The sequence below is a fragment of the Carcharhinus amblyrhynchos genome, chromosome 19, assembly GCF_965287045.1.
Source record: "Carcharhinus amblyrhynchos chromosome 19, sCarAmb.v2.hapA, whole genome shotgun sequence".
In the NCBI taxonomy this organism is placed as follows: domain Eukaryota; kingdom Metazoa; phylum Chordata; class Chondrichthyes; order Carcharhiniformes; family Carcharhinidae; genus Carcharhinus; species Carcharhinus amblyrhynchos.
In genome coordinates, this window is record NC_137342.1 from 49377017 (window position 1) to 50424270 (window position 1047254).

Consider the following 1047254-nt stretch of genomic DNA (forward strand, 5'->3'; position numbering starts at 1 on the left):
CCTGAACAAGGCAGATGTGACATTGGAACAACAACAACTCTCTGCTGCACTGAACGGATTTCTGCTCATAAATGTCATTCATTAAACTCTAGCATCGCAAAAGGAGGACGTGCTGCTTAATGAAGAAACAGTCCTTGCACAATATTTTCCGATTCTACTGGTATTCCAGGAATAAAGGAACATTGCCGAGAAAAAATAAACTGAGAAACAGGGAGCAACTGAAAAAATATTGAGAGAGTTTCAGAAGTGAGAGCAGAGTAACTGCCGTTCCTTCTCTTTGGAGGTCAGTAGAAGTGTTTTGGAATAGTGATGATTGTTGCTTACACGTGATCTTTCTGCTGCAATCCATCGCGCAAACCAGCCTCCCATCCAATGACTCTGTCTACACTTCCTGCTGCCTCGGCAAAGCAGCCAGCATAATAAGGTCCCCACACCCCAGACATTCTCTCTTCCACCTTCTTCCATTGGGAAAAAGATACAGAAGTCTGAGATCATGTATTAACCAACTCAAGAACAGCTTCTTCCCTGCTGCTGTCAGACTTTTGAATGAACTTACCTTGCATGAAGATGATCTTTCTCCACACCCTAGCTATGACTGTAACACTACATTCTACACTCTCTCCTTTCCTTCTGTATGAATGGTATGCTCTGTCTGTATAGTGTGCAAGAAACAATACTTTTCATTGTATATTAATACACATGACAATAATAAATCAAATCAAATCAAAATTCAAATGAATTCCAAAATCCAGTCCAAGATTTTCAAATGTCACTTTTAACCAAACTTTCTGCTTCACTTTTAATAGTGAATCCAGTCCAGGATTTTACGCCCCTCCTTTTAGTTTTCCTTTGTCCTAATCAGCTTTCATACAAACATCGAGATCCAACCAATGATGTCCATTTTTCCACATTCCACTGGATGTAGTAAAATCTCACAAACCTGAATTTTACTTTCGATATCTTTCTGGCTTCCCAGCCTCCCCATGAGCTCTGTCTGTCTTTACTGAACAGGTCTCAGTTCTGGTACGTTTAACCTCAGGCTTCTTGGAAACTTCTCTTCATGTCTCTAGTTTCCTTAACCAACTGCTCTTTCAATAACCATTACTTCATGGTATGGGTTTTCTTACGGCAAAGCTGAGAGAAATGTTCTCTCTCCAGCTTTCTAAACCAACTGCCTCTAGCAGAGCTGTGCAAGCTTCTCTCTCTCTCTCACTTCATCTCTCCAATGGCCAACAAACTCAGCTAAAACGTATAAGCTTTTTCATATCCTCACGAGGCTTCAGTTGCTAAGCAACACTGCTGGCTTATTTGCCCATCATGCTGCAGCCCTCTCCAAGCACAATAGAATCACAATTGGAACTGAAACCAACCCTCACATATACAAACACCTTTGTCCACCTGTACAAGCCAGATGGGAAGCACCTGAACAGATGCTGGGACTGAGTTTCTTGTGGGGCATTTTGCTAATGCAGTTGTGAGGGCTTTGCACCGCTGTGGGAATGAAGAGGAATACCATGATTCACAATGTACTGGGAGGGACAAAAAGCACTCGTATATTAAGTGAAGTTGGAATAAGGGAGAAAGTATGAAGTCTAAATGAGAGTTACCATGCCTGTATGTGATTACACAGAGTATAGTAAACAAGAAATATATTGTGGCTCAGTGAACGGCAGGCCTGGGTATTAAATATTCCTGGGTTTGTGTTCAGAAAAGATAGGAAAGGAAGGGGAAAGGGTGGTGATATTAATTAAGCAGAGCATTGTAGTGCTATAGAAAGAGGAAATTTCCCGAGGGTCCAACGACAGAATCAATTTGTCCAGAGCTCTGATACTGCTCGGTGTTGTCTATAGACCACCGACTAGTGAGAAGGGCATAAAAGAACAAATCTGCAGGGAAATTAGAGAGATACAAATATTATGCAGTAGCTTTAATTGGGAACTTTAATTACCCAAATGTAGACTGGGACAGTAATAGTATAATGGATGGAATGGGGCAAAAGTTCCTAGGTTGTGTTCAGGAGTTTTTTCTATAGCAGTATGTGCCCAGTGTAACAAGAAAGGATGCACTGTTGGGCCTGGTTCTTGGATATCAGGTGGGCCAAATAGATCAGTGGAGGAACATTTAGGAGACAGTGATCATTGTAAGACGATGATAGAAAATGACAACAGGAAATCCAGAGTAAAAATGATTAACTGGGGGAGAACCAATTTCAGTGGGGCAAGAACAGAGCTCGTTAGACTGGAACAAAAACTGGAGCTAACACTGGGCTATTCTCAAAATAGAAATGATCTGGACACAGCTGAGTATTATTCCACCATAGGGAAAGTTAGGGCAAACAAATCCAGAGCTCCTGGATGAAAAAGGAATTAAAATGTAGAATAAGGAAGAAAAAATGTGTCAATGACAGGTGTTGGGAACCAAGAGGAATACAGGAGGTTCAGGGGGGAGGTGAAAAAGCACATTGGAGAAGCAAAGAGGGATTGTGAGAAAAGACTGGCAGTAAACAGAGTCTCTTAGTTATGTAAATAGTAAAAGGTGGTGAAAGGAGGAGTAGGGCTGATAAGAAACCTAAAGGGAATTTAAATGTGGAGGTTGGGGACATCACTGGGGTATTAAATGAATACTTTGCTTCTGTCTTTCCCAAGGAGGGTCATGCTAACCAGAGAATGGTGACTGATGAGGAAACCCTGGCCCTAAAAGGATTAAAAATTGAAGAGAAGGTGTTGAAAAGACTGTTGGTGCTGGAAGTTGACGAGGCGCTGGGACCGGATGAGATGCATCCACGGATATTGAAGGAAGTGAGAATGGAAACGCAGGGGCGCTGGTCATAATCTTCCAGTCTCCTCTCAACCTTGGGGGAGTTGCCAGAGGACTGGGGAATTGTGAGTGTTACAGCCTTGTTCAAAAAAGGTTGTAAGGAAAAGCCCAGGAATTACTGGTTAATTTAACGTCAGTGGTGGGAAAGCTTTGAGAAAAAATTATTCAGGATTGAATCGTAGTCACCTGGGAAAATGTGGGTTGATTAGGAAGAGGCAGCATGGATTTCTAAATGTTTAACTAACTTGCTGGAGTTTTTTGAAGAAGTGGCAGAAAGTGTTGATAAGGGTAATGCTGTTGACATGGTGTATATGGACCTTCAGAAGGCATTCGGTCCAATGCCACACAATAGACTTGTGAGAAAAATTATAGTTCATGGAGTAAAAGGGACAGTAGCAACATGAATACAAAATAATATAAAGCAGAGAGTAATGGTCAATGAATATTTTTTGGGCTGGGGTAAGATTTGTAGTGGTGTTCTTCAGGGATTGGTATTGGGACCTTTGCTTTCCTGTGTCATGCTAGATTTAAGAATTTTTTAAAAATCATGTTCTCTGCAGTTAAACAGCTTTTTTTTATTGTTGCCGGGCTTTCTGGTTAGAAGTCCTTTTGTTGCTGCTACAATGATTTAAATAGAGTTTTGTTTATTTTTACTCTTTGCCCCAGGTACTTTCTGGGACTATTTATGACCCTAGATTGTGAGGGGGAAGAAAGATTGACAAATCAAAGTCAGGTGGTTCCTCCCCAGGAAAATCGAAGGAGTTTTCAGTTTTCGTTATGAAGTGGGGTGAACATCAGACTGAATAGCAGTGTATTTCTGTCTCCCTGGTACTGGAAATTCTGCTGGCTAGCTGGAAGCAAGGCTTTTTTTGCCTTCCTGGAGTAGAAAAAAATCTGCTGTTGGTGGTTGGCTTGTCTAGAGCCTCTCTCTCCTTGGTGTTTTAGAAAGCTGTTCTGCCGCAAGCTGATCTGTGTATGCATCAAGAGGGCTGCTAGAAGTTACAAGGCTGGGAAATCAGTTTCAATTCTTCAGCCAAAGTTCCAGCATTGCATGAGCATTTGTATTTTCTGTGCTAAACTGTGGCTAGGGTTTTGTATAGGGAAGTTTGTTTGATTAAAACATTTCTAATACTTATTAAAGTTTATATATCATAATTTTTTTGTTTGTAATTGGTAAAAGCTATTGCTAATTTTCTATGTGTTAACTGTATACAAAAATATACTTTGTTTGATAAAAGCTCCCTCGTGGGTCAGTTGAATCTTCCTGAAGTGAAACATATCATGCTCACCCTGGCCAAATACAAATCACAGAATTTATGATCCTGAAACACTTTGGAGTTTCTGACCTACAGTAGCTGATATATATTAATGATCTCAATGTTGATGCACAGGGGATAATTTTAAAGTTTGCGGATTATGCAATATTTGGTAGTATTGTAAACTGTGATGACAACAGTGCAGAACTCAAAAAAGACATAGACAAATTAGTAGAGTGGGCAAATAGGAGGCAGTTGAAGTTCAATGTGGAGCATAAGGTGATACACTTTGGTAGGAAGAACATGGAGAATCAAATCAGATAAGGGGAGTCCATTCAGTGCTGAGTTACATAACCTCAGCAAGTGTTGCAATAAAATCAGTACATCTAAAATCCATCGAAATATCACCTGTCATGTGTGGTTAATGTGCCCCATCATCCCTAGCTATGCAACGAGATCTTGATCAATTGGGCCAGTGGGCTGACGAATGGCAGGTGGAGTTTAATTTAGATTAATGCAAGGAGATGCATCTTGGCAGATTGAACCAGGGCAGGACTTGCTCAGTTAATGCTAGGGCGTTGGAGAGAGTCACAGAACAAAGAGATCTAAGGGTACAGGTTCATAGCTCCTTGAAAGTGGAGTCACAGGTGAACAGAGTGGTGAAGGCAGCATTCCACATGCTTGGTTTCATTGTCAGAAATTGAATACAGGAGTTGGGATGTCTTGTTGGAGTTGTACAAGACATTGTTAAGGCCACACTTGGAATACTGTGTACAGTTCTGGTCACCCTATTATAGAAAGAATATTATTAAAATAGAAAGAGTGCAGAAAAGATTTACTAGGATGCTACTGGGACTTAATGGTTTGTGTTATAAGGAGACACTGGATAGACTGGGACTTTTTTCTTTGCAGCATAAAAGGCTGAGGGGTCTATAAAATAATGAGGGGCACAGGTCAGCTAGTCAATATCTTTTTCCAAAGGTAGGGGAGTCTAAAACTAGACGGCATAGGTTTAAGGTGAGAGGGGAGAGAGGTCCTTGTGCATGAGTCGCAAAAACCCAGCCTGCAGGTGCAGCAGGTGGTCAGGAAGGCGAATGGAATGCTGGCCTTCATAGCGAGGGGGATTGAATATAAAAGTAGGCAGGTCTTGCTGCGGCTGTATAGGGCATTGGTGAGGCCGCAGCTGGGGTACTGTGTGCAGTTTTGGTCGCCGTACTTACGCAAGGATATTTTGGCCTTGGAGGGAGTGCAGAGGAGGTTTACTAGGCTGATGCCGGAGTTGAGGGGGTTGAGCTATGAGGAGAGGCTGAATAAATTAGGCTTGTACTCGTTAGAGTTTAGAAGAATGAGGGGAGATCTCATTGAGACGTATTAGACGATGAATGGGATGGATAGGAGAGAGGTGGAGAGACTCTTCCCGCTCAGAAAGGATAGTAGGACTAGGGGGCACAGCCTCAAGATAAAGGGGGGGCGGTTTAGAACGGAGTTGAGGAGGAACTTCTTCACTCAAAGGGTGGTGAATCTCTGGAATTCTCTGCCAGTTGAAGTGGTGGAGGCTACCTCGCTAAATATTTTTAAGAAGCGGGTTGATGGGTTTTTGATAAGAGAGGGGATTAAGGGTTATGGGGAGAGGGCAGGAATGTGGAACTGAGCCACAACAGATCAGCCATGATCTTATTGAATGGCGGGGCAGGCTCGAAGGGCTAGTTGGCCTACTCCTGCTCCTATTTCTTATGTTCTTATGTCCAGAGGGGCAATTTGTTCACACAGAGAGTGGTGAGTGTCTGGAACAAGCTGCCAGAGGTAATAGTAGAGACGGGTATAATTTTATCTTTTAAGAAGCATTTGGACAGTTACATGGGTAGGATGGGTATAGTGGGATATGGGCCAAATCAAGGCAATTGGGACTAGCTTAGTGGTAAAACTGGGCGGCCTGGACAAGTTGGGCCTGTTTCCATGTTGTAAACTTCTATGACTCTATCCCTTATCAATGACTGGAAATATGTTTCAGCTCCAGCCCAGGTGGAGACACTTGACTGTTGAGAGATCTACACTGAAGAATTTGATGTACCAGCTCACCCTCCCCATCCCACACACAAATTCACTCCGTCACCTTTCAATATATCCTCAGCACAGAAACCTGTGACTAGACACCTAACTCAGTGCTCCATGAATAAACCATATATAGATCCTGGAGAAACCCTTTCCTGGCTGCAAGCAAAGGCAAGTCTTATTTTACTGGTGTTTCCCTGGAATTTCAGGAATACTTTGTGTCCAGCCCACACAATGAGAAACACATGAGACTTGCTGCATTATCCAAATGAGACTAATTCCAGATTAGGGTCCACACGCCCTCAGTGTCTCACTAGGCTTTTTAGTCATCAGAAGACAAGTTTAGATATAGCAGCAGCCACACCAAGCTGTGATACAATAACTGTGATGGTGTACCTGTAAAAATTGGTGAGAGTTGGAGCGGACATGCTAAATTACCTTAGTCTCTTGAGAAAGTAGAGGCGTTGGTGGGCTTTAGGGACCAAGACAAGTTGTTGGTGATCTGGACAGCTAAAAATATGAAACCTTCAACCATTTCTACTTCGTCCCCATTGATGTAGTGTCCTCCACTACGCCTCCTGAAGCTGACAATCTCCTTCGTTTTGTTGACATTGACAGAGAGATTATTGTTGCCGCACCAGTTCACCAGATTCTCCATCTCATTGCTGTACTCTGTCTTGTCATTGTTTGAGATCCAACCCACTACAGTGGTGTCGTCAGCAAATTTGAAAATCCGCGTGCCTCGATTTCAGAACAAACAGTGAGTTTACTGAATGAGCCTCGGGGCAATGTCGCCTGGTTAGATTACCTGCTTAAAAATACTTCAATGTAGTGTTTTGTCAATGTGCAGTACACAATTAAAGTTTGTTCAAATTTAACTAAATTTAATTTAGTATTGACATATTGACAGCAACGTAAATTTAAAGAGACAAACTGAAACATTACGCAATTAAAATCAAACAACAATACTGCATCGGTGAGTGTCAGCACCTCACTGGTTGGGTCACACATATCTCTATTGGAAACATTCTTGATGTTGTTTGCAGTAAACTATCACATCAAGAATTGACGTAGGGAGCAATCTGTATGCTCAAATCAAAGATCATCTCAAAATAAGTAAAGTGCATTCAAATTAGACTAAACATGCTGAGATTATTGTTAGAAAACACAAATTATTAACTAATCACGGTGATGGATACTGCAAGGGGAAAGGATGTTTATTGCAAACCCATAGCATCCTCTGCTGGTTACTCAAAGCCAAATCTCGACAATTTTACAGATTGGTTCTCTCTCCTTGCACAAGACGTCCTTTCACACACCAAACATCCTAGAAAGATGAAAGAAAAGAGGTGTTAGCATTGGTTCCCTTCAGAGCTGACTGTGAGGTAGCTTTGCGCTTTGGGATTATTATAGACACCATCCAATTGGGGCAGCACAGTAGCACAGTCGTTAGCACTGCTGCTTCACAGTGCCAGGGATCAGGGTTCAAATCCCAGCTTGGGTCACTGTCTGTGTGGACTCTGCATGTTCTCCCCATGTCTGCGTGGGTTTCCTCCGGATGCTCTGGTTTCCTCCCACATTCTGAGAGACGTGCTGATTAGGCGCATTGACCCAAACAGGCGCTGGACTGTGGTGACTAAGGGAATTTCACTGTAACTTCATTGCAGTGTTAATATAAGCCTTACTTGTGACTAATGAATAAACGTAACTTACAATTCCCTTTATCACGCAGTTTAAAGTTTATTTATTAGTGTCACAAGTAGGCTTACATTAACACTGCAATGAAGTTACTGTGAAAATCCCGTAGTCGCCACATTCCGGCACCTGTTCGGGTACACTGAGGGAGAATTTAGCACGGCCAATGCTCCTAACCAGAACATCTTTGGATTGTGGGAGGAAACCCGAGCACCTGGAGGAAACCCACACAGACACGGGGAGAATGTGCAAACTCCACAGAGGCAGTGATCCAAGCCGTGAACTGAACGCGGGTCACTGGCGCAGTGAGGCAGCAGTGCTAACCACTGTGTCACCCACCCACTGTGCTGACGCAAAAGGGTAGGGAGAGGATTTTTCTTTACACAAGTAGCAGACTCATCTTTTATTGTTATTCTGTTTCCTTCATTCTCCTTCAGTCTAACGTGGTTACTACTTTGAGCTAAGTCCCCCGATTTTCCCCTTCTCTCTCTAGAGAAGTAGGTTTGCCTCCTCATCACCAACGTCACTGCCCAGACCCTGTCAGTGAAGGGGCGAGAAACTGCAGCAACTGTGAACCTGCATCAAGAGCTTCGACACATCGGGCGAGATTCTCCGGTATCCAGGCTGCATGTTTTCTGCCAATGGGAGATGGCGCGGTGTTTGCTAGCGGTGGATTCTCTAGTCCCGCCTCTGTCAATGGGAATTCCCGCGGCTGAGAGTGCGCTGCAGCGGGGCTGGAGAATCCTGCCGGTGTGAATGAATTCCAGCCATAGCATTTGAAAAGTAGTAAAAGTCAACAAGGACAAAGGACATCTGCTGAGCAATCTCACTATACAAACAGTTTTAGGAGTGTGATTTATTCAGTGAGAGGCAGCTCAGGGAAGGTTCACTTGGCAGATTCCTGAGGTGGAGAGCTGCTTTACAGGAAAGGTTGAGTAGTTTGGGTTGACAGTCATCTGAGGGGTGATCTTACTGAAATATACAAGATCCTGAGTGGCTGAATGCTGAGAGGATGAACCTAGAACCTCAAAATAAGAGGTCTCCTTTTTAAGACATAGACGATGAGGAATTTCTTCTCCCAGAGAGTTCAGTCATTGGAATTCTCTTCCCCGGAGTGCAGTGGAGGTGGGGGTCATTGAATAAACTCAAGGCTGAGTTAGATAGATTATTGACAGGCAAGAGAGTTGAGGATTATGGGGAAGGGACAGGAAAATGAAGTTGAGATGACAGCTGGATCAGCCATGTTCTTATTGAATGGTGCAGCAGACTGGAGGGGCTGAATGGCCTGGGGGATTGCAGTAATTATATTCTGTCTATAGCGATTTTCTGTTCGATTTGTAAACATGATATAGTCCTTCTTTAGTCAATGTAATAGTGTCATATGCAGTGGTTTTGCCCAATAGGACTCTCCACAGCTGTGGTTGTGGAGTTACATCTCAAGAAATTCTGTAGAGTATTGATATTTGTTGACTGGTTAGCGATCCCATTGAGTATTTCCTCGATGTAACTACAGGAAGGGAATCCTTACAAATATGCCAGATGTTGCCTTGGTTTTCAGGATCATGTTAACATCTGCCACATAGAAATTTTTAAAATTGGTGCTTTCAAACGGTAGTCTAGTGAAGTAATTTACAGAAGAAATCACAACGTATCACAAGACTAGAAAGAACCTGTCGCCATTGTTTTTGCTTGCAGGATGGTGGCTGGGATTCTCCAGTCCTGCCGCAGTGAATGGAGATTTGGGCGAACGCCGAATTCTCCATTCTCGCTGGCAGCAAGCAACATCGGAGAATTCCGGCCAGCATATCATTTTGCAAAGACTGGAATTTTCCAGTCCTGCCAATATTGACCCCTCATGACAGGTCCCCGGCAGGACAGGCGAGTCACACAAAAACCCATGGACTGGAAGATCCTGACTGCGACCAATGGCCAAAATATAGTTTATTTTCTTAAAAAAAAACCTACCGCCATAGTTAGGTTGCTGTCAATGCCATACTTTGCACGTCCGATTTCAAGAAGCTCTTGCTCAATGTTTTCCTGGAGGGTGCCCTTTACATCAATGTAGTAGCAGTCAGAACTTGCATAGTGGCATGAGATTGCCTAGAAACCAGGAATGCAAACACAGAATACTGTGTGTGATAAACAAGTAAATGTAAAATCACGCAATGATAAAACAGATGAAGGTTCTCCAGTGTCGCCAGCCCATCTCACACAATTGTGTTACCTTATGTAGAATCATATCTTACACTACCCACCTCACCCAAAACTCTGAGATCTCCTCAGAGGGGCAACAAAACAGACCAATTTGGGAGGGAAGATTCTGGGAAATTTCTTTCTGGCTCATCAAACCAAGCCCCGGAGATCACCGGTGCTGGATTACCTGCCTGATCGACCATTTATAGGAGATGATCTCCATCCCAGCCAGACACATGACCAGCTCGCGCTTAAATTAACTCAGCGTCCACCCACCCACCGAGGGTCCAGCCTGCTCCAGAGGTTCTCTGGGAGAAGAATCATGTCCTGTCAGCCAACCTCCATCTGACCTTCAATCTGAAGATTAACAAAACTAGCAGGAGTTGTGTGATCCACTGGTGTTGGACCACAGCTGACTGGACTGGTGTTCAAAACTGAGCAGCCAATCAATCATATGTCCATCACGCACACTCAGAGCGTCCAGAATCACTGCCCATTCTCTGTCAAAAAAAGTTAGCAGGAAAACAGGCTTCTGATAACCACCTTCCATTCTTAGCTGCTTGGAGGTTCATAACACTGCTTCACTGAAACACCCTAACCGCTGTAAGGAGATGTTATTCAGTTCTCATGGAATGAAAGATGGAATTTCAGAATGCGATTCTCATTGCACTAATAAAGATTCCTGGATTCCACATAACAAGACGCAATTACTTATTCAATCCCTGTAAACTGGGGAGGGTAAAATGTTCCTTTGGAGAGACAGTACAGACTCAATGGGCCAAATGGCCTCTTACTGCACTGTCAGGATTCTATAAAACCACCAGACCTGAACAGAAGGCTTGACTTGTAAATCAGAATTTGTTTCATATAAATGCCAACAAATTCAGATAATCAAAATTGGGAGAATCACCAGCCCAAAGACTCAACTGTCAAGTGTATTTGAGAGTTTGGCAGGTCAGCAAGATTCCAGGTTTAATTTCAGGAGTTAGTTGATTTCACACAAGACGGTGGTGAAATATCTATCGATCAAATACGCAAAGCGTGTGAGAGATCGAATCTGTGCCCCTCATCACAAGCGATCTCTTACCTTTCGGAAGCCTTGAGTCCGATTTCTTCCTGATCCGTGGATGAGCAGGGGATGGAAGAATACAGTGTCACCCTTCTCCATCACAAGATAGACCCTGGGATGATCAGGGTCATAATCTCGCACGCCGTGATACATCTTATTCACACCATCCTGAAGATACAATGAGTGGGGAGACAGTATATTTACACTTACTGGCAACTTATCTTCAGCTAAAACGATAGAAAATCAGAAGATTTACAGTTTTGGTTGAAAGTTCAATGAGAAGAAAGCTTTCTGTTGAAAATCTAACATGAAGCAACTGAAGGAACAGCAATTTTTTGACAGTTGCAGAAATATTCATAATTCTTGCATCAAAAGTATTAAACTAACTTTTATTAGTATAGAATATTAAATTTTTATATAGAAATATAATAATGAATGAGGTTTATTTTATAATTAATATTGGAATCTAAAATTAATTTTTAAGTAGTGCCAGGGACCTGCTTTCAATTCCTGGCCTGGGTCACTGTCTGTGCGGAGTTTGCACATTCTCCCCGCGTCTGTGTGGATTTCCTCTGGGTGCTCCAGTTTCCTCCCACAGTCTGAAAGACATACTGGTTAGGTGCATTCTCCCTCAGTGTACAAGAACAGGTGCCGGAGTGTGGCGACTAGGGGATTTTCACAGTGACTTCATTGCAGTGTTAATGTAAGCCTACTTGTGACACTAACAAGCTAAATTAAAAAAAACTAGCTGTCTTGAAATGGTCTTATCAAACAGCAAACCAACAATATTTTATCTCAAAGGTAGGAAATCTCCAATTAAGTGATGCTAAGAATGGAGAAAGGATTGCCCAACAGAAAGTACTATACCCCTGGGTTAAGTAGTTGAAATGCTTTATTTTGTTGAGTGTCTGTCAATGTTCCATAGTTAGTCTCAAACATTGTATACTGAGTCTGTTTCTATAGGGTCTGCCTCCCACGCTGCTCAAATTTACCTCCTTGCGAACAAATTAAAAAGCTGTCCTCACCACCTCTAGGCAGCTCACTACTGGATGGACTTCCAGATCCAAGGAGGAAAGTAAAAACACAGAAAAAAATCCTTAACCCAGTACAAGTTTCCCATCCAAGCCACTCACCGTCCTGACTTGGAAATGTATCGCCGTTCCTTTGCAGTCACTGGATCAAAATCCTGGAATTCCCTTCCTAACGGCATTGTGAATCAAAAATGTTTCGATCTGTACGTGTTTTTAAAAAAAATCATCCTATGCTGTGGTAGAATAATTCAATTTCTACAGCATGTGGACTGTAGCGATTCAAGAAGGCAGCTCACCACCACCTTCTCAAGGGCAATGAGGGATGGGCAATAAATGCTGAGCCAGCCAGCGACACTCACTTCCCACGAATGAAGAAACAAAAATCCCAAAGTTTTCCCAGCTCCTTCAGATGGCTGCAGTGAAACTTGGGCGATATATTCTTGGAGAAATTAAGGAGCACAAGTTGCAGTTTGAAGACTGACAATCTCGGGAAGCTCTGGCTGTGTTTCGGATTTGGAGCTGGTTAGACGGCTGGTGAAGGGATCAGATTAACACCATCAGCACGGGGTTCAATCCCCATCTGAGCTGAGGCAGACTCCGGGCTTACCTCCGCACCCTACCTAGGGTAACAATCACAGGCACTTTGTTGTGGTTGGGTGAACAACCCAAGGACCAACCTTCAGGCAGAGAACTCAAAGAGAATAAGATGACGACTCTCGTATTAGCCATTTGGGTGGCATGGTGACACAGGTTAGCATGACTGCCTCGCAGCGTCAGGGATCCGGGTTCAATTCCCCACTTGGGTGATTGTGTGGAGCCTGCACATTCTCCCCATGTTTGAGTGGGTTTCCTCTGGGTGCTCCAGTTTCCTCCCACACTCCAAAGATTGGCGTATTGGATGGATCATAGAATCAGAAAAACCCTACAGTGCAGAAAGAGGCCACTGGGCCCATCGAGTCTGCACCGACCACAATCCCACTCAGGCCCTACCTCCATATCCCTACAAAGTTACCTGCTAATCCCTGCAACCCATGCACCTCAGGACACTAAGGGGTAATTTTTTAGCATGGCCAATCGACCTGACCCGCACATCTTTGGACTGTGGGAGGAAACCGGACCATCCGGAGAAAACCCATGCAGACACGAGGAGAATGTGCAAACTCCACACAGACAGTGACCCAAGCTGGGAATCGAACCCAGGTCCCTGTGAAGCAGCAGTGCTACCCACTGTGCTACCGTGCCACCCCAAATCAGTATGGAGAATGTGGCCGTGCTAAATTTCCCCTTAATGTCAGAGGGAGTTGCAGGGTAAATATGTGAGGTTAAGGGGTTAGGGCCTGGGTGGGATTGTTGTCAGTACAGACCCCATGGGCTGAATGGCCTCACTCGGCACAGTAGGGATTCTACGATTCAATGACATAAGGGCTTCAACTGGGCCACAGGTGGACAGCCAGCCAACGCTTCCTCTGCTACTTGTAAAATAACCATGCGGCAGGACTTGTCACTGGTGGCACTGCGGGATATTTTACCGTTATATAAATTAAAATACTGAGGATGCTGGAATTCTGAAATTACATAAAATAGTGCTGGAAAACTCGACAGGTCTGTTAGCATCTGTAAAGGTAAAAACTGAGTTAACGTCTCGAGTCCAATGTGGCTATTTCTCAGAACAAGAAATTCTAAACACTCTGAGCTTTCTGATAAGGAGTTATATCCTACTGGAAACATTAACGCTGTTTCTCTCTCTCCTGCAGATGCTGCCAGACCTGCTGAGATCCAGCACTTTCTGGTTTTATACCCTATTTTACAGATTCATCAGCCTGTTTCTACACCTCCCAGTGACCAATAAAATCTGGGATTCAGCCTGATCTGGCCATTGTCATGTTCCTGACCAATGGTAACAGGCTGTTTCTGGTGAAATATTAACATTCCCAATCACACACTTTCACATCTTTAGAACCTGTTCTTTTTAAGAATTAAGGCATTGGGCTGAAATAATTAAACTTTTAAAAGTTTAAAGCAAAACAAAAAATGAAGGAGGTTCTAACAATATTTTGCTGTATTTGTATGTTCTTAGAATAAAATAGAACAGAACAGAATAGGATAGAATATCAAACAGAATACCAGAAGTGCAGAGTGGGCCATTCAGCCCATCGAGTCTGCACCAACTCTCTGAAAGGACATCCCACCCAGATCCTCTCCCCCACCCTGGAACCCTGCATATTTGCCTACTAATTCACCTGACCTACACACTAAGGGGCAAATTATCATGGTCAATCAACCAAAACTGCACATCTTTGGACTGTGGGAGGAACACAGTAAAAAGTCTGACAACACCAGGTTTTAGTCGAACCTATTTATTTGATAATATACTCACAAGCTTTCGGGTTAGCCCCTTCGTCAGGTGAATGGAGAGTTCTGGCCTCAGACAGAGCATATAAAGCACAGACAGTTTAGAGATTACTGATTAGAATGCGAATCCTTACACCTAACCTGCTGTTCAAGACCTGAAGTGGCTGATAATGTGAGTGGAAGGAGCACTGATCACAGTTTAAAGAGATGTGTATTGTCTCCAGACAGCACAGTAAGTGAGGTTTTGCAAACCCAGGCAAGTCACAGGGATTACAGATAGTGCGACATGAACCCAAGATCCCTGTTGAGACCGTCCTCATGTGTGCGGAACTTGGCTATCAGTCTCTGTTCAGCGACTCTGCGCTGTCGTGTGTCGTGAAGGCCACCTTGGAGAATGCTTACCCGAAGGTCAGAGGCTGAATGCCCGTGACCACTGAAGTGTTCGCCAACAGGAAGGGGTAAGCATTCTCCAAGGCGGCCTTCACGACACACGACAGCGCAGAGTCGCTGAACAGAGACTGATAGCCAAGTTCTGCACACATGAGGACAGTCTCAACAGGGATCTTGGGTTCATGTCGCACTATCTGTAACCCCCGTGACTTGCCTGGGTTTGCAAAACCTCACTTACTGTACTGTCTGGAGACAATACACATCTCTTTAAACTGTGATCAGTGCTCCTTCCACTCACATTATAGAACATAGAACATAGAACATAGAACATTACAGCGCGGAACAGGCCCTTCGGCCCACAATGTTGCGCCGACCAGTCTTATTTTTAAAAAAAAACATTGACCCACTAATCTAAACCACTCCTTTTTCGTCCATAAACCTATCCACCAATCTCTTAAACGCCCCCAAACTAGGCGCATTTACAACTGCAGCAGGCAGGGCATTCCAGTCCCTCACCACCCTCTGGGTAAAGAACCTACCCCTGACATCCGTCCTATAACTACCCCCCCTTAATTTAAAGCCATGCCCCCTCGTGCTAGATTTCTCCATCCGAGGAAACAGGCTATCACCATCCACCCTATCTAAACCTCTAATCATCTTATATGTTTCTATAAGATCCCCTCTTAGCCGCCTTCTTTCCAGTGAAAACAACCCCAAATCCCTCAGTCTCTCCTCATAGGACCTCCCCTGCATACCAGGCAACATCCTGGTAAACCTCCTCTGCACCCTCTCCAAAGCCTCCACATCCTTCCTGTAATGTGGGGACCAGAACTGCACACAGTACTCCAAGTGCGGCCGCACCAGAGTTGTGTACAGTTGCAACATGACGCTGCGACTCCTAAATTCAATCCCCCTACCAATAAACGCCAAACATATAAGAACATAAGAACATAAGAACATAAGAAATAGGAGCAGGAGTAGGCCATCTAGCCCTTCGAGCCTGCCCCGCCATTCAATAAGATCATGGCTGATCTGTCGTGGCTCAGTTCCACTTTCCCGCCCTCTCCCCATAACCCTTAATCCCTTCTCTTATCAAAAACCCATCAACCCGCTTCTTAAAAATATTTAGCGAGGCAGCCTCCACCACTTCAACGGGCAGAGAATTCCAGAGATTCACCACCCTTTGAGTGAAGAAGTTCCTCCTCAACTCCGTTCTAAACCGCCTCCCCTTTATCTTGAGGCTGTGCCTCCTAGTCCTACTGTCTTTTTTGAGCGGGAAGAGTCTCTCCACCTCTATCCTATCCATCCCATTCATCATCTTATACGTCTCAATGAGATCTCCCCTCATTCTTCTAAACTCTAACAAGTACAAGCCTAGTTTATTCAGCCTCTCCTCATAGCTCAATCCCCTCAACTCCGGTATCAGCCTAGTAAACCTCCTCTGCACTCCCTCCAGGGCCAAAATATCCTTGCGCAGGTGCGGCGCCCAAAACTGCACACAGTACTCCAGCTGCGGCCTCACCAATGCCCTATACAGCTGCAGCAAGACCTCCCTACTTTTATATTCAATCCCCCTCGCTATGAAGGCCAGCATCCCATTCGCCTTCCTGACCACCTGCTGCACCTGCAAGCTGGGTTTTTGCGATTCATGCACAAGGACCCCGAGGTCCCTCTGCACCGTCGCCTGCTGCAGTTTTTCGCCACGTAAGTAATAGTCCTTCCTACCATTCTTCCTACCAAAGTGGACCACCTCACACTTGCCAACATTAAATTCCATTTGCCATTTCCTGGCCCATTCGCCCAGCCTATCTAGATCCTTCTGCAGACTCTCCACACCCTCCGCACAATTTGCCGTTCCCCCAATCTTGGTGTCATCAGCAAATTTCGACACCCTACACTCGGTTCCCTCCTCCAGATCATCTATATAAATGGTAAATAGCTGAGGCCCCAGCACCGACCCCTGGGGCACCCCACTAGTCACCATCCGCCAATCCGAATAGCACCCATTGACCCCCACTCTCTGCCTCCTATTTGACAACCAATCCTCTATCCACGCTAACACCCTACCCCGAACTCCATGTCCCCTGACCTTCTGCAATAACCTCTTGTGAGGTAGCTTGTCAAACGCCTTCTGAAAATCCAGAAAGACCACATCCACCGGCTCTCCTCTATCCACCGCCCTAGACACATCCTCATAGAACTCCAGTAAATTTGTCAGACACGACTTCCCTTTAATGAAACCGTGTTGCGTCCGCCCTATCAAGCAATTCCCTTCAAGATGCCTCGCAATTTCCTGCTTAATGATGGATTCTAACATTTTACCTACCACAGACGTTAAACTAACCGGCCTATAATTCCCCGCCTTTTGCCTGGCACCCTTCTTAAACAACGGCGTAACATTAGCCGTTTTCCAATCTTCCGGCACTTCCCCGGAATCCAGCGACGTCTGGAAAATAACCACCAAGGCATCCACTATCACCTCCGCCATTTCTTTCAGAACCCTCGGATGCATTCCATCCGGTCCTGGGGACTTGTCCACAATCAGCCCCTCCAGTCTGTCGAGCACCACCTCTCTAGTAACAGTAATGTCATTAAGACCCTCCATTCCTACCACCTTTCCATCGCTAACACCCGGCAAATTATTCACGTCCTCCTCCGTGAAGACAGAAACAAAAAAGTTATTCAAGACCTTCGCCATATCCCCATCCCCTACCACTAGCTCCCCTTTCTCATCCTCTAAAGGACCAACGTTCACCCTAGCCAGCCTCTTCCTTTTTATATATTTATAAAAACTCTTGCTATCCTTTTTTATATTAAGTGCTAGCCCAGCCTCATAGCTTCTCCTACCCTCCTTTATCAACTTCTTTGTCAATCTTTGTTGACATTTAAACCTTTCCCAATCCTCTTCTCGCCCACTGCTCTTAGCTACTCTAAATTCCTCCGCTTTTAATTTAACACTTTCCTTCATCAGCCACTTCAGGTCTTGAACAGCAGGTTAGGTGTAAGGATTCGCATTCTAATCAGTAATCTCTAAACTGTCTGTGCTTTATATGCTCTGTCTGAGGCCAGAACTCTCCATTCACCTGACGAAGGGGCTAACCCGAAAGCTTGCGAGTATATTATCAAATAAATAGGTTGGACTAAAACCTGGTGTTGTCAGACTTTTTACTGTGTTTACGCCAGTCCAACGCCGGCATACCCACATCTGTGGGAGGAAACCAGAGCACCTGGAGGAAACCCACGCAGACACGGGGAGAATGTGCAAACTCCACACAGTGACCTAAGGCTGGAATTGAACCCAGATCCCTGGTGATGTGAGGCAGCAGTGCTAACCACTGTGCTGCTCATATGCTACCTTACTATACAACAACAGACTGTGGTATCATAGTCAATATCTGTCACATCACCATGCAGTGTGTCCAGTCTCAGGTTGTTTTATCCACATTCCTCTTTGTGAGCTTCCTTGACTCAGTTTCAGCCCAGTGTGATTTTCTTCATGTGTCACGCATTTGCAAAACTGTTACTTCTTTTTATATAGATGAAAGATTGCCACGCTGGCAGCTTTGTAGCCGAATACATACCTTCCACTCTGGGTAGTCATGCTGTTTCATTCTGCCCTTGTGTGTCCCTGGCAGCACAACGAGGCACCCGTTGTTACGGTCCACCCTTTCCATGGCAGTCCAGGCACACACAATCTGATCAGCCGGCCTGAAGGGGAAGTAATGAAGATCCTGGTGCAGAGGATGCCGGGATGTCTTCTTCCCTGCAAACACACACGTACTGGGGTCATTTCTACATTGCTGACAAACTTTCATTATCCCTCTTGTACTCTGAGATTCCCCGCATACGCTGAGCACTCGCACTGTTACTGAGATATGGGGAAAAGGATTGAGAACATTTAATAATAACTTAAGCAAGTGTCAGCTCACTGTAACATAATGCACTGTAACATACTGGCCTGCAGCTACAATCAGAAAATTGAAAATAATTCTACAGACAGAGAACAGTATTAAGGTAAGGAATTTTAGCAGTTCAATGCCTCAACAGATTTGCAGCTGGAAATTTTCCTGCTTATGATAATGGAAGAACAAGTAAATTACTGTGGAAAAGTGGCTGTCTCACACAATGGGTACAATCAGTTTTAAATATACATTTTTACTATTCATTCGTGGGATATGGGCATTGCTGGCTGGCCAGCATTTATCCCCCATCCCTTGTTGCCCAAGGGCAGTTGAGAGTCAACCACATTGCTGTGGCTCTGGAGTCACATGTAGGCCAGACCAGGTAAGGGTGGCAGATTTCCTTCCCTAAAGTTCATTAAGCAGTCTCCAACACCAGATTAAAGTGCAATTTGGTAGCTCAAGCTTTTGGAGCACTGCCCCTTCATCAGGTGAGTGCAGGATTTGTTTCATAAACAGGGCATATATAGACACAAACTCAATTACAAAATAATGGTTGAAGTGCGAGTCTTTACAGGTAATCAAGTCTTAAAGATACAGACAATGTGAGTGGAGAGAGGGTTAAGTACAGGTTAAAGAGACGTGTATTGTCTCCAGCCAGGACAGTTAGTGAGATTTTACAAGCCCAGGCAAGTCGCGGGGGTTACAGATAGTGTGACAGGAACCCAAGATCACAGGTTGAGACCATCCTCGTGTGTGCAGAACTTGGCTATTAGTTTCTGCTTGGCAATTCCACGTTGTTGTGTGTCTTGAAGACTGCCTTGGACATTTGTGGACCAAATGGGTTTCTCCAACAACCAACAAGGGTTTCATAGTCATCAGTAGATTCTTCAGGTATTTTTTATTGAATTCAAATTCCACCATCTGCTGTGGCGGGATTCGAACCCAGGTGCCCAGAACACTGGCTGAGTCTCTGTACATTCAGCATTTCTCTTTCTTACCTGCATCAGGGGGCTTGTTGATCAGCATGGAGTGCATTGCCATGATGTTAGGGCCAGTAAAACACTCCACATACTTCAAAATCTAAAAGCAAAACCATATTAAACTGAGGAGGAACTTCATCTAAAAGACACATTATACAGGTCACATTCAATCAGCTTCCAAGCGATTCCACTGGTAATTTAAGGAATTAGAAAAATGCTTCAAGTTAAAAAAACAAAGGGTATAGCAGTAAACAGGCTGAGATTGGATTTTGCTGATTATCCCACACATAATGAATGGACTGACGGGAATATAGAAATTTCAACTCAATCACAGGGAAAATCTTAGAATTCATTATCAAAGATGTTACGGCACGGTACTTAGAAAGGTTTAAGGCAACCAAGCAGAGTCAACATGGTTTTGTGAAAGGAGATCAAGTTTAACCAATTTACTGGAGCTCTTTGGAGGAGTCACATGTGCTGTGGATAAAGGTGGATGTACTGTGCTTAGATTTCCAGAAGGCATTTGACATTAAAGGTTACTGCAGAAAAAAGAAGCTCATGGTGTAATGGGGGAACATATTGGCACAGACTGAAGATTAGCTCGCTGGCCAGTAGCTGGGAGTAGGCTTAAATGGGTCTTTTTTTTTAATCAGCAAGATATAATGAGCAGTGTGTCACGGATCTGTACGGGAGCTTCAACTTATAATTTATATAAATGATTTAGATCAAGGAACTGAAGGTGTGATTGCTAAACTTGCTGATGACACAAAGATGCGTATGAAAGCAAGTTGCAAAGAGAGCATAATGAGGGTACAAAGGGACATGGATAGGTGAAGTGAGTGAGAAAGCATCTGGCAAATGCAGTATAATGTGGGAAAATACAAAGTTGTTACATTTTAGGAGGGAGAATAAAAAGGCATATTGTCTAAATGCTGAGAGATTACAGAGCCCTGAGATTCAGCAGGATCTGTGTATCATAGTGCATGAGTGAAAGGCTAGTACGCAGATAATTATAAAAGCTATTGTTTATTGCCAGGGGAATTGATTACAAAAGGAGGTTATGCTTCAATTGTACAGGGTACCAGGGTTTTTTATTCATTCATGTGGCTATAGTTGGCTAGACTGGTGTACCCCTACTTGCCCTCAAGAGGGAAGGACTACTTCTGGACTACTGTGTACAGTACTGGTCTCCTATTTAAGGAGAGGTGTAAATGAGTTAGGAGCAATCCAGAGAAGGTTTATCAGACTAATACGTGGAATGGGTGGATTGTCTTATGAGGACTGGTTGAACAAGCTAGGCTTGTATCCACTAGTTCATAGAAACCTTACAGTGCAGAAGGAGGTTGTTTGACCCATCGAGTCTGCACTGAACACAAGACCCTATCCTGTAACCTCACATACTTACCCTGCTAACCCCCTGACACTACGAACAATTTAGCAAGGCCAATCAACCTAACCTGCATATCTTTGGACTGTGGGAGGAAACCAGAGCACCCGGAGGAAACCCACGCAGACACTGGGAGAATGTCCAAACTCTGCTCAGACAATGACCCGAGGCTGGAACTGAACCCAGGTCCCTCGCATCGAGAAGCAGCAGTGCTAACCACTGTGCCACCGTGCTCCCACCAGACAACTTTTTCCCAGGGTGGAAGAGTCAATTACGAGCCAACACAGGTTTAAGGTGCGAGAGGCAATGTTTAAAGGAGATGTACGAGGCAAGTTTTTCACAGAGAGGGTGCTGGGTGCCTGGAACTCACTGCTGGGGGAGGTAGTGGATGTAGATGCAATAACGAGTTTTAAGGGATGTCTTGACAAATACATGAATAGGATGGGAATAGAGGGGTATGGTCCCCAGAAGGGTAGGGGGTTTTAGTTAAGTCGGGCAGCATGGTCGGCCCAGGCTTGGAGGGGCCGAAGGGCCTGTTCCTGAGCTGTAATTTTCTTTGTTCTTTTGTTCTCCAGTGTGAATAGGCTCCACGCCCTGAAATGAAATGATATTCATGTTGTTGGCTTTTGCAATGCACAGAGTGTGGGAGATTCTAGTCTGATTTACTCCAGTTTTCAGGCAAATGCAACACTTTGAATCTTTCTGGGAGAATTCCGTCCAACATCTTGAATGAGTTTAACCTCAGTGTTTCCTTATATATACGTATATATTTATACACACACAATATATATATGTACATACAGACATATCTTTCATTTACATATGTTAAACATATTCTTTATATTTAGCTCTGAATCCTTGTCTCTCACCTCTGGCAAGCAGCAGTATTTAAAGAGAACTTCATTTTTCTCAAAATTTTGGATCTTAGAAACTGCCTGTTGATCATCAACGTTTTTGGATTTATTGATGGCAATGTCCTTCATTATCATTAACATCGGAACGTCAACTTCCCTCCGACAGATCCGCTCAAACTCATCCCTATAACAAAGGACAAAACAATCTTCATTCTAGAGTCTCAGCTCAGTGTGATAAAGGTGCTGCTTAAATGGGAAAGTTCTTTCCTTAAGTTGTAACAACTTACTTGAAGAGTTTAATATTTTCATCAGAGACCAGCTTCTTAATAAGAAGGAATCCATTTTCCTCATAAAACTGCCTCTGCTCCGGGGTGAGAAGCTGGTTTTCCAAAGTGTAGCTAGGTATAAAGGATCATTTCAAATAAGAAAACTGAACGCAATTGATTTTTATAAGACAAAATTCACACTTTAACAACATTGTTTTATGTCGGTGCCCCTTCCTCCCCCATGATCTGATACTGAATATTCTATCCTGTCGTTACTCTGGAATGATCCAGCCGTGTTCCAGGGGTACTGGCTGACTAGTGCAGCAATGATATATTCCAATTTTACTGAAAGAAGGGAGCATTTCAAGAGGCATAGAGATACAGGAGTGAAATATACACCCTTCCTCAGGATTCTCTTCAACAGCGGGTATAATCTGTGTTGCTAACGAATTCAGTGAAGAAAAAATCAATTTCAAAAGCAAGCTTGCCAACAGCAGGAGTTAAAACTCCAAAGGTCAGCGCAACATTTCGACAGGTTCACTAAACAGACTGCTGGGAGCTCTGGGCTGACATGGTGGAAACACAGTAAAAAGTCTGACAACACCAGGTTTTAGTCCAACCTATTTATTTGATAATAATAATAATAGGTTGGACTAAAACCTGGTGTTGTCAGACTTTTTACTGTGTTTACGCCAGTCCAACGCCGGCATACCCACATCCTGACATGGTGGCCCAGTGGTTGGCACTGCTGCCTCACAGTGCAAAGGGCCTGGGTTCGATTCCAGCCTTAGCGGAAACTGTGTGGATTTTGCATATTCTCCCCATGTCTGCATGGGTTTCCTCCAGGTGTTCCAGTTTCCTCACACACTCCAAATATATGCGAGTTAGGTGGATTAGAACGAAGAAAAGTACAGCACAGGTACAGGCCCTTCGACCCTCCAAGTCTGTGCCGATCACGATGCCCCAACCAAACTAAAAACAAACCTTCTGCTGTTCCGTGGTCCCTATCTCTCTATTCCCTCCCTATTCATGCAACCATCCAGATGCCCCTTAAATGTGGCCATGCCCCTGAGTGTCAGGAGGACCAGCAGGGTAAATACATGGAATTATGGGAATAGGGCCTGAGTGGGATAGTTGTTGGTGCAGACTTGATGGGCCGAATGGCTTCCTTCTGCACTTAGCGATTCTATAATCCTCGGAGTCAGTGCAGGCACCTCATTAAACTGCTCAACACATTCTGTAAAACCTCATCAATCGCTTTCTTCCCCCAGACATTAACCAATTAGATCAAATCTCAGCAGCAAACATAACACTCCTTCACTGGATAACGATTTTTTTTGCCTGTAACAGCAGCCTAATAAGATTGCAAAAGAGTGTGTCGCAGCGTTCCCAGAACACAACCCCTTACACCAGAAGGTTTCAATTTGTTCACATCAAACTTACACTAATTTCTTTAGATTTCTACAATATTTTATACCATAACCAATCAAAGTACATCTTTAGAATATTACAAGCCACACTGATTAAAATCAGCAATTAGGAATAAACGCTACCAGACCTTTCAAGGCCAATGAAATGGAAGGTACTGCAGTTCTCACCAGCCTTTGCATGCATCAAAGCCACTGAGGTTTAGCCAAACCAATCCACAAATCATTATTGTTCATGTCAATTTGCTGTAAATTTGTTTTAATAAAGCTTTGACAACGAGTCATCCAGGCCCGAAACATCAGCTCTTTTCTCTCCTTACAGATACTGCCAGACCTGCTGAGATTTTCCAGCGTTTTCTCTTTTGGTTTCAGATTCTGGCATTCGCTGTATTTTGCTTTTACCTTAATGAACCTCGGTGCCATTTTGGATTGTTATTTTAACATTGTTATTTCTTTTGCTGAAATATTCTGTTAAAATGGTGAGAATTGATAACATTTTGGGGGAAATTGCCTGGAGAAGTGAAGTGCAATTAAAATGCTCTTAGGAATCACTGTCCTTTAGTGACTGTTGTTTCAACTGTGGAATATGCAGCACAGAAAGAGACCACTAGGCCCAATACATCCATACGGACAACCTTCAAACTAACTTCCCCGTACTGCTGCAAGTGTGTGGGTGTGGGTGTGGGTGTGGGTGTGGGTATGGGTGTGTGTGTGTGTGTGTGGGTGTGGGTGTGGGTGTGTGGGGTGGGGGTTGGTTTAGCTGAACATAAGAAATAGGAGCAGGAGTAGGCCACCTAGCCCCCTGAGCCTGCCCCGCCATTCAGTAAGATCATGGCTGATCTGAAAGTGGTTCAGTTCCATTTACCCACCGGCTCCCCATAACCCTTAATTCCCTTATTGATCAGAAATCTATCTACTTATGACTTAAACATATTTAACAAGGTAGCCGCCACTGCTTCAATGGGCAGAGAATTCCAAAGTTCACTACCCTCTGAGAGAAGAAGTTCCTCCTCAATTCTGTTCTAAATTGACTTCCCCTTATTTTGAGGCTGTGCCCTCTAGTTCTTGTTTCCTTTCTAAGTGGAAATAATTACTCTACCTCTATCCTATCTAGCCCCTTCATTATCTTATATGTCTCTATAAGATCTCCCTTCAGCCTTCTAAACTCCAACGAGTACAGGCCCAATCTACTCAATCTCTCCTCATAAGCTAACCCCCTCATTTCGGGCATCAACCTGGTGAACCTTCTCTGTACTCCCTCCAAGGCCAATATATCCTTTTGCAAATCAGGGGACCAAAATTGCACACAGTAATCCAGTTGCGGCCTCACCAGTACCTTGTACAATTGCAGCAAGACCTCCCTGCCTTTATATTCCAGTTTGTGATGCAGGACAAAGCCAACAATACAGGTTCAATTCCTATACCGGCGGAGGTTATTCATGAAGGATCTGTCTTCTCAACACCCTGAGATGTGGAAACCCTAAGATTAAATCAGCACCAGTCAGCTCTTCCCTCTGAAGGGGACAGTAGTCTATGGTCATCTGAGACATTGGTGACTTTATGACTGTTCATGAAGACTTTCCCATGTCAAGTCCCTCAGTGACAACTTCAGCCGTCACTCTTTCAAAACAATTAAGTTTTAAGTTTGCTTATTAGTGTCACAGTAGGCTGATACTAACATTGCAATGAAGTTACTGTGAAAATCCCCTAGTATAGTTAATCAAAAAGCCAGTCCAATATTTAATTATAACTGTATTAAAATTGTCATGTCATTATTCTTTGACTTTTTGTAACAATTTAACACGGTAAAGTCAAATCTACATCAAATTGATTTTTTTGGGGGGTGTGGAGACAGCGAGTTAAAGTTTATGTTGATTGAGGCAGATTTAAAGAAGATAATATTTGGACAAGAGTTCATGACACTCTACATTCCTGCCTTGTGTAACATCCATCTGAATTCAAATGCCAAGAATCTGAAATGAGAGCAGAAAATGGTGCAAACATTCAGCAGATCAGTTAGTATCTGTGCAGCAAACTTTCCGAAGTTAATACGTCTGCACTTGAAATGTTAATTTAACTGTATTCTCCACTGGTGCTAAATACCTTATTGAATAATTGCAGCATCTCCTGGTTTTGTTATTGATTATTTTGTATCTTTTACCCCAGCCTCATGCTCAAACGGACAACTGTTCAGTGGAGAGTGCAGGAGGACATGTCAGGAGCAACGCCAGGCATATCAAGAAACGAGGTGTCCACTTGGTGAAGCTACAACACAGGACGACTTGCATGCCAAATCAGCAAGAAATAGACAGAGCTAAGTGACTCTACAAGCAATGGATCAAGTCTAATCTCTGCAATCCTGCCACATCCAGTTGTGAATGGATGGACAATGGTGGACAATAAAATATCCCCATCCTCAGTGATGGAGAAGTTCAGCTCATCAGTGCAAAAGAGAAAGCTGAAACACCCACAATAATCTTCAGCCAGCAGTGCCAAGTGGATGATCCATCTCGACTTCCTCCAGAAGTCCCCAGCATCACAGTTGTCAGTCCTCAGCTAATTTAATTCACCCCTAAGTTATATCAAGAAATGGCTGAAGACACTGGATACTGCATATTGGGTGACTGCCTGTGTGGAGTTTGCACATTCTCCCCGTGTCTGTGTGGTATTTCTTCCTGATGCTCCGGTTTCCTTCCACAGTCCAAAGTTGTGTGGACTGTCCGTGGGAAATTCCCCCTTAGTGTCCCAAGATGCAGGAGGTTACGATGATAGGGGTGGGGGTGGGCCTGGGTAAGATACTCTGTCAGAGAGTTGGTGCAGACGCGATGGGCTATAGAGATTTTATGATTCTATAATATGAAATGTTTAGAATCCTTGGGAAGAGTTTGCTGCATTCCAGAATTAGACTGAAGTTTAAATTGTTCCCTCTATGACTCAGAGAGGGACTGATGAACATTAAGTTAACATTTTGTTTAAAAAGCTAATTATTACCCTTGAATTTTTGTGTGTATTTAGTAAGTAATTAAAGTAGAGCAATCAGAAGCTTTTTCCCAGGGTGGAAGAGTCAATTATGAGGGGGCACAGGTTTAAAGTGCGAGGGGCAAGGTTGAAAGGAGATGTACGAGGCAGATTTTTTACACAGAGACTGGTGGGTGCCTGGAACTCGCTGCCAGGGGAGGCAGTCAAAGTAGATACGATGGTGACTTTAAGGGGCATCTGGACAAATACATGAATAGGATGGGAATGGAGGGATATGGTCCCGGAAAGTATAGGAGGGTTTTAGTTCAGTTGGGCAGCATGGTCGGTGCAGGCTTGGAGGGCCGAATGGCCTGTTCCTGAGCTGTAATTTTCTTTGTTCTCAAAGTGCAAACCCAGCAAGTTCTTACACCGGAAAGGCTAAAGGTGAGATGGTGGTTGGTGGACGGATGGAAATGGACCAGCAAGTTCTGAAAACGAGGAACTTAAGAGTCTGAATTTGCTGGCTAGTGGCGTGAACAAGAATGGTGCTGAAACCGGCAGGATTCGGCTCTTTACTTACCGCAACCTTCCTGGGTAAGCGTGTGCAGCAACTTCACCTGATGTGGGAAAGGATGTCTGAAATATGGATAAAGTAAATCAGCTTTCACAATGTGATTCTGTTTGTTTGGTGCATTTAATGCAAATAAAAACAGAACTTTTCCTTGATGTAAGAAAGCAAATGTATTATTTCCACAGCAAGCTGTGATGTGGAATATGCCGCCTGAGAGAGTGGCGAAGCAGGTTCAATAACAAAAGGGGATAATTAGCTGAAGGGGAACATGATGGAAAGCACGGGGGGGAAAGATCAAGGGGATGGGATTAGATGGCAGTTTTTTCAGAGTGCTAGCACATACATGATGGGCCCAAGGACCTCCTCCTGTATCATTCTGTAATGAGGTTTTTTTAATCCTACTGGGATAGTAAAGTTACAATCAGCAAGTAACTTAGAATTAGAGACACTCCAGTTACATATTTACTTCCATCCTGAATTCGACGACACAATTTCCTTAGCATCAGCCGGGAGAGACATGGGGGTAGAAATTGGACACTCTGGTAATTTACAACAATTTTTAGATTTGATTTGATTTATTTGATTTATTATTGTCACATGTATTAACAAACAGTGAAAAATATTGTTTCTTGCCGACATGTAAATAAAGCATACCGTTCATAGAGAAGGAAAGGAGAGAGTGCAGAATGTAATGTTACAGTCATAGCTAGGATGTAGAGAAAGGTCAATTTAGTGTGAGGTAGGTCCATTCAAAAGTCTGATGGCAGCAGGGAAGAAGCTGTTCTTGAGTCGGTCGGTATGTGACCTCAGACCTTTGTATCTTTTTCCCGACAGAAGAAGGTGGAAGAGGTAATGTCCAGGGTGCATGGGGTCCTTAATTACGCTGGCTGCTTTGTCAAGGCAGCGGAAAGTATAGACAGAGTCAATGGATGGAAGGCTGGTGCGCGTGATGGATTGGTCTACATTCACGACCTTTTGTAGTTTCTTGCAGTCTAGGTCACAGCAGGAGCCCATACCAAGCTGTGATACAACCAGAAAAAATGCTTTTTATGGTGCATCTGTAAAATTCAGTGAGAGTCATAGCTGACACACCGAATTTCCTTTTCTGAGAAAGGAAAGGCGTTAGTGGGCTTTCTTAACTAGTGTCAGCATGGGGGAACCAGGACAGGTTGTTTGTGATCTGGACACCTAAAAACTTGAATTTCTGGACCCTTTCTACTTCGTCCCTGTTGATGTAGACGGGGGCATGTTCTCCTTTACGCTTTCTGAAGTCGATGACAATCTCCTTCATTTTGTTGACATTGAGGGAGAGATTATTGCTGTTTCATATTCAACCAGCACCCACACCTCACCTGTTCAATGTATAAGAAAAGCCAAAGGCCCAATTTCACTTTGACTTTAGGTACATGTGTTTGGGTGTATGTTAAGATTGTGCCACCATTTTGTTCCAGAAACAAGAGGGCCAAAACTGGTGCTGGTATAATGTTAGTGTCACAGGACTAGCAATCCAGAGACCCAGGCCAAAGCTATCAGGACCAAGATTCAAATCCTCAGCCTGGCAGCTAGTAGAATTTGAATTCAATAAATAAATCTGGAATTGAAAACTAGTGACCGTAACAAGTAGCATCAATTATGAAAAACCCATCTGGTTCACTAATCCCCTTTACAGAAGGAAATCTGCCATCCTTACCTGGTCTGGCGTACATCTGATTCTAGATCATGGCCATGTGGGTGACTCTTAACTGCTCTCTGAAATATTCTGTTCAAGGGCCATTAGGAATGGACAACAAATGCTGCCCTTGCCAGTGACATCCACACCCCATGAATGAAGAGAAAAAAAAAGCCCTAGATCATTCTCATGACTACCAGAGGATTGGAGAGACAAATAAGCCCAAAGCTCTATGAGGAAGTAAAGACACGAAGCTGATTAGATTTGTAGTCTCAATGCAAATTCTTTTGAAGAAACTTGCATTCATATATTACTCCTCAGAACCTCAGGATGTCTCAAATCCAGGAAAGTACTTTTGAAATAAAAATTATTGTCCTAATATAAGAAACATGGCAACTAACTTGCACACTGCATAAACAGCGATAGGATAATGGCCAGATTAGAGTCTGCTGCAGCCAAGTTGGTTGGTAGCATCTCTGCTGAGTCAGAAGTTTATTGGTTCAAGACCCACTTCAGGATTTGAGCATAAGATCAGCGCAGTGCAGCACTGCATTGTTAGAGGTGCCATCTTAAGAGTCAAAGAGTAATTTACGGCACACAAGTATATTCCAGAGATGTTAAATTGAGACCATGTGATTGTTATGGGATCTTGCTGTGCACAAATGCTGCATTGTTTTCACATTACAACAGTGCTTTCCACTTCAAAAGCATTCACCAGCCACAACATAAGCCCTGGGGGCAGGAGAGGCACTGTAGCTGGGTAATAATTAAAAAATAATAATTTAACTTGAGGGATCATTCTTGAGAGAGCTTAACTCACTTTAAAACAATCTCAGGGGATCTTTAACATTCATCTGGGTGTGGGGTGGACATTGGGTTTTATTGCCTGCACCTCCAATAAAAAAATGCAACATAGAACAAATCGAGTGGCAAACTACTGTAAAAAAAAATCAAAGCTAAATGTACTTTATCTGAATGCATGAAGCATTTGCAACAAAATAGATGAGTTGATAGCACAGGTTGCAGTATTTGAGTATGCTGTATTAGCTATTACAGAAACATAGTGACTAGGACTGGGTGCTCAACATTCCAGAATATATAATAGTTCAAAAGAACAGGCCAAAGGGGAAAGGAGGTGGGGTAGCGCTGTTAATCCAGGAAGGTTTTAGAGCAATGCTGAGTCATGACATAAAGGTAGCGGATAGTGATACAGAATCGATTTAGGTTGAAATCACGAATAGCAGGGAAAGGAATACAAGAGTGGGAATGGTCCACAAAATGTAACCACCCAAGAAGTCAGAGCACAAATGCGGAAATACCAAGAACATGTTCGAAGGAAACTGCAATTATCACAGGAGATTTTAATCTGCACGCTGATTGGACAAACCAAACTGGTAAGGGTAGTGTAGAAGAAGAATTTGTGGAGTGTATCAAGGGTTGCTTTTTTTGAACAGTCCATTTCGAGTCTGCCCAGGAGTAGGCTATTTTAGATTTAGTTTTGTGTAATCCTAGAGTCATAGAGATTTACAGCATGGCCTAACTTGTCCATGCAGCCCTTTCTTTTAAATCCCTCAACTAATCCCAGTTGCCCATATCCCTCTATACCCATTGGACTCACGTAACTATCTAAATGCTTTTTAAAAGACAAAACTGTACCCACCTCTACTACTACCTCTGGCAGCCTGTTCCAGACACTCACCACCCTCTGTATGAAAAATTTGCCCCTCTGGACACTTTTGTATCTCCCCCCTCTCGCCTTAAACTTGTTTTTAGATCCCCTAGCTGATCTGTGCCCTTCATTATTTTATCGACCTCTATAAGATCACCCCTCAACCTCCTACGCTCCAGTGGAAAAAGTCCCAGTCTATCCAGCTTCTCCTTACAACTCAATCCATCGAGTCCTGGTAGTAAGGAAGGATTAATAAGGGATGTAATGAAGAAGGATTAATAAGCGATCTTGTGGCTAAGGATTTCCTAGGAGGATGTAGCCACAATAGAATAGAATTCCAGATATGGCTGGAGGGTGAACACCATAGGTCTATAACCAGTGTCTTCAACTTAAATAAGGACAATTATAATGGTATGAGGGAGGAGTTGTCTAAGACAAAACTGGGTAAACAAACTAAGGTACAGGTCAATAGATGAGCAGTGGCAGATAGTCAAAGAGCTGGTCCCAAATGCTCAGCAGGGGTTTATCCCAATCACAAAAAGAGAGATTTTATGAGAAAGAGGCAAAATCCATGGTTAGCACAGGAGATCAAGGTTAATGTTAAATTGAAAAGCAGGATACACAAAGTGGCAAGGGATAGTGGGAGAACCAGAGGACTGGGAAGCTTGTAAGATCCAGCAGCAAAAGACTAAAAAGCTCATAAGAAGGGAGAGAAAAATTGCATGCAGCATAGAAACAAACAGAGTTTCTTTGGATATATAAATAGGAAGCAGGCAGCTGAGATAAATGTGGAACCTCTACTGAGTGAGGTGGGTGATTGATAACAGCAAACAAAGAAATGGCAGATATGCTAAATAATTTGTTTTGCATCAGTTTTTGCCATGGAAAATATTGCAAATATCCCTAAGATATCAAATGGGCGGATTTCAAATAGCATGGTAGAGCTTACGATAATCCCAATCATAAGGAATAGAGTATTAGAGAAATTCAACAGGTTAAAGTTGGACAAGTTGCCAGGACCCGATAAACTGCACACTGGGGTTTTAATGGAAGCCGCTGCAGAGATATTGGATGAATTGGTTAAAACTTATTGTAATTCCAAATTCCAGGATGTACCAGGAAGATTGGAAAACAGCCAATGTGACGCCTTTGTTCAAAAAGGGAGATAGATAGAAGGCAGAGAATTATGGGCCAGTTAGTTTAACACCTATTATTGGTTGATGCTGCAGTCAATAATCAAAGAGGAAATAGCTAATCATTTAGAAAAGGTGAATATAATCAAACCTAGTCAACATGGTTTTATGAAAGGTAAATCATGTTTGACAAATTTGCTCAAATTCTTTGAGGATGTAACAGAGAAAATAGAGGGGAATCTGTAGATATAGTGTATTTAAATTTCCAAAAGGCATTTGACAAAATTCCACATAAGGGCTGGTCCATAAAGTATAAGCCCATGAAATTGGAGGAAGTGTGTCAGCATGGATTAAAACTGTCACATAGAAAACAGAGTTGGAATAAGTGGATCCTTTTCAGAGTGGAAATACGTAATTAGTGGAGCTCCGCAGGGATCAGTTCTTGGCCCACAATTGTTCACTGTTTACATGAATAACCCGGAAGAAGGAACAGAATGTAAAGTTTACAAATTTGCCAATAATACAAAGATAGGTGGAAGGGCAGGTTGTGATAACAATATCTTGGGATATAAATAGATTGGGTTTCTGGCTGAAAATTTGGCAAATGGAGTTTAATGTGGGGAAGTATGAGCTCATACATTTTGTTAGGGGGAATCAAAAGGCAGATTATTATCTACATGGAAAGAGAGTGAATGTAGTACAGAGGAATCTAGATGTTCTAGTACATGAAATCACAAAAAAGCTAGCAAGCAGGTTAAACAAGTAGCTATGAAGGCAAATGGCATTTTGGCCCACACTCAACCCTGGAACACCTGGATTAAAAATATCCTTATGTCAGATTCCTATTTGTTCAACTATGGCTGTAACACTACATTCTACACCCTCTCCTTTCTCCTACGTACTCTATGAATGGTATTTGAGAAAGGATATACTGGCACTGGAGGGAGTGCAGGGGAGATTCAGTAGTTGATTATGGAGTTGAGAGGGTTGGCTTCTAAGGAGACTGGGGATATATTCATTGCAATTCAGAAGAATGAGGGAGGGGGTCTTATAGAAACGTATAAGATTATGAAAGGAACAGATAAGAGAAATAGGCAACTTGTTTCCACTGGTGGGCAAAACTAGAACTATGGGGCATAGCCTCAAAATAAGGGGTAGCAGAATTAGGACTGAGTTGAGGAGGAAGTTTTTCATCCAAAGGGTTGTAAATCTGTGGAATTCCCTGCCCAGTGAAGCAGTTGAGGCTACCTCGTTGAATGACTTTAAGGCGAGGATAGATAAATCTTTGAACAGTAAAGGAATTAAGGGTTATGGTGAGGGGGCGGGTAAGTGGAGCTGAGTCCACGAAAATATCTGCTATGATCTTATTGAATAGCAGAGCTGGCTTGAGAGGCCAAATGACCCACTCCTGCTCCTAGTTCTTATGCTTTGTCTGTAAAAGCTCACAACACATGTGACAATAATAAAAACAAAATCAGAAAGTGTTTAAAGTGGTTGTGGATAAATATTTGCTACACTGGGCAATAGAAGGAGTTGGAAAAATGACACAGAAAAGAAGCAGAAGCTGGCAGAGACCAGCCAGGATGGGGTTAAACTCAGGAAGTGAGAACACTGCTTGTTACAACCACAGACTCTCAGTCTGACTGCGAGCCAGGGTTTTATTTAAGGCTGTGTCGGGTTGGGAAACGGCGCTTAAAAAAGAAACACGCCGCAAATCGCAACACGTCTCCTTGTAACATTTCCCCAAACAAAACCTGCTCGGTATCAGATTCACTGGGGGGAGGGTTTTCTGTTTGAGTAATGTCTATCCCAGAGGGATATCGGCACCAACACTGCGCTGTTAGAGTGTGGGAAAGGGGAACGGGGGAGGCGCCTCGGCACAAACACGGATTCTCATTGCGGGCAGGGCGGAATCCCAGCAACAAAAGGATACAACTCCCGAGCTCAGATGTTGCAGAACCACTTTGAGGCGAGTCAGAGCAGCCATCGCGGAGACACAGCACTGAGTCAGCACAGGAACCACCTCCCTCAGTCCACGCCTATTGAACTTCAGCTCCCTCCTATTGGTATAGCTTGAAAGCCTCTTCATTGCAAAATGCCATTGACCTTCGGACTGGCTGGGAAAGTCTGCCAAACAAACCCTTTCGCTTTATAACTCAACATTGATAAACTCAGAACTTTAACAGCTCTGACAAAGGGTCATCCGGACTCGAAACAGCTCTTTTCTCTCCTGACAGACGCTGCCAGATCTGCTGAGATTTTCCAGCATTTTCTCTTTTAGTTATAAACTCACAACCGGGATTTACAATGCATTTCATAGGATCGTAGAATCCCCACACTGCAGAAGGAGGCCACTCAGCCCATCGAGTCTCCAACAGAATATCCCACTCACCCTTTCCTGTAACCCCGTGTATTTATCGCACTAATCCCCTTAACCTACACATCTTGGGACACTAAAGGGGTAATTTAGCATGGCCAATTCTCCTTAGGGGAGGAACCCGGAGCACTCGGAGGAAACCCACACCGGCATGAGGAGAGCGTGCAAACTCCACACAGTCAGTGACCCAAGGGGAACACATGTCCCTGTTTAAAAAAGGTGGCAGACAAAAGGCAGGGAATTATAGGCCGGTTAGTTTAACGTCAGTAGTTGGAAAAATGCTTGAATCCGTCATCAAAGAAATAGCGAGGCACCTAGAAAGGAATGGTTTGATAGAGCAGACGCAGCACAGATTCGTTAAGGGGAAGTCGTGTTTGACAAATTTATTGGATTTCTATGAGGATGTGACTAGTGCGGTAGACAGAGGGGAACCGGTGGAGGTGGTGTTTCTAGATTTTCAAAAGGCATTTGATAAGGTGCCTCATAAAAGGTTGCTTCAGAAGGTTAGGGGGCATGGAGTTGGGAGTGAGGTGTTAGCGTGGATAGAGGATTGGTTGTCTAATAGGAAGCAGAGAGTTGGTATCAATGGGTGCTATTCTGATTGGCGGTTGGTGACTAGTGGAGTGCCGCAGGGATCGGTGCTGGGGCCTCAGCTATTTACCATTTATATAGATGATCTGGCGGAGGGGGCTGAGTGTAGGGTGTCGAAATTTGCTGATGACACAAAGATGAGTAGAAAAGCAAATTGTGTGGAGGGTGTGGAAAGTCTGCAGAGGGATCTGGATAGGCTGAGCGAGTGGGCGGGGACCTGGCAGATGGAGTACAATGTTAGCAAGTGTGAGGTTATCCACTTTGGCAGAAATAATAGTAGGAGGGATTACTATTTAAAGGGCAAAAAGCTGCAGCATGCTACGGTGCAGAGGGACCTGGGGGTCCTTGTGCATGAGTCGAAAAAACCCAGTCTGCAGGTGCAGCAGGTGGTCAAGAAGGCAAATGGAATGCTGGCCTTTATAGCAAGGGGGATAGAATATAAAAGCAGGGAGGTCTTGCTGCAACTGTACAGGGTACTGGTGAGGCCGCAGCTGGAGTACTGTGTGCAGTTTTGGTCGTCGCACTTGCGCAAGGATATTTTGGCCTTGGAGGGAGTGCAGAGGAGGTTTACTAGGCTGATACCAGAGATGAGGGGGTTGGACTATGAAGAGAGACTAAATAGACTGGGTCTGTACTCGTTGGAGTTTAGAAGGATGAGGGGGGATCTTATAGAGACGTATAAGATAATGAAAGGGATGTACAGGGTAGAGGTAGAGAGATTCTTCCCGCTCAGAAAGGACAGCAGGACTAGAGGGCACAGCCTAAAGATAAGGTGGGGGGCAGTTTAGATCGGAGTTGAGGAGGAACTTCTTCACTCAAAGGGTGGTGAATCTCTGGAATTCTCTGCCCGTTGAAGTGGTGGAGGCTACCTCACTAAATATATTTAAGTCATGGGTAGATAGGTTTTTGACAGACAAGGGAATTAAGGGTTATGGGGAGAGAGCGGGAAAGTGGAACTGATCCACTTCAGATCAACCATGATCTTATTGAATGGCGGGGCAGGCTTGAAGGGCTAGATGGCCTACTCCTGCTCCTATTTCTTATGTTCTTATGTCCCTGGTGCTGTGAGGCAGCAGCGCTAACCACTGTGCCACCTTCACACAAAACCTTTTAGAACCTCATCTGAAGCTACTCACTGTTGTAATGTGGCAGCTAATTTGCACACAGCCCACTCTCCTACAATAGCAGCCCATTTTTCCATTCACTGCCTAGCCAGCATTTGTTGCCCTTGAACTCGCTTAAGAGAGCATTTAAAAGTCAGCCATAATGTTGTGGGCCTGGAGCATTGAAGGCCAGACTGGGTAAGGAAGGCACCTTTCATCTAAAGTCCTTTATAACAATTGACAATGGTTTCATGACCATCCTTACATTTTTAATGCCAGATTTTTATTGAATACTATCCACTATGTATGGGATTTGAATCCAGGTGCCCAGATTGACTCTGTCTGCACTTCCTGCTGCCTCGGCAAAGCAGCCAGCATAATTAAGGACCCCTACGCACCCCGGACATTTTCTCTTCCACCTCCTTCTGTCGGGAAAAAGATACAGAAGTCTAAGGTCACGTACCAACCGACTCAAGAACAGCTTCTTCCCTGCTGCTATCAGACTTTTGAATGGACCTACCTTGCATTAAGTTGATCTTTCTCTACACCCTAGCTATGACTGTAACACTACATTCTACGCTCTCTCCTTTCCTTCTCTATGAATGGTATGTTTTGTCTGTATAGCACACAAGAAACAATACTTTTCATTATATGTTAATACATGTGACAATAATAAATCAGATCAAAGTTATCTTGGGTTACTAGTCCAAAGACAATACCATTATATCACTGTCTCCCCTGATAATAACCAAATAATTTGTTACATAATGCCGATTGAAGGATAAGTATTGGCCACAGGACACTGGGGAAGAACTCTCCTGATCTTCTTCAAAATAGCACCATGGAATCATTTACTTCCAGCTGAGCAGAAAGGTGGGGTCTAAGTTCAACATCTCATCCAAAGACTGGTATCGCCAGCAATGCCAACATCACATGAGAATGGCAGTCTCAGCACAACAGTACACAGCAATATCAGCCTCAACATCCTCAATCCTGTGGTGGGACTTGAACCACAAACATCCGACCGAGAGGTTCCTGTGCTGCCAGTTGAGCCACTGTTGAATTTTAACAAAAAGACACCTGGGCGTGCAAGTCCACAGTTCCCTAAAAGTGGCAACACAGCTGCCAAGGCAATTAAGAAGGCATATAGCATGCCTGCCTTCATCGGCTGGGGCACTGTGTACAAGTTAGGAAATCACGTTGCAGCTATATAAAATCTTGGTTAGGCTACATTCAGAGTATTACATGCAGTTCCGGTCACCACAATACAGGAAGGATGTGGAAGCTTTGGAAAAAGTGCGAAGAAGGTTCATCAAGATGTTGCCTGGTCTCAAGGATGTTGATGATGAGGAGAGGCTGAATAAACTAGGATTGTTTTTTTGAAAGATAGAGGTTGAGGGGAGATCTGATAGCGCTCTACAAATGCTGTGGTGAAAGGAGGCATGTTAGCAACATTTAAGAGGCATCTGGGTGGGTACATGAATTGGGAGGGATTAGAGGGATACTGACCGAGTAAGGGCAGAAGGTTTCTTTTAAGTTTAGTTAGAGCATCATGATCGGCACGGGCTTGGGGGGCTGAAGGGCCTGTTCCTGTGCTGTATTTTTTGTATCCTAAAGGAACTTGGTAGGATGGGGAGTCCAGAACGAAGGGACACAGTTTAAAAATGAGTTTCACATTTGTGACAATTGAGGAGAAAAGTTTTTTCTTAAAAGGTCATTGGTCTGTAGCATTCTCTTCCTCAGAGAGCCATAGAGGCCACTGAATATATTCAATGCTGATTGAGACACAGTTGTGATCAACAAGGCTGGCAAAACTAATTAGAGTAAAAAGTCTGACAACACCAGGTTTTAGTCCAACCAGGTGATGAAGGGACTAACCCCGAAAGCTTGTGAATCTATTATCAAATAAATCGGTTGGACTAAAACCTGGTGTTGTCAGACTTTTTACTATGTTTACGCCAGTCCAATGCCGGCATACCCACATCATGAAAACTAATTAGAGTCATAGAGGTTTACGTCATGGAACCAGGTCCTTCAGCCCAACTTATCCATGCTGCCCTTTTTTTAAAAACCCCTAAGCTAATCCCAATTGCCCGCATTTGGCCCATATCCCTCTATACCCATCGTACCCATGTAACTAAATGCTTTTTAAAGATATAGCAATATTAATGGGGCGCAGACAGGAAAGCAAGTTGAGGGCACATTCAGATCAGTCATGATCTTATCGAATAATGAAGTAGACTTGAGGGATTCTAGTATTCTTATAGTTCAGCTTGGAAAACAAGGTCACACTACAGTAGGCAAATCCAAATGGCAACATTATATGGAAGAATACATCTGAGAAACATTACACAGTAATGTAGCCTATTCATTAAATTACTGGACATGTAAAGTGCTCTGATGAGGCAAGTTCAAATCTCACCTCAGCAGATAGGGAGTTAAAAAGGTACTCTCAGTAATAACAACTATAAAGCTACTGGATTGTTGTAGAAACGCATCTGGTTCACTGAAATCCTTTAAAGAAGGAAACAACCCCTGAAATAGCTCAGCAAATCACTCAGTTGAGTTCAAGGCCAATAAATGCTGGCCTTACCAGTGACATCCACGTCCCACGAACAAGAAACAGTAATTTATAGTCTCCTGATAGCGCTTAGTTTTCCTGTCAAATAGTTCCACTATTTGGCTCCCTATTGTATTGCATCTAAAAGGCCATTATTCTGATGTGAATTTAAATACTGTAGCTTGTGTAAAGATTAGGAGAGAAGGGCACGTGTGGAGATGAGGGTGGAGCATGGGACAGAGGTGCATCCACAATTTTAGGAATAATGTCCCACTTACCAATAAACAAATGTTGCATGCTGTAGATTTTCAAAATAGAAGTCATTACTATTGATTGTTTTTATTCATTTATGGGATGTGGGTGCTGCTGGCTAGGTTCAGCATTTATTGCCCATCCCGAATTGCCCTTGAGATAGTGGTAGTTAGGTACCTGTAGTGTAGGTACACCCACAGTGCTGTTAAGGAAGGAGTTTCAGGATTTTGACCCCATGGCAATGAAGGAATGGCCAATATGTTTCCAAGTCAGGATGGCGAGTGACTTGGAGGGGAACTTCCAGGTGGTGGTGTTTCCAAGTATCTGTTGCCCTTGTCCTTCTGGATGGTAGAGGTCATGAATTTGGAAGGTGTTAAGGAGTCTTGGTGAGTTCCTGGAGCACCTCTTGTAGATGGTTCAAGCTGCCTGCCACTGTTCGTCAGTGATGGAGGGAATGAATGTTTGTGAAAGGGGTGCCAATCAGGTAGGCTGCTTCGTTTTAGATGGTGTCAAGCTTTTTGAGGTTTGTTGGAGCTGCAGTCAACCAGGCAAGTGGAGAGAATTCCATCACACTTCTGGCTTGTGCCTTGTAGTTGGAGGACAGGATCTGGGGAGAAAGGAGGTGAGTTACTTGTCAGATCCCCAGTCTGACCTAATCCTGTAGCCACAGTATTTACAAGCTATTCCAGTTTAGTTTCTGGTCAGTGGTAATCTCCAGGATGTTATTGATGGGGTATCCAGCAATGGTAATGAATTGAATGTCAAGGAGTGATGATTAGATTATCTTTTGTTGGTGACGGGCACTGCCTGACACTTTGTGGCACAAAGCCTGGATATTTGGACACAGACTGCTTCAGAATCTGAGGAGTTACAAATGGTGCTGACAATTATTAACAAACATCCCCACTTCTGACCTTATGATGGAAGGAAGGTCATTGATTGAGCAGCTGAAGATGGTTGGACTTATGACACCACCCTGAGAAACTCACATGGTGGTACCTTGGAACCGTGATGATTGACCTCCAGCCACAAGCATCTTCCTTTATACCAGGAATGGCTTCAACCAGTACAGGGTTTCCCCCCGATCTCCATTGTCTCCAGTTTTGCTCCGGCTCATTGAGGCCATACTCAGTCGAGGGCAGTCATTCTCACCTAACCACAAGAGTTTAGCCTTTTTTGTCCATGTTTGAACCAAGTTCTGTAATGAGGTCATGAGCTGAATGGCCTTGATGAAGCCAAACTGAGTGTCACTGAGCAAGTTATTGTTAAGCAAGTGTAGCTTGATAACACTTGATGACCTTTTCCATCATTTTATTGATGATCGAGCAGCGACTGATGGGATGGTAATTGTGCAAGTTCGATTTCTTCTGCTTTTTGTGTACAGGACATAGTTGGGCAATTTTCCACATTACTAAGTAGATGTCAATATTATAGCCGCACTGGAACAGGTCACAAAGGGCAAGGCAAATTCTTAGCACAAGCCTTCAGTACAATTGCTGGAATATTGAGAGGGTCCATAGCCTTTGCAGTATTCAGTGCCTTCTGGTATTTCTTGACGTCACATCGAGTGAACTAAGTTGGCTGAAGACTGACATCTATGATGCTGGGGACTTCTGGAGGAGGCCAAGATGGATCATCCACTCGGCACTTCTGGCTGAAGCTTGTTGTGAATGCTTCAGCCTTACCTTTTGCACTGATGTTGCTGGACTTCTCATTGAAGATGCAGATATTTGTGAAGCACCCCTCCCCCTCCAGTGAATGTGTAATTATCCACCCCCATTAACAACTGGATGTGGCAGGACTGCAGAGCTTAGATGTGATCCATTGGTTGTGGAAATTGCCAATCTCTATTACTTACAGCTTATGCTGTTTGGCATGCAAGTGGTTGTGTGTTAAGTAACTTCACCAGGTTGACCCTCTATTTTTAGGTACGTCTGATACTGCTCCTGGCATGGACTCATTGAACTGGGGTTGATCCCCTGGCTTGGTAATAATGGTAGAGGGATAGATTTTGCTGCTACTGATTGCCCATAGCATCTCATGGATACCCAGCTTGAGTTGCTAGATCTGTTCCAAGTCTACTGCATTTAGCACAAGTCCCCAAATGTTAGTAAGGATGACTTTAGGTTGGGTTTGCTGCTATGTCATTGCTGGGTGGTCCATCCAGTTTCCTTCTTTTTTATTGACTTTGTAGCAGTTTGTTATAAACTAGGACATTTATGAGTTAACTACATTGCTGTAGGTCTGGAGTCACATTTAGGCTAGATCAGGTAAGGACAAGATTTTGTTCCCAAAGGAAAGAAATCTTCTATTATGTTGAGGCCAGCAATGTCCACATTCCATGAATGAGTAAAAAAAGTCAAACAGGGCCCTCCCACACAGATCTAACCTGATATTGCTCAAGTAGCCAGCCTGACATCAACCATGTTTGTGACACAATTTGGGATGGCAGGTTCCATATTGCAATGTGTACATTCCTTGCGAGCGATTCTCCGATCCCACTGCATTGCTTTTGTAGAGTGTGGGGAATTCATTTTGAAACTCCTGCTAAAAAAAGGCATGATTTACTCCATTTTTACACAAATTCAACACTAGAATTTTTTTGGGAGAATTGCCCCACCACCCTCCCAGAACTGAGGTACCATGCACGTGCTTCCAACAATCTATTTGAACATGTTTATTATATACTTAATAGCCTTCTCAAGATTCAGAAGTCCAGACACAGATTTAAAAAATAGGGCATTCAGTTGAGTCCATACCTCTGCCACATTGTGTTAACTCAACAGCATTACAATTACACAGCCCTTCCTCCAGGCATTTCCCAGCTTGATTGATGCTCTATGACTACAATGCTGCAAAATAAAACCTTTTATCAGAGGCAGCATCAGACCAATCCACATCTACCAACCTGCTCCAAAAACTCTGCTTAGATTTGACTGCTGTGACAAATTCCACCACAGCAGCTGAGTCAATCTATAACATTCTAAATAAAACTACCTTCAGCATTTAAAAGACAATTTGCTCTATTTCCCAATTGTAAAAGATTCTTTAAAAAAATCCAGAATCTGCATCTTCACCAAAAGCTAACCAGTTCTTCCTTAGGCCAAATGCTATCACACGGTGAAGCCTTCCATTGTTTGCTGGAGCAGACGAGTGAAGGAGCAGAGAGAGAGCTAAGATTTTACCTGTTAAAAACCTGTTTAAAATAAGTTTAAAGCACTTTGTTCTTTGTAGAACTGTTTAAAGCATTTATTTATTGTATTTACTGCTTTAAGAATTCTGAGGGAGTGGTTAGCAGGCAGTTGTGGGCCATCAGCTTTAAAGCAGCGCCAGGTTTAAAAGGAGGCCTGGTGTAGACAGCGGGCAGCGTCTGAGCGGGCAGCGGAGTGAGTGGGAAGCAGAGTGAGCTACTAGGGCTTAATATCAAAAAGGGCTGGAAGGAAAAAAGGCCAGGTGAGTTCGTTTGAAAAACAAAACAAAACAAAAAAATTTTTTCAAAACTACTACAGTGAATAATGGAGGGGCATGTGATGTGTGGTTTCTGTATGATGTGGGAACTGGTGGACCCTAGGGTTCATCCCAGTGACCATGTCTGCAGTAAGTGCAGGTTGCTGGAGGAGCTCCAGCTCAAGGTAGATGAGCTGGCCTCTGAGCTACAGACACTGAGGCTCATCAGGGGGAGAGAGGGTGCCATTGTCAATGGGGTGCAAGTGACATCCACCCCCTCTAGACTGGCTAACTCTAAGGGTCAGGGACAAGAGGGGGCTGCTGGGAGGAGGAAGGGGGGTGAGGAGCGGAGGCCTCAGCCTCTTAATCTGCATAACAGGTTTGAGGTTCTTGCTTCCAGGCTGGACGAGAACGAAGCAGGTGAGGTTGGTGAGCAAGCTGCACACGGTACAGTGCTGCAGCAGGACATAGGCAAAGAGAAAGGGAAAAGGAACGTAGTAGTGATTGGGGATAGTGGGGTGAAGGGTATTGACACTGTCCTTTGTCACAATGACAAAGTGCACAGAAGGGTGTGTTGTCTGCCTGGTGCTCGGGTCCAGGATGTCGCATCTGGGCTGCAGAGGAACCTGGAGTGGGAGGGTGAGAATCCGGTCGTTGTGGTTCATGTGGGTGCCAACGACGTAGGCAAAATGCGAACTGAGGATCTGGGGAGGGAGTATGAAAAGCTGGGAATGGAATTAAAAAGTAGAACCGACAAGGTGGTTATCTCTGGGCTACTGCCTGAACCGTGTGCAGATGGGCGTAGGGTTGACAGGATTAAGGAAGTGAATGGGTGGCTCAGGGATTGGTGTGGGAGGAATGGGTTTGAATTTATGGGGCATCGGCACCAGTATTGGGGTAGGTGGGACCTGTTCGGGCGGGATGGGGTTGGTCTGAACCGTGCTGGGACCAGAGTGCTGGCGAATTGAGTAAAGAGGACTGTAGACAGGGCTTTAAACTAATTGGGGGGGGGGGGAGGGTGCGAGGGTAGGTGACCTTACGAGGTCTAAAGTTAAGGAGAGTGTACATGTAAGGGAAGAGGCCGAGGATGTCCCAATAATAGAGGGAGTAGGGGGCGTGAGTATAGTTGGTGGCATTGCGGCAAATAGGGTCCAGGTGAAGGCTGGGATGAAAGCACTTTATCTGAATGCACGAAGCATTCGGAATAAAGTGGATGAGCTGATGGCGCAGATCGACACAAATGGATACGATCTGGTGGCCATTACAGAGACGTGGCTGCAGGGTGACAGGGACTGGGAGCTGAATGTACAGGGCTATCAAGTGTTTAGGAAGGATAGGCAGGAGGGAAAAGGGGGGGGGTGTAGCTCTGCTGATTAAGGATAGCATCACGGTGGTAGCAAGGGATGATATTGGAGCCAAGGAGCAGAGGGTGGAATCGTTGTGGGTGGAGATTAGGAACAGCAAAGGGAGGAAGACGCTGGTGGGTGTCGTCTATAGGCCCCCGAATAATGATCTGGAGATGGGGCGGGCTGTTAACGCGCAAATAAGTGCGGCGTGCAGGAATGGGACAGCCATAATTATGGGGGATTTCAATCTGCATGTTGATTGGTCAACCCATGTTGGACGCGGTGGGCTCGAGGAGGAGTTCTTGGAATGCTGCCGGGATAGTTTCCTCGAACAGTGTGTGTTGGAGCCGACGAGGGAGCGAGCTATCTTGGATCTGGTGCTATGTAATGAAGCGGGTAGAATTAGGGACCTTGTGGTGAAGGATCCTCTTGGGGAGAGTGATCATTGTATGGTGGAGTTTCTGGTGCAGATGGAGGAGGAGAAAGTGGGTTCCCGGACACGCGTCCTTTGTTTGAATAGAGGGGAGTACGGTAGGATGAGAGAAGAATTGGCGAATGTGAACTGGGAGAGCGCGTTGGAGGGAGGGTCTGTTGAGGAGCAGTGGAGGATCTTTAAGGAGATCTTTCTTGGTGCTCAATGGAAATTTATTCCGATGGTCAAAAAGGATAGTAGGAGGAGAGGTAATAAGCCGTGGATAACGAAGGAGGTGAAGGAAAGTGTTAAACTAAAAGTGGAGGAATTTAGAGTAGCTAAGAGTAGTGGGCGAGAAGAGGATTGGGAGAGGTTTAAATGTCAACAAAGATTGACAAAGAAGTTGATAAGGAAGGGTAGGAGAAACTATGAAGCTGGGCTAGCGCTTAATATAAAAAAGGATAGCAAGAGTTTTTATAAATATATAAAAAGGAAGAGGCTGGCTAGGGTGAACATTGGTTCTTTAGAGGATGAGAAAGGGGACCTAGTGGTAGGGGATGGGGATATGGCTAAGGTATTGAATAACTTTTTTGTTTCTGTCTTCACGGAGGAGGACGTGAATAATTTGCTGGGTGTTAGCGATGGAAAGGTGGTAGGACTGGAGGGTCTTAATGACATTACTGTTACTAGAAAGGCCGTGCTCGACAGACTGGAGGGGCTGATTGTGGACAAGTCCCCAGGACCGGATGGAATGCATCCGAGGGTTCTGAAAGAAATGGCGGAGGTGATAGTGGATGCCTTGGTGGTTATTTTCCAAACGTCGCTGGATTCCGGGGAAGTGCCGGATGATTGGAAAACGGCTAATGTTACGCCGTTGTTTAAGAAGGGTGCCAGGCAAAAGGCGGGGAATTATAGGCCGGTTAGTTTAAAGTCTGTGGTAGGTAAAATGTTAGAATCTGTCATTAAGGAGGAAATTGCGAGGCATTTTGAAGGGAATTGCTTGATAGAGCAGACGCAGCACGGTTTCATTAAAGGGAAGTCGTGTCTGACAAATTTACTGGAGTTCTATGAGGATTTGTCTAGGGCGGTGGATAGAGGAGAGCCGGTGGATGTGGTCTTTCTAGATTTTCAGAAGGCGTTTGACAAAATGCCTCACAAGAGGTTATTGCAGAAGGTCGAGGGACATGGAGTTGGGGGTAGGGTGTTAGCGTGGATAGAGGATTGGTTGTCAAATAGGAGGCAGAGAGTGGGGGTCAACGGGTGCTATTCGGATTGGCGGATGGTGACTAGTGGAGTGCCCCAGGGGTCGGTGCTGGGGCCTCAGCTTTTTACCATTTATATAGATGATCTGGAGGAGGGAACCGTGTAGAGTGTCGAAATTTGCTGATGACACCAAGATTGGGGGAACGGCAAATTGTGCAGAGGGTGTGGAGAGTCTGCAGAAGGATCTAGATAGGCCGGGCGAATGGGCCAGGAAATGGCAAATGGAATTTAATGTTGGCAAGTGTGAGGTGGTCCACTTTGGTAGGAAGAATGGTAGGAAGGACTATTACTTACGGGGCGAAAAACTGCAGCAGGCGACGGTGCAGAGGGACCTCGGGGTCCTTGTGCATGAGTCGCAAAAACCCAGCTTGCAGGTGCAACAGGTGGTCAGGAAGGCGAATGGGATGCTGGCCTTCATAGCGAAGGGGATTGAATATAAAAGTAGGGAGGTCTTGCTGCAGCTGTATAGGGCATTGGTGAGGCCGCAACTGGAGTACTGTGTGCATTTTTGGGCGCCGCACCTGCGCAAAGATATTTTGGCCTTGGAGGGAGTGCAGAGGAGGTTTACTAGGCTGATACCGGAGTTGAGGGGGTTGAGCTATGAGGAGAGGCTGAATAAACTGGGCTTGTACTCGTTAGAGTTTAGAAGAATGAGAGGAGATCTCATTGAGACGTATAAGATGATGAATGGGATGGATAGGATAGAGGTGGAAAGACTCTTCCCGCTCAAAAAAGACAATAGGACTAGGGGGCACAGCCTCAAGATAAAAGGGGGGCGGTTTAGAACGGAGTTGAGGAGGAACTTCTTCACTCAAAGGGTGGTGAATCTCTGGAATTCTCTGCCCGTTGAAGTGGTGGAGGCTGCCTCGCTAAATATTTTTAAGACGCGGGTTGATGGGTTTTTGATAGGAGAGGGGATTAAGGGTTATGGGGAGAGGGCGGGAAAGTGGAACTGAGCAGCGACAGATCAGCCATGATCTTATTGAATGGCGGGGCAGGCTCGAAGGGCTGGATGGCCTACTCCTGCTCCTATTTCTTATGTACCAAGTGGTTTGCTTGGCAGACAAGAGTCAAACACAGATCAGACTAAGTACGGATGACAAGTTTCCTTCCTTAAAAGAAATTAGTGAACCAGCTGGATTTCTGTGGTAATCCAAGATCTAATTTTTCACCTTCACTGAGACCACCATCTTATTTCAGATTTATTTAATTAACTGAATTCAATTTACAAACTGTTTTGCTGGGATTTAAATACATTTTCATGGATTAGTCTATATTCTTGATTGCTGTCATACCACAATGCGGCCATTTCCACTCCTCTTCACTTGTCCTTCTAGCTTCTTCTTTCATCTAATATTCTCACCATATTTGTGTAACAACTCTTCAATAATTACAAATAACCTATTAGCCACCTCTTTGTAATAGTTATTTGCAAATAATTCATCTTTTGTTATTCACTCCCCATTGAGTTAGTTCCATCAAGTTGCTGTGGATGGTCAGTCACTGAGTATTCAATAGTTTGATAGATTTTTAGCTACTATGGGAATTGAGGAATAAGGGGGCAATGCAGGAAGGTGGAGTTCAGATAGATCAGCCACGTTGATACTGAATGACGGAGGCTTGATAGTCTCACTCCTATTTGTTACACTATCCCGTTTACTAAAACCAGTTCGATTCTAGATCACTAAAAATATCAGCCCCTTTTTTCAGCTGTTCACAAACCCTTTGGTACATTTCTTAGGTCATAAATAGGGGAGACAATGGCATAGATGTATTGTCACTGGACTGGTGATCCAGAGACCCAGGGTACTGCTCTGGGGTCCAGGCTTCAAATCCTATCACAGCAGATAATGAAATGTGAATTCAATGACAATCTAGAATTAAAAATCAAACGCTAACCACAAAACCAGTGTCAATTGTTGTAAAAACCCATCTGATTCACTACTGTCCTTCAAGGAAGGAAATCGGCCATCCTTATCTGATCTGGCCTACATGCGACTCCACAGCCACAAATTAGTTGATTCTTAAATGCCCTCAGCTGAAAGACAATTAGGGATGGGCAATAAATACTGACCAAACCAGCAACACCCACATCCCATGAATATTAAAAAGTCAAAGCTTACCATTTAACAAGGAGACTACTTAGGGACTTTATGGACCAAAGGCATCGTCAGAAACCAACAGCCTCTGTCACCCAGGACCAAAATTTCTGCAGCAAAAAACATTTTAAATTCTGTTCTGAGAAAATCATTCCTTTGAATGAGATAAATAAAACAACCTCAGAAGTATTCCTCTGACTCATCTAAGGCGAATCAAACATTAAATGCGATCTTCCTTTGATAAGTAGGTTAGAGGGTGGTAATTAATCTGCAAACTAATTTCTATGCATCTGTGTCAGGTGAAAGAGCATTAAAATGTTCACAAACATGGGTGAATGAAAAAAATGAAATTATAATCGTACACCTGCATTTGCATCCACAATTTTCAGATTTTATTTTGAGGTCAAAATTAGTGATAAGTACAATCTTTTCCACTCTTTATTTGGTCTCTTGATTTACAAAGGTGCTTGAAGCTCAATGTGGAGCAATCAACCAGCATTTGATTTTCCAAAATCTTCAACAAAATACTGGTTTATAAAGCGGCTTATTTCAGACAAAAAACCCTTTAAACTTTTGGCTTGTCAGAACTCCGATGCACGTTGCTGCAGTCCTTTGTCCAGCTGGCCCAAAGCTTATAAAGAAGGCTGACTTATTCATGAATTGAAACAAATTTCCAGGAACAATTATTCTCAATAGATGCTTACATCCAGATGGCTTCTGGGTCATCCACATTAAATGTGGTTCTCTTCAAACAGGAGGTAGGATTCAATCTTGATAAATTCTTTTTACCTTTAAAACTTTACCTTTTTCAGAAAGCAAGTAGATCTGAATCCATTGGATTACCTTTTGCAAATTCTATTTCACAAGTTTCAATGGTTAAATTCTTTAAAAAACAAAGGTAATTTTACTATTAGATTCAAGAACTGCAGTACTAATAAGCAAGCAAAAAATAAACAATGGAGAATCTACTGGATTACCCTTCTCAACAAAAACCTATGCAATATTTAAGATCTCTAAGGCACAGCCATTTTGTTTAAAACCAAACATCACATTTTTTTCTTACAGCTTTAGCATTATTTAGATGAACATGGATAGCATTTTTTAGAATGCTCTTGGGCATTTCTCCCAAGACTGATGTTAAGGCAAACGGTCTCTACAATTCCTAGGATAAAAGCAAATTACTGCAGATGCTGGAATCTGAAACCTAAAAAAAATGCTGAAAAATCTGGCAGCATCTGTGAGGAGAGAAAAGAGCTGACATTTCAAGTCCAGATAACCCTTTATCAAAGCCTTTGACAAAGGGTCGTCTGGATTTGAAACGCCAGCTCTTTTCTCTCTTTACAGTTGCTGCCAGACCTGCTGTGACTTTCCAGCGTTTTCTTATCTGGTCTACAATTCCCAGGTTCATGCTCCATTCCTGTGTAAAAAAAAAACAAATCAAGGCAACATTCAGTCTATAGCAGTCCTCAGTTACTTTGGAAGCTCAAAGAATACATGAAACCGCATCAAAGCCTTTTCACATTTGCTTAAAATTATGGCATATATCATTTCAATCCTTGGGTTTTTTTTCAAATGCTACGTTAGGCATCAGACTTGGATGATAGGTGTTAATAGAATGTCATCAGCAACTGTAAAGAACAAAGTTGAATTCCTTGAACAAATTGGCTTGCTGACTGATTCGTACCATTCAAGCAGCAAACTGGCACCGACTTGACAAACACAAGCAATAAAATAAAACTCAAAAAACCTCCAATTCATGGGTGTCAACCAGAAAGGCACCAGTTGTATCAATGCATATATTTTTAAAAAGTAAATTATGAATAAAATCAATGCAATGATTCAACAGTTTCAAATAATATTCAAGAGATTTGTATCACAAGGAACTCACTAAGTGGCTATCTAGGTGCATATAGCATTGTTTCTTAAAGACAAAATACTTTAGATGCTGGAAATGGGGAAGAAAAACTGAAATTGCTGTAATCACTCAGCAGGAAAGGTAGCATCTGTGGAGAAATAAGAAAAATATTAACCATTCAGGAAAAACGCTTTGACAGAACAGGTGAGGGGCTGTACCTAAAATATTATCACAGTACCCAACTGAGGAAATGCAAACTCACTCTCACAACTGGGTTGTATCACCTGACACCAGTATCTAGTGTCCAAAAAATAAAGTTAAAAGTTTATTTATTAGTCACAAGTAAGGCTTACATTAACACTGCAATGAAGTTACTGTGAAATTCCCCTAGTTGCCACTCTATGGCGTCTGTTCGGGTCAATGCACCAAACCAGCACATCTTTCAGATCATTTGCAATGATATGGGTTTTCCCAGAGACATGGTACACCCAAAAATCCCAGAAAGATGAAGCGAGGCTGCTGAATGAACAACTAGATCCTAAATTTGTTAACACATCATTTTCTAAGACTGATGTAAACATATTGTTTAACATGCACCATGTATCGATCCTGTGATCTTTCTTTTCCACTTGGCCATCTGTTTGTTCATGTTTTGTTAAAATGTCTTTAGTGGGTGCCAATTGTTGCTAGCATAGGGCAAGCTTATCACTTTTTTGGGGAAATAATGGTCAAGTAAACAGACGGAATGACTGTGTGCTATCACAGACGCACACTTCAGTTAATCATGGTATTAACAGATGTCATGGAAAATTTTCAGCACATAGTCAGCATTACTCTTCTATTTGAAGAGAACTGTTTTTAAAAAATGCAATTCCTTAAGGATCCAAGTTCTCAAATATGGATGAATAAGCACAGACACATATGTACTTCATGAAGTTAGCACACATTAGAACAAATAAATCTGTTCCACTCAAAAGCTCCACATGGAATTCTGCACCAGCCCAAGTCACAGTTTTTTATTGCATTACTGCATTGCTGAAAGTTGCCTTAATGAACAAATTAATCAAAATAACTTAATACAAGAGTGGCAGGGAGATAGGAAAAATAAAATCAACAACCATTTCAACAAATCTCCAATTTAATGAACTGGGTTATTGTGCTAAGTGAAACTTCTATTGGAAAAAGAGGTGAGAGGAGGTGGTGAAGCAGCAAATAAAAGGCCCCAAGTAACAAAAATCCCAATCTTAATACACTTTTAAAATATCTGATACAGAAACAAAGGCTTATGCTTACAAATAAAATAACATACAAGAAGGTGGGGGGAGAAGAGGAAAAACTTCAAATATTCATCAGAATACTATGTTAAACTTCAAAATGTGACACTGGCAATATAGTTCAACAGAATAGTAGAGAATCAATGGAGCTTAATTAAAAAAATAAAAGCTAAGCAGCATTATGCTAAAGATTATTTGTATTTATAGAAAAGCAGATGCAGATATCACTTTACAAAATATAAAATGTATTAAACACTAATAACCACAGCACATAATGTCAACATAATTGATTATATTTTAAAAAAGTCATAGTGTAATTCAATCTGAGCTTCAACCTTAGAGTATTTTACAGTAGCCTTTCGTTTGGTCTGCAACATTTTCTGCATGATAAAACAGCGAACCACAGTGTAAACTAGCACATACATCTGTGTTTGCTACAAAAAAATAGAAAACATACCATGATAACATTATTGTTTAAGATTTATACCATATTGGAAAGAAATATTTTTCTTCCAAGTGAAGTGCTGGCCATGCGAATATAGCACAGAGGACCTACTCGTTTTTACAGACAGATCAACTGAATAAAGTCAACACTAACATTACATCTTAACTTTGTGAAAAAACATTACAAACCAAAGACCAAATGAAATCATGCAAACTGCTGCATTCCATTAATCGTAATACAACTGTAACCCCTTCTGAAAAGCTTTCAAGGCAACAAATTTGCTGACAAGTAGTTTTCATCTAATATAGTGACCAGACAAATGAAATGCTGCTGCACTGCCGTTGGTAAGGTGTGCTCTACATGAAGCACTTTAAGAGAGCCTATGCAGCACAGACAGTAAGTGTCTAAAGATTCAAAATGAATCAACAGTATTGGATATTAAGTTCTCAACTTAGAAGCTGCCTTAGTATTAGGTGTATCTTCAGTTAATGTAACAGAAAAACAAGGCAATGGATTTATTTTTATATCCACGCATGATCTGCCAAATGGCCGACACTAGGCAGACAAGTTAAATTTAAAAAGTTGCTTGGGATGGCATCAGAACTGCAATAAATGTCATTGTTTCTATGTGCATTCTTTTCTTTTAAGATGTGGCACCAGGAGTTGGATTGACATTTTGCGTTGCAACTGTTGGAGCTACTTCGATGATCCGTGGTTTGTCAATGATCCTGGCACTACGATTGCCCTTTTCCACTATTCCAATTATCCATGCCTGATAACCTTCACCATATTTTGGTGATTTTATTTCTGCACAAAATCGAGCTGCTTGCTCCCGTGGAAGACATATCAAAAGACCTCCTGCAAATAAACATATTTCACAAGTCAGCATCTTTTGTCACCATCAGAGTCATGGTAATAGCAAAAGTTGAAGGAATATCTGCTTGTGTGATTATAGGGCCTTTATAAATGGGTAGATATATGCCATGTGCTGAGAAATAGTCGGAATTCTGCTCCCACTCACCATTTAGGGATCCCTACCAGGAAGCTTGCAAATTCAAACAGGATGGTGTTGTCTTCAGTTTCAAAACCCCAGAACTGAACAGCACTCATGTTTCTCCAGGCTCAAATGTGAAGAGTGCTTATTTGGGCAATCAATTAGAGGATGGCTAGCACCAATTAAATTATAATTCAGCAAGTGTGAGCACCTTCAGGTGAGCTGGTAGAGTCAGGAAAAGACTGATTAAAATGAGTCAGTACTACTGATTCAGGTACCACACCAAAAGTATCACAAAAACAGGGTCTAAGTTAAATAACAAGGCCAAGTACTATCTCATATAAAAGTGCAGAAATACTGTTGGAAAAGTGCAAGACTAAAAAATCAAAATTAACAGAGTTTTCATTTGTTCAAGTCTATGTCATAGAAACAAGATACTGGCATTTATATAGTTTGATCTAAATGTTGCTATTTTTGAAGCACAGAGACTCTGTGCAATGGAAATCTGTACCTTTAAAATGGAACAAAAATGAGTTGAATGACAACTTTATCTATTTCTGACAAAGATCTTTTGCTGAAGACACCAGGACTCCCAGTTCTTCAAACAGCAAGACGTTAAATATCCAGTGTCAGCATGGCTCAGTTGACAGCTCTATAGGATATGTGGGGAGGGTGTGCAGGGAAGGCGGGATCAGGCTTTTAACTTGAACGATCATCCATGATCATAACAAATGACAGAGAAGGCTTAAAGGGCTGAATGTTCTCATCCAGCTCCTATTTTCTATGCTTCTTATCTGAGTCAGAAACTTCCGGTTTAAACACTCACTCCAAAAATCAAGACTGACAATCCAGCCCAGTACTGCCGTACTGATTACCCACTCGTTTTCACATCTGCTGTTCATAGAACTCGCTGTGTATAAATTGGCTGCAGTGTTTCTTACATTACAACTCTGACCACAATTCAAAAGTATTCATTGACTAAAGAGCTCTGAAATGTCCAGTGATTGTGAGAAATGTTATACAAATCCAGGTCTTTCCTTTTCAGGCAGACAATATCTCAAACATGTCAGTCAGAATGCCCTGGGGGCATCAGACTAGATAATGAATTTAACTCCTGTTTTGGGATTGGAGTCAACTAAGCCAAACTGACACTCAATTACCGCACGTTGCAAAAAATGTTCGTGCCTGCCTGCCTAGCTATGTAAACTGTGCTTTGTAATTTCCAGGGATACAATATAAATATTACAAAGTCATCCATTTTCAAAAATAATATTAATAATTACCTGAGGTTTCAGGGCAAGTGCCATGCATCAACCCAAACATATTCCCACATGCTTTGCTCACAGCTGCCATTTTAGCAAGGACTGGTAGATTATGTATTACAAATGACACTTCGTTCCGTTGCTGTTTTGCCAGGTTCTGAGCATGCCCAAGAATCCCAAAGCCTGTAATATCTGTGGCTGCATGTGCATTGAAGGTGTGCATAAGGCCAGCAGCTGTAAAACAGAAAATATCAGAAATGCTGCTGCATAAAGAGGCATGTACTGTATCTTGCTTGCAGACATATTGCAGACTTGAATAATATACTTGAACACTTGAGCAAATAAGTCATACTTTAGACATGAGGCCAACATTGGTGTTTAAACGTCACACGGATTTCATAGTTTAGTGCCTTTGAAATTCAAGCTTGTTCTAAGCGCGTGGCTGAAACCTCTACTGGCTAATAAATGGATTAAGATAAACAGTATGTACTGTACAGCTGAAAGTGAACCCCCTGAAGTCATTTTGTTTTTCAAGTTTTAGAAACATTCAAATTATTAAAAACTTATGAATTGGATAATTTGAGAATGGGTTGGTATATGTGCTAAAAACCTCAATTTAACCAAACAAGGGGCAGAGGGGACAAGGGGGACAGAGTGAGAGAGGGAGATAGTGGTGGGGGGTAGAAGGAAAGAATGTGATGGAAGAGTGTTTGCGTGTGTGGGGACAGTGTGCATCCATAAGTCAGCTCACTCCCAGTCTCATGGTTCTCATCCACTCTCACAGACAAAGGAAGGTAAGCGATTGGTTACCTGAGACTGGGAGTGAACTGGAAACACAAACTCACCCTATTATTCTCCAATCCTCAGCTTTACTTATTACTCATCGTCTTTTTGCTCAGCAAGTTGTTTCTTTTTATGTGGCCGTCTTGTTTTTGAAATGTTTAATGCTGTGCCAAACTATCTTACTAAAATTTGTTCATCAGCCTTGAGTGAGGAAAATTTTGAAGTGTGCTTACTCCCCACATGAAAAGGTTGGACAAGCCTGGTACAAAGCAAAGATATTATGCTAAAATTGTATAGAACACCAGTTCTGCCTCAATACGAATACTACATCCAGTTTTGGGCACCACACTTTGGGAAAAATATCAAGGCAATAAATGAGTGCAGAAAAGATTCATGAACATGATTACTAGGGACAAGCAACTTCCATCATGTAGATAGATTGGAGAAAATAAGATTGTTTTCCTGGGAGAAGAGAGGTTGAGAGGAAATTTGATAGAGGTATTCAAGTCTAGACAAAACAGATAGGGAAAATTATTCCCATTGGTAGAATAACAAAGATTTAAGGCAAAAGAAGCAAGGGAAACTTTTTCACGCAGCGAGTGGTTAAGATCCGGAATGTACTGGCTGTGAGTGGTGGAGGCAGATTCTATTGAAACATTCAAGAGGAAATTGGATTGTCATCTGAAAAGGAGGAATATGCAAAGCTATAAAGGAGAAGATGGGAAGTGCTCCTTCTGCAATGTACAATTCTGTAATATTTGGGGTTTCCTCGACTTTACCTAGAACACTTTTTCATGCCTTAAGTTTACTTTTCCAATTTTCATTTTTGATTTTGCTTCTGCATTTTTGAGTAGCTTGTAGTTTTGAGTTCTCCATATCTGACATCCGCTTCCTTTACCTTACATTATCCTCCTTGTATGCACATTGGCATTGGGAATTCCAACTTTTTTCCTTTGTGGTTCATAGACAATCCATGAACCACATAGTGTCCTGAATGCCTCCCAATGCTCCAACACTGATTTAACTTCAGCAGCTATTAAAGTCCACTTCTTTTCTGAACCACAGCTTACCTTAGTAAAACTGGCCTCTCTCATTGGAGAACTTAAGTCTATTTTTGTCCTTTTCTACAATTGTGCTAAATCATAACTGAATTATGATCATTACCAAAGTGTTTGCTCCCATTGATTTCCCTTTGACTTGCCCACTTTCATTCCCTGAAACTAAGTCCAAAATTTCTCTGTTTCTGTTTGGATTTGTTGCATACTGCATTGAGTAGTGATCAGTTTTGGCAGAGAAGAGTGAAGCCTGTTTTGGTGATAGATGGATAAACTAAACTAGTTGTGCGTCAGATACATTCAAGTTGGCATCTTTCAATCTGAAGGTATGGTAGTGCCATAATTATGTAACTGAAACAGTAATTAGGAGGTCTGGACTAATAATCCATTATATAGTAATTTTATATAGTCATGCATGATTTAGTAATTATATTTTAAGTGAATATTAATTTTGTGTTTCAACTTCAAAAGTTTTTCACTATCTCTTTTCAGAAATGAGAAGCATTTGATTGTTCTGGGTCGAGGTAGGACAGTTTTAACTCTAACAATGATAGGCCTGTGCTTATCATTGTTAGAATTGTGGCTGGAAAGCAGATAAATGGTAAAAGCAAAAAGCTGGAGTTAGAATTTCAGCAGGCTAAATAATATATTACGGTTGACTTCTCACTTCAGAAAGTCTACATATAGGGGGAAAAGGGAGAGAGAAAATGTGATTAGCTGCTTGACCTAACTCACTGATGATATTGATAACCATGCTGCAGCTGAAGTTAATGAATATTCTCACATTTCTTACAGAGCTGAAGGAATTTCATTAGACGATGCCAGAGAAATAGCAACAAGTTCTGTTTTCACACACAATACAAACAATCTATTTATTATTGAAGAGACTAGCAATAATAGCATATATACAATTGTTCTGAAGTTTTATTCTAGCATACATTCTCAAGTAGGATGAGACTTATTGTCTTGAAGGACAAATTATTTGATATTCTTATTGTGTCCATTATCAACAATGGAACAAATCACTCAGGGCATACCGGTTCTGTTCAAACGTGCCATATTCATCATTGCTTCCTGGTAAGCCAACTCCACATCCTCTTGAGTGACAACAAGCTTGATCTTATTCCATTTTTCTGGCTGTTTATAAAAACATGGAACAGTCATCATGAAATTATACTGAAAGCACCTTCTTTATATCAGGAATAATTTCATGAACATGCACTTCCAGCATCAAGCTTGAATTTTCGATGAACACTGCAAAGCAGGCCAATCTCCACAAATGGCAAATTCCTAAAATTGTCCACAAATAGCATGTTATCTGTGCATTCAACCACCAGAATACCTCAAAATAGATTGTTTATACAGTGGTTAGTGATAAACAAGTGTAGAACTATTTAAGTTAATGCAAACAAATCAAAAATATGAAAGATCATCTTATTGCAACCATGGTAATAACGGTACTTGTCCAGTATCACAGCTGCAAAAAGTAGTATTCTGACTTGAACACAGTTCAAGTTGAATTACAAAAATTAACAGTATCCGCTTATTTTTTGATGGAAGGAGTGCATAAATAACTAAATAATCTAATCAAACAGCTAAAAAGCAGAATACTGCATTACAATTGATATACAAATACTTACAATATCAAGCCACTGGTGCACAGCAACTGCTACTTGAGTCCCAAGTGGTTTTGTTAGTACCAAAACATCGCCTGGTACTGCATTGTCTGGCCTGCAAAATATTTAAAATCGTTTTAACACACCACGAAGAAATGCACAACAAATAACTTGCCACTCCATGTGTCAACTTATCCATAACTACTGAATTACATATAACATTGACAAGTGGACAAAGTAAGTTAGTTTAAAACAGAAGGCTTGACCAAGCAATTCTGGTGATCAATTAAAACACCCAGCATAGTATCTATTTGTAGAACAGTTTTAGAACAACAAATCACTGTGTGTCAATGCTGAAGCTACACAAATTCCATGACTGTTCTCCATTTCATGGGCTTTTTTTTTAATGCATTTCTGGATGTCAGCATCACTGGCTAGGTCAGCATTTATTGCCCACCCCCAGTTGCCCTTGAGGAGGTCGTGCTGAGCTCACTTCTTGAACCACCGCAATTTCTTTAGTGTAGGTACAGTGCTGTTAGGTCGGGAGTTCCAGGATTTTGACCCGGCAACAGATACCTGCTGCTCTTGTCTTCTTAGATGGTACTCGTCATGGGTTTGGAAGGCGCTGTCTTAGGAACTTTGGTGAGTTCCTGCAATGCATCTTGTAAATGGCAGGCAAGCTGCCACTGTTTGTCTGTTGAAGAGGGATTGAATGCTTGTGGAAGGGGTGGCAATCGAATGGGCTGCTTTGTCCTAGATGGTGTTGAGCTTTTTGAACATTGTTGGGGCTCATCAAGACAAGCGCATTGTACTTCATCACGCTACTGACTTGTACCTTGTTGATGGTGGCCAGGCTTTGCAGAGTCAGGAGATGAGTTGCTCGATGCAGGATTCCTAGCTTTTGACCTGCAGTATTTATTTGTCTAGTCCAGTTCAGTTTCTGATCAATGCTAACCCCAGGATGTTGATGGTGAAGTATTCAGCAACAGTAATGTCATTGAATGTTAAGGGGTGATGGTTAGATCCTCTTTTGTTGGAGATGGTCATTGTCTGGCACTTGAGGTGCAAACGTTACTTGCTATTTGTCTGCCCAAACCTGGATATTGTCCAGGTCTTGCTGCATTTGGACATGGACTGCTTCAGTATCTGAGGAGTCGCGAATGATGCAAAAATTACTCTAATCAATTTTACTGTCATTCTCAAAAAGGTAATAGAAGAACGGTAAACGTTTTCGTTGCATACATTGAAAAACATGCACAAATCAGAGCGGAAAACATCACTGAACCGTATTTTTCAAGAGCTGAAAATAGATTTGTCTGAATACTATAGAGAGAAACAGTCTCACCAATTATGTTTCTTAATGGCGCATATTCAATTGGAGCACAAGTAACATTTGGGAACATTACTGCAATGTTGTTGTATTAAGCCATAGGTTTTCCACATTTCATATCAATCATAGATCATAAAATATTAACTTTCTTTCACCCAAGGAAGCAACAGCTTACCAACAGTTCCCAAGTTACTTCTATTTTTGAAAAATAGACACAATGGACGGGGTTTTCCATTGCAATTCCCCAAACATCCAATTTAATGGAAGGAAAAACACACCTGGCAAGTGCTGAAGCAGATACACCAGCTAAATTCTTCCCTCACTAATAACTGACTGAGGTAGCCATCAAATGAAAAGAATCTCGACTAGGAAATTAAAAAGTTAATTTTAAATTCAGTTGTATTAACATACTGTGAAGTACATGCAGTTGCACAAAAATTAACAGTGGCAAAATCACTGCTATATACCAAATACTGTAAACTAGGGATAAAGTTAAACTGTGACCTTTCAGATGCACATATGCAGTGCTCATCGCAAGACTGCACAATTCTCACATGAATAAATGTATTGTGAACAATATGAGATATGTTTTGAATCTGATTCTAGAATTCAAATCCTGGGATCCATGAATTCTGAGTGCAACAGCATACATTATTTCAAAATTTACCCTTGGACTGCAAGTAAATAAAATTCTTAAAGGTGGAAAGAAGCCATTTCTTCACAAGAAAAATAAATGCAGCTGATATGATTATTATTTCCTCTCCACAATGTTCTTCCCTGTTCCACCTGATGGTGTTGTCACCTTTTGTGGTCTCAGGTGAGTGGCACAGTGGTTAGCACTGCTGCATCACAGCACCAGGGACCTGGGTTCAATTTCTGGCTTGGGTCACTGTCTGTGTGAAGCTTGCATGTTCTCCCCATGTCTGTATGGGTTTCCTCTGGGTGCTCCGTTTCCTCCCACAGTCTGAAAGACATGCCTGTTAGGTGCATTGACCCAAACAGGTGCCAAAATGTGGTGACTAGAGGAATTTCACAGTAACTTCATTGCAGTGTTAATGTAAGTCTTAATAAATAAACTTTAGGTTTCAACCCATCTAGACTTTTTCCAAACTTGCATGCCTGGAAAGTGCGGTAGGCTAATTTACCCCAGAATGCTTGGTACAGCCTCTAAAGGTTGCTAAATCCATGTACTTTCAATAAGAATTATTTGGCCAACCTTTCTTCTCTTTAAACACTGGGCTAAGATTTGATTTGATTAGCATCATGACTGTTGTCTTGGCTGAGAAGAGACAAGATAAATTTAGGACCTTCTTGTTCTTTATGGCACTGTTACTCATGTAGTCAGAAAGAAGTCGAAGTATTTTTTTCACTTTTTATAAAACAGTCAATGAAATAGGAAAAATATCAAAATTACAGCAGCAGAGGGCGACATTGTACTCTGGTGTCACGAGTGCGTGTTAAGAATGAGGGTGCACGCTTTTGCCTGTAATTTCCTGCAGGGCAAGGCTATAATTTCCTCTGTGCTGGAGAGCAATCAGACACTTCTTAGGAAGGGAAGAGGAGAATGACAGATGTAAGCAGCATTCTATTAGTTAAGATTTCTTTTAGGGCTTGTTCAATTGGAAAGTCATTTGTACTTGTTGCTTAGAATTTGATTTAAATGATCAAATGGCAATTATGTACAAATTATGATTCTGTAAAGCTTGTGCTATGCTAAAGCCTTAAGTTCCAAAGTAGAGTGTGAAAAAACATGGTCTAATGCTGCATATATAATTATAAGCAGTAGTATAAAAACCACAACATATTTGGATTCACTACAACACTGCTACCCTCTGAGTTTGATTCTCAACTAAGTCAACTGTACTTTTGGAAGGCAAAATATACAATTTTTCAACAGTACAAGTGTGAGCCATCTCATGGTATCAATCTATATAACGTAATCATGCAAACACCGGCCATTCACGCCCCATTGCTACTGCCAGAGGATGGAGAATTTTGCACTCAGCCAAATATCTTTTCACTGCAGCGGAACTGGAGAATCCTGCCCCAGGTCTTTCTGATCAGTGCACTCGAGTGTGGATGCACATACAGATATCGCAGAGTCGTACAATGGTCATCAGAAGCATGTAAATTTGAATTGTGTGTGTTTACTTTAATGTAGTATTCATTTAAACCCAAATCAAGCACAGTTGAAATGCCATTTAGATTGTCATTATGTCAATATTTTGACTAGTGATTCTTCCTAAAGGAAAATATAACTACTTACAAATGAGATGTGTGATTATGTCAACAGCTGAATTTACTCTCAAGAAAACAAATGAGATGTGCAAAAATCATTTCCCTCTTATATTTTTGGTGCATTACTTTTGTGCTGAATTCCCAATTTTAAAAAATTGCTACTTGAGGCATGAAAAAGGAATGTTGCATACACTGATGTGCAGCAAACTGTGACTCTGGCTGAGTGCAATTTTAAGATTCAACAATCAAAGCTTTGTCTGTGCAGATTTTTAATGTTCAACCTGTCAAAATGTAATAACTTCCAAGGGATAAAATTCCACACAATGTTTATTCTTCTCCTGAATGGTAAGAGGGTTTTTAGAAAATCCAATTCAAATTTATGGCAAATTCACCATAAAGTGAACAGGTTTTTTTCTATTGGTTTCCAAAGTTTTCATTTGGAAAATAATACAATACTCATGGTAAGACATGAGTGAACATGATTTTCAATGTGTATTTCTAATTAACATTTTAAAGCCTTCAAAAGTATGTAAGAATATCTTTGGGCAGCTAGTACTTAAAAAAAAACCTGTGTCAGTGTGGTATAACACAGGGTCATGCTTATTAATTCCAAATGGTGAACTTTCTATCTTGATTATAGTGACTGAAGGAGATTCTGAATATGCTTCAAAAAGCCAGTTGAGAAAAAAAATTCAATATGTATAATTGAATGAGATAAGAATTTTTCATCTTATATAAATAAAACTTAAACAAATCACCCCAGTCACTTAAAATTGCCATGGAATCATCTTCAGTTCAGAAATTCTTCTAACACACAAACTACAAAATTTGCAGAAGGCAAACAAACTGCAGTCAGGAGTGTCTGGTGACTCTGCGTCTCCAGAATGTATGAATCTTGTTCAAACAGGGCTCTGCCGACATTTTAACACCTCAGTTTCACATTCTGAGATAAATACCTACAAATTACAATGGGGAAAAACAAAATGCATGAAGTTTTGTCCATTTGTGTATGCCTAATTAACAAAATACAAGGAAGAAACCTGCCAGCTGATTTTACGGTTATTTTTCTGTGAATACTGATTGTGTGGAATACAAGGCTTGGATCCATTTTGACAGTATTTTTAGAGCAGCATTGTCCGAAACCTTGGGGCGAAATTCTTCCATAGTGCTGCGCTACTTTTTTAGCGGGCTGGGAGATTTCAGCGGGGCCAGATTAGCACAATCCATGCTGGGTGTCTGGCCCTAAGTGCCTCTCCTAGGACTAGACTTCTGATACCATCCAAGCTGGAAATAGACATGGAGCTGTATTATACATTCAGGGCTCATTTAAATATTATTTAAATGTGATTAAGCCTCTCCCACTCTGCTGGGAGTATTTCACTCCAGCAGGGTTTACACTAGCTCTCCACTAACAGGGAGCAAGTGGCTCAACAACGTTGGAATGAAGGACGGAAATCGGGCCTCCCCTTAGGGGCCGGCAGTAAGAGGGGGTGCCCTCTGGGCATTGGCACCTTGGTAGTGCCAGCTTGAGACCCCAGCACTGCCCAAGGGGCAAAGTGCCAATGTCTAGGGAGCACACTGGTACTGCCCACCGGGTATGAGGCAGTGCCAAGGGGGCAGGGCATATTGCCAGGGGAGGGGGGGGTGGGTAGTGGCATCTAGCCACGGTTCTGCAACTGGGACTGGTGGGAGAAGATGGGAGGCCAGTGATTGAGGTTGGCTGGTGATCGGGGCTGGGCCTAGGAATGGTTGGGGACAGCAAATCAGGCCATGGGGGCGGAGAGCTGGTGTTGCAAGGGTCACAGAGCTGGCCAGCAATCGGGAGGCCGGCAGTGTGGGGCCACTGTGCATGTATCAATCTCAGCACTGACATGCGCGGTGGACCACTCAGCGCACTGATTTCAGCCTCTCCAGTGGGAATAGGCTCCACCCCCTGAAATTTAATGATGTTCACACTGGTGGCCTCTGCAGTGCACTCTGAATCTGACTGAAAAAAACCAAAGTGATTTACTCCAGTTTTTATGCGAATTTGACACTTAGAATCTTTTTGGGAGAATTCCGACCCTTGTGTCATTTGGAGTGTAACACTAATAGTTGGAAAAATTCTCAATGCTGCATTTCAATGAGTTACACAAGTTTGAAACAGATCCATTTGGAGTGAAAACAGTACAAATTGTTATCCACAGACCTCAGTTCCAACCCTTTCAGTTTATAGTTAACACTTCATAAACTTGTGACTAAACTCAAAGAAACTTTAAATGAAGAAACCATGAATATACAAGCAAATACAAGTTTTTCTTTTGAGCACAAAGAAATGGCCATAATCTTTGATCCATTATACATTCAAACCATATTCATGCTACAAAATAATTGTACACACTAAGGATCAAACTTACATGATGAATTCATTCGGTTGGCAGACTGTAGTGGCCACACCTCCTAAAATGATCCATGGGTTTAATACCGTTTGACCACCAGTAACTGATGTACCTGCCTCATCTGCTGCATCTTTAAAACCCTGTATTATTAGTGGCATTACTTTGTCCCGCTCCTGTATGTAAAACACAATTAAACTCTGAGATTATTTGAATCTCTTAAAAGCCAGTTTCAGATATTAAAATTTTATAAATTGGTGTACAAGTGATGACATAAAATTTATGCTGCGTACCTATCAACTGTAACTTTTTAAAACTTCTTGATATGCAAGTGAGACTGGAAAGCCAACATTTAGTGTCCATCCCTAGTTGCCTGGAGGCATAAAGAATCAACCATAGTGTGAGACTGGAATCAGGTACAAATCACACTGGGTGGAAGTGCTAGTTTCTCTTTCCTGAAGGACATTAGTGAACCTGTTGAGTTTCCCACACACAGCAACTTCCACTGTCATTAGCTGGTGCTAGCCTGCAAGTTATCAGATTTATTGAATTTATTTTCATAACTTGCCATAGTGGAATTTGATCTCACTATCTCTGGATGATGAGTTCACTATGGTATCAATTAGGTTCCTGTACCCAAATCTCACATCAAACATCACTTACTTCAAAAAGTCAAAATGGAGATTGCTTTCTTTTTAACATTTATTACTTCAGATCCAAGTATCAGCTGAGGTCAGATCTCCTGCCACTGACCCAACCACATGTAAATGACCCTAACCTCTCATTGCTGCCCTGAGCCGCAGCAAATATATAGCCTGGGGGTTCTGATAATCCGACCTATGAAACCAAGGTAACTCAGTTCTATTTCTTATTCATTATTTTATTCTATTTGAATTCCAAAAGTCTGAAGTATTGTTCTTAGCTCTTAACTCTGACTTGGTTAATCCTCAGTCAGAATACCATTATTTGTAGACATCTCAAATTTCAGATATTTGCAAATGGAACATTAATGTTACCTTTCACATTTAGTCACGTGGGACTCCATGGTAGGTATGAGTGGTTCAACACTTCAATTCATCATTATGAATAATTTTTACTTCTCATCCAAGGCATACAAGTGGCCTCTAAATGAGTTTGCTATTTGTAGCAGGGTCAATGGTAGCAGTTTAGTGCTGTGCTTAACAATTAAAACCTGGGCTCAAGTTGCCCAAATAAATTTCACGTAGCATCCCTAACAGCAAAAGAAATTTTTATCCAGTAGTCTGGACTGGACTTGAACCTGTTAGAAAGCTAACAAAGTAACCAGCAGCATGTCTTATCTCTGTTAAAGTTTTATAATCTGTATTCCAATTATATTACCTAGATGCTCACCTAAACCAATCCATGTCAACACTAAAATGCAGATTGACCCAGTCCATACTCCCTTCGATTAGTAACTGCATTCTGTTTCTGAACGTTTGTTGTGCAGAAGTCAGCAGGAAAGCACAAACAAAGACAAACTATCAATAGCTACAACCAATCATTTTGAGACTGAAAAACACAAGTCAATTTTAGTATCCTAATGAGAGATCATTATCAATACACTGTCCTGCATCACAAACTGACCTGAAGTTTGTACTGCACTCTTGTTAAGTGATAAAATATTTCTGTGCATTTACAGTATGTAGTTTTATAGGGGCTAATTTAAATTTCTTTTCACTTTAAATGAAAAGGAATGATAGTCATGTTCAAAAGGACATAAAATTATTCATTATTCATGGGAAAACATTAAAGGGAACAGAGCACTATCCACTTTATCTCCAAGCATAGCCTTGGATCACTTAAGCATTACAACTGTTTCCCACACACTCAAAACAAAACAGACATTAAACCAGACCCCATGCCAAAGAGAATCAATAGATTTAATTTACTTTTCACAGCTATTTATACAGTTCAATACTCCATCATAAAAATAAGTGGAGGTAAGAGACTTGAATTCAGATCTCCAATATTATCCTCCAAATATCCCAGCATTTAAATCCATTTTGAATGAGACCAGAGTTTTTTGTCTTCACTACTTTACCTGGATGCCAAGAGTCCAAGGCTCTAGCAAGATGCCAACACAGTGTAAAGTTCAGTTATAATCACTTCCAAGTGGACAATCTCTTTCATTAAGTGTAGTGGTCACCACCTTGAAACTAGTCCAGCAGGATAGTTCTCACAAATTAGTTCTCAATCAGTCAATTGGACCAGAGAAGTTCCAGACTTGATCTCTGGCCTACACTAACATAGGTGATTAAAGCATAGATTGGGGGGGGGCAAACAAAGTAATGCTTGCTATACCGCCTATTAAGGAACTTCTTCACTCAAAGGGTGGTGAATCTCTGGAATTCTCTGCCCGTTGAAGTGGTGGAGGCTACCTTGCTAAATATTTTTAAGACGCGGGTTGATGGGTTTTTGATAAGAGAGGGGATTAAGGGTTATGGGGAGAGGGCGGGAATGTGGAGCTGAGCCAAGACAGATCAGCCATGATCTTATTGAATGGCAGGGCAGGCTCGAAGGGCTAGATGGCCTACTCCTGCTCCTATTTCTTATGTTCTTATGTACTCCTGAATGCTGTTTTTATCACACGCTGATAAGTATGTTTATGTAAATATCATCAGAGACCACTATCAGATTGGCAGCCGGGACAGTTAAGTAGTCTTGCCAGTATTCAGCATCTAGGCTTTCACAAGGAGAAAGCAGGAAAGTACCAGAGAATTAGCCTTTGTGGAACTGTGCACTAACTTAAACAGATGCAACTTTAAATTCACATAGCTGCTTTTCCATGTGCTAACTTTCAATTTTGCTTTGCAGTTTTTGACAGTCAGACTCTGATTAAGAAGTGGAGGAATGGCAGTGAAAGTGATCTGTTTCAAGGACTCTGGCAAGTTTACCCTGAAACATGTTTAGATGTGTACATGAGTGGCCTGTAATAGGTTCTCTTTCATGCAGAAGCACTCACTGTTACTTAGTATTCCCTCTCTTAACCATCAATCAAACCAAGAAACCTACAATAGCAGTGAACCACTTTTTTTTTACATTTTCCTGAATGACTATTATGAACAAATGATTACACAATGCTGTTCTAAAACTATAATTACATATTTTTAAGGATTTAAAGAAAAAGTACAATTTTTGTTCTACAAACTTAGCCAGCATGCTCTCCTCTTCAATTCCACGTAACGCACTCGCCAAGTCAGCGCTAATGTCAAAGAGCTTGGAGCATTGTAAATTAACATTTAGAGCATGGAGAGACTAATTCTGGTCTCATTCACATTCAGTGATAAATGCTATATTTTATTTGAGTCTGAGATCGCTTTTTTAACGAGACTCAGTGAAACACTAGTTATGCAGCAGGAAGTAATGGAAATGCACAGCAGGCCAGTCAGCATCTGCTGAGTAAGCCATTGATATCTTGGACTCATATCCTTCTTCAGAACTAAAAGATAAGATGTGTACAAGTTTAAAACATTGATCATCTTGTTCACTTCACAGGTGCTAACTGACTTGTGTCCCCAGCACTTCTGCTTACAGTTCTTTTTATTGTTGCATTGGTTAGTTTATCATCCCAGGATTCTATTCATATTTTTATTTTGGAGGTTAAACTTTGGAAGCATAAGTAAGTCTAGTAATAACTTTTTTTCTTAATAAAATCTAAATTACCACTGATTCTGAATTGTGTATTTTCAAGATATTTGTGGCATTATTTGGATGCCTTTGTTAATATTGTAGCTTACCTTGTCTGTCATTTTATTGCTGACTCCAAGAAGCATCAACATATTGTCACACTCTGTGACACCCATGGCATAAAGATCACTCAGAACATTGGCACAAGCAATACGACCCTGTAAAAATTGACGGCAGAAGGGAAAAACAAGAACACAGATTGGGTAAGGAATGCAAAAATCAAAGATTCTTCGCAAGAAAAATCCAAATATAAAATAGATCATTTAACTTTCAGATAAGAAATGATGGTTTATGAATTAAAAATTATGAATTCAAAAAAATCTGGAGAACGTGGAGTCTAACGAAAATTCATGTATTTATTAACTTGCTGTTAGTTAATGGTTAGCTAAGCTAAAGTTGAACTAGAATTTGAACAAAGACTTTTGAAGATAAATGTATTCATCGTTGCTTTTTTCAATGGTTAATTTAGTCACAAGTACATTTTGCATTAAGTCACTATAAAAAGCACCATGGTGCAAAAAGTACAAATAAAAAGGAGTAAATACTACAAATATCTACTGTCTTTAGCAGGTACTGCTAAAGAATTCAGTTCAATAGTATACTAAACAGATACGTTGGAAAATAATGACAACAGTAGATGTAACAATCAGATATCAATAGGTAACTGAAATAAGTGCACACTTACTCCCATATGACTCAATTTTCAAAATGTTGATGACCATATCATAAAATGGTGGGAAGTGTCCACTCGATGCAGAAATGCATCAAATCTATGTGGAGCTTAACTTTTACCAATGAGCAATGAGCATTCATAGAACGATAGAATGTTTACAGCATACAAGGAAACCATTTGGGCTGTCATATTTATGCCGGCTCTCTGCAAGAGCAATTCACTGGTCCCATCAACACCATCAGCTCCCCAGACATCACTCCACTTAACTCTGCAATTTCTTTGTGTTTAGCTGCTGACCCAATTCCCTGTGGAAAACCACAATTGTATCTGCCTCCACTATCTTCAAGTAATGCAAAAATGATTTTCATTGTCATTATTGGCTCTTTTGCTAATCACCTTATGCCAATGGAACAGTTTCTCTCTATCTACTCTGTCTGAACTCCTGTGATTTTGAACTCCTCTATCAGGTGCTCCCTCAGCCTTCTTTTCTCAGGGAATAACCCCAACTTCTCCAGCCGCAACTGGAGTAATGTGTACAATTTTGGTCCCCTTATTTGCAAAAGGATATATTGGCCTTGGAGGGACTGCTCAGAAGGTTCACCAGGTTGATATGGAGATGAGGGGGTTACTTATGAGGAGAGATTGAGTAGATTGGGCCTGTACTCGGAGTTTATAAGGCTGTGGGGAAATCTTATAGAGACATATAAGATAATGAAGGGGCGAGACATGGTAGAGGCAGAGAGATTATTTCCACTTAGAAAGGAAACAAGAACTAGAGGGCACAGCCTCAAAATAAGGGGGAGTCAATTTAGAACAGAGTTGAGGAGGAACTTCTTCTCTCAGAGGGTAGTGAATCTTTGGAATTCTCTGACCATTGAAGCAGTGGAGGCGACCTCATTAAATATGTTTAAGTCACAAGTAGATAGATTTCTGATCAATAAGGGAATTAAGGGGAGCAGGTGGGTAAGTGGAACTGAACCACTATCAGATCAGCCATGATCTTATTGAATGGCGGGGCAGGCTCGAGAGGCCAGATGGCCTACTCCTGCTCCTATTTCTTATGTTCTAATAGCATAAAAAATATTCTCAGTTCCAAAGAATACTCATACTGGACTTGAAATGTTAACTCTGTTTCTGTTTGCCTCATGGGTGTTAACTGACCTGTAGGCTGAACATAAGAAATAGGAGCAGGAGTAGGCCATCTGGCCCCTCGAGCCTGCCCCGCCATTCAATAAGATCATGGCTGATCTGTTGTGGCTCAGTTCCACATTCCCGCCCTCTCCCCATAACCCTTAATCCCCTCTCTTATCAAAAACCCATCAACCCGCGTCTTAAAAACATTTAGCGAGGTAGCCTCCACCACTTCAACGGGCGGAGAATTCCAGAGATTCACCACCCTTTGAGTGAAGAAGTTCCTCCTCAACTCCGTTCTAAACCGCCCCCCTTTTATCTTGAGGCTGTGCCCCCTAGTCCTACTGTCCTTTCTGAGCGGGAAGAGTCTCTCCACCTCTATCCCATCCATCCCATTCATCATCTTATACGTCTCAATGAGATCTCCCCTCATTCTTCTAAATTCTAACGAGTACAAGCCTAGTTTATTCAGCCTCTCCTCATAGCTCAACCCCCTCAACTCCGGTATCAGCCTAGTAAACCTCCTCTGCACTCCCTCCAAGGCCAAAATATCCTTGCGTAAGTACGGCGACCAAAACTGCACACAGTACTCCAGCTGCGGCCTCACCAATGCCCTATATAGCCGCAGCAAGACCTCCCTACTTTTATATTCAATCCCCCTCGCTATGAAGGCCAGCATCCCATTTGCCTTCCTGGCCACCTGCTGCACCTGCAAGCTGGGTTTTTGCAACTCATGCACAAGGACCCCGAGGTCCCTCTGCACCGTCGCCTGCTGCAGTTTTTCTCCACGTAAGTAATAATCCTTCCTACCATTATTCCTACCAAAGTGGACCACCTCACACTTGCCAACATTAAATTCCATTTGCCAGTTCCTGGCCCATTCGCCCAGCCTATCTAGATCCTTCTGCAGACTCTCCACACCCTCCGCACAATTTGCCTTTCCACCAATCTTGGTGTCATCAGCAAATTTTCACACCATACACTCAGTTCCCTCCTCCAGATCATCTATATAAATGGTAAATAGCTGAGGCCCCAGCACCGACCCAAGGCACTCCACTAGTCACCAACCGCCAATCCGAATAGCACCCATTGACCCCCACTCTCTGTCTCCTATTTGATAACCAGTCCTCTATCCACGCTAACACCCTACCCCCAACTCCATGTCCCCGACCTTCTGCAATAAACTCTTGTGAGGTACTTTGTCAAACGCCTTCTGAAAATCAAGACAGACCACTTCCACCGGCTCTCCTCAATCCACCGCCCTAGACACATCCTCATAGAACTCAAGTAAATTTGTCAGACACGCCTTCCCCTTAACGAAACCATGCTGCGTCTGCTCTATCAAGCAATTCCCCTCAAGATGCCTCGCTATTTCCTCCTTGATGACGGATTCTAACATTTTACCTACAACAGATGTTAAACTAACCGGCCTATAATTCCCTGCCTTTTGCCTGGCACCCTTCTTAAACAACGGCGTAACATTAGCCGCTTTCCAATCTTCCGGCACTTCCCCGGAATCCAGCGACGTCTGGAAAATAACCACCAAGGCATCCACTATCACCTCCGCCATTTCTTTCAGAACCCTCGGATGCATTCCATCCGGTCTTGGGGACTTGTCCACAATCAGCCCCTCCAGTCTGTCTAGCACCACCTCTCTAGTAACAGTAATGTCATCAAGACCCTCCAGTCCTACCACCTTTCCATCTCTAACACCCGGCAAATTATTCACGTCCCCCTCCGTGAAGACCGAAACAAAAAAGTTATTTAAGACCTCAGCCATTTCCCCATCCCCTACCACTAAGTCCCCCTTCTCATCCTCTAAGGGTCCAACGTTCACCCTAGCCAGCCTCTTCCTTTTTAAATACTTATAAAAACTCTTGCTATCTTTTTTATATTAAGCGCTAGCCCAGCTTCATAGTTTCTCCTACCCTTCTTTATCAATTTCTTTGTCAATCTTTGTTGACATTTAAACCTCTCCCAATCGTCTTGTCGCCCACTACTCTTAGCTACTCTAAACGCCTCCGCTTTTAATTTAACACTTTCCTTCACCTCCTTCGTTATCCATGGCTTATTACCTCTCCTCCTACGGTCCTTTTTGACCATTGGAATAAATTTCTGCTAAGCACCAAGAAAGATCTCCTTAAAAATCCTCCACTGCTCCTCAGCAGACCTACCTTCCAACGCGCTCCCCCAGTCCACATTCGCCAATTCCTCTCTCATCCTACCGTACTCCCCTCTGTTCAAACAAAGGACGCGTGTCCGGGAACCCACTTTGTCGTCCTCCATCTGCACCAGAAACTCCACCATACAATGATCACTCTCCCCAAGAGGATCCTTCACCGCAAGGTCCCTGATTCTATCCGCCTCATTACATAGCACCAGATCCAAGAAAGCTCGCTCCCTCGTCGGCTCCAACACACACTGTTCCAGGAAACTATCCCGGCAGCATTCCAAGAACTCCTCCTCGAGCCCACCGCGTCCAACATGGGTCGACCAATCAATATGCAGATTGAAATCCCCCATAATTATGGCTGTCCCATTCTTGCACGCCGCACTTATTTGCGCGTTAACAGCCCGCCCGACCTCCAGATCATTATTCGGGGGGGCCTATAGACGACACCCACCAGCGTCTTCCTCCCTTTGCTGTTCCTAATCTCCACCCACAACGATTCCACTTTCTGCTCTTTGGCTCCAATATCATCCCTTGCTACCACCCTGATGCTATCCTTAATGAGCAGAGCTACGCCCCCCACTTTTCCCTCCCGCCTATCCTTCCTGAACACTTGATACCCCTGGACATTCAGCTCCCAGTCCCTGTCACCTTGCAGCCACGTCTCTGTAATGGCCACCAGATCATATCCATTTGTGTCGATCTGCGCCACCAGCTCATCCACTTTGTTCCGAATGCTTCGTGCATTCAAATAAAGTGCCTTCATCCCAGCCTTCCCCTGGACCCTATTCATATTCACGCCCCCTACTCCCTTTATTATTGGGACATCCTCGGCCTCCACCCTTACCTGTACCCTCTCCTTAACTTTAGGCCTCGTAACGTCACCTACCCTCACACCCTGCCCCCCCCCCAATTAGTTTAAAGCCCTGTCTACAGTCCTCTTTACACGATTTGCCAGGACTCTGGTCCCAGCACGGTTCAGACCCACCCCATCCCACCCAAACAGGTCCCACCTACCCCAATACTGATGCCAATGCCCCATAAATTCAAACCCATTCCTCCCACACCAATCCCTGAGCGACCCATTCACTTCCTTAATCCTGTCAACCCTACGCCCGTCTGCACTCGGTTCAGGCAGTAGCCCAGAGATAACCACCTTGTCGGTTCTACTTCTTAATTCCATTCCCAGCTTTTCATACTCCCTCCCCAGATCCTCAGTCCGCATTTTGCCTACGTCGCCGGCACCCACATGTACCACAACGACCGGATTCTCACCCTCCCACTCCAGGTTCCTCTGCAGCCCAGATGCGACATCCTGGACCCGAGCACCAGGCAGACAACACACCCTTCTGTGCACTTTGTCATTGTGACAAAGGACAGTGTCAATACCCTTCACCCCACTATCCCCAACCACTACTACGTTCCTTATCACCTTCTCTTTGCCTATGTCCTGCTGCATCACTGTACCGTGTGCAGTTTGCTCACCGACCTCACCTCCCTCGTCCTCGTCCACACAGGAAGCAAGAACCTCAAACCTGTTATGCAGATTGAGATGCTGAGGCCTCCGCTCCCCACCCCCCTTCCTCCTCTCTCCACCCCCCTTCCTCACTTGCACCCCATTGACAGTGGCACCCTTTCTCCCCCCGATAAGCCTCAGCGTTTGTAGCTCAGAGGCCAGCTCGTCTACCTTGAGCTGGAGCTCCTCCAGCAACCTGCACTTACTGCAGATGTGGTCACCGGGGAGGACCCTGGGGTCCACCAGTTCCCACATCATACAGAAACCACACATCATATGCCCCTCCATTATTCACTGTAGTAGTAATGAAAATTTCAACACAAACTTACCTGGCCCTTTCTCACTCAAGCCCTTTTGATCTTAAGCCCTAATAGCACACTCTGCTTCCCTCTCACTCCGCTGCCCGCTTTCTACACCAGGCCTCCTTTTAAACCTGGCGCTGATTTAAAGCTTGCTCCCCCTCAACTCCCTTCTAACCACTCCCTCAGAATTCTTAAAGCAGTAAATACAAAAAGCCCACAAAAATGCTTTTAAATGATTTAAACAGTTCTACAAGGTTAGTTCTTACTACAAAGTGCTTTAAACTTATTTAAACAGGTTTTTAACAGGTAGTTTCTTATCTGTCTCCCTGCTCCTTCACTCGTCTGCTCCAGCAAACAACTTAACCATCCACATAAATACTGCATCTACAAGAGCAAGTCAGAGGTTGGGGATTCTTAGGCAAGTAATTCACCTAAACTCCCAAAGTCTGTCCACTGTCTACAAGGCACATGTCAGAGGTGTGACAGAATACTCTCCACTTAGAACACAGGACATTAAACACGAACAGGCCCTTCGGCCCACAAGTTGCGCTGATCATATCAACACCTACCAGGTCATAGAACTATCTATAACTCCCAATCCCATTAAATCCCATGTACTCATCCAGAAGTCTTTTAAAAGACCCCAGCGTGTTCGCCTCTACCACCACCGATGGCAGCCGATTCCACTCACTCACCACCCTCTGAGTGAAAAACTTACCCCTGTCATTTCCTCACTACCTGCTCCCCAGCACCTTAAACCTGTGTCCGCTCGTAGCGACCATTTCAGCCCTGGGAAAGAGCCTCCGAGAATCCACCCTATCTATACCTCTCAACATTTTATAAACCTCTATCAGGTCGCCTCTCAATCTTCAGGGAGAAGAGACCGAGCTCTCTCAACCTATCCTCATAAGGTATGCCTCCCAATCCAGGCAACATCCTTGTAAATCTCCTCTGCACCCTCTCAATAGCTTCCACATCCTTCCTGTAGTGAGGCAACCAGAACCGCGCACAATATTCCAAGTGGGGTCTGACAAGGGTCTTATAAAGTTGCAGCATTACCTCCCGACTCAATCCCACGATTAATGAAGGCTAGCACACCATACGCCTTCTTGACCACATCCTCTACCTGCAAGGCCGATTTAAGAGTCCTATGGACCCGGACCCCAAGGTCCTTCTGCTCCTCAACACTGCTAAAAGACCTACCCTTGATATTGTACTCCTTCATCCCATTGGACCTGCCAAATGGACCACTACACATTCATCTGCATTGAAGTCCATCTGCCACTTCTCCGCCCAGTCTTGCGTCCTATCTATGTCATGCTGCAACTTCTGACATCCCTCCAGACTATACACAACACCACTAACCTTCGTGTCGTCGGCAAACTTACTAACCCATCCCCCCGCTTCCTCATCCAGGTCATTTATGAAAATGACAAACAGCAGGGGTCCTAGAATAGATCCCTGGGGCACTCCACTGGTGACCGACCTCCATGCAGAAAAAGACCCATCCACAACCACTCTCTGCCTTCTGCAGGCAAGCCAGTTCTGGATCCACAAGGCCAAAGCCACTTGTCTGGACAAGTTTTCTTTTTATTCATTCAATGATGTGGGTGTCATTGGTAAGTCATTTATTGCTCAGCTCTAATTGTCTTTGAAAAGATGGTGGAGCTGCCTTCTTAAATCATTGTAGTCCATGTGATGTAAGTATACCCATGATGCTGTTAGGGAGAGAGCTCAACGACTTTGGCCCAGCAACTGTGAAGAAACAGCGATATATTTCCTAGTCAGAATGGCGTGTGGCTAGGAATGCAACTCCTGAAGAAACTCAACGCCATCTAGGACAAAGCAGACTGCATGATGGGCAGCCCATCATCACAATAAATATTCACTTCCTCCTCCACTGATGCATAACGGAACAGCTGCAAGATGCACTGCAATAACTCAAAGTTTCTTTCAATAGTGTTTTCCAAACCCATGATCTGTGGCACCTAGAAGGAAAAGGGCAGTAGATACATGGGAACACCACGATCAGCATGTTCCCCTCCAAGTCACACATCATTACGACTTGGAACTAATATTGTTGATCCTTCGCTTGATCAAAATGTCAAGGTATCCTAGTTTACCTTTTTAAATACTTTTATATCTTTACCTGGATGGCTAAGCATAGATTAAGTAAATACTTTCATGTCTAAATTCACAAAGATCCCTGATACGGTCAGACCTGGAGTGGTATGACAGGGGAGTCATATTTTATCCCTCCTTATGTGGCTGTAACAGGTTCAAAGTACCATGGACCACACCACTATATGCTCACTACCTTTAGCCTAGCATCTTTCTCAATAACGATACCTGTCCACAATGCACGGCTTGTTTACAAACACAAGTGTTGCATCATCTGTTTGTGCCGGGTTTTCTAGCAGCAGTTATATGTAAGGGAGGTTATGTTGCAGCTGCATAAGGTGCTGGTGAGGCCACAGCTGGAGTACTGTGTACAGCTGGCTTTGGAGGGGATGCAGAGGAGATTCACTAGGTTGATTCTGGAGTTGAGAGGGTTGGCTTATGAGAAGACACTAAATTGACTGGAACTAAACTCATTGGAATTTAGAAGAATGAAGGGAGATCTTACAGAAACATACAAGATTATGAAGGGAATAGATCAGATAGAAGCAAGGAGGTTGTTTTAACTTGCAGGTGAAACTATAACTAGGGGGCACGGCCTCAAAATAAGGAGCAGCAGATTTAAGACTGAGCTCAGGAGGAACTTCTTCACACAAAGGGTTGTGAATCTGTGAAATTCCCTCCTCAGTGAAAGAATTGAGGCTACCTCATTGAATGTTTTTAAGGCAAGGATAGATAAATTTTTGAACAGTAAAGGAATCAAGGGTTGTGAGGTGGGTAAGTGGAACTGAGTACACAAAAGTATATGATTATTGAATGGCAGGCTCGAGGAGCCAGATGGCCTCCTTCTGCTTCTTGTTCTTAGGCTCATCCATCCTACATTGTCTTTATTCCAAAGTTAGGTAAAAAGTTGGCTACTTGGTAATAGTTCAAGTTCTGTCAGGGACCTGAGTAAAGATGCAGAACTGTACAAAGTGAGCTAGTACTATCATAGTAATTAATATCGTAGGATATGCACAATGAGTGCTCCATGCACTTGCAGATACTTTATGTTTGAGTTATAAGGAGAGGCTGGCTAGACTGGGACTTTTTCTTCTGGCACATAGGAGGTTAAGGGGCGATCTTATAGAGGTCTATAAAATAACGAGGAGTATAAATCAGCTAGATAGTCAATATTTTTTCACAAAGTAGCAGAGTGTAAAACTAAAGGGCATAGGTTTAAAGGGAGAGGGGAGAGGTTCAAAAGAGTTCAGAGGAGCAGTTTTTTTCACACAGAGGGTGATGTATGTCTGGAACAAGCTGCCAGAGGTAGTAGAAGAAGCGGGTACAATTCTGCCTTTTAAAAAGTGTTTAGACAGTTACATGGGTTAGATGGGTATAGCGGGATATGGGGCAAATGCGAGCAATTGGGATTAGCTTAGGGTTTTAAAAAAAGGGGGGACTTAGGGTTTCTTAAAAAAAAGGCCGAAGGGCCTGTTTCCACGCTGTAAACCTCTATGACTCTATGAACTGTACTTGAGCAATGTTGCAGCTATCTGGGAACTTCAGAAGGTGGTCTGCAGTAAATCTGCAACTGTATTTGCAGATTTGTGATAAGGTACCCCCCCCTTAATTAAACACCTTCAAGTATTCATTGAAGTTACTTTGTTTATGTTTATGAATGGTTTGTGCAGCTTTCAAAGAAGATGATGTTGAAGCATCGCCATTGTGTAGCTTGATACAAAAATTAACCTATCATAATTAATTTGTAATTTGATAGCATATAATACACAGGTGTACATGTATTATTAATGAACAGTTATTCAGGACAAATATGTCTTAAAAAGATGGCTTTTATGCAAAATTAACTCTTTATAAGGGAGAAATCGCATGGATTATAAAATCTGTTGGGGATGCCCAGCTATCTAACCTGGAAATGAGAACTATGCATTAAAGATTAGCGGCATAGTAGGCTAACAAGGTAGCCATATTGAAAGATATCAGCAATTGTGCATCAACTGTTTTTCAATATTATGTAAAGTAATGAACTGATCAGAATTAAATTTAAGGATTATCTGTGAGTGATGATTCAGAATCAAAGATTCTGCCTGACCATTTTGCAAATTTCTGAGGAACTGCATTGTCAAATACCACATCTGAATTTACTTAACTATGAGTTTACTTTTTCTATGAGGATGTGTCTAGGGCAGTGGATAGAGGAGAGCCGGTGGATGTGGTCTTTCTGGATTTTCAGAAGGCGTTTGACAAGGTACCTCACAAGAGGTTATTGCAGAAGGTCAGGGGACATGGAGTTGGGGGTAGGGTGTTAGCGTGGATAGAGGATTGGTTGTCAAATAGGAGGCAGAGAGTGGGGGTCAATGGGTGCTATTCGGATTGGCGGTTGGTGACTAGTGGGGTGCCCCAGGGGTCGGTGCTGGGGCCTCAGCTTTTTACCATTTATATAGATGATCTGGAGGAGGGAACCGAGTGCAGGGTGTCGAAATTTGCTGATGACACCAAGATTGGGGGAAAGGCAAATTGTGCGGAGGGTGTGGAGAGTCTGCAGAAGGATCTAGATAGGCTGGGCGAATGGGCCAGGAAATGGCAAATGGAATTTAATGTTGGCAAGTGTGAGGTGGTCCACTTTGGTAGGAAGAACTATTACTTACGTGGCGAAAAACTGCAGCAGGCGATGGTGCAGAGGGACCTCGGGGTCCTTGTGCATGAGTCGCAAAAACCCAGCTTGCAGGTGCAGCAGGTGGTCAGGAAGGCGAATGGGATGCTGGCCTTCATAGCAAGGGGGATTGAATATAAAAGTAGGGAGGTCTTGCTGCAGCTGTATAGGGCATTGGTGAGGCCGCAGCTGGAGTACTGTGTGCAGTTTTGGGCGCCGCACCTGCGCAAGGATATTTTGGCCCTGGAGGGAGTGCAGAGGAGGTTTACTAGGCTGATACCGGAGTTGAGGGGATTGAGCTATGAGGAGAGGCTGAATAAACTAGGCTTGTACTCGTTACAGTTTAGAAGAATGAGGGGAGATCTCATTGAGACGTATAAGATGATGAATGGGATGGATAGGATAGAGGTGGAGAGACTCTTCCCGCTCAAAAAAGACAGTAGGACTAGGGGGCACAGCCTCAAGATAAAGGGGAGGCGGTTTAGAACGGAGTTGAGGAGGAACTTCTTCACTCAAAGGGTGGTGAATCTCTGGAATTCTCTGCCCGTTGAAGTGGTGGAGGCTGCCTCGCTAAATATTTTTAAGAAGCGGGTTGATGGGTTCTTGATAAGAGAGGGGATTAAGGGTTATGGGGAGAGGGCGGGAAAGTGGAACTGAGCCACGACAGATCAGCCACGATCTTATTGAATGGCGGGGCAGGCTCGAAGGGCTAGATGGCCTACTCCTGCTCCTATTTCTTATGTTCTTAACTAGTGTACCTAGACTTTTAAAACATATGTGACAAAAGTTTTAGATGAAACACTATTGATTAAACTTCAAGCTAGTTGAATCTGGGATAAACTTTAGAAATGGATGCTGAAGTAGCCGGCCAACAGGTGGCTGTTAAAAGAATGTCAGAGTCAGCAGAAGTGACTGTGGGTTGGTGTGTTAAATTCACAATGATTCCTATTTAAATACAACAAAAATGTCACATTTTTCAAACGATGCTAAAGTAGGGGAGCCATTTAACTGAAAGAGGCCAGAAATTGCAAAATAAGTTCCAATTTTTTTTTGGGCACATGTAAACTACTGTGCACAGAATGGAAAACTGTATGACAAGCAGACTATGAATATTGTTGATGTTGCTGAAGTTAAGGGAAATCTCATCATGCTCAACCAAGATAACAATCCAAAAGCCAATAGAATGCTGAACCATGCAACCAAAACAAAAATGTCCAAGTTGAATGTAATCATTAACCTACATCTAATTTTGTTAGATCCAAAAGAGACAGAGTGCCAGAGACTCAGAGGCAGGAAAGAAACACTGATCCCTCAAGATTGAAATCTGAATTATGAGAAAAACTAAAATTTGGATGCTCGCAAATTGGAATTGTCTCTAATTGAATTCTTTCTAGAACCTCCAGTATAGAGTAAACAATGCAGTAAAGTCAAGCAATAATTTATTAGAATTTATTCCCAAAGCAGCAGGCAACTTTTTGATGTATAACAGCCTAATAAAATCATAATGGTTGAACGATATAATGCAGTTTCACATACAAACCCAAAATTCTAATTTTTTCAAACAACTGTTTCAAAGTTTTTGACTACTTCAATTCATTCCTAGTAATAATAATGTAATTTTGCACTTGGTGAGAGGACCTCACAGGACAAACATATTTGTCAAGCATACTTCATCATTATCACCAAATTAATTTGACGGGAGCTGTAGGTGACTAGCAATATTATGTCATTCTTACTTTTGTTACCATATTCTAGTCAAAGTAGGAATTCAATTCAGTCATTAAGGTAAAAAGGTGAAAAGCAACTGTAAAAGACTTTATGGTCAAAACTAAATCTGTACTTGTAATCAGAAAATGGTGCGTCCAAAGTATATTTCAATCTTATACATATCCAGGTGAACCACTGTCCGATCAGTCTACTCTCAAACATCAGTCAAATGATCAAGGTGTCATCAAAAGTGTTATATCAAGCTGTTAATTATTCCAGTTGAAGTTAAATATATACAGGTGATGGCCATTGTTTGGATGGTTACTTAGAGACATTCCTTTATAAATGAAGTGGAGTCAAAGATATATACCTGTAGCGTTTCACTCTGTGAAAAAATCTATTCCAAGGCTGACTCTGGTTTCTTCCTTCACCAACTGACTATAACACTTCCTCACCAATAACTTGTTCACCAATGCTCAGATTGGATTCCATCAGGATCGCTTGGTTCTCGATTGTATTGCAGCCTCAATCCAAGGATGGATGTGGGAGCTGAATTCCAGAGGTGACTGGTCTCGGCTTCAAAGCAGCAGAATCAGAATTTGGAGGCAAGAAGCCTGAATAAAACTGAGTCAATGGGAATCAGGAAGAAAGCTCCTTAGTGAATCAAAGCTACTACAAAGGAAGATAGCGGTGGTTGCTGGAGGTCCATCATCTCAGTCCTTGAACAGTATTGAAGGAGCTCCTTAGGGTAGTGTCCTTGGCCCAACGGTTTTCAGTTGCTTCAATGACATTCTCTGTTTCACAAGCTTAGCCCACAAGCTCAGAAGGATTCACTGATGATTGCATTGTTTAGTTCCATTCATACCTCCCATAGCTAATGGCCGCATTCACCCGAGTGTGGCATCAAGGAGCCCTAGCAAAACTGGAATCAATGGGTATCGGGGGCAAACTCTCCGCTAGTTGGAGTCATACTTGGCAGATAGGAAGATGGTTCTGACTGTGGAAGGTCAATCATCTCAGCTCCAGGGCATCTCTACAGGAGTCCCTCAGGGTAGTGTCCTAGGCACAACAATCTTCAACTGCTTCATCAATGACCTTCCCTCAGACATAAGGTCATAAGTGGGAGAGTCTGCAGAAGGATCTAGATAGGCTGGGCGAATGGGCCAGGAAATGGCAAATGGAATTTAATGTTGGCAAGTGTGAGGTGGTCCACTTTGGTAGGAATAATGGTAGGAAGGACTATTACTTACGGGGCGAAAAACTGCAGCAGGCGACGGTGCAGAGGGACCTCGGGGTCCTTGTGCATGAGTCGCAAAATCCCAGCTTGCAGGTGCAGCAGGTGGTCAGGAAGGTGAATGGGATGCTGGCCTTCATAGCGAGGGGGATTGAATATAAAAGTAGGGAGGTCTTGCTGCAGCTGTATAGGGCATTGGTGAGGCCGCAGCTGGAGTACTGTGTGCAGTTTTGGGCGCCGCACCTGCGCAAAGATATTTTGGCCTTGGAGGGAGCGCAGAGGAGGTTTACTAGGCTGATACCGGAGTTGAGGGGGTTGAGCTATGAGGAGAGGCTGAATAAACTAGGCTTGTACTCGTTACAGTTTAGAAGAATGAGGGGAGATCTCATTGAGACGTATAAGATGATGAACGGGATGGATAGGATTGAGGTGGAGAGACTCTTCCCGCTCAAAAAAGACAGTAGGACTAGAGGGCACAGCCTCAAGATAAAGGGGGGGCGGTTTAGAACGGAGTTGAGGAGGAACTTCTTCACTCAAAGGGTGGTGAATCTCTGGAATTCTCTGCCCGTTGAAGTGGTGGAGGCTGCCTCGCTAAATATTTTTAAGACGCGGGTTGATGGGTTTTTGATAAGAGAGGGGATTAAGGGTTATGGGGAGAGGGCGGGAAGGTGGAACTGAGCCACGACAGATCAGCCATGATCTTATTGAATGGCGGGGCAGGCTCGAAGGGCTAGATGGTCTACTCCTGCTCCTATTTCTTATGTTCTTATGTTCTTATTTGTGACTTCTTGGATACTGAAGCTGTCCATGTTCAAATGCAATAAATTTGGACAATATCCAGGCTTGGGCTGACAAGTGGCAAGTAACAGTCACGCCACATAAATGCCAAGCAATAACCATCACCAATAAGAGACACTCTAACCACTGCCCCTTGACATTCAATGGTGTAACCATCACTGAATCCCCCACTATCAACATCCTTGGGGTTACCATTGACCAGAAACTCAATTAGACTCGCCACATAAACACTGTTGACTACAAGAGCAGGTCAGAGGCTAGGAATATTGTGGCGAGTAACTCACCGCCTGACTCCCCAAAGCTTAGCAATGTGATGGAATACTCCCCACTTGTCTGGGTGGGTGCAGCTCCAACAACACTCAAGAAGCTTGACACTATACAGGACAAAGAGGCCCACTTGATTGGCACCACACCTACAAACATTCAATCCCTCCACCACCAATGCTCAGTAGCAGCAGCAATGCGTACTATCTACAAGATGCACTGCAGCAATTCACCAAAGATCCTTAGACAGCACCTTCCAAACCCAACACCACTTCCATCTAGAAGGACAAGGGCAGCAGATAGATGGGAACACCATCACTGCAAGTTTCCCTCCAAGCTACTCACTATCCTGACTTGGAAATGTATCGCCATTCCTTCACAGTTGCTGGGTCAAAATCCTGGAATTCTCTCCCTAATGGCATTGAGAGTCAACTCACAGAACATAGACTGCAGCGATTCAAGAAGGCAGCTCACCAACACCTTCTCAAGGGCAAATAAGGACGGGCAATAAATGCTGACCAGCCAACGACGCCCAAACCCCACAAATGAATTTAAAAAAAGTCAGTGCCCAGGTGCAGAAAGATTTGGACAACATTCTGTGTTGGGTTGATGTTTGACACATTATTTTCCACTTATGTGCCAGAAATGACCAGCACTACAATACCCACTATTAATATTCTGGCGGATTACCACTGACCATTCACGTTAATAGTATGGCTAAAAGAGCAGAGATTGGGTATTCCGTGCAAGTAACTCACCTCTGGATCTCCCAAAGTCTTTTCAGCATCACAAGTCAGAAGTGTGGTGGATTAACTCTCCACTTGCCTGGATGATTACAAGTCTAATAATGCCCAAGAAACTTGACTCCATCCAAGACAAAGCAGCTTGCCTGATTGGCATCCATCCATCACCTTAAACACTCCTTCCTTCCACTACTAGTATTTACCAACTACAACAAGTGCTGCTGCAACTCATTGTGATTCCTTCCAAACCTGAATCCTCTACCACCTTGTAGAGCACCACTACCAAGTTGCACACTATTCTTATTGATAAAATTGCAATTCCTTATTGTTTTGGGGTCAAAACCCTTGAATTCTCTACCTAAAGACACTTTGAGAGTACTACCTGCGCCACAAGACCTACAAGTGATTCAAGATGATGCCTCACCACCAGACCTTCTTAAAGGCAATTAGGAATGGGCAATAGATGTTTGTCATGCCAGCAATGCCCTCATCCAGTGATTGAAAAAATATCTATTGACTTCCTGCAACACAGTTTGGGTTTTGAGTGCACTAGTGACTTTTAGCTGCTAATCTAGAGGTCAACAAGAGGCAAGTAAATTGATTTGGTTCAATGGCAGACCTTCTTCAAACAAAATAATTTTGCATTCATCATAAAGTGAGACAGCTAGGGGTATAGTAGCTTTATTACTGGACTATTCACAGAGAAACATTACAAACTCGTTGAAAAATAGTGCCACATTCACTTTTAGAAGAAACCAAACATAACCTAATAGGATTCTTCACAATATAAAATGCTAAAAGCTGTCATGTCGCTTTGGTTACATCCTCAGTGCCTCCTTCCTGACAAAACAGAAAGTAGTTCAATGTTGCCTGCATGAAAGATGGAAGTAACTGCACTTCACAAGAGAGCTACAATACACTCTGGAAACAGGGAGATCATATGCCAGACACCACATTTTATGCAACTCTTCAGAGTTCAATATTAAGCTTTGAAAAACAAATCAATTCTGAGCAGACCAGTACATATCCAGCAGCTTTTCTAGTTGCACGTAATCCTCAAATAAACAGAGAGTAGGGCCAAAACTCAAATAACAGATGACCAGAAATGCAGATTGAATATATTGGATTGCATTTACGACCCTTTCTGTACAGAGTGTCACAGATAAAATGAAATGTCATATAAAATACAGAGCACTTGACAGCTGCAGTAAAACTGGCATATTTGATGACAAGGAACACAGATTAGCCATATTGAAATACTGTTTAAAAAATATCATCTATTCACAGCACCATTAACAGCAGGTATAAACAAAACGTGGCTGGTTATAATAATCGTGGTGGTTAAAATATTAAAGTATCTGGTTTTAAACTTCATTAGCTTTTGTGATGCAAAGATTATTTTCTATCAATTGAAGTAGTAGTAAAAGCCTGTGTTTTGTTTAATGAGTTATGCAACTCCTTTTAATGCCATTTGTTATATACAAATACATTAAAATTTTCTCACCATCATATAAGGATCATCAACAATAGGATAAAAATAATCTGTTGTCTGAACCAGAGAAAGTCCACCGTGTCTTAAAGGAATAACACATGTGTCCATCCCAATACCTACAAAATTAACAAAGGTATATTAAAAAGAACAAAAACAGCTCAAAGGAATAGAACACAACATTTATGTTTTGAAGTAAAACCAACATTTTGTGGAAATCAGGTTATATTACAACTGCCTGGAGTTATGATGGAACATTGCACTTTACCCGGCAAAATATAACTTGCATTAGACCACGATTTTCCATCCTGTTGCATTCATACTAATGCGTAACTTTAGGGAAACATTTTTGGAATCAACACTTTGTGACCGAATTTTAGCATTTTTTTTTAAATTAAACGAAATAGAAATAGATGTATCCAATATAATTTACTGTTCCCTGATTAAAAATACTAAGGTCACATCAACCAGGACCGTGAAAAACTACGTGGTCATGTATACTTGCACATGTATATAACATTCAGTCTTTAAATCCCAAAATGCATATGAAGGCAAATGAGAGACAATTTGCACTCAAAGCTTCACACTAATAAATGCCTTGTTGACTTATACTCATGGTTCTGGTGATTATAAAGAGCATTGCACGAGTTCAAGATATTCGAAATTTTTGTTTTAGTTACATATTAATAACATTCAAATGGAACCCAGAAATTCTTAGGGTGGGATGAAGTTGGAAGGTATCTAAATTGAACAATTCAGATTTTCATGGAAAAGTATAGATTTATGTACAACGGATATGTGCAACGACAGCAGTACATCTGGTTACTCAATAGCAATTGGATGACAAATTCGTGAACAGGCAACATTAATACAAGGTCTGCAACAGTATAGGAAAAAGTCACAAAGCACCAAACAACAAACTGTAGTTTGCAAGTGGCTTCAGCCAATGCTGAGTGGGTATGCCCCCTTGGCCTCCTCCAGAAGCTCTTAGCATCACAGATGCCAGTCCTCAATCAATTCAAATCACTCCACACATTAAAAAGAAATGGATGAAAGCACTGGATGCTGAAAAGGCAATGAGCGCTAACAATATTCCAGCCATAGCACGTTCCAGAACTAGCCATGTCCCTAGACAAACTATTCCATTACAGCTACACCACATGTATTCCAGCAGTTCAAGAAGGTAGTTCATCACCATCATCTCTTTAAGGGCAATTATGTTGTCTGAGTTCAGAGTTTAAGAACAAAGGTGGCATATGCAATTACATTGGACATCTTTCAGAGAGTTGGCACAAGCATGACAGGCCAAACAGTGGCTGTGCTGTAAGATGCTACATGAGTCTAAAGCAAAAGTTAACGGTAGAATTCAGAAACTGGTTCAAACAATCTAAAATCACCAGCTTTAAAAGACATAATTTATTTTTGATCAATAGATGCATTTGCTTCAAAATCAATTCACTGGAGGTAAACATATCTAGCACACATGCTGTCTGCCATACATCAGTTACCATAGTTAATATGCAGAGTACAACATACACCTGACTACCCTACTCCTGTAGAGCCATCCATCCAGAACGTAATATAGATTTGTATGATACGATTGATAACCATTAAAGACATGGTTGCAAAGTGTTCAAGACTGGGACCTAAATATTCAGGGATATTTGACATTTCAGAAGATAGAAAGAAATGAAAAGGAGGCAAAGTAGCTCTGTTCATCAAGATTAGATCAGTTCAATAATGAGAAATGATATTGGCTCAGAGGATCAAAATGTAGAATCATTTTTGGTGGAAACACAAAAGGAAAGGAGTCACTGATGAGAATGGCTTATAGTTGCACTGTTCCATAGAATATAAATCTAAAAAAAAACAAACATGTAGTAGGCGCTGTAATAATTGTGGGAGACTTCATCTTCACATTGATTGGACAAAGCAAATTGGCAAAGCCAATCTAAAGGATGAGTTCATACAGTGTATCTATGACAATTTCTGGAAACAAATCAGGGAACAGGCTATTTTAATCCTAGTAATGTGTAATGAGACAGGATTAATAAAGGATTCTCTAGCTAAAAGTGTTAAAGGATAGAATTTCACATTCAATTTGATGGGGGGAAATCTGTGCCTGAAACTAGTGAAATAAACAAAGCTAGTTACAAGATTATGAAGACAGAGTTGGATGAAGTGAATTGGAAATACAAATTAAAAGATAAATTGGTAGAAAAGCAGTGGCATTGATATTTCGTAACTCAATAAAAATGTATTTTAGTAAGAAAGAAACATTCAACAAGGAAGATGCACCATTGATGACTAAGGGAGTTAAGCATGTTATCAAATTAAAGAAAAAGATGTACAAGGTTGTAAAGATTAATGGTAGACCGGAAGATTGGGAAAAGTTTAGAAACCAAAGGATGACAAAAAGGGAGAAATTGGAGTATGAGAAAAAAAACCTATCAAAAATTATAAAAGAAAGGAAAATCTTCTACAAGTTATGTAAAAAGAAAGAGTAGTGCAGTGAACATTAATCCCTTAGAAGGTGAGGCTGAGGAATTTATAATATGATAGAAAGAAATGGCAGAGATTTTGACCAGGCGTTTTTCACCTGTCTTTACTGTAGAAGACACAGGCAGCATTCCAAGGATAGTAGAAAAACAGAGGATAAAAGGAAGAAAGGAATTTAAAACAATGATCACTAGAGAAAAAGTGCTAGGAAAATTAATGAGACCTAAAGGTTGCTCAGTAGACCTGGTGGCCTGCGTCCCAGGATCTTAAAGGAAGTGGCTGCAAAGGTAATGGATCCATGAATTGTCATCTTGCAAAATTCCCCAGATTCTGAAATAATGTGTATAGTTTTGGCCTTCTTTCTTAAGGAGGGATATGCTGCATTGGAAGAAGTTCAGAGGCTTACTAGGCTGATTCCTAGGACGAATGGGTTGTTTCAGGTGGAAAAGTTAAACGTATTGGGCTATGCTCATTGGAGTTTTAGAAGAATGAGAAACAAGATTCTGAAGGGGCTTGACAAGGTAGGCACAGAGTATATTTCTTCTCATGGGCAAGTTTAGAAAAGAGGGGTGTCTCATTTAAGATGGGGATACAGTAGAATTTCTTCTTTCAGAGGTTATTAGTCTATGGAATTTTCTTTCACAGAGAACATTGGATTCTGGGTCAACAATTGATAAGGGAGACAAGGCTCGTGAAGATAGCACGATGAAGATGAAGGCACAATCAGATCAGCTATAATCTTATCTAATGGTGGAACAAGCTCAATGGACTGAATGGTCTACTATTTATTATCAAAGCATATACTGTCATTTAAGTCATATACTTCAATTCATTTACTCATGTTTGATATCGAGAGATACTTTTATCAACAAAAATAGACTGTTACTTAAAAAGGGTTCATACTTTATATAGCACAAATCAAAGTTGTAAACATGTGAATCAAATGTTTTTGAGTCTTCACTTTAAAACAAACACCCTACTCCAAAGGATAGTTTTGAGAGGCATAACTTTGAATTATGTAAGTGCAATAGTTATTTATTCACACATGTAAGTATTTATAATGGGCAAGAGAGAGACACCATGGCCCAGAATTTCCTGGAAAAGTACAGTAAATTAGCAATAGTTTATCTAGGCTGAAGGCAATCTTTATGTGCCCATTTGGGCGGTATGGTAGCATGGTGGTTAGCACTGCTGCTTCACAGCTCCAGGGACCTGGGTTCGATTCCCGGCTTGGGTCACTGTCTGTGTGGAGTTTGCACAATCTCCTCGTGTCTGCATGTGTTTTCTCCGGGTGCTCCGGTTTCCTCCCACAGTCCAAAGATGTGCGCATTAGGTTGATTGACCATGCTAAAATTGTTCCTTAGTGTCCTGAGATGTGTAGGTTAGAGGGATTAGTGGGTAAAATATGGAGAGATATGGGGGTAGGGCCTGGGTGGGATTGTGGTTGGTGCAGACTCAATGGGCCTAATGGCCTCTTTCTGTACTGTAGGATTTCTATGATTTCTATGAAGTCCCAGGAAATTACACACCACTATTTCCTGGGATTCATGTAGCCCTGCTACTTCTGCTACTAAAACAATTAATGATCACAGTCCAACCTCTTCTAAAATCAATGGTAATCATGAATTTGCTGAATTAACACAACCGCCAGTGTCACTTAAGACCACTGGGCTCAGTGTTTAGTATACTTACAGAAATCTACATTTGTGCAAAGTGTGTAGTTTTTTTTATTTTAACAAACATCTTCCAGTAATGTTAGAAGTAAAATATGCGATTAACATTGCAAATACTGCTTTTGTGATTTATTTTGGAATATTTGCAAAGTCTAGGAAATCAAACTTTAAAGCTAACAATAACAGTTATTGGCATAATTTTGTAACAGTTTCTTTACCATGATTCAAAGTACCACGACCAGTTTGAAGAAACAAAATATATTATTTCTATTCACTGACATATTGCTTTTAACCCCCAAGACCATAAGACATCGGAGCAGAATTAGGACACTCGGCCCATCGAGTCTGCTCCGCCGTTCAATCGTGGCTGATTTTTTTCTCATCCCCATTCTCCTGCCTTTTCTCCATAATCCCTGATCCTCTTATTAATCAAGATTCTATCTATCTTTGTCTTAAAGACGCTCAGTGACTTGGCCTCCACAGCCTTCTGTGGCAAAGAGTTCCACAGATTCACCACTCTCAGGCTGAAGAAATTCCTCCTCACCTCCATTTTAAAGGATTGTCCCTTTAGCCTGAGGTTCTGCCCTCTGGTTCTAGTTTCTCCAACTAGTGGAAACATCCTCTCCATATCCATTCTATACAGGCCTTGCAATATCCTGTAAGTTTCAATATGATCTCCCCTCATCCTTCTAAACTCCAGCGACTGCAGACCCAGAGTGCTCAACTGTTCCTCATACGACAAGCTCTTCATTCTAGGGATCATTCTTGTGAACCTCCTCTGACCCCTTCCAAGGCTAGCACATTCTTCCTTCGGTCCGGGCCCAAAAGTGCTCAAACCAGAGCCTTATAAAGCCTCAGAAGTACGTCCCTGTTCTTGTACTCTAACCCACTCAATATGCATGCTAACATTGCATTTGCCTTCCTAATATAGAACACAGAAAAACTACAGCACAAACAGGCCCTTCAGCACACAAGTTGCGCCAATCATATCTCTACCTACTAGGCTTTCCTATAACCCTCAATCCTACTAAGTCCCATGTACTCATCCAGAAGTGTCTTAAAAGGCCCTATCGAATCTGCCTCCACCACCACTGCCGGCAGCCGATTCCACGCACCCACCAACCTGAGTGAAAAACTTACCCCTGTCATCTCCTCTGTACCTGCTCCCCAGCACCCTAAACCTGTGTCCTCTTGTGGCAGCCATTTCAGCCCTGGGAAAAAGCTTCTGAGAATCTACCTGATCAATACCTCTCAACATCTTATACACTTCTATCAGGTCACCTCTCATCCTTCATCTCTCCAAGGAGAAAAGACCAAGCTTTCTCAACCTATCCTCATAAGGCATGCCACCCAATCCAGGCAACATCCTTGTAAATCTCCTCTGCACCCTTTCAATGGCTTCCACATCCTTCCTGTAAAGAGATGACCAGAACTGAGCACAGTATTCCAAATGGGGTCTGACCAGGGTCTCATACAGCTGCAGCATTATCCCCCGACTCCTAAACTCAATTCCTTGATTGACGAAGGCCAGTACACCACATTTCTTCTTAACCACATCCTCTATCTGTGAAGCCGCTTTGAGAGTCCTATGAACCTGGATCCCAAGACCCTTCTGATCGTCCGAACTGCTAAGAGTCTTATCCTTAATATTATTCCTTCATCCCATTTGACCTGCCAAAATGAACCACCACACACTTATCCGGGTTGGATTCCATTTGCCACTTCTCCGCCCAGTCTTGCATCCTATCTATGTCACGCTGCAACTTCTGACATCCCTCCAAACTATCCACAACATCACCAACCTTTGTGTCATTGGTAAACTTACCAACCCATCCCTCCACTTCCTCATCCAAGCCATTTATAAAAATCACAAACAGCAAGGGTCCTAGAACAGATCCCTGGGGCACTCCACTGGTGAATGGCCTCCATGCAGAAAAAGACCCATCTACAACCACTCTGTCTTCTGTGGGCAAGCCAGTTCTGGGTCCACAAAGCAACGTTGCCTTGGATCCCATGTCCCCTCACTTTCTCTAACTGCCGACTGAACCTGCATGTTAACCTTAAGAGAATCTTGAACAAGGATTCCCAAGTCCCTTTGTGCTTCTGATTTCCTAAGCATTTCCCATTTAGAAAATAGTCTATGCCTCCATTCGTTCTTTAAAGTTTATTTTCTAATGAGTCACAAGTAAGGCTTACATTAACACAGCAATGAAGTTACTGTGAAATTCCCCTAGTTGCCACACTCTGGCGCCTGTTTGGGCCAATGTACCTAACCAACATGTCTTTCAGGCTGCGGGAGGAAACCGGAGCACCCGGAGGAAACTCATACAGACAGGGGAGAACGTGCAAACTCCACACAGACAGTGACTTGTCAGGAATCAAACCCAGGTCCCTGGCGTCACGAGGCAGCAGTGCTCATCACTGTGCCGCCCCAGGTTGCAGAACCTCACACTTGTCCACATTGTATTCCATCTGCCGTTTCTTTGCCCACTCTCCTAACCTATCCAAGCCCTTCTGCAGCCCGCCTACTTCCTTAATATTATCTGTCCCTCTAGGTGTGACTATATAAAGTATGCAGGTGGATTATTGAAATCTATTGGATATAGTTCTGATTTAGGAATATCTATTTGTAAGAGTTTAATATTACTCATATTGATTGCTTTATTAAATGTACCATTTATCTTGCATTATGGAAGATAGATGACTAAATTTTCAAAACTAATTCTAAATGAAATATTCTCCAGCACATGAACTATCAAATCTAGGTCAGGCTACAGTGATTGAACTAAACTATTTGTTGGATGCAAGAAGCAAAATGAATATTGCTGGGCACTTGGATAAACAATTCCAACAGGTCAAAGCCAAAAGCAGAAAACTGGCCAGATTTTGGCAGGCAATAAGCGGGACTTGGGAAGTGAAATGTTCATTCGGCTCAATAACTAAAAAGGCACACAGAGTGTTACTTAGTTTATACAAGAAAAACACATTTATTTGTGTCATTCGACACAAGGGGAAAAGTCTCCAAGTTCTGCCCACTTAATGCAATTAAAAGGCTGAATTTTATCAACAGAAAAACCATGACAACAACAAAATTGGAGATCATGGAAATGAAGGAGGTATGAACTTGAGCACCAACTTTTGCAATTGCATCATTTAACTGGAACATAATGTTATCTGCAATTTTCAAGAAAAAAGCCAAAATCAAAAACTCACAACGTGAATGTTTCTCACTACAAAATACTTCAATTTATATGAATGCAATAACATCTTGTATCAGACTGCACTAAAGATATATTTTTTTTTAAGCAAGTTAAGAATTTGTGTCAGGCAGTTGGTCCATAATGATACTGCACCTGCAGGCACAAAAAATAGAAAGCTACAGCTTATCCAACAATCAACGTAAACCCAGAGGATAACACACTAGTTAAAGTTAGCATGAATGCCAAACTGTATTATTTTGGCAATACTGTATTTGAAGATATGAATCAGGTCAATTTCCAAACAAAATCCATTACAATAAAGAGAAAAGATAATAAAATATGGAAAAATAGACTGTATTGTTGTTAGCAAAGTTTGCCTTAGCAATCCAAAGACTGAAGTACATAGATTAATTCACAACACAAACCCACATATATAGGACCTGATTTTACCAAAAATTCGTGCCAGTTTTTGGGCGCAAAATTGCAGTAAATTCGGGCGTCGGGCCTGTAACACAATCTGCACCCGAAACCAAGCAGATTGAGCCTTTGCTGACACACGATTTGGGTGCAGATCTGATCCGCGCCCCAATCGGGTGGCTCGACAATTTAAATGCATTAGCATACATTTAAATCGATTTAATGAACTGCACGCCTAACTCTACCGCCAAATCCCACTTTACTATCTTCGGATCCATTCCGGATCTACACTGTTATCAACCTGCAGAATAAAAGTCCGAAGCCAATTTCTATTCTGCAGGGGAACTTCCGAAGCCCATCCTCCTCGAACACCCTTTGCAGACCACCCCCCTACCGCTAACCACCCTGGCAGGCCCACCCACCTGTGATCCAAACACCCCCCTCCCCCGCCCGGTCAGATACCTCTGGGAGGCAGTGCACCCCCCCCCGCCTCACTTCCCCAGCAGAGCACACCCCCAACCTACCTCGATTGCTGCTCCACCATCCTTCTGACCTGCACTCGATGTGGAGATGTCGTCATTAGACTGGGGTGAACACAGTAAGAAGTCTCACAACACCAGGTTAAAATCCAACAGGAATTGAACCTGGTGTTGTGAGACCTCTTACTGTGTTCACCGCAGTCCAACACAGGCATCTCCACATCAACGAGTGCAGGTTGAGGTAGGTTGGGGGTGTGCTTTGCCAAGGCCCCCCCCCCCCCTTTCTGCTGGTTTTGTCTTTCGCTCCCGGGCGCACTGAGTTTTTGATGCAGGTGGAGGAAGAGAAAGTAGGGTCCCGGACCTGTGTCCTCTGTTTGAACAGAGGGGAGTACGATACGATGAGATAGGAATTGGCAAATGTAGATTGGGAGTGCAGATTGGTCAGTAGGACTGCTGAGGAACAGTGGAGGATCTTTAAGGAGATCTTTTTCGGTGCTCAGCAGAAATTTATTGCAATGGTAAAGAAGGATTGTAGGAGAAGGGATTATCAGCCGTGGTTATCGAAGGAAATAAAGGAGAGTATTAAATTAAAAGCTGATGAGTTTAGAGTTGCTAAAAGTAGTGGGCGAGTAGAAAATTGGGAGAGGTTTAAAAATCAACAAAGACTGACGAAGAAGATGATAAAGAAAGGAAGGATAGACTATGAAGCTAAACTAGCACTAAGTATAAAAAAGGATAGTAAGAGTTTTTATAAATATATAAAGACGAGGAGGCTGGCTAGAGTGAATGTTGGACCCTTAGAGGATGAGAGGGGGGATTTAGTGGTGGGGAATGAGGAAATGGCTGAGGCCTTAAATAAGTTTTCTGCCTTGGTCTTCACGGAGGAGGACGCGAATACTTTGCCGGGTATTAAAAATAAAGGATGGTAGGAGTTGAGGGCCTGAATGCGATTACTGTCACTAGGGAGGTAGTGCTTGATCGACTAGCGGGACTGATGGTGGACAAGTCCCCAGGGCCGGATAGAATGCATCCCAGGGTTCTGAAGGAAATGGCAGAGGTGATAGTAGATGCCTTAGTGATTATTTACCAAACCTCGCTGGATTCCGGGGAAGTGCCGGAAGATTGGAAAACAGCTAATGTTACGCCGCTGTTTAAAAAGGGCAGCAGGCAAAAGGCAGGTAATTATAGGCCGGTTAGTTTAACGTCTGTTGTGGGAAAAGTGCTTGAATCCGTCATCAAAGAAGAAATAGCGAGGCACCTTGAGAAGAATCGTTTGATAGAGCAGACGCAGCACGGATTCATTAAGGGGAAGTTGTGTCTGACGAATTTATTGGAATTCTATGAGGATGTGACTAGTGCGGTAGACAGAGGGGAACTGGTGGATGTGGCGTTTCTCGATTTTCAGAAGGCATTTGATAAGGTGTCGCACAAAAGGTTGCTTTAGAAGGTTAGGGGTAAGGTGTTAGTGTGGATAGAGGACTGATTGTCTAATAGGAGGCAGAGAGTTGGTATCAATGGGTGCTATTCTGATTGGCGGTTCAAGACTAGTGGAGTGCCGCAGGGATCGGTGTTGGGGCCTCAACTATTTACCATTTACATAGATGATCTGGAGGAGGGGGCTGAGTGTAGGGTGTCGAAATTTGCTGATGACACGAAGATAAGTGGAAAAGCAAATTGTGCAGAGGGTGTGGAAAGTCTGCAGAGGGATCTAGATAGGCTGAGCGAGTGGGCGAGGACCTGGCAGATGGAGTACAACGTTAGCAAGTGTGAGGTTATCCACTTTGGCAGAAATAATAGTAGGAGGGATTACTATTTAAAGGGCGAAAAGCTGCAGCATGCTACGGTGCAGAGGGACCTGGGGGTCCTTGTGCATGAGTCGCAAAAACCCAGTCTGCAGGTGATCAGGAAGGCGAATGGGATGCTGGCCTTTATAGCGAGGGGGATAGAATATAAAAGCAGGGAGGTCTTGCTGCAACTGTACAGGGCACTGGTGAGGCCGCAGCTGGAGTACTGTGTGCAGTTTTGGTCGCCGCACTTCCGCAAGGATATTTTGGCCTTGGAAGGAGTGCAGAGGAGGTTCACTAGACTGATACCGGAGATGACAGGGTTGGACTATGAACAGACGCTGAATAGACTGGGTTTGTACTCTTTGGAGTTTAGAAGGATGAGGGGGGATCTTATAGAGACGTATAAGATAATGAAGGGGATGGATAGGGTAGAGATAGAGAGATTCTTCCTGCTCAGAAAGGACAGCAGGACTAGAGGGCACAGCCTTAAGATAAGGCGGGGGCAATTTAGAACGGAGTTGAGGAGGAACTTCTTCACTCAAAGGATGGTGAATCTCTGGAATTCTCTGCCTGTTGAAGTGGTAGAGGCTACATCGCTAAATATATTTAAGATAGGTAGATAGGTTTTTGGTAGGCAAGGGAATTAAGTGTTATGGGGAGAAAGCAGGAAAGTGGAACTGAGCCACTTCAGGTCAGCCATGATCTTGTTGAATGGCGGGGCAGGCTCGAAGGGCTAGATGGCCTACTCCTGCTCCTATTTCTTATGTTCACTGTTTCAGATCTTCTTCAAACTGCGCACGCGCACTTCAGAGCTCCGATCGTTCTGGCAGTGCTAAGCCCCGCTCACTGCACAGACCGGATCAGAGCCGACAAAAAGCGTATGTGCACGCTGGAACAGGGATTCCAGGCTTGGATCCGTTTTACGTCCAGATCCAGCCCTTAGCCTCAGCTGGTAAAATCGGGCCCATAGAGTGAAGAAACATAAGAACATAAGAAATAGGAGCAGGAATAGGCCATCTAGCCCCTCGAGCCTGCCCCGCCATTCAATAAGATCATGGCTGATCTGTCGTGTCTCAGTTCCACATTCCCGCCCTCTCCCCATAACCCTTAATCCCCTTGCCTATCAAAAACCTATCAACCCGCGTCTTAAAAATATTTAGCGAGGCAGCCTCCACCACTTCAACGGGCAGAGAATTCCAGAGATTCACCACCCTTTGACTGAAGTTCCTCCTCAACTCCGTTCTAAACCGCCCCCCCTTTATCCTGAGGCTGTGCCCCCTAGTCCTATTGTCCTTTCTGAGTGGGAAGAGCCTCTCCACCTCTATCCTATCCATCCCATTCATCATCTTATATGTCTCAATGAGATCTCCCCTCATTCTTCTAAACTGTAACGAGTACAAGCCTAGTTTATTCAGCCTCTCCTCATAGTTCAACCCCCTCAACTCCGGTATCAGCCTAGTAAACCTCCTCTGCACTCCCTCCAAGGCCAAAATATCCTTGCGTAAGTGCGGCGACCAAAACTGCACACAGTACTCCAGCTGCGGCCTCACCAGTGCCCTATACAGCTGCAGCAAGACCTCCCTCCTTTTATATTCAATCCCCCTCGCTATGAAGGCCAGCATCCCATTTGCCTTCCTGACCACCTGCTGCACCTGTCGGCTAGGTTTTTGCGACTCATGCACAAGGACCCCGAGGTCCCTCTGTACCGTCGCATGCTGCAGTTTTTCGCCATGTAAGTAATAGTCCTTCCTACCATTATTCCTACCAAAGTGGACAACCTCACATTTGCCAACATTAAATTCCATTTGCCAGTTCCTGGCCCATTCGCCCAGCTTATCTAGATCTTTCTGCAGACTCTCCACACCCTCCGCACAATTTGCCGTTTCACCAATCTTGGTGTCATCAGCAAATTGACACCACAGACTCGGTTCCCTCCTCCAGATCATCTATATAAATGGTAAATAGCTGAGGCCCCAGCACTGACCCCTGGGGCACTCCACTAGTCACCAACCGCCAATCCGAATAGCACCCATTGACCCCCACTCTCTGCCTCCTATTTGACAGCCAATCCTCTATCCACACTAACACCCTACCCCCAACTCCATGCCTCCTGACCTTCTGTAATAACCTCTTGTGAGGCACCTTATTAAACGCCTTCTGAAAATCAAGAAACACCACATCCACCGGCTCTCCTCTGGATGTGGTGTTTCTTGATTTTCAGAAGGCGTTTGATAAACAAACATGATTAAATTGAAGCAAAGTTAATCTGGGTTCCAGAAAAGTGGCTTGACCATTTTTAAAGTTAGAACTAACAACAATTAAAACCAATACATGAAATGAGAGGATCAGCTTTACAAAGAACAGGGCACAGAAATCACAAGTTGAGCAAAATGGGCCATCAATAATTTTTAAAAGTTCCAAGATCCAAGAATCATTATTACAACCATTCAACCAAACTGGTTTACTTTGTTCAAGATTTCAGTAGGAAAACCTTGGGAGTCCAGATAAATACCAGTTCTCCAAGGAACTGATAGTTTTTCAGGAGGCCATTCACTTAAAGAAAATGATTTAAACAAGTGTTAAAACTTCTTCCGTTCTATGATTCAAATGCAATGCCAAAGGAAAAGAACAATGCACATTTATATAGCTATGTGGTAAAAGACTCTACAATGCCTCATAAGAACAGGGCGTTTTGCTTTAACTTATGCTTACAAAACGTGGAAGGTAACCAGAGCAGCACTGGAAAAATCAAGGCCAGTGGCGACTAAGGTATGGATGTGAGTATCGGGGATGTGCTGAGGCAGAGATGGACGATATAATGATGTGATAAATATGGTCTTGGTGATGAGGTCAGAAGCTGTCATAAAGTGAAACAGGACATTAAAGGTTACAAATGGTCTTGTTCAACCTGGGACTGTGGCCAGGGCAAGCAGCAGGAGTGGCTGACCAGCAAATGGAGTTGTAGCATGTAATTCAATTACTGACACTGAACTATAATTTACTGTTCAGCTAGGAATTAAATCACTGAAAACATGGCTTTTCTTAAGAACCAATAAAACTATTTTTTCAATAATCTATGGCATCTTCCATTAAGAAGATAGCCAAGATTTGAAACTTCTCAAATCTGCACAGAGCTGCTTTGCAACACAGAAATCCATTATTCCGAAACAGATTCGGGTCCCTCCAGTAACTTAACAGAAGTTCTATATAAGTGATTATTATATATGACAGTGCTTACTAAGAATTCCAATCCTGTTCAGAGAATAATAGGAATAACTATTAACATTTGAATTCAATGGGTAGCAGTGGTGTAAATACTTGGAAGAATTATTTATATGAATGCTGTATAGTTTATATCATAAGAACCTAAGAAATAGGAGCAGGAGTAGGCCATCTAGCCCTTCGAGTCTGCCCCGCCATTCAACAAGATCATGGCTGATCTGAAGTGGATCAGTTCCACTTTCCCGCTTTCTCCCCATAACCCTTAATTCCCTTGCCTATCAGAAATCTATCTACCTGTGACTTAAATATATTCAGCAAGGTAGCCTCCACCACTTCAACGGGCAGAGAATTCCAGAGATTCACCACCCTTTGAGTGAAGAAGTTCCTCCTCAACTCTGTTCTAAACTGTTTCCCCCCCTTATTTTGAGGCTCTGCCCTCTAGTTCTGCTATCCTTTCTAAGCGGGAAGAATCTCTCTATCTCTACCCTATCTAGCCCCTTCATTATCTTGTAGGTCTCAATAAGATCCCCCCCTCAGCCTTCTAAACTCTAATGAGTACAGACCCAGTCTATTCAATCTCTCTTCATAAGCTAACCCCTCATCTCTGGTACCAGCCTGGTGAACCTTCTCTGTACTCCCTCCAATGCCAATATATCCTTTCGCAAATGCAGGGACCAAAACTGCACACAGTACTCCAGTTGCAACATAAAAAATAAAGTCACTAAACTGTCCCTATGATTAATTTACAGTGCAACCCTATTATTACACTTTCCATTTAGCACTCAAAAAACTCAATCCAACTTCACTCCAAGCTAAAACATTACATAAAAGCAAAATACAGCAGATGCTGGAAATCGCAAAGGAATCTAGAAAACACGAAGTGCTCAGGATGTCCAGGCATCATTTGTGCTGGGAAATAGAGTTAACTTTTCAGGTCCGTTCTGATTAAAGGTCATGAACCTGAAACGTTAACTCGGTTTCTCTCTCCACAGTTGCTGCCAGACCTACTGAGTTTTTCCAGCATTTTCTATTTTATTTCACTCCAACTTAGTTTGCAACGATGCATAAAAAAATGCCAATCTAACATCTTTCTGGCTGATCTAAATAAGCTTATTTCCAATGAGAATAGTACAGCACACTTCTAAGCCAACCATTTTGACAACACTGAATCTGCTTCAACTTACAGAATGTCCTGAATCACCACATTCTGGTTACCATTGACCAGAAACTGAACTGGACTCGACATATAAATACTGTGGCCACAAGAACAGGTCAGAAGCTAGGAATCCTGCAGCAAGTAACTCTCCCAAAGCCTGTCCACCATCTACAAGGCACATGTCAGGACTGTGATGGAATTCCTTCTACTTGGCTGGATGAGTGCAACTCCAATGATCCTCTGGATGAGTGCATGCTCCAACGGCACTCAAGAAGCTTAACACCATCCAGGACAAAGAGGTACCACTTCATTGGTACCTCTTTTGCAAACACTCACCCTTTCCATCACCGACACAGTAGCAGCAATGTGTACCATTTCAAGATACACTGCAGGAACTTAGCAAGGCTCCTCAGGCCTTGCAGATTCTCTATTTCATTCCTATGCTGACCTCCTCAGTACAGGAATGGGATAGAGAATCTGGTGAACTGCTGCAGCAAAAATAATCTTTCCCTCAATGTCAACAAAACAAAGGAGATTGTCATCAACTTCAGGAAGTGTAAAGGAGAACATGCCTGTCTACATCAATGGAGACGAAGTAGAAGGGGTCGAGAACTTCAACTTTTTAGGTGTCCAGATGACCAACAACCTGTCCTGGTCCCCCCCATACTGACACTATAGTTAAAAAAGCCCACCAATGCCTCTACTTTCTCAGAAGACTAAGGAAATTTGGCATGTCAGGTACGACTCTCACCAACTTTTACAAATGCACCATAGGAAGCATTCTTTCTGGTTGTATCACAGCTTGGTATGGCTCCCGCTCTGCCCAAGACTGCAAGGAACTACAAAAGTTTGAGAACGTACCCAAACCATCATGCAAACCAGCCTCCCATCCATCAACTCTGTTTACACTTCCTACTGCCTCGGCAAAGCAGCCAGCATAATTAAGGACCCCACGCACCCCGGACATTCTCCCTTCCACCTTCTTCCTTCGGTAGAAAGATACCAAAGTCTGAGACACGTACCAACCGACTCAAGAATAGCTTCTTCCCTGCTGCTGTCAATTTTTGAATGGACTTACCTTGCATTAAGCTGATCTTTCTCTACACCCTAGCTATGACTGTAACACTACATTCTGCTCTCTCTCGTTTCCTTGTCTATAAATGGCATTCTTTGTCTGTATAGCATGCAATAAACAATACTTTTCACTGTAAGTTAATGTATGTAACAATAATAAATCAAATCAGACAGCACTTCCAAACCCATGACCATTATACCAACTAGAATGACAAAATACCTGGGAAAAACACCTGAAGGTTCCCCTCCAAGTCACTTACCATCCTAACTTGGAAACACTTCATCGACCTTTCACAGTAGCTAAGTCAAAATCCTGCACTTCCCTTGCTAACTCCATATGGGCGTACCTACACTTCAAGGACTGCAGCAGTTCAAGAAGTTAGATTGCCGCCACCTTCTTAAGGGCAAAAGATGCTGCCCTAGCCAGAAATGCCCACATCCTATAAATGATTTTTTAAAAAATTTATGAAACTGATTAAAGTACAAGTTGTATGAAATTACTGATCTCTGATCATAACTGCAGTAACAACTCCAAAGGATCCTATAAAATGAATAGCCCATTGGAAAAACAGTCTGTAACCTTAACTAAAAATCAGGAGCAAATTTCAGTACAACCCAGATCCAAAGATCAAATGTGGAGAAAGATGTTTCAAATCAACCAAGAATTGGGAAAAAAGATACAAAAGTCTGAGGTCACGTACCAACCAACTCAAGAACAGCTTCTTCCCTGCTGCCATCAGACGTTTGAATGGGCCCAGCTCGTACTAAGTTGATCCTTCTCTGCACCCTAGCTATGACTGTAACATTGCATTCTGCACTCTCTTTTCTTTCTCTTTGAATGGTATGCTTTGTCTGTATAGCATGCAAGAAATAATACATTTCACTGTATACTAATACATGTGAAAATATTAAATCAAAAGAAATTATTTTTACAACAAATTAATATATTATGTAATCCTAAAAAGGAAAGCATTAACATCAACTGATTCCAAATATATGTGGCATTCTATAGCCTACAACCATGTCTGAGTAATGTTCAACTTCAGAGAGAAATTATTTTCCACCCACCTATTCACGTTTCGTTCCACCTCAATCACTTTTCTGGTTGCAACAATATAAACAAATACTTTCAAGTTACAAAAGAGAAAGGCATAAGCTCATTTACAAGTTTCTACATACAAGCTGACATTTAATTTCACACATTATTACAAGGATGGATGGAACTGCTGTAAACAATTGCTAGAACACATTTTTTTCTCTTTCTGACTCCCTTCATCTATTTTTAAGGCATCAACTAGTGGCAGATTATAGTTCCCGGTAAAGCAGCAGCTCCTGCATTCCCAGATAGCTATTCTTTATGCAAGGCTAGGCAGAGTGGCGCGAGAGAGGAGAAAGAACATCAAGAAGCAGGAGGGAGAAAATGAGCAAAAGTGACTGACAAAAATTGAGAAGGGCATAAGTCTTAATTATTTGGCTTTTTGGTTGTCAATTGTTTTGTCAATATTTCATCTTAAAGCAATTGCAATCAACTGCTCATTTTTGGTGCTCTGTATCCTATCAAAAAGTAAAAGCCAGACTAAATATTTCAAGACTTACTCACCTTTCAGAATCAGCTGTGCTCACTCCAAATATATATCAATTGGCAGTCATTAATTTTAGGGATTACAAGTGCTGGAATCAAAAGCGAAGAACGATTCCATGCCATAAATTCCTCAAATGTGAAGGAAGATCAAAAACATATTTCTAAGTTATTAATAATAAAAACTCATTAAAACTGTCTGACAATTTGAAAGAATGCATTTTTGGACTTTTAGAAACAAAATCACCAATTTTTAAATACTTCATCCAAGTGGGGGATTGTACCTATTTAAACCATAAAGTCTAATATTTATAGCAATTTAATTACATATGTTTGCTTATGCCATTTGATTAGCTACTACTATAATTAAATTTGGCAAAGCATGAGTTGAATTTTAAGGAAAGGCTGTCTTCGAGAAAATATAATTTTCCAAGGCCTGTCAGCAGTCTTAAGATTACCGCTGGTCCTGCACTACACGGTATTTGCATAAAACTGTACAAAAATCAAAAAGATGTTGCATCGTTGGAAGAATGATGAAGATCAATGCAACTACAGTTATGCACCTTTCAGGAAGTCTTGATCTATGCTCAATTATTTTCCTAAGTGGCAGTCACCTTTTCTGATTGGCAGTTAGTGAATTGTGGAGTCCCGCAGCGATCTGTGCTAGGACCCCAACTGTTCACATTATATATTAATGATCTGGAAGAGGAAACTGAATGTATTATCTCCAAATCTGCAGATGATACAAAATTGGGTGGGACAGTGAGTTGTGAGGAGGATGCAGAGAGGCTTCAGCATGATTTGGGCAGGCTGAGCGTGTGGTCATCTGTATGGCAGATGCATTATAATGTGGATAAATGTGACATTACCCACTTTGGTAGTTATAATAGGAAAGCAGATTATTACTTGAATGGGTGTAAATTGAGAGAGTGAATCTTGGAGTCCTCATGCATCAGTTGTTGAAAGCAAGTGCACAGGTACAACAGGCAGTAAAGAAGCCAATTGGTATGCTGGCCTTCATAGCGAGAGGATTTGAGTATAAGGATAGGATGTTTTGCTACAATTGTATAAGGTGTTGGTGAGGCCACATCTGGAATATTGCATGCAGTTTTGGTGTCCTTATCTGAGGAAGGATGTCCTTGCTCTAAAGGGAGTACAGCAAAGTACTAAGCTGATTTGTGGAATGGCAGGTCTGTCATATGAAGAGAAACTAAATTGGTTAGGATTATATTTGAGAAGTGAGGGGGATCTCACAGAAACTTATAAAATTCTAACAGGGCTTGACAGGATAGATTCAGAAAGAATGCTCCCAATGCTGGGGGACTGCAGAACTAGGGGTCATGAAATAAGAGGTGAACATTTTAGATCTGATGTGAGGAGAAATTTCTTCACCCAGGGGGTGGTGAATGTGTGGAATTCACTACTACAGCATGTAGTTGAGGCCAAAACGTTGTCTGATTTCAAGAAATTAGATACAGCTCTTGAGGCTAAAGGAATATGGAAGGGGGGAAATCTGGATATTGAATTCAATGATCAGCCATGATCAAAATGAATGGCAGTGCCGAATGGCCTACTCCTGCTTCTAGTTTCTATATTCATAAAAAGAGACAGCAATGCTGTCTAGGTACTTTCATGAACAATTAAGAATGACAGAAACATAATTACAAATTAATAGTAACAACCAATAAATATTGAACAACTTTATTTGATTAAACAAGAAATCAGGGAGACCTTTACCAATTGCAGCATACAATTTTGTTGTAAGTTTGAGACATAAGAAGGAAGGTCTAAAGACTAATTGAATTTTGACAACTAGAGGACACTTAGCGACCAGATAGTTATCACCCAAAAAACAATTTATTTATTCATTTACACTACAACTCTGTCATTGATGCAATAGCTTTTATTTGTAACTATTGTTAATGCCAAATCTAGTGACATCTGGACTTCCTGGACAAGAAAGCCTGCAAGCTGCTTCATCCCAGAGCAGTCAGTCCTTCACTCCAGGTTTATATTGCAGAAGCGTTTTATTTTTGAATTATATTATTTGTTCTTGGAACATGGGCAATATAGCCTGGACAGTATTTATTGGGTACACCGAACATAGGAACAAACCGCATTGTAGAAGGAAAGTCAGAAGTAGGCCAGAAAAGATTGAAAATAATCCAGCAGTTTTCATGACTAATTTCCAGTCCACGTTAACAGATATTTCTGAATTCAGTTTTACAACTTGCCACCAACATTAAACTTGCAAACCAAATGCATCCCTCAATTTTGATTCTGTACTATGGTTGTCAGCCTTGGTCCAAGGGTAACATTTTTCTCAATCATGTTGTGGATCAAGTCCCACCACAAAGGCATGATTGAGTTTTCAGAAAATACTGAAGGATTGCTGCAACAGGGTTGCTGTCTTTTGGACAAGATGATAAAATGGTCACCATTTACTCATTCCATCAGCATAGCAACAAAGTGAATCCACATTAGGTTTCTGGAGCTAGCTCTAACATGTTGGGTCAATGAACGACATTCATTCAATTCTCTTTCTGCTCAGATGAAATTTACTTTTTGAGACTACTAGGGAAGTGCAAATGGAATATTTTCCAAACTCGAGAGTGAATACAGAAGCATATTTACATAAATTAGTTATATCATGTCATTTGAAATACTTGCAGATGTTAAAAGAAAATAAAAACACATCTTAGTTCAATTTATGAAAACTACCACATAAAAGGTAGCATTTCATATTTCTTATTAGATTTTATTGGATACAAATTCCAAATCAACAAGACAGCATTTGGACCAAAGAAAACTAAAATACTGCTTAAAAGCACACAGACACACACAGAATCTGAAATCTTGAAAAGCCGTTTAAGATTCAATGTAAAAATGTAATATTATATTAGAATACCAGTGCAGTTGTTTTTCAATAATTAATTTTGTTTCTTTTCGAATGCAAAGAAAGTCATGGCATATCTAAAGCCAGAAGAATGAACAGAAAAATTAATGGCGGAAGATAATTTGATATAAACAAAGTTACAATAAATGGGAAACAAATATAAAAATAACAGATCGAAAGAGGATCTAAAAAACTTCCAATCTTAATTATTTGCATAGAGTGAAGTAGTACTGTAGCAGTTATGATAATGGGAATACATGAACTGACAAATCTTCCTCAAAGTAAAACAAAGCTTTAAGAGTTTCCCACTCTGCCCACAACCTCCGCAACTGTGCATTTTCATTCTTAAGGTAAAGTACCAGAGTCATGTATCAATTCTAAGCAAGTTTATCACTCTGCTTACAGAGAGCACAGCAATTTGCTACATAAATGCCATACAAACATTGTAACTATTTGCTAAGAATAAAGCAGAAATCTAAGAATTTCATCAGGTTATTAATGGCGATAAAGCTTTACAACAATGGATATTCCAAGAATTAGTAAATACAGTTCTTGAAGTATCCAATGTTGTAAATACAGTGCCACTTGCTCTTGCACATTTCTGAGCAACAGGTTACTGTAGGGATGGTGATGGACTACAGACAGATAATTAACAATTCTCAAGAAATCAGAGATGTGTGAGATAAAGGGATATCTGTGATTATGGGTGACTTTAATCTGTATATAGATTGGATGAGTCAAATTAGTCACTGTACAATAAAGGAAGAATTTCTGAAATGTGTACAGAATAGTTTTCTGGACCGTTGGGAAATAAGGGAACTGGCCATCTTGGATTGGGCATTGTGCAATGAGAAAGGATTAGTTGGCAATCTACATCTGAGAGAACTTTTGGGGATGAGTGACCATAATATGATAGAATTCTTTATCAAGGTGGATAGTGAGATTGTTGATTCTGAGACCAGGGTTCTGAATCTCAGTAAAGGTAACTATGGTGCGAGGCACGAATTGGCTATGATGGACTGAGAAATGTTACTGAAATAAAGGATAGTGGACAGGCATTCAAGAACGAATAGGTGAACACCAAACATTGTTTCCATCTGGCACAAGAATGGAAAGGGACTGTGGCCAAACCATGGTTTACAAGGGAACTTAAAGATAGTACTATATTCAAAGAAGAAACATACAAATTGGCAAGAAAAAAGCTGACTGAGCATATGCATGGCAGATGCAGTATAATGTGGATAAGTGGGAGATTATCCAATTTGATAGCAAAAACAGGAAGACAGATTATTCTTTGAATTGATGTAATTTGAGAGGGATGGATACTCAGAGAAACCTTGGTGTCCCTGTGCATCAGTTTACTGTAAGTAAGCGTGCAGGAACAGCAGGCAGTAATGATATCAAATGATATGTTGGCTTTCATAGTGAGAGGATTTGAGTACATGATAGGGATGTTTTGCTGCAACTGTATAGGGCATTGGTGAGGCCAAACTTGGAGTTTGTGCAGTCTTGGTATCCTTATCTGAGGAAGGAAGTCCTTGCTGTAGAGGGAGTGCAGCACAAGTTTACAAGGCTGATTCGTGTGATGGCAGGAATGTCATGCAAGGAGACTTAAGTCAGTTAGGATTATATTCAAGCCGAGTTTAGCAGAGTGAGAGGGGATCTCAAAGGAACTTATAAAGTTCCAACAAGATTAGACAGGGTAGATTCAGAAAGAATGTTCCCGATGGTGGGGGAGTCTAGAACTAGGGGTTGTATTTCGAGGATAAGGGGTAAGCATTTTAGGACTGAGGTGAGGAGAAACATCTTCACCCAGAGAGTGGTGAATCAACGGAATTCACTACCACTGAAAGTAATGGAGGCCAAAATGTTAAGTATGGATAAGTATGGCAAGTTCTGGGAACCTTGGATAACAAGAGATATTGTGAGCCTAGTCAAAGGGAAAAAGGAAGCATCTGTCAAAGCCAGGAGGGAAGGAACACACAAAGTATGGAATACAAGGAAAGTAGAAAGAAACTTAAGCAAGGAGTAAGAAGAGCTAAAAGGTGTCATGAAAAAGCATTGGCCAGCAGGATTAAGGAAAATCCCAAGGCTTTTTACACATATGTAAAGAGCAAGAGGATAGCCAGGGAGTGGGTTGGCCCACTCAACGACAAGGGAGGGAATCTATGCATGGAGCCAGAGGTATTAAATGAGTACTTTGTGTCTGTACTCACCAAAAAGAAAGACTTGGTGGATGATGAGTCTGGGAAAGGATGTGTAGATAGTTTGAGTCATGTTGAGATCAAAAAGGTATGGGGTTCTTGAGAAACATCAAGGTAGACAAGTCTCCAGGGCCTGACGGGATATACCCCAGAACACAGAGAGGCAAGAGAGGAAGTTGCTGGGGCCTTGAGAGAAATCTTTGTATCTTCACTGGCTACAGGGGAGGTACACACAGTAAAAAGTCTGACACCAGGTTTTAGTCCAACCAATTTATTTGATAGTAAACTCACAAGCTTTCGAGGGGACTGCCTCTTCGTCAGGTGAATGGAGAGTTCTGGCCTCGGACAGAGCATATAAAGCAGACAGTTTAGAGATTACTGATTAGAATGCGAATCTTTACACCTAACCCACTGTTCAAGTCCTAAAGTGGCCGACAATGTGTGTGGAAGGAGCACTGATCACAGGTTAAAGAGATGTGTATTGTCCCCAGACAGCACAGTGAGTGAGGTTTTGCAAACCCAGGCAAGTCACGGGGGTTACAGATAGTGCGACATGAACCCAAGATCCCTGTTGAGACCGTCCTCATGTGTGTGGAACTTGGCTATCAGTCTCTGCTCAGCAACTCTGCGCTGTCGTGTGTCGTGAAGGCCGCCTTGGAGAATGCTTACCCGATGGTCAGAGGCTGAATGCCCGTGACCACTGAAGTGTTTGCCAATAGGAAGGGAACAGTCTTGCCTGGTGATCGTCGAGCGATGTTCATTCATCCATTGTCGTAGCGTCTGCGTGGTCTCCCCAATGTACCATGCTTCGGGACATCCTTTCTTGCAACGTATCAGGTAGACAATGTTGGCCGAGTTGCAAGAGTATTTACCGTGTACCTGATGGATGGTATTCTCACGTGTGATGATGGTATCCGTGTTGATAATCCGGCATGTCTTGCAGAGGTTGCTGTGGCAAGGTTGTGTGGTGTTGTGGTCACTATTCTCCTGAAGACTGGGTAGTTTGCTGCGAACAATGGTCTGTTTGAGGTTGTGTGGTTGTCTGAAGGCAAGAAGTGGGGGTGTGGGGATGGCCCTGGCGAGATGTTCGTCTTCATCAATGATATGTTGAAGACTCCGGAGAAGATGTAGCTTCTCCGCTCCGGGGAAGTACTGGACGATGAAGGGTACTCTGTCCACTGTGTCCCGTGTTTGTCTTCTGAGGAGATCGGTGCGGTTTTTTGCTGTGGCGCATTGGAACTGTCGATCTATGAGTCGAGCGCCATATCCTGTTCTTATGTTCTCCCCGGAGCGGAGAAGCTACGACATCTTCTCCGGAGTCTTCAACATATCATTGATGAAGACGAACATCTCGCCAGGGCCATCCCCACTTCTTGCCTTCAGACAACCACACAACCTCAAACAGACCATTGTTCGCAGCAAACTACCCAGTCTTCAGGAGAACAGTGACCACAACACCACACAACCTTGCCACAGCAACCTCTGCAAGACATGCCGGATCATCGACACGGATACCATCATCACACGTGAGAATACCATCCATCAGGTACACGGTAAATACTCTTGCAACTCGGCCAACATTGTCTACCTGATACGTTGCAAGAAAGGATGTCCCGAAGCATGGTACATTGGGGAGACCACGCAGACGCTACGACAATGGATGAATGAACATCGCTCGACGATCACCAGGCAAGACTGTTCCCTTCCTGTTGGCAAACACTTCAGTGGTCACGGGCATTCAGCCTCTGACCATCGGGTAAGCATTCTCCAAGGCGGCCTTCACGACATGCGACCGCGCAGAGTCGCTGAGCAGAGACTGATAGCCAAGTTCCACACACATGAGGACGGTCTCAACAGGGATCTTGGGTTCATGTCGCACTATCTGTAACCCCCGTGACTTGCCTGGGTTTGCAAAACCTCACTCACTGTGCTGTCTGGGGACAATACACATCTCTTTAACCTGTGATCAGTGCTCCTTCCACACACATTGTCGGCCACTTTAGGACTTGAACAGCAGGTTAGATGTAAAGATTCGCATTCTAATCAGTAATCTCTAAACTGTCTGTGCTTTATATGCTCTGTCCGAGGCCAGAACTCTCCATTCACCTGACGAAGAGGCAGTCCCCTCGAAAGCTTGTGAGTTTACTATCAAATAAATCGGTTGGACTAAAACCTGGTGTTGTCAGACTTCTTACTGTGTTTACCCCAGTCCAACGCCGGCACATCCACATCATGACTACAGGAGAGGTCCCAGAGTATTGGAGAAAAGCCAATGTTGTTCCTTTGTTTAAGAAGGGTAGCAAGAATAATCCAGGTAATTACAGGCTGGTGAACCTTACATCAAAGGTAGGGAAATTATTGGAGAGGATTCTTCGAGATAGGATTTATTCCCACTTGGAAATAAGTGGACATATTAGTGAGAGGCAACATGGTTTTGTGAAGAGAAGGTTGTGTCTCATGAACTTGATCGAGTTTTTTGAGGAAGTGACAAAGATGACTGATGAGGGTAGGGAAGTAGATGTTGTCTACATGGACTTCAGTAAGGCCTTTGACAAGGTCCCTCATGGTAGACTGGTGCAGAAGGTGAAGTCACAAGGGATCAGAGGTGAGCTGACAAGGTGAATACAAAACTGGCTCGGTCAAAGAAGACAGAGGGTAGCAGTGGAAGAGTGCGTTTCTAAATGGAAGGCTGTGACAAGTGCTGTTCCTCGGGGATCAGTGCTGAGACCTTTGCTGTTTGTAATATATATAAAATGATTTGGAGGAAAATGTAACTGGATTGATTGGAGAGTTTGCGGATGATACAAAGGTTGGTGGATTTGCAGGTAGCGATGAGGAGCAGCAGAGGATGCAGCAGGATATAGATCAGTTGGAGTCTTGGGCGGAAAGATGGCAGATGGAGTTTAATCCAGACAAATGCGAGGTAATGCATTTTGGAAAGTCGAATGCAGATAGGAAATATATAGTGAATGGCAGACCCTTAAGAGTATTGATAGGCAAAGGGATCTGGGTATACAGAAACACAGGTCACTGAAAGTGGCAACATAGGTGGAGAAGGTAGTCAAGAAGGCATAAGGCATGCTTGCCTTCATCAGCTGGGGCACTGAGTTTAAAAACTGGCAAGTCATGTTAACACTTTGTAGAACCTTAGTGAAGCCGCACTTGGAACATAGTGTTCAATTCTGGTCACCACACTACCAGAAGGATGTGGAGGCTGTGGAGAGGGTACAGAAAAGATTTACAGGATGTTGCCTGGTATGGAGGGCATTAGCTATGAAAGGCTGGAGAAACTTGGTTTGTTTCACTGAAGCGATGGAGGTTGAGGGGAGACCTGATAGAAGTCTACAAGACTACGAGAAGCATGGACAGAGTAGATAGTCAGAAGCTTTTTCCTAGGGTGCAAGAGTCAATTACTAGAGGGCATAGGTTTAAGGTGCGAGGGGCAAGTTTTAAAAGAGATGTACAAGACAGATTTTTTACACATGAGAGTGTGGTGGATGCCTGGAACTCGTTGCCAGGGGAGGTAGTGGAAGCAGATACAATAGTGACTTTTAACAGGCATCTTGACATGAATGAGATGGGAGTAGAGAGATATGGTCCCCAGAAGCGTAGGGGGTTTTTGTTAATGAGGGCAACGTGGTCGGTACAGGCTTGGAGGGCCAAAGGGCCTGTTCCTGTGCTGTAATTTTCTTTGTTGTGTGATTTCAAAAGGGAATTAGATTCAGCCCTTGGAGCTAAAGGAATCAAGTGTGGGGGAAAAGAATCCGATGAGCAGCCATGATCATAATGAACAGAGGGCAAGCTCGAAGGGCTGAATGGCCTACTCCTCCACCTACTTTCTATGCATGTTAAGAGCAAAGGTGTATGATTATAGAAAGCAGAGTGCCTAAAGCGCTTCAAGAATTAGCCCACAGGCTCAATACTACAAAACATTATTTTGGCATTTGATTGTGTAGCTCATCAAGGTCTTCTGCTTATTTTGAGGCTCAGGGCAATGCAATGCACAATGGTTAGCGTGCTGCCTCTTGGCACCAATGACTTGAGTTTGATTCTTGCTTTGGGTGACTGTGTGGCATTTGCACATTCTCCCTGTGTGAGTTTCCTCCAACTGCTTCCCACAGTCCAAAGGTGTGTGGGTTTGGTGGATTGGCCATGCTAAATTGCTCATTGGTGCCCAAAGATTTGCAGTTTGGGTGGATTAGTCATGCTAAATGCACACGGTTACAGGGATGGGACGGAGAGTCAGTGCAGCCTCAGTGGCCTCTTTCTGCACTGAAGGAATTCAGTGCTTCTCCATGCCTCACGGTCCTGCACTTTCCTCTTTGTTGCTTGTAGGAACTTTCCATTTTCTAACATTATTGTCTGTCTCCCCATTGGTCTCCATCCTTCCTTCAATCGCTGCCTGCGACAAGTTCGCATGCTGCAGAATATGGACCAATCCAACCTTGTTGTCTTTTCATGATGATATTCACTAACGATCCTTCCTCCTCCACAATCCTAAGAGCTTCTCGACCACCTGACCAGGCTCATTTCCCAGAACTAGATCCAGTATAGCCCACACTCTAGTTGGGCTGTTTGATGTCCAGATCACCAAACACCTGTTCTGGTCCCTCCATGTAACACTATAGTTAAGAAAGCCTACCAACGCCTCTACTTTCTCAGGAGACCAAGAAAATTTGGCAGGTCCACTACACCTCTCTCCAGCTTCTACAGTTGTACCATAGAAAGCATTCTTTCAGTTGTATCAGAGTTTGGAATGGCTCCTGCTCTAAGATTGCAATAAACTACAAAGGGTCATGAATGAAGCCCAGTCCATCACTCAAACCAGCCTCACATCCATTAACACTGTCTACACTTCTCATTGCCTTGGAAAAGCCACCAGCATAATTAAGGACCCCGCACACCCCCGACATTCTCTCTTTCACCTTCTTCTGTCGGAAAAAAGATATAAAAGTCTGATACGTAGACTGGCCATGGTAAATTGACCCTAGTGTCAAGGGGATTAGCAGGGTAAATACGCTGGGAATAGGGCCTAGGTGGGATTGTGGTCAGTGCAGACTCGATGGCCTGAATGGCTTCCTTCTGCACTGTAGGGATTCTATGATTGCAATCTATATTCTAGGATCTTTAACATTACCTTGGATGCATGGTAATCAAGTTTTGTGCAATGCTCTTCACATTCATGGCAGCATTTAAGCATAGTAAGACATTTTGAAACCTCAGGCAGTTGGAGGGGTAGTTGCTCCTACCCGTTTTCAAGTTAGCCCAGGTGGGAATTCCATGATCAGGGAGCCTTAGTCAATAATGGAAAGTGATGATAAAGAGCCATTTATGCAGGTGGGAAACAGAGCCAAGCAGACATAATATTGAATAACGAAATGGCAAAATGGGTGATGGGAACTGATTAACACTACGACACAAAGCTGAAAGTGGTACTCAATGCTGATTCAGTGGATGTTTTCCCACATCAGTCATTTTGTACTTCTCTGGTAAAAAATCTGGAATCTCAGCTTGGTGGCGATAATGACGTGAACCCTAAGTTGCATTAACTTAGCTCCAAAAACTTGTTTAATAGAAATTAAAATAAAAACAGTTCAATAGAAATACAAAAACAAGTTAAGCTTACCCACTAAAAACAAATGAAATGCAAAACAAAAAAGGGTATAAGTGAAAAAGAGACAAAAAAGAAAAAGGCAAATAAATTATGTTTTGAAGCTGTTTATCATTTTAACGTTTTCTCAACAGTAAAAGCCACTGTAGATAATTCAATAGTTTTGCTGCAGTTATTCGATGTTTCTTCAGGATTTCAACATGCAAGCTGATCCTTTTTAGACGAGCAAGAGTCTAAGAGCACCAAATTCCTGGACAATACCAACACCGTCCGTATAAGTAACAGCAGTACATAGTGCTTGCTATTTACTTCAAACACTGAACAAAATGTAGAAGCATAGAAGATAGGCGCAGGAAAAGGCCATTTGGCCCTTCGAGCCTGCTCCATCATTCATTACGATCATGACTGACCATCTAACTCAATAGCCTAATCCTGCTTTTTCCCCATAAGCTTTGATCCCATTTGGCCCAAGTGCTATATCCAGCCACCTCTTGAATATATTCAACGTTTTGGCATTAACTAATTCCTGTGGTAATGAATTCCACAGGCTCATCACGCTTTGGGTGAAGAAATGTCTCCTCATCTCTGTCCTAAATGGTCTACCCTGAATCCTCAGGCTGTGACCCCTGGATCAGGGCTTCCCCACCATCGGGAATATCCTTCCTGCATCTGCCTTGTCTAGTCCTCTTAAAATTTTATACGTCTCTATAAGATCCCTCCCACTCGTCTGAACTCCAGCGATCCCAGGAATTAGCCTGGTAAACGTTCACTGGACTCCTTGGAGAGCAAGAACATCTTTCCTCAGAAAAGGAGACCAAACTGCACACAATACTTGAGGGGTGGCTTTACCAAAGCCCTATATAATTGCAACAACAGTAAGAAGTCTCACAACACCAGGTTAAAGTCCAACAGGTTTATTTGTAGCAAACGCCGCTAGCTTCCAGAACTGGCTGTTCCTTCATCAGGTGGATGGGAGTTCTGATTACAAACAGGACATAAAAAGCCACAAACTCAATTTACACGAATAATGATTGAAATGTAAGTCTTTACAACTAATCAAGTTCTTAAAGGTACAGACAATGTGAGTAGAGAGAGCATTAAGCACAGGTTAAAAAGATATGTATTGTTTCCAGACAGGAAAGTTAGTGAGATTTTGCAAGTCCAGGCAAGTGGCAGGGGTTACAGATAGTGTGACATGAACTCAAGATCCCGGTTGAGGCCGTCTTCATGTGTGTGGAACTCGGCTATCACATCGTAATTGCAACAACACATCCCTGCTCCTTACTCAAAACCTCTCACAATTAAGGGTAACATGCCATTTACCCTCTTCAACGACATGATTACCTTCAGCAACTGGCACACAAGGACACCTAGGTCCTGTTGCACACTCCCTTCTCCCAATTTACAGCCATTCAGGTAGTAGTCTGCCTTCTTGTTTTTGCTTCCAAAATGAATAACTTCACATTTATCCAAATTATACTGCATCGGCCATTGATTTCCCCACTCACTCAATCTGTCCAGGTCATTCTGAAGGATCTCTGCATCCTTGACACAGTTCACCCTCTCACCCAACTTGTACCATTTGTAAACTTTGAACTGTTACATTTTGTTCCATCATCCAAATCATTAATATATATTGTGGGGTCCCAGCACTGATCCTTGTGGCACCCCATTAGTTACTGCCTGCCAATTTGAAAAGCACCCATTAATTCCTACTCTTGTTTCCTCTCTGCTAACCAGTTTTCTATCCATTTCAATACACCTCCCCAAGCACTTTAATCTGGCACAATAATCTCTTATGCGGGACTTTGTCAAATGCTTTCTGAAAGTACAAATATGCCACTTCAACTGGCTCCTGTTTGTCAACTCTACGAGTTACATCTTCAAAGAATTCCAACAGATTTTTCAAGCATGATTTGCCCTTCATAAATCTATGCTGACTCTGTCTGATCCTGCCATTGCTTTCTAAATGTTCTACTCTAAAGTCCTTGTTAATGAATTTGTGAATTTTCCTCACTACCGATGTTAAGCTTACTGGTCTATAATTCCCTGTCTTCTGTCTACATCCCTTTTTGAATATTAGAGTGACATTAGTTACCCTCCAAACTGCAGGGACTGTTCCAGAGGTTATAGAACCCTGGAAGATGACCACCAATGCATCCACTATTTCTAGAGCCACTTCCTTAAATACTCTGGGATGTAGATTTTCAGGCCCTGGGGATTTATCCGCCTTCAATGCCATCAATTTTCCCAGCACTATTTCTCTACTAATACTGATCTCCCTCAGTTCTTCCCGCTCACTAAACCTTGCATTCTCCAACATTTCTGGCATCTGATTTGTGCCCTCTTTTGTAAAGACAGAACCAAAGTATGTATTCAGTTGCTCGGCCATTTTTTTGTCCACTATCATATTTCCCCATTTCTGTCTGTAGGGGACCACCATTTGTCTTCACCAACCTCTTTCTCTTCACACATCTATAGAACCTCTTAGTGTCAGTCTTTATGTTCTCTACAAGGTTACTTTCACACTGCAGTTTCCTCTTCTTAATCAATCCCTTGGTCCTTCTTTACTGAATTCTAAACTGCTCCTAATCCTCAGACCTATTATTTATCTTGGCCAATCTGTATGCTTCTTCCTTAGATTGGATGCTCTTTCTAACTTCCTATGTAAGCCATGGATTGGCCTCATATCCATTTTGCTTTTGTGCCAGACAGGAGATACAGGAAATATTTAATATATCCTATTTTAAAATTTAAACAAAGGCAACTAGCAAAGGAATGAAAATTGAAAGTGTTCAAATCACTCGGCAGATCTGGTGTGTGTGTGTGTGTATGTGTGCGCGTGCGCGCATGTGCAGAGAAACACACAGGCACGCACACATGGGCGGCACAGTAGCACAGTGGTTAGCACTGCTGCTTCACAGCTCCAGGGTCCTGGGTTCGATTCCCAGCTCGAGTCACTGTGTGTGTGGAGTTTGCACATTCTCCTCGTGTCTGCGTGGGTTTCCTCTGGGTGCTCTGGTTTCCTCCCACAGTCCAAAGATGTGCAGGTTAGGTTGATTGGCCATGCTAAGAAATTGCCCCTTAGTGTCTAGGGATGCATAGGTTAGAGGGATTAGTGGGTATAATATGTAGGGATATGGGGGTAGGGCCTGGGGGGGGGGAATTGTGTTCAGTGCAGACTCGATGGGCCGAAGGGCCTCTTTCTGCACTGTAGGGTTCTATGATTCTATGATGATTCTAAACAAAGTTACCAGTTCGAGTCCATGACCATTCATCAGAATTCCAACCTGAAACATTAGCTTTTTTTGTGAAAGTTACTCTCAGAGCTGCTGAATATTTCCAGTATTTTCAATTTCTATTTCAGATTTCCAACATCTACAGTATTTTTTTCAGTTAGCAAAGTAACTTTAGAAAGGAGCATCACCACTGTAGGAATAGGAAGCCATTTAGCCCCTTGAGCTTGGTCCAACAATCAACAACATCATGGCTAACATGCAACTTAATTCTACATACACTCCATTTATCCCATTTTCCTTAATACCTTCAGTTAGTAAAAATCTAACAATCTCAGACTGAAAATGAACTGATCCAGCATCAACTGTCATCTGCAGAAGAAAGTTCCACACTTGCAGTGCTCCTTGAATGTAGAAGTGCTTCCAAACCTCAAAACTGAAAGACCTGACTCTCATTTTTTTAGGCACAGTCCTAGGCTGCCCAACCAGTGGATATAGTTACTACCAGTGATTAGTACTCCTTGATAGCTTAAAAATTTAAGAGCAAAATCAATACATGATTTGTTGAATTCCAGGGAATAAAACCTCAGTTTGGCCAACCTTGTCTTGTGATTTAACCTTGGGGGCACACACATCATTCTGACAGATTACCGTAACTTTGGATAGTTATAAAAAACAAGAGAGTTATCCCTAGCGTTCATGTCAATATCTATCCTTCAAATCAACATTACAAAAACAGATCAGCTCGTCATTAGCAGTAGTAGGAGTAGCATTAGTAGGAAATTTCTATGTACAAATTGGCTGTTGCATTTCTTACATTACACTTTGGGATGGCTTACAAAAGGCGGTATACAACTGTCATTTTTCCCCTGACCTCCCAACCCCCCTGTATTCCAGTTCTCCAGATATAAACCTTAAACCATTAACTTTTTTGATTATATTCTGCACGTGTCCACATTTTAGTATTGTGCATGGACCTCTAAGTTTCTCTGGAGCTCTGCTGTTTCTTGCCTTCCTCCATGCAAACGTTCATCTTAAAGCTCCCATTCTTCATATAAACATAGTGAAACATGTGCCTTTACAGTGATGAGAAATGTTTGTATCACACACTATGTTCACTTCTGAAACATGCAAAGTGTTAACAATTGTACTGCTTAATCATATTTTGCAAAACAAATTCAGAGTTCTAAATTGAGTAAAAACAATAATTAACCATACCAAATATACACATATGATTATTTGCTACAAGGGCTTTGAAGGGTTAATAACAAATTCCACTGCTACACAACTTTTCTTAAAAAGACATACATACATTGAACAGTGAGACAAGGTTTCAATTACCACGATTTGAAAAACCCTAATTTAACCCAAAGATCTGAAAAGTGAAAGAATGGATAAAGTGGGGCAAAATATTGGGAGGGAAAAATAAAGTAGTTGGTCTCTTTAATTAAAGCGAGATTGGACGGGGGGAGGGCAGAGAAAGAGAGGGAGAGTTGGTATTAACTTTTCACCTCTTTTTTGTTTGCAAACTCTGATGGAGGAGAAAAAGAGAAATAAATGAGTGTGCAATGTGCAGAGAGCACAGCAGAATAATACAAGTTGCAAATGCAGATTCCTGTTTGAAATTTCTGCAAAAGGATATGCAGACTCACCCAAACGGGGCATGACCGCCCCCAGAAACTGCTCATCCTCCTGGTAGTGATTCTCCTGCAGGGCCTCCAGCAGCTTGAGCAGGACATCCTGCGGCACTTTGCACCCCGTCCCCTTCAGCTCGGCGAAGCGGGTCAGACGGAAATTCTTGTCCAACTCATAGTGCTCCGGATTGAACGTTTCCCTCACCGACATGGTCAATGATTCAGGTACGTTTTGGCGTGCATATAGAGATTAGGAATCAGTATGTGTGTGTGGGTATATATTATATATATTATGTATATATTCACTCTCAACGCTTTAAAAAAGATGTCTCTTCTGTCGCCCTCCTCCTGCTCTCCGCCGAACCTGTGTGCTGAGAGAGACATTGAGATGGTTAAGGACAGACTCCTGTGGGCGCTACAGGGTTAAAATGCCGCTTCTTTGATATTTTGCCGGCCGCTCGGGGAGTTTTGTTTTTTGGTTAACGGTCGCGGTTTAAATTTTTTAACCCTCGATGGTTCCACTCGGTGCCTTACCTTCGATCCGCGCGCGCCTCGGCGGGCAACCCGGGCACCCACAATGCCACGCGCGGGCGGGGTCGGGAACGCGCAGCCCAGCGGCGGCGCGCCTCCGAGCCCACGCCGTGCACGCGCGCGCCACCTCTTTGACTGGCCCGGGAGCTGGTGCGCACGCGCACCACGCCCGGCAGCCGGTTGGGCCGAATGCGCACGCGCCGCAAACACGCCGGCCGGCCAGTTGAGCCGAATGCGCACGTGCGGGGTGAGCCCGTCGGCCGGCCGGTTAAGCTCAATGCGCACGCGCGCTAAGCCCGTCAGCCGGTTCCGCCCCATGCGCTGGCGCGATGGTTCCAGTGCCGGAGGGATTTCGCAAGCCGACAAGACGGGCCTGGCGGAGGGAGCTGATGCGCAGGCGCAGCAAGTGACGGCCGTCGCCGCAAGCGCACACAGCCCATCGGCTGTCAGAGGGGAGTTCGGCGCACGCGCGGTGGGCCCAGCCAGCCGTCGCGACCGTTGGCCGCTGGAGCGAGCCCCTGTGTCACGCGCCTGCTGGTCGGTTTGCATTTCAAAAAGCAAACTCATTCGGCGCCTAGTCGCCGACCCGAGTAGGAGGTAGATGTTGTCGCTGATAGCGGCCGCCTCCTCTCTAAACGGCTTCTTTGTTCTACTCTATTCACCTTTATAGTTCTTGGGGGAAGCAGCGGGGAAGTATGTGGTAGGCAATAATCTTTTCTGAGGGTTTGGGTGCCGGTACCTTTAAATCGGGCAAATGGCGCCTTTTATTTCCATCCCCTTTAAGAGGTCATGGCAGAGAAAAATTAAAGGGATTGGCGCAGTTCAGTCGAAAGAGGTTCACTTTCTTTCCGTATGCTAACAGCATGCGATCCTCGGGCAATGAGACTGTTGCTAAGTCTTTCATAATTAAAATGCACTTGGCAGGTGTATTTTTATAGTGTGTGTGGGTGGTAAACGAAATCCTTTCCTCAACATCTCTGCACCAGAGAGGGTGCCTGCACTCTTAAAGGGAATGTCCCCTCGTGCTTGCGGAGAAAATGGTTTATTGTCGGCCCACTTTCTTTTAAAAGCTCCACTACATCAGGGCATCCTCAGTGTTAAAGGCTATGCACTCATTTGTTTTAAATGTTGCTGTGTTTCAATTTTATATTTTAACTTGCAGTGTTTGATACTTGAACTCGTTGAGAAACAGGCAACTGCATATGTGTTGAGATTTATTATTTGTGGTTTATCAATTAGTGCTAGTTATTGTGCAAAAATGTGGAGTAGCTGGATATAATTTCTATTTGAATTAACTCAACTATTGGGGGAGGTAGTGGAAGCAGATGTGGTAATGACTTTTAAGGGGCATCTTGACATATGTGAATAGGATGGGAATAGAGGGATATGGTCCCTGGAAGGGTAGGGGGTTTTAGTTAAGTTGGGTAGCATGGTCGGTGTAGGCTTTGAGGGCCAAAGGGCCGCTCCTGTGCTGTACTTTTCTTTGTTATTATTTCAAAGGATGTACGGTGAAATTGCAGTGAGTTAAATGCAAAATGTTGTGAAATTCTGGTTATGTTGAAGTTAAGTGGAGTTGCTGGCATTGGACTGAGGTAGGCACAGTAAGAAGTCTCAACACCAGGTTAAAGTCCAACAGGTTTATTTGGTATCATGAGCTTTTGGAGTGCTGCACCTTCATTAGGTGGATTACACTTTATCTCCACCTGATGAAGGAGCAGTGCTCTGAAAGCTCATGATGCCAAATAAATCACTTGGACTTCAATCTAGTGTTGTGAGACTTCCTACTATGTTAAAGTTGTTACCAATTCTGCCACAAGGAAAGCAAATTCCATCGAGCAATATCTGGGATAAACTGAGATTCTGTGCTGATAACTCTGGATTTGCCAAACTTGTCAAAGACCACTTGGAGCACAGTGAGACAAAACGAACACAAAATTGTGGACTATGAGACAAGCCATTAAATATTGTAATTCTCTCTGAAAGAATGGACAAAATCTGCAAGTGTGGCTAAACCTGTGAGGTTTAAACTAAAACTGGAGTACTGTGTGCAGTTTTGGTCGCCACATTTGCGAAAGGATATATTGCCCTTGGAGGGAGTGCAAAGAAGGTTCACTAGGCTGATACCGGAGATGAGAAGGTTAGTCTATGAGGAGAGATTGAATAGACTGGGTCTGTACTCGTTGAGTTTAGAAGGCTGAGGGAGGGGGATCTTATAGAGACGTATAAGATAATGGAGGGAATAGATAGGGTAGAGATAGAGAGATTCTTCCTGCTTAGAAAGGATAGCAAGACTAGAGGGCACAGCCTCAAAATAAGGTGGGGGTACAGATTAGTTCGGAGTTGAGGAGGAACTTCTTCACTCAAAGGGTGGTGAGTCTCTGGAATTCTCTGCCTATTGAAGTGGTGGAAGCTACCTCACTGAATATATTTAAGTCACAGGTAGATAGATTTCTGATAGACAAGGGAATTAAGGGTTATGGGGGAAAGTGGAACTGATCCACTTCAGATCAGCCATGATCTTGTTGAATGGTGGGGCAGGCTCGAGGGGCTAGATGGCCTACTCCTGCTATTTCTTATGTTCTTAAAGCTAAAAGTGTTGATCAGAGAGAAAGTGAAGTTGGTATAGCAAGTGGGAAACCATGGTGCAAAGCAGAAAGGTGATATCACAAAGGAGTGGGAGATTCTGACATCAAGTTTGTCCACAATTATGAAACACGAGACAAACATCTTGGAACAGTTCAAGAAGCGGACAACCTCTCGTAAGGATGGCTGCCTATCCTGACAATTAAGAAGCTCTGTCAACCTGGTTTAAGGCAGCCTGAGCAGAGAACATTCCCATCTCTGGTCTAATCCTGCAGGAGAGGTAAGTTACCCTGGCAAAGAAGCTGGGCCACGTACAGTTCACGTGCAGTGATGAATGGCTGGACTGATTCAAGAACTGGCATGGCATAGTCTTCCACACAGTAACTGGTGAGGGCATGGCAGTTACAACAGCAATGACAGATTGGCCCCAAAATGGTCTCGCTGATGTTTTGAATGAGTATGCATCACTTTTCATACCTGTCAAATCGGACTGTTTTACTGTCTTTGCCAGACCACCCTTTGTTTGAAGATGAAACATGTAATGGTGAAAAACAGTCAGAAATGTCACTGCTATGATCTGTTCCAACATGGATGGCATTGAGAAAGTGCCGTCTCTTCTGATAGGAAAGTCCAAGAAGCTAAGTTGCTTCATGAATTTCGAGACACTACCCATACAATACAAGATCAACAAAACTGCCTGGGTTACCTCCAGTATTTTTGAGACTTGGATCAGACAAGTGGACAAAACATATCAACAAAAGGGAAAATGATCAGACAGCTGCCCTGCACACTCCAACATCAATGGCCTCAAGCATCCAGCTGATGTTTTTATTTCCGAACACCACACCCACGCTCCAGCCAATGGATTAGGAGACTGAAATGAAAACCCACTCTTAATGGCAGCTGCTCTCTTGGGTTCTTGAGGCCATCAATAAACAGGAGTATGATCCAACTTTACGTGAGGCCGTGTTCATGAGGGCATAGAAGATGGCAACAGAAGCAACACTTGCCAACAGCTTCTGCCATACTGGATTCAATCAGGTTACAACTGCAAAAGATGTCAATGAGATGGAGCAGGGGAGGCCAACCAACCCAATGACCAGGAACTGTTTACTTGCCTGCAGGAGAACAGCATGGAAATTCCAGCAGAAACCACCATAGAAACATGCATGGCAATAGATGATGCTGTATGCTGCAGGACAGAACTGACCAGTGATGCCATCACAGATGTAGTACATTCTTCAGCTGAAGACGCAGATAATCCCAAAGACTCCAATGAATGTCTGCTCACCAAACTGTTCCCCTCGCTGATGCCACAAAAGCTGTAAAGATGTTCCAGGATTTTAGATATTTTTGTGCTGCAAAATGTGTTTGACTGCATTGATGACATTGTGGACTGTATCTCATACCTGTATAAGACAGCATGCTAAGCAGAAAAAGATAAGGGAGTTTTTCCAGGGCTAACTTTTGGTTTTTCAGTGCAGAACTTTGGCCTTTTACAAGGTGTGAACAAATAAAATAAAGACTTTTTCATACATTCGGTGCTTTACTGTTCTCATTTGAATCTGTTTTTGGACATGTACTGTGTGTTTGGCACATGGGTTACGTAGGTACATATTCATGAGGGAATTCATGAGAGTCATTTAAGAGTAACTTAGACAGGCACATGACTGGGTTGGAGATCCTTTTAAATAAGGGTCATTAGCAGTGGGGCGTCCCTGGTAAGGCAAATGGATATGGTACAACAATAATGTTTTGTTTTTCTCTTTTCATTCACAGGTATTAAGTCGGTTCGCCTTGTGTCCAACGAGGGGCATACACGCGATGGGTCGTACTTGGGCTGCTCTTGGTTGTTCGAGATTGGCCTAGTGCTTCATGTCGTTAGTGTGTGCCTAAACTGGACCAGATACTGGGCAAGACGACAGCTCAGTGACTGTCACTGCTGTGCAGACACATGGATTTGAGCCGGTGTCTGTGGGAGTTTGCGCATTCTCCCTGTGCTTGCGTGGGTTTCCTCCAGGTGCTCTGGTTTCCTCCCACACCCCAAAGATGTGCTGTTAGGCTGATTGGCAGTAATAAATTGTCCCTAAATTGGTTTCCCTCAATGTGGATGGCCATAAAACATTAGACAAGAGTCATGGGTGGAGGGGGGAGACTGGTGGTGTTAAGATGGCGGCGTGGGCTTGTTGGGCCGAAGGGCCTGTTTCCTGGGCTGTTTTTGTTCTTTGGGGTTCTCTTAGCCATCACAAAGCTCTTTGTTTAACATGAATTTGTGGGTGGATCACCTGGGATTTGACTCGTTGGGATTCTGTTTCTTCCCAATTAAGGCAACATACAATAAATATTTCATATAGTATCAAAAAATTAAAGTTTTCTATAGTTAACTTTGTTGTAAAAGTTTTGTATTTAATTTATCTACATAGTGCGGTTAAAAAAAATCCCAAGGTGCTTAACCAGAGCAACAAGACCATTTTTGTCTCTTTTTACACATCGTTGTAGATGGAGAATCAGAAAAGATGAACATAAGCTTGATCAGCTAAGTTTTTAAGAGCATCTTCAAGAGGAAAGAGAAGGAAGAGAATGCAGAGCTTTGGGCTAAGATGATAGCGCAGCCACCAAAAACCAGAGTTGCAGGAGTACGTAGATTGTGCTGGAAAAGATCATGTAGATGGTGTGGTATGAGGCCTTGGAAGGATTTGAAAACAAGGATGAGGATTTTAAAATCGAGTGGTGTCCTGGGGAACTGGTGAAGATCTGCAAATGGAGTGATTGAGTAAATTTGGAATTGATTTAGATATAGGAAACAGAAACTTGGATAAGCAAAAATTTAGATTGGAAGATGAGAGGAGCCAGAACATCAATGGAATGATCAAGCTTGGAGATCTTAATTCCAAGTTCCACATCCATTCTTCTGTGGTTTCCCCCAGCCCCTCTGCTCCAAGATTCCTCTGCTGCTTCAATTCTGACCTCTTGTACATCCCCAATTTTATTTGCTCCATCATTGGCCATGTTTATAGCAGTCTGGGTCCTAAATTCTAATTCCCTCAAAACCCCTCTGCTTTTCTTTCCTTCTTGAGCACACCCTTTAAAACCTACCTTTTTGACATAGTTTTTATTCATTTTTAATACCTGATGATAACACTCCTGTGAAGACCCTTTTGAACATTTTTACCAACTTTAAAATTCTGTATAATTGTAACATACTGGATGTGTTAGGAGGAAGTTGAAAGAGTTTGATTTATCAACAGTGTGGCCTTGCAGATATAGACTGCTCTTCTCCGAGTGAAGAAAATAGCTAAACAGGTACCTTCCCCTTTCTGCTTTGAGGCAGTCTACCAACACAATTCTTTAGTACTGTGTCCTAAGTAGAAACAAAGATGCTCAAAAAATGAGGTAAAACAGATACAATAAATGGTGTCACAAAATGGTAGGATGTTATTAAAATGAAATGAGTTTTGCACAAATTAAATCAATCTGCCATGTATTTTGTAAAATATGCCAAGGATGGAGAAGGAAAGGATAGGGAACAGTGTTTTTGCAATTGATACAATTGGTAGTCAGTGCTGTGAGCCAGAAAGCAGTTTCAACACAAATGAGGTGTTGAAGAAGCAGCAGTGAGAGAGAGAGATACAGCCATCTCCAGGAACCAGTTCAGCCAGAGATTAGGGGCTGAAGGCAGCAGGAGAGGGGCAGATCTTCAGGACTCGGCTAGAGATGAAGTGCTGAGAGCAAAAACCAGGTTGTGCAGAAGATCGTTTTCTTCACTGAACTGAGAAAACCATTCTCCCGCCCTGGTCATTTAAGGTGTCTGGTGTGGAAATTATTAGCTTGATTTTGTTGTCTGGGAAATTAGGGTCGCAATAGAATTTAGGATTTATGATATTTAATCATTTTTGGATTTTGTGCTTGCTGTTAACTTGTCAAAGTATAAGATTGTCCTTTTCTAGAGCTATTATCTTCTACTTTAATTTTTTTTTGTGATTTAACGAGAGGTCTGATTTCTCACAGTTTACATAAACACTTCTCCCTGCTATCCAAAAAACAGGTACATCATGGGAAACCAGTATTCAGGTTGGAACATTCTCACACGTAACATCAGCAGGGTTCCGTGACAATTGTGGCCATCTCCAAGAAAAACAGTGCTGAAGAGGGTCAAGGGGTCAGACATTATCTGAAAGAGAAAACAGATTCATGTTTGCATGATCAGACCTGATTCTGTTTTTGAAAGTTGTTAAAACTCCATGTGAGCAACTGGAACTGCAAAAATAGTTCTAAGTAACTTTTTTACTTGGATGGATGGATGGATGTATGTATATATGTATATAAATCAGTATTTGAACTAGGTAGTGATTATCCATATATAATGTGCAGTATATTAAACAATTTTTTTAAAAGTCTACTCGAGCTCAGATGTCTCAAAAATATGCCTCCTATACATAAAATCATAGAGGTGAGCTTGGATCACAAGTAAATGTCTCTGTCATCCATCTTGTATCAACAGCAGCTGTAAATTGGTTATTTATCCAACTCTGGATATTGGTGTTAACAAATTGTCCCTAAATTAGTCTTCCCTCAATCTTCCCCAATAGGCGTAGACGAAGGTCATAGGTAAAAGAGGGCACTCACAATGTTAAAATGGTGGCGTGGGCTTGTTGGGCCGAAGGGCCTGTTTCCGTGCTCTGTTGTCCTTTGTTCTGCAATAAATACTGCGTAATAATATGCCAAGAAACCTTAGATATCAGAGAATAGTATTCAAAACCTGGAAAATGTTGGTGCTGATGGATAGAGGTAGTTGTGTAGTGGTATTGTCACTGAACTAGTAATCCAAAAAACCAGGGTACTGCTCTGGGAACCTGTGTTCAAGTCCCACCATGGCAGATGGTGTAATCTGAATTCAATTTATTTAAAAAAAACCTCTGGTCATCATTAGACTTTTAATTCCATTGTTGTTAAAACCCATTTGGTTCACCAATGTCCTTTTAGAGAAGGAAATCTGCCCCATTTACATGTGCCTCCCGGTCCACAGCAATGTTGTTGACTCTTACCTTCCACTCAGTTTGAGGGCAGTTAGGGATGGGCAACAAATACTGGCTGTACTAGCAATGCCCACATCCTATGAAGGAATAAAGAAAAATACTTCATAATACCTTTCCCATTATGTCACTATCATTCCTTGGAACTCTTAATTGTCTTTGCTTTGTTTCTATGAAATATATATGTCAGGACTTTTATATGAGTAACAATACAGTTGAGGTATACTTTCCACCTAGATATTTCTCAGCGGCGTGGTGGTTAGCACTGCTGTCTCATAACACCAGGGACCCAGGTTCGATTAGTGGCTTGGGTCTCTGCTTGTGTGGAGTTTGCACATACTTCGTGTCTGCATAGGTTTTCTCTGGTTTCTTCACACAGTCTGAAAGATGGGCCAGTTTGACGTATTGGCCATGCTAAATTCTCCCTCAGTGTACCCGAACAGGCGCCAGCGTGTGGCGACTAGGGGATTTTCACAACTTCATTGCAGTGTTAATGTAAGCCTATTTGTGACCCGAGTAAAATAAACTTTCAACCTGAAAACATCTCAGACCTGTGTGCTGGAATAGGAACACTCCTCCAATTTAAATGCACCAAGTGGCAGTGTGTGTTTGAAGGTAATAAATAAATGGAGCAAAGCTTTGACTTGCACTTTCCTATCTCGTAGGTACACTTATGGGGAAAAGCTTTGGTTTGTAAGGGTTGAATCATAGACTGAATCATAAAATCACTGCAGTGTAGGAGGCCTTTTGGCCTATCTAGTCTGCACAATCCCACTCAGGCCCTACTTCTGTAATCCACGTTTACCCTGCTAATCCCCCTGACACTAGGGTCAATTTGGCCTGGCCAATCCATCAAACCTGCACATCTTTGGACTGTGGAAGTAAACCAGAGCACCTGCGGAAAAAACCCATGCAGACACGGAGAGAATATGTTCCCCATAGCAATAGTGTGTTTAAATTGTGAACTTCAAATAGCTGTTGATCACGTGAGCAATAGCAGCAAAATTACATTTGCAGAAGAGTTATTTGGTGTGTTGGAAACAAAATTCATTTTTCTTGATTTTCTTTTTGGAACTTGCTGCCTGTGAGGATGGTGGAAGCAGACGATCCATGAATTCAAAAGGGAAATAAACTTGCAGGGATACGGGGATCAAGCAGTAGAATGACTGGCTCTCTATGGAACAATCTAATATGGATTCAAAAGACCAAACGGCCACCTGTGTTGTAATAAATCTGTTCTGTTGCAACAATGAGAGTGATAGTTTCAGCCTACGTGACCTAAATAGTTTTTAAAAAGTCATGTTCTTCACTTCTCGTGATGCACTGCCAGCTAACAAAGTGGAACAAATATTCCTCTGTGATTGAAAGTTGAAGATTTTGCAATGCTGCTTTTTAAATTTCAAATAAATTTATATTGATGCATCTATAGCAGATATTTAAATATATGCATTACTGTACAATTAAATGTTAAAGTAAACATTAATGTGCAATCATTAAATTGTTAAAATGCCCTCAATTTGATTGTGTCACCTGTATTAGTAGACAGTGGAAGGTATTGTTTCTTGCGCACTATACAGACAAAGCATACCATGTGTGAGGAAGGAAAGGAGAGGGCGCAGAATGTAGTGTTACAGTCATAGCTGAGGTGTAGAGAAAGATCAACTTAATGCAAGGTAGGTCCATTCAAAAGTCTAATGGCAGCAGGGAAGGAGCTGTTCTTGAGTTGGTTGATACAAAAGTCTGAGGTCATGTATCTTTTTCCCAATGGAAGAAGTGAAAGAGTATATCTGGGGTGCATGGGGTCCTTGATTATGCTGACGGTTTCCAAGGCAGTGGGAAGTATAGACTGTGTTAACGGATGGGAGGCTGGTTTGAGTGATGATCTGGGCTTCATTCACAACCCTTTGTAGTTTTTTTGTGGTCTGATTGCCCTTCCCACTGAAAGTACACATTAGCCAGAAGTCATGGTCCACATTGGTACCAACAACATAGGTAGGAAGCGGGATGAGGTCCTGAAAGCAGATTTCAGGAAATTAAAAAGCAGGACCTTGAGAGCCAGATTAGTAATCTCAGGATTACTCCTAGTTTCACTGGCTAGTGTGCACAGGAATAAGAAGGTTGGTCAATTAAGTATGGCTGGAAGAATGGTGTAGGATAAAGGACATAAGATTTCTGAGACTATGGAACTGGTTCCAGAGCGGGTGGGACAGATTACATCTTAACAAGACTGGCATTGATGGGTTGGCACTGATTATACTCGCAAGATTTCCTCGTGCTGTTGAGGTGAGTTTAAACTAACTGGTCTTGGAGATGTGGCCCAATTTGGGAACAAGTAAAGTCAGTAATAGAAAGTAGTAGTGGGACTAGAAGGCAAGAGGTAAAAAAGCAGAGTATGCACCAAATGCAGAATGTCAAAAAGACAAAATTGAGGGCACTCTACCTGAATGTGAGCAACATTCATAACAAAGTTGTTGATCTAAAAACATGTGTAGAGGTAAATGAAATGATATGATTCATTGCAGAAACATGGCTGTATGGTAACAAAACTTAGAACTGAATATTCAATATTTAGCAATGACAGACAAGAAAGGAAAGGAGGTGCTGAGTTGCGTTGATAATAAGGATGGGATCAGGGCAATTGTAAGCAAGGATCTAGGGAGTCACTTAGCTGAGTAGGCTGGTTTGTGATGCAGAACAACATCAACAGTGTGGATTCAATTCCTGTAATTCTGAGGTTATTCATAAGAGCTCAGCCTTTTCAAGCTTGCCCCTCGCCTGAAGTGTGATGACCCTCAGGTCAAATCACCAATTAGCTGCCTCTCCCAAAGGGGAGTGCAGCCTACAGCGTTTTGGGACTTCATGTTTCAAGAGAGGATCTCACTAGATGTACAAAGAAGCCTGGGTGTCCTTGTCTGTACATCACTTGAGGTCCACATGCAGGTGCAGCAAGCTGTTTGGAAGGCTGGCTAGTAGAATGTCAGCCTTTATCGCAAAACAATTTAAATTTAGGAGTAGTGAGGTCTTGATTCAATTGTATGAATAGCAGCTGGAATAGTTTGCACAGTTTTGGTCTCCTTCCCTCCAGAATATTATTGCCATAGAGGAAGGTTCACCAGACTTCTGAGAGTACCTGGACTGTCTAATGAAGGGAGATTGGGTAAAATTTCTCATCAACTTGGTTTTAAGTGGCATTCCCCCATATTTGGAAATTGTGTCCCTGGCTCTAGACTTCCCCAACCAAGGGAAATATTTGCCATGTCTATTCCTTTTAAGTATTTTGTAGGTTTCAATTCTTCAAAACTCTAGAGAATACAGATGCAGTTTGCCCAATCTCTCTTCATTTAGACAGTCCAGGTATCCCCAGAACAAGTCTGGTAAACCTTCCTCTCTGGTGGTAATATCCTTTTTGAGGGAAAGGAACCAAAATTGTGCAAACTACTCCAGGTGTTATGTAGCCAAGCTACCATACCATTGAATCAAGACCCCTCTACTCCTAAACTCAAATCTTCTTGCAATAAAGGCTAACATTCCATTAGCTAGTCTTCCAAATAGTTTCTATTCATTCATTTGCACCTCATACTTACCCTAAATGTTCAAATATAAGATAGGTGTCAATTGTTTTATCTTTCTGAATTTGTATGGTAGTTGGTTTTTTGTGTATTCAAAACCTATGGAATCTTGTGACTTTATTCCCAAAGCAAGTGTCTTGAATCTTAATTTTTATCTATTTTAAACAATGTTATTCATCCCAACCAGATCTCCCAAAGCCTAACCAAGGATCATACCCCATAACACTCATGTTAAGAACCATCACCAACAACAAGGCAAAAGTCAGGAATGTGCCGAAATACGCTCAACTTGCCTAGCAGAGTGTAACTCCAACAACACTCGAAGCTTAATACCATCCAGGACAAAGCAGCTGACTTGATTGGTCCCCTTTCCACAAATATTGACTCTATCCACCAGTGAAAAGTGGCAGGCATGTGTACCATCTACAAGATGCACTAGAAGGACAATGGCAGCAGCTACTTGACCACATACTGCCTCACCTGGAACCCCGTCAAAACCACTCACCATCCCAACTTGGAAATATATCGCCATTCCTTCACTGTTGCTGGGTCAAAGTATTGGAACTCCCTGACAGCACTGGGGCACAGCAACACAGCAGGGACTGCAGCAGCTCAAGAAGGCAGCTCACTATCACTTTCTTGAGGGGGGAAATGTGGCTACTTCTTGCAAGCTGTGCCCAGCATGCCTTCTAATTCTATCTTTTACTCTCGTTCTACTTTTCTACAACTTTATTCTAACTCTCATAAACTCTCTAAGAATGCTTTACGTACCTCGTATTAAGTTGATCTTTACAACCTAGCTATTAGTGTTAATACTACATTCTGCACACTCTCGTTTTCTAGAACGATATGCTTTGTACAGCATGCAAGAAACGATATTTTTCACTGTATACTAATGCCTGTGACAATCATAAATCAAATCCAGGGCAACTAGGGATAGGCAATAAAAAATGCTTTATTTATCCCAATACACAAAATGATTACATTATAGAGTACACGTACCAATCAAGAAATTATGCACAACTATCTTGTTAAAATAGTTCTTTTCAGCCCATTCTCTAAACGTACAAGTTCCTTTACATTTTAAATTCTTGACAATGCATCTGCAATCACATTTTCTTGTCCAACCACATGTACAATTCATTTCAGTAAAAACCCCATCAGAACAGCCTGATGCTCTAGTTTCAAAATGTTTTGCAGAAATTTCAAAGGATTGTGGCCAGTAATTGTCTCTGAAGAATTGCTTGCAACAAAGCTTTGCAACGTTTTGAAATTTAACACCAGCCTCGAGTGTTTCTTTTTCAATGGTTAAACATTTCTTCTGATGTCCATTCAACTTCCCTGAGAAATATCCCACCAGCTTTTAAATTCCAAGTTAATTTCTTGTAATAACACAGCACTGACACCCACATCAATGGCCAACTTAAACTGCTTTGTATAATCAGGTATTGCTCGAGCAGGTGCAGTAGTTAGTACAGCTTATAAAGTGTTGAATGTATTCTGACACTTGTGAGTTCATTAGAATTTTTCTGTTAAATTTGTCAGTGGAGGCATCACGCTGCTAACATTTTCACAAACTTTCTGTAAACTCCACTTGCGCCTAGAAATCTCAAAACTTTCTGTTTAGTAGTAGGCACCGGGAATTCCACAATGTCTTACTTTTGCATCACATGGAGCCATTTGACCATGTTTAACAGTATGGCCCAAATATGTAACTTGCACTTCTGAACGTTCACCTTTAACCAAGTTTACAACCAAATTGCCTTCTTGGAAATGATCAAACAGGTTCATTTAAACAGCTCCTCCCAGTGTTAGAAGGTTATCAAAATAAACAGTGCAATTATTTTGTCAATCTTTGAAATGTTTCTGTAATGAAATGTTCTTTGTACCAAATGGTATAACTTTCAATTGGTATTGACCATCCGACATCACAAAAGCTGATTTCTCTCCCTTTCTCAGGGTACTTGCCAATATCCCTGCAGCAAATCAATTCTTGTGATAAACACTGTGATTGCCCCATTTTCTGAATCTTCCAATTATGGAATAGGATGCAAGTCTGCTTTTGTTAAGTGCATTCACATTGCAATAATTAATACCAGATTTTGTGATCCATCCCAGCACTATCACATTGGGCAAACCCCAGGTATTGCAACATGAATTCAATTTCCTTTTGTACCTGTATTAATTTTCCTGGATTTATAGGGATTTGCTTTTTGTGACTGCAATTCCCCACATCCACATTGCATACAGCTAAATTTGTGTTCTCCAGCTTTTTATGACAAACTGTTTTTTGTGACTGCAATAGCTCTTTCAAATCATTTTGATGGGATTGTGCAATGTAACTCAATCACAGTTAGACTCCTGAGCATTTCCTCATTGTCTGGTTAGAGAAAAATCAATTTCAGAATCCTTCATTTCTACCGTTTTCTTTATTTACTACCACCTTCTTGTCATATTCCCTGTCAAAGTATTTTTAAACATATTAACATGACATAGCCATTGATTCTTTTTCTATCTGGGGTATTTGCATTATAGTTCGCCTTGCTCAGTCCCTTTTCAACCTGGTACGGTCCACTAAACCTTACCTTTAATAGCTCACCTGACTCTGACAGCAAAATTAACACCTTTTACCCAGCTACAGCTTTTGCCCTTCTAGCTGCACTTGTCTTTGTCACTTGATGCTGTAACTATTTCACTGAACCAAACACCTTTAGTCTCATTTTCTATAATCTTTTCAAAGCCATCCAGCTAACTGAATTTCTCTTCCTCTCCCTGTTTAAATTTGTGAATTTGTGACCTCTTCACTACACAATCTGGAAGCAATTCAGGATGCTCTTTCTGCAAAATCTCTGTTGATTGCATCTCAGTGGGCTGTTTTACTTCAGTTGACATTGTCGACATCTGTGACCCAACTATTATCATTCCCTAGGCTAAAGTGAATTCCTGCAATGGGCAATTTCTCCACTACCTCAACAATTACTTCTCTGTTTACATATTACTTCTTAAATTTTTACCTCACATAATGGAATATGTTTGGCTCCCTATGAATTCCACTGATTAATATTCTTTCCTGCCATAATCCTTCTGGGCAAGAGACAGTAATATCCCACAACAATAAGGATTGATTCACCCTCACATGTTTTCCCTCTCTTCCCTGTACACATGGATGTATTTTTCTTTGTATATGAAATCTTTAAACAGCACTGTAACCTGTCGTTCAAAATTCCCTTGGATAGGGTGTGAATACATTGTCACTTCTTTAGTTATTACTATCCCTTCTTTGCCACTTGCACAAAAGCTATTGCCTTGTCTTGCCCCAAAGTCTGAGTCCACATTATTCTGGCTCACAGAACTCTTCTGAGTCCTTGTCAGTGCAATAGGTTTTCCATTTAAACCTCAACAATGTGGTCTTGTGTGTCCATCCTTATAGAATAGAATAGAACCCTTAAGGAGGTCACTCGGCCCATAAAGTCTGCAATGATTCACTGACAAAGCATCTTAGCCACTGCCCTATCCCCGTAACCCACATATTTACCCCACTATCCTCCCTAACCTACACATCTTTGGACATTAAGGAGTAATTTAACATCGCCAATCCACCTAACCAGCATGTCTTTGGATTGTGAGAGGAACAGTCCTCCAGGGCACCCCCAGAGGAAAATTATTGTAACCTTTTGTCTTCTATCCTTCAATATTTTTCTCCACCTTTCCACCTTTAGTAAATTAATGTCATAGAAACATAGAAGATAGGAGCAGGAGGAGGCCATTCAGCCGTTCGAGCCTGCTCTGCCATTCATCACGATCATGGGTGATCGTCCAACTCGGTAGCCTAATCATGCTTTCTCGCCATAACCTTTGATCCCATTCACCCCAAGCGCTATATCCTTTGGCTTCTTCCTGGTAATTACAATTTTTACCAAACCAGATTTCTTATATCTCCAATTTCCTTGCTGATTTCTATATGACTCTTCACTTATTCACTGTTTGCATGAAACATGTCAGCTAAAACAACAGCTTTCTTGATCTCTTTACTTCATCTTTCAGCTAAAGCCTTTTGACTGGAATGCTATTTCTAAATTCTTCCATAATCATAACCTCTCTTGGATTTTCAAATGTCTTGTCTAAATTTAATCACCTAAACCATTGATCCTAGAGATCTTCCTTTTCGCTCGCAAAGTCTGCACAGTCTGCTTTGGCCTCTTTCTTTCATTCTAAACTTCAACTGATACGCTTCAGGGGCGAGCTCATAAACATTTAATATACTCTCTTTATTATCTCAGTCTGCAGACTGCTCCTCTGATAAGCTTGCATCCACAGTCATAGCTGTACCTGATAAAACACACTAACATGATAGCCCAAGAATTCCTTGGCCAATTTAATTTCACAGCCAACTTTGTGAATGAGGAGAAATGTTCTGTGTATGTTCAATCCTCTGTAATCTTAGACACAAAGATGTTTAGTTAAATCAAATTCCTGAAAAGAATCAAAGTCACCATCTAAATCATTACCTTTCCTTTATCCTTTTATTTGAAGCTTCACTTTAGACAGTTCATACTGTGTAGCATAATTCTCTCTGAAACTCTCATCATTAGCTAACTCCTCTCTCCGAAGCTCTACTTAAAATATTTGTTGTTCTATCTCCTGCAATCTCTTTTTTTTCCTCATTCTCCTCTTCCTCTTTATCGCACAAGTCTCTTTATTTCTGTCTCTTAATCTATCCTTCCCCTTTCCCTTTCTCTCTAATTCAAGTTTTCTCATTTTTCTTTCTTTTTCCTTCTTCTAATTCAAGTCTGTGCCCTCTGTATCTCAAAGAACGAAGAACAAAAACAGCCCGGGAAACAGGCCCTTCGGCCCAACAAGCCCGCGCCGCCATCCCAACACCACCAGTGCCCCCCTCCACCCATGACCCTTGTCTAATGTTTTATGGCCATCCACATTGAGGGAAACTAGGGACAATTTACTACTGCCAATCAGCCTAACAGCACATCTTTGGGGTGTGGGAGGAAACCGGAGCACCCGGAGAAAACCCATGCAAGCACGGGGAGAATGCGCAAACTCCCACAGACAATATCTCTTTCAATATCAAGCTGTTAACTTTAAATGCTGGGTAAGTTCTTTAGCCATACCAGTCTCACCAGATTCTGTTTTCATTTTCACCTTAATTGAACCAACTCTCACAGCTAGCCTTAGTGAGAGATTTCAAGTGCTCCACAATCACTTCTTCCACTCCCAGAAAAGTCTTAGCCATTTCCAAATCCATTTGTAGTCCAGCCCATTAAAATTCCACAACACCAACTCCTAGGTTCAGTGTTCTCCTCCAGTACTCATAGCTTTGAGATTCACCATCTCCAAGCCAATCAGGGAACATTTAATCCTTCAAAGAGCCCCCAAATTCACTATGATCTGGCTGTGCCAACCAGATGCCACATGCAAACTTGGCAAGTTATCACAATGCTTTTCTTTTTGTATGAAAGTTTATTTATTAGTGTCACAAATAGGCTTATATTAATACTGCAATGATGTTACTGTGAAAATCCCCAAGTCGCCATACTCCAGTGCCTGTTCAGATACAGTGAGAATTAGCATGACCAATGCACCTAACCAGCACGTCTTTTGAACTGTGGGAGAAAACCAGAGCACCCACAGGAAACTCACACAGACACTGGGGAGAATGTGCAAACTCCGCACAGTGATCCAAGCCGGGAATCGAACCCGGGTCCCTGGTGCTGTGAGGCAGCAGTGTTAACCATTGTGCCGTTGTGCCACCCTTTTTGCAACAAGCACATATGTGCAGTGAAATCAGGCGTCACAAATTCCAGTGACACCTTTTTGGAGATTTTAAGTATTGAATTAAAATATTTGTTAACAAAATAAAATGTACATGATTACGTTTACATAGCTAACGTTAATCTTGCAGAACAACCTCCCCCAAAAAGACTCTGACTTAGACTCACAACTAAACACGATTATTTTGGCAACAGTCCCTTACAAATATTTAATGTATAAAAAATCCAGTACTGTTGCCACAAAGCAACCCCACAGTTACTGTATGGGATTTTTCCACTCTGCTGTAGAAATTCCAAGTAACTTCAAAACAAAACTCTGCTCTCTGAAAAATACAGACACGTAGAATCCCTGCAGTGCAGAAGGAGGCTATTCAGCCCATCAAGTCTGCATCGGTAACAATCCCAGCTAGGCCCTATCCCCTTAACCCCACATTTTTACCCCACTAATCCCTCTAAACTACGCATCCCGGGACACTAGGGGGTAATTTAGCATTGCCAATGCACCTAACTGGCACATCTTTGGACTGTGCGAAGAAGCTGGAGCACCCGGAGGAAACCCAAACAGACATGGGGAGAACATGCAGGCTCCATACAGACAGTGACCCAACCCATATCCCTCGTGCTATGAGGCAGCAGTGCTAACCACTGTGCCACCGTGACACCCCAATCGACACATTTCTGGGTAGCTGGAGACTGCTTCACTGTCACAGCTCTCTCCTAACACAAAGCATACTCCAGGGCCACTCCCAACTTCTCTTTACATATTGTTTTTCTCTTTCATCTTTTCCCATTGTTCTTAATCCTTCTTTGAAATTTATCTTTCCTAGAATATAAAAAATATTTTGTTTTTCTTATAACTGCCCTATTTCTTTATGACCTTTTGTAGGTAGTAACCCTTTTTACTTCCCTTTGAAACTTAACATCTGAACACAATAAGAACATAAGAACATAAGAATAATAAACGTTCTTTATCTCCTAGTGCAAATTTCTACCCATGTCTTAATTACTTTGTTTTTGTGAATGAATCCATAAGAATTACTCCACACTCGGGTCTATTCCAATTGTTAAACAGTTTATTGAGTTCTTTTGCCAGCAGGCAGAAGTCACAGGGTAAACTCAAATGCAATTCTATTGACCATCTAATATCTAATAGGACATCTAACTTGGCGTTATTCCACTTCAAGTGTCTTCCTTTCACACTTAGACCCTTTGATGTCCTAACCCTTGCAGTCCAACTACTTCTGTTTAATTAGTCACAAACAGACAAGCTCTCACAAGCCTACTCTACAGAATAACATAATAAAACCCCAAAATATTAAAGTAACACCCTTTTTCCATGAGCTATATTGATAAAACACTTTGAATACTTAGTTTGTGCAAAGTAGATGCTATCATCCAGGATTGTGCTGGGGTGGTTTGCCTAATCCACTCTTATCTATTCTTTCAGTTATAAAATATATGTAAGAAAGCCATCAAATGGGTTTTATTGTGTTATTGCAGGAGGACAAATCGGATGTGGAATAATGCTTTCTGCTCTGTCACAAAGGAATGGGAAAAGATCCATTATACATTGGCTGAAAGACCTTACACTGTGGCCTTTCCTCATTGCACCTTGGTAACAGCTGCTCCAAACTTGAGAGTGTCCCTCAGCATGTAGTCTTGGACCTTGGAATGTGCCAGTCTGCAACACTCAGTCAAGGACAATTCTTTGCACTGGAAGGTCGACGAGTTTCCAGCAAGCCAAAGAGCATCGTTAAGTTGATGATCTTCCAGCAACAGCTGATGTTTGTCTCAATGTGTGGCCCCAGGAACACACATTCCTGGGGCCACATAGAGCACAGAGTCCTGTGTCCCTGGGAACAGTCCATACGGCACAGAGTCCTGCGTCCCTGGGAACAGTCCATACAGCACAGAGTCCTGTGTCCCTGGGAACAGCCCATAGATCAGAGTCCTGTGTTCCTGGTACAGTCTGTAGAGCACAGAGACCCCATCCCTGGGGACAGCCCATTGAGCACAGAGTCCTGCGTCTCTGGGAACAGCCTGAAAAGCACAGAGTCCTGCATCCCTGGGGACAGCCCATAGAGCACAGAGTCCTGTGTCCAAGGGAACAGCCCATAGAGCATAGAGTGCCTGCCCCGGGAACAACCCATAGAGCACAGAAACCTGCGTCACTGGGAACATGATGTGGAGATGCTGGCGTTGGACTGGGGTAAAACAGAAAGAAATCTCACAACACCAGTTTAAAGTCCAAACAGGTTTATTTGTAGCAAAAGCCGCAAGCTGTCCCGAAAGTTTGCGGCTTTTACTACAAATAAATCTGTTTGGACTTTAAACTGGTGTGGGATTTCTTTCTGTCACTGGGAACAGCCAGTACAGCGCAGAGTCCTGCATCCCTGGGAACAGCGCGTAGAGCACAGTGTCCTGCATCCCTGGGGACAGCCCATAGAGCACAGAGTCCTGCGTCAGTGAGCTGCTCGGGATGAACCTTGACAAATATCTCTACATCTCTCATCAGACATCCTATATATACTGAGGGGTTGGCGACCCTGTAAAACCCTGAGATTGTATGCATAATCCTAACTGTATGTAACTATATTGAAGTACATCAGAATGCAACATGACCAATATGCACAATTTGAACAGAAATGTAGTGAAAATATTAAAATGTTTGTCATGTTCGCATTATTGAATTGAAGCACCTCAGAGTGTATCCCTGATCTCTGGGGAAAGTGTGATTATCTTCATACTTTCGTGTTGCAACAATCTGAAATGTTTTGTAATGTTTCAGATATTTTATGAATAAAGTATATTTTTGTAAATTAAAGTGGAAGATTTGGGAGGAGGAGATTTTCTCTCATTATGATATGGTCAATGACACCTTAAACACAGCAAAAACCTTCCCTCGGGATTGTTCTCCCATTGGAAATTTCGTACCCCACTTAGCAATGGGCTGCACGGTGGCACAGTGGTTGGCACTGCTGCCTCACTGTGCCAAGGACCCAGGTTCGATTCTCAGCTTGGGTCACTGTCTGCATGGAGTTTGTATGTTCTCCCCATGTCTGCATGGGTTTCCTCCAGTGCTCTGATTTCCTCCCACAGTCCAAAAGACGTGCTGGTTAGGGTGCATTGGCCAGGCTAAATTCTCCCTCAGTGTACCCAAGCATGCATTGGAGTATGGCAACTAGGGGATTTTCACAGTAACTTCATTGCAGTGTTAATGTAAACCTACTTGTGACAATAATAAATAAACTTAAAACAATTCTAATTTAAAGTTTGCAAATCATGTGTTGTTCGCTCTGCTTTTCACTAACTCCAAATCATCCAGAACTCTGCAGCCTGTATTTAACTCTCAAATTTTAACACATCCATCAGCTGTGTCCTTGTTGATCTCCCCCCCACCCCACCCCGTCCTCCAACATCTCAAGTTTAAACTTACTGTTTTTGTCTAAAATTCTGTCCATTGTCTTTAGGGTGGATCTGATCTGCATGTAGTCTTATTTCCTTACTATACTAAGATTCTTAGTGAAGTGCTTTGTAATACCTGACAATATGAAAGGACATGAGGTCCATTTTTGTTCTTCTAGCTGACTTTGCAGTGCAGCCTGAGGAGGCAAGTCTAACAGCTGAGGGCAGTTGGAATCCTGCCTGTTAATATTGTCAAGCATCTATTGAAAAAATCAAGGCCATTGACTCCTGTTCTCACAATACTCTTGATGCTTTGTGCCCCGAGAACACTGAATTACCCACAGAAACCATTTACACTATAGTAGAAACAGAAAATACTGGAAAGGCTCAGCAGGACTGGCACTATCTGGGGAGAGAAAAAAGGATTTGATTTGACTTATTGTCACATGTATTAGCATACAGTGAAAAGTATTATTTCTTGTGCGCAATGCAGACAAAGCATACCATTCATAGAGAAGAAAAGGAGAGAGTGCAGAATGTAGTGTTACAGTCATAGCTAGGGTGTAGAGAAAGATCAACTTAATGCGAGGTAAATCCATTCAAAAGTCTGATGGCAGCAGGGAAGAAGCTGTTCTTGAGTCAGTTGGTATGTGACTTCAGGCTTTTGTATCTTTTTCCTGACTGAAGAAGATGGAAGAGAGAATGTTTGGGCTGTGTGGGGTCCTTAATAATGCTGGCTGCTTTTCTGAGGCAGCGGGAAATGTAGACAGAATCAATGGATGGGAGGCTGGTTTGAGTGATGGAGCTAAAAGAGTTAACGTTTCAAGTCTGTATGACTTCTTCAGAGCCACTTACACTTTTCATTTCAAAAGGTCTGTTGATTTATCTTAAAAGCGGTTAATATTAAATTTAGGTGAAAGAGTTCTACAGAACTTTGCTTCTTACTCCTAGCAAAACAGACTGCTAGTCTGCTAGCGAAACAGACAGAAACGAAAGACAGGAACAGGCCCTTTGGCCGCCAAGCCTACACACCTACACACGACATCTTTCTAAAGACATCTGTCTCGAAGTGATCCATATCCGTTTGAATCCATTGGCAGGAGCAGCTACATCATCGTAAAATGGAAACGCTTCATAAACTCCAATTCGGCTTCCTTCTCCACATGAAAATGTCAACTGCCATTGTTCCAAAAAACCTGAGTTTTTGATTTAAAATCACTCTGATTGATACTCTGTACCCTCTCGAGATTTGGCCATTCCTCAGCCATTGTCAATTATCTTTAATCAATATCCTGCTCAAAGCCCCAGCTAGTTCTCTGATCAAACAAATATCAACTCTGAAACAACAGAATATGATGGAAATACTCAGCGGGCCTGGCTGCACCTGTGACAAGAGAAACTGTTAAAGTGGTTAAACAGCAGTAAATGTTAGCCCAGTCAGCAACACCCACCTCCCATGAATGAATAATAAAAAGCAGTTCATGTTTCAGGTCTCTCGGATTTCCAGCATTGCAGTTCCTCACCTTTGTAAATAATGAGTGCGCCCTCTCAATAATGCACCTGAAAAACCTGCCAATCATACGTGGAGTAATTTTTGATTATTTTACTCTGCCTTTTGGCACAGATATCATAGAATCCTACAGTGCACAAGGAAGCCATTCAGCCCATTGAGTCTGCATTGTCTATACTGTGTCCAGACAGTGCAAAGTTAAGTTTAAGAAGCTCCCAAAAGTTTTTTTAAAGACATTGTTTAATTGGCATTTGACCTTTGCTTTCAATCACTGGCTGCTGGTGGTGACAAATGATCATCTGCAAGTGACACTGCAGTTTAGACAACTCATTCTCCCTGAAAGCAAACTAGTGTAAATGGCCTATAGCTAATGACTGTAATGAAGATATTCACTCCTGTAGCCACAATATACAAAATGTGATACTTATTTCATGTATGGACAGGGTAAATAGTGAGAAACTGTTCCCTTTCGAGAGAGCAGCAAAAACTAAAGGTCACAGATTGAAAACAATGGGCAAAAGGAGTAGAAGCGATGTGAGGAAAAATCTTGTCATCCAAAAGGTGGTTAGAGTCTGGAGTGAACTTCCTGAGTGGAGGCAGGTTCATAGAACATAGAACAGTACAGGCCCTTCAGCTCTTGATATTGTGCTGAGCTTTGTCCAAAACCAAGATCAAGTTATCCCACTCCCTATCATTCTGGTGTGCTCCATGTGCCTATCCAATAACCGCGTAAAAGTTCCTAAAGTGTCCGACTCCACTATCACAGCAGTTCAATGGAATGATACTCAAAAGGGAATTGAATTACTATCCGAAAACAACAAACGTGCAAGTTTATGGGTATAAGGCTAGTGGTGAGCCTGAGTAGAATGTTCTTTCAGAGAGCCAGTGCAAATCCAGTGGGCCAAATGGCTTCCTCCTGCACTGTAAAAAATCAGTGATTAATGTTACAACAGAATAGTCATGCATTATTCAGTAAAAGATCAGAAAAGATCTTTTTTTCACAAAGTTAGGTAAGTTTGGTTTTGAACTCCTCTGTGAAAGAACAGAAAGTCCAAATTCAGTAATAGGGGTCTTCAAAAATATCCTCAACATGATTTAATCTGAAAACTTGTCATTTCCGACTGAAGTAAGTGGTATTTACCGGAGAGTGACACAATAACATTTTCGATACTGACTAGTGCCATCATTGTATTTTCACGTTTAAAGCAGATCGCCACTTAGAAATAAGATGTGCAGATTTCCATCATCCCTCCAAAAATGTGTGGGTTAAGTGGATTGGCCATGCTAAATTGCCACTTAGTGTCAGAGGGATGAGCTAGGGTAAAGCAAGGGGTTAGGACCTGGGTGGGTTTGTGGTCTGTGCAGACTTGATGGGCTGAATGGACTTCTTCTGCACAGTAGGATTCTATGTTTCTATAATTCTAAAAAGTATTTTCAGGAAGATTGTAACCTTCTCTGTTCACTGGGAACAGATCAAGGTGCTGTTAAAACTGAACGGCTGCACCTCTCAATCTGTTCACTGGTTTTGGCGCTGGTTGAGGCATCGGAGGTTCATTAATAAAGACAATCCTGGTTCCAGGATTTGCGTGGGATGCCAGTGCCACTCAACCCACTCCTGAGAGGGGCAGCTGTCAAGAAGTCAGTTACAAAAGACTTTCCTTAGTGGGCTCTGATGGAAAAGGAATGCTCTTCTGCCCAGGTTCAACACTGTCCAACCACCTCCATTCCACCCAACATCAAGATTCCTGCAATACCCCGGCTTTCTGATGTTTCCTTTCTTTCTGCCTCCTGATGCTGCTTTACAATTCTCCTCTCCCTGGCCAGGGTGACTAGAAATGGGTGAGCAGCAGGCAGCACAGTGGTTAGCACCGTTACCTCACAGTGCCAGGGACACGGGTTCAATTCCTGGCTCGGGTCACTGTCTGTGTGGAGATTGCATGTTCTCGCCATGTCTGTGTGGGTTCCCTCTAACAGTCTGAAAGACATGCTGCTTAGGGTGCATTGACCCAAACAGGTGCCAGAATGTGGCGACTAGGGGTATTTCACAGTAACTTCATTGCAGTGTTAATGTAAGCTTTACTTGTGACTAATAAGAGAGCAGCAAAAACTAAAGGTCACAGATTGAAAACAATGGGCAAAAGGAGTAGAAGCGATGTGAGGAAAAATCTTGTCATCCAAAAGGTGGTTAGAGTCTGGAGTGAACTTCCTGAGTGAAGGCAGGTTCATAGAACATAGAACAGTACAGGCCCTTCAGCTCTTGATATTGTGCTGAGCTTTGTCCAAAACCAAGATCAAGCTATCCCACTCCCTATCATTCTGGTGTGCTCCATGTGCCTATCCAATAACCGCGTAAAAGTTCCTAAAGTGTCCGACTCCACTATCACAGCAGTTCAATGGAATGATACTCAAAAGGGAATTGAATTACTATCCGAAAACAACAAACGTGCAAGTTTATGGGTATAAGGCTAGTGGTGGGCCTGAGTAGAATGTTGTTTAGCTGTTTAGTGGGATTCAGACTAACTCAGCAGGAGAGGGATATCAGGATTTGCAAAATACTGGAAGAGACAGGAAGGACTGGTGTCATAGAATGCCTAAAGTGCAGAAGGAAGCCATTTGGCCCATTGAGTCTGCACCAACAATTATCCCCATAATTCCACATATTTACCCTGCTAATTCCCCTAAGGGGCAATTTAGTTTGATCAATCAACTTAACCTGCACATCTTTGGACTGTAGGAGGAAACTGGAGCACCCGGAGTAGTGAATAGTAAGTCCATAAGTGAAGTCGGAGTAAGGGAGAAAGTAATGACATTTAAATCAGGGTTATTGTGCATTATGTGAATACACAAAGTATAGTCAATTAGACTGGATAGTTACAGGTGCAGATTGTGCTGTGGAAATGCAATGTGGCAATAATAAGGACCTGGCTCAAAGGACAAAGAACAAAGAACAAAAACAGCCCAGGAAACAGGCCCTTCGGCCCAACGAGCCCGCGCTGCCATTTTAACATTTACCAGTCCCCCCTCCATCCATGACCCTTATCTGTGCTTATGGCATTCCACATTGAGGGAAAACGAATTTAGGGACAATCTATTACTTCCAATCAGCCTAATAGCACATCTTTGGGGTGTGGGAGGAAACCGGAGCACCTGGAGAAAACCCACACAAGCACAGGGAGAATGCGCAAACTCCCACAGACACTGGCCCAAATCCATGTGTCTGCACAGCAAACAGCGATAGTCACTGAGCTGTCGTGTTGCCCAGCATCTGGTCCAGTTTAAGCGTACACTAACGACATGAAGCACTAGGCCAATCTCGAACAACCAAGAGCAGCCCAAGTACGACCCATCACGTGTATGCCCCTCGTTGGACAACAAGGCAGACTGACTTAAAACTTGTGAATTAAAAGAGAAAAACATTAGTATCATCCCATATCCTTATACATTACCAGGGACGTCCCAGTGCTAATGAACACCAAAATTGGTGGAAAGGCCAATTGTGCGGAGGGTGGGGAGAGTCTACAGAAGGATCTAGATAGGCTGGGCAAATGGGCCAGGAAATGACAAATGGAATTTAATGTTAGCAAGTGCGAGGTGGTCCACTTTGGTAGGAATAATGGTAGGAAGGATTATTACTTACGTGGAGAAAAACTGCAGCAGGCGACGGTGCAGAGGGACCTCGGGGTCCTTGTGCATGAGTCGCAAAAACCCAGCTTGCAGGTGCAGCAGGTGGTCAGGAAGGCGAATGGGATGCTGGCCTTCATCGCGAGGGGGATTGAATATAAAAGTAGGGAGGTCTTGCTGTGGCTGTATAGGGCATTGGTGAGGCCGCAGCTGGAGTACTGTGTGCAGTTTTGGTCGCCGCACTTACGCAAGGATATTTTGGCCTTGGAGAGAGTGCAGAGGAGATTTACTAGGCTGATGCCGGAGTTGAGGGGGTTGAGCTATGAGGAGAGGCTGAATAAACTAGGCTTGTACTCGTTAGGGTTTAGAAGAATGAGGGGAGATCTCATTGAGACATATAAGATGATGAATGGGATGGATAGGATAGAGGTGGAGAGACTCTTCCCGCTCAGAAAGGATAGTAGGACTAGGGGGCACAGCCTCAAGATAAAGGGGGGGCAGTTTAGAACGGAGTTGAGGAGGAACTTCTTCACTCAAAGGGTGGTGAATCTCTGGAATTCCCTGCCCGTTGAAGTGGTGGAGGCTACCTCGCTAAATATTTTTAAGACGCGGGTTGATGGGTTTTTGATAAGAGAGGGGATTAAGGGTTGTGGGGAGAGGGCGGGAATGTGGAACTGAGCCACGACAGATCAGCCATGATCTTATTGAATGGCGGGGCAGGCTCGAAGGGCTGGTTGGCCTACTCCTGCTCCTATTTCTTATGTTCTTATGTTCTAATATCCTATATCCTCCCATCTCCAACCCACTCATGTGCCTGTCTAAGTAACTCTTAAACAACTCCAGCATGCCTGCCTCCACCACCGTGCTTGGCAGAGCATTCCATATCCCCACTACCCTCTGTGTGAAAAACCTCCCTCTAATATCCGTGTTATACCTCTCCCCCCTCACCCTAAGCCCATGGCCCCTCGTGCTGTGCGTTTCTAACATAGGAAATAGCTTACCACTGTTTACTCTTGAGACGGCAAGACTGGATTGGTACTGGGCTGGTTAAACTGGAACGAAGTGTTAGAACATAGAACATTACAGCGCAGAACAGGCCCTTCGGCCCACGATGTTGCACCGACCAGTTAAAAAAACAATGACCCTCTAACCTAAACCAATCCCTTTTCGTCCATAAACCTATCCACGGATCTCTTAAACGCCCCCAAACTAGGCGCATTTACAACCGCAGCAGGCAGGGCATTCCAATCCCTCACCACCCTCTGGGTAAAGAACCTACCCCTGACATCCGTCCTATAACTACCCCCCCTTAATTTAAAGCCATGCCCCCTCGTGCTAGCTTGGCGAGAAAATCTGTAGCTGAACAAGGGGCTACCTTCAAATCAAAAACAACTTGGACACAGTCACAGTACATTCCCTTAAAAGTGAAAGACACAGCAAACAAATCCAGAGACTCCTGTTTAAAAAAGGAATTGGAAATTAAGATAAAGAAGAAAAAGTGTGCTAATGACAGGTGTCGGGTAGAAAATACAGTTGGGAACCAAGAAGGATACTGAAGGTTCAGAGGGGAGGTGAAAAGCACATTAGAGAGACAAAGAGGGATTGTGAGTAAAGACTGGCAGCAAACATAGAGTCTCTTGGTCATATAGATAGTAAAAAGTGTAAAAGGAGGAGCAGGCCTGATGGAATGGCATCACTGGCATATTAAGTGAATACTTTGCATCCATCTTTACCAAGGGGATAGATGCAAATCAGGGCATGGCGACAGCAGCAAAACCCTATCCATAGAATGGTTCAAAATGTCAAGAAGGAGGTGTTGAACAGACTGTCAGTGCTGAAAGCTGACAAGGCATCTAGGAGGTGAGAATGGAAATTGCAGAGGCACTGATCATAAACTTCCAGCCTTCTCTAGACTCAGGGGAGGTGCCAGAGGACTTGGGAATTGCAAATAGACTCATGGAGGTTTACAGCATGGAAACAGGCCTTTCGGTCCAACTTGTCCATGCCACCTTTTTTTTAAACCCCTAAGCTAATCCCAATTGTCCGCATTTGACAAATGTTATGACCTTATTCAAAAAAGGTTGCAAGGATAAGCCCAGCAATTACAGGTTAGTTAAAATCAGTGGTGAGGAAGTTTCTGGAAACAATTGTTCAAGATAGAATTAGTTGTCACACAGAAAATGTAGGTTGATTAGGAAGAGCCAGCATGGATTTCTAACAGGAAAATCAAATTAAATAATTTGCTGGAGGTTTTTGAGGAAGTAACAGAAAGTGTTGATGAGAATAATGCGGCTGATGTGGTGTACATGGACTTTCAGAAGACATTTGATACAGTGCCACACAACAGAAAAGTTGTCACCCTTGGAATAAAAGGGACAGCAACAACACGGAAACAAAATTGGCTGAATAATAGAAACCAGAGAATAACAGTCAATGGATATTTTTCAGACTGGAGGAAGGTTTATAGAGTCAATATTGGGACCTTTACTTTTCTTGATATATATTAATGATGTAGACAATTTCAAAATTTATGGATGACACAAGACTTGGAAGTATTATAATCTGTAATGAGGACAGAGTAGAACTTCAAAAGGATAAAGACAATTTGATGGAGTGGACAGTTAGATGGCAGATGAAGTTCAATGCAGAGAAGTGAGAGGTGATGCATTTAGATAGGAAGATCATGGAGGGAATATAAAATAAAGGGGGAAAATTCAGGAGCGGAGAGAGCTGGGTGTATATGTACCGAGATTACTGAAGATGGCAGAATGGATGGAGGTCTGTTAATGAAGCATCTCGTATTCTCAGCTTTATTAGTAGGGACATAGAGTACAAGAGCAAGTAGATTATGGAGAACATACACAAGACTTCAGTTGGATTATTGTACAGTTCTGGGTGCCACACTATTGGAAGGATGTGAACTCATTGGAGAGAATGAAGAGGTTTACATGAATGGTTTCAGGGATAGAAACTTTAGTTATGAGGATACATTGGAATGGTTGGGACTGTTCTCCTTGGAGGGAAGAAAGAAAGAAGGAAATTTAATAGATGCGTTCAAACTCATGAGAATTTTGGGCAGTAGATAGGGAGAAACTTTTATCACTTGTAAAAGGATAGTGAAAGTGATTTGCAACAGAAGCAAATGAGATGTGAGAAAAGTTTTTTTCACACAACCAGTGTTTCAGATCTGGAATACACTGCCTGGAACTGTGGTGGAGGCAGCTTCAATCAAGGCATTCAAGCTGGCATTAGGTGATTACTTCAATAGAAGCAATGTGCAGGGGAAAGATTGGGAATGGCACCAGGTCACAATTCTTGCTTGAAGAACCGGTGCAGACACGATGGACCGAATTGTCTCCTTCTGCTCCGTAATGTTTCTGTGATTTAAACGAGACCCAGGATTAATATTTGTAAGGCCTGTGATTCTGTCGGTTTACAGGGTGTTACTGTATTAATAGTGGGCTGTTAGGATAGATTTACGCCCATCTGAATCTCCCACTTTGGCTGTGGTGTTTGGGAAGAACACAGAGAAAGCTGATATGTGAAGTTGTAACTCAAGTTATATTTAAGTTTGATATTTCATGTCCTAATCAATTACAGGGCTGTCTCACGTACACTTGCTGAGGAGCGTGGCTCATGTTCATGCCAGGATTCATTGTCCTCCTATTCCAGACTCCAAGATGCAAGATTATCTTTCCTTTTTGCTGCATGGTCTCAGCACAGGTTTAGGAGCCGTGCTTGACACGGCTTGCATCTGCAGCCCCTCATCATGGTTGAGGACTCTGGGTTTGTACTTATTGAACCTTGCAGGATAGAGTGGACATGGAAAAGATGTTTCCACTAGTTGGAGAAACTAGAACTGGAGAGCACGACTTCAGGCTAAAGGGATGATCCTTTAAAGCAGAGATGAGGAGGAATTCCTTCAGCCAGAGAGTGGTGAATCTGTGGAACTCTTTGCTGCAGAAGGCTGTGGAGGTCAGGTCATTGAGTGTCTTTAAGACAGAGATAGATAGGTTCTTGATTAATAAGGGGATCAGCGGTTATGGGGAAAAGGCAGGAAAATGGGGATGAGAAAAATGTCAGCCATGATTGAATGGCAGAGCAGGCTCAATGGGCCAAGGGGCCTAATTCTGCTCCAATGTCTTATGACCTGGTTGACTTGTATCCAGAGGAAAGTTGAAAACCTACAAATGTGCAGCCTAGTCAGGCAGGAGTTACCAGAAGGTATTAACTTGAGAACAGCACTCTAGATTTTGTCAGGGTCATTCCATTTGAAAAAATAACAGATTGAAGGGCATAAAAAACAGAGACATAAAATGGATGTGATTCAGTTTCATGTTTTAGATGATCATAGACAAAATCTATCCCTTCTATTCCACATCCACTTTGCTAATTCCCTTTCCCTTTATGATTAAAAAACCTATACCATTTTTCTTCAGTCTTACGGAGTGAATAAAATGTAATTCCTTGTTCTTGTTTCATGATATTACAACAGAGACTGTATGTCAGAAGTAGTTCTAGTTGTACAGAGATTGGCTCCCATTTGTTAAACCAGTTCCACAGAGTTTCCGTTGGCATCGCAAGGGATCAGAAAAGCAAAATGTGCTGTTGGTTAAAGGGACACCAAAGCAGAACATAGATTTGGACTGGAATTGAAGACCAAATTGCACTTCTTTTTGAGATGATTTGTTGCGATTTGTTGTTATGCATCTCATGGCAAATCACCGGCTTTCTCGATAATAATTGAAACAAGATGAAGGACGTTGCATAGGAAGAACAATTTCAATTCTTTGGGATAACTGTGACAGAAACTGATTTTTTTTGAAACCCTGACAAAAAACTTAAATTTAATGTTATAGAGTCATAGAGGATTAGAGCATGGAAACAGGCCCTTCGGCCCAACTTGTCCATGCTGTCCTTTTTTTAAACCTGAAAGCTAGTCCCAATTGCCCACATTTGGCCCATATCCCTCTATACCCATTGTATCTATATGAGAATCTAACTGCTTTTTAAAAGACAAAATTGTGACCCAACTCTACTACTGCCTCTAGCAACTTGCTCCAGGCACTCACCACCCTCTGTGTGAAAAAATTGCCCCTCTGGACATATTTGTATCTATTCCCTCTCACCTTAAACCTATGCTCTCTAGTTTTAAATTCCCCTACTTTTGAGAAAAGATATTGACTAGCTGATCTGTGCTCCTTATTATTTTACAGACCTCTATAAGATCACCCCTTGGCCTCCTACACTCCAGAGAAAAAAGTCCCAGTGTATCCAGCCTCTCCTTATAACTCAAACCATTAAGTCCCAGTAGCAACCTAGTAAATCTCTTCCGCACTCTTTCCAGTTTAATAATATCCTTTCTATAATAGTGACCAGAATTGCACACAGTATTTCAAACATGGCCTTACCAATGTCTTGTACAACTTCAACAAGATGTCCCAAGTCAATATTCTGATCAATGAAACCAAGCATGCTGACTGCCTTCTTCACCACTCTGTCCACCTGTGACTCCACTTTCAAGGAGCTATGAACTTGTACCTCTAGATCTCTTTGTTCTGTAACTCTCTCCAACACCCTACCATTAACTGAATAAGTCCTGCCCTGGTTCAATCTACCAAAATGTATCATCTCACCTTTACGTTTATCTACATTAAACTCCATCTGCCATTCATTAGCCCACTGGCCCAATTGATCAAGGTCCCACTGCAATCTGAGATAACCTTCTTCACTGTCCACTATGCCACCAATCTTGGTGTCATCTGCAAATTTACCAACCATGCCTCCTATATTCTCATCCAGATCATTAATATTAATGACAAATAACAGTGGATCCGGCACTGATCCCTTAGGTACACCGCTATTCACAGTTCTCCAGTTTAAAAATAATCCTCTACAACCATCCTCTGTCATCAAGCCAATTTTGTATCCACTTAGCTACCTCACCCTGGATCCCGTGAGATTTAACCTTATGCAACAACTCAATGGCCTTGCTAAAGTCCATATAGACATCAATTGCACTGCCCTCATCTACCTCCTTCGTTACCCCTCCAAAATACTCAGTTAAATTTGTAAGACATGATTTTCACTCACAAAGCCATGCTGACTGTCCCTAGTCAATCTTTGCGTCTCTGAGTGCCTGTAGATCCTTTCTCTCAAAATACCTTCTAACAACTTACCCACCACAGATGTGAGGCTCACCAGCCTATAGTTCCTAGGTTTTTCCCTGCAGCCCTTTTTAAATAAAGGGACAACATTTGCCATCTTCCAATCTTTAGGCACCTCATCTGTGACTAACAATGATTCAAATATCTCTCCTAGGGTACCTGCAATTTCCTCCCAAGCCTGTTGATCAAATACTTAAGGGAAAACAGATTTGGAATTCAAAAACATAATTTTAAATGAAATTAAATTTCCGTCTGAGATGACTATTGTCTGCCAGTAACAAGCTCTCAAAATCTAATCTTTCCAACATCAAATATCTCACTGTGTTTAGATTGATTGAGTACTGAGGGATTGCTGCACTGTGGACAGTGCCATATTGTACAATAGAAGAATCATAGAATCTCTACAGTGCATCTTATGTAGATTAAAGTAGAAAAACATGTTCACAATGGACCAGCAGCAAAAAAGTTGACAAAGGAAAAAGTTGGATTAATGAGCAAGTACCATCGTTAAGCTGTTGTTAAGGATTGAAACAAAGATCTGGGCATACTAGTGTATCTGATTACAACTCAAAAAGCATTCCAACCATGCTTTTGAGGTAAATTTTAACTTAAATCACCACAGTAATGATTTTAAAATGGGGATACAGCCCTGTTGATGTTGACAATCATCCCATGGCCACGAGCATGGGGGCGGATGGGAAGTGGAATGTGGGGACACTGATCCCTGAATGTTGTTATGAACATGCAGGCAGGTTAAAAGCTGCCAGCATTTCAAAAGGTATTTCACAGGACATATGTGTCTCCTAGTGGCAAGATTCTGAAGTTTCTTAAGACAGACCAGAAGAATACATTGTCTTGCTTGTAGGAACACCTTAGTTAGACGATTGAACCATTGAAGGAGACATACATACATTAATCTTTTTGAACTACAGAAGCTAAGGGGATAGCCAGCAAATACACAGAGAACCAAAGGGAACAATACTATAGTTTTGTGGAAGCAGGGAGACAGATTCCACCCAGGAGCCTGTAAGCCAAGTTCTAGCAAGCAGACCAGAAACAAGAGTGCAGAAACCTTCACGGAGGCAGTTAAAACCATATCCTCACTGAACGAAGAAGAGACATTTCCCAGAAGAACTCCTCAACTGTACCCAGTGTGGTAACTATAAGCTGGCCTCTACTTACAGATGGTTTGGGAAGGAGGAAATCTTGAAAGAGTTCAGATCTCGTAAATGTAATTTGGACCAAAAAGGGTAATTTCTACAAGAACTGTATGGATGTGTTTAGTAGTTCCTATGTAACAGTCTTAGATGATAATCCTGTTTGTGTATATGTGCCTTTTCTTTATTGTAATAAAGTCTTTAAAGTGTTATACTATGATTGGGCTGGTTACTGCTCTCACTGCAGCCTGCTTGTGATTCCTCACACCATTCCTGTGAATAAGAGTATACACTACATAAGAACATAAGAAATAGGAGCAGCAGTAGGCCATCTAGCCCTTCGAGCCTGCCCCACCATTCAATAAGATCATGGCTGATCTGAAGTGGATCAGTTCCACTTACCCGCCTGCTCTCCGTGACCCTTAATTCCCTTATTGAACAGAAATCTATCTACCCGTGACTTAAACATATTCAGCGAGGCAGCCTCCACCACCTCAACGGGCAGAGAATTCCAGAGATTCACCACCCTTTGAGTGAAGAAGTTCCTCCTCAACTCCGTTCTAAACCGCCCCCCCTTTATCTTGAGGCTGTGCCCCCTAGTCCTACTGTCCTTTCTGAGCGGGAAGAGTCTCTCCACCTCTATCCTATCCATCCCATTCATCATCTTATACGTCTCAATGAGATCTCCCCTCATTCTTCTAAACTCTAACGAGTAGAAGCCCAGTTTATTCAGCCTCTCCTCATAGCTCAACCCCCTCAACTCCGGTATCAGCCTAGTAAACCTCCTCTGCACTCTCTCCAAGGCCAAAATATCCTTGCGTAAGTACGGCGACCAAAACTGCACACAGTACTCCAGCTGCGGCCTCACCAATGCCCTATACAGCCACAGCAAGACCTCCCTACTTTTATATTCAATCCCCCTCGCTATGAAGGCCAGCATCCCATTAGCCTTCCTGACCACCTGCTGCACCTGCAGGCTGGGTTTTTGCGACTCATGCACAAGGACCCCGAGGTCCCTCTGCACCGTCGCCTGCTGCAGTTTTTTGCCCCGTAAGTAATAGTCCTTCCTACCATTATTCCTACCAAAGTGGACCACCTCGCACTTGCCAACATTAAATTCCATTTGCCATTTCCTGGCCCATTCGCCCAGCCCATCTAGATCCTTCTGCAGACTCTCCACACCCTCCGCGCAATTTGCCGTTCCACCAATCTTGGTGTCATCAGCAAATTTCGACACCTTACACTCGGTTCCCTCCTCCAGATCATCTATATAAATGGTAAATAGCTGAGGCCCCAGCACCGACCCCTGGGGCACTCCACTAGTCACCAACTGCCAATCCGAATAGCACCCATTAACCCCCACTCTCTGCCTCCTATTTGACAACCAATCCTCTATCCACGCTAACACCTTACCCCCAACTCCATGCCCCCTTACCTTCTGCAATAACCTCTTGTGAGGTACCTTGTCAAACGCCTTCTCATTGAAAGCCGAGTCCTCGTTTTAAGCACAAGTTCACTTTAAAAAAGATATATGTTAATTATTGTTGGTAATAAACCTATTGCAAGTGTAGTTTCATTCTTTCAGGTTTTAGTTGATAGTGGATAACTTAAAACTTTTTTTTACTTTTCCTTCAGGTTTTTCTTTTAATCCAATTTTCCTTACTCTCCATTTATTTCTTCTCTGTCTGAAATAACATCAAATTCACCCACTCTAATTTACGCTTCCTTCTTTGTCTTTACTTCATAATCGTTTAATCTGATCAGCAGAGGTTATATAATCCTGGTCTTGCTCAGATCGCAGGTGCCCCATTTCCCTCACTGCAATCTTATCAGCTCGCACTTCCAATAATTTACAATGCAAAAACATTTTAAAAACCTAAATGTGAAAGGGTATGAGCCCAAGAGAGGACAATGCTACAGCATTGCCCTTCTGCAGCAAATGATGACTTATATTTGGTTTTTGAAATCCACATATGCAAAGCTTTGCTTTTGTACATTCTGATTAGGGGAAAGGGGGGAGGTGATGGTCTAGTGTTGTTATTGCTAGACTATTAATCCAGAAACTCAACTGATGTTCTGGGACTTCGGATTTGAATCCCGCCACGGCAGATGGTGGAATTTGAATTCAATTAAAAATATCTGGAATTAAGAATCTACTGATGACCTTGTCGACTATCAGAAAAAATCCATCTGGTTCACTGATGTCCTTTAGGGAAAGAAATCTGCTGTCCTTACCCAGTCTGGCCTACTTGTGACTCCAGAGCCATATCAATGTGGTTAACTCTCAACTACCCTCTGAAATGGCCTAGCAAGCCACTCAGTTCAAGGGCAACCATGGGTGGGCATAAATGCTGGCCATCCAGTGATACCATGTCCCACAAATGAATTTTGAAAAATGCTTGTGGTGTCATGTTTGTGTCTGCTCTCTGACTGTGTAACCATGCAAATCTCACTGCAAAATAAGTAATAAAACACAAACCATGGGTTGGAATTAGCCAAGTAGTGTTCTGATCTGAACCACACATTCAGCACCACATCAGGTAGTGGACACAGATAGTGAGTCATTTGGACCCACTATCTGAATGGTCTTAGTCTTATTGTATGACAAATCATTAATCTTCCTGGAGCTATTGGGGGTGCAAGGTTTATCTTTGGCCAAATCCAGTCTACTCCTGCAGTGTCTGAGGGCCTGAATTTAAAAGGTTCTCTCAGTTTTGTAATGCTCTGGGAAGGCGTTTTTGTAGGAAAAAGAAGTTTTATCAGTTTGAAAGAGATAAATCAGCTCTTTACTTTTCATTGAGTTAAGAGCCAGTGAAAAGATCAGCAAAACAAGACTGAGATTAATACAATGAGTAAAAAGATGATCAAAACATGCAATGGGATAATATATTTTGGGTGCAAAATAAGGAATGGGAGTGTACACTTTACAAAAAGATGCTGAATGGTGTGGATGAACCAAAAGGCTGGAGGTTGCAATTGATAATGTACAAACATGAATTCAGGTCATGAAAACCACAAAACAGGCTAGCAACATTGTGGGTTTTATAAACAAATGTCAAGTACACGATAATGAAGCAATGAAAAATCTATACAAAGCACTGCTTAGACTGATTAGAGTGCGATTTTCAACTCTGAGCTCTCTGTTACGCAAAGGACATTAAACTCACAGAAAGTATTCAACATTGATTCAAGATGATGATGCAAGGGATGGGAGATTGTAGTCAAGAAAAAAGATTGGAGATACCGGCACAATTTCCACTGGAGCAGAGGAGATTTAAAATGTCTTTAACAGAGCAATTAGGGAAACACTATTTCTTCTTGATCTGCCGCTGACAATCCCAGTCACGCTTTCTTGCTATCACACTTGGTCCATTTCAATGCTCAATTGGCCACCCTCCCATCTTTACCTGCATAGATTTAGGCTCATCCTAAACTTTGTTGCCTGCATTGTACGTGATTACACTTCTGTGAAGAACCTTGGGACGTTTCACTGTCAAAAGCCCTGTTTGAATGCAAGTTGTTAAGGAGTCAGTTACGAGTTGCCATCAATTCAAAAACCCAAAAAGGGGAGGAGAGAAATGAGAAACTTCTTCACATGGAGGGATGTTGAAACATGGGATGCTTTTCAACAGTAAGCAATTAAAGCAGATACCATTTTTAAGGAAAACTGAATACATTTCTCAGCAGGGTAAGGTACAGCATCATGGTAAGGGAGTAATAGGATTAGTTTTGGATTGTTCTAGCAAAAGGGACAAACATGCCTCCCACTGTTCTGTAAACTATTGAGGTCCAGATGAGGTGAGAGAATAGAAATAGGCATCAGTCTTCCCTTCCAGGAGTGTGTGACCTTTCATAGCCAGAACTGACAATAGGCGCACAACACAAGTGTTCCCAGGCACCTGTACTGTGTGTCAGGCAGTAGGAGAAGTGTACTCCGTGGAAAGGAAGGGAAAGGAAAAGTATACACCATTAAAAATATTGAAGTTTTAAAACTCCAAAGGCCATCTAAAGTTATTTCCTAAGAATGGACCAGTATCAAATCCAACTGGTTTGCTGCGCTCCAATGAAATCAGTGCCCATTCTCCCTGTGTCTGCATGGGTTTCCACTGGGTGCTCCAGTTTCATCCCACACCCCAAAGGTGTGCGGGTTAGGTTGATTGGCCATGCTAAATTGTCCCTTAGTCTTGGGGGGATTAGGATAAATACATGGGGCTACAGGGTTAGGGCCTGGGTGGGATTGTTGTCGGTGCAAGCTTGATGGGCCGAATGGCCTCTTTTTGCACTATAGGGATTCTATGATCCCCAAAGGTGGAACCAATTGGATCAAAGCCCTGCAAAACTATGGTCATATATGGAGATACATTACTGGGTGTCACTATTTTGTGTGGAACTGTGCTTCTGCTATTAGACCACTGGAACAGATAGTGCTTACAATTCAATGTTGCAATATCAGCATTTGTCGACATTCTTCTGCCTGTTATTTAAATAGTAGCACTAAAATGAATTAAAATTCCTGTTAAAGAAGCTGACAAAGCATATTACAAATACATTATGGTAAACAGTAATTTCTAGGCAATAGCAGTTCATTAAGAAGGTGATGCAAAATGTAGCTATTAACAGTTACAGTATATTCATCTTTATAATATAAATTGCTACAGGTATTTATTAAAACTGCAACTGACAATATATTACAATCGTTTTTGCTCCAGTTTTTAACTAGTTCCACAATTTCTAATAAAAACCCAAATTATTTACATTCCTCAGTGGTCTTATAAAATGAGTTTGTTTTAAAAAAAAATTTGATTCGAAAGAATTCAGTTTTAAAATCTAATGACTGAGTAAATGAGCCTCCATTAAACAAACACCCTTATAAATTATTTCTGAATAAAATCATTGCAATTAATACACACATTTTTCCTGAATAATTAGCCTGCAAAATCAATTAGAGTAAAGCTCAAACTTTCAACTGCTTTTTCATCATGATTAGTATCTCAGCATGTGGATGTGGTCGGTATTGAACTGCATCTTCAAAGAAATGTAGCCTTTTTTGTTTTTAGTGCTACTGATTATTAAGAGGAGCTTGATTAAATACTAATTTTCGTCAGTAGTAATTGCATAATACTGGTTTTGCTATTTAAACTTCACAGTTACCACAGATTCCTCACTTTAACTCTACTGAGTACTTTACAATGATGGGTAAAAGAAATTAAAACTATTCTGGAAGGGGCATGCGATTGCTACTGAAGATAAGGAGGTATAAATTTGCCTTGTTAAAAAATATATGTGTTCTCAGTATGAGGGCGTTGCTGGAAAGGTCAGTAGTTGCTATCCATCCTGAGTTGTTTGAGAAGGTGGTGACGGATTTTGCACCTGTCCTGTTGGAGCTGGTAGCATACAGGTACTTTCCCCAACACTGCTTAGGTAGGGAGTTGAGGATTTTGGGTGACCACACTTGCCACAAAACCAGAAAATCCTGCCTGAGGTCAATGGATGGTCCCCCTCCCCCCACACAATTCCTGTGGTGGGCAGGATGGGAAAACTTCCCCCTCTGACTCTACGGTGACACATATCATGTCAATGGAAGAGCTAAATCGCGCAGACTGCAAAACAGGCTGCCAATTTTCTTGTGTCCAATTTACAACACCACACAAAAAAAATTATACTCCATAGTTTCTTTTTAAAAAGTGAAATCTCTCATCTTCAAATTCATTTTGATAATACGTAAAGAAGAAAAGTTGCTTTGGTGCATTTTGTACAATTCTTCCATTTATAATGTTTTGGTTTTACTCGTAAATTATATGAGGAAATCTGTGCACATTTCATAATGTTCCAGTAGCAACTTCATTACAGTACTCTCGACAGCAGCACAGAATGGTTCTTTGAAACAAAAAACACACAATTTAAAAGAAAAATATTGTAGTCAACTTTGAATATTAAATGGATGAAAGATTTATAAAGGACAGCACAGGTGCCTTGAGAGACAACAGCGAGAGAGAGAAAATGAATATGAATGAATAAAGGACTGTCTTTGATCCAACCACCATGAGGATTGTGTTCCATAAGAAAAACAGCTGTCCAAACATCAGATTTGAACTGTACAGATTGGTTCTGAAGCATCCCATACGTCACTTGAACTGGCTGTGTTAGTGCACCCTCCTAAAGTAAAACACAGAGTTCAGGATTGTTAGTTACAGGAAAGAAAGATCATCCAGATGGGAAAGCTAGTCAACACAAAACTCCAAAAACCTTATCCATTACAAGTGTTGATCAACTGCATGTCAGTTAATACGGACATGAATCAAAAAAAGATTAATGGGACATTTAAAACAACACTGAATATATCCTTAAAATATCAAATACATGCGAGCGAAAGTCATGAATCTTATGAATCTTTAAATTTTATACAGAAGCCATCTAGAACATTTAGCTCCAGACAATTTTCCTTGCAGAACACAATGACACATATTACAACTGAGCAGATTCAAATTTTGAGCCCACTAGCGCCTCTATTTCCTCAGGGCGCTAAAGGAAATTCAACATGTCAGCTGTGACTCTCACCAACTTTTACAGATGCACCATAGAAAGCATCCTTTCTGACTGTATCACAGCTTGGAATGGCTCCTGCTCTGTTCAAGACGGCAAGAAACTACAAAGGGTTATGAACGAAGTCCAGTCCATCACGCACACTAGCCTCCCATCCACTGACTGTCTGCACTTCCCACTGCCTCGGAAAAGCATAATCAAGGATCCCACGCAACCCAGACTTTCTCTCTTCCACCTTCTTCTGTTCGGAAAAAGATACAAAAGTCTGAGGTCACGTACCAACCGACTCAAGAACAACTTCTTCCTTATGGCCTTTTGAATGGACCTACCTCGCATTAAGTTGATCTTTCTCTACACCCTAGCTATGGCTGTAACACTACATTCTGCACCCTCTCTTTTCCTTCTCTATGTGTCGTATGCTTTGTCTGTATAGCGTGCAAGAAACAATACTTTTCACTGTATCCCAATTAATGTGGCAATAATATATCAAATCAAATTTCTTCTTACATGCCACTTTGCAGGTCTTTGTTAATAGAGACATGGAGATGAGACCTAAATCTATCTAATGAGAGTGGGGAAAGGGGGAACTCTAATTCTGTTCTGTACTATGTTCTCACTCACTGGCGTGTGCATAAACACAGGGACATCACACACTATATTTTGCATGAAAGTTCTCATTCCAGCTATCTCCTGGAGTTAGCATTCTAATGCATGTTAGGTGTATTTTGAATACAAAATATTTATTATTTAAATGGCTGCATCTTTAAAATTTCCTTCATGACATGCAGTGACTGACTATGGGTTCTCAATGTATTCTCAAAAACTATAAACTGGCATTTTACCTACTCCAAAACAACCAAACCACAGACTCATTCTTGTTCTGTCTGAGGGGCTTTATCCATTCAAGCAATTGGATTGCATACCTCACACCAAGGTTTGTTCATGAATTCTGTGGTAATATTTCAGTGTAATCTGATGGCGCCTCAGGTGAGATGTTAAACCAGGGCCTCATCTCCCTGGTCTGCTCATTCATTTGGATGTTAAAGATTTCCAAGGCATTAGCTGGAGGGAGCAGGAAGTTCTTCCGAGCATAAATACTGGCAAAGTGGGTCAAAAGACCAGTTTCTGAGCTGCAGACTCTCGGTGTGATGGCCACCATTCCCTTCTTAACCAACACCATCAAAAACAAATTAACCATTCTGTTATGACCATTCATCACAATATTATTTGTAAAACAATATCTAACGCTTTCACATTTATAACATCTTGCCTCAGAATGACAAGTCTTCCCAAACCATGTTGAAATACAACAAACATTGCAAAGCCTTACCGGTATTTAGGAGAAAATTGCTTCCCATCTTTCCACTGGATTCAAATGGTTCCAGGACTAGAAACACATCAGTACAAAATCAGTTAAACACCAATTTATTTCAGAGATTGCAAGTAATCAGATTCCTTAAGACTACTTATGGAAGCAATTTAATTTTTAAAGTTCTTTTCATGGGATGCGGGGATCACTGGTTATTGCCAGCATTTACTACCCAACCCAATAGCCCTTAAACAGGTGGATGATGAGCTGCCCTCTTGTACCATGGCAGTCTGTGTGATGTTCGCACACACAGAGTGCTCTCTGGGAGGGAGTTCCAGGATTTTCATCCAGCGATAGTGAAGGAACGGTGATATAGTTCCAAGCCAGGATGGTGTGTGCCTTGGAGAGGAACTTGCAGGTGGTGGTGTCCCCTGCATTTGCTGCCCTTGCCCTTCTAGATGATGGCAGTCAAAGATTTGCAAAATGCTGTCGAGGGGGGGTTCAATGGGTTGCTGCAGTGCATCTTATAGATAGTACACATTGCTATCACTGTACATCCATTGTTATATTTTGGTCCTGACATCTTTCAAGATCGATCAGTACACATGTAAATGCAGGAAGTGATTAACACTGCAACTGTTCTTTAACACTGTCGCAGTTGAACTAATGAGAAAACATGGATACTGCGATCCTACAATGCACTAGCTTGCAAAGCCAGATAAAACACACAATATATAACATCAATAGTGTAGGGGCTAAATGTTTAAGGTGGTGGATGGAGTGCCAATCAAGCTGGCTTCTTTGAATGTTGCTGAGTTACGAGCGTTGTTAGAGCTGCACTCATTCAGGCAAGTGGAGAGTATTCCACCAAACCCCTGACTTTTGCAATGTAGATGATGGACAGGCTTTTTTATTGGGGAGTGGGGGAAGGGAGACAAGAGATGAGTTATTCACCACAAAATTATCAGTTTCTGACCTGTTCTTGTAGTCACAGTATTTATGTGGCTGAACAGTTAACTAAGTAAGTGAGCAAAAATTTATAAGTCTAGCTCCCCACAAAAACTGAAAAAATTGGTACAGGTAGGAGTAGGCCACGCAGCCCTTAAGTTGGCTCCGCAGGTCATTAAGATCATGGCTGACATCCTATCTCAGCTGCACCTTCCTGCACTATTCCCATATCCCTTAAAGTCTAAAAATCTGTTGATCCTGAATGCACTCAACATGAGCGTCCACAGCTCACTAGGGTAAAGAATTCTAAAGAAGAATATTCTGAGTGAAGAAATTTCTCTTTAATACAATCCTAAACACCTGACCCCTTGTCCAGAGACTATAATTCCTGGTTCCCAGTCCCTCCAGCCAGGGAAAGCAACCTCTCAGCATACACCCTGTCAAGCCCTCTCTGAATCCTCTATGTTTCAACTGCATTCTGTCTTGTTCTTCTGAACTCCTGATAGTATAGACCCAATCCATCCTTAATATGCCATCCAGTCAGCTGAATATTAAAGCCGGAGCCTACTGGAAATCTACTTAGCTCAGGTGGAAATTTGATATATCCATTTTTTCTGGGGGTTCTGGGAGATCTTGAAGGTTGTGCCACCAAGATCTCCCAGAACCTCATTTTATTGGGCAGCCTGGTGGCACAGTGGGTTAGTACTGCTGCGTCACAGCACCAAGGACCTGGATTCGATTCCAGTCTTGGACGACTGTCTGTGTGGAGCTTACACATCTCCCTTCGTCTGCATGGGTTTCCTTTGGGTGCTCCGATTTCGTCCCACACTCCAAAGATGTACAAGTTAGGTGAGTTGGCCATGATAAATTGCCCTTTAGTGTCCCAAGATGAGACATTAGCAGAATCCTTTTCTTTTCTGTGGAATTCTTGGGGACTTTGTAGTGACCAGGTAATATCACTCCTACTCTGATATATAGTACGGTACTTCACAATATTTGAAAGCGAACACAAACATTGCTGCATTTGAATGCAGCAGACTTTTAGTTCTTCTATTAAACCCATTTCTTGAGATATATGTGAGATTACAGAATACTTTTACTTACCAGAACCTCTTTTTAAACGTTTTCTTGCTAGTTTAATTTGATCTTGAAGAATCTGTATCCAATCCTTTGGTCCAGGAAGTCTGTCAATCTGATTTAATGTGCAATATTTTTCTGTGAAAACTGAATTTTTTTCATTTTGGTTAACTGAATGTCTCAAATTGATGTTAGTGAGAATATAGGAAGTGCTGCTACTTCTATGCAATTTATAAAAGTACATCAATATGAACATCAAACAAACACTGAAGAGGCAACTTTCACAAACAAAAACATTCCCTTATCTTGTCTCTTCACTTTGGATAAATGTTAATTGTTCTTATTCATCCATCTTCAACTCTAGCAGTTTCTTTTCACAGGGTTAAACAGATGTGAAATTAATCTTAAAAGACACATTAGCATTATCATTCAAACCTGTCAATTATTAGAATGTGTAAACAAACAACTGCCTGATGCCTGTTCAGGGAACATCCATGGATGCACAGCTGAAGTTAACTCATCCCTCAATATTGACCAAAATTGAATGTTAAGTTTCATGGATTCTGTCTAAATCCTTCATGATTACAAAAATCTCACGTCAAACCTCCTCACAGTGCTTCCCTGCTCTTAGTGATGTTGTCAGTCTTATTGATGTTGGAAGCAATGATTACTAATGTCAAAACAGACAGTGCAGGACTGTTCAAGGGTGAAGGAAAGGGCTGGAGAGGTAGACCTGGGTGTCAGTGGCATAAACTTGGAAGTTGATGCCATGCTTTGTAATTGAAGGTCTTGCACTCCTTCAGTAAGTGTTGGCCCAAGTTTTTGTATACAAGTTCTGGAGTGGGATTTGAACCCACAATCTTCTGAACTACTGAACCATGGCTGACATGAGCACAATCACCCTGTCGCCTCCCAATGCAAGATCGCGGTTTGCACGTGCACTCACCTGCGCAAGTGCACTTCCCTTCACCCATGAATAGTTCTGTGTTGCCAGGCTATCTGCTTAGCATCAATACTCATTTCTTCTAGCTGATGTTATTCAGTGGCACCCAGTCCGCCCATGCAGGGATCTCTACACATGCACAACTGATGTGGTGAGGCCAGAAGTTTCACACATGCACGAATTACAAAATTTGGTGGTTTCCAGAGAGTGTCAATAGACATGGGGCACCTCCCTATCTCTCCTTCCTCATCCCCATCTCCTCCCTGGGCAAACACTCTCGGGGAATCCCGTCAATGCTTGCCAATGTAGTAGCTATTGTGATCATGCGCATACCACCATATTCTTCCTCCAGGTTTTATGGAGTAGAGTAGAATAGAGTTTTCATACCCAGCAATTTACCATCACACCTTGTTCCACAGGCACCTCTGATTCTGGTTACAAGCAGCAATGCTTCATTCCGGTGTGCTAGTATTCAGGGTGGAGAGAGTGCAGTGTCTTCCCTTAATTCTATATATTTCTCTTTTACAATTTAAATAACCCACAATGGATGAGTACAAATTAATACAGTTTTACGCTTCTTTTAAAAGGATTTGGCCACCCAGCCGTGATCATTTCAGCAGCGCCACCTTTGGTCCTGGTGCTTACTCAGATGCTCCAAATGAGGTCAGAGAGCGATACACTGCATACTTGGAGCATGCACAGCATTGATGGGAAGCACAGCTAATTAAAGAAGGATATATTCAGCAGCTAGTGGATTTTATCCCCACATATTGAGAAAAATAGCCCCCATCTTCCAAATCTCACAGTATACAAAAAGACTCAATTGGGATAAAATAAGATTGCATACGAAGTATTCTTATATCAATATTCACACAGCTGAGTGTGCCAGGTAAACTGTGGCTCAATGACAGAACTCTTGCCTCTGCATCAGAAGGTTGTGGATTCCAGAGATTTAGACACATAATCTAAGATGACACTCCAATAAGGACTGAGGTGCTATCTAATGGGAAAGTAACAAAGTGGCAATATTACTGTGCTAGTGATCCAAAAGTCTGGACTAATGATCTGAGGGCATAAGTACAAATTACACGAAGGCAGCTGGGGGAATCTAATTAAATTAATTTTGGAATAAAATTCTAGTCCCATTAACATTGATCATGAAACATCTGGATTGACGTTCACCAATATCCTGCAGGGGAGGAAACTCTGCCATCCCTACCTGGTCTGGCCTACACAAGGCTGCAGACCCACAGCAACGTGGTTGACTCTTAACTGCCCTCTCTAATGCACTAAACACTTTGCTGTATCAAACCTCTACAGAATAAAGCACAGTGGGTGTATCTATACGCCATATGGATTGCAGAGTTCCATACCATCTTCTCAAGGACAATGAGGGATGGGCAATAAATGCTGGCCCAGCCAGTGACACCCACATCCCAAGCACAAATATAACATGAGAAGCAAATGGTTAATTAATAACCCAGTTAACTCCGTGTTTACACATTTATTATTAAGCACAGGCTCAAAACAAAGCAGGCTTAGTGATCTTCAAATCAGTTATGCAGTGCACAGTTTCTCCAAACTTGGTAATTGCATAAGGAAAAATGTCATAGTGAATATGTGTCATTTAAAACTTTGAGAACAGGATGAACAATGTAATCTCAGATGCAGATGGACTGTCATAGACAGTCTTATGTTAACCACTGCCCACAATATTTAAGAAACAGAAGTGAGTTGGTAACTCAAGGTCTTCATGATAGCACAGCACCACTCAGTGCTCTGTGTATTTTCAGGACTAGGTACGAAGGCATACACAAGATGTTATTTTGAAGCATGGTCTAACCATTAAAAGTGTTTCTTCTAGTACTTATCATAGGGAATCCAGGCTTCTGGATTTAAAAAACAATGCACCTTTCGATCAGAATATATATTTTAAAATCACCTTTTATTGCTCCCACAATGTTTTGATCAAGGCCCTTTCTATTATCATTTGCTCCTCTTTTTCTTTTCCCATTCGGAAGAGAATTAGCCAGCGTCCGGTCATCAAAGAAAGCAGAGACGAGTTTCCGGAAAAGCAGGCTTCCCGAACGGGAGTAGTTTAGTAATATGGACTCCAGTTGAGACTTGGGGATAAACACATCATATCCTTCTGCAAGCCGGACCTCTGGCTACAGAAAAACAGCAAGAAATAAAGTGAAAGTTTCTCTTTTCTTTACTGTGCCTCCCTCCATCCCCCCAAAACCACTAGCACATAAACAACCCCAATAACAGCAATTTAAAGCTCTGTGCATTGTTGTATTCTGCTGTTATAAGAAAACATTCCGGTTAAATTTCAAAGAATTATTTAAAAAGACAACTAGACTTGCAACCTTTCTTTTCCATCCATTTAAATCTGCTTTTAAACTTGCTCTTCCAACTGATAATGAAAATAACTACGACCGTTGTCACCACTGCCATCTGTCCACAAGAACTTATTTGGCCTATGTTTAACAGCCAATCATATGGAAAAAGATTAACTACTCTTCCACATCATCCTCACACTAGGGTTGTCATTTTATGAAACAGGTTTTCCCCTGCTGTTGTTTCTAAGCTCCACTCTGTCCTACATGCTGCCCCCTTTACTCTGCTGAACATAAATTCCCATCTTACTCAAACAAGTATGTCAATGGACACATAAGCTGTGAACTTCGTTGTGTTGATGCGTTACGTTCCCACACTTAACTCCTTATTTCTCAGGTCTCACAATGATAGCCCCCTCAGTCTTCTCTTTCTGTAACAAGTCCAGGGTTTTAAAACGCAAAACCAATCTTGATAGCGCCCTTCACTATAGTCATAGATCTTTCTCAATTTTTAACAAACATATTCTATCACTGGCATTTATTTCCCATTCCTAATTGCCCTCGAGAAGCAGGTGTTAAGCAGCATTCTTGAATTGCAGCAGTTCACGAGGTGTAGGTACACCCACAGTGCTATTAGGGAGGAAGGTTCAGGATTTCAACCCAATGACAGTGAGGGAACAGCAAAATATTTCCAAGTCAGGATGGTGAGTAGTTTGGACAGAACTTGTGGATGGTGGTGTTCCCATGTATCTGCTGCCCTTGTCCTTCTAGGTGGTAGATGCTATGGATTTGGAAGGTGTTGATGAAGCAGGCTCAATGAGTTACTGCAGTAAAATCAATCAACACTATCTTTCTTTCAGGAAGATTGAAAAAGGGCCAAAATATCTAGTTCAGAATGGGTTATGAATTTTGAATACACTATGGAATACAATAATGTCTTTGCTACTGAACCATGAAATGTCAGTAGTGCTGTAGAAGATTGAATATAAATGCTATAGCATCCACCAACTAGCTAGAACCAAACATGGTGGGAAAACTTTCAGAGACAATAATCTGGGGCAAAATAAATCGGCATTTGGAGAATGGGCTGATAAATGAAAGTCAGTATGAATTTCTTTGCATCAATCATGTTTGATTAACGTGATTAACAACAAGAACTGTACAGCATTGGAATAGGCCCTTTGGCTCACCACGCCTAAGCCGATTACATTGTCCTGTCTAGACCAGTCACTTATATCCCTCTATTTCCCGCCTGTTCATGTGTCTATCAAGATAAATCTTATATGTCGCTAATGTATCTGCCTCAACACCTCACATGGCAGTGTATTCCAGGCCCCCACCGCCCTCTGTGTAAAAAAAACTTCCCCCCGCACATCTCCACTGAACATTCCCCCTCCTTACCTTGAACTTGTGCCCCCTTGTAATTGTCATTTCTGTCCTGGGAAAAAGCTTCCAACTGTTTACCCTATTCATACCCCTCATAATTTTATCAACTATCTGATCGCCCCTCAGCCACCGTCTGTCCAGGGAGAACAATCTTATTCAATCTCTTCTCCATACCAGGTAACATCCTGGTAAACTTTTTCTGTACTCTCTCCAAAGCCTCTATGCGCTTCTGGTAGTGTGGTGATCAGAATTGGACACAGTATTCCACATGTGGCCAAACCAATGTTTTTTCCAACTGTAACTGTTTGCCAACTCTAATACTCGATGCCCTGTCTGATGAAGGCAAGCATGCCATATGCTTTCTTCGTCACCTTTTCCAACTGTGCTGTCACTTTTAAGGATCTGTGGACCTGTGCTCCAGATCTCTCTGTGCGTCTATGCTCCTGATGGTTCTGTTATTTATTTTATAGCTCCAACCTATCAAAATGCATCACCTCGCATTTGTCTGGATTAGATTCCATCTGCCATTTCTCTGCCCAATTTTCCAGCCTGTCTACATCCTATAAGCTCTGTAACGAGGGTAATGCAATTGATGTTATATGGACTTTCAAAATATGATTCCAAAGTATCACATAATGGACTAGTTACAAAAATTGAAGCACATGGGATTAATGCACCTTGGAGCCAAATTTGTTATGTGACAGAAAGCAGAGAGAACAAAGAACAATATAACACAGAAACAAGCCCTTTGGCCCACCAAGCCTGCACCGACATGTGGTTTTAATGTGTGGTGAGCAATTATTTCTCACACTGGAGGGAGGTGCACAGTGGATTTCCCCAGCAGTTGATAATAGGACCACCGCTCTTAATAATATTAGAGACCTGGATTTGGATATACAGGATATAATTTCAAATCTGTAAATGGCATGAAACTCAAATGTAGTAAACATTGAGGATAACATCAGACTTCTGGAGAACACAGGCAGATTGGTAAAACCGGCAGACATTGTAAAATGGAATGTAACATCTAAGCATGAAGTGATACATCTTGGGAGGAAGATGCAAGAAACAAGAAGAGGCAATATAACCTAAATGGTATGGTTTTAAACGGGGTGCAGCAATCTGGGGATCTTTGTGCTCAAATCTTTGCACATGGGAGGACAAGTTGAGACAGTTATTAAAAAGGCAAATGGAATCCTTAGCTTTATTATGAGAGGCATAAAGTAGCAAGGAAGTTATGCTAAACTTTTATAAGACACCGCTTAGGCCTCAGCTAGAGTATTGTGTTCAATTCTGGAAATCACATGACAGGCATATGCCAAGAGATTTACTGAAATGGTATCAGTGATGACGGACTTTGGTTCTGTGGAGTTTGGAGAAGCTGGGCTTGTTCTCCTCTGAGCAAAGAAGCTTAAGAGGAGATTGGATTAGATTTTAATAGAGTAAATCAGGACAAACTGAATCCACTGCAGAAGGTTTTGGGAACCTGAGGACATAGATTTAAGGTGACAGCAAAAGATTCAGAGGCAAGATGAGAAAATTGTTCGTAAAAAAATGGCAAGATGTTGTGATCTGGAATGCAATGCCTGAAAAGATATTGTGAGCAATACAGTATAGTACCAATGTAATACAAATATAGTGTCGCAAAACAAGCAATCTCAGGACCAAGGCTGTGCAGGATTTCAGATATTACTGGATTTTGAATTGGGTGGTTCGGACCAGGAACAGTTCAAGTCAAGTCAGGTCAGGTGGGATCAAGGCTCGCTTGGAATGTGGGAATAGACTGTCACACAAGTGCAGGAATATAAGCCACCTGACATCACACCATGCCAATGCAGTATCTAACTGCACTGACTAGGCAAGTTTTTTTTTATTTTTCTCAATTAAAATCTATGGCTATTTTTCAGACAACTCGGGTTTTTAGCTGCTGGATTTCAGATGTTGCACTGTAGTAACTTCCCAAAAGAAACAGATAAATACTTGAAGAGAAAAAAATAATAGAGGATTATTTGGAAAGAACTAAGTGGTGGAAATAGATAGTTTGACCAAACAGCTGACACAGACACAGTGGGCTAAATGGTCTCCTGCGCTGTATCATTCAATTATCCTAACATTTGGGTTTGTTTTGAAGAAGTTTGGTCAGGATTTATACAACATTGTGTGGATGCAGATTTTGTGTCAATGCTCCCAGGGGATATAAACCAACAATGCGGCCTAATAAATAGACACCTTCTGAAGTGCAAAACAGGCCTTTCAGCCAAAGGTAATGGGAAAAAAATTTAAAGCAAATGGAACTGAATATAAAATTCACACTGTGTAGACAACGTACTTTACGCACACACTGATTAACAGAGTCTTTCCAGCACGACATTTGTAGTTAATCAGTGTGACACTCTCATTATGAAAAACCTGAATAATTTATTAAACTCCTGACGTGTACTTTAACAATCCCTATTTAGTTTGTATATACCTGATCATTTATTATTTAAGGCAGATCTTGTCTAACAATCCTTCAAGGTATCTGTGCTCCAATAATTCAGGCTTCTCGTGTACACCCAATTTTAATCACTCTATCATTAGTTGCCCTGCCTTCAGTTGCCTGGACCCCAGGTTCTGGAATTTCCTCCCTACACCTGTCCCACTGTCTAGGTTTCTTTCCTTCTTTATGATGCTCTTTAAAACCTACTGACCTCCTTCAGCCAGGCTTTTGGCAAACTGCCCCAATTTCTCCTTGGTCAGTGTTTTACAGTACTCCTATGAATCACTTTGGGATGATTTATTTTGTGAAAAGCGCTAAATACACACTGTTGTAAATAATCTAGTTGAGTTATCGAGGAGGTGTCCAGCATAGTGAATAGAAGACTTTCTATGGATGCTGTGTTTGTGTAATTCAGACTTTTTACGTGCTGAAGTTGGGTAACTCTTCTCCATGCAAGGGGCGATAAAAGTATCCACTGCGCCCAAGCTTCAGTGGAAAGGCAGTCTGGGTCAGTGTGGGTCTGTACAATGGTTATCCAAAAATTACAGTTCTTCTAATTTTTCTAGGTAGTTATTGATGTAACAGTGGGAAACATGTGGAAAATGTGATGTAAATCACAATTTTCAGAAGCTTCCCAGAGCAGGGCAATTGCCCAAGGGAAGTTTGCACTTCTGGGCAAGTGCCATACAAACGTTTTACCTAGCAATGTCCAGGGGCAGGGAAAGGTTCCTGTAGTGCATGCTTGTGGTACACCCCCCCCGCCACCACCCTGATACAACACCTTGGGGATCAGAAGTTATGACCCATTTTCCTACAAAAACAGTGGATGCTAGCTCAATGAATAAATTCAAATCCAAGATCGATAGATGATTGCTATCCAAGAGTATTAAGTGATGTTGGAGTCAAGGTTCAGGGCGGCACAATGGTTAGCATGGCTGTCACAAAACACCAGGAACCCCGGTTCAAGTCTGGCATTGGGTAACTGTGCAGAGTTTGCGTGTTCTTCCCACGTCTGCGTGGATCTCCTCCGGGTGCTCCGATTTCCTCCCACAGTCTGAAGATGTGCAGGTTAGGTTGATTTGCCATGCTAAATTGTCCCTTAGTGAACCAAGACGTGTTGGTTGGATTAACCACGGTAAATGTGTGGCATTACAGGGTTAGCGTGGGGGGAAAGGGCCTGGGTAAGGTTCTATGTCAGAGTTGGTGCAGACTCAATGGGCCAAATGACCTCCTTCTGCACTGAAGGGATTCCATTCGAATTCTATGTTGGTAGGTGGCATTAAGTCCCTGGTCAGCCACATCCCATTAAATGCTGAAACAGATTCCAGAGGCGAATAGCCTATTTGGGTTCTCATGTACACTTCCAGAAGGCATTTAATAAGGTTCTGCACAGATTACAGTGAACAGGAAAGCTTACAGAATTGGAGGTAACCTTGTGCCATGGGTTTGGAATTGGCAAACAAACAGGAGTCAAAGCTAAGCTGTTGCTGACAGTGAGATGTGATCATTGGGATTTTTCTACAGATCCGTCCAGGGGCAATATATAAGTAGATAAATAAATGACCCAAATGAAGGAAGAGAACTGTATTCCATGTCTTCAGATAATACCAAGTTAGGTGGCACACTAAGTTGTGTTGACAGGAAATGGAAGTTATAAAGAACCCTAGGCAGAGCAAGTGAATGGGCAAACTAAGGAGGAGTTAATCCAAAGAGGTTATCCACTTTGGATCAGAGCAAGACATATTAGAAGACTTTCTTAATGGTGAGAAAGTTAGACCACTGAATAGATGAGCACTCAGATTCTGCACGGATAAGCTGGCGGGGATATTCGCAGACGTCTTCAGCCTCTCTTTAGACCAATCTGAGGTCCCTATCTGCTTCAAGATGATGACCATCATCCCTCTACCAAAGTAAAGCCAGGCAGTGTGCCTTAATTACTATCGTCTGGTGGCTTTGACATCCATCATTATTAAGTTTTTCGAAAGGTTAGTCATGGCATGAATCAATTCCAGTCTCCATGATTGCCTGGATTCACTACAGTTCACCTATCACCGCAACAGGTCTACAGCAGATGCCACCTCCCTGGCTCTACACTCAACTTTGGAACACCTGGATGACAAAGACATCAATGTCAGACTCCTATTTATTGACTACATCCTGGCCTTCAACACCATTATTCCTACAAAACACATCTCCAAACTCATTGGCCTGGGGCTTGGCTCGGCTCGGCTCCTCCCTCTGGATCCTAGACTTCCTAAACTACAAACCACAATCGGTAAGGATAGGCAACAATACCTCCTCCACAATCATACTCAACACCGGTGCCCCAAAAGGCTGTCCTCAGCCCCCTATTATACTCCTTATACAACTATGATTGTGTGACCAAATTCCCCTCAACTCAATTTTCAAGATTGCTGATGACACCACAGAGCAAGCATCTCAACAGTTATAAATCAAACAACGATGAGGCGGAATATAGGAGAGAGATAGAGAATCTGCTGAACTGGTGCAATGAAAATAATCTCTCCCTCAATGTCAACAAAACAAAGGAGATAGTCATCGACTTCAGAAAAGAATATGCCGCTCTCTACATCAACAGGGACAAAGTGGAAATCATCGACAGCTTCATGTTTCTAGATGTCCAGATAGCCAAAAACCTGTCCTGGTCCTTCCACGCTGATGCTACAGTTAAGAAAGCCCACTAATGCTTCTATTCCCTCAGGGGGCTAAGGAAATTTGACTCTCACCAACTTTTACAGATGCACCACATAAAGCATTCTTTCTAGTTGTATCACAGCTTGGTATGGCTCCTGCTCTGTCCAAGACTGCAAGAAACTATGAAGGATTGTGGACATAGCCCAGTCCATCACACAAACCATCCACTGACACATCTACACTTCCCGCTGCCTTGGAAAAGCAGCCAGCATAATCAAGGATCCCATGCACCCAAACATTCTCTCTTCCACCAAGTAAAAGATACAAAAGTCTGAGGTCACACACCAATCGATTCAAGAACATCATCCCTGCTGCCATCAGGCTTCTGAATGGACCTACTTCGCATTAAGTTGATCTTTCTCTACACTCTGCATCCTCTTTTTTCTTCTCTATGTACAGTATGCGTTGTCTATAAAGCGCACAAGAAACAATACTTCACTGAATACTAATACGTGATAATAATAAATCAAATTCAGCAAGATTTAGATATTCATGTGCATGGATCATTAATAGCTGGTACAGTCACAAAAAGTAATCAGAACAAGTGGAATGTTGGCCTTTCTCACAAAAGCGAAAATTAATAAGTGATGCACCAGTTGCACAAAATCTTGGTCAGAACCCATCTGGAGCAGTGCATTCAGTCCCTGGCATGAACCCTCAGGAAAGATTAAAGCATGGGGTAAACACAGATTCTTCACAATGATACCAATTCACAAAAGACCAAATTAGAGAATAGGTTGCAGAAACATGGTTTTCCCTTGCATTTAGAAGATTTAAGGGTAATCTAATCAAGGTATTTAAAATTATAAAGGAATTCAATAGGGTAAATACAGAGAAACGATTATCTCTGGTGGCAGAATTCATACCTTTAAAATTATCAGTTGGTAAGTTAGGAATAGAATCTTAGAATCATTACTGTGCAGAAGGCGGCCATTTGGCCCATTGAGTCTGCACTGACTCCAACTGAGCATTTTACCCAGGCCCTATTCCTGTAACCTCACTTATTTACCCCGTTAATTTCCTGACCTACTCATCTTTGAACATTAAGGGACAATTTAGCATGGCTAAGCAACCTAATCTGCACATCTTTGGGATGTGGGAGGAAACTGGAGCACCCAGAGGAAACCCAAGCAGACGCGGGGAAAATGTACGAACTCCATACAGTTAGGATTCTTTAAAAACACAAATGTGGAAATCAGGGATTAGTCTCCCAAGAGCTGTGGACGCTATGTCAACTGATATTTTAAAGACTTTGGACTTTTTCAGTTTGCATTTGCCATTTCCTATCTTCCCCAAGACCAAAAATCAAATGGCCTCCAACTCCTCCATGGTAGCTACTAGTTTCACTAGAAATGTATTGCTAGATCTTTGAAGATATCCTCTTATCTTTGCGGTGAACATCAACACATAATACAGTTTCACGTCAAACAGTTCAAAGGCTATAACCCAATGTCTTCTACTGCTTTCGTTCTACAACTTCTATCACACAAGATTATTTAAAAACTGTAAGCCATTAATCTGTTTGATCCCCCATGTTCATTCTTAAAGGTAAAAAGCAAATCCTCTGACTCTGAGGTTATTCAGTAAGTGATTTAAATCTATCCCCATTTCCATCATTTCAACATCTAGTTGCAATTGTCCGTTTGCTTTTATCCCCCCGGTTTCATTCAAGATACATCTTCTTAAGAATATGTTTTGTAACCAAACTGACACTGAATTTTCTACAAAGTGTTTTACTTTCAATCGATACCTGAGATTTAAGAAGCTGTAAGAATATATTCCTATACAATTCAATTCTAATTCAAGCTCCAAGCCCAAAGGTTTCCACCTGCACCCATTTTAAAGCTCAGTATATAAATCGCTTGTTCATGTTCCTTTGTTCCAATAATCACATAATCTATCCTGGTGTAGTGTTCCAAAGTGCAGAGTGGAATGTCTATTGCATAATGACAGGGTTTAGCAGAGACTGAATATTGGTAAGGGGATATCCTGTGTCAATTCCCACAAACCACTTTAGTTTATTGACATTGTTCTTCTTAAACCATGACGTTAGTAAGAAGTCTCACAACACCAGGTTAAAGTGCAACAGGTTTATCACCACATCATGCCCTACGATGTTGTCAAGAACTGAAATTACATTTCATTTGGTGCCCTCTGCTCCATCTTTACCACTTTCTTAGCCGCTTCATTATAAATTGATGGAACATTCTCACTTGAGGCATAAATCATGAACAACTTCTTTGTCGTTCTCTCTCTCCCACTCCTTTCCTATCACAGAGTTAATTCATGGATTTCCCTTTGTTGTTCATGTTCTCCCTTGAGTTCCACCCAGACATGAATAGTTATCCTGCAGACTGCCTACTCAGAAACCCACATCTCTTCACTGTGAATGAGTGCTTTGCAATTGAACAGTTTCACACTGAAACACTTGTAAAATATGTCAGCTTTCACACATTTCACTGAAGTGCTCAAATCCACACACTCCATGGCATTACTTATGGAAATGTGATTGCCTATTTACAAGAAGGATTGTGTCCTAATTTGTATACTATAAAGTAGATAACTGAAAACAAAACACTTGTACAGATAAAACAAACCAGAGGCCTCACTGATAATGTGAAAGACATAGGACAAGTTATGTTTTAAGCTATTGTTATCTCATGTCTTAAGAAGAAAAATCAGATTTAATGAACCAATTAACAACTTGTTTTGCAAACTCGAAACAGCAAATTATCATGGTTGGGCAGTGGGCTGCTGCTATACAGAGAGTCTGGTAGGAAGTAAATTAAAGTGATTTGATGGACATACCCTCCAGTTTTTTTCTCTGGGTGGGGAAGTAGAGACAAAGAACTCACCGTGCGTAGAAAATCATGTGCACAAACCTTCAACCTCTGACGCCACTTTACAGAACCTCAAATATCATTCAGCTGTACAGCCTAATCATTCAACGACAGTGGCCAATTGCTCCGAAGTGCTGTCCCAAACATTGGGAGGATGCACTTTCCAGTGAAGATATACAGCAGCATGTGGGATTTCACATGAAATCCTTGCATACAGGCCACAGATCCTAGACATGCTGTTTAATGAAGGATTGAGCAGAGGACAATTATTTCACTATAGGAGAGGGGGTAAAACACTGAGAAAGTCATTCCAGTTGGCCAGTTTCAAAATGTTACTGGCAAAGGGCTTGGAACAAGTCAACAGTGCATCCTTTCGATAGGTGCAGGATAAACAGAAGCTAAAGAAAGGCAAAGGATGAAAAGCAAAAGGATACTCTGAGAAAAATAAAGGTGTATAAGTTCTCAGACCACTGAGGGAATTCTAACAAACTGTTAGTGTTCTGCTGAATTTAGTTAATCTTCTGTGAATAACTCCAATACAGACAACTCTAAAATGTCTGTCTGACCACACTTACAAGCTCTAATAAGCTTATTTCATTAATAATAAACCAACGCACCAACAATTCTGTAAAGTTAAAGTCGCCAGTCTCAGATGACCATCGGCTGTTCTCCCCTTGAGAGAGGCAGCTGACTGGTGGTGAGAAGTCACCACATCTCAGGCGAGGGGTAATGTTGAGGAGATGGTGCCTTCATGAATAACTTCAGCCAGTATGGAAATTGAACCTTTGCTGTTGGCATCGCTCTGCATCACTAACCATTCAGCCAACTAACCAACCCTGAGCTCACCACTTCTGTACAGAATATCCAAGCACCTACCATTTATATTTTTCTCAATAATCTTCCAACCCTTTCAAAATCAGATGTTGACCCAGTTTCCCTTGAAGGAAGTTAAAACCCTGCAGTATTGATCTTTATAGAAATTTCCATCTCTTGGCATTTTCATCTCCTGATTCATCCTAGATCAGGTATGCGTCGCTTGTCCCCGGTACACTACCCACCAGCCATTATCTGTGGCCAGGAGAATTGTCTGGCCCTCTTACATAGGTACAACATCATAGTTTCACATATTTATTTCTGACAAGGGTCAGTGAGAGTTGTCAGGAGTTAGGAACAAAGGAGGAGTAGGCCATTCAGTCCCTCGAACCTGTTCTGCCATTAACTAGATAATGGCTGATCTTCAACCTCAACATCATCTCATGGCACTATCTCCGTTTTCCTTGATGTCACTGCCATCTCTTCTTTGAACATGCTCAATGACTGAGCCGCCACACCTCTGGAGTAGTGAACTAGGGAGCTGGACTAATTCTCCCACTAAGGCCATAAGAACCCTACAGCACAGCTGAGATCAGCTAACACAACAGAGATCAGAGATAAAACAAAAAACATTAATTGGATTATTTGAGTTACTTGTCAGGTAAACTTACTAAACCAACACGGAGCAGAGAAAGGTAAAAGGTAAACCTCCTCTTACTGGAAAAACGTAGTTGATATACATCAACCAATTAAACGCCCAGTTTCCCATGTCATCGAGTCATACAGCAATGCAGCATAGAAACAGGCCCTTTGGCCCAACCAGTCCATGCCAATCATGGTGCCCTCCCAGCTTGCCCATGCTTGGTCCACATTCCTTTAATCCTTTCTCATCCATGTCCAAATGCTTTTTAAATGTTGCTATTGCACCTGCCTGAACCACTTTCTCTGGCAGCTCATTCCATATACGCACCATCCTGTGTGTGAAAAAGTTGCCCCTCGGGTCCCTTTGAAATCTTTTCCCTCTCACCTTAAATCTATGGGAATTTCACAGTAACTTCACCGCAGTGTTAAATTTAAGCCTTATTTGTGACGATGAAATAAACTTTACCTATGCCCTCTAGTTTTCAATTCCCCTACCCTGCAAAAACGACCATGTCAGGTAGTGAGCTTCTGCACTGTAACAAATATAATAGACTCACACTTACCTCTAAGAGGTCACTGTTCTGTAGGCTATCCAGTTCAGAAATATAACCCTCCACCCGGTTTGGTGGGGTGTGTCTTGGATTAATTTCAGTGGTCAGCTTCTTTGTTGATGACAAGTGGCTCCTCTCAGTCTGTGGTGGGCTAATGCTCTGATTGTGAACTTTTGGATTTGGCTGAGCTGGAGCTGGCTTGATCCTGTGGATCAGTCTTTTTTTAATGATTTTGTTCCGGAGTAAATTCGAACGGAAGGCAGGAATGTGAGACGATGGAGCCTGCACAGTGCTCTGAGGAGCTGTAAGAAAATAATAGGTTTTATTGCAACTCCATCTAACATTCTCATGTCTGCAATGGTTAGAAACTCCACATCCTTACTTGGGTCAGTGTGTATGTGGAGTTTGCACGTTCTCTCCACGTCTGTGTGAGTTTTCTCCCACAGTCTAAAGATGTATGGGTTAGGTGCATTGGCCATGCTAATTTGCCCCTTTGAGTCAGGGGATTAGGAGGGTAAGTACATGGGGTTATGGGGAATGGGGCTGGGTGGGACTGTTGATAGTACAGAATTGAGTAGCCTCCTTCTGTACTGTAGGGATTCTATGAAAAAGGCGGCAATATTATTAAGCGCACGTGAGACCCAAACCTATAATTTAATCCATAGCCGGACATCCCCAAATCCAAGCTCAGTTGCAGAGATTGTGGATTTGGTAAAAGGGCACTACCACCAAAATCCCTCCATGATTCTGCAACAGCTTAAATTAATTACACAAGGACAGCCCCCACTGGAGACTACTGCAATCTATGTAGCAAGACTTAGGCAAATTGGAGAACACTGTGACTTTGTCATGTTGCGACATTCTAGTGCATCAAGAGATTTCAGATTTTGTTAGGAACAAAAGACATTTATTGATAGGAGACTTGATGCAGGAGGTTTGCAACTCTAAGCTGCCCTGGAACAGAACTCCAGTCCTTACATTGTGGCACAGTGGTTAGGACAGCTGACTCGGAGTGCCAGAGACCCAGGTTTGATTCCTGGCTTGGGTCACTGTTTGTGTGAAGTTCGCACGTTCTCCCATTTCTAAGTGGGTTTCCTCCCACAGTCTGAAAGATGTGCTGTTAGGCTCATTGACCCGAACAAGCGCTGGAGTGTGGTGACTAGGGAAATTTCGCAACAACTTCATTGTGGTGTTAATGTAAGCCTTACTTGTGACTAATAAATAAGCTTTACATGCCTACAGCATATCTGCTAAAAGATTCTGCCTGAGAGAGAAACCACCCTCTGGGGTGATCACTCATTCTCAGTTTGCATTGGTCCCTCAAGTCAGATGACTCTCTTTGCTGTGTTGTCTTACAGAGACAGGCACCACATACGCAACATCCCTCCCCCTTCAACTTTCTTATACAATCTTCAAGATCAATTTACTCAACTCACATTCTAAATAACCATTATACACACAAGTTAGACATTTGTAAATTGATGTAGTGATTATTCAATAGTGGGATCTTGAGGTCTGCATTTAACATAACTCCTACAAGTGGCTTCAGCTTTGCAGTTCCAAATATAATTTTGCGTTGGACTCTTTCATATAGGCTTGCTGCTTTCCTAGACTGTGCACTGACCAGGGACTACATTCTTTACTCTGCGGACGGTGTCGCTCTCCAATCCACTGCTGATCTTTCCTCTGTCAAGCTGCATACTCTACAATACACGCAGGTACCATCATTAGCATACAACACTGCCTTATAGCTTGATGGTTCTTGCACAATCTCGGTTTGTCACTGGTGAAGGAAACAGTCGTGGTACTCTATTTCTGGATGAGTGAAAGGGGAGGTCAGGCGAGGGAGAAATAGTGACTGGGAGGGTCAGGGAAAGGAGAAAGAATGAGAGAGAAGGTCCAGGGAAGGAGAAATAGTGATTAGGAGAGTCAGGGTAAGGAGAAAAGGTGAGAGGGAGGGTCAAGGGAGGGAGAAATAGTGACTGGGAGGGGCAGGGGAAGGAAGCCATTATTTTTAAAAATATACTGAGCTTGTTCAATAATGTGGTAAAACAAAAATCAAGGCAACATTTCAGAGAACACCTTGAACATAAGAACCATGCAGAAACAAAAGCATGCTATTATTCCAACGGGGGATACCAGTATATAAAAATAGGAATCCAAATGTGTATCTGGGACCTCAATGAGGCAGATGATAATATAATCCTAATTATTAAAAGCTGTTTTAGAAGTGGAGGCACACATACACACCTACCTGCAAAAAGCATACAGCTTCACTGGAAACTGGAACTTGGTGAATATCTCAATGGAAAGATTTAGTTTGAGAGGTAGGAGAGGGGAAAAGATGGGAAATGTAAATGGGGGGGGGCAACTAAATATTTAAATCCAAAATGTTCAGCTTCAGAAATAGCAGAGACATTACTGATTTGACTGTTACCATTGTAGGAGTTTATTGGTATAATTCCTACTGTTAAAGACTCACAGTGTCTGCTTTTCCTTCCATGAGAGCAATGAACAGGAACGAAATGTACATCATTCTGTACAATAAAAATCAGGCCTCACCTGCCTGAGCTTGCATCAACTCCCGTAGAGTTCGCAGCTCCTGCAAAATGGCTAGTAATGTTGGCTGACAACTACACATACAACAGTTAGAGGCCAGAGGAGAATACGGCACTGTTCCTGTAAAACAAAACAAAATTCCAAATTAATTCAGTGTTTAGCAAGAGCAGTAACACTGCATCATTGATGAAACAGCTAACACTTAGGAGTGAAAAAGAACAAAAAGTTTAAAAGTTTAGATCATCAAATGGTAGACATGTGTTGGCTGCTTTGCCAATTGTTCTGCATTTTACAATGTGCTTTTAGAGTTCTTACTTGCACCTAACATGTTCACTGACTCCCTGTAAAAATCATAAGGAGCAGAATTAGGCCATTCGGCCCATTGAGTCTGTTCCACCATTCGATCATGGCTGATATGTTTCTCAATCCCATTCTCCCGCGTTTTTGCTATAACCTTTGATCCCTCTTCCAATCAAGAGCCTATCTATGTCTTAAGTACACTCAATGGCCTGGCCTCCACAGCCTTCTGTGGCAATGAATCCCACAGATTCACCACCCTCTGGCTGAAGAAATTCCTCCTCATCTTGGTTCTACAGTGTCTCCCTTTACTGTGCCCCCGGATCCTAGTCTCTCCTACTAATGGAAAATAAAGCAATGCCTCAATTTTAAAATTCTGTTCATTGCTTTCAAATCCCTCCGGAGTCATGCCTCTCCCCATCTCTGTAATCTCTCATAGCCCCGCAATGCTCCAAAACCGCTGTGTTCATTAATACTGCCCTTTTGTGCATCCCTAATTCTAATTGCTTCACCAGTCAACCATGTCTTCCACTGTCAGAGGCTCCTTAATTCCCACCTCTTTGACCAAGCTTTTGACCATCTGCCCTACAATATATCATCAGTGAAGCACCCCAAGACATTTGATTACATTAAGGGTACTATATAAATAAAGGTTATTGTTGTTGAGATATATGCACCCTCAGGCTGCCACCTATCATCTTGCCCATCATGTGATTATAGTGTCTAGATTGTCAGCTTGAATGGAGGTTGATGTCTATTTGGAATGCGAGTTTCTGCATGGGTCGGCACGGTGGCACTGTGGGTAGCGCTGCTGCCTCACAGTGCCAGGGACCTGGGTTCAATTCTGGCCTCAGGTTACTGACAGTGTGGAGTTTACACTTTCTCCACGTGTCTGCGTGGATTTCCTCCGGGTGCTCCGGTTTCCCCTCTCACTCCAAAGATGTAGGAATTAGGTTGATGGCCATGCTAAATTAACCCTAGTGTCAGGGGATTAGCAGAGTAAATATATGGGGTTACATGAATAGGGCCTGGGTGGGATTATGGTCGGCACAGACTCAATGGGCCAAATAACTTCTGTACTGTAGGAATTCTTCTATGAATGGGTCTTCCTGTACTTCACAGGATAATTTTCAGTCAACAAATCTTTGGGCACATGGGACAGGACATCCCATGGGATAGTGGGATCAAGACTGCTGCTCTGCCTCATTTTTAAGGCGTTTGGACCCAAAAGCATGGTGCAGCTTCATGGACAAGTTGCCACCATTTTGAATAATTAGTTACAAGCTCCTTCCAGTCATTAATTTCAATGCTGCTATGCTTCAAGGAGAATTTCAGATTGTCTTTATAGGGTTTTTCTATTCCAGCCATTTGAGAGTTGAGAAAACATGACCTGGTGGAGAGGGACACTTTGTCATCTGGACCTGGTCCACTGCAACTGAATTTGCAGGATTTTTTCCTTTGTGGAACTGGCTTCAAGAATCAGAATATAGAATGCAGAAGAGGCCCTTTGGCCCATTGAATCTGCTCCGACGCATGAAATGCCTGACCTGCCAACCTAATCCTGTCTGCCAGCACTTGGCCCACAGCCTTAAATGTTATGGCGTGCCAAATAATCATTCAGATACTTTTAAAGGATGTGAGACATCCCACCTTCACCACCCTCCCAGGCAGCGCATTCCAGACCATCACCACCCTCTGAGAAAAAAACATTTTTCCTCAAATCCCTCTGTAAACCTCCCACCCCTCACTTTTAACTTGTGTCCCCTTGACAAGAAGTTTACTTGATGGGCCGCCCACTGAATCCGGAGGGTGTGGTGCCAGCATTGCTGATGACATTTCTTTGGCTCTTTTGTGTGTCACCGAAACACAGCCCAGGAGGGTGGTGGTGGCAACCGCTCCATACACTAGAGCTTTTGTTCAGTTGTGGGTAGAGCTCTTTATTGTCAAAAACAGAGTGCTGTGAGTTGAAGAAAGCTGAGCTGGTGCAGCTGATCCAGTGTGGATCTCGTCATTAACGGTGGCCTTTTGAGAAAGGTGGCTGCCAGTGTCCAGCAAGTGCTTAATACATTCCACAGTCTCTCCTTCAGCACAAATGGGACGTGGAACATTTGACTGACTTCGATGATTCATTGTAGAAAGCCAATTTGACCATCCTAGAATTCCAAGCTAACAGGGACACTGTTCTATAATTTTTAAACCTTTAATTTCCAGTGTGTAAAACAGGAATTTCAAACAGTATTAAAATGAAATTGAAAGAATCTAATTTTTTAAAAATAACATTATCCAAACAATCCATTTTGGAAATTAAGTTTATTAACCACTTTGTTGGAATAAGAAGAAAATAAATAAATAGGAGTTACAAGGCCTATCGAGCCTGCTCTGCCATTCAACAAGATCATGTCTGATCCCTGACCTCTGCTCCACTTTCTTGCATTGTCTCCAGGTTCCTTGATTCCCTGAGTGTCTTAAATTTATAAACTGCCTTCTTGAACATATTCAATGATTGAGCGAGCAGTCATGGTGTCCGCCGAGTAAAGATTCACAGCCCTCTGAATGAAGAAATATCTCCCCATTTCGATCCTAAACGGTCAGTCCCTTATCCCAAGACTTTGCTCCGTGTCCCTGGGGACATTTTGAAATTTGCTCCGTATTCACCAACAATTTAAAAGTCCGAATGCTAGATATTTGAAAATACCAGAAATACATCTGACAAAACAACAGAGAAGCTGACTTCCCAGACAAGATATTGCATTAGAACTCCCGGATTAAACCTGTCTTTTCTCTAAATTTTACACAGGTAAACTCAGCATACCAAAAAATGAAAGGACCCAGTTAAAGAAAAAGGCCAGCACTGACTCGATGGGCTGAATGATCTCCTTCTGTGCCATAAACAGCTCGACGACCCTCTGCCTCCTCAGATGCAGTGCAGGGACTCATCAAAGCTCCTCAGACAGCACTTTACAAACCCACAATTGCTACCATCTAGAACGACAAGGAAACATCACCATCTGGAAGTTTCCCCCCAAGACTTACACTATCCTGACTTGGAAATATATCGCTGTTCCTACACACTGTCGCTGGGTCAATATCGTGGAACTCTCTCCCTAACAGCACAGTGGATGTGCCCACACTACCTAGACTGGAGGCGTTCAAGAAGGTAGCTCACCACCACCTTCTCAAGGGCAACGAGGGATGAGCAACAAACATTGACACCCACACCTCTGGAATGAATAAAAAAAAAATTACAGTACCTCCCTATGTTGTTAGTTAGAATGTGGCATCTGCTTGACTCCCGACACTGAAAACCACATACCTACGCCCGTATAAATTAGTTTCTTATTGACCAGATACACTTATACTTTCAATGCTCTGTATATTTACTCTTACTGGGCATGACAGCAACACAAAGCATGATGAAGCTGCAGAATCTGGTTTTTTTTTCTCCTTCATAAAGTTCATATCTCTACAGGTATGAGGTTAGACCCTATTTTGCAACATGTAGATGAGAATGAATAGAAATCTGCTGCTTTGTACATCTTTAGAATACATATTAGTCAAGTGTTTTGTTACCTCACAAAATACACTTGGTGCACTGCTACATTTAATCTTTCTGAAAGAAACTGGATTCTTTAAAATTAATGTACTTTCACCAAAAAAAAACAAATTAACGTACCGTTGCTGTCTGGCATGCCATGGAGTCTTTCGGAATTTGCACCCAGGACTGGTTTAGATGATCTGGCGCCTTCATCACTGTACCCTCCTGAAATGCAGGAATTCTGTGTTTGGACCGGCACAGCTTTCCAGACCATACTCTGGGATGAATGGGGTTCATCAGGACGGGCACTTGACTGGTTTGCATTGTGTTGGAGCCATGTTAAATCCGAAGCCTCTGGTTCCTCCTTCAGTTTTTCTCGGCCAGTCATCAATGGCGGATGGATCCTCATGTTATTAGCTTTGTTGTTTAATAAGCGCCTCATTCCTGACACTTGTTTCTTCAGCCCCTCACATACATCACCTAACAAACAACAAAAATAGTTGTTCAAAAAGAAAGCATGGGTCATTGTAGATTAATGTAATGAAGACCAGCGCACAAAGCGTTGAAGAATAAAGCTGTTCTGTTATGGCACCCATCCTAGGCTGTTGAAAGAAGCCAGTGAGGAGTTAGCAGAAACCTTGACCACCATTTTATGAATTGCAGCAGGGGTCCGGAGAGAACTAGAGTAACATTTCTGATTGAGAGTGAAATAGAAAGATAAACTACAAACCAACTGACCCATCAGTTGAAGAGTATTATAGAAAGGTTAATCAAGAATAGCCAGCACAGTTGAAGGCTGGAAATTTGAAATGAAGACAGAAAATACTGAGAACTTTCAGCAGGTCAGGCAGCGTCTGTGGAGACAGAAATAGAATTAATGTTTCAGGTCAATGACCTTTCATCAGAATATTTATAACTTAAAAACGTGAGTTGTGGTGGACAAATTTAAGAGATCCTTTTCAGAAAATAAATTGGATAATTAAAGGGAATGCAATAGGTGCTGGATTTTCCAAAAGTGTTCATTAAGTCTAATAGAAGGACTTTTACAAACATTATGATATTAGAAAAAATGTAATGGTGCAGCAGGTGGTCAGGAAGGCGAATGGGATGCTGGCCTTCATAGCGAGGGGGATTGAATATAAAAGTAGGGAGGTCTTGCTGCAGCTGTATAGGGCACTGGTGAGGCCGCAGCTGGAGTACTGTGTGCAGTTTTGGGCGCCGCACCTGCGCAAGGATATTTTGGCCTTGGAGGGAGTGCAGAGGAGGTTTACTAGGCTGATACCGGAGTTGAGGGGGTTGAGCTATGAGGAGAGGCTGAATAAACTAGGCTTGTACTCGTTAGAGTTTAGAAGAATGAGGGGAGATCTCATTGAGACGTATAAGATGATGAATGGGATGGATAGGATAGAGGTGGAGAGACTCTTCCCGCTCAAAAAAGACAGTAGGACTAGGGGGCACAGCCTCAAGATAAAGGGGGGGCGGTTTAGAACGGAGTTGAGGAGGAACTTCTTCACTCAAAGGGTGGTGAATATCTGGAATTCTCTGCCCGTTGAAGTGGTGGAGGCTGCCTCGCTAAATATTTTTAAGAAGCGGGTTGATAGGTTTTTGATAGGCAAGGGGATTAAGGGTTATGGGGAGAGGGCGGGAAAGTGGAACTGAGCCACGACAGATCAGCCATGATCTTATTGAATGGCGGGGCAGGCTCGAAGGGCCAGATGGCCTACTCCTGCTCCTATTTCTTATGTTCTTAATAGCACAGATAGAAACTTGGCTGAGGGACATGAAATAAAAGATGATGATGCTCATGTTGACGGATATGCTCAACTCCCTATCTGCCAGTCCTCTGGCACTAAAATTTCTAACAATTGTTAAATAGAAGTAGAAACGCCTCATCTGGACTAGGGGTTTTAGCCTCGTTGAGTTTATTCAACACATGCCTTTTTTATTTTAAATACATTCATCTCATGGCTCATCTCATCATTCAATGTTCTATCTCCCTGGTAAATCCCTAAGCAAAATTACTATCTAATCTTTCAGCTACCTCTCTATCATTACCTGTACTACTTTCATGTTCATCTCCTGACGGTCTAATTCCCATCACAACCTTCCTTTTTGTTATTGATGAGGCTGTAAAATATTTAACTATCTCATGTTCCTTGATAATATAACTTTGTACTTCCTTTACCTTCCTAATTGTTTTTGTTTCCGCTTCGCCCCTAATCTCTTTCTATTCCCTCTTATCCGGCACTCCTTTCCAATCCCAGCCTTTTGTCTTTATTTATTCATGGAGTCCCACTAGTGTTCAATTTGTTCTTTCCTTTTAGCAGGATATATTTTTCCTGCATTCTGTTTAACACTGTTTGAAATGTTTGCAGTGTTGTTTTGTTGTCTATATCATTGTTTGTCAATTTAGTTACCCATCTGATTCTATTTTCAGCCCCTCAAAATCAACTTTTCTCCAAACTATTAACTTGCTTTTCTTCATACCTTTTCTATCACCATCTTAAAGTGTATATATTATGGTCACTATTGCCCAGATGTTCCCCCAACCTTACTTCTCTTAGCTGCTTTGGCTCATTCCCCATTACTTAAATTTATATCACGCAATTAACATGAAACATCAAGATACAGAGCAATAGTGAGGTCAATAAAAACCATATTGAAATCCCATAAAGAGATCTTGAGTCAATGCCTAAAGCTTGGTCAGAGAATTAGGTTTGAAGGAGTGTCTTAAAGAAGAGAGAGCAGTAAAGATAAAGTTCAGAGAGAGAATTTGTTAATTAAACAATGTGTCTTAAGTTTATTTATTTGTATTTGGTGAAGGTTGGTAAAAAAGACTGCTTTTCTAATCATACACAGGATGCAATGAGAAATCAATGCAATAAGGGGAACATTTCATGAGCTTGCTTGCAGTGCTCAGAGTAAGAGAAGGTAAATTAAGTTTACTGTCGTTGTAGCTCATCCTCAATCAAGCCCAGCTAACAAATGATGGTCAAATCTGAATCTCTGTTACAAGAAACAAAGTTCCAGGTGGTGACATTGTGATGGATAGAATTCTCTGTGAAAACATTTTGGTTTGACCAGAGCAGTATCTGGTATCAAAGTTGTATTTGGGAACTAATTCAGACATGGAGAACACAGTGGAAATAACAAAGAACAAAGAAAATTATAGCACAAGAACAGGCCCTGCAGCCCTCCAAGCCTGCACCAACCATGCTGCCCGACTGAACATATCCCTCTATTTCCATTCTATTCATACATTTGTCAAGATGCCCCTTATCGTATTTGCTTCCACTACCTCACCTGCAGCGAGTTCTAGGCACCCAGCATCCTCTGTGTAAAGAACCTGCCTCATAAATCTGAGGGGCAATCATAGAATCCCTACAATGCAGAAGGAGACCATTTGGTCCATCAGTTCTGCACTGACAACAATCCCACCCAGGCCCTGTTCCCATAACCACTCATATTTATCCTGCTAATACCCCTCTCACTCGGATTAATTTTAGCATGGTCAATCAACCTAACCCGCACATCTTTGGACTAAATAAAGAGAACATTCACGCTATCCTCTGGGTTGAATTATAAATCTGGTTTGAAAGATGAAAGATAGCCACTGCTCCTATTAAATTCCAACATGGCTTGACTTCTATAGAAAATTGAATCAAGTTTGGTTGGTTTCAATTGTGTGGATTTGTAAATAAATGTTCCTTCAAATTACAAGGAAGTTCTTCTTATGTATTGAAAAGGATTAGGAGAGCTGAACTCATTAACTGACACTATTACTAGAAGAATCTTTGTTGAAACTTTACTGTAACAACATCTAATGACTATTTATATTTAAAACTACAATTAGGTTTCAGGAAAAGTACCAGGTATGTTCATCGTGGTTGAGTTGAGCAGACTGCAACTCCAGGACAGTTTGTGAAACTGTAGACACAACTGGCTTACTCTGTGGAGTGGCAACCAGTCAGGTGCTCAGTGGGGGTTTGGGTTGTCTGTGTGGAGGGGGGTTTGAGAGAAGAGGGTAGTCAGAGGTTTGGAGATTGAGTTTGGTAGTTGGAGACTTGGGGGGGGGGGGGGGGGGGTTGTGAGGGTATTGTAATGTCCAACGTGCAGGGGGTGGGGGCAGAATCAGTACTATAATTACCTGGTTTTATTTCTTCTAATTTTTTCTGGCTAACTCTTACCTGTAAGACAACCAGAACCATCTGAATCAAAGTTTCAGGCAGCACGGTGGTACAGTGGTTAGCACTGCTGCCTCACAATGCCAGGGACCCGGGTTCAATTCTGGCCTTAGGTCATTGTGTGTGTGGAGTTTGCACATTCTCCCCATGTCTGTGTGGGTTTCCTCCAGGTGCTCCGGTTTCCTCCCACAGTCCAAAGATGTGCAGGTTAGGTGGATTGGCCATGCTAAATTGCTCCTTAGTATCAGGGGTAATGGGGATAGGGCCTGGATGGGATTGGGCACAGACTCGACAAGCCGAATGGCCTCCTTCTGTACTATCGGGATTCTATAGGTGCTCCCAGTGTTATCGGCAGGATGCAGATTTGAGGATACTATCAGATCAGCTATGCTCTTATTAAATAGTGGAGCAGGCTCAGGGGGCTGCATGGCCTATTCCTGTTCCTCAATCATATATTTATAATAGATACGTTAACAAAGTTAAACCCCATGGGATTAAAGGGCACCGCATAAATAGAAAATTGGCAAAGAAACAGAAAGCGGGGAACAGTTATTCTTCTGACAGGACTAACGGTTACAGTGGTGTCCCCCAGACTTCTATATTCAGCCCACTGCTACTCATGATCATATATTAATAACTGGGACTTGGGTGTAGGGGTAGCTATTTCAATGCGTATAAATGACACAAAAAAAGCCTTGGAAATGTGAACAGTGACAGGAATAGCTTTAGGAAATGTAGACAGACTGGCAGAAAGAAAGAGCAGATACTTGGCAAATGAAATTTAATGCAAGTCAAAATGTGTTCACTCCAGTAACAGCACCAATGCGAGGCGTGATGCAGTTGTTTAATGCCAAGATATGTGGCAACTTAACTCATCGAAGACTGTTTCAGTGTTTCCAACAACATGAAACAACAAAAGTAAATGTAAAAGTTATTTATTAGTCACAAGTAAGGCTTACATTAATACTGCAATGAAGTTACTGTGAAATTCCCCTACTCGCCATACTCCAGCGCCTGTTCAGGTCAATGCACCTAGCCAACAAGTCTTTCAGATGGTGGGAGGAAATCGGAGCACCTGGAGGAAACCCATGCAAACATGGGGAGAACGTGCAGACTCCGCACAGATAGTGACCCAAGCCGGGAATCGCTGTGAGGCAGCAGTGCTAACTACACAGCTACAGCTTGTAGCACAGTTCCTCAGAGTCGGGCAATTCTTAAGTTATTATGAAGCCATTGCACTTGTTATTTACTACAGAGCAGCTTCCAATGTATAGGAAGTGCTCATGTGGAGGGAGACACGCCTTGGAAACCTCCATGCTAGTAAAAAGTGCAATATTTTCTTCTAAACCAAGTACTTCAAAAACAAACAAAATAAACAGTCACTAAAAACTTTCCTAACGCTAGGGACAGGAATTTTGTTCAAAGTACGTTTGCTTTGGACACTGTTTTCTACCAAAATGGGGAAGTGCATTGAAAATGATTTTCCCAACCTTTCATTCTTTTTAGACTCACTAACAATGATTTGAATCAACTTCTATCTTTCCGGCTGTTGTAACTATACAATGTACGCAGTGGTGACACAAAAACATACCTGTGACAAACAGTGCATCATGTGCCCTTCCTGTGTTTTCACTGCTGCTGTCAGAATGGTTATCATCTTGATAATCTGCAACAGTTATCTTCAGTTAGTACACATTTACAATCTCTGCATAACTGCCCATCACCAATTATTATATGTTAGAAATATTCCCACAGCATGAAAGTAATAGGAATCAGATTTTGACAGAAACTGACTTCTCAAGAACACTATTTTCTTAACAGGATATTTGGACAACAGAAGAATTCAACAGTGCAATAAACATTGAGTAAAATCAGGGAACAACAAAGGCAGAAAGTTCACTGTAGTCCATCTCTTCTCACATCATTGCAGCAGCTTATATATTAAACTCTGATGTTATTTGTCTTTATCTTGCTTGATTATTAGAAACATTTACACATTTTCTCAGACTATAAATTCTAAAAATTGAAATATTTAAAAATGCGCTTTTCATTGATTTCCCATTTTTTCCTTGCATTTAATTAAAATGGGTAGCAGTATTAAAATTGTCAGTTTCATACAGTATTTAATAAACATTGTGAAATTTAGGATCATGGAATAACATAGCACAGAAGGAAGTCATTCAACTCTTTTGAAGACTCTCCCCGTTCTTTCCCTACTTCTCTGCAACTTTTTCTCCTTCAGCTATTTATCCACCAATTCCCTTTCAAAGGCGACCATTGAATCTGCTTTCACTGTCCCATCGGGCAGTGTATTCCACATTCTAACCAATCAGTGCAGAGGAAGGATCCTTCACATTCTTTTGCCAGACACCTTAAATTTGGATCCTCTACCTATTGACCCTTCAGCCACTGGAAATTGTTTCCCTATTTATGCTATATATATGCTCCATGATTTTAAACATCTCTGCCAAATCTCCTCTTAATCTTTAGTTTAGTTATTTATTACTGTCACAAGTTAACTTACATTAATACTGCAATGAAGTTACTGTGAAAATCCCCTAGTCGCTTCACTCCGGTGCCTGTTCAGGTACACTGAGGGAGAATTTAGCGTGGCCAATGCACCTAACCAGCATGTCTTCAGCAAATCTTCTCTACTTAGAGAACAATCCCAGCTTCTCCAGTCTCTCCATGTGACTGTAAACCTTCATCCCTGCAACTGTTCTAGTAAATCTCTTCAATACCCTCTGTAATGCCTTCATCCTTCTTAACGCTCAGAATTGGACTGAAAACTTCTGCTGGGCTCAGGCTAGTGTTTTATATAGGTTTAGCAGAAGTAAATAGTTGCACCTCAATTTTAATTAGGAATAGTGTTTCCAATTTGATGCAACCAGGAGCTGGCACTAATGCTCTATTGGGACGAGATGAACTCTCACAGTTTAAATCCAGCTGACTGTGGATTCAACATTTCAATCTTCAGCAAACAATACAGTCACCATCAAGCCCCCGCTGGAAATTGTGTCCAGCACAGTGAAGATCAGCACAGGCCAAGACGTAGTTTTAAAGAAACTCTGCTGAAAAGGTTTATGAAGTCAGATTAAACCAAATCCCAATTACAATTGGAGAAAATAAGTTCTACTGTCTGCAATAAACACCATTTTAAACTAATAAATGAATAAAGTGACAGGACCCTCCCTCCACACCCCATCCCATCCCTGATCCCCAGTAAACATCATAGACTTAAGGTGTTATCGCCAGTTAATGGTCTTTGCTGGTTAATGCTACTGCCAGTTCATGATTTTGTTGGTTAACATATTTTGCTGCTTAAGGGTTTATGTTTATTGGCATTTTGTTTAAGATTTTTGCTGGTTCGAATGTTGTTTGTAGATTTTACTGATTAAGTCTTTTACTGGTTTAAATGTTACTTGTAGTTAATAATTTTACTGGTTAATGGTTTTGCTGGTTAAAGTGTTTGCTAGTTGCTGGTTAGGCTGTTTGCTACTTGCTGGTGGCTGGGCCCTCTCTTTCTCTCACCTTCATTCACTCTCTTGAAGCTCCGCGATTTCCTGCTCCTTTTCCTCTCGGTGAATTCCATTGATCCTCCTCCAGTCTGGGGGCAACAATCACCAAATTAATGGATTCAGCGAGAAAGCAGCGCCTCCTCTCCCGCCCTGAGCCGGGGCCGACACTGGGGCCTGACTGAGCCGCGGGTTCAGGTTCCCACACTCCAGCGGCGGACACTCACCGGCAGAGGGAGAGGCACCGAGCCGGGGACACTCCGCCAAGGGGACCTCCGCCAGGGGGACACTTCACCAGAGGGACCTCCGCCAGGGAGACACTCCGCCACAGGTACCTCCGCCAGGGGGACACTCCGCCACAGGGACCTCCGCCAGGGGAATACTTGGCTGGGAAAGCCAGAGACTGGGGGATCTCCAACAGGAGTCACTCTGACCCTCTCTGGGACAGTGGCATTGAAATTAAATTAATACATGTAGAGAGACAGAGGGAAATTCTATTGCAAGTTTTTGATCATTTAAATGAATCTCAGTGTCAGAGATTGAATGTGGATATAGTCCCTCTGGTCGTCTATCTTCTGTTTTCAGTATGCTTGAGGCTTTCTGCGCCTGATGGGTATTGCAGGAGCCAAGGTGCAAAGTGGATAATAGTATTACGTTATGCTTAAAATCAAATCCTCACTATCAATATCCTGGGAGTTACCATTAACTAGAAACTTAACCAGCCACATAAGATCAAGTCAAAGGCTGGGAATCCTGTGGCAAATAACTCATTTCCTGGCTCCCCAAAGCCTATCCACCATCTATAATCTAGGCAGCATGGTGGTCTGTGGTTAGCACTGCTGCCTCACTGCACCAGGGCCCTGGCTTGGGTCGTTGTCAGGATGGAGTTTGCATGTTCTCCCAGTGTCCTCCAGGTGCTCCGGTTTCCCCCACAGTTCAAAGATGTGCGGGTTAGGTGGATTGGCCATTCTAAATTGCCCCTTAGCGTCAGGGGGACTAGCTAGAGTAAATGGAGAGGGTTATGGAGATAGGGCTTGGATGGGATTGTGGTCAGTACAGGCTTGATGGGTCAAATGCTCTTCTTCTGCACTATAGGATTCTACGATTCGACAAGGTACACATCTGGGATACTCCCTGCTTGCTAGATGAATGCAGTTTCATCAACACTCAAGAAACTCAACATCGTCCAGGACAAAGCAGCCCTGCTTGATTGGTACTTCATCTATCAACTTCAACATCCACTCTCTAGTCCAACACACAGTGGCAGCAGTGTCTTTCACCTACAAGATGCACTGCAGTAATTTGTCAAGCCTCCTTCAACAGCACCTTCCAAACCTGAAAACTCTACCCATCAAAAGACAAGGACAGCAGATGGGAACACCATCACCTGCACATTCCCCTCCAAGCCATGCACCATTCTGACTTGAAACTATAATACCGTTCCTTCACTATCGCTGGGTTAAAATCCTGGAACTCCACCTGACAGATTTTTAGTGTACCTACAAGAAGGCATCTAAGGGTCATTGAATTGTTACAGCACAGAAGGAGACCATTTGGCCCATCATGTCTGCACTGACTCTCCAAATGAGCAACTCACCTAGAAACATCCCTTCACCTTCTCCCTGTAACCCTGCACATTCTTTTTCACATAACAGTCTCATTCAATTTGAATGCTTCAACTGAACCTGCATCCACCACACTCTCAGACAGCACATTCCAAACCTGCATTGAAATGTTTCTCCTCATATCATTTTTGCTTCTTTTACTAATTACTTCAAATCTGAGCCCTCTCGTTCTCAAAATTTTCATGAGTGAGAATAGTTTCCCCTACTCACTCTGTCCAGACCCCTCATAATTTTGAATGTCTCTATAAAATCTTCTCACAATCTTCTTTTCTCCTAGGAAAACAGCCCTAACTTCTCCAGTCTATCTTCATAACTGAAGTTCCTTATCCTTGGAACCATTCTTGTGATTTTTTTTTCTGGACTCTCTCTAATGCTTTCACATTCTTCCTAAAGTGCAAAGCCAAGAACTGGACCTAATAGTTTAGTTGTCTTGTCTAAGTTTAGCAGAACGTCCTTGCTCTTGTACTCTATGCCCCGTTAATAAAGCCGGTGAGACTATATGCTTTATTAACTATTCTCAACTTGTCCTGTCCTCTTCAATGCTTTATGCACATGTAGCTCCCTCTGCTTCTGCATCCCTTTTGGAATTGTACCCTTTATTTTACATCGTCTCTCCATGTTCTTCACATTTCTCTGAATCAAATTTCACCCGTCTGCCCATTCCACCAACTTACCTATGTCATTTTGAAGTTCAACACTATCCTCCGCACAGTTCACAATGCTTCCCAAATTTTGTGTCTTACGCAAACTTCAAAATTGTGTTCTGTACATCAATGTCTAAGTCAATAATGTACATCAGAAAAAGCAAGGGTCCCAACACTGAGCCATGCAGAATTCCACTACAAATCTTCCTCAAGCACGAAAAGCATCCATTGACAACTACTCAGCCAATGTTGCTATCCCTTTTGTTCCACAAGCTATAACTTCACTCACAAGTCTTGTGCAGCAAGCACTGTGTCAAGTGCTTTTTTGGAATTCCATGTATACCATATCAGCAGCATTACCCCCATCTATCTCTTGAATAACTCCAGCAAGTTAGTTAAATACAATTTCCCCTAAAGAAATCCATGCTGGTTTTCCTTAATTCACCCAATTTGTTCATGTGACTATTAATTTTGTTCTGAATTATTGCTTCTGGAAGTTTCCTCACCAACAAAGTTAAACTGACTGGTCTGAAGTTGCTGGGCTTATCTTTACAGTCATTTTGAACAGGGTGTAAGGTTTGCAATTGTCTAATTCTGTGAGAACACCCCTGAATCTAAGACTGAAAAATTATAGCCAGTGTCTATGCAATTTCCACTCACTTCCCTCAATCTTCTTGGATGGATCTCATCCAGTCCTGATGCCTTATCAACAAGTATAGATAATCTAGCTAATACCTCTTCCTTTTAAATTTTAAGCATAACTAATGTCTGAATTATCTCATCATTTACCATGGCCTGGGTAGCACTTATTCCCTTTGTTTAGTGGGTTTCCTCCGGGTGCTCCAGTTTCCTCCCACAGTCCAAAGATGTGCAGTTGATTGGCCATGCTAAAATTGCCCCTTAGTGTCCTGAGATGTGTAGGTTAGAGGGATTAGTGGGTAAAAATGTAGGGATATGGGGGTAGGGCATGGGTGGGATTGTGGTCGGTGCAGACTTGATAGGCCAAATGGCCTCTTTCTGCACTGTAGGGTTTCTATGATTCTATGAAAAATGCAAAGTTTTTGTTTTAATACCTCAGCTATTGAATGAATGAATCCCCTCCCACCAGCCTGTTGCTATTTATATACCTATAGAATACTTTGGGATTCCTTTTTATGCGAGCTGCCAGTCTCTTTTTACTTCATCTTTGCTTCTCTTGCTTTTTCAAGTCTCCTCTGAACCTTTTATATTCAGCTTGGTTTTCTCCCTGACACTTATAATAAGCATACTTTGTCTTCTTTATCTTAATTTCTAACTCCCTTGGTATCCAGGGAGGTCTGCATTTATTTGCTGTATCTTTCTCTGTCAAAGGAATATACGTTAACCATGCCTGAATCATCTTGTTTTTGTAGGTAGCCCATTGTTAGCAACCATTTTTCCTGCCAACCTTTGACTCCAATTTATTTCGCCAAGACCATTCTTATCCCATTGAAGTTGGATTTTTCCCAGTTAATTATTCCTACTCTGGATTGTTTTTGTCTTTTTCTATTGTCAGCCTGTGTGTGAAACAAAGATCATTGTTCTCTAACCATTTTGCTAAAATTAATCCACCCGATTCTTAATAACCAGGTTAAACTGCACCTCCTTTCTCAATGGACTGCAAGCATACAGCTGTTGAAAAATTTCCTGAACACACTCTGGGAACTCTTGCTCTCCTCTGCCTTTTTTACTATTCAAGTCTACACTTGGATGATTGAAGCCCCCATTATCGGTACTGTATAATTTTTGTACCTCTCTGACATTTGGTTCCTCTACATCCTTTCCACTAGCTGGTGACCAAAATGTATGTGCACATTTGTTGTTCCTAACATAAGAACATAAGAAATAGGAGCAGGAGTAGGCCATCTAGCCCTTCGAGTCTGCCCCGCCATTCAATAAGATCATGGCTGATCTGTCGTGTCTCAGTTCCACATTCCCGCCCTCTCCCCATAACCCTTAATCCCCTTGCCTATCAAAAACCTATCAACCCGCGTCTTAAAAATATTTAGCGAGGCAGCCTCCACCACTTCAACGGGCAGAGAGTTCCAGAGATTCACCACCCTTTGACTGAAGAAGTTCCTCCTCAACTCCGTTCTAAACCGCCCCCTCTTTATCTTGAGGCTGTGCCCTCTAGTCCTACTGTCCTTTCTGAGCGGGAAGAGCCTCTCCAACTCTATCCTATCCATCCCATTCATCATCTTATATGTCTCAATGAGATCTCCCCTCATTCTTCTAAACTCTAACGAGCACAAGCCTAGTTTATTCAGCCTTTCCTCATAGCTCAACTGCCTCAACTCCGGTATCAGCCTAGTAAACCTCCTCTGCACTCCCTCCAAGGCCAAAATATCCTTGCGTAAGTGCGGCGACCAAAACTGCACACAGTACTCCAGCTGCGGCCTCACCAGTGCCCTATACAGCTGCACCAAGACCTCCCTACTTTTATATTCAATCCCCCTCGCTATGAAGGCCAGCATCCCATTTGCCTTCCTGACCACCTGCTGCACCTATAGGCTGGGTTTTTGCGACTCATGCACAAGGACCCCGAGGTCCCTCTGCACCGCCGCCTGCTGCAGTTTTTCGCCATGTAAGTAATAGTCCTTCCTACCATTATTCCTACCAAAGTGGACCACCTCACATTTGCCAACATTAAATTCCATTTGCCAGTTCCTGGCCCATTCGCCCAGCCTATCTAGATCCTTCTGCAGACTCTCCACACCCTCCGCACAATTTGCTGTTCCACCAATCTTGGTGTCATCAGCAAATTTCGACACCATACACTCAGTTCCCTCCTCCAGATCATCTATATAAATGGTAAATAGCTGAGGCCCCAGCACCGACCCCTGGGGCACTCCACTAGTCACCAACCGCCAATCCGAGTAGCACCCATTGACCCCCACTCTCTGCCTCCTATTTGACAGCCAATCCTCTATCCACGCTAACACCCTACCCCCAACTCCATGCCCCCTGACCTTCTGTAATAACCTCTTGTGAGGCACCTTGTCAAACGCCTTCAGAAAATCAAGAAACACCACATCCACCGGCTCTCCTCTATCCACCGCCCTAGACACATCCTCATAGATCTCCAATAAATTCGTCAGTAGCCAAGTAGATTCTGTCCTTGAATCCTCTGGGACATCCACTTTCTGCAGCACTGCAATGCTCCCCTTTATCACTACTGTCATTCCATCCCTTTTTCTTCCTCTTCTTATTTTTCCTGAACACTTGTATTCATGGATTTTAATACCCAGTTCTGCCTTCTTTGAGCCAGGTCTCTGTTATAACCATAACTTATTTCACATGACAATCAGCACTTGACCTCACCAATCTTATTTGTCACACTGTATGCATTCACATATAGGCAGAGTAATACTGATTTAGACTTTCTCCTTTACTTTGACCCTATCTATTAACTTACTATTCCAGATACTAGCGCTATCTAACTATACTATCAATGGCAGCACTGTTGCCTCATGGCACCAGGGAGCCACGTTCAATTCCTTGGGTGACTGTCAGTGTGGAGTTTGCACGTTCTCCTTGTGTCTGCATGGGTTTCTCCGAGTGCTATAGTTTCCTCCCACAGTCCAGAGATATGCAGGTTGGGTGGATTGGCCATGGTAAATTGTCCCCTAGTGTCCAAAAATGTGTAGGTTAGGGGTATTACCATAGTGAATGTGTGGTGTTATAGGGATAGGGCAGGGGTGGACCTGAGTAAGATGCTCTTTTGGAGAGTTGGTATTGACTCGATGGGTTGAATGGCTTACTTCTGCACTGTAGGGATTCTATTATTGTATGGTTTTGTCCTCCCAGTATTCTGTGCACCTTGATACTTCTAATATTAGCTCCCGATTCCTACACTCTTGCCGAGTGAGTTTAATACCTCTCCATTTTCATTAACAAAACATGCCATCCAACAAACTCTCAATCTCTCATGGATGCTCCACAGTGAGGCCAATTGCTGCTCAAATTCCAAAACGCGGAGCTTTAAACTGCTGCAATTGGCAACACTTGCTGCACAAATAGTTATCCAGGACATGGGGAGCATCCCAGAATTCCCACGTTGCACAATATTTTCACACTTGAGATTGGCACAGTCTGCAGCTGCTGATTCTTTATTTATTCATTGATAACTAACTGTATTACTGCAATTAAACCTTACCACTTGTAATAAGCCTTACTAATATTAATAAAACTTTACTCATACTAATAAAAGTGAACAATAAACCTCAGCAATATTGATAAACAGCTACCAATATTCCCTACAAAAAGAGTCAACCAGACTCAAAACACTGGCTCTATTCTTTCTCCACCAATGCTGTCATACGTGCTGAGATTTTCCAGCATTTTCTGTGTTTGTTTCAGATTCCAGCATCCACAGTATTTTGCTTTTGTTTCTGCTCCCTACACCTTATTTGTGGTGGGGTGGCATGGTGGCACAGTGGTTAGCATTGCTGGCTCACAGCACCAGGGACCTAGGTTCAATTCCTGGCTTGGGTCACTCTGTGCGGAGTCTGCATGGGTTTCCTCCCAATGTCTGAATGATGTGCTGGTTAGATGCATTGGCTATGCAATATTTTCTCCTTCAGTGTACTGAACAAGCGCCAGAGTGTGGTGACTAGGGGATTTTCACAGTAACTTCATTGCAGTGTTAATGTACTTGTAACACTAATAAATGAACTTTTACAAACCTTATTATACAGTGCAGGAGACCATTCAGCACATCAAGTCTGGATAAAGTCTCTGAAAGACCACCTCACCCAGACCCTACACCCTGTAATCCTACACATCTAACTCACTAACTCTCATTTTTGATTTGATTTATTGTTGTCACATGTATTACCATACAGTGAAAAGTATTATTTCTTGCGCGCTATACAGACGCTAGGGGCAATTCAGCATGGCCATTCCACTTAACAAAATAAACATCTTTAAGTTTTTTTTTAAAAGTTTATTTATTAGTGACAAGTAAAACTTACATTCACACTGCAATGAAATTACTGTAAAATTCCCCTAGTCGCCACACTCTGGCCCCTGTTCCGTTCAATGCACCCTAACCAGTGCGACTTTCAGACTGTGGGAGGAAACCGGAGCACCCGGAGGAAACCCACGCAGACATGGGGAGAATGTGCAGACTCCACACAGACAGTGACCCGAGGTGGGGATCGAACCCGGGTGCCTGGCATTGTGAGGCAGCAGTGTTAACTACTACTAACCACATTCTACTATTATTCCTACCAGTGTTTAATACAATTACTAGTATTAATGAAACCTATTTATAAAAAACTCCCAGATTAGATTAGGGATACTCACCAGCCAGCTCTGAGAAGGTGGCAGCTCAGCACCTTCTCCAGGGCAGTGAGAATAGGGAATAAACGCTCACAGTCCCTGCACACAACAAGCTGCATTGCTCACTCTGCTAACCCTGCTCAGGCTGGGGCCGGGGACACGGTGCACCCTGCAGGGAGCCGGCTAGGCCGCCGTTGCCAGGGCGACGCGCCTGGTTTCCGGGGCCGGGCCGGGGTCGCGCCTCTGACCCGGAGGTGACGTAGCGGCAATGGCCGCCGGAGGGATGGAGCAGCTGCGGGCGGAGATCGCCAGGAAGCGGCGGCAGCTGGAGGAGCGGCAGCTGGCGGGGGTGAGGGGGGGTCCCGGGGAGAGGCTCGGAGAGAGGGTGGCAGGGTGACTCTTCGTGTAGGATATTGGGAGCCGTTTATTCATGTTGCTAAGGTTTATTGTTCATTAATATTCGAAGGCCTATAACAATTGCAGTAAGATGGTTATCTGTTAATAAATAGAGAAAAAGCATGGGTGACACAGTGGTTAGCACTGCTGCTTCACAGCTCCAGGGACCTGGGTTTGATTCCAGCCTCGGGTCACTGTCTGTGTGGAGTTTACACGTTCTCCCCATGTCTGTGTGGGTTTCCTCCCACAGACTGAAAGATGTGCTGGTTAGGTGCATTTTCCGTGCTAAATTCTCCCTCGGTGTACCCGAACAGGTGCCGGAGTGAGGTGACTAGGGGATTCTCAGTAACTTCGTTGCAGTGTTAATGTGAGCCTTCTTGTGACACTAATTAAATAAACAGCAGCTGCAAACTGCTCCAACCTCAAGTGTGCTGATACTTGGCTATGTGGGAATTCCATGTTGCTTCCCTGTGTCCCGGATAACCAGGGGTTAAAGTTGGTGTGGAGTGGGGTCAAACAGAGTGATGTCCTCCCCTGACTGGCAGCATCCACAAGGACGTGGGAGCTGGAGCTTTCAAACAACCTTTACACAGCGATATTGTCAATCCACTGAGAAACCCTCAGCAATGGAAGCTGCTCTGTGATTAGTCACAGTAAAATCTAGCTGCTGGAAATATGTGAACCTCATATTTTGCAGTTGATAGAATCCCAACAGTACCGAAGTAGGCTATTTGGCTCATCAAGCCTGCACCGACAACAGTGCCACCCATACCCTATCCTCCATGGATTTATCCCACTAATCCCTCTAACCTGCACATCGTTGGAGTGTGGGAAGAAACCGGAGCACTGTGAGATAACCCACGCAGACAAGTGAAGAACATTCAAACTCCACTCAGTCACCTGAGGCCAGTATTGATCCTGGATCCTTGGCACTGTGAGGCAGCAGTGCTAACAACTGTGCCACCCTATTTGTTTTCACTTGGGAATTTGTTAAAGTAGAGCTTGAAGTGAACACTTGATCTCTTGGCAAGTTGTATCTCATTATTATCTAATCATTATAAGAACATAAGAAATAGGAGCAGGAGTAGGCCATCTAGCCCTTCGAGCCTGCCCCGCCATTCAATAAGATCATGGCTGATCTGTTGTGGCTCAGTTCCATTTTCCCGCCCTCTCCCCATAACCCTTAATCCCCTCTCTTATCAAGAACCCATCAACCCGCTTCTTAAAAATATTTAGCGAGGCAGCCTCCACCACTTCAACGGGCAGAGAATTCCAGAGATTCACCACCCTTTGAGTGAAGAAGTTCCTCCTCAACTCCGTTCTAAACCGCCTCCCCTTTATCTTGAGGCTGTGCCCCCTAGTCCTACTGTCTTTTTTGAGCGGCAAGAGTCTCTCCACCTCTATCCTATCCATCCCATTCATCATCTTATACGTCTCAATGAGATCTCCCCTCATTCTTCTAAACTCTAGCGAGTACAAGCCTAGTTTATTCAGCCTCTCCTCATAGCTCAATCCCCTCAACTCCGGTATCAGCCTAGTAAACCTCCTCTGCACTCCCTCCAGGGCCAAAATATCCTTGCGCAGGTGCGGCGCCCAAAACTGCACACAGTACTCCAGCTGCGGCCTCACCAATGCCCTATACAGCTGCAGCAAGACCTCCCTACTTTTATATTCAATCCCCCTCGCTATGAAGGCCAGCATCCCATTCGCCTTCCTGACCACCTGCTGCACCTGCAAGCTGGGTTTTTGCGACTCATGCACAAGGACCCCGAGGTCCCTCTGCACCGTCGCGTGCTGCAGTTTTTCGCCACGTAAGTAATAGTCCTTCCTACCATTCTTCCTACCAAAGTGGACCACCTCACACTTGCCAACATTAAATTCCATTTGCCATTTCCTGGCCCATTCGCCCAGCCTATCTAGATCCTTCTGCAGACTCTCCACACCCTCCGCACAATTTGCCTTTCCCCCAATCTTGGTGTCATCAGCAAATTTCGACACCCTGCACTCGGTTCCCTCCTCCAGATCATCTATATAAATGGTAAATAGCTGAGGCCCCAGCACCGACCCCTGGGGCACCCCACTAGTCACCAACCACCAATCCGAATAGCACCCATTGACCCCCACTCTCTGCCTCCTATTTGACAACCAATCCTCTATCCACGCTAACACCCTACCCCCAACTCCATGTTCCCTGACCTTCTGCAATAACCTCTTGTGAGGTACCTTGTTAAACGCCTTCTGAAAATCCAGAAAGACCACATCCACCGGCTCTCCTCTATCCACTGCCCTAGACACATCCTCATAGAACTCCAGTAAATTTGTCAGACACGACTTCCCTTTAATGAAACCGTGTTGCGTCCGCCCTATCAAGCAATTCCCTTCAAGATGCCTCGCAATTTCCTCCTTAATGACGGATTCTAACATTTTACCTACCACAGACGTTAAACTAACCGGCCTATAATTCCCCGCCTTTTGCCTGGCACTTTAACTGCTTTGTAAATGAGGCCACGTTATGCTTGTGATTGATCCTTTCTTTACAATTCTCTATTCCTATTCCAATGCTGGTATCTGTGTTTGTGTAAGAGCCTGAAAAGCATTATTTACGATCACCAAAAACAAAATGCTGGAAAATCTCAGCAAGTCTGACAGCATCTATGCCAAGAGAATAGAGCCAACGTTTTGAGTCTGAACAACCTTTTGTCAGAGCTCGATTGTTTACTGTCACTGTTTTGATGCATTTGCTATCTTACTCAGTTTTGTTACTCATATTTAAAGCTGCGTACTCTGTGTACTCACAGCTGTTGTTTTCAAGGTGCAGTGTCTAAGAAGTGGAGGTAACTAATTTTTGTGTTTCTACAGGAATCAAAAAAGTTCTTCAAACGTAGTGACCTTGCTAAAAAGGAAGAAGAGGCATATTTAGAGAGATGTGGTTATCAGGTATTTGTATTTTAGTTTTGAGATTATTAGAGATCAGCGATCTGATGCTACTTTTGTGAAACTGTGGCAATCAAATGGATTTCACCAGTAAATTTAACAACAAACCTTTCCTGTGAAACTTGTATCAATAGGTTGTAAATGAGGAGCCAACACCAAAGGTATGGGTTCAAGAACAAACCTTATCTTTTTTTGTTTGGGCTGTGGGTAAGCCATGTAAGCTGAGTGCATGACAGCAAATGGTATGCAAGACGTGAGCTTGTGCCTTGGCTTTTTTTGAGTTTGCATTGTTTTATTGGATTTAGCTAGCATTTTGTTTTCAGTTAATTAAATAGAATATTGATAAATGCTAATTAAATAATTTGTTCTGACCATCATCAGCTAAAATAAATATTGTGATCAGTTTGAATAATTGTTATTTCCATTCATTTTAAATATGACTAAAGAATATAGAATAGTTTCACATTGAATTGCAGTTTAAAAAAATACTTTATTTCAGCAAGCTGGCTTATATCATTTTAAAAATTATGTAGAATGATGTGGTACATCAGCATGGTACAAGCTTACCTCTGTAGTTTTCTTGGTGTCAGAAGTGAACAGGCATGTATCTCATACAGATAGGGGAGAAAGAACTGGCATGAAATTCAACACAGCCTCAGCCCCTACAGACCCTCATAGTCATATCTGCATTTGTGTTCAGTTATAGAGTGGTATTGTCAGGATTGGAATCTTCTATTTATAGAATAACATGTAGGATTTTTTAAAGTGGGTGTTTACAGGGGAATAAATTGGCAATAAACACATTTTAATTCTGAGATGGAATAACTTTAATATTGAAGAATTGAAATTGCATAATATATTTGCATTGTTCTTAAAAAGTAAGTAGATGCTTAGTCATTGGTAGGTTTCTACCTGCAGAGCTGGTAGCCAATACTAAGTTAATACTAATAAAAGCAGTATATCATGTTTTGCATCTTTTTCTTACGCTAATCCCGTGAAAGAATAAAATATTGTTCAATTAAGCACTGATACACTTGTGTGCATGAAATCAGTTGGAAAGCTTGTGCCTGCATCCGGAATGCAGTGTTGATAGAAAGTATAGTTTAAAGCAAGTGCTGTGGTTATTGCAGATTTAGCTGTTTGCCTGCTTAATGGTGTTGTTGTAAGTCAAACTCCATTTTGTATTGTTAATGAAGGCATGGGACTGAAGGAAGAACAGCATGGTCAGTAGCATGGAACACGAGGATATTTCCTGTAAATATGTATGAACATTTGCACTATATATTGTGGAAAAGTTTTGGAAATGGTTTCTGCTACTACTTGAGATGGGTACAAAGAATTTGAGTGTGGAGTACAGAAACAGGTTATTTGTCCTAACTGGGTCCACACCAGAATTACACTCCAAGTGAGCCTCCCCCAACCTTCCTTATCTAACTATATCAGCATATCCGTCCAATCATGCTAGCCTACTAATTGGGCCAGTTTCTATATATGTTTTATTTTAAAATATAAAATGCAGATACATTGTGATGATAATCTGAAGATTGCATTGGGCCCTAACTCTCATAACCTGTTTGAATTGTACAATACTCAAATTTTTCAAAAAAAAATTGTAGCTTCAGGGATTAAGATGATGGGGTTTGAGTTTATACAGTTGAATTATAATTAAACATAATAGGACAACTGTTCTAATGTTTCAAGTGTAAATCTCTATTTAAATACTCTTTTAAAAGTATAAAATCAAAACTTATCAGTTTCAATTTCACCATCTGATGTATTGTAATTTTTCTTAGAAATATGAATTGGAATCTGTAACATCTATGCTGATTTTGAATATACTCTTGAATTGCATTGTCTGAATGATAGCAGTGCATTTCTCCATCTAGACAAAGTGGGGCAAATGCCAAAATATGCACTGGATATTGAACATTAGAACACAAACATATTCTCCATATTCTTAAGGCATGTAGCAATGTTGCTTTAGTTGTAACTCATTAACTATAAGATGTTTTTGGGATTTCCCAAAGATTGAAAGATGCTGTTTAAATCTGGTCTCTTGTGCATCTACCACTTTCTTCATACCCCATTGGCAGCCGTGCCTTTAGCTATGTAGGCTCTAGACTTTGTAACATCCTCATTACTCTTCTCCTTAGAATCTAGTACTCTGAATATGTTTTGGTCGCATATTCTGATGTCTCCATCTTTGGCCCAGAGTCCATTGTTGTCTGACAACTTCCCCTGTGAAATCCTGGTTCCACCTATCAACATCATTCAAATAGATTGGATCATGGTCCACTGGCTGTGGTGGTGTTTTAGGACATTTTGAGGACTTTATAAGTGACATGTAAATGCAAATCTTCTTCCTTTTGTATACATCTTTTTAATTTACATGATCACAGCTATGAAATATTTTACTCTGTTGCTTAATACCTAACGTTTTATCCACATTTACAATTGGTCCTCTATAGGAGCTTCTGTGGCAGTCGGCTATTGCGACCAAATATTTTATTCTGACTGCCTCATTTATCAATATGCCTTCCATTTTGCAACTGAAATTTCACCTCCTCTTCCCACCTCCTGATACAGTTAATAACTTATGCTCCACACCCTGTTTGTTAAATGTGTGCATCTGTGCATTAATATTGTATCCCTGCTGCTCTGCAAATTAAATTTCATTCACAAGTGGTTCCCCCTTGAATTTCTGTTCGTTCTTCCTGTTCACTTTTCCCATAATTTAATGAAGGTACATATCTGTAATATTAGTGTTTGTTCCGAATAGAGAGTGATGTCAACAATGCACTTTGATGTAGATAAAATTCTAGTCTCTGCAGAAATCTATAAAATGGCAGGTGTAAGCTTTTTATTGTTTATGTTGGAAAAATTGATTTTCTGCAGTATTTCATAAGGGGAAATGAGGTGCCTTTAAACTTGTGTGTTATATAGTTACCAGTATGATGATGTAGTTACAGGTTAGTTCCTGCACTAAAGATTTACTGATAAATACTGTTAATGTACAGGTGCAGCCAAAAACAAGTGAAGAAGATGCTTCTTCTTCAAACCCAGTGCTTGAACTCGAACTTGCTGAAGAGAAATTACCGATGACCCTTTCCAGGCAAGAGGTAAAATGTAGTCTTGGTTAACGCTGAATCTTGTGAATTGTGAAAATGCATAATTCACTGTGAGTGACAGATTTTCAAAGCCTTAATATTTAATCAAGGTCCACTTTGCATTCAAATAGTCAATCATAATTAGATTCAGAATCTGTGGTTTTAACACGATATTTTGATTCGTACTATTAAATGGTAATGGATGTTTTTTCCCTGGCTGCGTTGGCGAGTTAAACTGGAAAGAATAACAAAGAGTCGGTTCGTTAAGAAGAATGATGTAGCTTATGAAATCCTCCTTGTCCTGAATTTTCTGCTTATGCCTGGATCATGTCATGTTGGCAAAGAAAGCAAGCATCTCACTGTCTTTCAGATCCCTGCAAAAACCATTTTTAATACTAATAACTAATGACTATTGTCTGTGCATTGACAACTGCTAATTCCAGCCACTCGTCCATGTAGCAATGCAGTTGAATTCTAGTTGCCCAGTGACTTGAAAACCTACATCTCTCCAGTTAAAGAAACACCTTCCTTTGGTGCTTCAAGATGCCACCCTCCTGTAAAATCTATTTAAAACTTTGTATTCCTTTTGCTTCAGAACAGATAAATGGGCTGAAGACTTGCTGAGAAAGTAAAGCTTGTGAACAATGCACAATGTTACCAATGTGCAAATTGGCATCAACCTCTAGCGAGAAAGAGAAATTCTATGAATCACAATACAAATTGCACAGTGCCAATTAGCAAGGCTCTGCCATTAGCTTCACGCAAGCAGCATCTTACCCTTAACCTCCCCATGACTTTCATAAAGTTTCTTAATTTGCTCATTAAACTTCCCACAAAAAGTGGAGCCTAGTAATGAATGACCTTTTGATGACATGATAATTGTTAATGACAGCACGGTGGCACAGTGGTTAGCACTGCTGCCTCACAGCGCCAGGAACCCAGGTTCCTGGTTTGGGTCACTGTCTGTGTGGAGTTTGCACGTACTCCCCGTGTCTGTGTGGGTTTCCTCCGGGTGTTCCGGTTCCTCCCACAGTCCAAAGATGTGCAGGTTAGGTGGCTTGGCCATGCTAAATTGCCCCTTAGTGTCAGGGATTAGCTAAGATAAATGCATGGGTTTACGGGAATAGGGCCTGGGTGGCATTGTGGTTGGTGCAGATCTGATGGGCCGAATGGCCTCCTTTTGCACTATAGGGATTCTATGATCGACTGCTAATCAACCTCTTTGGCCTAGAAAGTGAATGAACAAAAGGCTTATTTCTGCATCTGGTGATTTGTCGTTGGAGATTGTAATAATGTAATTTTCTTTAAAATTTCTTAGTTTTCTTTGTCCTTTGTTCTCTCCCAATCTGTACCTGATTTGCCAATAAATTTGTTCTTACAAGTTCACCTTCCTCAGCCCAGCCTCTGTTTATCTCCCAATCCTCAAATGTCACTGGTTAAGGATGTGGAGTTGCTGGCGTTGGACTGGGGTAGGCACAGTATGTAGTCTCACAACACCAAGTTAAAGCCCAACAGGTTTATTTGGTAGCATGAGCTTTTGGAGCGTTGCACCTTCATCAGGTGTGTGAAGAGTTCAGTTCACAAACAGGGCATATATAGACACAAACTCAATTACAAGATAATGGTTGGAATGTGAGTCTTTACAAGTAATCAAGTCTTTACAGATGCAGACAGTGTGAGTGGAGAGACAGTTAAGCACAGGTTAAACAGCTGAACCCAAGATCCCGGTTGAGGCCGTCCTCGTGTGCAGAACTTGGCTATCAGCTTCTGCTCAACGATTCTGCATTGTCGTGTGTCATAAGAACATAAGAACATAAGAAATAGGAGCAGGAGTAGGCCATCTAGCCCTTCGAGCCTGCCCCGCCATTCAATAAGATCATGGCTGATCTGTTGTGGCTCAGTTCCACTTTCCCGCCCTCTCCCCATAACCCTTAATCCCCTCTCTTATCAAAAACCCATCAACCCGCTTCTTAAAAATATTTAGCGAGGCAGCCTCCACCACTTCAACGGGCAGAGAATTCCAGAGATTCACCACCCTTTGAGTGAAGAAGTTCCTCCTCAACTCCGTTCTAAACCACCTCCCCTTTATCTTGAGGCTGTGCCCCCTAGTCCTACTGTCTTTTTTGAGCAGGAAGAGTCTCTCCACCTCTATCCTATCCATCCCATTCATCATCTTATACGTCTCAATGAGATCTCCCCTCATTCTTCTAAACTCTAGCGAGTACAAGCCTAGTTTATTCAGCCTCTCCTCATAGCTCAACCCCCTCAACTCCGGTATCAGCCTAGTAAACCTCCTCTGCACTCCCTCCAGGGCCAAAATATGTGTCGTGAAGGCTGCCTTAGAGAATGCTTACCCGAAGATAAGAGGCTGAATGCCCTTGACTGCTGAAGTCAATACATACTTCTGTGATTCAGCCAACATTATCTACCTGATATGCTGCAGGAAAGGATGTCCTGGGGCATGGTATAATGGCGAGACCATGCAGCCGCTATGACAATGGACGAATGGACACCGCTCAATAATCACCAGGCAGGAGTATTCCCTTCATGTCGGGGAACACCAGTCGAGGGCATTCAGCTCCTGATCATCGGGTAAACATTCTCCAAGGCTAATTACAACATTAAGCAGGAAGTGAAGAATGTAGACTGGGGGCAAATTAACATCTGGTATGTGGCATGGACAGAATGGATAGTTGGAAGCTTTTCCCCAGGGTGAAAGAGTCAATTACTCGGGCACAGGTTTAAGGTGCGAGGGGCAAGGTTTAAGGGAGATGTACGAGGCAGATTTTTTTAGAGAGTAGTGGGTGCCTGGAACTCATTGCCAGGGGAGATAGTGAAAGCGGATATGATAGTGACTTCTAAGGGGCGTCTTGTCAAATACATGAATAGGATGGGAATAGAGAGATATGGTCCGCAGAAGGGCAGGGGGTTTTAGTTCAGTCGGGCAGCATGGTCGGTGCAGGCTTGGAGGGCCGAATGGCCTGTACCTGTGCTGTGATTTTCTTTGTTCCTTGTACTATTGGTCCTACTTTCAGCAAGGTCTCCAATACTCTGCTCTCAGTATCTGATTATCGGTTTACGTTTCCGACAGCTTGTAGAGCAAAATATTTTTGATGATGGGTGCAGGAGCAAACGTAAGGAGCCATGCAGTGTGACGCTCTCCTCTGGCAAATTCTGGGCTGTAGGAATTTCCTCTTTAAGTGTTTTAAATTAGTCTAATTTTCACTCTCTGATGTTTGGTATGGGCTGCAGTAGATGGTGCTGTTGTACTGTGTCAAATAATTTTAAACCGTTGCTCAAGTGCATCACCATCTGCTGTTGGAGAATAGCACTACCTCCCTTATTTCAGAGGAAGTCGCAACAGGGGAATTAAATCTCTGATATGTTGTGCTGGTGATTTCAACAGGAAACTGCTTTTGGGTTTGAGAACTATGTTAGAAGCTACAACTTTTGTATTAGATTTTTTTTTGTCCAGCCAGATGGTTGACAAAGACTGCATAAATCACTTTACTGCTCAGATGTAACTGTTCACTTATTTAGATAGTGTATGAAGAACAGTTTATCAGTGAAAGTGTCTTTCACCACAGCATTCCTGGGATAAAATGAAACCTTTTTGTTGTCTTACAAGGTTATCCGAAGATTACGTGAAAGAGGAGAACCAATTCGATTGTTTGCTGAAACAGACTATGAAGCATTTCAGCGTCTTCGCAAAATAGAAATCTTAACTCCTGAAATTAATAAGGTGCGCTTTTTTTTATAAAAGTTTTTCTTTGGTATTTTGTATCGCATGTCTCCTGGCACTTGGAGTTAGTAGAACAGTTGATACATTAAAGCACACGCAGTTATGGTGGGGTGTTAATCTATTGCACTGCAAAGGGATGGTTAAATTGACACACCTGAATTAAATTCTCAACACGTAATCTTACAAACTCTTTTCTCTCTTGAAAACCCATGATCTGAATAATTAGTGAGCTAAGGAGATAAGCTAGCTGCCTTGTGTCTAGTATAGCACAAAGGTCACAGAAATGGAATGAGTGACATCCTGAAAGAATGTTAGTTGCTGTTGTGCGACATGCTTGCACTGAAATGCACGTGTATAAATTGGATAAAAAGTTGATGTTCCATTTTCTAGTGACAGCACAAATCACATGCTTTATTTCCACTTGTGTGTTTTTTTTCAGCTTTCCGTTCTCTGTTTATCTTTCATAGTCATAGAGGTTTTACAGCAACTTTGTCCTTTTTTTAACTCTCTAAGCTGGTCCCAATTTCCCACATTTGGCCCATATCCCTCTATATTCATTATACCCATGGAGCTGTCTAAATGCTTTTTAAAAAATAAAATTGTACCAACCTCTTCTAGTACCTCTGACATCTTGTTCCAGACACTCATCACCCTCTGTGTGAAACAGTTTCCCCTCTGGACACTTTTGTATCTCTCCCCTCTCACCTTAAACCTATGCCCTCTAGTTTTAGACACCCCTACTTTTGAGAAAAGGTATTGACTATCTAGTTGATCTGTATCCCTCATTATTTTATAGACCTCTATAAGATCATACCTCAACCTCCAACGTTCTAGAGAAAAAAAGTCCCAGTCTATCTAGCCTCTCCTTATACCTCAAACCAAAGCCCCAGTAGCAGTTCTTACTTTTTCAAATTGCCCTTGTTTCATGGCCTGTTGTCTATTTTCACCGTATCCTTTTTCCTGTTAATTTTGCTTTTTCAGACCTTGAAACACATGAAAAGTGAAACATCACGGCTTACATGCAACGGGAGGGGATGAATGGTGGTCATTGCATTAACCTCAGCATTTGTCTCTTTTAAAATGGCCTGTCTGGAATCGTATTTAAGAAAAATTTAGAAAGGAGGCCCACAAAATTTTAAAAATCAGCTTATTGTGAGCATCACACCATCCAGTAGCAAAAATTGGTTATAAGAATACAATTGGACTTTGATCTATCTGTGTGTCTTTCTTATGGATCCTGAATATTAGACCAGTGAGTATCTTTGCCTTCTGCCCCCTAGGGATATGGACAGGGTGAATAGGAAGCAGCTTGTCCCCCTTGATTGAGGGGTCAATCATGCAAGGGCATAGTTTTAGTGTAGGAAGCAGGAGATTGAGGGAATTTGAGAAGAAAGGTCTACACTCAGGATGGTGGGAATGCATTGGAGGTAGTGGAGGCTGCAAACCTTAAAATCTTTAAAAAAAAGTATTTGGATGTGCGCTTGAAATATCAACATTCAAGGATATGGGACAGGTGCAGGAAAATGGGGCCAGTGCGACTTTATTGATAGTTATTGTTGGCACAGACTTGATGGGCCTTTTCTGTATCGTATGACTATTGACCAGCTGAGATGAATCATTAGAAGCCAATAAGCTGGTCACCGCTATCTGCCTTGCTGAACCAGGAACTTGACCCAGGAAATTCAAATCGGAAAGTAAAGAAATGAAAAGGAAAACACACATTCTGTATTATTATGTAGGTGTCACAGTGGTACAGTGGTTAGCACTGCTGCCTCACAGTGCCAGGCACTAGGATTTGATTCTTGACTTGGGTCAATTTCTGTGTGAAATTTGCACGTTCTCATCGTGTCTGCATGGGTTTCCTCCCACCATCTGAAAGATGTGCTGATTAGGTGGGTTGACCCGAACAGGCGCCAGAATGTGGCAAATAGGGGAATTTCACAGTAACTTCATTGCAGTGTTAATGTAAGCCTTACTTGTGACTAATAAATAAACTTTAATTTTATTAATATTGGCATTTTCAACTGAGATTTTCAAAACCAGGCTCACAGAATAGATAACTAACTTATCTCTATAAGTCTTGCATCACCGCCAAGACAAAGTAAATTTGGAAACTTTCCAAATGATTAATTATTGAAATCAGAGCGTACAAAGACATAGCTAAACTTCCTCTAACTTATTCACAAACTAAAATCCAGCTGGTCTGGGTGATTGTATGATGAATGAAATTGGGAATTCTTGCTATTGAAAAAGCTCTCTCTGATTTTGTTCTTTGATTTCCCACAGGGTTTGAGAAATGACTTGAAAGCTGCTATGGATAAGATAGATCAGCAGTATTTAAATGAGATTGTGGCTGGTCAGGAGCAAGGCGAAGAGGAGGGACAGAATGACCTTAAAGTTCATGAAGAAAACACAACAATTGAGGAATTGGAGGTCAGAATTACATTTTGTTAACCTACTCTTGAGGGTAATCCAGAGGTCAGAAGCACCAAGGCATTTAAAATCTTTAACAATTGGTTTTATTCATTTTAAAATACCAGTGGTTACACAGATAGAGATGATTACAACCTAAGTTAGAAATAAAAATTAAAGCTCAGAATAGTTGAATTTTCTGCTTGAGATATTTGAATTAATTCTCTGTGGAGATTCTTGGTATTCTTCAGATCTGCCCCATGTACTGCCCCCTCTTCATACTGAAATTGTTGTCATACTTTGCTGAAGTGAAAAGGGCAGCTGGTATCTTTCCTCTCTCTCGCTCTTCGCCATTGTTCAAACTGGCTGATACTATATAAACAGCATCTGATGTTTGTGATAAAGTTTCACCAACCTTCAGCCCTTGCTAGGCAGCTGCCTTGTCTTTAATCTCATCCTTTAGAACCCCAGCGTGCCCCATCTCAGTTAGCCTTCCACACAGCAGGAAGCAATGCTAATACCTTATGGACATGGTCAAACTTCACACTGTTAGATTGAACGATGAAGGTTGATCTTTCCGAGTTCTATCACTCTTGTTGTTGCTTTTAACCAAATTCTGCCTTTTGGGCAATCAAGGGTTACTAGCCATTCTTCTTGTTTCCTTTGAGACAACCTTTATAGCGTCATAGAGGTTTATGGCAGGGAAACGGGCCCTTCGCCCCAACTTGTCCATGCCACCCCTTTTTTTAACCCCTAAGCCAGTCCCAATTGCCTGCGTTTGGCCCTCTATATCCATCTTACCTATGTAACTGTCTAAATGCTTTTGAAAAGACAAAATTATACCGTTACTGAACAGGTGGATATGGTGGCATAGTGATTAGCATTGCTGTCTCATAGCACCAGGGACCTGGGTTCAATTCCCAGCTTGGGTGACTGTAGAGTTTGCACACTCTCCCTGTGCTTGCTTGGATTTCCTCTGGGTGCTCCAGTTTCCTCCCACAGTCCAAAGATATGCAGGTTAGGTTGACTGGATATGCTAAATTGTCCCTTAGTGTCCTGGGATGTGTATATTAGAGGGACAGTAAGTAATCTCAAAATACCAGGTTAAAGTCCAACAGGTTTATTTGGTAGCACGAGCTTTCGGAGTGGTGCTCCAAATAAACCTGTTAGACTTTAACCTGGTGTTGTGAGACTACTTACTGTGCCTATCCCTGTCCAACGCTGGCAACTCCACATTAGAGGGATTAGCAGGGTAAACGTGGGGTTTGGGGGATAGGGCCTGGGTGGGATTGTAGCTGGTATAGACCCGATGGGCCAGATGGCCTTCTGCACTGTAGGGCTTCTTCCATGAGTATTGCTTATTTTTAAGCTATTAGTATCTAGAAACTGTCATTTTAAAGTTAGAATGCCATTTCTGGTGAGAGAATTTGTTTCAATGTTTTAAGATAAATTAGGTGAAATTTATTACATACCAGGTTCTAAGAGTTGTATGGACTCAATGTTATCTCTGTTTCTCTCTCCACAGATGCTGCCAGACCTGCTGGGTTATTCTAATCTTTGTTTTTGTTTCAGATTTCCAGTATTTATACTGCGGGATTTTCCGGCCACGCTCACCCCAAGGTCGGAAAATCCCGTCCAAGGTCCATGGACCTTTGCATGGTCCGTGTCCCACCCACTGCGATTCCCATGGTGGGTGGGACAGAAACATTCCACCCATTATGTTTTGCACAATGTCATGTGATAGTGTAGAAGAGTTTTTAAAAAAAAATTTCAATTATAATGTCGCAGCAACTTTTGTATTAACTGCTGTTAATTGGTTAATTCACAATACTTCTACATATTACGACTAACATTTTGCTTTTTCTAATGCAGGCCTTGGGTGAGTCCTTGGGACAGGGTGATGACTATAAAGACATGGACACAATAACCAAAGTTCTGAGGGTAATACAACAAACATTGGTAATATTTTCAAAGAATGCTTCTTTATGACAAAATGGTACCGTGAGCTATGCACATTTAACAAGTTAGTCCAGTAGATTAATCTAGTGGGATGAAAGCATTACCTTCTTGGTGGCTGTAAGTGTTCTGTGTGATGTACCTGGATAGTTATAATCCAATTCTTATTGCACATGAGCCTATAGCAGACTGTCCATAGTACCGGTTATTGCAGAGTTAAATTGACAGTCCACACAATAGCTGGGTTGGAACACAAACATTTCACACTTGTGAGATTGAAGGTGTTCTTTAGATGCATGTTGCGACAGAGAATAGAAGGAGTTTAACCTGCATTTAGCATGGATTTTAATAAAGCATTTGACAAGGTCCCTCATGGCTGGTGCAAAAGGTTAAATCACACAGGACCAAGGGTGAACTAGCAAGATGGATTCAGAACTGGCTTGGCCGTAGAAGACAGAGGGTGGTAGTGGAGGGGTCTTTTTCTGATTGGAAGTCTGTGACTACTGATGTTCTGTAGGGCTTTGTACTGGGACCGCTCCTGTTTGTGATATATATAAATGATTTGGAAGAAGATGTAGCTGATCTGATTGGTAAGTTTGTGGATGACACAAAGATTGCTGGAGTTGCGGATAGTGATGAACTTCGTCAGAAAATACAGCAGGATATAGATAGTCTGGAGAAATGGCAGATGGAATTTAATCCAGATACATGCGAAGTGATGCATTTTGGTAGATTAAATGCAGGGGGGAGCAACACAAAGGGCAGAACCATCAGGTGTATAGACACACAGGGGGATCTGGGTGTGCAAGTCCACAGAACCTTAAAGGTGGCAACACAGGTGGAAAAGGTGGTGAAGAAGGCATATGGCATGCTTACCTTTATTGGATGGGGCATAGATTATAGATGTTGCAGTTATACAGAATGTTGGTTAAACTACATTTGGAATACTGCATCCAGTTCTGGTCGCCACACTACCAGAAGGACGTGGAGGCTTTGGAGAGAGTGCAGAAAAGGTTTACCAGGATGTTGCTTGGTGTGGAAGGTCTTAGCTATGAGGTGAGATTGAGTAAACTGGGGTTGATCTCCCTGGAAAGACGGAGGTTGAGGGACGATCTAATAGAAGTTTGTAAAATTGTGAAGGGCATAGATAGGGTGAACAGTTGGAAGTTTTCTCCCAGATCGGAAATGACAAACACAAGGGGTCACAAGTTCAAGGTAAGGGGTGGGGTGGGGGGGGGGTGTGGGGGCAAGGTTCAATACAGATATATGGGGGGGGGGGGGTGGCGGGGACCTGGAATGCACTACCAAGCAAGGTGGTTGAGGCAGACACGCTAGGATCATTTAAAACTTAATCTAGATAGCCACATGAACAGACTGGGGATAGAGGGATACAAGCGGGTGGTCTGGTTAGGAACACATGATCGGTGCAGGCTGGGAGGGCTGAAGGGCCTATCATTGATGGCCTTCTATGTTGCTCCTCTTTATAAACTCCAGTACTGATATTATCAAAGGCAATAATTTGGGGAGGTTATATTTCACAACATATTCTGGGCCTGTTTAGCATTAAAATTGTCTGACTGGTTTTCTGATCAAAGATTCATTCCAGCAGAATAGGTAGATTCTTTGATATAATAATCATTCAATTCTCTCCCAATCCCAAGTTATCATTGCTGTCTTCTCAGAACCCAATAATCTTCAATATCTCTTTAACATCTGGATGAATTTTGCTGCTGTTACAAGTTTTGAATCTGCCTTAGATAAATCCTCTCTGTATAGCAAAGTTTAAGTTTATTTATTAGTGTCACACGTAGGCTTACACTAACATTGCAATGACGTTACTGTCAAAATCACCTAGTGGCCACACTTGGACGCCTGTTCGGGTATATTGAGGGAGAATCTTAGCATAGCCAATTCACCTAATCCGCACATCTTTGGATTGTGGGAGGAAAATGGAGCACCCAGAGGAAACCCATGCAGACATGGGGAGGATGTGCATACTCCACACAGACAGTCACCCAAGCCGGGAATCGAACCTGGGTCCCTGGCGCTGTGACGCAGCAGTGCTAACCACTGCTACTGTGCCACCCATGGTGACCACAGCTATAAGTAATCTGAGCATCATGTGTTCATGACTATGATTGTATAATTCAATAATGCACAGTACATTAGCATAATTCATAGTTGTAGGAGTGGGTACCCACTTATGATCTGTACTCGAATGTTGTCCTTCACTTGTGCTTTCACATGCACTTTTCCAGGCTTTCTGAAGGCAGAGTGGGATGAGACTGGGTGCAATTCCTTGAGTTGCTTTGTTTTACTGAAAGCAAATTAATTTACGGGACAACAATTGCAGTCAAATCTCACATGAATCTAACTGACCACAGAACAAGAAAAATATATAATATACTCAATAATAATCCCCAAAAGCAATTTTGGTTAAATTGGTTGGCATTAGATCTCAACAGGCTGTGGAGTTGAGATGAAAATGAATTAGTTTCCCTTTTTTCAACCAAGTTCCCTTCCCAGACCTAACCAGCTAAGTGACTTGGCTTTGGCACCGCCTTTTCTATGCAGCTTCTAACTATGAGAGCTGACCTCCTGCATCTCAGCTTCAAGCCTCTGGCTAAGACTTTAAAATCTGATTCGGAGCCTTCTCTTCTACATTTGCTGCATTTACTTCAAGTGGAAGGACGGTATCTCTGACTACTTCTCATTTGGGGTTCACCAGTTAACATTTTAATTACTGGTACAAGTTGAGAGGTGGCAGATTTAAAACTGAGATGAGAAGGAACTATTTTTCGCAGGGGGGTGATGACTTTGTGGAACTCGCTGCCCCATAGCGTGGTGGAGTCTGAATTGCTGAATGGTTTCAAGAAGGAGATATATTTCTAATTTTAAAAATTGATATGGGGAACAGGTGGAGAGGTGGATTTGAGGGAGAGATCAGCCATGATCTGATTGAATGGCAAAGCAGGCTTGAAGAGCTGAATTTGCCACCTCCTGCTCCTAATTTCTATGTTCCACAGGGATATGTTCTTGGCAGACACTTCAGATTGGGCTCATAAAATTGCTTCACCCAGACTCGGTGAGGATTTTCTCAGAAAGTCAGAATATTTACAACACAGAATGGGGCCATTTGGCCTCTTGTGTCCCTGCTGGCTCTCTACTCAGAGCATCTTAAATGAGTTAACAAATTACACTGATTGTTGTTGAAAAGGAAGACTATTCCTTAGAACACTTTTCATGGCCATAAGCAATACAAGTTCTTGACAGCCAATAAAATATTTTTCAGTTGTAGTCAATGTTGTAATTTAGGAAACACGTCAGCCAATTTGCGCATAGTAAGATCCCAAAACAGCTGTCTTAGAAACAGCAGTCTGTAACTTTACCAGGGCTCTGCAAATTTGCTTTGAATTGAATAACAACTCATTCCTAAAGTGTTATGAGGAAATATTTTTTTAAAATGTGTTTTATGATTTGAAACAAGACCGATGTCTCAACAAATATTTTCTGTAACAATATTAAGGAATTTGGAGAAATGATGTGAAATTGGGATTGAAAGATAATCTTGCCAACAAATACTGTTTTTAAAGCAGATTGAACAGGTTTGATGGACTAGCATAATCACTGATTCCCAATAGAGAGATGTAATTTGGCGTGTAAAGCTCCGAGATATTTAAATGAGGAAAACAGTATATAAATGAAACTGTGGCTTCATGTAGACTTTAAGTAATGCAATTATAAAATAAAAATTGAATTGGAAATCACGTACATTTTAATAATTATAATAACCCTGAAATGCAATTGAAATATTTCAAGTCTCTATTCAGAGATGGAACAAAAATTTTTAAGCAATCCTTTTGAATTGCTTTACACATGAGTTTGTCATTAAGCCGAAACAATCTTCAATCCTGAAAGACAGTTTTTTGATCTTGTAATTTTTCTAAGAATAGAGCCTAACTTGTGAAACCTGATTCTATTGCACTTCCAGCTGGCCTATTATTTATTTAGGTTTCTTAATACTTGGCAAAAAATGTCTTTTCTCCTTTGAGTGTAGTATTTCTTTTCCACACTTTGGTTTAGCATGTTGAAATCTTTCATTATGCGAAGATAAAATAAGACCATAAGGTATAAGAGCAGAACTAGTCCACTCGGCCCATCGAGTCTGCTCCTCCATTCAATCATGGCTGATTTCTTTTTCTCAACTCCATTCTCCTGCCTTTTTTCCATAACCCCTGATCCCCTTATTAACCATGAACCTATCTATCGCTGTCTTAAAGACACTCAATGACCTGGCCTCCACAGCCTTCTGCGGCAAAGAGCTCCATAGATTCACTATTTTCTAGCTGAAAAAATTCCATCTCATCTCTGTTTTAAAGGATCGTCCCTTTAGTCTGAGGTTGTGCCCTAAAATTATAGAATTATTTTAATATAACTTTATCCATAAGTTTCTCCAACCCATTTTTTATTATTTCCCTTCTATAGTTTCTTCTCGATGTTTGGGCAAAAGACCTGAATGCCAGAGAGGATTATTTAAAGTGCAGTGTACAGGGTAAACTTGCTGGAGCCACCCACAAGCAGACTGAATCCTACCTGAAACCTCTCTTCAGGAAACTTCGGAAAAAGGTAAAAGTTTTGAAATTATCCGAGTCACTTTTCTTATTTCCAGTTGAGTTTTTCTGTGGGTCCTGTGTTCCATGCTTGGTGCACAGAAAAGGAAAGACTTTTGGTAAAATAATTTGGAATTAATTTGTTTTGCATTCCAGCAGGAGTTTTTTATTTAAACACCCCCAACTCTGGAGACGTGACTGTTTTCAATTTAATGTAAATTTAATTTCAATTATTAAATTGAAAATTTTAATGCCCATAATGGCTTTTGAGTGTAACATTTGGAAATAATTACTTATTTTCTGTAGGTACTACTTTTGATATGTTTTGCAATGTGCCTTTCCATAGATTGTTGATAATTGTATGATTTGGTTGGTAGTTTGAGACTTGGAATAGTGTTACCAAACTGTTATAATTTCACAAAATACAATACATTGCAGTGAAATTGAAATAAAATTGTTTTTATTCTTCCACAGACCTTGTCCCAGGACATTAAAGAGTCCATAACCGATATTATCAAATTCATGTTGCAAAGAGAATATGTTAAGGTAAACACTGATATTAAACATTTTTCATAATATTGTTCAAAACATTTTAAAATACCACTTATGTTCTGACTGAATAATGTAGGCTTTGATGAATATACCAAATTTTTGTTAACAAAATTACATAAATACTAATGTGTTCTGATCAGAACACATGTATAGAAGTCTTTCAATTTGGGGTAAATAAGGAACTTAAAAGTGGATTTAAATCTGAAGTTGGGGCCCAAGGGAGCAATACTTAAATAGTTCTCTATAACCTTGATGTGTTGCTCAACTGTTGACCACTTGGATCAAAACCAAGGTTGTTTCTCATAGAATAAACGCAAAATACTGCGGATGCTGGAATCTGAAAAACAGAAAAATGCTGGAAAATCTCAGCAAGTCTGACAGCATCTGTGGAGAGAGAATAGAGCAAACATTTCAAGTCTAGATGACTCTTTATCAGACAACAGCAGCTCTGACAAAGGATCATCTACATTCAAATCATTAATTCTATTCTCTCTCCAGCGACGCCGTCAAACCTGCTGAGATTTTTCAGCATTATTCCTGTTGTTTCTAATATACCTATGTTTTTGATCCCCCACAAAGCCCTGCTTCTGCTTTCGACGTCTTCCTTTCCCCTCTTAATTTCCCCCCTCCTCTTTTCCCTTCGTTTCTCATTCTTCCTCCTTTTCTTTTCCTCCCACCCCTGCCAGCCATTCTATCCCCTTTCCTACCATTTCAGCTTTCTTCCCTTATCTTCCCTGCTTATCTAAGTCACCGTATTGCTTGAATTGAATCTGGTCTCTGCATAGAGAGGGCAGGAATTCCTGTTTCCACAAATATATTCATCTACAATGGGTATCAACTGGAATTACTTCAAGTTAGCAGTATTCTATTAAGATTGGAGAGAACAGAGGGGCCTGGGCATGCTGATTCTTGTCTGCAATGGCAGATAGTATACAATCCTGAAATAGACTGGATTGCACAAGATTAAACACAATTAAATACTCGTTTTAATTCTTCAGCTCCCAGAATTGGAGCATGTCACTGGAACCTTTTTTAAACACAATCCCATTGAGGGCAATTAAGCTGGCTCCTGCAAATTCAAGCCATCAATCTAAATAATTGGATAAACTAGACTAGATTGTCAGAATACCTTATTATGCATTTATAATATAGAACACATACAGATCTTATACCTGTGACATTTACAGTGATCTAAATTGCCTTATACAAGTGATATTTGTAATTATACAAGAACATTTGGCCTAATCGGAACGCTGGTTATATCGTGCTAAAATGTCTCTATTTTGTCGTTTATACTCTAATCTATTGTTTATTTACACAATTGTGATGTGATTGAAACTGTTCAGATGTGCGCAAATATTAATATTTTGATGTGTGTGGCCTTTTGTTTAAGTTCAATCTTCAGGACAGTTAAAAGTCCTTTAGTTTTTCACTGCTGGTGTACATCATGTCTGAATCTTTCTTTAAGAAGAGGAAATATGCAGGGACTTTTTTTTGGTACCACGCAAAGTCAAACTCAGGACTTCTGTCCCTAAAAACGGAAGTGCATCAATCACTGATTAACTCTTAAAGCAGCAACTGAATCATCGTAAGCCTGTTCCGGAAGCAATTCAGTGGCAGACGGATTAGTGGTCTGTTATAAGAACATAAGAAACAGGAGCAGGAGTAGGCCATCTAGCCCCTCGAGCCTGCCCCGCCATTCAATAAGATCATGGCTGATCTGAAGTGGCTCAGTTCCACTTTCCCGCTTTCTCCCCATAACCCTGTTATCCCTGCTGCAGAGAAGATTAAGTCAGTAGTTCCATCAGGAAGAATGGGCTGTGATGTTGCCAGCCCACCTCCATTCTATGAAGAATAAAAGTCTCCTTGGTTTTATAAACTTGAGCTCCTTGGTGTAATTTTCCATGCCCCCTGTACTGGGAAACCAGTGATGATCATGATGGAATAAGCTGGTATGAAAGGATTAATCTCTTGGAAACCGTACCTGTCACATTTAGTGAGTTGTCGTCTTTGGCAATTACTCGCCAGTGAGTCTGATTGTCTACACAGGAAACTCCATGTCACTGGTCATGTGTTCTGTGGGTCCTTGCGTGGCTGATGAGCCCAATCCCAGGGCTGCATCTTCAGCCACACACTCAGGCGTTTTCGGGTGGTGGGTTCAGTCCTTGGACTCTAGATTGCTGGGATTCCTTTCTCAGACTCCTTTTCTGAGCCTCCTCTTGCCATCAGGTGTCCTCGAAGAATTGTGTCCCTTCAATCAGGAGGTTCTTTCAAATAGGTCTCTTCTGAGCAAGGATCTCCCTCCATGAAGATCAACGGAGAAACCTCCCAAAAGGTGGAACATTTTCCCTAATTGGGGAGCTACCTCTCAACTAAGGCTGGCGTCAATGTGCAGATACAGCATCACATCTGATCCGTGAGCGTCACCTAAGGACAAGAGTCTTTGATGATGGTGGCATTCACATTGATACCAAGATCCTTGAGAGTTGTATTTGCCCAATGATGGTGCATTGTAACCTTTATTGGGAGCTGCGCAGAATCTCTTCTCCCCGGTCCAGTGGATGTGGCAGTTTCTGTCCTCGACAAACATTTTTGATTCTGAGATTGAGCTGTTATCTTTCTACAAGGCTTACCATTGATTATACTGCCTGTGAAGTTGAAGGGAACCTGTCGGACGCAGGTAGTAAACCGTGCAACATATCAATCCTAAAGCATGGTATATCATGCCAGCTATGCAGCTTCATTCTGTGGAAAGAAAATCTCGCGCAGTGCTGGAATTCTGTCTCTTGCACACACTCACCTGGAGTACAAAACTAACTTGTCAGTGTTGAACCAGAGTTAATACAACAGCATTCTTCATCACTTGGCCATTTAACCATTACAGAGTACGTGGGTGCTTTTGCTAGTTTTATTTGATAAAGTTAATGGATCATTAACTGGTTTAACCTTTGCATTATGTTGCTGAAGTTCTCAATATTGTTCAGTATCGATTTTTACATAAAGCATCTGTCCTGTCCATAGGCAAATGATGCTTACCTTCAGATGGCCATTGGCAATGCCCCATGGCCTATTGGAGTGACCATGGTTGGTATCCATGCACGTACAGGTCGTGAAAAGATCTTTTCCAAACATGTGGCACATGTTCTGAATGACGAAACACAGCGGAAATATATTCAGGTTTGTCTGCTAAATCTTTAATTAAAATACATATACTGAGCTGTGAAACATACTTTGTAATCTTTAGGCTTTTACTATGTTGTTGAGATTTTGGCTTCCTCGTCACATTTCACTTTCCTCTTGTGTACTCAGCCTTGTGCATTGTGCAATACCTGCTGGGTACTAATAGAGGAATTTCAACTCTTATAAATTCATGCTAATTCAAGCGATCAGCTATTGTAGTATGTGTTGTGGCACAGCGGTTAACACTGCTGGTTCACAGCACCAGGGACCCGGGTTTGATTCCCAGCTGTCTGTGTGGAGTTTGCACATTCTCCCTGTGTCTGTGTGGGTTTCCTCTGGGTGTTCCCGTTTCTTCCACAGGCTGAAAGATGTGCCGGTTAGGTGCATTGACCTAAACAGATGCCGGAGTGTGACAACTAGGGGAATTTCACTAACTTCATTGCAGTGTTAATGTAAGCCTTATTTGTGACTAATAAATAAACTTTAAAAAAGTCTTATCTAATAGCACTCTAAAACTTACCACAGATGCAAAACCCCCTTTCTTTTTTAGCAAAACGGGCAGGTATTTCAAGATGTGGGTTTCTTGAAAGGAGTTGGTAACTTACAATCAGCTAAGTTGCCTTCTGATTTGCCCCAGCAATTTACAAGCAGGCACAATTATCCTGATTTGGCCACGGCGCGTGTTTAGCAGTGATCTGGGAGAGACATGCCGGGTTAGATCAATAACTCCACTCCTAAAGCTTAATCTCCTCTTGAGCAACAATACCAGAGATCAGCTAATGTTACTTTAAAGCAACCGATACACTATGGAAATGATAAGCAATAAATCTAATATTTCACATAGCATTTGACAATCTATGATGAAATTAAGTGGAAAGTAATATGGGACATTTAGCTTAATTTTGGGGTATTCAGTTTGATTGTGAACAGCTTGTGAAAAGTAGAAACACATTGTTGAAAACAATTGCTCAGCAATTACAGATACAATAAGTCCATTGAAAGACCTTATTACAGATGGTTGAAGGGGCACCAGATTACGATTTTCATATGTCTGAAATGAACACTTGCCTGAAACCTAAAATTGTGTTTATACTTGGGTACGGAATCTCCCTGATGTTATACTTTACAAAGGCATTTACAAGCAAATGAGGTTAAATCATTGGGTGTTATAAATTGGACTGTGAATAACTTAATTGAGCAGTACATGGACCAAGTTCTGTGAGAAATTTGAAAGCTTTTCATTCAAGACAACACTTAGTCCTTCAGAATACATTAGGCTGCACAGTGACGCAGTGGTTAGCAATGCTGCTTCTCAGCGCTGGGGACCTGGGTTCGATTTCTGGCTTGGGTCACTATCTCTGCGGAGCCTGCACGTTTTCCACTGTATCTGCAAAGTGCAACGTTCTCCGGGTGCTCTAGTTTCCTCCCTCAGTCTGAAAGACGTGCTGGTTAGGTGCATTGGCCATGCTAAATTCTCCTTCTGTACCCAAATAGGAGCCGGAGTGTGGCACTGGGGGATTTTCACAGTAACTTCATTGCAGTGTTAATATAACCCTGTGACACGAATAAATAAACTTAAATTTACATTAATTGACCAAAGGTTTTTATTTATTTATTTGTCAAAAGTAACACTGTAATGAAGTTACTGTGAAATTCCCCTAGTTATCACACTCTGGCGCCTATTCGGGTACACTGAGGGAGAATTTAGCATGGCCAGTGCACCTAACCAGCATGTCTTTCGGACAGTGGGAGGAAAATGGAGCACCTGGAGGAAACCCACACGGACATGGGAGAACGTGCAAACTCCACACAGACAGTGACCCAAGCCGGGAGTCGAAACCGGGTTCCTGGCACCGTGAAGCAGCAGTGCTAATCACTGTGCCATCGTGCTGCCCCAAAATCATTGCGCAGATTTATGTTTCCCTCGTTTTCCTATTCTCCTAGGGGTTGAAGAGGCTGATGACCATCTGCCAAAAGCATTTTTCAACAGACCCTTCAAAATGTGTGGAATACAATGCCCTCTAACCAATGCAACATTTGAATGGGACATTTTCTGTATTATTCCTGGATGGGACTGCAAGACTGGGACCTATTGGGAACTGTAAAGAAGAATATGTTTGTCTGCGCAAGTATTTTACACATCAATGAGATTTTCTTCTTCAGAAAAGCAGCAAGCATTAAAGCTGTGTGACCCCCACAGTCGTGTTTGTTTAGTATTAAATAACTTTTAAGCATCTGCATCCAATTGCCTTTAATTACTCTTCTGGTAATTCAACCCCTTTTTTTTTGAGAATTAAAATCTTGTGAACAGAACTCTGCTGAGTCTTTTGGAAAAGCACTTTGAATTCAGGATTATATTTACACAACACTTTTTTAGAACAAGATATATGGTTATTAAATATTTTCCATCGTTCCTCCTTTGGTTTTGACAGTCACCTGTAAATTATTGAAATCCGAGTTCGGAACTAAATGTTGTTTCAGCTATTTCTCATTCTGATGCTTTCAGGCCATGGCTCCATGGAAATTGCATCGTGTGTTTTTACCCAGATACTCGCAGTTTTCTGTGAACAGCAAATGGTTGCATTTTCTTTAGTAATTGAACCCACAATTATGGAGCTGCAGTCTTGTTTACTAATTCCATTACACTGAAATAGCCTTTGGATGCAGACTGTACACTAAGTATAAATTGGTGTTTTAAAAATTCTTGAAGTTGCTATTATGCCGTGTCATCCCGAATGTCTGTCTTTAATGCTATACATGATGTGGAGATGCCGGTGTTGGACTAGGGGACAGTAAGAAGCCTCACAGCAGGTTGAAGTCCAACAGGTTCATTTGGAATCATAATTTTTGGAGCGCTGCTCCTTCATCAGGTGAGTGGAGAGGTAGATTTGACAAACTCAGCACATATTGACAAAAGTTCTTCGGTATCTTGTCTACTTTCTTGCATCTTTGTAGAAACTTGATATCTGTGTTGATGTGCGTGCTCTTCTTGTCTATGTATTATGTGTTTGTGAAACCTACCTCTACCTCTCAATTCTTCAAAAGCTCATGATTCCAAATAGACCTGTTGGACTTCAACCTGGTGTTGTGAGACTTCTTAAATGCTATAATGTAAATCTTTTGTTCTTTCAATTCACAAGAACTTTGTTCTCCTTATGTTGTTGAACCTATTGGCAGAACAGTTTTGATTTTGTTAAATTACTCGTGTAAATACTTCCCTGTTCATGCTGTCCCACCTTGGGAGTAGATGCAATATTTGAATGGAACTCAATGTTGTAAATGTACTCTAAAATAATTGCTTTTGATATCTCCTGTGCATACTGTATATAGCTGACATTTCTCCACTTGTGATAAATGCTCTTTTTTTTGGTCTCTTCTCTCCTGGGTTCCACATCATTTGCTGGCATAAAGAAGCAGACAGCTGACCTCCAGTGGGTCTGTACTTGTGAGCAATCTTTAACAACAGTCTTGTTTCTATTCCTAATACATATCTCTTCCTTTCCTCCCCTTTTATTTTTGAAAAATGTGCCTGACAGCTACTCAGGACCTCAACGAATAGCACCACTGATGGTGGGTCCTCCTCATTAATAAAGTGGGTGTTTGAACATCTAGGGTCTGCCACCCCTGTCAAAAGGTTAACTTAAGTTGGCACAATCTCCCAAGGCCAAGAAATCCTCTCCCCCACACCCCCACCTTGTGCTCTTTTAGGCAGAAGAGGAGAAAACAGCAAACTGACTAGCGTCTGCTTGTTGGATAATACTGGATACGCTTCTGATCTGCAATAGAGTCTCGCTGCAACCAAAATTAATAAACCAAACATAATTTGCTCTCTTGACTCATGAACTACCCTGAGTATGCGTGAAATCTAGTGGATCAATGCATTAGCATTTAAAAGAAAGCTTACTGTTCTACCCACTAGCTAAGCATCTTTGTAGAAGCAGTGGCTTAGCTAGCTAATATTTACTAATATTAAGTTAATACTAACTAGCTAATATTTGCCCACTATACCCCATTACACCTTTCACAGCCTTGGGGTATCTTAAAAAAAGGCATTCACAGCTAATTATGTATCTTTCTTCACAAGGGGCAGCCCGGTGGCACAGTGGTTAGCACTGCTGCCTCACAGCGCCAGGATCCAGGTTCTGTTCCGGCCTTGGGTGACTGTGTGAGGAGTTTGCACGTTCTTCTGGTGTCTGTGTGGGTTTCCTCCAGGTGCTCTGTTTCCTCCCACAGTCCAAAGATGTGCAGGTTATGTAGATTGGCTACGGTCAGTTGTCCCTTAGTGAGGACTAGCAGAGTAAATGCATAGGGCTATAGGGACAGGGCCTGGGTAGAACTGTTGTCAGTGCAGGCTCGATGGGCCATATGGCCGCTTCCTGCACTGTAGGGATTCTATAAAGTGAAAGCATTTGCCCACTTTACCTAATTCAACCCCTGCATTGTTCAGTGACCTTTATTTGGTCACCCTGTAACCTTTTCCAAAGAAAAGATCCCCAGCCTGTTCAGTGTTTCACTCTGACAGCTGTATTCCAGCAGACACTTGATTAATAAACTTTTAGTTTGGAAATAATCCGTTTAAGGAGAATTTGTATTTTCCCCCACATAATCTTAACTGGATCCTGATTTGCCTAGAAATGTTATGATTGGCTCAAGATATTTTGGGCATCTCCTCGGATGTGCAGCTGTCCCAAGTGGAATTTGATCGTCTCGCCTGATGCATTGGCAGTTGCAACATCACTGAGCTTGTTGACTATTGTCAGTCTTCATTAGTTGCACTTGCTGGTTTCAGCGCATTCTGAGCACTCTTTGACACTGAATTGTATCATAACTTTGTTTAGAAACCTTTTTTTGGCACTTTTTGTTTCTTGTCATTTAATTGCCTATGTCCTTTAGGAAATGGTTATTTGCAGAAGACTTTTCAAGCGTGAAGATGTGAAAATTTAGAGTGACAACAAACTGGAGGTTAAAAGAGAATCAAGCCAGAAGAAAATCAACCGTTGCATGGTTTGTGTGAATGATTAGGATCAGTTTTAACCCATGGAACAGAGATCAGGAGATAGGTTCCAATGAATAACATCCATCAGCTAAATCTAGACCCTTCCAGAATTCTAGCCTTTCCATCTTTCCACTGCAATTGATTTAGTTATTAGTGTTATTGAGGGTGAACAGAAAGCTTTGAAATATCCTTGGCAGGAAAATTTCTTCATGTTGACAGAGTGTTAACACTGTTGCTTCACAGCTCTAGGGACCTGTGTTTGATTACCAGCTTTGGTCACAGGGGAATTTGCATGTTCTACCTATATTTGCCCGGGTTTCCTCCAGGTGCTCCAGTTTCCTCCCACAGTTCAAAGATGTATGGGTTAGGTACATTGGCCATGCTAAATTGCCCATTAGTGTCCCGGGGTGCATAGGTTAGAGAGATTAGTGGGATAAAAATGTGGGGTTATGGGGATATGGCCTAGGTGGGATTGTTGTCGGTGCAAACCCGATGGGCAGAATGGCCTTCTTCTGCACTTTAGAGATTCTGTGGTTTCTTTGAACAGCAACAACTGGTATTTACGTTGTGCTTTCAATTTAAGCATTTCATAAGAACATTATTAAATACAATCCTCCACGAGGGACCAATGACGTTTCTTGGCAGTTAAATCAATGGCATATAGGTAATGAAAGATCATTGACCTGAAATGTTAACTTTGTTTCTGTCTTCACCAATGCTGCCTCACCTGCAGCGTATTTGTAGAATTTTCTGTTTCTACTATTGGAAGAAGCAGTTGTGTAAGGAGCAGTGCAAAGAAAAGGGTTTGACTGAGAAAAATAAATTCTGGCTGCCGTACACATAATGAGACATGTAATGAGTTTCTGTACTCTGCCATGTTGAAAACCAATTGACATCTTGCAGTCATACCTGTTGTAAGCCTTCATTCACAACAAGCAGGGATTTTGACAATTACAAGACAACATTGACCATTTATTTTTAAATAGTGACCCCAAGTTCTAGATTCTCCCACAAGAGGGAACGATCTCTCCACATACACCCCTCAGGATTTTATAAGGCTATGAAACATAGAAACAGAATTAGGCCACTTGGTCCATCGAGTCTGCTCCACCATTCAGTTATGGCTGATATTTTTCTTATCCTCATTCTCCATCTTTTCCCCATATCCCCAATCCCCTTATTGATCAAGAACCTATCTATCTCTGTCTTAAAGACACTCAATACCTTAGCCTGCACAGCCTTCTGCGGCAGAGTTCCACACATTCGCTACTCTGACTGAAGAAATTCCTCCTCATATCTGTTCTAAAGGATCATCCCTTTAGCCTGAGGTTGTACCTTGTGGTTCTAGTTTTTCCTACTGGTGGAAACACCCTTTCCATGTCTACTCTATCCAGGCCTCACAGTACCCTGTAAATTTCAATAAGATTCTCCCCCACCCCCCAATCCTTCTAAACTCCAAGTACAGATCCAGAGTCCTCAGCTGTTCGTCATATGACAAGCTTTTCATTCCAGAGACCATGCTTGTGAACCTCCCCTGGACGCTTTCCAAGGCCAGCACATTCTTCCTTAGATATAGGGCCCAAAACTACTCAAAATACTCCACATGGGATATGACCAGCGACTTATACAGCCTCAGAAGTACATCCCTGCTCTTGGATTCTAGCCCTCTTGAAATGAATGTTAACATTTAATTTGCTTTCCCAACTGCTGATTGAACCTGCACATTAACCTTAAGAGAATCTTGAACAATGACTCCTAAGTCTCTTAGTGTTTCTGATTTCCTAAACATTTTCCCATTTAGAATATTGACCATGCCTCCATTTCTCCTTCCAAAATGCATAACCTCACACTTTTCCACATTGGGCAAAAATGTGGCAGATGGAATACATTGTCCTATGTTTTAATCAAGCTGCCTCTTACTCTTCTAATCCAATCTCCAATGAATACAAGCCTAGCTTGTGCGGCCAAACCTTATAAGACAATCCTCCTATTCCAGGTATGAGTCTAGGAAACCTCTCAACTTCCAACGCAATTACATCTTTATTTACAAGGAGACCAATAATGTACACAGCGTGCCAATGCCCTGTATAACTGAAGCATAATCTCACTTTTATATTCAATTCCTCTCAATAAATAATAGCTCCACTCATTACATCTCACCAATCAGAAAAAGACCCATTTATGCAAATTCTGCTTCCTGTTAACTAGCCAATCTTCAATTTTCTTCTGACCACTTGTTAATCCATTGCACCAACAATTTGCTCAGTACCATTTCCCTAGTGATTGTAATTTTCCTGAGTTTCTCCCGCCTGTCCAATTCCTGAATTACAGCTATTTTTGGGACGTTACTTCTGTCTGCAATTGTGATTCCGATGCAAATTACCTATTCATTTCTTTATTTTCCATTATTAATTCCCTAGACTCACTTTCTATAAATCCAATGCTCACTTTGTTAACTCATTTCTATGTATTTACAGCAACTCTTACTATCTGCTTTTATACTTCCAGCCAGCTTTCTCTTATACTTTTAATTTTTCCCTTCCTATTAATTCTTTTTCATTCTTTGCTCTTTTCTTCTTTGCACAGTTATATGCTTATTCTTTAACTTTGATGCTATCTTCAATTTTATAAATTAACCATGGATGCTGGGTCCTCCACTTGGCATATCATATTTACTTCAAGCAGATGCCATATCCTTACTACTTTGTTAAGATTATGAATTCAGCATTTTAAATTAATGCAGAACCTATGATCTTAATTTAAGACATGATTTATATAGACTCATTTAATTGGGATGTTATATTTAGTTAGTCTGCGAGAACTCGCAATACATGAAAGTTTTTTAATAGTTAATGCAGAAAATGGGTGGTGCAACTAGATTAACCTCTAATAAATGAGTTAATCTATCATTAAAATTGTCCCCAGTGACAATAACACTATACTATAGCAATTTGTGGAATGGAGCCATTCAGAAGAATATAGTCTGAAAAAAATGTTCTCACAGCATTTTTATGTAACAGTTTCCAGCTGCCTGCTGTATTTTAAGCCAACAGTAGACTTTAGGTTGTCTCCATGTGAACTCTGTTATGACAGCTGCTTTCTTTTATCCTGAATCAAGTTTCTTCACAAATTTATTGGTCAAAGTGACACCTCAGTTAAAGCTAAATAATACTGAACAAGATCAATTTATTTTCTACTTATCAGTGCAAATGACCTACCATTCTCTTCCTGTATATATAAGGTAGTTGTTTAAAGGGGCAATTGAGTGGTATAGGTAAATTTTGATTTGATTTGTTTTATTATTGTTGCATGTATTAGCACAGTGAACAGTATTATTTCTTGCGCACTGTACAGACAAAACATACCATTCATAGAGAAGGAAATGAGAGAGCAGAATGTAGTGTTACAGTCACAGCTAGGGTGTAGAGAAAGATCAACTTAATGAAAGATAAGTCCATTCAAAAGTCTGTTGGCAGCAGGGAAGAAGCTGTTCTTGAGTCGGTTGATACGTGACGTCAGACTTTGTATCTTTTTTCCAAAGGAAGAAGGTGGAAGAGGGAATGTCCGGGTGCGTGGGGTCCTTAATTATGCTGGCTGTTTTTCCGAGGTAGCAGGAAGTGTAGACAGAGTCAATGGATGGGAGGCTGATCAATCAGTTTCTTCCTTGGTAAGATTTAATTACTGGATTTTCTTAGTGTGGTTAAGAGGGAAAATATGTTCGAGAAATTGTTGGAGGTAAAGCTTCCCTAGGTTTTTAGTAATCTTATGTGGACACTTTTTGCTTTGTTAAATGAAAACATCTGAATGTTGCAAGGTCAAACTCAGATGAGGTGTTGCATAAGTTATAAATTATGAATGTTATTGAGGATTTAAGCAGAGAATTGCAAAGTGATCAGGAATCAGTTACAAAGTTTAAGTTTTTTTTCCATTCTAAGGTCGCTTCTCTAACTCTAACTTTGTCAAAGCTTTGATAAAAGGTCGTCTGGGCTTGGAACATCTGCTCTTTTCTCTCCTTGTAGATGCTGCCAGACCTGCTGAGATTTTCCAGCGTTTTTTGGGTTCAGATTCCAGCATCCGCAGTCATTTGTTTTTGTTATGAATAAAGAAAAGTAATTGTTAGTACATTGCTAAATTGATGATTTTATTGAATCTGTGAGGTACTGGTCCATTACATTTGGGCAGGGAAGACAGAATACAGGCTTCAAGTGAAATGAGGATTGTGGAAGAGGGACGAGGATGCTCCATCCTGTTTTAAAATCGTACAGTTTATTATTTCCATTATAAACTTCTCATTTTAATGAAAACTTTCTATGTAAGCTTGACATAAGAAATAGGAACAAGAGTCAGCTATATCGTCCCCGGAGCCTGCTCTGCCATTCAGTGGCTGGTCTTGAACCTTAGCTCGCTTCCCCACCTGATCTTAATATCCTTTTTTCCCCTTGAGTCAAAAAATCTATGGACCTCAGCCTTGAATATACTCAGCCTTGAATATACTCAATGATTGCGTGTCCACAATCCTCAGGCAAAGATTCATAAGTCTGTGATTGAAGAAATTTCCCAGTTAGTCCAAAATTGCAGACTTCTTAACCTGAGATTATAATGCCCCATTTCCCCTCACCCCCGCCTCCCGCCCCCAAACCCCAGCAAATGGTAGATTCCTCGGTTCATCCCGGGTCAATCCTCTCATCCCAGGAAAAAATCTAGTGAACCTTCGCTGTACCACTCCTGTAGGAAATACATTCTTCCTTACATATGGAGACCAAACGTGTGGCCAGTACTCCATCTGACTATGCTGTAACTAATTCTCTAGCCAGTTAGCAGCTTATATAGGAAGTGTTTACTGTAAAAATGGAATGGGAGTTTGTAATGAAAAGCTTGACAAAATATGTTCAAATCTTTTATTATTATTTTTGCGTCACATTAAAAACAGTCTTGTCTTGCTATTATAATTAGGTGTGTAAGCTATTGCCATAATTGATAATGCTAGGTGGAGAATAAAAATGCTGTAGTGCTGGGAAGTAGAATTAGTTTTGTATTGTTTGAACAAAGGGTTGACAGATATAGTTAACTGAGTGACCTCCCAGTTATAAACTTTGTAGGGGTATTTCCTGGAAATGCTCCCTCCAGTAGAAGCTAGGTGCATCTTCCAGCCTCATTCAAATCCTCACAAATTTGTTTTTTTTCGATCCAAACATGAGCTTCCAGCAGTGTTACTGCGCACGCAATGAACCATTGAGACATTCCGAGTTGAATTGCTTCCCCTCTACTAGATCCTTGCAGACTCCCTGCATCCTTGAGGGGAGGGGGGGATTCTTCATGTATGCCCCTTGGCGTGTTTCGCATTAGCCGGCTGTTGTCCGGTGGTGGATTTTCTTGTCCTCCTGCCGCCAGTGGGATTTCCCATTGAATCCACCCCCAATCTCTGGGAAACCCACAGCAGGGATTCAGCAGCCAGCAATATCGCTTGGAAAATTCCAGGCCCTGTGTCTGAGAGTTTCAGGTCAATCTCAGAAACCATTCTCCTCTCAAAGCCCATGTCCATGGTAAGGTGAATCCCATGAACATAATAAATAGGAGCAGGAGCAGACCATGGAGGTCCGTCAAGCCTTCAGCATTCAGTATGATCATGGCTGATCCTGGGCTTCAACTCCACTTTTCTGTCCACTCGCCATATCCATGATTCCCTGAAAGACCAACAATCTGTCTTCCCAGCCTAAATATTTTCATGGGCCTTGTATCCAGGCAGAATTGCTCACTGACTATTCTTTAGAACCTAATTGTCTTTTATCTTGTAAATTAACAGTTTACAAGCTGACATTATCTCCCTAGGATTTTGGACACTAGCAGTCTAACCACTGTCAATACAGATGCAGTTGTCATTGTCTCCAAATGTGACCATCCTACACCTTTCCAGCGAAACAACACGGGCCTCTCTGTAATCTTTTAAACAGCCGTGACTCCTAGTTACAGCCTGTCTCTACCCTTTGTGTTTTATTTAAATATAGGTCCTCCCACTCTGTTTTTGAATACTGGCTGTTTATTTTACTCATTCCTGCAACATACCTGGCTGGCCAGCATTAATTACCCATCCCTGGTTGCCCTAAGAGGACAGTTGAGAGTCAACCACATTGCTGTGGGTCTAGATTCAGGTGTAGGCCAGACCGGGTAAGGATGGCAGATTTCTTTCTTCTCCAAAGTGGATAGAGCCGTGAAGAAGGCTTATAGTGGGTTAGCGTTTATTAACAGGGGATTTGAGTTTAAGAGCCTTGGGGTTATGCTGCAACTATACAGGACTTTGGTGAGACCACATTTGGAATATTGTGTGCAGTTCTAGTCACCTCACTATAAGAAGGATGTGGAAGCATTGGAGAGAGTGCAGAGGAGATTTACCAGGATGCTGCCTGGTTTGGAGGTTGGGTCTTATGATGAAAGGTTAAGGGAGCTGGGAGCTGGAACCAAGGAGGATGAGAGGCCACTTAGTAGAAGTTTATAAGATGATGAGGGGGATAGATAGAGTGGGCGTGCAGAGACTATTTCCTCGGGTGGATGTAGCTGTTACTAAGAGGCGTAACTATAAGGGATGGGAGATATAGGAGGGATGTCCGAGGTAGGTTCTTCACTCAGAGAGTGGTTGGGGTGTGGAATGCACTGCCTGCTGTGATAGTGGAGTCAGACACTTTAGGAACTTTTGAGCGGTTATTGGATAGGCACATGGAGCACCCCAGAATGATAGGGAGTGGGATAGCTTGATCTTGGATTTGGACATAGCTCGGCACAACATCGAGGGCCGAAGGGCCTGTACTGTGCTGTACTGTTCTATGTTCTAAAGAACATTAGTGAGCTAGATGGGTTTTTTCGACAATCAACAATGGTTTCATGGTTATCAGTAGATTCTTAATTTCAGATTTTTTTAATTGAATTCAAATTCCACCATTTGCAGTGGCAGGATTTGAACCCGGGTCCCCAGAACATTAGCAGAGTTTGTAGATGAATAGTCTAGCAATAAAACCACTAGATTATTGCCAGCCTCAATGCCTACTATTAAAGTAAGCCGCTGTTAAAAGAAATGGAATATCAGCAATTAGTAATACCTTAAAAGTGTATTACTTTTGTATTCATAATTATGTGCAAATACTAATTTCCCTTGGTTTAGTTGGACGTTTATACCCGTGGGACCCTTGTATTTGTGAATTTTAGCCTTTGTATGTAGATTAAAGTTAAATATTTATCAGATTTTATAAATAATCTTTACTTGAACAGGCACAACTGTGTAGTTGGTGATATGACTGCGCTGGGTATAGAAATAATTAATCCAGGCCAGTGCTAAGCTGCTTTAGAAGTTGTACGGCTCTGATAATTACTCTGTTTCGGCTATCAAAGTAACTTCTCAAGACACTCAAACTGACACGTGACTTGATATAGATGAGAAACAATTTTAAATCAAACACTTTAGTGGGAAAATAAATTGGAAATGGTGTGTGGTAATTAAACGTTGTACTACTTCAGGTGGCCTTGCAGTGAGGAATACACACCATCATTTGCATTCACTGGGAATCCCCACAGGCAAGATTTTAAAAATATTTTACTCCATTCTTAAAAAAAAGCCTATGCTCAGAGTGGAGCAGGCAAACCTGAATCCATTCCCTGCTTGCTCCAAAACACCATATTCAAATTTAAATTCCAATTAAATCCAATTCAAGGTTCCCACAAGAAGGACAAACAAGATCCAAGTTGACAAGATAAGGCGCTGTACCCCGTCATGGGCTCCATCTGACACAATGCCTTCACAGCCTTGAGGCTAACCCCACAGGCAAGTTTTTTCAATTTCGATCACGTCATACAAAAGGAAAATGAAGCACCTGCCCTACAGTAATAAGTCTGCGAAGGCCAAAGTCCCTTCACCAAAATCCCTTTTATTAACAGCTCTAACAGCAGTGCGCTGACGAATGGCAGATGGAGTTTAATTTGGATAAATGCAAGGTGATGCATTTTGGTCGATCGAACCAGGGCAGGACTTACTCAGTTAATGGTTGGGAATGGGGGTGAGTTATAGAACAATGAGATCTAGGGGTACAGGTTCACAGCTCCTTGAAAGTGGGGTCACAGATGGACGGTGTCGTTAAGAAGGCATTCAGCATGCTTGGTTTCACTGGTCAGAACATTGAACACAGTAAACACCAGGTTAAAGTCCAACAGGATTATTTGGTAGTAAACACCACTAGCTTTCAGGGTTTGCCCCTTCTCAACTAATTATTGGCAAACTTCCAACAACTTTTGGCAAACCCTGAAAGCTAGTGGCGTTTACTACCAAATAAACCTGTTGGACTTTAACTTGGTGTTATGACATTTCTTACTGTGTTCACCCAGCCCAAAGCCGGCATCTCCACATCAGAACATTGAATACAAGGGTTGGGATGTCATGTTGAAGTTGTACAAGACTTTGGTAAGGCCACACTTGGAATACTGTGTACTGTTCTAGTCACCCTGTTATAGAAAGGATATTATTAAACTAGGAAGACTTCAGAAAAGATTTACTAAGATGCTACTGGGACTTGATGGTTTGAGTTATAAGGAGAGGCTGAATAGACTAGGACTTTTTTGTCTGGACTGCAGGTGATCTTATACAGGTCTATAAAATAATGAGGGGCATAGATCAGTTAGATAGTCAATATCTTTTCCCAAAGCTAGCAGAGTCTAAAAATGGAGGGCATAGATTTAAGGTGAGTGGGGAGCGATACAAAAGGATCCAGTGGGACACAGAGGGTGGTGAATGTTCGGAACAAGCTGCCAGAGGTAGTAGTACAGGCGGGTACAATCTTGTCTTTCAAAAAGCATTTAGACAGTTGTATGGATAAAATGGGCATAAAGGGATATGGGCCAAATGCGGGCAATTGGGACTAGCTTCGGGGTTTTAAAAAAAGGGTGGTATGGACACACTGGGGTGAAGGGCCTGTTTCTGTGCTGTAAACCTCAATGACAGGACACAGAGTGCTATCACCAGTGTATCTCTGGGGGTGCCAGAGGAACTTTTGCTCCAGGTTAAGTACAAAGCAGAGACTCCCATCAATTGGATCCTTAATCAGGGAGTTCATACTCCAAAAGGCCAACCTCAAAGGTCTGATTGGAGTTATTACAGCCACATAGAAAGTGTGAGAATCACAAATCATTTCACCCAAGGATCTGCTCTTGTAGACTTGGCTGATATTAGAATGGCATTGGATAACATCTGGATTCAGGTTGCTGATCACGTCAGCCAGTGGAAAGACAAAAAACTCAGAGATTCAATGAGAAGAAGAAGGGGGCGGTGGGGACATAACATCATTGGAAATACCAAAAATGATTGTGTAACATTTGAAAGTCAGAATGGCTTTAATCCAAAGTGATGCCGAATCAAATTTAAGCACTAGAGGGAGCTTGTGTTGCAAGTGTATTATCAAAGAAAACATGTTTCTTTACACTTGCATTTCACTGAAGTGTGGGAAGTGTTCACAGAATGCCGACAGTACAGATGAAGGCCATTCTGCCCATCGAGTCTGTATCAATCATAATCCCACCCGCGCCTTATTCCCATAACCCCATGCAATTACCCTAGCCAGTGCCCCTGACACTAGGGTCAATTTAACATGGCCAATCCACCTAACTTGCACATCTTTGGACTGTGAGAAGAAACCAGAACACCCAGAGGAAACCCATGCAGACATGAGGACAAAGTGCAAGCTCCACACAGACAGTGACCAGAATTGAACCTGGGACACTGGCAGTATGAGGCAGCAGTGCTAACCACTCTGCCACCGTGCCGTCCTCAGAATGTTACTGTGGTATGTGTGTTACTGGCACAAATTGCTGAGGGAGGGTTTCCTATGGCAGAAGTCACTTACCAAAATTCCAACAAGCATTCCACTTGCTTACCAATCAATGATGATTTCAGTCTGCATTACCATACCAATTCCAATTTCCTTTCTCAAGCTGCCTCCTGTAGGTCTCCCTCAGCTACCAGTCTTCAGTTAGTTTAATTTGCTCCACTTGATATCAAGAAACAGCTGAGCAGGCTGGATACAGCAAAGATTTTGAACCTCTGTGGCAATGTCCTGGATGTGTTGCTAAAGACTTGTTCTGCTAAGCTCGCCATGTCCCTAGCCAAGCTCGGGCAGTTAGTTATCACAATGCATCTACCCAGCAAAGTCAAAAATTGCCTAGGTCTGTCCCGTCCACAAAAAGGATGAAATCTCTAATCTTCCCAGTTCCCACTGAATCAGTCTACTCTCAATCATCAGTAAAGTAATGGAACGTGTCACAGAAGTGTGGTTCACCCCATTGATTCCTTAGATGAGAGGGTTTTGCTGGGAGGTGAGATGGAGCAAAATTGATCTAGAAAAATGGGCATTGACTGACTAAAATGTATAAAATTCTCTGAGGGATTAAAGGGGGAAGTGCTGTTTCCCTTGGCTGGGAAGTCTAGAACAAGGGTTCGGATAGTCTCAGGGGAATGGATCAGCCATTTAGGACCATGATAAGGTGAAATCTTTTGATTCAGAGTGTTGCTTGGACTTCTCTACACCAGTCATATGTCCAAGTCTGAGACTGATGGAGTTTGGAAAACTAAGGGAATCCAGGAATAGGGAGAGACTGTGGAAAAGTGGAATTGACATAAATGTTCAGCAAGGGCACAGCGGATCCAATAATCTACTCTTGCTCCTATTTCTTGTACTATTGTATTTCAGAACAGTTTTGGGCAGCACGGTGGCACAATGGTTCGCACTGCTGCCTCACAGTGCAGGTTCCTGGGTTCAATTCCCAGCTCGGGTTACTGTCTGCGCGGAGTCTGCACGTTCTCCCCGTGGGTTTCTTCCGGGTGCTCCGGTTTCCTCCCACAGTCTGAAAGACGTGCTGGTTAGGTGCATTGTTGCCGTGCTAAATTCTCCCTCAGTGTACCCCGACAGGCACTGGAGTGTGGCGATTAGGGGATTTTCACAGTAACGTCATTGCAGTGTGAATGTAAGTCTGACATGAATAAATAAGCTTTAAACAAAATGGGAACATTAAGTAACTGCTTACCATAAAAGCAAAAAATTGTGTGTGACTCAGAAATGCAACAGGAAGAGACAACTTCAAAAGTGGTGAAGCTCCACTGCCAATGACCCTGTCTCACTGCACAATGATTCAACATCCTTTCTCCTGCCACAGCCAATAATATCACTTCCATTTATGGCACTAATCCGACAGTTTCTTTTACACAAAGTCAGTGTCATTGCCAATAAACTTGTTCCATTCGCTTCATGATTAACAAGTCCTGGCGTTGGATTTTTAAAAATGCTTCCGCCACACAAAGCTGTTCTCCTTTTAATTATACTGTAACTGGGGCCTGATATTAGACCACAAGCATAGACTTTGCAAATGGAAATGAACGGGCAGATTATTCCTGAGAAAATTTGTAGAAACTTCAGCTGAAAAGAAATCATTGCTATTCCAGCCGTATTCCTTTAAGGCCTCTTGATGTCATGGCCAAGATTAGAAAATGGTTGAGCGAGCACATTTCCACAATGGAGCAGCACTTCCTTTCCAGACTTCATCTGAGTCAGTTATATCTCTTACGTCTCCTCTTGCAGTTAAAGTGCTCAGTGGGGAAAGCTAGAAGAAATAAATACGATCGCGCGAAAAAAATGAGAGGCTCAGACAGAAGAAGAAAATGTTATTACAGGGAAATTACAGAGCATAAAGCAGCAGAAAAGTGGAAATAGCTCTCTCTGGACTTCACTACGAAACTCTCGAGCTGATCCCCAAATTGCCACAGTTTGGCAATTGTGAGAGTAAATATATCATAGACTCGAGGAGAAAAGACACTGTGCCACAAATAGTATAGGGAACGAATAGACTAGAGGCAGCCCAATCCCTTATAAAACTCAAAATACTATCGGAAACAATCGAGAATTCAGTAACCTCAACCTGACAAAGAACAATACAGCACAGGAACAGGCCCTTCAGCCCTCCAAACCTGCACCTATCCTGTTTACCAATCTAAATCAATCATGATCTGTGCACTTTAATACAAGATGCAGCAAACCTTTAATTTCCATTTGTTACAGAAGGTTAGGGGTAGGGTGTTAGCATGGATAGGGGATTGGCTGTCAAATAGGAGGCAGAGAGTGGGTGTCAATGGGTGCTATTCAGATTGGTGGTTGGTGACTAGTGGAGTGCCCCAGGGGTCGGTGCTGGGGCCTCAGCTATTTACCATTTATATAGATGATCTGGAGGAGGGAGCTGAGTGTAAGGTGTTGAAATTTGCTGATGACACAAAGATAAGTGGAACAGCAAATTGTGCGGAGGGTGTAGAAAGTCTGCAGAGGGATCTAGATAGGCTGAGCGAGTGGGCGAGGACCTGGCAGATGGAATACAATGTTGGCAAGTGTGAGGTTATCCACTTTGGCAGGAATAATAGTAGGAAGGAGTACTACTTACAGGGCGAAAAGCTGCAGCATGCTACGGTGCAGAGGGACCTGGGGGTCCTTGTGCATGAGTCACAAAAACCCAGCCTACAGGTGCAGCAGGTGGTCAGGAAGGCGAATGGGATGCTGGCCTTCATAGTGAAGGGGATTGAATATAAAAGTAGGGAGGTCTTGCTGCAACTGTACAGGGCACTGGTGAGACCACAGCTGGAGTACTGTGTGCAGTTTTGGTCGCCGCACTTGCGCAAGGATATTTTGGCCTTAGAGGGAGTGCAGAGGAGGTTCACTAGGCTGATAGCGGAGTTGAGGGGGTTGAGCTATGAAGAGAGGCTGAATAGACTGGGCTTGTACTCGTTAGAGTTTAGAAGGATGAGGGGGGATCTTATTGAGACGTATAAGATGATGAAAGGGATGGATTGGGTAGAGGTGGAGAGGTTCTTCCCGCTCAGAAAGGACAGCAGGACTAGAGGGCACAGCCTCAAGATAAGGGGGAGGCAGTTTAGAACAGAGTTGAGGAGGAACTTCTTCACTCAAAGGGTGGTGAATCTCTGGAATTCTCTGCCCGTTGAAGTGGTGGAGGCTGCCTCGCTAAATATATTTAAGACGCGGGTAGATAGGTTTTTGGTAGGCAAGGGAATTAAGGGTTATGGGGAGAAAGCGGGAAAGTGGAACTGAGCCACTTGAGATCAGCCATGATCTTATTGAATGGCGGGGCAGGCTCGAAGGGCTAGATGGCCTACTCCTGCTCCTATTTATTATGTTCTTATAATTCCTAAATGAAGGAGACTTACATTATGCAATGTATTGTAATTATTTGTATTCTCAAATGTTCAGAATTAGACAGTAGTTTTATATTTTACTGACTGACTATGGGGGGGGGGGGGGGGGGGGGGGGGGGTGGGTGGGGGAGGTATACTCCACTCCCCTTTCCAGGGGGTGGGGGATGGGGTCAGCAGGAGGAGCTGAAAACACCGTGGGAGTCCCAAAACCAAATCCCGGTGAGATTCTGAAATGTTGCCTTCATTCCAGGCTCGTGGTAAATCTAGAATACTTGACTTGTTTCTTACGAATGGAGGAGTGGTTTCGAGGAGTCAGGAAGTAAGCCTATTGTGGCAGGGCCACTGTGAAGGAAAAATGGGGCCTGAAATTTACAATCCCTTTACAATCACTGGATGTGACAAAAATAGACCTCCCCCCCTACACATAAACATCATAGCACTCCCTGTATTCTCATGAAATCCTCATATAATGCTCCTTCATCTGGAGCAACCAAGAACATACATGTCATTAATGACATGCAAACAGATCCCATGCTCACTATAAGGCACATTGCTCCTTCAGTCACCAAATATGCCCACTCGACCATAACATGAAATACGTGCATAAAAGCTTGGCAAGATTTGTGCCAAGCTGGTTGATTAGTTATGGGTTGAAGAACACGCCCACTGGAGCCTGTCTAAGATCTCAGCCAGAAGGTCAGAGCCATGGTTACCGATGAGAAGCAGGCAGCCAATCAGCAGGATCCTATAGCTCACTGTTTTGGATTGGTGGGAAATCAGCTGACTCATGAATGGGGCCTATAGGAATTGGAAGGTGTGGCTCCTGGTGAAGGGGGAAGGTGGGCTGGATTGGATGTGTGAGAATGAGAAAAACTTTAAAAAGCAACACAAACCTTCTCTGAGCAAATGCCAGCAATCTCCTCCAGGACTGGTAGGCTACTTGATATCCAGAGATACTCTGCTACCTTCATCATTGGCAAGTACAATGAGGCTCCAGCTTTCCCAGTTGACCTTTCTCTCCACATGTCTGTTCCTCAAGGGAAAACAGCAAGCAAGGATTTAAAAATTTAAATATTGTTAACAAAACAAATTGGAGGTCTTATGACATATTGGATAGAGTCCCTAGTTTGTTAAAGGACCAGATCAGAAAACCCAAGGTATGTTGTGAAGTTAGATGAGACACTAACTATTCTTTTATTTTGCATTAGTGTGAGAATAAGGTGTTTCATTCCAGGTGTGATTCTATTGACACACTAGACTAGGAAGCTTTTATTGAAACAAACTTTACTTAACAATACAGTTCAACTATAACAAATGAATTTGTTTACCTTTTACCAATTGCAATACTTTAAACATGATAGGATACAATTGTTAACTGCTAATCTATCTCCATTAGTTCCAATTCAAGCAATATTTCTTTTATAGACTTAAGTTCATCTTTAAAATCAGTTAGCAACAGACATGCTTATGTGTTCAAGCTGCCAGTCCTCAGGCCTCCAGAATACTTATAAACACAGAAAGAGAGAGAAAGACAGCAGCCACCAGAGAGAGAGAGACACCTCTTGATTCTTTCAGAACCTGACAGTAACTGTCTGCTTTTCCCTGTAAGCTCCCCTTACGCACATGACTTTGTCAGTCAAACTGACCAAATCCCTCCTCTGAAACCCCAGGGGGAAAAACAAACAAGCAAACAAAAGTACATTAACTCAGATTAAAACAAACACATCCTGAGATAAAATCGAACATTAGCATGTGAGCAGCCTGTTTTGCAAGAAAAATCAGCACTGTTTCAAACAGAGCTGAATTTCAAACATTCCCCTCACAAGAAACGTGATACAAATACATTTCTTAAATGCACAGAATCATCACAACCTTCAGATCTGAACCAGAAACTCCGAGCTTGAGTCCCATCCCAGGACTTGATGGCCGCTTCCTAATGTGGCCAAACAAGTTGAGTATCTACCTGCGGATTTTTTTTCCAATGGCTGATAGTAAGAGTGGGAGATAGTCCTGGTCAGCCATGCTTGATGTGGAATGGTGTCCCCTCAAGCGATAAACCTCTGGTGTTCCAGGAAAGATGTTGCTATGGAAACACATGAAAATCTGCTTACTGCACAGCTAGATGTTGGAAGAGGAACAATGAGGACATTACAAGAATTAATGAGGCAATGACAGGACTTTTAAGTTTGTTTTTTGCTCGGCCAGCATTTATTGCCCTGATTGCCTTTGAGAAGGTGCTGATGAGCTGCCATCCTGAACCGCTGTATATGGCGTAGGTACACCCACAGTGCTGTTAGGGAGGGAATTCCAAGTTAATGATAGTGGTGGAACAGTGATATAGTTCCAAGTCAGGATAGTGACTGGCTTGGAGGAGAATGTCCAGGTGATGGGCTTCCCATGCATGGGGAGGCAGGGTAGCACAGTGGTTAACACTGTGCCAGGGACCCGTGTTTGATTCCTGGCTCAGGTCACTGTGCGGAGTCCGCACATTCTCCCTGTGTCTGTGTGGGTTTCCTCTGGGTGCTTCGGTTTTCTCCCACAGTTTGAAAGATGTGCTGGTTAAGTGCATTGACCCGAACAAGCGCTGTAGTGTGGCAAATAGGGGAATTTCACAGTAACTTCATTGCAGAGTTAATGTAAGACTTACTTGTGATTCATAAATAAACTAACTTCACTTTATCAGTTGCTGTTGCCCTTCTAGGTGGTAGAAGTCGTGGGTTTGGAAGGTGGAGCCTTGGTGAGTTCCTGCAGTGCATCCTGTAGCTGCTGTACACAGCTACCAATGTTGGTCAGTGATGGAAAAAGTGAATGTTTATGGAAGGGGTGCTGATCAAGCGGGCTGCTGTGCCCTGGATAGTATTGTGTGCTGTTGGTGCTGCACTCATCCATAGGTTTACCTCATAGGTACCCACTCCCTATCATTGTCCAGGGCTTTGGTAGGAGTACACTTGAAATATTGTGTGCAATTTTGGACTTCACATTTAAGGAAGAATATACTTGCATTAGAGGTGAAGGGTAACTAGATTAGTCCCTAGATGAGAGGGTTGTCTGCTGATGAGAGATAAATGGAGTCTCACCAGAGATGCAAATTAATAGTAGTTGCTGAATATTCTCATTTTTTCCTGAAGGGAAGGTCAGTATTGCCTTTTAAAATTAAGGTTTTGTGCGTAGCCATTCTCACCCGCCCAAACCAGCCCATCTAGTCCTCCCTCGGAGGAGCCATACCTTCCAACTGTTATACTCACTGGAGTTTAGAAGCAAGGTAATCATACAGTATTGAAACATACAATATTCTGAAGGCAGCTGATGGGGTAGAATCTGGGAGATTTCTTTCCCCTGGTTGGGGAATCTAAAACATGGGGGCACAGCCCCAGGATAAGGGGCCAATCATTAGGGACTGAGATAAGAGGAAATTTCTTCATTTGCGGCAGACTTACTATCCTTAGAATAAGGATAAGATTGTTGGTTTCTCAGGAAATCAAGGGATTATGGGGGGGTGGGTAAACAAGTGGAGTTAGAGCCAAAGATCAGTCATGATTGTGTTGAATGTTGGAGCAGAGTAGATGGGCTGAATGGTGTCTACTGCTTCTATTCCCCTGATCCTCTCTCGTAAAACTTCAGAACATAGGAACAAGAGGAAGCCAGTTAGTCCCTTAAGAATGATATGTCATTCAATGAGATCATGACTGACCTGTGACCTTCCTCACTGTTGCCCCATATCCCTTAATACTTTTTCTTAACAAAATTTTAGCAATCTCAGGTTTAAAATGAACAGTTGACATAGCACTGATAGCAACTTATGGGAAAGTTTCAAACTGACCCTTTGTGTGAAGAAGCATTTTTTTTTGCAACAAAAGCTGCCACCATGTCTAATTTTTGATGGTTTATTGAATCAATTCGACAGCAACCTATCAATGCTGTTCTTTGAACAGAAGTTGAATGTTTACTGGGCAACTTATGCACCTCTCATTGAAATTTGTTGTGAGTTTTGTCATTTGCTTCATCCTGGATTGTCCCTTTTGGTTCTGCTCTTTGTTAGAAGTGTAACACATGATCGTGACATCCCCGTTGCTAAAATCTTTGCTGGATTTGAATATAGGAAATTCAGTATTGCAAAAAAAAAGATTTACTTTATGTACTTAACACTTACAATTTACTCAGGCAGTTCTACATTGTGTGACCTAGCAGCAGCAATAACAATTTGCATTTATAAGATTCCCCTTTAATGCAACAAAATGTCCCAAGATGCTGTTATAAAGTGGAAGTTGATCCCCCCCCTCTGAGAACTAACACCAAAACATCCAAAAAGGAGTACCTCACCCTATAATCTGTAAAAAGTGTATGTCTGAAGTGATGTGACCTGCTCTTCTAATGGTTAAATACAAAATAAGTCCCTGACACTCTCTCTCTAAAATCAACACATAACAATTTATTTATCTAACTAACAGTGAACAAATTAACTGAACTATTAACAAACCAAATAAATCCCTTCCAACTATTAACTATTCCCCAATAAAGCAAGTGTGCTGTTCAAATAAATACAATTCCCACTCATTAACAAAATAGAATTTAGTCACTCTCTAAATTACAACTAGGTTTTGTGTCTTCCAGAATATTCTGGGCTTGGTCTGTTGATTCTTCTGTCTGGAACTTCTTTCTTCTTTGCTACCTTTACTATCTAGATGGTGCTTTCTCAAAGACATAGATGAAGCTATGAAAGCCAGCAAGTCTCTCTCTCTCTCTCTCTCTCTCTCTCGAGAGAGAGAGTTGAGAGCTGAAAGCTGTTATCTCTGGCAGGTAGCAGCTGTTCCCTCTTTTTGTCCCACTGCCCTCTTCTTTTATACCTGTGATGACATATCAATATTTCCCACAATAAGATTGTTTTGGCAACCTTGGACCAATCAAATTTAAATTTGATAGATCCTCGGTAACTAAGTGCCTGATTCAAATTGACTGGCTAAATTCAAAAGCCTGTTGTCTTGGTAACTCTGCTGCTTGGCCTTTGATAGAAATATTTCAATCTGGGCTCTCTGTGTACTTGCATTTTTTTAACTCTCTAAGCACAGAAAAAGCCCCATCTTTTAAAGGGACCATGCAGTGCTTTCCCCCCTAGCATTTTACAACTTTACCATTTTTACAAACACCAAATTCTAATATCCTCCTACCTCCCAATCTACAATTACTCTCCCCAACCTCACAACAGTGTTTCGCTGAGATCTTATAATTTTGATAATTTAATGCCAAACTACATCTTAGGGTAGGCAAGCAAGAATTTGTCTAAGAGGTGGATTTTATGGAATATCTTAAAGGCAGATTTGATTTATTATTGTCATGTGTATTGGGATACAGTGAAAAGTATTGTTTTTTGCGCACTATACAGACATTCATAGAGTACATAAGGGAGAAGAAGGGGATGCAGAATATATTATTGTAGTCATAATTCAGTCTTATAGACATAAAACAGAAGTAAAGGATAGAATTAGTGGGCATGATGGGGACAGCTCACAAGATGTCGCCTCGTTCCTGCGCCATCTTGAATACAGAACAGGGAAAGGTGGTGGGGCAGCAGGTTCAGGGAGGGTATTCCAGAGCTTAGGGCCTTAGTTGCTGAAGGCACAATGGCCAGTGGTGGAGAGAATTAAACTGGTAGATTCTCAAGAGGCCAGAATTGGTGGAGTGCAGATATCATGTAGCTCATATGCCTGAGTCCATACTCCCAAAGCAACTACTCCACTTGGAACTCGGTTGTGGCAGAAGACACCTAGAAGGACAGCAGGAGGATGCCCGTGAAGCAACCTTGAGGAGGAACCTGAAGGATATCAGGACTAGAGGACACAGTCTTAAGATAAGGGGGGGGCAGTTTAAATCAGAGTTGAGGAGGAACTTCTTCAGTCAAAGGGTGGTGAATCTCTGGAATTCTCTGCTCGTTGAAGTGGTGGAGGCTACCTCGCTAAATATATTTAAGTCACGGGTAGATAGGTTTCTGATAGACAGGGGAATTAAGGGTTATGGGGAGAAAGTGGGAAAGTGGAACTGATCCACTTCAGATCAGCCATGATCTTATTGAATGGTGGGGCAGGCTCGAAGGGCTAGATGGCCTACTCCTGCTTCTATTTCTTATGTTCTTATGTCAAACATCCCTGCCGACCCGAGGGAGTCGCTGGCTTGTGACCGACCAAAATGATGAACATTCATTCCGGAAGGTTCATTGGGAACGTGCAGAGGCGAAGTTGAGAAGTCGGATGGAGCTCACAAACTTCCAAATCACCCGTCTACCCAACTCTTCAAACACCATCAGCCCCTCGTGGATCGACATTGGACCTTGCAGCAATTCCAGAATCGGACTCACCCTCAATCCCAGGGGGCTGCCTCAGAACAAGTCAGAGATTGGGTGGCGCAAATTGCAAAATAGCAAATGAGCCTTGGTGCTCGGGCTTGGAATGCCTCGATTAAATTGTAAACACGTCAAAAAAAAGGATTGATCTTCAATCAAGTTGCAACCGCAAAGAATTTTCCCAGATGGAAAATCTGGATTGCCAAATACAAATGAAACCTGCCTCCAAAACAGAGCAATGTGCACTCATGGGTAAGGAAATAATTTGATAAGCCAATAAACAGAAGTCACAATAGCAGCATTCCTTATTCATCCATCTGGTTTATGTTGCTCTCACACTGAATATTTACTGTCTAGATCAGACTACACTTTAGATTCCATAGCAGGAACATAGAACGCTGGAAAATCTCAGCAGGTTTGGCAGCTTCTGAAGGAGGAGAAACAGAGTTAATGTTTTGAATCTGTTTGACTCTTCATCAGAACTAAAGAGATGAAGAAATGTGTTAGATATTAAACTGTAGCTGGGAGAGATTGCAACAAGATGTAGCAACTGATTGTATCTGGTTGTATCACAGCTTGGCATGGGCTCCTGCTCTGCCCAAGATCGCAAGGAACTACAAAAGGTCATGAATGCAGCCCAATCCATCACACAAACCAGCCTCTCATCCATTGACTCTGTCTACACTTCCCCCTGTCTCGACAAAGCAGCCAGCATAATTAAGAACCCCACACACCCTGGACATTCTCTCTTCCATCTACTTCTGTCAGGAAAAAGATATAAAAGTCTGAGGTCACATACCAACCGATTCAAGAACAGCTTCTTCCCTGCTTTTGAATGGACCTACCTCACATTCAATTGATCTTTCCCTAGCTATGACTGTAACACTCCATTCTGCACTCCCTTGTTTCCTTCTGTATGAAAGGTATGCTTTGTCTGTTTAGTGTGCAAGAAGCTATAATTTTCACTGCATGTTAATATGTGACAAAGAACAAAGAACAATACAGCACAGGAAACAGGCTCTTTGGCCTTCCAAGCCTGTGTTGCTCATTGGTCCAACTAGACCATTCTTCTGTATCCCTCCATTCCCAGTCTGCTCATGTGACTATCCAGATAAGTCTTAAACAATCCCAACGTGTCCGCCTCCACCACCCTGCTTGGCAGCGCATTCCAGGCCCCCACCACCCTCTGTGTAAAATACGTCCCTCTGATACCTGAGTTAAACCTCGCCCCCCTCTCACCTTGAACCTGTGACCCCCTTGTGTTTGTCACCGCCGGCGTGGGAAAAAGCTTCCCACTGTTCACCCTACCCTTCATAATTTTATACACCTCTATTAGGTCTCCCCTCATTCTCCATCTTTCCAGGGAGAACAACCCCAGTTTACCCAATCTGTCCTCATAGCTAAGACCCACCATACCAGGCAACATCCTGGTAAATCTTCTCTGCACGCTCTCCAAAACCTTCATGTCCTTCTGGTAGTGCGATGACCCGAACTGGATGTAGTACTCCAAATGTGGCCTAACCAACATTCTATACAGCCGTTCTATACAGCTGTGATGATAATAAATCAAATCAAATCAAATCAACCTTCAGAACAAGGGACAGCTAACCTGGTGTGGGAGGGAGGAGAGAAAGGGAGGATTATTGCATTGAGGCAATAAACGTATGGTTTGTTTTTAAAAGGGGGTTTAAGATGGAGGAGAAAGGATTTTGACCAGAAAGGTTTTGAGTCCCGAGGGTTGTAACGTGCCTAATTGGAAGGTGAGATTCTGCTCCTCCAGTTTGCCTTGGGCTTCACTGGAGCATTGCAAGACACCCTGGATGGACTTGTCAACATGAGAGTGAGATGCTGAGTGTGTTTCACTTGCACTTCTTTCAATTTGGTTCATTGTATTTGCTCCCAATGCAGCCTTCTCTACATTGGGAGAACTAAACACAGTGATAGGTTTGAGAGTCACCTTCACTCAGTCCATAAGCATGATCCAGCCTTCCTGATGCTTGCTGTTTTAACTTACACCTTGCTCTCAGGTGCTCCTTTGGGTGAACATTATGGTTAGAAACAATTGGGAGAGGGTTAGGAGGGAGGTGAGGGATGGGGTACTTGAGATACATTCAACCATGAAGGGAAAGATCAACAAATAAAGCTAGCTGCGTGCTGTCTAAAAACCATTAAGCTGTTAATCAAAAGTGAGTTAAAATGGCTGGACTGAAATTGAATGGAAACAAAGCTTTTCAAAGGGTTTAAAGGATTTCAAAGGCTTTGGGCTTTCTATGAAGGCTCAGAGATTTGACATAAATGCTGCTTTAAAAGAACAGGGCTGAGTGAACAGCTGTAGAGAAGGGAACTGCTTCTTCTGTCAGTCAAAAGACCTGAAAAGGTTTCCTCACACCTTTAGCCGCTTAGAGAAAGAAGGGGGAATCCCTTTTGCTTAATGGGATGTTGCAGGGATTTGGAAACCTGCCAGGTGTCCAAGGGACATGGAGATGAAAGTGACCAGGCCACCTCAAAGTTTTCACAATTAACAAATAGGAATGAAGGTTTTGATCAATGAGATGCCTAAAATCACCAGGCGAGGAGTGCTCGTCAGATTTCCAGGGCTACAAGGGGTGGTCTAGCTACTATACCCCCATCCCAGGAGAGAGTGCAGAAGTCAGAGAGTGCCCCCTGCCTGAGCCCACCCAACCACCGGGACACTTGGGGGACCCTCCCTCTGGAGCCTGGGAATGATAGAGGGCACATACATGCACACTGCACTTACCTCCTTAACCCCTCTTGGAGTCACGTCAGACCAGGATTTCAGAGCCAGGGTGCTAATGGGCAGTGCACAGTTTGCATGTCAGGAAGGCGTGGGGAGGATCACCTTCATGCCTGCCTGGTGTACGGGGCGGGGTGAGGTGAGGGGGGTGACCCATTGTTTTAGCGATGGGTTGGAAAGGAAGCCCCTCTTTCCTGAGAGGTATGTGGTGTTTGCCTCATTAGCAGAGGGCCACAATTCCGTGGTGAGGGGAGGAGGCTTCTCTCTCAGAAAAAGATTGGGGCACCCTTTCAAAATGGTGCTCCGATCTTGGTGAAGGTTGGCTGGCCAGTGTGCCTCCTGTTAGACATATCTTTACATGCTAAAGGTGGGTGACTGTCACTTGGGTGTCACTGCCAATGTTAGCGGAAAGGACTCTGGGTTTCCTGCTAACATGGTCACTTGGAGCCAATGTGGGTGAATTCCACCCATAGACTCTATTCTCCCTCCCACAGATGCTGTCAGACCTGATTTGATTTGATTTATTAATGACACATGTATTAACACACAGTGAAAAGTATTGTTTCTTGTGCGCTACAGACAAAACATACTGCTCATAGAGAAGGAAACGAGAGAGTGCAGAACATAGTGTTACAGTCATAAAAGAGTTAGAATGAAGTTTTAGAAGCATAGAACGAGAGTAAAAGATAGAATTAGAAGGTAGTCTGGGTACAGTTTGTAAGAAGTCACCTCGCTCTGGTACCATCTTGGATCTGCTGAGATTTTCCAGCATTTTCTATCCTTGTTTTAGATTCCAGCATCCGCAGTAATTTGCTTACTTTATATTTTGTTGTTAATTTAAAACAATTCTTGTTAAAAATGCTTTTTTTTTGCTGGGCGTAGGTTTAAGGTGAGAGGGGAGAGATACAAAAGGGTTCAGAGGGACAATTTTTTCACACAGAGGGTTGTGAGTCTCTGGAACGAGCTGCCAGAGATAGTAGTAGAAGCACATATAATTTTTTTCTTTTAAAAAGCATTTAGATAGATAGGTATAGAGGGATATGGGCAAAAGTGGGCAATTGGGACTGGCTTAGTGATTTAAAAAAAGGGCAGCATGGACAAGTTGGGCTGAAGGGCCTGTTTTAAGAACATAAGAACATAAGAAATAGGAGCAGGAGTAGGCCATCTGGCCCTTTGAGCCTGCCCCGCCATTCAATAAGATCATGGCTGATCTGTCGTGGCTCAGTTCCACATTCCCGCCCTCTCCCCATAACCCTTAATTCCCCTCTCCTATCAAAAACCCATCAACCCGCGTCTTAAATATATTTAGCGAGGCAGCCTCCACCACTTCAACGGGCAGAGAATTCCAGAGATTCACCACCCTTTGAGTGAAGAAGTTCTTCCTCAGTTCTTTTCATGCTGTAAACTTCTATGACTCTATAACTGAGGTTGCCATCAATATTATATTATATGTGACATGCACAGCCTCCTTTATGGATGCTACCAAAACCAGAACAGTGCGGTGGAGGGAATAAATGTCTTGGAGAGGCAGAGTATGTGCTTTCATGATGGATAGTTCTTACCACTTTGTCCGTCTTTTTCTGCTAAGCCAAAAAAAATTAAAAGCAAAAACATGTGAAATAACAGACCTCGGTCCAACAAAGGTACATCTGTCAAGAAGCACCACACATTGCAGATGGAGAGGGAAATACTCATTGGGAGTGCACGGATCCTTCTCAGACTTGGCTTCCTCCAATGCACACCTGGGAGCAGATAATACAATCCATTGTTGGCAGCAACTTGGGCAGATGAATGTTTTATGAATTTAGCACTCTGACCTGCTGTCAGTGAATGAAATGCTTTTGAGCATGCATTCGTTTAATGTACCCCTACAATCAAGAGGCATTTTGGTGTTGATGAAAAGCGATAATATTGATTGCCATTGAGACTTTTGTAACTTCAAACATGTTGTGTAGATCAAGCTCCTGATGGAAGACACCCTTCTTCTATTTTCATGTTATTTTCATTCTCCTTTTTAATCATAGAATACCTACAGTGCAGAAGGAGGCCGTTCAGCCCATTGAGCCAGCAACAATCCCATCCAGGCCTTAGCCCCACAACCCCACATCTCTACCCAGCTAATTCCACTGTCAGTATAGCATGGCCAATTGACCTAACCCGCACATTGACTGTGAGAGGAAACTAGAGCACGTGGAGGAAACCCATGCAGACACAGGCAGAATGTGCAAACTTCACACAGACAGTGTCCCGAGACTGGAATTGCACCCTGGTACTGTGAGGCAGCAGTGCTAACCACTGTGCCACCCAACATTTTTACAATTATCCTTTAATCTGTGTGACTATAAAGAACAAATCACCCAGATCTTCAGATAGAAACTCACGGTGGCAGCACGGTGGCATAGTGGTTAGCACTGCTGCCTCACAGCACCCAGGGACCCTGGTTCAATTCCGGTCTTAGGTCATCGTCTGTGTGGTGATTGCACATTCTCCCCGTGTCTGTGTGGGTTTCTTCCGGGTGCTCCGGTTCCCTCCCACACTCCAAAGATGTGCAGGCCAGGTGGATCGGCCATGGAAAAATGCCTCTTTTGGCAGGATTTTATGGCCTTGCTTGACCCGAGACCAGCAAATATCATCTGTGGTCAATGGACCTTCCCATTGTCCGCCCCTCACCTGCTCCAATTCCAGCGCTAGTGTTCCAGGATGTGTGAGTTAGGGAGAATTAGCAGGATAAACACTTGGGGATAGGGCCTGGGGTTAAGATGTTGTTTCGAATAGTTGGTGCGGACTTGATGGGCCGAACAGCCTCCTTCTGCACCGTAGGACTCTATGAATTCAAAAACATTACTTCACGGGTTATGAAGTATTCTGTGAGTTTGTGCAATTGTGATAAACGAGATGCAACTGCGAGCCCTTTTATTCAGTGTTGCTCCGTTCTTCAATGTTAGCTGACAGCTTTTGGGTGTCTGACATTCAACAAAATTCAGCCAGGGAGCAAAGGTGAAATATTTATCAGAAAACCTATCCATTCTATTCCTCTGTCACAGCTTTGGATCTTTTATTATCACTGATTTGTCATCACGTGTGTTGCTTTCGAGGGTGGAATATTGACGTTACAGAATCCGGTGGGAAAGAATCTACCTTGAAAACTGTATCAGATTGCACATTGTTGACAGCTGTATACAGTGAAGCTGAGGTATTGGTATGTTATTAATTATACATGACAGATAACTTCCAGAACCACCATCGCTGCGGGCCTCAAAACCCTTTAAACTTCTCATTTTCAAATTCTTTGTACAGTAAAACCTTGTGTGAAGCTGATTTACTGACAGCACCAGATTAGATTCCCAGGAGCACGAGTAAGAGCCAGAGATATATATATATATATATACAGACAATTCTTTGACAACTGTCTTTCCAAAATAATGAGATCCAGGTGATGTTTGATCTTCAGATGTGATTTCACATGTTTTCTTGTACATGGCTATGGGTTAACTCTTGGCATTTGGGTGCTCAGGAACAGTCATGTTACAGGAAGTCTAAGGCCCTTCAATCATTGCTCAGGCCTCCAATCTAACTCTCTGTGGATGGTGTTTTACTCGTATATCAAAGCCAACCCTCCCCTTCAAACAGAAACAATAAAAATATGGTAAATCTTTTCTGAAAACCAGTTATTTTTCACAGTAACGCCGCGGAAGTATTTTCACCCTCACCCCTGCCCCCCGCTCTTTCTATGCAGTCTTTTCAGATGAGGTGTTGTTCTGGTCCCAGAATGCGAGTGGTGACGCTTTCAAATCAGTTGCTAAGAGCTACATAGATCATGTCCCTCCGTCTTCCCTCATAATTACTTACGCAGAATTACCATGACAGCGTGACTGAGAGGATTTCTATTTATATAGCGCCTGGCACATCCTCAAGCGGCCTCAAAGTGCTTCTCAGCCAGTGATTTATTTTTGACATTTCCTCCGGATTGCACTGTCAAGTACAACAAGCCAATTTTCCCAGAGCATGTCCCCTCAGACAGCAGTGAGATAAATGACCCATTAATCTGTCTTGCTGGTGCTTGTTTGTGGGATTAATGTTGGCCAGGACATTGGAGGAACTTCCCTGCGTTTCTTCAAGCTGCACCAAGAGATCTTTTTTTTCATGTCCACAGGCCAAAGGAGCTTTCTTTGAATGTCTTGTCAGAAAGACGATCTGCCTGTTATGGCAACGTTTTTCATCCAGCGCAGGGTGAGCTCACAACCCGCCCACACCAGAGTGGTACTGTGGTTAGCACTGCTGCCTCACAGCGCCAGAGACCCAGGTTCAATTCCCAGCTTGGGTCAGTGCCTCTGCAGAGTCCGCGCGTTCTCCCCGTGTTTGTGTGGGTTTCCTCCCACACTCCAAAGATGTGCGGGTTAGGTGGATTGGCCGTGATAAATTGCCCCTTAGTGTCAGGGGGATTAGAAAGTTAAATGTGTGGGGTTACGGGAATAGGACCCGGGTGGGATTGTGGTCAGTACAGAATCGATGGGCCGAATGGCCTCCTTCTGCACTTTGGGGGTTCTATAAACTTTCTGCCTCGGGGGGGGGTGAATGGGCTACCAAGGCACACCAACACTTGCAGCTCACTGCGCAATGGCCGAGAGTGCTCGACCAGTCTGTTCACCAAGACAAATGCCACATTCAAATCCTCATAACATTCAGTAATAATTTATTTTGTTAATCTCAAGAACAACCAAATTCATTATTTTGAAAATGTTTCATTTAGGAATTGTTGACAACACTGTTTCTGCAAAATGTAAAGGTACTATACAAATTCTTAATACAAAAGAATAAATTAAAAGCAGAACCTCACAATTCTGCATCTTCTACACCATACATGGTCTTCTTTGATTAAAATGGGACAGAAACCAGAGGAGGGGGAGGGAGAAATAAAGACATTTTTTTTTCATGCTCTTTTAAGATCAACAGCCATTTTCAGGGAGCAATCTACTGAATTCATTGTAACTACATTGCTTTAATTTACACAACTTGTAATAAAACTATTGACATTCAAAGATGTAAAACCCTACAACTATTCTAGTGGTAACTGTTTGTTTGGTAGCACCTGAATCTGCTCTGCTAGGTCCAAACTAAAACTAATACTGATTTATAAAACATATTGGAATTTTAACATTTTACACAATGGTAACTGAAACTGCAATTAGAAAAAAGTCAGCCTCACAATAAATGCGTGGTAGCGTCTGTAAATGTTAGCCTCTCTTTTAAAACTCGACACGAATCCTTCCTGGTCCTCTCTCAAAGACAAACAGTGCTGTCTGGGGTTTTTTTTTGCTGAAGCGGACCGTTCTTGTCCATAGACCACACACAATGGAGCGGCTTCAGCTTATTCAGCGGCCTTCCGAAGCAGGCATCCTTGTTGCTGCTCTCTCCCCCTCCCCCGCCACACACACCCCCTCACCACCCCCCACAAAAAACCCTCTCCGCCCTCCCCTTCCCTGCCCACCCCGACTCCCAACAGGAAACCATCGAAATATTCAGAAGCGGGGGGGGGGGGGGGGAGAAAAACTCCTTTTTTTTGGCAAGACCAGTGTCTTGCTCCAACTGTCACCTTGCTTGAGAAGTCTGCGCCACGCAGACTATGTGAACTTTGCGTGCCAGCCACTAAATTATTTCTGATGAGTACTTCATGGGAAAATATTTTTTAAAAAATTTGTGAGGCCTTCTAAGGGTTGACAACTCTCCAAGGCCTTGTCCAATAAATCAGCCAAAGTCCTTGGAAGAGAATATATGATTTAACAAGCCGATTCAAAGCTTAAACTGAGACTGATGTTGTACCATGATGGAATATCTGTGCGGCTGAGAAATGCACAGATTCTGTTCACTGTGTGCTTTTTCGCATTTATTCAAGTACAAGCTACCCAGCTCCCCATCCACACAAATATTTCAGAACTGTGCTGCTTTTACGATGGGAAAACAATCTTGCCCGCACTCTTAGTGTTTGTTTTTAAAACGGGAAGACCGCATTTTTAATATCCTTCACATATCATCGAACCAGAACCAGAAACAAGAGAATGACAACTTCTTATTCATCAGGTAACCAGCGGGCAACTCCCCTCCAATTCTCCCCCTTCACCTTTTAGTTGGTCTTTGGTAATATTCAAGTAAACGTAATGCTGGATTAAATTCTGAAGCTCTTCGTTGTTTCACGGTCAGTATTCCTTTGCACAAGAGAATAAAACAAGAATCGTACACACGGTCCGGTGGATATGATTCACAGTTTAAAAAACAGTGTTGCATTTTTTTTCAGAAAGACCTTATTCACGTTGACCAGTGGTTACCTGAGTGACAACACAGTCTGCGATACTTTAACTAGGCTTCATTCTGGCTCTGCTGACTAGTTTCTTTTGTGAGAAGTGCCTGGAGCTGTGGTTGCTGGTTAATGACTGTGCGTCGAGTAAGGCAGTGACAAGGGACAGTGAGGGGCTCACGGAAGGGTGTCCGCGTTTGTACTTTGATCTGAGGTCAGGCGTCAGACAAGAGTTCCAGGCTTGGCATTGTCACCTCCGTACCACTGTACATCTGCCAATTCGGAATAGAGCGGGGAGTCCATGTAGCAAGTGTCCTGGTAGGGCCTACAAAGAGAAAAGACTAAACTCAGGCAATGCTTCAGAGTAATATTCAGCCAATTCTTTCTTTCATTAAAATAGAATCCACTTCTTGCAAAGCTCCCGAACGAACCAGGTTTGGGCTATCGTCTAACCGTGACGACGTACTGATTGGACAGTCTTATATTTTGCTATTTAGGGGTTAGAGAACACAAAGTCAGAATTGTTAACTGCAAATTCCTGAGGTGCCACGCCAGCCACTGCTGAGAAAGTGGAAAATGGGATTAGCGCAACTTTAGTGGTAGTTATTGTTGGTGCAGACGTGATGGGCCGAAGGGCCTTCTCTGTGCTGAACCACTCTATGACTAGAGCAAGGTGTGCCCAAAACAAGGGCCAGGATTCCCCGACTCTGCCTGCGGCCGGGATTCTCCAATCCTGCTACAGTGAATGAAGTTTTGGCTGAGCACCAAATGCCCTGTCCTCGCTTGCCCCACTGTTGCTGCCAGCAGGAACAGCAGATTTGGTGCTCACCCAGAACTCCACTCACAGCAGTGGGACCGGAGAATCCCCGCAACACGATGGCACAGTGGTTAGCACCACTGCCTCACAGTGCCAGGGACCCGGGTTTGATTCCCGGCTTGGGTCACTGGAGTCTGCACATTCTCCCCGTGTCTGCGTGGGTTTCCCCCAGGTGCTCCGGTTTCCTCCCACAGTCTGAAAGACATGCTGGGTAGGTGCACTGACGATGCTAACTTCTCCCTCAGTGTACCCGAACAGGCACCGGAGTGTGGCGACTAGGGGATTTTTCACAGTAACTTCATTGCAGTGTTAATGTAAGCCTACCTGTGACCCTAATAAGTAAACTTTTTAAAACTTGGGTGAGGTCAGAGAATTTCGACCCACGACTGTTGGCAGGATAAGCTAGTTCTGAGGGCGAGGTTCGAAGAATTCATCCCCACAAGGTGAGGTGGCTCAGTCCCGCGCAGTGAACCGACCAAATCAGCACAGTTGAGATTGGCAGACTAAAGTATCCAAAGCAGCCCAAACACTTAACCCTAACCCCTGAGCTGTGTTGACTGGCAGCTTTGAAATCCTGTAAGTTCCATCTTATAAAACAGCTGGAACACTGTAAATCCAGCCAAGTTTTCTGCTGTACAGCGAACTCATATCAGCTATCAACTGAGCTGGGGAGAAAACGGAATCAATTGAAATTCTGTCATTTCAAACACAAAGGCACTCTGTTTGAAAAAGTTACAAAAAGGGAGCAAAACCTTTCAGGATTGTTTTTCCACAGCAGGTTGGAATCAAGACAGAAATTTCCCTCTCCCTGAGCAAATGAAAAGTCATAAATTTTAACCGGTAGGTTAGTTGCGAATTTGCAAAATTCCCCTAACTCCTGTTCCACCGTGAACCCCCCGTGGCGTGCCGTGAATGAGCACCCACTGGCAGTGTCTGTGTGCACAAACACACAGTTAAAGCATGCAAACTTTTCATCAGTTGGCATTGAAAACCCTTGGCTTTGTATCGGTAGTTTGCCTACCAGTGTTCTGCCAGAGTAACAAACACAAGCAACTTTCAATAGCAGAACAATCACCCCATTCAAACCTGGTCAAGGCTGATTGTTAATGGTTTTTTTTGGGGGGGCGGGGGTGCAGACCAGGCCGTGAGTGGGAGCAGATTCTCTCCAGGAGGCATTTTCACTACATCAACGTCAAGCTGCAGAATCACCTTAGGAGACTGGGAGAAGAGAAACTGTTGGATTCAACTCATCGATGGCAAACCAAGAAATTAGTGCTTTCCAAAAGGGGCTAATTCTGATCTTCCATCACCCACTGGGGTTTCACAGAAAGCATTTGATTTTTATTTTTGGAAAAAAGATGGATTCAATTCTTTTTAGTATTGTTTTTAGTACTGAAGATGAAATGAATGTTTTGATTTTCTGGGTGTGAACGTTTATTTTTATTCATGAGATGTGGAATTCACCATCCATCCCACATTGTCCGTGAGAAGGTTCTGATGAGCTGCCTTCGTAACCAGTTGCAATCCTTGTGGCGAAGATACTCCGAGGTAGATTTTCATTGAGTTTCGTGGCAACTACAGTTTACATTTATTTATTAATGTCACAGGTAGGCTTACTACAAATGAAGTTACTGCAAAAATCCCCTAGTTGCCACACTCCAGTGCCTGTTCGGGTACACTGAGGGAGAATTTAGCATGGCCAATGCATCTAACCAGCATGTCTTTCAGACTGTGGGAGAAAACCAGAGCACCTGGAGGAAACCCACGCAGACACAGGGAGAATGTGCAGATTCCACACAGTCGCCCAAGCCTGGAATTGAACCTGGATTCCTGGTACTGGGGGGGGGGGCAGCATTGCTATGCATTGTGCCACCCTGGGGATAGAGTCATTGAGGTTTATAGGGGGTGGGGGCTGCTGATTGGTGAGAGCAGGGTGCGATTGGGGGGGGTTGGGGAAGTCAAGTGCAGGCTCTGATCGGTTGGAGGGGGGACGTTGGGGGAGCCCCGAGACTGCCATTCTAGGCTGGGGGGAATGCCGGTTTACTCAGGTTCTGATCTCGGGGGCACACTTTAAAGATGGTGCCCTGATCTCTGGGTTTTGCCAGTGTGTTGAAGCGCTGCCTCCTGTATGACAGTGTGAAACACACCCCCCCTTGATTTATTTTCAGCAGAGTGGTAAGATCTGGAGAGAAACACATCGGTTTTCCCACCAGGAACGTCCCTCTGACATTTTTTTTTAGAGTGATGATAAATAGTTGTTCTTCAGATTGGAGGAAGGTTTGTGATGGAGTTTCCCAGGGGTCAGTGCTGAGACCCTTTCTCTTCCTGGTAGATATGAATGATCTAGACTGTGAAATTCAGGGCATAATTTGAAACTTTGCAGATTGGAAATGTTGTCAACTGTGATGAGAATAGTCTTGAAATTCGAAAGGACACAGACATATTAATGGATTGGACAGACACGTGGCAGATGGGGGTCAATGCAGAGAAATGTGAGGTGCTTCACTTTGGTAATGTGGAGAGATCATACAAAATAAAAGGAGAAACTCTTAAAGAGGTGCAGGAAAAGAGGGACCTCGGTTTACATGTACATAAATCATTGAAGATGGCAGGGCATGTTGAGAGTGCAGTTAATAAAGTCTGTGCTATCTCAGGTTTTATTAATAGGGGCATTGAGTACAAGAGGAAGGAGGTCATGTTGAATAAGACACTAGTTAGGCCCCATCTAGAGCACTGCGTCCAGTTCTAGGCATCATACTTGAGGAAGGCTGTGAAGGCATTGGAGATATCACAGAGGACATTCACAAGAATTATTCCAGGGATGCAGAACTGGAACAGTGAGGTTAGATTGGAGAGGCTGGGTCTGCTTTCCTTGGAGAAAAGACTGAAAGAGTATTCAAGATCCTGAGGGCTATGGAAATCATGAGAAACTGTTCCCATTCAAGACAACATCAGGAACTAAAGTCATAGAGGCCCTTCAGCCCAACTTGTCCATGCTGCCCAGTTTTTACCACTAAGCTGTTTCCATTTGCCCGTGTTTGATCCATATCCCTCTATACCCATCTTACCCATGTAACTGTCTAAACATTTTTTAAAAGACAAAACTGTACCTGCCTCTACTACTACCTCTGGCAGCTCATTCCAGACACTTACCACCCTCTGTGTGGACCTTTTTTATCTTTCCCCTCTCATCTTAAACTTATGCTCTCTCATTTTAGACTCCTCTACCTTTGGGAAAAGATGTTGACTGTCTAGCTGATCTATGACCCTCATTATTTTATAATGTTCTATAAGTTCACCCCTAAGTTTCCTACGCTCAAGGGAAAAAAGTCCCAGTCTATCCAGCCTCTCCTTATAATTCAAGCCATCAAATCCTGGTAGCATCCTAGTAAAGTCTTTTTGCACTCTCTCTAGTTTAATAATATCCTTTCTATAATAGGATGATCGGACTGTACACAGTATTCCAAATGTGGCCTTACCAATGTCTTGCACAACTTCAACAAGACATCCCAACTCCTGTATTCAATGTTCTGACCGATGAAACCAAGCATGCCGAATGCCCTCTTCACCACTCTGTCCACCTGTGACTCCACTTTCAAGGAGCTATGAACCTGTACTCCTAGATATCTTTGTTCTGTAACTCTCCCCAGTGCCCTACCATTAACTGAGTAAGTCCTGGCCTGGACGGCACAGATTCAAAATAATAGGCAAAAGATGTGGGAGTGATGTGAGGGAAAGGTTTTCACCCAGAGGGTGATTGGAGTCTGGAATGAACTTCCTAAGAGGGTGGTGGAGGCAGGTTCGCTCGAGATAATCAAAAAGGGAACTGGATTGTTATCTGAAAAGGAATGTGCAAGGATACAGGGAAAAGGCAGGGGAGTGGGATTGGGTAGAATGTTTGTTCAGAGAACCCATGCAGACTGGATGGACTGAATAGCCTCCACTTGCACTGTAAAGATTCTGTTTTTGATGTAAATTATGTGGCTTGCTAGGCCATTTCAGAGGGCAGCACTACCGTGGATCTGTGTCACATGTAGGTCAGACAGGGTAAGGAGGGCAGACTTCCTTCCCCAAAGGGAACCAGTTGAGGGTTTACAATAATTCAGTGATTACATGGTCACTAATATTGATGCCGACTTTTTATTCCAGATTTTTTAAATTAACCAGATAGTAATTCTCCATGTGCTGTGGTGGAATTTGAACTCTTACCCCCGGATTACTTGTCCAGTAACTAATCCACTGTTCTCCTGCATCCCCAGAATGGGGGTAGGGGTTAAGGTCACTAACCAGTGCTTTCCCAAGTGGTTTGACATTATCACAGTAGCAGCCCAGGGGCTGTGCCAGGGTGCAGTGCCCAGAGTGAGGGTACCTTCTGAGACACTCTGTGGGGGTGGTGGAAGGGGGTGCAGTGCCTGTGGAAGAAGGGTTTGCCTCTGTATGTGTGGGTGGGTGTGTGTGTGTGTGTGTGTGTGTTTGCGTCTGTGCGTATATGTGTGTGTGTGTATGTGTGTGTGTCTGTGGGCAGCCTCATCTTCTTGTCATCGGAGATCGGGAAACCGCAGTGTCAGAATTCCCGACATTGCCGGTTTTTCCCCATCCTGCCTCACTAGTGTGACTCCGTGGGCCATGCTTCCATTTTTTATTTGCACCGAGTGCTGGATTATTCAGAGGGGAATGTCAGCGGTGTGGCCCGGGAGCTGGATGCCGATTTTCTCGCCTGAGGCAACGCTCTGTGCAGAGAATGGCCAAAAACTTTGTCCAGGATGAAGTGAATTGCAAAGGGGAGCACTGACACCGTGAGCAAACTGAGCAAACCTCAAATACCAGACAGAAGACAATAGCTGACACAGCGCAAACTAGGAAATGGAGCTGAGATTCTCTAATCTCTGTGGTCTAACGCTAAACCACACAATGCACTTACTTGCTAAAGGGCTACAAATGTGCAGTTTCTCCTGAAATAAAACACTTGGAGTGTTGACTGCGATTTATTTCTGTCACACAGACATGATTTCAATAAAGACCTTTGTTTGTAGTGATGAGGAAGAAACTAAAAATACCACAAGCATACCACAAACAGCACACAGACAGACAGTGAGGGGCGTCACACTGATTATTACTGTACCTCTATTTTACAGAGCTTTGGTGAGTTGGCGACTGAGTCTGTTCATCATGAGGTGTGCTTGTTTCTGTTGTACCTCTACAGGAAGGCAGTGAAAAAGAGGAGCAGATAAGACTGAATATTAGTAAAAAGAAGAAAGTGAAGAAAATGTTAGTTAGATCTGTGGTTAAGAAGTTAGTAAGAGACTTGTTGGTGATTTAAGTTTTGTTATGGTTAAAATGGTGACAAATTAGGGTTATAATATTGAAACTACACCACGGTCAGACCTTTTACGTCCTGTTTAGATGTTAACTTCCATGCAGGTTCTGAAGACATGGAACAGTGAATACAAAGACCTCAAAAACTTATTTGACAAAAGATATTGTGACATTTCTCTTCCACTCTCTTCATGCTAGGCTGCTGTTTATTCATCATCATTAAAAAAGTTGATTTAATTGAAACAAAGGCAGGTTTGTTAAAATCAAAATTTGGAGCCTATCTCTGATGGAATCACAGAATAGTTATAGCACCTCATCCCAATACTGCCTCTCTGCAAGTCTGATTTACCCAGTCCCACTCAATGCCCTTTTTCAGTAGTTCACTAAATTTCCTCTCTTTTCAGGTGTTTATTCAATTTTCTTGTAAAGCCACCCTTGCCTTCCCCTCGCTGTCAGTCAGTGCATTCCAGATCCTCACCACTCGCTGCACAATGGCGTCATTGGACATTTTGACATTTAGGATGGAATTTTCCCATCTAGCTCGCCATGGGAATCACAGCGGGCGGGACATGGACCATGCAAAAGTCTGTTGACCTCAGGCGGGATTGTCCGGCCTTGAGGCGAGCGCAGCTGGAAAATCCCGCCCTGAGTCTCTGGTTCTTGACCCTTCCACCAATGGACATCCCTGTGTACATCTGCTCTGTCTAATGAATTTGAACACCTCCAACACATCTTTGAATCTTCTCTAAAGGGAACAACTTCAATTCTGCAGAAGTTCTTTCCTGGAATGGTACTTTTTGTATCTACACAGGAGGCAGCTAGTTGGACGGCACTACTTAAATTTAAGGCTTGGTCACTGAAGCACAATGTCATCCTTAACTGAGGCATGTACGGTATTGACCTGGTATCACACGGACAGAGCAGGGTTTGGTGTTGTTTCAATGAGAATGTGAAAGTGTAAAGCAGGCGATAGTGACTTTGAAACCTGTCTTGCACTTATCCCATTTTTGCATTGCAGTCAATAGTGCCGGCAGTTCTGCAATGTTACACAAAGTCTAAACAACCCCAGACACATTCCTGTGAGAAAAGTGAAGACATTGTTTTGGGCGCCTCTCCTGCGCCCTGTGCTGACCCATTCCAGAACAGCAGAAAAGCAGAAGTGTGATGCCTGCGGAATGGTGTTTGTGTTATGTAGAGTAAACTTAACCGAATATGGTCTCTCCACAATCACATCACAATCCAGAAGCAAGTGTGTGGGATTAATCTGTGATGGAAATTGTGGAAAGCCAGCACCATTCACCCCCCGATCCCATCGAAGATCAGCTGCCTGAGGCGAAACACTTTAAATGTAATGAGAATTTTATTTTTCAGGGCAGATTTTCTTCATTGCAATTTAGAAACATTTAAAAAATGAACTCTGCAACTTAAAATATTGGTTGTTTTAACTGTCCCCAAAATAAAATTCATCTGTTCTGTATTCCCGAATCCACTATTTAAAAGAGTTGTTACACTCTGTTCATACAGAGAGAAGAATTTTTTTTAATGTGCTACTTATATAAAAGGCTTTAGGAACTGCAGGAGAAAGAGGAAACGAGAGCAGTGGAAATGTAAAAATGTTTAAACTCTGGGGGTGAGAATAACACAGAAAATGGAGGCAATGTAAAACTAGAGAACGCTGGAAATGTACAGCAGCTTTGTCGCTCTATGGAAGAGAAACCCAAGGCTAGCCTTTCTGACAAAAGGTCCCATCTCATTCGCAACCTGCCAAAAGATAGGTGGGACCTAAAGATCTGGACCTCATGATCTCTGTGAGAATTTGAGAGGGATATCCCAGTATGTCTTCTTCCTCCTGTGTTGGTTTAGGGTTCAAAAATATCTTATTTTAATCAGCACAGTGGTTAGCACTGCTGCCTCACAGCGCCAGGGATCTGGGTTCAATTCTGGTCTTGGGTCACCGTCTGTTTGGAGTCTGCATATTCTCCCTGGGTCTGCGTGGGTTTTCTCCGGGTGCTCTGGTTTCCACCCACATCTGAAGATGTGTGGGTTAGGTGGATTGGTCATGCTAAATTGCCCATTAGTATCCAAAGATGTATAGGTTAGCGAGTTTAGTGGAGTAAATATGTAGGGTTATGGGTTAAGCCTGGGTCGGTGCAAACTCGATGGGCTGAATGGCCACCTTCTGCACTATAGGGATTCTATGATTATAAGTGGGAGGGAGCCTGTGTGATGGTTGGATCAAACTGAGTGTAACAGACATGCATCTTTCTATCAGACACTGACGGAGATTGTGCATTTCCAATGTCTTCAGTTTTCACTTTCCAGTTTAATTCTGTCAAGCAGCGTTACGCAAATGTAACAGTTCCAGAGTGGTTAATAATCTGACAATCGTAGCCCTTCACCCCACAATTAAACACAGCAAACTAAACGTTAAGCAACTTTATCACCAGTGTCAGCTCTCATGACAAAGTATTGTCGGAGAGCTGTTACTGTGCAACATCTGTTCTCCTGTCAGCAACTGCAGAGTTAGCAAACTGTTACAGAAAAGTCTGTCCCGGACTGAACAGCTTTGATGTGATGGCTTTAGAAAGACAGATCTCTTTCGCGATCAAATTGCTCTTTAAACCATGCAGTGGGGATCTGGGCAGTTTTGAGTTCTATGAGTGGAAGCTTTGATAACGAACAAAGACAATAAGCTTTGTCCCTCCCCCATACCCTCCCATCCCATCACCAGCACCCCCCACCCCTCTCCCCGACCGTATGACTCACCCACTCTGCCAGGACGCAATGTGGTGGGGACTGCTCGATGGCGAGGAAGCGATCAATTCGGCAGACTGCGTTGTGCTCCTTTTACTACGAGGTGAGGCGGCTGCAAAGGATAAAGGGCACAATAAAGGTCGGGCATGAGTCACTGCAACGCAACAATGCGAAGGGTAACCACGCTGGAGACAGTAAATGGAATATTTTTAGGATTATGACAGTTGGTCTGGCATTAACCACACAAAGGAACATACAAACTATCCCGCAGGAACGCTTTTCCAAACACAATGCCATTGTTTTGAGTGAGACCATTCGGTGATGGGTTGGGGTTAAACTGAGTAACAGACACACTTTTTCTGGAAAATGGTCCTGACTTCTCGGGAATATTTGGAACTATTTCTGCGACTGAAATGTAATTTCTTCCTGTTTTAAGTTTGTTTTGGTTTCCTGTTTTTTTGTGTTGTACATTTTTATTCAGAGATCTAAAGACTAACTGAAATGTTTGTCATTATTTTGAGGTCTCGTTTCCTCTCTGTTGTCCAACAATGTGATCAATTATTAATTACATATCCACAAACAATTAATTATCTCCTACGAGGCTCTTATTGTCCACTAAGTTTTAAGTTTTTTAAGTTTATTTATTAGTGCCACAAGTAGGCTTGAGTTTGGGGGATTAGTGAGGTAAATGTGTGGGATTACAGGGATAGGGTCTGGGTAAGATGCTCTTTCAGAGAGTCCAGACTCGATGGACTGAATGGTCTCCTTCTACACTGTGTAGTAAGGTCTGTTAAAGTTATTGTCACAATTAGGCTTACATTAACACCTTAATTAATAAACTGTGAAAATCCCCCAGTTGCCACACTCTGGCGCCTGTTCGGGTACACAGAATTCAGCATGGCTAATGCACCTGACCTGCATGTCTTTTGGACTGTGGGAGCACCTGGATGAAACCCACACAGACACGGGGAGAACATGCAGATTCCACACAGACAGTGACCCAAGCCAGGAATCAAACCTGGGTCCCTGGCGCTGTGAAGCAGCAGTGCTAACCACTGTACCATTATAAAACATGCTTTATTCATGGATTATCCTGTCTTTAGGATTTGTGTTCCTGTCACACTCACTGAGAGGATGGACAAGGAAACTGGTCACAAAAAGGAAAGACTTGGCATTTTTATCACACCTTTTGCACCCTCAATACATCACAGTCTGGTTTACAGCCAATCGTAGACTTTCTAAAGTGTCGTCACTATGGCACTGTAGGAAACATGGCAACCAATCAGCACGTAGTAAACCGCACTGTGGGAATGTGTAATCCATGTGTGGGGGGGTGGAAGGAGGATCCGGGGATAGGGTGGGGGAGAGGGCCTGGGTCAGATACTCTGTCAGAGAATCGGCACAGATGTGATGGGCCGAAAGGCCTCCTTCTGCACTGTAGGGATTGTATGATGGATTCTATGAGAGGTGCTCGGTGACTGGGCTGCGACTCGCAGCACTGAGATTAGCAACACCGCTGCACACTGGCACTGCTTGGAACTCTCCAACACATGGTGCCAAGGGATTCTCTGAATAAATTCATGTGGATCATAACCCAGCCACCTACTGACTGCTGACCTCTTAAACAAGCCACAGACAATTAGAGACATGGTGGTGAGTACACCACAGCAACTCAATCCACTGCTGCACCCTTCAGCAACGTCAGAACAAACCTCCGAGAACTTCTTTGCAACTACAGGGAGAGTAAATGTCCACCAGACACTTACTATTTTTCATGATATAAAGAGAATACAGAACATAGAACACTACAGCACAAACAGGCCCTTCGGCCCACAAGTTGTGCCAATCATATCCATACCTACCAGACCTATCTATAACCCTCGATCCCATTAAATCCCATGTACTCATCCAGAAGTCTCTTAAGAGACCCCAACGAGTTCGCCTCCACCACCACCGACGGCAGCCGATTCCACTCACTCACCACCCTCTGAGTGAAAAACTTACCCCTGACATCTCCTCTGTACCTGCTCCCCAGCCCCTTAAACCTGTGTCCTCTCGTAGCGACCATTTCAGCCCTGGGAAATAGCCTCCGAGAATCCACCCTATCTATTCCTCTCAACATTTTATAAACCTCTATCAGGTCGCCTCTCAACCTTCATCTCTCCAGGGAGAAGAGTCCCAGCTCCCTCAACCTATCTTCATAAGGCATGCCTCCCAATCCAGGCAGCATCCTTGTAAATCTCCTCTGTTCCCTCTCAATAGCTTCCACATCATAAAAACCTTGATAATTGTTAAATAGATAAAATTCTAGGGTAGCACCTCACTCTTTTACTAATCTAATATTTACGAATTGTTTGCAGAACAAATGAAATCCCTGGGATAAAAGCAAAATACTGCAGATGCTGGAATCTGAAACAAAAACAGAAAATGCTGGAAAATCCCAACAGGTCGGACAGCATCTACGGAGATGGAATAGAGCCAACGTTTCGAGCCTGGATGACCCTTCGTCAGAGCTGACTCCCAACATTAACTCTATTCTCTCCCCACAGGTGCTGTCAGACCTGGTGAGATTTTCCAGTAATTTTGGTTCTTGTTTAAAATGCAGTTCCTCCTCCTGTTCCTAATTCTCACATCACGATGTTCTTTAACTGCTCAGCATCACAATTTGAGGCAGGGAGCTTTCTCAACAATCTGTTAAATTTTAAATCTGGGGTTATTGGATTTTTATCGTCCAGATGCATTCAGGGATGGGCGGGGGTGGGGAGGTGAATGTATGGATTTACATCACAATTTTAAAAAATATTGTTCATGGGATGAGTGTTTCTGACAAGGGCCCATCTCTGAAAAGTTGCTGGTGAGCTTCTTGAGCTGCTGCGATCCATCTGGTTTAGGTCCACCCACAGTGCTTTATTCTGTAGGGTTTGATACAACTGAGTGACTTCCTAGGCCACTGCAAAAGAGCATCAAGTGTACTGATGTGGGTCTGGATGTCAGGCTGGGTAAGGTTGGCAGATTTCCTCTCCTAAAGGACATGACACAGATGTAGTTTTTTTTAAACAGTGATCTGATCACGGTCATTGTTAATGTGACTAACATGTTCTTCCAAATCAGCCATGATTCTAATGAATGGTGGGATCGGACCCTGGGGCTAAATTATCTCTTCCCGTTCCTATGATAACAGAGAAAAAAAAATACACAGGTTACATTTTTAAAAACCCTGAAAGTAACGCGCTCACCATTTTGATTTGACAAGTTGGGTTGACTTTTCTGCTATCAGGCAACTTTGATAAAATGTTGACCAGCAAGGTCTACTACTGAAAAATATTATTGCAAACAGAGTGTGTCCAAACCCAACAGGGTTTTCTGCTGATTAAAACATTGCTGTCCTTGTTTTATGCTCTCAGTGATATTTTTGCCAATATTCAACAGGGTGAAAAACATAACTGAACGTGGGATTTAAACTCCATCTAACGGTGCAGTACAAACCGGACAGGTGCTCAGTTTGGATTCAGTGACTCAGTATCCTTGGATTGATCACTTGACGTGTTTTGTTAAAGAGTGATTGCTGCCTCTAACAAAACTCTTTCAGCAGCATCGCTTTTCATACAGGAAGCAACACTTTAACCTTGTCAGGACTGTGGAATGTCTGGTCATTTCTCACATTCCTTCCTCGCAGCGAACACAACGCTGCCAAATAATCAGTGGACCAGTTCCGGCCAGTTCTTTTTCAGTGCTGACCCAACATAAATAATATGGTCAGTTCATGTGTAAACCCACTGCCAACAGTTGTGTGTAAGTCCCATCTACAGCCATCAAAAGAGTCCTAGAATGGGCTGAGCGCAGAAGGAGAACACTCAGCTTCATAGAATCCCGACAGTGCAAAAGGAGGCCACTCAGCCCATCAACTCTGACTCTCATCTTACCCAAACCCTATCCCTGTAACCCCACATATTTACCCTGCAAACCCCTACACCTCGGCCATGAAATCATGTAAAACCAACGTAAAGCCAATTAAACCGAGAGGTAGTCAGCAAGCATAGCGGTGACAGGGGAACAGGACTTGTTGTGGGTTAAGGGACAGACAGCAGAGTGTTGGATGGCCACCAGTTTCCAGAGGGAAGGTTGCAGGAGGTCATTCAGGAGTGTGTTAGAACAGTCAGATCTAAAGGCATGAAATGAGGGCTGGATTTCACAGGCTGTTTATCATCCCCCTCAGCTCTCCTTCCACTCCCCACCCCCAGCCTACCCTTCCCCCAACCTCTTCTACCCCACTCCAAAAATCCCCATCCTCAGGAGCTGCTGGCTACACTGGCTGGTCAGCAGCTCCATAGCCTCAATAGCATCAGGGTCAAACAGTGCCCAGTGCTGGGACTGCAATGCAGTCCCTGGGGAAGAGCAGTCCTGTGCCATGCCTGCCCAAGGCTCGTGAGATTCCACCCGAGGCCAACAGAGAATGCCAATCCGCGAGCCTTGCCCGCCCCACTAAAAATTCCAGCACTGGATCCTGGACCAGAGGTAAGTCTGGCATTTTGGATGGGCCTGGCTGGGAGAGCAGGATGTGCGGGCAGAGCGGGGGGTTGAAGGGCTGGGTTTGAGAGGGTAGGGGTGCAATTTAAAGGGGCTACCAGCTTGGGAGGGAACCCCGCAATAGAACCCCCTTCCCGCCTGACAGCAGCTCATGCAGTGAAAGTTGCTGGGAGGTGATGATCCAGTAGTATTAATGCTAGACTATTAATCCAGAAACTCAGCTAACGTTCTGGGAACCCGGGTTCGAATCCTGCCACAGCAGATGGAATCTGAATTCAATAAAAAATATCTGGAATTAAGAATCTACTGATGACCATGAAACCATTACTGATTGTTGGAAAAACCCATCTGTTCACTAATGTCCTTTAGGGGAGGAAATTTGCCACCCTGACCTGGTCTGGCCTATACATGACTCCAGAGCCACAGCAATGTGGTTGACTCTTAAAGTGCTCTCAGGGATGCACAATAAATGCTGGCCCAGTTCGCAACACCTACTTCCCATGAATGAATTAATAAAAAGCTCATCAATGGAATTGCCCCACCTTACTTCTATAATCCCCTCCAACCCCAGAACACTCTGAGATGTCTGCACTCATCTAATTGTGGCCAGCTAATATATCCCTCCACGAGTGGTAGGTGCACCTTCAATTGCCAAGGCTATAAGCTCTGGAATTCTCTCCTTAAACCTTCCCACCTCTCCGACCTCATGCACTTCTTAAAGTCTACCCCTTTTGACCAAGCTTTTGATCACTGTTCCAAACATCTCCTTAAACGTTGCTTTTGTAACACTCTTGTGGATGTTTCATTCCATTAGAGATACTTCATAAATTTAAGCGGCTACTGGTACAACCCACATTATCATGCAAAATATGTGGGAGAAACGAGGATAAAATATACCAGTGACAAATAATTCACAGATTTTTGGAATCTGTAATGTCATTTGTGCAATGTAACTCGGCTAAGCTGCCTAATTTCCATTATTGGACTGAGGTTGTGCGGGCTAGCTGGATTATCTTGCGGGGGGAGGGGAGAGCTGTCAGAAGGGAATGTCACCGTTTGTTTTTATCTCCTTAGGAAGTTTTGCCCATTGTGAATCACTTCCTTCAGGAAATTAAAATCTGTTGAATAGAGTCTTGGAGAGACTGCAGGATGCGGCTGTGAGGGAAATGAGTTTTGTGGATCAAATGATATTTTCTTAAAATCGAAATCAAGAGAAGTTGCAGTTTCCAAGCTGTGCTTTTGTTTCTGCTTCACACTGAACATCAACACCATCGGCCTTTAGGGGTTAGTGCGTGGATTTGGGGAAATGTAAGTTTGCTGAGCTGCTTTTTTGTACTTGCTTTTTATTGTTGTGGGCAGCACAGTGGTTAGCACACTGCTGCCTCACAGCTTCAGGGACCTGGGTTCGATTCCCGGCTTGGGTCACTGTCTGTGTGGAGTTTGCACATTCTCCCCGTGTCTGCGTGGGTTTCCTCTGGGTGCTCCGGTTTCCTCCCACACTTCAAAGTTGTGCGGGTTAGGTGGATTGGCCATGCTAAATTGACCCTAGTGTCAGGGGAACTAGCTAAGGTAAATATGCATAGGGTTATGGGGATAGGGCCTGGGTGGGATTGTGATCAGTGCAGCCTTGATGGGCCGAACGGGCTCCTTCTGCACTGTAGGATTGTATGATTCTATGGGAAGAAAACCAACGAGAAACACGCCATTTTCTCTCCAGATCTTACTGCACTGCCCGATAAAATCAAGTGAGTGTGTTTCACACCGGTATGTGGGGTGGGCGGGGTCTAAATGTTAACAAAATGCTGCTGCTCAGAGATTGGGCGCCATCATTAAAAGACACCCAATCAGAAATGGCACAAACCTGCCCCACCCAGTCCACCACAGAAGTCTTAGGTTCTCCCCTCCCCATCCCACCCCCCCCGATCAGAGTCAGCACTCCTCTCCCCGATCATTGGCCTCTCCCCCCATAATCATAGGCAGCACGGGGTATGGTGCCAACCTGTGCCAAGGTGTTGGGCTGGGGCATTGCCAGGCCACTGGTTGGCAACGTGCGCCTTTACGCCGCCCCCCGGGGATGACCCACGATAGGTTCATGTCCAGGTGAATGGGTTGTGAATGGCGTTGGTGCCCGCGATACCCAGTCAGTGTGGGACGTTCTGGACAGAGTGCTGGCTAATGACACACTGATGTATTAACCTGCACTTCCTGGCCCCCGCGGTGTGCTTTCTGCCACTCTGTTGGCGAGGGACCTGAAAGATTGGCACTCAGACACTCACTGGCATGAGCCTTGCTTCCTGGATTTTGAGCACAGATGGAAAGTTCAGGCTCAAAAGCACCCCATAAATTCACACTCTCTCTGCGCTGACAAGTGACATTTGGGCCACAGTGCTAATCAATAAGCATCTCCAATGAGAGAAGGTCTAACCATCACTCCTTGACATTCAATGACATCACTGAATCCCCACTATCAACATCCTTGGGGTTACCATTGACCAGAAACTGATCTGGACTAGCCATATAAATATTATGGCTCCCAGAACAGGTCAAGGCTAGGAATCCTGCAGAGAGTAACTCACCTCTTGACTCTCCAAAACCTGTCTACCATCTACAAGGCACAAGTTAGGAATGTGATGGAATACTTCCCACTTGCCTGGATAAGTACAACTCCATCAATACTCAAGAAATTTGACACCATCCAGGACAAAGCAGCTTGCTTGATTGGCACTACATTTACAAACATTCACTCCCTCCATCACCAATGAACAGCCGGGGTAACCATCTACAAGATGCAGGGCAGGAACTCACCAAGGCTCCTTAGGCAGCACCTCCCAAACCCACAACCGCTAGAAGGACAAGAGCAGCAGATACTTGGGAACACCAGCAGCTGGAGGTTCCCCTCCAAGCCACTCACCGTCCTGATTTGGAAATATATCACCATTCCTTCACTGTCACTGGGTCTAATTCCTGGAATTCCTTCCCTAACAGCACCGTGGGTGTACCTACACCTTAGGGACTGCAGCGTTTGAAGAAGGCGGTTCACCACCACCTTCTCAAGGGAAATTAGAGATGGGCAATAAACGTAGAAAATGAAAGCTCATGGTGCAACGGTCAACACATTGGCATGGATAGAAGATTGACTAGCCAATAGGAAGGAGAGAATTGGCATGAAAGGGTCTTTTTTCTGGTTAAAAGGATGTGACAAGTGGAGTGTGGGGGGGGGGGGCCCTTAACTTTTTACAATGTATATAAACGACTTGGATGAAGGCACTGAAGGTACGGTTGCTAAATTTGCTGATAACACAGTGATAGGTCGGAAAGTAAGTTGTGAAGAGGATGTAAGGAAGCTCCAAAGGGACATAGATAGGTTAAGTGAGTGGGCAAAAATCCGGCAAATGGAATATAACGTGAGCAAATGTGAATTGCCCATTTTGGCAAAAAGAATAAAAAAGCTCGTTATCTAAATGGTGAGCGATTGCAAAGCTCTGAGATGCAGAGGGATCTGGGTGTCCTCCTGCATGAATCACAAAAGGATAGTATGCAGGTACAGCAAGGAATTAGAAAAGCTAATAGAATGCTACTGTTTATGGCGAGGAGAGTTGGTTGCAGAGGTAGGGTGGTTACACTTCAATTGTACAGGGCATTGGTAAGCCACATCCGGGGTATTCTGCACAGTCTCCTTATTTAAGGCGTTAAAGAAATTTGAGTTTTTCTTTTCTTGTTACACAAAACATTAAAGCTAAACAGAGGATTCAGGAGCAGGAGTAGGCCATTCAGCCCCTCAAGCCTGCTCCACCATTCAATAAGATCATGGTTGACTTGATTGTGGTCTCAGCTCCATTGTCCTGTCTGCCCCGACTCTCTTGTCTAACAAAAATCTAACTCTGCCCTTGAACAAATCCAAAGAAGCAGCCTCCACTGACCTTTGGGGAAGAGCATCCTACATTCTAATGACCATCCCAGATAAAGTTTCTCTTCATCTCAGTCTTTAAGAGGAGACTTCTTATTCTTAAATTGTGCCCCCCACCACCGCTCTTAGCCTCCCCCACAAGTGGGGGCATCCTCCCAGCATCGAGCCTGTTAAGCCCCCTGAGGATTTACAAGGGTCCTGAACGAAATCTAGTCCATCACACAAACCAACATCCCACCCCATCCATTGACTCCAGCTCCACTTTCCGTTGCCTCAGAAAAGCAGCCACTATAATCAAGAACCCCCCGTGTACCCCGGATATACCTTCTTATGCTTTCTTCCGTCAGGAAAAATATACAAAAGTCTGAGGTCACGTACCAACCGACTCGAGAACAACTTCTTCCCAGTTGCCTTCAGACCTTTGAAAGAACTACCTTGCATTAAGTTGATCTTTCTCTGCACCCTAGCTATGACTGAAGCACCACCATATCCTGCACTCTCTCCTTTCCTTCTCCCCTATGTACTCTATGAATGGTATGCTTTGTCTGTAGAGGATACAAGAAACAATATTTTTCACTCTATCCCAATACGTGTGACAATAATAAATCAAATTAAAACAAAAAAAAAACCCATACGATTATCAACAGGAACACCACTCACGTTTCTGACCTCCAGTGGGTACAGACCCATGATTAGTTATTGAAAAGGCACTTGGGAGCAACATTCACTCTAAGATGTGCATGTGCGTGACTCCGCAGTAATCCAGGATGTATCAGTGCAGGCAACAAGCACGCCAATGTGCTTCAGGGACAGAGGGAGACTAGGGGGAACACTGCTGGGGAGATTGTGGATTCAGGCAAAGGGAATCATTCGTGGAAAGGATTTCCGATGCAAGCGGTGTTACGAGACATTGGAATAGAGAAGGAGGAAACGTGGCAGAATTGGTTAGAGATACAAATTCAGATCAAACAACCTGACTGGAATTTATACAACTGCTCTGCAGGAATGTTAAATCTTGCTGAGTGCACTTTCTTATTTTCAGGGTGGTTCAATGAAATAAGCAAACTGCTTCCTGTTTACTCAGAGTTAGGGATGGTTCCTGTCTGAAAACAACATCTCAAATACTGGGAACTCACTTTTAGGTCTCGCCTGATGACAGAAAGAAGGATCTTTTGTTTAACCATCAAAGTTCCTAATGGTTTACTGGAGAAATTACCAATGGTCGGGAAGTGGAAATCCTCAGAATAGATTAGTGGTATTCCCAGTGGCTTTGGGATAGACATCGCAAGGGTGGGATTGGTTGTGGTGTGTGGTTAAGAGTTCCTCACTTGTTGGTAAATGAAGGCTGAGTGAACACACTCAAATGAGGAAAATTTACCCTCAGAAAAAGTGTTCAAGTGTTAATCGTCTGAATCCGAATCATCTGCATCACAACCACTTCTAGAAGATTTGTATTAAATGGCACATCCCTTTGTTTGCAACAAGCAAAATACTGACCGCACTCAACCAGCCCCAGCTTGCAAAATTAAAATGCAAGGGCCCAAAATTAGGTGTGACTCCATGATTGGACAGCACTTGCTAAACAATCCTGATTGCGTTAAGAATTTCACTGAAAACAGTTTGAGATTACCAGTCGGTTCACAACGTGGTTCATGTGAGCATGCTAGAGTTTGCATATATTCACACACAGGACCCTAACCTCTGCCGACAGAGGGAGCATGTCCACATGTTGTGCATTCCTAAAATAAACAAAAGCTTGGAGGACAGCCATTTCCTGATGCTAATACCTTGACCAATCAGATTAACGGGCATGATTTGAATTTGAACAAAAGCTTGGCAGTTAACTGTTCACTGGTGCATTCTGCATCATAATACCTCTACCAATCAGAATATACCTGTCGACCAATCAGAACTCTCTTTTCATTCAGTATGAATTTTTGTTCCCTTTGCAATTGGTATTTTTGTGAATCTGTCCTGATAAGTGCAAAGGGAAAAGCTTTGACAGCATGTCTCTTTATTCAGCTGTACCATTAATATTTGTTTGCTGATGGCCATTTGGCTTGAGTTAAAGCACAGCAAACTGGCCAAAGGAATAGTGCATAAGTGGAAATCCTCCTCAGAATCTCCGTACAACATGAACTCAAAAAGTAAAGTTCAGCCAAGGGGGCAGGGCTGAGAGGCTTCTCCTCTTGTGGACTCATCATCTTCCTGTCCCCAGTAACGAGTGCCTCACTCTGCATCTTTCAATAAATCGCAACCAATGACAGTTAATGCTTCATCATGCATTTGCGCTGGGTACCTCATTATCTCAGAATGTACAATAAAACAACAAAAATCTGTCACCTATGTTACGTTGGAATAAACATTCACTTTTGACATAATGTCCCACTGTCCAAAGATGTGCTGGTTAGGTTGCTTGGCCATGCTAAATTGCCCCTGTCTTAGTGGGGTAAATAGGTGGTGTTAGGGGGATAGGGTCTGGGTGGGATTGTTGTTGGTGCAGACTCAATGGGCCGAATGGCCTCCTTCTACACCGGACCGATTCTATGATCTATAAAAGATTGAAAGTTACACTGAAAAATATCTTCATACCAACGTCTCAAACACTGATATCCACCACTTCCACCGTTGCTTCACTGGGGGTATTAAAAAGTAAAGAAAGAGCGCCTTTGACAATCTCAGAACGTCTCAATATGTTTTATAGCCAATAGAGTACGAGTGACATGATGGCAGTGGTTAGCGCGACCCAAGTTCGATTCCAGCCTTGGGTCACTGCCTGTGCAGAGTTTACATGTTCTCCCCGTGTCTGCGTGGGTTTCCTCCGGGTGCTCCGGTTTCTTCCCACATTCTAAAGATGTGCAGGTTAGGTGGTTGGCCACGCTGAATTGCCTCCTAGCGCCCAAAGTTGTATAGGTAAGGTGGACGAGAGGTTATGGGATTGAGCTGGCAGGGGTTGGGAGTGCGAGCCTGGGTAAGATTCTGAATGGGTGCAGACTCGAAGGGCTGACTGGACTCTGTCTGCACTGTAGAGATTTTGTGATGTTATGAAGTACGATCAAAACGTTATTGCAGTTGTAATTACAGGAAATAAAATGAGTTCCCATAATTAGCAACACGATAAGGACCAGATCTTCTGTTTGTATGACACTGGTGGAGAGATAAACATTGGCCAAGACACTAGGGATTACACCCCTCCTCTTCGGAATGATGCTGTGGGATCATTTACATGAAGCTAGCAGAGCAGACAGTCCCTGTGTCTGACATCTCATTTGGGAGACGGTATCTCTGACAGTGCAGCTCTCCTTCACCACCGTGTTAGCCCTGGCCTGGGACTTGAATACAGAATCTTTAGACTCAGTGACACAAATGGATCCTTGCCTGACACTCATTAAGTCAGCGTTTAGACAATAGTATCTGTCAGCTGAATTTCACACAGACGTAATATATATAACACCCTGCCAACAATCAATATCTCTCGCAGTGTTGATGTTTCATTGGCCTTTCTTCTCAATTCCACCTGTGCAAAAGGACATTGGAATGTAATATTTCAAATGATAAAAATAAAAGCAGCGCGATGTGAAACTTGCCTCACAGGAGGAATTAAGGCGAGTGGGGTAGGAGTATTCAAGGAGAGGTTACAGCTGGGAATCTCTGGCCGTTCACACACTGTCACTGCTACCAGGAGAATTTGGCTACAGCGAGAGCGGAGAATCCCGCTGGTGTGAGTGGCTGGGGAATTCCATCCAACTGAAATGCAGGAGGGAGGAGGGAATAAAAGGATTTGCCGACCCGGTGCGTTGAAGTGGGCTGGGAGGAGGGTCTTATGGAGCATAAATACTCCCATTGGATTGGACAGCCTGTTTCCTTGCTGTAAGTAGAACACAGAACAGTACAGCACAGGAACAGGCCCTTCAGCCGTCCAACCCTGTACTGACCACGGTTACCTACCTACACCAACCACTTATATCCCTCTATTCCCCGTTTGTTCAAGTGCCTATCCAGATAAGTCTCAAATGTCGCTAATGTGTCTGCCTCAACCACTTGCAGTGCGTTCCAGGCCCCCACCACCCTCTGTGTAAAAAGCTTCCCCCCGCACATCTCCACTGAGCCTTTTCCCCCCTCGCCTTGAACCCCCTTCTAATTGTCATTTCTGGGGAAAAGCTTCCAACTGTTCACTTAGCAAACGCGTGGACAGAGAACAGAAGTTTTACCTGAAGCAGCTGATGTTGCTTTGGATGGTTGAGGCATTCGGGTTATCCGACTGTGAGCCATGAAGGCGCTGTGAGCTGTGCTGTATGGAGAGCTCCTGTCCGATGAGTCAGAGCTTGTATGAGAGAGTCTATTGTGGTCCTTTAGTGTGGCTGAAGACCTTTCATACCATGACCGTAGTTCATCCGACAATGCAGTTCTGTTTGTACTCCTCTCAGCATTATCTTTAACAAGGGAAGGAGTCCTAACAATTTGCGAACGTGATGGTGTCAGCTTTACGGAATCAATGTCATCGCCATGCCAAGTATCCTTATAGATCCCACCTGCAGTATAGGAGTTCGAGGTTTTAAATTGTGCTTTCACACTGTAATGTCCCTCTTGGTCATTTTCCAAACTGCGTACCACCACCGGTGTCGGACTCCCCTCAATGTACAGGGGATATTCCTTAATCCTGTACTGCGAGGAAGGCTGGCTCTGGCTGTGAAGGTAAAACCCACTGCCGTTTCCAGTGCCGTTCTTAGCTGCCAGGTTGGGCATGCTCCCTGAATTGGAGGAACCGAGATTCCCGGCGGATCGGTGCCTCTGCCGTTCCCGGGCCTTGGACGGCGAGTCCTCGGCCAGTGTGGAGTAGTTGGCATGCACGTGAGCGGGGTAGTAGTGTTCCGAACTGGAGTGGCTGGTGCAAGAGGAGCAGTCGTCTAAAGGGTCAGAGCCGTTACTGCTACGAGTCCTTGGGGTGTAGAAATCTGGACTCCCTGTTTCGTTCTCTGACACAACCAGCTTGCCCTGGGATTCCAAACTGGAGCTCCTGTGTCTAAAGTGCTGTGCTAAACTGTGCAGGCGAGTAGGGCTGATATCAACCGACCTGGAAAAGCGAAAAGCAAATTGTTACCATTTGCACTGTGTCTCTTAGGAAGGTTTAGAACCAAAGGGACCACTGCAGCCAACATGAAAACCAGTATGCACGAGTGGAACACTCATACACTTTGCACACGATGTGGATATGCCAGTGTTGGACTGGGGTGGGCACAATGAGAAGTCTCACAACACCAGGTTAAAGTCCAACAGGTTTATTTGGAATCACGATCTTTCAGAGCACTGCTCCTTCATCAGTTGAATGGACCTTTTTTTACATTTTAATACCTCCAGTAAACTTTAACTCGGTGTTGTGAGACTTCTTACTGTACTTCTGGGACACTCTCTGTCAGATACTGTCTAATTCCCTCTCTTACTGACATTCCCAGATCTATAATCTTGCAGACAGTACTGAGCACTTATTTATCAATCTCTCTGTAAAGTGGTTTGATCTAGAATGTATACTCATACTTCCTTGTACTATGTTGAACTTTTCTTTCATTCGTGGGACATGAGCGTCGCTGGCTGGGCCAGTATTTATTGTCCATCCCTAGTTGCTTGAGGACAGTTGAGAGTCAACCACATTGCTGTGGCTCTGGAGTCACAGACTGGGTAAGGACGGCAGATTTTCCTTCCCTAAAGGACATTAATGGACCAGATGGATTTTTCCAACAATTGACAATGGGTCAGCAATAGATTCTTAACTCTATATTCATTGTTTAACAAGTTCAAATTCCACCATTTGCTGTAGCAGGATTTGAACCCGGGTCCCCAGAACATTAGCTGAGTTCCTGGATTAATAGTCTAGCGATAATACCACTGGGCCATCACTTCCCTTAATTCATTTGGTTATCTTGAGTTCAAGTCATCCCCAGCTCTCTGGATCCTGAATACCACCAGATATCTTTTAAAGAGCCATCATTCTCCAGTAAAACCCAGTCTTTCTCCATAAACCAGTTTCTGTTGCCTTTTCTTGCAATGTTGAATCCACAGTATTCATTCAGCATATTCCCCCCATCCCGGAACCCCAACAATGTCAGTCAGCAGCCTTCACAGTTCCCCAGCTGAGACCAGCATCTGCCTTTTGCAAGTTATAAGTAACTGCAAACTTGTGTTGTGATTTCTTGGTTAATGCTAGGAAGAGTTCCAGTAATTATTCCTCTTGTTTAATCTCATCACATTGTAGTCACTACATTCACTAGCTGCTAGTTCAATTTCCTAATCTCTTGGTACTGGCACCAGTTTGCAACTGATCTCCTGGCAATCCACTAATAATACCACACCGCAAGTCACGATCGCTACTTCACTTGAAACTGGAAATTACTTCAGTGCACTTTACAAAATGAAGCCTGAAGCTGGCACAATGGCGCTGGGCACCGACGCACTCTTGCAGAGAACGGCAGAGCAAAGTTCCAGGTCTTGACTTGAGAAATGCCAGCCTGAGGTCGGGTCCCCCTAGTTCCTGTTCTGGGTCTGCAAACTGAGAACGAGGCTTTCCTATATCTCTGCTCTCCACACAGATTCAAGTCGAGTGATGTAGACCAAAGGTGGTTATGCCTTTTTTCGACAGTCTACTTTTCCTTCCCCCTCTCTCCTGAAGCACCAGTTTGCTTTGGGATATAATTCCAAGGTTTCCAGTGTCTCGCCAAGGTAGTTGCTGTTCATTCCAACATGCGGAGTTTTATAGTAAATCTATTCCTGTCTTCAGTGCAGTTCTGGAGATTGCATTTTCCAGCAATGCTCCACAAGGACACACATCTTTCTCCATAAGCCAGAGATGACTCCCCCTAGTTCCTGTTCTGGGTCTGCTGGTAGCCGGTTGAGAGTGACATTGGTGAGGGAAGCCAGCCTGTCCACCCTCATCCTGCTGTGGACACAGATTTTGCCCAGGGAGACAAGGTAAAGAAACAATGTGCAACCCTCAGTGGGGAGTCATCTCTGGCTTATGGAAAAAGATGTGTGTCCTTGTGGAGCATTGCTGGAGGAGTGGACGGCACGGTGACACAGTGGTTAGCACTGCTGCCTCACAGACAAAGGATCGGGGTTCAATTCTGGCCTCAGGCCACTGTCAGTGTGGAGTTTGCACGTTCTCCCCGTGTCTGCATGGGTTTCCTCCAGGTGCTCCGGTTTCCTCCCACAGTCCAAAGATGTGCACTGGCCATGTTAAATTGCTCCTTAGTGTCAGGGGGACTAGCTAGGGTAAGTATGTGGGGGTTACAGGAGTAGGGCTTGGGTGGGATTGTGGTTGGTGCAGAGTCAATGGGCTGAATGGCCTTCTTCTACACTGTAGAGATTCTATATTTCTATGGGAGGAGTGGGAGAGGAAGGGTGGAGCTGTGGGAGGGGAGGGGAAGGAAGGAGTAGGGGTTGGAGGTTTGGCAGCTCTTCAAAGAGCCAGCACAAATTGGATACACTGAATGGATTCCTCCGTGTTTTGCTATTGTTTGATTCTTTGACGTTTGGCTCCAGCACTTTTGTCAATCACTGCGGGTGAGATTTTAACTCCTTCAAAACCCACTCAGCTACATGGAGTTAAAATAAGCAGGTTTATTCATCCTATACGGTAATGTGGGACCTGTGCTCAGATAGAAGGCAGGCAATTGGTGCTGGTATCACAGTCTCTCCTCTCTCCCCAACTTCTTCCCACTTGGAATTTGGGAAATGAATTACCTTCGGGAATCTGTTTCTTGATGATACATACTTGTGATGTTTGCAGCTTCATAAACATGTTATAAAAAGTACAGTTTTGAACATCAGGAGCCAGCACATTCTGCAAAAAACTGATATCTAAATCCTACAGAAATAAGGGTGCAGAGTGTAGATATCCAGAGAAATAGGTGTGAGAATGTGGATACAAATTCAACTTTCTCTGTAAGAGCATAGTAATCAGTTGCTGCAGGTGGAAATGTACCAATAAAACATTGTATTAGATCACCCCGACACTGGATCAAAGAGTTAAAGAAAATCCAAAACAAAACCACACAGATGCTGAACATCTAAAATCCACCAGAAAATGCTGGAGATACTCAGCGGGGCTGGTATCAGCTCTGGAGAAACAGGATTAGTGATTCAGCGTTCCTCAGAGCTGGAAATGTTCGTGGGTTTTAAGCAGGAGCAGAAGGGAAAGTGGGGGGGGGAGAGGGGAATGAGGAGAGGGAGGGGGGAGGGGAGGGGAAGGGGGAGAGGGAGGGAGGAGAGGAGGGAGAGGGAGGGGAGGGGGGAACGGGGAGAGGGAGGGGAGGGGGGGAACGGGGAGAGGGAGGGGGGAGAGCAAGGGGAGGGGAAGGGGGAAAGGGAGGGGGAGAGGAAGGAGGGGGAGGAGAGGGGAATGGGGAGAGGGAGGGAGGAGGAGGAGAGGGAGGAGGAAGAACGGTGATAAACCAGAGGTGAGAGAGAGTAAATGACGAAAGGGCTGATGGTTCAAGGCAAAAAGGGAGATGGGAATGAGACAAGTATCGAAACAAAAGATGGCTCTAAGTAGGAGGTTCAGATGGAATGAACAGAAAAACAGAATCGTTGAAATCTTACGGTGCAGAAGGTCACTCGGCCCATCAAGTCTGCACCGACTCTCCAACACAGCATCCCACCCAGGCCCTAACCCCATGCATTCAGCCTGTTAACCCTCCTAACCTGCACATCTTTGACACTAATGGACAATTTAGCATGGCCAACCAATACAATTAACCTGCACATCTTTGAACTGTGGGAGGAAGCCGGAGCACCCAGAGAAAACCCACGCAGACACGGGGAGAATGTGCAAACTCCACACAGACAGTGACCCAAGGCTGGCATCGAACCCGGGTTCCTGGCGCTGTGAGGCAGCAGTGCTAACCACTGTGTCGCCGTGCCGCCCATAACCAACAATTGCAGTGTGATAAATAGAAGCAGAGGTTACGATCTGAAATTATTGAACTCGATGGGTGGGATCTTCCATTTCTGCTGACAGTAAGCCCCTACCACGGGTCCATCGGGAAACCCCATTGACGGCAGCAGGGTGGGGGAAGGGTGCGGGTGTGGAATCTGCCCAACGTTGATTCTGGAAAACTGTAAAGCATCTAATTAAAAATTTAGTTGCCATTTTTCATGTTAAATATTTAAGTGGTTGCATCATTGCTTTAAGAGCCAGTCACATGATTTGATGGTGATGTCATTGGGATGTTTCCTTGTTTAGTTTCATTTTCTACTCTGCACAGGTGACAGCTCCTCAATAAATCTGCTGTTTGATACTTTGACTCTACGTGTGCACACCACATCTTTTTCTTTTTGATCAAAACACACAACCCTGAATAAAGTGAGGACGTTTCACTTCAAACTTGTATCGAGCTTATTAGACTAGAGTAGGAGACCGAGAATAAAGAGATCAGAGAGAGGGCAAGGTGGAGAATAAAATAACAATTGTCAGTGTGAGAGGTAACCCTCCCAAAGAGTTAACTATCCTTCACTCGAGGAGCTTGCCTGTACTTTCAGTTTCCTGTTTCGATTTCAGATTGACAGGGTCTGCATTTCGCCTTACTTCCAGGAGAAAATTGGCTGTTTGTCAGGTCACTTACCGTGCGGAGTGGACATACGGGGGACTTCGAATCTGTAGGTCTGGTGTGGATGGCATGCTGGACTGGGAACAGTTCCAATGAGGCGCACTTCTTACAGGGCTGCTCTGCAGGGACCCACCAGCTCCAGCCTCTGCACAGCTCCCTACACTGGGAAACCGCGTGTGTCCACTCCCCAGGCTGAATAATAACACAAACACAGAACGTCACTGAAAGGGTTTTAGCTCAATAAATGACAACAGGTTCCATTAGTACATTTCACAAATTGTGGATGGCTGGAAGAGTTATTAGAATAAATCACATTGGTCATAATGTGTGAGGGTCGCACTCAATTCCTTCAGAAGTATTTTGCATTTTTGACTTTTTAAAAAAATTCATTCATGGGATGTGGGCTTCACTGGCTGGGCCAGTATCTGTTCCCCATCCCTGAGGGCATTTAAAGAGTCAACCACATTGACGTGGGTCTGGAGTCAAATGTAGGTTAGACCAGGTAAAGCTGGCAGATTTCCTCCCCTGAGGGACATTAGTGAACCAGATGGGTTTTTCCGACAATTGACAATGGTTTCATGGTCATCAGTAGATTCTTAATTCCAGATATTTTTTATCGAATCCAAATTTCAGCATCTGCGGTGGCAGAATTCGAATGCAGGTCCCCAGAGCATTACTCAGTGTCTCTACTACGAACCCAGTGATAATACCACTACGCCACTGACTCCAAAAGGCTTCCAACTAACTTGTGAAGTTTATCCTTTTGCAGCTTTCCTGTTCTGGAATTCTCACACTGCTGTTTGCATCACCAGCATCATGGCTGTCAAATTGTTCTCATCTTTAAAGATCTGTTCTTGGGGCAGGAGTAGCGCTGGTAAACCGCGTTTACTGCCCTGTCTCGCCGCACTGGGAAAATGGCGGCTGGTTGTCCAAACCAAGGTGCTTGTTAGGCAGGTGGCATGTTAACCAGAGTCAGGGTTATGTACAGACCCCCTTTGTGGATGAAGCAATCCATTTGTGTTTCTAATGACAATCTGGTGACTATTCTGGCCATTTCTCCGATGCTGGCCCAAAATATAGAAGGTTTATTCAATTTTCTATTGGAGAACCCTTGAACTCATGACCTGTAGACTGACAGCTGAGTACCAGTTCCGCAGACATTACAATGCACCACATGGCAGCAATGGTATCTGTCGTGCAAGGTTTGAGCCCAGAATTTGAAATAGAAATATCAAAAGTTACTGCAGGAAGAAACTCTCAAGAACTACATTTAAATCTCCTAAATGAATGAGAAACTTGTCCATTCACAGGATGGGGGCACTGCTGACTGGTCCAGCATTTACTGCCCATCCCTAATTGCCCCCTGAGATGGTGAGCTGCCTTCTCGAGCCACTGCTATCCATGTGGTGTAGGTACGTCCAATGTGCTACTAGGGAGGGGGCTCCAGGGTTTTGACCCAGTGTGCGGTTTGGACGGGACTGTGAGATGACGGGTTTGGAAAGTGCTGTCAAAGGAATCTTGGTGAGTTGCTGCAGCGCGTTGTGTAGATTTTACTGACACAGTAGCAGAGGGAATACTTGTTTAAGTTGGTGAACAGGATGCCCATCAAAGGGGTTGCTTTGCCTCGGATGGTGTTGAGTTTGAGTGTTGTTGGAGCTGCATTCATTCAGGCAAGTATTCTATCACACTCCTAAGTTGCACGCTATCGAGGCTTGGGGAAGTCTGGAGTTGAGTTACAAATCACAGAATTCCCAGCCTCTCATCTGGTTCTGTAGCTACAGTATTTTATATGGCTAGTCCACTTCAATTTCTGGCCAATGGTAACCCCCAGGATGTTAATAGTGGGGGATTTAGGATGGGCCATGCCATTGATTATCAAGCGGTGCCGAATAAATTCTCCCTTGTTGGGAATGGTCATTGGCTGGCAGCAAAAATAACACTTCTGAGTGAATTTCAAGTGTTGACAAGGCCAGTTCTGATCAGGTCATTGATGTCTGCGCTGCCATATTCACTTATACTATTTTAACAGCTTTGTAGAAATTGAGGCCAGATTGCCAATTGGAAATGATACATTGGTGAGTCTGAGAAGGTGAAATATTCTAAAAGGTTTCTGACCAATTGGAAGCTAGTTTTCTGATTGGACGATCGGACACGTGACGATTTGGGTCTTTGAAACCAGAATCAAAATTTTATTCTGAAGGACAAAAAGCTTGTATTTATAAAGCAGCTTTTATAACCTCAGGATGTCCACAGTACTTCATAGCCAAGCACTCTAGCATTGTAGTCACTATTGTTACATAAGGAAACTTGGCAGCCACCTTTCACACAGCAAGATCCCACAAGCACCAATGCAAGAGAAATGACAAAACACCATGTCCATATATTGGCCACAGAGAAAGAACTTCCATGGTCTTCTCTATCTATTTCAAGATGATTATTGAATATGTTAGGATTTTGTGTTTCAAATTGTAATGCAAAGTTTCTCTAACTTGCTGAAAGAAAAAATGATGGATTGAGAGAAAAACCATTATAGTCTCTCTAAGAGACATCACGCTAACATGTCTCTGCAAAATAGCATTGAAATACTCCTCAGGGATTCCCTTTATTTATAAACTCTGTTCCACCCCTAATAGTGCTTCAGATACAAAGTCAGAGCCCAGAGTGTCAGTAACCCTGACAGTCCCCGTGAGACTCCCTAAATGGACAGGAAATCATTACCTCAATCAGGGAGCTCATACTCTGTACTCCAACCTCATGGACCTCATTCAGGTCATTACAATAATTCTCTGAATAATTCCCTCTCAGATCTTCACCCAGGGTTCACACACTTTTCTTTGGGTCTAACCCAGCTGTATTGTCACCGATTGCAAGCAAGCGTTAAGTTTATCTGTAGTTGCTTCCTGTCAAAATGTTCTGTTCAATGAAACTGTTTAAATTAGGGAGGTGCGGTCACACACACCACACCCACCTTCCTTTTTAACTCCAGTAAATTAAAACGCTGTTTTTAACAAATGGAAACACCTGGTGCAAAGGTTTAAAATGCCTCCTTGCTCCACTACAGTTCCGTGTACTGACAAGTTACTTCTACTCTTTTACTTTGGGCAAATGAGGAGAACTTTCTACTCTTCCTCAAACAGTATTGATGAAACGAGCACAAACCTGATATTATTGGAATAAATAAGAATAGAAAGCATTCTTTCTGGTTGTATCACAGCTTGGTCTGGGCTCCTGCTCTGCTGAAGACCACAAGGAACTACAAAAGGTTGTGAATGTAGCCCAAGCCATCACGCAAACCAGCCTCCCATCCATTGATCCTACTACACCTCCTGCTGCCTCGGCAAAGCAGCCAGTATAATTAAGGACCCCACACACCCCGGACATTCTCTCTTCCACCTTCTTCCATCAGGAAAAAGATACAAAAGTCTGAGGTCACATACCAACCGACTCAAGAACAGTTTCTTCCCTGCTGCTGTCAGACTTTTGAATGGACCTACCTCGCATTAAGTTGATCTTTCTCTCCACCCTAACTATAACTGTAACACTACATTCTGCACCCTCTCCTTTCCTTCTCTATGAATGGAATGCTTGTTTGTATTGTGCGCAAAAAGCAATACTTTTCACTGTGTGTTAATACATGTGACAATAATAAATCAAATCAAAATCAAATCAAGATGCATTTCCCTCCAAACCACTGGAACTGACCACTGTCTTTGTACTGGAATAAGATCCATTTGAGGATTTGCACCCCATGAGATTACATTAAAGCCAAATAACATCATTCTGTCACAGACTGACATTGGTGCTATTTAAAGCAGAAGGGAATTCTGCCCACATTGGTACTATCCCCTTCACGGTGCTGAGACTCACCTGGAGTGACTGTGAGAGCCACGTTTCTTCACCTTCTCATATGGTTCATCTAAGGACGACTCCTTCCACATTTTTGGTTTGATCGGCGACTTGTTGTAATCACTGCGATGATAATGCAGCTGCCGTAATCCATCCAGAGACTGGGGGGGAGGAGGTCTCTGATGTGAGGGAGGCCGTGGAGGGAGGCCTTTATGTGGAGACTGCACTGGCGATGAAACACTCGTAACGTGGCAATCTTCTGCAAAATAACAAAACTTGAAAACTTAGGAACTAGGAACAGGAGCAGGGCCAACTCATTGGCCCAAATTTCCACAGAGACTGAATGGCTTTGTGTATTAGCCAAACCGGCTCTGGATTCTGGAAGTCGAACCTGCGAATCCAGCACCCAACATTTTTGCCGGGTGCGGGTTATGGTTTGCACATCTGTGTTTCACTCAGATAAACGCGCATACAAAAAATACAGCTACTTTCAAACGGATGTAATTTTTGTTAATGGGATGTCCAGAACATGACTTGTGGGCTTTAGACATTTCAGCAAATGGTCTAAAGCTGCCAGAATTATTTGGAGCGGTAGGGTGCCCTTTGGAGAGGCAAGGTGCCCTCTGGGGTTGTTAAATGTAGACATGAATGTGCGTAAAAAAGTGGATAAACTCAGTGGAACAATCAAGCTGTCAAGGCACTTAGGTCCCCAAACTCTTTAAATTTTGAAAACAAAAACTAGCCTGTTGTGGCTGCTTGCAATTTCATGAATGGACTGTAGACATAAGTCTGATGGTTATCATTGTAGTATTGGTACCACAGGATTGGTTTCACAATGTATTACTATCAGTGGACAGGCTGTATTGTCACAGTTCGATTCACACCTCCAAGTAGTTATAAAGACTTTGACGTGAGGCTATAAATACAAATGTTTGTTTTTATTAAGGGCAAAGTGTTTGAAATAAATGTTTGTGTTCACAAAGGATTGAGTATCTGAAGGAATTTAAATGTACCGAATGGATTTTTATGATGTTTTTGTGAAAACATCAATAGACAGATAGACATTATTTAGTTCACCTCAGCATGGGTCTGGAGATCTGACCAACCACATTACATGGGTCTGGAGGTCTGATACTGGGTGAGTTGGCACAGAGGATATAAGGACAAAAGATATGGGGGCATGCTAATGACATAAGTTGGCACTGGAGCCACAAAGGTCCAATGGGTGGGTAGAAACATACAGGTTGGCATGGAGGATATGAGGGACCATGGGTGTGGGTGGGGTGGCATGAAGTGGTATGAGTTAGTATGTTGGGGGCATGGGGAGTGGGGGTGTGTGAGGATTGGGAGGGCTGTTTTTGTTTCTTTTACAGCAGGGATGAACTGCTAGATCACCGAGGCGGGCCTATTAAGCAGCCCGCCTTCATACCCGGCACCTCTGTGGCTGTCTCCGCATTGTTTTCAGAGGTGGCAGGCTCAAATCCCATTAACATCCAGCTCCTCAGAACAATTATCCCAATATCTGGGACACATTTGCCTGGGTTGGATTTCCAGACTTGGGAACTTCCCTGACACTAGGTTCCCTACCCGGGTGTAAACTTGACCCACCAAGTCTGCTCCACCTTTCAATGAATCTTTCTAACCTACCCTAGCTCCATATTCCTCAACTCACTAAAAAAATCTTCAATCTCCCTTGAACACTGAGCAGTCACAGCTTTCTGGAGAATTCCAAAGATTCACACTTCCTTGAGTGAAGAAATTTCTCCTCATCTCAGCCCCAAATGGTTGATGCCTAATGACTCCTAGTTCTAGATTCCCCAGCCAGGGAGAAACGGCCTCTCAGCATCTACCCTGTCCAATCATCTACGAATTTCAATGCTATCGTCCATCGTTCTTGTGAATGTAAACCCAATTGACTCAATTCACTTCTTCCATCATTTGCAGACTCTCACGAGCTATTTTTCCTTGCTTTTTAAATCCAGGCATGTGCTTTAAGGTATATTTTTAATGTTCATTTGTGGAACATGGGCATCACTGGCTGGCCAGCATTTATTGCCCATCTCTAGTTGCCTTGTAAGGCAGTTGAGAGTCAACCACATTGCTGTGGCTCTGGAGTCAAACGTAGGCCAGACCGGGTAAGGACGGCAGATTTCCTTCCCTGAAGGGACATTAGTGAACCAGATGGATTTTTTCAACTATCGACAATGTTTCATGATCATCAGTAGATTCTTAATTCCAAATATTCTTTATTTAATTCAAGTTTCACCATCTGCTGTGGTGGGATTTGAACTCAGTTTCTCAGAACATTAGCAGAAGTCTCTGGATTAATAGTCCAGCGGTAATACCACTAGGCCATCGCCTCCCCTAAATCTACCTGACGGTTTACAAATTGCAGTTATCGGGAAACAGAGACCATCGGGATTCCAACACACAGTAACGTTGTCCTCTCGCTGTGTGAGTCAGGAGTTGGGTGACCAAACAGCTAAACTGTAAACTTACTTCCAATAAAATCATGAAAGAATCGGGTGACACTGCAGTCATCCCATGAAGGGATTACTTACCATCCTCAAGAACCAGGGCATCCGACAGTGAGCTGTCTTCTGAGCCAATGTTTGCTTCTATGAGAAAAATCAGAAGAAAGTACATCATTCTTGTAGCACCAGCTCCAGGGAGGGTGAATCTATGGGTGATGTGCCTGTGACTTTTTACCCCACACATTCCTGATTCTAATTCTATCAATGTTGAGAAATGACAGACGCTTTGTCAAAGAGATCTCAGATCTCAGTGTTCAAACTATCACACCTTCCAATTTCACCTGACTGTACAGGTTAAAGGATGTGGCATGAGATGGAGCATTTGAGCTAGAAGGAGAGACTGGATAGGCTTAGATTGTTTTCTATAGAGCAGGGAAGACTGGGGGCGGGGGCCATGATTGAAATGTGTAAGATTATGAGGGCTACGGACTGGGTAAGTAAGAAGCAGCTCTTCTCTTGGTTCAGGGGTCAGTCGCGAAGGGACCTCGTTTCAGGAGAAGGAGCAAGAAATTCAGAAGAGTTTTGAGGAAAGAAGTTTTACTGAGAGTACGGTGGGAATGTGGAATGGACTGCCTGGGAAGGTAGTGGAGGATGGAAACCTTACAACCTTGAAAAAGTATTTGGATAAGCGCTTGAAATATTGTAACATTCAAGAATATGGGACAAGTTCTGGAAAATGGGGTTAGTCCAACTTTAATGGTAGTTATTGTCAGTGCAGACTCGATGGGCCGAAGGGCCTTGTCTGCACTGTATGATTCTATAGTGACAGTATTTATACCAATACATCAAGGGGCTTAATTTCCATAACGTGGGGACAGGTTAATGCATTTATGTAAAATTAGGGTGACAAATAACAAGGCCATTAGGCCATAAGCCCATGCTGGCCCTCTGAGGAGCAATCCATGCTATTCCCCCATTCTACCCCTGTAGCCCTGTAAGTACTCACCTAATTTCTGTTTAAGATCATTGACCTCTGCTTCCAATGCCCTCTGAGGCAGAGAATCCCATTGTGTAATAAAGATTTTCCCCATGCATCAATTGCCCAAAACCTTACACCTGTATATCCGGATCCTTGTACCATCAGCCGATGCCAACAGGTTTTCTTTGTCTGCTTTGATTAAACCTGTCATAATCTTGTACACCTCGAACAAATCTCTCCTCAATCTCCGGTGCTCCAAGGAGAACAACCCCAGCTTCTCTAACCTCACCTTGAGCTAAAATCCCCCATCCTATTCTGGTAAATCTCCCTCTGCACCCTCTCGAGGACCATTACATCCTTCCTAAAGTGACCGGAACTGGATGCAATATTCTAAAACGTGGCCTAGCCAAAGCTTGGAAACGTAGAAACTAGATGCAGGAGGAGGCCATTCTGCCCTTTGAGCCTGCTCTGCCATTCATCTTGATCATGGTTGATCATCAAATTCAATGACACCCCCTCCCCCATATCCCTTTAGCCTCAAGAGACATATCTAATTTCTTCTTGAAATCACACAACGTTTTGGCCTCAACTACATGCTGTGGTAGTGAATTCCACACATTCACCACCCTCTGGGTGAAGAAATTTCTCATCTCAGTTCTAAAAGGTTTATCCCTTATCCTCAAACTATGACCCCTAGTTCTCCCCCATCATTGGGAACACTCTTTCTGAATCCACCCTGTTAGAATTTTATAAGTTTCTAGGAGATCCCCTCTCACTCTTCTAAACTCCAGTGAATATAATCCTAACCGAATTAGTCTCTCCTCATATGTCAGACCTGCCACCCCAGGAATCAGCCTGATACACCTTCTCTGTACTCCCTTCATAGCAATATCCTTGCTATATTGCCAGCTTTATAAATATTCAGCATAACCTTCCTGCTTTTGTGCACTATTTCAGAATTCCTTTGTGTTGTTTTAATACTGTCGTATAATTTAGTGACTAACGACTGTTAGCAAAAATTATCCATAAATATGTTAAAGAACATAGCCGTTCTAAGTGTCAGTGACCACTCACCCTCTATGATTAAAGATGCCCTTTGTGTGGGTTTCTTTCCAGAGCGGATCCTGTAATCATTGATGGCGTTTTCAATGTCCTGCAGTTTTTTAAGTGCATTTAAGTAGGACATCTTTCTTTGCTTCTTCATCTTTTTGCTGACATTAGGGTCAGTGGCCAGGCGCCGGGCTGCCTCAGTGATCTGAGACTGAATGGCAAACTCTCTCTCTAGCCGTTCCAGCTCAACCTCCTGGGGAATGAAGGAAACTTCAATCACATTTTTCTCTTTAGAGTCACACACTCATAAGCAGCTGCTTTAAGGCCATTAACCGGGAGTTTGGGGATTGTTTAGAGCTCTCTGCAGCAGGAAGGTGATTAAACAAACGTCAAGCAAAGCAAAAATAAATTCTCTCGACATCCTTTGAACATCAATGTAATCATCCTTCAGTCAGAGTATCAACAACATTTTCAAGTTTCAATCCTCAGAAGCTGTATCTAGTTTTGTTTTAACTGGAGATTGACAACTCCAATCAATAGAGGCCACAGGATAATGATTGGGAAAATTTTGTACAGTATGTAGGGTCGCTGAGGAATGTCTTCCTGGGCTAGAGCATTGCTGAGAGAGCTCTACTCTACACGTACCTGTACCCTACACCAATTGTCAGCATGGCATCACTCAACTCTACCCAACTGAAAACTCATTACAAAAAGATGCAGAACATGGCACCAACTGTGAGGCCCTTGATGGGTTAGAGTCGTATGGACTGCACAGCACAGAAACAGGCCATTTGGCCCAACCCGTCGATGCTGGTATTTACACTGCGTGTGTGCTTCCTCTCACCTTTCTTCACCTCATCCCATCAGCAGAACATTCTATCCCCTTCTCCCTCATCTATGTATCTTGCTCCGATGCGCCAAGCTGGCAGTAGTGAGAGACATAGTCCTACCATGTCTTGAACTAAAACCAGCACAAAACTAAACATACAGGCCTAGATTTTCATAGGATCACAGAATCCCCACAGTGCAGAAGGAGGCCATTTAGCCCACCAAGTCTGCACTGACAAGAATCCCACCCAGTCCCTATTCCCATCACTCACATATTTAAGAACATAAGAACATAAGAAATAGGAGCAGAAGTAGGCCATCTGGCCCTTCGAGCCTGCCCCGCCATTCAATAAGATCATGGCTGATCTGTCGTGGCTCAGTTCCACTTTCCCGCCCTCTCCCCATAACCCTTAATCCCTTCTCTTATCAAAAACCCATCAACCCGCTTCTTAAAAATATTTAGCGAGGCAGCCTCCACCACTTCAACGGGCAGAGAATTCCAGAGATTCACCACCCTTTGAGTGAAGAAGTTCCTCCTCAACTCCGTTCTGAACCGCCCCCCCTTTATCTTGAGGCTGTGCCCCCTAGTCCTACTGTCTTTTTTGAGCGGGAAGAGTCTTTCCACCTCTATCCTATCCATCCCATTCATCATCTTATACGTCTCAATGAGATCTCCCCTCATTCTTCTAAACTCTAACGAGTACAAGCCTAGTTTATTCAGCCTCTCCTCATAGCTCAACCCCCTCAACTCCGGTATCAGCCTAGTAAACCTCCTCTGCACTCCCTCCAAGGCCAAAATATCCTTGCGCAGGTGCGGCGCCCAAAACTGCACACAGTACTCCAGCTGCGGCCTCACCAATGCCCTATACAGCTGCAGCAAGACCTCCCTACTTTTATATTCAATCCCCCTCGCTATGAAGGCCAGCATCCCATTCGCCTTCCTGACCACCTGCTGCACCTGCAGGCTGGGTTTTTGCGACTCATGCACAAGGACCCCGAGGTCCCTCTGCACCGTCGCCTGCTGCAGTTTTTCGCCACGTAAGTAATAGTCCTTCCTACCATTCTTCCTACCAAAGTGGATTTACCCAACTAATCCCTCTAACCTACACATCCCAGAACACTAAGGGTCAATTTAGCATGGCCAATGCACCTAACCCATATATCTTTGGGTATGAGAGGAATCCGGAGCACCTGGAGGAAACCCACGCAGACACGGGAAGAATGTGCAAACTCCACACAGATAGTGACCCAAGCCTGGAATTGAACTTCGGTCCCTGGAGCTGTGAGGCAGCAGTGCCAACCACTCTGCCACCATGCCACCCCGTGACGGAGAGTCTTTCTAGCATGGTGAAAATCTTGGCAATGGACAGAAATTGGAAGTTGCTCCCCGGAAGGAGTTGGGGCAGATGATGCAAGACAAATTATTAGTGAAATGCTGAAACAGTCGGTGTGCCTGAGAAAGCTAATGTCACCACTCAAAATGTGAACTTTTCTGTCGAGATTGTATTGCAAATGTATTTTCACTGAGCAGTAATATATTCATACATATCAATAATACTTAGAATGTTTTAGTATTGCAACAATAACGTGGTTGTATTATGAGAAAATTGAAAACAGTTTAAAAATCATTTATAATATTATAATGTTTCCTTTTGAGGAGGGGCAGCTGGTATTTCTTCCTCGCAAATCCAGAATCTCAACATTTCAGGGGTCTAATATTATTCATGCAGGAATGTAACATTGCTAACTGCATCACTGATTAGATTAATCACTCGCAATGTGTCTATGCTTCCAGGCAGTGTGTGTGTGTGTGTGTGCACCCACCTCTACATCTATGATTAAAGCAGGCCCAATATGAAACTAGTGCTTTGAAAGTGGTGACAGATACTGTTTATCAATAAAGACCCATCCATACCTGATACAATCCCATATGTCAGGATAATGCCGGACATTGTGTATAATACCCACTAAATGTGTATTGGGCATCAGCTGAAGGCAGCATCAAGGTCAGCTGTACAGAATAATCTATGGGTTCGGCAAGCAGGTTTGTCCTTTAACTATGCTGAAGCATCTCAGTAAGGTCCGCATTGCGGAAGCATATCCCACAGCACCTTTCAAACCCGAGACCCCTGCTGTCGAGGAGGAGCCAGGCAGCAAACATCTGCAACTTCCCCTCCAAGCCACGCACCACCCAGATTATAAAATGTATCGCTCTTTCTTCATTTTTCATTCCAGGTCAAAATCCTGGAATTCCCTCCCTAACAACCCTGTGAATCGCAGAACAGAATCACAGAATCCCTACAGCACAGAAAGAGGCCATTCGGCCCATCATGCCTGCACTGACAACAATCCCACCCAGGCCCTATCCCCATAACCCCATGTATTTACTCTGCTTGTCCCCCTGACACTAAGGGTCAATTTAGCACGGCCAATGCCCCTAACCAGCACATCTTTGGAGTGTGGGAGGAACCCGGAGGAAACCCATGCAGACACGGGGCTCAACATTTCAGAGGTCTAATATTATTCATGCAGGAATGTAACATTGTTAACATCCAAAGATGTGCGGGTTAGGTTGATTGGCACTGCTAAGGAATTGCCCCTTAGTGTCCAGGGATGTGTAGGTTAGAGGGGATTAGTGAGTATAATATGTGGGGATATGGGGGTAGGGCCTGGGTGGGATTGTGTTCGGTGCAGACTCGATGGGCCAAAGGGCCTCTTTCTGCACTGTAGAGTTCGATGTTCTATATTCTAGAACCTCAGAACAGGTGTGTCTGTTGTGATTGAGAGAGAGGTAGTTCCAATACGCTATCCCTCGGCTGCATTCTGTTAAATACACAGCAGTAATGACCGCTAATCTGGAGTAGGAATGAGAGAGATACGGCTGAAACACTCGTCCTGTTGGCCCGCACTGCTCAATGTTGAAATATGAACGGAAATGCATTTTGGGAAACTGTTCTCTCTTGGACATTGTTTTCTTTTCCTTTCAAAACAGCTTGTACTGGCATCTGAAACTCTACAGATGACAGCAGTGTCTAAAAATACCACAGGTTTGGCATCTGTTCTCCTCTCCTGGGCACTGCAGACAGTCTACATCCACATCACCGTCCAAAACTAATACTGACCAAGGTCCTCTGAGGCAAAGCTCATACATTCAGTAAAGATGCCATACGTCAGATCCAAGGGCTACAGAAGGGGCAACGCTACTGTTATTCCCCCAAAACAGGCTGTTTGTTCAGTGGATACAAATATGCTAAAGCCCACGGCCTAGTTTTTCCACCATAAAATGCTTAAAAGCATTCCTCTCTTCCTCTCCCTTCCTTTGATCTCCTTACCTAAGGAAGGACACATTGTTTGCCAAGAGGGAATCTAGTGACGGTTCACTTGACTGGACCCCAGTACGAGGAGATTGTGCTATGAGGGGAGAGAGTAGGCCAGGGCCAAATCCCCTGGAGTTTCGAAGATTGGGAGATGAGCTAATTAAATCACAGAAAATTCTGGAAGGGCTTTTTGGGGCAGATGCAGAGAAAGTGTTTTCCCTGGGGCAGCACGGTGTTGAGCACTGCGGCCTCACAGAGCCAGGGACCCGGGTTCAATCCCCAGCTTGAGTCACTGTCTGTGTGGAGTTTCCTCCGGAAGCTCCAGTTTCCTCCCATGCTCCGAAGATGTGCAGGTTAGGTGGATTGGCCATGCTAAATTTTCCCTTAGTGTCAGGGGAACTAGCTGGGGTAAATGCATGGGGTTATGGGGCGTTAGGGCCTGGGTGAGAATGTGGTCAGTACAGATTTAGAATCCCTACAGTGCAGAAGGAGGCCATTCGGCCCATCTGGTCTGCATCGATCACAATCCCACCCAGGCCCTATCCCCATAATCCCATGCATTTACGCTAACTAGTCCCCCTGATATGAAGGGGTAATTTAGCATGGCCAATCCACCTAACCCGCACTGAGGAAATCGGTGTGCCTGGAGCAAACCCATGCAGACACGGGGAGAACGTACAAACTTCACACAGACAGTGACCCAAGTTGGGATTTGAATCTGGGACCCTGGCGCTGTGAGTCAGCAGTGCTAACTACTGTGCTAACGTGCGGCCCACTTGATGGGCTGAATGGCCTCCTTCTACACTGTAAGGTTCAATGATTGGTTGGGAAGTTTAGAACACATGGGTCACAGTCTGAGGATTGGATATTTGGGGGTCTGTGATTTGGTAAAATTTGTCAAAGGGCTGTGAATCCTTGGAACTCTCTCCCCAGGTGATCTGTGGATTCTGTACCATTGAGGATATTGAAGAGTGGGATCAATTGATTTTTGGGCACTGAGGGGATTGAGGAAGATGGGGTTGAGATAGATCTTTTGAATGGTAGAACAGGTTTGAAGGGCCAAATGGCCTTTTCCAGATCCTATTTCTTATGTTCTTATTCTGAAGCAGGTGACTCCTGTTCAGGCACTGGGTACCACTCCCATACTTCACACAATTGGTCATTCCCCATGTCTGAGACCAGGCAGTGTGTGGTTGCAAGTTGGACCAGATAGTTTTCTATTCACGCCCTCATCTGCATTATTTTATATTCATTCATTGTGAAATGAGGGTCGCCAGTCACATAAATCGACAGGTTTCCAGAGATTTAAGATATCAGGGGATATGGGGATAGTATGGGAAAACAGCGCTGAGATTGAAGATTGGCCATGACTGGCAGAGCAGGATCAAGGGGCTGAATGGCCTACTGTGCCGTCACTGTTGTCCTAGACAAGCACAGCAATCAACTTTCACACAGCAAGCTCTCATACGGCAACGATGTGTGAGTGCCTCTGTTTCAGTGGCGACTGAATGACGGGTAAATGTTGGCTAGGACATTGGGAAGACTCTACTCTGTTTTCTTGTGCCAATGGGATCTTTTACACCTTGAGAGACAAGAGGGTTCGGGTTTCAGCAACGTAATCTCAAAGACAAAACCTGAGACAGAGCAGCATTCCCTCATCAATGTGTTGAAATCTCAGCCTGGATTATGTGCTCAAATCCGAGAATGGGACTTGAACTTTCAGCCTTGTGGCTTGGAGCTGACCCTAAGCAAACATTTCAGACTGAACTGTGCTATTAACCACACACACAAACATCCATGGTGTTGCCATGTCCCACAAACTGTTTTCTGCTCCCTGACTCCAGAACGAAAAGACATCGTGCAATATTACAGCACAGGAGGCTATTCAGCCCATCGAAACTGTGCCAGATCTTTCATGGGATAACCCAGTTAGTCCCACTCTGCCTCCCTTCCCCATTTCCTGCTATTATTTGTCCAATTCTCTTTTGCATTTTGCTGTTTACGCTCAATGTCTAACCATAAGGTCATAAGACATCAGAGCAGAATTAGGCCACTCGGCCCATCATGTTTGCTCTGCCATTCAATCATGCCTGATATTTTTCTCATCCCCATCCACCTTCCTTTTCCCCATAACCCCTGATCCCCTTATTAATCAAGAACCTACCTGTCTCTGTCTGAGAGACACTCAAAGACCCGGCCTCCACAGCCTTCTGCGGCAAAGAGTTCCACAGATTCACCACTCTCTGGCTGAAGAAATTCCTCCTCATCTCTGTTTTAAAGGATTGTCCCTTTAGCCTGAGGTTGTGCCCTCTGGTTCTAGTTTTTCCTGCTAGTGGAAACATCCTCTCCACATCCACTCTATCCAGGCCTTGCAGTATCCTGTAAGTTTCAATAAGATCCCCCCTCACCCTCCTAAACTCATTTTGTAACACATCTTTCCACAAATTGACTTTTTCCTTAAGCCATTAGATGAAATATGTGCCCTCTGATTATCCATCTTCCAGCCAATGGAAATCCTCTCTCTTTATCAACTCCATCCTTTGTGATTCTAAATTCCTCCGCTCAATCTCCTCTTAACCTTCTCTGTTCTCAGGGAAACCCACAGCAGAGTATCTTCCCTTATAGCTAATCTCACTTTGCTAACCTGTCTTTGTTAACTGGATGTGGATAATAAGAGAAGGCTGTCTCTGTGAAAGAGTGAGTGAGACACGTGAGCTGCAGAACTGATAACCACAGACCCAGAAACAAAGCAGCTACTGTTAGTTCAGACTCTGCCAAACTGGTCCACCAGCACGGAGACAGCTAATGTCTGCCACTTTCTGCCAGGGAGTGGGGCGCAAGGGATGAAGGGTTAGAACGTAGAACACTACAGCACAAACAGGCCCTTCGGCCCACAAGTTACGCCAATCATATCCCTACCTACCAGGCCTGTCTATAACCCTCAATCCCATTAAATCCCATGTACTCATCCAGAAGTTTCTTAAAAGTCCCCAATGAGTTCGTCTCCACCACCACCGACAGCAGCCGATTCCACTCACTCACCACCCTCTGAGTGAAAAACTTACCCCTAACATCTCCTCTGTACCTGCTCCCCAGCACCTTAAACCTCTGTCCTCTCATAGCGACCATTTCAGCCCTGGGAAATAGCCTCTGAGAATCCACCCTATCTATTCCTCTCAACATTTTATAAACCTCTATCAGGTCGCCTCTCAACCTTCGTCTCTCCAGGGAGAAGAGCCCTAGCTCCCTCAACCTATCCTCATAAGGCATGCCTCCCAATCCAGGCAACATCCTTGTAAATCTAAATAGAGTTATGGGGAGAAGGTAGGAGAATGGGGATGAGAATCATATCAGCCATGATGGAATGGCGGAGCAGACTTGGTGGGCCGAATGGCCTAATTCTGCTCCTATATCTTATGGTCTTTCAATCAATGGTTTCAGGAATACTCCCAAAGATTGTCCCTTCATGACCTCTGACATGCACTCCTGTCATGTCCCACTCCGTCGTACCCCATCCATCATGGCCCACCCTGTCAGAGAAGCACTGACTTGCCCTTTTGCACCTTGGAGGTTAGTGCTAAGCGGTTCTCACTCTCTCACTCGCCCTCGCAATCTATGGTACCTGGACCACATTTCAAGGGACCAGTAGTGATTTGCAACATGTGACTTCCCGCTGGTGAGTCTGGGGGAGAACATTCCGGGGGAGGGGGGGGAGTTGATTGCACGGCAAACTCGCTAATGAGACTGAAACACAGTCAATCTCCTGCTAAATCAGCCTCGCTCCCTTTCTGGGCGCGATTGCTTGGTGTTGGGTGTTGGATTGTTGGGTGTTGGATTGCTTGGTGTTGGGCACCAAGCCTGTGCTTAGGCCTGCACAAAATTCTCTGGGATTGGCGCGATCTGCGCCAGGCGCGGCGAGACTGGAAAATCACGGCCACGACGTTCCTCTCCCCACACCGGCACCCGACACATCACCCTACCACCCACCCCTCCCCCGTAAAATTATTCAGAAATAAAAATGAACTCGGCTCAATGGAAATACACAGCGAGTGAGATTTTCCAGCTGCGCTTGCCCCAAGACCAGAAAATTCTACTCGAGGTTAATGGACCTTCACGTGGCCCACTCCCCTCACTCGCGACCATCCCCGTGGCGGGCGGAACGTGAAACTTCTGTCCAATTTGTTTTTCTGTTTTGGCGAGCTGATTTGGAGAAATATCCCTCTGTGGTTGTTGGGGACGACACAGGAACTGGACTTTGACGCCATCAGCAGAGACTGCCCGCGTGCTCAGACAGATAATCACTGACACTTTGCCACTCACTGCTCACCATTCAGTTACCCAATAGGATGAAATGCTGAACAGTGCAGATCTTAAAACTCCGCAGCGGCCAAAGAAAATAAAACATTCCCCAGAAAAGCTCAAACTGCAATTGCATCGGTTGTGTCCCATCTGTATTCAAAAATTCCTCCTTCCCCCTGTGAGTTTGTCTGGCTCACATTCTAAGCAGCTCTTTAGCTATCAGTTCAGGGGAGATTGGCACCATCAGTCACACTGCTTTAACATCAAAAGTCTACAAAAACATTGCGCACTTTTAGCATTCTGTGTTCGTTTCTAAGCAATTGAGCTTTGATAATAACACTGGTTGCAATTGGACAGCTGGCAAACCTGGCACAGCCTGTACCCCTGCCTTTGTTAACTCTATATTTCACTATTCCAATGCACCGTGAGGCTCTGAGCATTTTCCACTCTCCGTAAACTTGAGGTTATCCGAAACTCTGCTGCCTGGGTCCTAACTCACCCCAGGTCCCATTCACCTCTCATCCCTGTGCCCTACATCAGCTCCCGTTTAAGCAGCGCCTTGATTCAAAAATTAGATTTAGACGAGACTTGAATTTAGATTCCAGCCTATGCTACAAAACATCTGGATTACTGGTCTAATGACATGACCATTATGCTACTGCCTTCTCCAACTGACAAGGTAATAGAGAAGGTGGAGAAGTTTATACCCTCAGCCATTACGCACAATATACCATTACCAGGGAGAGGCAGAGGGTATAAACTTAAGGGTTCACCTGCAGATTATGTTACCGATTGCAAAGTGGTGAAATGAGTTAATGCAGAGAATGCAAAGCAATGACCTCATAGGAAGGGAGCCTCCAGGCAACAGCAATCATAACATGTAACAAATTTATGTTCAGCTTGAAAGTGAGAAGGGTGGGTCTAAGATAAGCATTTTAAACCTGAACAGAGCTAGCTATTGAAGGCAGAGTGGGTTAAAGTGAACTGGGAAAACAGATTAAAAAGTGTAACAGTAGAGATGCAGTGGCAGACTTTTAAGGAGCTAAGTAATAACTCTCGTCAAAGATTTATCTCAATGGGAAAGAAAGAATCCTTTGAGAAGGATGCATCATCCGTGGCAAAATAAGGAAGTTAAGGGTAGTATCAAATTGAAAAAAAAGTTGTACAAATACTATGATTCTATGATTCAAATTAGCAAAGGTTTGATAAGTTAGAAAACTGGATAGATTTTAAGAACCAGTGAAAACAATAAAGAGAGAATTCAGAGAATGAGAGAAAGCTAGCTAGAAAAGGAAAATTGATAGTAAGAAATTCTACAAATAATTAAATAAGAGAGACTAAAAGTTGAGGGGAACTTTTCTCTTAGAGAGTGGTTAGCCTTGGAATTCTCTTTCGCAGAGAGTGGTGGAGGCTGAGTCATTGAATATATTCAAGTCTGAGTTAGACTTGTTCTCTCATTGATCTGTGACACATTATGTGGGAGACAACCAGCGATGGGAGTTCTGCGAAGGTTTTACTTTTCCAATGATTGGAGAAGGCCTGTTCAGAAACAAGGGGGACAAAGGTCACTGGGGAGCAGACAGGAAGCCGGAGATAAGACCACAACCAGATTAGCCATGATCTTATCGAACGGTGGTGCAGAGTGGAAGGGCCAAATGGCCTACTTCTGCTCCTAACTCCTACATCCCTTTGAGAAAAGTGAGCGAAGACTGAAGTGGAGTGAATAGTCTTTTACTGAGCTGTAGATTCTGTGTAACTCCAGGTTTACCTCTCCCTTGGGCATGATCTTCTGCTCATCCAGTTTAAAGGAGGTACCTATCCTACGCCGGACAGTGGGTGGCTGCTCCCCAGGGTCTAAAGGATATTCCTTTGGCAACTTTCCCGTGAGTTCCTGCAAACGCAATAAAAAGACATAGAAATAGAGAGGAAACATTGGGAACAATTTACACTACACAGCAGCCCATTCTGCCCACTCTGTCGGTTACCCAGTCTAACCCCACCTCCCAGCTTCCAGTCTATAGATTGCCCCAACTTGAGGCTGCTGGGGTTTTACTGACCAGCGTGAGTGTTAATTGTTCACAGCTCGAGGAACATGCTTGTGATTGTCCTAGACAGGCTGCAAAGTTTCATCTTCGCCTGAATATTGTCACAGGGAAGAGTCTGGCAGAATCTGGTACCCACAGGACATGCCAACCTCGCTGCCTTACTGACTACATTTACTGCTGCTCGATTCAGAGGGAAAAGACAATTTTGCTCAGTGAATCACAGAATCACACAGTGCAGGAGGTCATTTGGCCCATTGAGTCTGCACCGTCTCTCACCGAGTTTCTTACCCAGGCCCTATGTAACCTCATGTATTTACCTCGCTAATCCCCCAACCTACACATCTTGGGCCATCAAGGGGCAATTTAGCATGGCCAAGCACCTCACCCGCCTGTCCTTCAGACTGTGGGAGGAAACTGGAGCACGCGGAGGAAACCCACATAGACATGGGGAGAATGTGCAGACTCCACACAGACAGTGACCCGAGGCTGGAATTGAACCCAGGTTTCTGGTGATGTGAGGCAGCAGCGCTAACTACTCTGCTACCATGCCGGCCACTCATCAGTTAATGAGCCAATTGATGTTCGATTATGCCGATCCTCAGGCCCACATCCCTATCTTTTCACTCTATCTGACTGTCTCTACTTCCGAGGAGTTTCTATGCGGGATCAGGAGCTGGAGTGCCCCAAAGCTCAGCTTACCGCCTCTCTCAGACACAGCTTCTTCAGTTCCTCCAATCTTACTCGTAGAGTCTCCTCCAGAGCGTCCTGGCGAGATTTCAGGGCAGCCAACATGTCCTTCTTGGCAGACTGAGAGCTGTCTGACTCCTGGGACCCTGTGAACAGACAAATCATTGACTACAGCCACTAAGAGTGGACATGCCAAGAGGAATAAAAGACATTTTAAATGGATTAATACCATAATGAAGCACTTTTATTAACAGAAAATTGCTCCATTACAAAAGCAAGAGAATGATAAGAAAGCGAGAGGGACTACATTAATGGATGATTATTTCTTGTATTAATCATATTGTGAAATGGAAAAGCGAGGGATTGGTGATTTTGAGCATTTGCTGCTGGATGCTACACCTCGGGAGTTGTTTTAGGTCACACTCATTCTGTCAGATAAACTTTTGTGAAGGTTTTCACTTTTATTCAGGGATTTTTTCATTCTCTCCCTCCGGAGGGGTTTGGCTTAATTGACACTGGGGCTATGCCCAATATCTGCCCACGTGCCTGATCTCCATTCCTGCACCCAGCATCAGTGGATCATTGATTATTGAGACACCCTCTTTAAGTCAGCCTGTTCCCATAAAGAGATGGGATGGTGGAGGGGTGGGGGTCACTTATTAGCAATCATGGCTAAGAAATGCTGGCTAATTCCTCCCTCCCCCCCTCCTCCTCTGCCTGTTTAACCCATGGGCACCAAAGCCAATTGTAGGACACAGGTAACAGGAGCGTGAGGAGGCCATTCAGCCCTTCAAACCTGCTCTGCCACTCAACAAGATCTTGGTTGATCTACTACCTCAACTCCACCTTCCCCCACACAACCTCAATATCCCTTAATTTCCTTTGGATCTAAACATCTATTTGCTCATTGACTCAACAACCAAAACTCTCTGGGGTGGAGAATTCCAAAAATTCACAATCCTCTGAGTGAAAACATTTCTCCTCATCTCAATCCTGACCATGAGATTATGAGCCCTGAGATTATGAGTTCTTGGGCTCTCCAGTCAGGGAGGGACAGCCTCTCAACATCCACCCGGCCAAAGCCTCCACATGATCTAAGTTTCAATGATATTACCTCTCATTCTTTCAAACATCAGAAAGCACAGACTCATTGTACTCAATCTCTCAGTGTGGATAACTATCACATCGCAGGGATCAGGCTAATGAACCTTTGCTGCATCTCGTCCAAATACATCATTCCTCTTATAAGGAGACTGAGATTGTACATGGTCCAGGTTCAGTCTATGAAACTGCAGCAAGACTTCTTTACTCTTCTCCAATCCACTTGCAATAGCTATCTTACCATTTGCCTTCCTAATTGCTATGCCCGCAGACTAACTTCCTATGACTTGTAACGATTTCTCAATTCCACTGAATGCCATTCATAAGTGTCTGTCTCTTACTGTTCTAGTAGTCAATGACTGACATAGAAGAATCATAGAATCTCTATGATGCAGAAGGGGGCCATTCGGCCCACTGAGACAGAACTGACAACAATTCCACCCAGGCCCTATCCCCATGTATTCCTGCTAACCCCTGACACTAAGGGGTAATTTAGCATTGTCTATCCACCTACCCTCACATCTTTGGACCGTGGGAAGAATTTGGAGCACCCAGAGGAAACCCATGCAGACGTGGGGAGAATGTGCAAACTCCACACACACACACACACACACACACACACACAGTCACCCAAGGCTGGAATCGAACCTGGGTCCCTGGCGCTGTGAGGCAGCAGTGCTAACCACTGTGCCACCTTGTCATCCTCTAACCACTGTCACCCTCATAGCTGTACAACCCTCAGATCTTGCTGCTTGTATGATTTAATTCCACACCAAGCAACTAATGTGTCAGAGAAGGGGTAAATTTGAACGTCTACAGAATGACTTGACACCAAAAGGAAGTATTTGTTATTATGGATTATACAGACTTGATAATGAGACAAAATATTCTTGCATTTTTTAAACTCAGCTTTAGAGCTTTAGGTAGAGTTTTCACTAGGGTATGTGAATAACATCAGTGCATCAGGTCAGAACTGGCCTACTCACAGAATTAGATCGGGGAGTTTTACTAAAATCTAGCCATGTTACTCCAAACCATTCCGATTGAATTAGCCTGTCTCAGGACCCGCCCACTGAACTGGCCACATGACCAGGTACCAACTGGAAGAATCATTCCTTGTGTTGTTTTTGTGAACTCTTCAAATTCAACACATTTTCTGAGTTGCTCAAGCACCGAGCACCATTTTCAAAGACTTTTCACATCAAAAAATACTTGGGGCAGGATTTTACAGCCTCACTCGACCTGAGACTGGAAAATCCTGCCCGTGGTTAAGGGGTATTTCCATTGTCCACCCCTCGCCCGTTCCAATTCCATGGTGGGCAGGGTGTTAGAATGCTGCAGAGTATATTTGAAGAAATTGACCAGCTAAAATGGTAAGTAAATTGGTAGAGTTTTACTAAGTCATTTTCAATGATTTTAGTTACTAACAGATGGCCAACAGGATAACCTGTTAAAAATTACTGGTCAGAATTTTCACCCTGGTTGGATTTTCCAGTCCCGTTGCAATGAACGAGATTTGACTGAGCACCAAATTCTCCGTCCCCGCTTGCAGTGGGCTTGGAGAGGAATGGGTGAAAATTCCAGCCATCATTTTCACTGGCAAATCAATCCTCAGCTGTTAAAGTTTCACCAGGTTCCTGCTCATGAATATATGAGGGAACGTTTTTCTGGAACAACTGTATTCCATTGTTGCTCTGATTGGTTCATGGAATGTTTTCCTTTTGCGATTTTTCAAGTAAAATTTCAGCGGACTCTTTGGAAACGAAACGTAACCAAGTGCGGTTTCGGGGCAATTTCCTCATCTGCTTGCTCCTAGTGGAAACTCTACTTCTGGATTTCTGAAGCTGTGTGTCATTCGAATGGCCGAGTCAAGTTAGTTTCCCCCGTTTCCTGTTGTTGTGAAAACGCAGTGAAAAGCAGGGATCGCTGCACCTGCCCTGAGAGCGAGGATGTTAGTGGTAGGGTTGGAAGGAAATGCTGAGGAAACAATGGCAATTGAACTCTGGCTACGTTCTGCCCAAGCAATGTTAAAGGAATGCACAATGGAAGTCTGGTTCAAAATCTAATCTACTAAACTAACAGTTTCTAATCGCCACCCCCACCCACAATTCAACAAACCTTTCTTACAGGCCTTCTTACGTGCTATGTGAAAGAAATAAAAGAAAAATCTGAAACTGTTGAAAACTCGGAACAGTGCACCGTTCAAATCAGCACTAAATCACACGCAGAAACCTCCGACAGGACAAGAATCTTATAACAGTGTCAATAAACGGGCTCATAGGATCAGACAGAAAATTAAGCATGAAATGCAAGTGCCTGCTTTCAACATCAGTTCTAACAGCTGTGAAATGAACTCCGCGAAACTGCATTCCAGTTGATTCGTCAATCGCATTTCCCAGTGTGTTCAGAGTGAATGCTCTGATGGGTTTTGCAATGAATGGAAGCTAGGGCACTGACTGAAATAGAAAGCAGAGTCTTCCGTCCGCCATCACAAGCAAGCTGATAGCTTCAGCTTTCAAATCCAGAACTGTTCCCTCCGTCACCTGCTGGCTTTATTTCAGTCTGGCCTCTTCCTTTGCATTAACTCTTGCTTGCTTTAGCCAACTGGATTGCTCCCTTCCGTCACACCCGTGTCTTATTCAACATTAGCAAGTGTTTATCTAAGTGTTCCTGGATTCCTGCAATGATGGAGAGCCCCTGTACCTGAGGAAGGATGTTCTTGTTCTGGAGCGAGTGCAGCAAAGGTTTACTGGGATGAATCCTGGGAAGGTGGGACTGACATATGAGGGAAGGTTAAGTCTGTTCGGGGTTTATTCGCTGGAGTTCATAAAAAGGGGGAAGGGGGTGAGGTCCTATAGAAATCAGTAAACTTCTAACAGAACTAGACAGGGGAGATGCAAGAAAGGATGTTCCTGATGGCGGGGGAGTCCAGAACCTGGGAATAAGGATAAGGAGCAAACCTTTTAGGATAGAGAGTAGGAGAAATTTCTTCATCCAGCAAGTGGTGAGCCAGTGGAATTTGCTACCACAATAAGCAGTTGAGGGCAAAACAAAGTATGTTTTCAAGGAGCAGTTAGATATAACACGTGGGATAAAGGAAATCAAAAGATATGGGGAAAGGTGGGACCAGGTGATTGAGCTGGAGATCAGTCTCGATCATAATAAATGGTACAGCAGGATCAAAGGGCCGAATGGCCTCCTCCTCCTATTTCCTATATTTTCATGGCAGGAATTCTCCGTCCTTGCCCGTGACTGGGATTTTCCAGTCCTGCTGCAGGTGATAGAGATTTGGCTGAGCTCCAAATTCTCTGTCCTCGCTGGCAGTGGGGTGTACGAGATCGGAGAATCCGGGCTGATGTTCCTATCTAACTGCTGAAGCTTTTATCCAGCCCGCCTCCCCGCCACACACCGTCTGCCCTCATCCTGGAGTCACCCGGCCTGACAGCCAGGGAACGCCGCCCAGCCCTGAGCAAAATCCTGACCTCCGGGGTTACTTCCTCCTGGGTTTGCGGAGCTGGGAAATATCCTGACCACGCACTCCCGATCCCGGAGTGAAAATCCAGGACTGGTTCTCCATGTAGCTAACATTTTTTATTCTTTATTCCAATTCAATCCAATCAAGTCCAATTCAGAATCCCAACAAGTTGGGACATTCCCGATCCAAGCTGACAGGACAGGGCTCCCACCTCCTGTCTTGGGCTTGATCTACATGATCCAAGCTGATTGGAGTAGGTGTAGCTTCTCCTCCAAGGCTTGATCTCATTTGCATCTTAGCCGAAAGGCCGAGATGTTGCTTTTAAAAATTGCTTCAAATGAAGCTAAAATATAACCTGATGACTTCAACCAAGTGCAGCATGTCGATAGTACACTTGATGTTAGCCAAAAGGCTGCGACTTTAGTGAATGTTACAATGCTGAACTTTCTGGAGACTCTGAAAAGCTGATAGTCTCCTAATCTCATGAGCCTTATCGTCTCAGCTGTGGTTCCATTGTTGCACTCTGGCTCCTGAACCGCCAGGTTCCAGATTCAAAACCCCCACGCCAGGGTTTAGAAACAATAATCAGGGCTAGTGTTCCAGCGCAGTACCAAGGGAGCGCAGCACTGCTAGGCATTAAACTGAGGCCCCCATCACTTGTTCAGGTGGGTGTGAAGGATTCCATGGCGTTATTTAGGAATTATTATTTGGAGTTGGCTCGATCACTCTCTATCCAACAGCCAACATCACAAAAAGCAGATTTATCTGCTCGATAGCACATGTGGGAGTTCACTGAGAGCAAATTGGCCATGGTGATTTCTACAACAGTGACAGTACTTCAAAAACATTTCTTCATTGACTGCAAAGGGTGGCACAGCGGTTAGCACTGCTGCCTCACAGTGCGAGGGACCTGGGTACGATTCTTGGCTTGGGTCACTGTCTGTGCAGAGCCTGCACATTCTCCCCGTGTCTGCGTGGGTTTCCTCCAGGTGCTCCAGTTTCCTCCCACAGTCTGAAAGACATGCTGGTTAGGTGCACTGGCCATGCTAAATGCTCCCTCAGTGTACCTGAGCAGGTGCTGGAGTGTGGCAACTGGGGGATTTTCACAGTAACTTCATTGCAGTGTTAATGTAAGCCTACTTGTGGCACTAATCAATAAATTTTAAACTGGATGTATGATGGTTTTGAAAAGCACAATTTAAATGCTTTTTTTAAAGGATCATAGAATCTCTACAATGTAGAAGGAGGCCATTCAGCCCATTAAGTTTACACTGACTACAATCCCACACAGGTCCCACTCCCGTAACCCAACATAACCCCTTGCTAATCCCCTGACACTAAAGGGGCAATTTAACATGGCCAATCAACCTATCCCACACATCTTTGGACTGTGGGAGGAAACTGGAGCTGGTCTTTCTTTCCCTCAGGAAACAATCAAATGCAAGTTCATTCCCAAATTTAAAATCTATCCTTAAGTTTAAATAAAATGTTCATAATGGAATGTAGCAATTTAGAGAAGCAGACATTGATAAATTCAATAGCTTTGTCTGTAACAGCATAAGAGAGAAAATAACACTGCGGAAATCAGGGGCTGATCGAATTCATTCAAGGCCCATTGCTCTGAAAGCTGCCAGCAGTGTGGCTCAGGGAATGCAAGTGTCAAACAAACATTACATTCCAGCTGGTCAATTCCATTCTCCCATCTGGTTACAATGAGTGGAGTAACAGGTCAACAGAGCCAATCACACATCTGTATAAAACATCAGTAATACATGATAACAGCATCTGTGTACTATCCTCTTTAGGCCACCAAAGCTCATGTTATTTAAGACTTACTTCCTCCCAGTGTACAGTTCCAGTTTGCGAGGCGGCCAATCCAGGGATGGTAAAAACAGTCTCAGTCAGCGTGGCTTCTGAGATGGGCAAGTGGTAGCCGACCAAATCCAGTAATGTTTTACGTTTGAAGTTAATTTACCAGTGTCACAAGTAGGCTTACATTAACACTGCAATGAAGTTACTGTGAAAATCCCCTAGTTGCCACACTCTGGCGCCTGTTCAGATACACTGAGGGAGAATTTAGCATGAACAATGCACCTAACCAGCACACCTTTTAGACTGTGGGAGGAAACAGGAGCACCCGGAGGAAACCCACGAAGACACGGGGAGAACGTGCAAACTCCATACAGACAGTGACCCAAGCTGGGAATCAAACCCGGATCCCTGGGGCTACGAGGGAGCAGTGCTAACCACTGTGCATCTGTACTGCTCTCAAATGCCACTGATACGTGGGCATAAACACTGACACCTCACTGGCACAATGCCAATTCCTAAACTACCTCTACTGGGCTGGAAGAAATATTCCTCTGTTGTTTGCTGGAAGGTTGCAGGCTCTCATTCCACTCTCCCTCAACTCTTCCTGTCTCCTGATATGGTGGCTGCGATTCTCCCAGTTTTAGAGGTTTACAGCATAAAACTTCAGCGCAACTTGAGGGAGTTAAGAAGGGCTAGAAGAGGGCATGAGATGACTTTGGCTGATAGGATTAAGGAGAATCCTAAGGCGTTCTATAGGTATGTCAAGAACAGAAGGTTGGTTAGGGCAAGATTAGGGCCAGTTACAGACAGTAGGGGGAAATTGTGTGTGGAACCGGAAGAGATTGGAGAGGCATTGAACCATTATTTCTCTTCGGTGTTCACGCAGGACGATATGAATGTAGCTGAGGAGGTCACTGGGATGAAGGGGTGTAAAATAGAAAGTATTGTAGTTGATACAGAGGATGTGTTGGATATTCTAGATGGGTTGAAAATAGATAAGTCCCCTGGTCCAGACGGGATTTACCCTAGGATTCTATGGGAGGCAAGAGAGGTGATTGCAGAGCCACTGGCTCTGATCTTCAGGTCGTCGTTGGTCTCTGGTATAGTACCGGAAGATTGGAGGACAGCGAATGTTGTCCCATTGTTTAAGAAGGGGAGCAGAGACTTCCCTGGGAATTACAGACCAGTGAGTCTTACTTCTGTAGTGGGCAAGGTTTTAGAAAGAATTATTACGGATAGGATTTATAGTTATTTGGAGAGTAATGTATTGATTAGAGATAGTCAGCATGGTTTTGTAGCGGGAAGGTCGTGCCTTACTAACCTTATTGAGTTCTTTGAGAAGGTGACCAAAGAGGTGGATAGGGGTAAGGCAGTAGACGTGGTATATATGGATTTTAGTAAGGCGTTTGATAAGGTTCACCATGGTATGCTTCTGCAGAAAATGCAGATGTATGGGATTGGTGGTAATTTAGGTACTTGGATCAGGAATTGGTTAGCAGATAGGAGACAGAGGGTGGTGGTTGATGGTAATTATTCATCATGGAGTTCGGTTACGAGTGGTGTGCCTCAGGGATCTGTTTTGGGGCCACTGCTGTTTGTAATCTTTATTAATGATCTGGATGAGGGTATAGTTGGGTGGATTAGTAAGTTTGCTGATGACACCAAAGTCGGAGGTGTGGTAGATTGTGAGGAAGGGTGTCGAAGTTTGCAGGGTGACTTGGACAGGTTGTAGAGCTGGGCCGCGAGGTGGCGGATGGAGTTTAATGCGGAGAAGTGTGAGGTAATCCATTTCGGTAGGAATAACAGATGTGTTGAGTATAGGGCTAACGGGAGGACTTTGAATAGAGTGGAGGAGCAGAGGGATCTAGGTGTATGTGTACATAGATCCCTGAAAGTTGGGAATCAAGTAGATAAGGTTGTTAAGAAGGCGTACGGTGTCTTGGCGTTTATTGGTAGGGGGATTGAATTTAGGAGTCGCAGCGTCATGTTGCAACTGTACACAACTCTGGTGCGGCCGCACTTGGAGTACTGTGTGCAGTTCTGGTCCCCACATTACAGGAAGGATGTGGAGGCTTTGGAGAGGGTGCAGAGGAGGTTTACCAGGATGTTGCCTGGTATGCAGGGGAGGTCCTATGAGGAGAGACTGAGGGATTTGGGGTTGTTTTCACTGGAAAGAAGGCGGCTAAGAGGGGATCTTATAGAAACATATAAGATGATTAGGGGTTTAGATAGGGTGGATGGTGAAAGCCTGTTTCCTCGGATGGAGAAATCTAGCACGAGGGGGCATGGCTTTAAATTAAGGGGGGGTAGTTATAGGACGGATGTCAGGGGCAGGTTCTTTACCCAGAGGGTGGTGAGGGACTGGAATGCCCTGCCTGCTGCAGTTGTAAATGCGCCTAGTTTGGGGGCGTTTAAGAGATTGGTGGATAGGTTTATGGACGAAAAGGGATTGGTTTAGATTAGTGGGTCAATGTTTTTTTTTTAAAAATAAGACTGGTCGGCGCAACATTGTGGGCCGAAGGGCCTGTTCCGCGCTGTAATGTTCTATGTTCTATGTTCTATGCTGCCCCTTTTTAACCTACACGCTAGTCCGTGTTTGGCTCATATCCCTCAATACTCATCGTACCCAGGTAACTGTCTAAATGCTTTTTAGAAGACAAAATTGTACCGACCTCTACTATCACCACTGGCAGCTTGTTCCAGGCACTCACCTCTGTATGAAAAAATTGCCCCTCTGGACCCTTTTGTATCTCTCCTCTCTCACCTTAAACCTCTGCCCTCTAGTTTTAGACTCCCCTACCTTTGGGAAAAGATATTGACTATCCAGCTGATCTGTACCCCGCATCATTTTATAGACCTCTATAAGATCAGCCCTCAGCCTCCTACGCTCCAGAGAAAAATTAGCCTCCTCTTATAACTCAAACCATCAAGTCCCGGTAGCATCCTAGTAAATCTGGGATTTGTTTTAGGTTTTGTTCCAAGTGCTTCCACCAGCAGGAAAACTGGAGTGTTTTGCCAATGTAAATATATGTACAAAGCCTACCCAGTTTCACAGAGATCGTTTTTAAAGGGTGCCCCAATCACCCAGCGTATTGTGAGGCCCATCCCTTCCTCGACCCGCGCAGATAAGGGGAGCATCCCCTAATCTTTCCAACAACAGGGGCAACCTCCGTCCCACCAGCAATATCCACGTCACCTCACCCCGCAGCACACAGGCACGAGTGACCCGAACACCACCCGCCCCCAGTCGGAGGCCTGACCCCCACCCCAACAAGGGAGCAAAAGAGACCCTCCAAAATGGGGGCAGCAAGGTCCTGTCCCCTTTCAAGTCCTCCTCTTGGCAATGGGTTTAAAAAGTCAGCCAAGGTCTTCAGATCAAAAAACAAGCCTGTTTATAAACACTGTGGTTAAGAACAAGGATGTCTATAAACTCTATGGTTAGAAAAGAGGGAGTGAAAGCTCCTGCTTGCTGTTTAATGACCTAGACCTGTCAATCAGAACAAGTCTATTTATAACACTGCTGCTGGAAAAGGGAAAGCACTTGAGATGTATTCAACCATGAAGGGAAACAAAAACAAATCACAAGTAACTGCCTTGATCTTTCAGTCAAGAGATATTTAAAGGTATTGGAGCACGAAATGGAATGTAAGCAAAGCATTTCAAAGCACTTGAGCTTTCCAGGAAGGCTCAGAAACTGGAAAAAATGCAGTGTAGAACAATGAGGCTGAGTGAGCAGCTGTGGTGAAAAGAGGAGGTATTTAAGGTTTACTGGATTGTTTTATCTGCTTTGGAGCTGTCAATCAGAGCAGTTCAAAATGCAGCACTTGTGGCTCATTCAGGCTGAAAAAGGGAACCTCCCGAGTGAAACTGACATCTCCTGTCAGTCAGAGGTCTTCAAAGGGTCTGCTCACAGTTTGGACTTCTGAGAGAGAGCAAGAACAATGCCTTGTTGAGAATGGAATATTGCAGTGACCTTGATAGTTTCATGTGCCCAGGATTATGGATGGAAAAGTGACCAGGCCACTTTGAAGGTTTCACATCACACAGACAAGAATGAAGATTTTTAATAAAAAGCTGCCTGTGATCACCATGCTAAGAACGGCCTCTACTTGTCCCATGGGGCAGTCTAGTCATGAGACCCCCACTCCAGGGGACAGTCCCAAAGTCAACCCATTCCCTCCAGCTTGAGCCCACCTGACCCACAGGTACTTTGGGAGACCTTCCCTCTGCAGCCTGGCAGCAGCTGGAGCAGAATGGGAGGCCAGAGCAGCCGGTCTCAAACCCGTTAACACAGAAATCCGACTGAATCGGTATTCATCAGATTCCCGCCTACTCTGGGCAGGAAACTCACTGGGCAAGGAGATTCCCAACTGGTTTGAAACCTGGTGAGAATCCCGGCTTTGCCCTAATGCCTGATTGAGCGTGCCATTGCGATTCCCATCAGGGGCTGGTGACTCCGGGAAATCCCTCGCTCCCCGGGTCTTTCTACTGGAGTTAAAATAGCAAGATATTCTTTCATACGAGAGTGTCATAAAAATTCAAGTTGTCCTAATGTGATAATGCAGCCAAGTTTAACACTCCACACCGCAGTGTGGAAGTGAAGATACGGACAGAGGGAGTGGAAAAAGAGAGATTGGTTTTTGAGTAGAAAGAAAATAAAACCAGTTACTTCATCAAGCAATAAGCAAATCTCCTAACTGTGCCCTGTGAATGTTATTAGTTAACTTTGGAGAGTGGGAAGCACAGAAGCATCTTTCTGCTCGTCCCACAACCAGTCTCAGCTCCACATAAACTGCCTTCGCTTCAGGGAATCCAATATTTCCAATTCAGGTCAACTCTCAATTCAAATTTCAAACCTCACTGGGAAATGTTACAGAAAGGACAACTGGGAGAGGAAAGAATGACTTGCATTTCTATAGCACCTTTCAAGGTGGCACAGTGGGCTAGCACTGCTGCCTCACAGCACCAGGGACTCGGGTTCGATTCCCAGCTTGGGTCACTGTCTGTGTGGAGTTTGCATGTTCTCCCCGTGTCTGCGTGGGTTTCCTCCCACAGTCCAAAAGACGTGCTGGTTAGGTGCACTGGCTGTGCTAAATTCTTCCTCAGTGTACCCGAACAGGTGCTGGAGTGTGGCCACTAGGGAATTTTCATTGCAGTGTGAATGTAAGCCTACTTGTGACTAATAAATAAATAAACTCAGATCACAGGATGGGCCAAAGCGCTGTACAGCTAAATGAAACATGCTTCAAGTGCAGTTGCAGTTGATTGAAACGCAGCAGCCAATTTGTGCACAGCAAGCTCCCACAACCAGCACAGCAAGATTGACCAATCTGTTTTGGTGGTGTTGGTGGATAAATATTGGCCAAGTTACAATGTGGAGAACTCCCTCGTTCATTTTGAAGTAATGCCTAGGGGCTGTAAGGTGTACTCAACAGGGCAGAGGGGGCGGCAGTCGAACCTTCGAGTTCGGTCCGAAGGTTCAGCACTCCCTCAGTTCGGCCCTCGAGGGTCAGATGAGATTTTAGTGTCAAATCCGAGAGTGGGAACTGGACCCTCTACTTTCTGGCTTCAAGTAAAGTACAAGACTTACTGGAAAGGAGAACGAGTGAGATGAAAGATAGCAATTTTTACTGGAACACTGCTTTTTATTCAGCTATAATCTGATGCATAAGTTGCAGGAGGCTCTTGAGAGAAGGAAACTGCTTGTGCAGAAACAGCTCCAGCTCTGACACTCACCAACTAAAGGAAGTGAGTTCAGGTAACCAGAGCAAACAACTAAGGCACGAACTTATGACCTTCCCGTTTGGAGACAAGGACTCACTCGGCTGTCTGAACTACCTGCCTCCCGGTTATGTTAGATTAGCTTGTAATGAAAAACAGATTGTTAACAATAACAGTTTGGGCTATCTGAGATTATATAACCTTATCAGGACGCAGATGTATTGTGACAATCCACAGACTAGAACAAATATCTGTAATTCTGCCGTATGTAATATCCAAAATTTACTGAGGAAATCTAATAAGGGCCAGCAATTTGGAATCACTCCTGAGCTAAACACCAGATTATTTTTCATAATATTTGTTTATTGCAAAAAAAATTAGAAGAAAGCCTCTCAGGATGTTGGACCAAAGTTCACAGATTTTGTGGGGGAGATATATGAAATGAGGAAGAAGTAAATGGCAGCATCCATCATTAATCACAAACAGGGTAATGTGAAGGTAAAGGCTCCTGTCGTGGGATGTGGGTGTCGCCGGTTGGCCAGTATTTATTGCCCATTCCTAGTTGCCCTTGAGGAGGTGACGGTGAGCTGCCTTCTCGAATCTCTGCAGTCCATGTGCTGTGGGTCGACGCACATTGCCGTTAGGTAGGGAATTCCAGGATTTTGACCCAGCGACGGCGAAGCAACAGCTGATATATAACCTCATGTTAGAGGGGGACATTGTAATTGTTCATTATTGGTTACACGCGCAGGGACTTGGTTTCTTGATTTTCCTTCACTGATTATATGGAAACATAGAAAATAGGAGCCTTTTTTTAAAACCCCGAAGCTAATCCCAATTGCCCTCATTTGGCCCATATCCCTCTATATCCATCTTACCCATTTAACTGTCCAAACGTTTAAAAGACAAAATTGTACCTGCCTCTACTCCTCCCTCTGGCAGCTCGTTCCAGACACTCACCACCTTCTGTGTGAAAAAATTGCCCCCTGGACACTTCTATATCTCTCCCCTGTCACCTTAAACCTATGCCCTCTAGTTTTAGACCCTCCTACCTTTGGGAAAAGATATTGATTATCTAACTGATCTGTGCCCCTCATTATTTTATAGGTCTCTATAAGATCACCCCTCAGCCTCCTAGGCTCCAGAGAAAAAAGTCCCAGTCTATCCAGCCTCCCCTTATAACTCAAACTATCAAGTCCCAGTAGCATCCTCGTAAATCTTTTCTGCCCTCTTTCTAGTTTACTAATATCCTTTCTATAATTCTGGAGTTGAGAGTGTTGGCTTATAAGGAGAACTGAGTAGACTGGGGTTATTATCATTGGAATTCAGGAGAATGAGGGGAGATCTTATAGAAACATATAAGATTATGAAGGGAACAGATAAGATAGAAGCAGGGAAGTTGTTTCCACTGGCTGGTGAAATTAGAACTAGGGGGCATAGCCTCAAAGTAAGGGGAAGCAGATTTGGGACTGAGTTGAGGAGGAATTTCTTCACAGAAAGGGTTGTGAGTCTGTGGAATTCCCTACCCAGTGAAGCAGTTGAGGCTACCTCATTGAATGTTTTTAAGGCAAGGATAGATACATTTTTGAACAGGAAAGAATTAAGGGTTTTGGGGAGCGGGTGGGTAGGTGTAGCTGAGTCCACAAAAAAATCAGCCATGATCTTATTGAATGGCGGAGCAGGCTCGAGGGACCAGATGGCCTACTTCTGCTCTTAGTCCTTTTGTTTTTATGTTCTAATAGGGTGACCAGAACTGTACACAGTATCCCAAGTGTGACCTTACCAATGTCTTGTACAACTTCAACAAGATGTCCCAACTCCTGTATTCAATGTTCTGACCAATGAAACCAACTATTCTGGATGCCTTCTTCACCATTCTGTCCACTTTCAAGGAGCTACAAACACGTACCCCTAGATCTCTTTGCTCTGTAACTCTCCCCAGTGCCCTACCATTAACTGAGTAAGTCCTGCCCTGGTTCAATCTATCAAAATGCATCACCTTGTGTTTATGTAAATTAAACTCTATCTGCCATTCGTCAGCCCACTGGCCCAATTGATCAAGATCCTGTTGCAATCGGAGATAACTTTCTTCATTATCCATCTTGCCACCAATCGTGGTGTCATCTGCAAACTTACTAACCATGCCTCCAATATTCTCATCCAAGTCATTAATACAAATGACAAATAACAGTGGACCCAGCACTGATCCCTGGGGCACACCGCTGGTCACAGGCCACCAGTTTGAAAAACAACTCTCTACAACCACCCTCTGGCTTCTGTCAAGAAGCCAATTTTGTATCCATTTAGACACCTCACCCTGGATCCTGTGAGATTTAACCTTATGCAACAACCTACCATGTGGTACCCTGTCAAAGGACTTGCTAAAGTCCATGTAGACAACATCAACTGCACTGCCCTCATCTACCTTGTTGGTTATTGTTGTCACATGTATTAGTATACAGTGAAAGGTATTGTTTCTTGCGCGCTATACAGACAAAGCATACTGTTCATAAATTACATAAATTCAAGGTCTCTACTTGCTCAAGAAGCTAAGGGCACCCAGCACGTCTGCTCTGACTCTCACCAATTTTGGCAGATGCACTATAATTTCCAGGATGCATCACAGCTGCTGCTCTGACCAAGAATGCAATTTGCAATGGAAAAAATCTCCCAAAATAATGAGTATTCCATGCTAGAAACATGGAATTGAACAGTTCCCTGTGGACAGTGCATTGCGGGTTTGAGGCAGCTTACGAAGCTGCCCTCTGGATTACCCTCACAAGCTGCTCGATTGTTTGGGCTAACAGAACACTGTGTGCTTAGAAAACCCTGACACCTGCAGTCAGCCTATCCACTGTCCTTCATCTCCTCGTATTTGCGTGTGCGACCCGCATCCGGTGCGAACCAATGCTATTGTGTTCAAATACAATCTCAAAATCCAGAACAACCAGCCTGAAAACAGAAACAATTTCTTCAAAAATAAATCATCCCTCCTCCTTTTTAATAGTGCAGTTCCTGATCTTTATCAGTTCATTCAATGACCAGGATACTCCTGGGTTTGGAACAAAAATATTTTAACAATGTTCTGGCAGCGGGATCAGCCTTCACTCTCCTCTCCAAAGACAGACGCACACAGTTACTACAGACACATGGGACCTGCGCACATCTATACTCACAGGCTTGCTATTGTCTGTCTAAGCCAAGCTCCAAATCATTCATCCTGCGTAAGATTGACTCTTCCTTCCCCCAGACATTTCAGAGTAAAGCCTTTGTTGGATCTGAAAGTGGGGCTTGGCCATGTGTGACTCCTGCTGGGGCTTTTCTAACCGTCCTTGTGGAACCGTTGCTTTAGGTTGGTCCAAACTCACAGAGACGTCACATTATTAAAATTCTTGCACACAATAAATCTCAAGCTCAGGAAATGTTACAGACCTGAGGGAGACCATTTGGCCCATTTTGTCTGTGCTGGCTCTTTGTTGAGCCCAACTCGTCCCACTCTTTCCCGACTGCCCAGTGTTAGGCTGCCAGATCAGAAACAAAATGAAGCCAAAATCGATCCCAGCAATTTTGCTGTGTTGGCAGAAATGTGAGGAAAGAATGTTTCACTCCAGGAGTGATCCCACGAACAAAATAGGGATTTTGTTTAAAACGAAACAAGCTTTATCCAGAACACAGTTTAAGTGGAACTTTAACAAAATGGAACAGTTTAACTCTTAACCTTTGAACAACCTTTAAACATGCAAAGAAATATCCTCTTAACTTCTAATTCATCACTATTCAGTTCCAAAGAAGCAATATTTCTCTTATAGACTTAAACCCCACGTTAAAATATAGTTAGCAAATCCCAATATACTTGCTTTGAATTGGGCAACTACCTTGGAGATTTCAGTGCGGTCTTTCCAGACAGAGAGAGAGCTCCAGGCTTCTGCCTTCAACCAGCTCCAGTCAGCAACTGCCCTCCTTAAAATGAAAATGAAACTACTTTTTCTGCTACAAGTCTAGCTCTTCCCAATTCTAGCATCATATGGCTGTCTCTGTGTACATAACTCACCTTATTACTTCAATCAAAAAACACCCCATTAAGTTTTCTGCTAAATAAACATGTGGCTAAAATGAATAATAATCCTGCTTTCCAGCATCTGCGAAATTCCTACCAAACAAGCTGACTGCTTCTAACAATCCACTGCCTCTTAAAGCAGTCCCTGTCAAACATACAATATATTAACAGCACAGTATCATCACACCTGCGAGTTTTCCCCTCTAAGTATTTATTCAAGTCACCTTTCACCATCCTTTCAGGCAGCATGTTTCCAGGTCAAAACAGCTCACTATGTAAAACAATGTCACCTTTGGTTCTTTTGTCAATCACCATTAATCTTTCTCCCTTGTCACCAAATCTTCTGCAACTGAAACAGTTTCTCCTTATCTACTGAATTAAAACGCCATCACAGTATTGGATATCTCACTCAGATCTCCCAACTCAGGGTCGCTACTGGCAGTAAGTTCGGCCGCAATCCTTCCCACTCTGGACTCCATCAGGGGAGAGACAGACATGTTGGTGCGATCCCTACCCATCACCCTCCCATCCAATTAAATGCCCCCATCACCAAACCTCTTCCATGAGGGAGGGCATTAAGTTCCACCTGTTAGCTCCATTTATCTCCAAAGGTGCTGCCAGATTTGTAGCTTTTTCTGTTCTTATTTTAGTCCACATCCTCTCTCCAAAGCAGGATGCCTAACTCCATGTTCTTTCCATGTCTCTTTATCCTCCTTCCCATCAACCACCTACCTAAATGTTAATCAGTTGTCTATTTCAGTTGCAAGTTCCAGTCGTGAGTCTACAGTCTCTAAAACAGTTTTGTCAACTCTCCGTTTCACAACTCTGAACTTTAAGATGTAAAAAATAAAGCTCAGGTGAACCAGCAGCAGCTGTTCTGGCCATGTCCCTGACTGCCACAGCTACCTGCAATTCACTTTAAATATGAAAATGTATAATATGATGTCTGCCACTTTGCAGAAAATGTACACACGAGACTCCGGCCAAAGGGTAACAAAGATGATCTAAAAAGTGCAAGTAGTAATGATTGGATCTGAAGATGATAGGTGATTGGGAGAAATAAGGGAGTTAAGGGATTTAAGGAGTCTGCAGTATATAATATGCAGCATCCCTGGGGAAGCTCCTTCAGGGAAGTGACCCAACCATCCGGACCAGTTGTGTGAACCTACACGTGAGATCCAGCTCCACATTATGTGATGCTATTTTTAAGAAGCGGGTTGATGGGTTCTTGATAAGAGAGGGGATTAAGGGTTATGGGGAGAGGGCGGGAAAGTGGAACTGAGCCACGACAGATCAGCCATGATCTTATTGAATGGTGGGGCAGGCTCGAAGGGCTAGATGGCCTACTCCTGCTCCTATTTCTTATGTTCTTATGTTCTTATGCATTTCAATGACCTCTGAACTGCCCTAACAAGCAATTCAACTGTAAAATAATTGCTTCAAGAAGGCGGCCCCACCACAACCTCCCAATGATAACCGGAGACAGACAATCCCCGGAACAAAATACAGAACAATATTTTGTAGACCATTACAAGGTAAACCTGCACATATCAAAGCATGGCAGCTGGAAAAGCTTTGCTGTGCTTTAATGTTCAGCATAAACGTGTTTAGTAAAAAAAATCACGGAGTGATAATGGCCAGAAGGAGGCCATTCAGCCTCTTGAGTCCATCCTGTCTCTCTGGAAAACAATCTAGTCAGTCCCCCGTTCTTGCCCTAGCCTTGCTAGTTTATTCCCAATAAATACTTGCTCAATTTCCTTTTGAAATCATTGGTCATCTTCACTTCCACCTTCCTCGGGGGCAGTGAGTTTCTGCTCGTTACCATTCACTGTGTAAAAAAGTTCATCTGTACACCCTCACTGTGTCTCTCGCCCAAAACTTTAAATCTGTACCCTCTATTCCTTGTAGCGATAGAGGACATTGTTTTCTTCTTCTACCTCATCTAAGCCCATCATATACTTGCACACCCCTGTCAAATCTCTCCTCAATCTCCTGTGTTCCAAGGAGAACAACCCAGCTTCTCGAAACTCATCTTGTCACTAAAATCCCTCAGTCTTCCAACCATTCTGGTAAATCTCCCCCACATCCCCTCATGATCTCCCTCACATCCTTCCTAAAGTGCGGTGACTAGAACTGGTCGCAATACTCTAGTTGTGACCTAACCTGAGCTTCATAAAGTTTCCACATAACTTCCCTGCTTTTGTAATCAGTGACTTTATTTAATCTGTCCTGCCCCATTCACAGACCAATGTACGTGAACCCCGGGTCTCTCAGTCCCTGGAACGTTTTAGAACTGTGCCGTTATATCTACATTGTTTCTCCCTATCCCTTTACCCAAAATGCCTACTTTGCACTTCCCTGTATTAAACTCTGTCTGCCAGTCATCTGTCCATTCTGCTCGTCTATCCGTGCATTGTTGCAGTTTCTTGGCATCATCCCCACAGCCTGCCACACCTCTGAGTTTGCTAACAGTGGCAGACTTAAAAATTTTACTCGCCGTGGATACATCAGTAAATACAATTTCACACATCCCATGCTTCTTATCACCAGGTTTATCTAAACGGACTGTAATCATTTCACCAGCAAAATATTGAACAAAATGCAATGAGGCAGGCACCAATTTCCGAGAGGTTATAATTGCACTGAGGTTTCAATTTCTGATCCTGGGTCTCTGGATCGCAGAGTCTCCAATTTCCACTGAAGAACTGTAATTAGATCCAACACAAGGTCACATCTTTGGAACATAATGGAAAGCAAGTGCACAAGGTAACTATAATGTGGATTTATCTATCAGAGGAGGAGACCGCTAACATGGCAAATCAAGTTTTCCAGTTAAAAAATGCTCTGTGTGAGAAGCCGCTCGCTGCAGTCGGGACAATTAAATCTGCGTGACTTTCACATCAGTCACGGAACAAATGGGAAAAGGATGTATTCAACAGCTGAAGTCAGATGGAGCAGGCGTGGGTGATCTTAGCGTCTGCTGTGAGCACAGCTCAGCTCAGAACCATCCTATTTGTTGGTCTAAACAGCTTCAGCCAAATGGGGCAACATATTCTAAAACAGCAGAGGAAAGTTTGTTCCAGCTTTCAGCAACTCACTTCTAATCATTCTGGAAACCGACAGTAACCGATCCTGGGTGTATTCCGTTATATCAATTAATCTTCCAAATCACTCTTCACTCTCCCCAATAATTAACCTCTGAGTTTCATGTTACTATTGCATTGCAGAATGGTAACATGAAGAAAAAAGTTTCCCTGGAACTATTTTGAAGTTATGTTGCAACAGGTTCAAATGCCAATTGCTGTGTCCATCTCTTCTGGGCGGCATGGTGGTACAGTGGTTAAGCACTGCTGCCTCACAGCCCCAGCAACCTGAGTTCAATTCTCAGCTTGGGTCACCGTCTGTGCAGATTCTGCACATTCTCCCCATGTCAGCGTGGGTTTCCTTCGGGCGCTCTGGTTTCCTCCACAGACTGAAAGACGTGCTGGTTAAGGTGCGTTAGCCGTGTTAAATTCTCCATCAGTGTAGATAGATTTCTGATGGATAAGGGAACTAAGGGTTATGGGGAGAAGGCGGGAAAGTGGAACTGATCCACTTCAGATCAGCCATGATCTTATTGAATGGCGGGGCAGGCTCGAAGGGCTAGATGGCCTACTCCTGCTCCTATTTCTTATGTTCTTACCCAAGCAGATGTCAGAGTGTGACGACTAGGGAATTTTCACAGTAACTTCATTGCAGTGTTAATGTAAACCTACTTGTGACATAATAAAGGAACTTAGAGTTTCGAAGGTCAGATTAAGTTGAAACATGAATTTTTAAACTGTCTTTCATCTTTTTTCTCCTTGCCTCACCTTCTAAAGAACAGATAATTAATCAGCAAACGGTCTCTCCAAGAGAGGAATACACAAAAACAATTTTGTAAAGATTTGTCTTTAACCAATGTCAAAAGTAACTGTTGATGATTACTTTCCTTCTCAGAGTGTACTGTCTACACTTCCCATTGCCTCGGCAAAGCAGCCAGCATAATCATGGACCTCACGCACCCCAGACATTCTCTCTTCCACCTTCTTCCACTGGGAAAAAGATACAAAAATCTGAGGTCATGTACCAACCGACTAAGAACAGCTTCTTCCCTGCTGCCATCAGACTTTTGAATGGACCTATCTTGCATTAAGTTGATCTTTCTCTACACCCTAGCTATGACTGTAACACTACATTCTGCACTCTCTCCTTTCCTTCTCTATGAATGGTATGCTTTGTCTGTATAGCACGCAAGAAACAATACTTTTCACTGTATGTTAATACATGTGAGAATAATAAATCAGATCAAACTTGTGTTGAAAAGGATTTGGGCAGAGTGAAAGGTAACACACTGTGGGCTTGAGAATGGCAGCAAGAAGTTCAGTTGAAATGTACAAAACAACTTTACTTTTAAAAGGGGAAGTGATGGCATAGTGGTATTGTCACTGGTATTAGCAATCCTGTAAACCCTGACTGATGCTCTGGGACCCAGGTTCAAATCCCACAACAGCAGATGGTGAAATTTGAATTCAGTAAAAAAAAATCTGGAATTCATGGATGACCATGAAGCTATTGTCGGAAAAACCCATCTGGTTCACTAATGTCCTTTAGTGAAGGAAATCTGCTGTCCTTACCTGGTTTGGCCTACATGTGACTCCAGAGTCACAGCAATGGGGTTGACTCTTAATTGCCCTCAGAAATGGGTAATAAATGCTTCAATGAATGAAAAAACACTTGTCCCAATTCCTACACTTGCTCACTCTGTGGGCCATTTACTCATTTGGTGGTCCTTTGCTGCGAGCAGCATCAACACCATCATTACGGAGAATTTAAGTACGGTGCAATCCACAGGATCTATCATTTTTCCACTGTCAATTGCAGCTCCATTTCACTCATTTTAGGAGAACTCATTGCCAACTCACATTCCTCAGCTAAACTAAGAGAAATTTAAAGAGAAACCTACATTGACTGTGAAGAGTGCTAAGAAAAGTACTCAGAAATGTGAAGACTCAAACTTTAATGATGGCTATCTGTTTCACTTGCAATTTTGATCAGATATGATTCTTTTGATTTGATTTGTTGTCACATGTATTAACATACGGTGAAAAGTACTGTTCCTTACTCGCTGTACAGACAGAGCATACCGTTCATAGAGAAGGAAACAAGAGAGTGCAGAATGTAGTGTTACAGTCATAGCTGGGGGTAGCAAAATTTCAACTTAATGCAAGGTTCAAAAGTCTGACAGCAGCAGGGAAGAAGCTGTTCTTGAGTGGTTTGGTACATGACTGAGACTTTTGTATCTTTTTCCCCAAAGGAAGAAGGCGGAAGGCAGAATGTCCGGAGTGTGTAGGGTCCTTAATTATGCTGGCTGCTTTGCCGAGGCAGCAGGAAGTGTAGACGGAGTCAACGGGAGGCTGGTTCGTGTGATGGATTGGGTTACATTCACATTTTGTGGTTCCTTGTGGTCTTGGACAGAGCAGGAGCCCATACCAATCTGTGATACAACCAGAAAGGATGCTTTCTATGGTGCATCTGTAAAAGTTGGTGAGAGTCATAGGTGACATGCCAAATTTCCTTAGTTTAGCCTTTCCAGGGCGATGGGAAAGCGAGATGGACTCTCAATAAGGACAGCTGAGGCTGAGGTGATTCATTCCTTTGACAAATATCCAACTGGGAATAGAATTGGTTGTCAAAGGACTCTTGCTCATGTTGTGAATATGATGCAATGTCAACTGCACAACATCCCGAGTGGATATTGCCCATCCAGGGCCGATAACATTGGACAATCTAGGCAGGTAGAACTTTCAGGTTAATATTCTCCAAGGTACGTTTAAGGGGAATCTCGATAGACATATGATGGGGAAAGGAAGAGGAGCACTGTGAATTAATCTGAAAGACTTGCATTTATTTAAGATCTTCCACAACCTCAGGATATTAAGAAGTCTACAACCAGTGAGGAACTTTTGAAATGTAGTCACTTTGCAATGTGGGAAACGCATCAGTCAATTTACATAAGAACATAAGAAATAGGAGCAGGAGTAGGCCATCTAGCCCTTCGAGCCTGCCCCGCCATTCAATAAGATCACGGCTGATCTGAAGTGGATCAGTTCCACTTTTCCGCTCTCTCCCCTTAACCCTTAATTCCCCTGTCCATTAAAATAATGCACAGCAAGATCCCAGAAACAGCACCGTGATGAGTAACAGACAATCTGTTTTTACTGATGTTAATAACTGATGTTGTGGGATGGAAGTCATAGAATCCCTACAGTGCAGACGGAGACCGTTTGGCCCATCAAGCTTGCACTGACAACAGTCCCACCCCGGCCCTACCCCCACACATTTATCCTCCTAACCCCCCCAACATGCCCCTAACACTAAGCAGCAATTTAGCATGGCCAATCAACCCAACCTGCACATCTTTGGACTGTGGGAGGAAACCGGAGCACCTGGAGGAAACCCACGCAGACATGGGGAGAACATGCAAACACCACACGGACAGTGACCCAAGCCGGGAATTGAACCCAGGTCCCTGGCACTGTGAAGCAGCAGTGCTAACCCATTGTGCCACCATGCCGCCCACAAATGAAGCTTAAGCATCAGCATAAATGAGTCACTGTAAATTCCACTTCACATACAAGTTTTTACAAACTGTGTCAGGCGATGCCAGAACAGAGTTGAGGAGAAACTACTTCTCCCAAAGGGTTGTGAATCTGTGGAATTCACTACCCCAAAGTGCGACGGTGCTGGGACAGTGAGTAAATTTAAGGTTTTTAATTGGTAATGGGTTGAAAGGTAATGGGGAGAAGGCAGGAAAATGGGGATGAGGAGACTATCAGCCATGATCAAATGGTGGAGTGGACTTGATGGGCCGAATGGCCTAATTCTGCTCCTATGTCTTATGAAGTGGTGCCGCAGCCAATTAGTGCACAGCAAGATCCCATAAACAGCAATGAAATATAAGGCCAGGCAGCTTGTTTCGTTGCCGTTGGCTGTACAATAAACATTGGCCAGGACACTGGGGAGATCGCACTCGATTCGTCTTCAAACAGTGACACGGGGATCATTTGCACTCAGCTGAGACAGGAGATGGAGCCCCGCTTGCAGGTTTCATCCAAAAAGCAGCATCTCAGCAGCACAGCACTCCCTCGGCACTGCACTCCAGCTTGGATTACACACTCAAGTTCGTCAACTGGGATATCAACTCACAAGCTTGTGATTTATAAATGAGGGTTCTGCCGAGGGACTTATGGTTGATACCCACATGTAATGCTAAAACACCGAATGGATTCAGGAAGCGGCTGGATATAGCCCTTGGGGTGAACGGGATCAAAGGTTACGGGGAAAAAGCAGGATGAGGCTGTTGAGTTGGACAATCAGCCATTATCGTGATGAATGGTGGAGCAGGCTCGAAGGGCCAAATGGACTCCTGCTCCTATCTATGTTTTCTATGTTTGTAACACAGAGAATTCTCAGACCAAAGAAGAAAAAACACACAATGTTTAGTTCGATAAACTGTAAATATTAAAGCCAAGAATAAAGTTTTAAAAACACACAGCTGCAACATTACAACTTTAATAATTGTAATCGCAATTAATTTAAACTTTGCTCAACATGCTGGAAAAACAGTAACAGAATTTGAGACAAGGATGGAATCAAAGATTCTGAGATTGAACACAATACTGCAGACGCTGCAAATCTGAAATCAAGACACAAAATGCTCAAAATATTCGGCTGGTCAGACAGCATCGATACATCAAGAAATAGACTTAAACAATGACCTTTCCTCACTTAATCTCTCCTGTTACCCGCCTGATCACAGTTTCCTTCCTGTTCCCTCCCTCTCCCTCATTGGGGCAGCATGGCGGCACAGTGGGTTAGCACTGCTGCCTCACAGCGCCAGGGACCCGGGTTTGATTCCTGTCTGTGAGGAGTCTGCACGTCCTCCCCGTGTCTGCGTGGGTTTCCTCCGAGTGCTCCAGTTTCCTCCCACAGTCTGAAAGACGTGCTGGTGAGGGGTGCATTGACCCAAACAGGCGTTGGGCTTAGCGACTAGGGGAATTTTACAGTAACTTCATTGCAGTGTTAATGTAAGCCTTACTTGTGACTAATAAACTTTATTTTTTATTTCTGCCTGTTTAAAACCCGCTGGAGTGCTCACAGCGTCCCAGTTTGGATGAGAGGTCATCGATCTGAAATGTTAACTCTATTTCTCCCTCGATTTTGAGGCTCTCTCTCTCTCTGGAGAAACAAAGCCTTTTCAGAATGTATGCCTCACCTGATGAAAGCAGACTGCCACTGCTGCCACTGATGATTTTGCCTTTACTCCCCATGTTGGCCAGTTTGGACATCTTCAGTGTCCCAGTCTCCGTTAAATCGATGGCGATTTCACTCAGACTTCTTGCTGCATGAATTTTCGACTGGCAAAAGCAACAAGAGAAGTAAATAACGGGGTTACACTGCGCCTTCATCACCTCCTTTACAAACTGTTTCAATTCACAATCGCAAGTTAAACGACAAGAAGGAATGAGAATTACGGTGAAGAGTGAAGCTTTCAAAAGATTCTAACTCGAGGCAGAGTTGGGATTGTGCTAAATTGTGTCTCCTCGCTGCCTCAGCCTTGGTCCCACGACAGAGTCTCGAGCACAAAGATTAAAATCTGATGCAGCGCTGAGGGAGTGTTGCGCTGATGGAACTGTCATAGAACCATCAAAAAGTTGCAGGAGGCCTTTCAGCCCATCTTGTCCATTCCAGCCTAAAGACACCCAAGTGGCACAGTGGTTGGTACTGCGGCCTCACAGCACCAGGGACCTGGGTTTGATTCCTGGCTTGGGTCACTGTCTGTGGGGAATCTGCATGTTCTCCCCGTGCCTATGTAGGTTTCCTCCAGGTGCTCCAATTTCCTCCAAGGGACGTACTGGTTAGGTGCATTGGCCATGCTAAATTCTCCCTCAGTGTACCCGAACAGGTGCTGGAGTGTGGCGACTGGGGGATTTTCACAGCAACTTCATTGCAGTGTTAATGTGAGTCTACTTGTGACACTAACAAAAGTGCACTTTCTAATCCCACCTTCCTGGGTGGGATTAGAAAGGGCTATTCCTGCCCATAGCCCTATATCTTACAGCACTTAAGTTGCGAATGCAGGTACTTCTTAAAAGAGTTTTGGGTCTCTGCCTCCACCAGTGACTGGGGCAGACAATTCCAGACACCCACCACCCTCTGCGTAAAAGACGTTCTTCCTCATGTCCCCTCTGCACCTCCTGCTGCTTATCCTGAATCTTATCTGATCTTATGGATCAGATGTTAAATTGAGATGTTGCCTGCTCTCTCAGATGCACTATTTTGAAGATGAGTAGACACTTCTCCCTGGTGCCCTGGCCCCTATTTATCCCTGAATTAACATCATGAAAGAAGACTATCTGATCACATTGGTGTCTGAGGGAGCTTCCTGTGTACAAACTGGCTGCTGTGTTTCCTACAACACTGACCGCACCTCACAACGTACTTCATTGGAGGTGAAGTACATTGGAACATCAGGTGGGCGTGAGAAGTGCTATAGGAACTGCAGTCTTTTATCATCAGTCTATATTTATCCTGTCCCCAGCTAGCTACTTGTCAAAGGAATTAATCACCTCAGCCCCATTTCACATTTCCAATATCCTAGAAAGGATAAAAGCTTCATTGCGCACAGTGAAAGTACCAATGTTAAGCCTCCTCCTTAAATTGTTGTCCACTGACCCTGGAGGTGTTCACTTGGGATAAGGACATGATGCCCTACGCACAGTGAGATTCCTCAGGATCCAGGCAGTCTGCGTACGGATAAAGCTGCGGAGTTTAAATCACTGGATCTCAGGCATTCTACGCTCAAAGCACCCATTTTCAAATGGGTTAACAATCACTGGCACTTGCATCTAAATTATAATCCTACATCACAGGATTATGGGCAGCATGTGGCACAGTAGTTAGCACTGCTGCCTCACAGCACCAGGGACCTGGGTTTGATTCTGGCTATGGATGAGTGTTAGGAGTTTGCACGTTCTCCCCGTGTCTGCGTGGGTTTCCTCCCACAGCCCAAAGATCTGCGGGTTAGGTGCAATGGCTGTGCTAAATTTCCCCTAAGTGTCCCAGGATGTGTAGGTTAGGCGGATTAGCAGGGGGGGGTGAGCTTGGATAAGGTGCTCTGTCAGAGAGTCAGTGCAGGTTTGACGGGCCAAATGGTCTTCTTTGCACTGCAGGGATTCTATGATCATGCTCAAGTAGAGTGGTTTAGCAATGCTCTTCAGAAAACACGCAAATATTTATAGATATCAGTGAGGTGGCTATGCCTGTTCCTCACTACACTTGGAATATCCTCAGCGCAGCGTCTGTCATCCTCACAGCAAGACATTCTTATTCTCCGTCTTATTTCCTGGACCCACTGAGAAGCCGGTGGGCCCCGGGGTGGCTCCCAGCTGGAGAACTGCTCTGGGTAACTGAGTAATGAGCAGCACCAAGGACTCTGGCTGACCTCTCCCCCTCCCACACCTCCCCGCCCTCGGCAGCGCAGTGACCCAGGCAAATTGTAGAGCTCAAACCACAGCCCTGCTAAGATTAGCCGGGACCAGCCACTGAGCTTGGGAATGTCGGCTCACTGGGCTGTCCATTCAGATCCCGAGTCAGAGAGATTGCAGGGGAGGCGACGAGAACTAATAATTTAGTCTGCGCTTCTACATCCCGGGCAAAGTGACATTTATTTATAAACAGCATGCTCGAGTTTAAAATAAAACTCCAGTGGATAATACGTCCAGAGGGTGTTACAGCTGGGAAATATTTTTACTCTAATTTGTGCTCACCTTGCTTTGTTTCCGGTCCAGGTAGAATTGATGCTGGCTAATGGCCATTGCCCAGATTGACTTAATCAGTGCAGCACTGGCGTACCATGTGTGCACAGCGATCCCACTGTGACCAAATGTTCTCCTGGTTACAGAGGCCCTGGGAACATAAACAGAGAGCAAGGTTGTGGTGCGATTTTCTCTCCTACCCCAAGGGGTGTATAGTGTTACCGTCCAGAGCAGTTTGATCGTTACAATATGAATCCCTTCCCCTGGCTGAGAATGTGAGCAGCATCCCACCCCCACCCCCACTCCCACCCCCGCAACACCCCCCACAGGATTTTTGCCGTCTAAAAATTCCGATTGAGCCCACGATTTTATTCGGAGCAACCAAAGTACTTTAAGAAGCTCAGTTGATGCATCTTAAAAATAAACACTGGCTCCAGGACAGCTGCCGGCTTACAACATCTTTACACCAAATGTTAGCAAGTTGCACACGATGTCAGAGGAGCAAATGTTTTGAGGAGCTTCTGTTGCATTCCCGCAGCGAGTACAAAAGCAGGCAGTGTTCAGACTCTGCCACATAAACAGTCCTTCTTTACCTGCGAGGGTCATGCACTTCCACAGAAAACTTCTTCTCCCTGAAGTACAGGTTCTCCAGTTGCCTCCATTGGAAAATCTTGTCAAGACAAAGAATTAAGAATGAGAGACGTCCGTTATTTCTGAACAATTTCTCCCCTCAGGTCTCCTCACTCACATGTCTAGCCTTTCACACCACTCCTTTCTCGCTCTGTGCAGAGAGGAGGAGAGTACGACAGGACCACAGACTGCTCTCCAACACTCTGGGGTGTGTTTTTCCCGAGGACTTTTTCTTTTCCTTAAGGAAAACAGCTAAAGAGTCCCTTCCGGCTCTCCCTGTTCGTTTTCCACACAATTCCTACAACACCAGCAGCTCCGGGCTTCTTGTAAGCAAAACCAGCTGTGACTCAGAACGGGAGAACAGCAGAATATAATTCCTCAGCCTCATGAACTGGCTGGAAGTTTCAAAAAAAAAGAGATGGGAAGATATTTAATCACACGCCCCTCGAGGGAACCTTACTTCCTGCACAGTAATCTACACTAACTCCTGACCTGTGCTGTAGCAAGCAGCAAACACAATGCAAGCTTTCAGGGTGGAGTTTCTGCATAGATCCTTACCACCAGCCAGGAATAAAAGAAGATTGATGATAACTCAGTGCAGCAGACTGCTCAGCTCATTTCCAAAATAAAAGAAAGTTAACATTCAGCCCGTGCTTCTCCTGAGGTGGTCATTTCCAAGTTTTGCTTCTCGACTGTTTTCTTGTGCTGACTTTTTTTTGTTTAAGTTTCCGGCCATTGTTCAAGTGACATACGCTAATGGAGGTTTTTTTAAACTCCCGTTAGAATGGGGAGGGGGGAGGTGGTTGAAGAATTTCAAACTCGCCAGCTGTTTGTGTCGAGTTCCAGCTGAGACCACATGGGGCTGTGTCAAAGGCCTGACAGTGCAATGTGTGTGTGTAACTGCTGGGCAGTATCACACAGGAGACAAAGTCCAGATGCCTGCGATGGGAAGCGGGTCTCAGCAAATTCTGAATGAGTGCGGCAGCGCACTGCGAGGCAGCTCTTAAATGAGACTCGTATTATAGTGAGGGAGCGTGGAAGGCAGAGTGACCCTACACCGGCTCCTTCCATATCTGTAAATCGCGTGTCTGGTGTTCTATCCCTGCCAGTTAACCGAGAACACGGGCAAAAGCCTGGAGAAGATGAAACTGGACCTGTCACCTCCTGAAAAGAGAAACTGTTCACGTTTCATTCAGCAACCACTCCTGTGAAAGTATCAGGGCTGGCAGCATTCATCTGGGTTTATATTCTCAGGTCTAACAGCCTAAACTGCACACCCAGCATTTCTGTGTTTTATTTCAGATTCTGTATCACATGCAGCATTAGTAAAAAAGTTATTCCGCGCCTCTGCCTCCCAGCGCCAGGGATCCGGGTTCGATTCCTGGCTTCAGGTCACTGTCTGTGTGGAGTCTGCACATTCTCCCCGTGTCTGTGTGGGTTTCCTCCGGGTGCTCCAGTTTCCTCCCACAGCCCAAAGATGTGCAGGTTAGGTGGACTGACCATGCTAAATTGCCCAACAGTGTCAGGGGGACAAGCAAGGGTAAATGCATGGGGTTATGGGGATAGAACCTGGGTGGGATTGTGGTTGGTGCAAACTTGATGGGCCAAATGGCCTCCTTCTGCACTGCAGGATTCTATGATTCCTCTTATTTACTGACAACACAGAATAAAATGATTAAACACACAGAATTTAAGCCCATTTTCCGATGCCTACTGGCCTGCTGTTGATTTTCATTGATGGGTTCCCCGCAGTATTTAATCATCTCCACCTCTATTTCTTCCTGTGACCCCTATTTGTTCTGCTCCCAGCGAGACGTTCGTGCAGCTGTGCTTGTGAAGGAATGAAATCGACAAAACCATTGACTCTTTGACCCCACGTGCCACCACCATCAGAAGTCGACAGCAAGGTGGGCACTCCACCTTCGAGTGAAACTGGGATATAATCACGAGAGCTGGCCTCTTCATTCATCAATGGTGAACTCAGCTTTCACGAAGTAAATGCAGAAAGTTCTGGAAATGGGTGGCTGACATCTGACAGAGGTTAGCTACCTGCGATCTTGTTTATTTGATGCGTCACACTGGCATTCCTCTCTTCATTGTGGATCTCCGGTCAGTCTTTGCTTCCTGCGCTCCTCGAAACGCTGATCCCAAACCAGCGAGCCACGTCCTTTCAAGTTTGGGTGGTGCAAGAATCTGAGAAATATGCGACGGTGACATTATCTGTTTCCTGTGCTGTTTCCTTCGGTCCCAGTGACCGCGGGGAGATGTGTGTATAGATTCGCTTATTTATTCAGGGCAGCGTAAACACTTCTCTGAATATGCCAGGGAACAGCTCAGAAATATCTAATATTTCATTCAGGAAAGGGCTAAGGGCGGACAGCAAAAAGCAATGAGGCAGCCGGTAGCTTGAGGAGCACGCTGACAATTTTATTAAAATAGAAGGAAGGGAGATCAAACTTCCCAAGTGTTTCTGCTGTGGACAGAAACCATTCCCGGGAAAATATTGTAAAGGAGAAAGCTGCAAGAGGCACTGGATTTAAAAATATTGCCGCTTATCTCATTGTGCACGCTAATGTGAAGAACAGTGTCTTGTGATGTGATAAAACAGGAGGGAATCTAACCAATAACCATCCTCCACTATTAACATCCTGGAGATTACCATTGGCCAGAAACTGAACTGGACCAGCTAGCTCGCCAAGTAAATTCTGTGGCTACAAGATTAGGTCAGAGGCTGGGAATCCTGCAGTGAGTAACTCATCTCCTGACTCCCCAAAGCCTGTCCACCATCTACAAGGCACAAGTCAGGAGTGTGCTGGAATACTCCCCACTTGCCTGGATGAACATGCAAGAATCTTGATATCATCCAGGACAAAGCAGCCTCATTTGACTCACATCCCACCCATCACCTTCAATATTCACTCCAACCATCAGCGTACAGTGGCAGCTGTGTGTATTAGCTAGAAGCTGCATTGCAGCAACTCACCCAGGCTCCATCAACTTTCAAACTCACAACCTTAGCCATCTAGAAGGACAAGGGCAGCAGATACACGGGAACACCTCCACCTACAAGTTCCCCTTCAAGCCACTCACTGTCCTGAGTTGGAAATATATTGCCTTTCCTTCACTGTCACTGGGTCAGAATCCTGGAACGCCCTCCCTAACAGCACTGTGGGTGTACCCACACCGCATGGACTGCAGCAGTTCAAGAAAGCAGCTCACCATCACTGTCTCAAGGGTAACTAGGAATTGGCAATATGCTGATCTGAGCAGTGACTCTCAGTTCCCGTGATGGATAAAAAAATTGCTCACATTGAGTTTGCAACATTGTACAGAAACAGGCCATTTCGGCCTAACTGGCCCACATTGCTGCTTACATTCCACTCTTATAACACTGGGTTAAAGTCCAAGAGGTTCATTTGGAATCACAAACTTTCGGAGCACTGCTCCTTCATCAGGTGAGTCATGCTCTGAAAGCGTGCGATACAAAATAAACCTGTTGGACTTTAAACTGGTGTTGTGAGACGACTTACTGTGCCCACCCCAGTCCAACGCCAGCATCTCCACATCATACATTCCACTCTGTCCTCCCATTTCTCTTCATCTCACCCAGTCAGCTTTAACCTCTATTTCTTTCACTCTTATATGTTTCTCCAGCCTCCATACCATTCATCTCAACTACTCCCTGTAATAGTGAGTCATTCTCACCACTCTCTGGGTAATAAAGTTCCTCCTGAATTCCCAGTTTGTTCACGATAGACCCATCTGGCTCCACATTTTTACAATATTATCAGCAATTAGTTGGACTTGGTGAAGCTAATTGAGGAAGGAGAGAAAACCTGGGACAAGAACCCAAAGTTGCCTCCAGTCACCTCATTATTAAAGGCAAAATACTGTGGGTGCTGGAATCTGAAACCAAAAGAGAAAATACTGGGAAATCTCAGCAGTCTGGCAGCATCTGTAAGGAGAGAAAAGAGCTGACGTTTCGAATCCCGATGACCCTTTGTCAGAGCTAAAAACTCAGCTTTGACAAAGGATCATCTGGACTCGAAACGTCAGCTCCTTTCTCTCTTTACAGATACTGCCAAACCTGCTGAGATTTTCCAGCATTTTCTCTTTTGACCTCATTTCATTTTATATTCTGTAAAGTAAGTGTAAAGTAATACTGTAAAGTATTTGGCAACATAATTATAATTATCTGTAAACTGAAATGATCATAATTGCACAGTCCTTCTATTATTTTATATTTTACTTTCTTTTAGGAGATTGTGATCTTTGATCTCAGCTGGAGTATTGTGTACAGTGCTGGGTGCCACACTATTGGAACAATGTGAGTGAATTGGAGAGAGTGTAGAGAGGTTTACAAGAATGGTTCCAGGGATGAGAAACTTCAGTTCTGAGGATAAACTGGAGAGGTTGGGACTGTTCTCCTTGAAGAGAAGGAGAGAAGAGGAGATTTAATAGGATATCAATGGGTGCTATTCTGATTGGCGGTTGGTGACTAGTGGAGTGCCGCAGGGATTGGTGCTGGGGCCTCAGCTATTTACCATTTATATAGATGATCTGGAGGAGGGGGCTGAGTGTAGGGTGACGAAATTTGCTGATGACACAAAGATGAGTAGAAAAGCAAATTGTGTGGAGGGTGTGGAAAGTCTGCAGAGGGATCTGGATAGGCTGAGCGAGTGGGAGAGGACCTGGCAGATGGAGTACAATGTTAGCAAGTGTGAGGTTATCCACTTTGGCAGAAATAATAGTAGGGGAGATTACTATTTAAAGGGCAAAAAGCTGCAGCATGCTACGGTGCAGAGGGACCTGGGGGTCCTTGTGCATGAGTCGCAAAAACCCAGTCTGCAGGTGATCAGGAAGGCGAATGGGATGCTGGCCTTTATAGCAAGGGGGATAGAATATAAAAGCAGGGAGGTCTTGCTGCAACTGTACAGGGTACTGGTGAGGCCGCAGCTGGAGTACTGTGTGCAGTTTTGGTCGCCGCACTTGCGCAAGGATATTTTGGCCTTGGAGGGAGTGCAGAGGAGGTTCACTAGGCTGATACCGGAGATGAGGGGGTTAGACTATGAAGAGAGACTAAATAGACTGGGTCTGTACTCAGAGTTTAGAAGGATGAGGGAGGATCTTTTAGAGATGTATAAGATAATGAAGGGGATGGATAGGGTAGAGATAGAGAGATTCTTCCCGCTCAGAAAGGACAGCAGGACTAGAGGGCACAGCCTCAAGATAAGCGGGGGGGCAGTTCAGAACGGAGTTGAGGAGGAACTTCTTCACTCAAAGGGTGGTGAATCTCTGGAATTCTCTGCCTGTTGAAGTAGTGGAGGCTACCTCGCTAAATATATTTAAGACGCGGGTAGATAGGTTTTTGACAGGCAAGGGAATTAAGGGTTATGGGGAGAAAGCAGGAAAGTGGAACTGAGCCACTTCAGATCAGCCATGATCTTATTGAATGGCGGGGCAGGCTCGAAGGGCTAGATGGCCTACTCCTGCTCCTATTTCTTATGTTCTTACGTAGATGTTCAAAATCATGAAAGAACTGGACAGAGGAGAGAGAAATTGTTCCTACTCATAAAAGAATCAAGAATGAGAGGGCGCAGATTTAAAGCGATTAGCAAAAGAAGCAAACCTGACGTGAAGAAAAACTCTCTCACACAGCAAGTGGTTCAGGCTGGACTGCACTGCCTGGATCTGTGGTGGGGGCAGGTTTTATCGAGGCATTTACAGGAGCATTAGATGATTATCTAAATACACACAATGTGCAGGAGGGGAAAGGTAGGGGAATGGCACTCATTTGGAGAGCCAGTGCGGATATGATGGGCCAAATGGCCTCCTTCAGCACTGTAACAATCCTGTCATTTCGCTAATGATCGTCTATAACAACATCATGAATTATGATGTCAGACCGAGCTCGGCGAAGATCAGAAATTCCCGCCCGAGGTCAACGGGGATTTCTACTGTCGGACCCTCACCCGCTGCGATTCCGTGACGAGTGAGGTGGGAGAGTTCTGGCCTACGTGTTTTACTTGTATTGCCATCACGTTGTGGGTTGGTGATGTTTCAACAAAGCAATTCTCTCTATCTCCCTCGTCCACGCTCTTCAGGCAACTGTTTAATCCAGGCTCCATTATCTGCGGGGTACTTGGTGACATTTTCCTGTGATTATCAACAGGCCTCTTTATTCTCACTTACAGACTGGCCTGTCTAATATTTCAGCAACCCCCCCGCCCCACCTCCCCGTTCACCACTTGATGTCGTCTCTGATGCTTGCTCTACATTTGTTGATCAACTTCACTTGCTCCCTTGGTGCAGGCCAGTCTTCGAAAGAAAGACATGCATTTATATAGCACCTTCCATAACCACAGCACACCCCAAAGCTTTACAGCAAATGAAGTGTAGGCCCTGCTGGGATGTAGGATACATGGCACAGAGCAAGCTCCCTCAAACAGCCATGTGACAGCGACCAGATCATCTGCTTTTGTGATGTTGATTGAGAGATAAATATTGGACAGAATACCAGGCCGAACGCTGCTTCTACTCTTCAATATACCTCCATGGGATCTTGACTGAACATCACATCCGGAGGACAGTATCCTCAACAGTGCAGCATTCCCTCAGCCATTCCCAGGAGTGTCAACCGACATGTTTGCACCAGGTTTCTAAGAGCAGGGCTTGAACCCATAACCGTCAAGGTTAGTGATGGAAGTGCTACAAATAAAGCTATGGTTGGCACATTGCCAGTTTGTTACCTGCCACAGAATCCTTACAGTTCAGAAGGAGGCCATTCGGCCTCTCAGCGGGTGGGTTCAGGCTAGGCTGGACTGCCTGGATCTGTGGTGGAGGCAGGTTTGATCGAGGCATTCATAAGAGCATTAGACGATTATCTGAATACATACAATGTGCAGGGGTACGGACTCTCTAAAACACAATCGACGCAGGCCCACAACAGCAACACCATCCCCCCCACCACCTTATCCCTGTAATCGCACACATTTCCCCGACTAATCCTCCTAACCTACACACCTCGGAACACTAAGGGGCAATTTAGCATGGTCAATCCACCGAACCTGCACATCTTCGGAGTGTGGGAGGAAACCGGGGCACCCGGACGAAACCCAAACGGACACGGGGAGAATGTGCAAACTCCACACAGACAGCAACCCCTCCCAGCCGGGAATTGGACCCGGGTTCCTGGTGCTGTAAGGCAGCAGTGCTAATCGGTGTCCCCGTGCTGCCCTGTTTGTGACCCATTCTGTTCTGCCCCTGTGCTTACAGAGCAGCGAGAACCCCTTGGATATTGTTGCTACAGCAAATTCTCCACATCTCCTCCCGACAACAGGGGAGCAGATCACAGCTGTGAAATTTAAAAAAAAAATCAGACTGCACTATTTAGCCGTGTGGCTTCCGGCTCCAATTTCTGTATCAGAATCAGTCTTAACGCACAGAAACATGTGTTCCACATCATGTATGATGTAATGAGTGTCTCAATGTGCTTAAAAACATACATAGCAACCAACAAAACAGATGTAGGTAAACACTGCTGTCTGCCATGCACATGCAGGGCAATGCTGAGAATTTATCCTGCTTATATTTGAAGGGAATATCATTTAAATGGACTCAGAAGTGGAATCTTCATCAGGAGGGAAAAGGCAATATTGCATTCATTTTTCCTCTGCTTTGCCATTGGCTAAATTAACTTTTTTATTTGCTCAGGGTGTGTGAACGTCACTAGTTCAGCATTTATTGCCCTCGAGAAGGTGGTGGTGAGTTGCCAACTTGAATCGGTGCAGTCCGTGTGGTGGAGTGTAATAACTCCCCGGTGGTGAAAGTTCTGTCACCAAGTTACTTTATTTACACCATGTATCTGTACACAGCCAGCTCTCCAGTGGCCCCCTGCTGGGTGCAGGCTGGGAGTCTGACACACCTGCTTTAAATAGGGAGCATGAGGCTCCCTGATTGAACCATCAGTTAAGACTCATCAGGTTGTTCATACTCCAGCAAGTCAACTTCATCAGCCTGGCTGATCACGTGTAGGTACACCCGCGGTGCTGTTAGGGACAGAGCTCTAGGATTTTGACCCAGCGACGGCGAAGGAATGGCAAATCAGGATGGTGAATGCCTTGGACGGGCTGTTCCCTTGCAATTGCTACCCTTGTCCTTCTAGGTGGTAGAGGTTGCGGGTTTGGAAGTTGATGGGAGTCTCAGTGAGTTGCTGTATTTTGCAGCTGGGACACATTACTGCCACCGTGTGTCAGCGACGGAGGGAGTGAGTGTTTGAGATGGTGAATGGGATGCCAATCAAGTGGGCTGCTTTGTCCTGGATGGTGTTGAACTTTGAGTGTTGTAGGGTACCCGCGGGCATGGCGCTGAACTGGGAAGATGTCAGGTTTGATTCTTTGATAATTATTTGGGGCAATGATTTGGGTTTGATGGGTTCCACTCTACCCAGGGTAAGATGAAGAGAACAGTTGGCTGGTGTTGGTGCTGCTAACCTAACGTGTGGGAAGATGGAGTGACTTGGGGAGGGAACCATTAAGTGGTGCTCCCATTGTTGAATAGCCCATTGCCACCCTGTGCTCCTGTGTGGAGAATGTTGTGAACTAAGCAGCAATGATGATCTGCTGCTTAATAAATTCTCAAAGGGAATGTCAGGGACAGTAAATAGAGACAAACTCCTTATCACATCGCAGACATGAACAGCTGCTGAACCCTCACGATGGATTAATGACTACGAGAGATTCATTCAATAGTTCAATTTGTGGTTACAGTCACTGAATTCCGAAACTTATTCAACCCAGAAAGTGACGTGACATTTTTGCACAAATACAAGGGCTTATATTTCATAATTTTATGCAAATCGAAGTCGACAGATGCATCCTTCATTAAGGTACTAATTGTATGCAAATTGTGTGTGAGTGACAGGAGTTACCAGAATATCCCACAGATAGAATTTCAGGAATGAAGCATGGATTCACTACCGTGGGTATGTAGCAGGATCGTAAGGACGTTTACAGGCTCAAGGCAGGGTATTTTATGGCTGTTTTTCTTCCTACTTTTTAAACACCAAACCTGTGATTCCCAACCTATTATTTGTCTCGGCACACCTCTATATTATGAAAGAGACACCTCCTATTCTCTCCGTCTCCATCGCTGACTGGGAACTTCGGTTGTAACTTCTCTCCCTGTCTTTGCTCCCAGGGATATTGCATCTTTTTGGAGTTTTCGCTTTATGGTGCGGGTACCAAGTTTTTGTGGTGTCCAGGTCAAGACTTATCCAACAACTGTCATCACTAAAGAAGGATTGTCAGCTCATTATTGCCTTGCTGTGTGTGGGAGAATGCTGTGTGTAAATTGGCTGCTGTGTTTGCTACAGCCGAGACCACACTTCAAAAGTGCTCTGGGGTGAACTACGGTCATGCAAGGTGCTACCTAAATGCAAGTCCGTCCTTCCCCTCACTGTTTCCAACAATAATTGACAGACAGAGAAACAGGACAGGGATAAGAAAAGCCTCGAGCCGCCCAAACAAGAGGAAAAAGTCTCCCATTATTCTACACAGAGCAGTGGAAAACATTCCTCGCTCCCAGTTTTTGTGAAGTGGATGCACAGCGAGCTGCCATCTGCATCTCCCCCCCTCTCCATCGAGGAATTCAACCCCCCAGAGGAAAAGTCCTCGGTCCTGAAGAAGTGAGATCCCTTCCTGTTTGCCAATCACATGTCGCAGTGCACAGCCCAGCCTCAATTTCTCCAGGAAGCAGACACTCTAATGGATACAAGATGTTCCCTTGGCAGCAGCATGGATTCCCCAGAGAGCCTACACTGCATATGGATTGTCCCTGCACAGATTCAGAGCTAAAGGATCACTTCCCTCCCCGGGGGAACAATTCAACTGACGGGCCTTTGGATGCATTAGGATTTTATGTTTTTTACATTGTAACTGCTTGCAAACTGTTAATTGCTGTCCCCAGGGGTAAGCCCCGCCATTCTAACTCACAACGACTGATGGATGAAACTCTGCAGTCCAGCTAATAGAGTGGGATCCCTCACTCTAACAAACAACTCCCACAGCGTTAAACCTCCCCCTCACCAAATAAATGAGATCCTGGAAAATGTGGATAATTTTCCGTATCTCAGAGCCTCCTCTTGACGAAGTATCATTGAATCCCTACAGTGCAGAAGGAGGCCATTCGGTCCATTGAGACCTGCAATGACTCATGCCCAGGCCTATCCTGTAACCCCACATATTTATCCCGCTCACCCCCCTAAGCTGCACATCTTTTGACACCGAGGGACAATTTAGCATGGCCAATCCACCTAGCCTGCACATCTTGGGACTGTGGGAGGAAACCGGAGCACCGGAAGAAACCAACGCAAACATGGGGTACAATCTCAGGCTAAAGGGACGACCCTTTAAAACAGAGATGAGGAGGAATTTCTTCAGCCAGTGAGTGGTGAATTTGTAGAACTCTTTGCCGCAGAAGGCTATGGAGGCCAGATCATTGAGTGTCTTTCAGACAGAGATAGATAGGTTCTTCATTAATCAGGGGATTGGGGTTATGGGGGAAAGGCAGGAGAATGGCGATGAGAAAAATATCAGTCATGATTGAATGACAGAGCAGACTTGATGGGCCGAGTGGCCTAATTCTGCTCCGATGTCTTATGGTTTTATGATCTAACATGCAAACTCCACACTCTCACCCAAGGCTGGAACTGAACCCAGGTTCCTGGCACTGTGAGGCAGCCATACTACTTTGCTGCCCAGGCAGAACAGACAGTGAAAATCATCATCGCTTCCAATGTGCCAGTTCAGCCTTTGGCTGGTTACGGACAGGAGTACGTCAGAGCTGGAATCTCCAAGTTGAGACTAAGGGTGTGTTATACTGAGCAGCAATGACCTATGTTCTCCTTTATGCTTCTCAAACTTGGACAACATACAACAGCACCTCTGAGCACTAGAGGAATAGCAGCAGTGATGTCTTCACAAGACCCTCTCAATCCAGGAAAGGCAGGGCACCAGCAACAACCTCACTCAAGCCAATGTGCCCTCCATCAAGGTGCCAATTACTCAAAACCAGCTCTGCTGGGCAGGACACTTTGTGCCTGGCACCAGACTCCTGAAGCAACTGCTCCACTTAGGGCTCCATTATGGCAGGAGATTCCCAGGAGGAGGACGGAAATAAAGTACAAAGAAGAGTACAGCAAAGGAACAGGTCCATTGACCCCTCAAGCCTGTGCCATTCATAATGCCCAAACAAAAGAGAACCTTCTGCCCTTACTTGGTCCGTATCTCTCTATTCATGTACCCATCCAGGTGCCTATTAAATATTGCTAAATGTGTCTGCTTCCACCACCTCCTCTGGCAGCGCTTTCCGGGCACCCACCACTCTCTGCGCAAAAAACTTCCCCCACACATCTCGCTTAAACTTTCCCCCTCTTACCTTGAGCCTGTACCCCCCTTTGTAATTGACACTTCCACCCTGGGAAAAAGCCTCCGACCAACCCCCCTTTCTCTGCCTCTCAAATCTGCCAATCTTACCTGGTCTGGTCTATAAGTGAGTCCAGACTCACAGCAGTGTGGTTGACTCTGAAATGGACGGGCAAGCCGCTCAGCTCAAGGGCAATTAGGGATGGGCAATGGGTGCTGGCCTTGCCACTGACACCCCATCCCATGGATTGTAATAAATCTCCTCCAGTCTCACAGTGCCCCATGAAAGCTATCCTGGCCTCTTCAGCATCCAGATTTTAATCATGGATAAATCTCCCGATGAGAAACAAAGTGCTTCCTCCAGCGGGAAAACCGGAGTGAACCCTCTGACGTTGACAGAGCTACCCGGGGGCAGGTGGGTGGGAACAACCACTCTTCGATGGCAATGGAATCCCTAATGGGAAACACGCCAGCAAGCCCGTCTCCACATTGATCGGGGCATCATTTTTAAAGGGCGCCCCTATCTCAGAGTGCAGTGATAGCCCCCCGCTTCTCTCCCAACTGACACTGTAACTCCCTGCTCACAAGGAGAGCTCCTACAACCCTTCCCCAGACAGGGGCAACCTCACCCCCCCGACCACTAAACATTGGGTCATTACCTCCCCCAACCATACAGGCATGAAGGTGATCTGAACGCCCCCCAGTCAAAGGATTCAACCCAACTGCAACGAGAGACACTCCCCCAGCAAAGGCCCCGACTCATCAGAGCACATCCCCCACTGGCAATGCCAACCTGGCACAGGCCCCTATCACCCTGCCAAATCCACCCTGACAGTGACACCCTACTGAAATAAACACTCAAAGCTCCTCATTATAGACCCATTGGAGGATAATCTGAGTTGTTTCCAGCTTTTTCCATGGCTAAATACAACCTCCAGCACAGGAGTGCTACACTGCTTAAAGAGGTTGAGAATGACCCACTATGAAAAAAGAGCAGTCAGACTGTGCACCTTGTCTTTCTAGGAAGGTCTTCAGATCAAAGAGAAAGCCTGTTAAAGAAAACTGCGACTAGAAACCACTGCAGCTCAAAAGAAGTAGTACTTCAGGTTTAATAGAGCATGAACTGATTGTATCAACGCTAAAATCATTCACAGCAATGAGCAGGAGAAATAAATGGGTTTGCAGAGATAGAGCCTGGGTGAGATTGTTGTCAGTGCAGGCTCGGTGGGCTGAATGTACTGTAGGGATTCTATGATCTGATAGGAGCCGTCCATTGAAGCAGTTCAGAGAGGCCAGGCAACACCTACGACTCCTTCAGGGTAGGAAACAGGATTCCCCCTCGTGAAAGTGACATCTCCTATCCATCAATGTACTTTAACACCCCTGAAGGATTCCCCCTCTGTAGCCTGGCAGCAGCAGAGGGGCACAAAACCCACCTTCTTGCTCCCAACCCCCAAGTCCATGGCACCTGACCCACATTTGTCATGACCAGGAGAGATTGGCACCTGGTAGACTATTGCAGAAAATGCAGATGCATGGGATTGAGGGTGATTTAGCAGTTTGGATCAGGAATTAGCTAGCTGATAGAAGACAGAGGGTGCTGGTTGATGGGAAATATTCAACCTGGAGTTCAGTTACAAGTGGTGTGCCTCAAGGATCTGTTTTGGGGCCACTGCTGTTTGTCATTTTTATAAATGATCGAGATGAGGGTGTAGAAGGATGGATTAGTAAATTTGCTGACGACACCAAAGTTGGAGGAGTTGTAGACAGTGAGGATGGATGTTACAGTTTACAGAGGGATATAGATAAGCTGCAGAGCTGGGCCGAGAGGTGGCAGATGGAGTTTAATACGGAAATGTGTGAGGTGATTCACTTTGGTAAGAGTAACAGGAGTACAGAATATAGGGCTAATGGAAGGACTCTTGGTAGCGTAGACGAGCAGAGATCTCGGTGTACGTGTGCATAGCTCCCTGAAAGTTGGCACCCAGGTTGATAAGGTTGTTAAGAAGGCGTACAGTGTATTAGCTTTTATTGGTAGAGGGATTGAATTTCGGAGCCGTGAGGTCATGTTACAACTGTACAAAACTCTGGTGCGGCCGCAGTTGGAGTATTGCGTACAGTTCTGGTCACTGCATTATAAGAAAGATGTGGAGGCATTGGAAAGGGTGCAGAGGAGGTTTACCAGGATGTTGCCTGGTATGGTGGGAAGGTCTTATGAGGAAAGGCTGAGGGACTGGAGGTTATCTTCATTGGAGAGAAGAAGGTTACGAGGTGACCTGATTGAGGCATACAAGATGATCAAAGGATTGGATAGGGTGGACAGTGAGAGCCTTTTACATCGGATGGTGATGGCTAACACGAGGGGGACATAGCTTTAAATTAAGGGGTGGTAATTATAGGACGGATGTCAGAGGTAGTTTCTTTACTCAGAGGGTAGTAAGGTCGTGGAATGCCCTGCCTGCAGTAGTTGTGGACTCGCCAACTTTAAGGGCATTCAAATGGTCAGTGGATAGGCATGTGGATAACATTAGAATAGTTTAGGTTAGAGGGTCATTAGATTGGTTCCACTGGTCGGCGCAACATCGAGGGCCGAAGGGCCTATACTGCGCTGTAATGTTCTATGTTCTATGCTAGACTTCTCGCTGGAGGGATTGGGAACATTCCGGGACTATTCACCTCACAAACAGCCACCAACATCCAGTAACAAAGTAAACTCAATGATCAAAAAACCTTCACACACTGGCGGGACTTCTCCAGTCGTTCACGCTCCAACGCTGCTGCCAGCAAGGACGGAGAATTTGGCGCTCAGCCGAATCTTCATTCACTGCAGCGGGGCTGGAGAATCCCGCTGGTGTGAACGGCCAGAAAATTCTGCTATTGCTGTTTCACCAAATGCACAAGAGAGATTAATGAACTCACTTATATGTCAGGTGTAAGGAAAAAGGAACTGGAGTGGACCACTCAGCCCATTTGAGTATTATTTGCTGTTCAATAAAATCATGGCTGCTCTTCTACCTGAGCTCCAGCTCCACACTCTATCACCCTATCCCTTCATTGTCTTTAATATCCTGATGGATCGAGCTTTCGCAGTGTTAGAGAATTCCAAAGATTCACAACTCAATGAGTGAAGAAATTTCTCCTCATCGCTGTCCTAAACAACTGACCCCTTATTCCGATACTGTGTCCCGTGTTCTCGATGCCCAAGCCAAGGGAAATATTTTTCCAGCATCTACTCTGTCCAGCCCCTTAAGAGCTGCAGATGTGAGCGCTGGAATCACACGTCCACCAAGGGTGCCTATTACTCATTCTTTTATTTGCTAATACATTTGCCACATCTGGACTTGCGATCAGCCACATGTGGCTGCTGGCTTATTGTAGAAGCAGGGAGTTTCCCTTCTGTTCCAGTAATTATAATCCCCTTTTCTGGAACTTTGTTCCAGTTAGTTGAATGACTCAAAGAAAGAACAAAATGAAAATCCATGTGTTTGGCTGGGAAGTAAATCCTGGCTTGCTCAAGCAATGACACCGAGGTGATTTTGCAATAAATTCGGGACAGATTTGTCACCACACACATCTGTATCGCTCAAGATAGGAGCACCTCCTGTGCTAAAATGATCAAAGTTGAACAACACCTCATCCTGAACACAGGCCAGAGAGCATAGGAAGTGCATTTGTCTCTGTAGTCTATTTCTGGAGCATTACATATCATGTGTAAACTTGTAGCAAATATCTCTGCACCAGGTCAACATCGGTCTTACAAATGAACCAATCTTGCATGCATTATTAACACACTTTGATAGAAGATACTAATACTACACTCCTGTGATTTATAACCATCTGTCATCCAATGTATCAATAAGGGTTTATGGCCAAAACAGAGCATTAAAATATGTGCAAGTTACCACCAGTCCAGACGCTGTTGGCATTCGTTTTACCTGCAGTAACCTTTTGTTCTGTGAGCTGTACCAAGCTGTCTGGGATCTGAACGATGCTGCCACTGAGAAGGACAGGAACAGCACTCTCTGCAAGCTCCCCCTTCAAAATACTCATCATGCTGACCTGGAAATATATCGCCGTTCCTTCACTGTCGCTGGGTCAAAATCCTGGAGCCCCCTCCCTAACAGCACTGTGGGTGCACCTACACTACAGAGATTCCAGCAGTTCAAGAAGGTTCATCATCACCTTCTCAAGGGCTGTTGGGGATGGGCAATAAATGCTGGCCACACCCACATCCCGTGAATGAATTTTAAAAATGTCCTGGATTTCTTCAGCGTGGTTTGAACTCAGGGGAGAGCACATCAGCACTGACACCTCTGTAACTCCACTCACCAATTCACAATTAAAATCATTTACATAATGAAGTTCATAATATTCATTAGAAAAATGTATAATGGCAATGAATATGTATTCAATGAATTTGCATATTATTATTATTAATATACATAATGACTAAATGAGTCTCTATAATTGACAGCATTGTGCAGGTGTTTTGCCACTTACCTTTCTGGGCTTCACTTTATCGTGGTGATCATACTGAAATATTCCCTTGTAACTCAGTCCCAACCACCAGGGGATCCCCTGCTTGTCCTGTCAAATAAATATAACTTTTCAGCATTAAACGCGACACAAAGAAAGTCCCGGAAAAACTGGAGGGAGACCGGAGCCCATTGCGCCAAATGGAATTAAGTAGGCATGGCGCTAAATGAGGAAACTTCTCCAGTTTAATCAGACACTGAACCTCTGCACGTCGGCAAGTTTCACGTTAGAACATCTTCAGATTAATTCTCGTCAACACTTCTGACTTTCCTCAATAATGCTGAGAAGTTTTATTTAAGAGTGACTAAATTCTATAATGGTTTATCTTACTGTGAGTCTTGTAGTATTCGAACAGCGTTCTACTGGGATTTTATTCAGTTTGTCAATTGTTTTAATCAGGTTGCCACCAGTTAAAAAATAAAGTTCTATTAATTGCTCATGATAGAGAGTGTCAGATCCCACTTTCGTTTATCAAAACCAATAATTTCCCACTACCTCACAAACACCCGTACAAGATTACAAGGCGAGGTGTATCTCCTTGGGTGGTTCCAAAATCACGCAGAGGGGAAAACCATCTCCGTGTCGTAACAACAATAAAAAGCAGAAAATGTTAGGGAAACTCAACAGTTCAAGCAGCGTCTATGGGGTGAGAAACCGAGTTAAAGGGTAGAATCTTCTAGTGGGAAGTTTGGCGGCTGGGGAAACGTCCTTTGGCGTAGGGCCAAAAATCAGTTCCTTGATGGCAGCACGAACTTCAGGAATTGGGTTCTTCCGACTTTAAAAGTGGGGTCAGGCTTTTTGATGGACAATATCTGGAGGCCCTTCTGCACAATTTAGCAGATGTTCATCAAAAGGCCTCCTCAGGGGATTAGGTCCACGCTTCAAATTAAGTTCCACACCAGCAGGAATTGAGAATGTTCACATTTACACCACACAGAAGGTGATGTGCACCTGGTCAGATAGACTTCCTTCATGAGTAATGATGAGTCATTGCTGCATTGTCCTGTTTGGGGATTGTCCTGTGAGGGCATTTGGGAAGGGCCTGGGGTGATCGGGGGTGGGGGGGGGGGGGGGGGGGGGGATAGATTGTCGGAGAGGGAGGTCTGGAAGTCATTCAGCCTTTAGGAGAAAAATGTCCCGGTCAGGAGGAGGCTTCAGATGGGCGTGCCCCCTCGCTGTCCCCCACTCCCACCCCAACCGAGATTGAACTAAATTCAATGTTGGGTTTCCACTCCAATCGGTTGTCCACTCAGCAGCCTAAAAATTGAGCCTGGGTGGGAGAAGACCCTTAAGTGGCCATCGAAGGACATTAGTTCTATGTTCTATGTTAAGTGGGGCAATACAGCAGCCCCTACTCTCCCTCCCACCCCCACCACTCGACCCCCTCTAAACTTGTGATCAGGTTGAGGGGGGGGACAAAATCCCAGGGAGAATCCCGTCCTTGCAATGTTACACTCCCCCTCCACCTCAGAACCCACCAGGGGGAGGGGAGCAATAAATTCTGGCCACAGAGTATCACAACGCAAGAGGCCATTCATCCCTCTGAGACTGTGCCAGCTCTTTCAGAGAACAATCCAGTTAATTCCACTCCTCGCTCTTTCCCCATGTCTCGTTTATGTATTTATCTAACTCTTTTTGAAAGCTCCAATTAATTCTATTTTCAATGCCCTGTCAGAGATTTTCCAAATCTCAAACACGTGCTGCATAAAAAGGATTTTTCATGTACATCTGATTCTTTCACCAGTCACCGTGAATGTAATATCTTCTGCTTGTTAACCCTTAGACCATTGGAAAGTTTCTCCTGAGTTTCTCTATGTAAATCCTTTAATCATTTCAAACTCCATCAAATCTCCTCTTCGCCTTCTCTGCTCCAAGGAGGACAATCCCAGCTTCTCCAATCTATCCACAGAATCCTAATCCCCTCATCCCTGGAATCATTCTGGTCAATCAATTCTGAGTTTTCTCCTTCAGCCCAGAATTGGACTCAGAATTCCTGCCGGGACTGGCCTGGTGTTTTAATTAATACACAATTAAATGTTTACATCATCTTAGACGATATTTTCTGGGGCAGGGGGTTTTGGATTCAATCTTCGCTCACTGGAAACTTCCCAGACACACTCATTCTGAGAAAACAAGGATGCTTGCTGCTCGATCTGGTCAGGAAAACTGCCACCGTAATCAGCAAGTAATAACACTTCTGTTTCAAATAATACATTCCAGGAAAATTCCCCCTCCCCCTTTTCCTGTTCTTCTCCAAAAGTGTGACATAAATAAACAATTAATCATTGAATATCCCACGATATGTTCCACCTCTACACTCCCTAGGGTAGCACAGTGGTTAGCACTGCTGCCTCACAGAGCCAGGGACCCGGGTTCAATTCTGGACTTGGATCACTGACTGTGCGGAGTCTGCATGTTCTCCCCATGTCTGTGTGGGTTTCCTCCGGGTGTTCCAATTTCCTCCCAGACTCCAAAGTGTGGTTGGCTATGCTAAATTGCCCCTTAGTGTTGGGGGATTAGCTAGGGTAAATACATGGGGTTATATGTTAGAGGGATAGGATAAGGCTGTCGTCAGTGTAAGCTTGATGGACTGAATGGTTTCCTTCTGCACTGTAGGGATTCAGTTCACAGTTAGGCTGAAGGTTCACAGTTCCAGGTCTAGGTGTCTGAATGCATAAATAGTACAGCAAAAAAACTGGGAAATAAACAGGAAAGCAGCAGAAGAAGTGTTGAAAATTGGAGGGCTGGAGGAGGTTACAGAGATAGGGAGGGGGTGTAGGGGCTGGAGGAGGTTACAGAGATAGGGAGGGGGTGTAGGGGCTGGAGGAGGTTACAGAGATAGGGAGGGGGTGTAGGGGCTGGAGGAGGTTACAGAGATAGGGACAGGGTGTCGGGGCTGGAGGTGGTTACAGAGATAGGGAGGGCGTAGGGGCAGGAGGAGGTTACAGAGATAGGGAGGGTGAAACCGGGGATTTGAAGAGTAGGATGAGAATTCTACTTCTGGATGTGTTCAGGAACCGGAAGTCAATGTGGATCAGCGATCAGAGCCGTGTCTCTCTGACAATATCAATGCAAGGAGGAAGAACGTCATTTTAAAATGAAGCACAAACACAAAAAGAAATTGGATGTTTACCTTCACTGCGTAATAGTGCACCCCATAGGTTGGAAGAGATTCTGCAATGCTCATGTAACTGGGAAAAGAGCAGAAATGGAAAGGATGTTAGAATCTTTCCTCACTGGTGCTCCAGAAACAAAATGTTTAGACAGTGAATTTGTCAAACCCACAAGAAAAGCTGCGAAACAAGCAACAGGAGGAGACTGAAAACAAGGGGAAAAAAACTGAAAGAGACAAATTAGCAACACCTACAGAAAACAAACATCTTAATTATCAAAGAACATTGACAGAAATATAAATCCCAATGAGGAACTTTCATAAAAATAAATTCCAGTTTACCAAGAAAAGACCAAAGTCACATATTTAGAACTCACTGCTAGCTGGCGATGTTATCACACAACCACCCAGAGTGGAATTATCTCATCCCCCCACCACGGGATTCGTGGTGGACAGGACACGGACCATGGGAAGGTCAGTTGAGAGGGATTTTCCAGTCTGGCGGCAACGCGGCTGGAAAATCCCAGCCTCAACGCCTCGGAATCAGATGATTCTTCACTGTTGTAGTGGAGGTGTCCATCTTCTTTTGATCCATTTAATGAGGGAGAGAAGGAATTTGCTGTGAGCTCGCAGGGTGAAACCGGGGATTTGAAGAGTAGGATACAGATGAACATTGCTACAATGCAATGTAGTTTCTAGCGTATCATTTTTCAGTAAGAAGTCTCACAACACAGGGTTAAAATCCAACAGGTTTATTTGGAATCACGAGCTTTTGGAACACTGAAATTCCTTCATCAGGTGAGTGGCGATCCGAAAGCTCGTGATTCCAAATAAACCTGTTGGACTTTAGCCCTGTGTTGTGAAACTCCTTACTGTGCCCACCCCTGTCCAACCCCAGCATCTCCACATGATGTTCTCGTTAAAGCAGAAAGACTTATCCTTGGTGTTTTTCAGAAGATTAATGACTTACTTCACAATAGCTTGTCCTCTCGTCTGTCCGCTAACCTTCTTATGATGTTCAATCACTCTGTCCTCACTGAAAGTCAACAAACAAACATTGGTAAAACTGTACTGTGTCTTTGGAAAAGTGAAGTGAGAACAAGTCTGGATGGCCTGTTTATGTTCGTTTATTTATTTATTAGTCACAAGCAGGCTTACATTAACACTGCAATGAAGTTACTGTGAAAATTCCCTAGTCGCCACACTCCAGCACCTGTTCGGGTACACTGAGGGAATATTTAACATGGCCAACGCACTTAACCAGCACGTCTTTTGGAGTGTGGGAGGAAACTGGAGCACCCGGAGGAAACCCACGCAGACACAGCAACCCAAGCTGGAAATTGAACCCAGGACCCTGGCGCTGTGAGGCAGCAGTGCTAACCACTGTGCCACCATACATTACATCATTCAACAAGATCATGGCAGACCCTCTACCTCTTTCCGTGCTATTCCCATTAATTCCTTTAGTACCCAAAAATCTATCGACCTATGTTTGATTTGATTTGATTTGATTTATTATTGTCACATGTGTTAACATACAGTGGAAAGTATTGGTTCTTGCGCACTACACAGATAAAGCATACTGTTCGTACAGAAGTAAAGAAGAGAGTACAGAATGTGGTGTTATAGCTAGGATGTAGAGAAAGATCAACTTAATGCAAGGTAGGTAAATTCAGAAGTCTGATGGCAGCAGGGAAGAAGCTGTTCGAGTCGGCTGGTACGTGACCTCAGACTTTTGTATTTTTTTCCTGATGGAAGATGGTGGAAGAGAGAATGTCCGGGGTGCGTGGGGTCCTTAATTATGCTGGCTGCTTTTCTGAGATAGTGGGAAGAATAGACAGAGTCAATGGATGGGAGGCTGGTTTGAGCGGTGAACTGGGCTACGTTCACGACCTTTTGTAGTTTTTTGTGGTGCTGGGCAGAGCAGGTGCCATACCAAGATGTGATACAACCAGAAAGAATGCTTTCTATAGTGCATCTGTAAAGGTTCGAGAGAGTCATGGCTGACATGCCAAATTTCCTTAGTCTTCTGAGAGAGTAGAGGCGTTGGTGGGCTTTCTTTACTATAATGTTGGCATGGGGGGACCATAGAACATTACAGCGCAGTACAGGCCCTTTGGCCCTTGATGTTGCGCTGACCAGTGGAACCAGTCTAATGACCCTCTAACCTAAACTATTCCAATGTTATCCATATGCCTATCCACTGACCATTTGAATGCCCTTAAAGTTGGCGAGTCCACAACTGCTGCAGGCAGGGCATTCCACGACCTTACTACCCTGTGAGTAAAGAACCTACCTCTGACATCCGTCCTATAATTACCACCCCTTAATTTAAAGCTATGTCCCCTCGTGTTAGCCATCACCATCCGAGGTAAAAGGCTCTCACTGTCCACCCTCTGAGTAAAGAGCCTACCTCTGACATCCGTCCTATAACCACCCCTTAATTTAAAGCTATGTCCCCTCCTAGGGGACCAGGACAGGTTATTGATGATGTGGACACCTAGAAACTAAATACTCAGCCACTGAACATCCGGTGCGCTCTGGGATGGAAAGTTTCACAGATTTGCAACTTGTTGAATGACGAAACTGCTCCTCATCGCAATCCTAAATGGCCAACATCTTATTCTGAGACTGTGATTCCCTGCCCGAAATTCTCCAGCCAGAGAAAAGATTTTCTCAACATCTATCCTGTCAAACTTTTTACAAATTGTACATGTTTCAATGAGATCACCTCTCATTCTTCTCAACTCCAGGGAATACAGGCTAGTCCACCCCAATCACTTCTCATCCTCGCATCCCAGGAACCAGTCTGGTGAACATTTGTTGCACTCTCTCTCTCGGGCAACTCAGTTCTTCCTCAGCTAAGGAGACCAAAACTGCGCATAGTTCTCACTAACGCTCGGTATAACTGTAATTAATTGCCCATCTAAAAGTACAGCACGGTCAAATGTTATAGAATTTATTGGAATGTGTTGTGGCAGTTAGAAATCTACAACCTCGAACAGGTAGTGGGAGGGTTGCTGGGGGAAAATTGGGTAATGAGATTGTTACAGAGTGAAATTAGAGACAGAGGGAGGAATAGAGCAACTAACAAAATGAGGAAGGATGTAAAAGCAGGGAAGAAAAGGAGGAACAGATAGATGCAATGGACAAAGGCAGGAAAAGAAAGAGGCTGAGCTTAACCGAGCTGGAGGACCTCCAAAGCTTTTATCTCTAAAGGAAGATCTTTCTGCCCATTGCCCATCTGCTGGCCCATTGCGAGAATGATCAAAAAATAATCTGACTATCCTGCTCTCTCACACAGCCTTGTATTTTTTATAGCTTCAAATATTCTCTTACATGTTTCTGAAAAGAATTGAATGGTCTCTGCCTCCAAGGGTCCTGTTACAAAATGGTCTGCACTCCAGACAACTCCAGGGTCTGGTGTCTCTCTCTCTCTTTCCCTTCCTCTCCCATGTTCAATTGATGAACCACCAATGAACCTTCAACAAGGAGGAATAGTCCTTCCCGTTCGCTCCATCAAAACTCTGTGAAACCTCCTTCGACGTTTCCATGCTCCACTGGTTACCCAGATAAGTTCTACAATATTCTGCTCCCTATCTGTGATGCCACTTTGATGAATCAACACTCTGTTTGCTCCGTGCCTTCAATAACCTTTCCATAAGGAGCACCGTAACTCAAGAAAGGTGTCAAGTGTGGACGAAATAATATTTTGTCTAAATTCACTATTACTGCTTTATTCTTCTTCCGTTCAATAAAACAAAGGTTTATCGGCCATTCTCAGTTTCATTCAGGATTTTGTGTTGAAGTCTCTCTGCATATCTGCAGCCTACCTGCCCATTCACTAACCAATCAATTTTTCTAATGTTTTCACAGTTCTCCACACTATTTACCAAACTGCCATGTTAAAGGGATCAAGGAGTACGGGGGGGCGGGATGGCGTGTTCAGGATATTGAATTGGATGATCAGTCATGATCCAAATGAATGGCGGAGCAGGTTTGAGAAGCTGAATGGCCTACACCAATTTTCTATGAATACTGTGGCTATAAAAGTAGATCAGAGGCCAGGAGTTCTCCAGCAACCTACTGCCAGACTCCCCAGAGCCTGTCCACCATCCACTAAGCACAAGTTAGGAGTGTGATGGAATACTCCCCACTTCCCTGGATAAGTGTAGCTCCAACAACACTCAAGAAGCTCGACACCATCCAGGGCAAAGCAGCTCGCTTGATTGGCACCCCATCCAATATCAACATTCACTCCCTCCCTATACACAGTAGCAGCAATGTGTATCATCTACAAATGCACCAGAAACTCGCCAAGACTCCATTGATCAGCGCATTCTAAACTCACCTCCTAGGTGACCTCTATCACCTAGAAGGACAAAGGCAGCTGATGCTTGGGGATGCCACCTATGAAGGGAGATGATGGCATAGTGGTATTGTCACTGAACTAGTAATCCAACGACCCAAGGTCAAAGAACAATGAACAAAGAACACAACACGGGAAACAGGCCCTTTGGCCCAACAAGCCCGCGCCGCCATCTTAACAAAGCATTTTCCTACACCTACCTTGACCCGTGTGTATGCATGTGGTACCCCCATTGGAAACCAGACTCAGGGGAGAATAATTTAGGGACAATTTATTACCTCCAATCAGCTTAAGAGCACATCTTTGGGGTGTAGGAGGAAACCGGAGCGCTCGGAGGAAACCCACACAACCACAGGGAGAATGCGCAAACTCCCACAGACGCTGGCCCAAATCCATGTATCTGCACAGCTAGCAGTGCTAGTCACCGAGCTGTTGTGGTGCCCATCTGCTGGTCCAGTTTTAAGCATACACAATGATGCGAAGTACTAGGCCACTCTCGAAACATCCAAGAGCAGCCCACGCATGACCCACTGTGTGCATGCCCCTCGTTAGACAACAAGGTGGACCGACACACCTGCAGAGTCATGGGGACTTGGGTTCGAATCCCACCACAGCAGGTGGTCATGTTTGAATTCAAAAATGTAAAAATCCAGCTGGTTCATTAATGTCCTTTAGGGAAGGAAATCTGCCGTCCTTACCCAGTCTGGCCTACATGTGACTCCAGAGCCACAGCAATGTGGTTGGCTCCTAAATGCCCTTGACCTACTAAGCCTCTTGATTCAAGGGCAATTAGGGATAGTCAATAAATGCTGGCCCAGCCAGTGACACCCACATCATGTGAATGTTTAAAAGACAGATTTTGAGATTATGCCCAAAGATATTCTGGAAACTGGTCCTGATTTCTGTGCAGATTATTTCCAATTCTACCACAGAGAGAGAAATAACCTTTCATCCAAACTCCTTGTTTTCTATCCATCGACCAACTCTGTTTCAATGCTACCACCTTCGCACAAACACAGGATTAATGTAAAGTTTATTTATTAATGTCACAAGTAGGCTTACCTTAACACCACAATGAAGTTACTGTGAAAATCCCCAAGTCGGCACACTCCGGCGCCTGTTCGGGTACACTGAGGGAGAATTTAGCACGGCCAATGCACCTAACCAGCATACGTTTTGGATTGTGGGAGGAAACTGGAGAGCCCAGAGGAAACCCACTTAGACATGGGGAGAACATGCAGACGCCACACAGACAGTGACCCAAGCTGGAATCGAACCTGGGTCCCAGGTGCCGTGAAGCAGCAGTGCTAACCATTGTGCCATCGTGCATTCCATAACTGTAGTGATCTTGATTACGAAAAATACAACTTACTTTTCCAGGAGTAAGATTACAATTGAAACAGAAAAGGTTCAATGTTTATTCATGTCTGTTGCTTCAGACACTAATGAAAAACAAAATCTTGGGCGGCTCTGAAGAAAATAAAACAAGAAGAAAGTTCCAGAGAGCTCCTGTGTTTTGGTTTTTATTGTTTGCGAATGGTTTCACTCTCAAGTAAGAGATCTGTGACCCAAGGCACAAAAGTCTCTTTACAGCAGAGTCAGGAGTGATGTTACTCTTTAGGGAGTCACGAGCAGTGAGAGGCTGGAAATACCTTAAATATCCTCCCACAATTGGATAAGAGTCAGAGAGTCTAACAGCTGCCAATGCACAGGCAGCACTGCTGCACCTGCTGTTATCATTTGTACTGGTTTACCTCCAGTTTTTTGTTGCCTTCTTGAAGTTAAATTTAACATAAAACAGCTCAGGAATATATTTGGTGTTACTAACTCTTTTCTCTCTATACTTTTCTATTCCTCTGACTCTAACACAGTCCCTGTACAAGGCGCTCTGCCTGACTGTCTCTGCAGCTTTGCCTGCGCACCACATCAGCAACCCTCAAGATCGCACCCCCCCCACCTCCTGAGAACACTTCTCCATCCCCCCAGTCGCCTAGGACAGAATAGTGAATTCACTGCTGAGCAGGGGGGGTCCCAGAAACCACCCCTGAACTTGCGTGGAGCCTATTAGCCCCTCTCTTAAATTGGTACAAGAATCCATCCCTGAATGTGGTGGAAATTATAGATTGTGGATGCAGGGTGACTGTATTGCCTGCTTCAACCTGTCAATGACAGGCTGAGGAAGAGAGAGAAATATGATGGTTGTTGGTTAACTGTTCCAATAGTTTAGTTGCACTCGTTGTGCATTCTGCAAGGTGATAGAATCTCTGCAGTGCAGAAGGAGGCCATTTGGCCAATCAAGACTATCAACTCTCCAAAAGAGCATCCCACCCAAGTCACCCAAAGCCTGAATTGAACTTAGGTCCTTAGTGCTGTCAGGTAGCTGTGCTAACCACTGTGCCGCCCCGATGAATAGAAGACAGAGCACTGAAAGCACTTGTTTCACTGTCGCAAAAAGAATGATCCAATCGAACATTGTAAAGATTTCTATTGAAGGAAAAGGATGGAAGGATTATTGTAGCAATGTTTCCTTGTCTAGCCAGAGTCAGGTGGCGATATGGGCCACTTCTGTGTGACGCTTTGAAGCATTTCAAGTAATTTAATTCTGCATATTTGGTAAAGAAGTGAATTAGGGTTCAATAGTAATTTTTTTCTACAGGCGACTCCCCACAAACACCTTTCTCTCCACTGTCTCCGAGAGGAACGGTGGGAGAGATTTCCAGAGAATGGGGAGAATGTTGAACTCACTCCCACAGGGAATGGTGGAGGTGAATAGTATTGCTGCATTCAAGAGGGAAGTTGGCAAACACAGGGGGAAGAAAGGGATAGAGGGTTCTGCCCATGGAAGATGGGAGGAGACTTGAGTGAAGCATCAATGCCAGCCTGGGCTGGCTGGCCTGTTTCTGTGCTGCTTGTTCAATGTAATTTTATGTAAAAGCTGCTGGGGTTTGTGGAATTACACTCCAGAGAGAGTTAAAGTGTCAGAGCCTCGCAGCAGAGGAACTAAGAAGCAATTAAAATGACAGAGAAATGATCACAAAGTAAAGTGGTGATAGTGATTGGATGTGGTCAGGAACTCCTGGTAATATTTATTGCTTTTAAACTGCATTGGGAAGCAATTTATTCAATCAGGATTGAGTTAAATTGCGGATGTTCCTGTAATGTGATGAATGACAGGATTGGGAAAGAGGGCAAGTCTTCAGGTTTGTCTGAGGCAATGGCTTTACATCTGCTCACATCTGGAGTGGGTCTGGTGTAAAACACAACTTGCATTACAGGATACTGAGAATGGAGCCTCCCCTGACCCCAGCAGAACACTAGATGCTGCACTATAGGGAATTCCGGTACATAAGCTGCCTCATGTTTGTGACCTTGATGTCAGGAATTGCTCAATTAGTGGCAAATGTGCAGAATGAAGAGAGCTTCCTCCATTGGGAAAAGGATTTGAGATTACACAAACCCATTTCATCTTGAAGCTCTCAACAGGGAACTGGAAGCCATTCACTGTCAAACAGCAGATATTTGGACTGTGTTGCAAAGAGAAAGATCTGCTTTTCTGATCATTGTACTAACCCCGTTTCCTCAAACTCCCCCGTTGTAATCCCAAAGCAGAAAAATGCTGGAAAATCTCCGCAGGTCTGACAGCATCTTGGAGAGAGAACAGAGCCAATGTTTCAAGTCTAGATGATCCTTTGTCAGAGCCCTTGTCAGCCACGACCCAACCGCGATGATTCTGATCCTGAGATCCATTGTTCAGGATTTTCCAGTCCCCCCGCAGGGAGGTTTACCGGTGATACAGGCAGCTTGCTCTTGGCTGTTGATGGGATCTTCTGGTGTCACCAAAGACAACGGCCATTTGCGTTGTTCATAGCCAGGGAATCTGTCAGCCAATGGCGACCCACTTCTGCCACTGGAAAACCCCCCGGGTGGGATGGGGGGGCATGGAAAGTCCCAGCCAATGGTCTGCCAGGTAACTAAGAACAAGGATTAACTCCATTTCTCCCTTGCTCACCCTGCAGGGGTGTCAATTATCACCACTGTTTCACTTCTCAGTCTCGCTGCCTGTTTACTGCAAAATGCAGTTTAACAATCCTTTAGTGTTCATCCGAAATTCAACTAGAACTGCTTGCTGCATCCTCGCCCAAATGGTTGGCCCTCACTCAAGTTCTGGTCCATTCCAGAATGCAGGCTCCTTTATTACATTACACTCAGAGACTTGACCCAGGCTCGAGAGCAATAAGGGTCCATGCAAACCGATAGTCTGTTGTTAGCTTCAACATCTTTAACTATCAACTGGCAGAGGTAGAAACTGAAAGCAAGTTTCATAGAATGCCTAGACTGCAGAAGAAGTCGTCCATTTGGCCCATCGAGTCTGCACCTACTCTCCGACAGAGTATCTTACCCAGGCCTTTTCCCCCGTCCTATCCCTGTAACCCCAAACAGTTACCTTGGCTAATCCATCTGATTCACACACATCTTTGAACTGTGGGAGGAAATGGGAGCTATAATGAGAGATTTTCAGATATTGGGAACTGGGAGAGAACAAGAATGAAGGGATTGTCAACATCAAAGAAACAAAACTGGAAAGAACGGCGAGGTGTTAAATTCTATCACCTATATTCCTCACAGACATGGAGAACAAAGTAAGAGGTCATTGATGAGTGTTTGAGATGTGGATGTACAGGAGGATGTTACACATCTACAAACAGCAAGATTAATGAGGAGGTATTGGAAATGTCTGGAGAAGAGGAAATGAGCGCATGACATCAAAGAGAGATAGATACAATGTTTTGGTCACATCATTGGAGTAGATAGTGGACAGAGACAGGTATGGAAGGTATGGAGGGAAGCAGAGGAGGAAATGGTTGATGGATAATGATGGACTGGGTGTTGTTGGCCATGTGGAAGATATAAAGACAGCACAGGACAGGCAGGGGCGGAGATCCACAGCAGCCAATCTCCAGAAAAAAGATGACATCAACGAACAAACAAATAGAGTCAGCCTCACTTCATAAGACCATAAGATTATAGGATCAGAATTAGGCCATTTGGCCCATCGAGACTGTTCTGCCATTCAATCATAGCTGATTTCTTTTCTCATCCCCATTCTCCTGCCTTCTCCCCATAATCCTTGATCCCCCTTAGTGATCAAGAACCTATCTATCTCTATCTTAAAGACACTCAATGACGTGGCCTCCACAGCCCTCTGTGGCAAAGAGTTCCACTGATTCACCACTCTCTGGCTGAAGAAATTCCTCCTCATCTCAAGTTTTAAAGGAGCGTCCCTTCACTTTGAGGTTGTGCCTTGAGTTCTAGTCTCCCCCACTAGATATAAACATTCTCTCCACTTCCATTCTATCCAGGCCTCAGTATGCTGTAAGTTTCAATTAGATTGCCCCCTCATCCTTCTAAACTTCATCGAGTATCGGCCCAGACTCCTCAACTGTTCCTCATATGACCAAACTCTCCATTCCTAGAACCATTCTAGTAACTGGACCCCCTCCAAGGCCAGCACATCCTACCTTAGGTATGAGGCCCAAAACTGCTCACAATATTCCAAATGGGGTCTGACCAGCCTCAGCAGTACATCCTCGCTCTTGTATTCTAGTATTTACCATAACAGCTCAAATTGAAAACTTACTTCGACTGTAATCATTTATAAAGGGAAATGAATGTAAATTTACAATTTAATGCTTGTCTTGGTCAGCTAATCTTAGCTAAGGATTCAAAAGACTGAATGTGAACATTGTGGAGTATAAACTGCAAAGTGATAGTGGTGTAAAAGCAAGGCTCTGTGGCTTACCAGTAAGCAAGCGATGGATGTTCCTTCAAAGCTTGTGTCGGCAATACTGGCAGCTTCTTTAAGTCAGCCCTTGTGACTTCATTGCTGAAAGAAAAATCAGAAGGATATCAAGTTTATTCAGAAACTATAATCCTGAGTGTGTCCGGGTCCAGATGGAACGCTCTGAAAGCCCAACATCTGTTCCTTTTTAGTGAAGAAACAACGCTTTTCCTCAGCATGTTTAAAAAAGAAATCAAACGTGTCTCACTGTTGCTGTGTGGTCAGGAACTAGATTCAGCCTCACTTCCTTTCGGCAAGCCCCCCCCAGCCCCCTCCCCACAGCTCACTCACGTAAACGACGGTTTCTTGACCCATTTGAGGGTAGCAGAGGGGAGTGGTGGAGGAGGGGGAGGGGGATTGAGGGGAGTGGAAGTTGAGGATAGTGGTGGGGGAGTGGGGGTTGAGAGGGCTAGGGGAGGGGGGGATTGAGGGGAGTGGTGGAGGAGTGTGGATTGAGGGGAGTGATGGGGAGAGAGGTTGAGGTGAATCAGGGAGGGGGGGATTGGAGGGGAGTGGTGGGGGAGAGGGGGTTGAGGCTGAGGGAGTGGTGGGGGAGGGGGATTGAGGGGAGTGGAAGTTGAGGAGAGTGGTGGGGGAGTAGGGATTGTAGGGAGTGGTGGAGGAGAGGGGTTGAGGTGAGTCAGGGAGGGGGGATTGAGGGAGTGGTGGGGGAGGGGAGATTGAGTGAATAGGGAAGTGGGAATTGAAGGGAGTGGTGGGGGAGGGGAGATTCAGGGGATTGGTGGGGGGGGCGGTTAAAGGTGAGCGGGGAAGGGGGTGGGGGAGGTTCAAGGAACATAAAGCAATTCACTTTCCTCTATAGTGCTCAATGTTAGAGTAAAATAATGTGTAGGTGAGGATTGGGAGGGGTGGGCGGGGAGGGGTGTGGGTGGTGGTGGTAGTGAGGGGGCCAGGCAGGGAGGGGAGCCCCAAACAAAACTCTGACAGTGAGGCTCAGCTCGCACATCCTGTGAGGCTCAAAAGGAATCAGTGACCTTAGTTTCAATTCTTCCCTGAACACAAAGCTCGCTCTGTCTCAGCGACAGTGGGGCACCTTGCAATGGTGATGATTTCTTTACATTCTGCGACTGCAAATATGCTGCAGATTAATAGAACGTCTGACTGTTGGTCACAGAACCTTCAAACTCTTCTTTTGTCTGAACAGAATGAGCTTGTTAATCTTTATACTTTCGAACAATTTGCTGTTTTCTTTGTGTGACTGTCTCCAGGCTCTCTCTGTCTGTGTGTCTGCCAGCCAGAATCACCATGTGTGAGACAGCAGGCAGCGCTGTATATTTTACACCGGCGCTGCCATCAGTGAACTTTCTAACCTCGTTCATGTTACAGTTTATAAGTTATCCTGACAGAGAGCAACTATGCAAGGTGAAACTTGATCGGGTTTGCATTCGGTTATACTCGGTGACCCTGCCGCAAGGCGGCAGCTCCAGGTTCTGGCAGTTGTTTTAAAGAGTATTAGTCATGAAATGCAAGAGAGTCTTGCACACACAGGTTGTTTATACTTCACCGGGCAGACTGCAAGCAAAGTGGCACAGCCCCTTCTCCGAGTGTGTGGGCAATGAGCAAGTCAGGAGTTGTTACATGTGGTCATCGGTGAGTTTTAAAAGAAAAGAGGCCATCGCCCAGTATCAGCAAGCAGTACTTGACATATTCCGGCTAATGAAGAAACTGCTAGCAATGTATTGTTATAGAGCAGCATTAAAGCAGGAAACATCACAGGGTGCCACCTTGGAGCTTTTAGACACTGGCTGAATTTTTGACTAATGATCTGTAACGTAAATGACCACACTGCTAGTTTCAGGCTCACTGATGTTTCTGGGTGTTCAGAGGCATTACTTAAGGACATGTCACAAGATCAGAAGAATAGGCCACTTGGCCCATCAGCCCTGCTCCCCCATTCAATAGTTTTAAGTTTATTTATTAGTGTCACAAGTAGGCTTACATTAACACTGCAATGAAGTTACTGTGAAAATCCCCCTGTCGCCACACTCCGGCGCCTGTTCGGGTACGCTGAGGGAGAATTTAGCGCGGCCAATGCATCCGACCAGCACGTCTTTCCGACTGTGGGAGGAAACCAGAGCACCCGGAGGAAAACTACTCGGACAAGGAGAGAACGTGCAAACTCTGCACAGTGACTTAAGTCGGGAATTGAACTCGGGTCCCTGATGCTGTGAGGCAGTTGTGTTAATCACAGTGCCACCCAATACAATAAAATCATAGCTGACCTGACTGTAACCTTAACACCACATTCCCGGCTATCCCCACCAACCTGGGCTGAATGGCCTCTGCATTGGAGGAATCTAGGATTCTATGAACCTTTCACCCCCTTGTTGATCAAGAATCTATCTCGCTGTGCCTTAAAAATATTCACAGACTCTGCTTCCACTGCCTTTTGAAGAAGAGTTCCAGAGATTCACCACACCCAGAGAGAAAACCAATGTCTCCTCATCTCTGCCTTAAATGAGCAATCCTTTATTTTTAAACAGTGAACCCTCATTCTCAATTCTCCCACAAGAAGAAACATCCTCGCCACATCCACCCTGTCAACACCCCTCAGGATCTTATAGATTTTAATCAATTTACCTCTTACTCTTCCAAATCACAAATTACAATGAGATTGCCTCTCATTTATCTAAACCCAAGGCAGTATAGATCTGTTCTACTCAATCACATCAGGGACCAATCTTGTGAGCCTTTGCTGTATAGTCTCCTTTAGACAAGGAGACCAAGTCTTCCTGGTGTAATTTCCTGTACAATTACAGTGAGATTCCTTACTCTTGCACTCTAAGTCCCTGCAATATAGAACACTGCTGCCCCACAGCACCAGGGACCCGCGTTCCATTCCCAGCTTGGGTCTCTGTCCCTGTGAAGTTTGCACATTCCCCCCGTGTCTGCGTGGGTTTGTTCTGGGTGCCCTGGTTTCCTCCCACCTTCCAAAGATGTGTGGATTAGGTGCATTGGCCACGCTAAATTACCCCTTTAGGGTCAGGGGGACTAGCCAGGGTAAATGAGTGGGATTATGGGATAGAGCCTGGGTGGGATTGTGGTCAGTGCAGACTCAATGGGCCAGATGGTCTCCTTCTGTGCTGTAGGATCCTATGAGATGTTTCCCTTCCTCATTATACCTGTGGGTTAGCTGCATTTGTGACTTTGTGCCTCTTCGTAATTCTTAATATATACATAGATACAGTTCAAAAAGACTTGATTCCATTTAATTTCTGTGTTCACACTGATGTAGTAGCAAACAAAAAGGGACGTTGAGAAGATGAGAATGTTTGGGGTTCCTTGATGCTCCTGGGAGGTCGTTAGAGTTCCGAACTTCCAAACACTTGGGAACCCTGCTCTGGATACTGAGTTACCCAAATAGTGAGTGACCAACAGTGAGAGAGAATGGACATTGGACTCCACATGTGTGGCACTGTGGAATTACTTACTCCACTTTAATTCATAAAAAGGAGGGGGGTGGATTCCCATCTCCCCCTCTCTCGTCCTGGCGAAGGGTCAGTAACGGAATCTCTTTATGATGTCAATGTCACTGGGCTTGCTGCGCATTCCCAACACTTCCTGCGTTTATTTCAGCTTCACCTTCTCCTTTTTATCTCAGGAGAATTGTGGGATCCCTAACTTCCTCATTTCACACTTGACCTGTGACACTGGCCCACATCTTGTGGTCCTGGTAGCATAAATTATCCATTTCACCAACAAACTCATCTCCAAACTCCATGACCTGGGGCTCAGCTCCACCCTCAGTGACCGGTGCCCCACAAGGTTGTGTTCTCAGACCCCTACTCTACTCCTTGTACACCTGTGCGGCCAAATTCCCCTCCAACTCCATTTTCAAGTCTGCTGACACACCACGTAGGGGGTTGGATCTCAAACAATGATGAGAGAGAGTACAGGAATGAGATAGAGAATCTGGTGAACTGGTGCGGCAACAATAATCTCTCCCTACATCAGTGATGAAGTGAAAATGGCTGACAGCTTCAATTTTCTAGATGTCCAGATCACAAAAATCTATCCTGGTCCCCCCGTGCCTACCCTATAGTTAAGAAAACCTATCAACACCTCTACTTTCTCAGGAGGCTAAGGAAATTCAGCATGTCCACTGCAACTCTCACGAGCTTTTACAGATGCACTGTAGAAAGCATTCTTTCTGGTTGTATCACAGCTTGGTCTGGGCTCCTGCTCTGCCCAAGACCACAAGGAACTACAAAAGGTCATGAATGTACTCAATCCATCACACAAACCAGCCTCCCATCCATTGACTCTGTCTACATTTCCTGCTGTCTTGAAAAAGCAGCCAGCATAATTAAGAACCGCGGATATTCTCTCTTCTACCTTCTTCCGTCAGGAAAAGGATACAAAAGTCTGAGGTCACGTACCAACTGACTCAAGAACAGCTTCTTCCCTGCTGCTGTCAGACTTTTGAATGGACTTACTCTACACCCTAGCTATGACTGTCATAGTAAATTCTGTACCCTCTCCTTTCCGTCTCTTCTATGTATTCTATGAATGGTGTGTTTTATCTGTATAGCGCACAAGAAACAATACTTTTCACTCTACACTAATACATGTGACAATAATAAACCAAATCAAATAAATACTGAGAGGTTTGACAGTATTGGGGAAAACTACAACACCACAACTGCTGGGGAAGCCACACATACAGAAGCTGTACCACACGGGAATGGGCTCCAGTGGAAGCTGCAGTTGGGAATATGAGCCGATCGGCCAAAACCGCCACTTGTTTTTAATTTAGACCGTTGCCGGGGTTGCCGGGGTTGCGGGGAGGTTTGTTGAATCTGCGCAGGAATGCACTCATCCAAACAACAGGAGCATGAATGCACACCTGCTCCTCTGGCACCCCCTCCCTGTGCAACGCCCACCCCTCCCCCCTCCATACCCCTGAATCTGCTACTCCACCCGAGACCCCCGACTCTGCTCCTGTACTCCAGAGACCCCCACCCCTGCTCCTGCGTTCCGGAGACACCCCCCATTCCTGCTCCACCTTTGGGGTCTCCCTATTCCTGCTCCTCTACTGGGGTCCCCCCGGACCCTGCTCCCCACCTTGGGTACCCCCGAATCTGCTCGACCCCACCCCAGGGGACCCCAGACTATATTCCCCACCCCTGACAACCCCTCCAATTTGCTGCTGATCGCAAGACCCAGGACAACACGTGTCCACATAGTGACATGGTGGTTAGCATTGCTGCCTCACAGCGCCGAGGACCCAGGTTTGAGGCCCAGCTTGGGTCACTGTGTGGAACTCGCACATTCTCCCCATGTCTGCGTGGGTTTCCTCCGGGTGCTCCGGTTTCCTCCCACAATCTGAAAGAGGTGGATATAGTTAGACCATCTAGGTCTCTTTTCCTCACTTCCTTTCTTTCACTCCCTCTTGCACATGCCACTGTCATGTATGTTTTAAAGTTAGGTTCAGTGTGGCCTCAGTGTAACCCAAACAGTCCCTGCAGTGCGGCGACTAGGGGATTTTCACAGTAACTTCATTGCAGTGTTAATGCAAGCCTTACTTGTGACTAATAAATGAATAAACTTCAATAAACAGAAGATGAATCTGAATAAAACAAAGACCTGGATATAGTAAGTGTGACAGCTGTGCGATGGAATGTGACAGCTAACCGCAAACAAAAAACACTGACTTTTACTGTATTCACTTTGGAAGAGGAAAAAGATCAGAGTGCTATTACAGGCAATAAACTTCAAAAAGACTTTTTAAAACTGCAGCATAATTAGGTAATGCTAAAAACATTGTTCCAGCAGCCTGATTGGATTTACTTTTGTCACATGTATTAGTATACAGTGAAAAGTATTGTTTCTCGCATGCCATATAAACAAAGCATACTGTTCATAGAGAAAGAAAAGTTTAGTTTATTTATTAGTGTCACAAGTAGGCTTACATTAACACAGCAATGAAGCTACCGTGAAAATGCCCCTAGTTGCCACACTCCAGCATCTGTTCAGATACACTGAGGGAGAATTTAGCATGACCAAGGCACCTAACCAGCACATCTTTGAACTGTGGGAGGAAGCCAAAGAAAATCCACGCAGACACAGGGAGAATGTGCAAACTCCACACAGACAGTGACCCAAGCTGGGAATTGAACCCTGGTCCCTGCTGCTGTGAGGCAGCAGTGCTAACCACCGTGCTGCCAGAGATGGTGCAGAATGCAGTGTTATGGTCATAGTTAGGGTGTAGAGAAAGATCAACTGAATGCAGGGTAGGTCCATTCAAAAGTCTGATGGTTGCTTCCATTGTCACTGATAGATTGCAAAATGCTTGTAAACACTTGGGGCAGGATTTTCCTCCCCTTGGCTGGAAAGCCCCATCTGAGGTCCATGTCCCATACCCACTGCAGTTCCCGTGGTGGGCAGGACAGGAAAATTCCGCCCTTTATGCCCAATTACAGCCAGCGTCTTCTTATGGAAGATTCTGTTCAACTTTAACACAACCCCTAATAGGGGAACAGCTTCAGTTTTATATTCAGACATGGACTGGCTGCAAAATATCCTAGTTTGTGCAGTCAATCTGTTGAAGGAAATTCTTTGGCATGTACCATCCCATCAGCAAATACCTTCCTCCACAAATTAAACCAACAAACATATTTTATTTATAAAATCAACACACATGGAACCTGTAATATTCAAGTGAGTGATTGTGACCTTTCAACCCTGGCCTGCCTCTTGCACACACTGCTCCATATCCATCATCCTGACGTATTGTGGCAACAGAAAATGGGCCATTGAAATCATTGCCCTGTGACCTTTGGTTCTGCCAGTCTGTAACAGCCACTCCTCTTGGCAGAGCCATCAGTGTGCCAGCGGTCCACTCACTCACAGGTCACTCTCAGGAACCGAGGAAGGATGAGTTATAGCCAAAAGGTGCCGACACAAATCAGCCCCACAACACGTCAAAACCAGCTCGGGAAAAGGACAGGGATTCGCTTCCCGTCAGCTGCATCACCCAATGGCTGTTTTCCTTTCAGCTTCCATGGCAACGAGAGGATATTTCATCCCAATGTTTCAGATTGCCTTCCAGTTTGTCAATTAGTGTCACAAGTAAGGCTTCCATTAACACTGCAATGAAGTTACTGTGAAAATCCCCTAGTCACTGCACTCCGGCGCCTGTTTGGGTACATCGAGGGAGACGAAAGCATGGTCAATGCACCCTAACCAGCTCGTCTTTCGGACTGTGGGAGACAGGAGAACATGCAAACTCCACACAATCACCCAAGCCAGGAACTGAACCCGGGTCCCTGGCGCTGTGAGGCAGCAGTGCTAACCACGGTGCCATTTCCCCCCCAATTAGTGACATAACACCCCTTCTCCCCAAAGTGGTGTGGTGTGGCTCCAAATGGTTGCTCTCTAATAACCCCCTGAATTAACTATTATTACACATGGTGGCATGGGCGTCAGCTGACAGTTGGATTTGGGGGGGCTTGGTTTCCAGGGCAATAAAACTGAACCTGATCCAGTTTCTCCATTCTTACTTTCAATCCTAAGGTGGGGGCCCTGAATAGCAGCTGGGGGAAACCATGGATACCATATGAGATCCCTCCACCAAGACCTCCCTATATGGAACTGGCTGCAAACCTCAGAGGGGGGGGCAGGGGAGGGGCAAATACGTGGGGTTAAGGGACTGCTCTGTTCTGTTGGAGAGTCACCGTAGACTCGATGGGTCAAATGGGGGAGGGATTCTATGTATGGGGAGCCAAGAATGTTTTATTCTCAAATGAACCCAGTTCTGATGCACATTACTGCTAAAATATTTGTGCATTTGGTGTTATTTACACTTTGATGCTTACTAATAGCTTTTTCAGACAATGTTGGTTGATTAGGGCAGCATGGTGGCACAATGGTTAGCACTGCTACCTCACAGCGCCAGGGGCCCAGGTTCGATTCCCGGCTTGGGTTAATGTCTGTGCGAAATCTGTACATTCTCCCTGTGTCTGCATGGGTTTCCAATGGGTGCTCTGGTTTCCTCCCACAGTCAGAAAGAAATGCTGGTTAGGTGCTAAATTCTTCCTCAGTGTACATGAACAGGCACCAGAGTGTGGCAACTAGGGGATTTTCACAGTAACTTCATTGCAGTGTTAATGTAAGCCTACTTATGACACTAATAAATAAACTTCATAATCGATAATTGACTCAATCTCAACCACTTACTCCTTACCCGAGTCTGTCCTACACGTGACTCTAGAGGTACAGCAATGTGGTTAACTCTTAAATACCCCTCTGAAATGGCCAAGCAAGACATTCAGTTCAAGAGCCATTAAGGATGGGCAATAAATGCTGGTCAGTCAGCGATGTCCGCCTCATGAATTGATAATAAAAATAATCCACTCGATCTGAAGAAAATTCTTCTGAGAAACTTAACAATCTTCAACAACAATGAGGTATAATTCCACAGTGAACATCTTATGAGGAGATTAAATAGACTGGGCCTGTACTCGTTGGAGTTTAGAAGGCTGAGGGGGGATCTTATAAGAACATAAAAAATAGGAGCAGGAGTAGGCCATCTAGCCCTTCGAGCCTGCCCTGCCATTCAATAAGATCATGGCTGATCTGTCGTGGCTCAGTTCCACATTCCCGCCCTCTCCCCATAACCCTTAATCCCCTCTCTTATCAAAAACCCAAGAACCCGTGTCTTAAAAATATTACAAGATAAATGAAGGGGATGGATAGGGTAGAGGTAGAGAGATTCTTCCCACTTAGAAAGGATAGCAGGACTAGAGGGCACAGCCTCAAGATAAGTGGGGGGGGGGAACAGTTTAGAATGGAATTGAGGAGGAACTTCACTCAAAGGGTGGTGAATCTCTGGAATTCTCTGCCCGTTGAAGTGGTGGAGGCTGCCTCGCTAAATATATTTAAGTCACGGGTAGACAGATTTCTGATAGGCAAGAGGATTAAGGGTTATGGGGAGAAAGTGGAAAAGTGGAACTGATCCACTTCAGATCAGCCATGATTTTATTGAATGGCGGGGCAGGCTTGAAGGGCTAGATGGCCTACTCCTGCTCCTATTTCTTATGTTCTTATGATCTCACTGGCCCTTTGTTCAAGGCCTGCTTGGGTCCACCCAGAAATCCTCATGCAGGAACAAATCTCAGCAGCTGTCTCTCTACTTGCTCATGACCTCCATTATTCAATGATTTTATTTATTTTGCTGGTTGCTTCTCTCTTGGGGATCCCTGGCTCTTATTTTGAATTTTATTGGACACTGGGTTGTGGTACTAGAAACACAGGGGATTTGACTCTCCATATTTAATTCATAGACCATCTATCTCATAGTGTCATAGAGGTTTACAGCATGGAAACTGGCCCTTTGGTCCAACTTGTTCATACTGCCCTTATTTTTGTTTAAAACCTTAAGCTAGTCCCAATTGCCCGCATATCCCTCTATATCCATTGTATCTATGTAACTGCCTAAATGCTTTTTAAAAGACAAAACTGTACTTGCCTCTACTACTACCATCTTGACAGCTTGTTACAGACACTCACCATCCTTTGTGTGAAAACTGCCCTCTGGACCCTTTTGTATCTCTCCCTGCCTCACCTTAAACCTATGACCTCTAGTTTTAGACTCCACTACCTTTGGGAAAAGATATTGATTATCTACCTTGTCTGTGCCTCTTATTATTTTATAGATCTCGATAAGATCACCCCTCAGCCTCCTACGCTCCAGAGAAAGAAGTCCCAGTCTATTCAGCCTCTCCTTATAACTTAACCCGTGAACCGTGGATTCTGAATGCAGATTGCACACCTCTCTCCAGCTGAATATAAAAATGAATCCAAATGCCTCCCTTCAGCAGCCCATTCTCCAAGGTTACTTTTCTGGGAAATGTAATTATAGTTTTCGTCAATGATAGGGCAATTAGAGGCAGTGTTGTTTGTTAGTCTGTAACCACAGCAACTGAGCAGGATTACGCTCAAGATCTCCTCAACTCAACTGTGGCACAATGCTCAACAAAACACAGAAAATCTCAGCAGGTCTGACAGCATCGAGCCAATGTTTTCATAGAATCCCTGCAGTGCAGGGGGCCATTCAGCCCATCGAGCCTGCACTGACAACAATCCCACCCAGGCCCTATCCCCTTAACCCTACATATTTACCTGATTCTAAAGGTCAATTTAGCATGGCCAATCCATCTAACCCACACATCTTTGGACTGTGGGAGGAAACTGGAGAAAACCCATGCAGAGATGGGGAGAATGTACTAACTCCAAACAGACAGCGACCCAAGCTGGAATTGAACCTGGATCCTTGGCACTGTGAGGCAGCAGTGTTTAACCACTGTGCTGGCCATGAGTTTTGAGTCTGGATGGTACTTTGCCAGAGCTGCGCAACGTAACTGCTTCTTGCAAATTTTGATTGTCTCTTTGTAAAAGTTCATCAATTTTGAAGTGTATGATTTGGTTTCAGACAAATCCTGTGGGACTTAAAAATTTTCATTTCAAAGATATTGTATTATCGTCATTAGCGTTTAATAAGCAAGCCCCTTAGCACCTGAAGTGAATTCCTATCACATGGGCCAGATTATGTATGATGGTGTGAGTGGAAACAGGAGTTTCCAAAATAGCTTGTCCATCTTCTAACCAACAATCGGATAAATAATGCGGAAAGTGCCCAACACCTTAAAACAAAGTGACAAAGCAACTGAGCACAACCAACTGGTACATATTTACCTCACACTGTGAAAGGGTACAGAGGAGATTTACAAGGATGTTGCCTGGATTGGGAGGCATGCCTTATGAAGATAGGTTGAGGGAACTGGGTCTCTTTTCCTTGGAGAGACGTAGGTTGAGAGGCAACCTGATAGAGGTTTATAAAATGTTGAGAGGAATAGATAGGGTGGATCCTCAGAGGCTATTTCCCCGGGTTGAAATGGTCGCTACGAGAGGACACAGGTTTAAGGTGCGGGGAGGAAAGTACAGAAGTGATGTTAGGGGTAAGTTTTTCACTCAGAGGGTGGTGAGTGAATGGAATCGGCTGCCATCAGTGGTGGTGGAGGTGAACTCGCTGGGGTCTTTTAAAAGACTTCTGGATGAGTATATGGGGTTTTATGGGATTGGGGGTTATAGATAGGTGTTGATGTGATCGGCGCAACTCGTGGGCCGAAGGGCCTGTTTGTGCTGTAGTGTTCTATGTTCTATGTTCTATATAACTAAGATGTGGAGTTGCCGGTGTTGGACTGGGGTAAGTAGTCTCACACATCAGGTTAAAGCCCAACAGGTTTATTTGGTAGCAAGAGCTTTCGGAGCACTGCTCCTTCATCAGGTGAAAGCTCGTGCTACCAAAGAAACCTGTTGGACTTTAACCTGGTATTGCAAGACCACTTGCTATGTATAACTAAAGCAATGTTAAAACATTGAAATCCAGATATTCCAAGACATATACGGCCGATATTTTACAATCTCGCTTGTGCGAGGCGTGCAAAGTCCTGCCAGAGGAGAATGGAGAATTCCGTTCTGCGAGCTTCGGAAAGCGGGCAGGCATGCCAGTAAAATTCCAGCAATAATATCCAAGAAGTTCCCTTTGCAACAGATTAATAGCTTAACCATTTTGTTAAAATGCAGAGGTTTGAACTGGGTTTGTTTGCCATTGCACTCCATATACCACACAGTGTATATCAAACTGTGTCTCCTGCATAAGCAACTGTGCTTTCCACCTTACTCCCAAGAAACAATCGCCGCTGCAACACTTGCAGTTAATGAACTTTTTTCTATGGATAGTTCGAATTGATTGATCCCATACATAAAGTTAGCTGCGGTGAATTTTCCAGAATCTAATCGGAGGAAAACTGCTCAATTTGGGGATTTTTCTGAATGCAGGAAACAGGATACTACTGTATTCAGTGATTAAAGACAGGGTTAAAATGAGAGAGCAAATGCGCAGCTAATGATAGGGCTGCACTCTTATTCCAGATGTGTTCAGCAGGATGGAGCTGTTCGCAATTTCCAATCTCAGCAGAATAATCATCCATCTGTTACATTCGACCACAAGATGAAAATTCTCATATTCTGGTGTGGTCCAGTGTGGCACTGCCTAGGGTTACACTCAGACAAGTACGCAGCAGAGAATAAATGGGGTCAAACATCAGATACAGGTTACTGAGACACTGCCAGGTAATGGTTTGAAAATACGGACTGTTTATCTGTACATGCATGAATGTGTACGTGTGAGTCTATACACCTGTCCATACGTGCATGTGTATGCCTGTCAATCTGTATATGTGTACATGTGTATGCCTGTACATTTGTGTACCTGCACATCTGTGGATGTGTACGTGTGTGTTGGTACATCTGTGGATGTGTACATGTGTGTCTGTACATATGCATGCCTGTACATCTGTTTGTATACCTGTATTTGTGTACATGTGTATCTGTACACCTTCTCTTTGGTCTGAAATGGCCTAACTTATAGAATACTTATTTATTTTGTTTATTAGTGCCACAAGTAGGCTTACATTAACACATCAGTGAAGTTATGTGAAAATTCCTTAGTCGCCACAGTCCAACACCTGTTCGGGTATGCTGAGAGAAAATTTAGCATGGCCAATGCATCTAACCAGCATGCCTTTTGGCCTGTGGGAGGAAACTCACGCAGACACGGGGAGAATGTGCAGACTTCGCCCAATGACCCAAGCTAGGAATTGAACCTGGGTCGCTGAAGCTGTGAGGCAGCAGTGCTAATCACTGTGCCACCCAAACAGGATCTATCTCCTCAATCGTTCCTCATAGGGCAGACCTGCCATCCTTGGGGGTCAGTCTGGTGAATCTTCATTGTGGTCCTTCTTTGGCCAGGATATCCTTCCTTTGGAAAGGAAACCACAACTCTACACAATACTCCAGGTGTGGTCTCACCAAAGCTCTACACAAAGGCAACAATTATTCCTATGCTCAAATCCCCTTGCAATAAAGCCTAACATACCATTTGCTTCCTAATTGCTTGTGCCACCTGTACGTTAGCCTACAGTGCCTTGTGAACAAGATCACCCAAGTCTTTTTGAACATCAACATTTCCCAATCCCTCTCCATTTATAAAATGCTCTGCATTTGTTTTTCGTACGAAAGTGGATAACTTCACATTTTCCACATTAAATTCCACCTGCCATGTTCTTGCCCACTCACTCAGACAGTCTAAATCTTTGAAGCCTCTCTGCATCCACCTCATATTCCCTCAATTTCTCCTATTACGACAACTCTGACATCCCAGGGGTTAGCCTGATGATTATCTGTTGCGCTCCTTCTATGGCAACTATATCCTTCCTTCAATAGGGAGAAGAAAGCTGTGCACAATTCTCCAGGTGTGGCCCTGTTCGGCCGCAGCAAGAACATTGTTAGTCCTGTTCTCAAATCCCCTCGTGATGAAAGCCAACAGACTTGCTGCACCTGCACACTTGCTTTTAGTGACTTCTGAACACGGGCACTCAATCCCTTTGGACATCAACATGTCCCAACCTTTCACCGTTAAGGAAATGTCCTGTCTTTGTTTGTTCGACCAGAATGGATAACTTTACACTTATTCACATTATATTCCGTCTGCCATGTTCTTATCCATTCATTTATCCCATCCACATCTGCTTGAAGCCTGCATCTTCCTCACAACTTACATTCCAGTTCACCAAAGCTCAATCCATCTCAGTCTATTACCCCCAATCTCATGTGCACTAATTTGCCCAACGAATCTCCAATGTTTGAGCTCATGAGAACCTTCTGAAAACACAGCATCCAATGGTCCTCCCTTATCTATCCTGCTCACCACAATCTCAAATAACTCCACATTTCAAATGTAATTTTCCTCCCACAAATCTACCTTGTCTCTGCCTAACCTCACCATTATTTTCTAAGTGCCCAGTTACTTTGGAATAGATTCCGTACTATTGAAGTAAGGCTAACAGGTTCCCCCTCCCTCCTTTTTTAAATCTTGTGGGTACATTTGCTACTCTCTAACCTGCAGACACCATTCCAGAATCTACAGGATTTTGAAAGATCTCTAATGCATCCACCATCTCCACAGCCACCTTCAACACTTTGGGATGTAAACCATCAACTTTGAGCCTCATTAATTTATCCAACACTACTTTTTAACTCATTTCAGTCAGATCCTCAATCTCAGTTCCCTGGTTCCCCAATATTTCAGAGGTTTCTTTGTATCTTCCTCTGTAAAAAGAGACAAAAGTATTTTAGTTTCTCTGCCATTTCCTTATTCCCCATTATAAATTCTCCTGCCTCTGCTTATAATGGGCCCACACCTGTCTTCACTAACCTTTTCCTTTTTACAAACCTATAGTGGTTTTTTTCATCTGTTTTCACGCTTCTCGCTAGTTTAATTCCATATTTTATTTTCTCCTTTATCAACTTTAGTTCTTTTTTGCTGAATTTTAAAATGCTCCCAATCCTCTACTTTCTTGGCAACTTTATATGTCTCTTCCTTTGAACTGATAGAATCCTTAACTTCTCTTGTTAGTCACGGTTGGATCACTTTTCCTGCTGGCTTTTTGTACCTTAGGGGGATGTAAATTTGTTGCAAACCATGTGTTAATTCCTTAAATGCCAGGTATTGCCTGTATACCATCATACCCTTGAATATAGTTTCCCAATCTACCTCCACCAGCTTGCCCCTCATAGCTTCGTTGTTTCCTTTGTGTAAAGACCCTCCTTTCAGATTGAACTACCCATTTTCAAACTTTATGGAAGATTCTTCCATGTCATGGTCACTCTTCTCTGAAGACTCAGAATCAACGAACAGAATAATAGAAGCTCCACAGTGCAGAAGTAGGCTATTTGACCCATCCAGCCTGCACTGACAACAATCCCACCCTGTAACCCCATACATTTACCCTGCAAATCCCCCTGACACTAATGGATAATTTGGCATGGGCAATCCACCTAATCTGCACACCTTCGGAGTGTGGGAGGAAACTGGAGCACAAGCAAGAAACCCACACAGACATGGGTGCGGACTCCACACAGACAGTGATCCGAGACCGGAATCGAACCTGGGTCCCTGGCGCTGTGAGGCAGCAGTGCTAACCGCTGTGCCACCTTTCCAACAAAATCGTTAATTAGCTCTTTCTCGTTGCACAACCTTGGATCTAAAATATTCCTCTCTCTGGCTGGTTCCTCAAAACACTGTTTTAGAAAACTTTCACAATCATTCCAGGAATTTATCCCCCTCAGTTTCAGTGCTAATTAGTTTATCCAGTCTATATGTAGGTTGGTGTGTCCCCCTGATTATTGTATTGCCTTTGTCACATGCACCTGTAATTTCCTGGTTTGTAACATTCCCTACATTGCCATTTGGTAGCCTATAAACAATTCCGACCAAAGTTTGCTGCCTCTTGCTGTTCCCTAGCTCCACCCAAACTGATCTGATCTTCCGATCTAAGATCCTCTCATTCATGTACTGATCTTAACATAGACAGACTGAATAATCTGTGTTGCTGACCCACTGAGGATGCACCAGAGGCTGGCTGGGGACTGAAGCCAGGGACTTGCCTCTCAGAACGGCTCACTCTGATACAGGAGCGGCAGAAATCACTTGTCAGAATAAACCTCTCTGCTGAGTGACCAACAATAAAGTTGGATCAGAACTCTTCCCTCAGCATTCTAGTAACTTAGCGATAAAACGATCAAAATCCCAAAGGAGTAAACAATATTTCCACAAATAAACAAAGTAATTGAAAGAGCTGGACTACTGTGGCTTCCTTAAAAACTGGGATTGGCTTTAAACAAACATCACAACTCAATAGCACAGCAATGCGTTTAATTAATGTTCTTGGCAGGAATCTTTGTTTCTGTTTAATTTACTGGTTCCATGCATTCCTCCTGTCCACATGGTAAATTTTGCGCTGTTTACAAGCTACATTCCAGTTTTTAATTAAAGTTAAAGTTTAGTTTTATGTGGTTGCCTGTGGAGTTTGATGTCCACCCTATTTGCACACAATTTGCCAAGTGGTTAAAGGATTTCTGAACTTTCTGTTTCAAACCTCTGTAACTCATTCACTGCACCTTGACTGTCGATTTTATTACAAATCCATCAAAATGCAAACTAAGCTGAGGCCAAGTCAAAATCTTTTAGTTCCTTCGTTCTCACGCCGTGTAATATGAGAATGAACCTTGCCGAGGCGGAGAGGAGAGGCTGCAGTTAGGAGAGAAATTCTGGGCGAAATTTTACCGGCATGTCGGCCCGAGGTTTGTACGATCCTGCCCGATGCCGATGGAGAACGCTGCTCTCCGAGCCTCACCTCGGCACGGACATACCGGTAAAATTCCGGTCTATGTTACTGAAACACGTCCAAGCTATTGGACACAGCACAGGAAGGTTTCTATGGATTGCTGTGATGCGGATACCTGACATTTGGAACAGGTCAATCTGGAAATCTTTTCAGATAATATTCCAAATGTTGTGTTGGCGTTTGTGGCTCTATTTACCAAAGTTCCTCTTTTTTTCTCATCACTGGCATTTTCTCCTCAGGTTCCTGACTCACTATGGTTATTTACTGCTGTACTGATCATTAGCAAGTCACCATCCTTCTTCGTGGAGTCCACCCCGCGAATGCTGGCGGTGTATTTGACTGCAGAAGGGTGACAGCCAAGCTCAGTTTGGTCCATGCCCCAATTTCTCAGCAGGAGGCACTTTTACCTCTAAGGTCCTGGGTTCACGTCTCTCTCCAGGTTGTGAGCAGAGAAGTCCAGGCTGTCAACCCGGTGCTGCACTGAGGGAGTGCTGCACTGTCAGACATGCTGTCTTTTGAGTGACATAAAAGATCCTGTGGCTACCGCTTTGAAGAACAGGAGAGCTATCCCAGGTGTACTCGGACCAACATTCATCCCTCAATATCACAAAAACCGATCTAGAGGAGGCAGTAGCCCAGTGGGGTAATCGCTAGACTATTAATCCACAAACTCAGCTCATGTTCTGGGGACCCGGGTTCGAATCCCGCCACAGCAGATGGTGGAATTTGAATTGAATAAAAAATATCTGGGATTAAGAATCTACTGATGACCATGAAACCATTGTTAGAATCGTAGAATCCCTACAGTGCAGAAGGAGGCCATTCAGCCCATCAAGCCTGCACCAAATACAATCCCACCCAGGCCCTATTCCTGTAACCCCATTTATTTACCCTGCTAATCCCAACACCTGGGGCAATTTAGCACGGCCAATCAAATCAACCTAACCTGCCCATCTTTGGACTGTGGGAAGAAACCGGGAGGAAACCCATACAGGCAGGGGGAGAACATACAAACTCCATAAGTCACTTGAGGCCTGAAGTGAACCCAGGTCCCTGATGCTGTGAGGCCACTAACCACTGTGCCAAGGTGCCACCCCTAACTGGTACAAAAATCTATTATTGACTGTTCCGATACAGTGAAAAGTTCACTAACGTCCTTTAGGGAAGGAAATCTGCCGTCCTTATCCGATCTGGCCTACATGTGACTCCAGAGCCACAGCGATGTGGTTGACTCTCAACTGCCCTCGGGCAACTAGGATGGGCAATAAATGCTGGTCCAGCCAGTGATGCCCATGTCCCATAAATGAATTTAAAAAAGTATTGCTGTTTGTAGGAGCTTGCTGTGGGTAAATTGGCTGCTGTGTTTTGTACATTACAACAGTGACTATACTGTAGGAGCTCTGAGAAGAATCTTATGGGTTCGAAACACGAACTCTGTTTCTCTTTGCACAGATGCTGCCAGATGTGTTGAGTTTTTCCAGCATTTTCTCTTTTTGTTTATTGTTGAAAGGATTTCACTGGCTGTAATGCGTTTTGGAACATCCTGGAAGGAGGGGTGTGAATACAAATCTTTTTTTTTAAGCATGTGTCAATGTCTTCCAGCCCTGACTACATCCCAGGCTGGGGAACGAAGCCTGAAATTTGCCTCTCAGAACGGCTCACTCCGATACTCCGAAAAATTGAAACAGGAGCGGCAGAAATCATCGTCAGAATAAACCTCTCTGCTGAGTGACCAACGATAAAGTTGGATTGTTTCCTCGTAATCTTTTGCTGGGCAGGCATTTTAGTAATTGGAACTGAATTGATTTATTATTGACATGTCTTGAAAAACAGTGAAAAGTATTGTTTCTTGTTTGCTATATAAAGCATGCCGTTCATAGAGTACATAGGGTAGGAAAGGAAAGAATGCAGAATATAGGGTTGCAGTCATAGCTAAGGTATGGAGAAAGATCAGCTTAGTATATGGTAGGTCTAGTCAAAAGTCTGACAGCAGCAGCGAGGAAGCTGTTCTTGAGTAGCAAAGGACGTGTTGTCAGACTTTTGTATCTTGAAGAAGGTGGAAGAGAGGAATATCCGGGATGTGTGGGGTCCCTTAATTACACTGGCTGCTTTTGAGGCAGTGGGAAGTGTAGACAGTCAATGGATGAGATAAACCATCAAAATCCCCAATGAATAAACAGAATTTCCACAAATAAAGAAATGAATTGAAAGAAGTGGATTGCATCAGCAGTACTTTCATAGCCTCCCTCCCTGACACGAGGACTCTCTCCATCTGCCACTCAAACATGAAACAGCAGGGATGAAACCAACCTCCCTCCTGGTCAGTAGCCTCAGCGTGACACTGGGTCTCGTGGTTACTCGCTAAACCACCGGGGAAAATGTAAAACACCTGTTTGAGATAAGTCACGGTGCGGGGGAATGCTGAATAGTTATTTAAGACAAACGAGAATGAGTTGATAGCATCTGTAATCAATTCAGTGGTAGGAAGTGGCTGTGAGCCAGTAAAGTGGGTCTGTCACACTGAGCGTAAAGAGCAGGCAAATCAAACAAGCATTTTGCACTCTGAGTATTTATCACTTTGGAGAATTCTCCAATGTGGAAAACACATCAAATGCCATCTGTGCACGCTGGTGGCTGCCACAGTGCAGAGTAACGTCAGGGCATGTTAACATTTCATCAGCTTAATGGCACATAAGAAATGCAGAATGTCATCCACATTCTATCCTACATCTGCAATCTAAATTGGAACCACTGGCCCAGACTGACACTAAAGCAATGGACAGACTCCAAGCAATCAGAGTGTTGTCCAACTTGGTTAAAACTCAGATTGCTAAACTTCCCGAACAAATGCATAAATATTGGGTACATACACAGCAAGGGTTAAAGGCATCTTGATAAAGAAACTGCTATCCTTTGATGTAACTCAAAGCGAACTCTGAACCATGGCAGCTGCAGAGTTTAAATTCAGATCATTATTAAATCCATAATCAAAAGCTGGTATCTGTAATAGTGATCCATGGAACACCCGCCTGTCATCAAAACCCATCTGGCTCAGTAATGTCCTTCAGGGAAGGGAATCTGTCAGCCTCACACAACCTGGACCCAAAGTGACTCCAAACCCACAGCCATGTGGCTGATCCTCAACTCCACTCTGCAATTCACTCAACCGGGGGCAATTAGGGATGGACAAGAACAGTTAGCAGCACTCACATCTTGCAAACACATTTAAAACAAAACAAACAACAAGAATACCAACTCTCATAGGGAACAACAATTTTTACTGCATGAGAAAAGAGTGCTGAACGGTTGGAAAGTGGGGTCTGATTGGTGTTGCCATGGCAAATGCATCAGGTAACAGTAAACTGCAAAGTTTTTGTTCCAGTTAAAACCAGGCAAGTCACCTCTGATTGGGTAAAGACATTGCTGGGGAAATGCTCCAGGGAATATAATTTGCCGGGTGTTAGCGATGGAAAGGTGGTAGGACTGGAGGGTCTTAATGACATTACTGTTACTAGAGAGATGGTGCTCGACAGACTGGAGGGGCTGATTGTGGACAAGTCCCCAGGACCGGATGGAATGCATCCGAGGGTTCTGAAAGAAATGGCGGAGGTGATAGTGGATGCCTTGGTGGTTATTTTCCAGACATCGCTGGATTCCGGGGAAGTGCCGGAAGATTGGAAAACGGTTAATGTTACGCCGTTGTTTAAGAAGGGTGCCAGGCAAAAGGCGGGGAATTATAGGCCGGTTAGTTTAACGTCTGTGGTAGGTAAAATGTTAGAATCCGTCATTAAGGAGGAAATTGCGAGGCATCTTGAAGGGAATTGCTTGATAGGGCGGACGCAACACGGTTTCATTAAAGGGAAGTCGTGTCTGACAAATTTACTGGAGCTCTATGAGGATGTGTCTAGGGCAGTGGATAGAGGAGAGCCGGTGGATGTGGTCTTTCTGGATTTTCAGAAGGCGTTTGACAAGGTACCTCACAAGAGGTTATTGCAGAAGGTCAGGGGACATGGAGTTGGGGGTAGGGTGTTAATGTGGATAGAGGATTGGTTGTCAAATAGGAGGCAGAGAGTGGGGGTCAATGGGTGCTATTCGGATTGGCGGTTGGTGACTAGTGGGGTGCCCCAGGGGTCGGTGCTGGGGCCTCAGCTATTTACCATTTATATAGATGATCTGGAGGAGGGAACCGAGTGCAGGGTGTCGAAATTTGCTGATGACACCAAGATTGGGGGAAAGGCAAATTGTGCGGAGGGTGTGGAGAGTCTGCAGAAGGATCTAGATAGGCTGGGCGAATGGGCCAGGAAATGGCAAATGGAATTTAATGTTGGCAAGTGTGAGGTGGTCCACTTTGGTAGGAAGAATGGTAGGAAGGACTATTACTTACGGGGCGAAAAACTGCAGCAGGCGACGGTGCAGAGGGACCTCGGGGTCCTTGTGCATGAGTCGCAAAAACCCAGCTTGCAGGTGCAGCAGGTGGTCAGGAAGGCGAATGGGATGCTGGCCTTCATAGCGAGGGGGATTGAATATAAAAGTAGGGAGGTCTTGCTGCAGCTGTATAGGGCATTGGTGAGGCCGCAGCTGGAGTACTGTGTGCAGTTTTGGGCGCCGCACCTGCACAAGGATATTTTGGCCCTGGAGGGAGTGCAGAGGAGGTTTACTAGGCTGATACCGGAGTTGAGGGGATTGAGATATGAGGAGAGGCTGAATAAACTAGGCTTGTACTCGTTAGAGTTTAGAAGAATGAGGGGAGATCTCATTGAGACGTATAAGATGATGAATGGGATGGATAGGATAGAGGTGGAGAGACTCTTCCCGCTCAAAAAAGACAGTAGGACTAGGGGGCACAGCCTCAAGATAAAGGGGAGGCGGTTTAGAACGGAGTTGAGGAGGAACTTCTTCACTCAAAGGGTGGTGAATCTCTGGAATTCTCTGCCCGTTGAAGTGGTGGAGGCTGCCTCGCTAAATATTTTTAAGAAGCGGGTTGATGGGTTCTTGATAAGAGAGGGGATTAAGGGTTATGGGGAGAGGGCGGGAAAGTGGAACTGAGCCACGACAGATCAGCCATGATCTTATTGAATGGCGGGGCAGGCTCGAAGGGCTAGATGGCCTACTCCTGCTCCTATTTCTTATGTTCTTATGTTCTTAATTGCTGTACCCCAAGCTATTGATTAGTTGAAAAAGAAGCATTGACGTATTCTGTCTGCCTGCATATCTCTGTGTGTGCAAATGAGCTACACTGAGTCCACAGAACCCCTACAGTGCAGAAAAAGGCCATTCAGCCCATCGAGTCTGCACTGGCCCTCCGAAAGAACATTCCACCTAGGTACTACCTTTCACCCTATCCCTGTAACCCACCACATTTCCCATGGCTAATCCCCCAAACTTATACATCTTGGGCCACTAAGGGCCAGTCCACCTAACCTGCACATCTTTGGACAGTGGGAGGAAATTGGAGCACCCAGAGGAAATCTGTGCAGACATGGGGAGAACATGCAAACTCCACATAATGGAACCTGGGTCCCTGGCGCGGTGAGGCAGCGGGGTTAACCACTGTGCTATCATACTGCCTAATTGATAATCTTAAATTGGTTGTTAGTGTAATTCTAAACTCGCAGTTATATTCATAGACCCTGAATTGTCACGGACATGGAAATAACAACCTGTGTTTCTGGTGCTGTGCTTCCAAACTAATGTTTCCTTCGAGTCTCAGGCAAGATGATCAAGGTTTGCAGGTGCTCCTTTTGAGTTCGAGAATCATTTACAGCACAGCTGGTGGCCATTCAGCCCATTGAACCCATGCTGTCTCTCTCTGCAGAACAAGCTGGTCAGTTGCATTCCCCTGCCTGGCTCCTGAAACCCTGCAAGTTTATTTTCCTCAAATGTTCATCCAGGTTTTTTCTTGAAATCATCAATTATATCAGCGTCTGGAACTCTTGTAAGCAGTGTCCAGGGCATCACCACTCACCGTGTAAAGCAAGTTCTTCCTCACATCCCTCCTGTATCTCTTGCCCAAAACTTTAAATTTATCGTCAAGTCCTTGCACTGCCAGCCAATGGGATCAGGTTTTCTTGGTCTTTATCTAAATCTGTTACAATCTTGTATCAAACCTCCCCTCAACCTCCTTCACTCCAAGGAGAACAACTCCAACGCTAACCTTGTAAAAGCCCTCATCCCTGGAATCCCAATCTCCTCTGCATTCTGTCAAAGTCTTTCATTTCCTTCCTAAACCTTGGTGATCAGAACCCGATGTAACACTCTGCTTGTGGCCTGACTAGAGCTTTATAAAATTTCAGCATGCCTTCCCTGGTTTTTTATTTATGAAGGCCAAGATCCCCTAAGTGTCGCTAGCCACTCTCTCTGTATGTCCTGCTGCCTTCAAAGCTCGATGCACATGAAACCCCCCGGTCCCTCTGTCTCTGCGCACTTTTTAAGAATTATGTCATCAAGTCCATGGTGCCTCTCCCTGACCCTTCTGCTGAAATGCATCACCTTCTGTTAAATTCCATCCGTCATTCACCTGCCCGTTCTATCAGCCTAACTGAGTCCTGTTGCAATATAATCGATTTCATCCTCTGCTACATCTCCAGAACTGGCAAATTTTGACACTGTCATTCCTACATATGTATCAGTAATCCTAGTACTGATCCTTGGGGAACACCACTGTCCACCATCCTCCAGTCTGAAAAATAACTATTTATCAAGACTTGCTGGTTTCTGTTCTCAGGCCATTTTTAATCCAGGCAGACACTGACCCACCTATTCCACTAGCTGCTGTTTTGTTAACTAGCCTTTGTGTGGTATTCTTGTCAAGTCAACATTTCCTGAGAGTGTCCCGGCAAACACGAGGAAGGTATGATTGTGGTTTCTGTGGCACTGGCAAATAATGGCAATGCAGTGAAGGAACAGTGATAGCAGATACATCTCCAAAATTAACATTAAAAGACAACTCAATTACAGGCACTTAAGTTTTGCCGTGAATATTAATAAAAAGCACCACCTCATCACAAAAAGCTGCATGAACGCATTGGCTGAAAACAATTGAAGGGTACACTATGCTCAGCACATAATCACCAAGAAAACCTCCCAGCATCTATCACAGGTCACACACAAAACAGTTTGTTCAAACTTACCTTGAATAATCTCCTTTCGCTTCCTGCAAGAGATGAAGAGAGAAGACTGCTGGTTAGTTAAACTTTCCACCCAATTCCTGCAATATCACAACAGTCCCTTCACCTGAATCTACCCTCGTGAGTTTCTCGCTGTGTTGACTTAGTATTATCGACAATCCCGAGTTTTTAGTGTTCTGGGATTGACATGGACTCAAGGAATGACGGCAGCGCTAACCCTCTGGTACTGTGTATTCAGCATTCTTTACTCCGTGGTCATCGAAACATCACTAAAACGTAATGAATTCTCCGGCAGTTCACGCCTCACTGCTGCTGCCAGCAAGAATGGAGAATTTGCTGTTCAGGCAAATCTCCATTCACTGCAGCGAGACGGGAGAATCCCAGCTGCAGCCAAGGACAGAGAAATCTGGCCAATATCCCATCTCTCAATGAAACAACTCCTCAGAGGCCGTAGTCCTCTCACCAGATACCCTTTATTTACAAACTTATCTCTACATCAATGGGTGCTTCAGGTACAAAGTCAGAATCCGGAGTACCAGTATCCCTGACACTCCTCAATAGATATACACAGAGGTGAGACTCCCTGATTGGGCAGGAAATCATTACCTCAGTCAAGGAGCTCACACTCCAAGAGGCCAACCTCCTGGGTCTCATTGATGTCATTAAACTTAATATATGTAATAGAACAAAATCCACAGAGCTTAGGAAGTGTTGTTTGCTAGGATTGAACATTGTTGGTTGTTTTGTGCCATTCCAGTTACTTTAGGGGCGGTAAGACTTGACATTGCTTTCTCTACAATTATCCAAATAACCTTTGGGCTGAAATTTATGCCCCAGAAGGCTGAAATCCCCCTGCTGGGGATGACCCTGCCCTGGGAGGCAGTGCCACTCAGAGGTACATTTCACCAATGGCAGCTAATGATAAGAGAGGGGATTAAGGGTTATGGGGAGAAAGCGGGAAAGTGGAACTGAGCAGCGACAGATCAGCCATGATCTTATTGAATGGCGGGGCAGGCTCGAAGGGCTAGATGGCCTACTCCTGCTCCTATTTCTTATGTTCTTATGAGTAGAGGGAGGCCCTGATCACTATTGAAGGGTCAGCAGCTCAGCAGCGCCACCAGATATAGTGGCCATTGCTGGGGCTACACCTCACCATCTAAACCTGTGACCTCTAACATCAAGAAGGACAAGGGCAGCAGATGCATGAGGACATGCACCATGTGGAAGTTCTGTGCCAGTCAAAGACAACCACCTAATTATTCTAATCCCATTTTCCAGCACTTGGTGCACAGCCTTGTTCACCTTGGCATTGCAAGCGCACATCTAAATATTTCTTAAACGTTACAAGGGCCTCTGCTTCCACCACCCTTTCAGGCACTGAGTTCCACACACCCACTGCTCTCTGGGTGAAAATAAATTTCCTCACATCCCCTATAAACCTCTCCTTAAACCCATCACTTTGTATGTGAAAATAAATGATGCGTGTTAGATGATGTCCCTATTATAAGAAAAGCCAAACTGAATCTGAAGATCACAGGATCACAGAATACTACAATGCAGAAGAGGCCCTTCAGCCCATCGAGTTTGCACCAATGCATGAAATGCCCTGACCAACCCACTTTAATCCCACTTGCCAGCGCTTGGCCCAGAGCCTTGAATGTTACAATGTGCCAAAGTACTCATCTAGTTATTTGTTAAAGGATATGAGGAATCCCGCCTCCACCACCCTCCCAGGCACTGTCACCATTCCCTTAGTAAAAAAGTTTTTCCTCAAATCCCCCCTAATCCCTCATATCCTTCACTTTTAACTTGTTCCCCTTCATAACTGACCCTTCAACTAAGGGGAACTGCTGTTCCCTATCCACCCTGTCCATGCCCCTCATAATTTTGAGCACCTCGATCAGGTCGCCCCTCAGTCTTCTCTACTCCAGAGAAAACATCCCAAGCCTATCCAACTCTTCTTTATAACTTAAACACTCCATCCCAGGCAGCATCCCGGTGAATCTCCTCTGCACCCTCTCCAGTGTGTTCACATCCTTCCTATAATGTGGTGACCAGGACTGCACACAGTACTCCAGCTGTGACCCCACCAAAGTTCTATACAATTCCAACATGACCTCTCTGCTTTTGTAATCCATACCCCGATTGATGAAGGCGAGTGTGCAATATGCCTTCAGATCTTCCGTAGTATACTAAGATGCGTAGGTTAAGGGGATTGGCCATGCTAAATTACCCCTTAGTGTCTCAAAATGTGTAGGTTTGGGGGATTAGTGGGGTAAAGGTGCGGGGTTACCAGAATAGGGCACAGGATGGGCCTGGGTAAGAAGCTCTTTCACAGAGTCAGTGCAGACTCGATGGGCTGAATGGCCTCCTTCTGCACTGTAGGGGTTCTATGATTCTCTGCACAGAATCTGGGGAAGATTTTCCAAAGTGTTCAGGAATGTGAGCTGCCTGTTGCATTGTGGGTGTGGGTGAGGTTCAACAGTAAAACATCCCAAAGTGCTTCACAACAGCATTAACAAGAAAAATGTGATGCCAAGCCTCATATGGAGGTGGCATCTGGGCAGGTGATCAAAGGTTTCGTCAAAGAGGTAGGCTTCGGAGGAGTGAGAAAGAGAGGCAGAGAGGTTTAGGGAAGGTTTTCCACAGCTTAGGATCCTCACAAAGAACAGTACAGCACAGGAACAGGCCCATTGGCCCACCAAGCCTGCACCAACACAGATGCCTCTCTAATATTTTCTTGCCTCCACATGCTCCATATCCCCCTATTTCCTGCCTATTTATGTACCTATCCAGATGCCTCTTGAACATTGTTATAGAATCTGCTTCCACCACCTCCTCCAGCAGCGCGTTCCAGACATTCAGACTCTGTGTGGAAAACCTGCCCCTCACATCCCTCTTAAATTCCCCCTCTCACTTTCAACTTATGCCCCTGAGCAACTGACCCTTCGACCCTGGGAAAAAGATTCTGACTATCCTCTCTATCCAAGCCTGTCGTAATCTTGTAAACCTCCTCATCCTCTGACACTCCAATGAAAACAATCCACGTTTGTTCAACCTTTCTTTACAATCCGTATCCTCCAAACCAGGCAACATGGTGGAAAAACCCTTCTGCGCCCTTTCCAACGCATCAACATCCTTTTGGTAGTGTGGCAACATGAAGTGTACACAACACTCTAACACAGCCTAACCAAAATCTTATACAGCTACAAGATGATTTTCAATTCCTATACTCCACACCCTGACTGATGAAGGCCAGCGTGCCATATGCCTTTTTGAGCACCTTGTCCACCTGAGTTGCCACCTTCTGGGCCACATAGATCTGTACACCTACGTCCCTCTGTATGCTAATATTTCTAAGGGCTCTACCACTTACTGTATACTTTCCTTCTGCAGTAGACCTTCCAAATCACATCACCTCACATTTACCCGGTTAAATTCCATCTGCCATCTTTCGACCCAGGCTTCCAGCCAATTTATATCCTGCTGTGTCCTCTGACAATCCTCCTCACTCTCCGCTACAGCCCCAATTTTTGTATCATCTGCAAATTTACTAATAAGATCACCTAAGTTTTCTTCCAAATCATTTATATATATTACAAACAACAGAGGCCCCAGCATTGATCCTTGTGGAACACCGATTGTCACAGACCTCCAGTTGGAGGGCAGCACAATAGCACAGTGGTTAGCACTGTTGCTTCACAGCTCCAGGAACCTGGGTTTGAATCCCGGCTCAGGTCACTGTCTGTGTGGCGTTTGTACATGCTCCTCATGTTTGCAAGGGTTTCCTCTGAGTGCTCCGGTTTCCTCCCACAGTCCAAAGATATGTGGGTTGGGTTGATTGGCCATGCTAAAATTGCCCCTTAGTGTCCTAGGATGCTTAGGTTAGAGGGATTAGTGGGTAAATATGTAGGGATATGGGCGTAGGGCCTGGGTGGGATTGTGGTCGGTGCAGACTCGATGGGCCGAAGGGCCTCTTTCTGCACTATAGGCTTTCTATGATTCTATGAAAAGTTCCCTTCCACTGCTACTTTTTCTGCTTTCTATGCCCAAGCCAGTTTTGTATCCATCTTACCGCAGATCCCATATGACTTCATCTTCTGTATCAGCCTGCCACGAGGAACCTTATCAAAGGTTTTACTAAAGTCCATGTAGACAACATCCACTGCCCTGCCCTGGTCAATTTTGCTTGTCACTTCCTCAAAGAACTCAATCAAATTTGTGAGACATGACCGCCCCTTCACAAACCATGCTGCTTATCGCTAATAAGCCCATTCTCTTCCAGATGCGAGTACATGCTGTCCCTAAGAATCCTCTCGAATAATTTTCCCACCACTGATGTAAGGCTCCCAGTCCCTAATTTCCCAGATTGTCTCTTCTGGCCTTCTTAAAGAGAGGAACAGTGTTAACTACTCTCCAATTCTCTGGTACCTCGCCTATGGCAAAAGAGGGTGCAAAGATTTTGGCCAAGGCCTCATCAATTTCTTCCTTCGCCTCTCTCAGTATTATGCGATAGACCCTATCTGGCCCTGGGAACTTGTCCATCTTAATGTTCTTCAAAATCTCCAATATTTCCTCCCTTTTTATCTCAACAAGTTCTAGAATGTCAACATCCTCCTTCCTACACTCACCATCCACCATATCCTTCTCCTTCGTGAATACTGGTGCAAAGCACTCATTAAGGACCTCACCCTCCTCATCTGGCTCCACACACAAATTCCCTCTACTGTCCTCGAGGGGACCTACCCTTTCCTTAGCTACCCTTTTCCTCCTTATGTACACATGAAAAGCCTTGGGATTCTCCTTAATCCTGCCTACCAAGGACCATTCATGGCCCCTTTTTGCCCTCCTAAGTCCCTGTTTAAGCTCTTTCCTGCTATCTTTGTGTTCCTCAAGAGCCTTATCCCTTTTCAATTTTCTAAAATTTATGCATGCCTCCTTCTTCTTTACTAAAGCTCACAATCTCTCTCGTCACCCAAGGTTCCTGAATCTTGCCATCTTTATCTTTCATTTTTACAGGGGCATACCTGTCCTGAATTGTTAACAACTGACTTTTAAAACACTCCACATATCGGAAGTGGATTTACCCTCAAACAGCCGCCCCCCAGTTTACATTTCCTCGCTCCTGCCTAATACTGTCGCTGTTAGCATTCCCCCAGTTTCGTACTTTCACTCTGGGAGTACGTCCATCCTTTTCTAAATGTATCTTGAAACTTATCGAATTGTGACCAGTGCTCCGGAGGTGGTTCCTCACTGAGATCATTCGCTTGTCCAGGCTCGTTTCCCAGAATACAGCTGAAGACACGGCCACCAATCAGGGGTGCTCTAAAGGCCAGAATTGGAGGAGTGCAGAGATTTATTGACAAGGCCAACATTTGTTGCCCAACCCTAACTGCTGAAGAACTGTTTGGCCATTTCCAAGGGCAGTCAACTACATTGCTGTGGATTTGGAGTCACACGTAGGCAAGGTGAGGGAAGAATGGCAGAGTTCCTTCTCGAAAGGAACATTAGTGAACCAGATGGGTTTTTACGACAATTGATGTTAGTTGTCATGGTCGCCATTACTGGGACTATATTCCAATCCCAGATTGGTCAATTCAATTTAAATTCCACCAGCTGTCGTGGTGAGATTTGAACCCATGCCCCCACAGCATTAGCCTCAGCTGCTGGGTTACTGTTTCAGTGACAGTATCACTGCACCAATCTCTGCCCTGCATCTCAGAGCTTTGTGCGCTGGAAGAGATGACAGGAACAGACGGGGATGCGCCATGGAGGGTTTGGATGAGATTTTTAAAATGGAGATATTGCTAGACCAGGTTTTGATGTAGGTTACTGAGCACAAGGAGGGCAGTGAATGGAACATGGTGCGAGTTAAGGTACTGTACAGATCCAGAAATGATACTTAATATCTGAACTCCTCTGTTCAATCCTGTAAACCAATGTAGACAGCTTGACAGCAGAGGGACAGAGGAGAATAAGTAACCCCTTATGTCAGAAGGATGGGCTTTAAGTAGCAATGATATAACCTGGCTCTTTGGATCGAGAACGATATCTTCAGAATGGATCTTCAGTCATATGAGATAAGTAATAAAGTAAGCCTGAAGAAATACTTCCAGCAGTTGCTACGCAGCAGGACAAAGGGAGGCAGTGGCATAATGGCATTGTCACTAGACCAATATTCCACAGACCCAGAATTCGAATCCCACCACGGCAGATGGTGAAATTTGAATTCAATAAAAAGTCTGGAATTAAGAATCTGCTGATGACCATGAAACCATTGTTGATTGTCAGAAAAACTCATCTGGTTCTCTCATGTCCTTTAGGGAATGGGATCTGCTGTCCTTACCTGTTTCCTCCCTACCTCTGACTCCAGACCCACAGCAGTGTGGTTGACTCTCAACTGCCCTGAGGGATGGGCAATAAATGCTGGTCCAGCCAGCGACGCCTACATCTATGAACGAATAAAAAGGTTTGTGAAGCCTAAGTTTATGTGAAAGGTCTATGAGTGTTTCTTTACCCAGAGGAGATTATAAGACCATAAGAATTAGGCCACTCGGCCCATCGAGTCTGCTTTGCCATTCAGTCATGGTTGTTTTTTTTCTCATCCCCATTCTCCTGCCTTTTCCCCATAACCCCTGATCCCCTTATTAATCAAGAACCTATCTATCTCTGTCTTAAAAGCAGTTAATGACCTGATCTCCACAGCCTTCTGCAGCAAAGAGTTCCACAGATTTATCACTCTCTGGCTGAAGAAATTCCTCCTTATCTCGGTTTTAAAGGATCGTCCCTTTAGCCTGAGGTTGTGCCCTCTGGTTCTAGTTTTTCCGACTCGTGGAAACATCCTCTCTACGTCCACTCTATCCAGGCCTCGCAGTATCCTGTAGGCTTCAATAAGATCCCCCCTCATCCTTCTAAACTCCAAGGAGTACAGACCCATTAGTGGCTGGGACGGTTGAGGCCAGGGTACTGGCTCATTTCAAAATCCTTTTCCTGCTGGAAGGGGGAGATAGTTGGGTTGGTATTCTCACAGGGTGATATCAGAGGGGTTTGATAGGTTTCCCCCGTGCAGACCTATCTCACTGGGTCCAGCTCCGATATTGCAGCTGCCATCAGGACTTCAGCGCGCAGGAGAAAGTAGACGGTTTAAATACCAGAATGCCTATCCCAGCTTTACACGGCAGTCAAACTCCACGAGAAAGTCTCACACAGTAACTGCAGGGACTCTGACCCTTTCACGGAAAGAAATGTTCAAATTACAGCAACAGGCATAAGAAATTGAAATCTGTCCCTCTTATGGTTATAAATAATAACTTATTTAAGAAGTATGTTGTTTGAGAAGCTCAGGGCTCAAAGAACTATTGTCAGGAGCTGAAGCTGCTTCAATCTTTAAATCTCAGCAGATACCTTCACATTTCTGCTTATTAACACGTGCCGAATGATAAATTCAAAGATACACCCGGTGGGTCTTTCCTGGTGATGTTTAATGAGTGCTGGCAGTTGTGGTTAAGTTACCCTGCAGCTTTAAGTTATGCTGTGAAGCAATTCCTTTCTCTGTCTGTCGCTGGATTGTTCTAACGATGTTGATGTAAAGCTTTAGATATTCATTACGAATTACAACCGCACTTCCTCTGCACTTCCCTTCAAACAGATCGGTGAGGAGGGAGAATTTGCTGCATTCGACAGTTCCAGGACAACTGTGTCCCCGCTGGATCTGATAAATTACTGGGATTAATTGGTGCAGATGAACAATGAGATTGGGCAGATAAGTTCACTGTCGTTTCTGCTGACCACATCAGCCAGTGTCAGTGAATCAAGAAGAGACTCCGCGAGCCTTTCATTCAATAAGTTAAAACAACTGGGCTGAGGCAGAAAAAGGAAGAGACAAAAATGGAACTGGCAAATGCAATATCCTCGCTGTTTAATAAACTGTTTTTGCACAGCGGGCAACTGGGACTGGCTTAGTGATTTAAAAAAAAAGGGATGGCATGGAGAAGTTGGGCCAAAGGGCCTGTTTCCACGCTGTAGACCTCTATGACTCTAAACCTCGGAGCAGATCTTGGGTGGGGTATTCCAGCCACGCTCCCCCCAAAACTGGAATGTCCCACCCGAGGTCCTTTGCGTGATCCGCTCCCTCCAACCTGCTACAATTCCTGTGGCAGGCGGGATGAGAAAATCCCCCCCCCTCAATCGCGGTTAAAGATTTTGTGAAGGGTGTGCAATTTTGTCAACTTTTGCCATTCTGTTCTAAAAGCTCCAGAGGTTTAGCGCTGAGGTGCTAAATTTTACTGCATAAAGCACTCCCCCTCAGTGCTCCTCACACACAGCAGTTAACCAGTATTCTCAACTACCATTTTTTAATCAGTTGCACACATCAGAACACGTAGCAAATTTTGCATGCCAGGTACACACATGGACTAAACTTTAATGTTCTTACCTGTAGTATGTATGCAGCCAATTCAAAAATAGCCTCAGTGTCGACCTCAATCAGTTCCTGTGAGAGAAATGAACAAGCAAAGTTAAAATTCTTGGAGGGAAATGAAGAGGCCAGCTTACGCTGTGCTGCTTCAATGGAGCTGCCTCCACAAAGCCTCCCTCTTCCCCGTTCGCCTTGCTTCAAAGAAACTTTTCATTTGGAATAAAAGCGATTCAGCTGTGAAAACCGATACCAGACTAACAACTGACGCAGGGAGGTAAATGAAACTTTACCTAGTTTCACAGGGACCCCTTTTCACTCCGACAGCCCTGTTAGAAATCTCCGGACGAAAAGGCAACCCTCGGATTATAAGACCTCACGGGCTGGTCCACCAAACTTTACCCACCACAAAACAACGTGAGGCCACGGAGAGTCAGCCTCCCTCCTGCGAGGGAGGGTCTTGCATGCGGAATTGTCCCCTACAAAAGAGCTGGCTGCAATTCATGGGCGCTCATGTGTATGCGCCGCGGTGAAAGTGGTAAGTCCTGGATGCTGGAGCGCGGACCCATCCCGCAGCCAGATCTGTGACACCGGTCTCACAGCGAGGCTTCAGGGACAGATCATCCTTTTGCTGATCTCTTGGCTTCCTCCTTTTCACTCTGTATCAGCGGCCAGTCGAGTGCACACAGAATGCCAGCGTTCTCAGCTGAAGCGAGATTCATAAGGTTCCCACGTGCTCTGGCCTAGCAGGGTTATTCACCTCTCGCTGACCCCACTGCCCACCCCAGCACTGGCCCCTGTCGTTATCGCAGGCCGGGCGAGAAAGGACAAGGAGAAGGATTGGTCTTTCATTGCTTTGATTGAATTAACAAACACTCCAGGCACTTCCCCCTTTAAACAGAGACACTTAGCTCAGCAGTGGGTCAATCTTGCTGGACAGACTAGGTCCAGGCGGGGTGGATGGGAACACTCTACCTGAAAAATTTACCAAAGGACAGACAACTGAAGATTTGCGACAATCAATGGAATGATCAGTTGTCAGGATGCTTATTAAATACTTCCTGTTGTTGCTAAGTTGTTTAGTACAACAACATTGCTAAAACAGCCTTCACACTGTGATGGACGCTGTAAACAGCGTCAGTAAATCAGTAAAAAAAAAGACCCTCTACCCAATATCTGACAGAGGTTTACGCCAGGGCAAACACCATTGGTACAGGGAGCTGGGGCAAGGCCAGAGCAGCACCATTGCTGGTGTGTTTATAAGTCACTTTTAATGAAGGAAAGTGTAATAACTCCCCAGAGGTGAAAGTCCCATCTCCAAGTTACTTTATTTACACCATACATCTGCACACAGCCAGCTCTCCAGTCGCTCCCTGCCGAATGCAGGCTGAGAGTCTGACAGACCTGCTTTAAATAGGGAGCATGAGGCTCCCTGATTGAACCATCAATTAGGATGCATCAGGTGGTTCATATTCTACCAAGCCAACCTCATTAGCCTGGCTGAAATCATCACAGAAAGCATCCCTCTGCGATTCGCGGGAGGTGCCCACATCCCGCGGGGGATTCTCTGGTAACGCGACAATGCTGCTGATGTTTTCCATCAGCGGGTCTGTGATAATCCCTCGGAGTGGCTATTCTGCATCAACCCTCACCAGCCATGAGGGAAAGACTCACATAGAACATAACAGCGCAGTACAGGCCCTTCGGCCCTCGATGTTGCACCGACCAGTGGAACCAATCTAATGATCCTCTAACCCAAACTATTCCAATGTTATCCATATGCCTATCCACTGACCATTTGAACGCCCTTAAAGTTGGCGAGTCCACAACTGCTGCAGGCAGGGCATTCCACGACCTTACTACCCTCTGAGTAAAGAACCTACCTCTGACATCCGTCCTATAATTACCACCCCTTAATTTAAAGCTATGTCCCCTTGTGTTAGCCATCTCCATCCAAGGAAAAAGGCTCTCACTGTCCACCCTATCTAACCCTCTGATCATCTTGTATGCCTCAATTAGGTCACCTCTTAACCTTCTTCTCTCTAATGAAAATAACCTCAAGTCCTTTCTTCATAAGACCTTTCCACCATACCAGGCAACATCCTGGTAAACCTCCTCTGCACCCTTTCCAATGCCTCCACATCCTTCTCATAATGCGGCGACCAGAACTGTACGCAATACTCCAAGTGCGGCCGCACCAGAGTTTTGTACAGTTGCAACATGAAACACAGCCAGAAGAAACAAGTCACTGCTTTCAGGTACCTGCCTGTCTGGGTGGAGACTGATCTCTCCTTGGTGAAGGTACTGTTGCCCCTGACACTGTGCTGCTGCTGCTGTGAGGGGCAGCTTAGGAGGGAGGGCCAGTTCAAAGCTGCAACTCCCCCCCCCTCCTCATGCCGAGCTCAGCCAGAAGAGGAAATAGAGAGTCAGCTTTCAAACTGTCTGCTCCCAGACTTGTTAACTGGGAGTATAGATGGGAGATAGGACTGTAACACTATAGCGGTCATGCTGTGACCCACATTCCCTTCCCATGGGATACCCTGTCGGGATTGTATCAACATTTGTAAAGGTTCATTCAAACAGAAGTGTGAAATCTATCGCTGGTAGTTACACACCCAGAGTTTTCAACCCATTCCCACGTGACTGGCCCAAGTCACTGTTCATTTCTTGCTGTTCACAGTGGCCGTGATTATGCCTCACAGTGTCAGGGGCCCGGGTTCGATTCCCAGCAAGGATCACTGTCTATGTGGAGTCTGCGCGCTCTCCGCATGTCAGTGTGAGTTTCCTCCGGGTGCTCCGATTTCCTCCCACAGTCTCCCAGCCTCCCATCCACTGACTCCGTCGACACTTCCCGCTGCCTCGGCAAAGCAGTCAGTATAATTTAGGACCCCACACACCCCGGACATTCTCTCTTCCACCTTCTTCTGTTGGGAAAAAGATACAAAAGTCTGAGGTCACGTACCAACCGACTCAAGAACAACTTCTTCCTGCTGCTGTCAGACTTTTGAATGGACCTACCTCGCATTAAGTTAATCTTTCTCTACACCCTCGCTATGACTGTAACACTACGTTCTGCACTGTCTTGTTTCCTTCTCTATGAACGGTATGTTTTGTCTGTATAGCATACAAGAAACAATACTTTTCACTGTATGTTAATACATGTGACAATAATAAATCGAATCAAATCCGAAAGATGTGCTGGTTAGGTGTGTTGGCCATGCTCGATTCTCCCTGAGTGTACCTGAACAGGTGCCGGAGTGTGGCAACTAGGGGATTTTCACAATAATTCCATTGTAGTGTTAATGTAAGCCTACTTGTGATATCAGTAAATAAACTTAAAACTTAACTGTCTTGTAGATTGCAAAGAGTTAAAAAGCTCTCATTTGGCCCCCTAAACTCCTACTGTCTAATAGGCCAACCCTCTAAAACACTACTAAGAAACACAAACTGCCAGTCAGACTGTGGCAGTGAGGCAGTCACACAACATTTCGTCTGTGATGTAACTGAAGAAGGAGGTCAAGTTTAAAAAGTTCCTCGGCATATAGTCAGTCAACTACTGAAACCCCCTTTTCCAGTTATTTTGGCGGGTAGTTGAATGGGGATTTATCTGAATGTTTAGCTGGTGTTTGGAAGCTGGAAACTGCGTTCCCTGTGAGTATCCGTACACTGACTTTACTCTCCCTGCTGGAGAGTGATGTAACTCACGTCAGCCAGCCAAGCCATCTCAATAAGTACCAACTCCACTCTTTAAGAAAGGGAACTGCTTTAGAACGTAAGGAAGAGAAAGAATGTATAACACGGAACTTGGAGTGAGGCAATCGGGAGCCAAAGTTCTGCAGTGTCAGTAGGTGAGGTTTTCAGATTTCCTTTTGTTGAATCATTGTGTTCAGGAGGGTCTTTATGCGCCCTGTTTGTGATCAGAACCCCCCAATCGTCTGACGAAGGAGCAGCGCTCCAAAAGCTAGTGGCTTTTGCTACCAAATAAACCTGTTGGACTTTTACCTGGTGTTGTGAGACTTTACTCCAGTCCAATGCCGGCACCTCCACATCATGCCTCACTGTGCCAGAGACCCGGGTTCAATTCCTGGCCTGTGTTTCTGTCTGTGCTGCGTCTGCATGTTCTCCCCGTGTCTGTGTGGGTTTCCTCTGGGTTCTCCGGTTTCCTCCCACACTCCAAAGATGCGCGGGTTAGGTGGATTGGCCGTGCGAAATTGTCCCTTAGTGTCAGGGTGACCAGCTAGGGTAACTGCATGGGGTTATGGGGACAGGGCCTGGGTGGGATTGTGGTCAGTGCAGACTCGATGGGCCGAATGGCCTTTTTCTGCACTGTAGGGATTCTGTGACTCTATCCAGTCTCTCTAGATAACTGAACTCTCTCAGTCCTGGTGGTAAATCAGTGCAATCCCAGGAGAGTGGATGACTCTTGTTTCTCAACATCATACTCAGGGACCTTTGGGAAAGGCAGTTCCTGCGTCACCTCGGATTTTACAGCGTGGGTAGATTGGAAACAGGGTGCAACATCTGGAGGTTCTTGGCACATGTGTCCCTGGGAGGAAACCAGAGCTTTGTGTCAGCAAACCAAACAAACTGTAACACTGGCTCTGGGATTACACAGGAAGTTTCCATCAGTTTTCAAACAGGCCCCTCCTATTCAGCTGGCTTTACACTGGCTGTTATTCCAGTGATTAAAAATAAATCCCACTTTATGTTTACTCGTACTGGAGAATACAGCTGCCTCCAGCATTCCGTCAGATGTGTCCCTGTGAGATTCAAGGCAGAGGCTGCACGTGTGATTGAGCAACAATGGTACAAAACAAGCACTGAGTTTACAATCCAATGGTCGATTCCTGTCGACTCTCCCCGTGCCAGCTGCCCAGTGTCACCACACTGTATATCCTAAAGAAATGAATCAATAACAGACAATCTCGCAACTCTATAGCACTTTCCACAACCCAAGCATGTTCCCAATTCCTTTCTGAAATGTGCTCAATGTTGTGATGTCAGAAACACAGCAGCTAATTTTCAAAAATCATGTTTCATTCATTCTTGGGATTTAATGCCCATTTCTAGGGCACTGCCCTGAGGATCTCGGGCGCTGATGCCCTGGAGCTGAGATGATTGACTTCCAACCATCACAACCGTCTTCCTTTGTGCCAGGTATCACTCTAACCAGCGGAGAGTCCCCCCCCCACCCCCACCCGATTCCTATTGGCTCCTTGGTGCCACACTGGGCCAAATCCTGCCTTTAAGTCCAGATCAAACACTCTCATCTCACCAACTGTGCACAGCAAGATCCCACAAACAGCAACATGACAATGAACAGAGAGGGAGAGTCTGCTTTTATGATGATATTGATTGAGGGATAAATATTGACCAGGACGGTGAGGAGAACTCCCCTGCTCCCCTCCCATCAGTGTTTTTACAGTCATCATGTTTGAGCTATAAGGTGAGGCTGGATTGATTGGGACTTTTTTTCTCTGGAGCGTAGAAGACTAAGGGGTGATCTTACAGAGGTCTATAAAATAGAGGCATAGATCAGCTGGATAGCCAATATCTTTTCCCAAAGGTAGAGGAGTCTAAAATTAGAGGGTACAGGTTTAAGGTGAGAGTGGAGAGATATAGAAGGGTCCAGAGGGGCAATTTTTTTCACACAGAGGGTGGTGAATGTCTGGAACAAGCTGCCAGAGGTAGTAGTAGAGGTGGGTATAATTTTGTCTTTTAAAATGTGTTTAGACAGTTGTATGGTTAAGATGGATGTAGAGGGATGTGGCCCAAATCAGGGCAATTGGGACGAGCTTAGTGACAAAACTGGACAAGTTGGGCCAAAGGGCCTGTTTCCATGCTGTAAACTTCAATCTGAGAGGGTAAACCACTCTGTTTAGGATCCCATCAAAACACTGGCAGCACTGGCCCTCTGGCAGCACTGGTCTGCTGGTCAGCCCCTGTCCTGGAGAATTTCCCTTCTCGATAAATATTGTCTTCAGAAGAGGAGATAATTTTGAGAGGATAAGATGTTTGTCGTGTGGTAAATGACAAGTGAAGCTTTATCCGGAGAGTCACAGTTTCTCTCTGAGTATTGAGGCATTCTCAGTCAGCTAGAAGAATAATTTGTCTTTGGAAATACACATGGGAAAAGGCAGGTGATGCAGAGATACGCAGAGGAAGAGTTGGTGTTTGATTTCAGCAGTGACAGTGTGTGGGCTGGTGAAGTGGAACTGAGTGCTGTCTGGGTATTTACACTGAGCCTGGTTTGTGGAATGAACATCACTTTGGTTTTTGGGAGTGTAACTGAAGTATTCACATTTCTGTCACAGCTTTCCACTTGTCCCATTCGCTCAGACTCACTGAGCCGAGAGGTCACTGGATGTGATTTTAACACTGACATCGCCCACTCATTCAGGTTCAGGGGGTCAAAGAGACATGGATACAGGATGGCCAACAGAGGAATTCAGCAACATGAAATTACAGGATGGTTACAGCACAGAAGGAGGCCATTTGGCCCATCAAACTTTTGCCCAGTGTCTGCACCAGCCAATCAGCTCATCCCACTTTCCCAGCCTTTCTCCACAACCCAGCAACTTCTCATCTTTCCAGTGTTTATCTAATCCCCTTCCGAAAGCCAACATTGGATCTGCCTCCATCACACCCACATTCCACATCCCAACCACTTGCTGCTTAAGAAAGATTTGCCTCACGCCACCACTGGTTCTTTTGCCAGTCACCTCCAACTGCAAGGAAGAGTCACACGGACCTGAAACACAGGGCGGGCCTGTGCGCGCCATGGCAACGGGAGGCTTGCTGTCATTGGCCGGCAGCGGCGGGAGGCTTGCTGTCATTGGCCAGCAGCGGCGGGAGGCTTGCTGTCATTGGCCAGCAGCGGCGGGAGGCTTGCTGTCATTGGCCAGCAGCGGCGGGAGGCTTGCTGCCATTGGCCAGCAGCGACGGGAGGCTTGCTGCCATTGGCCAGCAGCGACGGGAGGCTTGCTGCCATTGGCCAGCAGCAGGGTCTTCTGGTGCCACCGTTGTGAACGGGATTTCTAATTGAATGTGCCCCATGGTGTCGGCAAACCCACGGTGAGGGTGCAACGTCTGTGAGACTGGAAAAAATCACCAATGTGAACAGCCAGAAAGCTTCCAGACAAATGTGAGGTAATGCATTTTGGAGGGTCTAATACAGATGGGCAATATATAGTGAATGGCAGAACCTTTAAAAGTATTGATAGGCAGAGGGATCTGGACGTACAGATACACAGGTCACTGAAAGTGACAATGCAGGCGGAGAAGGGAGTCAGGAAAGCATACGGCATGCTTGCCTCCATCAGCCAGGGCACTGAGTTTAAAAATTGGCAAGTCACGTTGCAGCTTTATAGAACCTTAGTGAGGCCACACTTGGAATATAGTGTTCAATTCTGGTCGCCACACTGCCAGAAGGATGTGGAGGCTTTGGAGAGGGTACAGAAAAGATTTACCAGGATGTTGCCTGGTATGGAGGGGAGGGCATCAGCTATAAGAGACTGGAGAAACTAGGTTTGTTCTCACCGTAACATTGGATGTTGAGGAGAGACCTGACAGAAGTCTACACGGTTATGAGAGGCATGGACAGAGTGGATAGTCAGAAGCTTTTTCCCAGGGTGGAAGAGTCAATTACTAGGGGGCACAGGTTTAAGGTGCGAGGGGCAAGGTTTAAAGGAGATGTACGAGGCAAGTTTTTTTTACACAGAGGGTGGTGGGTGCCTGGAACTCGCTGCTGGGGGAGGTAGTGGAAGTGGTTACGGTAGTGACTTTTAAGGGGCGCCTTGACAAATACATGAATAGGATGGGACTGGAGGGATACGGTCCCCGGAAGGGTAGGGGGTTTTAGTTCAGTCGGGCAGCATGGTCGGTGCAGGCTTGGAGGGCCGAAGGGCCTGTTCCTGTGCTGTAATTTTCTTTGTTCTTTGTTAATTCTGTTCCTCTTTGACAGAGGCTGTCAGACCCGCTGAGTTTCTACCTCTGGATCTTACCCTTCTGTCAATGGAAATATTTTCTCTCTGTTGCTTCTGTCCAGACCCTTCATGATTATGAAAGCCCCTATCAAATCTCAACCTTAATGTTTAAAGTTTATTTATTAGTCACAAGTAAGGCTTATATTAACACTGCAATGAAGTTACTGTGAAATTCCTTGAGTCGTCACACTCAAACACCTGTTCGGATACTCAGAGAGAATTTAGCACGGCAAATGCATCTAACCAGCACATCTTTCGGACTGTGGGAGGAAACCGGAGCATCCAGAGGGAACCCACGCAGACACAGGGAGAACGTTCAAACTCCGCACAGGCAGTGACCCAAGCTGGGAATCGAACCCCAGTCCCTGGCGCTGTGAGGCAGCCGTGCTAACCACTGTGTCAGCGTGAATGGGCTTCTGTTTAAGGAATTGATTTGTTAGCCAATTCTCGGATGTGCCAGCCACTGACCAGATGTAAATCCGTCAAAGAGTGGCCCCCACAAGCAAAAGAAGGAGCCACTCGGCCCATCAAGCTTGCTGCCCCATTCAATGTGATCATGGCTGAGATTGGGTTTCCACTTTCCCGCCTATTTCCTATCTCCCTTAATTCCCTGAGATCAGAAATTGGTCTATCCCGGTCTTAAATCTATTCAACAACAGAGCAGCCACATCTTGGGTGCAGAATTCCAAAGATTCACAACTCTTTGAGTGAAATACTTTCTCCTCACCTCAGGATCGAATCCCTCTCCCGAGACTGTGCCCCCGTGTTTTCAATTTAAATCCGGGAGGAGGAAGTGATTGGGGCGCAGCTTAATTTGTGAACACGGCTCTTTAATTTGAAAGCTTAAATCACTTCTACCACTCGAGCAGTTCACAGGGAACAATGGAGAGCTGGAAGTGCTTGTAATCTAATGCATCCAAAAAAAACCCACAATCTACACCCACAAGATGAGGTTTCATTTAAACCTGAAAATGAATGGCACTGTGAACGTGAGAGGGGTAATGTAACTTCCCTTTGAGTCAAAGTTTATTTGATAGCGGCTGCCAAAGCAGAGGGCATTCTGAGCCATGAATACTTGCTGCTTTTCATTACAGACCACCAAAAACAAGTGTAAGGCCATCACTGCATGTTTTGCAGAGTGGAGTCTGCTCTTCATTCCCACACTCAGGATCCCCCACAATGTTTTCCTTGTTTTCTCTCCTTTCCTCGCGGCGCTGACTCACTCTGGGACGGCTGTTCACTGAGCTGTGACAGGCTGACAATGCCTCATCAATGAGGTATGCGCTGGGTGAATTCTGGTCAGCACTCGTGACTGTGTGAGGTTCACATACACGCTGCATTCTGTTGTAACCTGTCTCCCAATTCTGTCGGTTAGCACTGCTGCCTCACAGCGCCAGGGGCCCAGGGTTCGATTCCTGGCTTGGGTCACTGTCTGCTTGGAGTTTGTACATTCTCCCCATGTCTACATGGGTGCTCCTGCTTTGCCCATGCCCTCCAGAGATGAGCAGGTTAGGTTGATCGGCTATGCTAAATTTGCCCTGGTTTCACGGGGGGAATTAGCAGGGTAAATATGTGGCGTTATGGAGATGGAATTGTTGTAGGGGTTCATAGAATCATAGAACCCTACAGTGCAGAAAGAGGCCCTTCGGCCCATCGAGTCTGCACCGAACACAATCCCACCCAATCCCTACATACTACACCCACTAATCTCTCTAACCTACACATCCCTGAACACTAAGGGGCAATTTCTTAGCAGGACCAATTAACCTAACCCGCACATCTTTGGACTGTGGGACGAAACCGGAGCACCCGGAGGAAACCCACGCAGACACAAAGAGAATGTGCAAACTCCACACAGTGACCCAAGCTGGGGATTGAATCCAGGACCCTGGAGCTGTGAAGCAGCAGTGCTAACCACCGTGCTACCTTGCCGCCCAGTTCATAGATTCTATGAACCTCACCCACTTCTCGCAAGGGGGCAGGGAGAGGGGGACACTTTTAACCTGATTTGCTGGGTGGGAAACCCACAGGAGAAAAAGTGGCAAATGGAGCTCTATCCAGAGAACAATGAGGTATCTGGGAAAGGCTAACAAGACAAGGGAATATTCAATAAATACTGAGAAGGGCAGAGGACCAGAGGATTGTGGAGTTCAAGTCCTGGTAGATAAAAGTGGTTAAGAAGGTGTAAGGAATTTGAAAGTTAATGAGATTAACAGTGAACTTGAGGGGAAACTGAAAATAAGAAATAAGTAACAAGGTTAACAGGCGTCTAGAGGGATAATGAGATATCTACAGAAATTGCAGATGTATGGGATTGAGGGTGATTCAGGAAATTGGATTAGGAATTGGCTGGCGGACAGGAGACAGAGGGTGGTGGTTGATGGTAAGTATTCGACATGGAGTTCAGTTACGAGTGGTGTGCCTCAAGGATCTGTTTTGGGGCCACTGCTGTTTATAATTTTTATAAATGATCTGGATGAGGGTATAGCTGGGTGGATTAGTAAATTTGCTGATGACACCAAAGTCGGAGGTGTGGTTGATAGTGAGGAAGGGTGTCTTAGTCTACAGGGAGACTTGGACAAGTTGCAGAGCTGGGCCGAGAGGTGACGGATGGAGTTTAATGCGGAAAAGTGTGAGGTAATTCACTTTGGTAGGAATAACAGATGTGTTGAGTATAGGGCTAACGGTAGGACTCTGAATAGTGTGGATGAACGGAGGGATCTAGGTGTATGTATACATAGATCCCTGAAAGTTGGGAATCAAGTAGATAGGGTTGTTAGGAAGGCATACGGTGTCTTGGCGTTTATTGGTAGGGGGATTGAATTTAGGAGCCGCAGCGTCATGTTGCAACTGTACAAAACTCTGGTGAGGCCGCACTTGGAGTATTGTGTGCAGTTGTGGTCCCCACATTATAGGAAGGATGTGGAGGCTTTGGAGAGGGTGCAGAGGAGGTTTACCAGGATGTTGCCTGGTATGGAGGGGGAGGTCCTATGAGGACAGACTGAGGGATTTGAGGTTGTTTTCGTTAGAAAGAAGGCGGCTGCGAGGGGACCTTATTGAAACATATAAGATGATTAGAGGTTTGGATAGGGTGGACAGTGATAGCCTTTTTCCTCGGATGGAGAAAGCTAGCACGAGGGGGCATAGCTTTAAATTAAGGGGTGGTAGTTATAGGACGGATGTCAGGGGTAGGTTCTTTACCCAGAGGGTGGTGAGGAATTGGAATGTCCTGCCTGCTGCAGTTGTAAATGCGCCTAGTTTGGGGGCGTTTAAGAGATCCGTGGATAGGTTTATGGATGGAAAGGGTTTGGTTTAGGTTAGAGGGTCACTGTTCTTTAACTGGTTGGCGCAACATCGTGGGCCGAAGGGCCTGTTCTGCGCTGTAATGTTCTATGTTCTATCATTTGCCCAGTAACAAGATTAGCAGACATCCAGAGAAACTGAGGTGTGAATTGCCATATCAGAAACATTGTTTATCAGAGATCAGTGGGGTGATACAAAAGGATAACTTCTAAAGAGAAGAAATTTTATAAACAGCCAGCCAAAGCTCCAGGGTGGGATATCAAAGCAGCTGAACAATATAACTGCTCATTGGGGAAGGAGGTTAGTTTTCACTGCAACACACAGGCTAAAATCTTCACAGAGGTCTGTTCCATCTAACATTTAGAGTCACGATTGCAGATATTCCACAGGACACAGTTTTGTACTTTTGCAGAACCAGGATAAGATGTTTTCCCAGACTGGGTCATTTCCTTTGATTTATTATTGTCACATGTATTAACATACAGTGAAAAGTATTGTTTCTTGTGTGCTATACAGACAAAGCATACCATTCATAGAGAAGGAAAGGAGAGAGTGCAGAATGTAGTATTACAGTCATAGCTAGGGTGTAGAGAAAGATCAATTTAATGCAAAGTAAGTCCATTCAAAAGTCTGACAGCAGCAGGGAAGAAGCTGTTCTTGAGTCGGTCGGTACGTGACCTCAGACTTTTGCATCTTTTTCCCAAAGGAAGAAGGTAATATCCGGGGTGCGTGGGGTCCTTAATTAAGCTGGCTGCTTTTCCGAGGCAATGCATTTGAGCTGCACTGTGTCAGATAACTATGATTTGGACACTATGAGTGACAGAGTTACTAAAGTGAATGTTTGGGGCAAAGGGGTGTCTCAGCGAGTTCAGGGAATGTGGGAATATTCTGGGAACAAGAGGCAATTTCAGATCAAATGGTGTGATGAGCTATTAATATACTTTGTCACTGGGTATATTAGTCTTCCCTGGAGTGTGTTTTCCTTTTATTTTACTTTACTAAATACTCTTTATTAATTGTGTACACAATGACCGGATTGGTTCCTCACTGGGTTGTATTTTGTTCCTCACATTATTCCAACGAAATATACACCACTAAAAATCAGTGTTTCAAGTTATCCCCCATGTCTGTATGGGTTTCCTCCAGGTGCTCTGGTTTCCTCCCGTAATCCGAAAGATGTGCTGGTTAGGTGCATTGGCCATGCTAAATTCTCCTTCAGTGTACCCAAACTGGCACCAGAGTGTGGCCACTTGGGGTTTTCACAGTAACTTCATTGCAGTGTTAATGTAAACCTACTTGTGACACTAATAAATAAATCAATAAACTTTAAACCCAGTTTGCTGAACTGAATGTATTCATAGAAACCCTACAGTACAGAAAGAGACCATTCGGTCCATCAAGTCTGCATTGACCACAATCCCACCCAAGCCCTACCCCCATATCCCTACATATTTTACCCACTAATCCTCTAACCTATGCATCTATGGTCAATTTTAGCATGGCCAATCAATCTAACCCACATATCTTTGGACTGTGGGAGGAAACCGGAGCACCCGGACGAAACCACGCAGACACGAGGAGAATGTGCAAACTCCACACTGACAGTGACCCAAGCCAGGAATCGAACCCAGGTCCCTGGAGCTGTGAAGCAGCAGTGCTAACCACTGTGCTACTGTGCCGCATACAAACTTGCTCAGAATCTGGTCTGACCTTCTCTTTGTTCTGGATCTCACTCTAAGATGCAATTCCCAATCCAAGTGGAACTGCTGCCAGTATGAAACCAGCAAAGCCTGGTCGAAGCCTCCTCCTGTGTCACAATGACTCTATAACTCTATGCTATATATTCATAGAGTCAGTTCCAGTACACGAGGAGGCCATTCACGCACTGAGTCCGTGCAAGCTCTCTGCAGAGCAATCCAGTCAGTCTCACTCCTCCGCTCGGTTCCCCAGCCCTGCAGGATTTGTTTCCGCCGAGCGCTCATCCGATTTCCATTTGAAATTACTGACTGCCTCTGTTTCCACCACCATCAGCCCCATCACGGGCAGCAAGTTCCTGGTCATGAACAATCTCTGCGTGAGAAAGGTTCACCTCATATTCCCCCCTCGAAGCCCATCTCTTGTCCAAAACCTTAAGTCTGTTCCCTCTTGTCCTTCACCCATTGGCAAATGGAGAGATTTTCTTTGTCTAACGGGCCTCAGCCTGTCATAATCTTGTACACTTCAGTCAGATCTCCTCGGCTCCAGCCTATCCAGTATAACCTTGTAACTAAAAGCCTCCATCTCTGGCTCCGTGCCGGTAAATCTCCTCTGCAGCTTCTGTTTGCCCCAATCTCTCCTCCCACTGGACAACTGCTTCACCCGGTTCTCAGTTTCTCAACCCACTGACTGGGTCCAGCTCAGTAAGAAGTCTCACAATACCTGGTTGAAGTACAACAGGTTTATTTGGCAGCAGAAGCTTGCAGAGTCTCAAGCTCCTTTATCAGGTGAGTGAGAACTTGTGTTCACAAGCAAGTCATTTATAGACGCAAACTCAATTTACAAGAAATGCGAGTCAGAATGCGAGTCTTTACAGGTAATCTTGATTACCTAGGTAATCTTGACTTTAATCTAGTGTTGTGAGACACTGTGCTTACCCAATCCAACACCGGCATTTTCAACCCAGCAAGGAGCCCTGTGAATGGACTGTGGTCTGACTACATTGCGGTGCTAAAGCTTGATGCTGTGCTTGACATAGAACCATAGAACAAAGAACAGCAACAGGTCCTTTGGCTCTCCAAGCCTGCACTGATCATGATGCCTACCCAAACTAAAACTGTATGCACTTACAGAGTCCGTATCCTTCCATTCCCACCCTATTCATATATTTGTCTAGTTGCCCCTTAAGTGCACTATTGTACCTGCTCCCACCCCCTCCCCGGGTAGCACATTCTAAACATTCACCACCCTCTGTGTAAAAAGCTTGCCTCGCATATCTTCTCTAAACTTTTCCCCACACACCTTAAACCTATGTCCCCGAGTACTTCACTTTTCTACCCTAGGAAAGGGCATCTGACTATCCACTCTGTCCGTGCCTCTCAATCTTGTAAACCCTTACTGGGTCACCCCTCAACTTCTGTTGTTCCAGTGAGAACAAACCGAGTTTATCCAACCACAGAATCCCTACAGTGCAGAAGGAGGCCATTCACTCCATCGGATCTGCACCAACTCTTTGACAGAGCATCCTACTCAGGCCTTATCCCCATAATCCCACCTATTTATCCCACTAATCCCCCGAACCATCATATCTTGGGACATTAAGGGGCAATTTAGCATGACTAATCAACCACACCTTTGGAGTGTGGGAGGAAACCGGAGAACCCAGAGGAAACTCACTCAGACATGGGGGGAACAACTTGTGGGCTGAAGGGCCTGTTTGTGCTGTAGTGTTCTATGTTCTATAACATGCAAACTCCACACTGTCACCAAGGCTGGAACTGAACCTGGGTCTCTGGCGCTGTGAGGCGGCAGTGCTAACCACTGTGCTCCGTTTCCTTGGTAAGTTGAGAAAGCAGGTTGGGATTATGGCTTTTTTAGCAGGGTAAAATGTATTCATGAGAATTTTATGACTGGAATTAGATCATCTCATTATTGCTTTCATTTGGTACAAATGTGTCACTTCCCTGAACTTCCCAGTCTTCTCCAGATGCTCTGATATTCCATTCAGAGCTCAGCTGAACTCAGAAGTGCAGAGTCATCCATTACTCTGACTCAATCCCTCCCAGTCCGCAGAACTCTGCAACTCACACACTCTGCCCGCTGGAGGCTGGCTGAAACCTAACCACAAAATGACTTTGGGAAGATTCATTGCCAGGATATCTGGGTGGCTGGCAAGATCAGCATTGACTGCCCATCTCCAACTGCCCATGGGAAGGTGACAGCGAACCTTCTTCTTGAATACAGTTGAGTTGTTTGGCCATTTCAGAGGGGAAGTTATGAAGCAGCCACATTGCTGTGGGTTTGGAGTCACATGTAGACCAGACTGGGTAAAAGACACCAGATTTCCTTCCCTAAAGGACATTTGTGAACTAGTTGGGTTTTCTCTGATAATGCAGTGGTTTCGTAGTCATTTCTACAGAGTCTGACTTTTCAACCCAGATTTATTGAATTCATTGAATTTATATTTTAAGCAGCGATTTGAACTCCTGTCCCCAGATCAGAAGTCCAGGGTGACCAACACAATCACTATTTAAAGAGAAAATGCTGGAAAATCTCAGCAGGTCTGGCAGCATCTGTAAGGAGAGAAAAGAACTGATGTTTCACATCCAGGTGACCCTTTGTCAAAGCTAAAAGGCAAAGGGTCATCTGGACTCAAAACGTCCGCTCTTTTCTCTCCTTCCAGATGCTGCCAGACCTGCTGAGATTTTCCAGCGTTTTCTCTTTTGGTTTCAGATTCCAGCACGCGCATTCATTTGCTTTCAGTCACCCTTTAGCATCACTGGGCTACTGGGCTTCATACATCTCTTGTAGTCTTTCCAAACTCTGTAGTTGTCTACGGACTGGACTTGGTCAATATTATAACAGAGGTTGCCACTGGGGACACACTCTTACCTTGTAGATACACGACTTTGCATTCAGAAAGAAAAGTTCAATGGTGGCATTGTCCTTCAGGTAAGCAATGCTTTCGATGTAGAACCTGTAAAGGAATTAAGAGCTCAGTATAAGCATTGTGGAGAAATGACCTTCCCTCCCTTCACAATCTCTCATTCAGTGTTTTTAATGCTGTACTTTCCATTCTCTAACATTCAATCCCGCTGCCCTCTGAAATCAGGCTATGTAATCGATTGATATACCGTCAGATTCTCATTATAGAAACCTCAACACAGCCACAAACACTCAAAAGCAGAAGCGACATCTCAGGATGTCCAAAACTGCTGTCGATCCCATTTTGGGTTGCATTTTGTTAAAAAAACCCCAGATAATTCTAATTGCAGACATTATTTTTCTTTATCGTCACTATTTCATTTCTAGTTGTGTGTTTATTGATGTATAATTCTGAGGATTGCTCAGCTCAACAATCCCATCCCCGTTCGTGTCACAGAATCGAAACTTTAGTCTAAAGCGGAGAGTAATACAATATCACTGTGACTTTACTCACTACTAAGCAACTTGGAGGGGAGTTCTCTGGCAACATCATCATGGGAAACACTCTGGAGGTTTTGCAGAATGCTACCATCCGAAAGGCGATTCTTTTACCTGGCTAAGCTGTAGGGCGAGATTTTCCACGCAACTTGCCGCGTGTTTCGAGATGGCCTGCTATTAGCCTGTGGCAAAATCTTCTGGTCTCGTCGTTGCCAATGGGGTTTCCTCGCTGCCAGGAAACCCTGGATGAGGGATGGTGGGACTGGAAAACCATGCTGGCATGAGTGGCCAGAAAATTCCGACATTAGTTTCTGCCATCATTACCAAACGGCACATCTCCACCGACCTTCCTCCCAATCAGTTGGGGAGGGGGGAGAAGGCTGCGAGGGGATTAAGGGTTATGGGGAGAGGGCGGGAATGTGGAACTGAGCCACGACAGATCAGCCATGATCTTATTGAATGGCGGGGCAGGCTCGAAGGGCTAGATGGCCTACTCCTGCTCCTATTTCTTATGTTCTTATGACTGGGCATTACACTCGGGCACTGATAAGCGCTATTCCATTGGCAACAGATTCTGTCAGCGTAGTGGCCAACATTCCTCACTCACGCAGAACCATCACAGAGACCATGTGGTCAATCTGCCATTGGTTGCCTGGGGAGTTGGTTCTGTCAAGTTGATAGCTGCTTTTACACAAAATCTAAAACTGTCGAACTTCAAAGGCAGACTACTGGAGGAAATGCATTTCAGGACAGCCTGAAGATGTGTTGCTATTATGAAAATACGGACTAATCCTTTCAAAGCTACAAATCTAATTTTTATTAACAGGCCCATCCTGAGGTCAATTGCATTGTGTTCCATATCCCAAAATCCACCACTGCCTCTGTTTCCCTTCCTCTGATGGGAATTTGCTATTGTTTTAAATGAAGGAAAGGACAGGCTTGTGTTTTTTTTAAGTTTATTGATTAATGTCACAAGTAGGCTTACATTAACACTGTAATGAAGTTACTGTGAAAATCCCCGAGTGGCCACACTCCGGTGCCTGTTCGGGTACACCGAGGGAGAATTTAGCACGGCCAATGCACCTAAACAGCATGTCTATAGTCAGTGGGAGGAAACCCACGCAGACACGGGGAGAGCATACAAACTCCTCACAGGCAGTGACCCAAACCGGGAACTGAAGCCAAGTCCCTGGAGTTGTGAGGCAGCAGCGCTAAACGCTGTGTCACCGTGCAGTCTGTAGTGCCTTTCAAAACCACCGAGCATTCCAAAAGGTTGATGAAGCACCTTTAAAATGTGGTTACTGTCTTAATGTAGGAAGCATGACCATCAACCTGTGCACAGCAAGCTCCCACAAAGAGCAATGCAGTGTTGACCAGATAATTCGTGTCGCTGATGTTGATTGAGGGATAAATATTGCCCTGGACACACTGGGCAGAATCTTACCCTCCCCCGCAGGTGGGCTCCAAGGTTATGTGTTTGTGGGGGGGGGGGTAATGCTGAATGTTAAATGGATGGGATTCCCCCCGGGAACCTGTCCACCCAAACCCAGAAGTGATTTCATGCCTGGGTGGACAGTGCCTTGTGCAGGAAACCCACCCATTCACGCCACTCAATGGTCATTTCAGGGCCTATCCCACCGAGCCTCAATTTCTAGGCTGGCAGGAGCAGGCGAGGGAAGGGTGGGCAAGCGACATTTACACCTCCCCCACCTTGGGTGGGAAGGGATGGTCGGGGTAGGCACCTCGCTTTGAAGGCTCCCTCCGAGTTGGGGTGCCCTCCCTCCTGGAAACCTTACTCTCCTGGTCTACCCCCCTTTGTTGCGATCACACCCATCCCAACCCCCCCCAGTGATCCCACCCTCTGGGACTCAAAGGTCCCAGGACTTTGCCCCCAGGCAGAGTGCTGCAGTACCGCCTGTGGCCACTGCAGCGCCGTGTCTGGCTGAGCTGAAAGGCTGTCGGACGTACTTCCTCTCGCAGGCTGATGGTATACCTGCCAACTCCCACTGCCAATCACCACTCGAGCGAGGCTGTGTGTTAGGCAGACTCTCAGGATGGAGAGCGCTGATCACTCACCATCCTTAAAACTCTACCCTCGGGATAATTCCCCTGTTGTTTTTGGGGGGATCTTTTATATGGTAGTCATCTCACTTACTGTCCTGTCTGGAGACATCTCTTTAACCTATGCTTAATGCTATCTCCACTCACTCTGCACCTTTAAGAGTTGATTAGGTGTAAAAACTTGCATTCTAATCAGTATTCTGTAGACTGTGTGTGTCTTTATCTGCCCTGTTTGTGATCAGAACTCCCCACTCACCTGACGAAGGAGCAGTGCTCCGAAAGCTAGTGGTGTTTACTACCAAATAAACCTGTTGGACTTTAACCTGGTGTTGTGAGACTTCTTACTGGATCTTTTATGATCACAGGGCTTCAGTCTAACATTTAGTGCAATAGACAATGCAGCACTCCCTCCAGTCTGCACTAGAGTGTTGGCCTGGATTTCTACATCCAGCAGTGGGAATGGACTTCAGAGGTATGCGTGTTACACACTCAACCACGTCTGACACACTGACAATGCAAGTCATTATAGAAGCAACACGGTAACACAGTGGTTAGCACTGCTGTCTCACAGCACCAGGGACCTGGGTTCAATTCCCAGCTTGGGTCACTTTCTGTGTGGCGTCTGCACATTCTCCTCGTGTCTGCGTGGGGTTCCTCCGGGTGCTCAGGATTCCTCTCGCAGTCTGAAAGGTATGCTGGTTAGGGTGCATTGACCGGAACAGGCGCCAGACTGTGGCGACTCAGAGATTTTCACAGTAACTTCATTGCAGTGTTAATTTAAGCCTACTTGTGACACTAATAAATAAACAAACTTTAAAAACAACAAAAAGGAGCAGGAGGAGGCCATTTGAGCCTGCACTACAATCCATTATAAAATCGGCTGATCATCTAACTCAATAGCCTGATCCTGTCTTCTCTCCATATTCATTGATCCCTTGCCCCAAAGTGCTATAAGTATCAATGATATCAAAGCATGTTTGATATTTTATGTTAGTACTATATTGTCAGTCTGTTGAATATATGTATAATATGCAGTGGGATTTTTATGTAAACGTGTGATAATTAACAGGAGGAAAAACCTCAGTAAACACAGTTTGCTAAAATGAGGGTCAAACATTGAAAATTCTCCAACAGAATTGTCCATGTTGTGCTTACACAGCTGCCTCGCAATGTTCATACACTCAACAGCTTCTAGACTCAACCTCCCGTTCATTATTGTCAGCTTGTTCAGGCAGCTCCCAGCATCGGCGCTCTTGTTAATCCCCGCTGAGAGGCCGAGGGGGAATCGGAAACGCCAGCAGGGGGAGAACTGCTCCAAGGGGACGAAGATCAAGGTCATTCCAACCATCTGGAGGCACAGTGGCACAGTAGTTAGCACTGCTGCTTCACAGCTCCAGGGATCCAGGTTCAATTCCAGCCTCGGGTTGCTGTCTGTGTGGAGTCTGCACGTTCTCCCTGAGTCTGTGTGGCTTTCCTCCGGACGCTCCAGTTTCCTCTCACCCTCCAAAGACGTGTGGGTCAGGCTGATTGGCCATGGCAAATTGCCACTTAGTATCGGGGGGATTAGTAGGGTAAATGTGAGGGCTTACAGCGATAGGTGGGATTGCTGCCAGTGCAGGCTCAATGGGCTGAATGGCCTCCTTCAGATTCGAATCTATGATTCACTCGGAGCTTCCTGTGGGATTCCAGTCCCATAATGTTTAACAAAATTCCATTTGCATTTAGAATTGTGTGGGTTGCAATTCCCCTGGTAATCCCAATGAGGTGGCTGTCCTCTGAGGAGAGGGAATGAAACAGACTCACAACTCCCTGGTGTTTAGAAGAATGTGACCTCATTGAGAGACACTGAGGGAAATAAAAAGCAGAACATGCCGGAAAATCTCAGCCGATTCAACAGCATGGGAACACCACCACCCGCAAGTTCCTGTACAGCCACACACCGTCCTGACCTATATCACCATTCCCTCACAATCGCTGGGCCAAGATCCTGGAACTCCTTCCCTAACAGCACTGTGGGTGTACCTACACCACACGGACTACAATGATTCAAGAAGGCAGCTCACAACCACCTTCATAGAATCCCTACAGTGCAGATGGAGGCCATTCAGCCCATCAAGTCTGCAACAATAACCATCCCACCCCAGGCCCTAACCCCACACATTTACCACAGTGGTGGGGGGTCTCAGTACGAGAGTTACCCAGTGGTTCCCATTCCTCTAACTCCTGCTGAAAGGCAGTTCGATCCATCCAAAATCTATGGTTTAAACTGGGATTTCGGATGGTTCCCAGTGCAGGGCAAGGCCCTGGAGAAGTGTGAACAACCTGAGTAACTCACGTACAATCCTCACACTGGGACCTTCATGGACTGGGTGGCACAGAAACTCTTTGGGGGATCTGCAGGGTACACCACAGATGACATCAAGATGGGTGACAGAGCAAAGTTTGCAGAGGACACTGAAAGTCTGCAAAGGGATATAGATAGTCTAAGTGAGTGGATGAGGGTTTGGCAGATGGAGTACAATGTTGGTAAATGTGAGGTCATCCATTTTGGTAGGAATAACAGCAAAATGGACTATTATTTAAATGGTAAAAAATTGCAGCATGCTGCTGTGCAGAGGGACCTGGGTGTCCCAGACGGACTCAAGGAGTTGGTTTGCAGGTGCAGCAGGTCATTAAGGTGGCAAACAGAATTTTGTCCTTCATTACTCAAGGGATAGAGTTTAAAAACAGTGAGATTGTGTTGCAGCTGCATAAGGTGCTGGTGAGGCCACACCTGGAGTACTGTGTACAGTTCTGGTCTCCTTACTTGAGAAAGGATATACTGGCACTGGAGGGGGTGCAGAGGAGATTCACTAGGTTGATTCCGGAGTTGAGAGGGTTGGTTTATGAGGATAGACTGAGTAGACTGGGGCTATCCTCATTGGAATTCGGAAAGAATGATGGGGAGATCTTACAGAAACATATAAGATTATGAAAGGAATAGATAAGATAGAAGCAGGGAAGTTGTTTCCACTGGCGGGTGAAACTAGAATTAGGGGGCATGGCCTCAAAATAAGGGGAAGCAGATTTAGGACTGAGTTGAGGAGGAACTTCTTCACACAAAGGGTTGTGAATCTATGGAATTTCCTGCCCAGTGAAGCAGTTGAGGCTCCCTCATTGAATGTTTTTAAGGCAAAGATAGATAAATTTTTGAACAGTAAAGGAATTAAGGGTTATGGTGAGTGGGTAAGTGGAGATGAGTCCGCAAAAAGATCAGCCAAGATCTTATTGAATGGTGGAGCAGGCTCGAGGGGCCAGACGGCCCACTCCTGCTCCTAGTTCTTATGTTCTTACCCCATCTCTACCCCACCCCCTTCAATACTGGAGATTGGGCGTCGAACACAATGGTAAGGATTGTGCATACACTGCAGCTGTCTGTGTGGAGTCTGCACATTCCCCCTGTGTCTGCGTGGGTTTCCTCCGGGTTCTCTGGTTTCCTCCCACACTCCAAAGGTGCACACACAAAGTTTTAAAGTTTATTTATTAGTCACAAGTAGGCTTATATTAACACTGCAATGAAATTACTGTGAAAATCCCCCAGTTGCCACACTCCAGCACCTGTTCGGGTTACACTGAGGGAGAATTTAGCGTGGCCAATGCACCTAACCAGCACGTCTTTCAGACTGTGGGAAGAAACCCACGCAGACACAGGGAGAATGTGCAGGCTCTGCACAGATAGCGACCCAAGCCAGGAATCGAATCTGGGTCCCTGGTGCTGTGAGGCAGCAGTGCTAACCGTGAGCACTGAGACACAGTGACCAGAGTCAATCACACAGCAATGGGTTGAAAACTCTGGGTGTGTAACTACCAGCGATAGATTTCACACTTCTGTTTGAATGAACCTTTACAAATGTTGATACAATCCCGACAGGGTATCCCATGGGAAGGGAATGTAGGTCACAGCATGACCGCTATAGTGTTACAGTCCTATCTCCCATCTATACTCCCAGTTAACAAGTCTGGGAGCAGACAGTTTGAAAGCTGACTCTCTATTTCCTCTTCTGGCTGAGCTCGGCATGAGGAGGGAGGGGGGGGAGTTGCAGCTTTGAACTGGCCCTCCCTCCTAAGCTGCCCCTCACAGCAGCAGCAGCACAGTGTCAGGGGCAACAGTACCTTCACCAAGGAGAGATCAGTCTCCACCCAGACAGGCAGGTACCTGAAAGCAGTGACTTGCTTCTGCTGGCTGTGAGTCTTTCCCTCACGGCTGGTGAGGGTTGATGCAGAATAGCCACTCCGAGGGATTATCACAGACCCGCTGATGGAAAACGTCAGCAGCATTGTCGCGTTAGCAGAGAATCCCCCGCAGGGTGTGGGCACCTCCTGTGAATCGCCATGTTCCGGCACCTGTTCAGGTGCAGTGACCCAAGCTGGGAATTAAACCCGGGTCAGTGGCGCTGTGAGGCAGCAGTGCTAACCATTGTGCTACCCTGCAGAGGTTAGGTGGATTGGCCTTGCTAAATTTTCACTTAGTATCCCAAGTTGTGTAAGTTAGAGGGGATCAGTGGGATAAATGTGTGGGGTTAGGGGGATAGAGCCCGGGTGGGAATGTTACCTGAGGGGTAGTGCAGGCTCGATGGGCCGAATGCTCTCCTTTCGCACTCATTCTGTTCTAAATCGTGCAAAATGCTCCTCAAACTAAATAGAAATTTCTTACGTGGTGATAAGTCCGAGGCACAAGATAGTTTTCAGATTCTGTTCCTATTCTTGTTCTAACACAATGACATCTCACTGAAATGCAACAGGAGTAGCGGACCTATCGAGAGGTAAGGCACCTCGTGACAAATCCAGTCAACGTTTCAGTTGCTGCCTGAGTCATTTAGAAAGTTCTGGAAGCTGTAAGTAACTGACTGTGGCACCCTCAGACATATCTGACCGAGCGAGTGTGAAGAGACACTGGAGTTTTCGCTGGCCTGTGCAAGCTGAGATTCACAGTGAGCTCAGCATTAATATGGGTAAGATGGGTGTGGAGGGATATGAGCCAAATGCGGACAATTGGAGATAGTTTAGGGGTTTCATAAAAAGGGTTGGCATGGACGAGTTAGGCTGAGGGACCTGTTTCCATGCTGTAAACCTCTCTCTGACTCTATAACACATTTAAAGCTTAATCTACAAACAAATAATTCCAAATTCATTTGCATTCTGAAGAAGTGTCAGATTGAACTGTAAATGTTTGCTGTGTTTCTTCACAGATGCTGGGTTTTATCAGCGTTTCTGGATTTTTTGTGTTTCTCTGGTTAACGTACAGCAGAGGGAGCAGTATACTATAAAATAACTGTCCTATCAAAACACTGACGGTTCCATCCTCGCTGAGCCAGGTACACACCAACTCCGTGGAATTACATTCAAAAAACATTCCTCAGAAAAAGAAAGGCCGATCTGGGAAACAATCGATTATTTCCAATTCTTGCGGAGATTGTAAAGTGACTGTAGATGTTTCTGAGAGTTAAGGCGCAGATCCCAGTCCACTCCTGCCTACATGGAATTTGTTCCGAGTAGATTTCTTTCCTGTTTTCGCTGGAATTCTTACAGATCCAGTTTGCCCGGCAATAGTTAACAGTTTTTGTGAAATGAATTGTCCCAACTGGCAGGTCTGCTCATTTCGCTCTTTTAATCCAATTATTTCTGTAGCCGTGGAAACTCTGGGGCAGGTTGTGTTGTGTCAATGGGATCTGTGCTCATTCCCAAAGCTCCCCCTACTGAACAACCAACCAAAGCACAATCAGAATGTTCCGCATGGAATTTCCAATAAGAAAATCCATCTCCCCTGTCAACAAGAGGAATTTCAGTAAATAATCCCACTGTGTGCAGTGATCCCCCAGTGGGTGCAGTGATCCCCTAGTGGGTGCAGTGATCCCCCAGTGGGTGCAGTGATCCCCTAGTGGGTGCAGTGATCTCCCAGTGGGTGCAGTGATCCCCTAGTGGGTGCAGTGATCCCCCAGTGGGTGCAGTGATCTCCCACTTTAATAAACAGGGCAGTGGGAAGTCCAGTGCACTCCCTTCTCCCTGTCTCACAGCAGCAGGGACCTGGGTTCAATTCCAGCCTTGGGTCACTGTCTGTGTGGAGTCTGCACATCCTCCCCATGTCTGCGTGGGTTTCCTCCGGGTGCTCCAGTTTCCTCCCACAGTCCGAAAGACGTGCTGATTAGGTGCATTGACTTGAACAGGTGCCAGAGTGTGATGACGAGGGGAATTTCACAGTAACTTCATTGCAGTGTCAATGTAAGCCTTACCTGGGATACTAATAAATAAAGTTTACTTTACCCTGGAAACATTCCTGATTAGCTTTGACCAGTCTCGGGCTGGGAATAGAGAATGAACCACTGAATACTATACCCACTGGATTGATATAAAATGACATTTGTGCAAAGGAGATACCAGGTCCGTCAAAGGGGAAAGTTTGAAGGGGCTTCTCGGAGGAGGAAAGAGAGGTTTTGGGAAGGAATTCCAGAGCTTTGTGCTCTGGAAGTAGAAGGCATGGCTGCCAACTGGACAATGAATAAAATTAGAGAGAAAGTGTGATATCTCACCAAAAAATGGCAGAATGCTGGTTCTGACACAGAAAAGGGAATGAATCTCACCGATGATGTTGGTGTGTTGCTGGGCCGAATCTTATGCCTCATTAGTAATAATTTCTAAGCCCACGAGTATCATAAGAACGTAAGATCTAGGAGCAGGAGTTGGCCATTCAGTGAGGTCATGGCTCATCTTTTCATGGGCTCAGCTCCACTTACCCGTCCGCTCACCAGAACTCTTAACCATAATGAATGGTGGCATGGTGGCACAGTGGTTAGCACTGCGCCTCACAGCTCCAAGGTCCTGGGTTCGATTCTGACTTGGGTCACTGTCTCTGCGGAGTCTGCATGTTCTCCCCACGTCTGCGTGGGTTTTCTCTGGGTGCTCTGGTTTCCTCCCACAGTCTAAAGATGTGCGGGTTAGGTGGATTGGCCATGCTAAACTCACAGAATCATTCATAGAATCCCTATAGAGCAGAAAGAGGCCATTAAGCCCATCAAGTCTGCACCAACCACAATCCAGCTCAGGCCCTATTGCCGTAACTGCACGAATTGACCATGCTAATCTCCCGGACATGAGGGTCAATTCTCCCTGTGTCCCAGGATGTGTAGGTTAGAGGGATTAGCCGGGTAAATATGTGGAGTTGTGGGAATAGGACCTGCGTGAGATTGTTGTCGGTGCAGATTCGATGGGCTGAATGGCCTCCTTTTGTAGTCTAGGGATTGTACGATTTTAATCACATCGCTCCTGTGGCATGTTCCCTCTGATTCACCCACCCCTCAGTGACTTCATTACTGCTAGAACAGGGAAACTCCGGATTAACGGCTTCCCAGCACTTGTTTCCACAACAACTGCAGAGGATAGCAGGCGAGAAGGCAGCACTGCGCTTCTCGGAGGGGGCACAGATTTTTGGTTAAACTCAATTTTGCCAAGGGTATTGTGTGGGAGCGAGGCCGGCAAATTAGTTACTACCTGGAAAAATATTCTCTCTCTTCGGGCCTCAAAACCGTTGCTCTGAACACCCTGGATTTCCTCTTACAACTTAATGTTTCCAAAATCACTGCTCCCTGATTGGGACAATGTATTTGTAACGATTTTAATCAGGCCACTGAGATTGGCTTGCTTGAATATGAACTCCCTGAATAACTGTCTGGCAAGGCGTGCCGTCTACAGGTCTGGGCAGCGGGCAATCGAGGGGGTCATCCTGCCTGTCTGCCTCTCTACTGCGGCTATACTTGCGGTTGGGTGTCCCTAGAGAGGGAACATGCGGTGTCCGAGGGCACACCTTCCGTGCCCGCTGGGCACCGCAGGGACTGGGGTGTATTACTGACCCTCCTTACATCATCAAATTAAAATATGATTAAGTTTCCTTTCTGCTTTGTCTTTTGATTTGGGCAGATTCCCCCCCCCCACTTTTTAGGGAGCTGCCCCATTTTGAGTTGTCCCTAAGTTATTGTTGATTTTGTTTATTAGGTTGGACAACAAAAGATGTCCCTGATAAAGGGGCAAATTAATGGTCTAATCAGGGAGCCCCAGGCTCAGTACGTAAACAGGAGTGTCAGTTCCTCTGACACCCCGGATGTAGACGGCGAACACTGTGTATAGTATCGCTGGGTCTTGTAAATAGAGGAATTTAGGTGAAGGGATTGCCTCCTCCGAGGACTTACTCCTGTCCCTTTCAACTCCACTGGGACCTTGCTTTAGGAACCTTGGGTTTTGTCACCGAATAGACGAAGGATGATAATGTTAGCACAACAATAACATGCACGTCTGTATTGTGATCTAATTGGGTTATTTTCTAAGCACCCCCTCTGAAGTGACTTTATTAGCAGGTAGTAGATTTAGGAGATTCTGAAATGCTTCTCGCAAAGATAAAACACAATAATTCCTGCCACAATGATTTATCATCGTAAAGCCAAAAGGAATTGAAGATGTGTGGATGTGGCCTGTCAGTGCTTAATCAAGCATTTGGCATCTATTCGGCACAGGATGAAGACACATACTGTAAAATATGTGCTGCAGCTTAGCTCAAACCATCATTTCTCTTCACATCTGTATGAATCACAATCAAATTCCAGAGTAAATGGCCAAGCAGGAGAATGATTTTGATTCCCTGTTGTTTTTTTTTGCCGCTCAAACTGTTGAGTTGTGTTTATAGCGTAGATTTTGAAAGGGATTGATTATTGCGTTCACCACCCAGTTCACGAGCCTGCCATCTCTGCCTGTGACCTGCAGCCTGCTACACAATCTGAGCAGCTTTATTCCGCAGCCAATCCCTCACCACAGTCCTCGCATCAAGAACCAGCCAGTTCCTCATTACAAATGAACACAGCCGCCCCCCTCTGTTATCACAGTTACGCAGGTCACCGGCTGAACAACTCCAAATCGAGCGGGGAAATACCATTGTACAGGTTCCAATCCAGTAATCATAGAATAGAATCCCTATAGTGCCTAAGGAGGCCATTTGGCCCATAGGGTCTGTACTGACCACAATCCCATCCACCCAGGCCCTATTCCTGTAACCCCTCATGTTTATCCTGCTAATCCCCCTGACACTAGGGTTAATTTAGCACGGCCAATCAACCTAACCTGCACATCTTTGGACTGTGGGAGGAAACCCATGCTGACACAGGGAGAACGTACAAACTCCACGCAGACAGTCACCAGGGGGCAGAATTGAACCCGGGTCCCTGGCGCTGTGAGGCAGCAGCGCTAACCACTGTGCCAGTCATGGTTATATGGCACTCCTAATTCTAGTACTCGGCCAGTGAGGGGGAATGTCCGCTGGAGCAGTAACATAAGACAACAAACACGATGTTAGAAAGATGTTTTAAAAATCCACCTTCCCCCTCTGGGTCCCAATCCATTTTTGTGCTATTTTTAACTGATCTACCTCTATACACTCTTACTCATGCTGACAGACAGGAATTACACTGGAGACTGTGTGTAAAATAGCACAGAGAGAATTAAACTGAGATGCCATTTGGTCAGGTAAATATCAGTCTACCATCTGTGTGTATGTGTAGTGTGTTTATATGTATGTGAGTCCACATATGTGCACATGCGTTATGTAGCATGTGCATGTGTGTCCGTGTTTACATGTGCATGTGTATGCGATATATGTGTGCACATGCATCTATTTGTGTGTGCATGTGTGTTTGTGGGTGCGGGTGTTTTGCTACGTTGTACGTGTGTGCTGCTGTGAGTGCGTGTTAGGGTAAGTGCTTGTTGCTGTGTGCATGAGTGTTTGGGTGAGCGCATGTTCTTTTTATTCATTTATGCGTCATGGGAGTCGCTGGCTGTCCAGCATTTATTGCCCACCCAAGTTGCCCTAGGACAGTTGAGAGCCACACAGCTGTGGCTCTGGAGTCACATGTAGGTCAGACTGGGTAAGGATGGCAGATTTCCTTCCCTAAAATTACGTTAACGAACCAGATAGATTTTTCTAAAAATCGACTATAGTTTCATGGTCATCATTAGATTCTCAATTCCAGTTTTTTTATTGAATTCAAATTCCACCATCTGCTGTGGTGGGATTTGAGTCCAGGTCCCCAGATCATTAGCTGAGTTTCTAGCGATAATACCACTAGGCCATCGCCTCCCTTAATGCTGTGTGTGAGTGTATGTGTATTTGGGGGAGTGTGTGTGAATTTGTGTGTGTGTGTTTGCGCATTTGGGGAGTGTGTGTGTGTATCTGGGGGAGTGTGTGCGTGTCTGTGTGTGCACGTGTATTTGGGGGACTGTGTGTGTATTTGCGTATTCGGAAGAATGTGTGTGTGAACTTAGGGGAATGTGTGTGTGTATATATGTGTGTATGTTTGTGTGTATATTTGGGGTGTGTGTATTTGTTTATCTGGGGGGTGTGTGTATCTGGGGGTATGTGCGTTGGGGGTGTGTGTATTTGTATATCTGGGGGTGTGTGTGTATCTGGGGGCATGTGCATATCTGGGGGCATGTGTGTTGTGTGTGTGTGTATTTGGGGGCATGTGTGTGTATGTTTGTGAGTGTGTGTATTTGGGTGTGTGTGTGTATTTGGAGGAACGTGTGTGTGTGTGTGTGTGTGTGTGTGTGTGTGTGTATCTGGGGGGTGTGTATGTCTGGACATGTACATGTATTTAGGCCGGTATCTGTGGGAGTTTGCGCATTCTCCCCGTGCTTGCGTGGGTTTTCTCCGGGTGCTCCGGTTTCCTCCCACACCCTAAAGATGTGCTCTTAGGCTGATTGGTGTAACAAATTGTCCCTAAATTAGTCTCCCCCCAATCTGGTCTCCAATGTGGAATGTCATAAGCGTAGACAAGAGTCATGGGTGGAAGAGGGAACTCACAATGTTAAAATGGCAGCGTGGGCTCGTTGGGCCGAAGGGCCTGTTTCCTGTGCTGTGTTGTTCTTTGTCTATCTAGGTGTGTGTGTGTGTGTGTGTGGGCAATAAGTTAGCAATGGGCAATAGGTGCTGGAATCACCAATGGCCATGCACCTTGTGAAAAAATGAAGCAGGATCTGGGATGCCCCACGGTGCCCTCTGCCAGGGGTGTCCGTCGGAGAGTGTGTTTACCCAAAGAAAGGAAACTGATCCTTTTCTCAGTTGCAAAGAGTGACATAAATGTTGACAGGAATTTTGCCCATTGATCTGTTGTGTCCAATCTGATCTGTTCCAATCATATGAAGATGTGTTACGATTGATAACTCCTAATCTGTGATTATACCCATAGCTGTGTACAATTGGAAACCTCTGTTCAGACTTGTTGATTCTATAATTAAGACGTTAACTTCAGAGAAAGGTCAGCTTTCTGAGTCTTCCTTCATCAGCACAGGCTGGACAGACTTGATGGGCCCAGTGGTCAAGGGGACAAACTCTCTCACAGCCTTCACACAGCTGTGAACAAACGGTGTTAACATTTACAGAGGATGGTAGTAGCCATGGCGACAGCAGGGTTGCTCCAATTCCCTCGGATGAAGGGATGTGTCACAGTGCTCTGCGGAACGCTGCAGGGAAACTCCCGGTGTGCGTGCGTGGGATTCACTTGTCAACACTCTGCAACAGGCTCCCACACAAAGGACGGCCACTCCAGCGAGGTACTGGGGGAATCCGGTGTCCAGAGAAACAAACGCCAGCGAGGTGCCGAGAGGGAAAAAACAGAGGCAAAATCTACTCGGACACAGCGAATCCAAGGTGGATGGACAGGATCAGAACGTGAACCCCCTCAGTGGGGTCAGATAACAGCAAGACTGGACTGAAATGCACAATAAAGTGTGATGTCCCGAGACTGATTTAGATTAAAACGATTCTGTGCATTCTGATCATGAGCGTACTACTCATTAAATGGCGCAGCATTGGCATTTACACGCACGAGCAAGCAATTTATCATCCCTGCACAGAACACAGTGCAGAGGGGGAGGGCGCAGCGCTGTCCATCTCCATTACATCAAGGGCTAAAGTCATTTTCATTCCAACCACATCCGCAGCATCCAAGCGATGGCGCTTTCATCATTAGCATAGGGCTTCTTTGAAGTTAGTAGAATTATTGGCAAGATGCCTGTTTTAATGACAGATATCTATCTGTCAACCAACAAATTCCCTGGCAGCTTGGCTATCTCGCTAAAATCCTATATTCGCTTTTTAAACCAGATCTCACCGAGCGGTCTCGGAAAGCAAAGGTTAATAGCAATAAAGAACCGCAGGAAATGTTAAAAAAAGCTGTCCTTTCTCAAAGAAAACTACTGACTTGAGTTAACCATCATTGGTTTTACTCTGCCCCTTGTGTAACTGCAAATCATTACGCCAGGAATGTTCTATTATCAAATGAATCCAGTTTTGGAGAGGGTACAGAAAAGATTTGCCAGGATGTTGCGTGGTATGGAGGGCATTAGCTATGAGGAGAGGTTGGAGAAACTTGGTTTGTTCTCCCTGGAGGTTGAGGGTCAACCTGATGGAAGTCTACAAGATTACGAGGGGCATGGACAGAGTGGATAGTCAGAAGCTTTTTCCCAGGGTGGAAGAGTCAATTACTCGGGGACACAGGTTTAAGGTGCGAGGGGCAAGGTTTAAAGGAGATGTACGAGGCAGATTTTTTTACACAGAGAATAGTTGGTGCCTGGAACTCGCAGCTGGGGAAGTAGTGGAAGCAGATACAATCGTGACTTATAAAGGGCGTCTGGACAAATAAACAAATAGGATGGGAATAGAGGGATGTGGTCACTGAAAGGTTAGGGGATTTTACTTCAGATGGGCAGCATGGGGGTCGGTACAGGCTTGGAGGGCCGAAGGGCCTGTTCCTGTGCTGTAATTTTCTTTGTTTTTTGTTCAGTTCTGAAGCAAGTCACTACTTTGTGTATTTGGGTGCTGTTTCCATTTTGATGCTCACTAATAACTTTTTCAGACGATGTTGTCTGATTGGGGAGGCACGATGGCACAGTGGTTAGCACAGCTGCCTCACAGCGCCGGGGATCCAGGTTCGATTCCCAGCTTGTCTGTGCTGAGTCTGCACATTCTCCCCGTGTCTGTGTGGGTTTCCTCCGGCTGCTCCGGTTTCCTCCCACACTCTAAAAGACGTGCTGGTTAGGGTGCATTGACCATGCTAAATTCTCCCTCAGTGTACCCAAACAGACACTGAAGTATGGCGACTAGGGGATTTTCACAGTCACTTCATTGCAGTGTTAATGTCAGCCTACTTGTGGCAATAATAAACAAACTTAAACTGTATTTTCAGTTGATTTCAGCGGACAGTCAGTTGTGACTCAACAAGTAGCCTTCCTGCCTCTCAGTCAGAAGACTGCTCCAGAGATTGAACACACAAATTTAAGCGGACACTGCAGTGTAGTACTAGGGGAGCCCTGCACTGTCAGAAGTGCTGTCTTTCAGGTGATACGTTAAACCGAGGCCCCTCTGTTCCCTCCGCTGGACACAAAAGATCCCACGGCGCAATGTCAAAGAAAAACTGCTGGCCTGGCCAATATTCATCCCTTAATCAACATGACAAACATTATCTGGTCGTTACGATATTGCTGTTTGCGGAATCACGCTGTGCTTCCTACATTACAACAATGGCAAACATTTCACAAAGTATTCCATCGGTTTGTGGTGCCTCAGGAAGAGCTGTGGTCATGATGTGTGTACATCAAGATAAATTTTTCTTTTTGTAACAGAGCATCTTGACGGCACAGTGACACAGTGGTTAGCACTGTTGCCTCTCAGCGTCAGGGACCCAGGTTCGATTCCTGGCTTGGGTGACTGTGTGGATTCTGCACATTCTCCCTGCGTCTGCGTGCCTGCTCCGGTTTCCTCCCACAGTCCAAAGATGTGTAGGTAAGGTGGATTGGCCATGGTAAATGTGTGGGGTTATGGGGATTGGGCGGACTTGGATGGGATGCTGTATCAGTGCAGCCCCCCATGGGCCGAATGGCCTGCTTCTGCACTGTGGGGATTCTACCGTAACAGATGGACAATTTAGGCATTTCAGTAGAAAATAGAGTTGTGGAATTTAATTAAATCAGAGAAATCATGCAGGCTTAAATTGAAGGCATCTCATATTTGCTAGAGGAGACACCATCACTCAGAATCAACTGAACAATGATCTTATATAACTGGACTGATTGAAATAACTGCCAATCATTAATTTATTGCACGAACATTTGTAAGAAAGAAAGAAAGACAGGTTATCAACAAACACAATTCAGCTCTGACAAATAAAACTACTTTAAAAGGTTATTTTTTATGGCTGGGATTAAAGTTCTGCAGATCATCTTGCTTAAGGATCAGCAGTTAATTGGAATGCATAATCCTTCATAATCCCACCGGACAGGAGGTTTGCTGTGACTCGTATTTTAAGGCCATAAGAGAGTCATGGAATGGAGACAGAATCATGAAATTTTATATCGTTGGGACATTATAGTTTGACAGATTTAAACCCTTCGCATTGTTGTCCAGTACATTTATCTTACTTATTTACTCAGAGTAATTCTTTCCAGTTACACAAAGCAAATTAAAATGCCATTTGAAACATAAAGGGCGTATTTGTATGAACAAAAAGGCACAGGGTCTCCCAGCAGTCTGGCCAAGACACATCCCTCAATCTTCACAAACACAGGTGAGCTGTCACACTGGGTTTTGTGGGATCTTGCTGAGCTCTACACAACAGTGACTGCACTTCACATCCCACTACAATGACTGGTTAGTACGTCGAGGTGTCCTGTGGTCACGAAAGATACTATGGAAAGACAATGCATCAAACCTAATACTGGTCCGAATACCTTTAGTGTCATGATTGCCAAACGCTCTAAGGGAGCTAAAGCCAAAAGTCCAGAACTAGGGGTCATAGATTGAGGATAAGGGGTAAACCTTTTAGAACTTCTTCACCCAGAGGGTGGTGAATGTGTGGAATTCACTCCCACAGAATGTAATTGAGGCCAAAACATTGTCTGATTTCAGGAAGTAATTAGATATTGCTCTTGGGGCTAAAGGGATCAAGGGATATGGGGGGGAAAGGGGGGAAATCAGGATATTGAACTTGATGATCAGCCGTGATCAAAATTTTTGGGGGAACAGGCTCGAAAGGCCAAATGGCCTCCTCCTGCTTTGAGTTCCGATGTTTCTCAGGGAAACAAATCCAGGATTCCGGCACATCTCAGAGACAATGAGTACAACTCAGCCGTGCTATCTGTAGTCTTCATAAATAGTGATTGATTAGGGTACCTGTTCCTTAACAGAAGCTATCAACTGATATATGTTACACCGTCTCAAGCAGAGTTTTGAATGTGTTAGCACAGGACAGACAGAGATAACTGATAGAGTCAACGAATTGATGTGGTCTAGATGTTGTTTGAAGTGTTACTGCATCGAGTGGTCTTCCCCACCTTTACTGAGATTAAATTAGAAACTTCAAATAAATGCGGAACGTGATCAAAGCGACTTGAGATCCTCAGATCAGGAAGCACGGAGTTCTGTAATAACCAACTAAATATATAAAATGTACCTCGTTTCAGAAATATGAAAGCCCAATTCCAGTCTCAGCTCACGGCCATTTGGAAATGAAGGATGGTTTCTCTGATATAAAGAAGCTGAGGAGCTTGATGATAATTGACTCGGTGCACACTTGGGGCAGGAGTTTCTGCTGCTGCTGGGACAGGACTTTCCCTGCTTGGCTGGGAAACAGAGTCTGGCACTGTGTCCAGACCCTTTGCTGTGAAATCGGTCACTCTGTGAGTTTTTAAATTAATGATACTCAAAGTGAAGGTGGAAACGTTAACCACACGTGGCCTCATTCAGGCCCAGGCAACACCACATGCCTGTCCCAGAGGCCTGCCCTTAACTGGCACAGAGACAGGGACCACCCCATTGAGGTGGGCACAGCAGAGCCAATTCCAACCTTCCAATTGGGAAGGAGCCGCAAACTGAGGTGGGAGGAAAGTGACAGAGAGGGTGCTTCAAGACGGAGGCACCTTCTCTCCAATGTTTCCAAATTTAAACTAAATACAATGGATTGTTCAGTCAGGCCGTCACTGTGGGGGAAGGGCCTTCCAGAGGGTGACCTGCAAACTGCAGAGGGATATCGATAGTTTAAGTGAGTGGGCGAGGGTCTGGCAGATGGAGTACAATGTCGGTAAATGTGAGGTCATCCATTTTGGTAGGAATAACAGCAAAATGGACTATTATTTAAATGGTAAAAAATTGCAGCATGTTGCAGTGCAGAGGGACCTGGGTGTCCTTGTGCAGGAATCTCAAGGAATTGGTTTGCAGAAGCAGCAGGTAATTAAGGCGACAAATGGAATTTTGTCCTTCATTGCTAGAGGGATGGAGTTTAAAAACAGCGAGGTTATGTTGCAGCTGGATAAGGTGCTGGTGAGGCCACGCCTGGTGTACAGTTTTGGTCTCCCTTCTTGAGAAAGGATATCCTGGCACTGGAGGGGGTGCAGAGGAGATTCACTAGGTTGATTCTGGAGTTGAGAGGGTTGGCTTATGAGGAGAGGCTGAGTAGACTGGGGTTATACTCATTGGAATTCAGAAGAATGAGGGGGAGATCTTATAGAAACATATAAGATTATGAAGGGAATAGATAAGGTAGAAACAGGGAAGTTGTTTCCACTGGCGGGTGAAACTAGAACTACGGGCATGGCCTCAAAATAAGGGGGGAGCAGATTTAAGACTGAGTTGAGGAGGAATTTCTTCACACAAAGGGTTGTGAATCTGTGGAATTCCCTGCCCAGTGAAGCAGTTGAGGCTACCTCATTGAATGATTTTAAGGCAAGGATAGATACATTTTTGAGCAGTAAAGGAATTAAGGTGAGTGGGTGAATCAGTGCCACTGAGTCCATGAAAAGATCAGCCATGATCTTATTGAATGGTGGAGCAGGTTCAAGGGGCCAGATGGCCCACTCCTATTCTTATGCTCCTGCACCCAGACCGGTGGGGAGAGCCTCTGGGCCTGTCTGGAACACGGCAACACTAAAGCTCCCCCCCCCCGCCCCCAATCAGCAGTCTGAAGTTGAATATCTGACTCCAGGCACTTACACTGGCTCCGAGCCTTGGTGGGAACCTGGAAGCCAACTCGGAAGTCGCGTCAATTCAGCCCATAATGAGTGTGTGATCGCACCTCTGTGAGAATGAGTGGGAGGCAAGGTGCAGCAAACAGGGGCACAGGCACCTCGGCCGGTGGGGCTGTTTCTGGCTCTTGTTTGCCTCCGATCCCAGCCTTGGTGAGAGTGGAAAATACAGTAAGAAACCTCACAACACCAGGTTAACGTACAACATGTCTGTTTGGCAGCCAACGCCACGAGCTTTCGGGCCTCTGATCCTTCGTCAGTTGAGTGGACTCTCCACTCACCTGATGATGGAGCAGCGCTCCAAAAGCTAGTGGCATTTGCTACCAAACAGACCAGTTGCACTTCAATCTGGTGCTGTGAGACTTCTTAGTGTATTTACCCCAGTCCAACATCGGCATCACCACATCGAGAGTGGAAAATCCAGGCCTTGGAGTCTCGAGTAAACTGATGAGGAGATTTAAATAAGTTAGAGTTGTTTCCTCTGGAATTTAGTAGCTCAGAAGTGTTATGATCGAAATTTCCAAACTATCAGAGGGAAACAGATCTAGTGGACAGAGAGAAACCATTTTTGCTGCTTGGGGGTCTAGGACAAGGGATCAAAACATAAAAAAGAAAAAAATTACAAAGGTTCTGTCTTCTGTAAGTGGTAACAAAATCACCTGTTTGCTCTAAAACCAAGACTGAGAATGTGAAATTGTCCGTTGTATCAAGAAGAATGTAAGAACATGTTATCTAATTGTTGAGAGATTGTACAACCCTGAGGTGCAGAGGGACCTGAGTGTCCTTGTGCATGAATCACAAAAGCTTAGTACACAGTTACAGCAAGTCATTAGGAAATCTAAGAGAATATTATCATTTATTGTGAGTGCAAAGGTTAGGCTTCAGATGCACAGGGCATTGGTGAGACCACATCTGGAATACTGTGTACAGTATTGGGATCCTTATTTAAGAAAAAGATGTAAATACATTAGAATAAGTTCAGAGAAGGATTACTAGACCAATACCAGGAATGGATGGGTTGCTTTATGAGGGGAGATTGGACCGGCGAGGCTTGTACCCACTGGGGTTCAGAAGAGTGAGAGGTGACTCGATTGAAACGTATAAGATCCTGAGAGATACTGACCGGGTGGATGTAGAAAGGATGTTTCCTCTTGTGGGAGATTTTAGAACGAGTGGTCACTGTTTTAAAGACAAGGGATCGCCCATTTCAAACAGAGATGAGGTTTAATTCTTTCACTTCGAGTCCCTGGAATTCTCTTCATGAAAAGGCAGTGGAAACAGACTCTTTGAATATTTTGAAGGTGGAAGTGGACAGATTCTTGGGCAACAAGGGGGTTAATAGATTATGAAGGGAAGGACAGAGGGGATGCAGATTTGAGGTCACTATCAGATCAGCCATGATCTTATTAAATGGCAGAGTGGGTTCGAGGGGCTGAATGGCCTACTCCTGCTCCTTGTTCATACTAAAGGAATTTTGCTCAGCAAAGGTGTTAAGGGAAATGGAGCAAAGGAGTTAGGAGTTAAAGATGGTGAAATTTAATGGGCGCCCACAAAGCAAGGTTGGAGGTGAGTGGCAGTTAATTGGACAAGAGGGTTCTAATTGGGGATCCCATCTCTTTCCCACCTCTACTCTGAATAAGACCAGGGCAGGAAGGTTTGTGGATGGCCGTTCTTCCCTGATGTCAACTGAGACCCTGACATGAGTAATTAATGGCCACTAACGGCCTCATCCCCCCAGCTGCAGGTAGCTGAGTCATCGAGCGGGAGGTCTGAGGGGGCTCCCTGGGGATGTCCCTCGTTCAATGGTGCTCAGTGCCTGATCGACGGGTGGGGTCGCTGCTGAGATCCACCCTCATGTCCTTGCCAATCTCCCAAGATCCCTCCCCCCAACCCCTCCCCGTATTAACCCCCTCTCTGTGATCCGCACCCATCCCACCCTCACTCATCTGTGATCTGGGTCACTCGCTGATTCTGGGCCTCTGGCAATAACAGCAGCTGCCACTGTGCTCTCGATGGCCATGCAGAGTGTCACTGCTGGTTAGTCAAAGGCCTGCGGCTTGTGATGGAGGGGGGTTTGGGGGGGGGGGGCGTTAGGCTGCAATCAGTCACAATCTCTTTGAATGATAAGTCTGGGTTGAGGGACTAAATTAGCTCCCTCTTGCTGCTACAGTCTAATTTCAAAATTACAATAATAGAAGCTCTGATCTCCAGTTCGTTCACCTCACATCAAGTTCAGATAATAAAAAACTTCTGTTTTGGATGATGGCCAACTTGATATTTTCAAAGTAATTCTGACCATGAGAAAAATTAGAAACATTTATCTGCGAGCTAGTAAAACATTTTGAGCAAAAATTTTGGCTTTCGATTTCAGGCTGATGAAATGTACCCTGGGTCATGTGATCGGAAGAAATCGCTAATGGAAACGGCAGCCAGCTTGACCGCGGATTTCAACGGGAGGGTCAGACAGATTGGCCGGTCCGATTGTTTAGGATTAATGGGAAAAGGAAAACTTGCAATTTACCGGCAATCAAAAGTGGTTTCACTTCCACAAAAGCTTTGATCTTTCTTAGCGTTATTGTAAATGTACTTATTGGAGCTTGCAAACAGCAACAGGAAGAAATGTGCAAAAAAAATTCACTGAACGCGCACTCAAAACTGTTTCAGAAAGAATCTGCTTAAGGAGATTGGCTATTTAACCTCCTGACAGTTTCCATTTGTCCTCACACTGATTGTGAGAGGCAATGATAAATGTAATGTTGATAATGTGGAGCACTTTTACAAATGTGGACTTCACTTCAAGATCACAGCCTTCTTTAGCCCCTGCACCTGCATCTTTAATTCACAATCACTCGGAGAAATAATCTTTCCTTGTCCATAACTTAATTCAACTGCACGGATGCGTTGAGGGGATGGCGGCGTTGTGTTAATACCAATGAACCAGTGATCCAGCAGACCAGGCTGATACTCTGCGAACACAGGTTCAAATCCCCGACAGAACTCGACTAATCAAACCTGGGATATAAGTGATGATCATGAAACTATCATTGATGGAAAAATCCATCTGGTTCATTGGTGGGCGCCACAGTGGTTAGCTCTGCTGCCTCACAGCGCCAGGGACCTGGGTTCGATTCCCAGCTTGGGTCACTGTCTGTGCAGAGTTTGTACATTCTCCCCGTACCTGCATGGGTTTCCTCCGGGTGCTCCAGTTTCCTCCCACAGTCTAAAAGATGCGTGGGTTAAGTGAATTGGACATGCTAAATTGCCCCTTAGTTTCAGGGCATTAGTGGGCAAATACGTGGAGGCTCATTCCTTCAAGCACACACATTCTAGTTAATTATTAGTTGATATTGGCAGTCACATTCTCTTTTTATAGAATAACTACATCGTTATTCAATAAGATGGCATAGGGTTGCTTTTCAAAACAAATAATAAAGGTGGAAAACAAGTAATTTATCTTCATACGTTACAAGATGAACCAAAAACCAGAAGTTCTGGACAAAAGGAAATTTGAGTTTCGCTGCTTGCACACGCTGGAAAAACAGAGGTTCAAATAAACACTGTGGGTGCTGGGATTCGGGAATAAGAACAGAAAATGCAGAAACTTCTCAGCAGGTCTGACAGCGTTGACGGAGAGAGAGACAGAGAGAACGTTTCAGCTGGATGAGTATCTTCCAGTTCTGACAAGTGCCCTTTGACTCCAACCAATGGGCCGGTTCTTCAAAGGGTCAAGGGGTAAGGAGACAGGATTTAAAAATGGCAATCCAAGAGCTCACCCCGGGATTCCACAATCCCCTTTCCAAACGTCAGCAGGGTGAGCGAGTCCCGAAGGAGTTAGTTAAGATGCAGGTGTATTCCCAATTGCAATTCCGAATTTCCACTTCAGTGAACGCGGATAGTTGGGAACAGTGTGGTGAGCAGAAAGAAGAAAGGAAATTACGTCACAGGGACAGGCAAAATCTGCCTCGTACATCTCCTTTAAAACTTGCCCCTCACACCTTAAACCTCTGATGCCGAGTAATTGACTCTTCCACCCTGGGGAAAAAGCTTCTGACTATCCACTCTGTCCATGCCCCTCATAATCTTGTAGACTTCTGTCAGGTCACCCCTCAACCTCTGTCGCTCCAGTGAGAACAAACCAAGTTTCTCCAACGACTTCTCATAGTTAATGCCCTCCATGCCAGGTCCAGAATGGCCCTTTCCCTAGTTGGATCATCTACACACTGTTTCAAGGAGCCCCCCTGAATGCTCCATACAAACTCTACACCAGAGAGGCAACATACCATCCTGGAGTCTCTTTCACATCCACAGAAATACCCCTATAACGATTGCTCTAGTCCTCTTTGTCCCTCCCTGCATAACAACAGAGCCAGCCGTGGTGCCACTGCTTTGGCTGCTGCTGCTGTTATCCCCTGATAGCCCATCTCCCCCAAAGGTATCCAAAACCGTACACTTGTTAGAGAGGGGGATGACCACACAGGATTCCCACACTGACTGCCTGCCCCTTCTGGCAGTCACCCATCCATCTGCTTGCACCTTTGGTGTGACCATGTCTCTAAAGCTCCTATCCATGACACTTCCTGCCTCCTTCATGCTCCGAAGTGCATCCAACTGCTGCCTGGGTGGGACTGTGGTTGGTGCAGACTCAATGGGCCTACCCACGCGTTCTGTAAGGAGCTGTAAATTGGGTGCACTTCCTGCAGACATTGCTGCCCGAGACGCTGGAAGCATCTTCCACATCTCATCAGTGCAACACCTACTCCCACGGACCGACATTTCCAGCACCAGTTAAATTATTTGAGAAAATTTATACAACTCTTACCTTCACTTTTACCTTCTCACAGGTACCGGGTTCCCTGTTGGGCCATCAGAAACCTTCTCTCTCCTTAACTGAGACTGACTTTTCCTGGACCTTCTCACACCAGTCCCAGTGCTCCATTGTCATCTAACCTGCAAGAGCCTCTTCATCACCATAGATACCGTTGGCTCTCTGGGGAGGAGCCTGCTCTCTACAGCAAGGCAGTGGCAACTCCAAAATGGCTCCCTGCTGCCTTTGTCTCTGACCCCAGGCAGGCAGCCCCACCCTTGCTGGAGATGCTCAGAGCCTCTCATTGGCTAACTAAGCTCACCTCCTGGCCAATGAGGTCATTTAGAATCATGGAATGCCTACAGTGCAGGAGGAGGCCATTCTGCCCACTGACAACCCCATCCTATCCCCGCAACGCCATGTATTTATGCTGCTAACTCCCCTTGACACTAAGTGGCAATTTAACATGGCCAATCCACCTAACCAGTACGTCTTTCGGACTGTGGGGGGAAACCGGAGCACCCAGAGGAAACCCATGCAGAAACAGAGAACATACAGACTCCTGACAGACAGTGACCTAAGTCGGGAATCGAACCCGGGTCCCTGGCGCTGCGAGGCAGCAGTGCTAACCCACCGTGCAGTCGTGCTGCGCCAGATTTGAATTTAACAATAGTGTGGCAAGAGTGACAGGCACAGGGTTGGAACCTGGGACTCATTTGCGTGTCGGCTTTGCAGTCCTGCACTGAAGATCTGCCCCATTAACTCCTTCTCTCCCCACAGATACTGCCTGGCCTGCTGAGCATTTCCTGAACTTATTTTGGAAAAACACACACCCACCGCTGCTGATTTTTATTATCCATTAAACCGAACAATGGGCACAGGATTCCCAGTACGGGTGGCTCGTGGGTCAGGTGTCCAGTCGGAAGGGTGAATCGGAAAAGGGCACAGTCAGGTCATGGAGTTTTAACCTCGTCATGAAGTCAGACAACAGGTCATAGAATCATAGAAACCCTACAGTGCAGAAAGAGGCCATTTGGCCCATTGAGTCTGTACCGACCACAATCCCACCCAGGCCCTACCCTCATATCCACCCTCTAACCTACACATCTCAGGACACTAAGGGGCAATTTCAAGTGTTTTATTTGAACTGACAAACCTTATAAGTTGATGCAAATCCAGATTTGATGCAGTATTTTAAAGAGTGTGGAAGGACAACATTTAATATCATAACAATAAACTAAGATGAATTTGTAGCCAATGTGACACATAAAGTATCATAAAACCTTTAATTTCTTGTCACTTCCTGATATATCCTCTTCAAGGCTCCGATGCGATGGTATAAAATATGGTTTCATTTATTTTATTTAGTGTCTCTCGTAACAGAGCCAGGCAATGTCAGTGGCAGCTGTGATGTGGAGATGCCCGTGTTGGACTAGGGTGGGCACAGTAAGAAGTCTCACAACATCAGATTAAAGTCCAGCAGGTTTATTTGGCAGCACGAGCTCTCGGAGCGCTGCTCCACTCCACTCACCTGAGGAAGGAGCACCACTCCGAAAGCTCGTGCTACCAAATAAACCTGCTGGACTTTAACCTGGTGTTGTGAGACTTCTTACTGTCTCTTTAGAGTAACTCAGTTAATCTCACCCAATCCCTGCAGCAGTGCAAATTTTTCCCGATTTAATACAAATTCAGTTCCCTTTGGAGGGAAAACAAAATCTTCTGTTTTGATCAAACAAAATACTGGGTTTGAAGAATGCAAATAGCCGCAATTTCTGCATCGAGTACGGGCGTTTACACAAAGACAACATTTAGTGGATGAATTAAACATGGGTGTTTACAAAGTCATTCAGCGCAAAGCTTTATCCCAATGATAAATATAAAATATGGAGGTAACTTACTTCACGCAGAAATACAACACAACCGGTCCTGACTTTTTCGGAAAATCATGTTCCAACACTCTTCGATCTAACTGGAGCCAGCTAAAATGGGCGCTGGATGAGGAAGGAGAAAGAGAGACAACATTAGAATCAACCTTCCCGGCAGTGTCTGAGTGCAAGGAACAGTGTAACAAGCACAGGCGTGATGGTGACACACGACAGATGAGGTGGACTCCCAATCCTGGCGAACGTTCCTCTCATCCACATATCCATCGGTTCAATTTCTGCACTTCCCGTTCATGAGGGCAAAAGGTTTACAATATTTTTAACTGGCACCCTTGACAGTGGAATCAATTGGCCGGAACTCTGTCCCCAGGTGTTGGGAATGGAAGTGGTGGGGGTGGGAGGGGAAAGAGAATAGTGTGGCACCGTGTTGGGAGAGTTCCCCAACTTGGTCAACCAGTGGAGAGATTTCCAGCAGTGGGCAGGAGCTGGGGCTGGGCGCCTGATCCAAAAGCGGGGTTAGAGGACGTGGATTTACATATTAACAATCCCAGTGAGGAGCCATTGAGCTGGGTTGCTTCTGGTAGGACAGCCCTCAGGCAGTCCAGAAGGTTCTAGCTTCATGGGGGCAGCCAGTTCTCTATCGCAGTTGGGCCAGTAGGGCCTATCAAAGCCAGAGGCCACACCCACCCCTGCCGCATGCCTCACAGAGGGGACAACGGACAGGATAGGTGGCTCCCATCGGTCCCCTTCCCGCAGGATTTCCACAATGATCGAGTGGGGGCTTTCATCCTTGGCCATCCAGGATTTTCACTGCCATTTATCTCTGAGGCCTCCTGTCTGCCTCAGCAGTGCCCACCTCTCCCTCAAGGTCTGACGGACTTGGGAGACACCCATGATCCTTGATTGAATGGCGAGGCAAGAGACAGACAAATCAGTGAACTGGCCCAGGTGGCGAATGTCTGGGCTCAGGATGCCACCTTGCCCTCATGCCCGAGTCCCAAAGTCCAAGGGAAAATACAGCCCCATTGACACCAATCCCATCACAAACAATCAATACTTCCAAATACAGAATTAAAATGATCAGTAATAATCTGAAATAAAATTCCACGTGGTAGACATGTTCCCAATTTTTAGGATCCTGTCGATGTCACACACCCACAAGAAACACAGTCAGACAAGGTGATGGCAGAGTGGTTTGTACTGCTGCCTCAGGGACCTGGGTTCGATTCCAGCCTCAGGTGTCTGCGTGGGTTCCCTCTGGGTGCTCCGGTTTTCTCCCACAGCCCAAAGATGCACAGGTTAGATGCATTGCCCGTACAAAATTGCCCTTCAGTGTATCAAGATGTGCAGGTTAGATGGATTAGCCATGATTAACATGTGGGGTTACAGCGATAGGGTGGGGGAGAGGGCCTGGGTAAGATACTCTGTCAGAGAGTCGGAGCGGACTCGATGGGCCAAATGGCCTCTTCTGCACTGTAGGGATACTGGGGTTGCTTCACCACAAACAGGCCAACCCCTTCCACCAGCTTCCTCACTCATCGGAATGTTCAAATTACAGGGTCTCAATTTCACCAATTGTGACAGGGTTGCTGACACTTGTACAATGCCAACTGGTTGGCAGAGACAGAATGGGACTCAAGTTACCTGAACCTCCTGAAGACTAAAATACAATGAAGCAGTATTATTTTATTAATGATCATTTTTAAACTGAAACACCCAAGTCAACAGAAAAAACATTACCACAGGGAACTAGGATCATCCACTCCCATCTGCGTAACATCAACCATCTCCTCTCCCGTCTCAGCTCAGCTGTTGTTCAAACCCTTACCCATTGCTTTGGAACCTCCAAACGCGACTATTCTAACACACTGCTAGCTGCTCTCACACATTCTACGATTCATCAATTGAGTGCATTTAAAGCTCTGCTGCCTATGTCCTCACATCAAATCCTGTTACTCTATCATGCCCTGTGCTTGCTGACTGAAGGTGGTTCCTGGTTACTAATAACTGAATACTGTCACTCATCCGGGCTCCTTTGACTAACAATGTCAAGGTGTGCACGCTAGATGGATTGGTCAGGCTAAGTTATCTGTCCTGTACTGTTCTATATTCTATTGCTGTGTGTGTGGCCTCTCGTGTAGGGCAGACTAACCTGTGTGTAGTTTGCACATTCTCTGTGCGGAGTTTGCACATTCTCCCCATGTCTGCGTGGGTTTTCTCCAGGTGCTCCGATTTCCTCCCACAGTCCAAAGATGAGCAGGTTAGGTGGATTGGCCATGCTAAACTGCCCTTTAGTGTCAAGGGGAGAAGCTAGGGTAAATGCATGGGTTTATGGGGATCAAGCCTAGATGGGATTGTGGGCAGTGCAGACTCAATGAGCTGAATGGTCTCCTTCTGCATTGTAGGGTTCTATGACTGGGTAAAGGCAGCAGATTTCCTTCCTGAAAGTACATCAGTGAGCCAGATGGATTTTCACAACAATCACTGATAGTTCCAGGGTCACTGCCACTGAGGCCAGCTTTATATTCCAGAGTTTATCAACTGAATGTAAATTCCACCAGCTGCCGTGGTGGGATTTGAACCCGCGTCCTCAGAGCTTCCGTCGGGCCCACAGCGGCTGGAGAGAACTTTGAAGTGTGTTTTTGCGATGGGAACATTTGCAGTTGGCACGGTCACCCAGCATGCAGCTTACATACCAACGGGGACGGAACTGAGTCTTTACAAAAGACTTTCCAAAAAGCTGGCGATTAAACTGTCAACACTTCACTGGAGGCATGCCAGGAATTTCATTAAATTTAAATAACAAACACCGTTTTCTATTTGGAACAACTTGGGCAGAAGTGGATCTGTGACCACGGGTTCCTTTGTTGATGGACAGGAAGAAAATGGCTTTTTTAAAAATATAGATGAGATTGCACGTTGAAAATCCAATTAAAATTTTCTGTGCTGAACCACTGGTGAGTTTTTTCAGACTCTTTAATATTAAAAACCTCAAACAACGCACAGCTGCTGTTTAAGAGGTTTTTATTAAGTCATTTTTGTTTGGAGGGAGTTTATGCTTGTTAAAAAGCGAGCGAATCAGCTGTTTGGTTAAGTCGCTCACTTTTGGAAACTGCACCCTTGCGACTTTCTATTGCTTCACTTCAAGAGGCAGAAAGTGATGCCCCAGAGTCACTACGGTAACACCTCAGGGGATTTGTTGGTAATTAAATATGGATAAAACATATTGCTTTACTGGAGAAAGGGAGTTTTCTGCAGTGTCAGCCTGGCAGTGTCGGTGTTTACGAGGGAGAGACTGCGATGCCAAATGTTCCAGTGCGGGACAGAGAGAGTGGACGTGGGCAGCAATTTAATTGAGAAGTTGAACAGAAGAGGAGGTGACTGCACTGGACCAGTGACACTCCTCACTGACCAACACTCCCCCCTCATCCAGTGTCAGCTCAACAACATTAGCTGATTGTTCATCTCATTGTAGTTGCTGGCGTCTTGCTGTAAGTGAGGTTTTTGTACTTTACAACGGAGTACGTCAACCGAAGTCAAAATATTCTGAATTAATTCGCTGCAGAACATAAGAACTGGAGCAGGAGTGGGCCATCTGGCCCCTCGAGCCTGCTCCGCCATTCAATAAGATCATGGCTGATCTTTTCGTGGACTCAGCTCCACTTACCTGCCCGCTCACCATAACCCTTAATTCCTTTACTGTTCAAAAATTTATCTATCCTTGCCTTAAAAATATTCAATGGTGTAGCCTCAACTGCTTCACTGGGCAGGGAATTCCACAGATTCACAATTTTTTGTGTGAAGAAGTTCCTCCTCAACTCAGTCCTAAATCTGTTTCCCCTTACTTTGAGGCCATGCCTCCTAGTTCTCGTTTCACCCGCCAGTGGAAACAACTTTGCTGCTTCTACCTTATCCATTCCCTTCATAATTTTATTTGTTTCTATAAGATCTCCCCCTCATTCTTCTGAATTCCAATGAGGATAGCCCCAGTCTACTCAGTCTCTCCTCATAAACCAACCCTCTCAACTCCAGAATCAACCTAGTGAATCTCCTCTGCGCTCTCTCCAGTGCCAGTATATCATAGAAACATAGAAAAACTACAGCACAATACAGGCCCTTCAGCCCACAAAGTATCCTTTCTCAAATAAAAACACGTTGACAATCCTCAGAAAGATGTGAGATTTTCTTTCTTTTTACTCATTCATGGGACGGAGGTCGCTGGCTGGCCAGCATTTATTGCCCTTCACTAGTTGCCCGAGGGCAGTTGAGAGTCAACCACATTGCTGTGGTTCTGGAGTCACATATAGGCCAGACCGGGTAAGGATGGCAGATTTCCTTCCCTAAAGGACATTAGTGAACCAGATGGGTTTTTCTGACAATCGACAATGATTTCATGGTCATCAGTAGATTCTTAATTCCAAATATATTTTATTGAATTCAAATTCCACCATCTGCTGTAGCGGGATTCGAACCATAGAACATTAGCTAAGCTTCTGGATTAATGGTCTAGTGATAATACCATTGGGCCATCCCTTCCAGTATACATAAACCTGTTATCCTCATTGTTTTATCTTTTCAATTATGCGCCTGATTTTTACTCACTTTAGATTCAAGATTGAGGGTGGGATTTTCCAGCCCCGCCCATGCGGGGTCCCGAAATTCTCACCCAAGTTCAAGAAACCTTTTCACCGTCTTTAAAATTGTCTGTCCCACCATCCGAGATTCCCACAGTTGGTTGGATTGGAAAATTTACCACTCGGTGTCCACAGGGTGGAATTTTCCAGCTCTTCCCACCTGTGGGATCCTCTGGTCCCGCCAAGGGTGACCCCTACCCGGTGGCGGGTTCACTGGTGATGGGACGGGTGAGCCACATAGAACACTGCAGACATTGACAGGACTGTAAAATCCCACCGGCAGCCAATGGGGACCCATCTCCGCCGCCAGGTGCCTGGAAAATCCCATCCATAGTGCGAATTACATCAGAAGTGGCTGATTAAAATGGCCACTGCCAATGTGAGAAATATTCATTCATACAAAGCCGAGAAGCAATTATGCAATGATTCCCGTGAGTGTAGTTAACTCCTAGTGATGTTGCAGTGCAACTCTTAATGTTTTAATTAATGACTACTAATGTTTTTAAAATCACATTTCTGGTTTCTTACGATAAGGTGATAGGGACGTGTTGTACCTGCTTCAGGAGATTACTGTAAACGCAATCTAGAGAATTAGAGGCTAGATTTTAAGCTTGCCTGTCTGTAGTTAGTGGTCAGGTCACTGGCTGATGCAGTGCGTACTCCGACCTGTTCCAGATATCATACTAACATTCACTGCAAGACAGATACATATGACCTAGAATCATGGAATCTTACAGTGCAGAAGAGGCCATTCGGCCCATCGGCACCAACTGTGTAATACAGAATCTTACTCAGACCCTACCCCATAACCCCATGTATGCACCCTGCTAATCCTCCTAACCTACACATCTATTATTTATTCAATAGTGTCACAAGTAGGCTTACATTAATACTGCAGTGAAGCTATTGAGAAAATTTCTTAGTTGCCACACTCCGGTGCCTGTTCGGGGACACTGAGGGAGAATTTAGCTTGGCCAATCCCCCAACTAGCACGTCATTCGAAGTGTGGGAGGAAACCGGAGCACCCGGAGGAAGCCCAGGCAGACCCGAGGAGAACATGCAGACTCCACACAGTCACCCAAACCAGGAATCTAACCTGGGTCTCTGGCATTGTGAGGCAGCGGTGCTAACCACTGTGCCAACCATGGTGTCTTGGGACATTGCGGGACAATTTAGCATAGCTAATTCCCCCAAAGCCACACAACTTAAGTTTAAAGTTTATTTATTAGTGTTAGAAGTAGGCTTACATTAACACTGCAATGAAGTTATTGTGAAAATCCCCCAATCGTGGGCCACTCGGGGGCACTTTATCACGGCCAATCCTCCTAACCAGCTCGTCTTTCGGACTGTGGGAGGAAGCTCACGCAGACAAGGGGAGAACGTGCAGAGTTCACAAGGACAGTCACCCAAGGCCAGAATTGAACCTGGTTCCCTGGCGCTGTGAGGCTGCAGTGCTAACCACTGTGCCATCATGCCACCCCATTTTCCCACCCTCATCATACCGCTGAGCATCGAAGCTCCTTCACCAATCACTCAGGTTCTACTCTCCTGGAACTCCTTCTATGAACATACCCTCTGTCTCCCTCTGAACCCCTTGAAAATCTCCCTAAAACCACTCTTCGATTTAACCTTCAGCCCAGAACTCCTCCTTTCTGTTCAGGCACCTGCGCTGCGCTCTGTGGATTGTCCTGGGATCTCTTTCCTGACACAAGATAAATGCAAATTGTCTAACTGGAGTTAGATGGAGCAAAAACAGAAAAAACTGAAAAATCTCAGCGGGTCTGACAGCATCTGTGGAGAGAGAATAGAGCCAATGTTTCAAGTCTAGACGACTCTTGGTCAGACGCTGCCAGACCTGCTGAGATTTTCTGTTTTTGTTTCAGATTCCAGCACCAGCACTAATTTGCTTTTGTCAGAGTTAGATGGACTTGGATAACTCTGGTCGGCAATAATCCACCCAAGTTTTAGTCATTCTGTACAAAGGACTTCTAGATTGGAATGTTTCATCCATTAATTGGATAATTTTCCAATATTAGACCCTTGTTGAAGGTCTGACGGCTGCAACAAGCCATAACTGGGGGGGTTAATGCTCAATGACGAAGCTACTTTAGTAAGGTACCATTATAATTCATGTACTTTTCCCCCTCACCGCGTCACTGTCTTTCTCTCTCTCTGTCTCCCTCACTCTTACTGCCGTAGTCCCGCTCCCTCACTCCTTTCCCCATCCCTCCTGCTGTCTTTCCTCCACCCTTTGTACTGGCTCGATACATTCTTGTTGAAGTTCCTTTGTTCCGATGATAAGGTTTGAAGTGTTGAACTTCAGAGTTTTGAGGTTGTAACCTTGGGGTTGTACAAAGACAATGATGGTGACCTCACCTCACCAGAATTTGGCAGAGTGTTGGCTCTGATGAGAAAAATGGGAGTAAATTCTGCCAATGGCTCCTGACCAGGTCTTGAAGCTCACTAACAGATGTTTTTATAGCCAGGAGAATCTCACCGCCCCCATGGCTCTGATCCGTACGTCACGGCTCCACTGAACCGCACCAATCACTGGGAGCTGGGAATAAACAGCTCCCCAGGCTGTGTTCCACAGCGACTGCAGGGAGGCCACACCAGAGCTCGCCAGTCACTGGCCCAGTTCCCACAGATGTGGTAGAAAACTGGGGCACCACGCAGACACGGGGAGAATGTGCAGGCCCCACACAGACAGTGACCCAAGCTGGGAATCGAACCCGGGTCCCTGGCGTTGTGAGGCAGCATTGCTAACCCACTGTGCTGCCGTGCTGCCCCGTGCCAACTGGTGGGGTGAGGGGAAGAGGTCAGGGGAAAGGGCAGAGTGAGTGGCATGGGGGGGGGGGCTTTCTTCATTCCCTCCCCCGTTTCTCCAATGCCAGGTCCTTCAATTGGACAGGAGATGCCTTTGAATGTGGGAGCTTCCCATCCTCCTGGGAGTCCACAAGCACTCCCGACGGGGTTTACAAGCCAGTTCCTTCATATGGCTGAATACCAGTGAAGTGGGAGTGAGATCTTTCAGCGGGTCTCAGTAATTGCCCAGCGGAAAGTCTCAAGTGACAGAGAGGTCACCTCCAGGCCTAACGGGAGGTGACAAGGCCCCTGCCTCAGGTCTGATCCAACTGCCTCAGAACTCCCTCCAGGAGGGGGACTTAAACCCCATCCTGCGTGCCTCAGTGAGAATTCTCCAATTGCCTCAAAAATGCCGCAGATCCGCTGAAACATGCTGAATCTGACCCCCAAATTAAAGAGGATTTACCCCGAGGAGCCCCCACAGTCTGTGTGGACAGCTGTTAGTGCAGCGAACAACGAGCGTTGCTTCTGACTGTAAAACCCAGGCCACTGTGTTTCCAGGGGAATTATCCTGTTTACAAAAGAGCGGCTCATTAATATTTTCAGCGTGCAGCAATGTTACGATCTTGTTTCTAACACTTTTGGTCGCATCCCACGAGGCAGGAGTTCTGAAAGATTACCCTGTGCCAGCTGTTTAGCTCTGAGACTCCCAGTCGCTCGGTCTCCCATGGCGATCGAGAGGTACGGTTGATGTCGAAATGTTCCTTTTGCTAGAAACGCTGCTTTGATTGGGATTTTCCACAAAATGTGTGAGGTTTTCCTGCAGCCTGGAATCTGTGTTGCCCAGTTTCAACTGGCACAACAGAATTAGTGCAGAATAGCCCAAACTTCAGTCTTTTCTGAATGGACCTACCTCACATTAAGCTGATCTTTCTCTACACCCTAGCTATGGCTGTAACACTACATTCTGCACTCTCCCCTCCTTCTCTATGAACGGTATGCTCTGTCTGTATAGCGTGCAAGAACCAATACTTTTCACTGTATACTAATACATGTGACAATAATCAAATCAAATCAAATTGTTTTTCCTTCAAAGTAAATCACTGCAGGGATGAGCCAGTTTTGTAATCAAGGCAAAAAATGCTGGAAGTGCACAGGGGGGTCCGACAGAATTTGTAATAAAACTGATTAAAGGACAAAGGAAATTACAGCACAGGAACAGGCCCTTCGGCCCTCCAAGCCTGCACCGACCATGCTGCCCATCTGAACTAAAACCCCCTATCCTTCCAGGGACCATATCCCTCTATTCCCGTCCTATTCATGTACTTGTCCAGACGCCCCTATCTGCTTCCCCTACCTCCCTCAGCAGCGAGTTACAGGCACCCGCCACCCTCTATGTAAAAAATCTGCCCGGTACATCTCCTTTAAACCTCGCCCCTCGCACTTTAACCTATGCCCCCGAGTAATTGACTCTTCCACCCTGGGAAAAAGCATGTGACTTAATATTTTGGGCTGAGATCTCTCATTAGTCTCCATACAAAACAATAATCTGCCTTTTCCCCCTCTCAGTTGTTGACCTGTGGTTTTGTGTTCGTATTTCAGGCTTCCACCGCTTTCAATTTTATTCTATCACAGGAAGAGACCACTCGGCCCGTCCTGCTGTCTGTGAGGGTAGTTCAGCGAGTCGCAAACCTTCTCCTCAGAGTTGTAATCTATATAAATGATCTGGAGGAAAATGTGGGTGATTTGATGAGTAAGTTTGTGAATGACACAACAATTGGCAGAGTTGCAGACAGTGATATGGATTGTCAGAGGATCCAACAGGATATATATAATTGGAGACTTGGGCAGAGAAATGGCAGATGGAGTTTAATCCGAACAATGTGAGGAGATGCATTTTGGAGGATCAAATTCAGGTGTGAATTATACAGTAAATGACAGAATCCTTAGGGGCATTGACATAGAATCATACAGTGCAGAAAGAGGCCCTTCAGCCCATCGAGTCTGCACCAATCACAATCCCACCCAGGCCCTACCCCCATATCCCTACATATTTTACCCGCTAATCCCTCTAACCTACGCATCCCAGGACACTAAGGGGCAATTTTAGCATGGCCAATCAACCTAACCCACACATCTTTGGAATCTGGCTGGTCCACAGATCCCTGAAAGTGGCAACACAGGTGGGTAAGGTGATTGAGAAGGTATACAGCATGCTTGCTTTCACTGACCAGGGCACTGAGTATAAAAACAAAGGAACCTCGGGTGGATGTAGCTGTTACTAGGGGGGCATAACTATAAGGTTCATGGTGGGAGATATAGAGGGATGTCCGAGGTAGGTTCTTTACTCAGAGTGGTTGGGGTGTGGAATAGACTGCCTGCTGTGATAGTGGAGTTGGACACTTTAGGAACTTTCAAGTGGTTATTGGATAGGCACATGGAGCACTCCAGAATGATTGGGAGTGGGGTAGCTTGATCTTGGATTTGGACATAGCTCGGCACAACATCGAGGGCCGAAGGGCCTGTACTGTGCTGTATTGTTCTATGTCTATAAACCGAAGAAGTCCCAGGCGGATTTTCTAATTTAGAATCATACACCAGAATTTTACTGCCCCATCCACCACAGGAATCGGAGCGGGGAAGGAACGGACAACGGATAGTTCATTGACCTCGGGTGGGATATTACAGTTTCAGGATAAGAGGGGCCATAAAATCCTGCCAGTAGAGTTCTACAGCCCTTCGGCCCATCGTGTCTGTGCAGGCCATCAAGTACAGATCCATCCTAACTCCAGCCCTTGCTTCATGGCCTTGTACGCTGTGGCATTTCAAGTGCTCATCTAAATGCTTCTTAAATGTTGCGAGGGTTCCCGCGTCTGCCACCCTTTCAGGCACTGAGCTCCAGATTCCCACCAGCCTCTGGATGAAAACATTTTTTTCCTCAAATCCCCTCGAAGTCTCCTGCCCCTCGGTTACTGCCCCCTCTGCTAAGGGGAAAAGTTCCTTTCTATCCACCGTAAACTTAACTAAAAAAAAATCCAGTGACTGGGACACCTTGGGTTGAGGAGAGAGTGACCAAGTGAGGGGAGGTGAGTTGTAGCTTCTGCTGCTGACTGTCACCAACGCCCCTGGTTGGGTAAAGGTGGAGGTTACTGAGCTTAGCTTTAAACAGCCTCTCTGTACTCACCATCGCAGCTTATACATGAAGAACTGCACTCTATACAGTCCTGGTCACTCTAGTATAGAAAGGGTATTACTAAATTAGAAAGAGTGCAGAAAAGATTTACTAGGATGCTACAGGGACTTGATGGTTTAAGCTCTCAGTAGGAGATGGATAGATTGGGACTTTTTTCTCTGGAGTGTGGAAGGCTGAAGGATGATCTTATAGAGGTCCATAAAATAATGAGGGGCACAGATCAGTTAGATAGTCAATAACTTCTCCCAAAAGTAGGGGAGTCTAAAACTAGAGGGCATAGGTTTGAGGTGAGAGGGGAGAGATACAAAAGGGTGCAGAGGGATAATTTTTTCACACAGAGGGTGGTGAATGTCAGGAGCGAGCTGCCAGAGGTAGTAGTAGAGGTGGGTACAATTTTGTCTTTTAAAAAGCATTTAGGCAGTTACATAGTAAAATGGGTATAGAGGGATATGGACCAAATCAGGCAATTGGGACTAGCTTAGTGGGTTAAAAAAAGGGTGGCATGGACAGGTTGGGCCAAAGGGCCTGTTAACATAAGAAATGGGAGCAGGAGTAGGCCATCTAGCCCTTCGAGCCTGCCCCGCCATCCAATAAGATCATGGCTAATCTGTGCTATAAACCTCTACGGCTCTAATGAGTCACTTGGTGAAGGAAGTGGAGGCTCCCAGCGTCGCAAAGGGAATAGAGCAGCAAGAGTAAAGTTTAGTTTGCAATGTTCGACCTGGAAATAAAACTAATCTAACATTTAAATTAAAGATGAACTCAAACTCTGGATTCCAGTGTCATGGTTTCGCTTCACATCCAGATATTATATTGATCTGGGATCTGTGACTCTGCCTGTACCAGTCTCACATTATTTCTCACAATGTACAACAGTAACAGCTGGCCTTTGTTGGGTTTTAAGTGCAGGGTACAGTGAGGCAGAACAAGCTGCATTTACTTAAACTCCCACAGGAAACGTGTACAGTATAATTTCCATGGTGCCCGTTCAATTCCAAATAACAGATTCCACTCTGTGACATGGAAATTAGACTTTGCAAACATTTATTTAATTTGTTTGGAGCATCAACATAGGCTGTACTGTATATTGTTTGATTAACAGTGAGGCATGAGCAATTAATGTTTTTTCAGAGTGCTTCGAAAGCCTCTTACACAAACATACATTTTCACAATTTCACACTCACCTTTTGTGGTTGATATATTGAGTTAGTGACAGCAGGAGTCTTCTTATTTATGACTGGAATATAATTGTGGGCACTTTTGTTTGTGGACAGAGTTGGGTAATAAATGTTCTGCAGGGCGCATTACCGATTCAGAACAAGGTCCTGAGTTTCACAAACTCACTGAAAAAGGAGGCCATTTGGCCCATCAAGTCTGAAGAGCAATGTCGACAATCCCACTCCTCACCTTTTCCCCAGATCCTAAACTTCTCTCTGAAAGTTGCCAATGGGTGGCACGATGGCACAGTGGGTTAGCACTGCTGCCACACAGCAGTAGGGACCCAGGTTCGATTCCCAGCTTGGGTCACCATCTATGTGGAGTTTGAACGTTCTCCCCATGTCCACGTGAATTTCCTCCGGGTGCTCCAGTTTCCTCCCACAGTCCAAAGATGTGCAGATTAGATGAATTGGCCATGTTAAATTGCTCTTAAGTGACAGAGGGACTAGCTAGGGTAAGTGCATAGGGGTTACGAGGATAGGGCCTGGTTGGGATTGTGATCGGTACAGACTCGATGGGCCGAATGGCCTCCTGCACTGTAGGAGTCTATGATCTGTCTTCAGCATTCTTTCAAGCAACACTTTCTACATCTGAAACATCTAGGTTGGAGTTACAGGGGGTTGGGGAGGGACAGAGTTTGTGCTACTGGGCTGTGGCACCTCTTGGTTAAGCAGGGAAGAAAGATTCACAATGAGTTTCTGCTCTGGATCGTAATCCATCAGTCAGGGGTGAAAGGTCCGTGTGTCAATGTTGAGGGGGACTTTAACTCTTTGTTGCTGGGGGGAGTTGTTGGGGACGGGGGGGGGGGGGGGGGGGGGGGACGGGGGGCTCGCAGTGACGTCTTTCCCATGTTGAACACCCTACTGAGTTCTCAAACCTCGACTTTCTAACTAGCCTCATTCCCCTTGGTTAACTCTGCTGTCAACTAACAGAAATTGCACGGTGGCAGAGTGGGTAGCACTGCTGCCTCACAGAGCCAGGGACCCAGGTTCAATTCCCGGCTTGGGTCATTGTCTGTGCGGAGTCCACACTTTCTCCGTGTCTGCATGGGTTTCCTCCGGATGCTCCAGTTTCCTCCCACAGTCCAAAGATGTGCAGGTTAGGTTGACTGGCCACACTAAATTCTTCCTTAATGTCCCAAGATGTGTAGGTTAGAAGGATTAGCAGGGTAAATACATGGGGTTACAGGGTTAGGACCTAGGTGGGATACTCTGCGGGAGAGTTGGTACAGACTTGTTGGAGTGAATGGCCTCCTTCTGCATTGTAGGGTTTCTTTCTGTGCGTTTCACAGTACATGAACTTCAGGCTGGCTGAGAGATTTCCGAATATTGAGCTTAGATCGGTAGTGCGACAAACTTCATAGAATCTTAGAATCCCTACAGTGTAGAGGGAGGCCATTCGGTCCATCGAGTCTGCACTAACCACAGTCCCACCCAGGCCTCAGTTCCGTAATCACACGTACCCTGCTAATCCCCTTGACACTCAGGGGCAATTTAGCATGGCCAATCAACCTAACCCGCACTGTGGGAGGAAACCGGAGCACCTGGGGAAACTCCACACAGAGAGTGACCCAAGGCCAGAATTGAACCCGGGACCCTGGCACTGTGAGGCAGCAGTGTTAACCACTGCGCCAGCGTGTCACACTTCTCTGTAACCCAAGAAACCATGGGATGTACTGGTAACAGCACGGGGAAAATGAAGAAGTGACAAGAGGTTCTCCTTCTGCCGGATAAAATTCAAAATGCTCTGATCATCGTGAGGGGCAATGTGATAAACCTGATCACAGAATCTCCCTCTTCACAGGATAACTGAGTGATAGCGATATTGCAGAGGTCTCCTTCCCTGTGGACAATCCAAGCTCATTTTCGTAATTACCTTCTGATTGAGAGTGTCAAGTCAATATTCTTAATAAATAACAGAAAATAAAAACAGAAAACTCGGCAGGTCTGGCAAGATCCATGGAGAGAAACAGAGTTAACGTTTTGGGTCTGTGTGACTGAAGAAGATTCACACTGGACTCCGACGGGGAATTTACCCCCTGCCCACCACAGGGATGTCTGTGTGTGTGTGTCTGTGTGTGTGTGTGTGTCTGTGTGTGTGTGTGAGAGAGAGACTATGCAAAGATCTGTTGACCTCAGTGACATCTTCCAGTTTTAGGACAAACACGGCCAGAAAATCCCGTCCCAGCTATTGCGTTTTTCTGTTTTTATTGCACATTTCCAGTATCCCCATGCTTTTTATTTACGTCAATAATCATCTCTGATCATTGGAACTGAACCATCTGTTTGCCCAGAGCTGCCCGCGGTTTACGATTCAATCATCTTCTCAACATCGCAACCCGGAAAAGCCTCTTTACTGAGAGCAGGGGGAAGGTAAGAGGCTATTTGATAGGAGGAGACCCTTCGGCCCACCAAACCCCTGACCCCTTCCATTGTTAGAATGTAACTGGTGACAAATTTGTATTGGATGTAATGTGACCAATGGGAACAAAGCGTAAGGGTCAGCTGACCCAATAAAACATGGAACCAATCACAGAGTGGTTTAATAGTCAGCTGACCAACTGATTCACTATAAATAAGGAACTATGCAGCATTGTGGGAAGCTTGGATTGGCCTAGGGTGAGGCTCCAAGTTTGGAATAATGATGTTTCTTTATTAAACCCTTGTTTTGATTTATAATTTGGAGTAAGTTTTGTTGTTGTTTCATTACCTGTATTTTGAAGGGTTCCTTCTGAAGAACATCCATCACCCTAGACCAGCTAGCATTGAGAAGATTCACGCACACAATGCCTCTTACAAGTCTTCATTGCCACCACCTGTAACACTAACAAGCCTCAGAGCCACAACGTTACAGCTCCACAAGTGACTGGGGAGCTGCTAATATTCACAAAGGGCTACCTCACTTGACACCTGTGGAAGCACTTCATACAACTGTAAAAGGAACAATTTCTGACCTGGTTAATTACCGCCTGTTTCATTAAATTACAAGTTTTGGCGCTGGGCTAGCTGTTAAACATCTGCTTCAATTAGTATAAGTGACTGTTTGCCATTCTCACGTCACATAAATAAGCACAGTTCTGTTTTTATCAAGACCGCTCCTGCGCATTATATTCAATCATTAGACTCAGTTGATTGATCAGTTTCATTTGTCCTAAGTGTCATCCTTAAGTATTTTTAATAAGGCACTGGGTTCAGGATATACCATCCAACCAAACAGATTTAATTGAAATTAAGTCAGTGCAGTTGACCCGAGTGGGAAATAGACCATCTCCAACAACCCAGTGTCACTGCTTTAAACAAGCACTTCCATCAGCTATTCTCTAACCAAATGGCACACATTTGCAGGCTGCGAGCTCCCCCACGGCACTGTAATATTTGCAGTGTCATGGTGGCACAGTGGTTAACACTGCTGCCTCACAGCACCAGACATCCGGGTTCGATTCCCAGTTTGGGTCACTGCCAGTGTGGAATCAGCATGTTCTCCCCGTGTCTGAGTGGGTTTCCTTCGGGTGCTCTAGTTTTCTCCCACAGTCCGAAAGATGTGCTGGTTAGGTGCCAATCTCCCTCAGTGTACCCCAACAGGCGCCGGAGTGTGGCAACTAGGGGATTTTCACCGTAACTTCATTGCAGTATTAACGTAAGCCTACTTGACATTAATAAATAAACTTTACACAAAGAAAGATTTATCACAGAGAGAGTCCATTCGCTCCACCATGTCAGTGCTAGCCTTTCCAGGCTAACCCCACCTCCCAACTGTTGGCCTGTAGCCTTGTTGGTGACGTCACTTCAACTGCGTATCCGAGTTTTAAAAGCGATGAGAGTTTTGCCCCTGTTACCCTTTGGGTGGGATCATCAGGTTCCACTGAGATTTCCCACTGTATGCACCCCTCACCACTGGGAAATCCATGGTTTCAGTTCACTGTTGGTGGGACCAGTAGATCACACTGGCAGGAACAGCCAGAGAATTCCGATCGGTCATTTCCAGACCTTCATTCCCCTATCAATGAAAAGGATTAATCCTCAACTCCCTCTCATCCTCCTACTTTAAATTTTTACTCTCAGGTTCTTGAATGTAATGACCTCAATAAGGCTCAGGAATTGGGTTGTAAGAGTATGAGCTCCTTGATTGAGGTAGTGATCACCTGTCCAGTCAGGGAGTCTCACCTGTGACATATATATATATCCAGGAGTGTCAGGGCTGCTGGCACTCTGGGTTCTGACTTTGTACCTGAAGTGCTTGTAAGGGTGCAATAGAGTTAATAAATAAAGGGAACCTGGTGAAGGGACACAGGCCTCTGAACAGTTATTTTATTAACCTCTTTGTGACAGAAATCAGAACTCATTACAAATTTTTTAAATGGGTTTTCATTATTTTTCTCATCATAATGTGATGACACTCCAAAGATGTGTGGGTTAGTTTGACTGGCCACGCCAAATTGTCCCTTAGCGTCAGAGGGACTAGCAGGGTAAGTGTGTGGGGTTATGGGGATAGAACCTGGGTGGGATTGTTGTTGGTTGCAGGCTTGATGGGCCAAATGGCCTCCTTCCGTACTGTAGGGATTTTGTGATTCTATGTTCCTCGAGATAAGGGATATTTGTGGTGTAACGTGAATGCCTTTTATTTCAGCGTGTGCGTTATATCAGATGGTAAGTGAGTCAGGAATGTTTGTTCAGAGGCTGCAGCTGACAAACAGCAAAACTGAAAGCGAAAAGCTGGGCTTCCCGATCGACATTAATGTCAACGTGCGGCTAAAATCTGTCTCAGAAGAAAACAAAATTTGCGCAGGTGCACACCCTGCGCTAGATTTTTAATAACATATAATCATGCAACAAGTAGCAGATTAAGGACAAGAGATCCCTGGAGGAGACAGACCCTGCAAGCAGCGAAGTGCCATGATGTCAACTAAACTATTAGGTTCAATCTGTGCCTACTTAAAGGTGAATTGTAAAAGAACCAGAGGTGGCATGGGGAAAATGTTTTCAAGCAAGGAGTGGTGTGAATTTGGAACACACGATCTGATAGGACAAGAAAACCAATTCAATAACAGATACAATGGAGAGGCAAAGACCTGGTGGTATTATCGCTAAACTATTAATCCAGAAACTCAGCTAATGTTCTGGGAACCCGGCTTTGAATCCCACCACGGCAGATGGTGAAATTTGAATTCAATAAAAAATATCTGGAATTAAGAATCTACTGATGTCCATGAAACCATTGTTGATTGTTGGGAAAAACCCATCACTAATGTCCTTTGGGGAAGGAAATCTGCCGTCCTTACCTGGTCTGGCCTACATGTGACTCCAGAGGCTAAGCATTGTGGTTGACTCTCAACTGCCCTTGGGCAGCGAGAAATGGACAATAAATGCTGACCCAGCCAGCGACGCCCACGTCCCACGAATGAACAATAAAGAATAAAAACAGAATTGGAAAGTCACCTGAAGGAGAAAAGATCACAGGGATGTGGGGATAGAGAAGTGGAACCAACTGGATTGCTCTGCGTAAAAGACAGGACAGGCTTGATGGGCCAAGTGGCCTCCTTCTGTGCAGTTCTATTCTATAATTATTAAACGCTCCTCAGTGTATGCCCTGTGTTCTCTACACAATAACAAAACAGTTGCCAATATTAGACTAGTATGTCACGATAATCATTCTAAGAGGTTTTGAAATGATGTTCTGTAAGTATTGGAAAAAGGGTGTAACAAATGTGAATGAAATTCCTTTGTCTGTTATTTTTATGTCAGCATGTTTGAAAGGGGCGAGTTTGAACAGTAGAGAAGGGAATTTGACACAATTGTGTTGGTTGTTTTTTATGCTAATATTTGGACAGTATAATCTCGAGGCCAAACGTGGAGGTTTCCCCATGGAACCAGGACCTGAAAGGGGTATAATTGACACCAGCGTTGCTCCAATGATCACACAGGCATTACAGTGATGCTAATCACATCTTAAGTGCTACTTTATCATGGATTAAATTGATTATTTTGCAACAGTCCAACACATCCCCCCCCCCTCCCCCCAGGAATGATCTCTCTCTACCGTCTCCTCATTATTGACATCTCAGCTATCAGGCTGCCAGTTATTTGCACACCAGAGACAGCAGGAGAAGGGGACACAGTGTAAACGAAACAATAGAACTTACGTTTCATCCGTGAACGCTATCCCGAAATATTCCTTTTCCTTCAGATTGAAGTGGGATGCCACCAGGTCGAGCAGCTCCTTTGCCAAGAGTTTAGGCTGGAAGAGAGAGACACAGTTATTCCGATGTCCGACTGGAATACAATCATTCTGACCCTCCCCAGGGACACATTCCACCTCCTTTCCAATCAATGTTAGCGCAACGCCTGCCACCCTCACCTTAAATTCATTGCATCCAGAGGTCAGGAGACACTGACATCTCCATTTACAGGAGACGAGCCTTGTTTCGATTGACTCCACCACCCGTTTGTTCAGGATAAGTAGAGCTAGTCCATCAACACGCCTTCACTCTCTCTCTAAAGGACTCCATGTCACAGAGTTCAAACACACACAGGACACAGGCGATAGCAGATTCTACTCTCATCCTGTTTGAGTTTTTTAAGTTTATTTATTCATGTCACAAGTAGGCTGTCAGACCTGCTCAGATTTTCCTGCATTTTCTGTCTTTATTCTAAGGGAGCTGCCCGTTAGTTTAGTTTATTTATTATTGTCACAAGTAGGCTTACATTAGCACTGCAATGACCTTACTGTGAAAATCTCCTAGTCGCCACACTCCGGTGCCTGTTCAGGTACACTGAGGGAGAATTTAGCACGGTTAATACTCCTAACCCGGCACATCTTTCGGACTGTGGGAGGAAACCCACGCAGAAACAGGGCGAACGTGCAGACTCCACACAGACAGTGACCCAAGCTGGGAACCGAACCCAGGTCCCTGGCGTCGTGAGGCAGCAGTGTTAACCACTGTGCCACCGTGCTGCTCCAGAGAGGAAGCTTTCGTGCAAAGCCAGAGTGTCCGGGAGAGGTCACGGCTGACTGAGAGGTGGGAGCTGCTCTGATAGAGGGCAAGGTATTGAAGCAAAGGCAGCAATTTGCCAACTCAGCAGGGAGCCCGAAGCCGGACATCAGCTTCCAACACAGATAACTGTGAACTATTACATTTTGTTAAAAGTGAGGAGGTTGCAATTGAAGCCGTGAAGTACTTTTGAACTATTGCCACGGTTATGCTGTGGGAAATGCAGCAGCCAATTTACACACAGCAATGTGATAATAACCCGATTATCTGCTTTAGTGATAAATATTGGCCAGGACACTGGGGTGACCACTTAAAATACTAACATGTCAGCTTTAATGTCCACCTTAGATTAATTTAATGTCTCATCCAGAAGAGAAACATGCAACAGTGCACGTGTGTGTGTGTGTGTGTGTGTATTCTGTAAACTGTGTGTGCCTTTACACAATACTGTATTGTGCCTTTATATGCCCTGTTTGTGATCAGAATCTCCACTCACTTGACGAAGGAACAGCATTCCGAAAGCTAGTGGCATTTACTATCAAATAAATCTGTTGGACTTTAATCTGGTTGTTGTGAGATTTCTTACCGAATAAAATCCTCAGGGATTTTGACTCAAAGACTTCTTATATCAACCACTCAGAAAATGAACTATTGTATCCTGCACGGTTCAAGATTCAGATAAAGTGAGTTGGATGGCCTTGCTGCACAATGGATTTCTTAAAATAAATCCCTTTTTATTGGTAATGAATGAGCTGATTAAAAAGGGAGTTTCATCGCTGCCTGACAATTCCTAGAATAAATACAATTTAATAGCCACTGTTGTACAATTTTGGATTAAAATATGCAAGAGCAGCTTCTACTGAGATGTATTCAGCTTTGGGCGCAGATTAGAAAAACAAATGAACCTATTTATTGCACTATATATAAATGATTTCTAACAAATGGAATATTTTATAGCTCTGCCTAATTTATATGGGTTCTGAGAAGGGCTTTGCCTAGATTCTAATTTTATTGGGGTGGCACGGTGGCACAGTGGTTAGCACTGCTGCTTACAGCGCCAGAGATCCAGGTTCAATTCCTGGCTTGGGTCACTGTCTGTGTGGAGTCTGCACATTCTCCCCATGCCTGCGTAGGTTTCCTCTGGGTGCTCCGGTTTCCACACATAGTCCAAAGATGTGTGGATTAGGTGCATTGGCCATGCTAAATTGCCCCTTAGTGTCCGGGATGCGTAGGTTAGAGGGATTGGCAGGGTAAAATTGGGGGGTTACAGGGAGAGAGCCTGGGTGGGATTGTGGTCGGTGCAGACTCGATGGGCCGAATGGCCTCCTTCTGCACTGTAGGGATTTAATGATTCAATTCCTGGCTTGGATCACTGTCTGTGTGGAGTCTGCACATTCTCCCCGTGTCTGCGCGGGTTTCCTCCAGGTGCACTGGTTTCCTCCTACAATCCAAAGATGTACAGGTTAGATGGATTGGCTATGCTAAATGTTGCAACTGTACAAAACTCTGGTGTGGCCGCACTTGGAGTATTGTGTACAGTTCTAGTCGCCGCATTATAGCAAGGATGTGAAAGCAATGGAAAGGGTGCAGAGGAGATTTACCAGGATGTTGCCTGGTTTGGTGGGAAGGTCTTATGAGGAAAGGCTGAAGGACTTGAGGTTATTTTCATTACAGAGAAGGTTAAGAGGTGACTTAATAGAGGCATACAAGATGATCAGAAGATTAGGTAGGGTGGACAGTGAGAGCCTTTTTCCTCAGATGGTGATGACTAGCATGAGGCAACATAGCTTTAAATTGAGGGGTGATAGATATAGGGCATATATCAGAGGTAGGTTCTTTACTCAGAAAGTAGTAAGAGTATGGAATGCCCTGCCTGCAACAGTAGTGGATTCGCCAACATTAAGAGCATTTAAATGGTCATTGGATAAACATATGGATGATATTGGAATAGTGTAGGCTCGCTGGTTTCACAGCTCAGTGCAACATCAGGGGCCGAAGGGCCTGTACTGCGCTGTAATGTTGTATGGAAATTGCCCCATAGTGTCCTGGGATGTGTAGGTTAGAGGGATTAGCCGGGTAAATCTCTGTTGACCTCGGGTGAGAATTTCTGGTCATAAAATCTCACGCGTGCAGTCAGCATACTTTCTGTTTGATCAAAACTCTCCAGAGATAATTGCCCTCATTTTAAAATAATGTGCTGGAATAATGATCATTTTGGAATAAAGTTAGCAATAAAGTGAGCATGTTTTTATCAGTGTATTCTGTGAAGGAAGGAGATATTTTCACCTCATCGAGTTATACATGATGCAAGATTGATACTATTATCATTAAACTGATGATGAGGGACATTAACTTTAATGACTATCTTCATTCAATCTTTGGTTCTTGAGGGGATTTTTTTGTTCATTGGAAGCTGGAATTTTGTTTTGAGGTTTGTCCCACAATCCTTTCTGATTTTTCCTCTCTCTCTCCCAGCCACACTCTCCGAGGCAAACACCGATAGATATTCCATTCGACAGTCTGGTCAGAGACTTAGAAAAGCCACAAACAGGAGGAGGGTTGAGTCCAAATGTTATGATCGAAAGTTCACCACGAGACAGGAACGCAGGTTCATTCACTTGGTCTGTATGTAATCATCCACGTTTAGGTGCCAAGTGGAGGTTCGATATTACCCAACAGAGAGGAGTTGGGGTCAGAGGAAACATGAGGACTAATAAAAACTGGAGCAAGGACCAGGCAACTCTCGGAAAGTCACAGAGTCAGTCACAGAGTCATGGAGGTTTACAGCAAGGAAACAGGCCCTTCGGCCCAACTTGTCAATGCCATCCTTTTTTTAACCACTAAGGTAGGCCCACGTTTGGCTCATATCCCTCGATACCCAATTTACCCATATAACTCTCTAAATGCTTTTTAAAAGACAAAATTATACCCTTCTGCCCTCTGGCAGCTTGTTCCAGACACTCACCACCCTGTGTGTGAAACGATTGCCCCTCTGCACCCTTCTGTATCTCTCCCTCCTCACCTTAAACCTACGCCCTCTAGTTCTAGACTCCCCTAGACTATCTAACTGATCTGTGCCCCTCATTATTTTATAGATCTCTATCAGATCACCCCCAAGTATAAAAAGCTCCAGGGTAAAAAGTCCCAGCCTACCCAGCCTCTTCTCTTACCTCAAACCAATCAAGTCCCAGTAAGGAGTCTCACCACACCAGGTTAAAGTCCAACAGGTTTATTTGGAATCACGAGCTTTCGGAGCGCTGCTCCTTCATCAGGTCAGTGTCCACCCCAGTCCAATGCCAGCATCTCTACAATCAAGTCCCGGTAGCATCCTAGTAAATCTCTTCTGCACTCTTTCTAGTTGAATAATATCCTTTCTATAACGGGGTGGCCAGGACTGTACACAATATTGCAAGTGTGACCTTACCAATGTCTTGTACAACTTCAACAAGACATCCCAACTCCTATATTCAATGTTCTGACCAATGAAACCAAGTATGCCAAATACCTTCTTCACCACTCTGTCCACCTGTGACTCCACTTTCAAGGAGCTATGAACCTGTACCCCTAGATCTCTTTGTTCTGTAACTCTCCCCAGCGCCCTACCGTTAACTGAGTAACTCCTGCCCTGGTTCAATCTACCAAAATGCATCACCTCACATTTATCTGAAGTGCCAGGAGAAGCGTGGCAGAACATACTCTGATAATTATTGCGTGGTTCCAGGAGATCAGAGGGAATGGAAACAGGGAAGGAAAGGGATGCAGGCCTTTCAGATGAGGTAACTTTATCACTGGCAGATGTGTCTCACAATGTTTACAGGCTCCGCACTAACTTACCACTGCTGCTGTTGACATTAGAATAAACCCACTTGAGGAATCATAAATACACTACCACCTGGTCCAACTTTCCATGGTACTGATGACTTAATGGCATCTTTACCTAATGAATCACAGGGTAATGGTCTTTGAAACAGGTTTGCAATGTGTGTAATGTATCCATGGAGATGTGGGAGAATCCTCGATGGCCACCACCAGAACTCAGCCAATAAGGCAAGACGGATGTGGGATGTGTAAGAGTGTGGGGTTGGGGGGGTGGGGTGGAAATTAAGGTTTGAGAGGGGAAGGAAGGGGTTACACACAACCCCTGCCCACCATCAGCCCACGAAGGGAAACCTCTCCTGCCACTTAAATTGCAGCATTAATTGTCCACTTAAGGGCATCAATTGGCATCACTGATAAAACTGCGTTGGGGACAGGGGCAGGTTGTTTGGGGTCAAACAGGCCACTTGCTGAATTTAACGAGCCTTACTGCCTCCAAACGTCCCAGTGTTTAAATCCAGCCCCAAATATTTAACTTTCCAAACAATGATTCCCCCAGCACCAACATCCTGGAGGTTACCATTGACCAGAAACTGAACTGGGCCAGCCAGATAAATACTTTGGCTATCAGAGCGGTTCAGAAGCTGAGAATCCTGTGGTGAATAACTCACCCACGACGCCCCGAATCCTGTCCACCATCAGGGCCAGAATTTTCCAAACTCGCCCATGGCTGGGATTTTCCAGTCCCGCTGCAGTGAGTGGAGATTGGGCTGCGCACCAAGTTTTCCGTTCTCGCTGGCAGGGCGTACGACATCAGAGAATTCCGATCCAGGAACGTGATTGTATATTCTCTACTTGCACTCCACAACGCTCAATAAGGTTGACACCATCCAGGTCAAGGTTGTCTACTCGACCAGTATCCCATTCACCAGAGGTGTGCACCGTCTGCAAGATGCACTCACCAAGGCTCCTTCGACAACACCGTCCAAACCAGCAACCTCAACCATTAAGAAGGACAAGGGCTGCAGATACACGGGAACACCACCAAGTGGAAATTCCACTCCAAACCACACACCCCATCCTGACTTCGGAATATATCATCATTCCATCACTGTTGTTGGATCAGAATCCTGGGACTGTGATCCTAATAGCACACTGGGTGTACCTACACCACACGGATTGCCACTGGCCTCTGAAGGGCAATTAGGGACGGACAACAGGTGCTGGTCTTGTCCGTGATGCCCACACCCCACGATTGACAAATTAAGATCATGAAGATAATCTCTTAATTAACCGCAATAACACGATTGATGTGAATACAATAAAGCTCAGCAAATTATTGCAAAGAGGATTGTTTAATGCACAGAAATAAATCTGAATTTCCAAAAATCAACACAATTTAACCAACGCCCCATTTGAAAAATATTTCACTTTAAATGCAATTTGATGGTTGCAATTTGTCGATGCCAATTAGTAATCATATTGGAAGCTGGCCTGACACTGTGACATGTGGCTTCCAGGAAAACATGCCGGATTAAAGAACCTATCCCTTTTGTTCCAGGATCCCCAGGTGTTCAACATGGATTTGAAATGATCCTCACTTTCAGCAATGAACAGAAAGGCAATCACATGTATTAATGGATGATCACGTCAGCACACGGATCTTTCACACCAATGAGGAAAGCAGTATGTTTTGTCCGGGGAAATTTTGTTTTTGGGTATCTACAGTGCAGAAGGAGGCCATTTGGCCCATCGCGTCTGTACCAACCACAATCCCACCCAGGCCCTATTCCCCACACATTTACACTGACAGTAGGGGCAATTTATCATGGCTATTCAACCTAACCTGCACATCTTTGGGCTGTGGGAGAAAACTGCAGCACCCAAAGAAAACCCTCGTAGACATGAGGAGAATGTGCAAACTCCAAACAGTCAGTGACCTAAGCCAGGAATCGAACCCGGGTCCCTGGCGCTGTAAGGTGGCAGTGCTAACCACTGTGCCACCGTTCCTTCTCTTATTTTCTTACTGCAAATTGTCACCGCTCCTTTGGCAGCCTCTCCCAAGACAGAAAGAGACAGAGTGTGAATGGAAAGAAATGGATGGACAGAGTGGGAGAGGAGAGAGAGAGAGAGCGAGAGAGAATCAGAGCAGGAAAGGTGAGACAGCATGAACGAGAGAGTTTGAGAAAGGACAGAGAGAGAAAGAGTGGAAAAGAGAGAATCGGAGCGGGAAAGGACAGAGAGGGAATGAGAGAGTTTGGGAAAGGATAGATACAGAAAGAGTGGAAAAGAAGAGAGAATCAGAGCGGGAAAGGGGGGAGAGAGAGATTGAGAGAATTTGGGAGAGGATAGAGAGAGAGACAGAGAGTGAAAGAGAGAATTGGAGCAGGGAAAAGAGAATGAAAGAATGAAAGAGTTTGGGAAAGGAGAGAGAGAGAGAGAGACAGAGTGAGAGAAGAGAGCAGGTGGGAAAGCAGGGAAAGGGACAGATGGAATAGGAAAAAGAGGGAGAGAGAGAGATTCAGAGCAGAAAAGTAAAGAGAGACGATGGGAAAGGAAAGCACACCAAGGGTTGGGCTGATTTTCAGAAGTGCTGTGGACACAGAGGCTCACTCAGGATGGGATTGGGTGATTTAATGTTATCTAATTTAAATATAGATAGTATTTCTGTTGTATCCAGAGATATGTTTCATTTTGGAATGTATTGCAGCGAGGGACAGAGCTGCACATGTACAGTGCAGGATTTCAAATAGTACCTTGGTTTTTCTGGGTGGGAAGTGCCTGAAGAACCGAACCCTGGCTGTAACATTAATTCCTATTGGAACCCACAATCCACTTACAGCTGTTTCACTTAAAGTTGCGACTTTCAGGAATGCAAACACATCTTTAAGTCAGGACTTGATCTATATCGTGCATTTCCTGATAGTTCTTGGGTCAAAATATTGGACCTGTGGGTGTACCTACACTTCAGGGACTGCAACGGGTTCAAGGAAGCAGCTCACCACCACCTTCTCAAGGGGCAATTACGGATGGGCAATAAATGCTGGCCCAGCCAGCGATGCCCGCATTTGACAAATGAACATAAAAAGATTTGAAAATCCGTTTATGTCCATTGTATACTCAATAGATTGAATTTTACAGTCCTGCTGCAGTCAATGGGCCATTGAACAGCTCGCTGCATTTTCCAGACCTGCCCCCAAACTTTAAGGGAGTCTAAGATTCTGCCCAATGACTAAAGCTTAGAGAAAAGGCAGCTGCGATGGTCAAGTGGTTAAGGTGTTGGACTCCAATCCAATGCTGTTTCCCCGCACAGGTTCGAACCCTGCCCGCAGCGAGTGTGTTTGAGAATGTTTACTCCACTCAAAAAGGAATCGCAAAACCTAGTGAGTTTTTGGGATGGCACAGTGGTTAACACTGCTGCCTCACAATGCCAGGGACCCGGGTTCAATTCCCAGCTTGGGTCACTGTCTGTGCGGAGTCTGCACATTTTCCCCGTGTCTGCGTGGGTTTCCTCCGGGTGCTTTGGTTTCCTCCCACATTCCAAAGATGTGTGGGTTCGGTGGATTAGCTGTGCTAAATTGAGCCTTAGTGTCAGGCGATCTAGCAAGGGTAAATGCGTGGTATTTGTAGATAGGCCCTGGGTGGGATTATGGTCGGTGCAAACTCGATGGGCCAAATGGCCTCCTTCTGCAAAGCAGGATTCTATAAGATGTGATTCAGTTGTTGCTTTTTTGCCCCCTCAAGGCCTTATTCAGACCTGGAACCTAACAAAAATGCAATAAGATGGAGCTGTGCAAGAAACAGAAAGATAATGGATGCACCAAGAGGAGTTTGCTCATTAGCAATGCTTGCACGTACAGTTAGGTTTTTTTTCACCCAAAGGAATCTTCATGAATTTTCATCAAACTTCACATACACTGAGTCCTTGCAGGTCCTTGATTCTACTGGGAAATTTACATGACCTAATTAACTTGGAATGGTGACAAATCTCATCCAACAAACATTTTACCGTGAACAGTAATTGACTTCTTCAGAAATTCAACTAACTCGAAAAATCCATCCAATTGATTTTGTTAGCACGGTTCAAAAAAAAAATAGCCCCAGCAATATTTGATTCTGAATTAACACAAAGCCTAATAATCAGTTGGTGTGACGGTATTGGTTTCCGATGGTTCATCACATTCCGACGGAGAAAGTTCTCTGTTATACTTTTCCACTCTCAGTTACCGAAATGATAAGTGATCGGAATTCTGAGTGAATTTACAAAATCCTTCATCTTCACCCCAAACTGCACCAGTAACATTTCCCTTGTAATTAAAAATCAACCTTTCTAATCAATGCACTGGAAACTGCAAATCCCAAGACAAAAACCAGATCAGCCCAAACTCCAGAGCTCCTGAATTGAAAATAATCAGCTATACAATTTTAAAACTGACTCAGTCAGCATTCACTTTGTAATTTGTAGTTTGACAAAACGTCAGTTCTTTTCTCTCCTTACAGATGCTGCCAGACCTGCTGAGATTTTCCAGCGTTTTCTCTTTTGGTTTCAGATTCCAGCATCCACAGTAATTTGCTTTTATTCGCTTTGTAATGCTGCTTAGGGTTGGGGAAACGGAGGTCTTAAGGAATTTACTCTCATACACAGATTCAGTTTGTAACTTTATATTAAAAAGTTATAATATTCACATGAAGAAGCATAGATCTTAGAAACTGGGGTAAGCCATTTGGCCCTGCACTGCCATTCTATATGATCCTCTATTTACACCACCAACCCGCACTCTCCCCATACCCCCGACACCTTTAGAGTCTGTGTGTGTGTGTGTGTGTGTGTGTGTGTGTGTGTGTGGTTATCCCTAAAAAATTCTAAGTGCTGAATTTGTGTAACAACTGGAGTAAATCCCACTTTTTTTTCCAGCGTGATTTCCAGACTGAATCTCCCACACTCTGTGCATCACAAAGAGCCCTGGTGTGAATGATGTTACAATCAGGTGTTATTCCCAGTGGAAAGGTAGCAGCATGGAGCTGGGCGGGCCACTGCGCATGTGCTGATCTGTCAGTGCCGAGATTGGCACATGCGCAGTGGCCCCGCACTGCCGGTCCCAATCACTGGCCAGCAATGGATAAGTTGGGCCGAAGGGCCTCTTTCCATGCTGTAAACCTCTACGACTCTATAATGTTACAATTGTACAGAGGCAGGGAAGAGTGGAACACCATGTATGGAGGCATGTAGAATATTCTTATCCTTTTCGTAATTTTCAAGTTGGAAACCACTCTTAACACCGCAGCCTCAACACGCCAGGGACCCGGGTTCGATTCTGGCCTTGGGTGACTGTGTGGAGCTTGCACGTTCTCCCCATGTCTGTGTGGGTTTCCTCCAGGTGCTCCCACAGTCCTAAGATCTGCAGGTTCGGTGGAGTAGCTAGGTAAATGCGTGGGGTTATGGGTAAAGGGAGGAGAGGAGGTATTATTATCTCTCAGAGAGTCAGTGCATACGTGATGGACTGAATGGCCTCCTCTGTACTGTAGGGATTCTATGTAATGCACTTATACAAATTTTCTGAATAAAGTATGTTTTGGGTTAAAAATGGGCAAATGCAGGAAATTACTAATTCTTGTAAATTTCAATTACTTATTCAATTACTCAGGAAGGAGAACTTGCATTTAGACTTTACAGAATGTTTCAAAGCATTTCCTACCCAATTACTTACGTTTGAGGTGTTTTTATTGTTATTTGCAGGCACATTCAATGTTTAATTAATGCCCTAGTTGTGAATCCTCAAACCATTCGTGAATTTTGGTGATGTTTGTTTGGGATGAAGGTTAGCTCGGACACCTGAAGGTGTATCTACTCCTCTTCAACACAGTTCCACCTGTTCAGGTGGACAGCAATACTGTTTAATTTCTTCTCCCAATCATTACAACACTCCCATCGCAATGAATCAAAGCATTATCCCAGAAAGAATTCTCCAACCCATAACCCTCTGTTTTGTGGATGACAGTTACACAGCACTGACCCTCTGACAGTGCGGCACTCCATCAGCACTGACCCTCTGACAGTGCGGCACTCCCTCAGCACTGACCCTCTGACAGTGCGGCACTCCATCAGCACTGACTCTCTGACAGTGCGGCACTCCCTCAGCACTGACCCTCTGACAGTGCGGCACTCCCTCAGCACTGACCCTCTGGCAGTGCGGCACTCCATCAGCACTGACCCTCTGGCAGTGCGGCACTCCCTCAGCACTGACCCTCTGGCAGTGCGGCACTCCCTCAGCGCTGACCCTCTGACAGTGCGGCACTCCCTCAGCACTGACCCTCTGGCAGTGTGGCACTCCCTCAGCGCTGACCCTCTGACAGTGCGGCACTCCCTCAGCACTGACCCTCTGGCAGTGCGGCACTCCCTCAGCGCTGACCCTCTGACAGCGCGGCACCCCCTCAGTACTGACCCTCGCTAAGCCAAGTTTGATTTCAACTGTTTTAACTGCTTTGAAACAAGATCAGTAAGTGACATCTGGAGTGTGACAATCAAACGCTAATCTTTTAATGTATGTAATTTTCTTTATTTTTTATACTTTGATGAGCTTTCAATGGCAGTAAATATTCTGTTTTCTCAGGATAACAGTCTATTACCCTCAGTTCAAACCTATCAATTTCTAATTACTGAATAGTGTACAGTTTTTGTGTAACATCAGACCTCAGAGTAATTGAATAGACTGTGGATACGAGTGCATCCCTATGAGGTGAGGAAACATAATCTGGTTTTGAATTGAATAGAAGGTTCACACAAAGGTCAAGTTGTGGGTTTTGGTTGAGTGACAAGCCCATTAATCTGCAGACATTACTGTGGAACCAGTCTGCTCTTGGACAGGGGGAACTGCAACGTCTGGAAGAGACTTGGGAGGAGAATTCTGAAGTGGAAGTTGCTTTAATTGTACGTCTCGTGAGTTATATTTAATGTACAATCTCAAAACAGGCCATTAAGCCCAACTAGTCTATGCTGGTATTTATGTCCCATACGAGCCTCCTCCTCTTCCTCTCAATCTCCACCCATCAACACATCCTTCAATCCTTTTATCTCTCATCTGTTTATCCAGCTTCCTCTTAAACACATACATGCTGTTCACCTTAACTACTCATCGTGGCTTGGCTCCACAGTCTAAGATAGCTCTTGGATGGCACAGTAGTTAGCACCGCTGCCTCACAGCACCAGGTTCAATTCCGGTCTCGGGTCACTGTCTGTGTAGAGTTTGCACCTTCTCCCCGTATCTGCCTGGGTTTCCTCCAGGTGCTCCAGTTTCCTCCCACAGTCCAAAGACGTGCTGGTTAGGTGGTTTGCCCCTTCATGTCCCAAGATGTGTAGACTAGAATAATCAGCCAAGGTAAATGGATGGGTTTACAGGGATAGGACGGAGGAGAGGGCCTGGGTAAAATAATCTGTCAGAGAGTGAGGGCAGATTCGATGGGCTGAATGGTCTCCTTCTGCACTGTTGGAATTCTGTGATTCACGGGAAGTGAAATATTTTGTTGACTTTTTGGAAACCACTTGTTTTTACTCACCTTCTGGTCAAATTTTCTCCCTTTCTTCTTTGGGCCATTTTTAATCTAGGTTTTCCAAAGTTTTAAGATTACTTATTAGTTTCACAAGTTGGCTTACATTAACACCGCAATGAACTTACTGTGAAAATACTTGAGCCGCCAACTCTGGCACCTGGTGGGTTACACTGAGAGAGAATTTAGCATGGCCAATGCACATCTCTCGGACTGTGGGAGGAAACTGGAGCAATCCCACGCAGACACAGGGAGAACGTGCAAACTCCACACAGTCACCGAAGCCAGGAATCGAACCCGCGTCCCTGGCGCTGTGAGGCAGCAGTGCTAACTACTGTGCCACCATGCCGCTGCTGTCCATCTATCTAGAAGAGGATAAGCATCTTCTTGCATTTTCCCTTTCAAATGGGCAAAACCACACACTATTTCTATCCAATTATTGCAAACTGCAGCCTAGACCTGACCTGTAATTAATAACTTCCCAAGCTCAATTAAAGTTTTAAAAAAGGACAGTGGGGTTACTGAAGGTTCTGAAGATGACATGAAAAGCATCATGGGGAGAACACGCAGGCTCCGCACAGTCACCCAAGGCTGCAACTGAACCTGGGTCCCTGGCGCTGTGAAGGCAGGAAGAAGTCTCTCAACACCACGTCAAAGTCCAACAGGTTTATTTGGTAGCACGAGCTTTCGGAGTCTCACTCTTTCCTCAGATGATTCAGGAGTTGTGTTCACAAACAGGGCATATACACACTCAAACTCGATTTACAAGATAATGGTTAGAATGCAAGTCTTTGCAAGTAATTAAGTCTTAAAGGTACAGACACTGTGAGTGGAGAGAGGGTTAAGCACAGGTTAAAGAGGTGTGTATTGTCTCCAGCCAGGACAGTTAGCGAGATTTTGCAAGCCCAGGCAAGTCATGAGGGTTATAGATCGTGTGACATGAACCCAAGATCCTGGTTGAGGCCGTCCTCATGTGTGTGGAACTTGGCTATCAGTTTCTGCTCAGCGCTTCTGTGTTGTCGTGTGTTGTGAAGGCCACCTTGGAGAACGTTTACCTGAAGATCAGAGGCTGAATGTCCGTGACCGCTGAATTATACCCCGAGTGGAAGGGAACTCTCCTGCCTGGTGATTGTCGAGCGGTGTTCATTCATCCATTGTCGTAGAGTCTGCATGGTCTCCCCAATGTACCATGCCTAGACAACACTGGCCGAGTTGCAAGGGTGCGTACCATGTACCTGGTGAATGGTGTTCTCATATGAGATGATGGCATCCGTGTCAAAGATCCGGCATGTCTTGCAGAGGTTCTGTGGCAGGGTTGAGTGGTGTCACGGTCACTGTTCCAAAGGCTGGGTAGTTTGCTGCGACAACGGCCCTGTTTGAGGTTGGTTGAAGGTAAGAAGTGGGAGCCTTGACGAGATGTTCGTCTTCATCGATGACATGTTGAAGGCTCCGGAGAAGATGTCATAGTGCTAACCACTGTGCCACCGTGCTGCCCTTCCATGATTTAGAACAATTTATTTCAGCCATACAAGAGTCAAACAATCAAACACTAAATAGTATCTTGGGTGTACTCAGAATCCCACTTACACTCTAAAATCTAGAATTAACATACTCCAACGCAAGCCAATCGGCACATTGTGGTTGATGGAAAAATATAAATTTCACATTAAATGTCTGAAACTCCAAGATAATCTCAGAAATTAACCCAACAGCCCACTCAACATCTAGGTCACCAATCTAGTCACAAAGTACTTCAAAGTTCCATCTTGCTCACAAGGAACCTGCAGCTGACAGCAACGCACAACCAGCCCAAATTCTACGAGCTTGCTCTTCACCACAAGTAGCAGAGATAGAAACATAGAAGATCGGAGCAGGAAGAGGCCATTTGGCCCTCTGAGCCCTCTACGCCATTCATTACGATCATGGCTGATCATCCAACTCAATAGCTTAGCTCTGCTTTCTCCCCATAACTTTTGATTCCGTTCACCCCAATTGCTATATCCAACTGCCTCTTGAGTACACTCAATGTTTTGGCATCAACTTCTTCCTGCAGTAATGAGTTCCACAGGCTCACCATTCTTTGGGTGAAGAAAAGTTGCCTCATCTTTGTCCTAAATGGTCTACCCTGAATCCTCAGATTGTGACCCCTAGTTCTGGACACCCCCACTACTGGGAACATCCTTCCTTCTTCTACTCTATCTAATCCTGTCAGAATTTTATAAGATTACGCGTTCCTCACAGGAATTTGGAGCGGGTGATTTACGCCACTTTTAAATGTTCTTTTTCCATGTTCAGCTCCGAGGGTGGGATTTTACAGCTGTGCTTGCCCCAAGACCGGAAAATCCTGCCTGAGGTCAATGAATCTTTGCATGGTCCACCCCTGCACGCTACGATTCCCGGGAAAATTTCACTCTGTCTCTGATTTTTTTTTCACTCATGGCGGGGGTGTGGACAGTGCTGGCTGGACCCTCCATTTGTTGTCCATTCCTAATTGTCCTTGGGAAGGTGCTGGTGACTTGCCTTCTTGAACCACTGCAGTCACCGTGATGCTGGTACACCTATCGTGAAGTCTTGTTCCAGGTTTTACAGAGCTTTCCGACACCTGGAATACTGATCGGAATTCTCCCGTCCTGTCTGCCATTGGAATTTTAGCGGGCTGGCTGAATTTTAGTGGGTGGGCTGCGAACAATATGAAACCCCCATTGGATTTTCTGACTTTTAGACCAGCACAGCTGGAGAATTCCGCCCACTGTGTGCAGCTTTGATCTCTGTATCTAAGGAAGTACATACTTGTAGTGGAGGCGACACATTGAAGGGTGACTGGATTGGTCCCTGGGGGTGGGAGGGTGCTCTATGATGAAAGGTTGAGTAAGTTGAGTCTGAAGTTTAGAAGAATGAGAGGCGATTCTCATTGAGATACACACGATTCTGGGGGGGCTTTACCCTGTCCAGAGAACAAAGAGGCGCAGTCTCAGGATAAGGGATTAGTCAATCAGGTCGGAGATTTGGAGAAATTTCTTCACTCAGTGTGGTGAATTTTTGGATTTCGCGATCCCTGAGGGTTGTGGAAGCTCAGTTATTGAATATGTTCAAGGCCAAGAGAACAGGTTTCTTTGTCTCTCAGGGAATCAAGGGATTTGGGGACCATGTGGGAAAAAGGATTTAGGGAAAAGGTCATCCGTGATCATAATGCATGACAGTGCAGGCTCGAGAAGCCTTATGGGATATCACTAATCCTATTTCTTGTACGATTTCTATGCAGAATCCAGCAAAGGAAGTTTGGAGATGAAATCAGATTGTGTCAATTGGGTTGTTCTCCAATATTGGCTTTCGAAATTCGTGCCGAGGAATTCTTGCTTTTTTTGGATGAATTATTTAAAAATGTTTTTGAGTGTTTTTCTCACTGGCAACATTTGGTTTAACTGAGTCGATAACTGATAGATTTAGTCTGTTCCAGTCTTTAGGATATCGTGCTAACATTTCAGATCCTGTACACTATTATTCCTCTAGTGTAGACAAATTCTGATATCCCCAACTCACGCCCCACCTGTATTATTTGTCACTTCCCTGAGAATATGAAGATAAATGACATGTCTTGTGTTGTGTACCTTGAATGTCTCTATGCTTCAATGATGACTGCATGCATTATGGATTTCTGAGCTCAAATGATTGGATCTGCAATGTCTCTGTAATCCGTCCTTGCGAAAAATTAATATTAGCACATGTGTCATTGTAACAACATCTGTAACATTTTTATTTCTTAAAGACCCTTGCTGGTCTTTTTAATTCTTTCATATGGGTTAAAAAATGGATTCCATTGAGTCCTATTTATAGTTTCTCACAGTTAAATTAAGTAATCGCAACTGATTCATTAATGATCCCCAAAATTTCAACCATTTTATAGTTTTTTTCAGGTAAACCGTTCCATTATTTTTGATGACTATCTTGTTCCCCTATGATTTTAATCTCATGTCTTCCCTTTTTCTTCATAAAGTCTTCTTCGCTGGATTTTTTAAAATCCAGGTCAAGCAATGGCTTGATTTTAAAATTCTCATCCATGGCCTCGCCCTGTGCTATCTCTGTAATCTGCCTCTCCCTTTCTCTCCCTGCCCCACAACCCTCTGAGATATCTGCATTCCTCTAATTCTGGCCTCTTGAGCATCTCCAGTTTAACTCCCCCAGCACGTGGGGTTATGGTGATGGGGCAGGCTGTGGGCCTGGGTAAGATGCTCTGTCAGAGATACAGTGTAGACTCAATGGGCCGAATGGTCTCCATCCGCACTGTTGGAATTCTATAATTCTACGAACCGGGCCCTGAGCTCGACAATTCTTGGTCTCTCTCGTTCATTTTCCACCTTTAGGAATTCAACTCTTCGGTGGGGGAGAGGATTTTCCGGATCCCAAAACAGAAACTGCTGGAAAATCTCAGCAGGTCAGACAATATCTGTAAGGAGAGAAAAGAGCTGACTTTTTGAGTCCAGATGATCCTTTGTCAAAGCTAAAAGGCAGAGAAAGTGAGAGCTATTTATACTACAGGGTGAGGGAATGAAAGGTGAGTCATAGCCACAGAAACCAGGGAAAAGGCTGCTAATGGCAGCCCATAGAGAGAATAAAGGGCGTGAATGGCCAAACGGGAGAGAAGCTAAAGTGAGAGGGTAAACTGTGACAGATGAAGATGTTGGGGGGAGATGGGTGGGAGAGAGGTAAAATTGAGAAAAAAAGAGGGAAAAGGGGTTCAAAGGGGGAGAAAAGGATAAAAAGGGGGTAAAGAGTGAGGGGAAGAAAAATAATGAATGACAATAAAGAAATAGAAGGTAGAGAACAGTTAAAAATGAAAGAAAATGAAAACACTGGGCTCGAGGTGTCCGGGTGTTCTTGCCCGCAGAATCTTTTTGTCCTGTCAACAGTGAAACCCCACCACATGTTCCTGGCATTGGGAAATATGCTGTGGCGGGTGCGCGGAAACCCCCCCCCTCCCCCCCCCACCCCCCCATTTGACTTTGCTTTTGGTAATCGACCCTAATATCACTTTGTACAGCTTGTGTCTAATATCGCTTTATAATGCTGCCAGGACATGACGCAGAAAGATTGATGTGCGATATCAGTACAAGTTGTTGGCGTTGTATTTATTTTGTATTAGTATCTGGTTTCATAGAACATAGAACATAGAACATTACAGCGCAGAACAGGCCCTTCGGCCCACGATGTTGCGCCGACCAGTTAAAAAAAAACCAACAACAATGACCCAGTAACCTAAACCAATCCCTTTTCGTCCATAAACCTGTCCACAGACCTCTTAAACGCCCCCAAACTAGGCGCATTTACAACTGCAGCAGGCAGGGCATTCCAATCCCTCACCACCCTCTGGGTAAAGAACCTACCCCTGACATCTGTCCTATAACTACCCCCCCTTAGTTTAAAGCCATGCCCCCTCGTGCTAGATTTTTCCACCAGAGGAAAAAGGCTATCACTATCCACCCTATCTAAACCTCTAATCATCTTATATGTTTCAATAAGATCCCCTCTTAGCCGCCTTCTTTCCAGCGAAAACAACCCCAAATCCCTCAGCCTCTCCTCATAGGATCTCCCCTCCATACCAGGCAACATCCTGGTAAACCTCCTCTGCACCCTCTCCAAAGCCTCCACATCCTTCCTGTAATGTGGGGACCAGAACTGCATACAATACTCCAAGTGCGGCCGCACCAGAGTTGTGTACAGTTGCAACATAACGCTACGACTCCTAAATTCAATCCCCCTACCAATAAACGCCAAGACACTGTATGCCTTCTTAACAACCTTATCTACTTGATTCCCAACTTTCAGGGATCTATGTACACATACACCTAGATCCCTCTGCTCCTCCACACTATTCAAAGTCTTCCCGTTAGCCCTATACTCAACACATCTGTTATTCCTACCAAAGTGAATTACCTCACATTTCTCTGCATTAAACTCCATCCGCCACCTCTCGGCCCAGCTCTGCAACCTGTCTAAGTCTTCCTGCAAACTATGACACCCTTCCTCACTATCTACCACACCTCCGACTTTGGTGTCATCAGCAAATTTACTGATCCACCCAACTATACCCTCATCCAGATCATTAATAAAAATCACAAACAGCAGTGGCCCCAACACAGATCCCTGAGGCACACCACTTGTAACCGAACTCCATGATGAATATTTACCGTCAACCACTACCCTCTGTCTCCTATCCGCTAGCCAATTCCTGATCCAATTCCCCAGATCACCCCCAATCCCATACATCTGCATTTTGTGCAGAAGCCTACCATGGTGAACCTTATCAAACGCCTTACTAAAATCCATATACACCACGTCCACTGCCTTACCCCCATCCACCTCTTTGGTCACTTTCTCAAAAAACTCAATAAGGTTAGTAAGGCACGACCTACCCGCTACAAAACCATGCTGACTATCTCCAATCAACTCATTACTCAAATATGGAAGCTCCGCTGCTATTTCCAACAGTTCCCATTTTTTTCAGTAGGGGAAAGGTGGTGGGCATGATTCACATCGGAGGAAAACCCAAACTCAGGAGGGTCATGCTTAACACTGAGTCAAACAGACAATATTTTGGCTGTTGCAAGTGCTTTCACCCACAGTTTTAGAGTGACAAATTTTAACAGTAGAAGTAAATGTTGTTGAAGAATGGTAAGATCTGTTTAATTACCATGATTTGAAGTTATTAAAATTTTGTGCCCCATAAAAATGAAAAAAACTGAAGGTGAGTTAAAAACAAACTTGAGCAGTTTTAATTTCCAACTTCTAGCAGTTTCAACAGTTGGGATTTGCTGACATTTGAGTAAAGGCTTTTTATAAATGCTTGGCTGACTTTCAAAAGGTACAATTATCTCAACAAGGGCATTCTGAGTTCACACGTAAGGTCACCTGCCTATTTCAGTCCCTCAGTATAACAGTTATCTCAGCATTTTCAATTCAACAGACTGATACAGAATGATACATATTGCATGGTTAAAATATCAGCTGGAAGCTTCTGCTGGATCACTCAAGTGTTATAGGACCCTCTCCCTGGGCAAAGCCATACTACTCCAAAACCATCCTGAAAAGGGGCAAGTACTCTAATCACCTTTTTCCATGAATATGTCTTCTGCAAATTTGATCACTTCACCTCCAATTCCAAATGCAATGAATTTATAGATCTTATTTGTGCCCAAAATCAGAGGCATCCATGTTGCAGCAGATGTATCCACTGACTCCCTAATCCCTGCAACTCCCACAAGTTCCTAACTCCAATATCTGCCCTCCAGAGGACTATGCTCTCACCTTCTCCATTCCTTACAGTTTCTCTTCACTGTCCTTTTCACCTCTCAGCTCACTCATCTCACTAATGAAATCCATCAAGCACTCGCACAATTCCTCTCCTGCTGCCTAAATCCTAGTCCACAACATCATCACTGATGTCCTGACTCCTCGCAAATCTTCCCGCTGGCTTTTTCAGATCAACATCACTGGCCTAAACTTCTTGCAGCCTGCATCCTCACCTACATCATCCCACATTCTTGTCAACCTACCTACTCCAAGGAGTAGCACCCCCCACCATCACCCGCATGGCCCAACATCAACAATTTCACTTTCATTTTCAAATCTTCTGAAGGTCTTGTGTCATCTGAAGTTGGCGATTTCTAATTACCCTGGAAGGACCCTCTTCTGTTCCAGCACAGGACTTCTCTTTGCCCCTCACTCTGCTGTGATTCTGCTGTTTAAAAATCTCCACTTTGGAATGCTTTCTCTATCCATGCCTCTCGGTGAGAGAAGGGCACTTAGTGCAACTGAACCTCGGGCAGAGGAAATAAATGAAATGCATCTGCTGAAACACATTTTTAAAAATTACACTTTTCCCAAATGCAAGTGGATGTGCTGTTGCTAATCAATGCACTCAGTGTGTAGTACACAGTTGACAAAGTCGAATAAGTACTGTCAAAAGGTAAGATGCATAAGAATTTTGATTAGTTCACCATGACCACCACATTACTATTCAATAACTTTAACGTTCAAAACTAAAACAAAACAAGTCCATTTTCCCACTTGCTTTACCCTTTACCTTAGCTTCGCAACATTTCTTTCTTGCCAGCTGCAGAATTAAATATTTCTTAAAATAATTTAAAATAGAACTTACAGCAAAAATAATAAATTTCCATCCTGTCCACAGTTTTGGTACATTTTCAAGTAAAAAGGCTGCTCTTCTGTAGCATAAAATGGAAAAAAAATCTCCAATTTGTGGAGAAATAAAATGCAAACTTGTAAGAAAGGACAACTATTGATACAAATGATTGATATTGCTTAAATCCTTAACAGCAATGATTTGGATGCCCTGCAGTACTGTACCTGCCCTCTTGTAAAGCTCCAGAGATGCTGAAGAGGCCAAAATCGGTAATTATTATCTTTCCATTATCATAGAATATATTCTTTGACTTCAAATCTTTGTGAATAATTCCTTTAGCATGTAGGTAACCCATTCCCTTCACAATCTCCTGAGCACATCTACCGCCTCCCACCCCCCCCGCCTCCACCCCCACCCCGCGGGTCTCCGTGGGTGTAATTTGCCAGATCTAAAGAACCGCATTTGTTTTTGTGATAAAACAACAAAGTATTTTGTGAAAATACATTAGCCAGTGAGATCAAAGAGTTATAGCTGTGTATCGATAGTGTGCTGTGTGATACATACTTGCGATATTTTAGTTACTGGTAAAAGTATTTTGCAATTATGTAAATAAGGTCCAATTAACATACTTCTTCAATGAACCACAGTTTTGGATCTAAACAAATAAATCCCCTGTTTCAGACAGATGGAACTATCTTTTCGAAAAGTTCCTGTTTTAATGAAGTTATAATTTATATGCAAATTCACTCCTTTATTACTTTGAAAAAAGTTTTACTTAGCTTTTCCTGTTCATTAGTTAACATAAACTTCAGGTTTCACAAAGTTAACACTTGGCGTTTGACGTTCTTTTAGCAATTAATTTAATTAATGTCGTCTTAACATTCTATATGATCAATAAGAGAGGGATTTTAAGGCTACACTCATCCCGAAACCATAAAATCCCACCTGAGGTCAACCATTGTCCGCCCTCGCCGACTCCGATTACCGCAGTGAGCAGGATGGTAAAATTCCAGCCATGGATTCCATTTGATGGTAAGTATATGCCTTATCTACACTTATAACATTTAGTTTTGCATTGCACAACATTATTTCTCTTTATATATGTAAATCAGGGGATGTGGGTGTCATTGGCTGGGTCAGCATTTATTGCCCATCCCTAATTGCCCTTGAACTGAATGCCTTGCAAAACCATTTCAGAGGACGTTTAAGAGTCAACCACATTGCTGTGGTTCTGGAGCCGCATGTCGGCCAGACTGGGTAAGGACGGCAGATTTCCTTCCCTAATGGACATTAGTGAACCATTTGGGTTTATCTGACAATTGACGATGGTTTTGTGATCGTGGTTAGAATTTTAATTCTTGATTTCTTTTGAATTCAAATTTCACCATCTGCCATGGTGGGATTTGAACTCGGGTCCTCAGAGCATGACCCTGGGTGTCTGGATCACCAGTCCAGTGACAATACCACTGTGCCACTGTCTCCCTCAAAGTTAGAATCTTGTATCAACTTAATGAATATTTTCAATGGGAGAAAGATTTCCTTGCATATTGTAAGTGCACCATTCACACTCTATCACGAGAGACAACCTGCCCCTGGGTTTGATAAAGTCATACTTCAATCCAATATAATGTATCTTATTTGTTTTCCCATTGGTCAGATCCTGGAAGCTCTATGGATTGCACTGAAGAGGGGAAGCAGGCTTGTTCACCAGCAACACCGCTGGCTAACATCTTTCCTACTTCATGAATTGGAAGTGTAATGTTAGTGTTCCTTTAAGACATTTTTTTTAAATCATGCTCACAGCCTTGGTTGATATCATTGTGGGAGGAGGAAAAAAGCTGTGCGCAGGTCAGGTGACAAGGGCTGGTTTTAGTTTGGTTTTGGCCTGTGTTTTGCAGTGTTAGAAGCAGAGCTGAAAGAGGACTCGGTCCCTGTTTTTATTTTGAAAGTTCTACCAATTAACTGAAAGCACATCTTGTTTGCCACCGTGCAGTAAAAAATTGGAGATTTGGTGTTTTTGGGGAGCTGAAGACCACAAGCTGCTCTGAGTTTTCAAGATCATTTGAAATCAGCATTCAACCCAGGGAACTGGATTCCAGTATCACATGAGCTTTAGCCTGTGTAGTGATAAATCTGTTTGGAAGGTTTTGTCCATTGGATTTTAATTGGAACACAGTAGAGATATTCATTAAGAATTATATATTATAGTGGTTGTTTTGTTTCTTGTTTGTAACTGATAAAAGTTCTTGCTAATTTTCTTACTGTACATGGTGACGATATTTGTAAATAAACTTTGTTTGATAAAAGCTCCCTAGTGGGTCTTTTAAATCACACCTGAAGTGAAACATCTCGTGCTTATCCTAGCCAAATTCAAGATGTAAAACTTATGATTCAGGCGGGCTTCATAAAACACTCTGGAGTTTCTAACCTGAACCATAACAGAAGTCAATGAGGAGTGTAGGGCAGCATGCCAGCATTGGCACCAGGCATAACTAAAAATGACGTGTCAACCTGGTGAAGCTACAACACAGGACTGCAGGATGCTAAACAGCAGAGGCACACTATAGAAGGAACTAAGCAATCCTACTACTAATGGATCAGATCAAAGCTCCTAAATCTTGCCATAAATGGTGCTGGATAAACAGTGGAGGGGGCTCCATCCTCAGTGACGCGGGAGCCCAGCACATCTGTACAAGAGATAAGGCTGATGCATTTGCAACCACCTTCAGCCAAGAGCGCCGAGCGAATGATCCATTTCTGCATCTTCCTGAGGTCCCCAACATTACAGATGTCAGTCTTCAGCCAATTCAATTCACTCCATGTGATATCAAGGAATATCAATTACAATGGATACTGCAAAGGCAATGGGCCCTGACAACAGCCCAGCAACAGGACTGGCGGTGCCCCAAGTCAACCTGGTCCAGCACAGCTACAACTCTGGCATCTACCCAGCAATGTGGAAAGGTGCCCAGGTATGTTCCATCCACAAAAACTAGGACAAGGCTAATCCAGCCAATTTGGGTCCCCTCAGACTATTCCCAAACATCAACAACACGATGGAAGGCTGTGCCAACCGTGCTACCAAGCAGCACTTACACAGCAACAACCTCTCAGCCACCAATGCTTCTTCAACGTCACTTCCCAGACCCATGAGGGCTACTCCCTAGAAGGACAATGTCATCATCGCCTTGCAAGTTCCCCTACAAGTCACACATCATCCTGATTTGGAAATATATCACTCTTCCTTCACAGCTGCTCAACAAAATGCCGGAACTCCCTCCCTAACAGCAGAATGGGTGTACCTATGTCACACGGATTGCAACAGTTCATTGTAGTATCACCGCTTCGTCTCAAGAGCAATTAGGAATGGATAATAAATGCTTGACCTCGGTTCAATTCCCACAGTGGGTCTTGAACCTACAACCGTCTGACTCAGACCTAAAGACTACCCACCGAGCCACAGCTGTCTTTAACTGGAGCATCAGGACACTTGTCATTTGTGGGCGAGGAAGAGGGAAAATTGAGGAAAACTCGTCAACATGATTTGCCATCGTTGCTGTAGCTAATAAGTTTAAAAAGTATAAGTTTATTTATTCGTCACAAGTAGGGCTTACATTAACACTGCAATGAAGTTACTGTAAAATTCCCTTAGTCGTCGCAATCCGGCGCCCATTTGGGTCAATGCAGCTAACCAGCACGTCTCTCAGAATGTGAGAGGAAACCCACGCAGACATGGGGAGAACATGCAAACTCCCACACAGACAGTGACCCAAGCCGGGAATCGAAGCCGGGTCCCTGGCACTATGAAGCAGCAGTGCTAAACGCTGTGCCACCATGCCATCCACGTGTGATCGCAGGGTTAGGGTAGAACTGTACAGTCCACTGACTTCAATAACCGGGGTTACATAGGAATAGTCACAAAGCACTCACACAAATGTTCTGATTGTGAAATCATGGAAATCATTCTTAAACAAATGACGAGGCAGATTACAGGGATGAGACAGAGAATCTGGTGAACTGGTGCGGCAACAATAACCTCTCCCTCAATGTCAATAAAACAAAGGAGATTGTCATCAAGTTCAGGAAGCATAAAGGAGAACATGCCCCTGTCTACATCAACTGGGACAAAGTAGAAAGGGTTGAGAACTTCAAGTTTTTAGGTGTCCAGATCACCACAACCTGTCCTGGTCCCTCCATGCCGACGCTATAGTAAAGAAAGTCCATCAATGCCTCTACTTTCTCAGAAGACTAAGGAAATTTGGCATGTCAACTACAACTCTCGCCAACCTTTGCACATGCACCGTAGAAAGCATTCTTTCTGGTTGTATCACAGCTTGGTATGGGCTCCTGCTCTGCCCAAGACCGCAAGGAACTACAAAAGGTTCTGAATGTAGCCCAATCCATCATGTAAACCAGCCATCCATCCATGGACTCTGTCTACACTTCCCGCTGCCTCCGCAAAGCAGCCAGTATAATTAAGGACCCCACACACCCCAGACATTCTCTCTTCCACCTTCTTCCTTGGGAAAAAGATCCAAAAGTCTGAAGTCACATACCAACCGACTCAAGAACAGCTTTTTTGGCTGAGATCAAATGTAGTATTGACATGCTGCATTTGGTTAAAGTCATCAGGTTACATCTTAGCTTCATTTGAAACAATTTTTAAAAGCAACATCTCGGCCTTTTGGCTAAGATGCAAATGAGATCAAGCCTTGGAGGAAGAGCTATACCTACTCCAATCAGCTTGGATCATGTAGATCAAGCCCAAGACAGGAGGTGAGAGTCCTGTCCTATCAGCTTGGATCGGGAATGTCCCAACTTGTTGGGACTCTGAATTGGACTTGATTGGATTGGAATAAAAAAAAACTTCCCTGCTGCTGTCAGATTTTTGAATGGACTTACCTTGCATTAAGTTGATTTTTTCTCTACACCCTAGCGATGACTGTAACACTACATTCTGCACTCTCTCCTTTCCTTCTCTATGAACAGTATGCTTTGTCTGTATAGCATGCAAGAAACAATGTTTTTCACTGTATGTTAATACATGTGACGACAATAAATTGTTGGCAAGTGCGAGGTGGTCCACTTTGGTAGGAATAATGGTAGGAAGAACTATTACTTACGTGGAGAAAAACTGCAGCAGGCGACGGTGCAGAAGGACCTCGAGGTCCTTGTGCATGAGTCGCAAAAACCCAGCTTGCAGGTGCAGCAGGTGGTCAGGAAGGCTAATGGGATGCTGGCCTTCATAGCGAGGGGGATTGAATATAAAAGTAGGCAGGTCTTGTTGCGGCTGTATAGGGCATTGGTGAGGCCGCAGCTGGAGTACTGTGTGCAGTTTTGGTCGCCGTACTTACGCAAGGATATTTTGGCCTTGGAGGGAGTGCAGAGGAGGTTTACTAGGCTGATGCCGGAGTTGAGGGGGTTGAACTATGAGGAGAGGCTGAATAAACTAGGTTTGTACTCGTTAGAGTTTAGAAGAATGAGGGGAGATCTCATTGAGACGTATAAGATGATGAATGGGATGGATAGGATAGAGGTGGAGAGACTCTTCCCACTCAGAAAGGACAGTAGGACTAGAGGGCACAGCCTCAAGATAAAGGGGGGGCGGTTTAGAACGGAGTTGAGGAGGAACTTCTTCACTCAAAGGGTGGTGAATCTCTGGAATTCTCTGCCTGTTGAAGTGGTGGAGGCTGCCTCGCTAAATATTTTTAAGACGCGGGTTGATGGGTTTTTGATAAGAGAGGGGATTAAGGGTTATGGGGAGAGGGCGGGAATGTGGAACTGAGCCACGACAGATCAGCCATGATCTTATTGAATGGCGGGGCAGGCTCGAAGGGCTAGATGGCCTACTCCTGCTCCTATTTCTTATGTTCTTATGTTCTTAAATCAAATCAAATGGAATCCCTACAGTGCAGAAGGAGGCCATTTGGCCCATCGAGTCTGCACCAACTCTCCAACAGGGCATCTTTACCCATGCTCACCCACCTGCCCTATCCCCATAACCCCATACACTTACCCTGCTAATCCCTCCAATCTGTACATCTTGAGTCACTAATGGGCAATTTAGCATGTCCCATCCACCCAAACTACACACAGTAGAAACCAGAGCACCGAGAGGAAACTCACGCAGGCACGGGGAGAATGAGCAAACTCCACACAGGGACCTGAGATCCAGAATGGAACCCGGGTCCCCTGCGCTGTGAGGCAGCAGTGCCAATCTCTGTGCCACTGTGGAAGAATGAAGCATTTTGGAACAAGGCGAATGGGAAATTGAGCAGGGAAGTGAAAGGATACATTAGCAGAAGCATGTGTGTTCTTTCATTTTCAAATGGATTAACATATTGACAATGGGGTCAGGAAAACAAATCCCTATTTGTGTGCAAATACAGTGTGTGCAAACCACTTCCATTGGATCCGGCAGTTAATTAGGGAGCGAGGTTTACACACAAAAGGTCCAGGCAAACGGCTGGGAAGTTAGACAGAAAGTGATGAACATCTGGAATAAATCACCAAGCAGGCTGTTTGGGGCCAGCACCCTGGAGTCATTTAAAATACAACCTCGTATTGTTCTACAGAAGACTGCAGCAAGCAGTGAAATGCACAGGGGATTGTATATTCCAATCCTACTCCCCGTGCTGCACACTCAGTCAGCCTACACAACTGCCTGAAATAGAAATCCGCTCGCTGCTAAATCCACTCAGGCATTCCAACCTCCTACAGACTTGCTGGACTCCGAGATACGTCGGAGAATAAAAAGCACAAACTCAAGAGGGTCATAAAGCCAACAAAAATAAATTAGTCTCAATCAGTTTAAACCTTCTCTCGAACGGCAGAGAGAGGGCCTCGTCAGGAAGGTAGCTGTGTGCTTATTTCCAAAACTGCAACCTTCGGCTCACAAAGCCTCTGAACTGGACAACAACAACTTTTCTTTATATAGCGCCCTCAAAGAAACTAAACATCCCAAGGTGTTCCATGGGGGGGGGGGTGTCATAAAACCAAATCTGACACCGAGACGCAAAAGGAAATATTAAATCAGGCGATGAAAAGGATCCAGTTAGGATTTAGGGAGTGTCTTAAAGGAGGTAAACGAGGTAGAGATAGAGGCGTAGGGAAGGAATGGAGTATGTGGGTTCGAGGCAATTGAAAGCCATCTTGTGCAGCGGTTAATATCAACGAGAGGCCAGAATTAGAGGAACAATGAGATTTCTGACAGCAGACCTGTTTCAATAGAAAGAATACAACAATTGCAATTATGTAGCACCTTTCACGGCCATCGGACATCCCTTAACAGCCAATACTGTACTTTTGAAGGGCTGTGGCTGTTGTGATGGAGGGAACACAGCAGCCGATTTCCCTAACAGGCCTGGGTGGGACTGTTGCCAGTGCAGGCTCGATGGGCTGAATGGCCTCCTGCACTGTGGGGATTCTGTGATATAACAGAAAGCTTTTGATCAGAAGAACAGGCTAATTTGTTCAACTACAACTCTCTGTTCTCAGAAATTCTTCAGTCCCAATCAAATATTCCTGCCGTGAGCCTGTGGCTGGAATTCTCCGGCGGGTCGCACCGACGGGATCTTCTGGAAATCCCGGCAGCGTGGGATGCAGCCAATGGGAATCGACAGCGGCGAGCCCAGAAGATTCCGCTGGTCGGGAACGGCGCAGCGCGGGAAATACACCGCAGGGAGCTCGGAAAATCCCCACGCCCGGTGTTAAAGCAAATTCAACACAGCAGCGATCTGCAGCCAGAACAAACCACACGCAACATTCCCGCGTCGCCTCACTTCAGCACATCATCGTCTCCAGATCGAGAACGCAAAAATCTGATTTTGTCTTTTTATTACTATTTTTATTGCCAATACTCCGGTTTAAATGTCACAAATGTTGCTGGAATTGAGTCTCTGCTCTGCTCAGAGAATCAGAGGAGGCAGTTTATGTCAATCATTTACCTTTCAAGTCAAAGACTTCAAAATCAATCTAAATCAATTGTGGACTCCATCTATATTGCAGAATCAATCTAAATGAATTGTGCAAAACTGACTGAGGATAGTTAAGGCTACTGAGAATATCAGCGCTCCGAGAGCAGGATATTGTCAATCAGAAAGAGAAAAATTGCTTTTTTTTTGGGTTCTGGGTGGAATGTTGTTGTGAAAAGCCTTTTGCTTCAGAGCAGCTGGGAAGGATTCAGATCAATGCCCGGTCTTGGCATTTGTCAATCAGTTTTGATATCTACTCAATTTTATGGCTCCGTGGCATTGGAAATAGTGCCGTTTGACTCAACCATACGCTACAGGCAGTTTAAAATGTGATTTCACTCTACATTGCTGCCTGCAGATCAAACTAAATAGGGCCTACAGCCACTAATGAAGAGGAAAGTACGTATAAAATGCTGACGCAGCTTCCAATCTTATTTCAGCTGTGTTAGGACTTAAGCATAACTTTAATTCAAGGTTAATCTTTTTAACACACCGTTTGCACCCCCTTTCGTTGCAGTGTGCCAGTCTGCAGCGTTTCGCTTCTGTACAAGTTAATGTGCTTTTTAAAATCACGCCCGGGGAGATTTTCTGTACTTATCTGTGCCGAGCAGGAGGCTGTTTCTGACAGCACTCAGCAAGTCTTGGACAGCTACAGCACAGGGGTGGGGGCAGTTAAAAGGTGTGCCCACTAACAGCACACCTGCTAATCGGGACATCATACTTCTGCAATTCATCAGCACACTTCATAGAGTTGTCCAATCCCTGCAGTGCACGTCTATGGACTGTGGGATGAAACCAGAGCACCCGGAGGAAACCCACGCAGACACGGGGAGGACGTGCAAATTCCACATGGTCACCAGAGGCTGGAATGGAACCTGGGTCCCTGGCACTGTAAGGCAGCAGTGCTAACCACTGTGCCACTCTCAGCACTCGCATGCCATCGTGCCACTGCAAAAAAGTCCAAAAAATAGTGGGTTTGGCAGACACTTCCTTTATAAACAATTCACTTTGAAAGGATTCGCCAGATCTTTGCTTTTGAGTTGGTACAAAGTGGGTTCAGTTACACAAAGCTACTGAGATGATAGTGTTCCTCAGGAGTTACACCAATCATCAAGGGACAGAAGCCACGATACTACAGCCATTATTCAGTCTTTCATCATTTGGGTTTGATTGTTAGGTATTGTCAGGTTAGATGGATTGACTTTGCTAAACTACTGCGTAGTGTCTCAGGATGTGTAGTTTGGGGGGATTGGTAGAACGCATGCACAGTGTTGCGGGGGTTGGATCTGGGTGGAGTGCTCTTTCAGGGGGTTAGTACAGACTGGATGGGCTGAGTGGCCTGCTTCTGCACTGTGGGAGATTCTACGGTTGAAGTGCAAAGCCAGAGGTGAGAAGGTTTATCTTTCCAGCTATATGTGAAACAATAAATGCAACATCTAACAAGCCTTATTCGCTACCCCAAAGTGTGGTGGATGCTGCGACAGTGAGTAAATTTAAGGAGGAGTTAGACAGATTTTTAATTGGGAATGGGTTGAAGGATTATGGGGAGAAGGCAGGAAAATGGGGATGAGGAGCATATCAGCCAAGATCGAATGGCAGAGCAGACTCAATGGGCTGAATGGTCTAATTCTGCTCCTATACCATATGAACTTATAAACTTATCATAGAATCCCTGCAGTGCAGAAGGAGGCCATTCAGCCCATCGAGTCTGCACCAACCACAATCCCTCTCAGGCCCTAGCCCCATAACCCCACATATTTACCCTACTCATCCCCTGACACCAGGGTCAATTTAGCACCACCAATCAACCTCACCTGCACATCTTTGGAGTGTGGGAGGAAACTGGAGCACCTGGAGGAAACCCACGCAGACACGGGGAGAATGTGCAAACTCCACACAGACAGTGACCCAAGGCTGGAATCAAACCCGGGTTCCTGGTGCTGTGAGGCAGCAGTGCTAATCCCTGAGTTACCCCACAATAATGAATCAATGAATGAATTTTGGGCTAGGTACGGAGCAGGATGACCATTTGGTAAATCTTAGCTCATTCATCCAGGTTCATCAACACTGCAGCATCTATCCACTTCAGAAATGGTGTATCTCCATCACTCCGTGCTGAAGTGTGTTCAAGTCTTTCCTTGTGGTAGAATCCGCACTCAATGGAAACTTCTCTTTGCTCAATATGCCCAGAAATAAACCCCAAAATGCTTCAATATCTCCCTTGAGTCTCAGTGACTAGAAGAGGACACATGATCCCAGACAGTCTGCTCAGATCACGGCACATCTGGAGCCTGACCTGCTCAACTTGTACCCCACGGCCGCTGCTGCACATTTCATTCCGTTTGGAGATTGCTATCTGCAGAGTGACTGCAAGCCTAACGAAACAGCACATGGTCCCACACCCTTCCATAACCCAAAGGTGTTTCGAAGCACCGTCCTGTTAATTCAATAGTCTAGAAGCACAGTTATTGATCTAATGAATGAAATAGTGCATCCAATTAGCGCACAGCAAGATCACACAAATAGCAATGAAACACGTGTCCGGATAAATATAGTTTTTTTAATGGGAAGCTTGATGAGGGATGGAAATGAACTTGGGCAGAATGCTCACTGCTCTCTCTCGATAATGGCGTGGAGCCTTTAAGGCCCACCTCAGAGGGCAGATGGTTCCTCTGATGGCACAGGATGGCACTGAAGGGCCAGTCTGTATTATGGATCCAAGTCTAACGGGATATGAGGGGGAAGGCAGGATCAGGATATTGAATTCGCTGATCAGCCATGATCAAAATGAATGGCGGAGCAGGCTCGAAGGGCCAAATGGCCTACTCCTGCTTCTATGTGACACGAACCCACAATTGTTTGAATCAGAGGTCCTATTGCTGAGGCAAGGCCGAGGCCACAGACCTTTCCCAACTCGATCTTCAGATCCCAAAAGAGAAAACGCTGGAAAATCTCAGCGGGTCTGGCAGCATCTATAAGGAGAGAAAAGAGCTGACGTTGTCAAAGCTTTGGTAAAGAGGCTCGAATCATCAGCTCTTTTCTCTCCTTACAAGTACTGCCAGACCTGCTGAGATTTTCCAGCATTTTCTCTTTAGGTTTCAGATTCCAGCATCCGCAGTCATTTGCTTTCATGTTCTGATCTTCAGATATTTCAACACTAATCACGAGGTGTTAATGTTCCTAACTTCCTTCACCTCACAGGGCAATACTTAATGCTTGTCTGTATTAGATTTCATTGCACTTTCAATGAAACTTCACACACCTTCCATGTCATTAAGTCGGAGCAGCATCTGAGTTGTCAGATAATCAATTTCCACTAGGATTCCAGTTAATTTCACTCGCTATAACACAAGCGCACCGGGCAAGGTGTAATCCAATCGCCACTTCCACGGTTTAAGAGCAAAGACATCATCAGGGAGCAGGTCTGTGCTGCTGAGATGCTTCTTTCAAGCCAGGAAATTTCCTCACTCAGCAGACCCAGTTTGACTCAAAGGGCCTTTTCGCCCAATGTTCATCTGCGAAGAGGGGGATGGGATATTCACCCAGTATCCAACACTGTCAGACTTTAGCAAACATGTGGAGATGAACAAAAATAAACTTCAAATTATCTAACACTGATCTTACTCTTAATACTTAAATGGTGAAAAATGTATTTCCTTTATGAGAGTGTTTCGGCTTTCAAATCCCCTCAAGTGGTTAATCTCTTAGAAGAACAAGCAAATTTCTATTCAGACGCCACATCAAAGAAAATTAATCCTTAAAATTTGGCATGTCAGCTCTGACTCGCACCAACTTTTACAGATGCACCATAGAAAGCATTCTTCCCGGTTGTTTCACAGCTCGGTCTGGGCTCCTGCTCTGCCCAAGGCCGCAAGGAACTACAAAAGGTTGTGAATGTAGCCCAATCCATCACACAAACCAGCCTCCCATCCATTGACTCTGCCTACACATCCTGCTGCCTCGGCAAAGCAACCAGCATAATTAAGGACCCCATGCACCCTGAACATTTTCTCTTCCACCTTCTTCCTTCGGGATAAAGATACAAAAGTCTGAGGTCATGTACCATCCAATTCAAGAACAGCTTCTTCCCTGCTGCTGTCAGACTTTTAAATGGACCTACCTTGCATTAAGTTAATCTTTCTCTACACCCTAGCTATGAGTGCAACACTACATTCTGCACTCTCTCGTTTCCTTCTCTATGAACAGTATGTTTTGTCTGTATAGCACACAAGAAACAATACTTTTCACTGTATGTTAATACATGTGACAATAATAAATCAAATCAAATCAAAGCCTTTAAACTGCTAATTAAACTTTAAATGCAGATCCCCTGCTGAGATAAGTATACCTTTTTGAAACTCAGCCAAACATTCAGAATTACATAATGACAGTCCTTGGAAAATATCAAAAAAATCTCCATTGAAACTGCATAAACTTTCTCCTAATGCTCTCTTCTAACTGAAATCAGATGGCCCATCAATCAAAGCAGTCCGACAGGAGGTATTTTTAACTCTCAATAGCAGCTTAAACCTGCTTTTGCACATTTAAAGAGCCGGGGATTTAAAAAGTTTCATTTCATGAGTCCATCTTACCTTAAGAACATCGTACTTGCTCTTCAAGTGTGTTTATGATGACTCCATCAATGCGTGACTCCCACATTGTGGGTTAAGGCTCTTGGACCAACCAAAAAGGGGTCTGTTTTAACTTAACACTCAGTTCAAATGATCCTGTTGTGTTAAGGTTTGTCACCACAGTGAATCACATCCTTCCCCTACTGACAAAAATTGGACCTATCAGATTTGAGTGCAGACTTCTGCAATTTCTATTTTTAAAAGTTCAAAGTGTTCCCGACTCTGTGAAAATCTGGCCCTAGGTTAGAGATTAGGCCTCGTACCTCTCTTTGTTCTTTATACATGAATAGGATGGGAATAGAGGGATATGGTCCTCGGAAGGGTAGGGGGTTTTAGTTAAGTCAGGCAGCATGGTCGATGCAGGCTCGGAGGGCCAAAGAGCCTGTTCCTGTAATTTTATTTGTTCTTTCCGACAGTCATACTCTATCTTGTACTCATTCATTAATCCAATAGGGAAACTATCACCTGAGTGTCTGAGGCCCAACCATCTTCAACAACTGCATCATCAATGGTCTTCCTTCTATGATAAGGTCAGGAGTGGGGATGTTCACTGACGACTGCACAATATTAGAGTTAAAATTTATCTATTAGTCACAAGTAAGGCTTACATTTAACACTGCAATGTGAAATTCCTCTAGTCGCCGCACTCCGGCGGCGCCTGTTCGGGTCAATGCATCTGACCAGCATGTTCAACACCATTCGCAACTCCTCAGGTACTGAAACAGTCCATGTCCAAATGCAGCAAAACCTGGATAATATGCAGGCTTAGGCCGACAAGTGGCAAGTAACATTCGCACCACACAAATGCCAGGCAATGACCATCTCCAATAAGAGATTTAACCATTACCCCTTGACGTTCATTACCATTCCCCACTATCAACATGCTAGGGGTTGCCATTGATCAGAAAATGAACTGGACTAGTCATATAAATACTGTGGCTACCAGGATAGGTCAGGCACTAGGAATCCTGCGGCAAGTAACTCATCTCCTGACTCCCCAAAGTCTGTCCACCATCTACAAGGCACAAGTGTGATGGAATACTCTTCACTTGCCTGGTTGGGTGCAGCTCCAACAACACTCAAGAAGCTCAACACCACCCAGGACAAAACAGTTTGCTTGACTGGCACCCACAAACATTCACACCCTCCACCAATGATGAACAGTAGCAGCTGTGTGCACCATGCATTGCAGAAATTCACCAAGCCTCCTTAGGCAGCACCTTCCAAACCCATGACCACTTCCATCTAGAAGGACAAGGGCAACAGACACAAGGGAGCATCACCACCTACAAGTTCCCTTCCGACCCCTCATGATCTGACATGGAAATATATTGGCCGTTCCTTCACTGTTGCTGGGTCAAAATCCTGGAACTCCCTCTGTGGGGGCATTTACACCTTGGGGACTGCAGCATTTCAAGAAGGCAGCTCACCACCACCTTCTCAACTAGGGATGGGTAATAAATGCTGGCCTAGCCAGTGACACCCACATCCTGTCCACGTCTACGTGGGTTTTCTCCGGGTGCTCCAGTTTCCTCCCACAGTCTAAAAGATGTGCGGATTAGGTGAGTTGGCCGTGCTAAATTGCCCCTGAGTGTCAGGGGGATTAGCAGGGCAAATATGTGGGGTTAGGGCGATTGGGCCTGGGTGCGATTGTTGCCGGCGCAGGCTCGATGGCCCGAATGGCCTCTTTCTGCACTGTAGAGATTCTATGGTTCTACGAAAGCCAGAATAAAAACGGCTCCCACCACAATTCCAGAAATAGATATTAAAAAACAATATCAAGAAGTAGCAGTGCTTTTGGCTGAGGTTGAAAGGACGTCACAGTGTACTCCAGTCACACCAATTACACTGGATCCCTCGCTCTCGGCCTCACTATTTTCCATTCATCACCAACTCCTCCTCATCATTTCTTCCCATGATAAGATTCCCTTCTGTACAAAAGGTTTTCAGCACCCGAGTTAATTTAAAACTCTCCCGGAGTTAGTGGAGCTCTGTCTGCTGATGATTAAAGGCAGCTTCTCACACAATATAACAGATTTTATGCTTCAGCATTTATTTCCGTCTTGGAGCGAGGGAGCTACGCTTCTCGATAAAGCTTTCCCTCTATGCAAACATGTCGTTCAAATTCTACAAAGGTTGATGCTGTCCTGGCCTCGTTATTAAGCTGTATTTAATTAATTGCAGTATTAAATCAACAAAATCGAATTGTGGCTACACAAATAATTCTTAAGTTCACAAGGAGTTGGAGCAGGAACAGGCCATTCAGCCCATTGCACCCTGTTCCATCCATCAATAAGATCAGGGCAGATCTTGCCTTTAACTCTACCTGCCTGCTCTCTCCCCATATCCTTTGCAAGTAATATCTACACCACACAATGACCATCAATGCCAGGCAATGGCCATCTCCAACAAGACAGAATCTAACCATCTCTTCTTGACATTCAATGACATTGCCATCACTGAATCCCCCACTATCAACATCCTGGGGGTTACCATTGACCAGGATCTGAACTAGACTCAGCCATATAAACACTGTGGCTACAAGAACAGGTCAGACATTAGGGATCCTGCTTCGAGCAACTCATCTCCTGACCCCCCAACAAACCCTGTCCACCATCTACAGAGCACCAAGTCAGGAGTGTGATGGAATACTCTCCACTTGCCTGGATGAATGCAACCTCAAAAATACTCAAGAAGCTCAACACCATCCAGGGAAAAGCAGCATTTGATTGGCGCCCCATCCACAAACATTCACTCCCTCCATCACTGATGCACAGTGACAGCTGTGTGTACAAGATGCACTGCAGGAATTCTGCATTTTCCAAACCCATGAACGTGATCATCTGGAAGGACAAGGGCAGCAGATATCTGGGAACCACCACCTATAAGGTGATCAAGAAGGCGAATGGGATGCTGGCCTTTATAGCGAGGGGGATAGAATATAAAAGCAGGGAGGTCTTGCTGCAACTGTACAGGGCACTGGTGAGGCCGCAGCTGGAGTACTGTATGCAGTTTTGGTCGCCGCACTTGCGCAAGGATATTTTGGCCTTGGAGGGAGTGCAGAGGAGGTTTACTAGGCTGATACTGGAGATGAGGGGGTTGGACTATGAAGACAGACTAAATAGACTGGGTCTGTACCTGTTGGAGTTTAGAAGGATGACGGGGGGATCTTATAGAGACGTATAAGATAATGAAAGGGATGGATAGGGTAGAGGTAGAGAGATTCTTCCCGCCTAGAAAGGATAGCAGGACTAGAGGGCACAGCCTCAAGATAAGGGGGGGGACAGTTTAGAATGGAGTTCAGGAGGAACTTCTTCACTCAAAGGGTGGTGAATCTCTGGAATTCTCTGCCCGTTGAAGTGGTGGAGGCTGCCTCGCTAAATATATTTAAGTCACGGGTAGATAGGTTTCTAATAGACAAGGGAATTAAGGGTTATGGGGAGAAAGCAGGAAAGTGGAACTGATCCACTTCAGATCAGCCATGATCTTATTGAATGGCGGGGCAGGCTCGAAGGGCTAGATGGCCTACTCCTGCTCCTATTTCTTATGTTCTTACAAGTTCTCCTCCAAGCCACTCGCCATCCTGACTTGGAAATATATCGCTGTTCCTTCACTGTCGCTGGGTCAAAATCCTGGAATTCCCCCTCTAACGGCACTGTGGGTGTACCTACACCACGTGGACGGCAGCGGTTCAGGAAGGCAGCTCACCACCTGAAGGGCAATTAGGGATGGGTGACAAACGCTGGGCCTAGCCAGCGATGCCCACGTCCCCATGAATTAATTTTTAAAAACCCCTCAGTGACAAACATCGCGGCCTTAAATATATTCGAAGATGGAACAGCCACAACTCTCTGGGGCTGGTACAGATTCACAACCCTTTGAGTGAGGTCATTTCTTCTCATCGCAGCACTGACTGATGGGTCACTCACCCCGGGATTGTGCCCCCGTGTTTCAGATTCTCCGAGCAGCAAAAATAAAATCAGTGTCTGCCCTATCAGGTCCCTTCTCATCCTTTATTCTGTATTCTCAACCTGCTCCCTGTTCTTTTCTGCTTTCGGTTCCTGTCTCTCAGACCTGCTGAATTCCAGCGAGAGCGAGATACCGGCCAACTTTCTGCCAACATTTTAAAATACAGGCAGCAGCCCACAGGCTGTGTGAAGGAACAGCAGGATTTTGGCATCCTGAAGATTCACCCACCTGGCTTCTCTTCAGCAAGACAGCCAGAGAAGATTCTGCCTCTGCAGAGAACATTACCTTATCGGAACCGGGGTAAATACAAGTGGATTATCACACCCAGGGATAGAAAATAGCAGGAGAAATTAAACAAGAGGCAGAAGTTTTTGGAGAGTTTCCAAAAGGTGGATTTAAATGTGTGAGTAAATATGTGGGTGTTCTGACTGGCAGAAGCTACATTGCTGCTTCCTTCCGTATCACTGATAATCATGTCCCGTTTTGTAACAATGCAAAACAGTTTCAAATTTAACACTGCCATCAGCAGTACCTTTACATTTTTTAAAGAAAATGTGATTTTATATTCTTTAACATACAACATAGAACACTACAGCACAAACAGGTCCTTCGGCCCACAAGTTGTGCCGATCACATCTATACCTACCAGGCCGCAGAACTATCTGTAACTCCCAATGCCATTAGATCCCATATACTCATCCAGAAGTCATTTAAAAGACCCCAGCGAGTTTGCCTCCACCACCACCGATGGCAGCTGATTCCACTCACTCACCACCCTCTGAGTGAAAAACTTACCCCTAACATCTCCTCTGTACTTGCTTCCCAGCACCTTAAACCTGTGTCCTCTCGTAGTGACCATTTCAGCCCTGGGAAATAGCCTCTGAGAATCCACCCGATCTATATCTCTCAACATTTTATAAACCTCTATCAGGTCGCCTCTTAACCTTCGTCTCTCCAGGGAGAAGAGACCGAGCTCCCGCAACCTATCTTCATAAGGCATGCCTCCCAATCCAGGCAACATCCTTGTAAATCTCCTCTGCGCCCTCTCAATAGCTTCCACATCCTTCCTGTAGTGAGGCGACCAGAACTGCGCACAGTATTCCAAGTGGGGTCTGACAAGGGTCCTATAAAGTCTTTATTGAATTAAAAGAAGACTATCTAACCTGCTGGGGTTTTAGCCAGTGTTTAGCTGCCTGGTTTCGATCCCTGTCCCATGGAGGGGTCTCTCAGGCTGATGGTATCAATAAATTTTACTGCTCTGATTTAAGGACTCAGTTGCAGTTGTTCACACAATTGAATCCACAATTGCAAGCGAAAAACTTGATTGATGGTCTGTGTAGGCCACGTTGCCATGGATCGCATAACAAGGGTGGCACGGTGGTTAGCATCCCTGCCTCTCAGCGCCCGGGACCCAGGTTTGATTCCCGACGGAAGTCACTGTCTGCAGAGTTCGCACATTCTCCCCATGTCTGCGTGGGTTTCTTCCAGGTGCTCCGGTTTCCTCCCACACTCCAAAAATGTATGGGTTGGGTGAATTGGCTATGCTAAATTGCCCCTTCGTGTTCAAAGATGTGCAAGTTAGGGGGATTAGTGGGGTAAATGTTTGGGGTTATGACGATAAAGCAGGGGTGGGCCTGAGTAAAAACAAAATACTACAGATGCTGGAATCTGTAACAAAAACAGAAAATGCTGGAAAATCTCAGCAGGTCTGACAGCCTCTGTGGGAGAGAATAGAAGTCATGATGTGGATATGCCGGCGTTGGACTGGGGTAAACACAGTAAAAAGTCCGACAACAGAGCTGATAGCAGAGACTGATAGCCAAGTTCCGCACACATGAGGACGGTCTCAACAGGGATCTTGGGTTCATGTCGCACTATCTGTAACCCCCGTGACTTGCCTGGGTTTGCAAAACCTCACTTACTGTGCTGTCTGGAGACAATACACATCTCTTTAAACTGTGATCAGTGCTCCTTCCACTCACGTTGTCGGCCACTTTAGGACTTGAACAGCAGGTTAGGTGTAAAGATTCGCATTCTAATCAGTAATCTCTAAACTGTCTGTGCTTTATATGCTCTGTCTGAGGCCAGAACTCTTCATTCACCTGACAAAGAGGGAAACCTCGAAAGCTAGTGAGTTTACTATCAAATAAATCGGTTGGACTTAAACCCGGTGTTGTCAGACTTTTTACGGAGAGAATAGAGCCAGTGTTTTGAATCTAGGCTCTATTCTCCCCCCGCAGAGGCTGTCAGATCTGCTGAGATTTTCCAGCATTTTCTGTTTATGTTGTGGGCCTGAGTAAGATGGTCAGTTGGAAATCAGAATTTTAAAGAATCCTACTCTGCAATAACGGAAATGTGCACAGTTATCATTCATCACAGAGACTGAGGAACACAGCTTCAGAATGCATTGACTGTGAGATTTCCCATTGATAATGTGACTGCATTGATTACGCCTGGAGCCAGTTATTAGGGTATGAGAATGCATTATTTATGGGGTAATCACTACAAACAGGACGATGTTTGTGTCTGCTTCTGATTTTCAGATTATCTGTGTATAAATTCCCACAATGACCAAATAAAGTGTAGAGTTAAATACCCATCCGCCACATCTACAGGTGAGTTTGGATGTGGAGAGTGGGCCAATGTTTGATGGGGTGGGAGAGTGCAGCTTAGGACCTTTTGCTGCCTCCTCTAATCAAGTTCATGGTGGGGACAGGAAGGTGGGTTCCCCGCTTAAATGCCAAATGGGGTCTTTAAGTAATTATGCTAATATTTGAACATCTCCCCCAAATATCAGGGATACTATTCAATTAATGATTTTATATCTGAGATTGATTTGCTAGCCAAGGTTATTAATACATAGAATCCCTACAGCGCAGGAGGCCATTCAGCCCATCGAGTCTGCACCAACCATAATCCCACCCAGGCCCTATTCCCATAACCCCACATATTTACTCTGCTAACCCCCTCTGACACTTTAAGGGTCAATTTAGCATGGCCAATCAACCTAACCCGCACATCTTTGGACTGTGGGAGGAAACCCACACAGGCATGGGGAGAATGTGTAAAACCCCGCACAGACAGTGATCCGAGGCTAGAGTTGAACCCGGGTCCCTGGGCTGTGAGGCAGCAATGCTAACCACTGTGCCACCGTGCTGTCCACGTGCAACAAAGTGTGGAGATGCCGGTGTTGGACTGGGGACATGTGCAACAAAGGCAGTGAAAGGGAGTTTGGTCACAGGTCAGCCATGTTTTTATGAAATGGTACAGCAGGCTCAAGGGGCTAAATGGCCTTCCCCTGTTCTTAGAAATTTCACCTCCTTTGAAAAGTGCTCAGGCTTTGAGGGAATAATTTGGCAATGGTTGCGATAAAACTAATTAAGACATACAGGATACTCGGGGGACTTGACATGGTAGATGCCGAGAGGTTGTTTCCTCGAGGGAATGACTAGGACCAGAGGGCATAATCACAGAGTAAGGGGGTTGCTCATTTAAGACAGAGATGAGGAGGAATTTCTTCTCTCGGAGGGGAGTGAATCTGTGGAATTCTTTACCGCAGAGGGTTGTTGATGCTGCATCATTAAGTATGTTTGAGGCTGAGATAGATAGATTTTTAATCAGTAAGGGAATCAAGGGTTGTGGGGATAAGGCAGGAAGTGTAGTTAAGGATTATCACATCAGATCAGTTACGTCAGTAAAACAAAGGAGATAATCATTGACTTCAGGAAGCATAATGGAGGGCATGCCCCTGTCTACATTAACAAAGTGGACCTGGTCCAGAGCTTCAAGTTTTTAGGTGTCCAGATCACCAACAACCTGTCCTGGTCCCCTCCATGCCAACACTATAGTTAAGGAAGCCCACTAATGCCTCTACTTTCTCAGAAGACTAAAGAAATTTGGCATGTCAGCTACGACTCTCACCAACCTTTACAGATGCACCTTAGAAAGCATTTTTTGCTGGTTGTATCACTGCTTGGTATGGGCTCCTGCTCTGCCCAAGACTGCAAGGAACTACCAAGTGTTGTTAAGTAGCCCAGTCCATCACACAAACCAGCCTCCCACTCACTGTCTCCATCTACACACTCTCACTTTCACCATCTCCAGTCAGGAAAAAGATACAAAAGTCTGAGGTCATGTACCAACTGACACAAGAATAGCTTCTTCCCTGCTGCTGTCAGACTTTTGAATGGACCTACCTCACATTAAGTTGATCTTTCTCTCCATCCTGGCTATGACTGTAACACTACATTCTACACCCTCTCCTTTGTTTCTCTACGAACGGTATGCTTCGCCTTTATAGCGCAGATGAAATAATTCTTTTCACTGTATCCCAGGACATGTGACAATAATAAATCAAATCAAAATGATCTAATTGAATGGCAGAGTAGACTTGATGGGCTGAGTGGTCTACTTCTGCTCCTACAGTCTCATGATCTAAATGAACTGGCAAGCCTTCACATTAAGACAGCAGCTAACATATAGGAACATAGAAAAACTACAGCACAAACAGGCCCTTCGGCCCACAAGTTGCGCCAATCTTATCTCTACCTACCAGGCTTACCTATAACCCCCAATCCTATTAAAGTCCCATGTACTCATCCAGAAGTCTCTTAAAGACCCTAATGAATTTGCCTCCACCACCACTGCCAGCAGCTAATTCCACATATAGATGTATATGACAGCAATCCGTCCTTTAATTCCGCTATGCTATTAATCATTTATACCATTCTCAGAACCCATCCACCAACAGAACAACTTTGTTATGAGCTGCATGGTAGGAATCAGAATAAATATTTCAGCGATTTACAAATTCAATGGATTCGGGGCTGAACAGAGTTTATATAATTGTAATGAAGTTCATCCAGTCAAGATAAACATGTTTTACCTGAATATAAAATTCCGCTGTTAATAATTGAATAATTCATGCTTACATTTCATGTGCTGCCTAAAATAAATCCGCAGAATTTATTTTGCAGGGGACAGTATAAATGTTAGCCAATTAAACCTTTATCCGTCATGGCAGGAGTGTGCGCTTGTGTACTCGGAGCTAAGTTAAACGAACACGTTCTGCTGTTATTTCAAAGGGCAATTGTACAGCTGATTTAGCACTGACCCACCAGAGTCAGAAAGAAAGTCTGACCTCCCCTGCGTTCGCTGATCTCCACCGGGTGACGGGATGTGAGTGTTTCTGGCAAAGCCAACACGGGGTGGCACAGTGGTTAGCACTGCTGCCTCACAGCGCCAGGGACCTGGGTTCGATTCCCGGCTTGGGTCACTGTCGGTGTGGATCGTGCCTGCGTGGGTTTCCTCTGGGTGCTCCGGTTTCCTCCCACAGTCCAAAAGATGTGCCGGTTAGACGCACTGGCCATGCTAAATTCTCCCTAAGTGTATCCGAACAGGTGCCAGAGTGTGGCAACTAGGGGATTTTCCACAGTAACTTCACTGCAGTGTTAATGTTAGCCTACTTGTGACACAAATAAATATACCTCAAAAAAAATTACCTATGATGTCATTTTAACTCAGCACCTTGCTGTCATGCCCATGTGTCCATCCTCAGCCTGCTGCAACACTCCAGTGATGTTCAATGTATATGAAAAGAACAACATCTCATCTTCCGATTGGCACGTGACAACCTACCAGACTTGACACTGAATTCAACGATCTTAGACCCTAAACTTTCTCCTCCATCTTGACTCCCTGCTTCTGTTTTTTGGTTCCCCTGGCTTGGCCCAACCCAGTGTTTCTCCCACACGGCCACTGACCCTTCAGTTCAGTTTTGCTCCCACTGACCTCTTCTTCTCCTATTAACACATTCTGCTTTCCTTCATTTGCCACAATTAACATCCTTCAATCTCTAATGGACTCCATCAACAAACTCTTTGTCTCATATCGATGACACTTTCGCCAACCTCTCCTTAGCTCCAAACCATCACTGACTTTCCATTCTGTCCCTCCCTCTGTCCAAGTTCACAATTCATCACATTTCCATCCTTTTCCGTTCTGTAGAAGGACTTGAAATGCTAACTGTGTTTCTCTCGCCATAGGCCTCAGCGATAGGGGGGAGAGGGCTGGAGGATCCCAGATTTGAGAGGGATGAAGGGAGAGGCTCTAATGGGTATAGGGGATTCACGAAGGAGGTTCCCCACCCCTCGCCTGACACCAAGTAAAAGTTGCTGGATCCCGTTGGCATGGGCCTCCCTATTCCGCAGCCAAAATGGAAGCCGAGGCAGGATGCAGCCATTGGCCATCTCACCAATTGTAAAATTGGAGACTGCTCAGAGTTGGGCTGCGGGAAGACCAGACGCTGCATCTCGTGGGTCTACCACCTTCAAACATGCCAGTGGGAGGCAGCGTAAAGCCCAGCCCTCGGGGTTCTGCCTCGTGATACATATTACATCTTAGGCCAATGAGTGAATCTCATTAGAAATGAATTGGATATGTCGGATTTGTTAGTCTATAATTTTATTTATGTTCTCACTCAGAGATCCCTCTCCCGCTATTTCATTACGGATACACCCCAGCTAAACAGGAAGGGGGAAATATAGGGAAGATCAACAGTTTGATTGGACACCTGAGAAAAGAGTTAAAAACTGGCTTGCTTAACCACCACTAAACACACAGGGTGCCAACCAGTGCCAGCTGGGCATTGCTGACACATTAGCGTCACTCATTAATGTCAAAGCCTAGATAATTGCAGCATTCTGGAGCACCAATCTTCTTCCTCTGGGGCAGTTCCCTCTGCCTGGCATCTCAACGGGCACCGAGAGTTCTTCTGCTTCCCTCCAGGCAGCCAACAGGCAGAGTTGATGCAATCAGTGGCGAGGCCCTAATTACAGTTAAGCGGTGAGACTCATTTCCTCTGACTGCCTTGATTAGAACATGCCTTCTCATAATTACTTGCAAGAGGAAGAAGTATTTTAACTTGGCTTATCAGCAGTGGCACAGCGGAGTCTGAGATGGAGATGCTCAAAGTGGCAGAAACACGGTATTGGCCACGAGGAGCCTGGGTAATCAGACTCTCTTTGCCAATAGCAGAAATGTTCAGTGACAGTGATTAAAACTTCTATAAAGTAGAATTTATATCCCATTGCCCATGGTGCTCCTTGTAAAATACAAATTGACAGGGTAATATTAATGTGAAAGTGGGGATTTGTTCATAAATAATAATTCAAATGTCAAAATGTCTCTTTGTCTTTCACCTCGCACCATCAGAGGTAGCACTGTAGCACAGTGGTTAGCACAACTGCCTCACAGAGACCCGGGTTCGATTCCCGGCTTGGGTCACTGTCTGTGTGGAGCTTGCACATTCTCCCCGTGTCTGTGTGGGTTTCCTTCGGGTGCTCTGGTTTCCTTCCACAGTCCAAAGATGTGCCGGTTAGGTGGATTGGCCATGCTAAATTGCCCCTTAGTGTCTAAATATGTGCAGTTAAGGGGATTAGAGGGGTATTGGGTCTGGGTGAGATGCTCTGTTGGAGAGTCAGCGCAGACTCGATGGGCCGAATGTAAGGATTCTATAATAATACCGTTCATCACTTAATCTCTTCTGCTTCCCAGCTTATTGCAGATCTTTGCTCTTTATCTCCTTCCTTACTGACTCTGTAATTTCTATAGCTCAAACACTTTCCTCAGGGAAAGACATCAACATTAACTCTCTAAAATGCTGAGTATTTCCGGAATGATCTACTTTTATTTCAGCTACTGCAGTATTTTGATTTTGTACATAATTGTAACACCTGGGCTAGCACAGATACAATGGGCTGAAGGGCCACTTTCTGTGCTGTAAAACTCAATGAACTTGCATCCAACATCATTAGGACAGAAATGGTGCCCAGCTCTCCTGTGGTTAGTGACTTGTGATGCAATATATTACCAAGGGTACAGCCGACATTCAGATACTGAACTCAAGGGCCAGTCTCACCAGTGAACATGAGTTTATCCTTCCCAGGCAATGTGAGGGCAGGCAGCAATCCTCAATTAGTAACACGTACAACTACCTTCAAATAAATAGTACTCGGGTGAGAGGGTGATTTGCACAAGTCCGGTTTCTCCTCTTCCATAGTGCATGACTCTTACACTGATTGAAGCACCATTATAACTGGGTGGCATAGGGGCACAATAGCTGGCATCACAATCTCACAGCTCCTGGGATCTGGGTTCGATTCCCGACTTGGGTCACTGTCTGTGTGGAGTTTGCACGTTCTCCCCGTGTCTGCGTGGGTTTCCTCCGGTTTCCTCCCACAGTCCAAAGGTATGCGCGTTAGGTGCACTGGCCTAAATTTACCCTAGTGTCAGGGGGATTAGCAGGGCAAATGTGTGGGGTTATGGGAATAGGGCCTGGGTGGAATTATGGCTGGTGCAGACTCGGTGGGCCGAATGGCCTCCTTTTGCACTGCAGGGATTCTATGATAAATTATCTCTCAGTGTTCGGGGTATTAGCAGTGTAAATATGTGGGGTTATGGGGACAGGGCCTGGGTGGGATTATTGTCAGTGCTTGATGGCTCCTTCTGCACTACAGGAATTGTATGATTCTAGGATTTTGTTAAAACTGGGAACAGTTAACTCAGCCCAAATCAAGAATCAGAATTGGAGCCATGCTGATATTCAATCTCATATTATTGTCCAAGGAGAAATTCATTCTGAAATTTATCGTGGGTAACATCGCTCAGTTAAAAAATTATACATAAGTGAATAATAACAATAAAAGGAGGGAAATTGCCCCATCATCGAGATCTAATGTTAATGAAATATGTATTTAAAGCTGCTCCAATGTGTTAAAATAACCAGACAATGATGATAACCCTCAATGTATATTCTCAAAAAGTGATCAAATTCCTGTTAAAGGTTCTCACAGAGAAGGGAACAAATTGGTACAGAAGTAGGCCATTCAGCCCTTCGAGCCTACTCCGCCATTTAACATGATCATGGCTGATCGTCTAACACAACACCAATCTCTGCCCATACAACAATCTTACCATTGCAGGAATCAGTCAGGTGAACTTTCGCTGCTCTCTCCACCTATGGCAAGAATATCCTTTCTTAGATAAGGTGACCACATCTGCACACAAGATTCCAGATGTGATCTGACCAAGGCCCCGTACAGCCGCAACAAAGCATCCTTGCTCTTGTACTCAAGTCTTTTTGCAATGAAGTCCAACAATCTACTTACCTTCCTAACTGCTTGATTGTATGCTTGCTTTCAGTGACTGGTGTACAAGGACACTCAGGTCCGTTTGTAATCAACAATTCCCAATCTCTCACCGTTTAAATTATACTCTACCGCTCTATTTCTCTGTCCAAAGTGGATAGCTTCACATTTATCCATGTTAGACTGCATCTTCCACGTGTCTGCTCACTCACTTAACTTGTCTAAATCATCTTCAAGCCTCTTAACATCCTCCTGATCACTCACATTCTCACTAAGTTTGGTATCTTCAGCAAACTTGGGAATATTATATTTGATTCCCACATTAAATCACTGATAGATATTGTGAATAGCTGGGAGCCAAGCACTGATCCCTGTGAGAGCAACTAGTCACTGCCTGCCATTCTGAAAAAGACCCACTGATTCATAGTCTCTGTTTCCTGTCTGCAATCCAATTCTCAGTCCATGCCAATATATTACCCCAATCCCATGCACTTTAATTTTACACACTATCCTCTTATAGAATAGAATAGAATTCCTACAGTGCAGAAGGAGGCCATTCAGCCCATTAAGTCTATGTCGACAACAATCCCACCCAGGGTCTATCCCCATAACACCATGTATTTACCCTGTTAACTTATCCTGACACTAAGGGCCAATTTAGCATGGCCAATCCACCTAATCGGCACATCTTTGGAATGTGGGAGGAAACCGGAGCACCCAGAGGAAACCCACGCAGACACAGGGAGAATATGCAAACTCCACACAGACAGTGAACCAAAGTCGGAATTGAACCCGTGCGGCAGCAATGGTAACCACCGTGCCACTCGCTGCTGCTCTTAAATGGGATTTTATCAAAAACTTTCTGAAAAGCTACATACATTACATTCATTGGTTCACCCATACCAGTTACATCCATTAAAAACTCCAGTCAGTTTGTCAAACATGATTTCCCTGTCACATTAATCCATTTTGATTTTGTCTAATCTTGCTAATATTTTTGAAGTGTCCTGCTATCAAATCCTTTATAGTGGGCTCCAGCATTTTCCCTACAAAAAAAAAGTTAGGCTAACTGGTCTGTAATTCCCGGTTTTCTCCTTCCCTCCCTTTTTAAATAGCGGAATTACATTTTTCATCCTCCAATCTGCCCGGACTGTTCCAGAATCTACAGGATTGTGCAAGATGGCAATCACCACATCCGCTCTTTCCAAAGCCACCTCCTTAATATCCTGGGATGCAGATTATCGGACCCTGGGGACTTATCAGCTTTTAGTCCCATTAGTTTCTCCAGAACCTTTTTTTTTACTAATACTAATTTCCTCCAACTCCTCCTTCTCATTCAACCCTTGATTCCCTAGTGCTTCTGGGAAGTTATTTGTGTCTTCCTCTATGTAGACAGAACTAAAGTCATTCTTTAACTGTTCACCATTTATTTGTTCCCCACAATGACAGAATCAGAATCACACAGTGCAGAAAAGGCTCTTCAGCTCATTGAGTCTGCACCAACACATGAGAAACACCTACTCTACCTAACCAATCCCATTTACCAGCACTTGGCCCATGGCCCTGAATGTTCTAAATGTTCATTCAGGTACTTTTTAAAGGATGCGAGGCCTTTGCCTCCCCCACCCTCCCAGGCAGCGCATTCCAGACCGTCACCACCCTCTGGGTAAAACTGTTTTTCCACCCATCCCCCTTAAACCTCTTGTCCCTCACCTTGAACCGATGTCCCCTCGTGACTGACCCTTCAACTAAGGGGAACAGCTGCTCCTTATCCACTCTGTCCATGTCTCTTAGAATCCTAAATACCTCCATCGGATCGCCCTTCAGTCTGCTCTGCTCCAAAGAAAACAACTCATGTCTGTCCAACCTCTCTTCATAACTTAAATGTTCCGTCCCAGGCAGCATCCTGGTGAACCTCCTTTAGTGCAAACACATCCTTCCTATAATGTGGTGATCAGAACTGCACACAGTACTCTAAAGGGCTAGATGGCCTACTCCTGCTCCTATTTCTTATGTTCTCATACTCTAGCTGTGACTTCACCAAAATTCTATGCAACTCCAACACAAATTCCTTGCTTTTGTAATCTATGGCTTGATTGATAAAGGCAAGTATCGTGTATGCCTTTTTCACCACCCTATTAACACGCTCTTCCGCCTTCGAAGATCTGTGGACAAACACACCAAGGTTCCTTTGTTCCTCGGAACTTTCTACTATCCTACCATTCATTGAATACTTCTTTGTCAAATTATTCCTTCCAAAGTGCATCACCCCACACTTTTCAGGGTTAAATTCCATCTGCCACTTGTCTCCCCATTTGACCATTCCGTCTAAATCTCCTTGTAGCCCACGACATTCAAGGCAAATTTTACCGTCTGACCCACTACGGGAATCGGAGCGGGTGAGGGATGGACCATGGAAAGGCCGGTTGATCGTGGGTGGGACTTTCTGGTTTTGGGGTGAGCGAGGCTAGAGAATCCTGCCCTCAGCCTCACTGTTAACCATCCGGCCAATCTTTGTGTGATCCACAAACTAACTAATCCTTCAAATGATGAATAAATAGGGAATCCAGCACAGATCTCTGTGGTAGGGATCACCGGCTTCCAGTCACTAAACCAGCCTTCTGTCTCCTACAACTGAGCTCATTTTCAATCAACTTTATCAAATTATCCCAGCTTTGCTGAAAAATTATAATTCTTTCTGATTCAGCCTATAAGGGACCTACATTTGTCTTCACTAATTTTTTTATGTACTTACAGAAGGTTTTACATCCACCTTTATATTCCTTGCAACTTTACTCTTGTATTCCGTTTTTCCCTGTTAATCAATATCTTAATCCTCCTTTGCTGAATTCTAATCCTCAGGCTTGCTCCTTTTTCCAGCAATTTTATATCATCCTCTTTGGATCTTTATCATTCATTCCTTTGGTTAGCCACTGTGGAGTACTTTTCCTGAGCTCAGGAACTGATTTGTCTTGTGCCTGTGGGATTGTAATGAACGCAACCAACAGTAACATCAAAACAAGGGGTGATTCTCATTTCTCAGCACACTCTTTACTTCTAACATTTTTTTTGTAGAGCAGATTTTGTTGAGAAAGATCTGTTCCTCATATACCCTTCCTGCCTGGTTGGATAATCCCGCTACCCTTAAGGAATTGACTTTCCTAAGACAACAGCACCAAGCGAGATATCGAGAATGAACAGCCCACTGAACCACATCCGTATGGAAGAGTTTCCTGATCACAGGATCTGCTTGAAAGGGTTTTAATTTTCTGAGACAGTGTAATCCTGTAGGAACCTTGGTCACCGGTGGCACAGTGGTTAGCACTGCTGCCTCACGACGCCAGCGACCTGGGTTCGATTCCCAGCTTGTCTGTGTGGAGTTTGTACATTCTCCCCTGTGTCTGCGTGGGTTTCCTCTGGGTGCTCCGGTTTCTTCCCACAGTCCAAAGATACGCAGGTTAGGTGCATTGGCCATGCTAAATTCTCCCTCAGTGTACCTGAACAGGCACCGCACTGTGACGACAAGGGGATTTTCACAATAACTTCATTATAGTATTAATGTAAGCCGATTTGTGGCACGAATAAATAAACGCTCCAACTCTTTATGACTGAGATTTTTGTAACTATTTCAATGTCCACATTGTGAAACTTGTGAAATCAGGGTCATCTATAAATCTTTTGGAACGGAGGTGAGGAGAAATTTCTTCACCCAGAGGGTGGTGAATGTGTGGAATTCACTCCCATAGAAAGTAGTTGAGGCCAAAACATTGTCTGATTTCAAGAAGAAATCAGATATAGCTCTTGGAGCTAAAGGGGTCAAGGAGTATGGGGGAAAGGGGGAGTCAGGATATTGAATTCGAATATCAACCATGAATGACAGAGCAGGCTCGAAGGGCTGAATCACCTCCTCCTGCTTCTAGTTTCCACATTTCCAATTGTTACTACATTATTTTACCCACTTCCCACTTGAAAAAAGTTAAAGTTTATTTATAAGTAAAGCTTACATTAACGCTGCAATGAAGTTACTGTGAAAATCCCCTAGCCGCCACACTCCAGTGCCTGTTTGAGTACACCGAGGGAGAATTTAGCATGACCGACGCACCTAACCAACACGTAGGAGGAAACCCGTGCAGACACAGGGAGAACGTGTAGACTCCACACAGACAGTGACCCAAGCCGGGAATCGAACCTGGGTCCCTGGCACTGTGAGGCAGGAGTGCTAACCACTGAGCCACTGAGCTCTCCACGTGCAGCATAAATACATGAACGACCAGCTGGGCTTGATGTAATGTTTCAAATCGATGTAATTATCCATTATGTCACTGAGATGCCAAAAGCTTATGGGCTTTCTGTCCTTTTGCCCCTCTCAGAAGGAGGTGTGAGTTATGTGAGCCCAGCCTTACTGTTAGTAAGCTGCAAGATAATACCACGAGTGTCCTTGAGCTGTCACCTCTCCGTTGCGACATGAAGTATCATCGCGGAGAAACATTTCTTTGGTAGCCAGCCCAGTGGCTGTCATAACGAACTGTTCCATTTTAATTGGGTATAAACTCGCTGACAGCACTGCTACTCAACTCTTGGGAACAATAGTTACCAATATCTGCAGCACCTTCAACTAAATTAAAGCATTTTCCACTTCTCAGGGCATCCGCACTCACTTTCGATCATTTGACAGAAATCTTACAGGCAATTTGCTCAAACATGTATCTTGATTTGGTCCTCAGCTGTGCAAGGCTTTCCTTACAACCATCTCACAGAACAAAGAAAAGTACAGGCTCTTCGGCCCTCCAAGCCTGTGCTGATCATGGTGCCCTAGCTAAACTAAATGGAGCTTCTCTCTTTACTCGATCCGTATCCCTCTATTCCCTCCCTATTCATGCACCCATCCAGGTGTCTCTTAAATGTCGCTCATGTGCCTGCTTCCACCACCTCCTCTGACAGCGTGTTCCAGGCACCCACCACTCTCTGCATGAAAAACTTCCCCTACACATCTCCCTTCAACTTTCCCCCTCTCACCTTGAACCTGTGCCTCCATGTAATTGACATTTCCACCTGGGAAGAAGCCTCTGACTATCCACCCTGTCTGTGCCGTTCATAATTTTGCAGACCTCTATCAGGTCTCCCCTCAGCCTCCGTCCTTCCAGTGAACACAATCCTAGTTTATTCAATCTCTCCTCAACTGACCAGATATTAGATACTAGATACCCACCTGTAAATTCAGGCCACTGTGTTGTACCATTGTTGGGTAAAGGTCACAGGATATTTTATGAATTTAAAGGGGCTACACAAATGCAAGTTGTTGTTATTAGTGGGATTTGAGGGAATCATGAATGATATAGTTCAATGAATGCACTCACATACGCACTCACACACACTCAAACACACTCACATATACATAGAACATAACAGCGCAGAACAGGCCCTTCGGCCCACAATGTTGCGCCGACCAGTTAAAAAACAATGACCCTCTAACCTAAACCAAACCCTTTCCATCCATAAACCTATCCACAGATCTCTTAAACGCCCCCAAACTAGGCGCATCCACAACTGCAGCAGGTAGGGCATTCCAATCCCTCACCACCCTCTGGGTAAAGAACCTACCCCTGACATCCGTCCTATAACTACCACCCCTTAATTTAAAGCTATGCCCCCTCGTGCTAGCTTTCTACATTCACATACACACACACACACACACACACACACACATAGATATACACACACACATAGATATACGCATCACACACACTCAAACACACATTCACACACACACACATAGATATACACACACACACACATAGATATATGCATCACACACACTCAAACACACATTCACACACACACATAGATATACACACACACTCAGACAAACACACACACACTCAAACACACATTCACACTCATATACATTCACATACATACACACACACTCACACACATAGATATACACACACACACGCTCAGACAAACACACACTCACACTCATATGTACACATACACACATATATGGGACATATAAAACACACACAACATGAAACATACATACAAGCACCCAGACACAAGCACACACACACACACTAGCAAAGTTTGATCTGTTAAGTACCAGTTGTTCTAAATGAAAAGGTTAAAATTTCAAGATGCAGTAACATGAATGCAGCGCTCACAGTTAGAGAACTGACTCAAAAATGAGCTGACTGGTACCAAGCAACCTGAGAATATAGGAAGCTGGAAGAAACTATTCCCATTCTTCTATCCAGTCCGAAAGTTCAACAATAAGCAAACACTATTTTATCTTCTGCTGGCTTCTCCCTCTGCCAAATATCTATCAACTCATTCCTGCCTCCACTGGTCCCCCATGGAGTTTGTTTCAGAGATTCACCGTCTCATTGCAAAACAAACTTTCTCTGGACAGCTGAAGGATATTTAAGAGGTGGGCCGGTGCGAAGGTTGGTTGGGCGGGGGGTACAAGTGACTCAGAAGAAATAAAATCACAAGCCAGTATGTTGACGGTGATGTCGACTGCTTGCCTTCCACGAATACCAGGACCCAGACTCAGGCTCTGTTTAATAACATCGCTGTGTTAAAACCTCCGACAGTTCTCATCGGTCTCCAGTAGGTCGAAGACAGAATCCCAAGCGAGCTGGGATGAGATTTAACCGAGCAACACACTAACTGATATTATGAGCAGCCGCCTAACCCACAATGCCTCACAACAAAACGATAGAAACTCATTAAAAACAAGACTTCCATTATATTAAGGGGAGATCGACTTATCAAAAATGTTGTATCATTTGTGTCAACTAGTTGTTCTGAAGGATCTCTGAAACTACAACTCACCACCTGGCCAGATGTATAGAAGTGGTGAATAAAATATCCCACAGTAGTCCTACAGTAACAAGACCATAAGACATAGGAGCAGAATTAGGCCACTCGGCCCATCAAGTCTGCTCTGCCGTTCAATCATGGCTGATATTTTTCTCATCCCCCATTCTCCTGCCTTTTCCCCGTAACCCCTGATCCCCTTATTAATCAAGGGCCTATCTATCTCTATCTTAAAGACACTGGCTTCCACAGCCCTCTGTGGCAAAGAGTTCCACAATAATAAATGGGGAATGAATAGAACTAATGAAGGGAAAAGGGTTACAAGCCCACAGATGTTGATAATTGGACGGAGAGCAGAGAGAATCAGGGCTGGTTTTCCAAGATTTGAAATAATCAGAATGTTTTGAAATGGGTCAGTGAGAATGGCATGATGGAAACCGCTGGCATTTGACATCTGGCCAACACAAATATCGTACTGAAAGACTGTGCTCTTTCAGCACTTAGCCACATAAGGAGAGCACAGTTTTAAAATTATGCTTCTTGCTCATTCGAGAGGTTAAGTCATTGTGTCGGGGGAATTTGAGGCACATTCAGTCTCTCCAAGCTACTCCTGCCAAAATGTCCAATATCACGGGTGCTGGGTTATGACCTGCTCAGTGTTAACTTTTGCTGACAACTATTCAAAGTAAAGTTTATTTATTAATCACAAGTAAAGATTACATTAACACTGCATTGAAGTTACGGTGAAATTCCCTAGTTGCCGCCTGTTCAGGTCAATGCACCCAATCAGCACATCTTTCAGAACGTGGGAGGAAACTGGAGCACCCAGAGAAAACCCACTCAGACATGGGGAGAACATGCAAACTCCACACAGGCAGTGACCCAAGCTGGATATCAAACCCATGTCCCTGGTGCTGTGAAACCGCACGCTGACCACTGTGCCACCCACTTCTCCCAATCTCATCGGAAAAGAAAGTTGCCCTTTCCAATTGAGATTTGGTCTTCAGCGTAGCTGTGAGAGGGTGGGTAACCTTCCCCTCTGCCTCATTGTGTTTGCTTTATAATTAGCTATGAGGAAATCAGCAGAATGGGGCCATTGTCCGTGTACCAAAGCACCTCACCCTTACTGTACAAGTCAGTACCAGGGAAGGTTCCCCATGTCTGTGTCTGCAAGCAGGAAAACCACTAACAGGTCTCTAACCAAAATATTTACAATTGAGTAACATATAAAACACAGAAGGCATCTCCTTGGCAAGTGGAGATCAGTGTTCTGGACTCACATCTTTGCACTTACAAGGCAGTGTGTTGGCACATCTTTCTGCACTATTACAAATAGTTAATTCAATCTGTTTAACACAGTTCATCGCTTGGGTAGGCAGTGGAAGCAATGAAAACATGGTATCTTATCAATATATAGATCAATCTTTGGAAAAACTGGGGTTGGGGGGGGGGGTTGTTGGCAGACGGCGACACAGTGGTTAGCACCATTTCCTCGCAGTGCCAGGGACCCGGGTTCCTTTCCACCTTTGGGTCACTGTCTGTGTGGAGTTTGCACATTCTCCCCGTGTCTACGCGAGTTTCCTCTGGATGCTCCGGTTTCCTCCCACATGTGTAGCTTAGGGGGATTAGTGGGGTAAATACATGGGGTTATGGGGATAGGGCTGAGGTAAGATGCCATGGGAGTTGGTGCAGATTCAATGGACTTCTGCGCTTTAGGTGTTCTAGGGTTCCAAAGGACTATGTTCACATCCTAGTCAGCACTTAACACCGAATTCAATCCAATCCAGTTTTGTCTGGTCTGTATCAACAGGTAGACAAACCTGGTGAAGTTATCCTTAAGCAATAATACAAAGGCAACTTTTCATAATCAATTATCATAACTTCTTATATTCACACAGAGACACAAAATAATTCCAGACTTTAATATTAGGCGACGGTGCAGAGGGACCTCGGGGTCCTTGTGCATGAGTCGCAAAAACCCAGCTTGCAGGTGCAGCAGGTGGTCAGGAAGGCGAATGGGATGCTGGCCTTCATAGCGAGGGGGATTGAATATAAAAGTAGGGAGGTCTTGCTGCAGCTGTATAGGGCATTGGTGAGGCCGCAGCTGGAGTACTGTGTGCAGTTTTGGGCGCCGCACCTGCGCATGGATATTTTGGCCCTGGAGGGAGTGCAGAGGAGGTTTACTAGGCTGATGCCGGAGTTGAGGGGATTGAGCTATGAGGAGAGGCTGAATAAACTAGGCTTGTACTCGTTAGAGTTTAGAAGAATGAGGGGAGATCTCATTGAGACGTATAAGATGATGAATGGGATGGATAGGATAGAGGTGGAGAGACTCTTCCCGCTCAAAAAAGACAGTAGGACTAGGGGGCACAGCCTCAAGATAAAGGGGAGGCGGTTTAGAACGGAGTTGAGGAGGAACTTCTTCACTCAAAGGGTGGTGAATCTCTGGAATTCTCTGCCCGTTGAAGTGGTGGAGGCTGCCTCGCTAAATATTTTTAAGAAGCGGGTTGATGGGTTTTTGATAAGAGAGGGGATTAAGGGTTATGGGGAGAGGGCGGGAAAGTGGAACTGAGCCACAACAGATCAGCCATGATCTTATTGAATGGCGGGGCAGGCTCGAAGGGCTAGATGGCCTACTCCTGCTCCTATTTCTTATGTTCTTATTATGTTCAAAATAGTCACTGAGTTACTTTTTTTCAGAGTTTAAGTAACCTGATAGGCTGGAGGTGAATGTGAGTCGGGGTGTTACCATGGCAATGCAACATCTGTTCTCTCTTAACAGTATATTGTAGTAAAGCTGTGATAATTATTGTAGTTAGAAATATTGTAAAGTGATCTTGTAGTGAAATTTCTGGAACAAATGATTTCCTTTATCCAAGTCATTAATTTGCCCTGAAATTTTCTTCATAATAGGTGAATGAAAATTGCTACACAATCCTCGATGTTCCAAAGCTGGTTACAATACTTAGAATCCCTAAAGTGCATAAGTTAATTCAGCCCATCAAATCTACACCCACTTTCCAACAGAGGATCCCACCCAGGCCTTATCCCCCTAACCCCAAGTGTTTACCCCACTAATCTCCCAATCGGCACATCTTGGGGCAATTTATGGGCAATAAATGTTGTGATGTGGGTGTGCCGGCGTTGGACTGGCGTAAACACAGTAAAAAGTCTGACAACATCAGGTTTTAGTCCAACCGATTTATTTGATAATAGACTCACAAGCTTTCGGGGCTTGTGAGTCTATTATCAAATAAATCGGTTGGACTAAAACCTGGTGTTGTCAGACTTTTTACAATAAATGTTGGCCAGCCAGCGACGTCCATGTCCCATGAATGAGTTAAAAAAGTTTAGCACAGCCAATCCATCAATGTATGGACTGTAGGAGGAAACCAGAGCACCCGGAGGAAACCCACACAGATACAGGGAGAACATGCAGACTCCACACAGACAGTGACCCAAGCTGGGAATTGAACCCCAGTCCCTGGCGCTGTGAGGCAGCAGTGCTAACCACTGTGCCACCGTGCCATCCTTTACGTTCTCACAGTTTAGGATTTGATTATGGGAAGACAATTTCTACAGGAAGCTATCAGGAGGTAACATTGCTAATAGTGATGGAAATTCCCTATTCTGGAAAAAGGAGGAGATGGTGGTCTGATGGGAATGTCACTGGATTAGTAACCCAGAGGCCCAGCTTAATGCTCTGGGGACATGGGCTTAAATCTCACCATGGCACCTAAATTCATTTAATAAATCTGGAAATGAAAGCTAATCTCAGTGATGGTGACCAAGAAACTATCACCAATTGTTATAAAAACCCATCTGACTCACTAATGTCCGAATGGGGCCAGTGGAAATCTGCTGTCCTTTCCCGGTCTGGCCTGCACGTGACTCCAGACCCGCAGCACCGTGACTGAATCTCAACTCCCCTCCAACATGGTCTAGCGAGCCACTCCGTTCCAGGGCAACTAGGGATGGGCAACAAACGCTGGCTTCCCCTGCGATGCCCACATTCCATGAAAGAATTTTGTTACAAATCCTCTGAAGAAACTGCAGCACAACTGAGCTGCCTCCTGAATCTAGATGTTTCAGGCAATGTATGCGACAGTACGGCAGGCTTGTGTGAAACATTAGGAGATGGAAATGACCACTGGCTATCTCCGACCATTCTGGGTAGAGTGGGACACTTCTAAGTTCAATAACAACAAACTCCATTTGTAATTCCACGCCTGGAAATCATCATCATTTCCAAATGTTGGTATAAATGCCAAACTAACACACGCTCACACAAATATTCTGGGATAAGGATCTATTCTGGCCTGTACCCTCATCACTGTAATGTTAACACAGCTACAAGCACACTGATGTTATTCAGCAGCTTGTCATACATTTCTAACTCATAAACCTTTAAGAATCACCTAACCTTAATTCAAGGCTGCTGTTTATTGATGTCCAGCATTGGGGTGGCACAGTGGTTAGCGCTGCTGTCTCACAGTGCCAGGGACCCGGGTTCGGTTCCTGCCTTGGGCCACTGTCTGTGGGGAATCTGTACATTTTCCCTGCGACTTCCTGGGTTTCCTCCCACAGTCTGAAAGATGTGCTGGTTAGGGTGCATTGGCCGTACTAAATTCCCCCTCAGTGTACAGGCGCTGGAGTGTGGGTATTTCCACAATAACTTCATTGCAGTTTATGGATAACATTGGAATAGTTTAGGTTAGAGGGTCATTAGATTGGTTCCACTGGTCGGCGCAACATCGAGGGCCGAAGGGCCTGTACTGCGCCGGAATGTTCTATGTTCTATAAATGTAAGCCTACTTGTGACACTAATAAATAAACTTTAACTTTAAAACATACATAGAATCATAGAACCCTACAGTGCAGAAAGAGGCCCTTCGGCCCATCGAGTCTGCACCGAACACAATCCCACCCAGGTCCTACCCCCATATCCCTACATACTTTACCCGCTAATCCCTCTAACCTAAGCATCTCAGGACACTAAGGGGCAATTTTAGCATGGCCAATCAACCCAACCAGCACACCCCTGGACCGTGGGAGGAAACCGGAGCATCTGGGGGAAACCCACGCAGACACAAGGAGAACGTGCAAACCTCACACAGACAGCGACCCAAGACGGGAATCGAATCCAGCTCCCTGGAGCCGCGAAGCAGCAGTGCCAACCAGCGTACCACCCATCCCAGTAAAATAAACAACCCCCCATTTAAGCCATTTAAAGAGTAATAAAAGAGCTCCTAGAGATAACCCGGTACCAATGACATCAGTTAAGGCTGTGAGCTTCGGAGAGCATAATTAGAAAAAAAACTCTTAAAGGTATACCAATGTCACAGTAGAAACTGCCTGTTTAAAAATAAAATAGAACTGAGTGTTTTCTCTGCAAGCTTAAGTCTACCCATTCACATGACTGTCTCTGTCAATCAATCCAATCAAAACCCTTACCCTGAAACCGCAGGGGAAAATCAAAATAAACAAAAATGCACTAACTCAGGTTAACTACTAGTTAGAATCAATAATTAGCCTGCATTCTCAGTGTGTGAACTGCCTGGTGTAGACAAATTGCCACTGTGTAAAACAGAGCTGAATTCCAAACATACCTCTTAGAAAAATGATAAAAAATAGATTTCTTAAAGGCACAGTATCATCAGAGATTGGAAACGCTAACATGGCACCCGGAATATTCTCAACCTACACTTGGAGCAGATGAAATTGGACCTCGATTTAAACTCCCTGGAAATTACATGTATAACATGTGTATGTGTGTGTGTGCGTGTGAGAGTGTGTGTGCTTGTGCACGTGTGTGTGCGTATGCATGTGCGTGTGAGTGAGTGTGTACGTGCGCGCATGTGTGTGTGTAAGTCTTCGAGTTCTGCAGTAACAAGCATTGGGAGACTGAAAGGCCCTTATTCAAAGTGAACAGGTGACAAGACGGTACAGAGAATGCTGGAAATACTCAGGCTGGCAGTGACTGTGTTGAAAGAAACAGAGTTAACTCTCCATTCTGATAAAAGATCATTGACCTGACTCTGTTTCTCTCTCCACAGACACTGCTGGATCTGTTGGGTTATTTCCCAGCATGTTGCGAGTTGATTTCAGATTTGCAACCGCTGCAGTATTTGTGTTCTTTGTGTCACTCTCTGTGAAGAAGGCAGCAGCTGATAAATCTCTTTACCTGCACAAGAAGTTCCAGCTTCCTGTCGTCGAGGAGATGCACCTGACACCGACGCCCCTCCGTCATCTGAAAGAGAGCAGAAAGAAAAGAGTGTCAGGGCTGAACCACACAGAGGGCAGCGAGAGAGACAATACTGAGACACAGCGGCAGGAGTAACACAAACCCTCAGAGCTCCGACACACCAGCCAGCTCCAAATCCTCACCACAACATTGCTGTGATCATATTGGAGAAAGCTGGATCGTTCCACCACACAGTACAACTGCTGCCGGCTGAAGTATGCAGCTTTGGACTATAACACAGCCAGCAGAGAGAGAGTCTGGCACTCGTCCCCAAAGGAAATCCTTTGTAAAGCAGACTTCCTATAAATGTCAAACAGTCACCGCTGCACAATAAATTGGTCTGCAGTATTATGTTTTAATGCGAGGTGTAATGGCAGAACCTTCATATTCCTGCTCTCGCTGTAACGAAGCAGTTTGCCAGTCCAATTAAAATAGATACCAGCAAACCCTGCAGTGTTTGAATTCATTGGCCGCCCTGTAAAAGGCAGACTGGACCTGTACTGTCCGACCGCATTCAGATACAAGAAAAAATAAAGCTTCTGTATTTGAATTACCCGCACCGCATTCCCAGTAACCCACCATTCACACATCAACTGGGTGGTGGTGACTTGTTCCAGTTCACACACAGAGTTCACGCTGCTGTGGCAACTTGTATGTTGCAGTCCAGAGCTATGGGTAGTGGCGGGAGAGACGCCAATGTTCTTTCCGTCACATGGCTGACCAGGAATCCCTCCCGCTCTTACTGCCTGCCATCGCGAAGGGTTTACAAGTTGATAACAACCTGTCTGGTCAAGTTACGAGCAGACCTTCCATGTCCATCAAGTCCTACACTGGGATTTGAACCTACAGCTTCTGACTCAGGAGGAGGAGCACTAGGCAGTGGGCCACAAGGCCTCCTGCCAATTTGATAATCTCCACAACACTTCCAAACAATAGAACTGAAGTTCTCTCAGTGATGGCATCATGGGCTTGGCAATGTGTAATGTACAGGCAGGCCATGACCACAATATTGTGATGTGGGGTTCAGGGTTATGGCCCTGCACTTTAGCCCTAGAACCACGGAGGGAGAATCATTGGCCACGCTCGCTATGGCTGAGTGTCAGGCTACTGGGAAGTTTGTTTTTGGACAACATTGGATTGGATTTGGCTGAGGATTCCATCGCCAAGTGGAACAGTCTATTCCAGATTGCTAAATGAGAAATGTTCAACTGGACAAAGCCCAAAAACTGTACAACAAAATTTATATCATGGAATCCCTACAGTGCAGAAGGAGGCCATTCAGCCCATCGAAGCTGCACCAACAACAATTTCACCCAGGCCCAATCCCTTGTACTCACCCAGCTAATCCCCTAACAGACAACTGAACATGGCCAATCCACCTAACCCGCACATCTCTGAAGTGTGGGAAGAAACTGGAGCACCCGGAGGAAACCCACACAGAGATGGGGAGAATGTGCAAACTCCACGCAGACAGTCACCCGTGGCCGGAATCGAACCCGGGTCTCTGGTGCTGTGAGGCAGCAGTGCTAACCACTGTGCCACCGTGCCATTCCTGCCTCCATTTATTTAGTAAATAAAGACACCAAACACATCAGCTGGGTTCTATTTACTGTGTATCTGTAACAAATTACATTTCTCCTCTTTACCTAATTGCTTAAGGTGAAGACCACTACTCTGTGGCTTCCACAAGAAAATGGGCAGAAAGTGACCTCTAAAACGCTGGCCTAGGAACAGGCCATTGAATTTGTGTAATGGTAACACTTGACTTTCATAGTGACTCTCGTTCTGGGTCTTATAAATTTTGGCCATGTCTTCGCAATGATCCAAAAAGCATTCTGTGTAAAGCCTTCACAATCTAATTTAGTGTGCTTTAAGGTAAAGTGGAACTGCAGATTCCTTCTCTTGTTCTGAAGAGAGAGCAGCCAATCCTTTGGAAACATGGCGACAGCTCAAACAAAATTTATCAAGCAGATTGGGAGAGACTGGATTCGAATCTACCAAAGTTTCTAGGACAGAAGATAACAAAGGAAGTCTTTGTTCCTTGTTGTCAAGTCAAAACCTCCCCACCACCCCTGTATTCCGCTCCCCCTCCCCCCTGCTCCTCTCCCCCCGCACTCCACTCCATTCCCCACCCCCCCATCAAACCTTTCAAATCCCTGAGATCAAGAGTTGTTATAATTCTTGCTATTGGTTTGATTTTCACTAGTCTTGAGTGGTGTACTGTGTACAATGCAATGCATGACTTAAGTCAATTCACAGTTTCAAATCAAACAGAAGGTCCCAGTTTCAGTCAAACACTCTGCCTAAATATTTACTCAATGTTCTTCAGAGTGTTTCATCAAAAGGCAGAAACTAAGTTTGCACAGGGACTGTTTTCAAGCTGTGATACCAACCATACAACTCGCCATCTCCTTCACCATTTCTCTTATTCCTCGATGTTTGACACTATTTGACAGCTGAACCCAGCCATCAATTACACTGAGCGCAAAAGCAGGGAAGTTTCGCTGAATTTTAGAAAGATGTGGTTAGGCCACAAATAGAGTGTCACATCCTGTTCTCTTCACCATACTTTAGGAAAGATGTAAAGGTGCCTGAGAGGATGCAGAGGACATTGACCACAGTGGACCCACATATACACACTGACAAACAAACTTGGAGTCAGGTTAGATCATTTAGTTCCATGAACCTACTCCGCCATTCACAGAATCATAGAATCATACAGTGCAGAAGAGGCCCTTCAGCCCATCGAGTCCATACCAACACATTAGAATCACCTGAATTCCCATCTAGTCCCACCTGCCAGCACTTGGCCCATAGCCCTGAATGTTACGCTGTGCCAAGTGCTCATCCAGGTACTTTTTAAAGGATGTGAGGCATCCCACCTCCCCCCACCCTCCCAGACAGCGCATTCCAGACCGTCACCACCCTCTGGGTAAAACAGCTTTTCCTCACATTCCCCCCTAAACCTCCTGCCCCTCACCTCGAACCGATGTCCCCTTGTGACTGACCCTTCAATTAAGGGGAACAGCTGCTCCCGATCCACTCTGTCAATGGCCCTCATAATCTTATACACCTCGATCAGGTCACCGCTCAGTCTTCTCTGCTCCAACAAAAACAAGCCAAGCCTATCCAACCTCTCTTCATAACTTAAATGTTCCGTCCCAGGCAGCATTCTGGTAAATCTCCTCTGCACCCCCTCCACAGCAATCACATCCTTCCTATAATGTGGCGACCAGAACTGCTCACAGTACAATAACTGTGGCCTCACCAAAGATCTACACAACTCCAACATGCTTTCACTGCTTTTATAATCATTCAATAATATGGCTGATCTGATTGAGGCCCCAACTCCACTTTCCTGTCTACTGCCAATGCCCTTTGACCCCCTTCAGGAACACCCAAGTATCTGTCCACCTCTGTTTTAAAAAGATTCCACGATCTGCTGCTGTCCAGGAACCAAAGTACCACAAACCCACCACCCTCAGGGAAAAAAAATCTCCTCCTCTCCGTCTTAAATGGCAGACACCCCCACCACCCACATTTTCAAACATTCCCCCTCATTCTGGTCTCTCCAACAAGGGGAGATATCTCAGAATCCACTCTGTCAAATCTCCTCAGGATCTTAAATGTTTCAATAAGTCTACCTCTCAATCTTCGAATGGACACAGAACCAACCTTTCCTCAAAGACAAGTCCTTCATCCCGGGAAATCGGCTGAATAAACCTTCTCTGAATTGCTTCCAAAGCATTTACCTCCTTTTTTAAAACAAGGTGACCAAAATGGTGCATAGTACATTAAGCGTGGTCTCACCAACTGCACGACTGTAGCAAAACATCTCTACTTTTATCTGCCATTCCCCTTGCAATAAAGAACATTTCATTTACCTTCTTGCTACATCTGTACACAAACTTTTTGTGATTCATGTACAGGATGTCCAGATCCATCAAGAGTCCTACAATCTCCCTTACTTTAAATAGCTTGCTGCTTTTCTATTCCTGCAGCCAAAGTGGACAAATTCACATTTCCCTACATTCTTCCCGCCTACCAGACTTTGGCTCACTCACTGAACCCTCTGTACGTCCCATTCAGACCCCCCCGGGCAGGATTTCCCAGCTGTGCTCACCCCATAACCAAAATATCCAGCCTGAGGTCAATGGACCTTTGCATAGTCCACCTCCCGTCCGTCACAATTCCCATGGCGGGTGGGATTGGAATGTGCCCCCCCCACAACCCCCAACCCTGTAATGTCCTATTGGGAAGTTACTTTTCTATCTACCTTTGTGTCATCACGGATGGCGGAGTGCAGCAGAGGGGGTGGAGGGGGGGTGTTTCCAGCTACAGCTGGAGAAGCTAGGACTGTTCCCCTTGGAGCAATGAAGGCTGGGTGGCATGGTAGCACAGTGGGTTAGCACTGCTGCTTCACAGCTCCAAGGACCTGGGTTCGATTCCCGGCTCGGGTCACTGTCTGTGTGCACATTCTCCTCGTGTCTGCGTGGGTTTCCTCCGGGTACTCTGGTTTCCTCCCACAATCCAAAGATGTGCGGGTTAGGTTGATTGACTGTGCGACGAAATTGCCCCTTAGTGTCCAGGGCTGTGTAGATTAGAGGGATTAGTGGGTATAATATGTAGGAATATGAGGGTAGGGCCTGGGTGGGATTGTGTTCGGTGCAGACTCGATGGGCTGAAGGGCCTCCTTCTGCATTGTAGGGTTCTGTGATTCTTATCTGATGGAGGTGGACGATCTAATGATGTGTGGAAAACATGACCTCACCTCCCCTAACAAGAGTTAGTCAAAGCATGAATTTGCAAAGCAATGTGTTTTTACAGGATTAGCTTGCAGACCATGAAGGTACAAACAAACAAGAGCTTTATTGGAACGGTGTTTACTCCACCGGCTGTTCGGATAGACTGTCTGTTTATCCCTGCAAAGGGCCAATGACATCATCAGGATGTCACGTGATCGGTTCCCATGTTCCAACTGGGAATAATGGGAACACAAAACAGCTTCAACCACAAGACGGGAATCAAACCGGGGGCAGTGTGAGAGACTCGGTTAGGTTCTTCACCCCTTACAGCAGAGGAAATTCCTGAGGGAGGTGGGGGTTTGGAACTCACTGTCCGAGGGGGTGATGGTGGCAGAAACCCACATAACATTCAAAAGCTACCTGGATACGCTTGTGAAGTGTGGTAACGTACAAGACTGCGGACCAATCCCTGGAAACTGGATAAAAGTAAAATACTGCGGGTGCTGGAATCTTGAAACGAAAAGAGAAAATACTGGAAAATCTCAGCAGGCCTGACAACATCTGTGAGGAGAGAATACAGCCAATGTTTCCAGTCAGGATGACCCTTCATCATCCAGAGTTATAACACTGGCTCTATTCTCCCCCTACAGATGCTGTCAGACCTGCCGAGATTTTCCAGTACTTCCTGGTTTTGTTCCAGCTGGACAGTGGGACTAGGCTGCATGGATGACTCCTTTTCAGCCAACCTAGACCAGATGGGTGGAATGGCCTCCCTCCTTGTTGTAAACATCTAAGATTTGGCGACCAGCTGAATGCTCCATAGGACCAGGTGACCCACGTGTACAAGTGAAGTTCTAACCACAAGATAGACACCAGCAACTCAGTCTCATTCTTCCTCCTCTGGAGATGAGGAAGTGACAGGATCTCCATCCCAGAATCTACTGACTCCACAGGATCCCATTAGGCTCTCCATCCTACCCACAGATCAATAGAGTCATAGAATCCCTACAGTGCAGAAGGAGCCATTCAGCCCATCAACTCTGTACTGACCACAATCCCACCCAGACCCTATTCCTATAACCCCACACATTTACCCTGCTAATCCCCTGGCACGAGGGGTAATCAACCTGACTTGCACATCTTTGGACTGTGGGATGAAACTGGAGCACCCACAGGAAACCCACACAGATATGGGGAGAATGTGCAAACCGCACACAGACAATCACCGGAACCTGGGTCCCTAGCGCTGTGAGGCAGCAGAGCTAACCACTGTGCTGCCTCCACTCCACATATTGATCACTGCTGATCTTGCTGTTGCCGGAATGTCCGGAATATTAATTTCTGGAGATTCCAGGACAACCCAGGAGCTGTGGAAACTGGAAGATAAATCCATGTATCATCTCAAGTTGGAGGGCCTTGAACAGGTGGTTTCATGAGATTTTAATATCCCTACAAAAAAATCCCACCAATAATAATGAACTTTCCAACACGCAGCAACATGAGTTACACCTAATTAATAAAGTTCTTCAAATCAAATAAACAGAACACTCCAGCTCATCAACTCCCTGGACATTCCACCTTGAGAGTTTGGAATAGGATGTTTGATGCACTCTTCAGCATCTTTCCCTTTGATATTTTTACAGAGGGGAATTAACCCAGTTTAAATTAAATGGATTAATTCCGCTTTTGAAAATGCACGGATAGCAGCTTCAGACTAAAGCACAAAGCAATTTTAAACTGCTCAGCATCCTTCAAGTTTCACCATCTGGTCACACCGTCTACGTCAGCACACTGAGCAATAAAAGATTCTTAAACCTTTCCGGCCTTGACAACCGTGGTGATTGTCCCTTTAAGGGCAACACAGCAGAAGAGGTTCACCTGGTCTGTAGAGTGGAGATGCCGGTGTGGGACTGGGGGGTGGGCACAGTCACAACACCAGGTTAAAGCCCAACAGGTCTATTTGGTAGCACGAGCTTTCGGAGCGCTGCTCCTTCATCAGGTCGGCGGGACTGGGAGTGATCACCCCAAGGGGTGGAGTCCCCTCTTAGGCAGAAGACATGTAGGGGCTGAGGCAATGAGGGATGGGGGGATGCTCTGTACAGCTTTTCCTTATTAATAAGTGCCCTTTGTGTTCCCGATGTGCATTATTACAACAATGGAACTTCTGTAATGATAAAGAACATTCTTCCTTTGTTCTGCCCTAAATTCAGTTTCATCTCTGGATGCAATCACATAAGAGAGAGAACCTTCCGGCAATTAGATTTTAAAATCCCCCTCACCCCCAGTTAGCACACTCTGCCACAGCTAGAATGCTGCTTTTGCCAACACTGTCTTTTTTCAATAAACAGTCCTCATTATCCCCCCTCCCCTCCACCTCCCCAAGTATCTTCACACGCAAAGCACACACAGACCACAAAATGAGACTGTTCAAACACACATAAACATCACACCAGCTAGGCCTCAGGCTCTGAGGCTGTATCCAGCTCATTGTGTCCCATTCTGTGGAAAGCAGGCACAGCCATACTCCATGTGCAGGGAGCTTCACAGCACCGGCTCAGTCTGAAGCAGCTTCCTAGCCCTCTGAGCATCAGTGGGGGGTGCTCCCTGTCTGTAGTCCAAAGCACCGGTACACTCTCCACCCTCTGCAGAGCACACTCATCACAAGCACTCGAACACAGTGAAGAAATATCTCGCCTAACATACCATTGGAGAACCAGCAAGAGCAGCTGACTTCTGATGGGCTCTGTCAGGCTGGCTGGAGACGACGGACGGCTCACGTGCAGGCAAAAACAGACTTGGAGAGACAGAGGCTGGGGGAGGGTAGACGAGAGAGCGAGAGAGAGAGAGGGGAGAGAGGGAGAGCTGCATCCAGCTTAAGACGTCAGGTCATGTGAAACTCAGGAACCTTGGACACAGCAGGAGAGTGTACTCAGCTGGTGAGAGAAGTAAAGCATAACTCAGCCACATCTGGCCCACAGGAAGATAGATTTAAGGCAGGAAAGAAAAGGCTTATTTAAAAACACAACAGCACATTTAACAAACTGCAACACTCTTCCCCAAACCTGTGCCAAAAAAACCCCTCTGACTGCAGATGGTGAAGGAGATGGTCAGGAAGGCAATATATAGAAGCACCAACCACTAGCAGACAGGGATTAATTCTGAATTTATTATTATAGATATTGGGATGTTCTCCCTGATACAGAGCCCTGATAGAGTGGAAATGGAATGTCTGTTTTAAGTTTATTTATTCGTGTCACAAGTAGGCTGACATTAACACTGCAATGAAGTTACAGTGAAAATTCGCCAGTGCAGGAAGAGGCCATTCGGCCCCTCGAGGGAGAATTTAACATGGTCATTGCACCCTAATCAGCACGTCTTTCGGATTGTGGGAGGAAACCAGAGCACGCACAGAAAACCCACGCAGACCCGGGGAGAATGTGCCAACTCCACACAGACAGTAACCCAAGCCGGGAGTCGAACCCGGATCCCTGACGCTGTGAGGCAGCAAGGCTAAGCACTGTGCCAACATCTTGCCTAGGATCCTGAACTCCCTCCTATCCCACCCTGCAGGTACTGACTCACGATGTTATATAGACCCACGTATGCATTGGTAGTTTGCCCAAGTAATGTCGGAGATGGGATGTGAACCCTCACTGTGAGTTTTGTAACTATCCGCACTGCCCTCATTTAGTTGCTGTGTCAATTGTGGTCAGCATTCCCACCTCCCAGGCCACAGGCTGTGGGTCTGAGACCCAGGTCAGAAACCTGGGTCAGAAATCAAGGTCGACACTACACTGCTGTACCGAGGGAGTGCTGCACAGTCGGAGGTGCTGCCTATTGGAAAGGCATTAAAATAAAGCCCGGGCTGGAGTTTCTAATTTTGGATCAGGATTCAGGTTGCCAGTTCCGGGTTCCAACCACCCCTGTTGTAGACAGTGAGGATGGATGTTACAGTTTACAGAGGGACATAGATAAGCTGCAGAGTTGGGCTGAGGGGTGGCAAATGGAGTTTAATGCAGAAAAGTGTGAGGTGATTCACTTTGGTAAGAGTAACAGGAGTACAGAATATAGGGCTAATGGAAGGACTCTTGGTAGTGTAGACGAGCAGAGATCTTGGTGTACATGTGCATAGATCCCTGAGTGTTGGCACCCAGGTTGATAAGGTTGTTAAGAAGGCGTACAGTGTGTTAGCTTTTATTGGTAGAGGGACTGAATTTCGGAGCCGTGAGGTCATGTTGCAACTGTACAAAACTCTGGTGCGGCCGCACTTGGAGTATTGCGTACAGTTCTGGTCGTCGCATTATAAGAAGGATGTGGAGGCATTGGAAAGGGTGCAGAGAAGGTTTACCAGGATGTTGCCTGGTATGGTGGGAAGGTCTTATGAGGAAAGGCTGAGGGACTTGAGGTTATTTTCATTAGAAAGAAGAAGGTTAAGAAGTGACCTAATTGAGGCATACAAGATGATCAGAGGATTGGATAGGGTGGATAGTGAGAGCCTTTTTCCTCGGATGGTGATGGCTAACACGAGGGGACATAGCTTTAAATTAAGGGGTGGTGATTATAGGACGGATGTCAGAGGTAGGTTCTTTACTCAGAGGGTAGTAAAGGCGTGGAATGCCCTGCCTGCAGCAGTTGTGGACTCGCCAACTTTAAGGGCGTTCAAATGGTCAGTGGATAGGCATATGGATAACATTGGAATAGTTTAGGTTAGAGGGTCATTAGATTGGTTCCACTGGTCGGCGCAACATCGAGGGCCGAAGGGCCTGTACTGCACTGTAATGTTCTATGTTCTCACCATCCCTTCCACCCCTAACCGACCCCTCACCCCTCCTCAAGTGTGCAGGGCCATGGAGAGAAGGCAGGGGAGTGGAGTGAGGTGAATGGCTTATGAAAAGGGCTGGCACAGACACAATGGGCCAAATGGCCTCCTTCTGTGCTCTAACAATTCTGTGAATCTGACAGCAGATGCGTTCTGCTGAAGTACACTGCAGCGATTCCACCCATACAGTTTAATCTAAATCTCACTGACTCCTTGTGCCAGGTTTCGATCCTGTCTCACAGATCACAACTGCGCTGCAGTGGGGGGGGGCGCGGGGGCAGGGGGTCGGTCAGGTTAAGAGGAAAGAAAGTCAGACCTACTGCCCTCGATCTAATTGGTGCCCTCAATGTTCCAGTGATTGTTCTATCTTGTGCATGAGGTAATGTAAAACCACAATTAACACAGCGAGCTTCAGACCCCTCACCGAGAAAGTTCATCCAAAATACAGAGAAAGGTACATTTTGTTGTCTAGATCTCGGCAGTATCCCAGACAGGATGCCACATTCCCCCCAAGGGGCTTTGACTTAATACCCTGTCAAAATAGCAGGGTATAATTATTGCTGCTGTTTCACATCTCAATCTCACCATTTGTCACTGCAGGTGACTCCAGGCTCAATCCAATTTACCAACCTGTCACATTAACGGTTTGCACAGACAAAGTGTTTCATTGGCTGGGTTAGGTACAGCCTTGATCGATTTTGGAGGTGTGTAAATTTCCGATTGCCAGAACACTCAAGCACGCAGCGAGTATTCCAAACAAGAGGTCAAATCTACTCACTTCTACTGCCAAAGCCTCCAGCCTGACGGGCCAAGCGCTGGGGTTGGTGCAGTCAGATGTTTGTTAGCTGGCATGGACGCGATGGGCAGAATGGTCTCCTTCTGTGAAATGTTCATGAATCTCTGAGTCAGGGGAGAGCCTGTGTCTGGCTGCCTGTGTGCTTTGACTGTGATATCAGGAGGAACTCTCCACGTTATAGCAGCACGGTGGCACAGTGGTTAGCACTGCTGCCTCACGGCGCCAGGGACCTGGGTTCGATTCCCAGCATGAATCACTGTCTATGTGAAGTCTGCATATTCTCCCCGTGTCTGCGTGGGTTTCCTCCGGGTGCTCTGGTTTCCTCCCAGTCTGAAAGGCGTGCTGGTTAGGGTGCACTGGCCGTGTAAATTCTCCCTCGGTGTACCCGAACAGGCACCAAAGTGTGGTGACTAGAAGACTTTGACAGTAACTTCCTTGCAATGTTAATGTAAGCCCACTTGTGACACTAATAAATAAACTTTAAACTTAAGGCAATAATACACAAAAATCACACCTTGCTGGGTTTGATCGAATTGACTCTTCCCCCCAAGAGTCACAATAAATCCAGCTTTTACACGGTAAGCCAGTCTCCCTGAGGGGGGCCACGAACTTGTGGTGGGTCCTTATTACCTTCCAACGCCCATCCACAAATGGAGAAACTGCTAGATCAGTTTTCAATCTGAAATTGATAGGTTTTTGTTATTCAAAATTATTAATGGATATAGGGCTAGAGCCAGTGTGTGAAGAAAGGTTGCAGATCACCCAGGATGTAGCTCGGTGAAGATTTATAATGCACCCCCTGGGATGTTTTGTTATGTCGGTGGCGCTATATAAATTCAATTTGCTGTTGCTGAGTTCAATGAACGGCGGAACAGAAACATAGAAACTAGAAGCAGGAGGCGGCCATTTGGCCCTTTGACCCTGCTCCACCATTCATCTTGATCATGGTTGATCATTGAATTCAATATCCTAATCCCCCCTTCCTCCCGTATCCCTTTAGCCTCAAGAACGAGATCTAATTTCTTACTGAAATCACACAACGTTTTGGCCTCAACTACATTTGGTGGTCGTGAATTCCACACATTCACCATCCTCTGGGTGAAGAAGGTTCAAAGGGGCTGAATGGTCTCCATGACGCTGACATAAGAACATAAGAACATAAGAAATAGGAGCAGGAGTAGGCCATCTAGCCCCTCGAGCCTGCCCCGCCATTCAATAAGATCATGGCTGATCTGTCTTGGCTCAGTTCCACTTTCCCGCCCTCTCCCCATAACCCCTAATCCCCTCTCTCATCAAGAACCCATCAACCCGCTTCTTAAAAATATTTAGCGAGGCAGCCTCCACCACTTCAACGGGCAGAGAATTCCAGAGATTCACCACCCTTTGAGTGAAGAAGTTCCTCCTCAACTCCGTTCTAAACCGCCTTCTTCATGTGACATGTGAATACACCAAATCTCTTTGCAACAACTCCAATCACATACTTCTAATATCACCTTAGCGGTTTCTCACTATAACCTGACCAGAACTGAACTCTGGAAGTTTCAGTGTCCTGTGCATTGTGACTCATCTTCACTTTGTCAAGCTTTTCTCTTGCTTTACTGCTGATTTTCTTTTATTCATTCATGGGATGTGGGTAACGCTGGCTGGGCCAGCATTTATTGCCCATTCCTGAGGGCAGTTAGGAGTCAACCACATTGCCGTGGATCTGGAGTCACGTAGAGGTCATAGAGGTTTACAGCACAGGAACAGGCCCTTCAGCCCATCCTGTCCATGCCTGCCTTTCTTTTTTAAAATCCCTAAGATAATCCCAATTGCCCGTGTTTGCCCCATATCCCTCTATACCCATCGTACCCATGTAACTGCCTAAAGGCTTTTAAAAAGACAAAATTGTACCCACCTCTACTACTACCTCTGGCAGCTTGTTCCAGACACTCACCACCCTCTGTGTGAAAAAATTGCTCCTCTGGTCACTTCTGTATCTCTCCCCTCTCACCTTAAATTTATGCTCTCCAGTTTTAGACTCCCCTATCTTTGGGAAAAGATATTGACCATCTAGCTTATCTGTGCCCCTCATTATTTTATAGACCTCTATAAGATCACCCCTCAGCCTCCCACGCTCCAGAGAAAAAAGTCCCTGTCTTTCCAGCCTCTCCTTATAACTCAATCCATCAAATCCCACGCTCCAGAGAAAAAAGTCCCTGTCTTTCCAGCCTCTCCTTATAACTCAATCCATCAAATCCCGGTAGCATCCTAGTAAATCTTTTCTGCACTCTTTCTAGTTTAATAATATCCTTTCTATATAGGATGACCAGAATTGCACACAGTATTCCAAGTGTGGCCTTACCAATGTCTTATACAGCTTCAACAAGACATTCCAACTCCTGTATTCAATGTTCTGACTGATGAAACCAAACATGCCGAATGCTTTCTTCACCACTCTGTCCATCTGTGACTCCACTTTCAAGGAGTTTTGAACACATACCCCTAGATCTCTTTTTTCTGTAACTCTCCCCACTGCCCTACCATAAACAGAGTCAGTCCTGCCCTGGTTCAGTCTACCAAAATGCATCACCTTGTGTTTATGTAAATTAAACTCTGCCATTCGTCAGCCCACTGGCCCAATTGATCAAGATCCTGTTGCATTCGGAGATAACTTTCTTCATTATCCATCTTGCCACCAATCGTGGTGTCATCTGCAAATTTACTAACCATGCCTCCAATATTCTCATCCAAGTCATTAATACAAATGACAAATAACAGTGGGCCCAGCACTGATCCCTGGGGCACACCGCTGGTCACAGGCCTCCAGTTTGAAAAACAACCCTCTTACAACCACCCTCTGGCTTCTGTCAACCTGTAAATATGAAGGGCAGACCAGGTAAGGATGGCAGATTTCCTTTCCTAAAGGGCATTAGTGAACCGGATGGGTTTTTACAATAATCAGCAATGGTTACATCATCATCTGTAGACTTCCAGTTCCACATTTTTATTGAATTTCACCATCTGCCGTGGTGGGATTCAACCCTGGGTTCCCAGAACATTACCCTGGGTCCTGATTACTGGTCCAGTGACAGTACCACTGCCTCCCCACAGGCTGAGGGAAGCTAACCCTTGTTCTAGGAGCGTGTTCAAACACTAACTCATAAGATGTGTTGTAGACTGTGGGGAAATCCTATCAGAAATTACCCTGTGTCAGAGTGAAACATGAAAATGACTGTCCCATTTGTTAACGAGCAACTATTTCCGCAAAATCCTCTTCACGGTCTGTACGCCTCTTTCTGTAGCACCATTCATTGCTGGGTGATGTGAGTAAAAGGTATACGCAGGGTTAAAGTGTGACTGAGTATGGTACCACCCATACAGTCATGTAAGAAGGCACAGGACCCAGAGTGTGGGCCAGTGTGGTGTTGAGTACAGACACGTGAAGATAGCGACATGGATATAGTTTCTTGCCTGAACCCATTACTGTACATACGCATATCGTTATTAGTAGTTAATAAAGACTTACTGTTAATATTCAGACTTCCTTAACAGACACATTCTGTAACCAGCATCATTACTGCAGGTAATATGGTGATATTAGAGTGTGTCTGACCCCATTCTTACTCAGAAGTGTTTTAAACTATTCTGATGTAAAATGTGGGCCATGATCCAACACCAATACCTCTGGCAACCCATAAATTGCAAATCAACTCCTCAGAACCTCACAGCTTTGGCACTTGTGAAACTGGGCATTAACTCAACATTCATTCCCTTACAATGGCTGCTAACCAGAACAAGGTACTCTTTCCCTCCCACTTCCTCAGTCAGGAAGGACTCATTCCCATGGTTTTCTTGGAGAAGCTACGACATCTTCTCCGGAGCTTTCAACATGTCATCGATGAAGATGAACATCTCACCAAGACCATCCCCACACCCCACTTCTTGCCTTCAAACAGACCATTGTCCACAGCAAACTACCCAGCCTTCAGGAGAACAGTGACCACGACACCACACAACCCTGCCACAACAACCTCTGCAAGACATGCCGGATCATCGACATGGGTAACATCATCTCATGTGAAAACATCATCCACCAAGTACACGGTATATATTCCTGCAACTCAGCCAATGTTGTCTGTCTGATACGCTGCAGGGAAGGATGTCCCGAGGCATGGTACACTGGGGAGACCATGCAGACGCTACGACAGTGGATGAATGAACATCGCTCAACGATCACAAGGCAGGAGTATTCCCTTCCTGTCGGGGAACACTTCAGCGGTGTTCAGGGAACACCGGGAATTCAGCTCTGATCTTCGGGTAAGCGTTCTCCAAGGTGGCCTTCACGTCACATGACGCAGAATCGCTGAGCAAAAACTGATAGCCAAGTTCCACACACAATGAGGACGGTCTCAACTGGGATCTTGCATTCATGTCACACTATCTGTAACCCCCACGACTTGCCTGGGCTTGCAAAATCTCACTAACTGTCCTGGCTGGAGACAATACACGTCTCTTTAATCTGTACTTAACCCTCTCTCCACTCACATTGTCTGTATCTTTAAGACTTGATTACCTGTAAAGACTCACATTCCAACCATTATCTTGTAAATTGAGTTTGTGTCTGTATATGCCCCATTTGTGAATACAAATCCTCACTCCCCTGAGAAACAGCGAGACTCTGAAAGCTCATGCTGCCAAATAAACCTATTGGATTTTAACCTGCTGTTGTGAGACTTCTTACTGTGCCCACCCCAGTCCAACGCTGGCATCTCCACAACATTTCTTGTCTTTAACCAGGGGATGAAAAGAGACTTGTTTGGATGAATTCTCCTTCTCAGACTCGCTTCACAACTTTTCACTAACTCTTCTATATCTGTCTACCTTTAGACTGGGTGAGTGGGGGGGTTGGTTTAGCTCAGTTGGCTGGACAACTGGTTTGTGATGCAGAGCAAAGCCAACAGCGTGGGTTCAATTCCCACACCGGCTGAGGTTATCCAAAAAAGTCCTGCCTTCTCAACCTTGAGTTGACTGAGGTATGGTGACCCTCAGGTTAGATCACTGCTAGTCAGCAGTCCCGCTCAAAGGGGAGAACAGTCTATGGTCATCTGGGTCAATGGCTTTATTTACTCAACTTTAGATACCATAAAGAGTTTTCATGCAGATTCTCCCCGTGTGCTCGTAATGAAGTTGTTCTAACAATCTCTCCAAACCTTGGTGGAATACTGACTCTGAAATCCCTGCAGAGACAACCTTGATCAGCACCCAGTTCACTTCCATATGTAAAATTTAAGATAGCAATTCGTGACATAATTGAACACTTTACTGAGCATCACATCCTTGTGAGTTTTTTCATAAATTTCTCCAGCAGACACTGGCGTTTCAGTTCTGTTTGTGAAGTAATTTACAGCTAACTTAGTGGCTAAAAAAACCAATCCTTCTTCATGGGAAATTTTGAAACATTCTTGGCATTTGAATGATCTGCTGACTTGCTATTTAATATCACACCGATGGCCCTTCCAGCTCAAAGACCACTTCATTTAACAATTCCTTAATCATGGAATCAGAGAATGCCTATAATGCGGAAGGCCATTCTGCCTATCAAACCTGCACTGACAACTAGCCCAATAAGGCCCTATCACCGTAACCCCACAAATTCACCCTGACGCTAAGGGCCAATTTAGCATGGCCAATACATCTAATCAGCACATTTCTAGACTGTGGGAGGAAACCAGAGCACCCAGAGGAAACCCACGCAGACACGGGGAGAACGTGCACGCTCCACACAAACAGTGACCCGAGGTCAGAATTGAACCCGGGTCCCTGGCGCTGTGAGGCAGCAGTGCTAACTACGGTACCACCACAATCTGTATATTAGACACACTCTGACTGATCCCTGCTCATCCCAGTTTAACCGTATTTTCTGAAGCCGATTACTTTCCATCAAGAAAACTGCACCTTCCTACTACTGCCAATAACAATAGGATGTATCATCATATTCCACCTAACACTAACTTCACATAATCCTGGAATACAGGTTATTGGAATAACTACTCAGTTTCACACCAGTTTGGTGCTGAGAGAATGGCTGCATTAATAATAAAGGTTCTACTGTGATTGCTGGAATTATATGGAATCCCTACAGTGCAGGAGGCCATTTGGCCCATCAAACCTGCACTGCTGCCTCACAGCACCAGGGACCCAGGTTCAATTCCCGGCTTGGGTCACTGTCTGTGTGGAGTTTGCATGTTCTCCCTGTGCCTGTGTGGGTTTCCTACGGATGCTCCGGTTTCTTCCCACAGTCCAAAGACGTGCTGGTTAGGTGCACTGACCCAAACAGGTGCCCGAGTGTGGCAACTAGGGGAATTTCACAGCAACTTCTTTGCAGTGTTAATGTAAGCCTTACTTGTGATTAATACTAAATAAATTTCAATATTTATCCTGCTAATCTACCTGACACTAAGGGCAATGTAGCATCGCCGATACACCAAATCTGCACATTTTTTGGACTGTGGAAGGAAACCAGAGCTCCTGGAGGAAACCCATGCAGACATGGGGAGAATGTGCAGACTCCACACATAGTAAAGTCCAATAGGTTGGACTTCTTACTGTATTTACTTTGTGCTACCCAATAGATAGAGGAGCAGAGAAAGACAGGTAATGAACTGCCAGATCCTGCAATATACTCCATTCCCTGCAGCTCAGTGTGGGAACTATATGCCAATCTTTTTGAGCCTTTTCCCATAACGTATTTGCAGTCAGTTTTGTACTTCCTACCCACTTTATCAGATATTCACAAGTCTGTTTAGTGTCCATTGTACTGATGAATCTCGACACTGTTGCATTTACAAGCCGTAGTGCATTGTTGAAAACAAGCAGGAATGCGTATAGTTCATTCACCGCTCTGTGCTGAGGTCACCAATTGCAACTGCGATGAGAGTAACCATGCTCTAGCTGGCCTTGCTGTTCCTGGGCTGGGGTGGAGGGAGGGAGCCCCAGGATCTCAATCTGAATGCCTATCACAAGGTGGAAACTGGATGTCTTAGGGTGTCGTGTAAGGTCAGGCTATTCTTCCCCAGATGTGAAACCTGTCAACACTCATCGGCAAGAGTCAGGGCAGTCACATTAGTGAGCTATGGAGGGATTGCTGGCATTCTCAAACCTTTTTCTCAGTGTCAATCAGTGCATTAGGAGGGGGCTAATTAACTTACAATAGACTCCTCTGAGCTTAATGGTGCTTACAAATCCCCACACTGTCAATTGGCAGCTGTACCTCTATCCCTTACCGTTGAGGTTAATTTGAAGATTACCGCTAGAGGAATGTGTCCTCTAGACTACATTACCTTTGAGATTTGGTTAACATCCACAAAGTTTTGAATGGGCCCGTGTTAGCCGCCATGACAAGACAGTAACTATCTGAACTTGTGATGTCGGTGTTTGCTATTTTTGGGTATTTGTTTGCACAACGGCACTCTGTTCCCAAGCTGATCCTCAATTCACTAATTTCCTTCCATTTTCAGAGATTGTGGGTGGGATATTACAGCCTCGCTCGTCCCAAAGCTGGAAAATCCTGCCCAAGGTCAACGGACCTTCCCATTGTCCACCCCTTTCCGGCCCCAAATACCGTGGCGGGCGGGGGAGTAAAATTCTGGCCACATTTCCTGGCCATTGGACACAAAGTCCATCCACTGATTCTCCGGATTTACAAAATATTTATGGTTTTTTTCCTCTCTGAGTCTCAGCAACATCAAGAACCTGATCTGATTTATGATTATCACATGTATTAACATATGGTGAAAAGTATTGTTTCTTGTGCACTATACAGACAAAGCATACCATTCATAGAGAAGGAAATGAGAGAGTGCAGAATGTAGTGTTACAGTCATAGCTAGGGTGTAGAGAAAGATCAGCTTATTGCAAGGTAGGTCCTTTCAAAAGTCTGATGGCAGCAGGGAAGAAGCTGTTCTTGAGTCGGTTGGTACGTGACCTCAGACTTTTGTATCTTTTTCCTAAAGAAGGTGGAAGAGAGAATGTCCGGGGTGCGTGGGGTCCATAATTATGCTGGCTGCTTTTTCAAGGCAGTGGGAAGTGTAGACATTGTCAATGGATAGGAGGTGGTTTGTGTGATGGATCGGGCTGCATTCATGATCTTTTGTAGTTTTTTGCAGTCTTGGGCACAGCAGGGGCCATACTAAGCTGTGATACAACCAGAGAGAATGTTTCCTGTGGTGCACCTGTAAAAGTTGGTGAGAGTTGTAGCTGACTTGCCAAATTTCCTTTAGTCTTCTGAGAAAGTAGAGGCGTTGATGGACTTTCTTAACTATAGTATCAGCATGGGGGGATTAGGACAGGTTGTTGGTGATATGAAAACATGAAAACGTGAAGCTCTCAAACCTTTCTACTTTGTCCCCGTTGATGTAGCTGGGGGCATGTTCTCCACTACTCTTCCTGAAGTGGATGATCTGCATTGTCTTGGCAGCATACATAATACTCAGTAATTAAAAGGAGACCCCCTGGAAGGCTTACACTGATCACATTTGACAAATTAGATGTTAATGCTTTTTATGTTCCTATTATCTAATGGCCTATCATGTATATGTGGAGGGCAAGGCTGTCCTTGAGTTCCTCCAGTAACTGAGGCACAAACAGGGTACAATGGCATGGACACACCCAACAAAACTTTGGGACCCAACAGAATTTCAATCCTGGCACATGCTGGCTTTTCCAACAGGAATTACAAATGTCGGAATGTGATTGGGAGTTCTGTATGTCTGCTGAAATAAAACATGATTGCGACAATCACTAGGCACATTGAGAAGGCCAAGATGACTCCGGAATGTGACAACTTTTTGCAAGCTGTGTAAAGCATAACTTCTAATTTTATTTTTACTCTCGTTCTATGACTGTAACACTACATTCTGCATCCTCTCCTTTCCTTCTCTATGAATGGTATGCTTTGTCTGTGTAGCGCGCAAGAGCAATACTTTTCACTGTATGCTAATGCATGTGACAATAATAAATCAAATCAAATCCAATCAAAGTGCCAGCTCAGCCCTCGTGCAGATTCAGTGCTGTTTTGGAACACCCACTGAACTGTCAGAATGGGGATTGGATACGGCCATCGCAAAATACTGAACAACATCTGGGAACACAAACCAACCAGATGGACATTGTTTTTGATTTGAATGTCATCTTGTCAGGCAGTAAGGATGGGTTGCAGCTTTATTTATGCAAGCTCTTTCTGGGTTAAGTCCTTGACCAGCTGAGTTACAATTTACTTACAGTCACTAATAAAACTGGATTCAAAACTGTCAAACCTTCCTTTCTGAATGTAAAGTTCTGGATGTATTGCCTGGGTATCTATTCCGCCGAGTTAACTATAACACAGCAAATTAACAAAGAACTAAATTCATAGAATCTTCAAAATATTAGGATGGAAGGAGCCATTCAGCCATCACTACCCTGCCAGCCCCAAGCTTCAACAAGAGCAACCAATTCAAATCAAACTCCTCTTCCTCAAAAACTTTCCCGTACCTTTTTCCAAATCCTTCGCTAATTCCCTTGTAGTTTCACTGCAAAGCATTCTATTTCCAGTGAATAAATTTACCTGAACCTTTACTAGTGAAAGCCTGAGTACGTTTATGAGTCTTTGTTACTAACTCGCCAACCAGTCACTGTTTGTCCTCTCAAAACCTTTTATTGCCATGATATATCCTTATTCTTCACAGTTCTACTGAAAAAACCCAGTTTGTTCTGTCTTTCTTTGTATCTATAAACCTCCTGTCCTCAGTAGAATTTGAGTGAACCTTTACTGGGCACCTTCCACACTTCTTGTAATAGGACGCCCAAAATTGTAAGATGGTCAACATAGAAGAATCCATAGAATCCCCTCAGTGCAGAAGGAGGCCATTTAGCCCATCGAGCCTGCACTGACCACAATCCCACCCAGGCCCTATCCCCATGCATTTACCCTAGTTAGTCCCCCTGACACTAAGGGGCAATTGACCATGACCAGTCAACCTAATCTGTACATCTTTGGGAGGAAACTGGAGCACCTGGAGGAAACCCACACCGACAAAGGGAGACTCCACACAGACAAACTGAACCTGGGTCCTGGCACTGAGAGACAGCAGTGCTAACCACTGTGCAGCCCCACAATGAGACAATATGAAATCTAAGGCCAGGGGGAGAATGTAACTGGAACTGCAAGATACCAAATCCAAACCCCCAGAGAGGGTAAATCAGCGTGAGGTCAGAGCTAAGATCCAGTTGTAAGACTTTCTTTCCTGATGATCAATTCAATCGAACATGTTAGAACCAGCTCCAAAGCCAACGACTCAAAGCAGCTGAGGCTCAATTTCTGTCCACACAATTTTAATTGTGTTCACAATTTACAGCAAACAAAACGACAGCACACATTAAATCACCAGACCATTCCAGAGAGAAGACTATTCTAAACACTACTCACTGTCCACAGCCCTGTTTACCTGCCGTATAAATCAGACTGATACAACACTAAACCACACAGATGTAAAACTATATGAGCACATTAGACACTCTTTCATTCTCAGAGGAGTAAAATGAAAGTAAATTAAAACATTAAGTGGACGCACAAGGGAGATTTTTGTTGTTGATCTCAAGTCTGTGATTAAATGTTTATTCAGAACATAATTGTGGTTGGAAAGGATGCAGCAGCATTGAGGAGATGGGGCAGCTACTGTACTTGTGTCTCTGCGCACTCATACCTCATGGCCCTGATGTCTCCTAGCCTTCCAGGTTACTGTTCTTGCTCTCAGTTGCTGATTTACGAAACACACCAGCACTTGCTGCGCTGCTGAACCAGTATTGTTGGCACATAAACTGGGGAAGGCAATGGTGCAGTGGTAACATGACTCAACGCATATTCCAAAGGCTCATCCTCTGAGCACAGTCAGAAATCTTGGGCAGGTTAAAGTGCCACAGGTTTATTTGGAATCATGAGCTTTCGGAGCATGACTCACCTGGTGAAGGGGCAGCACTCTGAAAGCTCGTCATTCCTAATAAACCTGTTCGACTTTAACCTGGTGTTGTGAGGCTTCTTAGGCTCTTAACTGCCCTAAACACTTGGTTTAAGGGCAATCTGGGATGGGAAATAATTGTGGCACAGTGGTCAGCATTGCTGCCTCACAGCTCCAGTGACCTGGGTTCGATTCCCAGCCTCGGGTCACTGTCTGTGTGGAGTTTGCACATTCTCCCCGTGTCTGCGTGGGTTTCCTCCAGGTGCTCTGGTTTCCTCCCACAGTCCAAAGATGAGCAGGTGAGGGGGATTGGGCATGCTAAATATGTCGACTTGTGGGGATAAGTTGGGAGAGAGGGCTGGGTAAAATACTCTGTCAGAGAGTTGGTGCAGACTCGATGGGCCGAATGGTCTCTTCTGCAATTTGCAGGGATTCTATGATTGTTCTGACAAAATGCTGGCCTTTCACCGACACCCATGTCCCACAAAATAACTGAGATAAAAAGGTACAATGAGTTTCTAAATAATCTTTAGCAGCAAATGGCCGAGATGCGGGAATTAATTTTTTAGTGAGTTGACACTTGACACATTGACTAGAAATATAAAGGACAAAAGAAAGTACAGCACTGTAACTGGCCTAACTAAACTAAAAAACTTCTGCCCTCACTGTCCATATCCCTCTATTCCCTCCTATTCATGTACCCATCTAGATGCCTCTCAAATGTTGCAAATGTGCCTCCTCTGGCAGCATGTTCCAGGCACCCACCACTCTCTGTGTGAAAAACATCTCCCTTAAACTTTCCCCCTCTTACCTTGAACCTGTGCCCCCTTATAATTGACACTTCCACCCTGAAAAAAAGCTTCTGACTATCCCCCCTGTCTATGCCCCTCATCATTTTGTAGACCTCCATCAGGCCTCCCCTCAGCCTCCTGTGATAACAATCCTACAAAAGACTTGAAGAGTGTAATTAAATTTGTGAAGAGGAGATTGACCCATTCCCCATCCCTATTCTACCAGGACTTTATTGAGAAAGTTGCCAGAACCAACTTTGTAAATCCCAGGTCTGATCCTCTACTCTGGAGTTCTGATGTTAATGCACACCCATTAGTGAATTCTTCATAAACCAGCCTTTATTTTTAAATGTTAATGTTTCAATTCCTCCTCTGTACAATATTCACAATCTTAGCAATGTCTACAAATAAAAACTCCATTCATACAGAAAATACTGCACAATATCTACAGGAAATTAAATAAATATTCCATTAACCATCTTGTCATTTATAGGATGTGAAATGATTATGATGATGTGGTTGTCCAGTGATTTTCATGGATTAATAGATACAAGGTAGGATTTTATTGAGAGAATAATCAATATCTCACACTGACCTGGAAATGGAGAATGGTTCTGATTATGACAAGCATTCCAATATCATCATTTTAATGGACAACTTTTATTGACCCACAATATTAACGTAACTTATGTTATTTCATAAACATATATCTCAGGCTGTCATTCATCCATTGCTTCAGAGCTCCACAGTGTGGGGCTGAGAACGAAATCCAATGACAGACTGCGACACTTGACACATTGACCTGAAACGTACAAAAAAACAAAGAAAAGTACAGCACAGGAACAGGCCCTTCGGCCCTCCAAACCTGTGCCGATCATGATGCCCTAACTAAACTAAAGAAAAAAATCTTCTGCCCTTACTGGGTCCATATCCCTCTATTCCCTCCCTATTCATCTACCCATCCAGACGCCTCTTAAATGTTGCTAATGTTGCTTCCACCGCCTCCTCTGGCAGCACTTTCCAGGCACCCTGCGTGAAAAACTTACCCCGCACATCTCCCTTACACTTTCCCCCCCTCTCACCTTGAACCTGTGCCCCCTCGTATTTGACACTTTCATCTTGGGAAAAAAGTCTCTGACTGTCCACCCTGTCATGATGTGGGTATGCCGGCGTTGGACTGGCATAAACACAGTGAAAAGTCTGACAACACCAGGTTTTAGTCCAACCTATTTATTTGATAATACACTCACAAGCTTTTGGGGTTAGCCCCTTCGTCAGGTGAATGGAGAGTTCTGGCCTCAGACAGAGCATATAAAGCACAGACAGTTTAGAGATTACTGATTAGAATGCGAATCCTTACACCTAACCTGCTGTTCAAGTCCTGAAGTGGCTGATAATGTGAGTGGAAGGAGCACTGATCACAGTTTAAAGAGATGTGTATTGTCTCCAGACAGTACAGTAAGTGAGGTTTTGCAAACCCAGGCAAGTCACAGGGGTTACAGATAGTGCGACATGAACCCAAGATCCCTGTTGAGACCGTCCTCATGTGTGTGGAACTTGGCTATCAGTCTCTGTTCAGCGACTCTGCGCTGTCATGTGTCGTGAAGGCCGCCTTGGAGAATGCTTACCCGAAGGTCAGAGGCTGAATGCCCGTGACCACTGAAGTGTTCGCCAACAGGAAGGGAACAGTCTTGCCTGGTGACTGTCGAGCGATGTTCATTCATCCGTTGTTGTAGCGTCTGCACGGTCTCCCCAATGTACCATGCTTCTGTCTGAGGCCAGAACTCTCCATTCACCTGACGAAGGGGCTAACCCCGAAAGCTTGTGAGTATATTATCAAATAAATAGGTTGGACTAAAACCTGGTGTTGTCAGACTTTTTACTGTGTCCACCCTGTCTATGCCTCTCATAATTTTGTAGACCTCTATCAGGTCTCCCCTCAGCCTCCAGTGAAAACAATCCTACAAAAGACTCAGAGGGTGTAATTAAATTTGTGAAGAGAATGTTGACCCATTCCCCACCCCCTATTCTGTCAGGACTTTATTGAGGAAGTAGCTAGAAGCCAGTTTGTAAATCCTTGGCCTGATGCTCTGTTCTGATCTTGGTGCTAACCTTTACGAGCTTCTGCTGTGCCTTTTCGAACATCTTCTGTATTTTTTCTTAACCTCCCAGTCCCGCAGTACACTGCAAATATGTTCCTTCATCGTAGCAACAGCCTGGGGAAACCATGCCAATCCAACACAATTTAATTCCATTGACTGTATCCATGGCCGGAATTCTCTGACCTCGCCAGCGGCTGGGATTCTCCAGTCCCGCTGGACCAGAGCGAATGGAGTTCTGGCTGAACGGATAGAATCAGAAGGCTAGAGTTAGCGGAGTTCAGATATCCCAGGGAGTTAGAGAAGGTCAGAGCAAATTTGAGATAGTGGTGGGGGTGAGGATATAGAATAATTTGAATAGAAGTATTTGAATTTTAAAATTTAGGTCTTGCTTATTCTGGAGCCCATTTGTACAGAGGGGCTGATGGGTGAATGGGACTTGGCGCCACCCTTCCTAACCCTAACCACTCATGGCATTGAGGAGTTTCCTCATATTGCCTCTGGTTCATTTGTCAATCACAATATTTCGATTTGAGATTTAATTTGCAAATACTACACTAACAGAATGTAATAAGTTTATGCAGGTACAAGTCCCTTCACCAAAATCCCTTTATTTACAACTCTAACATCAGTACACAGAGTACTGACAGTCAGTAGTCTACCTCCGGGGGTGCCAGAGGAACTGACACTCCCAGTTACGTACAAAGCAAAGACTCCCTGATTAGCCCACCAATTGGATCCTTAATCTGGGAGTCCGTTCTCCAATTGGCCAACCTCAATGGCCTGACTGAAGTCATTACACAGAGGCAGCGTGGTATTAAATAGTACAGTCAACGTTCGCAGTCACAGTGATGATGGCACAAGGCGCAGCAGCATATTCTCACAAAGAAAATGCATTGTTCCCTGCTCGTAATCCAGCGATTGCAGTAAATTGTGGGACTGAGATGAAGGATAATGGTGCAGGACATCAGCAAGATTGAATGGGGCAGGGGAAATGATTTATTAAAGGGTGATTGTTAGGTGCGTGGGTCTTAAAGCGCTGAGGATTGTAGGAAAAGAGAAACTGAGCTCTTGGGTCACAATGAATTCAACGTTATTTCCTTATTTCATATGAGGAGCAGTTGAGGAGTCTGGGCCTATACTCAGTGAAGTTTAGAAGGATAAGGGGGAGAATCTAATTAAACTTACAGAATAATGTGGAGAAAATGTTTGCACTAGTGGGAGAGACTGGAATTTGAGGGTACAACCTCAGAGTGAAGGGACACTCCTTTAAAACTGAGTTGAGGAGGAATTTCTTCAGCCAGAGAGTGGTGAATCTGTGGAACTCTGTCGCAGAAGACTGTGGAGGCCAGATCATTGAGTGTTTTTAAGACAGGGTTAGAAAGGGTCTTGATTAATAAGGGGATCAAAGGTTATGGGGAGATGGCAGGAGACTGGGGATGGGAATCATATCAGCCATGATTGAAAGGCGGAGCAGATTCGATGGGCCGAACGGCCTAATTCTGCTCCAATATCTTAGGCGCCAGTTTGGAAAAGCAGATTTGGAACTGAGGGAAACCAAGTTCTGCGAAAGACAGTTGCAATGATGTCTAAAGATGTGAAACACAAGAACGTAGCAGCCTGAGAGAGGCAATGTTTTGTTTTACGCCTATCAGTGAATCCAAGTGCGATGCTTCAAGGGCAGCACAGATATCGCAGCGGAATTCAGCCATGGGTAGATTGGGTGAGGATTTGACAGACTGAACAGCGGCCAAACTTGGTCATTGCGATTGAACAGACAGAATAAGCCAATGGAAGCAGGCTCTTTACCAAGATCATTACGATTAAAGTTCAAGTCACTAATGACAGCTGCAATCTGTTCCTAGTTACGATTCCAGCAAGAATCGGGGCTTAAAAAAAATTCTGGCCGTAAAACATTTTCTTGACAAACCCCTTCCTATAATTTTTACTACATTCTTTTCCTTTCACCTCGTTTGCCCCAATGTCATCCAGTATTAAAGTGAAAGATTTTGCAGGCGGCAGTTTATTTGTGTTGTTAACGACGATGAACATTTTCTCAGAGTCTTCTGACTGGAGGAAGTATTGGAGAACACTACTTGCTTTCTCAGCCACCTTTTCCATGCAGCCAGAACAAAACCTTATCGAATTTATGTTCTGACTCTACAGAAGGAATGACAAGGTTTGTACTTGAAACCAGATGTGTCTCAGCGGCACGGCCTGAACCAGCTCCATCCTCGGGCTACAACTGTGGGCAACTCTCCATCATAAATTTCTTTAAAGGAAATGCATTGTAGAATGCCATTCACAAATACTTCAATCTACACCGTATGGGACTGAATGGATATTTGTTTATCCAGAAATATGATTGCGAGACCGCAGGCGATAAGGAATTGAACTGCATGTTGAATGTCGTGGTGTTTTGACACTGGACTCGTTCTGTGGTGGGATTGGTTCATGATATCCACCAGACAGGCAACAAGGGGGAAATCAGCAGTCTCCTCACAAGAGGGAGGTGCTGTGGTATGGTCACCGGACTAGTAATCCAGAGACCGAGGGTGATGTTCTGGGACTTTGCGTTCAAATCCCACCATGGCAGATGGTGAAATTTGGAATTCAAAGTGTAATACTGACCGTGAAACCATTGTTGATTGTCATAAAAACCCATCCGGTTTAGGGTGGCATGGTGGCACAGTGGTTCGCACTGTTGCCTCACAACACCAGGGACCCGGGTTCAATTCCAGGTCACTGTCTGTCTTGTTTGCACGTTCTCCCCGTGTCTGCGTGGGTTTCCTCTGGGTGCTCCGATTTCCTCCCACACTCCAAAGTTATGTGGGTTAGGTTGATTGGCCATGCTAAATTACCCCTTAGTATCAGGGGATTAGCAGGGTAAATAGATTGGGTTAAGAGGTCTGGGTGGAATTGTGGTTGGTGCAGACTCCATGGGCAGTGTCCTTCTGCACTGCTCGAGGAGGTGGTGGGAGCGCGTATGATCGCAGTATTTAAGGGGCATCTAGATGAATAGGATGGGAATGGAAGGATACGGACTCCGTAAGTGCATATGGTTTTAGTTTAGACAGGCATCATGATCGGTGCAGGTTTGGAGGGCTGAAGGGCCTGTTCCTGTGCTGTACTGTTCTTTGTATTCCCAATATACACATCCAGCCATCCCATAAATCATGTGGACAGGGAGGTCAGAAGGTATTTGGTGCCATGTTGAATGAAAATGGCAACCAGTGAAAAACGCAGGAAATTTTTCACGGAGTTTACCATCTATTCAAGACCCAAGTGTGTCGCCACATTTAACAGGGATTCAGGGCCAGTTCAAACTTGAGGCAGTTCCGAATTGTCGTAAACAATTTATACATCTCCTTTGAAACAGAGTATGCTGGTGAATTAAGTAAGGAGTTAAGAGCTTGCATATTTGAAGGAAAAAAAAGCTGTTCCGCAGTAAGGATATCACTCTCAAACACAGGGTGGGATTGGTGGGTGTGGGACTGAGAGAGCACAATGCATGGGAAGTGAACAGGGTGGATTCCAAGACTAGTGCAACAAAGGTTTGGGTCATGAAACTTTACTTCAGTCCAAAATAACCCCTTCAGATGTAATCTGGCTTGAAGAATAAGAGGTGTTTTATGGAATAAAGCACACAAAGTTAGGATCATTTTGTTAAATATTTGCAGAATAAAATTAAGTAATTGGAATTTCTGGAACTCTGACTTTATTTCCAGTCATGAGATGTTCCATGCGTTGTCTTTTCACAGAGCTGTGTCATGCTAGAAATGTTTGCAATTTAAACATTTCATAAAAACCAACAAGAGATGGAGAGATGCTGTTTCAAAATCCATTCTGATAACATTGAATAAACTAATTTTACATACTGACCAGCAAACACATCCAGAAGTGACCAGGAGACTAACAAACTGTCTCTTTATAAAACATCTGAATGTAAAGTCATGTCCATCTGAGGCTGTGGCTCAGTAAGTCTATAGAACTGTGGGCGACACGGTGGCACAGTGGTTAACACTGCTGCCTCACAGCGCCAGGGACCGGGTTCAATTCCGGCCTCGGGTCACTGGCTGTGCGGAGTTCTCCCTGTGTCTGCGTGGGTTTCCTCCGGGTGCTCAGGTTTCCTCCCACAGTCCGAAAGACGTTCTGGTCTGGCGCACTGGCCACGCTAACTTGCCCCTTAGTGTCAGGGGGGCTAACAGGGTAAATCTGAGGGGTTACGGGGATAGAGTGGGATTGTTGTCGGTGCAGGCTCGATGGGCCAAATGGCCTCCTTCAGCACTGTAGGGATTCTAAGATTCTGTGATTCTAACTCGTTCTCTGCCCTCCCTGGAGATAAGTATAAGTGACTGCTCTGAATGAGGTAACGATTCCTGGATAGTGGAAGGCACTATATTCACAGCTAATAATCCCTCCGTGGCTGCAATCGGTGATGTCACACTGAAAACTCGCTCAGTGAGAAAGATGCACAGTTTTTTAGCTGGTTTATTTGTTTGCAGCAACATTCACCAAAGTTAGACATGCTTTCAATTCATACTCTTAGAACTTGAGCACAGCCATGAATGGAGCTATTATATCTTTCAAGTTAATAAGTAATAACAAACATAACACGAGAGAAACATTGCTGTAATTAAACCTAAAAACATTCCTACAGTCAGATCCAGTGCCTGGGAATCAGAAACATGGTTTCCCTTATTTGGATAAAGCTTTGTGTGTTCTGAGTGCAAGGGGCCACTGCCTTCATCTTAAAGTGTCCTTAGGGATAACATCAGGAAAAGCTGTCTATTATTTTGTGAGTAAACGGCAATCTTGAATTGATATTTACATCAGAGAATGATTAGTTTATGAATAAATGCAAGTTTGTTTCACATTGGAAGGACTATTCCTATAAAACTTTTTTATTAACGGAATATATCTTTCTCAGTTACATGGCTACCAGATGTTGAGAGTTTCCGGTGATCTGGGAAGCTTTAGGAGCGGAATGTTGACGTGTTGTCGCACTGACGGATCTTGCAATCATCATGAGGTTTGTCTGATGTGAACTTTCCTACTCTTTCCAAATACACTGCCCAACGACAAAGACTCAATCTGTCAGCGGCAGAACTCAAATTCTCGCTCCACAAATGACAACTGAAGCTCATGCTATAGTTTGGCTTTATTTGCTATCAGTAGTTTTCAGTCTGATGACAATATCAGTTTAACGGCTTCTTGCCATTGAGGTGTGCAGTCTAATCGCAGTAAACTGGGGATGAATATACAAATGCCCACACGCGTGCACACACAAAAACACCACACACACATGTACAGACACATTCACACGCATGCACACAAGCGCATACATTGATGCACATACTCAAACTCAAATGCATACACACACACACACACATACACATGCATGCATATAGCTGGGTGGCTCTTCACCAACCAGCAGGGACACACTGGGCCAAATGGCCTCATTCTGTGCTGTAAATTTCCAATGATCGCCAAGATTTCTACAACACGGCCGTGCGACGGTGGGACACCGCAGCATGTTACAGAACATTCTGAAGTACAACATCAATGTTTACAGCAAAACACTGTGACAAAGTGAATCTGGGTGTTATCAGGCTCTGATTGCTTATTTTAAAATAAATTAAATGTTTCCAGGCATATCGAAACTGGCTGAGTGAATAATTGCAGTTGCATTAAACATCTTTCACCCAATGAAGCATCCTGTTTATCCATAAAAGAGGAGTTTCGCTTCCTCTGTTGGTGCCCTCCCGGGGCTGAGTGCAGTCAGGGTGGAGGCAACGATACTGCCATCGCTGTCTGCAACTCCCCACCCTCATCCTCTGGCCGCCCGGCGAGTGGTTATTTGCCATTTGAAGAGGTGTCGGTGGCCAAGATGAGCACTGAAACAAAACCTCTGCCCTGTGTACCTTGGCGTCACCTCTGACAGAGCCCTCAGGGACCCACAGCACCTCAACAAGACCCCCAAATAAAATTAACACCCACAATCACCACCTGGTTGGTACCTCATGGGGATCACAGACCACGGCTCTAAGCATCTCTGCTCTTGCCGTCACAGCTGCCGAATGCGGTACCCCAGTACGGTGCCAATCCTTCTGCACCGTAGGAATGCTATGATTCTAAAAAAAAGAGACATTTAAAGGGATACTAAGAAGTAAAACGCAGTTTGGAAAAAGGGGTAGCACAGTGGTTAGCACTGCTGCCTCACAGGACAAGGGACCTGGGTTCGATTCCGGCCTCGGGTCACTATCTGTGTGGAGTCTGCACATTCTCCCCGTGTCTGTGTGGGTTTTTCCTCTGGGTGCTCTGGTTTCCTCCCACAGTCCAAAGATGCGTGGGTTAGGTGGATTGGCCGTGCTAAATTGACCCTTGTGTCAGGGGGATTAGCAGGGTAAATGTGTGGAGTTATGGGAATAAGACCTGGATGGGATTGAGGTTGGTGCAGACTCGATGGGCCGAATGGCTTCCTTCTGCACTGCAGGGATTCTATGATTATATTATTGTGCAACTGAACAATATTCATCATCACAGGTACCCTTCCACTAATTTATTCACAATACCACCGCCCTCCCCGTCTCCCACTCCGGAACAACATTGTTCCCTCACCCCCTACAGCAGGAGGAAGGTGCAACAGGAGAAGGTCACTTCCCAACCAAAGCCTGAGTGACCTCCACAACCCACCCACCTTCTCTCACACCTCCCCATACGGTTAAAGCCACTATGCCGAGGAGTAAGAGCTGAGGACTATGGCTGTAGGATTGGTGGGAGAAAACCTTCACCAGAATCCACCCTCTCACCCGAGACCCCACTGCCCATGCACCGGGCTTTGATCCTCAGGGCAGCAGTGAGCGTTTTTAAACTGTTTGCTTCCTGGCCAAGGTCTCTGTGCAGGCACCAACGTCAGCGAGGTCACCGAGACCAACCAGGATGCAGCTGTCCACGGTCCACACAATGACTCCCATCGTCCACTCATTCAACCTGAGGGTGGGCTGAAAGAATCCACCGAGCTACCGACAAGACTGGGCTTGCACATGCAACATACAGAACACGCTAACAACATGGATCACAACATGAACAAAGGACAGTACAGGGACAGGCCCTTCGGCCCATCAACATGCTAGCAGTGCAGACACTCACTGACTGAATAGACCATAGAGCAGAAACGGGACAGTCAATGAAGTGTTTCCTGTTACTGCACGGGATGAGGATTCAGTCAGTAAAAAACTGACCCAATTACAGTTGCGGCTGATGTCGTCACGTGTGACATTATACCACGTCTGGATTTGCAAAGCTAACTGCAAATACCGTGAATGAGGTCAGGTGTTGGAGCGATGGACAGAGGCACTGACCTTGTGCTGAGCTCACATGTGTTGAAGGCACTCAACTCAGTCCTCCCGATAATTCCCAAGACCAACAGGTCGCTCGCGTCTGCGGTGCAAAGATGTCAACAAGAGGACGTCAGGTCGACTGGGGTCAGAGTTGATCCAGGGTAAACTCTTGCTGCTGATTGGACAGACTGCAGCAAAGCAGTCAGGAAAGGGGTGGGAAAAATAGAGAACAAAAGAGACGACCAGAAAGTGGAAAGAAGGAGATCCAACCGGAAGGAAAAGACATCAGTCACCCTGTGGGTAATGCTCTGTGTACCTCGCCTGACTACACCATGTGACTGCACCATGTGACCACACCGTGGACGCAGTCCATCGTCCTGCCGGGTGGCCTAGTGGTATTATTGCTGGAAGATTAATCCAGAAACTCAGCGAATCATAGAATTCCTCCAGTGCAGAAAGAGGCCATTTGGCCCATTGAATCTGCACCAACCACAACATTCTAGAGACCCAGTGTCAAATCCCACCACGGCAGATGGTAGAATTTGACTCAAAAAAATCTGGAATTAAAAATCTACCAATGACCGTGAAACCCATTGTCAATTATTGGAAAATCTCATCTGTTTCACTGATATCCATTAGGGAAGGAAATCTGCCATCCTTACCCGGTCTGGCCTACATGTGACTCCAGACACACTGATTCTCAATTGTCCTCAGGCAACTAGGGATGGACAATACATGTTGGCCAGCAGCAGTGCTCATGTTCCATGAATGGATAAAAAAAATTATTTAAATCCATCAACTTGCACTGCGTGGGGTCAGCGCTCTGTCCCGCACTGCGTGGGGTCAGCGCATCGCCCCGCACTGCATGGGGTCAGCGCATCGCCCCGCACTGCGCGGGGTCAGCGCATCGTCCCGCACTGCGCGGGGTCAGTGCTCTGTCCCGCACTGCGCGGGGTCAGCGCTCTGTCCCGCACTGCGCGGGGTCAGCGCTCTGTCCCGCACTGCGTGGGATCAGCGCTCTGTCCCGCACTGCGCGGGGTCAGTGCTCTGTCCCGCACTGCGTGGGGTCAGCGCATCGCCCCGCACTGCGTGGGGTCAGTACTACAGGAATGGACGACCCTGTCGGTGTGAGGGGCCGGAAAATTCCAACCAATAATTCAAAGTCAGATTTTTCTCCCAGAATGTTGAAACTTCCCGTAATAACAAGAAGCAGCAAAGTGGGAACACTCCGCTGAAAATGATTTGAGGTTATTTGAATGTAGGAACTTTAAATTGTAAATGCAAGAAGATCTACCATTTAACCTGGCTGTTTGGCACTGAATCATTGCAATAAACAATATTTTTACCAATGTGCGTTGATACAATCAAACCAACAGGATATCCAGTGGTGAATATGGAGATTCTCCTGGTCCTTATTATTCACAAGAACAATGTGAGAATAAATGTGTTAAACCTTCCCGGCAGATCAAATAATTTTTCAATCTGCTTTGCAGCAAAGAAGGTGATGAGAGAACAGCATTGTCGCAGCTCTGAGGAACACAGGCCTTAACAGTTCCATCCCTGCTGGAAATCCCCAGCCTTCAGTCACATTGACAGAAATACTGCGCGCCGCAGCCATCGATGTCGAAACCCATCCAGGAGGATTAATGCAGCCCCCGGGGGGAAGCAAAAATCCAATCTGTCCAGCTGCGGACAGCGAGGAAAACAATCCCAAACCTGGCGGCAAGGATTTGCGGAGCTGAGGTTTGTCTACTTTGGGGATTTGCAGGAACAGGGTGTGTTTGTTACTTTGCAACAAAGAATAAAAATCTTATTTCACCTGGCTTCTCTTTGGCAGAGCTTCAAAAGCTGCCTCGGTGCTGTGGGCAGCACTATTGCCCTCGATGGGAATGAGGGAAAATAAGAGGATTTACTGAGGTTACTTTAAAACGAAACGGATTGAGCACTTTCTGTAGAAATACCAGCATTCCTTCATTCATTTCCTCTGAAAATGGCAAATGTTCCTCTCAAACTCTGAGCTGCAAAGTCCATCATTCAGCGGAAGGATGTGAAGTTTATCTTTGCTTTTTCATTCTGATAGACAGTCACAGCGCTACACGATAAAAAGCAGTCACTTGGTACAGTTTAGCATCTCGATTCCTTTGTGGTGCGTGCACTTACAGTAAAACACAGCAGTGTCTTGACAAGGCATCAATTTTTATGGATATCTACCAAGGCAAGTCCACTGAGAAACTCTATTAGACAGTCAAATCACAGAACGTTACAGAACACAGCCTATCCCGCTGGCTCCTAGAAACTGCAGTCATGCTCAGAAAGAAACACCTTCTCTGCTCTTCTTCAAGAAGTGGCACGGTGGCACAGTGGTTAGCACTGCTGCCTCACAGCGCCAGGGGCCCGGGTTCAATTCCCGGCTTGGATCATTGTCTATGTGGAGTCTGCACATTCTCCTCGTGTCTACATGGGTTTCCTCTGGGTGCTCCGATTGCCTCCCACAGTCCAAAAGACATGCTGGTTAGATGCACTGGCCATACTAAATTCTCCCTCAGTGTAGCCGAACAGGCGCTGGAGCGTGGAGACTAGGGGATTTTCACAGTAACTTCATTGCAGTGTTAATGTAAGCCTACTTGTGACAGTAATAAATAAACTTTAAAAAAAATTGCCATGGGATTATTCTGAGGTAGTACCTTCCAAACCCACAATCTCTAAAAAGACAAGGACAGCTGATATCTGGGAAAACCACCACCTGGAAGTTCCTCTCCAAGCCACTCAGTGTCCTGACTTGGGAGAATATATCGCCGTTCTTTCATTGCTGGGTTCAAAATCCCAGAATTCCCTCTCTAACAGCACTGTTTGTGTATCTACACCGCATGGACTGTGGCAGCTCACCACCACCTTCTCAATGCTGACCGAGCCAGCACTATCCACATCCCCTAAAAATACACCCTAGAGAACATAAGAAATAGGAGCAGGAGTCGGCCATCTAGCCCTTCGAGCCTGCCCCGCCATTCAATAAGATCATGGCTGATCTGAAGTGGATCGGTTCCACTTTCCCGCTTTCTCCCCATAACCCTTAATTCCCTTGCCTACCAAAAACCTATCTATCCGCGTCTTAAATATATTTAGCGAGGTAGCCTCCACCACTTCAACAGGCAGAGAATTCCAGAGATTCACCACCCTTTGAGTGCAGAAGTTCCTCCTCAACTCCGATCTAAACTGCCCCCCCTTTATCTTGAGGCTGTGCCCTCTAGTCCTGCTATCCTTTCTAAGCGGGAAGAATCTCTCTACCTCTACCCTATCCATCCCCTTCATTATCTTATACGTCTCTATAAGATCCTCCCTCGGCCTTCTAAACTCCAACGAGTACAGACCCAGTCTATTCCGTCTCTCTTCATAGGCTAACCCCCTCATCACAGAAAGGGCCAGCATTTATTGCCCAACTCTGAAATCATCTGAGAGTCAACCACATTGCTGTGGCTCTGGAGTCACACGTAGGTCAGACCAAGTAAGGATGGCAGATTTCCTTCTCTAAAGGACATTAGTGAACCAGATGGGTTTTTCCGACAATCGACAATGGTTTCATGGTCATCAGTAGATTCTTAATTCCAGATTTTTTTTAACCAAATTCAAATTTCACCATCTGCCAGTGGTGGGATTCGAACCCAGGTCCCCAGAACATTACGCTAGGTCTATGGATTAGCAGTCCAGTGATAATTCCACTACACCACTGCCTCCCCCTGTATGAAGGTTGTAGAGAAATGCTACCTCTGTATGAATCAGGAGTTTTGAGAAAGCAGCAGTGATACAGCACGACGGCAACAGGGAAAATCAAATACTAAAGGTAAACAAACCATTTATCTGAATTATTTCTGAAAAACAGATTAAATTGAGCCAGCAGCTGGTTGTCAAGGAGTTTGCTGTTACCTGATCATAATGAAAAAAAGGAAAGCTTCTTAAATTCTCAGCAGCAGCATCTGTCAAATATCCAGTGAAGAACTGAGGTGAGTCCTATTTTTAGCAACGCAGTTTATTCATCCAGTAAATTACTCATGTTTTCTTTTTGCTAAATATTTGCAGGATAATCCATTTCATAATCCTGGGGGAAAAGCAGCAGGTGGGATTGTCCTGGCCCCCGGGCTGGGAGACGGAGAGATTGAGAAAGTAGCGGAAGCCGTGTTGAGAAAGCTTCATGATGATTAAGCCTGGATCCTCCCCCACTCCGCACCCCCCTCACACCACCCCACCTCCCCCCCCATCCCCCCCCCCCCCCCCACACCACCCCACCTCCCCCCCCACCACATAGGGAGACTGCCAGCGTCAAGGCACTGGCCTCCTTGCACCTATCCAGGGAGCCCTCACATAGCTACAAGGTGGAGGATCCATGTCCCAAAGAGGGGGCTGAACGCAGGGTATGTTACCCTCAACGGGCCATCCAGAGCAACCAGCTTGCTCAAGCCTCGGGAGCCTGCGTGTTGACGTGCCCTCTCCCAGTCCGACCTGCCTCATCAACACCCACCTCTGATGGTGTGTAGCCGAGGTTGCAGGTGCCATCCTTCTGTTTGGTTGCACCACAGGCCTTCCTACTGTCCTTAAATTGCTCCACCAGTCAGCAAGGGCAGGCTTGAGAAGTCCCTATTTTGTTCCAAAGTCAGAGAGGCGGACAATGGCCGTTGACCTCGGGCGGGATTTTACCATTTCAGGATGAGCGAGGCTGTAAAGTGTCCAGCTAGCGTGAAAATGGGAGAGTTGCAGATGAGGTTTTTGGACACGTTTTTACTCCTAGTCCTATGTACAAAGTGCTTGAAAAAAATGGGCTAGACTGTTTCTAACTACTAGAGGCAGGGGGGTGGGCCTAAATTCACTAGCCAGTCTGATTAGGCAGCAGAGGGAGCTATTGCGCATGAGCAGACACTGTGGTTCCCCCCTATCCCCTCCCCAGGGCTCATGGCCAATCTGATCTTCAGCAACTGTCCACCCAAGGGGTCGGGTTGCTGTGGCAACAAGTACTTCCACACACATATTTTAGCCCCAAGCTCAGGTTAGCAATGGCGGAGACTCCAATGGCTGACCAGGAATCTCTCCCACTCCCAGCAGCCATTGGCGTGTTTGGAAGCATTTCCAGGTTGATACACGACCTCTTTGACTGCATAGTCAATGCACGTCCCTTGACCATCAGGGCCTGGGATGGGACTTGAACCCAGAGCTTCTGGTTCAGAGGCAGGGAAACTACCCACTGCGCCACAGCACCTCCTGGTCTCCTACCCTACATTCACTGAAGGCAAACTGCTACAGCCTTTCATTCCTTCCTCCCTCATGTGTTTATCTCTCTTACCCTGAATTGTATCTATGTTTATCTAAACTTTAAATACATTAAATCCTTATCAACAAAAGGAAATAAGCAACTTTATCCCTCTGGGTTTATTGTAATAAATAATTATCACTGAGTAACATCAGACCAGAAACTAGGGCAGTTAACAGCAATTAAATTGGTCTAACCACAAAACTCAATCTCCATCAACAAGTCAGCCTTTTCATTCTGAAGTGTGCACTTTACAACCAGCTTCATCTCTGCCTGTGAGAATTAACTTGACTCAGTTCCACAGCAGGTCACTGGCACTCACCCCATCAAAGGAGTTATTTCCTTTAACACTTCAATATTGGCTAAAAGAATCTGTAGCTCTCAGGAGATAGGAAATTAAGTTGGCTCGAGCAATATTTCCTCATCGCCTATTACCTTTAAAATTGTAGTAACTTGCTCCTTCAAGAGCATGAGATTAGCGTTCTATCGATAGCAGAGTCTAATTCAACCTTTGAAGCTTTGCATAATCTCTCTGAAAACAGGGTAAATTGAAATGCTGTGTATGGAAGTGAGATTCAGGCGGAAGAGATTGCCATTTTGAAATATTATTGGCAGCCGAGGAAAAGATTGGGCATGTCTTAAACTCCCTCTTTGCAACACAGTCTGTATTGACGGCACGGTGGCACAGTGGTTGGCACTGCTGCCTCACAGCACCAGGGAGCCAGGTTCCATTCCTGGCTTGGGTCACTGTGTGTGTGGCGTTTGCACATTCTCCCCGTGTCTGCCTGGGTTTCCTCCGGGTGCTCTGGTTTCCTCCCACATTCTAAAAGACGTGCTGGTCGGTGCATTGACCCAAACAGGCGCTGGAATGTGGCAACTAGGGGAATTTCATCGCAGTGTTAATGTATGCCTTACTCATGACCAATAAATTCACTTTACTGCCTGCTCGTGTCCCTTCCACCCGGTTATATGGCACAGGTAAGGAAACCATTCTCTGGCCATTCACACCAGCGGGATTCTCCAGTCCTGCTGCAGCGAATGGAGGTTTGGCTGAGTGCCAAATTCCCCGTTCTCTCTGGCAGCGGCAGCTGGGCGTGAACGGCCAGAGAATGCCAACCCACGCATTTGTGAAGTGAAAAACCTGCTGCAAGTAGAGCATGTCACCACTGGTCAGAGGGGGGGGACACGGGGGGATGGTTGGACGGACACTCAGGTTATATTATTGCCAATTATTTTGAATCTGCGCTCTCCGGTTTTTGATGCTCTCTCGAGTGGGAACAGTTTCTCACTAATTACCCTGTCCATACCCTTCAGCTCCTCGATTACCTCTATCACGTCTCCTTTCAGCGGTTTTTTTTCTCTATGGATAACAGGCCCAACCTCTCCGATCTATCCTCACAGATCCAGCTCACACACGGCTCTGGCCTTGTGTGAACACACCCCCTTCAGACAACATGTGGGACGAGAGTCCAGAGATTCTGAGTCAGAGGCAGGGACACTACCCAAGCGTTCTTCAGCAGTTTAAGCTGAAGGCAAAATAACTCCTAGCTTCAATATCTGTTACCCAGGAATACACATGGCTTGTGTCTAAGAAATAAAACAAAGAGCAAAGAAAATTACAGCACAGAAACAGGCCCTTCAGTCCTCCAAGCCTGTGACCTAATTAAATGGAAGAAAAACCTTCTGCCCTTGTTGTATCCGTCTATTCCCTCCCTAATCATGTACCCATCCAATCTGTTCTCCTTGAAGAGGAATTTGCAAAGTTTCTTTTCCTTATAAATACACCCTGTAATCATTCTGTTAGTCTGGCTGGAATCTCCGTTAGAGACAATTTACAAAAATAAATCTGTCTTCCTCAGTCTCTGCCGGTTCTTGTCCAATGAGTTCCGAACACTTCCTCTTCATCCCATCAGCCTGTAACCTGAGCAGAGGTCAGCCTGTTACACTCAGCCTGTATTACTTCCTCCTTCCTCGCAGCAGTCACGCTCCTGAAGCCAATGATCTGAAACTGTGCAGTGCAGAACTCAGGGACTCACACTTCACTGCCACCCGTTCAGGCGGGTACCAGCGAGCCTACAGAGAATGGATTTCTGATGAATATCTCGAACAAGCAAGAATAAAAGAAAAATCAATGGGAAGAAGCCTAACTAATCTGTAACCCGTCGTCATCACAGAGCTTGTACTGGTTTGAAACCAAACTGGGAGGTAAAAAAAGTCCGAGAGATTCGTGAGAAGGAGTTAGAATTGGTGTGGCTGGCGACAGGGAAGGAATCCGAATTCCAGCTCATCTATCAGAATTCTGCATCTACATGTCTGAGTCAGAAGGTTGTAAGTTCGAGACTCGCACCAGAGACTTGATCGCAATTAAAAAAAAGCTAAATTCTAATGCAGTGCTGGGAGGTGCAGTCCTTCAGGTATCCTGTTAAACCAAAATACATCTGCCCCTTCAGGTGGAAGGTAGAGGTTCTTTGAAGGACAGCAGGGTGGAGGGGGATTTATCCCTGATGACCTGGCCAATATTTGTCCCCCAGTCAACATCACAGAAACAGGTGATCTGCTTATTAATACTGTGCTGTTAGTGGGATCTCACTGTGCCTGTTGTGTTTCCTACTTTCCAACAGTGGCTCAAGTTCATTGGCTGGAAGGACATCCTGGAGTCAGGAAAGATTATATATAAATGCGAATTTTATTTCACAGCACACTGAATGGCAAACACAGCAAGGGTTTATTCAGTGAACTGGCTCACTGGGCCTGTCCTAATCAGAGAATCCGCCTCAGCATTCCACGGTTTAAATTACTCCCCGGAGCACAAAGAAAACAAACTTCCCAGGGCTATCACATGGAAACAGGTTCTTGATCATTTCCTTTGTATCTGTAGCAAAATAATTAATTTTCAAGAAGTTTAAAAGGCTACTCCCCCATCCCCCCGCCTGCCAATAGTTGGACTGTTGGGTATTTCCCTAATGTTACAGCTCTTTTAACGTTGATACATCGAGGATGCTGGACAGGAAGGGGTGTATGTGTGGCATGCGTCACCAAGCCTGGCTGAGTGCTGATGGACGCTAAGCGTGGGAGGCAGCTGGATTTTATCAGATCTGAATCTTTGGAAGTCCCTGGCTGAGAGCAGGAGCATGGAGACCACCTCAATGGCAAAGAGGATTTACAGCCAAGGCAATGAGGTACAGAACAGTCCAGTGCTGGCCCCTGCTCAATCGAGAATAATGCACCCAGTTTTGCTGCACTCACACGGTGAAAGGGAGATTCTAAACCTGGGGAAGGTTTTCTGCATCAGAACATAGATTAAAATCTTCAGTTATGATAGAAAAAAAGTGGACTGAAAGAGGTTCGCTTCAGGTCTTCAAACTTATAAAAATATTCAACTTATCTAACATGAATAAGTTGTTTTTTGTTTATTTATTAATTCCTGGGATATGGGTGTCACTGGCTGGCCAGTATCTATTGCCCATCTTTAGTTGTCATTGAGAAGGTGATGGTGAGCTGTCTTCTTGAGACACTGTACTCGCTGAGGTGTAAGTAATCCCACAATGCTCTTGGGGAAGGACTTCCAAGATTTTGATGCAGTGACAGTGAAGGAATGACCGATATATGCACAGCCTCAAGATAAAGGGGAGGCGGTTTAGAACGGAGTTGAGGAGGAACTTCTTCACTCAAAGGGTGGTGAATCTCTGGAATTCTCTGCCCGTTGAAGTGGTGGAGGCTGCCTCGCTAAATATTTTTAAGAAGCGGGTTGATGGGTTCTTGATAAGAGAGGGGATTAAGGGTTATGGGGAGAGGGCGGGAAAGTGGAACTGAGCCACAACAGATCAGCCATGATCTTATTGAATGGCGGGGCAGGCTCGAAGGGCTAGATGGCCTACTCCTGCTCCTATTTCTTATGTTCTTATGTTCTTATATTTCCAAGTCAGAATGATGAATGACTTGGAGAGGAGCCTCCAGATGGTGGTGCCTGTTCTTGTCCTTCTAGCTGGTAGCGGTCACGGGCTTGGAAGGTGCTGCCGAAGGAACAGTGCAGACTCGATGGGCTGAAGGACCTCTTTCTGCACTGTAGGATTCTAAAATGTTGAACCTCGGTGGCTTCCTGAAGTGCGTCTTGCAGATGGTACACGCTGCTGCCACTGTTCATCAGTAGTGAAGGGATTGAATGTTTGTGGAAGGGTTAGCAACCAAACTGGCTGCTTTGTCCTGGATGGTGTCAAGCTGCTTTCGTGTTGTTGGAGCTGCACGCATCCAGGCAAGTAGACAGTATTCCGTCATATTCCAGTCTTGTGCCTTGCAGATGGTGAACAGGCTTTCAGGAGTCAAGAGGTGAGTTACTCGCCACAGGATTCCCAGCCTCTGACCTGTTCTCGTAGCCACAGTATTTATTTGGCCAGTCTAGTTCAATTTCTGGTCAAGGGTAACCCCTTAACAGTGGGAGATTCAGCGACAATAATATCACTGAATGTCAAGTGGCGATAGTTAGATTCTCTCTTGTTGGAGATAATTGTTTCTTGCAAATGTTATGAAAATGGGAAACAGGGGGATGTGTGGGGGGGGTGCGATTCTGTCTCTATGTCTCCTTGCTGTCATGTTCAGAGATTGGAGAAGATAGTGGATATGAGGGTGATGGAGTGTAGAAATCTCAGCAGAAAGGATAGGGCAGGCCTCAGAAACCATTCACCCTTCTCCTCTGTTTATTTTTAAATGCTTGTCAGTGCACCAAGTATAAAACGTACCATTCCACTTACCATCACACTTTACTGCATTGTATTAACATTCACCCTGATTGAAATAGTTCCCACTTCCTTTCACACGACCTGGGACACGCAGCTTTTAAACATTTGGGATTTTGTGACATTTTTGATAAATGAAACAATTTGCAAATTAAATCTTTGGCTATCAACAGCAGAATAGTTTCACTTTATAAACTGGGCGCACATTTCAGATGGAACGTTCTGTCTGATAAAGGTGACTCTCTCCTTCTGACAGATTTATGAAATTTCTACAATTGAGGATGCAAATTAGGGCCCCGTCCCCTACCTGTGATTTGTCCAGAACGCACTCTCGGTAAAGTCAAAGGCTTTTGTGTGACGTAAGGGACTTCCACAGTTTGACTTTCCAATCATAAGAACATAAGAAATAGGAGCAGGAGTAGGCCAACTAGCCCTTCGAGCCTGCCCCGCCATTCAATAAGATCATGGCTGATCTGATAAGATCATGGCTGATCTTATCATCCTTGTGAGCCTGGAGATCAGACACCTCCTCATTGGAATATTGTCCAGCTTTGGGTGAAAACTGTGACTTCTTTGGTTTGGATGGAGCCCATTCACTTTCTCAATGAGCAGTGTGTCAGTCCTAACTTCATAGTCATAGAGGTGTACAGCACTGAAAAAGGCCCTTTGGCCTATCACATCTGCGCTAGTCAAAGACAAACCAGCCAACTATTCTAATCCCAATGTTATAATCACATTGGCTCCCCTCTGTCTTGTTGAAGAGCGGGGAAGGTATGAAGCTGTACGGTGTGGTTGTGTAAAGCTTATGTTACTGATTCACCCAGAATGCTGGGCTTTGGGAAGAGACTGAGTTCAAAGCCCAACATGGCAACAGGGGAAATTAAATTCAGTTAACTGAATAAAAATCTAATATCAGAGTCGGGGACCATCCGATTATCAGAAAATTCAACTGGTTCATTAATTTCCTTCAAGGTAGGAAATCAGCCATTCTAACCTGGTCTGAGCCTAAATGTGACTCCAGGCCCATGTCAACGTCATTGACTCCAACTGCCCTCTGAATTGGGCATCACGGCAGCACAGTGGTTAGCGCTGCTGCTTCACAGTGCCAGGGACCCGGGTTCAATTCCGGCCTCGGGTCACTGTCTGTGTGAGGTGTGCATGTTCTCCCCGTGTCTGCGTGGGTTTTCTCTGGATGCTCCGGTTCCCTCCCACACTCCAAAGATGTGTGGGATAGGTTGATTGGCTAAGGTAAATTGTCCATTAGTGCCAGGGGGATTAGCAGGGTGAACATGTGGGGTTATGGGAATAAGGCCTGGTGGGGGGGGGATTGTCGTCAGTGCAGATTCGATGGGCTGAATGGCCTCTTTCTGCACTGTAGGGATTCTCTGATTAGGAATGGCCCAGTGAGCCATTCAGTTGTACTGGAAAGGCAAGGATTTTGAACCTCACCAGCAATGCCTCCTGTGAATGCACAAAGATTGATCCCACATAGAATCACTTCTGCCTGGACTTTAATAACATCCGCTTCTTGAGGAGAAGGTACTGATGCTGGCAGGTGACCTTTCACCCACCAGAGACCTAAACTCATTTAAATAAATACCCGAACCGTCATCTTAACGCCATGAGCTACAGGGCTTTGGGCCGGGAGCAAGAATATGGGATTAGAAAGGGCACCTGGGTATCTTTGGGTCAGCTTCAACAAGATGGTCTCCTCCTGTGCTGTATCGTTTCTACTGTCCTATGGAATTTAAATGCCACCGACTGCCACGGTGAGATTTGAACCCAGGTCCCTAAAATATTAGCGTGGGCCTCTGGACAGTGAAATTACCACCAAGCCACCATCCCACCCAATATGTATCTGTATCCCTTCCTACATTCACACGATCTGTGCTGGATAAAATGTACTGAGGGTGGGATGGTGGCAAACCCTGCTTAGGAGGAACAGCTGGTAGAGCTTGCCAAACTGTGCGTGTGGCACAAGGAGTGGCAGTGTGTCTATCAGCGCTCTCAATTCAATCCTGGCAAATTGGAGGCTACGCCATGTATTACCCTGGAACGCTTGGAATTGTCTGGCAAAGTTTTGGTGGAAAATTGACACAAATCCTAGCGTCATAGAGATTTACAGCATTGAAACAGGCCCTTCGGCCCAACTTATCCATGCTGCCCTTTTTAACTAGTCCCAATTGCTCACATTTGGCCCATCTCCCTCTGTGCCAATTTTATCCTTGTGACTGTCTAAATGACTTGATTTGACTTATTATTGTCACGTATATTAGTATACAGTGAAAAGTATTGTTTCTTGTGCATTGTGCAGACAAAGCATACCATTCATAGAGAAGGAAAGGAGAGAGTGCAGAATGTAGTGTTACAGTCATAGCTCAGATGTGGAGAAAGATCAACTTAGCGCGAGGTAGATCCATTCAAAAGTCTGATGGCAGCAGGGAAGAAGCCGTTCTTGAGTTGGTTGGTATGTGATCTCAAACTTTCGTATCTTTTTCCTGACGAAAGAGAGAATGTTCGGGGTGTGCGGGGGTCCTTAATGATGCTGGCTGCTTTGCTGAGGCAGCAGGAAGTGTAGACAGAGTCAATGGATGGGAGGCTGGTTTGTGTGATGGATTGGGCTACATTCACCACCCTTTTGTAGTTCCTTGCGGTCTTGGGCAGAGCAGGAGCCCAGACCAAGCTGTGATACAACCAGAAAGGATGCTTTCTCTGGTGCATCTGTAAAAGTTGGTGAGAGTCGTAGCTGACATGCCAAATTTCCTTAGTCTCCTGAGAAAGTAGAGGCGTTGGTGGGGCTTTCTTAACTATAGTGTCGGCACGGGGGGAACAGGACAGGCTGTTGGTGATCTGGACATCTAAAAACTTGAAGCTCTCGACCATTTCTACTTCATCCTCATTGATGTCGACATGATGTAGACATGTAAAAATGCTTTTTAAAAGACAGAATTGTACCAGTCTCAAGCGTCCTACAGAAATGACTCAAACTGTAGCCAATACTTAACAACGAAATGAAAATGAAATTGCACAGTGTAATCTGCAGCCCCGGCCATCCCAACCATTTGGAAGCTTCTGCATACACAGCCACATAGATTCCTTGGGAAATAAGGAATAGGCAAGATCTACAAACAGGCAATGCACAATGTGACCAGAAAAGGGTTATTTTACTCATGTAACTGAACCCTTTGCTTCAATAAAACATTGCATCTGATCAATCATTTACTACTCCATGAATATTCATCCTTAATCAAAAGGTCTTTTCCACTTGAGAGATTCCTTATCTATAATTTTCCTGTCACATTTGATAAAGTCATGTTGGAATATTAAAAACTTGCAATCAACTTCACAGATATTCATTTTGTGAATGGATAAGCATCTACAGACTTTCCGCCACTACTTTCAGAACCAACTCCCCGACTGAGACAGCAACTGACGGCCTTTATCACTAATCTTATTAAATCCATGCCAAAGACAATGTGAGGTCGATGGTTCTTCATCCATCACAACACAAATCCAATATATGACAGCGTTAACATTAGAGAGACAATGAATGACATTTGACACAGTCCACTGTCTCCCGATCCACATCTTCCGACTTTTCACTTTCTCCCGACTTTTCACTTTCTCCCGATCCACAGCTTCCAATTTTCCAGTGTTTTGGTCCATGGGTGAAATTTTACTCTCTGCCGCCAACTCTCAAAGCCTCCCACTGCCATTTACCCAGACAGAAGAAAATAGCAAAATGGGGAAATAAGGATGCTGGTCTGAACGGTTTAAATCTTCTGGGTAAAGCCCAATTGAGCGCTGATGTCCAGTTGGTGGGATTTCCATCTGCCCTTGTAAGGGAGGCCCCACCCATGAGAGCCGTTGGCCAAGCTGATTGGCCGATATGTCTTCAACCCGTTCAGGCACAGCGCTGCAGTGGCCAGCAGCGGTACTGCAGCACTCTGCCGGGGACTGAATCCTGGGGGTCTTGGGGTGGGAGGAGGACTGAGAGGTGGCAGGAGAGGGGTGATCACAGGGGGTTGGGGGTAGGCCAATGTGAGAGGGAGGGTTCCGGAGTTCCAACATCCCGGGATGAGGGGGGGAATGCCCCAACTCTGAGGGGGCCTAGCATCTTGTTTTTAAATTCTCCCTATGCCTGTACCCCTCTCCATCTCTGTGATCACCAGCCCCAAACCCTTTGAGATATTTGTATTCATCTAATTCTGGGCTCTCGTCCATTCCCAACTCTAATCGCTCCATCGATGATGGCCGTAGTAGCTTAGGCCATAAATCCTGGAATTCCCACCCTGAATCTCTCCAGCTCTCTACCTCGCTTTCCACCTTTAAGGCACTTCCTAAAACCCCCCCCTCTGTGACCCAAGTCTTTGTCACCTGATGTAATATGGCTCTGTATGACACATGGTTTCCTGTGAAGAGCTCTGGGGTGTTTAACTGCATCCACGGCGCTATATAAGTATAGGTTGTTGTTGAAGCTCTCGTTTAGGGGGGTATTGCTCCCTCTACGATGTGCAGGTGTGCAGCAATGGAGCAATCGGAAATGCAGAACGCAGGGAACAAGCCTACTGTGCAAAAGCAACGGTCCCTTTAAGATCAGCACGTGTGACCATGTGACAATATTAAAGGGACCACACACTGCAACAAACCAACCGTGCGTAGCAGAAAGGAGTGACATTACAGAAGGGCCTGCAGGTTCATTATCCAATCCAGGGCCAGTAACTGGAAAATCCTGCAGGAAAAACAACCCTTAACATGGAAAACCTGTAGCTCCGGTATGTAGAAGTGAAAACATGGGGAACTGTTTTTGTTGCTGCATCACATCTCAATGCTGCACAGTGAATAATCGCTGCTCCTGAAAATGATCTTCAACAGAGCTGGTGTCCCAGTGAACTACTGCTCCCTGTAGCCCTGTCCCTCAATCACAGAGATTGTTACAGGATTCATCCCATCCTTGCCGTGTATTTTGTATCACGTGACGAATATGGTCACCTGATCACCACCAAGTTTGGAGAGCACTGAAATCCTATTGGACATGAAGTGGGCCAGCTGATCTCAGCCAAGGTTTCACAACTGATCCCAGCAATTCTAACTCGCCGGAGACTTGCTCATAATGGATCCTCTCTGTCTGACCAACCAGGTGGTGCTCACATTTTAGGCTAACACAATTGGCCAACTTGGCGAGGTCTTGTAGGTGTGCTGATACCCATGAACCTCTAGTCCATCATTAGCCAGCACCTTTTTTCTTATTCGTTTGTGGGACGTGGGCGTCTCTGGCTGGCCAGCATTTATTGCCCATCCCTAGTTGCCCTTAACTAGGCCACATGAGAGTCAATGACATTGCTGTGGCTCTGGAATCACATGTAGGCCAGACCAGGTAAGGACAGCAGATTTCCTTCCTTAAAGGACATTAGTGATCCAGATGGGTTTTTCTGACAATGGTTTCATGGTCGTGACTAGATTCTTAATTTCAGTTTCTTTTATTATTGATTTCAAATTTCATCATAAGAACATAAGAAATAGGAGCAGGAGTAGGCCATCTAGCCCTTCGAGCCTGCCCCGCCATTCAATAAGATCATGGCTGATCTGTCGTGGCTCAGTTCCACTTTCCCGCCCTCTCCCCATAACCCTTAATCCCCTCTCTTATCAAAAACCCATCAACCCGCATCTTAAAAATATTTAGCGAGGCAGCCTCCACCACTTCAACGGGCAGAGAATTCCAGAGATTCACCACCCTTTGAGTGAAGAAGTTCCTCCTCAACTCTGTTCTAAACTGCCCCCCTTTATCTTGAGGCTGTGCCCCCTAGTCCTATTGTCTTTTTTGAGCGGGAAGAGTCTTTCCACCTCTATCCTATCCATCCCATTCATCATCTTATATGTCTCAATGAGATCTCCTCTCATTCTTCTAAACTCTAACGAGTACAAGCCTAGTTTATTCAGCCTCTCCTCATAGCTCAACCCCCTCAACTCCGGTATCAGCCTAGTAAACCTCCTCTGCACTCCCTCCAAGGCCAAAATATCCTTGCGCAGGTGCGGCGCCCAAAAATGCACACAGTACTCCAGTTGCGGCCTCACCAATGCCCTATACAGCTGCAGCAAGACCTCCCTACTTTTATATTCAATCCCCCTCGCTATGAAGGCCAGCATCCCATTCGCCTTCCTGACCACCTGCAAGCTGGGTTTTTGCTGTGGGGGGATTTGAACTCAGCTCCCCATTAGCTGAGTTTCTGGATTAACAGTCTAGCAATAATACTACTCACCCATTGCCTCCCCCAAGACAGAAGAGCACCATTCTTATTTTATCCAATCTGTTAATAACACAACTGCTTCTTTTCGTTGTTTATAATTTTTGAAAGGATTCTCAATCCGTTGTGGATTTACAATAAGCAACTTGGAATTTATATACCCATTATTGGAAGAACACAGAATTGAATCATTTGGCCAGATTTTATCCTGGAACATTCCCCAGTTCCCCCGGCCCTTAAAAGGGAAAATAAGGAAAAGTGTATAACTGTGAGTTTGGGAGCTCTAACGTAGCTGTTCCAGAAAGCAAATATAAACCAAAATGTTTTTCATCTGCCCATATGTATCTCAAGCTCCCCCTAGTTCTACTCACTGTCGTGATTGCTCTGTGATTTTGGATATGCACAGGAACAAAATGCAACGGACATGAAGAAAAGCCAAAATGCCATTTAGTTTGCTCGTAATGCCATCTAGATTCATATCCAGGACCTGCATTGACATCTCCCTCCCGCATTGCTCAATCACTTATCCCCTACTCCCCATGAACAAAGAATCGCCTGTTTCCTGAACAGTTCAAACAATATTGTTCTCATCTGTTCTATCCTAACCTCAAGTGCTTAATTACTCTCTACATTATGGTCCGTGGTTTCCTTAATATTCCCCGGGTGTTTTCCTGTTCCGTGCGAAGGACTCTGCACAGATATGGCTGGCAGAGGAACACCATCTCACACGAAGCCACGGTAAGTTCACTGAGACACCGAGAAAGCTCAGCGTGACGTCATCAGATTGCCTTTTACCCAATGAAATCTGAGAATCAGCCCCAGAAGCTCTCTCCACATTTTAATAAAATGAAATCACTTTTTCTACAGTGAGGATGTTTCCAAATGAACGTATGTCTTCATATCATTCCTGTGACAGACACAGCAATGTGACGTACACACATATTCCTTTCCATTACAGGGGTAAAATAATTCTTTCAGGCATTTTAGCTCTTCACAGTTTCGTGTTAATTGGACCCTCCAGTGTTTTATTTAAGACAGATCTCTGGATCACACTATCACGTGAGGAGTGGCTGCCTACGCTGATACCATTAAGAACAGCAAAAAGAATTCCTCCTGTATATACATCCTCCAGTTGGCACTGATCACATCCTTGACCTCTTGCAACCCATTAGCCAGCTGCTGATCTGTCTGCTCTGCACTGTCCAATTTACACGTTATCGCCACCTGAATTTCCAATTTCAAAACTTGCCAAAGGGTTTGAAAAGAAGATGTTCTGAAAAAGGACGGCCATTACTGGGAGAGGGTATCAGAAAGAGCGACAAGACAAAGACTAATTGAGCGCACTTAAATTGCCGTATATTCCTGTACAAACCTTTCATCTTTAGCAGCAGTAAGGGAGATTATTCTCTGCTCTGCGAACAAATAGTAATTGACTGCTCAAAATTTGTTTCTTACCTGGAGACAGTCAATAAAGCAAAGAGAACAACAGCAATTTTAACATTCATTCTGTGTTGTAATAAAGCAATATGAAGGCATTACAACTCCTTGCCAGTTCCAGTTTAACAAAATATAGGATTCCCTTCCAGTGTGTATGAGTGTTTGTGTGTGTGTGTGTGCATGCATGTATGTGCATGTCAGTGTGTATATGTATATGTATGTGTATGCATGTGTATAAAGGAAGTGAGAGGCAATTAAGATTCAAACATTAAAACAGGGAGATCATTTTCATTAAATCTACCGCTGCAAAATATTTATTTGCAGATAAGCAGTCGACTGAAATCTAACACGGGGGATATCTATGCCAAGCGGGAGCTGTCCAACTGAATAATAAAAACTGATTCCAGCAATAAATAATAATCAAAGTGAGGATGCTGAAACTCCCACAAATCTGAGAACAATCATCATTTGTACTGTGGGCAGCTGGCACACTGGCATGATGGCGAGCGCTGCTTCCTCACAGCTTCAGGATCCCGGGTCCGATTCCCGACTTGGGTCACTGTCTGTGTGGAGTTTGCGCATTCTCCCCATGTCTATGTGGGTTTCCTCCGGGTGCCCTGGTTTCCTCCCGCACTCCAAAGATGTGCTGGTTAGGTTGACTGGCCATGCTGAATTGGCCCTTAGTGTCCCTGGAGGCATTGGTTAGAGGGATTAGTGGGGCCTAGCTGTGATTGTTGTCAGTGCACTCAATGAGCCAAATGGCCGCCTTCTGCACTGTAGGGATTCTATTAGTCTCTGATTGTACAGTGATGATATGGAAAATGATTAAAGAGATGTATGTTACACATGTATCCCACGCTGGAGCTACCATTCCTCAGTAAATCTTTCTGAATGTGAATTGTTTTCACTTAGCGTCTTTTCCCAGAACGTTGTTCCTTTGTCCCTAATCGTGCCTCAAGTTTACAGATCTGTCGTAAAAATACATCCTTCCCTTCCAAAACACTCTAAAATCTCCAAGCCTTTGTTACATTGTGCAAACGATATAGACCCTGGCAAGCAGAGCTTTGCTGCTTGCATGACAGGATCCAATAACACCAGCCACATAAATAAAGCACTCCATATATCTGGAACTGACTTCACTCTGTGAACATGTTAGACTGGTGGTGAACTCTGCAAACCTAGTTTCTTCCCACATTTAAAAGTGTAATAGCTTCCATCCTCTGTAACTATTTCCGTTTGCTGTCAGTACACGCTTAAACTCCCATTAGCCCAGAAACAAGACACTGTCCCATCCCTTTCCATTCAAAATGCCAGCTGATAATTCAATCACTGGCCTTGGACATCAGTCTTTTCCAGTTCTTTCCTATTTAGTTGTCTAACTGAACCACTAAGGCAGGAGTTTTTCACAACCTGTTTCAGAAGGTTACAACCCTTTATGCTTAGTATGTCATAATGCACATCAGTGACGCATACAGCATCACTACAAGAATAAGTTGCATTGATATAGCGCCTTTAGCAAATAAAATGGGAAGCACGGTGGCACAGTGGTTAGCACTGCTGTCTCACAGCTCCAGAGACATGGGTTCAATTCCCGGTTTGGGTCATTGTTTGTGTAGAGTCTGCATGTTCTCCCCGTGTCTGTGTGGGTTTCCTCCCACGGTCCAAAAACATGCGGGTTAGGTGCATTGGCCATGCAAAATTGCCACTTAGTGACCCGGGATGCATAGGTCAGAGGGATTAGTGGGATAAATGTGTGGGGTTATGGGGGGATAGGGCCCAGGTGAGATTATTGTTGGTGCAGACTCGATGGGCCAAATGGCCTCCTTCTGCACAATTTTATGAAAAAGTGCGGTTTCAAGAAGAAATTCAATATAACTCTTGGAGCTGAAGGAATTCAGAAATATGGAGGGAAGGAGGGAGCAGAATATTGCATTTGATGATCCGCCATGATCAAGATGAATGGCAGAGCAGGCTCGAGGGGCTGAATGGCCTAGTCCTTGTCTAGTTTCTATGTTCATGTTTCTATAAGACAATCCCAGGCACTTGACAGAGGCATTATATAACACAGCCGTAAAAAGGGGAGACTACAGTAGATTATCTCGCATCTTAGAGAAGGGGACAGAGGAGTTGGGAGAGGTTTAGGGAGGTGGAATTTCAGAGTTTAGGGCCTTGGCAGCTGAAGGAACGGTCACCAGAGGAGGAGGGATTAAAGTTGAAGCTGCCTGAGAGGGCTGAATTAGAGCAACACAGATATCTCGGAGGAGAGGGAGAGTGGGGACAGGGTGTGGCAGTGGGTTAAATTTAATATCATGGGGTGGGATCCTCTAGCCTTCCCGCTGTGTGTTTCCTGACAGCAGGAGGCGGTGCGGAGTTGGCCGGCAGTGACATCGCCGCTGGCAACGGGGTTTCCCACTCAATCCATCCCATATTGCAGGGCCTGCGCCACTGGCGGGACCAGAGGATCCCCCCGGCTGGAACAGCTGGAAAGTCCTTTCACCTTGGTAGGAATCCAGCTGTTGTGGAAGAAATGAGTCTTCTCTCCAGCTGTGGCAGGCCGGGATGGGCGGACTTTGGTGGATATGAGGCCACGGGACGGAGAATCAGGCCCAAAAGCTGAGGGGGAATCAGGACGGTTTGAACAGATGAAGCACTCAGTCCAGTCCTGAGGTGAGGAGCTGAGGAGCAGGAGTAGGCCATCTAGCCCCTCGAGCCTGCCCCGCCATTCAATAAGATCATGGCTGATCTGAAGTGGATCAGTTCCACTTTCCCGCTTTCTCCCCATAACCCTTAATTCCCTTGTCTATCAGAAATCTAGATCTAGCAATGGGCGGAGAATAAAGAACAGCTCAAGAAGTAACTCAAGAAATAACTCAAGAACAGCTTCTTCCTTGTTGCCATCAGTCCAAAGATGTGTGGATAAAGGTTGATTGGCCGTGTTAAATTGACTGAGGTGTCAGAGAATCAGTGGGGTAAACATGTAGGGTTATGGGGATTGGGCCTGGGTGGGATTGTGGTCAGTGCAGACTTGATGGGCCAAATAGCCTCCTTCTGCACTGCAGGGTTTCTATGATTTGAATGGACCAACCTCGTATTAACTTTAAGTTTTATTTGTTAGTGTCACAAGTAGGCTTACAATAATACTGCAATGGAGTTACTGTGAAAATCCCCCAGTTGCCACACTCCAGTGCCTGTTCAGGTACACTGAGGGAGAATTTAGCATGGCCAATGCACCTAATCAGCGTGTCTTTTGGACTGCGGGAGGAAACCAGAGCAGACACGGGGAGAATGTGCAAACTCTACACAGACAGTGACCCAAGCCGGGAATCAAACTCAGGTCCCTGGTGCTGTGAGGCAGCAGTGTTAACCACTGTGCTGCCCTAAGCTGATCTTTCTCTACACCCTAGCTATGACTGTAACACTACATTCTGCACTCTCTCCTTTCCTCCTCTATAACGATATGCTTTGTCTGTATAGCGTGCAAAAAACAATACTTTTTACTGTATTTAATACATGTGACAATAATAAATCAAATCAAATCAAAAAAGGAAATTTATCCCAGTGATATAGCTGAATGTTTAAGTTCTAAACCAAGACATGGTTTCCCTGCAGAGCACACAGATTAAAAAAACCAAATAGCCAGATTTGATTCTGCAATGAAGTAAGATATCATCTTGTGTTTTTACTTGGAAGATGCTGGCAAACTACAGCAATCTGTGGTTAAGTGCACACTGTGGACTGGTCTATTAATATCTCTTGCGTGGAATATCTTTTGGCTGTTTTAAATGGAATTGAACTGAGTTAATGCTGGCGCTGTGGAAACATTCTGTGTCTATTTTAAATTGACCACAGTGGATAATCTCTCTCTCTCTCACAATTGGGAAGGACAGACCTCTCCCCACCACCCCCCACCCCCCAACCATCGCCCTCACCCCCGCCCTATTAAGGAAGACATTGCAAAACCTGCCGCACACTCCTGTCCCTCTCATTATTTGGTGATGAGCAACTCAAAGTGTCAATGGTGCCAGTACATAGGCAGAGAGCAATCTCAAACCCCAGTCCCTGCTCTTTACAAAGTGGATATATTGAGACACATGAACAGTTGCAAACGAAGCAGAACTGAGGCCCACACTCAAGGGTGTTGGTCCCTGAAATTAGACCTTGTTGGGCTTGTTTTAAGGCTGTAAAATGGCTGTAAAACAGACACGGTGAGGACTAACTTCAGGGACCAACCACCTTCATCATAGAATCCCTACAGTGTAGAAGAGACCATTCAGCCCATCGAACCGGCACTGACTTTCCAACAGAGCATCTTACCCAGGCCCTATCCCTGTAACCCCACATATTTACCCCCCTAATCCTCCTAACCTACATATCTCGGGACAATAAGGGACAATTTAGTGTGGCCAATCCACCTAACCAGCACATCTTTGGACTGTGGGAGGAAACTGGAACACCCGGAAGAATCCCATGCAGACACAGGGAGAACGTGCAGACACCACACAGTGACCCAAGGCTGGAATTGAACCCAGGTCCCTGGCACTGTGAGGCAGCAGAGCTAACCGCTGCGCTACCGTGACATCCACAGTCATTCAAACCAAAAACATCGAATAGAAATCCATAACAAAACTGGGGCAGGCAGTGGAATGATTCAGAGACACCATCCACCAACAATAACATGCATTACGCAGAGCCTTTAAGGGTAAGTTTTAATTAGTTTTCAAAGAATTGATGGGGAGCCAGGAACATAGCACCACTCAAGACTGCTCACAGCTCCCCCCACCCCCCAGGGACAACACAGCTCCCACAATCCCAGGTGCCTCTATTGAGCCAATGGGTTTTGATCGTGTACCATCAAGTCTCTTTCATTTGGGTTTAATAAAAGAGTGGAATTTTCCGGACTCTCCTGCCGGCAGGATTTTCCAGTTCCGCCAAAGTCAATGGATCTTTGAATGGCTCACTGTGTTCTCCAGCAGGGCTGGAAAATCTCGCCCAAAATATCAGGTTGCTGCTTTCTGAAAGACTTAATTACTTTTGCACACCTTGTAATTGTTGGCCACCTGAATTGAAATTGAAATACGCAGGGGGCGATCTTACCTTCTTGTCCCACCAACCAACAGGTGGGCTGGGCCAGTAAGATCACACGAGAGGTGAAAAATCAAGTTTGTGTCTGATTTCTCGCTTCTCACAATCTCATCGGGTCCAAACATCCGGCAAAATCTCAATGTTTAAATTAATTTAAATGTGGATTCGACTAGGGATGTGGGGGGTGGGATATCCAGTAGAGGGAGTGTGGAGGAGGCCGATCACAAGCGATCACGGGTGGAGGCGGCCGATATTCAGGGGATAGAGGTGACTGTCAGACCTGCACACGTGCGCTTGTGCCCTCTGCTGTTGGTCGCAGGCTTTGTGGTGTGCTTAGGCCTTGCCCCCTCCCCCTACTGGCGGGAAACAGATCGTCTTTTTTTTTGCACACAGAGAGGCATCAGGTTGGGCTTGCCAAAAAATGGGATTTAAACCTTCCCCGGTTTGGGATTTAGAATATTTGTGGTAGCATTGACTCCATAGATTTGATTTACAGATAAAAATGAGGGCGCAAACATAGAACAAGGTTCAAAGAACAATTGCACTGTTAAGGATGCAGCCTCCTGGCAAGAATGAACTCAATGCATGATTTATCTTCTTAAACTCTTAAAACCCCACCCCAGTTTCCTTTTAGTGGAACAATAAGTTCGCAGAAGCTGCACAATGTTAGAATTGCAGTCTGAACCTGGGAAGGTAGCCAGCAAACTTCTGGTAAGAACCGAACTTGCCCACCTGGTAAACGCCTCGGGAGATGCACCATGGTCTAAACAGCAGCTGCACGGCACGGATGTGACCAAAACGCCAATTCCTAAGGGCTCGAGCAGTGAGGTTCCAGACCACACTATCCCAGTTATACAGCAAATCTTCAAAGCTGAATAGAACTGTAGCCATTGCATTGGGTAAGCGAAGCCTCCTTCAGTTCAAACTGATTCTCTTGAGTGTTGCTCCCTAGCCGATACTGTAAATTGAAAATGACACTCCAACTCTTTTTTCACCTGGTGTACAGTTTCTGAAGCCAAAGGGAAAGAGCAGAAGCCAACATCAACTTTATTCTTTTCCCATCGGAAGTGTTCCTCGGAGAGCTCCTGGACCATCCACAGAGCAGGACCAAAACCAGATCAATTTCAGCGACCGGGTTCAGCAGTGCATCTTCAGCTGTTACAGATTATTAAGTGCGAGACTCTGATGAGAAATAAAAGGCCACTCCCCAGCGCTGACTTTGTTTTTCAAATGGGAAAGCAACATTACATAAAAGGAATGTACAAAAACTTCAGCCGGACCGCTTGGCTGCCAGAACTCTGTCCCGGGAAAAATTAACTCTCGATGTTGTTTTACTGCCAACATTCCCTTGACATTCCACTTCACTATTTAGGGTCAATGGCTCTGAGCAGCGTATGGACACAAAGCCCCAGTAAAACAGAGGAACACAGCAGAGATTGCAGACTTTAAACTACTTGTCAGTTTGAATCGGAGAACAATAACTTCACAAAATAACCATAAAATGGCAGATTGTTGCCACCATGAAGACATTCTAGCTCCTGTTGCTGGAATTAATTCTCCTTAATTGCATTCTGTAATCATTCTCGTCCACTCGAGACAGAAACTGTTGGCCAATCACCTCGGCCTTCAACATTCTTTCCAAGGCAGGCCATCAAACCCTTCATGGAATCCATTCCTTCGCATGGCCATTGATTACACTAAGATAACCGGAACTTTAATCTATTTCAGCTATTCTGTTGCATCCATTTCCATTTGTTACAGGCAGGCCTTCACAAAGGATTTACGTTTTCACATAAAACCGCCTGTAAGCGCTAGGGATAAACTCTCAGTAGATTGTCTGTGGCACACCAGAGAACGTACACTTTAATACTGCATACTGTACGCACTATTCACTAAAAGGTTGTATCATTTTGTCTTAAACCATTTGCGATTGCCAATTAAAACTCTAATCTTGGTTCACGTATTTTTCTCTGCTGGCATCATTTTCAGAAATGTTCATATTGGGCGGGGTTTTTTGCACATCCTGCCACTGGGCATGGGCGGCACAGCGAATCAGTGCTCAGCACTGCTGCCTCACAGTGCCAGGGACCCGGGTTCAATTCCAGCCGCAGGTGACTGACAGTGTGGAACCTGCTTGGGTTTCCTCACACAGTCCAAAGATTTGATTTGATTTATTATTGTCACATGTATTAGTATACAGTGAAAAGTATTGTTTCTTGCACTCTATACAGACAAAGCATACCATTCATAGAGAAGGAAGGGAGGGAATGCAGAATGTAGTGTTACAGTCATAGCTATGGTGTAGAGAAGGATCAGCTTAGTGCGCGGTAAGTCCATTCAAAAGTCTGACAACAGCAGGGAAGAAGCTGTTCTTGAGTCGGTTGGTACGTGACCTCAGAGTTTTGTATCATTTTCCTGATGGAAGAAGGTGGAAGAGAGAATGCTCGGGGTGCATAGGGTCCATAATTATGCTGGCCGCTCTGCCGAGGTAGCGGGTATTGTGGACAGCGTCAATGGATGGGAGACTGGTTTGCGTGATGGATTGGGCTAGGTTGATTGGCCATGCTAAATTGTCCCTTAGTGTCAGAGGGATTAGCAGGGTAAATACATGGGGTGACAGGGATAGGGCCTGGGTGGGATTGCTGTTGCTGCAGGATCAATGGGCTGAATGGCCTCCATCTGTACATTAGGAATTCGAGGTAGAGGCTTCAGGCCTTTGGCCAGTTGTCAATGGAGTTTCCTCTTGAATGCACCCGGCTTGTGTGCCTTTATCAGTTGGGGCATTGAGTATAAAAATTGATCGGTTATGCTGCAGCTGTAAAGAACCTTAGTTAGGCCTCATTTAGAATATTGTGTACAATTCTGGTTGCCACACTACCAGAAGGAAGTGGATGCTTTGGAGAGGGTAGAGAAGAGGTTTATAGAACATAGATCAGTACAGGCCCTTCGGCCCTCAATGTTGTGCCGAGCAATGTCCAATCCCAAGATCAAGCTATCCCACTCCCTATCATTCTGGGGTGCTCCATGTGCCTATCCAATAACCGCTTGAAAGTTCCTAAAGTGTCTGATTCCACTATCACAGCAGGCAGTCTATTCCACGCTCCAACCACTCTCTATCAGGATGTTGCCTGGTCTGGAGGGTATTAGCTATTTTCTTTGTATATAGAGAGGAAGGAAAGGAGAGCGTGCAGAATGTAGTGTCACAGTCAGAGCCAGGGTGTAGAGAAAGATCAGTTTAATGCAAGGTCCATTCAAGAGTCTGGCAGCAACAGGGAAGAAGCTGTTCTTAAGTCGGTCGGTATGTGACCTCAGATTTTTGTCAGCCAGAGGTGGCAAAGGATCTGGACCACAAACAGGTTGATGGAGTTTGCTCACTGATCAGCTATGAGCTCAGTGATTGGTTAAATGGTCTCCTCCTGCTTCAATACTTGTGTGAAAAATGTCCTCCGTATTGTGCGTCCATCAATAAGAGTTTCATCTTGGGAATGATTTTGACACAAGACAGGCCAATTTCATTCATTATCCATTATAGAGCTCTTCTGATTGTTAAAATATATCAACATTCTGTGCACTACCCCCCAACATCAAAATTAACTTCATAAACTCAGCTGAGAAGTTTCACAACACCAAATTATAGTCCAACAGGTTTATCTGGAATCACGCGCTTTCAGAGCACTGCTCCTTCATCAGATGATCTCCATCTTACCTGGGGAAGGAGGTGGGTGGCACGGTGGCACAGTGGTTAGCTCTGCTGCCTCACAGTGCCAGGGACCTGGGTTCAATTCCAGCCTCGGGTCACTGGCTGTGTGGGATTTGCACGTTCTCCCCGTGTCTGCGTGGGTTTCCTCCGGGTGCTCTGGTTTTCACCCACGGTCCGAATGATGTGCTGGTTCAGTTGATTGGCCACACTAAATTAACCGGAGTGTCAGGGGGATTAACAGGGTAAACGAGGGGTTATGGGGCTAGGGCCTGTGTGGGGCTGTGGTCGGTGCAGACTCAATGGGCCGAATGGCCTCCATCTGCACTGTCAGGATTCTATGATTCTATCTCCACAGCTAAGTCAGCGCATATAATTAAAGTTTGTTTCACAACAGTTAATTACCAGTACAACCTATATTCACGTCTCGGACGCAAATCATCATTTCACTAAATGGAAGCACTAATTGTCTGGGTTGTATTGTCAACTTTGATAGAATCCTTGTGCTTTGCGTTTACATACCACACTCGTTTCTACACATGGGAAACTTTCGAGCAAACTGCCCCTCACAAATCAATGACTCAAGCAGCCAGATCAGTGTCTACATTTTTTCTGATATCTCACATTTTTCTAGTAACTCTGAAGCCGCAAGGTCCTGTGATATAAACAAACAGCCCAACCTCCCGCTCCGAAAGTCTCTTAAACTGCTCAGCGATGTCAAGCCACACAGCTATTTCCAGACACTCTTCCCAGTGGCAGATGTCAGCTCACAAATATTTTCCATTTATTTGCAAGGAATAAGAGTCAAGGGTTAGCTGCTATTTGCAAACAAAATTATTTTTAGGCAACCTAAAATCTTCAAATGAGAGCTACCAATCCAGGGTGGCACGGTGGCACAGAGGGCGGCACAATGGCACAGTGGTTAGCGTTGCTACCTCATAGCTCCAGGGACCTGGGTTCAATTCTGGTTTTGGATGCCTGTGCGGAGTCTGCACGTTCTCCCTGTGTCTGCGTGGGTTTCCTCCCACAGTGTGGAGATGCCGGCGTTGGGCTGGGCTAAGCACAGAGTCTCACAACACCAGGTTAAAGTCCATCAGGTTTATTTGGTAGCAAAAGCCACCGGCTTTTGGAGCACTCTGAAAGTCTGTAGTGCTCCGAAAGCTCGTGGCTTGTGCTACCAAATAAACCTGTCGGACTTTAACCTGGTGTTGTGAGACTTTTTTACTGTGCTTCCTCCCACAGTCCAAAGATGGGCAGGTTAGGTGGACTGGCCATGCTAAATTGCTCCTTAGTGTCCCCAAGATAGGCAAGATGAATTAGAACATAAGAACATAAGAAATAGGAGCAGGAGTAGGCCATCTGGCCCTTCGAGCCTGCCCCGCCATTCAATAAGATCATGGCTGATCTGTCGTGGCTCAGTTCCACTTTCCGGCCCTCTCCCCATAACCCTTAATCCCCTCTCTTATCAAAAACCCATCAACCCGCGTCTTAAAAATATTTAGCGAGGCAGCCTCCACCACTTCAACGGGCAGAGAATTCCAGAGATTCACCACCCTTTGAGTGAAGAAGTTCCTCCTCAACTCCGTTCTAAACCGCCTCCCCTTTATCTTGAGGCTGTGCCCCCTAGTCCTACTGTCTTTTTTGAGCGGGAAGAGTCTCTCCACCTCTATCCTATCCATCCCATTCATCATCTTATACGTCTCAATGAGATCTCCCCTCATTCTTCTAAACTCCAACGAGTACAAGCCCAGTTTATTCAGCCTCTCCTCATAGCTCAACCCCCTCAACTCCGGTATCAGCCTAGTAAACCTCCTCTGCACTCCCTCCAAGGCCAAAATATCTTTGCGCAGGTGCGGCGCCCAAAACTGCACACAGTACTCCAGCTGCGGCCTCACCAATGCCCTATACAGCTGCAGCAAGACCTCCCTACTTTTATATTCAATCCCCTTCGCTATGAAGGCCAGCATCCCATTTGCCTTCCTGACCACCTGCTGCACCTGCAAGCTGGGTTTTTGCGACTCATGCACAAGGACCCCGAGGTCCCTCTGCACCGTCGCCTGCTGCAGTTTTTCGCCCCGTAAGTAATAATCCTTCCTACCATTCTTCCTACCAAAGTGGACCACCTCACACTTGCCAACATTAAATTCCATTTGCCATTTCCTGGCCCATTCGCCCAGCCTATCTAGATCCTTCTGCAGACTCTCCACACCCTCCGCACAATTTGCCGTTCCCCCAATCTTGGTGTCATCAGCAAATTTCGACACCCTACACTCGGTTCCCTCCTCCAGATCATCTATATAAATGGTAAAAAGCTGAGGCCCCAGCACCGACCCCTGGGGCACTCCACTAGTCACCATCCGCCAATCCGAATAGCACCCGTTGACCCCCACTCTCTGCCTCCTATTTGACAACCAATCCTCTATCCACGCTAACACCCTACCCCCAACTCCAAGTCCCCTGACCTTCTGCAATAACCTCTTGTGAGGCACTTTGTCAAACGCCTTCTGAAAATCCAGAAAGACCACATCCACCGGCTCTCCTCTATCCACCGCCCTAGACACATCCTCATAGAACTCAAGTAAATTTGTCAGACACGACTTCCCTTTAATGAAACCGTGCTGCGTCTGCTCTGTCAAGCAATTCCCTTCAAGATGCCTCGCAATTTCCTCCTTAATGACGGATTCTAACATTTTACCTACCACAGACGTTAAACTAACCGGCCTATAATTCCCCGCCTTTTGCCTGGCACCCTTCTTAAACAACGGCGTAACATTAGCCGTTTTCCAATCATCCGGCACTTCCCCGGAATCCAGCAACGTCTGGAAAATAACCACCAATGCATCCACTATCACCTCCACCATTTCTTTCAGAATTAGTCATAGGAAATGTGTTGGGTTATGGGGATAGGGCAGGGGAGAGGGCCTGGGTAAGATACTCTGTCAGAGAGTCAGTGCAGACTCGTTGGGCCAAATGGCCTCTGCATTGTAGGGATTCTCTAAATACAGAACGGATAAACAACTGAAATCCTGAATTAATGTACCAACCTTGATTACTTCTGACAGCTGAAAGGTGGGATATCCACAATTTTGTAAAACTATTTACTGGGAGATAAGAATTACAAAGAATAGTTTGATTCAGTTTACAGGCAGGGTCTCAGTTCACCACTTTCCTCATTTAGGATTCGCACCAGGAGGCCGTCTCCTGGTCTTCCGAGTTTGACTGGGAGGCCTGATTGTGGAGATGGATTACGTGGCTGCCACCGGGAGTGTGTGTCACAACGGGCACAGTGCCAGGTTCAGCTGCAATGCCCGAAAATGGGTAAATGGCCAGTGCCCAATATCTGGCCTCACACACAGTCAAGAACCAGGCTGAGGCGCCAAAGTCATAGGCCGGACTTCTACCTCACCCAGGATAATTAACCAGGCAGGGTGGCAGAGGATGCCGTGCCCGTCGTCATTCCATCCCCGCTGGTATTTACCAGCAGCGGACTAGATGTTGGATAACCCTGCTTTGGGAAGCAATCCACTTCCAAGAGGCAGTTTGCGCTTCTTAATATTTTAATGAGCTTATATATATACAAAATATATATGTGAGTTGTTGCTGTTACCTGAAAGAGGGAAGTGCATCTTTCCAGCACTGCTTGTGGGCCAGGAGGAAGAGGAGGTGCTGCCTCCCAGTAGCCCCGCCACTCCCTGTGCCCCTCCCTCTAATTAGACACCTCCCCTGGTATCACTGACCTCCTTGCGACCTTCTCCTGTCTCTTCCCGAATCTCTTCCAACCCCCCCATGAAAATGTCTCAGCTTTAGTCTCCAAGTGTACCACTCCCCACAGGCCCCAAGCGAACTTTAGGTAACCTCTCTGCTCCTCCTGTCTCTGTGGAGCGGGAGACATGACCAACACCCCTGTCTGGCCACCGAGCGGGAAACCAGCTGAAATAAACCCCACTTAGAACCCCTACCCCAGCTGGGGATCCCAACCCAGTAAATCCGGGGCCTTCGTGTCCACCTCGTTCCCTTTTACCCACCTATCCTCATTCTCACCCCTTAGAACTCAACAAAGAACTATACAGCACAGGAACAGGCCCTTCGGCCCACCACACCTGCACCGATCGCCCTGTCCTATCCAGACCAACTGTCTGTATCCCTCCTTTCCCCGCCCGTTCACATGTGTATCCAGATAAGTCTTAACGCATCTACCTCAACCACCTCGCTTGGCAGTGCATTCCAGGCCCCCACCTCCGCGTAAAAAAACCTCCCCTGCACATCTCCACTAAACCTCTCCTCCCTCCCCTCGAACTCGTGCCTCGTTTCTGCCCTGGGAAAAGGCTTCCAATTGTTAACCCTATCTATACTGCTCGTAATTTTCTAAACTTCTATCAGTTCGCCCCTCAACTTCTGTTTTTCTAGTTTCTCCAACCTCTCCTCATAGCTAATGCCCTCCATACCAGGCAACACCCTGGTAAACCTTTTCTGTACTTTCTCGAAAGCCTCCGTGTCCTTCTGGTGGTGTGGCGACCAGAACCCCACTGGCCTCTTCAGCCAGAAAACCTCCCCAACTACTTGCATTTTTATAGCACCCCCGCCATGATATAAAACATCCCAAGATGCTTCACAGGAGCGTTGTCAAACAGATTCCGACATCAAACCAGAGGAAGGTTTCTTAAAGGAGGGGACAGAGATGAAGAGGGAGGGAATTCCAGAGTTAGGGACCAGGAGGCTGAAAGCACAGCTGTGAATGGACCAGCAAATACAATCAGGGATGGGCCTCATCGAAGTGTTTGAAGGAAGTTGTTCAACTGTGAGGGCAGATTGTTTTGGAGGCTGGCTCTATCTTTCCTAAGGCTCACATATCAAAACCTTTCTGCACAATCCAAAGGTTAATTAGATTAGCCAGGTTAAATTCCCCCTTAATGTCCCAAGATGTGTGGGTTAGGGGGATTCAGGGGTAAATATGTGGGCCTACAGGGATAGAGCCTGGGTTGGATGCTCAGTCAGAGGATTGGTACAGACTCAATGGGCCGAACAGCCTCTCTCTGCACAGTAGGGATTCTATGATATTGGTCGGGAGTGGAAACCGGTTTGTTTTCTTCGCTCGCACTGGGGCAGTAAATCATAGTGACAGTGGGAACAACTAACAGCACAGCCAACGGCTGAATCTTAAACCCTGTGCCTCAGTGTCAGAGCAGCTGTTCCACCCTCCCACTGAGGAGCCTGGTTTTGTTTCAAATTATTTAAAACCTGATGTAGAAAAGACAGAGACAGACAGAGGGAAAGTGCGAGTGGATCAATAATATCGACAGGTTACTTAACTGGGCTATTTCAATGATAGCTGACAGCACCGTACTGCTCCTGTAGCTGGTTATTCTGTGACTGAGAGACGATATCGGAACTGTCACTGGATACCACTCTTCTCCCTCAGTCAGAGAGTTGTGGGTTCAAGTCTCACTCCAGAGAATTTAAACGCCCCAGAGCTGGGATTTGAAAAGAGTTAAGCGCGATTCTCTAGCCTCTCCTCGGCGTTTTCCTGGTGGCAGGAGGCAGTATTCCATTGTCTGGTGATGGAATCTTCGTCTTGCTGCTGTCAACGGAAATTCCCATTAAAAACACACCACGCTGCTGGAAAACCCACAGCTGGGGAGGGAGGGGAGCGGTGCTGGCAGGACCAGGGAATTCCCCCAGTGTGATCGGCTGAATTGTGTCCAATGTTTCTGGGTCATTAGCCCCTGGTTTACCAGCAAGTAACCACTATTCTGCTGTTCCCACATATCTATATAATGAGTGGATCCCCAATCCCAAAAGGTAATGAAGAATAACTGCAGTGAAGAATGGTATCCTGCCATCAGACTTTGCTGTTTACTGTCCACTGTTGTATAATGCCTGTGGTTCGATGAGTGCCACTCTAGCCTCTGAGTCACAAGGTTCCAGGTACAAGCCCCAAGTCACAGCTTGAGCTTGCGACTGAAGGCTGATGGAATAGTGCAGTACTGGGGGAGTGCTGCACTGTCAGAGGTGTTACCCAGAAATACCTGCTGACTCAAAACGCAATGCAGGTTGCGGAATCAAAACTGCCCTGATCCCTCACCCTCAGCTGTGCAATCCACCTCAGGCAAAATCAGGATGTAAACTGTTGCAGGAAGTAGCTTGGGACTGGAAAGTCATTATAAAGAAGTGATAGTCTATAACTGCTCTTAAAGGTACTTCATGTTTGATACGATAGGCTGATTAAATATGGTCCAATCTCTGCCTGAACAGACATTGTTGCTGGAATATGTAGGAACCAACCTGCACTTGGAAAATCCAAAATATCCACGGTTAGATGTGATTCTGTGATTGGGCATCACTTGCTGAACAGCCCTGAGTGCGCTCACAGTTGCACTAATCAATCTGACATTATTCAATTGAATTCATAGCATGGCTCATTTACAATTGCTAGAAGCCATACACAGAGACCAGGTCTCCGCAAACTAAAGGAATATGCTCAAGCCCTGTGCCTTTTTTGAATTACCCTGGAGTTTGGAGCACCAAAAGTTCCCAATTCATTCTGCCATGGTAACATCTCAGCCAGTGAAAAGTCTGACAACACCAGGTTTTAGTCCAACCCATTTATTTGATAATATACTCACAAGCTTTCGGGTTAGTCCCTTCGTCAGGTGAATGGAGAGTTCTGGCCTCAGACAGAGCATATAAAGCACAGACAGTTTAGAGATTACTGATTAGAATGCGAATCCTTACACCTAACCTGCTGTTCAAGACCTGAAGTGGCTGATAATGTGAGTGGAAGGAGCACTGATCACAGTTTAAAGAGATGTGTATTGTCTCCAGACAGTACAGTAAGTGAGGTTTTGCAAACCCAGGCAAGTCACGGGGGTTACAGATAGTGCGACATGAACCCAAGATCCCTGTTGAGACCGTCCTCATGTGTGCGGAACTTGGCTATCAGTCTCTGTTCAGCGACTCTGCGCTGTCGTGTGTCGTGAAGGCCGCCTTGGAGAATGCTTACCCGAAGGTCAGAGGCTGAATGCCCGTGACCACTGAAGTGTTCGCCAACAGGAAGGGAACAGTCTTGCCTGGTGACTGTCGAGCGATGTTCATTCATCCGTTGTCGTAGCGTCTGCATGGTCTCCCCAATGTACCATGCTTCGGGACATCCTTTCTTGCAACGTATCAGGTAGACAATGTTGGCTGAGTTGCAAGAGTATTTACCATGTACCTGGTACCTACGACATCTTCTCCGGAGTCTTCAACATATCATTGATGAAGACGAACATCTCGCCAGGGCTATCCCCACACCCCCACTTCTTGCTTTCAGACAACCACACAACCTCAAACAGACCATTGTTCGCAGCAAACTACCCAGCCTTCAGGAGAACAGTGACCACAATACCACACAACCCTGCCACAGCAACCTCTGCAAGACATGCCGGATCATCGACATGGATACCATCATCACACGTGAGAATACCATCCACCAGGTACATGGTAAATACTCTTGCAACTTGGCCAACATTGTCTACCTGATACGTTGCAAGAAAGGATGTCCCGAAGCATGGTACATTGGGGAGACCATGCAGACGCTACGACAATGGATGAATGAACATCGCTCGACAGTCACCAGGCAAGACTGTTCCCTTCCTGTTGGCGAACACTTCAGTGGTCACGGGCATTCGGCCTCTGACCTTCGGGTAAGCATTCTCCAAGGCGGCCTTCACGACACACGACAGCGCAGAGTCGCTGAACAGAGACTGATAGCCAAGTTCCGCACGCATGAGGACGGTCTCAACAGGGATCTTGGGTTCATGTCACACTATCTGTAACCCCCGTGACTTGCCTGGGTTTGCAAAACCTCACTTACTGTACTGTCTGGAGACAATACACATCTCTTTAAACTGTGATCAGTGCTCCTTCCACTCACATTATCAGCTACTTCAGGTCTTGAACAGCAGGTTAGGTGTAAGGATTCACATTTTAATCAGTAATCTCTAAACTGTCTGTGCTTTATATGCTCTGTCTGAGGCCAGAACTCTCCATTCACCTGACGAAGGGACTAACCCAAAAGCTTGTGAGTATATTATCAAATAAATAGGTTGGACTAAAACCTGGTGTTGTCAGACTTTTCACTGTGTTTACCCCAGTCCAACGCCGGCATACCCACATCATAACATCTCAGCCAACCAGAGTTGGCTTACCAAGCGATCAGCACTTTTTCTTCTGCACAATAGATTGTGATTGTTTAAAGCTTGACATTCTTGCCTTTGTCCTGATGAGTGCGTGGTAAAAAGCTTCAGCAAGATGTCTCTTTTCAATAATATTCAAGTTCTACCAAGTGGATGAGTTGCAATCCCTTTCATGACCACAGGAGGTCTCAAAGTGCTTACAGCCAATGAAGTACTTTTGACGTGCAGTTACTGTTGTAGGAAACACGACTGCCAATTTGTGCACAGCAAGCTCCCACAAACAGCAATGTGATAATGATCAGGTGGTTTGTTTTGGGGGTATATATTGGTTAGTCAATAGGGAGAACATGCTGCTCTTTATCAGAATATTGTTATGAGATCTAATGGCCGGGATTTTACGACCTCCTCGAGCCAGGCCAATGAAGAATTCCGTTCTGCGAGTCTCGCCCAGCCCAGGATCAGCTGGTAAAATTCGGGTCTATACGTCTGCCTGACAGACGGAGGCTTAGTTTAACTATAAGTTAATATTCAACATCATGGTACGTAAACAGTCCTCAAAACTGAAAGGTGATTTCTTTCAGCTTTTATGTAAGTTACATGGTTCTAAAAATCTTTTCAGCTTAAGTCCATTTTTGAATTGTGTGGTTAAAAAGTTGACGTTACGGTCTGAGCTGTTACACTGTGAGCCAAGTGTAATCATTCCAGTCACGAGCATTTGGTTGCTCGCAACTTCACGTGGGCAATTTTGACCAACCTTGACCAAACATTAAATGGAGAACAGCTGTAATCTGGGTGAAAACTTTTGAGGCGCAGTTTTGCAGAGTTAATTTATAAGAGTTATCAAGCAGCCTTTGTGGATTGATTTCTGCTCAAGATTAAAATAGGCAGCCAACAGTGAAGCCTTTCTGATCCTGGTTTCGCTGCATATGATTCATCACAGACTTCCCTCCAAACTGCTGCAGGCCTCAGTCCCGAATACAGCACATCAAAAACACCATTCAGTATTCTCCAGGCCACACTCATCTGCTCCAAACAAAGACTCAAATGTTAAGCGACAGTATGAAGTTATGCTGCTTCCTGTCGACAGAGAGGAAGTTCTCTCCATTTACAGGCCGATTCTGGACAATGGAATCTTCAGTTTAGTGGCTGTTTTGGTCAGGGGAGTGATGATGTACATTAGGTCATAACTTCAGGAAGAAATGGAAGAGCACACAAGGGGAAAGAAAAGTTCACACGTCAACCTCCACCATCTGCGACTAGAACATGGTGTCACTCAGCACACTCCAAAGCCACAATATTTACTGAAAGTTTTTTGTATTTGACCTGTTGTCCAAGAACATAGAACATTACAGCGCAGTACAGGCCCTTCGGCCCTCGATGTTGCGCCGACCAGTGGAACCAATCTAATGACCCTCTAACCTAAACTATTCCAATGTTATCCGTAAGTCCTGCCTCCCTCTCTGACATCTCTGCAGTCGTTTCCTCCTTCAAAGATTTATCCAATCCCCTTTTGAAAATTGCATCCAACCTGTTACCCCATCACCTAGACTTTAACCATTTGTTGACCAGAACCGTTCTTCCTCATGTTGTCTCGCAATATTTTTGATAATTACTTTAAGTTTACTTCCTCTGGTTACTGTCCATCCAGCCATTGGAAACAGTTCCTTAGTCGCTCTGAACCTTCCATCAAAACATCTACTAAGAAACCTCCTCTTAGTCTTCTCTGCTCCAAGGAGAACGGCCTCAGCTTCTCCAGTCTGTGTGTGTGACATTCATCTCTCTTCCCTGGAACCATTCCAGTAAATCTCTGTGTACGGTCTGGCCATTTCTAACCTTCCTGAGTTGCAGCAAGAGTTTAGAGCAATGCTTCCCAAACTCCATTCCATCCTCACCCAATGTTGACAATTGGCATATCCCAGGGTTGGGGGTTGGGGTGTGGGGGGTGGGGAGCTGGGTGCTGAGGCAGTGATAGGAAATGATGATGGTTTCTTACCTCTCCTGGCATGTCACAGGCTCTGTTGGAGGAGTTCAGTTCTTCCATGTGTGCTCACTGTTTCGCATCGAGAAACATATCCTGTAGTGAGCTGGTCCCGCGGCCTAGGCCGAGAACAGATTCTGCTCTAACTGACACCCCTCTCCATACCCCCTATCACTGCCTCAGAGGAGGGAGAGGCCCATGACCCCAACTGCTTGTCCCATCACCCCACCAGGAGATGTGACCCATAATTTGGGAACCCCGGTTTAGGGTACAATGTTGCTCAAATGGTAAGAGGAATACTTAAAATTTCCCCCCTGCTCCCAAAGGGAAAATCAAATCTTATCCAAGAGGAAGGGATTAACACTCGGAGGGAGAACCGTGAGTCAGATTCTCAGTGGGGGGGGAGGATGGGTTTGGGGGGTTTGTGGGGAGGGGATGGGGGGAGGGGGTGCGTTTGCAGTCTGGTTGTCATGACAGAACCCCTCCATGAGTCCAACCACAGGCCAAAGAATCAGAATCTGATTGGCTGCCTACTGACAAGCACTGGGGAGTCAATTATCTACAAATTAATTTAGTTTTAGGTTTTAGTTAGGCCCACTGCCTGAGATTTCCAATTAGCAAAGTGGGCTGTCCACATTGATTTGGACCTGTCAACATGGTGGTCTCAGGGTGGTAAAGGCAGGGGCATGGATGTGATTATCCACAGGAGGGACCCCTCCTCTCAAGGGGCCCATCACAGTCACTGGGGTATCACTGGGGTACAGTCCCCAGCTGGCACTCCCATGGAGGAGTCATTGGGGAACGAGAGGAAGCTTCCCAGTCCTACCCTTCACATCAACCACTCCCACCTCAGCTGCTGCAGTTGCTGATTGGTCAGCAAATGCTGGAGGGGATTCCATTGGTCCTCCAGTGTCGCCGGCCATCACTGACTGGACAGCAAGCCTACTCCTTGGCTTTTAATTGGTCATGCTTTAAAAATAGCGATGGGTGTGTCAATAACACAGACTCCAGAACCAGTCCCGTGTTGGGGTTGGAAATTGAGGTCGAGGTTCGGAGCGGTGGGGGTGTGAGGTTAGGCCAACAACCTTTCATCAGAACTTAGAGAAGTACAAATGTGAGGTAATGCATTTTGGAAGATCTAATACAGATAGGAAATATGCAATAAATGGCAGAATCCTTAGCAGTATTGATAGGTAGAGGGATCTGGGTGTACAGGTACACAGGTCACTGAAAGTGGCAACACAGGTGGAGAAGGTAGTCAAGAAGGCATACGGCCTTCATCAGCCGGGGCACTGAGTTTAAAAATTGGCAAGTCATATTGCAGCTTTATAGTTAGGCCGCACTTGGAATATAGTGTTCAATTCTGGTCACCACACTACCAGAAGGGTGTGGAAGCTTTGGAGAGAGTACAGAAGAGATTTACCAGGATGTTGCCTGGTATGGAGGGCATTAGCTATGAGGAGAGGCTGGAGAAACTTGGTTTGTTCTCACTGGAATGACAGAGGTTGAGGGGAGACCTGATAGAAGTCTACAAGATTATGAGAGGTATGGACAGAGTGGATAGTCAGAAGCTTTTTCCCAGGGTGGAAAAGTCAATTACCAGGGGGGGCACAGGTTTAAGGTGCGAGGGGCAAGGTTTAAAGGAGATGTACGAGTTTTACACAGAGGGTGGTGGGTGCCTGGAACTCGTTGCCGGGGGAGGGAGTGGAAGTGGATACGATAGTGAGCTTTAAGGGGCGTTTGGACAAATACATGAATAGGATGGGAATAGAGGGATAGGGTCCCCGGAAGGGTAGGGGGCTTTAGTTTGGATGGGCAGCACGGTCAGTGCCAAAGGGCCTGTTCCTGTGCTGTAATTTTCTTTGCTCTACTTTCCTTTGCTGTGTTGTTAAGTGTACCTTTAATGATGTCCCTTGCTTTTCCCTGTACATGCTGTGAGCCACTTATCATCCCTCGGGCAGACAGCGACTTACTGGCCCCTGTTCTGCTCTACACAGGAGACGGTGTGGTAATGGACCACAGGAAGATGCTCTTTGATTTTCTCTCTGTCTGTAGTCTCAGCCCGGGGTGGGAGGGGGTGGGTTTGAGTTATTAGCGAAGGCTTGAAAGGCAGCTTTGGAGGAAGAATCTCACTGATGTTATGTAGCAAACAGTGAGAGAAAAGATCAGTCTGTTCCCCTTCGGCATGTGGCACAGTGGTTAGCGATGCTGCCTCACAGCGCCAGGGATCCAGGTTCGATTCCCGGCTTGGGGCACTGTCTGTGTGGAGTCTGCACGTTCTCCCCGTGTCTGCGTGGGTTTCCTCCGGGTGCTCCGGTTTCCTCCCACAGTCTTACAGACATGTTGGTTAGGGTGTACCCGAACAGGCGCCGGAGTGTGGTGACTAGGGGACTTTCACAGTAACTTCATTGTAGTGTTAATGTAAGCCTTACTTGTGACACTAATAAATAAACTGAAACCAAATCTCAGTGCAGTAAACTGGCAATAGGGTATGTGGGGGGGAAGGCGATATCCCTACAAAGAACAGGGAAGACAAGGTTCAAGTCGCAGGCAGGGAAACTTAAACAGAATCACTGATACGCGCTCTGAAATGTCGAGGTATGACTTGTTATTTACGTGAAACCTCGGTTGCCGGGTAACTAATTTCTCACAGGTCAAAAGAGCTGAGAGCGATCAGTGAATTAATTAAAGGCAGCCAGTGGAGAAATTATAAAACCATAATCCAATTAGGACTTCTGACTGGTAATTTTCTTTCTCCTAAGTATTTATTATTCTCCTGTTTCCACCTCCCCCCCTCAACTTTAACAGTTTGCAGTCTGTTTGTGAGAGAGTTACTCATGATTTGGAGTCAGTATCACACTCCATCTATACCTCAACTCAGCTTCCTACATGAGTAAAGCTAATGAGTACCAGTTGGCAGACTGGCACATTCCAAGGTCCAGGACTATGTGCCGTGGGGATAGGCTGACCCTTGGAGCACCCGCTGCACAGCCTGGACTCTGTGTCGAATGTCTCGCGCTGAGCACTTAAAGTAATCCGAATGCAGGTACAATCTGGGGAATTGTAAGTGGAAAGTAAGGAAACAGCAGGTGAATTTGAGCAGGCATTTTGCATCGGTCTTCACTAGTCTAAAGGGCACCCGTAACATCTCAGCAGTAGCCGCAAATCAGGAATTGAAGGGCAGAGAAGAACTCAAGAAAATTACAATCATCAGGGAAACAGTACAGAACAAATTGTTGTCGCTGTGGGTTAACAAGCCGTCAGGTCCTGTTGGGCTTCATCCTTGGGAGTTAAAAGAAGTGGCTCGCGAGATAGTTGACGAGTTGGTTCTAATTTTCCAATATTCACTAGATTCTAGACAGGTTCCATTAGATTGGAAGATAACCAATGGAACTCCTTTAATCAAAAAGGGAGGGAAAATGTTAGTAGTTGTTGTTAGTGGCTTTGGGCAGGACCCTCAGGCTGGATCATTCATCCACGAGATTAGCAGCACGGGCTCAAGATCCGACCAAAACCAGAAACCCCCTCACAAGATTTTTGTTCCTAACCAGTGATGATTGGGGGTCGGGTGGGGTGGGGGAGGGTGATGCCAGCAATGTTCAATGGGGGTGGGGCAGGGGGAGGGGGTAGAGTTACCCCTGGGGTACTCGCTAACCAACATTGGATCCTGGTTAAGAAACACCTCAATTTTAATATTCTCATCCTTATTTTCGAATGGCTCCACGCTCTTGCACCTTTCTATCTCAGTAACCTCCAATCCTTCCAACTCTCCTGCACTCCTCTTTCTGCTCTTGGGCAGTCCATACCGATGCTATCGTTAAGAAAAGCCATCAGCGCCTCTACTTTCTCCGGAGGCTAAGGAAGTTCAGCATGTCCACTACGACTCTCACCAACTTTTCCAGATGCACCACAGAAAGTATTCTTTCTGGTTGTATCACAGCTTGGTCTGGGCTCCTGCTCTGACTAAGACAACAAGAAACTACAAAGGTGTGAATGAAGCCCAGTCCGTCACGCAGACCATTCTCCCTCCCACTGATTCCGTCTACACTTCCACAAAGCAGCCAGCATAATCATGGACCCCGCGCATCCCGGACATTCTCTCTTCCACCTTCTTCCTTCGGGAAAAAGATATAAAAGTCTGAGGTCACATATCAACCAACTCAAGAACAGCTTCTTCCCTGCTGCTGTCAGACTTTTGAATGGACCTACCACACACTAAGTTGATCTTTCTCTACAATCCAGCTCTGACTGTAACATTACATTCTGATATCTCTCCTTTCCTTCTCTGTGTACGATATAGTCTGTCTGTACAGCGCGCAAGAAAGAATACTTGTCACTGTACACTAATACAAGTGACAATAATAAATCAAATCGATTTTCATCATCCCAGCATTGACAGACCTGCCTTCACTAATCTGGGTGCTGAGCTCTGGAATTTCTTCCCTGAACCTCTCCAATTCTCCACCTTACTTTCCTCCTTTAAAACACTCCACAATACCCACACCCATAATCAACATTTTGGTTATCTCACAGAGTCATAGAGGTTTATAGCATGGAAACAGGCACTTCGACCCAATTTTCCCATGCCGCCCAGTTTTTACCACTAAACCAGTCCCAATTTCCCGCATTTGGCCCATACCCCTCAATACCCATCTTATCCATGTAACTGCCTAAAGGCTTTTTAAAAAGACAAAACTGTACCCACCTCTACTACTACCTCTGGCAGCTCGTTTCAGACACTCACCACCCTCTGTGTGAAAAAATTGCCCTTCTGGACACTTTTGTATCTCTCCCCTCTCACCTTAAACCCATGCCCTCTAGTTTTAGACTCCCCTACCTTTGGGAAAAGATATTGACTATCTAGCTGATCTGTGCCCCTCATTATTTTACAGACCTCTGTAAGATCACCCCTCAGCCTCCTACGCTCCAGAGAAAAAAGTCCCAGTCTATCCAGCCTCTCCTTATAACTCAAACCATCAAGTTCCAGTAGCATCCGAGTAAATCTTTTCTGCACTCTTTCTAGTTTAATAATATCCTTTTTATAATAGGGTGACTAGAACTGTACACAGCACAAACTCTGTACTCTGTCCAAATAGCTCCAAATGCAGCATGATAACACATTCCCTTTGACTGAGGATTATGTTAATGGATAGATGTAAGTTGGTGTTATTGGGTATTCTAACAAAGAGATCAGAGAGTTTGATATCTAAATGGTAATACTGCTACAGGTTTAATTAGTTGGTATTGCAGTCTCTATATCGCACAATGGTTCCACAGCCCCAGTAGCTTTTTATAAAGTGCTGATAAAACAGGGACTGCGATTCTCGAGTAACCACTTGCGCTGCCAGGATTAAAGAAAAACATTAGTATTCACCCCTTACCATCAATTCCCAAACTCCCGGAGTCAATCATTTCCACTACTACCCACTTGAAGCTGTGATAATCATTCATTTTTCTGCACAGTTCCAATAGGCGATGGCTGGCTATAAAAATCATCACAACAATTCCCATAATCACCCAAATCTTGAACGAGATCTGCTTCCGAGAATTGCCATCTTACTGTACGGGATAAAGCTGTCAAGCTTCATCAGCTCTCTCATACCCGGGAGCTAGCATTTTTGTTCGGGCAATTAAAACGATCATTTCAAAATGCTCGCTCGCTTAAACAGGGACTGCAGGATGACGCGCTGCCACATGTTACTGAACGAGCTTCCACAAGCCACAAGTAACCAAGTATTATCGGCCTTTGAGAACCAAATTGGAAAAACATTGTTAATTCTTGAAAAGTTATATTTTCCTTTTCAGGCTCTCAAATCCAAAGAGAGAACACTTGGACTTATGTTGGGTTCCACCACATCCTCAAGAGACTGCAAAATGTTTTCCATCAAGTAAATGCTCTTCAAGTGTTGCTGTGTAGCCAAATATGGTAACTTATGCAATATAATACCTCCCAATATTAAGGCAGATGGTCAGCTGGTCTGATTTGTGTCAATGTGATTGACAGAAGAAGTTTTCATAGAATCCCTACAGTGCAGAAGGAGGCCATTCTGCCCATTAAGTCTGTACTGACTCTCAGATAGAGCATCTTACACATGTCTCTCCCCTATTTACCATGGCCAATCCACCTAACCAGCACGTCTTTCAGAATGTTGGAGGAAACCGGGGCACCCGGAGGAAACCCACGCAGACACGGGGACAACGTGCAAACTCCACAGTCACCCAAGGTCTGAATGGAACCCGAGTTCCTGGAGCTGCGAGGCAGCAATGCCAACCATTGTGCCACCCTAGTTTTGTCCAGGAACTCAACGATCCTCTTTGAATAACAGCAGGTCACCTTTCTATCACCTATCCGGGTGAGCTGACTGGCCCCTTTATGTCTCAGCTGAAACACAGTACCTCAGACAGTCCAGCATTCCCTCAGCACGACACAGGACTGGCAGCCTAAATTACAGGCAGAATTTCACACGGAGTGAGGGGGTGGGCGTCCCCTGCCACCCTGTGCTGTTGTCCCGCACAATCTAACGTCCATCGGGGTGTTACTTGCCGAGTGCTGTAAAATGTCTGTTCTCTGAGATGTACCCACCATTCAGATAGTTGACTGGCTAAATTGACCCTAGTTTGGGGGGATTAGCAGGGTAAGTGTGTGGGGTTACGGGGATAGGGTGGGATTGTTGTCAGTGCGGACTCAATGGGCCGAATAGCCTCCTCCTGCACTGTAGGGAGCGTGTGGTGGTGGAATGGGGGAGGGAGTGCCTCCTTTTATGAACTCCCTGTTTCCATAAGAGGCATCTGGCCTTGGCGCTGGGGTTGCACTAATGCCAAATATGGACCGTCACTGCGACCGTGTGGAAAGGCAACTGGGTGCGGAGTATCGCTGGGGCAAGGCCAGCAGACCCAGATGAGGGCATGAAGAAGTGGGGGAGAGGAAATGGGGTGGGTGGGGGGGGCGGTAGGAAGCCTCCAATGGAAACAGGGAGCTCATAAAAGGAGGCACTCCCTCCCCCATTCCACCACACGCCCCCGAGCGTCTTAGACACAGAATCCCTACAGTGTAGAAGGAGGCTATTCGGCCCATCGAGCCTGCACCGACAACGATCCCATCCTATTCCCATAACCCCACATATTTATCCTGCTAATCCCCCCAAAACTAGGATCAATTTAGCCTGGCCAATCAACCTCACCCGCACAACTATGGACTGTGGGAGGAAACCGGAGCACCTGGAGGAAACCCACACAGACACGGGGAGAACATGCAAACTCTACACAGACGGTGAGCGAAGCCAGGAATCGAACCCGGGTCCCTGGCGCTGTGAGGCTACCAGCTGAGTTTGCAAGCCGTCACTGGGCTCAGCCTGTCACCTGTAAAACAACAAGAGAGGCAAAGTGGCCTACAGGCGACCATTAATTGGTCACTTAGGGGCCTTAATTGGCACAAAGGTAGCCAAGGTGGGTATAACATTCAAGGCTATGGGCCAAGAGCTGGCAGGTGGGATTCGGTGGGCAGGTCAGGGCATTTTATGCGTCGGTGCAGACCTGATGGGCCAAAGGGCCACTACAGTATTCCGTGATTCTGGGCGACATGGACAAGTTGTTCCGAAGGCTCGGTTTTCATGCTGGAAACCTCTATGACTCTCTCTCTCTTTCTCTGTGACTCTAGGGACCCACCTGACTGGTTACACTGTGGCAGGGGCAGGTGGGCACCAAGAAGGCAGATGGGCACCAGCATCCTTGGCATTTCTGGGACCTTCTCACCTACACTCCTGCCCACAGAGGAGCACAGAATCCTGTCCTCTGTGCTTACATCCTTGGCACGGGGCTTGGAGCTTCAACCTTCTGAATCAGTGGTGAGAGTTGTACTGACTGAGCCAATCTCTGAACCATGTTATTAAACAAAACTATGAATATACATTAAAGATTTGCATCTCTGAGAATATCTGCTACAGTTTCCAGTTGATTGACAAAGAAATTTTAATGTCTCCAACTCTGTAATTATTCGCTAACAAACGGGTGGTTTGATTAGCTCTGGGTTCAAAACCGAGCTGCAATGATCAGAGGCAAGTCCTCATCTCTCTCATGTCGCTGTGTCAAATCTGGCCAACTCTCCTTGGAACTCTCTGTGAGTGAGTTTATTACTGACAATGTCATTCAGAGAAGCCTCTGGAAAGAGGCTGTGAGCCACTGAGAAACACTACACTGCGGCAGTAGAAAAATCTCTTCTGATTTCGGGGCTGAGTCTGTAGCTTGGTCACAGAGCAGGGAACTTTGCACTGCACCTTGGAGCCGTGAATCTGACCTGGGATTGTTTGATGATGGTTCTCCATGTCGAACGTGCCTCAATCCGGGCAATCTGGCCTCCAAGTCAGAAGATTTCACGTTCAACTCCCATCTGGAGAGTTGAGAACACAATCCAGGCTGGCAGTTCCGTGTATTATTGGGACAATTCTCCTTCACACATGAACATACAAATCAGGAGCAGGAGTAGGCCATTTGGCCCCTCCAACCTGTTCCGCCATTAAAATCATGGCTGATCTGATTGTAATCTCAACCCCACATTCCTGTCTACCTCAATAACCTTTCACCCCCCCTTGTTAATCAAGAATCTATGTAACTCTGTCCTAAAAATATTCAAAGACTCTGGGTGGGATTTCCAGCCACGCTTGCCTCAATGCTGGAAAATCCCACCCAAGGTCAACAGAATGGTCCTTGTCCTGTGCCCGCTACGATTCCTGTGGCGGTGGGAGGAAGAGAGTTCCAGAGACCCATCACCCTCAGGGAGAAAAACATTTCTCCTCATCACCGTCTTAAATGAGCAACCCTTTATTTTTCAACAGTGACCCTTAGTTCTAGGCTGTCCAACATGAGGAAACTTGCTCTCCACATCCAACACCCCTCAGGATCTTAAACTCGATGGGTTTGAAGGGCCTCTTTCTGCACTGTAGGGTTCTATGATTCTATGAAAGCTTTTGATCAAGTTGCCTCTCACTCTTCTAAACTCTAGTGGATACAAACCTAACCTCTCCAATATTTCCTCAGACGACAACCCACCCATTCCTGGTATTAGTCTGGTAAACCTTGTCTGGACTGCTTCCCAAGAATTAACATCTCTCCTTAAATAAGGAGACCAATACTGTACACAATACTGCAGACATGATCTCACCAATGATCTGTACAACTGAAACCCAACCTCCCTACTTTTTGTAATCAATTCCCCTCACATTCTATTAGCTTTCCTAATTATTTGTTATACCTGCATACTACCCTTTGGTGATTCATGCGCTAGGACACCCAGATCCCTCTGCAACTCAAGAGTTCTGCAATCTCTCACTATTTAGACGATAAGCTTCTTTGTTTTCCTTCTGGCCAAAATGGATAATTTACTCAAACAATGGAGGAAATCGCTCCCATCACCAGCAGGGAGGCAATGTCAACAATCAAAGCATAGGATTAATAACTTGCCAACTCGGAAAATTCAAGACGATAACAAAAAACATACATTGGGAGGGGATAGAACAAAACTTGAAGCACAGGAGCAGTGAGACAGTCTTGGTGAGTGATGAGATGCTTAAAGCCAAGGGCAGAGTGAGACTAAGATGCTGACAACGCCCCGCAGTGTTAATCAGAGAGGCTGGAGAGAGCTCATATTGGAAAGCTACATCCTCCATTACTAAAGGAGGGAGACAGGATGTGTTTAGAATCCCAAAGGCACCTGTTTATTCGCTGTGCCAGACAGATGTTGCTGGAGAGCTCTTGAGGAGATAGAGAGCTGTAAAAATACTCCTTGTGGGATCAAGTGAGGATATGGCAAGCTGATGAGATCTTCACACAGTGATAGCTGATTAAAAAGTGTTTTGTGTGTGAGAAACCGGAGCTTTTGCTTTGCTTACAAGATTAGCTAATGTTTTTGTTGTTTCCGAAAGGCAATTTCTAAACAGCTGACCTCAAACAGAACATGGAGGGGGTGAGGGAACCACCCTGACTTTCCGAGTACCTGTCCTGTATCCATTGGGTTCGACTAGGTGATTGACACTGAGTAAGATTCCAGTCCCCAGAAAGAGGGTGAGCTAACAGGTACTCAGGGACAGGGGACAGTCCACTTTAGATGGCAGTGTTCGCTAGGAGGTTATCACCTTCCGATGGAAGGGCTGGAGGAGGAGGAAGGCTGTGGGCAGAGTTCCCTGCAGAACAGGATACAATTATCAATTATCAATGTCCAGTCATCCTCTGAGATTGGAAAATTGCTCAACTGTCACAGTTTGTATACATTTTCTGTCTGATTAATTAATGCATCACATCCAAACTGCTGTTCTTAATAACCTATCTTAAAATTACTTACGAGTTGTTAGTGGCCTATCTTGGATGTCTGTGGCCCCCAAATCCAAAATCTTATTTAGATAGAACGACAGCAGGTTAAAGTCCAAAAGGTTTATTTGGAATCACGAGCACTCACTTGATGAAGGAGCAGAGCTCCGAAAGCTCGTGATTCCAAATAAACCTGTTGGACTCCTTTTGAGACTTCTTACTATGCCCACCCCAGTCCAACGCCGGTGTCTCCACATCTTATTTAAACGTGGAAAGGATCCTCTAGCCCAGTGCTTGTGTATTACCCCTTAGTTCTGGAAAAGGGAGTCTCTGCTCTCTGGGTTTTGGGAATTAATCTGTGCTAAAGCGAGACTGGCTCCGGATTCCTCCGTTACTCAAATGAGTGAAGAATGAATTCTCTTTTGGAACTTCCTCTCCCAATCCCTCTATCTTCCTGTCTTTAAATTTCCTTAAAGCCAATTTCTTTGATGAGGCTGTTATTCCACAAAGGCTTGGCACCTGACAGCGAGTGAAAAGCAAAACATAAAAGCAAGCTGTTGCTAAGGAACTGTGCGATTGGATTTGGAGCAAAGTATCTTGGAATTGTTCGATTCCTGAGGGTAGGTGTGATGCTGGGGGGAGGGGGGATAATACCTGACAAACAAGGAACCAAGATTCATGTGAGGATTGAAGGCAAAATATTCGTAAGCTCCCAGCTGAAGCCAGTAGTCCATCATGAGAGTACAATCATTGCACAACTGGCTCCATATTGTCAGTGATAACTTGAGGAAGATATCAGTAAGTGGGAACGGTGAACGATGTAAAGATTTTTCAAAAGTCAGACCATTTTACAATTCTTGCTATTGACAATGAAGGAGAGCAATGAAGGAATGGACTCAACATCACAAAGTGTACATTGGTGAAGGGAAGATGGACATCATGGAGGTGAGGTGGAAAGCTGGTGAAAGAGGAAATAAGGAATTCCCACAGATAATGACAAGTCCATGCTGAGCTTCCTACCACATATTGTCCCCATTACCGAGGCAACTTGCTTCCACTGTGCCAATACCCTGTGACTTCACTCCGCCTCAGTTTATCTGCAGCTAAATTCTCACCCGTGCTACTGTTACCACAGGACTCCGTTATTCCAACACACATCCCAGGTTCTACCCTCCTCAAACCTAACTCCCATCAAGTCCCATTCACCCATAACCCCTGTGCTCACTGACCTCAACCACCTCCCCGTCACGCAAAACCTGGATTTGAAAATTCTCATTCTTGTTTTCAAATCCCTCTATCACCCAATCCCTTCCTCTTTCTATAATCTCCTCCAGCTCCTCAATCCGACATGGCTCTCCTGCATTTAAATACTCCATTATCGGCAGCTGTGCCTTCAGTTGCCTGGGTCTTAAACTCTGGAATTTCCTCCCTAAACATTCTCATCTCCATTCCTCCCTTCCATCCTTTATTGCTCATTAATACTTTCTCCTTGGCCGATCTATGTCATTTATGTCTCCTTAACAAGGTGTCAACTTTCCCCCCATAATTCCACAATCGCCCATTAATTCTCCTGTGAAGAAGCTTGGGACATATTGTCACGTTAAGAGTGCTATATAAATGCAAGTTGTTGCTGTGGAAAGTTTCAAGTCAAAAGATCTAACAATTTCAGTTTGCTTGAGCTTACGATGGTTCCACTGGAATGGGGATTTTGACAGTTTCACCAGTGTGCAGCGCAACAAGAACCTACAGCAAAATTAGGCCATTTGGCCCACTGGGTCAGCTCTGCCATACAATCATGGCTGATATTTTTCTCATCCCCATTCTCCTGCCTTTTCCTCATTACCCCCGATCCTCTGATTAATCAAGAACCTATCTATCTCTGTCTTAAAGACACTCAATGACGTGGCCTCCACAGCCTTCTGCGGCAAAGAGTTCCATGGATTCACCACTCTCAGGCTGAAGAAATTCCTCCTCACCTCTATTTTAAAGGATTGTCCCTTTAGCCTGAGGTTCTGCCCCCTGGTTCTAGTTTTTCCAGCTAGTGGAAACATCCTCTCCATATCCACTCTATCCAGACCTTGCAATATCCTGCAAGTTTCAATAAGATCTCCCCTCATCCTTCTAAACTCCAGCGACTACAGACCCAGAGTCCTCAACCGTTCCTCTTACGACAAGCTCTTCATTCCAGGGATCATTCTTGTGAACTGCCTCTGGATCCTTTCCAAGGGCAGCACCTCGTTCCTTAGATATGGGCCCAAAACTGTTCACAATACTTCTAACTGGGGTCTGACCAGAGCCTTATACAGCCTTAGAAGTACATCCCTGCTCCTGTATTCTAGCCCCCTCAACATGAATGCTAACGTTGCATTTGCCTTCCTAACTGCCAACTGAACCTACACATTAACCTTAAGAGAATCTTGAACAAGGATTCCCAAGTCCCTTAGTGTTTCTGATTTCCTAAACATTTTCCCATTTAGAAAATAGTCTATGCCTCCATTTCTCCTTCCAAAGTGCATAACCGCCGGAGAAAAGTGATTATTTATTGATTGCCAATCAACACCCTGTTCTCCTGCGCATGTAGCTTCCAGTACACACAAACGTGCCACGCTGTGAGCCAGACTGATCTTAAATTAATTGTCAGGGTAATTTTTAGCACATTGGACATTATTTAGCAAATATTATCCAACTGCAGAATCAAATCTGACGTTGGACACTGAGTTTTGTGTTTTGCAAGCACAGACTGGTTGCATACGGTCTGTACTTTGCCTGTTTCGTACACAGGAAGGGACATACTGTTTGATACGGCCCGGCGGTCTTTAGGATATATGGTCTAAATTCAAGAACATAGACTGGTGTACCTTTATGCTCTATCTTCACTCTAACCGCTTCTGCACAGCATGGGATGGCTAAATGGCCAGGTGAACTTTTACAACCAGTTTTGAACATGTTTTCTACATAATCAGTGATGAATTCCTTTACATTTGCTGAGATCATGTAGGACTTGCATACCGATAGCAATGCTGTATCCATCTGTCATTGCTAGCCTACTTATCAATGTTCCATCTAAAGAAACTACGGATGTTTTCGCTGCAGTGCAATATCACGGTGATCTAGACCCACCACCACTGCAGAAATCAGTATTCACTGAGCTCATGCACTCAGCAAATCTCACAGTTGTGCTAAGTTTTTAACAACATCATGTATGTCCAAACAGACGGTGCTCCATGGGATCCCCTCGAGGCCCCACTGTCACAAACATCTTTGTTGGGTTCCATGACAAACATGTTTTCAACGCAATGACAATGGGTAATACGTTCTAAAGTTTATTTATTAGTGTCACAAGTAGGCTTCCATTAACACTGCAATGAACTTACTGTGAAAATCCCCTAGTCACCACACTCCAGCGCCTGTTCAGATACACTGAGGGAGAATTTAGCATGACCAATGCACCTAACCAGCACATCTTTTGGACTGTGAGAGGAAACCCACGCAGACACAGGAAGAACGTGCAGACTCCATACAGACAGTGACCCAAGCTGGGAACTGAACCTGGGACCCTGGCACTGTGAGGCTGCAGTGCTAACCACCGTGCCACCTATTTGAACGTGCAGCATCTCCTTGTATGTCTTAATGGGCACAAACCTGCACTCAAATTCACCCTCGATCAGCTAAATGAAAGTACCTTCCCCCTGATGGACCAGTTGAGCAAGCTGACAGGGGATTCTCTCACACTGTCTACACAAGCCCACCTTCGCTGGGCAATACCTGCATTGGGGTTCTTGCAGTTCATTTTCCAGTAAGATTGGCCTTACCAACAAACTCGTAAATGCAGCCTGAGCAATTGCTCACCATGTAACTGCCACCCTGATCAATTCATTTTGCACTGCGTATCACGTAAACTCAAGAATGGGCCTAAGGTCATCGCTATTGGTCTTGACAAGTGTCCAGTCTACCTTAGATTATCCTCGGAGTGTAAAGTTTCTCAAAGGTTTGAGCAAAGATGAAGCCAGCTGTTTCACACAGCCAATACCCAGCAGCAAAACGAGTTGGATTCGCTGCTAACAGGATGCTGCCATCAAGCCAAGAAGACCATTCTGTCTATCACATGAATGAGCAATGTGGTATATGAGTGTCAGTGTCAGTGTGAATCGAGGTATGTAGGTTGTGCATGCTAAAGACTGGCAATCGTGCTAAACAGCATAGTCCAGTCGCTGTTCACAATGGACAAAGTTCAGACTGTATTCAACCCTCCCTTGCTTGTAAAACATAAAACACAGCATCCAACACTGGATGTGGTTCTGCGATTGGATAACATTTGCTAAATAATCCTCAGTATGCTAACATTAGACCGACAATCAATTCAGGATCTTCAGTCAGCTTCACACTTGTGTGTCCTGGAAGCTACACATGTTAATACACAGGACCCTGTTCTTTGCAGACAGAAAGGGCAGGTACACACATTGTGCCTGTTTCAGCTAACAAAATAAACGACAGCCATTTGCTGGTTAATTCCTTGACCAATCAGATCAAGCCGCTGGTTTAAATTTCAAACAATGCTTGGCAGTAACCATCAACTGGCATTTTCACCTTGACAACACCTCTACAAATCAGTCACTTGTCAATGAACAGCACTCTTTTCATATGGCACAAAGTTATTGTTTCCCCTGACACTGGTGTTCTTGTGATTGTCCTGCTGAGTGCAAGACAAAAAGCTTTGACAAAATGTCATTTTTCAGCAATACTCAATTTCTTTGACCTCCAAACCCTTTATGAGTTTTTATCTGAAAGGCAGCCCTCCGTATTGAATCTCTTTAACTGTTTGCTGATGGCATTGTCGGTGAAGTGTTCCAAAGAAAAACTAGAAATGGTAATCCACAACTTCAGGCAAGTATGGGGCCACATCTCCAGATAAACATGCTAAACGTGATCTGTACTGGGAAACAAGGTGCTCGATTCTGTCACTGATCAACCTGTGATATGAACCCTAATCTGCTCATGTCTTCCCCTCAAAAGCTGAAGTTTAAAAGAAAGATTGAGTTTGGCATTTTTCCAAATATATGCTTTGTTTTTAGACAGATGATCGAGTGTGCCCGAACAACACAACATTCTATAGACAGTTACATGGGTAAGATGGGTATAGAGAGATATGGGCCAAATGCGGGCAATTGGGATTAGTTTAGGGGTTTTAAAAAAAGGGAGGCATGGACAAGTGGGGCTGAAGGGCCTGTTTCCCATGCTGTAAACCTCTATGGCACCAGTCCTGTCTGGATGTCCAAAGATGTGCAGGTTAGGTTGATTGGCCATGTGAAATGCCCCTTAGTGTCTCAGTTGGGGGGAATTAATGGGGTAATTACATGAAGTTACAAGGAAAGGATCTGGACAAGATGCACTACTGGAGAGTCAGGGCGGATAAATGGCCTCCTGCTGTGCTGTAGGGATTCTACGGGTGCAATTTTCACATTCCACCCTCCATGGGAATGGTAGTGGGCGAGACAGGACCACGCAAAGGTCTGTTGACCTTGGGTGAGGTTTTCCAGTCTTGGGGGGGGTGAGGGCGACTGGGAAATCCTGCCCCGTGACCCTGCAGCCCCTTTAAAGATCTCCTTAATTTCCCAATGCTGTTATATAATGTGGCAGTGTCCAGCGTGGATGAGGATGCTGTCATGTATGTCACATGGTGAATGACTTGAATCAGCCAGTGATCTCTGAGGGAACTGACTGCGGCAATGCAGATGATGAGAATTCTGAAACATGTTCTAAGCAGCTGTGCGGGTTTAGTAATGACAGTAACAAACATTGCAGAGTGCCTGCTGTTAATAAAACCTTCATAAATTCATAAAACAGAGGGTAAAAAAAGTCTCTGCGGGAGAGGGTGCACAAGTTGTGTGTGTGGGGGGGCCAAGCCACAGACTGTCTACACAAAACCTTGTCTGTTGTAGGGAGGGATATGTTCCTGACAATTCAGAAACAAGATGTACGCGTGACTTTCTATAATTAAAAAATCAATTCAGATAATATTAATTGGACAGACTAGATCCAGCACGTTTATGCTTAATCTACACATTAATTATTTTCCCAGTGTAATATTTCAGGATGGACAAGAGTGTGAAAAGCTGATCTCTGTCTCACATCCATGTTAAAATGTTCCAGCGCTCACTCTCAACATCAGCTGCAACGCCAGACAGTTCCACTCCACACCCTGCAAGGCAAGTAAATAACCCAGGGATCACACACACATTTACAACACCGGCCGGTGAGTGCTCCTCCCGAGCCGGCAGCGATCTGCAGGGTGCTGGGGATGGTTCAGGAGGGTGCAGACACTGACAGCCTGTATTCCGGAGCAGAGGCTCGCTCGGCACCGACTCCCAGACCCCCTCCCCACCCCACCCCCCCCTCTTACCTTTTCGCTGCTGCCCCTTCTCAGCGTTCCGTAGGGCATCTTGAAGAGGAACCTCCGGCTCCTCGCCGGGGTGACTGCCGCCTGGACCACCATAGCTTCAGGCTGCGAGGAAACAGAAAGCAGCGACCCAAGGAATTCCACAACTGGTGTCCACACTGCAAGATTCCTCAAATTCCCAGGCTGCAGACGCGGGGCTGCCCAGTTGCAGGATGATGAGACTTTCCTCCCCTCCCTCCCACCCACCTCCACTTAAAAACAGAGAGGAGGGGGGGGGGTGGATTTAAAAAACCACCTCCTGCCTCTTGTGCTGTAAACAAGCAGCTTCCTTCTCCTACACAGCCCAGTCTCCGAGGAGTAACGCACTGCAGGCAAACAAAAGCTTTTGGGACACCAGCGTCTCCAACATGTCAAGTTTAGTTTCTGTATCAGTGGATGCTGACAAGGCTGAGCTGTCTAATCTGCCTCTATCAGTGTTAATGGGGGTGCCCACGTGATACCAGGCTCCCCCCCCCCCAACACACACACACACACACCCACACACCCAGTTTATTACAAGACAGGTCACATGTCAGTTTCAGGAAGAATATCTGATGTATCACCATCTGGTGTAGAGATTACCCTGCTAAACCATCCCAGCCAGTGATCTTTACAAGACCACAGCACAACAAAGTGCTTTCTGATGGAGGGGCAAACTTCAGAGGCACAGGAGCGGGCAAAGCTTTCGCCCACGCAGCGACATGTAATCTAATTCCCCGACAAAAAGTCAGACTTCGGTTCTGCGCCAACGTCTTAACATAAACTGCAACCCAAAACTTGAGGACTGGTCACTATTTTCAACTTGCGCACCCAGGCTTTACTGAGTGAATATAAGAACTAGGAGCAGGACTAGAGGGCACAGCCTCAAGATAAGGGGCGGGGGGGGGGGCAGTTTAGATCGGAGTTGAGGAGGAACTTCTTCACTCAAAGGGTGGTGAATCTCTGGAATTCTCTGCCCGTTGAAGTGGTGGAGGCTGCCTCGCTAAATATATTTAAGTCACGGGTAGCTGGGTTTTTGACAGACGAGGGGATTAAGGGTTATGGGGAGAGGGCGGGAATGTGGAACTGAGCCACTTCAGATCAGCCATGATCTTACTGAATGGCGGGGCAGGCTCGAAGGGCTAGATGGCCGACTCCTGCTCCTATTTCTTATGTTCTTATGTAGGACATCTGGCCCCTCGAGCCTGCTCCATCATTCAATAAAATCATGGCTGATCTTTTCATGGATTCAGCTCCAATTACCCACCCACTCACCATAACCCTTAACTCCTTTACTGTTCAAAGGTTTATCTATCCTTGCCTTAAAGACATTCAATGAGGTAGCCTCAACTGCTTCAGTGGGCACAGATTCACAACCCTTTGTGTGAAGAAGTTCCTCCTCAACTCAGTCCGAAATCTGCTTCCCCTTTTATTTGTGTGCAAAGGAAAGCTCAAATTCTTTTTACAAGCAGAGGAACTGTCTACACTGCGTGTGAAATGATTTTATTTCTCCCACGACCGGTGGCAAAACATTGCGTAATCAATTGATGTCAACATGGATATACTGGAGTCTAGTTAAAGCAAGCAGTGGCTACAGCACCAAGCGATGCACCGCATATTAAACCCTGCAACATTACTGCAAATACATAAAACCGTAATGTCCTGCCTGCTAATGGAAAACTGCGCCCCCCCCCCCCCAAACCCTTTCCCCCAGTTTTGAAAAACAAAAAAACAAAGAATTCTATTCAATGGAAGATAAATAATAGTGAGTGATGCAGCTTCTAGTAAGAAGACGGGATGTACATATTCATCCAGTCATAGCTGCGGGGCTGTGATGCACTGTCTGTACAATGACATCCATTTCATACTGTGCTAGCTTTAAGTAAAGGACCTGTCAGTGTGGATTACCAAACCAATCTTCAAAGTAATTTTTTAAAAAATGACTCCATTAAACTTTATACCAAAATTTATCAAAGAAACTATGGACCTTTTGTTAGCCTTCTTTGCTTTTAACTTTAGTAGAAGCAGTGATATGATTTCCTTTCTGTTTAATCATTAATCCACAAACTCACGGAGACAGAATGTTTTCATTCATTTAATGTGATGTGCATGTCGCTGGCTAGGTCCAGCATTTAGTGCCCATCCCTAATTGCCCTTGAGAAGGTGGTGGTGAGTTGCCTTCTTCATAGAAACCCCCACAGTGCAGAAAGAGGCCATTCAGCCCATCAAGTTTGCGGTGACTCTGATGGAGTATCTTACTCAGGCCCTTAGGATAGAGGTGGAGAGACTCTTCCCGCTCAGAAAGGATAGTAGGACTAGGGGGCACAGCCTCAAGATAAAGGGGGGGCGGTTTAGAACGGAGTTGAGGAGGAACTTCTTCACTCAAAGGGTGGTGAATCTCTGGAATTCTCTGCCCGTTGAAGTGGTGGAGGCTACCTCGCTAAATATTTTTAAGACGCGGGTTGATGGGTTTTTGATAAGCGAGGGGATTAAGGGTTATGGGGAGAGGGCGGGAATGTGGAACTGAGCAGCGACAGATCAGCCATGATCTTATTGAATGGCGGGGCAGGCTCGAAGGGCTAGATGGCCTACTCCTGCTCCTATTTCTTATGTTCTTATAACCCCACATATTTACCTCACTATTGCCCCTAATTTGGGAGACTAAGGGGCAAATTAACATGGCCAATCTTTGGATAGTGGGAGGAAACTGGAGCACCCGGAGGAAACCCACGCAGACACTAGGGTCAGAATTTTACTTCCTCGCCCACCCCAGAATCGGGGAGGTGAGACTCGCAGAACGGCATTCTCTGTTGGCCTCAGATGGGATCTTAAGAGCCTTGGGTGGGCGAGGTGGTAAAATTCCGACATAGGAGAATGTTCTTGACCCCTGCAGTCCATGTGGTGAAGGTACACCCACTGTGCCATTACGGAGGGAATTTCAGTATTTTTACCCAGTGACAGTGAAGGAACAGTGATATGTTTCCAAGTTAGGATGGTGAGTGGCTTGGAGGGGAACTTGTGGGTGGTGGTGTTCCCAGGTATCTGCGGCTCCTGTCCGAGGTGACAGAGACCGCGGAGTTGGAAGGTGATGTGTAAGGAACCTTGGTGAATTTCTGTGGTGCAGTTTGTAGATGGTACACTCTGCTGTCACTGGGCAAATGTTTAAGGTGGTGGATTGAGTGCCAATCAAGCAGCTTGCTTTCTCCTGGACGGTTAAAACAGAAAATCCAGTAAAGACTCGGCAGGTCTGGCAGCATCTGTGGAGCGAGGAAGGGTCCACTTCTTGATTCCACGTGACTCTGAAGAAGTCATATTGGACTCGAAACATTAACTCTGTTTCTCTCTCCACGGATGCTGCCAGACCTGCTGAGCCTTTCCAGCATTTTCTGTTATTTTTTGCAGTATTTTGCTTTTATTTTGTTGGATGGTGTTGAGTTTCTTGAGTGTCGTTGGAGCCGCACTCATCCAGGCAAGTGGGGAGTATTCCATCACACTCCTGACTTGTTCCGTGTAGATGGTGGACAGGCTTTGGAGAGTCAGAATGGGTTACTCTCTACAGGATTCCCAGCCTCTGACCTGCTCTTTATATTGATTTATATCAGAGTATTTATATAGCTGGCGCAGTCCAGTCACCCCCAGGATGCTGAGAATGGGGGTTTTAGCCATGGTGGCATTGAATGTCATGGAGAAGTTAGATTCCGTTGTTGGAGTTGATCACTGCTTGGCACTTCCGTGGTGCAAAAGTTACTTGCCACTTATCAACCCTTCCTGAAAGGGTGTGCTGTATGTAGGAATCATAGAATGCCTACAGTGCAGGAGGAGGCCATTTGGCCCATCACTGACCACAATCCCACCCAGGCCCCATTCCTGCAACCCCCGCAGGACCCCTGCATATTTACCCTGCTAATCCCCTGATACTAGATGCAATTTAGCAAGGCCAATTAATCTAACTCACACATCTTTGGACTGTGGGAGGAAACCGGAGCACCCGGAGGAAACCCACGCCGACGTGGGGAGAACGTGCAGACTCCACACAGACAGTGACCCGAGGCCGGAATCGAACTCAGATCCCTGGCGCTGTGAGGCAGCGGTGCTAACATTGTGCCACCAGGCTGCCCTAGGAATGGATTACTTCACTATATAAGGAATTACAAATGGCACTGAGCATTGAGCAATCTTCACGGATACCCCCACATCTGAGCTTCTGATAAAGGGAGGATTATTGATGAAGCAGTTGAAGATGGCGGGGCCTCAGTCATTCCCCCGAGGAGCTCCTGTGGTGATACCCTGTGACTGTCATCACTGACAGTTCTTCGCACAGCTCAGCACATCCTCAGAAAAATAACATATATAACAAGCCCAGAAAAAAGCTTCAAAAAACAATCCCAAATTTAACAATCACAAATTCCAATTGCTGCAATAAGTTTCTCACCTTGTAGCCCACAGACCCCATAATCAAGGAAAGATACAGCATATGAACAGGTCCTCTGGCCTGTGCCGACTTAAAAAAACACCTTCTGCCTTTATCCCTTTATTACCTCCCTATTCACGAACCCATCCAGATCCTCTTAAATGTTGCTAACATGCCTGTTTCCAACACCTCCTCTGACAGCGCGTTCCAGGTTAAATCCACGGATAAACACTTTCTCAATATTTCACTGCTGCTCCTCCTTTTGGCCCTCAATATGAAGAATATGTGGAACAAAGGCAGCAGCAAAGTCCGATCCAACGGTGCATCCAACTTCCAATTCCAGGTTCCATCCCCAGACCCCAAACATCATCACTTTTTTCCTCTTGTGTGCAAATCAATTTTGTTTCTTCCATTCCCCCGATCTGTCCACAGCAGCTCCTGGACTTGACCAGTCGCTACTTTTTCTTTCCAATCTGGCACCCCAAACACTTCTCAAACCTCCCTCCGCATCTCCGTCCCTGAAATATGAGATTCACTCTTGGCAATACACTGGCACAGTGGTTAGCACTGCTACCTCACAGCGCCAGGCACCTGGTTCAATTCCCAGCTTGGGTCACTGTGTGTGGAGTTTGCACATTCTCCCTATATCTGCATGGGTTTCCTCCAACACTCCAAAGATGTGTGGGTTAGATGGATCGGTCGTGCTAAATTGACCCTATAGTGTCAGGGAGATTAGCAGGATAAATGAGGATTACGGGAATAGGGCCTGTGTGGGATTGTGTTTGGTACAAACTGGATGGGCCAAATTGTCTCCTTCTGTACTGTAGGGATTTTATGTATTCTGTTCTGTTCTGAAACAGATCTAACTGTAAATCTTGATGTTTAGAGGGAAATGGGTATTTTTACACAATAATAGTCGTAGTGAGTTAAACACAAAGATGAATGTAATATTTCCTCATTCAGACGTAATGCATTGTTAAAGGAATGATCAGAAAGAAAGGATTATCACAATCAGTTCACAAGATAAAGCGAGATTTGCAATAAAAAACTAGAAATGGGAGATAAAATATAAATGATTTGGACTCATGCTGAAAGTTCTGTTTGCTTCTTACTTCATGCTTTTGAACAATGTTCTGGGGGATCTGAGGGTATGGACCACTCTAACCCTCTGCCCAAAAGCTTCCTACAACAAGAATTAAACTGTACGTCAGACTGACAATGTTTCAACATACTGATGTGTCCTGTATTCATGCAAATGCGATTAAGACTAATGCCTGCAGGATGTGGGTGGTACGAGTATGTCCTGAGTATTGTGGGACCTCTAATCAATACAAGCTGCTGGAACATCATGAGTCATGGATGAAAAATCCATGTGTCAGCAGATTGGGGAGTCGGCTAAAGAACCACCCGCAATGAACTCAATTACAGCATTACCAAGTGTCTGGTTCCTGAAACTTGAGACTCTTCCCCGAATCTGACTTAGAGACACAGCTCCGGTCATGTTTCCTTCTCAATTGCAAAGTGGAAAATCATGGGGCGTACTTTGTGGGGGCTGAAACATTACAACTTTCCAGAAAAGGTTACAAATCACGTCGATGATACAATCACTGAGAAAACCAATCTTTGCCCCCAATTTTTTTTTAAGCATTTGAAGGGGGCAGCACAGCGGTTAGCACCGCTGCCTCACAGCGCCAGGGATCCAGGTTCAATACCTGGCCTCGGGTCAGTCTGTGAGGAATTTGTACATTCTCCCCGTGTCTGTGTGGGTTTTCTCTGGGTGCTCCGGTTTCCTCCCAAATCCAAAGATGTGCACATTAGGTGGACTGGTCATGCTAAATTGCCCCTTCATGTCAGGGGGACTAGCTAGGGTAAACGTATAGGATTACGGTCATAGGGCCTGGGTGAGATTGTGGTCGTTGCAGTGTTGATGGGCCAAATGGCCTTCTTCTGCACTGTTGGATTTTATGATTCTATGATTATGTCAACATGTTTCAACAATGTGGGAATCGTGCAGAGTGGTGAGGTCTCAGATATCTCTTGGCCAATCCACATTAGCCTGAATCACCATTTGCTTGTTGTCTGAACGCAGGGATTAAAGTGTTGAGAGATGGATTCGTTCCTCTTCTGTCAGGAAAAAGATACAAAAGTCTGAGGTCACATACCAACCAACTCAACAACAGCTTCTTCCCTGCTGCTGTCAGACTTTTGAATGGACCTACCTCGCATTAAGCTGATCTTTCTCTACACCCTAGCTATAAGACTTGTGCACTCATTTCCTTCTCTATGAACGGTATGTATTGTCTGTATAGTAAACAAGAAACAATACTTTTCGTTGTAAATACATGTGACAATGATAAATCAAATCAAAATCAAAAATTAAATTTCATGCAAATGTGTGAAGTCTTTTTACGTAAATCTCTGATACCAATTCTCCGAAATACATTTCTCAACATGAACAGCATCGCATAAATGTAATTTGTTGTCTACTTAACAGTAATGTTCTCCACTTCTCAGTACTGTCGAATAATTCATGCTGGGCCATGTTCCAGCAGATTGCTGAGGTGTCGTGTTATATACTGCCCATTGTTCTCCAGCCAACTGAAAATCAATAGGGCTTCATCTGCTGAAGGAATTTATTTTCTCGGCAGAAAGCTCGATTTGACAAGGGAAAGCTTCAGTGATTACTGGCAAAACTGAACCTTCAATCAGCCTTGTGTAAGTGGTCGCATGTCCAATCTGTATATCACACGGTGACAGATTGTTATACTATAGACTGTAACCACAGAGTGCGTGGAGTTTAACCTCTTGTCGTGTCCATCTGAATTGTTATTTAATATTGACCACTGAGATGTGCCATTGATGGTCAAGTCTCGCAAGGAACTACAAAGGGTCATGAATGTAGCCCAATCCATCACGTAAACCAGCCTCCCATCCATTGATTCTGTCTACATTTCCCACTGCTTCAGCAAAGCAGCCAACATAACTAAAGATCCCACACATCCCAAACTTCTCTCTTCTACCTTCTCCCGTCGGGAAAAAGATACAAAAGTCTGAGGTCACGTACCAACAGACTCAAGAACGGCTTCTTCCCTGCTGCTGTCAGATTTTTGAATGGACCTACCTCGCATTAAGCTGATCTTTCTCTACACTCTACCTATGACTGTAACACTATATTCTGCACTCTCTCCTTTCCTTCTCTATGAACGGTATGCTTTGTCTGTACAGTGCATAAGAAACAATACTTTTCACTGTATGTTAATAGATGTGACAATAATAAATCAAATCAAATCAAATCAATTTGTTCCTTTGTTGCTGTAGAATTTACTTTGACATTGAATGTCCTGTTTTGAGCTGCTCTCTGGGGGTATGGTGGGTGGAACTCTGAACATTTCTCTGTGAGATGATGTGTCAATGCACTGTGATTGCAGCTGTGCAAAGTATGACGATTTTAAAAGGTTGGCTTGGGAGAGGAAATGGCTGAAATCATCGGGGAGCTGACTACACATAAACTTCTTACCCACAGTAAGAGCTGTTATCCCAGTCACTCAGAGCGCACTTTGTTAACCAAGAAACCAACACCCAGAACACAGAATGCTGCAAGAAGGGAAAAGACTAAGACAGATGGCATGGTGGGTGAGGAATGATAGGCTTGGCTTCTGACATCTTGGGTTTGATTCCCGGTTGAGGATAGAGTTGGGAAGGGTTGGGAAACATTCCCAACAATGGTTGGTTGTACACAGATACAATAGGCGATGGCTTAGTGGTATCATCGCTACACTATTCATCCAGAATCTCAGCTAATGTTCTGGGGATCTGGGTTCGAATCCCACCACAGCTGATGGTAGAATTTGAATTCAATAAAAAATGTCTGGAATTACAAATCTATGGATGACCATGAAACCATCGTCGATTGTCGGAAAAACCCACCTGGTTCACTAATGTCCTTTAGGGAAGGAAATCTGCCGTCCCTACCTAGTCTGGCCTACATGTGACTCCAGAACAACAGGTTGACTCTCAACTGCCCTCCAAAGGCAACTAGGGATGGGCAATAAATGCTGGCCAACCAGTGATGCCCATGTCCCACAAATGAATAAAGAAAGGCGGACAGTGTAATCCCACCATCGCCGCCAAATTCAATTTCACCCCCTGTAATCTCAGCAGTAAATTAATTGCCTAAAATGATTCATACTCTGAAATTAGGGAACAGTACATTGAGAGAAGGATGGTAGAAGTGTGGAACTCTCTTTCGCGAGCAGCACTTGGTGCTGGTTCAGTTTTAAACCTCAGATTAATATATTCTTGTGGATCAAAGATATTAAAGGACAAAGATAGAGATAGAGAGATTCTTCCCGCTTAGAAAGGACAGCAGGACTAGAGGGCACAGCCTCAAAATAAGGGGGAGGGACAGTTTAGATCAGAGTTGAGAAGGAACTTCTTCACTCAAAGGGTGGTGAATCTCTGGAATTCTCTGCCCGTTGAAGTGGTGGAGGCTACCTCGCTAAATATATTTAAGTCACGGGTAGATAGGTTTCTGGTAGACAAGGGAATTAAGGGTTATGGGGAGAAAGCGGGAAAGTGGAACCGATGCACTTCAGATCAGTCATGATCTTACTGAATGGCGGGGCAGGCTCGAAGGGCTAGATGGCCTACTCCTGCTCCTATTTCTTAGGTTCTTAAAGATGGGCATGTGGGGTTAGGTCACAGATTAGGCAGCATTTCACTGAAGGACTAAACAGATACAAGGGTTAAATGACCTCCTCCACTTTCTATCTTCCAATACTTGGGAGGGGCAAAGATGGATCATTTAATGAAATGTATATTTTACACTGTTCACAGCAATGAAAAAACTAACCCATTTCTGCATTAAAAAAAGCAGATCCAGAAAGACCTCAGGATTTGCCAGTCGACTGAAAAATGTCAAACATCAGCCCACCTCTTGTCCTGGTGCGCATCACATTAGCATTTAATGACTCCAACAATGTCTGGCTTCGCTATTCATTATCTGGTGTGTGTTTGTAACTCAGTGACAGGGAGAATTGCAGGATGAGTTGGGAAACATTTGAGTGAATATAAATAAGCTGTGACCAATTTTGTAAACACGAACAGATTACAACGCATACCACTGCCGACAGAGGACACAACCAATTGCTTTTCACCGAATAAACGCACCACTCAACCTTTCAGAGCCTTTGTCAAGTTGTCAAAACTTACTGAATCTTCATCCATAACTGAGATATTATGCAAAACAACATTTAGTCGTAAGGAAATATGTACAGGGTTGGTGCAGCCATTGTGGGAGCAAGTACAATAACACCACTCAATGTGAATCACAGAATCCCTACAGTACAGTGCAGGAGGCCATTCAACCCAGGGAGCCTGCACTGACAACAATCCCACCCAGACCCCATCCCTATAACCCTCTGTATTTACCCTGCTAATCCCATTGACACTAAGGGGTAACTTATCATGAGCCAATCAACCTAACCCACACATCTTTGGGCTGGGGGAGGAAACCGGAGCACCCAGAGGAAACCCACGCAGGCACGGGGAGAATGTGCAAATGCCACACAGACAGTGACCCGAGGTCGGAATTGAACCCGCATAGCTGGTGCTATGAGACAGCAGTGCTAACCATTGTGCCACTGTGCCGCCCATATCTGAGTACGTGAAAACCGATAAAAGTCAGTGTGTGGAGCTGGAAGTTTTGATGAACTGTGGGCATTAGTGAATGGACTGTCCATTATACACAGTGCCTGATGTTCCTGTTCACAAGCAGAGACAGGGAGGAAAATCAGGCCCCATCCAGAAAGGGTGGCAGATTTCATTTTTTTAATTCATTCATTGGGGTGTGGGTGTTGCTCGCTAAGTCAGAATTTATTACCCATCCCTAGTTGCCCCTGAGAAGGTGGTGTCAAGGCAACTTTATGAACTGCTGTGGTACACACACAGAGCTGTTACAAAGGGAGTTCCAGGATTTTAACTCAGCGATAGTGAAAGAATGGCCATGTATTTCCAAGTCAGGATGGCGAGTGGCTTGGAGGGGAATTTCCAGCTGGTGTTGTTCCCAAGTGTCTGCTGTCCTTGTCTTTCTAATTGGTAGGGGACATGAGTTTGGAAAGTGCTGTCTAAGGAACCTTGGTGAGTCCCTGCAGTGCATCTTGTAGATGGTACACACGGCTACCAATATTTATATTGGTGGATGGGGTGCCAATCATGCCGGCTGCTTTGTCCTGGATGGTGCCGCACTGCTTGAGTGTTGTTGGAGCTGCACCCATCCAGGCAAGTGGGGAGAATTCCATCACACTCCTGACCTGTGCCTCATTGGTGGTTTTGGGGAGTTTTGAGCGGTGAGTTATTCTGAAGTTGAAGCTTTCACAAAGTGAACATTCACTACAGACAAAATCTAAATGTTTATCCACACTGGTTTAAAACCAAGCAGCCACTTCCTATCAACAAGATAAATCACCAGCCTTCCATATGTGTTACCACATTCCTCACCATGGCTAACTGAAACAATCGTACAATGTCTCAAAGGGGCTGGGTGTGTGGAATTCTAGGCTGTATTTCTGTCATTTAGAAAATTAGCCACTAAACGTAACAACAGGTCAACAGTGAATCTGATACAGTACAGTTTTGCATTAGGTCAGTAACATAAGTTTTGGGAGTGATTGTATAAATTACTGCTCTTAAAATGATAGGTCAGGAAACATAAATCTAGGAAAAAGCCGTTCCGACTCACACCAGATTCTGTTTCATAATGCAAACCAGCTTTTTCGAAAAAAAAGACTCTTCTTGTCTGAAAGCCACATCCGTGTAATTTCCAGCAGTTCAGGAATGGATCCAATCCTCTCCTGTGGCTCCTCAGGATGTGGCTATCACTGACTGGATCAGCATTTATTGCCCATTCCGAGCTGCCCTTGAGAAGGTGGTGGTGAGCTGCCTTCTCGAATCACCGCAGTCCGTCTGGTGTCGGTGCCCCCACAGTGCCGATAATTCCAACTTCCCTGAGTTTCAAAGATTTCTGGAAGTTTCTTTATTCTAAACGGCTCTCACACCAAAGCAGGGTTTCTCAAAATGTGGGGGGTTACGCTTAAATTTTCTACGTAAATCATCAGCTGTTAAAAAAAATGATGAGGGTTAAACTGGAAAGCTCCTGAAGTCAGGCATGGGGATCTGGGTGTGTGATTACACCACCCCCCTCCACACCAGCCCCCTCCCCCATTCAGTGAAACGGATCATGGATCAAGCTATCTTAAACTTCTTCTTCATAGTTTGGTGCAGACCTGATGGGCCAAATGGCCTCCTTCTGCACTGCAGGGACTCTATGGATTCTATACCCAGTGGCAGCATTTTCCCATTTAAATCCCATTGAGGATTGGAGCACCCTGGTGCAGTGCTGAGGGAGTGCTATACTGTCAGAGGAGGCATTAAACCAAGGCCCTGCCTCCTCTCTCTGGTGGGCATAAAAGAACCCAAGGCTTGTTGTTCCACTGGCACTTTCATATTCTTTTTTCTGGAAAGTTTCTGGAGATTCCCAGTACTCTGCAGCTCCCCCTCTCGAATTCCCATCGCTCTGAGACCCGGGATTGACCTGGGCTTCTGCTTTTCAAATATTTCTAAATATTCATTCATTGAATGTGGATGTTGCTGGCTGGGCCAGCATTGATTGGCCACCCCTAGCTGCCTTTGAGAAGGTTTGTGTATCACTCCGAGGCTTTGACTGTCATTGCTGTGTACGTGATGTGAAGTGGAGTTTGGTTATGACCTTGTTCCGCTTTGTAACTGACTGACTTGACCACATCGTTCAACAGTCAGATGACTTTCGTGATTTACATTCTGCCTCAGTTGGTGGGCACTTTGATCACAGTCTAATTGGGGCAGAACTTTAACTCAATCAAAGCCTATTTTCACTGACAGAGTTAAAATCAGGCCCTAAGACTCAAAGTCTTTTTCAGAACTCAGCAGTGGCTATTTCAGCATCGTTCATGGAGTGTGCGCATCTTTCACATTTTCCTTCCTCTACAATATTTCCATTTGGCCAATGTTAAATTTTATCTGCAATTGCTTTGTCCCCTTGCATACGGAATTCATTCTGTAATTTGGGAACTCTCTCAGTCCCCAGTTTGGTGCCACCTGTGAATTTTACCCATTCACACTGTCTTTCTCCTTCATGTAAATGAGAAACAGCAGCAATCCCAGCACTGACCTCTGATGCACTCCACTCTGCATTTCTCCTAACCTAATGTAACCACTCCAACAAGATTCTATTATGTTCCACTCTTCAACCAACTTTCTATCCATTTCCTGCACCCCTACAGTTTTGAGTTTAGTGAATAACTTTTTATGTCAAATGTTATCTGGCAGCCTCAGTTATATCTTTGACCTCTTAGTCTATGACTTAACTCATAACCACTAACAATTGATTGGAATTTACAATTGATGCAACGCAAAGCATTTGGTGTTTCGGTTCATCACCATCTTATCTGTGTCCAATCTACTCGAACAAAATAACTTGCATTCTGTCGGTTATGTATGGCACTGACACATTCTCAACTGCAGGCTGCCATTGTTGAAATACACTTTATTTACTCCAGCCCAACAGAACAGAGAGGGCAGCTCTCTCAATACAGCACAAGAGGCCATTCAGCCCACTGAGTCTGTGCCAGCTCTTTCAAAGAACAATCCAGTTAATTCCACTCCCCGCCCTTTCCCCATATCTCATTTAAGTATGTTTCTCTCTTTTCAAAGCTACAATTAATTCTATTTCCAACGCCCTATCAGACTGAGCTTTCCAAGTTCCAAATACTTGCTGCCTAAAAAAAGATTTCTTGTGTACATCTCTGATTCTTTCACCAATCACCGTGAATTGAATATCTTCTGCATATTAACCCTTCAACCAATGGAAACAGTTTCTCCTGAGTTATTCCATGTAAATCTTTAATCATTTTAAACACCTCCATCAAATCTCCTCTTTGCCTTCTCTGCTCCAAGGAGGACAATCCCAGTTTCTCCAATCTATCTACGGAACTCTAACCCCCTCGTCCCTGGACTCATTCTAGTCAATCAATACTGCATTTTCTCCTTCACATCCTCCCTGAAGCCCAGAATTGGACTCAGAATTCCTGGTAGGACTTGTAAGGACAAGGGAAAGAACTCCTGCTCCACCTGGCCCACAGGCAGTGCTGGAAAGTGTGGTGACTTCAGCCAGGCTAATGAGGTTGGCTTGCTAGAGTACGAATGACCTGAGGAGTCCTACGCAGCTCAAAAAGACAGTAGGACTAGGGGGCACAGCCTCAAGATAAAGGGGAGGCGGTTTAGAACAGAGGAGGAACTTCTTCACTCAAAGGGTGGTGAATCTCTGGAATTCTCTGCCCGTTGAAGTGGTGGAGGCTGCCTCGCTAAATATTTTTAAGAAGCGGGTTGATGGGTTTTTGATAAGAGAGGGGATTAAGGGTTATGGGGAGAGGGCGGGAAAGTGGAACTGAGCCACAACAGATCAGCCATGATCTTATTGAATGGCGGGGCAGGCTCGAAGGGCTAGATGGCCTACTCCTGCTCCTATTTCTTATGTTCTTATGTTCTTATGTTCTCTGTGGCGCAACGGATAGCACGTTGGACTTTTAAATAGTGGCAAGTTGGCCATTCAAAGGTTGTGTGTTCGAGTCCCACCAGATTGTAACAAACAGTTCGCTGCTTCGCCGATATGATTCAGCTTTGGCATCGCCAATTCCTGCTCTGCCATCTCTTTTTGCTGTTTCTGTTTACTTGACTCCCAGGGAAAACACTACCTCGAGAATAAATCACAAACCCTGAGAGCTTTCTTAAAATTCAAAAGAGATACCTGATGAGTCCTAATTGATGGTTCAATCAGGGACCCTCATGCTCCCTATTTAAAGCAGGTCTGTCAGACTCCCAGCCTGCACCCAGCAGGGGGCCACTGGAGAGCTGGCTGTGTACAGATACATGGTGTAAATAAAGTAACTTGGTGACAGGATTTTCACCTCCGTGGAGTTATCACAGAAAGACATTGAACTCTTTTACACAGTCCTCAGCTCCCTTCAGAGGCTGCGTTTCTACACGTGTGGGTCACCTGTCCAGGGCTAATGTTCAACTGGAGTTAAAATCTGAGGCACGCAGTCTCTTTACAATATAGGAGTAGATTAGTTGCCTCACTGTGTCAGAGGGAAGGTTAGGTTTAAGATTTTTTAAAAAATTTCCTTTCCAACTGAACCAAATCTATTATTTTTGGGAGTTAAAATTCCACTAAAACACTATTATGATATCACACACAAGTTAGGAGCAGGGGTTGCTTCACCTTTCAATAAGATCATGATTGATTTGACTAACCTTAATCTTTTACCCACCCCCCCGCCTTGCTAATCAAGAATCTATCCAGCCCTGCCTTAAAAATAATCAAAGACTCTATTTCTTATACAGTACAACATTGTAATTAATCATAAAATTCATAGAAACCTTACATCGCAGACAGAGGCCATTCAGCCCATCGAGTCTGCACTGACCACAATCCCACCTATTCCCATAACCCCACATGTTTACCCTGCTTGTCCCCCTGACACTAAGGTCAATTTAGCACGGCCAATCAACCTGACCCGCACATCTTTGGGCTGTGGGGGGAAACCGGAGCACCCGGAGGAAACCCACACAGACAGAGGGAGAATGTGCAGACTCCACACAGACAGTGACCCACGGCAGGAATTGAACTCGGGTCCCTGGCACTCTGAGTCAGTAGTGCTAACCACTGTGCCACCTTCTCCAAATGTTCTACAATCCTATCAGGAGTCCCAAGTTTACTGGGAAGCAGTGAAAATTTCCAATCGGATCTGTGATTTTAAGTGATGTCAAACATTGTATTATTGACAAGGGGTCAAGCAGAAATTATAGATCGCTGTCATGATGGAGAGTCGTCAAGCCTCACGAAAACCTGGAAACCAACAGAAACCGAAGACCTCAGGAGGTCTGACAGCCTCCACGGAGACAGAATCGATGCAACTCCACACTTGCTGAGATTTTCCAGCACTTTCAGGTTTTGTTTCAGATTCCAGCATCTGCAGTATTTTAACCTGGTCACCAAGTGAGTTTCAATATAAACTAATCAGCCCGTGAACTCTCATGAACCAGAAACGAGACATTTCTCCAAAATGGTGTCCTGTATCGGCAAATAGTTCAGCAGCTTTGAACGGAAAAGCATCATTCTGGCCTCAGTGAGAGGGTAGGCTCTCGTGTAGTACGGCTGGAAATGAAATGTATATCCTTCAAATGAAGAAAGCACCTACATCAATCATGTTTCTGTAACTTCTACCCTGATGTCCTTCAAGGAAGCTGGCTCTTGGCTCCTAACCCATTATCGCACCATCTAGAATAACACACATATTAAACTGACACTGAGTGAGACTGTTCAATGGCATGTGGACAACTGGGTCAGTTCAACAGGTCAAATCAACGATGTTCAGGGTTTTAACGGGGAATTTGAAGATCAGCCATTATTATTGAAAGGTGGAGAAGGTCCCTGGGGACACCTGACCTAATACTGCTCCTCTTTCTTATATTCTTTTACAGCGCAATAATGTAATTAGTTACAAAATTCTCCCAATGTTTCTGGAACACCAGGTTTATTGGGAATAAGTGAAAGTTTCCAATCAGATCTGTGGTTGTCGGTGATGTCAGCAAAAGCCGATAAGGTTTGAACAAATGAGAAAGGTATCAAAGTTCAAAATTCAAATATTCACTTGGACTCACACATTCTGTATTGATTTGGGATAATATGTTTATTTAAAATAAATGGAAACTGTTTCCAGTCATTACTGGAAGGGTTTTCGGGCAAGATTTTCCCGTGAACTTTGGGATCCTGACACCAAGTGGGATTCCCAAATCCGCAACTTGGGTGAAAGTGAGACTGGTTCAGTGAAATTCCCGGATTCCCTTTCCTCATTAGCCGGCTCTCGCTGTCCTGGGCAGACTCCTGATACTGCCCACAGTATCGAGAGCACCAAAAACCTCACGTGGGGAGGTGAGTGCTGCAGAAGCAGGTTGGCGATCGTGACAGCATCTCAACATGAATACTGGGGACCCAGGTTCGAATCCCACCATGGCAGACAGTCGAATTTAAATTCAATAAGAAATATCTGGAATTAAGAATGTACTGATGAGCATGAAACCATTGTCGGAAAAACCCACCTAGTTCGCTAATGTCCCTTTGGGGAAGGAAATCTGCTGTCTTTACCCGGTCTGGCCTACTTATGACCCCAGAGCCACAGCAATGTGGTTGACTCCGAATTGTCCCATGAAATGGCTGAGGGAGACATTCAACTCAAGGGTGACTAGGGATGGGCAATATACACTGGACAGCCAGTGACACCCATGTCCAACAAATGGATAAAACAACATGCCCTCTGAAGAGGAAATCTGTTTGAGATTTCCGAGGCACCAAGTTCTGCCATAGGGAAGTTGCCTTGATTAAGCTGGAAAAACATCATCCACTGCTCCGAACTGGGACTTTAAATAAGTGAATCGCACGTGTCCCCATACAACAAGCAGCCAATCCCATTCCCAGCTGGGACACCTCTCAGGTAGCGGAATGCACTGGGGAACCGGACTGAGAAAACTTAGCCCGTTATGTTTTAAACACTGGGGCGTTTTCTGGCAATTTCACTCTGCAATCACAGATGAATAATTGATGGCTGAAATTCTATACGCTGTATACATTACACCATTTCTTTCACATGAATACAGCTGAATGTTGCTGTTGGTGGTACTATGGCCATTAATGGTTAATAAATATTGTATGCTCACAGCGTGAAAAACATTTATCATGCACAAGAGGCACGTTTCTGAGCCATCAGAGGTCTCCAGTCGTAGGTGGTGAAGTCAAGTGGTTATAAAACCACTTAACTAACTGGGTTGTCACTAAGACAGCCCTCGCCTTGTACCATCTAACTAAGGGAGGATTTCTGAACTAAGAGATTTATTATCGCGTGTAAACACAAATCACACAGCGCTTATTGCAAAAGATACAATAGAAAATCTACTGCTCCAAAATTGTGGACAATGTTTTATTCATTCAGACCATTGAAAATACAGCTGCAATTTATATTTTCGGTAATGAATAGCTCTATACTTTCACTAAGGTCCATTATCAAAAGTCAGGGCTGCAAACCTCAAGGTTTAGCTGCTAATTTAACCCAATTTAATTGAATTTATATCTTTGAAAAAACGTACTAACCCGAAAACTGAACTGCATAATGTAAGTTCCCCATTACATACACACCTTTCTGATCTGTTGCACCCTTAAGTATGTACCATCCACTTCATTTTCATAAACCAATGATTCCCAACGTACATTTACCTTGATGAACACAGTAATTATATTAAATTGCATCATTAGTAATAAATTGCTGAGGTTTATTTAATAAGGGATAATATTCCACAGTTCACCAACACTGGGAGAAATAACCATTTATTCTGTCGATAAAGTTCTCTCAAATCTGAATATTAATAGTTGGAACAAATTAACGTTTTTCTTGATTGGACACAAAACAGTGTTTGCTCGGTGGAGTTCCGATTGGTTCCAGTTCTGCCACTTTTAATGTGAAGCTTGAAGGTTGCAGGGGTAAGAGCTACAATCTGTGAAGGTGGGTCCTGTACTGTTGGGTAGTGGGACTATGAACTAGCAGGAGAGGACAGCTGCATACTTCTGTATCAGCCATTACACCTTTTTTTTAACCTAAAGTCCGGAATTATGATTTTTTTATCGTTAGCAAGGCATTTTACTAAGCATCCCTTGAGCAGGTGGTGGTGAACCATCTCCTTGAACCACCTAAGTACCTGGATACATACAGCTGAGTCGCTGATCAAGGGCGAATACAACTTTATTCATTCTTAAGCAATTCCCTTAAACTCATTCTGTGAAAACGAAATTCTCAAATTGCAAACATTCACAACACAGCAGTAGATTATAGAGTTTTAAAGAGCGTTGTAAAAACATAGAATCCCTACAATGCAGGAGGACACCAATCAGCCCATCGAGTCTGCACCGACCACAATCCCACCCAGGCCCTTTTCCTGTAACCCCTCATATTTACCCTGAAAATCCCCCTGACACTGGGGTCAATTTAGCATGGCCAATCAACCCAACCCGCACATCTTTGGACCAAGGGAGAAAACCAGAGCACCCGGAGGAAATCCACGCAGGCAAGGAGAGAACGTGCAAGCTCCACACAGACAGTGACCCGAGGCTGGAACTGAGCCCAGGTCCCTCACGCTGTGAGGCAGCAGTGTTAACCACTGTGCCACCGCGTAGCTGATAAGCTACACCAGTACTGATCTTCATAAGTTTCACGACTTGCTAACAGACTCTGAAGAAGGTATTCCTTCCAGATTGTGCCCAGAGTGTAGCTGCAAGATTCAAACACAACATCCATTTTGCTGAATAAGGGAAGTACAGAGTACTTACAAACACATCCATCAGGAGATGTTCCATCTTAACCTCCAGATCTTCCAGTTTGGCAGACAGAGTCATGGTGATATCTGCCCTTCTACTTTATTCCCAGAAAGGCCGATTCCACGCCCAAAAGCGGTCAGAAACTACAGTCACATTTCTTTCTCCATTGCGAAACGTCTCCTCAGACCTCTGCCGAGTGTATTTGGGGAGCCATTGTACGCCAGGGACATGAACTGATACTGAGTCAGTCACACAAGAGACTGCAGCAGCGTGTGGGAACGGAGAAAAGGGCCACTGATTAACAGCGATATTTATGGGAGCAGTTCATTCTCAACTCTGAACTTCGTTTTGTTCAGCGCTGACCTTTTGTGGATGGCTATCCACAGTGAAGTGCATTGTACAGCGTCCAACAGGCTTACAGAATCTGGCTGCTACAACTGTAAGACCTTGAGTATCTGCACGAGCAGTCTATCAATAGCTCATTGTGCCAATTGTCAAGATATCCTCTATTAACATGGGGCTAAGAAAGGCCACCAGTTCATACAAAACAAGAAAATGCCATGAATATAGCTAACTGTACTGGCCAACCATACCGTGAGGAGCCTCCATTTCTATTTATGCTGCAAATTTTAGAAGAACATTACATTTTTTTTTGGCTCAATGGGATTCCGAAACAGACGAGGATGAAACCGGCATCAGGCATGAAGACATTGGAGTCGTGAATTTTAATAACTAAGCTGAATTTTACTTACTTCAGCCACCTGAAACTCAAACAACAAGATCAAACAATCTGAATACTGCTTTTTTGCAAAGCGGAACACACGAAACACCCAATCTGTCAATCGAGAAAAAGCGATGAATTTGGACCAAGCAAAGAAAATGAAAATTCTACAACGTGTAAACCATTGGCGATGAGGAATACAGTCAAAGCTTTCTTCTTATTTCATCCTTTTTAAATTCAAATAGAACTGATTTTTTAAATAAGACTTAAAGAAATAAGAACAGGAGTAGGCCGTTTGGCCCCTCAAGCCCACTCCACTCATCAATAGGATCGTGGCTGATCCGGCATTCCTCGTGTCCACTTTCCTGCCCTTTCCCCTTCACTCCCTCACTGATTAAAAAGCTTTCTATCTCAGCCTGAAATATACACCAGGACTCTGGCCACACAGCTCTCTGTGGTAGGGAGTTCCAATGACTCACCAACCCTCTGAGAGAAGAAATTCCTCCATTCCTACGACTCCACTGTACTGGGTCGGATCTCAAACAATGAAGAGACAGAGTACAGGAATGAGATAGAGAATCTGGTGAACTGGTGCAGTGACAATAATCTCTCCCTCAATGTCAACAAAATGAAGGGGATTGTCATCGACTCCAGGAAGTATAGTGGAGAACGTGCCCCTGTCTACACCAATGGGGATGAAGTAGAAAGGGTCAAGAGCTTCAAGTTTTTAGGTGTCTACATCACCAACAACCTGTCCTGGTCTCCCATGTCAATACTATACTTAAGAAAGCTCCCCCAATGCCTCTAGTTTCTCAGAAGACTAAGGAAATTTGGCATGTCAGCTACAACTCTCACCAACTTTTATAGATGCACCACAGAAAGCATTCTTTCTGGTCGTATCACAGCTTGGTAAGGCTCCTGCTCTGCCCAAGATTGCAAGGAACTACAGAAGGTCGTGAATGTTGCCCAATCCATCACACGAACCAGGCTCCCATCCATTGACTCTGTCAACACTTCCCACTATCTCAGCAAAGCAGCCAGCTGAATTAAAGATCCCACGTACCCCGGCCATTCTCTCTTCCACCTTTGGGAAAAAGGTACGGAAGTCTGAGGTCACGTACCAACCAACTCAAGAACAACTTCTTCCCTGCTGCTGTCAGACCTTTGAATGGACCTATCTTATATTAAGTTGATCTTTCTCTAGCCATGAATGTAACACCACATTCTGCACTCTCTCGTTTCCTTCTCTGAACGGTATGTTTTGTCTGTATAGCACACAAGAAACAATACTTTTCACTATATGTTAATACAAGTAACAATAATAAATCAAATCAAATCTCAGATTTAAACTGGTGTCCCTTTATTGGGAGACGATGTCAGTTGCATTGCCATTGTCCCTCGCCTTTCAGTCAGTGATGCAGAAATACTCAGTATATCGCCTGTGGACAGACAGTTCTTATTGATTCAGCTCCCAGCACGTTTGAAGAATCGGGAAGTCTCTGTGGACCTGAACAAACAAGTGGGTGGCACCTGAATGTGAAAGTTTTTTTATTAATTTGTGGGACATGACTGGCCAGCATTTACTGCCCATCCCTAGTTGCTGAGGCTCTGGAGTCACAAGTAGGCCAGACCAGTTAAGGACGGCAGATTTCCTTCTCTGAAGGACATTTGTAAACCATGTGGATTTTTACAACAATTGATGATAATTTCACGTTCAAATATCCAAGTTCACCTGGCAAAACTGCATCCAATTTTACAGAACAGAAACACACCATTTAACTCAATAATAGTGTTTATGCTGCAATTAAACATCCCAATTCATCTTACCCTATCCTTGCATTCAAAAAACAAAGAGAACAGAGAAATGTACAGCACAGAAACAGGCCCTTCGGCCCTCCAAGCTCGTGCTGATCACGGTGCCCTAACTAAAAGAGAAACCTTCTGCCGTTACTCAGTCTGTATCCCTCCAATCCCTCCCTATTCATGTACCCATCCAGATGTCTCTTAAATGTTGCTGATGTGCCTGCTTCCACCATCTCCTCTGGAAGGCACGTTCCAGGCACCCACCACTCTCTGCGTGAAAAACATTCCCTGCTCATCTCCCTTAAATTTTCCCTCTCTCACCATGAAACTGTGCCCCCTTGTAATTGACACTTCCACTTTTGGAAAAAGCCTCTATCCATCCTGCCTCTGCCTCTCATTCATTTTATAAACTTCTATCAGGTCTCCTGTCAGCCTCTGCCTTTCCAGCGAAAACAATCTTAGTTTATTCAACCTCTCCTCATAGCCAACATCCTTGAGACCAGGCTACATCCTGGTGAACCTTCTTTGCAATCTCTCCAAAGCTTCCACGTCCTTCTGATAGTGTGGTGACCAGAACTGCACGCAATACTCCAAATGTGACCTAATCAAGGTTTTAATTAGCTCATGTCCTCAAACATCCCTGAAGAAGTCAAAGGTCTCTGCCGATTCAGAGCAGAATGCAGTGTTACTGTCATAGCTGGGGTGTAGAGAAAGATCAGCATACAGCGGTGTTGTGGCACAGTGGTTAGCACTGCTGCCTCACAGCACCAGGGATCTAAGTTCAATTCCAGCCTTGGGTCACTGTCTGTGCAGAGTTTGCACTTTCTCCCCATGTCTGCCTGGGTTTCCTCCGGATGCTCCAGTTTCCTCCCACAGTCTGAAAGACGTGCACTGGCCCTGCTAAATTCTCCTTTGGCGTACCTGAACAATTGCCAGAGTTCTTCACAGTAACTTCATTGCAATGTTAACGTAACACGACTTGAGACACTAATAAATAAGTTTTAAACTCATCAGCTGAGTTTCTGGATTAATAGTCTAGCGATAAGGCCACTCTGCCATCGCCTCCCCTGCAGGAAGACACTGATTCCCTTCCCAGAGCGCTACCTTCAGAGCAGAAGCAAATCGGAGCAAGATACGCTCGGAATGGAGAAAGGAATCACATCAGGATGCAGAGATGGTCCGGGGGAGCGGGACCACACAGAAAACAGAAAAGGAAAACACGCCAAAAAGCAAGAACGAGGAGATTGCCAGCAAACACTGAATGTCTGCCAACATCATCGGAGAGCCTGAGGCACCTTCTGACATTGCGCTCTGTGTACCTCGAAATGCCATTGTTACTGACACTCTCGTCAAAACCCTTTGTGTCAACGGCAGCTGATATTCACAAGAGAAAATTATTTTCCCAAAATGATACTAACTAAAGAGGAATAAAAGGCACCATTTCACAGATTCTGAATTCCTGCATTGAATAAAAGTGCTTAAACGTGATGGATTGTATTTATTTTAATACTTCATTGTGCTTTTCACAACCAATGGGACATATTCATTCCATTCACAATGAAACAAATCTGGTTGTTGGAAAATGTTGTGTATTTGGAGAACTGAGTTAAAAATGAACACAGCCAAAAACGTACAGAACGGTGGGGCAGGCTCAATTGGTCATCAGAATCACAGAATACTGCAGTTCAGAAAAGGCCCTTCGGCCCATCAAGTCTGCACTGACACATGAAAGGCCCCAACCTGCCCACCAATCCCACCTGCCAGCACTTGGCCCACAGTTTTGAATGTTAATGGTGTGCCAAGTATTCATCCAAGCACTTATTAAAAGATATAAGGCATCCTGCCTCCACCACCCTCCCAGTCAGCGCACTCCAGACCATCACCACCTTCTGAGTAAAAAAGGTTTTCCTCAAATCCCCCAAAATCTCCCAGCTCTTCCTTTTAACTTATGTCCACTCTTAACCCAGGTTGATAAGGTTGTTAAGAAGGCGTATGGCGTGTTAGCTTTTATTGGTAGAGGGATTGAATTTCGGAGCCTTGAGGTCATGTTACAACTGTACAAAACTCTGGTGTGGCCACACTTGGAATATTGCGTACAGTTCTGGTCACCGCATTATAAGAAAAATGTGGAGGCATTGGAAAGGGTGCAGAGGAGGTTTATCAGGATGTTGCCTGATATGGTGGGAAGGTCTTATGAGGAAAGGCTGAGGGACTTGAGGTTATTTTCGTTAGAGAGAAGAAGGTTAAGAGGTGACCTAATTGAGGCATACAAGATGATCAGAGGGTTAGATAGGGTGGACAGTGAGAGCCTTTTTCCTCGGATGGTGATGGCTAACACGAGGGGACATAGCTTTAAATTAAGGGGTGGTAATTATAGGACGGATGTCAGAGGTAGGTTCTTTACTCAGAGGGTAGTAAGGGCGTGGAATGCCCCGCCTGCAGCAGTTGTGAACTCGCCAACTCTAAGGGCGTTCAAATGGTCAGTGGATAGACATATGGATAACACTGGAATAGTTTAGGTTAGAGGGTCATTAGATTGGTTCCACTGGTTGGTGCAATATTGAGGGCTGAAGGGCCTGTACTGCGCTGTAATGTTCTATGTTCAATGTTTAACTGACCCTTCAACTAATGAGAATAGCTGCTCCTTATCCACCCTGTCCATGCCCCTCATAATCTTGCACACCTCAATCAGGTCACCCCGCCCTCCCCTCAGTTTTCTCTGCTCCTGGGAAATCAACCCAAGCCTATCCAACCTCTCTTTATAACTTAAATGTTCTCCTACTCCTATATCTTTGTGTTCCTGTCAAAGCAACTGAGATGGCTTGTTAGGAGCCATTAAGAGGACAACCTGTCAATGGCAAATTATTTTAAATCACTGAGTCCCTTTGCTATACCCACAGATAGGGACTAAGTCCCTCAGAATCATTTCTCATGTTTAAAGATTCAACTCTTCATATTATCACATAAATGATGTTTGTTCTTTGCACTGATTCGTTGATAAATTATTTACAGAGAGCCTTTGCTTTCCTTAATTACACTTCACTGTACATTACGCACAAACTATTTTCAAGTCCTAATAGAGATAAATGAGTCATATTAATCTTTTATGAGCTAATGTGAAATATCTACAGGCCTGAATATAAGAGCACATAGAATAGACCAGATGGCCTGTCAAACTGGAGACAAGAGAGGCCCAACTAGCTGAGAAAGCACAAAATGTTCACAGCTGTGGACAGTGACGAGGGCATCCGTGCTGACTCTAGGTCGACCGTTAGGCTGGAATTTTACTGGCATGTCTGCCCCAATTCTGGGGGTGGAGGAGACTTGGAGAATGGCATTCTCCATTGGCCTTGGGCAGTTCACACAAAACTCAGGCAGTCATACCAATCAAATTCTGCCCTTAGTCTCCAAGTCTCCCAGGAATGTCTTAGGAAAGTCAGATTTTATAAATGGTTGTGCTTAGAATACATAAAAACACAACATAAGAAATTCAATATGATCATGGCTGATACTGGGCTTCAATTCAACTTTTCTACCAGTTCCGCATATCTCTTGATTCAGACCTAAAATCTGTCTACCCCAGTGTTAAATGTATATTCTATGTGTATTGAACTCTCCAATTTTAATACAGAATGGAGTAGGATTTCTAAGGATATCTAACTCGTACTTCTACTTGGATACAAGGCCCGTGTGATTCATACTGCCATGGAAATGACCTCTGGTAAGAGCAAATTCCATATAAAGTCACTGTACTATTAGTTACAGAGTCTCCTCAGATATTGCACAATTCTATGGACACAAGTAAGTCTGTAAGAATCAGAGAAAGAAAGGAGAGAAAGCAGGCAATAGAAGCAGCTAGCTCCTGCACCTCAAGCAGAGAAAATGCTGACCCTTCTGTTCACCATGCAGAACGCAGGTGGGAGCTTGTGCTTAGAATGAAGCGATCGAGTCGGTGAGGTTTTAAAGGAGGTTTGCCTAGCTCCAGGGTGATCTTCACAGTGGAAGTCAGCTGGGGGATGAGAAGTTAACCGGCTGGGTAAGGAGAAGGGAAGGAGCTGCTGGGGGCAGAAAAAAGCTTTGTACTGGTTTCAGGAGAATAAAGTACCCATATAAAGGTCACAGAATTGTGGAGTGGAATCGCTGGTTGGGTTAAAAATCAGTGAGAGAAACTTCTCTGTTCTTTAAAACGTAAGTTGTCCACGAATTAGTATTTAGTCAATGTTGTTTTTAACTTGTTTGTTACAGTGAAAATATTAAAACTTGAAATTCTATGTCATCTTTTCTGTCAGTCACTAAAAATTCAAATGTCTTTTAAAAAAGTTTTTGGCTCTAAGGATCGTAACAATCTTTAGCAGGAAGTGTGAAACTCTGCCAAATGCACGTAACGTGGGAGTGCAACTGTGTGGGAATGTTAACTTAGACAATATCACTCCCGGCACTTGACTAACTAACACACTCAGGATGCTTTGTAAGTCACTGGGTGGAACTTTACAGCCTTATTAGGGAAAGGGGCGGAGCAATAAAATATGGCAAACCATTCAAATTTCCTATGACTTTTTTTTCTTCATTCGTGGGATATGGGCATCACCAGCTGGGCCAGCATTTACTGCCCATCCCTTGTTACCCTTGGAGGGCAGTTGAGAGTCAACCACATTGCTGTGGCTCTGGGGTCACATGTAGGCCAATCCAGGTAAGATCGGCAGATTTCCTTCCCCGAAGAACATTAGTGAACCAGATGGGTTTTTCCGACAATGGACAACGATTTCGTGATCATCAGTAGATTCTTAATTCCAGATTTTTTTTAAAATTGATTTCAAATTCCACTGTCTGCTGTGGCGGGATTCGAATCTGGGTCCCCAGAATAATTAGCTGGGTTTCTGGATTAATAGTTTAGCAATAAGACCAATAGACCACCTCCATCCCGACTTATGGATGTGACTTGGGCGGGATTGGAAAATCCCACTGGCGGGAGGGGCTGTAAAATTCCCCCCTCTATCTCAATTTGTTCTTTTTTAACTGTAGGTGGGACAAATTGTTGGGGAATTGGGACTCCTGTGCATTCAGCTTTTATTATCACTATCACAAAAGAGGTGGTATTGGGCAAGTTAATGGGGCTAAAGGTAGACAAGTCTCCTGGTCCTGATGGAATGCATCCCAGGATACTAAAAGAGATGGTGGGAGAAATAGCAAGTGCACTAGTGATAGTTTACCAAAATTTGCTGGACTCTGGGGTGGTTCCCGCAGATTGAAAAACAGCAAACGCCACTGTTTAAAAAAGAAAGTAGACAAAAGGCCGGTTAGCTTAACTTCTGTAGTAGGCAAAATGCTTGAATCTATCATCAAGGAAGAAATAGCAAGACACCTGGATGTAAATTTTTCCATTGGTAAGACGCAGCATGGGTTCATGGAGGACAGGTCATGTTTGACTAATTTGGTGGAATTCTTTGAGAACATTACACATGCAGTGGACAATGGGGAACCTGTGGATGTGGTGTATCTGGATTTCCAGAAGGCATTTGACAAGGTGCCGCACCAAAGACTGTTACATAAGATAAAGGTGCACAGTGTTACGGGAAATGTATTAGTGTGGATAGAGGATTGGTTAACCAATAGAAAGCGAAGAGTGGGGGTAAATAAGTGTTTTTCTGGCTGGCGATCGGTGACTAGTGGTGTGCCTCAGGGATCAGTGTTGGGACCGCAATTCTTTACGGTTTACACAGATGATTTGGAGTTGGGGACCAAGTGTAGTGTGTCAAAATTTGCAGATGACACTAAGATAGGTGGAAGAGCAAAGTGTGCAGAGGACACTGAAAGTCTGCAAAGGGATATAGATAATCTAAGTGAGTGGGTGAGGGTCTGGCAGATGGAGTACAATGCTGGTAAATGTGAAGTCATTCATTTTGGTAGGAATAACAGCAAAATGGACTATTATTTAAATGGTAAAAAATTGCAGCATGCTGCTGTGCAGAGGGACCTGGGTGTCCTTGTGCAGGAATCTCAAGAGTTGGTTTGCAGGTGCAGCAGGCAATTAAGAAGGCAAATGGAATTTTGTCCTTCATTGCTAGAGGGATGGAGTTTAAAAACAGTGAGGTTATGTTGCAGCTGTATAAGGTGCTGGTGAGGCCACACCTGGAGTATGGTGCACAGTTTTGGTCTCCTTACTTGAGAAAGGATATACTGGCACTGGAGGGGGTGCAGAGGAGATTTACTAGGTTGATTCTAGCATTGAGAGAGTTGGCTTATGAGGAGAGACTGAGTAGACTGGGGCTATACTCATTGGAATTCAGAAGAATGAGGGGAGATCTTATAGAAACATATGAGATTATGAAGGGAATATATGATAGAAGGGAAGCTGTTTCCACTGGCGGGTGAAACTAGAACTAGAGGGCATGGTGTCAAAATAAGGGGAACCAGATTTAGGATTAATTTGAGGAGGAACTTCTTCACACAAAGGGTTGTGAATCTGTGGAATTCCCTGCCCAGTGAAGCAGTTGAGGCCACACCATTGAATGTTTTTAAGGCAAGGATAGATACATTTTTGAACAGTAAAGGAATTAAGGGTTATGGTGAGTGGGTGGGTAAGTGGAGCTGAGTCCACAAAAAGATCAGCCATGATCTTATTGAATGGCGGAGCAGGCTCGAGGGGGCTGATGGCCCACTCCTGCTCCAATTCTTACGTTCTTATGTTTGTGAACACGACTCCCACTCACTGATGAAGCAGCAGCACTCCAAAAGCTTGTGGTTTCACTAAAATCAATCAGGTTACAGTTCCTTGTCCTTGGGATAGCCCCATTCCCTGAAGCAGAAAAGAAAGTTCCATCCATCCATCAGTTCCTGTCAGAATCCTACCAACCTTAACTGAATCATCTCAACCTCATTTCTCCCAGGGAACACTGGCCTAATTTATTTAATCTTTCATAATAATCAAAACCTTGGGGCTCTGAGATGATGTAATGGTTACTGTGGGAAATAAAGAAAATGATTCCACTGCACAGACGTCCAGGAGAAAGCATTGTGAAAGAGTAATCGTTTGTTGGCTGGTTGTGGTTTGAGTTCTGGTCATGTACTGAGTTTTTGGCTTAGTCATGGGGGTCTGTAGGATGTTTCTCACAGATATTCAATACTCCACATGTCTGCGGTGCTGATATCTCCTGCGCTAATACTCTGGTCTGTGGACATCACTCATCACTGACACATTTCATGGATGTTAATTAACAGATACCGAGGTCAGAGTTCTCCAACTGTTCACACCCCACTGCCAGCAAGAATACAGAATTGGGCGCTCAGCCAAATCGCCATTCATAGAATCGCTACAGTACAAAGGGAGGCCATTTGGCCCATCGAGTCTGCACTGGCCACAAACCCACCCAGGCCCTATTCTTGTAACTTTGCTCATCGACACCAGGGTCAATTTAGCATGCCCAATCAACCTAACCCACACATCTCTGAACTGTAGTGAAACTGGAGAATCTCAGCTGTGGGCAAGGCAGAATTCAGGCCTAAATCTGCAAGATAAAAACGTCTTAAACTGCTCTGTCCATTTGAAGATCACAATATATACTAAAATGCATCCTCCCCACAAAGGGTTAAAAGATTAGGCCGTTATTTCCACCAATAGACATCGCTGTCGTTCTATTTTTCTATTTTCTGAGCACCGACTGACTGACTGATCATCATTCAGGTCACAGCTCCGATTCCCTTCCATCTGCCAACAAATTCACTCAACACGGCTCCCAAGCTGTGTGTTAATGGTAGAAAGAAATAACTTTAGTCCGGTCATTAAAGCATGAGCTCTCCAATCAATCTACTCCACAAGTCATCACACTGGGTGAATATCTGAGCGACCCAATTTGACATTGTTATTACAGAATACAAATTTTGCAAGCATAGGTTAAATGGAAAGACAAAACAATCCCCAATCAAGTTCCTGGACCTTGGTTTGATTTGATTTGATTTTATTGTCACATGTATTAGTATACAATGAATAGTATTGTTTCTTGGGCACTAAACAGATAAAGCATACCATTCATAGAGAAGTAAAGGAAAGAGTGCAGAATGTAGTATTGCAGCTATAGCTAGGGTGTAGAGAAAGATCAACTTAATGCAAGGTAAGTCCATTCAAAAGTCTGATAGCAGCAGGGAAGAAGCTGTTCTTGAGTCAGCTGGTACTTGACCTCAGACTTTTGTATCTTTTTCCCGATCGAAAAAGGTGGAAGAGAGAATGTCCGGGGTGCGTGGGGTCCTTAATTATACTGGCTGCTTTATCGAGGCAGCGGGAAGTGTAGACAGAGTCGATGAATGGGAGGCTGGTTTGCCTGATGGATTGGGCAACATTGACAACCTTTTGTAGTTTCTTGTGGTCTTGGGCAGAGCAGAAGCCATACCAAGCTGTGATACAAACAGGAAGAATGTTTTTTATGGTGCATCGGTACAAGTTGGTGAAAGTCGTAGCTGACATGCCAAATTTCCTTAGGCTTCTGAGAAATAGAGACATTGGTGGGCTTTCTTAACTATATTGTCGGCATGAGAGGGGAGGCCAGGACAGGTTGTTGGTGATCTGGACACCTAAAAACTTGAAGCTCTCGATCCTTTCTACTTCATCCCTGTTGATATAGACAGGGGCATGTTCTCCACTCTGCTTCCTGAAGTCGATGACAATCTCCTTCATTTTGCTGACATTGAGGGCGAGATTATTGTCGCTGTACCAGTTCACCAGATTTTCTATCTCATTCCTGTACTCTATCTCACCATTATTTACAGAGAGCAATATCCCTACGTATGGAGTTACATCAATATTTTCATGTTAATTTTCTTCAAGAAGCAGAAAATTTTATTTGCTGCCCTTCACATCCTCAGAATGTCCCAACACAGCGCCAGAGACCCGAGTTCCATTCCCAGCTTCAGTCTGGGTGGAGTTTGCATGTTCTCCCCGTGTCTGCGTGGTTTTCCTTCGGGTGCTCCGGTTTCCTCCCACAGTCAGAAAGATGTGCAGGTTAGGTGCAATGGCCATGCTAAATTGCCTGTCAGTGTCCCAAGATGTGTTGGCTTGGGGGATTAGCGGGGTAAATATGTGGGGTTACAGGGATCGGGCTCGTGGAAGATAAGAAAGGGGGTCATTGCAGATTTGATGGGGGGGGGGGGGAGAGATGGTGGTGGGTCTGATGGCAGTCGCCCAAAGCAAAACTAAAGGGAAAAAAGAAGACACAGCAAGATCCCACATACACCAATGTAATAATGACCCAGATAATCTGATTTTTATTCAGTGATGTGAATTGAGGTACAAGGATTAGCCAGAACACCAGGGAGAATGCATAGCAAGTAGTCTCACAACATCATGTTAAAATCCAACAGGTTTATTTGGTAGCACGAGCTTTCGGAGCACTGCTCCTTCATCAGATGACTCACTACCCTATCCCTGTAACCTTGCACATTTGCCATGGCTAATCCACTTGACCTGCACATCTTTAGACACTAGGGGGCAATTTACTGTGGCCAATCCACCAAACCTGCACATCCTTGGAATCCTTTTGTTATGTTACTAAGTTAATTAATGTTAAGCAAAGCAGTTTGACCACCTGGATCTGGTGATTGTGTGGTGGTGTTATTCATAGAATTGTAAAATCCCTAGAGTACAGAAGAAGCCATTCGGCCCATCGAGTCTGGACCAACTCTTTGACAAGTGTATCTTTGCAGGTTCTCTCCCCACCCTTTCCCCATAACCCAACACATTTAACATGGCTAATCCATCTACTCTACAAATATTGGGACACTAAAGGTCAATTTAGCATGGCCAATCCACCAAATCTGCACATCTTTGGACTGTGGGAGGAAACCGAAGTACCCGGAGGAAACCCACACAGACACGAGGAGAACGTGCAAACTCCACACAGTGACACAAGTCGGGAATTGAACCGGGGTCCCTGCCTCTGTGAGGCAACAGCGCTAACCAGCCCCTATTATTATTGTCAGACTCACAATTATATGTACAAATCACTATGATAAATGTCTGAATAGAAACAAATGTAGGTTGGAGGTGGTGGAGAGTGGGGGGTGGGGGGGGGAGGGGGTAGGGGAGCTGAGGCTTATCCGGAGTAGAAAATTCTGGAACTACTCAGCAGGTCCAGCAGCATCAGTAGAGAAAGATACAGATGTTTCAGGTGGATGGCCTTTGATCGGAGGTTTAAAGTATTATTTATTAGTGTTACAAGTAAGGCTTCATTGCAATGAAGCTACTGTAAAAATCCCCCAGTTGCCACACTCTGGTGCCTGTTCAGGTACACTGAGGGAAAATTTAGCATGGCCAATGCACCTACCCAGCATGTCTTTCAGACTGTGTAAGGAAACTGGAGCACCCGGAGGAAACCCATGCAGACACGGGGAGAACATGCAAACTCTGCACAGACAGCAACCCAAGCTGGGAATCGAACCAGGGTCCCTGGAGCTGTGAGGCAGCACTATTAACCACCGTGCCACCGTCCATAGGTCCATCCGAACTGTGTCTCGCTAATCTGTTATCACATAAACGACAGGCGTGACAAAATTGGCTTTTCTTGTTCAATTCAGAGAGAAACAACCTGCCAGAGCTCTGGGATGGAATGTTCCGGGTTATTAAGCATTCTGTGAGTCTCAGGAGTGCGCTATGATGTAACGAAGGTTGTTCTATCCAAACCAGCGCCAATGGGCATTCAATTAACCAGAACTATTCGACACTGATTGCAGTCAATAAACCTGACTGTGTGAAAGCGACTCTGGAAAATCTCACCCTGAGGGGTTGAAGACTGTCGAGTTCTCGACACATCAGAATCAAAAAAAAAACCTGAAGCCCTTTTTCAAAAAAATCACCTACCAATGATGTGAGTGCGAGTGACGTTTTGGTGCTGTACATTTCTGAAATGTTGATTTCATGAAGGGCGTTCAGAGATGTTCTAAAAACAGAAGCTAACTCAGAAAGATACGCCGCATGTATCTTTAATCCAAAAGACTTATTTCAGAGGCCAGAGGGTGTCTCTGACATTGGTTTACAACAGGACTCCTCTCACTGGCTGGAACTGCAGCTCTCTGGCATTATTTATACGCACTCTGCATCAACATGCACACCGTGTCACGTGTGACCTACTTTCAGAGACCCTCTATCTGTAAAACAAAAGAGGTCGGAATCAGTATTTTGGGAACGTTTTTGAGCTGCTTTCTGAAGAGAGCCAAGTTGCTCAGGGTGGATGTAACACCAGCCTCGCGAGGAACTGCAATCTTTCCAATCTGAAATGACACATATTCACCGTGGTACAACAATCAAATTTCTCAGTTAACAAGTCTTCAAGTTTCTTTGGTCTGCCCGAAACCTGTTGATCTTCCAGTGCAAACAATTGTCCTCGATGGGGTTTTGCAGACTGGCACATTGTAAGGTCCAGGACTTTGTGTTGAGGGACGCACACAAGCTTGGGTGTAATGGGGAAAGGCCACAGTGCAAGACCTTTCAGCCAATGTACACTGAGGGGCTAGTAACCGGATACAACCCCTCGGGCTGTGTGCTTAATGCTAACTGTACGCAACTGCACAGAATCATCACACAGGACAACATGACCGATGTTAGTAAAGAATTTTGAACATTGTGATAGGAATACTGAAACATACATGATGTTCTCAAACCGAAATTAACGTGAATTTTGATTTCAGGGAGAAATGTAAATACGACTGCTCAATGGGGGGGGTGGCACAGTGGTGCCAGGGACCCGGGTTCGATTCCCGGCTTGGGTCACTGTCTGTACGGAGTCTGCACGTTCTTCCCAGTATCTGCGTGGGTTTCCTCCGGATGCTCCGGGTTCCTCCCACAGTCCAAAGATGTGTGGGTTAGGTTGATTGGTCATGCTAAATTGCCCCTTAGAGTTAGGAGGACTCGCTAGGGTAAATGCATGGGGTTATGGGGATAGGGCCTGGGTGAGATTGTGGTTGGTGTGGACTCAATGGGCCAAATGGCCTCCTTCTGCCCTGTAGGGATTCTAGGATGGATTCTATGAACTTTATTGTTGTAATGATTGGAAATGTTTTTCACATTTTATATGAATAAAGTATACTTTCAGGAAAAGAAAGCAAATGTTCAAGGTTCAAAAGGAATTCAGTGTTCAAAACAACAACTTCTGTGTGTTTGTGTGTATTATATTTATATAGCGCCTCAAACATGAAGAAATACCCCAGGGCACATTGCAGGAGGGATTAGCAAAATACAATTTGACATCAATCTAGACAAGGAAGGAGACACTGGGTGGAATTTTCCCTCCCCCCCCACCCCCGTCATTGGAATTGTAGCAGGCGGGACATGGACCATGCAAAGGTCAGTTGACCTCAGTGGGATTTTCCAGCCATGGGGAGAGCGCGGTCGGACAATCCCACCCATTAGATCAGATAACCTGGCCAAAGGGATAGGTCTGAAAGGAGGAATGTCAGGTCGAGATGTGGGAAGGTTTACGGAGAGGGTTCCTGGGCTGAGGACAGAGGGAGCTGAAGAGGTGGCCAACAGTGGAGGAGATACCAAATTCGAGGCAGAATTGGAGGAGCGCAGGAAACTCAGAGGGTCACTGTCTGTGCGGCTGGAGGAGATTCCAGAGATAGGGAGGGGTGAGATCAGAATTTTAAAATTCAGACATTGATTGACTGGGAGCCAGTGCAGGTCAGTGCTCACAGGGCAATGGGAACACAGAGAGGGTTACTACTTGGACCACAGAGTATTGGATGTCATCAGGGGAGAATGTGGGAGACCAGCCTGGAGTGGAATCGTCGTGGTTAGAGGAAGGGAAGGCATGATGGAGGATTTCAGCATCAGGCGAGCTGATACAGGGGCAAATTCAGACCGTGTTATGAAGATGGAAATAGGTGGTCTGAGTGGAGACATCAATGTGAGGTCAGAAACTCATCTGGGGTCGAATGTGAGACCAAGATCAAGAGCAGGCTCCTTTAATGTCAAAATGTGGTCAGCATTGACAAGGATTTCATTGCAGAATCCAGTGAATAGTTTCTCTAAAGTCAGAGGTTGCTCCAGTCACACACCAGGACTCTCCCAGGCTTCATCTTCGAGTTTTGCTGGGTCCCGCTGGATGGTCAAGGAGTTACAGTTGCATGTGGATGTAAGGTTGGGTAGGTCGATGGTGAGCGGGTTGGGGGATGGGAATCGGCCATGGTGCCAGCTCCTGACTGTGAACTTTATTAACAGGGGGGATGGTGCAATCGAGGCAATGTCACTGCACTAGTAATCCAGAGGTCCAGGTTAATGATTGGGGGGAATGGAGTCCAATCTAATCATAGTTGTGAGTGAAATTTAACTTCACTAAATAAATCTGGAATTGAAAGCTAATCTCAGTAACGATGATCAGTCAACTATAATTGGAACTTTGACAAAGGTTCATCGGGACTCGAAAGGTCAGCTCTTTCTTCTCCTTACAGATACTGCCCAACCTACTGAGATTTTCCAGCATTTTCTCTTTTGGTTTAGATTCCAGCATCTGCAGTAATTTGCTTTTAAATTATTATCGATTGTTGTAAAAACCCATCTGGTTCACTAATGTCCTTTAGGGAAGGAAATCTGCTGTCCTTACCTGGTCTGGCCTACAGGGGCTCAGGTTTAAGGTGTGAGGGGCAACGGTCAAAGAGGATGTACGAGGCAGATTTTTTACACAGAAGGTGGTGGGTGCCTGGAACTCGCAGTCAGGGGAGGTAGTGGAAGTAGATAATGGTAGTGGCTTTTAAGGGGTTTCTTGACAAATACACGAATAGGTTGGGAATAGAGGGATAGGGTCCCCGGAAGGGATAGGGGGTTTTAGCTAAGTCAGGCAGCATGGTCAGTGCAGGCTTCCTGTGCAGTAGGTTTCTTTGTACATGTGACTCCAGAGCCATAGCAATGTGGTTAACTCTTAACTACCCTCTGGAATGTCCTAGCAAACTGCTCAGTTCAAGTGTAACGAATCTCTTCTCTCTGTGTGGAATTGTTTGCCGCAGAGGGCTGTCGAGGCTGGGTCATTAAGTATATACAAGGCTGAGACAGGCAGATTGTTAATCAGGAAGGGAATTCAGGCTTATGTGGATAAGGCAGGAAAGTGTTGAGGATTATCACATCAGGTCAGGCATGACCTTACTGAATGGCGGAACAGGCTCGATGGGCCGAATGGTCACTCCTGCTCCGGCATCTTTTAGTCTTATAACGATCATGGGTGGGCAACAAATGATGGCCTTTCCCATCAAAGGATAAAATCGAAATCCACGTGATTCAAGAGAGCAGGAGTCGAGCTCCCACAGGCGAACAAGCAACACAAGAGGGAAATGGCGACCGGGCTGATATACGGGAAGGCAGTCAGCAATCGTGGAACTGTATTGAGCAAGGACACACAGAGGGAGAGGCAGAACAAAGCAGCTCCTGAACCACACATAGAACCATAGAACACTACAGCACAGAAAAGGCCTTTTGGCCCTTCTTGTCTGTGCCAAACCATTTTTCTGCCTAGTCCCACTGACCTGCACCTGGTCCATATCCCTCCACACCCCTCTCATCCATGTACCTGTCCAAGCTTTTCTTCAATGTTGAAAGTTGGGGCCTTTTCAAAACCAAGGCCATTAGTTACACCCAGAGGTAACATGCTGCACGTGGACTGTTCCAGTGATTCTGTCTTGAAGCTTTGTTAAAAGATAGCCTTTAACACTCTCCAGTGCAATTTTAAATGAAATGCTTGTCAGCTGGGGGTTGGTGAAGGGAAAGGGATTGGTGTGAGATCAGATCTGGGAAGGTTACTAAGGCACGAACAGGAAAAGGAATTTTAAACTTTAAAACCCAATTTGCAACCCTGCACCTCTCACATCACAGATACTCTCTAATCCAACACGTAAGGAAGATTGTCTATAGACTTAATTCGCACATTGGCCCCAACACAGTATGAAAGAAAGAAAGAAAGAACATTCTCTATGAAACTAATTTTCTTTGGCTGTGAGATATTTTCCTTCTGATAGATTTAATTCATCATTTTGAATTATTTCTAAATGTGAAAAGCCTGAGATTTTTGTTACTTCATGAGGCCAAGTGCTGGAAATTGGGATTGGAGCAGTTAGGTGGTTTGTGTTTAACTGGCACCGACATGATGGGCCGAAGGGCCTTTTTCTGTGCTGTACACATCTACGACCTTGCTGATATAGACCTCAAAACACTGTCGTTTCAGGGAAAATGCCGGGCTGCTGGGGCAGAACCCACCATTGTACAACCGAGTATTTCACAAGCATTTACCCAGGCCTCTCAATACTGGCACCCAGACTTCATTTAAATATAGATGGCTGCAGTGTAATCTCTACTATCAGAAATCTTAATACCCTCCAGACATTCTTTCAACAAGATAAATCTTCAAAATCTCACTTCATTGTATAACTTATTTTGTCGTTTGCATTTTATCTTAAATTGACATAATCTTCATGACGGAGAATATTGCAATGTGCAAGATAACAGTCTGAGGACTTTTTATTCGCCAGTCAGAACTGTTCATTGGGCTGCGCTACAGGCGGGGACAGTTTTAAAATCAGATGAAGGAGGTTTTGCAGCATCGCCTCTCTCCTCCCCTGCTTCAGTCTCTGGCTGATGAAGCTCTCACTATCATCGCCTCTGGATCTGACTGTCCCAGCGCACTCCCAGCTGCTCTCGCACATTCCATCCTCTGTAAACGTGCCGCTATCCAAAACCAGCAACCGCAGTGTCCTATATCACACCAAACCCTGTTCATTCTCCCATAATGTGACTGTTTGATGATCTGCACTGGCTTCTGTTGAAATCACATTCATTTTAAAATGCTCATCTTGCTTTCAAATCACTTTCCCGATCTCTGGAATATCTTCCAGCCCGCCAACTTCTCCGCGTTCTTGTAATTCTTGTCTCTTGGAACCATAGAAAATTTGCGACTAAGAGAGAGAGGCCAATCAGCTCTTTGCATCTGTGTTGGCCACTAAATGAGATACTGCTCATTTTCATCCCATTTTCCAGCATAGTCCTGCAACTTCCAGCACTTCGGATGCAGGTCCATGTCGAATCCCCAATTTGAACCTTTCATCACTACTGGCCTATCCTCAGATCTGGGAATTCCACCTCCAAGCCATTCGGCACAGTGGGACAACGGTTAGCACTGCTGCCTCACAGCGTTAGGGACCTGGGTTCAATTCCTGGCTTGGATCACTGTCTGTGTGGAGTTTGCACATTCTCCCCATGTCTGCATGGGTTTCCTCCGGGTGCTCCGGTTTCCTCCCACAGCCTGAAAGACGTGCTGGTTAGGTGCATTGACCCGAACAGGTGCCGGAGCGTGGCGACTAGGGAATTTTCACAGTAACTTCATTGCGGTGTTAATGTTAAGTGACTAATTAAAAAACTTTATATTTTATTCCACATCCCTATTGTTTTTTAAGACACTCCTTAAAACCTGGCTCATTGGCCAAGCTTTTGTCACCTATCCTATCATATAATTTATGTGGCTTGGTGTTAAACTTCATTTTTTTATTCATTCATGGGACATGGGTGTCGCTGGCTGGCCAGCATTTATTGCCCATGGACCATTGAGAGTCAACCACATAAGAACACATAAGAACATAAGAAATAGGAGCAGGAGTAGGCCATCTAGCCCTTCCAGCCTGCCCCGCCATTCAATAAGATCATGGCTGATCTGAAGTGGATCAGTTCCACTTTCCTGCTCTCTCCCCATAACCCTTAATTCCCTTGTCTATCAAAAACCTATCTACCCGTGACTTAAATATATTTAGCGAGGCAGCCTCCACCACTTCAACGGGCAGAGAATTCCAGAGATTCACCACCCTACACACCACATGTAGGCCAGACTAGGTAAGGACAGATTTCCTTCTCTAAAGGACATCAGTGAAGCAGATGGGTTTTTCCAACAATCGATGATGGTTTCATGGTCATCAGTAGATTCTTGATTCCAAATATGTCTTTTTTATTGAACTCAAATTCCGTCACCTGAAGTGGTGGGATTCGAACCCGGGTCCCCGGTACATTGGCTGAGTTTCTAGGTTAACAGTCAGTGCCCTCCCTTATTGACGATGCTCCTATGGAGCGCTTTGGGGCAATGTTAATGATGCTACATAAATACAAGTTGTTGTATCATTTTACACTCACAGCTTTTGACATAATGGAATATTCTTAAGCGCAGCGACTTAGCAGAATCTCCATTGATTCCAGCTCCTCCCAGGTATCACTTCTCGATTTATTGGTGTCATTTCATCTTACTCTGGATTACAGCTCCTTCCTGCACTGGTCTCCGCAGGACTGTAAATTTTAGCCCGGTTTAAATAAATCACCTCTTTGTGAAAGGTTCCCACCACTCAACATGTGGAAATCATTGCGACATTCCAGAAAATGGTGGGAAACCTGATTTGAACCATGGCAAAAACTCCACTTGAATTGAGATTTTGCTGGAATTCTGTACAATCAATCCGGTGGAGAGAGGGGAGATACAAAAGTTCAATATTTCCTGTACGGATGATTGTGAAATGGTTGATTTCATTGTGAAGTCACTCACCCACGTACACCAATTATTTCAGATTAAAATAATCACCAGAAAGAAGGGAATTCAAGAAAATTAATTGTACAATTATGGATTTGAACAACATCTTCAAACAGTCCGTGTCTGCGTGGGTTTCCTCCAGTGCTCCAGATTCCCCCCAACACTCCAAAGGATTAGCTGATTGGCCGCGCTATATTGCCCCTTAGGTGTGTAGGTTAGGGGGATTAGTGGGGTGAATACACGGCGTTACAGATATAGGGCCTGGGTGGGATGCTTTGTCGGCAAGTGCAGACTCGATGGACTGAATGGTCTCCTCCTGCACTGTAAAGATTATGCGATTAAAGTTTTTAAATGTTTCTGAGATGTGGCATCAAAATGAAATTAACTTTTCTGAAACAATAACTGCAGTGGACATAAACTAACAGAATGTCTGGGAATATACCGCCAGCAAGGTATGTTAAGGACTCTTAACCAAACAGTAGAGAGAAAATAAGATACAATGCAGTGCTCAAAGCAGGCTGGTGAAGCTGTGTGCCTTCTCTGTCTCACTCCCGTGGAAATGCTGCTCTTGGTTCGCAATGTAACCATCCTGAGAAGAGAAATCTACTTCGAACTGAGATCTTTCAGGGAAAAAAAAAGTCAGAATGTGCTCCACACAATTGTAACCACGAAAATAACTGAACAAAACAGCCACAATGTGCAACTGGCGCATAGAGACCAGTCAACAATATACTCCTCCATCTTCATTTTCATAAACTGTAAAAACTGTATCAGCCTATCCACTTACTCTGCCATCTGTACTGGTGTGTGTGTGTGTGTGTGTGTGTGTGTGGCCTGATGAATGTGCGCAGGATGTATGAATGAATGCTGCTTGCAATGTAACTAGTTGTTTTAAGCCCAGGAACTGGTTCCAAAAAACTTCTCTTGTTCTTTGCTTAACCAAAGAAAATCTGTCTGACTAATTCCCCACAACCTCAAAGTGTAAATAGTGAGACTCCAATGGGATTGGTGACGCACAGTCTCACTAAATTCACACAAAAACCCTGTTAAAGTCAAACCTGGACTGCAAGGATAGGGGAGTCACTGCCCCCTTATTCACATGGTTGTTACTTGTATTAATGATTTTTTAAACCCATTCTTCCAGGTAGTTTTCTGTGTACTCTAATGAAGACAGAAATGTAACGTCAAGTAATTCTGGCAAAGCACCTAGTTCCTCATTGTAAATTATAAAGCAAATGATCGTGTTAAAACTTTCACCATAAATCACCTCCGCACCATTAAACTCTCTCAGGCTCTCTTTACGTCAGTTTGCAGGATATACATCCATCAAGAGTACCATTAGCCACTATCAATTTACATGCTATCAGTTACACTCGGGTCATCTTTCTCTGTAAATAAGATTTAGAAGGGAAACTCTATCTGCTGTGTCAGAGACAGCAGTTATCCTGCCATGTTAATCAACAAAGTGGTTTGAAGATCTCTGAGTTTGAGATGAATCAGCTAAAGAAGATAAGGTGGAAGCAGATTTCAGCGCAAATGTCTGTGGCATCAAACTGCACAACCATTAAAAGTTTTATAATGGAAACCGCTGGCCAGAGTTCCATCCTCCTCATCTGTACTGCAGTACATGCTGAAAGGGTTTAAACGCATTCTGTCCAGTAGGCTGCAAGGAATGTCAAACTGGCTACTTTAGAAAATGATTATTTAATCTTTAAAAAACAGACACAGGTTTTACCCAGACATTAGTCATGATGTGTACCAGAGGAATTTCTAACCTTCTGAAAGCTAGCAGGGGCCTCGTTATTTCTGAAGAGGCGCTAATGCCCCCGTTACTGCAAAATCTCCACTCGCAACAACCTCCTTTACATTTCTGAGGTGGAGCCCTGGCACCGGAAACAGTGTGTCTGCAAGGACAGAAGGGACCCAGAGCTGGAAAAACATATCCTTCGTTCAAAACACAGGAGAAGAAGAAGGACGTGTGTCACATGGCCTCTCCCTCGCTACCAGGACCTCCAACGTTGCCATGTAAACTGGACCCAGGCTGTCGGCCATTTTGCCACCCCATAGAATCGTGGACTCCCTACAGTGCAGCCGGCGGCCATTTGACTCATTGAGTCTGCACCTACTTTCTGAAAGCTTAGCTGGGCCACCCCCTCCACCACCCTGCCCCTAGAACCCTGCACATTTACCATGGCTAATCCACCCAACCAACACACATCCCTGGGCACTAAAGGGCAATTTAGCATGGCCAATCCATCCAACAGGAAGCAACAGAAAGAGCTCTATCCAGGTTAATTCACTGGCATTCATCTACTCTGTTCACCAGCTGGAATACTGGAACTCCTGTATCACTGCCTATCAGAATAATCCATCTCTAATTCCCATCTTCCATTGTTCAGGTCCTTGTTTCTGGGTCACTCTGCCGCAGTCAGCCTGTTAATCTCCGAAGCAACTGATCATTGGACTCATGTGAAATGATAATGCTTATTTTTATTGTGTTCTTTGCGCCAAACTCCTTTTATTCCCTTATTCCTCTTTTATTGTGAGTGCAAAGTGTGACGGGCGTTGTGAAAGATTTTGTGTGTGTGAAATAATCTGTCCTTCCGATTGTACCTTATCTCGAGGTTGCTGTGGGGTTATTCAGCGAAGCCGATCACCCCAAACTGAGGGGTTGGGGAAAAGCATTTAAAAAGTGGGAGATCAAAAACCAAAAACAGCTTTGTATTTATGGATTGGGGAGGGGGAGTGGGGATTAAGGGGAGAAATCAGAACTGGTTAAATTAAACTCCTCCTGTCCGTAACAAATATTAAATCGGACTCCAGTGTAATTAGCAAATGGGAGTGTTTGATAGCAACAGAGGAATAGAGGCACTTGGAACATTGAGGAGTAGGAGCTAACAAAACCAACACTGGATTACCGCAGCGAAAGGACAGTAGAGCATCAGCTATTGCTATTATACATTACCATTCTGAAGCAATGTATTACAGAGTTATAGAACATCAGCTCTGATTCTCACTGGATTAGAACATAAGAATTAAGACCAGGAGTTGGCTATTTGACCCGCTGAGCCTGTCCTACTCTTCAGCAAGATTACAGTTGACCTTTGTATCTCAGATCCACCTTCCCACAATATCCCCATGTCCAGTAAATCCTTTAGTATCTGTCAGGGAACGAGATCAGAAACTCTCGGGTATAGTATGAAGTCAGACTAGATTCCTACTATTTTGGCGTTACTGTGAGGACGTGCTGTTTCACTCTAGATTCTACTGACAAACTGGGAAACTTTTATCAAAACAAACTTAATTTAATGACACAGTTTAACAATAATCAATTAATTAGCTGAACATTTACCAATTGAACAATATTTAAACATGACAAGATACAATTCTTAACTGCTAATCTATCTCTATTAGGTCCAATTCAAGCAATATTCCTCTCATAGACTCAAACCCCTTTTCAAAATCAGTTAGCAAAACACAAGGTTTTGTACTTGTTAACAGTCCTAAAGCCTTTTAAACATCTCTGAGGAGAGAGAGAAAGAGAGGGAGACGTAGACACCTGTCTTCTGATAGCCAAAAACAGTAACCTCCAGAGACACAGACAGAGACACAGACAGAGACACAGACAGAGAGACAGACAGAGAGACAGACAGAGAGACACAGAGACAGAGAGACACAGAGACAGAGAGACACAGAGACAGAGAGACACAGAGACAGAGAGAGAGACAGAGAGAGAGAGAGACACAGAGAGAGAGAGAGAGACACAGAGAGAGAGAGACAGAGAGAGAGAGAGAGAAACAGAGAGAGAGAGAGACACAGAGAGAGAGAGAGACACAGAGAGAGAGAGAGACAGAGAGTTAGACACAGAGAGAGAGAGAGACAGAGAGAGAGAGACAGAGAGAGAGAGACAGAGAGAGAGAGACAGAGAGAGAGAGACAGAGAGCTCTTGCTTCTTTCAGGTGCAGGCACAGACTGGATGTTTCAAAATGAAAGAGAAGCTGTGGCCGTGATTCTCTCATCCCGCTGTGCTAATTTTTTTAGTGCAGCAAGCCGGGGGTATCCTCGCGTTGGCCAGTTTGTGGGGTTCACTGTGCATTCCTGCCGCGATAGTGTCTCCCAGCACTGGATTTCGGGCAGCGTCACATCCGCGCCGGAATTTGGCGGGGAGGCATGGGAATCATTTAAGTGGTCATTTGAATATCATTTAAATGAGATTAGCGAGTCTGCGACTGAAGTCTCCAGCCCCGCTAACATCTTCCAGCCCCGCCAGAGTCCTTCACTCCAGTGAGGTTTACACTAGCTCCCCACTTGCAGGGAGCTGTGGCCCCACCCTGCTGGAGTGAAGGGATACAATTGGGTTCCCCAAAAGTGGGGGGGGGGCCTGGGCATTGGTACCCCGGCAGGGCCAGCCTGTGCCCCTGGCACTGCCCAGAGGGCAAAGTGCTGATGCCTGGGGGGGCACTGCCCATCAGGCATAGGGCAGTGGCAAGAGGGGGAAGGGTCGATGGGTGGTGTTTGGTTGGGTTGGGGTGTTCCGCTATACTCTGCAGTCAGGACTGATGGGTGAAGAAGGGAGGCCGGTGATCTGAGCGGGCTTGGGGGGAATGGTCAGCCTGCTGGGGTCTTGAATCAAAGACTGAGCAACCGAGTGAAGAAGTTTCTACCCATCAGTCTGAAATGAACCCTTATTCTGAGACGGTGATGCCATGTTCTGGATTCTCCAACCAGTCCCATCTGAAAACACACCAAACAATCCTTCTAAAGTAAATATCGTGTCTGTTGGACACTTCCCACATAGCATGAAGACCACTGCAGACTTGTCAGTGGCTGAGACAGACACATTGGCGACATTTAAGACTTATTTGGACAGGAACAGGCAGGGTTTAGAGGGACGCAGACGATTGGTGTAGACAGGACAATGTGATCGACACAGGCTCGGTGGGCCGAAGGGCCTGTTCCTGTGCTGTATTGTTCTTTGTTCCTCCCTCAGAAATGAAAGAAGAACGTGAGAAACCTAATTTTTAAACATAAATTTAAGTCAGAATTTGCTGAAACTCTCCCCCAAAACAAAGGGTTATTTTAACACCTCCAGATCCAACCGAGTGAAGAGCTGGCGTGAACATGTATTGGAAATATGCAACAGATTATTAAAAAAGAGAGAAAAAGAGAGACTTGTGCCCCATCTTCAGAACGGAATTCTAAGAAGAAATGTGTCAGAAACTTATCGTTTATCTTCTCAGTTTGCCGCCAGTATCTTCCATCTCAATTTCAGATTTAGAAGTTTTTAGGAGAAGTTTTTGTTTTACTGAAGGGGCTTGCTCTGTGGAATTGATCATCTTTGAGCAGATTTAAAAGGCTGTTTCGCTTCTGAGGGATCTGGCATCTCACAGAACGACAATCTCCCCCCCAGCCCTCCCCACCCAACTCCATCATCAGAAACAGTCAGAGCTTTGTTTATCACTGACATATACAGCTGTGTCTCGAGTACATGAAGGCACTTTTTTTTCCAAGTGACATTTCTCAGAACTTCAGCCAAGAAAACCAGGCGCTCGTGTCAACAAATCCGAGGATTAACAAGGAATCATTTGGATCACTATGCAGCTTGACAACCTTTTATTCCTAATCTTCCTGAAGTTATTACTCAGCTGTCTGGTCTGCCTACTGGATCTAATTACGGGAATGTCGCCGTTTACAAACACTTTAAACACAGACCCTACACCGACCGAGAGCGAGAATGGTGGCTTGTAAAATTGTAACGAGTACCACTAAAACGGCTGAATAAAACGCGGGGGTAAAATTTCCCGATTCCATCCACCACCCCGCAGGGATCGGCACGGGTGGGATGGACATTTTAACACAGCCACAAAATGTCCATTGACCTCGGAGGTGGTGGGGCAGGGATTTTGGGATCTGGGGCGAGCGAAACTGGGAAATCCTGTCTGTAAATTCCCTAAACATGTACAAACTCTTTGAAACTGAGATTGCTTTTTTAATGAGGTAGGGGTATGAAGCAAGTAAATGGTATCATGGTCTAACTGAATGAGACAGCAGGCCTGAGGGACTGAATGGTCTTCCTGCTCCTACTTTAGGACAGCTTGCGAAACGGTTTTTTGTCAAGGTTCTGTTGTAGATTAAAATATGCTGGCTCCAATTTTCCAGTCACACATGTTCCGCCCCCACTGCAAGCGAGGACGGAGAATTGGCTCACTGACTGCAGCAGGAATGGAAAATCCCTCTGAACTGAGCAGGTGGAAAATTCCAGCCATTACGGCCTGGATTTTGGGGTCAGTCGTGAATCAACGGTGCCATTCATTACACTTCCACTGATCACAGACTTGTGATGGGATTTCCAGAGACCTACAAAAGGCAAGAGGCGTTTTCTCTCTCTCTCTCTCTCTCTCACTGGAGTTCTGCTTGTGTGAAGACAGGCTTTCCTCTGGAGGCTGCTGTCTGACAGTCAGAAAACGGGTGTCTCTCCGCACCTCTGTCCAGAGAGGTTAACAGGCTGGAGGACTGGGAATCCACATAAGACTGTGTGTCTTGCTAACTGATTCTGAAGACAGGTTGACATCTATGGGGATATTGCTTCAATTGGAACTAAAGAGATAGCTAACAATTAACAATTATACCTTGTCACATGCAAGTATTTCAATTAGTAAAAGCTATGCTAGCTCCTTTTGTTGTATTCTAACTGTGTTGTTAAGTAAAATTTATTTTACTAAGAGCTTCCTAATGGGTTAATAGAATCACACCGGAAGTGAAACACCTTATGCTGCACTAAGTCCAAAATCAAATAAAGGCTAACTTGGTGGCACAGAGGTTAGCACTGCTGTCTCACAGTGCCAGGCACCCAGGTTCAAATCCCAGCTTGGGTCACTGTCTGTGCAAGTTCTCACCATGTCTGTGTGGGTTTCCTCCGGGTGCTCCGGTTTCTTTCCACAGTCCAAAAAACTTGCTGGTTAGGTGCACTGGCCATGCGAAATTCCCCCTCAGTGTACCCGAACAGGTGCCGGAGTGTGGCGACTAGGGGATATTCACAGTAACTTCATTGCAGTGTTAATGTAAGCTTACTTGTGACACTAATGAATAAAATTAAAACTTCATAATATGCTTTAGAGTTTCTGATCTGGTCCGTAACAAGTAGGGAACCACAATTTTCTTCACTGACTTTGGCATGAAGCTTAAACCTTAGAAACATTGGAACAGTCCCTCTAAATCGCAATCTGTGCAAGATAAAAACCAGATGGTTTAAATATGACATCTGAATTGTTTTTAGGAGTTATACTCACTGCTGCTATCTTGCTGTATTTAAGATATATTTTGTTGTTTAAAAGGTTAAAAGTATGAAGGAATTGCATGACAGAACAGTGTCCCAATACCTGGTGATGTGATGGCAGATACAATGCCCAACAGGCTGGGGTGGGGGAGATTCACAGATGAGTTCAAATCAGTTGTCAGGTGAGTGGTTTTCTTAAGTACACCACCTGTCAGGAACTGTTATACAACTAAACTGGGGTTAGTTTATATTCAACAATGGTGTTATACTTCCCGCCTGGAACATCAGTTGCTGTTTGCACACCTAACTCTGTCATGCCCTTATCTGTGAGGTGTCGGCAAGTGAAGCCTCATCTCAATGCAGTCAAGCAACACACTTCCACCGTCCTGGCAGCGAAACACGTTGATACCATTGAACGGACACCTAAAACATGGTCATGCAGGAACTTGCCCACAATACATCTTTGACACAACCTGTCTGATCTGACAATGAGCACTACCAGCTTTCCACTCAATGAACTGTTTTGAAGGTGAATTCTCAGCATTGCTCGGAGGCAGCAAGTGGAAAATGAAAGTGACACAGGCTTTGCTCCCTGAAATGTTTGATCATCTGGAATTCCTTACACTAAATCCACAATCCGCACAAAGTCACCTCTGCTTCCTCCGACATTGACTGCAGTTGCTTTCATTGAACTGCAGCAAAACATTGAGCTGTATACCTCCAGGCAAACTCCACCGAAAAACATTCAAACCCAGCTAACAGAAGCAGTGTGACTTTCATCTTTGTGTCCAAGGTTCTGGCTATTTGTACTGAGGCACCCACTGGATGAGATATAGGGCAGGATTCTCCATCTTTACCCGGGGCTGGGGTTCTCCAGTCCCGCTGCAGTGAACAGAGATTTGGCCGAGTGCCAGATTCTCCATTCTCGCTGGCAGCAGGGCGTGAACGGCTGGAGAATTCTGGTCATAGCTGCAGAAGATCTCGCACTGTAGCCGCTAGCAAATCGGTTTAAGGGGAGGCAACAGCCTAGTGGCATTATCACTACTCTATTAATCCAGAAACTCAGCCAACGTTCTGGGGAACCGGGTTCGAATCCCGCTATGGCAGATGGTAGAATTTGAATTCAGTAAAAAAAATCTGGAATTAAGAATCTACTGATGACCACGAAACAGGTGTTGGAAAAACCATTTGGTTCACTATTGTCCTTTAGGGAAGGAAATCTGCCATCCTTACTTGGTCTGGTCTACTTGTAACTCCAGAGCCACAGCGATGGAGTTGACTCTCAACTGCCCTCCAAAGACAACTAGGGATGGGCAATAAATGCTGGCCAGCCAGCTGTGCCCACGTACCATGAATGAATAAAAAGAAGTTTCACAAATAATACAATTGAGGACACACACACAGCTGCTTCCTTTTCATACCAACGCAACAGAATAATCTGAATTTGAGGTGTCACTGAGAAGGGAATGATTGCAGTGTTGTTTAACCCTCTTCAATACCTTTAACACTGACTGCGGTGTGTAAAGTACCTAATTATATCATTAAAAAATTATTTTTGAAAAGCATGATGCTGACCACTTTTCAGAAATATGTAAAAAAACCTTTTAAGATACTAAATAAATATTAAAACGGCTCGATACCCAACCGATGATAAAAGCAGGCACTTGCCCTCCATTTCACAGTCGATTTCCTGAACCAGTTTGGTGTCAGGTGCCTGACCACTCCAGCTCTGAGTGACTCTCCAAAACAGCCAATTTGTTCTTATCTCTGATGGACACAGACTGCAGCAATCAATGTCAACTATTCATCAACAAAGCCAATAGGTTGTCGATTTTTTATAAAACAGCAAAACCACAGGTAAAAGGGAGCCAAACTGCACACAGCTCTGACCACAGATTGCAGGGGTTCAACAGGGCAGGTGGAGTTTGGCAGTAAATATACTGGCCTTGCCAGTAATGCCCACATCCTTTAAAAGGATATAAAAATACCGCATTAGGTTTCCATTACTCAGGAGCAATATGCACAGCACTTACTGCTGATCTTTCTTTTTATCTTCATAAGTTCATAAGATATAGCAGCAGAATTAGGCCATTCAGCCCATCGAGTCCGCTCCGCCATTCAACCAAGGCTCCTCACCCCCATTTTCCTGCCTTTTCCCATTCCCAGTTAAAAATCTGTCCACCTCCTCCTTAAATTTACTCCCTGTCCCAGCATCCACTGCACTTTGGGGTAGCGAATTCCACAGATTCACAACCCTTTGGGAGAAGTAGCTTCTCCTCAACTCTGTTTTAAATTTGCTGCCCTTTATCCTAAGACTATGACCTCTCGTCCTAGAATGGCCCACAAGAGGAAGCATCTGCTTCATGTTTACTTTATCCAGACCTTTTATCATCTTGTAAACCCAGTTTGATCTCCCCTCATTCTTCTGAATTCCAGACAGTATCGGCCTAAACTGTTCAATCTCTCTTCATACGCCAACCCCCTCGCCTCTGGAATCAATCTCGTGAACCTCATATGGGTTATAAGCCTTGCCAGCATTTAGTGCCCTTCAGGTGGTGATGGTAAGGTGACTTTGTACACAAAACTGAGCGGCTTGCGAGTGGAGTATAATCATAGAATCCCTACAGTACAAAAGGAGGCCATTCAGCCCATCGGGTTTGCACCAAGTTGCCAACAGAGCATCTTATCCAGGCCCACCCCGATAAACCCCTGCATTTATCCCACTAATCCATCTAACCTACACATCTTGGGATACTAAGGGGCAATTTAGCACGGCCAATCCACCTAACTGCACATCTTTGGCGTGTGGGAGAAAACCGGAGCACCCGGAGGAAACCTACGCAGACATGGGGAGAATGTGCAAACTCCACGCAGACAGCGACCCAAGGTCAGAATCAAACCCTGGTCCCTGGCACTGTGAGGCAGCAGAGCTAACCCACTGTGCCACCTTTGATAAGCTAATAGGATATGCTAATACGTGATGTAAGCTATGCATCAGCAGTCATGTGCTGCACTCTCGGGTGTACTAGTGAGAGACCTACCTCCACATTGCTAATAACACAGTTTACGACAATTACCTGAGTGAGAGAAGCCTGGGTTATGGGTCACACATCCCAACAGCCAGCAACCACACTGAGACCACACAGAGCCTGGGAACAACATAGAACATGGTGGCAGCGAGGGTGACACCAACCTAACCAAGCATTGGTGATATCCAGTGGACAACAGCAAGCAAATGCAGAAAAATCTTTCAGCTGGCACTGACAAACGTACTGAGGCAAACTAGAAACCAATGGAGATGTCAGCACCTGTCGGGCAGTCACTGCCCTCACTGCAGTCATTTAAAGACTTTGACGACTGATAGTGAGGCCAGAGTTGGGAGATTTGGAAGAAACTCTTCCTCAGGGATTGAGTGACATTGGGATTGTGCGGTAGAGAGCGCAGCTGCAGCTTGTGGATCCGGTAGTTTATGATGTCCTCTTGAGGCAGGGTTTGGGACAGTCCATTGCAGAGTTTGACGCCAATCTCAAAGCCTTCGACATGTATTTTAGTCTGCCGCAGAAGCCCAGAATCAAACAAACGATTCACTAAGTGAGGTAGGCCAAACTCCATCACCACACCGAGGCCCTGGACTGTGTAGGCCCACAGACAGCAGCCCCACCCCCGCAATAGCTTCTAAAAATGGGTTAAATGAATAGATATGCTAATGAGTGAGATAGGCGATGCTACATTAGCGACATCAGCTCTCAGATGCTAGACTCCAGAACTCTGGAGAGACTCACCTACTAAGTATTCTGTCTGAAATGTGGTGTTAATAAATCAGTTTAAAGCAAGTACTGAATTCTGTCCAGGGACAATAGGTCACACACTGGAATAATCAGCAACCACACCAAGACTACACAGGGCAGCACAGGAATGCTGGGCCATTTCAGAGTAAACCACATTGCTGTGGCTCCAGAATCACCTACAGGTCAGAGGCTAGGAATACTGCGGCGAGTAACTCACTTCCTGACTACCCAAAGCCTGCCCACCATCTACAAGGCACATGTCAGGAGTGTGATGGAATACTCCCCCCTTGCCTGGATGGGGGCAGCTCCAACAACACTCAAGAAGCTCAACACCATCCAGGACAAAGCAGTCCCCACCCGATTGGCATCACATCCAACAACATCCACTCCCTCCACCACCAACACTCAGTAGCAGCAATGTGTACTGTCTACAAGATACACTGCAGCAATTCATCAAAGACCCATAGACAGCACCTTCCAAACCCACCACCACTTCCATCTAGAAGGCCAAGGGCAGCAGATACATGGGAACACCACTCCCTGCAAGTTCCCCTCCAAGCCACTCACCATCCTGATTTGGAAATATAGAACACAGAGCATAGAACACTACAGCACAAACAGGCCCTTCGGCCCACAAGTTGCACCGATCATATCTCCACCTACCAGGCCTATCTATAACCCTCCCCATTAAATCCAGCCGTTGAATATTGGCCGTTCCTTTGCAGTCGCTGGGTCACAGTCCTGGAACTCCCTCCCTCCCTAACGGCATTGAGAGTCAACCCACAGCACGTGGACTGCATGGGTTCAAGGAGGCAGCTCACCACCACCTTAGGCTGATTGGTGTACCAAATTGACCCTATTCTCCCCTGAATCTGGCTACAGTAGGGGTACCATTCGCATACACACGGGGCAAGGTAGGTGTAGGAAAATGCTTTAAAATGGCGGAGCGGGCTCGTTGGGCCGAAGGGCCTGTTTCCCATGCCGGGTTGCTCTTTGTTCTCAAGAGTAACTAGGAATGGGCAATAAATGCTGGCCAGCCAGCTACACCCGTGTCCCACGAATGAATAGAACAAAAAAGGCCAAGGCTGGAGATTTCCTCCCTTTGTGAATCAGACAGGCTGATACAACAAGTTAATAGCTTCATAGTCACTGTTTCTGAGGCTAGTTTTTTGTTTGAGATTTATTTAATGAATTGAATTTAAATTCCTCAAATATCACGGTGAGATTTGAACTCATGTCTGGGCACGAGTGCCGGCCTCAGAGTTATTGCAGTGAAGCAGTCGCTATGCTACCACACCTCATTACTAATCCTCTGGGTAACGACTGAGGCTGAACAGATCGCAGATTCTTCACCTTGGTCAGAACCTGCTGACATTCTAACCGTTAAGGACATGAAAACCTAGCTCCAGAATAACATTTGAACATTAAACCGTGACTGTAAGAACATATAAGAACATAAGAACATAAGAAATAGGAGCAGGAGTAGGCCATCTAGCCCTTCGAGCCTGCCCCGCCATTCAATAAGATCATGGCTGATCTGTCGTGGCTCAGTTCCACTTTCCCGCCCTCTCCCCATAACCCTCAATCCCTTCTCTTATCAAAAACCCATCAACCCGCTTCTTAAAAATATTTAGCGAGGCAGCCTCCACCACTTCAACGGGCAGAGAATTCCAGAGATTCACCACCCTTTGAGTGAAGAAGTTCCTCCTCAACTCCGTTCTAAACCGCCTCCCCTTTATCTTGAGGCTGTGCCCCCTAGTCCTACTGTCTTTTTTGAGTGGGAAGAGTCTCTCCACCTCTATCCTATCCATCCCATTCATCATCTTATACGTCTCAATGAGATCTCCCCTCATTCTTCTAAACTCTAACGAGTACAAGCCTAGTTTATTCAGCCTCTCCTCATAGCTCAATCCCCTCAACTCCGGTATCAGCCTAGTAAACCTCCTCTGCACTCCCTCCAGGGCCAAAATATCCTTGCGCAGGTGCGGCGCCCAAAACTGCACACAGTACTCCAGCTGCGGCCTCACCAATGCCCTATACAGCTGCAGCAAGACCTCCCTACTTTTATATTCAATCCCCCTCGCTATGAAGGCCAGCATCCCATTCGCCTTCCTGACCACCTGCTGCACCTGCAAGCTGGGTTTTTGCGACTCATGCACAAGGACCCCGAGGTCCCTCTGCACCGTCGCCTGCTGCAGTTTTTCGCCACGTAAGTAATAGTCCTTCCTACCATTCTTCCTACCAAAGTGGACCACCTCACACTTGCCAACATTAAATTCCATTTGCCATTTCCTGGCCCATTCGCCCAGCCTATCTAAGACAAGGAGACTGGCTCAAACTAATACAAGGAAAAGTTGGAACTGACACTGGGAATCCTTTTCAGGATTGCAGATAAAAACTCTGGAATTATTCATGACAATCTGGACGCTTGGGGAACTTCCATATCTTCCTGGATGAAGGTTGGTCAAACGACCATCCTCATCTTTGTAACCGGCTGATTCTTCCTGTCAGCGTGCTAATCTGCCGAGTACAATGATAATGGGAACATGTTGAAAGAACGTTTCCATGAAGATTAACTCGTCCCCGGCAACCACTCCCCTGCTCATCTAACGTCAGAAATTCATGTAAATTTGAGAGGAAAACCCTGCAAAATTTTTGGAAATACTTAAAAAAATTAATTCTACTTAATAGTATGAATTTATAATATTCAGTGAGGGTGATTTACTTGCAATTTCAAACACCTTAATCTCCAGGGTTCTTTCCTCCTCTAATCTTCAGCAGGGGTCTTGTGGCACCGTGGGTTAGCATCGCTGCCTCTGAGCCAGGAGTTCCAGGTTCCAACCCCAACCCAGGGCTTGATAGCCAAGGAAGGTGCGTTCATCACATGGTCAAACAGGTTGGGTGTGTCAACCTGTACCAAACTCACCAATGGCTGGAGGGAAGAGTGGGAGAGACTCCTGGTCAACCACACTTGGTGTGGTGTCCCTCAAGCTGTAAGCCTCAATGACAGACTAGTGACCTGTTCTGGGAATTACACACTGTGGAAACAGACAAAAGTCTGCCTTAATGCACCATAAGGTGCAGGAAGAGAGCTCGAATTGGAGCGATCTTCAGTGATACCAGATAAAGAAACTGAATTAATACATTACAGATTTCAATTCACTCAACGGCAGCCTGCTGCATTGGTTTAATCAGCGTGTGGTTCAGGAAGTACCTTGCTGCTAAATCTACACAGTCACAGGGTGCAATCTTACCATCCGTTCACACCACACTCCCACTGCAGCGAGGTCAGAGAATTTGGCGCCCAGCCAAATCTCCGTTCACGTTCCCCATGAATGGCTGGGGCATTCTGGACAAGGGGAGTGGTGAATGCCAATTTAAGTTTAAAGTTTATTTATTAGTGTCACAAGTAGGCTTACATTATCAGTGCAATTAAGTTACTAGGAAAATCCCCAAGTCACCACGCGCCGGCAGGAGAATTTAGCACGGTCAATGCACCGAACCAGCACATCTTTCAGACTGTGGGAGGAAACCGGCGCACCCGGAGGAAACCCATGCAGACACGGGGAGAATGTGCAGACTCTGCACTATGACCCAAGCCAGGAATCTAATATTAGAAAAGATTATTCAGTACAAGACTATAAAAAGTACATGAATGACTTCAAACAGACCTTAAACTGCACAGGTTCAGAATGCAGTCATGTTGCAGCTTTATAAAACCTTAATTAAACCACATTTGGAATATAGTGTTCAAATCTGGTCGTCGCCACACTACCAGAAGGATGTGGAAGCTTTGGAGAGGGTACAGAAAAGGTTTACCAGGATGTTGCCTGGCATGGAGGGCATTAGCTATGAGGAGAGGTTGGAGAAACTTGGTTTGTTCTCACTGGAACGACAGAGGTTGAGGGGAGACCTGCTGTAAGTCTACAAGATTATGAGGAACATGGACAGAGCAGACAGTCAGAAGTCTCTTGAAGAGTCAATTGTTCAATAGGTTTAAGGTGCGAGGGGCAAGGTTTAAAGGAGATGTACGGGGCACAGAGGTTGTACACAGAGGGTGGTGATTGCCTGGAATTCACTGCTTGGGGAGACGGTGGAAGCGGATCTGATAGTGAATTTTAAGGGGCATCTTGACAAATGCATGAATAGGATGGGAATAGAGGGGGATGGTCCCCGGAAGGGTAGGGGGGTTTAGCTCAGTTGGGCAGCTGGACGGTGCAGGCTCGAGGGCCTGTTCCTGCGCTGTAATTTTCTTTGTAAATTGTCCCTGGCACTGTGTGGCTGCAATGCTGACCACTGAGCCACGGTGCTGACCACTGAGAGGATATTGAAAGACAATGGTCTGTTCTGATCAGAAACTGATCATTATTTACTATTTAATATGTTGCACAGGGGAAACGGTGTGGTCAGAATTCAAACTGAACCACACCACAGACCAGGAGATTTTTCGGCAGCACAATCACAGCGATTTGAATCCATGTTCAGCTGTTTCTTTACAAGAAAATATTTGCCGATCACTTCAGTGTGTGCAACTTGTATATTTCCTGACATTTATAGGTGGGAGAAAATTCAGCAGCTAGAGAGAATCATCATAACTTTGATGAGAGTAATTATTAAGTTATTAATACTTTCAAGGAAAAGGACAAACAGTGGCAGGAGGCATGGCCTGTGCTCTGTGTGGAGGGGGCCTGTGTTGTATTAGTGTTCGTCACTGACACGGTGCAGGGGGCTCTAATCATTCCCAGCACAAGGACAGCTAATAATCTACCGCCGTGCTAATTAAAAACTGTGATCTTTAGCCCTTGTTATAATTCAGCCAATATCATCTGCGGCCTTCATGATAATCACTGCACCATATCGCCAGCTGTCACCGTGTGTGTGTGAGAGATGTTAATGTTTGGGGAATATTTATACATTGTACATATATATCTCCTGTATCTCTTACTGCGATAACTAGGCTGTGAGCTGTGGCATTTCACAGGAAACCTTACTGACTCACATCAACACAAGATTACACAATGCTAATGGATGTCAACACGAAGATTGCCTTTCTTTTCTCTGGCGGAGCATAATTTCAGGCCTCGAGCTGTCCATCAACGATAATGTTATTGTCAGAAATAGACTGAGCATTAAGGAAGAAGGAAGTGTAAAGAGTGCACCTCAAAGCCATCACCAATGTGTACTGTTGTCTCACAGCACCAGGGACCCGGGTTCAATTCTGGCCTTGGATGACTGTCTGTGCTGAGACTGCACACCCTCCCCATGTCTGCATGGGTTTCCTCCAGGTGCTCCAATTTCCTCCCACACGCCAAAGATATACAAGTTAGGTGGACTGGCCATACTCAATGGCCCCTTAGTGCGCTGAGATGGGTAGGTTAGAAGGATTAGCCATGATTACAGGGATAGTGCCTGGGTGGGATGCTCTGTCAGAGAGTTGGTGCAACCTCGATGGGCCGAACAGCCTCCTTCTGCACTGCAGGGATTCTATGAACGTGAGTGAAAATGTTGGCGTGCCGGATGGAAACGTCAGCCTGGCCCCTACACTCTCGGAAGGAGTGAAGGCATTGGAGAGAGCGAGGAAAAGATTGAAGAATGGCTCCTGGCACGAGGAACTTCAGGTACGAAGACAGATTGGAGAAATTGGGACTGTTTTTCTTGGAGAAGGTTAAAAAGAGATTTGGTAGAGGTGTTCAAAATCATGAGGAGCCTGGCGAGAATAGATGGGGAGAAACTGTTCCCGCTTGTGAAAGAGTCGGGAATGAGAGGGCACAGATTGAAACTAATCAGCAACAGAAGCAAAAGCAACATGAGGAAAATCTTCTTCAGGCAGCCAGTGGTTAGGGTTTGGAATGCACTGTCTGACAGCGTGGTGGAAGGAGGTTTAACTGCAGCGTTCCAAAGGAAATTAGAATGCTGTCTGCAAAAGAAGGATGTGCAGGATTAAAGAGAGAAAGCAGGAGAATGATTGTAACTGAATTGCCAGTGCAGACAATGGGCTGAATGGCCTCCTTCAGTGCTGTAACAATTCTGTGATTTTGTTGTCAAGGGTTACTGTCCTGTTATCTGGTTCTGTGAGTGAGGAGTCTGACACGAGACGGAATGAGGTTTCCTTGATGGTCAGTGAAGCTGGGCTGCAAATGGCTTCAGCATTGCATCACTTCCTGTCTGCCCTTTGAACCTGCTCTGTCTCTCAATAAGACCGTGGCTGATCTTTTACCTCAACCCGTCCTTCCCACAACATTCCCATATCCTTCAATTCCCTCAGAGCCCAAACATCCATCGATCTCTGTCTGTAATATACTGTCTCCCCTTTCCCTCTCTATGAACGGCATGCTTTGTGTGTACAGCACGCAAGAAACAATACTTTTCACTGCATACTAATACACGTGTGAATAATAAATCAAATCAATGACTGAACATCCACTGTTCACTGGGGTACAGAATTCCAAAGATTCACAAAACTTTGAATGAGGAAAGGTCTCTTCACCTTTGTCCTGAAGGTTTGACGCCTTATTCTGAGGTCTCTTGAATTTACCCTGTCAAACCCCTTAAGAATTTATATGCTTTAATGAGACTACCTCTCATTCTTACAAACCAGGGAATATCAGCCTAGTATAGGCTGTACTGTAGTATAATATAGTACAGCCTAGCACTTTGCCTCAGTGTTCACTAAAGAGAGGGACTTGATGGATGAGGAGCCTAGGGTAGGGTGTGTAGATATTCTGGGTCATATCAATATCAAAAAGGAGGCAGTATTGGGTGTCTTAAAAAGCTCTAAAGTAGATAAATCCCCCAGGCCTGATGGGATCTACCCCAGAGTACTGAGGGGGGCAAGGGCAGAAATTGCTGGGGCCTTAATAATTGCTGGGGCCTTGTATCTTCATTGGCTACAGGTGACGTTCAAGAGGACTGGAGGATAGCCAACGTTGTTCCATTGTTTAAGAAGGGCAGCAGGGATAATCCAGGAAATTATGGACTGGTGAGCCTTACGTCAGTGGTAATTATTGGAAAAAATTCTTAGGGACAGGATTTACTCACATTTGGAAAGAAATGGACTTATTAGTGATAGCACGTTCTTGTGAAGGGGAGGTCGTGCCTCACTAACTTGATCGAGTTTTTCGAGGAAGTGATAGATGAGGGAAAGGCAGTGGATGTTGTATATATGGATTTCTGTAAGGCCTTTGACGAGGTACCTCATGGTAGGCTGGTACAAAAGTTAAAGTCACACGGGATCAGAGGAGAGCTGGCAAGATGGATACAGAACTGGCTTGGCCATAGAAGACAGAGGGTAGCAGTAGATGGGGGGGGGCTTTTCTGAATGGAAGGCTGTGACTAGCAGTGTTCCACAGGGATTAGTTCTGGGACCTTTGTTGTTTGTAGTATATATAAATGATTTGGAGGAAAATGTAGTTGGTTTGGTTAGTAAGTTCACGGATGACATAAAAATTGGTGGAGTTGTGGATAGTGAAGAGGATTGTCAGAGGATACAGCAAGATATAGACCGGTTGGAAACTTAGGCGGAGAAATGACAGATGGAGTTCATGTAAGAATTATACAGAAATGGCAGAACCCTTAGGAGTACTGACAGGCAGAGAGATCTGGGTGCACATGCCCACCGATCACTGAAAGTGGCAACACAGCTGGATAAGATAGTCAAGAAAGTATCCGGCATGTGTGCCTTTATCAGTTGGGACACTGAGTATAAAAATTGATCGGTTATGCTGCAGCTGTAAAGAACCTTAGTTAGGCCTCATTTAGAATATTGTGTACAATTCTAGTTGCCACACTACCAGAAGGATGTGGATGCTTTGGAGAGGCTACAGAAGAGGTTTACCAGGATGTTGCCTGGTCTGGAGGGTATTAGTTATGACGAGAGGTTGGAAAAATGCGGTTTGTTCTCACTGGAACGACAGAGGTTGAGGGGTGACCTGATAGAGGTTTACAAGATTATAAGACAGAGCGGTTAGTCAGATGCTCTTTCCTAGGGCAGAAAAGTCAAGTACAAGGGGACATAGATTTAAGGTGTGTAGGGAAAAGTTTCGAAGAGATGTACAAAACAAGTTTGTTTTTTTACACAGAGGGTGGTGAATGTCTGGAACGTGTTGCCCGGGGAGGTGGTGGGAGCATTTAAGGGGCAACTAGACAAATACATGAATAGGATGGGAATGGAAGCATACGGACTCTGTAAGTTTTAGTTTAGGCAGGCACCAGGATTGGCACAGGCTTGGAGGGCCGAAAGGCTTGTTCCTGCGTTCTTTGTATATTCAATCTCCCCTCATAAGATAATCCCCTCAGTCCAGGGGTCAGTTTGGTTGTTACAGCAATCATATCCTTCCTTGGGGAGGAAATATTGCATCAACACTTTGACATCCAGCCCCATATCAATGGAGAATTTAACTCCATTTACCCCAAATTCATTGGTTCAATTTGGAATTTCATCCCTCAGTGGTATTTTCCTCAAGAGGAGGAGTGGAGACAGGAAGAGCTTTTCGAGTATGGATATGATGGAGGATTTCAGAATCAGGATGGACAGGAAGACAAATGAGTGGGAGGGATGAAGATCGAGGTTCAGGAATCGAGAAGGGTTGCTGAGTACAGTTAGAGAAAGACTGTCAATGACAGACATGCGAAAGGCAGTCCCAACTACCTTGTCCTGGCAACAATGGAAGAGGGAATTTCCAGTTGGCGTGGCATTCTAGGACGAGAGATCATAGTCTTCGGATAAGGTGTAGCAAATTTAAAACAGAGTCGAGGAGAAACTACTTCTCCCAAAGGATTGTGAACCTGTGGAATTCGCTGCCCCAATGTGCGGTGGATGCTGGGATAGAGTAAATTTAACGAGAAGTTAGACAGATTTTTAATTGGTAATGGGTTGAGGGGTTATGGGGAGAAGGCAGGAAAATGGGGATGAGGACCATATCAGCTATGTTTGAATGATGGAGCAGACTCGATTGGCCGGATGGCCTAATTCTGCTCCTTTACCCTGTGAATTTTTGAACTTCCTGCTGCCTAAAAAAAGCAGCCAGCATAATTAAGGACCCCACGCACCCCGGACATTCTCTCTTCCACCTTCTTCCGTCAGGAAAAAGATACAAGTCTGAGGTCACGTACCAGCTGACTCAAGAACAGCTTCTTCCCTGCTGCCATCAAACTTTTGAATGGACTTCCCTTGCACTAAGTTGATCTTTCTCTACACCCTAGCTGTGACTGTAACGCTACATTCTGCACCCTCTCCTTTCCTTCTCTATGTACGGTATGCTTTGTCTGTGCAGCAAAGAAGAAGCAATACTTTTCACTGTATCCCAATACATGTGACATTAATAAATCAAGTCAAAAGTATGATCTCTAGGTGCAGCTGAAAGATTGGTCACACGTCTGCAAACTGGCAACTTGTGTTTTTTTCCTCGGAAATATCCTGAAAATCTCAAATTTTTGCAAAAATCCCAGCTCGAGATGCGAGAATGACAGACGCAAGCCTGGAAACCAACCGCAGCCAATGCTAACATATAACACATTCCGAAAGCATCGTAGCTGCTTCTGCCACCAAATTACACTCCAAAAAAAATGTGCATGGTTTAATCAATCACCCAAAAATCCATCTGCTCAAATACTCAGCCCTCTGCAGCTGCTCCTTCATGTTAACTACCTTGCTCATTTTCCCAAACCGTTTTGTATAATGTGACTGCAGGTTTGGTCCTGATTATCCCTCCATCAGAGACATTAAGAAGATGAGAAGGAGCTGAGTTCGGATTGATTCCTGTGTCACAATAACTAATTATCACACTCCTATATGAATATTTCTCATTAGAAACTGTCTTTGATTTTCTACTCAAGACGCGATCCAATTTGTCACCTCTCCCATTCTCCGTTCCTCAGTCAAGTATCTGATAAAGGGAACTTCTTAAATTTTTGGGGGAGGGATTTCCAAATAGCTCGTCACCTATAGCATCTTCCTCATCAGGGGTTTCTGTGATCTCTTCACAATAAAATTTATTATTGTCACAAGTAAGGCTTACATTAACACTGCAATGAAGTTACCATGAAAATCCCCTAGTTGCTAAAATCCCCTAGTGGGTACACTGAGGGAGAATTTAGCATGGCCAATGCATCTAACCAGCACGCCCTTCAGACTGTGGGAGGAAACTGAAGCACCCGGAGGAAACCCATGAAGACACGGGAAGAACATGCAAATTCCACCGACAGTGACCCAAGCCAGGAATCGAACCCAGGTCCCTGGCGCTGTGAGGTAGCAGTGCTAACCACTGTGCAACTGAATATATCCAATCGGTGTGACCTGTTTGAGCTCAACTCATCTCGATGCCTATTGATTGTCTTCAATTTAGACACAAAAGACTCTGGGTTGTGTCTCTAATGATATTATAGAGTCATAGAGGTTTACAGTATAGAAACAGGTCCTCTGGCCCAACTTGTCCATACCACCTTTTTTTTTAAACCCCTAAGCTAATCCCAATTACCCGCATTTGGCCCATACCCCTTTATACCCATCTTACCATGTAACTGTCTAAATGCTTTTTAAAAGAATTGTACCCACCTCTACTACTACCTTTGGCAGTGAGTTCCAGACACTCCCCACTCTCTGTGTGAAAAAATTGCCCCTCTGGACACTTTTGTACCTCTCTGCTCTCATCTTAAACCTTTGCCCTCTAGTTTTAGACTCCCCTACCTTTGGGAAAAGATATTGACTATCGAGCCGATCTGTGCATCTCATTATTTTATAGACCTCTGTAAGATCACCCCTCAGCCTCCGATGCTCCAGAGAAAAAAGTCCCAGTCTATTCAGCCTCTCCTTGTAATCAAACCATCAAGCTTTGATAGCATCCTAGGAAATCTTTTCTGCACTCTTTCTAGTTTAATAATGTCCTTTTCTATAACAGCGTTACCAGAATTGTACACACTACTCCAAGTGTGGCCTTACCAATGTCTTGTACAACTTCAACAAGACATTCCAACTCCAGTATTCAATGTTCTGACCGATGAAACCAAGCATGCCAAATGCCTTCTTCACCACTCTGTCCACCTGTGACTCCACTTTCAAGGAGCTATGAACACGTAGCCCTAGATCTCTTTGCTCTGTAAACTCTCCCCAGTGCCGACCATTAACTGAGTAAGTCCTGCCCTGGTTCATAGAACATTACAGCGCAGTACAGGCCCTTCGGCCCTCGATGTTGCGCCGACCAGTGGAACCAATCTAATGACCCTCTAACCTAAACTATTCCAATGTTATCCATATGCCTATCCACTGACCATTTGAACGCCCTTAAAGTTGGTTCAATCTACCAAAATGCATCACCTCGCATTTGTCTAAATTAAAAACTCCATCTGCCATTCGTCAGCCCACTGGCCCAATTGATCAAGATTCTACAATTGGAGATAACTTTCTTCACTGTCCACTGTGCCACCAATCTTGGTGTCATCTGCAAACTTACTAACCCTGTCCCCTATATTCTCATCCAAATCATTAATATAAAATGACAAATAACAGTGGGCCCAGCACTGATCCATTGAGGCACACCGCTGGTCACAGGCCTCCAGTTTGTAAAACAACTCTCTACAACCACCGGCAAGAAGCCAATTTTGTATCCATTTAGATACCTCACCCTGGATCCTGTGAGATTTAACTTTATGCAACAACCTACCATGCAGTACCTTGTCAAAGGCCTTGCTAAAGTCCATGTAGACAACATCAACTGCACTGTCCTCATCAACTTTCTTGGTTACCCTTTCAAAAACTCAATTAAATTTGTGAGACATGATTTTCCATTCACTAAGCCATGCTGACTATTCCTAATCAGTCCTTGCGTCTCTAAATGCCTGTAGATCCTGTCTCTCAAAATACCTTCCAATAATTTACCCACCACAGATGTGAGGCTCACTGGCCTGTAGTTCCCAGGCTTTTCCCTGCAGCCCTTTTTAAACAAAGGCACAACATTTCCCACCCTCCAATCTTCAGGCACCTCACCCGTGACTATCGATGATTCAAATATCTCTGATAGGGGACCCACAATTTCCTCCCTAGCCTCCCACAATGTCCTGGGATACACTTCATCAGGTCCTGGGGATTCAGATACCTTGATGCACTTTAAGACTTCCAGCACCTCCTTCTCTGTTATATGTACACTCCTCAAGACATCACTATTTTTTCCCCAAGTTCCCTAACAACCTCTGTGCTTTTCTCAACAATGAATCCTGATGAGAAATATTCATTTAGGATCTCACCCATCTCTTGTGGATTCACACATAGATTACCTTGCTGATCCTTAAGAGACCCCAATCTCTCCCTAGTCACTCTTTTGCCTTTTATGTATTTGTAGAAGCTCTTTGGATTCTCTTTTGCCTTATCTGCCAAAACAATCTCATGTCCCCTTTTTGCCCTCCTGATTTCTGTCTTAACTGTACTCCTACACCCCCCTATAACTCTCCAAGGGATTCACTTGATCCCAGCGGCCTATGCATGTCGTGGCCTCCTTCTTCTTTTTGACCAGGGCCTTAATACCCTGAATCATCCAGGGTTCCCTACTTCTACCAGCCTTGCCCTTCAGTGTAAGAGGAATGTGGTTAACACACTTCTGAAAGCTTCCCGCTTACCAGACATCCCTTCGCCTTCCCACAGGCTCCTGAATAGCAGCTTCTTTGCTTGGCCGTTGTTTCTTTGGGAGAGTCTGAGGGCTGAATTTTCCTCATAGAACATAGAAACTGGAAGCAAAAGTAGGCCATCTGGCCCTTCGAGCCTGCTCCGCCGTTCATTTTGATCATTGTTGATCATCAAATTCAATATCCTGATTCATCCCTTCCCCCCCCCCCATATCCCTTGATCCCCTTAGCCCCCAGAGCTATATCTAATTTCTTCCTGAAATCAGAAAATATTTGGTCTCAACTAATTCCACACATTCACCACCCTCTGGGTGAAGAAATTTCTCCTCACCTCAGTTCTAAAACGTTCACCCCTTATCCTCAAACTGTGACCCCTAGTTCTAGACTCCCCCACCATTGGGAACATTCTTTCTGAATCTACCCTGTCTAACACTGTTAAAACTTTATAAGTTTCTATAAGATCCCCTCTCACTCTTCTAAACTCCAGTGAATATAATCCTAACCAATTTAGTCTTTCCGCATGTGACAGACCTGCCATCCCAGGGATCAGAAGGAGGGGGAGAGAAAACAGAAACCTTCCCCGGACGGGCTAGGAACTGGATTAGCCAATTTGCAGATTTGAGGCCTTATTTGAGATCCCCCCTCCCCCACTTCCCTGTCAATAACATAACGAGGTTCCCACTGTGAAAAGTCGCAATGGAACCCCATTTGCCTTCATTGATTTGATTTGATTTATTATTGTCACATGTATACAATGAAAAGTATTATTTCTTGTGCACTATACAGACAAAGCATACCGTTCATAGAGAAAGAAAGCAGAGAGTGCAGAATGTAGTACTACAGTCATAGCTGGGGTGTAGAGAAAGGTCAACTTAATGGATGATAGGTCCATTCAAAAGTCTGATAGCAGAGGGAAGAAACTCTTCTTGAGTTGATTGGTACGTGACCTCAGACTTTTGTATCTTTTATCTGAAAGAAGAAGTGGAGGAGAGAATATCCGGGATACACGGAGTCCTTAATAATGCTGGCTGTTTTTCCGAGGCAGCGGGAAGTGTAGACAGAGTCAATGGATGGGCGGCTGGTCTGCGTGATGGATTGGGGCTACACTCATGATCCTTTTGCTTCTAACTGGATATGAACATACGAATTAGGAGGAGAAGGCCACTCGGCCCCTCGAGCCTGCTCCACCATTCCATAAGGTGACTTCAAATTCACAATCCTGCCTACCCCCGATAACCTTTCACCCCGATAACCTTTCACCCCTTGCTTATCATGAAAGATGTTCAAAGACTCTGTCTCAACTACCTTTTGCGGAAGAGGATTCCGAAGTCTCACAAGCTTCTGAGTCTTAACTGAGTGACCCATTATTTTTAAGTGGTGACCCATTGGTTCAACGGAGAGGAGAATGTGCCTGCTCATTTTGGACGACATGAAACTGTTACGATGTTTTTATCTCGTTTGTTTATTTTCTTGGATCTCGGGAATACAATTCCCTGCTTTACTCTTGAGAAAGTTATGGTCCTTCAATCACTCCCACATATCCAGTGTCCAACAATTAATTAAACTGCTGGATAATTGTTTCTGCCTGAACCTTTCCAACACTGAGTCAGTAATTTTGATTCTCTGTTTTGTAGCTTTTAACAAAATCTCATGGTATTGTCAGCGCCTGTAAATATTCACCCAGTCCAGACCAGGGTTTGTTGCTGCCTATTAGATCGACTAGGATTGAACACACTAACTCATCATACCTCCCTCCCTCTCCTCACTTACAAACACATCTGTTAATGAAATCAACAAATCGAGCTGCTCCCAATATATTACAGGCTAATTAAAAATAACCGCTGCTATTAGTCAAGCTTTCAGCTTGTTGTGTGTGAAGTGCACACAGACACACAAAGGATGAGCATATTCCACTGATAATTTCACCATACAATCCCTACAGTGCCAAAAGAGGCCATTCAACCCATCATGTCTGCACCAACCCTTTGAAAGAGCCACCCATCCAGATGCCCCCTATCCCTGTAGCCCTGTGCATTTACCATGGGTGATCCACCTGACCTAGGTGGCACAGGGGTTAGCACTGCTGCCTCACAGCACCAGGGTTCAATTCCTGGCTTATGTGGAGTTTGCATGTTCTATCCATGTCTGCGTGGGTTTCCTCCGGGTGCTCCGGTTTCCTCCCACAGTCTGAAAGGTGTGCTGGTTAGGTGGATTGGCCATGTTAAATTCTCCCTCAGTGTATGCGAACAGGTGCTGGAGTTTGGCAATGAGGGGGTTTCCTCATTGCAGTGTTAATGTAAGCTACTTGTGGCAATAATAAACAAACTTAACTTACACATCTTTGCAGCGTTTTTGTAAGGCTACTTGTGACTCTGATAAATAAATAAAACAAAACTAACTTTGGACACTAAGGGGCAATTTTGCACGGCCAATCCACCTAACTTCCACATCTTTGGGCCATTACTGGATTCCAGGTTCAATCAGATGTCATTAAGACATCACTTCCCCCAAAGGTAGTTGCTATTAAAAATCTTGTACGTTTGCTGTTCCCATTAGCTGCACTCCGATCTGCTCCCAAAGATATGTGTGTTAGGTGAATTCACCATGGTAAATGTGTGGGGTTTCAAGGATAGGATGGATGGGGTTTCGGACTGGGTAAGATACTCTTTCAACGAGTTAGTTCAGACTGAATGGGCTCCTTCGGCACTGTAGGGATCCCATGAGATACCTGGGTGTGAACAAGGTTCTGACTTTGTGACAGTGGGTATTTGACCAGGGTCAGAGTAATGTAATGCTCAGAGGGATACAGATACTTGGGTTTGAGTTTTTAATTTAGTTTTTTAGTTTACCTTTTAGTTACAAGTCGGCTTACATCCACACTGCAGTGAAGTTACTGTGAAAAACTCCTAGTCGCCACACTCCGGCGCCTGTTCAGGTCAATGCACCTAACCAGCATGACTGTGAGAGGAAATCAGAGCACCCGGAGGAAACCCACACAGACATGAGGAGAATGTGCAAACTCCACACAGTGACCCAGCTGGGAATCGAACCTGGGTTCCTGGCACTGTGAAGGAGCAGTGCTAACCACTGTGCCACAGTTAGTGGAGATCCAGAAAGAGGCACGGAGGCTGCCAAAGACAACTAGAGTGGGGAATGGGTGTTTGGGAAAGTGGCAATGAGGTGCAGCAGTGGGAATCGGAACGGACAAGGGGCAGACAACGGGAAGGTCCACTGACCTGGAACGGGATTTTGGGTGAGATGTGTGGGTTGGAAGCTCTGGACATGAAGATCACACAAAGATTTCCTCAGTGCGACAATGCAACCAAAAAGAAACAGAAAATGAAAAGAATTTTTAACTGTGCTAATAAAATTTACTAACAAGCACTGGTCTGAAAATGTACTGCAGAGGCTGAAAAATCCCAGCCCCTCAAATTAACTCTAAATATAACTGGGATGAAAGAAAGATTGGAACACTTAAATTTTACAATCTGAAAAGAGATCAGTTAATTGCTCTCCGCCAGAGTGAACGAGATTAAACGGCACAGATAAGGAGGGGCCAGGATTTCACTTGAAAGAGCAAGAAGAAAATAAGGCCCGAGGATATAAATGGGAATTAATGATGGGCAAACTTAGAATGTAGGACAAAGCTGAGGTCTGAACCTTCACTCCCAGTCTGGGAGGACAGGGTCAAGACCCTCTCCCCCCCCACATCCCCCAGCTTCACAAACCCCCAACTCCAGGGGAAAGTTTGGGGTTTTCATTCTGGGGATGAGGAGGGAGGCTTGAAAATGGGAATTGTGTTTACTGCAACGAGAAAGTGTGGGGAGTCTTACAGGCTGCAGGAAGCAGAGGGTGCTTGGGACAGGGGGTGCTGGGTGCAGAGGGTCTGGGGGGGTGCAGGATGCGCTGGATGTGGGGGGTGGAGGGGTAGCGGGTGCAGGAGGGTTGTGTGCGGGGAATGGTGGGTGTGCAAGGAATGCAGGGGGTGCAGGGGGCCGGGGGGTGGAGGGTGTTGGATGCTGGGGTGAAAGGCGGGTCTCAGTACTCCGACACTATGTCAAAGCTTCGAAATAAAAAGGAATTAAACAAAATCAGCTCTCACACCCCCTCACGCCAGCCCATTGCCACCTCATTCTCCCATCTACCTCCTATGGTTCCTCTCATCCTCCATGCTATTTTATGCCCCTCTCTCCAGCCCCATGGCATTTATAGCTTTGCTAACATGCCACCTCCACCCATCCCCATGGCTTCTCTTATCCTCCAGGTCAACCCATCATCAGCACCAACTTTCTGCTAACTCATGGCCTCACCAACCATCATCACCCTTTGTTCTAATACCCTCCACGCCAACTCACTCAGTCTTCACCATGGGCAGAGCTCAGGATCCATTCTGAGGTTAAATAAAGTTCTGAAGGGTCTGGTGGCGAATTCATTTTTTTAACACTTTAAACTATTTTTTTAATATAAAACTAGCTCATTGATTAAAAACCCATTCATTCCATGTAACTTCTTTTTATCCCTCATAAACTAGCATTTGTTTTATAATCCCACTTCAAAGACTCAATAAGCACTCGGAGGGAATATCAAACTGTGAACTAATAGGCACCCCACTGTGATGATAGATTGTGGATTCAGTTATGTAACACTAATCCTGTAGTGGTAGCCCTCAGGCTGATGTCAACAGATAGAGTATAATAGCAAGCACTGATTTTTAAATGCAAGTTTTTTTTAATAATTAAAAGGCAGAGGACTTAAATCTCTGAACAGCTTGATAGCTCTCTTTGAAAGTTCTCTTGATAACTCTCTTGATCGTTCCAATGAGTTTCTGCACTTTTTAATGCACATTCATGTCTCCTTTTAACAATCCCAAAGGACACTTGACTTCCTCCAAAGGTTCCCTAGGACCATTTCCAAAAGCATACTCTTCTTCTCCAAAAGGGTACCCTATCTCTCTGAAGAGCTCTTAAGTTTTGACTTTCTTCTACCAGCTCTAATGTGCAAGAGTCATGTTTGGACATCCCACAAGTGAAACTCCGATCTGACTGAAGCAGCTGCATTTGGACATGGAGCTGTTCATGAATCACAAATGGGCAATTTAGAAACTGCTCCCATTCCCTCCTGTGAAACTGGCAAAGGGCGGAGTTCAGGGGTGGGACTCCCGGATCTGTGCCTCCTCAATGATTTCCGTTAAGACAGCGAGGCTGTCCGTCTGAACAAAAATGGTTACGGGGCCCGAGCCCCTCCATCTGTCTGCAAATCCAGGCCCTAAACCCAAGGAACGAACATAATTGAAAGGAAAAGCTACGTTTATGTACCATGTTCGGACAGTTTATATACTGGACTAGAACTAGGGGGCATGGCCTCAAAATAAGTGGAAGCAGATTTAGGACTGAGTTGAGAAGGAACTTCTTCACACAAAGGGTTGTGAATCTGTGGAATTCCCTGTCCAGTGAAGCAGTTGAGGCTACCTCGTTGAATGTTTCTAAGGCAAAGATAGATCAGTTTTTGAACAGTAAAGGAATTAAGGGTTATGGTGAGCGGGCAGGTAAGTGGAGCTGAGTCCGCAAAAAGATCAGCCGTGATCTTACTGAATGGCGGAACAGGCTCCAGGGGGCAGATGGCCCATTCCTGCTCCTAGTTCTGATGTTCTTACACTGGGACCAATAGGGAAGAGCTAAAATTACTTTCTATAGAGAACCATGAGCTTCTGGGACACAGGAGGCCACAAAGACATGTGTTTCACGAGCTGTAACATCACATCTAGGCCTGTGAACATTTTGATTTGATTAGATTTTTATTGTCATACGTATTAACAGATAGCGAAAAGTATTGTTTCTTGCGCACTATACAAAGCATCCTGTTCACTGAGAAGGAAATGAGAGAGTGCAGAATGTGGCGTTACAGTCACAGCTAGGGTGTAGCGAAAGAACTTAATGCAAGGTAGGTCCATCCAAAAGTCTGACAGCAGCAGGGAAGAAGCTGTTCTTGAGTCAGTTGGTACGTGACCTCAGACTTTTGTATTTTTTCCCAACGGAAGAAGGTGGAAGGGAGAATGTCCAGGCTGCATGGGGTGTGATACAATTCGATGCTGTATAAATGCAAGGATTTCCCTTTTCAAGTATTCTGTTTAATAAACAGACTCTGCTTCCGTCACCGTCTCCAACTGGGGATCACCAAAGGAAACAGTCCCTCAAATTTTTTATGATGTTACATTTTTGCCCTGTAATTAGCATGTTACCCACCAGTGGAAATAGTGTTTCCAGTTTCCCACGATAAAGTTCCACCTAGTTTTGAATACCTCTCGGACCTCCTCCAAGCCTTTTCTGCTCTTTTTGTCATCAGTCCTTGGAGTGGGGCCATCGCTGGAATTTCTGAAGAATGGATGCCACTTTCTTTATTTCAGCCCCATAAATAAGGCTTTTCACGCCTGAGTTTGTACGGAGGTACAAAACAGGAGCAGGAATGAACCATACAGCCTGTCGAGCGACCGACATCGGTGATCGAGAATGATCTCCAAATAGTTCAAATTGTCAAGGTAACTCTGGTTCACTGGCAGTGGTAGTTTGCAAAACAGAACTACAGGAGAAGTGTTAACAGTTAGGGTGTTACAGTGGCCAGAATAATATGTAACTGCAGAGTAGATATCGGCTGGAATTCACCAATGCCAATACCTCCCCCATCACCCCTGCCAGTGAGAATTTGGCATCCAGACAAATCTCCATTCACTGCAGCGGGACCACTGGATCCCAGCCACAGACAAGGTTGGAGAATTCCAGCCATTTAAGATATCAGTTATCATCTGTAAATCATCTGTTAGTACTAACACTGGGGTAATATCCAGTTTCTGGTCAATGCCAGCCATTACCATCATCCAAGGGGGTTACTACTGACTGGAAAGGGAACTGGACTCGCCATATAAATACCGTGGCTACAAGAACAGGTCAGAGACTGGAAATCCTGTGGCAAATAACTCACCTCCTGATTCCCATCACCTACAAAGCACAAGTTGGAGTGTGATGGAACACTCTCCACTTGCCTGGATGAATGTGGCTCCAACAACACTCAAAAAGCTTCATACCATCTCGGACAAAATAGCACCTCATCCACAACCTTAACATAGAAACCAGAAGCAGGAGGCCATTCAGCCCTTCAAGCCTGCTCCACCATTCATTTTGATCATGGCTGATCATCAAATGTTAATTCCTGTCACCATCGACGACAACCCATCTATAGCAGTGTTGGGTAACCTGTGGCCACACACGGCCCATTAATGTGGCCCATGAGACAATTTGCTGAGAGTTGCCACAGTCCACTGGTTTCCATCAGTGTAGCTTTTTTCCAATCAATGATTCGCGTGTAAAACAAGGGCAAGTGAACTGAGGTGCGTGCTGACTGTTCACAACATTGACTGTGAGATCCGTACGCTCCCTCTGTGTCCAATCAAGTGTAAATATTGTTGATTTTACAACTTGAAGTTGATGACAATTCTATTAACATATGAGTGATTACACGTTTCCATAAATTGTTATGAGACATAGAACAGTACAGCACAGTACAGGCCCTTCAGCCCTCGATGTTGTGCCGAGCTACGTCCAATCCCAAGATCAAGCTATCCCACTCCCTATCATTCTGGAGTGCTCCATGTGCCTATCCAATAACCGCTTGAAAGTTCCTAAAGTGTCTGACTCCACTATCACAGCAGGCAGTCTATTTCACACTCCAACCACTCTGAGAGAAGAATTTGGCATTTGGCATGTATTAATTTGTACATTTGGCATGTATTAACTGCATCTAATCTTATTCAAGAATCGTGGCTAGTGAACAAGCCCGATTTCAATCTTATGTTGCATTGAAATGAAGGAGCGCCATTCACTAACCGAGGTTGCCCTTCACCAATCTACGAGATGCACTCCCTTAGCTCACCAAGCCTCCTTCAATAGCACCTTGCAAACTTGCAACCACTACCATCTAGACGGACAAGAGCAGCAGGTAAAGGGGAACATCACCAAATTCCCCTCCAAGTCACTCACCATGTATTGGCTGTTCCTTCACTATTGCTGGGTCAAATTTCTGGAACTCCCTCCCCAACGGCACTTATAACTTTATTCTCCTCTGACTACAGGATGGCACATTTTTGCAAACTCACGTTGACTGTATATTTAAGTAGTCACCATTTTACACAAAATCTGGGAACATTTAACACTGTAGCCTGGTGAGTATTCATAAAGATCCGGTAAAGCTTGATGGTTGAAAGGGCTAACTTGGCACCAGGCCAAGGATTGGGGGCAGCAAGGAATAGGGTGTGCAGCTAAGGAACAAACAGGGGAACTGATTGGACGGTGGCTGTTGCTTTGTCTTGAATAGACAGTGTTTGAACTCACATCCCTGCGAGTCCTGTCGCTGAGAGAATTACGACCCCCTGCCAGAGGCACGACTCTCAATACTTGTGATTGATTAGTGTCTGTTCTGAGAGTATGTGACTGGAAGCATGATCAGTGCCAGCAGGATCTCTATAAGGAGAAGAGACAAAGAGACATCGGTAGCAGTAACCCAGGATTAACCACTGTGGGAACCAGACCCTGAGTCTAGGACTCGGAGGCATCGGGACAAAACCCATCAGGAAGGAATCTGATCAGTTCACCCTGCCATGGGCAGTGTCTCTAAGTTTAAGATAAAAGCAAAATACTTGCGGATGTTGGAATCGGAAACAAAAACAGAAAATGCTGGAGAACGTTGAATGTTGGCTCTATTCACTCTCCGTGTAAGATACACACAGGCTTACACACACATAGATACACACATGCACACACACACCACTACAGTGCAGGCTGTAAAGGAGCGAGTGTTCTCTTCAATAAAATCAGAAGAATTAACACATCCACACACGCGCTGTGTAACAAACCCTGCAGGTTCAAATTAATAATGGTCAGTTTTTGTATAAATATCAGGCAATTTCAGCACCCTGATAGGTCTGAACAGCGTTGAGTTTTCTGCATTTAATTACATTGCGCTCATTACTAGCAAAGGTGAATTAAAACGAACATCGGAGCTTTGGTCCAATTAGATGAGCACAGACAGCAGTTTAATTGGAGCTGCATATTAAAACAGCCAACATCATTACAATTCGGCAAGAAAAATTCCAGAAGGTACACTCTAAAAACTACAAAGAATAATCATGATAAATGAAACAGCCAAGCTTAACGAATTAACTCAACAGAAGGTGCTGTCTCTAGAAATAATTATACGATAAATCGAGTTGCTTCAGTTAACTTCAATACATCGCAATGAAAAGTCACGTAGGGAGAGGCACACCAGATTGACATCACCGGAGAAGGTTTCCACGCATTTTCATACTTCTTACAGACCAAAGATGCTCATGGTGTGGTTCCTGGCCTGCAGGTGGCCCTCGGACTGGTCTACCAGATGGCCCAAAACTCAAGTCACAAAACGTTCACGGCCACAGCCGAGGCTGGACAAGGGGACAGGCCGGAACCCTCGCCCCCAACACTCACGGCACCACCCCATACTTGGCCTTACCCGATTTGCCATTTTCCCACCCAGTTTGGTAGCGATTCTCCCACCCTGCTGTGCCGGGAGAACCCCACAAGTCGATTTGCGGGATGCGTGTGAGCGTTCACACTCACACTTGCACCTCCCAGGCCCAGATTTCCAGCAGCATCTGCTCCGCGTTGGAAATGGGCAGCGAGACGCACAGACCATTAAAATTTCAATACAATTTGAATCTCATTAGCAGGCCTGGGACTGGAATCTCCCATCCCGCTAGCATCTCCCAGACCAGCAGAGTGTTTGACTCCAGCGGGAATTATACTAGTTCCCAACCAACGGGGAACGAGCCCGACCCAGCTGGAGTGAAGGGGGGAAAATCGGGAATGTATCATTCAATATATACCTGCTAAAGAGGGTGAGGGTGAACGGGAACTTCACACTGAGTGACTTCCAGCAGTAATGGAGATTACCATGACTGAAGGTTAACTGGCAAAGCTTTTATTTTTCATATCAGAATCACAATAGCACAGTTCACTCAGTAAAAACTCTCTCCGTGTGCATCAGAAATGAACTGGTGAAGGTTTCTTCTGTCCACAAATTATGTTGAAAGAATTAATACGTTCCAAAAGACTACGGGTTGTGGAGAAACACTACACTCATTCTTAGCCCAATCACTCTGCCAAGGAAACATCAAGTTCTGACACCACACAGTGCAGTAGAATGAACACAGATATTTTACCCCATTTCTCTGCAAATTGGCTGCACTGTCCCTTTAAGAAACTAGATTTCTTTCCCAAAGATAATATTACAAAACTGAAACATAATACAACACAACGAGAAGAAGGAGTGGGTCATTCGGTCTTCGAGCTTGCTCTTTCATCTTGATCTTGGCTGATCATTGAATTCAATATTCTGATCCCTCCTTCCTCCCAAATCCCTGATCCCTTTAGCTCCAAGAGCTATATCTAATTTCTTCTTGAAATCGCACATTTTGGCCTCATCTACATGCTGTGGGAGTGAATTCCACACATTCACCACCCTCTGGGTGAAGAAATTTCTCCTCACCTCAGTTCTAAAAGGTTTCCCCCTTATCCTCAAACCATGACCCGTAGTTCTGGACTCCCCCACCATCGGGAACATTCTTTCCGAATCTACCCTGTCTAACCCTAGTAAGAAGTTTCACAACACCAGATTAAAGTCCAACAGGTTTATTTGGAATCAGGAGCTTTTGGAGCGCTGCTCCTTAACCTGCCTTGGGCAGTATGCTGCAGAAAGTGATTCGGATGGTGTGACCCAGAATCATCTCCCACTCCAACATTTTAGCTTCAGTTTGATTGGATTTGATTTTTTATTGTCACATGTAATAGCAAACAGTGAAAAGTATTGTTTCTTGTGCGCTGTACAAACAAAGCATACCGTTCATAGAGAAGGAAAGGAGAGGGTGCAGAATGTAGTGTTACAGTCATAGCGAGGGTGGCGAGAAAGATCAACTTAATGCAAAGTAAGTCCATTCAAAAGTCTGACATCAGCAGGGAAGAAGCTGTTCTTGAGTTTGCTGCATAAAACACAAGGAAAGCTACCCTCAATTCCTAAAAGATGGAAGAAGTTATCATGAACTGATTAAGTGCGTGTAATCAACTTAATATTACCAGCAATAGCGTCATGAATGTAGCCCAATCCATCATGCAAACCAGCCTCCCATCCATTGACTCTGTCTACACTTACCGCTGCCTCGGGAAAAGCAGCCAGCATAATCAAGGACCCCACCCACCCGGATATTCTCTCTTCTACCTTCTTCCGTCGAGAAAAAGGTACAAAAATCTGAGGTCACATCCCAACTCAAAACAGCTTCTCAACTGCTGCCATCAGACTTTTGAATGGACCTATCTTGCATTAAGTTGGTCTTTCTCTACACTCTAGCCAAGAATGTAACACTACATCTGCACCCTCTTGTTTCCTTCTCTATGTGCAGTATGCTTTGTCTGTATAGTGCGCAAGAAACAATACTTTTCACTGTATGTTAATACACGTGACAATAAAAAAAATCAAATCAAATCAAATCAAAAGCAGTCAGAAAAAACATCAGACCGGGGTCCAGAGAGACGGAGAACATATTCTGTAAGTTCATCTGTGGTGAAAATAAACTCACAGATAACAATCCTTAAAATGATCCAAAAATCTTTGTTTTTGTTTTTATTTGTTAGTCACAAGTAAGCTTATATTAACACTGCAATGAAGTTACTGTGAAAATCCCCTAGTCGCCACATTCTGGCATCTGTTCGGGTACACTGAGGGAGAACTTAGCACCTAACCAGCACATCTTTTGGACTGTGGGAGGAAACCGGAGCACCCAAAGGAAACCCACGCAGACATGGGGAGAACATGCAAACTCTACACAGACAGAGACCCAGGGAATTGAACCCGGGTCCCTGACAGCGTGAGGCAGCTGTGCTAACCACTGTGTGCCACCATGCCATGGATGTCCAACAACATCTGAAGGTTAACCAGGCAAAACAGTTTTTCTACATTACAACAGGGTCTATATTTCAAAAGCACTGCACTGGCTGTGAAAGTCCACGCGATGTACTGAAGTTGTGAAAGGCTTTATAAACGTGAGTCATTCATTCAACGGATTTATGAAATATACTCGATTTAGATATAATTCTAATGTATTATTGGCTGCTGGCTCAGGTTCTAAGCTCCACAATTCTGAGGTCCTCCAGAACCCTGTTGTCCGTCTCTGAACAAATCCCATTCACCCATCACCCCCGAGCTCACTAATCAATGTTACCTCTTCAATAAGCAAAGTCTGGGTGAGGCTCGTGCTCGTTTTCAAATCCCTCCATGTCCCACACTAACGACAAAGACTGTTTGTTTCCAAGATAAGTGTATCAACAAGCTTCCTTCCCTGGGACAATCCCACAGTGGAACATGGTGGCCCAGGGCACTAGTTACAGCCCCAGCACTGGGAATCTTCAAGCTCCATCGTTAGACTCACTCTATTTAGGAGTTTTGATTACCAGGACGACCACCTCAGCAGGCCCTGCCTGTTTTAACTGGCGTTACCCAGAGAAATGTTGGTGGAGGTTATTAGCCTGTGACAGTGATACAACAAAAGCAGAAGTCTCTCTACCCCAGCCAAGCACTCTTTAAAAGCCACATCCTTGACCAAGCTGGTGTGTCCATCTGTCCTCATATCTCCATGTCAATGTCTAATTCTGGTTTACGATGCTCCTGTGCCTTGAGATGTTTCATTGTGTTAGAAGGTACTGTATAAATACAAATTGTTGTTTTCTTTGTTGTTGGAACTCCACACGGAGATTTATCCTGTATTTCTCAAGCACAGCCCACACAATCTGCACAGCGTTCCTCTCCAAAAGCTTATACGCTTACATTTTAGTTCTAGTTTTGTAGCTGCTTGAATTTTCACCCAAGCAGCCAATTAACTGGGCGGCAGGCAGCTCACAATCTTAACCTGACCACTGGATAGCACAGAGCGGGAGAAAACATTGGCTTGTTTGTGGACTTTCCCTCCTTGTCCGCTTCCCTCAGGTGCTGCGTGATGCTGAATGTGGATGAAGTCTCTGGCTTTGGTTTGGGGAGGTTATTCAAATGTTTCTTTGGTGATTGTGGTGTATCAGTGCTGACCAGCTGAGAAGGACCAAGGTGAGCAGTGCCCAGTGGGTCGCTGTCTGCTCTCAGAGTGTCCGCAGGGTCAAGAAGGGGAGGCAGAAAACCTTCATTTTTATAATGAGCACTTCCCTTTCAGTTCAGACTCCTATTCCTGGTCAACCAATCTGGGTGTATTCTAGGCTGGTTTATCTGGTGTATACAACTCTATTCATAAACCTATCATTCACAGCTTGACATTGGCACTCAGTGACTTTTGCACTGGGTTCACTGACTGCCCCAGACTCCCTCCCTGCTGATAGAACCTTCAGAGGCCCCCACTTTGGTTTTAGAAACACGGAATCCCTACAGTACAGAATGAGGCCATTCGGCCCATCGAGTTTGCACCTGCCACAATCCCACCCAGGGTTTATTGCTGTAAACCCACAGATTTACCCTACCAATCCCCCTGACACTAGGGTCGACTTAGCGTGGCCAATCACCTTAACCCGCGCATTTTTGGACTATAGGAAAAAAACCAGAGCACCCAGAGGAAACCCACACAGACACGGGGAGAACATGCAAACTGCATACAATGACCTGAGGCCAGGATTGAACCCGGGCCCCTGGTGCTGTGAGGCAGCGGTGCTAACCACCGTGCCACTATTCTTCACCTTTCCCAAGGGTGGGAAACCCAAAGGAACAAATCTGATTGTATCTGCTGGATATTTTACAGAGTAACTACCTCCCAGAGTTAACACCTTCCACACAGCAAATACCACAAGGTGCTTTACAATAGAAAAACAGGTATAGTAAATAAAGACATGTATTTATATGGTGCCTTTCACTATCTCAGGATGTCTGCAAGAACTTTACATTCAATTGAATGCTTTGGAAGCTTGGTCATTGTAGTAATGTAGGAAACGCAACAGCCAATTTTCACACAGTAAGTTTTCACAAACAGAATTGTGACATGAACCAGGCAAGTTATTTTTGTAATGTTTATTGAGATAAATATTGGCCAAGGCAGCAGAACTCCTCTGCTGTTGGTGTGAGTTGTGTGGGTAAACTGGCCCCTGTACCTCCTCCACTGGCTGTGAAACAGACCGATGGGCTGGGAAGTAGGAATTCAAAGCTTTCTTCCTGACTGAGAGGCCTGAGTGAGAGTGTTGGAGCAGGAGAGCTGTGAGAGAACATGACTGTAGGCACTGTCCAAAAATCCACCCAGATAAATCTTCTGACTTTCACTCGGGCTGGAATTTTCCTGTCCCGTCCACCATGGGAAGTGTAGTGGGCAGAACACGGACTGTGCAAAGATCCGTTGACCTCTGGCTGGATTTTCTGATCTTGGGGCGAGCGTGGCTGGAAAATCCCTCTCTCACTCTCCCACTTTAACAGTTTCTCAAATAAATTATTGCATTAATTGAGGGCAAATTGCTGACAGAGCTGGGAAATTAGTTGAATGTCAGGTGACAGGAAGTAGGGATGCTGGGTAGGTACTCAAATTGGAAGTATGTGACTAATGTGTCCCACAAGGATCTGTGTTGGGGTCTCAGTTGTTTGTATTATTTAATAACAACTTGGGTAATGGCACAGAGAGACATCAATCCAAACTTGCCGATGACACAAAGTTAGTTGGCATTGTGGGCAGTGCAGATGATACAAAGGGATATTAATTGACTCAGTGAATGGGCAAAACTGTGGCAGGTAAAATTCAATCTAAACAAGGGAAGAAGCCTCCAACACCAGGTTAAAGTCCATCTGGTTCATTTGGAATCACGGGCTTTCAGGGCACTGCTCCTTCATCAGGTGGGATAGACTCTTCACTCACCAGATGGAGGAGCAGTGCTCTGAAAGCTCGTGATTCCAAATAAACCTGCTGGGCTTTAACCTGGTGTTGTCAGGCTTCTTACTGTGCCCACCCCAGTCCAACACCAGCACCTCCACATCAATCTAAGCAATTTTGAGGTTATTCATTTTGGACTGAAAAAGAATAGATGAGAGTGCTTTCTGGTTGGTATGCAGTTAAATACACTGGATCTCCAAAGAGACTTAGGGAGTCAGGTGCATAGCGTCATAGAGGTTTACAGCATGGAAGCAGGCCCTTCGGCCCAACTTATCCATGTTGCCCTTTTGTTTAAATCCCTAAGATAATCCCAATTGCCTGCATTTGGCCCTCTCTACCCATCTTACCCATGTAACTGTCTACATGCCTTTTAAAAGACAAAATTGTACCCGTCTCTACTACTGCCTCCGGCAGCTCATTCCAGACGTTCATCAACCTCTGTGAAAAAACTGCCCCTTTTGTATCTCTTCCCTCTCACCTTAACTCTATGCTCTCTAGTTTTAGACTCGCCTAATTTTGGGAAAAGATGTTGACTATCTAATTGATCTGTGTCCCTCACTGTTTTATAAAGCTCTATAAAGGTCACTCCTCAGCCTCCTACACTCCAGAGAAAAAAGTCCCAGTCTCTCCTTATAACTTAAACCATCAAGTCCTGGTAGCATCCGAGTGAATCTTTTCTGTACTCTTTCCAGTTTAATAGATCTTTAAAATGCCACAAACAGGTGCAGAAAATAATCAAGAAAGCTGATGTAATGCTGGCTTTTATATCTAAATAACTGGTCACAGAAGAAATGTCGCAGCTATACAAAACCCTGGTTAGACCCCACTCGGGATCACGATCTGAGGGCAGCGCAGTGGTTAGCGCTGCTGCGTGTCAGCGTCAGGGATCTGGGTTCAATTCTGACCTCAGGACACTGTCTGTGTGGAGTCAGCACGTTCTCCCCATGTCTGCGTGGGTTTCCTCCAGCTGCTCCAGTTTCCTCCCACTCTTCAAAGATGTGCAGGTTAGGTGGACTAGTCATGCTGATTTGCCCTTTTGTGAAAGGGGGACTAACTGGGGTAAATGCAGGGGGTTGTGGGGATTGGGCCTGAGTAGGATTGTGGTCGGTACAGCCTTGATGGGCCAAATGGCCTCTTTCTGCATTGTAGGATTCTATGATCTGGGCACTATACCTTAGGAAGGATATCTTGGCGTTGGAGGGAGTGCAATGTGGGTTTGTAAGAATGATAGCTGGGCTTCAGGGGTTTAATTATGAGAGATTATGCAAATTAGACATGTTTTCTCTAAAATTTGCATAGTTAAGGAGTGATCTGATCACTGAGAGGAAAAGATAGGGTAGATCAAGATAAACTATTTCCACTGGATTGGAGACTCTAGAACCAGGAGGCATCATCTAAACACCAGGGCCAGACCATTCAGGAGAGATGTTCAGAAGAACTTCCATGCACAAATGGTGTGGGAGAGGCTTAGAACTCTCACCAGTTGCTAGTTTTAAATCTGAGATAGGTCATTTTCTTGTTAAGTAAAGGCATTAAGGGACATGGAACAAAAGCAGGTTTATGGAGCTTGGCCATAGATCAGCCATGATCGCTTTAAATGGTGGAACAGGTTTGATGGGCTGAATGGCCTACTCCTGCTCCTAATTATTGGTTGCTGTAACTTAGAATTCAAGGTTGAAATGGAGTCGTTATCTTAACACTGAAATAAAAGCTTCAAAGTCTTAGAATGGAATAGAATCCTCACAGTGTAGAAAGAGGCCATTCGGCCCACTGAGTCTGCACCGATCACAATCCCACCCAGGCCCTATCCCCGTAACCCCACATATTTACTTTGCTAATCCTCATACACTAAGGTCAATTTATCATGGCCAATCAACCTAACCTAAGGGTAGAGCAGAAAGCTCAGACACTCATCGATCTCCTAATATCGGAAAAGACAGCGTTGTTAATGTACGGCATGGTGGCCCAGTGGTTAGCACTGCTGCCACACAGCACCAGGTTCCCGGTTGACTTCCTGGCTTGGGTCACTGTCTGTGCGGAGTTTGCACCTTCTCCCCGTGTCTGTGTGGGTATCCTGATGCTCCAGTTCCCTCCCAGAGTCTGAAAGACGTGCTGGTTAGGTGCATTGGCCGTGCTAAATTCTCCCTCCGTATACCCAGGTGTGGGAGAGTGGCGACTGGGGGGTTGTCATAGTAACTTCATTGTAGTGTTAATGTAAGCCTGCTTGTAACACTAACAAATAAACTTAAACTAAAATTAAACTAACCTGAATTGTTATTTGCACATTGGGGCATTTTATAATTGATGCAACAACTTGCTGTTATAAAACATCTTTAACGTCGCACAGAGATAATGTTAATTTGTAATCTGCTTCCCTTTGCTATTGGGCCTCAGACTTCATAAATGCAAACATTATTAAATACATCTGATCTATAATTAATAGAATTAACATAAAATTAAATAGCTTTTCAAATTTCATTAAAGATTTAAAAAGATATTCATAGAATCACAGAATAGAATCATAGAGTCCCTACACTGCCATTCCGCCCATCAAATCTGCATCGACAACAATCCCACCCAGGCCCTATCGCCGTAACCCCACGTACCTACCCAGCTAATCTCCCTGACACTAAGGTCAATTTAGCATGGCCAATCAACCGAGCCTTCATGTCTTTGGACTGTGGGAGGAAACCAGAGCACCCGGAGGAAACCCATGCAGACACGGGGAGAATGTACAAACTCCACACAGACAGTGACCCAAGGCCGAAATCCAAGCTCCTTGACACTGTGAGGCAGCAGTGCTAACCACTGGAGGTTAGTGTGTTTTGGAGGTTCTTAGAGTAATCTGAAATAAAAATGTGAGCAAGGAATACGACCCAGGATTGGAATGTTGAAGGAGGCTTCACAAAACATGACAGACCCCAATCAACTCCAAATTCACCACAAGAACTGAGTGCTGAATTCCAGAATGTTCCGTCATTTCAATTTTCACAGCCAGAGGTGAGTGTTGGAAGGTGAGCGAAGCAATGCTGGGAAGACTTTGGCTACAGAGTTGTGGTTTTTGAGGTGGATGATTGAGACGTCTAAAAGTTGCAGTATCATCGGATCACTGAATCTTAGAATCGCTGCAGCGCAGGAGGCCATTCAGCCCATCGAGTCTGCACTGACCACAATCCCACACAGGCCCTATCCTCGTAAACCCACGCATTTACTCTTGCTAATCCCCCTGATGCTAACATGGCCAATCCACCTAACTGCACATTTTTGGACTATGGGAGCAAACCCACGCAGACACTCAAAGAAACGGGGCTGGTAAAATCTGCGACCAAAGGAAGCTCTGACCAAGAGACAGTCGGAATGTCTTGGACACAGAATCAGAAATCATCATTTACAAAGCCTGATTTTTAAACATCATTCTTATTCAGTTACAGGATATGGGCGTCAGTGGCTAGGCCAATATTCATTGCCCTCAGGAAGGTGGTGGTGAGTTGCCTCCTTGAACCCACGGCAATCCCCGAGATGTAAGTACATCTACAGTGCTGTTAGGGAGGGAGTTCCAGGATTTTGACCCAGCAATAGTGAAGGAACAGTGGTATATTTCCAAGTCAGCATGATGAGTGACTTGGAGGGGAACCTCCAGGTGGTGATCCCATGTGTCAGCTGCTCTTGTAATTCCAGATGGCACAGGTAGTGAGTTCGGAAGGTGAGACCTTTAAGCCTTGGTGAGTTCCTGCAATAGATGGTACACATCTATTGCAGATAAAGATGGTTGGGTCTCAGACACTAGCCTGGGGATGGGAATTATTGATGGAAAAACAAATGGGAGGGGTAAGTCCCCCAGCCCATAGCGTTTCTATAGTGCAGCCGGCTGGCAGAGTTGAGCAGAGCCCGTTTCGCTGGCTCTCCGCTGGGCACCATGGCCTGCACGCGTCTCTGGATTTCTGGTGCGGAGCTGAATAAATTATTTAAAATCTAATTACCGTGCAATTTAAGTAGCATTAGTGGGCCTGGGACTGAAGTCTCCAGGACCACTAGCTGCTTCCCTGTCACTGCCCTAGGGGCAAAGTGCCAATGCCCAGGGGGCAAAGTGCTAGTGCCCAGGGGGCATCTTGGCACTGCTCTTCGGGCATTGGGCAGTTGCAATGCCCTCTTTGGGCATGGTACCTGAAGACAAGGATCATGGCTGGAATTCTCCGGCCTCACCTGTGGCTGGGATTATCCAGTCCCGCTGCAGTGAACGGAGATTCTCCATTCTCGCTGCCAGCAGTAGCAGGGCATGTGAGACCGGAGAATTCCAGCTCTTGTCTCTAAATAAACACAAGCAACCGGGTTTTATGACATCCCACTCAATCCTCCTGCCTTTCCATCAGTTTTATACCTTATTATTTAACTCATTCCTGAAGGCAGCAATTCACATTAAGAGACCATTCGAATGGAGACTAGCGGCCTTCCAGGATCTTGCCAAAGTGTCATTCTTCATACTTACCTGGACAGTGGGATCAGAATGTCATAGCCCAGAGAGGTTGGAACCTGAGAGTGTGTGAAAATGTCTCCATCGCCTCACTGGGCTTCTTCCACTTGGGTCACATTGGGATCCCGAAGCCATCAGTTTCTGAGCCTCAGTGATGGTAGGATCTCGGCAGTTTCTAAATCTCCCTCTCTGCAGCCTCTTCCCTTTAAGCTGGATCTGTCACTGGGAAGGAGTCTGGGAGTCGGTGAGAGGGGAGTCGGAGGTTGTGATGCAGTTTAATCCGGGATAGTCAGCACGGTTTCCTGAGGGGTAGGTCCTGCCTCACAAATTTGATTGAATTCTTTGAGGAGGAAGGTAGAACAGTTGATGTTGTATACATGGATTTTAGTAAGATTCCCCATGGAATCTCATCTAGTTTTCATCTAGAAACTCAGCTAGTGCTCCAAGGGCCCGGGTTTGAATCCTGCCACGGCAGACAGTGGAATTTGAATTCAATGAAAAATATATCTAAAATTAAGAACTTACTGATGAGCATGAAATCATTGTCGATTGTCAAAAAAAGCCCATCTGGTTCACTAACGTCCTTTAGGGAAGGAATTCTGTCGTTCTTACCTGGACTGGCCCACATGTGACTCCAGAGTCACAGCAATGTGGTTGGCTCTCAACTGCCCTCTGAAATGGCCCAGTGAGCCGTACAGTTTCAAGGGCAATTAGGGATGGGCAATAAATGCTGGCCAGCCAGCGACATCCACGTCCCACAACAAGTGTCGCTGACCATGTTGTGTTAGCAGGAGTCTCAGCGAGTCAATAGAGTGGATAAGGTGTCCGTGAATTGTTAGCAGAGAATTTATTTTGCTGGCAAGTTAATTTGTCTCAGTAGCTGTTCCTTCAGGCTATGGAGGGGGAAATGTAGAACAAATTAATCCTCTGCATTGCGTGAGTTCAAAACAGCCCATGTTAATCAGAATGTTACCCAACAGGTTATTCTTCAGTTTGATCGCTGCCAAACAGGCAAAGGCATAAAATTGTTTTTACAAAATAATTAGAGTGTTTACTGCGTATAAGACTCAAGGCAAGGTTTACATAATCCAAACAGGGATAAGCAGCTAGCGAGCGCTAACCACAGACATGAACCATCACTCATCAGTTCCAACGGTTGCGTGCAGGGTTTTCAAAGATCAATTTAATCATCATCAGAATCAGGCAGAATGGGGAAAGTTCCAATCCCATTGTACTCTGGAATCAGTCTGGGCCACAATGCTTTAGGCAGCATTTTCTAATTGTGCTCAACTCAAGACCGGAAAATCCTGCTCAAGATCAACAGAGCTTTGAATGGTCCACCTGCCACCCCCCCTACAACTCCCCACCTCCACCCCCGCAACCACCCACCCTCTGCTAAGAGCAGGATGGGACAATTCCACCTTATATTTACGTTACACATCGTCAGATTAAAAAGCAGGAATGGTAAGAGTCTTTTCACTTCTCAGGTGCTGGTTGGCCTGTTCTCTCTTTCCAGTGTCTCTCATTTCAAATTCAGATTTCATTTTGCTTGTGCCTATATAAATGCTGAAGCTGTATTTCAGGGTTAGGGGCAATGAAATTGGAGCTTGCCAACTGCCAATTTCTTTGCCTTTAATCGAGGCAATTTCCTTCGCCCAGATCCGCTGGAAAATGATCCGGGATTGCTCTGACCATCTGAATTGCTGGAGGGTTCCTATCATTGAGCCATTTGTTAAAATGATTCCGATGGAATTGAACGTCAAGTCAATACACTCAATAATATTTTGACAAGCAGAAAGCATAATCCATCCGGGACTTCCCAGATTAATCCACTAAACCGTTTAACATTGATTATAAATAAAATTAACAATTAATTGACTTGTCACCATGCTAATCGTGGCGAATGTGACAATGTATGTGACTAATTAGCTCATTCCATTTTCACTCATTCTCTCAGCGCCCTGTCCCTTCATTCCATTCACTGGCATCATCTTGTTTTCAAATATTTATCCATCTCCCTTTCAGAAACCACCAGTTTCCCCTACACTTTGATTGCGGTCACTTAAAAACTCACGGCGCAACAGGTCAAAACACAACGGGTGTGATGCTACCTACCGTTCATGCCAGGCTCCCTCTACAGCGAGGCTGGAGAATTTGACAGCCAGCCAAAAAATCTCCGCTCGCTGCAGCGCGATGGGAAAATCCTGCCGGCATGAACGGTGATAAGATTCTAGCCAATAACTCCAGCCACGGTGCGGATAGACATCCGGAACCACTGCGCACGGCCACTTGGCCTGCACTGTGGTTGCCAGCCTATGAACAATTGCTATTGGCACCTTTCTGTGGGAGTTTGGATCGATCAAAAGCCGTGATGCTTCATGCTGCATTGGAAAGCCCAACATAAGCATTTCCCAGGGAATTTCAATATTTACCTGTGCGTGCATTACCTGTGATACCACCGAGTAGCATTACGATGACAATACCATTGTAGCATTCCAGTACAGCACCAAAACAAAGATTCCTGGCAGCAATTCGACTCAGCAACTAACCTGTGATGGGAGTGGCAATCTCGCTGAGACTGAGCGCTGTCTCCGTAGGCTGGATTCAGATGGTTAAGGCTTTGTGCTTTCCACACAGACTGGGTAGTTCAACTCTCACACCACTGGAAGGTTAACTTCTGGGTCATCATTTCCATTCTCACCCTGGGTCAGCTTTTTGGTCAAAATACTTGTTTTATCGGTTTTGTTTTATCAAAATATGTCCTCAATGGGCAGGATTCTCCAGTCTCATCCATGCTGGGACCCACTGAGAGCAAGAACAAAATATTTGGCATTCAGGCCAAAACTTCTCACAGCCACAGTCGCGATATCAGCCAAAATTACAACCCATTCTCCACATTGCAGGTTAAGAATCTGAACGATTTGAATTTGCTGATGGTATATCCCACTTGGAGTACTGTGCGCAGTTCTGGTCGCCTCACTACAGGAAGGATGTGGAAGCTATTGAGAGGGTGCAGAGGAGATTTACAAGGATGTTGCCTGGATTGGGAGGCATGCCTTATGAAGATAGGTTGAGGGAGCTGGGTCTCTTCTCCCTGGAGGGACGAAGGTTGAGAGGCGACCTGATAGAGATTTATAAAATATTGAGAGGAATAGATAGGGTGGATTCTCGGAGGCTATTTCCCAGGGCTGAAATGGTCGCTACGAGAGGACACAGGTTTAAAGGTGCTAGGGAGCAGGTACAGAGGAGATGTTAGGGGTAAGTTTTTCACTCAGAGGGTGGTGAGTGAGTGGAATTGGCTGCTGTTGGTGGTGGTGGAGGCGAACTCACTGGGGTCTTTTGAAAGACTTCTGGATGAGGATGTGGGGTTTAATGGCATTGGAAGTTACAGATAGTTCTATGGATTGGTAGGTATAGATGTGATCGGCGCAACTTGTGGGCCGAAGGGCCTGTTTGTGCTGTAGCGTTCTATGTTTTATAACCTCACCATTGGCTGAACTGCTTTACAGAAGTGACAAGGAACTGACAGATAAGAAACAGCAAATGGCGACTAAAAAAACGAACATCTTGAGCTTCATTGCTGAGATGAAAGGCCAGCTGGTTGAGAGTAGAAAGGATCCGCTGCGCAAGGTCAGGAGACTAAAACACCAAGACCAAAACTCTTGTTCTCATTGCTGTTTTGCGCCATGGAAATAATGGAAGCAATGAGGTGATTGCTGGGTCATTGCTATGGTAACAGCTTGTGGCATCCTTCCAGCCTGTGTAAGCCATTGAACGCAGCAAATGAAGCAGATACTTGGAACCAAAGAAACGCACAGGAGGCGGCCATTCGGCCCATCTTGTCCATGGCAGCCTGAGGACATCGCGATGCCTTTTCGAATCCCACCGTCCCGCACCCGGCCCATAGCGCTGGAGCTTACAGCACTTAAAGGTGCTGATCCAGATACTTAAGAGTTTACGTTCTCTGCCTCCACCACCAACTCGGGCAGCGAATTCCAGACACTTCTTTAACATAAAATTAACATCCTCCACAATGGAAGTGGACGTGAGAGTGACTTCATTCTTTAATCAGCCTGTCATGTTCAAGCATGGTGCAGGGGGCACTTCCCAGAGAATAATGGCATAGTACTCAAAGAGGCAAGATGGTGGAATTTCCTGAGTGTTAAACTTGTAAACGGATCATTCTACTATCCCATTACTCCTGATTCTCAGCGGAAATCCTCCAAAACCTCTTGTTTCTGGGAAGAATCCCATCAAAGAGGAGGTTGAGCTGGTAACTCCATCCAGGCACTGGCCAGGCTATTGATGACACTGACATTCCTTTTAAAGTTTAACTATTAGTGTCAGAAATCAGCTTACACTAACACTGCAATGAAGTTACTGTGAAAATCCCCTATTCGCTACACCCCAGCACCTGTTCGGGTACACTGAGGGAGGATTTAGCACGGCCAATGCACCCTAACCAGCACGTCTTTCAGACGGTGGGAGGAAGCCGGAGCACCCAGAGGAAACCCACGCAGACATGGAGAGAATGTGCAGACTCAGCACAGACTGTAACCCAAGCCAGAAATCGAACCCAGGTCCCAGGTGCTGTGAGGCAGCAGCGCTAACCACTGTGCCACCATGCCACGCTGGCTGCCCACTTCCCCAAAACTGGAAAATGTCAAAGAGTACACTTCCTGCGATATTGTCAGATAAGAGCTCAATGCATTCCTTTCAACAACATCAACTTGCATTTATGCAGCTGCTTTAAGCCAGTAAAGCAACCGCAGTGTTACACAGCAAAATCAGATAAAACTTGATGCTGGGAAAAGGGGAAATCTACGGACAGGTGAGCCAAAGGCTTTCTCAAAAGCGACTATTTTCTTTTATCCTTTCTTGGATGAATGATATTAGCAAGACTGGTATTGACCATTACAAACTGCCCCTAAGAAGATTGGTATTTGTAGAATAGATTCATGGAGATGTACAGCACGGAAAAGTGCCCTTCGGCCCATCGCGTCTGCACCAGTCAAAGACAAACCACCAACTGCTCCAATTGCATTTTCCATTACTTGGCCCATAGCTTTGTGTACCTTGGCATCGCAAATGCACATCTAAATACTTCTTCAATGTTACAAGGGTCTCTGCTCCATCAATCTTTCAGATAATGATTTAATCTGATTATTGTCATATATATTGGTACACAGTGAAAAGTATTGCTTCTTGCGTGCTAAACACAGTAGCACAGTGGCCAGCACTGCTATCTCACAGCGCCAGGAACCCAGGTTCGATTCCCGGTTTGGGTCACTGTCTGCGTGGAGTTTGCACATTCTCCTAGTGTTTGCGTGGGTGTTCCAGTTTCCTCTCACAGTCCAAGATGTGTGGGTTAGGTTGACTGGCCGTGCTAAATTGCCCTTTAGCGTCCCGGGTTAGTGGGGTAAATATGGGGGTTATGGGTATAGGGCCTGGGTGGGATTGTTGTTGCTGTATATTCTATGGGCTGAATGGTCTCTTCTGTACTGTGGGGATTGTATGGACACAGCATACCTGTACATAGAGAAGGAATGGAGAGAGTGCAGAATGTACTGTTACAGTCATAGCTAGGATGTGGAGGAAGATCAGCTTAGTGCAAGGTAGGTCCATTCAAAAGTCTGTTCTTGAGTCGGTTGGTACGTGTTTTCAGACTTCTTTTTATCTTTCTCCTGATGGAAAAAAGGTGAAAGAGAGACTGTCTGGGGTGTGTGGGGTCCTTAATGATGCTGGCTGCTTTGCCGAGGCAGCAGGAAGTGTAGACAGAGTCAATGGATGGGAGGTTGCGAGTGTTTTAAAGGAGATAAAAGAGAAGCAGAGAAATTTAAGAAGAGAATTCCAGAGCTCAGGACCGAGGTAGCTGAGGGTACGGTCACCAATGGTGAAGCAATTAAAATCAGGGACGTTCAAGAGGCCAGAATTAAAGGAGCACAGATCTGAGGATTGTACATCTGGAGGAGAATCCAGAGAAAGAGGTAAGTCCATGGACAGATAAAGAGATCTTTAAAACTGTAGAAAATGGATTCCATTTTGGCTATTTGGAATATTGTGAGCAGTTTTGGTCCCCGTACCTAAGGAAGGATGTGCTGGCCTTGGAAAGGGTCAAGAAGAGGTTCACAAGAATGATCCGTGGAAGGAGGAAGTTGTCGTATGAGGAATGATTGAGGACTCTGGGTCTGTACTTGTTAGAATTTAGAAGGATGGGGGGGGTGCGGGATCTTATTGAAACTTACAAGATACTGCGAAGCCTGGATAGAGTGGACGTGGAGAGGATGTTTCCACTAGTAGGAAAAATTAGAACCAGAGGGCACAACCTCAGGCTAAAGGGGCAATCCTTTAAAACAGAGATGAGGAGGAATTTCTTCAGCCAGAGAGAGAGGTAAATCTGTGGAACTCTTTGCCACAGAAGGCTGTGGAGTCTAAGTCATTGAGTGTCTCTAAGACAGAGATTGATAGGTTCCTGATTAATAAGGGGATCAGGGGTTATAGGGGAAAGGCAGGAGGATGAGGATGAGAAAAAAATCAGCCATAATTGAATGGCGGAACAGACTCAATGGGCCGAGTGGCCTAATTCTGCTCCTGTGTCATATGGTCTGATCTCAGCAGATGCATTATTTACCTAAGCCTGATTTAGAATTGGTTACAACTGCTCAACATGCTTTTGTACGATTATACTACACAGAATAATTTCCAAAATTAATTTTCATCAACTTCATACGGTAAATCTTTCAAGTGAACAGCTGTCTCAGAATTTCCTGCAGTTCTGTGAAAATTGAAATGTATGAGGAGGAATCCAGATCCTGTCATACTCCGGCGGGGACTCCACAGAATAAATAAACTCTTCCTATCAAACTGCAGCTCAAAACTGTAGATCCTGCGAGTGGAAATTCAAATTAAAACTACCACCCAACTCACAGCCCTAATCCTTCTGCAGTAATTACCGGAACAGGACCCAACTCTGCTTATTATTCCTTAAATCAAACTACTTGAGCTCATTTTACCTTTTCTGAACAGGGAATAAAGATTTACGCTGTGGAATTTCAACCATTAATGAAATAAGGGATTACCCCCTGAAGAAATATTAAATACCTCGAGGCCCAAGAGGCTGATAACAACAGCCACAGAAAGCTGGTGTAAGTCACAAAATGAATTAAAACTCATGGGTATCGATCATAGAATATCATAGCAACCCTACAGTGCAGAAAGAGGCCATTTGGCCCATCGAGTCTGCACCGACCACAATCCTACCCAGGCCCTATTCTCATATCCCCATTAATCCCTCTAACCTTCGCATTTCAGGACTCTAAGGGGCAACTTTAGCAATGGTCAATCAATCTAACCTGCACATCATTGGACTGTGGGAGGAAACTGGAGCATCTGGAGGAAACCCATGCAGACACGAGGAGAACATGCAAACTCCACACAGCGAACCAAGCTGGGAATCGAACCCAGATCCTTGAAGCAGCAGTGCTAACCACTGTGCTACCATGCCGCCCACGCAGTTTATTTATTAGTCACAAGTAAGGCTTACATTCACACTGCAATGAAGTTACTGTGAAATTCCCCTAGTCGCCGCACTCTGGTACCTGTTTGGGTCAATGCACCTAACCAGTACGTCTTTCAGAGGAAACCGGAGGAAACCCATGCAGACACGGAGAGAACATGCAATCTCCACACAGACAGTGACCCAAGTCCAAGGAATTGAACCCGGGACCCTGGCACTGTGAGGCAGCAGTGCTAACCGCTATGTCACCATGCTGCCCATGTATTGATACGTACGTGTTTTTAAAAAACAAAATCAGAAGAATCACATAGAAACATGGAAGATAGGGGCAGGAGGCCCTGCTCCGCCATTCCTCACGATCGTGACTGATCGTCCAACTCAAGAGTCTAATCTTGCTTTTTCTCCATAACCTTTGATTCCACTCGCCCCAAGCAGCTTCTTGAATACATTCAATGTTTTGGCATCAACTATTTCCTGTGGTAATGAATTCCCCAGGGTGAAGAAATGTCTCCTCACCTCTGGTGTAAATGGTCCAGCCCAAATCCTCAGAGTGTGAGCCCTAGTTCTGGACTCCCCCACCACTGGGAACACCCTCCCTGAATCTCTCACCAGTATATTTGATAGGAAAATATTCTTTTAAGTAAAATACAGTGTGACCTTGTGATGTTTTACAAAAAGAATGGTTTAATGATTGGGGGGGGTGGGAAGTAGAGTTACTGACTGTGGGAGATAATTATTTTCAACGCTGGTTTTATTATAAGTAAACTATCGTGCGCTCAATCTCACTCGATTTACATTGGATGGAAAGTATTTTAAACTAATGACAGGGAGGTGGTCCAGTTAGCCGGGCTGGGTTGCCGGCTAGCGTGTGGTTTAGAATTGTACCAATGATGTGGGGTTTGATCCCTATTCTGGGTGAAGGAGGGAACGGGTTAGTGAACTTTGTAATACTTAGAGATTTGTGCAAAGCATTGCAAGACTTGTTTTTGCACCCCTGTAACCTTGTATGCCAGTTAACTTGTTTGTGCAAGCTGGCTAAACAAGCCACAGGTGTTGAGATGCGACAGTGGTGAATCATACTAGCAGAACAGAAAGGAGACAGTCGATTACAATGGACTATGCAAAGGATGAAACCACTGAGGCAGCAATAACCACATGATGGATGGCGAACCATGACAGACATCCTGGAGAACTGTGGACGTGACTAGGGGTGGGAATCGGGAGCTTACTTCTGCTCCTAAGTCTTAAGATATATTGTGGTTTACCTTGTTGACTGTTATAGTAACTCCCAGAGTCTGCTGTAAGGGAGCGGTGCTTTTATTGCACAAAATAAAGTAAAGCAAAAACCATAAGCCTGTGGTGAACACAACAAGTGCTGACTGGAACAATACAATAATGGACCCACTCAGGGTCCTGCTTTATACAGGATTCAGTATATGAGCTCCATTGATGAGTTAATTATCAATCCCCAGGGTGCTCGTATTCAACAAGTCTTACGGGGAGGTCAATCACTGATTCCTCATGCAAGTCCTGGGGTTATAAGAACATAAGAAATAGGAGCAGGAGTAGGCCATCTAGCCCTTCGAGCCTGCCCCGCCATTCAATAAGATCATGGCTGATGTGTCATGGCTCAGTTCCACATTCCCGCCCTCTCCCCATAACCCTTAATCCCCTCTCTTATCAAAAGCCCATCAACCCGCGTCTTAAAAATATTTAGCGAGGTAGCCTCCACCACTTCAACGGGCAGAGAATTCCACAGATTCACCACCCTTTGAGTCACAACTTTAATACTGTTATAACCTAGCTCTTAGTCACAGTTTCCTCAGATATGTCTCCACTGCAGGCTGAGACAGTGAGATGACTCTCTTTTTTATTTATCACTTGTTGACAAATTGATTTCCTTGGACTTTCCTGCCTGTCTGCTGTTATGAGGAAGAGTTTGAGGTTTTATTGGGAATAATTGCTGAGCGACACCCAATTAAATCCAATCCAGTTTGGCCAGATTGCTTGTCTTTGTTGTTTACAACTGTCTCTGGTCTGAGACATTGGAACACGCCATTCTGGAGGATGCTTTTTATTTTAATCTTCCGTTCCAGAGGAAAGTGAAGAATGATCTGGCGCTTTGTCAGTTTTTGCCCCGTCACGTTATCATCTGGAGGTTTCCTGTCAGAAAATTCCCATCCCAGTCTCCTGTCCAAATATTACTGAACTGAATCACAAAAGTTCGAAAATTTATTGTAACGTATTGTTGCGGTCTTCATGCTTACGTGTTAATTTTTTTTGTATAAAATTATTTCTTGATTAAATCAGTCGTTTTTCCAAAAAATTGGAGCGATCAGTAAATGGTTAGATCCTCCACGATTTCCTGAAACTCAGTCATGTAATGATTCACTGTTTGTATCATGACGGTTACAGAACTAAAGGAGGCCATCCAGCCCATCATCTCTGTGCTGGCTCACTTCAAGAGCAACTCAGCTGCTCCCACTTCCCCTCCCTTTCTCCTTATCGCAGCAATGCTTTTCCATTCAAAAGATAATTCAATTCTCCTTTGAAAGCCAAGGTATAATCTGCCACCATCATTCTCAAAGGCAGCGCATTCCAGATCCTCACCACGGAGAGAGGCATTTTATCACCTTGCCCTTGGTTCTTTGTCAATCACCTTAAACTGGTGTCCTCTGGTTCTCAGCCCTCCCACCAATGGGAACAAATTCTCTGGACTTTGGTTCCTTACGATTTTGAGCACCGCTAGTTTAGTTTAGTTTATTTATTGGTGTCACAAGTAGGCTTACATTCACACTGCAATGAAGTTACTGTGAAAATCCCCTAGTTGCCACACATCTGTTCGGGTACACTAAGGGAAAATTTAGCACAGCCAATGCCTTTTGGACTGTGGAGAAAGCCGGAGCACCTGGAGGAAACCCATGCAGACATGGGGAGAATGTGCAAACTCCACATAGATAGTGACCTAAGCTGGGAATCGAACCCGGGTCCCTGACGCTGTAAGGCAGCAGTGCTAACCACTACGCCACTGTGCCACCCCATAATTCAATCATGATTCTGGATAATTTGTGTATATTTGTCATCAAAGCCAAACTGTGCAAAGAACATGGATAATTAATATTGGGAATTACCCCGAATTATTCCATGATTTGCACTGTTACTTACAAGTTCTCAATCTGTGAAAGCCAAAAGAACACAGAGGCTCATCTGGTGAATCCAACACAAATCAGTATACTGTCCCACCTCATCACTGGCCATTCAGCCCATCTGGGCGATGCTGGTGTTTAGCTTCACATCAGCTTCCTCCCACCCATCACCTCATCCCATCAGCAGAACTTTCCATTCTTTTCTGCTTCAATGTTCTAAAGTGACAGTAACGAGAAACGAAATCCTTCATTGCCTCAAACCAAAACTGGCGTGAAAGAAATGAAATAAATTGTCATTTTTGGATCAGGTCAGATCTTGTCCAGTGTTTCGATTTGCTCCCACTGTAAGACATGGATCAGTGGGTTGCCTGTTGCCTGGGAGATAGAAGGTTCTGGATTCAAGCTCCACTTTACAGCCTCAGCATGTAATCCAGGCTGACAGACCGTGCGGTGTTGAGGCAGTGCAGCAGTGTCAGCGGTGCCAGTCCAATCAGGGCTGGCAGTGAATCAGAGAGGAAACTTCCTGCATCTCCTAGAAGATACTCAATATCCTTGCTGTCCAGGACCACCATGTACATGGGTTATTATGGTAAAAATACATGGCAGTTGGGATCAATATTTACCCATCAATCAACTTCACTCAGAGATTTATATAGTATAGGAGACCATTCAGCCCATCAACTCTGCACCAATTCACCTGAAAAACAACCTCATTAGTTCATTCCTGCCCCTGTTTCCCAATTTTCACTCCTTCAACTTTTGATGCTGCTAAAGGATTGCATATTGTGAGGTTCACCAGCAAACTTTAAATGTGACAACGCACTGGTTACGAATAAATGGTGGCTATCAATAGTGGCACCATTATCCTATCCCAGAGCCGTCACAGTGGCACAGTGGTTAGCACTGCTGCTTCACAGCACCAGGGACGCAGGTTCAATTCCTGGCTTGGGTCACTGTCTGTGTGACTCCGCACATTCTCCTCGTGTCTGCGTGGGTTTCCTCCGGATGCTCCAGTTTCCTCCCACAGTCCAAAGATGTTCGGGTTAGTTTGATTGGCTATGGTAAATAGGTAGGGTTACAGGGATAGGGCAGGGGAGAAGATCCGGGTAAGAGATTCTATCGGAGGGTTTTTGCAGACTCGATGGGCCAAATTGTCTCTTCTGCACTGTAAGGATTCAATGATTCTATTGTTTATTGTCACAATGACAATAATCTCTCCCTCAACGTCAATAAATCGAAGGAGATAGTCATCAACTTCAGATACAATAGCGAAGAATGTGCCCCCATATACATCAATATGGATGAAGTAGAAATGGGCGAGAGCTTTAAGTTTTGAGGTGTCCAGATCACCAACAACCTGTCCTGGTCCCTGCACGCTGACAATATAATTAAAAAAGCCCCACCAACGCCTCTACTTTCTCAGGAGGCTAAGGAAATGCAGCATGTCTGCCACGCACCTTTTACAGATGCATCACAGAAAGTTGTATCACAGCTTGGTATGGGCTTCTGCTCTGCCCAAGACTGCAAGGAACTACAAAGGACCGTGAACAAAGCCCAATCTCTTCATGCAAACCACTCTCTCATCCGTTGACTCTGTCTACACTTCCCACTGCCTCGGCAAAGCAGCCAGTGTAATCAAGGACCCCACGCACCCCGAACATTCTCTCTTCCACCTTCTTTCATTGTGAAAAAGATACAAAAGTCTGAGGTCACGTACCAACCGACTCAAGAACAGCTTCTTCCCTGCTGCCATCAGACTTTTGAATGGACCTAGCTCACATTAAGCTGAAGTTTCTCTGCACCCTCACTATGACTGTAGCACTACATTCTGCACCCTCTCCTTTCCTTCTCTATGAATGGTATGCTTTGTCTGCATGGCACACAGGAAACAATACTTTTCACTGTATACTAATACATTGTAAAGTTTATTTATGAGTCACACTGTAGTGAAATTACTGCGAAAATCCCCTAATACGTGTGACAATGATAAATCAGATCAAATGTTGCTTGTGGGACTTGCTGTGCACAAACTGTGTTTCCTATATCACAACAACGACAACACTTCAAGTGCTTCATTGGCTGTAAAGGGACGTTCAATGGTCCAGAAAGATACGACATAAACACAGATGTTTGTTTCTTAAGGGAGAAGTATCATTATCTAAACCAAAAGATTAAACACAAGCTTGAGGGTTAGAAAGGAAGTTACAGGCAATTTGGTTTCTCTCGATTCAGTTCACCCATGTTCCCAAAGCAACAATTATTTCTTAAATGATTCTGAGGTCTTCTCTACCCAGAACTCCATTTCATGTGTCGAATGCTCTTTGAAAAAGGAATTCCTGACACTTGTCCAAAATTGTGTTTTTTTTTAGTATCTACCTGTCTTTGTGTAACTCCTGAGTTTTATCTAGTCTGTTCTCATGTTTCAGACTGTTCTATCCTTTCTCCTTGTATTGTCTGTTACTGAGCTTTAAGGATGTTTCTCTGGTGCTTCCTAGATATTCCGCACCAGAGATGGGTCTGGTATCTCCTCTCGAGGTTGCGTGTCTCCCTTGTGTGGCTGTATTCAGATGCAGGCTAATTCCCCGGGCAGTGTGGACAGAGCATAGCAAGTTGTGTTCCACAGTGTGGTCTCTATCGATCAGCACACTATTTACTTTACTGATTGTTGCTAGACTGTGATTAGACGAAACCATTAAAAACCTCTCAATCTCTTTCAACATCGTCCGTAATTAGTTCAACCCCATTGAGTATGTGCACTGTACTGTACGTGTACTGTACGTGTACTGCTCAATGTTTCTTCCTGTAACCTGAATATACATCTTCTTGTACACGCACCTATCAAAACTCATCTGCAAATATTTGCTGATTTACACATCCAGACCAACTCACTGGCCTTCCTTGTTTGGTACCGACTGTCCATTCGATACAAAAAGAATGTTTGAGAACATCCAGAATCCTGTAATGGGGAGGAGGAACCCTCCTTCATTGATAATGAAACACAGAAACAGAATATAATCGAGAAGCTCCTGAAATGTGTCTTTTTCCAGTAGGTTTAGGAAAGGATTGCTTGGTCACCATTAGAGTAGAATAGAATGCGACAGTGCAGAAGGAGGCCATTCGGCCCATCGAGTCTGCACCGAGCACAATCCCACCCAGGCCCTATTCCCCATAATCCCATGCACGTACCCTAACTAGTCCCCCTGACATTAAGGAGCAATTCAGCATGGCCAAAGCACCTAACCTGCGCATCTTTGGAGTGTGGGAGGAAACCCATGCAGACATGGGGAGGATGTGCAGACTCCGCACAGACAGTGACCCAGGAATCGAACCCGGATCCCTGGCACTGTGAGGCAGCAGTGCTAACCACTGTGCTATCGTGTTGCCCCAGTCACTGTGCTACCGTGCTGGTTTAAAGTGTTCATATTAACCCCATCGGTTTGGGTGTCAGTGGGTGAAACCATTTCTGCGGAGATGTGATTCTCTGAAGGCTAAACACCCAGCCCCCTCCAATAGCACCAGTAAATCATGCAACCTCGCTGATGTTTTTAACTCATTTGGGTCCACAGGTAATTTGCCAAATCTTTGCAAGCTTACAATTCTCTGATGTAACCCACCGGAGGAGTTTCCTGTCCACAGATAGATTAGGAAAGAAAACCCCAAAAAGCCCAGAGTTAACACTTCAATGCCCACACTCTGTCCCAGTTTATACAGACATGCAGCAGTCTGCAAAAACAGTATTGTAAATCAAGTCGTTCGTGACAGAGGTAAACCGTCACTCCAATGAGCTTAACAAAAGGACTGGGTGACTTTAATTTTGTGCCTGACTGACCTTAACCTTTGTATTTATGTCAGGCAAAACAGCGATGATGGTTTAATTTCACCTCAAACAGGGAATATGCAAAAACGTCAGTCCCTGTGAAAATCTCCTAATTTACAATCATTCACTGGCACGCTATCAATAATCCTGGCCATTGCTGACCCTCATTATTTTGGGTATAGCTTTCATTTTGAAAATTAATTTTGAAAACTACAAGAATCAGAAGATTAACGTTCGCGCTGATCTATTCCGGTAGCTGTGTTTTGAGTCATTTGCGCTCTCATTGTAGGCAGAATCTACTTCCCAGTAATAAACATCTTTGCAGAGATAGCCCTCTTCACAGCTGCCGTGGTGTAATTATGTGCACAGACCTGAGTTCAAACATTCATCAAGGCTGCAATCTGAGCCCAGGCCTTTTAATGGAGTCCAAAATTTCATTACTAGAGCCACCAGCTGGCTGGCTTCATTCATGGCCAAGCCACACATAAACCTTAACTTAGTTAACATATTGTGAAGCAACTAATATTCTCCCTCCGCTGCTCATCAAATGGCCCTGGTTTATAAACTGAAACCATTATCTGAAAAACCTCGTTCCTTCAAATGGATGAGCTTGACATTGGGAAAGGGCAGTGCCTGGTTTCGGGGTAAGGTAGTGTCAGAGGTCATGGGAACACCACTACCCCACACCACGCAGGACAGACGCAGTCTGGGACCCTGTGATTTTTCCTGAGTGCCTAGTTACTTGATCAGACTGGAAGCTAAAACAGAAGATGCTGGAAAATCTCAGCAGGTCTGATGGCATCTCTGGGGAGAGAATCGAGCCAACATTTCGAGTCTAGGTGACCTTTCGTCAGAGATGATGAGGGACTGGAACCAATTTGGTTAGCACAGCTGCCGCGCAGCGCCAGGGACCCGGATTTGATTCCTGGCTTGGGTCACTGTCTGTGTGGAGTCTGCATGTTCTCCCCATGTCTGCGTGCTCCAGTTTCCTCCCACAGTCCAAAAGACGTGCTGGTTAGGGTGCACTGGCCGTGCTAAATTCTCCCTCAGTGTTACCCAAACAGGTGCCGGAATGTGGTGAGTAGGGGGATTTTCACAGTAACTTCATTGCAGTGTTAAGGTAAGGCTGCATGTGCCTCTAATAAATAGGCTTGAAACTTTATTTTTCACTTTGAGTTTCCGTAAGCATGCAGCCAGTATGGAGATGATGGGTCAAATGGCCTCCTTGGGCGCTGTGACAAAGGATCATGCAGACTTGTAACACTGGCTCTATTCTCTGCCCACGGAGGCTGCCAGACCTGCCGAGATTTTTCAGCATTTTCTGTTTTTGTTTCAGTTTCCAGCATCCTCAGTAATTTGCTTTTGTCAAACAGAAGTGGGAGGGAGGGATAGAGTCAGAGTAAAGTGCTATATAAATGCACATTGTTCCTGAACTCAGGCCTCTGTCTCCCTAAAGACTCCAGGTTTCACAGCACCCAAGGAGGCCATTTGACCCATCATCTCCGTACTGGCTGCACGCTCGGGGAAATTCAAAACTGGTTCCTGTCCCAGACCACCATAAAGTGACTCAGACCAGGACCCTGCTGAATGAGCGTGGCACAGGGGACACTCACCATCGAGACACAGGCCTGGGTTAACCGGAGCAGTGATGAGGGAATCAAAACCTTCAGCCAGCGAGGAAATAAAAATGAAGCAGAAAGGAGAAAGTATTGGTAACCCCCCTGAGGAAATACATTTCAGAGAGTCTGATGAGAAATCTTACTGTTGTTTCTTTTTGAATTGGATCGGGTGAGGTTTAAATCTTATTTTACAATTCCCCCATTGTCAGTCGTACAGGTCAGTGGAAATGCTGTAAAATAAAACTTCTTTTATGTAACCGTGTAGGCTATTTATCACATTTTTCTTCTCTTCAGCTGTACCTCATACATATTAATAAAACAATTATGTTAATGCATAAGCACAGAAGCATTAAATACTCATAAATAGGTTACCCCGAGTCTATCACGCACACTAATGTAATAACAATTTTGGTTCTTCAAGATCAATTTTCTGCTGTCACCAGTCATCATAATCTGCAATATACATTTGTTTTCCTCTAAATGTGAGAATTAATGGTGCTAAAGATAAGAGTTTGCAGTGCAGCCACTGATGGCTCACTGGATTAGCTCGCCTTGTCACTGAGTCATACAAACCAAGCAGCGTGCCCCAGGTTCAAGGAGTTAGCTGACTGCAGTCACAGGGGTACAGGACTGAGATGGAGAATCTGGTGAACTGGTGTGACAACAATAATCTCTCCCTCAATGCCAACAAAACAAAGATGATTGTCATCGACTTCAGGAAGCGAAAGGGAGAACATGTCCCTGTCTACATCAACAGGGGCAAAGTAGTAATGGTCAAGAGCTTCAAGTTTTTAGGTGTCCAGATCACCACAACCTATCCTGGTCTCCCCATGCCAACACTATAGTTAAGAAAACCCACCAACACCTCTACTTTCTCTGAAGACTAAGGAAATCTGGCATGTCCACTACAACTCTCGTTAACTTTTACAGATGCATCATAGAAAGCGTTCTTTCTGGTTGTATCACAGCTTGGTATGGGCTCCTGCTCTTGTCCTTGTGTCCTTGTGCATGAATCGCAAAAACCCAGCTTGCAGGTGCAGCAGGTGGTCAGGAAGGCGAATGGGATGCTGGCCTTCATAGCGAGGGGGATTGAATATAAAAGTAGGGAGGTCTTGCTGCAGCTGTATAGGGCATTGGTGAGGCCGCAGCTGGAGTACTGTGTGCAGTTTTGGGCGCCGCACCTGCGCAAGGATATTTTGGCCCTGGAGGGAGTGCAGACGAGGTTTACTAGGCTGATACCGGAGTTGAGGGGATTGAGCTATGAGGAGAGGCTGAATAAACTAGGCTTGTACTCGTTAGAGTTTAGAAGAATGAGGGGAGATCTCATTGAGACGTATAAGATGATGAATGGGATGGATAGGATAGAGGTGGAGAGACTCTTCCCGCTCAAAAAAGACAGTAGGACTAGGGGGCACAGCCTCAAGATAAAGGGGAGGCGGTTTAGAACGGAGTTGAGGAGGAACTTCTTCACTCAAAGGGTGGTGAATCTCTGGAATTCTCTGCCCGTTGAAGTGGTGGAGGCTGCCTCGCTAAATATTTTTAAGAAGCGGGTTGATGGGTTTTTGATAAGAGAAGGGATTAAGGGTTATGGGGAGAGGGCGGGAAAGTGGAACTGAGCCACGACAGATCAGCCATGATCTTATTGAATGGCGGGGCAGGCTCGAAGGGCTAGATGGCCTACTCCTGCTCCTATTTCTTATGTTCTTATGTTCTGCTCTGTCCAAGACCGCAAGAAACTACAAAGGACCATGAACTAAGCCCAATCCATCACGCAAACCAACCTCCCATCCATTGACTCTGTCTACACTTCCGGCTGTCTCGGAAAAGCAACCAGCATAATAAAGGACCCCAACGCACCCCGGACATTCTCTCGTCCACCTTCTTCCACTGGGAATAAGGTACCAAAGTCAGAGGTCACGTACCAACCGATTCAATACAGCTTCTTCCCTGCTGTCATCAGACTTTTGAATGGACTTACCTTGCATTAAGTTGATCTTTCTCTACACCTTAGCTTTGACTGTAACACTAAAATTCTGCACTCTCTCCTTTCCTTCTCAATGAATGGTATGCTTTGTCTGTATAGTGTGCAAGAAACAATACTTTTCACTGAATGCTAATACAAGTGACAATAATGAATCAAATCAAATCAATTGAACTCTGACGAAAGGTCGCCCAGACTCAAAACGTTGCCTCAATTCTCTCCCCACAGATGCCGCCAGACCTGCTGAGATTTTCCAGCATTTTCTATTTGTGTTTGAAGTCGATATCTGCTGTGGTTTAACTTTTAGACTCTTCCTCTGAATGCAGAAAGTCATGGATTCAAATCCCACTCCAGAAACTTGAACGTTTAGTCAAAAGAAACCAAGGCAAACATTCCAGTTCGGTGCTGAGGGAGTGCTACACTGTCAACGGAACTGCTCTTTGGATATCTTTATTTGGAGCTGAGGCCCTATCCATTCTCAGGTGGATGTAAAAGATCCCATGGAATGATTTTAAAGGAGAATGGGGAAATATCTGCCCCCTGGTGTCCTGGGGTCAATCCTTCTCCCTCAATCAATATCATAAACAGACAGATTATCTGGTCATTATCGAGTTGCTGTTTGTCAGAGTTTGCTGGGTGCAAATTAGCTGCCGTGTTTCCTACACCACTGCATTCCAGAATGGCTCCACGGCTGGTAAAGTGCGTGGGGCTGTCCTGAAGTTAAGAAAGGCGCTAAATAAATGCAATGTCTTCTTTATCAGAATGACTGACTCAGGAAGAGTGTGAACAAGCCTTTGGCTCCTGATCACCATCTAGTGGGCCCTGCTGGAAGTGCACAGTGAAGACACAGGAAAGGCCTCCTGCTCCCCCCCTCCTCTCCCCGCTCCCCCCTCCTCCCCACACAGCCAGTCTGTGACACTCACTATCAGGCATGAGTGACGGCCATCCGTGCGGAACGTGGAGAGTGACTGACACCGGCAGCCCAGTCACAGCAAACTGGGAAACACCCGTCCCTTAGAGAGGGGAAGGGAGAGATAAAGAAACGAAGAAACTTAAATCACTAAAATATTCCTCTCTTTTGCGGAATGAAATGAGTAACTTTTCAAACTCATTTCCTATCATCAAATTCTTGAAGTTAACATTCAGAGTGTTAAAGTTGAGGAACTGCAGCAGCTTTGGTTTGTGTGAATTTTACAACAATTCCGAATAAACATCCGCGCTTTGGAACATTTGTGGCATTAATTCCAAATGTAATGGACACGTTAAAAATGAGGATCATTAATTATATTTTGGGGATATTCAAAATACGGCTCAGTTACCGCGAGCCAGGAATGCATCAACTGATGTGTCAAAAACAACAGGTGGAAGGAATGAAACTTCAGAGTAATCAGATAAAAACAGAATGACGGGGGGGGGATCTCATAGAGACTTATAACATTCTAACAGGTCTAGACAGGGTAGATGCAGGGACGATGTTCCCGATGGAGGGGGAGTCCAGAACCAGGGGTCTCAGGATTCAGGGAAGACCATTCAGGGTGGAGATAAGGAGACATTTCTTCATCCGGTGAGCCTGTGGAATTCATTCCCACGGGAAGTAGTTGATGCAAAAACATTGAATGTATTCAAGAGGTGACTGGATGTAGCACTTGAGGTGAATGGGATCAAAGGTTATGGGGAGAAAGCAGGATTAGGCTATTGAGTTGGACAATCAGCCATGATCATGATGAATGGCAGGGCAGGCTGGAAGGGCCAAATGGCCTCCTCCTGCTCCTATCTTCTATCCCTCGATTCCTCTGAAACGTTAACTCAAGTCTCTCTCAATTGACGCTGCCAGACTTGCTGAGCTTCTCCAGCTCTTTCTGTTTCTATTATTTCACTTTATTTCTGCTATTCTTTCTGGAGGTTTCCATTGGTTTTGTCCATTTGCTGGTCCAGTGTTTCCAGTGGTTAAGGGGCTGAAGGGAAGTCATTCAGTGCCTGGACACTATGGAACACAATGACCCGGGATCAGTGCAGATTCCCACACTGCCTCAATCATGGTCAACGTTACACCTTCAGGAGCGCACAGAGACAATCCAGACACATTCCAGGAAGCATGGAGAATTATCGTGGAGATTGGGGGGGAGGGGGTCACATGGCTTCTCATTTTGGGGTTTGGTGGAGATCCGTGAGTGGGGTTTGTCTGGGATTGTTGGGAGGAAGGGTCCTCCTATGAAGGAGCAGCTGGAGAGAACTTCCAGGCTTGGGAATAATGTGCATGAGATGGTGGGCATACAATAGTGGGATGTTACAGTGCGGAGGGCGTAATTCATACCAGGGGAATTGCCGGGGAAGTAGGGAAGCTTTGTAGAGCCTTTGTAATTATTGCCAGCACAGACTCAATGGGTCAAAGGGCCTTTTCTACACTATATGTTTCTGTGACTATATAATAAATGGGGACCTGGGCTCGAAAGTCATTTGCAGAAGCAGTGTTCAAGTCGGGCAGCAGTTTGGCACAGCGGTTAGCACTGCTGTCTCACAGCACCAGGGACCCAGGTTCAATTCTAGCCTTGGGTCACTCATTGTGGAGTTTGCACATTCTCCCCACGTCTGCGTGGATTTGCTTTGGGTGCTCCGATTTCCTCCCACAATCTAACAGATTACGTGGATTGGCCATGCTAAATTGCTCCTTAGTGTCTGAGAGATTAGTAGGGTAAATGTGTGAGGTTACAGGAATAGGGCCTGGGTGGGATTGTGGTCAGTACAGACTCGATGGGCCAAATGGCCTCCTTCTGCATTGTAGGGATTCTATGATTCCTGTGTTGTTAGTTGGGAACAGAGAACCCTGGCAAGGGGCGTCTGGACAAATACATGATTAGGATGGGAATGGGGGGGGATATTGTCCCTGGAAGGGTAGGGAGTTTTAGTTCAGTCGGGCAGCATGGTCGGTGCAGGCTTGGAGGGCTGAAGGGCCTGTTCCTGGATTGCAATTTTCTTTGTTCTTTGAATGTGTAGAGATACTGAGCTGTGCGGAGCTGGGAGGATGGGGAAGGAGGTTCTCGGGGTTTAGAAGGAGCACTGGGAGAAGGGTGCAGGCATTGGCAGTGACTGGGGAGAAGATCAGGAAATGAAGGGAAAGCCACATTCAGAACACGTGTGGCGAAAAGACTCGACAGGAGAGCTGGGACTGGCAATGCTGCCTTTCCCAGGTCAGCCCTAGGAAGTGTTCAGACGCACAAACAGGTCCAAGTTCAATCCAGGGTCAGGGGCTGCGGGAGGAGGCAGAGGACACGGAGTGAAACTATACCTCAGATTAACTACTACAATAAAAATCAGCATTTTAACCACACGGGAGCAGGAGTAACTGGAGGAGTTTCACCACCCAATCTCCGAGAGAGTTCAGAGCACCCAATGTGTTAGACTGTTATTCTCGTATACAGAGAAAGTGTGATTAACTTGTGTGTGTGTGTGGGTGACACACCTGACATCCGTGTGGTGTTGTGTTTGAAAAGAAAACAAACGCCCCAAAGCCTGAAAGGTCAGCTTTTATAAGTAGCTCTATTTGCCTAATAAGAGAAATGGAATTAGCCTCGAGACAATAGCAGGAATACTCCCCGAATTCCAAACAGCTAATGCACCAGTTCACCGCACCACCTGCCTTACTGATTTGTTGAGGTGTTACTATGGTTCGGTGGAGGATTAAAGGAATTTATGGGCTGACAGGATAGGTTAAAACTAAAAGAGAAAATGCTGGAAAATCTCAGCAGGTCCAGCAGCATCTCAAAGAATACACTCAAAGAACGAAGAAAATTACAGCATGGGAACTGCCCCTCCAAGCCTGCACCGACCATACTGCCCACCTGAGCTAAAACCCGTCCGGGGACCTTGTCCCTCTATTCCCATCCTATTCATTAGACCTGCTGAGATTTTCCAACATTTTCTCTTTTGGTTTCAGATTCCAGCATCCGCAGTAATTTGCTTTTATCCATCGGTTAAAACTATTTCCTCTGGTCAGGGGGAGCCCAGAAGAAGGGGACAGAACTTTAGAATTACAATTACAATTTAGAATTACAAGTGCAGAGGAGGTTTACTAGGCTGATACCGGAGTTGAGGGGGTTGAGCTATGAGGAGAGGCTTAATAAACTAGGCTTGTACTCGTTAGAGTTTAGAAGAATGAGGGGAGATCTCATTGAGACGTATAAGATGATGAATGGGATGGATAGGATAGAGGTGGAGAGACTCTTCCCGCTCAGAAAGGACAGTAGGACTAGGGGGCACAGCCTCAAGATAAAGGGGGGGCGGTTTAGAACGGAGTTGAGGAGGAACTTCTTCACTCAAAGGGTGGTGAATCTCTGGAATTCTCTGCCCGTTGAAGTGGTGGAGGCTGCCTCGCTAAATATTTTTAAGAAGCGGGTTGATGGGTTTTTGATAGGAGAGGGGATTAAGGGTTATGGGGAGAGGGCGGGAAAGTGGAACTGAGCCACGACAGATCAGCCATGATCTTATTGAATGGCGGGGCAGGCTTGAAGGGCTGGATGGCCTACTCCTGCTCCTATTTCTTATGTTCTTATGTTCAATCGGGCTATTTGATAGCGAGTAGATTCAGCAGAAAAGGTCAAAACCTGTATTGAGAGATTTTTGTTGCTAAACGTATTTCTAGAAGGAAAATAACAGTTCAGATCACTATTCCCAGTGTTCCATTTTAAGGTGTACCACACAGACCAGTATTTTTATTTCTCTGTTTATTGAAGTTTCATTTTAAAATAAGCAAGGCCACTTCAGTTCTTTTTCCCTCCTGGGGTCTGGGAGCCAAGATGGGTTTAATGGAATTAACATACAGGTCAATCATGACATAACCATGGCAGAACAGGCTCGAGGGGTCATATAGCCTTCTTGTGGCCTCCTGTAGTAAGATGTTTTTGTTTACAGATAAGAACAAAGAACAAAGAAAATTACAGCCCAGGAACAGGCCCTTCGGCCCTCCAAGCCTGCACCGACCATGTTACCTGACTGAATTAAAACCCCCTACCCTTCTGGGGACCATATCCCTCTATTCCCATCCGATTCATATATTTGTCAAGACGCCCCTTAAAACTCACTATCGTATCCACTTCTACTCCCTCCCCTGGCAGCGAGTTCCAGGCACCCACTTCCCTCTGTGTAAAAAATCTGCCTCGTACATCTCCTTTAAACCTTGCCCCTCGCACCTTAAACCTGTGTCCCCTAGTAATTGACTCTTCCACCCTGGGAAAAAGCTTCTGACTATCCACTCTGTCCATGCCTCTCATAATCTTGTAGACTTCTATCAGGTCTCCCCTCAACCTCCATCGCTCCAGTGAGAACAAACCAAGTTTCTCCAATCTCTCCTCATAGCTAATGCCCTCCATGCCAGGCAACATCCTGGTAAATCTTTTCTGTACCCTCTCCAAAGCCTCCACATCCTTCTGGTAGTGTGGCAACCAGAATTGAACACTATATTCCAAGTGCGGCCTAACTAAGGTTCTATAAAGCTGCAACATGACTTGTTTTTGATTGGTTCACTGCTGTGCCAGGAATAAACAACTAAGTGTGGATTTTTGCTTCAGAGTTTTTTCCAAAACTACCACCTTCAGGTTCAAGAGGCAATGAACCAATGATCTGCAGCCACGCCGCCACTGGACGTGAATCCCCTGTAATGGGGTTGGTGTGGGGGCAGTGTAAAGGTCCTCTTTTTGGGTATCCACTTTGTGATATCTTTAACGCCATAACAGAGGAGATTTACGAAGTTCCTCCCCAACCGACCTCCAAATAAATCAGTCCAGACAACAACCCTGTTGGAATTGCTTCGAATGGACTGCAATCAAAAATGTGACAAATACGGAACAGAATTCATCACAGAATCCCTACAGTGCAGGGAATCCCTACAGTGCAGAACATGTAAACATGGCCATTCAGCCCATCAAGCCTGCACCAACCACAATCCCAATCAGATCCCTGTCCCTGTAACCCCACACCTTTACTCTGCTAATCCCCCTGACACTAAAGGGTCAATTTAGCACAGGCAATCCACCTAACCCCGTGCATCTTTAGGTAGCTGCACACTGAGAAACAGGTCAACCGGCCAACAGAGGGTCAATTTTAACTTTATTCCGAGTTTAAACGCAGCCTCGAGAGTTTCTTACAGAATTCACTTCAATTTCAGTCTGGATTTTACTTTTCCGATTCAGGCTGGCCTTGTCTCTGTTTTGTTGAGATGATACTGTGAGAATTTCACAAGCTACAGAGAATCCGGTGCTCACAGACATGCAGTTTATTGCTGGTCCTGAGAACACAACATGGCTTTTTAATTGCTACTCAGGTGTGTGTGTGTGAACAGGAGTGTTTCTGACAGGGAAAAAAACATTATTCCCACACGGTGTTTGGAACCGTTACTATAACTGCATAATTCACTGCTTAACCATTGTGCTGAGGAGCAGGAGCTGTTCAGTAATAACCCTCAGTAAAGGAAGTCACCAGGTGCCCTGCACAGAACATTAATCATTCAGAGATCTGCTGTCAAAACCCTTCAGCTTTTTTTTTCACACAAACAGAATGTGTCTCTGCCTCATTTGCATATTATCAAAATACTGGTACACCAACATAGGAATGACAATTGTTTCAACATGGCTGCACGTTCTGTCCGAAGGAGCTCAAAGCAGAGACACGTGTGTGTGTGTGTGTGTGTGTCTGCCTGTGTGGGTTCCTGTGTTTTGTATGTGGATGTTTTGTGTGCATCAGTTTGTGTGAATGTGGATGAGAGTTTGTGTGTGGGAGTGTGTGGTTGTTTATGTGTCTTGAGTGTGTGTGTGAGTTTGTGTGCACGTGTATGAAAGTGTGCGTGTACATTGTATGTGGTTGTGCGTGCAGGTGTATTATGTATGTGCTTTGTGTGTGTGTCTATGTGTATGCTGTGCCTGTGTGTGAATGCATGCATGTGCGTGTGTGTATATTATGTGTGATGTATCTTTGTGCGTATGAGTGTGTGTGCATGTGTTTATGCGAGTGTGTGTGTATTTGTGCGCGTGTGTGTGTTTGAGAGTGCATGTGTTTGTGACTGTGTGTGTGTGTATCTGCGTGTATGTGTGGTGTGTGTGAGTGAATGTGTGTGAGTATGTGTGTGTGCGCGAGTGTGCATGTGCGCGTATGTGAGAGTGTGTTTGTTAGTGTGTGGATGTATGCGCGTGAGTGCATGCTTCAGTGTGTGTGTGTAGGTGTATGTGTGTGAGTGTGCGTGCGTGTGTGAGTATGTGTGTGTGTGAGTGCGTTTGAGAGTGTGTGGGTGTATGCATGTGAGTGCATGTTTGAGTGTGTGTGGGTGTACATGTGTGAATGTGCATGTGAATATGTGTGCGCGAGTGTGTGAGAGTATGAGTGTGTGTGTGTGTGTGTGTGTCAGGGTGTGTGTGTATGAGTATGTGTGCGAGTGAGTAGGAGTGAGCATGAGTGTGTACATGTGTGTGTGCGTGTGTGAGAGCTTGCGTGTTTGAGAGTGAGTGTGTGGGTGTGAGTGCGAGTGAGTCTATGCACAAGTGAGTGTGTGTGTGCGTGAGTGTGTGTGTGTGCGGGTGTGTGTCAGTATATGATTGCACATGCGAGTGTGTGTGAGTTTGTGTTTGTGTGTGCGTGTGCGAATGTGTGTGTGTGTGTGCGGGTGTGAATGTGTGTGCATGAGTGTAAGTGAGTGTGTGTGCGCGAGTGTGTATATGTGTGTATGTGAATGTGCGTACGTGTGTGTGTGCGCGCGTGAATGTGTACATTATTGTGAACGAGTGTGTGTGTGTGTACATCTAAGTGTGTGTGTGTATTTGTGAGAGAGTGTGTGTGCATGAGTGTGTGCGTGCGTACGTGGGCGTATGTGCGTGCGTACGTGCAAATGAGTGTGTGTGGATGTTAGTGTGTGTGTGAGAGAGAGTGTGGGTGTGAGTGTGAATGCGAATGCTTGCAAGTGGGTGTGTGTGTGTGTGGGTGTGAGTGAATGTGGGTGAGTGTGTGTGTGTGTGTGTGGGTGTGAGTGAATGTGGGTGAGTGTGTGTGTGTGTGGGTGTGAGTGAATGTGGGTGAGTGTGTGTGTGTGTGTGTGGGTGTGAGTGAATGTGGGTGAGTGTGTGTGTGTGTGGGTGTGAGTGAATGTGGGTGAGTGTGTGTGTGTGTGGGTGTGAGTGAATGTGGGTGAGTGTGTGTGTGTGTGGGTGTGAGTGAATGTGGGTGAGTGTGTGTGTGTGTGGGTGTGAGTGAATGTGGGTGAGTGTGTGTGTGTGTGGGTGTGAGTGAATGTGGGTGAGTGTGTGTGTGTGTGGGTGTGAGTGAATGTGGGTGAGTGTGTGTGTGTGGGTGTGAGTGAATGTGGGTGAGTGTGTGTGTGGGTGTGAGTGAATGTGGGTGAGTGTGTGTGTGTGTGGGTGTGAGTGAATGTGGGTGAGTGCGTGTGTGTGTGTGTGGGTGTGAGTGAATGTGGGTGAGTGTGTGTGTGTGTGTGTGGGTGTGAGTGAATGTGGGTGAGTGTGCGTGTGTGTGGGTGTGAGTGAATGTGGGTGAGTGTGCGTGTGTGTGGGTGTGAGTGAATGTGGGTGAGTGTGTGTGTGTGGGTGTGAGTGAATGTGGGTGAGTGTGTGTGTGTGTGTGGGTGTGAGTGAATGTGGGTGAGTGTGTGTGTGTGTGTGGGTGTGAGTGAATGTGGGTGAGTGTGTGTGTGTGTGGGTGTGAGTGAATGTGGGTGAGTGTGTGTGTGTGTGGGTGTGAGTGAATGTGGGTGAGTGCGTGTGTGTGTGTGTGGGTGTGAGTGAATGTGGGTGAGTGTGTGTGTGTGTGGGTGTGAGTGAATGTGGGTGAGTGCGTGTGTGTGTGTGTGGGTGTGAGTGAATGTGGGTGAGTGTGTGTGTGTGTGTGTGGGTGTGAGTGAATGTGGGTGAGTGTGTGTGTGTGGGTGTGAGTGAATGTGGGTGAGTGTGTGTGTGTGTGGGTGTGAGTGAATGTGGGTGAGTGTGTGTGTGTGGGTGTGAGTGAATGTGGGTGTGTGTGTGTGTGTGGGTGTGAGTGAATGTGGGTGAGTGTGTGTGTGTGGGTGTGAGTGAATGTGGGTGTGTGTGTGTGGGTGTGAGTGAATGTGGGTGTGTGTGTGTGTGTGTGGGTGTGAGTGAATGTGGGTGTGTGTGTGTGGGTGTGAGTGAATGTGGGTGTGTGTGTGTGTGTGTGGGTGTGAGTGAATGTGGGTGTGTGTGTGTGTGTGGGTGTGAGTGAATGTGGGTGAGTGTGTGTGTGTGGGTGTGAGTGAATGTGGGTGAGTGTGTGTGTGTGTGGGTGTGAGTGAATGTGGGTGAGTGTGTGTGTGTGTGGGTGTGAGTGAATGTGGGTGAGTGTGTGTGTGTGTGTGTGTGGGTGTGAGTGAATGTGGGTGAGTGTGTGTGTGTGTGTGTGGGTGTGAGTGAATGTGGGTGAGTGTGTGTGTGGGTGTGAGTGAATGTGGGTGAGTGTGTGTGTGTGTGTGTGTGGGTGTGAGTGAATGTGGGTGTGTGTGTGTGTGTGGGTGTGAGTGAATGTGGGTGAGTGTGTGTGTGTGTGGGTGTGAGTGAGTGAATGTGGGTGAGTGTGTGTGTGTGTGTGTGGGTGTGAGTGAGTGAATGTGGGTGAGTGTGTGTGTGGGTGTGAGTGAATGTGGGTGAGTGTGTGTGTGTGTGGGTGTGAGTGAATGTGGGTGAGTGTGTGTGTGAGTGAATGTGGGTGTGTGTGTGTGTGTGTGTGGGTGTGAGTGAGTGAATGTGGGTGAGTGTGTGTGTGGGTGTGAGTGAATGTGGGTGAGTGTGTGTGTGTGTGGGTGTGAGTGAATGTGGGTGAGTGTGTGTGTGAGTGAATGTGGGTGTGTGAGTGTGTGTGTGTGGGTGTGAGTGAGTGAATGTGGGTGTGTGTGTGTGTGGGTGTGAGTGAATGTGGGTGAGTGTGTGTGTGTGTGTGTGTGAGTGAATGTGGGTGAGTGTGTGGGTGTGAGTGAATGTGGGTGAGTGTGTGTGTGAGTGAATGTGGGTGTGTGAGTGTGTGTGTGTGGGTGTGAGTGAGTGTGTGTGTGTGGGTGTGAGTGAGTGAATATATCCATCAGTTTAAAAAATAACTCAGACAGTAAGCACCTCAGCAGTGTGAGGGAAATTAAATCTGGGGAAACAATGCTGGAGGGAGTCTGAGCAGTTTTCTGTGGGAATGTTACTATTTGAAGGTTGATGGAAATGTGCTGACAGAAAGCTCGCTGTTCCAGCTCCTTCCCTCTTGTCTCAGCTTCCAGTCTGAATTCATCTCTTCTGAGAGAATCTTCACATAAAAATAGATTCTTCTCTGAAAGTCGAGTCTCTCTCTCTGGGAAAGGACCCTCACCGGCACATTCCCTGTCAGCACACACCATGAAGTGCTCTCTTGTTCCTGTTTACCTCCCCCCACCCTCACAGCTCAGTTTTACACCGGGAGGGATGAGTGTGACTCTTGCACAGTTTGAGCAGGGATCTCTGTAAGGCTGTCCGCCGTGCGAATGAAAAGCAAGTGTAAACATGGCTGTCTACCGAGCCGGCTTTCCCGTTTAGAAAACCTCCCAGTTGTATTCACAATGTTCTCCCGGCACACGCTTTTCCACAATAACATTCTGATTAAAAAGCAACGGACAAGAGAGAGAGAGAGAGAGAGAGGGAGAGCAATTCTTTGCAAAGACAAAAGCTAAGGCAGTTTTTTCCCCACTGTTAACATCCCTGCACTCTCCTCACAAGCTCCTGCCAGTGGCTACAGGCGATGGTTTCTTTTAAAAAATTTACCTACCTTTGTACGCATTGGAGACAGAAGACCTTCCATTTTTGTGTGAGCCTCATAACATTCCCCACTCCCCGGCTGTGCTCCTTCAGCTCTCAGGCATCCCATGTAAAGAAGGGCCAGGCTAACAGCAGTGTAATCTTCTCCATATCAACCTGCCTAACTTGAATGGGCAGCGCTGCACACAGCTCCTTTCCCCCTCTCTGGGTAACACGCCTGGAGCTGCGCTGCCTGACAAATGATCCCCGTCTCAGGCAGCGCATCCAGCACCAGGAAGGGAGCTATTCACCGGACCGCTGCGATTAGGTCACACAGCAGGAGGACGGCTGCAAGGTGCTTACTTTGCACTCTGATGGTGATGATGAAAGGAGTTTTTACCCGATCCGGCACTTTTATCCCAGCCCCACCTCACTCATTCTGCTCCGACACTCCGGGTTCACACACGTGCTTTCCAGCCGCTCACACTCATACACTTACACACTCACACACATACACTTACACACTCATACACACTCATACACTTACACACTCACACACATACACTTACACACTCATACACACTCACACACACTTACACACTCATACACTTACACACTCACACACATACACTTACACACTCATACACATACACTTACACACACATACACACACACTCATACACTTACACACACACTCATACACTTACACACACACACATACACTTACACACTCACACACATACACTTACACACTCATACACACTCACACACATACTTACACACTCACACACACACTTACACACACACATACACTTACACACTCACATACACACACATACACACTCACACACATACACACACACACATACACTTACACACTCATACACACTCACACACATACACTTACACACACACACATACACTTACACACACACACATACACTTACACACACACATACACTTACACACTCATACACACACACATACACTTACACACATACACTCACACACATACACTTACACACTCATACACATACACTTACACACTCATACACACATACATACACTTACACACACTCTCATACACACACTCTCACACTCACACACATACACTTACACACACATACACACACTCTCATACACACACACTCTCACACTCACACACATACACTTACACACACACACTCTCACACTCACTCACTCACACACAATCACTCCCACACACACTCTCACACTCACACACATACACTTACACACTCATACACTTACACACACACACTCCCATACACACATTCACACACACTCTCTCACACTCACTCACACACACACTCCCATACACACACACACATACACTTACACACTCATACACACACACTCCCACACACACATATTCACACACACTCTCTCACACTCACTCACTCATTCACACACACACTCATACACACACTCCCACACTCTCATACACACACACTCACACTCCCACACACTCTTTCACACACACACTCCCACACTCTCATACACACACATTCACACACTCTCTCACGCTCACACACACACTCACACTCTCTCACACACACACACTCTCACAGTCACACACACACTCTCACATACACTCAGACATATCTCTCGCACACACTTTCACACACTCTCTCACACATATTCACACACATGTACGCACACATTCTCACATACACACATACACTCACACACGCTCACTCACAGACACACACACAAACACACACACGTACACTCACACACACTCACAAACACACACACACACACACACACACACACACACACAGTACAAAGTGCGTATCATGGGCACAGGTTTGTTTTCTTTGTGTTACACGGTCACTGGCGACATCACTAGCTGTCTTCCTCCACCTGCTGCTCACACACCTTTTTCTATTTAAACACCACACTGTCCGGCTAAGACTGTCCCCTTGACAACACAGCAGGTTTGGGAGAGCTGTAAAATCAGTAAAACTCACATTTATATAGCGCCTTTAATAGAATGAAACCAACCAAAAAAAAACTCCATGAATGTTCCAGACCAAATCTGACATGCAGCCCACAGGAGACTGGTGACTTCTCAAATAAATCAACTTTAAGAGAAAAACAACTTGCTTTATGTAACAACTTTCATAGAAGCATGGAAAATAGGAGCAGGAGGCCATTTGGCCCGTCAGTGGGGCGGCATGGTGGCACAATGGTTAACACTGCTACATCACAGTGACAGGGACCCAGGTTCAATTCTGGCCGTAGGTCACTGTCTGTGTGGAGTTTGCACATTCTCTCCGTGTCTGCGTGGGTTTCCTCTGGGTGCTCCGGTTTCCTCCCACAGTCCAAAAGGTGTGCGGGCTGGGTTGATTGGCTATGCTAAATTGGCCCTGGTGTCAGTGGGATTAGCATGGTAAGTGTGTGGGGTTGTGGGAATAGGGCCTGGCTGGGATTGTTGTCGGCGCAGACTTGATGGGCTTCCCCTTCACCCCATAATCTCATGATCCTGTTCACCTCCAGTGAGATATCTAACTGCTTCTTGAACCAGAAGTTCTCACTTCACAGCCAAAGAAGTATTTTTGAAATATAGTCACTGTTCCAATACAGGAAGCTCAGCAGCCAATTTGTGCACAGCAAGCTCCCACAAACAGCAACATGGTAATGACTAGATCATCTGTTTTTGTCACGTTGATTGATGGACTTGATCTTGCAGATTTTCTTTTCCTCTAACATTTGCTTCGCACTAGCAAGGTCAACTCTTTACCGTTCTTCCATCTCCACCTTTTGGTGAGGAACTTAGGATATAGATCAGTTGGAGACTTGGGCGGAGAGATGGCAGATGGAGTTTAATCCGGACAAATGTCGGGTAATACATTTTGGAAGGTCTAATACAGACAGGAAATATAAATGGCAGAACCCTTAAGAGTATTGATAGGCAGAGGGATCTGGGTGTACAGATACACAAGCACTGAAAGTGGCAACACAGATGGAGAAGTCAACAAGGCATACGGCATGCTTGCCTTCATCGGCTGGGGCATTGAGTTTTAAAATTGGCAAGTCATGTTGCAGCTTTATAGAACCTTAGTTAGGCCGCACTTGGAATATAGGTGTTCAATTCTGGTCTCCACACTACCAGGAGGATGTGGAGGCTTTGGTGAAGGTACAAAAAAGATTTACCAGGATGTTGCCTGGTATGGAGGGCATTAGCTATGAGGAAGGGTTGGAGAAAAACTTGGTTTGTTCTCACTGGAACAACAGAAGTTGAGGGGATAGAAGTCTACAAGATTATGAGGGGCATGGACAGAGTGGATAGTCAGAAGCTTTTTCCCAGGGTGGAAGAGTCAATTACTGGGGGGCACAGGTTTAAGGTGAGAGGGACAACGTTTAAAGGACATGTATGAGGCAGATTTTTTACACAATGGGTAGTGGGTGCCCAGAACTCACTGCTGGGGGAGGTAGTGGAAGTGGTTACGGTAGTGACTTTTAAGGGGTGTCTTGACAAATATATGAATAGGATGGGAATAGAGGGATATGGTCCCTGGAAGGGTAGGAGGTTTTAGTTAAGTCAGGCAGCATGGTCGATGCAGGCTTGGAGGGCCGAAGGGCCTGTTCCTGTGCTGGAATTTTCTTTGTCTTTATTCTAACTCTTATCCCACTCATGCCGAACTCAGCCAATCTTCACCAAACATACTCGAATTATAATTGTTCGTCTGACATATGAAGAGAGACCGGATCTACTGGGTTTGTACTCACTGGAATTTAGAAGAATGAGAGGAGATCTCGTAGAAACGTATAAAATCCTAATGGAACTGGACAGGCTGGATGTGGGAAGGATGTTTCCATGTTGGAGAAGTCCAGAACTAGGGGTCACAGTCTAAGAATAAGGAGTAAGCCATTGAGGACAGAGATAAGGAAGAACTTCTTAGAGAATTGTGAACCTGTGGAATTCTCTGCCACAGAAAGCCGTTGGGGCCAGTTTGTTAGATATGTTCAAAAGGGAGTTGGACATGGTCCTTGTGGCTAAAGGGATCAAGGGATACAGAGAGAAAGCGAGAATGGGATACTGAAAGTGCATGAGCAGTCATGATCATATTGAATGGTGCTGCAGGCTCGAAGGGCCGAATGGCCTATTCCTGCTCCTATTTTCTAATTTTCTATGTCTTTTAAAAACATTTCTTAGTTTCCAATCTTTAGGCAATGGGGCATGGTAGCACAGTGGTTAGCACTGCTGCTTCACAGCTTCCAGGACTTGGGTTCAATTCCCAGCTCGGGTCACTGTTCATGTGTGAAGTTTGCACATTCTCCTCGTGTCTGCGAGGGTTTCCTCCGGGTACTCCGGTTTCCTCCCACAGTCCAAAGATGTGCGCATTAGGTTGATTGGCCATGCAAAAAAATTGCCCCTTAGTGTCCTGAGATGCGTAGGTTAGAGGGATTTGTGGGTAAAATATGTAGGGATATGGGGGTAGGGCCTGGGTGGGATTGTGGTCGGTGCAGACTCGATGGGCCGAAGGGCCTCTTTCTGCACAGTAGGTTTCTATGATTCAATGAACATTCCCTGTTACCATGTCAACATTCTTCAAATCAGCTGGTGAAGAAAGATGCCAGAAGCCAATGTTTACTCAGGCCAGAATCATACATTCATAGAGGTTTACAGCATGGAAAGAGGCCCTTCGGCCCAACTTGTCCATGCCGCCCTTTTTTTAAAACCCTAAAGCTAGTCCCAATTGCCCAGATTTGGCCCATATCCCTCTATACCCATCATACCCATGTAACTATGTAAACGCTTTTGAATAGAGTAATTCTGCAGCCATTCAGACCCACTGCCACTGCCAGCGAGAATGGAGAATCTGGTGCTCAGACAAATCTCTACTCACAGCAGCAGAACTGGAGAGTCCCAGCCTCGGGTGAGGATGGAGAATCCCAGCCTCGGGTGAGGACGGAGAATCCCAGTTTTAGATTTTTTCCACAGTGACATTACAGATGAATAGCTCCTCACCCTACAAACCACCACTGGTATTACTGGGTTTCCTTGTGTGTGCATGATGAGTGCTCCTTTACGCCAACTTGACATAAGGGGAGGTGATGGCCTAGTTAGTCTATTAATTCAGAAACTCAGCTAATGTTCTACAGACCCAGGTTCGAATCCTACCACAGCAGTTGGTGGAACTTGACTTCAATAAAAAATATCTGGAATTAAGAACTTATTGGTGACCATGGTCACCATTGGTGACCAATATAAAAGTAGGGAGGTCTTGCTGCAGCTGTATAGGGCATTGGTGAGGCCGCAGCTGGAGTACTGTGTGCAGTTTTGGGCGCCGCACCTGCGCAAGGATATTTTGGCCCTGGAGGGAGTGCAGACGAGGTTTACTAGGCTGATACCGGAGTTGAGGGGATTGAGCTATGAGGAGAGGCTGAATAAACTAGGCTTGTACTCGTTAGAGTTTAGAAGAATGAGGGGAGATCTCATTGAGACGTATAAGATGATGAATGGGATGGATAGGATAGAGGTGGAGAGACTCTTCCCGCTCAAAAAAGACAGTAGGACTAGGGGGCACAGCCTCAAGATAAAGGGGGGGGGCGGTTTAGAACGGAGTTGAGGAGGAACTTCTTCACTCAAAGGGTGGTGAATCTCTGGAATTCTCTGCCCGTTGAAGTGGTGGAGGCTGCCTCGCTAAATATTTTTAAGACGCGGGTTGATGGGTTTTTGATAAGAGAGGGGATTAAGGGTTATGGGGAGAGGGCGGGAAGGTGGAACTGAGCCACGACAGATCAGCCATGATCTTATTGAATGGCGGGGCAGGCTCGAAGGGCTAGATGGTCTATTCCTGCTCCTATTTCTTATGTTCTTATGTTCTTATGAAACCATTGTCAATTGTCGGAAAAACCCATCTGGTTCACTAATGTCCTTTAGGGAAAGAAATCTGCCGTCCTTATCTGATCTGGCCTACATGTGACTCCAGAGACACAGCAATGTGGTCAATTCTCAACTGCCCTCGGCTAACGAGGGATGGGCAATAAATGCTGGCCAGCCAGTGACGCCCATGTCCCATGAATTAATAAAACAAATCCCCGATTAAAGTTAAAGCTTATTTATTAGTCACAAGTAAGGCTTGCATTAACACTGCAATGAATGAAGTTACTGTGGAATTCCCCTAGTCACCACGGTCCAGCGCCTGTTCGGGTCACTGCACCCTAACCAGAACGTCTTTTAGACTATGGGAGGAAACCAGAGCACCCGGAGGAAATCCACACAGACACGGGGAAATGTGCAAACTCCACACAGACAGTGACCCAAGGCTGGAATCACAAGACCCTAAGACATAGGAGCAGAATGAGGCCACTCGGCCCATCGAGTCTGCTCCACCATTCAATCACGGCTGATATTTTTCTCATCCCCCATTCTCCTGCCTTTTCCCCATAACCCCCAATCCCCTTATTAATCAAGAACCTATCTATCTCCGTCTTGAAGACACTCAATGACCCGGCCTCCACAGCCTTCTGCGGCAAAGAGTTCCACAGATTCACCGCTCTCTGGCTGAAGGAGTTCTTCCTCATCTCTGTTTTAAAGGATTGACTCTTTAGCCTGAGAGTGTGGTCCTGGAATCGATCCTGAGTAACAGGCCACCTGTGCGCAATGAGTGCTCCACTCGCTTGCAGACACATCTTTATCCATTAAATTGACATTCCCCAGCCCTTCCCATCACGTGACAGGAAAGATTCCACAGGTCAGCGTAAAATATTTCCAAAGGGGTGATTCCTATTGCAGCTGAACAGCCCACTTGCATTAGGTGGCAGTCAGTTTAACCAGCTGTGAGGTGACCTCTCCAGTCCCTGGAGAGAGCAGATGCTTCACCTTGTTTACAGTGCTGTTACTGCCTACGGACCAGACACTCCCCCAGGGAAGGGGCAATTCTCTAAAACATATGGAGTAACAGTCCCCCGGCTGAAATCCAGCGTATTTATTGGTTTTTAAAGTAAAACTAAGGGAAACAGTGTGAGCAAGCCTGAACCACCGGATTGTAAATGTTGATGATAAATCTCACTGAGGAACGCCTACCACCGCCCCCTCGGTTTCTCTCTGATTGGCTGAACCCTCTCTCACATCACTGCGTATTTAAAATCGATCTGTATTGAGCGAGCTTTTATAAAGTCCTTTGACATAAGCTGTCTAAAAACCAGGAAAGGATTCCCAAGAGCGAGGCCCCTTGGCACCAGGCTGAACTGGCATCTCACTGCAGAAAGCGAGCAGATGGTACACGGGGAGACGTGTTTCGCCAGAGCTGCTGCTGTTCTGGGGTTAGAGCAGAAGCAGGTGGTTTGGTCGAATTTATTCAACCGTCAAACTGTGTCGTTTCTGACCCGGGAATTGGGTTGCAGAGATACCAGGTACCTGACATGGGGACTGATTCAATCCACAATACATCAGGCATTAAATTCTAACCTTGCTGTGGGGAATACGATGATGAAATGTCAACCTGTTAAGGTGCATATGGATAAAGGGGGTGGTATTTGGGGGGGAGAGAAAGTGTCCATGGGATAATGCAGCTTTAAGCCTTCAATTTTATCTGAAAAGTGTTTTGCTATGGAAACAGTGCCACTACTGTACATATTAAAGTACCTTTCACGGGTAAGATTATACATGTTTAAGACTGTGTCTCAGACTGTACATATCTAAGCCCATGGGCAGAACTTACATCCAAAAAATCTAAGTGTCACAAAAGTCTGAAAGCTGGACAGTTTCACTCCGGTTTTTCAGCAAGTTACCCTGCGTAACTTTCCCGCACTTTGTCAAACCAGTTTCACACCAGTTGGGGGAGTGTGGGGGTGGGGGAGAACCTGAGCCCACCAGAGAAGACTGTTAGGCGTGTGCCCTGTCAACTCCCCAAGGACACCGCCCCCACAATCGCTATTTCCCCCCCACAACACAGCCTCACACAGATAACCCCCACAGACCCTCCTGACTGCCACCCCCCATAACCCTCCCTACAGACACCCCCAAATCGCCACATAAGAACATAAGAAATAGGAGCAGGAGTAGGCCATCTAGCCCTTCGAGTCTGTCCCGCCGTTCAATAAGATCATGGCTGATCTGAAGTGGATCAGTTCCACTTTCCCGCTTTCTCCCCATAACCCTTAATTCCCTCGTCTATCAGAAACCTATCTACCCGTGACTTAAATATATTTAGCGAGGCAGCCTCCACCACTTCAATGGGCAGAGAATTCCAGAGATTCACCACCCTTTGAGTGAAGAAGTTCCTCCTCAACTCCGTTCTAAACTGCCCCCCCCCCCTTATTTTGAGGCTGTTTCCTCTAGTCCTGCTGTCCTTTCTAAGCGGGAAGAATCTCTCTACCTCTACCCTGTCCATCCCCTTCATTATCTTGTAAGTTTCTATAAGATCCCCCCCTCAGCCTTCTAAACTCTACCGAGGACAGACCCAGTCTATTCAATCGCTCTTCATAAGCTAACCCCTCCCACAGAACCCCCAGTCCCCCGACAGACACCCCAGTTGCCACCCCCTCCCACAGACCCCCAATAGCCACACCCCCCCCCCCACAAACAACCCTCAGCTTCCCCCACAGATATCCCCAATTGGCACTCCCCTACTGGACTGCCCCCCATCCCCCAATTGCAGGGCTTCTGATCCCGTCCCCCCTATTGCCGGCCTCAAACCCCAAATGCTGGTGATAGTATATATTTAAGCTACATTAACAGGAGAACTTCCCCCAACGTGAACTTTGGAGCTGAGATTCTTGCTGGAATGAGACCGTACGGATCTCCAGTCAGTATCTCAGGCTGCACGTTGGGAGCTCCGATACGAAGAATGATCCAGATTCAAACCATGGTCGGGGTTTTCCAGTCGCGCCTGCCCCAAGACTAAAAAATCCCACCCAAAGTCAACGGACATTTGCATGATGCTGTCCCGCCTGCTCCAATTCCCATGGTGGGCAGGACTGGAAAATTCCGCTCATTGGCTCTATTCTCTCTCCACAGAGGCTGTCAGACCTGCTGAGATTTTCCAGCATTTTCTGCTTTTGTTGCAGATTAACACATCTGATCAGAGACACTGGCTGGAAACTCCCAGCCTGCTGGATGCGGGAGTGATTTTGGCTGTGGGGCGGGACAGCTTTCTGTTGTCGACCTCATTGCATCCACAAGGTGTTCACATGGTGGGGGTGGGGAAGTGGTCACCGTCCCCATCACTACCCCACGGGGTCACAGGTCAGTGTGCCACGTTTAAAGGCTATCCGGCACCTGCCCTTCCACTTCTGTCCACCCACACTGCTTTGTTCCTTCCTGGGTCACCACCATGGAACTTGTACTGACACCGCGCTCTCCAACACAGACAGGGATTTACAGACATGCCCCAGCCGGACAATGCAGCTGCAACTCACCGTTAGTCATGGAGGAAGTTAACCTTTAACAGGTGAACACTACTTCTGCGCAGTCATTAATGCGAACAGTCTCATTTCTGACTGGTGGGCAGTTTAATCTGGCAGGGAGCTCAGTTCCAGTGAGGTGTAAGGAGTTAATATACTCACCAGCCAACTTAGGGTGGTTAGCACTGCTGCCTCACAGTGCCAGGGTTCAATTCTCGGCTTGGGTTACTGTCTATGTGGAGTTTGTACATTCTCCCTGTGTCTACATGGGTTTCCTCCGGGTGCCCTGATTTCCTCTCGCAGTCCAGGGTGTGTGTGGGTTAGCCATGCTAAAATTGCCCATTAGTGTTAGGTGGGCTAGCCAGGGTAAATACATGAGGTTATGGTGATAGGATCTGTTTCGAATTGTGGTCAGTGCAGACTCAATGGGCCAACTGGCCTCCTTCTGCACTGTAGGGTTCTATGATTTTATGATAACACCCAGGCTGTAGGAACCTAAGGATGAAACGTGGCTATTTGATTTGATTTGATTTATTATTGTCACATATACAATACAGTGAAAAGTATTGTTTCTTGTGTGCTATACATACTGTTCATAGAGAGGAAAATGAGAGAGTGCAAAATGTAGTGTTACTGTCATAGCGAGGGTGTAGAAAAAGATCAACTTAATGCAAGGTAGGTCCTTTCAAAAGTCTGCCAGCAGCAGGGTTGGTACGTGACCTCAGACTTTTGTATCTCCTTTCCGAAGGAAGAAGGTGGAAGAGAGAATGTCCAGGGTGCATGGGGTCCTTAATTATACTGGCTGCTTTCTGGAGGCAACGGGAAGTGTAGACAGAGTCAATGGATGGGAGGCTGGTTTGCATGATGGATTGGGGCTACATTCACAACCTTTTGTAGTTCCTTGCGGCCATGGGCAGAACACAATGTTTTGCACCATATGATCGTATCATTACAATCATACTTATCCTGCTACTGCTATCTTTGTATAATGTTTTCCAAGCAGGTACCAAGGGTGGAATTTTACTGGAACGTCTGTCCGAGGTTCGTACGATCCTGCCTGAGGCCAAAGGAGAATGCCGTTCTCCGAGTCTCACCCAAAATTGGGGTGGGCATGCTGGTAAAACTCTGTCCCAAGTCTCAGGTAAGGTTGTTCATAACACACTGTAAAATGGGGGCTTCAACCCAAATATATTGGACTTCACCCCGGAGCAGGGATTGCAAACAGTGCCAGGATCTCTTGAGCTCCAGACTAGCCCTCGTTACTGGGGTGGGCAGAATGGCTTGAGACTGGTTGCTTCTTCCATAGTGTTTAACTCTTTTGTAATAAATCACGACAATTGCTTAGAGATTGTAATTCCAGACTCTCTCTTAGTTAATATTCTCCTGGATCATTAACAGAACAAGACAGAACAGGTGGCCTTTTAACAGGCAATGCATGAGATACTAATGCACTTAAAAGGGCTTCGAGGCATTATTCAACCGAGAATCTCGACACCGCGCCTTCAATCTGCCTTCAGTGTCCCACCAATAGAAAGATGGTTTTTGGCCTCATACCAAGTTACGTTCTCCCGCCCGCCATGCTTGCCCCTGCTGGGGACACCGGAAGATTCCGCCCAGCAACACTGTCAGAGGAGGCTCCAAATTGTGATGCCTCTGCACTGTATCCCCCGTGTGTTCTTAGCTCTGGAAACACTCCTCCGCAGCACTTGTGCTTTTTATAAGCAAGGGCTCTGTCTACCACAGGGTGCCCACGGGGGGCACGGAGCTCGTGTCTGTAAAAAAAATATTCATAGCAAACAAATATTGCACTGTGGTGTGATTGTTTCATTTTGAATTCAGCTCTTTATTACTTCCTTATCTGCAGATTGTCACGCACCAGATAGTCTAACATTCAAATGGGGAAAAGCAAACTACACTCCATCCTACAGCACACACACACAGAGAGGCACATTCGAATGGCAATGTCCCACTACCACATACTGTAGATTCCTTACTCCTACACAGTAATGATAAAGACATCATAAATTCAATACATTCTCCATTCAAAAGTAAAACAGGCACGGAAAGAAATGTAAGGTGACATGTTTTGATTTGACAATCAAAAGCAGCCCTGCGTGTTTTTACAATCAGGAGCCGTGGTTTTACACTCCAGTCAGTAATGAGGTGAATTCATCACCGTTAGGACAGGATATGGGTTAGTCAGAGAGATGATGTGGAGATGCCGGCGTTGGACTGGGGTAAACATCGAAAGCTAGTGGCGTTTGCTACCAAATAAACCCGTTGGACTTCAACCTGGTTACTTAGTCAGAGAGAGCCACAAGCGCTACTTGGGTTTTACTTGTCTTCTTTATTCTTTTCACACTAGGTGGGCATCACTGGCCGGGCCCTGCATTTACTGCCCCTTGAGAAGGTGTTGGAAAGCCACCTTCTTTAACCTGCTGCAGTCTGGGTGGTGTAGGTACACCCACAGTGCTGTTAGAGGAGGAGTTCCAGGATTTTGCCCTCGTTCTTGCCCCTGATTGCTGTGCAGTCTCGCAGCTCGAAGAATAGGGGCAGGTTTTTCCGCCCACGCTCGCCCCAAAACCAGAAAATCCCACCCGAGGTCAATGGGCCTTTGCATGGTCTGCCCCCCCCCGCCACCCTCATCCACCCACTACAATTCCTGTGGCGGGTGGGGTGGGAAAACTCCCCCCCCCCATGTCTTTGTGGCTGTTTTTTGAAGGCAGAATTGTTGAAGCCCAAAATGAGTCTCTCCAATCCCTTAGGCTCAACTCAGATATGAAAGGAACAACATCGAAACATGTAAAATAAGAGCTGGATTGGCCATTCAGCCCTTTGAGTCTGTTCCTGCATTCAGTAAGATTGTGGCTGATTTTCAACCACATCTCCATCTTCCTGATCTATCTCCACATCCTTCGATTTTCTGAATATCCAACAATCCGTGGATCTCTGTGTTAAATATCCCCAACAACTGAGGTAGAGAATTCCAAACGTTCGCCATTTGTTTCAGTGTTGACATGTTGAAAGGACAGGAGGTGGGGGAGGGCACGGAGAAGATTCCCTCTGGGATCCAACCATCCCTAACCAGACATAAGAACATAAGAACATAAGAAATAGGAGCAGGAGTAGGCCATCTGGCCCTTCGAGCCTGCCCCGCCATTCAATAAGATCATGGCTGATCTGTCGTGGCTCAGTTCCACTTTCCCGCCCTCTCCCCATAACCCTTAATCCCCTCACTTATCAAAAACCCATCAACCCGCTTCTTAAAAATATTTAGCGAGGCAGCCTCCACCACTTCAACAGGCAGAGAATTCCAGAGATTCACCACCCTTTGAGTGAAGAAGTTCCTCCTCAACTCCGTTCTAAACCGCCCCCCCTTTATCTTGAGGCTGTGCCCCCTAGTCCTACTGTCTTTTTTGAGCGGGAAGAGTCTCTCCACCTCTATCCTATCCATCCCATTCATCATCTTATACGTCTCAATGAGATCTCCCCTCATTCTTCTAAACTCTAACGAGTACAAGCCTAGTTTATTCAGCCTCTCCTCATAGCTCAACCCCCTCAACTCCGGTATCAGCCTAGTAAACCTCCTCTGCACTCCCTCCAAGGCCAAAATATCCTTGCGCAGGTGCGGCGCCCAAAACTGCACACAGTACTCCAGCTGCGGCCTCACCAATGCCCTATACAGCCGCAGCAAGACCTCCCTACTTTTATATTCAATCCCCCTCGCTATGAAGGCCAGCATCCCATTCGCCTTCCTGACCACCTGCTGCACCTGCAGGCTGGGTTTTTGCGACTCATGCACAAGGACCCCGAGGTCCCTCTGCACCGTCGCCTGCTGCAGTTTTTCGCCACGTAAGTAATAGTCCTTCCTACCATTCTTCCTACCAAAGTGGACCACCTCACACTTGCCAACATTAAATTCCATTTGCCATTTCCTGGCCCATTCGCCCAGCCTATCTAGATCCTTCTGCAGACTCTCCACACCCTCCGCACAATTTGCCTTTCCCCCAATCTTGGTGTCATCAGCAAATTTCGACACCCTACACTCGGTTCCCTCCTCCAGATCATCTATATAAATGGTAAATAGCTGAGGCCCCAACTGAGGCCCAGACGCAACTTTACGATGGAATGGGCAGGGCCTTGGTGGGGTGAGTCCTCCCTCCCCCCAGCTGAAGCTCTGAGGTGACCCCTTCATTGCCATTCCAAGGCCCTTTCCCACCTCAATTTTTAGACTGGCAGGTGATTGGCCAATTGACAGGGGCAGGGAGGGGACTGAAAAATGCACATTTGGGTGGGAATGGTGAGGGGATGGGAGCAGTGCCTCAATCAGAAACCCCCTTCTGACTGGGAATGTCCTCCACTCAAAGCTTGGAAACTTCCGGACTGTCCTCTCCCCACCAGCCTAGTACTGAGGGAGTGCCGCACTGTCAGAGGGTCAGTACTGACGGAATGCCGCACTGTCAGAGGGTCAATACTGAGGGAATGCCGCACTGTCAGAGGGTCAGTACTGAGGGAGTGCCGCACTGTCAGAGGGTCAGTACTGAGGGAATGCCACACTGTCAGAGGGTCAGTACTGAGGGAGTGCCGCACTGTCAGAGGGTCAGTACTGAGGGAATGCCGCACTGTCAGAGGGTCAGTGCTGAGGGAGTGCCGCACTGTCAGAGGGTCAGTGCTGAGGGAGTGCCGCACTGTCAGAGGGTCAGTGCTGAGGGAGTGCCGCACTGTCAGAGGGTCAGTGCTGAGGGAGTGCCGCACTGTCAGAGGGTCAGTGCTGAGGGAGTGCCGCACTGTCAGAGGGTCAGTACTGAGGGAGTGCCGCACTGTCAAAGGGTCAGTGCTGAGGGAGTGCCGCACTGTCAGAGGGACAATGCTGAGGGAGTGCCGCACTGTCAGAGCGTCAGTACTGAGGGAGCGCCGCACTGTCAGAGGGTCAGTGCTGAGGGAGCGCCGCACTGTCAGAGCGTCAGTACTGAGGGAGTGCCGCACTGTCAGAGGGTCAGTGCTGAGGGAGTGCCGCACTGTCAGAGCGTCAGTACTGAGGGAGTGCCGCACTGTCAGAGGGTCAGTGCTGAGGGAGTGCCGCACTGTCAGAGGGTCAGTGCTGAGGGAGTGCCGCACTGTCAGAGGGTCAGCGCTGAGGGAGTGCCGCACTGTCAGAGGGTCAGCGCTGAGGGAGTGCCGCACTGTCAGAGGGTCAGTACTGAGGGAATGCCGCACTGTCAGAGGGTCAGTACTGAGGGAATGCCGCACTGTCAGAGGGTCAGTGCTGAGGGAGCGCCGTACTGTCAGAGGGTCAGTACTGAGGGAGTGCCGCACTGTCAGAGGGTCAGTGCTGAGGGAGTGCCGCACTGTCAGAGGGTCAGTACTGAGGGAATGCCACACTGTCAGATGGTCAGTACTGAGGGAGTGCCGCACTGTCAGAGGGTCAGTACTGAGGGAATGCCACACTGTCAGATGGTCAGTGCTGAGGGAGTGCCGCACTGTCAGAGGGTCAGTACTGAGGGAGTGCCGCACTGTCAGAGGGTCAATACTGAGGGAGTGCCACACTGTCAGAGGGTCAGTGCTGAGGGAGTGGCGCACTGTCAGAGGGTCAGTGCTGAGGGAGTGCCGCACTGTCAGAGGGTCAGTGCTGAGGGAGTGCCGCACTGTCAGAGGGTCAGTACTGAGGGAGTGCCGCACTGTCAGAGGGTCAGTACTGAGGGAGTGCCGCACTGTCAGAGGGTCAGTACTAAGGGAGTGCCGCACTGTCAGAGGGTCAGTACTAAGGGAGTGCCGCACTGTCAGAGGGTCAGTGCTGAGGGAGCGCCGCACTGTCAGAGGGTCAGTGCTGAAGGAGCGCCGCACTGTCAGAGGGTCAGTACTAAGGGAGTGCCGCACTGTCAGAGGGTCAGTACTAAGGGAGTGCCGCACTGTCAGAGGGTCAGTGCTGAGGGAGTGCCGCACTGTCAGAGGGTCAGTGCTGAGGGAGTGCCGCACTGTCAGAGGGTCAGTGCTGAGGGAGCGCCGCACTGTCAGAGGGTCAGTGCTGAGGGAGTGCCGCACTGTCAGAGGGTCAGTACTGAGGGAGTGCCGCACTGTCAGAGGGTCAGTACTGAGGGAGTGCCGCACTGTCAAAGGGTCAGTGCTGAGGGAGTGCCGCACTGTCAGAGGGTCAGTGCTGAGGGAGTGCCGCACTGTCAGAGGGTCAGTGCTGAGGGAGCGCCGCACTGTCAGAGGGTCAGTGCTGAGGGAGTGCCGCACTGTCAGAGGGTCAGTACTGAGGGAGTGCCGCACTGTCAGAGGGTCAGTACTGAGGGAGTGCCGCACTGTCAGAGGGTCAGTGCTGAGGGAGTGCCGCACTGTCAGAGGGTCAGTGCTGAGGGAGTGCCGCACTGTCAGAGGGTCAGTGCTGAGGGACTGCCGACTGTCAGAGGTGCCATCTACTGATGAGCGATTATACCGAGCTCTTGTCTGCTTTCTCAGCTGGGTGTAAAAGATTTGATACTAATTTGAATAAAAGTGGGTGAGTTGCCTTTTGTATCTGGGTGGTTTTTAGTCCTTTTCCATTGTTGTTTGTGGGAACTGGCTGCCACAGTTTCTCGTTACAACAGTGGTTATGCTACAAACTACTTCATTGGCTGTAAAGCACTTTGGGATGTCCTGGGTACATAAAATGTGACGTTTAAATCATAGAATTCCTACAGTGCAGGACGAGGCCATTCAGCCCATCAAGTCTGCACCTACTCCCTGACACAGCATCCCACCCAGGCCCTATCCCCGTAACCCCACATATTTACCTGTATTTACCCTACTAATCCCTCTAACCTATACATCTTGAGACACTAAGGGGCAACTTGGCATTGCCAATCCACCTAACCGGCACATCTTTGGACTGTGGGAGGAAACCGGAGCGCTCGGAGGAAACCCACGTAGACACAGTGAGAATGTGCAGACTCCACACAGACTGTTACCCAAGGCTGGAATCGAACCTGGGTCCCTGGTGCCGTGAGGCGGCAGTGCTAAGGCTGTTGTTTTATACGCTGTATTTAAATAACTTTACTTCATTTTCTTTGGACGATTTCCTCCCACAGTCCAACGTGTGGGTAAGATGGATTGGTCATGTTAAATTGCCCCTTAGTGTCAGAGGGATAAATATGCGGGGTTACGGGAACAGGGCCTGAGTGGGATTGCTGTTGGTGAAAGCTCAATGGGCTGAATGGCCTCCTTCTGTACTGCAGGGATTTTAGGAGATAATATTTATTCATTTAAAGTTCATGTATTTATTCATTAGTGTCACAAGTAGGCTTACATTAACACCGCAGTGAAGTTACTGTGAAAATCCCCTAGTCGCCACACTCCGGCACCTATTTGAGCACTCTGAGGAAGAATTCAGCATGGCCAATCAACCTCATCAGCACATCTTTCAGACTGTGGGAGGAAACCACAGCACCCAGAGGAAACCCGCACAGACACGGGGAGAATGTGCAGACTCCACACAGACAGTGACCCAAGCCAGGAATCAAACCCGGGTCCCCGGCACTGTGAGGCAGCGGTGCTAACCACTGTGCTACCCAAATGGATATACAAATCTAACTGAATTACACATTGCGCGGATCCTACTTTTTAAACTGCCGTAACAACCACCAGTTATTCTCTCAGTAACTCTCACTGGCAAGATGAGACTCGGTTCCTCCATTGTGGATGGACTGATGGTGAAACTCTTCCTCTCTGTCTGCCCTCAGAGTTTATTTATAGCATTCAGACAGATTCCGATTTCGCATTAACTGGGGAAGGAGATTCACACACACACACACACATACATACACACACACACATACACACACACATACAACACACACACACATATGTACACATATACACTCACACACGTACACATACAACATACACACAGACACATACATACATACACACACACACATATACACAGACACACACACATATACACAGACGCACACACACACTCATACACATACATACACTCACACATACAACATATACACAGAGATACACACACATATACACAGAGATACACACACACACATTGATATTCAGCAGCGATAGTGTAATTGAAGTAAAGAGAAACTACCACCCTAGGCCGCTATCCCAGAGGAACAGTAATCAGTAATCAGGTCTATCTTGTAATGTCTGGAATTAATCCTTTCCAAGTACCTGCAGTGACTTCTACAGGAGATGCAGCTAATTAGGATGGTGAGATCAGCTGGCATGGTTCACATCCAGAATCAGAGATTGATGCCGTTGAGAATACACAAGCTAAACAATGCGAGCATCAAGCCGTTGCCATGACAGCAGCAGAACAAAGCGCACAGCCTGGGCCCGAATAAAAACCTTTGGAATCATCAGACTGTTCTGAGTTACACCTTTAACAGAGTCACTCTCCCTTTACGATGGGCTGGGACCAAAATGCAAATTGCTGTGATCCGAATTCTATACCAACCATCCCTTCCCTTTCAGAACACCCAGCCGAATACAAATCCACCCTCTAAACCACACTGAATAATACATTCCATCTGCAGGCTCCAAGCACTGGAGTGAATGTTTAAATTGGCCACAGTCTCTGTTACTCTGCTGCCTGTGATCGAAAACATCAAAGAATGTCCCTGCCACCTCTACATAGCCACACTCACACGGGCAGGCATATAAAATCAAGATCTTTTTAAATTAATTTATATTTTTTCCGTTAATTCTTTTCTTCAGGGCACAGTGGAGATTGAGCTGTTCCACTTACAGTGAGGTGACAACACTGGTTATCAGATGTTTGCTAACTCACCTTTGCTACATGGAACTGGGGGGGGGGGATATGAAAGAGGTTTTTATTCACTGGTGTTTAGAAGGTGACGGAGAAGATGCCCAGGGAGTAGACAAAATCTTTCACTGGTCACTTCTTTTATTCGTTCATGGGATATGGGTATCACTGCCTGGGCCAGCATTTATTGCCCATCCCTAGTTACCCTTGGAGGGCAGTTGAGAGTCAACCACATTGCTGAGGGTCTGGAGTCACACGTAGGCCAGACTGGGTAAGGGCGGCAGATTTCCTTCCCTAAAAGACATTGGTGAACCAAATGGGTTTTTCCGACAATCGACAATGGTTTCATGGTCATCAGTAATTCCCAGATATTTCTGATTGAATTCAAATTCCACCATCTGCCGTGGTGGGATTCGAACCCAGGTCCTCAGAACATGAGCTGAGTTTCTGGATGAATAGTCCAGTGATAATACCACGAGGCCATCGCTTCCCCAATCTCTCCAATGGAAAAAAAATGTAGGGATCGCAGTTCGAGAGGAAAACTTTGCCTTTCACTGCAGGGCTTCATAGAACCACAGTACCATAAAAAGTTACAACGCATTTGGCCCATCTTGTCCATGCTAGCCCAAAGACACCTGGGTGTCCTTTCCAACCCCACCTTCCTGCACACTGCCCATTGCCCTGTATCTTTTAGCACTTAAGGTGCAGATCCAGGTACTTTTTAGAAGAGTTTAGGGTCTCTGACTCCACCAGGAACTGAGGCAGCGAATTCCAGACACCCACCACCCTCTGTGTAAGAAAGTTCTTCCTCACAATCCCTCTACACCTCCTGCCACTTATCTTGAATATACGTCCCCTGGTTCTAGAATTCTCCACAAAGGAAAACAATTTCGTTCTGGCCACTCTGTCTCTTCCCCTCATCATTTTGTCATGGCTGGCTTCCAATGGAGAGTCAGGTGATCGATAACAACCAATCACTCTGCAGTCGGACTTGCATCAGTGTGCAGCCTCTCAGTCTGAAGGTCGTGGGTTCAAGTCCCACTCCAGAGACCTGAGCACAAAGTGACGAGGCTGATATTCCAGTGTGGGACTGAGAGAGTGCGACACTGTTGGAGATGCTGTGTTTCAGGTGAGTCCAGGCTCTGTCTGTGCTCCCAGGTAGATGTAAAAGACTCCATAATGCTGTTCTGAAAAAGAGCAGTGGGGGGGGAAGGGGAGATTGTCCTGGCCAGAATTTATCCCTTAAACAACATCACTAAATAAAATTGAGTCATTATCATACTCCTGCTTGTGGGAGCTAGCTGTGCACAGATTGGCTGCATGGTTCCTACACCACAACAATGACTAAACGTCAAAGGTATTTGATTGTTGCAAACACTTTGCACATCCTGAAGGCGCTGTATCTTTTAGCTGTGAAGCAGAAGGAAAACGAGGGAAGAGAGAGAGTTTTCTTGCTTGGTCCGTGTACTGACAGCAGGAGACAGCAGCTGAGCAGAATTAGCTGTCACCGCACTTGGCAGAGGGAATGGGGGGGGGGAAACAGACAACACCGCGTCAGGAAAAAACATGGGAATTCTTCAGGAACACAATCCCAATTGTCTGATCCAAGTGACCGTCCTGAGACGGAAGGCAGAGTTAGTGAGTGAGCTGGGTGAGGATACACAGCACCGTCCCACCTCCCTACAGATTGTGTGTTACTTGTTGTACAAAGTGCGTAAGATTATATTTCTAAACTGGCCCAAAAAACAGCTCTGAAATTCTCCCGTTATCACACTCGTTCGGCACTTAGGATTTTTTTGATTAAGGTGAAGATCATAGAAACATAGAAGATAGGAGCAGGCCATTCAGCCCTTCGAGCCTGCTCCGTCATTTATTATCATCATGGCTGAGTGTCCAACTCAATAGCCTAATCCTGCTCCCTCCCCATAACCTTTGATCCCATTCGCCCCAAGTGCTGTATCCAGCCACCTCTTGAATACATTCAACATTTCAACCTCTAAGTCTCTACGGGTTCCCACTCTCCCGCCATTTCCCAGGTTGTACTCGCCGCACCACTGGAGAGGTCGGGAGACAGAGGACAGACTGCAGTTCAATATTCAACAACCCTTTAACACAACAACAACTTGCATTTATAGAGCACCCTTAGAACAATGAGATGTCCCAAGACGCTTCACTGGAGTGTGAGCAAACAAAACTGTACTGAATGAAATAAAGAGATTTCAGGGCAGACACTGAGTTCGCTTTTAAGAACATAAGAACATAAGAACATAAGAAATAGGAGCAGGAGTAGGCCATCTAGCCCTTCGAGCCTGCCCCGCCATTCAATAAGATCATGGCTGATCTGTCGTGGCTCAGTTCCACTTTCCCGCCCTCTCCCCATAACCCTTAATCCCTTCTCTTATCAAAAACCCATCAACCCGCTTCTTAAAAATATTTAGCGAGGCAGCCTCCACCACTTCAACAGGCAGAGAATTCCAGAGATTCACCACCCTTTGAGTGAAGAAGTTCCTCCTCAACTCCGTTCTAAACCGCCTCCCCTTTATCTTGAGGCTGTGCCCCCTAGTCCTACTGTCTTTTTTGAGCGGGAAGAGTCTCTCCACCTCTATCCTATCCATCCCATTCATCATCTTATACGTCTCAATGAGATCTCCCCTCATTCTTCTAAACTCTAACGAGTACAAGCCTAGTTTATTCAGCCTCTCCTCATAGCTCAATCCCCTCAACTCCGGTATCAGCCTAGTAAACCTCCTCTGCACTCCCTCCAGGGCCAAAATATCCTTGCGCAGGTGCGGCGCCCAAAACTGCACACAGTACAATAGATAAAGAGAGGCTGGGGGGGTGGTGGGGGTGGGGATGGTGGGGGTGGGGGTGGGGAACGATTTCCAAAGTTTAGTGCTCAGGCAGCTGAAGACAATCGTCGGGCGATTAAAATCCGGGAATGCCCAACAAGGCCAGGGTTCAGGGAGGGCGGGTATCTCGGAGGGGTGTGAAGTGGAGGAAATCAGAAATAGGAGACGGGGGAGGGGGTGGGGGGGGGGGGGGGGGGGGGGGGGGGTTGGAGGGTGAGGCCAACGAAGAGTTTGAGAACAAGGATGAGAATTTTAAAATCGAGGGGTGGGATTTTATGACCTTGCTCGACCTGAGATTATGAGGGGAATAGATAAGACAGAAACAGGGAGGTCGTTTCCACTGGCGGGTGAAACCAGAACTAGGGGGCATGGCCTCAAAATAAGGGGGAGCAGATTTAGGACTGAGTTGAGGAGGAATTTCTTCACACAAAGAGTTGTGAATCTGTGGAATTTCCTGCCCAGTGAAGCAGTTGAGGCTCCCTCATTGAACGATTTTAAGGCAAGGCAAAGATTTTTGTACAGTAAAGGAATTAAGGGTTATGGTGAGCGGGCGGGTAAGGGGAGCTGAGACCCTGAAAAGATCAGCCATGATCTTATTGAATGGCGGGGCAGGCTCGAGGGGCCAGATGGCCTACTCCTGCTCCTGAGGCCGGAAAATCCTGCCTGAGGCCAACGAACCTTCCCACTGTCCGCCCCATTCATTCTGATTCCTGTGGCAGGCAAGTTGGTAGAATTCCGGAGAGGATGCTGTTTGACCAGGAGCCATTGTGAGTGAGTGAGTGAGCACAGAGGGTGATAGGGGAACAGGACTTGGTCCAAGTTAATGGCTCAACGAGATTGGACAGTAAATTCTAAAACACCATCATTTTTTTCCCAATGCAATAATTAACCAAAATTTGGAACCTGCTTTAATTCTTCTAACTCTGCCCCAGTAACTATTGCTGTAAGACAGTTGGAACCACCCAGAGCCTGCAATTTTTACGTTGGTTTTGAATGGTTCCCAGTGCAAGGTAATTGCCCAACTTTCCGGATAATTACCCTGCAATCCTTACATGGAGCCTTTTGGAGATGAGGGTGGGTGGGGAGGGGAAGCCCCCAGAACATCTTTGAGGTCCCCCCCCCCCACACACCTGGGTGCAACACGGGCGCTGGGAGTTACAGAGCCTTTCAGGCTATTCACAGAATCACAGAATACTACAGTGCAGAAGAGGCCCTTCAGCCCATTGAGTCTGCACTGACCCTGCCCTCCTAATCCCACTTGTCAGCACTTGGCCCGCTGCCTTGAATGTTGGTGTGCCAAGTACTCATCCAGGTACTTTCTAAAGGATGTGAGGCATTCCGCCTCCACCACCCTCCCCGGCAGTGCGTTCCAGACCATCCCCGCTCTCTGGGTAAAAAGGGTTTTTCCTCACATCCCCTCTAAACTTCCCACCCCTCACTTTTAACTCGTATCCCCTCATAACTGACTCTTCAACTAGTTTAACAAAAGCAAATGACTGCAGATGCTGGAATCCGAAACCAAAAGAGAAAACGCTGGAAAATCTCAGCGGGTCTGACTGTGTCTGTAAGGAGAGAAAAGAGCTGACGTTTCGAGTCCAGACGACCCTTTCTCAAAGCGCTTTGACAGAGGGTCATCTGGACTCGAAACGTCAGCTCTCTTCTCTCCTCCAACTAATTTCCCAGCTCAGTATTTTGAAGGAATTTTCCCTTTCGACATCCCTGAATCTCCAGGACTCTGACAAACTGCTCCACAATCACAAACCAGGAGATGCAGCAGTTGGGTTTGGTCAGTTTTTCTTCCCTCTGTGTGACGTAACGTCTGAATTCTACTCCAGAAAAGCACTGTGTATTGAGAGTCATGACGTAAACTTACATTGCACCATTCTGCCACACACATTCGATTAGAAAATAGCTTACAAAGCTTTTAATCTTTTCCATTTTACTGTTTATGAAAATCTTTTCCATCATCCAGTCATAGCAACAGTTGATAGTTGATGCATTTGTTTTAATTTTCCAAAATTCCCTAAATTCAGGGAAGGTTCCATGAGAATGTAATTCCTTTATTCAAAAAGGGAGACAGAAAATGACAGGCCAGGTAGGTAGATATCTGTCACAAGGAAAATGTTAACGCTACTATTAAAGGACCTCACGCACCCCGGATATTCCCTCTTCCACCTTCTTCCATCAGGAAAAAGATACAAACGTCTTTTTGTATTGTATCAACCAACTCAAGAACAGTTTCTTTCCTGCTGCCATCAGACATTTGAGTGGACCTACCTCGCACTTTCTCTACACCCTAGCTATGACTGTAACATTACATTCTGCACTCTCCCCTTTCCTTCTCTATGAATGGTATGCTTTGTCTGTACAGCACAAGAAACAATACTTTTCACAGAATACTAATACATGTGACAATAATACATCAAATTAAAGATATTTGAGCAGGACACTTGGAAAAACCAGGGCAATCAGGCAGTGTCAACATGGTTCTGTGAAAGGAAATCATGTTTAACCAATTTATTGGAGTTCCTTGAAATAAAACATGCTGTAGGTAAAGGGGAATCAGTGGATGTACTGTACTTAAGATTTCCAGAAGACATTCGGTAAGATGCCACGTCAAAGTCAGAATTTTACTGTCCTGCCGGCCATGGGAATTATAGTGGGTGGGACACTAACCATGCAAAGATCCGTTGATCTCGGGTGGGATTTTCTGGCTTTGGGGGTGAGCGTGGCCAGAAAATCCCACCCCAAAAACAAAAGTTCACAGTGTCATGGGTAACATATTGACAAGGATTGAAGATTGGCTAGCTAATAGAAAACAGAGAGTTGGCATAAATGTGTCTTTTTTCTGATTGACAAGATGTAACGAGTAGAGTGCCACAGGGATCAGTGCTGGGGTCTAAACATTTTACAACGTATATAAATGACTTGGACTGAAGGTATAGTTGCTAAATTTACTGATGGCACAGAGATAGATCAGAAATTAAATAGTGAAGACAGCGTAAGGAGACTAAGTTAAGTGAATTGGTAAAACTCTGGCAAATGGAATACAATGTGGGCAAATGTGAAATTGTCCAATTTGGTCGGAAGAATAAAAATAAAAATTATCATCTAAATCGTGAGAGATTGTAGAGTTCTAAGGTGCAGAGCTAGATGTCCTAGTGCATGAATCACAAAAGGCTAGAGGTACAGCAAGTAATTACGAAAGCTAAAAGAATATTATCATTTATTGTGAGGGCAATTGGTTACAAAGATTGGGAGGTTATGCTTCAGTTGCACAGGGCCTTGGTGAGATCATATCTGGAGTATTGTGTACCACATTGATCTCCTTATTTAAGGGAGGATCTGAATGCATTGGAAGCAGTCCAGAGAAGATTTATTAGATTGATACTTGGAATGGGCGGGTTATCTTATGAGGAAAGATTGGACAGGCTGGGCTCGTATCCACTGGAGTTTAGAAGAGCAAGAGGCAACTTGACTGAAACATATAAGACCCTGAGGGGTATTGACAGGGGGTAAATGTGGAGAGGATGTGAGAGAACTTAGAATTATTGGAGTCACCGTTTAAATAAAGGGTTGCTTATTTAAGATGGAGCTGAGGAGGATTTTTTCTGAGGATGGCGAGACTTTGGAACTCTTTGCCTCAAAAGACAATGGAAGCAGAGGCTTCGGAATACTTTAAAGGCCGAGTTAGCTAGATTTTTGATAAGCAAGGGGGTGAAAGATTATGGGGGGCAGTCAGGAATGTGGGGTAGAGTTTACAATCAGATTATTGAATGGCAGAGCAGGCAAGAGGGGCCAAATGGCCTTCTCCTGCTCCTAATTCCTATGTTTCTATTTTTTACTCATTCACAGTTAATTATGGATTTGAACTATTGTTTGAGCTTTAAGCCATTCCCTCTTTATTTCTGATAAGCGTTGGAGAGTCGTTTGATTCAGAGGGCTACACAAGGTCAAAGCTCTAACACTTCGAATGGCAGACTGTATTGACAAACTGATTTTCTTTCTTCTAAATGGTCTGACAATTTAATTTTACATGCCAAATATAGTTTCTTGTTCCTGGCATAAGATTTGAAACTACAGCACAGGCTGTCTAAACAGCTCAGATGGCTTTGTTACTGATTAGACCACATCGACTAATGAAGCATTTGCAAGTCTGGTAGAACATGCAGTAATGATTCAGACCTTCATGGTGATTGGAACTCACACAAATTGGTGCCAAGAAGTGTTAACTTATCTTGTTGGTGTCCAGGAAGCCGGAAATCTTCCTCCAGAGATGTTAACGGGATCTTAATTGGGTAAATACTCTTGTCAAAATTGTTTTTTTGCTGATATTTTATAAAGAAGCAGGTAAGATCGCACAGTCAGGAGTTGGCACTTTTTGAATTTCACATTCTCCTCCTTAGTCAAGTCTTCAAACTGATCCGTCACCTCTCTTATCCCAATGACTTCATCGATCTGCCACTCAGCGCAGCGTTAGATGCCAAAGTGAATCACATCAGGGAGCTGGTTGCAGGAGAGACGGACTGAAGTAAAACACCAATAGTCAAGAGTGAAGCAAGTTTACACTTTGATTGTTCCCATTTGAGCCAAGTGATTTTGACTTGCTTCACTTCAGGTTCCAGGGGAGATGACAGGATGTTGGATATGTAATTCTGTCATCAACACTGTTCATCTCACAAACCATTCAGACCTTCATTCAATCATTTCTTGTTTCTAAAGACGGTGAACTTCCTCGATGGCAACCCTTTTGCTTCTGAATACGGATTTTGGGGATCCCTGACACGTGGAATCCGCATTTATAGGGAGGTGATGACCTAGTGGTATTATCGTTAGACTATTAATCCAGAGAAGCAGCTAATGTTCTGGGGACCTGGGTTCGAATCCCGCCACGGCAGATGGTAGAATTTAAACTCAATGAAAGAATCTACTGATGTCCATGAAACCATTGTCAATTGTCGGACAAACCCATCTGGTTCACTAATGTCCTTTAGGGAAGGAAATCTGCCATACTTATCTGGTCTGACCTATATGTGACAGCAACATTGCTGACTCTTGACTGCCCTCTGAACTTGGCCGAGCAAACCATTCAGTCCAAGGGCAGCTTGGAAAGGGTAACAAATACTGGGCCTTGGCCGCAATGGCCACATCTCATGAAAGAACAAAGAGAGAAAAGTTGCTGCCCAACTCAGGTAGGCCGGATGCCGTGCTGCTGACATTCTGGCCTTTAAAAATATCCCACGACCGTGAGGGAAGATCTGATTCCCCGCTCGATGCCTTCCATCTCCATTTCATCAACAATTCCATCTCCCAGCCAGTCTCCGATGGGCTGACAACATCCTGAATTATACATAATATTTATAATATTTATATATGTTATACATATTTTACATCAAAACGCAGTCTGGAGACATGTGTAGTTATCACTGCTTTAGAACACACACAAAATAAAAATAAATCACAATTAATGTACAAACTCAGAATGAAAGCGATGAAATCACAGTGGAAGCAATCAGTGTTCATTCACCAAGCTCCTTACATCTAATTCTTCCTCATTATACTCCAGATGCCTGAACAATGTGGAGCTTCACATCCAGTTAGCAGATGGGAGAAGACACTTCACACATTTCTGTTCAGCTGTAGCCAACACATGACAATGACAAGACTTACATTTACATAGCGCCTCTAATGTGATAAAATGCTCCAAGGAGCTGCACGGGAGCGTTATAAAGCAAAACACGACACCAGGTCACAAAAGGAGATATTTGGGGAGGAGGACCAGTCAGAGAGATTTTAAGGAGCATCTCAGATCGTAGAAGATCAGAGAATCCCTACAGTGCAGAAATATAGAAGATAGGAGCAGGAGGAGGCCATTTGGCCCTTCGAGCCTGCCCCTCCATTCATTACAATCATGGCTGATCATCCAACTCAATAGCCTAATCCAGCTTTCTCCCCATAACCTTTGACCCCATTCACCCCAAGTGCTATTTGCAGCCACCCCTTGAATACATTCAGCCCTTCGAGTCTGCACCGACCACAGTCCCACCCAGGGCCTATTGCTGTAACCCCACACATTTACTCTGCTAATCCCCTGATTCTAGGGTCAATTTAGCTCACCTAAATGGCACATCTTTAGACTTTGGGAAGAAACCGGAGCACCCGGAGGAAGCCCACGCAGACATGGGGAGAATGTGCAGACTCTGCGTAGACAGTGACCCAAGGCCGGAATTGAACCCAGGTCCCTAGCACTGTGAGGCAGCAGTGCTAACGACTGTGCCACCGTGCCACCCTAAAAGGAGGAACGTGAGGTGGCAAGATTTAGAGGGGAATCCCGAAGCTTAGAGTCATGGACAGCCAGACACCCAGAGTGGGATGACTAAAGTTGATGACGCAAAAGAGGCCAAACTGGAGGATGGCAGATACCTCAGAGGGATGGAGGGCTGGAGGAGATAGGAAAAGGAGAGTGGTTGTGGGTGGGGGAAGGAAATTTGAAAATACGACTGCAACTTTTCATATTGAGGCATTATTTAACTGACAGTCAGTGGGTCAGTGAGCATACGCCGGATGGATGGGGCCTCAAACCTATTGACTCTGTCTACACTTCCCGCTGCCTCGGCAAAGCAGCCAGCCCCACGCACCGCGGACATTCGCTCTTCCACCTTCTTCCATCAGGATAAAGGTACAAAAGTCTGAGGTCACGTACCAAATGACTCAGGAACAGCTTCTTCCCTGCTGCTGTCAGACTTTTGAATGGACCTACCTTACGTTAAGTTGATCTTTCTCTACACCCTCGCTGTGACTGTAACACTACATCCTGCACCCTCTCCTTTCCTTCTCTATGAGCGGTACGTACAGCGCGCAAGAAACAAGACTTTTCACTGTATGTTAATACTTGTGACAATAATAAATCAAATCAAATCAAGTCAAAATCAGAGCGTGATGTGAGCTGAAAGAAAACTAGAAGGTGCTGGGAATAGTCAGCAGGCTCCGTATTAAATGAGAGAAAGGATGATGGGACAAAGCTTGAGAATGTGGGATTGGGGTGAGTGATAAGAGAAATCTGGGTCCACAAGAGGCATTAATGAGAAAATCAGAATCATTATTAACAGCTGCCGTCTGGCAAAAAATCTGTACTGGGGGCTAAGGTTCTGATCCGGAATTTCTGAACCCAGTGTTGAGTTGGGAAGGCAGAACGTAAAATATCTTATCAAAACGCATCGAAACATCAGAGCCAGGCTTTTCAGGAGGAGAATTAGGAGGTGGGAGGGTGGGTTGTTGGGGGTGGGGGATGATCTTGAGGCCCACACTTGCTGTCCATGTGAATGATGGCGGGGACTCGAGTTCTGGATATCACTGATCTCGGTGGTAAGTTTGCGATTTTGGATCTTCCTTGGCCTTTGCCCACAATGTGATGAGGTTCACACCATGACGGGCGTGAACCTGTTCCACATGAAGCTGAATGTGTTTAAATGTTATTAACTCGCCCCCTCACCAGATATCGACCGTCCCGCCACCCCCATCGCCATATATAGAACCTCGATGTTGCGCCGACCCGTGAACCAATCTAAAACTCATCTAGCCTACACTATTCCGATATCACCTATATGTTTATCCAATGACCATTTAAATGCCCTTAACGTTGGCGAGTCCACTACTGCTGCAGGCAGGGCATTCTACGCCCTTACTACCCTCTGGGTAAAGAACCTTCCTCTAACATCTGTCCTATATCTATGACCCCTCAATTTAAAGCTATGTTCCCTCATGCTAGCCATCTCCATCTGAGGAAAAAAGCTCTCACTGTCCACCCTATCTAATCCTCTGATCACCTTAGATGCCTCCATTAAGTTACCTCTTAACTTTCTTCCCTCTAATGAAAACAGCCTCAAGTCCCTCAGCCTTTCCTCATAAGACCTTCCCACCATACCAGGCAACATCCTGGTAAACCTCCTCTGCATCCTTTCGAATGCTTCCACATCCTTCCTATAATGTGGCAACCAGAACTGTACACAATACTCCAAGTGCGGCCGCACCACAGTTTTGTACAGCTGCAACATGACATTGTGGCTCCGAATCCTTCTACCAATAAACGTTAACACACCGTACGCCTTCTTAACAACCCTATCAACCTGGGTGCCAACTTTCAGAGATCTATGCACACGGACACCGAGATCTCTCTGTTCATCCACACTATCAAGTATCTTACCATTAGCCCAGTACTCTTGTCTTCCTATTACTCCTTCCAAAGTGAATCACTTCACACTTTTCCGAATTGAACTCCATTTGCCACCTGTCAGCCCAGCTCAGCAGCTTATCTATCTCCCTCTGTAACCTACAACATCCTTCCGCACTGTCCATAGCTCCATCGACTTTAGTGTCATCCGCAAATTTACTAACCCATCCTGTACGCCCTTGTCCAGGCATTTATAATAATGACAAACGGCAGTGGCCCCAAAACAGATCCCTGCGGTACACCACTAGTAACTGAACTCCAGGATGGACATTTCCCATCAATTTCTGATCCAAACCGCTAAATCACCCTCAATCTCATGCCTCCGTACCTTCTATAACTTACGGTGGGGAACCTTATCAAACGCTTTACTGAAATCCATATACACCACATCAACCGCTTTACCCTCATCCGCCTCTTTGGTCACCTTCTCACAGAACTCAATAAGATTTGTGAAGCACAATCTACCCTTCACAAAACCATGTTGACTATCCCTAATCAAATTATTCCTTTCTCGATGATTATAACTCTTACCTCTTATAATTCTTTCCAAAACTTTGCCCACAAAGAAGGCTCACTGGTCTATAATTACCAGGGTTGTCTCTACTCCCCCTTTAGAACAATACTGACATCATCCAGTCGCCTCGGTCCACAACAGCTTCACACAGACATGAACCTTTTAAAGAAGCCTCCCCAATCTTTTCACACTAACCTCATTGCAGTGTTAATGTAAGCCTACTTGTGACGCTAATAAAGAAACTTTAAAAACAGCCAGGTTTTGCCAGAATGTTGGGGCCCCGCTGCCCTGCATGAGATGGTGTGAAACAAGATCTCTTGATTGTTTTTGACAGAGTGTTGTGAGATGTGGAGAGAAAATCGACCAGTTTCTCTAGAGAGGAGCAACACGCTGCTATTTTGTAGTAAGATTTAGTCCATCGGGTGATGAAAGATTGGAACTCTCTTCCACAATCAACAGTTGATACAAGATCAAATGTTAATTTTAAACCTGAAATTGATATACTTTTGTTAACCAAAGTTATTGAGGGATATGGGATAGAGAGAATGTCTGTATAAGAAGCTCGCTCACTGATCAGGCGTGATTTATTGGACGCTGGGACTGGTTCAAGGGATTGAATGGCTTCCTCCTGTTCCTAACTTCCGATCACAATTCAATGTTTGGGGAGATAATTTCCCAGAATTCTGGAGCTCTGTGCAGGATATTTCCCAGAACACAAACACGATACACATTTTAACATGTGTCCAGAGTTTTTCCTCATCCTGGAACCCAGATCAGGCCCCAGTAATCAATCACAGATCAACAGCCTGATCAAACTGCAGCCAAGGATGTCCAAAGAAAGTCCAAAGATGTGCGGGTTAGGTTGATTGGCCGTGCTAAATTGCCCCTAATATCAGCAGGGTATTAGCAGGGTAAACGAGGGTGAGGGGAATAGGGCCTGGATGGGATTGTACAGACTCGATGGGCTAAATGGCCTCCTTCTGTACTGTCGGGATTCTATGAATCAAACTGCTCCTGTTCTGCCTTGCAGATCAATATGAACTTTTAAGAACAGCCGTGCACAAACAGAGTAACAGCTTCTTCCTTCTGAACGATTCCATTCATTCAAATCCCCGTAAACATTGTTCTACCTGACAAGAACATAAAAAATAGGAGCAAGAGGAGGCCATTCTGCCCCTCCAGCACATTCTGCCATTCCATAGATTGTCAGCTGACAATCTATTGCCTCCACTCCATTCTCCTGATCATTCACCAAATTGCCTGATTCACAGAGTTCCTAGGCGCGGGTCCCACCAATTGTTTACTGTTCACATCGCCTAACATTTGATCTGGTTCATCGAAACTCAGCAATCACAGAATCCCTACAGTGCACCAGCTCTCCGATACAGCATTCTTGATTTGATTTGATTTATTATTGTCACATGTATTAGCATGCAGTGAAAAGTATTGTTTCTTATACAGACAAAACATAGAGAGGGAGAGGGTGCAGAATGTAATGTTACAGTCATAGCTAGGGTGTAAAGAAAGATTAGCTTAATGCGAGGTAGGTCCATTCAAAAGTCTGACAGCAGCAGGGAAGAAGCTGTTCTTGAGTCGGTTGGTACGTGACCCCAGACTTTTGTATCTTTTCCCGACGGAAGTAGGTGGAAGAGAGAATGTCCAGGGTACGTGGGGTCCTTAATTATGCTGGCTGCTTTTCTGAGGCTGGGATGGGAGGGTGGTTTACGTGATGGGATTGGTTACATTTACAACCTTTTGTAGTTCCTTGCGGTCTTGGGCAGAGCAGGAGCCCATACCAACCTGTGATACAACCAGAAAGAATGCTTTCTATGGTGCATCTGTAAAATTCGGTGAGAGTCGTAACTGATACACGAAATTTCCTTCATCTTCTGAGAAAGTAGAGGCATTGGTAGGTGTTCTTAACTATAGTGTTGGCATGAAGGGACCAGGACAGGTTGTTGGTAATCTTACCCAGGCCCTCTCCCTGTAACCCCACATATTTATCCAATGATCCTTCCCAACCTATAGATCTTGGTTCACTTAGGGGTAATTTAGTATGGCAAGTCCACCTAATATGCACATCTATGAAATGTGGAAAGAAACCAGAGCACCCGGGGAAATCCCACACAGACACCAGAGATCCAGGTTCAATTCCAATCTCGGATCACTGTCTGTGCAGAATTTGCATGTTCTCTCCGTGCCTGCATGGGTTTCCTTTGGGTGCTCCGGTTTATTCCCACAGTCCAAAGAGTGTGGGTTAGGTGGATTGGCCATTTAAATTACCCCTTAGTTTCCAAGATGTGTAGGTTAGATGCATTAGCCGTGGTAAAGGAAGGGTTACGAGATAGGGTAGGGGAGAGGGCCTTGGTGGAATGCTCTGTCAGAGAATCAGTACAGACTTGATGGGCCGAATGGCCTCTTCTGCACTGATGGGATTCTATGTTTCTAGTCCAATCCGTGCTAAATAATGGACATGGAAATATATTTCTCCAAACAAAGTATGAGGAAAGATAATCCCATAAAAGTGACAGGGCCACTGCGAATAACCAAGCATGAAACTGCTCTGCCTAATTGCGAGTGCTTGTGATACCTCCACTGTGCTACATGCTATACAATGCTGTTTGCAGTTACACAACTGCATTCTTCAAGAAAAACCACTCTACACTCTTCCAAAAATAAAATCCAAAGGCTTTTGTAACTCAAAGGATTCTGAAAATAGCAACATTTCATGGCATTGTCCTTTGAAAATAGAGAGTGAGTGTTGTCTTACAATACGCACTAACTGGCTCCGAGTTACGAAAATTATTGGTTAAGCTTTTAACAGCACAGGTGTTGCCTCTGACAAGGGGAAAAAAAGGGCAAATCACTGTCTTTGTAAAGAGCAGCCACTCCGATTTCAGTTCCTTTGTCGAGTGTGAAAGTGAATCGGGACCTGTTTTTGCTTTCATATTAATCCCTGAACTGTAACTTTTGCAATATTAGTGCTGCAGGCAAAGCTGGACAAAGAAACAAGTTCCAAACTATTCAACAGGATTCAAAAGAGGCAGTTTATCAAAAACTTTCTTCAATAGTTTCATTAGACCGTACCATGCAGGGTGTGATGGGAATACGCTCAGTGCAGCATCTCAATAACAATTTACTCAGGACATTGCACCCTCCAACCTCAGACAAGCCAACAAACAGACTTTCCCATGGTAATATTGCACTCAATAGGCTGCCACACTGATAGCGGAGCCAAGAACCAGCAAGAACAATCCGTGGCATGTTCAGTCACGATTACCCAGGATGTGGCAGGGTGGGGCATTTTCCAACAATAAGCAGTGATATTTTCAGCACTAAATCAAAATACTGTAGGCACTGGAAATCTGAAATAAAAACAGCAAATGCTGGAAATACTCAGCAGGCTATGGAGCACCTATGGAGAGAGGAACCAATGGAGTTAACAGGCGGAATGTGCCTGTCCCCATTTGGCAGCAATCTTGGAGGTAGGGTAGACAATGGGGAACCTGTGGATGTGGTGTATCTGGATTTCCAGAAGGCATTTGACAAGGTGCCACACCAAAGACTGCTCCATAAGATAAAGGTACATGGTGTTACGTGCAATGTATTAGCACGGATAGAGGATTGGTTAGCTAACAGGAAGCAAAGAGTGGGGGTAAATGGGTGTTTTTCTGGTTGACAATCAGTGACTAGTGGTATGTCTCAAGGATCAGTGCTGGGACCACAGTTGTGTACGATTGGAGTTAGGGACCAAGTGTAGTGTGTCAAAATTCGCAGATGACACTGAGATGGGTGGAAGAGGGACTGACACGCCTGGTTAAATACAAGGAAATGACTCCCTGATTGGCCCATCAATTGGCTCCTTAATCAGGGAGTTCATATTCTGATAGGCCATCCTCAATGGCCTGATTGAAGTCATTACAGATTCCTTCCAATGTTTCAGTTTAGTGTCCTTCGTCACCGCTTCTGATGATAGTTAATCGGTTTAATAGGTTAACCGTGTTTCACTGGGGTTGCCTGATCGACTGAGTGTTTTCAACAGGGTGGAAGAGTCAACTACTAGGGGGCACAGGTTTACGGTGCAAGGGGCCAGGTTTAAAGGAGATGTACAAGGCAGATTTTTTACACAGAGAGTGGTGGGTGCCTGGAACTCGCTGCCGGGGGGAGTGAGTGCAGACGGATACGGTAGTGACTTTTAAGGGGCATCTTGACAAGTATATGAATGAGATGGGAATAGAGGGATATGTTCCCTGGAAGGGTTGGGAGTTTTCGTTCAGTCGGGCAGCATGGTCGGTCCAGGCTTGGAGGGCTGAAGGGCCTGTCCCTGTGCTATAATTTTCTTCTTAACAATTTCAAGACTGTCCTTTCTCTCTACGCTGTGGGAAATCACTGTTCTTTTTTACTCTTATTTTACTTTTCTTTATAACATTTCCTGTGGTATATTTTTATTAACATTTTCATACGGGATAAACGCTGCTGAAATTTATCAGGTTGCAGTGTTACATGTGCTGCTCTGCTGGTCATACATTCACAGTGAGTGACTGAGCTAACCTTGGCAGAGGATCACTAACCCGTGCACAACACATGATCAGAGATCCAAACTAATCAGTATTGACCACCTTATGTGGTGGGTTTAATTAACCAATGATTGTAAGTGGGAGTACTCGGGAGTAATGAGTAATAATACTGTGTAAGACAAACAGAAAGGGGAGAAACTGGTGACATCTTGTGAGAGAGGATGAGCAATACTGAGAAGCTGGTATACATCTCGAATGAACTCCTAATAAACTTGTCCAAGACCTACGAGGTGTCAGTGAATTCCTGAATCTAACAACACAGATAGGGAACAGTTGGTGTCTCTGTTTTTCAATTCTTTGTGATAAAATCATCAAATTCACAGAACTTTCAAAACGCTGTTCCTTTTTACCCTTCAATCTGTAAGTAAATTTTTTACCTTTGATTTCCCCACATCAATAAAAACCACTGTGGTCCCAGCTCTTTGGAAAAACTGCTCTGTCTTTGGGATTTCTCCGTGTTCATGTCCACCCGAGAGGAACTGCAATTAAACAACTCACTGGAGAAGGAGGCTCCACAACTATCCCCATCCTCAATGATGGAGCAGACCAGCACATCAGTGTAAAGGATAAGGCTGATGCATTCGCAGCCATCTTCAGCCAGTACAGCTGAGTAGATGATCCATCTCAGTGTCCTCCAGTGGTCCCCAGCCAGTCTTCAGCCAATTCAATTCACTCCACATGGCATTAAAAAAATAGCTGAAGGCACTGGATTCTGAAAAAGCTACAAACTGTGCCAACGGTCCAGCAATAGCATTGAAGATTTGTGTTCTAGAACTTGCCACGTCCCTAGCCGAGCTGTTCCAGTATAGCTACAACACTGGCATCTACCTGGCAGTGTGGAAAATGGCCCAGGAATGTCCTGTACACAAGAAACAGGACAAGTCCTATCTGAACACTTCCATCAGTCCATTCTCGATCTTCAGGAAAGTGATGGAAAGTATCTATCAAGCAGCACTTACTCAGCCACATCCTGCTCACTGACAATTAGTTTGGCTTCCATCAAGGCCACTCAGCTCCTGACCTCATTACAGCCATGGTCCAAACATAGATAATAGAGCTGAACTCAAGAGGTGAGGTGACTGCCCTTGACATTCAGGTAGCACTTGATTCAATGTGGCAGAACTGGGAATGGGAATAAGGGGAAAGAACTCCCTTCTGTTTGGAGTTACACCCAACACAAAGAAAGATGGTTTGGGTTGCTGGACATCAATCATCTCAGTCCCATGGCATCGCTGAAGAAGTTCTTCGCTGAGGAGAGTCCTAGGCCCAGCTATCTTCAGCTCCTTCATCAATGACCTTTCATAAATTCAGGTGTGGGGATGTTCGCTGATGATTGCACAACATTCAGCAACGTTCGTGACTCCTCAGACGCTGAAACAGACCATGTCCAAATGCTGCAAGACCTGGACAATACTCAGGCTTGGACTGATAACAACAAGTAACATTCACACCACACAGGAACCAGGTCATGACCATCTCCAACAAGAGAGAATCTAACCATTGCCATTGCTGAACTCCCCACTATCAACATCCCGGGGGTAACCATTGACCAGAAACTGAACTGGACTGGCCAAATAAATACTGTGGCTACCAGAATGGTCATAGACTGGGAATTCAGCAGTGAATAACTCACCTCCTGACTCCCTAAAGCTTATCCACCATCTACAAAGCACAAGACAGGAGTGGGATGGAATACTCTCCTTTTGCAGCTCCAAGAACATCCAAGCAGCACAACAACCATCCAGGACAAAGCACCCAGTTGATTGGCACCCTATCCATTAACTTCAACATTTACCCTCTCCACCACCAGTGCTCAGTAGCAGCAGTGTGTATCATCTACAAGATGCACTGCAGCAACTCACCAAGACTCCTTTAGCTGCAACTTCCAAACATTCAAGTTCTACCACCTAGAAGAACAAGAGCCATACGTACATGGGAACATCACCACCCGCAGGTTCCTCTCATCAAGTCACTCACCATCCTGATTTGGAAATATATCGGCCGTTCCTCCATTGTCACTGAGTCAAAATCCTAGAATTTTCTCCCTACCAGCACTGTGGGTGTACCTACACCATACGAACTGCAGCGATTCAAGAAGGCGGCTCACCCCCACTGCCTTCTCAAGGCCAACAAGCGATGGGCAATAAATGACGGCCTACTAGCAGTGCCCTGATCTCATGAAATAAGGAGCAACCAATGAAGTATTTTTGAACTGTAGTCACAGCTGTAAAGTAGGTTATGAGACGCCTAATTTTAACCCTGAAAACTCTGACAAGCAGCAGGGTTTAACGTACAGATAATCACCTTTAGTAAAAGCAAAATACTGCAGATACTGGAATCTGAAACAAAAACAGAAAATGCTGGAAAATCTCAGCAGGTCAGACAGCATCTGTGGAGAGAAAATAGAGCCAACGTTACGAGTCTGGATGACCCTTCATCAGAGCTCAAATGAAAGGTCATCTAGATTCGAAACATTGGCTCTGTTTCTCTCACTACAGATGCTGCCAGACCTGCTGTGGCTTTCCAGCATTTTCATAGGCTTCTCAACTGTGCAAACAATGGATTGGCAGCTAGGGCAATTAATGTGCTGCTGTCCTCATCCTGAAAAGGAATAACTTAAATAAACATTCTGAATTGTCAAACAGTTCAGAGTCCAGACAAATATTGGGAAGAGCTCAACCATTATGGAGTAAATCCCAAAAAGGAGTTTGCTTCTGCTTTAAATAGTGAATGGAGGAATGTGACATGACACCAGGGCTGTATTTCCCTGGAAATTAGGAGGGGTGAATTGACCCAGGTTTTGTAGATATGTAGGAGAACATATTGAGGAGTCTGGGAGAAACTGTTCCCACTGGTTGGGGAGTCTAGGACTTGGGGATGGAGTCAGAAAATAACTTGAGCCAGACCTTTCGCAGAGGAACAAAAGGAGGCCATTCGGCCCAGTGAGTCTACACTGACTCTCCAACAGAGCATCTTACCCAGGCCCACCTCCCTTTCCTACACCGTAGCCCCATGAGTTTACCCCATTAGTCCCCTCTAACTTACACACCTTTTGACACGAAGGGACAATTTAGCATGGCCAATCCCCCTGACTAGCACGACTTCCGGACTATGGGAGGAAACCCACGCAGACACGGGGAGAATGTGCAAACTCCACACAAACAGTGACCCAAGCTGGGAATTGAACCCGGGCCCCTGGCGCTGTGAGTTAGCAGCACTAACCACTGTGCCACATTTATAAAGGGCGGAGAGTGTTTGGAATTCTCTTCCACAAATGACAACTGATGTTTGATCATTTTGTAAATTAAAAATCTGAGATGGAAGATCACCTTAAAGCAAAGATATCAAGCGATATGGGATAAAGAAATGGAATTAGGCTGCAGTTCACCCAGGGTCTCATTAGATACTGAAACAGGCTCCAGGGACTAAATGGTCTCCTCTGGTTCCTACGTTCATGCTTCAATGTTCGAACTGCAGCAGCTTCCCTCCAGCACTGTACAATATCGTGACACCATGTGCATTGATCATGACTTGTTTGATAGCATGTTGTTTTGCAAAATGTATATTATTTGATTAGCTGAGGGTGCCAAGCACTAAAAAAATCAAGGGTGGCACGGTGGCGAGCACTGCTGCCTCACAGTGCCAGGGTCCCGGGTTCAATTCCTACCTCAGATTACTGTGTGTGGAGTCTACACGTTCTCCTAGTGTCTGTGTGGGTTTCCTCCGGATGCTCCAGTTTCCCCATGACTTGCCTGGGCTTGCAAAACCTCACTAACTGTCCTGGCTGGAGACAATACACATCTCTGAACTCGCTGTCCACTCACATTGTCTGTATCTTTAAGACTTGATTACCTGTAAAGACTCGCATTCCAACCATTATCTTGTAAACTGAGTTTGTGTTTGGAAGGTGCTGTTAAAGGAGCCTTGGTGAGTATATGCCCTGTTTGTGAACACAACTCCTCACTCACCTGAAGAGGAAGGCGATACTCTGAAAGCTCGTGCTACCAAATAAACGTGTTGGACTTTAACCTGGTGTTGTGAGACTTCTTACCTGGTTTCCTCCCACAGGTTAGCTCTATTGGCCAGGCTAAATTGTCCCTTAGTGTCTCAAGATGTGTAGGTTATTTGGCCATGGTAAACTAACTTTAGGAGGGGCTAAGGCCTGTGTGGGATTGATGTCGGTGTAAGTTTGATGGGTCGATTGGCCTCCTTCTACACAGTCAGGATTCTAAGTATGGAGGGGTTTTCTATAAATGCAGTTTTTGTCTGACAGTGCTGGAATATTTTGTTCTGCTTGTTCTAAAACTAAACTGCCAATGGTCTTCTGAGCCAGACAGAGGGAACCGTCCAACACACGGCAGAAATGATGAAGGCAATTGAAATACATCAGGTTAATTACCATCTCCCACTTGTGTTAATTCCACTCACTCACTGTCAGCCTCAGCCATTCTTCCAGCTAAATAACACTCCCCATTCATCAGTTATCAATCAAATTCTTTTAAACAGCTGAGGGAGAAGAACATTATACCTGCGAATTCTAACTTCTTCAACATTCCTTCTTTAGAAGAAAACCCCCCCTCCCTTTTAATTCCGGGCCGATCAGGCTCATTGCGTGAGGTGTGATCCATGATGTTACAGGAATATATTCAAATCACTTGGCCAGATTGAATATTCGGTTCATTAATAAAATTACCTCTGCAGGTGGCGGCACTGACAGGTTCATTAGGGATTACAGTCTGGTGTCAAAACCAAAGCAGCAGTTATCAAAGTCAAATTGCAATGCAGTCATCTCACATTTATGGTCTTGTGGCAGTCCTTAAAGCTTGTAACAGCGAAACCAGTAACCGACAGTGCGGGAATATATTCAACGTTTGAACACATCACTCAGGTTATAAAGTGTTAACTACACTCCTGCTAGTCAGCTGCTGTATATTGTTACACTTTCATATTTTCCACATGATAAAATATCACCTCAGTGAGGATTCCAAAAGGCAGTGACAGCTACTTTGATTCTGTATGACGGTGGCACAGTGGTTAGCACTGCTGCCTCACAGCGCCAGGGAACCATGTCCAATTCCTGGCTTGGGTCACTGTCAGTATGGAGTTTGCACGTTCTCCCCATGTCGACGTGGGTTTCCTCTGGGTGCTGCAGTTTCCTCCAACAGTCTGAAGGATGTGCTGGTTAGGTGCATTGACCCAAACAGGCGCCAGAGTGTGGTGGCTAGGGGAATTTCACAGTAATTTCATTGCAGTGTTAATGCAAGCCTTACTTGTGACTAATAAATAAACTTTAACTGTAAACTTACTCTGACTGCCCAACACTGGCTTCAGAACAGAGATCAGTGTGCTCCTATTGGGGGTTTCTGTACATTGGGATTTATACATGTGAACAGCTGCACTGTTATTTATCTGAAGCCATTATTCATTTGTGGCACAGTGGTGTAGTGGTTAGCACTTTGCCTCTCAGCGCCAGAGATCTGGGTTCGATTCCCGGCTCGGGCCAGTGTCTGTGCGGAGTTTGTACATTCTCCCCATGTCTGTGTGGGTTTTTTCTGGGTGCTCCGGTTTCCTCCTACAGCCTAAACATGTGTGGGTTAGAGTTGATTGGCCACACTAAATTAACCCTCAGTGTCAGGGGGATTAGCAAGGCAACTAGGTAGGGTTACAGGGATAGGGCCTGGGTGGGATTGTTGTCGGTGCAGGGTCAATGGGCTGAATGGCCTCCTTCTGTAGGGATTCTATCTTTCTGACAGAACTTCTATTTTCTTCACTGACCAGGGCCTGATGTTAGGGGTGGCTCAATGGCTGGCGCTCTCACCTCTGATTCAGATTTCTGTGAGTTCAAATCCCTCTTCAGGTCTTAAGCAAAAAAATCTGGCTCACACATCAGTGTCAGGGCTGAAGGGATGCTGCACTGTTGGAGATGCTGTCTTTCAGAAGCGTGGTGTTAAAATAAAGCCCGCCAAGTGGGTGTAAAAAGTGCCACTATTTTAAAGAAGATCAGGGAGTTCTTTCTGGAATCACAGTCAACATTTCTCACTCAATCAGCATCAGACGAGTAGATTATCTGTTCATGATCATATTGCTGTCTGTAGCAGCTGCCTGTGGGAAAATTGGCTGCCACGTTTCCTACATTTCCTGCACAGACTGCATTTCACTGGATGCAAAATGTGTTAAACATTCTGTGGCCATGAAAGGTATTATATAAATGAGAGAGTTTCTCCTCCGTTTCAGCTTCTCCTCCAAGAGGAGAAAACTGTCCGATAGTCTGTACAAAACTGACCAATAGTCTGTACAAAACTGTCCGATAGTCTGTACAAAACTGACCGATAGTCTGTACAAAACTGACCGATAGTCTGTACAAAACTGACCAATAGTCTGTACAAAACTGACCGATAGTCTGTACAAAACTGACCAATAGTCTGTACAAAATCGACCGACCATCAATGATTTGTAGACATGTAACCTTGCTTAAAAAATGCACACATGCGCTTCAAGGGTCCAATACAACTGCAGAGTGTAACTGTTCATAATCTGATTGAGATTTGGTTTCTAAAATGAAAACAAAATACTGCAGATGTTGGAATCTGAAACAGCATCTATGGAAAGAGAATACAGCCAACGTTTCAAGTCAGGAACTCTCAGTCAGAACTGACTCATTGACTCTGTTCTCCCTCCACAGAAGCTGTCAGACCTGCTGAGAATAATAGAGCTCTTTATTGACACTTTCCTATTTTTATGTCATTACGGATGCTTGGCTGAATTTCAAAAGTTTAAATTATCTCACAGGTGTTATGAGTTCAAAATTTAATAGACAGTTTAAAGAGACTGTGTTTGATGCCTGGTATGAATATAAGTTTGTTTTTATAACAGATTACCTTGAGGGGAATTTGAATATATTTGGAGAATTTGAATATAATTTGGATTTGAATATATCTCATAAAGAGAGAATTTCACTCTCAAGTGTGTACAAACGAGAGCTGTATTTGGTTGTCAGAGGTTTGTTTTTAATCTCCACATGGATCCTGAGGTCTGCCCATGGTAGGTATTGGGTGAGTAGCTATGGGATTGCCTTGGGAGGCAGCGTGGAGGGAATAGGTTAGGTGCATGTGTTGGCACTGAATTGGCATGGGGTGTTGGTTAAAGGGTGTAAAGAGTGAAGGCTAGAAGGCCAAAACATTATGACAGAATCCAATAGAACTGAGGCAAGCATTGTGACCAGCCACCCTTGGCACTTGCAATCTCTGTGGCCACCTTCCTTCTGCCTCTCAGCTTGGTATGGGCTCCTGCTCTGCCCAAGACCACAAGGAATTACAAAAGATCATGAACGTAGCCCAAACCATCACACAAATCAGCCTCCCATCCATTGACTCAAAGCAGCCAGCATAATTAAGGAAACCACGCATCTCAGACATTCTCTCTTCTACCTTCTTCCATCAGGAAAAATACAGAAAAGTCTGAGGTCATGTACCAACCGACTCAAGAACAGCTTCTTCCCTGCTGCTGTCAGACTTTTGAATGGACTTACCTTGCATTAAGCTGATCTTTCTCTACACCCTAGCTATGAATGTAACACTACACTGTGCACTCTCACACTTCCTTCACTATGAACGGTATGCTTTGTCTGTATAGTGCGTAAGAAACAATACTTTTCACTGTATGTTAATACATGTGAAATCAAATCAAAGTTAGTGGGTCTGATCCTATCCCATCCCCACCCACATCACTCCCCCAAACCCTAACCCTGGAGTAAACATTGTGTATTTTGGGCCAGTTTAACGCACCTCGGTCTCAGAAATCCAGCCTAATTCTTTGCTTAATTGCAGCATCTCATAATATCAGTTATCCACTTGTCGCAGAGCAGAATAAACATGAAGGGCTAATATATTGCAGTGACTTGCAGCTTCAGGTTTTTCTAAAATATCACGCTATAACTGTTACGTCAATTTCCTGATCAAAGTATCAGAAACAAAATCGAGTCAGGTCATTTGTAATTCACAATGGAAGCAAGTTGGTCTGAAACTCCCAGATTTACAAGAAAACTCTGGGGTTTTATGTGAGCCCTGGACCTATGCACGCTCCCAAAACTGTTGCCGTTCTTGAATCAGTGATTAATTCAAGCTCCTAATCATCGTAAATTTAAACAGTCCCTGTGCTTATATTAAAAAGAAAGCCTTCAATGTACTTTCTGTCACAGCTCAGCACTACCCTCTCCAATTCTCAGCCACACCAACAGCAAGGTTCTGGCTCCCAGCCCTTTTCTCTGTTGAGTTACTGGTCTCTGGGACAGGGTAAACGTTCCCATTGACCACAGTGTGCTAGCAAAGAACAAGCTGGAAAGGTTTTTGCTCCTAATATCCCTGGATAGTACGTGTCTGCAAACATCAAGTGAGCAGGAACAGGGGCAGGCTCAGATGTGCTGCCCTGCACAAGAAACACACAAGATTTAAGGGACGTCTTGAGGTGGTAAGGGAGAGTAACTACTCCCATGGGACTCTATCTCAGTGAAGTAGTCGACACTTTCAGGAGTGTAAAGACACAATCTGAAGAGCAGATAAATAAAACTAAACAAATATTACACCAGAAGCCAAAGATTCATCCTAATGTTCATCTACCTTCCCTTTTTGGAGATACACAAAGTAATTTTTGATTTGCTTTGATTTATTGTCTGTGTGGAGTTTGCACATTCTCCCCATGTCTGCGTGGGTTTCCTCCGGGTGCTCTGGTTTCCTCCCACAGTCCAAAGATGTGCAGGTTAGGTTGATTGGCCAAGCTAAAATTGCCCCTTAGTGTCCTGAGATGTGAAGGTTAGAGGGATTAGGGGGTAAATGTGTAGGGATATGGGGGTAGGGCCTGGGTGGGATTGTGGTCGGTGCAGACTCGATGGGCTGAAGGACCTGTTTCTGTACTGTAGGATTCTATGTTCTATTATTGTCACATGTATTTACAGTGAAAAATATTGTTTCTTGCGTGCTATACAGACAAAGCATACCATTCATAGAGAAGGAAATGAAAGAGTGCAGAATGTAGTGTCACAGTCATAGCTAGAGTGTAGAGAAAGATCAACTTAATGCGAGGTAGGTCCATTCAAAAGTCTGACAGCAGCAGGGAAGAAGCTGCTCTTCAGTCGGTTGGTACGTGACCCCAGACTTTTGTATCTTTTTCCTGGTGGAAGAAGATGGAAGAATGTCTGGGCTGTGTGGGTGGTCCATGGTTATGCTGGCTGTTTTACCGAGTAGCGGCAAGTGTAGATAGATTCAACGGATGGGAGGCTGGTTTGCTTGATGGATTGGGCTACATTCATGACCCTGTGGTCTTGGGCAGAGCAGGAGCCCATACCAAGCTGTGATACAACCAGAAAGAATGCTTTCTGTATCTGTAAAAGTTGTTAAATGTAGAACTGTATTCTATGCCTAGTTACACAGATGTTGGACAGACTTTGGGGAGTCAACAGTGAGTTACACGCCGCAGAATTCCCACTCTCTAACCTGTCCTGACAGCCACAACCTCAATATGGTTAGTCCATTGCAAATTTAAGTCATTGATAACTCCCAGGATGTTGGTAGTGGGGAAGTCAGCGATGGCAATGCCACTGAAAATCCTGGGGAGGTGGTTAGGTTCTTTCTTGTTGGAGATGGCCATCACTATGACTGTAACACTCCATTCCGCACTCTCGCATTTCCTTCTCTATGAACGGTATGCTTCCTCTGTATAGCATGCCAGAATCAATATTTTTCACTGTATGTTAATGCAAATGTTACTTGATTGTTACTTCTTCTTTTCCCAGGTGCCCTGGGCATTGAATCTGCTAGCAAATTATATCTCTGCAGTTACCTCTGAAAATGATTTGAACAGTCCCAGGCTGATGTGTGTCTGTTCATAGACCTCTCAGCGTAAGGAGGTGTGATCTTCCAGAAACTAGGAAAATAATTAATTTGTTCTTTAAACTCTTGGAAATTGCTCCAAGACAGCTAATCAACCTTGTGATCAGGTGACGTGTGGCAGCCGTCTTCATTTTATTTATTCAGCAGAAAAAAACAGTTTCAAAAATATATAGCAACAATGATGAAGTCTTTAAATACATTCTCTCTGTGTCATTGGAGAATAGGGGCAGTAATAGGTTGGTTAGATTTATCTTGGTTTTTGTGGAGTGGACATACTTGGGCAATTTTCCGTTTTTGGGTAGGTGCTAGTGTTGAAGTTGTACTGGAACAAACTGGATAGGGGACGTGGCTAGTTCGAGGGCACAACACAGTACGATTGCCAGGATGTCGTAAAGGTCTTTGCTCTATCCAATGTTCTTAAATGTTTCTCAATCTCCCAGCCTGCCTTTGCAATATATACGCCTTAGTTTGTGTCTTTATAACTTCCTTGCTTCAGCATGGATGAATTTTCCCCTTCCTACAATATTTCTTCACCTCTGGAACATATTTAATTGGGGGGGAATTGAATATCTCCTTAAACAATGGCCACTGATCATCAGCCGTCCTACCTTTCAGCCTTCCTATCCAGTCCACTGGGGCCAAGTTTGTCTTCATGCCGAAGTAATTACCTTATTTAACTCCAGAATGTTTGTTTGTTTACTTATTAATGTCACAAGTAGGCTTACATTAACACTGCAATGAAGTTACTGTGAAAATCCCCTAGCCGCCATGCTCTGTTTGGTTATGCTGAGGGAGAATTTACCATAGCCAATCCACCTAACCAGCACTTTGACAGGAATAACGGATGTGTAGAGTATAGGGCTAACGGTAGGACTCTGAATAGTGTGGATGAACAGAGGGATCTAGGTGTATGTGTACATAGATCCCTGAAAGTTGGGAATCAAGTAGATAAGGTTGTTAGGAAGGCATACGGTGTCTTGGCGTTTATTGGTAGGGGGATTGAATTTAGGAGCCGCAGCGTCATGTTGCAACTGTACAAAACTCTGGTGCGGCCGCACTTGGAGTATTGTGTGCAGTTCTGGTCCCCACATTATAGGAAGGATGTGGAGGCTTTGGAGAGGGTGCAGAGGAGGTTTACCAGGATGTTGCCTGGCATGGAGGGGAGGTCCTATGAGGAGAGACTGAGGGATTTGAGGTTGTTTTCGTTAGAAAGAAGGCGGCTACGAGGGGACCTTATTGAAACATATAAGATGATTAGAGGTTTAGATAGGGTGGACAGTGATAGCCTTTTTCCTCGGATGGAGAAAGCTAGCACGAGGGGGCATAGCTTTAAATTAAGGGGTGGTAGTTATAGGACGGATGTCAGGGGTAGGTTCTTTACCCAGAGGGTGGTGAGGGATTGGAATGCCCTGCCTGCTGCAGTTGTAAATGCGCCTAGTTTGGGGGCATTTAAGAGATCCGTGGATAGGTTTATGGATGGAAAGGGTTTGGTTTAGGTTAGAGGGTCATTGCTTTTTAACTGGTCGGCGCAACATCGTGGGCCGAAGGGCCTGTTCTGCGCTGTAATGTTCTATGTTCTATCTTTTGACTGTGGGAGGAAACCACAGCACCCGGAGAAAACCCACGCAGACACGGGGAGAATGTGCAAACTCCACAGCGTCACCCAAGCCGGGAAGCGAACCTGGGTCCCTGGCACAGTGAGACAGCAGTGCTAACCACTGTGCCACCCCAATGGGCATAGCTGTTTCTTAAAATCATGTGGTATGAATCAAATTGGTTGAACCTGGTTTCTATGATACTGAGGAGGAGGAAAATGGATCATTAATTTGGCACTTATGGCTAAATATGGTTGCAAACATACAAAAGGTTGTGAATGAAACCCAATCCATCACTCAAACCAGCCTCCCATCCATTGACTCTGTCTACACTTCCTGTGCCTCGGCAAAGCAGCCAGTGTAATTAAGGACCCCACGCACCCCGGACATTCTCTCTTCCACCTTCTTCAGTTGGGAAAAAGATACAAAAGTCTGAGGTCACGTACCAACCGACTGAAGAACAGCTTCTTCCCTGCTGCCGTCAGACTTTTGAATGGACCTACCTTGCATTAAGTTGATCTTTCTCTACACACTAGCTATGACTGTAACACTACATTCTGACTCTCTCTTTTCCTTCTCTATGAATGGTATGCTATGTCTGTATAGGGTGCAAGAAACAATTCTTTTTACTATATGCTAATACATGTGACAATAATAAATTAAATCAAAGCCAACTAAAATCATATCAGACTTGTTTTGTGCATTCACATGCCGTGCTCTGTCATCATTACAAACAGGGGTAGGGATATTCTTCCAATCCCTTTTTCTAGTTTTATTTATTGCCGACCATGCCTTTTAAAGCAAACACAGTTTTGCACCAGCAATTTAAATCATTTAGATTATTTCTGTGAAGATTTTGAATAATAAATACCCTGCATTAATCAGGTATCCAATTCAGCTGGTGTCCTCAGTGCTGGCAAAGTTACCCAAACCGAAAACTTGAAACTACCACTTGCTGATTTCAGAGAATGTTTCTTAATGTGAGTTCTTACTGTGTGAGATGTGGCTGACATTGAGAAGGTTAGCTGATTGCAGTGTGTTAAAATGTGCACAGGAATACAAAGATTACACAACAAAGGGAACCTTCACAAATGTATTTTCAATGTTGCTACAAATAGAAATCCGGGACAATTCTTAGCTTTTAAGCCAAAGCTTTCAGATTGCGCTGGCTCTGTTACAACATCACTATTTCACCTTCGCTCGGCACTTACCATCAAAGGAAACACAGGATTCAAGAAGCAGTCATGCTGTAATTACAGTAGCGCTCTAATGAGAGGCATTATAATTAAGATGTTGAGTTAGAGCCTTATTCAAGCTACATTCACACAACAGAACATAGCTTCACACCAAGACACTTAAATCTCTCAAATCCTAGATTTCATCACAAACATTAACTTCTTACCAGCCTGAAGGATGATGGTTAATGTATCCCACTTGTAAATTTAGCCTTTTAACAGTAACAGGTTTCAACTGAGATGTTTCTGCATTGTAAGTAAAATAGTTCATATTATTCCCACTAACATTTACTATTGGGCTATCTTATTGATGCTTCAGACACCCAGCATTTCCCGTTCAAGTTTCAGATTCCTGCATCCACAGTATTTAACTAATAACCAACTGTTTGATAAAGTATGAATTTTTGATTTGATTGGTTATTGTCACATGTATTGGGATACAGTGAAAAGTATTGTTTCTTGCGCACTATACAGACGAAACATATTGTTCATACAGACTGAAACAAAAGAGTGCAGAATGTAGTGTTACAGTCACAGAGAGGGTGTAGAGAAAGATCAACTTAATGCAAGGTAGGTCCATTCAAAAGTCTGACAGCAGCAGGGAAGAAGCTGTTCTTGAGTCGGTTGGTACGTGACCTCAGACTTTTGCATCTTTTTCCTGATGGAAGAAGGTGGAAAAGAGAATGTCTGGGATGTGTGGGGTCCTTAATTATGCTGGCTGCTTTTACAAGGGGAGTGCAAACAGAGTCAATGGATGGGAGGCTGGTTTGCCTGATGGATTGGGCTACATTCACAATCCTTTGTAGTTTCTTGTGGTGTAGGTCACAGCAGGAGCCATACCAAGCTGTGATACATCCAGAAAGTTGGCTGTAAAAGTTGGTCAGAGTCATAGCGGACATGCTGAATTTCCTTAGCACACTCCGTCACTGCTCTCACTGATTAACTACCCCTCTGCTGCCTTTAGACTGTCTGTACAATTCTACAAAGAAATTCCCAGCCCAGCACCTTGCCAATTACACAGGGTTCCAGCAATCTTGCAAAGTTCCATTGACTGACAACATTTTCTTACAGAAGGTCTTGAAAGCAGCTGTGAAAGTCTCAGCCTTCGGCTGGAGCCTATCCTCGATGATCCTGAAATGTTGTCAGCAAGTCACGTCATCATCATGATTCCAGCAAAGCCAACGGTCGTTTGCCAAGATTCAGTGTCGGCAATCTCTGGTCATGGTTTAGGATTTTGGTTATTGAATAACATTTCTGGTCACCGTAACCCTGAGCTTTCTACTGTTCTCAGGTTGTATCGGGTTGTATTTCTAAAGAATTCCACACTCACTTTGTCTGGAAGTGAACTAAAGGATTTTCCTTGCCTCGTGGAGTTGAACAAGGAGGCGGGGGCAGTTAAATTATTGCCGTTCCTTCACTGTCGCTGGGTCAGAATCCTGGAACTCCCCCTTTAACGGCACAGTGGGTGCAGTTTTTCAGCTCACCACCACCTAGAGGGCAATTAGGGATGGGTAATAAAGGCTGGGCCTAGCCCACATCTCATAAACTCATGGAAAAAAGGTGCCTGTCAACTTTCTCGATTCTAAATGCTGACAACCAGGCTGAAAATAGAAGCTGCCAAGGTCTAGGGCTTGTAGTTATAAGCAGCGTCTGATAGTTACAGGACCTCTGCATTCTTCCTTTGTAGGACAGCGGGACAGGGTGAAAGGTTAATGAACAATCTAAGACCATAAACACTCAATCCATTACCATAATCATCTTTATAACAGGGTGTTAAGTTCTTTATGAAATGAATAATTGAGAGAACCTTTCACAACCATTGGGTAACCCAAAGCACTATACAACCAATTACACATTCTTGAAGGAAATGTGCCAGCAGATCTGTGCACAGCAAGCTCCCGCTAGGAACATTGTCGCAACCTGTTTTTGTAACACTGATTGAGGCATAACTCTCCCGTTCTTCTTAGGTTTAAAACCTAAGAATCGTTTGTGTCCACCAGAGTGGGTCTTTTTTTAATTCATTCATGGGACATGGGCGTCACTGGTTGGCCACCATTTATTGCTCATCCCTAGCTGTCCTTGAGAAGGTGGTGGTGAGCTGCCTTCTTGAATCGTTGCAATCCACGTGCTGCAGATTGTCCCACAATGCCATTAGGGAGGGGATTCCAGGATTTTGACCCAGCGACTGCAAAGGAACAGTGATATATTTCCAAGTCACGACAGTGTGTGGCTTGGAGGGGAACTTGCAGGTAATAGTGTTCCCATGTGTCTGCTGCCCTTGTCCTTCTAGATGGAAGTGGTGTTGGGTTTGGAAGGTGCTGTCTAAGGATCTTTGGTGAATTGCTGCAGTGCATCTTGTAGATAGTACACACTGCTGCTACTGAGTGTCGGTGATGGAGGGAGTGGATGTTTGTAGATGTGGTGCCAATCAAGTGGGGCTGCTTTGTCCTGTATGGTGTCGAGCTTCTTGAGTGTTGTTGGAGCTGCACCCATCCAGGCAAATGGAGAGTATTCCATCACACTCCTGACTTGGTGCCTTGTTAGATGGAGCCTTGGTTTAATGTCTCATCCAAGAGAAGGCCTTTTTGACTTAAGGAAACACCTTCACTAGAATAGTCAACCTAGATTTTTCAGCCCAACTCCTGTAATGAGATTTGAAACAAGAGCCTTTTGAACTTGGAGGTGAGGGTGCAACTCTTTGAGCTAACATCGATACTAAGCCAGCATGAGAAATGCGGATCACACAGATGCCCGCTGGATGAGAGTCTCCTGACAGAAGCCAACTGAGACTTTTGTTGAGCAATAATATAGCATGCCTGAAGTCAATGGAAATTTCCGCTGTCGGACCCTCGCCCGCTCCGATTCTGGGTGGGTGAGACCAGGAAGGTTCCGGCCTATGACTTTATTAAAATGTAATCTGGTACGGTGAAATTGTTTCTTATATTTGTGCGCTGCTCATTGAAAAGAAATGAATCCAAGTCAATCAGTAACATGCATTCCAGTGCAGGAGAACGCAGCAATAAAAAAAAGCCTTGACACTGAATTCCAGCTATTCCTCAGACCTTGGTTTGGGATTAATAAATTCAGTATAAATGTTTCATGATGCTATGATAAGCATATCGCAAGAAGTTCACAATCTGAAACACTTGAAGCATAAGCATGAATCAAACACTAAAGCAAATCCCAGAACGTATATAATGCAACCCTTTCTCGTTCTCCTCTGCTGCTCAACTGGAATAACAAGAATGATTGGGCAAGTTTACACCTGCCAAAATGTAAAAATTGAGCAAGTGTATAAAAGAATCAGTAAATTAAACATAAAATACATAATCGATTGTAACAGTTACTGACATTATCTGCAACATTGTGGATGAAAACTACTCTGGAGAAAACAGTTCTCAGAAATTCAGTTGTTTGATTATCAGGAAATCTGTTTGTATTATTGCAGTAACATCCCTGACTGACTTTTCCAGGAATAACTCTAGTGCATTGTTATATTGTTATGTTATTCCAATATGATTTCAGGACTGTGTGTTTGTGCAATAGGTGTCCAGAGTGCCGCATCGTTCATTATTCATCCTCCGCTCCGGTGCCCCACAAGGCTGTGTTCTCAGCCCCCTACTATACTCCTTATACACCTATTACTGTGCGGCCAAATTCCCCTGCAACTCGATTTTCAGGTTTGCTGATGACTCCACCAGATCTCAAACAATGACGAGACAGAGTACAGGAATGAGATAGAGAATCTGGCGAACTGATGCAGCGATAATAATCTCTCCCTCAATGTCAACAAAATGAATGAGATTGCAACAAAATGAATGAGATTGTCATCGACTTCAGGAAACATAAAGAAGAACATGCCCCTGTCTATATCAACGGGGACCAAGTAGAAATGGCCGAAAGCTTCAAGTTTTTAGGTGTCCAGATTACCAACAACCAGTCCTGGTACCCCCAATGCTGACATTATAGTTAAGAAAATCCACCAACTTTCTCAGAAGACTAAGAAAATTTGGCGTGTCAGCTACGACTCACCAACTTTTACAGATGCCCCATAAAAAACATTCTTTCTGGTTGTTTCACTGCTGGGTCTGGGCTCCTGCTCTGCCCAAGACTGCAAGGAGCTACAAAAGTTTGTGAATGTAGCCCAATCCATCATGCAAACCAGCCTCCCATCCGTTGACTCTGTCTACACTTCCCGCTGCCTCGGCAAAGCAGCCGGCATAATTAAGGATCCCACACCCCCCGGACATTCTCCCTTCCACCTTCTACCACCTGGAAAAAGATATGAAAGCCTGAGGTCACGTCCCAGCCCACTCAAGAATAGCTTCTTCTCTGTTGCCATCAGACTTTTGAATGGATCTACCTCGCATTAAGTTGATCTTTCTCTACACCCTAGCTATAACTGTAGCACTACATTCTGCACTCTCTCCTTTCCTTCTCTATGAATGGTATGCATTTTCTGTATAGCGCGCAAGAACTAATACTTTTCACTTTATACTAATACATGTGATAATAATAAATCAAATCAAAACATTGTATTAACAGTTTGGGTGTCAAACTAATCATGTGTCAGTCTGCAGAAGCACATCTGTGATCTGAGAAGTACAAACACTCAAGCTCTGGTATTTGAGTAGAAAATTGTGATTATTTTGAATCTTTGGAACATGCGCCTTTTACAGATTTCCCTACCGTAACCTCCGACCTGCGCAAAAAACCTAAACAAACTGAAAAAAACTCATCCTTTTGCTTCATCCTTTGAGAATGGCTACTTGGAGTCAACAAAAGATTCATTCTCCCTTGTAGCAATCTGAATGCCCCATGAAGGAATAATAGCAGAAAATGCTGGAAAATCTCAGCGGGTCTGACAGCATCTGTAGAGAGAGGTTGGAGCCAACGTTTCCAGTCTGGACGAACCTTCGTCAGAGCTGAAGACAAAGAAAATAGATTTATAGTTAAAGGGGGGGGGGGGCATAATTGACAATGGTGTGATAGACAAAAGGACAAAGAGAATGTGAAGGGTGGTAAAGGCTGAGAATGGTGCTAATAGCGTCCATTAAAAGACCAAAATGTGTCAAAGGCAGAAAAGGGTGCAAACTGTTAAAAGATCACCTGAGGGCAAGTGGATTGGGGGGAGGGAGGAAAATAAGATGGAAAGAAATAATGCTGTGTAGAGTCAAACAGATTTGAACATTATCTCTGTTCTCTGTCCTCACAGAGGCTGCAGCACCTGCTGAGATTTTTCCAGCAGTTTCTGTTATTGTTTCAGAATCTGACATTCACAGTATTTTGCATGAAACACCTTGTCCATTGTATAACCCAAACTTCTGTCACAGTGTCACAACATCTCTGAGCTTTCTGCCAATGGAACTTCCACTGAAAACTGAGGATTTCAATTCTTTCTTTACAAATAATAAGACGGTATTTACAGTAAAGAGTAGAAACTCAAGGGCAAGTCCATCTGCCGGCGCATGCCATGATTCACCGATGGGTTTTAGACATTCAGTTCTTTTGGTCCGTGTTATACTTCAACGTCAAATTAGTGCTCAGTGGAAAACTAATAACCAATCCAGCCCGATTTATCTTCACGAGGTGTACTGACTAATGGCAGCATAAACCTGTCAACAGATTATGGACACTTGAAAAGTGAATAATAAAAATAATGCAGTTTTATTGACAATGGAGCAGAGGGCAATGGAAGGCCGAACCTTTGAAGGTATTTCTGTGACGTTTGGCATCATATAAAATACTTACAAAGTCCCGCATTAGACTTTTCTGAAAATGAATTGCCTGAGGAATGGGGTAACTCTGAAACAGCCTGTGAAGCGTGAATAATACGTGTTGGTGTCAGAATGCTGCTGCGTTATGAGATTTCATTAGTTTGGTGCACTGTGAGATTGAGAATGTGACACTGCGAGAGAGAACTCTGAGAATTCCACTTCCTGTGATGAATGACAGTTAGCCAGTGGGCAAGGCGCCTTCCGCAAAAGGGAGGAATAACCAAAGAGAGTCTTGCCTTTATTCAGTAGAAATGTTTGTCAGTTTTTTGGGTGTGAAGAACTCATTTGACGCAGGAACACGAGAAGAACAGTATAGAACTGAGAGTGACTCCGCCCTGTACCAATACAGAGTGACTCCGCCCTGTACCAATAGAGAGTGACTCCGCCCTGTACCAATACAGAGTGACTCCGCCCTGTACCAATAGAGAGTGACTCCACCCTACACCAATAGAGAGTGACTCCGCCCTGTACCAATAGAGAGTGACTCCGCCCTGCACAAATACAGAGTGACTCCGCCCTGCACCAATACAGAGTGACTCCGCCCTGCACCAATACAGAGTGACTCCGCCCTGCACCAATACAGAGTGACTCCGCCCTTCACCAATACAGAGTGACTCCGCCCTGCACCAATACAGAGTGACTCCGCCCTGCACCAATACAGAGTGACTCCGCCCTTCACCAATACAGAGTGACTCCGCCCTGCACCAATACAGAGTGACTCCGCCCTTCACCAATACAGAGTGACTCCGCCCTGCACCAATACAGAGTGACTCCGCCCTGTACCAATAGAGAGTGACTCCGCCCTTCACCAATAGAGAGTGACTCCGCCCTTCACCAATAGAGAGTGACTCCGCCCTTCACCAATAGAGAGTGACTCCGCCCTTCACCAATACAGAGTGACTCCGCCCTTCACCAATACAGAGTGACTCCGCCCTGTACCAATACAGAGTGACTCCGCCCTGTACCAATAGAGAGTGACTCCGCCCTTCACCAATAGAGAGTGACTCCGCCCTTCACCAATACAGAGTGACTCCGTCCTGTACCAATAGAGAGTGACTCCGCCCTTCACCAATAGAGAGTGACTCCGCCCTTCACCAATACAGAGTGACTCCGCCCTGTACCAATACAGAGTGACTCCGCCCTGCACCAATACAGAGTGACTCCGCCCTTCACCAATAGAGAGTGACTCCGCCCTGTACCAATAGAGAGTGACTCCGCCCTTCACCAATACAGAGTGACTCCGCCCTTCACCAATAGAGAGTGACTCCGCCCTGTACCAATACAGAGTGACTCCGCCCTGTACCAATACAGAGTGACACCGCCCTTCACCAATACAGAGTGACTCCGCCCTGTGCCAATACAGAGTGACTCCGCCCTTCACCAATAGAGAGTGACTCCGCCCTTCACCAATAGAGAGTGACTCCGCCCTTCACCAATACAGAGTGACTCCGCCCTGTGCCAATACAGAGTGACTCCGCCCTTCACCAATACAGAGTGACTCCGCCCTGTGCCAATACAGAGTGACTCCGCCCTTCACCAATAGAGAGTGACTCCGCCCTTCACCAATAGAGAGTGACTCCGCCCTGTACCAATACAGAGTGACTCCGCCCTGTACCAATACAGAGTGACTCCGCCCTTCACCAATACAGAGTGACTCCGCCCTTCACCAATACAGAGTGACTCCGCCCTGTACCAATACAGAGTGACTCCGCCCTTCACCAATAGAGAGTGACTCCGCCCTGCACCAATACAGAGTGACTCCGCCCTTCACCAATACAGAGTGACTCCGCCCTTCACCAATACAGTGACTCCGCCCTGTACCAATACAGAGTGACTCCGCCCTGCACCAATACAGAGTGACTCCGCCCTTCACCAATACAGAGTGACTCCGCCCTTCACCAATACAGAGTGACTCCGCCCTTCACCAATACAGAGTGACTCCGCCCTGTACCAATACAGAGTGACTCCGCCCTTCACCAATACAGAGTGACTCCGCCCTGCACCAATACAGAGTGACTCCGCCCTGTACCAATACAGAGTGACTCCGCCCTTCACCAATACAGAGTGACTCCGCCCTGCACCAATACAGAGTGACTCCGCCCTGCACCAATACAGAGTGACTCCGCCCTTCACCAATACAGAGTGACTCCGCCCTTCACCAATACAGAGTGACTCCGCCCTTCACCAATAGAGTGACTCCGCCCTTCACCAATGCCCGGGGAACGATATCTAATGAGTCATGTAAATCTTTTCTATGTTGAATAAATGGATCTCTCGGGAGGTTGGGGCAGTTGTTCAGCTTTCAAGCTGATAAAATGAACAATTAATAAGAGTTTAGCAGGAGCAAATTAACAATGTCAAAATGCAAATGGTGCTGTAAACATTCTCCGTTTCCCGTCACAAAGGACTAATATAAAACAATTACTGACTCAGCTCTGCCAGATCACTCCGCAGTTTGCTCCAGAATTGGAGACAGGCTCTTCAGGGTGGGATCTCCAATCCCAGTGTCCCTGATCCTGGGGAAGAGTCACTGCTTAACCACCCAGTTAAATGCCCAATTGGCACTTAATGCATTGGGGTTTCCCAGAAGTAGGTGACATGGGCTCCTTGTTGGCTCTCCAGCCCCATAGGCAAGACGCCAAGGCTGATATTAGATTCTGAGACTAAACATTGCTGAAAGCACAAATAAAATCTGTGCCATCCTTCCAGGAAAGCTACTGGCCAGTCAGGAATTGTCAAAAATTGAATACCAACAAGGACAGGACTGAAGATACTAGTCAGTGTCGATATCGAACGCTCATTGTGGATTGGTGTATGGAGTAACAGAGACCTACAGCACATGAGGAAGCCATTTAGCCATTGGCCATGATCCTGTAGGCCTGCCGTGCTGGCCAATTGGCACGGCGAGCTGGCAAGATTGCACACAAGGCTAGAAATGGTGTTGGCGCATGGCTTGGCGCGACACACAAAATCCCCAGCCCTGTTCTGTCGGGGGGTCAGTTTAGCATATTAACCATCATTCACGCGGCATCAGGACTAGAGGGCACAGCCTCAAGATAAGGGGGGGGGCAGTTTAGATTGGAGTTGAGGAGGAACTTCTTCACTCAAAGGGTGGTGAATCTCTGGAATTCTCTGCCCGTTGAAGTGGTGGAGGCTGCCTCGCTAAATATATTTAAGTCACGGGTAGATAGGTTTCTGATAGGCAAGGGGATTAAGGGTTATGGGGAGAAAGCAGGAATGTGGAACTGATCCACTTCAGATCAGCCATGATCTTATTGAATGGCGGGGCAGGCTCGAAGGGCTAGATGGCCTACTCCTGCTCCTATTTCTTATGTTCTTATTAACACATCCTGCGCGGCCATACGCCACCTCACCCGTGTGACCTCAGGCTCTGCGAGGCAGGGAGAGTGCGCGGGGGTGGGGGGAACTATGTAAGAGGGGTGTGTGCAGGGAAGTCGAGGGGGTTCTGATGCCTCCGTGCTGGTGGCCTGTATAGGTGCGGGGGAGATGCCACTGATGATGACTGGGGAGGGGGAGGGAGGAGAAGTGCCAAATCCACCCAAAAAACAGGTGTGAAACACACCCATTTTCAGACTTCTACGGTTTGGCAAGATTGCACCCGTTGGGAGTGTGCTAGTTCTGGAAAAGAATTCCAGAGCCTATTCCCATAATCCTCACTTTCTGGTCGGAACTTTTCTTTAATTTTGGTTGGGCAACATGAACTGTACAATTCAAAACTGAGAGTTCCTGCATGCCAAGATCAACAACAAACCTGAGACGCTGAGTGGATTCTCACCGTACAATTCACACACAGAAATACTGCCCGGAAAATTGCAGCCATGAGGAGAGACTGGATAGGCCAGGGTTGCTCTTAGAACAGAGGAGGCTAAGGAGTGACCTAATTGAGGTGACTAAATGGTGAGGGGCCTTGGCAGGGTAGACGGGAAAGACTCATTTCCCCAAATTGAGGGGTCAGTTACCGGGGGACATGGATTGAAGATGATTGGCAGAAGGATCAAAGGGGACATGAGGGCAAACATTTACACCCCGAGGGTGGTGAGCGTCTGGAATTCACCGCCTAAGATGGCGATTGAGATGGAAATACTTAACTCATTTAAAAGATACCTGGTTCTCAAGAGCTGGAACAGGCTATGAAGCAGACACTGGAAAATGGGATTAAAACATGTGGCTTTTTCCCCTTATTTGGCTGGTGCAGACACGATGGGCTGAATGGCCTCTTTCTGCACCGTAGCGTCTCTGTGCTGCTCTGATTCTATCTTTAAAAGGAATGTTTTTGGGTTGGCCACCAATGGGGACATTAGCCTCAGGCTGCCAACGAACTGAATGGCTATAGGCATTCCATTACATACTGAGTGAGTGACAATCAGCGAGCAATAGACAACCAATTTACCCTCCGTAAACCAGAAATACTGGGAAAGGTTACTGTTTAATTGCACTCTCAATGATCAGCTAACTCAATAAGAATAAATTAGTAATACTGATTAACTACTGCTATATCAGCATTGCATTATATAAACTGTGACCTTGCTGAAAGGCTGTTGGGTTAGGAACATGATGTGGGTATGGGTTAGGAACACAGATTAAATAAGTTGATGAACAAGCTTTCGGGGGGCTGGGGGGAAATGACTATCTGTACAGCAGATATCCTTCATTGTAAAGAAATGCGGCTGATACATTTCCCATCCATTGACTCCGGCTACACTTCCCGCCACCTTGGAAAAGCAGCCAGCATATTCAAGAACCCTATGCCCCCAGACAGACTCTATGCCACCTTTTTTCATCGGGAAAAAGACACAAAAGTCTGAGGACACATACCAACCGGCTCAAGACCAGCTTCTTCTCTGCTGCCGTCAGACTTCTGAATGGATCTACCGCGCATTAAGTTGATCTTTCCTGGCTATGACTGTAACACTACATTCTGCACCCTCACCTTTCCTTCTCCCCTATGTACTCTATGAACGGTATGTTTTGTCTGTATAGCGCGCAAGAAACAATATTTTTCACTGTATGTTAATCCATGTGACAATAAATCAAATCAAATCAAATTGTATCTGGGTGAGTTCTGGATCATGCACGGTTTACCCGCTAACGGTTGCAAAGCAGGAGGGACCTGTAGGTTGTAGTTGGCAAAACCCTGATGATGGTTGTTGAGGGAGTATATGGACAATGAACTGGGTGTTGGTGGGTGAGGGGAATAGATCCCTGGTCCATGCAGGCTTCTCAATCTCCTCCTGTCTGAATTCCGGACACCTGCAAATACCTGGGATTTGGTAAATAGTTATCACAATAAACCTTGCAGTAGCACAGGGGAAATGGTGCCAGAGTGGTAATGTCACCAGACAAGCTATCTAGAGGCCCAGGCTAAAGTGCTGGGGACGTGGATTCGAATCCCACCACAGCAGCTGGTGGAATTAGATTCATCAATCTGGAATTGAAAGCTAGTCTCAGTGATGGTGACCATCATCAGTTGTCATAGAAACCCATCTGGTTCACTGATATCCTTTAAGGAAGGCGATCTGCCATTCTTACCTGGTCTGGCCTACACGCGACTCCAGAGCCACAGCAATGTGTGTGGCTATTAACTGCCCTCTGAAATGGTTGAGAAAGTCAGATAGTTCAAGGACAGTTAGGGAGGGGCAACAAATCCTGGCCTTGAACAAAAAAAATTAGAAGTATTTTGTTAATTCGATGTGTTTGTTTTTTTTAATGCCCCTCTCACAAACTCCAAACTATCAGTTCCAAAGTGAGTAGGGGGCAGACACTCCAACATGGCTGAGTCTGTTACAGATTTGGACTGGGGTTGGTCACTGGTTTTCCACTTGTTTTCAGGTCTTCAGGAACTGAACTAACTGGAGCATCCAAACCTGCCCCACAAAATACTGCAGGACACTTCTGACATTTCCTTCTTCAAAAGGTCGCTGTGTTCCAGTTAGCTTGATTCCATTTCCCCCTCAGTTACTTATTAAGTTAAATTTACTTAATATCTTCCAAACTTGATAGAGTCCCACTTGAATTCATTTCCTGAGGTGAAAATCTATTTAATTTGTGTGTGGTTTCACAATAGCTTTGAGCTCAATGTTAAAATCTAAAGATTATCCAAGTGTTTGTTTTTTTACAGAACAATGGCAGTTCCCAATTCTTTGCTGAACTGAAACCAGGATCCACACACACGCTTTGTGTGGGGACAACACACGTGAGGAAACAGTAACCAACAGTTACACACACGTGCACACACACTGGACAGCTTGACAGTCCCAGGAACTTTCAAGGAATGGTCCAGCAGTCAAGGAACTGTCTTGCTGTCAAGATCTGTCCAGTTGTCTAGGATCTGACTGAGGCCTGTCTAGCCGTCAAAGAAATAATCATGAACTGTTCAACTGTCAACAAAGTGTCAAAACTATCCAGGAAGTTACCAAGGACTTACTCTGAGTTGGCATGGAGGGGTAAAGTCAAGAAAATATTGGTGTGTTGGGGCATGGGATTAGCATCAATGGGCAATAGTTTGGCATAGCGGGTAGTAATTGCCATGAGGGGGTTATGGAGGGTCATAGGTCGGTATGGGGTTGTGAGGGGCTATGGGAGGATTCCACAACAACATTGTGGGTGTACCTACACCTCCAGGGAGGCAGCCAATCACAACTTTCCCAATGACAATTAATGCTGCACCTACACAGTGATGCCCACATCCCATAAATTAATCTAAAAAAAGGATTGGCATCAACTGGGCATCAAGTGTGTGAGGGGTGAGGGCTAGAGTGATGTTTATTGTTTTATTTTATTTACACTTGGTGCTGGAGAAAGATGGTTGGCCTCGCGCCATTTCTGCCTCCACACTTATTTCGGGGCAGTCTGCCCCAATTCCGGTTTTGCCCCACCTGCCTCATCCCTCACTGCCCGGGGAGAGGACATTCTCAAAGGCTGGGTTCACAGAACCAGGAAATCTCCCAACTCTGGGCTCCACTGAGGATGAAAACTTGGGCTTTATTTCCTTCTGAGAAAAGGATTCGTATAACAATTTGCAAAGCACAGGACAATGCAAAGAGCTTTGTAACCAATGAAGCTCTTCTGAAGTCTAGCCAGTGTTGTAATGTAAACCAATAGCAGCCAATACGCACTCAGCAAGCTCTCAGGAATAGCAATCTAATATTGGGCGGGTACGGTGGCACAGTGGTTAGCACTGCTGCCTCACTGCACCAGGCACACGGGTTCAATTCATGATTTGGGACACTGTCTCTGTGGAGTTTGCACATTCTCCCCATGTCTGCGTGGGTTTTCTCCAGGTGCTCCAGTTTCCTCCCACAGTTCAAAGATGTGTGTTAGGTTGATTGGCCATGCTAAATTGCTCCTTACTATCAGGGGGATTAGCCGGTTAAATTCATGGGGTTATGGGGATAGGGCCTGGGTGGGTTTGTGGTCGGTTACACACTTGACGGGCTGAATGGCCTCCTTCTGCACTATAGGAATTACATTCCAGTCTGTTTTTGCGATGCTGACTGAGGGATAAAAATTGGCCAAGATACTGGGAGATGGTTCATGTTCTTCCATAGAGATAGTGCCATAAAGTTTATGATATTCCTTGAAAGGGGAGAAGGGAATTCAGCTTAACACCCCTTTAGAAAGACAGTACGTCTCACAATGCAGCACTCCCTTGGTACTGCACTGGAGCATTCGCCAAGATTACTGGGTGGAGTGGGACTTGAACCTACAGCTTGAGGTGAGAGTGGTACATCAGCAGTGCAAACCCATCCAACTGAAAACACTGATTATTTCCCAAGGAATAAGAACATAAGAAATAGGAGCAGGAGTAGGCCATCTAGCCCCTCGAGCCTGCCCCGCCATTCAATAAGATCATGGCTGATCTGTCGTGGCTCAGTTCCACATTCCCGCCCTCTCCCCATAACCCTTAATCCCCTCGCTTATCAAAAACCCATCAACCCGCATCTTAAAAATACTTAGCGAGGCAGCCTCCACCACTTCAACGGGCAGAGAATTCCAGAGATTCACCACCCTTTGAGTGAAGAAGTTCCTCCTCAACTCCGTTCTAAACTGTCCCCCCTTTATCTTGAGGCTGTGCCCCCTAGTCCTACTGTCCTTTCTGAGCGGGAAGAGTCTCTTCACCTCTATCCTATCCATCCCATTCATCATCTTATATGTCTCAATGAGATCTCCCCTCATTCTTCTAAACTCTAACGAGTACAAGCCTAGTTTATTCAGCCTCTCCTCATAGCTCAACCCCCTCAACTCCGGCATCAGCCTAATAAACCTCCTCTGCACTCCCTCCAAGGCCAAAATATCCTTGCGTAAGTGCGGCGACCAAAACTGCACACAGTACTCCAGCTGCGGCCTCACCAATGCCCTATACAGTCGCAGCAAGACCTCCCTACTTTTATATTCAATCCCCCTCGCTATGAAGGCCAGCATCCCATTCGCCTTCCTGACCACCTGCTGCATCTGTAGGCTGGGTTTTTGCGACTCATGCACAAGGACCCCGAGGTCCCTCTGCACTGTCGCCTGTTGCAGTTTTTCGCCACGTAAGTAACAATCCTTCCTACCATTATTCCTACCAAAGTGGACCACCTCACACTTGCCAACATTAAATTCCATTTGCCATTTCCTGGCCCATTCGCCCAGCCTATCTAGATCCTTCTGCAGACTCTCCACACCCTCCGCACAATTTGCCGTTCCACCAATCTTGGTGTCATCAGCAAATTTCGACACCCTACACTCGGTTCCCTCCTCCAGATCATCTATATAAATGGTAAATAGCTGAGGCCCCAGCACCGACCCCTGGGGCACTCCACTAGTCACCAACCGCTAATCCGAATAGCACCCATTGACCCCCACTCTCTGCCTCCTATTTGACAACCAATCCTCTATCCACGCTAACACCCTACCCCCAACTCCATGTCCCCTGACCTTCTGCAATAACCTCTTGTGAGGTTATGCGTGACACAACCATGGATATCAGCTTCCCTTCAGCTCACACCATTCCTGGGTCACACACATCGCCAAGTCTGTTAATCTAGCTCAGAAGCAACTGAATCCTATTTGTGATCATGGATGGGATTATATGACTTCATTCACCTCCCCACTGCTCCCAGCGGGAATGGAGAATTTGGCGCTCCTGGCCGTGGGTGAAATCGGAGAATCCCAGCCACAGGCGAGAGTGGAGAATCCCAGCCACAGGCGAGAGTGGAGAATCCCAGCTTGCGGGGGCGGGGGTGGGAGGTCGGAGAATTACGGCCTATATTTGGCTGGCTTGTGGATCGGGCGTGAGTTGAGGTCAAAGTGCAACCATGAACTCAACGAACAGCAAAGCAGGTCAAAGGGGAAATTTGGCATGTCCGCTACGGCTCTCACCAACTTTTTACAGATGCACCATAGAAAGCATTCTTTCTGGTTGTATCACAGCTTGGTATGGGCTCCTGCTCTGCCCAAGACCACAAGGAACTACAAAGGGTTGTGAATGTACCCGATCCATCACACAAACCAGCCTCCCATCCACTGACTCTGTCTACACTTCCCGCTGCCTTGGCAAAGCAGCCAGTATAATTAAGATTCTCACACACCCCGGACATTCTCTCTTCCACCTTCTTCCGTTGGGAAAAAGATACAACAGCCTGAGGTCACGTACCAACCGACTCAAGAACAGCTTCTTCCCAGCTGCTGCTCAGACTTTTGAATGGACCTACCTCGCATTACGTTGATCTTTCTCTACACCCTAACTATGACTGTAACACTACATTCTGCACTCTCTCCTTTCCTTCTCTATGAACAGAATGCATTGTCTGTATAGCGCAGAAACAATACTTTTCACTGTATACTAATACACGTGACAATAATAAATCAAATCAAATCAAAAATGGCCTACTCCAACTTTTATCTTGGAATGTTCTCGATCTACGGAGTATTCTCGATGCTCCTGCGTCAATGTTCGATTTTAGCTGAAGACCAAAGCACCAAGTTTGTTTATATCAGCGCTTCCAAGATATTTGCAGGTTAATATTAACATTTAAATATTGTTTTGATCCCGATACGCACCTGTATGATTTGCAAATTCTAAAAGCAGTGGGGATTTTGCCTGAATGACACAATGAAATTAGGTTTTATTTTATCTCACTTGGCACAGAACAAATATTTTACCAGCATGGTCATGATTTCTTAATAGATCAAAGATTATTAGCAATTAAACGCGGTGACCAGGGACACAGGAAACATTTTTAGTTAAACGACAACAGGCTCCACCTGCCTCCGGATGAATTAATACACATCACGGTGCAACATTAAATGTTAATCATTCCGACAGTCCAAGAATCAACACTCGAGATGCTTGCTGATTTGCCTTTCTGCGTACAAAACTCTTCCCCATGTGCAACCACCGTTGGAATTACTTTGAAATTGCACAGAAGCATCATCAGAAAAAGAAATCAAATGTCTGTAATTGAAAAGTGCTCATTACGAATTATCACAGTCTCTGCACGAAGCCTGTTTGCTGTGTTCCCTCAGGCTGCACACACCACTGCACATTTCCTTACACATTTCATCAACTTGGATTAAACTGCACTTTTTGTGTCATCAGCAAAACTAATCACCAAGAGTAACTTTGCGCCAGTGATGAATATTCTGGTAAAGGATAAAAACATCACTAAAAACCTATCAACACTCGCACCATGGTGTACGTCAGCTGTGGCTCAGTAACTCTGGCAGCACAGTGGCGCAGTGGTTAGCGCTGCTGCCTCACGGAGCCCAGACATGGGTTTGAATCCAACCTCAGGCCACTGAGTTTGTGTTTTCTCCCATGTACGCGTGGATTTCCTCCGGGTGCTCTGGTTTTCTCCCAGGCTTCAAAGGTATGCAGCTAGTTCTATGCTAAACATAGAAGACAGGAGCAGGAGGAGGCTATCTCGCCCTTCAAGTCTGCTCCACCATTCATTACGATCATGGTTGATTGTCCAACTCAATAGTCTAATCCTGCTTTCACCCCATAACCTTTAAGAACATAAGAACATAAGAAATAGGAGCAGGAGTCGGCCATCTAGCCCTTCGGGCCTGCCCCGCCATTCAATATGATCATGGCTGATCTGAAGTGGATCAGTTCCACTTTCCCGCTCTCTCCCCACAACCCTTAATTCCCTTGTCTGTCAAAAACCTATCTACCCGTGTCTTAAATATATTTAGCGAGGCAGCCTCCACCACTTCAACGGGCAGAGAATTCCAGAGATTCGCCACCCTTTGAGTGAAGAAGTTCCTCCTCAACTCCGTTCTAAACCGACCCCCCCTTATCTTGAGGCTGTGCCCTCTAGTCCTGCTGTCCTTTCTGAGCGAGAAGAATCTCTCTACCTCTACCCTATCCATCCCTTTCATTATCTTATACATCTCTATAAGATCCCCCCCTCATCCTTCTAAACTCCAACGAGTACAGACCCAGTCTATTTAGTCTCTCTTCATAGTCCAACCCCCTCATCTCCGGTATCAGCCTAGTGAATCTCCTCTGCACTCTCTCCAAGGCCAAAATATCCTTGCGCAAGTGCGACGACCAAAATTGCACACAGTACTCCAGCTGCGGCCTCACCAGTACCCTGTACAGTTGCAGCAAGACCTCGCTGCTTTTATGTTCTATCCCCCTCGCTATAAAGGCCAGCATCCCATTCGCCTTCTTGATCACCTGCTGCACCTGCAGACTGGGTTTTTGCGACTCATGCACAAGGACCCCCAGGTCCCTCTGCACCGTAGCATGCTGCAGCTTTTCGCCCTTTAAATAGTAATCTCTCCTACTATTATTTCTGCCAAAGTCGATAACCTCACACTTGCTAACATTGTACTCCATCTGCCAGGTCCTCGCCCACTCACTCAGCCTATCCAGATCCCTCTGCAGACTTTCCATACCCTCTGCGCAATTTGCTTTTCCACTCATCTTTGTGTCATCAGCAAATTTCGTTGCCCTACACTCAGCCCCCTCCTCCAGATCATCTATATAAATGGTAAATAGCTGAGGGCCCAGCACCGATCCCTGTGGCACTCCACTAGTCACCAACCGCCAATCAGAATAGCACCCATTGATACCAACTCTCTACCTCCTATTAGACAGCCAATCCTCTATCCACGCTAACACCTTACCCCCAACTTCATGCACTCTAACCTTCTGAAGCAACCTTTTGTGCGGCACCTTATCAAACGCCTTCTGAAAATCGAGAAACACCACATCCACCGGTTCCCCTCTGTCTACCGCACTAGTCACATCCTCATAGAAATCCAATAAATTTGTCAAACATGACTTCTCTTTAATGAATCCGTGCTGCGTTTGCTCTATCAAACAATTCTTCTCTCGGTGCCTCGCTATTTCTTCTTTGATGATGGATTCAAGCATTTTCCAACTACAGACATTAAACTAACCGGCCTATAATTCCCTGCCTTTTGTCTGCTACCTTTTTTAAACAGCGGCATAACATCAGCCGTTTTCCAATCTTCCAGCACTTCCCCGGAATCCAGCGAAGTTTGGTAAATAATCACTAAGGCATCCACTATCACCTCTGCCATTTCCTTCAGAACCCTGGGATGCATTCCATCTGGTCCTGGGGACTTGTCCACCATCAGTCCCATTAGTCTATCAAGCACTACCTCTCGAGTGACAGTAATCGTATTCAGGCCCTCAACTCCTACCATCCTTCTATCTTTAAAATCCGGCAAACTATTTGCGTCCTCCTCCATGAAGGCCGAGGCAAAAAACTTACTTAAGGCCTCAGCCATTTCCCCATCTCCCACCACTAAATCCCCCCCCTCATCCTCTAAGGGTCCAACATTCACTCTAGCCAGCCTCCTCCTCTTTATATATTTATAAAAACTCTTACTGTCCTTTTTTATATTTAGTGCTTTGATCCTATTCACCCCAGGTGTTATGTCTAGCTGCCCCTTGAATACAAAATTGCCCCTTAGTGTCGCAAGGTTAGGTGAATTGGCCATTGTTAATGCGCAGGGGTTATGGGGATAGGGCAAAGGGGAAGGCTTGGGTAGAAAGTTCTTTCGGAGGGTCAGTGCAGACTCAATGGACCAAATGGCCTCTTCTGCACTGTAGACATTCTATGTTTCTATGACTTCTGAGTCACAGGATTGCCAGTTCAAGTCACATTCCAGCGGCCTGAGCACAAAACTCCAGACGGACGATTGAATGCGGTGCTGAAGGAATGTTACATTCTTGAGGTGCAGTCCACCGGGAACAATTTTAAATTGAGGCCCTGCATGATCTCGCTGACTGAAGTCAAAGATCCCAGGGCACTCTTTTGAAGAACGGCGGGGGATTTCTGCCCGAGTTCATTGTTTATCCCGACTCAACATCGCAAAAGCAGAACGTCTGGTTGTTATTGCGCTGCTGTTTGTGGGATCCTGCTGTGCACTGCTGTACTTTCCCACATTACAACAATGAACAGGCTTCAAGAAGTAATTCATTGGCTGCAGAGAACTTCAAAACGTCCCAAGGTCACGACAGTAGCAATAAGATAGGCAGCATTTTCCGCAGGTGTCAGTGTTGGGCCATGAGTCCCTCTGCTCCTGGGACTAGAGTCACACTCATGAGAAATAATTATTTATGAAAGGGATTCTCAACTGCAAACAGCAAGGAAACATTTTGTACTGGAGGATATGGTCTACGGAGACCGTCCTGTCGACAACTAACTCAACGGCTGCAGAATCTGATTGGTTCCATCCATATTTTTCTTTTGGCATTTTTGTCGTCTCTGGTTAAATACCTGAAGCTTGTTAACCACGAAGACAACACATACATCTGGAAAATTAAATAACACAAACAATTTCCTCCCACTGCAAGCCTATCGCTCAGAAAACAAAACAGCAAACTTTCAAATTCTCCATTACCCACAAGGACAAGTAGTGAAGATATGGCAGGGACATTATGACTGATATACTCACCATTTGATTTATATTGGGAAAACAGGACACTAATTATATAGTATGGCACAGAATGTACAGCAGGAAACAGGCCATTCAGCCCAAACAGCCCATGCTAGTGTCCTCAGGTCTCCTCCCTTTACAATCTAACTCTATCAGCAGAACCATCTATCCCCTCCTCCCCTGTGTTCATCCAGCTTCCCCTGCCTTTGGGAAGAGATATTGACCATCTAGCAGACCTATGCCTCATATCCATGGTCCGTCCCTCGCCCACTACGATTCCCATGGTTTGGGGAGGGGAGGTGGTGGTGGTAAAATTCACCCCCTTGAGTTGACACCAGATGATGCAGCTGCCTCCGTAACCCACCGAACCCAATATCAGGAAATTCCTCTCTCCAGCTGGCTAATGTGATGTCGGAAGAACATTTACGGAGGTGTTTGTGGTTTCCGCCAATCTCTTGTCAAAGTTACATCAGGAAAAGCCACCAACAGCTGGACCGAGAACTTTGCTGCCAGTTTTCATCAGCACGTTCGGTGTTGCTGGGGAAATGGTGAGCAGGCCTTTAGCATGCAGGAACACGCATGTTTGTCATGAACATACCCCTTGACGTCAAGAGGTCTCTTGAGGTCTGGAGGCCACAAAAAAAGTGAATCCTGATTTTAAAGCAATAATTGATATTTTCACATATGTGACGTGAGTGTACCTTTAAGAAAGGTATTTTTTAACATGACTACTGAAACTCTCACAATTTCAGTGATGTCACTGTTATCAGTCTGATTGGAAATGTCCTTTTATTTGCTACTTAAGTGGGTTAAATGGGGCTGTTTGTGTTTACTCTGGGGTTAGTTTTACGATCTGGCATTGTTAGGACAGTCACGTGTTTTTGGACAAGTTTTTTCCCCATGAGTTTAAGGTTTAATTTTCAGTTCTGAGCTGCAGTTGGGTTCTAACACGGATAGGAAGCTGGTCAGGAATCTCTCTCTCCTTGTTTGATCTGGAAATTCTGCTGGTGAACTTAAAGCAAGGTTTTGCCTTCCTGAAATAAACATTCTGCTGTTGTTGAGAAGCTGCCTTGTCTTCAAACTGTTCGGAATGAATCCAGAGAACTGCAGATGTCAACCAAAGGGCTCAATTTCCATTATCACGTGAGCGATAGGCTTTACCATATTGAACCTGTTTAAATGGGTTTTATTCATGGCAAGGGTTTTGGTTTAATTGGAACACATTAGATATTTTTGTTAAGGGTTATACATTATAGTGGTTTTGTTTCTTGTTTGTAATTGATAAAAGATCTTGCTAATTTTCTTACTATACACGTTGACCATATTCTTTAATAAACTTTTTTGATAAAAGTTCCCCAGTGGTCTTTTAGCAGGGATGTACTTCCGAGGCTGTATATGGATCTGGTCAGACCCCGTTTGGAATTCTGTGAGCAGTTTTGGACCAGTAGCTAAGGAAGGAAGTGCTGGCCTTGGAAAGGGTCCAGAGGAGATTCATAAGAATGATCCCTGGAATGAAGAGTTTGTCGTATGAGGAACAGTTGAGGACTTTGGGTCTGTACTTGTTGGAGTTTAGAAGGATGAGGGGGGATCTTATTGAAACTTACAGGACACTGTGAAGTCTGGATAGAGTGGACACGGAGAGGATGTTTCCACTAGTAGGAAAAGCTAGAACCAGGGGGCACAACCTCAGGCTAAAGGGACAATCCTTTAAAACAGAGATGAGGAGGGATTTCTTCAGCCTGAGAGTGGTGAATCTGTGGAACTCTTTGCCACAGAAGACTGTGGAGGCCGGGTCATTGAATGTCTTTAAGACAAAGATAGATAGAATCTTGATTGATAAGGGGATCAGGGATTATGGGGAAAAGGCAAGAGAATAGGGATGAGAAAAGTATCAGCCATGATTGAATGGCAGAGCAGACTCGATGGGCCGAGTGGCCTAACTCTGCTCCAATGTTTTATGGTCTTGTCATCTTTTGAATCGTACCTGAAGTGAAACATCTCATGCTCGCTCTAGCCAAAACATACGATCCAGGCAGGTTCCGTAAAGCATGCTGGTGGTTCTGACCTGATTTATACTATATACACGGTTAACTTTCTGTTCCAGCTGCTTCCAAATCCAATGTACAGGGTTAATGGCTCTTTGCACCGTACTTCACATCCTCAAGCGTTCGAGTGGAAAGGCTTCTCGAGACGTTACAGCATTACAAATGTACCAGAAGTGCCTCTACGCGAGTATTCAGTCACTGATCATTTATATTCTTCCATGAAGAAAGTACAAAGTACTGCCTGAAATTGCTGGATATATATCCTACCTTGCTTTGGTGTGGTGATGTGGAACAGTACATGACACACAGGCAAGAATTAATTGAATGTGAATGAGAGAGCTCTTCGACCTAACCGGCAGTCTCGCTTTTGCCTTTTTATAATCTATTTAAAGGACAACGTCTCACAAGCTATTAATTTTAATAGCAGCAAATATTTACCCTGAATACAGAACCTGTCACAGTCTCTATCAGTTGAGGCTTTGTTGAGATCCCGTTATCTCAGTGCAGCTTCCTAATCCCCTCCTCGGGAAACTCGTCTCACCGGATTTCCCGCTCCTGCCGCGAGTTCAGGATCGAGACGGATACGGCCTTGGTTTTCCCTGCACCGTTCCGGGTGCCATCCGTTTTGGGAGACGGGTTCGGGGCTCCCACAGGGTGGGCAATCCATTTGGCCTTTTCAGATCCTGGCTAATTCGTGAATGGCAAAGTCATCTGGATTTCCAGTTGGGATTTTCCGGTTGGTCTCCAGTTTCCGAGACACGGGCTGATCAGCTGCCTGGAGATGGGGAGTGCTATTCCCGCCAGCTCTGCTTTCCCTGAAAGGATTGCTAACTGTAAGCAGCTAACACAGGAGGAAACGGGTTAACTCCAAGGCAAACTTGTGCACGTTTTTAAAATCCATCTTACAGGAAGTGAGTGTCGCTGGTGGAGCCGGCATTTATTGTCCATCTCTAACTGCCCTCCATTCCAGAGGGCATTTGAGAGTCCAGCCACATTGCTGTGGGGTGTCACAAAGTCTCAATATGGGCTCTCAGGACAGAGGCACGAGGAGGGGGTGCGGGCGAGAGGTCCAAAACCACCAGAGCTTGAATAGGGCACTCCTGACTTCAGAAGGGGCTTTCTGATCCCTCCTCCCCCACCCACAACTCGCCCACCACCCCCACCATCCCAGACATGGAACTTCATTTGGCCTTCACCCACCGAGGTTCAATCCTCACTACAGCTTGAACACCGAGACTGGGTGGGAAACCACGCTTGAGGAGCCATTAATAGGCCTCACTTGGTGCGGGCTTCCCTTCTGAAACCGCTGTGTGGTTGGGGCAGACTGGATCCTAGGGGGAATTTCGTCCCCACACTGCTATCCCCCCAACCACCGCCATCCCACTCAGCCCCCTCCTCCCCGGAAGGGGGTAGTGAGTCTGGTCCTGGAGTTCCGGCCCTCACTGTCACTGTTTAGGATGCAGAAAACGATGCTGGGGAACCCTGCACAACAAAAACCTCAGGCAGCTGGATCACACCTTCATCATCCCAATTCCCTGCTCCTCCTTCCAGCCTGCGCTGGTCCTCCTGACCGGTATCTTCCGTGTTATCTCCAAGGAGCCCTTGGCTGACTCTGCTTGGAGATGTGACTATCTCTGGGTGAGCTGACCTGTGCTGGATGAACACTCCCTGGGTATCTCACACAGACCCACATGATAGCCTTTCGCAGTTTCACACCTGCTGAATATTCAGCTGATGAATATTAATTGGTGATCTGGGGACATCCTGACTGTCACACATGGCTTCCTGGAGCGGTGGGAAAGCAGCCAGTCTGAGCTGAGGCGGTTCCCTCGCTGTGGATAAGGCTAACAGCTCATAAGTGTCGATCAAAGGCAAAAATACTCCAAGGACAGAAATGGCCTCCGTGTCAGAAGTCAATTGTCACAAGGGCAAACTCTGGGGGCAAGCCCAGTGATAAAAGCCTCTCACTCAGGTGAGGAAGTGCCTCAGTGTTTAAAAGCTCTCTCTTGCCCGTTGTGGCTTAGCCTCCTGCTGTCCTCTCATCTCCAGTCCCCCAGCAGTTTCCTGGAAACCCAGGAAAATCCCATCCACGACTAAAGATTGAGTCCTGGGTTTAAACAATTGCCTCTACTTCGGAAGGCTAAGGAGATTTGGCATGTCCGCTATAATGCTCACCAATTTCTACAGATGCATCACAGAAAACATTCTTTCTGGTTGTATCTGGTTGTTTGGAATGGCTCCTGCTCTGCCCAAGACCGCAGGGAACTACAAAGCCCATTCCATCACGCAAACCAGCCTCCCATCCACTGACTCTGTCTACACTTCCCACTGCTTTGGAAAAGCAGCCAGCATAATTAAAGGCCCCCATGCTCTTCCACCTTCTTCCGTAGGGAAAAAGGTAAAAAATCTGAGGTCATGTACCAACCGACTCAAGAACAGCTTCTTCCCTGCTGCTGTCAGACTTTTGAATGGACCTACCTCGCATTAAGTTGATCTTTCTCTACACCCTCGCTATGACTGTAACACCACATTCTGCACTCTCTCATTTCCTTCTCTATGAACGGTATGTTTTGTCTGTACAGCGTGCAAGAAGCAATATTTTTCACTGTATACTAATACATGTGACAATAATAAATCAAATCAAATTCAACAGATTTAAATGGAAGACCAACCTGTCCCATGAAGGAGGGGAGGGGAGCGGAGTGGAGAGAGGGGAGGGGAGAGAGCTGCCACACACTGAGGCAGATACTCAAGGTCAAGGTTGGAGATCCAGAGATTTCCGCTGTTTTTAATTCATTGTGGGATATGGGTGTCGCTGGCTGGCCAGTATTTATCGCCCATCCCAGCTGCCTTGAGGGCACTGTAGAGTCACCCACATTGCTGTGGCTCTGGAATCACTGTAGGTAAGGGCAGCAGATTTCCTTCCCTAAAGGACATTTCCGAACCAGATGGGTTTGTCCGATAATCGACAATGGTTTCATGGTCATCGATAGATTCTTAATTCCAGATTATTTTATATTGAATTCAAATTCCACCATCTGCTGTGGCGGGATTTGAACCCGGGTCCCCAGAACATTAACAAAGTTTCTGGATCTAGCGATAATACCACTGGGCCATCGCCTCCCAAATTCCTGGCACTGCTTTAAACTCCCACCTGTGGCGAGAATCCATCACCAAATCACAACAGGTTCAAACTCCCGTGTTCCTCAAACCGGATGTCCCTGAAATTATCCAATGCCCATTCAGAATTACTACAACATTGGAGAAAATTAAATCAAGTATTTATTTTACCACAGACATGCAGTGCAGAGGAAGCTTTAAAAGATCCTTTCTCGACAATTAACATTGAAAATAGGAGCAGGAGGAGGCCATTTGGCCCTTCGAGCCTGCTCTACCATTCATTATGATCATCCAACTCCTGATCCTGCCTTTTCCCCCAAATCCTTTGAAAACAAAGTAGCACCAAGGCTGAGGAGAAATCAGAAACCATTTCCGCAGCAGTGATATTATTGGGGAATGTTAAATGACAGGGCCTGCTAGTCAGGAAGGCTACAGAGTACAATCTCAACAAAGAGACTCGAGTGAATCCTTTGCTTGACTGACTTTAGCAGAGATCCCCCACGAGGCAAATTTTCCTTAAAAAAAAACAGACTTATCTCAAATACAGCAGAGCAAGAAGAGTTCACATTTTATAATCTTTTGAGTGAGTTAAAGCTGTGCTATTTATGTTCGACTCAATTGCTGATCCCTTGCTACCCTTCCCGACTGTGACAGTGTGACAGCGGCTGACACCCCAGTGGGGCTTTTTTTGCAATCGGCAACTAATGTCAAGGATTTATCCTCCTGATTAGGGGAGATCTAGTTCTAGTGAGTCTGGCCAACTTATAGTCACTGCGGTAATGAAAATGAATTGTATCTGCATAGGAATTATTGATCAACTCTTATCACAATCTAGTCAGTAAATCCGTTAAGTAATTACGATTACAGATGCAGCCTGTAATGTGAAGAGCATCCTATAATGTTTCAAGTGACATGTTGCGAATGCAAAGGCTCTAAACTCACTTGTGATGTCTGGCATCTCTGCGAGACTGGATTCTCTGGATGAAATGTTCAGACTAAGAGGTTCGTGTCACAATTTGTTGGTGGAAATCCAAAAGGAATTCATTGCTAAACATGTTGAGATGTTTCAATGTGAGACGGCGCTATATAAATTCAAGTGACATTTATTTTATCTACTATTGTTACAAATCAGAAATCTTAGCCAATAGCCGAAACCCTGCGGAAGCTGCTTTACCAAGAACAATTTTATAATTCCATATTCCTGTTCTCAATACAATCAATGTTTAAAAAAAGAAACCAGAGTTTCGTGTCCGATTTCTCGCCTCTCGCAGTTTTGCTGGCCCCATTCTGCCGGCGAAACCAACCTCCCATCATGCTTAGCATGTCATTAACAAGCCTGGGACGTAATTGTGTGGCCTCACAACGTTACCCCCCTCCCCCCACTGGCGAGATTCACATTACGGCCTCTGTATTGCACACAGTGACGTAAATTACTGTTTCCTACCTCACTACTTCCCGTTTCCTCGCCCGTCTTACATTCAGAATTTTATTTGGAGAAAATTCCGGCCAGTTTCTTTAACAATAAAGAAATATGAAAAGCAACTGAACCAGAGTCCCAAATTCTCCGATGTTCACGTCCCGTCATCGCTGCAAAAAGGACTCAGTCAAATCTCCATTCAGTGCAGCAAGATGGGAGAATCTCGCTGATAATGAACGAAGAACAGTACAGCGCAGGAACAGGCCCTTCGGCCCTCCAAGCTTACACCGATCACGTTCTCCTATCTAGGCCAGCCGCCTGTATCCCTCTATTTCCTGCTTGTTCATTTGCCTATCAAGATAAGTCTTAAATGTGGCTAATGGAACTGCCTCAATCACCTCACTTGGCAGTACATTCCAGGCCCCCACCACCCTCTGTGTAAAATACTTCCCCCCCACATCTCCACTGAACCTTTCCCCCCTTACCTTGAACCTGTGCTCCCTTGTAATTGTTATTTCTGCCCTGGGAAAAAGCTTCCAACTGTTCACCCTATCCACACCCCTCATCATTTTATCAACTTCTATCAGGTCACCCCTCAGCCTCCGACTTTCCAGGAAGAACAATCCCAGTTTATTCAATCTCTCCTCCTAGCTAATACCCTCTGTATCAGGTAACGTCCCTGGTAAACCTTTTCGGCACCCTCACCAAAGTCTCCACATCCTTCTGGCAGTGTGGTGAACAGAATTAGACACAGTATTCCAAATGTGGCCTGATCAACATTTTATACAACTGTACCACAACTTGCCAACTTATATACCCGAGACCCCATCCGATGAAGACGAGCGTGCTTTCGTCACCACCTTTTCCACCTGTGCTGCCACTTTTAAGGATGTGTGGATCTGTGCTCCAGATCTCTCTGTGTGTCTACGCTCCTGATGGTTCTGCCATTCATTTTATAGCTCCCACCTGAACTGGATCTACCAAAATGCATCACCTCGCGTTTATCCGGATTAAATTCCATTTTAAGAACATAACAAATAGGAGCAGGAGTAGGCCATCTAGCCCTTCGAGCCTGCCCCGCCATTCAATAGGATCATGGCTGATCTGAAGTGGATTTTCACCCCCCGATGTGAACAGCCAGAGAAACTCACCACAGTTTTCTGCTGAATAATTCTGACGGTTCTAATGCTTCTTTATAAGTTGATACTGCTCAACATTCTTCCATCTGCGGCTATTTCTCTCTTTCCTCAATGCTGAACACCTTTTGAGATTTTTTTGCAATAACTTTTTTGCAAGTTCCCCTGCAGCTAAATGCTTCACAAAATGGTTAATACAATTCAGGAGCATTCAGAGTACAGAATACAACCATTTCACATTTTATCAAGCAACATTAGCATATCGCACCCACACACACACACACTGGCACCAAAGGGGAGGGTGGAACATGACAACTGCTTTATTTAAAATAATTGCACCTGGAGAATTTTCAATAAGTGCTTCAGTCTATTACTGTTTCAGCATTTTATATCGACCAAACGGAAACTTTACTGTGATGATTTGAACGGAGAGAGGCTACAGAAAGCTGGGGTTCAAAGGGATCCAGAAGACAAACAGAATGCCAGCTTTTATAGTTTTCTTATTCATAGAACATGGGCATCGCTGGCTGGCCAGCATTTATTGCCCACCCCTAGTTGCCTGAGGGCAGTTGAGAGTCAACCACATTGCTTTGGCTCTGTAGGCCAGACCAGGTAAGGACGGCAGATTTCCTTCCCTAAAGGACATCAGTGAACCAGATGGGTTTTTCCGACAATCAACAATGATTTCATGTTCGTCAGTAGATTCTTAATTCCAGATATTTTTTATTGAATTCAAATTCCACCATCTGCCGTGGCGGGATTTGAACCCGGATCCCCAAAACGTCAGCTGAGTTTCTGGATTAATAGTTGAGCAATAATACCACTAAGCCATCAGCTCTCCTATCATTTCAAGTGGAGGTGGGGTATAAAGGTGAGGAGGTGTTGCTGTAACTGTACAAGGTGCCACTGAGGTCACATTGAGTCCTCTTCTTTAATGAGAGATATATTATCATTGAGGCAGTTCAGAGAAGGTTTACTAGGATGATCCCAGCTACGGAGGGACTGTCATATGAGGAAAAGTTGAACAGGTTGTGCCTGTACTCCTGATAGTTCAGAAGAATCAGAAATGTTTTGATTGAAATGTATAAGATTCTTAGGGGGTTAAACAAGGTACATTCCAATGAATGGACTCACCTTGCATTAAGCTGATCTTTCTCTGCACCCTAGCTATGACTGTAACACTACATTCTGCACCCTCTCCTTTCATTCTCTATGAACAGTATGCTTTGTATAGTGCGCAAGAAACAATACTTTTCACTGTATGTTAATACATTTGACAATAATAAATCAAATCAAATCAAAAAATGTTGCAAAGATATTTCCACTCACAGGACAGTGTGGGACCAGACAGCAGAGTCGCAAACAATGGGGTGCTCATTTAACACAGATCTGAGGAAGAATATCTTCTTTCAGGTGGATTTTTAGAGTTCTTTACCCCAGGAAACTGTGAAGGTCGAGCCCTTGAACATTTCGAGACTGAGAGCGATAGGTTTTTAATCAGTCGGGGAATTAAGGGTTATGGACAGAAGACAGGAAAGTAGACTTAGTGAGTGTTGGAACAGCCACATCCATATTAAATGGCAAAGTAGGTTCAAGGGGCTGAATGGTCCCAACTCCTTCATATTTTTTATGGTTTTATGATTTCAACTTTCAATTCAATACAAAGTTGGAGCTGAAGTTCCTGGAAACCTGCGGTTGCCGAGAGTGGGGAGATCTCAACAGACACAGCAAATTAACCAAGAAAGACATCACAGGCATGACGCTTGTAAGAAAGGGGGAATTTAACATTGAAACAACGACAGGAGTCTCAACAACACTGAAACAATGACCATGGAGGATTAAGAAAAGCCTTTATACAACGCGGTTAATAATAGAACATAAAACATAGAACACTACAGCACAAACAGGCCCTTCAGCCCACAAGTTGCGCCGATCATATCCATATCTACCAAGCCTATCTGTAACCCTCAATCCCATTTGAGAGTTATAGATAGATAAATAAATAATCTTTATTTTAGCAAAGTGAATTCTATTGTTATGAAGTTGAGTTTGTGAAATGTGGTCCCTTTAAAAGCTGGTTTTGATGCTTGGATGTTTCACACAGAGGACACAGATTGCAACATTTCTAACAAGGTCCAAGCAACAGAGTTGCCTTGGCAACAGGCTTTGCAGGCTTTTGAATTTTGACAGTCTATCAGTTTAAAGGAGATACTCAGCTATCAGGAACCGATCAAATTTGAATCTGCTGTTGTTGACAACATCAGACCAATCTTGGTATAGGAAAGTTGATCATCACAGGCCATCACAGTTATAAAGAGGAGCTCAATTCTCTGCTGCAGTAGTTCAACTGAAGGGCTGTCACCACTTGACATCTAGAGAGGGAAGAGCAGCTCCCTGCCAGCTAAAAAATATCTCTTAAGAGAACTTTCCATTCATCTAACAAAAGAGTATCAAATCAGGAAGAGCTTACAGACAAGGGAATCACCAGAACTCCAAAGATTTTCTAAAGCTACAAAATCTGTTCATATATTTTTTGACAGTGACTAAATTATTTTTTATTTTCTTAATGAATGGTCCTGGAATTTATTTGAACAGCATTCCAGTCAAACCTTGTTTTAATTGATATGTTACTTTAGTTAAAGTTCTCAGTTGGTTAAATAAATCATTTGTTAATTGTTCAGTTAAAGCAAGTGTCAGGTATTTCTGTTAATGACCCTCTAAACGTGAACGAAGACCAGTTCACACCTTCCCAAACACTTTACACAGATTCTGAAGCGCGTATCCCTCCTTGGGGGATTCAGCCTGACTTCTCAAAAGGGGATCAACCTCTGCATCATAACAGCTGTCCACCCCCATTCCTTTTGGACCCGATTATAGGAGCCTGGTCCTGAGCCGGACAGCAGGACAGAGATCCACAGTTCAATGCCTGTGAAAGATTCCACACATTTCTGCACCGATATTCTTCACAAAAAAGGCAGGAAGTTTCTGCTGAATCTTCATGAAGCTTGAGTTAGGCCACAATTGGCACAGAGCATCCCGTTCTGCTCACCACACTTTAGGAAGGATGCGAGGGTCCTTGAGAGGGTGAAGAGCAGATTTGCTAGGGATGGGGAGATGTTAGCTACAAGGCTCGTTTGGAAAAGTTGGGGTTGCACTGTTGTTCCACAAACAGCAGTTATGGAATGGTATAAGTCATTGGGAGAGAATTTAATTACAAAGGAAGGGTTAGGCTTCAGTTCTGTGGGGCATTGATGAGATCATACCAGGAGTCCAGATTGTGTACAGTATTGGTCTCCTTAAATTAGAAGTCCAGGGGAGATTTACCAGACCAATACCAAGAATGGGCAGGGTACCTGATAAGCAAAGGTTGGAGAGGTTAGGTTTCGACCCATTGTAATTTAGAAGAGTAAAAGGTGACTTGATTGAAATATATAAGACTCTGAAACATGTTGGCAAGGTGGACGTGGAGAGGATGTTTCTTCCTGTGGGAGAATATAGAACGAGGGCTCACTGTTTAACCCAAGGGGTTACACATTTAAGACGGAGATGAAGAGAAATACTTCTCTCTCAGAGGGTTGTGAGTCTCTGGGACCCTCTTCCTGGAAATGGTCAGCTCTCTCGATAGTATCATCCTGAAGAAACAGAACCACCCCATCCACCTTTTCCCAGCTACTTGTCCTTCCTAAATATCAGGTACTCTTGAATACTCAGGTCTAGTCTTTACCATGTTGCGGCCATGTCCCTGTAACTTGTCATGTGGAGGGATCCGTTTGTGTTGTGAGAGTGGGTTAATATTGCACTGTTATGACCAAAAGGAAGAACATCTCAGAGCCTTCCTGCAGCCTGTATCTCAAGCAATCAATGCTCCATATTTAATAAATTATTTCATACGATACAGACAAAGAGGGAACTAACTCGTTTTCTATGAGAAGTTTGTAGGATTGTTACCCTGCCGGTATGGTATTTAGCAACAACAATACGCTCATTAGACTGACAGAAAGAGACAAATGGACATGCTGTTTAGTACTCCCTGTATCCACAGTGAATCAATCTCACAGATTCTCACCTTGGGGCCCTCCAGCAAACCCCAAATAAAGATTCCTCAGAATCCATGAATGATGCTGTAATTAACAGTCCTGTTAGTCTTTTAGTGTGTGGCTATTTTCTGTTTAGCTCGTTTGAACCTTGTTCCCTAGTCTGAGAACCACAGTTAATAATCCGCACTCACTTTCAATTCTCCACACAGAAAGCTAGGGGCTTCCCAATTAATCTAAAAATAGAAGGGATGGTTTCATGGAGTTAAGCAGATTAAGTCAGCGCAGGGATTATAGGAAAGGCTTTAAAGATTTGGAAAAATAATGCGTTGTGATGGAATCCACAGCTTCAAACGCTCGCATTTTTTTGAAGGCAGAAACTAGTTGAAAAGGAAACTAAAAACAGAAACTAGGAAATTAACCCTCCCAGTTTCTCAAGAAACTAAGACTGAAACTGAGTTTGGGAACCAAAACTTCTGGCTGAAACTACATAAAAAGAATCAGAGCTCAGATGGTGACTCCAGTGGTGCAGCACAGGCAGGTTTTAGAAGACAGAGGCTAGATCAGACACTGAGAATGGATGCATACACAGTTGTCGTAGTAGTTTCTGGTACTTGGAGATAACAGTGGTGAGTCTACCCCACCAAGGATATTGTAAGCAGTTGAGGACGTTCTGCAGACATGCACCGTTTCGGGTAAAGAGCAAGCTGGTGGAACTCGGGCTGGTTGCACATTCACCAGGGGTCAAGCTAAATCCCAGAAGAGGAGCTGAGATTCTTTGTGAGGAAGACTGTGTTTAGAAGTACTTTGTGACTGAGGTTGATGATATACAGGCTGAACGGACTGCCCAGCCAATCCATAACATCTGGCTTCTGCCACTATATGTGAAATTTCACAGAATACTACAGTGCAGAATAGGCCCTTTGACCCATCGCGTCGACACCAATGCATGAAATGCCCAGCTAATTCCCAGCACTTGGCCCACAGCCATGAATGTTACGCTGTGCCAAATACTCATCCAGGTACTTTTTAAAGGATGTGAGGCATCCTGCCTCCACCACCCTCCCAGACAGCGCATTCCAGACCCTCACCACCCTCTGAGAAAAAAGGTTTTTCCTCAAATCCCCCCGAAGCCTCCCACCCCTCACTTGTAACTTGTGTGCCCTTGTAACTGAGTCTTCAACTAAGGGGACCAGCTGCTCCCTATCCACCCTGTCCATGCCCCTCATAACCTTGAACACCTCAATGAGTTCGCCCTTCAGCCTTCTCTGCTCCAACAAAAACAACCCAAGCCTATCCAATCTCTCTTCGTAACTTAAACGCTCCATTCCAGGCAGCATCCTGGTGAACCTCCTCTGCACCCCCTCCAGTGCAATCACATCCTTCCTATAATGTGGTGACCAGAACTGCTCACAGTACAATAACTGTGGCCTCACCAAAGTTCTGTACAACTTCACCGTGACCTCTCTGCTTTTGTAATTTATACTTTAAAATCAACCACAATTTGTCTGTTAATTTATGTTTATCTGGTCCCTGTCAGGCATGGTGGATTTGGTAGATCTAGGGAACCGTGGTGCACTAAAAGAGTTGAGTCGATGGTTAAAAAGAAAAAGGAGGCTTATGTTCGGATGAGATTGGAGGGCTCAGATAGTGCACTAGAAAGCTTTAGATTGGCTAGGAGGGAGTTGAAGACTGAGTTGAGAAGGGCTAAAAGAGGACATGAGAAGACTTTGGCTGATAGGATTAAGGAGAATCCTAAGGCGTTCTATAAGTATGTCAAGAACAGAAGGTTGGTCAGGGCAAGATTAGGGCCAGTTACAGACAGCAGGGGGAAGTTGTGTGTGGAACCGGAGGAGATTGGAGAAGTATTGAACCAATATTTCTCTTCGGTGTTCACGCAGGGGGACATGAATATAGCTGAGGAGGACATTGGGTTGCAGGGGTGTAAAATAGACAGTATTACGGTTGATAAAGAGGATGTGCTGGAAATTCTTGAGGGGCTGAAAATAGATAAGTCCCCTGGTCCGGATGGGATCTACCCTAGGATTCTCTGGGAGGCTAGAGAGGTGATTGCAGAGCCTCTGGCTCAGATCTTCAGGTCGTCATTGGTCTCTGGTGTAGTCCCGGAGGATTGGAGGATAGCGAATGTTGTCCCATTGTTTAAGAAGGGGAACAGAGACTTTGCCGGGAATTATAGACCGGTGAGTCTTACTTCTGTTGTGGGCAAGGTTTTAGAAAAAATTATTAGGGATAGGATTTATAGTTATTTGGAGTGTAATGAATTGATTAGAAATAGTCAGCATGGTTTTGTAGCAGGTAGGTCGTGCCTTACTAACCTTATTGAGTTTTTTGAGAAGGTGACCAAAGAGGTGGATGGGGGTAAGGCAGTTGACGTGGTATACATGGATTTTAGTAAGGCGTTCGATAAGGTTCACCATGGTAGGCTTCTGCAGAAAATGCAGATGTATGGGATTGTGGGTAATCTAGGAAGTTGGATCAGGAATTGGCTATCAGATAGGAGACAGAGGGTGGTGGTGGATGGTAAATATTCATCATGGAGTGCAGTTACGAGTGGTGTGCCTCAGGGATCTGTTTTGGGGCCACTGTTGTTTGTAATTTTTATTAATGATCTGGATGAGGGTATAGTTGGGTGGATTAGTAAATTTGCTGATGACACCAAAGTTGGAGGTGTGGTAGATTGTGAGGAAGGGTGTCATAGTCTGCAGGGAGACTTAGATAGGTTGCAGAGCTGGGCCGAGAGGTGGCGGATGGAATTTAATGCGGAGAAGTGTGAGGTAATTCACTTTGGTAGGAGCAACAGATGTGTCGAGTATAGGGCTAACGGGAGGACTTTGAATAGTGTGGATGAACAGAGGGATCTAGGTGTGTGTGTACATAGATCCCTGAAAGTTGGGAATCAAGTAGATAAGGTTGTCAAGAAGGCGTACGGTGTCTTGGCGTTTATTGGTAGGGGGATTGAATTTAGGAGTCGCAGTGTAATGTTGCAACTGTACACTACTCTAGTGCGGCCGCACTTGGAGTACTGTGTGCAGTTCTGGTCCCCGCATTACAAGAAGGATGTGGAGGCGTTGGAGAGGGTGCAGAGGAGGTTTACTAGGATGTTGCCTGGTATGGTGGGGAGGTCCTATGAGGAGAGACTGAGGGATCTAGGGTTGTTTTCGTTGGGAAGAAGGCGGCTAAGAGGGGATCTTATTGAAACATATAAGATGATTAGAGGTTTAGATAGGGTGGATAGTGATAGCCTTTTTCCTCGGATGGAGAAAGCTAGCACGAGGGGGCATGACTTTAAATTAAGGGGGGGTAGCTACAGGACGGATGTCAGGGGTAGGTTCTTTACCCAGCGGGTGGTGAGGGATTGGAATGCCCTGCCTGCTGCAGTTGTAGATGCGTCTAGTTTGGGGGCGTTTAAGAGATCTCTGGATAGGTTTATGGACGAGAAGGGATTGGTATAGGCTAGTGGGTCATTGTTTTTGTAACTGGTCGGCGCAACATCGTGGGCCGAAGGGCCTGTTCTGCGCTGTAATGTTCTATGTTCTATGTTCTATGTTCTATGGTGTTTAAAGTCTATTTATTAGCATCACAAATTGGTTTACATTAACACTGCAATGAAGTTACTGTGAAAATCCCCTAGTCGTCACACTCCTGTTGCGGTACACTGGGGGAGAATTTAGCAAGGCCAATGCGCCCTAACCAGATGTCTTTTGGACTGTGGGAGGAAAGCAAAGCACCTGGAGGAAACCCACACGAACACGGGGAGAATGTACAGACTCCACAGAGACAGTGACCCAAGCTGGGAATCGAACTCAGGTCCCTGGTGCTGTAGGGCAGCAGTGCTAACCACTGTGCCATCGTGCTGCCTAATGTTGATTCCAGGTTTTAAATTAGAGGGTGTTAGCTAAGATAGTATTTATTGTTTGCTTTGTTTGACTCTTGTATTGTAAAAAATATTTTGTTTTAAAGTGTGGCTTGATACTTTCAGTAAATAACTGACAATTTGGATTTCTTTTTTAAAATACAAGTTACTGGTCTGCACCGAGGTTGTAACAGCATTGCGAAATAGGAGTAATTTCCCACAGGGATAGCAGTCCATGCAGGCTACAGTTATTCGCTAAGCTGGCACAGGATATATATGTCCTGGTTCATAAACTGTCCAGCTGCCTTTCGTTGTAAGAAAATTGCACAGTGCTTTTGTTTTATGGAAGTTAAACTCCAGCTGTGATCTGAATTGTAAGACAACAAACAAGTAAGCATCTCACCAGTTAAGTGAAAGAAAGCCATAAATGCCCTTAAAAGCAGCAGTAATTTTATCAAAGTGCTTTCTCAGGTGTAAGTCTCACCTGCTGGGAGGGTAAGTTATCGTTTCGCACAGTTAATGCTGCTCTGTCTACTTGAAGGGTGTTGCCAAACTTGGATATGCACACACTGTTTGTATCGTTTTGCACAATCAGCCTTCCTGCCTCATTGGATTTCCCCCACAAACCTCCATTCCCCCCGTCTCTCCCGCACCACCCGTCAATAACCAGCGGGAAAGCTCTGCAAAGAGCTTCAGCTACGGATAACGACTATTGCACTGGACTGTCACTCAAACATTTACCACTCTGGGTTTTACACCTGCTTTAAAGAAGAAAATTATATTCAAAACGTCAGAGCAGAATTTTTGAAGAAATGTTATCGGAAGTCACTGCTTCAGGCTGTGGATTCTGCAGTTCAGCCACCTATCACCTCTTAGCTTGGTTAAATTTAGCAACATTCCTATCTCCCAGTCAGACGGCTGTGGGTTGAAGGCAGAGTACAGAATCTAGGCTGACACTGCAGCGCAGAACAGATTCTATTCTGTCGGAGGTGCTGTCCGTTGAGTATAGTGTCATACTGACGCCTCTTAGTTTGTCTCCAGCGGATATTAAAGATTCCAATACATTATTTGAAGAGTAGCAGGGCATTTTTTGACACTCGAGCCAGTGTTCTAACCGTTTTCGTGTACAAAGGAGTACATCTCGTGTGTACAGAACGACAGCGAATGGCAGTATGCTTCATTTCACTTACAGAGTCCGCATTGGTGTAGCAACATGCATGTTTACAGACATGTTGAAGCCTGGAGTTATGGACAGTGACAGTAGAGGATGCCATGTTCTTTCCATCACATGCCTGACAACCTTTCGTGCTCTTAGAATCACAGAATTCCTACAGTGCAGAAGGAGGTCATTCAGCCCATCGAGTCTGCGCCAACTCTCCGACAGAGTCTACCCAGCCTCTATCCCCATAACCCCCATGTATTTACCCCACCATTCCCCCCTCCAAAGCCACACATCTACGGACACTAAAAGGCAATTTAGCATGGCGGTCCACCTAACCTGTACATCTTTGGACTATGGGAGGAAACCGGAGCAGCCGGAGGAAACCCACGCAGACACAGGGAGAATGTGCAAACTCCACAAAGACAGTGACCCAAGCACGGAATCGAACCCGGTGCTGTGAGGAAGTAATGCTAACCACTGTGCCACCATGCTAACCCCCTAATCATCTGCTGTTGGTGTGTGTTGGAAGGATTTATGAGTTGATACCCAACCCTTTTGACTGTGTTATGAACCTTTCTTGGCCATCAAGCCTTGGGGTGGGACTTGAACCCAGAGCTTCTATCGCTGAGGCAGTGACTGGGGCCTCTGCACCACAAGGGCTTTTCAAAGCGCAGTTTCTGCAAAACCAAAGCAATTCACTGAATATAAATGTATTAAAAATGTGATACGGTCTATTTAAATGCATGGATCTCTCTTTTGAATATTTGCCAGATGGGATTACTCCACAGCTACCAGTTCCAGAACATGTGCTCTCAAAGACACCTCTGCTCACTGGCATCAACACAACTGCTTTAATGTGGTTAGATGTCCCAAGATGTTCCACAGGAGTAAATAAAACAAAATATCACACTGAAACGTGTAAGGAGATATCGAGGCAGCTGATCAAGATCTTTAACCTCTATTCGTACATTTGTCCAGACATCTCTCACTATCATATCTGCTTCCACTACCTCCCCTGGCAGTGAGTTCCAGGCACCCACTGCCTTCTGTGTAAAAAATCTGCCTCGTACATCTCCTTTAAACATTGCCCCTCGCATTTTAAATCTATGTCCACTTATAATTGACTCTCCCACCCTGGGAAGAAGCTTCTGACTATCCACTCTGTCCATGCCCCTAATAATCTTGTCATCTTCTATCAGGTTGCCCCTCAACCTTCGTTGTGCCAGTGACAACAAACCAAATTTTTCCAGCCTTTCCTCATAGCTAATGCCCTCCGTACCAGGCAACATCCTGGTAAATCTTTTCTGTGCCCTCTCCAAAGCCTCCACATCCTTCTGGTAGTGTGGCGACCAGAATTGAACACTATATTCCACGTGCGGCCTAAAGTTCTATAAAGCTGCAACATGACTTGCCAATTTTTAAGCTCAATGCCGCAGCCGATGAAGGCAAGCATGCCATATGCCTTCTTGATTATCTTCACCACCTGCATTGCCACTTTCAGTGATCTGTGTACTAATTGACTACAAACTGAACTGGGCTGGCCGTATAAATATAAAAGCAAATTACTGCGGATGCTGGAATCTGAAACATAAACAGGAAATGCTGGAAAATCTCAGCGGGTCTGGCAGCCTCTGTGGGGAGAGAATAGAGCCAACGTTTTGAGTCTGGGTGACCCTTCATCAGAGCTCACTGGCTCTAGTCTCACCCCACAGGTGCTGCCAGACCTGCTGAGATTTTCCAGCATTTTCTCTTTTGGTTTCAGAGGCTGGGAATCCTGTGGAGAGTAACTCAGAGAGTAATTCTGTGAGGTGATTGAATGCTGTTTCGTTGACATTATTTATTGAGATTTGAAGAAAACCTTTGACAAGGTGCCAGCTTACTTCATCAGGTAGAGTCTTGCAGGATTGGAGGGCAGCTCCTGCCCGTGAATTGGGCATCAATCGTCCTTCTGCAGGCTGACTGCTCGGAATGTGCCGAATGCGCCAGTCAGTGGTCCGGCCATGGCTGGAGGAGTCGCGCGTTGCAAGGGGGTAGAAAGAAAATTCTTGGAAGCTTGACAGTGAAGGTGGTGTCAGGATGGGTGGAGGAGACAATGAATGGCGCAAACTGAAGCAGGGAATGGAGGGTGAAGGGGGCTGTGGTTGGAACCACACAACAGCACACATTAACAAGTTGTCAAAGAATGAATCCACTGAATTCTCGCTATTACCGAGCTTCGCTTCGGCTGCTGGCTTTGGAAAAGCAAACGAGAGAGAGAAAGCCTCTCAGCCGCCCAGATAGTGGGATCTCAAAAACCTATTTCATACCCCAGCAATCCTCCTCAACCTTAGCGAAGTATGGATCAGAACAGAATATTCAGTCAGGAGCTGTGTAAGCCTGGATGCTTCCATTTCTAAGCTGTACAATTTTATTACCCACATTTGCATTGGAAAATATAAAATTTGAAGTTCGCCAGCACCCTGTTGTATCGATGACAGAACTGGACTTACTAATAAAAATCTTTTAATAACCTGGTTGTAGGAAAGATTCTTCCTTCCGTATTTATCTCTTGTTCTGCTCATGGTTGGAATTCTATCAACTCCTATCAGTCTTTAAGCTCCCGGCTTTAATTCCTGGGAGAAACTCAGCTGATGTGGGAATGAAGTTTATGCATTCGGCAATACATGTTATTGTTTTATTTCTTCCCTGAATTTGAGGAGAGATTAACAAGGGTATCATTTATTGCCTGTCCATAATTAAACTGCAGTTTGCTGAGCAGTGTAATCAACATAGTATCCCGACGGTACAGAAGGAGGCCATTCGGCCCGTCAAGTCTGTACTGACCACCATACCATCCAGGCTCTATCCCCATAATCACACACATTTACTCTGCTATTCCCCCGACACTCGGGTCAATTTTAGCATGGCCAATCAACCTAAACCACACATCTTTGGACTGTGGGAGGAAATTGGAGCACCTGGAGGAAACCCACGCAGACATGGGGAGAACATGCAAACTCCACACAGGCAGTGACCCAAGCCGGGAATTGAACCCCGATCCCTGGCGCTGTGAGGTAGCAGTGCTACCACTGTGCCACCCTAAAGTATCATGAGTATTGCCCCTCACGGGTGTTCTGTGCATTTTGGTTTCTATTCTGAAATAAATATGTTATTTTTGTTAATGAGCAGGAGGGAGAATCCACTACACTGATACTAATCTCGCTCAAGCATCTCTATTAATGATGCTCGTTTGAATATTCACAACCTTTGCTTAAACTCTGCTCTCCAAGCTAATTGGATCCCGATGCAAGAGCTTTTTTTTAAGCAAGTCTGCATTCTTTTCTAAAACAGTTTCATCGTACCCCTTTTCTAAATCATCTGATTGGTGATGACGTATTCACCTCCAAATTTCACTGGCTAGCAAATAACAGGAAACACAGCTTTCATTTCGCTTCTTCTTCACTATATATACACGGGTTGTCACAGCATGATCACTGCTAAAGTCAGTATAATCACTGTTAAAGCCCATGGATTGTTTATCATTAATAACCCCAGGCAGTGGTTTCACAATGATGAGGATAACACTGCCGTTACAATAATGTAGTCAGCATTCGAGAAACACATTATTCTTTCTGTTCAGCAGAAAACACATCTTCTCGCTCCTCAAATCAAATTACTGGATTACGGTGCAGGTGTGCACTGCCCACGCTACACCACAGCGACAAGATACAGCTCACTGCCTCCCGCTACAACCCCCCTGCTGGGTTCCAGCTCCTGGTCACACTGCTGTGAGATAACTTCCATTTGATTTGATCTGATTTATTATCGTCACATGTATTAACACACAGTGAAAAGTATTGTTTCTTGCGCGCTACAGACAAAGCATACCATTCATAGAGAAGGGAACGAGAGAGTGCAGAGTGTAGTGTTACAGTCATAGCGAGGGTGTAGAGAAAGATCAACTTAATGCGAGGTGGGTCCATTCAAAAGTCTGACGGCAGCAGGGAAGAAGCTGCTCTTGAGTCATTTGGTATGTGACTTCAGACTTTTGTAGCTTTTTCTCAATGGGAGAAGGTGAAAGTGAGAATGTCCAGGCTGCATGGGGTCCTTAATTATGCTGGCTGCTTTGCCAAGGCAGCAGGAAGCTAGACAGCGTCAATGGATGGGAGGCTGGTTTGCGTGATGTATCGGGCTACCTTCACAACTTTTTGTAGTTCCTTGCGGTCTTGGGCAGAGCAGGAGCCCATACCAAGCTGTGATACAACCAGAAAGAATGCTTTCTATGGTGCATCTGTAAAAGTTGATGAGAGACGTAGCGGACATGCCAAACTTCCTTAGTTTTCTGAGAAAGTAGAGGCATTGGGGGGGGCTTTCTTAACTAGAGTGTCAGCATGGGCGAAACAGGACAGGTTGTTGATCTGGACACCTAAAAACTTGAAGCTCTTGACCATTTCTACTTTGATTGATGTAGACGGGGGCATGTTCTCCTTTACGCTTCCTGAACTCAATGACAATCTCCTTTGTTGTGTTGACATCGAGGGAGAGATTATTGTTGCCGCACCAGTTCACCAGATTCTCTATCTCATTCCTGTACGGTGAGCAAAGATTTGGCTGCTCACCACTGGGACAGTGGATCTGTCAGAAAGCAAGCGGCTAATAGTTCAGCAGTGATACTGAGTAAGAACAGAGCACGCTCCAAATTCCACCTCGCAGCCCAAGGAGCAAACAAATACACCACTGAAAATCATAAGAACATAAGAACATAAGAAATAGGAGCAGGAGTAGGCCATCTAGCCCTTCGAGCCTGCCCCGCCATTCAATAAGATCATGGCTGATCTGTTGTGGCTCAGTTCCACTTTCCCGCCCTCTCCCCATAACCCTTAATCCCCTCTCTTATCAAGAACCCATCAACCCGCTTCTTAAAAATATTTAGCGAGGCAGCCTCCACCACTTCAACGGGCAGAGAATTCCAGAGATTCACCACCCTTTGAGTGAAGAAGTTCCTCCTCAACTCCGTTCTAAACCGCCTCCCCTTTATCTTGAGGCTGTGCCCCCTAGTCCTACTGTCTTTTTTGAGCGGGAAGAGTCTCTCCACCTCTATCCTATCCATCCCATTCATCATCTTATACGTCTCAATGAGATCTCCCCTCATTCTTCTAAACTCTAACGAGTACAAGCCCAGTTTATTCAGCCTCTCCTCATAGCTCAACCCCCTCAACTCCGGTATCAGCCTAGTAAACCTCCTCTGCACTCCCTCCAGGGCCAAAATATCCTTGCGCAGATGCGGCGCCCAAAACTGCACACAGTACTCCAGCTGCGGCCTCACCAATGCCCTATACAGCTGCAGCAAGACCTCCCTACTTTTATATTCAATCCCCCTCGCTATGAAGGCCAGCATCCCATTCGCCTTCCTGACTACCTGCTGCACCTGCAGGCTGGGTTTTTGCGACTCATGCACAAGGACCCCGAGGTCCTGTAAACCATCATGGACTCTTACTTAAATGGTACAAAATTGCAGCGTGCTGCTGTGCAGAGGGATCTGGGTGTCCTTGTGCAGGAATCTCAAGGAGTTGGTTTGCAGGGGCAGCAGGTAATTAAGAAGGCAAATGGAATTTTTTTCTTCGTTGCTAGAGGGATGGAGTTTAAAAACAGCGAGGTTATGTTGCAGCTGTATAAGGTGCTGGTGAGACAATACTTGGAGTACTGTGTTTTGGTCTCCTTACTTGAGAAAAGAAATACTAGCACAGGAGGGGGTGCAGAGGAGATTCACTGGGTTGATTCCAGAGTTGAGAGGGTTGGCTTATGAGGAGAGACTGAGTAGACTGGGGCTATAGTCTTTGGAATTCAGAAGAATGAGGGGAGATCTTATAGAAACGTATAAGATTATGAAGGGAATAGATAAGATAGAAGCCAGGAAGTTGTTTCCACTGGCGGGTGAAACTAGAATTAGGGGGCAGACCCTCAAATTAAGGGAACAGATTTAGAACTGAGTTGAGGAGGAACTTCTTCACACAAAGGGTTGTGAATTTGTGGAATTCCCTGCCCAGTGAAGCAGTTGAGGCTACCTCATTGAATGTTTTTAATACAAGGATAGATACATTTTTGAACAGTAAAGGAATTAAGGGTTATGGTGAGCGGGCGGGTGAGTGGAGCTCAGTCCATGAAAAGATCAGCCACGATGTTATTGAATGGCGGAGCAGGCTCGAGGGTCCAGACGGCCCACTCCTGCTCCTACTTCTTATGTTTTAATGTTATCTGAATGTTTCGGGTAGCCCACCTCACCAACCTACCAGGAATATTTCACAATACTCATGGTGGGGCAGGTGTGTAAATTGGTGTCAACACCCTGGATACTTCTGTGTTTTGGGAACACACTCACAGGCTGCATCATTCAAGCAAAGAACCGCTGAAGAGAGAATGAAGAAGGTGACACGGGGCAGGAATTTTCCAGCCATTCACATCCCACTGGCGTTGCCATGAAGACGGGCAATTTGGCGCTCAGTCAAACCTCTGCTCGTTGCTGGGGGACCAGGGAATCTCGCTGGTGTGAAGGCCAGAGAATCCCAGCCAGGACTGCAGAGAATCTACAGCAGAGAAACAGACCGTACAGCCTAACTGACCCACACCACTGTCTACGTCACACCAACCTCCCCCCACCTTCATCACACTCTCACTCCTCTACCTCTCTATTGCCTTCTCCTCTTAGGCTTGATGAATCCATACTGTATGCTTCAATCATTCCCTATGGGAATGAGTTCCACATTCTCACCACCCTTTGGCTAAAGACGTTTCTCCTCATTTATCAATGAGATTTATTAGTGACTGTGTTATACTGATGGCCCCTCATTCTGGTCTCCCCCACATCTTCCCAAAGTCTACTCTCCAATTCTAATTCTCTTCCTCCACCTACGTGGGTGGCACAGTTGTTGGCACTTCCGTCTCACAGCGCCAAGGACGGGGATTCAGTTCCCAGCTTGGGTCATTGTCTGTGTGGAGCCTGCATGTTCTCCCCCGTGTCTGCGTGGATTTCCTCCAGTTTCCTCCCACAGTCTGAAAAACGTGCTGATTAGGTGCATCGACCGTGCTAAATTCTCCCTCAGTGTACCCGAACAGGCGCCGGAGTGTGGCGACTAGGGGGTTTTCACAGTAATTTCACTGCAGTGTTAATGTAAGCCTAGTGTGACACTAAGTCAAGTTAAAGTGTATCCTACTGTATTTTAGCTTAATTATGGCTAATGTAATTGGAATTAAATCTGAACTTTTGAAACCATTTCACTGTGTATCTAAGGTAACCTAATACGGAGAAAACCAACCTATCAAACACACAGATATTGTAATAGCTCCGATGGATAAACCAGTTACAACTCATTAATGGACGATCTTTGGGAAGATAATGGGATGAAGATTCATGGATTCCCAGATGTGAATAGATTTGCTGTTATTTACATATATATAGTACAGTTTCCAGAATGTGACCCCAATTTATTGTAGGATTAAGTTTTAGCATTATGCAGCTGGTGTGAACTTTAGGTATAATGAACTTCATTTGTGAAAAACATCTTTGCTTTAATTAATAACTCTTTAACTAGTATTGCAAATGGAAAGAGCCAAGTAACACAACATAAGGAACAGGCCACACATACTCAGCAACTTGAGTCCCTCCGTACGTGCGCAACGGTGTCCTAGCAACTGTTGTCACGGGCAACGCCAGCATCCCCAGATACAATTCAGTGGCAATATCAGCTGCCTTGGACCACTGCCTGAGGCTACAGCCCAATACCCCAGAGAGTAAGCAACCCGCCACAAATCTATACTGCCCATTGCCCACTCTCTCTGTCCTCATGAACCGGTGCGATGAATACAATTAACTGTGTCACCCGACCAAAGCTGTCACTTCCAGAGAGTGGGCTCACATCTTTAATCTAGAATGCAAAATCGTGCGGAGGAAATGGTTAAATGCGTTGCCAAGGCGACAGCTCGCTTCCTGCTGATCTATTTAACATTCCGTACAACACCACGGCAGTGATGATAAGGCATGTGGTGAACCTGCGCACACATGGGGTGAATAAAAATGGAACCTTCATTAACTCCTTCCAACAGACATATTCCATTAATTTTGCTGCTTCTGAAACCTAATGGCGACGCTCCAATCTGCTCTGGGGTGCAGATTATTTTTGATGTGCGGAGCGAGATTGCTGTAATCATCCCAGTTCATTTCCATACAAGAACTGGGATTGTGGCTGGTGGCACCTAGCCCTCAATATACCTGATTACGATAGGCCGCTTACACTCGATGTGGTACATTTTAATCCAAATTGCTGCACTAGTTTTGACCCTGTTACCAACTTCCATATCGCAACATCACAAAATGTGCAGCAGATGGGCACGTAAGGTTTTAAAGCTTTAGTATTCCAAAGACATTCTTATTCTTTCGAATTAGCTGCTAAATAATACGCAACACCATTTGCAATCATGTTTTAATTATCACAGTGGCTGACACATTTAAAAATACATCAAACACTTCCTCCCTGCCCTTTCCAGTGTTACTATCCCAGTCTACATGAGGTTCATTGAAGCTCTTCTCAGTAAAGAGGAGGTTGAGGGTTGGTGGGAGGTGTCTGAAGGCAGGAAGAGCGTAGACGGAACAGATAGGGAGAGACTGTTCCTTTGGGTGAACTGATCGAGTTCCTTACTCACAGAACTAAAGGCGATGTGAGGCGCAAAGTCTTTACGCTGCGTGGGGTTAGGATCTGGAATTCACTGTCTGAGAGTGTGGAGGACGCTGATTTAATTGTGGCTTTTCAAGGACAGGTACCCAAGGGGGAGAACATCTGTGGGGTTGTGGGCTAACTAAGTTGTTCTTGGAGAGAGCCGGTACAAAGCTAATGGGCAGAGTGGTCTCCTGTGCTGTAACTGTGATCCAGCGGTGAAACGGGCCCTGTTATATCCTGGAGCTGAAGTACATTGCATCGGATTGCCAACTCTGTCTGGACAGGTTCTGAAAGGAGTTAGCAGAAGCCACGTCACAGAGAGTGACTATTGTGTGCAAACAGCTTCTGAGTGAGCGCAAGGGACACAGGAGAAATTTGCAGCAGGGGTGAATATCTCTAGAACCCTTAGAAAGGTTACACCATAGAAGGAGACCATTCGGCCCATCTTGCTCATGCCAACCTGAGGACACCCAGGGTCCCCTTTCTCATCCCACCTACCGGCACCCAGCCCACAGCCCTGTATCTTACAGCACTTAGTGTGCAGATCCAGATCCTTCCTAAAGGAGTTCAGGGTCTCTCCGTCTCCACCACCAACTCAGGCAGCGAATGCGAGACATCCACCACCCTCTGCGTTAAAAAAAAGTTCTTTCTCATGACACCTCCACACCCTACTGTCACTTACTTTGAATCTATGTCACAGAATGGGGAAGGGGTGGAGGAGTTCGAGGCAGGACGTGGGGGGTGCTGGGGTTGACCCTGACATAGAACATAGAACATTACAGCGCAGAACAGGCCCTTCGGCCCACGATGTTGCGCTGACCAGTTAAAAAACAATGACCCACTAACCTAAACCAATCCCTTTTCGTCCATAAACCTATCCACGGATCTCTTAAACGCCCCCAAACTAGGCGCATTTACAACTGCAGCAGGCAGGGCATTCCAATCCCTCACCACCCTCTGGGTAAAGAACCTACCCCTGACATCCATCCTATAACTACCACCCCTTAATTTAAAGCCATGCCCCCTCGTGCTAGCTTTCTCCATCCGAGGAAAAAGGCTATCACTATCCACCCTATCTAAACCTCTAATCATCTTATATGTTTCAATAAGATCCCCTCTTAGCCGCCTTCTTTCCAGCGAAAACAACCCCAAATCCCTCAGTCTCTCCTCATAGGACCTCCCCTCCATACCAGGCAACATCCTGGTAAACCTCCTCTGCACCCTCTCCAAAGCCTCCACATCCTTCCTGTAATGTGGGGACCAGAACTGCACACAGTACTCCAAGTGCGGCCGCACCAGAGTAGTGTACAGTTGCAACATGACGCTGCGGCTCCTAAATTCAATCCCCCTACCAATAAACGCCAAGACACCGTATGCCTTCTTAACAACCTTATCTACTTGATTCCCATGGCCAGGACGCCAGCGTTCAGGGGGTTGGGGGCTCGCACAGCTTGCGCTGCGCGTCTGTCCAGCAATCGAGCTGGCCAGCGATCGGGAGGGTGGCAGTGGGGGGTCGCTGCCGACGCATCAATCCCACTGCTGCCAGATCAGCGCACGTGCAGTGGCTCGCCCAGTGCTATGCTGCCGCCTCTCCGGCGAGAACAGACCCCACTCACTGATTTTCAGCGTGATTCAGGCTAGGGCTCTCTGTGATGCACAGATTGTGAGCGATTCATCCTGAAAAGCCTGTGAAAAGACCCGTGTGATTTACTCCAGTGTTCATGCCAATTAGACACTTAGAATTTTATGGGGAGAATTCCACCCCCAATTTCCACTAACAGTGTTAGCAACAAGTTTAAGTTTATTTATTAGTGCCACAAGTTGGCTTACATTAACACTGCAATGAAATTACTGTGAAAACCCCCTAGTCACCACACTCTGGCACTGTTCGGGTACACTGAGGGAGAGTTTAGCATGGCTGATGTACCCTAACCAGCACATCTTTCGGACTGTGGAAGGAAACTGGAGCACCCGGAGGAAACCCAAGCAGACATGGGGGGAACATGCAAACTCCACACAGTGAACAGTTTTGGCCCCATTATCAAAGGAAAGATGTACTGACATTGGAGGGAGTCCAGAGAAGGTTCCTTGTGCATGAGTCGCAAAAACCCAGCCTGCAGGTGCAGCAGGTGGTCAGGAAGGCGAATGGGATGCTGGCCTTCATAGCAAAGGGGATTGAAAATAAAAGTAGGGAGGTCTTGCTGCAGCTGTATAGGGCATTGGTGAGGCCGCAGCTGGAGTACTGTGTGCGGTTTTGGTCGCCGCACTTGCGCAAGGATATTTTGGCCTTGGAGGGAGTGCAGAGGAGGTTTACTAGGTTGATTCCGGAGTTGAGGGGGTTGAGCTATGAGGAGAGGCTGAATAAACTAGGCTTGTACTCGTTAGAGTTTAGAAGAATGAGGGGAGATCTCATTGAGACGTATAAGATGACGAAAGGGATGGATAGGATAGAGGTGGAGAGGCTCTTCCCGCTCAGAAAGGACAGTAGGACTAGAGGGCACAGCCTCAAGATAAAGGGGGGGCGGTTTAGAACGGAGTTGAGGAGGAACTTCTTCACTCAAAGGGTGGTGAATCTCTGGAATTCTCTGCCTGTTGAAGTGGTGGAGGCTGCCTCGCTAAATATATTTAAGACGCGGGTAGATAGGTTTTTGATAGGCAAGAGGATTAAGGGTTATGGGGAGAAAGCGGGAAAGTGGAACTGATCCACTTCAGATCAGCCATGATCTTATTGAATGGCGGGGCAGGCTCGAAGGGCTAGATGGCCTACTCCTGCTCCTATTTCTTATGTTCTTATGATTTGGAGACTGAAAGACCCTCCCCCCAACGAACCTGAAACATTAACTCTCTCTCTCCACTCATGCTGCAGGGTGTGTTGAATATTTCCTGCATTTTCTGTTTATATTTCAAATTTTTCCCAAACTGGGAAAGTTTTCCTCTGGGACGCTTTTAACGTCTGTGAAATCCTGGAACTTTTAAAGAAATAACAAAAATAACAATTAAAAATCAGGCAGCTATCCGCGTTACAAAGCATATAAATTTTTATTTACTCATTCTGGGAATGTTGCCAATCCCTAATTGCCCTTGAGAAGGTGGTGGTGAGCTGTCTCCTTGAACTGTCCGTGCAGTGCAGGTACTCCCACAGTGCTGTTAGGGAGGGAGTTCCAGAATTTTGACCCAGTGACAGTGAAGGAATGGCGATACATTTCCAAGTCAGGATGGTGAATGGCTTGGAGGGGAGCTTGCAGGTGTTCCCATGTATCCCATGTTTGGCACAGTGGTTAGCACAGCTGCCTCATAATGCCTCGGGTCAATCTCTGTGTGGAGTTTGCACATTATCCCTGTGTCTATGTGAGTTTCCTCCAAGTGTTCCAGTTTCCTCTCTCAGTCCAAAGATGTGCAGGTTAAGGTGCATTGGCCATGTTCAAAATGTGTACCCGAACAGGCGCTGGTGTGTGGTGACTAGGGGATTTTTACAGTAACTTCATTACTTGTGACTAATAAATAAACTTTAACTTTGTCTGCTGCCCTCGTCCTTCTAGATGGTAGAGATTGTGGGTTTGGAAGGTGCTGAGAAAATCAAACTTCATTCCTGATCCTCAAAAGTTATGAAAGCATAACGCCAAAGTATTTACTTATTCATCTCCATATCTCCACTTCACCATCTTAACCTTTAAGAAAAGCCTCTTGGAAACCCAAATAAATCATTCCGAGTGGTTTTCCCTCCTTCACTAGTTCAATCAGATTAAAGGTTAATCTCAGGTTCCTTTGAGGTTTATCAACTCACTTAAACACTATTCATACAGTAATCAAGGATCCAATATTCCAAATATCTTGACCTATAATTATCTCCTGCAAAGGGGGAACTCATTGCATAATGTGCTTTCTTCTTTAAGTACAGCCTGAAATCTTCCATTTGAGAATTACTGCGCAATGCACCACAGTGGATAGAGTTGGTGGAAAAATTACACAGTTATGGAGTGATACAGGGATCTACAGAATCCTTCAGAGCAGAAGGAGGCCATTTGGCTCATCAAGTCTGCACGACCACAATCCCACCCAGGCCCCATCCCCAACATCTATACTAGCTGGTCCCCCTGACACTGAGGGACAGTTTAGCATGGCCAATCCACCTAGGCCGCACATCTTTGGAGTGTGGGAGGAAACCGGAGCACTCAGAGGAAACCCATGCAGACACGGGGAGAACATGCAGATTCCGCATGGACAGTGACCCAAGCTGGGAATCGAACCCGGGTCCTTGGTGCTGTGAGGCAGCAGTGCTAACCACTGTGCCACTGTGTCACCTAGCACAGAAGGAGGCCCTTCAACCTCTCACATCTATGCCGATCAAAGACAAACCACCTCAATATTCTAATCGCATTTTCCAGTACTTGGACCATAGCCTGTGTGTGCCTTGGCATCACAAATACACATCTAAATACGTCTTAAATGTTATGAGGGTCTCTGCTTCCACCACCCTTTCAGGCAGTGAGTTCCAGACTCCCCCCACCCTCTGTGTGAAAAGGTTTTTCCTCACATTTCCGCTAAACCGTTTGCTTAAATCAATGCCCCCGATCATTGATCTCTCCGCCAAGGGAAAAATTTGCTTCCTGTCTGCTCTATCTATGCTCCTCACAATTTTCTATATCTCAATCATGCTCCTCCCCTCACCCCGTCTCCTCTTTTTCTGCTAAACTGCTGCTTCCTCTTTATTTGAAACAAAATTATCTTTGCAATCCATCAAATCCCCCGACACTACATCGTCTCCTTCAATATGCAACAGATTTACCACATCTGCAAATGAACATAGCCAGGAATATGTTTTCAAGAACTCGAAGAAATGCAGGAAAGCGATTAAAATAGGGTTTTCTATTTCCGGATATATATCGGACCGTAACCTCCTGGTCCCCCAGCCACAGATTTTGGGAATATTCCGGAGATACTCTGGGGAATCTCCCGGCTCAGGATTAACTTGGCAATCGCCCAGAAGTGCGAACTTCTCTTGGACAATCACACTGGTCTGGGGCCCATCTGACAAAGCGATTTAAATCACTAACCTGGGACGGTTTGACCAAGATTACTCAAAATATTTTACACAAATTAAAACCTCTCCTAGTTTCTGATAAACATTTTGAACACTCAGACCAATGGGATACTCATACGGGCCTGGTTTGGAGAATGTGGACTATGAAGAAAGGTTAAACAAACTTGGATTGTTTTCATTGGAGCATCAGAGGATGAAGGGAGACCTGAGGTTTACAAGATTATGACAGGCTTGGACAGAGTGGATAATCAGAGTCTTTTTTCCAGGGTTGAAGGGTCAATTATTCAGGAGCGTACGCTGAAAGTGAGAGAGGGTAAGTTGAAAAGCGATGTAAGGGGCGAGTTATTCACACAGAGGGTGGTGAATGTTTGGAACGCACTGCCAGAGGTGGTGAAAGCACATTCTGCAACAATGTTCAAAAGGCATCTGGATAGGCAGGGAATAGAGGGATATGGAGCACAGAGGCAAGAAAATATTCGGTTAGAGAGGCACCTGTGTCGGCACAGACTTGGTGAGTCGAAGGGCCTGTTCCTGTGCTGTACTGTTCTTTGTTCTCTGGGTCTCACCCAACCCCTCACCAACTAACCAACCCCCAATGGTATTCCCCTATCCCGCAATCCCTTACCCACACAAGACTCTCTCTCCCGTACCCATTCATTTCAATTTAATAACTCGCTGTGTAGCAGGACAGGGGAGGAGGAGTCACGATGTAAATGTCCAGTTTAATCCACCCACACTGACCTGGTGTGGCTTGACCAGTGAAGGCACATCACTTGCTCATAGATAGAAGGGAACTGGAGCAAGAGAGAACATTGGCACTTCCTCACGAATGGAGTGCAGGAGAATTCACCCACTCTCTCAATAACCTGCATTTATATAGCACCTTTAAAGCAGTTAAAGGTCCAAAGGTATGGGTGACATGGTGGCACAGTGGTTAGCACTGCTGCCTCATAGCACCAGGGACCTGGGTTCAATTCCAGCCTCGGGTCACTGAGTGGGTGGAGTTTGTACATTCTCCCCGTGTCTGCATGGGTTTCCTCCGGGTGCTCCGGTTTCCTCCCACAGTCCAAAGATGTGCTGGTTAGGTGGACTGGCCATGTTAAATTGCCCTTAGTGTTCCAAAATGTGTAGATTAGATGGATTAGCCATGGGAAATGTTTGGGGTTACAGGGATAGGGTGGGGAGAGGGCCTGGATGACATACTCTGTCACAGGGTTGGTGCAGATGGGCCAAATGATCTCCTCTGCACCGTAGAGATTCTAAAAGCCTTTCTCAGAAATATCATCAAACAAATTTCACTCCGAGCCAAGTAAGGATGATAGATGGCAGGAAGGCCCAGGTGAAAAAAACAGGAGCTTTGAACTTTTTTTTAAAGAACTAGCTACTCATAAGACTGTCCACTCAAACTAAACTGTGTGTCTTACCAATGCAAGATGGCGGACTGCGCACGCACCCTGATCCACGAGGAAATCTCTTGACATCAATCTGCTTCACCCAGCCTGCCTGCACACACCCTAATGACATCACCTCATTTCCTGGAGAGTTTGGAAAGGGAAAGAACAAAACACTTTTCTGAAGGCAAGGGCCAAGAAAACACTAAATAAACTGGAAACAGAGATGAGATCCCCATGGGAAAGAGTGCCTGCACTTCCCCTATTTTCCCAGGCAGTGGTTTGAGACTGAAATAAACAGAGACACACTGAAATACGAAGCCCATTCATCGGCATTTTCTCCGTGTAGAACTGTCACGCCGCCTATCACTGTCGGGGTAACTCTGCTCCTGGTGCGTGCTTAAAGCACGCTGCTGCCCAGCTGTGATGATTTGAGCGGCGCCATCTTTCGTCCTGGCCACCACTGACTGACATCACTCGCAATGTCATAGAACAGAGGACACTACAGCACAAACAGGCCCTTCGGCCCACAAGTTGCGCCGATCATATCCCTACCTACCAGGCCTATCTATAACCCTCAATCCCATTAAATCCCATGTACTCATCCAGAAGTCTCTTAGAAGACCCCAACGAGTTCGCCTCCACCACCACCGACAGTAGCCGATTCCACTCACTCGTCATAACTAAGTAACAAATTCAGACCATGTAAGGCGAGGTGTTAAAGGATCTTGGAATCGAGGTATAGACTCAATGGCCTCCTTCTGCTTGTAAGGGCTCTATAAATGCTGGAAATACTCAGTGCACCAGGCGCTATCTGAGCGAGCAGGGACAGAGTCAATGTTTCCAGTTGATGGCCCAGTTAGAAACGTGACAGGTTTGAAGGGTGGAGGTTGCGGGGGGCGGGGGGGGGGGGAAGCAAAAGGAGGTTCAGTGACAGGCAGGGAGCCAGGAGGAATTAAATGACCAAAAGAGTTGGTGGTGCAGGGTTAAAGGGAGCAGGAATAGCACAAGAAACAAAATATGCGTTTATAGAGGAGGTGTGAATGTCAGAGTGAAGAGCCACCATCTGTCTGAAAGCAAATTCTGAAAGAGAAATGAAACAGCAAGGGGGGGGGCAGAGGCTCTGATGGGAAACTGTTGAATTCTGTGTTGATTCTGGAAGATTGTAATGCTCCTGGGTTTCCTTGAATGTTTCCCAATTCAGATGAAGTGTTGGGCAAATCCCACCACAACCACTCCACACACCCCTCCCCCCCCAAACTCGCCCACAATCCAATTTAACCTCAGAAATCAGACAATTACCCGGCCTGCTTCAGGGTCCTCATCACCTTCAGGGTATGTCCTCCACCTCCGAGAGCTATCGACCAATCAGAGGGGGCCATTTCCATTCCGGTCAGGCTCCGGCTACAGGACCGGGATCTTTGCAGAAAGGAAGGTGAGGCGGTTTCATCGGGAACGCTCGGGGAATGCCACAGCAAAGGCCGGGAGGGGAATTCTGTTTGGAGTGTGGGTGGGATTTTCATGTGTGAGCTGACATCGCTTCTCGTAGGCCTTTACACTGGGCACGGCTGCTCTTGGAGGAGGAACCTCCTTCCAGCAGGCTAGAAGCACAACCCACCAGGGAATGGTTTGGCCTTTCCTGCTGGTGGTAGAATACTGGCAGAGGCAGGATGAGGCCCTTAACTGGCAACGTAAGGGTATCAACTGGCCTCCAGATGGGGGGGACCTCAAACATTCTCTCCTTGGACTTAATCGAGGGGGAGTCGGGAAGGCGAAAGACTCTCCTTCCTGGAAATGAGAAGAATTCTTTTCTCTCCAAGTGAATTTGTGGAACTCGCTAGCCCAGAGACTGGTAGAGGCAGTAAATATTTTTAAAGCGAAGGTAGATTGATTCCTGACTAAGTCAAAGGTTATTGGGGTAGGTGGGAATGTGGAACTGGGCACACAGTCAGATCAGCCATGATCTCACTGAATGGTGGCACAATCTCGAGGGGCCGAATGGCCTACTCCTGCTCTTAATTTGTATGTTCGCATATAGTGGAGACCTACATGCGTATAATTATCACCAATTTCCTTGACAGCAATATGTAGCTGACAGGATAAGTGTGTCCTCCAGAGATTGTTACTGCTTTCATATAAAGGGGAGAATCTATCGTGACATTTGGAGTTTTGTTGTAGCTGCAAGTCCGTGAATAACAAGATCCCCTGCCCAGAACTAATTATGTTTTACAACACTGAAAAAGAAGGCACTCCCTTATGTCATATCGTATTATATAGCGTTAATAGACCATGGATGTGTGTGCTATTCACCGCACCCCAGTCTGTCTATGCAAATGAGTGGAATGACTGTTATACAAACAAGATAGGGTCTGGATTAAAGGAGATGGCAGAGCGATTCAGACTAACACCTGAGGAAAAACAAGTTCCAGGATCAAATCTGTGATCCAGTTCCAACAACCAAGAGGAAGGCAGTCGTGTAAATGAGTTCCAGACTACACAGGAGAGAATGGAGCTAAGTTCTCTGAAGTTGGTAGATCCATTAGATGGAATGCTCCAGGCAGTAATGGGTTTGTGTTAAATATCTGTACTGAAGGAACTGACGGTGCTTGTTCATTTGCATCCATTGGATTGGCCGAGAGTGTTACCCAATGGTAAATCAGATTTGTGAATCATGTCCTGCAGCAAACTCAGAACGACATCTAAAGGGACCAGGATCTGGCCCCGTGAAGCTCCTGACCATTTCTCCTTCAACCCCATTGATGGGTTTGAGTTAAATATCAGGGGCATGCCCTCCACCTCTTCCTGAAATCGATGACTATCTCCTTCATTCTGTTGACATTGAGGGAGAGATTATTATTGTCGCATCAGTTCATCAGATTCTCTATCTCTTCCCTCTACCGTGTCCTGTTATTGTTTGAGATCTGATCTGTAACAATGGTGTCATCAGCAAACCTGAACATCAAGTTGGAGGGGAATGTGGCCATACAGTTCAAGGTGTATAAGAAACATAGTAAGAGACTGAGGACACAGCCTTGTGGGGCATTGATGTTGAGGATATCCGTGGAGGAGGTGTTGTTGCCTATCCTTACCAATTGCAGTCTGTGGGTTAGGAAGTTCAGGATCCGATCACAGAGGGAGGAACCGAATCCCAGGCCAGGGATTTTGGAGATGAGTCTCGTAGGAATAATGGTGTTGAAGCCTGAGCTGTGGTCTATGAATAGGTCTGACATTGTGTCTTTGTTATCTAGGTGTTCCAGGGTTGAGTGCAGGGCCAGGGTGATGGCATCTGCTGTGGACCTGTTGCAGCGGTAGGTGAACTGTAGCGGATCCAGACAGTCTGGGAGGCCGGATTGATTTGTGCCGTGACTAACCTTTCGACCCACTTTATAATGATGGCTGTCAGAGCCACCTGATGATAGTCATTAAGGCACGCTGCCTGACTTTTCATAAGAACATAAGAAATAGGAGCAGGAGTAGGCCATCCAGCCCTTCGAGCCTGCCCCGCCATTCAATAAGATCATGGCTGATCTGTCGTGGCTCAGTTCCACTTTCCCGCCCTCTCCCCATAACCCTTAATCCCCTCTCCTATCAAAAACCCATCAACCCGCGTCTTAAAAATATTTAGTGAGGCAGCCTCCACCACTTCAACGGGTAGAGAATTCCAGAGATTCACCACCCTTTGAGTGAAGAAGTTCCTCCTCAACTCCGTTCTAAACCGCCCCCCCTTTATCTTGAGGCTGTGCCCCCTAGTCCTATTGTCTTTTTTGAGCGGGAAGAGTCTTTCCACCTCTATCCTATCCATTCCATTCATCATCTTATACGTCTCAATGAGATCTCCCCTCATTCTTCTAAACTCCAACGAGTACAAGCCCAGTTTATTCAGCCTCTCCTCATAGCTCAACCCCCTCAACTCCGGTATCAGCCTAGTAAACCTCCTCTACACTCCCTCCAAGGCCAAAATATCTTTGCGCAGGTGCGGCGCCCAAAACTGCACACAGTACTCCAGTTGCGGCCTCACCGACGCCCTATACAGCTGCAGCAAGACCTCCCTACTTTTATATTCAATCCCCTTCGCTATGAAGGCCAGCATCCCATTCGCCTTCCTGACCACCTGTTGCACCTGCAAGCTGGGTTTTTGCGACTCATGCACAAGGACCCTGAGGTCCCTCTGCACCGTCGCCTGCTGCAGTTTTTCGCCACGTAAGTAATAGTCCTTCCTACCATTCTTCCTACCAAAGTGGACCACCTCACACTTGCCAACATTAAATTCCATTTGCCATTTCCTGGCCCATTCGCCCAGCCTATCTAGATCCTTCTGCAGACTCTCCACACCCTCCGCACAATTTGCCGTTCCCCCAATCTTGGTGTCATCAGCAAATTTCGACACTCTACACTCGGTTCCCTCCTCCAGATCATTTCTTCAGTACCGGAGTGGAGGTCATCTTCTTGAAGCAGGTCGGGACCTCAGATCGATATAAAGGGAGGAGGAAGAGGAAGTTCAAGTCACTATCCTGGAAAGGGTGGGTCATAATGCATGATGAGATGGTGCGTCTCCTCTGAAGTAACCTTGTTTGCTGGATTACAGCACCTGGAACCACAGTGAGCCTTGCACACAATCTAGAGAAAGAGGCTATGCACCAATATTTAACGGGCAAAGTGAAAAAAGGGTGAATTAGTAATCAAGAGCTGTGGAATTCAAGTTCCAATTTGAGTAGTTTGAGAATTTGAACCTCAGTTTCAAAGATCTGCGGTCAGTAAAAGTAACATGATTTTTCTTTATTTGTTCATGCGATTTGGCCATCTCTGCTTGGCCAATATTTATTGTCCATCACTGTAGGCATTTTAGAGTCAGCCACATTGCTGTGTCTCTGAATCACATGTAGGCCAGACTGGGTAAGGACAGCAGATTTCCTTCCCTAAAGGACATTAGTGAACCAGATGGGTTTTTATGACGATCGGCAATGGTTTCTTTGTCATGTCTAATTGTCATAAAAGCCCAGCTAGGTCATTAAGGAAGGGAAGCCATTTTGCTTAGTCAGTCTGGCCCGTATGTGACTCCAGGCCAATACCAGTGTGGATGACACTTTTTCTCTCATTGGCATCCTGGGTTGTCTGAGGGTTGTCATCATTTTACTGTATGGCAGGATGAGGAGGTAGGCCCCAAGCCTACCTTGGCTAGAATGATGAACCCATCACCCTCCACTCACGCCCAGTGCTAACCCTCCAGGCAACTGAGCTCCACGCGCTGAGGTGACCAAAAGAAATATCACCTCATTGTTGACTGGAAGTTGTCGATCCGTTCAATTGGTCTGATGGTTGGACTGAGGCAATGAATCAGGCACTGTTCATTCACAACGTTAGGTGTACAGAATCCCAGCCAGAAACAGGTTCAGACGTTTGACCTGATTATGAAGATTTCAGTTGGCAAATTATGAGAATACACTCAGGCACATATTAACCAAACCTTGTAAAGTTTTAATGAAGCCCCAACAAATACATGGAAATTCATCTTGAAAATACTTGTAACTTTCCAAGAGGAATTAATTTTGGCTTCAAAAGGTAAAATCACATTATCCTGTCAGAAAATGGACAAAATAAAGTCATGAATTAAATTTTTCTTCCACTAATGCATCCAGGTCCTTCAAGAAAATAAATCTCAAGCCTTTGTCACTCTCAGTTCCTCATTAAGTTCAAAATTTTTCTTTGGAACTCACAGCATTTCCAGACACTTTCATTGCAAGAGTATAGAAATTAAAGTGGTGGAATTATAGAATCAGTGAAGAAGGAGGTCATTCGGCCCATCGAGTCCGAACTGACAACAAACCATCCAGGCCCCAACCCTGTAACCCCACATACTTACCCTTCAAATCCTCCTGACACTAAGTGGCCAATCCACCCAGCCTGCACATGTTTGGACTGTGGGAAGAAACCAGAGCACCCGGAGGAAACCCATGCAGACATGGAGAGAATGTGCAAACGTCACACAAACAGGGATCCAAGCTGGGAATCGAACCCGCATCCCTGTCGCTGTGAGGCAACAGTGCTAACCAGCGTGCCACAGCAGGTTAACATGCAGTTCACACAATGCCAAACCTGTATCCCACTCAACTATCACATACCACACTGGCTATATGCTTCAAATGGATTTGCAGGTTGGCCAATAAGGAACACACCCTAATTGTCCACAATCACCTGCTATTTTATTAACAAATTTCCAAACAAGCATCCCGGTTGGTTTCAAGCTGCCTTCTCCATCTTCTACACACTGGGTGAGTTATTAATCACTGCGGCAGTGTCACTTTGCAAGAACCAACACTTCAATTTTGTATTTTCAATAACCTTTCTCTGTATTTGAGGGGAGCCATCAGTCAAATGACAATTACAATAACATCAAAAGACCTAACAATTTACCCGGCAACATGAATATCCAGTATGAGATAATCACGCAAAAAGAATGCGTTATTTCGTTCAGACAGCTATTATACTTTCAAAATTAGATCTTTTAGACACTGGTTGTATTCTAATTAAAATATAAACTCCTCTGCTGTTGTGTTATTCTCCTTATGTCAAAACCTTTCATGGAACTGGAACAGAATAATGGACTGGCTGAGTAAATCCCTGTTATCAAAACTGCAGCAAATGGTCAGGGATAACTCCCGCTGCCTACACCATCTCATCGATACAATCGACATGAATCTGTGAAGGAAGGTACATGAGAGAGATATATAGTCACAGACAGCCTGACTAAACAGCACAGCATGGGGCTAGGAGACCATTCAGCCCATCATGTCTATCCCAGCTCTCTCAAGAGCAATCCAATTAATCCCAATCTCCCGCTCCTTCCTCCTATCCCTGAGCTTATTTCTCCTTCACATACTTATTCAATTCCCTTTTGCATCAACGGTTGGGATTCAACGATGGAATCTGCATCCATTTCCCTTCAGGCACAGAACATTGCAAATCTGAGCCACCTGCTGCCTAAAGAGTTTTTTCCATACGATGGCCAAGATTTATCACCATCCCCCGCACCCCCCGCTCCCCATAACCCCCAGTGGTGTGTCTTCTGGCACTGGGAGTATTCACCATTGGTAACCAGAGGGATGTTCCAGTCCCGCCAAGATTTACGGCATTCTGCAACGCTCACCCATCCCCACTGCCCGGGATCACACTGGGATCACACAGCGGAGGTGGGGGGGGGGGGGGGTTCGCCTTTGGCGGGATGAGAAGACCCCACCGGCAGGAAGAGCTGGAAAATCCCATCCATTGTGCGGAATTTTCCCCTCTCTTGCGCCGCGGGAATTCTAGCTGGCGGGACAGGGCCGATGACCTTGGGCAGGATTTTCCAGTCATGGGGCGAGAGTCCCGGCCATTGTCTCTGTTGGTGATTGAGTGAGAGACTCACACCTAAAAGGAAGGCTAAATGCACGGAGGGAACAGACAGCACATCTGGTTGGGTATTTTTTGATATGACATTTACAGGCACATGGAGAGCGTATCATCAATTTCTCAGCTCTTTTTACAGCTCTCTTAAAAAATTGCAAGGATGTTAAACTCTTTAATTGCTATTAACAATTAATTTTAATCTCTATTAACGAGTGGATTCATCCTTTATCTTCTTCCCTGCCACTTTATTTTGTTTCCTCTTTTTAGGCAGCTTGACTGTCCCCGTGATTAACAACGTGCGATTACAGACTCAGTGTTTATCCTCAGTCACTGTAATCAGGAATATCAATGCTGGGAACACCAGACCATCGGTCCAAAGATTTGTAACAATGGCACTGATGCGGAGCGATCGAACTGTCTTCAATGTGAATGCCCACGGATCAAGCACTGGAGCTTGGAGCAGGGCACACCATTCCTCTCGGCAGACTGAGTGACATTACCATCCTCAGCTTTCGAGATTCTTCGCCTGCGATTGGAAACAGTTACATCTCCTCAGTTACACAACTGGAACAAATGTAAAGAACAGAACTCCTCTATAAATGTCACCACTTTATCATCTTCCAAAGGAGGTAATTATCACTGCCCGGAACACAGAGACTCGGGCAACACTGGGAGTTTATCTCCTTGCACATTCTATGAGTGCAGTGTGATGAAGTGGGTGGATTTCACTTTCATTCTGCCCCCAACATTTTTAAAAGGCTTTAATTTCTTTCCTCTTCTTTTCAAGCTGAATGGCGTTCTGCACCGTACACCCTAATGGCCCTTCACCAAGATCCCTCAACTAAATGAGGTGGCACAATGGTTAGCATTGCTGCCTCACAGCACAGGGAGCCGAGTGCAATTCCAGCCTTGGGTCACTGTCTGTGTGGAGTTTGCATGTTCTCCCCGTGTCTGCGTGGGTTTCCTCCGGGTTCTTCGGTTTCCTCCCATACTCTGAAAGATGTGCAGGTTAGGTTGAGTGGTTGTGGAAAATTGCCCCTTTAGTGTCAGGGGCACCTGCAGGGCAGACACGTGGGGTTATGGGGATAGGATCTGGGTGGGACTGTGGCCAGTGCACACATGATGGCCAGTGCGTACTCCTTCTGCATTGTAAGGGTTCCATGATCCTATGAAATAAAAGCAGTGGCTCTTTGACTGAGTGATGAACATCTCCGCAACAGCAATCATGGTCACTCCTCAGATGACTAACCAAGAATTCTGTTTTTTCAAGTTTATTTATTAGTGTCACAAGTAGACTTACATTAACACTGCAATGAAGTTACTGTGAAAATCCCCTAGAGTCCTCTATTCTGTGAGAGTGGATCAGGTAACCTATTCCTTAAACCGATGTTACTGCACTGAGAGAACTTAACAAACCAGAGACACCTGACATCAGCACTCTGAGGGCTTCTCACTTTCCAGTCAGCAAAGTTCACTGGGAGCAGCATGGTGGCACAGTGGTTAGCACTGCTGCCTCATAACGCCAGGGACCCGGGTTCAAATCCCAGCTTGGGTCAGTCTCTGTGTGCATGGGTTTCCACCGGGTGCTCTAGTTTCTTCCCACAGTCCCAAAACCACAGAAACCCTACGGTGCAGAAAGAGGCCATTCGGCCCATCGAGTCTGCACCGGCAACAACCCCACCCTGGTCCTATCCCCGCTTCATCACCCTGCTAATCTGTCATATCCCGGGACACTAAGGGTCAATTTACCACATCCAATCAACCTAACCCGCACACCTTTGGACTACGGGATGAAACCCATGCAGACACGGGGAGAACGTGCAAACTCCACACAGACAGTGACCCAAGTCGGGAATCGAACCCGGATCCCTGGCGCTGTGAGGCAGCAGTGCTAACCACTGTGCCAGCAACGATGTGCTGATTAGGTGCACTGGCCATGATACGTTACTCCTCAGTGTACCCGAACGGGCGCTGGAGTGTGGCGTCTAGGGGTTTTTCACAGTAACTTCATTAGTGTTAATGTAAGCTACTTGTGACATTAGTAAGTAAATAAACTTCGAACAGCTGATCCTTCCTTTAAATATCTGTAGCATCCTTTTCTGGGCTGGATAGAAGTCCCAAAATATTCCAGAATGCATTAGGAAATAAGAGATCTGTGTGTAAATTCTATAAAATGATACATGGCTTGTGAGTAGATATTCATTTAAGAGTAAATCAATGTGAAAATCTGGAATATGAGTTATTTAAAGGATTGTGGGTTGATCCAGAAGTCAGTTCATATTATCAACATGAACCTTATTATAAGGATCTCTGGTGGTTGAGACCCGGGTGTGTTTAGAATGATCAGATAGCTGGGACAGGTTTACTGTCCTACCCGTTCACTCTGTGTATATCACACGGATTTTAGATGGTGCCCGTGATCTTCAGTCAAACACCTGCTGCGTTTTGATTAGCAGCACAGTCCAAAGTCCGATTACACTTTCTGCATCACGTCCCATCGAATGGCTCCAGTTGCCATGACAATCCAAGCTGGCACTGCTGCTCTGGTGTCAGTGTGCCTGCCCACACCGTGATCTGGATTCCTGCAACAGCGACAGCTGTGGGCGTCTTTCAGTTCAGCCGGCAAGGACGTTAAGACAGGTGAAAACAGGCGACCAGGGACACAGGAAGCTGACGGCCAGCCCTGCGCGATCATCGTGAAACCAGGGCAGGAAAATCGCCAACTTTCACAAGCTACGTGCACAGGAAAATAAAAATTATTCAGAATTTTAACACGCTCCACTGAAATTCCACCCAAACGGTACGAGAGTCAGAAACCACTGGTTTCGCATCTTGTTTTAATTCATTCTCGGAATTGCCAACCAAGCAGTTATTCCATGTCTAAACTGAGTGGCTGGCTGGGCCATTTCAGAGTGAACCACTGTGGCTCTGGAGTCACTGTAGGCCAGACCAGGTAAGGACAGCAGATTTCCTTCCCTAAAGGACATCACTGAACCAGATGGGTTTTTACAATTTTGTTATCACCACTACTGATACTGCTGATTTAATCCAGATTTTTCCTCAGTTCCCGTGGTGGGATTTGAACTCGTTTTTCTAAATCATTAGACTCGGGTTCTAGATTTGTAGTTCCATAATGCAGTCACTATATTATCTTTCTCTCCTCCATGAAGAAAGACTGAAGGGGCAGCATTGTGGCAAAGGGGGACACAATGGCAAGCACTGCTGTCTCACATCGCCAAGGATTCGGGTTCGATTCCAGCCTTGGGTCACTGCCTGTGTGGAGTTTGCACATTCTCCCCGTGTCTGTGTGGGTTTCCTTCGGGTGCTCCGAATTCCTCCCACAGTTTAAAGATGTGCAGGCTGGGTGGATTGACCATGCTAAATTCTCCCTCAGTATACCTGAAGAGGCACCAGAGTGTGGCGACTAGGGGATTTTCACAGCAACTTCATTGCAGTGTGAATGTAAGCCGACTTGTGACTGATAAATAAACTTTAAATAGACTGGAGTTCTTTGGTTTTGTGAAAATGCTATTGAGGTGAATCGAATAAATGACTTCATTGCTGCAATATTTCATTGTTAGCCCCGGAATATCCTGAGATTTATAAATCTGTAAATACAGGAAGGGTGAGGTGTAGTTATTGGGGAAGTTGGGTAACTCCAGGCTACAGGTTTTGTTCCATTTGATTTAATGGGTGCAGGGGTTCCCCAAATGGTTTAGAAAACATTAAATAACAACACATTCAAATGTAAAATAATGGGGGCAATTCTTCCCAAAAGTGTCGAATTTCCATAAAAAAATTGGAGTAAATCCCGCTGTTTTTTCAGCAGGAGTTTCAAAATGAATCTCCCACACTCTGCACTGCGGAGTGCTCGAGTGTGATTCACTCCAGAAACCAGTGGGCAGGGTCTATTCCCACTAGAGAGGCCAGCAGCAAAGTACTGAGTGAGCCACTGCGCATGTGTTTGATCACTGGCCTGCCCCGTGACCCCTGTATCACTGGCTGTGCAACCCCCACCCCCACAGCCCAATCGTTGGCCCCTGAACAGGCCTGGGACAATCTCAACATTCCATCTCCCGCCACCAGCCCACCGCGATGCCGCCCATTCCTCGGCAGCACTGGTCTCCCAATCTCCCCCCCACCGCCACACCAGCAGCTCGGACCCACCCCCCACCTCACCCCGAAGACCAGCCCTGACTGCCGGCCTCCGCACCCCCAACTCCGTCACTCAGCTCAAATGGACACCACTCGACAATCATCAGCCAAGAGTGTTCCCTTCCAGTTGGGGAACACTTCAGCAGTCACGGGCATTCAGCCTTCGGTCTTTGGGTAAGCATTCTCCAAGGCGGCCTTTGAAACACACAACAATGCAGAGTCGCTGAGCAGAAACTGATAGCCAAGTTCCGCATACATGAGGACAGCCTCAACCAGGATCTTGGGTTCATGTCACACTATCTGTGACCCCCACTATTTGGCCCGGGTTTGTAAAATCCTTCTAACTGTCCCAGCTTGAGACAATTCACGCGTCTGTAAGCTGTGATTATCCCTCTCTTCATTCACACTGTCTGTACCTGTAGAGACTAGATTGCCTGAAAAGACTCGCATTCCAACCATTATCTTCCATTTGTGTCTTTGTCTATATGTGCCATGTTTGTGAAACTTATCTCTCCATTCACTTGATGAAGGAGCAGAGCTCCGATAGCTCGTGTTGTGAGACTCCTTACTGTGCTCACCCCGGTCCAACGCTGGCCTCTTCACATCATCTTTGGACTGTGGGGGGAAACCGGAGCACCCGGGGGAAATCCACACAGACATGGGGAGAAGAATGTGCAAACTCCACAATGACAGTGACCCAAGCCAGGAATTGAACCTGGGTTCCTGGCACTGTGAGGCAGTAGTGCTAACCACTGTGCCACCCACTGTAACACCCTCCGATTCAAAGAGAAAAAGCATGACTGGGCCATGTTTACTCTGACTAACCACGGAAAGTAAACTGCTTCACTTTCAATGTCTATATCAGATTAGACTGGTCCAGCTGTCAAATAGTGGAGATTTTTTAAATATAAAGTTGACCCAAATGTTTTAATCTCGCCAATCACCCCCTTCATCCTACCCACCAGTACAGCTTTGGTGTGAATTTAAAAGGGTAAAGATAAAAATTTAAAACCTACTGACTTTATAAAATACATTTATTTTGATTGTTCTCTGCTCAAAAGTCAAGCTTTCATCTACTTTCCAGGATCAGTTTAGCCAAAGCAAAGATTTTTCCTGATGATAGTTTCTGCTTTGTGTTATCTGCTAAGCACCATCAGTGGATTTCTGAAATAATCTCTTCAATAAGATTATGAAGTTTTACCCTCCAGAGCACAGAATAATCCCCGCTCCCCCTACACGCTGGGGATAGACGTTCCTTTAAACAGGAAGAGAAAATGGTCGATTCTAATCACATCAAAGGGGCCATTTCTGCAGGCAAATCAAATGTTTTTTCCCTGTGAACCAATGTCCTTTCAGATACCATTAACATCCAAACTTGTTGAAAAAGGCAGTGCCTGAGTTAGCCTCCTCGACACTGAACTCTGGCAAGCGGTGAACAAGCGGACTTGTGAATGATGGAAGGTTGGGACTGACTCGATGGCTACAGTGCGTTCCGTGAGGGTGGCTAACAGACTGATAGATACATCACTGCATGAGGACTGGAGAGGTTGACAGTGTGGATGATAGAATCCAGATCAACAACCTGGTCCCCCCCCATGCCAACATTATAGTTAAGAAAGGCCACCAATGCCTCCACTTTCTCAGAAGACTAAGGAAATTCGGCACGACAGCTAGGGCTCTCACCAACTTTTACAGATGCACCATAGAAAGCATTCTTTCTGGTTGTATCACAGCTTGGTCTGGCTCGTGCTCTGCCCAAGATTACAAGGAACTACAAAAGGTCGTGAAGTTAGCCCAATCCATCATGCAAACCAGCCTCTCATCCACTGATTCTGTCTACACTTCCCGTTGCCTCGTCAAAGCAGCCAGCATAATTAAGGATCGCACGGGAAAAAGATACAAAAGTCTGAGGTCACGTACCAACCGACTCAAGAACAGCTTCTTCCCTGCTGCTGTCAGACTTTTGAATGGATCACACTAAGTTGATCTTTCTCTGCACCCTAGCTATGACTGTAACACTACATTCTGCACTCGCTCCTCGCCTTCTCATGAATGGTATGCTTTGTCTGTATAGCGCGCAAGAAACAATACTTTTCACTATATGCTAATACATGCGACAATAATAAATGAAACCAAATCAAATCCCTACAGGGCAGAAGAGGCCATTGAGTCTGCACCAACTCTGTGACAGAGCACTCCATCCAGGCTCTCTCCTAGGAACACAGGAATTAGGACAAAAGTCGGCATATTCAGCTCTTCGAGCCTGCTCCGCCATTCAATCAGATCACAGCTGATCTCTCCGTGGTCTCAAATCCACCTCCCTAACTGTTCCCTAACTCATCCCTTTTTTAAAATTAGAAATATATTTATCTCCCTCTTGAAACCATTCAATGATTCACTCTCCATCGCGCTATGGGACAGCAAGTTCCAGGAATTCACCATCCTTGGCGAGTAGTTCCCCATCTCACTTTTAAATCTATTGCCTCGCAACCTATACCTGTGACCTCTCCCTCTAGATTGTCCCATTACAGAAAACATCTGCTCTACATTTACTTTATCAATCCCCTTTTAAAATTTTATATAACTCACCCCCACCTTATCCCCATAACCCCACACCTCCCATGGTTAATCCATCTAACCTGCACATCTTGGGATACTAAGGGGCAATTTAGCATGGCCAATCAAGCTAATCTGCACATCTTTGGGCTGTGGGAGGAAACCCAAGCAGACATGGGGAGAACATGCAAACTTTGCACAGATATGGAGAGGGGGAGTGGGTACTCAGGTTAGCTGGCTGCTGGTAAAAGTAGGTGTGTGGAGTGCTCTGATGCGGTGTGCTTGGTAAGATGATGGGGGGTGGTGGCTGGGAGTGGGGTGGTGGTGGGGGTGGGTTTGTTCTCCCACAGTGTGTAAATAGACTAGCAAATCCAGTTAATCTTCCTGACCCTGTTATATCACTTCAAACACTTCCCGCACAACACCCCACCCCCAGAGCAGGGTGGAAACCTCTGACTGATTCACCTCTTCAGCTCGATACCATCGGCCCGTGTGTGACACCGGCAGGTTCCTGCTGTTATGTCGCGACGTACAAGTGTCATCGAGAGATTTCCAACTTTGTTAGGGACAAAAGATGTTTATTGATTCGAGAAACTTTGGTGCGGGAGTTACAGCTCTCCCTGTCCCGGAGCTGGACTCCAGTCTTTGTGAAACACAGACAACAGGAGCAGGAAGAGGCCATTCAGCCCTTCCAGTCTGCTCTATCATTCGTCATGACTGATCATCCAATTCAATGGCCTGGTTCCACGTTCCTCCCACATCCTTCAATCTCCTTCGCCTCAAGCGCTCTATCTAATAGCTTGTTGAAAACATACACACTGGAACTGTATCACCCCGCCCACCATGGGATCGGGTGAGGGGCGGACAATGGAAATGTCCATTGACATCGGGCGGCATTTTCCAGTCTCGGGTGAAGCGAGGCCATACATTCCTGTCCACAATGTTTTGGTCTCAACTACTTCCTGTGGTAAAGAATTCCACAGGCTGACCAATGGAAGAAATTTCCCTTCATCTTCATCTTTAATATATCCTTAAGCTATAACCCCTGATTCTGGACATCTCCACCATCGGGAACAACCTTCCTGCGTCTATCCTGTTGAGTACTATTTGAATTTTATAAGTTTCTATGAGATTGCCCCTCACCTTTAAACTCCAGCGAATATAATCCGAACCAACGCAATATCTCTTCGTACATCAGTCCTGCCATCCCAGGAATCAATCTGGCAAACCTTCACTGCACTGTCTCTGAGCAAGAACATCCTTCCTCACTCAGATAAGGAGACCAAAACACAATATTACATGTGTGGCATCACCAAAGCCCTGTGTAATTACAGCAAAATATCCCTGCTCCTGCAATCAAATCTTTTCTCTGTGAAGAACAACATGCCATTTTTGCCTTCTTTACTGCCTGCTACACCGACATGTTTACCATCAGTGACTGGTGCACCAGGACACCCAGATCTTGTTGAACATTCCCTCTCTTCGCTGATGGCCATTCAGATTTAATCTGCCTTCTGTTTTTGTTACCAAAGTGGATAATCTCACATTTATCTAAATTATGCCGCATCTGACATTCATTGACCCACTCGTTCAACTTGTCCAAATCACACTGAAGTGTCTCTGCATCCTCCTCACAGCTCACCCTCCACCCAGCTTTGTGTCATCTGCAAATTTGGAGATAATACATTGAAATCATTAATATATGGTGTGAATAGCTGGGGTCCCAATCCCTGAGGTTCCCCCAATAGTCACTGCCATTCGGAAAAAGATCTGTTTATTCCTGCTTTTCTTCCTGTCTGTCAACCAGTTTTCTATCCATCTTAATACACTACTCCCACCCCATGCACTTTTATTTTACACACTAACCTCCTATGTAGGATTTTGTCAAAAGTCCAAATAAACAACATCCACTGGCTCCCCCTAATCAACTCTGCTAGTTACATCCTTGAAGAATTCTGGTAGGTTTGCCAAGCATGATTCCCCTTTCATTAATCCATGCTGACTCTATCCAATCCTGCCACTATTTTCCAAGTGTTTTGTTATAAAATCTTTGATATGGACTCTAGAATTTTCCCTACTCCAGACATCAAGCCAACTGGTCGATAATTCCATTTTCTCTCTACCTCCCTTTTTAAATAGTGGGGTTACATTTGGGGCAGCAAGGTGGCACAGTGGTTAGCACTGCTGCCTCACAGCGCTACGGACCCAGATTTAATTCCACCCTTGGGTCGCTGCCTGTGCAGAGTCTGCATGTGCTCCCCGTGTCTGCGTGGGTTTCCTTTGGGTGCTCTGGTTTCCTTCCACAGTCCAAACATGTGCGGGTTAGGTGGATTGGCCATGCTAAATTGCCCCTTAGTGCCAGGGGGACTAGCTAGGGTAAATGCATGGGGTTATTGGGATAGGCTCTGTCTGGGATTTTTGTCGGTGAAGGCTTGATGGGCTGAATGGCCTCCTTATGCACTGTGGGGATTCTAGTCTGTTTTACTAGCTATCCTCCAATCTGTGAGAACTGTTCCATAATCTGAGAAGATGACCACCAATGCAGCCACTATTTCTCAGGTCACTTCCTTCAGTTCTCTGGGATTAGATTATCCGGCCCTGGGGATTTATCCGCCTTCAATCCCATCAACTTCCCCAACACCATTTTTCTACTAATACTGATCTCCTTTAATTCCTCCCTCTCACTAAACCCTGTGTTCCACAACATTTCTGCTATATTATTTGTGTCCTCCTTAGTGAACATGGATTAAAGAGTATATTTATTAGGTCAGCCATTTCTTTGTTCCCCATTATAAATTCTCCAGTTTCTGATTGGAAGGGGCCTCCATTTGTCGGCACCAATCTTTCCCAACCCACAAACCGATTGAAACTTTTTCAGTTATGTTCCTCACCAGCTTACTCTGTTTTTCCTCTTTTTAATGATGTTAGCTACATGGCTGTGAGAGGTATTTTACCCCAGAGAGGCCTCCAGCCTCTGGGGTGATCACTCATTCCCATTGGCCCAGGTGACCCACTGCTGCTGTACTGTACTAGAGGGACAGACACCTCGTACACATCTTTGTCCTATTGCTGAGGGATAGTCTGCCTCTCCCTGCCCTGTCTGCATCCAGCAATAACTTCAGAGAAAGATCACGGCACTTGGTGCTGGATTTGCTCTTTATAAATTGTCCCCTAATCCTGCAATTCCCACATCAGCCCTTTAAATATCGGAATTGGGATGGTGCCGCACCAGGACATCTTACAACTGCTGCATAACCTGAGAGATCCAGAAAGAAACATGTTCGGAAAACTCCACCTATTAATACCATATCTGGGCTCCCTTCACACAATTCTTAACCCTTCATCTCAAAACCATTTCTACGTTAATATGAGGGTCCTTAGCACCAATAAATGTACACTGTCCACGCCCCTGGCTGATGCACCTTCTATCGTCAGGAATACAGAAACCGGTTCTTGCCCGGGGAAGTGAACAAATCCATCTCCGGATAATCCTTACATCCTGCAACATTCCCTGAATATCCTTCAGATGAATTTTTCATTGGTGAGAATGAGTCAGAGCAGCATCTGCTGCTGTTATCAAATTCTGTTAAGTGTTTGGCCAACAACATTCGTCGCGAGCCAGAAGGCAGCAACCAAGCCAGGTCACATACCGACACAGGGGCTGTGAAAGTATTCTTTGATGGGATGTGGGCGTTGCTGGCAAGGCCAGCAGTTATTGCCCATCCCCGACTGCCCAGCGGATTTCTCAGCCGTTTCCGAGGGCATTTCACAGTCAACCACGTTGACACATGGAGGCCAGATCTGGTAAAGCTAGCAGATGCAGGGAGGATATTCCTGACACTGGGGGACTCCTGAACTAGAGGTAACAGTCTGAGAATTTGGGGTAGACCATTTAGGACAGAGATGAGGAGACATTTAGTCATAGAATCCCTACAGTACCGGAAGCCATTTGGCTCTTTGAGTCTGTACCGACAACTTTCCCACCCAGATCCTAACCCATAATCCCATACATTTACCCTGCTAATCCCCCTGATACTGGGGCCAATTTACCATGGCCAGTCCACCTAACCCGCGCATGTTCGGACTGTGGGAGGAAACCAGAGCACCTGAAGGAAACCCATGCAGACATGGAGAGAATGTGCAAACTCCACACAGACAGTGACCCAAGGCTGGAATTGAACCTGGATCTCTGGCGCAGTGAGGCAGCAGTGCTAACCACTGTGCCACCATGCCACCCCAAAGATTTCTTCACGCAAAGAGCCTGTAGAACTCATTGCCACGGGAAGTAGTTGATGCCAAAATATTGAATGTAATAGAGAGGCGGCTGCGTACAGCACTTGGGGCGAATGGGATCAAAGGTTATGGGGAGGAAGCAGGATCAGGCTATTCAATGGGACGGATCAGCCATGATCATAATGAATGCTGGAGCAGGCTCAAAGGGCCAAATAGCCTCCTCCTGCTCCTACTCTCTATGTTTCTACATATTTCCTTCCCTAAAAGACATGATGGGTTTTCATAAAAATCAACAGTAGTTTCGGGGTCAGCATCAATGAGAATAGCTTTCAATTTACATTAATTAAATGTAAATTCCACCAGCCGTCATTCAAGAAGGCAGCTCACCCACACCTTCTCCAGGGCAATTAGGGATGGACAATAAATGGGGCTGGGGCTGGTCAGTGAGGGTCACATCCTGTAAAAGGATAAAAGAACTCCGGCCCCTTAACAATTTCCATAAGGAGCTTAGGGGGCTATCAAATTGGAGGCAAGTATCTTACCGACTCTCTACCCTGCCACCCTTCAGTCCATTGACTGTCCCAGAGACACTGAGATCCCAACACAATCTCCAGGACAGTGATTTCAAAACCCATCACAATGTATTTTGCCCCAGAGAGCAAAATCCCAATTCACAAGTCTGAGATACAGCCCATTTAGTATTTCTTATTCAACTAAAGTAAAATTTATTTAATAGTCACAAGTAAGCTTACATTAACAGTGCAATGAAGTTATTGTGAAAGTCACCTAGTCGCCACACTCCAGTGCCTGTCCAGGTTACACTGAGGGAGGATTTGGCACGGCCAATGCACCCTAACCAGCACATCCTTCGGACTGTGGGAGGAAACGGGAGCACCGGAGGAAACCCACACAGACACGGGGAGAACGTGCAAGTTCCACACAATGACCCAAGCCGGGAATTGGACCCAGGTCCGCCCGGTGCTGTGAGGCAGCAGTGCTAACCACCGTGCCGCTCCCTGGACTTTTGTTTGCACTATTCATTTCCACAAGGGAATTGGAACTCTTTCATCTCCCCATTGTGTTTTCTTTGTTATAATTCAGAGGCAATTTCATGTCAGTATTAAGGGGGATGTTGAAAGCTGTTGTTCAGTGTTTGAGAATGACGGAATAATTAGCTGCTTAAAACAGCATCTGTGCCATCCATAAGTAATTTAGTGTCAATGTTGGATGCCAACATATCACTGACTGCAATGTGTCGCCTGATTTATAATGCCGGTAACAAAACTATTTTTCAATTAAAAATGTCAGGCATGTACAACAGTTGCAATGAACTGAGGATTCAGTGGGTGTATTCTTCCATAAAGTGCAACCACGGAGTTAATAAATACAGCCGCAGAACCAAGGCTTTTATTTAGCAGGTTCTAACTGGTGGAGCTGCATTGTTGATTAAAGATGTTGTTGATATGATATTGAGGAAAGATATTAGCACCGATGATGTGGGATCTGTGTGGTCGAATTAAAAACATTGTAGTGTTCATGTTGGGAAAAGCATTAGACAGGAAATCAGACATGCATGTGTTGAAGGAACATCTGTGATTATGGGTGACTTTAATCTGCATATAGATTGGAAGAGTCAAATTAGTCACAGTCCAACAGAGGAATTATTTCTGGAGTGCATACGGAATGGTTTTCTGAAGCAATAAGTTGAGGAACCAACAAGGGAGCAGGCCATTTTGGGCTGGGTGTTGTGCAATGAGAAAGGATTAGTTGGCAATCTAGTTCTGAGAGAATCCTTGACATCGAGTAACCATAATATGTTAGAATTCTTTGTCAAGGTGGATAGTGATGTAGTTGATTCTGAGACCAGGATCCTGAATCTCAGTAAAGGGAACTATGATGGTGTGAGGCATGAATTGGCCATGATGGACTGGGAAACATTACTGAAAATGGACAGGCATTTAAAGAACAAATAGGAGAACTCCAGAAGTTGTCTGTTTCTGTCTGGTGCAAGAGTGATCAGGGAGTTGTGGCCAAACCATGGCTCACGAGGAAAATTAGAGATAGTATCAGATTCAAGAAAGAAGCAAACAAGCTGGCAAGAAAAGCAGTAGGCCTGAGGATTGGGAGTAGTTTAAAATTCAGCAAAGTAGGACCAAGGGATTGATTAAGAAGGGAAAATAGAGTATGAAAGTAACCTAGCGGGGAATATAAAAACTGACTGTAAAAGTTTCTGTAGAAATGTAAAGAGAAAAAAGATTGACAAAAGTGAATGTAGGCCCCTTACAGTCAGAAAAGGGAGAATTCATAACGGGGAATAAAGAAATGGCCGAGGAATTAAATTCATACTTTGCTTCAATCGTCACAAAGGAAGACATGAATAATGTGTAAAAAGTTTAAAGTTTTAAAGTCTATTTAAGTAAGCTTACATTAACACTGCAATTAAGTTATTGTGAAAATTCCTCAGTCGCCACACTCCGACTGTTTGGATACACTGAGGGAGAATTTGGCACATCAATGCACCCTAACCAGCACGCCTTTTGGAGGGTGCCAGAAGTGTTGGGAGAAACATGTTTTAGTGAGGAGCTGAAGGAAATCAGCATTAGTAGAGAAATGGTTTGGGGGAAATTGATGGGATTGAAGGTGGATAAGTCTCCAGGTCCTTATAATCTTCATGGAATGGTGACCATGAAACAATTGTTGGAACAACCCATCTGGCTCACTAATGTCCTTTAGGGAAGGAAATCTGCTGTCCTTACCTGGTCTGGCCTACACGTGACTCCATATCCACAGCAATGTGGCTGATTCTCAAATGTCTTTTGAAATGGAGGGTGGTTAGGAATGAGTAATAACGCTCACATCCGTGAAAAGAATAACATTAAAAAATCATAGAATACCGAATGTTCATGGCTAATCACCTTAACCTGCACATCTTTGGACTGTGGGAGGAAATAGGAGCACCTGGAAGACACCCACGCAGACACGGGGAGAATGTGCAGACGCCACGCGGACAGCGACATAAGCAGGAATCGGACCCCAGGAGCTGTGAGGCAGCAATGCTAACCACTGTGCCACAGTCCAAAACTGTGTTTCCATCTTACGCAGCAGGGCTACAGGGAGGCGCTGGCACAGGTGATGAAGAAATCTTGGAGAATGAGCTAGCCAGCCAAATAAAGGACTGCAGTGTGACACACAGAGGACAGAGCGAGGACCCCCACGCTGTTAAAGATACTCACTGCTACTGAGCCCCTTTCATCCACATCACTTTCTCTTCTAACTGTGCAAACACATCAAATAAACAGAAAAAACAATAAGTGTTCGAAATCCTTAGCACAATCCTCATGCTTGGATATGTGTGTGTGTACTTGTCTGTTCATATGTGTGCATGTGGGAATGTGTGTTACATACAATCACGTATGTGCATATATGTGTGCATGTGGTGTAGGTAGGTGCATGTGTGTTTGCACTTACGTGTGGGTTGCGCTTGCGTGTGTGTAAGTGTGCATGTGTGTGCATGTGTGCCTGTGTGTGTGCATGTGTATTTGTGTGCATGCACGCATGCGTGCGTGTGTCTGCGTACATGTGTATTTGAGAGTATGGGTGTGGGGGGAGTGTGGGACATCATTGGGAGAATTTTCCCAGGGAATAAGAACATAAGAAATAGGAGCAGGAGTAGGCCACCTAGCCCTTCGAGCCTGCCCCGCCATTCAATAAGATCATGGCTGATCTGAAGTGGATCAGTTCCACCTTCCCGCTTTCTCCCCATAACCCTTAATCCCCTTGCCTACCAAAAACCTATCTACCCGCGTCTTAAATATATTTAGCGAGGCAGCCTCAACCACTTCAACGGGCAGAGAATTCCAGAGATTCACCACCCTTTGAGTGAAGAAGTTCCTCCTCAACTCCGTTCTAAACCGTCCCCCTTTATCTTGAGGCTGTGCCCCCTAGTCCTACTGTCTTTTTTGAGCGGGAAGAGTCTCTCCACCTCTATCCTATCCATCCCCTTCATCATCTTATATGTCTCAATGAGATCTCCCCTCATCCTTCTAAACTCTAACGAGTACAAGCCTAGTTTATTCAGCCTCTCCTCACAGCTCAACCCCCTCAACTCCGGTATCAGCCTAGTAAACCTCCTCTGCACTCCCTCCAAGGCCAAAATATCCTTGCGCAGGTGCGGCGCCCAAAACTGCACACAGTACTCCAACTGTGGCCTCACCAGTGCCCTGTACAGCTGCAGCAAGACCTCCCTACTTTTATATTCAATCCCCCTCGCTATGAAGGCCAGCATCCCATTCGCCTTCCTGACCACCTGTTGCGCCTGCAAGCTGGGTTTTTGCGACTCATGCACAAGGACCCCCAGGTCCCTCTGCACCGTAGCATGCTGCAGCTTTTCGCCCTGTAAGTAGTCGTCCTTCCTACTATTATTCCTACCAAAGTGGATAACCTCACACTTGCCAACATTGTATTTCATCTGCCAGGTCCTCGCCCACTCGCTCAGCCTATCTAGATCCCTCTGCAGACTTTCCACACCCTCCACACAATTTGCCGTTCCACCAATCTTTGTGTCATCAGCAATACCAGGGATGGGGTTGCCTGTCAGGTCCATGAAGGGTGGAAACCAATTGCGACAATGCTGCCCACTTCTGGTCATTTTGCGGAAGTGCTGGTACCTGCCTGCCATTGGAGCGCCTCCCTCTGGCCACCATGTGTGGAGACCAGCATCTAAACTGAGACAGCCTCCCTGCAGGAGGCCAGAAGCTCCATAATGCAATGATGGGGCAAAAGTCATCTGGGGAAGGAGATCCCCCCACTGGCTCCAGTGATATTTAAAGGCTTCAAAAGATGGCAAAAGAGACTCCCCCTTTGCAGTGCCTACCTCTCCTCGTGGGGCTGACATGGCTGCCGTCCCTCGGACTGAGCCTCCAACCTCGAGGGGCTGTCTGCCACCCTAGGAGGGCGAGCGTGGAGGGTTCCCCAGGCAGGGGCAGTGAGGACCGGGTCCAATATTATTCCTCCAAGTCCAGTGGAAAAGTCAGCTCATCATTTCAGGTTAATGTCCCTTTGTCAGAACGAAAAGAATTCGGAAATGAAACAGTCCATAAGCAAGAGCAGAGCCAGGCGAGGGAGCCGGGGAACAAAAGGGAAGACATTTTATTGAGACCAGTCCATGAATAGTGGGTCCCTGAGGTATCTTGAGTCATGTTTTGTGTGTTACAGGCAGCAGTCTCCAAAGAGCCTATTATCCTGTAAACAATCTGCCTCGATATTATCCATACTCTCCTGAAGGTTTTACATCTGGTGATAGGTTCATGACCTCACATTCTCACTCCTTTTTCCAGCACTTTCTGCTTTTAATTCCAGGTTATGTTTAATTAGTGGCCTTAATAATAAAATGACTGTCACCAGCTGTGATCTTCTTTTCATTTCCAAGTTCCATGGCCATGTTCTAAAGCATGGTTAGAGCGAGCTAGCGATGTTATTCCAGTGAACAACTTAACTCTCTCTGGATCACACAATCCCTAAAGTTCAGAAGGAGGCCATTTGGCCCATTGAGGCCGCGCCGACTCTCTGAAAGATTATCTTACTCAGGCCCTCTCCCCGCAACCTCACGCATTCACCATGGCTAATCCGCCTCATAGAATCGACAGGATCCCTAAAGTGCAGAAGGAGGCCATTCGGTCCACCAAGTCTGTACTGATCACAATCCCCCCCAGGCCTTATTCCCGTAACTCCACTTATTTACCCTACTAATCCCCCTGACACTATGGCCAATCAGCCTAGCCTGCACATCTTTGGACTGTGGGATGAAACCAGAACGTCTGGAGGAAACCCGCACAGACATGGGGAGAATGTGCAAACTCTACACAGACAGTGACCCAAGGTCGGAATTGAACCTAGCTCTTGCAGCAGTGAGGCAACAGTGCTAACCACTGTACCGCTCTACACTACACACTAATCAGTAAGTATACACACTAATCCCAGTACTCTGTGTACACTCTTGTATTCTGTGTACCAACTTGAATATTAAGATTGATAAGAGTACAACAGAAACAGAATCACAGAATCTGTTTTTTGCATTACAGAAGAAAGCCATTCGGCCCATCGAGCCTGCACTGGGCAAACTGCTTACATAGTATAAAATGGAAAACAAAAATATACTGGGAATCCTCGGCCAGTCTGACATCATGAGTGGACAGAGAGAAACAAGAGTTAACAGTGGAATTCCAGTGAGTGAGAATGGGGAATTTGGCGCTCAGCCAAATCTCCATTCTTGGCAGGAGGACTGGCGAATCCCAGCCACCAACGAGACTGGAGAATCTGGCCGAACGTGTCAAGTCGGTGACCTTTCACCAGAGCCAATGATGAAGAGTCAGCCACCTGAATGACAGGTGGGGATATCCCAGCCCCACTGTGGGGAGGTCAGTGGCCCAGTCAGAAGTCACATCTATCCGGTGGAACAGGAGGATTCCCCGTGAGGGACAGGACTGGAAAATCCTGTCCATTAACTCTGTCTGTCTGCAGTTGCTGCCTGACCTGAGTATTTCCAGCATTCGTAGTTTGATTTTGCGTTTCCAGTATCCTCAGTGTTTAATTATTTTGCTTTTGAACGCATGTTGCTTTAGCTGTGCTTTATAAACTGAGCAGAACAATATTTATTATCTAAATCAGTCACAAGTAGACAATGTGGAAATGTTTATTACAGCTCATCAACTGAACAAATCCACCTATTCATGTTAAGCAAGAAATGTTTCACATTATTACAAACACAGCAGGAAGGACGTGTTTGCCCATTGTCAACTCCACTCTACTACCCACTGATGAGTGAAGCAACCTTTCGGAAGACAGACCCATTGAGCTGGCAAAGCCAATTTATTTCCATCCATTAATAAAACAAAAGATGTATCTCTCTGAGGGGTCTACGCAATAAATCTCAAACTCACTGTTAAATTGGCCATAATGCACATTACTTTTTAATGTTATTGCCTGCATCATTCTTCATGTTCCTCACAGCGACAGAAGGGATGCCTTCTTGTGGTGTTGATACTTTGCTGCTGACACTCGTAGACAAGAACACGAGAGGTGCGACCTAACGGACGCTGGCACCCCGCCGCCGCTGCAAGCCAGGATGGAGGATTTGGAACGCAGCCAAATCTCCGTTCACAATGAGACCAGAAAATCCCGCCAGAGTGAACAGCTATATGGTTCCACCCTAGAAATAAAGGCAGGATCTGGCCACCTTCCAGCCTGCCTCGCCATTCCATACGGCCACGGCTGAACTACGCGGCCCTCAACTCCTTTTCTGTGCCATGTCTTCATAGCCCTGACCTGGCAAACCAAAGCCAATGGAAGACAAGAGCAGGAGGAGGCCACTCAGCCCATCGATCCTGTTCTGCCATTCAAGGAGGCTGTGGCTGGTCCGTGAGCAAAGAGCTTTTCCCCACATCCTCGAATATCTTTGTTTAACAAAAACGAATCAATCTCAGATTTAAAATTAACAACTGATCCAAGATCAACTGCCATTTGCTGAGGAATTCCAAATTCTTACCACCTGTCGTGTGTGGAAGTGTTTCCAAATTTCACTCCTAAACTTTCCGCCTCTGATTTTCACACCATCCCATCAGTGGAAACAGTTTCTCCTCATTTATCCTATCGGTTCCCTTTAATACCTTAAAAAATTTGATTGAATCACCCTTAATCTTCTAAATTCCGGGGATAACAGCCTTTGTTGGGGTAATCGCTGCTTGTAATGGAATAGAGAGAGGGAGTGAACTCCTTCTCTGAATTTCAGCCAATATTAAGTGTGAACGAAATGGAGTGCCCTTCCATATGTTCCTTGCTATTTGCAGTATTAGTGGAGAACACAGTAACATGTTTGTGTGTTGCTCTGTTTGTTGTTTCAGTGAAGATGTTAACAGGGTCACCGATTATGTCCTTCACACAGACGATGAAACTCTCTAAATTTGGTATTGATACAACCTCTACAGGCTTACAGCAGGAAAACAAAGCTCCCAACTTCAGAGCTGTGAACGAGAAGAAAGGTAACTCTTGAACTCACTAACAATGCAATATCCAATTGACACAATTCACAAAGCTATCTATTCACTGGTGCTTGAGGGATACAAACGAGTTAAAACATTTAAATGTACATTACAAATTACATTACCTTCTCGAAGGCAATTAGGGATGGGCAATAACTGCCAGTGACACCCACATCCATCAGTGAATTGAAAATAAACTTTTTATTCACGTCGCAACTTTAACCTAGTACAAGACACTTCACAGCAACATCATCAACAACATTTGTCACTGAGCCACAAACAATGATATTAGGAGACACTGAGACTCGGGCCTCTTACAGGATAGAGACTTAGTGAGGTGGACAGCTTCAGACCCCAGAGGTTACGGCCCAAGCAGCATGGACAGGAATGGGGGAGAGATTCAAAGTCAGGGACATCCAGGATTTGATTTGATTTGATTTAGTATTGTCATATATATTAGTATACGGTGAAAAGTATTGTTTCTTGCACACTATACAAAGCATACCATTCATAGAGAAGGAAAGGAGAGAGTGCAGAATGTAGTGTTACAGTCATAGCTAGGGTGTAGCGAAAGATCAACTTAATGCGAGGTAGGTCCATTCAAAAGTCTGACAGCAGCAGGGAAGAAGCTGTTCTTGAGTCGGTTGGTACGTGATCTCAGGCTTTTTCCCAGTGGAAGAAGGTGAAAGAGAGAATGTCCGAGGCGTGTGGGGTCCTTGATTATGCTGGCTGTTTTTCTGAGGCAGGGGAAGTGTAGACAGAATCAATGGATGGGAGGCTGGTTTGCACGACTGACTTGGTTTCATTCACAGCCCTTTGCAGTTCCTTGTGGAGCAGGAGCCATACCGAGCGACAATACAATCAGAAAGAATGCTTTTGGGGAGCTAGAATTCTCAGAGTTCCCAGAAGGTTGCGGGGGCTGAAGGGAGAAGATTGGAGAGATGGGGTTGGGGCACAAGGCCAAGGATGAGATTTTTAAAGTGGAGGTGTTACTGGGCCAGGTGTCAGTGTGAGGTCAGTGGGGGTGCAGCACCAATGGGACCTAGTGTGAGTCAGGATATGGGCAGATTTAGCTTGGCTGAAGATTTTGAGGATCAAGAATGGGAGGCAAGCCAAACCACTGGAATGATAAAGACATGGGTGTGGGTTCCAGAAGAGAAACTGCGGGAGAGATGGTTACAGAGATAAATCAGCGATCACAGTGATGTAGTGGCTATGTGCCAGATAGACGGACAGTTGAAAGGGATGTAGATTGGTATGACTCCTGCTCTGTCCAAGACCGCAAGAAACTACAAAGGGTTAATGAACAAAGCCCAGTTCCTCACTCAAACCAGTCTCCCATCCAATGGCTTTGTCCACACTTCCTACTGCCTTGAAAAAGCAGCCAGCATAATCATGTACCCCACACACTCTGAACATTCTCTCTTCCACATTCTTCCAAGTCTGAGGTCACTTACCAACCGACTCAAGAACAGCTTCTTCCCTGCTGCCGTCAGACTTTTGAATGGACCTACCTCGCACTAAGTTGATCTTTCTGGCTAAAGTTTCTGATCTTTAGTCCTCTTAAAATCTTACACATCTCAATAAGATCACCTCTGATTCTTCTAAACTCTGAGTATAGACCCAACCTGCTGAACCTCTCCTGATAAACAACCCTCTCATAGAACAGAGAACGCTACAGCACAAACAGGCCCTTCGGCCCACAGGTTGCGCTGATCATATCCCTACATTGCAGGAATCAGCCCAGTGAACCTTCTCTGAACTGTCTCTGATTCAGTTCAATCCCTTGTTAAGTATGAAGATTTAAACAGTACACAGTAGTCTGCTGCAGCCTCAATAATGCCCTGTAAAGTTGTCGAGAGACTTTCCCACTTATACACTCCCTGTAATAAAGTTTGTGATTAAAAGGCTTGTAGCGCAGTGGGTAACATCCCTCACTTTGAGTTAAAAACTCTCTGTTTAAGATCCACTCTGAACCTGATGGTCAGGGAAGGTGTGCTTACAACATGGCCAAATGGAATCATTGAACCATACAATCCCTACAGTGCAAAAGAGGCCATTCAGCCCATCGAGCATGCACCAACTCTCCGACAGATGATCCCACTCAGGCCATTTCCCGCGACTCCTCGTTTTTACCCTGTTAATCCACCTAAACTTCACATCTTTGGACACTGAGGGGAATTTAGCATTGCCAAACCATTTAACCTGCACATCTTTGGAGTGTGGAAGGGAACCAGAGCACCCGGAGGAAACCTATGCAGACACAGGGAGAACGTGCAAACTCTGCACGGTCACCCGAGGCTGGAATTAAATCCGGGTCCCTGGCGCTGTGACGCTGCAGTGCTCGCCACTGTGTCACCGTGCCACCCTGGCACTGTGACGCTGCAGTGCTCGCCACTGTGTCACCATGCCACCCTGGCACTGTGACGCTGCAGTGCTCACCACTGTGTCACCATGCCACCCTGGCACTGTGACACTGCAGTGCTTGCCATTGTGCCAACGTGCCGCCCCAACATGTTGATTATCAACCTGTAAATCCTTTCAATACACCAAGGGCAGGCAGTTTTCTAGAAACATGTGATAGCTGCTGTGTTATGGCCTCCCCATGTTAAAATACTCCACATGCAGCCTCTCGTGTGTGCTCAAGTGTCTTCCTTGCTCCGAGGGACAGCCAGAGATAAAGAAATCCTGGATTTCAAAATTAACGATGCGGAGATGCCAGCATTAGACTGGGGTGGGCACAGTAAGCAGTCTCACAACACCAGGTTAAAGCCCAACAGGTTTATTTGGTAGCACGAGCTTTCGGAGCACCGCTCCTTCATCAGGTGAGTGCAGGATTTGTTTCACAAACAGGGTATATATAGACACAAACTCAATTACAAGATAAAGGCTGAAATGTGAGTCTTAACAGGTAATCAGGTCTTCCCAGGTACAGAGAGTGTGAGTGGAGAGAGAGATAATCACAGGTTAAAGAGATGTGTATTGTCTCCAGACAGGACAGTTAGTGAGATTTTACAAGCCCAGGCAGGTCGTGGAGGTTACAGATAGTGTAACATGAACCCAAGATCCCGGTTGAAGCTGTCCTCCTGTATGTGGAACTTGGCTATCAGTTTCTGCTCAGCGATTCTGTCGTGTGTTGTGAAGGCCGCCTTGGAGAATGTTTACCCGAAGATCAGAGGCTGAAGACGTGTTCCCCAACAGAAAGAGAAAATCTTGCCTGGTGCAGTACAATTACTGACCCAAATTGGTGCCTTGCTATTAGGTGTTCATAGAGTAGTAACAATGGCCGCTGTGGTTGGACAGGTTCCTATACCCAAACAGAGGGGCGCAGTGAGAGAAAACAGCTCCGAGAGAAGCTAAAAACAAAGCTGTGTAATTATACCTCCCTCAAACCGTTATTCAGTAAAACCTGGAGCCTGCGATTCTTTTAATTCCTTTATTTTCCTGGACAGAATGTATTGCTGTAAGTTCCCGAAGTGTAATGATCTGAAAGAGTGGGAATACTGGATGATAGAATCACACCTCATATTCCAACTTCATTCAGCACCTTTCATTGCAACAAACATTAATTAACTCACAATATCACTGAAACGCCTGAGGTGCTTTCATGTAATTACACCAGACATGAAAGTGTTACAGACAGGGAGGAGAGTGAACTCAAACCCCTCTTCCCTTCAATTCCTCTCTTTAATCAGTGGCTTTGAAAAGGAAGGTGTGGGTGTTTCTGTGCACTGATTTCAATAACACCAGCACTTCTCATGGTTTTAAATAAAGAGGTTTATTTATTCATACATTCAATCTGAACATCTCTCTCTATGGATGAGTTTCTCCAGCCTCATGTTTCCCATTAGCAGGAGGTGGCGTGCTGATTCTCCAGTCCCGCCGGTATCAATGGGAATTCCCACTGATGTCACTCCACACCGGGGGAAAAGGCGAGGGAGGGATGCAGTGCCAACGGGATCGGAGAATCCCTCCGGTGTGAACGGCCGGGGAATTCCAGCCTATATCACTCACTCATCACTTGCACACACACACACACGCACGCATCCCGCCAGGGATCCGGGTTCGATTCCTGGCTTGGGTCATTGTCTTTGTAGAGTCTGCACATTCTCCCTGTGTCTGCATGGGTTTCCTCCAGTTGCTGCAGTTTCCTCCAACAGTCCGAAAGACTTGCTAGTTAGGGAGCATTAGCCATGCTAAATTCTCCCTCAGTGTACCCAAACAGGCGCCGGAGTGCGGCGACTAGGGGATTTTCACAGTAACTTCATTGCAGTGTTAATGCAAGCCTTACTTGTGACACTAATAAACTTAAAAAAAACACAAACACAAACACACACACACAAACACACACACACACAACTTTAGACTGTGACCTTCCTCCTCCATCTTAACCCCTTTATATCCCGAACATTTCATCTCACTGCAACCCCCACCTGCCCCCTTCCAACACATTGGTCTTTTTATAATTAGTTGGTTCCCAAGCACTTTACACAAAGCTGGCGCTTCGCAAATCTTGACCGCAAACATGTTTGAGACAACTAACATTCTTCAGAGAGAATCCAAACCATTGAAATCAGACCCACAAAACTAGCTGATGACAAGCTCTAAGATGGCTGAAATTATACACCAGGTCTGCGTGCGTTCAAATTAATCAGAATCTCTGGACAAATCTTGCTGCAACAAATCTCAGGGCTTTTCAAAGTCGATGTTACTTCTTCAAAAATGTCAAAGATATTAAAGAGGAACAATCTTTGTCTTTTGGGTTGACTGCTTTTTACTGAGTTATTAACAGTAAGAAGTCTTACAACCCCAGGTTAAAGTCCAACAGGTTTATTTGGAATCATGAGCTTTTGGAGCGTTGCTCTCAACTGATGAAGGAGTAGCGCTCCGAAAGCTCGTGATTCCAAATAAACCTGTTGGACTTTAACTTGGTGTTGTGAGACTACTTACTGTGCCCACCCCAGTCCAACGCCGGCATCTCCACATCAGAGTTATTAACAGACAGAGAGAAAATCCTCATCTTTGCTCCCAATAATTTACCCAGCTGAAGTGTTTATGTTTACCCGATGAGTTCTGTCATCCTTTTAAGAAATGACATCAGGATTCCAAAAACAAAATTCACCAATTTCCCTACCAGTGACAACAGCTCACTGAGTTAACCTCGAATATCTTGACTCAGGACACTAAGTGTTGTAGCTACAAAGCTTGCCGAACTCACTCGAACGCACTACTTGTTTAATCATACTCGCTCAAGCCTTGAAGTCACTTTGATGGTTAAGCTTTGAGCAACTGGGCCTGACCTTGGGTTGGAACAATCATGATTCTTGCACTGAGATGGAAATATTAGCAGGGAATTGCTCCATCTAGTGATCAAAGACAAACAATCAAAATACATTAAATGTGTAACTCTTCCCAATCCTACCCCAGCTCTCAGGGGACAGGCTTCCACTCAGGTAACATTCTGTTGTCTAGATTCTATTTCCATCCGACCTCTCACCCCTCTGCTCACTGACTCCTCATTAAGTAACACCTCGGTTTTTGAAATTCTCATGTTATCAAATCTCTCGTCAGCCTCACCCCACTTCTCTAATCTCTTCCAGCCCTGCAATCATCCCAGATATCTGCGCACATTGAGTTCAGGCCTTCAGCATTCCGAACTTTAATCACACTGCCATTGGTGGCACACGTTCATTTACCAAAGCCTGAAGTTCTGGAGTGCCTCTTCCTAAACCTCTCCACGGAAACACAGAAACTAGCAGGAGTAGGCCCTTCGAGCCTGCTCCACCATTCATTTTGATCATGGCTGATCATCGAATTCAATATCCTGATCCCCCCTTCCCCTATATCCCTTGATTCCCTTTAGACCCAAGAGCGATACCTAATTTCTTTTTGAAATCAATGTTTTAGCTCAATTACATTCTGCGGGAGTGAATTCCACACATTCACCACTCTCTGGGTGAAGAAATTTCTCCTCACCTCAGTTCTAAAAGGTTTACCCCTTATCCTCAAACTATGACCCTCAGTTCTGGACTCCCCCCACCATCATTGGGAACTTTGTTTCTGAATCTACCCTGTCTAACCCTGTTAGAACTTTATAAGATTGCCTCTCACTCTTCTTAACTCCGATGAATATAATTCTGACCAATTTAGTCTCTCCTCGTACGACAGATCTGCCATCCCACAAATCAGACTGCTAAACATTCGCTGTACTCCCTCTGTAGCAAGGACATTCTTCCTCAAGAAAGGACACCAAAACTGCATACAATACTCCAGGTGTGACTCAATAATGCCCTATACAATTGTAGTAAAATATCCCTATCTCTATACTCAAATCCTCTCGCTATGAAGGCCAACATACCATTTGCCTTTACTGCCTGCTGTACCTGTGCGCTTACTTTCAGCAACTGATGCACGAGGGCTCCAAGGTCTCGCTGAGTATCCACCTCTCTCAATTTGCACCCATTCAAGTAATAACCTGTCTTCCTATGACTGTTACCAAAGTGGATAACCTCACATTGATCCACATTATACTGCGCCTGCCATGCAGATACCCACACACTCAGCCTGACCAAATCACACTGAAGCATCTCTGCATCCTCCTCACAGCTCACCCTCCCACCCAGCTTTGTATCATCTGCAAATCTGGAGATAATACATTCAGTCCCCACTTTCAAATCAGGAATATATAATGTGAACAGTTGGGGTCCTAGCACAGATCGCTGCAGAAACCCACTATTCACTGCCTGCTAATCAGAAAAAGAGCCATTTATGCAAACTCTTTGCTTCCTGTCTGCTAACTAGCTAATTCTTAACACGTTCTTTAAAATCTAGCTGTTTAGCCAAGTTTTGACCACTTGTCCTTGAGCCCCTTTGGCACTGTGTCAAACTCTGTCTGATAAACACTCCTGTGAAGTCCCATGTGACACATTACTGTGTTAAAGATGTTTTCAATGCAGGTAAATGTATTCTGCTTACTGCACTGGAGAAGAATGGACACTTTAACCAACTGAGTGTGAAGGAGATGATGGGCGGGATTTTACTGCCACTTTGTGCCCATTTTAATCGATCTGGGCATGGGGGATGAGGTCAGTGAGAGTTGCATCTCGGCCCACTGGCCCCTGCAATTACCGGGGATGGGAGTTGCTTGAGGCTACCTGCAGTAGCAGGGGCCTGACAGCTCTCTCTTTGCCTGTCAGACCCCTGCTACTGTTAATGCACATGTGCAGCATCAGAGGTCTGCACATGCGCACTAACTCCCTCTACAGGCTATCTGGTGAGTTAAGCCCCACCCATAGGCTCTCTGGACAGAAACTGGCTTTTCCAAAATTTTTCAGACAGTGTGTAGGATTGGGTCTGGAAACTCGCCCAAAAGGACGGATCTGGAACTCTTCCAGTTCCACACCCGCCAGACACTTAGAAAAATCTCGTAAGATTCCATCCAATGTGTCTTTTATCGATTACTTTGCTGATTGTAATTATTTACACTTGTGCACTGATAGCATTAAGGTCCATCGTCCTGGGCAGGTTGTATCTTTGCTGCTTTTCCTCAAACAGAAGAAGCAGATGGTGACATTAAACAGGAAGTGAAGCAGCTGTATTACCCAGCATTCTTTGATGGCCGGGCGATTCAGGCCGAAGGCGCCCACCATGGATTTGAGGAACCTCATTACCTGAGAACAAGAGTTGCCTTGGTCACATTTTGGTACCTGTCCGGCTGACAAGAGCTTCTCCGGCCTTCGCACAACGCGTTCCTCAGGGTGGGAGGCAGCGTGTCCTCCACCCCCGACAGGATCATCTGGTCCCACTGTTGTCAATGGGATTTCCCATTGAATCGACCCCGGGAAACCCATGGCAGGGTGTCTGCCATTGGCAGGACCTGGAACCAACAGCCAGAGTACCCCGCTCGTTCATTCAATTCCTGAAAGTAATGAACTTCTCCCTCCCGCCTAAGAGTAGAATATTACGCACGTAGACGGGAATTCTCCAGCCGTTCATGCCCTGCTCCCAGAGAGCACGGAGGAATTTGGTGCTCAGTCAAATCTCCATTCACCGCAGCAGGACTGGAGAATCCTTTTGAATGGCTGCGTAATCCCGCCCACTGGGTTAACTTTTAAAAAATTTATTAGTGTCACGAGTAGGCTCACATTAACAATGTAATGAAGTTACTGTGAAAATCCCCTTGTTGCCACATTCCGATGCCTGTTCGGGGACACTAAGGGAGAATTTAGCACAGCCAGCGTGTCTTTCAGACTGTGGGAGGAAACTGGACCACCCAGAGGAAACCCACACAGACACAGGGAGAATGTGCAGACTCCGCACAGACAGTAACCCAAGCCGGGAATCGAACCCTGGTCCCAGGCGCTGTGAGGCTAATCACTACGCCATTACCTCCCTATCTAGTCAGTTGCTGATAATCTCAGAATTGGACTCAGTTGTAGGTTGCTGCCAAAACAGCCAGATGTTGAACCTTGCAGACACACAATTCAATAACTGCTCACACATCCTGCAGTAAAATTTGGCAAGCTATATCTTTGGGATGGATTAAATTAGCCCAGTGTGTGGTGGGAGCTGAAACAACATCCTGACAGACATACTGCAACTCCTCAAATGTCTCAATTCAGCCTGGATTGAGTTTTACAAAATCCAAACCAAAACTATACCCAAGACTTCTGAGGGTTTTTCACAACTACAACTACAGCAAAACTTTAATAAATAAAGTGGTTGAAAAGCAACATTTTCACATTGTTCCTCACCCTTCAGAGACCTCCTGACAGAACAATCTGATTTTAGCTACGGCATTGCTGGATATTTTTATTCATTGCTGATACGCGAGTGACACTGGCTGCGCCCTGTATTTATTAGGCTTGAGAAGGTGGTGGTGAGCCAGTTTCTTGAACTGCTGCAGCCCCTGAGATGTAGGTGCATCCAAAGTGCTGTTAGGAAGGAAGGTCTAGGTTTTGACTCAGTGACACTGAATCCAAGTCAAGATGGTGAGTGACTTGGAGAAGAACCTGTGCTGGTGTTTCCAAGTATCTGCTGCCCTTGTTCTTCTGGATGGCGGTGATTGAGGGTTTTGAATGAGTTTTGGTAAATTACTGGAATGCCACTTGGAGAAGGTGCATATTTCTGTTAATGTACATCAGTAATGGAGTGAATGTTTGAGGTGTTAAACCTTAAATCTTAATGGCGATCAGATTGGCTGCTTTGTCCTGGATGTATCAAAATTGTTGGAGCTTAACTCATCAGGTGAATTGAAGAGTATTCCATCATCCTCCTGACTTTGCTTTGGATGGTGGGCAGGCTTTGGGGAGTCAGGAGATGAGTTACTCACTGCAGGATTCCCAGCCTCTGACCTGTGCTTTTAACCACAACATACTCTCCCTCAGCTTAGTTAAGTTTCCGGTCAGGTGCACAGTCAAGGAGAGGTTGGGGAAAGTGGATAGCCACTCTCCACACATCTGACAGCAGCTTCTCATTCATTCCCTTGTCCAAACAGCTGATTCCCAAGGAGCCCAGACAAATGCCTCTCTTAGATCTCAACTGCTCAACGTTGAGTTACACAAGATGGAGAGGAGATGAAGGCTTTTACTTTCTGTTATTGAAAGTTTAAAAGTCCAGTTGATTGGTACTTTTGTAGAATCGTAGCAAAAGCAACAAAAACAGAAAATGCTGGAAACTCTCAGCAGATCTGACAGCACGGTGACAAGCGGTACAAGTGATTAGCGCTGCTGCCTCACAGTGCCAGGGACCTGGGATCGATTTCCAGCTTGGGTACTGTCTGTGTGGAGTCTGCATGTTCTCCCCGTGTCTGCCTGGGTTTCCTCTGGGTGCTCCAGGTTCCTCCCACAGTCCAAAATATGTGGTGGTTAGGACCTGAACAGGCACTGGACTGTGGCGACTAGGGGATTTTCACAGTAACTTCACTGCAGTGTTAATGTAGGCTTACTTGTGACAATAATGAATGAACTTTTAAGTATCTGTGGGGAGAGAATGGAGCCAATGTATCAAGTCTGGATGACCGTTGGTCACAGCTGATGGGTCATCCAGGCTCGAAACGTTGGCTATATTCTCTCTCCGCAGATGCTGTCAGACCTTTTCCAGCATTTTCTGTTTTTGTTTCAGATTCCAGCGTCTGCAGTATTTATCTTAGTGTAGCAAAAGCAGTTTTGTAAAGAAAGCGATGAATGAATGACTTTTTAAAAAACATTCTCACATCGGACACTGGGTTCAGTGATTCTGTACAAAGAGCATGCTGGGTGAATTGGCATGGGGTATCAGAGATGGGACATGGAGTATGAAGGATGTCTGGGTGTGGCTGGAGGGACTGAGCTTGGCATGGCTAAGACCTAATGAACTTCTCCAGCAGAAGATTCCCTCATCCAGACTACGGTTCACAACACTTTGGCTCCTTGAAAAGTTGGTCTCTTAAAATCACACAGTGTTCTTTTTGAAATCACATTGTGTGATTTCAAGAAGAAATTAGATCAAGAGATATGGAGGAAGGCAGGATCGGGATATTGACTCTAATTGCCAGCCACGATCAAGGTGAACGGTGGAGGTGGCTCGAAGGGTCAAATGGCCTCCTCCTGCTTCTAATTTCCATGTTTGTCAACTCCACAAAAATTGCAGGGAGATCGGAGAGTGTGAGCTCACAAAACTCAACAGACCAAACTCCCGATCCCACCTTGAAGAAGGTTGCGAACAACAGGAATTGGGCCAGGGATGCTGGGATCAGGTCCATGCCGCCATTTTTAAAGAGTTTGCCTGTCATTGTGAACATCCAGGCTGACCTTTCACAAAATACTTCCTAGAACGTCCCAAAGCACGCTCCAGCCAAAAGGGCGTGAATGTCCCAAAATAAATGAGTGGCCTTCTTCCCTCACAGAGAAGGGTGTTGAATAATGGATACCCTCCAGAACTGAGCAGGAATCTTTAACACAACATCTATAATGCAACAGACATCATGTTTACTTATGGCTTTTGACATAAGTGATGGTCTTATCACACTGTAAGTCACAGATCACTGTCAGGAACAGTGGAAATGGGCTCGTTCAGAGCAAGGCTTTGACACTGGCTTTCGCTTTCAGTTGTTAACTCCTGGAAACACATGGACATTTCTGTTATTTCATTTGTTTGTAATTTTCCTGGCGACCCAGATCTCCTACAAAAATTACTCAGACATCTCAGCTCTTTTTTCTGAAGAAGTTAAATCAATAAAGCTACAAATCCTCAGAGATTGCCATGTTTGTCCATCCTCTGCACAGACACCAATTAAATAAAGGGGTGGAACACTTGCTTTCTTTAGCGAATGATCTTTATACTCAGCCATGACAGCACTTACTGTGACACATGACCGAGGCTCTCAGAGACAAGATAAGAATCAAATTCTACAAGATGCGGCAGGTGTGACCCTGGATATTCTGCTCAGCAACTCATACGGGACTGTGCGCCCGCTGGCCTGTCAGCAGCATGCTGTGAAGGAAAAGCAAATCTAAGGAAGAAGAATCCCAAGAAGCTCGACACCACCCAGGACAAAGCAGCCCGTTTGATTGGCACGCCATCTACAAACATCTACTCCCTCCACCACCGACGCTCTGTAGCAGCAGTGTGTACTACCTACAAGTCACACCAAAGATCCTTAGACAGCATCTTCCAAACCCAACACCACTTCCATCTAGAAGGACAAGGGCAGCAGATACACGGGAACACCAGCATCTCCAGATTCCTCTCCAAGCCACTCACCATCCTGGCTTGGAAATATATCCTTAGCAACTCTGGGTTAAAATCCTGGAATTCCCTCCCTAACAGCAACCCACAGCACAAGGACTGCAGCGATTCAAGAAGGCAGCTCACCACCACCTTCTTAAGGGCAACTAAGGATGGGCAATAAATGCTGGCCAGCCAGCGATGCCCATGTCCCACGAATGAATAAAAAACAATAACTCTGTTTGACTAACAGGCAACTTAACATAAGGATACAGTGGAGTTCAAAGAGTTAACTTCTAATTGTCAACATCCTTTCACGATTTCAGTTACTGAGATTTAGACATTTTGAGACACTGGAATGTCAGCCATGGGACAATTCATTTCTAAAGGCTACTTTACCCACAGGCTTTCCAATGGATTGTAACTCCAAGTCTCTCTGATGCGGATGAGAGTAACGACTCTGATCTTCGTTATAAAATCACAGACCTCATTTCAATAATGCTGCCATGTTGCAATATTTACGGACAAGTCTCTTTTTGAATTCTCAATTGGAGAAGTAAATATTTCACCCTAGATTCATAACAGGATGGTGTCGGCAACCACATTGTCACTTGCTCATTTACAAAATCATTGACTAATACAAAACAAGAGGCCGTTCAGCCCATCAAGTCTAAACTATCTCTTTCGAAGAACAATCCAGTTAATTCCACCCTCTCCACTCCTTCCTCGTATCTTTGTGATCTTTTTTCTTTCAAATATTCATCCAATTCTCTTTTTGGAAGCTAAAATTGACTATTTCCACTGCCCTACCAGACAGAGCTTTCCAAATCCCAAACATTGCTCGCTCATTAAAATAATAACTGCAGGTAAATGAATAATAACAATAAAATAGTTCAAAGATGTGCAAAGATTGGCCACGCTAAATTGCCCATTAGCCTCCAAAGATGTGTAGGCTAGGTGGATTGGCCATGTAAATGTGCGGGGTTATGGGGATAGGACTGGGATGGAGGGCGGGCCTGGGTAAGATGCGGTTTCAGTGAGTCGGTGCAGATTCAATGGGCCGAAAGGCCTCCTTGTGCACTGTAGGGATTCAACGACTCAATAAATTCACTCCTCCAGAGAGTAATGGATGTCGGGATAGTGAGCAAATTTAAGGACGAGGTGGGCAGATGTTTTATTAGTCATGGGGTTGAAGGGTTATGGAAGTGAAGGAAAGTGGAGTTGAGGCCAAAATGAGACCAGCCGTGATAGTATTGAATGGCGGAGCAGGTTTGAGAGGCTGAATGGCCTACTCTTACTCCTTAGGTAAAATACAGAAAATTACCCAATCACTGCCCAATGTCCGGTGGGCAGGGCCTTGGTGCCCCATGGGCAATAGCAGGAGGGCCAGGATGGCACTGCTCAGGGGGCAGCCCCATTACCCCTGACCTCCTGGGGTGGGGCATTCTCAATGGTCTCTGCTCCCTCCAGCGGGGTCAGGCCGACTGTTCTCTGTTAGCAGTTGCAAAGGAACGTGCAAACTCCACGATCACCCAAGGCTGGAATCGAACCCGGGTCCCTGCTAACTGCTGTGCCACTGGGCCACCCATAAACACTTGCATTTCAAGTAACACACTCCTGGAAAATCCCTCCCCACTTTTCCTTTTTTTTCCCCCCTCCTACAGTGCAACATAAATGTATAAAAATATATTCGTCCTTAAATATCCTGTAATAAACTGTAAAATGAAAGCGAGGTGTGACAGGTAAGCCTGCATCCTCTAAATCCTTCATCAACCAAATGTCAGAAGCTCCTGCAGACGGTGCTGACAAGAAGTCAGGTGTTTTGCCTCAGGGTGAGAGAGCTGTACCTTCAACACTTACCATTAAACTCAAAATAAATCCCAGAACAGATGCTGCAACAGATCCGCCAAATTTGAAAATAAGGACAGCCTCGCTTTATTCAGACATCCAGCTGCTGTTTGGCCGACATGGCAGCATTTTTGTACATCACGGAAGACACGATTCTAATTTGTGAATTACTTTCTGATTGCAGTGCTCAGAACAGGTTCACTGTAAACAAAGACTCAGAAGCAGCAATTGACAGCGGGAAGAATTCACTGGTCCCACGGTTGTTATATGGAAATGGACAGATCAGGACAAACAGTATTTTAATTATCCAAACCTCTTTTTTTCCTGTGTAGAAAGGAGATGGAAAAATGTGGATTTTTTTTGTGCTTTTCTACACATGCAACAACTCGCGTGAAGGAGTCTAATCCCTGAACACCCCCCTCCCGCCTACAGCGAGGATCGTGTTTCCTTCTTCTTTGACAATCACGAGCTTCTGCTTTGGCAGCTGAATCAAATGCATCTGTGTGGTGTGCTGAAAGTGAAGTGTGCGGCTGTAATTACCCTGCGGTGTGTGTGTGTGTGTGTGTGTGTGTTTGTGTGTGTGGAATATACCGGTGTGTAAATCACTCCCTTGTAACAACTTCACCAAAGAAAGACGCAGCAACATTTTCATCTCCAAAAAATTAGCAATGATTTCTTTTTAACACAATTCAGTTGCGTGCTACAGGACAATGATACAATATACTGGGACTTATTACTCAGAAACCCCAAAATACGTAACGAAACCCGACTAAACCCGAACAGTTTTTTGTCATTAGTTTGAGGATAAGGTGTTCCACTCCATGTGTGACTCTATTGACACATTAGGAAGCTTTTAGCAAAAGTACAGGGTGGCACGGTGGTTAGCACTGTTGCCTCACGGTGCCAGGGACATAAGAACATAAGAAATAGGAGCAGGAGTAGGCCATCCAGCCCTTCGAGCCTGCCCCGCCATTCAATAAGATCATGGCTGATCTGACGTGGCTCAGTTCCACTTTCCCGCCCTCTCCCCATAACCCTTAATCCCCTCGCTTATCAAAAACCCATCAACCCGCGTCTTAAAAATATTTAGCGAGGCAGCCTCCACCACTTCAACGGGCAGAGAATTCCAGAGATTCACCACCCTTTGAGTGAAGAAGTTCCTCCTCAACTCCGTTCTAAACCACCCCCCCTTTTATCTTGAGGCTGTGCCCCCTAGTCCTACTGTCCTTTCTGAGCGGGAAGAGTCTCTCCACCTCTATCCTATCCATCCCATTCATCATCTTATACGTCTCAATGAGATCTCCCCTCATTCTTCTAAACTCTAACGAGTACAAGCCTAGTTTATTCAGCCTCTCCTCATAGCTCAACCCCCTCAACTCCGGTATCAGCCTAGTAAACCTCCTCTGCACTCCCTCCAAGGCCAAAATATCTTTGCGCAGGTGCGGCGCTCAAAACTGCACACAGTACTCCAGCTGCGGCCTCACCAATGCCCTATACAGCTGCAGCAAGACCTCCCTACTTTTATATTCAATCCCCCTCGCTATGAAGGCCAGCATCCCATTCGCCTTCCTGACCACCTGCTGCACCTGCAAGCTGGGTTTTTGCGACTCATGCACAAGGACCCCAAGGTCCCTCTGCACCGTCGCCTGCTGCAGTTTTTCGCCACGTAAGTAATAGTCCTTCCTACCATTCTTCCTACCAAAGTGGACCACCTCACACTTGCCAACATTAAATTCCATTTGCCATTTCCTGGCCCATTCGCCCAGCCTATCTAGATCCTTCTGCAGACTCTCCACACCCTCCGCACAATTTGCCGTTCCCCCAATCTTGGTGTCATCAGCAAATTTCGACACCCTACACTCGGTTCCCTCCTCCAGATCATCTATATAAATGGTAAAAAGCTGAGGCCCCAGCACCGACCCCTGGGGCACTCCACTAGTCACCATCCGCAAATCCGAATAGCACCCGTTGACCCCCACTCTCTGCCTCCTATTTGACAACCAATCCTCTATCCACGCTAACACCCTACCCCCAACTCCACGTCCCCCGACCTTCTGCAATAACCTCTTGTGAGGTACTTTGTCAAACGCCTTCTGAAAATCCAGAAAGACCACATCCACCGGCTCTCCTCTATCCACCGCCCTAGACACATCCTCATAGAACTCCAGTAAATTTGTCAGACACGACTTCCCTTTAATGAAACCGTGCTGCGTCTGCTCTATCAAGCAATTCCCTTCAAGATGCCTCGCAATTTCCTCCTTAATGACGGATTCTAACATTTTACCTACCACAGACGTTAAACTAACCGGCCTATAATTCCCCGCCTTTTGCCTGGCACCCTTCTTAAACAACGGCGTAACATTAGCCGTTTTCCAATCTTCCGGCACTTCCCCGGAATCCAGCGACGTCTGGGACCTGGCTTCAATTCCAGTCTTGGGTGAATGTCCATGCGGCATTTGCACATTCTCCCCGTCTCTGTATGAGTTTGCTCTGGGTTTCCTCACGCAGTCCAAATATGTGCCAATTAGGTTGATTGACCATGCTAAATTTAATCTGATGTTGTGAGACTTCTTACCATGTTAAAATGCCCCTGAGTGTTAGGCGATTAACCGGGTAAATATGTGGGATTTATTTAAACTTTATTTAATAATACAGTTTAACTGTAACAAATGAATTAGCTTAACTTTTACTAATTGAAATACTTAAACACAGCAAGATACAATTCTTAACTGCTAATCTGTCTCTGTTAGTTCCAATTCAAGCAAGATTCCTCTTACAGGCTTAAATTCCGCTTCAAAATCACTTAGTGACACACATGCTTATATGCTTGTGCTTGTTAGCTGTAAAAAATCTCACAGCACCAGGTTAAAGTCCAACAGGTTTATGTGGTAGCAGTGACTTTGTATTTTTATACGCCCAGTTTGTGAACAGAACTCCCACTTACCTGACGAAGGGGCAGCGCACTGAAAGCTTGTGGCTTGTGCTACCAAATAAATCTGCTGGACTTCAACCTGGTGTTGTGAGACTTCTAACTGTGCTTACCCCAGTCCAACGCAGGCATCTTCACACCTTGTTAACTGTCCCAGAGCCTTCTGAACATCACTGGAGAGTGAGAGAGACAGACAGACAGAGGGACATCTATCTTCTGGTAGCCTCGAACAGTAGTCTCCAGAGAGAGAGACTCTGCTTTTCAACTTGATAACCGATCTAAAACTCAAACCTCCAGCTCAGAAGCAAAAATGAAAGGGCTCCTGTCGCCTGACTTGCAAACATTCTTCCTCCTAACAATGCAGAATCATACACATAGAATCATAGAACCATACAGTGCAGAAAGAAGCCCTTCAATCACAATCCCACCCAGGCCCTACCTCCATATCCCTACATATTTTACCTGCTAATCCCTCTAACCTAAGTATCTCAGGACACTAAGGGACAATTTTAGCATGGCCACGCCTTTGGACTGTGGGAGGAAACCGGGGCATCTGGAGAAAACCCACGCAGACATGAGGAGAATGTGCAAACTCCACACAGACAGTGACCCAAGCTGGGAATCGAACCCAGGACCCTGGAGCCGTGAAGCAGCAGCGCTAACCACTGTGCTACTGTGCCGCCCATCCCAGTAAAATAAACAGCCGCCCATTTAAGGAGCAATAAAAGAGCTCCTAGAGATAACCCGGTGCCAATGGCATCAGTTAAGGCTGTGAGCTTCGGGGAGCGTGATTAGAAAAAAACTCTTAAAGGTATACCAACGTCACAGTAGAAACTGCCTGTTTAAAAATAAAAGAGAACTGAGTGTTTTCTCTGAAAGCTTAAGTCTACCCATTCACATGGCTGTCTCTGTCAATCGATCCAATCAAAACCCTTACTCTGAAATCCCAGGGGAAAATCAAAATAAACAAAAATGCATTAACTCGGGTTAGCCACTAGTTAAAATCAATAATTAGCCTGCATTCTCAGTGTGTGAACTGCCTGGTGTAGACAAATTGGCACTGTGTAAAACAGAGCTGAATTTCAAACATACCTCTTAGAAAAATGATAAAAAATAGATTTCTTAAAGGCACAGTATCATCAGAGATTGGAAACATTGACATGGCACCCGGAATATTCTCAACCTACACTTGGAGCAGATGAAATTGGACCTCGATTTAAACTCCTTGGAAAATTGCCATGGGACAGGGTAACTCACCCATTCCATTCCTGATCCAATTCGGCCAACTCTTCATTTCAAATCACAGACATCAGTTACACCCAGGGATCCTTTAAATATGTAAATCAGGCTCTGATGACATCTTGATCTGCCACTTTAAACACAGTTTTTGAATATCAAGTCCGAAGCCCGAGCCAGAACAATTAATGGAGGAGTTTGAAAAAATGTTATGTTTCTTTGTGCCCTTTGGGTCTCAAGGAAGCAGTTTTGTCACCTCTCCTCCCTCGGGATTCCTCCCCTCACTCTCCCCTCTGAGACCACCCCCCTTTGACAGACTAAGCTGTACTGAGGACTGTTCTCATCATCTCCTATTGCCTGAATCCCCCCTCCTCCTCCCAGCAGCCAGGCAGTGCCTCCTATCGAGTTCCAATCATCCATCTATAAACAAGAAGCAGGAGTGAAGATTTCACACAATCCCTACAGTACAGAAGGAGGCCATTCAGCCCATCAAGCCTGCACCAACAACAATCCCACCCTATCCCTGTAACCCCACATATCTACCCTGGTAATCTCCCCGAAACTAGGGTCAATTTATTATGGCCAGTCAACCTAACCCGCACATCTTTGGACTGTGCGAAGAAACTGGAGCACCCAGAGGAAACCCACGCAGACACGGGGAGGATGTGCAAACACAAACAGTGACCCAAGCCGGGAATCGAACCTGGATCCCTCATGCTGTGAGGCAGCAGTGCTAACCACGGTGCCACTGTGCTGCCCCACATCCATCTCTCCATGTCACAACACCTGATTCCTTCAGTCACCTGAGACCTCCCACCTCACAGACTGAACCCAGGTTAAAATCCACATCTTCCTGGAAGTCCAGCTTCTCTCCCTCAACTCACTTCAGTGAAAGTTTTCCGAATGTTTTAACAGCTTAATTTGCTTATTCTTTGGGTGAATTTGCATCCTTTTTTTTGATGCAGATGTTGTCAATGTTTAGAAATATCAACATTCTCCTGTCCAATTCTAGCTCGAGATGTTTCTCAGGAATTAGGTACTGCATGAGCCAGAAATACTGGGGCGGCACGGTGGCACAGTGGGTTAGCACTGCTGCCTCACAGTGCCAGGGACCAGGGTTCGATTCCCGGCCTGGGTCACTGTCTGTGTGGAGTTTGCACATTCTCCCCATGTCTGCGTGGGTTTCCTCTGGGGGCTCCAAAGGCGTGCGGATTAGGTGGATTGGCCATGCTAAATATCCCCTTGGTGTCAGGGGGGCGAGTGAGAGTAAATGCCCGGGGTTATGAGCAGAGGGCCTAGGTGGGATAGTAGTTGGTGCAGACTCAAAGGGCCAAATGGCCTCCTACTGCACTGTAGTAATTCTATGAACATTTTGTCACTAACTTTTCTATTTATTTCACAATCTGCCTCCTCATGGGTTCTCCGGGGTGGGTAACAAGGTCATGACTGATTGAATTATAAAAAAATCAGGTACTATGAATGTGTGCCCGCGAGGAAGCAATTAGTGATGTCCCAAACCGCTGGAATTCAGAAGAGGTTTTAGAAGGGGTGACCTCATTGAAACACCATAAAATTCTTCAAGGTAAATGCTGACAAAATGTTTCTCCCGACTGGGGAATCGAACACACGGAGATCACACTCTCAGGATCAGGGGCTGGCCATTTTGAACAAAGAGAAGGAAAAATTTCTTCATTCAAAAGGTTATGAGTCTTTGGAGCCAGAGAATTCCGGATGCTGAGTTGCTGATCACGTTCACAACAGCAGTCGACGGATCTTTGAATTCTGCGGGAATCACAGGACACGGGGATAGTGTGGGAAGGGGGATTGATGTAGGAGATAAGTCATGATCTGGCTGGATGGTGAAGGTGGTTTGAAAGACAAAGTGGCCAATCACAGAACCACATTCACAGAACCATACAGCGCAGAAGAGGCCCTTCAGCCCATCGAGTCTGCACCCACACATTAGAAACACCTGAACTCCCATCTCGCCCCATCTGCCGGGGGGTCCACTGCCCTGAATGTTGTGACGTGCCAAGTGCTCATCCAGATACTTCTGACAGGATGTGAGGCAACCCGCCCCCCCCACCCTCCCCGGCAGCTCATTCCAGATCGTCACCACCCTCTGGGTAAAAATGTTCGTCCTCACACTCCCCCCACTAAACCTCCCACCCCTCACCTTGAGCCTATGTTCCCTCGTGACTGAATCCAGCTCCTATTTCCTGGGTAAACCTCTTATCAGGTAGCGTTCTTACAGAGAGAGAGAGAGAGAGGGTCAGTTCCGCAGCTAACTCGGGGTTAAATCAGTGCTGGGCAGTCTCAGTTAGCGAGTGGCCTCCTCCATCTCAGGGGGCCGTGACCCCGTGAATAAGATTAAATACATTTAATACGCCCGAGAATTTCACAGCGTGTTGCTGGAAATGCTCGATCCTTTACATGTTAATAAAACTGCCATCAACATCAAAGGGTAAAAACAAAAGAAATATTGACACTTTGGACACAGAGGGAGCTCACGGCTCTCACAGTCAATATTGTGAGCAATTAGCACCCACCTCACCTTACTCGCCTTTGCTTCACGTGCGAATCACTTCAATCACACTGGTAGGGGAGGTAAAAAACCCACATGGATGGATATCAGCGGATTGTGGCAACCCCTGTGTGTGGGCAACGGTCAATAAAATGTCTGGTGCTCCGAATCCCAGCACGCGCCCTCCCCCTCCAACCCCGGCCACAGGTCACCCACCTCTGGGTTAAACGTGACACAAGGTGGAACAAGGTCCAACAATTCAGATTTGTCAGAGGGAATACTTTCACTCATCACTCTTATTTTGCATGTAGTTTCCACGGAAGGCTTGTAAATGTATTCAAGCGTGCGTTTATCTGGAGAAAAACAGCCTTTGCAGTGATTACTTCACAGTGCCCAGTGGTTTGGAAAATTGTGATATAATTTAAAGCCATCAATTTGGTGTTGCCATTTCTTCCGCGAATTTCATTTGACTTCTGTTATTTGAGGCAAGGTGGCATCGTTTCAAGTGGAAGGGTCGTGCTTGCAAGAATATTGTAATGCCGTCACTTTATTCAGGAATGGTCAATGCTAACGGCACTTGCACTGTGACCGGTAACGCCACAGACACTCTCGTGGTGCTGCTGTTCTCTGTTATTTAGAATGTCACATCCGTTCTGTTCAGTTAGATTCGCCAGACTATGTCTGCAGCAGTTTACCGATCCAGTACATCGATGAGGTGTAGAACTATCATAAAATACCACCAAGAAAGATCAGGGAAATATTCCTGTGCTGGGAGATGGGAAGAACAGCAAATCAAACGGCACAAAGACTAAACCTTGTTAACGCAGGTTTTTCCTCAAAAAACCATGCCACGTAAAATTGAGGTTCGTTTATCTCGATAAAGTGCCAAATTCCTGAAGTGTTCAAGTATTTCAGGGGATGGCAAGGTAATAAATTGCAAAGTTAACAATTCCAAATCTGTAGACACACCTGCTGTGATTATCAGGGCTGGAATGGAGAAGGATGGCACAGTGGCGCAGTGGCTAGCACCGCTGCCTCACAGTGCCAGGGACCCAGTTCAATTCCAGCCTCGGGTCACCGTCGGTGTGGAGTTTGCACATTTCCCCCGTGTCTGTGTGGGTTTCCTCCCAGTGCTCTGGCTTCCTTCCACAGTAAGAAGTCTCACAACACCAGGTTAAAGTCCAACAGGTTTATTTGGTAGCAAAAGCCACTGGCTTTCAGAGCGCTGCCCCTTTAGTGTTAGGAGACTAGCTTGGGTAAAAGGATGGGTTATGGGGTGGGATTGTATTTGGTGCAGACTCAAATGGGCTGAATGGCCTCCTTTTGCACTGAAGGGATTCTATGATTAGTTTGCAAATTTGTGTTGCAAATTTTTTCTGTGCTGCACTAATTAGGAACTGATAAAGATTCACTTCACACAGTGCCCTCACTCTGATCAAAGAAAACAAACTTTCAACCAGAATTTTTGACTCAAACCCTGCCTCAGGGAGCCCGCAATGTGCTCACCCAGACTGTTCACGCTGTTTTATGACCAAATTGTAACTTGCATGAAAAACATTTGCTCTGATTTCCTCAATACCCCTTATGAAACTAGTTCTCCATTTCTTTATTTTTATAATTGCAAAAGGGCTATAAGCCTGATGCTCTGACTCCTTTCTTGAAGTAATTACTAAATGCTGCGGTAAAGGGGACACCAAGGGAAACAAGACAAATAAAAAAAACACTTTCTGCAAAGGAACATTGCCAGGGGTAACTGCAATGTGTTACCCATTTACTGTGTGGAATTCTTAGGCCTGAATTTTCGCGGGGACAGAGAGGGTCTCTGGCTTAACCACCAGAACCCCGGTTTCCATAATCCCATCCTGGACCCGACATCTACCATTTTCACCGGGAGGGGGGAACCAGGGGCAGGTTCTACTTTGCACATTCATGGTTCACAGAGACAGCTGCTGCCTTGAAATTGACCCAATTTTTATCCAAAATACAACCTACAGACTTTTCAGGAGAAGGTCTAAGCTTGCCAAAGTTCTTCAAAGAGACAGTGTACCTTTTTGTAGAGGTAACAGACCTCTTTAGAGAGGTCCAAGGACTCCTGTGGGCCAGATGTACTTTGCGGGATGTCAGATGCCCTTTAGGACTGTTAAAAAGTAGGTCTGATACGTACAAAAAAGTAAAATCATTGGAACAGTCAATCTGTTATGGCATTTGATCTATTGCCTTTTAAAGAAGAAAAAAGCAAGTTGTTTAAAAAAAAACAATGGTTGCTATTTCACCATGTCTGTTGACATAAGCATAAGGGGTATCATTATAGGATTTGTTCAGCATGATAGATTTCACAACCTATAATTATCATAGTGGGGTGCCTGTCAATTCAAAATTTGAGTGACAGCTTCAAGTGGATAAAAAGTCTTTGATGTTGGGCAATGAATACAAATGCTTGTTTTTATATGGGTTTAAGTATTTGAAGGAAATGATTGTTTTATCAGGAGATACGTAACTGAAGGAAAACTAGTGTATTAGTTTTCATCAATAACAATTTTTCCAATAGTGAAATCATTAGTAGACATTTAAAACATTTTAAAGACATTTTATTTAATCTTAGCATGGCTCCTGAGGTCTGCCTGTGGTGGATACTCCATTAGTTGGCATGGATGCTGCAAGGGAAATGGGTATTTGTTGGGAAGTAAAGGTTCATATGAATTGTCAGAAAGTTGGCACTGGGAACTATAAGGGATCTTGGGGAGGGGTTAGGTAGAGGGATACAGGTTGAAGTGGAGGATATGAGTGTTGGTATGGGCAGGGGTGAGGGCTGCTTTTAGCACAAAGGCTGATATTTCATGCAGCTTGCCCCTATCAGCCTCTCCGGTTGCCTCTGCAATTTTTCAGGTGGCAATGTGTCTGACTCCTGTTAACACGCTACTCCCTGCCAACACCCTCCCCACCAACCGCACACCCTGTCCCTTCCCTCTAAGCAACAACTGGAACAAACAGGGCACTTATTCCCCCCAAGTCAGATTGGGCTCTGGGATTTTCTGACTCTGCAGTGAAATTCCAGGCCTGAGTTTTGTCTGATCCATTGCTGACTCAAAGTGCTTTGACACCAGTGAAATATTTTGGAGTGTAGTTGCTTCAAAGGCAAGTTCAAAAAATGCAAGCAAAAATAAATATGCACAAAATAGCTCAGGTTGGTAAAGATTTGTGAGAATACACTAGGGTGTTCAGTCCATTCATGCAATACAACTAATACAACTAAAACAATGCAACTAATGTAACTACAGATGCGCAAAATACAAAGTGAAGCATTCTCGCCTCATAGCGCCAGGGACCCAGGTTCGATTCCCGGCTTGGGTGACTGTGTGGAGTTTTCACGTTCTCCCCACGTCTGCGTGAGTTTTCTCCGGGTACCCTGGTTTCCTCCTACAGTCTGAAAGATGTGCTGGTTAGGGTGCATTGGCCGTGCTAAATTCTCCCTCAGTGTAACCCGAACAGGCACCAGAGCCTGGCAATGGGGGGATTTTCACAATAACTTCACTGCAGTGTTAATGTAAGCAGACTAATAAATAAACTTTATCTTTTAAGACAATAAGATGCTAATGAAAAACCGATAACAACTGTGACAATGGCTGCAGAACGAATAGCCTTAAGAACATAACCAAGCTGGTTACTGTAATAAACGCACTGGGTAACAGCTTTGACAAAGGGAAATCTGGACGTGAAACATCAGCTCTTTTCACTCCTTACAGATGCTGCCAGACCTGCTGAGATTTTCCAGCATTTCCTCGCTTGTAGTTACTGAAGTAACGTTCCATATGATTCAAGGGCTGGAAGTCTCCGACCTCCCCCAACGTCTGGAGTTATCCAGTCCCGCTGCTGTAACTGGAGAGGGCCAAATTCTCCCTTCTCGCTGGCAGTGGTAGCAGAGTGTGAGGGGCCAGGGAGGTCCGTCCCAGGGATTTCGATTGCCCTAGCTCATTGTAAAGACTGAATCCAACACAAACTCTCTTCATTTCTTTGTCCAGCATCAGTATCAACGTTCATTGGTCTTTTCACTCGCACGGTTTCCTCTATCCAGCTCAATCTTAGCCAATCATCATCAAGAGTAAATAGCTGTGGCAGTATTGTGGATTAGTGATCTGGGTGGGTGACCCAATGAGTCACCAACACGTGTTCAAATCCTGCCAATGCAGCTGTGCAGTTTACATATCGTTAATTCAGTTAAAGTATAGAACAAAACACTGCTATTGCTGATGGTGATGATGTAACTATTTTCACAGAATTGGGCAGCACAGAATGAGGCCATTCAGCCCATTGTGTGTGCACCTGTTCTCCAAATGAACAATTCACACTTGATGCAATGTTTTTAATTTTCCAAAATTCCCTGGATTTGGGGAAGGTTCCACTGGATTGGAAGATATTATTCCTTTATTCAAAAAAGAGAGGGAAACAGAAGGCAGGAACCTAAAAGCCAGTTAGCCTAAGTAAAGTTTATTTATTAGTCACAATTAAGCTTACATTAACACTGCAATGAAGTTACTGTGAAATTCCCCTAGTTGCTGCAGTCCAGCGCCTGTTCGCCTATCACCTGTCAGAGGGAGATATTGGAAGTTATTATTAAAGATTATTAAAGATTATTAAAGATTATTAAAGCAGGGCACTTTGAAAAATTCCAAGCAACCTGGCAGAGTCAACATGGTTTTGTGAAAGGGAAATCATGTTTAAGCAACTTATTGGAGTTTTTTGAAGGAGTCACATATTGTAGATAAAGGGGAACCAGTGGATGTACTGAATTTAGATTTCCAGAGACATTTGATAAGGAGCCACATTAAAGGTTATTGCAGAGAATTAAAGCTGATGATGTAGTGTGTAACATATCAGCATGGTTGGAAGATTGGCTAGCGAACAGGACGCAGAGTCTTTTTCTGGTTGGCAGGATGTAATGAGCGAAATGCCACAGGGACCACTGCTGCGGCTTCAACTTTTTACAATATATATAAATGACTTGGATAAGTGACTGAAGGTATGGGTGCGAAATTTACTAATGACACAAAGATAGGTCAGAAAGTAAACTGTTAAGAGAACATAAGGAGGTTACAAAGGGGCAAAGATAGGTTAAGTGAGCGGACAAAACTCTGGCAAATTAAGTATAACGTGGACAAATGTAAATTGTCCATTTTGGCAGGAAGATTAAGAAAGAAGCTTATTATCTCAATGGTGAGAGATTGCAGAGCTCTGAAGTGCAGAGGGATCTGGGTGTCCTAATGCATGACTATAAAGATACAGCAAGTAATTCGGAAAGCTAATAGGATGTAATTATTTATTGTGAGGGGAATTGATTATAAAAATGGGGGGTGGTTATGCTTCAGTTGTACAAGGCATTGGTGAGACTACATCTGGAGTATTGTGTACAGTATTGATCTCCTTATTTAAGGAAAGCTAAAAGATTTAACTGCATTAAAGCATTGAGTCCAGAGACGGTTTAACAGACTAACACCAGGCATGGGTGGGTTGCCACCCAAGGTTGGCGAGGTTACACTTGTATCTGCTGGAGTTTAGAGGTGCAAGAGGTAACTTGATTGAAACATACAAGATCCTGAGGGGTATTAACAGGATGGATGTGGAGAGGATGTTTTCTCTTCTTGTAAAATTTAGAACTAGGGGATCACTGTTTAAAAATAAATGCTCACTTATTTAAAATGATGAGAACTTTTTTCTCTGAGGGACGAAAATCTCTGGAATCTCGTCCTCAAAATGCAGTGGAAGCAGAGTTTTGGAATATTTTAAAGGGCTGGATAGATTCATGATTAAACGGCGGGGGGGTGAAAGGTTACTCAGCACAGGCAGGAACGTGGGGTTGCAGTACAATCAGAGGGAGGCAATGGCCTAGAGATATTACCATTCGACTATTAAACCAAAAACTCTGCTAATGTTCTGAGGGGACCCCGCAGGTGATGGAATTTGAATTCAATAAAAAAATCTGGAATTAAGAATCTACTGATGACCAAACAACCCGTGTTGATTGTCAGTAAACTCATCTGGTTCACTAATGTCCTTTAGGGAAAGAAATCTGCCGTTCTTACCCGGTCTGGCCTACATGTGACTCCAGAGCCACAGCAATGTGGTTGATTCTCAACTGCCCTCAAGCAACTAGGGATTGGCCATAAATGTTGGCCAGCCAGTGACACCCATGTTCCAGGAATGAATAAAAAAATGATCAGCCTTGATTTATTGAATGGTGTTCAAGAGGCCTACTCCTGCTCCTAATTTGAATGCATGGTGGCAGAGTGGCACAGTGGTTGGCACTGCTGCCTCACAGCGCCAGGGACACAGGTTCAATTCTGGCCTCAGGTCACTGTCTGTGCGGAGTTTGCATGTTCTCCCCATGTCTGTGTGGGTTTCCTCTGGGTGCTCCGGTTTTTCCCCCACAGTCCAATCATCCCTTAGTGTAGAGGTATCAGGGAGGTAAACATGTGCAGTGATGGGGATAGGACCTGAGTGGGATTGTTGTCAGCACAGCTTGATGGGCTGAATGGCCTCCTTCAGCACTGTAGGGATTCTATGATTCCATGTACCATTCCCCTGCCTTCTCCCTGTAAACCAGCACAGTCTTCCTTTTCAGTTAAGTGTAACGCCATTAGAAAGCCTCGATTGAACCTGCCTCCACCATACTCTCAGTGCATTTAAAACCCGACCCGCTCATTGTGTAAAAATGGTTCTCTTCAAATCAATTCTATTTCTTTTGCCAATTACTGTAAATCTGTGCCCTGCCATTCTCCAATCTGTCACGAGTGGGAACAGCTTCTCCTTCTCTACTCTGCCCAGGCCCCTCATGATTTTGAACGTCTCTATTAAATTTCTTCTAAGCCTTCTTCTCTCCAAAGAAATCAATCCTAACTGAAGTTACAACACCCTGGGACCATTCTCGGGAAACTTTCTGCATTCTCACTAGTGCCTTCACATCCTTCCCAAAGTGCAGCGCCCAGAACTGGACCCAACACTCCCGCTGAGGCTGAACTAGTGTCTGATATTTTAGCTGTAAAACTCAAACTGGTTCACTGATGTCCTTTAGGGAAGGAGTTTTGTTGTCTTTACCCACTTTGCCCACATTTGACGCAAGATTCACAAGAAAGTGGTTGACTCTTAAATGCCCTGAGAAATGGCCGTGTAAGGCAGTTGCCAAGAAAGCGATTCACCAACTCCTTCTCCAGGACGGGTAGAGATGAGCCTTGCCACTGTCGTCTACATCCCATGAATGAATCGTACATTAACAAGAAATAGGAGCAGGAGTAGGCCATCTAGCCCTTCGAGCCTGCCCCGCCATTCATTAAGATCATGGCTGATCTGAAGTGGATCAGTTCCACTTTCCCGCTTTCTGTTAAAGACATTTAACCCTCTTTACCCATGCCTCACTGAGTAAATGCTTTGCATCATCCAATACAATGTCAGACCACAAGGGTCTCTGCCGAATTTCTGCTCTGCGGCCAGTTGAGACACGGGGAACTTGTTATGTTCAATATTCTCTGATTGGAGTGACACTCACCCCCTACCCCCACCCCCAAGGGGTGATCTATTGATCTAGTGTTACCATGTCTCCAACAACTGCCTAAAAATCAACTGTAAACATGTCAGGAATTGTTAGATCTTGTGGTCCTCAAACTCAGTAGAAACTGGTTTTTCCAGAAACTGTTCTCAGTAAGTCCAGGAATCTAACATTGATCTGAAACCAATTAAGCTTCAGGTAAAGTTGCCTCAGGTGACCATAGGCTGATCTCCCCTTTGAGGGGGGAGAGCTGTCTGGCGGTGATTTAACCTGAGGGTCCCCACACCTCACACGAGGGGCAAGACTGAGAAAGACGGGCCCTTCGTGAATAACGTCAGCTGGTACAGGAACTGAACCCGTGCTGCTGGCATCGAACCGCCGTACTGGATCAGTTACTGTACTGGCTGAGGTTATTCAGGAAGGCCCTGTCAACTCAACCTTGCTCCTTGCCTGAGGTGTGGTGACCCTCAGGTTAAATCATCAACAGTCAGCTCTTCCCCTCAAAGCAGAGAGCAGCCTATGGCCATTTGGGGCTATGGCAATTTTTCTAAGCTTCAAGTTATTCTCTAATTCATTCTCATAGAATTCCTACAGTGCAGGAGGAGGTCATTTGGCCCATTGAATCTGCACCGATGATGATCCCATCCAGGCCCTATCCCCATAACCCCATGCATTTACCCTAGCTAGTCTCCCTGGCACCAAGGGGCAATTTAGCCTGGCCAATCCACCTAACCTGCACATCGTTGGAGTGTGGGAGGAAACCGGAGCACCCGGGGGAAACCCACACAGACACAGGGAGAACGTGCAAACTCCACACAGACAGTGACCCAAGTCGCAAATTGAACCCGGGTCCCTGGCGCTGTGGGGTAGCCGTGCTAACCACTGTGCCACCGTGCCATGCCAGTTCTGCTTCCCTAAAGGACTGCACCATGAGCACAGGTTTTACACAGCACGAGTATCTTTGATCTCCACTCATACCTCTGCCCTGTAAGTGTATTTGTTGGCTGAGAATAATCTGTGAAAGGAACATTCTGGAAATTCAATTGCCTAAAACAGCTTAAAGTTCCATCTGCAGGATATGGTACTAATCACATCACATCTGGAGGGTGTGAAAGAATCTGCTGCTTTCCCACCAACAAAACTTTACTTCAAAACATCAATTACAAAAGCAGAATAATATGCCCTGATTACCAATAAAATTCTCAGAATGCAATGAAAAATAGTTATTTAATCTCTGATAAGTCTCTGGTGGAACGATGCTGCATCAGAAGCCACATTTCTCCCCACCCCCAAACTAATCACTACCTACAAACCTGGCATTTTTCAAATTCATTCATGTGTGTGGGCATCGCTGGCTGGCCAGCATTTACTGCCCATCCCTAGTAGCCTGAGGGCAGTTCTGAATCAACCACATTGCTGTGTCTTTGGAGTCACAGGGTAAGCCAGGCCAGGTAACGAAGGCAAACTTCCATCCCTTTTGCCTCCCTTTCTGTTTTGAATAAAGGAATAATATCTTCCAATCCAATGGAACCTTCCCCAAATCCAGGGAATTTTGGAAAATTAAAAACATTGCATCAAGTGTGAGTTGCTCATTTGGAGAACAGGTGCACACACAGTGGGCTGAATGGCCTCTTTCTGTGCTGCCCAATTCTGTGAAAATAGTTACATCATCACCATCAGCAACAGTGCAGAAGGAGGCCATTCAACTCATTGAGTCTTCACCGACCACAATCCCATCCAGGCCCTATCCCCATAACCCCACACATTTACCAAGCTAATCCCCTGACAGTAAGGGGCAATTTAGCACGGTCAATGCACCTAACCCACACGTCTGTGGGAGGAAACCAGAGCATCTGGAGGAAACCCACCCAGGTACGGGGAGACTGTGCAAACTCCGCACAGACAGTGATCGGAGTCCAGAACTGAACCCAGATCCCTGGCGTTGTGTGGCAGTAACGCTAACCACTGCGCCACCGTGCCGCCCCATTAGTCAATCAGATGGGTTTATCTGACAATCGACAATGATTTCACAGTCACCAGTAGATACTTAATTCCAGATTTTTTTAATATTGAACTCAAATTCCACTATCTGCTGTGGCAGGATTTGAACATTAGCTGAGTTTCTGGATTAATAGTCTAGTGATAATATCACTTGGCCACTGCCTCCCCGATAATTGCTGGAATTCTACCGACCCACCCTTCATGGAATCGGGGTGGGTCGGGGCGGACAATGGAATGTCCGTTGACGTTGGGCAGGATTTCCGGCCTTGGGTTGAACACCCCATGTGTATATTGTTTGTTCTAAGAAATGACATGCTGTTCTATTGGGAACAGAATTGGGGTACCATTAACATATTGTTCACTCCTTACACAGAATAAATAGGACAGAACAAACTATAATGAGTTATCTTAAGTTAAGTCACCTAAAGTTTGCAAGTTCGAAAGATAAAGGAGCAGAATTAGGCCATTCAGCCCATCACATCTGTTCTGCCATTCTGTCATGGCTGATATGCTCCTCATCCCCATTTTCCTGCCTTCTTCCCATTACCTTTCAACCCATTACCAACTTCTCCTTAAATGTACTTACTATCCCAGCATCCACTGCACTTTGGGGTAGCGAATTCCACAGATTCACAACCCTTTGGGAGAAGTAGTTTCTCCTCAACTCTGTTTTAAATTTGCTGCCTTTATCCTAAGACTATGACCTTTCATCCTAGAATGGCCTACAAGAGGAAGCATCTGCTCCACGTCTATTTTATCCATACCTTTTATCATCTTGTACACCTCACTTTGATCTCCCCTCATTCTTATAAATTCCAGAGAGTATCGGCCTAAATTGTTCAATCTCTTTTCATACGACAAGGCCCTCACCTCTGGAATCATTCTAGTGAACCTCCTCCGAACTGCCTCCAATAACACTACATCCTTCCTCAATTAAGGGGACCAAAACTCTGCACAATACTCCAGGTGCGGCCTCACCAATGCCTTGTATAGTTGCAACAACACTTCCTTCCCTTTATATTCTATTCCTTTAGCTATAAATACCAACATTCCATTGGCTGTCTTTATTATCTGCTGTATCTGCATGCTAGTTTTCTGTGACTCATGAACAAGGACACCCAGATCCCGCTGCACTGGACCACCCCAAAGTCTCTCCCCATTTAGAAGATGGCACAACCATTTGAGGCCACACTTAGAATGCTGTGTACAGTTCTGGTCACCCTTTTATAGAAAGATTATTATTCAACTAGAAAGAGTGCAGAAAAGATTTACTAGGATGCTACCAGGATGGTTTGAGTTATAAGGAGAGGCTGGATAGACTGGGACATGTTTTTTTCTGGAACATTGAAGGCTTAAGGGTGATCTTATAGAGGCCTATAAAATAATGAGGGGCATAGATCAACTAGACCTTTTTCTAAAGGTAGGGAAGTCTAAAAGTAAAGGACATAGGTTTATGCTAAGCGAGGAGAGATACAAAAGGGTCCAGAGGGGCAATTTTTTCACACAGAGGGTGGTGAATGTCTGGAATGAGCTGCCAGAGGTAGTTGTAGAGGCGGGTACAATTTTGTCTTTTAAAAATGTTTAGACAGTTACATGGGTACGATGGGTATAGAGGGATACGGGTCAAATGCAGGCAACTGGGACTAGTTTCGGGGTAAAAAGAAAGGGTGGCATGGACAAGTTGGGCCAAAGGGCCTGTTTCCATACTGTAAACCTCTATGACTCTAAGTCTGCAGCTAATCTCTACAGCAGCGACAGAGTCAATGTTCTTCTTGTCCACTGGTCAATGCCTCTCCATTGGGAAAGAAATTTTAAGAGAGGGAATACCGTGCATTCTCTTCAAAACAGATAACAGAACCACCTTGAGGGAACGCTCCAGTTACCACTCTGCTCAGTCAGTTCTTCACGTGAGATATTTCACAAACATCAACACAATATTTTGGACCTGAGTTGAACATGCTCAACAAGCCCTTCATTGCAACAAAAGGAGAAAGCCTTACCAATAATCCAAATGCCAATAGTCAGTGCGAAGGAGATAGCATTTGGGGAACACTGACCTACCAGAGTTACAGTTACTGGCTCACACTCCCATACAACACTCAGAGATACAGCAATACCTATCCAGAAAGACTAATTTGAAGAATTTAGAGTATAAACTACTCGATTCAATTCACTTTCCAGAACTGAGATGTGCCTTTTATTAGTAAGCATTTAATAAAGAAACTGAGAAGGATGTGTTTGGGGGCAACAAGTGCTCGCAGACTAATTAACTCTACAATTTTATAAACCTGAAATTACATTCCGGAATAATAATGAACATCTAATGCGTTTATGTAAAATCGATCTCTCTGCCACAATGGAGTGACATCAACCCATTTAGGTTCACACCCCATATTAAATAAGGGGCTGAAAGACTGCAGTTAGGAATGCTTAATGGATGACAGTTAACTATTACCCGATAGCATCATTTCAATGTTTCCCCTTTGATAGTTCTTCCAATTTGTAATAAAATAAGATTTCTGCCCCGGAGGAAAAGCTGAGATAACTGAGCCACAAATCAGCTGTTACAGAGTGTGGTGTAAAGCTTTCATTCCCCATTGTTTTAAAGAAATTCATTAACCATTGTAAAAACAAGGTGACACGATGCGAGGACCCTGAGCAGTGACAGGGATCGTTACTAACCAATTTACCATTCAGGGATCTTAAGTACATCATGAAGGAAGATCATCAACGTCAAAAGCATTCTGAAACACGCATTTGTCACAAATGGTAGTACTTAACCTATTAGTACTTCAGTAAACAGCTGCGTACCTTGAGTGAAAGCAATCCTTTGTGTGGATGCAGAGCAATGCAATAATCAAGTGTATGCAAAACTTATCGATACCGTGATGTCTGTTTCTGCTAATGCATCTATGCTTTAATATTGAATAGATGCTGAAAGTTTACATTAACTTAATGACACAATCATGCTATGTGTTGTTAATCTTAATTCCTATCTTTTACTGCAGGAGTCATTACAAGTGTAATGGGCTCCTCATCTCGTTCGCAATGCATGTTTTATACTACACAGCACAACTCCCCAAGGCAAAGACCCATGATCCATGTTATATGTGGTCTTATGTGACTAGTTAGATGACATCACCTGTTGTAAGAGTTAATACAGGAAGGATTTTGGTCAATCGATGCAGTTTTTGACCAGATGCATCACATCTTGCTTTCTTATTGTAAGTAATGAAGAACTGGCAGAGAAAATGTATCAAAACACAACCTTTGATTGGATTTGTAATGACATCAGAACAATGTAAATGATGAGCAAAGTCCACTTAACACAAACAGCGCAATGAAGAGGAACAGAAAATATCCACCCAGCAATTGCTAACATATGGACAAATACTCATTAACTCTTACTCCCGCTTTACCTCATCACACACGTTTAAATGACATTAATTTAGTAATTTCCAAGGAAGTATGTTAATCGATCTTCGTCTCTCAGATGCTGATCAATGTCCCGGTGACACACTGTTTAGCACTGCCGCCTCAAAGCGCCAGGGACCCAGGTTCGATTCCCGGCTTGGGTCACTGTCTGTGCAAAGCCTGCACGTTCTCCCGGTGTCTGCGTGGGTTTCCTCCGGGTGCTCCGGTTTCCCTCCACAGGCTGAAAAGACATGATGGCTAAGTCCCCCTTATGTGTACCCGAACAGGCACTGGGGGGTGGCAACTAGGGGATTTTCACAGTAACTTCATTGCAGTGTTAATGTAAGCCTAATAAATAATAATAAATAAATTATAGATCTAACTCTCCTCCCTGCTGAGAGTGTAGGTATTTATTCAATGGAATTATGTGTGTATGTGTGTGTGGACTGTAAGCAGGGTTTAAAGTTGATGCTGTACCTCAATAGCAGTGTCCGAGCCCTCGGCAGCTGCCTCTGAGCCATTAGATTGTGATGTCAATGAGAAGTCAGTGTCCCTGGCAGCTGTCTGCAAATATTAAATGTCCCGTTTGACCTCAATCTTTATGTTTCTACGCAATGATGGAAAACAAACTGAAGCTATGTGTTAGCAGTTAGAGCACATTTCCTGCATTGAGGGAGCTGGTGCTTCTGTAAGGGAAGATGCCAGGGAATATACATACTTAGCACTTCAGGAAAATAAATATTTTTATTGTTATCCACACTTCTCTCCATTACCGCAGACATTTCTTCACTCAAAGAGCTGGAAATCCTTGGGGAATTTTTCATCCCAGACAACGGTGGACATTCAGAACATTCAAAACTGCTTTTTGGATACTAAGGGAATTAAAAGATAGAAAAATGAGTGTGGGAAGAGACAGAGTTATGGTGGAAGGTACAGGTGGTACAGTGGTTAGTACTTCTGCCTCACAGCGCCAGGGACCTGGGTTCAATTCTGGCTCGGGTCACTGTCTGTGTGGAGTTTGCACGTTCTCCCCGTGTGTGTATGGGTTTCGTCCAGGTGCTCCGGTTTCCTCCCACACTCTAAAGATGTGCAGTTTAGATGGATTGCCCATGCTTAATTGCCCCTTAGTGTCCCAAGGGATGAGGATTAGTGGGGTAAATGCATGAGGTTCGTCTGGTTCAGTTTCTGGTCAATGGTAATCCCCAGGATGTTGATAGTGGGGATTCAGTGATTGTAATGCCACTGAATGTCGAGGGTGATGTTTAGATCCTCTCTTGCTGCAGATGGTTCCTGCCTTGCACCTGAAGAACTAGTTCTGTACTAGACAGATGCTCAAAACTGTGGCTATTTAACAGACCCAGCGAAAGTTCAAGGAGCACAGATGGGACTCGCGAAGAAACATTCTACCAGATATTATCAAAGATGAGGTGTACAGCATGTCAACAATGTCTAAGGATCCTCCACAAATTTTCTTCAGTCTTGCTCCAGGTGAAGCTGTTTGAAAAGAACATCTTATAACCAAATTTTGAAGAGCTATATGATTACTATAGCTCTTGAAACTGATGATAATGATTTAACTGTAACTAGAAAAATCAATGTTGATTACTCGTCTGTGTAAACTGAATTATGTATGAAAGGACTATTTGTTTTCTGAAACAAGAAATCACTCCTTAACATTCTAAATTCAAGGATTACAATCCGTTTGTGTAGCCTTCCTGGCTGAAGTGTAGTGATGATGTGGAGATGCCAGCGTTGGACTGGGGTAAACACAGTTAGAAGTCTCACAACAACAGGTGTACGCTGCAGGAAAGGATGTCCCAAGGCATGGTACACTGGGGAGACCACGACAACAGATGAATGAACACCACTCGACAATCACTAGACAAGACTGTTCCCTTCCTGTTGGCGAACACTTCAGCAGTCACGGGCATTCAGCCTCTGATCTTCAGGTAAGCATTCTCCAAGGCGGCCTTCACGACACATGACAGCGCAGAGTCGCTGAGCAGAGACTGATAGCCAAGTTCCACACACATGAGGACGGCCTCAACTGGGATCTTGGGTTCATGTCGCACTATCTGTAACCCTCATGACTTGCCTGGGCTTGCAAAATCTCACTTATTATCCTGTCTGGAGACAATACACATCCCTTTAACCTATGTTTAATGCTATTTCCACTCACTCTGCACCTTTATTAGCTGTAAAAACTCACATTCTAATCAGTATTCTGTAAACTGTGTGTGCATCTTTACATCCCCCGTTTGTGATCAGAACTCTCTGTTCACCTGACGAAGGGTCAGAGGCCCAAAAGCTAGTGGCTTTTGCTACCAAATAAACCTGTTGGACTTTAACCTGGTGTTGTGAGACTTCTTAAAGTGTACAGCCCAGAATTATTCACATTACTCCAGGTCTGGTCTAACCAAGACTTTGCACAGTTAAAATATGACCTCTCGCCATTTCTATTTCTGATGTGGTGATGCTGATGTTGGACTGGGATGGGCACAGTAGGGAGTCTCACAACACCAGACTAAAGTCCAACAGGTTTATCTGGTAGCACGAGCTTTCGGAACACTGCTCCTTGAAGGATGAAGGAGCAATGCTCCAAAAGCTCATGCTGTCAAATAAACCTGTTGGACTTTAACCTGGTGTTGTGAGACCTCTTACTGCACTTGTATTTCAGTTCTTTAGATAGCAACCCCTCCAACCATTTACAGAGCAAATTCCATCCACTCTCCCACAATCTTATACAGCCTTTTTCTCCCAACATTGCTGCTGGAAAGGGGAGGAGTTTACATGTGGCCCCAGAGTGAAACAGAATGAGAAACACAGGAAGAGAAAAACATTTTTAAGGCAGCAATGATGGATAAATAATGGTCATATCTTCATTTGAATTGTGATTATGAATGTTCCCTTTGAGCACAGCCTGAGTGAGTGGTGGATGTTGTCGTGTCTGAATCCCAGTTTCAATCCACACTCTTCCTTTACCTAGTTTGTGTGTCGGCCTCCAGCTGACGGGCGCTGTGTCGTTTGCCATCGCTCAAACGAGGAAGGAGACAGCTGAGAAATATTTCTGCGGATTACAAGTGCCGGCCCTCATTGGCAAACATCGCACATCCCACACTCGGTGCTGGGAGTGGAAGCTCAGTGGGGAAAGTCTAATCGGAGGATATGTTTTATTTTAGCTCTTTAATCCTTTTTCACCAATCCACTATGATGCCACCACTGACCTCTGTGTCACCCAAGTTATCTGAAGGAGCCGTGAACTGTTGACTCATTTCTCAAGCGTATGGGAGGGAATTGTAAACACTCAAGACACCTACACAGTCGCAGATTACTACTGCTGAACATCGTAATGTCTATAAAAATCAAAAGGACAAATCAGTGCAGTCTATCGGCTCCGCAGCTGTTGTGGGCAGGAACAGATGGCAATTTAATAAGGGCCTCATTATTGCCATATCTCTTACTGTAATGCTCAATTCTACTGGGCTTTCTCTTATTGGCCTGACTGATATCCCACAGGCCTCAGCAGCATGCAAAGCAATTGGTCCCGTCCCACTGGTTGGTGCTGTGGGGTTAGAGGATGGCATTGCCAGGCACTTTGTGAACGGTTAGTTTATCTCCATCCCTAACCCCGATCACGATCTAACGTAACAACAAGCTCCCCCGCGCACATCTGGCCGCGCTCCAACTTCAGTCAGCTGTTAAGACGGGAAGTCGATGCAAATTAATTTGGGGAGTTCAAAATCCTTTATTTCCTCTTCTGTGACGTCAGGACATATTAATAATCACAAGGAGTGTCTGTCAGTTTGCTCACAAGATAAATATCAAATATCATATCGCGTGGAGTATACTCGATCGTGCTTTTAACATCCGTCGCATTGAAGTAGATATTGAAGTCTACACAGTGGGATACATTGCATGATATCATGTGATTAGCCCGTCCTGGACCTGCGCTGCCACAGGACATAATCATTACTTTGTTCCTGCAGAACATGAGGTCTTTTTTCTTGTTTAAAAGCCCTTTATCAGAAAGACAATGGGAATGGATTCTTCTAACAAAACAAAGGGATAACTCATTAGTCACCAGTGAGCAATGCCACACACAGGGCTGTCCATCCGCATGTCTCCGTTTATCCCTAATGTCATTTAACATTACGTCGCTTCTTACAGAAACTTTCACATGCAAATCCAATTTTCCATCATTCAGATAAAAAAAAACTGAAACCAAACCTTTCTAACCACGTGGGCCAGTGGTTAAAGGATTTTAGTGGCATGCTGTAAATGCTTCTTACACATCTTAGTGAGCATGCCTAATGAACCCCCAGCCTGTCAGAGATACACAACGGTGCATACTCCCCTGGGAAATGATGACATCTTCTGTGGTTGGAAACCCCTGAACAGCGAAGGGCCTTTGCTTACTTATTTATAACCCCCGCCCCCCCCAGCCACAAAATTTCACCCCCTCGCTACACCGCCAGGTCAGAAATCGAAACGAACATGACAAACCTTAAACATTGCCGAGCGAAAGGAGACTAATCTCTGAAAGAGAGTGTCGAAATCACAGTGCAGAAGAATATCTGTCAGTTCAGCAGGATCGCTTACCGTCAGTAAACTGAACGCGGGCTCAGGCGCAGGCTGAACTGCCATGGTCCTCTCCTCCCAGCTGAGTTAACTGTAAAGCCCTCACATTAAGCAACTTTCTGGCCTTTCTGAAGAATATCCACACACCTACAATCAGCAACAGAGAACAGAACAAAAATGGAACATGCCAGAGAACATTTGCTTAAATACTGCCTGCGATCATCCGAGGCAGAGAAATAGATCAGCAACAGAAACAGCAGCACAGGGAGGGAGGGAGGGAGGGATGGAGAGGGGAGTGGAAGAGGGAAGCTTAATTAGATTTTAAAAAAAACTGTGACTACATTTCTTAACCCAACCTTGAAGCAGCTGCCTTCGGAGGAGATTCTGGAGATAGCAGGAAGCGAGAAGCAAAGTGCAAGCGACCCAGCCATTCCGGAGCAATGCAGAGGGACCAGCTACCAAGCACCTGACTGCAAGGCAGCCTTCAAGAGAACAAACACCTTCACATACTTAAAGCTCGTTAACCCTCTGCTCTCCCGCCATTGCCTAATTTTAGCACCTCGCGATGTGAAATGTAAAAGCTGGGAGTGCCGTGAGCGGACTGCAGCACCAGCCACATCCTTGTTCCAAATACGGAACGCATTGTGGGATCTCCCAACGCACCGACACTGGGTATACTTTGCCAGTGTAGAAGGGTTAATCACAGCAACTGGGCCACACATGCGTACTTTCGTTCACCTTTATTCTATCTCAGTAAGGATTAGGTTCATTACTGGCCCTTCACCTGATCAAATTCTCCATCTCTTCCTCCTTCCAAAATTGACCAGGATGCAAAATTCCCCGTGGATCCTCCACACTCATGGGAAACACGCTGAGTACACTCGCTGCACCAGACGAACTCTCACAGACAAAAGACTTCCACCAATTACTCCAGGCTTCCCTGACGCTAATGGGGGTTCCTCACGGCCAACGGACCACTTGACTAATTAACACGGGATGGACTGGCCATGACTTAGGGTTGAAAATGGGACGCCGTTCCTTACAGGCTGCCGAAAAGGCAGATAAATTTGTATCCGTGTTCGAAACACTGGCTACTTTAAGTCTAGACTGATTATGTAAATGTTTACATGCAGCATCCACAGGCTGTCGTGATGACTTGCTATAAAATATTGAACAATCTGTAAAATATTCAGGTCTCTAATGAGCTGAAGACGAACATTAAGTCTGTAGACACAGCTGGTGTGACGGTTCAGCCGGTTTTTATTCATTTTCCCAGTCAGTTTTGTTTTACATTAATCCCATTCTCCCGCACCCCCCCAACCGAAAGAGAGGCCGTGGTGTAGCGGTAATGTCACCGGGTTTGCAATCCAGTGGCCCAGGCTGATATCGTGCAGATACAGGGGTTCAAATCCTAGCACAGCCACTGGAAGAATAAATCCAATGAATTCAAAGATCTGAAAGCGAGTCTCAGAAACGATGACCACGAGCGGAATATTCTTCCGATTCTGGGGCTGATCCTGGAGCTGGGAAGCGTACAGAATGAGATGGGATTGCGGCATACCTGAATGAAGCCAACCTCCCCTTCTCCACCAGGATCAGCGTCTGGGCCGGAAGGCCCAGGATATCACCTCCCTCCACTCCCCGCTGTCAATTAAGGCTCTTCTGGCACTGATATTCTGACGTACTGGCACTGGAGGGGAGCTGAGGAGATTCACTAGGTCGATTGCGGAGTTGAGAGGGTTGGCCTATGAGGACAGACTGAGTAGACTGGGGCTCTGCTCAGAGGAATTCAGAAGAATGAGGGGAGATCTTATAGAAACATATAAGATTATGAAGGGAATAGATAGAAGCAGGGAGGTTGTTTCCACTGGCGGGTGAAACCAGAACTAGGGGGCATAGCCTGAAAATAAGGGGAAGCAGATTTAGGATTGAGTTGAGGGGGAACTTCTTCACCCAAAGGGTTGTGAATCTGTGGAATTCCCTGTCCAGTGAAGCAGTTGAGGCTACCTCATTGAATGTGTTTAAGGATGGATAAATTTTTGAACAGTAAAGGAATTAAGGGTTATGGTGAACGGGTGGGTACGTGGAACTGAGTCCACAGAAAGATCAGCCATGATTTTATTGAATGACGGAACAGGTCTGACAGACCAGATGGCCCACTCCTGCTCCTGGTTCTTACGTTAGTGACCACTTCAAGGCCTCACCTTGCTCCTATCGGTGTTAACCCAGTTGCAGTGCGCACGACAGCTAAAAGCGTGTCGCCATCTTGTCACCCTCTACGGGGAGGGATGTGTAGAGGCACTGAAAGCCATTCCCCTGCCCTTGCTGCGCACCCCTCTGCCCGGGACTCCCACCCATGAAGCACTGCACCCTCCCACAGCCCACACGCCACCCTGCACCATCGGGACTCCAGTGCTGAGTTGTCCTTCCAACAACCGCCACTGTCTCCCCGAGCGGCGCTGCTGAGCGCAAGAGATGCTAGCCTCTGATTGGTAGGCGAGACTTGCAAGACCCTGGGGGTCTTGATTCCAAGGGAAGGCCCGTTAATGGCCTCGCCAATGCCCGATTGGCTTGCAGCCTTCCTGAAACAGGAATCGTGGGCCTTTTGCTGGGTCTTCATCCGAGACCATCAATTCTTCAACAAGATTCTACCCCATGAAACTTTCATCGATTGAGACCTCATTTTTTAGTCAGTGACCCCTAATTCTAGATTGTTCCACTGGTGGCTGTACCTTCAATCATCTGGGTCGCCCAAGCTCTGGAATACCACCCCAATCTCTTCACTTTTCCAATTCACTTTCCTTCTGTAACAGCCTCCAGTCACTCGGAAAAGCACCGAGTTCTCCAGGAAGCTCACAGGGAGATCTACTGATCATGCCTCATGTCCTCCGTGGCTGCCAGGACACAGACCGAGGGATAAATATTGGCCTGGACACCAGGGAGAAATCCATCTTGTGCATCTAACTGAGAGAGCAGACAGAGCCATAGGCTAGAAATTTCCCAACCCGCCTGCCACGGGAACCAGGATGGCGCGACATAAAATCCAGCAGACGGTGTATTGGTCTGTTGACCTCAGGTAACTGGTCTTCGGGCGCACATGCCCGGAAAACCCCGCCCACAGCGTTCCTATGGCATTCCAACCAAAACTCCATTCACTTACAGAGGCACTGGAAAATCTCAGTCACGGACAAAGAGGGAAAATCTCAGCCTCAAGTTTAACGGAAAGAGAGCATCTCCGACAGTGCAGCACTCCCTCAGTGGAGATTCACTCTGGATGTTTGCACACAAATCTCTGCAGTGGGATATGACGTATCCACAGCATTCCGACTCAATATGAAACTGTGACAAATTTAGGCCATAGCTGACACTCATAAAATTCCTCAAGTGAAGCCGATTCTCCGAGGTTGCAGAATCCTGTACGGACGGCCAACCCGTATAAAGTTTGTCGCATTGCCTGATGTATCCGTCACTGAACCGAAACTGCATTTCACTAAAGCAAACTTCATAGAATCCCTTCAGTGCAGAAGGCGGCCATTTGGCCCATCGGGTCTGCACCAACAACAATTCTCCCCAGCACCTATCCCCATAACCCCACATATTTACCCAACTAATCCCCCTGGCACTAAGGGGCAATTTAGCATGGAAAATCAACCTAACCCTTACATCTTTGGACTGCTGGAGTAAACCAGAGCACCCAGAGGAAACCCACGCAGACACAGGGAGAATGTGCAAACTCCAGACAGAGACCCAAGTCGGGAATCGAACCCAGGTCCCTTGTGTTGTGAGGCAGCAGTGCTAACCACTGTGCCACCGTGCTGTCCTTTATTGTCATTACTGTTGTTGTCAAACTGTTGGTAAACGGTGGATGTGTTTGATCGAGGAGCTCGGTTTGTGTGCGTCTGCTCGGACATTCACGCACCGTCGGGGAGTGTCCGCATAGCACAGATGTCCATGATGGACAGGCAGCCTCCGATCACATTTCAGCCAGTGAACATAAGAACATAAGAAATAGGAGCAGGAGTAGGCCATCTAGCCCTTCGAGCCTGCCCCGCCATTCAATAAGATCATGGCTGATCTGTCGTGGCTCAGTTCCACATTCCCGCCCTCTCCCCATAACCCTTAATCCCCTCGCTTATCAAAAACCCATCAACCCGCATCTTAAAAATATTTAGCGAGGCAGCCTCCACCACTTCAACAGGCAGAGAATTCCAGAGATTCACCACCCTTTGAGTGAAGAAGTTCCTCCTCAACTCCGTTCTAAACCGCCCCCCCTTTATCTTGAGGCTGTGCCCCCTAGTCCTACTGTCTTTTTTGAGCGGGAAGAGTCTCTCCACCTCTATCCTATCCATCCCATTCATCATTTTATACGTCTCAATGAGATCTCCCCTCATCCTTCTAAACTCTAACGAGTACAAGCCTAGTTTATTCAGTGCTGAGAGGTTTTCTCATTTTCAAAACTGAAACCAGGAACCCATTCTCATTTTGGGGCAAGACAGATTTCCCTCACATACGTGCCATTTTAAGCACAATAGGGGATGCAATGACCTAGTGGGATTATCACTAGGCTATTAATCCAGAAACTCAGCTAATATTCTGGGAACCCAGGTTCAAAGCCCGCCACAGCAGATGGTGGAATTTGAATTCAATAAAAGTATCTGAAATTTTGAATCTACTGATGATGATGAAACCATTGTCAATTGTTGGAAAAACCCATCTGGTTCACTAATGTCCTTTAGAGAAGGAAATCTGCCGTCCTTACCTGGTCTGGCCTACATGTGATTCCAGAGACACAGCAAAGTGGTTGACTCTCAACTGCCCTCCAAGGGCAACTAGGGATGGGCACATCCCACAAATGAATTTTTAAAAATACTTATGGTGAGTGAGGTATCACACAGCGGGCATGTTTAAAATACTGGCTAGCGTTTTGTTTCCGGGGTGAAAGGACAACATTTGCCAATGACCTCATTGGCAGCTGCCCACAAACATTGTCCAGGGTCACTAATGGAGAGATATTCAGTGTCTTTTCCAGTGTGGTAACCTGGAAGTGGGATCTGGAGCATCCGGTGAGCAAGACAAGACACAGGAAAGCTCTTTAACCAATCAGAGAATTGTTACAACACAGGAGGCCATTCGACCCATCATGTTTGTACCAGCTCTCCAAACGAACATTATGACTTGGTGCAATTTCCCTGCCATCTCCAAAGATACAAAGAAGATAAGAACAGTACAGCCATCTCTCTGCCCAAATCTCCAACTGATCTATATCCTGCTGTATCCTCTGATGGTCCTCACCGCTATCCACAAATCCACCAATCTTTGTGTCATCTGCAAACTTTCTAATCAAACCAGTTACATTTTCCTCCAATACATTTATATAGAGTACAAACAGCAAAAATCCCAGCACTGATCCCTGAGGAATGCCACTTGTCACAGCCCTCCATTCAGGAACACACCCTTCCACTGCTACCCTCTCTTTGACCGACCCAGTTTTGTATCCATCTTGCCAGATCACCTCTGATCCCTTGTGACTTCACCTTCTGCACCAGTCTGCCATGAGGGACCTTGTCAAAGGCCTTACTGAAGTCCATGTAGACAACATCCACTGCCCTACCCTCATCAATCATCATCATCACTTCCTCAAAAAGCTCTATCAATTTCATGAGACATGACCTCCCCTTCAGAAAACCATGTTGCCTCTCACTAATATGTCCACTTATTTCCAAGTGGGAATAAATCATGTCTTGAAAAATCCTCTCCAATAATTTCTCTACCACTGATGTAAGGTTCACTGGCCTGTAATTACCTGGATTATTCTTGCTACCCTTCTTAAACAAAGGAACAACATTGGCTATTCTCCAATACTCTGGGACCTCCCCTGTAGCCAGTGAAGGTACAAAGATTTCTCTCGAGGCCTCAGCAATTTCCTCCCTTGCCTCTCTCCTTTGTGAATATTGCTGCAAAGTACTCATTAAGGATCTCACCCACCTCATCTGGCTCCACACAAAAATTCCCTCCACTATCCTTGAATGGATGCACTCTTTTCTTAGCTACCGTCTTCTTCCTTATATATATGCATAAAAAGCCTTAGGATTCTCCTTAATCCCAACTGCAAAGGACATTTTGTGGCCTCTTTCTGTGCTCCTAAGTCCCTGTTTCAGCTCTTATCTGCTATCTTTGCGTTCCTCCAGAGCCTTATCCAGTTTCAATGTCCTGAAATTTCTGTATGCCTCCTTCTTCTTCTTCACTAAACTCACAATCTCTCTCGTCATCCAAGGACGAATCTTGCCATCTTTATCCTTCATTTTTATAGGGGCAGACCCATTCTGGAATGGTTAACAGCTGACTTTTAAAGACCAGTAAGAAATCTCATAGCACAAGTTCAAAAGGTTTATTTGGTAGCACAAGATTTCGGAATGTCTCTCCTTCTTCAGGTGAGTGAGGAGTTGTGTTCACAAACAGGGCATATCTCGACACAAACTCAATTTACAAGATAAAGATTGGAACGCCAGTCTTTACAGGTAATCAAGTCTTAAAAGGAGCAGGGAGAGGGTTAAGCACAGGTTAAGGAGGTATGTATTGCCTCCAGCCAGGACAGTTAATGAGATTTTGCAAGCCCAGGCAAGTCGAGAGGGTTACAGACAGTATGACATGAACCCAAGGTCCCGAGTGAGGCCATCCTGAGACGTAGATGGAGAGATTGGAAGGGATTGAGAATTAAACTTACCGGACCTAACAGAATCTGAACAACTCTGGGGTGAGTAACAATCCTGGACTGAAAGGATGCGGCAGGGTCTCAGAAATCTAGCCCCCTCGTCACTGGAGTTATTAAGTGGGTGGGTGACCCACACTCTGAGACGCTGGGCACACTGACAAACCCCAGCGTTCCTGAAAGGGACAGCTTGTCCTTGTTTCTCTGTTATAAACAGGGCTGAAGAAACTCAGCAGCCTGGCGGTGCAGGAAGCTGTTACTCTGATGATAATTGTTTTAATCGAGTCACGCTGAGTCTCCCGTTGATTCATTTTAATTGAGGTCGGCATCATTCAGCCACACTCCACACTGCGGTCACCAGCTGACTGCTTGCTGCAGTCAACACAAAGTTATTATTCAACGCTAACTCTGCACACTCAGTGATTTTTCTCATTAGCACTGATCTATTCATACCAGAAACTGAATATAAACTATAAAACATTACAGCGCAGTACAGGCCCTTCGGCCCTCGATGTTGTGCCGACCAGTGGAACCAATCTAGTGACCCTCTAACCTAAACTATTCCAATGTTATCCATATGCCTATCCACTGACCATTTGAACGCCCTTAAAGTTGGCGAGTTCACAACTGCTGCAGGCAGGGCATTCCACGCCCTTACTACCCTCTGAGTAAAGAACCTACCTCTGACATCCGTCCTATAATTACCACCCCTCAATTTAAAGCTAAGTCCTCTCGTGTTAGCCATCACCATCCGAGGAAAAAGGCTCTCGCTGTCCACCCTATCTAACCCTCTGATCATCTTGTATGCCTCTATTAGGTCACCTCTTAACTCACATTTATTTATTTTTATTCTTTCATGGGCATCACAGACATGGCTAACATTTATTTCCCTCCCTTGTTGCCGTCAGAGAGGTGGTGGTGCGCTGCCTTCTTAAACCGCTGCAGACTGTGTGGCGTAGATACAACCATAGCGCTGTTAGTGAGGGAGTTCCAGGATTTTGACGCAGCGACAGTGAAGGAACAGCCGATATGTGTCCAAGTCAGGATGGTGAGTGTCTTGGAGTGGAACTATTCACTCAAGAAATAATGCTTCAGAGAATGGTAGATTTTCAGAGAGCCATCAGATTCTGGCCTAACTGATGCACAAATCAACAAGTGCAGGAAAAGCACTCCGAGTTCAACAGACCAAAGTGAATCAGTGCAAATACATTCATCCTGGGACACCAAGGGGCAATATAGCATGGCGAATCCACCTAACCTGCATATATTTGGAGTGTGGGAGGAAACTGGAGCACCTGGAGGAAACCCATGCAGACACGGGGAGAATGTGCAGACTCCGCACAGACAGCAACCCACAACGAGAATCAAACCCGGGTCCCTGGTGCCATGAGGCAGCCGTTGTGCCACTGTGCTGCCCACAGTAATTCTTTCTCATTCCTACACGGGAGTGGGATAGGTTGATCTTGGGTTCGGACATAGCTCGGCACAACATCGAGGGCCGAAGGGTCTGTACTATTCTATGTTGGCATCACTGGCCAAGCCCAGCATTTACTGCCCCCATCCATAATTGCCCCCCCCCAGTTCAGAGGGCCATTGAAAGTCAACCACATTTCTATGGCTCTGGAGTCACATGTAGGCCAGACCAGGTAAGGACAGCAGATTTCCTTCCCTAAAGGACATTAGTGAACCAGATGGGTTTTTACGACAAGTGACAATGGTTTCATGGTCATCAGTAGATTCTTAATTCCAGATTTTTATTTATCTGAGGGAGTGTTGAGTTGTCAGATAATAGATTAAAATAAGATCTTATCTATTGGCTCAAGTAGTCTTTTAGATCCCATGGCACAATTCAACAGAGAGCCAAAGAGTTCTCTGGGAGTCCCGGTCAATATTTATCCCTCAACCAACACAAATAAATCAAAACATCTCGTCAATATCACATTGCGGTTTGTGGGATCTTGCTGTGCTCAAATTGACTGCTGACTTTCTGACACTACAACAGGGGTGACTAAGCACTTCATTGGCTGAAAAGGGTTTCGGGGTTTCTGCTGGTAGTGGAAGTTACTGTAAAAATCCAGCCACTGGCGCCCGCTGTGAAACTGATTTGTCTCCTGCCCGGTTCTCCACGATGCCAGTGGGACAGCATGCTGGTACGGAACATGTTCGGGCCGTGAGAACGCCCAAACTCACCTGGAGCTGCCTCCGATGTCCGGGCACAGAGACCAGTCATAGCACTGCTGACCCACAGCGCCAGGGACCCGGGTTCAATTCCCAGCTTGGGTCACTATCTGTGCAGAGTCTGCACATTCTCCCCGTGTCTGTGTGGGTTTCGTCCGGGTGCTCCGGTTTCCTCCCACAGTCTGGAAGATGTGCTGGTTAGGGTGCATTGGCTGTGCTAAATTCGCCCTCAATGTATCCGGCACCAGAGTGTGGCGACTAGGGGATTTGCACAATAACTTCATTGCATTGTTAATGTATGCCTGTTTGTGACTAATAAATGAACTTTAAAAATCTATCTGGTGGGGCTCCAGCTTGACTGCCTTCTAAGAGGCCCATCCTCCAGACTCAGAATGTTCCTAGAGATCCATCTTCTTTCTTCAATGGTGAGTCAGTGACTGGAACTCTCGCCACCTCGTCTGCCCCAGAATCGGAGTGGGCGAGGGTCCGACAACAGAAATCTCTGTTGACCTTGGACCGGAATTTCCGCTCTCGCCCGAGGGAGGCCAAATCCTGCTCAGAGCCTTTTAAATACGGTGCCCAGATATGATGGCGTGGTGTGTGCAATGAAGCCTGTCCAGCCATGAAATACGGCACTAAACCCCCAGGTTGCAGGAGGGATGTGATCGACAGGAAACACTCCCGTCCCCACCATGAGGCTTAGTTCCAGCTGGGAGAATTCCAATCAGAGACTTGGGGCAGATGCAGCACAAACCATTAAGGTTAAAGATCTAACTAGACAGTCTACATCATCAATGATGTAAGATGACAACAGAGCGTATAGAGGGATGGTTCTATATGAAGCCTCAGGTATATAGTAAGAAGAAGGTTTAAGGTAATGTTTATCAAGAGCCTTGCCTCTATTGGTCTCTATCAATCCTGACCATGGACAATCTAAGCAAAGACCCACAATGATAACAATAGACACTGTGCACCAGTGATAGAGAGAATGAATCATAGAATCCTACAGTGCAGAAGGAGGCCATTTGGCCCATCTAGTCTGTACCAGCCACAATCCCACCCAGGCCCTATCCCCATAACCCCATGCATTTACCCTTGCTAGTCCCCCTGGCACGAAGGGACAATTTAGCATGGCCAATCCACCTAACCCTGATCTCTTTGGATTATGTTTAAGGTGGTAGATGGGATATCAATCAGGTGAGCTGCTTTATCCTGGGAGTGCCGCGATCCCAGTGCATTTATCCTGGGACTGGGGTGTATTCCATCACTCTCTGAACATGAGATAATCTGATCAGAACCATCTGATCTTAGATTAAATTTTAGAAACTGCCTCTGAATTGAAATGTCAAAAACCCATCAAACATCCTCAAAGTTGTGAGACTAGCACCTGCTGCAATATTTCACTTAGTGACAAGACATTCACATCCCTGTTCCTCCTGAATGACAATTGCTAACGAGTTATACCGTTCTCCCAGGAGGAGTGACCCGCCCCAGGGGGTGTGGCAACCTCAAATATTTTGACTATTGCAAAATCTCAAAGTAACACTGACTGATTTAATTTTATTTCTCTTTTAATGGCAATGATCGGGTTGATTTATTGGCTGCGGAAGCAGGGTGACATTGCACAGCTCACCCTGTGATGGAGCAGTTATAAAACACTCAGTAGACAACATTAACCATGCTTCACTCACCTGTGCTAACCTCACCGTAACTGATGGGTGAGAGACATGAAGGGAGAAATGAGGGAAAGCTGACAGAAAAATAAGTCAGAACAAGACAGAGAAACAGCAACAAGAAAATGTTCAAGACACAGAATGAAATAGCATAGGAGGAGGCCATTCAGCCCCTCGTGCCTGACCCAGCCCTTTGGTACAGCTGTCCATCCAGTCCCACAGTTGTGCCAACCTTTTCCCTTCAGACACTCAATCGGATATAGGACTTTGGAGCAGGAGTCGGCTCTGCCATTCAATAAGATCAAAGCTGATCTGGTCATTGTCTCAGCTCCACTCTCCTGTCTAACCCTCGACTCCCTCGTTGAACAAAAATCTGTCTACCTCCGCCTCGAATAAATTCAATGAGCGAGCTAACTGCAAACAGAGAGTCAGCGAGGCGCAGTGAGTGACGTGCCACAAGGATCACTGCTGAGGCCTTAACTTTTACAAATTATATCAATGGCTTGGATGAAGAGACAGTTGCAAAATTTACCGATGACACAGCCATGGGTCAGAAAGTAAGCTGCGAAAAGCATGTGAGGAGGCTACAAAGCGATACAGATAAGATCAGTGAGTGGATTCGGCAAATGGAGTATAATGTGGGAAAATATGAAATTGTCCATCCTGGCAGGAAGAGTTAAAATAATACTTATTCTCTAAATGGTGGGAGATTTCAGAGCTCTGAGATGTAGAGGGATCTGGGCGTCCGAGTGTATGAATTGCAAAAAGTTAACATGTAGGTACATCAAGGAAAGCTAATCAAATGTTATTATTTGTTATGAACAGAATTGATTACAAAAAAGTAGGGAGTTTATGCTTCAGTTATACAGAGCAGTGGTGAGACTACACCTACAGTATTGTGCACAGTATTGATCTCTTTATTGGAAGGAATATGTAAATACATTGGAAGCAGTTCAGAGAAGGTTTACCAGACTAATACCTGCATTGGGCAGGTTGTCTTATGAGTAAATATTGGACAGACTAGGCTTGTATCTACTGGAGTTTGGAGGAGTAAGATTCAATTTGATTGAAATATATAAGACTGTACAGTAACTGATATCATTCTGGTAAAGTCCTGCATTCTCACCCAGGCCTTGACATCATCCTGAATGTGCTTTGAGAGACAGAAAAACAGACTGAATAAAAACAAAGAAAACTCAAAGGATTACAGAATGAGAAAGAAACAAAGGCAAACATTCCTAAATACAGTTCATAAGAAATATGATGGAGATCCACAAGTTTATAAAATCCTCCAGTACAGAAGGAGACCATTCAGCCCATCAAGTCTGCACCGCCACAATCCCACCCAGGCCACAACCCCATGCATTTACCCCAGCTAGTCCCCCTGACACTAAGGGGCAATTTAGCCCCTTACTCCACATCTCTGGATTTTGCAGTGTGGGAGGAAAACGGAGCAGCCGCAGGAAGCTCACGCAGACACGGAGGAGAACATGCAGATTCCGCACAAACAGTGACCCAAGCTGCGAACTGAACCCGGGTCCCTGGTGCTGTGAGACAGCGAGACTAACCATTGTGCTGCTCAAGGTGACAATGAAGACAATGTTTTTAACACGTGACACCACTGATCAGTGTGCCTTTTGAAGACTCTGTTAAAGGTATACACAGGTAAAAGAACTGGATTGTTCAAAGCCTTGCTTTTGTCATTACAGCCTGTCTGATTACTGCAGTTCCACGATCAGCTCCAGTGGTAAATACGCTGAATCTATCTCCTCATCCTGGCAGAGTAATTAGTTTCCAAGATAAAAATGTAATACAAGAAGGATTACACCTTGGCATAGCGATAAAGAGGCTGTCTTTATTCTCAACACTTGTCTTCCTTCAATGTGATAATTTGGATAAGTTGGAACATCCTTTGTCACTCGCAAACTGTGACTTCCCCTCACATCACTTGGTTGGGATTCTCATGTTAATTAATCTCAAACATGGAGAACTACCTGCACCTTCTTAAAATAAACTCCACTCAACAGCATCTTCCAACAATTACTTTAATACAATTAAAAGAACACTTCTCCAAACAAATTCAAAACCAAAGCTTTTTTTAAATTCATTCATGTGACGTGGATGAAATAACCTGTCCAAGGCCAGTGTCCCTTCACCAAATTTAGATTTATTTATACAGAACAAAGAAAATTACAGCACAGGAACAGGCCCTTCGGCCCTCCAAGCCTTCACCAACCATGCTGCCCAACTTAACTAAAACCCCCTACCTTTCGGGGGACCATATCCCTCTATTCCCATCCTATTCGTGTACTTGTCAAATGCCTCTTAAAAATTACTATCATATCCACTTCCACTACCTCCACTGGCAATGAGTTCCAGGCACCCACTAATCTCTGTGTAAAAAATCTGCCTCGTACATCTCCTTTAAACCTTGTCTCTCACACCTTAAAACCTGTGCCACCTAGTAATTGACTCTTCCACCCTGGGAAAAAGCTTCTGACTATCCACTCTGTCCATGACTCTCATCATCTTGTAGACTTCTATCAGGTTGTCCCTCAACCTCCGTCGCTCCAGTGAGAACAAACCAAGTTTCTCCAACTTCTCATCGCTAATGCCCTCCATACCAGGCAACATCCTGGTAAATCTTTTCTATACCCTCTCCAAAGCCTCCACATCCTTCTGATAATGTGGTGACCAGATTTGAACACTATATCCCAAGTGCGGCCCAACTAAGGTTCTATAAAGCTGCAACATGACTTGCCAATTTTTAAACTCAATACCCCAGCCGATGAAGGCAAGCATGCCGTATGCCTTCTTGACTACCTTCTCCGCCTGCATTGCCACTTTCAGTGACCTGTGTACCTGTACATCCAGATCCCTTTGCCTATCAATACTTTTAAAGGTTCTGCCATTTACTGTATATTTCCCATCTGTATTAGACTTTCCAAAATGCATAACCTCACATTTATCTGGATTAAGCTCCATCTGCCATCTCTCCGTCCAAGTCTCCAACTGATCTATATCCTGCTGTATCCTCTGATGGTCCTCATCTCTGTCTGCAAATCCACCAACCTTTGTGTCGTCCGCAAACTTACTAATCAATCCAGTTACATTTTCCTCCAAATGATTTATATATATTACAAACAGCAAAGATCCCAGCACTGATCCCTGAGGAATGCTACTTGTCACAGCCCCCCATTCAGAAACGCACCCTTCCACTGCTACCCTCTGTCTTTGATATAGTCAGCAACACTCAGTCAGCTACTTCCGCGTACGGAGTCTAAAACCAGAACCCTGACGCTCTACATTACATACACAGGCAGGGCTCCCTGACTAGACAAGCCATTACTGAATTAATCTTGGAGCTCATATTCTGAGGGGTCCACATTGTTTTAAGTTTGTTTATTTACTAGTCACAAGTAGGCTTACATTCACAAAGCAATGAAATTACTGTGAAAATCCTCCAGTGGCCACATTCCAGTGCCTGCATGGCCAATTCACCAAACCAGCACATCTTTGGACTGTGAGAGGGAGCCTGAGTGGAGGAAATCCATGCAGACATGGGGAGAATGTGCAAACGTCACACAGTGAACCAAACCGGGAATTGAACCCAGATCCCTGGCGCTGTGAGGCAGCAGTGCTAACCATTGTGCCACTGTGCCATTCCCATCGTGGGCCTTGGTAAATTCATTACATCCCTCTAGGTCCAAGGAACCTCAGTGGCTTGCTCACGTCAAGGGTCTCTCGAGGTGTTTAAGTGCTAGGTCTGGTTCCTCAAGCTCTGTGTCCAGTGTAGGCGGAATGTAGTGAGCCGGTGCTCGTCTCTCATCCAGAGCGCAGAGGCACAAGTTCACGCTGTTCTTCAGGCAGTAAGGGAGCAAACTCAGCTACGTCCACCAAGACCACTTCAAACTCAAAGCTTCCACTGACTGGAGCCGGAGTGTGGGAACAGGCAGGTCCCGGAGGTATTTCCGAGGCTCCTGACGCGTGGATATTGTTTATTCCGGAAGAGCCTGAGAATTTAAGGCTTTCTAATGGTGTTTCTTTCAGGAAGGCATCCCCTGCATGGATTTTACATGAAACTGGCCTTGGGTTAACCGTTGCCCTGTAACCAAGCGGGGACATTCCCATGGTTCTTTAACAATATCTGATCACCTGTCTTTAAGTGTCTCTCACGGTCGGTGTTGTTGTGGGCACTGGGCTTCTTGATACCTTTCCACCCTCTCCCTCAGATTTGGGAAGGTTGGGGTCAGCCTGGCGTGGAGTCCTCTGCCCATGAGCGACTCAGCTGGGGCTACTCCAGTAATCGCAAGGAGGGGGTTGTTCTGTAGCCGAACAGTAATCTGGAAAGTTTGGAATCCAAAGAAGCTGCAGGCTGTTTCTTTAAGCCGATTGTCAAGGTCTGGATTGCTCTTTTCTACAAGGCTGCTACACGATGGGTGGTACGGCTCCACCCTAATCTCTCAAATTCCATTCCACTTTATAAAACAGGTGAATTCCAGGCTGGTAAAGGATGGTGCATTATCGGAAACCAGCGCCTCCACGATCCCGTGTGTCGCAAAGGCAGCGCCAAGTTTCTCTACCATTGTTCTCATAACTGATGAATATACTCTGTGTACATCCATCCATTTGGAGTTGGCATCTACAATTCCGAGGAACATCGAGCCCCCAAACGGACCGGCATAATCGACGTGTACCCCGAGTCCACGGACCACCCGGCCATTCCCAAAAGTGTAGAGGGACAAATGGTGGTGATCTCTGCCCTTGTTGGCACTGCCGACAGTGACCCACGTGCGTGGCTTCGTCCGTATCCAGTCCTGGCCACCAGGCACCATCCCTGGTCAGCTGTTTCATTTTGGTCACTTCTGGGGAAGATGACGGTGAGCCAGCCTTTTTGAACGGCTGAAGCCCACGCGGCGTAGGTACACCCACAGTGCTGTTAGGGAAGGGGTTCCAGTGAAGGAACGGCGATATATTTCCAAGTCAGGATGGAGAGCGGCTTGGAGGGGAGGTTGCAGATGGAGCTCCCATGTATCTGCCGAGCTTGTCCTTCTAGATGGTGAGTGCTGTCGAAGGATCCTTGGTGAGTTGCTTACATGTATTGTGTGGATGGTACACTCTGCTGCTACCGAGCACTGGTGGGGGTGGTGGCTGGGGTGGGGGACAGTGAATGGTTAAGGCTGTGGATGAGGAGTTATTCAAGCTTTGTCCTTGCTGATGTCACGAGTATTGTTGGAACTGCAGCCATTCAGGCATGTGGAGAGTATTCCATCTGTTGTGTCCCGGCTGATGATACTTACAAGACAGACAGGTGCTAGAACAGAAGCCTGGCTCAGCAGAGCGTAATTTTTATTTTTGGTTCAGATCCGTGGATGAACAGAGTCACAGGATTGCTGTTTGACTTTTAACAAAAGAGTGAAAACATTTATTCAGCAAAAGGTGAACTATAATCCACTGCTCCTTCATCACACTACACCTTCACAGATACTCACAGATCTATAAGGATTACACAACTTACAAAATATCTTACATAAAATCAAATTACTGCAGAGGCTGGGATTTGAAACAAAAACAGAAAATGCTGGAAAATCCCAGCAGGGTCTGACAGCATCTTTGGAGACAAAATCGAGCCAATGTCTCGATTCAGGATAGCTCTCTGTCAAAGCTCAGTGTATCTTCCACACTGATACCCTCAGCAAGTACACAGTCCACGTGAACCAATAAGAAAAATGTAGACACAGTAGCCACCCAAATGAATTCTGTGATTTTTATTGTGTTGTCAAGTTGAGTCGAGTAATTGTAGATTGATGTTTATAAAATTGTGAAATGCTCGGCCGGCTGGGGGGGGCATTGCGTGGTCCCCTTAAAACATGGTGCTCTTTCTGTGCTTAGAAAGTTAAAAAAAATGCAAGTACAAACAGAGTGTCCAGAATGAAACATTTGTAATGCCCAAGCCTAGCAACAGGCTTTCAGACTTTTGAATTATTTGAATTCAGCCAATCAATTTGAATTAGGCACCTAGATATCACCAGCCTATCAAATTTGACTCTGATGGTTTTGGCAATCTAGGACCAATCCTATTGTAGGAGATATTGATATGTTATCACAAGTATAAAAGGAAAGGGTGCGGCGGGACAAGGGGAGAGAGAAACTGTCGCCTGCCAGAGTAACAGCTCTTAGTTCAGCTCTTAGCCACAGAAAGAGCAAAAACCTTTCACTCTCAGAGCCTCATTTATTTCTTAAGAGAAAGCAGCATCTCGAAAACGAAGGTATCAAAGAAGAAAGAAGAATCAACGGAGAAAGCCTAGAATATTCCGGAAGTCACAAAACATGGTTGTCATTTAGAGAGTGACTAAAATTCTATTTTTTTAATTAATGAGTGGGAATTGTATTTATCTGAACAGCTTTCCATTAGAATTGGGTTTTATTTGGTTTGTTAGTAGTTTAGTTAATCTGTTCACTGTTAATTAGATAAATAAAATGTTACTTGTTGATTTTAGAGACACTCAGGGAGTTATTTTGATTCAACCACTAAAAGTTGCTGAAGAACAGATTGTATCACTTCACACACTCACTTTAACAGATTATAGGGCGAGGGACTCCTCTTTGAGTGGTTAGGTGTTAGTTCTCAGAGGGGGATCCATCTCTGCTTTATAACAATCAAATCCCCCCTGACGCCTATCGCACTGTGAACCAACAGGTCTCACTGGGAGCCCAACTTCCACACAGTGTTTCCAAAGTTCACTCTCAGAAAAAAAACACCCTCACATTTTTTCCCAAACAATGCTTTCTCTCGGATGCCTTCTCCAAGGATCCACATCCAGGATTTCAAATTCTTCTTTCAATATTTCTTTGCCCTGGATTGCCACACGCACTGACGCTTCCACACAATCTCTCAGGTACTCAGCCACGCTAACAGAACAGCATTGCTTCACAGGCCAAAATAAAGACATCGCCAACCTTAGGATTAGTCCACATGCCTGGCTTCTCACTCGCCAATCTCTCCAGGTCTGCACCTTTCCACTCTGACTTCAACTGGGAACCTCTCTCTGCCCTTTCTTTAACTTCACTGAATGGGACCTTGTTCAAGTTCCAGTTCTTTGCTCCTTGAATCTTCCTGGGATTCCTCTTTTCACCCTGGTCTCTAGAACTATCTGTTTTTTAGCTTCTAGAACTTGCTTTCTGCCCCTTACTCCACTGTCCTGTCTCTGCTGGCACTTTCTGTGAGCGCTGCTTTTCTTCTCAGACGCCTGGTTCCAGCTAAACTGCAAGTGCTTCTGTTTTTCAGTGTAAGCCCCTGGTTGCTAAGCACCAGCCTTGTCTTTCTGTAAACCTTGTTTGTTTTCATGTGATAAAATTTATTTATTTATACGTCACAAGTGAGGCTTATATAAACATTACAATGAAGTTACTGTGAAAATCCCCTAGTTGCCACATTCCAGCGCCTGTTCAGGTCAATGCACCCTAACCAGCACGTCTTTCAGACTGTGGGAGGAAACTGGAGTACCTGGAGGAAACCCACGTAGACACAGGGAGAATGTGCTCACTCCACACAGACAGTGGCCCAAGCTGGGAATCGAACCCGGGTCCCTGGCGCTATGAGGCAGCAGCGCTAACCATGGTGCCACCATGCCACCCTTGAATAAACATGGATAAACCCTTAAATTCGAATGCAGGCACAGTTTAAAGTGAAACACACAAACCCATATGGGCACCTATGTTTAAAATGAAGCTAACTAAAGTTTTAACTCTTTCTTACACAGAAACACAAAATTAAACTTATTTAAAGCTATACTTTATTTCTGATACCTACAAATTCAAATAGGGGAAGTGATGGCCCAGTGGTATTATTGCTAGACTATTAATCCAGAAACTCAGCTAATGTTCTGGGGACACGGGTTCGAATCCCACCATGTCAGTTGATGGAATTCAAATTCAATAAAAAGTATCTGGAGTTAAGAATCTACTGATGACCATGAAACCATCGTCAATTTTCAGAACAACCCATCTGGTTCACTAATGTCTTTTAGGGAAGGAAATCTGCCGTCCTTACCCCGGTCTGGCCTACATGTGACTCCAGAGCCACAGCAATGTGGTTGACTCTCAATGTGGTTGAATTCAGGGCAATAAATGCTGGCCAGCCAGCGACACCCATGTCCCACGAACGAATAAGAAAAAAATGACTTAAAACCACCTCCTCACATTCCTGACTTGTGATGCGCAGAATTCGGACAGACGCTGGGGAGTCGGGAGGTGAGTTACTTGCCGTGGAATTTCCAGCCACTGTATTTATGCGCTGGTCCAGTTCAGTTTCTGGTCAATGTTTACTCCCCAAGACTGTGATGGTAAGAGAAACAGCAATAGTAATGCCACTCACCTTGAAGGGGTGATGATTAGATGGGTAGGGACATTAAACATGATGGGCAATAAATACTGCCCTAACCCACATCCCATCAATAAATGTTTTAACAAACCCCAAGTTGAGGCACAGAGAGTTACAACAATGAGAGAAGTAAATGAAGGAAGGTAAGAGAAGGTTTAAATGGAGCACAGGCTGATTGGGCCAAATGGTTTGTTTCCATGTTTTTTGATGGCACAATGGTTAGTATTGCTGCCTCACAGTGCCAGAAACCTGGGTTCAATTCTGGCTTTGGGTTACTGTCAGTTGGAGTTTGCATGTTCTCCCCATGTCTGCGTGGGTTTCCTCCAGGTGCTCCAGTTTTCTCCCACACTCCAAAGCTGTGCAGGTTAGGTGGGTTGGCCATGCTAAATTGGCCCTTAGTGTCAGTCCCAAGATGTGTAGGTTAGTGGGAGAAGCCATGGTAAATGCACAAGTTTATGGTGAAAGGGTGGAGGATGGGCCTGAGTGAGATGCTCTTTTAGAGAGTCAGTGTAGACCTGATGGGCTGAAAGGCCTCCTTCTGCACTGGAGGAATTTTGTGGTTAAATTCGCCACTTGTGAGCCCCAGATAAATGTTGCCCAGGTCTAGCTGTGTTCGGACATGGACTGCTTCAGCATCTGAGGAGTCATGAACAGTGCTGGGCATTGTTGAACTCATCTGTGAACATCCCCACTTCTGACCTCTTCACAGAAGGAAGGTCATTGATGAAGCAGCTGAAGATAGTTGGGCCTAGAACACTACCCAAGGAACTCCTGCAGTGATGTCCTGGAGCTGAGATGATTGACCTCCAACCATCTTCCTTTGTGCCAGGAATACTCCGACCAGCGGAGAGCATTCCCCTGATTCCCAGTGACTCCAGTATTGCTCAAGCTCCCTGATGCAGTTCAGAGTGATTAGGGATAGGCAATAGACGCTGACCTTACCCACAATGCTTGCATCCCACAAAGGAATAAAATCTCCCCGGGGTTTAGAAGAATGAGAGGTGATCTGATTGGAAGATTTTATATTCTTCAATGAGATGAGCAAGGCGGATGGTGAGAAACTGTTTCTCGTGGTTGGAAATCATGGACATGGGGTCATGTTTTGGAAGAAGGCGTCAGCTATTTCGGATTGAGTGGGGGAGAAATGCCTTCGCTCAAAGGTTTGTGAATCTTTGGAAAACTCCACCGCAGTGGCTCAGGCATTCAGCGAATTCAGGAAAAAGGTTGATAGATATTTGAGTACTAAGGGCATGAAGGGAAATGTGGATCTAGGGGGTGGTGGAAGATCAGCCTTTGTCCTGTTTAATGATGCTGCAGGCTCGAGGGGCCAAATGGCCTACACCAGCTCCTAAAATCAGCAGCAACAAATCTTATACAGATCTCCTCAAACAAGTGCCCATAGAGAGCACACTTAACCAATCAGGGAATACAGTGGTTTGCAGAGGTCTTATTGACAGATGGGAGCTAAGAGACAGACCGAGCCACAGCCTTTCATTCAGAGAGATTCCCCTTCTCTCTGTCCTATGTGAAAAGTTGAAGCTTGGAGTGTTCCACACGCCCTCAAGTCACCAACCCAACACACACACACTGACTATCTTCAGTCTCTGCCCAATTTTTGCCATTTACTGAAACAATCTCTCACTATTTTCCCCAGGTATCACTCACACACTGACCTACTGCTCCTCTCTGCACAGTGCTTCCACTCACAACACTATCGCTTCTCTTGGCTCTGAAGAAATGCTGGTTGCTAAAGGCACACAAACCCTTCCCCCCCTCCCCTCCATCTCCCAAAACCTTCTCCCCCAATTCCCTCACCGTCCCCAACAATTTTTATTTACACAGCACCTTTAACATTCCTCTCCCTCTTCCATGCCATTTCCCCAAGTCCCAACCTCCACACCATCAACCCCACACTCCCTCCCCTCATCCCACCCTACCCAATGTCCCATCTGTGCCCCGATTCAGCGCAGCATTCTACAAATCGCATCAAACTATCCCCTAAACCGAACATCTGACTGATTTACAAAGTCACTTAGAGATTCAACTTGACAATTCCTCTGTCAGGAACCAATCCTAGTTGAACCACAATTTAAACATTTCGAGAGCATATCACCTTTCATTGACACAAGGGAGAGAAAAAATAGATTTTAGAATGTAAGTTTCAGTTTACCCATTAGTGTCACGAGTAGCCTTACATTAACACTGCAATGAAGTTAGAAACAGAGCAGAGGATAGGCATAGACTCTGAAGAACCTGGATAGACTGGTGAACTGGGTATGTGACAGATAAATGTGAAGATAGAGGAGTATTGCATCAAACTCTGGCACTGGACTGTAGGAAGAATGCAAAGGCTTCAGAGACGGTGCAGAAAAGGAGTTCTGAGGATGGCTGTAGAACTGCGGGAGTTCAGTTATATGGATAGATCGGAGACGTTGAGACCATTCTCTTTACAGACAAAAAGGTCAAGAGGAGATTTGATCGAGGTGTTCAAAGTCATGAGGGGTGTGGACAAAGTGGACACTGTTTCCACTGGCAGCAGCTTGAAGATCCAGAGGACGGCAGTTTGAAGTTACTAACAGAACGAGAGGCTGCACGCTGAAATGTGGCTGTTTAGGAGCTGCTGAGAGGCTGGTGGGAGCAGGCTGTGGCCCTCAAAAGACAAGAACCTGAAGAGAAAAGACAATGCAGGGCTGGGGAAAAGAGTGAAGAGTGGGACTAGATAAACTGTTCTGACAGACAGCCAGCACAGGCATGATGGTAATCGGAGAATCAAGGGTTATGGGGATAAGGCGGGAAAGCGGAGTGAGGATTTTCACATCAGATCAGTCATGAGCTCATTGAATGGCGGAGCAGACCCGACAGGCCGAATGGCCTATTTCTGTTCATTCATCTTAAAAGGCCAAATGGCCTCCTCCTGTGTTATAAATATTCTATCATTCCAATCAATGATTCTTGCTCACTGTTCATTCCTCACAAACCAAGAATGAAGTGTGTAACATGTCAGCAGTTTATCATTGTGGACACAAACTCGACTGTAAGTATACTTACCAAAACAACTCTTTTCCTTTTCTCCTTACACAGGTGCTGAAAATAATCAGCTAAGATACAAAAGCTAGCAAAAATATAGTTTGCAGATTCTTCAGTTGCTGACTATCTGAACCGATGTCTAACCTGCTCCCAGTTTCAGATCATTTTTGCTAAGATGCTAAATGTCAGCAGCCCAACACACACACATGCTCCGCTCTAATATATACAAACTGTTTCTAATTCACTGTAACCCCAGACAGAAAGGTTAATATCTGAGATCTCCCACTGCAGTGAGCTTTGTGATGTCGGTGTTTGATTTGACGAACGCTACATTTTGGGAAAGTATTTAAATGCGCTCAGAAACACTGCTCATGTTTCCGATGTGAAGGAAAATCAGGTTTCATCCAAAGAAGGGCTCCCAACGGATCATCGACGTACCAGCTTCTTACTTACAACAGTTTACAACCACACTAATGAAAATTAATGGCCCACTTTAACAATAGCCCAGTCGCCATTTACTCCGACTACTTACAATTACAAAGTCTTGTGAGTGCTTTCCTTGCCGTTTGCTGTCATTCTTACAGGGAGCTTCCCCAGCAAGAGGTAATTTCTAGAATAAAGCAGATAAGAAATCAGTGTCACAATTGAACCTAACAGGGAACTCCTTAAATATACCATAAAAAACCAACAGAGAAGGGAGGTTATTCATCCTACTTAACTAATGCGTGCACAGAAACCTAAAGGCCCAGAATAATTTCTAATAATAAATGAGAACACTAAAAGCACTATTTGTTAAACGTAGCGTGTGTGCTGTCGAGTGAAATGTCTCAGGTTTAACAGTCTATACTGTGAAACTTGATCCCAACTGGGAGGTCATATAGGATCTCTACGCCATGGGGTGATGGAGATAAGATTATTCAGCGTTAGTCCTCCAGATCACTGTCCAGTGACTGGTGCTTGAACCACAGTCACACTGGGAGGCCAGAACCAGGGGACACAGTTTAAGAATAAGGGGTCTCCCAAAATGTGGGTGAGGAGGAATTTCTTCTTTCAGAGGGTTGTTAGTCTTTGGAATTCTCTTCCGTAGAGAGCAATGGATGCTGGGTCATTCAATCTATTCAAGGTTGAGTTAGACAGATCATTGACAGGCAACGGAGTCAAGGATAAGAGGGACAGAAAGGAGAGGGGAGTTGAGGCTGAGGAAGTTAGGTTACAACAATTGTGAAAATTCAAGTTCAATTATTGTCAAAAAAAAACTGTCAAGTAATGGAAAATGATGATTAGCCAAACACGGCCTCCAGTCAGGCCTTCAGTAAGGCCAATGCTGATGTACGCAGGATAAGCGAGTATGTCTAAACCTTATTCCACAAACAGTGCACTCCAGGCCAGGACAGCAGGATGGAAACAAAGAACAAGTTACCATGGCGATTATCAAATAGCAAGACACGGAGACATATTACGCTAATGAAGGATTGGTTTTCTTTTGGATAAGAAAGGGCAATGATTGGTGGATATGTATGTCAATGAAAGATGTGAAGAATCTCTTGCTCCTGATTTGCTGTGATTGACTATAACTGCTGAGCTGTTGCTCTATAACCTCAGAACCGCTCCGGTCATCTGGTGTTGGCCATAGAGAGTTCTCCTTGTGCACGAGTAATTAAAGACCTTGCATTGGGTGTATGGTGTCCAGTACTGTTTGTGTTAAGAGTGGACTGAGTGCCTTGAGATTGCTGATACCCAAGAGAATTCTGTGAAGGCTACAGCCAGACCAGGTATGATCTTACTGAATGGTGGAGGAGGCCGAATGGCCTATTCTTGCCCCTATGTTCGGACATGCCTGTCAGGCATTGCCACAACCGGCTACTGTTCCAATATCGTCAACAATTTTCCGACACAGAGTCTGAGCACTCACGTGGCTCCTCAGGTGATACTGTCTCGAGATCACAGCACACTTCACGTTCCTCAGAAAAAGAGAAATTAGAGAACAACTTCGGGGAAAGCAAACCTGTAGAATTATGTGTTAAACCTGGATAATTTAATCTGAACCCTTTTACATGGTTCAGCCAAACAAGGGGAGTTCAAAGCAAGGGGTTAAAGATTCGAGGTTCTGAGAGTTTGCGTGAAGGTTTATTGAGAAACTTTAAATACTACGATGTCTGGCAGGGGCAACAAAGTCAATCAGTGCCAGATGTGGCAAAGTGCTGCTTCAAGAAACGTCCCCCTACAAGTTCCCCTCCACACCACACACCATCCTGACTTGGAACTAGATCACCGTTCCTTCACTGTCGCTGGGTAAAGATCCTGGCACTCCTTTCTGAACCGCACAGTGGGTGTACCTAAGCTTCACACACTGCAGTGCCTCAGAACAACAGCCACTTCCTCAAAGGCAATTACGGATGGGCTTAAAATGCTGGCCAAGTCAGTGACCTTCACATCCCCCAAGCAAATTATTGAAAGAATGATGGTTTTCCAGATAGCAAAGGCAAAACAGTCAGCTGGGCATGCGAGAAGAGGAGGTGAATAATTTAAAAGGCAGCACACACATTCATTTGATTGAGCCTAGATCGCTCATTCAAAAACAGGTCAACTTTTTACTGGTGTCAGTGGTGGCTACAGTCCAACACCCAGGCCTAGCGCCAACTGTACCCCACCTATACCAGTGACAAGGCTTCGTTTCTCTCAATGTGCCAGCCAGCGTAGTCCAGTCAAGGTTTGGCGCTAAAATATTTCCTCCTCCAGCTACACCCCGCCCCCATTATGCCCCTGGATGGCACGGTGGCACAATGTTAGCACTGTTGACTCACAGTGCCAGGGACCCAGGTTCGATTCCTGACCTCGGGTCACTGTCTGTTTGGAGTTTGCACATTCTCCCCATGTCTGTGTGGGCTTCCTCTGGGTGCTCCGGTTTCCTCCCACAGTCCAAAGAAGTGAGGGTTAGGTGCATTGACCATGGTAAATTGCCCCTGGGTGTCCCGGGATGTGGAGGTTAGAGGAATTAGCGGGATAAATATGTGGGGTTACGGGGATTGGGCCTGGATGGTATTGTTGTCGGTGCAGGCTCGATGGGCCAAATGGCCTCCATCTGCATTGTAGGGTTTCTATGATTTTCTACGATTCTCCTTGAATCTCAGTGAAGACGACAGGCCCCGACATATCCACATCACACCCTAATTCCCACACCTCCCCTCTCCCATCCCCTTCACAAGTTCACTCAGAGGATCTGTGGAAATTCATCATAATACAGAACTAACTGTACAGTGTGTTTGCAAACACAAGCATTCTTATAGCATCACCTCCAGCCTCGCTGTTAGTGTCCTCTGGCACTCTCACTGTCCAACCTTTAATAACATTCACCAGGCAATTTGATTCAAGTATTTCCTCGATGCCTTTTCAGTGTTTCTCCCAGTCATGGAAGTGGATGTTTAAGAAATAAAACTACTGAAGCCACTTGTGTGACGATATGAAAGAAAACTAATGTTAATGTTCAGAGCATTAACTTAATGAACAGTATTAGATTCTGCAGCCCTGTTGTGTATTAAAACAGGAGACTGACACTGGATAAGATCCAGGTTGCTTTCTGATCATTTATTGGCCATGTGACCCACTCAAGCATCGCTATCACGAGGTTTACGATGACGCATGAACCTGTCAGAAACGTTTAACTTGAGAAACTCCAAACCGACTCCACTGCATTTCATAGCCGTGGGCGTCAGTCAGATGCAACCTCATAAATCCCAATATTCTGCAATCTTCTTCAACTCTGAGCTCACACAAAAAAAACCTCCCGAGAATGTCGAAGATTCTGAGACTGGGGCATTGCAGACTGTAACCCGCTGGCAACGCAGCATTATTCTGCATTTCAAATACATTTTCAAAACCGTACACAGACTGAAGGTGATTGGCAAAAAGAATAAAGGCAACACTGGTAAAATGTCTTTACAGAATGAACGGTTAGGATTTGGAATCAACTGCCTGATAGAGCAGTGGACACAGATTCAATAGTCACCTTCTAAAGGGAATTAAATAAATATTCCAGGAAGGAGAGATATGGGAAAGAGCGGCAAATAGAACTAACCGGATCGCTCCTTCAAGTGGCCAGCACAAACCCAATGGGCTGAATGGCCTGTTTCCCTGAATGCACCCTAGCTTCAAGCTCACCACAGCAGCTCTGGATTATAATCTAAACACAGCGGGTGTGATTCTCCTGCCTCCCAGCCACCTGTTTCTCTCTGGCAAGAGATGGTGCGTGGTTTGCTAGCGGCGGGATTCTCTGGTCCCACCGCGGTCAATGGGAATTCAGTGGTGCAGTACAGGCAGGTTGCAGAAGACAGAGACTCAATACAGGAGCTGAAAGTTGCTGCAAGAGTTTGAAGATAACATTAGTTATTAACATCCAAAGCAACTAAGTTGGTTAAGTAAATTGAGAGATGGATACTCAGTAAGACCTTGGGGTCCTCGTGCATCAAATGCTGAAATTAAGTGCGCAGGAACAGCAGGCAGTAAAGATGGCAAATGGTGTGCTGGCCTTCATAGCGAGAAGATTTGAGTATAGGAATAGGGATGTTGTATAGGGTATTGGTGAGGCCACACCTGGAGCGCACAGTGCAGTTTTGGTGTCGTTATCTGAGGAAACATGTCCTTGCTATAGAGGGAGTACGGCGAATGTTTAGCAGGTAAATTTCTGGGCTAGCAGATCTGTCGTATGAAAAGAGACTAAGTCAGTTAGGATTATATTCATTGGAGTTTATAAGAGTGAGAGGGATCTCATAGAAACTTATAAAATTCTAACAGGGTTAGACAGGGTAAACTTAGAAGAAATGTTCCCGATGGCGGGGAGTCCTGGATTAGAGGTCATAATTTGAGGATAAGGGCAAGGAGCTATTTCTTCACCCAGAGGATGGTGAATGTGTGGAATTCACTACCACAGAAAGTAGTTGAAGCCAAAACGTTGTGTGATTTGAAGAAGAAATTAGATAAAGCTCTCCATTCTGTAAACCTCTATGACTCTTGGGGCTAAATGGATCAAGGGATATGAGGGGAAGGCGGGATCAGGATAATGAATTTGATGATCAGTCATAATTGAAATGAACGGCAGAGCAGACTCAAAGGGCCAAATGGCCTACTCTTGCTTCTAGTTTCTATGTTTCTATCTATACCATCCACATCACTGTAAGCAGTTGAGGATGTTAGTATTTAATTGGTCTGTTGATGGATGTTAAATACTCAGTACTTTGAGGTAATAAAGTGAACAGGAGTTGGGTATTGATGAGTTCATTATAGAGGCAGCCAGCACCACGGAGATTGTGGTAAGAGCGGAGAAACAAGATCAGCAACAGTCTCCACCAAAAGCATCTCAGTCTCAGTGTCTTCCTCACCACAAAGCTTTGGAGATTATTTAACAGAGGACGTTCCGTAGACGCTATCTTTCATGGGAAGACCATACTCATTGTACGTGAGTTGTCCAATGCACAGCTGTTGACTGGGGGCCAGACTAAACCCTAGAAGGAGAGGAGCAGAAATTCTTCATGAGTAATACAGTATTTGAAAGGATTTTCTGGCTGAGATTGATGGTGCGTATGCTGAGTGAACGGCTGAGCTAATGTGTGCGACCTCTCCTAGAGTATCTGCCAGTTAACTTGTAGTTTGCTGTTAATTCATGTTTAACTTACATTGGTTGATTCTAGACTTTAGGATATAGCTGGTTACCCAAGATATTATTTAGTAATTCCTTTGTTTGACTCTTGTATGGTAAAATTTATTTTGTTTTAAACCATGGCTTCATTCTTCCAGTAAATAAATGGGATTTTTACAGAATCCTGTAGTACAGAAGGGGCTATTCAGCCCATTGAGTCTGTACTGACTCTCTGACGGTGTATCTTACCCAGGCCCTATCTCCATAACCCCACATAGACAGACACCCATTGCTGGAACTGAACCCGGGTCCCTGCGCTCTGAGGCAGCAGTGCTAACCACTGGGCCACCGTGCCAACTGATTTTGGATTACTTCCTTTTTAATAAAAGAAAGTTATTGGTCTCAATTAAGATCACAACACCACAAATGGTTCTTTGGTTCAAGGTGACTGATCAACCTCATTCCAGTCAAAATTCAAAAGGCAAACAGATCCAGAAAGGAGAATCTAAAAGAAACATAACCTTCCTCAAAACTAAAGCTATCAAATCAGCAGCTTTTCAGTTCAGCTATTCATGCTCTCGTAACAGTGATCAGAGGAGAACTGGTTCAGCAATGACAATGAACAGGAGCTTGCAAAGATGCGTCAAAATCAGTGTCGTTCGAAGAGCTTCCCCGATAATAAACACAGCGAACACTCACTCATACTCAGCATATCAGCCAATATGTTCACTGTGTCACAATCTCTTCTGCCAAGTAAATATGCAGAATTCCCCCTAAAATCGGACACTCTCCTCAGGAGAAACAAAGAACAGAGTTGTTAGACACACACAGGTTCTTTTATCAAAAGGGAATCGGGAAGAACCACTGGAAATCTCACCAAAGCTTCAAACAGTCCAGAGACTTCCTGGCTCTGTTAGAGTTTGGTGATAGGCTGATCTGTATTTAAAAGGCCAGACCGGACAGACGGGAAAGGAAAGCTCATTAATCCTGGATCTTGTGGCTCTTTAGGCAGCTTCAGGCTCTTCCATCTCCTCACCCGTTGGTTGCTCAGGCCCCACATTCTCCACCGACATTCCATTTGCTCAGCCTGACATCCTCACAAAGGCCCATCACCTTTGCCACTAGAACATTCTCCAACGCAGAGAGGAAATACTCCCAAATAGACAAGGAAAGTGCATCTGAGGTCACCTGTGGATCCCCTGTGTCCGTGGGATTGTGGTCAGTGACTGTGGGAGCCAGTGCACTGGGCAGCCTCCTTCTGCACTGTAAGATTCTATGATTTAATAACTCTAAAGGTGAGATGTTCTCTCTTTATAAGAACACTACATTTCATATGTTTAAAACTCTGGGATTGATGAGCATTCGATTGGATAGTTACACTGAGAATGAAAAATTAAAAGTAAAAAAGAACCTTAAAGGTTAATTTTACAAGAAAACTAAACATACTGCTGACGCTTTTGTGTGTGATTATACCTGTCTGGCAAATTGATGAAGGTAAGAAGTGTAATCTGTAAAGGGTACTGCTGAACTTACCGAAAATCATGGCCATCCTTACATCAATTAATTGAACCTTGAGAATTCTACCAACAGTTTCACTTTGTGTTTAATCACTGCTGTAAATTATGTTACAGCTTTTATCGATTTATGGTGTGTGTAGGTTAGCTACTGACACAAATTAGGCTGCAATATAATGCACTGGCAGCTGTTTTTAAATTGTTACAGTATTGTTAATTTACACTAAAATATGATCAATTTAGTTTGATTAAAAGTGGCACTCTGGTAGCGACACATCATTCTCAATCTGCCTTCGCCCAGGTTAAGTAGATAACGCTCTGTGCTCCCTGCAAACTTACAACAAATACTTTGGACTGGAATTCCTGCACTGCCCCTCAGTCCAGTAAAATAAAGGAACGTTATTTACAGATTGTAAATTATACTGACCTCCGAAGAACGGATTTACCAATCTTAGGATCACGGATTAGAATCAGAGCAGCAGGAGGCTATTCAGCCTGGCAAACCCGTGCCAGCTCCCTGGGCAAGCAATTTAGCCAGTCTCACATCCCCAGCGGGCATTTATTTGCACGTTGCCAGGCAGCCTGTGCATCGGTAGTGATAGGGATACAGGAGAGGGTTCCGGAAGGCATTCTCATGTAGCAGAAGCTGCACTATATACAGCGTATCAGTTAATAAGCTGTTTAAGGCGTCACAGTCTGAGGATTCGGGGTAGACCATTCAGGACGGAGATGGGAAGACATTTCTTCACCCAAAGCGTGATGAGCCTGTGGAATTCATTACCACAGGAAGCAGTTGATGCCAAAACATTGAATATATTCAAGAGGTGGCTGGAACTAGCACTTGGGGTGAACGGAATCAAAGGTTAGCACTATGAGGCTGTTGAGTTGGACGATCAGCCATGATCGTGATGAATGGCGGAGCAGGCTCGAAGGGCTGAATGGCCTCCTCCTGCTCCTATCTTCTATGTTTAAGACATCACCTGAGATGGCACAGAGATACCGGTGAACCTACCCATGTACTGTCGCTGAGAATATGGTGGAGAGTCTGCAGAAGGATCTAGATAGGCTGGGCGAATGGGCCAGGAAATGGCAAATGGAATTTAATGTTGGCAAGTGTGAGGTGGTCCACTTTGGTAGGAAGAATGGTAGGAAGGACTATTACTTACGTGGCGAAAAACTGCAGCAGGCGACGGTGCAGAGGGACCTCGGGGTCCTTGTGCATGAATCGCAAAAACCCAGCTTGCAGGTGCAGCAGGTGGTCAGGAAGGCGAATGGGATGCTGGCCTTCATAGCGAGGGGGATTGAATATAAAAGTAGGGAGGTCTTGCTGCAGCTGTATAGGGCATTGGTGAGGCCGCAGCTGGAGTACTGTGTGCAGTTTTGGGCGCCGCACCTGCGCAAGGATATTTTGGCCCTGGAGGGAGTGCAGAGGAGGTTTACTAGGCTGATACTGGAGTTGAGGGGATTGAGCTATGAGGAGAGGCTGAATAAACTAGGCTTGTACTCGCTAGAGTTTAGAAGAATGAGGGGAGATCTCATTGAGACGTATAAGATGATGAATGGGATGGATAGGATAGAGGTGGAGAGACTCTTCCCGCTCAAAAAAGACAGTAGGACTAGGGGGCACAGCCTCAAGATAAAGGGGAGGCGGTTTAGAACGGAGTTGAGGAGGAACTTCACTCAAAGGGTGGTGAATCTCTGGAATTCTCTGCCTGTTGAAGTGGTGGAGGCTGCCTCGCTAAATATTTTTAAGAAGCGGGTTGATGGGTTCTTGATAAGAGAGGGGATTAAGGGTTATGGGGAGAGGGCGGGAAAGTGGAACTGAGCCACAACAGATCAGCCATGATCTTATTGAATGGCGGGGCAGGCTCGAAGGGCTAGATGGCCTACTCCTGCTCCTATTCCTTATGTTCTTATGTTCTTAATATCACAGGCAAAAGAAAACTAAGGTACCACAAGAGAAATGTGAACAAATCTGCCTGCCTGTAAAATATATAACCGTGGATAGACTTTCAACACTACTCGTCAGAAAGCTGATTAATTGATACCAGCTTATGTCTCAATACTGAAAATTCGGTCAAAAAACCGATTTGGGTCCTCGAAAATGGTCGACAGCTTCAAGTTTCTAGGCGTGCAGATCATCAACAACCCGTCCTGGTTCCTCCACGCTGATCTGACAGGTAGGACAGCTCACCAACACCTCTACTTTCTTGAGAGGCGAAGGAAATTTGACACACAGACGCACAGACGCAGAAAGCATTCTTTCTGGTTGTGTCACAGCTTGGTATGGCTCCTGCTCTGCCCAAGACCACAAAGAGACTACAATGTAGCCCAATCCATCACACAAACCAGCCTCCCATCCATTGGCTCTGTCTATACCTCCTGCTGCCTCGGCAAAGCAGCCAGTGTAATTAAGGACCTCACACGCCCCGGACATTCTCTCTTCCACCTTCTTCCGTCAGGAAAAAGATATAAAAGTCTGAGGTCACGCACCAACCGACTCGAGAACAGCTTCTTCCCTGCTGCTGTCAGACTTTTGGATGGACCTACCTCGCATTAAGTTGATCTTTCTCTACACCCTAGCTATGACTGTAACACTACTTTCTGCACTCTCTCCTTTCCTTCTCTATGAACGGTATGCTTTGTCTGTAAAGCACGTAAGAAACAATACTTTTCACTGTATGTTAATACATGTGGCAATAATAAATCAAATCAAATCAAATCCTCACTGATAGAGACTGATGGTGCACAGTGTACACAGCAACAGTGTGTGTGAGCAACATGAAAAAAAGATTTAAGATTGGAATTAGCTACTAACTTTTGCATGCTGAATAAACAGTCCAAGAGGAGCACCAAAGAATTAAGAGAAGCTGAAGTCTTTTTAACACAAAACACGCCCTGTTCAAACTGCGACAGCCAGCACCCACATAAAAGAAGCAGATGTTTTGCATTTAACAAGCACTGCGGTGAATGGAATCACTTTGCCTTACGATGCAGATCAAAGACATATCATGCAGATCCCACCGCAAGACACGCTGCAACCAGTCCCCTCCCCAAAGCTCAGCGTGTAAACAGAGTGAATGAGCTGGAGATAAATCAAAACCTACAGCCGCAGGAAGCGTTCTTGTGTGGAAGCGTTGACCTCATCACTGAAAAAGGTGAGGCATTCACAATGCTTAATATTTTTCACAATACTGTTATAGTGTGGCTGCTTTACAGGGAGCATTGCCAAGGGCCAAGCGGTCAGGCCGGATTCTATTGAGTGTCGAGGTAGGGAGCAGAGCCAATCGAGTGCAAAGGTGTGTATTACGTGTCGGGCGAGGATCCACAGTCGAGGTCAGGAAGGAGTAGTGTACAGGAGTAGAGTTACTCATTCTGCCTGACCCTGTTGTAAATACAGGTATTTGTTCATTGACAATAAAGCCTTTCATTCTCTAGCCTTATTGAGTTGCTCTCAATTTATTATACTGGCGACGAGGATAAACTTTCCAAGTTCCTTGAGGATCAGTGCTTAGCGAGAGGAAGAAGAAACTGAAGCATCAAAAATAAGAAGAAGCAAGGTACCAACTCAGTGCTAAAATAACTTTGGTCTGGAAATTAGAACATTTCAATCCCAAAGTAGAAAACTGGGGCCAATATATTGAGAGACTGTGCTACTTATTTGTAGTAAATGAGATAACAACTTAAGAAAAATGGAAGGTTATTCTGCTCCCAGTTTGTGTCCCACAGACTTGCAGCTTAACCAGAAGTTTAATGTTGTCTGATGCTCCAGATACTGAATCTTTTGACCAGATAGTTCAGTTGGTTAAGAATCATTTCAACCCCCTGACCCTCAATCATTATGCTAAGGTTTCACTCAGCTATCCGAGAGCCTGGGGGGATAATCTCAGGCTTTGTGTCCAGGTTAGCAGAGCATTGCAAATTCAGATCAGCTTTAGAAGTGTTGAGAGATCGTTTGGTCTGTGGTATAAACAGCCATATTATACAAAAGAAGTTCTACATTCTACCTCTGTCCCATTTCCTCCCCTGCCCCAAATCTTCTCCTGTCAAAGCTCACCCTCAGATTTTACCTTGTCTGCCGTTTGGCCATTCACACCCTTTATTCTCTCTGTGGACAGCTACTAGCAGTCTTTTCCCCTGGTTTTTGAGGCTATGACTCATTTTTCATTCCCTCCCCCTGCAGTAGAAATATCTCCCACTTTCTCTGCCTTTTAGCTTTGACAAAGGCTCATCTGGACTCGAAACGTCAGCTCTTTTCTCTCCTTACAGATGCTGCCAGACCTGCTGAGATTTTCCAGCATTTTCCCTTTTGGATACAAAAGAAGTTATTGAAGGACACCGAAATCTCTTTTGGAAAAGCGGTGGGCCCTGGCGACCAACTGTGCAGAACAGGGTGTAAACAAGTTGCAAGGTGTGCCCAACGAGGGGAACCGTTTGGTGGGAAACGGCTACTGTGAAGGACAGCCCGAATACAAGTCCAACAAAACGGAGACAGCATCGTGGGCAGAAGCATATTTCGGGTGTGGAGGGAAGTGTGCTGATGGGGGTGTTTCAGATGCAACCTGAAGTATTATTTACAAGCGTGATATAGAGTAAAGCTGTCGGACAGAATGTGCAAAAAACCCACACAACAGTTAGTTTAACTCCTGTGGAGAAACTGGCAGAGGGGCCCAAATAATTTATCCTAAAAGTTAAAATTTATTTTATTCGTCACAAGTAAGGCTTATATTTACACTGCAATGAAGTTACTGTGAAAATCCCCTAGTCGTCACACTCTGGCGCCTGTTCGGGTCAATGCACCCTAACCAGCACGTCTTTCGAACTGTGGCGAGAAATCGGAGCACCCAAAAGAAACCCACGCAGACACGGGGGGAATGTGCAAACTCAACACAGACAATGACCCAAGCCGGGAATTGAACTGGGCCCTGGCGCTGTGGGGCAGCAGTGATAACTACTGTGCCACCCCAAAGCCTACTGCAGCTGGTATTCCCAGGTGGTCTCCCAACCAGGCTGAAGTCTGTTCAGCTTCCGAGATCATACAAAATTGGGTGGTTTCAGTTCGTAAACAAGGTCCAAGTGAGTAAAGAGCCCTGTAGAGATAGCCATGATGGTGGCCTTCCAAGTGACAAGCCCAGGAGCTGCCATGCCCACTCCAAGCTCACCAGGTGCCATCGTCCATGTGGGCAATGATCTGGCTACCGCTCAGGGCACAGCCAACTCATATGGCTACACACCTGGGGTGGCTGAACAGGCCAAACCCCATGTTTGAGGATTATCAGCTGCCCAGACATACATGAGCCGTTTCTGAAGCGTGCGGGGGAAGAGACTTGTTTGAGTTTTCACCCAAGTTCATGTTTTTGCATTCATATTCGCTATTTTCTGCCCTATTTGTCTCCATGCAGCTACAGATTGTTCAAACTAAACTGGGGAAGGTTAATTTGCACAATGGCAGGCAGCTTGTACACCGGTAGTGATATGGGACTTGAGTGAAAGCTCCAGAAAGCTTTCCCACGTGGTGGCAGCCACATCATGTACAGCACATTAGTGAATAAGGTATCACCTGTGTCCTCATTCACATATAGCCACACACTAATACGACTAAGGTACAGTACAGCACAGGAACAGGCCCTTCGGCCCACCAAGTCTGTGCCTATCATGATGGCTTATCCAAACTAACTCGATCCATATCCCTCAATTCCCTCCCTATTCATGTTGTGCAAATTTGAGTAGAGTAATTGTGGATTGGTGTTTGTTAAATGCTAGAGGAGAAAGCATTGCATGGTACCCTTTAAAGGTGGTGCTTTATCTGTGCTTAGAAAGTTAAAAAAAAAATGCAAGTACACACAGAGTACCCAAAATGAAACATTAGGGTTGAAAGGCCAAGCAGCGGTGTTACCAAGGCAATCAGCTTTCAACAGGCTTTCAGGCTTCTGAATTCAGTCAATCAATTTAAATGAGGCACTCAAATACCAAGAATGTATTAAATTTAAATCTGATGATTTTGGCAATCTAGGACCAATAGATATTGAGATATCTATTGGTGGGAGATATTGATCTGTCATCACAGATATAAAAAGAAGAGGGCAGTGTGGCAAATGAAGAACCAACAGAGGAAGCCCAGAATATTCCGGAAAGCACAAAACCTGGTCGTAATTTAGAGGCAGATCAAAATTCTATTTTTTGTTAATGAGTGGGAATTGTATTTATCTGAACAGCTTTCCATTAGAATCTTGTTTTATTTGGTTTGTTAATAGTTTGGTTAACCTGTTCACTGTTAGATTAATAAATTGTTATTTGTTGACTTTAGAAAGAGTCTGAGGGAGTTATTCAGATTTAAACATTAAAGCTTGCAGAAGACCAAATCTCACTTTAATAGATTGTGGCATGAGGGACTTCTCTTTAAGTGATTAGGTGTTAGTTCTCAGAGGGAGGGCTTCATAACAATGTATACACCAGCCTTTCCCCATAGCCCTGCAAATAATTTCCTTTCCAACACATATCCAGTTCCTTTTAGAAAGAGCTGATTAAATCTACCTCCATTTCACTCTCAGGCAATGCACTCCAGATTGCTAAAACTCTCTCAACAAAAACCTATTGTCCTCTCATCTTGCTTTGCCAATCACCTTTAAATCTTTCTCCTCTAATTCCTGACCCCTCTGCCAACGGGAACAATCCTTCCCAATCAGATCCTCATAAGAACATAAGAAATAGGAGCAGGAGTAGGCCATCTAGCCCTTCAAGCCTGCCCCACCATTCAATAAGATCATGGCTGATCTGAAGCGGATCAGTTCCACTTGCCCGCTCTCTCCCCATAACCCTTAATTCCCTTGTCTGTCAAAAACCTATCTACCTGTGACTTAAATATATTTAGCGAGGTGGCCTCCACCACTTCAACGGGCAGAGAATTCCAGAGATTCACCACCCTTTGAGTGAAGAAGTTCCTCCTCAACTCCGTTCTAAACTGCACCCCCCCCCTTATCTTGAGGCTGTGCCCTCTAGACCTGCTGTCCTTTCTGAGCGGGAAGAGTCTCTCTACCTCTACCCTATCCATCCCTTTCATTATTTTATACATCTCTGTAAGATCCCCCCTCATGATTTTAAAAACTTCTTTCCAATCTCCTCTCAACTTTCTCTTCCTTATCTCGTTTCTCCAATCTGTCCATGTCAATGACAACCGCACCCTTGGAACCATTCTTGTAAATCTGCACTCCTTCTACAGCCCACACATCCTTCTTAAAATATGGTTCCCAGAATACTTCAATGAGGCTCAACTAGCATTTTATAAAAGTTCATCATATCTTCCTTGCTTTTGTACTCTATTCCTCTTTATAAATCCCAAGAACACACTAGGGGTCATAGTTTGAGGGTAAAGGATTCTAACTGAGGTGAAGAGAAATTTCTTCACCCAGAGAGCGGTGAATGTGTGGAATTCACTCCCACAGGATATAGTGGAGGCTAAAAAGTTGTGTGATTTCAAGAAGAAATTAGATATAGCTCTTGGGGTTAAAGGGATCAAGGAATAAGGGGAGGCGGGAGATCAGGATTTTGAATTTGATGATCAGCCATGATCAAAATTAATGGTAGAGCAGGCGTGAAGGACAGAATGGCCTATTCCTGCCTCTAATTTCTATGTTTGCCACTTTAACTATTTTTGTAATCTATTCTGTCATCATTAACAGGTTGTGTACCTGCGCCCCCAGGTATCTCCAACCCTGAATGTCTTTTAGCACTCTAACCTTCAATTTCAACTTCTTCTCTTCAATCAAGCATCGATTTATATTTCTCTGCATGAAATGTCACATTCCACCCAGGAGTTTTAAAAAATAATAAATGAAAATTAACAGAGGTGGACAACAGACGGATTTTCAGTAAGTTCTGGTTACAACTGGTGTCTGGATTAGGTTATAATCATTTGTATTTGTTATTAATGACCATTCATTGAATGTGTTCATGCAATGCCAATCAGGAACTATCATATCCTTCTAGGACCAAAGTTCTGCTGCTGTCACTATGCCCGATAGGGAGGGCATGCAAACTCTGCACAGACAGTGCCCCCGGCTGGAATCGAACCCAGCTCCCTGGCACTGTAAGGCAGCAGTGCCACTGTGCCACCCCATCTCCTCGTCACATAAATAGTAAAAAGGTGGTGAGAGGAGGAGTAGGGACCAAAAAGGGAATTTAAACATGGAGGTTGGGGGTTTCACTGGGCTATTAAATTAATACTTTGGATCCATCTTCACCAAGGAGGCAGATGCTAACCAGGGCATGGTGACAGCAGCAAAACTTTGGTCCTAGAAGGATCAACAATTGAAGAGAAGGTGTTGAATAGACTGTTAGTGCTGAAAATTGACAAGGCACTGGGACTGGATGAGATATTGAAGGAAGTGAGAATGGAAACTGCAGGGACGCTGGTCATAATCTTCCAGTCTCCTCCAGACCCCGGGGAGGTGCCAGAAGACTGGGGGGTTGCGCATGTTACACCCTTGTTCAAAAAGGTTGCAAGCTGGTTAGTTTAACACCAGTGGCGGGGAGGTTTCTGGAATCAATTATTTGGGATAGAATTAGTCGTCACATGGGAAAATTATGATTATAAAGAGGCAGCATGGATTTCTAAAGGTGAAACTGTGTTTAACTAACTTGCTGAAGTTTTTTGAGGCGATAACAGAAAGGATTGATGAGGATACTACGGTTGATATGGTGTACAAAGACTATCAGAAGGCCAAACAAACTTGTGAGAAAAGTTATAGTTCATGGGATAAAAGGGACAGTAGCAAGGTGCTTGCAAAATTGGCTGAATAATAGAAAGCAGGGAGTAATAGTCAATGGATATTTTTCCAGCTGGAGAAAGGTTTATAGTGGAGCACCCAGGGGTCAGTATTGGGACCCCTGCTTTTCCTGATATATATTAATGATCTAGATCTTGGTGTGCAGGGACAGTTCCCCAGTTTGCAGACGATACAAAACTTGGAAGTATTGTAAACTGTGAAGAGGACCGTGTAGAACTAGAAAAGGATATGGACAGGTTAGTGGACTGGGCAGATAGGTGGCAGATGAAGTTCAATGTGGAGAAATGTGAGATGATGCATTTGGATAGGAAGAACATGGAGAGACAATATAAAATAAGGGGTAAAATTCTTAAAGGGGGTAGGAGCAGCGGGAGCTGGGTGTATCTGTGCAGAGATCATTGAAGATGGAAAGAGCAGTTAATGAAGTATTAGGTATTCTAGGCTTCATTAATAGGGGCACAGAGTACAACAGCAAGGAGGTTATGCTGTGTCAGCTGGAGTATTGTGTACAGTTCTGGGTGCCACACTACAGGAACATATGGACACATTGGAGAAAGCGCAGAAGAGGTTTACAAGAATGGTTCCAGGAATGAGAAACTTCAGCTTTGAGGATAGATTGCAGAGGCTGGGACTGTTCTCCTGGGAGGGAAGAAGGCTAAGAGAAGATTTTATAAAGATATTCAAAATCACGAGGGGGTAGACAGAGTAGACAGACAGAAGCTGTTCCTGCTCGGAAAAGGATTGAGAACAAGATTTAAAGCGATTTGCAAAAGAAACAAATGTGACGTGAAAAAATTATTTTCATCCAGCGAGTGGTTGGGGGTCTGGAATGCGCTGCCTGGAAGTGTGGTGGAGGGAGGTTCAATCGAGGCACTCAAGAGGGCCTGAGGGGGTTAGGGGGAAAGGGCAGGAGAATGGCACTAAGTCGTGATGCTCATTTGGAGAACTGGTGCCGATAGGATGGGCCAAATGGTCTCCTTCTACGCTGTAACAATTCTGTGATTCTGCAAGATCCCTAACCTGGCACAGGAATTAAAAAGGCAACAACAGTCCCATGCTGTTACACCCACCTCCATCCTGGCTACATTCTGCCTCCCACTTTCCCCACACTTCATTCTGCTCCACTGTCCTCTCTGTGCTGGCCACTTTTCGTACGTTCAAGATTGTTTACAAGAAATAGAGTCATAGAATATCACAGCATAGGAGGCCATTCAGCCCACTGAGACTGTGCCAGCTCCTCCAAAGAGAAATCCAGTTAATTACACTCCCTGCTCTTTCCCCATCTTTTTCCTCTTCCATGTATTTTATCTAATTCTCTTTTTGAAAGCTACAATTGACTCTATTTCCATCACCCTTTCAGACACAGCTTTCCAAATCCCAAGCACTGCTGTATAAAAACAGACATCAAAAACACATCCTACTATTGGACTCAAACTAAGGAGCATCAGGTTAAATAACTCATTATTTGTGCCCTAACATGACAGTTGATGCCTTTCCATGTGCCAAAACTGTGTGGTAGTTGGACTGACTGATAATCCATTGATTGCTTTAGTTTTTCAAATTCAGAATCATAGAATCCCGACAGTGCAGAAGAGACCATTTGGTCCATCGGGTCTGCACCAACTCTCTGATAGAGTATCTCAGCCAGGCCTCACCCTATCCCTGTGACCCACACATTTACCAAGGCCAATCCACTGTCTGCACATCTTTGGAATGAAATAAAATTATAACAAGTGAATCAGTGAACATAAGAACATAAGAAATAGGAGCAGGAGTAGGCCATCTAGCCCCTCGAGCCTGCCCCGCCATTCAATAAGATCATGGCTGATCTGTCGTGGCTCAGTTCCACATTCCCGCCCTCTCCCCATAACCCTTAATCCCCTCTCTTATCAAAAACCTATCAACCCGCGTCTTAAAAATATTGAGCGAGGCAGCCTCCACCACTTCAACAGGCAGAGAATTCCAGAGATTCACCACCCTTTGAGTGAAGAAGTTCCTCCTCAACTCCGTTCTAAACCGCCCCCCCTTCATCCTGAGGCTGTGCCCCCAAGTCCTACTGTCCTTTCTGAGCGGGAAGAGTCTCTCCACCTCTATCCTATCCATCCCATTCATCATCTTATACGTCTCAATGAGATCTCCCCTCATTCTTCTAAACTCTAACAAGTACAAGCCTAGTTTATTCAGCCTCTCCTCATAGCTCAACCCCCTCAACTCCGGCATCAGGCTAGTAAACCTCCTCTGCACTCCCTCCAAGGCCAAAATATCCTTGCGTAAGTGCGGCGACCAAAACTGGGAAATGGGAATCCTTCTGATGGGGCTGGTACTGAGGTTTTGTTTAAAGTTTTAGTTCATTTCTTAGTGTCACAAGTAGGCTTACATTAACACTGCAATGAAGGTACTGTGAAAATCTCTTAGTCGCCACAGTCCGGCACCTGTTTGGTTACACTGAGGGAGAATTTAACACGGCTAATCCACCTAAACAGCACATCTTTCAGACTGTGGAAGGAAATCGGAGCACCTGGAGGAAACGCATGCAGACACGGGGAGAATGTGCAGGAGACAGTGACCTGAGCCAGGAACTGAACCCAAGTCCCTAGCACTGTGAGGCAGCAGTGCTAACCACAGTGCCACTGGGTCATGGAAGTCCAGAAACATTTTAGCACACTCTGCAAGGTATGGTTAGTGAGCTGCCCTGAAAGGTCAATGTTGAGTGATCTTTATTCTACATTCAAAAGGTCTACATTCACAACCTTTCTTGCGGTCTTGGGCAGAGCAGGAGCCCATACCAAGCTGTGATACAACCAGAAGAATGCTTTCTATGGTGCATCTGTAAAAGTTGGTGAGGGCTGTAGCTGACATGCCAAATTTCCTTAGTCTCCTGAGAAAGTAGAGGCGTTGGTGGGGCTTTCTTAACTATAGTGTCAGCATAGGGAGACCAGGACAGGTTGTCGGCGATCTGGACACCTAAAATCTTGAAGCTCTCAACCCTTTCTACTTCATCCCCATTAACGCATTCAGGGGTATGTTCTCCTTTACGCTTCCTGAAGTCGATGACAATCTCCTTCGTTTTGTTGACATTGAGGGAGAGGTTATAGTTCCCACACCAGGTGTCCTTTCTAATCCCATTACGTTGCCCTAATAGTTTACAGCATTTAAGGTGCAGATCCCAGTACTTTATAAAATGGTCCACAAATGTGAAATTTGTTTTGCAGAGCTGAAGAGGTTGTCCAATCATAATTTTTAATTTATTAAGCTAGCAAGAAAACCCAGTCACTGTCACAAGTATCAGCAGCTGCATTCTTTGGCAATTACACCAACTGCATTGTTACAGACAAGTGATGATCAACTCACAATGGAAAACAGCTGGAAGATTTGGGTTTGGGGGAACAGAAAGACTTGCTTCAGGTAAAAGACAAACTTCAGAAGTATTCCTTCAGTGTGTACAGATTGGAGTTAATAGTGCAACCATGATTTAGCCATCTGTAACAACCCTTGAAAAAGTTACACCAAGATGAGTAGCATTAAAAAGACAAGTTTACTTCAGTTCAGTGTTTTCTAATTGTCACAAAGTAGGGAACTACGATAGTGTACCTCATGCGGAAGGGTAGAATTACTGTTTCTTCAGAAGGAACTCTTCAGATGCAGACGATAAGAATACAACAAAACTTACTCCAACTTATAAATCAAAGAAAGGGTTGAATAAAGAAACTTCATTGCTCCAAACTTGGGGCCTCATCCTGGGTCACTCCCCACAATTCCAAACAGGTTCTTATTTATAGTGAGTCAGTAGGTCAGCTGACTATCACATCATTCTGTAATTGGTTTACTGGGTCAGCTGACCCTTGGTTACTGTTGGTCACATTACATCCAATACAAAGTTGTCACTGGGTACATTCTAACAACAGCAACTTCTGATGTCCATGTTTAATTGTGCTGATTGCGGACCTTTCTGTCAGTTACAGGGGAGTAACGACGGGAGACCCTCTCCGTTTCAGCACTGTTTTCACTGCAAGACCCAGGCCATTATACAGCTCCTTCGCTGTTTTGATCGACAGTATTCTGGATATTGCTCCTCCTGCACACAGCTTCACCAAAAATAAGACCCAAGACACGTTTGACTAGATCTCCATTCGCAATCGGAGTTATCGCTGCACAAGTGCCCTTCAATTTATTAAAAAACTTATTTCAAACAATTTAATTATCCAGATAAGCTGGTTTAAACACGCAAAAGATGCCTCAAGTAGATTCAGTTTATTAAACTGACAACTGTGAGGCTTTAGAGCAATGTCTAGTTTCATTTGATTCTTTACAAAAGCCTGATAAGAACAGAACGCATTCTCTGTTCACACTTGATGAAATGTGGAGACTGATGCTCTACAATGTTATCTACTGACCAGGATGAGAACTGAAGTGATGTTTCACACCAACTGAAAGGACCCAACAGTCAGGCACTTGAGTTGAGGCTGGAAATGAGGTTGCCCTGGGGTTGTCACACCTGCACCAATGGTTTTGAAACTGATTTCATAGAACATAGAACACGACAGCACAAACAGGCCCTTCGGCCCACAAGTTGCGCCGATCATATCCATGCCTACCAGGCCATAGAACTATCTATAACTCTCAATCCCATGTACTCATCCAGAAGTCTTTTAAAAGACCCAGCGAGTTTGCCTCTAGCACCACCGACGGCAGCCGATTCCACTCACTCACCACCCTCTGAGTGAAAAACTTACCCCTAACATCTCCTCTGTACCTGCTCCCCAGCACCTCAAACCTGTGTCCTCTCGTAGCGACCATTTCAGCCCTGGGAAATAGCCTCCAAGAATCCACCCTATCTATACCTCTCAACGTTTTACAAACCTCTATCAGGTCGCCTCTCAACCTTCGTCTCTCCAGGGGGAGGAGACCGAGCTCCCTCAACCTATCCTCATAAGGCATGCCTCCCAATCCAGGCAACACCCTTGTAAATCTCCTCTGCACCCTCTCAATAGCTTCCACATCCAGTTGGTAACATGACATCACGCCAATCTCATAGGCAAATATTTCACCTTGAACACATTTTTATGCAAGACATTTAAGAGACACGAGATAGGGAGAAATAATCATGTGAGGGGGGTGTAACCAATCTTGTTTGAACAATTTGAACATGATGGATGTCAAGAAGACACTGAGAAAGCTGCCAGCAATTTTTAAAGCTTCCTTAAAGAAATGTCCTCTTCGCCCACTCAGTGCAACATCGAATATCGGTTTCTCATACAGAGATTTCCAAAAGTTAAATTCAAATATAGAGAATGAAGCAACCATGGCACAGTGGCACCATGGTTAGCACTGCTGCCTCACAGCTCCAGGGACCTGGGTTCGATTCCCAGCTTGGGTCACTGTCTGTGTGGAGTTTGCACATTCTTCCCATGTCTGCGTGGGTTTCCTCCAGGTGCTCTGGTTTCCTCCCACAGTCTAAAAGATGTGCTGGTTAGGTGCATTGGCCATGCTCAATTCTCCCTCAGTGTAACCCGAACAGATGCCGGAGTGTGGTGACTAGGGGATTTTCACAGTAACTTTATTATGGGTAATGATAGTTTATTATATAAGCCAACTTGTGACAATAATAAACTTTACTCACTGTCAAGTACCCACAATTTAACAATATCTCGAGCACTATTTCATCAGCTACATGAATTCACCTAAGGTTCCACATTGCTGACCATGCTGTGTTCAGTGTGATATACAACACTAGCCTGACAGCAGCAGTTTAGGAATCGAAGCTTTGACCTTCGCAATGAGACGCAGTGACAACAAAGCTCTGGCACACGAGGAAAAGCTTCCATTTCCATTACATCATTCGCAATCGCAAGATATCCCAAAATCTTTCACAGTCAATGAGGTATCTCTGAAGTTTAGCTGCTGTTATCAGGTAGTGAGCAAAGGAGCCAATCTGCACACTGCAAGTTTCCAAAAGCTACAATAATGACCAGGTAATCTGTTTCTGCGATGTTGACTGAAGGATAAATACTGGTCCCAGGACATTAGTGTGTCAGTCTGGCCTTTTTGTGCTCAAGTCCTGGAGTGGGTCTTGAACCCTGAACTCTCTGAGCTGCCTGAGCTACAGCCAATGCCAATACAATGCATGGACAAAATACTGTAGATACTGTAAAAAATAAAAATAAGACTGGAAACACTCGGCAGGTCTGGCAGCATCAGAGGAGAGAGAAACATGTTAAAACTTTTGTTAGGCCACACTTACAGTATTGCTGGTCACCACATTACGGGAAGGATGTGGAGGCTTTGGAGAGGGTGCAGAAGGGGTTTACAAGGCTGTTGCCTGGTACGGAGAGTATAAGTTATGACAGGCTGGACGAACTAGGGTTGATTTCTCTGGAGCAGCAGAGGCTGAGGGAAGACCTGATAGAAGTTTATAAAATTATGAGAGGTATAGATAAGGTTGACAGTCAGAATCTTCTTCCCAAAGCTGAAATGTCTTCTAGGGGGCACGCACTTAAGACAAGAAGGGGAAAGTTCAAAGGAGATGTGAGGGGCTTTTTTTTAAACAGAGAGTGGAACGCGCTGCCAGGGATGGTGGTTCAGGCAGATATGATACGGGGGTTTAAGGGGCTTGTAGATAAGCACATGAATATGCAAAGAATACAGGGATATAGACCAACGGCAGGCAGAAGGATTAGCCAGTCTGACAGCATCTGTGGAGAGAGAATAGACCCAACGTTTCGAGTCTAGATGATCCTTCATCAGCTCTGGCAAAAGGCCATCTAGACTTGAAACACTGGCTCTATTCTCTTTGCACAGAGGCTGTCAGACCTACTGAGATTTTCCAGCATTTTCTGTTTTTGATTCAGATTCCAGCGTCTGCAATATTTTGCTTTTCATAGAATCACAGAAACCCTGCAGTACAGAAAGAGGCCATTCGGCCCATCGAGTCTGCACCGACCACCATCCTACCCAGGTCCTACCCCCATATCCCTACATATTTTACCCATTAATCCCTCTAACTTTCGCATCTCAGGACACTAAGGGGCAATTTAAGAATGGCCAATCAACCTAACCCAACTTTGGACATTTTGTTGTAGCCACTTATCTCTTTTAATCTGCTTGCAGACTTCCTCTTCCATTCCCTTCCCAGAATTTCACAGCAGTCTCGATTACCTCATCCCTCTAGTATACGCAGCTTCTATTTCAGGAAAACTCCAGCTATTTTGACTCTGTGTCCCTTTCCTGGCTTGTCTATACCACCCATCCTTTAGTCATTAAGAAATCCAGTCTCTTGGCTGCGCTTTGACTGCAGCTGAATCATAACATAAGAACATCAGAAATAGGAGCAGGAGTAGGCCATCCAGCCCTTCGAGCCTGCCCCGCCATTCAATAAGATCATGGCTGATCTGTCGTGGCTCAGTTCCACATTCCCACCCTCTCCCCATAACCCTTAATCCCCTCTCTCATCAAAAACCCATCAACCCGCGTCTTAAAAATATTTAGCGAGGCAGCCTCCACCACTTCAACGGGCAGAGAATTCCAGAGATTCACCACCCTTTGAGTGAAGAAGTTCCTCCTCAACTCCATTCTAAACCGCCCCCCCCTTTATCTTGAGGCTGTGCCCCCTAGTCCTACTATCCTTTCTGAGCGGGAAGAGTCTCTCCACCTCTATCCTATCCATCCCATTCATCATCTTATATGTCTCAATGAGATCTCCCCTCATTCTTCTAAACTCTAACGAGTACAAGCCTAGTTTATTCAGCCTCTCCTCATAGCTCAACCCCCTCAACTCCGGCATCAGCCTAGTAAACCTCCTCTGCACTCCCTCCAAGGCCAAAATATCCTTGCGTAAGTACGGCGCCCAAAACTGCACACAGTACTCCAGCTGCGGCCTCACCAATGCCCTATACAGCCGCAGCAAGACCTCCCTACTTTTATATTCAATCCCCCTCGCTATGAAGGCCAGCATCCCATTCGCCTTCCTGACCACCTGCTGCACCTGCAAGCTGGGTTTTTGCAGGTCTCTGCCATTGCGAGCGACTGCCTCTCCGTGGGTGCCTGACTTGCGGTAGTCACTTTTCCACCACACACTGACCAAGATCAGGAATTTTACTGACACGAAACTCAAGTCTGATTAAAGCTGTTTTGGTCATTGTACAAATCTAGGAATTGCTTTCTTTCTTGCTTGCCCTCCCAGTCTGGAGTTGGTGGCAGGTAGAGGGGCAAAGGTTGAGTTGTCACCTGGTGTTTCTAAACATTTGTATGAAATGCCAAAGCCAATACTGGTCCATAAATGACACCAAATCTGGAAATGTTCAACAGGTCTGCCAGTTTCATTGGAGAGAGAGGAACAGTCAACAAATTTCCAGTATTTTGGAGATGATATTGCGGCTTCGCTTTTGAAAAAAAGCTCATTGATCAGTGGAGTATAAATTTGTGCTGCGGAGGAGACTAAGAGAGAGTTGATTCTGTAAGGACGTACTTGATATTTGAGTGCCAACTCGTGGAAGTACCGAGTCACTCAGCTTGGTTCTTCAGTGCTCTCATTGCTCCCTCTGTACTGGGGATGTGATGGACAATAGACTAACATTGTCAACTGCTTTCCTACATTCTTACTATCGAAGACAAAGTGTTGAGAAACATGGCCAATTCTTGCCGATTTACTTCAGCAGCAGAAAATATACTCTCGCTAATATGCTGAAGACCAATTATCCTGCATTTGAATTTTTTTTACAGTTGGATGATATGAAACTTGGCGATATTGTGAACTGTGAGGAGGATAGTGTAGAACTTCAACAGGGCAGAGCCAAGTTGGTGGAATGGCAGATCAAGTTCAAGGTGGGGAAATGGGAAGTGATTCATTTTGGTAGAAAAAAAATGGAGAAACAACATAAAATTCCAAAGTGGGTGCAGGGGCAGAGGGAACTGGATGTATAAGTGCATAACTCATTTGCAGGACAGATTGGGGGAACATTTAATAAAGCATACAGTATTCTGGGTTTTATTGATGGGACATAAGAGTACAACTGCAGAGATTCTGGTAAAAGCAAATTACTGCAGATGCTGGAATCTGAAACCAAAAGAGAAAATGCTGTAACATCTCAACAGACCTGGCAGCATCTGCAAGGGGAGAAAAGAGCTGACGTTTCAAGTCCAGATGACCACATGAGGTCATCTGATTGCGAAACGTCAGCTGTTTTCTCTCCTTACAGATGCTGCCAGACTTGCTGAGATTTTCCAGCGTTTTCTCTTTTGCTTAGGAGATTGTGATAAGTTTGTATTAAACATTAATTTGACCTCAGCTGGAGTACTGCATCCTGTTGTGGACACCGCACTTTCCAACGCCTTTGCTTTTATCAGAAGGGATTAGTTTAATTTGGTGTCATGTTCAGCACAACACTGTGGGCCGAAGGGCCTGTTCCTGTGCTATACTGGTCTACACTCACTGCATTCTGCACTCTCTCACTTCCTTCCCTATGAACAGTGTGCTTTGTCTGTATAGTGCGCAAGAAACAATACTTTTCACTATATATTAATACATGTGACAATAATTAATCACACTGAAGTCTGGGGGGACTGTGAATGTGTTGGGAAATTCTCAATTTTATTCTGATAGTGAGGAAGGTGACAGCCCTGAACTCAGCCTCTCTCTCTGCTCACATACTGCCTGACTTACACAATATGATGTCCTTCTCTGCTTTCCCATGGCAATTCTTGATGGGAGGAGAGAGCAGGCAGACAGGTCCTAGTTCATAAAGAATTCCATGCTTTATAAAGTTGCCTGGTGATGCAATGAAGGGGAATTGAGGTGAGGATCCAGTGCAAACACAAGTTTGAACTGAATCTGGGGGATTCACTCTCCTGGGCACAGACTAAATTCTCACATTTTTTCATTCATTTTGACCCTGAATTTTCAACGCAGATCTTTGCCAGAATTCCAGCGTTGCCTTTGCAGACTGCCTGCCTCACCTTATCAGCCCTTTGTATGGACTGAACGCTAAAATCCTTCTGCACCGAGAAAGCAGCCCTGACATCCTCAGTTAGAAGACTGCAATGCAGTCTTTTCAATGCAACTCCCCAAATAAAAAGGTAGAGGATTTGCAACAGGTCGGCACAACACAACAGCCACCAAGGACAACGCAGCCAGGGAAGCAACATACAGACATTTCTGTTCCCAATGTTTTGGTTTAAAATTCCAGGCTGGCAGAGGGGGGTGGAAGGAGATGGGATTTTTAACCTTCAGCTGAAAACAATTGCAACATCCCCCCCACTGCAAAGTCACCATCCTCCCAATCACACACATTGCAATAATGTGCTGACTGTTCAGAACACAAATAAATATCTTTAAAACCTACCTTTTATAATTTCAGGACGGGAATACATCCATTTGCATTTCCATGTGCATCATCTGCTGACACAATTCAGTCTAAGTCTCTGCATGTTATTGCAATCTCCCCCAGTGCCTGGGTACACACTGATTGTACACACACTGACACTCCCCCAGGCGGTGCCTGCGCTGCTGTCAATCACCCAACAGCACACACACTAATGCACCTGAGTCAGGCTGCAATACAGCCTAGATTGCTGAATGCACCCATACACACTGCATTACAGGCCCGAGTGCACCCATACACACTGCATTACAGCCCTGAGTGCACCCATACACACTGCATTACAGCCCTGAGTGCACCCATACACACTGCGTTACAGCACTGAGCGCACCCATACACACTGCATTACAGCCCTGCGTACACCTATACACACTGCATTACAGCCCTGAGTGCACTGTACACACTGCATTACAGCCCTGAATGCACCTCTAAACACTCCATTACAACCTGGATTCCTGAGTGCACCCATACTCACTACATTACAGCCCTTAATTCACTTATACACACTGCATTACAGCCTTGAGGGTACCCATACAGACTGCGTTGCAGAACTGAATGCACCCATACACACTGCATTACAGCTGTGAGTGCACCCATACACATTGCATTGCAGCCTGAATGCACCCATACACATTGCATTACAATCTTCAATGCACCCATACTCGCTGCATTACAGTCCTGAGTACACCATACACACTGCATTACAGGGGGCCAGCGGTCCAGTGATATTATCGCTAGACTATTAATCCAGAAACTCAGCTAATGTTCTGGGAACCCAGGTTCGAATCCCACCATGGCAGTTGATGGAATTTAAATTCAATAAAAAATCTGGAATTAAGAATTGACTGATGACCATGAAACCATTTTCGATTGTCAGAAAAACCCATCTGGTTCACTCATGTCCTTTAGGGAAGGAAATCTGGCATCCTCACCTGGTCTGACCTACACGTGACTCCAGAGCCACATTAAGTTGTCAATTCTCAACTGCCGTCAAGCAACTACAGATGGGCAATAAATGCTGGCCAGCCAGCAATGCCCATGTCCAAAGAATAAAAAAACCCACTACAATACAGCTCTGTGCCAACCTCTCACTGCAGACAGATCCATTAGCATCACTATGCAGTCTTATGCAACCAGGAATCTATAAGCAGGCCCACTGCAGTCCTGTGTGGCCTGTAAATGCATCCATTAATGCTGCATTGCAGTCCAGTGCAACCAGGAACTTGCACACATTCAGCAACAATTCAGCTGCCCAAAATCTACAATCACAAAAGTCAAGCGCGCGATGCATTCAGGACCCTCCACAAGCACACCCAGCTTTCCAATGATACGAAATATGACCAGAAAGGATCAGTACCATGAACGCACAGTGGATGGTATAGAGTTAACTAAAGATCACATTGGAAAGCATCCAATTGTTGATTTTTTTTTACCTTTAAAGGCCATCCCTTTGATCCCTAACAAACCTTGCAAAAGTTGTTTTTTTGTATTTATCATCAGCCCTTCTGTGATGATACTGTGCAGTTAAGAATTTTATTCTAATCATGTTTTCAGCAGTCCTTTCTATTATATCGGTGCCACTCTGCCTACAACCTGCACCCTGCATTGTTGTTGCAGCAGTGTAATTACTTAATCTGGACTAATGCTGTCCTTGGTGTTCCGCTGGGATTTTGATGAGTGGGGCTTGATTGGGATGATTGACAGGTATGGTCACGTGATGGGATGGAGCTAGGCTTACACAGAATATTCAAGCTTAGATGCTGCTTTTGAATTAAGGGAGAGCAGTGCCTCTCTTTTCCCCTCTCTGAAGTTGGAGACTGGAATCTGCCAGGACATAAGTCTCTTCCTCGGAGATCCTGCTGGGATCTTTCTCTGAGAGCTGCTCATTTGGAAGCTACAGAGAGAGAGAGGTATCCCTTTCTGTCTCCAAAGTCTGGAGATTGAGAGCTGCCAGAAACTAGCTTTGCTTCTCTGAAGTTTTGGTCTTTTGAGGATATATCCTTCTCCGAAAACTGCTGTCTCGATCTCTGTCCAGAAGTGTTAAAAATCTAGCATCATGGAAGCATCTTTGGGTTCCGTGCTAACTGGTTTTTCTGTTTGTGGGGATCCTGCTAAATTGGAACAATATAGATAGCGAGCTGGTAAGAATAGTATTTTGTCATGTTTAAGTCTTTTAATTGGTAAAAGTTCATAAAATCATAGGATCTCTACAGTGCAGAAAGAGATCATTTGGCCCATCGAACCTGCAATGCCAACAATCCCACCCAGGCCTTACCTCCATAATGCGTTTACCCACTAACACCCCTGATACTATGGGGCAATTTAGTATGTCCAATCCACCTAACCTGCACATCTATGAACTGTGGCAGGAAACCGGAGCACCTGGAGGAAACCCATGCAGACACGGGGAGAATGTACAAACACCACATGGGCCGTGACCCAAGGCTGGAATTGTACTCGGATCCCTGGAACTGTGAGGCAGCAGTGCTAACCAATAATTAAACTTTAAGTTATACTAATTATTCTTGATATATTCTAACTGCATTCTTAAAAGTTTGCTTTGATAAAAGCTTCCTAACGGGTCGCTTGTTTCATACCTGGAGTAAAACATCTTGTGCTCACCAATACTAAAATCAGATGTAAAGGTTAGGGTCTAGGCTAACTTCATAAAACACCTTGAAGTTTCTGGCCTGATCCTAAAAATTTCCGAGCCTCAGTGTTGAGTTCCAACTTTCCCCACTCACATGGATGGACATCTTAGTTCTAGCTCCTAAGGTGTGGGTCATCTGCCTGGAGAAAATGATCCATTCACTGAGATTAAAGATGGGGTCAATGATAATATGGAGGAAAATTCCCAAGAAATTTGATTCTTACAGAATGACTTGATCAAAGTTTTCAAGATATTAAAGGAAACAGATTGGAGAGGGCAACTATTTTCCCTGGTTGGGGAGCCTAGGGTGAGGGGACATGGTGTGATAATTAGAGTAGATCTTTCAGGAGTAAAAGCAGGAAACACCTCTCCACACAAAGGGTAGTAGACATTTGGAACTCAAACATCAGTTGATGTAAGATCAGACTTTTATTCTGAGATTAATAGATTTTGTCACCCAAAGGTATTAAGGGATACGGAGAAAGGGCAAGAATGTGGAGCTAGATTGCAGATCAGCCATGATTTCATTGAATATAGAAAAAGACTCAAGGGCTGAATGGCCTCCTCCTGTTACTATGTTTCTACAAGTCCTAGCGGCAGCCATCTATCCAGTCCTGTTATATTTCCGCTGGGGGAACTGGGATTCTGAGTTCCATCTCTTTTCCAAATTTAATGGGACACACACCAACCGGTATGTTGCTTTTCTGTCTTTTATCATTTGTGGGACATGAGCATCACTGGTTGCCAGCATTTATTACCCATCCCTTGTTGCCCTTGTGGGGCAGTTGCAAATCAGCCACATTGCTGTGGCTCTGGAGTCAATCGATAATCCCACTAGGCCATCACCTCCCCTGACCATCAACTCTTTGGATTACAAAAATACCAAAGGAGAATGGATGGAAGACTGGATTTGGGTAAAATTTTATGCTATTTATGAATAGGTTTGGCATGTTAACCCTGCATTTTTTTTGATGATTCTGAAATTAGCATTTGTATTCCATTCCTGACTATATTTTGAAGTTTTTCCACACCTGGCTGTGATTGACAGTAAGCATTCTAATTAAATGCCATTAAATGAAGATTTGGGGTATATGAGTGATTTGAGAGAAGACATGTTAAATGGTTTGGGCAAACAGGTAACTTAGGATCAATGGTTAGCACATCTCTCCATCACAGGGGTTTCCTTGCCTCATGTCGGGGTTTGTTGTTGACTCATTGATAGAGACTAATTGCTGTGATTCACCAACAACTGCATTGTCATTGCATCGAGTGACTGCCAGCATGGGAGAAGGAGAACCACATGAGCCTTGATATGTTCATACAAATTCCTAAGTTAATACATTACCCCAGTGATGAAAACAATAGTTAGAAAGGGTCACTGAATTTTCCGATGAATCAACATTGTTTTGTACAATGTTTGCATCTACCTATTCTTGTCCTTGAAATTGAAATTCCCTGATGATCAAGTTAAATTAAGTTTCAGTAAAGGATAACCCAATGTTAAAAATGTGCCTGTCTTGGTGGCATAGCGGTTAGCACTGCTGCCTCACAGCACCAGGTACCCAGGTTTCATTCTGGCCTTGGATGACTGTCTGTGCGGAGTCTGCACGCTCTCCCTGTGTTTGCATGGGTTTCCTCCGGGTGCTCTGGTTTCCTCCCACAGTCCAAAGATGCGCAGGTTAAGTGGATTGACCATGCTAAATTACCTACATAGTATCCAAAGATGTGCAGGTTAAATGAATTGAATAATGGTAGGAATAATGGTAGGAAGGACTATTACTTACATGGCGAAAAACTGTAGCATGCGACGGTGCAGAGGGAGCTCGGGGTCCTTGTGCATGAGTCGCAAAAACCCAGCCTGCAGGTGCAGCAGGTGGCCAGGAAGGCGAATGGAATGCTGGCCTTCATAGCGAGGGGGATTGAATATAAAAGTAGGGAGGTCTTGCTGCGGCTGTATAGGGCACTGGTGAGGCCGCAGCTAGAGTACTGTGTGCAGTTTTGGTTGCCGCACTTACGCAAGGATATTTTGGCCTTGGAGGGAGTGCAGAGGAGGTTTACTAGGTTGATTCCGGAGTTAAGGGGGTTGAACTATGAGGAGAGGCTGAATAAACTAGGCTTGTACTCGTTAGAGTTTAGAAGAATGAGGGGAGATCTCATTGAGACGTATAAGATGTTGAATGGGATGGATAGGATGGAGGTGGAGAGACTCTTCCCGCTCAGAAAGGACAGTAGGACTAGGGGGCACAGCCTCAAGATAAAAGGGGGGCGGTTTAGAACGGAGTTGAGGAGGAACTTCTTCACTCAAAGGGTGGTGAATCTCTGGAATTCTCTGCCCGTTGAAGTGGTGGAGGCTGCCTCGCTAAATATTTTTAAGACGCGGGTTGATAGGTTTTTGATAAGAGAGGGGATTAAGGGTTATGGGGAGAGGGCGGGAATGTGGAACTGAGCCACGACAGATCAGCCATGATCTTATTGAATGGCGAGGCAGGCTCAAAAGGCTAGATGGCCTACTCCTGCTCCTATTTCTTATGAATTGGCCAAGCTCACTTCACCCTTAATGTCCAAAGATGTGTAGGTTGGGTGGATTAGCCATGGTAAATACACGGGGTTACGGGGATAGAAGGAAAGTTGGACCTGGGTAAGATGCCCTTTCAAAGAATGAGCGCAGACTCGATTGGCTGAAATGCCTCCTCCTGCTAGAATAGAACAATAGAATTCTGCGGTTCGAAACAAAATTAGCTCAGAGGAAAAGTCATATTGGACTTGAAACATTAACTCTGTTTCGCCCTCCACAGATGCTGCCAGACCTGCCGAGTTTTTCTATTTTTGTTTATGATGAAATGTGCTCACTGGGTTAAGCATCAGGTATGTGAGGTACATCATGCAAACAACTGGTGACAAAAGAGCTGGAATGCAGCACTTCCCAAACTAATATATAGTCAGACCATATTACTGGAAGATAACTGAAGAGGCAGTGGTATTATCGCTAGACTATTAATCCAGAAATTTAGCTAATATTCTGGGGACCAGGGCTCAAATCCCACCTTGGCAGATGGTGAAATTTGAATTCAATAAAAATCTGGAACTAAGAATCTTCTTAAACCGTTGTCGATTGTTGGAAAAACCCTTCTGGTTCCCTAATGTCCTTTAGGGAAGAAAATTTACCATCCTTACGTGTCTGGCCAATACGTGACTCCAGAGTCACAGCAATGTGGTTGACTCTTAACTGCCCTCAGGCAACTAGGGATGGGCAATAAATGCTGCCATCCAGCGATGCCCATGTCCCACGAATGAATGAAAAAAAGCCAGGGTAAATATAAATGATAAGACCCATCCAGGCAAACCTACACATCTCTTATAACAATTCTCTCTTAATTAACATTCCTCTGGCTCCCCCAGAAGCTTGTTCAAATGTTAATTGTTCTTTACAAGAAGAACTTCCTCATATAATAGCATTTCAACTCAAAATATCCCAATAATCAAAAGCAGAAAATGCTGGAAATACTCAGTAAGAAGTCTCACAACACCAGGTTAAAGTCCAACAGATTTATTTAGAATCATGAACTTTCGCGATTGGATTTTATCCTGGTTGTGAATCTTCTTCCTTGCCAATCCCAGCCCAATGCTGGCATCTCCATATCCTGGGAATACTCAGCAGATCACTGGGATCCAGGGAGATCATGCTTTGATGTTTCAGGCCAATGAGCTTTTACCAGAACTGGAAAAAGTAAGAAATGAGAGGGTTGAAATCAAGGGTGGGAATGTCAGGATAAGGATCAGAAGGGAAGGTCTGTGATAGGGTGGAAGACGGGAGAGATTAAATGGGAAGGAATTGATGGTGCCGGGGTCAAAGGGAGTGGTAATGGGTTCAGGTGCTATGGTCAAAGGATAAGGGACAAGTAAAGAAACAACAGATCTGTCTTGAGCAAGTGTGAATAGCTGAATGATGAACAGTTGTTAACTGACTGCAAAGAAAGGGAGAAAGGAGAGAGAAAAACAAAGAAGAAAGCAAGTGCCAACAAAGAAAGAATGAAACATTATGGGCAGAGGTTGTGATTTAAAAGTGTTGATCTCAGGGCAGCTTGGAGACACAGTGATTAGCACTGCTGCCTCACAGTGCCAGAGACTTGGGTTCGATTCCCAGCTTGGGTCACTGTCTTGAGTGGAGTTTGCATGATCTCCCCGTGTCTGCGTGGGTTTCCTCCAGGTGCTCCGGTTTCCCTTCACAGGCTGAAAAATGTGCTGGTTAGATGCATTGGCCATGCTAAATTCTCCCTCAGTGTAGTCAAGCAGGTGCTGGAGTGTAGCGGCTAGGGGATTTTCACAGTAACTTCATTGCAGTGTTACTGTAAGCTTGCTTATAACTAATAAATAAACTTAAACTTTACTTTCCCACATTGAATTCAGAAATCTGTAAAAGGCCGGATGAGATTCTGTTCCTCTACCTTGTGTTTTGCTTCAGTGAAACACTTGCTGGAGGTTGGAGACAGAAAGGTCAGCTTGAGAGCAAGGAAGAGAATTAAAATAACAGATAACTGGCAGCTCAGGGTAAGCCTTGCAGGCTGAACTGAGGCGTCCCACTGTGTGGACACCCAGTCTGCTTTGACCTCCTCCCTAATCAGGTGGACGGCTTTATCTGGGATGGAGTCGAGTTTCTTGAGTGTTGGAGTTGGACTCATCCAGTTCAATGTGAGGTGTTCTATCGTAATCTTGATTCTTGTTTCTTGATTGTGGGGGTGTTTTGAGGGGGTCAGAAAGTGCATCATGATTACAGAGTATCCAGTCTCTGACTTGTTCCTGGTACTGAATGTCTGGTCAGTAATGACCCCCAGGTTGGCTGGGAGCTGTTAGTGGGGATCAGGTTCAGCTTTGCCTTGTTGGAGATCACTGTCATTTGAACTTACCTAGCAATGTTATCTGCCACATGGCAGCTCACCATCACATTCTAACACGTAAGGAGCGACAGGCAGTAAATGCTGGTCTTTCCAGAGAAGCCAAATTCATGAACTAATAAAAATGTACCTAGACTGGTCTTAGTGAGGGACAGAGTGAGTAATGCTCTGTGTGACACACAGTAACCTGACTTTTCCTTTTCAGCTAATTTATTTAGGGGTCTTTATCACTAACAGAGAAGGGATTGCTTTTGCGATGTCAAAGAGTGATCTAGCATTACTTAGTGTCCTAGCAACCAAGGTTAAGTGCTAAATTTTACAAAACTCTGGGACAACATCCCAAGGTGCACTATAATTGTGAGCCGCAGTAATCATTGATCTTGCAATGGGATGTTTAGTGATGTGACATAGGTGCAAGTCTTTTTTCTATGGTGGTGAAATTATACTTGCTGCTTCTGCAGAGCAATGGGTTAATGGTTACATTAATGGGACCCTGATGTTATTAATGATGTAGCTGTGACAGCGAGAGACAGAGGAACAAGAAGCACCAAGACATCAAGACGCAGAATAGCCATGTGTTTACCCTGAGGTCTTTGTAAATAGTTCTTAGTAAATTGTTTCGAGGTAAACTTTATCTCAAGTCTGTCATTGGATAAGCAAAGCCTCATTAAAGAATAGTAAGACGATAAGACTTCAAAGCAACAGAATCTCACCAAAGCCCAGTGAAAACACAACACATCTTCCCCCAACAATACAAACATCAGGCTGCATCTCTGTACCCAAGATTGAAAGTCCAATCTCTTCCCCAAATTCTACCTCATCCTTTTCCAGATTGTTGTTTGAGTTAATCCCCATCATCTATTCACTTCCCTGAAATTTTTAACCCGAATGTTTACTTTTGAAATTTCTACCTTATATTTCATTCAATGCTGGAAAACGTTATTTTCTGTTTTGTGACATAGTCTGTGCCATACAAAGCCATTCACCTGCCTTGGAACGTTATTTCAAGATACTCGGGAAAGTCCCTTGTTTGCCATTTCCATGGAAAAACAGACAGAAAAGCTGTTTACAATCCCCAAAACACCGGTAAAGACCCCAGACTCCCACGTAATGCAATCAGGATGCAAATCACTCAGTAACTGTAAACCAATGGCCCAGGAAATGAGCTGCTTTCTTTCAAATTGAAATAGAATTTGATACAATTCTTTGATACAACAGGAATCCAAGACATTTCTGTTTCAGATGCCTAGGAATTCTGTCTATCAATATGATTTGTGGAAATTGACCGAAACATTTGGTAGTTGGGTCAGGGTTTCTCCGGGTTAAATTTGCTGTTAACATCATTCTGTGCACATTTTAGCCAACTGGGCTAGCCAACCACCATTAATCAGATTTAATCAGCAGAACAATTTCCCCATGTAAGTAGGTTTCTTGTTATCCAATCACGGAATGTGGGCAACGCTGGCTCAGCCGGTATTTATTGCCCATTCCGAATTTCCTTTGAGAATATGGTGTTGATCTGCCTTAATTCCTGAATCGCAGGTACGACCACAGTGCTGTGAAGTAGGGACTTTGACCTGTGACAGCGAAGGAATGGCAAGACATTTCCAAATCAGGTTGGTGTTTGGTTTCAAGGGAAACCTGTGGGTAATGGAGTTCCCATTCCCTTGTCATAAAGGGCAGAGGTTATGAGTTCGGAAGGTGCTGTTAAAGGAGCTTTGGTGATGCATCTTGTAGATATTACACTCTGCTGCTATTGTGCGTCAGTGGTGGAGGGAGTGAATGTTTATGGATGGGGTGCCAATGAAGCAGGCTGCTTTATCCCGGATGATATCAATCTTGAGTATTCTCGGAGCTGCACCCATCAAGGTAAGTGGAGAATATTTCATTACACTCCAGACTTGTGCCTTGGTTTTGCCATCAGCAGAGACAATATATCACAATGCATAGCAATAATATAAATCTCCGGCAAACATGTTAGTAAACACAAGGCTCATTTGATGAATCATTAGGATGGCAATAATCACTCCTTCACTGCAGCAATTAAATTTACAGCTATTGGTAAACACATTAGACCATGGTAAGACTCCCACTGTCAAAATATTCGAGACCTTTTGTTCTCTCAGCAGCACTCACAACCAATTTGATGGGACATCTGCTCTCAGTACATTTCCTCTCTGCACTCAGCTGGTACACAGTATGATGTTGGAGAAAATAAACTATTTGAAAACTGTAAATATTTGACAAAAAGAAACAGTCAAAGTGCAGGTTCTCTGTCAAGCCTGTACATTCCTGCATGGTCTAACCTGCTCACACTATTAAACTCCATTCCACTTTATCTCCTGCATTCCAACTGACTGCATGTTCCAATTAATTCAATTCAAAGTGACTACGTTAATGATTTTAAGTTGTATAATATCAGATCTAGTTTCAATGTTGTGTTCTTTTCCCAGAGAGAAGTGGATTTCTGGAACAGGCTGCTTCCTTGTGGAATGGACGCTGATTTGTTGAACTCCTTCAGTTGAGGATTGGATCAGTCTCTGAATGGAGAGTCACCCCTTACAACATGGAACTTATTTCTGGGAATTTGGAACGAGCGTGACCTAGTAGGTTGTGAAAAGGGTGCAAGGAGGCTACAGAAGGACATAAATGTGTTAAGTGAGTGGGCCAGGATTTTGCAAATACAGCATAACATGGGAAAATGTGAAATTGTCCGTTTTGGCAGGAAGAATAAAAAATAAACATATGATCTAAATGATGTGGAGATGCTGGCGTCGGACTGGGGTGGGCCCATTAAGAACTCTCACAACACCAGGTTAAAGTCCAACAGGTTTATTTGGTAGCACAAGCTTTTGGAGCTCTGCTTCTTCATCAGCTGAAGGGGCACTCGTCTAATGAAAGCTCGTGCTACCAAATAAACCTGTTGGACTTTTACCTGGTGTTGTGAGATTTTTTTGCATGATCTAAATGGTGAGAGATTGCAGAGCTCTGAGGTGCAGAGAGATCTGGGTGTCTTAGTGCATGGATCGCAAAAGATTGGTGTGCAGATACAGCGAGCAAGTAGGAAAGCTAACTTGATAGAAGGTCATTGCAAGGGGAATTAAAAATAAAAGTAAGGAGTTTATGCTTCAGTTGTACAGGATATTGGTGACTCAAAAGGCAGAGTGGCCTACCTCTGCTCCTAATTGCCGTGGTGAGCCCATTGTGGGGGGGCTTTCTCTAAAGTTTTAAAGTTTATTAGTCACAAGTAAGGCTTACAATAACACTGAAATGAAGATTACAGTGAAATTCCCCTAGTCGCCGCAGTCCAGCACCTGTTCGGGTCAATGCACCTAACCAGCATGTCTCTCAGACTGTGGGAGGAAACCGGAGCGCCTGGAGGAAACCCATGCAGACACGGGGAGAACGTGCAAACTCCACACAGATGGTGACCCAAACCGGGAATCGAACCCGGGTGCCTGGCGCTGTGAGGCAGCAATGCTAATCTATGTTTCTTTGTATGTTCATATCTCCTCTATCACAAACATATTGTTGTGATATCGATTTTGTTAAACTCTAAATTCTCTTTTAAAGAGACACAAAGAACCATAAAAATGGCTGCCAAGGTCACCTGACCTGTTATGATGTTTGTCAAGCTTCTAGAAGACTCCTGATGTATCCATTTGAAAATCAATACACATTTCCACCAGGGTAAAGAGAAACTGATTGGTAATGTGGCAGAGGTGTAAATAGCTCTTCCCTATCTGAACAATGCTGGGAGATTGAGAGTCAAGTTAATGCCTGAGACACTTAAAAGGTTAATTACCTCAGCTGAAAATCAATGAATGAGACTCTGTTCAGACATGGGCTCACCCAACAAATAATATTATTGAAGAAGCTGAACATGGTGGCATTGTCATTGGAGTAATCATCTAGGGACCCAGGGCAATCCTTTGGGGACTCATGTTCGAATCTCGCTATGATAGATGGTGGGATTTAAATTCAATAAATATCTGGAATCCTCAAACTTGTATGGATAGAAGTTCCATGCGGACAGAATTTCATTCCTCAAAACTTTTAAAGACCTCAGTTCTACAGCTTCAGGTTTGCGCTTCTCCAAAGTAAAGAATATCGTGGCAGCCTCTGCTCTATCTGATAGATTGAGGCCCTTACCCTGACTGTTAATCACATGATCCTTCTGTGAGCATCTTGCAGACCTCACCATTTCAAGCTGTTATTCGCAGTATTCCAGATGCTGGACCCTTGTACGAGTTAAGAATTATGCTTTTAGTTTTCTGTTCAATACCTTTGGCCATGCATCCTGGAGCAGTCTATACTCTTAACAATAACCTTGTGACATTGCTGGAAAATCTCAGCAGGTCTGGCAGCGCCTGTAGAAGGAGAATAGAGCCAATATTTCGAATCTGGGTGAGCTCTAAGGAAGGGTCATCCAGATTTGAAACATTTGCTCTACTCTCTCCCCACAGAGGCTGTCAGACCTGCTGAGATTTTCCAGCTTTTCCTGTTTTTGTTTCAGATTCCAGCATCCGCAGTATTTTGTTTTTACCTTGTGATGTTAGTTGTGGATATTCAGTGACTGGAGTTATAATGCTCCAGGGGATTTCCTGCTAGAATAGTGTTACAGTGATCAATTTGTCCCTCAAATTATCATTATAATCAACTGATCAGTAACAGAAGGGTAACGATTCCCAATGTGTGTGTGGTTGGTGCATTCTCACAGTTGTTTAAATAGCCATTTCTTCCCAATGTTTGTCTTAGTATATTAATCATGCAAAAAAAATGCCAATGCACTTATTTTACTCCAATACATTAAACCCCTGACTCCAACCCGGCATTCTGAGTTGGGCTGGTGAGTGAGAAACAGTGCAATCATTGACCCATCCTCAGTTTCCTTCACACTTAACCGGTTAAAGATAATTAGCAGGCCAATCCATGATCAGTTAAACGGCTCTGCACCAGATGCCCACATTGTGTCAGGGTTTCATTGATCCAACGACATCGGATAGCTTTTTATTCATTGTGATGGACCAACGCAGAAGTGATGCTGACAATGATGCTCGAATGCGGCGCCTGGCCATTCTGTGAGTTCGATAACACTACCTGTCCTGTAATTTTAATCTGCTTTTTCTAGCAACGGGGAAACATCACTTCAGGATAGCCAAGCTGGTCTTGTCGTAATTATCTAATTTGACAGCGTGAGATTCAGACATTTTAAATAAAGATAAACATTCAGAAATGTGCATAAATTTTGTGCCAGCAATTTTCACTGGAGCCTGTTGTAACTCCAGGGAAAGAGACTAGTTTGATTTTTCTTTCAGGTTGCAAATCCATGTCGTTGGCTTTTCACTGAACAATTTAATAATCGAGATTTTCAAAACTGGAAAACTGCTTTGTCAGAATGTTAGGATTCAGATTTAAGAGGTTAATTGTCAGCAGTTTGCGGCTGGGTAGCTGGGACGGTAAATTTCCCCTGAGTTAGTGAATCAGAAAACGTCATCATATTCAGCCTTGCATATAAATTGGGAACAGATGGATCAGAGGCAGCATTTGTCAGGGCTGGGAGGAGGATCTCTGCTGGTGGGGGACAATCATCCGCATGTTGTAAAGGACATTTAAAAAGGAAGGTGAAGGAGAAGAGCGATTATATTTTTAATTAAATTTTCTTTGTTGCATTTGAAGATCTATCTTATTACTCAATACCCACACTTTGAAAATCCTACTCCTGCAGCAGCATCCCACCATCGAGTAGAGTCAGCCCTGGCGGAGTTGGTTGGCACTCTCTCTGAATTAAAAGATTACTCCAGAAAATTGAACGCCAAAATCTGGACTCTGTTCCAGTACCGAGGGAATGCTGCATCAGACTGATGGTGAGATGTTGAACTGAGGGTCTTTCTGTCCTCACCAGTGAGTGTACGATATCCCATGTCATTATTTTCATAGAATCCCAACAGTGCAGAAGGACACCATTCACCCCATTGAGACTGTACTGACAATAATCCCACATAGGCCCTATCCCTGTAACCCCATGTATTTACCCTGCTAATCCCTTGACAGTAAGGGGGTACTTAGCATGTCCAACCCACCTAATTTACACACCTTAGGACACTAAGGGGCAGTTTAACATGGTCAATCCATCTAACCTACACGTCCGGGGACATTAAAGGGCTATTTATCATGGCTAATCCCCCTAACCTACACATCTTTGGACTCTAAGGGGCAAATTAGTTTATTGAGTTTAGGAGTCGGGAGATAATGTTGCAGCTTTATAAGACCCTAATCAGACCTCTCTTGGAATACTGTGCTCAATTCTGGTCACCTCATTACAGGAGGGATGTGGTAGCTATTGAAAGGGTGCAGAGGAGATTTACAAGGATGTTGCCTTGATTGGGTGGCATGCCTTATGAGGATAGGTTGAGGGAGCTTGGTCTTTTCTCCTTAGAGAGATGAAGAATGAGAGGTGACCTGATAGAGGTGTATAAGATGTTGAGAGGTATTGATCGGGTAGATTCTCAGAGGCTTTTTCCAACGGCTGGTTTGGTTGCTATGAGAGGACACAGATTTAAAGTGCTGGGGAATAGGTACAGAGGAGATGTCGGGGGAAGCTTTTCACTCAGAGTGTGGTGGGTGAGTGGAATCGGCTGCTATCGGTGGTGGTGGAGGCAAATTCAATAGGGTCTTTCAAGAGACTGCTGGATGAGTGCATTGAACTTAATAGAATTGAGGGTAATAGGTAAGCCTAGTAGGTATGGATATCATCGGCACAACTTGTGAGCCAAAGGGCCTGTTTGTGCTGTAGTTTTTCTATGTTCTATGTTCTAATTTAGCATGGTCATTTCACCTAAACAGCACATATTTGGACTGTGAGAGGAAGCTGGAGCACCCAGAGGAAACCCACGCAGACACAAGGAGAACATGCAAACCACACACAGACAGTGATTCAAGTCAGAAATCAAACCTGGGTCCCTGGTGCTATGAGGTAGCAGCGCTAATCGCTGTGCCACCGTGCCATATAGCTGGCAAGTTTGTGTGAATATGTCTCTTCAGGCAACATCATTGAAGCAGATTAGCACATTGCTGCTTGTGGGATCTTGATGTAGGCAAATTGGTTGCTGATTTTCCAAGATTACAGCATTATCTACAGTTCAAAACTGCTTCATTGACCATAAAGCACTTTGCAATGCCTTGAAAGATGCCATACAAATGCAAACTCCATTTCTTGTATGGCCATGTAGTGGCTAAATTCAAATGGTGAAAAATCGGATGATGGTGTAACTTTGAACTGTTTGTTGTGGTTGGTACAGATTGCATCCAGTTTCCATACGCCAATCCTTATGTTTCCAGGTGCAAAGTTTCACCAGTTGTCAGCATTCACTTATATCTCAGGTAGATCACCGGCACAAACCTCAAAGCAGAATTACAACCAGGCTTCAAATAAATCCTCTGGTCCCTCGGTTCTGCGAACGTGCCTTCTGCAGTCTTTGTTGAAAATTATAATTGCCAGAGAAGGCGGGAGCAATTACTGAGAAGGGTCCGAGAAATCCAACTCTCCATTTTAAAAAATCAACATCCCCAAATGTTCTGGGATAGAAGATAAAATATTCGGGAATTTGGTCAGTGTTGAGAACCTGAACAAAAGTACTCTGTCTCATGATGTGCTCCCAGGAATCTGTTCCAACAACTGTAAACTCTTTAAAAAAAGGTGACTAAACATACAAGATAATAATCTTTATCAATTCTTTCTTCAAAGAAAAATAACACCAGAGATCACAGGGCAGTGGAAGATTGTGGATGTGCCTTCTGTTATGAGGATTGTCACATTAAGTCATCAGACGCATTGCTGTTCCTTCACTGTTGCTGGGTTAAAACCCTTGACCTCCCTCTCTAACAGCACTGTGGGTGTACCTGCATCTCAGGGGCTACTGCGTTTCAATAAGGCAGCTCACCACCGCCTTCTCAAGGGTAATTAGGGTTGGGCAATGAATGCTGGTCTAGACAATGACAGCCTGTGAAAGAGCAGTGTTTTTAATTGTGTTATTTGCTATATCCATTTTCCTCCAGATTTAAACTCAGAAAGGAAAACCTCACACTATTCAGAGCAGATTTTAATTTAAAATCTGAGCTTGATGTGTTTTTGTTAACTGAAGGATTTAAGAGATATGGGGCCAAGGTCTCATGATCTCACTGAATGCAGGAACAGGCTGGAGGGGCAGAATGGCCTCCTCCTGCTCCTATATTCCCATGTTCAGATTGTAATCATATCTTGTACACACTGATGTTTAATATCCACAGATTTACATCTAGTTTCTTGGAAAACTCCAAATAGAACCATAGAATCAGTGCAGAAAGAGGCCATTCAGCCCATTGAGTCTGCACCAACTCTCCAAAAGTGCATCCCACCCAGGCCCTCTTCTCTGCCCTATCCCCGTAACCTTACATATTTTCCATGGCTAATCCCACTAGCCCACACATCTTGGGACACTAATTGAGCATGGCCAATCCACCTAGCCTGCACATCTTTGGACTGTGGGAGGAAACTGGAGCACCCGGAGGAAACCCATGCAGACAGTGGGGGAATGTTCAAACTCCAAACACAGTGACCCAAGGCAGGAATTGAACCTGGATCCCTGGAGCTGTGAGACAGCAGTGCTAACCGTTGTGCCACTCTGCTGTCCCTGTACTTTGTTTATTTTGCATGTTTGCAGAAGAGGTGTTGGGGAATTAAAATTAATGTTAATATGCAGACCTTAATGGCATAAGAATTTTAGAAGAGTCACAACTATTAAAGAGGTGTCTTTCTTTATTCATTCATGGGACATGGGCATCACTGACTGGCTAGTGTTTATTGCCCATCCCAAGGGCAATTGGGAGTCAAACACATCGCTGTGGCCAGTGTAGGCCAGACCAGGTAAGGCTGGCAGATTTCCTTCCCCAAAGGACATTAATGAACCAGATGGGTTTTTCTGACAAGCAACAATGGTTTCATGGTCATCAGTAGATTCTTAATTCCAGATATTTTTTATTGAATTTGAATTCCATCATCTGCTGTGACAGGATTTGAATCCCGTGCCACAGAACATTAGCTACGTTTCTGGATTAATAGTCTAGCAATACTACCGCTAGACCATTGCATTCCCATTGTATTTGTAGTTTGATTTTGATTATATTTTGATGGAGGCAGACTTCTGCGGGAGAATTGTTACAGAGAATTGTCAGGAGAATTGATGCCAGTGATAGTGAAATTGTTGGAGAAGATTCTTAGAGACAGGATCTATACACATCCGACATTCAGTTCTAAAATGGTCTTGTTAGCGACAGACAGCATGATTTTGTACGAGGGTGGTCATGCCTCACTAATTTAATTGAATTTTTTGAGGAGGTGACAAAAATGATTGATGAGGGAAGGGTTATGGATCTTGTCTACATGGACTTTATTGACAAGGTCCCTCATGGCAGGTTGGTGCAAAAGATTAAATTTCAGGGGATCAGCGGTGAGCTAGCTTGATGGATTCAGAACTGGCTTCACCATAGAAGACTGAGGGTGATGGTGGAAGGGTGTTTTTCTGAATGGAGGTCTGTAACTAATGGTGTACAGGGATCAGTACTGGGACCTCTGCTGTTTGTAATATATATAAATGACTTGGAAGTGAACATAGCTGGTCTGATTAGTAAGTTTGCAGATGATACTAAGATTGGCGCTGTGTGGATAGTGATAAAGGTTGTTAGAGAATGTAACAGGATGTAGATAGGCTGGAAAATTGGGCAGAGAAATGGCAGATGGAATTTAATTTGGACAAATGCAAGGTGATGCATTTTGGTAGATCCAATTCAGGTGGGAGTTATAAACTGAATGGTAGAACAATCAGGAGCATAGACACACAGAGAGATCTGGAACACAGGTACACAGATCCTTAGAAGTGGCAGCACAGTTGGAAAAGGTGATGATTAAAGCATATGGTATGTTTGCCTTTATCAGATGGGGCATCAAGTGTAAAAGTTAGCAAATTATGTTAAAGTTGTATAAAACATTGGTTAGGCCACATTTGGAATACTGTGTCCAGTTCTGTTCACCACACTGCCAGAAGGATGTGGAGACTTTGGTGAGAGTGCAGGAAAGGTTTATCAGGGTGTTGCCTGGCATGGAGGTAATTAGCTATGAGGAGAGATCGAATAAACTGGGATTGTTCTCCCTGGAAAGACAGAGGCTGAGGGGCAACCTGATAGAAGGTTATTAAATTATGAGGGGTACAGATAGAGTGCAAAGTTGGAAGCTTTCTCCCAGGACAATTACAAGGGAGCGCAAGTTCAAGGTAAAGGGGTGAAAGGTTCAGTGGAAATGTGAGGGAGAAGTTTTTTTACACAGAGGGGGCCTGGAATGCACTGCCAAGTTTAGCAACATTTAAGACGTTTCTGGATAGACACATGAACAGACGGGGAACAGGGGGGTATAGGCAGCTGGTCTAGACAAGACTATGTGATTGGTGTAGGCTCGGTGGGCCGAAGGGCCTGTTCCTGTGCTGTACAGTTCTTTGTGCTTTGTTCAGAAAATCCCCATCTCAGCGTTATAGTTGAATGTTCTTCACTTTTGCATTCACTGTCTGCGTTTCACATGAGATAATAAACAGGTAGAGATCCTGACTGTAACTGGGTGATAAAGCAGAGCTTGAATTGTATCTCAAATCCCTGTTTTTCAAGTATAAAAATATTGAGAATGAGCTGGTTATTATTATTTATACTCTGGTAATCATAAATCGTAGCTGAGATTGACATTAGTCCTTGGATAGTCATATAAAATTTTATGGCATGTCCAAATGGATTGGACTCACATGCTAACCAAACCAATCGTACCAAGTTTAAAAACAACCAAAAAACATTAGCTGAACAACACTAATCTTACATTGAGTGTTTAATGGCTGATCATCGTAAGTACTGCCTAGGGCCCAGATACCTTGCTTGATGCGTGTAACAGAAGGGAGAGAATGACCATCAGGGCAATGTGTGTGGTTATTGGGGTATCTTGACCAGAGCCCAGGGGCCAGAGTGAGTAAATGTTTGTGTAGTTGTTGTGTAAATTGACTTGACTCAGAGAGTGGTGGGGAAGCTATCTGGGGAGAGAATTACACCCGTCTGTGCTATCTTATGATTGTCGATATAAAATGAACAGAAGATGGTGATTGCAGACAGGATTATGTGCAAAGCTGTCAGGCTGGATGTATACATTACCAATAACTGTGGTTCAAACACATGTGAGTCTAACAGAGAATAAAAATCTGATTTGAAAATAAAGCTGGAAAAATATTTTTTTTATTTTGGTTGTGTTTAATAAATGTATATTTTGAAAACTATATACAGAATGGAATCAGTAAGCGTATAAATTCTTTCCATTTGAGAACCATCCTATTTCTGTAGAAGGGACACCCTTCTCAACAACAATGCGTTCTTTTATATTTACTGCATAGTGCGGGACATAAGCAACATTCTAGAGCATAGTTAGACTTGTAGCCATGACTGTATGTTGTGATCTGTAATAAAAGAGTACACTGACAGACTGTGCCGAGTGTGATACAGAGGCACAAATCCAGATCTGATCTCTGGCCTGTTCTCCCAGATGATCTCAGCTCAGACAGGGAAAAACCCTGCATTTGGCTTTGAGACAGTAATATCTGGGGACATCAGCCTTTGTTTAGGAGCAGCTGGGGTCAGATCAGTTAATATAAAAGTTCCCATTCAGATCGCTAAAAGAGCAACTCTGACTAAGATTGATCAATCGACAGGCACCGTGTGGTGCTGCCTTTCAATCCCTGCCAAACATCAGAAACAATCAGACCACAGTCAGAGCACAGGAAAATAATCTGACTCACTCACTCAGCCAGTGAGTTCACTTCACCAATCAGGGACTGAATTTTCCTGCCTTTCCTGCTGGCGTGATTTTCCAGTCCCGCCAATAATGACAACAATAATGGCAGAGGGTGCAAGCCAGGCGAAATGGCGTAGACATTGGCGGGACTGGAAAATCCCACTGTCGACCAATGGTGTGTCACCTCCACTGCTGGAAAACACCCAGGGGACAGACACTGGGGGTGGCACAGTGGCCCAGTGGTTAACCCTGCTGCCTCACAGTGCCAGAGACCCGGGTTCGATTCCTGGCTTGGGTGACTGTCTGTGTGGAGTTTACACATTCTCCCCGTGTCTGCGTGGTTTCCTCTGGGTGGTCCGGTTTTCTCCCACAGTCTGAAAGACGTGTTCATTAGGTGTATTGACCCGAACAGGCACCGGAGTGTGGCGATAGGGAAATTTCACAGTAACTTCATTGCAGTGTTAATGTAAGCCTTACTTGTGACATTAATAAATAAACTTAACTTAAATTCCGGTCCTGAAGCAACCTTGAAAATATTGGATTGCTATATAAACCCTACTGGTTCACTGACATCTCTCAGGGAATGAAACCTGCCAGCACAGAGGCCTTTTAACCGCCCTCTGAAGTGAATTATGGGGCAAGATTTTCCAGCTGCGCTTGCCCCAAGAATGGAAATTCCCACCGGAGATCAATGAACCTTTCCATGGTCTGCTGAATTTCCTGTCCTGCCCACTACAATTCCATGATGGATGGGGTAGGAAAATTCCGCTCATTGGGCCTGATTCTACCATTATGTCGCGCCTGCTTTTGGGCGCAAAAATTTGGTAAAGTCGGGCGTGAGGCCATTAATGCGATCCGTGCCCGCGCAGATGCCCACTTTACCAAGGTCCAAAAATGGCCACGATCCGATTGGTGTCCGAAACAGGAACAACGGCAATTTAAATGCATTTGCATGCATTTAAAAGTGAATTAACGAACTGCCCTCCCAACTTTATCAGCATTTCCTCTTTTACTGTTGTGTTCGCCCGTCAAGATTCAGCACAAAACAGAATGCTTGGCAAAAATCTGTTTCGGGCACTCCAGCTTCTGAAGAGGAAAGTTCAGAGCTTCCAATGGTTCCCTGACTCAGATCGGTGGTGAGTGGGGAGTGGTGGGCGGTGGGCCCGATCATTCCCTGGGGGGGAAGGAGGCCCGATTGTTGTCTAGTGGGGAAGGGGGAGCAGAAGGAGGCCAGATAGTTGCCTGGTTGGGGTCTGGGGGTTGGGGGGGGGGTGGGGGGGGGGGGGCGAGGGGAGAAATTGTCTGGTGGGATGGGGATGAGGGGAGTGGGGGAGGTGGGCCAGGTCCTTCTCTGCTGAGGGGTGTGGGGTGAGAGAAGGGAGGCCCGATCATTTTCTGGGGTGGGGGGTGGGAGGAGGAGGAGGTGGGTCAGATGGATATCTGGTGGGTGGGGCAGGGAGTCCGCTGCCACTCTGTGGGCGATCGGTGGGGGGGGGGGAAAGGGGGCAGGGGGTCACAATTGGTCTGGGGAGCAGAGGGTGGGGTGGATAAGGGGGACAGTTATGTTGTAAAGATGGGAGTGATGTCTGTGGGGGCCACCGGTCCTGGGCCACTTTATCCGCTTTTTGTGGTCCGGGAGTGATGTGACAGCGGCGCGATTTTCAAAGTTTCTTGCTCACTGGGCATGTGCAGTTCAGAGCTCCAATCAGAGCTCCAATTGTTTCGGGTGTGATAAGCCCCGCCCACAGTATGATTCAGACCCGCCATTTTTTTTCAGGCTGAGTGTGTATGGGGGCGCCGGAGAGCAGGTCTCCAAATCGGATCTGAATTATGCCCAGATTCAGCAAATAGAATCAAAATGGTAAAATCAGGCCCTTTGTGTCATTCAGGACCATCCATGGGGCAGGCACTTAAAACCAGGCCTTGCAAATAACACCCAGATCCTAAGGATGAATAAAATTAAATGTACAGAGGTTGTACTGGAGCTTTATAAATAAATTCAATTAAAATTAACCCTCCCCAACCCCCCCAGCTAAACCCCACAAAATAATCCATTAACCGGAACCTATTTTTACATGGTTACTACTAAAATTATATACAGTGCCTGTGTTTCTAAGGGAGAACAACCCTAGCAATGGTATTATTTATATTATATTAACATTTTTGTCACTCTTTTCTGTATTATACGATGGATTTATCCTGTAAATGATGGATTGCAATTTACTTTATTCTGCGGAATAGATTCTATGGAAATAACAATAAGCCTCTTTAACATATAAAATGTTCCAAGGTTCTTAACCGGTGTGTTACAGAACAAAATGTGACATTGAAATGTACAACGGTATATTAGGGTAAATGACCAAAAGCTGGGTCAAAGCGGAGGGTAAGGGAGTGATTTAAAGGAAGAATGTGAGACAGAGAGGTTGGAGGGGTCTTGGGAGCAAAATCCTGAGCTAAGGGCCCAGGCAGCTGAAGGCACGGCTGCTAATAAGACCATCACAGATATTGTGGAGGATTAGGGGAGGTTACAGAGCGAGCAAGCAAGGCAAAGTGATAGTGCCACTTGAAAACAAAGTGAGAGTTTTAAAATTGTAGGGACAGTAATGGAAAGTCAAAGGGTGAGATTTTCTCAGAAATGGACAAAGGCTGATGTTGGGCGGGAAAATCTACATTTGAGGTTGCTGATGGCAACGGCAGCTTTTCATGTGATATTTAGTCACAAAAAAAGTTCATACGTCCCACAGTACTTCTTAAAGTACTTCTTAAAGTACTGTGCCTTTAAGAAATGTATTTGAATCATGCTTCTCTGCAGGATTTTTCTGCAGTCCCTGGCAATTTGTCGGCACCAAGTTGTCTGTAGCTGGTGTCCTTTATTGTTGCTGAGGCAGTATAATTGACATCATGTTGAGTTTAATCTGGGCTAATGCAGTTTTCTGTGGTTTTAATGGTCCCTTAGTATTGCTGAGTGTAGCTTGATTGGGGGTGACTGACAGGGCATGTCATGTGGCTGGAGACAGCTCTGCTTCACAGGAAGTTCAGTTTTTAATTTCACTTTTCAGTGGTAGCTTGAAGTGGAGAGAAGCAACAGTGCTTTTCCCTCTCTCTGGAGTCGGAGTTTCTGTTCTTTGTGTGGCTGTTTCTGGAAGCTGTCTGAAATTATGTTTACCTCTCTGAAATTTGGCTGTTTTGAGGATATCCTTCTCTGTAAACAGCTGACTTGGATTTCTGTCTACAGGTGTTACAAAGTTAAAGATCCAGCATCACATGAGCATACTTGCTTTGTCTGCTAAGTCTGAAGAAGAGTGTGTGTCTGAGGGTTGGTGTCTAATTTGGAACAACAGAGATAGCTACGCAAGGATATTTTGGCCTTGGAGGGAGTGCAGAGGAGGTTTACTAGGCTGATGCCGGAGTTGGGGGGGTTGAGCTATGAGGAGAGGCTGAATAAACTAGGTTTGTACTCGTTAGAGTTTAGAAGAATGAGGGGAGATCTCATTGAGACGTATAAGATGATGAATGGGATGGATAGGGTAGAGGTGGAGAGACTCTTCCCACTCAGAAAGGATAGTAGGACTAGGGGGCACAGCCTCAAGATAAAGGGGGGGGGGCGGTTTAGAACGGAGTTGAGGAGGAACTTCTTCACTCAAAGGGTGGTGAATCTCTGGAATTCTCTGCCCGTTGAAGTGGTGGAGGCTACCTCGCTAAATATTTTTAAGACGCGGGTTGATGGGTTTTTGATAAGAGAGGGGATTAAGGGTTATGGGGAGAGGGCGGGAAAGTGGAACTGAGCCACGACAGATCAGCCATGATCTTATTGAATGGCGGGGCAGGCTCGAGGGGCTAGATGGCCTACTCCTGCTCCTATTTCTTATGTTCTTATGTTATACTGTGTCATGCTTAGGTCTTGTAATAGTTAAAAGTTATGCTAATTCTTTTTTGTTACAATGTAATTGTGGTGTTAAATAAACTTTGTTTGATAAAAGCTTCCTAGTGGGTCACTTGAGTCACGCTGGAGTGGAACACTTTGTACTCACCCTAATGACAAATTCAGAACCAAGAACTTAGGGTCTAGGCTGCCTTTGTTATTCACCTTGCACTCTCTGGCCTAGACCTTATCCATCCACAGATTCCACACGGTATCGCAGGGAGGGGTAGCCTCTGATTTGCCCACCCTGCCATCATCTCGGAGCTCCAATCATCATGGTGCCAGATTGAAAGACCGTCCCAGCGAATATCAGCCACACTTCGTAGGTCACCAGGAAGTGATGGCTGCCAAGAAATGTGTCCCCAGGGTTTTTGGACAACTCCGTGGGGAGACTGCTCAGTGCTGCGGGGGCCCGCACCCGAACACAGGAAGAAAACCACCAGCAAGGTCACCAATCCAGCAGGGAGAGGGGGGGGGGCGGGGTGGGCAGTGGTCAGCGCTAATGCCCTGCAGAAGAGGATAGCCGTCCAGTGCAGGGAGAGGATGAGTGGGCATTGCTGGAGAATCAGGAATTTGCTGAATCCCAGTCAGATCCGGAGTCTCTGGACTCGACCAGGTCGCTGTTGCTGCAGCTCCAAATGCAAATGTGGGAAAACCAGGAAGGGATGTCAGCTACACTCCTCAGATTGAAAGGATCCTGGGGGAACCTTGTGCCAGATTCTGGATTTGGGATCTCAGTAATAACGCACAGCGGAATTCACCTCTTGGCAGCTGCATCAACAGCCCGCTGACAGCTGCTGGGTTCAACAATCCTGGCACTATATTTAAACACCAATCTAGCACACTTCCAGGATACTGCGAGGGTTCAGATAGAGTGGACGTGGAGTGGATGTTTCCACTCGTAGGAATAACTAGAACCAGAGAGCACAATCTCGGGCTAAAGGGACGATTCTTTAAAACAGCAATGAGAAGGAATTTCTTCACCCAGAGAGTGGGGAATCTGTGGAACCCTTTGCTGCAGAAGGCTGTGGAGACCAGATTGTTGAGTGTCTTTAACACAGGGTTCGATAGGTTCTTGATTGATAAGGGGATCAGGGGTTATGGGGAGAGGGCAGGAAAATGGGGATGAGAAAAATATCAGCCATGATTGAATGGAGGATCAGACTCGATGGGCCAAGTGGCCTAATTCTGCTCCAATGTCCTATGGCCTGATGGTACAGGCCTGATATAATATATTGGCTGTGCTATAATCCATTCACATTGTCCTCCTCTTGAACAGTGACAGCTCTGCTATTACAACAGCACAATCTACTGAGTGATTGGAACATTTAAATATAGGAGCTGACAATGTGACAAATGTGAACTGTCCATGACCAGATATCACTCTGGTTTTTATGTCACTCTCCGAGGCAATGCTGCCAGGATTTGTTTTACGTACGCACATGACAAATGTTAGTGAAAATTAAGGCTTGAATCATTCACTATTGTGTTGCTGTTTTTCAAGGTGAATTGAAGAAAAAGCCTGACCTTTCCATCTCCTGATGGGAGAATTCACTGCTCCGCAAACCCAGTGCCCATAAAAGTGGTCGTGAATGTTAGATTTTGGGACCAGGGAGGTGGGCTCTGTAATAAGACGTGGGCCACCCTGGAAGCAGTGTGTGGTTAGAGGTGGATCTGGAATGGGTTGGGCGACTCAGGTATTTATAAAAAGCAGACCTCCTGAAAGGTCACTTTGAAAGGTTGGAAATTAATGGTGACATCCTTGTGCCTGGGAGGAAATGTCATTAACTTTTCAGGAGAGTGGAATATTTACAATATTGTCCAACTGTTCACTGACCCTGGGACATCAAAGTCATTAGAATGGGACAATCAGGCCATTGAGGATGGCCTATTGGAATATGAACTCCCTGATTAAGGATCCAATTGATAGACCAATCAGGGAATGTTTGCCTCTTTTCCCCCTATTTCATTCTTCTTCCCTTATCTTTTCTTCCCCCACTTCCCCTTTTCTATATTCTACCTCTGTCCCAGTTCCCTCCCCCCTTCCCCAACACCTTCATCTGTCACAGCTTACAGCCTCTCTGCCGTTTGGCCATTCATCCTCTCAGTCTTTCCCCCTGGTTTCTGTGGCTATGACTCATCTTTCATTCCTTCACCCTGCAGTATAAATATCTCCGACTTTCTATGCCTTTTAGCTTTGACAAAAGGTCATCTGGACTCGAAATGTCAGCTCTTTTCTCTCCTTACAGATGCTGCCAGACTTGCTGAGATTTTCCAGCATCTTCTCTTCTGATTTCAAATTCTAGCATCCGCAGTAATTTGCTTTTATCCAGGGGGTCTTTGCCTTGTGCTTAATTTGGGAATGGCAGTTCCTCTGACACCTCTGGAGATAGACTGTACTAGCACTCTGTGTTCTGCTGTTAGAGTTTGTAAAGAATGGGATTTTGGTGAAGGGACTTCTGCCTTATTAAACCCATCACGGGTTTTCTTTCATTAAGAAGGTTATGGTTGCTGGCTGTTGATAGCGGACTGAAAGCATGGAGTAGATTCACGAGACATGATGCTGGCATAACTTCCTGCTAAAGATATTCTGCAGTAATGTAGTTAGCCTCTCTGCTCCAGTGGATGAATGATGAACTGTGGTGTGTTGGTTATTAGCCTACCATTTGCCACCCATCCATCACATGTAAACTGGTTTAGAGTTCAGGTTTTATTTTAGCAGAATACATGGAACCTGCAAAGAGCTAACACGGTCAAGTCACTATTTTCCACTGACGTGAACAAAGTAGTGCCCATCTTGATGCCATTAGCCTATATATATATATAAATGCTAATGATAATTAATACTCAAATCAATCACTATTGTGTTGCTGTTTTTCGATTTGATTTCCAATAATGACCTGAATTTTAGTTTTAGCGTTGGGTGAGAGAATTAACCCAAAACAGTCTTATGATGGATGATTTTATTGGAAGGAAGCACCTCGATTATAAATTACCCAGATAATTGAAGGATAAATTAGTAATCAATAGTCAATAAGAGTTGGATTATAATTATTTATGTATTTCCCTCTAATATTCCTAAATTAGGGTACAAAGTATGAAAGATTAAACCTGCTGTCACTTATATCAGACTCCGATTTATCGACTACAGCTCAGCCTTCAACACTATTATTCCTATAAAACTCATCTCAAAACTCTGCGGCCTGGGTCTCGACTCCTCCCTCTGTGACAGGATCCTAACCCATTTCCCAACCCATGGCGACAATCAGTAAGGATCATTCTCAACACTGATACCCCACAAGGCTGTGCTCTCAGCCCCCCGGATGTGTCTAGGGCGGTGGATAGTAGAGAGCCGGTGGATGTGGTCTTTTTTGATTTTCAGAAGGCGTTTGACAAGGTACCTCACAAGAGGTTATTGCAGAATGTAAGGGGGCATGGAGTTGGGGGTAGGGTGTTAGCGTGGATAGAGGATTGGTTGTCAAATAGGAGGCAGAGAGTGGGGGTCAACGGGTGCTATTCGGATTGGTGGTTGGTGACTAGTGGAGTGCCCCAGGGGTCGGTGCTGGGGCCTCAGCTATTTACCATTTATATAGATGATCTGGAGGAGGGAACCGAGTGTATGGAGTCGAAATTTGCTGATGACACCAAGATTGGTGGAACGGCAAATTGCGCGGAGGACGTGGAGAGACTGCAGAAGGATCTAGATAGGCTGGGCAAATGGGCCAGGAACTGGCAAATGGAATTTAATGTTGGCAAATGTGAGGTGGTCCACTTTGGTAGGAATAATGGTAGGAAGGACTATTACTTATGTGGCGAAAAACTGCAGCAGGCGACGGTGCAGAGGGACCTCGGGGTCCTTGTGCATGAGTCGCAAAAACCCAGCCTGCAGGTGCAGCAGGTGGTCAGGAAGGCGAATGGGATGCTGGCCTTCATAGCGAGGGGGATTGAATATAAAAGTAGGGAGGTCTTGCTGCAGCTGTATAGGGCATTGGTGAGGCCGCAGCTGGAGTACTGTGTGCAGTTTTGGTCGCCGCACTTACGCAAGGGTATTTTGGCCTTGGAGGGAGTGCAGAGGAGGTTTACTAGGCTGATACCGGAGTTGAGGGGGTTGAGCTGTGAGGAGAGGCTGAATAAACTAGGCTTGAACTCGTTAGAGTTTAGAAGAATGAGGGGAGATCTCATTGAGACGTATAAGATGATGAATGGGATGGATAGGATAGAGGTGGAGAGACTCTTCCCGCTCAGAAAGGACAGTAGGACTAGGGGGCACAGCCTCAAGATAAAGGGGGGGGCGGTTTAGAACGGAGTGAGGAGGAACTTCTTCACTCAAAGGGTGGTGAATCTCTGGAATTCTCTGCCCGTTGAAGTGGTGGAGGCTGCCTCGCTAAGTATTTTTAAGACGCGGGTTGATGGGTTTTTGATAAGAGAGGGGATTAAGGGTTATGGGGAGAGGGTGGGAAAGTGGAACTGAGCCACGACAGATCAGCCATGATCTTATTGAATGGCGGGGCAGGCTCGAAGGGCTAGATGGCCTACTCCTGCTCCTATTTCTTATGTTCTTATGTTCTATGGCTGTGTGGCCAAATTCTCCTCCAACTCAATTTTCATGTTCGCTGATGACGCCAGTAGTGTCATCTCTAATTGGATCTCAAACAATGATGAGACAGAGTACAGGAAAGAGTTAGAGAAACTGGTGAAATGGTGCAATGATAATAATCTCTCCCTCAGTGCCAGTAAAATGAAAAAGAATGTCATCAACTTCAGGAAGTGTAGTGGAGAACATTCCCCTGTCTACATCAACAGAGATGAAGTGGAAATGGTTGAGACCCTCAAGTTTCTAGGAGTCCAGATCACCAACAACCTGTCCTGGTCCCTCCATGCTGACACTATTGTTACGAAAGCCCACCAACACCTCTAATTTATCAGGAGGCTAAGGAAATTTGGCATGGCCGCTATGACTCTCACCAGCTTTTACAGATGCACTGTAGAAAGCTTTCTTTCTGGAACATAAGAACGTATGAACTAGGAGCAGGAGTAGGCCATTTGACTCTGAGTCTGTTCTGCCATTCAATAAAATCATGGCTGATCTTTTCGTGGACTCAGCTCCACTTACCCGCCCGCTCACCATAACCCTTAATTCCTTTACTGTTCAAAAATTTATCTATCTTTGCCTTAAAAACATTCAACAAGGTAGCCCCAACTTTTCACTGGGCTGGGGAATTACACAGATTCAAAATCCTTTGTGTGAAGAAGTTCCTCCTCAACTCAGTCTTAAATCTGCTCCCCCTTATTTTGAGGCTTTGCCTCCGAATTCTAGTTTCACTGCCAATGGAAAAAACTTACCTGCTTCTATTCCCTTCATAATCTTATATGTTTCTATAAGATCCCCCCTCATTCTTCGAAATTCCAATGAGTATAGCCCCAGTCTACTCAGTCTCTCCTCATAATCCAACCCTCTCAACTCCAGAATCAACCTAGTGAATCTCCTCTGCACCCCCTCCAGTGCCAGTATATCCTTTCTCAAGTAAGGAGATCAAAATTGTGCACAGTACTCCAGGCGTGGCCTCACCAGCACCTTATACAGCTGCAACATAACCTCACTGTTTTTAAACTCCATCCCTCTAGCAATGAAGGACAAAATTCCATTTGCCTTCTTAATTACCTGCTGCACTTGCAAACCAACTCCGTGAGATTCCTGCACAAGGACACCCAGGTCCCTCTGCACAGCAGCATGCTGCAATTTTTTACAATTAACAAATAGTTCATTTTGCTGTTATTCTTACCAAAATGGATAATGTCGCATTTCCCAACATTGTACTCCATCTGCCAGACCCTTGTCCACTCACTTAAACTATTTATATCCCTTTGCAGACTCTCAGTGTCCTCTGCACACGTTTCTCTGCCACTCATCTTAGTGTCATCTACGAACTTTGACATATTACACTTGGTCCCCAATCCAAATCATCTATGTAAATTGTAAACAACTGTGGTCCCAACATTGATCCCTGAGGCATACCACGAGTCACTGAACACCAACCAGAAAAACACCCATTTGCTGCCACTCTTTGCTTTCTGTTAGTTAACCAATCCACTATCCATGCTAATACATTACCCATAACACTGTGCACCTTGTCAAATACCTTCTGAAAATCCAGATGTACCACATCCACAGGTTCCCCATTGTCCACCATGCTTATAATGTCCTCAAAGACTTCCAGTAAATTAGTTAAACATGACCTGCCTTTTATAAATCTATGCTGTGTCTTCCCAATGAGATAATTCCTATCCAGATGTCTCACTATTTCTTGATGATATATTCAAACATTTTCCCCACTACAGAAGTTAAAGTAACTGGCTTATAGTTACTCACCTTTTGTCTCCCTCCTTTTTTAAACAGTGGCGCCACATTTGCTGTTTTCCAATCTGTTGGAACCATTCCAGAGTCCTTTCTGGATGTATCACAGCTTAGTTTGGCTCCTGCTCTGACCAAGGTTGCAAGAAAATACAAAATGTTGTAAAAGTAGCCCAGACCATCACACAAACCAGTCTCCCATCCATTGACTTGTCTACACTTCCCATTGCCTCAGAAAAGCAGCCAGCATAATCAAGGACCCGATGCGCTCTGGACATTCTCTCTTCCACTTTCTTTTGTTAGGGAGAAGATACAAAAGTCTGGGGTCACGTACCAGCTGACTCAAGAACAGCTTCTTCCCTGCTGCTGTCAGACTTTTGAATGGACCTACCTCGCATTAAGTTGAGCTTTCTCTACACCTTAGCTATGACTGTAACACTACATTCTGCACTCTCTCCTTTCTTTCACTATGAAAGGTATGCTTTGTCTGCATAGTGCTGAAGAAACAGTATTTTTCACTGTATGTTAATACATGTGACTATAATAAATCAAATCAAAATCAAAATGTCTGGCAAGCAGAAACATTTTAACTCCATGGGATCCTCCCCATGTTGACCTTGACTGCTGAGGTTTAGATCTTCTGAATGTGACTTCTATGAGACAATCTCTCTCTCTTTCTCACCCTTTTCTGCACCCTGACAGTGCACAGGACAGGCTTTCATCCACGTCTGTAGCAAATTTTTCCTGAAACAGGTCACTAGCCTGTCCCCAGGGACTTATAGCTTGAGGGGCTTTACACCACATCAAGTATAGCCTAAGATAACAAGGGAAGGAAAGCAGCTTAAAACAGGCAACGTTTTATAGAAGGAACTTGCGCAATTATTGAAAATATTTTAGACCAATCAGCCATTTTCAACACCTTGATGTAAGTGGGTTTAACAACATCTTTTGGGTGCAAAAAAAAGGTGGGAACCATGTTGGAAAGTGGAGATCGTGTTTATAATACTGGAGCTGAGGCAGTGGACAGAGATCCCAGGAGAGTGTGGTGCTTTTCGAGGCAGTCAAGGGTTCCTGTCTGCTTCTTTTTTTGAATTGATTCTCCATTTGAAAGTGTGAAGGGTTTCATTGACAAGTTTATTTTAGTTAGTTGATAGCTTCACTACACTGAGTAATTTGAATGATTAGTTTGCAGTTGATTGATCCATTGCTGTTTTGTTTTGCTTACAATCAATAAACTTCGATGTTATTTGCTAACTCGGTGTCTGAATCTTTGCCTAATGGTTATATTTTTGTCAACCTCAAACAGTTTAAAGGGGTAATTTAGGTTCCAGTAATTAGGCTCAGGATAACTAAATTCAATTAATTCAAAATTTATCAGAAGCCCCTTTTGAAACTTATACAGGATGCAGCCACACACTTGACCCTTGACCAGGTCTCTCACATCTATACACTGTCACTGAGGTGTTACTAAGAAGGAATAAACCAATAGGGCTGTCAGTGATTGTAAAGCACAGCATACTACCTTAGAGTAACAGCCACAACATCCATAGCACCATGCATTTGTGAAGCTCTCCACCTCACCTTCCAGTAACCATTGATGATTGGATGAAAATGGTTAGTGCATCTAAATACAATAAGGTGAATGAAAGTATTGGAATCTGAATGGCTAATCACCCCTTTCACCTGACATTTGTATAGATGGAATGTCAGACAAAGGGGATGTTGAGGGAGGGATGGGTCCACCCTCCACACGGATCAGAATCTGTGAATGTGAGTTGACGGGGTCTGGAGGAGGAGGAGGAGATGGGTCGTCAGGAGTTTACTATCAAATAAATTGGTTGGATTTAAACATGGTGTTGTCAGACTTCTTACTGAGGAAATGAGTACCAATCCCTGCTGCACAACACACCTAACTAGCCACTGTAAAGAAGATTGGCTTGAATTACCTGCTGCAGGAGACCATGAGGGATCTTGATTCCAGTATGAGGTAAGGTTCAACAAGCTGCTGTGTTCTGGCCAAGTCAGTGAGTCCTGAGGGCTCTGCATGTTGTGGGTATAGTGCTAAATCTATCTCTGTTTCAACATTGAGACCTGACTGTGTAACCTCACATCTGGATTTGCACAGAAAAATGTAAAGATCCTCATTCACTGGTTTAGGGAAAACACAACCCATTTATTCACAGGTTAAGACTATCCAGAGGCCGACAGCCTGTGGCTGCAATCAGTTCCTGAGGTGACTCTGGGTACATAAGCCTGCACTTACCAGTGGTTCCCAGTGACATGAATAAACAAACTAAAATTATACTCACCCTGCAAATTGATCCTGAAATAGACAATCCCCACATTTCCACCCCCCCTGCCCCCCTGCCTAAATCCTTTTGTACAAATTACACAGTCCAATATAATTAAATATTTACAGCATGAATAAATGAAGTCTTTCACATGTTGTATAGCAATGTAGCTCCTCTGCCTGGTGCTTCTCCAGGATTGCTATCAACCAAAACCACAATGATGGGTGTGTCTTCAAGCACAGGCAGTTCAGTTCTATCTATTTCCATGGAGACAATGGTTCTGCCTAGCACAGGACAACCAGGTATTTTAGTGCTAAAATAGTCAGCAATATTTCCTGACAGCGATAAACTTCCCAATGGCGGTACTGGCAGCTAGGGCATCTCCTCCTCAAATGGTCTGTGTGTTTTCAGAAGGTCCTTCCTTCCATGCCCACTTAAGACAGGGGTCTAGTTTCAGAGACAATGATTCCAGGGACCCAGCTCAACCCTCTATCCAAATCCCTCACATACACAGGTGTGTGGGTTAGGGTGCATTGGCCGTGCTAAATTCTCTCTGTGTAACCCAAACTGGTGCTGGAGTGTGACGACTAGGGGATTTTCATAGTAACTTCACTGTGGTGTTAATGTAAGCCTACTCGTGACATTAATAAATAAACTTTATCTGCATCATGTGGTACTGTGTGATGGGAGGAGGTGTTAGTGATTAAGGATTCACTTTTTTTAAAAAATATTTAGCCATTTCTCTTTCTGTATTATTTATATTATTTCAATTTCTGTCTGTATTCCCTTGTGTTTCAGAGAATGAGATGAACTGATTCAAACATACAAAATTCTTAATGGGTTAAATGTGTTCAAGAGGCGGCTGGATATCTTGGGGCAAATAGAAACAAAGGTTATGGGGAGAAAGTAGGGTACGGCTATTGTGTCAGCCATGATCGTGATGAATGGTGGAGCAGGCTCGAAGGGCTGAATGGCCTCCTGCTCCGATTTTTCTATGCTTCTTTCAGGGTGTGATAAGGTGGATGGGGATCAGGTGCTTCCCCTGGTTGGTGTGTCAGTAACCAGGGAACACAGTCTCAGAATAAAGGATAGGCCATTTTTGGTAGTGATGAGGAGGAATTTCTTCAGTCAGAGGCTGGTGAATCTTTGGAATACTCTATGCCAGAGGCTGTGGAAGCACAGTCACTGAGTCTGTCCAAAACAGATTCTCTCTGTGTCTGCATTGGATTCTTCTGGGTGTTCCAGTTTCCTCCCACAGTCCAAACATGTGCAGGTTAGGGTGGCTTGGCCATGCTAAATTGCCTCTGTGTCCAAAGCTGTGCAGGCCATGGTAAATCCCCCCCTTAGTCCCAAGATGTGCAGGTTAGGTGGATTGGCTGTGCTAATTTGCCCTTTAGTATCCCAAGTGTGTAGGTTAAGTGGACTTGCCATGGTAAATGCATGGAAATAGTCTGGGTGGGATGCTCTTTTAGAGAATCAAAGTAACTCTGTTACTATGGAATTCACCATAAAAATTCTTCGGCTAGCTTAATAAGAGCAACCTCCAGTTTCAAAGTACTTTGGTTGTAAAGTGTTCTGAGACATGAAAGGTGCTATTCCCGTGAGAATCCGGTAAAGGTTTTGTTGCAAAATCTGTCATTACTTCTTAAGGTTTGACTTCGTGGAAATATAAATGCATTTCATTGCGATTATCGAATGAATGAACAGAGATTTACAGCGAGGAATTATATTTGGTCAACTAAGCGAATAATTAAATTTTTAGTTTGCAAAATCAACACAGGCAAACGCTGGAAAAAAAAATCCCCAGCAACTAACATTGCACACAGGCAGCATCGATAACGACAGGTCCTGGATATAATTTCATGGGAGGGATTACCTTCATCTCTCTCCCTGGCAATTTTCTGAGGCTGAAGCGGATTGTTTGCAATTTCACTGTCATCTTGGACTGCAGGATGGACTGCCTACCATATACCCACACTAATACCACTTTATCCACCTTGGAAACATGATCCCATCCCTGCATCAGCTCATCTGCTGATGAAACCTTCATCTCTCTGTTACTCTGAGACTTAACTATTCCAACACTCTCCTCGCTGGCCTTGTTAGTTCTGCTGTCTATAACTTGATCTATAGACTGATAGAATCCCTACAGTACAGAGCAGGCAGTTTGGCCCATTGAGCCTGCACCACCACAATCCCTCCCAGGTCCTATCCCTGTAACCCCACATTTACGTGACTATTCACATAGAACACATACAATCCTACAGTGCAGATGGAGGCCATTCGGCCCATCAAGTTTGCACCGACCACAATCCCACTCAAGCCCTATCCCCATAACCCCATGCATTTACCCTAGCTAAGTCCCCCTGACACTAAGGGACAATTTAGCATGTCTAACTCACCTAAGATCCTTGGAATGTGGGAGGAAATCAGAGAACCCGGAGGAAATCCACGCAGACACGAGGAGAACATGCAAACTCCACACAGACAGTCACCTGAGGCCAGATTTGAACCCAGACTCCTCGTGCTGTGAGGCACCAATGCTAACCATTGTGCCACTGTGCCACCCATTATCCAAATATCTGCTGCTTATGTCCAAACTCATCAAAGTAAGAAGTCTCACAACGCCAGGTTAAAGTCCAACAGGTTTATTTGGTAGCAAAAGCCACTAGCTTTTAGAGCGCTGCTCCTGCATCAGGTAAGTGGGAGTTCGGTTCACATACAAAGCATATAGAAACATAGAACGGTATAGCACAGTACAGGCCCTTCGGCTCTCAATGTTGTGCTGAGCTATGTCTGAATCCAAGATCAAGCTATCCCACTCCCTATCATTCTGGACTGCTCCATGTGCCTATCCAATAACCACCTGAAAGTTTCTAAAGTGTCTGACTCCACTATCACAGCAGGCAGTGTATTCCACTCTGAGTGAAGAATCTACCTCAGACATCCCTCCTATATCTCCCACTATGAACCTTATAGTTATGCCAAACATATATAAAGACACAAACTCAATTTACAAAATAATGGTTGTAATGCGAGTCTTTACAGGTAATCAAGTCTTAAAGATACATGCAATGTGAGTGGAGAGAGGGTTAAGCACAGGTTAAAGAGATGTGTATTGTCTCCAGCCAGGACAGTTAGTGAGATTTTGCAAGCCCAGGCAAGTTGTGGAAGTTACAGATAGTGTGACGTGAACCCAAGATCCTAGTTGAGGCAGTCCTCGTGTGCAGAACTTGGCTATCAGCCTCTGCTCAGCGACTCTGCACTGTTGTGAAGGCCGCCTTGAAGAAAGCTTACCCGAAAATCAAAGTCTGAATGCCTGTGACTGCTGAAGTGTTCCCCTAACAGGAAGAGAACAGTCTTGCCTAGTCATTGTTGAGCGGTGTTCATTCATCCGTTGTCGTAGTGTCTGCAAACTCATCAGAACCAGTAACTTGATTTTAAAATTCTCACCCTTGTTTTCAAATCCTTCATGTTCCTGCTCTACCCTATCTCTCTAACCTCCTCCAGTCCCCAAGTCTCTGAGATATCTGGACTGATCTAATCCCAGCCACTGAACACCCCTCATTCGAATCATGACACAATTGGCAGACAAGCGTCAGCATCTGGGGCCTGAGCTCACAAATACCCTCCTTTCTCCACCTCTCCTTCCTCCTTTTAAGACATTCTTTAAACTTACTTCCTGTCTTCGGCCATTAATTCTTTTTGTGTGCCTTATTGTCATGTATTGTTTTATATTGCCCTTGTGAAACAATTTGGGATATTTTGTTACATTAAAGGCACAATATAACTTCAAATTGTTAGTCAAATTTAAGTTGCAACTTTTCAGTGTTACTCAGAATGAAGATTTGGAATGGTGAGCTAACTACAGCGTAATGCAATCTGCAACCTATCGTAAACGAATAACTCATTACAAATATAATAAACCTATCACTCTGTCACCAGGCTGGGGTGTGTAATCCTCTACGTACATGTTTTCAGAATTTACTTTCTAATTTCCATACCAGAGATAAATCTCTTCACAAGATCACAATCAGTCTGACCTTCTCCAGAATACCAGCCGTGAACATTCCCGCTAACTCCATCTGACTATTCCTTCAATGTTTCTCTTGCTAACCATTCCAATTGTTGCTGGCACAGCCTCAAGATAAAGGGGAGGCGGTTTAGAACGGAGTTGAGGAGGAACTTCTTCACTCAAAGGGTGGTGAATCTCTGGAATTCTCTGCCCGTTGAAGTGGTGGAGGCTGCCTCGCTAAATATTTTTAAGAAGCGGGTTGATGGGTTTTTGATAAGAGAAGGGATTAAGGGTTATGGGGAGAGGGCGGGAAAGTGGAACTGAGCCACGACAGATCAGCCATGATCTTATTGAATGGCGGGGCAGGCTCGAAGGGCTAGATGGCCTACTCCTGCTCCTATTTCTTATGTTCTTATGTTCTTATGTAAAACCATAATGCATTGTGCCAATGCTGAACTTGTGACCACTTGTCCTTGAGCACACTTGAGAACAATTTTCAACTTCACTTTCCTGTATATTTTGGGAAATGAAGGATGGGATTAATATTACTATTTACTCCTCTGTAGATAAGAAATATCGGGGCTGACTTACTATTTAGTACCCCCCAATTTTTGAGACAGCTGGTGGAGCCTGTACTCTGTACCTCGGGGACACCCAGCTCCTGATTCCCCAGAGACAATGACATTTCCAATTTCCAACATTCCCTGGTAGTATCTGATCACAGAATCTACCTAACACTCCTAACTGATACACTACGCCAACAAGCAATCAAGCAGAGACAATGTCAGAAGTGTATGGGACAAGGATCTCACCATGTTCACTCTGTATATTTTTATTGTACGTGTATAAAATATTTGCATTGCTAGTTTGTAAATTTTAAAACAGAACAAGATCCTTAAGATGAATCTATGTCTCTTATGACCCCAAACAAAAGAATCCGTGTTGCAGTTTCAGAGAATCTGGACACCCCCGTTACCTCTGAGGAGACATTACCAACCACCTGTGGACAGTATGTCCCAACTTCAAAGACAGCTATACAAAGCTACTTGCATTTAATGTACCAGGCTGGCCAGAAGGAGACTGGTGTTTGCGAAGACAAAAAGGTCCCACAATTTTTCTTTCTTTCTTTCATAACCTCTGAGACATTTAGCAATCTTCAAAGCCTAGTTGCATTCCAAATGATAGAATGCATTTTTAGAGACCGGATAATTAGCGGCAGCCATGCAACATAGAACTCTCTCTTGCTGAACAAATGATTTTACTTTGTGAAGCAGAGGAGCTCAGTCTGCTCTTTGTCACCTGTCTAGTGGTGACACAGACAAGGAGGGCTACCAAGGTGGGACACCTGGCCCTATTCGCACTGCTTCTCCTGGACCATTAACTGATTCATGTCTCATGAGAAATCACCATAACCAGACAAGTGAATTATACAGAATTGGGTTTCAACATGCTGGAATGAGTTTGACTATTCCGGAACCTGAATTCCACATCAAGCAATGTTCATTTTCTCATCGATCTCTGTTTTAGAATTTACTTCTTTTTTACAGTCTGAGTGTGGAGGCAATGTTATAAACCTTCATCCTGTGTTTTAAGGTGTGTGCAAATTAATTAACATAGAAATATAGAAAATAGGAGCAGGAGTAGACTATTCAGCCCTTTTAAGTCTGCTCTGCTATCTATTTTTGACCATGGTTGATGATTGAATTCAATATCCGATTTCCCCCACCATCCCCACCGCCCCCCCCCCCATACCCCTTGATTCCTTTAGCCCCAAGAGCTACATCTAATTTCTTCTTGAAATCAGACAATGTTTTTGCCTCAACTACTTTCTGTGGTAGTGAATTCCACACATTCACCACTCATGGGCGCTACTGTGACACGGGTTCAATTCTAGCCTTGGGTGACTCTCTGTGCAGAGTCTGTATGTTCTCCCCATGTCTGTGTGGGTTTCCTCCGGGTATTCCGGTTTCCTCCCACACTCTGAAAGATGAGTCAGTTAGGTGAACTGACCATTAAATTCTCTGTGTATCCAGACAGGTGCCGGAGTGTGGGATTTTCAATAATTCATTACAATAATTTTCAATAATTTCATTACATTTAATGTAAGCCTGCTTACGATACTAGTAAATAACTTTAACTTCAACTCTGGGTGAAGAAATTTCTCTCACCTCAGTTCTAAAAGGTTTACCCCTTATCCTCAAACTATGGCCCCTAGTTCTGGACTCTCCTACCATCGGGAACATTCTTTCTGAATCTACCCTGTCTAACCGTCATAGAATTTTATAAGTTTCTATGAGATCCCCTCTCATTCTTCTAAACTCCAATGAATACAGTCCTAACCAATTTAGTCTCTCTCAAGGGGGTTGCAGGGATAGGACCTAGGTAGGACTGTTGTCAATATAGGCTCGATGGGCTGAATGGCCTCTTTCTGTACTTTCTATGATTCTGTGATGTCTCTCAGCATGTGACCACTCTGATCTGGAGTTGGCACTGGGGAGCTTGTCCAGGTGCTGTCCACTGCCTCCGAATCCTTTTTCACCCACTGCAAAATACAAGTTTTTACACGATAACATTCCATCGCATTGGTTCTTTCCCAAAGACAGGCCTTTGGCTCATTTTGAGACATTTTCCCCTTGGCAGTTTTCATCAGCAATGGTTTGCCATTGGCTTTTGCTCTGGCGGGGAGGAGATGGGCCCCGGATCTATCTCAGCAAGAACAGGAATTGGACCCATCCTCATTGGCATTGTTCTGAACTACAAATGTTAACCTGCCCTATGACGTGTTGCAGAGATTTTCTTTGAGGCTATGTATTGCTAAACTTAAGCTAAATACAGAGACTCATGAAACTCAGTGTACTGATTTTGAGACATGACTTTATTAACCAAATGATCGAATGGAAGAACAATATAAGATAACCCAACACTCCAGGTAGGGAATGTGGGCAACCCAATATCCCTCTCAAAAACAATACCTCTGCCATAGCAATTATACATTTCCAAAATCATATTTCCCATCTTTCTGGTGGGCATTATCCAGTAAAAATTAATACCAATCAGTCAATAATCTTCCCTGTCACCAACTCCAGCCAATAACTGACTTCATGGGATCTTATTTGTCCTTAATTTTGAATATTACCTCCCTCAGTTGTCCAGCAACACAAGACACTGGACAGTGAAATGAGAGAATGATTCCCACAGATTCAAATCCACAAGACACTCATCTGACCCTGAGAAAATCTTTATCTCTGCCTTGCCCCTGTGTTATCAGCTTGGAGCTGTACAGTTCTCTTTTCCAAACTGGTACTGGAAGCTGTTTTGTTCCCAATAACTGCTGATAAAGTGAACACATTCAGTGGGACAATTGTCCTATGGAATGCAGGCTCTGTTCCACTACCTCATCCCATCAAGCTCTACTGTATCGTGCTGTTGGCTGAAGTTTCAGAAAATATATTCAACAGCAAACTACTTCCATTTTATAAATTCAATGTGTTCAATGAGAAACTTGTTATTCGGTTAGAGCTGTCTTTAAGTGACAGCATCTTGTCAGCACTTTCTGTTATCTAAGATTCGTTAAGTCAGTATTGTGTTAGTGTTCTTAAACCATGATCGTGTGTTTTCTATTAGTCTAATTTAGCCCTCCCTACGTCACTACTGAACTAACCTACCCCCGTCACTCCCACCCCCCCTCCTCACATAGGGCTAAGCAGTATCGCACTTAGAGTTCACACAACAACTCTCCCTTCAAAAATGATCCATTGCGATTGGAATCTTGACTTTTACGTAATAAATAGCCTCACAAAGATACCTTCTCACTCCTGCTCTTTATTGTAGGAAACATCACAAGTAAAACCTAAAACACAAGTTTGGATAAAAAACAATGAACTGGGAGATTATTATTAATAAAGATTGGACTATTTAAGAAATTGATACTGGAAGTCTGGTCAAGCTATGGTCAGTTAATAACCACTTGGTAGAGGGAAGTGAGTTAAATAAAACTTCTGAGAACTTAGATAACTGATAAACTTAAATTGGCAGTTTCTATGAAAACCTTTTGAATACCAATAAGTCAGGAGAAGCTTTTCCTGTTCCTGATTTACAATGTTTAATGGTTAATATTAATTTCATATCAGGAGCAAGTCTCTCTGAAAGGACTGAAGAACAGCTCTGTCTCAGACTATGACGCCATTTGATGCTCTCATTAACTTCCAAAATAGGAAGCCTTGCAGTGTTTGTCTGGCTATTGTCAGACACGGCGCAGAGGAAACCATATCGAACACAGTTTGATCCAGAGAGACATTTAGCAGGTGTTTTGACATGTAATCCAGTGACATGGGGCCTGGTAGGAGTTGAGATATTACATTGATATTCATATGGGTTAAACTGGATCAAACACAAAGAAAAGCTGAGGATCTGACAGCAAAAAATGATCTTAGAACACTTCCACTTTGATTATCATTAATATTGGAGACAATGACAGACAAATGGACAGAATCAGATTGCTGTATTGAATTAAATCCATTTGTGTAACAATGAGTTTTGGTGCCACAATGTCTGTAAACAACTCTGTTAATGCCATAAACAAAATTAAACAGAACAAATAATTGTTATCTCTATGTTGCTAAAATTGTGACTCATTAGTGTGAAGCTGATAGCTGAACCCAGCGACTGTTGCGATCATCTTTGATTTGATTTATTTACTTTTGTTCATTCGTGGGACATGGGCATTGCTGGCTGGGCCAGTATTTATTGCCCATCCCTAGTTGTCCGAGAGCAGTTAAGAATCAACCATTGCTGTGGTTCTGGAGTCACATGTAGGGCAGACCAGGTTAGGGAAGGAAATCAGCCATCCTTAAGGACATTAATGAACTAGATGCGTTTATCTGACAATCGACAATGGTTTCATGGACATCAGTAGATTCATAATTCCAGATTTTTTTTTATTGAATTCAAATTCCACCAACTGCTGTGGCAGGATTCAAACTATACATGTATTAGTATATAGTGCAGTATTGTTTCTTGCGTGCTATGCAGATAAAGAATACCACACATAGAGAAGGAAAGGTGAGAGTGCAGAATGTGGTGTTACAATCATAGCTAAGGTGCAGAGACTGATCAACTTAATACGAGAAGGTCCATTTCAAAAGTCTGGTGGCAGCAGGGAAGAAGCTATTCTTGAGTCAGTGTGACCTCAAACTTTTGAATCTTTTTCCCAATGGAAGAAAATATGTCTTGAGTGCATGGGGTCCTGCTTTTGAGGCAGAAGGAAGTGTAGACGTGTCAATAGATGGGAGGCTGGCTTGTGTGACAATCTAGGCTTTGTTTATGGCCTTTTGCAATTTCTTGTGGTCTTGGGCAGAGCAGGAGCCCATACCAAGCTGTGATACAACCAGAAAGAATGCTTTCTATGATGCATCTGTAAAAATGGTGAGAGTCGTAGCTGACATGTCAAATTTCCTTACTCTTCTGAGAAAGTAGAGGTGTTGGTGGTCTGTTTTAACTATAGTGTTGGAATGGGGGGACCAGGACAGGTTGTTGGTGATCTGAACCCCTTGGTAACCCCAAGGATGTTGACAGCAGGGATTCAGTAATGATAACACCATTGAATGCCAAGGGGCAGTGGTTAGAGTGTGTCTTGTTGGTGATGGTTATTGCCTGGCATTTGTGTGACGTAGCACAGTGACAGAGTGGTTAGCACTGCTGCCTCACAGTGTCAGGGACCCAGGTTCAATTCCCAGCTTGGGTCACTGTCTGTGTGAAGTTTTCACGTTCTCCCCATGTCTGCGTGGGTTTCCTGAGTGTTCTGGTTTTCTCCCAAAGTGCAAAGATATATGCAGGTTAGGTAGATTGATTATGCTAAATTACCTCTGAGTGTCAGGAGGACTAGCTAGGGTAAATACATGGGGCAATAGGTTTAGGACCTGGGAGGGATTGTGGTCGGTGCAGACTTGATGGGTCAAATAGCCTCCTGCACTGTAAGATTCTATGAACATTACTTGCCACTTGTCAGCTCAAGCCTAAATATTGTCCAGATCTTGTTGCATTTGAAGGTAGACAGTTTCAGAATCTGAGGAGTTGTGAATGGTGCTGAACATTGTGCAATCGTCGGTGAACCTCCCCACTTCTAACCTCATGACAGAGAGAAGGTCACTGATGAAGCAGCTGAAGATTGGGTCTAGGTGGTGTCCTAGAGCTGAGATGACTGACTCTCCACAGCCACAACCATCTACCTATGTACCGGGTATGACTCCAACCAGTGGAGAATTTGCCCCCTGAACCCCATTGATTCCAGTTTCGCTCGGGCTACTTGATGCCACACTCAGTGGAATGTGGCATTGATGTTAAGGGCTGTCACTCTCACCTCACCTCTGGAATTCAGCTCTTTTGTCCATGTTTGAACCAAGGCTGTAATGAGGTCAGGAGCTGAGTGACCCTGGAGAAACCCAAACTGGGAGTCACTGAGCAGGTGCTGCTTGATAGCGCTGTCGATGATTCTTTCCATCACTTTGGGTGATGACCAAGAGTAAGCTGATTGGGTGGTAAGTGGCCAGGTTGAATTTGTCCTGCTTTTTGTGAACAGGACGTACCTGGGCAATCTTCTACGTTGTTGGGTAGATGCCAGTGTTGTAACTGTACTGGAAGAGCTTGGCTAGGGGAGCAGCAAGTTCTGGAACACAAGTCTTCAGTACTATTGCCGGAATGTTATCAGGGCCCATTGCCTTTACAGTATCCAGTGCCTCCAACCATTCTTGATATCATGTGGAGTGAATCGAATTGGCTGGAGACTGGCATTTGAGATGCTGGAGACCACTGGAGGATCATCCAATTGGCACTTCTGGCGGAAGATTGCTGCAAATTCTTCAGCCTTATAGAAACATAGTACAGCACAGTACAAGCCCTTTGGCCCTCACTGTGCCGAGCTATGTCCAAACCCAAGATCCAGCTATCCCACTCCCTATCATTCTGGTGTGCTCCTTATCTTTGTACTGATGTGCTGGGCTCCTCCATCATTGAGAATGGGGATACTTGTGGCACCTCCTTCTCCAGTGAGTTGTTTAATTGCCCACCACCACCACCACTCTCGACTGGATGCAGAACTTAGATCTGATTCATTGATTGTGGGATTGCTTATCGCTGTTTTTGCCGCTTGGCATATTAATAGTCCTGTTTGGTAACTCCACAGACTGACACCTTATTTTTAGCTATGCCTGGTGCTGCTCCTGACAGGCCCTCCTGCACTCTCCATTGAACCAGGGTTGATCCCCTGGCTTGATGGTGATGGTTGAGTGGGGGATATACCGGGCCATGAGGTTGCAGATTGTGCTGGAGTACAGTTCTGCTGCTGTTGGTGGCCAATAGCACCTCATGGATGCCAGACTTGTGTTGCTAGATTGGTTCAAAGTCTGTCCCATTTAGCACGGTGATAGTGCCACACAACATGATGGAGGTTATTCTCAATGTGAAGGCAGGACTTCATCTCCACAAGGACTGTGCAGTGGTCACTCTTACTGATACTGCCATGGACAGGTGCATCTGCAGCCGGCAGACTGGTGAGGATGAGGTCAGGTATGTTATTTCCTCTTGTTGATTCCTTCTGCAGACCCAGTCTGTCAGTTATATCCTTTAGGATCAGACCAGCTCGATCAGTAGGGCTGCTGCCCAGCCACTCTTGGTGGTGGACATTGAAATCCCCCACCCAGAGTACATTTTGTGCCCTTGCCACTTTCAACATGGAGGAGTACTGATTCATCAGCCAAGGGAGGACAGTATGTGGTAACCAATAAGAGGTTTCCTTGCCCATGTTTAACCAGAAGCCATGAGACTTCATAGGATCTGGAGCCGATGTTAAGGACTCCCAAAATTTATATCCCAACTGGAATACAATGACAATGCATTTGCTATCATTTGCCGCTTGTCTTATACATTTCAGACTTCAATCTAACCTCCTGAGTCTCACCTAGAATTTGAATGGACTTTAGGTAGCATCTTTGTGAGTTCCTTGGTACTTAAGGCGATCAATTGCTTACGGTCTGTTTCTGTTGTAAACTGGAAGCCTCGGACATAGTCAGTGATTGTGTCATGGACCCTTGTAGTAGCCAGTGCCACCTTTTCATTCATTGTTTTAGTCAATGACCAAGATGCATGTGGGTTCCATCTTTCTGGATTTGGAAGAGTATTATCCCTCATCTGGTTGCTGACACCTCAGCAGCAACTATTATGAGCTGTTCCAGGGCATATTGTGCAAATATGTCTGGAGTAACAGCATGTTCTTGATGCTCTGGAATGGGATTTGTTGATGTGTTCTCTAGCACCTTGACTGTTCTTGTCTGAATGGTTATCTTGGTGGTTAATTCACATGTGCCAAGTTAGGGAAGAGCTTCATCATCTGATTGGCCATTTCAATGAAGTTTCGAATGTCCTAAGTGTTGTGGGATCAGTCTATGAACGGTCTGCTGTGCCTGTATAGGGCAAGAAACAATTCTGTGCCACCATAATGTCCTCAGTATAAGTTTCCAAAATTGACAATACAATGCCCTGACCAGTTGGGTATCTCAAAAACCTGTCTATGGTTTCAATGGAAATAGCTGCCCACAGATTACCTGGAATGGGCTATCAGGGCTGCAGGTATCTCAAGGCCACAGAAATTAAACAATTTAAGCAGGAGCTCAGGCCCATCTTCACCACCGTCAGATGTGTAGGAATTGGACAATCGGACAGGTGGAATGGTAGATCAAAAATACACAGCTCTGCATCAGCGAGGGTAATTGAAATCCAGACAATATTAGGAAAGTCCTATAAGTAGAAGATGGTGACTGGGAATGGATAATCTCGGCAATAGAGGCTATTGCCTCTATTGTTCTTTTTATTCTGCTGGAATAAGGACAGTGACAACCAGTGACCTTCAAGGACCGTATACAAAAAAAACACTTTAAAGCTTGATAAGAATTTACATTGAATGAAAATCTGCTGTGACAAAACCATTCAATATCCAATGCCTCCGGGCTGCCGTATAAAAGAAATTCCATTTCAAACTAAAATGAAAATTATTTGTTGGGTTCAGATACAGAAGCTGAATTTCTGTTCAGATGAGGCTAGGAAATTGATATAAACCTCAAAACAAATTCAGCTTTAATATCTTGTCTCAAAAAACAATTTTTATTTATATACAGGTGTAGAAATTGCTCCATCATCTCCCAGTGTTATTTCTGGGGCTTCCTGGAAGTTGCCAGGGTATAGAGCATGTAGACACAGCTAAATGTAGATGGCTGAATAGATTTGACCTTGTGATTCCCAACATACGATTGCACAGGGGAATATAAAATACTTCAACTGGTGCAGTCAATTGCAAGGTGAGAGATTTAAAGCTAAAAGAATTAGGAGTTTTACAATACAATGTAGCAAGAATTTTAAGTGGACAACCTTTCATCAGAACAGTTTGACTGAAAGGTCACAGACCTGAAACAAAGAACAAAGAAAATTACAGCACAGGAACAGGCCCTTCGCCCCTCCAAGCCTGCACTGACCATGCTGCCCAACTGAACTAAAACCCCCTGCTCTACCAGGGACCATATCCCTCTATTCCCATCCTATTCATTCACGTATTTGTCAAAACACCCCTTAAAAGTCATTATTGTATCTGCTTCTAAAACCTCCCCCAACAACAAGTTCCAGGCACCCACCACCCTCTGTGTTTTAAAAAAAATCTGCCTCGTACATCTCCTTTTAAATCTTGCTCCTTGCATCTTCAGCCTGTGCCCCCTAGTAATTGACTCTTCCACATTGGCCAGGATTTCACACCTATGACCCCCCTCCACCACCTTCTTCACCGGTAGGATTTTCAGTGGGAGGGGAGGATGAAATCTGAAGGGAAGGGATTCCCTCTGGCTTCCCGCTCATCGTGACCACACAGTGATTGTAGGCTGGGGTGGGCAGGAAGCCCACCATTGCTCCAGTGGAGTGGCCAACTATTGACCATTTCCAAGCTGTTTCCCTCCAAATCTGAATTTTTATTTTGGAATGAGAATTTGTGTGGGGAAGGCTGAAAATCAGCAGAATTGGATCTCGGGTGGGGTGAATGGGGATCTCCTCAAAGGCCCCCTTCTGAAGTCAGGCGCTTCAGGTCCAGCAGCCTGCAGACTTCCACTGCAATTCAGCCTCTCCTCTGAGAACCCGATTGCCCTCTGTGCCCTTTCCAGGCCTTCCCTACCCTCCCCACCCTGGGACCACTTCCATGTATCTGGATTTCCGATGTCCAGGCTGCATCTCAGACCTCTTGTGCTGTAATGATTCCTGACTCTGTGAGACCGTCCTCTGTCCACTGTGGTGTGTAATTGCAGGAACTGGAGTGCTACCAGACAATCAGATTGTGGAATGCCTGCATGGCATTCGGACGGGTAGCCTTCAGATGGTGAGGAGCAAGACCCCCACCATCCAAAAAAAATCAGACCATTCATTGAGCTGCTGAGTATTTCCTGCATCTTCAGTTTTATTTCAGGATTCCAGCATCCACGGTATTTTGCTTTTTGTATGAGAATATTTATTAGTTTTACCACTGAGGAAAGACAATTTATTTTACAGGAAAGACAGGATCTTCCAAGATACCATCTCAAAAATATGATGTGGAAATTCTGGTGTTGGACTTGGATAGGCACAGTAAGAAATCTCATTACGCCAGGTTAAAGTCCAACAGGTGCATTTGGTAGCACGAGCTTTTGGAGCACTGCCCCTTCAAGTGAATGGATCTGGAGACATTCTATACAGACAGTCACCTGAGACCAGGATTGAACCTGGGACCCTGGTGTTGAGGTAGCAGTACTAGCCACAGTGCTGCCCCGCACAAAATGAAACTACAATACTGAAGTTAAGATGGATTTTTCACTTTCTTCCCTTCCAAATCTGAGTTCAATTTTATTATGCAGCTTACTCAGTCAAAGTAATAAAACTAAAGAAGAAACCCCCCTCCCAGAATTGATTTAACTATCGTTGTGTTACTTTCTTCTGTCTGCACCACACATTTTTTCACTCAAAGCTTTTGCCAAGGCTGCTTAATATTGATTTTTTTTTTAAATCTTTCCATTGGGAAGCACCTTGTTTCCATTTGATTCTCCTCAAGATGAAGCAACACCTACCCCCCCCCACCCCCTCCAATAAGGAGGAAATGACTTGATGGACAGCAGCAGACAGGGATTCTGGTTAAATCGCAATGTCATAAATATTGTGGCTAAACCCAGCCCGTAACTAGCAGTTCCTCATTCTATTAGTGACAAGAGTCAGCGTGGGGAGGATATGCAATTCGAAGCAGCGTTGCCTTTTGTTGGAAATTGTGACTCATTTTCTGCTTTGCAGATTAATTTATTAATAACTTTTTAATTACAGGACTGAGAAGGTGGATAAACTGCACCAAAGGACAATAGGGAGAAAAGGGTAGAAAGAGTAAGAGTCTATTAGAAAGAGAGAAGGAGCCAAAACGAAAGAAAGGGGAAAATAGAAACGTAAATTGAAAGCATTAAACACCTACGGCTTGCTCAGTGCTGTTGTTTATTGGCCCTGATAAAAATTTCACATCGTGCCCTTTGGAAAGGGCACATTAATTCCCAACGCGCACAGACATGGTAAATGCTTTAACTGGTTCAGTGATTCCAGTCCTATAGAGAATAACCTCTATCAGAGTTATGTCACCCAATGTGAAAGGTTTCAATCATCTTATTAAAAGGAAAAATATTACCTTCCAGAAAAAGAATACGGAGGGTTCTCCAGGAAATACAGGCAGGGCTTCCCTGCTGCTGAGCCAGTGAAGGGTGAATAGTTTGATCCCATGAAGCAGCAGGATCCCAGATCCAGTTCCTTCATCTACGCTGAGCTGAACTGAGACAGCAGGCCAATGCTGCAATGAGCCAGATCCTCACCTTTAAGGCAGGAAACTGTTCCGAGTTTCCACTCCTGATCCTTACCGATGGGCTTTTGCCAAGTCAAGCAAAGACTGATCTGTCGTCTAATAACAGCGAAATCCATGCCTGGATTCTTCTCTCTGCCTTTTTTCTGATTCCACCCAAAATGAGGAAGGATGATAAATCTGTCTGAGACAGTGTGGTGGTGAGTCTGCCCATGACTATTCAACTATAACAAGATGAACAAAAAAGAAACCACACCAATTATTGCAGGGGAAGATTTCTGTCTTAATTAACAATCCTCACCATTCTACACCTGAAAATACATCAAGCACAAAAATTGTCAGTAAGTGTTGGCAAAAATCATTTTACATACACCCATCAGATGCATCATAGTTCATAGAATCCTTACCGTACAGGAGGAGGCTACTTGGCCCATCGAGCCTGCACTGACAATAACCCTATCCCCTTAACCCACATATTTACCCTGCTACTCCCCCTGACAGCATGGCCAATCAACCTGATCCACATATCTTTGGAGTGTGAGGGGAAACTGGAACATGCACAAGGAGAACGTGCAAATTCCACTCCTACGGTAACCCGAGGCCAGAATCGAACCTGGGTCCCTGACGCTGAGGCAGCAGTGCTAACCCACTGTGCCACCGCACCACCCTACACTACATGCTTTTTACATTTTAGAAACACAAGGATGAGATTTAACAGTGATTTACTTGCACTCAAAAACTAATCCTTTGAGGAGACGTTGCTGACAGCCTCCATCACCCCCGTTCACCAATAGTTCCTTCAGTGCCTCGTTTATGTAATCAGCCACATTCAGAATATCTGAGTGTTGCATCAGATCCATTGTCGCTGCCTTTGAGAATTTCTGTTTCTTTTCAATTTGTAATCCTTAATCTTTCCCATTAAGCACACTGCTGGTATCTTCATTTGAAGTTCCCAAGTATGTGAAGCTTTCAGTCTCAATCTGGCAGCAGCTAACACTATTTTCTGCTGATAATTAGCAGTGCCAAGAAGTTCCATCTCTGCAGTTAACTGAGAATCACTGGCTTCCTTCTACACTGTAGGGATCCTTTTCAGCCCATCAAGCCTGCACTAACAACGATCCCACTCAGGCCCTGTCCCTCTAACCCCTATACATTTACCCTGCTAATCCCCACACCCCTCTGACACTGAGGGCCAACTTAGCCTGGCCAATCCACCTAGCTTGTATATCTTTTGGACTGTGGGAGGAAACCCACACAGACACAGGGAGAACATGCAGACTCCACACAGACAGTGACATGAGCTGGGAATCAAACCCGGGTTCCTCCCTACTGTGAGGCAGTTGTGCTAACCACTGTGTTGCCCACTTTGAAAGATTCTGATTTAGTGCCGGGAATTTACATCTGCCGAATCATAGAATCCCCACAGTACAGAAGAGATCCATCACGTCTGCACCAACTCTCTGACAGAGTGTCTAACCCAAGTTTTCTCCCCCATCCTATCCCCGTAACCTCACATATTTTCCCATGGCTAACCCACCTAACCTACATGTCTTTGGACGCTGAAACTTGAACCAGGTTGGCTCTTTGCTGTGGGAGAACCGGTGGCAATGGTTCAAAAATATGAAGGTTTGCTAAGCTCCCAGATAAATTGGGATAGCACAGTGGGAAAGTGGTTAGCACTGCTGCCTGACAGCGCCAGGGACCCAGGCTCAATTCTGACCTTGGGTAATTGTCTCTGTGGAGTTTGAACGTTCGTTCTGAGTTTCCTCTAGATGCTCCAGTTTTCTTTCACAGTCCAGAGATGTGTGATTAGGTGGATTGGCCTTGCTAAATTGCTCCTTTAGTGTCCAAAGATGTGTAGGTTAGAGGGGTGTAGGAATAGGGTGGGGGAAGGGCCTGGTTAGATGCTCTGTTGGAGAATCAACGCAGATGTAATGGGCTGAATGGCTTCCTCCTGCGCTGTAGGGATCCTATGAAAAAGAAATGACTATTTACCACAGGAAATATTTCAGCAAACCGCTGGAGTTTACTTCTCTAGAACAAAGACCAGTGCAGCATAGGAACAGGCCCTTCGGCCCTCCAAGCCTGTGCCAATTACGTTGTCCTATCTAAACCAATTGCATGTATCCCTCTATTCCCTGTCTGTTCACGTGTCTATCCAGATAAGTCTTAAATGTCGCCTCACTCAGCAGTGCTTTCCAGGCCCCCTCCATTAATGAAAATTTTTACTTAAACAGCTGACTGAATCCTTGAATGATATTGAAAGCATCCTGATTAATACCAAAGAGAAATTCAAACATTTACACCCTGTTAGTGTTAAGATGAGTTTGAAACCATTCTATGATACCCTCAGCTTTCTGGTCATAATCTTTCTCGTGGCTCAGAGATTCTCGCTTTGCAGTGCAAATTACTTCACCTTCAGACTTTATTCAAGGCAAACTACTTCCAAATGACTTTATCAGTTTAAGATCTTGAGAGGTGATTGTCCTTTTACATCCCTCCTAGATAGGCTAATATAATTGTAATTAATCTAATTTACAGCATAGGGTATATTTGTCTAAGCTTGCCAATTTCCCTACTAAAGCCATTCAGTCGAATACTTTAGAAATCTGTGATATTGAGGTGATTAACCAAGGAAAGTAATGGCCAATCTGTGATTATAATATTTTATGACTTGGTTTCATCATTGCCTTTTGTTTTAAAGCTCTGTTAGTTTAGTGCAGAAATTCTGCCTCTTTGGTTCATTAGATTTTATTGACGCTCATACATCACAGAACATCTTGTCTTGAATTATATTTTTATATTTAGGTGTCTCTAACTGGAGAAGTTTATGTAGCAATAGCACTAGCCTTTTTCTCAGGAAGTATCAATTAATACATCATAGAATCCCTACAGTGCAGAAGGAGGCCATTTGGCCCATCGAGTCTGCACTGAGCACAATCCCATCCAGGCCTTATTCCCATAACTGCACATATTTACCCTGTAACACTCTCTCTGACACTCGGGTCAATTTAGCATGGCCAATCAACCTAACTCACAAATCTTTGGACTGTAAGAGGAATCAGGAGCACCGGAGGAAATCCACGCAAATGCAGAGAGAATGTGCAAACTCCACACAGACAGTGACCCAAGGCTGGAATTGAACCAGCGCCACCACAGTCTGCTGAACTGCTTCAGATTCAAACAGATTTCAATTGAGGAAAAAAAAGTAAGGCACAGAATCTGCTTAGAATCATAGAATGATAGAACCCTGTAGCGCAGAAGGAGACCATTCAGCCCATCAAGTCTGCACCAACCACAATCCCACCCAGATCCTGTACCCTTCTAAACTTCCAAAGCTTCTAAACATTAGATTTCAAGTGTAGTAAGACAAGTGGGTGTACCTGGATTCTGTTGAATAATTGGATGATTGTTTGGTACAGCCCAATAGCGAAAGGTTTGTCATTCAGTGATTTAGTTGGAGTTTAACGATATGGTTATTGCCATCAGTAAATTGTAAGCTAACATTCAAGGTTTGTCTTGTTGCATCTGGGATTTGTTTTGTAGCAAAGTGGGGAATATTTGAAAAATGTGTGAGACTATGGGATCGTGACAGTAACTGTGCCCAGGAAGAAACACTGGCACTCAGCTTTTCAATGACATTTTTCTTCCTGTAGGATTTTCTCATTCAGACATGAGTCAAAGTCCAACCTCAGGAATTCATCCTGGATCTCAGGAACTCGGGATTTTATGCACTCCCAGGAAGAAACAAGAAATCCCTCTGGAGCTTTGTCCTGCTCACCTTGTTGGTGATGTTAATTGTCCTGACTCAGTGTAAAACTGATCACTGGGGTCGAAGGGAAAGTCAGAATAAAACCTCTTTATGCAGCGAGACCCCTTCATATCATTCTGTATAATTATCTTCATAGCAGTAATAAAATTTATGAAAAATCACATGGACCAATCTTTGAAACTAACTGGCTCGATGGACTGAGAAATGTAAGGTGAAAATACATGAGGGTCATGAATTTTATAGAAATGTCTTTTTATACCTGACGATTTGTGATGCAGGAAAAGTCCTGGTGATGGCAAATCTGAAGAGACGTAGATTAAGCTTCTTTAGGTATCTAATAGTATTATTTCTCCTCTATGAACATAAGAACATAGGGGCAGGAGTAGGCCATCTAGCCCCTCGAGCCTGCCCCGCCATTCAATCAGATCATTGCTGATCTGAAGTGGATCAGTTCCACTTTCCCACTTTCTCCCCATAACCCTTAGGTTCCTGGTAGACAGGGGAATTATCTACCTGTGACTTAAATATATTTAGCCAGGTAGCCTCCACCACTTCAACGGGCAGAGATTCACCACCCTTTGAGTGAAGTTCCTCCTCAACACTGATCTAAACTGCTCCCCCCCTCCCCCTTATCTTGAGGCTGTGCCCTCTAGTCCTGCTATCCTTTCTAAGCAGGAAGAATCTCTCTACCTCTACCCTATCCATCCCCTTCATTACCTTATACGTCTCTATAAGATCCCCCCCCCTCATCCTTCTAAACTCCAACGAGTACAGACCCAGTCTATTTAGTCTCTCTTCATAGTCCAACCCCCTCATCTCCGGTATCAGCCTAGTGAACCTCCTCTGCACTCTCTCCAAGGCCAAAATATCCTTGCGCAAATGCGGCGACCAAACCTGCACACAGTACTCCAGCTGCGGCCTCACCAGTGCCCTGTACAGTTGCAGCAAGACCTCCCTGCTTTTATATTCAATCCCCCTCGCTATAAAGGCCAGCATCCCATTCGCCTTCTTGATCACCTGCTGCACCTGCAGACTGGGTTTTTGCAACTCATGCACAAGGACCCCCAGGTCCCTCTGCACCGTAGCATGCTGCAGCTTTTTGCCCTTTAAATAGTAATCCCTCCTGCTATTATTCCTGCCAAAGTGGATAACCTCACACTTGCTAAGATTGTACTCCATCTACCAGGTCCTCGCCCACTCGCTCAGCCTATCCAGATCCCTCTGCAGACTTTCCACACCCTCTGCACAATTTGCTTTTCCACTCATCTCCGTGTCATCAGCAAATTTTGTCACCCTACACTCAGCCCCCTCCTTCAGATCACCTATATAAATGGTAAATAGCTGAGGCCCCAGCACTGATCCCTGCGGCACTCTACTAGTCACCAACTGTGAGTAACACCTACCCTTTACTTGTACCCATTTTGGAATTGATTGTTTAATGTTTATTTCTCAATTTGTTTGTGCAAAATTGTCCATTTTATTCAAGTTCCTAGAATCCCAAAAGACACTGCAAACATCGTGTCTGCGCTGACCCTCTGACAGACTAACTTATCCAGGCCCTCTTCCCCAAACTATCCCTATAGCCATGGGAAATGTGTGGGGTTAATACCACTAGCCTACACATTTTGGGACACATTAAGGGGCAATGACCAATCCATCTAACGTGCACACCTTTGGAGTGTGAGAGGAAACCGAAGCACCCAGAGGAAACACACTCAGACACTGGGAGAATGTATATACTCCACGCAGACAGTGACCCGAGGCTGGAATTGAACCCAGTTCCCTGGTGCTGTGAGGCAGCAGTGTTAACCACCGTGCTGCCCAAGTTGAGGGAAAAAAAATACATTTGTTTTGTCACATGGATGTTGATGGACTTAAAGAAGATACACTGTTGGATAATTTCACCTGTTTTCTCCTCATATCAAGATGAAGTATCTTTTAAAAAATATTCTCTATTCTTAAAGTTACAAACCCAATGTGTGGAGGGGACTGGGCAAGTCCAGATCCATCTGAGTGGCACACTGGCTAGCACTGCTGCCTCACAGTGCCAGGGACCAGGTTTGATTCCAGTTTGGGTCACTGTCTGCGAGGAGTTTGAAAGTTCTCTCCGTGCCTGTGTGGGTTTCCTCCGGGTACTCTGGTTTCCTCCCACAGCCCAAAGATGTGCTGGTTAGGTTGACTAGCAATGCTAAATTGCCCATGATGTCCCAGGATGTGTAGGTTAGTAGGATTAGCGAGTGGGGTTGTGGGGATAGGGCCTGGATAGGATTGCTGTTGGTGTAGACTCGATAGGCCGAATGACCACCTTCTGCACAGTAGGGTTTCTATGACTCTGTGATCTCCTTACTTGCTGCAAAACAATTCAAATTAAATCCCCACAAGAGAGACAAACAAGATCCAAGCTGACAAGAAAAGGCACCTGATCTTGGGCTTCCTCTCAGCTGAAAGGCCAAGAAGTGATGTGCGTGAAGATAAAGATTTTTTTCAAAAACCAAATTGGTCCAAAAAAGTCCCTCGAAGTGAGACATTACAGATCCAAGCTCACAGGACTGGACCCAGTCTTCCTGTGTTGGGCTCGATCAACAAGGTCCAAGCTGCCAGCAGCAGGCATAACATCCCCTCCTGTGCTTGATCTGAGCCAATGATGTGGAGATGCCAGCGTTGGACTGGGATAAACACAGTAAGAAGCCTCACAACACCAGGTTAAAGTCCAACCAATTTATTTGATAGTAAACCCACAAGTTTTTAAAACTTGAGTTTACTATCAAATAAATTGGTTGGACTTTAACCTGGTGTTGTCAGACTTCTTACGTGATCTGACCTTCAGCTTAGCCAAAAGGCCGAGATGGCGGTTTTAAAAAAAAAACTGCTGGAAATGAAGCCTGGGTGTTACCTCATTGACTTCTGTCAAGTGTAGTAGGATCAGCAAGTTACACTTGGTCTTAGCCAAAAGGCTGAGAAGCAATAGTTTTTTTTTAAATTTCAAAAATATATTTTATTCATAATAGTCTGAAATAAACCATTGCAGAAGTGACATTTCCAATCATTACAAACAGTGTGAAAAAAGTCATATTTACAATATTTTACAGTGCTCAGTTACGAGACATTACATTCATTACGGTTCAGCTCTTCACCACACTATACACATTTGTTACATTTCACTCTATGCTGTTGCACACAGTTACACAGTCCGGGGGTTTTTACAGTTACTGGTCCCTCGCTCTGCCTTGGTTGAAAGGCTATAAATGGTGGCCATTCCCCATTGTGCCTTAGTGATGGCTGCCCCAAGCTTGAGACTGTCCCTCAGTATGTAGTCCTAGATCTTGGAATGTGCCAGTCTGCAACACTCGGTTGAGGACAAACCTTTAAAGTTTCAGTTGTTTAAAGAAGTACTTTCTTTCAATAACAGGTAGTTTCTGTCTTTATCAGTTCAGCACTGATAGGGGAGGCCAGTGGATGAGGGGGTGCGGCTCACACATTACATTCAGGTTTCTATTTCTTATGCAGGTTGACCTGAAGTTTGTGTCAAATCTTATTTACCCAGATTTTCAAGTTAGCACATTTTGTTGATTTGGTAAATTCACATATGAGAAAATAACATTGTCAGAACTTACATTTCATACATATTAGATTTTATAATATCAATGAGATGCTAAATTATACAGCTTCAGAAAGTTACCAATAGATTCAATAGGAAATTGAGAAAAAAGAGATCTTTATCTAACAGCAGTTAAAATTTAGAAACCTTGCTGTGTGGAGGAGTTGAAGTGAACAGCATCGATTCAGTTAATGGAAAACTGGGTACGCGCGTGAGACAGAAAGGAATCGGAAGTTCTGCTGATACAGTGAGGTGAAGGGAGTTGGGAGGAGGGCACGGTGGCGCAGTGGTTAGCACTGCTGCCTCACAATGCCAGGGACATGGGTTTGATTCCCAGCTTGGTACATTGTGCAGACTCCACACAGACATTCTCCCCATGTCTGCATGGATTTCCTCCAGGTATTTAATAAATAAACTTAAACTTCCACGGAGCATGAATGCTGGGATTGGGCTGAATGGCCTGTTACAGTGCTGGAAATTCTTGGCAATTTGACTTCACAACTGTGGCTCTCTGTGGACATCAGATGGGGTGAGGGGGTGGGGAACCTCAACGTGTGGAGGGGGTGGGGGGGGAGTTGTTGGAAGGATATAAAAACAGGTTAGCTGTGGGTGTGAAAAATGCTTCATGTGTTCTAATCGGAGATCTATACCTGCCAAAACTTGAAACAGGAATGGAATTCAAGCTCAACAGCGACACAAAGTGGAGAGAGACAGCTTCACACAATGGATTCCTAGGATGGTTAGACAGTGGCTGTCACAGGATTGAGGGACTGTCAAACTGAGGGTAGATATTTCAAACAGTGAAGAAATCACAGCATGCTTCAATTAAGAGGGTAACTGATGGTGGACTGGTTTTAGATTGCCTACTGCACTCCTAGCTGTGACTCTGGGGATAAAACAGAAGGAGATATACAGAAGGGGCAGTTAAACTCATTCAGTTCTGACTATTTACATTTGCTTCATTGCAGAGGAACATTAGTTTATTATATTTTGCTTAGCAAACCAAAATGTTGGATATAATAGTGTGGTGATTGATTTGATTTATTGCCATATGTATTAATATATGGTGAAAAGTATTGTCTCTTGCACGCTATAAAAGCAAAGCATACCATTCCTAGAGAAGGAAACGTGAGAATGCAGAATGTAATGTTACAGTCATAGCTAGAGTGTAGAGAAAGATTAACTCAAAGCGAGGTAAGTCCATTCAAAAGCCTGACAGCAGCAGGAAAGAAGCTATTCTTGAGTCGGTTGATACGTGACTTCAGGCTTTTGTATCTTTTGTCCTGAAGGAAAAAAGTGGAAGAGAGAATGTCTGGGGTGCGTGAGGTCCTTAATTATGCTGGTTGCTTTGGATGGGAGGCTTGTTTGCATGATGGACTGGGCTACATTCACAACCTCTTGTAGTTCCTTGTGGTCTTGGGTGGTGCAGGAGCCATATTAAGCTGTGATACAACCAGAAAGAATGCTTTCTGTTTGTAAAACTTGATGGGAGTTGTAGCTGACATGCAAATTTTCATAGTCTGTGAAAGTAGAGGCGTTATTGGGTTTTCTTAACTATAGTGTTGGCATGGGGGGGATCAGGACAAATTGGTGATCTGGTCACCTAAAAACTTGAAGTTCTCGATCCTTTCTACTTCATCCCCATTGATGTAGACAGGGGCATGCTCTTTACATTTCCTGATGTCAATGACTATCTCCTTCATTTTGTTGACATTGAGGGAGAGATTATTGTCGCCACACCAGTTCACCAGATTCTCTCTCGTTCCTGTACTCTGTCTCGCCATTGTTTGAGATCTGACCCTCTACAGTGGTGTCATCAGCAAACTCTAAAATCCAAATTGGAGGGGAATTTGGCTGCAGAGTCATAGGTGAACAAGGAGCATAGTAGGGGGCTGAGAACACAGCCTTGTGGGGCACCGGTATTGAGGATGATTGTGGAGGAGGTGTATTGCCTTTCCTTACTGATTGTGGCCTGAGAGTTAGGAAGTTCTGGGTCCAGTCACCAGAGGGAAGTGCTGAGGCCCAAGCCACGGAATTTGGAGATGAGTTTCTGGGAGTAATAGTGTTGAAGGCTGAGCTGTAGCCAATAAATAGGGATTGTCCATTTAAGGACAGCACAGATGGTCACCTAGCTTGAAGGGCCAACTGGGGCCAAGAGTCGGTAATCATCCCAGGGGCTGGAGTCCCCTTTTTGGACAGAAGACATCTGAAAATGAAAGCTGCCATCATCCCAGATGACTACAGATTGCGCTGTGCTTTGACGGGGAGAACTGACTGGTGGTGATTTAACCTGAGGGTCACCACACCTCAGGAGAGGGGCAAGTTTGAGAAGATGGGGTCTTCATGAATAACCTCAGCCAGTACGGGGATTGAACACATGCTGCTGGCGTCGCTCTGCATCACAAACCAGCCATCCAACCCACAGTTTAAAGTTTATTTATTTGTGTCACAAGTATGCTTACATTAACACTGCAGTGAAGTTAGTGTGACAATCCCCTAGTCACCACAATCTGGTGCACTGAGGGAGAATTTACCCAATGCACCTAACCAGCACCTATCTTTCAGAATGTGGGAAGAAACCAGAGCACCTGTAGGAAACCAATGCAGACATGGGGAGAACGTGCAAACTTCACACAGACAGTGACCCAAGTCGGGAATCGAACCTGGGTCCCTGGCACTGTCAGGCTGTGCCACTTTGCCGCCCCTGGGCTAGACAACTCCTGATCTGGAAAGCCTGTGGTAGACATGTAGGGACTGGGGCAGCTGCTGGTTTGCTCAAAGGCGGCTGGACAAGCTGAAAGGCTCTTGTTGGACACTGAAGTGGTCATTTCACTTCAGGAGCAAAGATAGAAGGATGAAAAAATTCCCACACAGTGAGTTGTTTTACCTGTTAGTAGAGCTTTATTAGAAAACTGGTGCTTAGAGCCCCAGAGGGAAAATCCCCCAAATTCATCTGACGTCACCACATAATGATGTGACGTAAGACACAGCAAGGAGTCTCACAACACCAGGTTAAAGTCCAACAGGTTTATTTGTTATCGTGAGCTTTTGGAGCGCTGCTCCTTCATCAGGTGAGTGGCTTCTTGGAGATCCACTCTACTTTGAGTTTGCGGTGTCGATGGTAGCCATGATGTGGAGATGCTGGCATTGGACTAGGGTAGGCACAGTTAGAAGTCTTATAGCACCAGTTAAAATCAAACAGGTTTATTTGGTATCATGAGCTTTTGGAGCACTATTCCTTCATCAGGTGAGCAGCACAGTGATACATTTGCTTACAACACATAACACCTCTACACATGGTCTTTCCTGTTAATAAATACACACTGGGCAAATTTTTACCTGAGTTTCGTACGATTGCACCTGAAACCAACAGACAATGCCGTTCTCTAAGCCTTGCCCACCCCGGGAATTGGGGTGGGCGCGCCATTAAAATTTTGGCCTTGGCATTCCTGATGGAATCTGTAACATGCATCATTGCAAATAGCCTCATTTACCTCCCCAATAGTGCCTTGGTAAAGCTTAACCATTATCGCTGGAGACAAGGGTGGAGGTTCTCATGATGTGATCCTATTAACTGGGAGTCAAAAATATTTTGTATCCAGAACAAGAGACACAAATATAAGATAGCGTTTAACAGGTCAACTAAGCAATGTATGAGGATTCCTTTTACATAAAGAGTGCTGTGAATGTGGAACTAATTGCCATGAGGATTTATTGAAGCAGTTGTATTGACATATTTAAGGGGGTAAAAACCGAAAATGCTGGATAAGCTCCAGCAGAAAGATTACCTCTCCACCAATGCTGCCAGATCGTTGAGTTTATCCAGTAGTTTCTGTTTTTATTTCAGATTTCCTGCAGCTGCAGTATTCTGCTTTTATTTAAGAGAGAGTTTAAGGGAAAAAGGGAATAAAGCGATACAGGGGCAGGGTACCACTTCCAATCATCTTCCTGCACAAAGCGGGTAGGGTGAGAGAGTTTGTTAGAATGGCACAAGGCTCCTGTGGACCGCAAAAACCAGAAGAACCAGTTGGGCCGAATGGCATGCTTCTGTGTTGTAACTTGGGTGGCACAGTTAACACTGCTGCCTCTCAGTGCCAGGGATCTGAGTTCAATTCTGGCCTCGGGTCACTGTCTGTGTGGAGACTGCACATTCTCCCCGTGTCTGTGTGGGTTTTCTCTGGTTTCCTCCCACAGTCCAAAGATGTGCAGGTTAGGTTGATTGGCCATGCTAAATTAACCCTAGTGAGAGGGAGGGTAGCAGGATAAATGTGTGGGGTTGCGGGAATAGGGCCTGGGTGGGATTGTGATCAGTGCAGACTCGGTGGGCTGAATGGCCTCCTTCTGCACTGTAAGGATTCTAACTTCTATATAATGGCTTCTCTTTCTCACCTAGTTATTTCAGTAAGAGGCAACGCCTGTACTTATCTCAAAACAGCTGTGTGTGGAAGAGGGAACACAATTAAAGTTAACCCCTGGGCTTTTAAAGAGTTATTTTGAAATTCTGACAAGAAACATCATGTCCAAACTCAGAGGCCAGTCAATGAACATTACTCCCCAGCTCCTAATAAACTGCTCGACTTCATGTTGGCAGCCTCGGGCATCAGCTGAAAAGATTTTGGGTGAAAACAGCCTGGAGCATTTCATCTTTTGTTCCTCCTTCGCGATTTTTTTTTTAAAATGTTAACATTTGATGAACTTTTTCCGCAGTGGGTGCTAAGCTGGGCAGAAGGAAGGCAATTAACCTCTCTGCTCTGAACAGTGGAACCGATGGGATTGGAGCTCAGCAGCCTGCAGAGGTAACCATGTAATCGACGCTAGCTGGGTCATTAACAGTGGCAGAAAAGTTATAACTTTTATTAGCATGTGTGTTGGGGAGGAAAGGATATCAACGGTTCATTGTGTAATTTAAAGAAAATGAAACTGTAAGCAAATGATGAAACATTTGACTGTAGTGTTGTTGATCTCAATGCAGCACAGCTAGTGCCTCTGGCTGTACGGGGACCTGTGGTTCAAAACTGATAACAGTAACACAATGCGGCAAGTATAAGTAGCTGTTTCTGGTAATGCTCCAAATTATTCATGTTACTAATCTGCCTGACCATGGGAGTACAATTGCCAGAATTACTTCCAGACTTTCGGTTACTTCAAAGTAGAAATGTACTTTTTTTGATATATCCGAGCCTTATTTCCCCGAGGAAACGGGGAATAAAGGACCCAAACACATTAAATCCGTTCGGGTTGTACAATCTGGAAACCCGACACGAAATGGCAAAGTTCATTAAATGTTAACATTTAAAAACCACAACAAAAGAACCAAAGATAAAACACTCGAGGCTGTTTCCCAACCTCCCAAATCAGCCGGCAATCTTTCCGGTTGCTGCCAGAGGTTGCCAACATGAAGCCGTGCAGTTTATTAAGTGCTGGGGAGTGACATTCATTCAATAGATTTTTTCTTTACCCTTTTTTGTCAGAGTTTCAAAAGTGCCTTTTGACGCCTGGAGGTTGAGTTTTAATTACGTTCCTTCATCCACAATATCTGAGATAAGTATATATTGTGTCTTGTTGAAATGACTCACCGGATGGATAAGCCTATTACATAGGGGGAGCTCATAGAAATGAGTGAAATATCAAACAACACAGCACAGTGGGACAAAAGCAAACTATTAGGGATGCTGGAATCTGAAACCAAAAGAGAAAATGCTGGAAAATTTCAGCCGGTCTGGCAGCATCTGTAAGGAGAGAAAAGAGCTGACATTATGAGTCCAGACAACCCTGGTCCAGCTTTGACTAAAGGTCATCTAGATTCTCTCCTTGCAGATGCTGCCAGACCCGCTGAGGTTTTCCAGCGTTTTCTCTTTCAGCATGGAGAGATGCCATTCAGCCCATCGCGTCTGTACCAGCTCTTTCAAAAAGCAGCCTAGTTAGTTCCACTTTCTGCTCTCCTCATATCCTCCTTCAAGTGTTTACCCAATTCCCTTTGGAAGGTGACTCTTGAATCTCCCTCCACAACCCTATCAGGCAGAATGTTCCAAATCTGGACTGCACACTGTTTAAAACTGTTTTCCCTCACACCATGTCCTCTTCTTTTCCCAATCACCTTAAATCTGTATCCTCTTTGTTTTTGAGTTCTTCAATTGCTTAGATAACCTTTTTATTCTTTGACCCCCCTCGCCCTTCCCCTCCCAAGACATCAGTCTACATTTTCCAGAATCAGACACTGTCTACACAAAACCAGAGCTGTATGCGGGCCGCAAATTTAAAACTCTGCTTATTTCTTTCAAACACTGAGGCACGGTGGCACTGCTGCCTCACAGCGCCAGGGACCCGGGTTCAATTCTGGCCTCGGGTCACTGTGTGGAGTTTGCATGTTCTCCCCATGTCTGCATGGGTTTCCTCCGGGTGCTCTGGTTTCCTCCTACAGTCTGAAGGATGTTCTGATTAAGGTGCAATTCTCCTTCAGTGTACCCGAATAGGCTCCAGAGTGTGACGACTAGGGGATTTTCACAGTAACTTCATTGCAGTGTTAATGTAACCCGACTTGTGACACCGATAAAGAAACCAGAACAGTTGTTGGTACTTAGATTGTAAGGGATCCTGGGGCATATTTCCATGGAAACAAATGGATTTTTAAATTATTAATTATTTCATTGTTGTCAAAGGTGATAACGAGCTGTATATTTCTGGGATAATAATTACTCTCTGCACCTGCTCTACAGCATCACCGCAGGTCAGCAGAAGAACTGCAAGTGAAGGAACTTTGTTTAATTTCTTGCTGAGATGCTGCCATCCCTGATTTGGGCCAGTATTTATTGCCCATCCCTAGTTGCCTTTGAGAAGGTGGAGATGAGGTGAGCTCCCTTCTTGAACCATTGCATCCATGTGGTGTAGGTACACCCATAGTGCTGTTAGGGAAGGACCCAGTGACAGTGAAAGAATGGTGATATGGGCTGCATTTGAGCTCCCCCCATTCCCAACGGGTGTGTTTTTGGTGGCTGGTTCATCAGGTAGCAAGCCCACCATCATCTTACCCATCCCCATCCAGCCCCATGTTATGGGGGGGGGGGGGGGGGGGGCAGGTTGAGGTGGGTAAGACAGCCACCCGTCATTAGCCTATTAAGACCCTTAAGTGGTAAATTATTGACCACTTAAAGCCCTCAATCACCCTGCGTTGCCATAATATGCAGGCCAGTGGAAGTCAGAGCAGACCAGGTACTCCACCACTGCCCCCCCCACCCCCCCACCCTGTCTGTGTGGAGTTTGCACATTCTCCCTGTCTCTGCGTGGGTTTCCTCCGGATGCTCCAGCCTTCCATTGTTTGCTGGAGCAGATGAGTGAAGGAGCAGAGAGAGAGCTAAGATTTTACCTGTTAAAAAAACCTGTTTAAAATAAGTTTAAAGCACTTTGTTCTTTGTAGAACTGTTTAAAGCATTTATTTATTGTATTTACTGCTTTAAGAATTCTGAGGGAGTGGTTAGCAGGCAGTTGTGGGCCATCAGCTTTAAATCAGCGCCAGGTTTAAAAGGAGGCCTGGTGTAGACAGCGGGCAGCGGAGTGAGTGGGAAGCAGAGTGAGCTACTAGGACTTAATATCAAAAAGGGCTGGAAGGAAAAAAGGCCAGGTGAATTTGTTTGAAAAACAAAAAAAACAAAAAAAATTTTTTCAAAACTACTACAGTGAATAATGGAGGGGCATGTGATGTGTGGTTTCTGTATGATGTGGGAACTGGTGGACCCTAGGGTTCATCCCAGTGACCATGTCTGTAGTAAGTGCAGGTTGCTGGAGGAGCTCCAGCTCAGGGTAAATGAGCTGGCCTCTGAGCTACAGACACTGAGGCTCATCAGGGGGAGAGAGGGTGCCATTGTCAATGGGGTGCAAGTGACATCCACCCCCCCTAGACTGGCTAACTCTAAGGGTCAGGGACAAGAGGGGGCTGCTGGGAGGAGGAAGAGGGGTGAGGAGCGGAGGCCTCAGCCTCTTAATCTGCATAACAGGTTTGAGGTTCTTGCTTCCAGGCTGGACGAGAACGAGGCAGGTGAGGTTGGTGAGCAAGCTGCACACGGTACAGTGCTGCAGCAGGACATAGGCAAAGAGAAAGGGAAAAGGAATGTAGTAGTTATTGGGGATAGTGGGGTGAAAGGTATTGACACTGTCCTTTGTCACAATGACAAAGTGCACAGAAGGGTGTGTTGTCTGCCTGGTGCTCGGGTCCGGGATGTCGCAGCTGGGCTGCAGAGGAACCTGGAGTGGGAGGGTGAGAACCCGGTCGTTGTGGTTCATGTGGGTGCCGGCGACGTAAGCAAAATGCAGACTGAGGATCTGGGGAGGGAGTATGAAAAGCTGGGAATGGAATTAAAAAGTAGAACCGACAAGATGGTTATCTCTGGGCTACTGCCTGAACCGTGTGCAGATGGGCGTAGGGTTGACAGGATTAAGGAAGTGAATGGGTGGCTCAGGGATTGGTGTGGGAGGAATGAGTTTGAATTTATGGGGCATTGGCACCAGTATTGGGGTAGGTGGGACCTGTTCGGGCAGGATGGGGTTGGTCTGAACCGTGCTGGGACCAGAGTGCTGGCGAATTGAGTAAAGAGGACTGTAGACAGGGCTTTAAACTAATTAGGGGGGGGGAGGGTGCGAGGGTAGGTGACCTTACGAGGTCTAAAGTTAAGGAGAGTGTACATGTAAGGGAAGAGGCCGAGGATGTCCCAATAATAGAGGGAGTAGGGGGCGTGAGTATAGTTGGTGGCGTTGCGGCAAATAGGGTCCAGGTGAAGGCTGGGATGAAAGCGCTTTATCTGAATGCACGAAGCATTCGGAATAAAGTGGATGAGCTGATGGCGCAGATCGACACAAATGGATACGATCTGGTGGCCATTACAGAGACGTGGCTGCAGGGTGACAGGGACTGGGAGCTGAATGTACAGGGCTATCAAGTGTTCAGGAAGGATAGGCAGGAGGGAAAAGGGGGGGGGTGTAGCTCTGCTGATTAAGGATAACATCACGGTGGTAGCAAGGGATGATATTGGAGCCAAGGAGCAGAGGGTGGAATCGTTGTGGGTGGAGATTAGGAACAGCAAAGGGAGGAAGACGCTGGTGGGTGTCGTCTATAGGCCCCCGAATAATGATCTGGAGGTGGGGCGGGCTGTTAACGCGCAAATTAGTGCGGCGTGCAGGAATGGGACAGCCGTAGTTATGGGGGATTTCAATCTGCATATTGATTGGTCGACCCATGTTGGACGTGGGGGGCTCGAGGAAGAGTTCTTGGAATGCTGCCGGGATAGTTTCCTCGAACAGTGTGTGTTGGAGCCGACGAGGGAGCGAGCTATCTTGGATCTGGTGCTATGTAATGAAGCGGGTAGAATTAGGGACCTTGTGGTGAAGGATCCTCTTGGGGAGAGTGATCATTGTATGGTGGAGTTTCTGGTGCAGATGGAGGAGGAGAAAGTGGGTTCCCGGACACGCGTCCTTTGTTTGAATAGAGGGGAGTACGGTAGGATGAGAGAAGAATTGGCGAATGTGGACTGGGAGACCGCGTTGGAGGGAGGGTCTGTTGAGGAGCAGTGGAGGATCTTTAAGGAGATCTTTCTTGGTGCTCAATGGAAATTTATTCCGATGGTCAAAAAGGATAGTAGGAGGAGAGGTAATAAGCTGTGGATAACGAAGGAGGTGAAGGAAAGTGTTAAATTAAAAGCGGAGGAATTTAGAGTAGCTAAGAGTAGTGGGTGAGAAGAGGATTGGGAGAGGTTTAAATGTCAACAAAGATTGACAAAGAAGTTGATAAGGAAGGGTAGGAGAAACTATGAAGCTGGGCTAGCGCTTAATATGAAAAAGGATAGCAAGAGTTTTTATAAATATATAAAAAGGAAGAGGCTGGCTAGGGTGAATGTTGGTCCTTTAGAGGATGAGAAAGGGGACCTAGTGGTAGGGGATGGGGATATGGCGAAGGTATTGAATAACTTTTTTGTTTCTGTCTTCACGGAGGAGGACGTGAATAATTTGCCGGGTGTTAGCGATGGAAAAGTGGTAGGACTGGAGGGTCTTAATGACATTACTGTTACTAGAGAGGCGGTGCTCGACAGACTGGAGGGGCTGATTGTGGACAAGTCCCCAGGACCGGATGGAATGTTCTGAAAGAAATGGCGGAGGTGATAGTGGATGCCTTGGTGGTTATTTTCCAAACGTCGCTGGATTCCGGGGAAGTGCCGGATGATTGGAAAGTGGCTAATGTTACGCCGTTGTTTAAGAAGGGTGCCAGGCAAAAGGCAGGGAATTATAGGCCGGTTAGTTTAACGTCTGTGGTAGGTGAAATGTTAGAATCTGTCATTAAGGAGGAAATTGCGAGGCATCTTGAAGGGAATTGCTTGATAGAGCAGACGCAGCACGGTTTCATTAAAGGGAAGTCGTGTCTGACAAATTTACTGGAGTTCTATGAGGATGTGTCTAGGGCGGTGGATAGAGGAGAGCCGGTGGATGTGGTCTTTCTAGATTTTCAGAAAGCGTTTGACAAAGTGCCTCACAAGAGGTTATTGCAGAAGGTCGAGGGACATGGAGTTGGGGGTAGGGTGTTAGCGTGGATAGAGGATTGGTTGTCAAATAGGAGGCAGAGAGTGGGGGTCAACGGGTGCTATTCGGATTGGCGGATGGTGACTAGTGGAGTGCCCCAGGGGTCGGTGCTGGGGCCTCAGCTTTTTACCATTTATATAGATGATCTGGAGGAGGGAACCGAGTGTAGGGTGTCGAAATTTGCTGATGACACCAAGATTGGGGGAACGGCAAATTGTGCGGAGGGTGTGGAGAGTCTGCAGAAGGATCTAGATAGGCTGGGCGAATGGGCCAGGAAATGGCAAATGGAATTTAATGTTGGCAAGTGTGAGGTGGTCCACTTTGGTAGGAAGAATGGTAGGAAGGACTATTACTTACGTGGCGAAAAACTGCAGCAGGCGACGGTGCAGAGGGACCTCGGGGTCCTTGTGCATGAGTCGCAAAAACCCAGCTTGCAGGTGCAACAGGTGATCAGGAAGGCGAATGGGATGCTGGCCTTCATAGCGAAGGGGATTGAATATAAAAGTAGGGAGGTCTTGCTGCAGCTGTATAGGGCATTGGTGAGGCCGCAACTGGAGTACTGTGTGCATTTTTGGGCGCCGCACCTGCGCAAAGATATTTTGGCCTTGGAGGGAGTGCAGAGGAGGTTTACTAGGCTGATACCGGAGTTGAGGGGGTTGAGCTATGAGGAGAGGCTGAATAAACTGGGCTTGTACTCGTTAGAGTTTAGAAGAATGAGGGGAGATCTCATTGAGACGTATAAGATGATGAATGGGATGGATAGGATAGAGGTGGAGAGACTCTTCCCGCTCAAAAAAGACAGTAGGACTAGGGGGCACAGCCTCAAGATAAAAGGGGAGGCGGTTTAGAACGGAGTTGAGGAGGAACTTCTTCACTCAAAGGGTGGTGAATCTCTGGAATTCTCTGCCCATTGAAGTGGTGGAGGCTGCCTCGCTAAATATTTTTAAGACGCGGGTTGATGGGTTTTTGATAGGAGAGGGGATTAAGGGTTATGGGGACAGGGTGGGAAAGTGGAACTGAGCAGCGACAGATCAGCCATGATCTTATTGAATGGCGGGGCAGGCTCGAAGGGCTGGATGGCCTACTCCTGCTCCTATTTCTTATGTTCTTATGTTCTTCGTCCCACAGTTCAAAGATGTGCATGTTAGGCAGATTGTCCATGTGAAATTGCCCCGTGTTGTCATGCATAGGGCTATGGGGATAGGGCCTGGGTGGGATTGTTGGTAGTGCAGGCTCAATGGGTTGAATGGCCTCCTTCTGCACTGTAGAGATTCTATGATTCTTCCTGCTGAGAAGCAGACGTTGAACCCTCATCTTGTTAATGCCGCTTGGCGCGAGTCCTAGCTGAGCAATACCTTGTTTAAAGTTAGCCGATTCAGGGCTGACTATTTTCGGGGGGGATTTGAACTGCATGCCTCCCCCACATAAAATTCAGCCCATACTCAAGTCAGGATGATGAGTGACTTGGAGGGGGTGATGTTGCCAGGTATCTGCTGTCCTTGTCCTCCTAAGTGATAGAGGCCATGTGTTTGGAAGGTTCTGTCTAAAGAGGCTTTGTGTTGCTGCAGTGTATCTTGTCGCTGCACTGTGTGTCAAGGATGGAGAGATAGGGTTTGTGGATGGGGTGCAAAGCAGAGTGGGCAGTTTGTCCTGGATGGTGTCACGATTGTTGTTGGAGCTGTCATTGAGGTAGAGAGGATTAGAATAGAAAGGGCGAGGGAGGAGGGATGGAGTGGGAGGAAGGAAAGGATAATCAACAAGTTATAATTCCAAATACAGTTATGGGTTCAGTGTGAGATTTGATTCAGGGCTGGTATGGTGGCACAGTGGTTAGCACTGCTGGCTCACAGCATCAGAGACCTAGGTTCAATTCCCGGTTTGAGTCACTGTCTGTGTGAAATTTGCATGTTCTCCCTGTGTCTGTGTGGGTTTCCTCTGGGTGCTCTGGTTTTCCCACAATCAAAGATGTGCAGGTTGGGTGCATTAGCAATGCTAAATTCTTTCTCAGTGTATCAGAACAGCTGCTGGAGTATGGCGACCAGGGGATTTTCACAGTAATTTCATTATAGTGTGAATGTAAGCCTACTTGTGGCTAATAAACAAACTTTTAAAACGCTTGCTGGTATCTCTTTCTCTCTCTTTCTCTTTTTCCAATAAATCAGTTTTTTCACTTTCTGTAATGTGTTCATTTTAAAATTCTGCTCTATAAAAGAAATTCAACGTACCAGCGCTGTCTACATCTATTCTGAGGAATGAATGGAACCTACACAAACCTACTGATAAATAAAACCTATTTATTAAATTATTTTTTCATCATTAATTTAATTAATACAGCAGATCATCAACCATCACTAGACTGTTACAGATTTAGGCAACAATTTACACTGATCCAGTTTCACTTTGTAAGTGTTAAGGATACAGCTGATAGTAAATGCCAAGTTGTTCAAATCCCAGAAAGGAAACTTGAAACTGCTGTCCTCAATGTGGTTTACAATTTGTACAGTATGAGGAGAGGTTTGAAATCTAGAAAATGACAACCCTGACTCTTTTATGATGATTTTAACAAGGTAAATACTTATTAGGAAATAGAAGAAAAGAAAAAGTAAATTGGAAGTTTGTTTATTAGTGTCACAAGTAGGCTGACAGTAACACTGCAATGAAGTTACTGTGAAAATCCCCTCGTCACCACACTCCGACGCCTTTGCCGGTACACTGAGGGGGAATTTAGCATGGCATTAATGTCTTTCGAACTGTGGGAGGAAGACTGAGCACCCAGAGGAAACCCATGCAGACACAAGAAAAATGTGCAGTCTCTACACAGATAGTGATCCAAGTCAGGAATTGGATCCAGGTCCCTGGCGCTGTGAGGCAGCAGTGCTAATCACTGTGCCACCCACACTTAATTACACTTAACTAAGACAATGGCTTCACACACAGTATTGTTATTTCAAACAATCGTAACTTAATTACCTTCAGAGCTAACTCTCTCCAATCTGTTCCACCACAACCTTATTGATTTCAAGATCTATACAAATCCAGTAACTGTTACCACACAGGGTTTTTACATCTCCTTGAGGTTGCTTCTGAGATAATCCAGCAGTTTGTTTTTGAAATCAGGCTATCTCCCTTGTCATACTGCTTGCTGGGAATTAAACAACTATTGGCTGAGATCGAGGAAAAGCAGCTCCCGGCAGTTTTCAGTATTTTCTTAAGTATGTTTTTTTTCCCATTTGATCTCTCCCTTATCTGACCAAATTTCTTTAGAACTTCTCTCCCTCAGGCTTTATTACCTTCATCTCTATTTTAGCTTTCAGAGTTTAAAATAAACTCACTTTATATATCAAACCTATGACACTTTTCTTTCATATCTGGCATTTGAACTCTTAACGTCTATTCTTATTCTGTATCCATTGGTATTAACTTGTTATAGATAAACATCTGTGTTCAGTGTTGCTCATTAACATATCCAATACACAAGTTCCATTCACACAGTAACTCTGTCTTAATGATCTTACTCACAGTTTCCCACAATTTAAAATATATAATCAGAATATATTCCAGTTTCTTGGGCTTCTTTCATGATAGTGAGTAGAGAAAAGAATTGGGCCTCAATTTTTCCTCATCTCTGTCCTAAAAGGTTTACCCCGTATCCTCAGACTAGTTCTGGACTCCCCACCATTGGGAACATCCTTTCTGCATCTACCCTGTCTAGTCCTGTTAGAACTTTGGAGATTTCTGAGATCCCCCCTCATTCTTCTGAACTCCAGTAAACATAATCCTAATCGACTCAATCTCTCCTCGTACGTCAATCCCATTATCCAAGGATAGAAAACCTTCTCTACACCCCCTCCAGAGCAAGAACATCCTCCTTCAGTTAAGGAAACCAATTTGGTAATAAAAAGGATTCATTATTTAATCCATCTGCAACTTAAATTACATCAGACCTGTTCCACTGCCTTCTCATAGAATCCTGGAATCCCTACAGTTCAGAAGGAGGCCATTCAGCCCATCGAGCCTGCACTGACCACAATCCCACCCAGGCCCTATTCCTGTAATCTCAATGCATTTACCCTACTAATCCCCCTGACACTAGGATCGATTTAGCATGGCCAATCAACCAAATCTACACATCTTTGGAGTGTGGGAGGAAACTGGAGCACCCGGAGGAAACCCACGCAGACACAGACAGAACGTGAAGACGCCACACAGACAGTAAGCCAAGCTGGGAATCGAAACCAGGTCCCTGGCGTTGTGAGGCAGCAGTGTTAACCACTGTGCTGCCATATTGTGCAGTATCAGGCAATTATTCATGGATTAACTTTGAATGATCAGAAATATTGTGCCTAAGTCCATGTTTTTTGTTGACATGCCTGCCTCCCTTGCTGGTGTCGAAGAACAAAAAATTACAGCACAGGAACAGGCCCTGCACTGCCCATGCTGCCCAACTGAACTAAAACCCCCTATCCTTCCAGGAACCATATCCCTCTATTCCTATTCTATTCATGTATTTGTCCAGACACCCCTTAAAACTATTGTATTTGCCTCCCCCCAGCAGCAAGTTGCAGGCATTCATCACCCTCTGTGTACAAAATCTGCCTCGTACATCCCCTTTTTAAACCTTGCCCCTCGCACCTTAAACCTATGCCCCCTAGTAATTGACTCTTCCATCCTGGGGAAAAAGCTTCTGACTATCCACTCTGTCCATGCCTCTCATAATCTTGTAGACTTCTATCAGGTTGCTCCCCCATTCCCCATTGTTCCAGCGAAAACAAACCAAGTTTCTCCAACCTCTCCACAAAACTAATGCCCTCCATACCAGGCAACATCCTGGTAAATCTTTTCTGTACTCTCTCCACACTATATTCTGTGTGGTGAGCAGATTTGAACACTATATTCCAAGTGCAGCCTAACTAAAGTTCTATAAAGCTGCAACATGACTTGCCAGTTTTTTGATGAAGGCAAGCATGCCGTATGCCTTCTTGACTACCTTCTCCACCCGTGTTGCCACTTTCAGTGACCTGTGTATCTGTACACCCAGATCCCTTTGCCTATCAATACTCTTAAGGGTTCTGCCACTTACTGTATATTCCCCATCTGTATTAGACATTTCAAACTGCACTACCTCAGATTTGTCCAGATTAAACTCCATCTGCCATCTCTCTGCCCAAACTGTCATCAGTTTAACCAAGGTGCTAAAGTTAATTGTAACACCCAGTTGGTGAATAGGCTGCCTGTGGATAGAAGCTGGGACTTTCTGCTCTGGGACTCAGTGATGAACATCACTAAAACTCATTAACTGCTGATTCTCACATTGCTGTTTGGGGAGAATCTTGCTGCCTGCAAATTGACTGCTGGACATATGACTTTTCGTAGCGTAATCACTTTTGCAAAGCTGTGAAGCATCTTGTGGTAATGAAAAGGGTGATAATGACAAGTTTCTTTTACCCCACAACATGATGCCACGCTCGCCCCAAGGCTGGAAATTCTCACCCGAGGTCAGTGGACTTTTGTATGGTCCGTGTCCCACGCCGGCTACGATTCCCGTGGTGGGGAGGACGGGAACGTTCCGCCCGATGTGCTCACTCACTCATCCATCAGGGATAATCACCGTTACAGTTTTAAATTATGATATGACTTTTACAAATGCTACATGTGACGATTACAGCCCAAAGATATGCAGGTTAGATGGATTGGCCACGCTAAATTCTCCTTCACTCTGAGGATCTAGCTAGGGAAAATGCATGGGGTTATGGGGCCTGATTGGAATTGTGGACGGTGCAGACTCAATGGGCTGAATGGCCTCCTTCTGCTCTGTAGGATTCTATGAACGGTTCTATCTTTCTACCTACAGAGTAGATTAGCAGAATTATTTTACCAGATCAAGTATATATTACAGGATCTACATACAGGGGCAGCACGGTGGCACAGTGGTTAGCACTGCTGCCTCACAGTGCCAGGAACCCGGGTTCGATATCCAGCTCAGGTCACTGTCTGTGTGGAGTTTGCACGTCATCCCCATGTCTGCGTGGGTTTCCTCCCACATACAGAAAGATGTGCTGGTTAGGTGCATTAACCTGAATAGGTGCCAGACTCTGGGAGCTAGGGGAATTTCACAGTAACTTCATTGCTGTGTTAATATAAGCCTTACTTGTGACACTAATAAATAAACTTTACTAATCATTTCAAGAAAGTGTTTCTTTTATTCTTTCTCAAATACATATTGTTTTAGAATTCTTTGCATTATAAGTATTGTGTACAGGGAAACTGGGCAGTTTCAGCTGTCTCTCAATACAGCGCTGTCCCCAATCTGACCCGTGAAATTAGTTTGAGTATCTGACACATCGGACCAGGATGTGTTTCAGTGTGTGGGAGATCAGTTATTTCTCTGTCTCACATGGCTGTTTCAGCTAAATGTCACAAAATAGTGCAGTGACTGCCACATTGAAAGCAGAAGCACTGAGACCATCACAACTTGATGCAATCTATTACCCTGGGTGCTTTTCTGGTTGGCAGTTGGTGACTAGTAGCGTGCCACAGGGATCGGTGCTGGGGCGTCAACTGTTTACCATATACGTAGATGGTCTGGAGGAGGGGGCTGAGTGTAGGTTAACAAAATTTGCCGATGACACGAAGATGAGTGGAAAAGCGAATTGCGTGGAGGGCGCAGAAAGTCTGCAGAGAGATTTGGATAGGCTGAGTGAGTGGGCAAGGGCCTGGCAGATGTGAGGTTATCCACTTTGGAAAAAATAATAGTAGGATGGAATATTATTTAAATGATGAAAAGTTGCAGCATGCTACGGTGCAGAGGGACCTGGGGGTCCTTGTGCATGAACTGCAAAAACCCAGTCTGCAGGTGCAGCAGGTGATCAAGAAGGCGAATGGGATGTTGGCCTTTATAGCGAGGGGGATAGAATATAAAAGCAGGGAGGTCTTGCTGCAACTGTACAGGGCACTGGTGAGGCCGCAGCTGGAGTACTGTGTGCAGTTTTGGTCCCCTTATTTGCGTAAGGATATATTGGCCTTGGAGGGAGTGCAGAGAAGGTTCACCAGGCTGATTCCAGAGATGAGGGGGTTAGCTTATAAAGAGCGATTGAATAGACTGGGTCTGTACTCGTTGGAGTTTAGAAGGCTGAGGGGGGATCTTATAGAGACGTATAAGATAATGAAGGGGCTAGATAGGATAGAGGTAGAGAGATTCTTTCCACTTAGAAAGGAAACCAGAACTAGAGGGCACAGCCTCAAAATAAGAGGGGGGCAGTTTAGAACAGAGCTGAGGAGGAACTTCTTTTCTCAGAAGGTGGTGAATCTGGAATTCTCTGCCCGTTGAAGTGGTGGAGGCTACCTCGCTAAATATATTTAAGTCACGGTTAGATAGATTTCTGATGGACAAGGGAATTAAGAGTTATGGGGAGAAAGCTGGAAAGTGGAACTGATCCACTTCAGATCAGCCATGATCTTGTTGGATGGTGGGGCAGGCTCGAAGGGCTAGTTGGCCTACTCCTGCTCCTATTTCTTATGTTCTCATCCACTAAATAAATCCTAGAAACCCTACATTGCAGAAGGAGGCCATTTGGCTCATTGAGCCTGCACCGACAACAATCCCATCCAGGCCCTATCCCCTCAACCCCACATATTTATCCTGCTAATCCCTCTGACAGTAAGGAGCAATTTAGCATGAGCAATCAACCTAACCGGCACATTTTTAGACTGTGGCTGGAAACCGTAGCATCTGGAGGAAAGCCACAGGTAGGATGTGCAAACTCCAAGCTGGGAGTCAAACCCATGCCCTGCACGGTGTTGCAGCACTGCTAACCATTGTGCCAGAGTACTCCCCCCCCACTAAATACTAATACTAATTTAGATGCAAAAACTGAAAATGCTGGAAAACCTCAGCAGGTTTGACAGCATTCATGGAGAGACATTAAAGCCAACATTATCAAACATCCTCTCTACGCAGAGTAGGTTTGTCCGGTTTTGTTACAGATGCCAGTAAGTCCTCTTTGGTCAGACCAGCCAACCGCCCAGATAGTTACCCTTCAGTGGTGTTTAGACAATCAACCAGAACAGGCTTAGTCTCCACCTCTGAGTGTTGTTGGTGAGGTCAGCACTGCAACCACAGAACAAACGATGCAACTCCCAGTCACCATGGCAGTGCCATAGACCATACTGCAACCTAGTAGCAGGCGTCCATTGCTGACTCACCCACACGGCTGAACTGTGGGCGCTAAATGAAAACCACACCCTCAGAACACGAATGGCCCTTCATCCAGGAAATCATAATTATCCTTGTGATGAAAGAAGAGAAAAACTGATGTGGAGACACAGCCAGTGTTTATTCACCTGCAGGAGAGGTGAGGGGACAACAGCTACTGACCAGCACTACTGCAGAATGGACAAAATTCAATATCAAGGAAAAAGCATAAAAATATACCCAGATTCTAGAACAACCTCCAGTTCAACAGCAACAGAGTCGATCACTCCTTCCACAGTGGTGTGAACAAGGTATAGAAGGGTGCTAAAGGTTCCAAACCGCCTCAAGCTATGACCCAGTAACTTGAAGCGGAGATGGGAGGTAAATACATGTAGTAAGCTAGAAGGTGTTTAAGATTGAGGGATAAGGGTCTGACACATAGCCCTTCGAGCCTGCCCCACCATTCAATAAGATCATGGCTGATCTGTTGTGGCTCAGTTCCACTTTCCTGCCCTCTCCCCATAAGAGAGGGGATTAAGGGTTATGGGGAAAGGGCGGGAAAGTGGAACTGAGCAGCGACAGATCAGCCATGATCTTATTGAATGGCGGGGCAGGCTCGAAGGGCTAGATGGCCTACTCCTGCTCCTGTTTCTTATGTTTCTTATGTTTCTTATGTTAATGTGGGACAGAGTACAGAACCGTCCACACAATGTTGTAAGAGAATATACGACCCATACCTCGGGGTCTAGTGTTAGACAGAGCCATAAGCGAGTATAGAGGCAGCTCGCAGCTTGAACCAGTCACTGTCGATATGAATGTAGTCCTTATAGATAATGACCACAAAGATTTCATTGAAACTACAGAATAGTAGAAGCTATAGAACCATAGCGTGTCTACAGAGCAGAAAGAGGCCATTTGGCCCATCAAGTTTTCGCTGACTTTTTGAAAGAGCATCCCACCCAAGCCCTCCCCCATCTCTGTAACCCCACACATTTCCCATGGCTAATCCAATTAACCTATACATATTGGAACCCTAAGGGCTAATTTAGCATGGCCAATCCATCTAACCCGCACACCTTTGGAGTGGAGGAGCGAACTGGAGCATCTGTAGGAAACTCACGCAGACACGGGGAGAACGTTCAGACTCCGCACCAGCACCCTATGACAAAGATGGTTGAACATTTCGCCAGAGATAGCCGTGGGAGCTGACAAAATGAACTAGATTTGAATTAAATCTAAATTAATCGAATTAAATCTGATCTAACCACAGTAGCACAGTGGTTAGCATTGCTGCTTCATAGCTCCGGGAACCTGGGTTCGATTCTCGGCTTGGGTCACTGTCAGTGTGGAGTTTGCACATTCTCCTCGTGTCTGCGTGGGTTTCCTCTGGGTGCTCCAGTTTCCACCCACAGTCCAAAGATGTGCGGGTTAGGTTGATTGGCCATGCTAAAATTGCCCTTAGTGTCCTGAGAGGCATAGGTTAGAGGGATTAGTGGGTAAATATGCAGGGATATGGAGGTAGGGCCTGGGTGGGATTGTGGTCAGTGCAGACTCGATGGGCTGAATGGCCTCTCTCTGTACTGTAGGGATTCTATGAAGTCAGTGCAGATGTGGCAGAAATGGAACTCACCTGAACTGAACAAAAGGCAGGGTGGGGGTGATTCTTGCTGCGCTGCTTTTGTCACACAGTGGGCTGGGTTGGCAGACTCTAGCAGGCGCCGCTGGACTGCCCCCTGTGAGTCTCCGGACCAGATTTCCAGTGCCGTCAGCTCCGCGCTGGAAGTCAGCACGGAGCTACAAACATTATTCAAATGACAATTTCCGTCTATTTGTGTGGCACGGTGGTTAGCACCACGGAGCTGGGTTCAACTCTGGCCTTGGGTCACTGTCTGTGTGGAGTATGCACATTCTCCCCGTGTCTGCATGGGTTTCCTCTGGGTGTTCCAGTTTCCCCTCTCAGTCCAAAAGATGTGTGGGGTTAGGTGGATTGGCCATGCTAAATTGACTCTTAGTATCAGGGGACTAGCATGGACTTATAGGGATAGGGCCTGGGTGGGATTGTGGTCGGTGTAGACTTGATGGGCTGAATGGCCTCCTTCTACACTGTAGGGATTCTAAGAAACATATCTTTAGCGGGCCCTGGACTGGACTCTCCAGGCCCACTAGTGTCTCCCCCCCCAACTAGGAGGGGTTGAGTATAACTCCCCACTTGTGAGGAGCTGGCAGCCTGACCCCCCCCGGAGTGAAGGGGGATTGAGAATGTCTGGTGCCGGAGAGTTGCTTCCTGGGCATTGCCACCTTGGCAGTGCCAGCCTGTACCCCCAGCAATGCCCAAAGGGCAAAGTGGGCAGTGCCAAAGGGGTGGGGCCTGATGGAGGGGGGTCGGTACATCTAGGGGGGCTATTGGTAGGGGTTGGGGTTGGGATCCAGCTGCCATTCTGCAGTTGGGTTGAGTGGTAGAGGAAGGGAGGGAGGGAGGCCAGCGATCGGGGCTGACCATCGGGGTGTGGGAGGGGTCAGCTTTCTGGGGGGATCCATCGGGGAGGGGGTCAGGACTGCTGTTCAGGATGGTGAGGGGGCCGGGAGATCGGGGCTGCACGGGGGGTGGGAACATCAAAGTGGACTAGGCTGGTGTGTGGGCGGGGGGGGGGGGGGGGGGGTGGTGTGGTGGTGCCGGGGGGGGGGGGGGTTGAGGCTGGTTTGGGCGTATTTGGGAGGCCACCCATTGGGTCGTGGGGGGGCGGTGAGAAGGCCGGCATTGTGGGGGTCACAGGGCTGACCAGCGAACATTGGCAACAGTAGAACAAGCTAATTTGTCACAAAGCAATACTTCAACCTGTACGATGACACAATTTATAATTTAATTTGTGGATTGTGTTTCTAAAATAATCAACTCTTAAAATGTTGTGATTGAACCAATCAAATTTTGATGATATTAAAATAACTCTATTTTGTTCAATAGTTAAATCTGTTTAGATTACGTGTCAAGAAATCTGTTTTTACTCCTGGAACGTACGAGGGCATTAGAGCAGATTTAGGATTATATATTGAAGATAAAATGCATTGTGTTCAGGATGATGTAACACTGGATTAAACAAGTGTCTAACTTTGTTTCCAGCATGAACAGAATGTAACAATAATTACACAAATAAAGATTAATATTTTAATTTGTTAACAGGATTGAGGGTGTTTGTGAATCTACAGGAAAAAAAATCCAACAAGTTGACCTGCACAGCAATATATTGTCCAAATTCACACTAACATTCTATTGATTAAAAAAAGTTTCATTAATAAAGTCAAAGAATTGATTTTCACAGCTGAAATTAAAATAATTTCAGATACACAGACACACACAGATACATACGTATGTTATATATATAGATATTATATATATAAATATATATATAATATGTCCGTACCCATTCTAGGGAAATGCTGAGATTAAACTGATTTATCAATAATATATTAAATTAAAGCAGACAGAACTTGATTTGAGTCTCAAAATATGTTTTGTCTCTTCAGAAAATATATGATCAATTGGCCAGCATCCATTGCATTGTACATTATTCTTTATTTAATTTTATCCTTAAAAAAATATATATTTTGAAAAAAAGGTTAGCTTCCTTCACCTTTCCAGGAGTTTGGAGAGTGAGCTCCAAGGGGGCAGCCTCACAGCTCCAGGGACCCAAGTTCAATTCCAGCCTCAGGTCACTGTCTGTGTGGAGTTTGCACGTTCTCCGTGTGTCTGTGCAGGTTTCCTCCAGGTGCTCCGGTTTCTTCCCACAAGATGTGTGGGTTAGTTACACTAGCCATGTTAAATTGCCCCTTAGTGTCCCGGGATGCATAGGTTAGAGGGATTAGCAGGTTAAATACGTGGGGTTGCGGGAATAGGGCCTGGATGGGATTGTTGTCGGTGCAAACTTGATGGGTCGAATGGCCTCTTTCTGTGCTGTAGGGATTCTATGATTCAATGAATGAATCTTCAGTGAAATAAAGTAAAAGATGACTTCTGGTGATTCAGTTACTGCAGACTCAGTTTAGATCTCCCACTGAAATTTACCCCAAAGTGTTCCTGGTCTGAGTTCTGTAGAAATTCTAAAGAACTAATTGAAAATTACCAAACCCTCCACAGATTTTAAAAGCGATTCTGATTTTTAACTCCACGGAGTTAGAACAATGCAGGTCAGATGCAGAATTCAATAATTACCCAGCAATAGAAATATTAATGTTGAACATAGATGGAAATCATACTGTATGTAACAGAGACACTGCAAACGGGTCCCTTGTTCACTGGAGGAGCAGGTGTTTGCAGCAGGGTTTGAAGTGTAAATTTTGGAAGTTTCAGAAGGCTGTGTGATTGAGGGGCAGGGGCGTAGCCAGGTTCTAAAGTTAGGGGGAGCAAGTACATAAAAAAGGCGCCAAGATGCATACCAAATAATTTTAAATTCATTATACATTTTTATTTTGTATTTAAAGTCAAAACTTAATAAAAACACGTGTTATTTAATTATTTTACATTTTAAGCGTAAAATGAAAACAAAACGAAGCAATATGAAGCAACTACAACAGCCTCTTTCGTCTAAGCTTCATTCTAGCAAAGTTATCTATTACTTTATTATAATCTACCTCAGTAGCCAACTGTCTTTCAACGGAGACCAAAGCTAACCCAGACCATCTATCTTCGCCCCTTGTAGAACGAAGGTAGGACTTTGTGTTTGAGCTGGCTAAAGGATCATTCCACAACTGCGCTAGTTATTGGTAAGGTCAGAAAAATGTGGTACAATGTGGGCAGGTTAGAATAAATGGAACACATGTCATTGGCGATCATGAATTTTAGTACATTGCTGGTCAGTTTCTCAACACTTGAATTTGCCTTAATGCTAGTGCTCATTATCTCTTTGTACATATCTTTAAACGAAAGAAACTCTTGTACGATTTCAGTTTGACTGTTTGAGTACCTGTCTGCTAAAAAATTCTAATTTGTTCACATTATCTGCTTTGTCAAAATGCTTTGGATCTAAACCACTAAATTTGGAAGCCACATTTTTAAAATGCTCAAATCTTTTACTTATGTTATTTATAACAGAATCTAAAGGACACTAAGTAGGATTCAACTATGAATTTCTTTCAGGCATCAAATATTTCTTCATCTTCTGCAATTTCTTCATGGAATCTTTTTCTTTTACGTTCTCTGAGCTGCTTGTATTCCGTATTAATATCACATTTTTGAGCCAACTCGGTTGCTTCATTCTCAATCTGTTTGAATTGAGATTCATACTCACTTCGCACGTTTTTCATATCTTTTTCAAAAAGCTGAATCAAATGAGAATCTGTTACCTGATCTAGATTACTTTCCTGTAAGTATATGGATAAATTGAAAGCCTTGTCTAGCATTTTACTCCAGAATATAAGAAAAACTAAGAATTTGTAAGTACTGAGAGTTTCCAGTATACCATTTGCCTGAGCGAACTGTTTAGGAGTACAGTCTTTTTATCTCACCATCCAGAATTCTTTGCAGAGCAACTCCAAATGCTGGTAAATTTTGCAAGACTGCCTTTACTGCTGACTTGCAGCACACAGATCGAGGACTTCAGATCTCGGGAAGAGATCTGAGGGGTCTGTGAGGAACATTCCACTGAAAAGGCACCACTTTTGAAAAATGTGCTCGGGGAGAGCGGTCATTCTCCCTGCTCCTCCTCTAGCTACACCACTGGTGAAGAGAGCTAATTTGCAGGGCTACGGGGGGGAAATGCAAGAGTTTGGGCCGAAACTGGATAGATTTTAAAGAGTTGACAGGAATAAGAATGGATTCCTATGGTGCTATAACAGTCTACAATTTGTTAAATACAAGATAAATGTGGCGTTATGCAGCCTGATTGGTTAAAAACAAATGGAACACAATGACAACATTTAAGAAGATCTCTTTCTCAGAATAATCTCACACTTGCCATCTCAGATTTGTTCATTCATTGACTATTAACCAAACTGTGCTTTCACATTTCAGACTGGATGAGAAAGATCTCCAGGCAACTCAACCAGTTAGAGAAATGTCATTGAGTTGAAGTAATTGCAGAAGTTAATATTATGTTTTATATTCATGCAAAGTGTGTGAATGGATCTGGTAACATTGTATCCTGAGTTTGTGAAAGTAACTACGCAAGGTTGTGCAGACAATTAAAATATTAAATTTTCCAATAATGTCTTACCTTCTTCTTCCTGAGAGAATCTCCAACATATTTATTTCTGGACAATTATATTTTTAATTAAATGTATTCACTTCCATCATTTTGTTTCTGAAACAGAATGAGGTGATCGAGCAGTAATGAAACCACACCGATTTGATGTATTTAATATAAGTTTTAATCTTAATATCTGAAACAGACAAAGCATCAATGACTAATTTTCAGAAAACCAAAACGAGAATTTTGTTGTAATTTGAAGATTAGTTGCACATTCAGTAAGTTAATTCCCACGGTACACTGCTGACTCTGCTTGACCTGTGTGACGAGTTACGGCTTTTGGTCTTTTTTTTCAATCACTTGAGTGGGTCAGGTCTCATTTTCCAAAAGCCAGGCAGAGACGGCGAGTGCTGTCGGGGATTTGCACTGTTATGAGAACTTACCTCAAACATTTCTAAACCCCAATAATGTCCACAACACATCAGTAAGGCGGTAGATTAGCAGTTCACTTCACTCCTTCAGCAAAGCGGTTGGTAATGCTCTCTGATGGTCTCTCATTTGTCTATTTTGTTGACCCATTACCATCTCTTTTGGCTTTGCATCACGATCCCTTTTGTCCTGCACTCCATCATTAATTTAACATAAGGTACGTTGGCATAGGAAGCATGAGAATTTGTTTTATTTTTAAATCAATGCTTTCCCGGTTGGCAAGTGTTAGTCGGTCAATAGCAATCCATGGAATCCCTACAATGCAGAAGGAGGCTTTTCAGCTCATCGAGTCTGCAGCAACTGTCCGAAAGACATCTTAACCAGGCACTGCCCCTCATCCTAACTCTTTAACCCTGAGCATTTATCATGGCCAATCCATCCAACCTACAGGTCGTGGGACACTGAAGGACAATTTAGCATGGCCATTCTAGTTAACCCGCACATCTTTGGACTGTAGGAGGAAACCAGAGCACTTGGAAAAAACCCATGTAGGCACAGGGACAATGTGCAAACTCCACGCAATCACCCAAGACTGGAAATGAACCTGGTCCCTGGCGCTGTGAGGCAGCAGCGCTAACCACTGTGCAAGATTTCTCAACATGATTCAAACTGAAATATTACTGCGGTGTGTAACATGATTTGCAACTGATATATTTTCTTCACAATGCTGTACGAGGTTGGTGTACCCTAAAGAAGATTAAATTTGAACATGATTGTTAAACTAAAAGTTCTGTTTATTTATTGTGCACTGTTCACAAATCTGTGTTTATTAAAGGTGAGTTTAGCAATCATGCTGGTGAAATACTGTTTAATGAACTTTATACAGAGCAGATCAGTAGCTAATATGAATGGAAATTGCTGAGCTTATTCTGTGGAATCACACAAAGGAATCCTGGTCCCCTCACAATAATTATGAAAAAATAATTGTGCTTTCATGTGATCAATTATCTACAGAGAAACCTTAAAATCTCTTGCCAAAAGAGAAAATGCTGGAAAATCTCAGCAGGTCTGGCAGTATCTGTAAGGAGAGAAAAGAGCTGACATTTTGAATCCAGACGAGCCTTTGTCAAACTATCATTAATTGCCAGACCTGCTGAGATTTTCCAGCATTTTCTCTTTTGGTTTCAGATTCCAGCATCTGCAATAACTTGCTTTTATCCAGTTGATATCTTTTTGTTTTGTTCTATTTCTGTGGAAGTTTTCTTTGCAAGAAAATTTTTATTTAAACAAACAATGGCATCAATACCATATCTGCTTGTCCTAGTGTGTGCGGCTGAGAAGGGGGTTAAAATGATGCGTTGGTAAAAGAGCCTGAATTGGTGACGACTGCAGTTTATGTTTATTTACTGTTTTCAAGCTACGAGACTCATTCATCCTCTGAACAAATTCTTTTGCTAAAACATTCAATAATTTCTGTCATGGAAGTATAGATGCTTTAAACAGGTGGAAAATAGTGGAAAAAGATGTCCAGCCCAATGATTTTTAAAATGTGATGTTAATGCTGACCAGTCATTCTAAAACTTTTGCTCGTCCTTTCTCATCAATGCGACTGTTTTTATAAAAAGAGACAACTTGTTGGCGTTCTCTATGTAAGGGGAGGGAAGAACAATAGAAAATTGAGAAATGGAAATCTCTGTTTATCAGTCCAGAGGTAGGGGATCTGAAATTAAGAGAATTTATTTCCAGCTTCCTTCATTTTAATAACAATTCCATTCCAAATGTGATGGTTGATTTCAGCATAGTCACATCGGTCCTTTCGCAACTGGAGATAGGTTTTTACAAGAAGGTTTGCAGTAAATTCCTTTGTCTGGGGTAATTTGTGTCAAGACGTTAAACTAATTTGAAGTCAATTATCTTGCGGTTTCTGTTACTCATAGAAGTTCATAGCTCAGTTTTGTACAGTAGCAGAAACTGAAAACCATCCCGATAACAGCTGCAGATTCTGAAACTCAAGTACACTAAATTCATTAACAACTGCTGTTGGAAATGACTATTTTACGAATCAGCCTCCTTAACTTCTGCAGATTGTGGGCATTGTATAATTTATGACAAACTTGTCAATGCTTAATTAAATACTAGGGAAATGCAAATTTTTGGTTTGCAGTTTCCTTTACATCTGGCTGACTAAAAATTCTACTTGTTCAGAGAAAGTGAAGACAACAGCATCAGGTTTCATGAATCATCTGCCTGATCGGGTCACCCGTAAACTTTGAGATTCATCATTCATTAGTATTCTATAATAATCAGAAGGTGAGCTCAGTTGAGAAAGAAATATCTTCCATTAAAATGCTTAAATGTGAACAACAACCTCAAAGAGATTGTCCACTGTGCAAAGGATATTTCTATTTCATATTCATATTATCAGCAGAATAAAACTTATTCCCTTACATTTTTCAATGTTTCTTCTTTCTCAAACCACATGCCCCTAAAAATATACCTTTGCAATAAAAATCTTGATAGCTTCTCAATGCAGCACGAGGGATTTATCTTCTGGGCCTCAATTCCAAGTTGAATCATCGATCACTTTTTGAGATCTTCACAATCCAGCATCTAACCATAACAAATGCCTGAGCTCCACCCTGCACTCTCCACCCTGCACCCTGCAACCTGCACCCTCCACCCTCCACCCACCACACTCCAGCCTGCACTCTCCACCCTGCACCCTGCACCCTCCACCCTCCACCTTGTCCACTATATTTCACTCAACTACCACAAACACTGTCTAATCCCAGCTCTTTCTCAGATTGGAACTTTGAGATTCATTCATCAATGGAAATCGAAACTAAAAGTTTGAAATACTAATCCCCTTTTCTCTTTCACACATTGATCGACTGATTTTTACATTTCTGGTATTTGTGGGGTTTTTTTACATCAGTGTTTCTGTGTGTGCTGCACAGGTTGGTGGGATGCAATGGATTTGAAATAACCACAGTCCATTTAGATTTTCAGTTCACCTCAGCATTCATTACACAGAAAGAAAGACTTACATTTATATAGCACCTTTCACAACCACCAGACACCCCAAAGTGTTTCACAGCCAAAGACATATTTTTGAAGTGTAGCCACTGTAATAACGTCAAAAATGCAGCAGCCAATTGACACGCAGCCAGCTCCCACGAACAGAGAAATCTAATCTATTTCCTGTGATGTTGATTGAGAGATAAATAGTGGGGAGAATGCTTCTGTTTTTTGTTACATAGTGTCATGTGATCTAAGGATACAGGTTCATAGCTCCTTGAAAATGGAGTTACAGGTGGACAGAGTGGTGAAGAAGGCAATCGGCATGCTTGGTTTCATCGGTCAGAACATTGAATACAGGAGTTGGGACGTCTTGTTGAAGTTGTACGAGGCATTGGTAAGGCGACACTTGGAATACTGTGTACAGTTCTGGTCACCCTATTATAGAAATGATACTATTAAACTAGAAAGAGTGCAGAAAAGATTTACTAGGACGCTACCGGGACTTGATGGTTTGAGTTATAAGGAGCGAGTGGATAGACTGGGACTTTTTTCTCTGGAATGTAGAAGGTTGAGGGTTGATCTTATAGAAGTCTTAATGAGGAGCATAGATCAGTTTATATAGTCAAAATCTTTTCCCAAAGGTCGGGGAGTCTAAAACTAGAGGGCATAGGTTTCAGGGGAGAGGGAAGAGATACAAAAGGGTCCAGAGGGACAATTGGTTTTACGCAGAGGGTGGTGAGTGTCTGGAAAAAGCTGCCAGAGGTAGTAGTAGAGGTGGGTACAATTTTGTCTTTTAAAAAGCATTTAGAAGATACATGGGTCAGATGGGTGTAGAGGGATATGGGCCAAATGTGAGCAATTGGGACTAGCTTAGGGGTTTAAAAATAAAGGGCAGCATGGCGGCATCCTAGTAAATCTTTTCTGCACTCTTTCTAGTTTAATAATATCCTTTCTGTAATAGTGTGACCAGAACTTTACACAGTATTCCAAGTGTGGCCTTACCAATGTGTTGTACAACTTCAACAAGACGTCCCAACTCCTGTATTCAGTGTTGTGACCAATGAAACCAAACATGTTGAATGCCTTCTTCACCACTCTGTCCATCTGTGACTCCATTTTCAAGGAGCTATGAACCTGTACCCCTAGATCACATGATGCTATTTAACAAAAACAGTTGGGGCGAAGGGCCTGTTTCTATGCTGTAAACCTCTGTGACTCTATGACTTCCACCTGACCGAACAGTTTACCATCTTATCCGAAAGATGGCTCCTCTGACAGCACTCCCTCAGCACTGCACTGCCGTTTCAAGGTAGATTTTTGTGACAAAGTGCTGGAGAGAGGCTGGAATCCACAACCTTTTGATACAACTAAGCTTGACCATCAGAAATTGGTGCAGGATAGTTAATATAGTAACATGGGAACAGGACATTGAGGAGAATGTTTTGATATTTGAAATACAGTTGATTGGAGAACGATATGAAAGAGTATTTATTGGCAGTATAATCACTGAGTTAGAAACCTCTGAACTGAATCACAATATAAGAGCTAGAGACTCCAGAATTAGAGGAGAATTCATCAGTATTCACTGCTAGAAACCAGTTCACAACAGCAGAGACAGGGGACTAAGAATACATTTCCACCATCTCAGTCGAAGAAGGTGCATGACACACAAAGACTAAACAGGGGAAGAGATTTCAAAATCACTGTGGTTAAAGAAACTGCCGATGGTGGGAAGATCTCACCACACCTTCACTCGAAATGATGGCCCTTTAATTCTAAGAACATGTACGGTGCTACTTCCTAGTACCCTCTATTTATAAATACTTGAAAGTGCAGTTCTAAGTTTTTGACTAATTTTGTTAACTTCCACTTTGCTTTGCCAGCTGCAGAATGAGAAAGTTTTCCATTTCTCGCTGCGACTGAGCGAACGTTGCTTTGTTTTCTTGCCTTGTCCTGTGATAGCAGACTTTGATTTTGTGTACAAACTCAAACAGATGTTGGAAATCAGAAATAAAAAATGAAAATCCTGGAGCTACTCAGCAGGCCTGGTACCGTCTATGTATGGAGAAAGCTAAATGTTTCAGATCATGAGTGCCAAGAGATCTTTTAAGCCTGCTTGACATAGCCTTGGTCTAATCTTATCCCAGAGACAAAAGTAGCGTGATTGTCAATAGTCTGATTCACAAAAATCACACTTATGGCAGCAAAACTCTAACCTTCTATTCAATGTTGCAAATCTGGCAATTACAAATTCCCAAACACATTGATACCAAAAAAAAACAAAGATCTGTACAGCAGAGGAACAGGCCCTTCGTCCCTCCAAGCCTGCACCAATCACGTTTAACGACCTACACCAACTGCTTATAAGCCTCTATTGCCCATTTGTTCATGTGCCTATTCGGGTAAGTCTTAAATGTGGCTAATGGAACTGCCTCAATCACCTCACTGGGCAGTACATTCCAGGTCCCCACCACCATCTGTGTGAAAAACTCCCCCCGCACATCTCCACTGAGCCTTTCCCCCCCGCTTACCTTGAACTTGTGCCCCCTTGTAATGGTCATTTCTGCCCTGGGAAAAAGCTTCCAACTGTTCACCCTATCCACATCCCTCATCATTTTATAAACTTCTATCAGGTCACCCCCTCAGCCTTCATCCTTCCAGGGAGAACAATCCCAGTTTATCCAATCTCTCCTCATAGCTAACGCCCTCCATACCAGACAACAAAGCTCAATTCTTTTTCATCAGCTGCCGGTTGCCTTCTTGAGAAGCTTTACAGTGAGGGTCACACCCTTTTTCATTTAGAACTTTATTCTTATTTCATACATACCAAGGTGCCAATCGTTAGTTCTGCCAGTGTCAAGGTCAAGTAGGAGGTGAATTGCCCCTTCCACTCTTCCCTAACAATGTACTCCAGCATGCTCAGAGTCAATGTTTAGAATGTGTTATTGCATGTTTTTCATGGTGGTTATTTACTTTGATGAAATGCATAATCGCTTCTACTGTTCGGGAAACCAATAGCGACGATGAGATTGATAGTGAAGATTCCTATCAGAGTCTCGACAGCAGATATAAGTGGAACTAGAGGTTTTGCCACATGATCTTAGTTTTTTACTCTATCTACCTTGAAGTGTGAAAGCTTTCAAAGGTGTATACAGATTTAATATGTAATGGAGATAATAAATGTATCGGATAAAAGCAAATTATTGTGGATGCTGGAATCTGGAACCAAGAGAGAAAACAGATGCTGCCAGACCTGCTAAGATTTTCCAGCATTTTCTCTTTTGGTAAAACATATATCATTGGTTTAAAAAAAATAACTGCACATTGTTAAGCTTGCAAAGTCGGCTGCGACATGGGCAAAAAGAGAGCATCTCATTGTTTTAACCTCAGGAAAACATATTATCGCAATGCCAGCTATACCACTTCAATATTAGCAACCACGGAACTTTGTCCACCGCCCACAGCCAATGCTGTCAACCTCCGGAACAAATAGAGAAAAAAAACAAAGCTTGCAGTTTTTGCTTTAGCTTTAAGAACAAAGATAAGCTGAAGCTTGCCAGCATAGTTACACGGCAAGTTGATTAGCTTGCACAGAAAAACAATGACGACTCCACTGGAACCAACTATTTGGTTTGATTATCTGACTTACTCAGTTCCCTTCTGTGACTTCCAGGACATGGCCAGTGCGAAGGCTTTCATTGTTTCCATCTACTGTTTGGTTTTCATTGTTGGCACCTTTGGAAATGCTATTGTGATAATTATTATGAGGGCAAGGAGAAAGTCTAATCGTTTAGTTGATGTCTTCATCACTCACTTAGCAGTCGCAGATCTCGTGTTCCTCCTCACGCTACCTCTTTGGGCAGCATCAACCGCCCTGGACCACCAGTGGCCCTTTGGACAGAGCCTCTGCAAGATCTGTAGCTACATAGTGGTTGTCAACATGTACTCCAGCATATTCTTCTTAACGTGCATAAGTGTCGACAGGTATGTGGCCATCGTGTTACCGGTGAACTATGGTTACCTGAGAAGCAAGAGGTATGCCATCATCACCAGCTTGGTGATCTGGATATTCTCGCTTGCACTAGGGTTGCCCACTCTGTCATTCCGACACATTGTCCTGGTGGACTATGATGACAAGTGGATCTGCACTGAAGTCAACACAACCTCCAGGAACATTTTTGCCCTTGTTACCAGTTTCATTGCCTTTGTCTTGCCACTGGTCATCATCACGGTGTGTTACTGTTCAATTGGTATTAAACTTTACAGGCACTTTGACAGAATGAGAAAGGAGGGAAGGAAGAAAAGAAAGTCAATTAAAATTGGCTTCTGGATTATCACCATGTTCGTTTTTTCTTGGCTTCCATACAACGTCTTGAAGGCCATAGATGTGTTCGCCCAGTCCTCAATCATCAAAACATCGTGTTTCACCCAGGAGTCAGTGAGTAAAAGTCTTCTGCTCTTCACCTGCCTAGTGTTCGTCAACAGCTGCGTCAACCCAATTGTTTACTTAGTTTTTGACCGTTATTTCAGGAAGAGTTTTTTCCAGCTTTTGCTCTGCCAACTGGCCAACACACTGAAGGTCCATTCCTCCACTTCCCAGCCTGATTCGATGAAGTCTCAGAGGCGCAACTCCTCATTCTACAAAGAGAGAGACACAACTTTCACTGTAGCTAAAATCAGTGCTTAACGCAAGTTTGTGTAATCGAGTGACAGTCCAAATATCAACTGCGCAACTATAAAATAGGTGCAAAATTCGATTTGTTTCCTGCAATGTTATAGCATTAACTGCGACATGTGAAAGTCTCTGTCATTCTGATCACAACCATTTCCCCTCATGCCCACAAGCTTTGGACAGTTTTATAAATCAGATATATAAGACAGCATTGAAAAGTTGTGACAGCATCGAAAGCAAGCTTTCTTTTCTTCTTTCCGTGGGATGCCAGTATTATTACCCGTCCCTAATTGCCCTTGAGAAAGAAACAGGTCACATTGTTTCATCAAGGAATTAGTCAGATAGTAACAACTGACTGAAACCACTTCCAAAGAGAGGTTTGCTTTTGAAATGTAATATTTGTATGGTCAAATGGATTAATGCAATGGTGCTTTAAAGGTTCGAATATTTCCTTATATGAATAAGTTGGTTTAACAAATGCTTAAAAGATTGGAATTAAAAGCTTGTCTGTTCAGATCTGTGCAGTTTTTTTCTTTGAATTGAGAATTAGGAAAACAACTTAATTACACAATGTATCTATGAAATCAGTTCATCTACCAGACCTAAAATACACTTCAGTAAATTAAATCTGAGTCTCCATTGCAACTTAAAATTGAATGTTATTGTTCTTTGTGATTTTAACTCAATTCATTGAAAGGCAAGACAAGAACATGAAATATTGGATGTTGATTCTACTTGAAGAACCTTTTACATGATGCAACACAGAGGTGGCCATCACCAGAATGTAAAACACCTGGATGTAATGATTCTTCTTAATGCCTTCAACCTCAATGATTTACATACAGAGAATTATCAAACTATGTGTAAAATAGAATCATAGAATCCTTAAGGTGCAGAACAAGGCCATTGGGCCCATCGAACCTGCACTGACCACAAACCCACCTAGTCCCTATCTTCATAACCCCACACATTTACCCTGCTAATCCCCCTGACACTAAGGTCAATTTAGCATGGCCTATCAACCTAACCTGCACATCTTTGGACTAACACGTAACTGTTACGTAACAACATGGAGCAAACCCCCACCCAACACACTTCAGGCAGATTCCACCTCTCACATTTTATTGTATTTAATACATTCTTATTTATTGCCGTATATTATTTTTTGCCCTGTAACTTAACCATCTCGAGAGTTACCATTTCACCCACACAGGGTGTGGTCAGAACAATCTTTTCTGAAGAAACCAACTCAATCTACCCACTTACCTTGTTTTTCGCTTGAGTTTGTTGTGTGAACCTGGTGCTCGGCTGTGGGATCCTCACCCCCACCGATTGCCCCCCCCTATAGGTTCCACCCCCAATAGCCTCCATGCCTTTTGGCCCCACACCCTTTGACACTGCCCTATGCCTGGTGGGTGGCACAGTGGTTAGCACTGCTGCCTCACAGCACCAGGCACCTGGGTTCAATTCCTGGCTTGGGTCACTGTCTGTTCAGAGTCTACAAATTCTCCCCATGTCAGGATTTCCTCTGAGTGCTCCAGTTTCCTCCCACATTCTGAAAGACGTGCTGGTTAGGGTGCATTGGCCATGCTCAATCTTCCCTCAGTGTACCCGAACAGGCGCCAGAGTGTGGCAATTTCACAGTACCTTCATTACAGTGTTAATGCAAGCCTCCTTGTGACACCAATAACTAAAGTAAACTAAAAGGTGCCCAGTGGGTAATGCCAGTTTGCACCACAAGCAGTTCCAGGGTGCCAGGCTGGCACAACCAGGATGGCACTGCCCGAGCGGCACCTTGTTTACCCTGACCTCCTGGTGGGTCTCAATAGACACTCTTCCCTCCAACGGGGATGGATGCCTGTTCCCCATTTGTGGGGAATAGTAGCACGCCCCGTTGCAGTGAACCACTCCTGGCAGTGGGTGGGGGAGACACGAGCAGGCCTGGTGAATTCAGCCCTGAACCCACTAATGAAATGAGAATTGCGAATTCCATATTGTAATCAGCTCTGCACTGGAAACCTTCATAGACCTGATTGTGCAAGAAATCCGAGGCTGGGAGACGGTAGTGCCCAGTGGGAAACCCGCGAAACAGCCTCCACTGATGTCTCCTTTGTGCTGTTCGAGCAACGCAGCAGGCTGAGAGAATCACCCTCATGAATTTTGCAGTTCGGCTGCGTTAGTGCCATGAAAAGTACTAAAATTAAACAATACACTAACTAATATTTTATGTGGGTCATGACATTGCCGCTGTGCTACAGAAGTTACATCTGATGTGCAAACCCAACATTTTTCATATCATTCGACATCAATTGTTCTCAAATGCAACCAATTTGTTAAAAGTTTATTTATTATTAGTCACAAGTAAGGCTTACATTAACACTGCAATGAAGTTACTGTGAAATTCCCCTAGTCGCCATACCTCGGCACCTGTTCAGGCCAATGCACCTAACCAGCATGTCTTCCAGACTGTGGGAAGAAACCGGAGCACCTGGAGGGAACCCACGCAGACATGGGGAGAACGTGCAAACTCTACACAGACAGTGATCCAAGCTGGGAATTGAACACAGGTCCCTGATGCTGTGAGGCAGCGTGTTAACCGCTGTGCCACCGAGTCGCTTGATACATGACCTCAGGCTTTTGTATCTTAAAAGGTTAGCACACAGGTACAGCAAAGGCATTAGTTCTTGTTGCAGGGGGAATGGAGGAGAAAAATAAGAAAGTCCTGCTATAACTGTACAGGGTTTTGGTGAAACCATAAGTTTAAGTTTTAAAGTTTATTTATTAACGTCACAAGTAGGTTTACATTAACACTGCAATGAAGTTACTGTGAAAATCCCATAGTCGCCACACTCTGATGTCTGTTCGTGTAACACTGGGTAACATTTGGCCAATGCACCTAATCGGCGCATTTTTCGCACTGTGGGAGGAAACCGAAGCACCCGGAGGGGACCCGTGCAGTCATGGAGAGAACATGCAAATTCCACACAGACAGTGACCCAAGCTGGGAATCAAACCCAGATCCCTGGCGGTGTGGGACAGCAGTGCTAACCACAGTGCCACCTCATCATTTGATTTCACTTGCACTCGGAAGCAGTCATCCATTTAATTTATATTCAGAACTGACCATTTAGCTATCATTTGCACACATAACCATACTTGCAATGTCAAATGCTAGTTCTCATTGTCATCAATCTGGCATCTTATAGTGATCGCAACAATATGTCGCAATGTATATAGTCAAAACTTTCCTAAGACCCAGTTGATTATGTATTCAGTGGGTTATAATTCAGATTAGAAGCTGTTCTGACTCTAAGCCTGGTTAGCACTACTGTTTCACAGCTCCAAGGACCTGGGCTCGATTCCTGGCTTGGGTTATTGTCTGTGTGGAGTTTGCACATTCTCCCTGTGTCTGCGTGGGTTTCCTCCAGGTGCTCCGGTTTCCTCCCACGGTCCTAAGCTGTGCAGGTTAGGTTGATTGACCATGCTAAAAATTGCCCCTTAGTGTCCTGAGATGCGTAGGTTAGAGGAATTAGTGGGTAAAATCTATAGGGATTTGGAGGTAGGGGTCTGGATGGGATGCAGACCTGATGGGCTGAATGGCCTCTTTCTGCACTGTAGGGTTTCTATGATTCTATAAGTTTTGCACTTTTAGTGTAACTAAGATAAGCATGAGATGCTTCACTTTAGATATGATTCAAATGACCCACCAGGAAGCTTTTATCAAATAAAGATTATTTAACAACATAATTAACATATGGCAAGAAAATTAGCAATAACTTTTATTAATTACAAACAAACAACCGCGATAATTTATAACTCTTAATAAATATATCTAAGATGTTCCAAGTAAACAAAGGTTCCCATAGTCAAAAAACCCCTTTCCACAGGTTTAACACAGAAAAGACTAATGCTTATGTAATACTGGGACTAAGTCCTTTGGATGAATGCTGCAATTCTCTTGGGGCATACACAGACAGGCTTAGAGTCAGAACAGTTTCCCAGAACACCAGGGAGAGACTGTGGCTGAGCTACCACCAGCAGATTCTCTACTACATAAAGGTAAGAAACCTTGCTTTCACCTAACCAGCAGAGTTTCCAAAACCAGGGAGGGAGACTTTTCAGCTTGATGTTCCTTCTAAACTAAAACTGTGCCACCCAAAACAGAAAATAAAACCTTAAGTTCACTAGGAAGGAAAAAAAACTGTCCAAAGCACATGATCTTCCTCCTAACAATGCAGGGTCAAAAGATCCCACAGTAAAAATAAACAAACCCCATTTAAGCAGCAATAAAAGGACTTTTACAGACAACTCAGCAACAATAACATAAGCTGAGGCTGGGAAAACTGCAGGAAACATGATTTTTTAAAAAAACATTTCTTAAAGGTACACTAATGACACATCTCCCCCTCAAGAAAAAAAGCTATCAACATTCAAAGATGGTTTCGTTTTGCAAAACCTTTTAGTTTCACACTATTAGTACTCTACAATAAATTACATACATTTTACAAAATCAAAATATGCAAACACAACAGTAACATAGTCCATTTCAGTTCTTGTCTTCCATCTTCGAACACTCCTTCTTCTTACCATTTGTGACAAAGCATCAGCAATCGCATTCTCTTTTCCTGTTACATCTTTAACTTGTAAATTAAATGGCTGCAATAGTAGATTCCATTGAAACAGTCTGGCATTTTTAGTCTAAAATTTCTCCAAAAAAATCAACAGATTATGATCAGTGTCTCCGATGAATTACTGAAAATATAAATGTTAAAATGTTGTAACACCAAACTCAAGGTCTCTTTATCAATCCTTGAACATTTCTTCTGGTGATTGTTTAATTTTTTGGAAAAACACCCAATAAGCCACTCTATCTCTTCATCGTCTTCTTGTAAGAGCACGGCATCTACACCCGCATCACTCGCATTGAATGGTTTTGTGTAATTTGGTGTGGCCAACACAGGGACAGCTGTTAACACAACCTTCAAGCCATCAAATGCTTGTTATTTGCAATGCTCCTTCAGCAAGTCAGTCAGTGGAGCAATCATGCTACTAAAATTTGGCACAAATTTAGGTTAAAAGCCACTCAGACCCAAAAGGTCTCATTAATTCCCTTCTTGTTGACATTACTGGAAACTCCCCAGTAACTTCTGTTTTCACATCCCATGGGGACCATCTGTCCATGTCCAATTGTACAGCTGAGGAACATGACTTGGGCTTTTCCAAACTGACTCTTAGCCAACTTTACCAGAGTGCCCGCTTTCTGAAGTCGATTGAATAAATCCGCCAGATGCTCCAAATGTTCTTTCCATGTCTGACTAAAAGTCATAGTTAGAAGCCTCACAACACCAGGTTAAAGTCCAACAGGCCTATTTGGCAACACAAGCGGAATTAATTCTGGCGGAATTATTCAATCGACTTCAGAAAGCTCGTGCTGCCAATTAAACCTGTTGGACTTTAACCTGTTGTTGTGAGACTTCTTACTGCGCTTACCCCAGTCCAACGCCGGCATCTTTATATCATGATTAAAAGTCACCGGATGGTCTATGTACACCGCACAATTGGGTAATCCTGAAACGATCTTTTTGGTTAAACGATGAAATGTAGCTGGGGCATTTTTCATGCAAATGGCATAACTTTGAATTGGTGTCAACCTTTCACTGTCATGAAAGCTGAAATCTCTTTCACCCTTTTGGATAAAGGTACCTGCCAGTAACCTTTGAGTAAATCCAATTGGAGATACAAGTTGATTGTCCATCCTTCTCAATACAGTCCCCCAAATGTGAAATAGGATAAGAGTCTGTTTTTTAACTGCGTTAACTTTCCTATGGTCCACACACAATCGTTGTGTACTGCCCGGTTTTGATACCTCACTCTGGGTGATCTCCACTTGCTGCAACTCACTTCAGTTAGGTCATTTTTAAGCCTATTTTCAATCTCCTTTGGAACCTGTGCTAATTTTAGAGGGTTAACTCTATAAGGATGTTGTTTAATTACAACAGCATTTCCGTCATCTACATCATGTCTAACCATTCAAGTACTTCCCAGCTTATTCCCACATACTTGTCCATGTGATATCAATAACTCTTTCAGGTCAACTCGATTTTCCTCTGGAAGGTAACTCAACACTTTATCCCAATTTCTAATAATGTCCTCATTATCCAATTTAATTTGAGGAATGTCAAATTCAGAGTCATCTGGATTTGGTTCTTCACTCTCAGTTATAACCATTAAAACCTTCTTGTTCTGCTGCCCTTCTCTATCAAATTACCTTTTAAGTATGTTCGCGTGGCACGCTCTGTGAGTTTTCCTTCTATCTGGCATTCTTATCAAATAATTCACCTCACTCAATCTTCTTTCAATTCGATAAGGCTCACTAAACCTCGCTTTTAAGGGCCCACCTACCACAAGTAACAGCACTAAGACTTTATCCCCACGAGCAAAAGTACGAATTTTTGATTTCTTATCTGCTTCCTGTTTCATCACAAGTTTTAAGTGTTGTCTAGCCAATTCTGCTCTATTCATCCTTTCCCTAAAATTTGACACGGTGTCCCATGCTGTAATCTTAGGTCGCTCACTCACCAATTTCTCCTGAATCAATTTCAGTGGCTCTCTTCCCTCATGATCAAAAATCAATTCAAATGGGTTGAATTTGGTTGACTCATTAGGTGCATCTCTAATTGCAAAAAGTACAAATGGAATTCCTTTATCCCTGTCCTCTGGATAACCTTGGCAATAATCCCTCAGCATTGTCATTAGCTTGATGGCACCATTCTAACACTCCTTATGATTCTGGATGGTATGCAGTTGATTTAAATTGTTTTATTCTTAAGCTATCCACAACCTCCCTGAATAACTTTGGGGTAAAATTTGATCCTTGATCTGATTGTATTTCTGTGGGTAGCCCATATCTAACACAAAAATTAAGTAACCCCTCTACAATTCTTCTCGCTGTAATATTGAGCAATGGAATGGCCTCTGGAAACCTAGCAGACACATCCATTATGGTCAATAGATATTGATTCCCACTTTCTGTTTTAGAGAGGTGTCGTATGTAATCAATTAAGACCCTCAAATGCTGGACTGAGTATTAAAGGTGCTGGTTTTATTACTGCTTGAGCAAGGTTTCCCTATCACTTGACATGTGAGACATGAGAGACAAAATTTAACCACATCTTTATGGCATCCAGGTCAATAAAATCCTGCTCACTTTTCATTCACCTGAATATGTAAAGGTCTCCATTTCCTCATTAAGACTCATTTTTAAAGTAATAACATTCTGGTATACACTCAGATTCCTCTTCCATTTACACTTCCTGATGCAATTATTTTACTTCTATATCTTTCTGATGTAACTCTGCCAACTTCCCTGAACTAAAAATGTCCACCTCAACCTCCACCTGGTCTTGTTCTTTCCAACCATTTGATCAAAAATAGTTTTGGATAATTGAACTCCAACTTTCTTATCTTCACTTTTTGATTTCTCCTCTTGTCTTAATCTGTGACTTTGTGACCTTGTTACTACACAATCAGGAAAAATCCCAGGATATGCTTCCTTCAACAACTCAGTTGTTTGATTTTCCACTGGTTTTTCAACCACAGGAGACATCACTCCCACCTGTGATTCAACTGTATTTTTACCTAAGATAAACGGTATTCTTGGACATGACAATTTCTCTATTACACTTCACCACTCTTCACTGGGCTCTCCAAACTCACCTTGTTTAACGGAACATTACTCGTCTAACCCTGAATTCCACATATTACCACTTTTCTGGCAATACTCCTTCTAGACTACATAGCACCTCATCCCTTACCATCAAAGATTGACTCACCCTCATATCTCTTAAAGCTTTAACTTTTCTACCTACTGCTCCTGGTATGCATGAGCAAACTTTACCCACACAAGTAAATTCTTTAAAGAGATCGGGCACTTTCTTATCAATCAACTCCTGACCAGGCTGTATCTTCCTTTTCACCTCTTTCACTTCAAGAGCTTTCCTTTATCACATTAACAAACCCTACTGGCTTATCCTGTTTTACCACGATAGTCATCCCTGTGCTTTTCTTAAACCCCCAACACTGTGACTTTGCATGATCTAGTTTATTACAGTGAAAACAGCTGAGATTTCTCATTTCTCTTCCAGCCTCCTGTATTTCCTTTTTAACCTGAGGTACACTGTCTTTAGTATCTCCACAAGATCTTCTTTACATTTATCACCTGAGGCTTTCTCTTTTCCCCAATTTCTCTCCCTCACAGGCTGAAACTGATGTCGGAAACCAAACTTTGATTTATGAATTAATTCATAATCGTCTGCCATTTCTGCTGCCAGTCTTGCAGTTTTAACCCTCTGCTCTTCCACATGAGTTTTCACTTCATCAGGAACCGAATTTTTAAGCTCCTCCAAAATAGTAATTTCTCTAATAGCTTCATATGTCTGGTCTATTTTCAAAGCCCTTATCCACCTGTCAAAATTATTCTGTTTGATCCTTTCAAATTCTATGTATGTTTGACTAGGTTCTTTCCTTAGATTTCTAGAGTGTTGACTGTAGGCTTCTGGTACTAGTCCACATGCACCTAAGCCCCCACTGATGGGGATTACACGCGTCCCTCACCAGTGAGGACCTTCACCAGCAAGGCCATTTAGGTAAGGGCTCCCAGACAATTGTTTCCCAGGCTCATGAATAATATTTTAATCAGATTTAAAATAGATTTAAGTTTTGTAATCAACCTCATGCCCTAGCAGCGTTATGCCAGATACCCGGGGCCAGTAAGATCGTGAGAGGCGGGAAACTGGGTGCAAATCTACTTCTCTGCCTCTTGCATGATCTCACCTGTTCACCCTATCCATTGACTAGCAGGACAAGAAGGTAACATCACCCCCTTAATGTTTTCAGAGAGAAAAGAAGCAGGAGTAGGTCATTTGGCCCTTCGAGCCTGCTCTGCCGTTCATCTTGATCATGGCTGATCAGCGAATTCAATATCCTAATGCTCTCTACCCCCCACCCCCATATCCATTGATCCCTTTAGCCTTTATCTAGGGCTATATCTAAATCTCTAATTTCCTCTCGAAATTAGACAAAGTTTTGGCCTCAGCTACATTCTGTTATAGTGAATCTTAAAAGGATAAAGAGGGGGAGAGAGTTTTAGAAAGAGAATCGCAGAGTCCAAGCAGCTGGAGAGACACTTGCCGATGATAGAACAATTAAAATCCAGAGGGTGACCAAGAGACTGGAAAGATCCCACTGTATTCCACAACTAGATAGGGACCTGGTATTGGGGTATGAGCCTGGACAGGTGGTTGATGTTTCAGTAGGGGAGCAGTTCGGTAACACTGACCACAATTCAGTGAGCTATAAGGTACTGATGGATAAAGATAAGTACAGTCCTCAAGTTAAGGTGCTAAATTGGGGGAAGGCTAATTACAACATTAGGCAGGAACTGAAGAATGTAGATTGGGGGGGGTGGATGTTTGAGGGCAAATCAACATCTGGCATGCGGGAAGCTTTCAAGTGTAAGTTGAGAGGGATTCAGGACCAGCACATTCCTGTAAGGATGAAGGGTAAGCATGGCAAGTTTTGGGAACCTTGGATAACGAGAGATATTGTGAGCCTAGTCAAAGAGAAAAAGGAAGCATCTGTCAAAGTTAGGAGGCTGGGAACACACGAAGCAAGTGTGGAATACAAGGAAAGTAGAAAGGAACTTAAGCAAGGAGTAAGAAGGGCTAAAAGGGGTCATGAAAAAGCATTGGCCAGCAGGATTACAGAAAATCCCAAGGCTTTTTATACATACATAAAGGGCAAGAGGGTAGCCACGGAGAGAGTTGGCTCAATCAAGGACAAGGGAGGGAATCTATGTGTGCAGCCAGAGGAAATGGGCGAGGTATTAAATGAATACTTTCCCTCAGTGTTCACCAAAGAGAAGGATGTAGTGGACGATGAATCTGGGAAAGGATGTGTAGATCGTTTGAGTCTGTTGGGATCAAAAAGGAGGAGGTATTGGGGTTCTTGAGAAACATTAAGGTAGACAAGTCCCCAGGGCCTGATGGGATATACCGCAGAATACTGAGAGAGGCAAGAGAGGAAATTGCTGGGGCCTTGAGAGAGATCTTTGTATCCTCACTGGCTACAAGGGAGGTCACAGTAAAAAGTCTGACAACACCAGGTTTAAGTCCAACCGATTTATTTGATAGTAAACTCACTAGCTTTCGAGGGGATTCCCTCTTCTTCAGGTGAATGGAGAGTTCTGGCCTCGGACAGAGCACATAAAGCACAGACAGTTTACAGATTACTGATTAGAATGCAAATCTTTACACCTAACCTGCTGTTCAAGTCCTAAAGTGGCCGACAATGTGAGTGGAAGGAGCACTGATCACAGGTTAAAGAGGTGTATTGTCTCCAGACAGTACAGTAAGTGAGGTTTTGCAAACCCAGGCAAGTCACGGGGGTTACAGATAGTGCGACATGAACCCAAGATCCCTGTTGAGACCGTCCTCATGTGTGTGGAACTTGGCTATCAGTCTCTGTTCAGCGACTCTGCGCTGTCGTGTGTCGTGAAGGCCGCCTTGGAGAATGCTTACCCGGAGGTCAGAGGCTGAATGCCCGTGACCACTGAAGTGTTCGCCAACAGGAAGGGAACAGCCTTGCCTGGTGATTGTCGAGCAATGTTCATTTATCCGTTGTCGTAGCGTCTGCATGGTCTCCCCAACATACCGTGCTTCAGGACATCCTTTCTTGCAACGTATCAGGTAGACAACGTTGGCCGAGTTGCAAGAGTATTTACCATGTACCTGGTGGATGGTGTTCTCACGTGTGATGATGGTGTCCATGTCGATGATCCGACGTGTCTTGCAGAGGTTGCTGTGGCAGGGTTGTGTGGTATTGTGGTCACTGTTCTCCTGAAGACTGGGTAGTTTGCTGCGAACAATGGTCTGTTTGAGGTTGTGTGGTTGTCTGAAGGCAAGAAGTGGGGGTGTGGGGATGGCCCTGGAGAGATGTTCGTCTTCATCAATGATATGTTGAAGGCTCCAGAGAAGATGTCGTAGCTTCTCCGCTCCGGGGAAGTACTGGACGACGAAGGGTACTCTGTCCACTGTGTCCCGTGTTTTTCTTCTGAGGAGGTCAGTGTGGTCTTTTGCTGTGGTGCATCGGAACTGTCGACCTATGAGTCGAGCGCCATATCCTGTTCTTATGAGGGCATCTTTCAGCGTCTGGAGGTGTCTGTCACGATTCTCCTCATCTGAGCAAATCCTGTGTATACGGAGGGCTTGTCCATAGGGGATGGCTTATTTAAAATGTTTAGGGTGGAAGCTGGAGAAGTGGAGCATTGTGAGGTTATCCATGGGCTTGCGGTACAGTGAGGTGCTGAGGTGACCGTCCTTGATGGAGATACGTATGTTCCAGAATGCAACCGATTCCGGAGAGTAGTCCATGGTGAGTCTGATGGTGGGATGGAACTTGTTGATGTCATCATATAGTTGTTTCAGTGATTGTTCACCATGAGGCCAAAGGAAGAAAATGTCATTGATGTATCTAGTGTATAGCATTGGTTGAATATTCTGTGCGGTGAAGAAGTCTTGTTCAAACCTGTGCATGAAGATGTCGGCATATTGAGGTGCGATTTTGGTCCCCATGGCTGTTCCGTGTGTCTGGATCATCGACATGGATGACATCATCACACGTGAGAATACCATCCACCAGGTACACGGTAAATACTCATGTGACTTGGCCAATGTTGTCTACCTGATACATTGCAAGAAGGGAATGTCCCGAAGCATGGTACGTTGGGGAGACCATGCAGACGCTACGACAACGGATGAAGAACATCGCTCGACAATCACCAAGCAAGTCTGTTCTCTTCCTGTTGGCGGACACTTCAGTGGTCACGGGCATTCAGCCTCTGACCTTCGGGTAAGCATTCTCCAAGGCGGCCTTCACGACACACGACAGCGCAGAGTCGCTGAGCAGAGACTGATAGCCAAGTTCTGCACACATGAGGACGGTCTCAACAGGGATCTTGGGTTCATGTCACACTATCTGTAACCCCCATGACTTGCCTGGGTTTGCAAAACCTCACTCACTGTACTGTCTGGAGACAATACACATCTCTTTAACCTGTGATCAGTGCTCCTTCCACTCACATTGTCAGCCACTTTAGGACTTGAACAGCAGGTTAGGTGTAAAGATTTGCATTCTAGTCAGTAATCTGTAAACTGTCTGTGCTTTATGTGCTCTGTCTGAGGCCAGAACTCTCCATTCACCTGAAGAAGAGGGAATCCCCTCGAAAGCTTGTGAGTTTACTATCAAATAAATTGGTTGGACTTAAACCTGGTGTTGTCAGACTTCTTACTGTGTTTACCCCAGTCCAACGCCGGCATTTCCACATCATGACTACAGGGGAGGCCCCAGAGGATTGGAGACTAGCCAATGTTGTTCCTTTGTTTAAGAAGAGTAGCAAGAATCATCCAGGTAATTACAGGCTGGTGAGTCTTACCTCAGTGGTAGGGAAATTATTGGAGAGGATTCTTTGAGACAGGATTTATTCCCACTTGGAAACTATGGATGTATTAGTGAGAGGCAACATGTTTTTGAATAAAGAACAAAGAATAACACAGCACAGGAAACAGGCCCTTCGGCCCAACGAGCCCGTGCCACCATTTCAACATTGTGAGTCCCCTCTCCACCCATGACCCTTGTCTATGCTTATGGCACTCCATAAGTTTTGTGAAGGGGAGGTCGTGTCTCATGAACTTGATCAAGTTCTTCGAGGAAGTGACAAAGATGACTGATGAGGGTAGGGCAGTGGATGTTGTCTACATGGACTTCAGTAAGGCCTTTGACAAGGTCCCTCGTGGCAGACTGGTGCAGAAGGTGAAGTCGCATAGGATCAGAGGTGAACTGGCAAGGTGGATACAAAACTGGCTCGGTCAAAGAAGACAGAGGGTAGCAGTGGAAAGGTGTGTTTCTGAATGGAGGGCTGTGACAAGTGGCATTCCTCAGGGATCAGTGCTGGGAACTTTGCGGTTTGTAATATATATAAATGATTTGGAGGAAAATGTAACTGGATTGATTAGTTGCGGATGACACAAAGGTTGGTGGATTTGCGGATAGCGATTAGGACCATCAGAGGATACAGCAGGATATAGATCAGTTGGAGACTTGGGCAGAGAGATGGCAGATGGAGTTAAATCTGGACAAATGTGAGGTTATGCATTTTGGATGGTCTAATACAGATAGGAAATATACAGTAAATGGCAGAGTATTGATAGACAAAGAGTTCTGGGTGTACAGGCACACAAGTTATTGAAACTGGCAATGCAGGCAGAGAAGGTAGTCAAGAAGGCATACGGCATGCTTGCCTTCATCGGCCGGGGTATTGAGTTTAAAAATTGGCAAGTCATTTTGCAGCTTTATAGAGCCTTAGTTAGGCCACAATTGGAATATAGTGTTCAATTCTGGTTGCCACACTGTCAGAAGGATGTGGAGAGGGTATAGAAAAGATTTACCAGGATGTTGCTCTGGTATGGAGGGCATTAGCTATGAGGAGAGGTTGGAGAAACTTGGTTTGTTCTCACTGGAGTGATGGAGGTTGAGGGGAGACCTGATAGAAGTCTACAGGTTATAAAAGGCATGGACAGAGTGGATAGTCAGAAACTTTATCCCAGGGTGGAAGAGTCTGGGGGACACAGGGGGACACAGGATTAAGGTGAGAGGGGCAAGGTTTAAAGGAGGTGTAAGAGGCAAATTTTTTACACAGAAGGTGGTGGGTGCCTGGAACTCGTTGCTGGGGGAGGTAGCGGAAGCAGATACGGAGTGACTTTTAAGGGGCGTCTAGACAAATACATGAATAGGATGGGAATGGAGGGATATGGTCTCCGGGAGGGTAGGGGGTTTTAGTTCAGTCGGGTAGCGTGGTGGGTGCAGGCTTGGAGGGTTGAAGACCCTGTCTCTGTGCTGTAATTTTCTTTGTTCTTTGTTCTGATTACATTCCATTATAATGAATAAAAGGAATATTAATCCAAGAATCTCCTGTGAATCGACAGTTAATACAAGTATTGAATTTTCCTGCCTCTTTAGGGTCAATCTGATTAATTACTCTTAGAGAAAAAAGAATTGCTGCCAACTCCAGAAGGTCTAATGATTATTAAACTTGTTTCCTTTGAGGCGGTCTTGTTGATTTGTTAAATTGGTTTGGGTAAGCTGTGGTAACCACCAAAGTATTTTCGATCATTGTACAAATAAAGACCAGTATCTGTGCAGAACACCGCAGTGACTGAGTCTGAGGTACAGGAGTGTTTTTGAAGAGAATTTGATTGCAGTTTCCCACACCCACAACGTTAAAAGTTCGCATTAGCTCTGAGTTACTCAAAAATCCCACAGTGACCTTAGTTTCATGATTACATTTAATTTTGCACCAGATGACTGATTCTCTCACGGTGCAATATTCGACAGATCCCATCAGTTTCAATGAAATAATAAATTTGGGATCAAAAGCTGGCATCGGTATTACTGGATTTTTATTAAGAACCCAAAAGGTCACTGATTCTTTTCGGGAAGGAAATCTGCCAACCGTACTGGGTCTGGCCTCTGCGTGACTCCAAACCCAGAGCAATGTGGGTGACTCAGACTTGCCCTTGGTTGGCCCAGCAAACCACTCAGTTGTACCAAGTGATTACCCAGTCTTTCCAAGGAGGCCAACGCACCTCTCTGAATGAATTGACAATAAGTTCAACCAAAGTTCAGGAAATTTGGTCAGCTTTAAGACAAGATTGGCTGGGGAGTTCGTTGTGTCAATTTTAGGCTGGATCAGTCGGGGTGCTGGAGTTCTGAGGCCTGAGGTCCAGCTGATATTGATCCTGGTCACCTGGGACTGTGGAGAGAGTGACAGTCAGTTCCAGGGTGAAGGAGCTGTGGTATTAGCTGTGAGGAGAGATTGGGCAAACTTGGCTTGTTTTCCTTTGAACGCCGGGGACTGAGGAGCAACCTGACATAAATTTATTAAGTTATTAGAGGAAAGGACAGAGTGGATAGTCTGATGGCAGGGCTTTCTGGTTGCGCTCGCCCCAAAACAGGAAAATCCCGCCTGAGGTCAATGGACCTTCACATGGTCCGTCCCCAGCCCCCCACACCGCCCACTACAATTCCCATCGTGGGCAGGGCGGGGAGATCCCCCCTTTTTTCTTAAAACCCTAAGCTAGTTCCAATTGCCCACATTTGGCCCATATCCCTCTGTACACGTTACCCATGGAACTGTCTAAATGCTTTTTAAAAGATAAAATTGTGTCCACCTCTGCTACTACCTCTGGCAGCTTGTTCCAGACACTCACCACCCTCTGTGTGGAACAATTGCCCTTCTGGACACTTTTGTATCTCTCCCCTCTCACCTTAAACCTATGCCCTCTAAATTTAGACTCCTCTCCCCCCACCTTTGGGATAAGATATTGGCTATCTAGCTGATCTGTGCCCCTCATTATTTTATAGACCTTTATAAGATCACCCATTTGCCTTCTACGCTCCAGAGAAATATGTCCCAGTCTATCCAGCCTCTCCTTATATCTCAATCCATCAAGTCCCGGTAGCATCCTAGTAAATCTTTTCTGCACTCTTTCTAGTTTAATAATATCCTTTCTATAATAGGATGACCAGAATTGCACACAGTATTCCAAGTGTGGCCTTACCAACGTCTTGTACAACTTCAACAAGACGTCCCAACTCCTGTTTTCAATGTTCAGACCGATGAAACCAAGCATGCCGAATGCCTTCTTCACCACTCCGTCCATCTGTGACTCCACTTTCAGGGAGTTATGACATGTACCCCTAGATTTCTTTGTTCTGTGACTCTCCCCAACGTTTGAGTAAAAGTCCTTGAATGTAATGTAATAAAACAAAATTTGACTCATCCAATTATCAATAAGCCCAATTTTAGGGAATAGTGGCCCATCTGGTGTAAGTCAGATCATCGAGCTCCCATTGATATGAACAAAAAACAGATAGAAAATTATTTCCTATGGTGACCTGTTCGAGCTGTACAAAATTAAGGGTAAGACTCTTAGCAGTGTGGAAGATCAGAAGGATCTTGGGGTCCAGGTTCATAGGACTCTCAAATCGGCTTCGCAGGTAGAGGATGTGGTTAAGAAGACGTATGGTGTACTGGCCCTCATCAATCGAGGGATTAAGTTTAGGAGTCGGGAGATAATGCTGCAGTTTTACAAGACCCTGGTCAGACCCCACTTGGAATACTGTGCTCAGTTCTGGTCATCTCATTACAGGAAGGATGTGGAAGCCATTGAAAGGGTGCAGAGGAGATTTACAAGGATGTTGCCTGGATTGGGTGGCATGCCTTATGAGGATAGGTTGAGGGAGCTTGGTCTTTTCTCCTTGGAGAGATGAAGGATGAGAGGTGACCTGATAGAGGTGTATAAGATATTGAGAGGTATTGGTTGGTTGGATTCATAGAGGCTTTTTCCCAGGGCTGAAATGGCTGCCACAAGAGGACACAGGTTTAGGGTGCTGGGGAGTAGGTACAGAGGAGATGTCAGGGGTAAGTTTCTCACTCAGAGGGTGGTGGGTGAGTGGAATCGGCTGCCGTTGGTGGTGGTGGAGGCGGATTCGATAGGGTCTTTTAAGAGACTTCTGGATGAGTACGTGGGACTTAATAGGATTGAGGGTTATAGGTAAGCCTAGTAGGTAGAGATATGATAGGCGCAACTAGTGGGCTGAAGGGCCTGTTTGTGCTGTAGTTTATCTATGTTCTAAAATTATGAGAGCCAAGGACAGAGTGGATAAGGAGCAGCTGTTCTCCTTAGTTGAAGGGTCAGTCATGAGGGGGCATAGGTTCAAGGTGAGGGGCAGGAGGGGAATGTGAGGAAAAACCTTTTTATCCAGAGGGTGGTGAGGGTCTGGAATGCGCTACCTGGAGGGGTGGTGGAGGTGGGATGCCTCATATCCTTTAAAAAGTATCTGGATGAGCACCTGGCACAGCGTAACATTCAGGGCTATGGGCCAAGTGCTGGAAGGTGGGGTTAGGTAGGAATTCAGGTGTTTCTAATGTGTCAGCACAGACTTGATGGGCCAAAGGGCCTTCTGTGCTGTATGAGCCAGAAATCTTGTGTAGTACAAATCACATCAGGTGTCATAAACCAAGCGACGCTGCGAACAAGATTGCAAATCATCTCATTTTTAACAACTCCATTGGATTATAAATATTTATTCCATGATTGGTGTAAAATAGGCACTGCAGTAATTTTCTGTTCTTGCCTTTGGGGCAATGGTATCAGTAACAGTGATCACAACCTTAATATTACTGCAACCCCCCCCCCAAGGGATATGGTGAGATTACAATCCATTACCTACTCTTAACCGCAGAGTATAAGTAATATCCTGTCACCCACAGCCCTTCAGGCAAAACAGGAATATAATAAAGTGCATTTAGCATAAATTCATGGAATCGTCATGTTCACGGGGACACTGCAGCAGTCGTGAAAAGTTCAGTCGTGGAAGTTTCTGGATGAAAAGTGCCCAGAAAATATGAGTGAGCTGCATGGGGCAGAATAAAGGAGGCACTGGGAAGAGTATTGTAGACCAGCACATTCCAGCAGTGGTTACCATGGTAGCGCAATGTCTTTCCCTGTTGGGTTTCTCCCACGTTGCCTGATTTCAAGAAGAAATTAGACATCGCTCTTGGGATTAAAGAGATGACAGAACATGGGGGGGCGTTGGGGGGATCAGGATATTGAATTTGATGATCAGCCATGATCATGAAGGGTGGACAATGGCTCCAAGGGCTAAATGGCCTCCTCTTGCTTTTAGTTTCTACGATACATCACCTACCCGCCCCCGACTTCAAGGGTTGAGTGACACGAGGGAACTGCGTTAATATTCTGACACAGGAACTGCAGTGGTTTCCTTGGGCTTATGGAGCTTCTGTCTGCCAGCGATGAAAAATGTATCTGTTATCTCTCACAATCTCAGAGACTCAGACAGAATTTTATTATCAGTGGCAGCAAAAATAAATAAACCGATTAAAATGGCAAAGACAGTCCTTACAGTTCAATGTTGCTAAAGGTACCAACATAAGCAGTGAGGTAATGTTGGACCTGTTACGAGACTTTCATTAGGCTTCAGTTGGAGTAGAGTTTTACAGGAACGGTATCGAGACAGAGGTAATGGGGGTAGCGTGAATATAATGCCCAGTACAGACATGTCTGATCCATCACTTTATAAATACGGGCTATAAATGATTTGAGATTAGCTTCAGGAAGCTGGAGCTATGTTTACGTGGGTGAGCGACAAAGAATGGCTGCTGAGTGGGTCACCTGACTTTCAACCTGTGGATTCCAAAAGAAAGAGTAACCACATTGCCTCAAAATGCCATATGGACATTCCAGAGCCCTCAATACTCATCCTGAGACTGCCCTCGTTTTCCTGACAGGAATGTGTCCTTCTGAAGCTGAGGGAATGATAGGTGCCACCCCCTAAGGGGGATGTCTGTAAATGTCCAGACCTCAGGTTGTGGCGAATTAACTTAAACCCAGCACTTTATTTGGGTGGGTGCTGGGAAAGATCACAAGATGGGTATCCACGTGGGTCCCACATTAAAAAAATACTTGTAAGGCAGCTTGTACAGAAAAGCAGCTGCAGAAACAGCAGCGACATGAAGAGGCAGAAATATCTCTGCCTTTCAAAACCTGGAGACTTCTACATCTTAGACCCTCCCAGCCAGTTCATGTCCAAGTCTCTCAATACAGAAACCAGACCTCCCGGTAAGTAACTAACTTTGAGACCTCAGGGGAAGATTTATTTCCTGGAAGATCCTGGTCTCCAAATCCAGAGAGAGAGAGAGATAGAGAGACAGAGAAAAAGCTACATCTCTTTAAAGGTCCCAAGCAGCAAACGTAGCTTGATTTCTCTACGTAAGCCTAGCTCCACCCAGTCACATGATTTGTTCCCTGTCAATCATCCTAATCAAGCCCTACACTCCAAAACCTCAGGGGAAAACACTAAAATAACAGAATAGCATTAACCAAGATTCAAACAAATATTCTAGCAATTAGGAGCAATTATGCTGCTGCAGTAACAACAGGGCTGTCAGGGACAGACAAAACAGCACCAGTGTTAGAACAGATTGTTAAAAAAAAAATCCTGCATAGAAACATGTCAAATACATCTCTTAGAGTCTATCATCACAATAGTTTTGAGTATGCTAGATAGCTTTGAGCATGTTGGATAGAATAAAGAACAAAGAAAAGCACAGCATAGTAACAGGCTATTCAGCCCTCCAAACCTATGCCGATCATGATGCCCAAACTACACTAAGCCTTAAGGATCATCCTCTGCCATTTCCACCAACTCCAGCGTGATGCCACTACATCTTCCTATCACCCCCCCGTCAGCATTCCGCAAGGACTGTTCTCTCAGTTCACCCTGGCCCACTTGTCCCTCACCCCCTGCCCATGGCACCTTCCCATGCAATAGTAGAAGGTGCAACACCATCCCTTTTATCTCCTCCCTGCTCCTCACCATTCCAGGTCTTAAACGCCCCTTTCAGGTGAAGCAATGTTTCACTTGTACCTCCTTCACTCTGGTCTATTGCATTCGCTGCTCCCAATGTGGTCAACTCTACATCAGGGAGACCAAACGCAAACTGGGTGACCACTTTGCTGAACACCTTTGATCCATCCGTAAGGAAGACTCAGTCTTTCCTGTCGCTTGCCACTTCAACACCCCCCTGCTCTCCTGTCCGTCCTTGGCCTTTTGCAATGTTCTAGCGAACCCCAATGCAAACTGGAGCACTTCATCTTCTGATTGGGCACTTTACAACCTTCCGGACTGAACATTGAGTTCAATAACTTTGGAGCCTGAACTCTCTCCTCCACCTTCACCCCATTCCATTTCATTTCATCTTGTTCACTCATCGTTTTCTCTCACTTCCATTTTTTCACTTTTCCATTCCAACTCTCTTCCTTGCCCCGTAGCCCCACTCCTGGCCAACTGCCACATTCATCAGACAGTCCTTAACAATCTGTTCTGCCATTCTCACATTCTGATCACGTCATGGACACTTTTAGCACCTTTCTCAGTTTTCATTCACATTCCCTTGGTCCAATTACACCCACCACCCCACCCTCATAGTATAAACCTCTGCTGATTCTCTTTGCTCTGATGAAGGGCCATCTAGACTCGAGACATTGGCTCTATTCTCTCCCCACAGATGCCGTCAGACCTGCTGAGATTTTCCAGCATTTTCTATTTCTGTTTCAGGTTCCAGCATTTTGCTTTTATATTATTTTGAAGAAAAGACCTTCCACCTTACTCAGTCCGTATCCCTCCATTCCCTCCCTATTCAGGTACCGGTCGGTCCAGATGCCTCTCAAATGTTGCTAATGTGCCTGTTTCCGCCTCCTCCTCTGGCAGCGCGTTCCAGGCACCACCACTCCCTGCGTGGAAAACCTCCCCTGCACATCTCCCTTAAACTTTCCAGGTGGTGAGTTACTCTCTGCTGGATTCCTAGCCTCTGACCTGCTTTGGTAGCCACATAATTTACATAGGTGGTCCAGTTGAGTTTGTGATCAATGGTTACACCTTAAACTCTCCCCCTCTCAGCTTGTTAGCTTTGAACACACTGGATTGCTTTGAAAGTGATCGATAGCTTGATTGTGCTTGACACCTTAAGCGCACCAGCTGTAAAGGTATAAATAAACTGAATAGCTGAGTGCACTATCAAACTTGATATAAAATTAATCATAAATTTGATCAAGAGCCTCGGGATGTTCCTGGGAATTAATAGACTCCTATGGACCGTCCAACATATTTTATGGCTCACCTGTCTCTTACTACTGGGGATCTTCTGTTAATGTCTGTATAGTCTGTTGTATGTTTATTAACGTCTCTTTTTTACATCCACAGGCGATTCGGTCCTCCTTGTTGGCCAACGAGGGGCATACACGCGGTGGGTCGTGTGAGGGCTGCTCTTGGATGTTGCTTCGAGAGTTCCCTAGTGCTTCACGTCGTTAGTGTATGCTTAAACTGGACCAACTGACGGGCAACACAGCAGCTCAGTGGCTATCACTGTCTGCTGTGCAGTTACAGGGACCCGGGTCGGATCTCCGACTTGGATCGGTGTCTGTGGGAGTTTGCACATTCTCCCCGTGCTTGCGTGGGTTTTCTCCAGGTGTTCCGGTTTCCTCTCACACCCCAAAAACGTGCTTTTAGGCTGATTGGTGTCAATAAATTGTCCCTAAATTGGACCTCCCTTCATCTGGCGCACATATAATTCTCTAAATTTGCACTCCTTTATTGTGGAGTCCATGAGATGTAGACAAAAGTCGTAGGTGGGAGAAGGATTGGAATGAGGTACTCACTGAGTGTTAAAATGGGCGGCGCGAGCTTGTAGGGCCAAAGGGCCTGTTTCATGTACCGTGTTGTTCTTTGTTCTTTGAACTTTAGATACCAAATTGCAATCAAGAGCATTGATGCACACTTGCAAAAATAATGCTAAAGTTTTGGCTCGAGTTTGGGTTCCCTTCTTTCTCCTCATTGTCTGTAACAAGATAGAGTGGTATTATTTCTTGCACACTTTACAGACAAAGCAAACTGTTTATGACCAGACCCTTGAGAAAGTCATACATTTTTCACTGGATCTCTGAAAGTTAGAGGTTGATTGGCCAGTTTGCAATGAAGGTTCAGAATGAAGTAAACAGTGAGATTGTTTCCACGGGTCAGCGAGGGGATAATGAAGGGTTTTTATATTTAATAATCACACAACAGAGAGATTAGAAAAATGATTTACAAAGAGGGACAGATGAGAAAGTCAAATTTACTTTAACAAATCATTGCTAAAACAAGGAGTGTAAATAATTTTAAAAGAGAGTTTCTTGTTTAAAAGTATCAAATGTTACCGTGTGTGAATAGGGAATAGATTGGATTAAGCAGCATTATCTTTAATTTGATTTGATTTGATTTATTATTATCACACTAGTATGCAGTGAAAAGTATTGTTTCTTGCACGCTATACAGACAAAACATACCGTTCATAAAGAAGGAAAGGGGAGAGTGCAGAATGTAGTGTTACAGCCATAGCTAGGGTATAGAGAAAGATCAACTTAATGCAAGTTAGGTCCATTCAAAAGTCTGATGGCAGCAGGGAAGAAGCTGTTCTTGAGTCGGTCGGTGGGTGACTTCAGACTTTTGTATCTTTCTCCTGATGGAAGAAGTTGGAAGAGAGAATGTTCGGGGTGCGTGGGATCCTTAATTATCTGGCTGCTTTGCTGAGGCAGCAGGAAGTGTAGACAGAGTCAATGGATGGGAGGCTGGCTTGCGCAACGGACTGGGCTAGATTCACAATCTTTTATAGTTCCTTGTGGTCTTGGCCAGAGCAGGAGCCCATGCCAAGCTGTGATACATCCAGAAAGAATGCTTTCTAAACTAGAAAGGTGCGTCTGTAAAAGTTGGTGACAGCTGTAGCAGACATACCAAATTTCCTTATTCTGAGAAATCTTTACTTAAACTAAAGCTATACTAGTATCTGTAATATAATGTGAGGTCTACAAGTGCTTTGGTTTTGGTATCTATTAATGAACTATATTGTAAATGTCAGCGATATTGATGGTGGGAGCAGGTTTGCAGGAAAACTGAAAAACCTAATTTTTGGACTATTTATAGTTAATCGAGACTAAAACATCTCCATTGCAGAACCCATTTGATTAAATTAATACTATAATCCCAGCCTAGCGTTGACATTATCGACACTTTACTACACATTGATTGGTTTCCAGACAACAGGAGCTGTTTTGTGTTGCACGGTTTCGATTCACTTCGTAATCTGACCAGACTCACATCAGACTCAATGGCTTTGAACTGACATCTGGTAGGTGAGAGAGTGATGGATGTGTATCTTCACCAGGCTTTGGGAAACATGTTTATTGTCCAATTCTCTTGAAAGTATCACTCGATACAGCTTCATGTAGATTGAATAGAATTCTCATTAATCAATAATGTGGACAATCCCAGAGCCACCTCCGAAGGGAGATAGTGGAGTCAAGTGGAATGTCCCAGAGACGTGGCTCTGTATGATCCTCAGGTCATTGCTAGTAGCACATTTGGCCAAATTTCTAGAACAACGAAAAGGGTGGAGAAAGCAGATTCAATGTTAATTTTCAAAAGGGAGATGGATAAGTACATGAGGGGGGGAAATTGCAGGGCTATGGGGATAGAACAGGGGAGTGGCATTCATTGGATAGGCCTTTCAAAGGGCTGTCATAGGCATGATGAGCCAAATGGCCTCGTTGTGTGAAGCTGTGAACTCAAGGTTCTGTCTGCACTGGGGCAACACACGGTCACTCCAACTTCAATGGAATTTGGGAAAGCCCAAAAAATAGAGACCAAACTTCCTGCCCAGACAACAGAAACTTTGTAACATAAATTTACTGATGGATATCTTTAGGAGATGATAAAAAAAACCGGCAAGTATTTGAAATGGATAAAAATCAGAACATTTCAAAAACCTGTCGTCTGATGTAAAAAACAACAAGGAGACATGGTGCCATCTAGTGTTGGAAAATGATTCACTTCGACATTCTAGAATGTGCCTCGAGATCACGTTTTCACAGTTTCAGCACGTCCCAGAGCGTTTTATACCTCACTAAACACTTAGTTTTAAAGTGTGGTCACTGTTATAATGTTGGAAATTCACTGCCAATTTGCACACAGCAAGATCCCAAAGACAGCAATGTGGTAATGACCAAATCAGCTATGTTACTGATGTTGATTGTGGGATAAATCTTGGGGATAGGTTACCAGGCACCCAGCTCTTCTTCAAGACAGTGTCATCGATCTCCAACATCCACCTGAGAGGCCAACACGGTGCCTGTTTAGAAAGTACCTCCAACACTGTAGCACTCCCTCAGTCCTTCACTGAGCATTAACTTAACCTCTGGAGTGAGATTTGAACCCACAACCTTTTAACACAGAGGCAGCATTACTGACCACTGAGGCACAACTGGCACTGCAACTTTCTCAAGTCAATAAGCCCCAATCCTCCAAGGTTATATGTTTCTTTGTTGTTTTGTGATTTACTATCTAGACCCAGGGTAATGCTCTGGGGACCCGGGTTCAAATCCCACCACCAAGTGGAGTGTCCATCACCAAGAGTGACTCAGTAGCATCACCACAGACCAAACTGCCCAGGTCCTAAAGGACATCACTGCCAGACTGGAACTGCGGCAGGAGGTGGAGAACCAACAAGAGGGAAAAACATACTCGACCTCACCCTCATCAACTTGGCGGCTGCAGCTGCATTGGTCCATGACAGTATTGGTGAGAGTGAGCACCGCACAGTCCCTGTGGAGACAAAGTCCCATCTTCCCACTGAGGACACCCTCAATCACGTTGTGTGGCATTGCCACCATGCTAAATGGGACAGACATCACAACTCAAGACTGGGCACCCATGAGACACTGTGGGCCATCAACAGCAGCGAATTGTATCCAGCACAATCTGTAACCTCATGGCCCGGTATATCCCCCACTTAACCATTACCATCAAATCAGGGGATCAACCCTGGTTCAACTGAGAGTGCAGGAGGGGGCATGCCAGGAGCTGCACCAGGCATAGCTAAAAATGAGGTGTCAACCTGGTGAAGATACAACACAGGACTACTTGTGTGCCAAATGGCAAAACCAGCAAGTGATAGATAGAACTAAGCGATCCCACTATCAACGGATCAGATCTAAGCTCTGTATTCCTGACACATCCAGTCGAGAATGGTGGTGGATAATTAAACAACTCACTGGAGGAGGAGGCTCCCCAGATATCCCCATCCTCGATGATGGAAGAGCCCAGCACATCAGTGTAAAAGATAAAGCTGAAACATTCGCAGAAATCTTCAGCCAGCAGTGCCGAGTGGATGATCCATCTCAGCTTCCTTCAGTGGTCCCCAGCATCTCAAATATCAGTCTTCAGCCAATTCGATTCACTCCATGCGATATCAAGAAACAGCTGGAGGCGCTGGATTCTGATAACATTCTGGCAATAGTACTGAAGACTTGTACTTGAGAATTTGCCACACCCTAGCCAGGCTTTTCCACTGAAGTTTATTTATTGCTCACAAGAAGGCTTACGTTAACACTGCAATGAAGTTACTGTGAAAATCCACTAGTCACCACACTCCGGCACCTGTTTGGGTACACTGAGGGAGAATTTAGCATGGCCAATGCACCTAACCTGTACATCTTTTGGAATGTGGGAGGAAACTGGAGCACCCAGAGGAAACCCACGCAGACATGGGGAGAATGTGCAAACTCTGCACAGACAGTGACCCAAGTCAGGAATCAAACCTGGGTCCCTGGCACTGTGAGATAGCCACCATGCTGTCCAGTACAGTTACAACACTGGCATCTACCCAACAATGTGGAAAATTGCCCAGGTATGTCTGTACACAAAAAGCAGGATAAATCCAACCCGGCCAATTACTGCCCAATCAGTCTACTCTTGATCATCAGTAAAGTGATGGAAGGGGTCATTGACAGCGCTATCAAGCAGCACCTGCTCAGCAATTACCTGCTCAGTGACGCCCAGTTTGGGTTTTTGCCAGGGTCACTCAGCTCCTGACCTCATTACAGCCTTGGTTCAAACATGGGCAAAACAGCTGAACCCCAGAGGTGAGGCGAGAGTGACAGCCCCTAACATCAATGCCACATTCCACTGAGTGTGGCATCAAGGAGCCCGAGTGAAACTGGAATCAATAGGAATCAATGAGAAAAACTCTCTGCTGGTTGGAGTCATACCTGGTGGATAGGAAGTTGGTTGTGTTGGTTGAAAGTCAATCATTTCAGCTCTGGGACATCTCTACAGGAGTCCCTCAGGGTTAGTGTCCTAGGCACAACAATCTTCAACTGCTTCATCAATGACCTTCCCTCCATCATAAGGTCACAAGTGGGGATGTTCACTGATGATTGTATGATGTTCAGCACCATTCCTCAGATACTGAAGCAATTCATGTTCAAATACAACAAAATCTGGACAATATCCAAACTTGGGCTGACCAGTGGCAAGTAACAGTCACGCCACACAAATGCCAGGCAATAACCATCACCAATAAGAGACACTCTAACCACTGCCCCTTGACATTCAATGGTGTAACCATCACTGAATCCCCCACTATCAACATCCTTGGGGTTACCATTGACCAGAAACTGAACTGGATTACCAACATAAATAATGTGGCTACCAGGACAGGTCAGAGGCTAGGAATCCTGCAGAGACCAACTCACCTCCTGACTCCCCAGAGCTTATCCACAAGGCACAAGTCAGGAGTATGATGGAATACTCCCCACTTGCCTGGATGGGGACAGCTCCAACAACACTCAAGAAGCTCAACACCATCCAGGACAAAGCAGCCCCGCTCGAACCCTCCATCACCAACAACCGTGTGTATCATCTACAAGATGCACTGCAGGAACTCACCAAGACTCCTTTAAAAGCAACTTCCAAACCAATGACCACTTCCATCTAGAAGGACAAGGACAGTAGATACATGGGAACACCACCGCCTGCAAGTTCACCAGCCTGACTTGGAAATATATCGCTGTTCCTTCACAATCGCTGGTAAATTCAATGCTCCCTCCCTAACAGCACTGTGGGTGTACCTACACCACATGGGCTGCAACAGTTGAAGATGGCAGCTCTCCACCTCCTTCTTAAGGGCAATCAGGGATGGGCGAAGCACAGCCAGCCTGGCCTGTGATGGTCCCGAAAGAATAAAAAAAATTTCCTCATTTACAAAATGTCATTCACAACCAGTCCACAGGAGGGAGACATTTTCCACTCATTCAATATTTTCAAATATTTTCAAACCTGCAAATCTTAGGCTGATTGGTGTAACAAATTGTCCCTAAATTAGTCTTCCCTCATTCTTCCCCAATAGGCGTAGACAAAGGCCATAGGTAGAGGAGGGCACTCATAATGTTGAAATGGCGGCGTGGGCTCGTTGGGCCGAAGGGCCTGTTTCATGTGTTGTGTTGTTCTTTGTTCAATCAAAATTCAACCAGTTATTGATGGTTTTGCGAAAGAATATCAGAAACATGATCTATGGAGAATAGGGAATTTACTTTGGATAGGGCTATAGATCTTCATCCAGCTGCAACATACATTTTCCACAAGGAAAATACTTCTTTGATTTGATTTGATTTATAATTATCACATGTATTAACATACGGTGAAGAGTATTGTTTCTTGCGCACCATACAGACAAAACGTACCGTTCATAGAGAAGAAAGCGAGACAGTGCAGAATGTAGTGTTACAGTCACAGCGAGAGTGTAGAGAAAGATCAACTTAATGCGAGGTAGGTCCATTCAAAAGTCTGACAGCAGCAGGGAAGAAGCTGTTCTTGAGTCGGTTGGTACGTGACCTCAGACTTTTGTATCTCCTTCCCAAAGGAAGAAGGTGGAAGAGAGAATGTCCAGGGTGTGTGGGGGGTCCTGAATTATGCTGGCTGCTTTTCCGAGACAGCGGGAAGTGTAGACAGAGTCAATGGATGGGAGGCTGGTTTGCCTGATGGATTGGGCTACATTTACAACCTTTTGTAGATGCTTGTGATCTTGGGCATACCAAGCTGTGTATGAAAATGCAGTCAGATAGTCAGTGTAAAGTTGAGCAGGAAAACAAACACATTTCCTGTGATTCTCCCATCACCCTGCGTTGGGAGAATCGCATGTCGGCCGGTTCCTGTGACAGTTCGTGCTGTGTTTGTGTTTCTCAGGCCTGGATTTCCAGCAGTGTCTGCTCCACAAGGCGGGATTCAGCATTTAAATCGTGTTTCACCGATTAGCTGGGCCAGGACTGATTGCCCTGGGCCCGCGAGCCTCTCCCACCCTGTTTCACTCCAGTGGGGATTACACTAACTCCCCACTTCTGGGGAGCTGGCGGGACGACCCTGCTGGAGTGAAGGGAGGCAATCGGAGCCCCCCAGTGCCAGCCTGTGCTCCTGGGACAGTCCAAGGGCCAAAGTGTTCATGCCCAGGGGCACCTTGGCACTGCCCACTGGGCATAGAGCAGTGCCTAGGGGTGGGTTTGATGGGGATGGGGCCCATGGGGCAATTGGTGGGGGTTCCCTCTGCCACTCTGAGATGGAGGGGAGGCAGTGATCGGGGCAGGCTGGGAAGGTTCTGCACCGTGGGGGCATCGGCACTGTGGATGGGGGGGGAGGAGGGGGGAGTGCTGGAGATTGGGGCACTCCAGGGTTGGGGGGGGTAATAAGGCTGGCTCGGGAATGGAAGGGGGGGCTCTGATTGGGCCATGTGGGGGTTGTGGGGGGCAGCACTGCGGGGGTCCAGGGCTGGCCAGCGATCGAGCTGTCCAGCAGACGGGGAGTCTGACAGATTGAGGCCACCGCGCATGCGCAGAGTTCCAGAACTCCAGCGAGAATAACCCCCACCCCCTTAAATCTAATGATATTCACACTGGCGGCCTCTGCATTGCACAGAGTATGGCAGGTTCTAGTCTGAACTCTCACTGAAAACTCCAACGTGAACCACTCCAGTTTTCCCACAAATTCAATGCTGGGAATTTTTTGGGGAGAATTCCGGCCATTTTCTTCTTTACAGAATAAATACGAAACAGACGCTTTTTACTTTAAACTCCGAGGAGATGTAGCATTGCTTTCACTGAGGGGCAGATGCTGCACCGAGCTGGTGTAAGATGGCACCTCTTCCCGGGCACTGAACTCATTCTGTGAATGCCAGGGACCTGGGTTCGATTCCAGCCTCAGATCACTGTGGGTGTGGAGTTTGCACATTCTCCCCATGTCTGCGTGGGCTTCCTCCAGGTGCTTCGGTTTCCTCCCAATTTGAACCTCAGCGTAAATACATGGGGTTTGGGTGGGATTGTTGCTGGTGCAGACCCAATGGGCCAAATGGCCTCTGATTGCACTGCAAGGGTTTTATGATAACTTTCACACAGTTCCAGCATTTATAACTGTGCAGAACTGTGCGGAATCACCGGCAGGCACCTTGCTCCGGGTCTGATTCATGTGGGGCCATGAGACACTTAGGGAGCAAGATTGGAATAAAGAGCAAATACCTCAACCCCTCAATTGTCCTTTGACCTTGCAGATATTGCTGATAATGTCTTTCTGGAATGTTCCGCTCTTGTTTTAGTTTTTTTAGCAATTTCTTCCCGCTTTCTCCTCTGCTCAGGTTAACACAAACCGATTATCCAAAACTCAACCTTTCCCCACATGGAAAAACACAGAAATATTTCACTGAAATAAAAGCAAAACACTGCGGATGCTGGAGATCTGAAATAAAAACAGAAAATGCTGGAAAATCTCAGCAGTTCCTACAGCGCCTGTGGAGAGAGAGAGACAGGGTTAATGTTCCGAGTCCAATGTTAAACAGGCTAGATTCAGACAGGATGTTCCCGATGGCGGGAATCCAGAACTTGGGGTCATGGTCTGAGGGTAAGAATAGTCTCAGTTTTAGAATTGAAGTGAGGAGAAATTTCTTCACCCAGAGGGTGGTGAATGAGTAGAATTCACTCCCACAGAAAGTAGCTGAGGCTAAAACATTTCAAGAAGAAATGAGATCTAGCTCTTGGGGACTAAAAGGATCAAGGAATATGGGGGGGGTGGTTGGAGGGAAGGAGGAGGAATCAGGATATTGAATTTGATGATCAGCAATGATCAAAACGAATGGTGGAGCAGGCTCTAAGAGCCGAATGGCCTATTCCTGTTTCTAGTTTCTATGACTCTCCTTTGGAAATATGTTCTGAAGAACAGTCATATTGTGACCAACATTACCTCTGTACCTCTCGCTCTCTCTCTGGAGCTGCCAGATCTGTTGAGTTTTTCCAGAAGCTTGTTAATATAAACACTAGAATATTTTAAAAAAGATTTAACTCAGCTCATAATAACATAAGAAATAGGAGCAGGAGTAGGCCATCTGGCCCTTCGAGCCTGCCCCGCCATTCAATAAGATCATGGCTGATCTGTCGTGGCTCAGTTCCACTTTCCCGCCCTCTCCCCATAACCCTTAATCCCTTCTCTTATCAAAAACCCATCAACCCGCTTCTTAAAAATATTTAGCGAGGCAGCCTCCACCACTTCAACGGGCAGAGAATTCCAGAGATTCACCACCCTTTGAGTGAAGAAGTTCCTCCTCAACTCCGTTCTAAACCGCCTCCCCTTTATCTTGAGGCTGTGCCCCCTAGTCCTACTGTCTTTTTTGAGCGGGAAGAGTCTCTCCACCTCTATCCTATCCATCCCATTCATCATCTTATACGTCTCAATGAGATCTCCCCTCATTCTTCTAAACTCTAACGAGTACAAGCCTAGTTTATTCAGCCTCTCCTCATAGCTCAATCCCCTCAACTCCGGTATCAGCCTAGTAAACCTCCTCTGCACTCCCTCCAGGGCCAAAATATCCTTGCGCAGGTGCGGCGCCCAAAACTGCACACAGTACTCCAGCTGCGGCCTCACCAATGCCCTATACAGCTGCAGCAAGACCTCCCTACTTTTATATTCAATCCCCCTCGCTATGAAGGCCAGCATCCCATTCGCCTTCCTGACCACCTGCTGCACCTGCAAGCTGGGTTTTTGCGACTCATGCACAAGGACCCCGAGGTCCCTCTGCACCGTCGCCTGCTGCAGTTTTTCGCCACGTAAGTAATAGTCCTTCCTACCATTCTTCCTACCAAAGTGGACCACCTCACACTTGCCAACATTAAATTCCATTTGCCATTTCCTGGCCCATTCGCCCAGCCTATCTAGATCCTTCTGCAGACTCTCCACACCCTCCGCACAATTTGCCGTTCCCCCAATCTTGGTGTCATCAGCAAATTTCGACACCCTGCACTCGGTTCCCTCCTCCAGATCATCTATATAAATGGTAAATAGCTGAGGCCCCAGCACCGACCCCTGGGGCACCCCACTAGTCACCATCCGCCAATCCGAATAGCACCCATTGACCCCCACTCTCTGCCTCCTATTTGACAACCAATCCTCTATCCACGCTAACACCCTACCCCCAACTCCATGTCCCCTGACCTTTTGCAATAACCTCTTGTGAGGTACCTTGTCAAACGCCTTCTGAAAATCCAGAAAGACCACATCCACCGGCTCTCCTCTATCCACTGCCCTAGACACATCCTCATAGAACTCCAGTAAATTTGTCAGACACGACTTCCCTTTAATGAAACCAGCTCCACTGGTCTAACTTGATAATCAGATCGTGTCGAACACAATGATGAGGAAAGGTTGAGTTTTGGATAATCAGTTTGTGTTAACCTGAACAAAGGAGAAAGCGGGAAGAAATTGCTAAAAAAAAACTGAAACAAGAGCGGAACATTCTAGAAAGACATTATCAGCATTATCTGCAAGGTCAAAGGAGAATTGAGTGGTTGAGTTATTAGCTCTTTATTCCAATCTTGTCAGGAGTCCTGATGAAGTTAGCCTGAAATATTAACCTTTCGGTTCTTCCTCAGCAGAATTTTCTCATTTATTTTCTGATGAAGAAGGGATTCGTTCCTCCTCACCCTCTTCCATCTCACACCCTCGCGCTGGTTCAGCGCACGACATTCACTGAGCGATGGTGAAAGAATTACAAAGCGAATACACAGTCTCACAGCACCATCTGGGACCTTCTTCAGGGCAAAATGAGCAGATGGTGAAACCCAGACACAACAATGGTTCCCACCGAGGAACCTCACTAATTGCTTTAAAGGATAAAGATGAGTGTTTATTGTTCTCCTGTCTGTACTGCGTGCCCCAGTGGTGAAGAAATGGAGAGAGCCAGCTGGCCTTGTGGCTGGATCTCTCTGCTTGAAGTTACATTGAGAATCATCTCATAGAAACATAGAAGCAAGAAGCAGGAGGCCATTCAGCCCTTCGAGTCTGCTCCGCCATTCATTTTGATCATGGCTAATCATTAAATTCAACATCCTGATTTCCCCCCCCCCCCCCACAACTTTCCCCTCTCTCCCTTAATCCCTTTAGCCCCAAGACTTTATCTAATTTATTCTTGAAATCATACAATGTTTTGATCTCATGTACTTTCTGTGGTAATGACTTTCCATTCCGAGGTGGCGCAGCGGTTAGCCCTGCTGTCTCACAGCATGAGGGACCCAGGTTCGATTCCTGGCTTGGGTCACTGACTGTGCGGAGTCTGCACATTCTCCCCGTGTCTGTGTGGGTTTACTTGAGGTGTTCCAGTTTCCTCCCACAGTCTGAACGATGTACTAGTTAGGGTGCATTAGCCGTGCTAAATTCTCCCTCAGTGTACCCGAACAGGTGTCGGAGTGTGGTGACTAGAGGATTTTCACAGTAACTTCATTGCAGTATTAATATTAGCTTGTTTGTGATTAATAAATAAATGAACTTTATTAACAGATTCATCTGGGTCAGAAAATTTCTCCTCACCTCATTTCAAACTATGACCCTCAATTCTAGACTCCCGCACCATCGGGAACATTCTTTTTGAATCTACCCTATTTAACCCTGTTAGAATCTTATACATTTCTATGAAATCCTCTGTCACCCTTCTAAACTCCAGTGAATATAATCTTAACTGACTTAATCTCTCCTCATATGACAGACCTGCCATCCCAGGAATCAGCCTGGAAAACCTACGCTGTACTCCCTCTGTAGCAAGGACATCTTTCATCAGATAAGGAGACCAAAACTGCACCCAATACTCCAGGTGCGACCTCACCAATGCCGTATACAATTGCAGCAAAACATCCCTTTTCCTGTACTCAAATCCTCTCGCTATGAAGGCCACTTGCCTTCTTTACTGCCTGCTGTACCTGCGTGCTTACTTTCAGTGACTGGTGCACGAGGACTCCAAGGTCTCGCTGTGTATCCATCTCTCTCAGCACTGGCTGGGGCAGATGGGGAAGGAGATAGAATCATTGCTGATTAAATCAGAAATTCTAATCCAAGGGCTCCTGTGTAAATGGAACAGCCTCGTTTGGTTTCCTACATTCTCGAAAATTGTGGAAAGGTGGAATTAGGATGTGGAAAGGTCTCGTTCTGAGGATGACCTGGTTTCTGGTTGCCAGCAGCTTTATAGAACCATGTTTAATTTAACAGGAATATTTCCGACAAACAGCTGCTGCATCCACAGCTCCATTCGTTTTAAATGGAGATTTTTCAGAGATTAGGGTGGCATTAAAGTTGACAAATTGCATGAAATCACTCAAAACGCTGCCAAAAAATATCTCCAGCCTATCAGCAAGCCTTTTAAAGACTGAGCAATCTTTGCAAAGCAAAAAGAATTTGTTCTGAATGAACCAGGAATTGTAGAATCCAGAAAGAGGCTATTTGGTCCATCAAATCTATACCGACAGCAATCCCACCCAGACCCTATCCCTGTAACCCTATGTACTTACCCTGCTAATATCCCTGACACCAAGGGCCAATTTAGCACAACCAATCAACCTAACCCACACACCTTTGGCATGTGGGGGGAAACTGGGGCACCCGGAGGAAACCCACGCAGACACGGGGAGAACGTGCAGACTCCACACAGACAGTGACCCAAGCTGGGAATCAAACCCAGGTCCCTGGTGCTGTGAGGCAGCAGTGCTAACCCACTGTGCTACCCTGCCACACCTTAAAGGAAAAATGGGCAATCAAATCCTAAATTAACCTATCAGTCCTGAATAATAAATACTTGCTGCGTTGCTCACAGATATAAAAAACGGCTACGTTGCAAAATGACTCTGTGAATCAGTCTGCAAAGGCTGGATTTGTCACTGAATTGGAAACAATTGCCCTTATCAACAGGGGATAAAGCTCTGCTGGAAATCACGGGTTTTACGAGTCATTGTCAATTAGGATGTTTTGTAAAATAGTTTAACTGCTGATGGAGCTGAAATTATGCCATGAAACACTCATCATGAACATAGTCACACCCAGCACCTCTGCCAGAGTTTTAACAATGGGGCTGAATCTTTCTCTAGGCCAGGAAACTTCATTCCAACAGAGATTCTGTACAATGTGTTTGACACTAATACCATGCAGATTTCAACATGAATACACACAGTTAACAGGTTTAAAGTGAGTGCGATGAAATTAAATGCAAGGTCTTACACGATGGATGAATAATGACTGGTGTCACACTCACTCATGGAGAAAGACATTTGTCAAGTGACAACACCTCATGTTTATCACACACTAAACGTGGCAAAATATCCCAAGGTGCTTCACAGCAGCATTTTCAAGTAAATGAGACGCATAAAAAGATATTTGAGCAGATAAACAACATCTCAATGGAGGAGGCAGGTTTTAAGGAGCGTCTTAAAGAAATCTAGATTAAACTGCATTTGTTTCAATGCAAGAGGCTGAAGGGCAGGGCAGATGAACTCAGGGCATGGATGGGTACCTGGACTGGGATATTATAACAATTACTGAAACATGACCAAGGGAGGGACAGGATTGGCAGCTCAACGTTTCAGAGTACAGACACGAAAGGAAAGATTGAGCAGGATGTAAGGGAGATGGGGGAGGGGAGTTGTACATAAGAACATAAGAAATAGGAGCAGGAGTAGGCCAACTAGCCCTTCGAGCCTGCCCCGCCATTCAATAAGATCATGGCTGATCTGTCGTGGCTCAGTTCCACATTCCCGCCCTCTCCCCATAACCCTTAATCCCCTCTCTTATCAAAAACCCATCAACCCGCGTCTTAAAAATATTTAGCGAGGTAGCGTCCACCACTTCAACGGGCAGAGAATTCCAGAGATTCACCACCCTTTGAGTGAAGAAGTTCCTCCTCAACTCTGTTCTAAACCGCCCCCCCTTTATCTTGAGGCTGTGCCCCCTAGTCCTACTATCCTTTCTGAGCGGGAAGAGTCTCTCCACCTCTATCCTATCCATCCCATTCATCATCTTATACGTCTCAATGAGTTTTTGATTAGGGAAAACATCACAGCAATACAATTCATTTTGACATTTTGACAGATCCAATGAACTTGACAGTTTATGCCCTTTTATGCACATTTATGCCTACTTTTTATAATCTCAAGGGGCATCTTACCTTTTCCAAGTGGCACCTGAACTCCCCAAAAAGGTGTCCAGTGATGATATCCAAGTGAGCATCCTACCTCTCTAAAATATTACTCCACCTCTCCAAACGACTCCCCAAAGTTTGGATCTGCTCCTGCCGGGTCTAACCTGCACACGGTGCATTTCACACACCTGCATCACCAAGATACTGGTGGAGGCGACTGTGAAATACCCATTTTTATTCATTCATGGGGCATGGGCATCGCTGGCTAGACCAGCATTTATTGCCCATCCCTAGTTGCCCAAGGGTAGTTGAGAGTCAACCACATCGCTGTGGCTCTGGAGTCACATGTAGGCCAGACCGGGTATGGATGGCAGATTTAAGCATAAGTAGGAGTAGGCCACCTGTCCTTTCGAGCCTGCTCTGCCATTCAGTAAGATCATGGCTGACCTGTTCATGGACTCAGCTCCACTCACCCTTAATTCCTATACTGTTCAAAAATGTATCTTTCCCCACCTTAGAATTATTCAATGAGGTGGCCTCAACTGCTTCACTGGGCAGAGAATTCCACAGATTCACAACCCTTTAGGTGAAGAAGTTCCTTCCCTGAACAACAATTAGTGAACCAGATGGGTTTTTCTGACAATCGACAATGGTTTCACGGTCATTAGTAGATTCTCAATTCCAGATTTTTTTTTAATTGAATTCAAATTCCACCATCTGCTGTGGCGAGATTCGAACCTGGGTCCCCAAAACATTAGTTGAGTTTCTGGATTAATAATCTAGTAATAATACCAAGAGGCCATCACCTCCCTCATGTGCGAATCCTGACCTGGGCTTGTTCCTGCCCTTGGGAAAATGGTAGGTATAATGTTCAGGAGCGGGACTTCAGGTCTCGGTCTCTGCTGCCATTATTGGAGAAGATCTGAGTTGTTGCAATAATCCAGGTCCAGGTAGCTGAAGGCATGGTCAACAGTAATGGAGCAATTAAATCGGGGATGCTCAAGGTGCCAGAATTGGGGGACCGCAGAGATCTGAGAGGGTAGTGGGGCTGGAGGAGATTGCGGAGATGCAATAAAGTCAAACATTTCATTAGCCCTGTCCTTCATCTGTTTGAATGAAAGATTCCACTTGGGCCAGAATTCTCGGGCCGTTCATGCCAGCGAGATCTCCTGGCCCTGCCAATGGCACACCCCTGCCATGGGTTTCCCAACAGCGTAGGGGGAACTTGATGGGAAATCTCATTGACAGCGATGGGGCCAGCAGAACCTGCCACCGCTGAATGGTGTGTCATCTCCCACCCCGAGAAATAGGGAGGCCAGAGAATCCCCCAGTATGTCTCTTGTTCAGTTATTTGCTGGAATTCTACCACCTCGCACACCGTGGAATCAGAGTGGGCGAGGGGTGGACAACGGGAATATCCGTTGACTTTGGATGAGATTTTCCAGTCTTGCTCAAGCGAGGCTATAAAATTCGGCCCATTGACTAGTTTTATGCTTCCAGCATATTCTGTTTCTATTGTGGATATCCAGAATTCCTGGTTTTCCTTTCACATTTACACATTTTCATCAGGAACTTTTGAGACGGCGGGAACATTCAATATTTTTAAAAAAGGATTCCGAACTTGTCCAAAATAGAAATATTTGTCTTCCCTTGCTCGGTTACTGCTGTCTTGTTGGAAAGTGCCTTTAGGAGGTAACTTAATGATGTTTCCCTATAACCTGCGTGAAAACAATCAAGGGATGTTACAGTCTTTGCCTGTTTAATAATGAATTTTTTGTCTCCACAGGCATTTAAGTCCACCTTGTTGACCAGCAAGGGGCATGCATGCGGCAGGTTGTAGTGGGCTGCTCTTGGACGCTGCTTCGGGAGTTGCCTATTGCTTCATGTCGTTAGTGTGCTTAAACTGGACCATCTCGAGGGCAACATGACAGCTCAGAGACTATCTCTGTTGCTGTGCGGACACATGGATTTGGGCCTGTGTCTGTGGGAGTTTGCACGTTCTCCCCATGGTTGCGTGGGTTTCCTCCGGGTGCTCTGGTTTCCTCCCACATCCCAAAGATGTGCTTTTAGGCTGATTGATTGGGTAACAAATTGTCCCTATATTGGACCTCCCTGATCCTTGCACATTAGGCGTAGACTAAAATCATGAATAGGTCACTGAGACAATGGGACGGCGGCGCGGGCTCGTTGGGCCGAAGGGCCTGTTTCCCGTGCTGTGTTGTTCTTTGATCTTTGATCTTTGATTATTGGCCAATAGATTGTGGACGGGTTAAAGGGGTGATGCAAAGATTCTGTTGTCATTTGGGTTCACATCTGATTAATGGCAGACCAGTTGTATTCGTCCACAATCTAGAGGCAGGTTCCCCCTGCAGAGGACTCTCTGCCTGATCAATATTAAAGCCAGAGGTCATGGAACTCCACCAAGCTGCTGGAATTTGACTGGTCTGCATCGAGGCAAGTTAGTGCTAATCCAATAAGATGTCTGTTTCTATTTAGGTGATGTCTTCACTTGAAATTAATCCCATGATCAGGAAGAGAGATAGTATTACATTGTGCAGGATGAATTTCAACATCATCAAATATTAAACCCATATGGCTCGCACAACATTCTGACAGTGCGTCAGTTTAAAACCTACACCTCATTTTCTGAGAATATTCAAATATTTCAGCACCTCCTCCAAACGTGTAACATACAAAGGTTATATTTCAATGTCGGGTTTTAGAAGTTTGACAGTGAGACCAGGACATGTGATATGAATCTTGATACTTTTTACATCCGACTCACACAAAACAACAGGGGAAAGGCCTTGCCCCCCAGCAGCTGATCTGTGGCCTCTGACCTGCAGGATTTGATCGCGAACACCCAGTGTTAAGGTCTGCACACTTAGAGAGAGATCTATTGTTGAGGTTATATTTCTATTACACTTGTCTTGTTAGGGTCAATTTTGTGACTGATAATAGACACTGATTGTTCTTATGATGCTTTTCATATGAATTCCAGCTAAACCAATACCAGTGAAAAACTGTAGCCCTGTAAACTGGCTCCGCTAAAGTCTAATGACGTTCAAGTGAATGGCACTGACATCCCCTCTAGAATGTATCACATTTAATGGGCATTGATGTATAATGTTTCACAGAGAGAGGTGAGAGGTGATCTGCCCTGAACCAAAATATCAGCGGCCAGGTCTATATCCTGACAAAATAGACAAGTCATCAGAAATTCAGTTTGGGTCTCTGTGTGTTTGTGCCTTTGTAGCTGGGACTGTGTGTTCCTATGTGGGACTGTGTGCCTCAGTGTGTCTCTATATATGCCTGTGTGTGACTGTGTCGCTGTGTGTGCCTGTGTCTCTATGTATGCTTGTGTCTTTGTGTGTGCCTGTGTCTCCATTGTGCCTGTGTGTCTGTGTCTGTGTGTGCTTGTGTGTCTCTGTGTGTGCCTGTGTGTCTCTGTGTGTGCCAGTGTCTCTGTGTGTGTCTGTTGAAGGAGCTGTTTTTCCCCAAACAAGCAGAAGAATGGAAATAATTAATATTCCCATTCTCTGTTTCAATGACTGACACATATGCGTGTGAGATAGTCGCCATCACAGAGACATGGCTGAAGGAGAGACACGATCGACAACTCAACATTCAGGATATGGAATCTTCAGGTGAGACAGAAGGAGGTAGAGGAGGAGACATTGCATTGTTACTTAAGGAGTCAGTTACTACAATAAGGAAGGATGGTATCTTGCAGGGGGCATCAAATGAAGCTTTGTGGGTAGAACTTAGGAATGAAAAAGGGGCAGCATGTTATGGCAGGTGTTCATTAAAGACCCCCCAATAGTCATATTGAGGTTTGTGGAGATGTGTAAAAATAATAACAATAGGCTTATTATATTCAATAATTTAACTTTCCCAACATTAACTGGGATATACACAGTGCTAAGGGCGTGGATGGAGTAAATTTCTTGAAATGTGTACAGGAGAACCTTTTAAATCAATATATGGCAGGTCCAACAAGGGAAGGAGCTGTGCTGGACCTGAATCTGGGGAATGAAGCCGGGCAGGTGGCTGAGGTGGTGGTGGGGGAATGTCTTAGTAATAGTGATCATAACACGGTACAATTTAAGTTTGTTATGGAAAAAGAAAACAGACAAGCTGTAAAAAAATGTTTTTGATGGGGGATAGTGGATTTTAATAAAATATGATAGGATCTGGTCAAGGTAGACTGGGAACAGCTACTAATGGGAAAATCTACAGAAGAACAGTGGGGAGCATTCTAAAAGGAAATGGGGAGGGTGCAAGCCCAGCATGTTCCCTCTAAGGCGATAGGAAGGAATAACAAGCCCAGAGAACCACAGATAACCAGAGATATTCAGGATACAATGAGAAGGAAAAGAAAGGCTTTTACAAAGTAAAAGGGAAGCAAATCAGTGGTGGTGTCAGTGAGGTATAGAAAGTGCAGAGTGGAGCATAAGAAATCAATTAGGAATGCAAAGAGGGGATATGAGAAAGCTCTGGCTGGTAAAAGCAGGGAAAATCCTAAGATATTCTATGGAAATCAATGGGAAAAGGTTAACCAGGGAGAGAGTCGGGCCCATTTGGAACCAAGGGGCAATCTGTGGGTGGAGCTAGAGGACATTTGAGTGTTGAATGAATATTTCACATCTGTCTTCACCCAAGAGAATGAGAACGATGGTATGAAACTTAAGGAGAGAGAATGTGAAACTCTTGAGCAAATTCACAAAGGGAAGGATAAGGTATTGGAATAAACTAGGCTCGTACTCGTTAGAGTTTAGAAGAATGAGGGGAGATCTCATTGAGACGTATAAGATGATGAATGGGATGGATAGGATAGAGGTGGAGAGACTCTTGCCGCTCAAAAAAGACAGTAGGACTAGGGGGCACAGCCTCAAGATAAAGGGGAGGCGGTTTAGAACGGAGTTGAGGAGGAACTTCTTCACTCAAAGGGTGGTGAATATCTGGAATTCTCTGCCCGTTGAAGTGGTGGAGGCTGCCTCGCTAAATATTTTTAAGAAGCGGGTTGATGGGTTCTTGATAAGAGAGGGGATTAAGGGTTATGGGGAGAGGGCGGGAAAGTGGAACTGAGCCACGAGAGATCAGCCATGATCTTATTGAATGGCGGGGCAGGCTCGAAGGGCTAGATGGCCTACTCCTGCTCCTATTTCTTATGTTCTTATGTTCTTATGAGACATTGGCAGCCTTAAAAGTGGATAAATCTCCAAGTCCAGATGAGTTGTGCCCTTGGTTGCTGTGGGAGGCAAGGGACCCAAATTTTCAATTCCTCTCAGGCCATGGGAGAGGTGCCACAAGACTGGAGAACAGCTAATGTGGTTCCACTATTTAAGAAGGGTTGTAGAGGGAAACCAGGGAACGAGAGACCAGTGAGTCTCATATCAATCATCCTGAAATCTTTCCAATGTGTAATTTGAGAAAGGACATTTTTGCATCTTTTCCTTACTAATTTATTCACTAAGATTTATACAGAATCAGGGAATTACCCCCATATTGATAGCCTTCATTCTTCTAACAAACCTCACTGAGATCACAAGGTAATTACCAATCTCAGGATATACACAACTAAATGCTTTCAAAATAGCAAAATCTGAAAACTGGTAACTTGATTATTGAGGCTGGTGGGATTATGATCCCAATGTTCTCCTTACGCTTGGAATTTATTACATCACAGAGTTTCTCTGTTTAGCAAAATGGACAAAACCTGATGATGCCATTTTCACTGGTGAAAGCAAGAACTCTTCTTTATTGCTCACAAGAAGCCATGGGGTTCTCTGAATTTCTTGAATAACCGCTGCTAGCGCAAAATCAGCGTGGTAGCATAGCAGGGTGGCATGGTGGCACAGTACTGAGCACTGCTGCCTCACAGCACCAAGAACCTGGTACCATTCCCGACTGTTTGGAGCTTGCACATTTTCCCCGTGTTTTGCATGGTTTTCTTCCAGGTTTCTCCCACGGTCTGAAAGACTTGTTGGTTAGATACATTGGCCATGCTAAGTTCTCCCTCAGTGTTCTTGAACAGGCGCTGGAATGTATCGACTTGGGGATTTTCACAGTAACTTCATGTGATGTGTTAATGTAAGCCTATTTGTGACACTAATGAATATACTTAAAATCATCTGCATAGATTCTAGTCAACCCAGTCTTTGTATTGTCAATGGAACAACACTTGTAGATGTCATGTAATAGGATGTCATATGGTAAAGTGTCACGTGATCAAGGTCCCAGGAATACCAGATTTGGCAACGCTATTTCCAACCATAGCCATTGGGTAGGAATGCAGATGTTGTCCTACATTTGTTCTCCTTAGCCCAGGGATACTAGAGCCTGATGTATGCACGCTTGCACCCTCCCTCCCAGTACAATCAGCCATTTTAATGTGGCCTCTTCCGGAGCTGTGTGATCAGTATCACACAAGGTACGACCCCACAAAAGCTTTGGGAACTCACCAGATTGTTTGGGTTTGATTAATGTTTCTCATTTCTGCGGAAATCAAAGTGGTCTGAAATAGACGTGCAGACGCTCATTTGTTTTATGCAAAAGAAGCAAATGTTTTTTTTTATTTCAATTCTTACTGCTTTCAGTTCTTAATTTTCACATAATACCTATAAACCATCAGTCAAGCAGCAACCAACACACACAATAAATGTTAGAGTAAACTTATCAAACCCCTAAGTTTATACAGTTTTAGGATGAATAATCACAGTGACAGCTTTATGAAAACAATCACAAAGGAACTCGGAAAGCATAGGGTGAGGATTTTCCCAAAACGTATCCAATCACTCAAGATCCCTCTTGAACAGTGAATGGGACTCTGTCACATGGTCATTGTGTACGTCACTCACAGCTTGGTCATTATTCAGCACTTTTCAACAAACAGATCTGAACTGAAGGTACGGTTAAGTTTTAAACAAGGTATTCTGGTTTAAACCAAATTAACTTGGAATTTCATCAACGGATTAAACTCTTAAGGTCCCTTTGAGCTGCAGGCAATTGATTTGCTGCATCTTAACTCAAAAGCCATCTTGAGTCCATTGTGGATTTATACAGCCTTATAAAACCAGAGCTATTAAAGATTATACTAAGGCACGTTATGCATGCAATGTTGCCCTGTCACATAGTCCCAGGCATTGCATCCAAGGCCTTTCAATCCTGGTTTGAAGAGATATTAATTTCAAAATGCTTCTTTAAAATGACAGTTCTGTGTTGCCGGATTACATGATGAATACTGCTATAGCACAAAAGCAAAATACTGCAGAGGAGTTTTGATGATTGGAAGTGTTATCTGTTCCCCTCTCCACAGATGCTGTGGGACCCGCTGAGTATTTCCAGCATTGTATCACTGCTCATGGTAACATGAAACATTGCCCAGTAGTTTGCTATTCACGGCAATGGAATAATATTATTGAGCTTTTTTCATCAACGCTAAAGACCCACAATGTATGACAGGAGAAAGTATTGGTCAATTCTGAAATCTCTTGTAACTAAAATCCAGTAAAGTCCTGCCAGATACAAGAGTTACGTATCCGGCAAATTTTGCAAATCGCAAACTATGAACATGCTTTTCAAGGGGGGGACAATTAGACATGCGAGGGCAGTGACGGTGTGCCAGGCTGATTCCTGGGATGGCAGGTCTGTCACATGCGGAGAGACTAAATCGTTTAGGATTATATTCACTGGAGTTTAGAAGAGTGAGAGGGGATCTCACAGAAACTTATAAAATTCTAACAGAGTTAGACAGGGTAGATTCAGAAAGAATGGTGGGGGGAGTCTGGAACTCAGGGTCATAGTTTTAGAACTGAGGTGAGGAGAAATTTCTTTACCCAGAGGGTGGTGAATGTGTGGAATTCACTCCCACAGAAAGTAGTTGAGGCCAAAACATTGTCTGATTTCAAGAAGAAATTAGATCTAGCTCTTGGGGCTAAAGGGATTGAGGGATTTGGGAAGAAGGGGGGATTCAAGTTACTGAATTCAATGATTGGCCATGATCAAAATGAATGGCGGAACAGGCTCGATGGGCCAAATGGCCTACTCCTGTTTCAATGCGCCCATCAAATTGTGGTAGCTGTATATGACAGACAGGGGGAGCCTCTGAGCAGTACAAGGTGTATTGAAAATTGAAATAAAGACAATCTTCATTTCAGAATTAAACAAATCTCCCCAAAAAATGACAGAGGGAAAATGGGTAAACATTTGGAATTTGAACAGCGCTGATTTTGCAGCTCTGGACCTAGAGATTTGTACACTTCCAGATTCAGGCTGCTCCGCCCCTGAAGGAAAGATTCTTAAAAAAAGACAATTAGAAATCCGCAGCCAGGATTTATGGAAGGAATCCGCTTCCGGAGAGTTTGACGGCATCTCCCAATTGAAAGGGCCTGAGGTCGCCGTTCCATCATGGGCTGAATGGCCTCTGTCTGTAGCGTAGGGATTCTACGGAAAAAGGAGAGTGGGAGAAGGAAAATGTGGAAAAGCAAACAGTTGCTCACACGAGCAATGTGGGGTATAAAGGTTTTAGCAGGGCTAAGTGAGTTACACGAACAAGGAATTAGTGAAAGGCAGGAGTTTACGGCAAGTAAATTACCCTCTTATTTAACATGGAATGGAAGGTGGATGTTTTTATTCTGTTTCAAAGCATAAAGTTCATCAAATAAACTGCTTTTGGGAAAGGAAAGCCACCCACGTTCCTCTGATGATCAGGAATCAAGGTGTGTTCTGTAATTGAAATTCTTTTAAGCTTGGCCAACGAGGGAAACTCTGCTTGGAGAGATGCAGAGTGAATGATAGGGACTGCATGCTGTAGTTTTACCCCTGCTCCATACCACATTTTGCTGGTCAGAGTTGTGGGAAAGCGCTGGTGGTGTTTGTGGACACCAATACGAGAAAGGATCTTCCAAGCCAGCACCCAGTGCTGACCACATTTCATCCTTGAGAACCTCAACTTACTGCAGTAGTTGAACAATTGTGGAGAGCGCGGCAAGGCATTTTTAACACCCCAGCAAATATCTCATAATTCATTTGAGACTATTAGTTTCCTCACATATGGAATAAAGTTAAGATTACATTGCTCCATTCTGTGTGACTTTATATTTGGCAACTTTTTAAAAAAGGCATATAATTATATATGCATGGGTTCCCTCCGGGTGTTCTGGTTTCCTCCAACAGTCCATAATATTAATCGCCAGGGGTGGAAGTTAATGTCCCCACCCTTCCTGCCCCACATCCTGGAAACAAGCAGGGGGGCATTTAATGGGGTGGCAAGGCTTGTGATGGAAAGCTTGTTTCTTTCCCTGCTCCCCCTGGTAGGAGATGGAGAACAATAGTTGGCAATCTACAAATAGGTGGGATGGGGAACACAGAGGCTCAGGGACACATATGAGCAAAGCTGTCCAGAAACCATTAATACGCAGGATTGCAGAATGAAAAAATATAAAGAGGAATATAAAACTTGCTTCTTTGGGTAGTGACACAGAGTTGCATCATTCGAGCTTGATTTTTGAAGAAAGAGTGTGGACTCTTGTGAGGAACATGAGGCTGCTGACCTTTGTGGTCACCTCTAGTTGTTGACTCTAGTCTGGCTCACTGGGGTACTTCTTCCAGATGGAAGCAAGGGTTTCCTGCCCGCCATTCTCAATGAGGAATTCCAGGGATTCATCAGAACACACTGAGCTGTCTGGAGATATCTATGCAGACCATGGTTAGCCCTCTGCTCACCCATTTGTTAAAGCAATGTCAAATCGAGATACTGTTTGCCCTTTAAATTATCCCTCCATGCCCATCACCCACCTCATGCCCACACACTATTGTGGTGGCAAACTAGCCTTGGGGCAAATGAATGAGTGTTGCTTTGAGGATTGCACTGCATCATTGACACAGTGTGGGGACCTGGGAATATTCTCCAGTTTGGATTCTTGACTTGAATCGGAAATTCAACCCAAAGTGTCGCAAATGTTTTATGATTGGATGCTTGACCCAGGAACTTTAAAGTCTGACTCATGCTTCATGCAAGACATTAATACCTTAGGTTCTGAGACATAACATACAAACACACAAAACGAATCAACAAAATGACAATTGCATTTGGATTGCAATCAACAATCTTCCAAATTGACCAAATCCAATGTAAAAATGGACATTTATCAATCTCATTTAGAAGGCCATTATTTTTGCCGTTTTTTTTTAAAAAAAGCATCCTGACACAGATTTCCAATGCCAAAATTTTGCCATAAAAAAGAAAAACTATGCTCATTGACTGCCAATGAATTACATCCAAATAGATTCCATAAAAGGACTCGTCACTCTTGTAATTTTCACTGTGAAAGTGTCAGCACAGTTTCACACTGCACCGCGGTACATGATTCTATTGCAGGGATACGCAAGATGGAACTAAACTTGCCTTATCCTGCACACCAGCCTGCCAAAATATAATGCACTGACTTATCAGTGTGCATTAATTACAAATTTCATACAATCTGTTACACCAACTTAATATAAAAAGAACTCTTATCAAAATGTTGAAAATTGGAAAGCAGTTTCTGATGAACAAGGATATTCAATGAAGAAAGGAACTGCACAATGCTTATCCTTGTCTGTTGTTCGGTTCATCAACAGTGTCAAAAGCCTATTCAATTCCAGAAGAATGCACAGGTTCTGGTCAACAGAAGGATGGATCCTAGGCAGCGCATATAAAGACTGGCATTGTTAACCAATAGTGTGTATGCGTGTGCACGTGTGTGTGTGTGTGTGTGTGTGTGTGCGCGCGCACGTGGAAAATTACCCCCCTCCTCCCTCACATTGGTGTGTAATCAACCATAGCTTAGATGTTACACGTGCTGATATTAACGGACTAGGGCTTCATGCAGTATGTGACATTCTTCTGATCACTATAGCCAATAACCACTTACTTCTGCGGACAAAGTAAGCTCTGTGTGCGAAAAGCAAAAGCAGAAGGGGGAAATTTGACTTTGGC

The 1047254-nt window shown here is 44.7% G+C and overlaps 6 protein-coding genes across 14 annotated transcripts; 2 read left to right on the top strand and 4 right to left on the bottom strand.

Moving 5' to 3' along the window:
- Window positions 1–7319: 7319 nt before the first annotated feature.
- phyh (phytanoyl-CoA 2-hydroxylase) lies at window positions 7320–33703 on the bottom strand. Its single transcript, XM_080207749.1, has 9 exons — window positions 33605–33703; window positions 27210–27265; window positions 22266–22376; window positions 21994–22162; window positions 19756–19837; window positions 18437–18618; window positions 11101–11250; window positions 9786–9920; window positions 7320–7452 (listed from the first exon to the last, which is right to left on the bottom strand). The coding sequence occupies exons 1-9, from the start codon at window positions 33656–33658 to the stop codon at window positions 7399–7401; spliced, it is 993 nt and encodes a 330-aa protein (XP_080063875.1). The 5' UTR covers window positions 33659–33703; the 3' UTR covers window positions 7320–7398.
- Window positions 33704–50096: 16393 nt separating this feature from the next.
- Window positions 50097–116162, bottom strand: sephs1 (selenophosphate synthetase 1). Its single transcript, XM_080207751.1, has 9 exons — window positions 116056–116162; window positions 115540–115892; window positions 82870–82973; window positions 66107–66214; window positions 62370–62524; window positions 56430–56520; window positions 55827–55926; window positions 52973–53185; window positions 50097–51553 (listed from the first exon to the last, which is right to left on the bottom strand). The coding sequence occupies exons 2-9, from the start codon at window positions 115730–115732 to the stop codon at window positions 51339–51341; spliced, it is 1179 nt and encodes a 392-aa protein (XP_080063877.1). The 5' UTR covers window positions 115733–115892; window positions 116056–116162; the 3' UTR covers window positions 50097–51338.
- A 35746-nt stretch (window positions 116163–151908) lies between these two features.
- Window positions 151909–195327, bottom strand: bend7 (BEN domain containing 7). 2 transcript variants are annotated; one of them, XM_080207752.1, is made up of 10 exons: window positions 195153–195327; window positions 187575–187650; window positions 185635–185709; window positions 179998–180339; window positions 176031–176147; window positions 173481–173770; window positions 161646–161871; window positions 158788–158907; window positions 156757–156813; window positions 151909–155039 (listed from the first exon to the last, which is right to left on the bottom strand). In XM_080207752.1, exons 2-10 carry the CDS (start codon window positions 187633–187635, stop codon window positions 154966–154968), a joined length of 1362 nt encoding a protein of 453 aa, XP_080063878.1. In that variant the 5' UTR covers window positions 187636–187650; window positions 195153–195327; the 3' UTR covers window positions 151909–154965. The 2 variants fall into 2 exon arrangements, with proteins under 2 accessions (XP_080063878.1, XP_080063879.1); XM_080207753.1 differs by lacking the exon at window positions 195153–195327 and having other exon boundaries at window positions 187575–187808.
- Window positions 195328–195372: 45 nt separating this feature from the next.
- Window positions 195373–221389, top strand: prpf18 (PRP18 pre-mRNA processing factor 18 homolog (yeast)). Of its 2 annotated transcripts, XM_080207755.1 has the most exons (11): window positions 195373–195477; window positions 198384–198461; window positions 198593–198619; window positions 201476–201577; window positions 205194–205307; window positions 207594–207740; window positions 209592–209660; window positions 214161–214301; window positions 214760–214831; window positions 217859–218014; window positions 219962–221389. In XM_080207755.1, exons 1-11 carry the CDS (start codon window positions 195397–195399, stop codon window positions 220040–220042), a joined length of 1068 nt encoding a protein of 355 aa, XP_080063881.1. In that variant the 5' UTR covers window positions 195373–195396; the 3' UTR covers window positions 220043–221389. The 2 variants fall into 2 exon arrangements, with proteins under 2 accessions (XP_080063881.1, XP_080063882.1); XM_080207756.1 differs by lacking the exon at window positions 198593–198619.
- A 29477-nt stretch (window positions 221390–250866) lies between these two features.
- On the bottom strand, window positions 250867–864784 carry frmd4a (FERM domain containing 4A). 7 transcript variants are annotated; one of them, XM_080207758.1, is made up of 24 exons: window positions 561243–561654; window positions 506089–506154; window positions 447017–447111; window positions 429043–429135; window positions 402661–402745; window positions 386807–386863; window positions 378376–378398; window positions 354936–355019; window positions 345737–345802; window positions 344788–344845; window positions 341619–341705; window positions 325659–325735; window positions 325078–325216; window positions 322524–322665; window positions 298074–298207; window positions 297098–297220; window positions 286910–287138; window positions 284944–285000; window positions 282404–282641; window positions 278552–278728; window positions 273149–274011; window positions 260516–260615; window positions 257556–257630; window positions 251831–251941 (listed from the first exon to the last, which is right to left on the bottom strand). In XM_080207758.1, exons 1-23 carry the CDS (start codon window positions 561399–561401, stop codon window positions 257558–257560), a joined length of 3225 nt encoding a protein of 1074 aa, XP_080063884.1. In that variant the 5' UTR covers window positions 561402–561654; the 3' UTR covers window positions 251831–251941; window positions 257556–257557. The 7 variants fall into 7 exon arrangements, with proteins under 7 accessions (XP_080063887.1, XP_080063889.1, XP_080063885.1 ...); XM_080207761.1 differs by lacking the exons at window positions 257556–257630; window positions 561243–561654 and adding an exon at window positions 864736–864784 and having other exon boundaries at window positions 250867–251941; XM_080207763.1 differs by lacking the exons at window positions 257556–257630; window positions 561243–561654 and adding an exon at window positions 702306–702321 and having other exon boundaries at window positions 250867–251941.
- Window positions 864785–1000206: 135422 nt separating this feature from the next.
- LOC145355244 (apelin receptor A-like) lies at window positions 1000207–1001631 on the top strand. The gene has a single exon (XM_080207109.1). It carries the CDS (start codon window positions 1000207–1000209, stop codon window positions 1001290–1001292), a length of 1086 nt encoding a protein of 361 aa, XP_080063235.1. The 3' UTR covers window positions 1001293–1001631.
- Window positions 1001632–1047254: the final 45623 nt, after the last annotated feature.

Coding starts and splice junctions, on each gene's coding strand:
- bend7 (XM_080207752.1), bottom strand. CDS start 187,635: ATGGAATTCACCGAGAGGAAAAGGAGCAGGAAATCGCGGAGCTTCAAG. Junction 180,340..185,634: donor TGATGCACTGTTTGTCACAG/GTATGTTTTTGT, acceptor GTTGTTTGTTAG/GTGATGTATGTGAGGGGCTG. Junction 176,148..179,997: donor TGGCATGCCAGACAGCAACG/GTACGTTAATTT, acceptor TTTGTTTTACAG/GAACAGTGCCGTATTCTCCT.
- sephs1 (XM_080207751.1), bottom strand. CDS start 115,732: ATGTCGGTGAGGGAAACGTTCAATCCGGAGCACTATGAGTTGGACAAG. Junction 62,525..66,106: donor GCAATAAAATGACAGACAAG/GTAAGCTACAAT, acceptor TTTTACATACAG/GAGCGGGACAAAGTAATGCC. Junction 51,554..52,972: donor CACTTGCCCTGAAACCTCAG/GTAATTATTAAT, acceptor GTTTATTTGCAG/GAGGTCTTTTGATATGTCTT.
- LOC145355244 (XM_080207109.1), top strand. CDS start 1,000,207: ATGACGACTCCACTGGAACCAACTATTTGGTTTGATTATCTGACTTAC.
- frmd4a (XM_080207757.1), bottom strand. CDS start 561,401: ATGGCTACAGTTCTATTCAGCTTTGAAGATTTGCTGTATAACTGGGAT. Junction 429,136..447,016: donor ATAGCGTTCACGGATGAAAC/GTAAGTTCTATT, acceptor TTCCTCATCCAG/CGCCCATTTTAGCTGGCTCC. Junction 251,942..260,515: donor ATTGCGTCCTGGCAGAGTGG/GTGAGTCATACG, acceptor TTCTCTTTGTAG/GCCCTACCAGGACACTTGCT.
- prpf18 (XM_080207755.1), top strand. CDS start 195,397: ATGGCCGCCGGAGGGATGGAGCAGCTGCGGGCGGAGATCGCCAGGAAG. Junction 195,478..198,383: donor AGGAGCGGCAGCTGGCGGGG/GTGAGGGGGGGT, acceptor GTGTTTCTACAG/GAATCAAAAAAGTTCTTCAA. Junction 214,832..217,858: donor TGCAAAGAGAATATGTTAAG/GTAAACACTGAT, acceptor TCCTGTCCATAG/GCAAATGATGCTTACCTTCA.
- phyh (XM_080207749.1), bottom strand. CDS start 33,658: ATGGCTGCTCTGACTCGCCTCAAAGTGGTTCTGCAACATCTGAGCTCG. Junction 27,266..33,604: donor AACATCTGAGCTCGGGAGTT/GTATCCTTTTGT, acceptor TCCATATTTCAG/ACATCCTTTCCCACATCAGG. Junction 19,838..21,993: donor AATACTGCTGCTTGCCAGAG/GTGAGAGACAAG, acceptor TTTTGCTTTTAG/ATTTTGAAGTATGTGGAGTG.